The following is a 1,153,433-nucleotide window of genomic DNA, read 5'->3' as shown; positions in this document are numbered from 1 at the left end:
CAGAATAGGAGGGAACAGGTAGCTCATTATTCCACAAGTATTTCACAGTTAACACATTTCGTACCACTTTGATGGATAGCAGGGCTCTGCATTGGTATAATGACCAAGGTTATTCCTATTAGTCTAGGCCATGTGTAGGCATACCAGTACAGCATAGTTTCACATTTAGAGTCCCCGAGAAACATCCGTACAGCTGGCATTTTATTATGCTTAGAAATACAAAAAGTAAATCCGCTAGCTGGTATAAGGGTTGTTTGTACACAATATGGTGGTCAACATTGAAGTAAAATCCAACTAACCCAGCTATTCCATATTTATCCTTAGGGGTAGATATGTTGATAATCATATGTTTTTCATGAAAGGGATGCCCAAAATGGGGAATAATCCAGTGACAGTATTTTTGAGAGGATCACTCTCCAAGTGTGATCTTTACTGACGAGGAGCAGATGGATGTATAATTAGGTGACTGTCCATCTTCTCACAACTCGCATCTCTTCAAATATGGTTTGGGGAGCCCTGCTCTTTCCACTAAATCTGGCTTCCCACTTACCTCCTTTTCCATACTCACACCGTGACACTGTCCTTGTCACATGCAACTAACATAGTCACACACATAGGGGCATATTCAATTGTTGGCAAAAACACCAAAAATCGCGCAACGCGCACTATTACCGTCATTACGGTAACAGTGCACGTAAATACCGTTATTACGGTAGTTTTCTCGCTGGATTTCAGCTTACTAATCTTAGTAGAATTACCGTAATAACCTGTTTACTTTTTCCGCGGGGGAAAAAATAAACAATTGAATATGCCCCATAGACTATTGCAGAAAGTGTGATATTGCACAGCTTGTGGTACCTTGGCATGTTGGTATGTTAGCCAAAAGTGAGACTATTTTTTGCAATGGGCAAAGGAACCTACCAGTGGACACTGGAGGAATGGAAATATATAAAAAAAAAATACAGGCTGTAGTAATCTAATGGCAAGAGGTATGCTGCACACATTGGATCCCTTGATACCTTCATACTAGTAAAGCAACATTTTTCACACAATTCACACTTGCATGAATTAAACTTACTATTGGACATGTGATCTTTATATTTGTGAAATTATTTTTGCAGAATTTGTAACCCGAAGTTACAAAGGTGACTGAAACACTAACTAGCAGTAATGCATCTATATGAATGAACTTTTTATAAATCTGTTCAATCTAAAGTATAGTTAGCCTTATTTTATGATTGTTCTAGAGAATATGATATAGGCATGAGCATTGATTGTCTCATATTGTTTATTAATTGATTGTTTTGTAAAATTTTAATTATGTTGTGATATATTTAAAATGAAATGTTTTCTACATCATTTTACAATAATTAAATTGTGAAATTGTTTACTAATGCAGAGTGAGTTCCTTGCATTCTTAGATGTAATACACACATTCATTTGCAGTTTGGTAATACACTGTTTAGCACTATTGGGTTATTAATCACATATAGAGGTTTAATTCAATTGATGAATTGATTCTTAATGTATAAATATATATGGAAATATTAGTCATGTAACAGTGGTAAAACATCTCTGAAGAGACATTAGTGATTTAAGTTATTAGTGGTCAGACATCTCTGAAAAAAATATATCTTTCAATATATTGGGCAGATTGTAACCGTTATTTATATGGTAATTGCTATAAATTGAATTGATGAGACACCATATTACAGCCTATTTATATTGCTAAATTAGAGCTGATAAAACATCATTGGGGTTTGGGGAGTATCAGTTATTTATATTTTATAGGTAACACATATACATATATGTTCTTCAAAAGGGAAAAGTACATTTAAGGTTTTAATTCCAGCAGAAGCAGCAGTAGGGATCTTATAGGGAAACATATTCTATATCATCCTTGCTTTCTCTCTCAGTTGCAGTAGTACTAATTCTCCTTCTCTTTGAAAGACTAATAAGCACCTTTTGGTTTGCAGTCTTCTATGTGGACGACATCCAAATTTATCTATGCTTTCCAGATATTTCACTATCTGTGTTGACCCCAATTACTGAATGTATGTCTTCTATTTCATCTTGGATGTCCTCTCGCCCCTCAAATTCAGTCTTTCAAAAACTGACTTTTAATCTTCCCACTAACCAACAGAAGCTGCTTACCGGACATCTCTATTTCTGTTGACAATACACCATTAAACCCTACCCTTAAAGCTTGCTACCTGAATGTGATCTTTGAATCATACTTAAGATACTGGAAAAACTTTAATTGATGTATTCATAATCTCCAACATACTGGCCAATAAAAAATACTTATATTAACTATACTATACTAGCTAGCCATTAACAAAACTTAATTCCAACTTGTATTTCTTTCCTTGTCTAAAAATATTACCACCCCTCTACACACTTCACACAAAACAGATTTATCCTTTTTCGATACTTAATCTACTGATCAGCAAACCAACATTTCTTTGTGACTGAATCATATAGCCTCTAATTTCCTATTTGTTTGGTAAATGTTTTTTATTACTGTTAGTATCTATAAGTGGTAATAATAATTGCTATTTCCTATTATAAATTATTTGGTACCATAATGCTATTTCATACAGTAAGTTTCTCCGACTAGTTGCCAAATGTGCTATATTTTACCCCCAGAAACTGTATTATACAGTTAAGACATTAAATTATATCAATGGCCTGTCATGTGTTTTTGTGTTTTATTCTCGCATCAAATGAAAGCATCATTATTCTGCTGGTAGGGAGGGGGGTGGGGGGTATGCATGGATACCTTGGCAAATCATAAGGTGTATGAGATTGCCTATTGACTCCTTAATTTATCTATACTTGGCTTATTCTCTAGTGTTACTTCACTCAAATTATATGGCTCTCCCTGCCACTAAACTTCCATATTTTCTTCCAACATTTATATTTTTAATATAAAAAAATTGGTCACACCTTCATCTACCCAGGGCATGCGCTTTTTGCCAACGCAATTTCACTACTTTTCAGGGAAAGGCTGTTAGAGTATCCTGTTAGAGTACGCCACCCTGTCATGGCAGCAAGGCAGATAGAATGTACTGACATACGTTAACACCAGCGTATATATTGTCTGCCTTTCCCGGGTGTTTAATTATAAATCAGTTGATGTCACTCCATATTTTAACAACCCTGTTGGATGGAGTAATCATGTGTTGGCTTTATCACAAGCGCTTAGTCTGATTAGTGTGACTCATCATTCAGTGGAAATGTTCTTATTTCTTGGGTTTTTTTTCTATGCCAATAAACCTACTAAATGTTGTTTACACATTTTGTTTTAAAGACCTTTGATGCTTTAAAGTTTTTTTTGTCCTGAAATATTTCTGGTTAATATGTTGATGCGTACCATGCAAACTTACCTGAGTCTTAATGTACATTATTAATGAACTACTAATGCTTTTGTGCTTGGTTAAACATAACAGTATTTTTGTTTTAATTGCTTTTATATGTAACATTCATCACAAAGAATTGCTTATTAATAATGTATTACTGTGTGTGCAATGTAAAATTGTATTTCCCTTTTACAAATGAGTTAATAAGCTTTTACTTAAAAGGAGAGGAGGGGGTTTTGGTGGTTACTGGTTTTATTAAAATTCTGTAATGCAATATGTACAACTGGAGAAATATGAGAAACTAGACCTTTCCTTCATGTCAATTACATTGGGACAACCCAAATATTTGTTAAAGTATAGGCTAAAGTAAGTATTTCACATTTTAAATAAAAAAAAATAAAAAATCTTTGCACAATTGGATCTTTCATAATTTATTGAAATTGTATAAAATAAGCACAAATGCTTTCGTCTGGGTAGTTTTAGTTGTCCCATGAGTTCCAATGCAGGCACATTGTTACCATGATAAAGTTTTCATGATCGGTAAGTAGATTTAGTGAGGCTGCTTGCCAGTTCCTTTTTTCATTTATTTCATTTAAAAATATGTCGTGTTTTGTCAGTTATCTCCTCTTTAAAAGAAAATTAAGATTTTTGACCTTCCAGACTATATTTCCTATGGGTGGTACATTCCTTACAAAGAAAGGGGGGATATGAAAGGTGCAATGCTACTTTGTCAGTGGGTACATTGAAAGGCGTGAGGATAGTGTTACTTGTATAACTAAAAGGTGAAATCTACTTTTTAAACAAACTGTCTCTCTCATGGAAGTTGCTAGAGAAGCAATAATGCTTCAAACTATTCAATTTGAATTCTAGTAATAGATTTAAAATCCTGTTTAATTTTGCCGGCTAAACATTTTTTTTTTTAACTTAAAACGTTTTATTGAAATTTTGTGCAAAGCATTTAACAAATAACAACAAATATAAAGGGTTAACATCAAAAAGTGAATGACTAAGCATGGGAGAGTGAGGGGGTGAGGTGAAAACATATTGGGCCTGACTCATTAAGGCGCGCCAAGCGAACGTATTGTGCTTTTGTTTTAAAAAAACCACACATACTTCGGACACATGCATGTCCGTATTCAACTAGCAGCGATCTGAAGAAATGTCTCTTCTTGAATACGGTTCTAGGTACACTCTGCTTATATGGCACTTGCCGTTTTAAAACCGATACAACGCACTGTTGGATGCACACAATGCATATGTGCAAAAAAATGTATTCAGTGATTGTCACTTGTTAATAATATAGTCATTAATGAAAATAATATTTTTATAAAAATATACCCCCCCTCATGTTAATGTTTACTTAAAATGCATTTTTAACATTTGCTCTTGACTGCACATCGTTTTAGTTTGCATACGTGATCGTCATCAGTATCAGTTGGCATTTACACCTGACCTGTAGCTGGTGCAAGGGTTATGACAAAGAAACACATGCCAAAGCTTGAATCAGGTGCTGCTGCGTGTGCACGAGCTTGGCATGCCCTTACTGTGCATACATGGCACATCATAAGTGTCCTTTGCGCTCAAAGATGAATTGCATACACTTGTGTTCTCTGACATATGGTCCAGTATTGGTCATGCGCAGAGCACATTAACACAAAATATGGCACATATCAGCATGTACATTCCTTAATGCATTAAGTTCATTCATTTCAGTGATGCTCTTTGAAAACCCATTTCTTTTTTAGGGGTGACCTTATCCTTGATAACACTATTCACACTAATGCACCCTCACAACTATCCCAATCTCCACTCTAAGCCACACTCGCTCCTCTTGTTTCAGCTGTGCCCTCTTCCCTTTAGAATGTAAGCTCTCTAATGAGCAGGGTCCTCTACACCCTTTATTTTTCATGTATACATTCATTTTGTCTGCCTTGTCTATCCTTGTTTAGCGTATGTCTTGTTTAGCGTATGTCTTGTTTAGCGTATGTCTTGTTTAGCGTACGTCTTGTTTTGCGTATGTCCTTGTCTTCCCTACTGTACGGTGCTGCGGAGCACTGTGGCGCCTTGCAAATCTACGATAATAATAATAAGTATAACAGTAACCTCATGGAGAAGATAGAAATGAGCAAAAGAGGCTGACGAGCAACAATGAAGTAGTTTTCATTAAGCTGGTGGGAGGGAGTGTGGCGATGCAATATGGTCTGCATATATGACATACCATGGATCCCACTTTATCAAGAGGGAAGATGTGGATGTCGAGTATTTGTACCCAAGGATTTCCATGTAAATATGCCATTTTTATCAACCTTTGATATATAAACAGAAACAGTTGGGAGATATGTAGCTATGCCTTATTCCCTTTATACTGTATACCCCCTGTGTGGTTTTAGAGTCCACTTAAATAGTTGATTTGTGGCAAACTACGCATTTCATACAATTGTGAGTTTATTATTATTATTATCGACTACAACACCCTATAAAATTTGGTGTACTGAAATAATTAAGCGATCCCAAAGGGCAACTGCTATCACAGACCACATTAAGTAAGAGAGGAAACCTCTGTAACCTTGATTCTTACAGAACATATGCTATGTGAAAGCATTGATACTTATCGCAGACTGAGATGTGTTTGTTCTTCACAAAACATTTGTATATTAAGAGTGCTGTAGTGCAGTACTGTAGTATATGGAGTAGAGATGGGTGAAACTTTCAAAACTGTTATGGGAAATATTTGCTTTGTTGCACATTTAGACATGGAATTGGGCATGCTTTGGTCCTGACTTGGAACTTAAGATTGTGTTACCAGAACTTTGTACTTCTGCGAAACCGCTTGTTCTGCTGCAAAACTCAATTGTCACAAACCTTTGCCACAGTTTTTCCCGTTTCTAATAATAATGAGTATTTAGCCGATGACCACTATACAGATGACATTATGGTAAGTGATACTATCACTTTCCCAATGTCTGCACACAATATTGATCCTTTTTATTGGTGGCTAGTATAAAGTACAGTCTCTTTCCTGGTGATCAGTGTAGCATACAGGTCCTTCCTTTATGGTTGTAGAGGAAATTTAATATATTGTTTTCTGAAATATAGCAATTTCCCAGTTTCTCCACATAAGTTAGAAATGTTTATCGTCAGCAATTTTACTATGCATTCTATGGAAGTACACATTGTGTAAAATAGGAGTATTTTACCACAGGTACAGTCATCTATGTCCACTGCCTGTTAGTTGCAGCTAGAATGCCTCTACGCAAAGGTCAAAATGTACAGTATGCAAATCAATGGGTAATCTACAGTATTAGTTAATCTATGGTTCACTTTTAATCAGTAATCAAGTTTGTTCTTTCCTTTGAACTTGTTCAATATGTACTATAACTGCAGCTTTGCAACCTTCTATATTGCTTTTTTTTTTTTGAGTACCCTTGACTGTGCACAGCGAATTGATCTTATTGACCAATTGTGTAATTAGTTTCACACTGGAAACATTTTAAAGCATAGACTTTAGTTGGTACTTGTGAAAAAGTATCTCTTTTTGCTAATAAATATTTTTTTCTGATAGAAGAAACAAAAGTGTTTAATTTTACTAATTAAATGAGCGAGAGAAGCTGATATATTACTAGAATATTTTTTCATTAAATGCAGAAATAATGTCTTGATAAAATAAAGTATACTCTATGCTCTCATTTGTGTTCGCTGCATGCATTTCTAAACTGGACATATAGTTAAACCACACTCAAAAGGAAGTGCTGTAATTAGACTTTCCTGCAGTTCTTTTATATAAGCTGTGTGCCCATCTGTTCCTTCTATGAACAATTGCTTCATCAAATACTTTACTGGGCAGAAATCCAACTGGCCAAGTTTTAAGACCAGCAAGAAATTTATGATAAACCCCAACGACACACTCCTCAGGTCATCACTTCTGTAGTATCCTGGAAGCCCTGCAAGACAAGGTCAAAGGAAATGCTTTATTAGCCAAGAATGCCCTTTTTATATGGGAAAATAATAACGTGCCAAGAAATATCAGCAAGGGCACAGTGGTAGGAACACAGTAGACCCTTTATCATTTAGTAATCTATTCAAGCTACGTAATTTTCAAAGAAATGTTAAATATGGCCTAACATGCTGCCAAGGTTGTGATCCAATATCTTTTAATTATGAAGCTTTATTTTAATGTTACTTCTTGTAGTAAACTATTAAAATATTGAATAGCATAACTATTTTGTAGTTTAACATCTTTTCTATGTAATGTATTGCAGAGTTTCTATCCTAGACGTACTGAATAATATTGTTTCAACTTGTTTCCTTTTTAACTCATCATTTACTTAGATTTTATAGAGACTTGTGGACTGGTTACTAATGTAAATAAAATTATATACGTTAGACGTTAGAGTTGTAGAAAAAAAGGCAACACATCTGGCCAGATATCATTTGCTTTCCCTGTGCTCTCTGTTCTCACATGCACACGGAGGGTTCGATTTGTTTTGTTTTCTTTCCATGTATACATTGTTTGCAACAGAGTGGAGTGTATATTTTTAGTGATTGAATCATTCACAGTCTAAGAGACATTGTAATAGGGTTCTATTATACATGTGGTCATTTAAGAAGATATACTGATATCTCTGTACACTATATGCTGTTTATCATTGGCTTAATTACCAATACTTTCAGATTATTATTGGGGATCTTATGTATTTTTATAATATATGTTGATTTTATTTATATTTTGCAATCGGTGTAGAATTTATATTTAATAAGTACTTTTGTAAAGTAGTGGTTCATATTACCCACTGGATGCCTCACATTCGCGCTGTCATTGTTTTGTTGTGATTGTTTGCAACAGATACATTTTTTTAGTGTTCCAAGCTAATTTTTATTATTTCTGTGGTAAAAAATTAAAAGGAATACACTTGTCCCCTTTGCTGGTCAATACATCTCTGGACCCAATGTTGAGAGTTATTCAGCAATAGCCACAGATGAAGGGTATCCCGATTGGCAGGGAATGCACTATAATTACGGCATTTGCCAATGATATCTTACCTTACTTCATATCTCAAACCTAATGTCTTGTCTTTATTCTCTGTTGAAGAAAATTGAGGAACTTGGCTCGGTGTCAGGATTTGAGGTGAACCTTAAAAAATCAACGTCTATCTTCCTGGGCTCAATTCCCTCAATACCCTATTGTTAGCCACTTCCTCTACAAAAGGAGTATATTCATTGAACTATGCCTTCCTGTGGACTATGTTAGATGACACTAAGGTTAACTCGGGATTGGGTAGGTGGTTGAGCTATTTTCTTTAATTGACCGAGGAGCTGTTGTTGAAGACATTGGCTATCTTGATTAAACTTTTCCTAGCTTCTACATTTACCAAAATGTTCCTCAGTATCTTTCACGGGCTACATTCACCCCACCGCATGAATATTATTGGCCTCTCTGGTGACTTTAGATGCCTTAAATGAGGAGAATCCCAAGCAGACTTATACCACTGTTTGTTGGCTTGTCCCGTAATTAAAGCTTTCTGAACCTGCGTGTGGAGATTTGCGATGACAGATTTGGTGAATTATTTGCAGCTCACTTCTGAGTGGACAATCCTGGGTATATTACCCCCTGACACGCAGATCACTGCAGGGGGCAGAAGACTGCTCATTGCAATCTCTGCTGCAGCCCAGAAATCTGTTCTCCACATGTGGATACAGAGCTCTCCTCCTACGCTTGACTTGTTTAAAGGAAAAATGTTCTTTTTCTTGCGGATGGATTGGTTAGGGGCGTCTCTTCAGAAGAGCACATTAACCCTTAAGTTCTTTGAAACCTGGGAATGTTATATAAATATACTACCTGTTCCCTTATGAGTACAACTCCGTGATTGCTTTAGGCAAACACTTTGGTACTAAACTAGAGTGTTTCTCCAGGATTACCCAGTCTCTCTTTACCAGACAAATATGTGCCCTCTCTTTAGTCTCACCGAACCTTGGATATCTGTGGTTATATGTGTATAGGATAAGGAGAGCTGAGCTCTTTACTTATTATTTCTTACTTGATAGGCATTAACATCTAGATATAATCATATTCTAACTTTGTTATATTCCGCTGCCTGACCACGATGGTCACTCTCATACTCGCTAACATTAATTGTTGCCTAGAGAATTAGGAACAAAACTCAATACTGTCATACTCTTTGTTACACCTGTGATGCCATATCAGTACATTTATGTTAATTATACCCAAAATTGGTTATTAATACTTTGGGTACTTTTTTGTATCATATGTATCTGAACTTGTTCAATAAATTTGTTGGAATAAGTAATACACAATAATAAAAGCACTAACATAGTCCTATGTATACACACAGATCAAGATGATGCGCCAAGGAGACTCTGACCAATCTCTAGTATAAAAAGTTTGGGTGTGGTAAATGATCAGTGGGCTTAAAGTTGTATCCTAGATCAATCCTTGTCTATCTTTCCAGGAAGCAGTAAAAGTTGCAGTAGGGTGCTATTGGTATGCTTTGTAATTTAGGAGAATGTGCAGATTTTACTGCTGCAGAGACTGTCTACTGAAAATCATAGATTGTATAAAATATAAAGAGAGATAGCCTACCCCCAATGAAAGAATAAAATTAGAAGATAAAATATAATTACTATTATCCCTAGTACTGTGTTTCCCCAAAGTGATGAGTATGCAGAGCATATGCATATAGTGTTTTGTCAATCAAATTAGTATGTTTGCTTCCTGGCTTAAATTACTGAAAATGAAGCAGAGGTGACTGGCATTTACTTGCAAAATTGCAAACAAGCAGTTGAATAGCAGAGAACTGCAAGTGATTGACTGATGCCTTAAGCTGGGTACACACTACACAGTTTTCATCCAATAATCAGCTAAATCAGCCGACATACGACCGCTCGTTCAAAAGTCGGGTCAGTGTGTGCAGTGACATCATGGTCAAAAGTCTGCCCAAATGGACGATTGTCGCCTCCTTTGGTTGGTCGTAACGTTTAATATTTTCGTTCCAATCTCGTTTCCGTTGTGTAGTGTGTATAAACGTCCGACCGATCCACAACAGTGAGTACGAAATTACAGTCATTGCTCACGACAACATGGCTGTAAAAAGTCGCTAACGGGACATCCGCTCTTCCCTTTATCGTCCTAAACAAGGCTTGTGTGTATGCAGTCCATGGACCGAGCGATCAGACCATCGATCGCATGTAAAATCACTCGGCATAATAAGTTGGTTGAAATTTATGTAGTGTGTACTCAGCTTTAGATGAAAGCATAAGTATTGGCCCCCACAACCCTGTTCCCACCAGCTAGTCCCAGCGCTAATTAGCTTGCGGCTGGTTTCCACGATTGTGCAGTCCCTTGCCATAATGAAGTCAAGCCACATACTGGTTAGTGCAAGTCTGATGCTTTATATCCTTGTTCACCACTTAACTAAATATAACGTAAAGTCTTTCTTGATTCAATGTCGTCCAAGTCAATAGTTGGGGCTAATAGACCCAAGCAAGCTCACAAAAAATGTCAGATGAAAAATTGCTGTGACCAAGAGTAGCTGGGACATCCTGGCTTTGGTAATTTTGCTGTGATATTTTCATTTATTTATTTTTTTGTATAGAGCTGTCTTTTATGTGGATTCTTCAAGGTTGTGGTTTGTTTGTTTTTGTTTTTCTTTGTTTTTTTTTGTAGGGAACATTTCATATTTTGGACTACGTCAGCAAATATTAAAATATAATAAGGTGTTTTGCTGGTGCTTTTTGTATTTTCTATTACTTTATTGTAAAGTTAGTGATAGTGTTGGTGAGTGTTTTTTTTTCCCTTTTTGACATGTTTCTACTCTTTTGGTATCGAGCACAGGTTTTAAGAGCTATCTCCATTATACTGGGACTACAGGGGTGGTACAGTTGGCTCTCCTGGGGTCCCATTCTTGCTTATTAGCCCGGTAGCCTCTTGGAGAGGGAATGAGGAGGCTCAAAACCTGTGGGGCTGGTTTTCACTTTAGCAGGAGGACCCCATATGTGACTAGCACTTGGGCTTGCTGAAAATTTTGGGAAGAGGCACACTACCCATTCTTTTATTACACCATGCACTGTGCATAAAGTGTTTTGTTTAGTCTCAAGTTCATTATACTAGGACCACTGGGAAGGGGTTGTTATCACTCCAGAGGTCCCAATCCTGAAAAATGGAATGATGCTGGGACTGGTATTCTCTGGGAGAGCGAAGAGTAGGCTATTTTTTTGCAGCCCCCTCCGCAAGGAGGTGCACAACCCCTACGCTGACCAGTCTGGGGACGGTATTCACTGTAGCTGCAGGGGGACACTTCACTTGTTTTCTCCCTGTTGTAGTTGAAACCAGCCTGTGCATTCTCTACCGCTTGCAGTGGTTAAGTCTTTGAAAAAGTGGGATGCTGTCTATTTTTCAATTATTATATATTTTTTTGTTACTAAACATTGTAGCATCTGGTAATAGGAGCAGCGGTATTCAGCTATGTTTTTTTCTGCAAGTGACTGACAGTTACCTCTGCTTAGACCACTAATGCTATAGATTATTTAATTTAAAATTAAGTGTTTTAATTATCATTTCCAGTATAAACATGAGCTTTTAATGACTGCCATATATTTGCAATGATTCAACAACATACCAGGCAAGTTTTCTGCCTCTGTGCATATTGAGGTGGACTTGTAGGTTGCGCAAGTGTTTCCTGAAAGTAGAGAGTAGGCACATGCACTGGGAGGACCATTTGAAGCTCATCTGTAAAATAGCAAGGCATTTTGCGATGCGAAGTGGGGCACTGACTCATGTTCGGATGTACATCCATTTTTGTAGAGTAAATAGCTCTGCGCATGCTCAGAAACATTCCTTACACCAATGTACTCAGTTGCATGCAATTCATGTCCAAACGCAAATCACTCTTTCTACTGCCTGTCAATTCGCATTGATTCTATTGTTCAGGTGCAGAGCTGAACAGACTGGATTGTATTATAGCTATGGGCTCTTGCACTTCTGTTTTGGAAGATGATCAGAGTTCTATGGGTGTGATGAAACCATACATGGCACTATCATTACTGATCAGTTTGACTAATCAAAATTGTACATTGTGGTGGCAGTTTAAGAAACGTTAAGCAGAGCTAGAAACAACCAGTAACCTGCTCCTCAAAACTCTCATGTAGTTAGTCTAACCTCTAGACACTAATTATTAGAACATTGACAGAAATGAAAAGGCAGCTGCAATAAAAACAGCTGCAAAGTGGTAAATGCATATAACATGTCTAAGTTGTTAGGTTTTTTCACAAAAAAAAAACTAAGAACAAATCTAAACTGTTTAAATAAGCACATCACAATTAGCATATTTAATGACAGTATAAATTTGTCACTGATGCTAATAAAATACAAGCATCAAAAGTAGCCAGCACTAATATAGACCATTTACCTAGTATAAAATAGAGAACAGAAAATTGGTCACTATAGAAACACACTTAAAACAATATAAAACTTCAGAGTTCATATTGTGAGGGCTTGCCTAATTCCCCCAGAACATACCCTTTCAGTCTACTGAAGGATGTATAATGGAGCCACAATTAGCAGTCACTTAAAGTTATGACTTCAAAATAATAGTTAGTGGTAACGAAATAGCTAGTGTCAAACATATAGCCACTCATTCACTGAAAAAAGTTGTAATTTAAATTATTAAAATAGAAAGGAAAATGCAGCACTAAATCCTAATCTCAATTAGGCTCTCAAGTATAAACACGGGTGTTCCAGTTTCAAATTGGGGAACTGCCTTAAAGCTGTAGACTCGCCTGCACTTTTCATTTCTCACATACTGTTCTTTTGTGTCTGTTTTATAATGGGGTGTCCAGACACCACCCTGCTGGCGTCTATGCTTTTATTATTATTGTTATTGTTTATTTGTAATGCACCATAATGCTCCTCAGCACCAGACATTAGGGAAAAATGGGACTTACATAAAACTAGGTAGACAAAATGAAAGCAGAACTGAAAACAGGGTATGGGTAGCAGGGCTGCCATCAGAAATTGTGGGGCCCAGTACAAACGAAAGAGGCAGGGGCCACCCCCTTTGCGATGTATTGAACGGGGTATAATACATTGACCCGATATTAAGCCACACATAGTACCCTCAGATCATATTATGCTACACATAGTACCCCAAGTTCATATTATGCCACACACTATTGCCCCCAATTTATATTATGCCACACAGTAGTGTCCATAGTTCACATTACGCCACATAGTAGTGCCTCCAACTTATTTCACGCCACACAGTAGTGCCCCCAGTTGATACCTGGTTTATATTATGTCACATATAGTACCCCCAATTCATATCATGCCACACATAGTATCCCAGTTCATATCTTGCCACATATAGTACCCCCAGTTCATATCTTGCCACATATAGTACTCCAGTTCATATCTTGCCACATATAGTACCCCCAGTTCATATCTTGCCACACATAGTACCCCCAGTTGATATCATGCCACACATAGTACCCCCAGTTGATATCACACCAAATCATATTATTTTTGTTACATTTACATATTTGCATAGTGTAGGAACCCCTTATGTGCTCACCTTTTACTCCGCGCGCCAGCCGAGACAAACATCAGGTGTCAGCACACTGTTACAGGCAGTCGCACGGGATGACGCTGACGTCATCGTGTGAGCTCCGCATTGGAAGGACCAGAAACAAATTTAAAGAGGCACAAGCCGGACATCACACACTGACGCCGGCTCTATCACAACTCCGCCCGTGGTGATAGGAAACATTTTCAACTTCTCAAAATAAAGCGCAAAAAAGAAAAGAATGCTGGCTTCATGTTTTAGACAGCAGCTGCCTGCTCCACATGTAGCAGCCGGCGGGCCCCCCAGTCACTACAGGTCCCTCACAACAGTACCCCTTGTACCCCCTGATGGTGGCCCTGATGGGTAGGGTCTTGCTCATAGGATCGCTTGGAACAGGGCACAGCTCAAACGAGCAGTGAGTGTGGATCAGAGTGGATATGGGACAGTTGTGAAGGTATTGTACTGTGGGTAGTATAGGTGGAAGTAGGGTAAGCTCAAATAAAGTGATTTGTTTTCAGAGAGCATTTAAAGATTTGAAAGCTGTGGGAGAGTCTGATAGGGTGTGTTAGAGAATTCCATTAACGGGTAGTGACAATATTATTTTCTGGTGCATTTCATCACTATCTGAGAGTACATAAGAGTATTTTAACATTTTGGGGCGTATTCAATTGTCAGCGTTAATGCTGCAAAACGAGCTCTCGAAAAATATTACCGTTTATACGGTAATATTGCGCGTAATTACCGTTCATACGGTAATTTACTCGCTCAATTTCAGCTCGCTGCTCAGGGAGCTGCGAGCTGAAATTGAGCGAGTAATTACCGTATGAACGGTAATATTTTTCGAGCGCTCGTTTTGCAGCATTAACGCTGACAATTGAATACGCCCCTTTGTCTCTAATTTACTGTTTGGCCTGTTTTAGTGGATACAGACCCCTATGGGCAAGCTGATGCCTTTCTCATAGCAGACCTCCTTTTTACACTTAGTATTAGAGCCAGGGGCAACTTTTTAAATTACAGTTCTTCAATTTAAATTGTTATATTGATGCTTAAGATGTAATTAATCAAAAGCAGACATTTAAAACTTCATGTAAGAGGCATCTATTCATATATGATAAATTGTTAAACTTGTATTAGGTAGGTAAGGTAGTGTTTTTTATTGTTTTTCTGTCATGCAGCAGCTTACCTTTCTTGTGTCCCGGTGAAGCACCGTGCGATGCAAGTAGAAGACTGGACTGGCTACCCAGGGAACACCAGTCTGCAACCTCCAGGAGCAGATCTGGTATAGGAAATTAAAATTTTGCTCCAATTTTCAGGCTCAACAGGGTGCCAAGATGGACACCAGGCTAAAGGAGCGCTCAAAATTGCTCTAAAACATTCCTTGCCCTAATAATCGTTTTTTGGACCACAGTAACTTGTTATGGCCGCAGAATTAAGCCCGAGTCAGACCCCAAACAGCCAGTAGGGGTGCTTGGATACTTTGCATTTACACTTTAGTAAGTTAGCTAACATACTCTTGTAGAGTCTGTGGAAGGAAATAAGGAGGGCAAACTACGCAACATAGAGTTTGTGGAGCCTGGGAAAAACTTTGCTCTCTGAGCAGTTTAAGGTGCTTGTTGCCAATTCAGACTGGTAAACATTGTTTTATCTTTTTAAATCCTCATTTACTTATGTTATAAAACGGACTTGTGGACTGGTTACGAATGTAAATAATATAAATGATCCTGGATTGGGGAATCTTTTGTTATTATGGAAGATTTGTGTGTAATACAAGGGTTAAAGAGATCAAGGTGTCAGACAAGCATGTATTTAGAAGTGAGATTTCCCTGGTCAGATTTGGATTTCCCAGGGAATTTAGAATATAACTCTAGTAATGAATCCAGGGAGATGAAAGAAACACTTAGGATGTTTAAAATAGACAATGTGGAGATTTTGCTCACACATATACACAAATCTATGGGGATGGATGAGGAACAAACTGCCACACAAACTCATAAATCCCTTTTTGAAGTTTGCTATAGAAAAGGTAGAGTTTTCCATGTATTTAAGTTTGTGAAATAACTTATTTATAAAGAATGGGCACATGTGAAAAAGCTTCAGTCTAACTCAGTGGATTCCAAACTTTTTCAGTTCAAGGCACCCATAGGGTATCGATATTTTTTTCAAGGCACCCCTAAGCCAAAAGTTGTCCCCCACCTTGCTTACAACTGGCCCTGGCTGAGGCATTCCTGTGAGATCGTTGAGGCACCCCAGGGAGCCTAGGCACACAGTTGTGGAACCACTGGTCTAACTTATAAAGATTACATCATATGTATCAATCCATTGATGAATAGACTCAGAAGTGGAGCTTTGTCCCAAAAGTAGATGCACCTGTAGCTAGTATGTCAGAACTACTGTCCCTATTTAAGATGAGGTCCCATGAGGGATCCCATAGATAGGAAGATGGAGTTTTTTTAAGAAGCTCCATTTTTCATATTTCACTTTGAAATCAGGCATGGCTATGGCCTCAAAAGCCAGGGCACTTACATTATGGGGAGACACACTGGGCCTGATTCATAAAGGAAAGCAAAGAAAAGGAGTAACTTTGTACCTTGACAAAACCATGTTGCATTTGAGGTGGAGGTAAATCTAAAATGAGGGAACAGATTGATAGTTGGGGTAGGGCATGTCCAGGATACACTTTAAATTTCAATGTAAAAATAAAGTTATGTATTTGTGTGCTACATAAAAAAATGGCAGTACTTAACTTATGTGCAAAATAATAAACCAATTTGTACACCTTACATTGTAACATGGTTTGGCCAGGAGAAAACGTACTCCTTTTTTTTTTTTTTTGCCTTACTTTCCTTAATGAATTGGGCCCATTGTACACAGATTTCCAAGAAAAGTGAGCAGCCAATACATGTCAAAATGTATTGAGGTTATGCAGAGAGGCACATAATTTTTGTGTGAAGCATCTTTGGACACTATTGCCTTTTCAGCAAGGACAATGGCAGTGGTGACTAGGAGAGCTCTTTGATTGTACCCTTGGCCAGCAGATGCTTGGTCATTTCAAGGATTCTTGCTTTTTGGGGACAAATTGATACAGAAGTCTTAAGATGGTAAATCTAACTGCTTGCCTCGAGATATAATGTCTATCTACCTCTATTCCTTGGCTCATCACTTCAAAGAGGTGAGAAGTTATTGATCATACACAAGGCAGAATATTCCTGCTACACCCAAATAGACCTTTTGTGCATTCAGATTCCACATTGTCTACTGCCAGGATCAGTCCCTATTAACACCACTATGGGGCAGAATTGCACAGTATACCTGGCAAAAAGTCATCACATTCCATCTAGTCTCTGGAACATTAACTGCAGACTCGTCATCAGATATCTGTAAGAAAGGGACTTTAAAGGGGGATGTCAATCTCCAGCCCAGGGATATTTCCATAGTTAATGTGGCACATGCAGAGTCTCCAAATGGGGCTTCTAACATAGTGTGATCACAAGCAGATTTCTCTAAATCATGCCGAAGCCCAAAATTAAAAGCAACGGGTGTGTCACTTTTAGAACCGTAATGGAAAATACTCATGACTGACTGCAGTGTCCCAGGCTGGAGAGCCCAACTTCAGGGACATCTAGCACAAGTTGACATGGTCACGAAATGAGAAAATACTTCATGTAAATCTCTTGGAAATGAGAGCAATGTGAAAGGCAATTCAGGACTTCCATCTTCATTTAGAGAAGTATTTCAGGATTTTCTCAGACAAGACAGTGGTAGCCTTAAAAAATCCCCAGGGAGTTTCATGTCTTGGGCAGAAAGAAATCTGAAATCACTCTCAGCGTAACATGTAGCTGGCAAGCAGAGCGTAATAGACGATTACCTGAGTCAAAAAACGAATGCATCCATTCAGTCATTAAGAATTTAAGCTACTGATTAGGAAAATTTGGGTTTCCCCAAGTGGTTTTAATGGCAACCAGCAAAAATACCAAGGTACCCAGATTTTTCTCTCAGCACAAAGTTCCAGGAACAAATTGAATTAATGCTCTGACACTTCATTGGACATTTCACCTTGGATATGGTCCTCCCTTTGTTTTCACTCATTGCATGCATTTACATCCGAAAAATGAAGGCAGAAGTTATAGTAAACTTTAAGGTTTGGCCACATCGTCCATGGTTTCTTCTAGCCTCCAGGAACAGCCATGGACTTTCCCTCTTCAACCAGATCTCCTGCAACAAGTGGCTAGCTTTAATGGAATGGAGATTGAGCCGGAACTGCTCAGAGATCAGGTAGTCTCAGAGAAAGTTAGCAACACACTTACAGACAAGAAAGAAAAACTCTAAAGTAATATTTTACATCATTTGAAATTTATCGCATGGTGTGACTCTAAATTTAATTCAATTGCAGCAACCATTTAACAAGTCAGCAAAGGTCTTACTTTATCAACTCTCAAGGTTCAAGTATTAGCATTGAGTGTGTTCTTGGATACCAAATTAGCTGCAGAGGATTTAATTATTTGCTCTATTAGGTCCCCACGGTACCTCATTTTGAACCACTACAAAAGGTTTCTCTAAGATGATTAACATTGAAGGTGCATTCTTGGTGACAATTTCTTCAGCTCACAGAATTGGAAAATACTGTGGTGCAAGAAACACTTTATGATCATCTATGCAGATAAGGTAGCACTTACAGCCAATCTAGCGTTTCTGCCAAAAGTACTATATAAATTCCACATTAATTAATTGGTCGTACTGCCATCCTTTTGTCCACAACCTAGTAATGAGAAGGAAAGAACACTGCATTTGTTGGACTTGGTAAGACCAATTTCAGTTTCGGTATCCAGGGCAGAAGAGTAACTAAAATAGTTTTGTTTTTTTTATGAGGTCCAATCTTGATGAGCAGGTGCACATTTGCTCAAAAATATGAACATTGCGCCATAAAAAGGCAAATGTACTGTGAATGACTCATACTTTCTTTTTTTAAAGGGTAAGGAAACATTTGTTACAGCGTGCACTGTTGCTAAAAGGACAATTGACTTTATTGATAAAAGTCACCGACCAAGCAAATTCATTTTATTAACAATTTATAGTAGTTATTGGGCTTAACTTTTCCTGGTATTTGTATTGTTTTCTCTTACATGTAAAGTTAACAATTTCACTGAAATTGACTTCATAATTTCAAGATTTTTTTCTTCTGAAGGACAATTCAACAAGTTTTATATATGTATTTTTTTTTAAGGTCAAATATTTGATATTTTGAGGTAATTTGTTCAATCATGTTGCTATAGTGCGCCATCTGTATTTTCCTGATCTGTCAGAAATTCAGGTGAGCAGCTGCAGGGTTGCAGATGGTGACAAGACTGCTATCCCCATTGGATATGTTTCGTTTATACTTTGCAAACAAACACAGGCTTAACTCTTGTTAAGCCGCAATTATTGAATGTAAAACACACTTCTGGTAGTTTACACTGCAAGAGGCACAACACTGTGTGTGCAATAAACAACCTTTACTAATAGCTCCAACACCAAAATGATTACATTTTTATTATTTTTTTTAAATGCATTAGATTTATTTTGTCTGGTGTTGTACATGTACTACATAAACAGTTTCTTTATATGCTGCCCTACTTACATGACATTTGTTCTAGATGCATAAGAAACAGAATGTTATACTTGCCTTAGGAGGGGTAGGGAATACGTTTAACTATCAACCATGATTGATACAATACGAAGCAATTACATAGTGAAAGTTATTTTGTTATTACATCATAATCGGTTATTATTCTTATATATTCATAAACCGCATGTTCATGACTTAAAATTAATGTTTCCTCTGTAGTTTTAAATGCGTTGTGATTGTGATAAATAGCTTTGTATGTGTGAATTATTGTATTTAGCCAGACACTTTTTACATAGCTAAACAAGGAGAAATTAGTTTTTGCAGTATTAAAATGCAAAGTTGTATACATTTTATTATTCTATATTATATATACACATATATGTGTGTATGTATGTCTGTCTGATATCCCTGTGGATCCAAACATCATATGACAAGATTTTACCCTATGGGAACCATCAGGAAACGTAACCTATGTATGCAGGGCATTAAATAGACCCTTTTCTTAAGTTGTTTTCTTAAATAATTCTAATCCAGTTACTTAGTAAATGAGTGCAACAATTATAGATATGGGATATATTTTCCAGACATTGAAAAAGCGCAAGAGGATCCTTATTTTATATAATATATATATACAGGAAATGTGTTGCATTACTAAGACTACATAGGACATTACTGTGTCCACACTTCTACCCCCAATGCCTGATCATCTGATTCTAATTACTGTCCACAGCCTGTAGTGTATATCCACTGTACAGTCATGGCCAAAAGTTTTGAGAATGACACAAGTATTGGTTTTCACAAAGTTTGCTACTTCACTGTTTTTAGATCTTTTTGTCAGATGTTGCTATGGTATACTGAAGTAAAATTACAAACCTTTCATAAGTGTCAAAGGCTTTTATTGACAATTACATTAGGTTTATGCAAAGAGTCAATATTTGCAGTGTTGACCCTTCTTTTTTAAGACCTCTGCAATTAATCCTGGCATACTGTAAATCAACTTCTGGGCCACATACTGACTGATGGCCATCCATTCTTGCCTAATCAATACATGGAGTTTGTCAGAATTTGTGGGTTTTTGTTTGGCCTCATGAGGATTTTACCACATGTTCTCAATGGGATTAAGGTCTGGGGAGTTTTATGGCCATGGACCCAAAATTTTGATGTTTTGATCCCCGAGCCACTTGGTTATCTCTTTTGCCTTATGGCAAGGTGCTCCATCATGCTGGAAAAGACATTGTTCATCACAAAACTGTTCTTGGATGATTGGGAGAAGTTATTCTTGGAGTTTTGGTACCATTCTTTATTCATGGCTTAGGCGAAATTTTGAGTGCGCTCACTCCCTTGGCTGAAAAGCAACCCCACACATGAATTGTTTCAAGACGCTTTACTGTTGGCATGACGCAGGACTGATGGTAGCACTCGCCTTTCCTTCTCCGAACAAGCGTTTTTCCAGATGTCCTAAACATCTGAAAGGGGATTCATCAGAGAAAATTACTTTAAAAATTACTTTAGCCCAGTCCTCAGCAGTCTAATCCTTGTACCTTTTGCAGAATATCAGTATCTCCCTGATGTTTTTCATGAAGAGAAGTGGCTTCTTTGCGGGCCTTCTTGACACCAGGCCATCTTCCAAAAGTCTTCGCCTCACTGTGCGTACAGATGCACTCACACCTTCCTGCTGCCATTCCTGAGCAAGCTATTTACTGGTGGTGCCCCGATCCTGCAGCTGAATCAACTTTAGGAGATGGTTCTGGCGCTTGCTGGATGTTTTTTGGGCGCCCTGAAGCCTTCTTCACAACAATTGAACCTCTCTCCTTGAAGTTCTTTATGATCCGATAAATGGCTTATTTAGGTGCAGTCTTACTAGCAGCAATATCCTTGCCCGTGAAGCCCTTTTTGTTCAAAGCAATGATGACTGCACATGTTTCCTTGCAGGTAACCATGGTTAACAGAGGAAGAACAATGATTTCAAGCACCATCCTCCTTTTAAAGCTTCCAGTCCGTTATTTTAACTTGATCAGCATGACAGAGTTATCTCCAGCCTTGTCCTCGTCAACACTCTCACCTGTGTTAAGGAAAGAATCACTGACCTGATGTCAGCTGGTCCTTTTGTGGTAGGGCTGAAATGCAGTGGAAATGTTGTTTTGAGGATAAAGTTCATTGTCATGGCAAAGAGGGGCTTTGAAATTAATTGCAATTCATCATTCACTCTTAATAACATTTTGGGGTATATGCAAATTGCCATCATAAAAACTGAGGCAGCACACTTTGTGAAATATAATATTTGTGGCATTCACAAAATTTTTGGCCATGGCTGTATATTCACTGCATGTACCAGACTAGATCGAACTCTTAAATCTCTCACTATCTGCTTACTTCATATTTCCTTTCCATATCCAAATAATTATCAATGATCTGCAAGTCTTTCTATCTACAGTTACTATGTGGAACTCCACTAAACAGTTTAATGAGTGGGATGGGAAGCCAAAGGATAGGTAAGGGGTCATTTATTAAACGTGTTTTAATAGATTTTAGGTATGGTGCTTCAAATTACATAAGAAAATCTTATTCAGACAGTCCTAAGCATTCTAAATAGATCCTACATGCAGTTTATAAGTTGGTGGTATATAATATTTATATTAGCAGAGAATTTTAGTTGTCCAAACCCCTAAAAAGATTTAAACATATAGTTTATGAGAAATGCGTGACTTTATTACATTAATCTTGCTTTGTAATCCTTCACACATTTTCTGAGCATTCTCATAGTTCCTCGATGAATATATATTATCTTTAAAGATCTGAATTGACTGGTAAAACTTAACTCTATTCAAAGAAGAGGCATGAAGAAATAAATGAAAAGGAATGTTGTTTGTGTTTTTGTTTTTGTTTTTTTAAGTGTTTTCTCATCTTTTTACACTTATGTGCAACAAATAGGTTCAGATGATAAAAGCAGCATGCATTTTAAGAAGCTTATTAATACAACATATCTGTTGCTCTCATAACATACAGTATATGACCAGCACAGCCCCCAAAAATCAATAATGGACAAAACTGTATGCTGATATGTGGAGTGCAGAAATCTCAGTCTGTGATCACCTGTTGTGCGTAACATCACATAAGAGTGATCCAACTGTTGTAGGCAAATAAGTTTCTATCAAAAGTATCTACGGCATATATGCATGAAAAAGCTATGTAATCCAGAAAAGTTCCGTCTGGGTACCACAAAAGTACGTATGCAGCAGAAATGTGTGGCAGGCTCCGGAGGAGCTGGTCCGGAAGCGGGGTAAGTGGCTTTTTCCTCTTGGATCTCTCTTATGTCACGTTACGCACAACAGGTGATTGCAGACTGAGATTTCTGCACTCCACATATCGGCATACAGTTTGTTCACCTCTTTCCCCAGAGAGAGCTACAACATATCCGTTTCATATGATTTGACTATATTGGACTTTTTTACTCTATGGTGCGGTTTCTGTGTTTGCTGTAAGTGGATACACTATTGATTTGATTTATACATATATGATGGTATTTCTGCATTGACGGTTTGCTTTACCCGTGTACACATTGAATATTTGCATGGGATACTGCATGGGAAGTTGACTTTATTTCCTTTTGATATTTCAAAACCATTTTAGGTGTGTGTGTATATTGATTAGTATGTATGTAGAGGATAACATTTGCAGGCTTATATTCTTGTTGAATCTACAGTAAACACTTAAAATTATACCTTGAACTTGACACTGCATCTAAAAAAAAGTATTTTCTTCTTTTTCTACAGATCAATGTACAGTCACTCGAACATACCTTTTTCTGCATAAGTTTTGGTTCTTCAGTACTGTTTATTACTTTGGAAACTGGGCATTCATTGGTGTAAGTACCAGCTGATGTTTTTGGTTTTTTAGAACACTGTACACATACTGGATCTATGCATATGTATTTATATGATATATAATATTAGTTAGAAAAAAAAGTGGCTACCACCTATACCTTTCTGCTTTCTTCCAAGGAGATTAAACACAAGTCATTCTTCTAGGGTTTGGTGTTTTTCCAGCCAATTAAACTTTGTTTTCAGGAACTATTTATCAGTAATTAAGCCCCTCAGCGCTGTGTTTTTATTGGCTGGAAAGAAATATGCTGGTTTGCCTTTGGTTAGAGGCAAACCATGAAATTAGTAAAATGTATACATTTAGGTTTGTTTTTTGTTTTTTTTAAGTATAATCTTAAACTAAATTATAATACTATGTAACTTTTCTGGAGCTATGATTTCAGGACTCATTGAAGAAATAGTGAAATCTCAGCCTGCTTCTATATATCCCTCACATTATGTCCTCTTAATTGCAATTGCAGGTTTTCATTATTGGATTGATTGTGTCCTGCTGCAAAGGAAAGAAATCTGTTATTGAAGGAGAAGTGGATGATGATGATTCTGACCTGAGTGATGATGATCTGCCATATGCATAGGCCTAAAATGTGAAATTGAATGCTGTGTGCAAAGGAGATTTTTCATTGTATTGAAATTAAAAGAAGCAATACAAATGTATTATTCATTTAAGGTGGATGACTAATTGTGTAAATATATTTTGATGGCCTGATATACAACATAAAATTATTGCAAGAAAGTAATGTATATACAAAATAATGTATGGTGGAAATGTGTATCTTTAACTGCAATGCTATGCAAACTGTTAATAACCTTAAAGTTGACTCTCATTGAGTCTCTTTTTCCAGAATAAGTTGGTTCCCAAAGGGTTACAATAATTATAATTTAATGTGCATCTAATAGTTTAATTTGATTAAGCCATTTTGCAGACTGGTTTGTCTACTTTCAAACATGCTGACATTTTAATTTAAATAATATGTTGACATTTGATGAGTTTTCTATTGCCAATAAAACAGACTGTCTTGAACAATGTCTGATATTCTTCTACACTCTGGTTGCACACTTTAAAGCTTTCTGACTGCTCTATAATATTTCCCTATACTTTTTACTTAAAATGGTTATAACATATAAAGTCTAGCTTAATTATTTAAAACTTGTATTGTAGCACTTCCTATAGCTGAGCGATCAATTCTACTACAACCCCATAACCAGGGGAGGGCTGGCAAATTTTAGCCCTGGTGGGCAAAACTCTACTCAGCAGCCTATTAGGAACATTTTTAAAGGAAAAAAAAAATGCAGGTGACCCAGCCCAAGGTAGCCCACTACGGGACCGGCCTGGGGGCAGATGCTCCTGCCATAACCTTTATCTGCTCTTATTTGCAAGTCAAAGGTGCAGACAATACCTGTAACATTATAAGCTAATTCCAGATATTGGATATAAAAAGTATACATGCTGTATCCCCCACTGCCACACAACATCTGATGTCCAGGCCCTCACTCTTTTAGCCTGAATCTCTATTTGAACTGGCTTTGGAGTGGAAAGGTAGAAGTAGTGTATAGGGTGCCATCTAGCAGGAAGCCTGAAGAGCACTTGGACAGATACAGTCGCCTTGCACTACATATGTCTTGAAGTAAGGATGGTAAAGGGTAGTTCTGCTACGAAAGTTGCGAACATTGCTTTGGGGGGGGTCTTTAGACTTCATGAAAGTATGTGTGGCCATCAATCTGTTGTTGAACTACCACTTGCACACTCTTGATTGGGTGCATGAATTGTAAGAACTAAAAAATCTCTGACCAAGGCTATATGCATTCTGCTGCATATGCTTGCTACACTTGCATGTACCAAAAAAGTGAAACCCTTTACTAGTACTATAGCATCTCAGGCAATGCTTTGTGCCGCAACAGTATAAAATGAACTGACACCGATACACAAGATTTGTCCTACTGTATATAATATGCACAAACATGCATGTACATTTTGCAACTGATGTTTTGTTTGTTCTTGATATGTCAAGCTTTAGTGAAGGTATATTAGAATTCTTTCCTTCAGTGCCGTAACAAGACATTAATAATGCCCTGGGTGAGACAGGTCACCGGCGCTCCCATCTAAGTGGGAGTGACAATCATCGAGTGGGCGTGGTCAACCTACTGTGGGAGTGTGGCTGAGAGAAAGATCCTGACTATTTAAATGGAAGATTTCAAAGAACTTTGAACCCAGGCCTGTTATTTCTTTCCATCTTGTAAGTGTAATCACATAAGAAATTGGGTGAAGACACCATATGATACCTACTTCTAAATAATTAAGGCACATTTATATCTTGTATCTGGTGAGTGGATTCACATAAGAAGGAAGGATTGAAGTTCACCGCACATTCAATATATAACGTCATCCATTGTTACTGTATTACACTATGTTGTGTTTTTGTATTTTTCATGCCATGTCATCACATACTGGAGGAAAGTTCTGAATAAAAAGATTCCTACACCTCCAAATTTAAGTATTTTCTCAATCTTCTTATCACTTGTATATGTTGTTTAAGGAGATAGGATTGTTATTTTTGCCTATGTGATCACAGCCACAGCGCTGAAACATTCCTATATTTACCTATTTATTCTATACAGAGAGCATTCCTTTGATTGCCACACTATACAGAGAGCATTCCTGTGATCGCCACACTATACAGAGAGCATTCCTGTGACCGCCACACTATACAGAGAGCATTCCTGTGACCGCCACACTATACAGAGAGCATTCCTGTGACCGCCATACAATACAGAGAGCATTCCTGTGACTGCCATACAATACAGAGAGCATTGTGTGACCGCCATACAGATACCATCCTAGTAACCCCATATAATACAAAGAGCAATTTTGTGACTGCCTCACAATACCATCCTCCTCATCATGAATTACCCCTCTTCAAAAATGTTAACTCTAGGATCATCATAAAACCCCTATGAACATTAACTCCCTCATCATAAATTAATTTCATTCATATTCATTAAACCCCCCATTACCTCCTTCAGTCTGATCAAAAGACTGTATATGTGTGTGCTCAGAGTGTCTGTTCCTGTATGTGTGTGTCCAGTGTCTGTACCAGTGCATGTATGCCCAGTATCTGTACCCGTGTGCGTGCACAGTGTGTGTACCTGTAGTTTCTGAAAAATTACTTACCATAAGATGTCCAGGGACAGCACAGCATTGCCTCAGTGCATAGGAAGTATCTGGATCCTGGAAGGTTGGTACATCAAATTAACTCCCACCCAGCTCCGGTGTTAAATCAGTAGCACCCACGTTTAATAATTAACCCCAACATTAAAATAATTATAATCCTATTTAGTAAATAAACATATTTCCCTCCCGCCAAACAGCCCCAGCAATAAATTAAATAGCATTTACGTTTAATAAATATAACCATTTCCCACAGCCATCCCCGAAATTAAATAATTCAAATAACATTTAATAAATAGCCCTCCTCACCAAACTCAGCCCCACAGTTAATTAATAGCCCCAAACCACCTCAGCGTTAAATTAAAGTTCTTGTTACCTCACCTTAAATTAGTAAACCCCACTATTAAATTAAAAAGTACAATCAATAAATTAAATTGATCCTCCATGCAGCACACATTCCCCCATCCCTCTATCATAGCAGTGCACATTCCCCCTCCATCATAGCAGCATGCAGCGCACATTCACCCCCTCCCTCTATCATAGCAGCACACACACACCCCCTGAAGCTTTTGCTTTGAGTCCTACCTTCTTTCTTCCTTCTTGTCCAGCCGTCTCTTCTCTGCTCCTCTGCTGCCTAGCACCGTTATGACACCAGATGCTGAGGGGCAGAGTTTAGAAAGGAAGAGGTGCCATGCGCCATTTTGGATGCGCCGGGCGACCAGCAGTCTGATTCTGCGGTCTGTCCGTAAAAGAGTCAGGTAGTGGATGGTCGCTGTGCCCTGGGAGACGGCACCGCCCCGCACCTACCTAGTTAACGGCTCTTGTTTCCTTCTACAGGTTTTCTCATAATTATACAGGGTTTCTTCTTTTGTTTTAGAAGGGGGGAATAGAAATATTTTTTTTTAAAATCCAAATATATTTACAAGATCACAAGTATATTTTGTTTCAAATAATGCATCTCTACTACACTAGTTACTCATGCTCACACTAATACAAAGGATGGTCCAAAATATTTGACCCTAGCAATGAATGATTGCCGAGTCTACCCTGGAAGCTATTGTGAATGCTGGTAGTGTTAATGTGGCAGTTGGCCTATATTAGTTGCACAGTTATGAGGCTGACATACCTGCTAGTGGGACAAAGTTTAAACTAAAATTAGCAAAATGCGAAAGCAAGAACTTTAATATACCATGCTTTGTGTAAAAAAAATATATATATATAAAATCAAGTCTTTCACATTGGTACTCCCTACTGTTCTCATGAATCTCCTTTGATATGTACCCCCTTTAGGTTGAGTAGATAATTATTCAACCTTCCAAGAAAATTCACAAAGTCATGGTTCACAAATGTTATTGCTATGCAGCAGAGCCTGCTCTGTAATCTGACAGTTGCCCAGCAAGCAATCAAACTCTTGCCTCATGCAGAGTCATGTCTTGTCATAGGCAGTATCATAAGCCACAACTTCAGCCACCTATGGCAGTCTGACCATGTAGTGGCCAAAAACAGGACTGTGGAAAAATATATGGGTGCAAAGCTATCTAAAGCCTGCAAGCTTCAAAAACAATCAAGCAATGCATGACTTGCTTTCAGCCACTATGTTTAGTTTAAAAGTCATCTTTCAATCCTTAAAGATATGACCATGTTGTGTCATTTAAACCTACTGTCAGTGCTGCTCATTTCCATATTGCAGCTAAACACTGGGTGAATGCAAAGATAAAGGTTAATTTATGTAAGATCAATTAAAATAATGACCCTATTGCATTTATTTAAGTATGTAACTAAAGATCATTATCTTATTTTAATTGAATTAAAATCTGTAATAAGAAATGAAAGAACACCTAGATATAGAAAACATTGTTTACAATAGAGTGACCCAAGATCTGAGGCCATGGATCAAAAGAGGTTACCGATTGCCATGTTGCAATAACAAAATGTTTATTTACTCCCATCAGCTGATTTGTACTGAGCCTCTTCTGTTACGAACAGTGTGAGTTGTCGATCAGTATGAAACAGTACCTGTCACGTTATCTTTCCTAGTACCTATTTTGTCATACCATACCATACCGTTTCGTTTTATAAAAATATTCCCAAGATTTATGGTCAGGCTTTGATCGCCCTAGATATTCTACAGTATATGTTCTGTGTGTGTGATCCCTGAAGGATATAGTTCCTGTGCAGGTTACTGTTTCTATCTCATGCTTGAACACATAGGATGAACTCTTTTATTTTGCTATTTGCTTTGAAATATTTCAAAAAGTGCATAGTTATATATATTTTAGTGTATGACATTAAGGTATGTAGGACATTATCTGATTAAAGCATGTATAATGTTTAAAAAAAGTATATATTTCAAGAAGAAAATGACCTGGGAGAAGACAAGTTGACACATTAAAGCGCAGAACAGGAGATTTATGAAAATGTCTAAAAACTGGTTGGTACCTATTAACACTGAGCTTTTTCAGACAAAATCTTGGATTCAATATCAATTATTCAAGAGAATGGAGAAACATTGATTTGTTTCTCACTCTGCATTTGTTAGGGTGTAGGTAAGACATAAAAATTTAGGAACTGAATCAATAATGTATGATCAAAGTAACGCTTAAAAACCACCAAACACAGAGGAGTCGATTGGGTATTTCCTGCCTTACTGCATGAGAAGAGAAAGGTACTCCACTTAGTGTGTTCTACACACAATGAAGGAATCCATGTTTCTAGTCTGAAACAGAATGCAGCCTATTGATTCTAACTTTGTGTCTGTTGATGTCGGGAGTTACTACTGAATCAATTCTCATGAATACTTGTTCAGGCCTCACAATGGCTTCCCCCACTGAATGTAGTTAATTCACTAAAATGGTGGGCATATCCAATTCATACAAAAAAAGGGGCATACATTTGTTACTCAAAGTGTTAAGGGATTTATAGATGTAATACAAATAATGTAGTTTACTCAGAAACCACATGTACTGTTGAGCTCCTAAATTAACAACTGACTAATATAAATGTCTTCACTGATTGCTCATTGTCTCTAATCAATATCTTGTAAAGTATTTGTCAATAAAGCGCCAGTTCATTTTTCATCCTAAATTAAATTGGTACAGTAATAGAACAATACATGTTAATATGTTGTAAAAGCAGATGTACTGTACTTTTCCTTACATTGTAATCCAGCTCATTGTACTACACACTGCCATGTTAATTTGAAGTTGCAGTCCAACAGCTAATCCCTTTTTTTCTATTCTTTTATTTGTTTACACAACATAACTTTTTAGAAATGAACCATCATCATCATCATTTATATCGCGCCAGCATATGCCGTATCGCTTAGTGCAGAAGAGTGCTTTCCATACTTTAACAATCTGTTTTGCTCTTAACATTGTTCCATCCACTTTGAGAGAGTCCGTGAATAACAAGATTATAGTATTGAGGTAAATCAGTAAAAAAACACACCCACAACTATTTTTGGGTATAAATAGCATTAAGATCTTTATTTTAAAGGGACTTAGTTAAAATTAATTGAAGAGTACTGATTTCTTCAACCTCTGAGTTTGTGTAACTTCAAGGGCCATTTCCACAGCTAAGAAGCCTTGTGGCGACCTGCAAAATGAAGAACACCTTCAAATATGTGCTCTCTCCACGCTTAGTGGTATTTTAAATCTCTTGTCAAACAATATGAAATATTTTATATGTGGATTGGGTGCATAGTGCCCACTCCTAACCCATGTCTACCAATCATCCCACTAAAGATTTGTTAATCTGCCGTTTCCCCAGTGGAAGCTATGCACCACACACAGCCATTAATTATCCTAAAAATAGATGTGCAGTCCACAGATTCAAATTTGTGATATGGCAACAACATGTGTGGCCTCTTGTACTCATAAATGAACCTCTTCATCTTAAAGTTGCATTTTTGGTTAGTCACACTGAGGTGCAATTAAAACAACAAAATATTTGCAGAAAAAGGTCTAAATCAGGGGTGTCCAACCTTTTAGCTTCCCCGGGCCACATTGGCAGACGACGATTTGGTTTGGGCCGCACATAAGATACACTAACAATAACGATAGCTGATCACCCAAAAAACCATAGAAAAAATAGTTAACATATATATATATATATATATATATATATATATATATATATATATATATATATAGATAGATATCACTTTTTATTTTCAAATCCCCCTATACTTACCTTTCAATCGCCCTGTTCAAAAAATTCTCTCTGGTTATTATACTATAATCACTTTTTGTATTGTTTCGATGCAATATCATTTAAGCCAGGCATTGTATATCAGGGTGCCCTGACCAGGCCTGCGGTACCTGACATGCACCACTGTGACCCCAAATTGTGACCTGTTTTGATAATTGCACCACTATGTTAGTTAAGGGATAACAACTTATAATGGGCCAAAGAGAATAATATATAATGCCCCATTAGTAATACAAGTAGAAGTATGTAGCAGGGAGATAAGGTCCATGATGCTCCAGGACCAGGTGACTTTTATTCACTTGTCAACGTCCCTTGAAATAATAAAAAAAATCTCCCTTAACTTACCTTTTAATCTGCTTGTTCTCCTGTCTTCTCTTCTTTTCTCCAATTCTGTGCTGCTAATTGTTCTTCTCGCGCGGGTGTCTCCTCTGTGCTGCGCTCCGCAATGAATGTTGGGCGTGATAACATCACGCCCGACATTCACTGCGAGCGCCTCACGGAGGATGAGACAAGGGAGGGAGCCGGAGTACAAGCTGACGTGACCGCAAGGTAAGTAGTTTCTTTTCTTTTTTTTTTTTGCAGGATTTTTTTTTTCCATTAAGAGCGCTGCCCCCTTGCCACAACCAAAACTCCTTCTGGGCCACATTTACAGGCATGCTGGGCCACGGGTTGGACAACCCTGGTCTAAATAGTTAAAATGTATGAAAATTGTTATAACAGCTTTTTTTATAATATCCCAAAAAATGCACCTTGCACTATTTGTACAATATTACTTGGTTTTTAAAAATATCAAGCTGAACACACCCTCATCTAATTTCATAACCCCACCTCTCTCTTTCCGTGAGTGGCAGATGCAAGTTAACAGAAATTCCTGATCATAATAAATTTAGAAAACTTTTTCTTTAGCAAGCACATTCCGTATTGGAAAATTAAGCCAAAATAGGCCACAGCCAGATTCAACCAAATCAGACTAGGGGCTCGATTTACTAAGCTGCGGGTTTGAAAAAGTGAGGATGTTGCCTATAGCAACCAATCAGATTCTAGCTTTCATTTATTTAGTACCTTCTACAAAATGACAGCTAGAATCTGATTGGTTGCTATAGGCAACATCCCCACTTTTTCAAACCAGTAGCTTAGTAAATCTAGCCCTAGGTGTGGAAGAACCAAACCCCATTTCTGCTTGTGTAGTGCTGCAAATGAATCATTTTCAGCTATACATTTAACTAGTACACATTTGTGTAATATGCTTTATATACACTTTCATTCTAATTAATTTTCCGTCTTTTTATGTATAGCTTCCAAGATTAGTCTTTCGTCCATGGCTATGTGCAAACTGGCATATCTCAATTATATGTGCAATATGGGGCTGAGTCATTAAGGAGAGCAAAGCATAAAAACAGAGTAAGGCCAGGTACACACTGAAGAATTTTCCAACCGACATGTTCTCTCAAACGATTTTACCTACGACTGAAAGTCCAATCAGTCTGACGATTCATGCATACACACTGACACGATTTACCTTCAGATCTGTGCTCTTTATCTGGTCCTCTAGTCTTCAGAGAATGACAGCACAATATTCATTCATTCATTATTGTCATATTGTCACACTGATTAAAACCGCCCTGTTATAGCTATCCACATGTCCTAACGAATTTCGTTAGCTTCTGTGACTTTGAAACGAAACATTGTGTCTCAGAACAAACAAATTAATTATTCCTTCTACAGCACTCTCTACATTTATTCACTTGGATGTTCATTGCTAGCATCTGCTGAAAAGAGCATGACTGTAAACTCTATGAAGATTGTGAGCATGAGTGCGCACACACTACGTGATCGGTCGGTGATTGGTAGGAAAATATTAACAGTACGACCGAACAAATGAGTTGATAATCGACACTTTGGAACGACTTTCGACCTTCGTGTCACTATTTACACTAACCCGACTTCCTACCGAACGGTCGTATGTCGGCTGATTTGCTCGATTATTGGGCGAAAACGCTCCAGGTTGTATCTAGCCTAACTTTGCACCTGGGCAAAACCATGTCGCATTGGAGGGGGGAGGTAAATTTAAAATGTGGGGACAGATTTATAGTTGGGGTAGGACATGTCCTAGATCAACTTTAAATTTCAATGTAAAAATAAATCTATCAAGTATTTGTACGTGAAAAAACAGCCAGTATTTAACTTATGTGCAAAATAAAAACTAAATTGCACCCCTTGCAATGTAACATTGTTTGACCCGGAGATCATTTACTCCTTTTTATTTGTCCTTAATGACTCAGGCCCTATATGTTTTCTTCATGTTTTTCATGACATATTTTTCTCATTCTTGATTTTAAAATGCAAATTAAGTTCTAAATGTATTTTATTAACCTCATATGCAATTGCTTGTGAAATGGACAGAGAGCATGAACTATTGCCTGATATGTCATGTTTGATTATTGTAAAAAGAGAAAGAACTAAGTGGCTTGACCAATATAAAGAGCATGATTAATTTCTAATCATATTCTTTGGAAGATTTGACAGGTCTGACCATGAGCAGTGTTGTAAATTATGCCTTTTGCAGTTGAAGCTGCTCTATGTATGACCAGTAGCTAAGAATCAAAATCGAGTTTGTTGCTGAATTCAGTCTTTAACACTATTCTTCCCCCTTTAGTAAACACAACCACTTTAACAGAAAAGAATGAAAAATATATATCTGCCAGCTTATTTCTCCCATATGCAGTAATACAGTGATTTTGTTATGTCCAATGGACTAGTAGCTGCCTGACCTTGGCCAGATACAGAGATAACTTAGAACAGCCTGGATATATGAAATAAATCAGTAATGATGCTCTCTGTAAACCAATTCCCAGTGGAATCCCATAACCACCTCACATGGTAAAGAATCCCACTGCTTCTCTATGGTTCTAATTGGCTCAATTAATATCTGGACAGGTGCTAAAATTATCATAACATCAGCTCTAGGCAGCCTTAGGCAGGATAAACCATCTTATCTAGGTACCTCTGCATTTCCCATATTATAACCATTTATTGTAAACATGAAGACAGTGATGTGGTGCCATGAACCCCAGTTTGAAATTTGTCCTCCTTCCACTGAGGGGCAAGTCAAGTAGACAGTGGAGGCTTCCTAATTATCACACATCAGTGGTTCTTGCTTCAGCAGAGCAGTGTATGCTTCCCAATGAGAAGTGTACACAAAAATGGCAATGCCACTTAGGGAGGGAAGAGATAAATTGGCTGGTACAGATAAGTGTGTTTAAAGCTGTTAAACTGTGAATTAAAATAAGAGATATAAGAATAAAACAATGCACTAAACATTAAAAATAATAAATGTGTTCTCCAAATAATGGATTGGCAGAGAAATGGCGACTTCTCAACAATTACATATAAATAAATAATAGGAATAAATTATGTCAGTCTATAAATTAAAACTCACTCGTGGTTACACTATAAGGCTGAAATAAACCAGTTATTTAAGTCTTTAATAAATTAGATGTAAGTTGATTGAGAGGAATGTAAAATGAACATTCCAGTTAAGCAGTTGTCAGATTAACCATTCAATCCATACCCCATAAATGGCAATCACATTAATTCCCAGGATCAATCACCTCATAATATCTCCTACTAATTATAGCTACATGTGCCTTTCTTGTGAGAAATTCATTCGGTCCATGTTGCTTGTAAATTCGGCAACACCTCCTAATGTGGTGAGGACTTGCGCAGTCTCATCACTAAAGATGTCTTACTAATGTTGGTTGTCATCTCAATGGTTTGGTAAAAACAAGTTTGTTACACAATTCTTTATATTGAGCCTGGGGATATTTATACATATCAATTAGGTCAACTCTAAGGCACCCATTTTTGAAAGTATATAAACTTAAAACAGCATTTCCACAAGTAATTTTAAGCATGCATCTAACAGTCAATGTTTTTAACTATGCTCCTACTGATCATCATCTCATTGTCAATACCTCTCTGGAGGGCAAACAATAATGGCTGACACTAGGTCACAGTTCTCAGCATCACAGCAGAGTGCACAGAGGAGGCACAAAATACATTGTCTGGCTGCCAGACACACGTAAGTAAATGTATCAAGCTGCAAGTTTCCGGCGGGTTTGAAAAGCGCAGATGTTGCCTATAGCAAACAATCAATTTCTTGCTATCATTTTGTAGAATGTACTAAATAAATGATAACTAGAATCTGATTGATTGCAATAGTTAAAATATCCACTTTTCAAACCCTCTGAAAACTCAAAGCTTGATAAATTTACCCCACAGTCTTTTTGCTAAACAGACACAGACTTACAGTTTTCAGCATGTCATGTAATGACAGAGGGAGGACAAGGAGAATTTGACAGTGAAAACAGAGTTCAGAGGGGCATGCTTAATCCTCTCCACTCACTACATCATGTGCAACGTGACTGTGGTTTCTATGGTAGTGACTTAACTGGAATTTCTGAAGAATTGTCAGTCATTAGTAGCAGTCTGAACAAGCCAGCGAAAAAGATAATTAACAAGCTGCTTCTTATACCCTGGCAGAGTGATTTATGTAAATAAACACACTTCATTTATTTCATGAGATTGCTTCTTTCATTTTTATAGTCTTTCTTTATAGTTTAAACTTTCCTTATACTAATGAGGTTGGCCCCCTCTGACTATTTTCAATTTCTCTTATGTTCTTCAAGACTCTGCCCAGTATGTATGGTGTTTTCTAATAAGTCTCTTCTAAAATAGTAGTATGATATGTGTATCACATGCATTTAACTTTTTTTTTATGCATCCTAGTTTTTTTTTTATTTGCTTCTATAGCAGTTGATAGGCAGTGAGTCTTACTACTCGGCATTCCTAAGTGCATTTCTGTCTCATATTTGCAAAGCCGCATTCCATTTATCATATAAGTACCTAATTGTTACCATGGCTAGGTACATAACCCGTTAATTAAGTTGCATCTGTCATTTCCCTGCCCAATTTGTCATTTTGTCTAAATCTTCTTGTAGCAAGTTACTACCATGCTCCATATTAATAATGTTTACATTGTTGGCCCATCTACAAGGTCACTAACAAAAGTCTGAATTTATTCCAAATATAACGACCCCATGTCTTCGATCCTTTAAACAGTTTTCTACCCATGTATATACTTCATGCTTTTACTTTGTGATTAATCTCTGCATTCTAATTGGTTCCTTTATGACAAATTTTATTTCCATAATAGGCTTACAATTTGTGGAAATATTTGGAGATTATGAATCACTGAAATTTACTGAATTTCAAAACTTGACAAATCATTTTGATTTTCTTGGAAATATGAGCTATGTTTTTCCATATTTTTCAATTTTCAGTAAAATGTTAATTTAGCTGCTGTTTGGTATAGTCAAGTCTTTTCTTCTCAACCTTCATCCTAAAACTCCATTATTTTCCCTTTAGTAGGATTTTCAAATTTTAAATGTTAAGCTATTATTTTGAACTAAACTTGTTTAATAGAGGAGTCTTTCATAATTGTCTATTAATCCTGTAATTTCTCACAACAGTAAATGCCAGTGTCATAAGCATATTATACCAAATCAAAGTTTCATACATTTTCCATACTATACAAACTCTTAAGCTAGGTACACACTACAGAAAATATCTCCCGAAGCAATATCTTGAAAGATTTTACCAATGCCCCGATAAGCATGCCAAGCGTCTGTATACTCCCACAATTAGCTCCATATACATGTTTACACTCCATAAATATCCTGCAGATTATGATAAGAATGACTGGGTCACTTATATAGAACCCAGGGCAATAGTATGCCCACAGTTGTCCTATCCATCCCTAGGGGAGCAAATATGTACACCTTTGCTCCCACAAGAGAGAAACTCTGCAAAGGGCCAGAGTATAGTCATGGCCAAAAGATTTGAGAATTACACAAATAATTTTTCAGAAAGTCTGCTGCCTCAGTTTTTATGATGGCAATTTGCATATATTCCAGAATGTCATGAAGAGTGATCAAATGGATTGCAATTCATTTCAAAGTTCCTCTTTGTCATGACAATGAACTTTATCCCAAATACAACATTTCCACTGCATTTCAGCCCTACCACAAAAGTACCAGCTGACATCAGGGGAGTGATTCTCTCGTTAACAAAGGTGAGAGTGTTGATGAGGACAAGGCTGGAGATTACTTTGTCATGCTAAAATGTTAATTTAGCAACTCTATGATATAGAGTCAGGTCTTTTCTTCTCAACTTTCATCCTAAATCTCCATTATATTCCCTTTAACAGGATATGCAAATTTAAAATTTAAAATGATTGAGTTAGAATAACAGACTGGAAGCTTTAAAAGGAGGGTGGTGCTTGAAATAATTGTTCTTCCCTTGTTAACCATGGTTAGCTACAAGGAAACATGTGCAGTCATCATTACTTTGCACAAACAGGGCTTCACAGGCAAGGAGGCAAGGGTATTACTGTTAGTAAGATTGCCCCAAAATCAACCATTTATCAGATCATCAAGAACTTCAAGATGAAAGGTTCAATAGTTGTGTAGAAGGCTTCAGGGTGCCCAAGAACGTTCAGCAAGCTCCAGCACCATCTCCTAAAGCTGATTCAGTTGCAGGATTGGGGCACTACCAGTGCAGAGCATGCTCAGGAATGACAGCAGGCAATTGTGAGTGCATTTTCACGCACAGTGAGGTGAAGACTTTTGGAGGATGGCCTGGTGTCAAGAAGGCCAGCAAAGAAGCCACTTCTTTCCAGGATAAACATCAGGGACAGACTAATATTCTGCAAAAGGTACAGGTATTAGACTGCTGAGGACTGGGCTAAAGTAATTTTCTCTGATAAATCCCCTTTCAGGTTGTTTGGGGCATCTGGAAAAATGCTTGTCTGGAGAAGAAAAGGTGAGCGCTACCATCAGCCCTGTGTCATGCTGTGTCAAAGCATCCTGAGACCATTCATGTGTGGGGTTGCTTCTCAGCCAAGGGAGTGGGCTCACTCACAATTTTTCCTAAGAACAGAGCCATGAATAAAGAATGGTACCAAAACATCCTCCATGAGCAACTTCTCCCTACCATCCAAGAACAGTTTGGTGACAAACAATGCCTTTTCCAGCATTATGGAGCACTTTGCCATAAGTCAAAAGTGATACCTAAGTGGCTTGGGGATCAAAACATCAAAACTTCATGGCCAGGAAATCCCCAGACCTTAATCCCATTGAGAACTTGTGGTCAATCCTCAAGATGCAAAACAAACAAAAACCCACAAATTCTGACAAACTCCAAGCATTGATTAGGCAAGAATGGGCAGCCATCAGTCAGTATGTGGCCCAGAAACTCACTGATAGCATGCCAGGGCGAATTGCAGAGGTCTTCAAAAAGAAGGGTCAATGCTGCAAATATTGACCGCATAAGCTTAATGTAATTGTCAATAAAAACCTTTGACACTTATGAAATGCTTATAATTTTATATCAGTATACCATAGCAACATCTGACAAAAAGGTCTAAAAACACTAAAGCAGAAAACTTTGTGAAAACCAATACTTGTGTCATTCTCAAAAATTTTTGACCATGTCTGTAGTATAAGGAGCACTCATCTTATGTCTCTAAAAGGATTCTTAAAGGGAAGTAATACTAACTACTAATGTTTTTTATCTTGTGCTTGTAGCTTCTGGTGCCCTATGGCGTCCCGACCGTCACCTTGACGACCAGGATGTCATTTCTGCCGAGGTCCGGCCCGTTGCCAACGCTTCTCCCGGTAGCGCTGCGTCCCGGCAACTGAGGACAGCCGGACGCGTCCGCAAATCCAAGAAATAGCCTGTAGGCTATTAGGTCTTTATGAAATTAATTAGTAGGCTCCTGTGGGGTTTTTCAGAGCTAGGCTCTGACTGGCTGCAGTATTTAAGGCAGCGAGGACTGAGCCTCACTGCCGGTTAGCGCATCTAGCTCTAAGGGAAAGGCGGCTGCTAAATGTGGCTCCGTCATCTAGTTCTGTGGGTTGGTGATCAGGGCCAGCAGCCTAACAGTGCTGAGACATTTCAACTGACCCATTACATTTTTATAGGGTGTAAGAGATTCCATGCTCTTCTCCAGGAATCCTTTTGTTATTTTTACAACTTTATCATATACTAAAATGATACATGTTTATTCAAAATAACTACATTATGGATAAATTGACATTATAGCTGTATCCCATTTAAGTATTATAAAGGCTAATTTACCCTATATTATTTTTATTACAACACAGAATTCCATGACCTTTAGAAAAACAATGGACCTGCAGCCTTCTGCATATGTATGTTCACCCCTCAGTGACTTCTAATATTCTCATTTTCTACCATACAGAATGCAGCGTCCTCAATAAGTAGAAATGGAGTCTTAGGGGTAATTTTACTAAAAATCATGTTTGGTGGCGGTTTAAAACTGCCATGCATCGCAACTATTTTCTGCCGCATTTACTACTGGGTGGTTTAATGTTTCAATGTTAAACTGCCGTGGATGTATGGCAGCTTGTAAGCCTTCAACCCACCAATGGTTTTGATTGAAAAGGCGGAGGTTTGTGTTACAAGCGCAAATTTTAAATAGCAATCTTTCTCTTGGCGATTTACTATTGGCTATTTTCCCTGTCAGGAGAATTTACATCACAAGCACTGTATAGATCTGGGCACTTCCTCATTAACTTTGATAGGCTTGTGAGGAGCTAGGGTTTGTGTGTGCTATTTTGGAGCAGTTTTCTTGAGATTTTTCAGCTTGGTGTGTGAGTAGTCTTGTGTTTATTTTTCTGTTTTGTTGATTTAGTGTCTGTTTACATTTCAGTTTTTTGCTTTTGGTAATTGTTTAGTACTTTGTGTGCATTTATTGTGTGTGAGTATGGTGTGAGTGGCTGAATTGTTAGTCTAGTAATTTGTGTTTGTCTGTACTTTCATGTTAGTTGTTTAGTGTATATTGTTTAAAGCCATGGAGAGAAATAGTAGGGGGGGCAGAGGCTGTGGAGGAGAAGATGAAGGTTGAGCAGTAGGGAGCAGAGGAAGCACAGGAAGGGTTAGAGGAGGCAAGAGATGGGAGGAAGTCCAAGACAGGGTGAAATATCTGTTTCTCCCATTGCTACCTGCGTCCCGGCTGTCATGACAACAGCTGGGACGTCACTTCCGGTTCCTGCGTCCCGGCCGTTGTCAGGGAAACGGCCGGGATGCTGTTCTAGTCAGCACCGCGTGGGACTCATTTAGTCTCTGTCTCCCCTTCTTTCTGATTGATCCCTTTGAGTATTTAAGGCAGGGAGGGCTTAGCCACCCTGCCGGTTATAGCGTGGATTTTGTCTGTTGCTTACCTGCTCCTGCTCCTGTTCTGTTACGAGTATTCCTGTGGATACTCTGTCTCTCTGACATTGGACCTCCCGTTGTGACCCATAGTCTGTTTCTGGATTCCGCTTACGTTCTGGTGATCCTGACCTTTTAGCTTGTTTTTCGGACTTCCCTGCTCACTGCCTGCCTTGTCTTCGATTACTCTGTTTGCTTCGGACCCCTGACCTCGGCTTACATCTGACCACCCGTTACCATCTGGATTCCCTCCTCCAGCCTTGCCGCTGCAGTTTTTTAATAAACTTACATTACAATAGCGTTAAGACCTGGGGGCATCCGAGTACCTGTGAGCGCATCAAGCTCTACGGCAAAGGCAGCTGCTATGAGTGATGACCTCTACCGCTAGTTCTGCAAGTTTATTTTGAGACCTGTCAGCATAAAATTATAACCGGCCTAAATTACAAGGCGGAACTCGCCGGAATGGATGATGGCGGGACCAGTTCAACTCCAGCCTAGGCTCTGGCTGGTCAAATTCAGACCCTGTCCCAGATGGTTCAGGGATTATTGCATTGGCTATCATGCCCAGGAACTTTGTTCTGTCTTGTGAAAACTGTGCTAAGAACAAGATTCCCAGGAACTGTCCTTCACGCCAGTTTTTTCTGTTGTCTTTTCCTTTGAAATCTTGGATGCATTTATCTATGGATTTTATTGTAGACCTTCCATCTTCTGCACGACACAACACTATATGGGTGGTTGTTGGCGATTTAGTAAAATTTTATACCGTTGACTAGACTTCCCAGTACACGGAATCTAGCTGCACTTTTTGTTCAAGATATTTTTCGGCTCCACGGCCTCCCCACGGACATTGTCTCTGATCATGGCTCTCAATTTGTTGCACAGTTTTGGAGATCTTTTTGTACCCTCCTCAAGATTAATCAGATCAGCCTTTCATCCGCATACCACCCACAATCAAATGGACAGACGAAGAGGGTTAATCAGTCCCTGGAACAGTTTTACGATTGTACACAGAATACCATGACAATTCTTTATTACCGTGGGCAGAATTTGCATACAATAACTTGTTTCATTCTTCCATTCGTACTTCTCCATTCCATTTTGGGTTTCATCCTAGCTCCAATTCTTTGTTTTCACTCAGCTCTTCTGGTATCCCAGAAATATGTTACACAGCTTCTAATCTCAAGAGCAGTTGGAAAAAAGTTCAGTCTTCCTTGAGGCGGGCCTCATTTCAGTCTAAAATGTGTGCTGACTGTCACTGTACAACCTGTTCTTTTGAAGTAGGTCAGAAGGTCTGGCTCTCTACTCGTAACATCAAGCTCAGACAACCCTGTCAAAAACTCGGACCTAAATTCATTGGACCCTTCACTATCATCAAACAAGTTAATCCTAAGGCCCTCAGGTTAAAACTTCCTCGCTCCCTGAAAAATTCCAAACAATTTTCATTGCTCCCTTCTCAAACCGGTGTTCTACTCAAGTCAGTTTCGATGTTTTCAGCCTCTGAGAACTCGGGTCACTTAATCTGGATGGACGTCAGGAATTTGTGATCGAAAAAATTCTCGATTGTAAAAAAGTCCAAGGACAAGTCCATTTTTTAATTCAATGGAAAAATCGTGGTCTGGACGAACGATCCTGGGTTCCTACACGCTGACAAACTTATCAGTAAGTTCTTCACACAATTTCCCAGGAAACCAGGTTGTCGGGTTTCCTTAACCCCTCCTCAAAGGGTGTACTGTTACAAGCGGCGGCTCCCCACCGCTCGTTCCTACCTTCCTCCCGGGCTGTCATGACAACAGCCGGGACGTCACTTCCGGTTCCTGTGTCCCGGATGTTGTCAGGGAAACGAACGGGACACTGTTCTAGTCAGCGCCGTGTCCCGGCAATGCTAAACACCAGTGGGCTAATTAATGAATTAATTCAACTACTCCTGGGGCTCATTTAGTCTCTCTCTCCCCTCCTTTCTGATTGGTTCCTTTGAGTATTTAAGGCAGGGACAGCTTATTCTCCCTGCCGGTTATAGCGTGGATTTTGTCTGTTGCTTACCTGCTCCTGTTCTGTTACCAGTATTCCTGTGGATTCCCTGTCTCTCTGTCATTGGACCTCCCATTGTGACTCCTCGTCTGTGTCTGGATTCTGCTTACGTTCTGGTGACCCTGACCTTTTGGCTTGTTTTTCGGACATTCCTGCTCGCTGTTTGCCCTGACTACTTGGCTTGTCTTCGACTACTCTGTTTACTTCGGACACCTGACCTCAGCTTACGTCTGACCATCCGTTACCATCTGGATTCCCTCCTCCGGCCTTGCCGCTGCGGTTTTGTTAATAAACTTACACTACAATAGAGTTAAGACCTGGGGGCATCCGAGTACCTGTGAGCGCATCAAGCTGTACTGGATATGCAGATGCTATAGGCGAAGACCTCTACCGCTAGTTCTGCAAGTTTATTACGAGACCTGTCAGCATAACACTCATGAAGAAAATTGTGTTTTAATACATCACATAGTTCCCTGCCGTGAGCTCATTTTAGATGGTCAGACAGCCCATACTGCTCTAAGGAATTGATGCCAATTATAGTGCCAAGTCTGTGATGCTGGAAATGCATTGGGACCTTTAAAGAGGTCTGTGTCTCACCGTAGAAAGTGCTTTTCTGATATAAAGAGGCATCTCAAATACTTCCCCCTGAAATTATTGAGGGAGTGAATGTGCAGGACACTGATGTTCGTCCAGTCCAAGAGGAATCTAGTAAGTGTTTTTTTTTTATTTTTAAAAAGAGCTTCACAATGTAAATACAATGTACCATAGTTTCGTCATTACTGATTACAGAGTTTCCTTTGTTTTAAATCTTCGCTTTTAACAGAGTCACCACAAATGAGAAGTTCTCCTCCTTCAATGATGGATGCCGCCACGAAAGAGCAAGCTGGTGAGTGTAACCTGTTGGTAGAAAATGTCATGGTTATGGTGTGTTTAAGTAGATTTATTTTTATTTCAAAAAGCTGCATTTGCACCTAGCAAAAAAAATGTATTTGAAAATATGGTTTTGCCCATACATAATATATAATATTTCAAACTACTCCACCCCCTTTCAAATATGTTTTGTGCACCCAACAGAATACAATAACTGGAGGTTTTTGTAAATGTGTGACATTTCTTTTCTTTTCCTTTCTTTTCTTATATTAAACATTACCACTCATCTTAAAAATAGTAAATATGGATTGGTTTGACCAAAGAATCAATGTTATTATCATGACTGTGCTATATATGTATTAGTAATGATTTTAGAGATAAATGTTCTATAGGTATCCATGGCAAATTTCCAGCTGCAACAATCACAGTTTTTCATCATCATCATCATCATCATCATTTATTTATATAGCGCCACTAATTCCGCAGCGCTGTACAGAGAACTCATTCACATCAGTCCCTGGCCCATTGGAGCTTACAATCTAAATTCCCTAATATAGACACACACTCACAGACAGACACTAGGGTCAATTTTGATAGCAGCCAATTAACCTACCAGTATGTTTTTGGAGTGTGGGAGGAAACCGGAGCACCCGGAGGAAACCCACGCAAACACTGGGAGAACATACAAACTCCACACAGATATGGCCATGGTCGGGAATCGAACTCATGATCCCAGCACTGTGAGGCAGAAGTGCTAACCACTAGGCCACTGTGCTACCCATATGGAGACACAAACTAGACACATGTCTCAAATTGTAGCCCATTTGAGGCTTGGGTGCCTTACAAACACTAAAAGCAACATTGCTTTAAATAGTATTGCTTCAGCTATTGAGCAAACAAATGTAAGTCATATTCAGATGACTTGCGCAGTTAAAGCATTACACACCACAGGGAATGAGGTAATGCAAACATGCTAAGGATGAGTGCACAAACTCATCAGGACAGAATTTCCAGGCTACCTGCTCCATGTTCCTCTTGAGAAACAAGTATAAAAAGTACGCCTGCTCGGTTCACCCAAAGTACTCCACCAAGGCTAGATTCTCACACCAGGGGTAGCAGAGGAAGAGGAGAGTGTTCCTTGAGAAGTGAGCATCTACCTGCTAAAAGACGTAAGTAAAAACAACATATAATGTCACTTATTTATTTGTCAACCAGCACAGTTTTATTGTTTTTGGGTCACTAATATGCTTTTTTGTGGCCTTTTATTCATGTTTGGCAAACACGTATGCCATCAGCAATATAATGTGCACATGTTTGTGCTCATGTTTTTGGTAATCTTTCATACTTTATCTCATACTTGCCAACTTTTCCTCATTGGCTTCAGGGAGAACCCTGGGAAGGTGGGCGTGCGGGGCTTGACGAATCACATAATTTTGGTCCCGCCCCCTAAACTATTGTCACAATTTTGGCCAGTTACAGCAGGGGGCTAAGATGACGTGATATTTGCGTCATTAAGCCCCGGCCCCTGCCATTTATTTCTTGTGGGGACGAGAACCGGGAGGTGGGCCTGCTCTCCTGGGAGCCCGGGAGGTCTCCCAGAAAAGAGGGAGTCTCCCGGACATTCCTGAAGAGTAGGCAACTATGTGTTAAAGAAAAGTAGCTATTGAATCTCTAGAGACTGAAGTGTCTTTTACATTTCTGTCTCCATTACTGAAGTCATGTTGTCATACCTGTTAGTCTTTGATTAAATCTTGGTCTCCATGAAAATGGCTACCTCCATAGGCATCAATACATGGACATAGGACACAAGTTCTGAACTGTGTCATCATGCCACAGATGGTGAAGCCAACCATGTCTTGTACTGGCTCAGCATCAGGGAGAATGCAAGTCTCTTCAGGGAGTGAGGGAGATCACCCGTATTTAGGGGGGGGGGGGGGGGGTCTCCCTGACATTCAGGGAGAGTTTGCAAGTATGCTTTATCTTATATACCAAAAAATAAAAAATTCATTTGTACACTTGAAAAATATAATTGTCTGTTTATTTTGCAAAAAGCAATAACACTTGTATGTCACGTACCAAACAATATTCCAGGGTTGCACATGAAGGGGACACACTACCCTCTGCACCAACAATCCCTACTCTAAAAAACAAATATTGCATTGCTCACACATGACACAAATAAGCAATGGTTTGGGATATTATTATCAACTTACCTGTAAATTAATTGTCAATCAGAATCTCTCTAATCTGCCTCCCCCTCTCTGTAGTCTGCACATCACCAGATAGTACACGGACACCTACTTGTTCACTGTCTACTCTACTATAGTCTGTGGGCTCAATTGGCGGAAAGCCAGATTATGCAGCAGACAGCAAACCAGCACAATATTAGCAAGGCACCTGAACCTGGTCTTCAATAGTCCAAAGGTACATTCTATCACACCTCTAGTGGCTATGTGTGCCTCATTATATTTGTGCTGGGCAGGAGTCTGCGGATGAAGCAGAGGAGTCATCAGCCAAGAGCAACACCGATATCCTGAATAACCTGAAATTAGACACTTCTTTGTACCATTAATTTAATTGTCTGATATGAAAATGGTAGAAAAGGTGGATAGAACAAAGCATTGTGATCAATATGTGTGCTACAAGCCAGCAATAATTATAATGATTATATATATGGCACGGGCACCCTTCTGACAATGCACACATGAAAAACTTCTTGCTTTGTTCTTTGCTTTTATTGTTAGGTTGGAAAAGAAACTTATAACACAAGGTCCCACACTTTCTTGTTACCCTTTCTTGAGTCGAAATCCCTAGACACCAGCCAACTTGTTCAGAACCAGTTGCACATACATATTGAACAACTCAAGTTTAAATATTTTACACTACTCCCACAGCGCTAGCTTGATGGAGAGGTGATACTTCCACCTGGTCATTATAAACGTGCACTGCTTGATTAGCCTCACTGCAGATGCACCCTGTCAGCTGCTGTTCCATTTGTCACATATCCCTCCCCTTAGCGTCAATATGTAGGGTGGAGCAGAATTAGCTAAGAGGGTAAATTTCGGTGGCAATGCAGCTGCATTTTTATGCAAAATCCCATGTCTATGTTCTACTGTAAATCTGAAAGGTTGCCATGCCAAGAACCATGTCACATTTCTGTTCTAATAACTGGAATCTTGTAATGACAGCTATGGAGCCATTTGTATGGTGCAAACATAAATTGTTTTATTAAAACATTAACTCAATGCAGATAGTGCAGGGAAGGTACAGGCCAGGTTAAGCTGAGTGCAATAAACAGATATCCGGGTGTGGCTGGAAACAGGTAAATAGCAGTGAATACAAACAGCAGGTACAGATGAATTTAGCTGAGTAATGGTGGATAGCCAGGTCCTGGGATTCACAGAAACAGATTGCAGCTAGCAGTAAGTTCAAGGGGACAAACAATGACCAGCAAGGAGCATTGTGAGGAGCAGACATATATAGTCAGTGACACAGGTGCGATAATTAAAAAGGGGAGAAGGTTAACTCCTGCTAGTGAGGGGAAAATGGCAAAGGTGCAACAGTAACACCTCTGATATGCCAGAGGTACCGTAGGCCTGAGACAAACAGAGTCCAAATATTAGTCCAGCAGCGAGGAGCTGCAGAGGCAAAGCAGCTTCTTCACGGGCAATGCTGCAGTGCAGCCAAAGGCAGATCCTGACAAACCAGTGGGTTACCTTGTCATTTGCTTCCCAGTTGTTCTGCATCCACCACAATTGTGTTCAATGTTTTATTAATGAGAATCCTCTGCCTTGAATATAATAGTGCAGTGCTTCTGTGGTCCATTATATGGCATTCTTTTTCTAAAGTTGCATATATTTTTTCCCTGGGAAGTAACTTCTGACACAGATACAGAACCAGATTCTCTATTCCAGTCATTTTGTGACAAGACTGCACCTAAGCTGACACCGGGTAAAGTCAAGTGCTTGTAGTACTGGAGAGGAACAGAGAGCTAAGCGAAGATCTGACCAAGCAGACTCTGCAGGATCAGACCAGGCTAACCGGTGTGGACAACTTTTCTTTAACAAGTCTGTAAGTGGAGCAGCTCTAGAGGCGAAAAGGCTTATGAACCACCTGTAATAACCTACTGAGCCTAGAAAGGTTCTTAACTGTGATTTATTTCCTGGTTAGTTTTTGACTGTTTCCACCTTGTATAGTTGGGGTTTTACTTGCCTTTACCCAACAATGTCCCCCAAATATTTGGCCTCTCTCATAGCTAAGGCACTTTTTTCCGGTTTCGTTGCCAAGCCCATGGACCTCAATGAAGCTAAGACTACCTTGACTTTAGCCAGATGTGTCTTCCAGTCTGAGGATTAAATCAGTATGTCATCTAAGTAAGTAGCTGCATAAGCTGTATGGGGTCATTGCACTTTATTCATGGCCCTTTGGAAGGTGGCAGGTGCCCCATGAAGCTGAAACGGTTGAACTTTATATTGGGAGAGACCATAGGGGCTGGAAAATGCGGTATTTTGCTTGGCTGTGGAAGTAAGGTGAACTTGCCAATACCCATTTGTTAAATCAAGAGTAGTCAAATAGCTACTACAAGCTAGGTTTTCTACCAATTCGTTCACCCATGGTATCAGGGAACCATGAACTAGGACTATTTAACCACCTAAAGTCGATGCAGAACTGAGCACTTCAGTTGGGTTTTGAGAAAAGCACAACAGAGCTGTTACACTCACTAATGGATTCCTCAATCACATCCAGCTGGACCATCTTCTTAATCTCCTTTCTCAGATAAGGCTGTCTAGCTTCGTAAATGTGGTGCAGCTTTTCCTTCATGACAACTCCCAGCTGAGTGACAATGTCCTGTTAAATTAATGTAGCCCACCATGGAATGGGAGAGAAGACATCCCTGCTCCGGCGTATCATTTCCTCAGTCTGCTGTTTTTACCTAACCGATAAAGCTGGGTGTATGGGAAGTTCAGACTTTTCAATGACAGTACTCAGTTCCCAAAAAGGAAAGTCCTCATCATATCAAGGTTTAAGGAGATTGACGTTCCTCTCTTCTACTTCCCAATTGATGGATCCTTTAATTGACAGGACCAACAGCCTCTAGGACTTAAAACAGACTTTGCCAGTGAGCGAAGAATTTACTTTCCTGGGTTGGGACCAGGTTCTTGTCCCCAGGATCGTGTCAGGTGCTGTCCCTGTGCGGAAACAAAAGCACAGGGATGGGCGCCTTCCTCCTGACGAGCTCGTGTCTGGTTGTTTGGCCGCCTGCTGGCTCGTTCTGCGCATGCTATTCCTGGTCCCAGCAGCGGTAGTTCATGTCACTGCCGCCGGTATTTGTGTTTCCTCTCTTCTTCTATTTATACTCGACTCTGGCACCATTAGGGTGCCAGAGTATTGGGTCCACTTACTCCAGCGCTTCCTGTGTTTGACTTGTATCCTGTTGCTCCTGTATATGACCTTGGCTGTATCCTGGTTCTCCCTTCTGGCTTTGGTGATTTATTCCTGTGACTGACTTTTTGGATTTCCTTCTGGTACCTTTCCTGCCAGCACGGTTTGATCCAGATTGTCTGACTCACCCATCCATCTAATTGCTTCGCTGTTTACTCTCTTTGAGGACCGCAACCTGCGTGTCTCCCGCAGCTAAGTCTAAACTCCCTTGCGGGGGTCCGTGGCGAAGACCAGAGACACGTTAGACTCCACACCTCTCTATAGAGTTGAGCCATAACCAGCAAGCAATCCTCCAGTTTCTGTAATAGTGTGACAGATTGAAAGATCGAGCCGCAGCAGATTTATCATAACTTCTTTTGCTGTTCCTGAGCCTCTTTTACATGTTGTTGAATGCCGAGCCCTATCTTTCCCAACTTCTCATACATTTAAGCCACACATTTTACCAGATTTGACTCTTTTGGGTCTTGCTGCTCCCACCTGTCAGGCGCCGCTCGGCGGCCGCCTGCCCGCATAGCGCGTCTGGTTGCCTAGCAACCAGACGCGTCACTTCCCCTTCCGCCCGGCCGGCCAGCTACAGACCTGAAAGCGTTCCCGTTGCTAGGCAACGGGACACTGCATGAAGATAGCGCTACGGCGCTAAAGGATGACAAGCGCTACGGCGCTGGAGCAATGACAGCACTACTAGTGCTGAGGGCATTGGCTAGCAGCACTATTTAAGCCTCTCTGACCCCACCTCCTGTGCAAGAGTTTCAGGTCCTTTCCTGTCCTCCAGCGTTCCAGTGTTCCTGTGATTATCTGTTTCCTGACCTTTTCCTTCCTCCAGTTTATTGCCGTTTGCCTGTGACCATTGTGACCCGGATTGCCTTAACTACCCTTTTGGATCTCCCTTTGTACCTCGCTGTCAGAACGTTATCGACCCGGCTTGACTCACTACCCCTTCGGATTCTCCTTGTGTACCCGCACCGTTGCCGAACCGGCCTGTCTGACATTCCTCTCGTACTTCGCTATCTGACTCGTGGAAGGACCGCGACCTGTGTGTTTCCTGCAGCTAAGTCCATACCTCCTTGCGGGGGTCCCTGGTGAACACCAGGAGCACGTTAGACTCTGCACCTTCCTCCGAGTAGTGCCAACGATAGCAGGTACGCTATACTAGTCGTGACACCACCCTTCTTTCAACATATCCATGATACCTCTTGGCTTTCTCCCGAACAATAACTCAAAAAGGACTAAACCCTGTTGAGGCTTGTGGTACCTCACAGATAGCAAACAACAAAGATAGGATAAGAGTGTCCCAATCTTTTTTCTCTAGTGCTACTGTTACAGTACTCCACCAAGCCATTTTTGGATGGTACATAGAGGTGTGAAGAGCATTCACCCCCAACAGCTGACACATGACCTTCATCAACTTGCACATCAACAGAGTGCCCTGGTCAGTGTTCCTTGGGAATTCCCAACTGTGTAAAAATCAACACAAGCTCTTTAGCTATGGTGCTTCAATTCCACAAGAGAACTGCCTCTGCATATCGGGTTGCATAGTCAAACACCACTAATATATTTTGGTGCCCACAAGCAGACTTCTTCAGTGATCAGATTTAGCTGTGGAGACCAAGCTGGAAGCAAAATGCTGGACCGGACTAGAACTGGATTGCTGGACCTGTCTAGAATTGAAATGCTGGACCGAAATGGAACTGAAATGCTGGACCGGGATAGAACCAGAGTGCTAGACAGGACTGGAACCAGAATGCTGGCCTAGATTGGAACCAGAATGCTGGACCAGACTGGAACCGGAATGCTGCACCAGACTGCATCCGTAATGCTGGACCAGATTGGAGCCAAAAATTCAGGCTGCACTGTCTTGGCAGAACAATGCAGAGTATAGACTGCAGACTGCTAGAAACTAGGTTTGCGTCTAATGAATCAATGTTGCTAAGGCAAAAAGTTAGGGCTCCAGAAACTCATTTCATAGTAACTGCTATCTGCTGATTTGCTGCTGTAGTAAGCTGGGCTGAAGCAACAGTCTGACTGGGATCACGTGACTTTATCCAAGATGGCGGTGCCCAGGCACTGATTTTAGAGGGAACTCTGGAGTGGAGACAAACTGGGCAGCATCCTGCAGAGAGATCTGAGACCAGCAGAGCCTGCAGACCACAGGGACAGCTTATAAAGTTGGTGGAAGGGTAAGTAACAGAACCAGAGATCCTGGTGCTTGACAGAGAGGTGCCCTATACATGGGTTTGGTACAGGTTCTCTAAAAATTGGGACAAGACCAACAAAACCTTTTCACTGCCATATGTACACCGGGCTAGAACAACCTCAGCAGAACTCGTTTCTGTGTTGTATCGTCCCCCCAGGTGTCCCCCACAGACATGTGTATGTTCAGTTATAAACATTAGAGGTACATGAACTTGAGGAACAATTAACTGTTCTTCCTTTTCCAGGATAGCATTCCGTTTTGGCAGTTACTGAAGATCAAGGTTCAGACACTGTGATTTCTTGGGCATTTCCTTTAAGACGGGTTTTCAATTGTTAAATCAGTTGCCGGCATATCCGACTGGACTTGTTTACAGAGGACCTCTTTAAACAGTGGGAAGTTTTGCTCCAGAATAAGCAGATACGGCAGCTTAGGTGCTATGGCAGCCACCACCATAACTGTTTGGTTTTTAAGGGTGACTGACAGAAGAGATCTTTCATACTCCACAGTTGTAACCAACATGCGCTAACAAAGCTAGGACAAGATTTTGGTTGATAAGTACAGCCACTTGGAACAAATAAGGACTTCCTGATGTGGGACTCATAGTACAACAGCTTGGGTAAGCAGGCCCAACATGTGGTACAGAACAGTCCATGGGTTCTTGTAATCTAGGACACTCTAACCATAAGTGGCGTAGCTCTCCACATTCAAAGCATTTCGGATTAGATACCTTTGTAACTGGTCCTCTGTCAATAGCATTTTTTCCATTGGTGCTTTGGTCATGTGCTGCAAAGCACAAAATATTTTAACCACTGTGACAAGTTCTTTATAAAACTGTGTGTCCGACTGCACTACCCATCTTTGCAGACCACAAATTTCAATAATCCGAATAGGCGAATTCACGTTTGGCTGCAGCCTATTTTTTATATATTGGAAAGATGAAACAATTGTGCTCTGGCTGTTTTTTCTTGGCCATAGTGCCACTCGTGATAGCACTGGCCTCGGCTTGGGCCTGAAACCTCAATGCGAGCCAATATCTCAGACTTTAAGCATAGATAAACAGAGGCCCGGTCCTCATCCACATCCGTATCAGCTGAGCTTTGCCAGGTAGATATGGTGCCAGCCTCTCAGCCCAAATTTCAGGAGGCCAATGTGCCCTTTTTGCAACCCTCTCAGATATGCTTCTATGTCATCAGCTGGCGGACAATTTACTCCCCCCCACAGCCTTAGCTTGATGGACAGGTGGCACTTGGCAACTGGTTTTTATAAAGGAGTTCTCATCAGGTGCACTACTTGATCAGCCTCACTAAAGACACACCCTGTCAGCTGCTGTTAGCTGTGGAAAAAGATAACTCCAAACTACCTCAAAATATGTAAGATAAATCACACTTTATATATATATCTAATATATAAATGTGTAGTGGCGTGTGTTAGTCTGTCTGTCTGTGTGTGTGTGTGTGGAAAAAATTAAACCAAGCTGCAGCGCCACCTGCTGGGCAGAGTTATACACTGACCTACTAAATTCTTAGTGTGTGTGGAAAAAAAAATTCAGAAAGGGCTGAAATTTGGTATACTAAGATGTATTTAATTTGTTAATTTAATTTGTTAATTGTTAAAAGTGTTTATAAAGATTTAAAAAAAAAAATAAAAAAAAATATATATATATATATATATATATATATATATATATATATATATTTCTTGAAGGAGAAGTGACAGTTGGGAGTGGTTGGTGGTTGCCGAGGGTGACAGTGGGGAGTGGTTGGTGGTTGAGGCCTGGGCTATGGCCCAAATGCATGACAAGAACCTTTTTAACACCTTAAGTAGCTTGATTTGACTAGAATGCATGAGCATCATGCACGGGTTAACTTGTATATATATATATATATATATATATATATACACACACATATATATACATACACATGAATATATATATATATATATATATATATATATATACATATATACATATATATATACATACATATATATATATATATATATATATATATATATATATATAAATATATCTCTACTATATAAATGCCTAGTGGCGTGTGTGAAAAAAAAAAACCAAGCTGCAGCGCCACCTGCTGGGCAGAGTTATACACTGACCTATATATTTCTTGAAGGAGAAGTGACAGTTGGGAGTGGTTGATGGTTGCCGGGGGTGACAGTGGGGAGTTTTTAACACCTTAAGTAGCTTGATGAAGGATGTGGCGATGAAGATGAAGGATGAGGTGATGGAGAAAAATGATGAGGTGGTGACATGTGGACAAAACCACGTTAAAAAATGGCGCTTGCGTCAGAAAGTAACGGTCTTCCCCTGAGGAGGCCTGGGCTAGGCCCAAATGCATGACAAGAACCTTTTTAACACCTTAAGTATCTTGATTTGACTAGAATGCATGAGTATCATGCACGGGTTAACTTGCATATATATATATATATATATATATATATATATATATATATATATATATATTCTCCCTTCCTTGTTTGTTCCCATCTCTGATGTTTTATCCCAGTGATAACTACTGGTCCAACTGCTGCAAAACATTGGCAGCGTCCAATAACTATTGAAATGTCCTACAAAAATATAATATAATAAAACACTTCAGAGTGAAAGTTGAAACGTGAATCAAAAATATATACAAAATTAATTTTCGTAGAAGCCAGAAAAACAACTTTTTTTTGCATGCTACATTTTGAAAATCGACTGATAATTCTGGGTCACATAAATTACTACACTAAATAAAAACTAATTTTAGGCAATAAAAGTACACATATTGAATGTGCAAACATTCAACCTCTCACGCTCAGGCAGGTTTAGCAAATCTCATTTTTTCAGGTGCACCAAAAGTATCTTGACAAGTGAAATAGCTGAATGACCTCTGTGTATAATAATAGTACTTCACATAGTTTCAGAGTAAATATAACCTTACTCAGCAAGATTGCTCAGCAAGGCACTGGATTCAAGCAATGTTTAAACATATGTACCAAGGAACTTTCAAAACAGCTCAAGCTAAAAATGTATAAAGCCACAGTTGAAGAAAAGGGTATTCAAATGTTCAAAGCTTGACTGATCTCTAAAATGTAGCCTAGCTCTGCAAATTATTGGCACTTGAAAAGCTCTTGATCCTCGTCATGCTGCTCTGTCACCCAATCAAAACAATAAGCAAGTCAAATTACAAACTAGTCCAGCAAAATTGTAATGCAGCAAAATCCCAGATAGTGAAAGATTTGAAAAATTTAAACTCGGCATTCACCACCCCGTTATTTCACATATATGGCACACTGCCTCTAATGGAGTTCATCAAGACTATGACTGACAACAGGATCAAAGAATTTCTAAAAGGCTGTAAACCCTTGTGTGTCTTTAGCAACTTCCATATTCTGGGAACTAAGGATAGGTACACGCTGCAGAATTTTTCGACTGACGTGTTATCTACCTATGACTGAATGCCCAATCAGTCTGACCATTCATGCATACACACTGACACGATTTACGTTCAGATCTGTGGTCTTCATCTGGTCCTTCATCTGGTCCTTCATCTGGTCCTCTAGTCTTTAGAGAATGACAGCACAACATTCATTCATTATTGTCACATTGTCACACTGATTAAAACCGCCTTGTTATAGCTATCCGCATATCCTAAAAAAAAAATGTTAGCTTCTGTGACTCTGAAACAAAACATCTGTCTCAGAGCAAACAAAGGAATTATTCCTTTTACAGCACTCTCTACATTTATTCACCGGGACATTCATTGCTAGCATTGGCTGAAAAGAACACGACTCTGTAAACTCTATGGAGATCATGAGCATTAGTGCATACACATTACAAGATTGGTCAGGGATTGGTCGGAAAATATTAAACAGTGCGACCAACCAAATGAGCCGACAATCGACACTTTGGAATGACTTTCGATCATCATGTCACTATACACACTAACCCGACTTCCGACCGTATGTCGACTGATTTGCCCGATTATTGTACCAATACACTTGTACTTTATTAAGTAACAATCTATAGCAATGAAATGGCAAAAGTCTTTAAAAAACAATGCTCTTTACCAGGTGGTTAACAATAGTCCAGCAAGTGACAAGGCAAAGTACCAATATAGTAACAAGATTGCCACATCCAAGATAACAGTAGTTCACAGCTGTTCCCTTATGTTGAGATTACTCAGACCATAGTATGACCTTTTCAATCCATCACTCCAAACTAGCATCCCACTGGATTTATGGCCACTGGAGACGAAGCTTCAACCTTTCAGTCTCACTACTAGATCACACACACTGACCTCCTCCATGCCCTGGCCTGCACATTTGTGAAGGCTCAGAAAGAGCCTTCTCTTATTTTAGTAATCCAATATTCCTTTAATCCCAAGACCTACTTTTCTTATCAAGTTGTGTATATGGATAAAAGAATTAAGAGCTTTTACTCACACTTTGATTTAACCTATTCAATTAGTAAGATTCTGCAAGACATCCTGGCATTACAGTTATGCAATATAATGTCCCTTCTATGTACAGCACGACACAATACCTATTGACTTTCAAAACAGTTTATTAGAGGTAGAGAGTTTGCTATTCAATTGCTATCAGGACTAGTAGGATCTCCTGCGGTTCTGATACTGTGTAAACAATAGCCAGACTGTTGGCTGCACAATATAATGTTGACCAAGGCCTGGCTGAATAACTGTATTAATACATAAGGCTGCTGCAAACACAGTCTTTGAATATTTACCTAATTATAACTGTATGCACAACCTAGCTTCTAAATACGCACATTTTACCAGTTTATTTATGACATTACCCAACTAATAACTATCCCCAAATTCTGCCATTGAACTTACAAAGAACAGTTATTGAATACACATTGCCAATTTGTTACATGTCACCCACCTGTAATTTAAACATTACATCTCATTATATCATAATTCACCAATAATATCACAACATATGAAATATGACAGACATATGATGCATAACAGTAGGGGTGTGCACTGGGCGCTTTTAGTGTTTTGGGTTTTGGGTTCTGATTAGCTTGAGGTTTTGGGCTCTGGTTTGTTTTGCCAAAACACCTGACGAAAGGTTTTGGTTCTGATTTCGGGTTTTGGGTTCTGATTTATATTTAAAAAAGCATAAAAATCACTAAAATCCAGTTTTTTTTGTTTTTTTCCACTCCTATGCTATTATTAACCTCAATAACATTCAATAACAATCATTTCCACTAATTTCCAGTCTATTCTGAACACCTCACAATATTGTTTTTTTTTTTAAATCCAGTATTTTTATTGAAATTTTTTAAGATATAAACATACTAAACAACAAAAAGAAAAGAAAAACAATCGCATACATATCGGAATTAAATGACGGAATTTACAAGATTACATTAAAGCATAATAATAATAAATGTGCTATATTCATTCAGGATCATACATCGTAAATGCTTATACATAAGTATGTTACACATGTAGTGTTTATTACATGGACTCAGATACTTATTATAAGAACTGCGGTAGCCATACATTTAAGTAGATAGAGCATCTGTACTAGATGACATAGGATAGAATGGAGACTCTAACCATCTGCACCATATATTCTCAAATTCCTTCAGAGCCTGTCTGCTAGTATAAACAAATCTCTCGTGCCTTATGGTGGTATTGACCAGTGCCTTCCAATTTTTAACCGTGGGACTCGTCGGGGCCAACCACAGCCTCGCTATACAGACCTTAGCCAACATCAATAACTGTGAAATGTACATTTTTGTCAGTTTATTAACTTTCCCCTTCAATCGGAGCCCAAAGAGACAAGTGGCCGGTGAACTAAGAGACACTTCAATTCCAGTAACCTGAATACATCTCCTGATCCTTCGCCAGAAGATTTGTATACATGAACACTCCCATAGAAAGGTGCCAAAAGTTAGCATTGATCGAATTGCATTTCGGACAGTTAGGGGTAGCATCCGGGCGAAATTTTGCCAATCTAATAGGGGTAAAGTAGGCCCTGTGTAAGATAAACACCTGTATTTGTTGAAATTTTAATGATGAAGTATAACCTTTAGTACTGTCTGTAACCATTTCTCACTCCTTGTCTGATAAAGGGCCAATATCTATTTCCCACTGATTCCTCAAACCATCCAAATCATCTGCAGTGGATTCATACAGAAGACATGAATACATTCGAGAGATCAGACCTTTATAACCCAAGGCCTGTAATTGTTTCCTCAGTGGATTCACCCCAAACACCAAAGTCTCCCCTTTAAATTGTGTGTTTAGGGCGTGTCGTAACTGAAGGTAAGAATAAAACATTGTTCTGGGTACAGAGAATTCCCCAACCAACTGTTCGAAGGATTTAAGTACATTTGTATCATAAAGCTGACCTACCGACACCACACCCAACCGAGACCACTCCCTGGCCCTCTTCACTGTATTCAACTTCACAAATTTCTTTGCCCCCCAGATAGGAGTATATGGATCAATGTCAGTTTGTTTCATTATTTTATTACAGATTGTCCAAATCTTAACTGCCTAAATCAGGAGCGGAGGAGCCCGCATACCAAGCCGCCCCGCCAGCAGTGACTGTAAGGGAGTGTGGTTAGAATTAAATTGGTGTACCAACACCCAATGTAATCGGGGTCCGAAACCCATGCCTTAAGGTGGACCAATTGAGAGGCAAAATAATATAATTTCAAGTTAGGAAGTGCAAATCCACCAGAAGATCTGGATCTATACAGCGAGCTGAGCTTGACCTTAGCCCTTCCCCCTCTCCAATCAAATAGCTATCAATGCATCGGAAAATGGAGGGTGGAATATATACAGGTGACTGCTGGAGTATATATAAAAACTTTGGCTGCACCATCATCTTAATTAAATTTATCCTACCGGAGACAGAAAGTGGGAGCTTCTTCCATACATGAGTTTTTTCTTTAATGTATTTGATCTGGGGCCGCAAATTAAGTTCTACATATTCAGCGGGGGTATTAGAGATCCATATTCCCAAGTATTTGAATTTCGATGCCCATTTTAACTGTAAGCCTTCTAGCATTGTCACGGGACACTCCCATCCCAGAGGGAACACGCTAGATTTATCCCAATTAATCTTTAGGCCGGAAAAAAAACCAAATCCATCAACCACCCGCAGCAAATGTTTTAGGGAAGTGTCATGATCTGAAAGGAACAACAGCATATCATCTGCATATAATGCCACCTTATCTTCTCTGTGCTCTGATCTAAGTCCCACAATTTCTCTATCATGCCAGATCTTACAGGCCAGCGGCTCTATTGCTAATGCAAACAGGGCCGGAGACAACGGGCATCCCTGTCTAGTACCCCGCTCTAATTGAAATTGTTGAGAAAGATGCCCATTGACACAGACCCGCGCCACTGGATGTGAATACAAAAGTTTAACCCATTTTATAAATTCCGGGCCCACTCCAAATCGGGACAATACCTCCCACAGATATGGCCACTCCACCGAGTCAAACGCCTTGGCTGTGTCCAAGGACACCACAACTTCGCTCTCAGAAGAGGGTGACCGCACCTGCAGGAGAGTATACAGCCTTCTAAGATTGATAGACGTGGACTTGCCCGGCATAAATCCCGTCTGATCCGGATGAATTAATTCCAGCACCACTCTACTTAACCTCAAAGCCAGTAATTTTGCTAGAATCTTAACATCATTTGACAAAAGTGAAATCGGGCGGTAGGACTCAGGGTACAACAAATCTTTCACTGACTTAGGCAGCACCACCACTATTGCCTCTGCCATTGAAGGGGAAAGAGCGCCAGTCTCACCCAGCTCACTGAATGTATCCAACAACCTAGACACAAAAAAGGGCCGGTGTTTTTTATATAATTCAATTGGGATTCCATCTATTCCAGGGGCTTTACCATTAGGGAATGACATAATAGCTATATCAATCTCTTCAAGAGTAAAGGGTGAGTCCAAAAACTCCCTACTATCATCGGAGAGGACAGGAAGATAGATACCATTCAAATATCGCTGTAACGTATCCATGTCATATCTGACCTGTGACTTATATGTATTAGTGTAATATTTATGAAATACCTCAACAATATCAGGCATCAGATACCTCTTAACCCCACTGTCATCACAGATAACCGGTACTGCTGCATCTGCCCTCTCCGCCCTTGTCAGATAAGCCAGAAAGCTACCATTTCTATCGTCCTCTTCATATCGTACATGCTTAGAAAACAGAAATTTACGTTTGGATTTCTCAAATACATACTCTACCCACTCTCTCTGGGCCAACTGCCATGTTCCCCTTGCAACCTCAGTTTTGTCTGCAACAAATATTGTTTTTAGTCCAAAACGTTGCACCGAGGTAGCTTTCTGGACTGCGTAGTGGAGTGGGCCTGGTACCCAATTTGGTACCGGGGCCACAATACCTCCTCCAACTGGTCTAAATTCCACTGCACATATGGCTGCTCCTACATCCTCTGCAGCATATACAGGGTGTAGTTCGAGCGTGTCAATACCTCTTGTTTTTGACGATGACAGGTCATTTTCATTAATTTCAGATTTGGCAGCAACAGTCAACGTTTTTTAATATCTGATACGCCTCTATCTGGACTGCGTAGTGGAGTGGCCCCGGTACCCAATTTGGTACCGGGGCCACAATACCTCCTTCAACCATGATACAGAGCATTCATCATTGAGATTCCATCAAGTATGTAAAAGACAGACAGGGTCGAAGTATTATTTGTTGACTTTGGGAACAAAAAAACTGTCCCTGTTGCAAATCTTCGTGCAATGAAGAGTGACTTTTTCATTTAAAGGCTCAAGCTTTCAAGTGTAGTGTTTATAAGTTATAAACACTACAGTAGTTCTAGCATGTCAATACCTCTTGTTTTCGACCACCATGGTACAGACATGGCCGGCGCTTCCATTAGGCAGAGTTAGGCAGCTGCCTAGGGCGCCGTGCTCTGGGGGGCGCCACTGAAGCCATGTAATAGTTAATTATGTCTTTAATACTATCGGCAGCCGCAGGCATGATTAACTGACCTACAATGCCATTAGCCGCCGCGCATATTATGATTTGTCCAGGATCTGAAATGGAGTTATTCAGTGACTCATTGCACAGCTATGCAGCAAGGCGCCCTCCCCTTCACAGCTATTCTCCGCCCACGGAGGAGGTACTGAAGGAGCCATGGCACCCAAATCCTCACCCCCAGATAGCTACTCGCAGGTCACAGCCAGGGTGACATGCAGCTACTCCGGGTGTTATCGCTGCGTGGGTGCCGTTGCAATGTCGGAGGCTGCAGGAGTAGATTCCGGTGGGAGGCTTGATTGTCTGTGCAGCCAGTGCACCCCATTAATCCCCGGGCTTGGTACATTCAGATGCAGCAGAGAGCTGAGAGTCCGGCAGGGGAGGTGCTGTGCCAGCGCTGCTTAAAATCACTGTGAAAAGGAGCAGCGTTGTTCAGTCCCCTGGACTAAGAAACTGGAGAAAATTTGGTGACCAAGGTAAAGAGAGATGTCTATGTGATCCATTGATAGCAATTCAGAATGACAACACCATGACACCCTCAGGTTCCTGTGTCCCCCTGCCCATGTGTCCCCTGCCCATGTGTCCCCCTGCCCATGTGTGCCTGTGTCCCCCTGCCCATTTGTGCCTGTGTCTCCCAGCCCATGTGTCCCCCTGCCAATGTGTGCCTGTCTCCCCCTGCCCATTTGTGCCTGTGTCTCCCAGCCCATGTGTCCCCCTGCCAGTGTGTGTGTTTCCCCTGCCCATTTGTGTCTGTTTCCCCTGCCCATTTGTGCCTGTGTCTCCCTGCCCATTTGTGCCTGTGTCTCTTTGCCCATCTGTGCCTGTGTCTCCCTGCCCATTTGTGCCTGTGTCCCCCTGCCCATTTGTGCCTGTGTCCCCCTGCCCATTTGTGCCTGTGTCCCCCTGCCCATTTGTGCCTGTGTCCCCCTGCCCATTTTTGCCTGTGTCCCCCTGCCCATTTGTGCCTGTCTCCCTGCGCCTGTGTCTCCCTGCCCATTTGTGCCTGTGTCTCCCTGCCCATGTGGGCCTGTGTCCCTCTGCCCATGTGTCTCCCTGCCCATTTGTGCCTGTGTCTCCCTGCGCCTGTGTCCCCCTGCCCATTTGTGCCTGTCTCCCTGCGCCTGTGTCTCCCTGCCCATTTGTGCCTGTGTCTCCCTGCCCATGTGGGCCTGTGTCCCTCTGCCCATGTGTCCCCCTGCCCATTTGTGCCTGTGTCTCCCTGCGCCTGTGTCCCCCTGCCCATTTGTACCTGTCCCCCTGTCCATTTGTGCCTGTGTCTCCCTGCGCCTGTATCTCCCTGCCCATTTGTGCCTGTGCCCCCCTGCGCCTCTGTCCCCCTGCCCATTTGTGCCTGTGTCCCCCTGCCCATTTGTGCCTGTGTCTCTCTGCCCATGAGTCCCCCTGCCCATTTGTGCCTGTCTCCCTGCGCCTGTGTCTCCCTGCCCATTTGTGCCTGTGTCTCCCTGCCCATTTGTGCCTGTGTCCCCCTGCCCATTTGTGCATGTGTCCCCTGCCCATTTGTGCCTGTGTCTCCCTGCCCATTTGTGCCTGTGTCTCTCTGCCCATCTGTGCCTGTGTCTCCCTGCCCATTTGTGCCTGTGTCCCCCTGCCCATTTGTGCCTGTGTCCCCCTGCCCATTTGTGCCTGTGTCCCCCTGCCCATTTGTGCCTGTCTCCCTGCGCCTGTGTCTCCCTGCCCATTTGTGCCTGTGTCTCCCTGCCCATGTGGGCCTGTGTCCCTCTGCCCATGTGTCTCCCTGCCCATTTGTGCCTGTGTCTCCCTGCGCCTGTCCCCCTGCCCATTTGTGCCTGTCTCCCTGCGCCTGTGTCTCCCTGCCCATTTGTGCCTGTGTCTCCCTGCCCATGTGGGCCTGTGTCCCTCTGCCCATGTGTCCCCCTGCCCATTTGTGCCTGAGTCCCCCTGCCCATTTGTACCTGTCCCCCTGTCCATTTGTGCCTGTGTCTCCCTGCGCCTGTATCTCCCTGCCCATTTGTGCCTGTGCCCCCCTGCGCCTGTGTCCCCCTGCCCATTTGTGCCTGTGTCCCCCTGCCCATTTGTGCCTGTGTCTCCCTGCCCATGAGTCCCCCTGCCCATTTGTGCCTGTCTCCCTGCGCCTGTGTCTCCCTGCCCATTTGTGCCTGTGTCTCCCTGGCCATGTGTCCCCCTGCCCATATTATTGATTGAATAAGGTTTGGGGTATATTTCTTTTCTACCTCTTGTTCAGTATTCTTGTGTTATATGCCAATAAATGTGTGGAATTCAGTCACTTATCATTTACCTCATTTTACAATATAGTGAATATTTGTTCATTTAGGCACTATGGAAATGTGAAATGTGAATGTTCCTCTACTAGTAAATCAATTGCATTTTAAATTCCCTTTAATCTAACTTAAAGCATTCAGTTCTCTTCTTGATGAGTTTGAGTATGGGTCGAGGGTGTTGGCGCGGGGGGGGGGGGGGGGAGGCAGGGGCGCCAGGCTGGGGCTTTGCCTAGGGTGCCCAGAAACCTTGCACCGGCCCTGGGTACAGAGCATTCATCATTGAGATCCCATCAAGTATGTCAAAGACAGACAGGGTTGAAGTGTTACTTGTTGACTTTGGGAACAAAAAAACTGTCCCTGTTGCAAATCTTCGTGCAATGAAGAGTGACTTTTTCATTTAAAGGCTCAAACTTTCAAGTGTAGTGTTTATAAGTTATATTATACTTTTGGTTTAATTTGTTTAATTTGTTTTAATTTTGTTTTACTTTGTGCTCATGGCAAACGACTGTTGAACTGTCACATAATGCCAAAAAAAGAGTTGCAAGATGGAATTGTCCTTGGGCCCTCCCACCCACCCTGATGTTGTTGAAATAGGACATGCGCACTTTAACAAACCAATCATTTCAGCGAAAGGGCCTACCAAACTGTGGCTGAAATGATTGGTTTGTTTGGGCCCCCACAAAACGAGCTGGCAAAGAAAAAAAAAAGGTGCAAGATGAAATTGTCCTTGGGTCCTCCCACCCACCCTTATGTTGTTGAAATAGGACATGCACACTTTAACAAACCAATCCTTTCAGCAACAGGGCCTACCAAACAACTGTGGCTGAAATGATTGGTTTGTTTGGGCCCCCACAAAACGAGCTGGCAAAGAAAAAAAAAAGGTGCAAGATGAAATTGTCCTTGGGTCCTCCCACCCACCCTTATGTTGTTGAAATAGGACATGCACACTTTAACAAACCAATCATTTCAGCAACAGGGCCTACCAAACAACTGTGGCTGAAATGATTGGTTTGTTTGGGCCCCCACACCAAAAAAGCTATTCATCTTTCCCTGTACAAACTAAACAGGCTCTACTGAGGCAAGATGTCATCCTCATCCTCATCCTCTGATTCCTCTCCCCCTTCAGTGTGTACTTCCTCATCCTCACACATTATCAATTCGTCCCTGCTGGACTCCACAACCACAGGTCCCTCTGTAGTATCTGGAGGCCAGTGCTGTACTTGATTGAGGAATTGATAATGAATTTTTATGAACATCATTTTTTCAATGTTCTGCGGAAGCAACCTCCTTTCGCCGCTCACTGACCAGGTTCCCCGCTGCACTAAAAACTCTTTCTGAGTACACACTGGAGGGAGGACAACTCAGGTAAAATAGAGCCAGTTTGTACAGGGGCTTCCAAACTGCCTTTTTTTCCTGTCAGTAACAATATGGACTGTCTGACATGTCTATTTGGATGGTGTCAGAAAAATAATCCTCCACCTTTTTTTCTATTGTGACAGCATCCAATGCAGCGACAGTAGACATGTCTGCAATGGTTGGCAGGTCCTTCAGTCCGGACCATATGTTGTCTGCATCCCCGCTAGCGGGTCTTTTAGGAAAACTGAGTTTTTTCCTCGCTGCCACAGGTGTGGAAGAATATGAAGGTGGAGCTGTTGGCATGTCACGGTCTTCTTCAGAGGACAATTTCCTGACCAGCAGGTCTTTGCACCTCTGTAGACCTCTGTCCGCCGGAAACAGAGACACAACATACGCTTTAAACCGAGGATCGAGCACGCTGGCCAGAATGTATTCCTCTGACTTTAAAAGAGTGACCACCCTCGGATCCTGGCAAAGAGTACGAAGGGCTTCATCCACAAGAGCTACATGCTTGGTGGAATCGCAATGGTTTACCAGCTCCTCCCTCACTTTCTCCAGCTGCTTCTGCAAAGGCCTGATCAGGGGAATCACCTGACTCAAGCTGGCAGTGTCGGAACTGACTTCTCATGTGGCAAGTTCAAACGGCTGCAGAACCTTGCACAACACGGAAATCAGTCTCCACTGCGCTTGACTCAGGCGCATCCCCACTTCTTTTCCTATGTCGTAGGACTGTGTAGGCTTGAATGGCCTTTTGCTGCTCCTCCATCCTCTGCAGCATATAGAGGGTGGAGTTCCAGCGCGTCACAACCTCTTGTTTGAGGTGATGGCAGGGCAGGTTCAGCCTTTTTTGATGTTGCTTGAGTCTGCGGTAGGCACTGGCAGAAATGCCGAAAGTGTCCAGCAATTTTGCGGGCCACCGCAAGCATCTCCTGCACACCCCTGTCACTCTTGAGGTAATGCTGCACCACCAAATTAACGGTGTGGGCAAAACATGGGATGTGCTGGAAATTGCCCATATGTAATGCCCGCACAATGTTACTGGCGTTGTCTGACACCACAAATCCCCTGGAGAGTCTAAGTGGGGTAAGCCACTCCGAGATTATTTCCCTCAGTTTTTCTAAGAGGTTGTCAGCGTTGTGCCTCTTACTAAAACCTGTGATACACAACGTTGCCTGCCTTGGCACGAGCAGCTGTTGTGGAGATGCTGCTACTGATGCAGCTGCTGCTGTTGCTGTGGAAGGCGATGCATCTACCCAGTGGGCTGTCACAGTCATATAGTCCTTAGTTTGCCCTGAACCACTTGTTCACATGTCCGTGGTTAAGTGGACAGTGGGTACAACCGCATTTTTCAGAGCACTGAGGACACTTGTTCTTACTTCTCTGTACATCTTTGGTATCGCCTGCCTAGTGAAGTGGAATCTCGACGGGATTTGGTACCGGGGACACAATACCTCCGTCAACCGTCTAAATCCCACTCCACTGATGGCGGACACCGGACGCACATCTAACACCAACATTGCTGTTATTGACGCAGTTATCCGCTTTGTCATAGGATGGCTAGTGTCATACTTGGTGCTCATGGCAAATGACTGTTGAACGGTCAATTGTTTGGTGAAAGACGTAGCAGTCTTACAACTTCCCCTCTGGGAAGATGACCGACTACCAGCAGCAACAGCAGCAGTGGCAGTAGTAGGCGTACCGCTGCAGGATTCCTCGGATGAATCCCGTATTGAAGAGGACTCTGTCTGGCTGGTGACATGGCCCGCAGGACTAAATCTGATGGAGATCTTGGAGGAAGTTGACGAGGAGGGTGTTGCTGACGGTCCTAGCCACAGGTCCTGAACTAAAGACTGAATTATGAAGGTTCTTCAGGTGACGTATAAGTGAGGATGTCCCTAGGTGGCCACAGTCTAAATCCCCTAATATACACACATACAGAACGAGAGACTAAGGGCAATTTGATAGCAGCCAATTAACCTACTAGTATGTTTTTGGAGTGTGGGAGGAAACTGGAGCACCCGGAGGAAACCCACGCAAACACAGGGAGAACATAAAAACTCCACACAGGTAAGGCCATGGTCGGGAATTGAACTCATGACCCCAGTGCTGTAAGGCAGAAGTGCTAACCACTTAGCCACCGTGCTGCCCCTCCTTGTGATCCTATGATTTTTACATATATTAAGATTGACTTATATCCACTATGGTCAACAGTTGATATCCCTGTGTTCATGTATCTACAGCCTACATGATACCTATGCGAAACAGACCTTACATTTTCACAAGATTTTTCATATGCATGTGATGGTTCTTAGATACCACATGCACTACTACATTGTTTATAAGCTAATCCTTTAGCATAGACATCAATGCATTCACAGTTGTGAAAAGGACATCTGTCTGATCCCTATAATTTCAATTTCTCAACCTCCTCAAGTGTTCCTACAGGTTAATAATTACTAGCCTGGACAGCTAAATAAATTCACCAGTGCACAACAAAGTACATTTCCAAGACAAGATCTACAGTCTCAATTGTCTGAAATTGTCAATGTTTTCAAGACCCTATCAAAGTTCTCTACACCAGGGCCAGATGTACTAAAACTTTTCTTCACTAGTTTATGGTCCTTTCTCTACATTAATGCAAAAAAATCCATTTATGTGCTGAAGGCCTCTTGTATCCTAAGATGCATTTTTAAACTATTTCCAGATTCAGGAAAAAACAGAATTATCAACCTATAAAAAGCAAACATTTAAGAAAAGTAAATAAGGGGCCTATCTACTATCTTTATACGGAAGGAACAAATTGACCTTATAAAATTCTGTCATGCAACCTATAGTGTTTTCAAAGTAGTCATCTAGATTAAATAGATCAAGACAAATTAGAATTGAATATGTATTACAATAAGTGCAATATCTCACAATTAAGTTTAAAATGATCTGCATGTAATAAACAGTATGATGTGTATTGAGCGTTTCATGTCACCTGCATTCTAAATAGTATCTTACAATGTCAAGCATGTTTGTACTATGTCATGACTTGTAAAATATAATGATTCAATTATTCGTTGACGTATGAAAAGCTTTATTTTTAAGATGTAAATTGACATATCTGAAGACAATTTAAAAATGTTGCCTCAATTAAAAAAAAATAGTGTGCCTTATTTTATTCCTAAATATGGGGTATGACAATCTCCCTTGTTAAATTGTTATGCAACATCTATTAATTCTGCCTTCTACTGTCACTAATGATGTTTAGCCTTGTTATTGAAGTGCTAGCCAATGCTAGTTAAACTCAATACCTCTATATATGACCCAGTGTGAGCCAAAAACATTTGAAACTGTCGCTGTATGTTAATAATTTATTGATGATAATCATTTAGCCACCATTCAGCCTAAATAACTTCAATTATACAAATAAGAATAGCGTACTGCACCATGTTGTAGTAAGCAGGGGCGGATTGGCCATTGGGCATACAGGGAATTTTCCCGGTAGGCCGGGGGCTTAATGTGGCCGACCGTAGGCTACTTGATGTTTTTTTTTTTTCATTACATATTTTTTTGGTCTGTTTTTTTTTTTTTTTATAATTGGGCATCGGCCGACAATCAGGACCAGCGTCACCAGCCTAACATGGGGACTGATTGGTGGGGGAGAAGTCAGCGGAGGCCTCCTGGATCAGGGGTGCCAGCGGGGGATCATCGTTGTGCCTGTGGAACTTATGTTAAACCCTGCCCCCTATGCGTGGCCTAGTCCTTGTCCTATCCAGTCAAAAGCAAAGGTCACATGGGACGCGCACCATGTGACAGGTGCCGTCCCATGTGTACAATGCAGGAAGTGCGGCTCAAATAAGGTAAGTGTAAGTGTTAGGGTGTTTTATGTCAATGTAGCGTGTGTCAGTGTTATGGCAATGTAATGGGGGTGAGGACAGGGATCCTTATGTCAATATAGTGTGTGTTAATGTAGTGTGTGTGTGTGTGAGTGTGCAGGGGGGCTTATGTCACTGTAATGGGGGTGAGGGCAGTAGGGCTTATGTCAGTGTAGTGTGTGTGGGCAGTGGGGTTTATGTCAGTATAGTGTGTGGGCAGTGGGGCTTATGTCAGTATAGTGTGTGTGGGCAGAGGGGCTTATGCCAGTATATGTGTATGGGCAGAGGGGCTTATGTTGGTATAGTGTGTATGGGCAGGAGGGCTTATGTCAGTATAGTGTGTGTGTGTGGGCAGGGGAGCTTATGTCAATATAGTGTGTGTGGGCAGGGGGGCTTATGTCACTCTAATGGAGTTGAGGGCAGGGGGCTTATGACAATGAACTGGAGGTGGGGGCAGGGGGGCTTAGGGCAATGAAATGGGGGTGTGAGGTAGGTGGTGACTAATGGGTCATGGTGGGGCAATTTAGTTTGATAGTGGACCTATTAATTTAAGATGAGGAGGCAGGACTTTTAATTCAATGCTAGTTTGGGGCTATTAAATGTGGGGTTGAGTTTGGGGAGGAGGGCTATTTATTAAATGTGAATACAAATAATTTAATGGCAGGGATGGTTTTGGAAAATGGTTATACTTATTAAACGTAAATGCTATTATTGCTGAGCCTGTTTGGAGGTAGGGAAATTGGTTAATTTATTAAATAGGAATACTATAAATTTAATGGGGCTGATTTAGCGCCGGGGCTCGTTGGAGTTTTCTTAATTTTCTTAATTTAATGTAACCATTTTTTTTCCAGATAGGACTCTCAACATTCCAGGATCCAGACAAGCAGCAACTGAGCTAAAGACACCAGCAGTCAGAGGTAGGAAAAGCGACAAGAACAGAACACACATACTCGGGTATATACAGTGGGTGCACAGACACAGTGAGCGCACACACATACAGGGACAGACACAGAGGGTACACACACATACTGGGCCCCGCCTACCATTTATTTGGCCCCGCCCACATGAGGCCACTTTAAGACTTTTTTCCAGGGCCACTTTAAATTCCTAATCTGCCCCTGGTAGTAAGTAAAAGATAATAGGTGTAAAAAAGTGTGCCTTACAATTATTGAATTATTATGCATCTATGTTACTTGTGTATACTTATGAAATCCTCAAAAAATTACTTGGGGATAGGGGCAGATAGGATTGTTAATCTGATCTGGTGTTCTGTAGGAACTGTGTTGTTTTTTTATATTAAATGATATCAGCATAGTGGCATCTGTCTACTTACATCTTTCCTCTTACACTACTAGCCAAATTAATCCTTTCCCTTTCATTTGTATATGGTGTCACTAACATTAAGCAGGAAGGCCAGCACAAAAAGGAGGCTCCAAATTCAGTAAAGAGTAATAATTAATGAAGTTGAAATTTCTAAAACAAATAGCACAAATCGTATATAATAGTTAGCAGAAAGACAGTTGTTGTCCTTAAGACTGCATCTTTGTGTGTATCTGGCAAAATGAAAACATGGGGTCTTAGTTCATATTTTGACCAAAACATTTAAGCCTGCATCCCAGTGTCAAGGGGCCCTCATTATATGCAGGTCCTACACTGGCCTATATGCTTTAAAACACCAATAAAATTGAGATAAAATCAGATGTATTCACATCCAGATATAGGGGCTTAAATCTAGCAAGGGCTGGCTTGTAAGCCACACCCAAATGAGCCTTAAATAGACTTAATTGACAGCTGCTATAACAACATAAGGCAATATTTTGAGACAAAATCAGAGAAAAAATAAGCCTGCCATGCAGCTGGGGACCATATATAATATGGGATATACCGAGTGCAGGCTTATTTTTTCTCTGGCTTTAATCAGAATTAGCAGATTATAATTGTAGTAGGTGTCCCTTTAGTGCAGGCATGGACAATAATAATGAACACATTCATTGTCTGTTCCCTGATAACACTGGCCTGTTTTCTCAGAAATTGATTACCCACAAGCCTTTGCCTCTCAAAGATTTTTTACAAACAGACTTGTGTGCCACACCAACCCATAAAATAATTACACACCAGCCTGTTTTTCTGCTCATGACCACTACGCCACCGTGCTGCCCGTGCTTGTGAAGTTAACTAGCGTCTCTTGTACACTATTTAATCAATAGTCCACAAGTTTGAGTACAATATAGAGCTAGAATGCAAACAACAAATGAAATAATCCCATCAAGCAGAGAATAGGTCTCTCATGAGTGGGTTATAGCAAGTATTAAGGTTTAATACAAGACAGTGTGGCAGTTTTGGAATAACCATAATCTCAATCCTGGTTAATGATTGTTTTGTCCTATGTTTAGAATTTTCAAACAATGTTCAAGAAAAGGCAAACAGCAGGTACATGAGAAAGCTTGATGGTAATAAGTAAGATTTTCTTACAGTTCTGTAGTTGATTTCTGATAGTTCTCTCTGCTTCCTTTAGGGTTGATAATCTTAGCGCATCGCTTGCCATCTGTTATTTAGTCCTTTGGACCCCTGAACTCTTTATATCCTTTTGAAATACTTCAGTTTTGTGCTTACTACATGTCTTTCTCCTTTATGTTCACCATTAAACACAAGGTAAGAAAGCCAAATATAGTGAACTACTGTTAGCCCCCCCGCCTCCCCTGCTTGTGGCGATATTCGCACTTATGGTGGGAATATGCATTTAGCACAGAGATTGTGGCAGTCGTCCTCCATTAGCGTGAAGTATTATGAAGAGATTGAAGGAAGCATATACATTGTGAAGTGATGCATAAAACTTTTAATGTGTTAAAATACATTTGCACTTTTATATCATAGTATCCTTCCTGATCAGTGTGTTTGGAATCAATCCTACATTAATGGGGTTCACAGGTCGCCCTTCTGTCTTTTCATAATACTCTACACTGATGGAGAATGACTGCAATAGTCTCCATGCGATTAATAATCTGTAGTGGCACAATCAAACACCTACATGTGCCCCCCCCAAAAAAAATTAGACACCAGCACATGGCCCCCTATTTATCATATACCAGCTAGTAACCCCAGAAATTATTAAACACCAGCCTGTTGCCCCCAGAAATCGTAACACACCAACCTGTGTCTCAACAAATGATTACACACACCCCAAAACACTAATAGATACCAAACATTATCCTCCACCATCCAAAAAAATATTACACATCGGCTTAGGTACCCCAAAATATGACATGCGCACAACTCCCACTGAACACTTATTTTGATATTTGCCCTTACACATTTACCATACATCATTGCTGAACTCAATTAGTGTTACCAATAGATTTCTCCTATAGGAAAACCCAGGTGTGAAATCATTGGAGTTTTTGTCAGAAGTAGCTTTTGCCTCTAAATAGTAAAGGCATTCAGCAATGCTGAACACTGTGTAAATGTTAGAATTAAAAGCCAGACCGGCCATAATGTTTTCCAGCCTGTGCACTGGAGATATGATTGTCATCCAGAGCCCATCTTTAGTGTAGTAGAAAAAGTGGCGAATGCAGAACAGAGGGACTTCTTCTTATTGCCAGGGAGCATTTTTTAGTTTTCATGGTGACTGGGCAGAGAAATTCATCCAGCCATGACTTAGCAGGTCCTGTTCTTAGATGAGTGGTCTCTGCTAGCTTCTGCTAGGTCTCTAGTGTAGCTTCTGATGGTTAGTGTCCTGTTTAGAGCGAAGTTTGGCTACACAGAACAGCTAGGAACAAGCCTCCTGTCTATGCATTGGACTTGGTTGTAAGGTTTTGCTTTTAATTGAAAAAGAGCAGTGATCAAGAATTATGTGACTGACTCATGACCCTATTATTGCAAGATTACAAATCCAACATGTTGAGGTAAACATGACTCCTGCTTACAGTTAGGTATTTTATCCTTCTTCAGGGGATAACATCAAGCCATTCAAATATTGTTGTATCATTTTTAAACTGACAGAGGTGTAAACTGGCACAGTATACATAATCTCTTAACAACCAATCAACAATGACCTTTGACTGCTCTAGTGCAAGGACTAATAAAAGCAAATGCCTGATTGTTTTCTATAGGTTACTCCACTATGCATGTTTGCACGTCAGTTAGTAAAAAACACCATTAATGTATTTCTCTACAGTTGGAGGGTTGATGTAGAGTTGGATGTAAGCCCATTTGCATGGTGTAATTATGAATATTTGCACTGTGCATACCCACAAAGAGAGTGCACGTATTTGTGTGCATGCAGAATTGCATGATTTGGACACGTTTGCTTCCTTTCAACCGGAGAGACGATAAGGTGGAGGGAAGGTGTGGTCTAACGGCTGAGTACAGTAAGAGCGTTCATGCAAATACGGCTGAGGCAAACAAATAGGAGGCGTATCCTTTGCACCTGCTAGAAGGCAAGTGCAAATACATAACAAATATTGCAACTGCGCACTCTGTACCACTAAATTTCAAATTTCAAAGACTTGTGGATAATTATATATATTTAATAAACATTAATTAAAAATCATATACAATATATAGAAAATCTCACGAACTCTACATACAAATACATGCTGATAATTATGATGGATGCCAACATTAGGTAGCTGCTTCTGATTGAGAATTTGCCTCTGAAGCTGAGGGGTTCTTTCTTTATTGCTAATGGCTATATTTCAGGATTTTGTGGGTGTATTTTTAAAAATATATCTTTTTGCTACTTTCATTTGTACGCAAGAAGGAATGTTATATTGGATTTATTATATCAAGTCTAATAGCGAATGTGTTAGTCACTAACAAAATAAAATTCTTGTGCTTATGACTTGGTTGTGTGTATGCATATGTGGGTGTTTATATATGCCCTATGTGAACATAATGTATATGCTGCATCTGCAGAGCTTGTTGCATCTTTAGATGCCTGCCGTTCAGCATATGGGCCGTACGTAACTATGCTATTTTTACAGGCACATTTTTTAGCTAAATTCCCAACATGTGCCCAACTCAGCATAAGACCCAGAGTATCCTGAATTAAGTCACCGTCTGGCTGAGTTTGTTTTTTTTTTTTTAGACAGGACTGCAGATTTTACCTATTTACCTTGTTAATTGCTCTAATAAAATTGTTCCACTTAATGGAGTTGCTACTTGAAGTTGTAAAAACTAGTGCTCCTGGTTAAATATGTTTTCAGACAATTCATTCAGATCAATGTGATCTCTGAGGATATGGAACAGAAATTGGTGACATCATTCTTTTTATGACAAAGCAGCTTTCCACTGGCTGCTGGAGCGAATCTAAACCTGGGGCTCATACTGTTTTCCACTGATAAGAAATCAACTCTGGGTGGAGAATGACAAAGTATTCCAAAAGCATAGAGCTGCAGGGGATCCAGACCACAGATGAAAACAACAAAGCCGTCTATAGCAATTTTCCATTATCATACAAATGTAAGTGAATTAGCTTGTTTAAACTCCCGAACATAATCAAGAGTAGAGATACATACTTATCAATTTTCCTTGCACATATTATTTTAATTAAAGAGACAATATTATTTTGGATTTTTTCCCCTCAGGATATATGCGGGTTATGTTATAGACTCGTAATTTGCTTCAGTTCAAATTAAAGAGACAGATATCAATACATTTTACGTTATACCTGTGGTTAATGAAAGCGATCTCTATGGTGAGATGAGTGTTAATTGCAAAGGGATGTTTTCCCTAAGCTCTTGATGTTAGGAAATAGCTGCATATAGTGTTCCTTTGTTACCTGCAGATCATTTATGTTAAAAATATAAATGAGGGTAGATAAAAAGTTGAATTTTAATTTATTCATAATACTAGTAATATACATGTAAAAAGCAAACACCTAATTCTACAAAAACCTTTGTGCTTTATATGAAGAAGCCAAATAGCTAAATACTGCACACTACATTTATTGAGATGCAAACCATTATTCTAGGAAATGTTACTAGTTTAAAATTTAATTTGAAGAAACTCTTCATTGGTATTGTAGACTACAAAAAAGACCAATACATCTTTTCTATGTCAATCATGTGAAAATGTCTTCAGTTCAACAATTTTCTGATTGAGGTGTGTGTGTGGCCTGGACGCGGTAACAAGAAGGTTGTGTGTGAGCTGGCTCTTCCAAGTATAATATTTGATTACAGAGATTTCTCTCCCGGCTTTCACCTCTCAAAGTCAATAAGATTGAGCAGCATAAAGTTTGGTTCCGGGTATAGGCTCAAATATTACCACCAATGAATTGGCCTGAGTGACACAGAACAATTGCCCAGCTTGGGAACTAATCATATATAAATGTGGAGGTGCTGCAGGCAAACTATGGAGTAAATTTGGTGTGGAAGACTTTCCTGAATTGGGAGGCACAGAATTGCACTTCCACTTCTGCTCGTGTGGTGCTTATTACCGGTCTATCCTCTGGGTCCCAATCGCAGTGGTGGTTGTTGTGGGCTTGTTGTCTCTGTTGTCGGAACATCATTCGGCTGCACGGAGGATCAAGTAGTGAGCTGGTAGTACTCCACAAGTAGGAATAGCAAGTGATCTGAACTATTAGATTGCATATACACCAATCAGCCACAACATTAAAAACACTGACAAGTGAAGTGAATAACATTTATCATCTTGTTACAATGGCACCTGTCAAGGGGTGTAATATATAGGGCAGCAAGTGAACATTCAGTTCTTGAATATGATGTGCTGGAAGCAGGAAAAAGGGGCCAGCATAAGGATCTGAGTGACAAAGGTTAAATTTGGATGGCTAGACTACTGGGTCAGAGCATCTCCAAAACAGCAGGTCTTGTGGGGTTTTCATGGTATGCAGTAGTTAGTACCTACCAAAAGTAGTCCAAAAGAAGGATAACCAGTGAACCGATGACAGGGTCATGGGCACCCAAGGCTCATTGATGCACATGGGGAATGAAGATTGATCCTTTTGGTTCAATCCCACAGAATACAAATTGCTGAAAAAGTTAATGCTGGCTATGATAGAAAGGTGTCAGAAGGTACAGTGCATCGCAGTATGCTGACCCCTGTCCACCACTAAAAGTGCCCACAATGGGCATGTGAGCACCAGAACTTCACCTCTGAGCAAAGGAAGAAAGGTGGTATGGTCTGATGAATCACATTTTCTTTAAATAGCTCACTGTGTATGTCCCTCTTCCCCTTCACAACACCTTTACTTAACTTAACTAACTTATCTAAAAAAAAGACATGGAGACATTTATAAGTTGGCTAAAAATGGAGGTCACAGTTTTATTAACTTAAATAAGCTTTTGATGGCGGAGAAAGAGCACTGTGGGACAGCTACCAAGCTGATGACAACAAGCAAATGTGGAAAGATTGGTGAAACCGCCGTTCATCCACTTAACAGGGGATCTGATCCCTAAATATCTGGCATGCCCTAACATGGCGCCAGAGTGACTGTACCCCCTCTAAACTCATGCTTGCCCCCCCTCACAGAGCCGAAAAAGGGACCCTCCTCACCGAAGGACCAAAGAGTTACTGCTACCTCGAAGGGGACAGTGACCTGCGGCCAAACAACACTAGCTCCTTAATTATCCGCCGCTGACCGCAGTGCCTTCCTACTACACTGCGCCTCACAGACACCGCAGCCCGCCACCATCTAACTAAAAGCACAAACCAGCCCATTGAGAATCCTATCAACAAAGAGACCCATACAGTCTTCCGTCAGGTGAAATCCATCCCGTCTACATAGGTGAGGTGACCCTGTCCCTATCCCCGGGTGATCTATCACAAAACCCCCTAATGACCTGGTAATTTTCCTAATGGCGCTATTAAGCTTCCTCGCCATTGTAGACATGGTCTTAAGAGGGATTGCTGTTCTCCATACTAATCGGAGAATTAAGGCAGACCGAAAAGTCCGGAGCGCCTCTCCTTCCCCCAACTCTGGCGGCAATTTAGATTAAATTGCCTGGCCACGCGGGGAAACTTCCGAGCACCTGCTGCGCTTGGAAGGTGCTGCACGGGGAGGGAGAGAGGAAGAAGGAGGCAGGTGAGAGCTAGAGGAAGAGGCAGTGAAGGGGGACTTAGCGGGGGAACGAGGTAAATGGCCCGAGGACATGTTGGAACCAAGATGGCCGCCAGAGTTGGGGGAAGGAGAGGGGCGCCGGACGGGGGCTCTTTTCGGTCTAGACATGGCTGGGGGAGGATTACTCAGGAGAGAGGAATAGGACTGGATGTGGTGGTAGAGAGTGGGTTGTTTAAGGTAGGGGAAAGAGGGATAGAAATTACGGGAAAAGTAATAAAGAAATTGGCAAAACTGCAAGATGGTATAGGTAAGAAACAGAACAGGAGTAATGAAGTAATAAGAGGGTGTAAAAGGACCAGAAGAGAAGGAGTTTGATACAAATCTCTCTCTGGTGCAGGCTCTCCCACATGATCTTGAGAAGAATATTGAGACAACTAGGAAGTGCTGCCTCCTATATGAAAAACCCTGACCCTCCCACTCTACCACCATTGGTCGGCTGGAACTACAGTTAACCCCTTAAAGGTAAGTGTAAGCCAAAAATGCAGTATGGGAAGATAGCAAGCCAACAGAGGCAGTGTGATGCTCTGGGCAATGTTGTGCTGGGAAATCTTGGGTTCTGGCATTCATGTGTATGTTACTTTTGACATTGCAGACCAAGTACACCCTTTCATGGCAATGGTATTCCTTGATGGCAGTGGCCTATTTCAGCAGGTTAATGCACCTGCCATACTGCAAGAATTGTTCAGGAGTGGTTTGAGGAACAGGAGTTCAAGGTGCTGACATGGCCTCCATATTCCCCAGATCTCAATCCAATTGAGCATCTGTGGGATGTGTTTGAAAAACAAGTCAGAGCCATGGAGGCCACACCTCGCAGTTTACAGGACTTAAAGGATCTGCTGCTAACATCTTGGTGCCAGATACCACAGGACACCTTAAGAGGTCTTGTGAAGTCCATGCCTCAATGGTTTAGAGCTGTTTTGGCAGCACAAGGGGAACGAACCTTCACAATATTAGGCAAGTGGTTTAAAATTTGTGGCTGGTTGGTGTGTATAGATTATGTGTGTATTTTGTGTATGTTAAGTGTACTGTGTGGTCTTTTAGCTGAAACCTAACATGGTCAATACCAGCAATGCTGAGATATCTCTTCTTGGTAATTGTAAATCTAACAAACACAGTTTGTCATACTGCTTGCATAGTGGGGCTGCTGGAGATATTACACTACTGGGGCTCTGTCCTCTATTTCACAATATATTACACATTATTCTGTTTCATTCAATGTTGTCAGATGATATACTAGATAGAATAATTCCCTATAGTACCATTCATCTTTCTTTCACCTTATCTGTCTGACTCTGAGATTTAAAAATCTACAATGTCATCCGACATCTATCATGTTCTTATTGTTTAGAAGCCAACCATCCACTCATCTTTCCATCATCCATCACCATTTGATCCTGTGTTAGACTTGTGACCTGTGTAAATTGTGAACTTGTGTCATTTGATTCAACTTTCTTTTGTCTATTACATTCTTATTTGCAACTACTACTATTTCTTACTAATAGATAATGGTATATTATTTATCGTATGTCAGTCAGTAAAGATAAAGACAAATCATTCATTGTTCACATTTTCTATATATGTATTTCTGTTCTTGAACTCCATGTTAAGAGGCAACATAGCTTAACCATTTAATAATATATAATAAAAATGAGATTTTAAGTCTGGCTAGAGTGTGGATATCAGCTTCTGCATCTAACCAAAACCCATTGTACTGTAGACTCCAAAAAATGTTAATATTTGTTTCATATAATAACTGATGTTTATAAAGCACCATTAAACATTTGTACTTTATGACACGCAATGTAAACAGACTAACAATATAGCAAATAGAAATGTATGTATGGGAATGATGGAAATGGAGACACGATTACCTTGGTGAGCAGGGCCAGACTGGCCATCTGGCACTTCTGGCAAATGCCAGAAGGGCCGATGGTCAGATGGGACGGTCCGCATGTCCGCCGAGTAGCAGCACTCTGCGCGCTGCTCGGCGGACGGAGAGTTAGTGACTGCCGACTATGTGAGTAATCACATGGGATGGCATCACGTGACAGGCGCCGTCCCATGTGATTACTGCATAGTCGGCAGTCAGTGTCTGTGTGTGAGTGTGTGTAAGTAATAGTGTGGCAAACAGAGGGGCTAACACTGGGGCTGGCAAACTGGGGCAAACAAACAAACAGTGGAGGAAAAACAGTGGGGCAAACAAACAAACAGTGGGGCTAACAAACAAACAAACAAACAAACAGTGGAGGAAAAACAGTGGGGCTAACAAACAAATAGTAGGGCTAACAAACAAATAGTGGAGGAAAAACAGTGGGGCTAACAAACAAACAGTGGGGCTAACAAACAAACAGAGGGGGTAACAAACAAACAGTGGGGGTAACAAACAGTGGGGCTAACAAGGAAATAGTGGAGGAATAACAGTGGGGCTAACAAACAAACAGTGGGGCTAACAAACAGTGGGGCTAACAAACAAACAGTGGGGCTAACAAACAAATAGTGGAGGAAAAACAGTGGGGCTAACAAACAAACAGTGGGGCTAACAAACAAATAGTGGAGGAATAACAGTGGGGCTAACAAACAAACAGTGGGGCTAACAAACAAACAGTGGAGGAAAAACAGTGGGGCAACAAACAAACAGTGCAGCTTACAAACAGTGGGGCTAACAAACAAACAGTGTGGCTAACAACCAGTGGGGCTAACAGTGTGTCTGTGGGGCTAATAGTGTGGCTGTGGGGCTAATTTTGTGCATGTGTGGCCCCATGTTGCTATAGTGTGCGTGCGTGTTTGGCCATGTTCATATAGTGTGCGCAAGTGCAGTATTCTAAATATAGCGTGTGTGTGCGTGCACGCAGTATTTTAATATAATATGTGAGGGAAGGGAGGATCTTAATAAAGTGTGGGAGGTAGGCTATTTAATGGTGGAATGTAGGTGGGGGCTAATTATTTAAGGTGAGGTGAACGAACCTTTAATTTAATGCTGGGGTGGTTTAGGGCTATCAATTGAATATGGGGCTGATTTTGGGGAGAAGGGCTATTTATTGAATGTGAATATGAATTATTTGTTGTCGGGGATGGTTGTGGAAAATGGTTATGTTTATTAAACTTAATTTATTGCTGGGACTGTTTGGAGGGAGAGAAATATGTTTTGAGTAAATGGGTATCCTGTTAATTTAATGTTGGGGCTGGTTGGAGGGAAATAGGTCTACTTATTAAATGTGAATATTATTATTATTGTGGGGACTGGAGGGAGGCCTAATTATAAAACATGAGTGCTATTGTTTTAACACCGGGGCTGGTTGGAGTTTTCTAAATCTAATTTACCCATTTTTTTTTTCAAAATAGGGCATCCAATATTCCAGAATCAAGACAAGAATGAACTGAGCTAAAGAAACCAGCTACTGCAAGTGGTGAACGTAACCAAGACAGGTATGAGAGAGCAGGACAGTCTGCCAACTGTCCTGAATCTGGTGGGGCAGTCCTGCATTTGGGTGACTGTCTCCCTTAGTCAGGATTTGGTCCGACTGCAAGGACAGTTGGGAGGTATGTCCTGCTTCACAACATACTGCTTGTGAAGGCAGAGCTGTGTGCTTCTAACAGTAGTGCCTGTGTATGTGTCTAAAATGATAACCATATTAAATAATAGGGGCCCTGCTGTCTTAAATACCTTGGGCCTTAATCCACCTCTGGTTAGGGGAAGGGAACTGATAGCTGCTCCCAGTTCCTGTACAGGACACAGACTGCAGAGCAAGCCGAGGAGCTCTAAGTATCACAAGATTTGGTAATCTCATGAGACAAAGAGCTTCCCTACTCCCTCTACAGGACGTTCCCACCCTTATGGATGTCAGCAGCACCAGAAACATAGTACAGTGGGCTGGGGGTGTCATAATGTGCCTGGGGGGATGGTGTAATGTGGCTGGGAGGGCGTGGTAAATGTAATGTATTATTATAATGTATGTATCAATGCCCCATGTTGGCCACACCCACAACACAATGAGGTCACGCCCTATTGGGCGCCGCCGCACATATTTTCTTACCTGCTGGAACTGAGGTGGGCCTGTGTACTTGAAATGCCAGGGCTGATTTTTAGTCCCAGTCCAGCCCTGTTGGTGAGTGACAACAACTGATAGAGGACAATTCCCAAGGAAATTAGCCAGATAGAATGAGCTAATATCAAGAATTAAATCTTTACTGAACTATGTTAGCATATATATATAATGTAGTAATGGAAACAAACTAAAATGCTAAATGTCTGTATTTTCTGCTTAGATAGAGTTACGTTCAAAGTGTATTACTTACAAGTATATTACAATTTGGAGTTATAACAGAGTTCATATTAGGTATGTCTACATTAGGCACATAGGGTGAGAGAAGTTACTTATCTTTTCATCCTGTCTTTCTGGTGAATACCTGTACCTTCTTTGCACCAGTATTAGAACTGATCAAGAAAGTGCTTTTTGCAATACATGATAATTATCCATACCTTGTTTGCACGAGCCAGTGTTAGCGGCTTAGCTAGTGTGTTTAGTTCAAAATTAACACATTGCATAGATTCAAGGGTAAATGGACAATTAGCATCAATTTGTCCTAAGTCATAACATCTAAAGCATCTGATCACATATTTATCGCAGCTCATACGAGGCAGGAACCTCCTTGGCATAACTGTCCAATCTCCAGGTTCTGAGCCTACCGTCTATGTACGTTTCAGTTCATTCTACCACCCAGCACCATTTTGCCTTGGAACAGTCTTACCAGAATCCACTGGATATCGCAATTGCGGAACTAGGGGCTAGTGGTGTGTACTCATAAATTCCACTGCTGTCACATACTTGGTCTGCACCACTTCCACAGCTCTTAATGTAAAGCTGGCAAATCCTACAATGTTATTTAGTATCGAAAAAGTATGCTATTAAACCACATAACGACAATGCGACAAAGCGACAGAGTGACAAATATTGAAAACATATTTTTTTGGTTGTAAACAATTGTTTGACTGCAGAAAGGAAACCTCGCCACAGCGCGACATAATGACAACACGACAAAGCAAAAAATCTTATTTTCTAAACAGTCTACTTACCAAAGAATTTGCTAATATATAAAAATTGGTACACGTTACAAATCAGACCTGCGCAACAGCGGGTGACTCTGCTTATGTATATATTTAATGTGGCTGTTGTAATGAAATTTACACCAAATGTCAGCAACAACCCTTGCACTCCAAACATGCAAAGAAATCAAGCCATAGATGTCCATAATTTAAGTTTTATGTCCCAAATCATGATCTCCCTCACCAGTGCCACTGCCAGCCACCACTGGCAGTGGTACCCCCCTCCCCAGTCATGATCTCACCCACCAGGGCCAGCCACCACTATCCTGCAATGCTCCCCCACCTCAGCAGTCATGATCTCCCCCACCAGTGCCATCCACCACCCTGCAATTCTCCCCCCCCTCTCTCCCCTGTCATGATCTCTCCCCTTTCATAATATAATAGCTCTGCTCCTCCTGTTCTTGTCCCCCCCTTTGCGAGCGTTTACCTCCTATTCTTGATCCATCCATTCTTCACTGTCTGCAGGCTGCAGCAGGCTTTCTTCCGTCACTCCCTGTAGTGCTTCCGTGGTGCGCAGTAAGCTACTCACTGAGGAGATCTTGTGAGAGTGAGACTATGACTCATAGTCTCATTCTCACGAGATCTCCTCAGAAAGGAGACTACTGCACACCGCAGATGCACTACAGTGACAGCAGAAAGCTAACAGCATAACATTTGCTGTTAGCTTCCTGCAATTCTACATGACCTGCTGACGCCCCCGGCTCGATGAATAATGCTGGTGGTACAGGTATAAAAAAAAAAATCTAAAATAGTTTTAAGGGCCCCCCCACATTCCCGAGGCCCCTGGGCTCTAGCCCAGAAAGACCTCGGGTTAATCTGGCACTGACCCAAATACATTTCCCCTCTCTACTTTCACTCCCACATCAAAACCTGTTTGCATGGAGCCAGTCACTGGGCTGCTGAGTCAGTGACGTAGAAAGAGGAGGTAGAGAGTGATACAAACTTTCTGCACTTGCTCATGCAGCCAGTTTAAAGCACCTTGAAGCATGCCCTATTGAATGCCTTGGACCAAAATCTGGCTGATAGGTGCTATTGACTGGACCATGGGAGTCCTGCAGATCCAATGTTGTGATAGCAAATGATGCAGCCGGTAGTTTGTGACTGTTTATACCAAGGCAGCTGGAAGCTGGCCTAGCGCATTAAATAAGGGTTCAACCTGGGGGATGGCCACATGCCCCAATGCACCCTGGCCCAGCCCAGTCATGCAGGATACTAAAGCAGGTACAGTTTAAAAAAAGAAAGTTATACTAGTACCTGTGATTAGTATAGCCTTGATACAAAAAAGATGATAAGCACATGGTGCATGGCCTACAGCAAAAAACTTACCCAGAAAGACTATAAGGGGCATATTCAATTATGTGCCAGGATCGTGGTAACGAGACGGAACGGGGCGCTAAGGTAATCCACGGCACCACAATAAGGCTGATTTTCCTTCTAACCCCTTAGGGTTGCGAAGGAAAAGCAACGTTATTGTGGTACCGTATTACCTTCGATAATGCGCACTCCACACGTTATCGCAATCCAGCATCTAATTGAATATGCCCCTAAGATCTTAATATGTATAGTTTGGAGCAGAGAAGGGAAAGGGGGAACATGATAGAAACTTTCAATTATATCAAGGGTTTGAACAAGGTACAGGAGGGAAACATTCTTCAAAGGAAGAGAAGTACTAGAACATGAGGACATGCACTGAAACTGGAAGGAAGTAGGTTCAGAGGAAATTTGAGGAAAAAGTACTTCACAGGAAGGGTAGTGGATAAGTGGAATAACCTTCCATTAGAGGTGGTAGAGACTAATTCAGTAGAGCAATTTAAACAGGTTTGGGATAGACATAAGAATATCCTTATAAAGAATAAAGGATCAATTAGGGTTTGAGCTTACCATAAGTGGATAAAACAATGGGCAGACTAGATGGGCCAAGCGGTTCTTATGTGCCATGAAATTCCATGCTTCCATGTCTCCACCAGTTAGAAAAATGTTACATTAGTCCAAGTTGGAAACTTGTAATACCGCATGCCCTTATAATGTTTTTAATAATTTGTTTTTACACACACGTGTATGTATATGAGAGATGGGCGGGCTCGGTTCCCCGAGATCCGAATTCATCCGAATTTAGCCTATCCGAGTACCGAGCCGAGCACGCTCGGTACTCTCCCGCCCATTCGGATTCGAAATCGAGGCAAAACGTCATCGTGACGTATTCGTATTTCTGAGCTCAGTTCTCGCGAGATTTGAAAAGCATAAATACCAGCCTCCACAGCAATCCATCGCCATTTGACAGAGGGAGAAAGCAGGGTTAGGTCACACTGGCTGTATCAGTGCAGGGACAGAGCAGTAATTGGACACATTATTGTTTGTATGCTATACCATTGTAATCTTAATACCAGTTGTTACAGCAGTAAGAGGAGGATAGAGGAGGGATTTTTTGTGCAGTTTCTGGCACTCCAAGTGCTTTTGGGGTGTTCCTATTATTTTGCTTTAATTTTTCTGGCTGTCAAAAGTCCTATTTGTCAGCAGTCTAAAAAAATAATATTTAGCACTCCAAGTGCTTTTGGGGTGTCCCCCATTCTTTTGCATTAATATTTCTGGCTGTCAAAAGTCCTGTTTGTCAGCAGTCTAAAAAAATAATGGGGTGTCCCCCATTCTTTTGCATTAATATTTATGGCTGTCAAAAGTCCTGTTTGTCAGCAGTCTAAAAAAATAATATTTAGCACTCCAAGTGCTTTTGGAGTGTCCCCCATTCTTTTGCATTAATTTTTCTGGCTGTCAAAACTAAAGTCCTATTTGGCAGCAGTGTAAAAAAAATATATTTAGCACTCCCAAGTGCTTTTGGGGTGTCCCCCATTCTTTTGCATTAATTTTTCTGGCTGTCAAAACTAAAGTCCTATTTGGCAGCAATGTAAAAAAAATATATTTAGTATTTAGCACTCCCAAGTGCTTTTGGGGTGTCCCCCATTCTTTTGCATTAATATTTCTGGCTGTCAAAAGTCCTGTTTGTCAGCAGTCTAAAAAAATAATATTTAGCACTCCAAGTGCTTTTGGAGTGTCCCCCATTCTTTTGCATTAATTTTTCTGGCTGTCAAAACTAAAGTCCTATTTGGCAGCAGTGTAAAAAAAATATATTTAGCACTCCCAAGTGCTTTTGGGGTGTCCCCCATTCTTTTGCATTAATTTTTCTGGCTGTCAAAACTAAAGTCCTATTTGGCAGCAGTGTAAAAAAAATATATTTAGTATTTAGCACTCCCAAGTGCTTTTGGGGTGTCCCCCATTCTTTTGCATTAATATTTCTGGCTGTCAAAAGTCCTGTTTGTCAGCAGTCTAAAAAAATTATATTTAGCACTCCAAGTGCTTTTGGAGTGTCCCCCATTCTTTTGCATTAATTTTTCTGGCTGTCAAAACTAAAGTCCTATTTGGCAGCAGTGTAAAAAAAATATATTTAGTATTTAGCACTCCCAAGTGCTTTTGGGGTGTCCCCCATTCTTTTGCATTAATATTTCTGGCTGTCAAAACTAAAGTCCTATTTGGCAGCAGTGTAAAAAAAATATATTTAGCACTCCCAAGTGCTTTTGGGGTGTCCCCCATTCTTTTGCATTAATTTTTCTGGCTGTCAAAACTAAAGTCCTATTTGGCAGCAGTGTAAAAAAATATATATATAGCACTTCCAAGTGCTTTTGGGGTGTCCCCCATTCTTTTGCATTAATTTGTCTGGCTGTCAAAACTAAAGTCCTATTTGGCAGCAGTGTAAAAAAAATATATTTAGTATTTAGCACTCCCAAGTGCTTTTGGGGTGTCCCCCATTCTTTTGCATTAATATTTCTGGCTGTCAAAAGTCATATTTGTCAGCAGTATCTAAAACAATTTGTAGCACTACAAGTGCTTTGGGTTCATAATGGATTCAAAGCAGTCCACATATGAGTAGAATCAGCAACCAGGTTCTGTCATCAGTCCTGATAGTAGTGTTCCCAGTACGTCATCTGGGAAAGGCGATGTCAAACTACACAGTCTTTTTAAATCAGTCAAAAAAACACACACTAAATTTTTTTTTACCGCGTTGAAGCGAAAAAGAAGTGTAACTGAGGAAAAGTTAAGTGCCGATAAAAAAAAATTGCCAACATGCCATTCTACACACGCAGTGGCAAAGAGAGAATGAGGCCTTCACCTTTGTCTATTTGTGGCAGATCAAAAAATGTTACCGAGCCTACAAGTGGTGCAGAACTACTGTTACGCGTCAAAGCCGAGCTGCAAGATAACAGTAAGGCAGTACAGGATAATGTTTGCTCTGAATCAGAAATGACACCAATCCCTGTGGAGAGTCCATCCAACAGTGGGATGTCTAATCGTGAGCATTCTGTTAGTGTACCCATAAAGAGGGACCCTTTCAGCAGTTCTGCTGATGTGTGCCTGAACAGCCCGAGTGTCGCCGGTGATACACAAATTGAGGATGCCACTTTGGAAATAGAAGAGGATGAGGGGGAGATTTGTGTAGGCGACGAGGGCGCTAATGAGGATGTTGATGAGGATGAGGTTGTTTGTGTCAGTCCTGCACCAGTGGCAGCAGTTCTGGCACGTGACAAGAAAAAGACCATTGTCATGCCAGGCCATAAAACAAAAGAATCCACTTCTTTTGTGTGGAATTATTTGTATCCCAATCCAGACAACAATTGTATAGCCATTTGTAGTGTATGCCAAGCCACAGTCAGTCGAGGGAGGGACCTTAACCATCTTGGAACCTCATCTATGTTATGCCATTTGACGAGAGTTCATGGCAAAGTGTTGGGAAAAGCTGAAAGTTATTCCAAAAAAATTACAAGCACTCCATCATCAGCTAGGACCCTCTGCTCACCGACATCCCGACGGCTACAAAATACACCCACCACACCATCCTTATCAATATCCTCAGTAGCGCTCGGAGTTAGCCCTGCATCCCACTTATTAAGGCTGGATGACTCCTGCACTATTATTAATTCCTCTGAAGAAAGCGTTAGTCCCACTGCTGCTGCTGGGGGTGAATCGTCAGCCCAGGGGAAGGCCAAGATTAAAGACCAGTACTACATTTCAACAATTAACTGTGAAACAATCATTTGCTAGGGGAAGCAAATATGACAGCAGTCACCCAGTCGCCAAGCGAATCACAGACGCCATGGCTGCCATGTTAGTGTTAGATCTGCGTCCAATATCCACAATAAACGCAGCTGGTTTTTCACAGTTAATTGAGGTTGTGTGTCCGCGTTACAGAATTCCATCGCGACACCATTTTCCCCGTAAAGCTATTCCACAACTACACCAAAAAGTGTGTAGAAATGTAGAGATTGCGCTGCAAAAAATGCCATTCTGCCTACTGTCCACTTAACCACAGATATGTGGACAAGTGGAAGTGGTCAAACCAAAGACTTTATGACTGTGACAGCCCACTGGGTTGGTCATTCACCTTCACCAGCAGGAACAGCAGCAGCATGTATACCACTATGTAACATTTGTCACAGGCAGGCCACTCTTTGTATCACCAGCTTCACTAACAGGCATACAGCTGACAATTTGTTACGCAAACTAAGAGATGTGATTGATACATGGCTTATACCACTTGGGCTCTCCCCAGGATATGTAATTTCTTATAATGCCAACAATATAGTGTGAGCATTACAGCTGGGTGATTTCCAGCACATGTTTTGCTCACACCATCAACTTGGTGGTGCAGAGCTTCCTACGAAATAACTGTGAGGTGCAGGTGATGCTTTCGGTGACCCGTACGATTTCAGGCCATTTCAGGCATTCGGCCACAGCATGTAGGAGATTGCAGCAGCTCCAAGAGCAGTTTAACTTGCCCTGCCACCAACTTAAGCAGGAGGTGGTAACTAGGTGGAATTCCACCCTGTACATGCTGCAGAGGATGGAGGAACAGCGCAAAGCCATCCAAGCGTATTGCACAAGCCATGACATTGGGAAAGGAGGGGGCATGTATTTCACTCTTGCACAGTGGGGAATCCTTTCAGTGCTGTGCAAGGTGCTGAAACCATTTGAAGTTGTGACGTGTGAAGGGAGTGCAGATTCTGTTAGTTTGAGCCAAATCATTCCTTTAATTAGACTATTGGAAAAGCAGCTTGAGAAACTGAAGGAGGAGATGAAAGCAAGCAATTCCGCAAAGTATGTTGGCCTTGTCGATCAAGTACTTAATTCGCTTAAACTGCCTTTGTCCATTTCTTTACATATTTAAGTATAAGTGTAGGGTGTAATATACATCCAAAGACGATGGCTGCATTGCCAATATTCATAGATGGAGAGGAAGACAATCTGGTCTGTGTTTAGAATTAATGAAGGCCTACCAGGAATTAAACTGTTTTTTTGGATAATTTATTAGCTTTACAATTACATTACTTAACCAAGAAACAGGTGGAGCACTAAATTTAGCTATTTTAGGCCCAAAAACATTGATTTTTAAACAAAATAGCAAAATAAAACCAACCAAAACCAAAACACGCAATCACGGTTTGGCAAAACCAAAACAAAAACACAACGGTAATCCAGATCCAAAACCAAAACCAAAACGCGGGGGTCAGTGAGCATCTCTAATATATACATATATATATATATATATATATATATATATATATACACACACACACACACACACACACACACGTTTGATCTTATGTCGCACATAGATGAGGGTACAACAAAAGCGTTAGATATTTTAGGTAGTTATTGTTCTCTGGTTGCTTTAATTGCAATCACAAGCACATGTATTCCTGCATTTTGTTTCTGAGCATTTCATGTAGAAATAATTCTTAGGACATTTGCAAACATGGTAACATTGATGTATTAGGAGTAATCCTTTTTTTCCCATATCAGTCAGAATTGCATATTAATTCATTTGATTCATCTAGATTGTTTTTTTATTTTTTTTAACTATTTATTTTGAGAAATCGCAATGATATACAGATACGAGTCAACAAATTAGTACATTGCGGAAGTAGAAAAAAACCAAAACAAAACAGGAAGCAAAGCAAGACATGAATAAATAACAATGTAACAGAAAATTAAGTAATGGATATGCAAGACATCAACAGAATGCCATTGAGGAAACAGTAAGTATACCATTGTTACTCAGGATATTCAAACATCAATAACATTTTATAATAGTATAGAGGGGGATAAGGGTGGGGGGAGGGGGGGCACTGGTCGTCACCTAAAGAAAATAGATAAATAATAAAAATAAAAAGAGAACATTCTTCCCTTTATCTTATTTATTTTTTTCAATAAAAGAAGTTCAGGAGAGAGTATTACCTGGGTATTTGGGACAGGGGTAACCGCTTCAGGAGTCAGGTCCCCTATGCCCATCTCTTAACAGGAAGGAGTAGGTGCAGGAGCTAAGGGGTTATAAGTAAAGCCAAGGAGCCCAAATCTGGTGGAATTTATCGTCCTTATCGTGAAGGTGGTATGTAATCTGTTCCATCCGTGCAATGAACCAAATATAGGATCGCAGAGCCGCCATAGTGGGGGGTTCAACTTGTTTCCATGACTTAGCTACTAGGCATCGCGCAGCTGCAAGGACATGGGATGCCAATTTCGCAGACTGTCTATCATCATCAATCAGAGGGTAACAGAGAAGAAAAGACCATGGGTCTTTCCGGACGGGGCACGGAAGGAGGGAGGAGAGGAGGGCCCTAACTCGGTCCCAAAAGGAGGATATTTTAGGGCAGGACCACCAGATATGTAAGAAAGAACCCATCTGGCCACAACCCCGCCAGCATAATGGAGAACTAGAGGGGAACATTTTAGTAAGTTTGTCGGGGGTGTAGTACCATCTATAGTATATTTTATAAGCATTCTCCTTAACTAAAGTGGAAATAGAACTGGTGGCAACCTGTTCCCTTATGGTTTCCCAGCAATCCTCCTCCGGGGGGGGACCCAGGTCCCTCTCCCACTCCCTCTCATGCCTACCGCCCGAAGGTAAAAGTACATCAAGAATAAGGCTATAGATATAGGAAATCGTGCCCCTACCCGAAGGTGAGGAGAGACATAAAGTTTCAAAGGGGGAAGCACGAGAGGGGGAAGGAGTCCCCCCCGAGGAGAGAGCCCACAAAGTGTCGTAACTGGAAATACTCATAGAATTTAGGATGGAGACTTGGGAATTTAGAGCGCAGATCATCCCAGGAGATAAAGGCACCATGAAGTATTAGATCCCCTGCAAATCGAACACCTGCAGAGACCCAGGGACTATAGAAGGCAGAGGAGAGCCCAGGAGGAAAGGCAGGGTTACCCCAAAGAGGTAGGACAGGAAAAGAGGATATCGGGATTTTGAGATGGGGCCGGCAGGTCTCCCAGATCGTAGCTGAAAATAATAAGGTGGGGCATCGGCAAGTAAGGGGAGATCTAGCTTGTTTTGAGAGACCCCAAATACAAGAAAGAACTGGAAATTTAAGATAGGCGGATTCAATGTCGACCCACGACAATTTCGCAGGGGGTGCAAAGGAGGCTACAATATGGCTCAGGTGAGCCGCCCAGTAGTAAATTTTCAAATCCGGGAAACCCCTACCACCACTTCTGGTGGGTCTCTTTAAGAGAGCCAGCTTAATCCTGGGAGACCGACCGTTCCAGACAAATCTAGAGAGACATTTTTGGAGAGATGAAAGATCCGAAAGGGGGACTCTAACAGGAAGGGTCTGAAAGAAATAAAGAAGCTTAGGAAGGAGGTTCATCTTGACAGAAATGATCCTGCCCAGCCACGAAATGATCAATGAGCGCCAGGAGAAAAGTTCTGATTTGATTTTAGCAAAGAGGCCCGGGTAGTTCTCCCGATACAGAGAGTCGTAGGAGCATCTAGATTGTTTTTGATTATGTGCAATCTAGGAAAAAACCCTTTGTGATTTGACATCAATCGTGTATGTTTTTAAAGTTGATTTTCAATTGTATAACACTATATATATATATATATAATTAATAATAATCATCAAGTTATCAATGCTTTCAACATTTTTCAATTAAAATATGATTTTTCCAAATATTTACAGTGTAGCACCTCTCTTCATTTATTCTTTATTTTCAATCCAGTTCCTTTATATTATAGTCGACGTTTCGGTCTTACATACAGACCTTTTTCAAGACAGGTTTTCATTGAACAGCAGACAGGACAAGCATAGATAATACAACATTACAATTACCTGACTATATATAGTGCCAAAGGGTTGTCAGCTGTAGCTCATTTTAGGAAATTGTCAATTCTAGTACATGTGTCCACCTCCCACAGTGTTACAAACAATATGTGTTCCGCCCTGGAAAGCATATGAAGGTCACATGGTTTCAGACTTCTGTTGATAAACTACTACTAAGCACTCTATTTTACAGCGACACAGTAATTATAATTTACCATTACTTTACCAATGAACATATCACCTTCTCCAGACTCCATTTCTAGCTGTACATCAAATTAGCTATAAATTCTTTAATACAAGTTCGTAATTCTAATTCCGTCATGCGTTCCACTGTGGAACGCATAGCAGGAAGTCTAAGAAAGCATTTCTGGTTCGAAGTCTTACTGTATGCATTTTGTTAGTGCGACCAACAGGTGATGTATCATATTCATCCAACAATATTTGGATATTGTCCACCTAGACAATAGTTGTCTAGTTGGAAACATCACTTCCAAAATTAGTATAGTTAGATTTTATAGTTAGATATTATATATAAAATTTCTATGAGTTCCACTGTGATAAACAGTAGGAACTGAACAAACAAGCAAGCTTCTGGTTAGTACTCAAGCCAACCATATTGTGATTTTTAAAGCTTCTTATTTATACATCATATTTCCCATAATGAAACACATTTAATTGGCAATATCCAATCCTAGGCATAATTGCTATGGGTTCCACCCTGGAATACACAGTAGGGGGCATCACAATGCACTTACAGTAATAGTAATTGACAGTAAAGTTTGTGGCATTTGGCAATGTATATAGTGTCATCATATTTCTTTACCAATATATAATATAGTACCTTTATGGTTCCTACACTTTATTATTAAATATTGCACAGCCCCAAATATTACAGTAGCCAATAATTGGCATTATGGTTTCTGATATATATGATTCAATTGTTGTTTATTATTACAGAACCCTAAGTATTGTAGCATTCAGCGGATAGCACTATATTCTCTGATATCCTTTATACATTTCAACATGTCATCTATACTCTTTCGTCAGGGAATTATTATATATGATATGTTTTTCATTAAAAACAATAGAACAAAATCTTGTGAATATATAGGACCCTATAGGTAGATCTAATAGCCATGCATAACCAAGTTCTTTCTTGTTAGAAAACAATATAGTGTATCCAGATTTAGACTTCTTAATCCCTCAAGAATATATTTAGAGGGTTATTTTCATTAAGTCCTTTTGGCATTATAGTGTCCAACTGGTGAATTCACCTAGCCTCTATCTTTTTTAGCATTAGTTCTCCATCACCTCCTCTGGATGGTGGTGGCACCCAATCTATAAGCATACATCTCAATGTTGACAATTGATGTTTCTTTTGGAGGAAATGCTTCGCCACTGGTGTATCAGTTTGGCCCGTGTCCAATGCTTGTCTGATTGATGATCTGTGATTGGCCATATGTTCATGGAATATCCTAGTGGTCATGCCCACATAAGTTAGGCTGCATGGACATGTTAGAAGATAAATCACATGGTCCATTGTACATGTCAATTTGTGTTTAATTCAGATTTTTCTTCCATTTTGTGGATGTGAGAATGTTGTTCCAATAATTATATATATATATATATATATATATATATATATATATATACAGAGAGAGAGAGAGGGAGATGTATGTATATATATATATATATATATATATATATATATATATATATATTTATTTGTGTTGGTTAGGACTCACCTACATCTTTGTAGATAGTCTGTACTGATAGTGCTTGACTATAGCAGACATGTTCTGTATTTCTTGTGTGGTTACATATCAAGGTGATTTGATTGCATTTTCATTTCATTTGTGGTGTGTTTCTAACAGTAATTAAGTAATTCTATACATTTTTTCATCTGATTAGGCCATGTATGTGTGGTTTTGTATAATGTGGCGAGTATCTTTTGTAGGAATTTTAATGAGAGGGCTCAGGTGGCCCAACAATATTTTAATCTGAATCAATTAAGCGGTTCACCTGCAGGAGGAAATGCTGATATTTATAAACAAGTTAATACTAAAGAAAGTTTATTTCCAACTCAAGCTAGATTGTGGTGACATAAGAATGGGACTTTTCCACTGTAGGAAATGCCTATAGTGTAATTTAGGAATAACATTTTTTAACCATCCTGTCAATAGTTTGCAATTAATGATATTCTTCTTGAATTACATGTACATTTTGTTTTGCTGGATGTAGAATCATTCTATACAAATATCCCTCATGATGTTGACCTTTCTCCTCCTTTCACTGCTTCACTCTTTACAGTTCATTTCTCCAAGACATCCTTCAGTATTTTCTATTTTAGTTAACTGATGAATTTTTGGTGTTTTGAGATGACAATTTGCATTACTAGCCAAAATTAAATACCTGAATAAGAAACCACTTAGGGGCTCAGGTGGAGTTGGATGCATTTACACCCTGACCGTCACTAGCAAAAGATGCACTTATGGAAAATTGTATTTAAGTGCATATGCTCAGTTAGACGCATGTCATGATGCACCCAGCTCTACAACACTAGCATATAAGCTAGGTTTACATCAGGGCCGTCAAGTGTAGCATAGAGAAAGGGCAGAGATTTGGATTGCTGGTGTTAATTGTAAATGTACAAGTTGCATTACCCTGTATCTACTCAATGTATTATGTAATGAAGTGTCATATACACAGCAGAGAATAGTGTCTGGACAGTGATTTTAAAAAAATGCAAAGTCACATTTACCACGTAAAGTATAATTAAATACAAACACAAATACAAAATACAAATTAAATTCAATTAAATTGAGTGACATTAAATTAATTACAATCATCTGTTATTCTCCTTTTTAAAATTCCTTTCCTGCTACAGTCCAAATATGAATTAAATAAAAGTAATAGATAGCCATGACTTCATACAATTCAACAACCACCCTAATGAATTAAGTTTCATCTGGAAAAGTGGTTTCGCAAACATGCAATTAGTTCTGCATCATCATAGGGTTCTCGTTGCACCAGTCCTCCTGCACCCTCTTGGCAGATCTATATGCGGCTGCAAACAGGTCTACCTCAGTCGAAATTATTTTAAAATGTCCTTACTGTACTTGACCTATGCTTGCCTACCACTTCTCTCCCCTGTTCTTCTTCTCCAGTTGTAAGTAGTCACAAGTGAAACATGTGGACAAATCTGCATACGGGCATATGAGTACACATTATTTGGTTCACAGGCGCAGTACAGAAATGCGTATTTTATGGTAATAAAAGAGACGTCCTTGAGATGTGCTTGAGTCCCTTAATCTTTTCTCACTTATACATACAAATTTTCCTATCACATTTCTTGATTTGAAAATTACTATGAATGAAGATGTTTTTTTTTGTACCTTAATTTATGAAATCCCCCAACTTTCTTACATGCTTCTAACCACGAAGTAAGGGAGGGAGATCAGTTGATGATTGATATCAACCGAACAGAGTTAGTATGTGAGGCACTCCTGTCCACAAAAAGATTTTTTATTTTAAATATAAACAAAATCAGTTTAATTGATAAATTTCTGTATAGAGATAAAATCAAATTTATTGATAATTCTATTAAAATTGCGACAAAAATCCAAAATTTCATCAGAATAGGCGAATTTAAAATATATAGAGGGGCAAAAGATAGAAATAAAGTGTTAAAGAAATAAAAATAGAAATTGACCCATAGGGGGAGCCGGTCACGATTGCTGGTTAATCTACTTACTTTAAGAATATATAGCTAATTCAATAATAATTGGTCTAATTTCCAATTAAATTATGATGGAGATTTAATATCATGAGACCAAGTTAACTAATATATTCAAAGAGATACTTCCTGTAATGAATACAGTCACCGTTCTATTAATCAAAGGTGGGTATTAATTCCCCACATAACTATATGTGGCTGTTACAATTTACAATATATGCACGAGTATCACATTGAAATCATGGATATCTCCTTTATTATACGGAGAAGCAAGAGAAATTGGGATAAGCTGTAGTACAGGACTAGATTGTTGGATAAAGGACCACAATGAGATTAAACCTTAGTAAAGATAAGACCAACCAGGGTATGATTACACAGGAAAATCAATCTATCTTCCCTGTTATTCCAGATAAAGGTTTGATAGAGTAAGAACTATTATTGAGTATATATGTTTGGTAGACTTCGCAATAAAAATTTTCTATTATAGAAAAATAAATAAATAAATAAATATAAAAATGTTTTATTGCGAAGTCCACCAAACATATATACTCATACCTTGGGTTGTGTAATTGAATAATATCGGAATAAGTAACTGGGGGAAGAGTTCTTACTCTATCAAACCTTTATGTGGAATAACAGGGAAGACAGATTGATTTTCCTGTGTAATCTGTCACTCACCGGACTGTTAGTGCCTCTAGGTTGGGACATGGGTCTCTCTCGCTCCTGCCGACGCCTCTCCTGAGCCACGGCCGTCCACCATCTTGACTAAGATTGCGCATGTGCAGAAACCCTGAACTGTTAATACCTCGCCTCTAGTCTCATTGATTAATTAATCACCTCTCAGTACTTAAGGCACCTGTTGCCCTATTACCTTTGCCTGTTCTTGGTTCTCATTCCTTGAGACTCTGAGGTGTTTCCTGTTTCTACTCGTGTTATCCGTTTGCTCCTGGACAAGTCTCCTCTCCACATCGGTAGTAGAACTTACCCGCTGCAGACTACTCTCGCTACCTCCGTTTACCTGCCTGCTTCTGGACAAGTCTTCTCTCCACATCGGTAGTAGAACTTACCCGCTGCAGACTACTCTCGCTACCTCCGTTACCTGCCTGCTTCTGGACAAGTCTCCTCTCCACATCGGTAGTAGAACTTACCCGCCTCAGACTACTCTCGCTACCTCCGTTACCTGCCTGCTTCTGGACAAGTCTTCTCTCCACATCGGTAGTAGAACTTACCCGCTGCAGACTACTCTCGCTACCTCCGTTACCTGCCTGCTCCTGGACAAGTCTCCTCTATACATCAGTGGTACAACTTGCCTATTGCAGACCACACACGTTACTCCGTTCCACGCCTGCACCTGGACAAGTCTTCCTTTCACATCAGTGGTACAACTTGCCTATTGCAGACCACTCACGTTACTCCGTTCCACGCCTGCACCTGGACAAGTCTTCCCTTCACATCAGTGGTACAACTTGCCTATTGCAGACCACTCACATTACTCCGTTCCACGCCTGCACCTGGACAAGTCTTCCCTTCACATCAGTGGTACAACTTGCCTATTGCAGACCACTCACGCTATTTTGTTACACACCTGCGCTGGACAAGTCTTCTCTACATATCCGTGGTGAAACTTACCAGCTGTAGACCATTCATGTTTCCTTGTGATATAGCTACTACTCTGTATGGTACCTATTAGCTGGACTAAAGTCTACAAGTGCCTCTGTATTGTAGCTGCAAGTCGCTGACTCTTCTACTATATTGTTGATTGGTCTTTGCCTAACGTTATCCAGATATCAAGTTCTGGCCTGCTATATGCTACCTGCGTGCTAAGGCACTTGGACTCTTTCCTCATTTATCCTGTTTACTAAACTGCTGTACCATCACAGTTCCACGGTGCCAAGACTCAGCATTTATACTATTGAAATTCCTTTCCTCTATTCTACTGTATGGTTCCACTGATTCACCACACTACCCAGAGGTCCGCACTTCTGGTAAGTGTAGCTACACCTGGTGAATTCTGGGTAAAACTCCTAGTGCCCGTGACATAATCATACTCTGGTTGGTCTTATCTTTACCAAGGTTTAATCTCATTGTGGTCCTTTATCCAACAATCTAGTCCTGTACTACAGCTTATCCCAATTTCTCTTGCTTCTCCATATAATAAAGGAGATATCCATGATTTCAATGTGATACTCGTGCATATATTGTAAATGGTAACAGCCACATATAGTTATGTGGGGAATTAATACCCACCTTTGATTAATAGAACGGTGACTGTATTCATTACAGGAAGTATCTCGGTGAATATATTAGTTAACTTGGTCTCATGATATTAAATCTCCATCATAATTTAATTGGAGATTAGACCAATTATTATTGAATTAGCTATATATTCTTTAAATAAGGAGATTAACCAGCAATCATGACCGGCTCCCCCTATGGGTCAATTTCTATTTTTATTTCTTTAACACTTTATTTCTATCTTTTGCCCCTCTATATATTTTAAATTCGCCTATTCTGATGAAATTTTGGATTTTTGTCGCATTTTAATAGAATTATCAATAAAAGTTGATTTTATCTCTATACAGAAATTTATCAATTAAACTGATTTTGTTTATATTTAAAATAAAAAAAAATCTTTTTGTGGACAGGAGTGCCTCACATACTAATAACTCTGTTCGGTTGATATCAATCATCAACTGATCTCCCTCCCTTACTTCTAAATTTGTCTATTTTGGAGAGCACCCCCTCATTTTATATATCACATGTACTTGAGGTTTGTCCTTACCTTAGAGCGGATTGGAAATTTTTCCTTTTTTCCATGCTTCTAACCACTAAAGATTTGAGCAAGATGAACAGGTTCAACTGTGTTCAAGCTTAAATGGCTACATTGTATATATTTTAAGTGGGTTTCCATAAGAATGGCAGACTCAAAACGTTGCAGTTGGGTACTGTGTTTGCTGGTCTAATTAAAAAAAAAAAGGTTAAAATTACTATAAAATATAGCCATTTAAGCTCAAACAGGCATATACTATAGCATATAGTTTATTTTAATGTAATTGTTGTAACTGCAAGCTTCAACTTTGAAAATGCTTTACAGTAAACTTTGCGACAATCTCTGGAGGGCAATAAAAGCAGATAGAAATGACCAGCTCTTTAAAACAAAGCATATTCCTGACAAAGATCAGGATGTAGACAGTGGTCAAAGTGAGCTGGTATATGGTAGTATGCCATAGCACCACTTGTCCTATTGCTTTAATTGTAAAACGATTAAATTCCATTAACTTACATTTTTGACGCCACCACTTCTAAATTTCCACTTCAACCACTGGATGTAGAGCGATTGTTGGGTACCTATGATATTTATTGTAATAAATTATGGGACATACTATATATTTATTGGTACTCTGTTCAATGATCCTATTTAGCAACATATTTTGAGTCCTAAACTCTTGTCGATAAGCAAAATAGTACCTAATTTAAATTATCTATTATCCCCAAGTCTCTCATGGGTAGGAAGGGCCCTGCCTATGAGAAATCTTACATTCTAATGAAAAGGGCACAGCTAAGACAAAAGTGTGGCTCAGAGTGGAGTTTGAGACAGCTTTGAGAGTGAACCAGTGTGTGTAGTATAGAGATGGGTTTTCAGACCAACTTTAAAGACTTGATGGCTGTGAAAGAGCCTGATTGGGCATGATAGGAAATTCCATAAGTGGGTTGCTACACAGCATAAATCTGTATGTGAAATAATAGCTGATTACCAGATATGAGAAAAGACGCAGATCAGAGGTAGATCTCAGGGGTTATGAGGGAAAGTATTTTGAGGTGAGGTTTGAGATGCAAGAGATGGTGTTGTTGTGGGCTTTGCAGGTGAAGGTGAATAATTTTTTGAATTCTAGAAGACACAGGAAGCCATAGTGCAGCAGTAGATGTGGAGTAGCAAATGAAAAAGATCAGTCTTGCCCCGGCATTTAAGATGGATCGAAGCAGTGATAGATGGTACGGGGAAAGCCAGAGAGGATGAGGTTGCAGTAGTTGTGGAGGGAGAGAATGAGATAAGGGAGGTTATTGGTTGCATACTCAACAATACTATGAAGGTGGAGGTGACAGGACTGGGACTGGATGTGAGGAATAAAGCAGAGGGTGGAATCAAGTGTGACGCTAAAGCAGCAGGCTTGAAGGAGGTCTTGAATGGGGAGGGGGGGGGGGTGATAAGCTCTGTTTTGGATATGTTGAGCTTTAGGTAACATTGAAACATGTGGAGATAGCAGAGAGGCAGTTAGTTCACCAAGAGAAGAGTTGTACAGTGAGAAAAACAGAGGGCTGAGAACACAAGCTTTTGAGACCCCAACAGATAGTTGAGGGGAGGATGTGCCAAAATTGGAGACACTGAAGGAGCTGTTCAACAGGTAGGAAGTGAACCAAGTAAGGAATGTGCTAAAAATGTCAACGGACTGATGGGTGTGCAGAAGAAGTGGGTGATCAAAAGCAGCAGAGAGGTCTAGGGGGATAAATATGTAGAAATGAACCTTAGATTTTGCTGTATGTACATCATCAATACCTTTGTGAGTGCTGTGTCACTGTGATGCACATAAATTGGTTCTGCGTACTCCCGAATTCATCAAGGAATGGATCTGAAGACACATGCGCTGATGAATTTGGGTGTAGGTCTGCTGTCCTCTACTACACAAAACACTGCAGGATACATCCAATACCTATGTGGAATATAAATTTGTAAAAGAACACACAGAAAAAAAGTATTGAATTAATGTCACTTGTTAATAATATAGGCATTAGTGATAAAACAGTTAAAAAAAGTAGTTTTTTTTAACATATTTTTTTGTAATACATTTATTAGGATGTTCTTAATGTCTACTGAACATAAAATACATTTTTGCAGTTATTCCTGATTGCAGACACATGTAATAGCATACATACGCCACTATCATTACTAGTAATCAGAACTTAGACTAGCCCTGTACCTGGAGCAAGAGATAAGGCAGAAAATCAAGTACGTTTGAGATGCCCTATGCTTGATTTGGATATAGCTGGGTGCACTTGAGTTTGGCACACCATTAATGTACATTGACTTGGGGCCCCATTCCCACCCTGAAATTGTAAGCTGTAGTAAATGTCCTTTGCATACAAAGATGAATTGAATGCTTCCACGTTTAGTTGCGTATGGTCCAGTTCCTGGCATACGCAGATCAAATTTGCGGATTATACACACAAAATCGGCATTTACATTCGTCGATGAATCTGGCCCAATGTTTACTCTGTTATCGACAATGAGGAATCCTGAGGAGAATATTATCAGGTTGAGCCATTTTGATATTACATTCCTGAGTTTTTCCAAAAGATTGACACCAGTATGTGAAACCAGCGATACAAAGAGGTGTTTGCCTGTGAATGACGTTGCATTGAGTTCTAGCACTACTATGCTAAAAGGATGAGGAGGATGAGGATGAATCTACAGACACTGCTGCTGCTGCTTGTGATACACCTACCCAATGGACTGTCACAGTCATAATGTCTTTGGTTTGAAAAGCACCGCTTGTCCACATATCCGTAGTTAAATGGACAGTTGGTACAATGGCATTTTCTAGGGACTGTGTCACGGTCACGAGCGTTCTTGACCTAATGCTCTGCTAGTTGTTATCATTACTCTCGAGGCGTGGAGTCTAACGCAGTGACTGGTCTTCTCCAGGGACCCCCGCAAGAGGGTTTGGGTTTAGCAGCATCACTGCGCAGGTCACGGTCTTCAAGAGTGGGCAGCAGAGCAACGGTATACAGCTAAATATAAAGTAAACAATAATAACATTATGAAGATACTCAGGAGAGCTTAGATATATGTGATGATGGTAACAACACTTGTCCGGCCAGAAGAAGTAATGAATCATAAACTATAGGATAAGCAAACAAAAGTAATGTTATCCCAATAAACTAAAGCTAACAAGTCCAGTGAGAGAAATGTATCTCAATATTGACAATCGGCCAGAGGTGATAAATGCTGATAGAGTGAAAGATGGCCAATAAGTAATAGATAACGGTCACTACAGCATACAACGAGAGGCAGGTTTACCACGGATGTGGCTAAAAGGTATCCGGCCAACAGGTGAGAAGCAGCGGTCACTACAGCATACAGCGGAAGGCAGGTTTACCATGGATGTGGTTAAAAGGTATCCGGCCAACAGGTGAGAAGCAGCGGTCATTACAGCATACAGCGGGAGGCAGGTTTACCACGGATGTGGCTAAAAAGTATCCGGCCAACAGGTGAGAAGCAGCGGTCACTACAGCATACAGCGGGAGGCAGATTTACCACAGATGTGGCTAAGAAGTATCCGGCCAACAGGTGAGAAGCAGCGGTCACTACAGCATACAACGGGAGGCAGGTTTACCACGGCAGCCACAGGAACAGAGTACACAGCTGACACGGAGAGGTGAGAATCAAGATCAGACAATTAAGGAGGGGTCAGGAGTGCCTTAAATAGAGAAAAGGCAAATGGATAGCCAATACCAATAAAGGAAAGGTTATAAAGAGCCCTCCTAATCTGCACATGCGCAGAAGCCTAATCAAGATGGTGGACGGCCACGGCGCAGCACAGAGGGACAACTGGCCCAACTCTAGGTCTAGAAGTCCGGTGAGTGACAGACTGAATGACTTTTTGCTTAACCTCATGGTACAGCTGAGGAACTGATGTTTTAGAGAAATGAATCAAGATGGAATTTGGTAGTGTAGACACATGACCTCAACTAATTGGCTAGATCCTGAAGCATTGATTACGGAAATCGAACACACCTCCAATGCTAACACAGCTGTCATGGCTTTAGGGATCAGCTGTGCAATAGGATGCTGACTGCCAAACTTATTTCCTCGTGCAAATGCTTGCTTCACAGACAATTATGTCAAAACTTATCAGAACCTGTTGTTGATGAGAACTTCACCTTCAGCAACCCCCTTTCCCATAGAACCAGATATGTTTGCCAGTACTCGGTTGTCCCCAGGACTTAATCTCAAGTAGTGGTAACTTAAATCTGGTAGGTGGCACCACAGAGTACTAGATAGTGGGATGCTGAGCAGAGATATAATATCTATGGCAACAAGGATGCAGGATACACCTGGACCAGATAAGGCAGATATACTGAGTTGCAATAAGATGTAGAGCCAATCTCCACCAGTATAACTGCTTGGCAGTGTTGAGGAGAAGTAGGGTGATGTACCAGTAGTTGCCTGTGTGGAGATGGAGCTGGAGAGCAACACAGTGCAAGGTGCCGGAACAAGATGGAGCTGGATTTCTGGAAGGAGAAACACAGCTAACAATGGTGAGTCTGATGGAGTGAATAGCGGGCACCACAATCCTGCGGTTGGGAGATGATCTCACAGACGAAAAGGCAGAATCAAATAACAGGCAAAGGGTCAGTCCAGGCAGTAAAATATGAAGTCAGGGTCACAAGCAAAAGGTTTATCCAGGCAGCAAACAGGGATGGTCAGATCACAGGTAGAGGACAAAACCGAGTATCAAACAGGAGCACAGGGGAGCAGGTGTGGGAACACTTTCACCGGCAAAGATTTAGTGAAACTGACAGGTATTTAAAGCAGTAGTAGCCAATCAGGGCAGGTGTCAGATTGAGTTGCAGGTGAGAGGAATTCAAGTGATAATACACAGGCTGACAGAAACACTGCAGCAGACAGAATGAAAACAGCAATTACCTGTTGTTCCTTACAATCTTCTTGCTCCCCTTCTGTATAGATGTATCATCCCCAGCAACAGTAGCTGTAGAATACAAGGATGTCTCTTGGGTTTCATGGATTGTGTCGGGAACACAACGTACTTACAGTTATTTATATCACATAATTGTGGGGAATAAGGCCTAAATCATAAATATGGTATATCAAATGAATACATTGAGGTACTAAAGTGTAAAATGTAAAGCCAGAGAGTCTGCTGTGTGTGTATTTGGTGGCTCTGCACATCCCAGTGTTAGAATTGTCACCTGTAGCAGGCTCAAAGGCCCCTGTGGTGAGCTATATCCTGACACAAGTTCGTTTTTTGGACACCTGAATAGACTTTGTGGGGCCGTTCACAGCTTGACATCCTTGCAGACAAAGGCAGCCTATACCGGTATATAGAAATATGAACTTCAAAGAAAAATGTCTTCATAGTTCATATTTTGGGAAATTAGGGTGCCATTCCAGATTGAAGGGGGAGAAATAACACCAGGTTTGTGAATGACAAGTACTGGCGGTATCAGCTACAATCACACGTCTTTGGGAAAGGTATGTCACATTGTCATAAGTCCATCATGTTTGGTATTTAAATGTGCTGGAGATTATGACCAGTTTATTGAAGCTGGAGTTATGTCTCTGGAATATATCTGTGGAGAGTTACCAAAGGTCAAAACTTCTGGAATATTTGTGAGCAAACTATAGTGAAACTCAGGGAACATCCCTGCCCCCCTATTAGCATTAACTGCCCCTGTGAACACCGTCCCATTTCCTTTTGCTTAAAAAAACTGTGCTGGGAAGTGGAAAATTATAAGTCTTTTGGGAAAATCAATCCACATTGATAAGCTGTCCATCTTCCAAGCCAATTTCCAATGGCACAGATTATACAACTCATGTACGTTTTACTCTCAATGTAATCCCTTTTATTTTAAACTGTTTTGCTTGTGTATGTTATGTCAATTGTTTATGAATTGTTTCTTATATCTGAATGCCCTGTACCTTTGTATATTAAATCTATAAATTTAATAGGTGGCATCCTTGATACTCTAATCCGGCGGTGACCAAACTGTGCGCCGCGGCTCCCAGGGGTGCCGTGGCGCAGTCACTGGGGTGCCGCGGGCCAGCCATAAAAAAAAAAAAAGAACAGGGGCAGAGGAGGGGGACAGAGAGCAGAGGATGGTGACAGCGGGGCAGAGGAGGGGGACAGCGGGGCAGAGGATGGTGACAGCGGGGCAGAGGAGGGGGACAGCGGGGCAGAGGAGGGGGACAGCGGGGCAAAGGAGGTGGAGAGAGAGCAGAGGATGGTGATAGAGGGCAGAGGATGGGGACAGCGGGGTAGAGGAGGAGGACAGAGAGCAGAGGATGGTGACAGCGGGGCAGAGGAGGGGGACAGAGAGCAGAGGATGTGACAGCGGGGCAAAGGAGGTGGACAGAGACAGAGGATGGTGACAGCGGGGCAGAGGAGGGGGACAGTGAGCAGAGGATGGGGACAGTGGGGCAGAGGTGGGGGACAGAGAGCAGAGGATGGGGACAGTGGGGCAGAGGAGGGGGACAGAGAGCAGAGGATAGGGACAGTGGGGCAGAGGAGGGGGACAGAGAGCAGAGGATGGTGACAGCGGGGCAGAGGAGGGGGACAGAGAGCAGAGGATGGTGACAGCGGGGCAGAGGAGGGGGACAGAGAGCAGAGGATGGTGACAGCGGGGCAGAGGAGGGGGACAGTGAGCAGAGGATGGTGACAGAGGGGCAGAGGAGGGGGACAGAGAGCAGAGGATGGTGACAGAGGGGCAGAGGAGGGGGACAGAGAGCAGAGGATGGTGACAGCGGGGCAGAGGAGGGGGACAGAGAGCAGAGGAGGGGGACAGCGGGGCAGAGGAGGGGGACAGAGAGCAGAGGATGGGGACAGTGGGGCAGAGGAGAGGGACAGAGAGCAGAGGAGAGGGACGGAGAGCAGAGGATGGTGACAGCGGGGCAGAGGAGGGGGACAGAGAGCAGAGGATGGTGACAGCATAACAAGATACTTGAAATGCCCATCGTGAGTATTGAACGCAGTTTTCCATTCATTCCCTTGCTTGCTACGGATTAAGCTGTAGGCGCCTCTCAGGTCAAGTTTAGAAAATATCGAAGCTCCTTTGATTCTATCAAAGAGTTCTGATATTAACGGCAAGGGGTACCTGTTCTTCTTAGTCGTAGCATTGAGGCCACGATAATCTATACAAGGACGTAACCCGCCGTCCTTTTTTTTTTACAAAAAAGAAACCAGCCCCTGCTGGCGAGGAGGATTTCCGGATAAAACCTCTATTTAAATTCTCCTTGATATATAGGGACATGGCATCAGATTCAGGTAAAGACAAAGGAAAAACACGACCTCTAGGTGGAATCTTGTCTGGCAACAGTTCAATGGCACAATCCCAAGGTCTATGGGGAGGTAACTTAGAAGCCTCCTTTTCACAAAATACGTCAGAAAAGGAATGGTAGTGAGGAGGAATACCAGAGGATGTAGTAAGAGAGGTAGAACGAGCAGTATTAGGCCTGTGAATCTTGGGAAGACAACGGGAATGGCAACCTGGGCCCCATGCAAGAACTTCAGGTTTCTGCCAATCTAAGGTAGGAGAGTGAAGTCTGAGCCAAGGAAGGCCTATAATCAGAGGATTAATAGCCTCAGGGATTAAAAAAAAGGAAATCTTCTCAGTATGTAGGGCTCCGATGTGTAGAGAAAGGTTAACAGTTCTTTTCTTTATGGATCCTTCAGTAATACGACTACCATCAATAGCTGTGATGGCGATAGGCGGATCCAAAGGTACCATGGGTAGCGACAACCTCTCTACGATGTCAGCTAGTATAAAATTCCCTGCTGCCCTGGAGTCAATGAGTGCTGGAAAAGATTGTTGCTTGTCAATAAATTGCAGAAGAACTTGAATGGAAAAGCTAGAATCCACAGGAGAGGAAATAGACATACCTAACTTAGCCTCTCCAACGTCAGTTAGGTCCGGTCGTTTCCCGGCCGCTTCCCACAAAGGCTCAAAACAGGACCGGGTTCCCCGCAATAGAGGCATAAACGATTCTTGAATCACCTCTCCCTTTCCTCCTGAGATAAGCGCGCTCTTCCTAACTGCATAGGCTCTTCTTCAGGTATCACCGGACTCTGGAACCGGGGAGCCAAACGAAAGGTAGATCGACGGGAACTCTCCCTCTCTTGAGAGCGTTCACGAAACTGGATATCAATCTGTTTACACAGAGAAATCAATTCATCCAGGGAAGTAGGTAGTTCTCGACCCGCTAATGCATCCTTAATGCGGTCGGACAAGCCTTGCCAAAATGTGGCCACAAGGGCTTCTTTATTCCAATGTAGCTCAGTCGCCATGGTGCGAAATTGAAGGACATACTGACCCAAAGTAAGAGAACCTTGGTGCAGACGGAGAAGACCTGAAGCTGCGCTGGAGACGCGTCTTGGTTCATCAAAGATGCGTCTGAAGGTTTCCAGGAAGGTTGTACAATTATGGAGTATAGGATCATCATGTTCCCATAGAGGAGATGCCCAGGCAAGGGCTTGACCAGATAGCAAGGAAATTATGTATGCCAATTTAGTCTTCTCTGTTGGAAAATTTCCGGGCTGCAGTTCGAACTGAATGGCACACTGGTTTAAGAAACCTCAACATTCCTTGGGATCCCCATGGAATTTAGGTGGGTTAGGAATGCGGAGTTGAGACATGGCTGGAACTATAGCGGCAGCGCTACTCTGAGAGGGCTGCGGGGCTGGAACAGGCGGAGGAGTAGGAGCAGCCAACTGAGCTGCTTGGGCTTAGACCGTACTCTGGAGTGTGTCCAAACGGTTAGACAGAGTCTGCAGAAACTGTAGTAATTGTTCTTGATTTTTCCCCTGATCTTCAACCCGAACCGCTAAGTGATCCAGTAATTCCCTAGCGGAGGGATTCCCGATGCATCCATCAGATAGATAGCGGGTCAGTGCAAACTGTTAAGGTTTAGGAACCTTAGTCAGTATTTTTGCAGGCTTACCTAGGGCGTGGAGTCTAACGGCCTTTCGGTCTTCACCAAGAACCACCGCAAGGTAGGATGGGTTTTGCTGCCGAAAAACCACAGGTCGCGGCCCCCAGGTTAGCCTACTGACATAAGGAAAAGGTACTAAGTGATGGATAGACAGCGGAAAATATGACAGGATAGTGCAAGTAATTAAGCACACTAACCGTGAAATCCAGGGTCTGGTCGACTGGAGCGGATGCTGGTTTGGTGCACGGTATCTGTCGTATGCCTAGTACTGGAAATGAGTCCAAGGATGGCCGGATACACAGCCGGGTCGGTACACAGGAGATGATCCATTATGCGGTGCCAGGGAGGAGTCCAGAGAATAGCCAGAAACACAGCCGAGTCGGTACACAAAGGAATCAGTCCAATACACAGTGCCAGTGATAAGCCAAAGGATAGTCAGGACGCAGCCAGGTAGGTACACAGGAGTCTGAGAGAATGCAGGAGCACACAGGGAGCAGGAACACAGGGATCAGGTACACAGGGAGAGGTAGCCAGGAACAGGAAACACATTGCTCTGACACAGATAGCGTGTCAGAGCAGAGTAGATATAGAGTTTTGAATTCCCCGCATGTGTCGCATGTGCAGTCCTTTCCCTTTGTCTCCTTTAACTAATTTATTGGTCTCGCATATTGGCATGGTCCCCAAAGAGATGTCCGGTAAATTTAGACTCATTCAACACTTGTCTTTCCAGGATGGAAGCCCGGTTAATAATGCTATTGACCCGCAGCACGCTAGGGCGGTCTACCTGGATATTGAATTTGCTCTGGGTTTGATTAGAGGTTTCTGAAAGGGGGCTTTAATGGCAAAGGTAGACGTTGAGTCGACCTTTTGTTTGCTGCCATTACACACACATACTGATGAGGGATTTATCGCGGATAGATGTTTCCTGATGTAGTGTTCAATTTACCTGTGCCTACTTTGAACATTTCAGTTCTTTCCTGAACTGGTACTTAGAAGAGGTCACAGGCCAGGGGGGGGGGGGTTCTCATTACCTCGACAATTTCCTCATAGTGGGCCCCCTGAACTTCCAACACTGTGCACAGGGATTGTTTGATACTCGGGCGTCTTTTCAGGTCTTTGGCATCTCCACCGCATACAAGAAAATATTGCAGGCCAGAATGCTGCAATCATTGCTCGAATACTTCAAGTTTGCCTGCTGGATCATCCCCATAGGCAAAGTCTTTTGTGGAATGTTGCAATGGGCAACGGCGGGGGTGATCAAACCACATACATCAGGTTGTCCCGGGAGATTAAAGAAGATTTAGCAGTTTGGTTGAAAGACAAATTTAATAGGGTTTGCATTTGGACGGAACCAGCCATCTCCAGTCCCGTACTACAATTATACTACACTGTGCACGTACACAAATAGACAGTACTCTATCTAAACGCTCTGACAGACTGACATTCCATCGATCAGCAAATTATTCTAGCTTACTATTCGCTACAGAAATAAACTACATTAAAAGTAATCACAGCTATTGTTTTCTATGTAAAATTCCCTATTTCATCCTGTCTAACGCTCTAGTCATTCTCTACACGCTATTTTAGGAGCACAGCCTGCAAGCCACCTTCCTCACTACACACTGCCTGAACTGAAATGGCAGATGAGAACAGGGGGAGAGCTATATATATATTTATAGAAGATATTGATCCAAAACTCTCACAAGTTTTGCATCTATATTTTCCCGAAAATTACGGTTTGCCTCATTTTCAGATCCGATTTTGGCGCAAAGGATCGAGTTGTGTTTTGTTTCTACTCGGATTTATCGGATTTCTCTAAATCTGAACTTCTCACCTGTAGTTAATATACATAATACTTGCACATAGTGAGCCTGATGCAGAGTGAGTACTACTCCAATTTGCCTTGTGTAATGTGTTTGATTCACGCATATGCATCTAACACTTACAGCTCCTTACGACTGGTAAGGCAGAATAGGGAGGGAAGGAGCAGTCTGACATACGGCAAGTACAGTATCTTTTGCACTCCTTGCAATAAGTGTATCCACTGTAGTTGTTTGCCAAGCAAAATGTGATAAACCATAAAAGTGAATAACGTATATATTCTTGCATTGTAGAACTTACTCTCAAATATTGGTGATGTGGAAATGCTTCATGTCATTGTGACTGCTTCTCCTTATACATTGTTCTGTCTTGCAGACTTTACTTGTTAGAAAGCAATGCTAACTGCAAAAAAAGACAGTGTATTAAGGTTTTTCTTCTGGATTAATGCCTCTGAATACTTAAAAGCTAATGTTGAGCTCCAGGCAATGAGAAATCATTTCTACATTTATCTCCCAATTACTATCCACATTACATACAATGTAGTTTATTTTCAGCCTTGCAACAGTTCAAATTATGCTAAGTGTTATCTCATAATAACCATTATCTAGTCATTTGCACTTTTTATTGAGTAAAAAATGCTCAATTTGTTAAGGTAAACATTGCAGTTTTATTTTTATTTTTGGATTATATTAAATATTATTTCTAAACAATTAGGAATTTGTTGCAAATTAGTTGTAAATTTCTATTTTATTATATAAGCTCTGGGACCCAGTGTTCACCTGTTCAGAGAGGCTGAGACCTGTGAATATAGAGAGAGAGTGTAAACATACTGGTTAGCTGGGAGAACTATCAAAGGCACTGATATTCAGAACTACCATGATCTGGGGGAGAGTGCAGGTGTCCAGAGGGAGTCGAGATACAGTCCAGGGGGTAAAATTATCAAACTGAGAGATTTCCGGCGGTTTTGAAAAGTGGAGATGTTGCCTGTAGCAACCAATCAGATTCTAGCTAGCATTTTGTAGAATGTACTGAAGAAATGATAGCTAGAATCTGAATGGTTTTTCAAACCCGCCGAAAAACTCTCAGCATGATACATATACCCCCATGTGACTCGAGGGTCCAGGTGTCCAGAGGGAATCTGTAACCAGTCCAGATCCAATCTAGGTGTCCTGAGGGAGTCCTGACCCCTTCCAGTTGCTCAATGTGCCTGCCTTACTACTGCTACTTCTGAGTTTAGTGAGTAGAGCTATTAGGGACCCATCAAAGCCTTTGATCCCTACTTTAAGTCTCCAGAACTGTCCTATGCCTATGGTAAGTGTGAGTAACCCATTTAGTCCTGCACTGCACCATACATGGGGCTAAGCGCAAGACCCATAGCACACATGACAGTTCTGGCCTTGAACTGCCTAATGCAGCCGGTACTACTTCTTTCCTCATCCTCACTTATTTATAACCTATTATTTTTTGTAGTGACTATTACTCCCCTCAACACCTCATGCATAATCATTATTAATGTTGGGGCTACTTCCCCCATCATTTCCTGCAAGAGACATGCATTATCCTCATCATTACTATGCAGGGAGGAACATAGTGTAACCTATTGACTCTGTACTACATTTATCCTAATGATGTATAACAAGTTAACCCGTGCACGATACTCATGCATTCTAGTCAAATCAAGCTACTTAAGGTGTTAAAAAGGTTCTTGTCATGCATTTGGGCCTAGCCCAGGCCTCCTCAGGGGAAGAGTGTTACTTCCCGACGCAAGCGCCCTTTTTTAACGTGGTTTTGTCCACATGTCACCACCTCATCATTTTTCTCCATCACTTCATCCTTCATCTTCATCGCCACATCCTTCATCAAGCTACTTAAGGTGTTAAAAACTCCCCACTGTCACCCCCGGCAACCACCAACCACTCCCAACTGTCACTTCTCCTTCAAGAAATACATAGGTCAGTGTATAACTCTGCCCAGCAGGTGGCGCTGCAGCCTGGTTCTTTTTTTTTTTCCCACACACGCCACTAGGCATATATATATTAGATATTACTTGCTGGTACCTCATCTTTTGTGACTCAGAATACAGACCCCCACCATTTGTAATATTCCCAGAGTCACATTGATTTTCTTTCTAATGTTACCTTCGTTGTATGTATTTACATGCTGTTATCCAGTTAAGGGTGTGTGACTATAGGTCCAGAGTGAAATTGACCTATTGACATATTGCTGGTGGAATTTGCCCATAAGTAATCCACATAAATTGAAAAATACAGGAGGGGGGGGGGGTGATTTTAAACTTTTTTCACAAGTGTATATTTGTCAGGGATCTTGGTGACTCTAAGGCTAGTATATAACTTTAACCTTGCACAGCTGGACCGCCATGTGGCTGTATCACTGTCAGCTCTGACTATCCTTGAAAATACATGTGTAGCCAATTTTGAAAATTCTGTCAGTTCAGCGCTATGCTTTGAGTAGGATCTGACAGTGCACCATTAGTGAATACTGGGTCTGATTCTTTGAGGCACATAAATGGTGGTTGGTGCCATATTTTGCATTAAAATTAGAGATGGGCGGGTCCGGTTCTCCGAGAACCGAACCCAACCGAACTTTGGGTATCCGAGTACCGAGCTGAGCAGCTCGGTACTCTCCCGTCCGTTCCGAATCCAAATCGAGGCCGAACGTCATCGTGACGTTGTCGGATCTCAGGCCTCGGTTCTCGCGATACTTCAACTTTATAAATACACGCCTCCACAGCAATCCATCGCCATTTGACAGAGGGAGAGAGCAGGGTGTAGTCATAGGCTAATTAGAGCAGGGACAGAGAATACAATATTGTTCTTGCAATTGCTCTAACCAAAATCGCTAGTGCAGAGAGGAGGATAGAGGTTTATTATTTTTTCTTAATATTTGGCACTCCCCAGCACTAATTGTGCATAAATATTTCTGGCTGTCAAAAGTCATATCTGTCAGCAGTATCTACCAAATAATTTTTAGCACTCCTCAGTGCTTTTGTGGTGTCCTCCCTAATTGTGCATTAATATTTCTGGCTGTCAAAAGTCATATCTGTCAGCAGTATCTACTAAATAATTTTTAGCACTCCTCAGTGCTTTTGGGGTGTCCTCCTTAATTGTGCATTAATATTTCTGGCTGTCAAAAGTCTTATCTGTCAGCAGTATCTACTAAATAATTTTTAGCACTCCTCAGTGCTTTTGGGGTGTCCTCCCTAATTGTGCATTAATATTTCTGGCTGTCAAAAGTCATATCTGTCAGCAGTATCTACTAAATAATTTTTAGCACTCCTCAGTGCTTTTGTGGTGTCCTCCCTAATTGTGCATTAATATTTCTGGCTGTCAAAAGTCATATCTGTCAGCAGTATCTACCAAATAATTTTTAGCACTCCTCAGTGCTTTTGTGGTGTCCTCCCTAATTGTGCATTAATATTTCTGGCTGTCAAAAGTCATATCTGTCAGCAGTATCTACTAAATAATTTTTAGCACTCCTCAGTGCTTTTGTGGTATCCTCCCTAATTGTGCATTAATATTTCTCGCTGTCAAAAGTCATATCTGTCAGCAGTATCTACTAAATAATTTTTAGCACTCCTCAGTGCTTTTGGGGTGTCCTCCCTAATTGTGCATTAATATTTCTGACTGTCAAAAGTCATAACTGTCAGCAGTATCTACCAAATAATTTTTAGCACTCCTCAGTGGTTTGCGCTCAGAATGGATTCAAAGCAGTCCACATATGATCTGAATGAGCAACCAGGTTCTGTCACCAGTCCTGATGTTAGTGTTCTCAGTACGTCATCTGGCCAAGGCGATGTCAAACAACAGAGTGTTTCCAAATTAGTGCAAAAAACAAAAACCCAAATTTTTTTTTACTGTATTGAAGCGAAAAAGAAGTGTAACTGAGCAAAAGTTAAGTGACGATAAAAAAAAAATTGCAGGCATGCCATTCTACACACGCAGTGGCAAAGAGAGAATGAGGCCTTCACCTTTGGGTATTAGTGGCAGATCCCAAAAAGTTACCCAGCCTACAATTGGTGCACAACTACTGTTACGCATCAAAGCCGAGCTGCAAGATAACAGGGAGGCATTACAGGAGAATATTTGCTCTGATTCACAAATGACAACAATCCCTGTGGAGAGTCCATCCAACAGTGGGATGTCTAATCGTGAGCATTCTGCTGATGTGTGCCTTAATAGCCCGAGTGTAGCCGGTGATACCCAAATTGAGGATGCCACTTTGGAATTAGAAGAGGATGAGGGGGAGATTTGTGTAGGCGACGAGGGCGCTAATGATGATGTTGATGATTATGATGCAGACAGACACCAAATTGCCTTTCTCAATTTCTATTTATATTCTAGATTATATAACGGCTGAATAGTTTTCTATTTTACTCCTAGTGGAGAGAGGATCTGATGCAGACAGATACCAAACTGCCTTTGTCCATTTCAATTTATATTGTACAGTATATAACGGCTGTATTTATTAGTATTTTATACAAGTGGAGGGGGCCTAGAGAGACAGAATCCAAACTGGCTTTCTCCATGTCAATTAATATTGTACAGTCTATAATGGCTGGATTTTTTGTTTTTTTTAAAAAAGTGCCTATAGAGACAGAAAGCAAACTGTCTTTTTCCATTTTGTTTACATATTTAACTATAAGTGTAGGGTGTAATATACATCCAAAGACGATGGCTGCATTGCCAATATGCATAGATGGAGAGGAAGACAATCTGTTTTGTGTGTAGAATAAATGAAGGCCTACCAACGAACAATTAAACAGTTTTTTTGGATGATTTATTACCTCAACAATTAGATTACTTATCTCTAAAACAGTTGGAGCACTAAATTGGGTTATTTTAGGCACAAAAACATGTATTTTCCAACAAAATAGCAAAACAAAAACAAAACCAAAACCAAAACACGCAATGGCGGTTTTGCAAAACCAAAACCAAAACCAAAACACGACGGTAATCCAGATCCAAAACCGAATCCAAAACCAAAACACGGGGGTCAGTGACCATCTCTAATTAAAATGCTCTGCGTATGCCCAGAAACATGTCCAATTCATCTTCGAGCACAGACCACCCTTATTACAGCCTACGATTTCATGGGTGAAACAGGGAGGGAAATGCACGTATGCCCGTATTCAGTGTACAGTAGGGACGTGCCATGCTTGAGTGCACGATTCAAGCTTTGGTTATCTCAAAGGTACGTGTTTTTTTGTCGTATCACTTGCACCAGCTACAGGTCAGATGTAAGTGCTGATTACTAGTGATGACCAGTGTTCCCTCTAAGCTGAACAATCTGGAAATGATAGAGTTAAACCTGTATCTTACTAGGAAACATCCTGCAGATTGTGAATGCAAACCTTTCAGGTGGAGCCCTCATTAGAGTGACCTTTTAACTCTATCCTTTCCAGATTGCTCAGCTTAGAGGGAATACTGGTGATGACGGCTGTGTTTGCAAGCAGGAGCAACTGTAAAATGCACTTTATGTACAGAAGACATTAATAACATCATAATAAATGTATTTTCTGGGAAAAACCATGGAAAAACCCCTACTTTTTATTTTTTAATGTTTTGTCATTAAGTATTATATTATTAACAGGTGACATTAATTAAATACCTTTTTTTGTGTGTGTGTGCGTTCTTTTGTGACTTTATATTCCACATATGTATTGTACGTAGTGTATGGTCTGTATAGCAGAGCGGACTTAGACCCATATTAATCAACATATGTATCTTTACATCTGCTCCTTGTTGAACACGGACCTGTGTATGTCTGATTTATGTGCGTTTTTAAAAATACGTTTTGTGTGCCTTAATGAATCAGGCCCACTCTGCCACTCAAGTAGAAAATTTATTCCGTTTCCTCATCTCTCTTTTCAGCAAAGGGATGCCAATGAACTCCTTAAAGTCAGCTTACTGTCACTTGCTTGTAGATTCAACCTATAAATAGACATGTACACATTCTGATAATAGCATCATTTACAACAATGTGTTGGGTCTGAAGGCTCATCGTCAGGTATACATGAGCAAGTGTAAACCATAACAATAATACAAAAACAAACACTCCCAATCATGGGAAACTGCACCACTACTCATCCCACTTGTATAACCCATAGGGGGAGATTCTAAAGAGGAACGCGGGGCGTGCTTCATCACCGTTGCTGCGGTAATTGATGTGTATTATTACCGTTAGTACGGTAATGTCAACATTAATTTTTGCTTGCAGCTCCCTGAGCCGAAAGCAGAAATCCGTGAAAACAACGGATGTGGGTATATTTGTATTTAATTACATTTTATATAGAATCTATGACTTTCACATTTATGATTAACTAACAAGACAATATTCTCTGTGGTGTATATGTGTTACGGCTCCTACTGAACACGGTAATTTCAACGGTGATTTTTGCTCCCAGAGCCGCAAGCAAAAATCCATGTTAAAATTACCGTAGTAACGGTAATGATGCGCATCAATTACCATAGTAACAGTAATGATGCGCACTCTGCGTTGTTCATAGGGGCACTTTGAACGCTAGAGTCTTGGCAGCTTCAGAAATGCTCACACATAATTTTTATAGCATGTTTATTTCAGCTGCAAAATTTACAGCACTTTTAAATCACAAAGCTTATAATAAGCACTTAAAACATCATGGGGTAAATTTATCAAGCTGCGGGTTCCCGGTGGGTTTGAAAAGTGGAGATGTTGCCTATAGCAAACAAATACTTTGAATTTGAAGTGAATAGCACCTGTGCAGGGCCGCCATCAGGGGTGTTCAGGGAGTACAGCAGTATGGGGCCCAAGAGCAGAGTGGGGCCCCACCAACCCTGGACACAAACAAATTTAAAATTGGAGGGGCCTCCGCAGTGAATTAAGGGAGGTAGTGGGCACCATTTCGAGCCAGCAGCTGCTCCTGAGATATGAGAGGTGGTCTGGGGAGAGACCTCTGCACATAATTAAGCATACGACAGTGGGCCCCCTTATAGGTAGCATGTCTGCCTCCACTCCCAAGATGTCGGAGCCCCACAGCTGCCGCCATTTGCTCCATTCCCAGTCCCAAGGTGCCTGGCTCCCAGACAGAGAGCCGCAACAAGGCAGAGAGGCTCCCTGCACCTTCACTGACGCCATGTAATTAATAACATCACAGCGCTAATAGAAGGGAGCCGAAAGGAGACAGCAAGAAGATGCAGGGAGGTAAGTAAACTAGTGCAGGGGTTAGATGGAACCAGGGATGGCTGGTGACTGTAGATAATGGGGGGGACAAATGTTGGGTAGGGAATAATTTAAAAATGAGAGTGGGATGAGAGAAGGAAGGAGGAAGGACCATGCCTGTTACATTTGTACTGGGCCCAGCAATTTCTGGTGGAAGTCGTGTACCTGTGTGACACCACCCTTAAGACAAAAAATTCTTGCAAATTGCTAACAAATTGGAAAATGTCAGTTTCCTTTGCTACAGTAATTTTACAGTTACATGTGTTGAAGCTAATAGCAAACATTCAAGTGAAATAAGGTAGAAATAGTATTATACATTATCAAAGAAGAAATGTGTGCAATATAATACACTAACCTGTAGTGATATAATTCAGTATAATTAGTCACTTAACTTACAATTCTGGTTTGTTACAATATATGGCGATGAAACAAGTAGCTAACATAAATGTCCAACCTGACCAAATTGGTAGATTTTGCAGTAGAATCATCGTAAGGCACTTTAGGATACCTGTTCACAGAGATGAAATTTCTGAAATAAACAGCTCACAGACGTTTTATTTAAAAAATAGACACCAGACACCCACTACACATAATTTTACATTTTTTTAAAATAATTGTATCATTACTTTATACATAATTGTTATTACATATTCCAAACCAAGACAAATTTTAAATGAATGTACCAAATGTTTAAGCCTACATTGTAGAAAGTATGTAAAAAATATGAATGATCACCACCTCACTAACTGCCATAATAAATAAGCACAGACACAGCATATAAAGTGCTAGAATGCAAAGCCATAAACATCACAGCTATTAGAGATTCAAGAAACAGTCCTAGTATACCAGGCATTGTAAATAATGTGGTCAGTCTCCTAGTCTCAGCTATTTCCAAACTACAGTTTATGCTGTGTAGCACATGCTGTATGTATTGTAAGGTCTAGGGATCCCAGAGGTGCATATAACAGCCACCTGTGCCTGCTTTTCAAGGAAGAGGGGCTACTTGCTTTAAGCAACATAATTTTAAAGCACAGTTATGCTAGTTAGTGCTTGTAATCATCAGAGGTTATGGTCATACACACTGGGTCTTATTTAGAGTTGGATAGCCGATAATTTTGCATAAAATATGTACTTCCGTACTGTGCATATGCACCAAATATGCATCTGTAGATTTTTGCATATTGCAGACTTGCATTGCATATATTGAGATGTGAAACAGGACCATCAGGGTAAGACAATTATAAGCTGAGTACAGTAAGGAAGTGTTCTTGTAAGTGAAACAAGATTAGACATGGATGCATCCCCAGATAAGCCACTTCGGATGCAGATCTCTTTTGTGTACTGGAAGGCTGGTGAAAAGATACACAATGATAATGATGACAATACTCTCTAGCTGCTTCTAATTGACTGCTTGCTTATTGACCTCAGTTGATAGTACAGTACTTAATTCATTAACGTCTCAGCTATATTATATAAAGTCTCAGCTGTCTATTCAAATTACTTATTTGTTATTTCCATTTGGACTACTGCAGGAAAGAAGATTGCCATTGGATTTTTAAATGTGAAAACAATGGACGTGGGGGTGTTTGCATTTAATGACATTTTATATGGAATCTGAGATCTTCACATTTATGATTAACTATCAAGACACTGTCCTCTGTGGTGTATATGTGTTACTGCTCCTACTGAACAAAGTTCTTAGCAAGTCTCCTTTCCCGTTGAGAGAGATATTCTCACAGGTACTTGGATGCTCCTTGAGATGTAAATAGCAAGAACTTATTGTAGGTGTCAGGTAGTAAAGGTGTGTAGAGACTGGTGGCGACTGGCGAACTGGGTACCAGAATGCCAGGTGGTAGGCGAAGAAGTAGTCGGAGAGAAAACAAAACGGTCGAGGCAGGCAGCACCAAGAATACTAAGGACAAGCCAGAAGGTCAGAGTGGGTAGAGAAGACAAACAGCAGACAAAGAAAATACAGGAACAGGAAGGGTCAGGCAGTAGGTAGTCAGCAGGTATAGGATACAGTGTCACACTAGGATTCACAAAATTGCTATAAGTGGCAGGGAAGTTAAGCCCACCCTGCTATTTATAGTACAAAGGACCAACTCCAGAGCTGCTCAGCGGCGAGCCCTTCTGCAGGGATACCCAGCAGAGACACAGCTGAAAGCATGAGCGCCTGGAAGAAGCACCCTGGCAACCAGCTGGGAAAAGAACTTCTGAGTGAGCCTCTCTGAAGTTCAGCTTAGTCAGCTTGGTGTCTCAAAATAATTTGACACTTCATTATATTTAGAGATGCTCACTGACCCCCGTGTTTTGGTTTTGGTTTTGGATCTGGATTACCTTCGGGTTTTGGTTTTGCTAAAACCGCCCTTGCGTGTTTTGGTTTTTGTTTTGGATCTGTATTTTTATAGAAAAATTGCTAAAATATGCTAAAATCACATAATGTTGCTCTTTTTTGATCCTACATTATTATTAACCTCACTAACACTAATTTCAAGTAATTTGCAGTCAGTTTTGACTACCTCACAGGTCACATTATTATTTTTATACACTTTTGGACCAATACTGCAGCGACCTGGCTGAATGGTAAGCGACAGAGCAATGACTCAAACACACGGCAGTTCATAGCACAGTAGCAGAAAAGAAAAGTGGTGCAAGATGGAATTGTCCTTGGAACATGAAACCAGTTATGGTTCATTTGATCGCTTCACCTGTTTCTTGGATAAGTGAGGTAATTCTACAGCTATTACATGGGAACAATCGCTCCACCTGTTTCTTGGATAAGTGAGGTCATTCTACAGCTAATACATGGCAACGAGCGCTGACTCCCCCGGGATGCATGCTGTAATGACTGGTATGTTAGGATTTCAGCAATGACCAACACAGCTCTTCTATAAGGGTGTATATCAGACCCTACACTTAGTAGTGCAAATTCAGAAAAAAAAGAGTGCAATGACTGGTATGTTAGGATTTCAGAAATGACCAACGCAGCTCTTCTATAACGGTGTATATCAGACCCTACACTTTGTAGTGCAAATTCAGAAAAAGAAAAGTGCAATGACTGGTATATTACTATTTCAGCAATGACCAACGCAGCTCTTCTATAAGGGTATATATCAGACCCTACACTTAGTAGTGCAAATTCAGAATAAAAGAGTGTAATGACTGGTATGTTAGGATTTCAGCAATGACCAACGCAGCTCTTCTATAACGGTGTATATCAGAGCCTACACTAAGTAGTGCAAATTCAGAAAAAAAGAGTGCAATGACTGGTATATTAGGATTTCATCAATGACCAAACTCGGAACCCCAAAGTTTGGGTGGGTTCGGTTTTCACGAAACCGAGCCCGCCCATCTCTAATTATATATAAGTTTATTTATTCCTAAAAATCAGTTTATTCAGCCATTTGAATAATTTACAAATCATCTTACATATATAATCATCTTGTACATCTGAACATATCGGAACAGCAAATCCCTTTGTGGTGTCATAATACAGTCTGCCAACTTTTGTGAACTAACTGCATTCAGTTAGTTTGCAAAAAAAAAACATAACACTGAAAATGACAGGTAATACAATATTATATATGTGTTTTTGAGAATAAAGTTGCAATTATTGAATGTTTATTTCAGATTTTGCCTACCTAAAATTGTGTAAGGTTCTTGCCCCATACATCCTTTTATCTTGGACTTTGGATCACCATTTTTTCCAAGACAATGAACCAAAGTGAAGAGCCTATGTATTGGAGAATTAATCAAATGGGTCTGCACACTTACTGATGTAATGTAACACACTTAGGGGTAGATTTATCAAACCTTCTAAAAGGAAGGTGTTGTCCATAGCAACCTATCAGATTGTAGCTATTATTTATCTAGTACATTCCAGAAAATTAAAATGGTAGCTGGAATCTGATTGGGTGCTACAGTGGACACCTCTTCTTTTCCTTTTTAGAAGGCTTGATAAATCTACCTCTTAGTATGTTTGTATTATTATGCAGAAGAATAGCTTATATGTTTTAATTCTTTATTATAGGTCACCTGATAATAACATTTTAATACAATCAACTCACAGAAAAATTGCAATAAAAAACAAACAAACAAAAATCCACCTGCTATTACCGGTTGGATACACATCCCACTTTTCTTTTACTCTCTAACCCCACGGTAGCCAGTAGCAGGTGTAGCATATGTGTGCTTGGCTGCAAAAGTAGATGCAATTTTATGAGGAGGCTTGTCCAACTGTCAGCCCTGTGGGATCAATGTGAAATATGAAGATATGGGATTTCCTTATTTTATTTAACATGAATTTCTGCAATAATATGTTTAAAAATATTTTTTTTTAGGAAAATGCCCCCCTTAATTTCTTGAACAACATCAAAACAAAATATTTGTAAGTTTACACAATACAATGGTGTACACATAATGTATACTTATTATTTTGTGTCCTTTAGTTAGAATCCTCTTAGGTGGTGAATTAAAGAATATAATATATTTATACAAAAGTGCCCTTATCTTGAGAAAGAACACATGTAGCAGAACCCCTCCTCTCCATAGTGCATTTCTACAGCATATTCTATCAATTTCCAGACCTCAGCTGTGGTTGATAATTGCATTCTGTTTTGTTATGGTCACTAAATATTAAAGTCATTGGTCTTCATCTGTTGTTTTATTATTTCTTTTCCCAATGTGGTTCTCTACTTAGCTCTTTGATTATATTCATTTAAAAAGTTTCTGAGGAGCTCTGCTCTAAGACAGTGAACAGCTTGTTCACCAGTGAATGCTATTTACAATGGTAGGCAAATTAACTATATCATAGAAATGATTAACAAACACATCAAATTGGACACACTGTTAGACATTGTTTTAAAGATAAAAAATAAGTATAATATTATGCAGCAGAATTAAATATACTGATTGAGCGAATTTTGAGATTCAGCATGGAAAGGCAGGCAAGGACAACATAAAATAACAAAACACTGTAATTGAGGGAATTAAACACTTGGTATGAACTAGAGATGGTCACTGACCCCCGTGTTTTGGTTTTGGATTCGGTTTTGGATCTGGGTTACCGTCGTGTTTTGGTTTTGGTTTTGCAAAACCGCCATTGCCTGTTTTGGTTTTTGTTTTGGTTTTGTTTGGTTTTGTTTTGCTATTTTTTTGGAAAATCCATGTTTTTGGGCCTAAATTAACCCAATTTAGTGCTCCAACTGTTTTAGAGACAAGTAATCTAATTGTTGAGGTAATAAATCATCCAAAAAAACTGTTTAATTCTTCGTTGGTAGGCCTATTCTACACACAAAACAGATTGTCTTCCTCTCCATCTATGCATATTGGCAATGCAGCCATCGTCTTTGAATGTATATTACACCCTACACTTATAGTTAAATATGTAAAGAAATGGAAAAAGCCAGTTTGGTTTCTGTCTCTCAAGGCCCCCCTCCACTTGTATAAAATACCAAAAAATTCAGCCATTATAGACTGTACAATATTAATTGACATGGAGAAAGACAGTTTGGGGTCACTCTGTCTCTCTAGGCCCCCCTCCACTTGTATAAAATACCAAAAAATTCAGCCATTATAGACTGTACAATATTAATTGACATGGAAAAAGCCAGTTTGGTTTCTGTCTCTCTAGGCCCCCCTCCACTTGTATAAAATACCCAAAAATTCAGCCATTATAGACTGTACAATATTATGAAAAATGGACAAAGCCAGTTTAGGGTCACTCTGTCTATAACACCCTACCCTTAAGGATAAATTGCCCTAACAGCAGCCTTTCAAGATGGTATGTGATATGGAAATGCCACAAGTCCCTTTCCTCTTTGGGGTAGATTGCACCCTACACTTACATAGAAAGTTTTAAAAAGATGTTATCGGCATCATCTTCAGCTTAATCCTCACCCTCATCAGTGTGTACGTCATCATCACAGACTATCAATTCATCGCCGCTTGAATCCGCCATTAGAGAACAGTCAGTGCTTGGATGTCTTGGATGGTGAAGGCCTTCCTCGTGGAAGATGTACCGTATATACTCGAGTATAAGTCGACCCGAATATAAGCCGAGGCACCTAATTTTACCACATAAAACTGGGAAAACTTATTGACTCGAGTATAAGCCTAGGGTGGAAAAAAACGCTAATTTAAAAACCTAAATAAAAATGATAGGTTCAATCTATGAAATCATTTTTAGCTAAACCATAAATAACAGTAGATGACAAGGAACATTCATAAATGATTATAAAATCATTGTGTACAACCTAACCTAAATAAATCAAAGATAATGTAAGCAATACCCTAGGGTGCTCTTTTGTGAAGTAAATTGATGGGTTTGTAAAAAAATGAAAAGTACAGTTTTGACAGGTGGCATCCCTGTATATATGAGAGAGAGTTGTAAAATGAAGTACAGTTTCATTTTAATTTACATCTATATTGGAACTTATTTTTATATATGTTTAACCCCAAAGGAAAGGTGTTTTAGGTCAATAACCCATATAGGTTTCCGATTACCATAGGAGAGAGAGAGAGAGAGAGAGAGAGAGAGAGAGAGAGAGAGAGAGAGAGAGAAATATAAAATGACAATAAGACAAACATAAAATTACCTTATTTTAAATAATAAACACAAAAAAGGTTATCTAAAGAAGAATATTCTGCGCTTTAACCTAAGTTTGAGTAATGAATAAGAGCTGTGTATGGGATAAAACAATATTCTTTATGGAATAGAAATGTGCATCAAATAGAAATCAGATTGTTACCTAGCCGCAGGGGGGGGGGGGGGAGAGAGAGAGCGAGAGAGAGAGAGAGAGAGAGAGAGAGAGAGAGAGAGTGAGTTCAAGATACTTTGCTGAATTGCTTGCTTTCAGCTCCTCCTTCATTTTCTCAAGCTGCTTTTCCAATAGTCTAATTAAAGGAATGACTTGGCTCAAACTAGCAGAGTCTGCACTGACCTCACATGTCACAACTTCAAATGGTTTCAGCACCTTGCACAGCACTGAAAGGATTCCCCACTGTGCAAGAGTGAAATACATCCCCCCTCCTTTCCCAATGTCATGACTTGTGCAATATGCTTGGATGGCTTTGCGCTGTTCCTCCATCCTCTGAAGCATGTACAGGGTGGAATTCCACCGAGTTACCACCTCTTGCTTAAGTTGGTGGCAGGGCAAGTTAAACTGCTCTTGGAGCTGCTGTAATCTCCTACATGCTGTGGCTGAATGCCTGAAATGGCCTGAAATTTTACGGGCCACCGAAAGCATCTCCTGCACCTCACGGTTATTTCGTAGGAAGCTCTGCACCACCAAGTTGATGGTGTGAGCAAAACAGGGAATATGTTGGAAATCACCCAGCTGTAATGCTCGCACTATATTGTTGGCGTTATCTGAAATGACATACCCTGGGGAGAGTCCGAGTGGTATAAGCCATGCATCAATCACATCTCTCAGTTTGCGTAACAAATTGTCAGCCGTATGCCTGTTAGTGAAGCCGGTGATACAAAGAGTGGCCTGCCTGTGAAAAATGTTACGTAGTGGTGTACATGCTGCTGCTGTTCCTGCTGGTGAAGGTGAATGACCAACCCAGTGGGCTGTCACAGTCATATAGTCTTTGGTTTGGCCACTTCCACTTGTCCACATATCTGTGGTTAAGTGAACAGTGGGCAGAATGGCATTTTTCAGCGCAATCTCTACATTTTTACACACTTTTTGGTATAGTTGTGGAATAGCTTTACGGGAGAAATGGTGTCGCGATGGAATTCTGTAACGCGGACACAAAACCTCAATTAACTGTGAAAAACCAGCTGCGTTTATTGTGGAGATTGGACGCAGATCTAACACTAACATTGCAGCCATGGCGTCTGTGATTCGCTTGGCGACTGCTGTCATATTTGCTTCCCCTCGCAAATGATTGTTTCACAGTTAATTGCTGAAATGTAGGACTGCTCATTTTATTAACCTGCCTTTTGGGATGACGATTCACCCCCAGCAGCAGCAACAGCAGCAGCAGGACTAACGCTTTCTTCAGAGAAATCAATAATAGTGCCGGAGTCATCCAGCCTTAAGTGGGATGCCGGGCTAACTCCGAGCGCTACTGAGGATATTGATGAGGATGGTGTGGTGGGTGTATTTTGTAGCCGTCGGTATGTCGGTGAGCGGAGGGTCTTAGCTGATGAGGGAGTGCTTGTATTCTTTTGGGAAGAACTTTCAGCTTTTCCCAACACTTTGCCATGAACTCTCGTTAAATGGCGTAACATAGACGAGGTTCCAAGATGGTTAAGGTCCCTCCCTCGACTGACTGTGGCTTGACATACACTACAAATGGCTATACAATTGTTGTCTGGATTTGGGTAGAAATAATTCCACACATAAGAAGTGGATTTTTTTGTTTTATGCCCAGGCATGACAATGGCCTTTTTCTTGTCACGTGCCAGAACTGCTGCCACTGGTGCAGGACTTACACAAACAACCTCATCCTCATCAACATCATCATTAGCGCCCTCGTCGCCTACACAAATCTCCCCCTCATCCTATTCTAATTCCAAAGTGGCATCCTCAATTTGGGTATCACCGGCTACACTCGGGCTATTAAGGCACACATCAGCAGAATGCTCACGATTAGACATCCCACTGTTGGATGGACTCTCCACAGGGATTGTTGTCATTTCTGAATCAGAGCAAATATTCTCCTGTAATGCCTCACTGTTATCTTGCAGCTCGGCTTTGACGCGTAACAGTAGTTGTGCACCAATTGTAGGCTGGGTAACTTTTTGGGATCTGCCACTAATAGCCAAAGGTGAAGGCCTCATTCTCTCTTTGCCACTGCGTGTGTAGAATGGCATGCTTGCAATTTTTTTTTTATCGTCACTTAACTTTTGCTCAGTTACACTTCTTTTTCGCTTCAATACAGTAAATTTTTTTTTGGTTTTTGTTTTTTGCACTAATTTGAAAACACTCTGTTGTTTGACATCGCCTTGGCCAGATGACGTACTGGGAACACTAACATCAGGACTGGTGACAGAACCTGGTTGCTCATTCAGATCATATGTGGACTGCTTTGAATCCATTCTGAGCGCAAACCACTGGGGAGTGCTAAAAATTATTTAGTAGATACTGCTGACAGTTATGACTTTTGACAGCCAGAAATATTAATGCACAATTAGGGAGGACACCCCAAAAGCACTGAGGAGTGCTAAAAATTATTTGGTAGATACTGCTGACAGATATGACTTTTGACAGCCAGAAATATTAATGCACAATTAGGGAGGACACCCCAAAAGCACTGAGGAGTGCTAAAAATTATTTAGTAGATACTGCTGACAGTTATGACTTTTGACAGCCAGAAATATTAATGCACAATTAGGGAGGACACCCCAAAAGCACTGAGGAGTGCTAAAAATTATTTGGTAGATACTGCTGACAGATATGACTTTTGACAGCCAGAAATATTAATGCACAATTAGGGAGGACACCCCAAAAGCACTGAGGAGTGCTAAAAATTATTTAGTAGATACTGCTGACAGATATGACTTTTGACAGCCAGAAATATTAATGCACAATTAGGGAGGACACCCCAAAAGCACTGAGGAGTGCTAAAAATTATTTAGTAGATACTGCTGACAGATATGACTTTTGACAGCCAGAAATATTAATGCACAATTATGGGGGACACCCCAAAAGCGCTGGGGAGTGCCAAATATGAAGAAAAAATAATAAACCTCTATCCTCCTCTCTGCACTAGCGATTTTGGTTAGAGCAATTGCAAGAACAATATTGTATTCTCTGTCCCTGCTCTAATTAGCCTATGACTACACCCTGCTCTCTCCCTCTGTCAAATGGCGATGGATTGCTGTGGAGGCGTGTATTTATAAAGTTGAAGTATCGCGAGAACCGAGCCCCGAGATCCGACGACGTCACAATGACGTTCGGCCTCGATTTGGATTCGGAATGGGCGGGAGAGTACCGAGCTGCTCAGCATGGTACTCGGATACCCAAAGTTCGGGTGGGTTCGGTTCTCGGAGAACCGGACCCGCCCATCTCTAGTATGAACCCATATTATGAGTCAGAAAAAGATGAAGTAGCAACACAGTTCTAATTATTCAAAGATAATAAATTACTCTAAGCCCCTCGCTGAACAAGAATAGCAAGTGTAAATGTATAACTTGCTAGAGCCTGGCAGGAAGGAAGTGAGGTCATTGGCTAGGCATACTGGGAGGTACCTGATCACTTTTCTGCATTCTAGTTATGCATGTCTTGCTGAGTAAACACGTTATGTTTCACTCATGAGAGTTGTCACTCCACTCTTTCAACACCGATATCTATAATGAGGATAATGTATATGTCTTTTGAATAAGATTATAAGGCAGTAGCCCCAATACTCGTAACAGCCACAAATATGTACAGACTATGAATTAATAAATAGTCCCGGCAAGTTTTTAAGTAGTTCCAGGCCAGGCATCTAGCCCAGAGGGGCCTTTGTACTGGTGCTCAGCCTTGTGTAAGTTGTGGTACAATATGTAGTGGATAACTAACACTTGCTGTGTACACTGATCAGTCCAAAGACCTTCATGGGTCCTAAATTGCTCTTCTTGCTAGGCACAAGAGTAGACGTAGTAGCAAATACAGGCACCTGGAATGATTGGAACAAATAAGGACTCCCTATGGACAATTGGATTGAGTCCAGAACCCTTCTGGACAAATGAGCCAAATATGAACTCCTACTGGATCTTTAGACTGGAACACTCTGGTTGTAGCGGCATGACTCTGGTCCATCAGCATGTTACTGTCAGAAAGCAACTTTCTCTCTGACATTGACAGCCTACTCTCTGATTCTGGCAGATCCCTCTGTGGAATTGGCAGCTCTCCCTCTGAAACTAACAGTTCCCTCTGTGATTCTGGCAGCTCTATCTAGTAAAATGACAACTCTTCCTTTTAAATTGACTACCTCTCTAAGAATGAGAACTTTTTAAATTGGTCTGTTTCTTCTCAAAACTTTCAGCCTTGTTTATATGGTGATGCTCCCTCAGGCTGTGACCAGTCAAAGTCTCTCCGTCTATGGTACTCAATCCTCCATCTATAGCAGGGCTATTAGGCAGGTTCCCTCTCTCTGATTGTGCTGCCTCTCCCTTTCTAGTGGCTCTGGTCTGAGGTGGTATTTCCGCAAATGCCTGCGCCTCTTTCCTCCTTGGTCAATCACACCTGCGCTTCTCTCTCTCTCCTCTCTGTGTGTATGGCTCTGACATCACTTTCTTCCTCTCCACTCTTCATGCGTGATAGGATGCGTTGTTTCCAGTGTATAAGGAAGCATTGGACTACCGCCAGCGGTTCCTCCTCCCCTGTCTCTACACTCCTAGTGCCCTGCCTCCATGAGCAGGTAAGCAAAAGGTCTGGGGATTGCATAGGCTTTTATTTACACAAAGAACATACTTTTAACTCACCAATATTTCTTTTTAAAAATGTATTAAATAGAGTCCATTAAAACAATATTTACTTGATGCAACATAGTCCAGCACTGATTGTGCTTTAACCTACCTTTCAAAAGCAGTGGCATGTTTGTACTTTTTAGTATAAATGAAAGGTTCGGATTCAGAGCAATCCGACACAATCAAATTTTGGGGTACCGAGTCATGACTTCTAGCACCAAATTTCGTATTTGAAAACAAAGCAAAATGTAATTTCCAGTAAAATTTCTGATTTCACAAGTTTTTTATCGATATGTTCTATATATAGCTCTCCCTCTTGCTCTCAGCTGCCATTTTAGATGTGATAGCATGCGGGTAGGAGCATGGCTGATTCTATGCTAATAAAGTGGCTTGTAGAGGATTGGGCAAGGTGAAAGAAGTAATGTATATTGAAATAGCTGTGAATGTACATGAGCAAATCTTAACAGTTTATTTACAGATCTGTCTGGTGGAAATGTGTGCTGATAAATTGGGTGTGAGAGAGTGAACAGTAGACAAGTAGTGGCTGCTGGTTGTAATAGTAAACAACTTAGGAGTGGATGAAAAATATTTTTTCTTGCTTTTAAAATCAAATCTTCAATCAAAGTTTCAATCTGAAGTCAGTTGTGCTAAGGTAGATCAGTGACATCTGAACTATTTACTCTAGAAAAAACAGGTTGCTCTTTGACTATAAGCAGCACATCCCAAAAATATTTTTGCTTTTAAAATCCCAAGCATTTCAGTCTGAAAGCAATTATGTGAGGAGCAGTATCAGTGACATCTGAATTATTTAGTGGACAAAAAACAAGGTGCACCCCCCCCCCAAAAAAAAATAATATTATATTTGGTTCTTTTAAAATAGCAAGTATTTCAAATTATCAAACTAAATGCAATTGTGTGAGGGGCAGTATTAGTGACATCCTTACTACTGAGCAGCCAAAAACAGTGTGATCTTTGATGTTGAGCAGCACACCCCAAAAATATATATAGTTCTTGCTTTTAAAATCCCAAGAGTTTCAATCTGAAGGCATTTGTGCTAAGGTCAGTATTAGTGATATCTGAACTGTTTACTGGAGAAAAAACAGGGTGCTCTTTGACTGTGAGCAGCACACACCAAAAAAATATTTTTTGTTTTTAAAAATCCCAAGTGTTTCAATCTGAAAATAATTGTGTGAGCAGCACAACCCCAGTACAATATATACATATTTCTTGCTTTAAAATCCCGTCCCCAGGTCATGTGTCCACGCTACCAAATTCCATCTCAATTCCATTTCTCCTGAACAAAAATTCCCCAGCTGTACCAGGAGGTTAAACAAAATGTAATTCAGTCCCTAGAAAATGTAATTGTACCAACTATACACTTAACTACGCATATCTGCTGGTCAAACAGTAGAAAACATGACTGTGACAACCCACTGGGTAGGTGTATCACCATCAGCAGTAGCATAAGCACCGGTAAATTAATCAAATCCTCTTCATCCTTTCAGAATAGTACTGCTAGTGCACAATGCCAGATTATTCTCTCTGTACCGTTGGCTTTATTAAGAATCCCACTGGTGTTAATCTGTTTAACTCTAGACACTTGGACAAGAAGTTTGATGGGGCCACCACCATAGAGAACAGAGTGGTCACCCCCAAAGACGGGAAAGATTCCAGTCAATGTGTGAGTTACCTCCCTATTTCCGTACTAAATGTGGACCTGAAATTATTTGGCAAAATATTAGCAAATAGACTGGCCTGGGATATATCCTCGCTGATCCACCCAGACCAGGAGGGGTTTATTACAAACTGCCAAGCAGTGGATAACACCAAACAAGCCATTGACTTAATCTATGCTGCTAACAAAATGAAGACCCCCGCTCTGGTGATGGCCCTTGACCCTGAGAAAGCATTTGATCGCGTTTCTTGGCCCGTCATGCGTGAGGTCCTTAGCACTGCTGGTATTCATGGTCCCTTTCTCAGGGGAATCTCTTCACTGTACTTTAACCCCTTGGCTATGGTTCTAGCCTATTCCTGTTATTCCTCCCCGTTCCCAATTTGTAACGACACAAGACAGAGGTGTCCACTCTCCCCCCTTCTCTTCACCCTTTTTATGGAGCCTCTCACAGCAAAAATTAGGATCAGCCAAAATATTCAGGCACAAGAATGTCTAAAATCATGCTCTATTCAGACAATGTACTAATTACCCTTACAAAACCCCATATTTTGATTCGATCCTTACTGTCCAAAATGAAGGACTATAGCTTGTTATCGAATTATAACATAAACTCAGACAAAACTGAGGCCCTGGCCTTCAATTTCCCTTCTCATACTCAACAACACTAGCAAGACACCTTTAAATTTCACTGACAACTGCACCAGATCAAATATCAGGGATTCAACCTAACCAAGCACTGCGAAAAGCTATTTGCGGCTAACTTTCCCTCATTAATCGCTTCTCTGAAACAGGACTCATGTTCCTGGAACTCACAATTTATTTCCTGGGTTGGCAGGATCGCGGCGGTAAAGATGAACATCCTCACCAGAATACTTAATTTTTACAGACTCTGCCAGTCCGTGTACCATCTATTGTCCTCAAAGATGTTTAATCCAGTTTTTCCCTAGACCAACAAAATGAAATGCTTATTATTTTTTTGAAACACATGAAGCTGTAAGTATGTAAGGGAGTTTTGTAGGGGATATAGATATTTCGGCTGTACAACCATTTTTATAGGGTTAATCCTACCAGTAACCGTGAGAGGGAGTTTCTGCCAAATATGGGATTTATATTTAAGGTAATAAGTAATCGGGTCAATATTAAGTTCCACATAATCGGATGCTCGGGCCGTAAACCCAAATGCCCAAATACATGAACCTTGAGGTCCACAGCAGTGACCGTCCACCCCAGGCAGAGGCTGCCATCCCAACCAACACCAATGATTTGTTCCAATTGATCTTAAGGCCTGAGAAACTACCAAAACCCTCGATCACCTCTAAAATGAGAGTCCGTGACCTATCAGGGTCCTCCAAGAAGACGAGCTTGTCATCTGCAATGCTATGTGGTCCATGACCTCTTCCATCCCGATACCTCTGATGTTAGTGTGGGAGCGGATCATACATGCCAAAGGTTGGATCGTCAATGCAAACAAAGCTGACGATAGTGGACAGCCCTGACCCAGACTAAATGGGAGGGTGGTAAAGCCGTTAACACTGATCCTGTCAGCCAGTGGAGAAAAGAGCAACCAGACAAGGCTGAGTCAAAGGGCTTGGCTGTATGCAGGGGCACATTCACTGCTCTCTCCTCCGCTGACCAGACCCTCTGAATCTTAGTAAACAATCGCCTGACATTGATAAGTGTGGACTTGCCTGGCATAAATCCTGTCTGGTCTGGGTTAGTGATCTCATGTAAGACCCTATTGATTCTAATGGATAAAATTTTAGCCAGAATTTTGGCGTCAGTGGTGATCAAGGAAATTGTGCGGTACAAATCCGGATATAAGCATCCTTACCCTGTTTAAGTATAAGGATAATAATGGCTTCTGACATAAAGTGGGGAGGTGACCACCCTCCAGAAATTGGGAGTAATATTCAAGTAATTTGGGAGCAAGGAACTTTCTATATTGCTTATATACCTTAATCGGTATACACCCCTGGGGCCTTCTTGTTGGGAAAAGAAGAGATGGCAGCCGCAATCTCCTCTTCAGTGATAGGGAAGTCCAAAAAGCCCATTAACTCCTATGAGAATAATGGAAGATTAATACCACTCATATAGGCAGTGAGCTGGGTGGGTGTATACTGAATTTGTGAAAAGTAAAGGTCGCTATAGTAGTCTAAAAACACTTCGCAATTTTAGCTCCCGTAAACTGTTTAACGTTATACCTATCAAAAATGCCTGGAATTGATCTAGGGGATAGCTCCTCCTTTGCTAGACATGCCAGATAACTACTTCACATGTCACCTTGAAAATATAAATTGTGTTTGGAGAAGAGAAGCTTTTTACTGTTCTTATGATGCACAAAATTGGACCAATCAGAATATGCTTGCAGCCAGCCAGCCCAGCCTGTCAGAGACAGAGCAAGAACTGATATACAACACCTCCAAGTCCCAGCATCTCTGCTACAGCTCACCCTCCCTCTGCTAAGCCTCTTGATCCTCGCTATTTCTTCTATAAAGGTACCCCTCATGAAGCCTTTGAAAGAGTCCCAAATTACACCTGCAGCTATATCACCAGAGTTATCATTGAAGTACCCTCCCAGATACATGCCAGACCAGTGCCCCTGCCAGGGAGGATTCAATTTCCAGAACTGCAAGCCTCTTTCAAGCCTGAGATCAAAATTAGCCAGGATTGGGAAGTGTTCTGAGATGCCATAGGGAAGGTATTCCACCATTGAAACCAACCAGATTGCAGGATGGCAAGAGCAAAACTATCCTTGAGAGGGAATGGTGAAAGTGGGAGTGTCAATCTCCAAAAATCCACTAGCCCCATGTTCTTGATGAGTTTGCCAAATGTAGTGGGTCCACTAGGAACATCTACCAAATCCTCACGCCACCTATGCACGGCCACATCTATAACATATTGAAGTCACCCAAGCAAAGCACACAACATTACTACTTTACAAGGGTGGGATGTAAATAGCCAGGACTGTCAGAGGGGTGTAGTTAAATGAGGCCTTGACAAAACGAATCTGCCTCCTGGATCAATTTCGACCTAGTCCAGTAAAAAATTAAGCTGCTTGTGGACCAACACGGAGACCCCTGTTGAGTATGTAGAATGAGTGGCTTGGTAAGCCCATCCCACCCAGGGCTTTTTCAGAGAGAGGACTTTGCTACCTGTAAGGTGGGTTTCCAGGAAACACACCACATCTGGATTGTACTTTCTGACCTGGCTTAGCACCAGCGAGCGCTTGATCTTATCATTTAATCCTCTAATGTTCCAGGCGAGCAGATGGGGTCCCTCCTGAGCAGGTTTACTCACGATTGGCTGGCCATTGGAATTGAACCACTGGGTGAGAGATCAGGAAGCGCCCCAGCGACTGAACATACGCAGGGCCGCCAAGAGGAATTTGAGGCTCCAGTACAGCAACTTTCTGCCCCCCCCCCACATATAGTAGGGGAAGTGATATTTGCTGCCGTGCAGTGGTGGCACCGTCAAAGGGGGCGTGGTCACATAGTGATGGGGGCGTGGCCAACATGGACTGTGGCTGCGCTTCTTAACACATGACATTATGGGGGAAATTCAATTAGCCATGAAGTGTCTCTGGAACATACGTGAGACACTTTTCAGTGGAGATTTTGTCAGAAATGTACGCACGCCATATCACCAGCAATTAAATTCCCCCCATTGTGTATTAAAATGGTGTTTCTCTCATCTACCTGTTATTGCAGCTTTCACAACCTGGTACTGGATTCTTGTATGGATCCTGGAATGTTGGGGCCTGTTTGGAAAAATGTATAGGTACATGAAATATGGAAAATAATTAGTGAACACAGTACAGATCACGCAGTATATAATTATATAACAAGCAAAATATGTGTGATAAAAATAATCACAGATACCTATATGTTTGGAAATGGTCAGATAATGAAACACAATTGTAAGTGTATAAGAGAAATAACTGCCTCTAGGGGCTCTGCAAACCCATACAAAGATAAACGCACAATAAAAATTAAGAGGCGCTCAAAAACCCTTAAACATAAATTCAATAGTGAGAGAAAATGACATAACTCCAAATTAATTTATTCATAGGGGGGTATTCAATTGACGGCGGGATCGCCGCAAAGCCCGCGCTCTAAAAATATTACCGTTAATATGGTAATATCTCGCTGGATTTCAGCTTGCAGCTCCCTGAAGTGCAAGCTGAAATCCAGCAAGTAAATTACCATATTAACGGTAATATTTTTCGAGCACGGGCTTTGTGGCGATCCCGCCGTCATCTGAATACCCCCCATAAAGTAACAATATGGGGGAGATCAATTGCCGGCGATGTGGCACGCAGACATTGCACTGCGCACATTGCTGGCAATTACAGTTGGAATCTCCACTGCGAGGTGTCCCGTGGATTTCCTATATATATAAAATTATGTTTTATTATTATTAAGTTGTTGTTGTAAGTATGTAGCGATTTCCACCACCTTCCCACCGCTGTATTACAAGCTCCCTCTGGGGGCGTAAAAGAAGATATCCCAAATTACAGACCCCAGTGCTGTTAGTACAAAGTTAGAGACATGGGCCCGAGGATGAGTCTGCAGACACAGTGCCGCATGGCACTGTACAATAGATACACTCCCGCCCATGTCGGTTTGGTCGACCACAAACAGAAAAGGTGCCAATAGGACAGGTATATACTGCATATTGAGTCAGCACCCCTATTGTAGATCCACCACAGCCACAGGCCAAAGTCTCAAGCCCCTTGAATAAAGATAAGTGCCAGCAGTCTAGTGCTTTTCAAACAGCTGAAGGTAGATGTTGTACCTTAATGCAATAGCACAGGGGAGTCACCCCTCTTCTCAAAAGGGAGAAGTACTGCAGTTCAAGTGTTCCAAAGTTAGTAATTACATCTCCACTGGTTTATCCATTCTCAATCAAAGGTGGGGCTGGTAGGGTACTCACTGCAACAGTCAACGTTATAGAGCTGTCTGCAGGAGAACTCCTGTCAAACACGAGCATCCATTTTAGGTGACCTCTAGATGGCGGTGAAATGGCGGCAGCCAGATCCTAGCGAAGCAGGTCCCTCTTCCCCTTCAAACACCCTTGTATCACCACTGTGGTTTTCCGTTGTATGGGGGAAGTAGAATGGGTGCAGATCAATAAAGCCGGCACTGATTGGCACTGCACATAGGTCAAAGGTCTTTGTCATTCTTCGGCTGTGGGATGACCCCCGGTCTCCGGTGCACTGCAAGTGTCACTGAACCTGTCCGGGACTGGGTGAACAGCAGCCGCACCGCTGGCTAGCAAACCAAGGGAGCCGGCAGGAGGGATGGTGAGCCTCCGATCCGCAGTCCACAGACAGCTCCTCCACATCAAGGTAATGGGGGCAGCATCTTCAAGCCTCGTACAGGTCCAGAAGCAGATGTTACAGGACTGCAAAACTAAGCCAAACAGTAACAATTATATGCAGGAGATATTCTGGACTGGTTCCTGGCAAGATTAGAATCACAAACTGAGGGATAACGGATAAATGAGCTGGATAATGTGGGAGCTAAGAAACCGCGCATCCTACTCCATACTAAGCCAAGCCCTCAGTCCTGCTCTGTCACTAATTGTAGCTAGCCAACTCGCTGTTTGCTAAAATTGGTGAACATTTTGAAAGTTCTGAAGAGATAATTAGAAAATAGACTAAATGATTGTAAATGAATGTTACTGCTATAAACACTAACACAGGACCAAAAACAGCTAAAAAAATCACATGATTGTACCTGTCTTTCACAATATTTAATGAAATCCAGATCCAAAACAAAAACCAGAACACATGAGGATTTTTGGGCAAAACCAAAACTGAAACATGAAGATGGTTTTAGAACCAAAACCAAAACCAAAGCACGGTGGTATGTGCACATCTCTCCTTTTTAGTTTTCCTAAATTTATGTGTAGTACACACTAAAATAATGAAAGAGCAAAGACTCTCCCTTGCTTAAAAGTGAAGCACTAAACAACACATCTATGAGTCTCCTCTCTGATTGGTTGGAGCAAAATTACTGATTTTAAAAACAATGTATACCCTGAATTTTTTTTTCCAACTGTAAGAGACAGAATAACTCTGGTGTGTACTGGAAATAAAGGTACAGGCAGGGTTGCCATTTGATCTATAAAAATGATAGCCAGTACCAATGTTATTGATTTTGCAGAAACATAAATTACAGATGAAAGTATTTTGCCAGGAAAAGTGTAACAATGGGTACAGAAGTAGTTGTTGGCAAAATTCCAAAATCACTTTACAGATGAAAACATTTTATTAGCAGCATAGAACACAGACCTGTAGTTTCTTTTTTAATACACTACCTTTACATTTTTACTTAGTACTTGATTAAATGAATATCTTCATAAAGAAAAACAAACCAAAAACAAATTCACCATGCCATCGTGAGTCAGGGTAATCCTCATCTCATGGAGTAGTGTGACAGATTCATATGTTATGCATAGGTGGCTCATCAGAACATGACAAGTGATATGCCATAAATATTCAGCTACTCTTGTGTCTCAGGAAACAGACTACATAGAGTATTTCTTATCAAGCTAATCATATTTTGTCTTCAAATATGACAAGCAAAGTAAATGAATGCATAGTGCACTTAAAGTGAATGTGCTTTGCTAATGTGATTGAACGTAAGAGCCATTAATTTTCACTGAAATCTACGTTAAATTTATGACATAGAAAAATGTAAGGACTATGCACATGTCAGTAATGTCAGTCATCACATTTATGCATTTTGAATCATTAGGAACTTTTTCATGCAAATTTCATCACACAATTTTCTTAAGGAGAAACTATTCTGTATGTATGTAAATTAATGCATGCATAGGAATGCACACATTTTATACAGGATTTAAACATTTTATAGAAGCCACTGTGCATCCTGGTATGCACTAGAAGTAAAATCAGTCCACTCCAAATATTTCATGTACTGTCTAGATAATCACTGGAGTAACTCTAGATAATATCTCCAGTGCATTGATACTCTGCACTTACACACCTGACAGGTTGGTAGACCATAAGCAGAGGTGGGATTCGCCTGGAGGAGGCTGAATGATGAGGAGAGCAACAACGTGTGTCAATGCCAAGAGAGCAGCCAGGGTCAGACAAGTCCTGCTGCAGTGCATACACAGACATACTTAATGCAGAAGACAGACCACATGGTCCAACCCAGTCATACCAGTGGATAATGAGCTGCAACATATTGGATGTCAGAAGGCAGATTTGTCAGGAATAATTCATTCAGCAACAGTGTATCCACTAGGCAAGAGTAACAGGCTGCAGTTATCCAAGCAATGAATGGAAGTGATTGCCATCTTTATATAGTCCTAGCACATATAAGCTAGATTAGGCACAGGTCTTTTATCTATAGCATGTTGGTTTGGGTGCTGATGACTGTGTTAAATCTTCATCTGTGTTCTTGTACGTGCTGCTAAATTGGGCCAGATATGTGCTTTTCAGTTGTGTATCTATTTGATTTTTTTTCTTTCTTCCAACACAAGCTAATTTTATTACTATCCTTTACTTACAAAGTGCTAACTTATTGGTATTTTAAAGTTGTGATCATAAACATTGGGGCTTTTCTGCACATGTGTTTGAGTGCTCTCATTGATGTTTTATTCCTGGCTTTCTGGTTTGCCCAACTTCTGCTTGGAACCTGACCATTGTATGGGTAGTCTTCTGTCCTGACCTCTGTTTGGATGTTTGGACCTTGTTTCTTATCACCTCCTCATATGCATTTTCTCAATGTGCATAGCCCTTTGTTCATGTTTTACCTATAGTGGCAAAAAGGGCAGTTTGCTACGGATTATTAAAATAGAGTCTTTTGGCAGTCTACAGGCTCATGATGTAGGCAGGGTTAATCACTAGCACACAGGACACAGGTGAAAGACATGGGGATAATTCATTTCTGGCTAGGAGTTAGTGCTATGAGTAAATAGCTGGTTTTGTGTTGTGGACGTCAACTGATGCTGAACTAGTTGGCCAGTGACTAGTGAGTTGACTGAGTGTTTAATCAGAAGCAGGGTTGTGGGAAATTGTAAATACTTTTGCTTGTTTGATTGCTGGAACTACACCTCTTGCTGGCTATGCCATTCTGACATTTCTGAATAAAGTGCAGCAAAGTGGATCAGCAAAGCTTTGTGAGCACCATCTGTTTGTTGTGCTTATCACGGTACCTACACTTGGACCAGTATAATTTTAGTCTCTGCCCTACTGTCACCCATATTTCCTGTAGCTTTTTCTACTGCATGTGCAAGACCTGGGTCAACCACGTATTGGTGAGCACATACAGCTACACTGAAGACTATGACTAAATTAAAAAAAAAAACTGGCTGTGATTATCACTTCAATAATATAAATCTAAAATTAACCGCTGCTCTCTTGTAATCAATTATTTTCCAGATTTATTAAAAATAAATAAGTACATTAAAATATGTTATACACAAACTACCATAGTACAAAATTTGCATGCAATACTAATACATTTGGCAGAAACTGTTTATCTGAACGATGCTATTAATGGATATTTAGCTGGGATACGTTTAGCTGATAAGGAAAGCATGGCATAAGAGGCTATCAGTGGTGTCTATAAGTAAAAAGCCTTTGATGCAATTTCCAGCACTGCTGGTATTCAAGAAATAGCCTCACAGCCATACCACTAGTGTCTTGGAGACTGCGTCCCAATTAGCAGCTTCAGTAAAGATATGTTCGCTCTGAGTCCGTTTCAATGTTATCCTGTTTGTGTAGAAAGATGAATCATATACGTTACCTACATCCAGCATATATGTTACCTGCACACATGAACCAGCTGGTTCATATGCGCAGGTAACATATATGCTGGACGTAGAGTGAATTCTTTAATCATTAACACGTTTCAGTGTCCGTTGACACTTTAATCAGAAGGGAGTGGCTCCTTTGCCTCAGCTCCAACGTTATAAAGGAAGGTAAAACTATCACAGAGACCTTTCAATTAACTGGCACCTGAATTAAATATGCCTAACATTCTCAATGACGCGGACTCAGAGTGAATGTCTCTTTATTGATGCCACTAATTGGAAAGCGCACTCACCGAAAAATTGATGGTATGGCAGTGAGAATATATCTTACATACCAACAATGCTGGAAATTACATCTGAGACATTTTACCTATATACACCACTCACAGCCTCATATGCTTTCCTTAAAGATGATGGATGTATCCCTTACAGCTAAATAACCGTTAATAACGTCGCTCTTGCACAATCGCATGAACAGTTTGTGCTAAATGTATATTAGTATTAGATGCAAATTTTGTAATAAATATAATTTTAATGAACACCAGCTGGTAATTTATGTATAAAATATTTTGATGTACTTATTTATTTTTAATAAATTAGTAAAATAATTGTTTCCAAGATAGCAGAGTTTTTTTTATATTTCTATTATTTAAGTGATAAACATAGCCATTTTTTTTTCCATTTTTCTTCATATATGCTAATTGGAGTTTACACAGTCTCCTTCTGGCAGCTGCAATGCGGGGTATGCATCATTACTGTTAGTACGGTAATTTTAACATGAATTTCAGCTTGCGGTTCACTCAGATCAGCGTTGAAATTACCGTACTAACGGTAATAATGTGCACCAATTACCATAGTAACTGTAATGATGCGCACCCCGCGTTGTTCTAAAAAACAAGGGGGATTTGAATATCACCCTATGAGTGGCCTGGGTCTAGAGGTTCATTCTTGAAGTCTGGGATTTGCCATCACATCACACTGTACATTGAGGTAATCATAATGCAAATTACATACAAATATATTAAAAACAAGGTAAAGATGATGGCCTAGACAGCTATGCAGTAAGACATGCATTTTATAGCGCTCCTGCTATATCCGTTCAATTATTCAAAAAATTCAACCTCTGGTGCCTCCAAATTCAGCCACATCTTGGTTGTGGGTGTAGGGCTCAACCTCCGGCAGTTCATTCCCTGGTCTGTACACTGATTATCGCTGGGGAGCAGCCCTGGAGAGTTCCATGTTCTGAGGCCTAGCTCTACGGATTGCAGCAGAGACTGAGTTAGTTGACTGGTGCGCATGTGTGACCCCTGCGACAACGGTTGGGTTGTTAAACAGTGTGTGTTCCGGGAGTGAGGTCCCCCTCGGTGTTGCCGACCAAATGAACGGCGGACCATTAGGACACAGTTCCCTAATCTGACTGCCAGATATCGCCACCTGCATATTCACCGCTCCCCCCTCCCCCTTCGTGCTCCGCCGCCATCTTGACAGTAAGTGGAAGGAAGCTGCATAGAAATCTGAAGAAGTCAGAGAGGCTCTGCAAACTTCTTCTGTCTGGCTTCCTCTTCTCCCTGCAACTAATCCAGCTACCCGAAGGATTTGAGGTACATGAGTTCAACAAAGTGGGGGAAAAAGCCTGCTATAACCTGTATACGCCTGGAGCTTCCACTCCCACTCCTGTCACACTGTACAGTAACACTGAGTGCTTACTGACTTTTCTGGTAACAACTAAGTCTGCTGAGAGTCGCTGTACATGAACCCCTTGTTTAATATCTAACTGGAGAACTTTGCCCCCCCCCCCACCGGTTGTGGCTCCTCTGATTGCACCCAATACTACTACTACTACTACTAACAACTAGGACTGAATGCCTTTTAAGTGGGACAGTGCTCACAAGCACTGTTGCCTAAAGATGCAGAGACACTTATCCTAAGTTTGGTCAGAGAAAGGGAAGTAGACCAGTTAGGTCCATTATTAGTTAATTCCCTTGGCTAACACATCCACTAAGTTCCCATATACCACACAGTGGTCTAAGCCCGGAGGCTCACTCTTGTGTCAAGCTGGGATTATTCCACTTTTTGAGTTCAGATATTGGGAAATACTCAGGAGCCAAGATAAGCATTCTGTACATACAGGACGGGGGTCTGTAAACTGGGTCTTGCTCTTTGTATTTACTAAATTTATCTGTATCTACAGCACTGAGGTCTGTAGTCTGAGTCTTATTCATGTACATCGCTAGAGGGAGCCTGAAGTACTGTGGCTGCAAAGTGGAAGTGAGCTGCTGCACAACACAAACCAGCCTTGAGATTCTTAAATATGGGCAAGCTGGGCCACGCTGCTGCAGCGGCAACTAAACAGGAGAAATATTCAAGCCAGCCCACTCCAGCTCAGGGCTCTAAGCGACCTCTTCACTGTCCTCTTCGCCTCAGCCTTACTCACCTTCAGCGAAAGCAGATGATAAAACAAAGGGTGATCCCCACTCCCTACAACAGGTCTTACTGGCCATCACATCCTCAGAAAAGAGGGTTATGGACAGAATTGGTGAGGTGCAAGCTGACTTTTGCTGATACACCATGACCTTCAGAAGATGTGAGAGAGAGTGGGCAAGGTGGAACACAGAGTTTCCAACCTTGAGGATTCTATTGCCCCCCTTCATGGCGAGATTTCTGGTCTGGCTTTCCAGATTGGCCAGTGCAGAGTTAAGATGACAGATATGGAAGGCAGACTCCGCCTCATCAATCTTCGGTTCGTGGGGTTGCCAGAGAGAGTGGAGGGCAGCAACCATGAATTGTTCCTGGAAGAATGGCTCGTAAAAAATTTGAAAGAGAAGCATTCTTCCCGCAATTTGCTGTGAAAAGGGCTCACTGATTGCCTCCTCAGCCTCCATGGCCGGGAGCTCCAGTACGTACCTTCATTGCCAAGATGCTGCATTTCAAAGACTGAGATGCAGCCCTTAGAATGACCAGACAGAAAGGCCCCCTAAGGTTTGGCAATCAAATAATTATGGTGTTTCCTGACTTTGCGGTAGAGGTTCAAAGGACTCCTCACAGTTCACCCTTGTTAAAAAAAAAAAGCTGCAGGAGCACCAGCTCCAGTACACTATGTTATTTCCTTCCAGGCTGAGAATCATGGTGAATGGCAGGTCTCATTTCTTTACTACTCCACAGAAGGAGGAGGATTGGCTCAAAAGATGCCCACCAGTTCGACAATGAAATCCCTGAACTGGTCATAATGTTGGAAACACGGATGTGGGATATTTCTATATTTTGCTACTGAAGCGGGAGATGTACTAGCAGAGCTAGGCTCTGTCTGTTTACTAGATAGTAGGGACCTAGGTTTTCTCTTGCTGCGATTTAGGGGGTAACTGTTGGGATGTTTTGTACTACTTTTGGTAAACTCATTAAGGACCTGGGGTTGGTGGATGTCTGGAGATTTAGAAACCCAGAGGTTAGACACTTTTCTTATCATTCCCATACTCACCACTCTTTGTTGAGAATAGACATGGTCCTTGCCTCACACTTGCTGGTTCCCTTGGTATCTGATGTGGAATACCTTCCTAGGGGCATCTCCGACCACTCCCTTATCCTGGCCGTATTTGAGTTTAAAGCTGAGCGGGGTATGCGGTTTTGGAAACTGAATCCCGACTGGCTGTCCAGACTTGGCGGGGGTACTGGCCTGACATGCCTCTGGGAGGGATATTTGAAGGATCACGAGGTGGGGGTTGACCCTGCGGTGCTCTGGGACTCGTTTAAGGCTTTTGGGGGGTATTTTTATAGAGCAAATAGCGAGTATAAAGAAACTTAATAGGCAGAAGGAGTGAGAGCTGGACCAGATATGTCAGGACCTAGATGTTTTCGGGTCAAGTGCTGTTGTTGATAGGCTGAACTGGCTTCAGGCACAGTCAAATTGGACTAATCTCTTATATGACAAACAGAGTCAAAGGCTTCTCTTCTCCAGACACAACCAGTATTTCCAAGCCGACATGGGAGGTAGCTACTTGGCGTGTCTAGCACAGATAAAATGTCCAACAGGACAATACCAGCCATTCTAGACATATATAATGTCACACAGTTTACAGGGCCCTAAATAGCAGAGGTGTTTTTTGAGTACTATATGAATTTATATTCTACACAAGCTAGATACAAGCTAGATACACACCCACCCCACTTAGTGGAGTTAGACTCCCGAAACTGTCTCAAGAGGTGACTGACCTCTTGGACCTCCCCTTCACTGAAGAGGGGATTGCAGCTGCCATCTCATCATTTCTCAACCATAAAGCCTCGGGTATTGATGGTATCCAAAGAGAGGTATACAAGCAGTATAGACAATTTCTTGTCCCCAAACTGTTAGAGGTGTATTCCCAATTTCTGGAATGTGGTACACTTCCCACCTCTATGTCTGAAGATATAGTCATCTTTGTTTTTAAAACTGAAAAGGATGCTTTGCCAAGATTCTGGCACAAATCTTATCCATAAAACTAAATGAGGTTATCCACGAGATTGTCCACCCTGACAGGCAGGGTTTATGCCTGGCAAGTCCGCGATTACTAAGATGATTTACGCAGATTCAGAGGTCCCGCTTGGCTGGGGAGAGAGAAGTGGGCGTGTCTCTGGATGCGGCCAAGGCCTGTGACTTGGTTGAGTGGGGTTACCTTTGGAAGATACTGGAGAGCTTTGGTGTAGGCCCCAGGTTTATCAGCTTGGTGAGGTTACTCTATTCTGCGCCAGTGGCCAGAATAGAATAACCTCACCAGAATGAGCATTAACGATTTCACAACAGCTCCGTTTGGTCTGGGTCGAGGAACTTGTCAGGGCTGGTCACTATCCTCTGCCCTGTTCGCTCTAGCAATTGAACCTCTTCCATGTGTAATTCGCTCCCATGTTAACATTAGAGGCATAGAGGTGGGGAGAGCCACTGACAGCATAGCACTCTATGCGGATGACATGCTGATCAACCACAGGAACCCTAATGAGTCTTTAACTAACCTCTTACAGGTGGTTAAGGAATTTGGAATCTATTCAGGACTCAAGATTAACTGGAACAAATCGGTGGTTTTTCGGCTGGGGTGGCAACCTGCACTTGATGCTGAGTGTCAGTTGCTCCCCAGCTTACACATTTGGTCACATGGTTGGGCGATATCTGAAACACCACTCTCAGGCACTTCTTGGGCGGGCAGACAGACCCCTCCCTTGGAGCTGTGCAGGTTTTGCTATCTAGGCACAGACCTAGTGAGGTAGCCCCTATTATTCAACAGGCATCAATGGACAATATCACATACTCTACTGGGAGGTGAGGGGCTGGACCCGGACACTCCCTTGTGGTCAAATACTGGTTATAAAGAGTTGTGGGTTTGGAGGGATCAGTATATATACAGTCAGTCAATTACTAACGTGAGCAATTGAGAGAGTTCTTCCTGTTGCCCAACACCTAGTTCATCCAGTATTTGCAGCTGAGACACGCCCTATATGCCCAGTTTCCTGTGGGTCTGCCTCAGTTAGTGGATTCTCCGGTCTGGTGGACTGTTGGGCTAGTTAGGGAGCAAAACACTGATCTCCCATGTGTTTCATTTTAACTATTGATCTTAATTTTCTTAGATGTTTAATCATTTTGCAGTTCCAATCTTCTTTTCCCTTTTAACTCTGGAGCCATACCTATGTAAAAGAACTTTAATTATTTGGTACCAAACACTTAACAAGGAAACCACTAATGCGATGATGCCTTCCAACTAGGAGCTTTTAGTTTTACATTGTATGTACCAAATTGACTTCTGTGTCTTAATAAACTGGTGTGGGCTGCTGTACCATAAGTCTGTGATCATTTTTCATATTTGTTTTTTTCTCTCATAAGGACTATATAAGTTGTCACTTATGTGCACTGTACATAGATGGAGGCTCACTGTCACCGACCCTTGCTGTCACATTGAAGGATTACATGAAAGGGTGGATGGCCGTGGCATCAGTATGCTGACTGATAGAGCAATGCCATTTTATTTTATTCACCACATCATGAGTAGCACTAGAAAAAGGTTAATGTAGTGCATTCTAAGGGCACTGATTACAAGGGATTTCTGAGACAATACACACATTTTTGTTCCCAGGGATTACTTATTACACATTAGTTTATAACACTGTCTGAATTTGCTCTAATCACCTGTTATAACTAATGGCATAATAATTTTAAGGATTTATGGGACCACATACTCCCAAGTGTAAGCAATAAGCATAAAAGAAGAACCAAAGGGTTCTGTGACCATACAAAGGCTTTATAAAAATGATTATTATATTTCTCTTAGAGGAAATGTATAGTTAGAAATATGGGTTTGTAGATTCAGGCAAAATGTAATAAGTGTAAGAACATTAGCCCTGATAATGTGAACAAGATGGGAGTAATAGGTGATATATTGGGGGTTATTTAGGATAAATACAGAGAAAAGTGATTAGTCTGAAATAGAACCTTACACATGCAGGCTCATGCCTCAATATGTATAAACGTGTCAGTTTGCTCTCTGGTTTCCTCATGAGTCTCTTCTACCTCCGGTTTGAACTGACCCCCTCATACATATAAATAAAAAAATTATTTCATCCTATGCTCTATCTATATAACTTTAATTAAGGTATTAGTAACATGGGGAGGTAAAGGGACAAGATGGCTTTTATTTTTTTTTAAATTTGTGGAGTTTGTAATTTTAAAATAATTATATTATATGAACCACTGCGCTTATAAGCATCTGCATGTTGAAAATAGCAAACATATCCATGCTGGTGTTAAATTCATTGCCTTTTGTTTGGTGCAAAATCTTTGTGCCAAAATGGAAAGCAGGAAATGATTTATGGTTTGCCCATTCTTCACCCTCATTTAAATATCTTAGATGAATTCTTGTTTTTGCAATTTAGCACTTTGCCTGCTGCGAGTTTGTGTCTAGATGATTATGCATCTAAAATACCTTGACCTTCCCATCCTCCAGAGAAACCTAGTGTACCTCTGGATACGTCATCGTCTTGGATCACAAAGCCCAGTGGAATAGTGCAAAGGCAGGTGGAAAAGAGCAAAGGCAGATGTGTATAGCCTCAAAAGAGAAAAATTGGCTTTTGAGCTCTGCTACGTTGCTCTGTCCTGTCATAAACTACCACCATTATTTATGGAGTAGGTGCACAAATGTGTTAGCCAGTCTTCATGCAGGATACTTAACATGACCTGGCAAACATGCTGCTATATATGAACATAAAATGATGAATACTTTTTCACTACATTTGCAACCACTATCCTATTTATTATTAATGCATCCTTTCATTCTAAACACAATAACCACTAATGTTTCTGTTCAGTCATCAGAATCAGGAGATAAAAACCAAACATTTTTATACTCCAATTTAGATGCAACAGATATGCTGCAACACTTAAGAGTCTATTGTAAATGTATCACTCACTTTGTAGGTAAAACTACCGTGGGGAAATAGGCTGGGTTTGGAAAAACACCAATTTCATAACTATTGTAGCCAGTTCTCTATCAGTTATACAGTCATTCCTGAAAGGGCATCTGATTAAAGGAAGTAATGGAATCTTGGCTCATTATCTACTTGACCAAGTTACTGTGATATGCTTCTTGTGTAAAATGTATTCTACAAGCAGATTGTGAAAGATATTACTACTTTATTTAGTCTCCAGTGTGCCTACTGGAAGGAAAATATGTCTCTAAGAGGAGCAACTCACTGCTATGGTAAACAAATATACCCATCCAGCTATCTACAGTTAGTTATCTGTCTAAACCAATTAAACTACTAATTGAGCATCTCAAGGAAAGCAGAAAAGTTGGTGACTAAAGCTGGGTACACACTACAAAATTTTCCACCAACTTTTTATGCCGATCGATTTTACATTCGATCGATGGCACGGTGGCGTAGTGGTTAGCACTTCTGCCTCACAGCACTGGGGTCATGAGTTCAATTCCCGACCATGGCCTTATCTGTGTGGAGTTTGTATGTTCTCCCTGTGTTTGCGTGGGTTTCCTCCGGGTGCTCCGGTTTCCTCCCACACTCCAAAAACATACTAGTAGGTTAATTGGCTACTTTCAGAAATTTACCCTAGTCTCTACCTGTCTGTCTGTCTCCGTCTCTGTCTGTGTGTAAGTGTGTGTCTATATTAGGGAATTTAGACTGTGAGCTCCAGTGGGGCAGGGACAGATGTGAATGAGTTCTCTGTACAGCGCTGCGGAATCAGTGGCGCTATATAAATAAAAGGTGATGATTGTGATGATGGTCCGATCGCTCGGTCCATGGACTGCATACACACTAGCCTTGCTTTAGACGATAAAGGGAAGAGTGGCCGTCCCATTAGTGAATTTTTACAGCCATGTTATCGTGAGCAATGATTTTAATTTCGCACACACTGAAGCAACATTTGTGGGGCATGTAACGATATACCAAAGACATTAGCATAAAGGGGCAGAGCTTTCACTATAGTTAACACCCAAAACCGTATAAAAAGAGAAGACCACACTGTCTCTTCATTTATTCCTATAAAATAGAAGTTTATTACCATACATAAAATTTAGAAAAAACATTTAACTTGTAAAATGCAATGCAATAATTATTCCCTAATAATAAAATCCCTTCGTATATAACGGGTTAAAGTTATAGCCTAAAATCTCCATACACAAGGTTATTATACACGAATAGGCATCAACCACAATGCTCCATTCTCTGCGGGCATCATCGCTGATTGATCCACAGCAGAAACGAACGCCCATGTTTGAGTGTCTAACATTACAGAGGAGCCTGTCTGGTGCCGAGGAACGTGAGAAGATGGCGGGTGAGGAGAAGATGTCAGTGGGGGTTGCAGCTATGAAGACGGAGACAGAGTAAGATATGGTGCTGGAAGGGCCAAAAAATTTTGAAAAAGTTAAGGTGGGGGATGGAGATGCTCAAGAAGAGCAAAGAGCAAAGCCAGTGAGCTCAAGAGAGGTGGAGATGATGGTAAAAGTACTGGACCAGTACGACTACGACATTAAAAAAAAGTGAGTAGCACGTGTAGTGTACCTGTTTGAAGGACTTTATGTATTTCATTCTAGTTTCACATGTAGCAATGCAAACGCCTGATTTGTAACATAGAATTTTTTATTGTCAGAACGAAGAATTAACGGTGAGAAGGCCTGTTTAGATACCATTGATATCACTAATGTAACACCTGTTATCATACAAGAACAAATTGATGTTGAATACCAAGATATGAAAGAAGTTATACACAAAGCTATTTCAGTGAACATGTATAGACAACTAAATGCTTTGGGCACATACCTGTACCGTTATAATAACCAAAATGGCGCCTATTTTCCAGAATATATGGAGATGAAGCCCGCTATAATTGCAATTGTGCCAGAGGGACCACAGCATAAACTGATCTCGAGCAGTGTGCAAGGTGAGCAAATGAGACTATTTCTGGTGTTGGATATAAATTACAGATATAGAAGTTTAATGGTAAACATTTTTTATTTCCTTGTTTCATAGGTAAAGAAATCAAAGGGAATATAAACCCAAACGACATCAAGAAAAAAATTAAAAACCTTGATAAAAATTTTGTTGAAATGTGTATGCTGTTTGGAACTGTTCTGCCACAAACCACTAGCACCTTTAAAGTGTAATACTATTTTTTTCACTTGTCATATTCTGCAATAAAACTTTTTGTACTTTTCCTGCAATATAACTGTTGCATTTACACTGTGTGGTTAATTCTGGGTATTTTAAAATTATTAGTTTATAGTTTTTATTAGTTTATAGTTTTTAAAGGTTAATATGACTTTATAAGTTTAACAGTTAAAAAAAGGTATAAGTTTAAAAGGGTAAATATGAATAGGTTCCCAACATAGATGCAAATAGTAATATCACGTGCTTTGCACAAGTGTAATTGTATGCAACCAAACCGGTGCAATACACATGTATACAAAACAAGTCAGTGATGTGGGGATACACACGCCCCCCAGGTCGAGGAAGTATCCGAGGATTGTCGTGGATCGGTCGGAAATGTATACACACTACACAACGGAAAGAAGATTGGAAGAAAATATTGAACAGTACGACCAACCAAATGAGACAACCGTTGTCCATTTGGGCAGACTTTCGACCATTGTGTCACTACACACACTGACCCGACTTTCGAATGAGCGGTCGTATGTTGGCTGGTTGAGCCGATTATTGGACAAAAAACCCTATAGTGTGTACCCAGCTTAAAGCAGTGTTTAGATATTTTATTAACTATTTAACATTTTAAAGCTGATGGTTTTCACCGCAGTCATTCCAAATCGCTGTGTCAATCACCAACAACTCAATGTAAATGAGTGCATACAGATACAACTAGAGTGATACAAGGAATTAAATACTTCTGTTCTCCAACAGAGAGCACCACTTTATCTTTACCCCAAATTGCAGGCTATACCAATGGTTCCCAAACTTTTTCAGTTCGCGGCACCCTTAGAGTCTTCATAATTTTTTCAAGGCACTCCTCCAAAATAATTATCGAGCAGTCCCGTTTTTTAAGTATGTGAGTCAAAATAACGTAATAAGTATTTAGGTCAGGACAGAAATACTTAATAAGTTGTTTGCAAAAATAAAATACATAAATCCAAGGAAAAAAAAATATTTTAATATATTTTTTTCAATTATATTTATGTTAAAGAATAATTTACAGCTAATATTAGAAGGCATAAGATCAAACAAAATAAAACAATAACATGTAGAAAAATCATCACACTGTGCCCCTTCACCTTTACACTGTGCCCCTTCATCCACACACTCTGTGCCACTTAATCCACACACTCTGTACCCCTTCATCGACACACACACAGTCTGCCCCTCTTCATCCACACACTGTCTGCCCCTCTTCATCCTCACTGTCTGCCCCTCTTCATTCTCACACTGTCTGCCCATCTTCATCCACACACTGTCTGCCACTCTTCATCTACACACTGTCTGCCCCTCTTCATCTACACACTGTCTGCCCCTCTTCATCTACACACTGTCTGCCCTTCTTCATCCTCATTGTCTGCCCCTCTTCATCCACACACTGTCTGCCCCTCATCATCCACGCACTGTCTGCCCCGCTTCATCCTCACTATCTGCCCCTATTCATCCTTACTGTCTGCCCCTCTTTATCCACTCACTGTATGCCCCTCTTCATCCACACACTGTCTGCCCCTCTTCATCCTTACTGTTTGCCCCTCTTCATCCACTCACTGTCTGCCCCTATTCATCTACACACTGTCTGCCCCTTTTCATCCACACACTGTCTGCCCCTCTTCATCCTCACTGTCTGCCCCTCTTCATCCTCACTGTCTGCCCCTCTTCATTCTCACACTGTCTGCCCCTTTTCATTCTCACACTGTCTGCCCATCTTCATCCACACACTGTCTGCCCCTCTTCATCTACACACTGTCTGCCCCTCTTCATCAACACACTGTCTGCCCCTCTTCATCAACACACTGTCTGCCCTTCTTTATCCTCATTGTCTGCCCTTCTTTATCCTCATTGTCTGCCCCTCATCATCCACGCACTGTCTGCCCCGCTTCATCCTCACTATCTGCCCCTATTCATCCTTACTGTCTGCCCCTCTTCATCCACACACTGTCTGCCCCTCTTCATCCTCACACTGTCTGCCCCTCTTCATCCTTACTGTCTGCCCCTCTTCATCCACTCACTGTCTGCCCCTCTTCATCCACACACTGTCTGCCCCTTTTCATCCACACACTGTCTGCCCCTTTTCATCCACACACTGTCTGCCCCTCTTCATCCACACACTGTCTGCCCTGCTTTATCCTCACTGTCTGCCCTGCTTCATCCTTACTGTCTGCCCCTCTTCATCCTCACTGTCTACCTCTCCTCATCCACACACTGTCTGCTCCTCTTCATCCTCACTGTCTGCCCCTCTTCATCCACACACTGTCTGCCCCTCTTCATCCACTCACTGTCTGCCCCTCTTCATCCTCACTCTGCTCCCTCCTTCATTCTTTAGCCCCTCCAGTGCTGTTACCTTTCACCTTTTCCTCCGTTTCTTTACTTACCATACTTGGTCTTCTTTCTTCTATTTCTTCTGTCTTCTCTTCTATCTTCTTACCAATGCGGCGGCGCCTGGGACCCAGCATCCTCCTCCCTCCTCATCACACCCGACATTCAGTGAGAAGCGAGGAGGGAGGATGATGCTGAGTTCCCGGCACCGCCGGATTGGTAAGTTGTTCTTTGTTTTTTTTGTTCTCTGGTGCAGCGGCACAGGGGCTGACCCTCATTCATAGATGTGAGACCACCATGTCAGTGAAATGCCCCCCTGCTTCTTTGCCCTTACTCACGATCTGCAATTTGTTTAAGATCTAGTTAATTTGATTACAAACACTTAGACACTCTGAGAAGTAGGTTAGTAGGGGGCAGGGCTGCCACCAGAAATTGCGGGGCCCAGTACTAATGTAACAGGCAGGGCCGCCCTCCTTCCTTCTCTCATCCCACTCTTATTTTTAAATGATTCCCTACCCAACATTTGTTTCCCCCCATTATCTACAGTCACCAGCCATCATTCCATCCCTGGTTCCATCTGACCTCTGCAGTAGTTTACTTACCTCTCTGCGTCTTCTTGCTGTCTCCTTTCAGCTCCCGTCTATTAACAGCACTGTGAGGTTATTAATTGCATGACGTCAGAAATGATGCAGGGAGCCTCTCTGCCTTGTTGCAGCTCTCTGTCTGGGAGCCGGGCACCTGGAGGGCTGGGAATGGAGCAAATGGCGGCAGCTGTGGGGCCCTGACATCTTGGGAGTGGAGGCAGACATGCTGCCTATAAGGGAGCCCACTGTTGTATGCTTAATTATGCGCAGAGATCTATCCCCACACAATCTCTCACATCTTAGGAGCAGCTGCTGCCTTGAAATGGTGCCCACTACCTCCGTTAATTCACTGCGGAGGCCCCTTCCAATATTAAAAATGTTTGGGTCCAAGGTTGGTGGGGCACCACTCTGCTGTTGGTCCCATACTGCTGTAGTTACTGCACCCCCATAATGTCGGCCCTGGTAGGGGGATTGAGGGTCTTAGTGTACCCTTGGACATCTGCGCTTGTGAGTGTGGAAAATGCCTCGGTGGCTTGCCGTCTAATGGAGGTTACAGGGGCTCCGGTCCTGTGGCTGACAAGAGATCACCTTGATCTTGGCCTTGTTCTGTTGGGTGGGTTGTTATTCCTGGCTGAATTCTTTGGGTATTGGTTGATATTTGAAGATCTTGTATTTGGTTTTTTTCAGCTGTATTCATTGAGTCCTGTGGAGAGAGGGGGGGGGGGTAGTGGGGTTATAGGCTTGCCTTTTTAGGACTGTGGTTTGTTTCTCCATCATGTAGCTTCTTTTTGTGTGTTTTACCTCCCTTTTGTGTTTGGTAGAAAGCGTTATAGCTCTGGTGAGTGAGTGTCAATGATTATAGCTCTGAATGTTGGTATTGCTCTGGTGGAGATGATAGCAGCTCTTTATGTTAATAGCTCTTAAATGTTCCAAGATCCCAGTATATGTGGTGTGGTTGATGGTAATAGCTCCAGGTGTTTGTAGCTGCTTGCTAAAGTAGTGTTGTAGGTGGGTGATAGGTGGTATTGGTCCAGGTCTGGATAGGTGTAACAAGGGTATCACTCAAGTTAGTTTTAACATAGGTGCTTGGAGGGCACGGAAACAGCTGTTTGGCACTTTGACACACACCACTGCTCATATGAGTGTATCTTTTTAGTTTATGCCTTCTTGATGTTACAAAACAAATACATGCTATGGAAAAATGAATGCTTTTTTTCCTGGGAGTTACTAGGATGAAGATATATATACCACAGGGGTCTCTTTTTTCAGGGCACCATAGAGCACACCAAGCAAGATATTTTAAGCCAATATGGCACCAAAATGTAGTACATTCATCTACAATTAAATAGAAAAGTAAAGCCAAAACATGTAAAACAATATATACAATAGTCACAATATGTAGAAGACACATATTAGTAAAACATTAAGGCTAGTTTGCAGAAAAATTATCTGAGTGGTTGCTAAGCAACCATAGTGATATGCAGTAACAACACATAGAAATCAATTTTTGAGATATATAGTGTGATTAGGAATGAAAAAACTTACCTACATACTGTGTGATTGTGTGATTGCTGTCTGTAAAGCAAAGATTGGAATAATGTTCTGAGACAAGGAATGACCACATGATTATCTGTCTATCTATCTATCTATCTATCTATCTATCTATCTATCTATCTATTATAGATAAATAAATATATAGGAAATTTGAATTTGAAAAGAACAAGACTATATATTTGTAATGTACAACACCACTAACTTACCTGTGGAAACAGTGGAGTTGAAAGCTAAAATTCATCTCTACTGTGCTTGTGTCAACCCACTGTATGCTTAGTGGAGCAAAGCAGTGCCTACAGAGCTTGGCCCCATAGCAGCTGCATAGATTGCTACAGCAATAGTTATGCCCCTAACAGACAATTATACAGGCATAGTGACTGGCATATAGGAGCACTCTGTCCTATTCTAGTTCTTTCTCACCTCTCAAATTTGAGAGTTATCTCAGAACCTCTGAATGATTTACCTTCATACCTTTACAAACTAACACATATCAGAGACTAATACATATCAGAGAATCAGAGACGCCTACAGTGGCTATGAAAGCATGAAAGGATGAGTTAGGTTATCACATGTCTCATAAAACTTGGATATATATTTTTAATGTTACACATTCTAGCTCCTTAAATAGTAACAGAGACCAATTGACCAAGATATATCTTCTTTCTTTTGAAGATGTGGAGATCAGATGGCAAACATGCTTCATTTGTAGAAGGTCTGCTTGAGTCTTCAGACATATTGGTCAATATTTTTAAACATACCAAGCTCATAACTTGTTTGCCCATGCAGAGGGACCACACATTTTCCCCCCTAAAAATGAAATACTCTTCTTGGCAACATTTATTAAATGCGGTAAACAGCCAATTCCCAGATTCCCATATTACTACCTCCCTGCCTCCCAAGGATTGGTTTACAGATGTTAATAAGAGGTTTTATTGAAGATCAAACTCATGTTCTGCTATACACATTTGATAACTTTCAGGCTATGTGATATGCCTGCTTTGCATTCATATTAACATCTACAAAGTTTTTTGGGGATAGAACTGAAGATGAGGGTTTATTATTTGATTCTTAGCACAATATGCTATACAACGTGGTGAATGTATGTATTGGACAGTACACGTTAATCATTATAAAGTTAAGGTGTTTACATACCTTGCACATAGCAGTGTAATCCTATCTGTTTTCCTTTTTTTCCTCAAACACACTAAGCCTGATTCATCTAGAAATGCATTACAAAAGTAATTAGTGAATTTACTAAAACACACGTAACCGGTGCATACAGACATCCATATTCAAAAACAAGTGTACATGAGGAATACGTTTGTAGATAAATACAGTAGTAACTCACATGATGTAAAATCTAATGCAAATGTTATTGAGATTTTATTAGATTTTGAAGCAAATCCACCTTATTTCATTACATGCTTCTTTATTCCAAAATCACATGTGAACGAACATGCGTGCAATTCCTTAATTACCCTAATTGACCTTTTTACTCCTAAACACTCATATTTCATGACAATTACATCATATTAACCCTTTCAATGCATTTCCTCAACAACTTGCACTATTACATGATGATGAAAACCCCTTTATAGCATACTTTACTAGCAACTATGTCTCATTATTGCACACTTTCTTTTCCAAAAACACACACACAATGGTTTTTTCAAATAGCAAATTGTTATATTCAAATAAAGAAATGTAACAATTTTAGACTAACTTATAATTAGTTTTATTGATCATTTATAAATATTTTGTAATGCCTTTTTGTTTTGTTTTTCAATTTTGTGTACAATAATATACAGTGTTTCTTCTGCAACTGAAAAAAAAATAAAAGACTACATTTTAACATCATAACATTATTACATGTTACAAACATATATTTGCTCTGTTGTTTTGGTTTGTTCCCACATTTCACTATCTCTGCAGAGTTTAGAGGTATTACATTAATAGATATTCTCGGAAACGTTCATCTTAGTGTGAACACATTACTAGAGGACTACAGTTTGGAGGCACATACAGATATATTGTGGGTGGTTGCTTTGCAGCAAAAACTTATAACACTCCTGTAGAATAGCAATCTTTGCCTAGGCCAGCTTGGTACTTTAGTGTGCCCTCGGAACTGAAAATGAGGCAAAACGTAATTGTTGCGTAGTCGGATCTTGCAAGCTCTGGATTCTATAAGTACCGCCCTCCACGGTGATCCAGCACCATTTCACAGAGAGACACAGAAGGGGTAGCATTGTTCTTGGCAGTCTCTAGTTCAGTTGGGCAGTGCCATATCTAAAACAGAAAGAGGAGGGTGTGGCAGTTTTCTTAAAAGTCTCCAGTGGCATTCTACTGAGTTATAGCTCACACACAAACAGGAGAGGTCCATTGCTCCATGCTAATTGTCATTGCTGAAATAAACATAATAGGGCTGACAGTGTTCTTCAAACTCTGCAATCACATTGCACTGTGTTATATATAGCTCACACACAAACAGGAGATGTCCATTGCTCCATTGCTAATTGTCATTGCTGAAATAGAAATAATAGGGTTGGCAGTGTTGTTTAAAATCTGCAGTCACATTGTACTGTGTTATATAGCTTATACAGAAACAGGAGAGGTCCATTGCTCCATTGCTAATTGTCATTGCTGAAATAGAAATAATAGGGTTGGCAGTGTTGTTTAAAATCTGCAGTCACATTGTACTGTGTTATATAGCTTATACAGAAACAGGAGAGGTCCATTGCTCCATTGCTAATTGTCATTGCTGAAATAGAAATAATAGGGTTGGCAGTGTTGTTTGCAGATTTTAAACAACACTGCCAACCCTATTATTTCTATTACAGCAATGACAATTAGCAATGGAGCAATGGACCTCTCCTGTTTCTGTATAAGCTATATAACACAGTACAATGTGACTGCAGATTTTAAACAACACTGCCAACCCTATTATTTCTATTTCAGCAATGACAATTAGCAATGGAGCAATGGACCTCTCCTGTTTCTGTATAAGCTATATAACACAGTACAATGTGACTGCAGATTTTAAACAACACTGCCAACCCTATTATTTCTATTTCAGCAATGACAATTAGCAATGGAGCAATGGACCTTTCCTGTTTGTGTGTGAGCTATATATAACACAGTGCAATGTGACTGCAGATTTTAGTCACATTGTACTGTGTTATATAGCTCATACAGAAACAGGAGAGGTCCATTTCTCCATTTCTAATTTGTCATTGATGAAATAGAAATAATAGGGCTGGCATGTTGTTCAAAATCTGCAGTCACATTGTACTGTATTATATATCTCACACACAAACAGAAGAGGTCCATTGCGCCATTGCTAATTGCCATTGCTGAAATAGAAATAATATGGCTTCCAGTGTTGTTCTAAATCTGCAGTCACATTGTACTATGTTATATAGCTCACACACAAGCAGGAGAGGTCCATTGCTCCATTGCTAATTGTCATTGCTGAAATAGAAATAATAGGGCTGCCAGTGTTGTAATTTATGTCTCTACTGTGCCAGTAATATACAATTTCTACAAGACTGCCCTCTCTGCAGACCGTGACAGCCTACAGAACCGTCTTCTGTTTATTCCCCTCCTCATTCTGGATTTGTTTGCGCTTCACTTCACGTTCCCACATTTCAGCCTGTTCTGCTCCCTGAGATGAGGCCTATCCCGCCAGCTTCCACTGCCTGTCCTGAGGCACCAGTTCCAGCTGCCTGTCCTGAGGCGCCAGTTCCAGCTGCCAGTCCAGAAGTGCCAATTCTAGCTGTCTGTCTCGAGACGCCAGTCCCTACCGCAGTTCCGAGGTGCCACCCAGTTCCGAGGTGCCATCCAATTTTGAGGTGCCAGCATCTGCCTTCAGTCCTAAGTCTGCTGCCATAGTCTCCAGTCCTGAGTTTCTAGCCCCTGTCTCTGGTCCTGAACCTCCAGCCTCTGACTCTGCCTCTGCTCCCGAGATGCCAGTCTCTGGTTCTGAGTCGCCAGGCGCAGTCTCGAGTTCTGATTAGCCAGGCGCAGTCTCGAGTTCTGAGTCGCCAGCCGGAGTCTCGAGTTCTGAGTGGCCAACCGCAGTCTTGAGTTCTGAGTCTCCAGCTGCAGTCAGACTCGAGTTCCGAGTCGCCAGTCGCAGTCTCGATTTTTGAGTCACCAGCCGCATGCTCGAGTTCTGAGTTGCCAGCCGCAGTCTCAAGTTCTGAGTCGCCAGCCGCATGCTCGAGTTCTGAGTCGCCAGCCGCAGCCTCGAGTTCTGGGTCGCCAGGCGCAGTCTCGAGTTCTGAGTCGCCAGCCACAGTTATGAGTTCTGAGTCGCCATTTGCAGTCTCTGTTCCTACAGCCTGCTTCAGAGAGGGTGCTGCCCTTACAGCCTGCTTCAGAGAGGGTGCTGACCCTACAGCCTGTTCTAGAGAGGGCACTGTCCCTCTAATCTGCTCCAGCGACATTGCCAGTCAATATGGTTGCTGTCCAGTCCCAGGCTTCTCCCGGTGCTGTCCGGTCTAAGGTTTCTACCAGTTATGTCTGGTCTGAGGCTTTTCCCAGTCTGGGCCGTCCTCCAAGTGTGCCCAGTCCAGGCCGTCTCTTGCCGAGGGTCTTCAGTTCGATCCATCTCTTGCTGAGGGTCTCCAGTCCCAGCTGTCACCTACTTTTAATGGGAACCTTTCTCAACTTAGTACCCTTCTGAGGTTTTGTTCTTCATATTTTCCCTCCGTACCTAGCCTTGTCAACAACCCAAAAAGGCAGGTACTATTTCTGTTATAAAATTTTAGAGGAGAAGCCTTGGAATGGGCAAACTCCTTTATCAAGACTAAGCATCCTATCCTGTCTGATTTACAACTCTTTACTGAAACAGTGATCGGGAAGTTTGTGCCATCTCGCAGTGCCAACTCGTGGGTCATCAGTACATTCTGTAATATCTCCTATTACCTCGGTCCAAAAATTACCACTGTGCTCCACCCAATTGGTTCAGGCTCCCATTCCCAGGAAGTCTTGCAAAAAGAAAGGGCGAAAGAAGAGAGGAGGGTCTGCTGTGCCTCAACTCCCCTCTGGCATAATTTCCATCTACTTTCCCTTGGACGAGGACTACTCTACCAGGACTCTGACTCTGTACTATGATTCAGACTTTTTTCTGGAATCCGCCCTTTAGGGACGGGATACTGTCATGATCTGCCTGCAACTTGCTGCTTTCTATTGGCAGCTCCTGCCTCCAGCACTATTGGATTTTATTATTGTGTTCATTGTATATATTATTATACCTCTAATTAACCAGAGGTGCTGCTATTGTGTTTTTTCTTTGTTAGTACTAGTGGTTAACCTGTGTCACTAATTATCTCCTGCACCTGGGTATTCCCTACTTATACCTGTCTATCTCGCTCTCCTGTGCTGGTCATTGTTGTTTTGTTCCTATGGGTTTGTTCCCCTGCTACTCCTGTGCCCTCGGACTCTCGCATTTTGCTGCTAACACCACTTCTCCGGATCTCTCTCCACTTACCTTGCTACCAGTGTCTGCAGTATTCCTTGCAACCAGAATTCAGCCTTATCAGAAATCCTTGTGCAGTTTCAACTATATTTGGTTCGTACTATTTATTAGTATTTTCTAGCAATAAACAGCTTATGATTCATAACATCCCGGACTCCATAGCTGTGATTTACTTACAAGCGTGACAATAAGGGACAAAGTCGAACACCTGGTTCATTTTATTTTAATCTATAGATTACTGAGGTTTGATCTGACTCGTCTGTATTGCTTATTTTCTGTAAGATGGGTTGGACTAAAATTATTTATTGCCTTGCATTGCACCAGGCAATGCAAGGCAATGCCTGGCCCAAACTAGTTACACAGTAACTAGTATGGGCCATGTAGAATTCAATGTATAAATTTGTTTTGCCTAACTGTAAGTTGCCTCTTAAGGAACTTTTTCTGGGAGACTATTTTATCATGACAATACTGTTTTTAAAAAAAAATAAAAAAATATATATATATATATTATGTTAAATGAAATATAATTAATAATATTTCTACTTTACACTATGTTGATATCATCTGTTGTGAGGTTTAGACTTTATCATTCAATTTTATGGGTATATAAACCAATATATTAAAGAGAAGAAGCATCACAGCAAAACAAAAAAGTTCACAAGCACTCCTTAGATAGCTCCACCGACCACTTGTCTTTTTCTCCTGTACACTTCATAGCTTAGAAGAGCTTTGTGAATGTGTGTCAAGAATATGTAACAAGTGCTGGTCTGTTATCATTGAGCAAAAGATCTGCCAGTATCCACCAGTGAATTCCCTGGTTCTCTGGTGAGCTACTCCAAGCCTGTAAACAAACATAATATATTGCACACATAAGTCTTTTAATACCCACTAAGGCACAATGTATAAAATGAACATAAACTCTTGCTACTCTAGGATACCGATATTTTGTGAAAATCTAGTGGTTTTGGACTAGAACTGCTATAATGTCCAGCCAGCTGCTTAAGTGATGAAAGATGATGGAATGTCAAGTGTTGGAATAGACAGTAGCTGGATAGACACATTTTGTCCATTCTTATATGTTGCTTATGCTGTTCTTTTTTTATGTTTAAAACATGACTTGTCAGAGCACATTTTCCACAATCTGACAGTGTGTGTATTCAAAAACTTATGAATTAACTAATTTAATATACTAAGGTGCTGACTTATGGGAGTATTGATTGTGAGCAGCAACAAATAAATCTTGCTCCAGTCTTTTGGAATCACTCAAAGACAATACATAAATTCAAAAGATGGTCCTCCAATCCACAACATTTTCTCATAAGAAATGAGAAAATAAACCATCCCATCTTTTTCTTAAGAAACTTATGCTACTTTAAAATGCACGTGCTGTAGAAGATCCAGATGACATTTTGTCCTCTTAGGCTGTTCTTTTGCATGTTGGGTAGTATATGGAGGGCAAGTAGAAATTCAGTGCAGAAATATCCATGCAGCTGTTATGAAGTAGAATGCTTTCCTGCACCCCTTGCCTCAGACCAAAGTGTGAGGCTGAAAATACTCTTGCCAAACATGGGCCAACAATATAACATATAACATAATGCCTCTTTACACCATCTCAACTATTGTTTAGACAACAGCTAGATGGAAACATCTCACAGTCAGAGTGGGTCATGGTTATCAGTAACCAACTGAGCATTACTTATAAAATTTACTCTCAAAGTTTATGCACCAGTAGAGTTGGGAAAATTGATCTAGAGTTTAAAGAATATATAGACTTTACCACACTTTTTCTTTTAGTTAACAGTTAGGAAAATGAATACTCAATGCAGAAAATTTACAGTAACCAAAATCGAGCTTTGTTGGAAGTGACATAGAGTCCAGTTGCACCAAAAGAATCTACAACAATCCCAAAGCCGCACCACCACACTGGTTAAATAGATATAAATGTATTGTGCTGGATAGAGAAGTAAAACTTTCAATGATTAAGAAAAATGTGCTCCTTTACTGCTCATTTTGGAAGACTATTCTCCCTACAACAGGTAATCTGGAATACCTTTAGCTACTGAGTAAAGAGGTAGATAAATAAAGGTTGTCCTAATTAACATAAACTAGGTCAAGTACCATTGTGTAGCAATTTGCATAAAATCAATTCATATTACAAACAATGAAATATAATTATACACATAACAATAAATTAAACAAAATATATGTAAAATGATAAAAGCATAAAGACATCAATGATGATAGTAAATTTTGGTGCAAAAAAAGATAATAGGATCTTTTCTTGGGTGTGTTAATTTGGGAGAGACCTCCATCCAAAACAGCCTGACCTCAACTCAGACACTTTATACAATATCCCTTGTTGGCAAGGCCCCCTCACCCTTTATCTCCATTTGAGATGATGGGTCTCTCCTTGTTCTAGAGGAGAGGTATGGTCTCTTCTCTTTGTAATATCATCCTTGACAGTTTAAAGTTATCTGGGAACAAACATGAGAGGGAGTGGTAGAGGGACTTGGTACCCCCTCTGGGAGAGAATTATAGGGACACTGTCAGGAACCAGATAGCCTCTAGCTTGATTTCCACATTTTGTGAGCATTCTCCTTAATCAGAAAATTTAAGATTTAATTTCACTCCTGAAGAACTCATTAAAATCTAGTCTACTACCTCAAATGTTTGCTGGGTGAGATTTTGATCACTTGGGAACATATATGCATATCTGGTAGTCTTGACCAAAGATATGTTCTTTATGGCGTAAGGTCAAAACTCTGCTCTTCCCACTCCTAACATGTCCAGTCCAGAAAGTCCCCTGGTCCTTTCTCTTTTGCCACCCTCTCTAGAATGCGATCACTCTGCTAGGTGGGATTCTCATTGCTGTCTGATACATTTGTTGTAGCTGTTAAAATTAAGTAGTCAGAGGATCTGATATTAATTGATTTATTAAGTGGTGTGATCACAGACCATCTGACTAAGCAGATATTAAAATTGTAACAATAATACATTTGTCCATATGTTTTTAGCAATTCTCTTGGCTCTTTTATGCAGAAGTGCGTTTAGCTTGGCATTTGCACTGATTGGATAACTATTAATTACGTGCACCTCTACTCAAAGAATGTGCCTCCTTAACCACAATATGCTAATATATGAGGGCTTACCTCGGAGGTTTGAAGACACTAATTCTCATGTCATTGTTTTTCTAAATAAGCACAAAGACAAAACAGTATGGCTTTGCAAAGCGTACATTCCATGAAGCATAAAAGTCAAAACATTTCTTTCAAAACTTAGTTTTATTAAAAAACTGTAGCATATAAATACAATCATGGCTGCTAGACTCCATTTTGTAATCCAGAATGAATATTCTAACAATTTTACATCACCTTATTAAAATCCTGGAAGCAGGCTGATACCCTCCCCTGCCCCTGTGGTTCTTCACTAATATCATAAATCATTTGCTTTATAGCACCTATCGAAAAGATCACTCACTGCCTGCATGATAAAGTAGACAAATTCCACCAGACCTGGCCCATCTGGTTATACATGTGTTCCACTCTCATTTACTCCTGAGTATGAACCTGGAACCTCCTCCTTTACCCATTTGCTATATATTAAGTTAAACCCCTTTGAATCATTGCTCCAGATACACTTACTAAACACCACTCACCATACATGATGACCACCCCTTCATTCCTCCCCATAACACATAAAACCTGTATTGTTATATGTTCCAGTTTGTTTATCTATACAGTTGTTATTGTATATCTTGTTTTCATTATGATTAGATTTACACTTTTTAACCTGTCCTTTATACTTGTTTGTAATCCAAGATTGTTCAAATAAAAAACATAAAAAAAATTAAAATAGCATCATTAAATAACATGTGAGGACAGTGTATTCAATAAGATTCTCTTTTTTAGATGAGCCATCCCCACTGCTGTTCAGACCAATAGTGTCAATACCAAGGAATTTTAGGTGCAGCAGATCAGAGAAGCGTGTGTGTGTGTGTGTGTGTATTTATAGTATGAGTGTTCACTTTCAATTTAATATGCCATTGGTGCTTATAAATTCTATATTTTATGGTCCACAAATGTAGATGAACAAGAATATTCTCAGTGATCTGAAAAGTGTTATTAATTATTGATGAAAAAAATAAAATTGCAGATGCAGCATTTATGGCAAATAGACTACCGACCACCACATTTTTGAAAATTATGGTGCTAATTTTTTTTAAGTTATATTTCTTGCCTTTGTATAAATATGGATTTTGTAAGTTTAGTGTTAAGTATCGCACCTATCTTCTAAATTCTCTAGCTCTTGTGAATAACAGTCCTGAGTGAAGTATTATATTCAAAACTCTTTTGGGTTTAGGCAGTTCATCTTTCCTTAAAAGAATAAAGCTATGATGGACACTCTTGTGTGTGTGTGTGTTTTTCTGTGTGTTTTTCTGTGTGCGCTCCAATGTGGCAAGGACTGATGTGATTGATTATATATATATATTTTTCTATACAGTACTATATAATATGATTGGTGCTATATAAATAATAATGTTTCTAGCTTGCATACTGTTTCCCAGAATTATATCAGTTTATTATGCACCAAATCTTACTAAAGATGAGAATACCTTCTGAACTTATTTTCTATTCACTTTTTATTTCACTGGGGGAAAGATTCTGTTTTTTTTTTTTCAGAACATTTCATTATTCAAGACATAGATATGTTCCCAAATGTCACTCCAATGCAGTTCTGACAATAAGTTAAAAATGTAAAATGTTGACATCCATAATTTAGATGAAGAAAAAAAAAAGTTTGGAAGTTTTAAAGTCTCCCAAAAAGTACTGGCACATAACTCTGTCTGTACAAAGGGCACCGTTACTCAAGAGCATAATGGGTTCTGTTCTAAATTGTTTCCACTTTATCTACTAGGCCACAACACCCAACAATGTACAGTGGTTTAATATTGTCCAAATTGATATTTTCCACCTGGGCAGTGAGTTCCATAAGCTGAAGAAACCAGCTCAATTAAAAACACAATCGTTCTGGCACAAGAGTGATCACAGACAACATCCAATAGCAACATCGACTTGTGGACATAGTGGTAAGATTGCCCAAAGCATTGTTTTGACCCTTTTGGGGTGAGTGCCGTTTTATGATTAGAAAACATTGTACACTATTCTTTTTTTCTTTTATTTTTTTCCCGTCAAATAAAAAGTATAGATTGAGAACTCTGATCAAACTAACCTATTAGCACAATTTTTCCTCATAGGCATCTAAGTAATACATTCCATGCCAGACTTGTTTAAAGTACAAGATTGAAACTTTCTTTTTGGCTGCATTACCTGATCCTCATATTTTGTCCTTTGATACTAGTAATCATCCTTGTTTTCCCCTTGGACTATAAACAGCATATTAATGATATACCATGGAAATGTATAAAAAATATGGAAGGTGAATATGAATAGTGAAAATGAAGCTCAGTGATTGAGACTCTTGTATGCCATGAGTCATATGTAATCAGACTCAAGTCACTAGTACAAATAATTATATTATGTTGAGGTTTGGAGTATCTGTAGGATAAAGTAGCATATGTGCTAATATCTCCATCATTTAACTATATGTGAAAGGTGGTCTTACTTTTTATTGAATGATAATGATCCTTTTTTACTCTATGATTTTGCTAATATCCTCTATATTCTCTTTGTTTCGGCCGTGAACCCCTAAAGACTTCACCATGTGCTATCTACCCTATTTCTCCCTTCCCCCTTACAATGCTGGGACTAGAGAAGACCATGTATTTTCAAGATAGGACATTTCAGATTCTGTTTCCTTGCAGTAGCACAGTCCTTTATTATATATGAAGACAAACGGTGTGTAGAGTTGACTTAGGTACCTCTAGAATACTAGTGAGTGGGAAGAGTGAGCAGTAGGAACTCAGTTCCTAGAAAGTCACAGTTTAGTGAAGATTTAGTAAACTAATATGTAAAACCCATTGCGGGGTCTGTTATTTTAGAAAGTGTGCACAACTGCACAAATCTGTATTCATGAGGTAGCAATTGGAAATGTTACACAGACAACCCTGATACAGGTGGTCTACTTTGTAAGCAAGTATTAATAATTTCTATGGAAGGAGAAAATGTAGCACTTCTGCTCCACAGAATCATGTCTATTTTTATAACTTATAGCGTAGCCAGTGTGGTATTCGCCTAAGGCCAAGTATGGCCTTACATTTCATTTGTATTAAATATGCAAGTTCAAACACCTGTGAATGTAGTTTTACTTGTGTTCGGGAGCTCATTGGAGGTCATTCCATTGGCCTTAAATCTTTCACTTAAATTAGAAATACTGAACTGAACAGTCAGTGTTTGAAACACTGCAACACTTGCAAATGTGATTAACATTGTTAGTGGGTATGAGGTTATTGGAATGGTTTCCATATTCAGATTCATTTAAGAGTGTTGTACTAGCATTAAAATAGCACAAGGGGGTTGGGACTTAAGGCTTTTTGATTTCAATAGAAGTTTGGAGTAAAAAAAATTACAGTTCATATTTTGAGGAGCGCTGAGTGTATATTATGTACTAAGCTAGTGTGACCACACTCATGCAGTTTGATGTTGAACACATGCTATTTAAAAACCTACTGTTTAAATCAGCATGCACCTTTGTATATTTCTCCCCTTTTTAGTGTAGCTTTTATGTATATTTTAAGATGTTGCAGGAAATAGTATATATTTGCATGTAATGAATGGTAATTATATTTGACTAAAGAATGAACTTTGCAGAGTAGCAAAAGAACGATCATACATATCCTATTGAAATATATGCTGTAAACCATGGAATAAAGCAGGTATGTTCAAGCAATTGAATTGTGAAACACTATACCCTAATACCTTTAACAGCTGTAGAACCTGAATGACTGTCCATAGTTACATCATTCACATAATTACAATGTCTCAAAAGTGAAGGAGGGATGCAAAAGTCAAACAAAATTTTAACTATTCTCAATTAGAAATTATTCATTTAATTTCTAATAGATGGTTTAAAAAGAAATAAAAAATAACAAAAAAAAGAACTCTTGTTCCAAAAATTTATTCTGGAAAACTGTGCAAATTCACCATAACAATCCAACATGTTCATACAGGGATATGATCAGTGACTGCTACAGTTTTTACATTCTGACAGTCAAATTATTACAGTATATGTAAAAAGGGCACCACTCTTGTTTCTGCTGGCTTTGAAGGAATGGGTGAGTGAAAATAAGAACTTGTAGATCATATCTGGGGGTACAAGATGATATTTTTTTTTAATATCATCATTATCATCATTTATTTATGTAGCACCACTAATTCAGATAACTCACTCACATCAGTCCCTGCACCATGGGGCTTACAGTCTAAATTCCCTAACATACTCACACACACACAAACTAGGGTCAATTTGTTAGCAGCCAATTAACCTACCAGTATGTTTTTTTGGAGTGTGGGAGGAAACCGAAGCACCCAGAGGAAACCCACGCAAACATGGGGAGAGCATACAAACTCCTCACAGGTAAGGCTATGGTCGGGAATTGAACTCATGACCCCAGTGCTGTAAGGCAGAAGTGCTAACCACTTAGCCTCCGTGCCATCTTGATACTTTATTGGGTAATATTAACATTAAACTGCATTAAGTATAACAATTTTAAACAATAGAAATCAGTAAAACACAGTAATTGTTTAGATCCAGGGACTATTGGCTCAGACCTTTATAAGTATATTCATGGCACCACCATATATTTTTCAAACGATAATCTCTTTAGGAACCAGAATCTTGGGTTGCGAGAGATAAACAGGAGCAGAGTGTGAGGTATAAATCCACAGATGGTGATGATAAATTAGTCCAAAAGTCTCTTATTATGAACGTAAATGTCCCATGGTGTTATCCATATATGTAGTGAAGGTTGAAATACTTACACTTTGAAATGAACGTCCAAGCCCCCCAAAGGCTTAGGGATTTTGAAAAAAAAGGGAAACAAATTTTAGATGCATTTTAACACTGTATAGTAATATATATATATATATATATATATATATATATATATATATATATATATATATATATGTTTCTCCACCTCACCTCATCTCTCCTTTGTGTACTTACATTTTCTCTCATATCTCCATAATATTATAACACTTTCCAAAATATCTTCCTTATATCTTCCATGTTACCCTTTACATTTCCCTTATCTATTTACTTGTAGTAATGACTAGTTCATTGGGGCATTGCCTCTTATCTAGCCTACAGATTTTCATGTTATCTTGTCCTATGATTGTATACATTTATTTTTATTGTGTTACTCTGTCATTTGCCTGTACTTGACATAGCTCAATGATGGCAATGATTTATTCATCTTCCTAGGGGTACCTTTAAGGTTTGAGGAGCCTGTATGTCTGAACAGTATTAAGGAGTTGTACTGGGTTCTAAAATTAACTTGTACCCTACCCATTGCTGAGAGCCATTACTTGGGTCTTTATTTGTTTAGTGGTGGAGACTAGATGTTGGTAACTTGAGTGATAGCATTCAATGCCAACTTCAGGGTTCTCTACCTCTCTTGATGCTATTGTTGGATTGGATACTTTATTGTTACTGTTGTTATTTTTATTTTATTTTCGTAATTTTTTTACAAGACAACCCAAAGATCCACAGCGCTGCACAATGGGGAGTAGAACAAAAGAACAGTACAGAGTGGGGGAATGGGAAGCAGAGGAGTGTGCGGTAAGCCTGTGCACAGGAACATAGGTGTAACCTACAGAGCATGAGACAAATCAGGGGGAGACAGACAGGGGCTGGCTGGGCTGGGGGACAGGGAGGCATCTGTCCCCCTGGGCCAGTCCCATAGTGAGCTTCCTTGGGCTGGGTCACTGGGCCACCTGCATTATTTTTTTCCTTTAAAATGTTCCTAATAGACTGCTTAATCATGTCTTTCCCCCAGGCTAAAATTTGCCAGCCCTCTCCTGGAGACAGAGAGACCAGACAGAAGATGAGTGACAAGTTAGACAGGATTGGGTTAAGCAGGACAACAAGAGGAAAGAGGGCCCTGCCAGTGAATGCTTAAAATCTAATGGGCTGGGTCTAATAAAAAGGAAATGAAAAAGGGATTTGGGTGCTGATCCAGATAATATTGGGATATGCCTGCTTCGAATACAATTGTAAAAATAGATAAATAAGATAAAGTAAAAGTAGAAAACCTCAGCTGTCTCTTATAGAAGTCTATATAAATTTCCATGCACCTGATTGGTTGAAATTCATTCAATGAAATAAATCGTATACGGTCGGGAAAAACTATTTTTTACACATTCTTGCAATGGATTCAAATGCTTGATGCTATAGGTTCTCCTTAGAAGAATTCAAGTTTGGTAGACTTTAATGTCTGTAGTGGTTTAAACTGATTTAAAGTAAATGTCATAGTAGTTTAATGATGGGAACTGTAGGGGAATAGTAGCTGCTAAATGTTTGTATTTAGTTTATTCATGTATATTCCTGCAAAAGTCCATATTTTTATATTATCATTACTTTTAAAAAAAATTTCATTTACTACAGTGCATTCATATTTCTACTCTAGATTTATTGTTTTTATTACTTACACAGAGGTTTTGTATTGTAACAGGATAGTGTCTTCCCTGGTGACCCTCTGATTTTCAGTTATTTTGTAAACAGTGTTGGCTGTTGTCTCTGGATCTTGAACTTTTCAGCCATGCATATTATTTAAAACATTTTAATGTACTGATGTTGTCACTCGGATGTAATTGAGAGTTGTCTATTGGCAGTTCATTCTTTTGATATTATATTACATAAATGCATCCAAATAATATATATTGATATTAACATCTAACAAACCTAAAAACAAAAAAAAGAGAAACTAGAACATAGCAAAAAATGAAATAAAAATCAGCCATCTATTATATTTCTTCAGGTCCTCCAAAGGAAGAACAAAAACAGACAGAATTTCTAAATGTCATAATGGCATACAAAAACATATATATACCTGTGTATATAAAATAAGAAATGTGTATGTAGGTATTGTTCCAAATATGGCAATATACTGTACCTACCATAGTATAATGATCTAATAAACAAATTAAACTTACAAAAAAAAGTATGTTACTTTGACCTATAAGGTGTAATAATACATATCTAATATTGTAATACTCCTAGCTTTGTTTAAGTGTGGATCAAATATATTGTAAGGTTTGAGACTGTTTCTATAGTCTTCCATGGATCATTACTAAGTTGGGGAGCAGTATATACTGCTAATGTAAATAGGTATAATCATCATCATTTATTTATATTGTGCCAGCAAATTCTGTAGCATTTCACAATTAGGAACAAATACAACAATAAAACAATACTGGGTAATACAGGCAGAGGTAAGAGGGTCCTGCACGCAAGCTTACAATCTATGGGGATATCAAATTGTCCTCATTTAGTTAAATATAGTAATGTAACACAATGACAAGTGATGTGTGATTATTTTATGTGCATCATATTTAAATTTTCGGATTTTAAAATTTGTATCTTTTGTTTAGTACTAGCGATATATGTATCATATTTTTTGTGTCAGTTGTAGTTTTATGTTCACCGCATTAAAATGGCTACAGAACCATGATATGCACAGGAGGACCAATGAGAATCTGCAATATCTCTGATTGCTGCCCCTCATTGGTCTTCTAGCTCACAACCCAATCTACAAAGTGACACAGCCCTGATTGTCAGCCCAGACTGTGAGACTAAACCCAAAGCCCTGGGAGCAATTGTTTCATGGAGTAGCCACTTGGGCTCTGGGGAGGGCACAGAGCTGTAATGCTACACTCCATCCCTAGGTGGCAGTGCAGTTTTAATGTATTTCAGTCTGTAAGTTGCAGTTTATTCACACATCTACATAAACATTTGTGCTTCTTTTGCAAAGTGCAGCTGGTAAATTTGTAATTTATTTAGACTAATATAGGTTTAGGACTTTCTACATATTCAGGTTATTGTTTTTTTTAAATCATACTTAGAGTTGCTTATACATTTTTAGTGTTTCGTTCAAAATTAATGAACTGATTTCTTAGTATATACTGCCTTTCCATTAAGGAAAATAGATATGGTTGGTCATATGCAGTCTCCGTGTTTAGCTAGTTCATATGTGTTGTCTTATTTTACAGATGTATCAATATTTACTGAAACCTTTAACTTACCTAGTTCATCAATTAGCACCAATTCAAAACATCATTAACCCAACTTCTAATGAGATAAATGGATTATATCAGCTACATTCTGTGACAGCTGCGCTATAAAATGTGTAGGAAAATCTACTCGATCTGCAGATATCCATACACTGTCTGACAGTTGTATCTATTCTTTGCAGGGATGTTTATTTTGTTCATGTAATGCCTGTAACAAGATATCACTCTATTTTAATTATGTTTGACTACAAGTGAGAACATATCAGTGCATATTATCATTGTCAATTTGCTGGGGTAGTGATTTCCTAGGATGTCTATTTAAAGAGACTGTTGGCTGTAAGTGGTTGCAAACATCCTCAAACATCATATATTGGGGGGTATTCAATTGTTAGCGTTAACGTAAAAAAACGAGCGCTCAAAAAATCTTAGCGTTAATACGGTAATTACTCGCATAATTTCAGCTCGCTGCTCCCTGAGCGGCGAGCTGAAATTCCGTGAGTAAACTACCGTATTAATGCTTTTCTCGCGCAATATTACCGTATAAACGGTAATATTTTTTGAGCGCTCGTTTTTTTCCGTTAACGCTAACAATTGAATACCCCCCTATATGTTTGAGTAAACAAATACTTTCACTATTGTTCATCTAATATAACTGAGGCTTCCAAATTTCAGTATTTTATTTTTGGGAATTCGTGTTATTCCTGTTTAATGTTTCCTGTGTTAATAAAATAATTATACTGCAAAAAGTGTTGTTGCAATCAAATAAGCGATTATCTTCCATTTTTCCTCCTCAGTTTAGTAGGAGAGAGATGAAGTTCCCAGGGCAGAATGGAGAGTTTATCAGTGCTTGGGGAAGGAACAGTGTACCAGGGGAAAATATCAGGGTGCCACAGGGGAGATTGCCAAGTAAGTGGGGCAAAATAGACATGATGCAGTGCTATTCATCAATTAGGTAATAGGTGTATTTGAAACTGTTCCTAATTTTACAGGGAACTACTAAGCTTTCTAATTGCCCAACTGATCTTGAAACTCACACCATTGGAGGTGCTGCAGATTGGTACTATTTGATCAATTGATCAACTGTTCCATCTACTATGGGACTGAATTAGAGTTAGGTGCAGATCCAGCTACTGGGTGCAATATTTGCATCTGTAAAAACCATTTTGTTGAGAAGGTGGGCACAGCCTTGCCTAACTATAATATGCAGTGTAAAAATACAGCTTGCAAGATGATACAGTGTTTGCCTCCTTACACTGCAACATGGTTTATTTGGCTTCAGATTCTGTAGCTGGGAAGAATTTGTAACTATCTCTAAATGAGCACGTATATGCACATTAAAATTATAGTTATTTTTTAAAAAAGAAATTAAATAATTTTAGCAGTTGTATGCAATATAAATAAGGGTCAAACAAGCAGTATATTGGTAGGTAAATAGAAACATTCAAATGAATGCAGGAATGCATCAAATTGCATAGCAGACTGTTCTTGGTGTTGGTGTTTTGACATGTGCAGTTGATAGGTACAGAGTAGAGATGAGCGCACTCGGATTTCTGAAATCCGAGCCCACCCGAACGTTGCCGATCCGAGTCGGATCCGAGACAGATCCGGATATTGGCGCCAAATTCAAATATGAAACTGAGGCTCTGACTCATAATCCCGTTGTCGGATCTCGCGATACTCGGATCCTATAAATTCCCCGCTAGTCGCCGCCATCTTCACTCGGGCATTGATCAGGGTAGAGGGAGGGTGTATTAGGTGGGCCTCTGTCCTGGTAGATCTCGTACTGTGCTGTTTAGTTCTGTGCTGTGCTGTTTAGTTCTGTGCTGTGCTGTGCTGTGCTGTGTTCTGCAGTATCAGTCCAGTGGTGCTGTGTGCTGTGCTCTGTCCTTCTGAGGTCAGTGGTGCTGCTGGGTCCTGTGCTGTGTCCTGTTCAGTCCAGTGGTGCTGTGTCCTGTGCTCTGTGCTTCTAAGGGCATAGTTATTTCCCCAATATTCCCCTGTGTTTAAAAAAAAAAAAAAAAGTTATTTAAAAAAATACCAAAAACTAATTTAATTTTTTTTAATTACCACAAAATTTGCACAACCAATCCTGCAGTATAAGCCCATTGGTACTGCAATATTACCAAGTTCACACATTCAGCAGTAAAAGTCCAGTGGTACTGCAATATTACAAAGTTCACACATTCTGCAGTATCAGTCCAGTGGTGCTGTGTCCTGTGCTCTGTCCTGCTGAGTTCCGTAGTGCTGCTGGGTCCTGTGCCGTGTCCTGTTCAGTCCAGTGGTGCTGTGTCCTGTGCTCTGTGCTTCTAAGGGCATAGTTATTTCCCCATTATTCCCAAGTTTTTAAAAAATAAAAAAAAAGTAAAAAAAAATAAAAAATTAAAAATTAAAAAAAAAATATATAATTATAACCAAATTTGCAAAACCAATCCAGCAGTATAAGTCCATTGGTACTGCAATATTACAAAGTTCACACATTCTGCAGTATCAGTCCAGTGGTGCTGTGTCCTGTGCTCTGTGCTTCTAAGGGCATAGTTATTTCCCCATTATTCCCAAGTTTTTAAAAAATAAAAAAAAAGTAAAAAGGTACATTTATTGGTGCGAATCATACAAGTTGATGGTTTTCTTATTATATATATTGTGGTGACCCACTCCTCTACGCAGTCCAGATACATTTATTGGTGCGAATCATAAAAGTTCAGGGTTTTTAATATATATTGTGGTGACCCACTCCTCTATGCAGTCCAGGTACATTTATTGGTGCGAATCATACAAGTTCAGGGTTTTTAATATATATTGTGGTGACCCACTCCTCTACGCAGTCCAGGTACATTTATTGGTGCGAATCATACAAGTTGATGGTTTTCTTATTATATATATTGTGGTGACCCACTCCTCTACGCAGTCCAGGTACATTTATTGGTGCGAATCATACAAGTTGATGGTTTTCTTATTATATATATTGTGGTGACCCACTCCTCTACGCAGTCCAGATACATTTATTGGTGCGAATCATAAAAGTTCAGGGTTTTTAATATATATTGTGGTGACCCACTCCTCTACGCAGTCCAGGTACATTTATTGGTGCGAAACATACAAGTTCAGGGTTTTTAATATATATTGTGGTGACCCACTCCTCTACGCAGTCCAGGTACATTTATTGGTGCGAATCATACAAGTTCAGGGTTTTTAATATATATTGTGGTGACCCACTCCTCTACGCAGTCTAGGTACATTTTTTTGGTGCGAATCATACAAGTTGATGGTTTTCTTATTATATATATTGTGGTGACCCACTCCTCTACGCAGTCCAGATACATTTATTGGTGCGAATCATAAAAGTTCAGGGTTTTTAATATATATTGTGGTGACCCACTCCTCTACGCAGTCCAGGTACATTTATTGGTGCGAATCATACAAGTTGATGGTTTTCTTATTTTATATATTGTGGTGACCCACTCCTCTACGCAGTCCAGAAAGATACCTCGTTGCAACGTTTTGGACTAATAACTATATTGTGAGGTGTTCAGAATACACTGTAAATTAGTGGAAATGCTTGTTATTGAATGTTATTGAGGTTACTAATAGCATAGGAGTGAAAATAAGCCCAAAAACTTGATTTTTAAACTTTTTATGTTTTTTCCAAAAAAAATCCGAATCCAAAACCTTAAATCCGAACCGAGACCTTTCGTCAAGTGTTTTGCGAGACAAATCCGAACCCCAAAAATAATGAAAATCCGGATCCAAAACACAAAACACGAGACCTCAAAAGTCGCCGGTGCACATCCCTAGTACAAAGTGTGGTCTAGTACCAAGAAGAACCATCAAATGAACAGATACACACTAAGGACCTGAGTCATTAAGGAGAGTAAGGCAAAAAATGTGTAAATTTGATCCTGGACAAAACCATGTTACAATGCAAGGGGTGCAAATTAGCTTATTATTTTGCACATGAAGAAAATACTGACTTTTTTTTTTCATGTAGCACACAAATACTTTATAGCTTTATTTGTGAACTGAAATTTAAAGTTAATCTAGAACATACCTTAACCCAACTATAAATCTACATCACATTTTAAATGTATCTCCCTCTCCAATGCAACACGGTTTTGCAAAGGTGCAAAGTTACTTCTTTTTTTTGCTTTAATGACTCAGGCCCTAAGGGCTTGATTTAGAGTTGGATGTAAATTCATTTTCACCATATAAAAATGAGATTTGTGTATAATTTGTTGCAGTGCACGTGTCCTCAATTTGCGCTCACATTTTCATGTGCATTATTTAAATGAGAAGATAAAGGCCATGGTGCATGTAGGAAGGACTTCTCTGCTTTATGGGAAGCTGCACAGAATATATCTCCATGCAGAAGAATTTGATTTCTCCAACACTGTTGAGGGGCCAGAGATCATGTCCTTTCCTTCAATTTTCATGGGACATGTTTTGCACCTTCCACTTGCATTTATTCAACCAGTGAAAACATTCAAACACTTAAAAGTGACACATTTGTTGAAGATATTACCTATTTTCGCTCACTTTACTGATTAATGGAAGACACAGATGTTGCCAACTCGAACAGTATTTTAGGAGAAAATCTGAATTTTCGTTGTGATTTGTAAATGACTCTTAGGGGCATATTCAATTGTCGGCGGAAACAGAGAAAATCTCACGCTCTGAGCACTATTACCGTTATTACGGTAATAGTGCGCGTAAAAAACGTTATTACAGTCATTTTCTCGCTGGATTTCAGCTTGCAGCTCCCTGAGCCGCGAGCTGAAATCCAGCTAACTACTACCATAATAATGGTAGTAGTTTTAGCGCGGCGGAAATCCGCGACAATTGAATATGCCCCTTTCTATCTCCTAGAGATTAGCAAAGGTATGGCTAAATTTTGTGCCAATATGGCAGAACAGGATGTTTCGTTGAGGTGTATTATTTTAAATTTCAATTTTGCTGAGCAGAATGCCATTTGCACTGCATTTATGAATTTGAGTATCCCAAATATTATTGTCCTATTGTTTGTGTTGACTATGAGCAATTCCTTCTAATGTGTTATAGGCTTTGGGGTAGGACTTCAGACTAATTTCCACCAGCAAAACGTGCCAACTAATACGGAATTAGGTGCTTTTACCACAGAATAGCTTTTACCTCCACTACTTGGACAGGCCTGTTCACACTATCTTCAGAGTCTATGTGGAAGAGGCTTCGGCAAATAAAAAAAAAAGGTCCAAGAAGTACAAAATAACCACCTGACTCTTTGTATTTGTGGGGCTTACATAATTTTTTTCCATTTTATTTTGTCTCATTTAATTACTAAAAATTAATTTTAGGCGGAATTAGCCTTAAACCTCAGTGAACAGTAGCATACCCTGGGCTATCGTGAATTAACCCACCTAGTGCTTTGGGCATTTATATGCTCCATAAACACCCCCCTGTAGCCATGACTTATACATTATTGGCTGACAGTATTAATATCACACAAGGTGCAGAGCTCACTGTATTAAAAAAGTAATACATAGAAACTCACAATATACTCAAATGATCAAAAGCACATGAATTAATGGGGCCCTGCTCCCAAAGAGATATTTATCTACTTATCACTCTATCTTACCATAACTTACAAAGCTTATCTCAACAATAATAAATTATATTTGGGAGCAATTTATCAAGTAAGTTTTGCCAGGACAGTGATTCAAATAAGTGGCTGTACACCCCGGCAAAATCTTCACTTTTGGGTATTGTCCCCAGCTGTGTTCATTGCACATGTACGGTAATAAGTCTGAGCATGTGTCGACTATTCATTTATTGCTATTGACAATTAATGCTGTTAATTGAAGCCTCAGCTCTGACACCCTGCCCTATGTGTCTACAACTTTTCAGAACAATGAGTAATCTCTGTTCTGCTATGTGAAAAGGTAAATACACTGTTAATGCAGTTTTCATTTAGCTAATTTCATGTATGTCTTATAACCCTATGGAGGGGCCTTGGGAAGAACATGAATTAGTTATAGGACCTCAGTGTCAGTGGAAATTATATAAGTGTGAATAAAAAACACAGAATATTCCAGCGCAAAACAGGTACCAGGAGATGGAAATTGGAAAACAATATTAAGAGGAAACCAACCGGTATAAAATATAATAATATTTATTAGTTAATCTAAAATCAATTTAACCTGTAAACATAATATGCAATCCTATAATGGTGCAGTAAAAATACTATACCACAATAATACAGTTAAGACCAATGAGGAGGTAAATGAGGGTTATTCAATAGCATATTCAAATGGTTAGGATCCAGACCTTACTGAATAAATCAGACTCATGTTAATACTCCATTAGGGAGAAATATCCCATGTAGAATAATATACCATACGAGTCACAAAAGGTAAATACATGAATCCAACGTGCAAATCTCTTTGTTACAAGTGTGAATAAACAATATTGTGCACTTTATATAAATACATAACAGACCTTGATTTCCTTGCAATATGAATCAGGTCCTGTTGTACTGTAATAATCCTGTCTCTGCTGGGGAGGACCATGCTGCCTGCTTGGAGGAATCAGACAGAGCTCCCTCTTCACTGACCCATTGAATCTTCATTGTCGAGGGAGCAAATGAAGGTACAAGTTGCTTAGCACCATTCTCAGATGGCAATAGCATTTCAGGACAAATTAAGCTGTTCGCTGCTTGATAAATCGATTCAGACCTCAGTCTCCATATAAATCTATGGAAGGCGGTTTTCAGCGATAACTAGGTTAAAATTAGAGAAATTTGTGAATTTTCTTGTGTTAGCCAAACAACTTCAGTGAAGTGGTAAAAGTGCCTTTCTTTGGGGAAACAGATAGTTTTGCAGAGTTTAGGCTTTAAAATAATTGATCAATAGTTTATCTATCTATCCTTATGAACAACAGAAGAGATAAGACCATTATATTTTAAACTAAACATAATTTAAAATTATTTTCTAAATCAAAATGACAAAATGAATGACTGCTTGCAGGAAAAAGAGACACACAAGTAGCATATTAAAAGATGTTTGGTTAAATCTTGTGTTACAAAAGAAACATTCTACATTTAGTTGTTTTGTAATCATTTTAGTTGCTAAAGCAACTATTATGATTACAAAACATAGGTAAACTGACCAACCTTTTAAAAGATCTCTCACTAATGGTTTATAAAATTGGAATCATAAAGGTCATGACATCTAATGTTCCAAATTAATTACAGGGTGTGGTGCAGGGGGAGAGAAACAAATTACCCAGTAACAGATCGGAAGTGTATTTAGGAATTTATTATTCCAGGAGTATCCTCCAATAATTCTGTATGTGACCCCTTATGTGGTTTAGATGTACTCCTACAAATGTCCCTTTCATGTTACAGATAGTAAGAAATAATCTATATCTCTTTATAGCTTCACAGGAAACTGACAATATGCATAATTAACTTAAAAATGAAACCATGGAAATTAAGCAGAACGGAGAAAAAATAAAATAGTATGATACATAATGAATTTTCTTTTTTATATTATTTGCCAATTGTCATAAAAGTCAGCCAAATGTTGTAAAATAGGAACCAAATGGACAAAAATGGATGAACCCTTTAATCCAATAAAACTTCTTTTGCATTTTACATTTTTGCAGATGTTGCTATATTTTAAACTATGATGACTTTCCTGTAATGGAGAAAAGGTTCAAACTAACACAGTTTTCTTTGAAAATGCCATGAATAAAATAATAAGATATAGCTATTTCCCAGTAAACTTCATTTCCCACCAAAATCCAGACCTAGACAATAAACCTGCATACTACACAATTAGATTTTTTAACTTGATCTTGCTCCATTAATAATGGAGAACACATTGCTAAATATTTGTAGACTATCAATACAAATTACTTTGAATTGTTCTTGCCTTCTCTTGCATTATGTAGTCAGTCATAGCGGTGATGCATCTTTTCATACATTTGACAAATTTGTGTGTGCCGTCTAAATCCTCCTTTAATTTTTCTGTTTACAACTTTTAAGGCTGTAACTACTTTTACTTTGGCCCAGCACCCCACCCATTTATTCATAGGTGTTTTTAATAAAGGTGGTTTTCAGCTAGGTCCTAACAATATTAGCTAATACCTATAAGCTGAAGCAAAAAGAGGTATACATCTGACTTTACATATGCCAGTAAATGTGCATTTTCTTCAGTGCAATGTGTCTTTTTCTACGTACATTCAAGAAGCAAATTCATCCATCTCTAAATTATTATCAAAATATGCAACTTAATGTTCTTATGTTTTTACTGACACTGTTACATTTAAACTGGTTTACTTTTCAGCATGTGTCCATTACTTTAATTATACAGGTTAAGTTCAGGATTGATGCAATATTGGTGTCAAAGGATGAAAAATAACTTTTAATTTGCATCCGAACCACCACATATCTATTACGTTTAAGAGTTCAGTCCAGGAATGGGACAACATCATTGCAAAATGTCACAGAAGGAAAACAAAATGTTGACAGTGAAGTTATAGTGAAGAAATTTTTAAGGAGATAATCATTAATAAGGAGGATCTTACTGTGGCAGGGTCTTTATGTTTTCGTGTGGTGACAAATCCAGTATCGAAGCAGCACCAAATCTGACTCAAAGAAGGATGAATAATGGGGAATACGATAAAGAAACCCCATAGCAGTCTGTGTATGGCACAATGCCAAAAAAGTACTGCACTGTATCACACACTGTATCACACACTGTATCACTAGTTTATTGTGTTCTTCTCTATAAACTAGAAAGGTAAGAACATAGTTCATGGAATATTTCTTCACAATAACTATATATATGTCAAGGGTTAAGTGAAAAATTACTGTATAATTAAACTATGTACAAATACGGCCACGAATATTGGCTTCCTTGTACTTTCCTCTAAACATAAGGTGAAATGAACAACAATTCTTTCTCTAAAAAATATTAAACAAATGGTATTGACAAAATTATATACACCCTAGACTTCATATTTGGTAGCACAGCCTTTGGTCAAAATTACTGCAATCACCCACTTCCTATAGCCATAGATGAACTAACTGCACCTCTATAATTTTATTGACACCAGATTGTGAGAGTTGAAACTGTCTTAGCTTGTGTCTAAAAGTCAGCTTAAGCCTGTTCGACAGCTGATGGAGGTACTTTCTCCACCATTCAAACAATCCTTTATTTTAAACTTCGACTACGTTTTCTCTTTCCAGGTAGGTTGGCTAAGTACCACGGGCCTTAATCTTCCTAATAACATGACATATGACGGAATTTGTAACATCAAGCTCTCTTTAGATGGATTTGTGGTCTTGTGATCATCCATGCTTAGCTAAAATCTGCTCCTCAAACAATTCTCTGGTTTTCTTTCTTTTCTCCATGCTCATTGCAGTACACACAGTGACACAAAGTAAGAGAATTAGTCCCTTTCTCTATTCAAGCTGATTTAATGAGTGATTTTCATATTATAGGCGCCTGTTATTCACTACAAGTTTGAAGGAGAATCACCTGCTTGAAGTCTAATTATTTCTAACTATGTCTAAAAATGCCCAGCCTGTTTAGGGATTTCTCTGGGAAACAAGCTATGGCTTAGTATTTTGTTCTGTTCTTTGTGTTTTATTCTACTGCAAACCAAAGAAATACTCATTTGGATACCAATATATTTTTTAATTTCAACAATTTTCTGGAAAAAAAGGTGCATTGTTAGAAAAAAAACTGCTAAGTGACAATATTTTTTGCCACAACTGTATATGAATATTATCTAAGTACACTATACTATAACCACTAACTAAATTAGATAGGGCAGAAGCAGGGAGGGAAGTTTGGTTAAGTGTTGCATCCAAATTTAATAATTAATTATTATTTATAAATATGTCAGATAGACTAGACCTTATGAAAAAGAATCAGTTAAATGTCATCATATCAGTCCAACTTAATCCGGATTGAGAAAATGTCAGTAGCGGGGGAAAAGTTATGATAGAATTTGCATATCACTCCAGATACTATTGAAATGCATACAGCATCCAATTGATGGGGAGAAAAACAATTAGCTCATTTAATAGGAAACAATCATCTACTTGATGCCTGATGTTGAGTTAGGGCAAAGCAAAAAAGGAGCAAATTTGCACTTTGGCAAAACTATGTTGCATTGGGCTGCAATATAGTTGGGATAGGACATATCCTAGATCAACTTTAAATTTCAGTGTAAAGATACAACTATCAATTATTTGTGTGCTACATGTAAAAGCAGCCAGGAATTTCATTGCATACATAAAAAAAAAAAATGAATTTGCATCCCTAGCAGTTTGTGCAGGAGCAAATTTACTAAATTTCTTTGCTTTGCTCCTCACTCAGCGTCAGATCCTTGGACGTTAGAATGGAGATCAATAAATGTGCTAATGACAATTGGTCCCATGTAAGAACTATGTCTGCTAGATGAAATAAACAGCATCTCAAACAATTTTATTGGTTTTATAGGCTGTTCATATATATAAAAAAAAGAATATCTGCAAGAATATTCTTGGTCCTACTTTAGCTGGGTTATTGTACAGATTTATATCCATGACTGGACTATAGCTCTTTGTAGTTATTAGATAACGTAAGACTAGAATTCTTGTTTAATGTCTCGGCTTCTATAGAGATATTAATCATGACAGAAGTGGCTAAACTAATGTTTCAGTTAATGCTTTCTAATAATCTGCCCTGTAGCTATCCAGAGGCTTTTTGCACTTCAAATACCCTTCAAAAAATGAGAATCCTACTAACTAAAATAATACTCCATTTTTAATACGTATAGTGTACTAGTCTAGTAAAATCTAAACATTTCATTAAGACCTTGAGAATGCTATGGATTTGTTATACATTATTGAAAAGGGTTGACAAGTCCACTATTCCAGACCCTAGAGAAGCTATATATAAAACTAAGTTCATTTAAAAGGTTTTAATTGAACAATCGATTTGATTTTATTCATTCTTTTAGCCATTTATGAGAGGGTTTTACAATTAACCTGATGTGTAAGTAACTGAAACTACATCTTAAGTGCAAAACCAAGCAATCATGTACTAATAGAACACACTGCTAATAAAAAATAGTCATGGAAATGCGGCTCTCAGTTCGTAGGAACTAGACCACTTACTATCATAACAAGCAAAATAAATACATAATAAGGAGCACTAAATCAATATCACTTCTTAATAATAATAAAATATTTATTACAAAACTAAACAATTAGTTCAGCTCTATGCCAACGCTCGCACTTTCCCTTATCCTCATAATAAAAAGCGTTAGATGTTTCTGAATACTGTTGGCAAACATCTGAGTAGCTCTAATGATTGACTTCACACCAAAAACTAGGATGTTTTAGGATCTACAGAGCTACCATCTCTGTTCACCTGTTAGATCCTCAGAGCTCAGCTGTAATTGTTCTTTTAATATCTGTTCAGCTGCCCACTGAGCTAAATTATGATTGCTGTTGCCATGCTTGTTTTACTGTTGCACAATTTGGATCAATTGTTCCTTCCCACTCTTTCATTACCTACCCTAGCTGACTCACATTCATCCACATTTCTCATCATGCACTTAATCAATGTACATTCTCTTTCTTTCTCCTATTCACTTTCACCACACTTCTCTCCAAACACCTCTTCTCTTTCAAGCATCTTATTTTTCCCTCCCCTATTACTATTATTGCTCTTTCACTACTTCCCTCCTCGTCAGTCTGCACCCATCAACTGTTTTGTTTCCTGCACCCAGCATACTCACCGACCTCCATAAACTGAAGTAAACCTCACACCCACAAGTCATCCTCACTTGTCCTCTTTCTCATCCTGCTCCTTCTAATGGATGCTGGCAACATCTCAACTAACCCCGGGACCCATATAATTGCCATTATCTGCTCACACTCCACACTACACCCCAAAACCTTCATCTACCCCATACTTCCAATCTCACCAACCTTATTCACATATCTCCAGTATCCTCTATTCCCTTCTCCTATGCTCTTTGGAATGCCAAATTTGTTTGTAATAAGCTTGCATCCATCCATGATCCATTCCTTTCTAAATCCTACATCCTCATTGCCATTACACAAAGTTGACTTACCTCATCTGACACTACATCATCTGCAGCTCTCTCCTAATGGGGACTCTTACTCAGATACACTCCCAGATCCAGAAACAGACAAGGTGGTGGAATAGGCAAACCATTTAAAACCTCAATCTCTTTATCTTCCTTTGAAGTCAGTAGAAATCCATACTAGCCATCTATTTTCTCCTCTCCATCTTTGTGATGCTGTCATTTATCACCCCCAAGTGCATTTTCCCGATTCCTTGACAACTTTGCTGCCTGGCTCAGCTATTTCCTATTCTTTAATCTGCTTACTCTTATACTATATGATTTCCACATTCCCACAGTCAATAACACCACAATTTCCTGGGGGAGTTTCAATTAGACGTGAGGTTTCTCTGGAATGTCTGCGAGACTCCTCGTGGCAGAGATTTCTAACATAATTGCAAATGATGTCCGCACTCCACATCCCCGGCTATTTAATCTTTCCCATTGAGGCTTATTATAGGCCATTGTACTGAACTTAAATTAATATTACAAATTGAAAATACCGTAAAAAAAATATGTTCCGCAAAATGAGCAATATTCAGCTATAAAATGGGACAATGAAACTAGTGGCACTGGCAAATGATTTGAATCAATTTTAAAAGACAACTGCCTTTCACAAGAGGTAGAAAAGCAAGCAGAGGAGGAGCATTTCTTGATTTTGTAGTATCTAACAGATATTGAGCCTGAATCATCACTGCACACATACTGAGCGCAACATACGTTTGTTTTAAAACGCATGTATATTGGCTCTGCTCACTCTTGAATTCAATAAAGAATGGATCTCAAGATATGTACGCTGATTAATTTGTATGTAGGTCTGCTGTGCTCTAATACACAATACATTGCAGGAGACATCCAAAGCATATATGGAATATAAACTCGCAAAAGTACATACAGAAAAACATTAGAATTAATGTCACCAGTTAATAAAAAAGGCATTAATGATAAAGCAGTTAAAAAAAAAGTTAATTTTAAAAAATGTTTTCCCATTGAAATACATTTATTAGGATGTTCTACTGAACATAAAATACATTTTTACAGTTGCTCTGGTTTGCTAACATGTGTTGCAAAACGGTCATTACTAGAACTCGGGACTTAAACTACCCTGTAGCTGGAGCAAGAAATATGACATAAAAACAAGTAACTTTGCAATGCCCAGAGCTTGATTCAGACATGGCTGCATGCGCACGTCCTTACTGTAAAATGACTATGGCAATATGCCCCTTCCCTGTCCTGTTTACTCCCCAAAATTGTAGACTGTTGTAAGTGTAATTTGCGGTCAGAGACGGAGCGGACAGGGCTCAGTTTACTGGCACATAGTCCGGTCCTGAGCATGCGCAGAGTGATTTTTTTGCACTCTCAAAATTGTCAGATACGTGCCTTGATGAATCAGGCCCATTGTATCTAATGCATAGGTTAAAGGGCATTTAGTGAATAGTGTAAACAATATGGTAACTTATGACTTGAGGGAGCTACAATAACTGTAAATTGTAGAGGGGCAAACTTTAATCAGCTCAAACTGAATTTATAAAATGGGAAGGATAGCTCTTAAATAAAAGCAAATACAACAAAATGTAAAATTTGTAAAATATTGTTGTGACAAGAACATTTTCTAGAAATAAAAGCAAGCTTCCCGCCTGACATTTCTATTTCTGTTGATAACATGACCATAAATCCCACCCCTCAAGCTCATTGCCTAGGTGTAATCCTTGATTCACAACTGTCGTTTATTCCCCACATCAACTCTATATCTAAATCATGTTACATACACCTAAAGAACATTTCCAGAATACGCACATATCTGACACAAGACACCGCAAAAACATTAATTCATGCACTCATCATCTCCCGCATCGACTATTGCAATTCCCTCCTTACTGGTCTTCCCAAGGTCAGACTTGAACCCCTACAATCTATTTTGCATGCAGCGGCTAGATTGTTTTTTCTTACTACCCGTTATTCCTCTGCTGAGCCACTCTGTCAGTCTCTACATTGGCTGCCTGTATTTCAACGAATCCAATATAAAGTTCTTCTACTAACATACAAGGCCATCAACAAAATTGCACCGACATACATTTCCTCACTTGTCTCGAAATATCTCCCTGCTCGACACCTCCGTTCTGCACATGATCTACGTCTCTCCTCCACTCTCATCCACTCTCATCACATCCTCCCATTCTCGGTTACAGGATTTTTTCCGGGCTGCACCCACTTTGTGGAATTCCCTCCCACGCACAGTAAGACTTTCTTCTAGTCTTCAAACCTTCAAGCGTTCACTGAAAACCCACCTCTTCAGACAAGGTTATGATATTCCTCAACCATCATCCTAATTTCCCTAGATTACCCTATTATCATCCTCTACACTGCTAACGCAAGACAACAACCCTCTGACCAACATTGCCACACACACAGCACACTCAATACTTTTACCTTTGCAGTCTAGCTGGTCCATTGTGCACTATGATGTACCACATGCTCTTGTGTTTCTAACTCCCATTGTCCCATAGATTGTAAGCTTACGAGCAGGGTTCTCTTAACTCTCTGTATGTATTACCCAGTATTGTCTTATCAATGTTTGTTCCCAATTGTAAAGCGCTACGGAATTTGCTGGCGCTATATAAATAAATGTTGATGATGATTATAATGTAGTCATATTCTGTCTGGGTGCATTCCTTCAATAGATTATGGCCAGCAGAACATAGTGAGCAGGGTAAGCAAATGTGTGTGGGGGGGTGCGCAATGCCTGAGAGGCGCTTCACTCCACCTGCCTTCCCCATCTGTCCAGTCCACTGGCCCAGTAAAAAAAATACCGATGACTGTATTTACTACCGTTGGCGCCTGGTTTCCTCTGCACTCCTCCCTCCCCCTTCTCATTGAATGTCAGACGTGATGTCATCGCATCCCATCACAGTCAGTGACAAGCGGCGCACAGAGGAGTCAGAAGAAAGAAGAGAGGAAAGTCACACAAAGGTAAGACAAGGATAGAGGGGGCACGTTGTGATGACATGGGATACAGGGTGATGGAAGGGGCAGTTTAATAAAGGGGGAATAAAGGGGGAACATTGTGATGAAGAATATAGTGTGTTGATGAAGGAGTTCAAAGTGTGATGAAGGGGGGGCAGTGTTATGGAGGAGCAAAGTTTGATGGAGGAGGGTACAGTAGGATGATGAAAGGGCACAATGTGATGATGAAGGGGTTCATAGTGTGATGGAGGGTCACAGTGAAAAAGGGGGGCACAGTGTGATGAAGGGGCAAAAATGTGATAAAGAAGTGGGTACAAGGTGATGATGAAAGGGGCACAGGGCAATGAAGTAGGAGGCACAGTGATTTATGGGCAAACGGTGATGAAAGAGGGCACAGTGTGATGAAAGAGGGACACAGTGTGCTGATGAAGGTGCACAATGTGAGGATGGAGGTGCATTTTTTTCTCTTCTGTACTTTTCAGAAAATATAACATTCCAAAAATACAACATTTTATTACAAAGAATACATATTCTTAATTTATATTATTCATATAGCAATAATTGTTTGCTGATTAATGTATTTATTTGTATTACTCTCTTTATTAAAAATTATTATATTAAAAGAAGAAAAGCATTATTGAATGAACAAATAATTTATAGATGAGGAGGGTGCAAATGTATTTTTGCAGGGGGCATAGACATGCTAGCACTGGCCCTGCAATAGTGTCATGATCTGCCTCCATCTGAGGGTTCAGGGGGATGACACAAAAAGTACAGGTGGAGGAAAGGAGGAAGCCCACTCCACTGCCTGGGCGGGCACCAGGTTTGGCGGAGTGGGTGAAGGAGAGGTCACCATAGGAGAGGGCAGCGGGGGAGGCAGTGTCAGAATCAGAGAGCCAGGTTTCAGTAATGGCAAGAAGGTTAAGGGAGTTGGATAAAAAGAGGTCGGATAGCAGTCAGTTTGTTGCGGACGGATGTGGCGTTCCAGAGGGCACAGGAGAAAGGGGGAGAGGAGAGGGGGGAGATGGGGATGAGGTTAGCAAGATGAGCAGCGTGGGGGAGGGCGGGGAGGAGCGGGAGAGGTAGGGCGGGTGGGGAGTATGGGTATGGAGCAAGAGCGGGGAGGCATAGTAGGGAGAGAGAGTAACAGAACAGTAAGATAATGAGGACAGCGGATAACAGGTAAGAATAATAGCAGGGAGACAATAACAAGAAGGAAGACAAGAACAAATTAGGGCGTGGAAGGCATGGAACAAAAGAACAGAGAGATAATAAGGACAATAAAAACAGGTAAGAATAATAACAGTTAAAAATAGTAACTGGTAAATATAAAATCAAGAAAAAACAAAATATTGGCAGGTAAAAATAATAGCAGCTAAAAATAACAGGTATAGATAATATCAGGTAAAATAGTAACAGGTACCAATCGAGTCTAAGGTGCAGGCAAAGGTGTTGATCCAAGGGGATGAAGCAGAGTCACGGTGAGAAAGTCGGTTAAGTGGAGCAAAGAAATAAGAAGATACCTAGAGTTGCTTGTGAGCAGGACGAAGACGAGATCCAAGCTGAGGGGGTGAGGCAGAGTCACAGTTCCAGGGAGCTGAGGGGGTGAGGCAGAATCCAGGGAGTTCCAGTTCCAGGGAGAAGGTTGTGGAGAGTTAGGAGGCTTCGAGTGAGGAGCAGGACATCAGATGAGATGAGGGGGAGCAGGAGCGTGGAGGAGGCATCAGTGGGGGACAGGAGAGGAGCCACTGAAGTAGATTGGTGGACGTTAGGAGAAGAGAGCAGGCAGGATTGACGTTGGTCAGGAACACAGCGGTGACACGGGCGTAGATGATCGCAGGGCAGCGGCAGCTCAAGGTAGGGAAGGAGACTGGAAGTGGTACTCGACGAGGGGAGGAACGGCACTCGAGACCAGGGATTCAGGCCGAAAGTAGTCCTCGCGTATGTGCAGGTCAGGCAGCGGGAGACTGAGGCTGGAGCAAAGAAGCAGTGCTGTGGAGCAGCTTATTGCTGGAAGTGTATGTTGGGACTTGTAGTTTCACAACACCTGAAGTGTCACAGGTTAGCCAACACTACTCTATATGATTCTACTTGCCTTCTGCAGCTCCTATTTTTTTAGAACTGTGTTAGTCTTGCCGTGATTGTATTCCTGAATGCAGTACCTCCATGCCGCCAGAGGTATTGCTCTTCTACTATGGACATTTTCACTAGTAGGAGTTAATCTCTGTTCCTCGTTAATGGTACACCTGTGTCTCTCACTATTTATATCTGTTCCTTCCCATGTACCATGCTGGTCATAGTTGTTGCTATATGTTGCTGTGCTGTTCCTTGTTGTGCTCCTGGTGCACCTGCTCTCAGGGATTTCTACAAACTGCCTGTTCACCTGTATCAGCCGTGTGCCTGTTATCTGCCTTCTGCATCTCCGTGCAACCCCTGTGCTATATCTACACCATCCAGTTTGTACCTTACTGAATTTTCTGGAAACATATCTGCAATAAATATCATGTATTTCACCATATTCCAGGCTCCTTAACTGTGATTTTCTGCATTGAAATGTGACAAATAGATATTATATTTATAGGAGAGGACATTGTGGAGGTGTTATTGGGGTCGGGGAATTCATATTTGCAACTGTCACACTAAGGGTTTCCTTTTGCCTTATGAAAGGTTCCCTCTTTTCAACTTTACTAACTATCTAACAATGTAAGAGTTCATTAATTTGAATAGCGCAATGTTTAGTTTTTCTTCCAGGACTAAACTTGAGTCTCAATGAAAAACAATGTCTTTCTGCTTAACATAATAGTATATTTTTGAAGGGAAAAACAAATGTATTACTCCATATCCTTTTGCATAAAATCTATAGTGAATTGGTAAAAAAAAATGCTTAAATAGTCCAGAAAATTGGCCATGCCATCACTTCTTTCTATATAGTATTCATTCTGGTTCAGTTAATGGAGGAATTTTGTGATAAAAATAATTGTATAGTTGGCTGCATTAGTAACAAAAGGACACTGATAGTTTATGCAAAGTGTGTGCAATGTATATTGAATAGCACATGATCAATGGAAACTACAGTTGCTACTGACAACACCCAGGAACCTTGCTTGGCCAGAGAAACATTAGAGATGAGCGGACTCGGATATCTGAAATCCGAGCCCACCCGAACGTTGCCGATCCGAGACAGATCCGGGTATTCCCGCCAATTGCAAAACTGAAACCGAGGCTCGGAGTCATAATCCCGCTGTCGAATCTCGCGATACTCATATTCTATAAATTCCCCGCTAGCCGCCACCATCTTCACTCGGGCATTGATCAGGGTAGAGGTAGGTTGTGTTAGGTGGTCCTCTGTCCTGCTATATCTCGTGCTGTGCTGTGCTCTGCTCTGTCCTGTCCTGTCCTGTCCAGTGGTGCTGCTATATTACAAAGTTTACTGATTCAGCAGTATAAGTCCAGTGGTACTGCAATATTACAAAGTTCACTGATTCTGCAGAATAGACTGGGAATTAGTGGAAATGATTGTTAATGAATGTTATTGAGGTTAATAATAGCATAGGAGTGAAAATAAACCAAAAAACTTGATTTTAACACTTTTTATGTTTTTTTCAAAATAAATCCGAATCCAAAACCTTAAATCCGAACCAAAACCTTTCGTCAGGTGTTTTGCGAAACAAATCCGAACCCAAAACCTCAAGCAAATCCGAATCCAAAACACAAAACACGAGACACCAAAAGTGGCCGGTGCACATCCCTAGTAAACATTAGTCTCTGTCAAACATTACTTTGTATAATATTTCCTCTAGTGTTGCCTGTCCTTTCAATGTTTTTTTTCCCCCATGGTATTGAAAACTAAATCTCAATTAGTCAGTTGTTTTCTGTGACAAGCATCATCAAGAAAAGTTATTTATTTGGTTTGAGTTCTAGTGATAGTTTATCAAATGTGTTCAACTTAGGTTTAAGAACAAAATAAAGACATTTACAAGTGCTTACATTATATCACACTATCAACATCTACCATTAGGATGGAGATAACTGAACTTTGAAAAGATGGCTAACTTGCTCACCTCCAGACCAACAATTCAATAGGTTAAAAAAAGTATAGCTAACACTTACATAAATGTCAATTTTGAGGAAAAACATATATTACATCCAGTGTTCCTCAATAAGGAAAGGTGAGTTAGCAAGCGCATCTGGGCTCTAGGGTTCTGGTGGCCAAAGCGGTGACCAATATATGCTATGTAGGGTCAGAACATACAAGAGGGATAAGGAGGCAAACCATGAAACCATGAGAAACACACACAAGAGACAAGGACCATATTTCAAAGGACATTTGACATAATGGTTTGATTTATTGGGGATATTGTCTCCTATGCACATCAGATTTCCTTTAAGTAACATGAGCAATAAGAAGGGGGATAATAAAATCTCTCCTTTATCCCAAACTTTTAATAAAAGATCAACTTATATTTTAGGTATAGTGGCCATTAACTTTCTTCTCAACTACAAAATATAAACAGTAGGGTACCAGGAGGTGTGTATAATGGCTAAATCTACGGAAAGCTTTAGTGTCACAGACCACAGTCATAAGAATGTGTGATGTGTATTGTATGGCGGTCAGAAGAATGCTATATGATGTGTATATTATGGCGGTTATAGGAATGCTATATGTATTGTATCACAGTCATAAGAATGCTTTCTTTGTATTGTATGTCAGTCAGAAGAATGTGAGATGTGTATTGTATGGTGGTCAGAAGAATGCTATATGATGTGTATTTTATGGCGGTCACTAGGCTACTCTCTTTATTGTATGTCCATCACTAATATTGGGCAAATTATCATGTAAAGCAGTTTAAAATCATGCTCACTATGGGAATTTGATGCTGTTGGATTATAGTGCATCAATCACCTAAATGATGTGTGCACTTCACATACTGGTGTGTTGCCCACTTGCGTTTGCCCGGCCAGTGCAATGCTTTGCCTACTTGTGTTATCTCTGTTTACTGTGACAGGCTCCACCTGCCTTTGCTGTAACTGCCTACCATTGCGTGTTGCATTGGACTCACTGCCACAGATGTGGCTAAGGCTAATGGTGTGCTAACCCTGCCTACATTTGTGTTGACCCCACCTACAAATGAAGCCACTTTCAATTTTTTTCCCAGGACCACTCTAAATGTTTCCAATCCATCTATGTCAGCTAGTAACATTTTGCTGCCAAGGATTCAAGTCTTCTTTGCACTGCTTCACAGCGAATTTTATATTGGGAATATATATAGAGATAGAGATATATAGTCAAGTTAATATCTATTTAATTAAAATTCAATGAATTCAACAGGAAAAAAATGGAAAAAAACTGTTCAAAACTGCATGACCCATGAACCCATAAAATATGCACAATTTATTCTGTAACTTCAAACATCTACAAGGAGACAAACTATGTATATGTAATGACATATAACTTGACCCTGATCTCTTTCATACAGGAAACACTGATTATCATGTTATGAGTGTTTCTTGCTTGTCACAGAGGTGCCATTATAAGGCGTGTGGATAGGGATCTCTATGATATCCCTTTCCTTATGTGCCTACTTAGAGTTCAGGTTTCCAGGAAGACACATCTCACTATTTATATTTGAACCAGGTGCATCCTGGGTCACTGAAGTTGTAAACCTAAAATGGGATCTGATACCAACTGATTCCACGCTTATGGTGATCTATGTGTGAAACAGTACAATTTATGCTGATGGCTGGGAAATGATAAAGGTTGGCGACTACGTACTGATGCTTCATTATTTCCAAAACAATCTTCTTAATTACCTTAACATTAATTTAGATGAAAACTGGTGCACTTGCTGCAAACTATAACATTTATAATCCATCATGTTGCTCTCTGTGTTTTGTTTGACATTTAGGCAAATTGATTTGTGGAAATGACACATGTCAATGTAAAATAAATGCCTGTTTAAAAGACAAAACGCATCTCTACCAGCAAATATTTTTTCAGTATTATGAAAAAAAAGTATATACATACAAGTACATACAGAGAAAGCTACAGTTAGTTAATTCTTGTGTTTGTTTAGTTTGAAAGTGCACCTATCACTTGAATTGGATGTTGTGTTCTCTGTTGTATGTTTAGTTTCTGGACACATGCTGTGCGATTTTATGCAAAATACGTCACATATTTACATGTCTTTATGAAACAGACCCAATATGAGGAAGTCCCATTTTGTTGCCTGTAGCATGAAAAATCCATGAAATCTTAAATAAATTACTTCAGTAAATAAAGCTGTCGACTCATGATGTAACTTCTCAGGCCTATGTGCTGGAATTCTGCTTGGCCAGGGAAACAGTTATGACATCACAAAATCCAGCAGAGGAGAGGGTACCTTGACTACTATTGATTTCTACAGGCTGCTCTCATGTACTGTATACTATGAGGTTTAAGCATAAGTGCCGGGAGACTCCTGAATTTCTGGGAGTCCTTCCATACTGCCGGAAGAGCAGGGCAACCTCCCGGTTCCTGGCTCTTTCTTTACTTAAGTGGCGGGGGTGACGGTGCTTAGGACATGATTCGCACATCATAGTGGTCAGCCCCTGCAGTAATAGGTTAGAAAATGTGATGCCAGTTTATGGGGCGGGGTCAAATTATGCAATACGCCTACTCCCACCCCCATACTTCCACCTCCTCCCACTGATCTTTCAGAGCACAACTTGCCAAAACTGACAAGTATGGGTTTAAGATACTGTTTGCGAATACAGCAGCAACTATTTCCATACAGATTTACTGTACATAAACTGGGGAAACACGCAGTAAACCAAAAAGATCAGATTCCTGCCTCAAAGGGTTTATACCATACACTAAAGCCTTTGTAGTATAGTGTTGAAGAATACTTCAACAAAGCTGCAGTAGAAGCCAATTTTAGACTGAATATTGAGCTTAAGTTCACAATACATATAGAAAAAATGTTTTCAACACTCTTTTAATTGTGTGTATAAACTGGATTAGAATTAAGTGCAATAATGTCTCTAACAATATGCACTACATGTACTGTGCACTTGAAGCTTACAAACATAACATTGATGACCTCATCCATGTCACACAATTCTTTCTACTGAAGTTAGTTTTTAAAAGTTTTCTCATGTGAACACGAATCACTAAATCTTTACATACAAAACTGTTCAAAGGAATCCCTATAGCTACAGAGTAATTTGTATTTGACAGCGATGACATTTTCAGCAGCACCACTGAGATAAGATTTCAAGTAATTAAACTTGTCCATTGCCAGTAAGCTCATTCTTATGGATTGCTGCTGCATACTTGCTCTAGAATCCCTGCCAGTGAATTATTTCTCTCGAGAATTCCACTCATCAGTTTTGGGAATTTCAAAATCATGTCTGATCTACGTGTGTCTGTGAGAAGTTTGTCGTATTACTATTTCTGTTGATATTTGTATCTCTTTTATACATTGTATAACCATGTCCATGAATAGATGCATTTTACATTTGCGACTGTATTTCAGAGTTATTTACTTAGCATTAAATAGATGATAAGACCAAACTTTATTACATGGTAAGCATTAGGCAAAGGGCTACACATTTCGACATTTTTTTAGATTTATTCTTCTCTCTTCTACTCATACTGGACCTTGTTCATTAAAAGACATCAATGTTGTATAGTATTTCCATTAATTATTAATCATGAGAATTATAGAGTTTCAGTGGGCATATTATGTTAAATAAAAGATAATATCTAGTTGCAATGGGTTACAGCACGTATGTGATATTTAAAGTAGGGTATGGCTGGGTGTGTGGTAGGTAGTAAGACAATAAAAAAACTTCCAAAGCTAACCTTTTTAATTTAGTCAATATACCTGTTTTATCATTTTTATTCTTGAATAAAACGAACGAAAATTGCACAAAGTTTTGGGCATAATCATTCATCAGTCGCTTGAAGAATATGGTGAAGTTTTCAATATCACCAAGAAAGGGAGATTTTAAATATTTGTTTTTTTCAGACATTTGGGTCATTGTGAATCTGATAGTTCCCTTCTACGGACACTAGAACAACAGATGAGGCACTGGGGGGGCCACAAAGCTTAAGGGTCAGTCGCACTACTGAACAGAATTTCCTGCTTGCTTAAGGCCTATACCCAATGGCATTTGTTTTGCTTTAAAAAAATACCAGTACAAATGCCAGTGAAAATGCATGTCAAAGGCAATTTCCCAATGCCGAGGTCATCAGTATAACTCATAGACTGGAGTAAAGTTTTTCTAATGAAAGATACATAACATATACGGAAGTCTTTTAAAGTGATTTTACAATTATTCACATTGAGAACAAGTAAAATAGAATAAAATCAGAGTCACTGTGGCTTCCATCAATAGTAAATAAATGCAAAAAGGAAAAATACATCATTTTTAAAATAGGTGAAAAGGGGAAACAATCTTCATGTGCAAGCTTCTAGAAATGGAGCAAGAGATGCAAATTCAAACATAGAAAATAAAAAATTAGGTTGCTAAAGAAAGAAATATCTATCCCCCCAAATAATTACGTATACAAAAAAATGCAAGGAATAAGCAGAGGTATGTGCTCTAAGAAACTCACATGGTTATTTGGCCACATGTGACAATAAGTAAACAGTTATTGTATATTTTATTCCCCACTGCATATACAAAGAAACAAGCTGTTGTTAATTTTTTGTATTATAATACTAAAAACAAAGCAAAATGTCATTGCTACATCATCGCATCTCGCAAGTTTTGGATTCAATAAGTACCGCCCTTCACGGCAATCCAACGCCATTTCACAGAGAGACACAGAAGGGGTAGCACGGTTCTTGGCAGTCTCTAGTGCAGTTGGGCAGCGTCACATCTAAAACAGAAAGAGGAGGGGGTGGCAGTTTTCTTAAAAGTCTCCAGTGACATTCTACTGAGTTATAGCTCACACAGAAACAGGAGAGGTCCATTGCTCCATTGCTAATTGTCATTGCTGAAATAGAAATAATAGGGCTGTCATTGTTCTTCAAATTCTGCAGTCACATTGTACTGTGTTATTATAGCTCACACAGAAACAGGAGGGGTGGCAGTGTCACTCTCCAGTATCCAGTCACATTGTTCTTGTCACTCTCCAGTCTCTCATGTATGGACATTTGGAATTACAAATTATTTGGGACATGGTTTTTAAACACATTTGAACTCAAAGCTGCTGACAAAAGACGAAGAATTCAGATGGGTAAGTATATTGGGGTTTTATTATTTTTAATAAATTTATGTGGTATTAATGAGGGTGTTTAGTGTATTTATTGGGGTTTTATTACTTTTATTAAAAAGTTGTGGTTGTAAACAGGGAGTTGTGGTTTATTTTACATTTTGTTTTGTGGAACTACAGGTCACAGTCAGGCATGGTTGTCAGGGCATTTGGCACTTTTGGTTCTCCAAATGCCAGCATGCTTTGGCTGCCATGGGTATACTGGTGCTTGTAGTTATACAAGCATCAGCATGCCCAGACTGCTTAGGGCAGGCTGGCTTGGCTGGGACTTGTAGTTCCACAAATCAAAATGGCGTCTGTTTGTTTTTTTCAACTATTTCATCGCTGTTATTACCCTACTACCCACAGCCCACAGTGGTAGGAAGAGCCCTAGTGCTTTCAGCACTGGGCTGGCTATTCTTAAAGGGAGGGCCTACACATTTTGTTTTGTGGACCTCACTCCCTGGGGAATCAAGTCCAGCGCTGAACAGCCTGGGGTTGATATGTCATCACATAGTGCCAACCCCGGCTGGTTTGCCTAGTGCATGGGGAACCCCATGCAATTTTTCCCCCGATTTTCACGTAACCAGCAGTAGGCTGGCACCACTAGGGCTTTTTTTTAAAATTTTGAACATTTATCTATTTTTATACTTTTGACAGCTGCCGGACCTCCGGCTGTATAGGCAGGGCAGTGTAACAATGATGTGTTTACTAATTAAGCAGCTAGGAAGCAGCGTGTTGTATATTTTTTAAGCAAATTTGGGAGAGTCTGTTTAATTGCAGCTTCATACATTTGAGACTTGTATAGCTAGAGTGGAAAACAGTTGGAACTTTGATCACTATCAATTTTGGAAATGGCAATTTTGACAAACACATCTCTGGCGATTTTACATAAAATCTCACTTTAAAACATCTGCAAGATAAAACAACCTTGAGAAAATTGTGGGATATTCAAAATATGACCTTGATACATTTACCCCTGAGTGTTTTGGGAAAGCTAAGTTTTTCCTAGCAGCAGTTGTCAAAGAAACTGAGGGAGGATGAGTCCTCATGTCATGTACCACTTGCGCTGTCAGCTTGCTGGCCAGGAGCTCATTGCATCTCTAGAGATCTGGATCCGCTGGAAAGAAAGAGAAGACATAGCTCTTAAACCTAGGATCATGCACAGTTGCCAAAATGTAGTGATCTGATTTCAAGATGTTGATAACTCTCGGATCCTGGCGAAGCGAATAAAGTCCTACATAGTTAGCGGAATTGCTCAGTTTTATCTCCTCCTTCAATTTCTCTAGTTGCTTTTCCAAAAGTCTAATTAGGGGAATCACTTGACTGAAGCTAACTGTGTCTGAACTCACTTCACAGGTGACTACATAGAGTGGTTTCAGCACCTTGCATAACACAGAAAGTATTCTCCACTGCGCTGGACTAAAGTACATTCCCCCTCAAATTCGATTCTTCTTGCAGCAGCTGCAATCTCTTACATGCTGTCAAAGAATGCCGAAAATAACCCAAATTATTTCTGGACATAGACAGCATTTTCTGCAAGTCACTGTCATTTTTTAAAAAGCTCGGTACCACCAATTGATTGTGTGAGCAAAACAGGCAATGTGATGGAATTATCCCCGCTGTAATGCTCTCACAATAGATAAGCCATATTACAATGACATCCCTTAGTTTTTCAAACAGGTTGTCAGCGGTATGCCTCTTAGTGTAGCCGGTGATACACAAATGTAGGATACCACTTTGTATTTGCAACAGAATGAGGGGGATATTTGTGTAGCTGACGACGGCGCTTATGAGGATGTTAGGGTGGATCGTGATGAGGATGATGTTGTTTGTGTAAGTTCTGCACCAGTGGAAGCCGTACTTGCCAGTGATAAGAAGGAGGCCATTGTCACGCATAAGATCAAAAAATCCACCTCTTATGTTTGCAAATATTTTTACCCAATCCTGACAACATTTATCTAGCCATTTGTAGCGATTGTAAAGCCTCACCGACATCACCTTCCTCATCAATATCCTTACTAGTGATTGGAGTTAGTCCTGCATCCAAGTTGCTATGGCTAGATGACTTCTCCCCTATCCAGGATTACTCTGAAAATTTTTTAAGCTGTAATCTGACTGCAGCTGCTGGGGGTGGATCTTCATCCCAGAAGTAGACCAAGAAGAAGACTACTAGTAGTTTACAACAATTGACTGTTAAGCAATCCTTTGCAAGAGAAAGCAAGTATGAAAGCTGTCACCCAGTTGCAAAGCGGATCACAGAAGCCATGGCGACATGCTAGTATTAGATCTACGTCCAATATCCACAATTAATGCAGCTGGTTAACTGAGGTCCTGTGTCCCCGTTACCAAATTCCATCACGGCACCATGTTACTAGAAAATCAATTTCTCACCTCTACCAGAAGGTTCCATCAAATCTAATTATTGGGCTAAAAAATGCCATTCTACCCACTGTACACTTAACCACAGATATGTGGACAAGCGGAACTGAGCAAACTAAAGATTATATGACTGTGACAGCCCACTGGGTTGGTGAATTGCCTTCAGCAGCAGGAACAGCAGCAGCATGTACCCAACAATGCCAGATTATTCTGAGGCAGGCTACTCTGTATATTAATGATATCACTCAGAGGCATACCAATTGCAACATGTTTGAAAAACTAAGGGATGCCATTGCAACATGGCTTATCCCGTTTGGACTCTCCTGAGGATACGTTATTTATGACAGCGCCACCAATATTGTAAGAGCATTACAGCTGGGTGAAATCCATGACATTTTCTGTTTTGTTCACACAATCTACTTGGTGGTACAGAGCTTTTTGAAAAATGACAGGGACGTGCAGGAGATGCTGTTTGAGGCCCCCAAAAAAATTTGAGACATTTTCGGCATTCTGCAACACCATAGAGGAAATTGCAGCAGCTGCAAGAACAATTTATTTTGCCCTGTCACCTGCTGAAACAAGAGGTGGCAACAAGGTGGAATTCCACACTTTATATGCTTGTGAGGATGGAGGAACAGCGAAAAGCCATTCACGCTTAATCCACAAGCCATGCCATTAGGAAAGGAGGGGGAATGTATTTTAATCAAGCGCAGTGGAGAATACTTTCCATGTTGTGCAAGGTGCTGAAACGATTCGAAGTAGTCACATGTGAACTGATTTCAGACACTGATAGCTTGAGCAAAGTGATTCCCTTAATTAGACTTCTGGAAAAGTACCTTGAAATATTGAAGGAGGAGATGAAGCAAAGAAATTATGCTATGTATGTTGGACTTGTAGATTAAGTACTTCAATTGCTTTGCCAGGATCAGAGAATTATCAACTTCTGGAATTCGGATCACTAAATTTTGGCAACTATGCTTGATCCTAGGTTCCACCCTCCTTTAGGATGTAAGCTCTTATGAGCAGGGCCCCTCTTCCCTCGTGTCTCCATACCTATTCTTCTGCTCTGTCCTTACTCCATATGGCTGTCCTGGAGTTACTGAAGCATTGGTACTTTGTGTTTATCGTTCTGTACTGTTTAACCCTGTATGGTCTACTGTTTGTACTATGTACGGCGCTGCGGAAACCTTGTGGCGCCCAACAAATAAATGATAATAATAATAATAATAATAATAATAATAATAAGAGCTATCTCTTCTCTTTATTTCCCACTGTCCCAGATCAAAAGACATGCAATAAGCTCCTGGTGAGAAAGTTATAGCTGAAGTGGTACCTGACATGACGGCGTCCCCTCCTTAAGTTTCTCAGGCTACTGCTGCTAGGAAAAAACTAAGCTTTTCTAAGAGACCCAAGGATGATGCAGATGATTCAGCAGAACATTTTGACATTTGGTCTGGTGTATGCCCAAAAATTGTGATAGCTCTGTCATAAAATTAACTACAATTTTCATGAGGAAGGCCTTAACTGGTATTTAGATCAAAGAACAGAGACGTCTGTAATGGTGGATTCCAGCCAGCATTAATTAGAATTGAGTTATGATGATGTACACACTTATGAGGGTGAGGATGATGACAACGTAGATTGCAGGTGCTGGGATCTAGCTGAGAGAAGGAAGCTAGCTGATGCTGCAATGCTTATTAATATTTGGGTAAAATGTCGTGTTGGGAATTTTATGTTTTTCTACTGTAAAGTTTCACCTTTATTAAAGATGTGTTTTTTTTCTTTAAAAAGGTAAAAGCTTTTTTTTTTACATTTCTGTTTTTGACATTTATGTTACAGAGACTTTTGTAATGGTGGTTTCCTGTGGGGCTGAATTAATATTGTGTTAGGATGAAGTTTGTTTTCAATCATCCTTTCAATTGCTTCTCTCTCGTATGTGTGACCACATACTTTGTTTATCACTGGGTCTACCATCTACAACCCACTGGGACACCCCAGATTGGTCTTGGTCTGATAAATGCACGCATCCCTGGGGTGTCAGCATTCGTCACCATCTATTAGCTGTAAAATTACCACAGTTATCCAAGTAATGGGTCTAGCGATCAAAGAAACCATAATTGATTTAATAAGTGTCACTCACCGGACTGTGAGTGCTTCTTCCCGTATATTTAGGAACCGTGGTCGTCCTCCATCCTGAGGGTCTGCGCATGCGCAGCCCTTTCAAACCCTTCAGTACCTGTTCCTTTAACTTAATTGGCAGATCAGGCAACACTCCCTATATTAAGCACCTGTGGTCAATACCACGTTGCCTGATCTTGGAGTCTCATTCCCCATGAGCCTCTGAAGGTGTTCCTGTGTTTCCTCGTGTATTCAGCGCTGCTGATTCCTGTGGTTTCCAAACCACTTCTACCCCTGTGGTTTCCAGACCACTTCTACTCCTGTGGTTTCCTAACCACTTCAACCCTCCTGTGTATCATCGGGACTGTTAGCTGATTCCTATCCGCTGCCTCCGTGCACTACAGTCTTCAAGCCACTTCAACCCTCCTGTGTATCATCGTGACTGTTAGCTGATTCCTATCCGCTGCCTCCGTGCACTACAGTCTTCAAGCCACTTCAACTCTGCTGTGTATCATCGTGACTGTTAGCTGATTCCTATCCGCTGCCTCCGTGCACTACAGTCTTCAAGCCACTTCAACTCGCCTGTGTTTCATCGTGACTGTTTGGCTGATTCCTATCCGCTGCCTCCGTGCGCTTCAGTCTTCAGCTCATCTCATCTCTCCCGTGTTTCCTCGAGACTGCTACAGCTGATTCCTATCCGCTACTCTCCGTGTTCAACAGTTCCAGCTCAGCTCTGCTCTCCCGTGTTTCATCGTTGCTGCACCTGCTGGTTGCTACCCACTACCTCCGTGTATCTGCAGAGTCCTGCTGCTGCTACTTCTCAGTTCTACTCGTCCTACAACAGCTGACCCGCTCTCCGTGATTCTTCGTGTTCCCGCTGGTCTCTACTCGCCAGTCTGCATCGGATCTGCGCCTCACTGTTTTCATCTCATCTAGATCATCGCTACTCTTCAGGGTCCTCCAGGAGTCCAGTCCTACATACTACTGCTTCCTGAGTATTTGTTCCCCTGCTGGTCTACCTACCTGTGCGCTGCACCTACTTGATTACCGCTTCACCCCTCCAGGGACTTCGCATCCTGCCGGCCTCCAGCCGTTCAGGTATCTCTGCACTCCTGTCTGACAGCCTGCTTCTGAACCACGGTATGCATACTTCTCATTGACTGTGCTGGTGTATTGCATATCTTGCTGGACTGAGTTTGTTCTCCTCTGGAGTTTACTATCCGCTGAGACTATTGCCATCATTGACTGTGTTATCTTGTGCCGGATTACCTCAAGTGACTTTCTATTATTGCAGTGCTGTTCAGTCATTAATATATTGTGCATGTTATTGTGGATCAAGTTTAAGGTGCCCGTGTATCCCCTGTATTGCAGTCTCTCCCCGTGCTCCTCCTCACATATATATTCAGTGGTACAACTTGCTAGAGGCAGACCACTGATCCCTGTTTCCTGTGTCACCTGTTCCAGTATCCTCTCACATAGCAGTGGTACAACTTGCTAACGCAGACCACTGACTCCCCGGATACCTCCACTTGGATTTCATTCCTTCACTCAGACAGCGGTACAACTTGCTATCCGCAGACCGCTGACTCTCATCACCTCCTCGTTTCTGTTGGACATTCCTCCTCACTATAGCAGTGGTACAACTTGCTACCGCAGACCACTGACTACCCTCACGTGTCCTTTGTCCATACAGTTCCTCGTGTATTACTACATCCATATTACCAGTGCTGCTAGTCATAGACTTTCCTGAGCATCCCTATCATCTACTATTTCCTGTTCCGTGATCACCCTGCTACCAGAGTACCATATTACCATCTATACTGCTCTGGTAAGTCCATCACCTGGTGATCCCTGGGTAAAGACTCCTAGTGCCCGTGACAATAAGCCATTCTCAGTTTCACTGTACCGGCCATGTACTTGTCTTCATCTTCCAAATCTTATTCTGCAGGGGTCGGTGACACACCCATTTGTTTTCTTAGCTGTTCTTAAACTGGACATATTTATCATCCTGCCTCAGGGCCTTCTCTGTATTATTCTTCTGAAGCGCAGTATATCTCTTGTGTACAAGCTCTCTTAAATCCTGCATCTCCTCCGGTGGGTCACGTTTTAATTTAAGTACGATCTCAACTGCATCTATATATTGGTTTAAATCTGTTTAATGCAGCATATTCCAACGTGACGGATTCCATTCTGCCAACATGTTTAATGTCACAGTCTGTCTGAAGCAGATCTAATGCCACTCCAGTTGTAATATCCATTCCTGTGTCTACATAAGTTTGGCAATTCTTCAGGGATGAGAGGGAGGTATGCAGAGAAGAGAAGGAGATTAACGATGCAGCATGAGCAGACATGGTTTAATAATGTAGAATTTATTGGCAGCACTGTTAGGCTTAAGACAGCTAAGCTATCAGTAGCTTGTTATGCGGGGGTCCAAACAAACCAAGCAGTTCAGCCACAAAAGTGGCACTCCTTGTCGCTGGAGTGCTTGCTTTGTTAAAATGTACATGTCCTTTTCAATACCTTATATAAGCAACGGTGGGAGGGCCCAAAGATAATTCCATATTACAACACTTTTCTTTTCTGCCACAATGTTTCCTAGATGTGCTATGAACTGTCTTGTGTTTGTGTCGTTGCTCTGTCACTTAGCATTCAGCCAGCTCGCTGCAGTCTTTGTCCGAAAGTGTATTAAAATAATATTGTGATCTGTGAGGTGGTCAAAATTGACTGCAAATGACTGGAAATTAGTGTTATTGAGGTTAATAATGATGTAGAAACAAAAAAGGAGCTAAATTATGTGATTTTAGCATATTTTAGCTATTTTTCTAAAACATATAGATCCAGAACCAAAATCAAAACACGCGAGGGCGGTTTCACCAAAATCAAAACACGAACTTAATCCAGATCCAAAACCAAAACGAAAACACGCGGGTCAGAGAACATCTCTACTTTTAATTGTATTGTTGTTGCAGGGTCTTCAAAAGATCTTAATATTAAAAAACTAAAACAGAGTAAACCACTTCGTTTGCAGTCAAATGTTCAGATAAACAACATGACTAATCGTGTTTTTCTGAAAATTGGACTCTAGAACTTTCTCCTTAGCCCCAAAACATTGAACTAATTGGATTAATAACTACTGTGAAAATGACTTGCAGTTTACTAGAGGCCTAAATAGACTTATTCATAAATCAGATGTACTTCTCTCATTTTCCGTTTTCTGTCGTATAATTTTACAATAAAGTATATACTGTAGTTGTTAAATTCACTTTAGGACAAAATTAAATATAAACAATTATAAATATAAACTTGAAGTGTACCTATCACCCCTAACTAAAATTGGTGTTGAAAAATTGTAAATTGCAAGTGTGAAAATTTTGATGTGCAAAATTCTGATTATTTGGTCTCACCAAAGACTTTACATAATAAGGAAGTTAGGGAAGATGAGGGACGTTATGCATTGTACTCAATGCACATTTACTGCCATGACCACCTCTCAATCTCACACAAAGTAAATCCCTCCGGAAAAACAGCACAAGCAGTAAATACATCTGCATAAATGCAAGACTTTGCTTAATTGTCAGTGTAACAGTGTTACATAGTTGATAATTTTGTATTAGACATTTTAACCCCTCTTCCCTTTGATCTATGGTATGTACTAATCTGCCACAGCCACCTGTTGATCTTTCCTGTGTTATATTGACCACAATTTGAACACTGCAAGAACAATTCACAGTGACTAAAATTTAGTATACTAATTTCAAACACTGAAAGATAAACCCATTGTCAGATATTCTGGAATCCATTAATGGTTGGATTAACTTCTGGTGAATACAGCACAGTACAACTCACCACCGACTATTGTAAAATCGCTTATATGTACTTTTATACATATAAGAATTGTTGAAAAAGTTAATAGTCAACATTAATTTGGGTTATATCATTTCTGATATGTCTATATTCCTTTGATTGTAAGATCCAATTTATAAAAAAGTCTATGTAGTCAATTTTTTAACTACAAGTCACTTTGAAATAATTGTAATAAGAATTGCTCAGAATGTTTTACTGTTAAAAAAAAATGTTCAGGATCTAAATATATCAAGCTGAGAGTTTTCCGGCGGGCTTGAAAAACCAATCAGATTCTAGCTATCATTTATTTAGTACATTCTACAAATTATATCTAGAATCTGATTGGTTGCTATAGGCAACATCTCCACTTTTCAAACCCGACAGAAAACTCTCAGCTTGATATGTTTACCCCCAGGGGTCAATTTTTCAGGTCGCTTAAAAACATAACCTGGTCAAACGATTGTGACTCTGAACACTTGACTGCAAACAAAGTTTTTATATTTTGATCTGATAAAGGCTTTGCAAGATTTTTCTGTTTCATAGCACACCATGCAATTGAACTAAACAAATATAATTTGCTAGGCAAGACATATATCGTATATCTTGGTGTACCAACACATGAGTGCTATAGATTCATATCTCAAAACAGTGTCAAGCATTAGCAATGAATACAGGCTCTATAAAGAAAATCAAAATACCTATTAAACCTTACAGGAATGATTTGGTAATTATTAAAATATACAGACTCAATGGATACATGGTAAGAAGAAAACAAAAAACCTCTTCTGCACCTAGTTAATCAAATCTGTATTCATTTTCTGCACTAGCATGAAAAAAGTCCAGACCAGAAGTTACACAGCACACTACTGAGTTTAAAAATAAATAATATTTTAATTTATTTCTATTATGGTGTTCTTGTAAGTAATTGCACATTTTGTTTAATTGATACATTTGTTTTTAGTTGTAATAATTTGGAGAATTATCTATTCAACTTTGTATACTCTTGTATTTATGATACTTGTACATATGTAAACTTGCCTTCTCTGGGCATATCTATTTGTGATATTGAAGCATTGTTATTATAGTAGATTTTAAAAATAAAGTTTCACTTTATATCCCTAAGCCAGTCAACAACTCAATGTGATATCAAACCCAAGTTAGAGGTACAATCTACACTGAAGACAATTTGTATAATAAGCATCCACTGTATAGCCGTCAAATAAAAATGCTAGGCATCTCAAACACGGAATTAGTGCTTACGCTTTTGCCCTTTAACTTGCTTCAGACCAATAAGCATAAAAAGCATTTGCATTCTGCTTTATCTATGAACAGCAAGCAATATATCTGACTAGTTATACTTTCACTTTCCAGTCTAAATTTAATGAGCTCTGAAAGAGTAAATAGGAAATTTAAATTTTATACTTTGCAATCTCACCACAAACTGTACTTTTCATCTCTATTGAAAGATCTTTCAGAACATCTTTTAAGCACTTTTAAAGAAAACAAGTCTTAAATATGTTTTCCACATTGTTTTAACCAACAATGCTTTTTAGCAGCACCGAATAGTTCCAATAATTGCATGTAAGGTTTGTTCTATCATGTATCACACAATTTCAAGTTATCTTAATTGTCTTCAGATTAGACAGCATGATAACATTTGCAAAGGTCATCAACTTTGTTTGTAGCAGACAGAGAGATTCACATAAAATAATGCTAATCCTATGTTTCCTGATCAAACTTTATCAACTAAATTATGAACTCCTGCTAGTTAATCAAGATCAGCATAAATTGTAAACATTGCAAAGTAATTTTTGATATAACTCAATTCGCCTTCTAGCTCTTGACATGTCTTTAATTCATACTGTGATCTAATTTAATTGTCCATTCCACAAGAGATCTCCAGTAATATCTTAGAAGATCTCATTTAACTAGGCCCTACCCACTTGTCTTATGATTTAATATCTTAGAAGATCTCATTTAACTAGGCCCTACCCACTTGTCTTATGATTTTATTTAAGTGTTCCATGTGTGACCATATGAAAATATGACTGTGATCAAAAGCAATTACATAAGTGGAAAACCAAAAACATATAACATATATGTTCAATAAAATATATACAAACAATACAAATAACAAAAACATTGGGTATTTGAAGTAGTGTCTTATAAAGATGCATTTCACACATAGAGTAAAAGAGTAAGCACAATTACACTTGAAGTAATAATAATGTGACAAAAAATTGGTAATAGAATGTTAAATATAATTGGAGCCCAGATGATTGTCCCAGTAGGGGACTAATCACAAGATTTTATTAAAGGTAATTTATCTCTTTGACTTGGTAAATAAATACCTGGTGGCTGTGTCCATCCATAGACTATTTATCAATTGGTGTTAATGCATGACAACCTGAACTGACTAACAGAATCAGGTCACAAGCTGTTCTTGATCAGAAATCCACAGGATACAGATTACCCATTTTTATATTACCAGCTTCCCAGCCATGGTCATTTAGCTTGAGTGTTATAATTTAGTAAAATGCTCTTTGAGCTGTGCTCTCTATTAAAGCTATATTCTGTATTAAAACCGGGAATGTTAGTTACACATATTGCAATACATATTAAGTTGACTGACTCATGCTAAAGTCTTCCCCTTCTGGCCAGTCCTACACTGATAGTAAATATAACCATGCATTGCTTGAATAGCATTAATAGTGTCTTTGGTGGGTGCAGAGGATCCTATGTATTTTCGTTTGTACAATGTGGTTACACCCCACTTGCACCCCACCTTTTAGATTTATACTCATTTGATATTTGTGGTAGAGCACAATACTTTGTAGTTGGCTTAGGTTGTCAAACATCCGATCACTGCTTAAACTAAACACCATTAATCTCTTCTAATTCTCTTGGATCTCTCTGCTACATTTGACACCATTGACCATTCTCTTCTCATACAAATGCTACAATCCCTAGGTCTTCAGGACACTGTTCTATCCTGGTTCTCATCCTACCTCATTAATCGCTCTTTCAGTGTTAATTTCTCTGGATCCACCTCTGCTCCCCTTTCTTTATCAGTTGGAGTACCGCAAGGCTCAGTGCTAGGTCATGTGCCATTCTCTATCTACACCGCTTCTCTTGGAAATCTAATAAGCTCCTTTGGATTTCAGTATCATCTCTATGCAGATGATACCCAAATTTATCTATCCTCTCCTGATCTCTCGACATCTGTGTTGTCCGTGTTACTAACTGTCTTTCTGCCATTTCATCTTGGATGTCCTTTCGCCAACTCAAACTCAATCTTTCTAAAACAGAGTTAATAATATTCCCACCCATCAGCAAGAGCATACCTGACATTTCTATCTCTGTTGTTAACATGACCTTAAACCTCACCTCTCGAGCTCGCTGCCTAGGTGTGATCTTTGACTCAGAACTATCCTTTGTTTCCCACATCGACTCTATATCTAAATCATGTTATGAAAACCCACCTCTTCAGACAAGCTTATATATTCCTCAACCACCCTCTTGACCTCACTAGATTACCCTAATACCACCCATTACACAATTCACACAAGACAACAACCCCCTGACCAACATTGCTGTGTGACGGGATCATTTAGCTTACGAATCACTTTTTACCTTTGCAGTCTGGTTGGACCGAAATGCAAAATGTAGACTTAACCTCATGTATCAAACTCCCATTGTCCCATAGATTATAAGCTTGTGAGCAGGGTCTTCTCACCTCTTTGTCTGTTTTACCCAGTTTGTTTATTAGTTTACTGTGTTTGTTCCCAATTGTAAAACGCTCAGGAATCTGTTGGCGCTATATATAAAAAAAATGATGATAATGATAGCTCTTTTGGGGTTTTGTGAACCATATTGTAGTTCCCCTTCCTTTTCAATTATCCAACTTATGACAGGTGATTCCATAGGCATCCATCTGTTATTGCTTGGGATATACTTGACTTTAAAAGCTGTGTGCAGATAAGCCTTAACCCCCAAAAAAGCAAATACATTTTTATGTTAATATTTATAGCATAGCAATATAGCAGATTGCAGTATAATGATTTGAACAGTTCTATTATCACTGCATAATAAAATTGCCTTGTCACGGGGGTATTCTGTAATGTATGTACTTTATCTATTCTTTGATTAACACTATATGATCTATCAGTACTATGCCAGTCTGTAAACTCTGTAGCTGTTTATGTTTATTTGGGTTTATTGATGTTATTGATGTTGTTGTTGAACGCCTGGGACTTGATTCATATTTTCCATATACTGTTATGAATTCAATTTCTTGAAATAGATTTATTTATTCTGTAACACTGTATTGCTAAATAAATAACACTCACTTTGATGAAAAAGCTAAAATATAGCATGGTCAAGTCCAACATCAGTGAGCAACAGGGATTAAACATGAAAGGACAAAAAGAATGAGCTCCACAAATAGTAAAATCTTTTAATCTCATCCAGGCTGTTGAATAGAAAACAAAGGATAGCTTATGATATTTAAGTATAATGTGCTTTATAATGAATAGTGGTCATTGTAGGTGATGTATTGATTGGCATTTAGTAATTCTTTCTATTCATTAGCTTCTATACATTTTTTTTGAAGTAAGCAGGTATAATGCATTGTGATTTACTGCATTCTGCTCACCTTGGTTTCATCGGATCTCACAGCTTGTATTGCTTTAGTTGTACTTACTACTCACTATCTGTTAGGACTGTGTTCTAAACATTTTCTAGAATGCAGTTTCTCTGTTCCACCAGAGGTGCTGCTGTTTTGTGTGCATTACCTGTGGACTTTGTACATTACATGCAGATTTCAGTTGTTTCCAGCAGTGGAAAGTGAAAGATGAACTGGGGCTATGGAGAATAATGTTCCAACCAATACCTCCCCTCTAGAAAGACTCTGATAAAAAGATAAAGAACTTCTCAACAAAGCTGAACACGTAGATAAAAAGATTAGATGGGAGAACATAAGAACACCCAGAGATATCAGACAGAGAGTGTTAACCTGTAAAGTTGTAGAAATATTGATTCAAACAATGTTAGCTCAATTCAACTGTCAGAATCATTTGTGCATACACAGAATCAGTAACAAAACTATTATAGGTGCAGGAGGTATGGCTTTTATGGCTTACTATTAAAGGTCAGCAGTAACATGACAATGTGAGGGCTAGGCTCAAACAAAACAATGCTCAGGATTCAAGGAGAAACTTGGTTAATCACAGTAGTAACTTCCCCCGAGCTTCTGGTTTTCTGTTATTCTGCATGCATGGACTATTAACTATATCAGTAACCTCTTTCCTTATAACAATTCTAAATCAGAACTGGACCAGTCTAGTGTCACCATCTACTAAGAAGGGGGATTACAAGCTGTGATTGCCCCTTATTTCAACAACATTTATGTGACTGAGGGTTTTGTCTCCGTTCAGCATATAAAAACGGTATCCCAAACAATATCCAAAAACTATACTGATATACCAAACCATGGCCACACAGATCACCTTGAATGATATTATACTGATGCCTGATATTCATTAAAATTTAAGAGAGCTGTATCTAAACAGTGATTTTTATGCTGGCTTCCCCCATGGACAAGGTGTTTAATACATTGTAGCTGGATACCCCAGATAACATATATAGCATCATCAGACCAGTGTTATCAATATAAATAGGTCAAAGGCTCTGTGTTGTTTAAAGTCTGGTACTTTCCACATCTTACAATGTTTGGGCAGAAGTGCTAAAATGTATTAAATTAGCTTTTTCTAGGCCTAAGTCTTTGGATTGTGTCTTTTTGGCATAGTAGAGGTTCCTGTTTATGGAAAGTCTCAAAGAATGCTCTTTAAGATGCGTGTGTTTATAAAGCTATTTTGCTTACTTATAAGGAGCAGAGACTTCTCTCTATAGAGTGCAGAAAACAATTGATTAACAATTTTTGAATAATCTACTATAGGGCAACAGTTCTAGGATGAGGGCATGAGTTTATCTCTGTTGTTTCTTTCAAGCTTGACAGGTATAACATTAATGTTGAAAAATAAAAAGTTTAAAAGTAACTAAAAAAACATTGATGGCTAGAACTGGAACTTGGCATAGTAATCAATGGTCTGTACTGCAAGCTAGTACGAACCATAGTGGCCAGAAATATATATCCTTGACCTCTTAGTTTCCTTGCCTTATGTATTAACGTCATTCCCAGAGTGTGACAATTCTACTGAACAGGAGTAATGTTTCCAAGCAACTCCTGTGTAAACAAACAATCTTAATGCTGGTTTGAACAAACTGTACTTTTAATTTATTTTTTAAGGGATTTTTGATATTTCAGAATACAGTGAAGAAAATATGAAATTCCTGGAATTATTGGTTAATTTATCATGTTTAGAATTGTTATTTTAATTGTTTAATTGTACGCAATATTTTTCTTTACCATAGATTGATCATCCACTTGTTATATGCATTTAGTTACATATTTTACATAGTATAAATATTGTAGTTTGCATGTTTATTCAATAAATATATTTATATATCTATATTGCCAGGGTAGACAAATACCATTATTCACTTATACATTTACCTTCCATCTGATTAGATAAGTGCTCAGGTGGGCATGAAATATGGAAGCACACATTAGTATTTCATAAAGAAGCATGGTGCATTTAGAAGCTTAAACTATATGGAAATATGCCCTCATTGTGACAGTGTTCTTCTCCTACAGTATATCTCCTTTTCTGTTGGTAGGACAATCAATGCAACAAATTTCAATCATGTTACTAAAGGATATTGTAAAATATGATTTTGGGTACAGAGTAAGATCATCAATTACTGCTTTACGCAAAAGGAATTGTAGTTCTTTGGTTGACTTTAATTCATGCTTTCCTGCAATTTTTACTAAAAGCATTTTTTATCATTCTCCTTTTAACTTCCTTTGTGCATTTCAGTCGTGTACTTATGTGAGCAGAAAAAAAAGTCATATACATTAAACTTTCTTTGATTTTTATCTAAAAAAATGTAATAATTCTAGTCCTCTCCCCAAACCGTGCACTTAACACAAATGAGAGCTACTTAAATGTTGCATTTTAAGCTTGTTGAATCTGCACCATTTTGGGAATCGATGGTTTGGATAAAAATGAGATGGCAAGTACCTAGTCACCAAACAAAAAAAAACTTATCACCGCACCAAGCTGAACCCCTACTAGATTCGAGAAATCTTTTCATCTCATCATATTGGGAGGTGCTTCTACACAATATAGACATTGATGCCAAAAGGAGGAAAGAACAGGGAAAGGGGATCAGAAAAATGTGTATATAGGGCACTCTTTTTACTAGAAAAATAAGTAACTGTTAAGAATAATATCTTTATTAGAATAAAAAATCATTCAATTAGCGAAATAATAAAAACATTGTGTGAATGAGATGATTACCAATAATTCTTGGTGTACATACTGTTAAGAAGTAGTAATAATACTACTATGCTGTCTCACTGTGTTCTGATTGCTATAATAAAGTTGCTAAATAGCAATATCCTGTTCACTGTTTATATATATAGTGTCCTCAATATACATATGTAAGTCTTGCTTTATAATAATTAGGACCTATATTGGTGTATTGGTCTGCTAAGCAAAAAAGACACCTATGTATATTATCCTACCACTTATATATCCTCTCACTCCTTATATTAACTTCCTAGTGGTGAGCCTCGGTATTGCATAGGTGGCCAGAAGTGTAACTGTTACAATATAATAACATGTACATCTATCACCACTCTCCTACGCTCACATATGTATAAGGAAATTGAACTGATCCTCCCAAAATTGTTAAGGGCTTACATATATCTCTATAGTATATAATGAGATATAGCGATCATTGAGCATTAGATGGATTCAAAACAGGACACCACCTAAAGAGTAATATCCATATTTCTTCAGTAAACCTGCTTATAGTGTGCTTGATGATCTTATTGGAAGCCTGTTAGCTGGGGCTACCTCCCATAATAATAGTCTCTCTCAAAGATCCCCAGGGTAGTGTATAATGTAACCCCGCTAGACTGATAATAAGGAGTGTCCTTATAATCTCCTAACATTATATACGTCTGGCGTTATCTAAAGCAACATTCCAAATACATTTACTATATTAATATCAGGCACCTCCTAAAAAGATTCTATCCGCTTCTCATACAGTTGATCTACCTATGGATATACTCTGTAATCTGATATGGGTCTGTATTGAGTCAAGCTGGAGAATCGTGATATCAGAAGATATTTTGCATTGTTGTTATAGGCTATCTAAAATGCTATCCAGCGTGACCCCACTAATATAGCAGAGAGGAGTACTGTATTAGGCTCAATATATTGTTATCGTGAACATACACACACACGTGAGCACAGCAGAATGCCAACGCGCGTTTCGCTAAGTGTTTTATTAAGGCAACCCGATGTGGGGCGGCAATAGGCTATTTAATCGTGTAATCACGCCCCTAAATGATGTAGCGTCTATTCTCAATGGAAACTTCATCTGCATTCAAGCCAATCAAAGTGGGACTTTCTATCACATGATCCAGCCTGAGGACAAGCCTCCCAGCTGGCCTCGTTATGAACAGGTAACTATAGTGACCAACAGAAACATATACATATCCACAGCAGAATTATAACTCTAGTTTCTGGAATCAATACATGTATTAATACAGAAAAATAGCTCTGTGAAATGGATATTAATAACAGCGCATTCCAGTCTGTAAGCCCTCTCTCTCACAGGTAAGTTTTGATAATAAATCAATAATATAACCCTACTGGTGATCAAATTGATGGCGTGTAAACTAAATAATGCGATGTAAATACCATATTATGTTGTGTTAGGAGCCTGCGTGTTACAACCCCAGGCCCTTTGGTTATCAGTCTATGATTAAAAATAACACTAACTCGTGACTAATGTGATTAGTTACTATAGGAGGTATTAAACCATTTATAAAGTGAAAAGAAAAAAGAAGGTGTTGACACCTAGAACAAAGTTGGTGTCTCAAACTGTTATTGTCACAAACGTGAGACCATATAAATGACTACAAAATTAATTCATAAAAAGGACAATTAACTATTAATGTGCAAAATAAAAATTGGTAACCAAAATACCCTATTAGGTATTTAAAGTACCTATTATAATAAAAGGAAAAAATATATTAATCCCCCTGTGTTGTATCCCAATATAACGTTGTGTGACACTGATCTAGTGTCAAAGTGATACTCTGTCCGTGATATTGTAAGCTAAATATTATCCATTATGAGAGCATACACCATCCCACCACTGTTTCAGTATAGAGTGGCCAGTCTGATGTATCCAGTAGAATGATCTGGAATTTAGTAGCGCGTCGTTGTCATATTTAAAATTACACTCATTATATAGTAGTTCATAAGAAACTATAGTGTACCCTAAAGTGAGCTGTATTTTCAATAAGGCATTATTATGATACCGTATTGCACACAGTTGAATTTAGGTACAGAATAATGTAGTTACCGTTGTATATTGCATATACTGATCTGCAGGAACCCTTGTTTATAGAATAGAAATAGAAATAATAAAAAATAATAATAATAATAATGATGATAATTATAATATTAAACTCAAATACTATAGATTATTGTCAAAGTCAGCTTATCGGATAAAGTCATTTCAATTAAAGTCTAGCAAACTTGGTTGTCTTTGTCTGAAAAGATGCGTACGGTACGCTACGACGTACAAGGTCACGCTACGGCGTGAAAGGGCGTATACGCATCCACTACACGTGGCAGCAACAGTAATCGGTCTTTTACCATACATTCGCACAAACACGCATACTTATAAAATAGTACACATTAATGGTAGTTGCAACACAGTTATGTCGAGATATAGTAGTATTTATATGTTATATCAGAGTTACATGCATATTAGTGAAATACACGGAACGGGTTGAAGGAATCACATCATGAGTGGTATCATAATGAACCTTGTTACATATCCTACTGTTTGGTTCACTCTGCGAGGGAATCACAGAGTGCATACACAATTTATGAATGATAGGGAATTATGAACTACTTAAGACTAAGGAATCTTCGCGGGAAGAGCAGAGCATACCCCCTGGAGAGGTGTCCCCCTCCTTTGGATTCCTTAGGATGAACCAGCCAATGTTTGACAACCCCTTGGACATTCCTGAGACCTGGACCAATAGATGCAAGCTATACCATCTTCATTGTATTACTGTATTTGATTGTGTATATAAGCAGCTGCTTGTGATCCAGTGTGCAGACATCTTGTCCCCAGACTTCAGGATTGAATGACTGCACTGGATCTAGAGCACCTGCGATAAGTAACGGCTGTATTTACTATTACTTCGCTTGAGCATATTATTCCACTTATTGCGAATAAATCTTTGTGCGTTGGAAACACAAATCGAGGTTCGACAATCGTTATTGGTTAGCGACAATACGCACATAACATTATATATAGATGGGTCAATTAGGAAAAGACCATATAATTGCTATTGTCATTGAGGCCAAAAGGGATTAGGCTTCCCATGAGGAAGATTTTCTTAGTCTCATGTTTGAGGAGCTCTGTATGTATATCTCCTCCTCTGAGGCCTAAATTAACTTGTTCCATAGCGAATGCAGTTAGAAATCTTGGATCGCTATTATGGTATTTGTAGAAATGTCTGGCTACTGTAGTGGCCTCATGTTTATTTTGTCCTTGCCAGCATTCTTAATATTGTTAACATGTTCAAGGATCCTCCTTTTGAATGGCCTGCTGGTCATCCCTATGTACAAATTAAACAGTATATCACGCTGCATGTATTGCAATTCAAGAATTGATCGATCCTCCAAATCTTGGAGAATCTGTCAGTATATTCTTTTGTATGTATTTTGTATGTATAATATATCTGCAGGCCTTACATGTTCCACACTTAAAACAGCCTTTCGGTCTATTTGTTATCAATTCTCGTTGTTTTTGAAATGTACTGTGTACCAGCTTGTCTCTCAATTTTTTTTTGTGTATTATATTAGAGTATAGGGATTCAACATCTAAAGAGGCCAGCTTAGTAGATGTAGTAACCGTAATATTGCTTATTTTTGATAATACGTCATGAGTGTCTCTTACGTAAGAATCAAGGCTTAATACATGTTTGCGTAGATGAAGGTCCACAAAAATACTATCTTTTTCAGTGAGACTATTGATTCCCGATACAATCGGTCTCCCTGGAGGATTTTGTTCGTTCTTGTGCACTTTAGGTAAGATGTAAAAAACCGGTGTTTTAGGGTGTAAAACCTCCAGGAATTCATAGTCCTCTTTAGTGATGGCACCTTCATCATAAGCATGTTTAATGAGTCTGTTGTATAATGACAAATAATTGGCTGCCGGATTGAAGATAAGACCTTGGTAACAGTTGGTGTCATTTAATTGTCGATAGACTTCTTTCAAATATTGCACCTCTGGCCAGAGGACAATATTCCCTCCCTTATCTGAGGGTTTTATGATGGTGTCTTTCCACGTCTGAATCTCCCTTAATATAGTTCTCTCAGCTTTACTGATATTACTATTAGTTTGTCTATTTTTAGAAGATTTTAGAAAGAGTTGGTCTAGATCTTTTGAGACCAGCTCTCTGAAGACCTTAATTTGTGGTCAAATAGATGTGTCCGGTAAGAAGGTAGATTTTTTCTTAAAAATCGGTACCTCAAATAATGTAGTGGAAGATTGATTATTATTATCAAGTTCCTCTAATATTTGAAGTGCATTGATTTCCTCTTCCGTGTCAAAGGTTGAGCTAATTGTGTCCTGCTGTGATCCGATTAAACTGTCAATATTCCTAGAACGGTTGGAGAAAAATTTCTTCAAAAGCAACTTCCTAGAAAAAAGCATAAGATCTCTTTCCCATCCAAACCCGTCTAAGGTCTGTGAGGGGGAAAAGGACAGGCCCTTACTCAAAAGTTTAATATGGGTAGGGCTAAGATGTTTATTTGTGAGGTTGATGATTCTTAATTCATCATCTAAAATCTCGTTCTCCTGTAGTTCCTCCGTGTGGTTTGGGGAAACTCTTGTTCCTCCATGGCTTTCCTCTTTTTGTCCATGTTTCTTCCCCCCCCTGCGTATCTTTCTCGTCTTGTGGTGTTGCTGATATCTCGATCTATTGAACGTAACCCTAAAAAATCCCTCCTCAAAATAGGGTCTTCTCTAGTAGACATGGACGATTCACCTGCCTCCCCTTCTGATGAATCAACCTCAGAGGCACTGGTAACGGAGACTGATTTATTCATAGGCCTTTTAGGGTGCCATCTAAATACTGTATTGTTAAGATAATCATTACGATCCCTTGTAAATTTGACACGTTTTTTATCCTCCACAGTTTTCTCAAACTGATCCAAGTCATCTTTAAATTTTGCATATGCTTTTTGAAAACTATCCAAATTCTCATGCTGTTTTAATTTTTCCCCCAGTGCTGTGATTTCTCTTGTATACTGTTCCAACATTAAGCTGTCATGTTTAATTAAGATTTGTATCAGCTCATTAGAACATTTTGATAGAGCTGTTTCCCAGTCCCTTTTCAAGCCATCATTGGCCAGATCGAAGGCTGGGAATAGCCTAGGTCTAAGGCCTCTTGGAACCATGTTTTGTTTAGTATAATTGTGGAACATCGCCCTGTTCCAAAAAGTTTTAGTCTGTTTGAACATTTTTTTGCTTAGCAGACCAATACACCAATATAGGTCCTAATTATTATAAAGCAAGACTTACATATATATATTGAGGACACTATATATATATACACAGTGAACAGGATATTGCTATTTAGCAACTTTATTATAGCAATCAGAACACAGTGAGACAGCATAGTAGTATTATTACTACTTCTTAACAGTATGTACACCAAGAATTATTGGTAATCATCTCATTCACACAATGTTTTTATTATTTCGCTAATTGAATGATTTTTTATTCTAATAAAGATATTATTCCTAACAGTTACTTATTTTTCTAGTAAAAAGAGTGCCCTATATACACATTTTTCTGATCCCCTTTCCCCGTTCTTTCCTCCTTTTGGCATAAGTACCTAGTCACTATTCATTTTTTCAATAAAGTTGTACACACTTAATACACACTAAAAAAAACCCTACATTTAACTTCGTAGGCACCCTTTTCCCAGCTATTATTGAATGTGTTTTGTTGCCTGTTAATCACACATAGATTGTAGATGGCTGATAGGAAGACAGTGTGGCAAATTGGAGTAGGCATCCTACAAATCAAAGGGAATCATGATTTGAGCAGCAGAATTTTACCTGGGATCCGCAAATCAAAGGAATCATGCAGCAAAAGTTTTAAAAGTTTTGATCTGAAATCAATGGCCGAATCACAGAGAACAGAATTTCTAGTAATTAAGTAGACACAAATAATGTATTCTAAAATTAATTATCTTTGTTAGTAAATGTAAATTTAATCCTCATTAACTCTGTTTTTCCAGTTCCCTTTGTACTTGTATTATTGAATGAAAGTACTAAAAAAAACAAAATGTATGAATGGACTGATTTCAGATCATACAAATGTGGCATTCCCCCTTGAGATATACAGTATCTGTGCACTCTGTACAACCTGTAGTTTAGATAGTGTGGGGGTTTATTGAGTAGAGCGATTTTGTGAGATATTGAGACACATTTGTACATTTTTTTTAAAAGCATATTTTCAAAATATGTAAAAAAAAATACCCCACTCTTCTTAATGTGGAATCTATAAGGCAGTAGCCCCCTATGTTAAAACAAGCAAAGGGGGCAAACAGAAGACTAACAAGTCCATTTTATTAACTACTGTCTTATGGGAAATTATCAACATTTACAACACCACAAATGAGAAATCCTCCCATCCAACATTACAATAATGTATTTTATATGATAAAACACATTAGAATGTTTCCATAAAATTTCTGGGTTTGTGGAGGAACAAAAATGTTTAGTGATTACAATGATCTGTTTTGCATGCAATTTGCACGTAAGCAGAATTGTGTTTGAGGTAATATGTGTTGTGGGAGCTGCACATATACCATCCAACTTACTCTGAAGAGTCTATAACATAGTTCTTAAATTATATTATATTTTTTAATGCACTGTAATCTAAGGTACAATGCAAAATTCAGTTGAAGTATTTAATATATGAATGGAAAGCTGAATGTGTTGCGCAAATTGTTATATATACATAGTAGCCATAAGGCCTAAACTGATATACAGAACCTACACTATATGGACAAAAGTATTTAGACACTGGACCATTACACCAACAGGGACTGTGATGACATTGTATTCAAATATATATACATTAATATAGAGTTGGTTCTACTTTTGCAGCAATAAGAGTTTTCACTCTTCTTGGAAGGCTTTCCACAAGATGTCAGAGTGTTTCTGTGGGAATTTGTGCCCATCCATGCTGTAGAACATTTATGAGGTCATTTGTGGAGGTGTCTCCGGTGAAGACCCCCGCCAGTGCTGTGTCCCTGGGGGGACAGAAGATGCTGGAGCCGGTGCCCGTGAAGAGGGCGAAGATGTCCGCCAGCGCTGTGCCCCTGGAGGGGCTGAAGAGGTCCCCGATGGTGCCCAGCAGGAAGAAAGAAGAGGAGAAGTACTCACCCATCCAGCGATCCAGCGGTGAGTATCGTGGCTTCTTTCCTGCAGGTCCTGTGCGCGGGGGAAGGATGAGCCAATCAGGGCTCATCTTTCCCCGCTGGCCAATCAGCGGCCGGATGCGCAAGCCAATCGCGGCTCGCGCCCGACCATTTAAAAGATTGGCACCGACGCGAGCCAATCAGCGCTCGCGCCGGCTAATGACGTCCCGCCGGCGACTATATAAGTCGCCGGGTGGCGCCATTTTGTCAGAAAGAGTCCGGCGGCAGAGCGAGAAGGACGTCGTGGGATGTCCAGAGAGGAAGAAGACTGGAAGCGGCGGAGATCGTCGGCGGGGAGCCCTTGTAAGGGCTGAGAGCGCCCCCACCCCAGCAGCAACAGGAGATCCAGCGCCGAAGAGGAGAAGAGGTGCCGCCGGCTGGAGGGTCTGGAAGACCCGGAGAAGGAAGAAGACGGCGTGGCAAGCTGAGATTCCTGCGCAGAGCAGGTAAGTTGATTCAGCGTTAAATTCGGGCTCTAGGCCCGGGGCCACGGTTGGGCACAAGGCCCGTGGGACAAAGTAAATTAGCAGCACAAGGCCCAGGGACTTGGGCACTAGGCCCCTATGAGTTAGTGGGCCAGTAGGCCACAGCGTTGTTAAAAGGGCACAAGGCCCTGTTTGTTAGTGAGACAGGGGGCGTGAGAGCCCCAGGTACAAGCGCACAAGGCCCTTAGGCAGTTAGTGGCCATAGGAAGGCCATAGGGGCTGGTAGCCCGTAAGCTATAAAGGGCCCAAGGCCCTAGTAGGTAGCTAGGGAGGCCACAGGCCTCGGTAGGCAGGGGCTAGGACCCCTAGGTAGCAGGGCACAAGGCCCTAGTTAGTGGGCTCAGAGCCCTGAGGTAAAGAGGGGGCTGAGGCCCATTAATCAGAGCACAAGGCTCTGTTTGTAGCTGGGCAGAGGCCCATGGTGTGAAGGGCAGAAGGCCCTGGTGGTGGTGAGGTAGAGGCGGGGGAGCCTCGTGAGTGTAGGCGCGGTCCTGTGTGAGGTGAGCACACGTAGTTAGGAGGTACAGTAGAGCGGAGGCTCCTGTGGTGCTGTAGCAACCTTGCTGGTTGGCTAACAGCGGTGTGCTCTGGTAAGTAGCCTACAAAGTACTGTATATTGTATTCTGTCTGTGAGGCGGGTATTGTTGAATTACAGTATTTTGGATGTGCTGTGTAATTGTGTCCGGGGGCAAGATGTCAGGCCCCCATTAAAGGTAGGCTCTTGTTCCTGTGGTTTCCTGTGCTAACCCGTGCTGTGGGGACAAGTGTAGTTACCAGCATACACATAGTCAGGGAAGAACACACGTAGTTTTCCTGTCCCTTAGGTCCGCGGGGTCACACTGGTACCCAGAGGGCGTGGCTGAGTGAGTTGGTGGCAGTGCAGCACACCTTGAGGCAGTTCCAGGGGCGGCTGTGGTTCTGATTGAGGGTCCTCAAGGCCGGTTCCGTGCAGGTGGACCTGTGGTTCCAGACGTAGGGACACGTGTGAGATACCCGAGTACAGGCAGTTGGGCGGTTCAGTTCGATCGGCTGTTCCGTGCGGCAGTCGGCCCGCGGGTTAGTGTGCTGTTCCACTGAGCCTCAGCCGGGCTTAAAGAACCGGTCCTTAGGGTCTGTGGGTGACCCCATAGCAAGAAGGCAGCTTCTTGGTACGACCTGGGTGAGGGGGTTAGGAACCGCCCTCCGGTTTAGTCCGTGAACACCGGCTGGTGTTCCCCGTAGTGTGTAAGTGAGCTGTTCCGTTAGTGCACCACACCTAGTTAGTCATAGTGGTTTGACTTAGTTGCGTTGCCGACCATTAGAACGTTGTTAGGGTCGGTCGCTGTTGTCGTCAGTTTAGCATTTGTGGGTGCCATCTTAGTCTCACTGACAGTGCAGAGGGAGGCTGTGTGTCCTTGTCATCCGCAGGTATCGGGGAGGTGCAGGAGATCCGGATCGGAAGTGGGAGTGTCCCGGTGAGTATTACGCTCGATTCCCCCTTTCGGTTAGGCCCTCACCGGCAGGTGTGTGAGGTACTTGAGGCGGGATTAGTCTTCGGACTAGTCTTGGTCTTAAGTGCCTGTAGTCCCCCGCGTCTTGGCAAGAACAAAGTGAGGGGGCGGCAAGTGAGCTTGGACTGACCGTGTCCTCGTTCTTTTCCGTATTCTCGGACAGCCCTTACCTGGTAGGCACGGCCGTAATCTCTGTCTCTATCTTAGAGGGACGTGGTTGGAGGTGACCATCGTTTTCAAGGTAAGTTCTTTTGTGTTGCGTCTGTCCCTGTCTTTCCCCGCAGGGGGCGTTACACATTCACCAATGTTGGACGAGAAGGTCTGGCACGCAATCTCTGTTCCAGTTCATCCCAGAGGTGTTTGATGAGGTTGAGGTTAGGGCTCTGAGCAGGCCAGTCTAGTTCTTCCACACCGAACTCATCAAACCATGTCTTTGTAGTCCTTGCTTTGTGCACTGGGGCACAGTCCTGTTAGAATAGAATAGGGCCTTCTCCAAACTGTTGTTACAAAGTTGGAAACATAGCATTGTCCAAAATGACTTGATATGCTGAAGCATTAAGATTGCCCTTCACTGGAGATAAGGGGCCTAGCCCAAACCCTGAAAAAAAGCGCCATACCATTATTCCTCCTCACCAAACTTCACAGTTGGCATAATGCAGTCAGGCAGGTAACATTCTCCTGGCATCCGCCAAACCGAGGCTCACCCATCTGACTGCCAAACAGGGAAGCGTGATTCATCAATCCACAGAACACATTTCCACTGCTCCACAGTCCAGTGTTGGTGTGCTTTACACCACTCCATCCGGCGCTTGGCATTGGTCTTTGTAATGTGAGGTGGACATGCAGATGCTCAGCCATGAAAACCCATTTCATTAAGCTCCTGCGACAAAGTTTTTGTGCACCTTAGCAATCATTTACCCCACTCTGTGCTTTTACATGTCCTTCCGCTTTATGGTTGAGTTGCTGCTGTTCCTAAACGCTTCCATTTTCTAAAAATATCACTTACAGTTGACCGTGGAATATCCAGCAGGGATGAAATTTCATGAACCGTCTTATTGCAAAAGTGGCATCCTATCACAGTACCACGCCTGAAGTCACTGAGCACTTCAGAACGACCCATTTTGTATCACAAATGTTTGCAAATGGAGACTGCATGGTTAGGTGCTTGATTTTGTACACCTCTGGCAACTGGTCTGATTGAATCACTTAAATTCAATAATTAACAGGTGTGGCCAAATTCTTTTGTCCATATAGTGTACGTGATAGGATCTTCTGGATCTGATAAAGCAAAAAGTATTTCTCAAAGTCTTCTGAAGTAAGTATGAAGTCTTTATTCCTTTCACATCAGATGTGGACACCTCTCAAGCAGAGAGAGGTGTGTCATTGTGTAGACAAGTACAAGCTTTTATACATTTTAACAGCATCTGTTAGACAATATGAAGATCTATACTCTTATTTACAGTATGCTAATATGGTAAAGAAGTTTCTTTTAAACATTGTCTACCTTGAGATAAAGAAACCACATAAACCAACATTGTTATAATTGTTGGGATCGCAAATCTCACATCACTTTTTTTAGCTTGACCTTTCTCATTGTTCTTTAAACCTATAGGTAAATAAGATTGTCCTTCTGCACTAAGAATACATCTGTTGAAACCATGTCAACCTTTGACCCCTTCCAGATGAATTCTGAAAAGAACAGAATTGGACATATAAAACATAAGAATATAGTATTGCTTAATTGAAACAATATTAACCATAAAGAGTCAATACTGTGTCAATCAGGTTGGCTTCCACATCAGATCCCATCCTATTGCCTTACAAGCTCCTATACAATTGTATAGTTAATGTAGCCTTGACCTGAAAAATGCATATGTCATTGTGTGGGTGAAGCTCAAAGTACTAGATACAATTTTTTTCTAATCCTAATGTAACCAGCCCTCATTCCATTGAGATTAGGATTGTGCACACTTATTACATAATACTATGATTTATACCACCTAGGGATTGGTATAACTAAATACTAAGTTAGATTGTGCACATTTAACCTTGTTCAATCTTTATCAGAAATTAAGATATGTATATTTCATGTGATAAAGAAGTTTTATGATCTTTATTAAAAAAAAACTTTGCTGGAGAATTGCACTTGGGCATAATACTTTTGAATATTGTTTGAGACTTTTGAAATACATTTATGTAGCACTCTTAAGGGTCTGAGCACCTTATTGAAGTCAATCTTTCTGTGCTGGGATGGTATATTTTTTTAAGTGCACAGGGACAGAACAATTAAATCATCAGAATATTTACAGCAGCATGATATGAAGGTGGTGACAGGGCTGCATGTTTCAGGGACAATGTCATGATGTGTGGAAATGAATGGAGACAAATTGGAAGTCTCAGACTGACAGTAAGATAATAGAAGGTTCAGGGTATCCCAATAGCACAGTATTACACCAGTGATGTTAGTATCCTCTCAAGTTAATGCAGGTATAGTGTGAAATACAACTCCATATGAAATGACATTCAGACATAAAACTTTTGAGCACCCAGTGGAAATTAGGTTATGATTATAGTCATGAAATTCTGAAAAAAAATTTGCTTGATTTTAATAAGTTTTTTTTCTATTTTCTCACCCGTAATGTTTTAGATGCTTATGAAATTTCCTGTCTTGATTTTTGACTTTTTATGCCCAACAGATTGTAATATGGATCTTTTATACATTTTGATTGATCCTTTATATATAATTTATTGATCATATTGCTTTTAAATTGATTTGTAATTTTAACATATGTTAGGATATGGTTATACCTAAGTTTATAATATGGAGTATATTTGATTAGAGATGCTCAGGCTCAGTTCCACGGAAACTGAATACACCCGAACTTGAGGGATCCGAGCACCGAGCCGAGTCGGCTCGGTACTTTTGCACTATTTTGGATTCCAAAAAGAGGCAAAACGTCATTGTGACGTTGTCGGAACTCGGATCTCGCAAGTTTTGGTATCTATAAATACCGCCCTCCTCTAAGAGTCATTGCTAAAATAGAAATGATAGGGCTGGCTGGCTTGGCCTAAATCTGCAGTTACATTTTACTGTACTATAGCTCACACAGAAACAGGAGAGGTGGCAGGGTTCAGTGGTGAAATAGAAATTGTAATAATAGGGCTGTCTGTGTTCTTCAAAGTCTTCAGTGACATTGTATTGGGCCATAGCTCATACAGAAACAGGAGGGGTGACATTGTTGTTGTCACTCTCCAGTCTTAGTCATGATGATACTAATCCCTTTACCTCATGTTCTGAAGCCTATGTTCAAGTGCATAGTGGTTTAAAGTCAGGGAAGCAAAAATGTAAATAAAAAGCTTGTACCTATTTAAAAAAAAAAAAAACCTCTCTAAAAAAGGTGATAGTTTACTGTAGAAAAACATAAAATTGCTAAGATACCATTCTACCCAAAATATTACCAGGTATACTAGCATCAGGTAGCTCCCTTCTCTTGGCGAGATTTCAGCACCTGCAATCTACACTGTCATTATATTCACCCTCATCATTGTGTACATCTTCCTCAAACAATGCAAATTCATCCCCGCTGGAATCCACCATCACAGAAGTCTGTGTACTTTGATGTAATTGCCGATAATGGCCTTCCTCATGGAATTTGTAGTTCATTTTATGGCAGATCTGTCACGATTTTTGGCAATTCTTTTAGAGCAGAGCAAATGTCAAAATGTTGTGCTGACTCATCTGCATCTCCACTGGGTGTTTTGGGAAAGCTAAGTTTTTTCAGAGAAGCAATTGCCAGAGAAACTGAAGGAGGAGACGTCATTACAAAATGTTGATAGCTCTTGGATCCTGGCAAAGCGAATGGAGTCCTAGATCTACAATTACAATATAGTTAGCGGATTTGTTTAATTTCATCCTTCAATTTCTCTAGCTGCTTCTCAAAAAGTATAATTAAGGCAATCACTTGACTCAAGCTAACCGTGTCTGAACTCTCTTCACAGGTGACTACTACTACACACTCAGTAGAGGTAAGGACCTTAACCATCTTGGATCCTCATCCACGTTACGACATTTGAAGCGAGTTCATGGAAAGCTGTTGGGAAAATCAGAACCTTATGTTAAAAAAATAACAACAAGCAGTCCAGCATCATCTACCTCCCTTCTCTCAACTAGATCCGAGCACCTGCAATCTACACCCCCAACACTTTCATCATCAATATCCTCACAAGTGATGGGAGTTAGGCCTGCATTCTAGTTGCTAAGACAAGATGACTCCTCCACTAGCTATGATTACTCTGAAGAATTATTGAGCGCTAGTCCCGCTGCTGCTGCTGCTGATGCTGGGGGTCGATCTTCAACCCAGAAGAATACTACTAGTAGTTTACAACAATTGACTGTTAAACAATCCTTTGCTAGAGGAAGAAAGTAATAAAAACTGTCACCCAATTGCGGATCACAGACGCCATGGGGACTATGCTAGTATTAGATCTGCGTCCAATAACCACTATAAATGCAGCTGGTTTTAGACAGTTACTTCAGGCCCACTGGGTTGGTGATTTGCCTTCACCAGCAGGAACAGCAGCAGCATGTACCCAAGTACGTCACATTTTTCAGAAGTAGTCTACTCTGTGCATCAGCGGCTTCACTAAGAGGCATACAGCTGACAATCTGTTACAAAAAGTAAGGGATGCCTTCTGAGGATATGTGATTTCTGATAACGCCACCAATATTGTTAGAGCATTACAGCGGGGGGAATTCCATTCCATTTCCTGTTTTGCTCACACAATCAACTTGGTGTTACAGAACTTTTTAAAAAATGACAATGACATGCAGCAGCTGCAAGAAGACCAGAATTTGAGAGGAATGTACTTTAGTCCAGCACAGCGGAGAATAGTTTCCATGCTGTGCAAGGTGTTGAAACCACTCTAAATAATCACATGTGAAGTGGGTTCAGACACTGTTAGCTTAAATCAAGTTATTCCCCTAATTAGACTTTTGGAATAGCAGCTAGAGAAATTGAAGGAGGAGATGAAGTTAAGCAATTCCGCTAACTATGTAGGACTTGTAGATCAAGTACTTTATTCGCTTCGCCAGGATCCCAGAGTTATCAACGTTTTGAAATCGGATCACTATATTTTGGAAACCGTGCATGATCCTAGGATTATGAGCTATGTCTTCTCTTTCTTTTCAGCTGATCCAGATCTTAAGAGCTGCAATGAACTCCTGGTCAGCAAGCTGACACAAAAATGTCTCCTGCCTCAGTTTCTTGGCAAGACACCAAGTGGTGATGCAGATGAGTCAGCATTACTTTTTGACATTTGGATTGATCTATAAGAATTTCCAAAAAATCGTGACAACTCTGTCATAAAATGAACTACAAATTCCATGAGGAAAGCCATTACCGGCAATTACACCAAAAGTACAGAGACTTCTGTAATGGTGGATTCCAAAGGGGATGAATTAGTATTGTGTGAGGATGATGTACACACTAATGAGGGTGAGGATGAGGGGGAGGATTATGACAGATGTAGATTGCAGGTGCTGGTATCTAGCTGAGAGAAGGGAGCTAGCTGATGCTGGTATTCTTTTTAATATTTTGGGTAGAATGGCATGTTGGCAATGTTATGTTTTTCTACAGTAAACTTTCACATTTATTAGACAGAGTGTTTTTTTTCTTTAAAAAGGTAAATGCTTTTTTTTACATTTTTGTTTCCCTGACTTAACACCAGTATGCACTTGAACATAGGCTTTAGCAGATGACATAGAGGGATTAGTGTCATCATGAGTGTGCTCCTGGTCTTCTGTGGACTGATGTGAATCCATATTGATGGCACAGAGCAATGTGACTGGAGAATGAATAGTGACAAGAACACTGCTACCCTTGTTTCTGTGTGACCAACAGCACTGAGATTGGAGAGTGACAAGAACACTGCTACCCCTGTTTCTGTGTGACCAAAGACACTGAGACTGGAGAATGGCAAGAACACTGCCAGCTCACCTGTTTCTGTATGAGCAATGGCACAGAGCAATGTCACTGGAGACTTATAAGAACACTACCACCCCTCCTGTTTCTGTATTAGCAATGACACAGAGCAATATGCCTGGAGAGTGACAAGGACACTGCCACCCCTCCAATTTCTGTATGAGCACTGGCACAGATTATTGTCACTGGAGACTTATAAGAACACTACCACTCCTAGGGCTAGATTTACTAAACTGTGGGTTTGAAAAAGTGGAGATGTTGCCTATAGCAACCAATCAGATTCTAGCTGTCATTTATTTAATGCATTCTACAAAATAATAGCTAGAATCTGATTGGTAGCCATAGGCAACATCTCCACTTTTTCAAACCCGCAGTTTAGTAAATATACCCCCTTGTGTTTCTGTATGAACAATGGCACAGAGCAATGTCACTGGAGAGGATACTGAGAAGAAGACCACTGCCTAGCCTCCTGTTTCAGTGTGAGCACAGTACAATGTCACTGCAGACTGCCTAGAGCACTGCCACCCCTCCTCTTTCTATTTTAGCTATGACGCTGGCCAACTGCACTGGAGACTGTCAAGAAAGCTGCTAACCCTTCTGTGTGTCTGTGAAATGGCGCCGGATCTCCGTGGAGGGCAGTACTTATAGAATTCGAAACTCTCAAGATCCGGTGATGCAACAATGCTGTTTTGCCTTGTTTTCGTTTCTGAGGGCGCACAAAAGTACTGAGCTGACTTAGCTCGGTACTTGGATCTGCTTAGTTCGGATGGGCTCGGTTTTCGGTAAACCGAGTCCGAGCATCTCTAGTTTTAATATATATTAAGAACAGTGCTACAAATTATGGAAAATCCAAGTCCCAAACTTTGTGCATAATAGTGATCATTCCTAGACTGTAAAGACTTTTCCTTAGATAGGCAGTTTGTTGGTAGTACAATATATACTGAACTTCTAAAATTTAGCTTTTTAAAACAGTCAAACACTGTATAAAAATCGGATTAGCCTGTATGTTAACTTAACTGTTCCTCCTGAAGTTTAAACAGATTGGGTCTAATACACCAATTTATCTAATTTTGGAACTACTTTAGTTTGTAACTAACAGGAGAAACTTTGAGATGTGGAAAGAATAACAGATTGTGTGGTGCAATACCTAATAGGTTATAACAGATGCTCCATTTCTTCACTCATTTTCAATAAGCTTTAAATATAAAAATATGGTAAATATAATAACAAATGATGTATGCATGGATAAGCCTATTTAACAAGTATCACAGAAGTACTTGCACCGAGGCAATACCTGTTCTGTTATTCTGTTATATCAGGATAGCAGTAACAGATTAATTAAAACATTTTTCTAATGAATTAAGATTTTTAATGTTTTTTTTTAATTTATTTAAATACATTTAATTTGTATTTTTAATTGTTTCATTTTTTTTCCACATTAGTGGAAATGAGGGTGAAAATCTGGGCTTTCAGTTCTTGCATTTATGCGCACATCTGCAAAAACTGCATCAATATAGTGGTGAATTAATCCTTACCGCTCTGGACCAGTATCACTGAGAAAGCTCAGTATTACTCAGCTGCTCCGACAATATTGTTTTGTTAAGCACTATGTAATTTTTTTTTTAGCTGTGATAAATATAAGAAAAGCCTACCTGCATTAAGGGGCTTATTTATAAATAGGCCTAGTGTCTCTGTTTACAGCATTACTGACAGCCAATTACCTCTCCCCAGACTGTGTGAATCAGTGGGTTCAGGTGTTGTTCTGTCGCCCTTAGAGGTATATTTACTAACTGTGGGTTTGAAAAAGTGGAGATGTTGCCTATAGCAACCAATCAGATTCTAGTTATCATTTATTTAGTACATTCTACAAAATGACAGCAACATCTCCATTTTTTCAAACACGCAGTTTAGTAAATATACCCCTTAGAGTCTGTTTTATGATGGGGAACAAATCAAATATTCCTTCTTTCTCATTAAAATATCTGTGACTGCAACCGGCTTCAGCATATTGCATCCGTGCATTTGCTGATAGCAGGAGCGGGTGAATTGAGCACAGGGGATGTTCTGAGCAATTGTAAGCCTACCTAAGTGTGCACCCTAGGGCTCAGATGGGATGAGTGGACAAAAGGGGACAGACATATACACGAAGGGTGACAGAGGGATATATATGTATATGTATATATATATATATATATATATATATATATATATATATATACACACACACAAAAGGTTTAGCTGTTTTGGAACCAGGTAAGGAGAAGATGAACTCACCCAAGTCAATTAGGGGGTGGAGTAGCCATGGGCTGTCTTCTCTACAACAATAGACACTGCATGGCCCATGGTGCGAAGGAAGTGGCGTATGCTTTGCAGTAATAGGTTACGTCACCTTTACCTTCATAACTGTAAGAGAACAGGGAGGGATTAATGGGACAATCCACTTTTTTTCTTTGAATAATAAAAAAGTCACTTGCAAAGCTTACAAAGTTGCTCAAAGGAGGTTATGATTCAAGCACAGGGGGGTTTATGAGCAACTGGAAACTCCCCCTGCACACCTGTTTTGGCTCGGCATGAGTCTTCCCATACATTGCCCTCATATTACCTCCTATCCAACTTCCCTGCTTGTGAGGCAGGAGAGCGGTGAAGTAAGAAATCAGCGCCACAGGAAAGACTTTCAAGCTCAGTCACTGCATTTGAATATAGGGTATCCTGTTTTTCTCTCCTTTCTCCCAAGTTCAGTTTGTACACAAGGCATTATGCACAATGCATCATGTAACATATTTAGTTCCTGCAAAGTGACAAGTCCTCATTAAGTTAGTTATTACTGCCTTTATGTTAGAAAATTATCTGGCACATGTTCCTGTTTCACACTCCTGTGCTGCTGATTCCCCTGTATCTGTGTACATGTCAGCACTTCATGGTTTGAGCGGTCACATAAGCATGGCTTGGGGGTGGCATATACAATCTGAAGACTATATTAAGCTCACTTTGACTCTGCAGCTGTGTCACAGAAACAAGTTACAACTTTCCTGTGTAGCCCTGTGCTACTTTCTGGTGTTTGCCTGAGTATGACCATTTGGCTTGTTAGACCTCTGCTTCTGGACTTCCTGTCACTCACCGGACTGTGAGTGCTACTTCTCGTGTGTTTAGGAACCGTGGCTGTCCACCACCCTGAGGGTCTGCGCATGTGCAGCCCTTTTCAACCTTCAGTTCATGTTCCTTTTAGTTAATTGGCTGATCAGGCAACACTCCCTATTTAAAGCACCTGAGGTCAATACCTCGTAGCCTGATCTTGGAGTCTCATTCCCCATGAGCCTCTGAAGGTGTTCCTGTGTTTCCTCGTGTGTGTTCAGCTCCTGCTGATTCCTGTTGTTCGTTTGTGGTTTCCAGACCACTTCAACTCTCCTGTGTTTCATTGTGACTGTGCCAGCTGATTCCTATCCGCTGCCTCTGTGCTACTACAGTTTCCAGTCCACTTCAACTCTCCTATGTTTCATCGTGACTGTGCCAGCAGATTCCTATCCGCTGCCTCTGTGCTACTACAGTTTCCAGTCCACTTTAACTCTCCTGTGTTTCATTGTGACTGTGCCAGCTGATTCCTATCCGCTGCCTCTGTGCTACTACAGTTTCCAGTCCACTTCAACTCTCCGGTGTTTCATCGTGACTGCACCAGCTGATTCCTATCCGCTGCCTCCGTGTATCTGCAGTACCCTGCTCATCGCAACCCTCCAGTACACCTCGTGTCTGCAGCCAGCTGATCCGCTTTCCGTGCTTCTACAGTGTCTCCGCTTGTGTCAACTCGCCTGTCTGCATTGGATCAACGCTCCGCTGCTTCCATCTCGTCTAGACCATCTCTACTCTTCAGCGTTCTCCAGGTGTCTAGTTCTATATACTACTGCTTCCTGAGTATTGTTTCCATCTCTGCTGGTCTACCTACCTGTGCGCTGCACCTACTTGATTACCGCTTCTACCCTCCTGGGACTTCGTATCCTGCCGGCCTCCAGCCGTTCAGGTATCCCTGCACTTCTGTCTGACAGCCTGCTCTCCTGAACCACGGTATGCATACTTCTCATTGACTGTGCTGGTGTATTGCATATCTTGCTGGACTGAGTTGTTCTCCTCTGGAGTTGCCTATCCGCTGAGACTATTACCATCATTTGACTGTGTTACCTTTTTGCCTGGATAGCTCTTGTGACTTTGTATTATTGTGCAGTGCTGTTCAGTTATTACTATATGTGCATATCATCGTGGTATCAAGTTCAGTGTGTATACTCTGCATTGCATTTATCTCCCCGTGTTCTTCCTCACATATATATATTCAGTGGTACAACTTGCTAGAGGCAGACCACTGTTCCCTGTTTCCTGAGTCACCCATTTCCAGTATCCTTTCACATAGCAGTGGTACAACTTGCTAACGCAGACCACTGACTTCCCGGATACCTTCACCTGGATTCCATTCCCTCACCTAGACAGCGGTACCACTTGCTATACGCAGACCGCTGACTCTCATCACCTCCTCGTTATTTCTGGACATTCCTCCTCACTATAGCAGTGGTACAACTTGCTATCCGCAGACCACTGACTACCCTCACGTTTCCTTGTCCATCCAGTTCCTCGTGTCAATTATCTACATATTACCAGTGCTGCTAGCCATAGACATTCCACGAGCATTCTCTTACCATCTGCTGTCTCCTGTTCCGTGATCACCCCCGCTACCAGAGTATCATATTACCACCTATACTGCTCTGGTAAGTCCATCATCTGGTGATACCTGGGTAAAGACTCCTAGTGCCCGTGACACTTCCATTCAGCTGCCTGTGCTCCTGTGTATCCGACCTGGATATCCATACCGACCACGCTGCTGCCTCTGCTCCTGTGTATCCAACCCGGCTGTCCATACCGACCACGCTGATGTCTGTGCTCCTGTGTATCTGACCCGGCTATCCATACTGACTACTCTGCTGAATATGTATTAGGATTCTTCTTCTTTGGTTACATGATTAGGTGTGTGGTCTCAGTTAGACCTATAAGAAACTAATAAAAACCAGCACAAAAACCTTTATCAGAAGAAATCTTCTACAAAGCCTAAAAACCCCACTGATCACTACATCTGTCAGTGGGGGCATTAACATGAATAGAAGAAAATATTGCACCCAACACCTCTATCTACTGTATATTCTGTCATAGGGATTGATGATTTCTTCTTGTCTTTAATTTAAAGGTTTATATCTATAACAATGGTTCAAATGTGCAATAACCAACAAATACGCCTTGGTACACACTACTATACTTTCAGCCAATTATCTGGCCAATCAGACAATAAACGACTGATTGGCCCGATATCACAGTAGTGTGTGCCCTGGAACGTTGAACGATTATCGTTCCAAAGCACATGAAATCGTTGATCGAGATTTTTCAAACTGAACTGGAAATCTCGTTCAATAATAGAACAATGCCCTTACAGTTCTGCAGTGTTTATGCACTCTGCAGAATTGGAACAACAATTTAGCCATCGCTCACCCCTGCTCCTGTCCCACACAGACCAAGGGTTACTCATCGACTTGCAGTACCAGTCCCTCTCCTCCTTCTGTCCCCTTCTGCTTACGTCTTTTTCTAACTGTGGCAACAGGTAGGTATGTCATATTGAACTAGACGGGTGACTGCATTTAGAAGTAGGAGACCACACAGTGATGTGTTATGTTGGATCATATAGTCCTATATACTGTGCACACATATACCTGAGCTTGTGTGTAGGTGAAAACAGAGTCGTGTGAGATCCTGTATCTTTTCACCATCCCCACTGCCACTGCTATAAAGCTTTTTCATTTTATGTCCCTTTATATATTCTGTACTTTCCATAGGGGATCTATATTGAAGCTTCAGTCATTCGTAAAATAGAGATAACAAATTGGTCAAAAGTTTTCTAGTGTGTACTTAGCCTTAGCAATTAGCTTTGATTTGATCTATCAGAAACTAAACACTAGGCAGTATGTGTACTAAGACATGTACAGAGGAAAGACTTGTGCATTTAATGGCTGGGGCAGAGCCTGGAGGAGGAATCGGGGCTGAACTACAGTGCGCATTTATGCTAATGACATTATTGTTACGAGCCGCGGCGGTAAGCCGCATCCTGGCGTGAGGTAGCAGCCGAGCACGTGCATTAGTTTCAATGCACTGTTATATTTGTAGAGGTTTTAGGGACATCCTCCAACTCCAGGGGGAGCTCTTACATGATTATACTGTCATTCATACATGTTCCTGGTTGTAATATGTCCTATGCTAGTTCCCAGGTAATAATTAATCAGAAGCCTCCTTAGGCTGATTATCAGCCTGTGCTCCTCCTTTCTGATTTGCCCATCATAGTATTTAAGGCAGTGAGGACTGGGCCCCACTGCCGGTTATAGTTCCTGCTCCAGTGCTGTAGCCTGCTCCCTCTCTGTACCTGCTTATCCTTGATCCTGTTTACCGTTGCCGAACCTTGCTTGAATATTTGACTACGCTTGTCTGCCTGTGCCCCTTGATTTATTGCCTGGACTTTGACGCTGCCATTTCGCCTGTGACCTATGACCTCGGCTAGTCTACTGGATACTCTGTTTGCTGCCGTCCCTCGACCCTTGCTTGGACTTCACTCTGCTGGTTACTCCTATACTCTATCGCTGGGTTCTCCCCAGTCAGTGCACAACTCACGACCCTCTGCTGTCTGCGGCCAAGTCTGTCCCCACCACTAGGGGCCCCAGCGAACACCAGACTTCAGAGCAGACTCCGGGTGTTGATGTACTGGCTGGAGGGGTTCCTAACAATTATACATTACTCTGTAGCATGTGTGTCATTAACTCCCATCCTCCGTGTTTCAAAATCCTCCACCACTTCATAGTCGAAAGGAGTCATTTCTGCTCCTTGCTCTATGTACGTTATCCACTTAAAATTCTAATAGTCAGTTATTAACAGCATAAGTGTAAAACCTCAACTCTTGTGTGATATAACATGCTTTCTTGTGTGCAACCCTGCCTAGATTTACAGAGAGGTGCATGACCTTGTGGGCTAAGTTGAAAGCCTCTGCAGAGGTGAAAAAGCTTCACCAGCAGTTTGAAGCTACTTGCACCTTTCTATAGTTGTTAGATGGATCAAGGGTGTTCTTGCCAAGTACGAGTAGATGCACAAGTTTGCCTGTTATGTGCAGAAATGAGAATTAATTTTGTGGGATGGGAGTATTTTGATTATATTTAGTGGTAGAAAGAGCACATTTACCATAGCACACTGTTTCATGCTTAGCCAGAGGGTGCAACACCTTTTCTCTGTCATTTTTTAGATTGCAAAATTTGGGTCTATATATTTATAATGAGAAGCACTTTGCTCTCCTGCATGAAAGTCCATCTCTAGGTGCAAATGATGTAATAAAAATAGCTTGAAACACACAGACAGTTAATAAAGATAGTCATGATGTCCCTTACCAAGCAGTATTTAAAAAGAAAAATATTTAAAAGAAAAAAGGGGGTGGTCCTAAAACGGCAGCAAATTGTTCTATGGTATGATGTGCTTACTGTTTCCATAGTGCAAATTTCTGGAGCATCCACCAACCTGCAAAACAATATGCTTTTATACAAAAGTGTTTTCAAAGACCATGAAATGGGCATGCACCTTGATCTGCAGTAGGCAGTGAGCTAGGGGCAGGCTGGCCTGGGGAGCAGGAGGACATTTGCCCCCTGGGCTGGTCTCATAGTGGGTTACCTTGGGCTGGGTTACTGGTCCACCAGCATTTTTTTTTTCTTTAAAATGATCCTAATAGGCTGCTAAGTCGAGTCTTGCAACCCCAGGCTAAAATTTGCCAGCTCTCCCCAGCGCACTTGTGCATATAGAAAAGCATTGTGGGTATGCAGATTTTGCAGGTCATAAAAGACCCTTAATAAAAGAAAATACATAATGAGCTAATCTGAAAATGAGATAATCTGTGATTTAGGAGTTATTATTCTATTTCAACTTTAATTTGAATATTTCTCTTAAATCATACATGATGTGCAATATAATTTTCTAGTTTTAACAATTTCTTAAGCTACATTGTTAGCATTGACATCATTAAGTAAGTTCAGTTTCAGTATTATGCTACATTTCTTAGTAATTAAAATGTCTTTTATTCACCAGTCTTCCACTGCTTGCTGTTTTAAATGCATGATTCAGTCAGATTTGATTTAATTTAAATAAATGCATCAGTATCAAGTCCAAACAGATTTGATTAACCAAAATATAATGTTTCCTTATCTAAGTTAGGCAAAAAGAAAATGTATAAAAAGGAATTGTTAGGTTAGTCATTTAAAATGCAAGTTAGAGATAAAGGGGCTGATGCTGAGAGTTGGCAGCATATACGTCCAAAAATTGAGCTCTAAAATGCTGCATATAAAAATAGAGTACTATTTACGCCAATAGGCAGAGGCTTGTAGTGCAAGATGCATCCAGCTCTGCACGAGTAGCATATGCGCCAGGTTAACGTCAGGCATATACACTATATAGACAAAAGTATTTGGCCACACCTGTTGATTATTTAATTGAGGTATTTTAATCAAACCCGTTGCCAGAGGTGTATAAAATCAAGCACCTAGCCATGCAGTCTCCAATTGCAAACATTTGTGATGAAAAATGGGTAGTTCTGAAGAGCTCAGTGACATCAAGCATGGTACTGTGATAGAATGACACCTTTGCAATAAGACGGTACATGAAATTTCATCCCTGCTGGATATTCCATGGTCAACTCTTACAGTTCACCGTGGAATATCCAGCAGAGAAGAAATATCAAGCTAGGTGCTTGATATTATTAGAAAGTGGAAGGATTTAGTAACAACAGCAACTCAGCCAGGAGGCGGAAGACCATGTAAAATTGCAGAGCGGTGTCAACGTCTGCTAAGGCGCATGATGCGTAAAAGTCGCCTACGGTCTGCTGATTTCATAGCTGAAGAGTTCTGAAATTCCACTGGCATTAATGTAAGCACCAAAACTGTGCAGCGGGTGCTTAATTTAATGGGTTTCCATGGCCGAGCAGCTGCATGCAAGCCTCACATCACCAAAGCCAATGCCATGTATCGAATGGAGGGGCGTAATGTACATTAACACTGGACTGTGGAGTAGTGGAAACGTGTTCTGTGGAGGGATGAATCACGATTCTCTGTTTGGCAGTCAGATAGGCGATTCTGGGTTTGGTGGATGCCGGGAGAAAGTTACCTGTCTGGCTGCATTATGCCAACTGTGAAGTTTGGGGGAGGAGGGATAATGGTGTGGGGCTGTTTTTCAGGGTTTGGGATGGGCCCCTTATCTCTAGTGAAGGGCAATCTTAATGCTTCAGCATACTAAGTTATTTTGGGCAATGCTACGCTTCCAACTTTGACCCTTTTCTATTCCATCATGACTGTGACCCAGTGCACAAAGCAAGGATTAAAAAGACATGGTTTGATGAGTTCAGTGTGGAAGAACTTGACTGGCCCCACAGAGCCCTATCGAACACATTTGGGATGAACTGGAATGGAGATTGTGAGCCGGACCTTCTCTTCCAACATCAGTGCCTGACCTCATAAATGCTCTACAGAATGAATGTGCACAAACTCCCACAGAAACACTCCAACAGCTTGAGGAACCAACGCCATATTAAAGTATATGTATTTGAATGCAATGTCATTACTGTCTCTGTTGGTGTGAGGGTCAAGTGTCTGAATACTTTTGTCCATATAGTGTATACACCCAGGTGCACTTATACACATAATCAAGTCATAAGCACAATTAAGGTTTTTTAACATTTGTTTTCATAGCGAAATACACATTCGCCATTAGGTTTGATTTCAATAATAACCCTCTATAAAACATCAGATATAATATTCCTTATTTTGTACGAATGAAAGTAGCAAAACAAAGTAATTTTTTAATGTGCTCACAAATTATATGCACAATCAGCTTCGGAGGTGAATTTGTAATCAGTTAGTCATAAGCTAGTGCTACTGACATCATCATTATCAGTGAGTATTCACCTTAACTCTACTCAGCCTATGTTAGATTACCCCGTTCTCCATCCCACCTCTCCAGTCACAAGCAGACACAAGTAGGCAAACCTGTATACTTGCATCAGCATGCCTAGTACAAATTTATACATTTTAAGCTACATAACAGGCGTACCTCTAACTCAGCATCAGGCCCAAATTGTTCTATACTGTGCCTAACTAGGTAGCATTTTGTTTTAATAACATACAGTATTTTAATAAATTAGCTTCAGTTATTTGATTCAAGTTTACAGTTTACAACTATATTTTATTACTTATTCTTTTGTAATAATACACCATATTTACTGCAATTTTACAACTGCTGTATTTGAAGTAGTTCCAAAGGGGTTGAAGAGTTTTCTAGCAGTGGCTAAAATAATAGCCAGTATGATGGACATGCTCATGGTGTAGTGTGGAAACCCCCGTCTAGAAATCCCACATTTACCTTGCATACATTATCTTCTATCCTTTTGTGGGCCACAATTTTGGGCCTGCCTTTTCTAGGAAAAAGGCAATCTATCTGTCTTCACTTCCTCAGATTTTATTGCAGGTTTCTGGTAGGTCATTAACAAACCTGGTAGGGAGTCTTCTGCCTCAGGCTAGGTACACACTGACGTGTTGTTTGTCCAATAATCGGGCAAATCAGCCGACATGTTCGGTCGGAAGTCGGGATAGTGTGTATAGTGACACGATGGTTGAAAGTCATGCCAAAGTGTCGATTGTCGACTCATTTGGAAGGTTGTACTGTTTAATATTTTCCAATCAATCCACCAAATGATCATGTAGTGTATATCATTTTGCGATCAATCCACGACGAAGTGCCGATAGTTCCTCGAGCTGCGACTCCTTTGGTTGCATGTGTATGTTAATTTTTGATGCCTGTACCAGTCTCACGTGGTGCAGTGTCCGCACGTCACTCATTTGGTAATTTGGTGCCTCTAGCGGTATAGCAATAGCAGATGTCTATTGCATTAATGTGTATAGCAAATGTCTGCCAGTTTAATTTTAAACCTTTATAGGTGTAGTCTTATAAAAAAACAAAGTTTTATTGATATGTGTATTGCTTATGTCTGCCTCCTTAATTATAGCTTTGTGTCACTCGATTGTACACTCAATACACATTAATAAAAAGGTTAAATATGTGTATTACATTTATCTGCCTGCATAATTAAATACATTTTTGTATATAACACACATTTTTGTGTTTCCTATAGATGTGTATTTTATATATGTGTGGTTGCATATTAGTACACTTGTGTAAACTGTTCTGCATCTTGCACCTGTGTTTTGTATAACACTTTACATGTACATTTAAGATGTTATATATTCGAACCTTTATTTACTTCTTAATGGATATATTTGTAAAATACACAGAAGAAAACACACATTGTACATCAAACAGATTTATTGTTGAATTATGCTTCAAAAAATAACGTGAACAAAAAAAAAAAAAATTAAAATGTTTCAACATATTTTTATTATTACTATAAAATGTAACTTTTTAATGCTGAAAATGTCTAGTGCTTTGTGGCATAAGCTTCTGAAAAAACTGAAACATCTCCATGAAGTTTTTTTCTAGTTTTTCTAATTTTCTTTTTTTACATCATTGATATTTGTCCTCAGTTCTTTAAAATATTCGTCAAGCTTTCCATCTTCTTTAATACACCCTGCAAAGGACTACCAACATTCTTTTCTCCCTCAGAACTTTCATCCGATATCACAATGGAATCTACGAAAAAGGAAAAAAATAAGGTTAGAATTTAACTTCTCTATCTGTAATAAAGTTTAGTTATTTTCCAACACCAAGTAAAGTCCCAATGTGCTCACCTTCTACACTGCTCGTAATAACTTTATGTTGTGGTCTCTCTTGTTGCATCTCTGCAAAGGTGCACCTTACCTCCATAAGTTCTGTAAAACAGGCACCATTTTGGTTATTATAACGGTATACGCTTCTCGCCAAAACATTTTACACTTTCCACATGTGACTTCAAATACCTTCTTTGAATACATCTTTTTTTTCTTCTAATTCAGTATCTATTTTTTCAGCTTTAATAAGTACGTGTTCAGCTTTACAATTTTCTATCTACGCAGCACATGTCATCGTTCATTCTTCTTTCTGGAAATAATACAATATTTTTAATATACTATATACTATTGTCAGTCGTTTATCTACAAATTCACTTACAAGTCCTTCAAGCAGTCAAACTCACTTTTTCTTAATGTTTCTACGAATTTGCATCAGTCTTCATTGTTCTTTATTTTTTAGGTCTGACCAATGCTTCTGTACTTGAAATTTATTTCTTTTCATTCCAAGTTTCTCCTTAATTTTGTTTTAGTAATTTATGCATTATTAATTCCTTTCTGGTATTAACTGTTTGATATTAACTCTTTGGTATTTTCTATTTTGGCAGTCGTAATCGTACTGGTCCAGTACTTTTACCATCATCTCCACCTCTTTTGGGCTCATTGCCTTTGCTCTTTTCATGCCCTTAAATTGTATTTCTTCTTCTTCTCCATCCCCCTCCACTTCTACAAAAAATTTTCACTACTTCTCGCACACCCACCAACACCTGCTCCTAACCCGCCATCTTCTTTCGTGCCACGGCGCCAGACAGGCTCCTCCTTAATTTTATACAATCAGACATAGGCGTTCGTTTCAGTTGTGGACCAATCAGTGGTGGTACCTGGACAGAATGGAGCATTGTGGGTGAAGGCTATTCGTGTATAATAGCCTCGTGTTTGGCGAAAATATCAATATATTTAACCCCTAGTGGTCCGAGAAATACGAACTGATACTATGAGCGTTTCACACCTAACATCCATTGCCATACAAGGTAAGTTGTGATTATTCATTTTTTTTTGTGCCAGTGTGCTTATCGTAACAACTGCATAAATATATATTTTGCGAATGTTAATATATGTATATGCAGGATACTTTGGTTATAATTATTAGTATTAATTATGCTAAGCTAGCATTGTTGAGTTTTTTTTTATATTATCAGTGGACAAAAGATGTCCATGACACTTTCTTTTTATTTTTAAACAGAACCTGAAAATGTCATAAGACCGCAATGTGGAGCTCATGAGGGACTTCATTGAGATTTATAAGGCGCAACCCTGTTTGTGGAAAATCAAATCAAAGGAATATTGTAACAGAATGTTATGTAATGTGGCTATGCAAGAACGTGTGAAAGCATGTCTGCCACATTACCCTGGAGCAAATTTGGAATGGGCAAAGAGCAAATTACAAAACCTTTAGGGTTAGATTTACTAAGCTGCGGGTTTGAAAAAGTGGGGATGTTGCCTATAGCAATCAATCAGATTTTAGCTGTCATTTTGTAGAAGGTACTAAATAAATGAAAGCTAGAATCTGATTGGTTGCTATAGGCAACATCCCGACTTTTTTCAAACCCGCAGCTTACTAAATCTAGGCCTTAGACTGTATACAAAAGAACTAAATAAGGTTGAGGCCTCAAAAAATCAGAGGCAGGTGCAGATGATGTTTATGTGCCAAAGCTTTGGTACTTTGACCTTCTGCCCTTCATTCGTGAAAATTAAATTACACACCAGTTCACCTGCAGCCTGGATACGGACAGTAGTTCTCCTCCTGATGTGGTCCAAGCAGATGACATACCTCCTAGTGGAACTGTAAGTAAAATATATCACGCTGTTTCATAACAATAACGTTTGCACACACAACAGGCAATCCCCACTTTGTCTATCTTGTCCAAATGCAGACTAATAGCAGAATAGAAAACTCTGAGTCTGTTATTGAGAATTCCAAACGCATTTTCAACAACATGCCTAGCTCGTGACAGTCTATAATTAAATATCTGCCTTTCTGTAGACAAATTTCGTTGCTGGTCAGGTTTCAATACATTGTTGTGCAATGCAAATGCTTCATCCACCACAAACACAAAATTTAATCCATATTTTGTATTATTTCCAGTTGGAAAATTAAGTTCATAGTTTTTTAATTTTTTGCATGAAAGGGAGTCTGCTCCAATATACCGCCATCAGACACTTTCCCATTTTTTCCAATGTCCACAAATTAGAATTCATAATTCGCATCCACTCTGGTCATTAGAATGATGCTAAAAAATCCTTTACAATTATAATAAAAAGTTGCACTGTTGGATGGAGGCATAATTCGGACATGTTTCCCATCGATGGCACCAAGACAGTTTGGAAAATTTCAGTGCTTTTCAAATTCATCAGCAATAATTTTCCATTGTTCTACTGTTGCAGGAAACTGAAACATAAAGATCAGTGAAAGAGTTTAATTACATGCATTTAACATTGTACTCTTTTTTTCAATACTCAGACAGCTGTCCTGTCACAAGAACTCATGATGCAATTTGATGACCAAGAAGAGACAACTACAACTATTGTTCCGGGAACCCAGGTAAAAGTCAACAGCCAGGATGTACCTGAGGTTGTAATTCCACCACAAACTCAACAGAAGAGGAAAAAAAAGGCTCCGTGAGGGTGATGAGAGTGATGCGCTAACTACAAAGAGGGTGGAATGCGCAAACACTTTGATGGCCAAAAAACCTGAAACACACACCTACTTGGACAAACTCTAGCAAGCAAAATGAAAAGTGCTAGTAGACCGATACAAGTGGAAATGGAGCGTTTAGTGTGTGACCTCTTGTGTAGGGCTACCAAGGAAGATTTGTACCTGGATACAATTCTAACATCAGCAAACCACAGCCAGACACCTTGTGCACATTTCGACATACACAGATGCAGCATGGTAGTATGGGAGGACAATATTTAATGCCAAAACCATTCCTGACTTCTACCCCTATACCCAGCTCAAAAATGCAACAGTTCAGTGAAAGCTCATCACAAATGGATAATAGCGAACTGTTGCACTATGAGCAACTATAAACTGTATATTTGCCTGCTTTTATTGGTTTGTACTTTATAAATGTAATATATATTGTAAATTTTATGTATGTAAATAAAATTATACATTTATATCTAAAAAAGACTATTTATGTTTACCAACCCTCATATACTGTTCATGGAGAACTTCAATGATAGCATCACAGGTCTCAGGTATTATCAAACCCAGAGCTTGCGGTGAACGAACGTACAAAGTACACGTGGTAGCGGATGTTTGAAAAAAACGTGTTGCGTTCACCTTTTTGAGGTTTGGGGTGGTTACGATTGAACATGCTCTGCCCCTTATTTAAATTTGTTGGGGATATCATTACATAGTCTTTTAAGTGTGCACAAATTTCTAATCTTTGCTCACGATAATATGGCGGTGAAAAGTCGCTTCCTGGATGGTCGGTCTTTCGTTAATTGTCAAAAACGTGACTAGTGTGTAGGCATTAATCGTCTGAGCGATCGGAACTTCAGTCGAAGGGAATGTAGTTGTAGATAACACGTCAGTCGGAAAATTCTTTAGTGTGTACCTAGCCTTATTCATTAAGATATGCATTCCACAGTGTAATACAACAGACAGGCTGTATGCTATTCATTTATGCATCTTGTGTTCAAAATATATAATAATATTGTTGTCTAATGGCAAGGATTGTCTAATTTAAAGATTAGTTTATGGCTTGAGAATTGCTTGAAGAAAAGGAGAAATATTAAAAGTATGTTCCTGTAGATAAACTTCCACACTTTCAAAATAATTTTACCTCACCTTGTAGAAGAGACCATGGGGCTAGGTAATTATGAGCCTTTGGAAAAAGCTTTGACAGAGATAAGCTACAGATTCATCCAGGAATCCACCTCACTGGCAAGTGCCAGTGTTTGTTTGTTTTTGTGAAAAGAGAGAGCAATCCTCCATGGCATGAATTGGTTACAATGGTTTGAATATGAGTAAGTAGAGGTCCATCCAAAGTCTGTGCGCAATACACTTCATTCACATTATCCAATATGAAGAGTGTTACATATGTGAAGACTTAACAATGTAAAATAAAAAGTGATTTAAATGATTGAAAAAATGGCAACATGCAGTAAAAAAACTTGATGTTTTGAGCAATAGGTATAGGCTTCATTCTTAGTTAAAACTTGAGGTTCAATTAACGTTGTCCGTATTTGTGCCAAGATACAATTTATCATAATCAAGTTGTTGACTTCATAATGATGAATGATACCAGTGCTCATAGACTGGGCTGGTAGCGGCATTGCGGGGTGACGAAAAATGTGGGGTTTTCCTGCAAATGCTGCTAACAGCACTAGCCTGTGGCTAGTAGGGCTGGTGACATTTTAACAGGGAAACCTACAGCACTGGTCATAATGTCTACTAGCCTGTTCTTCATGGAGCTGAATTCCCTACGGAAATCGGGCTTGTAAAAATTGTGAGCCCTACCCACTACAAAAAAGAACAGTGCCATGCAGAAGCACTAGGGCTCTTTCCAACACCCATGCTTAACTGGGGTAATAAATAGGTAAAAGATAGATTTCATTTTCCTGCTCCCAACAAGCCCTAAAGTGCCAGCATACCCATGGCTGCCAGAGCTTGCTGGTGCTTGTATAACCTCTAGTGCACCTGTGAAATAAATACTGATGAATAAAAACACTGACACTTGATAAAGTATTTTATTAAACACTCACCCATCCTGTTTTACCAATTTATCCCACACCTACATCTAGGAGGGTCTTTTGTAGTCTTCCACCTTTTAATTAAGGTGAATGAAAGGCACTCTGATTGGTTAGTGCTGCTTAAACCCCAGGTCTAAGAGGTATACCCTCAATGTAAATATATCATCAATAAACTGCATTGTATCATATAAATACAGACATCACTAAGACCCCTCCTCATTATACTAACATAAAATATATTAGTAAATAAAGCACAAACACGAGTTAAAACTGTTATATTTAAATAAAGACTCCACAAACCTCCTCTTTTACAACTTTTTTTTAAAAAAAAATATTCTTCCATGATAGCATGAACACTATGAGCACACTAAAAGCACTTGGCACACAATGGCAGTGAACTGAATTGAACCGGACAAGCCTTTGCCACTCAGCCAACCATCAGTAGGTTTTCTAGCACTAGACACTTGTTTTCCCATGCTATTCATTGGGTGTATGACTGCTTGCTTTAATAAGATAGATATGGTGATAGAAAAAATGGACTAGATATAAATAAAAAGATAATTGAAATGTAACATGTTGCACAATGCAATGTGATTCCTTAAAGTGCCACTGTGCATTGAATGAATGGCAGCGTGACTCAAAAGTTGTTCCTTTAATACTTGACACACCATGACATTAATACTGAGCACTATGTACATCAAGTCCGATATGGAATGCTGAATCATCCACAATTTTTTGTACAAATGAGGGAATATGCAGGGGCGGGTTGGGCAGGGGGGCATCTCCCCCCCCCCCCGGGCCGCTCTGTCACACCGCTTTTAGGGACGGCCGCCCCCCGGATGCTCTACTACCTGATTATTAACGGCGGCCGCATCTCATGACACGCAATGCGGCCGCATCAGCAAACAGGCGGCCACATCACATGACACGCGATGCGGCCGCGTCATCAATGACGCCGCCGCATCGCGTGTCATGTGATGCGGCCGCTTGTGTGCCCCCCGGGCTGAAATCTGCCAGCCCGCGCCTGGGAATATGCCATGCATAAGAGGATTGAAGAGTGGAGGAATAGAACTTATTCTATGACTATAGTCTATATCTGCCTTGACTAATTAATTAGTTAATAAAGCACAATGTAGTACCATCAAATTGGGTTGTTTAGACTTAGAAATTATTTTTTTTGCATTTGTGCTTTATCATTAAATTAAATTGCATATTTTCACGTTTTGACATATGTGGCATCACTTTCTATACCATGGTTTGAAAGGCATCAGCATTGAAAATCTCTATTGGCTCCTCTAATTATTTTTTTTCAACACTCAAAGGAGCAACTGCATTCACAACGATTGATTTGAGTAGTGACAAGAGTTTAATTCAAATTAAAGAGGGTAACAAGTTGAAAACCATATTTAGTATTGGCAATGAGCATTATGAATTCTTGGTAATGCTCTTCTTTTTAATTCATCATAGTATATTGGTATGGCAATTCTATCTATTCAGATTTGACTTCTTATACAAAGCATGTGGAAATTGATTTACAATGCATCTTTGAAAATAACCTCTATGTTAAACTGGGGAAGTGTGTTTTCAAGAAATCAAATGCTACCTGTTACATAGGTTAACAAGTAGGGGTGGCTATTTTACTATCCGCAGGGCCACTGAACATTTTGAGGGTTAGCATCAATTTATTAAATCCCAAATGGGCAAATTACTTGAAATGGACACAACATTCTTCTATCTAGGGGTGGAACAGTACTTTCCCAATGCAATAAGAATAAGTAAACTACATCCATTTGTATTCTTTGAAAGGAAATTCGCTGCAACTTAAATAATTACTTTGCAGGGAACAGGGAACTTCTGGCTGTTTAAGTATTTCAAATGTGTTTTTTTAGTCATCTTGTAGACTTAAACCTCATCAGACTCACTATGCTATATTTTTATTATGATTTAACTGTATCTTGATAAATAGGCCTGGTTCTAGAAATATTAAAGCAGATGAGTTATTTCATTCTTTTATGTTTCTCTTTCAAAGAATTATCTGAGGATCCGGGTTCAGTTATCTGTGCAGCCTGCAAATATAGTGGCAAATATCAGTACTACCTCCCTAATGTCTCTGTAGTAAATCATTAGGTTATTGCTTAAAGTTTTCGTCACCCAGGGCTAACTGTTGTCACGCTTCAAAGTAAGTAACAGCTATGGAGCCCAGGATGTGATAAAGAATTGTCAAAGATGTTTTGTTTTGGATGAAGACAATTTATTAATATGAAAATATTTACATTGTTTTATCTTATTTTAGAATATAATTTATATTTGATGTGGTTTTATTATGTCATATGTTATATTATATAAGCCTTTTGTGTGAGCTGATGAAAAGGATATGACCAGGAATGAAGGAGTTATTCAAAGGAAAGATGTTTCTAATCAGAGATGTTGGAACAAAGAGTTGCAAGAATTTCTTCAGAGTTTCCATTGCATCCAGGGAAGCTGGGGGGATCAGGATACGCCTATATACCTTCTCAGCCAATTATAATATGATATTAATAAATTGTAGTACAACCTACTTTTATTGGTACTAAAAGTAACTGTCTGGAATGTGAACAGACAGAGTTTTCAGAGACTGAAAATGAGTGATAATGTTATCACAGTGCTTGCTTATTCTTTTGTAAATAAACAACGATATAATTTTATTCCTAAAGTCTCTTTTGCTGAAGGAATTATTCTATTACTTTATTAGAATATAAGTCATACTTGCCTAGTCTCCTGGAATTCCTGGGAGGCTCGCAAATTTCAGGGAGTCCTCCTGAACTCCCAGCAGAGTAAACAAACCTCTCAGATTTGCCGAAATTCACGGCATTGAATGGCAGGGGCAGGGCTTAATCGTGTCATTAAGCCCCACCCCTGCTATTCAATGCCGTGAATTTCTATATTTTATAGTGGCCATGACTTCTTCCCTTGGATCTCCCAGGGGAGAAGTTTTGAAAGTTGGCATGCATGATATAGGTGTTTATTGATAAACATGTAGATAAATAGTACAAACCAAATAATGCTGAAACTGCACAGAAATATCTGAGATGACTGGATGTTGATTGCAAGGAATACTGCAGATGCAGGAGTAATGGTTAGATGAAGAGAGCAGTGATGTGAAGTCCAAGAGCACAAGAGAACCAGGAGACAAACCACAGGGGAAGGACACAAAACAACTATGACCAACACAGTAGAGGCAGAGGCAGGTATAAATAGGGAACACCCAGGTGCAGGAGATAATTAGTGACACAGGTCAACCCCTAGCAATGACAAAGGAAAAAGGCACAATAGCAGTACCTCTGGTGAACAGAGGTACTGCCAGATAAATATGATATAACAAGTCTAAAGTCCAGAAGGCATGAGCTGCCAATGCAAAGCAGCATGCAATGCAGAGGGCTGCAGGCAGATCCTGACAACTGTAAAAACTGGTAGACTAATCTGAGAAGACACGCTAGATTTTCTTTAAGTCTGTCTAACCTTCAATATTTGTCCTTGCAGTTCTCATATTACTCTGCATCTTCTATAATACATTAATTTGCATCATTTTCCATATCTTTTCATAAACTTCAAAGGAACACATTGTTATTTGAAGCATTATTACTTATATGCATAATGCCTCTCTTATGAACTTACAGTTTTTCATGAAAAATACCCTCAGAAACTTGCTAATGTGTACCTGAAGGTCACCCATAAGAAAGGGTAAAGTTGCAGACAGTGTGCTTTTTTTGATATGTCTTTGTTACTAATGTTACTCCTGTGGTCTATAAATAGAGTTGCCTACCATTTTAGCTTCCCCTCTGACAACCTAATTATATAGTTTCTGTCTTTGAATTTGTATAGATTTTTGACTTTTGACGTAGACAGTATATTGAATTTTTTTGACCTCCAATTTCATCTGTCCTGACCTAAACTTACACAGTAACTTTGTTTTTACTTTAGCGTTTGTCTGACTTATTCTTGAACATAATCTATCATCTAGTGGAATTATTCTGGAGACTATAACATGACAGCTCTTAGCCTTGACCACACTTTCTTTGTGGGGATCCTTAATAGAGTCTTTGGTCTTCTTGTGGTCTTCCAAACTAGCCAATGCAACTTTCTAGAGATCCATAATGTCCAATAGCAAATACACAATGGACCATACTACAGCAGGCACAACCCTTAGCTCACCCTTATATCAGAACACAATTTGTGTCTATTTAAACACATATCGGCAGAATATGAACTTCCAATGACATCATCAGGATGTAAAATTTCCATGACAACAAGATAAACAATACAAGAAAATCTATGCATGAATAAGTGGTACCATGACAACAGATTTCAAGCATTACAGAATATTCGAACAATGAATGAAGCATTAAATCATGTTTTTGCATATGTGCTAGATGAGCTTTAATTAGATTTTTTACCTCTGCAGAATAAAATATATTAAAAACCAATTAGAAACATATTTACTTAAATGATCCCTTAGAATATATACAAATAAACATATTATATATAAATAGATTACAATACTACAAAATATAACCATGGATAAAAGCAATAAAAAGAATACCTCTTTACTATGCAATGCAGCAAAGCACTCATATGACCCAGCAGAAATGTACAAACATGTATTAATTGTTGTTAGCTGCCCCCCTAGATAGGGAATTGGCTATTTAAAACCAGATCTTTCTACCTGCTGGTATTCTGGGAATTTATATTTATTAAAGAGAAATTAATATTCCTTAAAAACGGCTCTCTGAGTACAGGAAGTTATTTTAGAATCCCAGTTCAACAGCCTACTGACTATTAAAGTAACCATTTGTTCCACAGTAAAGTTCTTCTGCAAGAGGGATTGTCTTCAGTCAAACAGGTGCAATATATATATATATATATATATATATATATATATATACAGGGCCGTAACTAGGGCTGTGCGACAGGGGCGACCGCCCAGGGCGCAACGCTGAAGGGGGGCGCAATTTAGGAATATTTTAGGTTCATTTAATTAAAATTGAGGGCTAGGGGGGCGGCATTTGTCTTTCTCACCCCAGGCGCTAGAATTCTAAGTTACGGCTCTGAATATATATATATATATATATATATATATTGTGATAAGGTACAGCATTCACAGGAATCGGACACAGGTATGCTGAACTATTTAACTGTTTATTGGAAGTTGTCAGGGTGGTAAACAGTTCCAACACTGGCTCAGCAATCATGTCCATAACAGTACACAAAAAATCCCCACCACATACATCTAGCTAGACATTACTTTCCAGTCTGCAAGCGGGCAACTTACCGGCATCGGCGGTCCCACCCACACATGCAGACAGTGTTTTTTATCCTCCACTCCAAGTACTACAACAAACCAATCACACCCATGTGGAACACCTGTGTGTGTGTGTGTGTGCTAAAAGAAACTTCCTTTTACAAGGCAGCGCCGCATTAAATTTAAGCGCTGAAGACGTCGAACTCGCGGGTGTTGAAGAACCCGGAGCTTCATACATTTACCCCCAGGTCACCTAATAACTGGGGTCAGTCTTTTAGGAACACAATCAAATTGTAAGTTGTCCATATTTCCTGTCAGCCCAGATATATAGCTTGGAAGTAAGTTTATATTCTGAATTTTCTCCATTTATTTTATAAATATTTTTGCTGTATGTTGTATGTCATCTTTATTAATTATTTTTTATATTGCATTTCAATGCAATAAGTTAATGTCCATATTGCTCTAAACAAATCCATAGTCTGTTTAGAAGAGATAGATTGCTTGGCTATGTTAATACCTCCACATTGTCATTTAAAGGGTTAACTCTGATAGCTATCACAACGCAGGGTGTGCGCAAGTGAGTAATTAATTTACAAGCGTCTACTGGCCTTATACATTAGATGGTAGCAGCTATAGGTGTATATGGAATTGAGTGTCTGTGTTGGGCAGAGATCTAGTTAGATCTGTAGACTAGACAGTGATGGAACTACTATTGGTGCAGCAGGTGCAGTGCAGCGGGACCCATGGAGATTATGGGGGCCCACCACTCGCTAGCACCGCCTCTGAGCCTAGAGATAGGTGTTGGCAAGATTGAGTGCTGGAAGTCTGTGTTGCCCCATACAGTAGCTTCCAATTCACAAGTATACTCAGTGCTGTTTGTGTCACGTTAAAATACAGAGAAAAATGCCCAGCAACACTGATGTGAGCCAGTAAAAGAGCTTTCAATCTACTTGTGCATAAAAATTAAGAATTCTCAGCTACACACATTTGTAAGCTGGATATATATATATAAACCCTAACTGTAATCCTATCACTATCCCTAACACTGTCACACTAACCCTAAACCTTAGTTTAGATTATATTGAAGTGTTGGGTCCTGGCATTGCCGCTTTAAAACAGGAAATAATAGTGACACTATGTTAACTGATGTCAATTCCAAGGGCATTTCCTTTGGTCGCAATTGATAGGAGCCAAGTCCAAGCTGGTTCGAAAATGTTATATGTCTATTTGTTGGCAAGTCTATATTTTTTTAATGTCGCTCTCATAGCATTCGCTATTTTTATGTAGGTATAGTCAATGTCAGTGTTATTTGTATAGGGATTTTGACTACCACCAGTAAATATATTGGCCATCAAAATTAAATCTAGTTTTTGCAAGCGGGTGCAACATGTGGCACATTATTATACCTAGCTCCCATTTAGCTAAACACACTCTTCTGTCTCAAAATGAAAACGATTGCACCCACCAAAGATAGTGCCATCTTAATGTGCAGATCCATGTTTTTCCTATATAAACAAGTGCATTTGTACTGAAATAGGTATATAACATAAAAAATGACTTTTGAATGTCTGCTTGTATTATTTTAGCTTCCTAAATGACTTTTAACAAATCAGTTTGTAAAGGTCACAGTGAAAAAAAGTTTCAAAATTCAGAACAAAATTATCTTAATGTGTAATTTTGAACAAAATTGTCTTTTAAAGGTCATCTTTGAACAACAATATAATTTTCGAACAGCAGTTTTTGGATAGCAAAAATGAAAGAATTATCTATTTACTTTATAAAGTGAAGTTTGTTTAAATGCAATAATTTCTCTCTAAACATGAATTAGCCACAGTGGACTAGATGGAGAGTTGAACACGCTCCCTTTTCGTATAGTAAATTGCGTGAATTTGTGGCATATGTCCACAAAAACCTACAAGTATATTTGCCTATTTAGAATTGTACAAACCCACACTTGTGCCTACTTACGTCGGAAGAGGCTTGATGCGAAGGGAGGGGTGTTCTACCAAAGAATGAGTACAGCAAAGTTATATTTGTGGAAATGTGAGCCGATACAGACCTGAGCGCAGATGCAGATAAGCCTTTTACAGCCATATCATGTGCAAGCTTCTGATGATGATGATCACCAGCTGACCTCTTCTGATTGGCTGATTGTAATTTCACTTCTGAAGCTTCTGAGTACTTTCATCATTCATTGTACTCCTGCCCTAAAGCTGGTGAATATGCTACAAATGCAGATCTGGATGCATTTTGAAATTGTCTGACTCAGCATATGGGCTGAAATATGTTTTTTTGCATACATTTTTACGCCCAAGTTGTGTTCAATCTGCACCAGGTCCAGTGTGTTCCCACAGAGTTTTCTCTCTAAGACCTTCCAGTATACTGCTTCATTTCTTTTCCCACACAACTAAGCGCTAGAATTACAACACAACTCCCACCTCATTGTCAATGAATTTTAATAAATCAGGCTGAAACTACCTATGCTGCATTCAGCTGGAAAACAGGGATATGACAGCATAAGAACTGCTCTAGGGTAAACGCAGATAACCAAGTATTCTGTCAGCCTGCTCTTAATGAACTATGTGTCACTTTTGCTTGAATGTTGAGTTGTGTGGATTTCAAGATACGTCCAACTTAAAAACAGCAATATTTCTGCATCAGGCAAACAAAAGTACTTATGCACCCCACGATAGTATAGACATGGGGCTTGACAGTGTTAGTAGTAAATGCAAAAGTCATATTACCCTATTCACACACAATATAATGTAGCAAAGTGTCCTATACACAAGAAAAACGAGTGTTTTGACAGTGTTATCAATAAATGTGAAAGCCACATTTTCTATATTGTAATGAAATACAAAAACCCCAAACTTATTGTTTACAGCTTAGAAATTAAATGTGTATCTTCTTTCTTGCAGTAGTCCAAATGTAAATAACAAATAAGTAGTCCAAATAGGCGTCCATGTCTTGACAAAATATATCTGCTATGCTAATAAATACAGTAATTATCAGCTAGAGTAGACAAATCAGAAGTGGCTGTAAGGATCTGACATATATTGTTTCTTATGTGTGTTAGATCACAAAGAGGAATATGAGTCAAATGCAAGTAAATGCAAAACAAAACATGATGCCACGCAAATAACCCTTTGCCTGTAAACTTACCTCTTCAGACAAGCTTACCATATTCAAAACCATCCTCTCAACCTCCCTCTGCTGTTCTACCTGATAATCACCGCTCTACACAGTTCACAAAAAACTGACATATATTCTCTTTCTACACTCAACAACTGTCCAACCACTAACCCAACATTACGGTGTGATTGAATCACATAGCCTCAAAAATAACTTTTTTTCATTGCAATCTGGCACCACAAATATGCACTATGTAGCACTTAAGATCATGAGTTCTTTTTTGCTCAGCAGGTGATGCTCGCGTACTGGCGAATGGGGGGGGGGGGGGTGACATCACACACTGCACAAGGATTTCTAAATCTCATGAGATTTGGTAATCTCATGAGATTTAGAGCTTTCCTGCTCATTCAGTAGAACATGCATACTGGAACTTGGCATGTAGCTTGTATTGGGTTGTCATACATGTTGCTGCATGGGAGTTCCCAAAGCATGGACATCAGAACCAAATGAGCCATGCAGGAGGCATCTTAGAAGCTGCTGAATAAGATTATTTGACTGTGAGTCAATTACTGCTTACAAAAGATTTGCAAAAATATTTGTAGTCTAAAAGATGGAGAAAATGTATTCGCTAAAATGAATGTATGTTGATCCCTATTTCTAAGTGTAGACTCTACTAGACTATTTACCTCTCACCATTCCCCAATTTATGTTTTCTGTTTATTTCCTTATTATTTGGCACATTTAATATAGTTTTGTTAAACTGGTATTGTCACTTCATTTTCGCACTACTTACTTTTTAGCACTAGTTGGCTGATATGTAAAGGATGAGACTCTACCTTTTACCACTATAAATCCTATATTGATCTGAATCTGTTTACTTATCTGTAATGATCAGAATGGAACAACTAGCCTCTTTGTTCGTAAAAATAAATGTAAAATGTCTGTGAGATGTCATACTCATGTGGACTTTTGTCTCTCTATGTTGACAGGTTAAGTAAAATGTGTCATGTGTATGATGAACAATTTTACTTATTCCAGTGCTGTTATCACTATTAGGTACTAATATACATAAGAGGCTTACCATTGCTTTAATGTTCTCGAATATACAGAATATGTTACATCTCATTTAAAGATCACTCCCGCAGCAGAACCACTTTGGGGCACTTAGTAGTCAAAGGCTTTTTCGGGGTCAGCTCTGTTGTATTGGTATACCACTTTGACAAAACAAAGTCTAGCGGCGATGTGCTTGAGGAGCATTTAATGGCACATTAAAGTCATGAACATCCTTGCAGCAAGATGTACATATCTTGCTTATGATCCAGCACCACTTCTAATACTGTTCATTTTACAGCTACTACACACTTGTAACAGCTGTGTCTTAGTCTGCATCAGAAATCCATAGAGTAAAACAGGTGGCAAAAGAATAACTTATCCAACAAGATAAATGCTTCCTGACACATGTGCCAAAAAGCTAGGAAGTAATTGATGTAATTCTTTTTATAGCCTAATTAACCTTGAATGGATGGATGCAGTTTGGCCTGATGGGCATTTCATAGGGCATTTGTGTTTTGACTAATCCCTCCCTCATCACCAGTCACTCCAGGTGTATAATTGATGTTCTGAATTAATGAGTTTTGTCATGTGTCCATGGTCCCCTTGACATTGTATCACAACTAGCAAAGCAAAGCACTATGCCCATTGTTTGTAGAGTCCACATTATTTACTTGCACCCTCTGCTCTATATACTGTAGGATATGAAAACAGTCTCAATATTTATGTAGCTTTTCTAGGAGAACATATCTCAAATACGGTCAAGGATCATGAATCTTCTTGATTGAACAATAATTATAAATGAGTGGGATATTACATTCCTGATTGCATATATGTATAGCTCCCTTGCCATTCATTATTTTTCCAATATGCCATGTTGGTATGCAATAAAGATTTTTAATGATTAACAATTTATTTAGTATAGGAGTATTAACACAATATTTTCAATTTATTTACTATTGAATAGAAATGTTCGCTGACCACCGTGTTCTGGTTTTGGTTTTGGATCTGGATTAACTTTGTGTTTTGGTTTTGGCAAAACCGCCCTTACGTGTTTTGGTGTTGGTTTGGTTTTGGATCCCTATTTTTTTTCCTAAAATCCCCATTTATTTATTTTTTAAAATCACATAATTTTGCTTTTTTTTTTCCCCCCTACATTATTATTAACCTCAATAACACTAATTTCAAGTCATTTGCAGTCAATTTTGACCATCTCACAGGTCACAATATTATTTTCATACACTTTCAAACAAAGACTGCAGCGACCTGGCTGGATGCTAAGCGACAGAGCAATGACTGAAACACGCGGTAGTTCATAACACACCTAGGAAACATTGGCACACAGCAGTGACAGAAAAGAAACCCGTTTCTTGGATAACTGTGGTAATTCTACAGCTAATACATGGCAACGAGTGCTGCCCCTCCCCCGGGATGCGTGCTTTTATCAGACCCAGACTGATAATGACTTTTGTAGAATTAATTCAATAACGAAGTCCCTTCAGAATATGTTCTTTTATTTATGTATGCTCAATACAGACCATTTTATTCAAATAAAATAATGGCAATTTCATAATACCTTTGCAAGCCTTTTATTTCTTAAAACCACAAACTAACACGTAGATAAAAAGCATCATATAAGACTTTAGCAGAATAATATCACTCCACATTTCAGGAACTATCAATATCTTCCCCTTGCCCCCTAGATATAGGCATTAATCCAAGTTAATCTTGCCACATCCTATCATGCGCTAACTTCAATATCTCACTATACCACAACTTCTCTACTCCCGGGTCATGGAGAGCACATTTACTTTAGATGTGTTACTTCAGCAATATTTTGTAGACATACCCTAAGCAATATGTCTATAAAAGAATAAAACAGCTTAATTTAAAATATTTGTTTATGAACGTAGTTCTTAACTCTTAACCTAACTTATTTTATAACCAACTCTTTATTGAACTTCCTTTTTGTGTGAATTGATTATCCATTTCACAGACCGATCCAGGGTGCCAGACAATGCACTAAAAAGAGCCATTGTAATTCACAGCAAAAAGCAAATTCATCACTGAGCTTCGAATCAGCCCCAATTCCAACAAAATTATAATATAGTTAGGTACCTTTGACGTAAAGTGCAGATTACAAACACTTGATGAAACAGCAGTAAAGTGGAATGTAATACACATACAAGTCTGTTTAGACATCCATTCTTACATTACTTCTGCAAGCGACGTTGATCTTTGTTAATAAAACTGTTGTCTTTATAGCGGTCAAAATTTTTTAAAATAATCCTCCACCATTCTTTGGATGCTGATAGTTGATAGTAGTATCAGGTAGAGTTACAGCAGAGGTGTCACTAATTCTAGTCAATTCTTTTACAGTAGACACGACCAGATGTCAGAATGTTGTGCTGAGTCATCTGCATCATCAATGGGTGTCTAAGATTTTTTGCTAAGCACACAACAATATATTGCACATGTAGGTAACATTGGCACACAGCGGTAGCTGAAGTTTAAAGTGGTGCAAGATGAAATTGCCCTTGGAAACCTCCCACCCACCCTTATGTTGGATCTTAAAAAGGACATGCACACTTTATCAAACCAAGCACTTCAGCCACAAAAGTAGCACTCCTTGTGGATTAAGTGCTTGGTTTGTTTGGGCCCCCTACAAAACAAGCCAGCAATGGGCTTATGGCACCTAAGGTAACAGTGCTGTTAATGAACTCTACTGTGGTAAGATGTTGTTGTCATCATCCTCAGCCTCATCCTCACCCTCATCAGTTTGTAAATCATCCTCACACATTATTAATTCATCACCGCCATTACATAAGTCTCAGTATTTTGATGTAATTGGCGGGATAGGCCTTCCTCAATTTTATGAAAATCTTTTCTACATTTTGAGAAAGTAGCCTCCTACGCCGATCGCTGACAAGGTTCCCGGCTGTGCTGAAAACTCTCAGTTGAGTGAGAAACTGAAGGAGGAGAGACCGTCCTGTCACATAACACTTGAGCTGTCATCTTGCTCACCAGGAGTTCCTTGCATCTCTTCAGATCTCGGTCAGTTGGAAACAAAGAGACAACATAGCTCTTAAACCTAGGATCAAGCACAGTCGCCAAAATGTAGTGATCCGATTTCAAGATTTTGATAACTCTTGGATCCAAGTGAAGCAAATAAAGTACTTGATCTACAAGTCCGACATACTTAGTGTAATTACTTTGTTTAATCTACTCCTTCTGTTTCTCAAGCTGCTTATCCAAAAGCCTAATTAAGGGAATCACTTGGCTCAAGCTAGCAGTGTCTGAACTCACTTCACAGGTGACTACTTCGAATGGTTTCAGCACCTTGCACAACAAGGAAAGTATTCTCCACTATGCTTGAGTAAAATACATCCCCTCTCCTTTCCCAATGTCATGGCTTGTGGAGTAAGCATGGATGGCTTTTCGCTGTTCCTCCATCCGCAGAAGCATAAACAGGGTGGAAATTCACCTTGTCACCACCTATTGCTTCATTTGGCGGCAGGGCAGATTAAATTGCTCTTGTAGCTGCTGCAATCTCCTACATGTTGTTGCCGAATGCTGGAAATGTCCCGAAATTTTACGGGCCACCGAAAGCATCTCCTGCACCTCACAGTTATTTTTCAAGAAGCTCTGCACCACCAAGTTTATTGTGTGAGCAAAACAGGGAGTGTGATGGAATTCACCCAGCTGTAATGCTCGCACAATATTGGTGGCGTTATCAGATGTGACATATCCTGAGAAGAGTCCAAGCACGATAGGCCGTGTTGCAATGACATTCCTTAGTTTTTGTAACAGATTGTCAGCTATATGTCTCTTAGTGAAGCCCGTGATACACAGAGTAGCCTGCCTCTGACAAATGTGACGTACTTGGGTACATGCTGTGGCTGTTTCTGCTGGTGAAGGCGAATCACTAACCCAGTGGGCTGTCACAGTCATATAATCTTTAGTTTGCCCAGTTCTGCTTGTCCACATATTTGTGTACAGTGGGTAGAATGACATTTTGTAGCCCAATAATACAATTTTTACGAACCTTCTGGAAGAGGTGAGGAATAGCTTTTCTAGTGAAATGGTGTTGTGATGGAATTTGGAATTTGGTAGCGGGGTCAAAAGACCTCAAGTAACTGTCTAAAACCAGCTGCATTAATAGTGGATATTGGACACAGATCTAATACTAGCATAGGCGTCTGTGATCTGCTTTGCGACTGGGTAACAGCTTTCATACTTGCTTCCTCTTGCAAAGGATTGTTTAAGAGTCAATTGTTGTAAATTACTAGTAGTCTTCTTGTTGGTCTGCTTCTGGGATGAAGATTCACCCCCAGCAGCAGCAGCAGCAGTAATGGGTCTAACGCTCAAGAATTCTTCTGAGGAATCCAGTATAGTGGAGGAGTCATCTAGCCTTAGCATCTTGGATGCAGGACTAACTCCTATCGCTACTGAGGATATTGATGAGGACGGTGTTGTGGGTGTAGCTTGCAGGTGTCAGGATCTAGCTGACAGAAGTGGCTCAGATGATGATGGACTGCTTGTTGTTATTTTTTTTAACATAAGTTTCCAATTTTCCCAATAGCTTGCCATGAACTCACTTCAAATGGCGTAACATGGATGAGGTTCCTAGATGGTTAAGGTCTCTACCTCGACTTACAGTGGTTTTACATACGCTACAAATGGCTAGTCAACTGTTGTCAGGATTTTTGTAAAAACAATTCCACACATAAGAGGTGGATTTTTCGGTCTTATGTCCAGGCATGACTATGGCCTTCTTCTTATCACATGCAAGAACTGCTTCCACCGGTGCAAGACTTACACAAACAACATTATCCTCATCAACATCCTCATTAGCACACTCGTCGGCTACACAAATACCCCCTTCATCCTGTTGCAATTCCAAAGTGGCATCCTCAATTTATGTATCACACTTGGGCTGTTTATGCACACATGCTGAAAGGGGACTTCTTTATGGGTACACTATCGGAATGGTCAGGATTACACATAGCACTCGTGGATAGACTCTCCTCAGGGATTTGTGTCATTTCTGAATCTGAACATACATTTTCCTTTAATGCCTTACTGTTTTCTTCCAGCTCGGCTTTTACACATAAAAGTATTTGGACACCATTTTTTGAGTCAGAATGACAAGGTCTTGGTTGGTCATGATTGACCTTACAGGAAGATGCCTCAGTGACAGTTGCAGAACTAGCACTCCTAGAGAAAAGGCAAAGGCCTCATTCTTTCCTTGTCACTGCGTGTGTAGAATGGCATGTTGGAAATTTTTTTTCTTTCATCAGATAACTTTGCCTGGCTTACAGGTCTTTTATTCTTGACCAAGGTGAAAGGTATTTTTTACATATTTCTTTCCCTGACTTACAAACACTATGCACTTTAACATAGACTTTTCCAGATGATGTAGAGGGATTACTATCATCATGACTGCTGCCAGCAGCTGCTTGGTTCTCCTGCTCTACTGTGTAACTGCTGTGAATCAAATTTGTTAACACTGTACAATTTGACTACAAATTCAGAAGACCAAGCCTGCCAGCCCTGGTATTTTTATTTCAGCAATGGAAATTAGCAATGGAGAAATGGAGCTCTCCTCTTTGTGTGTTACCTATATAACACAGTACAATGTCGCTTTAGATTTACACCAAGACTGCCAGCCCTATTATTTGTATTTCAGCAATGACAATTAGCAATGGAGCAATGGAGCTTTCCTCTTTGTGTGTTACCTATATAACACAGTACAATGTCACTGCAGATTTAGAAGAACAAGCCTGCCAGCCCTATTTTCATTTCAGCAATGACAATTAGCAATGGAGCAATGGAGCTCTCCTGAATATCACTGGAGACTTTGAAGAACACTGCTACCCCTCCTCCTTGTTTTCTAGCTATGACACTGCCCAATTGCACTAGAGACTGCCAGGAACTGTGCTCTACTCCTTCTGTGTCCCTCTGTGAAATGGCACTGGATCGCCGTGGAGGGCGGTACTTATAGAATCCAAAACTCGTGAGATTCGACGTCGCAATGACGTTTTGCCTCGTTTTCAATTCTGAGGGCGTGCGAAAGTGCCGTCTCGGCTCGGTACTCGGATCTGCTGAGTTCGGTGTGTTCGGTTCTCTGGGAATCGAGCCCGAGCATCTGTACTATTAAACGATATCACCATTATTACATGTGCTACTTCAAGTGTTACATGTATAATATCTTTAAAAAAAATAAATCTGAATATTACTTTAGAAAATGTGTACTTTGGTCTTTAATAAAATAGTGAAAGTAGATATATAATTAAACAGTGTAAGTAGAATAAATATGTCTACAGTAAATAAGCAGGCATTAGCTTTAAATAGTCTGCTTGCACGAGACTGCTAAAAACTGATATTTAAGGAGAAGTTTATTCGGGCTATTGCCTTTTACGCTAACTGGCTACAGTTACGGGCGGCATTGCAATAGAATTATATAAAGCCCATGGTGAAATCTTAGGCCTTTACCTGCTAAGTATTTTGAAATATATATGAAAGCCTCGCACATTGCCTCTATCAATACTCTCCGGTTATTGTTTTTATGTAAGTTGTATAGACTTATCTCTACTATCCATTATCGCCTAGTATATGACCTAACTGTAGATCCTCTTGCCACTCTCTTGACATAATTACTTGTCTGTTGCCTCCCTGGTGTGGACCTTTCATATTCTTCATACCTTTTGATACCAATTCTTAATCTAACATTTGTATAGCAAAATAAGTCCCTACATATAGAACACAGGGTGCCCCTTTTTTACATGTACCTGAGAAACAGGCTTCACTTCATGCTTTGTAGACTATCCATAGCTCTATAATACAATTCTATGAAAGAGCTTTGCATGGACCTAATTTGCCAGAACTAAGAGTCTCAGCGTGAGTCCATCTCCATTTCAAGTAACAGGAGGTTTTGTGTAGGTGGAAGCTCTAATTAAGAAGTACTTATGCAAAGCTGAACATCTCCTTTAAGATAAATTGTTAAAAGTTCCACATATTTCCCAGATGTGGTATTTTTTTCTGTGTCTACCAGGCAGTTTCCTGATTTTACTCCAGTACTCTCCTATTTACCTATTGTAATTAGATTTTCAATAAATTCTGAAGTGGCTCTGCTCAATCTAGATGCATTGGAGTTTCTGAAACTGGAAAAAAAACATACTAATGATAATGCTAGTAATAATATTTGCCCACTGTTTATTTAAAAGAACTACTGTTACAACTATTATAAGAACTACTATTATTATTATAATTTATTTATTTAGCACCACTAATTATGCAACACTATATAGATAATATTTGTCATACACACCAGTTCCTGCACCATTGGAACTTAAAATATAAATTCCCTAACAGGCACACACATAATTTTGTTAGCAGCCAATGAACCCACCAATATGTCTTTGGAAGAAACTGGAGCAAGTCCATGTAAACATGGGGGGGACGACATACAAACGCCACACAGATAATGCCCTGGACAGAAATCATACTCATAGCTCCAGCTTGTGAGACAGAAATACTAGCCACTGTGCCACCATGACAACTAGTATTATTGTGCGATTGTGGCTTTGGTGCATGTAACTAAATTACCAAGATTATAATCCTGAAGTACTAACACAAAGAAAGAGTGACAAACTGACACATAGAGGAGGGAATTCAATTCCCCGCGTAGTTCTAAAGAGCAACGCAGGCCTCGCACTATTACCATTACTACGGTAATAGATACGCATTATTGCCGCTACTATGGTAATTTCAACATTGATTTTGCCTTGCAGCTCTGTAAGCCGCAAGCAAAAATTACCATAGTAATAACGCTGTGAATTGAATTCCCCCCATATTATGCATAAAAGTTAATTTATAATAATAATGATAATAATATTAATGATAATATTATAAAATTATGTTCACTTAGTTTCAGTTAATTTGATACACAAAAAAATTATTGCACATATTCATCATATGCTGGGGTGCCGAGATTGGCGGGCAGGTACAGATTACCGGGGCCCAGGCCTGCTAGGGGGCCCGGCTCCACTAGCCGCTAGGTTTTTGGTTTTTTTAAATGATTTTATTTTTATTGTTCTTTTTTGCTCAGCGGCTGATGCTCAAATACCCGCAAATGGGAGGGGGGGGGGTATGTTGAGGAAGGGAGGGAGCTGTCAGCAGCTCTCAGTCCATGGACAATGTGTGACATCACAACTCTCTGAGGAGCTCTAAATCTCATGAGAGTTGGTAATTGGTAATCTTTTAATTTTAGAAATAAATGATAGAAATAAATGATAGAAAAAAAGGCAGCAGTAGTCGGTGTATTCTATATATGCATACAATAAGGTGACTAATTAAGAGAACAGCTTAGGTAAGTATGCTTCTCTGAGTAGGGGTGGCGTGATGTGTCTGAGGTGAGATGGTGTTATGTGTCTCGGGGGGTCTGGGATGTGACAGAGGGTGGCGTGATAAATGTAATGTTTTTTTATGTATGTATTATATACGGCGAGATCTGTGTTATGTACTATGTTCACTTATTGCCCAGATTTCAATATTTCATGTGCCTATACATTTTCCAATCAGGTCCCAACATTCCAGGATGCATGCAAGAATCCAGTATCAGGTTGTGAAAGCTGCAATAACAGGTAGGTGAGAGCATCATCGTTTTAATACATAATATATCATGTTTAAAGCTACACAGACATGCCCCATGTTTGCCATGGCCCAAAAACATTGGCCACACCCCCTTTGGCGCCGCTGGTGATCACACCTTCTCCTCTATGGAGGAGGGGGGGGCAAAAAGTTGCTGTACTGGGGCCCCAAATTCTTCTTGGCGGCCGTGATCATATGGAGATGCCATATCCAACCAGCAGCTATCAGTTTCAAATGTATCTTCATGGAGAGCTGCACTATAATGATGCTACAGTGTTATTCTAGGCATTACTGTGCGTCCAGGCACTATTTCATCTCCCTACCGGATTCCAGCAGTTTTATATTCAATCTGCCTGTTCTGGTCATCTGTATTCCAGCAGAGGTATTCTCTTATTCTGTTCTGCAATCCAGTCTCATTTACCTCTGGACGTCTGTGATTCCAGTACTGCCTCTTGTGCTCTCTATCCATAGTGTTTGTTACCATACCTTATGGTCACGTCTAGTGCCACCCCTGAAGGCCACAACTTGCATGGCTTGTTTATTGTAGCCCATACTTTCTTGTGGGAGTCCCTGGTGAATACCAGCACCACAATAGACTTCACACTTCTGTGGTGAGTAGTGCCCATCTTGACTCACCGTAAGGAATCCTGATATTCCAGTGTGTTTCTCAGAAGGGTCTTCTATGATTGTGCCTTCCCTGATGTTTACTGGTATTTTAAGGGTATTTGCAGTTTCAGTAACACATATCATACCTGTCAACATTAACCCCATTGTTCTTTTTCTCTCTGATTTTTCCCCTGTCCGGTTATTTTATGTAATTATGTGCTATGCGCTAACGTTCTATTCCTCAAGAATGTCAAAGATTGTGTAAGCAAGCTTACATATTTGTCCCTTTACGAAAACATTCATTTTCTCAATCTAATCAGTAGCTTGTGGGTGGTAAGAAATATGGAAGACTCTATTCTCTTGTGCCCATCGATGCACTTTCTTACATAGACATCCCATAATGTAAAACAAGCTTTTGATGTAATTTGTGGGTAGTCTCTTGACTTGCTGTAAAAAGTTGGTTGAGAAAGCATCAGTCTTGTCTAAGTGTAGTCTGCAGTTGTACAATATAACAACGTAGTAATATAGCCTAGGTAACAGTTTCACACTTGTGCAGCTGTTATTCCATGGTAAATGCTGCCTGCTTCTTTAGCAGACACATATCAACAGCACACACATATCAACTTTAAATTTCAGTGTACAAATAAGCTATCAATTATTTGTGTGCTACATGAAAAAACAGACATTATTTAACTTATGTGCAAAACAGAACACTCATTTGCACCCCTTGCATTGTAACATGGTTTTGTCCAGGAGACTGAAATAAGAATCCTCTTCATTTAAGATCCTTAATGAATGATACTTAATGAATCAAGCCCCTTGTCTGAAGAGGTGGGTTTTCAGTGAACGATTGAAGGTTTGAAGACTAGAGGAAAGTCTTACTGTCCGTGGAAGGGAATTCCACAAAGTGGGTGCAGGCCGGAAAACATCCTGTAACCGAGAATGGGAGGATGTAATGAAAGAGGAAGAGAGTCGTAGATCTTGTGCAGAACGGAGGTGTCGAGTTTGAGACAAGGGAGGAAATGTATGTCGGTGCAATTTTGTTGATGGCCTTATATGTTAGTAGAAGAATTTTATATTGGATTCGTTAAAATACAGGCAGCCAATGTAGAGACTGACAGAGTGGCTCAGCAGAGGAATAACGGTTTGTAAGGAAAGACCAGTAAGGAGGGAATTGCAATAGTCGATGCTGGAGATGATGAGTGCATGAATTAATGTTTTTGAGAGATGGGGCGGTAGTTTACGAGAGAGTTAGGGTCAGAATTCATTTTTTTTAAAATGGGAGTAATCACTGCATGCTTGAATAGTCATGGAAAAATTCCAGTAGAAAGAGATAGATTACAGATTTTAATTAGAGGGGGAATGAGCACAGAAGACAGGGACATACCAATTAGTGAGGGAATGGGATCAAGAGGACAGGAGGACAGGAGGTAGAGTAGGAAGATGAGAAGAGAGTAGAAACTTCCTCTTCATTTGTGGGATCAAATGAAGAGAGAGTGTCAGAGGGTGCTACAAAGGAATTGAGCCAATTGCTTGTCAAGGGAGATGATATCATTTCAAGTCTGATCTTATCAATTTTGTCCTTGAAATAGGAAGCAAGATCCTGTGCACTGATAGTAGTTGGAGGATTTGGGGCAGGAGGATTCAGAAGAGATTTAAATGTGTTAAAGAGGCGTTTGGGGTTAGAAGCCTGAGCATAGATGAGAGATTGAGAGCAGGTTTGTTTAACAGTGTCCAGAGCATTTCTATAGGAGTGGTAGATATCAGTATATGTGATGAAATCATTAGCGGTACAAGATTTACGCCAGTGACGTTCTGCTTTACGAGAAAGTTTTTGTAGAGTTTGTGTTACTGTAGTGTGCCACGGTTGGCAACGAATTCTATGTGAAGTGTGTAATGTCGCTGGAGCCACTTGATCCAGGGCAGTTGCTAGGGTTTGATGAAAATGGGGTACTGCCCGATCAGGGGAGGAGAATGTAGAAATTGGGAGAGAAGGTGTTGGAGAGAGGTGGAAAGCTGTTGAAAATCAATAGAGTTGAAATTTCTGTGGTTGTGAGGAGGCTTGGAAGAGTTTGACACTGGGAAGGGTAAAGAACTGGGGGTGAGCGAGTAGCTAATAAGGTAATGATCTGAGAGGGGGAAAGGAGTGTTAAGGAAATGAGAAACTGAGCATAGTCTAGAGTAAACAATATCAAGACAGTGGCCATCCTGATGAGTAGCGGATTCAAACCCTCAGGAGAGGTCAAGTAAGGATGTTAGAGAGAGTAGTTTTAAAGCAGCATTGAAACGTGGATTAGAAATAGGGATGTTGAAATCACCCATGATGGTGGTGGGGATGTCAGTAGATAAGAAGTGAGGGAGCCATGCAGAGAAGTGTTCAAGAAATTGTTGGTGTGGACCAGGGGGGCGATAGATGACAGCAACACGCATAGAGAATGGGTTAAAAATCCTAACAGCATGTACTTCAAAAGATATGAACGTGAGTGATGGGACACTTGGTAGAACTGTAAACGTGCACTGTGGGGAGAGAAGTAGTCCAACCCCCCCCTCCTTGTCTGCCTCCCGGTCTGGGCGTGTGGGTGAAATGGAGACCACCATGTGAAAGGGCTGAAGGTGAGGCAGTGTCTGATTGCGTGAGCCATGTTTCTGTTATTGCTAGAAGGTTGAGGTTATTTGAGAGGAAGAGATCATGAATGAAGGTAAGTTTGTTACAAACAGAATGTGCATTCCAAAGGGCACATTTAAAGGACTTTGGAAGAGAGGGGAGACAGGTGATGCGTTTGAGGTTTGCTGGATTTCTGTAGTGTTCAGATATATGAGTGTGGGAGAATTGAGGGGGATTAGGTGATATAAGCAGGAAGGAAGAAAGGTAGGAAAGATGATTGTAAGATGTGTGTTTTTTAGTTTCTGCTCTCTTTCATCAGGTGATAAATCTTTGCTCAATGGAGCTTCGCTCATAGCAAATGCTAGTATAAGCTCTATTGGAACCTCAGGTAACATTGATTTTAATTTAGCAAGTGTTTCAACTGACTATAATAGTGTTTTGGGATCTTGTCATTTTGTGTCTGTCCCTTTTTGTAAGTACCACTTCCATTTCTTTAAAGTCTGTTTTTGTGTCACCCTAGTATGTGCAGGTAGTTTTACTGTCTGACCCAAACAAATTATCTTTGTTTTTATCTTTAAATTGCTACTAAGTTGCTCAACTCAGCTTCTTTGTTTTGTAATTTTGTGTCTCTTTTGTCAGTTGTTTGGACCATGATTGTGCATGACTAGTGCTGTTTGAATTGTCATCCCTCCTGCTAGTTTGTGTTTTCTCTTCCACATTCTCACTTGCATGTCTGGTAATCACTTTATATGCTGTGGAAATAATAGGGAGATTACTCTTATCTAGGTCTGTCTTTATTTCTGAATCTAAAACATCTGTCCACAGGTTACGTTGAGAGAATTAAGCATCCCACCCCTGTTGTTTCATGATTTTTATAACACTTGTGGTTTCTTTTATCTCTCTTTGCTTTTCAACATCAACTATGTATTTTGCAGATACTTTTTTTGCTTCTATACCCTGCTGATCCTATACACTCTTTTGAGATAGTGTTGCCCACAGCTCAGTCTCAACTGCCTTCTGTTGCTGGGTAAACTTATGGAGCGCCTGCATAATAATCCACACAACTGATACTGCGGTCTTCTGCTCCATGCGATTATACTAGCTCAAGTCTAAATTCTGTACTTACTTAAGGACATTAGATAATAATACTAGAGTTTAATATTTCAGTAACTCTTAAGCAGTACTGGAAAATGGTCTTGCTCTAAACCAAGTAGGCAGTGCTCTGGCAAGCTCATCCTTTACCCCTAGCAACCTATTTTGAATTTTGTAAAAAAATGTTCTACACTTTTATTTTAAAATACACTATATGCTAAATATTGATGCAGTGGAGCAAACTTGTACTCACTACCACAAACAGTACTAGCACAATTAACTCTATTGTCATTGGCAAAGAATTTCTTTAACTATATTTGACACTTAAAGAAGTATAAAATATGACTTTTTTAATTACTACACAACATAGTTAAAGAACAAGATCGATACATTTCAGCAAATGTCCCTGTATAGTATAGTAACTACCTTAAATGATAAAATATCACTTTTGTAACTGTGATACAACACAATAAATGAGTCACTTAAATACTACAACAATGATAGCAACACAGTTCAAAACAATGCTAAAAATCATCATTATACATAGAAACAAAATACACAGTTATTAAACATTCCCTCTCTGAGAAGATTTCACAAGAAAAATCCTGCTCACAGCATCACATTGTAACAGGCTACCAAGCTTATAATCCTGAAATACTAACGCAAAGAAATAATGATAAACTAATACAATATATGTATTGTAACAAAGGGAGGCATTTATCTGACAATATGCAAAGAAAACATACAAGCATTGTAAGACATTGGCGCAGTTATGCACCTAGATTCAGCTTAAACCAAGTAAAGACTTTTGTGTAGTTTAAAGTTGGTTAACTTACATGATTTAAAAGCTGCTTCCTCTCAGCAAACAGACAGGGTGTGTCTGTTAGTTGAAACAGAGCCAGTGATGGGCGTTTTCTCTTAAAGAGAAGGTGGGTGTGTCACCTGTCCATCAAGCTAAGGCTGGGGGAGGAGTATCATGTATAAAACCTTGTTTGTGCCATTTGTTCACGGAGACCAACGCTGGGAGAGCTGGTTGGTCCTGAGAGAGAGCTGGTCTATGTATAGCTAGCGTTTAGGGTCTCCATGATTGCTGTGCAAGTATACCGTGTCAAAACATTTACCATCCTGACAATAAAGCACCACAAAAAGGAAGAAGTTGTTCGCGTGTGCTTCTGCAGTAGCGGGCTCTTGCCACAGTATACAAAAATAATTTAATAATGATATAAAAATTATGCTTACTTAGCTTCAATTAAGTTGATACACAAGTTAATGATGATCATTATCCCCATTTATTTATATAACACCACTAATTCCGCAGTGCTGTACAGAGAACACACTCACATCAGTCCCTGCCCCATTGGGGCTTACAGTCTAAATTCCCTAGCACACAAACAAAGACAGACACACAGACTAGGGTCAATTTTTTTAGCAGCCAATTAACCTACCAGTAAGTTTTTGAAGTGTGGGAGGAAACCAGAGCAACCAGAGGAAACTCACGCAAACATAGGGAGAACATATAAACTCCTCACAGATAAGGCCATGGCCCATAGATTGTAAGCTTGCGAGCAGGGTTCTCTTACCTCTCTGTCTGTATGTATTACCCAGTATTGTTTTATTAATGTTTGTTCCCAATTGTAAAGTGCTACAGAATTTGGCGCTATATAAATAAATGTTGATGATGATGATGGTCGGGAATTGAACTCGTGACCCCAGTGCTGTAAGGCAGAAGTGCTAACCACTTATCCCTGGATTCAGCATATGGAGACCACACATTTTGAAACATGCATCCTAAAATCTTCATGGAGGAGAACGGACACAGCTTTTAATCACTCATCAAAGAGGTTTAAAGAGTGTCTGGACAATGCCAAGCTTTTACTCGTGTTTGCTTCAATGTTAATGAATGCTGATGCAATACAAGCTTTAGTCAGCTGATGGAAATATTTCTCTATCTTAGTATAATACTGCACCTATTGACACATTGCACAATTCATCTTTTGGAACTGTACTTCATCTATAGGTACACAGATCTATACATACACCATCTATTTGTTATGAGGAATACACTGGGAAACTGATTGATGGTATATATGTGTGTCCTAGTTTTCTGTGGTATGTGTTTTAAAACTCCAGGGAATTTAAATATGGTATTAGAAATGTGTCTTTCCAGTTTATTCAGTTGAAATAAAAGCTAATTTACAGGGTTCTGGAGTGATTGAAGAAAAGAGGAAAGGCCTTCATTACATTAATCCTTTTCTAGTTTTCTGGCCATGCAGTTAGGTAACAATAATTAACATACTGTAGTGAAGATATAAAAGTGTGATACAGCCTTCGAGCTGTGTCTCAGTGCCAGGGGAAAATCAGGAAATATAAACTTGAGAGAGACCTCCCATCCGTAAGTTGCAAAACTTGCTTTTTGTGATTGTTATTTTGTGTGTGCACTAGGTTCCCTAAAAATAGAGAGGACAACTCTAATACTTAGCTAGAGCCAGACATAGGGCTAATGCACCACACCTCTACCTCCCTACTTCTTTCCTTAACAGCAGGGTCGGGCTGGGCCTCTGGGGGCCAGCCTATCCCACAGTAAGCCCTGACCCTGATCGCTCCCCTCTTCGTTGGTGGGGGGGAGTGGGTAACTTTAAAAAAAAAAAAGACATTGAAAAAATAAAAAATACTCATGTTACCTCGGCGCTCCCCGACTCCTCTCTGCTCCGTTCGCACTGAATGTCGGGCGTGACAGTGAGGAGCAGCGCAGAGAGGAGTCGGCAAGAAGAGAGTAGTCAGAAGAACAGAAGAAAGAAGCCGATAGAAAAGGTAAGTGCAAGAACGGAAGCAAGGGGGAGAAAATTTAGCATGGCAGAGAGTGAAGGGGGAGCACAGACAGCATGACAGAGAGAGAAGGGGGAGCGCTGACAGCATGGCAGAGAGTGACAGCATGGCAGCGAGTGAAGGGGCAAAGGCAGCATGGCAGAGAGTGAGAACGGGCAAAGGCAGCATGTCAGAGAGTGAGAAGGGGCCAAAAGCAGCAAGGCAGAGAGTGAAGGGGGTCCAAAGCAGCATGGCAGAGAGTGAAGGGGGGCCAAAGCAGCATGGCAGAGTGGGAAGGGGGGCCAAAGCAGCATGGTAGAGTGGGAAAGGGGGCCAAAGCAACATGGCAGAGTGGGAAAGGGGGGCCAAAGCAGCATGGCAGAGTGTCAAGGGGGGCCAAAGCAGTGTGGCATAGGGTGTTGGGGGGCCAAAGCAGCATGGCATAGGGTGTTGGGGGACCAAAGCAGGATATCACAGGGTGAAGGGAGAAACAAAGCAGCATGGCAGAGTGTGAAGGGGGACCAAAGCAGCATGGCATAGGGTGTTGGGGGACCAAAGCAGGATAGCACAGGGTGAAGGGGGAAACAAAGCAGCATGGCAGAGTGTGAAGGGGGACTAAAGCAGGATAGCACAGGGTGAAGGGGGAAACAAAGCAGCATGGCAGAGTGTAAAGGGGGACCAAAGCAGTATGGCAGAGTGTGAAGGGGGGCCAAAGCAGCATGGCATAGGGTGTTGAGGGACCAAAGCAGGATAGCACAGGGTGAAGGGGGAAACAAAGCAGCATGGCAGAGTGTGAAGGGGGACCAAAGCAACATGGCAGAGTGTGAAGGGGGGCCAAAGCAGCATGGCACAGGGTGATGGGGGACCAAAGGAACATGGCAGAGTGTGAAGGGGGGCCAAAGCAGCATGGTAGGGAGTAAAGGGGGGCCAAAGCAGCATGGCAGAGAGTGAAGGGGGACCAAAGCAGTATGTTAGAGAGTGAAGAGGGGCCAAAGCAACATGGCAGAGTGTGAAGGGGGACCAAAGCTGCATGGCAGGGTGTGAAGGGGGGACAAAGCAACATAGCAGAGTGTGAAGTGGGACCAAAGCAGCATGGTAGGGAGTGAAGGGGGGCCAAAGCAGTATGGCAGAATGTGAAGGGGGGTCAAAGCAACATGGCAGAGTGTGAATGGGGGCCAAAGCAGCATGGCAGAGTGTGAAGGTGGGCCAAAGCAGCATGGCACAGGGTGACAAAGGGGTGCCTGGAGAAGGAGGGGGAGCAAAAGCAGCATGGCACAGTGTGATAAAGGGGTTCCAGGAGAAGGGGGAGCAAAAGCAGCGTGGAGGGCGAAGTGTGATCATAAGGAGACACAGCATGGTGATGAAGGGGCACAGTAATGTATGTATGTGGCAATGTAATGTGTGTGTGGTAGGTGGTGGCTAACTAATAGGTGCTATTATGCTTGCGGGGTGATGGTTGGGCAATTTAATTTTATAGTGTGGACTATTATTTTAAGTTAGGGTGGTTTGGGCGCTATTAATTGAATGCGGGGCTGAGTTTGAGGAGGTCTATTTAATAAATGTGAATGTGAATTATTTAATGGCAGTGACGGTTACGGGAAATAGGTATATTTATTATACATAAATGCTATTAATTTATTGCTGGGGCTGTCTGGAGGGAGGGAAATAGGTTTATTAAATGGGAATACTATTACTTTAATGTTGGGGCCTAAGTACTAATTGTGGGTCCTATTGATTTAAGGCCGGGGTTGGTTGGAATTTTCTAAATGTACCCATTTTTTTCCAAATAGGGTCCCCAACATTCCAGGATCCAGACAAGCCGCAACTAAAAAAGCCAGCAGCCACACATGGTGAAAGTGACAAGAACAGGTAGGACAGTCTGTCAAATGTTCTTAGTCTAGTGGGACAATCCTGATTTTTGGTGACTGTTCTGCCCAATCTAAGGGGCAGGTCAAGACTGTGTATTCTTTATATACACACTGCATTCTTTATATACTACACTATGGTGCTAGCTGTCCTTCGTGGGCTGACCACTCCCCCTCTAGTGTCTGGTCTTACCTCTTTGGTGGGCCATTCTATGGGGAGACGTATGTGGGGTTAGACGTGTGTGATTTCTGCACTAAGTGAGATTTTCTCACAAAGTGGACGAAAATGCACAGTTAGACAACACAGCAACTAATCCTCATCTTTCTCTTCTCTTTTCATCTTCAGGTATGTTCATCCATGCTGCTACTACTACTCTGATCATTATTCTGTGAATTTCATCCCTGCAATCTGTGTTTAAGTATGTTCATCCATGCTGCTACTACTACTCTGATCATTATTCTGTGAATTTCATCCCTGCAATCTGTGTTTAAGTATGTTCATCCATGCTGCTACTACTACTCTGATCATTATTCTGTGAATTTCATCCCTGCAATCTGTGTTTAAGTATGTTCATCCATGCTGCTACTACTACTCTGATCATTATTCTGTGAATTTCATCCCTGCAATCTGTGTTTAAGTATGTTCATCCATGCTGCTACTACTACTCTGATCATTATTCTGTGAATTTCATCCCTGCAATCTGTGTTTAAGTATGTTCATCCATGCTGCTACTACTACTCTGATCATTATTCTGTGAATTTCATCCCTGCAATCTGTGTTTAAGTATGTTCATCCATGCTGCTACTACTACTCTGATCATTATTCTGTGAATTTCATCCCTGCAATCTGTGTTTAAGTATGTTCATCCATGCTGCTACTACTACTCTGATCATTATTCTGTGAATTTCATCCCTGCAATCTGTGTTTAAGTATGTTCATCCATGCTGCTACTACTACTCTGATCATTATTCTGTGAATTTCATCCCTGCAATCTGTGTTTAAGTATGTTCATCCATGCTGCTACTACTACTCTGATCATTATTCTGTGAATTTCATCCCTGCAATCTGTGTTTAAGTATGTTCATCCATGCTGCTACTACTACTCTGATCATTATTCTGTGAATTTCATCCCTGCAATCTGTGTTTAAGTATGTTCATCCATGCTGCTACTACTACTCTGATCATTATTCTGTGAATTTCATCCCTGCAATCTGTGTTTAAGTATGTTCATCCATGCTGCTACTACTACTCTGATCATTATTCTGTGAATTTCATCCCTGCAATCTGTGTTTAAGTATGTTCATCCATGCTGCTACTACTACTCTGATCATTATTCTGTGAATTTCATCCCTGCAATCTGTGTTTAAGTATGTTATAGGAAGCTGTTATCTGTTTAAACGTAGGTTGGCACAGTCTTTTATTGCTGCCTAATTTATGATAGGTATCTGGCCTCCTCTATCCTTTCCCACAAATGTTTTCTTTTCCTTTGATTAGCTGACCAATTAGCACATCTGTAGTGTATTCCTAAATTAGACTGACTACATCTTAGTTTCATTCTATGGGGAGACGTATGTGGGGTTAGACGTGTGTGATTTCTGCACTAAGTGGGATTTTCTCACAAAGTGGACGAAAATGCACAGTTAGACAACACAGTTGGACAAACATTGGACTACATTTGACTTGCTTTTACTCCCAGCAATAAGCAACATCTGCCACAGCCTATTTCAGCACTACTTGTCTATTTATATGGAATACTGCTAAGAGGTAATTCTTAAAATACCCTTGCTTTTTGCTTTTACCCCTTTTATCACAATGTTTCACAAATTGCTTTTCTTAGTCTCCTTTCATGGCATGATCTTTAGGACTGTGTCATCTTTCACCCCTCCACCAACACACAAATTTGTTCATATTGCACCTGCATTACTCCACTCACCTCTATTTAACACCCATGAACTGTTGTCCTATTTATTATCTCTAACAAGTACAGCCTCCACCTGTCGCCAGAAAATAAAAGGCCACACATCTTACAATCCCCTTGCCTATCTTTCGCTCACTCTGCTTCTATTAGCTGGTGATATATCACCTAATCCAGGTCCCCCACACTCCTCACACACACATACATCAGAACACTACCGTTCTATAGCAAACCTCAAACACATCACCTGTCTACCCTCTCTTCCCAAGTCCTTTAAATGTGCCCTTTGGAATGCACGATCTGTTTGTAACAAACTTACCTCCGTTCATGATCTCTTCCTCTCAAAAAACCTCAACCTTCTGGCAATAACAGAAACATGGCTCATGCAATCAGACACTGCCTCACCTGCAGCACTTTCACATGGTGGCCTCCATCTCACCCACACCTCCAGACCTGAAGGCAGACAAGGAGGTGGGGTTGGACTACTTCTCTCCCCACAGTGCACATACACAGTTCTACCAAATGTCCCATCACTCACGTTCACATCTTTTGAAGTACATGCTATTCGCATTTTTAATCCATTCTCCCTACGTGTTGCGGTGATCTATCGTCCCCCTGGAGCACACCAACAATTTATTGAGGATTTCTCTGCATGGCTCCCTCACTTCTTATCTTCAGACATCCCCACCATCATCATGGGTGACTTCAACATCCCCATTGATAACCCACCTTCCAAAGCTGCTTCCAAACTACTCTCTCTAACATCCTCACTTGACCTCTCCCAGTGGATTGAATCATCTACTCATAAGGATGGCCACTGCCTTGATCTTGTTTTCTCTAGACTATGCTCAGTTTCTAACTTTATTAATACACCCTTCCCCCTCTCGGATCATCACCTTATCAGCTACACTCTCACCCCCACTGCTCTAACCTCTCTACTGTCTAACTCAACCAAGCCTCCTCATACTCGTAGAAATCTGAATTCTATTAATCTTCAACAGTTTTCCACCTCTCTCCAACACCTTCTCTCCCCTATCTCTACATTCTCATCCCCTGAGATGGCAGTACCTCATTTTCACCTAACCTTAGCAACGGCCCTTGATCAAGTGGCTCCAGCGACACTTCATACTACACGTCGACTTCGATGTCAACCGTGGCACACCAAAGCAACACGAAATCTTCAAAAACTGTCCCGTAAAGCAGAACGTCACTGGCGTAAATCTCGAAGCTCTAATGACTTCTTCACATATACTTCTGTCTACCACTCCTATCGAAATGCTCTGGACACTGCAAAACAAACATACTTTCAATCTCTTATCTATGCTCAGGCTTCTAACCCCAAACGCCTTTTCAATACATTTAATCATCTTCTCAATCCTCCCACCCCGAACCCTCCATCTACTATCAGTGCTCAGGATCTTGCTACCTACTTCAAGGACAAGATTGATAAGATCAGACTAGAAATGGTATCCTCTTCCTCAACAAGCCATCAGCTCATTTCCTTCCCACTACCCTCTGACACCCTCTCTTCATTTGACCCCACAAATGAAGAGGAAATTTCTACGCTCTTCTTATCTTCCTACTCTACCTCCTGTCCTCTTGATCCTATTCCCTCGCAAATTGGTAGATCCCTGTCTTCTGTGCTCATTTCACCTCTAACTCAAATCTGTAATCTCTCACTCTCTACTGGCATCTTTCCATCACTATACAAGCATGCAGTGATTACTCCTATTCTAAAAAAACAAAACTCCGACCCAAACTCTCTCTCAAATTACCGTCCCATCTCTCAGCTCCCTTGCCCCTCCAAGCTTCTAGAGAGACTTGCCTACACTCGCCTCACACGCTTTCTTTCCGCAAACAACCTGTTGGATCCTCTTCAGTCAGGCTTTCGTTCTCAACACTCCACAGAGACTGCGCTGACCAAGGTTGTTAATGATCTGATCACTGCTAAGACTGAACGCCATTACTCTCTCCTAATTCTCCTTGATCTCTCGGCTGCATTTGACACAGTTGACCACTCTCTTCTCATACAAACGCTGCAATCCCTAGGTCTTCAAGACACAGTTCTATCCTGGTTCTCATCTTACCTCTCTAATCGCTCTTTCACTGTTAATTTCTCTGGAGCCACATCTGCTCCGCTTCCCCTATCAGTTGGAGTACCACAAGGCTCGGTGCTAGGTCCTCTGCTGTTCTCTATCTATACCGCTTCTCTTGGAAATCTAATAAGTTCCTTTGGCTTTCAGTATCATCTCTATGCGGATGATACCCAAATCTATCTATCCTCTCCTGATATCTCGACATCTGTGTTGTCCCGTGTAACTGACTGTCTTTCTGCCATTTCATCTTGGATGTCCTCTCGTCAACTCAAACTTAATCTTTCTAAAACAGAGTTAATAATATTCCCACCCGCCAACAAGAGCATACCTGACATTTCTATCTCTGTTGATAACATGACCATAAATCCCACCCCACAAGCTCGCTGCCTAGGTGTAATCCTTGATTCACGCCTATCCTTTGTTCCCCACATTGACTCTATATCTAAATCATGTTACATACATCTAAAGAACATTTCCAGAATCCGCACATATCTCACACAAGACACTGCTAAAACCTTAATTCATGCACTAATCATCTCCCGCATTGACTATTGCAATTCCCTCCTTACTGGTCTTCCCAAAAACAGACTCAAACCCCTAAAATCTATTTTGCATGCTTCGGCAAGACTGATTTTTCTTGCAAATAGCTATTCCTCTGTTGAATCACTCTGTATGTCTCTACACTGGCTGCCTGTCTTCTACCGAATCCAATATAAAATACTTTTACTAACCTACAAGGCCATCAACAAGGCTGCACCAACATACATCTCCTCTCTTGTCTCAAAATATCTCCCAACTCGGCAACTCCGTTCTGCAAAAGATCTGCGTCTCTCATCCACCCTCATTACATCCTCCCATTCCCGGTTACAGGACTTTTTTCGGGCTGCACCCACTCTATGGAACTCTCTCCCTCGCACAATAAGACTCTCCTCTGTTCTACAAACTTTCAAGCGTTCTCTGAAAACCTACCTATTCAGACAAGCGTATAATATTCCTCAACCACCATCTTAACCTCACTACCTTTAGCCTGTTACACAATTTCACACAAGACAACTACCCCCGGACCAACATTATTGTGTGACAGGATCATTTAGCTTATGAGTCACCCTACCTTTGCAGTCTGGCTGGGCCAAGATGCAAAATGTATACTTAACCTCATGTGTCAATCTCCCATTGTCCCATAGATTGTAAGCTTGCGAGCAGGGCCTTCTCACCTCTTTGTCTGTTTTACCCAGTTTGTTTATTAGTTTATTACGTTTGTCCCCAATTGTAAAGCGCTACGGAATATGTTGGCGCTATATAAATAACTGATGATGATGATGATGATGATGGGCCCCTAGCATTGCAGTCCCGCCGGTGGGCCCTTCATGCCCCAGTCCGACACTGCTTAGCAGGCAAGAGAGAGTGGTCAGCATATTCTGCTCACATTAAATTGGGAATGTGGAGCTGGGCAGACATAGCTATAGACATAGCTTCAAAGGTAAAACTATGGCTGCTGCTCTCCTTCATGTCAGTGGCCAGCGCTTAATGTCGAGGTGCCGCAGGAAATTTACTAATTTTGAATAAGTAATGTTAAGGCAATGGAATGTTTTACACGACTCTAAGCTTTTGCACCCTAGGCACCCGCCTAAGTTTGCATAATGGAAGCAACTGCCCTGGCTGGACAGGTCTAGGATGTGTTTTTGTTGTTATTTCATTTTGCTTATTTGTATCCTGCACAATAAATATAACTGTAGGCTAGTTGCACCCTGCATGCTACACTTTGTCTCGATAATTGACAGCTTCTTTGAATCTACCACCCTCTAACCCATGAGAATGCTCTTGCTGCCGACACTTGTTATACTTCCACACAAGCACACATACATTCACATTTAATAAGTCTCATTCACTCAGAAATCTGTAGCACTGATTACACATGCAGCAGTTTTATTTCAGAGCACAGCAGGCAGAGAATTATATTCCTAAAAGATCTAATATTTTGAAGAATATAGCATAAAAGCCAAGATTTGTCACAGTTTATTACAGTGATCATTATTTAGGACTGTATGTGCTTTCTCATTATTGTTATTATTAAATAGGGTAGCTTCTCACAAACTGTAGACTGTTTAAAAAAAAAGCAAAAAAAACCCCCATCTTTTTGTAACATACAGTTTTTGGTTCAATTGAGAATATATAGAGTTGCATCTGCCCAAGCAATGAGACACCCAAACATTTTTTCCTGATTGATGATTGAGCTTGACAAAATGAGAAATAATGATTAGTAAGTGCTCTACAGGATTCAACTCACAACATTACAAAAATCACAGTAAAATAAAAACACACATATTTATTCAATTGATTTGAAAGCACATATGCATGTAAAAGTCCTTGTCACCTGTACTGCAACAGCAAAAAAAAATGTTCATAATTTTAGCACTTTATGGGGTATATTTACTAAACTGTGGGTTTGAGAAAGTGGTGGTGTTGCCCATTGCAACCAATCAGATTTTAGTTATCATTTATTTAGCACATCAGGGCCACCATCAGGGGGGTACGGCCAGTACTGCTGTGAGTGGCCCGAACAGACTAGGAGGCCCGGACAGACCTCTCCGTCTGTTCGTGCTCCCTGGACTGTCCGGGCCTCTCAGTCTGACTGACCATGCTGCCCTTTTTCTATGCTATGCTGCAGCCCCACCTCCCAGGCTCTGATAGACTGGGTGCACGGCGCGGTGGTGTCATCACTGTGCACCATGCTCCCATTGTATCGGTGTCCTGGAGTTGCAGCATCGCGGCGGAGAAGGTAAGTTAATTAGGTATTCATTTTATAGGAGAGGGGCAGATAGAAAGGGGGACATTAACTGTGCCGGGGGGGGAGAGGGGGACATTAACCATGGGGGTGAGGGAGGGGGGCATTAACTGTGGGGAGGGGGAGAGGGGTCCTTAGCTGTTGGGTGTAGAGGGAACCCCTAACTGTGGAGTGGAGAGGGGGACGGGGGGAGGTGGATATTTACTGTGATTGGGAGGGAAGGGGGACCTTACCTGTGATTGGGGGGGAGAGGGGGACATTAACTGTGATTGGGGGGGAGAGGCGGACATTAACTGTGGAGGGGGAGGGGGACCTTAACTGTGATTTGGGGGGGAGATGGAGGCATTAACTGTGAATGCAGGGAGGGGAGAGGGGGACATTTACTGTGATTGGGGGGAGAGGGGAACATTTACTTTGGGGGGGAGGGGAACATTTACTGTGATGAGGGAGTGGGGGAAATGTACTGTGATGAGGGATAGGGGGCGCATTTATAGCGAAGAGGGAGTTGGGCACATGTATGGGGAGGGGGGGGCTGCCAGATTAATTAGTACTGGACCCCACAGTTTCTGATGACAGCCCTGTAGTACATTCTACCATATGATAATTAGAATCTGACTGGTTGCTATAGGGAATATCTCCACTTTTTCAAGCCTACAGTTAAGTAAATATACCCCCATATGTATTAGAGATGCTCAGGCTCGGTTCCCTGAGAACCGAGCACACCCGAACTTAGCAGATCTGAGTACCGAGCCGGCTCGGTACTTTCGCGTGCTTTCGGAATTGAAAACAAGGCAAAGCGTCATCGTTACGTCGTAGGATCTCGGATCTCGTGACTTTTGGATTCTATAAGTACCGCCCTCCACGGCGATCTAGTGCCATTTCAGAGAGGGACACAGAAGGGGTAGCACAGTTTGTAGAGCAGTTGGGCAGTGTCATAGGTAGAATAAAAAAACGAGGGGGTAGGAGTGTTCTTCAAAGTCTACAGTGACATTTAGGAGAGCTCCATTGCTAATTGTCATTCCTGAAATAGAATTAATAATAGGTCTGGCAGGCTTGCTGTAAATCTGCAGTCCCATAATGTACATTGTTATATAGCTAACACACAAAGAGGAGAGCTTATTTGCTCCATTGCTAATTGTCATTGCTGAAATACAAATACTAGGACTGGCAGGCCTGGTGTAAATATGCTGTCATATTGTACTGTGTTATATAGGTAACACACAAAGAGAAGAGCTCCATTGCTCCATTGCTAATTGTCATTGCTGAAATACAAATAAAAGGTCTGGCAGGCTGGGTCTTCTAAATCTGCAGTCTTGTTTAAAAGTGTATGAAAATAATATTGTGACCTGTGAGGTGGTCAAAATTGAATACAAATTACTTTAGATTAGTGTTATTGAGGTTAATAATAATGTAGGAACAAATAAAGAGCAAAATTATGTGATTTTAGCATATTTTAGTATTTTTTTCTAAAAAATACAGGTCCAAAACTAAAACCAAAACCAAAACACTTGAGGGCGGTTTTGCCAAAACCAAATCAAAACACAAAGTTAGTCCAGATCCAAAACCAGACACGGGAGTCAATGAACATTTCTAACATGTATACAGTTTTTTATAGATGACTAGTGTCTTGTCTGAGTTATCCATTACATTTTATAAACTATTCTATATCCCTACATAGTCATGTTAGGCTTTATTCACACAGTGATCAACATTTCAAATTGAATTGAATACAAGTTTATTGTAATACAGTTAGAGATCCATATTTAGAATCCACGTGATCTACTGTACTTGAAACACAGTGACTCCTTTGTATTTAACCTAGCCAAGGACAGTCCAGTTATATGGACTGAATTTCAAATTGAGCCATGTTGTTTGGCAACACACTTGCTCCATGCTGAACTGAAGATGGAGAAATACAATGACTGTGATCTGTATACACAAGAAGTAATTTCATTCTGCTACACTAATTGTGCCTTATTGAGTTGTAAAGTCATACAGTTAGGGCACAGTGACTGTTTTAATCATTACAACTTTGTGCTTTTTATGTCTATAATAGATCAGGGCATTGACCTGGCATTTTCTTTATTTGATTGAATACCTGGACACTTGATGCTCTGTACTATTTCATAGCTACCCTCTCTTGTATGCTCCATAAAAAAAACAATGTGTAACATTTCATAAGATGGATGTTGATGATCTATTTTCAAAAATGATTAGTAAGTGCTCTACAAGCTGCATAGTAGCACAATCACTCATCGGATTGTATTTTTCAATTTATTGAAGTACTTCAGCAGAAAAAGCTTTTTTTCCAATTACACTATTAAATACATTGCAGTGCATAAACATACTGTTTAAACTGCAATAGTAGCAGAAAAGTCAAGAGTATTAACTATTATAGCCCAAGAACTATTAATTTTGCATTACATCTAATAGACTTTGAGCAGTGGGGAGTATTAGGCCGAATGAAAATCCAAGAGATCAAGTATGTGGTTTTTAAACCATTCTGGGCCTTTTTTTTAACCCATAGCTTATTATTTGTTAATTGTGTATAACATAACATATATTTATTATTTTTTATTTATGTATTCTAAAATATCTACTTTATGAACTGAGCATATTCCGCTTTTGGTTTACCATTTGCACTGTGAGCCTGATTTAGAGTTGTACGTAAGTCCAACTGCGGCTCGCAAAAACTTTTTTTGTTTTAACTGTGCATGCAATATCCAGTTTTGCCCAATATAAGCTGAACTTGCTTCATCCTGCGTCTTGAGAGACAGAAGTTCCATCATGCCCAAGTTACTTGCTGTATGGGCATGCGCACGTAAGTAAAGTACATCATCTGGAGACATGTACTATTTTGAGTAGGCTGCATCTCCAGGTTTTCCTCTTAGGATATATGCAAAATTTCTGCGCCAATTGATCAATATGGCAAATATTTCTTAGAACAGTTCCGAAAAGTTTGCTTATCTCTAGCGTTATGTACCACAACTGAGGTGCCCATAACAATTCACAGTGTATGTTAAAAAGTCTGTCACGCCACCGTATTATGTCAGTATGCATTTGGCAAGTGGTCAAAAACCTACTGAAGCTGGAGTACCTCAGTATTTATCAGAATAATGATAATTTATGACATGTATTATGACCATGGGTCTGGATAGCAGGGGTAGAAGCTGCTATGGGGCTGGCATCTGCTGGGATCTATCAAACTGGATCTAATCACTTGTCTAAACATGGAATGTTCTAGGTAATCTCATGGAGGAAAGTATTTGTAATTGTAAAGCAACTGGGTTAATAACTACGGAAGTCATAAATGGACTTATCTAGGTCCCAGTGTAGCAGAAGGTTGTCTTATAGTTGGATATTTCTGCTATAAGAAGGACACATTCTATCATCATCACCAGCAGCTATTTATTAAGCACCACTAATTCCGCAGCACTGTACAGAGAACTCACTCGCATCAGTCCCTGCTCCATTGAAGCTTTCTAAATTCCCCTAACAGGGTCCAAAGCAAGCTGAGGTCACAACAGGCATCGATCAGATTAGAGGTATTCACAGGGATATGGAGCAGGTCAGCAAGTGTGATGACAGAAGTTATAACCAGCAGGAAGGCTAAGCCCTCCCTGCCTTATATACTAGTGGTAGCCAATCAGCAGGTCAGACTTATCCCTCCTTCTATCGTTCCAAGGGGCTAATACAATTAATCAATGAATCACCTCCTGTACCCTCAGGAATAAGATAATTAATATATTGCATCTGCGCACGCGCCTGGCTGCCTTTCATGCCAGGACATGGCGCTCACTGACAGAGCGTCTTAGCCTTTGCCTGGATGATGGCCAGAACAAAGAGGAACTGACAACCCACTCATCATAGTGATGGCTGGGACGCGGCCCACATGTAGACAATGGGCTGTGGTGGCTTGGGATACCGCCGTGGCTCATAACAAAACCTTGGAATAGAAATGTGCCCTATTGTTTCGAACAAACTCAGCCCATAGCAAGAACACCGCCCAGTATCTTGAAACAAAAAAGCCACAAATATTGTTCAAAAGTCTGATTGGTTCCAACTGCCCATTTGATTGGGGGTAATAAGCCAAGGAAATGACAAGCCAATACCAAACTTAATGCAAAACTCTTTTTAAAATGTGAAGACAAACCGGGAGCCTCTATCTGAAACTATATTTAAAGGATTCCCATGGAGTCTAATTACATTCCATACAAATATGGATGTCCTTATCTTGGCCAATAGTAATCTTTACCCAGTCTTGAGGTCATACGCTGTACACCATTCACATTTCAAATAAGCACAAAAACCCTTTAACATTGCTGTATCATGAACAACTATAAATTCCCTGCATCTGCTAGTGGAATCGGTCCAATCCTTGTACCATTGAACTGTGTCACCAAATTATTCATCTCTTTATGTCCTCATTCATTTCTTTACACTATCCTATATCATGATGTGGTCTCTGATCCCAGTGTGCAGATTTTTTTGTACAAAATAAGATAGTGTTACGGTGGGAGATCACTGTACCAGCAATATTGAACAGTCCTAGCAATGATTACAACTGTTTCAAAGCTACCTTGTCCACCTCCCCTATCTACTCCTGAAGCCTCTTCACTATTTTCTCTGAAAATATACTCAACTTCTCCTCATAAATCTTTATAATATATGACAATTTTGTAGTTGGCCCCTCTCTTTTCCTTGGCAACTGGTACACCAAATTCTGAAAGCCTGCACTGAAAACAATAACTCCTGATACAATAACACGTATACCTATCTGTGGCGTGGGTGGGAGGAATTCTAAAAAACAATTCTACTGTACACTTCTGGATTCCCTTAATTTTACTCTCTCTAATCTCCTTTGGCCATCCCTACTATTACACCCTCCCTTCATCCATTGGCTCCATCATAACCTGACCCCCCTCTATTTCACACCTGATCTACCTAGCCCATTCCCCTTTTTCCTCCTCTAACCCTCTCCCCCTCCCCTCTCTTAATTTAATTAGTACACTGCTGATGACAATGCTAGGCTCCTTTACGGGTTTGCTGCTGCTTCAGAGGGTAGAGTGGGGGCTCAGTTCAGATGACTCTCGAAAGGTTTTCAAGGATGTATGGCCCTGGGAGTCAAGGTGCACACTGATCCCTTGTCAAGCAAAGCAGGCTGTTGTGAGAGCTCCTCTCTGATGACACCAGTGCACACCAATGTTTACAAATTCTTAGTTTGGGAGAAAGGGGGTGAATCCAGGAATAGGAAGATAATACTGGGAGTCTGGTTTAATTTAGGTGTCTGCGGTGATCATACGTCTGTGTGACATTCACACATTTTCACGAATGGATAGTAGAAAGGTAGGGCACTCTAGGATTGGCAGTAACTGAGGAAGCTGCTGCCTAAAATCCACAATTTGAGGGTTGCCCTCCCTCTTTAATACAGTGTCCCTCAACCCGGAAATGAGGTACGCCGGCTCCCTGAGAGAGAGACAACGACATAACGGGAGGCAAAAGCGTGTGACTCGGCAATGGGCAGCACGGTGGCTAAGTGGTTAGCACTTCTGCCTCACAGCGCTGGGGTCATGAGTTCAATTTCCGACCATGACCTTATCTGTGTGGAGTTTGTATGTTCTCCCCGTGTTTGCGTGGGTTTCCTCTGGGTGCTCCAGTTTCCTCCACACTCTAAAAACATACTAGTAGTTTAATTTACTGCTATCTAAATTGACCCTAGTCTCTCTCTCTCTTTCTGTGTGTGTATGTTAGGGAATTTAGACTGTAAGCTCCATTGGGGTAGGGACTGATGTGAATGAGTTCTCTGTACAGCGCTGGGGAATCAGTGGCACTATATAAATAAATGATGATAATGATGATGATGATTAATACGCGGCAGAGTTTTTATTGCAATGTAAGTTCGGATATGGCTAAATAAAGTTTTTGTGTGAATTATTTACATTGGCTTTATTTCCCTTTATTACTGCACCATGACGAGACCGTCAACAAGAGGCTCTCTTAAGGAAAATAAGGAAAAGTCCCTGGTCACAATATTCACAGCCCATGCATCACCTACATACATAAGTGCAATTGTTATTGTGCGGTGAGAAAAATGGGAACTATATTTCTTCTGTCATTTGTTTATTTATATGAACCTATGATTTTTTAACATAAATCATCGGAGAATAAAACAAGACGAGGATAAAGCCCTATCAAAGGACCATTTGTGGACAAGGACACCTGCAGAACTGTAAGACTGCATTATAAGATGCATGTTGATATTGGTATATAGTCTTGCATCCATACACACTAGGATACATGTTAGTATAGCTCTGTAAAAACAGACACATTTTCACGAGACTGTGTGACAATCATGCAAAGTGTGCACTTGTCCAATAGAATTAAGGATTATTTTCAATATGCTTTTTAAAATGTTTTAATATTGTTTAAATTATTATTTATAATAATTAAAATTATATAATATTATTATATAATATTAAATTACCTTTTAGAAATTCAACAGGTTGAGGCTCTGATGAATCTCAAATGTTTTAGAGGCAATGGAAATATTGACCACCCCCATACTGCTATAGGGGCCTGAATATGGTTATTACCAGATTTCCCAGTATATCCTTTGCCGCTGAATGTGGAAATGCTTTGAGACATAGCCTAGTACGGCGGTTCCCAAACTGTGCGCCGCGGCTCCCAGGGGTGCCACGGCACTTTCATTGGGGTGCCACGGGCCAGCCCTAAAAAAAGAAAGAAAACAGAAACTTACCAATCCCAACGGCGATGGGACCCAGCAGCCTCCTCTCTCCTGCAGCTGTTACTGAACGACGTCAGTGACAGCTGCGGGAGAGAGGAGGCTGCTGGGTCCCGGCGCCGCGCGGATTGTTAAGTTTCTGTTTTCTTTCTTTTTTTTAGGGCTGGCGTCTGGCGCGGGGCAGAGCAAGAGGGATTGTAGCAGAGGAGGAGAGCAGAGGAGGGGGACAGAGAGCAGAGGAGGAGGAGGAGGGGGACAGAGAGCAGAGGAGGGGGACAGATGGCAGAGGAGGGGGACAGAGAGCAGAGGAGGGGGACAGAGGGCAGAGGAGGGGGACAGAGGGCAGAGGAGGGGGACAGATGGCAGAGGAGGAGGAGGACAGAGAACAGAGGAGGAGGAGGACAGAGAGCAGAGGAGGAGGAGGACAGATGGCAGAGGAGGGGGACAGATGGCAGAGGAGGAGGACAGAGGGCAGAGGAGGAGGAGGAGGACAGAGGGCAGAGGAGGAGGAGGACAGAGAGCAGAAGAGGAGGAGGACAGGGAGCAGAGGAGGAGGAGGACAGATGGCAGAGGAGGGGGACAGAGAGCAGAGGAGGAGGAGGAGGAGGGGGACAGAGAGCAGAGGAGGGGGACAGATGGCAGAGGAGGGGGACAGATGGCAGAGGAGGGGGACAGAGAGCAGAGGAGGGGGACAGATGGCAGAAGAGGAGGAGGACAGAGAGCAGAGGAGGAGGAGGACAGAGAGCAGAGGAGGAGGAGGACAGATGGCAGTGGAGGGGGACAGATGGCAGAGGAGGAGGACAGAGGGCAGAGGAGGAGGAGGAGAACAGAGAGCAGAGGAGGAGGAGGACAGAGAGCAGAGGAGGAGGAGGACAGATGGCAGAGGAGGGGGACAGAGAGCAGAGGAGGAGGAGGACAGAGAGCAGAGGAGGTGGACAGATGGCAGAGGAGGGGGGCAGAGAACAGAGGAGGAGGAGGAGGGGGACAGAGAGCAGAGGAGGTGGACAGATGGCAGAGGAGGGGGAAAGAGAACAGAGGAGGGGGACAGATGGCAGAGGAGGTGGACAGAGGGCAGAGGAGGAGGAGGACAGAGAGCAGAGGAGGAGGATGATAGAGAGCAGAGGAGGAGGAGGACAGATGGCAGAGGTGGGGGACAGAGAGCAGAGGAGGGGGACAGAGAGCAGAGGAGGAGGGGGACAGAGAGCAGGGGAGGTGGACAGATGGCAGAGGAGGGGGACAGAGAGCAGAGGAGGAGGAGGAGGGGGACAGAGAGCAGAGGAGGGGGACAGAGGGCAGAGGAGGGGGGCAGCGTGACAGAGGGGGCAACGTGAGAGAGGGCAGTGTGCCTGGATGCAGAGGGGGCAGTGTGCCTGGATGCAGAGGGGGCAAAGTGTCTGGATGCAGAGGGGGCAGAGTGTCTGGATGCAGGGGGGGGCAGAGTGTCTGGATTCAGAGGGGCATTTTTGCATACAACTAAATAAGTATTTCTGTCGTGACCTAAATACTTATCACAAGTTTTTGACCCAACTACTTCCAAAACAGGACTGCTCAGTAATTATTTTGGAGGGGTGCCTTGAAAAAATTTGGAGACACTAAGGGTGCCGCGAACTGCAAAAGTTTGGGAACCACTGGCCTAGTCTGTTCAGTGGCAGGTTAAACTTGTCAAAGTTGTCACAAATTTATTTCCTTGTATGCTGCATTGTTAACTAATTAACAATAAAAAATGTATTTCTTCACACTGAAGAATACTGGTTGCAAAGTGTATTTTTAAAAATAAAACTAAACATATGGTTGTGTATTATCACAGTATATATATTACTAATTTTTCATTATGGATATACAACAACTTCAAGTGTATTATTTCATCCTCAAATAGTAGATTACCAAGAAGTACATTTAATAATACTATCTAGAAATCCCCCTCCTACTGTGCCTGAAGACAGATAAAAACCAGCAAACGAATTCTGGATAATGTACAATTCATTTAATTTTTGGCCTTTTTTGAGGCATGAAATACATTTGTGAAACACATGGGGGTAAATGTATTAACATGCGTGTTCTTCAACACCCGCGAGTTCAGCGTCTTCGGCGATTAAATTTAAAGTGGCGCTGCATTGTAAAGGCTGAAACTCGCGGGTGTTGAAGAACCCGCATGTTAATACATTTACCCCATGAAGTTTGTTAATATGGAATTATAATAACCACCAAAGCCAATATCAAGGTAGAACTGTATTAATTAGTATAGAAATACATGAAGCAATCTTGCATGCTTACCTGTATTATTTGACCCAGGGGGTATTCGTATGTAAATAGTTGGTCTTCATTCATCTTCAACTGGCAATGGCAATACCAGAGAACAAGAACATATCCTCTTCACAAAGCTGCATTGTTGTGCCTATTCTTATTAGACCAGGTTAGCATTGAATATAACTGCAGCTAGTTATAGCTAACAATAAGTAAATTCCATCTTTGCATTAGAACCAATGTAAAAAAAAATCTATGGAAAAATATCACATAACATCAACAATTTGAACAAATTTACATTATAAACATTTTTTTTTACCTTTAAACTTTTTACCTTTAAAAATGTCTTTTTAAACAACATTATTGTTTAAACCAGGAGTGAAACATAGATTTCCTAATTTATAAAATGCTATCATATTTCATTCACTATTACATTAATTGTCCGGAGGAGAAATGATACATGGAGCAATTAGCTCTCCATATTACTTTACTGTACAGTATTCTTAATGTGCTTGATCCCTCACGATATTTGCACGGCTATGGAAGTTCTTTGGCTGACACAGAACATTAAATATTCATGACATTGGTTAGATATTGTTACAAAGAACTTAAATACTTCCAACGAGACATTCATTATGTTGTAACCAGAAGGTTAATTGGCCATATCAGGTGAGCTTTACTTTAATTACTAAGATTAGTTCCAGTTGCTACCACTGTATCTTCAGTTACACATATTGTTTTACTGGTCAATTCCTGATACACTGACAGCCATTATTGACTTAAAACTATATATATCTTATTAGGTATTTCATGTTTGTAAATTTCCCATATATGACAATAAAATCATTAAAGTACCCAATCAAATGTTGTATTCCTTATTTTATTTTTATGTATCTAGTTTTAAATGACCGAAACAATATTGAACATTAATTTGAGGAAAGATTATAGAGTAAAGGTATGATTTATAAGAAACCTGTTATTATGTGCATGTTTAAAATGTATGGATATTGGTTGTGTCAGGTTAAAACACTCAAAAAAAAGTCATTATTTTACAACAATACACATTTTCTATTTCCATCAAGGGTCGTCCATTTTATTTGACCTTTGACCCTGTTCCCGTACTTCCAAAATAATATTTAAGTCACCAAACGTCGTGAAATAGGAGGATCTTGCCATTTTCACAGTAAAAAATAATTAACTTATTGTTGATATACAGTATAGCTATTTCAGCAAGACTACTTTATCTCACTTTTATGGGGTCACCACAGTGTGCTGATGATTTTATAGCATAGTGCAATTTGCCCAGGTATTTCAAGAGACGGAAACTGCACTGCTCTGCCCCAGCTCCTGCACCAGCTTCCATAGTCCAGGAAACTTGATCACTGCCACAACTAGGGTAAGAAAACAAAACAGGAAGGAAAGCGTTATCTTCACAATGTTCTCTGTTTGTGGAACTGAATAATTTAATGTACCCAAAGATTTTGAACATGAGGGCCATTAACTTTCAAATGTATTTTGTGTGCATATTGGGTGCCTTAGAAAGTAAAGGCCACAAAAATGTAGGGACCAGCTCCAGGACTGTAAGAACCAGGTGATAGAAGAGTAAGCTGCACAAAAATGCAGATGTAGTTTTAGCAAATGCAGGTGTGTTTTATGCTTTACTCTGGCAGATTACATAAATTCTCTTTTAATAATGCAAAATAAACACAGGCACGTCAGAGGCAGTAACTGGCACATTGGAAACATTAAATGGCACATGAGAAGCATTGCTATGTACACTAGAGGCAGAAATGGGGACATCAATGCAATGCAAATACCAAAAGGTAAAAGTGCTCATAATGTTAAACATAGAGATGCCAATGTTTGTGTTGCTCAATAATGATGTAAATACTTGTTGGCACTCAGTGAATGAAACGGACCCCCAAGTACCTAATAAAATATTTACTTGATGGTGCTCATTGGATAAAATGGCCACCACAATGATGGAAATAATGTAGCCCTGCTGCTGAATACTCTTAGCGCCAATGTGGTGGATTGTCATTTTTTGGTACCCCTTACCTACGTGTCCCATAGGGTCTGCACCCAATACAGTGGCCTTAGTTCCCTTAGTGGCCTTGGTCTAAACATGGAAAGATCAATGCAAAGGATACAGATTTACCACTCGAACCATCTGCTCATTTCTTGCAATGGCTGGAGCTTTGTATGATGCATTTTGGCATTAGGTATTTTGGCAGTTTTACATAAGGTTTCCATACATTTTGATAACTGCATGATAAATGGATTGAAAACTAGTGAGAAATAAAATAAATCTGCTGTAACTACATGTGTGCCTTGTGGTATGTATGAACTGATATTTGTATGAAAACAAAAATAGACAAATGGGGTTGTATTGCATACTTTGTTATGGAAAAGTGAACTTTAAACATAATTTCCAAGACTGTGTATTCACAGTAAATCTATAAGAATATAATGCTATGGAAAATCCCATCTTTTCAGTAACAAATTTGTCTGCGAGCAACTAATCTTGGATTAACTATCTTAAAAACTATGCAAAGTCAAACCCTTTCTTGTCTGTCTAAAGCTTCTTATCCCTTGTTTGAAAATCTTTCAAGTATAGAGATGAGTGGAACACCAGTGGTTCCCTCTGCTTGCCAGTTAATGATTTTTAGAGTAATAGTTAAATTTTCAGCAAATTTATTCACCACTCTATTATTAATTAAACAAAAACATTAATCAAGGCTTTTGTAATGTATATTTGTTCGATTTGTTTTTTTAAATGCCTTGTTCAAAAGTTACATTTAAAAAGACACTGGGTGTGGCCAATCAGCCATTCAGGCAAGAAGTCTGCTACGTGAGTTCCCACTGCAAGACCCTTTGCCAACTGATATAGGTGATCCCCCATACCTTATTTCTCCTCACTTACTTTCCTTCTTCATCCCTGAAACTTCCAGAACCTGTGGGTAGGACATCAGGCTGACTATCTCGCTCATGACCTGTATACCATCACATGGTTTCACCTATGCTCCCTTACCTGCCTTTATCTGGCCTCCTCTCCTGTACCCACCACTCCTTCCAATACCACACTGACCGGTGCAGTGTCTGTCTTCACTTCCCGACAATACTACTTGGGGTATGGCAGTGACTACAAGCGGCCACACAGGATGAAGGGTCGCTCCGGGGTGCAGGTCACCGACACCTATCAGGGTCTTCTATGTTCCCTCCTGAAGCAGAGCATCTGCTAGACATGATTATCCCTGGGGCTCAGTAGCTTTTGCCCTAAGGCACATCGATCCAGGACGCCATTACAGCTCCACCCCACTTCATCCATTGAGTGCGTACTATGGCCGAGTCTCTAGCGGAACACTCCACACTCTAGTTCCCTGAGTGGGTGCAGGGCAGAGATCCTTGAAGCTAGTGGTAGTCATTAATTCAGCTGCAAGAATGCCGACAACAGTTAGCACATTGTAAAAATTTTGATTAGTATAAGGCTGTCAAGGAGGAAATAGGCACTTACCATACAGCAGACATACAACATTCCCCCCACGCTTAATTGCCATCAGATGTCAATTGTGACTTTCTAAAAATGTCTCCAGCTTGAATGACGTCAGTTACAATGAACATAGTGAGATTGCCGGTTTTAAAGCGGCAATTGGTAGATCCGCCCCTGGATTACATTATACAAACTCCTAAGAGTCCGCAGCTCCTGGCTCCTGGCAACCTGGAGACCGAGTACTCAATTATAATCTAGACAGGTCCCATGCCACTTCAAATTCTTACTCCCAGGCTAACAACAAAACCCTCAATAAGCACATGAAGGAGGCTTGGATTTTTGACACCTGACATGCTCACAGTCCTACCACATGCAAATTTATCTTCTTTTCCTGCCTGCACAAAGCCTATTTGAGAATAGATATGTTGATGGAGTGTAACCTCCTCTCACGCCAATTGCTTCAATCTACAATGCTTCCTAATCTCTGGTCAGACCATACTGTGTTTGTTTCACATTTTAGTCTACTGGAGGTCCCGTGGGATGATCTCCATGGTGGCTCAATGAAATTTTCCTACTGATTTCCCAATTTCAAACAAAGATTATGGAGGGTCTCACTATTTTTCCAACAGCCTCCAGGCTCACTCTCGCTCTCCTCTGGTTTGGGAAGTTGACAAGTCTGTTATACAGGGCACTAATATTAGATACGCCTCTCATCATATTAAAGAAGAAAAACAACTCCTAGGCCATTTTACTGCAGCATCTTGAAGACTTCTATAGGCAGCACACCATTGAATCGAACTACCGCAAACTAGTGACCATTAGGAGTGAGCTCAACAACATCTTAGCTCAAAAGAAAGACAAGTCCTTGCACTGCCTTAACCAAAACTATTATGAAAAAAGTAATAGAGCCTTTTTGGCCAGTAAGCTAAAAGCCCATTGATCCTCTCAGGCCATTCCCTCTATAGAAGATTCTACTGGCACCCCTCAATACTATCAGGTTGCAGTGCATGATATATTCAAGAATTACTATGAGGCATTTTACAAAATTTATGCAGCTATTCCAAACTGGAGTGACCCGTTCCTGACATCTGCCACTATTTATCCGTGAGTAGACTCTCTAAATTTCCTATGCTGTGAAGATGAACAGTGAAATCACCAACAAAGAAATTGAAAACACTATTGTATCCTAAAAGCCATACAAAGTCCTGGGGCATTTTGGTTACCTGATGTTGTATTATAAGTCCTTTGTGCGCAGTATAATCACCCACCTTTGTTGCCGGTTCAATTGAATCCTTGATGGCGAGCACTTCCACCCAGAAAGTTAACATAGCTTTATCCCCAAACTGGGAAAAGGCCATACTATTTGCTCTAATTTCTGCCAAATCACCCTTTTGAAGACTGCTCTAAAAATTTTTGTTCTGGTTTTGGCCAACAGACTGAATCTTATCCTACCTGGTTTGATTCACACGGACCAGGTGGGATTTGTCACGCCCAGACAAGCATATGACAATATATATAGCATTTATTCAATTAACCTTTTATTTAATTTATTTAATTGCCCTGGATGCGGAGAAGGCCTTTGACTGGGTCTCGTGGCCATACATGGCACTCACCCACAACATTTTAGTTTTACTGTCAATTTCCTAAAGGCCAGTGGAGCGGCTACAAGGTTAACAACAGCGAATCTGAGGCCTTGTCTCTGCACTTCTCCAACTCTTTGAAAACACTATTCAAATTGAATTTTGACTTCAAGTGGTGGATGGACTCTTTCACACACCAGGGGGTCAAGGTCAAGATCACAAAAACCTAAGAAAACCTTTACAAGGCCAATTTTCACCTTCTCATCCACAGAATTGAACATCGCCTCCTCCACCTGCAGAAACACTCTATATCTTGAATAGACAGAGTTAATGCCACAAAGATGAATGTTCTGCCTAAGTTATTTATCTGTTTCAGGCCTTGCATGTCCCTGTGCCACCTTGGACTCCCCTTCATTCAAGCTACCTGCAACAACTTTTTTTGCAATTACAAGAAACCTAGGATAAAGAGAGACCTGGGGATTCGGTGTCCGATGGCCTTGGCCTGCCCCTGTTCTGCAGATACTATCATGCCACTCAGCTGAGTCAACTGTTGGCCTGGCATGTTGCACCACATGTGAAGAGTTGGGTTGACCCATAAAATGAGCTAGTTGGTGCCAGCTCCCTGGAGTTATTCCCTTGCCCTGTCTTGACCTGCTCCATTTCAATGGTACATTTACACTATACATCTAGGATTCTGTGAATAAGAGTCTCTGCCTGTCAGACCACCCCTCCCCACTCATCCCAATCTGGGACCACTCAGTCTTTCCTCCTGGATAGGAGACTGGCATGTCCCTGGAGTGGAGGGCTGTAGGGCACATGCTTTTCCATCACATTGTGGATGATTTTGTCGCCAGGCCATTCTCTAATATACCTGCCAACTTTTTCAGTTTGAATGCACCTGCATTTACAGTCCCAAATTTAAGCAATTTCTTGCTGATTGTAAGCCCAATTATGCATTCACATGGAGAAAATAGATTTTACTTTGCTGGATTAGACAAATTAAAAGAGGTAAAGGGTGAAGAAGTCACTTTCAGGGGCACATTCCCTGTTTTTGCAGGAGACCGGAAAAAACATTTCTCTTCCTGCAAAAGGACTTGATCTTTTCATGGTCTCAAATGTTAGTAACAATACTTAAATGGCCTGTAAAGTGGATCATATAGGGCCTTGTACTTACCACAAGCAATACATTCCTTGCACCAAGGTGGAGGTGGCTGTCTTGATTTTAATTTGTTATATTTTGGTCTAAAGAGAATCAAAATGACAGTGATGAGCTACAGTACTTGAATGCATGTAAAGTGGATCACATATGGCCTTGTACTCACCAATATCACACAGATTGAAATCCAAGTTAGGTATCACAAATCCAAATTTACTATTTCAAACATGTTCTATTAGCTTTGAATTTAGAAAATTGGCGGGCCTGAATGTTTGTCTCTCCAGATTTTATATAGGGCATGCAAGAGCGCTCTCATGCTATTGTCTGTGTATAACTGGACAGGCGTTGCCTAGATACGGTTGATAATTTGGAATAATTAACAGATGAGTCAGCCATCTTACATTTGGTATTGATGGGATCCGCAAGTGGCATGCCTACACCCATAAATGTACTGAGAATCAATCAGACCACAGCATGTTGAAAAGTCTTATTCACTTGTAGACATGAGGGCTATCGTGTTAACTGCAAGTACTAACGGCAATAATGGAAAATTTGTATTGACCGGCAGTGGGAAACATCTTCAATGAGGGCAAAAATAGGGCATATATGGCCGTCTGCAGGCACCTGTGGTTACAATTTAACTGCAGCCATACTAATGTGCTGCTCCAGAGGGGGTGAAGCAACTTAGGGAGAAGACAGCCCGAGCTCCTGGCAGATTTAAGGACAGAGATTAGTAGGAACAAGTTTTCTATTAATCGCAATCTTTTATATTTAAAATTTAAATGCAATATGGCTAGTAATAACCTTCATTGGACAAAGTACAAGGCCTGCAATGTAATAGTGATGTTTATGATGCACTATGTGATTACAATATAAACTTCCCATGTGAAATCCATCTGAAAGTGGTGTAGAGATGTGTTTATTTGGCCTATGATGATCTATGTGTTATATTGGATATTTCACATTGCAACCTAACATTATCTGAATGTCTCTATGTAAGTATGAGTTAGGGATAACCGTCATAAATCAGCAAATGTGTCATATTTATTCCAACAGAATACCTCCTTGGGCTACACTGGTTAAACCTCTATAAAAGAACTATGAGGACGAGGGAGGAGCCAGCAGAGGAGCCCCCATTACAGTCCGCAGAGGAAACAGTAGCGGAGTCTGCAGAGGAAAATGCAGAGGAGGCCGAGGAGGACCCTCAGGCCCATGATGAGGACATGGCCACTTTTCTGATTTCTCCTTACCCTATTCGCCATCCCCTGACGGTTCCGAGGAGGAGGTGACTAATGAAAACTTTTTATTACACCTTTAAAGTGTAGTCTTCCGAAAGCCTTGATTTCATGATTGTGATCGATCCTACACATATGCAAAGTTTGGCATTCCACAGGTGTCTGACGTTATGGGCATAATATGTGTTTGATGCTAAGCAATTCCCACAAACTTCCAACCCCCTCCCCCCCCGAATAAAAAAATCTGCATGTGCCTCAAAATAGTAGTAGGCCACTGACTACTAATGTGTTTACTCAAACATGATCCTTTGCAGAGAGTTTAAGTTAATGTACCACTTCTGAACTCTGTTCAGACATTTCCCAGCTCTGCAAAGTACAACCATAGAGCTAAGATATGCTTTATCAATGTACTGAAAGTACGAATGTACAATAATTTTTTTTCAACCGACGAAAAGATTAACAACATCAGCACAACCACAATAGTGCCCTGGACCCACTTTTCAGCCTCATTTCCCCATTCCCTCTCACCCAAACTCCAAATTCCCCACCACAGATATTATTTTAAAAAAAAAAATACCAAAGATAATAAACAAAGAACAAACAAAAATTCTAAAATACGAAAAAACACATTAAATACATTAACACCTTTATGTATTTAGTTGACAATTAGTTGTAAATTTAAGTTTACTTTTAGTTATTTTATTAACAACAAAATGTGTTTTTTTTTAAAAAAGTGTGTGTTTGATTTATGTCATGAAATGGTGTCCTAAGCTTCATAGGGTCCATAATGAAGGGACATTTTGAACACAACAGAATATCTGAAATACATTTGACCCTTTTGACTGGGTATTAACTACAAAAAATTTTCTAACAAAATGAAGGTTGTGATGAAGGTAGCGGGGATTAAAAGTATATTAACTCATCCACTATTAGTGTGACAAATGAGGTAAAGTTTGTCTAGATGATAATCGTTTACTTTCCTCACACAGTATATGGCAGCACAGACATTATTACAGTATCATCAAATGGAGTGCAGTCACAATGTTGACTTAAATCATCACATTTAAACAGACAATACAGTATTACATTATTACATTAGTAGACGTTATTGCATTACCATCTTATAGGGCACAATAACAATATTGACATAAATCATTACATTTAAACAGGCAATACAGTAAAAATCAACAAATACACACAAAATGTAAAAAACAAAACGGTGTGGGCCCCACCCAAACAGCTTATGCAACCCTAGTGCTGCCAGACTAGGCTGGGAGCAGCAAAATCAAGGATACAAAAAGTGTGGGGGCCCCCCATTTTGTCATTACCAGCACTAGACTTTGCCAGCCTGGGCTGGTGGCACTATAGCGTGGAATCACGCAATGTGGGCCCCCCTGCCATAATGACAAACAACCCAAGCCCTTGTCAGCACAGGACAGGATTACTTAAGAGATGCACCCCTCCCCCCCAAAAAAAATAGGACCCCCAGGGTTACTCAGCCCTATGCTGAAATCACTAGGACTCTTCCCACACCTCTGGGCGATGGGTGTGGGGTAATATTAATTGCATAATTTTGAAGATTTGTCCCAGGTGCACTACAATTGCCAGCTTGGCCAGACTGACATTCAGTGTTTGGACATCCTGGGGCTTGTAGTACTACCCCCTTATCTTCACTCCCAAATCCACCCTTAATTCATTCTCTCCAGTTACTGAAGATGAAGTCTCTGCATTCATCTCATCCTCTCACCTTACAACCTGTCACATCCACCTTATTCCCTCCCAACTTCTCTGCTCCCTCTCCTCCACTGCATGCCCACCTCTATCTCACCTCTTCAACCTGTCTCTCTCCCCTGGCACATTTCCATCCTCATTTTAAACATGCGCTCATCCCACCAATTCTAAAGAAACTATTTTTCAATTCAACCTCTCTTTCCAACTACCACCCTGTTTCTCTCCTCCCCTTTGCCTCCAAACTACTTCAGCAATTAGTGTACAAACACCTGTCTCACTTTCTCCCATCTCAATCCATTTTCGACTCTCTGCAATCAGGCTTCCGCCTCCAACATTCCACTGAAACTGCTCTCACAAAAGTGATCAATAATCTACTTACTGCAAAGTCTAAGGGTCATTTCTTCATACTCATTTTCCTGGACCTCTCTGCTGCTTTTGACACTGTTGATCACCCTCTTCTCCTACACATCATTCACTCCATTGGCCCTCATGACACAGTTCTTTCCTGGTTCACTACCTACCTATCGAACCACTCCTTTAGTGTTTCTACCTCTGGCACATCCTCTCCTCCACTCCTACTATCTGTTGGGGTCCCACAAAGTTCTTGGCCTTTTCCTTTTTTCCCTCTGTACTATCTTGTGTAACTAACTGTCTTTCTACTATCTCCATATGAATGTCCCAACGCTACCTAAAGCTCAACATGTACAAAGCAGAGCTTATTATCTTCCCTCCTGCCAGAGCCGCCACCTGCCCTCAAATCTCTGTCACTGTCAATAATACCACAATTTCCTCAGTGTCCCAAGCCCACTGCCTTGGTGTCATACTTGACTTCACCCTCTGCATTATGCCTCACATCCAGACTCTCCCAGTCCTGTCGACTCCACCTTAAAAACATTGCCAGAATACGTTCTTTTCTTACTCAACATGCTACCAAAACTCTTATCCATTCTCTCATCATCTCCCGTCTTGACTATTGCAAACTCCTGCTATCTAGCATTCCTGACACCCATGTATTCACACTTCAATCTATCATAAATGCTGCTGCAAGACTGATCTTCACCTCTCACCACTCCACATCTGCTGCACCACTTTGCAAATCCCTACATTGGCTTCCTGTGTCCTCCAGAATCAAATTCAAACTACCTACCCTTACCTACAAGGCCCTCAACAACACTACCCCTGCACACATTTCAAGTCTCATATCAAAATACTCTCCCTCCTTCTTAGATCTACCTTTGACCTGCACCTTTTCTCATCTCTGGTAATCACCTCTCACTCTCGCCTACAAGACTTCTCCTGTGCTGCTCCCCACTTATAGAGTTCCCTACCATACTCAATCAGACTTTCCCACAGCCTTCAAATCTCTTTTTCAGAGGTGGCCTTATCCCCTATTCACACTAATGCACCCTCACAACTGTCCTAAACTCCACTCTGAACCACATTTGCTCCTCCTGTTTCAGTTGTGCCCACTTCCACTAGATTGTAAACTCTCTAATGTGCAGGGTTATCCATACCCTTTGTTTCCATGTCTGCATTTATTTTGTCTACCTTGTATGTCTCTGTTTTATGTATGTAATGTTTTCCCTAGTGTACGTCACTGCGAAGCACTGTGGCACCTTACAAATCTACGATAATAATAATTATAGTACTACAATCACCAGCATACCCATGGTTGCCAGGCCAAAATGCCTTGGCACCCACAGCCCACTGGGACCTGTAGTGCACCAAAGATAAATGTAAATTAAACACAAGCACAAGTGTAATCTTCATTTTTACTAAATTAAATACACCCCTACACAAACCCTCAATTACCATCTTTATTCTCACCTACAGCAAGGGTGTTTCATCTGTAATACATCCCGGGATTCTTTGCAAAATAAAAAACCCTGGAAGACAATGCTAAACTAGCTACTAATGGTTCCGCCACAAAGTGAGCTCTTAAGCGTCAATGGTCCTATTTATAGCTGATGGCAATACAAATGCTTAGCTTGCCTTAACATTTTTCGCTTATATATACCTGCATACTAATACATCACTTTTGGGATTAATTGTTAACAAGGCACTCACTCTGAATGGTAAGAAAAGTCCATAAGTGCCATCTCCTCAAGATCCAGTAACTGCACAACTCCAGTCCGGTTACGCTTTTGGATTCCTGTTATTTATACTATCGCTTATTTCTACATCTAAGGAATTTGGTACTATTTAAGTGTGTTTTGCCTATAAGCCTGTACCTCTATATCTGGACTATCATTAACCAGTTGCACATTTTGCTACATTATTATCTACGCTTTCTCTCATGGACACATGAGGATACCTGTTTAGATATTTCTTTTGTTTATTTTGAATTGCTACAGTTCTATTTTATTTTCCATTTTAATGGTGTTCTCTGCTGATTGCACTGTTTTATGTACTTTGTATTTCAGACCAGAAATTATACTGTCATGTTAATAAACTTGCACTGTTACCTTTCTATAAACCTATATTCATACATACTTTTTGAGTTATTAACTCAACTAACCTATATTATTTATCCTTTTGGAGCGAAGCAGGATCCCCTGTATGGGAGCCACTTTGGAAAGTGCCCCTATACTGTAAGGGGGGTTTGCTGCAACTAGGCAGTGTGGCTGCTCTGGAAAGAAATCCATACAGCGAGGAACACAAATTGTGGTTGGGAAAGGAAGAGGAGTCTCTGGCTATTAGGACACTGTAAGAAGTCTGCCTTTGCAATCTATTAGCATCCATTTAATTGCACAGCAACAGTGTGATTCTCAAGTAATCAAGGGTCCCTGGATATTTGTATGTTATTTGTGAAAGTAAGTATGTGGCCAGCAGCAGTGGGACACTGAGTAGATGGGTCGCTGTAATGGAATGATGTGCATAGTGACAAGTAGAATCCCTGGATAGGGACATGTTGTTAATCCTGGCTGGTGTGACTGCAGGAACTTCTGAACTTCTGAAGTGCGCCCATTGTCCGACATCTGTGAGAGAGGGCTTAGTGTTTTTAGCATGTGTGGAATTACTGCAGCCAGCAACACCAGGTATGTAACTGTGTCATTATTGATAATGGACTTAAATAGGAATTGTACATGTGGAATAAAAAAAGGAATTTAAGAGTATCAACATTTGCTGAAGTAATGTGCTGGAGGCATATTGAGAAGTTATACATATAACTGTTAAGATAGGAGGAGTTTGTGTGGTATATTGTAATCTATTGCAAACCTTATGCTTATGTGCAGGAGGAGAATGTGCTTAAAATAAAATGTATGTTATATTTTATGACATGGTCTGGCACCAAACAATTTATTGATATTGCAATGCACACAACTAGCGTCCACTCCACTCATATCTTGTGTTAATAACCTGAGTATTTAGAGGACCCTCTGGTCATGGATGCTGGAGCTAAAGTGGACAGTAACAGCGAGTGGGGAGCCACACTATATTATGGCACCCCAGGGGCCTCTTAACAACATTATGGGCCCCTGGGCAAAGCGGTGCTCCGGGGCCCCTATATATATATATATATATATATATATATATATATATATATATATATCGCTGTTTTTTTTACTTTTTTATTATACTTACCTTGCGGTCAGCTTTCGAACCGGCTCTCTCTCTGGCCTCCTCCTCCGTGCTGCGCTCCGCAATGGATGTCGGGCGTGACATGCACTGCGAGCGCCGCACGGAGGATGAAACCAGGGAGGGAGCCGGATCACCAGCTGACCGCAAGGCAAGTATTTTCTGGCGGGTTTTTTGCAGGATTTTTTGCTTCAGTGCTGCCTCGGACGGGCCCCCTGGCATGCAGGGCCCCCGGGCACCTGCCCATTGTGCCCAATGGAAGAGATGGCCCTGTGGCACCCTAAGTAAGTCCCCATGCAGTATGCAGCACCTGCAGGTTTTCACATATCTGTAAGTGAGAGGTGTGGAAATGAGGTCGGGAGGACACTGAGCTGTTAGATACTGTAGATGTGGGGTGTTAAAAGGTAGTTTCAATGTTGAAATGTGCATGTAACTGCAATATATTGAATTAATTGCAGATTGTGCTGGTCTAAATATCAATGCCCCTGACCAAGAATTCCTAAACCACACATAAATGTAATCCCTAATCATAATATACAGTATTTCTGCTTCACATCGCTGCAGCCTTGATTTGGAGTCTTACCGGTGTACTACCTGTGTACATAATACTATCTGTGTGGAGATTCTATGTTCTCCCATTATTTGCAATGGATTTTCTCTTTGTGCTCCAGTTTTCTCCCATGGTTCAAAAACAGAGCTCAGATCTGTTGAAATGGCAGCAATGATTTTATTGCAGAAATTAAAACTAATGGTCATGATTCCAGAAGCTTCCACAAAGAGTTTAAGAATAATCAGGCATTTAAAAATCAGGTTAGGTAAGGGAGGGAACAGGGAAACAAGCAATACATGAATATAATAAGTTCTCCCCGTGTTTGCGTGGGTTTCCTCCGGTTGCTCCGCTTTCCTCCCACACTCCAAAAACATACTAGTAGGTTAATTGGCTGCTATCAAAATTGATCCTAGTCTCTCTCTGTCTGTGTGTGTATGTTAGGAAATTTAGACTGTAAGCTCCAATGAGGCAGGGACTGATATGAATGAGTTCTCTGTACAGCGCTGCGGAATCAGTGGTGCTATATAAATAAATGGTGATGATGATGAATATGTTTTACACCTTTTATAATTTATGCTGCAAAAAGGAATAACCTGTGCTTTATTACGCTGCAGCATTCATACATTTAAATAACAGTGTGGATGTTGTAGAATAAAGGTGCATTGTAAAGGGGGAGCACATACCACAAAAGACTTTGGGCTCCATTTAGTAAAGTGAAAGAAGCCCTATCTCCAGTGAAAACAGATTTCTCCATATCTATTAAGGGCTTTTCAATGCCACCGCACATGTATGAACTGGTTAGCCAACTTTGAAATTCCCTACCACACCTGCTCAGACTCTTCAGCAGTCTTTAAATCTTTAACCACTTTCTGAAAACCCACCAGATTTCTAGAGCTTATTCTACTCACACTTGTACACACTTGCTGCAGTCCTAGTGGTATATATTCTAAACGGCGGGTTTGAAAAAGTGGAGATGTTGCCTATAGCAACCAATCAGAATTTAGTTATCATTTATTTAGTACATTCTACACAATGACAGCTAGAATCTGAATGGTTGCTATAGGCAACATCTCCACTTTTTCAAACCCACAGTTTAGTAAATATTCCAGATGATCACAGTTGCGTCTCTTGTCTCAGTTCTCCCCTTTTCCCACTAGATTTTAAGCATTCATGAGCAGGGGCCTTGCAACTCTTTGTTCTAATATATGCACTTATTTTGTCTACCTTATATGTCCATGTTTTATGTATGCTTTGTTTTTCACACTGCCCAGCACTGCAAAGCAAATTAATGGCATGATATGATGTTATGTATATATAGTGACAGGACTAGATTATTTTATTACGCATTGCTTGAATAGCTTTCTTGGAGAAACATAGTGGTCAACCATGTTAGACAAATAACATTTTCTGGGGGAAATTTTTTTTTTTTCTACAGTGAACAAAGATAAACGCTTGACTTTGTGTATTTTAAATTTAAACGTTCTAGCAACCCTGATGCAATGTAAGCATGTGGCCTGCCAATCATTTTGTGATTTTATGAAACTGAATTAAAAAGTATCTGTGTAGGATACTTTCTTGACCTAGATGATGAGAGATCTCTGAAATTAGAAATTGAGCCCATTTTGAACACATATTCTTTAAACTGTTAACCACCTTATCCAAAGTCTCAATGGCCGCTATATTAACACAATGCCAACATAACTGCCTCACACCCGCCACAATTATTATTTGTTGTGGAATACTATAGTATGCACAGTGAGGTACTTAATCATTTTGTAAATTATTCCAAAAAGTGGTGAGGCGAGGACAAATTAGGAGGAGAACAGTCAAACCATAAGCTATTATTGTTATTATCATAATTATATTTTATTTATAAAGGGTGATTATTTATGATTAATAAAGAGCCAGTGTTTTAATCCTTTTATTTGGAGATAATTTCCATACATTTTATTTTTTCTGGCTATACCCCTTCATCGATGTCCTAGGTTTCCTTATGAAATAATAATTCAGGTTACATTTTGATCCTTGGTTTGCAAATTATCACTATAATCTTTTCTCAGGCTCTCAAGTTTCTGTAGCAGGTTTTTTCCTACCATTTGATAAACGTCAGCATAGTCTGTAACATTTTTCACTCAAGGGATCATTACAATAAAAAAAAATGTCACATGCCTCTGATTTGTTGAAGTAGGGATTCCTGCCAGTTACTAAACACCAGTACAGCACAAGTTACATTTTACACCATTGGTCTACAACATTACTGTACCTGACAAAAAAATACATAAAATTTTTATTTAATTTTCTGACTTTGTAAAACGGTTATACTTTGTAAATGGGAAATACAGAATAGCTATGTACCACAGGAGAGATGCTCAAAATTGTATTAGTTGTTCGTAAACCAGTGCGTCAATTTGTGATAAATATTCCAACTTTAAATTTCTCTTAAAATATGTGTAAAATTTAAGTAAGGTGAAGAAGTTTTACAGTGGGCAAACATGTTTAAGTTTAATGGCTACATTGTCTAATATTTTTAATAAGGGTGTGCACCGGCCACTTTTAGTGTTTTGGGTTTTGGGTTTTGGGTTCTGATTAGCTTGAGGTATTGGGTTCTGATTTGTTTTGCCAAAACATCCGATGAAAGGTTTTGGTTCTGATTTATTTTTAAAAAAGCATAAAAAGTGCTAAAAACCAGTTTTGTGTTTTTTTTTTGCACTCCTACGCTATTATTAACCTCAATAACATTCAATAACAATCATTTCCACTAATTTCCAGTCTATTCTGAACACCTCACAATATTGTTTTTAGGCCAAAAGGTTGCACCGAAGTAGCTTGAGCACATAATGCCAAAAAAAGAGGTACAAGATGGAATTGTTCTGGGCCCTCTCTCCCACCCCTCGCGAGATTCGACGCGAGACTTGGACGACAGAGCCTCGTTTTCAATTTTTTGCCCGCCGGAAATATCCGAACAGTGCTCGGATCCCGTTCGGATCCGCACTGTTCGGGTGGGCTCGGATTAGCGGAATCCGAGCCCGCTCATCTCTAATTTTTAATGGTTTTCCATGCAATTTGCAAGCTTCAAATTCGAACATATTAATGTTTAATTGGACAACTGGTGAAAATAATATAAAATGTAGACATTTACATTTGAACAGGTAACATTTTATAGTTTCTTTTAACCTCTTCAAGAACCGTGAATGCAGACTGTGAACCTCTAACTTCGGTCGGAGCAGTCATCTGACAACCATATTTCTATTTCCCAAAAGAATAAAACAAATTCCAGCTCCTCTTCTGTGCCACAATGTTAGAAACACTGAGATAAAAAAATCATCCCACTCAAATAACGTTTCTGCAACTGTCTCCACATATTTCTGCACTTCCAATATCTTCTCCTGTTCCAGGCAGCATATTATGGCATAAATGCAGTGTCTAAATGTTTTTGGAAATTTACAGAAACAATGTCATTGAGAATAATACGTTTTCAGTAAAAATTCAGATTAAACACAGGATAGCCACAGACTCCCTCATCTGCATTAATTAACTATTAATTTGCAAAGTGTTTACTTGTTTTTTATGTATGCCCTTTTTTGTTATATAGCATGCAGGGAAATATGTGTCTGTCATCCTCTTCCTCTCCATTATATTAATTCACCATTGACTCCATTCGACACCTTAACCCCTGGTATCAATCCTTTCATCTCACCTCCTACACATTATTTTTCACCAATTTAGAAGTGCTTTTAGAGGCAAGAACATTGTCTGCTTTGAAAAGGTGATTCGGAGAAGTATTAGTTGTATGCCACAAATAGACCTACTGATGGTTGGAATTATTTCCTGACTATGTATGTGATTTAAACCACATAGACAATAACATAGAAAATGCTAGAAATTCTATGAATACTGTTTTCATTGAATATAGAAGAGTTTGGACCTTTAAAAAAAAAAAATTGAAAACTTCACATACATAAACTATAAAATATTGATGTGTTTGGTATATGCTGTTTTGCAATGAGAATGAGACTTAAGGGTATATTTACTAAACTGCGGGTTTGAGAAACTGGAGATGTTGCCTATAGCAACCAATCAGAGTCCTGCTGTCATTTTGTAGAATGTACTAAACAAATCATAAAAATCACTTGAATCTGGTTGCTATAGGCAACATCTCCACTTTTTCAAACCCACAGTTTAAATATACCCCTTAAACTGGTCATATATATTCCATATATGTTATAATCATATTAATGTGAATGTTGGATTCTTTAGTCATTTATTAGTGTGATAGGGTGACAATCTGTTTAGTAAAATCAAATGTAGGAGGTAAAATCATTTCATCATCCAATTGTCTACAGTGGAATATTTTCATCCGCAAGTGATCCGATGGAAGTATGTTCATAGTATTCATCTGCTCTTATACATACACTGCACGTCTTGCTCTGTCAGATCTAAAAAAACAATGTATAAGAAGAAAATGTTCCGTGCTATAATAACACCTGATACCTGTGGGGGCAGTTGTAAAATATGGACAATACACAGTATTCCTATGATATAATTAGATTTTATAAGAATTCGTTCTTCATATTAATATTAAACTAAACAAAGAACAATGCATTACAAATATTTGTGAATACTACTACTACTTCTTAGGTCTTCAAACCTGCTGTTAGCTCTGTAATAGATTTGTTAACTCATTTCATAACTGTTCATTCTAAGTGAAAATATTATCTACACATGTAAATATAACTCATGCTACTGGAATTTTTATAAAATAGTAAAGTCTGCATTTTTATAGCTAGTGCTGTGAAAGTTATTTGTAGAATAATGCCATTAATAACTTGCATTGCAAAAAGATACCACATGGTGTCTCCTTGTGCTAAGAGCACATTAAACAGAAGCCCATCAAATATCACAGGCAACAATCTATGTATACGACAATGTATATATGTATGAGACTACCTTAAATGTGTTATCTCTTTGCCTCTGTATATATATATATTTATATATATATATATATATATGTATATATATATATATATATATATATATATATATATAGGGGCAGCTTGGTGGCTAAGTGGTTAGCACTTCTGCCTCACAGCACTGGGGCCTTATCTGTGAGGAGTTTGTATGTTCTCCCCGTGTTTGCATGGGTTTCCTCCGGGTGCTTCGGTTTCCTCCCACACTCCAAAAACGTACTTGTAGGTTAATTGGCTGCTACCAAAATTGACTCTAGTCTGTGTGTTTGTGTTGGGGAATTTAGACTGTAAGCCCCAATGGGGCAGGGACTGATGTGAGTGAGTTCTCTGTACAGTGCTGCGGAATCAGTGGCACTATATAAATAAATGGGGATGATCTAATATATAAATGCTTAGTGGCGTCTGTGTGTGTGTGAAAAAAAAAAAAACAAGTTGCAGCGCCACCTGCTGGGCAGAGTTATACACTGACCTACTAAATTCTTAGTGTGTGTGGGAAAAACAATTCAAAAAGGGCTGAAATTTGGTAGGGCTCAAACTCATTTTCATGAGGTAATTTTACCTCATGAACACACATGTGTAGAGGCGTGCGTTAGTGTGTGTGTGTGTGTGTGTGTGTGTGTGTGTGTGTGTGTGTGTGTGTAAAAAACTATTTTCTCAGAAAGGGCTCATCCAATTGACCTGAAATTTGGTATACTGACATTATTTGACAAAAAAAATTAGAATAGTCAAGTCAGTTAACTTCCATCATCCCCCCTTCCCCCCGTGGGAGGGGTAGTAAAGGCTAAATTTACGAGTTGAGGGGTCAAACTCATTTTCGTGAGGTAATTTTACCTCATGAACACACATTAAAAAGGCCGCTTGCGTCGAGAAGTAACGCTCTTCCCCTGAGGAGGCCTGGGCTAGGCCCAAATGCATGACAAGAACCTTTTTAAGACCTTAAGTAGCTTGATTTGTCTAGAATGCATTAGTATCATGCACGGGTTAACTTGTGATGATATATGTATGTATGTATGTATATATATATATATATATATATATATATATATGCATGCATATATATGTATGTATGTATATATATGTAAGTATATATATGTATGTATATGTATATTTATATATGTATACATGTACATAAATATATATATATATATCAACAATAAAACAGGTAGAAATGTAGCGCAGACTTTGATACAGGGCTGCCTGTGTGTGGATACTCCTATCCACAATGGAGTATACAAATACAATGTATAAAAAAACACAAACCCGCCACATATGGCGCCTAGTACCAATGAAACATATACTCAGTCTTTTCGTATTAAATATACATAAAATATATAAGTTTTCACATAGTACAGTATCGTAAATAACTTCACTGGATCACGCCAGGTACAGGCATGATACCGGTGACATCCCAGTATATGATCTTTAGAGGATTATACCGAAGATATCTGCATAAGAGAAACTGCTACAAAATCCAAAGGATTATAGATTGGTGAGGAGTCAGAGGGAGTGACCGTCCGCCGTGTGTCTTTCCTGCTCGATGATCGGAGCTACAGGAGTAGAAGTCACCGCGAGTATCCCACGCTGAGTTGATGATTAAACCCACAGAACGATCGCTGCGAAGCGTTACATGCTGTTGCACTACCCGCGTCTGGTAAGTGCATTTCCTTAAGGGGTTTCTCGTGTGAATTTGGATGAAAATAGATAAACACAGCGTATAAAATCTACCTTTGTGGAGATATTACATCTAAAAGTTATTTACGATACTGGACTATGTGAAAACTTATATATTTTATGTATATTTAATACGAAAAGACTGAGTATATGTTTGATTGGTACTAAGTGCCATATGTGGCGGGTTTATATATATATATATATATATATATATATATATATATTAATCATGGCCAAAATTATGTGGACACCCTTTCTAATTAGTGTGTTCTAACATGTGCATAACATTCTGCTTAGAGCCCTGCAATCTCAGTAGTAACATTAGCAGCAGTATGGGTCATATTGAAAAGCTCAGTGATTTTCAACGTGGCACTGTCATAGGATGCCACCTTTACAAAAATATCAGTTCATCATATTTCAGGTCTGCTAGAGCTGCCACAGTCAACATTAAGTGCTGCTACTGTAAAGTGGGAATGTCTAGGAACAACAAAAGCTCAGCTGCAAAACGGTAGGCCACACAAACTCACACAATGGGACCGTTGATTGCCGGAACACGTAACACACCAAAATTGTCTGTCAGGTGTTCCTGACTGCCTTGGCATCCTCCTCCTATCAAGGGCTTGGTTAGGGTACTTAAGGCTCTTCCTCCCACATACCTGTGCCAGAGTATTGGTTTCACCTCTTCAGTGTGCCTTCTCCTGTTTCCTGTTCATTCCTGCTCAATTCCGCTGCACTGTTAACTAGCTGGGAGAACTGTGACCTGCGCACCTCACGCAGCCAAGCCCAAACCTCCTTGCGGGGGTTCCTGATGAATACCAGGGGTGCGTTAGACTCCACGCCTGACTGACTGTTTTTTCATGTAGCACACAAATATCAACTTTGAATTTCAGTGTACAAATAAGCTATCAAGTATTTGTGTGCTACATGAAAAAACAGTCAGTATTTAACTTATGTGCAAAACAGAAAACTAATTTGCACCCCTTGCATTGTAACAAGGTTTTGTCCAGGAGACTTAAATAAGAAATTTCTTAATTTAAGTTCCTTAATGAATCAGGCCCAAAGTTCTTCTTCATTTGCTCTTGCACTGTGCTTGAAAAATTCTTTATCTGCTTCATTCCTCTCTTCTTCCGTTTATGTAATATAGATTATATAGATCCAGCACAACATTTGCATCTGGTTCCATCCAAGCCCCACCCCATATACAAGCTTCCTGTCACAGAATCCTCTCACAAAACACAGAAGTGTAACATGCTAACAGCTTTCATGTCTCTTATTGACCACTATAACCACCTAAAAGTAAAATTGTACTTTTGGGTGGGATTACCTCAATATTCAATTAAAGACAGCTGCAAAGTGTCTCTTATCTTCAGTATGGTGTCCACTTTTCAAGCTAAAAACCTGAGGTTGAGTTGCTGCAACTTAATTGGCCCTTATCTAGTATAGAAATCAACCAAACCACATTTTTGAAAAGCTGTCTCTCACTGAATCCTTGTTTAGCTATAAAAGCTCCTCCTTCACTTTTGACTAAGATCAAGTATAGTATCTGTTCTTATCAGACCCAACAACCGGTTGTACTAATGCTGGCTCTGGCAGGCTCGGACCCATAGACTAACACTGGTGAGGTTTCAAACTGGAAAGATTGAGCTGCATCTTGTTTCTTTTGCCTCAATTATCCTTTTAAGGATTAGCTGCATAAATATTCACCGGCATGCCAAGGAATCTTGAAGAATACAACAAGGAAGATAGACTTCAGGGGAAATAAGTTCTTCAGGATCTGGCCAATAGGAAATCTGCAGGATTAACCTAGAAGAAGAACCTACTCTTTTCTGTGAAGAACCTGCTCTTTGTTACCCAGTGCAACAAAATTTGTATAGCTCCGCCCACCGAGAAGCAAACTTCCTCCAAATTACTTTCAAGCTCTTTGAAGATGGCTTCAGTACCGCAGCTCCAGCTGCTCTCCAGCCTCCACCCATGATCCTCCCACTAGTAAGGGGAAAGGGAAGTAAGTGCTCAAAAGTCTACCTGATCCTGGAGCTTCCACCTCTACCAGCCTTCTAGCCACAGGACATGGGAACCACAGCCAGGACCACCCCCAGGGATCTCCAGCCCTAGATGGGGCAGATGGTGTTCCTGAAGATAAGGGAGTTCGAAGGAGGTATCCTAATCATCAATCACATATTCTCCAAGACTGAGACACTTTTTGACAGAGCTAAAGAAGATATTCTACATAACCTTGCCTCCGTAGCCATCTGCAACGGATACTGGGAGACGGTGAAAGTGGCAAGGCCTTAGTCCCCTTTCTCTCACTTTGTGGGCAACTGCTCTATTCAAAGAGAGAAAAGGCAGGTGATGATTTCAATGCGGTACCCACAAATACTTGGCAATAACATTGCTACTTTCCTAAGCTGGTTTTGCACAGTAATCAAGGACCCCCTTCCAAGATTCTAGATGGAATCAACTTCTGGACTGGCAAATAGCCCCTCATTGTAAGGTTGAGGAAGGATGACAAGAACACAGAGCTCCTCCCTGGGTGGATCTGCAGGACTTCTCCACTATGCGACCAGTCACAGAACTACAGAAACTGTGGTGGGGCTGATCATTTGTGGAGGAATTGTAAGGTCTTGGTCTGCTGGAACTGTCAAGTGGCAGGGCACGAGACCAAGAACTGCTCCCCACAGGATGGCATGCAACCTATGTTGCCTGGACAACCACATCTACAGGGACTGCCACCAGTGGGCCAGATCCTATGATTCAGTGGCAGGAAAAGGACTACCTGAAGATGGACCAGCTGTTTCCTGCAGCCTAGGCCAGCCCAGAGGCAGCATAAACCATAGTAGCATCATCAGGAGTGTAAGAAACCTTCCACCACTCTCTACCCTTCCTTCACAGTAATTTGCAGGCTAAATGAAGATATCAGGTATGTGAAAGGAATAAGAATTCCATCATCATCTTCTGTTACAAAGTGGAGAATTGGAAGAAGAGTAAGGAATGTAACTCTTTCTTTTTCAGGAAACTGCATTCCAGCCACATGTCCCTGACTGAAATGCAAGATGAGACCGATATTCCCAGGAAGGGGAAAGAGGTCATCATGGGAGTAATCACAGACTACTACAGCAACCTCTAGTCTCCTAAAACAACAAACAAAGACACAGCTGGCAAATTCCTGCTAGGTATCATTAAAATTGATGATCCTGCTGGTAAATCAACCATGGACACTCCACTGGCGCTGGAGGAGATGCTCTCTGCCACTAGATCCTTTAGGCTGAGAAAGATGCTGGGCAGTGATTGTTTCCCAGCAAACCTCTATGTAGCGCTGTGGGATCTCATTGGTCCGCACCTGTTAAGGTTGTATGAGAAAATGGAAGAATTTCTCCATTTCTGAGGGACGATCTTTTATAAGGTCATGGGGAGAGATGTGATATTAAAAATTGGTGTCCCATGTCTCTGCTGAATATGGACTGGTGGACTGCAAGATCTTCACCAAGGTACTAGCCAACCAGCTAAAAGCTGTAACTGGACAGACAGTTCACCCGGACCAGATTTGTGGCATTTTGAGCTGCAGAATTCCAGATAGCCTTTTCCCTACTCAATGACATGGTTCACTACATCAAGGATCGCCGCATGCTGGCAGCCTTGTTCAACCTTGATTAGGCTTCAGCAGCAGAAAATCAAATCAGGTACCTGTCAGCTAAAAATAGGAATCTGAGGCTTCAATGGCACAGGCTCACCAAAACTGAACAGTTGAAGACTGTAAAAAGGTTATCTGGTCTGACAAATCTTTATTTCTGCTGCGACATGCAGATGGTAGGGTAAGAATTTGGCATAAAAACATGAATTCATGGATCCGTTCTGCCTTGTATCAACGATGCAGGCTGCTGGTGGTGTAATGGTGTGTGGAATGTTTTATTGGCACCTGAGTATTGTTGCTGACCATGTGCATTCCTTTATTAGCCACAGTCTACTCATCCTCTAATTGCTTCTTCCAGCAGGAAAACAAACCATGACCAACACACAGGTCTTCTCAAGCTGGTTCCAAAAACATGACAAAGAGACCAGTGTACTACAATGGCCTCCTCAGTCACTAGATATCAATCCAATAGAGCACCTTTAGGAGCATCAGCAGCAGCAGTTATTTATATATATAGGACAAGTTTACCCGTGCATGATACTCATGCATTCTAGTCAAATCAAGCTAATTAAGGTGTTAAAAAGGTTCTTGTCATGCATTTGGGCCTAGCCCAGGCCTCCTCAGGGGAAGAGCGTTACTTTTTTAACGTGGTTTTGTCCACATGTCACCACCTCATCATTTTTCTCCATCACCTCACCCTTCATCTTCATCGCCACATCCTTCTTCAAGCTACTTAAGGTGTTAAAAACTCCCCACTGTCACCCCCGGCAACCACCAACCACTCCCAACTGTCACTTCTCCTTCAAGAAATATATAGGTCAGTGTATAACTCTGCCCAGCAGGTGGCGCTGCAGCTTTTTTTTTTTTCCACAAACGCCACTAGGCATTTATATAGTAGATATGGTGGAATGAAATATTCTCAGCATTAATTTGCAGCCAACAAATCTGCAGAAACTGAAATCATCATATCAACATGGGCCAGATTCTATAGGGAATATTTAAAATCTGTGCCACAAACAAATTCAGGCTCTTCTGGGACAAAGGGGGGGGGGGGGGGGGTTATACCCAGTACTAAAAATGTGTAGCTAATAAAGTGGCCACTGAGTGTATATCAATGTCAAATAGTGGCTTTACTTCCCATCTAACATCCAACAAGATATGTTTCCCATTGTTGTATTGTGGTAAAATATAAAAACGGCTTAAGCACTTATCAAAATAATAATCAATTGAGCCATATGCCAAATGCTATTTGTACTTGTGTATGTACTCACAGCAGACTTAGCAATCACTGGATATACTATGAAAACACATTTTTGTATTCCTTAAGCATTTATAACATTGCATTCTTATTTTTTGGCCTGGTAACAAAAACACTGTAGGCTCAGGAAAACATGACAGCAAGATAAAAATCCCACTTACATCAAAACAATCACTGTCAATCACAAAGCAACAGTCACCATAACAAGACCATAATCTAATAAATGTATGTAGCATTTGACCATTTTTACACTCATTCCTGGTTGTTTGAAAGGAGAAACATCTCTCAGTGTTTTTTGTGTGAATCTTGACTCCTACATGGCTCTGCCTATTAAAAAATTTTAATTGTTACACTAATAAACAAAACCAACTACAGGTAGTACACAAAAATCTGGATGAATGAGGATCACCAAGCATATTGAAAGGAGAGGCTTCAACACAGGTCTCTCTCACTATTAATGAAGCAAAAACATTGTCTACTTTTGAATTGTTGACCTAATAATACTGTCTACATTCAAATTGTCGAAATAATAATAATGTTGATTTCAATATTATCAAATTTTCAACACTGTCTATTATATGGTGTTGACCATATAATTGTTGATCATGTAACTGTCAAACATATATATCACCCCCAGCAAGAGGTAGAATTTCACACCTTATATGCTTCAGCGATTTTCTCAAACCATTTGTGGGGTGGCAGTTGTGAAGAGATCATTAGAAAATAAATTGTAAATTAATATAAATTAATGTTAATGCTATAAATAATAATGTAGGAGCAAAAACAGCTCAAAATCATCATTTTAACGATTTTTCACAATTTTTAATTAAATCCAGATCCAAAACCAAAACTTTTCAGGATTTTTGTGAAAACTAGAATCAAAACCAAAACACAAAGAAGTTTTAGAACCAAAACCAAAATGCAGGAGATCGGCACACATATCAAATCATTTTGCAGTTAGACGGTGCAATGGTTGTCAGCTAGCCTGGTCAGGCAGTGGAAGGCGGAAGATCGCCTGTTCACAATGGACTTGCAGAGGGGTTTCCACTGCTTAGCGGATCCATCCCAGTTTAGTTCTGAAGCATTTTGGGAGGGGGGTCCATCTTTCTTCCTGGGGTTGGTTAAAATTTTGTTCAAACACCTTTAATAAAATACATGCACTGGCTCTGAAGCTCCATCATCACCATTTATTTCTATATCACCACCAATTCCACAGTGCTCCATTGGAGCTCACAGTCTAAATTCCCTAACACACACACACTAGTGTTATTTTAGTCAACATCCAATTAACCTACGAGCAGGCGCGGGCTGGGAGAAGGAAGCCCGGGGGCACACAGGCGGCCACATCACATGAAACGGGATGCGGCCGCATCATTGATGACGCGGCTGCATCGCCTGTCATGTGATGCGGCCGCCTGTGCGCTGACGCGGCCGCATCTCATGTCATCAGATTCGGCCGCCGGTGAAAAGGTGGTATATTGTAACAGGGGGGTGGCCGGCCGGCCTACCCCCAGGCTCTAATAGCGGTCTGACTGAGCGGCCCCCTGCCCCCCGGGCCAGCCCACCCCTGCCTACGAGTATGTTTATGAGTGTAGGAGGAAACTGAATTACCCGGAGGAAACCCAAACAAACACAGGAAGAACATACAAATTCCACACATATAAGACGATGGTCAGAAATCAAACTCATGATGCCAACACTAAGTTACCGTACTGCCCATCCTGTCTCCCCTTCTCCAAGGACTCTCCTGTTACACATCTCTGCTCAGATCAGCTGCTCCCACCTCTAGGCAGAGATGGAGATTGCAGGAGGGGACTAGCAAAGCAAGAAAAATTCAAACATGAGCATTTAGGGACAATTTCACTTTCTTCTCCTCACCACAGTGTATTTCTCTCTCCTTTGTCGCAGGGCATATTCCCCCATTGTTCCTGACAGAGAATCTGGGAAATAATTATATTTTATTGGAATAATGAGCTCCTACACCCTTGAGAAATTGACAAGTCCTCCAGTCCTCAAGTCCTGCATTTACTATGCGATGTATTCTCCTGATAGCCACCTGCCAGAAACCCGAGGTCAGCATTATGATCAGCCTGGCCTAGTTTAAGGTAAATTACTAGAGAGTCATGTTCACCCCCCTATTTGATGTATAACAGACTGGGGACTCAGTTTACACAGGGAGTACAAAGAATCTTATAGTCATTGTAATGCACCCTGCCGCAACTAAGATCTGTACTAATAGAATATGCGTGCAGGGGAAGTGCATGGCATCACTTCCGTTACATATTTTTTTCTCTGCTAATGAATTTTACTAGGTGCTAACAAAGAAGTTTCACTTCAAAAAGTACTAAACACTTTATAATGAGAGCTGCAGATATAGAGATGTATGTAGACTGCCTGCTATGTAATTTAATATTTTTTCTACCATGTCATGTTTTCTCTTGTTTTGTGGTGGAAGCTCCTGGTGCTGGCTGGCTGCATTGAGACCCAGTCTAAAGAGTTTGGCCTCAACAGTCACTATTGCAGACAGGCAGCGTGGAAGCAAATTTGATTGCTGTTAGCTCTTAGTCTGGTCTTGTAAGATAAGCATTACCACATCTCACAAGCCTAAGAATCATTCACATTCACACTGCCAGGCAGCTAACAGCAATCAGATTTGCTACCTGGATAAGTGGATTTGCCTATCCCCGCTCCCAAAATAATATTTCTGAAGTGCTGGAGGCTTGAGAGGAAGAGAGAAGAGAAGGACCTGAAAATTGCTGCTGTAGAAAAAGGTGTCTAGGGGGGTGATGGCTGGGGGATGTGATGAAATGGCTGGGTGTGTGTGGGCAGGGTCATGAATTGGCAGGGGGGTTGGTTGACAAAATGACTGGGGGTATGGGTGATGAAATGACTGGTAGGATGAGTAATGGAATGGCTGGGGGGATCATAAATTAGGCACTGGAGGTTGTTTAAATGGCTGAAGGGGTTGTTAAATTGGCCAGTAGTTGGGTGATGAAATTACTTGGGGGATTGGTGATGAAATAGCTGGGGGATGAGTGATGAAGATGTTGGGGGGGTCATGAATTTGCCATTGGGGTGGGATGAAATGACTGGGGGCTCATAAATTGGCTGCTGGGGGTTGATGAAATGGCTGAAGGGGTGAGGAATTGGCTGGTGAGGAGGAATGATCTCTGTATTGAATGGCATTCACGAGGATGCTCTGTGTTTTGCAGTGGTCACAAGGATGTTCTCTGTGGTCTCAGTGGTTACTAGAATGCTAAATACTAGAGATGGACATGGTAAATTTTAGTATTTGATTATAGCTGTTTGACAACAAATCTTCTTATGTTTTACTGACTATATATGCCTGTGGTAGGGGACATTTTATTTTGCAATAATGGAGTGTTATGTTTGAACAAGACCCTAGTAATTCAATGTTTACTAATAATCAAATAAATCCAGAATATATGGCACAATCCAATCACATGCAGCCCTCAACTCGAAACAATCCCATCCACACCAAGACCTAAATATACAATCACATCAATACAGTATTGAGAAGAAAATGGAGTTAGTCATCAAAAACAAATATGTTTTCGCCACTTCAAAGAAACACATTAGAATTACAAATATATAATGCAATATAAAAGTACCTTTTTTATCTCACAGTTTAGGTGTGGAAAAAGACTTGTATTAGTATAGTTCAAGCATTGATTCTTTGTTTCGGTGTCTTTCTGTAAATTATGTAGATTCTTCCTCCCAATATCTCTCATATATTGTGTACATAAAAAAAAATCATAGTGTAACCAATTATAATAGTGCAGCTTATTTAAAAATTACTTCTTTCAACTGAAAAACTTCTCATTAACAGATGTAGTTGTGTTATATTAACATTAGTTAAAAAAGCATGAATTAAAAAAACATGAATGAAAAAAAACGGTGGAAATTACCTACTGATTATATGTGAATTGCTAATGAATGATTAATAATTAATATTTCCTCTTTATGTGTATTTCGGAAACAATATTCCTCAGAGTATCTTTTTTTAATATATTGTAAGATAGATACATAATCCGTAAAAGCAATCAATATTTTATTACCAGATATACTGGCTCAATAGCCAAGTATAAATTTCCACAAATCCAGCACAAGTGTCTCTTGGGTTCTTTCCACAATTAAGTGTAGTACAAGCAGAGACACATTATCACCGTCTGATGGAAATGATAGTATGCCGGCTGGTGTTCCACAAAGTCTTATTCTACACCTGGGAACGGTCCACCTTCAAGCGCCTTCCACCTTTGCCAATGCGTTTTGATTAAAAATCTTTTGAAAGCATGGCCATGTATTACACTTACCTTGATGTGTGGTGATTTTAACCCACTAAGCTACATAAAGTTTATCCAAAACCACGTCCAGTTTAGGGAAAACCACTATGACAAAAAGTGTTTAAAAAAACAGCCCTCCCACCCCTTCTAGAATTGGGTGTGCTGCATAGCATCAGTCTTAGTTCTCTAGGAGGCAGCCAAAAAAAATACTCAGGCTCCCACTCCTAGGGATTATTGACTTAATACTAAGTAGAACTGGGCCCCACCTGGTACCTCTGGCCGGTGGGTACCAGGGAAAAAATTCAGAGATAATAATTAGGAGTAATAGTGCTCACATAGCTAATAAATAAATCATGCCCCAATAATTCTGAGGGAATGTACTACTGCTCCTGTTATTATGCACTCCAAAAAACATACTGGTAGATTAATTGGCTGCAATTAAAAATTGACCCTAGTCTCTGTGTGAGTGTGTGTGTATATAGTAGGGAATTTAGACTGTAAGCTCCAATGGGGCAGGGACTGATGTGAATGAGTTCTCTGTACAGCGCTGCGGAATTAGTGGCGCTATATAAATAAATGATGATGATGATGATGATGATGATGCATGAAATATATCATGCCCCCAAAGTAAATACTTAAATAGATTATGCCTCCTGTAAATATGAAGTAGAAAATGGTGCCCCCCAATAGAAAAAAATATTTAGTGTCACCTTTGCAATGTCATAAATATCGCCCCATTTTATCTGTAGTGTAAGGTCAATAATACTTACCTAACATGTACTTTTTCATCTTCTTTATTTGATCCACCAAAATCCATTGATTAACAAAAACAGACTACTCAATAGTCGCTAATCTGCACAACAGTTGTTAATTTACTTTTTCCTTCTGTGTATTTGCTTGGCTTGGCTTGGCTTCATCTATTATGTTTGAAGTTGTCAGTCCTGTCACTTATCAAGAAAGTGTCAAGAGTCTGTATGCATAATTGGCTATGGAGGAGGACTCTTTCACAGCCGGAGAAAGGACATTCCCAGGAGGGCAGAATATGTAAGATCCCCTTAAAATCAGAAAATGTACACTAGCTGCAAAGCTCAACTTGTCCTATATAAAAATATAGGATAGGGAATATATCAAAGAAATAATGTTCTAATTACTATAGGCATTAATGTTTGCATGTGTGTATAATCAGTGGGATTAAACCTAAGACATGTGAAATGTAAATGCTGCGCTCATAAAGAAGCTATAGTAATCACTGGACCTAAAAATGTCATATTTCATATGCAGTTGTATAAGAAGTTATGACCTGTTTATTGGATGAGAAATTATGTATCTGATGTGTTAGAGGAAAAATATGGCTATTATAAAAATGTCTGGTCATTTCTGTAATTGACACCCAGATGTGTATTTCCTCTCCAAACTAGCATACACAGAGCTCTCTCCTAGTTACCTCATTGTTAACCTTCGGGTAGGAGGGCTGAGCTGATGAATCAGGCTTATAAGGTCACAGTATGTTAAATATTGTCATATTCCTAGAGGCCAACCATGTTGGAGAGAATATCCATGTTTCTAAGAAATTTTATTCTATATCTGTATTTCTCTTTTTTATTTTCAAATAAACTTTTTTGCATACTTTTAATACTGTATGTCATATTGTTTTTCTTTTGTTTTCTAAAGCATTGTATTTTGTTATATTAAACTTTGTTTAATAAGATTCTGTCTTTGTTTTCTACTGGACTCGTGGTAAGACGACTTGGCTATCATAAATGCTACAGGGTATTGTTTGGCTAATGATAATGCTGGTTGATTTAGGGTATGATTCATTAAGGAAAGTAAGGCAAAAAAGAAGTAAGTTTTCTCCTGGGCAAACCATGTTACAATGCAAGGGGTGCAATGCAAGGGGTGCAAATTAGCTTATTATTTTGCACATAAGAAAAATACTGGCTGTTTTATCATGTAGCACACAAATACTTGATACCTTTATTTTTACAAGGAAATGTAAAGTTGGTCTAGGACATGCCCTACCTCAAATATGAGGACCTAATTCAGAGTCGGACGGAAAGTCCATTTACGAAGTGTAGGAGTAGGAGTGTGCCGCAGCTTGGTAGTGTATTACGAGTGGCAAGCAACCCCAGTTGCGTCCCACTCTTAATACCCTATTGGGCTGCAAGCAGTTCCTGCAGCTAGCTAACCGCTTGCGCCACCTAATTCCTGCCGCACAGCTTAAGCCCTGTTTTGACGTGTGTTGCATCCGCGCCTCACTGCGACTAGGATTTATTTACACGGTCACGCCTTCACAATTCCGCGTTCCTCCCATTCTCTCGCAGTGAGTCGCAAGCTTTCGCATGTGTTAATTGCGTCCAAGATGCAGGCAGATTTGGTTCTTTCTTCACATGCGTGATAGTGTTTTTTGTTGGATGCGCCTAAAACTGACTTTTTGTCTGACTCTAAATGAGATCCTAAATCTATCTTCACATTTTAAATTTACTTTGCCCTTGAATGCAATATGGCTTTGTCAAGGCACAAGGTTACTCTTTTTTATGCTTTACTTTCTTTAATGAATCAGACCCTTAAAGTTTTTATTGCAGTTTGACATAAGATAGGTAGGAACCTTGGTGTACTGCAGGAGTTCAGCTCTTGAAGCCTGGTAGTGGCAGAAATGGGGAAATTAATAGTAAGTATGTGATATAAAAAGGGCATTTTAATCATTGCTAAACAGATCAGGTGGGTTTGCTGTGATTAACCCTTTGTAACACATGTTACGTAGGCTTTGGCTTTGACAATGTTGTAAAAAAAACACCAGTCAAGATAGAAAATACTGTAATATCTGGGTATTTAGATATATAACACATTTATGGATAAAAATTTTTTATTAAAACAATAGGTTTTTCAATTGATTAACTTACTAAAATTAAAGGGGAGCAGTGAAAATATAAGCAATTTGTACCATGAAAAAAGCCTACAGAGAACATTTGGACACTGTATAGCTAACTAAGTAGGATTTAAAAAAAACAAAAAAAACAATAGCAAACAAAAATATACTATTATACACCATTTGTGTACAGAACAGATGTGAAGATAAAGATTACAATAGTCCGGCCACTCAGAAGTAACTGCTCATGTAACATGTCTCAAGTCACAATAGCAGCATTCACATGTGGTTTCTTTTGTAAAAAGCCATAAAGAATTGATGCCAGTGATGTTATAAGTTCATTTTAAAAGACTATAGAAGTGTGACATTTCTTGATACTTTCTGGTTGGCTATTCCATACACTTTGATTTTCTAACTGTTTGGGGTATGAAATGTAAGTTATTAATTAAATTCTTAGTAAATTAATTAGTAAATTGCTGAAATTCACCTGCAATTCAAAATCAGCCAAAATAAGTTAATTGGTACCTGCTCACATCACAACACTGCCTGTCATAATCTACTGTTCCTTAGTGCAATCGTACAAGTGGGCAGGTCACTGCCTCTCATAAGGCCAGTACGTTCATTTCCTGATACTGTGAATATTCTTAGTAGCTTAGTTTCAATAACCTTAAAATCATGATTAATATGTACAGAAATAGTGCATCAACTGGTTGTATGCAAATGTCTATTACATATTGTGCAACCACAGCTCCCATGTTTTTGTTTGGCCATGAAAAATGTTCTAGGCTAAATATTACTTATCCTTCTTGCTAAACTAGATTTATGATCTCTCTTGCATACTTCTAAATAATATCCTTCTCCTGCAGAGCATTGTGTGATAAGGGCATGGCAGAAAGGACTTGGAGAAAGAGCTACTCTGCAAAATGTGACCAGGTTTGCAAATAATGAATATCTTCTGTTTGTTGAATGTATGGTATGTAGGGCAAAAGCAATGCATTTATTGCTTTCACACTCATGGCTGAGCTTCTTGATAAATGTTCTATTTAAAAAAAAAAATCTATGTGCCATTCATGCTCTGTACCAATATATTTTCGTATACAATGTTTCACTTTGGTGAAGCTTTATGCTCTTTATATTTCATGACATACATTACACCAATATCTATCCGGTGAGCTCTATGTGGGCATTCTGCTTATTCATAGTTGCTGGTATGGATATTATTTGTTATCTAGTTAGCCTTATGAGGTTTCCTAGCAACATGGGAGATGTGTTTTGCAAGCATAGGTATATTTACATATTTACAGCTATACTCTGGTATCATGTGGTTGCTTAGCATCTAAAGCAATGCTTAACATCTTAGGTACATACTGATTTGTATTCTTCCATTTAAGCCCATGTCATGCTATTTGATGTTTTGAACTAATGCAGTGCTCTTTTGCAGATGAAAAATTGTTCTGCTTGAAATGTGATATAGGAATGTACAACCCTTTATTGTATGTGTGTATTACAACTCACTCATAGCTCTGTGACCATCAAAAAGACTAAGCTTCAGGTTGCAACATTTTATAAAAGAAACTTACCTCCAAATTGACTTCTAAAGGCCCTAAACAGACAGACCACAGTTATTATGAATGAAGTGGCTCAAGCCACACTCACAAATTCACCATTTTCTCAATGTCATTATGCATTGACGCATGCCATTGTTTAACACATAGCTTCACTGGGATATGGTATTTCTTATTCAAAAGAACTTTAACTTTGAAAAAATAAGTTGCTAATATAAGTCTTAGACATTGAGGTATTTTTTATCCATCACTGGGTTATGTATTCCAATTAAGAATTACCTTCTAGATGTGTAATGTGACACAAGTGTCATCATTAAGTTAAAAGTGTTATCACTGAGTTAAGCATCAAGTATAGGTAAGCACTTAGCACCCGATATAATGATGTTAGGTTATATTTAATAAGAATGTATACTTATATTAAAATCAATTGTTTGTTATATATTAATCACCTCATGTAGAGTTGAATGTAGTCAAACCTCTAAGCACAAAATGCGCTTCTCATGTGCAATAGAAGAGTATATGTAAGTCTGTACGCACATTTATATGTATCTCTCCATTGCAGCTCTATGCTTAGAGAGGTGGAACTGGCAGGAAAGAGACGGGAAAATGTAACCAAAGCACAGTAAGAGCGTTTTGTGCACCTTATGTATTATGCAGTGGGGGAGGAAGCTGCAGTTGTTCCTGTTAGGAGACAATCTGTTGCAGCTGGCACAAGATATGTGCCAATGATGATGATCATCAGCATGGTCCTTGCATATGTGTGTAATAAATAAATGTGAAAAAAACATGGCCCCATCCCAAAATTACTAAGCTTGTATCAGCTAAATTTTGGGACGATAAGCATGGGTCCCTCCAAAAATGGCAATACCACGATGTACTATTCCAGCCAGGGCTGATGGCACTATAGCAGGGTAACCTGCAGCAAAGGGTTCCACTGCCATAGTGACAACGAGCCCTACATTCAGCACATAGCTGAATTCCCTAGGGAAAGCACTAGAGTTCATCCCACATTGCTGGTGTGGTATGTGTGGAGTTATAAAATCATTAAAGTGATATTGAAGTGGTCCCAGCAATCCCTTGTTGCGTTAAAGTGTTTGGGCATGCTTGCACTTGTAGAAATAAAGGATGTCCTGGCATCCAGGGCTCACAGGGATGTAGCATTGAACATTTTAAATTTACCTCCCCCTCCAATGTAACATGGTTTTTCCAAAGTTACTCCTTTTTTTTTGCTTTACTTTCCTTAATGAATTAGGCCCACACTGTTTAAAAACACCTTTATTCAAAATAATCCCCCCCACACACCCACAACCCTTATTCACCATTTTATTTCTCATCTAACTTCTGGGGTCCGGGGGTACCTCTTCTAGTGATAGAAGAGGTCCCCCCTGTCTGCTTGACCGGAGCGGTCAGGTGACATGTAGAGCTTGGGACAGGGGATCCCCTTCCCCTGCTTCCGTGCCTATGGCGCGCACAATGCGCGCTCCTTCCTCTGCTGCAGGCTCTGCAGATGTTGTGGATAGCACAGTTTTGGAAGATAAGGGCAGGCTGGGGATTGTGGGAGAGGGCACAGCAGGGATTTCAGGGACACAAGGTCAGGTTTCTTCATCTAGAGGGCTGGGACCAGTTTTTCTGGATCCATTACCACCATTTTGTCATTGTTTTTATGTTGGGGTTGATAACAGAGTGGCCTCTCCCTCCCCTATCCGTCAACAAGCTTTGGGTGTGCAGTCTCCAAATCATTTCCTGGTCACGGGCCAGCATAACATCCCCCCTTTTTCCGCTTCTATACGATGTTATAAATTCGAACATGCTGCCCTCCCTCCCATTGCCCCTGATAAGGAATACTCCCCCTCCTGGCTCCTCACCTCTGCTTTTTTCCCTGGGGTCCCCCGCGCAGACCGGACCTGGTTCCTCATCAAACCAAGCCCTTGTTCTGCTAGGGCCAGTCCCAGTGACTTTATCTGGTCATGACATGGAGCAGTCTCAGTGGCACGGCCCCCCCATCACAGTCATCCTTTAGACGGGCTTATAGCGGCTTGGACCGGGCAGAAAACTAGCCTTTTCCCCCCCCATGGTTTTAAATCAGCACATGTCAAGCTCTACTGACCCTTGCGGGTCACTTCCATATCCCCCAAGGGAACATAGGATTGTTCTCCGGGACGAACACAACTGGCTTGCTCCCTACCCCTCGCTATCAGGGCAGTATGTGCACTCTTATCCCAGACTTTCATTTCCTAATCTGTCTGCGCCTTCTTATACGGATCCGCAGAACCCCTCCACGGAGTAACAGTCTAGCAGGAATCATAGCCTCCCTCCTCTCGCTGGTTTTTTGGCTCATCTCACGGATGCACCCGCCATAACTAGGCCCCTATTAGTCACACCACCCACTCTGCGCCTGCGTAATGTGTCTCCTTCGCGTACTGACATATCTTCTCATCCAGCACAACAGATGCAGCCATCTTCATCATCGCAACATCCACACGCAGATGAGGGCTCGTCAGCACTTCAACAAAATCTGGGAGAAGAGAGAGGGCGGACATCTGCACCTCAGTTGCCCCAGAAATCGGTCTGTCAGAGGATGGTGTTACAGGACTGGGTGACCAGGTGGCACAAGACATAGCCAGTGAGTATGAAACTTCCACTATTTGCAGCACACACACTTCTAGCCCACCCATGTCTACAACCAGTGATGAGTCTGCTTCCTCTTCACCAAGGCAGAGTCATCCCAAGCTAATTAAAATATTGAATACACATTTGGGTGTAGTAAACAAAAGCGTAAGTCCCTACTAGAACCTTCTCTTCTGCGCCTTCAGGGGGCCCGTTGGTTAAGTGTGAAAACACGCTCTGCTGATCGGTATACGACCTAGTATGAAAGATAAAATCAAACAGGGTTTGTTGACATGTCTATGTTGACATCTTTGACCTAACAGTGGAAGCGAAAAAAGAGTGAGCGGCAGCAGGCGCAAAAGGATGAGTAAGTGAAGATGCGTATAGAAATTTTTCTAACTGTCTGACTGCGTATTTTCAGCATGTTACTTGAAAACGAGGCCTGACACCATTATAGATGTTTGGAAACGAAGAACCTCCGTTCTGCATATATACATTCAGACATACTAGCAGAAAAGATTAGAAAGGAGGTTGGCCTGGGTCGTATGGCGGAGATATTCTCTTCTCCTCCTATACCCGACTTAGTCATATCCTCAGTAGGCATAGTCCCAAGGAAAGCTCCCGGGAAACTGATTGATTCAACATTTATCCCATCCCGCGGGTAGGTCGGTCAATGACGCGATTGATCCCCAAGTCAATTTGGTGACATCTTTTGATGACGCCTTGACCCTAGTGAGAGAATTTGGCAGTCGGGCCCTGATGGCGAAATTGGATATAGAATCAGCATTTTGCCTCCTTCCCCTGCACCACAAGTCATTTAAATTCATGGGGTTTAAAATAGAGGGTGATTACTACATTGATAGACGCCTTTCAATGGGTTGTTCGGTTTCGTGTGCATATTTTGATGCTTTTAGCTCCTTTCTGCATTGGTGCGTAAGGGCGGGGACAGGTTATCGTGGCATAGCGCACTATTTGGATGATATCCTGTTCGTTGGCCCATCCATTTTCTCCTGTAGCACTGACATCCTTTATGTGGCACAATCTTTGTTTCATGTCATGGGTATCCCGGTTGCCATAGATAAAACAGAGGGCCCTGCTACTTGCCTTTCATTTTTAGTCACAATTGACACAATAGAAGGTTGTTGTAGTCTGCCTCTAGACAAAACTGAAAAAATGCAAGCTCTTTTTTCATCCTTCTGCACATTGCGTAAGGTTCAATCCCTTTTAGGCTTTTTTAACTTTTCCTGTCGGGTTATACCTATGGGTCGGGTTTTTTGAAGGAAGTTCCAATTAGTGACAGCCGGTTTTCACAGCGCACATTCCCGAATACGTCTGTCCATCGATATAAAAGAGAATTTGCTTATGTGGAGGCACTTTCTAGCGTCATTCAACGGTATCCAAGTATGGCCTTTCCTGCCATTATCGAGCAGAACCCTGGATTTGCACACACACCCATCTCGGTCAAAAATATTCTGTGCCTTCTTTTAAGGGGAATGGTGCGCCGCCCCTTGGCCACAGTCATGGAGGGTTAATGGCTTGGTTTGGAACTTGTAAACATTAGAATTGTTCCCTATAGATGTAGGTCTAGAATTGTGGGCCTACCATTTGTGCGAAAGGAGTGTGGTGTTTTGGTGCGACAATCTAGGTGTGGTTCAGGCTATTAACTGCCAGAGTGCCTCATCATGCCATTAATTTGTTGAGGTTCTGGTTTTGAGATGCCTGGATTTCGACATCAGTTTTCAAGCTCGCCCCGTTCCTGGCGCAGACAACGACCTGGATGATGCTCTTTCTCGTTTCAATTGGCGACGTTTTATAAATCTGGCTCCACATGCTCGGTTGACCAGCTTAAATTGTCCCTCTTATGTTTGGTAGATGGTTGAGTAGGGATAAAGTGTCTTGCTGAAACATCATTGGCCCCTTCTACTAGAAAGTTCTATCACTTGGCATGGCAACATTGGTTGTGTTATCAAGCAGCCATAAACAACAACACATCAGGTGAGATTCCCTCTATGGAGGGTTTAATGTGGGAGCAATACAAGGAAGGGATATCTATGACATGTATGTGTACCATGTTAGCAGGCATTTCGTTCATGTCTAGAATAAATAATACACAGTATCCCACCAAATCATTCATTATTTACAAGGCACTGAAAGGCTGGGCTAGAATTCAACCAACTTTAAGCGATCAACGCCGGCCTATTGACACACAAATATTGGCTAGACTAATTGTGGCATTGCCTGAGATCACTGCAGATTGTTATGAAGCTTTATTACTTAGCGTGGCCTTCCCATTAGCATTTCATGGCGCTTTTAAGATTAGCGAACTTGTTGCACACTCTAAAACATGTAAGGACGCAGCTTTGCTATTTAAACACATAGTGGTTCAACCTACACTAATACTCTGTAAGATAATAAGGTCAAAAACGAATCAGACCGGTAGCTTTAACGGCACAACAGGACCCAGTTATAGGCCCAGTTATACTTTTTACTAAATTTTCTGAAATACGGCCCCAAGAGGAGGATTTGTGGCAAATACACCAGGATAAAACACCATTGACCAAAATTCAATTCAATGCTTTACTGAAACGCTCCCAGGGTTACATTGGTTTAGACCCGACAAAGTAGGGCACCCATTCTTTTAGGATTGGGTTGACTACTTCCGCAACGGCCAGGGGTGCATCCATCCCCTAAATTCGGGCACTGGGGAGAGCAATATCACAGAATTATAAGAAGTACATAGGGCCTGATGCATGAGGTTTTATTCCTCTAAACCTACCCCCTACCCCTCCCTCCCCTTCTCTTCTATCTCTGGTTTTCTCTCCTCTATTGGTTGATGACCCAGGGCTATGCTGCTCGCTGTATTGAACAGGGGCGTGAAGAGATTTTCCCAGTTTTCCCTGGATCAAGGCCTGATTAGTGGTGTCCCTCCAGGGTTTTTACCTTAATTTGGGTTAACTTTTCTTCCCTTTCTGTTTCTTCGGCCCAGGTGCCCCATTGCAAAGCATGGGAGCCTACTGATATTACTCAATAGCCCTCTCAAACTGAATTGGTTGCGCTGTGTTGTTATGGAGTGCTGGCGTTAGACTTCTTATTGTGATAGTGCCCCTTAGTATAGAGGGACTGGTAGGAAGTAGCAGCAGCTTAGATTTCTGCTGTCTGAAGTGAAGTTAATTGTCCTTTTGTCCCTGCAGGTGCATATGTTGATATAGCTCTATATATTTTTGTTCTAGGTTCCGTGGTCAAGAGGACGCGAATATGGGTCATAGGTAACTCCTTTATATTCTGGGCAGCAAAGCATAGATTGGCAAGTAAATGGTCCAGTTTTTCCCACCCAGTATACATAGGTTGATTGGGGCAGCAGGGTATGGCATGGCCAGCACTCATTCCCCTTTTGACTAGGGAGATAAGCTTAACAGCAGCCCGACATAGTAGTTGTCCATTTGGGAGGTAACGACGTGGGGAAAGGCAAATTCCTTGATCTGATTATTAGGATTCGAGAGGACTTGAATCAGAATCGCGCCCGATGGCCCAAGATTACGATCTGTTGGTCCAACATTATACCCCATTTGTCATGGAGATCAGAGATTCCACCTGCTACCTTAATATGGGTGGTAAAGAAAATTAACGTTTACGCGAAACAGAATATTAAAGGCATACAGATAAATCATTCTTTGATAACAATTGATAAAATACATCTTTTTAGAGCAGATGGGCTCCATTTAAAAGTAGAGGGGATGAAGTTGTTTATAGAGTGGATATATTCATAGTTAAGGGGAGTAGTGAGTCCCGTGGGTGGCAGGCCGCGAGACCGGTAAATGCTCATGGCTGTGGTAGGAGACCATCGCAGTCAGCTTTCTGGTAGCATACGGTAGTTACTCGTTTGGTCATTGTTCCCTTCGTAGTCATCAGATTATTTGTTGCTCTATTAAGGAGGACCGGGGATGCCTAGTAAGGGCATAACTTTGTTGAGTCCAGAGGGGGTAAAGTCACTTATTGTCTATAATAGTACCAACCAATAGATTAGGTTTAACCTGGGTCGGAGGAAATGTGAAGATCTTCCTCCTTATTGGTTTGTGAAAGTTTAGCTGACTGCCCTGCTCTTTGCCACCTATTTTGGTTTCATGATAATTATAAATAAACTGTGACCTTTCTTCCAAACTCAAGTTGGTGTCTGTGTCATCATTTATTGGTTTAAAGTTAAGTGTTAGACTATAATGTGAAGTGAATGGTAAATGAGAGGAGGAATCAACACTGTGCATTTTATGAGAAGAGAGGCCATTAAGCTGAACGCATTTAAAATCATGTGTTTGTTGCTGACATGTACTTACCAGGGTTAAGTCCTCAGGAAAAGCAGCCAATGGGATACAGTGGGAGTGTCTGGCAAATTCTATATTAGTAGTGGAGGAAGAGAGCTACTTACTGTTTCCTGAATCCGGATACCTACCCACCCACCCGGCAGTAAGGCATTGTTTAATGAATAACAGGTTTTCTTTCCATGCAGACGAGGCACAGTTGGACAGGAGAGCATCGCAGTCAGCTTTCCGGTAGCATTCTGTACTTACTCTTTTGGTCACTGTTCCCTTCGTAGTCATCAGATTCTTTGTTGCTCTAGTATGGAGGACCGGGGATGCCTAGTAAGGGCATAACTTTGTTGAGTCCAGAGGGGATATATATGTATTGCTTATAATAGTACCAGCCAATAGATAAGGTTTAACCTGGGTTGGTGGATATGTGAAGATCTTCCACCTTATTGGTTTGTGCAAGTTTAGCTGGCTGCCCTGTTCTTCGCCACCTATTTGGGTTTCATGATAATTATAAATAAACTGTGACCTTTCTTCCAAACTCAAATTGGGGTACTTGTCATCATTTATTGGTTTAAAGTTAAGTGTTAGACTATAACGTGAAGTGAATGGTACATGAGAGGAGAAATCAGCACTGTGCATTTTATATTTCTCCTGTGTTCCAAGAAGCGCACATTAAGACATCTTGTAGTTCACCTAATGTATTGAAGTATTCTACTGAATTCTATTATATAGATCAGATACTTATCTGACAGTTCACAAATGACTGGATCTTAAAATTCTCATTAGTAATGCTTGAAGTAAATCCATGTGGTCTGTGCATAATAAATTTGCATGTAAGACAATTTGATTGGCATCTAAAGCAGTCTAGAGGCATGGCTAAAGACCATAAAGTCATCACATGCAACACTTGCTGCTCCTTATTTTTTGAAAACTTAAAGAATCTGGGCACTAATCTGTTTTTAAGTGTCTCTGCCTTGAAAACCACAGCAGCTTTTTTGGTAAAAATGAGGTCTTAAAATTTCATCACATTTCAGAAGTGCATAGTTTTTCTAATAATCTGTTTAATTTTATGACAATGTGATTAAATTTGGAAACAAATGCTATAGGTGTATCTTCATGCAATGCTCCATCAATTTCCCTCATCATACTCTTTTGTCAGCCTTTATAACTGAGAAGTGAATCTCTATCTGGGAGTCTTCCATAAAGGACCTTATCAACACAGTGTGAGGATACTCTGTATTTCTATTCCCTATTATCTGCCTGAAGGGAACAGTCCCTATATAACATTAGGAACTGTCACTTGTGTATATTGTTCTTCCATAGATGCTAATGACTACTCTTATAGTGCATATATACACTGTTTATAATGGTCTTGGCAATAATATTCAAAAGCAGGATATCCGTTTTCTGAACGGTGCTCATGAATTTAACATTAAATAGATTTGAATTAAGGTGTTGCAAAAGAAGTGTAATAGAGTCCAAATCCAACACCCAACAAAAACTAAATATATTGTGCTTGAGGATCACTGCCTACACCATGCTGCATATCTAAAACTAAGTACAGGCTCAGAAAGCTTGTCAGTGCAGGGAGTCAACAACAAGTAGAACTGATGCTTCATCCATCATTACAACACCAAAGACAATGGTGTGGTCAACTGGAACCAAGCCAGCATCTTATTGCCAATGACTTCTTCACCGACTGTTGTGTCACTAGGCACAGAAGCAATATCACAAGCAAGAGCCTCATGTCTGATAGACAAATAGTAGCATTCTAAAGAGGCCTCTTGTGCAATTACCACACCACTATTCTTTGTATCAATAACATGAACTAATATGCCAAATGGCATGATTGCATCAAGCAAAATTGAAAGCAATATAGTAATTTCACCTATCAAAAAAAAAATTTTCCCTGTTTCTCAGCATACACCATCACTTCCTGCAAAACAGTGTTACTTTCAGATTAAGCAAATACGACAAATTAGGTTGAATGACATAAATACTCCCCCAAACTGCACTCCATCTCAACCTGTTGCCCTAAATCAGGCTTAGCACGAGGAGCAGAATCTGGCATCCCAGCAGCTGCAGTGCTGCTCCAACCAATGGGATAAAATAACTGGTGGGACTGCCACAAAAAACTATTTCCTCAAAGCATTTGTAAATGACTGTGGATCCAAAAGTATTTCTCTATTTTAACCCCTTGCCAGGATTGACCCTTTTAAAATTTGGTGGAAAAAGTTTTTTTCTTCCCCTTTTTAAGTTGTTTGTTTTGGGTGGGTTTTTGTCATCATCCTTTTTCTTTCCCTCTTCATTCCACTTTCTTTTTATCTCTCCTATTGTTTTTCCCTTTTCTCTTTATATTTATTTTTGTTTTCATTCTTTTATAATTTCCATTTCTCTCTCTTCTTTGTCTCTCCTTTCACTCTTCTCTCTTCTCTCCCACTGCAGCAGTTAGTGTGACTGAGCCTTTTATAGAGTGTTCTGCAATGATATATCATGACGGAACCAATAAAGGAGACATCTGGGTGAAACACTTAAGACCAAATTCTGCTAGAGAAACATCATGATTAGCATCATTTATTTATATAGCGCCAAAAAATTCCATAGCGCTTTACAATTGGGGACAAATACAGCAATAAACAATACAAAGAGGTGAGAAGGTCCTGCTTGCAAAATAAGAAATTATAATGGGAACATACTAAATTCCGCACACAAATGCACAATAAGAGAAATATTTCATGGAACAGTTTGGAAAATTTCACTATTACTGCATGCAGTCAACAACAGGACTATTATATCCAGACATACTGTACCTACAATCCTGTAATTTCTACAGAACTGTAGAGACAAAGTTCTAAGCAATAGCAAACTTAAGGTGCAGATATCAACCTCCAACAATGGGCAAGTTGGTCAGGATCTTATTTCAACTAAAAATAGATTTCTTGGTATTTACCTAAAGTATTAAAATCTTCTGGATCATTACACTAACAGTGAGATGTTCTTTTACCTTGGAATGTCTTGTTATCTATATACTAGTACGTCAGCATACATATAACAAAAAAATTAGTGTTATTTAGTGTATATAGGTTAGCATTGCTGCCTTACAGTAATGGGGTCAAGGGTTTGATTCTTACTAGGGGAATATATGTGTCAAAAGCTTTTATTGACAATTACTTTAAGTTTATGCAAAGAGTCAATATTTGCAGTGTTGACCCTTCTTTTTGAAGACCTCTGCAATTCGCTCTGGCATGCTGTCAATCAACTTCTGGGCCACATACTTACTGATAGCCGCCCATTCTTGCCCCTGGCTTCAGTTTAGCACCTCCACCCTAGAGGCTGCTGTGCATTCATCTGCCTTTCATTGCCTTTCCCTGAAAACTGGGCCAGTTCATTCATTGTCACTGCTGTTGGTCTCCCTGTGAAAACTCCTGTACTCTGATCCTAATTTGCTCCCTGGTATTTGACTCCTGCTTATTCCTACAATTTGCACCTCCTTTTGTGGCCCAGACCCCATATTTGTTTGACCTTGCTTCTGCTTACTCCCTGGTATTATTGTGGATCTACTGGCTTCTGACCTCTGGATTGTTTGACCTTCCTTTTGCCTGAATATCCCATGGATCATCTGGTGCCTCCTTGCAAAACCTGGTAATCCAGTCTCCTTGTGCCTGCCCTTCATCTGTTATATCTGGACACTAGTATTTTCTTCTCCAGTGGCTAAACCTGGTAATCCAGTCTTCTTGTGGCTGTACTTTATCGGTTATACCTGGACACCAGCATTTCCTGCTCCAGCTTCCCAGCTCACCTGGCTATCCTTGCAACCTGCACCTGCAGTCATCCTGTTGTGCTCGGTCTACAGCCCTCCAGCTAAACCTGGCTATCCTGACAACCTCTATCTGCAGTCCTCCTGGTGTGCCTGGTCTCCTGCTCCTCAGCTAAACCTGGTTATCTGTATCTCTAGCTTTCCAACACAAATGCTTATCTTGACAAACCTGTACCTGCAGTTTACCTGTTGTGCCAGGTATCTTGTACTCCTGTTTCTCAGCTAAACAGGTAATCCCGGTTTCTATGGATTTGTGTTAGCTGCCTTATCTGCTACTGCATGTCATGTTTGCCATGTTTAGTTTGTTTTATTCATATTACTCTCCGTGATCTTCATATTGGGAATCCTGATATGGAGTTTGTATGTTTTCCCCACTAGACCCAGATTATACAGTGCTGTTAATTAAATTTAAATGAATAAGGAGACCTGTTTGATTGCACAAGTTTCTCTACCAAGCATAGACACATAGCAATCAGGTTTAAATATGAGTGAGTCTATATGTCTTCCCTCATACCTCAGCACATGGCTAAATTGCTAAAATTATATAGGAGCACCTAGAACAATACCATACTAAATATTCTGTCTTGGTTATTTAAGAAAGAAACTGAAAACAATGTCATATACTCTTGACAGTGTAAGAGCTATTAAACATTGCTTACAACAACCAGAGAAAGTCTGAAAAGCCAGGACATTTTGAAAAACAGGGGTTTTAGCACTGTTTTAAGTATATGTACATATATTATATTAACTATTCCATCTGATTACCACTAGGGCATGATAATCATGATATATCATTTAGTAGTTATTACAAACTTTTTTGTATCATAACTTGCAGCTGTCAATGTTTCCACTGCTGTGTATGAAGAACAGAGTCAGTCAATGAGTTTAGATATACAAATGAGCAAAAATGTGGAGGCTTAAATGGATCTGGCGGGAGACTCAGCAGGGGTACTTATCTAAAGAAAGGGTATTTCACAAGTCAATGTAAATGTCACATGATCAGTGCCGCTGGCTGGGCTGGGGGCAGGGGGGCATTTGCCCCCTGGGCCAGTCCCGTAGTGGGCTACCTTGGGCTGGGTCACTAGGCTAGCTGAATTGGTTTCTTTTAAAATGTTCCTAATAGGCTGCTGAGCCACGTCTTGCTCCCTGGGCTAAGATATGCCAGCCCTCCCTTGACCAGTGCACATACACTCTGATTTTACACTTTTTGGATCGGTACCCCTGTTGCTGTCTCCCAGCTGATTGCATTAAATAATATGATTAGGTCAGGGGTAACCACCCCCTTTAAAGATGGTGCTCAGGGCACGCTCTCCCATAGTGTGAGAAAAACATTAAAAATCATTCAAAATATACATTTCTAAATGACGTGTCATGATATCATCCTTTTATGTCAGTGCTTAGTCTCACATTTTTAGGAAAAAAAAGATCAGAGTCTTCAATCTTCCAAAAGGATCCAAACAATACTAACATGGACATTGCTTAGATTTGTTATCTGCTGAAGGAATATACACAATGGCTGTCTGGACATCATTGATTGCTGAATGTAACCCCAGGTTCAGAGGTCAAGTGTGGGCAAAACAGTCACCTGCTAGCTAAAAACTAAAAAATGCAATACTCAGTCTATTCTTTAGGCCGACTTTCAGGAAACAGAAAAAAAAAAATTCTTACTATGACTATCATCTCCTGTGCATTATGCATCCTTTACTCTTCTAAAATAGATTATTATAATGTTTTAAAATATGCTGTACAGTGAAGAATAGTTTAAACACCATTTTTAAATGCTAATTGGAAAAGAAAAGAAAAGGAAAGAATCCCTTTTTTTAATTTGTGCGATTTTTGCCCACTTATTATTCATTTTTCTATAACTATTCACAATTTCCACTACATTTATCTACGGACTTTACACACATCAGTGTCTGGTGAAAATTTTCTTTCCATACTGAAATGAATATACAGTCATTTAAGTCTAATACTGTTTAAACTGTTCAGACTCTTATTAAGTCCTTTAATGTGAAAACTATACCCTACATGAAATTCAATTTAATGGGATTTTTTGTGTGTGTAAGCTGGTGGAGACATTAGCATATTGCAGCATTGTTCTCAAGCTTATCCAGTCATGAATATTTTGCATACAAAAAAATGCACAAATGAAAGGGATTTAAATCAATTTTTTTAGTTGTTCAATCAAGTAGAAAGTGATTGTAGAGCTGCAATATTTACAGCATAAATGGGAATAACGTGCACATAAATAAAATCATGTTTAGTAAATGATGCAGAAATGTCCTGAAATGACAGGAAACACAATGCATGTAAAATAAGAGAAACAATTATTCAAACAGGAAATGTATTATTCTTTGTACAAATGCAGCAGACTAGGTGGCTAATTATAATAGGTAAATTAAGTAATGGGACAATTTGGGGGAGATAATGTTACGGTGATAATTATTGCTTGGGGAGGATTTGCCTTTAAAAGCTGTGTTGCAGGTAAGCCTCTACCCAAATAAAAAGCATAGCAATGATCATTATAGGAGTGGTCAGAAGGAGAAGTATTCGGCATGAGTTGGTCAGCTTAACATATATTGCAATATGTGGAACTACCATTGCCTGTTTTTAATATAGATAATTAGTTAGAACAGCAATTTTTATTCATATTCACACACCATGCTTTTTTGAGTGTAATAACATAATAGGTTATACTATAAACGAATAAACAAAATATATACATGAATTTCCTATTGACGTACTGTCATCAAATAATGATCCGGGGATCTCAACCTGCTTTAACTAAGTTATATGTGCATTCACAAATGTCATTACTGAATCAATAAAATCACAGATAATACACATAATCCCATGTAAGCTACCCCTCTCTATTCATTTGCAGATAATCAAAGAACTCCTTTAATTTTGTTTCTGATCCATTCAATGTATCATCAATACAGCATGTCTCCAGTTTGATGTTCCAGATAAAATGGGTACTGGTAGAATAATTAGCACTCAACTCCCATTTTCTTGGTATAAAATTAAAATATGTAGGTATCACGGCCATTTTCATAGTTACCCTTCCGTCAAGTTTTGAGAATGACACAAGTATTGGCTTTCACAAAGTTTACTGCTTCAGTGTTTTTAGACCTTTTTGTCAGATGTTGCTATGGTATACTGAAGTAACATTACAAGCATTTCACAAGTGTCAAAGGATTTTATTGCCAATTAGATTGGGTTTATGCAAAGAGTCAATATTTGCAGTGTGAACCCTTCTTTTTGAAGACCTCTGCAATTCTACCCTGGCATGCTGTCAATCAACTTCTGGACCACATACTGACTGATGGCTGCCCAATCTTGCCTAATCAATGCTTGCAGTTTGTAGGAATTCGTTGGTTTTTGTTTGTCCACCCGCCTCTTGAGGGTTTCAAGTTCTCAATGGGGTTAAGGTCTTCAGAGTTTCTAGGCCATGGATCCAAACGTTTGATGTTTTGATCCCTGAACCACTTAGTTATCACTTTTGCCTTATGGAAAAGTGCTCCATCACACTGGAAAAGGCATTGTTCGTCACCAAATTGTTTTTGGATGGTTGGGAGAAGTTGCTCTTGGAGGATGTTTTGGTACCATTCTTTATTCATGGCTGTGTTTTTAGGCAAAATTGTGAGTGAGCCCACTCCCTTGACTGAGAATCAACCCCACACATGAATGGTCTCAGGATGCTTTACTGTTGGCATGATACAGGACTGATGGTAGTGCTCACCTTTCCTTCTCCGGACAAGCGTTTTTCCAGATGCCCCAAACAATCTGAAAGGGGATTCATAAGAGAAAATGACTTTACCCTAGTCTTCAGCAGTCCAATCCCTGTACCTATTGCAGAAAATCAGTTTGTCCCTGATGTTTTTACTGGAGAGAAGTGGCTTCTTTGCTGTCCTTCTTGAAACCAGGCCATCCTCCAAAAGTCTTCGCCTCACTGTGCATACAGATGCACTCGCACCTGCCTGCTGCCATTCCTGAGCAAGCTCTGCACTGGTTGTGCCCTGATCCCGCAGCTGAATCAACTTTACAAGATGGTTCTGGTGCTTGCTGAACGTTCTTGAGCACCCTGAAGCCTTCTTTACAACTATTAAATCTCTCTCCTTGAAGTTCTCGATGATCCGATAAATGGTTGATTTAGGTGCAATCTTACTAGCAGCAATATTCTTGCCTGTAAAGCCCTTTTTGTGCATAGCAATGATGACTGCACGTGTTTCCTTGCAGATAACCATGGTTAACAGAGGAAAAACAATGATTTTAAGCACCACCCTCCTTTTAAAGCTTCCAGTCTGTTATTCTAACTCAATCAGCATGACAGAGTGATCTCCAGCTTTGTCCTTATTAACACTCTCACCGGTGTTAACGAGAGAACCACTGACCTGATGTCAGCTGGTCCTTTTGTGTTTCAGGGCTGAAATGCAATGGAAATGTTGTTTTTGGGATTAAGTTCATTGTCATGGCAAAGAGGGACTTTGAAATCAATTGCACTTCATCTGATCACTCTTCATGACATTCTGGAGTATATGCAAATTGCCATCATAAAAACTGAGACAGCAGACTTTGTGGAAAATAATATTTGTGTCATTCTCAAAACTTTTGGCCATGACTGTAGATATATCATGTACTATTGAATTATAAGACATTGTAGGTAGAAGTAAAATGGAACAAGGCTCTTTCACAAAATAAGAATCTAAAAAGTGATTTTGTGACTTTGTTGGTGGATAATGTGCCTCTATTGACTGAATTAAGAGAATATGGGGTGAAATTTTCACCATTTTCAATTCAACATTCAAAGCAGCATTAATCACACATATTAAATGCACATATTTAATATAAATTTGCTCACTGGTGGCATGTACCTTTGGAACCGGAGGCATATACTATTGGACTGGTAAAAGTAAATTCAGTTGAACACATATAAATATGTTAAACTGTGTAAGTAATACCCTAATTTAAATTTATGCCACTTCTCCTACGACCTTCATTGTAAAACTATAAAATTCCATTCACTTACATTTTCCATACCGCTTCTAAATTTCTATATTATGACTGCTAAATGTACACTTCGGCCACTAATATAAGTAATAATTTACTTGTTTTAGGTCCATAGGAAATCAATGCAAACATAGGTGTCTCAAACGCCCAGCCTGTCTCAGATACAGCAATCTGAACAGCTGGCCGTGACTGGGGTCACCTTAGTCACTTAGCAATGAATACACATTTCTGCCACCATGAAGGATTTATTATGGTGTCTTTACGTTCACCAAAACCACTTGTTAATGTTTCACACTTAAATCACATACACATGGAGCATGAGCCTCCCTGGGCTTCGTAAATTCACACAGAATCATGGAGAACGCACTAGATTAAATTAATTTAATCTGAAAAATGGTTCCAATGCTTAGTTACAAAAATTAATAACAAGTCATACAATATTCACAAAAACAGAGAATCAATGTGTTTTAATTGGGGCACTCGCGGGATATAATTAATATAAAACATATATAAAGTTTATTAATATACATTAAAAAGTAATTTTATTACATTGTGTAGAGCAGTGAAATATTAAAAGATGAAAAATGTAGAATATGACCAATGAGGTGAAATTTTGTAAACTGTTAAGACTAGCAGGAACTGCTAGTACGCGCCACCCTCTCAACAATCATAAGGATCAAAATATAAATAGGTATAACGATATGTCTGTTATCTTCTCTGATATTTAATACTGAAATAGTACAGAAAATACTGGGAGCAGATAAGAAAGCAATATTCCTATTGTAACGATGCTAGTTGGTAATCCTGCTATAGAATCTCTCCCTCCCTCAAAGGGAGAGAATCCAAGCAATATGAGACTACTACTAGTGTAACTGATACCACCGACAATATCAGCATGTAAAAATATCGCTGAATTGTATAGCGGGAAGTCATCTGAATTATCTTAGCCACTTTACATTGTACATAAGCCTATAAAGGATGTTGACCTATATAAATATTACGATGATAATAAGGTCTATTGATATAATTACTTAAGGATCGTATCATAGACATTGATACTGGAGTTTTAACTTGTGTTTGGCGTACTTAACGCTGCCTAGATTCCATAATCAGCGGAATAAATCAAACTGACTCCCGAAAAGGTAGGTGTGAGATAGATTTTCTTTAGATTAAATATAGAAGATTTCCTCTACCCAAAAGAATTATAACATTACTTAGTAGATGCTTTTGCTAATTCTAAAGTATTACTTATGCTACTATTTGTAATCTCTATAGGGTAATACCCTTTTATTGTGTATCAATATCGTAATCTGCTGTCAATAAAGATCATAACCAACTATCAAGTATTGAGTGTTTTGATTCTCTTCCCTTTTGTGTCAATAATTATATATAGTGTAAGTTAACCATCTATTGATCTATTAATTTTATTAAGATTTAATTTATTGCAATTGTCGTAAAGGGAGATTGATACAAACAGTGTATAAATGTGAAAAAGCTAAATTTGCTGAGCCGCCATGGCTACAGCTGTACCTTAAAAATAAAGTGATAATCTATTAGTGGTATTGATAAGTGAATATTAATATTAGCCGTTTAGTCATAAGCAGCTCCCCTGGCAATATACACATCAGAGCCCTTGTCTCCATTTAAATAGTGAACTATTTTGTGAAGAAAGTGATATTTTACGTAACTTGTCAGAGACCTTAATAACTGGTCAAGTTAGTGTTTACAATATCTACTGTTCATAGAGAAAAATCTATATGAATACTGAAAAATTGTTATGATCATTAATGCTGTCCATCAGAAAGATTTTCCTAGTTTCGCTCTTGAGGAGTTCCAGATTGAAGTTACCCCCTCTCAGACCCATATGGACCTGCTCCATGGCAAATGCCTGGAGTCCTGTTGGTTTACCCCCATGGCATTTGACGAAGTGCCTTGCTACCGTGGTAATTTGTTTCATATTTCGTGTATCTTTTTCTGCCCTTCGGATGTTCCCCACATGCTCTAATACCCTTCTTTTCAGGGGTCAGCTGGTCATACAAATATACTTCAAATTGCATGGACACCTAAGGCAGTATATCACATTAAGAGACATTGAGAAATTCAGTTATCTTCCATGTTTTGGAGTAACGATCCAGATACTCCTTGGTATTTACCATATATTGGCACGCAAGGCATCTCCCACATTTATGGAAACCACTCGGTCTATTAGAAATCCTCTTTTGTTTTATTTCAATTTAGGGGCAGACTATGTGTCAGTAATACATACTAGAAGTGTATCCGGACGCACCGCATATAGCGTTTTAACACTGCTATATTAGGGTAACGCTTCAACTAGGCACTTTTTCAATTAGAAAGCACATTTGTAATACTCCTGGACATATGGGTCTTGACCTATCGTAGCTACTAATATATTATACATCTCAAACTCTAAATAGAGCGGCCAAGATAATTCAGCTGATCTCTCGCTGCATAACCTATAAACTCCAAATAGTGTGGTTAAGATAAGATAGTTTAGCTGACCTTCCGTTATACAACCTAAAAACTCCAAAAAGAGTGGCTAAGATAATTCAGCTGACTTCCCGCTATACAAATCAGCGATATTTTTACATGCTGATATTGTCGGTGGTATCAGTTACACTATTATTAGTCTCGTATTGCTTGGATTCTCTCACTTTGAGGGAGGGAGAGATTCTATAGCAGGATTACCAACTAGCATCGTTACGATAGGAATATTGTTTTCTTATCTGCTCCCAGTATTGTCTGTACTATTTCAGTATTAAATATCAGAGAAGATAACAGACATATTGTTATACCTATTTATATTTTGATCCTTATGATTGTTGAGAGGGTGGTGCGTACTAGCAGTTCCTGCTAGTCCTAACAGTTTACAAAATTTCACCTCTTTGGTCATATTCTACATTTTTCATCTTTTAATATTTCACTGCTTTACACAATGTAATAAAATTACTTTTTAATGTATATTAATAAACTTTATATATGTTTTATATTAACTATATCTCGCGAGTGCCTTAAGTAAAACACATTGATTCTCTGTTTTTGTGAATATCTGGTAAAGTAGTGTGTGGGTGCACCAACTCTAGGTTTATTGATGGCCTAATAATAGGTAATAGATACCAAATACAGTGGCATAATAATCATATCCTAGAGAAGGACTTTCCTGGTGCGATAAATATGTGTTTTGTTAAGTCATACAATATGTTTGCACAAATAATTTTCAGAAAATAAACAGGAAATAAAATCAGAGTCACTACTTACTAGTTAAGATCTGATGTGTGAAGGAACACAATTGAGGAAAATTAGACATTTCAGTCTTGATAGACCCCCTCATGAAAATGCATACATTATTGTCTAAGTCAAAAGATTTGAAACCATTTTTCCACATAGCTCTCATCCCCCCACCTTTAGAGATTAGCTGTCAATAAGGACAGATTGATCTTCCAAATGTCATAGTGCTTTCAAAGTGAGCTAGTGATGTCCTGAGATTGGGAGCGTTCACAGGACCTTGAATTCGCACCTCTGCTCATTCTGTTTGAGTGGCTATATAGTTTACAACTTTGGGGCTTCAAACTCCTCCAAGATCCTATCTCTCCCTGGTCTGGCTATTTTCAACAAATGACACTTGCATAAGTTCAAACTTATGTCATCTAGCAAAGCACACGTTGAGATTACATTACAAGATTACATACAATATACATTGTCGTACATGAATTCAACAGAAAATAACAGCCAATAGATGTACTGCATAATTGTCACAATAGGGATAACATACAAACAGCACACAGATGGTGCCTTGTCTGGAGTCAAACACATGACCCCTATGAGTGTGTGAAGCAGCAATGCTAACCACTAAGCCACCATTCTGCATTATGTATAGCATTGTTTTAGTTTTCACGCATCCAACACACATAGAAAATGTTTTGTAATAAACATACAGTATAGATATGATAGATATAAGTGAATTCTCAGTGCTCTCTTACGAGATGTCTTTAGTTAATAAGTATTATAGGTTAGAGAGGAGTTACATTAAACCCCTTCACCACAAAGCCTATTTTGTGACTTTTTGGGCTGGTCACATTCTAATAGCAATATCAGTAATTTGTGCGGTACGCTCATAAATTATACCTTGTTTATTTTCAGAGGACTTTGTTTTCAGAAAATACCGTAAGTTTGCTTATACCTTCTATGACAGCAGCCCAGCAAATAAAAAACTTCATAAAATGGCCAAAAAGTGTTTTTCTTTCATTGAAATGGCAAGAAAGTGAAATAAAAGCAAATGTGGGTATTTTTTTCTAAACACCACCAAGAAATACTTTTTGGTTCATCCTTGCGCATCAAGTAGCCTTTCCAAAACAGCAAAAAGCAGGACTCTACACATAATTTTTCATAGTAAAATTGGTCTTTCAATGCAATAATATTTTTTTTCTTGCTTTTTGGCATGGTCTTGAATGATAATACATCAGATGTGTAGAAACAATATAAGTAGCCTGACAGGGCATACCATATTGAAAATATCATAACCTAATTACTAAATTAAGTATATTTAATAAAGTTTATTGAAGCCAGGAGATGTGGACATTATAAACCCCCACTTCTCTGGACTTCATAATGCTTTCTTTAGTGTAGAGTGCTATTGTCTGATGATCACCAGACAATAACTACTAAATGTGTATCTCACTTGAAAGAGGGGACTCCCCTCTTTCATACAAGAGTGCCCTTAAGTCTCTAGGTGCCTTAATGTTTGCTGTAGTGTGGGGTGTTATTGTCTATTGATCAAATGTGATCATCAAATTATAACTACTAAGAACCATATAATTTGAAAGAGGAACTTCCCTCTTTCAAATGAGGGTACCCCTATTTTTTTGAAGCCAAGATGGAGGAGATCTGTGGCATCCTCCCCCAACCCTGAACTTCATATTTCTGAAGTGTAGGGAGGTATTGTCTTGTGATCACACATGATCATCCTGTTAGGAACCCCTCCAGCCAGTACCGCAAAACCCGGAGTCTGCTCTGAAGTCTGGTGTTCACTGGAGCCCCTAGTGGTGGGGACAGACTTGGCTGCAGACAAACAGAGGGTCATGAGATGTGTACTGGCCAAGGAGAACACAGGAAGAGAATGCTACGGCAGACAGCAGACAACGTATCCAAGGAACGAACCAAGGTCAGAAGTCACAGGCACAGGTTCTGAGTCCAGAGACAGGCGTAAGGACGGGGTCACAAGCAGAGGTTCAAAATCCAAGTTCAAGCAATAGGTCGGGGTCAGAAGCAGAGGTTCAAGGTCCAGAAACAGGCAAAGGTCATACACAGTAGTTCAATCCAGAAGGCTTACACCAAATAGCACTGGAGCAGGTTAGCAGACAGGGAACTGGAAGCTATAACCGGCAGTGAAGCTCAGACCTCACTGCCTTAAATAGTACTGAGAGCCAATCAGGTCAGAGGAGAACAGGGCTGACAATCAGCCTCAGGAGGCTGCTAATTAATCACTAGCTAGAACTGGCATAGGTAATAACATAACCAGGAAGCATGTATAAAAATATAAATGAACCAGTTTAAATAATATGAGAGCTCCCCCTGGAGTTGGAGGATGTCACTACACCCTCCTGCATCTATGCAACAAGGATAATCCAAAGAATAAAAACAGAGCATAGAAATAGAGCACGCACCCAGCTGCTAGATCACGCCAGGATGCAGCGTACCTCCGCGGCTCGTGACACATCCTAAAATAAGTACTAAAACGGCACCTCATTTGAAGGAGAATCTTTCAAACACGGGTACCCATGAGTTTCTAGGTAGTAGGATGGGGGAGATATGGCCCTTTTAGTCCCCTGTCTTCAAAACCATCTTTCTTTATAATTTTCTGTAGGCAGGGCTTAATGGTGTCAGCATGTGTTGGCATATATGTTCGCATAATGACAGGAGAGATTTGATAACATGCCTAATTTGCAGATATTCAAAAGATTTTAGGTTGAGGTCAGGATATTTGGAGGGGAGATCTTCAAAGTAAAGGGGTTTCCTCTGAACCAAGAGGTCTCTGACATACCTTACTCTTGAGGCAATCTATGTCCAAAAAAGGGACCTAGAAAGACCTGGAGGGAAAGTTGGGACAGTGGGGTATTGATGGGTGTGTGTCTTAGGTCCTAGCAGCAAATTATAATGTAGGTGAGAACTTTATGAAGGCAGTTCTGTAGGTCTTTGGTAAGTCCCAGATACAGAAAAGTGTCATCAAATTAGTTGGATTCTATATCTGTCCAGGAGAGAGAAGCAAAAGAGTCTACAAATTGACTGGGTTGAGCAATAATAGGCTTTTAGGTTGGGATACCATCTTCCCCTCGAATTGTAAGTCTCTTGAGGAGCACCAGTTTCACTATGGGAGACCTGTTGATCTATATATATTTTGCTAAGTGTTTTTGAATAGCGGATAATTCAGAAAGCATGACTCTGATGGAGAGTGTCTGAAAGAGATATAGAAGAAAGCATTCATTTTTACTGCAGTGATCTTGGACCTCTCTGTGGTCTTTAAAACAGTAGACCACACTCTCCTGCTGCTCACACTTCGCACCATTGGCTTTTCTGTAACTGCCCTCTCTTGGTTCACCTAATATCTTTCAGACCACTCTTTTTCTGGTTCTACCCCTGGCTCCTCCTCCACCTCATCCCTGCTTCCCATAGGAGTCTGCCAGGGCTCAGTCCTTGGCTCTCTACTCTTCTCTTTGTATACCACCTCCTTGGGTGAACTCATCTGCTCCTTTAGCCTCCAGTATCACCTCTATGCTGATGATACTCTGTCATCTTCTGACTTTTCCCCTTTCCTCCTCTTTTGGTTGTCCTGCTGACTCTCTGCTATTTCCTCATATATATCTAATGTTTTATTAAGAGCAGAATGGTTAAAAGTATTGTGTGTGTAGAGGGGGCAGTATATGAATGTATTGTGTGTTTGTGGGGGCCAGTATATGAATGTATTGTGTGTGTAGGGGGCCCAGTATATGAATGTATTGTGTGTGTAGGGGGGCCATTATATGAATGTATTGTGCGTGTAGGGGGGCCAGTATATGAATGTATTGTGTGTGTAGGGGGGCCAGTATACGAATGTATTGTGTCCAGTATATGAATGTATTGTGTGTGTAGGGAGGCCAGTATATGAATGTATTGTGTGTGTAGGGGGTCCAGTATATGAATGTATTGTGTGTTTGTGGGGGCCAGTATTTGAATGTATTGTGTGTAGGGGGACCAGTATATGAATGTATTGTGTGTTTGTGGGGACCAGTATATGAATGTATTGTGTGTGTAGGGGGCGCAGTATATGAATGTATTTGTGCGTGTGTGGGGAGGGAGGGCAGTATATGAATGTATTGTGTGTTTGTGTGAATATTATTATTTTAAATTGTTGTGGTTGGAGGGAGGACTAATTATAAAACATGGGTGCGATTGATTTAACACTAGGGGCTAGATTTACTAAACTGTGGGTTTGAAAAAGTGGAGATGTTGCCTATAGCAACCAATCAGATTCTAGCTGTCATTTGTTTATTGCACTCTGCAAAATGACAGCTAGAATCTGATTGGTTGCTATAGGCAACATCCCCACTTTTTCTAACCCGCAGTTTAGTAAATCTAGCCTTGGGACTTGTTGGAGTTTTCTAAATTTTATGTACCCATTTTTTTTTCCAAATAGGGCCTCCAATATTCCAGGATCCAGACAACCAGCAAATGAGTTAAAGTAACCAGCAGCCACAAGGGGTGACAGTGACAAGAACAGGTAGGAGAGAGCAGGACAGTCTGCCAACTGTCCTGAATCTGGTGAGACAGTTCCGAACTTGGGTGACTGTTTCGCTCAGGACAGTTTGGGAGGTATGTGCCGCTTCACTGTGTACTGCTGGTGAAGGCAGAACTGTGTGCACCTAACAGTAGTGCACACAGTATTGCCTGTGTATTTGTCTAAACTGATAACCATGCTACATCATAGGGGGTTACCCAGTCTAAAGTGCCCAGACCCCCAGAGCCTTAATCCAGCTCTGGGCCTGGGCATAAAATATATATATGGATTAAGCAACACTACAATAGCCTCTTTTTATATAGATAAATATATATTTCACCAAAAATCAACTTTTACGGATGGGCCGCTGCTGTGTGCTTGCCCCCCGGCTGAAATCTGCCAGCCCTTCCCTGCTCTCTTGCTGCCCCCACCTCTGCTAGAAATCTCCCTCATTCTATCAGACCATCCCACAATGCTTCAACTGCTCCCTTAAAATCCACCTGTTCATTAAAGCCTACTATTCTACTGGTTAAACATTGCTCTACCATCTCCCACTAAGTATACCTTCCCTCATCCTCCGCTCTTCATGTCACCTACACTTATTTCTATCCCTTTCATCTGGTTTCTAGTTCCCTTTACACTGACTTACCCCTATATGTCACACCATTTGTTTTCCCATTCCCATTAGCTTGTAAGCTCCCATGAGCAGGACCCTTTCCATCCTGTCCTCCTTTTCTCATTATCATTGCCCTCAGCATGCCAGCTATATTTTGCACCTCCTCCTTGGGCTCTATGCTCTCTGTGTCCACATCTTCCTTGTCATCCACCTTAATCACTGGCTCTGATCCTGTTTGTTGTGCCCATGCCTCAGGGCCCCGGTGCAGTGATTAATTACCCCTCATTTTCTCCCTTTTCTAGTTATAGTGGTTTTGGAAAACCTCTTCTGTCTTATGGCCCTTTATGGCTATTCTTAGCTGTGTAGTGAAGTACTGCAGTATGTTTATTGTTTATAGTATTCTACTGTAATGCTATGTACTGTTTTTAGTGTGCTCTCTGTACGGTGCTGCAGACCTTTTGTGGTGCCCTATAAAAAAAAATTAAAAATAATAATATCTATAACAATATAAACGCACACGCTGTGGCATCAAGCATAGCTCTATGCATCTTGGAAGAACTGAGTGTCAGAACTGGCGTGGGGATTTAGCTGCAGCCGAACTCACTAAATATTGAAACTCTACAGAAGAACTGTGAGGATCTGGAACCAATGCAGGTCTTGTGGACCTATGTGTCCAGCCAAAAGCATAGTGACAGTGAAGCAGGGCCACTGCCCCCTACATGGCAGCGCCAGGGGAGATTCAAGCCCATATTGCATACACCAGGGAGGCTAATAGTGTTGCATTTGCACCCTTGTGTGACATATGGCCCATCTGCCGTAGCATGACATTTAATCATTTCTTGAACATGCTATAATTGCTGTTGGTATTTTTGTATTAATAAACTTGCAGCCTTATGTCAATCAACAAAAGGCATACTTGAAGGATGCAACACATGGTCTACAGATTTTTAAAGACATGCTATGGAATAGAAATTTCCGGTTAGTCACATGCGATGTGACTCTACTATGCAGTGTTATCAAACATGATTTGGGCATCAATAGAATACATTATAATTTAGAGCAAGATTCAATTATGACTAAAACTCAAATAGAATTCATTCTTACAAACATTGAGTTAATTTTAAAACATCATTATTTTTGGTTTGATGAACAGTTTTATCTACAGCTACAAGGGACAGCTATGGGCACTAGATTTGCCCCCAGCTATGCTAACCTATATATGAGCTTTTGGGAGGATCAGACTATCTGGTCCCATAGTAGCTCGGAGGCAATTCTAGTGCTCTGGAAAAGATACATCGACGATGTGATTATTGTTTGGGATGGATCAGAATCATCCCTTCTTCCGTTTTTAACCCACATCAATACAAATGAATATAGCTTGCACTTTACAGCCAAATAGAGTCAGTCCAATATAGAATTCCTAGATCTAGAGATATTCATTCAAAACAATACATTAGCCACTAAAACATATAGAAAAACAGTTGATGTTAATAGTTATATTTAATCAGATAGCCATCATCACCCACAATGGCTTAGAAGTTCCCATTCAGCCAGTTCACTAGAATTCGACGCAATTGTACTGAAATAGATGGTTACTTCCCTCAGGACACACTGATGAGATCTCAATTTCAAGAAAAGAATTATGGCAAAGATTTAATTAATGAAGCATTCAATAATTTAAAACATACAGATCGTAACCAATTATTAAAGTACAAATCATTAGAAATGCCAAACACTTCTGACGAGCATGTCAAAGATAATAATCAGGTACATTTTGCATATGATTATTCCAGTGGAGCCCAACAACTAAAACATATAATGAACAAGCATTGGCATATCGTGCAAATGGATATTATATATCCCTTACTCCCCAAATATCCAAAGGTGGTCTTTAGAAAAGCTCCAGACATCAAAAAAGTTCTAGTCACAAATCTTATAAAAAATAGTACCACTCATACTGACTGGCTAAGTAGTACCAGCCAAACACCCGGTATCTACTATTGCTGTAAATGTATCTATTGTAAAACTTTGAAATGTGGGACAACTACGAGAACATCCCAGTTCCATTCATCCTATAACAACAAAAGATATACCATCAAGGAATTTATCACTTCTAGTACAAAGAACGTGATTTATCTCATACAATGTCCATGCGGAAAACAATACGTTGGTCGCACTGTTAGACCATTGAAAATCCATATAGGGGAACATCTTAGAAATATAAAAAATGGATTTGAGAAACATCATTTATCAAGCCATTTCAAAATTGTGTACAACTGTGACCCTACAGGACTCAGCTTTCTGGGTATTAAATGTTTACACAAAACTGGAGAGGAGGAGACACAATTAGAAACATCAATTTAAACACCCTAGCGCCACGAGGACTCAATATTGAGCTTGACCTCTCATTATATATAACATGTGAATTCATTGATTTGACATGTATTTATGGATGTGGGATGGTGATATCACTGTGCCTTGTCCATTTCTCTCTGTGGAAGGGGTATCTCCATGCAATCTGCGGTCATACCACCCTGGAAATGCCCAACCACCGCTGACCTTCGAAGCCAAGCAGAGCGGAACCAGTCTAGTACCAAGATGGGTGACCACCTGGGAACATTTGGTACAGTAGGAAGCATGTAGTAGATTATCTGCCCTTTTTGCAGTGATAACTTCAGTGAAGGGGCAGGTGATGTCTCTTTCTCATGTCATTTATGCAGTTAACTATGAGGTCCATCTTTTACTTTAAAGAGGTCTACACGATTCAGCTTAGGGGAGTATTATGATCTTTCTCTCCTCATTGTTTTAACGCCACCTATTTGTATAGGTATTAATACATTGTTTGATTTAAGTTATAGAGAGATCAATGTTAGCTCTCATCCTGGTATACATATTTCTTTGTTTACACGCACCTTAGTATTATACTATTTACGGGTCATTGTTTAAGATTTGGATTTTATTTTGTGTATATTTGTATGTTGATATGCAATCCATAGATTTATGTTACCTTAATCACTGTAAATTTATAAATGATACATAGTATTTTTCTCTATTCTTTTCTATATATAACAATAAAATGATATGTAGCATCTCCAGTTTTTATAGACATCAGATTTCTCCCCTATATTATTTAGAGATCTATTTCTACTATTTGACCTGAAGACCAATACATTAAAATATACAGTTGATTGTTTGGTGTAATTCAGCAATCACTATCTAGGGACTACTATATAATAAGTGATACTTATTTGGTTGCTTATTTGCTCATATGGTATTCATGTATTTTATGTACCTTAAAGTGGTTAATGTATATATTATGTATACATAATGTATATTTCATGTATGACATAAGTTGTCGCATTATATATAAATATCACAATCTGCTATATCCTGGCTTTCCATTTTATCTAATGGTACACATTTGTTAGAATAAGTTTTGGTCACATAGATCTCAGATTAAGATGCTGTAATATGTTTTTAAATACATGGCCTAGTATCTATAGGATTTGATTATGCCACCTCTGTTTTACCTAATCATATGCATATGAGTACAACCGCAGCAGTGTTATTATCCAGTGTAAACCGTCTTGCAAAAGTACTATTAACATTGGATCACCACATTGATTGGCTATGGACATGCATAAATATCCACCCTCCGTGATGGTGGACACAACCCCCTGAGGAAACCTGTCTGTCAAATGAAATGAGTTGGAACGCCCCTACTTCGATGCCATACAGGAAGTGACTATCTTGTGTTCCACTGTGTAACGCACGCCGTCGGCTGTACCTTATCTCACTCATTTCAGCCTCCTGTCGTCCACACTGATCCTAAGACCCATCGCACGAGCCTTCGGTTAACACCAGGGGGTAAATGTATCAAGCTGAGAGTTTTCCAGCGGGTTTGAAAAGTGGAGATGTTGTCTATAGCAACAAATCAGATTCTAGCTGTCATTTTGTAGAAGGTACTAAATAAATGAAAGCTAGAATCTGATTGGTTTTTCAAACCCGCCGGGAAACTCTCAGCTTGATACATTTACCCCCAGATCTTCTACACAGCAGTGTAAACTACAAGGAGCATTAAGTTAATTGATTACTTACCTCTGCGTTATTCCTACCACCTCTTTTCTGTTCACTTCTACTGACTGTTGTGATCTGGATCATTGGGCATCAATATTGTGCTTTGGATTGTTGGATCTCTATGGACACATAATCGGTGGACTGTTTTTATTTTCCCCTTTCTTTTCTTTTTTTATTATATATTTTTTGTCATTTATGTCCACGTTTGTACATGGTTTTACCCGATTGACTTAGCCGCTAGCCTATTGTGAGTTATCATTTGTATTTGACTGATCAATGTATGTTGCAATTTCATAATTATTCATTGTGACCAATATTTTAACCTTAGTGTATAGTTGAATCCCTTAATAAATTGCCTTATTTAAAATCTATATCCAGTACATCCATCTTATTTAGCAGTTCTTCTAGGCAATCAAACGCATAATTGTATTATCATTAATAAACTTAATGCATATTTTTATTTGGAGACTGGGTGTGAATGTATGTTTCAACTTCGATGGTATTAAGGCCTGTGGATGCCCTAGTATCATTACACCCACACATTCCCTTTATTAATTCTACTGTGTATCCTTTTTACTTAGAGTTGCCCAAAACTGTACCAAGTAAGCCAGATGTGGTCTATCTAGTGTTTTATACTATGGTAACACTACATCTGTATCAGTCAAAAGACAGAAAACTCTTGCACTTTGATATAAAGCAACTGCCATTTTCAGTTTAGCGGTTGGCCTTTTAAGCTATTTTATATAAACTTGGTAAACTTCAGACAAAGAACCCTGCAACACTCTTATTTAAAATTTACAAATACACATTTGGTTTAAATAAATTTGCATTTGACAAAAAAACCATAACATCTAAAGAGCAAAAACAAGATTTTTAACATAATCATAACAAACGTATTTGTTTGTTTCCAGTTTCATAATATTTAAAGCTAGTAACATAGACTGAACTTAGAGAATTGTCAAATATTCCATCAAATGTAACTGACAATCAAAATAAATGTATTTTCGCTGGCCCACAAACATTTATAATGTTTCAGGAAAGACAACAGAAACAGGGATGTAGACAAAAGTTTATTTACACCATACAACATTTTAAATATTTTATACAGAGCTGCAGCAGAGAAAGCCACTATGAGCTTCCAAGATAAAACTGCAATAATAAAGATGTGAAATATATTATTCATATAAAAGTGAGATTATTACTTTATTGCATTTAAAGCAATGAAGAACGTAGCTCAACAAACATTCATTTAATGACAAAAAGTTTGCTTTTTTTATATTATAAAGTAAAAAGTGTAGTAATGGCCAAACAGACTGTTATAAATTTTAAAAACTGCATATATACATTGTGCTTCATGGTGAAGTTTTTTGAAAACTAAACCAAATGAAGCTGTTACAACATGAATTGTTGTTTGAGGTTGATCTATAAAGATTACCTTACAAATCCATTCCACGGGTACTTACAACACATGATGGTAAGATTTGTACACCTGGTTCTGCACTAGATTTTCTAGTGAGAGTAGACAAGAAATAAAAAAGGAAAAGAACCAAAAAAAAAAAACCCACTGACATTTGGCACATGAAGATCCTGACATGAAGTAGTCACAAAAGTCCAGGCGCCAGGCTTCTAAAGTCTCTCATGTGTCAGTGCAAATCACTTGTTGTCTTTTTTAAGTCTTTTGTTGTGGTTACGTTAAACCTCTGTTTGAAAGTCGCCTTCCTGTACATCTAAAGGCAAATTCAGACATTTCTCCCATTCGGAGGGTCTAAGTTCTAAAGAATCTTTTGCTTCTGAATCTAATACATTTATTGTGGTGTAATGTTGATATTCACTTGTGTTTTTGAAACTGTCCCATGGATTCTTGCTTAATGCTGGGTTATCCTGTGGACAAATAAAGTAAAGTAAAATATATGTATTAACATACAAGATTAGTATACTTAAAACTTGATGCCATAATTGCATTAATTTGCATATTCATTAGGAAGATGAGCCCTATATAAAAAGTACTTATTTTTAACAATAGATAACATATACATTATAATACACCTGTAAACAAGTTAATTCTGTGGTAATCACCTTCCAATCTGAATCTGCCAAATGCACAATACTATAATGTTAATATATGGGTGGCCATGATGCAGGTAATTCTCCAACTACTATTTTGTTACTATGTGAGCGCTGCTGCACTGACATCCCATCAACTATCATGTCAGCCGGATAAAAGAAGTAAGCCGCCAAAAAGATGCTGAAAACATCTGGCAAGGTGGGTATGAATATTTTTTTAGAAGAAATCTGCCACCACCACCCTAAAAGGTGCTGTACTGAGAACTCCTTTAAGAAGGAAACAGTTCTGCAATATACAGCCTGCTGTAGGGACATGTAAACAATAAAATAAATAATTAGATATAATAAATGCATGTCCTGATAAATCAATTTTACCTTCCCAAGAGAAGATTTATAGATAAAAAAAGGACATAATTAGTTTATATTTTGACACCATAGTATGCTTTAACATAGATTCAGCAAACAATAATGTTAGGAACAGTAAAACAGTCTGTGAACTAAAATTTAGCATTTTACAAAATCCCAGAAGATGAATAATTTGTCTACATCAGCTTGTTAGGCTGATTTGTTTGGCACATAATTGGATTTGTGACCATTGTGAAGGATTTTTGCCTTAGTTCTGTAATCTGCATATTCACACAAACAAAGGCTATTTAACCACTTCTTTAACCACTTACTGACTAGTGTGCTTTAACTCCTTCATAACCAGACCAAATTTTACTGTAGTCAAGCATGTCAGTTTAAATAGAAATAACTGTATTCTACCGAAACAAGTTTCATATTGGCTTTTCTGGAACATACAGTGATTTGTTTATGTAGCAAATTGGAAAAAATATTTTATAAGCATTATTTAAGTTCAAGCAAGTAAAATTGAAAACATATACAGTGTTCTATGATTGATTAATTAACTTATTGTAGCTTGTGCAGCCCGAAATTTTCACCATAATTTAGACAGCTAGTCTTCCTGAATATAGTGATGTCAAATATATGTGCTTAATTGAACATCTGATGTAGTCATAAGGCCCAAGAACAACTGCAGACTGTCATATCTGCAAATAGGTAGAAAAACACTTACTTAACATTTTTCCCTACTTGTTTGGCAAGAGGGATTGACACAGATGCAGAACAAATTTCATCTATGTCTTTCCCTGCCCTTAGCGTCATATTACTTATAATCATCAGCATTAGATAACTATTAACCATCGTTTATTGCGCCTGAGAGGCTGAAGAAACATGGATTGCATCTTTTCAAGCAGAAATTCTCAGTGACATAATTGTGATGTCACCAGATTCACTGGCAACCTCAGTGTGGAAGAATTTGGAAACACAATGCTCAGACTGAGCGCTGTGAATTTGTGATCAGTTTACTGGGAACCAAATAAAAACAAGTCGATTTATTTAAAGGCGAAAGCCGGCATGTGGGGTTTTTAAATATATATTACATTTCTGTTTTATACATCGTCAGCAAAATCCACAGAAAATAGTCCATTTTACAATAACGCAGGTTTATTTGAGTTTACCCCTGCCTGAAAAACTGGACTAATTTTACATAGATACGTGTATCTATTTTGTAGCGAATATTTTTATTTTTAGGTCATGTTAAAATATATATATATACAGTATATCTGAATAGATTATTACAAGACTATTACAACTTAATAATACACGGAGTGCATTTGCCATCATTAGAGTTTGTATTGCTATCTTAGAAGAACTGGATATCAATTTCCCAAGCTCCATACAAAATGAATTGAAAATGTCAATCAAGCTGCACACGAGAGAAATGGAATGTACCACATTTTAATTGATTTGGAATCTCATTGTCTCTTCAGATACAGTAGAAAGAACATTATCCCTGGAATGTATAGCATGTGTATTTTTGCAAATAAGTAACACAATTTATGATGGGGTAATCACAAAACAGCCATATAGCTGCCAAGATTTTAATTAAATCTGTTCTAATGGAGTGTGACCTATAAAACATATGAAAAGCAGGATGAATAAAACAAAACTTTTTTTTTTACCTTTTAAGCAAATTATATTTAGAGTGTTACAATATTTTTTTTTTACTTAGACATTCCCTTACTAATAACAGGTAATAACAGCTATAATTTCTCGCTATTCATCACTACTGACACTAAGCATTCAGCAGCAATATGCAGAGAGTTTAATGCTAGAGGCTTTCTGTGATGACTGTTCATATTTATATTTAGGGGGGAAATCAAATGCCCACAATGTGCCGCTTAACATCACTGCCAAGTCCAACTGCGCATATTACTGGCCATTACAGCAGGGAATCTCCGCACATTTTCCTTGTACACCTAAGGGGTCAGAGGAAAAATGAGCATAGATTCCAGCCAGAACATCAGTGTTACGAGTTTCCGTGGACATTTTGGAGACACAACACGCTGAATTGTAGCGCCACCTAAGATGTCCCTGTTACTTATGTGCTATATACTCCCAGCAGCTGCTGAAGCTGAAAATGTGGTTAAAAATGGACAGCATATCTCTTAAAAATTCAATAGCCAGTCCCAAAGTAAGTCAGCCTAGGTTGATTAGGACTAGGATGGAGAAACCAGCAACATGATGTTCCCCCTAGTTATAGCAATAGACAGTCCTATGATATTCACCATAGGATGCCTCCATTGAATGAGATGTCAAACTAATATGGGGCTTTTAAGCATAGATCATTGTCATCCCCATTCATAAAAGAACTAGACTTCTTCCAGACCCACTTGGGATAATAGTCATTGGGAGCCTAATTCTACCACATTTAAACCCGTATTATGGACAGATGGTAGCTTATAAACCTGTCCATTACACCTAAAAACATAAGTTAGAAATAACACACCCACACCTCATATATGCATCCATGACCCATACCCTTGTTTAAAAAGTATTTAGTAAGTAAGACAAAGAAAACATTTTTTCCCCCTGGTTTCAAGGTGATGTAATCCAGCACCATCGGCATTCAACAAGGACATTATTTTTTTTTTCATCCTACATAGTGAAAAGAGAAAACTTATCCATCAAAAATGTATCCCCTCCACTTAATACTGTTGCCTGGTGATAAATGGTGGAAACTGGGAGTCCCCTTTATTTTCTGTGTACTTGGTTGTCTAGGTGCATACACACATTTGATTATGTCTCCTCTGCCACGACACAGAAAGAAGAAAAGGGGATTGCCACTTTCTTACACACAATGGGAATTAGAGAGAGAGACTATGATGGGCTTCTCCTGCCGAAGGGAAGGTAGGAACAGTGGGGTATGACACAGCCCCTTCGTGGTGGATATTATTATAGCCTGGATAGCAGTGGAGACGAGCATGCCTCTGATCCTTCAGAGGAGAGTGGTTCAGAAACCAGCAACGGCAATATACCATTGTGGAGAAATGGAACAAAAAGAAAGGAAACAGAGACATGTTCTACAAACAATGATTCTATACCAGATGGTAGCAGTGTATTAAACACAGGATGAAGGGCGAAAATCTGATGGGGTGTCCATCCAAACACTTTCCAGAAAAAATGATGGATCCAGAGTGTACAATAAAAAGCAGTCCTGTCTGTACTGTGAGAAGCCTGTCTCAAAATAAGTGGCATATTAATAAGCATGTTCACCGTAATCAGACTGAAGTTGCCTGGGCAATTAAATTTCCCAAGCACTCGAAGGGAATACAATTTGAACATCTAAGGTATAGAGGCAACTTTGTATTTAACTCCGAGGTAGGGTTGGGTACTCTTTTATGGTGGAGATAATTCCGACACCGAGGAGTACTACAGTCAAATTCCGAATGTGTGAAAAAACTATTGCAATGTAAGCAGACTTACCTCTAAACCGACGCTGTAGATCTCCGATTGCAGTAGGAGGGTGACTGGAAGTTATTCCAACTAGTCAGGTGACCGTCAGTAAGTCTGCTTAGATTACAATTGTTTTTTCACACATTCGGAATTTAAATGTAGTATTCCTCGATGTCGGAATGGTGGTAATCGTGAAAATTATTACGATCGTCGAGGTAATAAGCAGAGGATGCTGTGTGGCATCACATGAAGAAATGTAAGCTAAACCAAATGTTTAGCATCATGCAACAAGACTAATCTCTGGTAAGATAGTCCAGTCTCTGTGTGCCTTAGTTCAGCTTGTTCCACCTGATATCAGCAGTGGCTATTGAAAGCTTTTGAGCAGCATGACTCACTAAAAATGACAGATGCATTATGCAGTTAGGGTAACATCTCTACATCCAGTTCGCATCAGATGTTGGCAATCATGAGTATATCCACCAAAAATTTTGAGAAATGGGAAGTCTACTCTTACATGCCAGAAGAGTTACTGCTTTGGGAAAGATTGGAAGACTTTACCATTTACCATCAAACTTTCTGCATGTAGTAGACACTGTGAAGCTCGTAGCTGGCTACCATGATGAAACCGGCATATTCAAGAACCCCTCACTGGCACTGAAGGTTGGCCATGACTTGCACAATATTTTGAGCACTGAGGAATGCTGAACAATAATGGAGGTCTGCACTGCTATAATGAAAAACGCCCAAAATTTCAGGAAGATCAATGATGCAAGACAGAATGAGCTGATTTAATTGGTTGCCTTAAAAATTGTGAAGGGGTCAAAATTGAACTTGCCTCAACTCTTTCCTTTCACTGAAGATTTGAAAAAGATACAGTTGTATATCAATCGGTAACAGAAGGCATACCACAGCAACTTATCCACCGAACCTTCGCTTAAAAAGTGGGTCACCCTGGCACAGGTATTCTTATTAAACTGAAAAAGGGAAGGGGAAGTTTCCAAGATGATGTTAAATACCTTTTTATTCAGAGATGTTTTGTTTGCCTGGCGCTTTTCAAGCTTGAGAAGAATCTCTGCTGGCATTTCACAAGGACTTTGAGGGAGAAACATTCCAATCCTGCTGACACCAGCAATGCAAAGTGCATTGAAACTTCTTGCAGAGAACCATGAACAATGTGGAGTGGCCACTGAAAATGTCTACATGTTTGCAAGATCAGCTGCTTTGTCACATTTAAGAAACTTCGATTGCATATGACTCTTTGCTCGGGAATGTGGAGCTAAAAATCCGCAAACACTGTCTTCCACAAAGTTTTGAAAGCATGTTGCTACTCTTTCAAAATACCCAACCTAGGTGACACAGATTTGGATCAATTGTCAGACTCCAGGGTGCACCAGACAGTACCCTCCAACTCACCAAGATCAGCAAGTTTATAATGACTCCGGAGTGGGGAAGACTGTCTGATTTCAAAAGCAAGAATTTGGAAGAGATGAACATTAATACAGATGGAATTTTCAAAATCTCATATCCAATATATGGATTTTTACCTTCTTAATTGGTGGTTTATTTATCTGTTCTTGGTTAGAACTAGTTCAGCTACTGAGTGACGAGTCAGACTATGAGCAATCCCCTGAACCAGAGAGACAAGTGGACATGCATTCGGTCGTCAACTTGCTTTCAGAAGGAAGACAATGCAAGCATTTGGCATCATGATACCAGAGCACAACCAAGGCTTCCAATGGTTGAAGTAACACACTGTTTCGCTACTCAAAGCATGTGGTTTTATCTGTGCTTTGTAGATTCATCTGTAATGGATAATTCTGCTCTATTTCAGGTTGCAAATTAGTGCAGACAAAAAACTGGAACAGAGAGGAGGTCAAAGCTTTTGAGAAGCATATGGGGAAGATTATTCCGATATAGAATGCCGGAAAGCATGATTGCATCACATGCATCATGGCTGAGCCATTTGCACTGAGAGATTGGAACTGGTTAGCTGTGAAAATCTATATAAAGACCTGGATAACAGCTATAAAGAGAAATAAAAATAGTTGATTTGATACACAGTGTTTTTCATGACTATAACCTGTTTTACTAGCTGTGGTTAGGTGTCAGTGGATGCTTGTGTATGGATGTCCTCAGTTGGCTGGAATACATGAAACTGTCCCCACAAGGCAGTGAGATGTCAATTATTTGGTATAGGTCAAACTGAAAATATCAAATGATAGCCGTGATGACAAACAGCTCCTAAACTTACTAATTTGATTGTACTGTTGATTGTACTGTTGATTGGGCAATAGAAAATGGGTGTCCCCATTTATTTAACAAAAAAAAATTAAATTAGAAAAACCTCCTCTAATTTACTGCCACTGGCCAACACTAAATGAATGACACCAGGGGGTATATTTACTACACTGCAGGTTTGAAAAAGTGGAGATGTTGCCTATAGCAACCAACCAGATTTTAGCTGTCATTTTGTAGAATGCACTAAATAAATGACAACTGAAATCTGATTACTTGCTGTAGGCAACATCTCCACTTTTTTAAACCTGCAGTGTAGTAAATATGCCCCCAGGAGTCTTAGTAACTCCCCATTTACTGTAAATGGTTGGAACCGCCAACCAATCAGAAATGAGGAGAATGTTTTAAAACCCACTGTTTGTCAGTCCGACTATTTAGACATGGAGTCTAGGAGATTTTCATTCTCAATCACTTAGTGCTGTAGTACTAGTGTGTAGAGGGGTTGTTTCTGACAGGGATTTTTTGTTTTTGCCTTTGATTATGTTGTTTCAAGAAAGAAGAGGGAATCTGCTGGATGGCGAGAGAACAGTTGGTACCGGACTAGGCTGTCTATGAACATAAAGTATGCATAATTTTGATGGCAGTGTTAAATTTCTTTTAATAGACTTACCATACATCCGGTATTTGGTATATCCCGAAATCTGTCCAGAGTTTGAAATTTCTGGTTTAATTCCTGAAATAGCTCCATATGCCGCTTTCTAGTATGCATGACCTTCTGTAAAAGAAAGATCACCGTAATAAATTTTCTACAGATTATTAATTTAAAAAATAGAGTTTATATATGCACTAGAAAAAAACCAAATTGATGACAATATAGAGATTACAATTCCAGAATTAATTCTGTGAATTATTAATGTGAATCTCGGATTCATCAATTATTTATATAATTTGAACAAACAAGATTATCATGTGTCTTTAAATTCAATTTTATTACTATTACATAATTTTGTACAATGAGAAAATAAGGGGAAAGCCACTGTGTCCATATTAGCAACATCAATATAATTTAGACGCTTGTATATACTGTGCAGTATAAATTTGCCTTTTTTAATAACAGTAGATACCTGTCCTGGCTGACTAAATATGTTATAAGGAACACAATCCTCTCTAAATGTGAACTACACAAAGAATATATGTATTTAATATTACTCCTTTGTGTTCATAGATTGAAATCTCTTGGTTGTCAAGTTCTTTAATTCTATATGTATATACATATATAAAAACATATGAAATTGAATGCAGTATTGCTGGATGCATAATTTTAGTTAACAATTTTTACAGTATAATTAAAAAACATATTATTATTCAAATTAATGTTCTAATTCAAAGTCTCAATTAGACTACAAAAGCAAATATGAATAAAATTTACAAAATCGCATGGCAGTTTCTATAACACATGCAAGTTCAAAGAAAGTAATTCATGTACAGTCATTTATCTAAATTCCTTCGTAGCTCAACCATGTTAAGGTAATATTTTATTGTTTTTCTGCAGGTGAGCCCATGAGGGACTTTAGGTAACTCTCTGAAGGGAAATGGACTGGCCTGGCTAGATCCACAATGTTTACAGGTAAAATTTTATGATAATCTTTAGATTATGTTCATAGATTATGGTATGTTTTTTAATACATTAGGAGTTGATATGATAGACAAGGTTTCACAGGTAAATAAATAAACAGAAGTACAGGGAGCGCCAAAAACGGATAATATATATATATATATATATATATTTATTAGTTAAATTTAAAAAACAACTGATCTCACATGTACACAGGTAAATAGCCTGGTTAATGTTTTCCATAATCAATATCAGTTTTTCATAATCAGTATCTTTACAGTCTTTACCTTACAATTGCAATACATTTTATTACTTAAATGAATGCTCCAATTCATAAAACTGCTCAAAAAATATCATAAAGATTCAGTGGAACACAATGGAAGTTAAGCATCTATTAAGTATGTGCTTATAAAAAAAATAATTGATGTGCATGATCATATTATCTAAAGTCCTATATAAACCAGTACTGTTAATATAATATTATTTAATTGCTTTCCAGCAGGTGACTATATAAGATAAACTGTAAATGCCTCAAGGTACTTGGATTGGGTTGGCCAGATCTATTATATTTATAAGAAGAATTGTATTACTTGCCATGCAGTATGTCCAGGCTTCTTATAAATGAGAATAGTTTGCTTTGAGATGACAGCATTTAGAGGACCTGTAAGTTTTGATGTAGTGTACAAAGCCTGGTGGGATTAACTGCGATTATCTAAAAATGGGGATTGATAGGGCAACAAGTTGGCAGAAGCCAAACAGGTTCCTATTGCTATCAAATTGCTATAGTAAAAGTGTGTCATTTCACTACAATTACCACACTATCCCAGAGAACACTGACATTCTGAGTTATGATTAGCTTTATATTGGTCTGTTTGATAAGCCCCATGTTACCTGCTTTTGAAACCACTAGATATACTATATGCAAATTGGTCCAAACATTTAGTCCATTTGACTGCCAAATTAGTGACCTTCAAATGGCGAGTGTGCAGGGTGTGGCAATGCAAATCAACATCCCCTTCAGCATGGATATGCCCCCCCAACTGCCCAATGGCAAGTGCTAGGGAGGGGGGTGAATCCATAAGAATGGTGTCATCATGACCCTCACCCTGCTGGTAGGTAAGTTGGCTGGAAGTAGGTTGGAAATAAGCAGATGGCCTTCTCTCCTGGGAAACTGAGAGTATTCCATGATAAAAAAAAGTATATATACACTCTCCACTAATCTAATTGGCCTCTGGTATCACAGACTTCTATTCCTAGGACTAATCAAACCCCTTTCCTTGTTTACTGTACGTTGTAAGAAATATCACAAATATTTGTTTTACAGCACACTAATGTTAAATTATATCTTTTATCTGCTATTTAGAGGAGGATATTTAAAACAAATTAATAGATATAAAAAGTCAAAAATGTTATTGAACATAAGTATAGCAATAATAGCAACCTCAACAAAACCACAGTGTGTGTAAAGTTAATGTTTAGAGCATTTAGAGTAACATATTGATATGTTTACCCAGCCTAAACTCATATAAACACAAAGTGTATGTATATGCACACCACAGCATGTTTGTCAACTACATAGACTGCATTAGTTACTCAGTAATTAGACAGTCTAAATTAAGAACTGTAAATGCCATTATTTACCACCATGCACCACAATAACCAACTGTTCAGGGACCTAAACTCAGTCCCACTCTAACGAAATGAACATATTTGTGCTCTGTTTTACCTTGATTACACTTGTATTTATTTTTCCCCACAGTATTAGCTTTCTTGCAAAAAACTGATTTTGTTTTAGCTTAGTTCAGCTCCATTGAAACGTTATGTATTTCCCTACCATGATGCGTAAATAAGAATTGAAGCTTTGAGCCTGCTGATCCATACTTTTCTTTTTATTGGAACTGATACGGACTTGGTCATTACTATTGGTGGAGCTACACCTCTCAGATAACATTTCAGAGTGTGTCAGACACATTTGAAATGGTGATTTAGGGGTCTAATTATTAAAGAGGCATAAGGCCTAAATCTTGCAAAAACTGGATTTTTCACAGGATTTAGGGTTTCTCCCTATTTACCAAAGTCCCAGGCCAGTAAAGGCTATTGCCTGTTATCGCAGCCCAGTAGCCATCACCGGGGGCTTCCTGTGATACTTCACCTATTTATCAAGACAGCAGAGGTACAAGAACTGCTGCTGTCTTCTGATTGCTAATGCAAAATCATTTTTTCTGGGTTTTCTTTTTATTTATTTCTTTTTTTTAAATCTATCTATTTTTTTAACTTTATTTTTTTTTCTGTAGTCTAGAACTGGAAGCCCAAGTCCAGGATTCCAGTTCCAGTCTGCATGCCCTGAAGACTCCTCCTACTGCTACCAGCCAGTATCACCGGGGAGCTAGCATCGGTCAGCTGTCCCGATGACAACGCACAATAAAAGATTTTCTATTGCTGTGATACGCAGGGATATAAAATCTAGCTATGACGGAGTCTTAATAAATAGACCTCTTTATCTTATATATAAAAGTTTATGATAGTTTGTAAAAGTGGTGAGACGGGAGCCATTTCAGTTCCCAGACCATAAAGTACACAAAATGCCACCTTCTATATAGTCATTGTTATTTTATTTTTTATGGTTTTCTCTTAGGCAAACATTTACATTCTTTGTATGTTTACAGTTTACTAAAAACAATATTAGCATTATAATCAAATATACTAGTAAGATTCAGTCATGTATCCATTTAGTGTACTAAACAGCTTTGTCAATTAATCTTAGCAGCGCATATGAAGCATAATTTTAATATTTTCGGCCATTCAGCGCAATATGCAACCTTCCAACTTCATATTACAATGGTAGTTAGATGCAAATTAGACATATTTAGATACAAATTACATGATTGACATGCCAATGTCTTAATTTACATAGTTTGTCTTATTCAAATATTTTCAATCTGAAGTTAAAGTAGATCTGCTTGACAAGTTTGAAACAGTCACTATAATTTAGTAAAAAGTAATTTGTTCTATAGAATACAAAATAAGAGAGTTAAACTAAAAAATAACAAGCAAAGAATAATAAGTTGCATGTATGCACTTGATTTCATATAGGGCATATTCCAAACATGTGCCTCTATGATACAAAGTCCATGCACCAGAAGGGCTCCAATTGGAAAGGAGTGTTGAAACAAACACTTTAGTAGTGCTTCAGAAAGGCTAGTCTTTTTCTGTAGCACTTTTGAAAGGACTCTGTTCATTTAAATGGCGTTATGCTCATATAGAATTTCAAAGGTGTTTCAAAATTGCACATGTGTTTTTGAAGCGGTATTCCAGAAATTTATTGTAGATCCCTGCACAAATCGAAGCTGGAGAGTCACATGTATCACTAACCTAAAAAATAGTTACAAAAGTAGATAACACCATAGTGAAATGTGCCTAAAATTGTTTTTAAAAGTTATATCTGCAGACAATTTAACATGCAAATTAATCAATCATTTTCAATTAAAAAAATGATGTATTTATTTGCCTTTTATTAATGATTTTGTGTTAGTTCACTTTAACTTTGTAATTTTTTTATTTCATCATTTTAGATTAGGTGATCACTTGCACTAAAAGTGTTTGTAAAAGTAACAGTTACATCTTCAAAGCTAAGTGTTATGGTTTTTTTAAAAGAAAACTAGAAAGGTATTTAGAACATACCTGATATAGTGATATAATTATACAGCAGACAATCAATTGTTACTGCATGATGCCGACAAATAAAACAATTGGTGTAGAATTTTTTTTTTTGCAATAAATGTATTAAATAAAGTACTGTTTGTTTTTTTAAATTTAACCAATTAGATTATCAATAGAGCTTATGCTGTCATTCTGTGAAAGTGTTATTCAAATCGAGAGGTGATTGTGAATAACTTAATTTAATTTATAATAAATTAATTTAATTAATCACCTTATACATAGAACTATAGGGAAGCCAGAAATTCTTTTAGTGAATTACACTGCCCAATTCAATTCAATGATGGTGTGGAGCACCAGAAAATCAGAGTTAGGGTGGTGTCAAACGGGCACTTTTGCCGCTAGAGCTCTTTCAGCCGCTAAAGCACCAGCATTACGAGGGATCAGTCACTCCCATGCTAACACATTACAGTGAAGAGGAAGATTGCAGCTTTGTGACAAAGAATAGAGCTTCCCCTTCCATCAGTGTGTCAGCACATGAACAATTGAGCTCTATAAACACTAGCACTTTTCCTGCTGGAAAAGCGCTAGAGTTAAAAGTACCTGTCTGACACCATTGTAAATGACAGTAAATACAAATAAATTGTATATTGTGGTTTCATAATGAAAAAAGGACTTTAATAAAAGAGGGTGAACAGATGGAAGTGTGATTAACACATCAAAAAACGAGTTTTGCAGCTGTGTGTGTCATAAAAGTAAACCAGTTGAGATGAAATTGAAATACCTAGATATCTTTACACTATTATAACTGTTGTATATAGCAATGGTGCTTATAAGAGTAATTTGTGTCTTTGCCCTAGTCAGTGTGTGGTACACAAATTACACCAGTTGGTCAATAGCAAACAATATATTCCCTGATATATTCAAACAGAGATATGGGTAAAGACAAGTTCAGAAGCATTTGTATTTATTTATTGCAGTACTAAATTGAATGAAGGGGGAGGGGTGGTATGGACAATAAGAATAATAATAAAAACCTACACACATATTGGACTATAACAGATTGTGAGTCCATCTAGGGCTAAGGAGGATGTTAAATAAAATGTAGGCAAATCAGGCAAACTTACTGTGCTGTTTTGGCAGCTACATACCCAATACAGAGTCTCATGTATGCAGCACACTTGCTTTTTGAACCTGTGCACCTCTATGATTTGCCCAGTGTACTTCAAAGAGCATGTCTATTCCTCATGGTTGGGAGACACATCAGTATACTAGAGGTATTTCAAGGTGCAGTGTTAATATCACATAAAAATTAAACATTTTACCACTTTAGAACAACTCATTTCTTTTCCCCACACCTAGCGAGTATCGGCCCAATGCTGACTTACATTGGCCACTCATGGCGCTTGTAGTTCACCAATGCATACTATCACTCCTAGCACACTACAAGTGTTGTGCACCCATACTATAGACTAGTAATAACTAGTCGTGACCCCATTATGAAAATAAACAGCTTGTAGTGGCCCCTTTAAGAAAATAATAAATGAACAGTCCCCTATTTATAAAAATAATAAGTCCCTTTTAGAAAAGCACCCCTAATAAATATTTACCTGAAATTTACTTTCTTTCTTGGTCCGACATAAGAAGGTTATCCAGCCTCTAAACCTCAGGATAGTATATCCTACGGTTTGGATCTAAAAACCATATATATGATGTTTGCAAACTGCACAATAAACCACGCCTTGGTTAATTTGCCCCTAAGCTTCTTTTATAAGGCTGTAGGCATTTGTTGATGCTTGTTGATTTGCTTATTTACATTTGTATTGGTCTGATTCTCTAGAGGGTGCAAATTTTAGAGTGACCTTGACATAATTCATCTTAAATAACAGATAATAAATAATTTACTTTTGAATGACCTTCAAAATCAATTCATTCATCTTTACCTGCACAAAACTAAAAAAACTCAATGGGTCTGATTCATTAAGGAGCGTAAATGGTAATGCGTAGCGTATAATGCGCACAATTAGTTTGTGCATGCCCAGGACCGGACCATACGCCACAGAAAGCAGAAGCTTCCAAATCATCTTTGAGTGCAAAGGAAACTTACGACAGTTTACGATTTCAGGGGTGGGAAAGGGGTGAATGCACATAGTCAATGTACAGTAAAGGTCGCACACAGAAGTACGTTACATGTCTAACTCATGGATGATAGTGATGACCAAACACTGCATTCATATCCTCATCAACTAATGGAATGAACTATTCACCTGCACACATCTCTTATACAACATGACTGTCAAAATGGAGTTGACTATGGTGCCATTTCATCAAAAGGATTGTTTATAGTAGTATTTGCTGAGGATTATAGGATTATACCAAATAAGTTGGTGCATTCTTTGATATTTTATAAGCACTACATACATGTGGGAATGTTGAAATTGTCCCAGCTTTTCAAATTATTATAACATGAGTGTGAACATTACCTGTGCTAGTCTGTTGTTCATTGTGCGCTTCAAAAGCTTTCACATTTTTTTGTCCATGTCATCTACTATGTATGCAATGTAGTACCATACATTTGTAATGTGTTTTGTTTTTTTTTTAAAAAAATTATATATTTTTGGACTATTTTACAGAAACATGGGGTAGATCTATGCCAGTTATAAGTATGTCTATACTGTATAATGTCCAAGGACAGTACAAAATCTGCAAGCCATGTGGCACATATAGCAACAGAGGCAAGGAGGTGCAATGCCACATGGTGACGCTCACATCATTATTTACAAGTAATCCTTTCTTATCCTAAATACATTGGTATACACTGCAGTCATAAATGGTAGGTCTACCAACTTTTCAAAATATTAACACCCTTTGCAATATGGTGTATTTGTAGAATCATTTGTCAAATATTGTAGCATTACAATATCACCATATCATTTTAAATATCTCCCTAATTGTTTGTATGTTTAATTACTCATCACTAATATATTGATTTTCTTTCTTGTCACTCTATATAGAATTCCCAAGACTATTTCGGCTGTAAAGAATATGGAATTTCTTCATACTTTACATCAAAGTACCTTTTAGGCATTGCTTTAAATGTAATGCTTAAACTAAATGGACAAAAAACAAGGAAACCATTTTTTCACAAATTTGTGTATTATTGCAAAAAAAAAAAACAACAACAAAAAGTGAGAAACACATGCAAATATAAATAACAAAGTAGTCTATTTATTTTTACATCCACGCGTGTCCCCTAGACCAACAAATGGAGTGGTGGTTCACTTGCCTGGCTTCTGGTTAAGCGTAATGTGGATTGCAACAGTGGTGGAGAAGCAGAGGGCAATAGGGCAGCAGAGGGTGAAGGGGCAACAAAAGGCAGAGGTCAACAGAGGGCAGTGTTGCAGCAGAGGGCAGTGGGGCAACAGAATGCAGTGGGGTATCAAAGGGCAGTGGGACAACAGAGGGCATTGCAGAGGGAGATGGCAGTGGGACTGGAGATAGCAGTGGGTCTACGGGTAAACTTGGGGAGGATAGTGAGGGTAATCTTGAGAAGTGTGAGGAAATTAGGTGTTAATTTTTAAACCATCATTGCTGTTCATTACTACTGATTGTAAACACATGTACTTTTTAGCCTTTAATTTCCCACTTTGTTTATAACTTTTAAAGTCTTCTATTTCTATATTTCTGACAAACTGACAGATGAAGATCATTGTTCAGTCTGGCCATAGTCATTTTCAATTGAATCTAACTATACAGACAATGCTTTGGCTGGGTACACACTACAGTAATTTTCTCCAGATGTGTTATCTATAACAATTTTACAAATGATTGATAAAAAAAAAGTCCTGATTAGAATGGCGATGCATCTGTACACACTATACATGTTTTACAAGATTTACCCTCAGATCTGTGCTCTTCATCTGTCATAACCATCGGCTGAAAAGATCATGACTTTGTAAACTCTATGGAAATCCTGATCGTGAGTGCATACACACTGCAGGATTGTAACATCAACGTTCCAGCGATTAACAAGATTTTTAGTCCGGTTTAAAAATCTTGTTCATCGATACAATGGGCTTTGGAGCAATAATTGTTTATTGTTGCAGCATAAACACTAATGTGATATTGGGCCAACTGGTCGTTTATCGTTTGATTGACCAGATAATCAGCTTAAAACACTGTAGTGTGTACCCAGCCTTTGTTTACTACAGATACATTCAAGACCATAAATATTGGGACTTCGACACAATTCTCATATTTTGGGCTCTATACACCACCACAATGGATTTGAAATGAAACTAACAAGATGTGCTTTAACTGCAGACTTTCAGCTTTCATTTGAGGGTATTTACATCCAAATCAGGTGAACGGTGTAGGAATTACAACGGTTTCTATATGTGCCTCTGCTTTTTAAGGGACCAAATGTAATGGGACAAACTAAACAATCCTACATCAAACTTACACTTTTTATTACTTTGTTGCAAATCCTTTGCAGTCAATTACAGCCTGAAGTCTGGAAGGCATAGACATCACCAGACACTGGATTTCATCCCTGGTGATGCTCTGCCAGGCCTCTACTGCAAATGTCTTCAGTTCCTGCTTGTTCTTGGGGCATTTTCCCTTCAGTTTTGTCTTCATCAAGTGAAATGCATGCTCAATCGGATTCAGATCAGGTGCTTGACTTGGCTATTGCATAACATTCCACTTGTTAGCCTTAAAAAACTCTTTGGTTGCTTTTGCAGTATGCTCCGAGTCATTGCCCATCTGCACTGTGAAGCGCCGTCCAATGAGTTCTGAAGCATTTGACTGAATATGAGCAGATAATATTGCCCGAAATACTTCAGAATTCATCCTGCTGCTTTTGTCAGCAGTCACCTCCACTCCCTCTAGCATGTCTGCGGTGGTCTCGAATTTTGTATTTCAGTTGATGCTTGATTGCCACCTGTGTGAATTGTTCAAAGAATGTTGCAATGTATTCTATCCAACATATTTTAAAAAGACTTATGCAGACATACATATAGATAGAAATGTATTGGGCCTAAAGGACACATACTAATAACAGAAAGCTACTTAGCGCTAATTCTTATTTTAAAGACTTAAAAAAAGTTGACAAAATAGGAATGACAATGTCCAAGTTTTTAAAGTTATTAAAGATGTTGGTCTGCCATACCTTGGACAATGTTTTTTAAGGTTTGCCAAATTTACGGAGAACTGTACCAGCACTTCAACCGCTCTTATCAAAAATGTGGGCGCCTCTGCTTCGTGCTCGAAGCGGAGGAGCCTGAGCCTTGGCTTGGGACTGGATGCTGTCGCTCAGTCACCAATCTAAACAAGGGAAAAAGGCAGTCATTAGTAAAAAGCATTTCAGGGCCTATGCACTGTTTCCCATAAGTCCTTGTACTCACCAATAGAAGAGAATTGAGGGAAGACTGAAGACAAAAATAGATGGATAGAAGTGATGGATTAGAAACCGTAGGATTCTCTAAATGGGGGAAAAGGCAGTCGATAGTAAAAAGCATTTCAGGGCATATACACTGTCTCACATATGTCCCTGTACTCACCAACAGAAGAGAATGGAGGGCAGATTGAAGACCAAGATATGCAATTGTATCGCAAATCATACAAATATTTTCAATAAATCTAGCACCTATGAACTCTACTGAAATACAAAATGACATGGCTGAATCCTCTCCAGCTGTATGGCTGTCACGCCCCTAATTGCCTGTAGACGGATGATTATTGAGATTAATTGACATAATTGAATTGACAGAACATCAGCCATTTTAGATATGGTATAGAACGGATACGCGAGTGATGCCTATGCCCACATGTGGCCTGAGAACCAATCAGTGATGAGAATGTTAAAATATCTCATTCACGTGCAAACATGAGATCAGCAAAATTGTCCGGTGCCGAGCTGTGGGAACTTACTAGTACCATGAACCACTGTTTTGGTCCTGCAGCTCGCTACATTTTCAATAAGGAAAAAAGTGATGCCTACAGGGCAGCAAAACTGGTACTGTGGCAGAGGTTTGACAGCAAGTGCACTATAGTGCAACTGCAGCACTGCTGGAGTGACCTCAGCAGAAGGTAACCCCAGCACCTTGCAGATCTCAGTAGTGAAATTGCAAGGTGTAAGTTCTCAATTTAAAAAGAATAATGTGAATAAATTAATTAGTGTTTGATCTATCCCTATGTAGAAGAGAAAGTATTTATTAAATGTAGTAATGTGGCTTGTAATAACCTTCAATTGACAAAGTACAAGACCTGCTATGTTATAGTAATGTTTCAGACCAATATGTGATTAATATAAACCTCCAATGTCAATTCCATATTAAGTGGTGTAGATGTTTGTTCATTTGGCTAATGATGGTCCATGTGTGGTATTGGATATTTCACATTGCAACCTAACATTATCTGGATGTTTCTATGTATGTGTGAGGCAAAGATAACCTTTACAAATAAATAATGTGTCATATTTCTTTCAACTGAATATCCACGTCAACGCTGCTACCGGCAAAATCTGGAGGTCAAGAAGGAGGTCCAGGCAGATTTAAAGGATGCCTAGGAGAATGCCCAGGAGGAGGCCCAGGAGGAGGCCCAGAAGGAGTGCTTTCCCCACTCCCCGAACAATCTCTTTCCCCATTACTGGAGGAAAGGTTCAGGGTTGAATCCAGGGATACATGAGACCCTAGAGGAAGAGGCCATGGAGGAAACCCTGGTGGAGGAGGCAGGGTCATTCCATGTAAGTATCTTAATGTCGTAATGTAGTCTAACATTAACTATTTTGATTTGCAGCATAAAAGTGTAGTCCTCAGAAAGCCTTTCTTTCCTAAATGTGAATTTCCTTAGGCCTAGGCAAAGTTTGCCATTCCAAAGGTGTCTGACATCATGGACCTAATAAGCGTCTGTTGCCAAGCAATCCCTCCCACCCATATAACTTCATGTGCCTAAAAAAAGAGGTGGCCCTCTGGTTACTACCGTGTTCAGCAACATGAACCTTTGCAGAGAGCATTACTTAATGTTCCCCTTCTGTGGTTTAAGTATGTCATAAGATTGCTATTGTAAAATGTGCTTTTTCTTTTTTTTTCAGTTGACGAAGAAATCTCACCCACCCAAGTTGCCACCCCCCCCGCCCAATTTGCCAAAAAGTATTGCTAAATATATATATTTTAAAAAATCAAACAAAATGTTAAACTTCATAATATTTTAATTGAGATTAATTTTTTTTTTTTTTATCAAACATAATCAAAAAATTAAGTTATAAAACACTTATTGGTTGGTGTGTGTGTTTTGTTTGGTAAGGAAAATATGTACTAATGTACATTTGCACCATAATGAAGTTACATTTGGAACATAACTGAATATATGAAATACATTTGACTAGGCATTAACTACAACACATTTTCTCACACAATGTACGGCAGCACAGCAATTAATACATTATCTTCACACGGTATATGGCAGCACAGCCATTCTCCAACTATCACCATATTTTCTTTATTTCACATCAGAAATATCATACAAACAGCATACATGCAGCATCATAGAATGGGTTAATAAACAGGGTGAGTATGACATATAATAATATAATATAATAATAATAATAATATAATAATATAATAACTATGATAACAAACATGAATGTAAGGAAGGAATTGCACACCTGTGTATTCCACTGTCAATCGGCATTATGCACATCGTACTCTAAGAGAAGAGCAAATAATAGCGCACTGCTAAGTGCGCCAGTGTTCTGCCACTTACTTTATTTAGTACTAAATTCATCAGGGAACGTATTTCTTGTATATGTTTGAATACATATTCAACAATAGACGTTTCTTCATACCCGCTCCTTGTTGAATATGGACATATATATACCCAATGTACATGCATTTAAATTATTTTTTTTAAAAACGCATATTATGTTCGCTCTGTGGTCCTTAATGAATGAGGCCCAACAACTGCCCTTTCTTATTTTATTAAAGCTGAAATGTCAGAACTGATTTATATTATTTTGATCACTTTTAATTGAACCCCTAAGCATTTATTTTTTCTAATCTGGAATGAAATTTAATTTCCTAATGTATTAAAAGAATAACAAATACATGACTTATTATCGACTAGTTACTGTGGCCATCATCATTATCATCAACATTTATTTATATAGCAACCGCATATTCAATAGTACTTTATAATTGGGAACAAACACAGTGATAAAACAATACTGGGTAATATAGACAGACAAAGAGGTCAGAGGGCCCTGCTCAGAAGCTTACATTCTATAGGACAATGGGAGTGTTATATATGAGGTTAAGTGCTATATATTGCATTTTGATCCAGACGGATTGCAAAGGTAAAAAGTGCTTAGTGGACTATATGATCCAGTCACATATCAATGTTGGTCAAAGGACTGTTGTCTTGTTTTAACTGTTTAAAGGGTGGTAATAGGGTAATAGTCATTTCAAACTCAAAACCCTAATTGGGCCAAGTCTAGGGGCTAGATTTACTAAGCTGCGGGTTTGAAAAAGTGGGGATGTTGCCTATAGCAACCAATCAGATTCTAGCTGTCATTTTGTAGAAGGTACTAAATAAATGAAAGCTAGAATCTGATTGGTTGCTATAAGCAACATCCCCACTTTTTCAAACCCGCAGCTTAGTAAATATAGCCCTAAGACTGTGTGAGCCGCAAGAAAAAGAAAGAGCCTCATATGCAATTTTTAAATGTGTATTATTAAGAAAAAACAAAAATAAATTGTAATGTTTTCTTCACGACGCTTGACACTGTGTCCTCCATGCTGATTTTGCTCTCCTTCACCTATCTCCACTGTTTCACTTTGCGCCCTCCATGCTGCTTTTGCTTCCCTTCACCTATCTCCCCTGTTTCACTCTGTGCCCTTCATCCTGCTTTTGCTCCCCTTTCATCTGTCTCCCATTTCACACTGTGCCCTCCATGCTGCTTTTGCTCCCCTTTCATCTGTCTCCCGTTTCACACTGTGCCCTACATGCAGCTTTTGCTCCCCTTCACCTGTCTCCCATTTCACACTGTGCCCTCCGTACTGCTTTTCCTCCCCTCCATCTGTCTCCCATTTAACACCGTGCCCTCCATGTTGCTTTTGCTCCCCTTCATCTGTCTCCCCTCTTTCACACTGTGCCCTCCATGCTGCTTTTGCTCCCCTTCACTTACCTTTATATTGCTTTCTTTCTTTTCTTCTGTTTTCTTTTCTTCTGTTTTCATCTCTTCTTCTTGTGGCTGCTCTCTGTGCGCTCCTCATGCAAATGTCAGTCGTGATGATGTCACACCCAACATTCAGTACGAAGGGAGGAGGGGAGGAAGGCGTGGCGACAATGGCATCAGATATTTGGTATGGCAGAGTCAGATAAGCATTTTTTTTCTTTCTGGGCCCGGGCTGGGCCGTAAAAACTATGCATGTTGGCCACATGCGGCCCGCAATTCTGGCACCCCTGTAATAGGATAACCTAAGGAGGTTAAGAGGATGGCTGAGGAATTTGGCCACAAAGTAAAACCCAAAAAAGCATTTAGTTGTAACTGCATCAACTACCACGCAATTGTTTCAGTCAGTCAACCCTGCCTTATATATGTCATAGCTGACTTACACAGTTTTGTAACTGTAAGGTTCTGCTGGGATTTTGAACATAGGAACTCTGTATTTCAGTGCCTATTGAGTTGCTGTACCCTTCTTTCTGGTCTGTCTTTTCTGCCATAATGACTCCAGGTACGGTGAATTTTCAGAAAACTTGAGTCCCATTTGAGACCTGCTCAAACATGGGATATTGCTGGATTATTGAGTGGATTGCCTCTATGTTAAGCCTTGAATATGCATTTCTGAATTTGCTCCATCCTGGTCCTGTTCAAGTTGTTTTCCTTAGCCTTGTCTATGCGGTTTCCCTGTTTCTGTGTCTGTTCTCTGGTGCTCCTTGTGCAAGTTCTGGAGGGCGTAACTGAGGGCAATGACACCTGCTACTGACACAAAAAGTGCCAATGGGTGCCTTGTGTGACAAGTCAGTTTCCTTTCTTGTGTCTATTCTGTCACTGATTTCTCTATTATAGCTGTCCTTTTTGACTTCTGGTATTGACTCTGGTCTGCCTAATTACCCATTTGTTTAGATCCTCTGTAATTTCTCTGCCAGCTCGACCCCTAGACCTTGACTTGTTTGATTAATCTCTGGTTTACTGCTTTAATCAGTTTTACGATGGCTGTTAATAATAAGATTTCCCCTCGACACACAACCTACACTACTGTGGGATCTATCCCATTTTGCTGTTGTTGATCAGCAATCCCCTGCTGAATCTTCAATTGCTACTCACTATTTTTTTCAACTTACATAATTGAAAAGATTGCTTTCTGAAAAATCTTTTTCATAACATTTTTCTTTTTTCATGTATTTGTTTACCTGCATTATGCACAAACAGCAAAGATAGTTTACAATATTGTTACACTTCAATAAAAAAAAACATGGTATATGTTGGATGCAATTAAATGTAATGTCATCAGCCATGTCATTAATCAAGTCATTTTTTTTTGTTTTTGTTTTTTTAGAAGTATCTTGCTAAATGTAAAATGTTTTCTTATACTGAACATTTTCTAGGGCTGAAATAATTAATAAAATGTTAATATAGCTTCTTAAATGATGAATTTACATAGTATTCAACGCAGATCAAGCTAGACTGTATTATTTGTTCAAATATCTGCAGTGCATTCTGCAGTCACCGAATTCCACATGCAGCAGTGAAGCAAAGAACGTCAGACTTAGGAACCCTAGCAACAGTTGCCATAGCGAACATTCTGTTATAGAATGAACTGCAGTTCTATAAAATGATCCACTGTGATTATTCATTGTTCACTCTTGGCATTTGTAACTGTTTTTTTTCTTCAAATGTTACAGTGTGTTGTTTTGCATCTCTACTAATTTATATTGTTTATCTTTCACAAGTTTAAAAATATATACAACAACGTCAAAAAGACAATGCAATCTGAAAATTCTGTTATTGCCATCACCTTTGTGACAAAGTGGTAAAGGTTATCAGGCTTTAAGAATGTATTGTTCAATCTACGTCAGTATGTGCAATTGCTAATAATGTTATTTTGCTTTTAAACCTATATTTTATTCTTCTTAGCAATTAACAAATCATTGACATGCCATGGCAATTGTACAATTTGTATAAGTAATCTCTGCATTTCAATTGATTTAATGTTTGTGACATGATTTACAGAGCTTAAGAAAAGGAAGTAAAAAACAAATATAAAACAATATACAGTATGTGGTGGTCTTGCAAAAATACAATACTTACAGCTGAAGTTGCACATTTATGCTTTTTGCTACATGCATTATTTAAGATAGCATGCCTGTAAAAAGGTAAAGCTAACATGATTTCTTTTTACTGTAAATAGTAAATGTCATTTATAAGAGAGAAAACTGCATCTCCATGGTGAAAATATATCTTTGGATCTGCTGTGTATCTCAAATTGCAGATAGGTGTCTATATTTCCAATGGGGCATCTAGGTTTGTGGAACAAGATGGATGCATTTGTGGAAGAGCAACAATTTGCATAGGCAGAGCGGTGCAGTTGGGAGGAGTGATGTAATTCCTAGCGAAGTACAGAATAGGAGCACTGGTGACTCTTGTTTTGAAGAGTAGTGCTTGAATCTTGCACCAGTTCAAAGCTAGCGGTGACTGGGTCTCATTCACTGGGAGCCAATCACAAGTGGTCAATGTGGTAAAACACTTGTGATTAGCTGGGTGGTAAGAGGAGACATGGGGCCTCCCGGCTCTATTCATATTGCGTCAATCATAAATAGTGTGTGTATTTTTTATGGGCGATTTTGAACATTTGGACTTTAATGAATCAAGAAAGTTTTTTTTTTTTTCATTTAATGGTGAACAAGGGTTTTGAAGGTCTGATTTTCAATTAAACTTTATTTTTTGTTTTTGTTTTTTTATTTACCCTCTTGGTATAATGTGAAGGGTGTTATGAACCTCTGTCCACACAGGTGTGTAAATTGAACCACTTCAGGAGTCCCAAGAGGAACCCAACACTCTTGGCCCCCCTGTTATGGTGACCCTCCTGTTATAGTGGAAATCAGTCCAGGCTGTCTAACGCTTTGGCTGGTTGAAGATTTGAGGACCCCATGTTGCCTAACTGTGCAAAAATAAGTACATGACATTGCAAAACACTATTGACCTCATTTAGAGTTGGACACAAAGTCCATTTTAGGCGCATCCAAGCACCATATCCACCTGCATATTGGACGCAATTAACACTTGCGACAGATTTCGGCTCACTACAAGAGAATGGGAGGAATGCGGGAATGTGAAGGCGTAACCCTGTAAGTAAATCCTAGACGCAGACACAACACACGTCAAAAAAGGTCTAAAACTGTGCGGCAGGAATACGTTGGTGGCGCAAGCAGTTAGCTAGCTGCAGGAACTGCTCGAGGCTCAGTAGGGTATTATGAGTGGGATGCAACTAGGGTTGCATGCCACTCGTAATACCAAGCTGCGGCACACTCCCACTCCTACACTTCTTACACAGACTTTGCGTCCGACTCTAAATGAGGTCCTATTTGTGCTGTAGGACATAGTTTTACAGCTTTGTAAATAACTTTAAATGGGAAATGCTAGATAGATTTTTAAGCCATACTCTGTGAAATATTCATATGTTCCACTTATTTTCAGGGGAAACGACTTATGGGAAGAGCCATTTACATTTGTTGCAGTAATCTCCCACTAAACACTAATGTCATTCATATTTACAGAACCCTGTTCTTGTGTTTTGTTCTTCTGAATAGGAGTGACTTTTTAGTAGCTGCAGACAAATTAAGACATACAGTATATACTTTATTATTTTCAGATGACCTCATTTTCTGCAGTCCAAAAATGGGATTTATTATATCCTTCTTAACAGAATCAGATGAACTGAGACTCATTGATATGATTAACCATTAAGTAAATACATTTTCAAATATGTGATGATAAAATAGTAGAACTGGCTTTGTGACATATGCGTCTTGATTTGGCTTTTAGCAAAATAGGCTTAGGTTGCTGATTCTACAGCCAGGGCCCTATTAGTTAAAGGGAATTTGCCCTGGGCCCAACAGTATAGGTCAAACATCAGCAACTGTTGGCACTTGAGGACATTTTGAGTGGCACCCAAGTGTGCCAGGACTTGGGGGATGCCCACATTCACCACCATGGAGCAGCAATCTGCATTAGTGGCAGCATACCACAGTTGCAAGCCCAGTAGATACACTGCCAGAGCAGCAGGGGTAGTCTTTACTACTGCTCTGTCTCTCTCTGTCTCAGTGTCATATAACTGCTACAGGTGAGCTACTGAAAATATTCCTGTGTACCTGAATACACTGTTGAAGACTCAGGTAAGATGAAGGGTTATATGAGGACAGCACAGTGGCTTAGTGGTTAGAACTTCTGCCTTATAGCACTGGGGTAAAGAGTTCAATTCCCGACCATGGCCTTATCTGTGAGGAGTTTGAATGTTCTTCCCGTGTTTGCGTGGGTTTCCTTCGGGTGCTCCGGTTTTCTCCCACACTCCAAAAACATACTAGTAGGTTAATTGGCCCTAGTCTGTGTGTTAGGGAATTTAGACTGTAAGCCCCTATGGGGCAGGGACTGATGTGAGTGAGTTCTCTGTACAGCACTGCGGAATTAGTGGTGCTATATAAATAAATGGTGATGATGATGATGAATGAGGGGCATATAAGTATAAAGCTGGTCACATGTGTGAGAAAATCTGGTAGGCAACGGACATGTGACAAAAATAGTGAACAGGAGGATATGTGTAAGGAAATCTGGTGAGCAGAGGATATATGTAGACAAGCTGGTGGGTGGGGTGCATGTGAAAGAAAACCTGCTTATTTACTGGACACCATAGTTTCAACTATATATTACTATATATTAGGTAGCTACTTATATTTTTGAAGTTTCATTTAGTAGTTATTTTGCATAGCTTAAAATCCTGATACCACTCATAAAAACAAGTAATCAACAATAAAAGCTTGTTACTGTTTGCATATGAAAATTTTGAACGTGTTTTTGATGACGTGATTCAATTTGTAGTTGCTACAGAATGCTACAGTATTGTGCTATAGACTTATGCTAGATGATCATTAAATTTACACAACAAAAAAAAAAACTATTAAACAATTCAAAGCATGTGTGTCTGCAGCTATATCCAATCCCATATGTTTAGATTGCCTTCGTTATATACACTTAGATTAGCAGGGATGTCTCATGTGCCTTACTTGTGGGAGAACTCCTATTTATTCCTTAAATTGTAACACTTTTATATATTTTTCTTTTGTTATGTTACGTAAAGCGCTTAATTAAACTTGAAACTTTTAGTGAGCTGAAGTATATTTTTCTATTAGCTATGGAACTATGATCTCTGCTTTTATCATTCAAGTGCAGATTTTAATTCGGGTGTTCACTTTGGGAGGCTAGGGTTAGCTCAATTTGCACACCATTACTAAACATGTATGTAAAGCCAGAGAAATCCCCCCCCCCCCAAAAAAAAATTGAACAGTTAAATAACAACTTCTGTCTTTTTTATGAGTCATGAATGAGCAGCTGTAAGTCTACATTTGGTGATTTAAAGTTGGAATACAATGGCTCCCAAAGCATATTATTTCTATAATGATTGTATCTGTAACAGGTTAGTTTTCAATTGTGCAGTACAGCAAAACACACTGCTGAATTCTACGTATAGTATAATATAGTAGTAAGAAGCAAAGAGAAACAGGTGTAGCTGAACCCTATGAGAAACACACTGCACATTCATATTGACATGAAGCAAAAGTTTTACAAGCATATTTAGCATGCAGAGTAATATATAAATGATATAAGAAACACATTGGAACAACCCACATGCTAGTATCATCATCAATATAGGTCAAGAACAATTATTTATAAAATCTCCATTCAGAACATTATAGATAGTAAACATAATTTAACTTTGTAACCTATGGACACATATGCTGTGCAAATAGGTTACATTATAAATTAACCCATGAGTGTCCGTGCCAATGAGAAACATTTACTGATCATAGGTACCAAAGTCGAAAAGTGTTGCGGAAGTTATGTAGCTGCAATATCAAACATTGTTTATTTAATATATAAACTTACTTCAAAGTCAAGGTCAGAATATCGTGATTTTCTTCTCTATTGTGCAGGAGAAAAAAAGAGAAATGAAGAATGATATTAAAATTGGTGATTTCCTTTTAAGCCTATGCACCCCCCTTTATCATGCATAATAAAATTACATGAGCAAGATATTTACTTAAATTAAAGGACACCCAGCAATGGCAGTAAGGCTGTAAACTATGCACAATTTTGTAAAAATAAAAGAGTTGTACTGCTTAAAATATCATAAGCTTGGAATAAATAATATGTGTTTGATGCTCATCCCTTCCCCGCTGTGCCTAAACCAGATTACTGGGTTGGTAAAGATAAGAATTATTACTTAATCAGAAGATGGGCTCCTATTTATTCAGTGTCAGTGCCTAAAATAGATTTGTACAAAGTTTTGTGATAGTCATTATAATTATGTATCTCTGCACTATAAAACAAGAGTTATGTATCAAGATCATGTTTGTTATTACATGCCTTTGCCTCTTTAGCCACTCTTTCCCTTAAATTAGCATTGTAAAGTATTTAGTTGGCAAATATTGTATATTGTATACAGGTAGTGGACAAACACATAGAAACACCACTTTAAAGTCAACTAAGTGGTTGTTGGGCCGTCATGTGCAGCCAGATAGACCTAGATGTACTGTGTCATTGAACCTACTAATGTCTGGAATTGTGCAGAAGGCAAGCAGCACCATTATTTTATTCTACAAGAAAGTCAGTCAACTGATAATTGAGTGATGGTGGTGATAAAAACTGTACCAGACATTGGATGGATTCAAATATGGTTACTAAAAAGGCCATAACATACAGGTAACATTGGTGCCATGCTCATCAAACCATTGGGCAACCATGCGTGCTCTGTGGATGAAGTCATTGTCATCCAGGGAAACACCCAGTCTGTCAGGAAAGACATGCTGCATCAGAGGGTGAAGATCACTATTTAACCATTAAAGTAGTGATTAGCAATGACCTTGCCTCTTAAGGGAACCAAACCATGAGAGGATTCTTTAGGTTTGTGCCACACACAGACATGTCCATTTGTGAATGACAAGGTGAAGGATTATTCATCTGATTATATCCTCCTCTGCTTGGTAATTCAGTACCTGTGATTTTTGTACTAGTAATCACCCAAATATGCATTGCCAGGTATTATGATTGATTTATACGCTGCTCTGTAGAGTTCTCATCTAAACATATTTTATTCAACTGGCTGTACATTCCTCAAGTTGATATATGCAGATAATTGTTATGTAGTTGCTGTTCCTGTTTTTCCTAGCACTTTGCATTAATGCACGGATATTATGATCTTGAAATATCCACTGCTGCCCTTTCCTGATGATGTTTTTCCCCTCAAAATTCCATTCTGATATCACCTTAGACATTGCTGCTCATGAAATATATGCAACTTGAGCTATATTTGTCACTGAAGCTCCTGGCTAATTCATCCCAAAAATAAACCCTATTTCAAAGTCAATGAGTTCTCCTTGTGCATACATGCTAGCCTTAATGTTACGAAACCATGACATTCCAATACTTTTATACCTGACCATGCTGGGATAGTATAATCTTAATAAGCACACAAGCCGAGCATTGCTTTCAGTATGTTTGGTGTCTCTCATTTACCCAAGTGTTTCCATTTTTCCACACTGCCTGTATATAAGTAGCTAAATTATGCAAATCTACACAGTGGATCATTTTATTACACTTGTGGTATATTATTACTGAGTTTACATGACATTATTTTTAAGATTCTTGTTTATATTGTACAGTATGTTGACATAGTGTATGCTGTAGATTACTGAGACCTAAATTAGAGTATTTTTCACTGTCATTTACAAGGGTGATGAGACGGAGGTCCATGTTACCTTCAGGGGACCAGCAGTGGTGATTATGTTGTGGATGGATGAGACTCTGGCCCCATCTGAATCAGATTATGGATGGGGGAAAGTGACTAGGAAGCTACTGGCCAATGGTGTCATACCCTCCTAGGCTGTGAGCACCAACCTTTGCCAAAGCTGCACGCACAGCCAAGAGGTGTTTGTTTGGTCACACACTGCCTAGGTTGCCAAGGCTCCACGTGCAGGCTAAAGTGGCTCCAAATATACAATCATTATAGATTATTCACACATCATAATGACAAGTCACTTTTAGGATTTAGCACTTTAGGTGATGTGACTGTCTTTTATACTGTACCAACAAAATGCATAATGTGGACTATACCTAACATACAACTAATTCACTGTATCCATAGTGTTCCAAATTCCAGTACAATCTTTCCATTTAAAAATCTGTGTAACTGTGAAGTTACAGAAATGACATGCTATTGCAGCATGATAACTGTTTACAACTACATCATTCAAGCTTTTTACCCCAAGCAATGTCACATATCACACACCAATGCAATTCAATGAATGGTTTGTACAAAAGTTCTGCACCACATTCTTAATTTAAAAATCAATAAATAATATCTAGTTTCCACTTCAATGTCAGTAAATACTTAATTTCAGTAAACTGTCATCAGTGATTTAGGCATTACAGATAGCAATGTTTGATAGTGACTTTTGAGTTATGTTGCTTAATTAACTATTTGGAATATCTAACATATGTTATGTGTAATTATGTCAGATATAGTGGACTTCTTTTCTTCAACAAGTTTTAGCAGCTACAGAATACAGTGCCATTGTAGCAACTACAACAGCCATAAAGAGAAAAAACAACCTGAAATTAAAAATATCAATAACTGCTAAAAATAAACAAATGTATTAAAACATACATACAGATGGAACATGACTCGTTTGGATAAATGTGATCATATAACTATCACATGACATTTTAATTGCGCTATTCACCTCTAGCCTCACCATAACTCAAAAGTTTTATTGAAGTTAGCACTATACAAAAAAAGGGCAGCTTGATTGTGCTGTTTATCAAAGCCATTCACGCTCTGTAACTGTGTCTACATTATTCATGTTTAACACATGACCCATTATATGAAATTTTAATCACTGCTTTATATGACTCATTGTTTGTTTTATTTTCCATCAACAAAAATAGACAAATTGTTAAACTGAATTTAATTATGTGTTGGGAAAGAACGAAGTATATCAAGGCAAAACATAGCAAATAAACTGCCTATAAAAAGAACACCAAAGTAGCATTAAATACATCATTAATAGACAAGCTAACACATTTAATGCATTGTACTAAGATGCTAATAGATACTCCTAAATCAGATTACATTTAATGCAGGCAATAGTGAAATTAAAAAGTGCTGCTGAGAAAAAAAGGAAAATATTTGGGGGGGGATATTTCTGAAAACTGGAGCGCAGAAAACAAAGTGCTGTAACCCATAGCATCCAGACTTTCATTTCCTAAACTTAACTATAAGAATGGAAGTCAGAGGAATATATTTACTAACCTGCGAGTTTGAAAAAGTGGAGATGTTGCCTTTAGCAACCAATCAGATTCTAGTTAGCATTTATTTAGTACATTCTACAAAATGATAGCTAGAATCTGATTGGTTGTTATAGGCAACATCTCCACTTTTTTAAATCCACAATTTAGTAATTATAGCCCAGAATCTGATTTGTGCCATAGGTTCCAGATCCTTTTCCTGTGCAAATGTTTTCAGAAATATATGCCAATGAATGAAACGAATATAAATAAATAATAAAGATTAATGGCATGTGAGGAAAATTTGAAATCACAAAATCAAGAAAAGTATATTGCATATAAATAAAAAAACAAATGGAGAAAACAGAACAATTTACATCACATGGGAGAAATTCTTACTTAGCCCATATTTTGTAATCTGATTAATTCCACAAGTGAGTCATCACAATTATATTATTAGCACTACATATACAACTTCTTTAATGAATATAACTGATTTGTTTTTAAATACAATTAGTTTATCTGCTATTACTGCTTCCCTTGTTAGTGAATCCACCAAACAGAATCATCAATAGCAGCCACATGTGAAAAACATGATATGACAACAGTACATGAAGGAAATCCTTTGAGAGGTAATTGCTCCCAGGTACGATCTCACATAACAGCAGGACACTTGGTATCTAGTGTAATTGTCATGGTCTATTTTGAACAGTCATTTATAAATAAGTCTACGAAGGTAGACTTTTCCTTCAAAGATAGAACCTTCAGTTTTGGCACCTACAATATTATTGAAGTGACCACATTTTTCCTATAAAAACCTCATGTATTAGCCTCTGATCTGCAAACAAAACTTTAAAGGAACTCTAGCATAAAAAAACAAACAAAAAGTATATTAGTATTGCAAATATATCTATTTTTAAAAGTAAAGTAAAAACTTAATTATTACATATAAGATGTATTAAAGCTCATACCTGTCGTTAAAATGTTTAAATCTGACAATTGTCTGTTTTGGATTTTTCATATATGCAGAGCCTCACCCTCTTCATTATGTTTACAGCCCAGAGTTCTTGTTTGTGTATCATTAATGTCATTCATTATTTGTGCACTCTCCAATTCAGTAACTGAACAGGCTCATTTCCATTGAGTATGGTCCTCGGAACTCAAATGAGCAATATTTGCTAGATCAGCCTATTTTGAAGTCGTGTGACAATGACAGCTTATTTAGCAGAGATTTCTTTATTATTATTATCCTATGCTCTACATGTTGAAATCTTAGTCATATGACTTTTTGCATTCTTCAAGCTGAAGATGTACATTAAGTTCTGCTGCCAGTTTATATTTATTTTTAAGACAGATCTCATTTAAATAAAAGCTTTAGTCAAGGTTCTGAATTGTGCAAAGCACTTTCAGCAGTGTAGAACCATGATGACAATTAATAGCTGAGCAAGAATGCCACCACTCTCCAAATGTTTATGCTTGACGTGCACATTCTGTATTACTTGTATAGTGTGTATGTACATCTACTGTCCTTAAATCACCTAGTATTTTTTCTTCCTAAGGTGCCCCTTCCCCCTAGTCGGAGATACCCGGTGGATAACCAAGGGGGATGGTGGGGAAATGGAATGACTAATCACAAGCCACAATCAAGAGATAACAGAATGGAGAGACACAAAGTTTAATACCTAAGCCCATATAAAGGAAAATGTAAGCTGGGCTTAATGAACTATATGTGTAGGGTCACAATTTTGTAATCTGCATTATTGTGATATTATCTATTAATGCACACTGATGTTTAAATAGGAAATGTTTTCCATTTATTTGCTTGTTATGACAAAAATCTTGTATGGAATGTAAATCTCTTTAGAATTTACCTTAAGTAGTAAGCAGAGCCTGATTAGGATCTCTAGGCAAGATAGTGGTCTGTGGCCCGTATCTAATAACCACTGCATTTATACTTGAGTTTAAAACAAAGTCATACAGGCAATATGAAGTATGAAATAAATGTAGGAAATTGGAAGTTACCAACCTCTAGGGAGCTCATAGATATTGTTGAACCTGTTTCACTTCTTGATAATCCTGCACTGTCATCCATCTCTGATGCAATGAAGTTCTTTACTGCTGTGCGCGGCTCATAAGGAAGGCTTTGCATGTGTTCTTGAGATACAAGATGCTGATCTAAATTCATACCAAATTGTTCCATTACAGCTGGATTCATGCTAAATTCAGGATTGACTTTGTAGTGTAATAGTCTGTCATGAGGCAACGTATCCATTGCTATGTTCATTTTATTCTCATCTTTCATTTGTGACTGCATGTTCCCAGAGCCTCTTGGCATTACAATATAGTCACTCTCCATCATTCGCTCCTGGGGATGGACCATATCTATGTCTCCACCTCTAAGGTGGTCATCTGTGCATAAGTACACAGTTCGTCTTAATTCGCTATTCTCTTTTTTCAGACACTGCTCAGCCATCTCACCCATACTCATAGGCATGTGCAAACCAGATGGTTGTTGAATAATAACTTTAGAAATGATGTTTCCTGGCAAGGTAGAGTAGCTCATTCCTTCTGTGTTCAACCCCTTTTCATCTTCATCATCATTCAGCGAAATCCTGGAGAGAGTTCCTGTTATGGTAGCAGCTTTGCAGGGGCCAATGTCCTTGTGTAAAACTGCAAATTGAAAAGTATTATATTTCCATTATAATTGTACACATATTATTTGCAGCATATATTCTCTTCCCCCTATAATATTTTACATTCAAATTCTCTGATTGAAAAACATTTTGGTCTAGCCTAGTAACGTACACAGGTTTAGTTTGATCACATTTGACATTTAATCTTCTGTTCATAATTGACTTGTCTACAATGTTTATTCAAATAAAACACTTGGTTGTTTATACTTCTGTCCTTCAAGTGATCCCCTAGACTCCACAACTTTAGACTTGCAAAAATGTATGCCAACTGAAAGCTCACAGCAATATAACATTAATATAATTAATTCAGTAAGCATTACAATACACTTTTTAGTACAAAACCCAAAGCTATGCTATTTCTTGCTGCTGTTATTTTTTTTCTAACATTATACATTTATTGGCATAAACACAGAGAATAATAAATGGTGAGTTTTAATATCCCAGAGGAGGAGAATTCATACAAGTCTGTTGGCCTGAAATAATGGTCTATTGATGTGCATTTTGAAAGGCAGTTAGTGACCATGGGGACACTGCTAGTTACAACATACTTCATTACTTCACACTTGAGCATGTTGAGCAGTCATTTTTATGACTGCTAACTTTATTCAAGACTAGTGCCTGTTGTAGCATCAGTGGTCCGGGTTGCATTAAAAAGTAATGGTGGCATTAAGTTGTAATACTTTGCAATAATAATGAAAAATGTTGGAGGTTACTACTCACGCCTGCCAGGACTGGTTAGGCTGGTGGTCAGTGGTCTAACACACACTGCTGGCTGTAGTGCTCACATAGAGCCTGTTCTAATAGGAGAAACAATGGTTTAATCTATTTTAATCGGACTCTGTTGGGTTTCAAAAGTCGGGTGGCAAGTAAAAACAGTTGGATGGAGCACCCGGGAAATAAGTGCTGGGGAGAACACTGGGCGGTGGTAGTTATCGCGACTACGAAACGACAACAAGAGTTTCCCTGACATGAAATGTGCAAAGCTGTCAGACTGGTAAGCCTGAATGTTTGAAAAACACCCCTGCAACAATCCAGACGAATGAACATGCCAGCACCAGAAAATGACGTCAGTTTGAAGCCTGATACTATTAATCGTGCTGTTAAGCCAGCTGTTCATTGATTTTCACCAAGGCTTCTACATTCTACAGGCGGCGCCTCCTTGCATTACCCCCTTAACAGTACAAACAACAGTATCGGCCTTCAAACTGACATCATTTTCTGGTACAGACATCTTCATTCGTCTAGATTGTTGCAGGGGTGTTTTTCAAACATTCTGCCTTACCACTCTGTCATGAATGACAGTGTGAGGATATTATTATTATTATTATTAATATTTATTTATAAGGCGCCACAAGGCATCCGCAGCGCCGTACAGAGACAAACAAAATCACAATACATAGGATACCGGGTTTAACGCACATCTGGTCTACCTGGTACCTACCCAAGGTTCAAAATCACCCAGGCAAATATCCAATAAAATACAAATAAGTTTAGTTAATAAAATGGTAGCACAAAACAGCAATACACATACCATAATAACTTGCAACAAATAACACTACAGTCTGGCAGAGACAACATACAGGGTATAATTAAAACACCTCACCAGTATCCTTGTCACTTTCAGGGACTGCTATCTATACTTCCAAGCTTCTTCCCCTCTCTCCTTTAAGACTACCAGCAAAGGTAGTGGTCTTGAGTCACCATCACTCCGCTTTCAGGCAGACACATGGCTCCCTAAGACCAGGAGAGGTAGATCAGGGCAATGGCAGTACTCCAGGGACCAATTGTCCCTTTCCTGTCAGGGGCAGAGATCTATATCTCAACGCCAGCCTGGCTTCAGCTATCACTTGGTACTGAATGCCAAATTACTGTCCTCTGTAGCTCTCTTTTAAGCCCAAAAATGACCTCATCAGCAATTTCAGGACCTGCCTATTTGGTACTTTTCTGTGTTTAACTTTTCAAAGGTAAACATACAGACAAAGGGATAGCAGATGAATCACTCCTGATTTAATTAGGTAATCAGGTATTGTTCTGTGGCTATACAGCAGAGTTTGCTTAAACAGGAGAGATCATAATCCAGACACATTTACATTTAAATACACAATGCAGTCCTCTGTAATTAAACATAGAGCTCTATCTGTGGTCTTTTCCTCTATGCTAGCACACACAGACCCCCAGCTAAATAAAAAGAAGAGACCCCCTTGTGTGATGTGCATTCATACAGGACTGGTGGACAATAATCCTTTTTCCTAGGCTGACACAATGGACTAGTCTGCAAGATAACAAACCATGCCGGCAGACATTTTAACTACTTTCAAAATATAATATATACAAGCTTAAATATGACTGACAAATATGGGGAACCAGAGGGCTAGAAAAATTATATGTTTTTATAGTCCTCAGTTTCTGAGAAACGAGTTGCTGACAGGTTGAGGTGATATTAATACCTCGTTTCCCCACATTCAGTTTTGCATTTTTTCATATCGGGGAAATTCTTGTCGCCGTTCAGGTGGTCATGGTAAGGTACCCAATCCACACTGAGTACTATGCCTCTTTTCATGAATGAATGCAATATTTTGCAAATGCAGTGTACAAACGCAGACATAGCACAACTCTCATGAAGTGATGTTCGCACACTGCTTCTTGCTTCTCCATAAATTTAAGTTGTGTGCTTAGGCGCCAGCTAGAGCACACTCAGGATAACAAGACAGTAATGTATGCTAAAAATATAATCAATAGGGTTTAGTGCCAAAATAATTCAAATGATCAGAGTCTTTAGTGTGATAGATATTCTGTCTTTAAATTCACAATTTTTATCTCTCTCCAATTTTATACATAAAAAAGGTGGATTGTGGAGTCAAAATGCGTTGGCTTTCCAGCAGAATAGCAGCACTCATCTTACCAGTTTAACATTAACATCAGTTAGGGAGGAATGAAAGGTTTGCATGGGACTTTAAAGTATCTATTTTGCCCTCAATCTCAAGGTCCTTGATAGGAAGTTCTGCCATTTTCACATGGAAATTTCAATCACTCTTTATGTGTTAGATTTGTTTTTATATGAATGAATTTTAATGTTTTAGATTTTCCAATTAATAAAGGGTAATCTGCAAAATATTTTTGTCTTTTCCTTCCCATATGAATATTATTTTCTACACTGCGATTTGTGAGCTGTGACTCGTATAGAGCTGTGTTAAGAGAACCCCAGAGATATCTATCTATAGAGGAGTCATTTTCACTTAGTTTACTAATGTCATAAAAATAAACAATGTCAGTGCAGTCAGTGCAATCACATGGGGTGATATAAAGATATTTTGTTTAACACTCACCCCAATAGTCTCCAATTTTTGACTATACCAATACTGAATATTAACCTTCTCAGTACCACATCTCAATATCTTGATTTCTATTTAATGACTTCATTCACTTTGAGGCAAATCATATGAGCTCTGATTACTACACTATACTATCTTTTCTGCTTTTGCTTTTATGTATAATATTGTAGAGAGAAAAAACATGTGGTGTTAAAAGGAGAAGCTCTATCCCACTAAAGAACTAAAGACTCTGATCATTAAAATTATTTTGGAATGGTATCCTACTAGCTACATCTTCATGTATGATATACAGTAATTAAACATCTCAAATATTTCCATACTCAATTCATATACACTGAAATAATTTAGACAAGTTATAACTTCAATCATTAAGTATTTTTTTATGTAAAACCAATAGGCACAAAAGCATGTATAAACATGCTAAACACTGCCTCTTTCTACATCCCTGCCACGGACGCTTCTTTGACAGCGCCGCGGCTGCTGTACAATCGAGCATCGTCGAAATGGAGCTGCTGCGCATTCGCGGTTGCAGAAGCTCCTCCCAGGCATATCCAGGCATTACATCACTGGCTGCACTTGCTAAGGATGCTGAAATTAATATGAACTATGGGAGAGCAAACTCTTTTAACTATGATGTGCAATGATTTTACACGACGTAATGCAAAACGGTAAGCAATGTGCTGCTTGCTACGGTTCAGCTTATATTTGAACGGCAATTTTTAATGCATCCATTTTAAAACAGTTTGCCTTGGTTAGGAGAATACTTTAAAAACAATTACATCCTCAATTTGCATCTCTCAGTTGTTTTTTTGTAAAAGTGATAGCCTTAGTTAACCATTAGATACATGTCATGTGTCTGTCTGTTCATTGAAGTGAAAAAAATATTCTAGTTTGAGCAAAAAAAAATATTTTCCCAAGCAACTTGTTTTGTAGCTTCCAAAATAGTGAATTAATTTCCATTTGTACAGTAGTTGTCTTTACATAGCTGTTCTATATCACTGGCAAAAAAACCTCTTTTAACATAGGTTTCTATCATTAAGAAAAAACTATCATCTGACCAGGGCACAATCTGTGGGGAGTGTGTATGTTACCACTGTGTGCATGGGTTTCTTCCAGGTGCTCTGGTTTGTGTGGTAGGGAATTTAGACTGTAAGCTACAATGAGGCAGGGACTGATGTAAGCGACTCTCTGGAAAGTGCTGTATAATATGGTGGACTTATGCTGGACTTATGCAAATAAACAAAATAATATTAATGCAAATGATGATAATAATAATAATAATAATAATAATAATAATAATAATAATGATAATAATGTGAGCAATAATAATTGAAATTATATTTTCTTGGATGTGTTGCTTGAGTGTTTGAAGCAACTCTATTTCTCCATAGTTTCCATACATGACATATATTTTACATCATTTTGCAAGAATAATTGAAGAAAATTGTATGTAGTTATGTGGTTTAATTAGTCAAGTAATGAGCTTAGGGGGGAGGAGTCCCAAATGTAAGCGGTATAATGGAATATAAACTATGATGAGGAAAATACAGGATTCTAACGAGCACTGTTTCACCAAGGCTAAACACTACTATTATATATTGTGGACTAACTCCAGGTTTAACACCAGACATATCTGTTTCGCTCTATGTTTTATTATTAGCTACTTTAGGCAAGTTGCTAGGCAAGTGAAATCATTTTTTTTTTTTTTCAAACCAGGTGAACCAAACTGATACAAATTACATATTAGATAAATGTTGGGCACAAAACTTACAAGACTATTAAAGATTTTCCTTTACCGAAGGCTGTATCTTAAATAATTAGAGTCAAAATACTGTGTGGTTAAATGCATTAACTTCCTTTCAATTCACTGAAAAAGAAAGTATAATTATTGTATGTGGCAACACCTGCTATTATAGGAGTCAGAAATGGGCTAGTGAAGGAAAGTCATTTGCAGGATATATCAATCTTGTACAATGCACATATCAAGGCACCTTTTTAGAAGTGTAATGATTATTGATTGCTTCAGAGAGTGAAAATCTGACACTTCGGTTACACAGTAACTAAGATTGTTAACAACTTACACATTCTGAAATAGAGTTCCTGAGTGGTAACAGCATGCAATAGCATTCTTTATAGAAAAATGAGCGAGAATGGATAAATCTTTCATTAAAATTAACTAATCTGTAGTTTGTCAATGGCAATTTTGCAATAGCAATTTGTGTAGGATTTACTGGGATGTAAAATGAAAAAAAAAATTCTAGTACAGAAAAAATGTTACAATGTATTTAATATACAAGATTTGTCAAAGATTAATTATGTTTAGGGTAAAAGAAAAAATGATGAGAAAAATTAGATAAAGACATTATGGAGGCAAAATGCACGAAAGTAATCTAGTGTTCTAATACAAAAAGATGAGATTAATTAGTTCATAAATTAGTAACTTTTGCAGGGTATAACATATTCTGAAATATAGTAGTCATGAACTACAAGCATAGTGGAAGTCCAAAGAAAAATAAATCAAGCGTAGCATAATATTATGAACAATTAATAATATTTAATTTTACATAATATATTAAAAATTTATATTGATGTTTGTTGTTAAGATTTATTGATTATGGCAGAAGAATGGGTCAAATAATGACCACCATCGCTGAGTGAAGGATTATCATTTGACCAGGTACAGCTGGAGCTCATGTCTGCATTGCAATCTGATTGTTGGACCTGAAATTGGTTCATCACAATAAACTGCTCTTTGTTGGTCACCTGTGCAAGTGGTACCACCTATCAATATGAGATTCAGCAGAAGAATATCAAAGTCGAAGTCTTCAATCACAGCTATTTATTTATTCCAAGACAAGCAAAATCAAAGCATTTATCAAGTGGAATACATGATCAGATGTTCAGAGGTCTTGATCTCACAGTTTGTGCATTAGAATATCTATACATTTCTAATACTACACATTCCTATCCTGAGTGCAAGAATCATCAAAAATTAGAATTCACAATATGAGTTATGTTGAAGTGACAGAGGGCAAAACCAAACAAACCTAAGTAACAAAGCATGTGGTATCCTATCCCTACAATGTATTCCAAAACACAATCTGGCAGAGAACATCTCTGTGGTTTCACAACTTATTTAGTATATTTTCTAGACATGGTTTCACCACATATCCTATTTTATGCTCACTCTTCCTGTACACAATATCACAAAACTCCTGGACAGTAATATTAATTTTCTACATTTAAAGTTACATTTAACAATATTTCTGCTTTTTCAATGTGGTAGAGGTATAGTTCATAGTTTAGCTGTATTTTTAACCCCTTAAAAAACTTTAATTTTATATTATATATCCGAAGATTATTTGTCACATGCACATGAAAGACAACATATGGTACACCTTTTTATAGTATATAAACAGAGCAATGTGCTACCAACAATTAATAGGCCTTGCATTAGCCTAGCAACAAGTGCACTAAACCAAGAGGAAAGACCCCAATTGTCAGCTACTCTCAACTTTCTAGCCTCTTCCATAGTGTTATTTATATTTAGTTCTATTGTGAAGTGCAACTACTCTGGTGTCTGTAACTTCCTCAGTTATCTTCTCTAATTCTAGGGTCCATCCGTTAAATATCTTGACCTAAATTGTTGATAAACCATTTGCCCCCTTTCATGGACAGATACACTTCATATGGGGCAGGTAGTGAAATAGAGAGTTGTATTGCTTTTCATCCACATACTGCATATAAAAAAGGAAATAGGGGAATTCTACATTGAAGAGTTCTAAGTAAGTATGATACATATATCAAAGACAAAATAGTAATAATAACTGTTGAAGACAACATATGGTACACCTTTTTATAATATATAAACAGAGCAATGTGCTACCAACAATTAATAGGCCTTGCATTAGCCTAGCAACAAGTGCACTAAATAAAGAGGAAAGACCCCAATTGCCAGCTGCTCTCAACTTTCTAGCCTCTTCCATAGTGTTATTTATATTTAGTTCAATTTTGAAGTGCAACTATTCTGGTGTCTGTAACTTCGTCAGTTATCTTCTCTAATTCTAGGGTCCATCTGTTAAATATCTTGACCTAAATTGTTGATAAATCATTTGCCCCCTTTCATGGACAGATATGGGGCAGGTAGTGAAATACAAAGTTGTATTGCTTTTCATCCACATAATGCATATAAAAAAAGGAAATAGGAGAATTCTACATTGAAGAGTTCACATATATCAAAGACAAAATAATAATAATAACAGTTGAAGGATATGAAGCATTTCTAAATAACTCTGGCATAGTAAAAGCAACATTTCTTAATGAACCATTGTTAAGAAGCAATAAAAACTGAATTATGTTAATATATAACCATGAAATAACGTGTGGTATTTATTTTAACCAATACTCAATATCCCTGGTGTTTTAGTAGTCATATGGAGCAACTACTTTTGAAAGGGCCTTAAGAGCACCTGTATGGACACTGCTAAGATGACCAAAGTCCATGATTAGTGATAGGTTTGCTTTCAAGCTCTTTCAATTCTATGTTCTCTTTGTTACTAAAATTGCTGACACCACACATCATTTCAGCAGTAATTTCCCATTCAGTATGTACAGACAAGTACATTGCTATTTTTGATACATATTTTCATATGACAAGCTGCATTTTATTTCAATTTTGAAAAATTACTACATATGCTACCCATTTTTTTAAACAGGGAACTTTATAGTCTGTTTGTAACCATAAAATTGTAGTGGAAAATGAAAAAAAAAATCAATGATAGGTTATACAGTCAATTTCAAATGAATAAACCTAATATCAAGCATGCTAGTAGAGTGTATGGGTGCTTTCAATAAGTAAAATCAGCTGTTTCCAAGAGCCATAATATATAATTATTAGAACTGTAATCAGCCAATGGTATAAGGTATTGCAAGCTTCCAGATAGATAGTCAATTGCCTCAATGGAGCTTATTACTCAAAAGCATTCAGTTCAATAGTAAGTGTGCACACAATCCGTACTCATAGAAGGCAATTCCCTTCTTAAGTGTGATTGCATGCCCTTATTAGGTGAACACATCAAGTTGTTCAATAAATAGTCTTATTATGAGAGTCTTGTTGGTATCCTGGTATATGCCTTAAGATGCATTATAACTGAGCTAATAAAGTTAGCTTTTTCATAGCATGCTTGATATTAGAGTTATTCATGTGAAATTGACTGTATAACCTATCATTCATATTTATTTTATTTTGCATTGCAGTATTGCTTTAGCAAATTTGTAAGACCTACTTGCAATTCTATTATAATCTTTTGCCGACCTCATAAATATTTGACATCACCTCCAAGACTAGATTAGGCTATCACAATCATTAATTTCATTTTTGCGCTGGGAATTATCCTTTTATGTGCTAAAACATTTAGAGGGTTGGAACCCCCCATTCCCCACCAACATGTATTCCCTGCTTGGCAGCAACCATAACATTTCATATTGGGGAGCGCAGATGACACAGTTTTTCAATCAGCATAAAATTGTGGTCTAACAGTGCAGAATTGATTCTTAGTTGATGAACTGTTCTTACCTGATCGACAAGCAATGTCCACATCCTTTTCAAAGTCTGTCTGTTAGTGAGAGAAATAAAAATAATTATATATATATATATATATATGTGTATAATTAACAGCAGGCCAATATTGCATATAACTATATTATAGAAATAGAATTCTTTATTATTTACATTCTCCCACTGATCAAGGTATAATGCACATTTTAAATGACACATGCTTTAAACAAGTCAATCTAAAGTATATATTGCATTGGAGTTTCACCAAGCAGACAATAACCCTGCTAGTATTATATATCTTGTACAGTTTTCCTACAACAAGAAATACATATAAAGAAAGGAGCATGTTATAGCTTTGATTTTGACAATGTTTAGCACTAATGACCTGAAAACTGGGCTCTTGTCTATAAGAGATATATACTCAATGGATAACAGTTCTTCCCCTAATAGGGCCATCTCTGACTTTTCACGCTTTATTTTTTCTCCTTGTAAGAGTAGAATGAAAATATATTGCATTTACTTGATATGGATTGACATCTTCACTGAACTGTTCTCAGACATTCATGTATATGACAATTAAGTCAATTAAATGATGGGTACTGCTTTTGCCAGTGACAATCGCATAGAGAAGTGGCTGAGAACATTTAGTAAATATTATTTCATTGACCTATATTAGATTTGTATCACATGTACATATGTAATTCACATTCTTGTGTTTCGTTTAATGTACCCAAATGATTGTGCCAATAACAATGCAATACCTAAGGTATGGTATTGGATAAAATATACCTTTCTGCAAATAATAATACTAATAAATTTGTACTTCACAAGCATATTAGATGTAATCAAGGATCTCTATGACTGCAGGCCCATTGCTTTAATACAGGTCACGGAAATTCTAGGTGACTTCTAATATTTGTAATAATTGACATAGGAGTGAATCAATACTTGGCAAGTTAGTCATGGCATCAGAACTCATTGTAGATATAGATTTTATTCACACAAGTTTGTACATAGATTAGCATAATTTGTGGGGGGTTAACTTTATTTGTATTTAATAATCAAGGATTACAAACACGGGTAGAAAAAGAAAAGAAAAGAATTTAAGGAACAGATTGTAATCACATTGAAAATCGTGTAAAGTGTAACAATTATACAGAAGTCGTTTGAGTTGAAAGAAGATAGAAACTGAGTGGTGAGTGCTCATCATGCAAAAGTAATGTTTTTAGAAAGGATTTTAAGAGAGGGGTGGCGTAGTGGTTGGGAGGACTCAACTCAATTTAAGGCTGAATTTAAGGAGAGAGGGAAGAGAAGATATCATTCAAGGGTCACTCTATAGGATGAATGAAAGTACACTGCATATATAGTCCAGATCTGGTGAAATGTGTCTTCTTTATTATGTAGGTGGTGGGTAATCTTTTCCATATTAGCAATGAACCAGATTAAATCTTTTAGTGAAGAGATGTGGGGAGAGAGCAGCAGAGGAGATATGACTATAATCTGTGTATTTTATTGCATTGTTACTATGTATTTAGAAATTCCTTTTTAACATATTTCATTTACAACCCATTTCAGTTGATATCAACAACTTTAACAAATGTTTTTGTCTGCTTAAAAGCAAGATGTAAAAAAAAAGCAACATCTCATAATGATATTTTAAACCTGCTGCATTAATTCAGACTATTCAGAAAGTGAGGTATGAAATCCAAATGCTATTTTTTTTTTGTTTGTTTGAAATGTATTTCTGAAAACAATGCTTCAAAATAAATTATCTGACATACATTTAAAATATTTCACTATCTCATGAATATGCAGCTTCCATCGGAGATCCAGAGGTTCAGTGTTCAGGCAAGTCTGCTTATATTGTATTCTTTTTTTGTCAGAATTTGTTTTTCTTTTGTAGGTCTAAAGCCTGTCGGAATTTTCAGAATCGTTAATACGATTACCACCGATTCTAGCTTTGATCTACTGTGCTGCTGCAATTTTTAGTATAGTTACAGAAATTACACTTAGCATGGCAGTATGACTAGCAGCAGTGTTTATAAGTAATGTATATCTCTATGAAACAAATATAAAAGGTTTTAGTGAAATAGAGTGCCTTAAAATTTATGACGACATTTATCTGTAAGACAGAGATGATGGCGTACAAAAGGTATTAAACACTCTGCAGTGTAGAAGCCAGGCGATGACATGCAAGATGAATATTAGTAATCAAGTCAGTCCACCATACAGAAAATACTTATTAAATTTCAGAGCTGCTACCCGGTGTACTGTGTGTAGCTGATTTTAATTGCATTGCAACTAGACCCAGCATTTATATTCCACTAGTAGCCATTGTTCAGACTCTTGGGTTAGCTATAAATTGTGTTGTTATTTTTTATGAATAATGTTAGAGCTTACAGAATTGCACACGCACTTCAGTGGAATGTTATACTTATTTATAAGAGAACACAAATGTATGAGTACATGACATGAAATATTGAAGTTCTAGTAGTTCAATAGGACTCCAGTGACCTTCAGATGTAGATTTCAGGTCTACCACTTGAGGTTGCACTGAGCAGAGAAATAGAATGGAAAACCCGAAAAGCAAACCCTTATGCTTCCTGTATTAAAGTATATTCCTTGAAAGGGATGGTTTAATTTTAGTGAACATATTGCTATACTACTGAAATAGATCAATAAAATCTAAATGTTCACAATTGTCACAAGTAAATACTGCACACCTGATGTTACCATTACTTCCCAACATTGTTTATGGCCAAAGAATAACATTAAAGATTTGATGCACTTTTTCACACTTATACTAACATGCACATTCACATTTTCAGAAATGCATATACAAATAATCATTAAACACAGATTATTGTACAAAGCTACAAACAATACACTACAATAATACACTTTGAAGCCCAAAAGAAACATTTGGGAGCAAATGGATGAATTTATCCATACAAATCTATTCATTCAGCAAACCTTTTGTAAGGGCAGAGAAACATGGAATGCCACAGAAAGGTAGTTTGGAGTTATGGATCTAATAAATCCATGATGTATATCACTGATTTCAACTCAGCTAACATCAGTGGTCGAAGTGGGCTAGTATACGATGATATGACATACCACTACTTCTCCTATCCCCTTCATTGTAAAACGATCAAATTCCATTCAGTTACATTTTCCATATCAGCACTTCTAAGTTCCTATACCGCCACTTCTAAATTTCCACTTTGATCACTGGCTAATATTGTAACGTAACTGATATAACATACATCTACACATTTTAAAGCCTCTAATACATAGGTAAGAGTCGCTTAACTACCACTTAACTAACACCAACTAACACCAATTCATAGGATATATTGTTCCTCTGAAATCTAAGTGTGGTTGTGAAGGATTGGGCACCTCTCTATATTTCTTCTGACAAATCTCTCTGTGTGTTCCTTCTCTAAATGAATATATGCCAACATGCAATGTGTCTAATTCTGCACAAAAGGGCCTACCTATTGTACTGCACATAGCAAAGTGAAAATCCACTTTTGGAAGTGTCTTTTTGTTAATGTTAACAAGATAGTTTGAAATGTTCTTCAACCTTGTGACAGAAATAAACAAGTGGGAATGACTGCCCTGACACTTATATAAATTCAATGTTATCCCAGAATCTTTTAATATATATATATATATATATATATATATATATATATATATTTATGTAAATAAACAGTCTGGTTGATTTGAATATATGCCTTATTCATATGAACAAGCAGCAGTCTTAGTGGCATGTTATATCCTATAGAGCAGGGATAGAATTCAGAGAAATACCCATTTATTTTGGTACAGTAAAACATGTAACTAAATCAAAATGTATGCATACAATAAGCTCAATAGCCAGTAACATGGGGAAGTATTCATTTAAAACTGTTCATCTTGTAAAGTGAAGAAAACAAGACACAGTGGTATGTGGAGCGCACAACTTAGAAGAACATCAGTAAGTAATTAAAGAAAGTGTTGCTGATATATTTTTTTTTAAGATGGACAGAAATCAATTTTTAAATATATCTAGGTTGTATAAGTGCTTATTCAAATCATATTATCACCTGAATTATTGATGCATTGCCGTGAGGATGTAATGACTCCATGTATATCGCTTGTGTAGCATATGGCATTTTTGGGATCATTGAATTCTATGACCATTGCTTTTGCCCGTTCACATAGTAACACTTGAATAGGTGTGAAATTAGATATCATTGATCGATATGGTAAACGTGATTACCGTACACACTGACACTTTCCTAAACGCTTGATGGCCCATAAACAATTTGCTGCACCCAGAACATTGCACACAGCATTCATTAAACAGCATGAAGTCCATAAGCCTTAACTGTTTTTTGTTATATTCCCCTATATCATCCTTATCTGACTCCAATACCTTCTTCTTCACATCTATCTCCCTTTTTGTATATACCTTCACAATCACTTTTCTCTTTCATTGTACTGTACACATCCCACTTTACTATTAACATTCATTACTTCTTTTTCATCACATCTCAGTCCTTGACTTCTCTTCTTCCTAATTCACTGCAAAAATAATTGCCCTAGAATGTATTTACAAATTACTTGATATTATATTCAAATGAAATTCAACTGTTTCTTTTGTAAAATACGAAAAAAAGAATTCTATAAAAATTCTAATTTATTTCTTCTCTTTATTATGTGAATCATTTTTACTTTGTTATTTTGTTCCTGGGTTTGGATAATAGGTTTTTGCCTCCTAATGAAGTGTGTGACACTTATTCCCAGAATGCCTGTAAGTGACATTTAATAAACCAGCGTTACATTGACATTTTATAATTACTCTAATATACTGCTCTCAAGAACCTGTGTTGTGAATCATTCCCAGTGATTTTTTTTTTTAAATTGCACTGCTCATCCAGTGCGCATATGATACAATGCAACACTTACCAACGATTTGCTACCTTTGCTCAATTTTTTTAGTCCTACTTTCTATATAGATTTCTCATTAAGGGTAATTTATAACAGTGCAAAATAAACACATCTTGCAGTGCATATGTTATTTGCACTTTATTTTGTGTGAATGTTCCAAATTTCAAGCAATACACTATGATTCATTAAGGAGATAAATTTGATCCTGAACAAATCCATGTTACAATACAAGGGATGCAAATTAGGGGCTTGATTCATTAAGGATCTTAACTTGAGAAACTTCTTATTTCAGTATCCTGGACAAAACCATGTTACAATGCAAGGGGTGCAAATTACTATTTTGTTTTGCACATGAGTTAAATATTGAATGTTTTTTTATGTAGCACACAAATACTTGATAGCTTATTTGTACACTGAAATTTTAAGTTGATATTTGTGTGCTACATGAAAAAACAGTCAGTATTTAACTTATGTGCAAAACAAAATAGTAATTTGCACCCCTTGCATTGTAACATGGTTTTGTCCAGGAGACTGAAATAAGAAGTTTCTCAAGTTAAGATCCTTAATGAATCAGGTCCTAGCTTATTATTTTGCACATAAGTTAAATACTGTCTTTATTTCATGTAGCACATAAATACTTGATAACTTTATTTTTACATTGAAATATAAAGTTGATCTAGGACATGCTCTGTCCCCGCATTTTAAAGTTTCCTCCACCTCCAATGCAACATGGTTTTGCCGAGGTGCAAAGTTACTAATTTATTTTTGCTATACTTTCCGTAAGGAATCACGCCCATTGCTTATATATTTATTGTTTTACCCTTTTTACACTTGCCATACTCCTTTTTTGTGCTTTACTCTCCTTAATGACTTAGGCCCATAGACTTTTCTTGTGAAAATATCAGCATCTACACATGAGCAAAATTTAGTATTGTTTGAAGGGATGAGTAGGGTAGGTCGGGGAATTCTGCATCTAGTTACGCACTCACATCCAAATATGAGATTTTGAAGGGTGATATCATTTAAATTAACTCAATATGATTGAGATGGCACATTGAGCGGCTGCTCTCTATTTAGCAAAGGTTGCAGAACATATTTATCCCAGCAAAAGTATTTGAATTTTATATATCCATGGAGGTGGAGAAAGCCAGGTGTTAGTGTATGCTTTTGAAGCAATACCCTTTGCACTGTTCAGGCACATTTTACACAAGAACTCCTATTTCTAGTCATGTTTCAACCAATGCAGTAAAAACATTCAACCACAGTAATGTGATCCATGTATTACAGACTGCCCCAATGTCCCCTCACTGATAGAGCTCAGCTGGATAGACTTTTAAGTTAGGCTCTCACTATTTCTGAAAGTCGAACTTACAATTTACAACATATATTGATTTTCCAGTGTTCCCAAAACCAGAATGTGGGACTACATCTATGTATGTACAAGGAAAACAAATAGGTGTTCATGAAAATAAAAGCTCTGTTCGTCTGCATGTTTATATCAGATAAAAGACATTTAGCAGCTCAATACAAACATATAGATATGGCTTGTCAAGTATTAAAAAGACATAGCCACTTTCTACAACATTCTTCTTTCCCTCAAACTCTGCATCCTAATGTTCATATTAGTTTCAGAGAAAGGTGTCAAAGGACTTTTGGTGGTGTCAAGAGATAATCTAGGGGCTATAAACAATACACTTTTTCTGTATAGCCTAACACACTGAGGCAAATTACATATCCTAAGACCCGCAATAAAATCTCTGTTACAAGCCACTCAGTTTTGTTTATATTTTGCAGATCTACTTCTTTCTCTATGTTTCACTATTTCTGGCTTAATATATAACTGCTATGGATGCATTCAGGATTTCAATTTCTGTATACTCAAAGAACAAATTCAAATGTGTGGACTATCTCTGCCCTTTTCATCCAATTTATTCTAATTTTACTATTCTACTTTTTCTCAATTATGTATAATATAAACAATTCATTAGTATACTGCATACTTTCACTGGTATAGCTTTAATTTCCACTAATTGTATTTATGTTAAAAATCTTCTTTGGTGTTTATTGCATCCATATATTTATTTTTCTTATCGTGCTCTGAATGTTCCAGATGAGTTGTGCATTATTCTCTAATTCCACTGTGGCATTTTCATAATTAAAGTATCATTTATAGAAATAGTGAAATACTTCAGGGAACAGAGCAATTTCCCAAAATGAAATCTTCACATTATTACTTATTGACAATGACAGGAGTATTTCAATGACCGATACCCTACATTCACAAACATAAATTCCTGTCACTTTCAAATTCCATCTGTAATTCAAAATGTCCATATCAGACAGTACCACTGGGTATAACATCTTTCAAACATGGGCTGACGGTAATTTTGTGCATCTATGACAAAGTGCACAATAAAAGGCAATAATCCATATGCTGTTGAGATTCACATTATTATTCTTTTATGATAGTAGCTTTACTTTAATGCAAAATTATTGTAACATGTCTAAGAACACGTTAAAGTGGACAAGTCACCTACACACAGTGGAGGCATCCATTTTACAGGTTTAATTTATATTCATGAGAATGAAGCCTATCAATTCATTAGAACCAGGGTCTACTGAATCTAAGTTAGGCCTCATGAATATTGATCACACAATCCCTCAATGATGTCACTGGTTCCTAGAAGATTGATAGGCTGCATATTGCTTCAACCCCCAAAATGGATGCCTCCACTGTATGGTCTACTTTGAAATAAATCCTACCAGTGCCATTTACATTATTATGATTGCATATTTTATTTATAAAAAGTATTTGCAGTATATTAGCAAAACTGACTGTCAAATATAATTGAAATGTCAATTTAAAAGGTGGAATTTTTTTTCATATTTCATCAAACTCCTGACAATAGAGGAACACAGGACATGTGACATCTACAAAGAAAGATTATTTTGGGGCATTAATTGGCTCACAGAGTAAAGAGTATGTGCACAAGAAGCCATTATCTATTAATATGGTGACAACAAGTTTAGATTACTTTAGAAAAGCACAGAGGGTGGAAAGAGAAACAAAAAAAATGTATTTTAAACATAATTTAGTATATAACATTTATTGAAGTTTTGAAAATAAAAATGCATTACATAAATTTTGCATGTTGGATATTCATTAATTGTTAAAATAGAAATTGAAAAAAAAGCATGCGGTGGCTATTTATGAAGCAAAGAAATGGAAAGTGGAGTGGAATATTTTTCTGGTATCATTGCACGTAATTTTTGTACATCACTCATAATACACTTATTCCATAGAGAGCAGTGTTTAAATCCTTCTGCTAAGAGGCTTTGCTCAATCATAGTACATTTCTGCTGGAGATCAAACACGCATGGTTTGTGTGAGGAAAGGTCAAGACAAAGTATATATCTGTACCCTCTACCTCATTAATTTCAGCTATTACTGTTTTCTCAAATATTTTGATAGCTTCACTCTCATTTACTTATTAAATAGCAAGTATAAAGCAAGGATGGTATTATATGAAGCTCTGTTTCCTCTGTTTCTCCCCATTGCTTCAAGTCATGGCTAGCTTTAAACATGCTATGGGAACTGCTTTCCCCAGCTCTCTCTTTATGGACTCTAGTTTATTTTTTAAGTAATTCCATGTTTTGTTTCTTTTTGTTGTTTAAAAACTTCTTTTTATGGTTATTAGGTATTGTAAAATATTTGTGTTAATCCCTGCCTCCAAGAGACCAATATGACATATTGCTTAAATATTGAGGTGCTTTGTGACCATCTCAAGCAAAAACTACAAAATTGATATAAAAAAAATGAAGACTAAGCCTGACCTCTACTACCTTGTCATCTAGACCCCCCACCACCACCTCCACACACACACATACACTCACGCAGACCTGCTCATAGGTTATAGCAGGAAGATCACCAGCAACACACTGTGCCTGCCACTATGGTAGGTGGCTGTGGTGGTAGTGGCCTCTGCTCTCTAAAAATGGGTTGATATTTGTGGCAGAGGGTCTCTAATACCACAAATTCTTGCAAGTCTTTCAATTGTAGGGACATTTTCTAATGAGGAAAACCGTTGTGTGCTTTGATACACTCATGTATTTATTGGGATGCTCTGTCATCTATTAGTGGACTGATATTTGTGTGGTGGGGTTCTAACAGGATGATGTCTTTATTGTGACCAATAATCTACCATGCCTCCTTCCCCATTCTTGTTTCAGATCATACATTTCTATCATACAAAACAAACATTTTGCACAAAGTAGTCTATTGTCTTTGGCAAACTGGTCATGTTTCTATTAAAAGTTATTTCTATTTCATCTTGATTTTTTACACACTTAATGTCACGGCTACTGCATGGTTCGAAATGGAATTGAAAGGTATATGCTATAATGGCGCTTTGTAAATTTTAGTTCTTCCCAATGCCCTTGACCAAACAGTTTGTAATTTAGATATTCATCTTTCTGTTACATTTTTTTATGTAAACGTGAGCTTATTTTTTCATCAATACAGTCTTGCATTCTGCAGTAACTACATCATGGATTTTGGGTATCTCCAGAACCTCTACATTAGATTTTCGATTTTCATAATCTTGTTCTTTGTTAGGTTAATTCACAGTATTTTACTTGCCTATCATATTCTCCTTATTCTACATTTGTTTAATATTGTTATTATCCTGGTAATATATTTTTGAAATAACAAAGGCCACTACTCAGTGCAAAGTGTGAACAGAAAAATAGAAAGTGAGTATGCTTGTTAGTTATGCTAGAAGAACTTTGTCAGGGTAGGTTTGATTAATGGTTTTTTGAGAAAGGAGACTCTTATAGAGTCTGTGGTTAATTTGTATGTGTTTTTTTTAAAATATTTTAATAATTTGCACTTGGTAATGCACAGAATATTCTGTGGCATGGACCACAGAACTCACATATATCTTCATTACAAGTGCAAAATGTAAGTGGGTCTGTCATAATATATGCAGATACAGTAAGTGCCATTGTACATTTATCAACCCATATCCATCCTGATACAAAGATGGCATGGAAAGCATAGTCTGAATATTGAATAATATTAATTAAGAGATGTCCTGTACCATAATAATGTGGTGAAGCTATCAGTGAAGCCAGACAGGTGCAAGACCAAATGAAAGAGCAGTTTACAGTAGTGTCACACTCAACCCACATCATATAAATTTTAACTGTATCTTGTTGGTTATTTGTTCTTATTTTACAGCATGCCTGAGTTTTCTTCAATACATAAAAATACCACACAAATGCATTAAGTATAGTAAAAATTATAGCTAACCATAATTTGAGCATGTCCATTGGGAAAGGAACTTGAGGAATCTGCGTTTATTGGATCCTGGCAGTTTCTCAATCGACATCTGAAAGCATCTTGGACCTGCAAAAACAATTTAAATTTGAAATATTCACATGCATTGTCCATATAGCTGTATAATAACAAAGCTATAATATCACTTACAGACAGATGATAACTCACATATAAAGGACTTGTGCTAACCACATCAACTAGGACATATTTTGTTGTTACCGATGATATAAACATGAAAACCGGGATGAGGGCGGTATGGGCGTTGTGACTGCCCAGAGCGCAAGCCCGGGGGGTCTCAATGACTGCCCACTATTTGCCCATACTTTAAATCCCCGGTTGTATATGAATGAAGTTCTGCCACAGCAACTTCCAGGCAACAGACGAAAGGGTGCCTGACACCCTGCAGCATCGTGACATCATGAAGCTGTCAGTGGAGAGGAGCCAGGAAGGCAGGTAGAAGGCAAAAAAGAAAGAACAAGTAGAGAAACAGGGAAGAAGAGAAAAGATGAAGTGAAGGTAATTACGTTATTACAGCAAGAATGGAGAAAGAGGTGGCCTGAGATAACAGGAGGGGAGAAGGGCCTGGTGAGGACAAGGGGGGACGGGCTGGAGAGAACAGGGGGGAGGAGCTGGAGAGAACAAGGGAGGAATTTAAGGGCTGGTGTTGCAAATAAAGGGGGGATTTTCTTTATGGTACATAAACATATGCTGAATAAATACTATAACACACAATAAGTAATTAATTATAATTATAAAAAATAAATCATTAATATATTCAAAAGTCAGCGATGTCTTTAATAGCAATAATAGTTTCTATTAAATGTGGGAGAGATTTGTAAGCTATTAATTTGATATTGGGGCCTGTGAGGATGAATATGTCTGTTTATTAAATGGGAATGTTATTAACATACATTTGGGGCTGCTGGCAGGGTGGGAATATGTTGATTTATTAAATGAGAATACTTGTACTTTAATGTTGGTATAGTACATAATAAATGGGGATGCTATTTAACTAATGTTGTGGCTAGCTGCAGGAAGGAAGCTTATTTGATAAATGTAAATTTTATTATTATTATTATTATTATTATTATTATTATTATTATTATCTTTCATTTATAAGTTGCCACAGCGCCGTACATGACATGTACAGAAAACAGTGACCCATGACAAAACATGATACATAAAAATATGAAGAACAAAAATATATAAATATATATATACACAGACACACACACACACAGGTAACATGGTAATGCAAATCAAATTATTTCTGGGACAACGAGTGAAAGCGATGGTAGAAATCAGCGAGAAGTAGGCTGAAGCTTAAGAAAACATGGCTAGGGAAGCAGGCCAAGAGGTACAGAGGGTGAGGGAAGAGTAGAAGGAGTACACAAGGAAAGAGGGCCCTGCTCCTGAGAGCTTAAATCCTAAAGGAAAGCGGGAGAAACAAATAGGGTGGTACTAACTGGGGGATAGAGCCGAGACAAGGGAGTTAGGAGGAGGACTGATAGACCTGAATAAAAAAATGAGTCTTAAGGGCACGCTTGAAGCCTTTTAGAGTAGATGCTAACCTGATGGAACACGAAGGATCGTTCCACAGCTGGGGAGCAGCCCGGGCAAAGGCCTGGAGATGGGAGTGGGAAGAGGTGATCAGTGAAGTAGTGAGGAGACGGTCACAGGCAGAGTGGAGGGGGCGGCTAGGAGTGTAGATAGAGATGAGATTAGAGACGTATGGAGGGGAGGATTTATTAAGAGCCTTAAAGGTGAGGGTGAGGAGTTTAAATTTAATTATGTAGGCCATGGGGAGCCAATGTAGTGACTGTAGGAGGGAGACAGCAGAGATAGAGCGGAGATAAAAATGAGACGGGCAGCAGCATTGAGGATAGACTTAAGAAGTTCAAGGTGAGAATTAGGTAGGCCAGAGAAAAAAGAGGTTACAGTAGTCAAGGTGAGAGTTTACAAGCGAGTGAACAAGGGTTTTCGTGGCTTCCGTGGTGAGAAAGAGGCATATCTTGGATATACTCTGAGGGTGGAAGTAGCAGGAGAGGGAGGGACAGAATGTGAGGTTTGAAAGAGAGGGAGGAATCAAGGATGACCCAAGGCATCGGACTTGAGGGACAGAAGCGAGGGTAGTCTTATTAACAGAAACAGAGAGGGGGGTGGTGTGGGAGAGTCCCGGAAGGGAGGAAGACGATAAGTTCAGTCTTGGAAATATTGAGTTTAAGGAAGCATTGTGACATCCAAGATGAGATGGCCGAGAGACAGCAGGAGACACAAGACAGAAGGGAAGTGGAGAAGTCAGGGGATGAAAGATAAATTTGGGTTTCACCAGCATAGAGGTGGTACTGGAGGCCAAAGGAGCAGATGAGGACACCAAGGGTGTAGAGGGAGAAAAGCAGGGGGCCAAGAACAGAACCTTGGGGAATGCCAACAGGAAAGGGAAGAGGGGGGCATGTAGAGTCATGTATAGAGACTGAGAAGGAGCGGTTGGTGAGGTAAGAGGAAAACCAGGAGAGGACGGTGTTACAAAGGCCTACAGATTTGAGCATTTGCAAAAGGAGTGCATGGTCAACGGCATTGAAGGCCGGGGACTCACTAGTGACCTTAGTGAGGGCAGTTTCGGTGGAGTGGAGGGGTCGAAAACCGGATTGGAGCGAGTCAATGAGTGAGTGAGAAGAGAGAATCATTAATTTAATATCGAGCTGGTTAGGGGGAAGGAGGCCTAGTTATTAAACATGGGTGCTATGAATTTAATGGCAGGGCTATATGGGGGGAAATAGGCATATTTATTAAATGTGAATGCCATCAATTACATTCTGGGTCTGATTGGGTGTAAGGAGTCCTGCTTAAAAAAAAAAAGGCTACTGATTTAATGTCTGGCTGCTTGGTGGGAAGGTAGGCCTAGAATGTTGACTCACTAGTCAGCTTTCCAGAAGGTGAATAATACCTATCTCTTTGCCAAACAGGATCCCGACATTCCAGGATTCAGTCAAGAGCAAAAAAAACAACAACATGCCCTACTCTCAATGGTTACCAGCCTTATGCTTAAAAGCACTGACCTCCTTGGGCTGTTGGGCACAGAGTAATGAACAAGTATGAGTATGTAGAAGCAACTTTGCCACCTCAATGGTCTAGTACCATGGACAGGTATTCCTTATACCAAAAAAAGTTTAAAAATAAAACACAGACACAATTTTGATATAAACTTGATATGAATAAAAGCCTCCTCAAGCCTTTGTTTTCACTTTCTAAAAACTATTATATTAATTAATACAAATTACTTCTTTCTTTTCCTCTTGATCCAGCATACTGAAAATCAGAAAAACAAAACTCGATAAACCCTGTTATAAAATGTTCTCTACACACTAGCAGCAACCGAACCTTTATGGTTAAATCCTTGAGTCCCCAAAACTCCCCTTCATTGGGCAGCCTGTGATTAGCAGGCAGTGAAGAGGAGTTCTGGTGAGTCTAGAGTTATTGTTAGCTCTGTACAGTGTTGTGCAGGGAACATTTTTTAATTAGGATTGTTTTTTTGGTTTAATTTCTATTTAGACTGCATTGGATCAAGTAAATGGATGAAAATATATATTTTTAAAATGTAATAAATTGGGGAATCGAATGAAGGTTTGGAGACTGGACTATTTTATTCAAATAAAAGTTTATTTAAAAAATATATTATACTGGAGCCATTTAGGAACAGAGTTTCCCCTTTAGGGTCCTCAATTGTGTTAATTACCATGAACACAGCCAAGAGAGGGTTAGGGAGAGCCCCAGCGCTTTTAAGCACAGGACTGGACGGGAGTGATGATGTTTTTTGAAATATTGGGAACCTAGTGCTGTACTGGTTGAAAATCTGGTGCCCATTTTTAAAATATTGCTTTACTTTAAACAGTGTTGGTGTGGTTAATCCAGCTCAAAAAGAGTTCAACTTGTGAATTATACATTTTGCAACAGATATGTTTGATCACAAACAAATAAATGCATACTTATTATAAGAGGATAGTTAAGCTCTGTGGTGTCCAGTATAATGAAATAAACATACTGATTCATTAACAAAATGAACGTAATGTGAGTTTTTTTTTTAAAAAAAGCACGTACATCGGGCATTCGCACGTCCGCATTCAACAAGGAACGGATCTGAAGATACGTCTGTTGATAAATACAGATCTACGTCCACTCTGCTCTAACAGACAATACACTGCAAGATACGTCGAATACATATGGGGAATATAAAGTCACAAAAGAAAGCACAGAGAAAAACCCAAAACTATTCAATTAATGTCCCCTGTTTATAATATAGTCATTAATGACAAAACATTAAAAAATAAAAAGTTCCCCTCCCCCGAAATACATTTCTTAGGATGTTATGAATGTCTTCTCTATATTAAATGTATTTTTACAGTTGCTCCTGACTGCAAGCGCATGTTCTAGCATACATCAATGGCTGTCATCACTAGCAACTGGCACTTACACCAGACCTGTAACTGGTGCAAGTGGTAGAGCTGAAAATCATGTATCTTTGAGATGCCCAAAGCTTAAATTGGCTGCTGCGTGTACTGAAGCTTGGCATGTCTTTACTGTACATTGAATACATACAATCACGCATTCCCCTCTAGTTCCACCCATGAAATTTTAGGCTGTAGTAAGGGTCCTTTGCACTTCTGAATTGGACATTGCTATGTTCTCAGGCATATACTCCAGTTCTGGGCATGCACAGTAGGAATTTACGCAGAATTATGAATATTATGCACATTTATTCATTAGGATTTATTTAATTGATTTTCCATGTTGTAAAAATACTTAAAAATAGGTTGCAAAGCATGTTAAGTGAGTGTGTGAATTAATTGGAAATGCCTGTTCCTCTGACAGCATAGCAAGGTTTCCACTATTACACGGTGACCACAAGCATGGAGTACTCCTGTCCCCACGTTATATTAAATAACTAACCACAGGCTGTTCAATGAATGTTTGGTGTGTAAAAATCCGCACAACCTACAACGTAGCTCTGTGATGAAAAATGCTGAGGTTATTCCTAAAAACCCCCAGAGTGATTTACAAGATTGTGACCCAGTATAATTAACAGGAATCGCTAAGCTCCCTGTCTATTATGCCAAAAGTATACATTAAAATAAACATACACTTACAATTTTAGAATAAACTTTGACTGAATAAAGTATTTTCAAAAACCCTTGTTTACCACTATATATAAAGAAATATATTATTTTCTTCCTTCTTGATCTGTTGCAATGCAAATAGAAAAAAATTCCCATATAAACACATCTACTGGTCACTAGTATTAACTGTTGCTAAATGTTCAAAGCAGAGACCACTGAGGACTCCCCCAGCTTTGATCATTTAGCCACAGTCAGTGCTAATGAGTGGGTGTTTTTTTTTAAGAACATTTTTCTTTATCCATTCATGACCATGACAGATTAGAAAAGAAAGAAAAAGAAAAGATGCTTATATTTCACATTTAATAATGTGATAAATTAGGGTAATTTATTAAAGTTTATTATAAAAATAAGTTGGCATTTTGAGTCATTTATCTTCATTTTCATTATGAAGTCCACAGCACTATTCCAATATTCCAAATTCCAAACTAAAGCAGCAAGACTTGGTGGTGGTTATAAAACCTTAATTCAATGGTTAACTACTGCAATTATAGAGGTTGCAACGGGTCTCTTGCGACCTGTGGTTCCAGTAGTCCTACACCACATAGCTGATGGTAGCATGTGTGAGAGGGTGCCCCCGGCTGTGGAGCCCATGAAGAGGGCAAAGAAAAGAAGAGAGAAGAAAGAAGGCAAGGACTACTCACCCGTCTACAGATACGGCAGCAATAAGTTGTTCCCTTTTCCGGTCCCAGTGCTGTTGAAAGCGAATCAAAAATGATTCCCTGTCAGCCAACTGGTGGGCACAACGATGAGCCAAACACGGTTTTCCGCATCACTGCTCTGTGCCAGCACCACGGCTATTATATAACATTCTCGTGCGGCACAGTTTCAGTTCGGCCTGACCAGGACGGGTCTCTGGAGAAGAAACGCAGTGGTCAAGAAGGAAGAAGCTGAAGATGCACGAACCCAGCAGGGTCAAGAGAGAAGATACTGGATAGTGGAAAGTAGCCAGCGAAAGAAAGAAACAAATACAATATACTGCAACCGATAATGCAGTCGGAGAGTGACAGGATCAAGACAGAAGATTGAGGAAGCCATCCAGGAGAAGCAGCACAGGGAAAAAAAAGGGCTTTCCCCCCTGCTGCCCACAAAGCTGCTAGAGTCAGGTAAGGCCCTCTGGTCATCTCTCTTTCAGGCCCATGCTTGTACTATATCTTTCAGTTTCTTCCTTACACTTGGGCACATTTTCACATTACCCTGGGCATATTTCGGGCACTAGTGATTGTAGAATAGCTGTAATGTTGTGATATCTGTACCATAGTGCAAAAGAGAAATTGTCTCCTCCATTCATATTTGTGAATTGCTATCTGCCTAAGAGACCGTGCAACAGCCCAAAGTATGTAGGAAGTGGGTAGGGGAAGAGGGTGTGTAAGTTAGAGAATAAACACGCAAGGGATGAGTCCTAGTTTGAAACTTACACCAGAGCGGAGGGAAATATAATATAGATTGGATCCTGTCAGTTTCTCAATTCATATATTGAATAATACAATATGATATAGATATGTTAGTTTTGATATTTAAAGAAAGAAATACCCTATAGATCATGGACAGTCAAGTAAACTTAAGCAATTATTATTAGTGACCATAATGCATACTGGGGCATTGAGAGCCATTGATCAGCTTTAAAAGGCAAAGTTTGACTAGCATTATCAATTGCACCCTTCTATCATGCAGTACCCAGTGGCACACACAAGCCACAGTCTGACTTATGCACGTAGCCTGGAACACAATGGAGCTGGGCAAATATAATGACCTACCAGCCATACTAGCAACCTTATTGGCACAAATGCTGGCCAAACTATACAAGGTCTCCTTGTCACAGCCATACTAGCAGTGAAGGCCTCTGAAGTTTCCCAGTCAGCTGTAATACAAGAGGCAGCAGCAGGAAAATTTAAGCTGCTCTCAGCTGTGAACAGACGATACCTCCCAATGTTCCCAACCACTTGACAAACATGTCCCCGGGTGGGACAGCGGGACAGAGCCCTAAAATCGGGCCTGTCAGGCCGAAATTGTGACCTACATCTTAGATTTTAGACGGTAATGTGCTCAGAGAGATTCTCTCTGGAGGTATAAATCCTATAAGCCAACAAGCCTGCTGTCATATTTTTTTTTACAGAGAAAGTCAAAACCTTAGTTATACATCACAAAATCTGTTTCATTTTCTCAGCCAATAATCAATAGTTACTTCTATATTGAAAATCTGATGCAGCAATCACGTAGCTGAGCACTCCTTTGTAGCCTTAGAAGGATGTAGCTATAACCTGTGTCACCCATCATAATTATACCCTGAGAGATGAAAAAGGGCACAATTTGCTAAACAAAGTAAATAAGAAATGGAGAAATTCATTAACTTCTAGATAGTTGGAAAACAACAATGCAGATAGGTGGAGAGAAAATGAGCAGTGTAGCAATTGCTGAAAAAGGGTGCTGAAAAATAGAGGAAAACAGACATAATGCACTGTCCAATGATGGTATGCCAAGGCATGTATCATAACATGGGTTATCACAGCCATGAACAAAGCAACAAAACTACTGCTCCAGGCACCGGCATCTAAATGTTATTCAGCGATCCAAAAGTTAAAGGAACACATTTTTCAGACAAACAAGTGCAAATTGATGAACCAAGAATCGGTGAAGCCTTCCAAGATAGGACACACCTTAAAAAGTATATGATCTCTATACATAAGATGCAAAAACAGCTATTTATTAGGTTCAATGATCTTGAAAATAGATAATAAATAGATAATAATAAACATATTAACATTTCTAACTAGATGATATTTTTTTGTATCCATTCAGATTTAAGAAATTAGCTTCCTTAACATTGAACCAAACCATCAACTTTTCTCAATAAACCCCTGACCCCACACTTAACGAAAATTCTCGGTCACCTTTATATACTCCAGTGCCATATAGGAGGAAACAGCACCATCTATCCTCTGATGAAACTAGCAGTACTCTAGAGAAATGCATGAGGAAAACTAACAAGGATTTGCTGCAAATAGATCACAGTAAATGTTGGCAAAAAAATTGTGAAACATAGTAAAAAAATATCCCCAGCCTACTAAAAACAGAAATATTGTTGAATTACTTTGAATACATGATGAAACAATTTCTATTGGCAAGGTTACAAGAAGTGCATATGAGAACGATTAATAGAGACTATATTTCCCAAGCTCAAAACTCATAAAGCATATGGTAACTGAAGAGATTGTGATATGTTTGAAATATAAAAGAGATGTCTATCACAAATCCAAATTCTGAGAGTCTGAGGTTGGACTAACCATACTGAGATATTAAACCAGTTTTGGTGGATTTATAAATAATCATAACATTTGCCAAAAGAGCAATGTAAGTGAACATCACCGACACCCCCATTTCCGAATGAGATAAAAGCACTGACACTGGAAAATCTTTATTTTGATAGAAAAGCAATATTTCCAGAAATAAAAAGGAATATCCAATTTATAAACAATATGGGGACCATATATATAAAAAAAAAGTTATAAAGTGATGTTTGGGCAGATGTCATGAAATTGTTTGAATCTACATACTGGTATCTTAATAACAACTTAGAGAAACCTCAATGGATGATGAAAATTATGGTATTGTCCACATTTATCAGAAATTTGAATAGAGCATATTGATTGAGATGATTAAACTGCTTTTACTCCCCTTCTGCCCTTTTCCCCCACCTTTTACCTCTGCTCCCCCAGTACTGATAGTTGATTATTGTGTAGTTGTCTCCCTAATGTAGGATGGCACCTAAAAATTAGAGTTTACTAGGATTATATTTATGACTTGTATGAGTTTATTGGAGTTTAAAATGTTCTGTTAAGTAAAATGTTTAATTCATTATATTTACGTATTTTAGCGAGATATTGTGAAATTGGATATCTGAAACTTTTGCAGGGTTAACTGTGTTGCTACAAGAGTTATATTTTGCAGAATATATGTATTTTTATGAATATTTTATACAAACACTATGTACTCGAGTTGTTAAGACAAAAAAATGTATTGCGTTGCAATGAAAAATGCATTGTAAAGGAATTTAAAATATAAAGAAAACATACTTTGACACTGACAATAAAAAGTAATGTAAAGTTTTTTTTCCTTGCTGCGCAATAATTTTGATTTGACCTGCAGTGGCACAGATAGGGAACAGGTACAAAGGACCTGGGACAGTGCATCCCTTGGGGGCTCAGCTGTGGTGATGATGATGATGGTGAACAGAGCTCCACCTGAGCTGGATTGTGGTCAGGGGGTAAAGTGACTTTGTAGATCCATCGTTTCCTATTGATCTGCACAGTAACAACATTCCTTGGTTTTGAGCAAAGCTGAACATGCAGCCTAGGGGGGAGTATATGCTGTCCTACCCTCCATAGGCTATGAGCACAGCCTGGGGGGCCCTTACAAGTGGATGATCTCAGTGGCCCTGCATTGTTCAGGATAAATATAAGATACAAATATAAAGGAGTTCGATGGGAACACTCATTAAGCTTTCAGACATAGATGCACCTCGAATGCTTGAAGATTTTGTCTATGCTTTCAATTTGAAATCTTTTCAATGTCCGTGTACAAGTCTTTTATAATAGAGGTCGTGAATACAATTCTTTAAGAACAGTTAAATTACATATTTATTTTCTGTACAAAGACTTGTTTTAGGTGATGACAATATATAACATTTCAAAGATGAGCCTGAATTATTATAATATTATATATTTAATAACAGATTTCATTTGATACTTAGCATGTTTTAGTGAATCTGGGCCTTGGATTAAATTAGTATGCTTGCACAGCAACTTGGAGATTTGTGGTAAACAAATTTATGACTCCTCTAGTAAAATTTGGCAGTGTCTATTTTTCATGTTATTTCAAGCTGAGTTCCATTAGTATTTCATCATATACCAAGATATACATGCTTCCCATTTGTTTTCTATATCTAGCTTAATTATAATATGTGAGATCATTTTTCCAGGAGGTTGGATGGTAATAGAACAGCATTAAAACAAATGATACAAATACAGTTATTAATATAATACAAGATCAGCAGATATTTATACATTTTAATTTTATTTTATAATATTGAATTTTTGAAGGAAGAATTCATTCCCAAATTTTAAGCCTTTCATTTATTACCGTATGTGAAAAATATATTTATTCTGTATTTTTATTATGAATCAAACAACCATGTAACCTGACAAAGGAGGTAACTCTGAAACTGTCGTGCATGCCTGCTGATTTCAGCTATGTCCTAAGCTGCAGAACATGAATAAATGTGGCTTTAATTAGCCTTTGCTAAAATTTGTGGGTGCCCTGGTTCTATCTTAGCTGTTTTGCAACAATCATCTAGCAGTTTTTTTGTGGATTTTGTGTGGCTAATTACCATGCTTTCAAAGATCTACCATGCAATAAAAGCATAAGTAAATATATCAACTTTAAAACATAAAAAAAAAAAACTTAACCTAAACTGTGTTGAAAAGTCATATTGTATCATTAACAAGTAAATACTGTATATAAAATGTCCAACACTGCAACAGATGTTTGTCCTTGCATGCAACCTTGTAATCAATCTTAAAAGTCAACAGTGACAAATTGATTTGCACACCAAAAGTGTATTTTACTAAAGAGTGATTTGCGTTGCTATTGACTATACATGTGCTCACCAACATCCCACATTTAGCAATGCATGGTGAGTTTAAAATTTGCTGCATACTACCATGAGTTTTAGGAAAGCACCATTGCTAAGGAAAAATCTTCCAATATTGGTTTATGAACCCTACAATACTTGTTCTGCTGTGATAATAAGGCCAGGTCCAATGAGAGATAAAACAAATAGTGATCAGTGTTTAAAATAAAAGTTTACCAACCAAATATATACAATGACACACAGTTGGAACAATTATTCCTAATTATCTGATTGGTTGGATGATTGCAAACAAACTCGGAATCCCTTTTGGGATAATAACAGTTGCAGCTCTATTTATGAGCATCAATACAGCAAGGCCACCAATGCTAATGACAGTCAGAGACAGGTACCTCATCATATATTAATATTGAGAAGTTATCATTAAGACATTAAATAATATTTTTTGAATGTGATAGGACCACTAAAATTGTACTCTACTGATTGGCAAATGTGCATGTTCTCTTCAGCACTTCAGATGTTACAAAACAATCTACAGTTTTACTTCAATTAATCCTGCCCCAATATGTGTTGTACTTTAATCCATCCCAGTGCCTTACACATGATAGTATATGCACATTTAAACTTTCCAATGCCAATAATAACACAGACATATACAGTAGATGGTCAATTAGCTCATAGAAAACCCAGCTGTTCATTAACTGGCACTCATGGGTTCAAAATGACCAAGACAGTTCGGAAGGTTAGCAATGATGCCTACATGTCCATAACTGCAATTAACCTAAACTGAGTAATTGTTCCCAAAGCATCCTCTTCTTTGGCCAAAGGCCAAATGACGTCTTATTTAGCCCCACTCATAATATGTCTGTGTTTGAGCAGTCTAATGGAGGAGGGGTGGTTAAGAACAGGCTGCCGAAACAGGATGTGGGTTTCAAGTTTTCGGATTAGACTGCCGTTGAGCATTAGGGGTAGGATGTTTGAGGCATGTTAGAACTAAGTGTCTGGTCAGTTTTAGGGTTGATTTCTGGAGACAATGCAAAGGTTATGAGTGAAAGCAGAGTTAGGGTCAGCAATCTTACCTGACCCAGTCAAGTGTGAACTTCATCACATTTCAAGCAATTCTTGCCCATGCAATTGCTGGGGACCAACCGTAATGAAAATATTTGAGAATTTAAAATGGACTGCTCCAATCACTGCCTACCCATCACACCACTAAATCATTTTATACCTTGAGATTCTGCTTTAACCTTTGCAATAATATTTACAGAGTTGAGAATTACTAAAATTAATTTAGGTGACTACCCTCATCTAAACCTTATTTTCTTCACTCTTCTTTCCCTCCTTTGCTCATACCATGGTATACGCTTTTTTGTATGAACATGTTGATTATAGTAAATAAAATGACTATATAGCTTAACACAATTTCAGAAATCTCGACAAAAATAGAGCACAAAAGATAGTTAAATGTATTTTAATTCAAATAAGATTACACATTTCATCCTTCATAAATCTAAAATTTAAAAATATTTGATAGTTATTACTTCCGCTTTAAAGCTGTGATACCCTCTAAAGATGAGTTTTTTAAAACAAAAATCACTATGGTTACATTTTAAGAGAACACATTGAGTTGTTCATTTTTCTTTAGGGTTTTGATTCAAGTCGCTACTATAGTTTGCTAAGTGTCGTATGATTCCCATGGCAACCACAGTCACATGATGTAGTGAGTAAAAAGGCTTTTGAACATACATAGAATGAAACCATGTCCCTCTTCCATTCTCTGCCTTCACTTGGCCATCAACAAGTTTCCTGACTGATTGGCTCAGGAAAAAAACACTTTATTTGCAGTGGGAGCCATATAAATCTCGTCTACAGAGCGATTTTGAAAGGGAAACACTAAGTTATAGTAAAACTTCCTGGAAAAATTACATCAGCTTTAGTTACTTGTTAAAGTGCGACAAAACAAAACAAAATAAAAACCTATGGGAGATTGCATCTGTAAGTTATGCACAAATGTATTTGTGAATGTTATACTAATTTAAACAAGTTAACTTTCTTTCTTATTCACCTTTGCCCTTTAACTCTTTGGGGCTATGGTTGGTTACAAATATTTTAATGATTTATTGACATTAAATCATTTTAATGAAAATAACTTGTTTTAATGATTACATGGAAATAAAAGGCTAGAGTGGGGATTTAAATATACTATAAATCTAATTAAGTCAGATGCTTATTCTATATAAAGTGTTGGATTGAATTTTCCACCTTACTGAATTTTTATGTGTGGCATAGAAAACAACAGTCTCAAGCCATCTGTGTACTTTTCACTGCTAAAACCTCTGTTTGCCAAACCAGGTATTCTGGGAGTTCACTTAGCAAATTCCAGGCTTCAAACCAAAAAAAGGATATTGCTGCTAGCTGTATTTATGAAGCCATAATGCTATTTTCCTTTCCTTTGATAGTACAGTATCTTTGTAGCTGTAAAAAAATGCAATGCTTTATTTTGAATAATCTAGTGTCCAAAGCAGAACATGTGTACAAGCGATCCATTTCTGCGGTAAACAAAATACATTTCAACAGATATTTATATTGATAATGTAAACAAATTCATATGTAGATATTTTACTTAACATATGCTAACCATCATAACCACTGTGCCAGCTTGGGGCAGTTACTCCACTTCAATTCCTGAAACACACATATTTTGTGGAACCTATTATACAAATCAACATATATTCATCTCCTAGAAATAGTAGAAGCAAAGTAGAATAAAGACATAGGATACAGCCAATTTTTGTTAAAGTAGACATTAATATTTTATGTTGATGTTTTACTAGTTATGTTTGTAACATGTTACTTAATATTGAGTCCTTACAGGATAAAGAACAAGGATTCCTACAAGATTAGTGAATACATATAATTGTTTATAGTTGTTATTTTTTTAAATAACCCTTTACAAGAAATATAACAATTGTGATATTTACTTCAGCTAACTGGTTACGCAAAGAATTCTGTTAGTTGAATATCGATAAATAATGTATTAGACTATTACAACCAGCAAATCTATAAACACAGTATTTAAAGTAAGGAGTTAGAGATCAAGTACAGATTTCTCAGTTTTCCAGTGCTATGTTCACCAGGCAGTGAACACTTACTGACCTAAGCATTGATAAATGGGCACTCAGGGGCTGTTTTAGAGGTAGGTGCAAATTTTGCCCAGATGCAGAATTTTTATTAAGTAAACTATATATTTTAGTAATGATTACTTAATGTGTACATTTACAGTTCATTTACCAAAAATTTGGGCTGTATTGAGCATTTAGAAAACTATGAAAAAGCACTTGTCTAACAGAACCCTTATTAATGCTAATATAAAGGTAGATATTCAATAATATATTCCTCACCTCTCTCCGTAGAATGCAATGGACCATCACAATGACAAATCCTTGCAATGAATCAAATACTGCGAACAGTATTTGAAACAATATCGATCTCTTATCTGTCATTGCTAGAACAGCGGACATCCACGTCAAAGCCAGTAGAGGAAGGACAACACAAGAACTCCAAAGGGATGCCCTATTTAGAGAGAAATATTGCTGAACCAAATTGTGCTTTGCCTATAAATCTATCACATTAGCTTAAATTAACAGGCAACCTTTCAGTGCTAAGATGACCAGTGAGATATACATATGTTTTAGGACTAGACCACCTTGGAACTGAAGGGATTGATGCCAAGATAATGTTTTTTTTTACTTAAAATAAGTGTTTATTTAAATACAATGTTGCTAATGTTTAAAAATTAAAATAAGAAAAACAGAACAGAAAAGACATTGTATTATTATTAGAAGAACACAAATTGTATCAGGCTATTTTCAGACATGCACGGTAAAAGATTTGTAACAAGAAGATGTAAATGATTTAGACTAACATGGCATTACTGGCGGTGGTGGCTGACAAAGCTGTTGTTGAAACTACTCCACACTTGGCACATTTGAGCGTCAAACCGCTATGAGGCTCACTCATCTGACTGCAAACAAACAGAACACCCACAAAAAGAACAAAGTATTCAATTTTCACCAAAATAATTGCTGCTGTAGTTTTTTTTTTCTTTGTTTTTAAATAAGATCTCATGCATACGTAACATGATGAATGTATTGATTTGTTTAATAATGGAAACTTTTTGTCATTTTTATATAATTGCTTGTGACAATAACTACATATACAAAAAGAAGGATCATTTCATTCATGCATGCAGGGCTTGTGTCTCGCTTTACAAAATGAGAAATTCCCATTTTGCAAAAGTAAAGCCGTTGAATACACATTGAGCTAAACAAAAGCAGGTGCTAAATCAGACATATGATGGTAACCCTATATTCAGGCCAATGATAATAGATTTGAATAATATTATGCTTTTTTTAAAATTCATGTTATTATATGATAGATAGTAATTGCATCACAATGTAATTTACAATTACAATATTTAAGATGTCAATCAATGGTTATAATTACATACACACATTAAGTTTACAATAAAAGCATAGCCTGTATGTAGGGTTAAAGTGAAAGGAATTTGATGAACTATTATAGTTGAATATGTATATTGTTTACAAAACAGTGCAGAAGCATCAATCCCCAATAAATATAAAACAGTGATTTTAACAATACAATTAAAATAAAATACAATACAAATAAAATACTTAAAGTGTATTTATTTTATTGACATTCTGCCCTATAAGTAATAGTAGTACAACCTAATACACAAATTAGCCTATGTAATGTAATCGTAGCCCATATATGTGTGTGTAGAATTAGATAATGTCTTGATTGCCGTGGCCTGTACAAAACAAGATTCCTTGTCATCAAAATATTACAGGAAGAACAGCCTCCACAGGAGATATAACCTATGTCATTTCCTGCTGTTATAAACACAATTTATAAGTAGGTAGTCCGCCAACAGTTTGACTTAATTGGCACTTTCAACAAGTACTTTAGTGTTCATTTCTCATTATAATTCAGGAGAGAAAGAAAACAAATCATTGAACAAACTTTTGTAACTAATTAGCACAATGTTTACTGTATACAAAACCATATTAACAGATACAACGCATTTATTCCAAAGTCTTGTACATGACAGTGTACCCCAGGTGGCTTATTCTGTGAGTTATAACATGGCAAATGACAAATAATTACTTTGTACAGGAGATGCAGTCTTTCCTTTTACTAATTTATATTCTACCAAAGTCTATTTATCACCTTAAGTCTTGTTAACATTAAGCAATTTCTGTTCGGTGGCATATAAATATAAAAAAAGTCATTGAATATTTTTAAGACTTTTTATTGATTTTTAAGCTTGCTACAACACAAACATAACCAACATTCGCACATTTAAATACATAAATAAATGCCACCACAGCATTAAAAAGAGATCACCTATCATCATTTTGCTAGTGTTGGGTAATCATAGATTTAGACACCGCTAAGCCTTTGACTGATCCTTACAATTACATAATCCTGGTTCACGCATCAAATCACGGCCATAAAAACCACATTAGCTCAACTTTAGGAAGGTAAATGGATCTGATAAAAGGGAGTATACCATTAATCATAGATTTATTATAAAATAGCATCTGCTGATCTAGACCTAATGTATATGGCTTAGTGAGATCTGGACCAGTCATGCCTAAAAGGCATAGATGCAGTATACAAGTAAGTCATCATTAAAAATAGCAATCACCTGGTTCCAGAAACAGCTAATTGTACAGCAGGCCCCCAGGATGTTACTAAAGTACCCTCCACCAGTTCACATTTAGGACATACTGGGGAATCTCTAATACCTCCTGGAACCATCACTTAAGGGTACAGATATGCTCTGTTAAATAAAAGAGTTTGTATAAATCTATCTTGGGCAGTTATAGAAAAAATAAATGTAATACATTCTCAGCTCTCTTTCACTCCTCACAGCACCCACATCCTCTGCCAAAAAGTTTAAGAGCAAGGAGGTGGCGTGTTTGACAAATAATAATTTTTGATCTATTTTAGCAGTGAACTTCATGCGGGATGCTTAGAATAAAAAGCATTCTAAAGGAGATAGAGCAACGCCTTAGTCTCATTGTCTGTGTGCAGCATGTCACTGTTGCGGACATCTTTAAAAACATCATGAGGTGTATCAATTTTTTTATGAATGCATTGAAATAAGCGAAAGACCTTATCTATGTCTCCAAGCGTGAGGATAGATTTTAACCTTCCTAAACCAGTCCTCTTTAAAATTATACATTTTTTAGACTCTTTTTGAACCAAAATGAAGTGTAAAAAGAGACTTAGTGGGATTGAGCTAATTGTTGGCACAAAGCCCACACACAGAAAAGCTGCTGTGTATAGGTCGAAAGAGGCTCAAAAGACCTTACAATATGTAGGTCTTCAACATCTCTGCAGCAGGCCCTGTATAGCATTGAAGCTGAGTTGGCCTCATTCCCTTGCAGTTTCCAGAAAACTTACTATAAATAAGTCAAAGTAAAGTTTATATATATATATTTCCTATTTCTAACTCTCATTAGGGACCCTGAAGCTCTAGTATTATTTAATATGGACCTTGCACAGTGATTTTGATTCATTTCTTTTCTTTTTCTAGATTTTTGTATATATATATATATATATATATATATATATATATATATATATATATATACATACATACACAGTTAGAATTTTAAAAGTAAATTATTATGTTCATCATGTTATAAAACTACCACGTCCTTCTCCCCATATCTTTAATTGTGTTCTGGATCTAAAGTGTTTATGTATTTATATATTTTTAAGCCAAAATTGTCTTGTAAGATTTAACAAAGTATATAAGTGATGATGCAAAAAGAGACCAGCATCTCTCTGGGGTGAAGATGAGAGGTGATGAAGACATACAGTATCCATAGCAACAGACTTAAAATTCAGTGAGCAAAAGATAAATATAATTATACTGCTGACACAGCCTATAAGCATGAGATATTGATGATAGTCTCTTGTACGGGATTAAAGCTGAAAGATGTTCAGACATTTTTTATTTCATATCTCCAATTAATAACAATGTGATTTACATTGTTATTTTTTTTTCTACTGTTCTATGGTTCAAAAATATAATTTAAATGTATGGGCAACTCTATAAACACTATGGGTTTTTGAATTGTTTTGCAGAGATCTGAAACCTTATTACAACAAAGTAAATAAAAAGCATGCTTGGCTGCCTGACAGTTCTTTTGTAGTTTTACCATTGAAATATATATCTCACAAAGCTAAGAATGACTGAACCCCTGACAAACACTGACAATAATTACCTATTATTTTGCAAATGAATGAGATGCTAGAACAGCAAAGCACAGCTGCTAGTTTATCTGGTGCCACCATTATCACTGTAAGGAAGACACACCCCCTGCTGAAGACTGATAGCTCTGTCAGCTTGAACCAGTAAATGACCCCAGAGCACTGAATGTTGAGACAGAAGAGGGTTAAGGGTGGTGATATGGATCAAATATTTAGTTAGGTATCACATTCATTTAAAGGTAAGGCGAAGAAATAATATTCTCAGTTCTTTCTCAGGTACTTTTACTTGAATGCATAGAGTGGTACCACATTAGCCAGTAGACCAGATATTGGCTTTTAGTATCCAACTTGAGTGTGCACACAGGCCTATGAGTCAGGGGTTCCTATCAGCGACTGGGGTCTGCCACAACCGGTTGTCTGTAGCAAGGACTCCAGCTCAGGTACTAACTGTGTGAAGGCGATTGCAGATATGGGTCCAGAAAGCACAACTATTCTAGCCACCACTTCCCTTGTGTATTTAAGGTATTTAAGGGGATGGGAGGGATTGGGTGGCAGATGAAGAGAGATAAGGAGGAGGATAAAAAGGGATGGGGAAGGTTGTGGGATTAATAGCAGTGGTGGGGATGTGGAATGAGTTGGTGGGGGTGAGGGAGAGAGATAGTGAGATGTCATAATTCCCTATTTGCTTTTCAGTGTCTGCTAGTACAGAAGGTGCAGTCATGGGGTGAAATGTGATTTCTAGGTTAGAGAGCAGTGCAGGGCCGGATTAAGGTTGGGTTGTGGTGTGCATGTTTCCCGGGCTCCCTCACTTTGGAACTTTTAGGAGTGCCTGCAGGGTACAGTGTGGTGGCTAGCCCCTTCTCCGGGACCAGTCACCTTCCTTTCATGCAGAGTGCTGTTCCATCTCTGCAGATCTGTAAGAGATGAAAGACAAAAGTCTGGGTCGCTAACACAGTGTGGCTTGAACAAACTATGTGTGAGGGATGTCTTAATATAATGTGTGAGCGAGGGGGAGGCTATAACTTTAATGGTGGAGCTTGGGTGGGATTTAATTATTTAATGGGTGCTATTTTATTTTATTTGTGGGGTGATGGTGCGGCTATTTAATTCAATAGTGGGGTCTATTATTTTAAGGTGAAGTGATGGGACCTTTCATTTATGCTGGGGTGCTTTTGTAGCTATTAATTGAATGTAGGGCTGAGTTTGGGGAGGAGTGCTATTTATTAAATGTGAATAAGATTTTTTTAATGTTGGGGATGGTTGTGGGAAATAATTATTTATTAAATGTAAATACTATCAATCTATTGCTGGTGGTGTTCGGATGGAGGGAAATAGAGACTATATATAAAGTTTATATAGTGATGTGGACCCCTGTTCTGGGGTGACAGCTGTCCAGTTAGGTATCCTTATTTGAAATCTGATATTAACTTTCTTTGATGTCCATGCTGTTATATCATTGCACAAAGGTTTCCTCAGCTATTTTCCTTACTTGCTCATTATTCATTTGTAACTCATTTTCCTGGTCACTTTTTCACTCATCTCAGTAACTTTTTCCCTCTGTCACTCATAGGGATGTGATGAATTAAAGGAATGAGGAGGATAAAGAGGAATGGGGGAGTGTGATGAATAGCAGGGGTGATTAAGTGAGATAATGATGGGATAATAATTAACAGATGATGAAGATGGATAGTGGGGGGCTCATGAATTAGAGGGAAGGAGGCCTATTTATTAAATATTGGTGCCACTGATTTCATGTTGAATTACAGTATTCTTGTTACTCAGATTTCTAGGAGGTGAATAATACAAATATCTTTTCCAAGCTTGGTCCCAACATCCCAGTGTCTGAACAATCAGCAACAGAGATTAAGCCATCAGCAGCAGTGACATATATCAAAACTGCACAGTCTGTCCACTGTCCCGAACCTAACAGGACCGTTACTATTTGGATTTGACTGTCCTACCAACCCACATAAAAGGACTTTTGTCTTGATTCGTGGACGGTTGAGACACATGTTCTACTATGTGATGGAATTTCCAGCTGCAGAAGTGTGTGGCATGGAAGGGTGCTTTTAGGAAAGGGGAAGGAGTTGGGGTGGGCCAGTGCTTGCAAAGCATTGGGCATGCTCCCAATGTGACATGGTGTGCCTCCTATGTGACATGGTCATGCCCCTGTGAAGCGCAACCACGCTTCTTGTGTACACACTGTCCCTTTGTCCTGATTCTTTATTACAAAATGTTGGGATGTATGCACACAGGCCTACTAAATTCATAAAACACCCCTGTTCAAACATATTATTTATACCTATGATACACTTCAAAGGATAAAAAAAATCTATAGATTATGCCAGCCTTTACATTACAAGCAAAGGGTTTAAAATTCATTATCAAAAACTGTTTTGTCAAGCATTACAATCTTTCAGAAGATAAACACTTTTTTCAGGCATGGTTTAACAATGGGAATATTGCCATGCAAAAAGTATCTGATTATTTAGCAAGTGGATTATCCCTTATATACATTTTATGCTATATTCCATTGCAAAATCGATCTGATGTCATTACTCTGATTTACCTGAACTCTTAGGTCTAAAGTTCTATATTCTTTAATTGCGTAATTTGTAATAATATTTATTGGAAATAACGTTAATATAATCTTAAATATTCAAACTAAAGTTAAAAGCAAGAACATTAGGAGAAAGCAAACACTAGTAAAACCCCTGTATATTGGTATTATTAAAATTCTCCCACCAGGTAATTAGTACAGTGTTGACCATAAAATTACAAGAAAACTAAAATGCAAAACATAAGGATTCTTTGATAATGATTTTCTATTGCTGCAATTATATTGTGACCCCCATAAAAGAACATCTGACATCAATCTGCAAATTCATTGAATTCACCAAACAATTAAGATTAATAGCTTCTCAACCACTGTAGAGTCTAATTAAATAAGAAAGGGATCTTAACAATTTGTTTTACAGACAGCTATGGAGCGTTAAGGTATTAGAAGTCCTTCATGCAAACACGACCTCTGAACTGCATTCTGCAGTCTAGAATAATTGAAATGAAAGCAAAATACCTTACACAAATATTATTCAGCAAACATTTTTTCTGTTAAGCCTGTTGACAGTTTGGGCTATTTAAATGACAAGTATCTAACAATAGTTACATCACCAAATTCATGAAACTTAGCTTATGTATAAATTGAATATATGTGAACTTCACAATTAATTTTATTTGGAAACAGGGCCTGATTCATTAGGGCATGCAAAATGAAAGTAAATAGTGTTTTTTTTAAAAGACGCGTATATCAGGCATATGCACGTCTATATTAAACTAGGAGCGAATGTGAAGATACATCTCTTGCTGAATACGGGTCTTGGTGCACTGTGCTTGGCCAGGCACAATACACTGTAAGATACGTCCAATACATATCTGGAATATAAGGTCCCAAAAGAAGGTGCAGAATAAAAAGTATTGAGTGATTGTCACCTGTTAATAATATAGTCATTAATGATAAAGCAAAAAAGTGTTTTTATCTATTTTTTTTTCATCCCCACCGCCACTAAATACAATTATCATGTTGCAATTAATAAAATGCATGTTTATATTTGCTCCTGACTGCAAAACATATGTTCTAGCATGCATTCACATCCGTCATCACTATCAATCAGCACTTACACCTGCCCTGTAGCTGGTGTAAGTGATACGACAGAAAAACAGATCTTTGAGATGCCCAAAGCTTGCTGCATGCGCTCAAACTTGGCACACTCTTACTGTACACTGACTACGTGCATACGGCCAGGCCCCTCGCTGTTCTGCTCCTAAAATCATAGGCTTCTGTATGGGTCTTTTGCGCTCTAAGATGAATTGGATGTTGCTGCGTTCACTGGCGTATAGTCCGGTTCTGTGCAGGCACAGAGCGATTTTACTGTTTTATCAAATGAGGAGTATCCTACAAGGGGTGAGGGTTTGTCTCGGTCAGCCAGTACACTAAAGCGGTATTCCTAGGGCAGCAGGGTGCCAAAGCTATAGCACTGTGCATATTCTGCTTGTTAATTGTGTTAACCTGCAGAATATATCTGTCACAGGGAAGGTTTGCCATCTCCCTCTAGGGCCATTGCATCACACACCCCGTCGGCTATGTCTGCAGCACCCACCCCATCCCCCGACCTAAAGATTTTTCCCAATCCACCTGTACACAGCACAATATATCTTCATATATAGTAATATCTGAATACTAAAAACACTACCCAGCATATTAAAGAGGATAAACATAACACAAAACATTTTAAAAGTATTTGAAATGGCTTTTTTTTACAATAAAACAAAAAAGCCAACTTAATTGTGCTTCATTTTACATAGCATATTAAATATTATATTTAATAATATATGTTTTTAAATTACCAGCTATGTATTGGAAGGAAACAATGCTTCAAATGCTTTGTGTTTGCAGTTTTTGTGATGATTCTGCACTTTTGTTTTAATACTTTCTGTTATTTGGTCATAAAAATAAATATATCAATAAACATGAATGAAATATCAACTTCTCCATGAGGCATGCAACTACTGTACTCCAGAACTAAAATAATTATGATTATGCAAATGAATAATAATGGTTGAAGTATATGACAACATACATTTTAAATCAGCTTACCCTGCTCTGTGTTTAAGCTTTTTATCTAGGATACCATCTCTGGAAACAAGTTTATTAAAGACTAAAATTCCAATTACCATGTTGACCTGCATAACAAAAAGATTTTTTAAACATAAAACACTTTCTAATCAACCAATACATTGAACATATAAGAATATTATATCATAATAAGATAGATACAAAACAAATCCCAAATTGTTTTATTTGTCACTTGAAATGTAAAAAATTATTTTCATTAAATTGTGTCCTCATCTAAAATAGGGTGAGATTTAGAGTGTAAAAGCAGATTTTACCTAATGCCCTGCAACTTATATAGCACACATTGATTTTTGTCTTGTCCATTGCAGAGAATGGAAGGAAATATTTATAGAAGAAAATCCAATTATAAACACAATTTTCAAATTCTAGAATTATTATTTTTTTCTATTTCACATTAACAGATTTCATGTTTGTTGATTACACACTAGGAAATTGGATGTATATGTTTAACACTATTTGATCAGTTTGCACCAGTTTAAAATTTTAATTGAAATATGTAAAAATATCAAATGAATGGTACTTCTGATTATTCACCAATAGCGGTAATGAGAATGCAGTGAGTACACAACATTTTGATGATTTACAGGGTGAATGAAGATAATTCATACTTCTTGAAGGCAGCCACCAGAGGGATTAAACAACATTGCTAAGGTATTAGTTTTACAAAGTCTTTATTCATTTTTAAACCTTATTTAAGTTACATTTACCTGTCTAGAGGATTGCCTGTTATTTGGATGATGATAATAATAATAATAATAATAATAATAATAGTAATACTAATAGGATATTTTTGTAATTTAAAGCTACATATCTATAGATTTCAGATTTAAATGTGTGCAAGCTTGGCTACTGTTTGTTTTGAAAATAATATTGTAGTAAAATATAGTAAAGTTTAAAAGTAATATTAAGTCCTTATATACAATATTGTAAAAGTACATCATTTAGCAAAGCTGTGTGTGTTTCTACAATCAAAGTGGCAAGTCAATCCTTGTACTTCATTTGTAAAGACACTCCACTGCATAATGTTAAATACCTTTTGCACAATACTGCCATTCATCACGGGAAATACTTATTTTGCATATTAATAGCTCTAGTGTTGTCTCTGCTTTAATTATACTACTACTGAAAAAATGCTTAGAATTCATTGACCATGTCCAACAAATTTAGTTTCTAGGTATAAAAGTTGGTGCAATGCAATGAAAGTGTTTATGATAACATAAGGAAGCACAATTCTCGATTGAAAACAATTTCAGACAGGCATTATGAACCACTGGTACAACATATTTTCTTACTTGTTGCATGAAATACTTTGATAATACGTTAATAATATTATAATTATGGTGAATGCATTTTCAGTTTTGCAATTATGTTATGTTCTACGCAAAGTTTTTTACATACTGCTAATAATTCCTATTTTGGATCCAAATCTTACTGTCTGTTTCTTTTTATTAATCATCATCATCTTCTCTTTATTTATAATGCAATCTCATTGGCTGTGTAACAATATGTATGAAACTATATGTATCATGCTTAGTTTTGTTACTTTTCTGATGCTTCTAATTATATATTATTCAACATTGCACCTGGAAATGTACCAATGTGGGTGCAGGTATTATCTTACAGAGCCTAAATGCAAAACAAACATTTATCATGACATTAAACTTAAATGCCCCTTTTGGATGGAAAGTGAGAGTGGAAAAGGAAGTAAGAATTTGATGCTATTTTCAATCAAGTCAATTTGAACTTTTTTTACAAAAAAAATATATCATCGTAGCATTTTGAGTTTGTGACAATAGAGAAAGAATTCTTCAGTTTACCAAGACAACAGCGGCAGCAGGTCCAACAAAGGCATAGAGCAGACCCCCTTCAAGTGACAGCCAGCAACTGAAATTGAAGCGAACAAATAAAATCATGTACTCTATCAGAAAGTATTATGTTCCTCTTCACAATCCTGACACCGTATTCATTGTCAGCTTTTGCTTTGAATTATTACAGGCACAAACAATTTTACATTCCGGGTAAATGAATTCCTATAAATTTTATATAATTTTGCAGAAGTTAAAGAAAATGTAGTAATGAAATAAGGAGGACTAGCCATGGGTGCCAGCGGTGTAATACTGCAATTTTAGTACATAAAATAATCTCCAGTTGGTGTGTGTTAACATCATAATCCTATTGCAGAAGATTGATGGGGGAAAGTTCCTAATAAACCTAAGGAGATCTGACTATGTGCTGATCAAATCAAGGGTGTACAAAGGTTGAGGAGGCCACAATGCAAATTTTGTACAGGGCACCTAAAACTTGTAGTTAGAACAAGAGTCTGATGAGCCAGGAGTGTCTTTATGGATAAATAAACACATCTAATAAATGGTCCCAGTGTTCTTTTGCAGATACAATGCTAAAGCCTAACTGACAAGACAATATTAATATTACATGCATTGCTCCCCAAGCTTGAATTTGTTCATGTAGATTTTACTTGATCCCAATTTCCTCTTGATATCACAGTAAAATTAACTTAAATATCAAATTATTAAGTTCCTAATTATTTGTACAGAAACACACACAACGTGAGAGGTAGCAATGTGCACAAAGTGTATTTTTTAGTATTGCTTGGAGGAATACCTATATATAACCTCTTACAAACTGTAGGTAAAACTCACTAATGCACATGACAAGCCTTAATTACAAGGACAGACCACTAAAGAACAAATACAATACAACAAATTAGAATAATTGCAATGTATGGTGAGTTTAAAATTAGTTATATATGAAAAATATAGGAATTTGCAGGACCAGGATAAAATATTTAAAAGCAATAATAATAATAATTAAAAGAAAAAAAGCATAGTTACATTTCATTAGCCTCACGACTTGTGTCTTAATTTCAAAGCAAACCCCCATATTTGATATATTCAGAATTATGGGCTTACTCATTCAAGTTTATCCATCCAGTGAAAGCAGATATATGAAAGACCAATTTACAAATGACTTTCCCTTATCTGTTAATGAACGGATTCAATCTATTAGAGCCATGTCCCACCAGCTAATGTAACAGATAGATTCAAGTGCTAACTATAGGTCAAAAATAAATGTCTGTTATAATGGTGTAATATATTTGCAGATAAATGAATCCACAACATATGGATGACGCCGGTTCTGTTTACAAATTGAAAAATGCTATTTTAATCTCTCTTTCCAGATCTGATACCCATTTGGTGGAACACACTAGATACAATTGTTTTTTTTGTCCCACAAATAAATAGTTTATTTACTTGAAATAACAGTATATACTAAGATATCCTAGGTACATGCTAACAACATGCTCTGCAGATGCTTTACAAATGGTGGTATCTTTCAAATTTATTAATTTAATTCAGAAAATAAAATTCTATAGTTTTAATAAAGGAGCAAGGGTTTATTTAGTCATCCTACTATCTGAGGTATACTTTACATAACTTAACATCATCAAGATTTTAAAATGATTACAGCAAGAACAATATTTTCACAATAATTTCCTTGATATTACTGGCTCCACCAAGAAAACCTGATGCTTGAGACCATTGCCTCAGTTTGCCCTATCTCACTCTGATACATAACTCAGGTAATACAGCAATGAACCAGCAATAGCTAAAATTTGAAGAAACATCAGTTAAAGAACAAGTAGAGTTAAACAAATGAATGAGCCAAAAACAACTTACTAGTGAGGAGTTCCATATCCTTTTGCTTTGGTAAAGCCCATTGATATAGCTACAACTAATGCTGGTAAACCTATGGACATCAAAAATAAATTATATTGCAGACAGTATGAGAAAAGTCAACATAAATTATGATTCAATGGGTGGAAGAAGAGACACGAGGAATGATAACGGACAAAATAGGTCACCTGACATCATAATTCCTTCATATATATTTACTGACCCTTGTACAATACTTTACAATTTATAAAAAGAAAACTGTATACTTAAAATGAAAAGAAGATAGACTAAGAAGACATAAGGCAATAAAACATAACATAATCTGCTAAATTTATATTTAATGACATGCATTGAAATCTCAAATCATAGATGATAGGTTCTAAACATGTGATACATGTATCTCAAGGGGAACTTCAGATAGTTTTAAGGGTTGCTCTAGTCTCAAACTCAAGACATTACATTAATTACTAAATGCTAAAACATATACATAACCAATCCAAAGAAGTATTTTTGAAACACTTAAATGCATAATGGTTAGCTTGTTATAAATTAATCCAGGCTAAGGGGTACTTTGAATTAATTTGCATGCGTTAGGTGGTACTTTTTATACATGAACACATTTTAGAGCCTGATTTTGAGATAGGAGCAAAGGAAAGGAGCAAATTTGCATCTGGAAACACCATGTTACAATGCAAGGGGTACAAATTAACTTATTTTTTTGCACACAAGGAAAATACTGGCTGTTTTTTCATGTAACACACAAATACTTTGTAGCTTCATTGTTACACTGAAATTAAAGTTGATCTATGACATGCTGTATCCCAACTATAAATTTGTCCATACATTTTAAATTTACCTCATTGTTTAATGCAACATGGTTTTGCCAAGGTGCAAACTTACTCCTATTCTTCCCTTTGCTCCTATTTCTACATCAGGCCCTTAGAGGGTACTTTGTAAGCATAAACAAGATACAATTCTATGAAATGGAATGTGTCATATATAGTGGTAGAATGCATAACAAGGACATGTTGAGGATTTTGCAAAGTTTCAGGTTTATCATGTTTTGATATATACATATCTTATATTTGATCAATATTTAAAGTACACATGGATAGACAGACTGTATGAATGAGCTCAACCAGTGGTTGTTGCCTTCCGCAAAACATAAACTAAAAGTGGTTTCACCGAGAATTTTGATAATATGATAAGGATAATAATAATTATAATAATAATAACAATATTATATATAGCTTAGCTATTGTTTTTCTTATAGAAATTATAGTAAAGTTTGAAAGTAATATTAAATTCTTATATACAATACTGTAAAAGTAATTTGTTTAGCAAAGTTGTGTGTGTCTCTACAAGGAAAGTGGTAAGTCAATCCTCATTTGTAAAAACTCTCCACTACATAATATTAGATACCTTTTGCACAATATTGCCATTCATCACTGGGAATAATTATTTTACTTATTAATAGCTCTAATGTTGTCTCTGCTTTAATTATACTACTACTGAAAAAATGCTTAGAATTCACAGACTGTATGAATGAGATCAACTAGAGGTTGTTGCCTTTCGCAAAACATCAACTAAAAATGGTTTCAACAGGAATTTTGATAATAATATGATGATAATAATAATAATAATAATAATAATAATAATAATAATAGGAACTTAATGTAATTTAAAGCTACATATCTATAGATATCATATATTTAATTAGAACCAGGAATATGAAATGGACTTGTAGGGCATGAATATGAATTGGTTACAAATGCATTTTTAATAATGATCTGGCTACACAATGTGTTGTGTTAAATGATATATGAACAGTGCAGATGTGACCACCTTTTTGCCATATATTAATAATTTATGGCACAGTATATTTTTTAAACGCTATAAGATTTCAGCAGAGGATAAATTACATAGAGGTTGCTAGGTTACAACAGTTATCTTTTTTCACAGAACTTAAAATATAAACTAGACTTTAGTCTAGCATTTGTTTTATTCGTTATTCCCATATAGTGGTTGTTGTTGTTGTTATGAAGGTTTATATTTTTGTATTTTGTTATATGTGCAGCTAGTTTATTTTTGCAAGTGTTTCTCTATAAAATTATATACATGTTTGCAACTGCAGAAGCCATGTCTTCATGCAATTTTATGAGGAGAAAGGGGATATACTGACCTTGAGCAGTATTTTATCTAGACAATCTATGATATTTATTTTGAGCTCAATGTGATGTAATCAATAGAATCAGAAGGTCCCAGGTTTAAACATTGGGAATCGTGATTTCTATCCTATACTGAGTTCTATTAAAAATTATTTGAAGGTACAATCCAATTTTGATTTATAGGAGGATTATATTAATCCTCCAATCTGGGGTCACATTTAAAAGTTTGATCTGGTATATATTAAATAGTGTAAAAATAAATAAATTGTGATCTGAACCATAGCCGATAATAGTATGAAGTACGATTTTACTTTTGTTCTCCATATTTTTCCTGTCACCATAGCAATGAGGAATGCTGATACTTCTGGTTTTTCAGCAATACTATATAATGGCCCTTTCATGTGAAATCCAAAGATTTCAACATTTTTAAAGTTTTTGATATCTGCTCTCCTATACCCAGGAATTGTTGCAGTGTATATACACAAATATATATATATATATATATATATATATATATATATATATATATATATATATATATATATATATATTATAACATTATATGTGATTATACACCTTTTATATATATATATATATATATAAAGATTGGTTTTATTATTTGCTTTTAATAATAAAAGGGTGTTCTGCAAGATCTCCCCTTTCATTATTTTTTACTTGTAATATACATTAATTATCCGGCATTTCAAATTTCATTAGATGGCATAAATATGGAGGATCTGAGATGAACCTATAAGAAAATTAGCAGTTATTTTTGTTGAGGCATCTTTATACAAATTTGGAATGTGAGTTTCTTCATGGTGTGGTGTCTATAACCTATTTTGAAGGATACCATATTCTTGTGCCACTAATTTTTGAGGTGAAGTCCTTTATTAAGTTTTAGATTTATGAGTTACTACACTATCAATTTTATATTTTTTCTTTTTGTTTACATATTTTGGAGATTGCAAGTTCTGTCAATCAGTAAAGAACTGAAGAAAAAGCATGTACACCTTATTTAAGGAACTTTTTTTTTTGCATCTAATAATTTGCAAAACTTGCGGCAGATTTACTGAGAATCATGTTTGGCGGTGGTTTTAAATCGTTAGCTGCATTTAATATAAGATGGTTCATTATATCTTGATTAAGGAGCAAAATTAATTTATAGTTAACTGGTGGGGCAAATTTTTCATTATGTTAAGGTGCCAATATTATTGTATTATATTATGGGGCCAATATGAATAGATAATTATATTACGGGGGCAATACTATTTGATTGATAATGGTGGCAATATTTATTTGTGATGCACACATGTGGCACTACATATTGCTCTCATATTATAATAATACAATAATATTGCTCCTTAATATAATGAAATATATACTATGGCCCCATAAGTTAATTTTACATTTATTTTGCTTTAAACAATAAACGTTCCCAAAATGTATAAGTCAATTGTGCCTCCTCTTGAATGGAATTACAGCTCAAGTGCCGAAAACCGGTCGGTTCATCAATTCGCTCTTTAGTAAATCTAGCCCTTGGACTTTCGAGAACTTTATATGTGGAACCTTTCTTGAGTGATAGTTTTTTTTGTTGTTGGCGACTGTTTCATTTTAATTCTTTATGTGGTGTGAAAATTCCAGGTTTGTGTTTACTAAATGCAAATATTACAACAAGAATATGCAAGTATAAAATACTGTACATGCATATGTATTATAACGTTTTGTGTGTTACAACATGACTTTTTATTATTTTACCATTAATTCTAACCACAAGGATTCAAGTAATATTTATGAGCTGTATTGTTGCAGTCTATTGGGGCTCTTGTAGGTCCCCTGGGCAGCTTTTCTATACAAGGGACACAAGAAAAACAGAGCAGAGGTCCAAAATTCCTGCCCATAATGTAAATTTTATTAAGACAAACATGATTATAAAATAATCTTTGATTGTGGAAAATTGAAGACAGCCACCATTCAAGCACTCATTCACCACTTTATTAAACGTAAAATAGAAACTTTTATCCTTCACTCTTCAGTCTTGCATAAATGATTATCACTGAAAACTGGGATTCCCATAAAATGCCAGCCAATCACGTGTTCAGGATGGGAAATCACCGGTAATTAGCTGGTGTCCCAGTTACTCTCAGAAATAGTCATTTAGGAATGGGCATTTATTGTAAGTTGGTGGGTCATTTTTATGGAGATTTTTCAGGATCTATATCTTTTCCTAATTTATTGTTATTATTTTTTTTATTAGTATTGTTGATTTGTAATGTGCCCCAGTGCTCTGCAGCGCCGAGCAATAAGGGAAATAGGACACACATAAAACATGGATATATAATGTAAACAATAAATGTAGGCATAAAAACCAACGGTAAGCAGGGCCTTGCTCATGAAAGAGCTTACAATCTAATTGGAGAAAGGCACAGTTGTAACAAGAGGATCAGAACAGAGATTATGAGGGTGTACCAGTGTGAGTAGTATAAATGGGAGTAGAGTGAGCTCTAATATAGAGATAGAGTTTGAGAGACCATTTAAAAATCTGAAGGCTGCAGGAGAGTCTTATTGGGCATGTAGGGAATTCCATAAGTAGGTAGAGATATGGGAGAAGTCTCGTAGGCAAGAGTGAGAGGTGGTTATGAGAAACAAGGCAAGGCGTAGGTCAGAGGTAGATATAAGATAGTGAAAGGGAGATTGTTTGGACATGAAATGAAACTCACATACTGTATGTAGAGATTTACATAAACATTATGTCATAAGCTGTACAGAACTCATGATGATTTCCATGCAGAAGTCACAAATGCAGTTTTCAATAAGTGTCACCGGACATTGGAAATCAGTACTGCATACCCAGCAAAGAGTACTAGATTGTGATACATTAATGCACAATTGTTTTTATTGCATGACACTCTATGAAAGATATGTTGTACAAAAATGTTAGCTAAAGGAGGACACATCTATGTGCTTTGAGATTCAGAACATAATTTCAACTAAATGGTATAATTAGTTTCTAATACCACACATTGAATATGGAATGGCTGAAATGAATATATGAGTATTTGATAATTATCTTTATTTAGAAACATACCCCAACCGAGGCACAGGAAGCGTTTCCTTATAACCCTTGTTCTAATTTTCCCAGTAACTGCCATATATGACTGCCAGGCTTCTGTCAAAACCCAACAAAATGATGCCAGGAAAAAAAAGTGCAGGAAGGCTGTGGTCATGGTACATATACCCTGAGGAAAAAAAAGACAAAGTGATTTATTGAAAGATAAAAAAGAACGTCAAGTGAATTTCAACTCAACAAAACACATTATCGTTTTCTCTCTCACTCTGTTCCTCCATAAGTGTTACTGTGATTTAATGTTATTGGTTATTGAAGAGGCTTCAGAAAAAAAGATACACTTATTTAGGACAAAGACGACAGGTGTCTAAACAATTGGATGCCTATATGAATTAGAATAATACTTTGAAGAAGGTTAAATCTAAAAGGATAAATCAGGACTATTGTGACAATGGTTGACTTGACTTGGTCTAATGATAATACAGACAGTAGCTCTAAACAGAGAAAACCACGGAAACAAGTACAGAGCCCTGCTCTTTATGTACTGACAGACAACTCATCAACTAAAGGTAACTGTGATCGCCTTCCTCAGATGGACTCACGGTACATACGGTATATCAGATGATAACCACATCATAGAATGGGAGTGGAGAGGAATAATAACCTCTCCCCAAAAAATTAGTAAATACTTTCAACTTATGATCATATACATGAAAAGGGTATTATCTAAAGACATTTCATTTTTCCTTATATATCAAAACAAACTATTTGATTTCACATTTGATATAAATACATTTATATGAAGTTATATACATGAAGCTAAAAGACCATTTTCGCACTTCCACTTCATATTTTTCTCTATGTTTTACATAAAAATTACTTGGGAAACTAGTAATACTAACCAAACAATTAGAACACATGTGGACTAATAGATAATAAGGTGCCTCAGAAGAGGGCAGAATGGAATAAATCATTTGTCAATATGATGTAAGCCATTAGATCTTTTAATAATAATCCTAATATTATAATTTGCAAAACTGATAAAGGCAATATGAACACAACAATGGATTATAAGCACTAACGTGATGTCATTCTTACCAATTGTAATGATGGCAGACATATACACTTTTGACTTGCACACTGATACTGCTTTGGGGGTTAATTCTCAGAAGGAAGGGTGACAAACAAACTTTTAAAAACTTTGTGATGGAACTAATTAGCTACCAACTATTAAATTGTGATAGAAATAGCATGGATTTTCTTAACACAATGGTGTACATGATATTAGGTGCCATTGTCAGACAGACAAATTGGAGAAACTTAATGGGCCTGATTCATTAAGAGACGCATACTGAGCAAAATGTGTGTTTGTATTAAAACGCACGTAATTTGGGTACACATATGCCCAAATTTAACAAAGAGCAGATCTGTAGATATGTGTGGTGATGAATATGGGTGCAGGTCTGCTCTACTAGAAAAGACACTGCATGATATGTTCAATATATATGTGGAATATAAGCTCGCAAAATAATGCAAAGGAAAAAAAAAACTATTCAATTAATGTCACCTGTTGATAATATAGGCATTCATAATAACACATAAAAAAATTTAAAAAGTGGGTTTGTTCCCCTCCCATAAAATACATATATTAGGATGTTACGAATGTCTGCTGTACATAAAATAAATATTTACAGTTGCTTCTGATTGTTAACACATGTCATATCATGTAAAGACAGCCCTCATCACTAGTAATCGTTACTTAAACTAGACCTGTAGCTGGAGCAAGAGATACTGCTGAAAACAAGTACCTGAGACACGCCAAGATGCTGCTTTTGAAATTGTGAATGACATTAACTACAAAGTCAAAAATGGGCAGCCTGAAAAGGGGTGGTATGGAGGACCTAGGGGGTGCTGAAGTGCTATTGTAAAGAAACCAAAAACAAACAAAAAATATATATATATATTATTAAACCCAAAACTAGTGCTGTGAGCTTTAACTAAACCCCACATGGTGTATTGTTAGGCTGGAAACAATAAAATTAACTCCCCACTTGCCTTGGAGGTGGGAGTGGGCAGATCATACTAGCCAAGTTAATGCACTATGGTGCTGCTGTAATAGGATAACCCTGCTTACAATCCTATATGTTAATAGAACTTGGAGATCTAGCACAGGGCAGCATTGCTCCCTCACAGCACTGGGGTCATCAATCCCCTTCCTATTAGGGCCCTGTGGAGTTTGTATGTTCTCCCCGTGTTTGTGTGGGTTTACTGTTGCCATCACATAGAGTCGGTTATTAAATGGAAAGCAGGATCATGCAGAATTATTAAGTGGCATAATTTAGTAAATATATAAATGACTAAACTTTTCTTACAGAGCACATCTCTTACGCAATTAGATTTCTGCTTTACAAGGTGTTATCTCAGTGAGAAACTTGTCACATGAACTTGTTTATTTTAAAACTATGACTACAGCGCCCTATGCTTAATAATTTTTACACTTTTCTAATTTTCTCACTTTCATTTGTATAAACTTCCTCTATTCCCAGATGTTGATCGCAAATGTTAAAACAGTTTAATGCGATTTTTATGCAATATTACCTTTTGAACTGCTTGTGGATTATATTTGACATGAATCACACATCATATGCTCTTTAGCAAATAAGAAAAACAAAACTTGAACTTGTCCTTGAACTTGTGATTATACTATATGTATGTTAAAGACATATTGAGACAGAAAGGTTTGGGATAAAATCACAGCTACTATAGGGTCCCCCTGTACAAGAACTGGCAATCTACAGACAGCCGGGGTTACACTATGCCTGAAACTTGTGGATTATATTATAAAAACCTAAACAAGAATACAATTACATAGTTTCACAAATTAACATACTATCCTGAAAATTCCTACTTAAGATTTGTGACTTGGAAGGAGGGCTAACCTCTCTGTTGTTAATAGAAAACCATCAATTATGAAGTGTTAATGACACAAAATACAGAATTCCATTTAATTTTAAATATCAATGAAAAGGTAAAGAGTGCAAAATCTGCTTTTTATTAAATAATTTAGATGTTGTGACAAGTAAATTGAATAGTTTTCCAAAAAATTATGTTCAAAATCAAAATACATCTTCGGTTTGCCCTACATGGTCCAATACAGATGATTGGCCGGCACATGGAGTGGTCAAATTGAACAGGTCCGTGACTGCAGTTTACTACTGGACACATTGCAATGTATTCCACTTTTGGACCTCAAACAAGAACTGAAGAAGTTCATACTTCGACTTAACTTTCCACCAAATTTTTGTACACTTTCATCCTTATATTATACTAGATCACATAGGACCTCATTTAGAGTCGGACGCAAAGTCCGTTTAAGAAGTGTAGGAGTGGGAGTGTGCCGCAGCTTGGTACGGTATTACGAGTGGCAAGCAACCTCAGTTGCATCCCACTCTTAATACCGTATCGAGCTGCGTCCAGTTCCTGCAGCTAACTAACGCTTGCGTCACCTAATTCCTGAGACACAGCTTTAGCCCTGTTTTGATGTGTGTTGCGTCTGCGCCTCACTGCGACTAGGATGTATTTACATGGTCACGCCTTCACAATTCCACGTTCCTCCCATTCTCTCGTAGTGAGTCGCAAGCTGTCGCTTGTAAGTGTTAATTGCGTCCAATATGCAGGCGGATTTGGTGCTTTCTGCACATGCGTGGTAGTGTTTTTTGGTTGGATGCGCCTAAAACGGACTTTGCGTCCGACTCTAAATGAGGTCCATAATGTTAATGACACATACAAAAAACCCATACATTGAAATTTAATTCATAATCTGATATGGGGCTAAATAACATTGTAAAAGGTAATGCACTGCTCTATAAGTGAGGTAAGGTGAGAATCTTGTTGCACACACCAGCATTCTAGGAGTAACAGAGACAAGGTTCTCACTTTGTCTTTGTCTTCAACCAGCTGCTTGCCTGGCTCCTGTATAAGACCACCCTAGATCTGGTACCTGCAGGTAGCAATTCACGGCTATGGATAGCTAAGAATCACTTTTTCCTAGGTTCATTACGTGGTGGACACTGTGTTTGTAGTACATACATTCTCTCACTATAGCCAAGTGTACCTGTAGCTGTTACAGTGGTGCCCCTTACAATTTACTATTATATTACGGTGGTTTTATGAAAATATGACAGGTGTGGTTTTTTTTACACATCAAGAAATGCTACTTTGGTGCTATGAAATGTCATAGAGATTTAGAGGCAAGAGAAAGAGAGATCATTGATTCCTATAAGAAACACAGGGGATCACTTATAAAACATAATAAAAAGCAAAAAATAGTGAGGGACAACATTTTTAATGCAATCACTCCTATTGTTTTTCAAGCAGTGTATAAAACATATAATGTCGTAAAGAACACTTCTTTTGGTTTATCTGCCCATACATTTGGCATCATCCATATAAATGGAGTGTTTATAATTAACTAAATATGTCCACTATACTCTCTATCAGGCCTCCTCCAAATTGATGTTAACATTTGCATCTCTTGAGTGGCAAAATACCTCTGCACTACTCCTCAAAATCAGGATGCACTATCTCCACCCCCTGTTACTCATTCAACCACAGAAACACGGGACATAAGAATGCTTCAATATCAGATGAGCATTTATATGCACTTGACCTGAAGCATTATTGTATGGAGTACTGTACATTATTCTGGTTTTCTCTCCTTCTATATTAAGGTATTAAGAGCCAGTGCACATACCATTGGAAGGAGAAGAGGATACTCCGTTGGTCTATTATATCATCACTGAGTGGGATAAAGCACTTTTCGACAAGCACATATAAAGCACAATATATATATGTGTGTGCAAAATTGCACTAGACACCTAATATTAAAAGGACGATACACACTTATTTATTTTCTTTTTTCCGGTCTCAATATTCCTAATTTGTACATAAGTCTGATATACACATGAGAGAGATGTGTCTTGACAGTTCTTACTAAAAGTCACATTTCCATATAACATTTAATTAAATACAAACATAAATACAAATTAAATTAAATGAAAATAAACAAAACATTTAACATTTAATTAAAGTTAAATTAAACAAAAACATCTGTTGTTTAACTGTTTAAAAATCAAATGCCAATCTTATTTTCTGCGGTATACGAAATAGAAATGTCAATTAAGTATTGGGAATAGTGGTAACTAATTTATATAATATAAATGTGATGGTAATGAATTAAGTACTATCAGCTGGAATGGTCAATATGAAATAATCCAATCAGAACAGTAGTGCATGCAGCATTTCCCCTATATTTGAAGGGGATTGGAGGACAGCACTGTCTAAAATGATAGCCACACCTCTTGCATGCTGGTCATGTCTAACCGCGTGGAGTGGAAAAACCCCTCCAGAAATCCGTAATTTCCCCGCTCAATAAACACTTTCTCTATTGTATAGATTGCCAGAATGTCTATTTTAAAATGGGCTCTAGAATTGAGTATGTACTGAAAATTGATTACTAGAATGTGCTCTTGATTAAATACTGATCAGATGGAGCTGTGTGGTATTTGATTATAAATCTTTGCAATAAAGATTTTTCATGTATTTGATTGGCTTTGTAAACCACACCCACAATGTTTAGCCACACCTGTTTTCAATTGCAGGATGCTGCTTCAGAACTTGCCTACCCTCCCCTCCCCTCAATGGGGAGATGATTTTAATTTCTATTTAGCTATTGGTTAGTTGTGTATATTGATAGAGTGATTCAGAATGCATATTAAACTTTTATGAGCTTCAATGTTGGTAACCAGGCACAAAAACTGATGGCCCATGGTTTAAGCACATTCTAGAATTAGTTCATCTCTGGTTGCATGAGGACAAAAGATATGTTATAGAAATGTTGTACAGCACTGTTCATTTGTAAATGAGTTTGTTAATATAGGTAATTATGTATGAAATAATGCCCTCCCTACTGTAAATTATATGGGTATTAGAAGTCACCAAAAACGTTTGCAACCACGTGAATGAGTTGTGATGTATATGTCACAGAATATACATTTTTCCTAATGAACACTGAAGTGATGAAATCAGAATTCACCAATTATAAGCAAAGACATCAGAACGCACTGTTTATACATGTATTATTTAAAGGAGATTAAACATATATTAACATCTCTTGTGTATTGAAAAAGTATCTTTCAGAGCAAAAATGAAGAACTCATATGCAATAAAATAACAGGCTGAGTTACTTTGCATGGTCAATAGCAAGAAATGCATACTCATGTAAACAGTCTGAGATGCTACCGCATTTATTATTTGTAAATGTGTGGCTCCTATGTTCTATTGCAAAGTCATGTACGAGGTATGTCGATTAAATAACAAGACTGATTAAATAACTCACCTTTATCGATTGGTATTACAAATTTAATGTTTGTCCCCTTGAATATAATCCCCATTTGCACTAATACATCTCTGTAGTCTTGTTTTCCACTGGTCGAAGGCATGGAGCAAATCAATTTCTGTCACTTGTTTCAACATATCTGCCACTTTCTTCTTTACAGCATCAACTGACTCAAAATGTGTCCCCTTAAGCACTGATTTAACTTTTGAGAAAAGATAAAAATCGCAAGGTTCTAAACCGGGCGAACATGAAGGATGTTCAAGTGTAGTAATATGTTTGCGGTCAAAAACTGCTTCACAGAAAGTGCTGTGTGAGCAGGCGCATTGTCCTGGTGAAGAAAAAAAACATTTTTCCACAGTTGCGGTCGTTTCTTTCTGACTCTCAGCTTTTTCAAAACTTCCTTATAATAATGCTGATTAACTGTTGTGCCGCTTGGAACACCTTCTTCCAAAATTACACCCTTGATATTGAAAAAAACAATGAGTATTGCTTTGAATTTTGACTTGCTTTGACAAGCTTTTTTCATTTTTGGTGATGACGGTGTTTTCCAGTGCATTGACTGTCTTTAGGTTTCAGGATTGTACTAGAAGATCCAGGTCTCACACAAGTGATTATTTTATGAAACAAGTTAGTTCTGTGTCAAGTTGCTGCAGAATGTCAACACAACATTCCTTGTGACAATCTTTTTGCTCTGGTGTGAGAACCCTTGGGACCATCTTTGCAGAAACTTTCGTCATGTTAAGATCCTCACGCAAAATTTTCCATATGGTGTCTTTGTCAATGTTCACGGATTCAGCTAGCATTAGAACACTGAGTCCACGGTCTTTTTGAACAATCTGACTGATTTTTTCTACATTTTCTTCGGTTCTTGAAGTGCAAGGTCGTCCAGGGCGTTCATCACCTTCGACATTCTCACGTCCCTCGCTAATTCTTTTGTGCCACTCAAACACACGCGCACGAGACAGGCAGTCATTCCCATAGGCCATAGTAAGCATTTGAAAACATTCTGTTGGTGTTTTGTGCAAATTTTACTAAAAATTTAAAATTGACACGTTGTTCAACTTTTAAACTTAGCATTTTTCATCACTTTACAGAAAACACAACCAAACTAAATGGAGACTCACAATCAACTGAACGTCAGAGTGTTGCAGCTTGTCATTCAGGTTCAGACAGGTTCAAGGTTACTACGTATGGAGTTATAAACGGTTCTGACTACTTTGTTTACTAGGTGGAATCAAAGTCTCGTTATTTAATAGACATACCTCGTATAACCACTACCTATCTTTATCCTATTGCCCTAGACACCTCAGGAGACCGCCATTAATTTGTAATGGTATTTTTCATATCAAGCAAGCTGGGAATTAAGTGATAAAGATTATATATTTTATGTTATTGAAGTTTTTTTAAAAAAAATATTTTAAATGCTTTACTTACAGTGTCTTTTGAAATGCATGTGCAAAGCTGAACATTCAGCTTTGTAGTGAAATTCTAGCTTAACAACATAACAAAGGTTATGCCCAGCAATACCAACACAGAAAAGGTGAAGAGTGCGGTCACTTGAGGTATCAATTCATCACACTTCAGGCACTGAAAGGGTTATATATCAGACTGTGGATTATGAGTGGCTCACAGCATAATTAATGCATAATGATCTGGTCCTAATTATGTTCTAGTAAACATGCCTAAATTACTAAAATTAGATTGTGTTATGCAAGAGCATATATAAAATTAAGCTATAAGAGATGGAGATAGGGAAAGACATTTCCTAATTTGCATTCAGCTTCTGAAATAGTTCTCTATACAGATTCCCTAGATTTTAAAACTACCTTAGAGATGGTGCTTTCCACTACTTTCAATGATCACCTTTCGCTAATTCTACCTACATAGAAAAAGCAAAGGAACAGTGAGGCACAGATAAGCCAATGTATTTGAAAATATAAAACTCATGAGTGTAATAATTTAAATAATGGAAGCTCTCATGTCCTCTTCCTGAGTTGTATACTCACTACTAAAGTATCAAGTGAGGAGTGACAAGAGTTCATTTAAGATGAAATGAATAAGAAGGGAAGTCCAGAAAGTGAACTGACTTATCCTGACCATTATACATCTTTGTAACACATACTTTTACCAAGTGCAGTAAACAAGGTGCACTTATCTCGCAAAAATGTCAAATAAAAGAGACAATATAATTACTGGGAAAATAACCTAGCATCCTGCATAAAAGCAGGCTAAACAACACATATTAAGCAACATTAAATAGCAATAGTCTCCACTGTGTGAAATTCAGTTATACACTTGTCAGACCGTTTAAACATTTGGAGATAGCATCATAATGTTTATATATACGCTTTATACACTGATTTAATAGCAATGCTATCAAATGTGTGAAATTCACTTAAACACTTGTAAGACTTTTAAACATGTGGAAATAGCGCCATAATGTTTATGAATACACTGATTTAAATGACTGAATTTTGCTTTAATTGTTCTGCTTTATGCAGCAATGCGTAGCTTGTCTCTATGCTGCATCTCAATGTTGTTTTCTGCATTGTTTTCAAGGACAGTAGTTGGGAGCAAGCTGAATATTTGTTTAGACATCTGGTGGCATGACTAACATTTACAGCTTCCCACAACCATCAGGAAATGATTATCAGCAGTACTGATTAGAAGGGTAAATGATGTCACAGATGGATTATTCTCAGAAAAGCTTGTGGCTATGTTTGTTTCTATGAGTCACAATGCAGATATTACAAAACATTGCTTTGTATAAGCCATAACCAGCATTATAAAACAGGATCGATGTTATTGTATTACAGTCTATATCATGTATGGCAATGATGGGCAATGATGGGCAACAGGCGGCCCTAGGGCCGAATGTGGCCGTCCGAGGAATCACCAGTGGCCCCACACTTCTTACTGCTTTATTGTCAGATTTGTTTATAGCTTGTAACACTTGTTTAAATGCCTGCTATGTTTTCACAGACTGGTGTCTCTTTCTTTAATTAACTGTACTGTTTTAACTTATTACTTGAGGCTAAGGATAATGTGCACCCCATTTGAAAGTTAAAGGGTCAAAAATGTGGCTCCTGTAGTTCTTCTGGTTGACACTCACTGCTCTAGGGTGGTTTATTTTTCCTTCCTCTGGATCCACACAATTAGAATTTATGAGGTTAAACTCAATGTACCTGCGTATTTTTTCAGCTGTACTATTTATCCGTAGCTATGTTAATATATCAAAACTGTTTATCATTATCCAAACATTGGCGGAATATACAGAAATATTTAATTAAAGCAATACTTATTGCCTTATGCATTTAGCCTAAAAGTAGTTGTCATGCCACAAAATGCAAAATCATGCACTTGGGTCTCAAAAACCCAAAGGCTGAATACAGTATTAATTGCAATATAATGGAAACTGCTGAGAAGGAAAGGGATCTAGGAATCACTATTCCAGGTGACTTAAAGGCAGGTAAGCAATGTAACAAAGAAATGAGAACGGCAAGTCAGATGCTTGGCTGCATAGGGAGAGGAATCAGTAGCAGAAAGTAAGAAGTAGTAATGCCACTGTATAGGTCATTGGTACGACCTCATCTTGAACACTGTGTTCAATTCTGGCGGCCATATCTCCAGAAGGATATAAATATATTACAGATTGTACAAAGAAGGGCAACTAAAATGGTGCATGGCCTACAGCACAAAACTTACCTGGAAAGACTAGAAGATCTTAATATGTATAGTTTGGAGCAGAGAAGGGAACATGGGGTTGTGAAAGAAACTTTCAAATATATCAAGGTTTTCAACAAGGTACAGAGGGAAACATTCTTCAAGAAAGAGGAATATTAGAACACGAGGACATGCACTGACACTGGAGGGAAGTAGGTTCATAGGAAATATGAGGTAAAACTACTTCATAGAAAGGGTAGTGGATAAGTAGAATAACCACCCATCAGAGGTGATAGAGACTAATACAGTAGAGCAATTTAAACATGGTTGGGATAGACATAAGGATATCCTTATAAGGATTAAACGATCAAATAGGGTTTGTGGTTACCATACGTTAACAATTGGGCAGACTAGATGGACCAAGCGGTTCTTACCTGCCATCAAATTCTTTGTTTCTATGTTAGTTTAAGCTTACAACTCCTTTAGTGCTCTCTCCAGCAGGCAACTTGTTTCTCAGTTGTAGTTTTACAGCTACAGAATATGGATACAGTGCATTAATCCAACATGCACCAATAACAAGATTTAAATAAGACGGGAAGGGAAGGGATTTACAAATTTAGAGGGTTGCAGTTCCCTGCTATGTGTGTAATAGACTAACAAGAAAGTGCATAAATAAAGAAGCAGTAAAGGTTATCATTTGTTGAAGTTTGAAAATTACCTGTACTGACCTGCAAAGCTAAACAATGAGCAACGCTATATGCCAAGTGGGTTTAGTATCTTAATTACTTATATCTCACCTGGGATGCTGGTAATTAATATATTCTTCCATATATCTTTCCCAATTTAATAATTTAGGACTTAAAAGGGATTAGGAAGTAGGGATTTAATATATTGTGTTTTGGAACGTCTCACCAACCTGTTATCGGATTATTTGGGAACAACATGTGTTGTGCTAATGACTTCAAAAAGTCAGTTCAAAAATTGTGTTTAAATCTCTTGCATATGTTGAATAATAGAGATTATTATACAAACTACTTACCTGCTCTCCCCAAATTCCATTGCAGAATGTTTGGAGTCATGAGGGCCAGAAGCCTACTTGCATTAAAGTCCTGCTAAACCAATCTACAGCACAGCTGCTTAAAAAGACAGCCTGTGTAGGATCAATCCTTATAGCCTATAAAGCTGGTGCCACACATTCTTACAATTGGCTGAATGTGCTGATCAAAGCAAATGCAAGCCAGTTTCTGGGATATAGCAATGCATAGTTTATCCTATCGCTCAATCAACAGATCTCAACATAAGACCTGCAGACAGACAGGGAACTTACTGGAGGAGTGAAAGGCAAACACTGTCGCTACACATGTCCAATATATTTCACAACAATACAATATGCTATAAATCATTCCTTCAGAATAAAACACAATGTAATTATGCAGCATTTTACAAAGGGATTTTAAGTTTCAGACCGATATAAACCTTTGTATCTTTGGCAAAAAAATAGACTATGACTGTCACTTACAGAGGAGAAGCTCTTACTGCTTAGCCAAAGGTGATTAATCATGTACAGTGCCTGCCTTTACAGCTCTAAAATGACTTTTAACAGACCAATGCAATTTTTTTAGCCTAATTATCTTTTCAAAAATGTAAATACATTTATATAATGTGTAAAGCATATTAAAAATAAAACCATTTCTGTTGTCAGTAACTAAAGCAAGAGCCAGCGGCAGAACTCTGTATCGCTGGGCCAACAGTAAACTTTGCGTAAGGGCCCAGTGATATAATCCCCCACTCTGCTCTAAGCCCTCTTCTGAGCATGCGCAACTGGGGCAGAGGCCACTGCGCATGTGCCGCTCAGAAGAGGACTCTGCTCTTCTCTTTTCAGAGCACAGCGGTAGCATCGTGGGTTGATTTGGGGGCCCTGGGGGTGTGAAAGGGGTGGACACTGGCATTCTGGTCTCCCCCTCACCTCTGGGCCCCATAGTGGGAGCACCTCCAGTATCCACGGTAGTTCCAACACTGGCAACAGATAAGCCTGAAGAAGCCCGCTATGCAAAAGGTATATATAACCTATATAATTAGGACTGGATTTTGAAATGATGCTGTTGGGAGTTGAAATTGAACATGCCCTAGATTTGGAAATGTTAATACTCATGCCATTCTCTACAACATTCCCTCCTTTTTTTATTATTATTATTATTATTATTATTATTATTATTAAAAATAGGAATTGCTAAAGACAAAATATAAAAAAAAGAAAGGAAAGTAGTAAATACTGTCTCAGACATGTGCCTAGTTTACCTATATTAGTGGTTTCCAACTTTTTTGCTATTGTGATATATGTGATGGCACATTTGCCAAATTATTTCTTTTTCATGACACACCAATGCTAAAATATTGCAATAAATAAAACCAGAACCATAAATAAATAAGAGTATATTTGATAACCAATGTGAATTACAGCAAATGTGTTCCATTTACAAGTACAATATAATTCATATGTAATCATCGTATATATTGAACATATTTTAAGAGTTTTAAATGTTACCAATTACTCACTAATGACACATCCACACGGCTGGTCTAAGCTTTGGGAGTGCCCCACCACTCGGAGATGGTGCCTTCCTTCCCCATTTCACTCAGAAGTTGAGCACCTATCCTTGCTGTTTATTACCTTGGCAGCGTCCACAGCCCCTCATAGTCAAGCCCCACACTCTCAGCATAACATGAAGGAGTACCAGCCAGCCGCTTCACCATCATGCCAGCGCTCCAAGTGTGGTGGTGCTGGGAATTAAAATCTCTGGAGGACATTATTTCACTTATTCAATGTTTTAGGAGCCCCATAACCATTGGCGCCATAGGCAACTGCCTAGGTCTGCCTAATGGTAGCGCCAGCCCTGTTCATCCATATCAGTACATACAAATGTGTCCAGGCACACTGGTCTAGATTCACTGATCTACACGATAAATATAATCCAGCATACAGTAGATAAATCCTCCATAGGTTTCTATGAATAGATGTTCTTTTTATTAGTCACTAGGTCTCAGAAATATGGAATCATTTTTAGCAAAATAATGATTGAAATCGGTAAGTAACCATGTCTTGTCTTATATCTTTCAAAGTACTTTCAGACATTTAAGTGAAAAAATGTTTAAGCAAAGCTCTAGGCTACATAGTTTGTAATGATAGCAGTTTAACATTTTATTTATTGCTAGCCTACCTTCTTATATATCTCAGTTTAAACAGAAATCCACAATTTATCACATAAATCTTATACGTTGTATTATCCTATATGGTGTCTTCTGCCAGTGAATGAGTTAATAATGCTAGGCACCAGGTTTCATACTACGGCCGCACTTAATCTGATCTTATCCCTGCTAAGACTTAAGTAAAGCTTGTTGGTAGTTCTTATTCTACTGAATGGATCAACAGTATATTCTCAACAATCCCTTTGCTGTACAATATCTCTGAAGCCCATGCAGTGTGAATGTTAAGCTATCTCACCACTGAATAGCTACAACTCACTCCAGTTTCATAGTGAAGTTTAGACTGTGCTTTACAAAGTGCAATTGGCAACAACAACATACAAATTAACCTTGGTCTAGTGAAATCTCAAGACAATATATGGGATGAAGGGATTTTGTGGGGGAGAAATTCAGCAGTACTATATCTATAAAAGAAACACAATGAAGTGGAGACTATGGAAAACTGTGAGTTGCCAAATAATCAATTGGAAGATATTCTGATACAAATCTCAATTCCAATAGATAAATAAATAAATCAGATTGATAATGTAACTTAGAAGTCACTTACATATATGTGACTTTACTAATAAACAGGTTGTTGGCCGGGTAGAACAAACTGTTTTTTTTTGTGAGTCACATTGCAGATATTATGAAACAAAGCTTTGATAAACCATAACCAACATTGTAAAACTGGAGTAATGTTATTAAATTGTATTTTAAATTACTCTAAGGGTTTCATTTTGCCTTCCTCTTGATCAATCCAATTCGAATTTACGAGAGGTTAAACTCAAGGCTGAAGTCTTACCAATTATGTAATTTTCTTACTCCTATATTAGAATATTGTGCACCATTATCCAGACATTGGCCAAATCTAAGTATGTATGTATTTTATATAAATGTGATTTAAAAAAAAAAATAAGTTGCTGGTCTGATAGAACAATGTGACCACTATTCCAAAGTGCTGTGTACAATTAGCTATTCATTGTGCAGTGAGGGGAGAAGAGATGATCAGTATTATGTAAAAGTGTAAGGAGAATAGAAACATTTGTTGCAAATAAAGGACACTCAACAGTACTAAATAAACAATTTCATGAAACATTCTTTGTAGGTACAGTTCCTTTAATAATGTCATACACAGACAAAGCAGGCATTGGAATACTGACTGATATAACTAATTACACAAGAGAAAGTAAAAGTGCATATACTCAATTCTGAGTATAGTGCAACATGATTACAGTCAATGGTGCAACAGGATTAAGTTGATAGTCTAGAAAAAGATCTTTGATTGGGTTAGCTGGGATCAACTTGAGCGATTTAAGAAGAAATCACAAAAGTGTAACTCATAAGAAGGTTTACAGTATCCAGTTTATAGTGTTAGCAAGTACTAATATATTTTAAGTATTTTCTCACAAGCTGGGCTCCACTTGTCACATACCAGATCTGGTGCATGGTGATCCGTCCTCCTCCCTGCTGTGCCATGCTCTCAGCTTCCTACACGGCTTTCAAGTGCAGTTTCCAAGTGCATTTTCCTAGCACAGCACTGCTTCCTAATTCCTTTATAACTTGAGGTCAGTTGACTGCTGGTGTCACTAGAGGCAGATAATTCAATTACTTATCCTATTAAAACCTAACTCTGAGCACTATTCAGTACCACAGTATCAGGTCTCTTACCTATACATCCTGTTCCTTCATTTTGATATATGTTGCTGTTCTGATAGTATTCACTGATTCCTGGTTCTGACTCTAGCATGGCTATTGGACTTCCCCTTTGGCTCTGACTTGGCTCCACATTTCTGACAGTTTCACTGGTTCCTGATTGAAGCTTGTTGTGACTTCCCTCATGCTTCTGATTTGGCACTTCATGACAGTTTCTGTACCAGATCCCGGCTTGCCTGATCTTTCTGCTCCATACCAATTCTGAGCTTTGTCAGCAGATGTTACTACCACCATGCCTAAGGACAGGGAAAAGGTCCCCAACCTGCTGACTCCCGGCAGCACAAAGACCTGAGGACTCCCGAATCCTGCAAGCTTAAACCTCCTTTTGGGGGTCCCTGATGAAAACTAGAATCTGTTCTGCCTGTGTTAACTTTGGCTGGCGCAAGAATCCGACATCTTTTGCCTGGAATTGTGACATATATGTAAAACCAAACAAAGTTAACCATATACTTTACAGTTATATATTTGCTATCCTTAAAAAGTACTACAGGCTAAACTTTTTTTCTTGTTCTTCAATGTTTATATTTATTATAGTCAGAGATCACACAACACAAAATAGACCCATGGTTGGTCCTGATCATTATGATTATGATCATGTTTCTCCCATTGGGTCATTGTGGAATATTTATAAATACTAGCAAAAATTGCCAGTTAATATCAAGCAATTTATGAAGTGTCTCCAAAAACTGGCTTTTCCGGAAAAGACTACTCCAGAGATGTATTTCACTGCTTGCTTAAAGCAGCAGTAAAAGACTTCAATTCTGGGTTGTGAGACTGCATGGAGATAAGTCTGCGAATGCACAGTGTTATCAATAATAATAAATACAGCCGTTACTTATCGCAGGCGCTCTGGTTCCAGTTCAGTCATTCAATCCTGAAGTCTGGGGACAAGATGTCTGAACACTGGATGTGAAGCTGCTGCTTATATACACAATGAAATACAGTAATACAATGAAGATGGTATAGCTTGCATCTATTGGTCCAGGTCTCAGGAAGGTCCAAGGGGTTGTCAATCATTGGCTAGTTCATCCTAACGAATCCAAAGGAGGGGGTCACCTCTCCAGGGGGTATGCTCGGCTCTTCCCGCCAAGATTCCTTAGTCTTAAGTAGTTCATAATTCCCTATTATTCATAACTTGTGTATGCACTCTGCGATTCCCTCGCAGAGTGAACCAAACAGTAGGATATGTAACGAGGTTCATTATGATACCACTCATGATGTGATTCCTTCAACCTGTTCCGTGTATTTCACTAATTTGCATGTAACTCTGATATAACATATAAATACTACTATATTTACACATAACTGACTATGTGTTGCAACTACCATTAATGTGTACTATTTTATAAGTATGCGTGTTTATGCGAATGTATGGTAAAAGACCAATTACTGTTGCTGCCACGTGTAGTGGATGCGTACGCCCTTTCACGCCGTAGCGTGCCCTTGTACGCCGTAGCGTACCGTACGCATCTTTTCAGACAAAGACAACCAAGTTTGCTCGACTTTAATTGAAATGACTTTATCCAATTTGCTGACTTCGACAAATGATAAACAGAATGGTACATACACTGGTGCTCCCGTCCTTGAATCACAGAGAGTAGTGTAAAAGACCCTTAATCCATAGAGGAATGTTTTCTCTTAAACCTCTCGCCTTATAGGAAACATATGTGTACATAAAATAAAAAGAAAAGAACAAACATGGCATAATATCATTTAGTACAAAGGTAACCGTCCACCACCACTATTGCGGGATGCTCTGTTGCTTTTTTTCTGTGATCATACAAATGGAGTGAAGTGAGAAAGTTTCACATACTGGGATAGTTAGAAGGAGATTGAGTGTCGTTCTGACAGGCGTACATTGGCTTATCCGCATGTAAGCATACACTGAAAAGGGGAAGAATAAGAAAGAAAGAGCAGGGGTGCCGCAATTGGAAGTTTTTTCATCACTTTGAGAATCATTTATACCCATAGTGGTAGTGGACGGTTACCTTTGTACTAAATGATATTATGCCATGTTTGTTCTTTTCTTTTTATTTTATGTACACATATGTTTCCTATAAGGCGAGAGATTTAAGAGAAAACATTCCTCTATGGATTAAGGGTCTTTTACATTACTCTCTGCGATTCAAGGATGGGAGCGCCAGTGTATGTACCATTCTGTTTATCAATAAAAAAAAATATTTGATAAATAGTCTCATAGTGAGGAGAAATTTAACATAAAATCAATATTATATGCAATTGATTGAGGGTAGATCTGTGAAAAACTATAGTTCTATATAAGCATCAAATGATCAAAATAAAGGTTTTGGCTGAGTATTGGATCAGCTCACTGACATATGCATTGGTTGAATTAATTGACATACATCAAGGGCCTACAATATAAACACCCTATCACAGTAGAGACTGTCTGCAGTACAACACATCAAAACATAATAGGAATGAAAATTATCCTCAGATATTGTAAATGGATTATTGCACATTACTCCAATGTACTTATTAAAAAACAAAGCTTTATAGTGTGAAACTCCTAAATAATATTAAATATCCTTAACAAAAATAGTTCAAATTATGGTATTTAAGTTCAAATGATTGTATTTAATTTAAGTAACATCTAAACATCTAAAGTGTTGTAACTATAAGCTCTGGCTTATTGCTGTTCAGTAAAACATGACTGGGAAACTTGAGTGTTGAACTAAAAAAATTTGGAAAACCAAATACTTTAAAACCAATTAAAACAAATAAAATAAGAAAAGAAAGTTTTTTTTTACCCTCTCTGTGTTAACCTTTTACGCTAGGTTGATTGATAATCTAGTTAAATTAAATGCCAAAATCCCAACTACGCCATTTTCCAGTCTATTAAACCCCAGCGCCTGCCAGCTATTTCTGAACTTACCTTTTGTTAGTAACCGCCAGCAGCTGGGACTGTTAATAGCTATTACTGTATGCAGTTGATAGCGACTAATGTGTGCATTTTTATGTTTCAGAAGTTTTTAAAGTTAATTCTAAAGTTTAAGTTTCAATAGTATGTGCAAAGAACTCTATTCTGATTTTCTTGCATTGTTATTTTGTTTCCATATGATGATTTTACATTAAGATTTAGTCCAACTGAAAGCATCTTTCTGGGCAGATAATATTTTTCAATAATGTATGTGGAAGCCATATATATGCATGTGTGTATGTATATATACATATATATATATATATATATATATACACACACACAAACAAACATACATACATACATACATAGCATGCAAGACTCAAGTAACTGCTATATTTAACCTGCTGCTAAATCTCATTACATTTTACACGTAACATACAATCTGTAACAATAGTCAATTTCCATTTTTTATAAGATTAAAATTGTAGCTTACATTTTTGGGGAAATAAGAAATAGGTGAGACATGAAGCAATAAGATAAAATTTTCTCAAAATTTGGCCTTGACTAAGCAACACACAGCGAAACGCGCGTCGGCGTTATCGCTGGGAGCACTTTTATTTATTTGGAGAAGCTTGTTAATGCAGATTTACCCCTATAACTCCAGAGCTAGAGGGGAAACTGTCAGGTAGTTAGCAATACACCACCCATAACACTGTTCTATACGGAGGTAACAAGCTGGTGTCTCATATTGACACTTATTGATTGATCCCTAGCAATATCAGTAGTGGGGAATTTATAAGATAGCCTTCAGTATATGTATTTAGGCACTCAGTGTATTGCACCAGCCAGATATTTATCTTGATTGTAGTGCAAGCTTAGATTTGTCATCATACAAATCAAGCAAGCATGATCTTATATTAATAAACTCCAAGATGGAGATTATATAATGATTTGAGTGGGACTTGACTACATAATATTACAGTTTCTGCTCCTCTCTGTTTAATGATTATATTTGTATTAGTGGCAGATTACGGACCATTGATTTGAGTACTATATCTGCATATTATCCATATCTATACAGTCTCCTTACCATATGTTCCTGGGGATCAGAGCACATAGGTATAGACACACAGTGCTCCCAGTTTTTAATCTTTATTTTAAATTAATAGAGTGATATCAACCTATATTTCGCTTTTAATTATATCCAATAAAAGTTATGTTTTATAGGGATGGTTTTGATATTATCATGAAGATATAGATCCATAGTGCACCTAGCTTTAACCAACTACTGTTCTTTCTCTCTAATTACTAATTTTCTCAAAATTTGTCAGTTTCTATCAGCATGTTAGTTTTACACATGCAGCAAGGCTGACAAAGTTTGACATATTGATCCACATATAGGTCCACATATTGGTCCACAAAATGTCATTACATAAGAAATACAGTGAAGATTGCAACTTATACTGTAATTTTAAAAAGATCCTTTTTTTACAGAAAATATACTTGCAGAACAATTATTTGGCTAAAATGTGTAAACCAAATTTATACAATACAGTTATTTTGAGAACAATTCTATAGATCCTATATTATAAACATTATTACATTGTTAACAGAGTTGTTTGTATGAGATATTAGATGAACTTATTTACTTTTAAACATTGTGGGCCTGAGTCATTAAGGCAAAAAAGGAGTAAATGTTCTCTGGGACAAACCATGTTACAATACAAGGGGTGCAAATTAGTTTATTATTTTGCACATAAGTTAAATACTGGCTGTTTTTTCATCTAGCACACAAATACTTGCTAGCTTTATTATTACACTAAAATTTAAAGTTGATCTAGGACATGTCCTACCCCAACTATAAATCTGTCCCCACATTCTAAATTCACCTCCACCCCAAAAAAGAAACATGGTTTTGCCCAGGTGCAAATGTTACTCCTTTTGTATGCTTTGCTCTCCTTAATGACTCAGGCCCTGTATGTCTCCAAAATATTTAAATAAGCACACACACACACACATATACACACATATACACACATATGTATGTGAAAACCCAAACATCACATCCATATGCATGGACTGAACATCTAATTCCAAAACCACGGGCCTGCAGTCTTCAGGGAAGACTTTTCACTAGAGTTTGGAACATGACTGCTGGGATTCACATCCATTCAACCACAAGACTGTTAGTGCTCTTACGAATCAATTCGTGAATTAAGAAAGAGCAAAAGGCCTTCTCCAAACTGTTGCCACACAGTTAGAAACACATTTTCTAATTCTCTAAAATACAACTAAATGCTGTAACATTAAGACTTCCCTTCACTAGAACTAAAGAGCTCAGGTCAAACCATAAAAAACAGCCCCAGACCATTATTCCTCCTTCATCAAACTCCATACAGTTGTCAGTATGTATTTGGATAGGAAGTTTTGTCCTGGTTTCTGCCAAACCCAGATTCGTCTATCAGACTGCCAGATGGTGACGCGTTTCCATTGCTCCAGAGTCCAATAGTGGTGTGCTTTCCGCTACTTAAGTCAACATTTAGGCATGGTGATCTGAGGCTTGTGTGTGGCTGCTTGGCCATGAAAATCCAATCCCTGAAGCTTCCAAGGAACAGTTCTTGTGCTGACATTGCTTCCAGAGGCAGTTTGGAACTTGGTAGTCAGTGTTGCAACTGACGATTTTTACGCATAATGGGCTTTCCTTCTTTCTCTGATCTGAAATTAGGAACTGCTTGGATATTTGTACCATTTCAATATCATTAAATCTTACACAGAATGCTATTTCAGCTACCTTACGGCTATAACATACACTGTACATGATACATGACTTCTTATTTAAAAACTTAAAGTCAGCAAATACATAACACCAGAAATATTTCAAATACATTTCTTCTTCACAAGTTTTCAAAAGATATTACAGGGTGTGTGTCTAGAAACTGTAGTTGTATATGTCGTCTGTCCACTTAACAATGTGCGGTTATCTATTTACTGGAATTTCTGTTCAGTCATAAACCCTGTGGTCAGGCTTACTTTACTGAAAAAATCAGAAACTTAGCTACACCCAACATCTTACTGAAAAGTTTTGTGTTGCACCAAGAATATATCTGATATTAAAAATAGAGACATATTACATTTCTTAGTATACTACCATTATCACTTTGCACCTCGGCAAAATGACCTACTGCTCGTGAAAATACTGTTTTGCATGAAATCTAGCCACAACCTCGCACACCTCTAAGTAGCTTTAAGCAAGCTTTAAATTACATTATTCACAGCAGCATTGTTTGCTACTTTAATACCAAACATCCAGTAGACCGGTTCACTCTGATTAATATTTAAAATGTTATTTATTTGATGATGGTTTTAATGTATGCTGAAGAATGTATTTGTCATAATGGGGGGGGGGGGCGGTAACAGCATTTTGCACTGCACTACAGGTTATCAACCTTGTAATAAAACTAATTGAGAGGCTTAAAGTGTGTGTTTTGCAGTTTGGATAGCATTATACGTTCTGCTTTTACTTTTGCTCACTTAGCGCTAATTAATTTCAATGACAATTATACTTGACATTTTGTACCTAAAATCTCCTATTATGGGAGTATGAGCAATCTAAAACCCATCCCTGACAAGGCTTCACTGCTGGAAGTCTAATTTCCAAAATGTCAGCCAAGGTAGAAGAGGCATTTACTGCATTCACATTAACTATGATAAGTCCCATCAGAAACCCTTTCAAACTCCTAGCAAACAGTTCACTTCCAAATGCTAAAATAAAACAGAGTAAAGTATGCAGAGCAAACAAAAACAAAAAAATAAATGTAAATAAATGGTCACATAACATTTTATGATACCAATTAAACACACTATACAACCCTTGATTGTATTCTATTTTTAAATGACCATTTAAACATATGAATATACTGCTTTTTATTAATATGTCACAGTGCAAATATCAATTTATTTACAAACTTTTTTATGAAAACAATCTGGGAGCGTATTGTAAGTTTGTTCAGTAGAATGTAAAATGGGAAGCTGCTTTACAAGCAACAAGCCATCTAAGACCTTAAATAAATGGGACTGAACAGGTTCTAAATCAACCTAGCCTTTGTTACAGTCTAAATTCCCTAACATACACAAACAGACAGAGAGAGACTAGGGTCAATTTTGATAGCAGCCAATTAACCTACCAGTATGTTTTTAGAGTGTGGGAGGAAACAGGAGCACCCGGAGGAAACCCACGCAAACATTTGGAGAACATACAAACTCCATAAGGCCATGGTCGGGAATTGAACTCATGACCTCAGCACTGTGAGGCAGAAGTGCTAACCACTTAGCCACCATGCTCTCCTTCATTGTATCTTAGCTCAGGCATCCAAGTAATGCAGTAGATTACATATCATAGAAGAAAAACATGCAATAGCAGAATAGAGTTTATATAATTTTAATGATGTGCAGTGGAGAGCATCAAATATATATTACGGAGGACTGGATTGTAAATAATCATATAAGGCGTTTTATGATAGAAAAGCAGGGAGGAGGGAACTAGGGCCCACAGCTTGCTAGTTCCCTGTGTAGCAGGCCCCATTATCTCTATGGGCCCTGATGCACTGCACCTGCTTCACCAATGGTAGTTCCGCCACTGGATCTATCTATTCCAAAGAACTCTCAATGTAACTGCAGTGCAAATGTAACATTTTCATGCATATAATCAACTATTGATTGCAACTAATTATTGCAGGGTGTGCAGAATGAAGCCTTACTCCAACAGCTTAAAAAATAATTTTTTACAAGGGATGTTTTAATTGCAAACAATATAGCTATAGAACAATATGTGCATTAATTAATTCAAGCCAAACACTTCAAAAACAAACGTTCTGCATGAAATGAACATAGAATATAAGTTAGATGGTTATAGTGCCCACAATTACTATGTTAGTGCCATATGTTTCAAACTTAAAATGATGGACTTAAAAAAAGGGTTAAAAAGCATCTCTAGTTACCATACACCTTCTTATATTGTAATGTTGAGCTACTTTACTTTAAGCTGCTTTGTCTCAACTAGAACCGATAATGTTTCTGCATTAACCTTCTTAGATAGTAAGCTTCTGCTATCAAGGACCATTTAACCTAAACTGTCTGCATAGAACTTTATTGCTTGGTAATGGCTGATGACTGTGTTTTATAGAAGCCCTGGGCAATTGGCAATAGGAAAATACATGACAATTTCTGTTTACAGCTATTTGTTTCTCTTTAGTGGATAAAATAAAATTCATCCCCATAGTTTATATGTCATTCTGTGTAATTGCCACATGATGATGTGTGAGCTGTGGCTCAATTAAATGAGCCATAGTGTAAAATGTAATTGTCATACTTTTAAGCCTTAAAGTTCTATGTTCCATATGAAGAAAAACAATAATTTTAGAGCCAGCAAAAAGTTTTCCAACAATCACAGTCTAGGGGGTAAATGTATTAAGTAGTGAATCTAGTAAATCGTCAATATTCTACGACTTTGCTGGCATAATTTAAGACAGCAATGGGTTTAAATGCAAAACTTTCCATTAAACCAATTGCCGTTTTAAATTATGCCGACAAAGTTGCTGAATATCGGCAATTTTCAAGAATCGCTACTTAATACATTTACTCCTAGATCAGGATTCCCCTAAGATACTGGCAAGAACAGTTAATAAGTGTGGTATCATTTATTTGAAACTATTTGGTAAGATTGTTTGGATTATATTACGTATATCCAGGTTGCTTGGAAAATGAAAAATTCATAAAAATGATTAAATCATCAAAATTTCTGAATTACATTTTTAAACACAACTGAAGGCTTGCAGAACATGCACAGTGTGGTGCTTTATGCTAAGGCCATCAGTGACCAAACCTCTACAATAACTTGTCTACTGGCTGTGAGATATAGCTCTGCAACGAGGTGTAAATTAAAATGATAATATTTCAATGTTATAGAAACTCATACAATGAGAGAATAATGATTTAAAGATCTGAAAGAATCCTACAATCATAAAGGAGCACTGTAGTCCTTAAGTAACAGAGGTTATGTTTTCAAGTTATTCTTTATTTATTTTATAGTTATGTTCAGGACAGAGAAAGTTTATCTCCTCTGTCTATGACTTTTTCAAGAACCAGATAAAGGTGACTTGTATTAAAGAGTTGATTAGTTGGGAGATGTGGCTGCTAATTATGCTTATCCAGGCCAAATAAGAGGATTCAGCTCAGTGGGGTTGCCAGAATGCATTCTTTCTCTTACTCTCTCTCTCTCTCTTCCTTCTGCTCCCTCTTCCTCTCTCCCCTTTTTCCCTCTCGCTTATCTCTTCCCCCTCCTCATCTCCCGCCTCTCCCTCTTCTGTGCTGGGGGATCAATGGACATGCTGTTGTGAAACAAGTAAAGTGTTTATTTTGGATGTTTTGTGGGATATACAGCGTACAACCCAACCCCCCATTAAGATACAGAATACACTGTATAGTGAGTACATGACAGGCACATGGTTTATTTTTATGATTTCTGATATGAATTTGCACCTGTTTGACAAATAAAATGAGCTACAAGCCGGTTGCAGCAAATTTGTCAGACTGGCTTTGGCTTCTTTTGTCACTGCTGCTATGTGCCACCATATATGCCAGGAACTGGTAATCTCACTGAGCTTACCTTCTTACAGTGCATTATATTTAATGCCAGACGTTTAGATAATGTCATCATTATCATGATTACCTTAGATCAGCAGACATGAAGCCAATACGTTTTAAATCATGTGCTGAACAGTGTGGAAGCTCCAATGTTAACCCTTAGTGTTCTCTTAACCATGTTTATGTTTTGTGTTGCTGTGCAAAATAAACTTGTCAGAATGAAGTAACCTCAGATAGCCTTTCCTTTCTGTAAGTCACTTCAGATGACCTGAACCTGAAATGTCAAAATCACTTTTGACTATTATACATGGATGTCTGAAAAATCTTGAAGGTGCCTAAGTAATAATAATCCAGTTACTTTAACCAGTGTCTGCTTAACAGAGTCTTCTGCACCAAACCTATTTCTCCCAAAAGGATGTTTGCAATGTACTATAAACTGAAAGCGTAGTTTCGAATAATGTCATGTTTTAATATTTAGATGGAAAACATGTAAATAACTTGTTTTTTAAAAAAAATCCTAGATACTTTCCCTTTAAAACTCTGAGTTAGCAGATCATGAGAACATGTTTAAAAACCATTGGCCTGGAAAACAGTTATTAAAATTAAAGGCCACTGGCATAAAATTGATGAGTAGGCAAACATTTACTCTAAATAATAAAATGTTATTATAACTATTTCTTTCAAAATAATAAAAAAGACAAACATTCAAGATCCAAATGAGTTGTCAGTATGTGTTGTGAAACGCCTGGAACATTTATATTGCAAACAGCACAACACCTCTAGGCTAACTGAATGCCATCAGTCGGCTGGATATGTTAGTACAAGGAACTTGCAGAACATTATATTTGCTTCTGGAAAAGCTTAAAAGGCTGCACTGCAAATGTGGTTAGATAGGATGTCATAACTGCTATATACAATGCAGATCATTTGATGATTGCACACAGTTTTGTTCATTCAACTTACAGCACAATTTAACCACCAAAGACAGAAAATCACTTACTAATGCTCAATGTTATGACAGGCAACAAAAAGAGAAAAAATAAATAATGCCACTAAATAGCATTTACATTTTGGTACAGTAGACTATCATGCCAAGGGTACAGGTTATAAATTCCTTTAAGTAAACACACAAACATGATACGACTTACAAATGCTATGTCAAGTCATTCCAAATAAAATGCATTGTATTGCAATGATAAGACTAAGGTTACCATACTTTCTAACTCCCCTCCAAGTCGGAGCAAATCATATTTCATAACGTGGTAACTACACCTATATCTATACAGCAAATGTAAACCTGAATTCCAAATGTATTAATCTTAACAGACATAACCATATCGACATATTTGAGGTAAAACATATATTTTAGAAGTCGGGGCACATATTTGGTACACAGATATTATATTTATACTTTGTTTACGAAGCACCTACATATAGCACAATACTGTGCAATAGGCAGAAACAGAAATAAGCATTGATAGTTACATAGATGTAGACAAATTGTGAGAGGGTCTACTTTCTAGACCTTACAATCCAAAAAGAAAAATAAAGTGATACAAAAGGCAAAAGTAGATGTTTTGAGCAATCTCATATATGAACATATAAAGGTATAATTTGACAAATGCTCAGAAGTACTCAACCTACCCATAAAATAGCTGATTTCATTCTAAATACAGAAATACTGTAAGGTGCTTTGGGGAGCAGAGGTCACTGGACAATATACAATATTAGGGAAATTGAAAACGAAATATTAGTGTACAAAGATAATGACAAGTGGACAGATAATAGAGTACCTAGAGTATGTTATATGAGATAGAGATTATGTGTTATAGAGATTATGGTGACCCAGAATGTTAAAAGTTCAGAAGACTTGATAAGGTGCAGTGGTTAAACTGAGAAATCCATAAGAGTGTCTGTACTGCTGGACTTAGAACAGACTAGATGCTGCTAAAGAGGTAATTAGGGTTAGCGGAAAGAAAAGCAGATAGACCCAGTGGAATAAGATTGCTTGGTAAGGCAGAGATGAAGGAACAAAGAATGAAAGCCATATTTGAGAACCATGACCTATCTACATGGAATATAGATTTTTTTTATTATTATTACTATTATTATTTCCATTCTAAATATAACTTCATGCCGAATTAAATGACTGATTTTAAAATAAATGTATTTAGTAGTCAATGAAATCATTGATCTTGATTGTATAAACAAAAAAAAAATTCAAACTAAAAACATTTATCAATGCATGCTGACACTTTTGCAAACACTGGCAGAACCAAAAATAGAACAAAAAGTGTCCAATGCGTTATTAGGGTTTATTAAAGTATCAGTGTGTGCTGACTAAGAATTTGCTATAAATATATCTGTGATGGATGATATGTCTGATTACATCTGTCCAAGCTACATACACCACATGGCAAATGCAGCCTGATGAGAACCTACACATTGTCATATACATATATGTATGTACCCTTAGGAGAGAAAGCCAACAAGCTAAATAGTGGAAGATTTGGTAGGTGCTTTATATTCAAGTGATTTGTACTAGATAGTGGGTACATTTAAAACAGTGCAGCCCTGTGGTTTGCAAAATGTATCAATCTCTGCATGATCAGAAGAGACACACTGGGGTTATGTTTTAGCATATTTATAAAAGCACACAAGTGTGGTAACACGTACCTGCCAATCAAGAATGCAATTTTTTTTTTATTGTATATATTTGCATGTTACTAAATAGACCCCAAGTTATCCTTGTCTCTACTAGTGCTTACATATAAGTTGTTCAATGTGCATTACTTATACTTCTTGAATCCCTCCAGTAAACAAAAATACAGGGGATATTGTACAGAACACACCAGAAAACATTAGTCTGTATTTGTGTTTAGATATATCCATTCTGAGACATTCCATGCTATGTTTTGTTATTGGGATACTGAGCTGCACAGTTTTTAGCACTGTTCTAGTTTTTGACCTGTTTAAATGTCTTTCTTGTATGGAAATCTGTAAATCCATGCCGCTCATGTAAAATGTACTCCTGTGACTATGAGCCCTTAATGTGAATACATAAAATATTAAACTCCTATTGAATAACCAATATTTTTGTACTTAATTGTATGGTGCTTACAAGTGGCAAAACCGTTATATATATTCCAATCAACAATTGATCTTATTTTTTGAATGACTGAATTTTTATATTACCTAAACTTGGGACACTTACATATACTATATTTTAATATTTTATTACTTGAATATGTTAATCCCTCTCCACCACTAGTTCTTTATAGCTTTGGTTACATTTAATTTTTATATTTATTTTTATATTCATATGCTTTCATCCTTTTCATCCCAAAGACCATAGATGACTCCAATCTATCATTAACATCACCGCCAGACTCATCCATACTTCACACCCTTTCTGATTACTCTCTGTGCCAATCCATATTGATTCCCTATTGTTTCCAAAGTCAAATTTAAAGTTCTATTCTTTACATATAAATCATCACATCACTCGGTATCACCCTCACTGTTCTGCTGATGTAAAATACACAATATTTTTGTCTCATTCTCTATTATAACCTCTTCATAATAATTATTCTTCTATTAAACCTCTGACCACAGACTATCACTGTCCCTTGCAATATACCCACTAAATTTAAAAAAAAACACACACACTGACATTGAAACATAAAAACTAACACTGACACAGACAGGCTGGCACTGACATTCATAAACAAAGAGTTATCATTACTAGTATTATTTACATCAGTACTCACTGATCACAACTGCACATGAGCTTTTAAAGACAAACTGTACACTGATCTATACAGAGGCGGAACTAGTGAGCTATTGGTCCCGCTGCAGGGAGGGGGGAACCAGGGCCCGACTCTCTGCGTCTGCCATGCAGTGGGCCCCATTATCTCCATGGGCCTTGGTGCATGGCACCTGCCGCACCAATAGTAGTTCTGCTACTGAATCTATAAATGTTTTTGAATTGATTGTATTTAGAGATGAGTGTCAACCCTCCCCCTCCTCTGCCTCTTAAACTCACCACACTCACCTATGCACAGTGAGAAATCCATCAATAATAATCCTCCCTAACAGTGTAATCATTTTCGCTATATAATACACACTTGGTGACTATCCTCTAGTTATAGTGAGGCTAGATGACAAGTTCACTGTCCTTTTCCATACATTAGTCCTGTACCGTTACCCCCTCTCGCTCACTCTCTTCCAGCCCTAATCACATGATTTATTAATTCTTAAATCTGGTTTATTTTGTTATATACCTTAGTTCTCTGCTGATCCATTGTTTAGCCATTGTAAGACCTTTCATGTTGGATGTTGGTACCCTTTATCTTCAACTGTTCTGCAAGATATACTTAATCTTCCTCATTTGGACATGAAATGTCATAGATGTTAGCAGTGGAATTTAACCTTAGCTCTTCCCACTACTTCCCCAACCACAGCACAAGCAGAATGGATTTACTGTAATTTTCTCATCTTTAGTCATAGACTTTTAATTCCATAAAATATAAATTTGCAAAACAGTATACAATGGCCTTATAAGGAAAAGCAAACTAAATACTTGGACCCTAGAACTTAGTGAAACTGCTTGCTCTGCTAAAAAACTACATACATGATTGCATGCTGATGACTTAGACCTTTTGCTTAATTTATAATAAAGGATTACTTTTTCATTAACTTGAAAACAAAAGTGTAGAGCAAAGATTTAAACAGTGTACTACACTAACAGATCAATCATAATCATACTCATAGTTATCGTTAATTTTTCATAATTTATACTTTACAATATAGTTGATAAAAATCATATACAATTATTATACACTTTAAAACCACTAAAATATTTAAAATTGTGTGATGAGTGTTATTAAAAACTGTTCACTGAGTGATAATAGTCATAAAATAATACATTCAGTATTTAGTCAACCTCTTATTTATTTTAAAACTTGGCTACTTTGATAGTATTATGCCCCTTAGTTCCATTCAATATACTGTACATCAGTAATAATTCCTATATTTATTTGCATAGTTTTATTGGTTGTTCACCTTCAATAATTTCTAAATTGGGGTATTGACTATTTTAATGATTATTGGTTTCCATTTACCTCTGTATAAAAGGATTCATGATATTTTAATCGCACATTATTTCCTATATTGCCCCTGATTACACGATAGATGTTTTATACGTTTCTGGCCCAGAGTAGTGATTTCCTCTACAGCAGTGTTTCTCAACTCCAGTCCTCAGGACCCACTAACAGTGCAGGATTGCCAGGTGACCAGTGAAATAATTATACCACCTGCTACACTCTGTCAGTCAGCAAAGAATACACCTGTGCTCCAGCAAGGAGATATGGAAAACATGTACTGCTAGGGGATCCTGAGGACTGGAGTTGAGAAACAATGCTCTACAGGGTTTAATAACTAGTTACTGAGGAATTACAGGAAAATGTTATATTTTCCTCTTTATATTTACCTTTTACTATGGTATGCATGCATGTTGTGGATACATTCTTGTAGGGTTCTTGCCGGGTGTGTAGAGAATTCTTGCCTACCGGGTGTGCAGAGAAGGAACACGGAGAAACTAAGTACTAATATCCCTTAATCTTTTATTTAAGTATCAATGGTACCCATGTTGCATCCCTAGAGTCCTTCCTTCTGACAAAGTCCAACAGATACAATTCAATTATTGCTCATATAAAGATGGGTCTCCATTTACTTTTCTATCCCAGCCCATGCTGTCACAATGCTATATTCTAGATCTAATATATCTAGTCTAACGTGGGCTTGTGTAACCGTAAGATCAATGATCTTGAGCCACCCTGTACTAAATCAGGTTAACTTCCCTCAGCATAAACGCCAATGTGTGTTTCACCGCTGATTGCTTTTTCAGCAACTTGCATTATTTTACAATATAAGCCAATGTGAAACAACAAATTAGATTTGTGTAAATAATAATAATGATAAAAATAATACTTGTACAAACATTGCCTGGGCAAACGTGTGACAAGACCTCTTTCAAACAAGAGACATTCAGATGGAATTAATGTGATCCGCATTTACAAATTACTATTACGTCAATATAATATCATTTCAAACAGCTGTTTTCCATAAACATTCACACAGTTCCATTTCCATTTATAGATCCATTTATAACTCACCTTGTTGGCAATTTATACTTGTGTAGCATATATATGACAGAATTAACCTTTTCTAATTGTTCTGCCATTTCCAGATACTCACCAAGGTTTCAAACGGTGCAGGAAATGTTTATAGCTTATAATTGTTTGTAAAATCATTGTAAAAAATCATCTAACATAAAACGAACAAACAAAAAAAAAAATGTATCCAAATACATTAGAACAACATTGTGATTCTTGTTCTACTTTAGTGTCGGTAGCTGGATTTCAATATTCTTTTGAAGCACCAGGTAATGAAATGTCTTCATTCTGACCACTAGACCTATATAACCTCTACAAGCTGAACATTTTAACATTTCAAGACTTCTATCAGTTTAACAGCTTGAGGTATTTCTATTACCCAAAAAAAGAAAAGAAAAGAAAAAAATAACATTTTCCTACAGAGCTCTCTAACTCTAAAGTTGCACTCATTATGTACAGCCCTGATTGCATACTTATGCTACCTTTTCTTTTCACTGCACCATTTGGAATTACCATATAGGTACTATATTTAGATGTCCTGCAACTTAAGTCATGCTGTGGCCAGCCACAGCTTCCAAAATGTCTCTAATTTTTTCTTTGCATTATGTAGAATATGTTAAATTTTAAATGCATTCTGTAGGCAACGGCCTTTATTTGAAAAATATTTCAACCTGAAAGACTAATGGCAACTTCAAAATACATTTTACAAAAAATATATGATAGTCTCAATATTTTAAGATATGCGAAAGTAAGAAAACATTCACAAATGTATGTTACTTTCTGCTACAAAATAGGTTCCCCTATGTTGTTATACTTCCAAATGTAAATGATGCCCATGTAATGCACACAGCTGTAAGATCACTGGAAGCCACCAATTTGCTGAGGGGTGATGTAGACACAGCACTGATTGTCATGTACTGATAATTATACAAAGAAGGAAAAGAAGTAAGAAAATCTAATAAACACTGATGCATCGGGTAGGTAGGAAGCCATTGTCCCAAATGCAGCATGCACAAGCACTGGTTTACAAAACAACTCCACCAAACCGCACTGTTGAAATCAATAGCATATTTCATCTGGATTGATAATATTAAAGTATATTCAGTCAAAACCAAGAATCAGCTTATTTAACCTGTGTAAATGGGTAGCAATCTTTCCTTTATGTCTAGGCCTCCGTCTGTGTAATTCTTAATCGAGTGTATGGTGGGACCAAGTCCCATATGTATACATTTTAAAATCCTTTTGAATCATACACACAATGTTAAACCACTTGGCTGCATATTGTCTTACCATGTATGTGAAAGGTTATGGCTTAGAATGTCATATTAAATCTGTAGCAGAATGAACTTTATGTGGATATCTTGGTGTCAAACATTTTCTATAGTAATAATATTAATGCTAACTCTAAGAATGCTGGATTTTTTTGAGGATTTACCTAATCTGATATACGTCTGTCAGAAGTTTATATACAATGTACATAGCTTACAGGTGTCCAATTGTGCCTAAAATATCCAATATGTTAGATTATTCTCTAAAGCTGACTTTATTTCACAATAAATACTAAAGTGACTACACCAATAAGCACTTTATTTATGTATATATCTTGTGTTGTACATGTTCATAAACTAAACTACAATCATATTAAAAGAGTTTATCAACTTAAAATACATTGTTATATATATAGTACCTATGGAAAGTACTGCTTAAGTAGTTTTACCATTTCACTGTCCCCCTTGATTTAATGATTAGACTGTTCCTCCTTGTCTCCTTGCTCAGTACCAATAAGTAAACTACATTTCTAATGTGAATTTATTGAATTCCACTCTTTGAATGTGACTTTGACTATATTATCCGATATCATCCAAGCCTTATACAGAGATGTTGTCATATGCTACTTCAATCTGTACAGATTGTAAGCTAGCTCCTGCATAGCAACCACATTCACTGAGAGAACTTATATCACCAATTTATAGATCTGGGGGAGGGGGTACCACTATTCTAGGTTTAACAGGTCACTGTGATTAGTATGCATATGTAATTAGCTTAGGCGAAGAAACCCTTACAGGCTTATAAATATATCATAAGCAAGCCTTAACTGTACTATATATTTTAGACTGACATAATTTATTGTGTTACAGACAGTATGTGGAGGAAAACTGATGTAGAGTTAAAGTGAGATAAAAAACAAAACAAAATAAACCTTAATGCAAAAGGTGTTATGTGAAGTTGATTAAGTGGTATGTTATGCCAATATATACACGGTAATCACTTACCATATTACTAATGTTAACTAACGTTTGATTTTTTTATGAGGAGAAATGTCAGTGGTACTAAGGATAGTTAGCACAAAGAGTACACTGTTCCCTTATCACTACTGTACACTAGAATATCAATGATACCTATGAAAAGGAGACATTATTGAAACCTAAAGGCTTCTACAGGGCTGTTGATGAAACATTTTACTCATCTCTAAATATAAATTCTGAAATTAACAATTAATTAAACACTATCCTTCATAATGATGAGACTTGTTCTACGCTGTACCTGTGTTTATGTGGTTTCCTTACTTATATTAACTTCCTACTTTTATAAATGGCTGATTACTTATTGTCATTAGTGACTAAATTTAGCTGCCCTCAAAATAGATACCTGAGACATCTTCCTCACATTGCCTAAATATAGACACAACCCTGCTTCTACTGCCACTAAAATGTTTATGTGCATGGTAAATGTATACGTTTTGGTGAGTGCACCATGAAGACATTGCTTCAATTTCTTAATTACCATTACTAGCTGTCAACACTAACAGCATATAGTACAGCCCACTAAAAAGATGATATGAACCCATGTAGCATATAATAAACCTAACAGAAGGACAAAATGGAATTTTAAGGCTAAACAAATTAGAAAACATACTCTACAGTTACTATATTAAATACATTTTTGAAGATAAATGTGGTAATGTGACTTAAAGTATACCTAGGTCCCCTGGATGAAAGGGTCCAATAAAGCAATACTTTCTATTCCACCCTAATACTTGCACTGGGGAAGTTGTATGTAAAAAATTAGGCTAATATGGGTGACATACTGTAAGTTAAACTTGGCACAAGCGCTGTGAAAAATATGTCAAATTCATCTGCTGAAGACAAATTCATGAAAATGGAATAATTATTTTAAAATATTTCTGTTACAAAAGATCAGACTATGGGGTAGATTCAATTCCAATTAGAACAATGCGTTCTGTGTATTATTACCTGTTACTACTGTAATTATAATGAAGATTTTTGCTTGCGGCTCACAGAGCTGTGAGCAAAAATCTGCATTGAAATTACAGTAGAAACAGTAATAATGTGCAGCTATTACCGTACAAATGGTAATAGTGCGCGGCTATTACCGTAGTAACGGTAATAATGCGCAGCTATTACCGTAGTAACGGTAATAATGTGCAGCTATTACCGTAGAAATGGTAATAGTGGGCGGCCCACATTGTTCATCAGAACAACGCTAGGAATTAAATCTGCTCCTATGTGTCTTTTCTCTCTGCATCCTTTAAAAGGCATCCCCTATTTTCAGTAGTGAAATCTATGGGAAAAAAAACTTGTCCAGTGGTTAAAGTGTATACCCATGAATTTGTCTCTGAAAACAATATTTGACAATATTTATTGTACATTCTACATATACATCTGTGACTATCTATTAAGAAATGCATATTATGTAATATGCAGGCATAGCATTTGGGTCTATGAGTGTGGACATCTGTTATTTAAAGTACCGTAAATCTGTTTGCATTTGTTGACATATCTCACTCAACCGTAAAACATGTATAGATAATGTCTGAACACTCATTAAAATCAAAGCATTGCAAAACATAAAACATACTGGATAGGTGAAAGATGACATCTTCATTTCACTGGCAGAACTATCAGCACACTATTTTCCTCTCTGCTTACTGGATGTGTGTGTGTGTGTGTGTGTGTGTGTGTGTGTGTATATATATATATATATATATATATATATAGTGGCAAGAGCCCGCTACTGGTGAAGCACATGCGTACAACTTCTTCCTTTTTATGGTTCTTTATTGTCAGGACGGTAATAATTGTTTGACACCGTATACTTGCACAGCAATTATGGAGACCCTAAACGCTTACTATACATAGTCCAGCTCTCTGTCAAGATCATCCAGCTATCCCAGCATTGATCTCCTTGAACCATAAAACAAGCCGGGTTTTATACCCGACACTCCTCCCACAGGCCTAGCTTGATGGACAGGTGACACACCCACCTTCTCTTTAAAAAGGACACGCCCATCCCTGGCTCTGTTTAGCCTTTCAGATACACCCTGTCTGTTTGCTGAGAGGAAGCAGCTTTTTAAATCTTGAAAGTAAACCAACTTTTACTACACATATGTTTTTACCTGGTTTAATCTCCACCTAGGTACATAACTGTGCCAATGTTTTACTCTACTTCCCTGCTTTCTCTGCATATTGCCAGCTAAATGCCTCCTTTTGTTACATATCCCTCCCCCTAGCGTCTCCAAGTAGGGGGACGTGGACTTCGTGAGGAGCGAATATTTCCGTGACAACGCATCAGCATTTTTGTGTAGAATCCAAGGTCTATGTTCTACTGAGAACTTGAAAGGTTGTAGTGCCAAGAACCAGCAGGTTACCTTGGCATTTACCTCCCGGTTGTTCTGCATCCATCTTAATGGTGCATGGTCTGTTATTAGGGTGAACTCTCTGCCTAGAAGATAATAGCGCAGAGCTTCTGTAGCCCATTTTATGGCGAGACATTCTTTCTCCACGGTGGCATATTTTTGTTCCCTTGGAAGCAACTTACGACTTAGGTACAGGACAGGATTTTCTACTCCATTCTTCTCCTGTGACAAGACTGCACCTAATCCAAGACCAGAAGCATCAGTTTGGAGGGAGAACCTCCGGGTAAAATCCGGTGCTTGTAGAACTGGAGAAGTACAAAGAGCTAACCGAAGATCAGACCAGGCGGTTTCTGCAGAGTCAGACCAGGTTAATTTATCTGGACAACTTTTTTTTTAACATGTCCGTAAGTGGAGCAGGTCTAGTTGCGAAGTGGCTTACAAACCGCCTGTAGTAACCTACTAAGCCTAGAAAGGTTCTTAACTGCGACTTTTTTTCTGGTCTTGCCCACTTTTTGACTGCCTCCACTTTGTCTAGCTGGGGTTTTACATGCCCTCGACCAACAATGTACCCAAAATATTTGGCTTCTCTCATGGCTATGGCACATTTCTCTGGGTTAGCTGTTAACCCTGCTGACCTTAATGAAGCTAAGACCGCCTCAACTTTGGCTAAATGTGATCCCCAGTCTGGGGTATAAATCACTATGTCGTCCAAGTAAGCGGCTGCATAAGCTGTGTGAGGTCGTAGCAATTTATTCATGGCCCTTTGGAAGGTGGCAGGTGCCCCATGCAACCCAAAGGGTAGGACTTTATATTGATAGAGACCATCAGGGGTGGAAAATGCAGTCTTTGGCTTGGCCGTGGAAGTCAGGGGAACTTGCCAATAACCCTTTGTTAGATCAAGGGTTGTCAAATGATTGCTACCAGCAAGATTTTCCACTAGTTCATCCACACGTGGCATCGGATAGGCATCAAACTGCGACATACTGTTTAGGCGCCTAAAGTCATTGCAGAACCTAATTGTCCCATTGGGTTTCGGGACAAGCACAATGGGACTATTCCATTCACTCGTGGATTCTTCAATTACATCTAACTGGAGCATCTTCTCAACCTCTTTTCTCACGTCCACCCGTCTGGCTTCTGGAATACGATACTGCTTCTGCTTTACAATGACTCCTGGCACAGTGACAATGTCGTGTTCGATTAAGGTAGTGCGCCCAGGAATGGAAGAGAAGACATCCCTGTTCCGGCGAATCATTTCTTCAGTCTGTTGTCTCTGCTGAATGGACAAGGCTGGCTCTATGGGCACTTCAGACTTTTCAATGGCAGTACTCACTACCTGAGGAGAGGTTTCCTCATCATGCCAGGGTTTAAAGAGGTTCACATGATATATTTGCTCCTCCCTTCTCCTACCTAACTGGCGGACTCTGTAATTAACAGGATCGACAGCCTCTAGAACTTCACATGGACCCTGCCAATGGGCGAAAAGTTTGCTTTCCTGGGTAGGAACCAGGACTAGGACCTTGTCCCCAGGCTTGAAAGATCAAACAACAGCACTTTTGTCATAACTTTTCTTCTGTCATTCCTGAGCCTCTTTTATATCTTGCTGCACAATGGGCCCTATTTTTCCTAGCCTCTCATACATTTGGGACACAAATTGTACCAGATTTGGTTCCCTGGGACCTTGCTGCTCCCAGCTTTCTTTTAACATATCTAAGATACCCCTGGGCTGTCTCCCAAACAATAACTCAAAGGGACCAAACCCTGTTGAAGCTTGAGGTACCTCACGGATGGTAAACATCAAATAGGGAATAAGAGTGTCCCAATCTTTTTTCTCTTGAGCCACTGCTTTCCTGAGCATGTGCTTTAATGTGCGGTTAAAGCGTTCCACCAAGCCATCTGTTTGTGGATGGTATACAGAGGTGTGAAGCGCCGTAACCCCTAGCAACTGGCACATGTCCTTCATCAGTTTAGACATGAATGGAGTACCCTGGTCTGTGAGAATTTCTTTGGGTATTCCCAAGCGTGTAAACATCAATACAAGTTCTTTAGCTATGGTGCTGGACTTTATGTTTCGCAGGGGAATTGCCTCTGGATACCTGGTTGTATAGTCAAGCACCACTAGTATATATTGGTGCCCACATGCTGATTTTTCCAGTGGCCCCACAAGGTCCATAGCTATCCGTTCAAAGGGAACTTGCACTATTGGAATTGGAATGAGAGGTGCCCTGTACATGGGTTTGGGACAGGTTCTCTGACAAATGGGACAGGACCGGCAATACTTTTTCACTGCCATGTGTACACCGGGCCAGTAAAACCTAAGCAGAACTCGTTCCCGTGTTTTATCCTCCCCTAGGTGTCCCCCACAGACATGTGTATGTGCTGCTTTTAACACTAGGGTTACATGGACCTGAGGAACCATTTATTGTTCTACTTTTTCCCCCTGTACAGTAGCAACTCTATACAAGCAGGCTGGGTGGCAGCGGCTTTGGCACAAATGCAGGTTCTTAAGTCATTTGCTGTAGCGCACAAAACCTTTCTACCACGGTGGCAAGCTCTTCATAAGTTTGTGGGTCTGATTGTAGAACACACCTTTGCAAATCGCGGTTCAGCCCCCGGATGCAGTGATCTATCGCCAGAACTTCAATAATCCGAGAAGGCGAATTCTCCTCAGGCTGCAGCCATTTCTTTAAAATTTTAGAAAGCTCAGCCACTTGCGCTCTGACCGTTTTTTCTTTATCATAGCGCCATTGGTGATAGCGCTGGGCTCGGCCTGGCCCGGAAGCTCCAATGCGAACCAATATCTCAGACTTTAGGCACGAATAATCAGAGGCCCGTTCCTCATCTAGATCCATATAAGCTCGCTGAGCTTCACCAGTCAGATATGGCGCCAGTCTCTCAGCCCAATCTTTAGGAGGCCATTTTGCCCTTTTTGCAAGTCTCTCAAAGGACACCAGATATGCTTCTATGTCATCACCTGGCGACATTTTCAGGAGAACAGGACCAGGTGGTTCATTTCTGTCATGTCTCACCTGGCTTAACTCCTCTCTTAAGAGCCTTGTGTTTTCCCCCTGTGCCTGGGCGACTTGTAGCATCTGAGCTTGCTGCTGTTGCTGCGCAGCGGCCACATTCACGAGGGTTCTCAGTACTTCCTCCATGTTGACGTCTGCGCGGGTTTGGTAGCGGAAACTTTCTTCCCCGAGCATCCCACTCCTGACACCAGTTGTGGCAAGAGCCCGCTACTGGTAAAGCACACGCGTACAACTTCTTCCTTTTTATGGTTCTTTATTGTTTGACACCGTATACTTGCACAGCAATTATGGAGACCCTAAACGCTTACTATACATAGTCCAGCTCTCTGTCAAGATCAGCCAGCTATCCCAGCGTTGATCTCCCTGAACAATAAAACAAGCAGGGTTTTATACCCGACACTCCTCCCACAGGCCTAGCTTGATGGACAGGTGACACACCCACCTTCTCTTTAAAAAGGACACGCCCATCCCTGGCTCTGTTTAGACTTTCAGATACACCCTGTCTGTTTGCTGAGAGGAAGCAGCTTTTTAAATCTTGTAAGTAAACCAACTTTTACTACACATATGTTTTTACCTGGTTTAATCTCCACCTAGGTACATAACTGTGCCAATGTTTTACTCTACTTCCCTGCTTTCTCTGCATATTGCCAGCTAAATGCCTCCTTTTGTTACAATATGTATATATATATATATATATATATATATATACACACACACATATTACTTGTGATAGGTGCAATTATAGTTCTGAACAATTCAATAAAAATATCGATCTTAATTCTGATCTATTGTATAACAAGTGAACATCATTTACCTAGTAAGCACCAAGCAGCATTAATCTCTTTCATAACTGTCTGGAAGTCAGAATCTTAATTGAACATGGCAAAATTTATTATTAGCTCTTATCACATATTTCTAAAGAAAATGATATCCTGAAACAATACCAGCGATTGGTCACATATCTGTTATAATTCGAGAGAGGCTTATGCTTGTAATCCCATCATTTATACTGATTTCTAAGAAAACAGCAACTGCTGTATTTTAAGACCAAAAATGTGCTTTTGTTACAATTGTGAACAATTTAGCATGTGCTGAGTTAGGTATTTATATTAACAACAAATAAACCTAAAGTATCTGATAATACTACTGTACATACAAACATAATTGTTTAAAGTAACTCTTACTGCATTTTCTTTGCCTTATTGTACCATATAGATGGCAACTCTTAGGGGGGTATTCAATTAGGTCTGGGAGCTGCAACACTGCGCGGCTGTGAAGATAAGTGTGTTAATACGGTACCGCAACATCGCAGATGCTATTGCGGTCCCACGAATTGTCTTCACGGGCCGTTCCGACGCAATGCCGCAAATTCCGGACCTAATTGAATACTCCCATAGGGTGCATATAATTGTATGCACAAGCTATGAACAAAACAATGGGGATTGGGTATATCTCACTATTGAGTGTTCTCTATCATTTCAAGATCCTTACAATCTAGCCATGCCTCAAATGACATGCTTCCAATGATGTCAGTCCTTGTCAGCCTCTATGTATTATGTTGACTGTACAATTTTAGGAGATGATAAAATGGGAATAAAATCGGTTAATATGCAAATCTTCAATGTTATGTTTGTCTACTCACTTAAATCGACAATTATTTTCATTGTAGTTTTCTTTTAAAACCGAAACGTAAGCAAATTTTTTTCACTGATTAAAAATGTAAAATTCTTTATCACATTGCCCTTTATAATAGATGTTAATTTTATAGCTAATTTACTCTATTCAATAAACAGTCAGTCATGTGGTATAGGAAGTGAGATTAACAAACTTCTTAACTAAAATGTATGGGAAATTCTAAAAAAACTATAGATAATTTTAATTAACATTGTAACAATAAATGAGCCATATCAAATGATACTGCAAGTGAATCTATTTATATTCTATTCTGTTACACTGGAAATAGCTGTGGATTTTATTTAAAAAAAATAATCCCATCATCAATGAAACCAGGGGGAAATAAGAAACACAATTTTATAAAACAATTAAATGCATATATAATACAAGTTAACCCGTGCATGATACTCATGCATTCTAGTCAAATAAAGCTACTTAAGGTGTTAAAAAGGTTCTTGTCATGCATTTGGGATATAGCCCAGGCCTCTACCAGCAACCACTCCCCACTGTCACCCCCGGCAACCACCAACCACTCCCAACTGTCCCTTCTCCTTCAAGAAATATATATATATATATTTTTTAAATCTTTATAAACACTTTTAACAATTAACAAATTAAATTAACAAATTAAAAACATCTTAGTATTCCAAATTTCAGCCCTTTCTGAATTTTTTTTTCCACACACACTAAGAATTTACTAGGTCAGTGTATAACTCCGCCCAGGAGGTGGCGCTGCAGCTTGGTTTTATTTTTTCCACACACACACACACAGACAGACTAACACACGCCACTAGACATTTATATTATAGATGTGTCTAAATTTCACCTAAGGAATTCTTTACTGGCAGATCCATAAAGGCATTCTGTATTGGTACCACAATTCCAGATTAATTCTCCTTAAATAACCTTCAGAAAAATTAAATGGTAACCAGTTTACTGGCTCACAAGGTGATCATAAGCGGTTGGCTTTTATAAGGGACTAGAAAATAAAACGTTATAAAGCCCTACAAGTACACAAATTGAAAAGTGCACCTCTCTTGCCATTACTGGAGGATGGTGAGAAGGATTTTAAGCAGGTTTCTCATTACTGTGTTTGGCCATATAACCCCCACCAAAAAAGTCTTAACCTCTTAATGACCACCACCTCCCAACCCCCAAAAAGGGTTTTAGTTGAGTTTATCATTACTTTTTTGTCCAACACCCCCTCCCCTTCCCCTACACAAAAGAAAAACAAAAAGCAGAAACACCTTTTAGGGCTGATATTATGCTTGAATTTCAAAAGTTAATTTCTAAGACAAACACTAAAACAATATATAGCATATTTTGCTGTCCAGTCCATACTCATCTGTGTTTGATTTTCAAGTTCAATATTCATCCTACTTCAGTACTTTATTTACAGCTTTATTTATTTAAGAAGGGATTCTACATACAATCTTATTTCTAGGCACTGAAAAAGTAAATTACCATCAATATATATTAAGCAGTGTTTTAGTAATCTAATTGTGTGCCCTACATGAAACTGATAACAGATTATTTTTAGGAAAACATAATTTATCAAATCATTATATTGAATAAGAATATGTAAACAACAAAACCCATGAAGCTCTAACAAACTAGCTTGAGTTATTTAGAAGCCACTGGAGTGATGCCACCATTCAGTTTTCTATAATGTATCACTAAACTTAAGGGTCAATAGTATTTTTTGTGTTGAGACAATCTGGGCAAAGTATATTCATGCAATATCCATGATACTCCTAATTGTGTAGAAAGATTTATAGTCATAAAATATTTATTTCATAGTGCAGAGCAAGGTTTAAAATACTGAATACAACAAATGGTGCACTAGCTTACTCATTTCTGTATGTACTACATCACTAACTTAATCATCTAACTAATTTATGGAATAGGAAGCCCATGGGTCTTAATGGTCAAACAGCATTCTGAGTACTGAAGTTCAATCGCTATTGAGCCACAGGCGCACTCTTCCTCATTTGTGTCTAGACTGCCATACATTTCAAAATTGATGAAACCACTCATAGACACACACACATGTTATATTATATAAATATATTATATATATATATATATATATATATATATATAGAGAGAGAGAGAGAGAGAGAGAGAGAGAGATATCTATAGATATATAGATATGTATGTACATATATATCGATATACATGCACATATATATATCTATATATTTATATATATATGCATATGTATATATTACAAAAACATATAGAAAATACAATGCACACATATGGAAATACTCCAAGACAGATTTAAAGAATAGAAGAATATATATATATTTATATATATACTGTACTGTATAGATACCTATGTGTATTATAAATTTGCTTCTAAAATAACAAACAGTACTGTATGTATATTAATGTCCATAAGAGCTATGAATCTAATTAGCATTGGTTAACAAATGGCTAACCCTAGAATATTAGAATAGAACCCTAATATTCACCAGATTCTCATGTCACTAACGCAGCTATACAAGTTTACTATCAAAGCATTAGGCAATGAGACACAGACTTGTGATACTTAGACATAACTTTGGTTTAACACAAGGGAGCTGTACATTAAGCCTGTACACAATAGCATTGCCAATCAAGCAAATAAATGCATGTTGTAGAACAACATACAAGAAGACAAAGAGGTTTAACCCAAAAGTTGTGTGGGTTATAAATTATACAAATTGTTGGTTGACAACATCTATGTATCGAGAAAATGTTTGGGTCACATGGAAATCATAAAATGTGCTCAGCAGTGCATGATAGTGAAACACAAGTAGATTCAGATATTTATGGCTGACCATAAATTAATGAAAAAAACACAACTTTAAAATACAGCTTAAATAAATACAGTTCTGCCTGCAGGCAGTCCCTGATGTTTCAAAGTTTCTAAACTGATCAGCCAGATGATCAAATATCTAGTGATGTTAACATGAAAAAATGCGCAGTGGAATTTAAAGCCAGTAAACTTGCATTCATTGCTGTTCTACAAAGTTCAAATGAATGGAACACAATACAATGTTTTAGGTAGTATAACGTAACAAACACAATGCTAATTTGGATAGTACATTTACTATCCCATGCTCTTCTCTGCAGCCTAATATTTTTATGAACAATGCAAGAACTGGAGAGGTTTCTCTTGAAAACAAAGTGATGGTCTGTTACAGATAATTACACATCATTACACAGTCATTAGGTAAAGGAGTAAGGTTATAAAATAACTACACATTAAGAATAACAAAGAAAAAGGTATCAATTTTGTAGTAGAAAAGAGATTTACTGTCTCAACCTTTAGGAAATTAGACAAATAAGACATTATGGGACAATGCTGAGTTTGATGCATGTTGGGTGTAATTTACACACACAAAAAAAACACTCTTAAAAATAGCATATACACCCATTTGCTGAGTGGTATCCAGCCCTGTACCTGTAGCATATGCGCCAGATACATGTCAGGTATATATAATGCCACATACACACACAGAAAAACGGGTCATAAGCACATAAAAAGTTTGTCAACATTTTTTTTTATAGAGAAAAACACATTCACTATTAGGCTTGTTACAATAAATCAGAAGTAACATTTCTTCACTCGTATAAATGAAAGTAGCAACAAATTAAATTTTAGAATACACCCACAACACCCTATAAAATATGCATGGTCAATGAAGAAAGCACCTATCAGCTTCAGAGGTTAATTTGCAATCAACCAATCAGAAGTAGCTAACTAGTGCTGGCAAACCTTCATCATCCTCATCATCATCATCATCATAGTGTATTTGTGCCAGCCCTCAGGCACCTGCAACTGATGCAGCTTTAACAAGTGTATCTGCGGCTCTGTTCGGGTCTGCATCTGTTAGCAATTTCCCTACCCTGACCTTTGTCTCCAGTCGCAAACAGGCACAAGTGTAGATGTGTGCAATTCAGCATATGTGTGTGGATTCTTTTGTGGGCTTGAGTGGTAGAAAATTGTGGATTTTAAGATATGCAAATGGGCGTACGTCCAACTCAGCATCAGGCCCTATGTGTTTTTATCATTACTAAATAGATAAATATAATCTAAGTATAATCAAGCAATGACAGTTTTCAGCTAATAAATAAAAGGCATCAACATTTTAAATAGTGCATATTAAAGCCTACTGAATGTACATGCTTACATTCATTAAATACAAGTATTTGTCACAGTGCATTAACTTTTAGTTTGCCTTTACAGCAATAAATCAGCCCATGATAACAAAGTAAAACATTGCCACAACAGGACTGGGTGAATAGGAATGATTTGTGTTGCATTGGTCAGTTCAAAAATAATGTATCTTAATTGACTGATCACGTTGACAACATATTACACCTATTTTACCAATCGTTACAGACTTACTATGTCAACCAATGACAAAAACATTATAGAAACACATGGACAATTCTCAATAATTATTACAGATGTATACGTTAAATACAATTATTGCAGCTTGTAGTCTATTAAATACATTGCATAATATTACCAAACCAAACCTTTTCTACTTTTGAAAGCTATCACATACTCATCAATCATGCCATTGTCTATAAAATAAAATCTTAACACAAATGCATTGGATCATACAGATATATTGCACAAAGAAAATAATTATTTTGGAACAAGATAAAATAAACAATTCTAAAGCTAATGCTAAAGGTATTAATTACTTGGCAGTAGCTTTGCCTCATCAAACTCCATAGAATAACACAGATTAGAATCAACCCACATTGTATTAAAATATAACTTAGTTACAGGGTTTGTTAACCCTACTATTTCAATAGTTTAGGGGAAGCACAGTGGTGTAGTGGTTAGCACTTCTGCCTTACAGCACTGGGGTCATGAGTTCAATTCCCGACCATGGCCTTATCTGTGAGAAGTTTGTATGTTCTCCCTGTGTTTGCGTGGGTTTCCTCCAGGTGCTCCAGTTTCCTCTCACACTCCAAAAACATACTGGTAGGTTAATTGGCTGCTAACAAACTGACCCTAGTCTGTGTGTCTGTGTCTGTGTGTGTGTGTGTCTGTTTGTGTGTGTGTTAGGGTATTTAGACTGTAAGCCCCAATGGGGCATTGACTGATGTGAGTGAGTAGCTGCGGATTTAGTAGCACTATATAAATAAATGGTGATGATGATAGTGCCACCTCATTAGTGTTTTGGCAAGATTGCCCCTAGCAGCTCCCTAACTTATTAGTGGCTAAGGTCACATGAAGATGAGCTCCCATGCTTGTAATAGAACATAGGGGTCATCCAAAACTTTCTATGCTATAGATGGGTGATATGTAACCAACAATCACATGATTTTATGGCCACTTCTGCTACCCTTCAAGGTGTGAAACTAATTACACAGCTTAGTTTTGAATTACTCACCTACATAGCTTTTGATACTATTGTAAACCATAGCTGCAAACCATTAATAGCAATAATTCTTAGAGTAAGGGAATCCTGTTAAAGTACTAATGTAGGGACACACAACTGAAGGAGAATATCCAATAATGGAAAACCTTTAAAGATATTCCTGAGTTCAACTTATTTTAAACTAGGTTATGCAAGTTACAAGTTAGTGCACCATTTGCCAAAGTATTCTCCACTATGATTAGTTATACTTGAAATATTTGTAGACCCATCTTTAGGAAAACTGTAAAATAACTTAATTAATGTCTTTAATTTAAAGATGACATGCAAAAACAATAATACTTTAAAAATATAACAAACAACAGTCTTTATGCATCTAATAACGTATGCAAACAATAGTATACTGTAAATTTTCAAGAACACAAAAAATATCTGTAAAAGATTATTGCAGAGCAAAGCTTTATCCTTCTTAAAATGAAGCTTCTTTTTCCACACTATACACACATAGTAACTCACTTGCTGTGTAAGTGCTGTGAAGTATACATAAATATAATATATGAAGTTATCGCTCCATGATACCAAATCATTATATCAACTACATTTTACCACATTGTGGATGACAAATGGGAACATTTCTCGGAAATGGAGTATAAGTTTCAGTGACAGAATAAATGGCTTACATTAATTTATTTTGTATGGCCAAGCAAAATTATTGCATGTTATAAAGCAGTGCAGTAAATGTGGACATTGAAGTGAATCCAGGTTTTACAACTTTCAGCTTGTACTCTGTTATACTCAAAGCTAATACCATGTACATAGCAAGGTAACAGTGTACTTACTGATATAATTGAATATAAATTGCACTATAAATTTTCTGTATATTGTTCAATATATAAAAATGTAATATACTAATATTTATGCTATTGAACAGTGGTTTACATTTTCTAATTCTTTTAGGTAGTATTTATATTAATTACTGTAAGCAATAGCTTAACTTAACTATGTGCAGGAGATTTGACAACTGCCGAGCCTGTAAAACATGGGGTACTGAACCAGATACTGCTTGTGCAATAATTAACTTGTGTTGCTTTCTTGTACCTCTGTGACTATTGACTGTTTTATAATTCCATATGCTACCTTGTAATTCTCTGTATATACCATACTACACTATGAAATCTTATAGGATTAAAGGGAATTTCATTAAAAATGTTATATTGGGACCTGGAATCATTATAGTCTATGGTTCTAGGCATTGGAGGCCACAAGCATGCTTATTTATCCTTCATCTATTGCTAAACAACAATTCCAACATGTTCAGATAGCCAGAGCCTTGTACCAACTTGCAAGAAATAGTACTAAAGACCACCCATCTTTTTTCTTGGTACACAGAAGTATACTCGATTTGCTGAAATCAATACCATTTGCAGTTATAAACATAAACATAACGTGCTATATAAATATAGCACGTTAGTGACTTTTGAACATTGGGCTCACCAACTGATATAAAGCAAACATAACCTGATTCAAAGTTCACATTTTAGAAACACAAACCTATACTTCAGACAAATTTAAAACTAGCATCTAAAATGGACAACAACATATAACAATATTTTCAGAGATTATGAGCTTATTCAAATGATCACTTAAGAATTGAAAACATAATATTTGTCTTACCTTATTTTGTACTTGTGTTTGGCCCACCAAGATGAGAATGTTAGATGAAATGATGGATAGGCAGAAGTTTATCAGAATGATTGACCTCTCAGATTTGATGTACCTGTTTACACAAGAACAAATATTACAATAATTTAAAATATCCACTTAACTAAGTGAAGTAATTCACTTAATTATGTTACTATTAAACCAGTAGCATGAATATAGGTAGAAAATACTGTACATAATATTTATACAAATGAGTTGTCATAATGACAACACTTAGGATCTGTGAGTACAGGTGTCATTGGAAACACTTAAGTATTATGAGGAGTAAAGCTTGCTTCTGAAGTTTACACTAAATTTACTTTATGCTATGTTTTTCTGTTGATGATGAAATGTCAAATAGGTAGTAGTGTAGACTATCATTAGGTTATACCCCAGAGATAGACAACTGATTCCACTTAATAGACTAACAGAGCAAATTATTTTCCTTTATTACAAGTAGAAAATCCTATGTGCAAATAAGAGTGAAACATCAGGTTTTAGATTTATCAAAACAAGGCAAGGATTGTCTTGGGTATATACAATTTTTAGCAGTAGAACACATATGCTGTAAGAATGATTGTACTGAAAACATATTTCTGTAAGATGCATTTAGGATAAGTACACATATATAATAGATATAGGACCTCATTTAGAGACAGACGCAAAGTCTGTTTTAGGCGCAAGTGTCCAAAATGCAGACGGATTTGGTGCTTTCTGCATATGCATGATAGTGTTTTTTTGTTGGATGCGCTTAAAACGGACTTTGAGTCCGACTCTAAATGAGGTCCATAGTGTAGAACCCACTGTAGTCAAGTGATTTTTGCCCTTCTGCTCCACGGGAGATTTCTGTCCTCCCTGAGCTCGCCTTAGGACACCTGTATTACGGTTTGAAAGGTGTATTGCCCCATCACCACTTTCACGTAAAAGAGTACAATGATGTTAAGCCATACAATGTCAATGGCAGCCAATGGGGAATATGTGGTTTCAAAATGCACAAGCAACAAACATCTGTTTTGTATTGGTTATTAGTCAGTGACTAGTTAAAAAACATGGGACTAATGGACTCAGTGATTTAGAGATTAAAGATTTACGCTAGACACCAGGTGTGAAACATCCCTACTGAGGCAAACAATTGTGATACATAATGGAAAAGGACATTAGCCTGTGCTAAAGATACTAATGAGAACCAAGAGGAAGACAGCATGGACCACTCATGTGTTTTAGTCCAAATAATCACAACACCCAATTGAGAAAATAATTGGATGTGATTGCCTTCTTTATTAGAATAGATTTGCATATCAATGTAATAAAACATATTGTCAATCAAAGGCACTTAAATGCCAGTGTATGTATTATTCAAAGTTAATTTCAATACCAATACAATGCCAATTCATTTGCTTTCTTTCCAGATAGCAAAGTAAAATAATAAATAATATCTGGTTGTACTTGTTAAGTCATGCACAAAATCGTATCTATGATTTTCAATTAAGACATACATATATCTCTTTAAAAAAATGATTCTTTGCATTTATTTCTGTGTTAATAACACATTCTAATTTTAATACATTCCCATTGTAGCATATATTTATTTAAAGTTCAGCAATTTTTAAAAATATAATATCTTGCAGTGTCATGATTTCCTGTGCACATTAAAAATTATAATATCATTATAAAATGACAATAAAATGCAATGCCATTATACTATCTTTGTAATCCTGCACGCCATGAAAATGCTACACTAAATGTATATATTATGTATAATATGAGCTTACGTTGTTTTTACAATTTGTGTTATGAGATAACCTTTTATAACATGTGTTCTATGCACAAATATTTAACCTACCCAGCTACAGATTTTCATCCGAGTCATACCTTGACAACAGTCGCTATGCTATAGCTGAAAGCACTCTTTATCCTTACTGTTGTGATTGGCTGTCTTACATAGCATTCAGCTAAAACAGCCAATTACATAGCAGTAAGGAACGTGGTAGTACAGTCAACTACACTGCTAGAGATAGTTGCCAATGGACAACATACCTGGATATCAATGGAATCTGCAGCTGAGTGCTGTTGCCTTTTAATGCATGGTTTCAAGGAACTTAACTCAAATACTTTGTCAATCATGGTGTATTTGACATATTAGTAAATTCAGGCTATAATATAAAAAAATATCCTGCTTGTTGCTCTTTAGACTTTTGAAATTCCAGACAATGAAACGTTATGTGACTGGAAACAAGTTTATTAAATTAATAAATAACATTGGTAGAATTAATTTTCTTTCCTATTCGTGTTAATTACAATGGTGATAAACAAGACGATACCCATCGTATCTGAAATGTATTTATTCATAATGTGAAGGTTAGTATCCAATATTTGCTCTCCTCGTGAGATAAATACCCAATGGTTTTGACATTTACTGAAAATTGTCTCATCTGTAAATGTGATACCTGTCACTGCTGAAAGGGATAATAGTGTTTTCCTTCAGTGAACATGCCAAGGTTAGGAGAAACTAAATGATTCTATTTTATACTTGGGTCAAGTGCACTGTAACAATAAAGTAATAATAAAGCCATATTCAAATGGTGGAACTCCAATTGTGTAGAGTCACTTGGTCCTGCAGAAAAAGTCTAAAATATGAAACAGAGTTGAATAAAAGTTGTGTAAAAAGATACTTTATATTAAAAGTATGTGCGCTACACAAGCAAAACTCGCTGTCTGCTTACTATATGTTGTGGAATTTTTTTAATAGAATAATGTTTCTGAAGTACAATGTCAAACACAATATCCACACTTTTTAGATCATTTACAGACACAATCACTGGTATAATATGTCAATATTATGGTGTTATCGTTGAAAAGCAACCCTTACTGGCTGAAACAGTGATGGGATTGAGAGACAGAATACTTACAGTCAACGTAGGACATCCATAAGTAAGTAGTTAAACGTACTAGCTTTGCTCTGATTTTTAATATACTCTTTTAAAAGCTTGCATAGCCATGATAAAATCATGTATAAAGAACACGTATGCCAGATTATACTTTTCTAAAATATTAAAAAGCCTTAAAAAGTTGAGGAAGTTGCTGCGAATAGAATGAAAGTCAAAATGTACTTGATGGTGTTAAGTGATTTGAGAAATGTACTGTATTGTATTAAAGTGTTCTCAGTTCAACTTTACACATACAATAACATCCCAAAGGTTTAATATGCAATTCTATAAAAGAACAGATATATACCTCCATAGTGCTGCATAAACAACTGCAAGGGTGATCAAGGCCAAACAAGAAAGACCACAGCCAATTATCAGGGTGACTGAAGGAGTACCTGAATATTCCATGATCTGTAGAATGTAAAATACACAAAAAATAAATGTATGCCAATAAGAAACATATTGCTCTGTACAATCATGGGTTTTATCAATAAACCTGACACACTTATAGTAGGAAATATGAAACGGGTGAAAACACAATCTAAAAATATTAGTAATTATTAGTTTTAACCTTTTAAAAGTTTTTTAAGTGAGTTCAAGTCTTTGGTCGTAACAAACTTCTTTGGTGACCTGAATTCATCATTTTGTGTTCTAGAGTTTATAGACAGGTTTAACAAGTAATGCTAATCGGAAAATATCATATTGATAACACCAGACTGTCACATTCCCATGGTAAATAAACTTATTTTGTTGATGAATAAAAAATTGTTGTGGAGCCTTATACAAACCATATGTAAACTGCATATTGGTAACTCACTCATTACTTTTAAAAATAAATAAAAAAAAATGTCATTTTAGACTGGATTCTATACTTTGAAACAGTTTGTAAGCTTTGTTTTATGAAAGTTAAAGAGCAAAATCAATAGTATTTTTAAAATAGATAAATTACTACATACATAACACTTTATTTTGTTTGACTTTCAAGTGGATTGTTTTACGACATGGCATTACAGTAAATATATGTTTAATTGTTTATCTAAAATAAAAAAAAAAATCATTATTAATCCTGTAGAGATATTATTTTTGTAGAGAAGGTCAATAAACATAAGACACTCACACTGTAACATGCCCAGTGAATATCTGCAATCTATTAAGCAATCTAAGCTCCCCATATCAATGGCTACTATACAGTAGGCTGTTCTTATCCTCATAGTGTACTGCTCTGTGCAGGAAAAAAAACATTACCATACTGGTTACTGAATTGAAAGTCTTGTTAAAGATTTGTGTTTTAGTGTGAGATCTGCTCAGCTAGTTTATTTCAGTAGTGTTAATACTGTCTTGTCCATATGTTTATACATGAATTGCAGCACACACTAGACACAATTCCTAATTGAACATGTAAATATCTCACCAATCTTCTGCATATAATTGTGCATGTGGGTGTATACAGTATACCGACATATTCGTATACAGGGAGGATATATACACACATACACAACGGTAAGATGTCCCAGCTGCAGATATCTTAAAAGTCAGTATCTTTTCTTTGTTACTTACTATTTCTCTAGGTTGCTGAGCCAAAATGGCGAAGGTAGAGAGACGATCACATAAGCATTTCGTATGGGATGCATCGGTAAGCACAGTTTTACATCCCTGGGTGGACCAGGTTCCTAAAGAGTCGTTCCTGTAAAGGGAGAGAGGGAGAGAAAAGATGACAATATTACGCCTGACGGCTAAATCCTGGGAAATAAAAAAAAAAAAAAAAAGACGCAGCCTAATGGAGAGCACCGTTTACTTCCAGCACAGAGGCGATCTCTACTTGTTCAATAACACTTCATTTAGACGCCTCTCCAGATGTAGAGCGAGGAAAGGGCTACAGTGCTGGGCTGCATGCAGGGAGCTGTCCACCGCTCTGGTGCTGATCACTGGCTCAGCTCTGGCCAGCCCTCTAGCAGCCGCACAAACCTCTTGCAGAACGACTCGTTTCATATCATAGGGAAGAATTAAGCTGTTTATTCTCCCTCATACCGCAGCAATGTCTTGACCCAGTGCTACAATTAACACCGTAGATTCTTTTATTCAGTTCTAGATTCTCACTATTTTCTTTTTTTTTTAAAATCCTGAAATCTCTCTAGCTGTATTAATTAAAAAAGCGGCTGAATGTGAGAGGTGGTGGAGAGGGGGAGGGGGATGGATTTCACCCTGGAAACGGGCAGCGTCGGATTGCTCCACACTGCCTGCGCCTTACCTCTAAGGGGAGGGGGCTGAGAGGAAGAGAAGTATTTCGACTAGAAATGCAGAGGAAAATGGAGGGGAAGATGGAAACAAAAAGGGCTTCACGGATTTGAGGAAATCGTTTGATGAAACCAGCGTGATAAACAAAATACAAAAGGGTTAAACGTCATTTTGCTTTGCTTTCCCCCTATGCCTATATTCTCCCCAGCCCCCATACTGGAATAATATCTCAAGGCCACCGGCATTCAACCAATGCAAAGGTTGCCATGCCACCAATTTGTAATTTCTATTAACCCATTCACACCTTCATTGTATTACAGTGATGAACCTATTGCACAGTAAATCTCAGCGTTCCATACGAGCCACTGGATAATATAGGAAGGAGGACTTTATCTTGCAAGTAACTGATAAGCTAAAGAGGTCTAACTGCTGTACCAGTAACACATGCACAGCTTAAACAACTATCCAAATGTAATATATACTGCATCAACATCTGCCTTCATGGAAGTCCTACATTCAAAATCAAAACAATGACCAAAGCAGATATGGTTTCTTAAAAACAACAGCAATGAGCGTTCATATAATAAAATTACATTTTGCATTGTGTATTTGTATTATGTGCATTTGCTTGTCTACGTGATGAAATACAAGTCCCCTTTCTACTATATCATTTTTAAACTGCTCCGTTGCATATTCTCCAATTTGTCATCCAGTAATGCTGATAGCTGACGTTGCAATTAATAGCGTTTCCCTCTGATTGTATTTTGTTTTGTTTCTGCATTACTATTTGCAGCTAATATGTATATATCAATGCATTGCGGATAAAACGATGCTCTGCCCCCTGGCGGCGAAGGGGTTAACACCTTGCAGTATTGTCTTTCTACTCAGCTAACAAGCCTAACACTCAGCAAATATCCTTCAGGGGATCAATAGGAAACCAGCAAAGTCTTAAAAAAACACTCTCACAAAAATTGCTCAGTGGGTGCTAAACATAAACACTTAAGAACATATTTCAATTCTTAGTATAAGCTACCTTATGTCTAACAACAAAGTGTTAGGCATTTGTAAGGTGATTTAGGATATATGGTGTGAATCCCAATAAGCATACTTGTTTGTGCATGATCTCAAAACAACACTACAATGCATTTAAATCAAATACAATGTGACAAGAATTTTCCTCTGCAAGAAAAATCCAGTATTACTTCAGGTGAAATCAACACTTGTTCACATGATCAATTAAAACTAAATTAGCACAACAATAATAAAGTATAGAAGACATTATTCTGTGTTTTTACAAAACTCTCTATTATGTCCAAATTACATTATACATATAGATATATACTCCATTCAGCCACAACATTAAAACCACTGACAAGTAAAGTGTATAACATTGTTATAATGTCACCTGTCAAGGAGTGGGATATATTAGGCAGCAAATGAACAGTCAGTTCTTGAAGTTGATGTGTTGGAAGCTGAAAAAATGGGCAAGTGCAAGGATATGAGCAAATTTGACAAGGCCCGAATTGTGAGAGCTAGACAACTGGGTCAGAGCATATCCAAAGTGGCAGGTCTTGTGGGGTGTTCTTGTTATGCAGTTATTAGTACCTACCAAAAGTGGTTCAAGGAAGGACAACCAGTGTACCGGCGACAGGGTAATGGCTCAATGATGCAAATGGGGAGCAATGGCTAGCCCGTTTTGGCCTCTTGCACCTCTTAATAAGTTAATTATCTTACTGGCTTCCTGGCATGTTTTTCATCATGTGTTTAAATCATTTAGGTTGTTTATATTTGGTGCCTTGGTATGTGAAACAACACAGTTATGTGCATAGGATACAATTGTATCCACAGAGCAGTTTTGTGTTGTATCCCAGGGCAACACAAAAAAAACAACAAAAGCTAGTTATAAAGGCTTTGGGTCAAAAAGCAAACAAGAAAGCTAACGCAATATATTTCATAATAGTTGCAAGAGGACGTATTCAAAAGTGAAATACTTTTGTAGGTGTAAAACCCTTTTAAGAAAGGGTTTGTTTTGTGTTAGTAGCAGGGCACACAAGGCCCAGGCAAGCTGTGGGTGGAAAGGTTGCAAGCTGGGCACAGCCAGCTAGCAGAATGATTACACATTTTAAAATACAGGCTGTCTCATGGAATGCATAACGTTGTAATGCTGCTTATGTTTTCTTACACTTTGAACTGGATCTAAACCAAAATTAAGATTATTTGATTTGATTTTAAATAAATTATGTAAATATATGTGTTTCTGAACTGGCAAGCATATTCCACAAATGCAAGTAAAACAGGTGCCATATATAGAATTATTGATATAAAAAAATGAAAGGATGACTACTCCCAAATGTTGACATAGCAGCTCATTATTGGTCTTGCGCAATGGGAAACATTGAATAGAGTGGTGTAAAGCACACCGCTATTTAATCTGGGCAGTGGAAATGCATTATCTGGAGTGACAAAACATGCTTCACCATCTGGCAGTCTGAGGAATCAATCTGGGTTTGGCACATACCAGGAGAACACTTCCTACCTGAATTCTGCCAACTGTAATATATGGTCCCCTGAGCTTCAGTGAAGGGAAAACTTAATGCTACAGAATATAATGACACTCTACGGAATTGTCTGCTTCCAACTTTGTAGTGACAGTTTGGGGAAAGCCATTTCATATTTCAGGATATCAATACCCCCATGTACAAAACGAGGTAATAAAAAATGGAGTTCCCTAGTTTGGTGTGGGAGAACTTGACTGACCTTCACAGAGCTCTGACCTCAACCCCATTAAACTACTTTGGCTGAATTGGAATGCAGACTGTAAGTCAGGCCTTATTGTTCAACATCAGTATTCAACCTCTCTAATGCTCTTGTGGCTGAATGGATACAATCCTCACAGCCATGCTCCAAAATCTAGTGTAAAGCTATTCCAGAAGTGTGGAGGCAGTTTAGCAACAAAGAGGGGACCAACTCCATGTTAATGCCCGTGGTTTTGGAATGAGATGGTCAACAAGCACATATGGATGTGATGGTCGGATATCCATATACTTTTGGCTATGTAGTATATGTGTAATAATAGGTATATATAGTCTCTTCTTTGAAGTTAGAATATTGTATTTATTTGCCATATTGGAAATTATATTTCCGTATCTATATATTCAGTACCTATAACTTGACTGAGCAAACCTTTTTCATATTATTATAAATGACAGCAGACATGGGAAGTTCAAAATTGTGAGATTTAGTTATATTACATGTGTAAAAGGCATTTGTTGATTCATTTTGACATATTTCGGTATTACTTACTAGTATGTGTTGTTTAAAAAACACAAACAACTTGGTCTTTTTTGTATTTAATTTCATTTGGTATTTTTGCACAAAGTAATATATGAAACCAGTCCACTTGAAGATGAGATAGATTTGTAAAGTGCTTTATGAATTGAAAATGCAAATTATATCTTTAGCACTTAACATTTGCTTATAAAGTACTTGTATGACACTAAAATTACAGTGTAAATATTTGTTAATGAAATATCAATGAAGGTCATTTACAAACTGAAAAATGGCAGTTCTGCAGCACAAATGTAGCTCTGGACCCACCGTGTGCCTTAATTTGTGAAACTGCAACTAGATTTCTACTGGGGCACATAGGATTGTGCACCCCCCCATCTCTTGCTGTGCCCCCACCCCTCTGCTTTATTTAGCGGGTGGGAGGTTGGTGCAGCATCCTCTGCTTCTGGGATTGAAGATGGGGTGCTTGGCTGGGACATCATAGCCAAGTGTCACAGTCCCAGCATAACACTGACATAAAAGAGCAGCAGCTGGCATTTTCTCCTTAACGTCAGCAGCCAGCGCTCTTTGTGAGGGTATTGCCAGGGAGATTAAAAACACTAGATGAGTGACATTATGTCACTCATTCATTGTTTTAGGTACATGTCACGCACTGACACAAGATTTGAGCTGTGAGGTTCCAGTAGGGCCAATATTATGATGGTGACTGATGCAACCAAATAGGCTGCTGCCAATACTACCCATCAGGCCAAATGGCTGCCAAGGCATTGAATGGGATCCCCATAAGCTGGAATTTAGGCTTTGCACTAAATTCCAGGACATATTTGGATACAAAGACAAGCAGTTCTGGTAGTCTCTTAACAAGTGCGGATGCAGACTGGCTGATGTATGGCCAAAAAAAAGAGAGGTCTTAATGCTGACTTGATCTTCTACAGTCAGCCAGCTCTCAGAACACACGTATGATAGTTTGAGCTGATAGTGCCACAATTTACTATGGACCGGCACGGAATATTGAAGAGACGACCTCCTTACTTTGCACATCATTGACTGCCTCAAAATTATTCTTACTTAAGAAACATTATGTGTGCCAGCTATGGGTATACTGACCCTACTGCTGGTGAGTCAGCAGGGGAGGGCTGGCAAATCTTAGCCCGGAGGGCAAGACTCGACTCAGCAGCCTATTAGGAACATTTTAAAGGGAAAAAAATTCAGGTGGCTCGGTGACCCAGCCCAAGGTAGCCCACTATGGGACTGGCCCAGGGGAGGGGGCAGAAGCCCCCCTGATCCCCAGCCCTGCTTGCCCAGCTAACCAGATACATTGCAGACAGACGTGACAGCCAAGAAAGAGCCCACACAGAAGAAGAGAGAAAGACAGAAAGAAAAGTAAGTGTCTGTCTAGGTAAGTGCATGTTTGGTATTTAAAATGTTAATTTTATATTATAATATATCATTATTAAAAATATAGCATATTTCATTTTATTTTTCACTATTAAAATATAGCCTTTCAGAGCTGCAGAACATTGTAAATACAATATATAACTCGTTTGTTTTATTAACCTTACATTAAACTTATTTAAATTAATAAAGTGCATTTGTTTCTTTTGGTATTTCTTAATTATACGGATGACACTGTAGCTCACCATGGCTGCTTCTTCCACTTGAACTGCTCTTTTCAAATTCTCTGCTTGAGCAAATCTTGACTTGAGTGGCGTGGTACTGTTGAGCTACAGTGGTGCCCATATAATTAACAATTACCTTTCTTTATTTTTATAAATCAATAAAAAAAGTAAACTATATTGCAGTAGAAAAAATCTTTTATTCCAAAAATAAAGCATTTTTTAATGGTTCCGTTCTGATAAAAATATCTGATGATGAGAACAGAACAAGGAGTGCCATCTCGATTCTTGGTAAATAGATTAAAAGTAACAAAATTAATAACTAGGGTGAAAAAAAAGCAAGCCCTTTCACTGGTGAACACACACGTCTCTGAATCTAAAATGTCCTTTTCGGCCAGTGTTGTGTGCTTGTCTCCCAGGTTAAAATTTGCCACCTAGCCCCTGCCTAATTGTAGTGCCAGCCCTGACTGAATATGTTCCTAGTGATGTACAGGGTAGATGCCCCGTGTTGCAGTGCATAAACAAGATTTCATTTTGTGTAGCCAATTTGATGTAATTAGATAAAGGGGTGGAGAGAGTGCATTTTCTGGGGCATTCTTTGCCATGCACACCCATTTCCCTCCACAAAAAGACTGCACTAGATCAGAGTTCACCGTCACTAATAATGAAACATAAAAGTTCCCATGCAAACAGACTAACAGCCCCCAACTAAAAAATGACGGGGCACTTCCATAACCCTGGGCTGTGTAAATCACAGTTATTAACAAGATTTAAACCACTGAACTATGCAATGCCAGTGGTACCAGTATAATGTAAATGACCAACTATGTGTTTTAGTATTTATAAGCTTGCATTTGAGTTGTATGTATGTTATGTATACCTGATTAGGTTAATGTGCAAAATCGTTAAGGTAGAGAGTCACATGAATATCCATGCTTGCATTTAACTTTTATTTGACAGACCTCTTTCACTTGAGGATGTTAAGTGATCACCTAAGAGATGAAAATGTGACCACCTTATATACAATGATATAGTCTATTTTTTTTAAATATATATACCTTCTCTGAACTACTATAGTTACTGTAAACATTGGATGATTTCATCCTTACCTAATTAAATGCCTTTTCAGTAACTCCCTTCTGCTAATACACTTATTTCTACCTAGTCATGACAATGGTAAAACTAATTTGTGTACATTTCAATATGTACAAGACACGTTTATATTCTACTATGGCCTTATCAAAATACCACCTGTTTTTGTAATGTGGAATCTAGACTTCGACATAAAATCTTTTTAAAAAATTCACCATGGCATCATATGACAAAACTTATTAATTTCTACTATTCATGCAGCAACAAGTAAACAAAATAAATCATTGAGATATTGCATATTCCTTGATAAGAAAGCCATCAGATTGTTAGAGGGATTTTACACTTTATGATGTAGCCACGGTCTCTAATGCACCAGGTTCCACATACAGCATTTTTCTTTTCACTTGGAATAATGGCATAAGAATTCTCTAATAATTTTAGCGCTTTGACACCCAGTCATGTTGCTAGCTGGCATTTCCAGAAAGAAATGACAAACAGGAAGTAGTGTTTTAGTTTCTCTGTTTTCGGATTCCTGATTTTCCTGTAATACAACTATTGACTGGATACCCCTATCTAAGATGCATTATGAGAACCCAACTTGGATGCATTTGGAGTTACATTCCTTGGAGACTCTCTGTCACACATAAAACAACTCCTGCTGCTCTCACATTTTGAATGCTGGTGAGGTGCTAAATACTCCCATGTGACAGCTCTGATAAAAATCAATCATTCCTACTTCAAGCAAGTGCATGGTGGTGACATGGGGCCTGATTCATTAAGGATCTTAACTTGAGAAACTTCTTATTTCAATCTCCTGGACAAAACCATGTTATAATGCAAGGGGTGCAAATTAGTATTCTGTTTTGCACATAAGTTAAATACTGACTGTTTTTTCATGTAGCACACAAATATCAACTTTAAGCTTCAGTGTACAAATAAGCTAACAAGTATTTGAAAAAACAGTCAGTATTTAACGTATGTGCAAAACAGAATGCTAATTTGCACCCCTTGCATTGTAACATGGTTTTGTCCAGGAGACTGAAATAAGAAGTTTCTCAAGTTAAGATCCTTAATGAATCAGGCCCATGGTTCTTAAAGTGTCAGGGATTCTGTTCAGCAAAACAAATCAATTTATCAGGAGTGCAGTATGGAACTGGCCATAGAATTGGTTTGGAAACCATCAGTTCTTTGATCATAAATTGGCCTCAACAACATGCTTGAGACACTAAAATGGGAAAACTGTTTACACTCCACTCATCTCAAATGAGTTCTATGTATTCTTATAGCACATTCATAATATATGTGTGTGTGCATACTAAGGTGTACATTTACTAAGGAGAAAATAGGGGCATCGCCAATATACTGCATGAAAATGTGCACATTATTTTGCTATGAAACAGTGGTACAACTTAGTTTTCACAAAAACGCTCACCAGCTAGCTGACATTGAACTGTGGATACATCACAATGCAATTAAACTGAAGTCTTCTTTACAAAACTGAGTTGCCAAATAGCTAAATACGTTTACTCTTTTAAAACTTTTACATTAAACAAAAGGTTTACGAATAGGTTTGCCCATTTTCAAGACTGAACCACCATGTTCAAGTTAGTTTACAGGACACATTCAAGCTTAAATTAAAACAAGTTAACAGCTTTTAATTGCAAATAGCAAACCTTGAACACAGTAGTATTCACAGTTGATATTGAAAATAAAAAATAAAATCCCCTTTTTATTAAAAATATTATCTAAATAGTGTTTAAAAATAATAAAAACACAAATTTTAACTTGAATGAGAATGACAAATACAAATGGTAACTTCAAATGCAAACGGTGGACGTCAAACATGAACCAAAAATGCAAACTACGGATGGAAGGTGGATACTGCGACCAGCGAATGCATCTAACAAATTTGGAAACACAAACTTTATTTGGGGTAAAGTAGCAATTTGAACACGCTTATGGTCCTTAAACCACCAAAATGTGATTGAATATTAAGGCAGTCATTTTTGAGCATCTCTAGCCATATGCACTGATTTTAAAAGCTACAAGATCTTTCAAGTCACCTTTTGCTATTTAATGTTGGAAAATAGAGAGTTTCCCCCCCCCCCTCTTACCTGTGGATAATCTGAACTACTGAATATCATTTTATTTGTGAATCACAATTATCTTTTGAGGTGCTTCATTCCTAGGGATAAATTTACTAAACTGCGGATTTGTAAAAGTGGAGATGTTGCCTATAGCAACCAGATTCTAACTATCATTTTGTAGAATGCACCAAATAAATGAAAGCTAGAATCTGTGGTTTAGTAAATATACCCCCTAATCTGACCTAACTACTCAGGGCCACCTAAACAACAGTATGGGCCCCCGGGCACAGCAGTGCACCGGGGCCCCTATATATAAATATATAAGTAAAAAAAAAAAAAAGGATATATATATACATATATATATATATATATATATATATATATATATATATATATATAACCCCCTCTTAACTTACCTTTAAATCGCGATAAGTTGAATCCTCTTCGCTGTGCTCCTCCATGCTGTGCTCGCAGTGAATGTCTGGCATGATGACGTCATCACGCCCGACATTCACTGCGAGCGCATCACGGAAGAGAGGACCAGGGAGTGAGCCGGATCGTCACCTGACCTGAACGGTCAGGTGACCGCAAAAGGTAAGTTTTTTTTTTCTGTTTTTTTTCTTCTTTACAGGATTTTTTTACAGCAGCAGACCTGCCAGGGCCCTCTTTCCCCCTGGGCCCCCGGGCACCTGCCCATCGTGCCCAATGGCAAAGACGGCCCTATAACTACTGTATAGTTTCACTTGTTAAATGCATAATTATGTGTGTTTCTTTAACTACTATACATTTCTTTTCTTTTCTTAAACATTTCAAGATAAGGCACACACTGGAGTTTAAACATTTGCCTTGTATATGATTGGTTTGAATTCTCCACCAATCAGAGACATGAGAAGTGGTATGAACAAATCTACTCTATCAAGAAATTAACAGGGAATTTGAAACCAATGTGGAAAAGGGGTGAGGTTTGAAGCACAGTTAGTGATTTCGACCATGTCCAATAAAGCTGAAGATGTAGTTATATGTTTTTTTTTATTTAATATGTTTTAGACAAGTGTGGGTGAAGAGTTGTTTATTTTGGTCCCTTACATTCAAATGTTAAAATCATGTCAATTTATTATATACAATTTTGGTTAGTAATTTATAATGTGCTCTGGGGTCTCACATTTGCTGATTAACCAGGTTTTCCAAAGCCTGAGGATGCCAGGAATCCCAACTTAGAGCAGCTTTGAGGAGACTCTGGCTTCTTAATTTGGTCTTTTAAAAATGTTTTACCGCACATTGTTTGTGCCCCTTTTTTAGTTGCAGTTTTAAACTCCCAAGGTGACAAACAGGTAGGTTGGTTATCACAGTTTGGGGACAGTAGTATAGTTATCAGTCTGGCCAGCTAGCATGGAAACTAGTTATAAATAATTGCATCCTGGTAAATTTATTTCTTCCATTTATTGATGGCTGACTCTTCAGTTCTCTTTTAGTCTTATAACTATGCCTGCATAGAATCGATGTAGCTGCGTCCACCATGAGGACTACATTCATTTCATGAGAGGGCTTACGCTCAGCTCTGCACTTTGCACTGTACACAATTTTATCCGTAGAACCATTTTGTATCCAAGGGTAACAGAAATGAACAATTCAGCTTAGATAACATAAATGCTTTTGAAAAAAAAAAAAAAAAAGACGAAAGCAAGAAAGGGAACTGTATTCATTTAATGGTACAGACGGGTCTCTTTAAGTCAATTATTTTAAGACATTTGAAGATGGAACAAGCCTTTAAAAATCTTATTTCTATACTTTCATGGTCATTATCAATGATAAGTCATGGAATGAAGTGTTACACAATAAAAATATTGTGTTATTTCAACCAACTTTAATATACAATGTTTGCAAAGTTCTATAAACTTTACTGTGAACCCAGAGACAATACTCAGGGACGTTGCAAGGCTGACTCCATTCTTCTCTTCTCTCAGCTTTTGTAGCTGTTTCTATGTTTAGTACACATCATTTAATATCTTTTCAAATAACACTACCATTGAGCACAATGCCGTATTGTTTTATTCTTTAACAAATATTTAGTTGTGTTATTTTCAATCTGGAAAATTACACAACACATGTAATATGTTTAACAACTGCATTGACTTTGTTTACATATAAGTGAGAAAATGCCAACAATGCAATCAACAAAATTGGTAATGCAGAATTAGCTATAGTGACTCACATTGATTTCCTCTGAAATTGCCTGCTAATTAATGCCTGCGCTTAAGCAGTAACATGATACCTTCAGCAGGATATGTAGTGGGTCAGTAATTACTCACAAGCACGCTCATCCATACTGCCTACATGAAAGTACATATATTAACAAAATAATGATTAAAGAGTAGCACAGTGCATGCTATTATTATTCGTCATGTAATTAGACACAGAAAAGTAGTGATGTCACTAGCAGAAGCACATGCTACACACATTTCATGTCTGGACAAAATAATACAGAGTACTACAACATCTGTATTGGCAAGTTGTAAAAACTATAATCGGTGGGAAAAAAACATATTATGTTTGCTATAAACATTAAAAAGAGATAACATTTATTATTAAATGTGAACATAAATAGCTAAACTATATTAATATAGGTCCTTCACTAGAATCAAGAGCAAATCTAGCTACAGGTGCAAATTTTCACCTATAAAAACCATGTTGCCATCTTGGGGTGCAAATGCCATTTTCTACATGCAGGAACAATACTGCTAACAAAAATACTGGGCAGCTTTAGCTTTACATTGCAATTTAGAGTTAAGTGAGGATGCACCACCTCCTAATTCTAAATATGTCCACAGATTCAAAATTTGCCCCTCTCATCCAGCAGTGTAACATTTTTTTTCCAAGGTGCAAAATTGTACTTTCTAGCTGGATTTACTCTTTACATTTATATATTTAGATTAACATTTTCTCTATTTTATTTTGTTGTCTGCAATTAGCATTTTCACTGTCTCTGTAATTTACTCCTCTTTACATGGAGTATATTTGAAAATACACACATACCAAAAAATTCAATAAATGATTTGCACTTACTATGACCTAGAGCCAGGGGCGGATTGGGCATTAGGCCTTACGGGGAAGGTTCCCGGTAGGTCAGTGGCCTAACGAAGCCGCCTCATGTACCTCTTTTTAAAAATATAACTGTCCTGAATCTGATTGGGCAGTCCTAAATTTGGGTGACTGTTTTGCTTAGTCAGGATTTGGTCAGCCTGCAAGGACTGCTGGTAAGTATGTCCTGCTTCACTCTGTACTATTTGTGAAGGCAGAGCTGCGTGCACCTAACAGTAGTGCACACAGTCTTGCCTGTATATTTGTCTAAAATGTATCTATAATGATATCCCCCCTGTCTTAAGTGCCCCGGGCCCCCCAAATCCTTATACCAGCTCTGGTGATACTTTAGTGGTTATTGCATTGATTCCATTGCCTGCCTTCTACTTTGCACTGGTCCCATTCTCAGATCACTTTGTTGAACATATGGCCAGTCCCCATTGCACTGACAATATGATTAATCCTGCCTCCTTTGCACTTATTATATCACCAGCAAACCCTTGGAATAACTCTCCCCTTCACTTATTCCATTGTCTGCCAACCATCACAGAACAAATTAAAAGCTCATACACAACTGTTACAAAAGAAGTGCTTTCTTGCAGATGCTTGCAGCTTTTCACCTTTGTGGGGATCACACTGGAAAGCCATTTATCATAAGGATAAGTTAAATGCCTTTTTTGAAAGTATGTTATATGTTATTTACATTTGTCTGAATCTTCCCGATGGCGCACATGCGCTGTGGGTCTCCTTTGCTTAAGACCAAAATGCGCACGCACAAAATGGCGCGGCGCACTATATATATGATTGCCGTTATGAGGTTTGAGAATGTAATTTTTTCTCCTGATGAAGTCTGTCGTCACAGACGAAACGCATTGAGAGTTCTAAACATCTTCCCCACTACACTGGGAGTTTATTATATTCAGATAGGTCTGCTATCTGCTACTCGATATGTAAGTGGCTACTATTTTTATATTAAAGTGCTGTTTATGCTATTACATCGTTGGTCTCTTGTGTATTTCAAATTTCTGAGGCCAATAGCTGTTTATCCGGATGTGAAGCAAGTGTGACCTGTCCATCAATATCTGTGGGACCTCGTTATTTACAGGCTACAAAGTTCTGACCTCTGGTACGCATATACCTGCACAAGTGTGTTTTGGGTGATCCTCGTTATACTCTATGAGGGACTTGTCATTTATTTAGTGTGACTGACCTGAGATAAGCTATTGAGTTCATATATCTGGTACACACACTATTTTATTTGGGTGACGCAATTTGTGGTTGTTTCTCCACTGGTGAATTGATTCCACCTTAGTGTGATTTAATTTACATTACTGTACTACGCTATTGTGCGCCTCCTCCTCCATTTTTTATAGGTATTTCCACGTCACATCGCCTGGCTTAAAGAGGATTAGCAGCCGCCTGCACATGGGAAGTGTGTCTATTGAGAAGAATATAGACTTTTATCTGGACTATTTATATTTACTGGTGAACTCCTATAAGCACCATTTTTGTATCTTGTTTTTATAATATATATATATATATATATATATATATATATATATATATATTAGAGAGATTTGATTGGTAGTTTGCATCTCAAGACATCAGGGAAAGGTGCAACAGTGCGGTGAGGTGCTCATATGCTGCTCTGGCAGACTGATCAAATACAATTGTACAAAAATGGTTTGTAATCGTTAAACTTAATAAACAAAATCAGATATGTTTCTATGAAGGGAATTTTGGTAGGATATGTAGAGCAACTAAACAAGTTTGAGCACAGAGGCATAAAAAAGTCACAGATCATGTTCAGCGGCCCCCTGCTCTGTTCTGAGAGCAGAGTGGAGGACACAGGAGGCAAGAGTGCCATTGCTTGGCTCACACCCAAATTTTGCGATGGGGCATGTTGATGCACTCTTCCACCACTGTCTGAAGCCATAGGACTATACCTATAACAATTGTATCATAGCTCACAATACCTGTGAAGTATCCTGCAGGTTTTAAACCTAAGCTATTTTTTTGGTAGTGAGATTTGTAGCTTGGCGGGCAGCAATGCTAGGATTTGAAATATTACCCATCACACTTTATTCTTTTGTAGAGATGAGCGCACTCGGATTTCATAAATCCAAGCAGACCCGAACGTTGCGGATCCGAGCCAGATCCGAGACAGATCCGGGTATTCCCGCCAATTGCAAAACTGAAAGCGAGGCTCTGAGTCATAATCCCGCTGTCGGATCTCGCGATACTCGGATCCTATAAATTCCCCGCTAGTCGCCACCATCTTCACTCGGGCATTGATCAGAGTAGAGGGAGGGTGTGTTAGGTGGTCCTCTGTCCTGCTATATCTCGTGCTGTTCAGTTTTGTTCTGTGCTGTGCTGTGCTCTGTGTCCTGTTCAGTCCAGTGGTGCTGTGTCCTGTGCTCTGTCCTTTTGAGTTCAGTGGTGCTGCTGGGTCCTGTGCTGTGTCCTGTTCAGTCCAGTGGTGCTGTGTCCTGTGCTCTGTCCTTCTGAGTTCAGTGGTGCTGCAGGGTCCTGTGCTGTGTCCTGTTCAGTCCAGTGGTGCTGTGTCCTGTGCTCTGTCCTTCTAAGGGCATTGTTATTTCCCCATTATTCCCAAATTATAAAAAAATTCAAAAATAGTTATAAAAAAAAATACAAAAAAAGTAATTATAAAAAAAAAATAAAAATATCCCAAAACAATCCTGCAGTATAAGTCCATTGGTACTGCTATATTACAAAGTTCACTGATTCAGCAGTATAAGTCTAGTGGTACTGCTATATTACAAAGTTCACTGATTTTGCAGTATAGATCCATTGGTACTGCTATATTACAAAGTTCACTCATTCTGCAGTATAAGTCCATTGGTACTGCAATATTACAAAGTTCACACATTCTGCAGTATAAGTCCATTGGTACTGCAATATTACAAAGTTCACTGATTTTGCAGTATAAGTCCATTGTTACTGCCATATTACAAATTTCACTGATTCTGCAGTATAAGTCCAGTGGTACTGCAATATTACAAAGTTCACTGATTCAGCAGTATAAGTCCATTGTTGTTACTGCCATATTACAAATTTCACTGATTCTGCAGTATAAGTCCAGTGGTACTGCTGTATAACTCCAGTCCAGTGGTACTCTCCTGTGCCGCATATAATTTTTAAAGGCTTTGCCGAGTGTGTGTTGCTTAGGGGTACACTCTCTTGTGCTACATATAATGCAGAACAAAAATTTGTAGGATAAAGTAGGGAAAGATCAAGACCCACTTCCTCCTAATGCTGAAGCTGCTGCCACTAGTCATGACATAGACGATGAAATGCCATCAACATCGTCTGGCAAGCCCGATGCCCAATCTCCTAGTACAGGGCATGGGAAATCCAAAAAGCCCAAGTTCAGTAAAAGTAGCAAAAAGAGAAACTTAAAATCATCTGAGGAGAAACGTAAAGTTGCCAATATGCCATTTACGACATGGAGTGGCAAGGAATGGCTTAGGCCTTGGCCCGTGTTCATGACTAGTGGTTCAGCTTCACCCAAGGATCTTAGCCCTCCTCCTCCCCCCCTACAAAAAATTGAAGAGAGTTATGCTGTCAGCAACAAAACAGCAAACAACTCTGCCTTCTAAATAGAAATTATCACAAATCCCCAAGGCGAGTCCAAGGGTGTTGGTGGTTGTGAAGCCTGACCTTCCCATCACTGTATGGGAAGAGGTGGCTCGGGAGGAGGCTATTGATGTAGCTGGCGCTGTGGAGGAACTTGATGATGAGGATGCTGATGTGGTTATTGTAAATGAGGCACCAGGGGGGGAAACAGCTGATGTCCATGGGATTAAAAAGCCCATTGTCATGCCTGGTCAGAAGACCAAAAATGCACCTCTTCGGTCTGGAGTTATTTTTATCCAAATCCGGCCAACCAATGTATGGCCATATGTAGCTTATGTAAAGCTCAAATAAGCAGGGGTAAGGATCTTGCCCACCTAGGGACATCCTCCCTTATACGTCACCTGAATAACCTTCATAGTTCAGTGGTAGTTCAGAAACTGGGGCTAGGACCGTCATCAGTACAGGGACACCTAAATCCCTTGGTCCTGTTGGATACACACCAGCAACACCCTCCTCGTCAACTTCCTCCACGATCTCCATCAGATTCAGTCCTGCAGCCAAAGTCACCAGCCAGACTGAGTCCTCTTCAATAAGGGATTCATCCGAGGAATCCTGCAGCGGTATGCCTACTACTGCCACTGCTGCTGTTGCTGCTGTTAGTCGGTCATCTTCCAAGAGGGGAAGTCGTAAGACCACTAGGTCTTTCACAAAACAATTGACCATCCAACAGTCGTTTGCCATGAGCACAAAGTAAAACAAAATTAAAACCAATTAAACAAATTAAACCAAAAGTTAAATGCCCAGTCATAACAAAAAAAAGAGGTATTGACGTCCTCGAACTACTGTACTGTTTATAACTTAGAAACACTACACTGGAAAGCTTGAGCCTTTAAATGAAAAAATCACTCTTCATTGCACGAATATTTGCAACAGGGACAGTTTTTTGTTTAACAAAGTCAACAAATAACACTTCGACCCTGTCTGTCTTTCACATACTTGATGGGATCTCAATGATCAATGCTCAGTACCATGGTCGTCTAAAACAAGAGGTATTGACGTGCTCGAACTACTGTAGTGTTTATAACTTAGAAACACTACACTTGAAAGCTTGAGCCTTTAAATGAAAAAGTCACTCTTCATTCCACGAATATTTGCAACAGGGACAGTTTTTTGGTTAACAAAGTCAACAAATAACACTTCGACCCTGTCTGTCTTTCACATACTTGATGGGATCTCAATGATGAATGCTCAGTACCATGGTCGTCTAAAACAAGAGGTATTGACGTGCTCGAACTACTGTAGGGTTTATAACTTAGAAACACTACACTTGAAAGCCGGAGGAGGTATTGTGGCCCCGGTACCAAATTGGGTACCGGGACCACTCCACTATGCAGTCCAGAAAGCTACCTCGGTGAAACGTTTTGGACTAAAAACAATATTGTGAGGTGTTCAGAATAGACTGAAAATTAGTGGAAATGATTGTTATTGAATGTTATTGAGGTTAATAATAGCGTAGGAGTGAAAATAAACCAAAAAAACTTGATTTTAACACTTTTAATGTTTTTTTCAAAATAAATCCGAATCCAAAACCTTAAATCCGAACCAAAACCTTTCGTCAGGTGTTTTGTGAAACAAATCCGAACCCAAAACCTCAAGCAAATCCGAACCCAAAACACAAAACACGAGACACCAAAAGTGTCCGGTGCACATCCCTATTCTTTTGACAGATCAAACTTTGCGGCATCACCCATCCTTTAACAGGGGAGTCATGCAATTCTTTGGTGAGGTCCTCCTTGGGGCCCCAATATTTAGTTATTAGTGGTCAATAGACAGATTATTCAGTTAGATTAGAAAGTGAATGCAGCACCTAATTGGATGTGGGTGGTCCAGAACTGATCATCATGTGACAGTAGAGGTTCTGGGCTTGGATGTTCACAAATATTTGCTGTATAACAATTGGGACTATACCAAAATTGTCAGCTTATTAAGCGAAAACACAAGGGCATAAAAATTGCCTTTTCGAATCAGAAAAAATTGAATGATACATGTTTAATGATAAGAGATAATACAGGACGAGAGAACATGAAGCCAAATTAGCTGTAAGTGGAGAATACTGAACTATAAAACAGAGCACCAAGACAGTGAAATAAAGGCAAAGTCGGGAACAATTTAGAGATAAATCAGAGATGTTTTTATAAGAAATTTCATTTTAAATTTCCTTACAGATAGCTCTGTACAATAAGTAAATGGAAAGAGATCAATGGTAAATTACTGCTGTCATAGTAATCTACTATTATGTACCATGCATGATTTTAATCTGGCCTGATATGCAAAATAAGCACAGATGGACCAAAATGTCCAGATAATTTTAGTTCCAATAGCCCTGGGTTCACCACACTGCGAACTACACAATACTATACTTCCCCAGTGTCTTTGTCTCAGTTGCTTCAATGCACAATCCCGGCTGCTGAGCCACGCTCTTTATGCCTCTACCCAAGTGGTAGGGACTGAGCTGAATGTCCTCCTGCTTTTGAGAAGTCCACAAAGCACAGTCCACAGAGGCTTCACTGTAAACACAGGCATGATCTTGGGCCAGTCTGGCAGAAGTAGTCACTCCTTGTCAGCACTGTTCTAAACAGAGACCCTCTCTGCCCTGTGTCTATGTCTTTTTAAACCCCTCTAACATTCTTACTTAATGGGCTGTCCATGGATCTTCCCAAGTCCTTAGATCACTTGCAGGTACCCTGTATTTTGTGGCCCCAGCTTGTCTACTAAGCAGTACGTGAGTCAGTCTGTTGCCTGTGTATAGATACAAAATTCAGGAGGCATATTACAGTATGCATAAAATGCAATAGTAGCAGTATGTGCAATCCCACCTGGCAAAATATACAATAGCCATAAAATACAAATATAGATGGGTACCAAAATCCAAGCAATATTAAACAGAGTTTGGACGAGAATGGGTATCCAGCAAGCTAAACACCTATTATCAAAATCCTGACACCCCTATCCTATCACAGGTGCTTACTTTCTAGGGACACAATTATTTCAGGCGTATGTCTTGGAATTAGTGACTATGATTGTGAGTGGATAATTTTTTTTAATCTCATTACAGTGAAATATCATTACTGTTTTACTGAAAAGTCAATCAGTACAATGCACTTAAAAAATAAAGCAGAAGATTTTAAAAAGATTTTTCTAATGTTTGCCTACCAGTCAAGTATTATAATTTAGACATATCTGCTATAGTTTCTATTACATTAAATTTTGCCTAACTGATAAAATATGTCTTGGCAGTAGTTTTCCTTTTAGTTTCACATAGTTATTAAGACATTACATTACCAAATGTTGGTCTCCTCATATGCAACAAGCAGGAAAAATGCTGTGCATATAGCAAATTTATATAGCATGTGCCTAAATTACATTCAATTTTTTTGACTTACTAAATGGTAGTAATCAAGCCATCACAAATACTACATTGACACACTGAACTATTGGCTTACATTTCTATCTCATATCCAAGTATATGCTATGTTTTAATCTTTTAGCAAACTTTAGAATGATTGCATATATGTGCGTAATTATTTATTATATTACATGCAAAGCATGTCTTATTAGATTGCAAAATGTGTTGTGTCTGTATAATGACGCTGCAAATGCCGACAGTACTTACCCTGACATGATTACACCGAAGACCTCATAACCGATAGACTGGTAACACAGACCAGTTGAAACGGAGACTTAAAGAAATTACGGCAGCTGAAGATCCCAGCACACTCCGATGACGTGACATTGAAGGGATAAACTATCATACGAGTGTATAGGTGTCCCTGGGAGCCCTGGAGTCGGTGCCCGGGAAGAGGGTGAAGATCCCCGCTGCTGCCGTGTCCCTGGAGGGACAGAAGATGGTCCTGGCTGCTGTGCCCAACAAGAGGCCGAAGAAAAAAGGGGAGCTTTACTTACAATTCCAGCGATCCAGCGCTGGTAAGTATTCGCTTCTTTCCTCAGGTCTGGGCAGCGGAGGAAGGATGAGCCATTCGGCTCACCTTTCTCCGCTGGTCAATCAGCGGCTGGCTAGGTGAGCCAATCGCGGCTCCCCTCCAGCCGTTTGAAATCAGCCAATCAGCGCTCGCGGCAGCGCCTAGAGATGACGGCGCGCCGGAGAGTATATAAACCGCCGGCCAGCGCCATCTTACCAGAAGTGCGGCGGCGGAGTAGAGAGAGGACGTCAAGGGACGTCCGGAGCGACGGAAGAAGAGAGCTACTATCAACAGGATGCCGGAAGTGGCAGGGTGCCCTTGTCAGGGCAAAGAGCGACTCTGACACTTATAATCACCACCGGAGGCGTTGGCGGGGAGCCCTTGTCAAGGCTAAGAGCGCCCCCGTCCTGAAGCAAAGAAGAGGGCCACGCCGGAAACGCAGGCGGGGAGTCCTTGTAAGGGCTGAGAGCGCCCCCCCCTTGGAGTAGCTGGAGGGTCCGTGCCATAGCGGAGAAGAGGCGCCGCCGGTTGGAGGGTCTGGAAGACCCAAAGAAAGAAGGCTGCGAGTCAAGCTGAGTATCCTGCGCAGAGCAGGTAAGTATACTCAGTGTTAAGTTGGGCAAAAGGCTCGTGGCTACTGTCGGGCACTAGGCCCGTGGGCACTTGATATGATCACAAGGCCCAGGAAACTGGGCAATAGGCCCTATTAGGTAGTTGAGCTCATAGCCCAAAAGTGTAAAAGGGCACAAGGCCCTAGTTAGTTAGAGGCTAATAAGCCCATAGTGTATTAAGGGCACAAGGCCCTTATAGTTAGTTAGTGGCCCAGAGGCCATAGTTAGGAGAGGCCACAGGGCCTAGACAGGGGGCTCAAAGCCCATAGTTAGGCAGGGGCTAGTGCCCCTGGGAGACAGGGCACAAGGCCCTAGTTAGGGGCTGAAAGCCCAGAAGTAGAAGGGCACAAGGGCGCTAGTGAGTGAGGGAGCTAAGGCCCATAGCCAGAGCGCAAGGCTCTGTAGTTAGGTGGGCAGAGAGGCCCATGGTGTAGGGCATAAGGCCCTGGTGGTGTAGTCAGTGGCGTGAGAGCCCTGAGTAGTGTAGGGCGCGGTCCTGTGTGTGAGGTGAGAACACTGAGAGGAGTAAGGTAACAGTAGAGCAAAAGGCTCCTGTGGTGCTGTAGTAACCGGCTGGTTAGCTAGCAGTTGTGTATTCATGTAGTAGCTTGCCATATACTATATCATTGTTTTATTCTGTCTGTGTGGCGAGTATTGTTTTGTATATCGTATTTTTGGTGTGCTGCATATTTGTTTCCTGGTGCAAGACGTCAGGCCCCCATTAAAGGTAGGCTCTTGTTTCCTGTTGTTTTCCTGAACTAACCTGTACTGTGGGGATAAGTGTAGTTACCAGCTTGTACACATAGCCAGGGAAGAACACACATAGTTTTCCCATCCCATAGTTCCCTGGGGTTATGCTGGTTTCCAGAGGGGGTGATTGAGTGAGTCACTGGCAGTGCGGCACAGCTTTATTCAGTTCCAGGGGCGGCCCGTGGTTCAGGTTGAGTGTTCCAAGCATGAGTTCCGTGCAGGTTCTCTGGCGGTTCCAGGGGAGGGACACGTGTTCAACGTGGTGACGATCGCCTGTTCCGTGCGGCAGTTAACTCTCAGGTTGGTGTGCTGTTCCAGTGAGCCTCTTTCGGGCCTTGTGCAGCCGGTCCTTAGGATTCTGTGGGTGACCCCATAGCAAGAAGACAGTCTTCTTGTACGACCTGGGTGAGGGGGTTAGGAACCGCACTTTGAAATAGTCAGTGAACACCGGCTGGTGTTCCCCATAGAGTACAGTAAGTAGTCCCCATTAGTATACCACACCCAGTTAGTTTTATAGTTGTGTATTCTAGTTGTGTTGCTGACCATTAGAGAGTTGTTAGGGTCGGGTCGCTTGCTGTAGTAAGTTTAGTGTTGTGGATGTACATCTTAGCCTCACTGATAGAGCAGAGGGAGGCTGTGTGTTCCTAGTCATCCGCAGGTGTCGGGGAGGAGCAGGAGAACAGGACCAGAAGTGGGAGTGTCCCAGGGAGTATAGTGCTTGATTCCCCCTTTCGGTTAGGCCCTTATCAAGAGGTGTACGAGGTGCTTGAGGCGGGACTGTTCCTGGTCTCAAGTGCCTGTAGTCCCGCCGCACCTTGGCAAGAGCAAAGCGAGGTGGCGGCAAGCGAGCTTGACTAAGAGTGTCTTCGCTCATTGCCGTGATCCCGGACAGCCCTTTCCTGGTAGGCAAAGCCGTAATTCCTGTTTCTTCCGTAGAGGGAAGTGGTTGGAGGTAACAGAGGGTCGGTTGCTGATCTGCTGGGATCGGACAGCGACTGGGACACATCAGAAGCAGACAGGAGGTGGCCATCGTTTGTAAAGTAAGTTCTTCTGTGTGCGTGTGTCCTGTTCCCCGCAGGCGCTTACACGAGCTGTTAAGGTAGTAATTTAAGGAGGTGGCACCCGTAGAATGTACAAGACTTAATAAAGACTTAATACAGGCAGCACCTCCTTAAATTACTACCTTAACAGCTCGTATGATAGCGTGTCCTTTCAATTTAATGTCATCGGAGTGTGCCGGGAATGTACAAGACTTAGTAAAGAACCTTGTACATCGGAGTGTGCTGGGAATGTACAAGACTAAGTAAAGAACCTTGTACAGGCGGCGCCTCCTTAAATTACTACCTTAACAGCTCATATGATAGTGCGTCCCTTCAATGTCACGTCATCAGAGTGTTCCGGGATCTTCAGGTGCCACAATTTCTTTAAGTCTCCATTTGAAGTCTGTGTTATCAGTCTGTTGGCTATGAGGTCTTTGCTGTAATCATGTCTGGGTAAGTACTTTCGGCATTTAGAGAGTCGTTATATTGACTACCACCATTGCAAAATATGTTTATCACAAACTATAATATTTGAATACTCAAAAATAAAAACAAATTAAGTACAATGTAAACATTGTACATATATATGTTCTTTGGTTATTTATAACAGAATTATTTTTTAGCAAAAAACATAACAGTGTACTTAAGAGCGAAACCTTAACTGTTAGGTTCTGAAAATAAGATGGGACAGCACACTTCCTTCCTTCTGAGTGTAAAACGTCCCTTAACTTCTGTCAATTCACCAAAGCTCCCCTACTTGTGATGATTGTTGTCAGTTATCGCTGGCAGTAGCCTTCATCAGGGGTCTCCTGTGATTCTTCCTGAAACCTATATATCATGGACATTGGTGGTACAAGTACCGCCGCTGGCCTCTGGTTGCTAATGCCATCTCAGGATGGTGTTAGCAAAGGGGGTGACAGTAATGGAAAAATGCTTTCTTATTAGAATAAAACTTTTTCTAATAAAGCTTTTTTATTTTTTAACATTTTTTTCCCCAAAACTTTATTTATCGTCTTTTAATGGGATCTGGAAGTGAAAGCCTAAGTCCGAGCTTCCAATTGCAGTACACATGTGTGAGCTGGCATGCTGACTCATGCATGCCCAGAGGCTCCCTGTTCTAGCCTATCAAATGGTAAGAATACTCTCTACTACATTTTTTGATAAATTGCCTGATAAAAGATTTTCTGTGGCGATATAAAATTTTGATATCAGAAAAATTTTGATAAAAAGAAACCTCATACTCTCTTCAGAGCTCTGATAAATGTTTCAATAAACCAGAAAGCAATGAGAAATTTACCAATAACCAGCAATGTCACAATGAAATTTATGAACGCTAATAAGTCCCAGACCTACCTGGAGCTTTTTATTATTATCAGTGCTTTACAGCATGTTATATTAGAGCAAAATAAGGTATAAATAATACTTCACGTCAGTAATATTACTCCTACTATACCTACTACTACTGCTACTATTACTACTACTAATAATAATACTCAAGCAGAACCTTCACTTTAAAAAAAAAAATCACATTTACCCCTGACACCCCCACTTTTTCCCCTTAGGATCTAACGTACCTCTACCTCTGTATTTGTCATTTTGGTTTGTTGTGTATCTGGTTATGATACCTGTTTAACTGCCATTTGAGCTTTGATTGTTTAAGTATTTCTTTTTTTCCTTTGGACTATTCAATAAAAGTCTTTTTGTGTTTAAAAAAAAATCACATTTAAAATATATCTTATATAGAAACAAAGAGACAGGGTTTATCCTGTTTTTATGTTTGGATATTTGCAATGAATGCAGCACTGAAAAACACACTGGCACAGGAATTTATCAAAAGATAGCAATATTCTGAAGCAGAAATGGAGAGCCAACGTTATAGTGGATATGCGATTGTTTTAATCGGTGTCTATGTCCTAGCTGCCTTTGTTGTAAATTAAATCTTTTTTTCCTAGATTCAGCAAAGCTAATTAAGCTATAATTTGAGTCTTCTAATGCTAAGCAGGGTCAAATCAGTATCATTAATATTTTGATGCTTTTCTTAATGTTCCATTGCATCACATGAGGGTATACTTGACCTTGTATGAAATTGTTTTTCTGTGCAAAGTTATGCAGATTTACTTTGTGGTTGTCAAGTTAAATAACCACTGGGATTTAAATAAAAAATATAAACAAAATCCTGAGTAGACATATTGGTTTGGACTAGTACACAACAGGGTACTACCCAAGTGAGTTAAAAGTTGTTTAAAATCCACACTGATAACATATATATTTTATATTCCACTCTTGTATTGCCAAGTGATGAAGTATCAAAGGAACATGATAGGACTGTGCAAAGTCATAGCGTAATTCAAAAGAGGATGCTACATTTTGAAAGGCATAGCTCTTATAAAATGCATTCCTAATAGTAAAAAAGTTTGCAGCAGATATTTTAACAATGACAGTGGTTTAATGGTCTGATCAAAAGCTCAAACTATCAACACAAGCAAGGTTAAAAGATGAAAAGGTGAAGTAAGAAAACACAATAAGGAACAAAACATTATTTGGTTAAATCAACATGGTAGAAAATGATCAGAATGCTTCTTTGAATTTACAGTTGATATGTGGATATGAACCCATCAATGATTAAGTTATAAAATGTCTCTAGTGAAAATCTCTTAAATTATTACAGATGAAGACTTATAAAAATGGTTAGTTCCTATTTTGACCTAATGAATGGGATTGGTAACCACATGGTTGTCAGATAAAAATTGCTATGAATATTTAAGATATATGTTAAAGCAGACCTTTCACTAACAAAAATGAAAAAAAAAACATTTCACTATATGTTTATTTACTTTTATGTATATTTTTTAGATCCTATTGACAGAGCTGTCGTACTGAATATTGCTGGGCAGGTAATAGATATTCATACCTTCTACTCACATTGTGCTTTCTGATCTGCAGAATAAAGAATATTAGCCCCCCCAAACTGTCCTTCTCTGACCCCTGGGTCAGAAAAGTTTCCAGGAAAGCCAATGTGTGGTTGACCCAGGAGGGATATGCTTTAAAAACTATTTTATGAAATTCAAGAATGCAAACTCTTGCTTCCAGTAGCAAGATTTATCTGTTAACTATTGATGGTTGACATTTTAATTGAAAGTGAAAGGGACACTTTGAATTTGCTCTAATGGCAGTTTTAGCAAACAAGCCAGTTCAAACATTCATAAAGCAAATATAGCACCAAGATAGATTAACAATGTAATGCTGAAATTGGAGTGATTTAAAACATTATAAAATAATGACTAATCTATTAGTGCAGACATCTTGATGTTTAAGTTCTTTTTTATTGTGTTTTAGCCTTGCATGAATGAGATCATCATTTTCTGTTTAATTGAGGCATCAAAAGTTACCTTAATGTTGCTGATGGCCTTCTGATGGCTGCACCGGTTTTACATTTCAGCTCATTGTACTTTAATTACTGCAGTCTACATTTTTTGATGAAAGACAACTTCTTTGAAAAAAAATTATATTTACAGTAAAAACTAATGTAAAGCTCTTTGTGTGTAAGTTTATGTTTTCTGATCTTTATTTTTACACAATTTTAAAACAATTTCCAGGGACACTGCTCCTCAGCAGGCACATCCAAATCATACAATGTAATACTTGGGCTTGGTACAGATCAAAAAGCCATGTTGTTATTTTTCAGGCAACACTTTATCAATAAACAAGTAGCATCATTTCTGTATCTGTTTTACTTTTATAATCTTTGTGTGGAGCAAGTTATTCATTTAAGTTTTATTTATAACACATCCCCTATTTTACTGACCATGCAGTTTCATCCAGAATTTTGTAATTAATATCACTAGAGGGTGCACCCAAATTATATATATTATATTATCACTATTTTGATATTTATCTTTAGGGTGATAACATTAAGCAATATAATTTCATGGGATTATTTGATATAATGGACTATTAATCTATGATCTCAGATTAATATTATTCCAGATCATTAACATAATTATATGACACAAATGAAGGTGTTTTTGAAACAAAAATAATTGTGAGATAACAAAGTTATTGCAGCTGGAACTGCATTTTAATCATCACAAATCACTACATATTCACTTGTTTTTATTTTCGTTAGTTGTATGAAATTATAACAATAAACTATTTTTAATGCATATGAATAAAATTTATATTTTTAATACTGCATAACATCCCGGAGTGCCTCAATATATACTTCTCTCTCTTTTTTCTTGTATACTTTTATAACCCCTTGTAGTTCCAGAGAATCCTGAAGAATAAACAAGACAATAACTCTGATGTAGACTGATAAGTGTACCATGTTATTATATTCGTCTCTTATTTACACTGGTCTGGCCCTCTCTTCTGTGAAGAGCAATATAGAGCAGACAGGCAGGCTGTCAGTACAGCCAGCATGGTTAACAGAAGATATTGCAGATTGTAGGCCTGTATACTTAGTGGATATGTGGTGTTTATATTTGGGGGTGCAAAGTAACAGTAATAGGGTATGGGAAAAAAATGGAAGGAAGGAAATTCGCGTATGCAGAAGTTGGGTCAAATTTTTGGAGGAAAATCCTAAACTCTGGCTCTTTCACAAGAGAAAGGCTATTTTTTTACGCCTTACCTCATTGATCAAAGGGTTAACACTTAAGAAATCACTGATTTCTCTGGCGTTGTGTTTCCTTGGAATCTAAGCAGCTGACACAATCTACTTATGTGTAAGCACCATATCTAATATATATAAGCATAGCGGTGTGTGTGTGTGGAAAAAACTATTTTCTCAGAAAGGGCTCATCCAATTGACCTTAAATTTGGTATGCTGACATTATTTGACAAAAAAATTATAATAGTGAAGTCAGTTAACTTCCATCATACCCCCTTCCCCTCATGGGAGGGGTAGTAAAGGCTAAATGTACGAGTTGAGGGCTCAAACTCTTGACCATGTGGGTATTTATTTACCAGAGCCTGTGTTTGGTCATGGACAATTGTATGTCGCATTTTCACGAGTACGGAGAAGCAGTGATGTGAAAGTGCAGGTTATGAATACTGCCCTTCAAGGAAGACTGATTGAGCACAGCGATAAGGTGTTTAGCAGAAACATTGTGTATCGAGAGGTTTTAGAACAGTAAGACGATGGAGATTAAGGATGTGGCGATGAAGATGAAGGATGAGGTGATGGAAAAGAATGATGAGGTGGTGACATGTGGACAAAACCACGTTAAAAAAGGACGCTTACGTCGGGAAGTAACGCTCTTTCCCTGAGGAGGCCTGGCCTAGCCCCAAATGCATGACAAGAACCTTTTTAACACCTTAAGTAGCTTGATTTGACTAGAATGCATGAGTATCATGCAAGGGTTAACTTGTATATATATATATATATATGAACCTTGTGCAACACGTTGAATAAATAAATAGATGGGCCTTCACTAACAGTTACGAGCAAATCCAACTAGAAGGTGCACTTCTGCCCCTTCACAAAACAATGTGTAGCTGTAGGTGGGGCAAATTTAAAATGTGCAGAGAGAGTTGAGTGAGAGCCACATCCTAGTTCAATGCTAAATTGCAGTGTCAAAACAATGCTACATACAATAGCAGGCAGTATTTTTCCTACAAAAACAAGTTACTCCTTGCATTGCAACATGGTTTGCCAGGTGCATAATTAAACCCTTCAGCATTATTTGCTATTGACTCTAAATGAGGCCTTTAATGTATTACCCCTGACAAAACGCACACTGATGGGTGTAATCTCTTTGTTATTTTTATTACTAATATAATTTTTTCATATATTTACATCACAAATATATTAAGCAGCACTATACAGTCATGTTTTATATGGGATAACGCATATACATAGAGGAGAAATGAGGTCATTTATGAAGTGCACCTGATGCATACCACAGAACACCTTGGTTTTTCATTTGTGCATCTCAATGATCCACCCACTGCACTTCAAAGTGCATGTTTAATCGCTGCTCCAGGATCAAATCCCCAACATAGGGGTGCACCTTGATGTGCAGAGAGGTGGAAAAATATTGCCCTGTACAAATGTAAATGTCACATCAATGTACAACCTGCTAACTTAACAAGAGCATTGGGAAAGAGCATAGGTACTGTCTATATTACGTCTCAATTTTGTGTGTCAAAGCATTTTTTTATATTGCAGACTGTACATGGAAATGTAGTTCTCTGGTTTACTGCAACATGGAAGCACAAAACAGATCCCATTAAAGGTATAGGATGAGACCTGATTATAACAAGCTCAGACTCGGTGCAAACTTCAACTTTTTTTGCACAGTGAAAATGTTCGTGCATCCGTCCACAAGAATGCCCCTGAAAATGTATCCTCTTCACTTCTCTTTCTTTTCCCAATTATTCACAATAATCCCCAAAATGAAATCTCATTTCTTCAGTGCTCCACAAAGCAAGGTGCACCAGTGCCCCAACTGGGTACTTGCACTTGTGTGTCTCTTGCTCCTCCACAAATGTGGCCATGGCAGTTCTAATGCTATATTTTTAATTGTTACACCCGCTGTCTCCTCTGAAAAGGAATAGAATTTGTTACTATGTTATGCAATAGAGGTTCATTATGGAAATGAAATCACTGAGCTCCTATAGCTATATCTGCAATACTGTTAGACATACTCACAGCTAAGCACAAAATCCTGATTTTGGCACTCAAGCATGTTGCTCCCGACCTTTCTGCTCTGAACCCGGGGACTGAGAAAACCATACCAGAGCACTCTATACCAATACAGCACCCTCCATCCCCTAGTTTTACTTGGAAATTCAATTTGAAAAGGTTTTTCTGATATACAATACATTAGTATTCATTGGTAGAACCATGATACTAACTATATAACATTTACATATTTCAATTAAAAATAAGTATGAATGCCAATGTTTTATACACTCCCATTATCCCATACAGACATAATAATCCTAGAATGTTCTCTGAAAAATTCTGTCTGATTCAATCTAGAATACAGGGTATGCAGCACACAGCAATTGGAAGTTACTGGAGCGCTTTACACATTGGAATTCTAATTAAGAAGATTGAAGCACTCCTAAAAATCATAAAACTAATACTTTTAAATCATACTATACACAGCAGTTCCTGAACCCTATTCACTTGCAAGGAGAAGCACTTATAAAAGACACTGAAGTGCTCCAATAATTTCAAATAACTATGTGTAACGCAACGTAATTCTAAAGTGCTGAAGAGTTTCATTATTTTTAAGAAGGTTTTCAATATGAAAGTCAAACAGATTTCTAGCGCAGTTACAAATTGAACTGATTTAAAAAACCCTCATTCACGTTTACTTGGCACATTAGGCAATAGAGAAATACATACACCCATGCTCCAATGACTTTCAGGAGGTAGAAGGAATAAAAATGTCAGACTGAGCAAATTAAAATCTTAATCTCTTTAAGGATCTAGGGTCATGGAGTTAACTGATGTTTTTCAAACTGCTATAAAAATAATTTCTCCGTATGTCATTGACCTGTATGTTGTTGAACCAAATAATTGCATTGATTGTAAGCAATTTTCTTTGAAAGTATATAAAGAACAAATTAAAATATATTTTAAAAAGATTGTTGTTATGGCCAAGGACTAACGGTAATTTGAAGCAAGCATGTCAATGAAAACAGAAAGGATATTTACAATATGAAAATAATCACACTCCCTTCAAGTGTACCTTCCTTGGCAGGTCGAGTGCATTTTGAACTGTTAGTAGAGATTTTAATTTTGTTTTCCATTTTTATGCAGCTGTCCTTACTGGTCTTAAAGAAATGACATGCCCTAATATGATTCCTATTATTTTATAACACAAGATTGATCAAACTGCTGCTCAGTGTCAATGTAAACCATACTGCACAGATCCTCTCCTATTCACAGATTCCCCTCCCTTTTCACAGACTCTTTTCTTTTGCACATATCTCACTTTCTTACATAATTTCCTTTCTTAAACAAACCTTATTTTGTCCACACACCCTCTCGCTTGCACAGACCCTGCCTCTCACAGACCTCCTCTTGCTCATACTTCCTTGAAAAGATTTATTCTGAACCTGGGTCTATCCTGCTTGCTGTTGACCAAGACTGCACACACTCAATTTATCTAAAAAGACTATATTCACTAAAAAAAAGAAAAACTGTTTAAAAGAAAATTAAGTCTATTAATTTATTCACTTTTATTCACATCGATAAAAATATGTATATTTTTTTTAAAAACTTGCAATGTGCCCCTTGTCTGAGTTTCATAATAGTGCAATCACTGACTTTAATTTGTCACCAATATACATATATATATATATATATAGATATTTGGATGCATAGCTTAAATCACACCTTTTGTTGAATTTGCATAATTGATGACACCCTAACATCCAAAATATATTTCAGACTGGGGCTGCTCTATAGAAACAAATGTTATAGGAAAGTGCCTCACACAACACATGCTAATGCTAATTATACTCTATGGTGATGTAATTTATGGTACTGTACTGCAAGTTCACCATGGCAAATCAGAAACACTCTATAACACAATCTGCCATTTTGTTTTGTAATTTAACTACAGTACTCAACATTTCAACATGCTATTAGACCTTGGTTGGATGTCTTGAGAGTTCAGATTGCCAATTATCTATGCAGGACTTCCAACCCTTGCAGCACACAGCACTTATATCCTTAGATCCACTGCCAGAGATTCTAAATTGCATACCAGGCATCACAAGTCTGGAATAATCTAGAAAGAGTCTGATAGATCTGACTACATTTTAATACATATGTCATTTCATAGAATGCTTCTTACCCATACATATATTTCACAACATCTTTAATCCCTTTCTAAACTCCCACAAGTAGGCATTCCCTTTTAAAGTACTTTAAGTGCTAATCCAAGCTGTTTAGCTCTCTGAGGCTCAGTGTTAGCTCTTATAGGGCCAAATTAATCAATGTGTTGATTAATTAAAGTTGGCTTGCACATGCGCAGAGCAAGAGGTCAGATAGTGGATGTTATTCTAAGGTGTAATCAGGATACCAGGATCACTGCTTACAGGAGGAAGCTAACAATGCCGGTGCCCGCCCGCGGAGCCGGCATGTGACAGTCTGCCTTGTATGTCCATGTTTTTTGTATGTCCATGTTTCAATACTCTACGGCCCTGCAGAGCACTGTGTTACAAATCTATGATAATAATAATACCAGAGAGATGCCCTGAGCTTGAATTGGATGGACGGACATGCGCTCGAACTTGGCACACACTTACTGTTACAGTTACACCCTTGAAATCGTAGGTTGTTAGATGTGTCATTTGTGTTCCAAGATGAATTGCATGCACTTGCGTTTACTGGAGTATAATCCGTTTCTGAGCATGTGTAGAGTAATTTTATGCAAAATACAGCATGTGTGGGCATTTACGTTCCTTAATGAATCAGGCCCATAATGTTCCAAACCTTTATAATTTGTATGTAGGTTTTCTAACATTCTGTCTTTACACTTTCCATTTAGCAGCACATCATTGTGGTCAAATTGCTTTGGTATGGTATTGAATACATATTTCAGAGGTTTATGTTTCATATACAGTATGATTCATGTGGTGCATATTGTTTTTAATATTACTTTTTGGAGGATGAACATTTGAAACACTTTATTATTATTATCATTTATTTGTTGGGCACCACAAGATTTTCACAGCGCCGTACATAGTACAAACAGTAGACCATACAGGGTAAAACAGTACAGAACAATAAACACAAAGTACCAATGCTTCAGAAACTCCGGGACAGACAAATGGAGTAAGGATGGAGCAGAAGAACAGGTATGGATACACGAGGGAAGAAGTGCCCTGCTCAAACGAGCTAACATCCTAAGGGAGGGTGGACAGATCAGACACGAGAGGGAGTGGTGGTGCCAGGGGAGAAAATTGGACCAGGGGAGAGAGGGAAGAGCGAGCAGAGTAGATGCAGGAAAGCAAGTTGAATGAATTCCGTATTACAGTGCCTCTTATTTCATACTTTGTTTACTCTTTATCACATTCTGAAGTCTCAGTTTTCCCATATTAAAAGCTTGAATACGGATTGATGTGAATTCCAAAATCATCCCTTTGATTTTAGACAATGTTTCTCTCAACATGACTACCCTAATCTCTTTTTAAATTGAAGGTTATATAAAGTTAATGCTTGAGATGTTCACTGATCCCCGTAATCTGGTTTTGGTTTTGGATCTGGATTAACTTTGTGTTTTGGTTTTGGAAAAACCGCCCTTGCGTGTTTTGGTTTTGGTTTAGGATCCCGATTTTTTTCTAATATTCCTATTGTTGTTTGCTAAAATCACATATTTTTGCATTTTTTCCCCCTACATTATTATTAACCTCAATAACACTAATTTCAAGTCATTTGCAGTCAATTTTGACCACCTCACAGGTCACAATATTATTTTCATACACTTTCAAACAAAGACTGCAGATTTAAAAGACCAAGCCTGCCAGCACTATTATTTGTATTTCAGCAATGACAATTAGCAATGGAGCAATGGAGCTCTCCTCTTTGTGTGTTACCTATATAACACAGTACAATGTGATTGCAGATTTAGAAGACCAAGCCTGCCAAACCTATCATTTCTATTTCAGCAATGACAATTAGCATTGGAGCAATGGAGCTCTCCTGAATGTCACTGGAGACTTTGAAGAACACTGCTACCCCTCCTCTTTCTTTTCTACCTATGATGCTGTCCAACTGCACTAGAGACTGCAGAGAACTGTGCTAACCTTTCTGTGTCCCTCTGTTAAATGGCACTGGATTGCCTTGGAGGGAGGTACTTATAGAATCCAAAGCTCGCGAGATACGATATCCGAGATCCGATGAAGTAACAATGACGTTTTGCCTAATTTTTAATTCCGAGGGTGCGCGGAAGTACCGAGCCGACTCGGATCTGCTAAGTTCGGTTGTGTTCGGTTCTCGGGGAACCGAGCCTGAGCATCTTTATTTAATGCCCATGCTACCACTTTCTCTAAATATTATTTAGATTTTACAAGCTGTAAAAATAGTTATTAATTAGCTTTGAAAGCTTTATGTATGTAAAACCAAGATTACAATTTCTGGCAACAGTTCTTCCATATCTTGGGCATTCCAGTACTTCGACATGGTTGTCCAAATGTCTTAGTGGTAACTATAAATGTCGGCATTGTGCCCACTGTCAGAGCACTGTCAATCCAAATTATGACTTACATCAGCTCACAATCAAAATCCACAGATGGATTATTTCTTACTTGTACCTGTCCTAGTATACACTGGCTGTTCTAATCGGAATCAAATTGGAGGACCCAAAAGAGAGTGTTTTTGGGAACACCAGTAAGGAGGGAATTACAATAGTCAATGAGAGAAATGCATGAATTCAAGTTTTTGCAATGCCTTGTGTGAGATATGTACGTAGTCTGGAAATGTTTTTAGATGAATGCAGCGTGATGTAAATATAAAGTTGGTGTGGGGAAGAAAGGATAGTTGCGAGTCAGGTATTACACCTAGGCAGCGAGCTTGCGGGGTTTATGGTCTTGTTGTCAACAAAGCTAGAAATGTCAGGCATGAAACTTCTATTGTTGGGTGGAAAAATTATTAATTCTGTTTTTTAAAGATTGAGTTTGAGGTGGCGAGAGAACATCCAAGCTGAAATTGCAGAAAGACAGTCAGTAATGCCTGACAACACAGATGGTGAGAGATCAGGAGAGGATTGATACATTTGTGCATCATCCACATAGAGATGATACTGAAATCCAAAGGAGCTTATTAATTTTCCAAGAGAAGTGGTGTAGATAGAGTATAGCAGAGGACCTAGGACTGAGCCGTGTGGTGCTCTAACTAATAAAGGAAGCGGAATATAGGTTGTTCCAGAGAAATTAATACTGAAAGAGCAATTAGATAGGTAGGATGAGAACCAGGATAGGACAGCGCCTTCAAGACCTAGGGATTGTAGCGTTTGTATGAGGAGAGAGTGGTCAACAGTGTCGAAAGCAGCAGAGAGATCCAGGAGAATCAGATTCACCTTTAGTTTTAGCTGTGATCAACTCATTGACAACCTTGGTCAGTGCAGTCTCTGTGGAGTGTTGAGAGCGAAAGACTAATTGAAGAGGATCCAATAGATTGTTTGCAGAAAGGAAATGTGTGAGGTGAGTATAGGCAATTCTCTCGAGAAGTTTGGAGAGGCATGGGAGTTGAGAGACGGGGCGGTAATTTGAGAGAGTGATTGGGTCAGAATTTTGTTTTATTAGAATAAGAGCAATCACTGCATGCTTGAATAGTGATGGAAAGATACCAGTATAGAGAGAGATAGATTGCAGATTATATTTAGAAATGCAATGAGCACACGAGAAAAGGACCTACCAGTTTGTGAGGGCATGGTATAAAGAGGACAGGAGTTAGAGTAGGAAGATAAAAAGAGAGTAGAAACTTCCTCTTCATTTGTGGGATCAAATGAAGAGAGGGTGTCAAAGGATGCTGGGAAGAAATTGAGCTGATTGCTAGTCGAGGGAGATGATACCATTTCAAGTCTGATCTTATCAATCTTGTCCTTGGAATAGGAGGCAAGATACTGGCCATTGATGGTAGTCGGAGAATTTGGGGTGGGAGGATTGAGAAGAGATTTAAATGTGTTAAAAAAAAATTTGGGGTTAGAAGCCATATCATAAATGAGAGATTGGAAGTATGCTTGTTTAGCAGTGTCCAGAGCAATTTGATAGGAGTGGTAGATAGCAGTCTATGCACTGAAATCATTAGAGGTACAAGATTTATGCCAGTGATGTTCAGCTTTACCAGAAAGTTTTTGTAGATTTCGTGTAACTTTAGTATGCCACGATTGACAACGAAGTCTACGCGGAGTAAGAAGAATTGTTGGAGTCACTTGATCAAGGGCAGTCGGTAGGGTATTGTGAAAATGAGGAACTGCCATATCAGGGGAGGAGAATGTAGAAATTGGGGAGAGAAGGTATTGTAGAGAGGTGGAACACTGTTGAAAATCAATAGAGTTAATATTCCTGCGTTTTTAATATGAACTCCATTAAATTGACTACTTATTACTTTTGAATTAAGTATATAAAGAAGTCACAAGATGTATTGAACACATGACCCTGTGAGAATGACCTGTTAGATAGACAATGGTAATGGTATGTTGTGTTAGCCTGAGTGATTTTGTAAACTGGTGCTATGTTGTCTATCCTGCATTATACCTTCCACATCTGAGACTCACAAATGAAAGTATAAATATGAAAGAAACCTGAACCTTTTTTTCTCAGTTGGACATTTATAAAGTAGAGATAGTAACACTAATTACCAAAAACACTCTAGTTTTTTCGATTATTATTAGTTTCAAATTATATTAACATTAAGACCTGCATGCACATAATCAAAAATTTTGACACCAAGCTGAATAAAGTACCTTAATTGTGTAAAACATCACACTTTACTCTCAATGATCTTTCTGAAATTAAGCCTATTTTACACTTATTAGGCCTGCAGTTCCAGGCTGTTTTTTCTAAATTGATCTGAGCTAAATATGTTCTCTGTATATCCTATAGGATGCCATTGCATTGCTCAGGGTGTGACTGACTGGCACATGAACCGTGCAATAAATAGGGTCCTGCACTCAGTGACATCATATTACATACCAGGTTCTTTGTAGGATGAGATAAGACCCAGATGTGCAAGTACAGGACTTTTTACTGCTGTATAAGTTATGGTAAAATTATGGAAACAAATGAACATTTCCAAAGGCTTTTACAAGCAGATTGAACAGATGACATTTGCTGAAATACAGTGTTGCGATCTATTTATGTTTAACCGAGTCTCTATTCACTCATTTTTCTCAACATCCAATAGGACTCCTGTCACCAGGCAGACAAAAGCCTACTCCAATTTGTCCTACAATCTTTTTATTGCAGCAAACTGGTCTTACTTAATAATCGGCAGTTATCAAAGTTAATTGAAGTTAAATGTGTGTCTTTGTCGTGTCAGAAAGCATGATTTTTCCTTCAACATTACAATACTGATAAAATTGATTCATGCAAATAATATAAAATATTTGATTCAAATTCTTATTGATTTGTGGCAACTTTCAATTGCCATTGTACTAGAGGCTCAATTTACATTTGTCTAATAACCTTACATTAAAATATGAGTGGTTTAATGATTTTCTATGAGACATAGTTCTCAAAGCACTTTGAAAATGAATGATAGCCGTATAATGGAAGACAGTCAATACATTTGTCTTACTGGAAACTAAAATATTCAGTTAATAATGAATACAGGTGTAGTACTCTTTTGTTGCATAGAGAAATTTCTAGAGAGCTCACCTAGGGGCTGATAGAGACTTAAATTTGTTGTAGTGATATATTTAATTTTGCTTTGAGCTTGTTCATAAATAGTATGCATACAAAGCTAAAATTATTTAAAAGTCACTATTATTAAAATTAGCAAAATGATCATTAAAGTTGCCATAGTTAAAGCCCATGTCAAGCTTGAATGTAAAATAGAATTTAGCAAAAATGCTTTTATGACATTTTAATTTTGTTAGTAATTACTTATTTTTAAATGATCTATTATAATTTATGAAAATGACTTAATATGTTATTTGGAACATTGTTATTTTTGTTCTCATTATTAGAGATAATGGGTGCTTTTGATGTGCCTGTGATCCATTATGTTCAAGTGTATACAGATAAATGGGAACATAGAAGAGTCAATAATGAGTTACATGAGTCTGATGAGTCTCTCCTAAATTCTACATAGTTAGCTAGGTACATAGTTAGTAAGAATGAAAAAAGACACAGAACCATCAAGTTCAGGTCTTTATAAACTCAAATTGTTTTAATGCTGAGAAATACAACCCCCCCACTGTGGTATTCTCTTAGTCTGTGTGTTCACATATTTGTGTTATATTCTATTACACGCTATCTCTTCTTAAAGTAGAAATATGGTGACATGAAAAAGTTAAAAAAAATTACATATTAAAGCAAATCTGATCACTATATATATATATATATATATGTATATCTATAGATGTATATATATACACACATTATATATATATATATATATATATATATATATATATACACACATACACATTATATATATATATATATATATATATATATATATATATATATATAGAGAGAGAGAGAGAGAGAGAGAGAGAGAGAGAGAAAGAGAGAGAGATACGTATATATATATATATATATATATATATATATATATATATATATATATATTCCCACCTTACTTCCTCATTCAGATGTTATTTGAGAGCCTAGGCAATAATTGAAAACTCATTTGTATGTCATTACCTATTATATTAACAAAAGAAAGAATAAATAGTGATTCTCAGTAAGGAACAATTTACACAAAGAAAAACAATTTATCAGTACTCATTAATTTCACATCATCATTAGCTACAAATATATAAGTGCAAAAGAGAACATTGTTAATTTTCTAGGTTGATTAGCATATAACCAACTTTCAGCATAATGGAAAATCATTGTATCCACTTTTACTATATTCAGTATCTTCTGTATTCTGAGAAAATAAACACATAGTAGTGTTTAATTAACTTCTGGATACATTAAACACAAGCAATACTGACATGTTTTTAACTTACTTGTAGTGGTCTGTATAGCAAATAAAAAGCACATTCTCTCTAGTTATTGGAAGTTTTAATTAATGGGTTATAATGCAAGACATTTTTATCACACTGTCAGTCTTTTGACAGGTTTATTCTTGAACTACAAACAACAAAACATGATTTGGGCACTTTTACCTTCAAGGTGAAAAACAGAAGCAACAATAAACATATAATGGATACAAACAATATGCTAACTGTGATAATAAAGGTTGGAAATGAGTATGAAAGGACCCCTGGCATTTGGAAGCTTCAAATGTACATGTTCTTTTGCATCAATAGCACTGTAGATGCACGTCATTATTAGATGTTTGAACTGTTGTAGAGCAGGGTTTTCCCACTATTATTAAACATGTACCCATGAGTAATGGTGAATGAATGTTTACCCAATAGCCCAATACATATTTGTTCAGAAAAATCCATACCAATTTGTGAAAATAATCCTGAATAGTTTTAAATATGTTTTATTATTTGCTTAAATTTGTAGTGTGCATGCTCAGAAAAGGACCTTACGACAGTGAACGTAAGTACATCCAATTCATTTTTGAATGCAAAAGACGCTTCCGTCAGCCTACGATTTCATGAGTGGAATGGGAGAGGGAAGGGGTGTATGCCAGTAGGCAATGTTCGGTAAGGGCGTGCCAAGATCAAGTGCATGCACATCTGTCTGATTCAAGTCTGCTTTCATCCATATTACTTGCACCAACTGCAGGGCAGGTGTAAGTGCAGAGAGATAGTGATGATGGTTGCCTATGCATGGTACAACATGTATTTAATTTAAGAGCAACTGTAAAAATTCATTGTATGTACAGTAGACATTAATAACATCCTGAGAAATGTATTTTATGTAAAAAAAAAAGAACACTTTTTTTTAAAGTTTTTTTTTCTATTATTACATTTGTAACAGGTGTTAATGTATTTCATATTATTGTTTTAATCTGTGAAGTCTGATGGGACTTTATATGTTTTGAGCAGTGTGCTGTGTCTGTTTGCACATTGTTAGTACCGTATAAGCAGAGCGTACTTACACACGTATTCAACTAGAAAAGTTTCATGAGATACTCTTCTTGTTGAAAACGGGTGTACCTGCTTGCATTTATTCCGTCCGTTTTTAAACAATGCAAAATGCGTTCACTTTGGATTCCTCAATGAATCGGCCCCACAGTATCTAAGGTACCCCTTGTGGTACATGTACAATGAGACTATTGGCTGTCAGGGCTTGATTAAGGGTTCAGGTTGACCTAGACTAATATGCTCGAACGGACCCCTCGCCATCCACGCCAGACTAATATGTGAGCCTGGCATGGAAGGAGAGGGGGCGCTATGAGCGTATGGTAGGTAGAAACTAACACGTCTTTAATTTAAAATCTGGCTTCCGTCACACCAACACTTCCAATTTTTATGTTCCCTTGTTTTTGAAACCCACTTGGCTTTTTAAAAGGGTCCAGGCAATCTGTCACTCATTTTGTTTTCATCAAAATCAGAACTATAGAGCAGAACAGAGGCATGGCTGAGCGCTACTGAGGGTGAATATGTGCAGGGGGCTGTCACAACTGAACCTCTCGCCAACTTTTTCTCTCCTACTCGCTTTGCCTCAAGCCCAATGGATGACTCATTGTCTTCAGCCTTTACCATGGGGATACATCAAGATTAAAACCTTACAACATTTTCTTGCATGTCTTCCTTTTACTTTGCAGAACAGCTATTATCTTATATTTTAAAATTAATTTCAGTTTATACCTCTCCCTGTCACAATTTTGCTCCCCAAAAGTGGTTGCCCTCTCGAAAAGCATTGCACCCTAGGCTGCAGTCTAGCCAGCCTACTGGATTTTCAGGCCCTGGAGACTGTATAGTTTCATGATTTTATTGTTTCATAAAAGGTGTTATTATTAATAATATTATTATTGTTTAATTTTATGGCGCCACAGATTCTGTAGCGCCTGACATAGACATGAAAACAGTAGACATAAGAAGTATATGGGTACAGAGCAGAATAATACATGCATGGATGCAATTAACAGACCAAATCACATGACATACCGAAACAATTCAGTATCAAACATGACAGAGACAAACAAGGAAGACAGACTGGACAGACATGAGACATAGGGTAGAGGAACCTGCATGTGAGAGCTTACATTCTAGAGAGATGTAATATGTTGATATGTTAAACAGCTTTGATGACTTGCTCACTGACAGTATTATGTAGTTTAGTATGGGTAGACTTTAGCCATTTAAATGACCCCCTCCCATCATGCCATAAAGTTATTGCCCCTTTACAATGAGCCCTTACAACTGTATTCACAGGTTGGCTAAGACTGACATTGCGTCAATGTTACATGCAAAACAGGAAGCAAATTGAAATGAAGTGTTATTGTAATTTTAAACCAAGTGAGTTACGTTAATTTATTGAATTGAGGGTTAGATTTGAAGCTGAGGGCAGACCAGGAGTATTTTTTTACTATTGATTAAAAACCACATAATCCCTAATTAGCTTTAAATAGTAACCATACATTGTCCCAAGCTCTAACCCTGCACCTTGACCTACAACAAATACTTATATTTTACTTTATAGAAATGTAATTTAAAATTATTTAAAGTTGTCTGTATTATCTATAATACAGTAATTTTTTGTATGTAAAATTTGAGTTGTTTGAGCAATATTATGTTTTCCTTAATACATAATAGCAAAATAACAAATCATAGTATGTTAAATTACTAAAGATATTCACTTTAATTTTTTTTTATAATTGTGATTTCATTCTTTACACAACTGTGACCACTGCTTTTAAATTTGAAAAGAACTTTAGAACAAAGGTTATACTATCAGCTTGTGACTTGTAGTCCGCATACCAATTACAATGCTTCCCACAGGAAATCAGGATGAAGAAAGGCAAGAAATACAGGGCATTCATCATTTTCTTGTCCTGGCCATTACATTTACCTAAACAATTCATTTTTAGAAATCTCATTATTTTTAACAATGGGATAGCCATGAAAACTTTATAAACAGTGTAACTTCATATCTAATTATCGTAGGCCATGACATGAACCCTGCACAGTTATAAACTATGGTGTAGTTGAAAGGCTAAAAGCTATAGCTTGAAAAAGCAAAAGTATATGATGTGATATTTGTATACATAAACTTGAATATTTCTATTCATTATTCATAAATGATTGTCTTGGGACCAAGTGTTCTTAATGCCTTATGATGGATTTCACACATTACACTTGACAGTGCCTGTTTTGAAATGAGTGTGATTATGCTCTTCTGTAACAAGGTAGTACATATAAGAAAGCTGAATATAATTTATCATTTAAAATTCTGTTTTGGCATGCTCAAGAGACATGACCTTAGCATGCATATTGATTTGCCACATAAAAGCCTAGCAAACAAACTGGCTATTGTAGGTTCAGTATTTCTACCTTGACCAAAACCCTTTGTTACTGAACAAACTTAAGAATTAGAGCATGAAATTGGACTTTAGATTCTACCTTAGGTTCCACTGCTTACTCTAGTAGTACATACCTGTAACTACATGCCTAAATCTTATGAGCAGCCCAGTACCAGTAAGCTCTATGGGAGAGTGGACAGCTAGAGAATCATGAACTGCTAGATTACAGTTTTCAAAAATGGGTTTAAAATGGGCTATTGTTAATCATTACATTGATTCTGAAATAGGTGTCAATAAACGCTGAATAATTTATACACACAGAAGTCGCAAAAAAGCATGGGGAAATTCAGTCATATGTTTTGTCAATCATTTATATGTATGTGATGGATGATGTTGCTGATCATATACTGTAGAAGCGGATTACAGTCTAAGATATTTTTTATTGTAGAGCAATGGCCCACACATGTATAGCAGTCCAAAGAAGATCTTATTAATGCAGATCATAATCTATGACCTAAAACTGTCAGCCTTATGAATAGGCATGGTGTTTTAGGGGTGGAAAGGGGTTTGGCTTTTCTCATTCTGTTTGTTTCTGAAAGGACTCTACTTTAGAATCTCAACACGTTTCACTGATTATACTATTGTAAAGGGCAAAATATCCCTCAAACTAGAATTTCATTATTCCTATCTATGCTCATAGAAATACAACATAAAATGCAATAAAGGTATAAATATATACATTAATTATACAAAGAACTGAAGGACTACGCTTTACATTGTAGATAGTTAAATAGCAGAAGTAAAATGCTCAAGGTGAGAGTAAATTAAAGAATAACCAAAAGTTCAACTAAAGAAAAATAATATCTTGGTAAATGTTATACAGTATGTTGAATACTATCAACTGCAACACAGTACATTAATTCCCATTGAAAGTGGTATTGATGGTGCTCTCTGCTAAGTAATTTGCACTCTACTCCCAAGTGTTGCCACTCACAGTTACTCAATTTAAACAAGATGCTCCTTCTGTAACTGATACTAATTTATATTAGCATATTGCTTGTCATATTGTTTACATTAATTTTTTAGATATGCATGAGTAACCTAGCTTTCTCCTCCAATTTCTAACACTGTTTGTATATATGGCTGTCCATCCATGTGTCCGTCTCATATCTATCATGCCTGTGCCAGTGTGTGTGAGGTCACTGGGAGCTGTAAACAAAATCCTGATGACATACGTTGCATTTTTAGATTTATAATGATAAATAACTCATGTATTTGTTGTGTTTTGCTTGCAAGATAATGCACATAACCTTAATCCCATTTAGCTATTGAATCTAGCTGATAGCTAGTCCTTGATAAATTGTTTATCATTTAATTATATTAATTTGCTAACATATATGCACAAATACAAGAAAAAACTGCAATATGATTTATCCTATAATAACATGTAAATCCATATATGTGTCAACTATGGTCCCCAGGTAATGTTTTTAATGTACAATGTTTCATGACAATTCTTTGAACGTTATTAAATTGTACAAATTACCAGGGCTTGACAATGCAAACTCTTATGTCATACAAATCTCTAGCAAATATGAAGGGTGGAGAGCATCACATATGTTAACCCATAGTAACTAAACACATTTTTTACCATTAGTCTTGCAATGGAAAGATCAAAGAAAAAAAGAACTTTACTTTCACCTTTCAACATGATTAAAACGTTAATGGTAATTTGGCAGTTGTAAACAACTGCAAGAAAACCAGTAATTAGTATACAGCTTTGTCCTGCTTTGTATGTTAATGTGGATGGTGTTTCTATGAGGTTTCAATTTGCCATTGATTCTGGGTAGCACTTAACAATTCTCTCTATTAAAGTTTGCATTGAACACACCTTCATATTGAACACATGTACCTTATAGTGAATATTTAATATATGCAATGAGATCATAGTAATTTATAAACCTAATACATGAATTCAAATTCAAAATATATTAATACACATCCATGTATATGCCATCTATAGGCATAACATTATTAAATATTATTCATACAACACATACACTAGTAGAAAGCTTATGCACTTCAAGAGATTCTTTTTTACTGCGAACTTCATTTATTTTATAGCTAGAACAGGATTGTCAATCAATAATCTAGAAGTGGAAGTGCACAAAAATGTCACCATTGGGGTAAATCTGGTACATATGTTCCCATCATTCCCATCAAACAGAAACAGACACTGAGGCTTCACAATGTGCCTATGAACTTTATAGTAAATTCAAACAACCTACTGCATTAGAGCTCAGCTCAGGGTATTTCCCTCATAATAGAACTTTCCTAGGATAATGCCATATGGAGGACTAAAATGCAGATAGTGTTGGTTAAGCACAATAAAACATTCTGACACCTTAATATCTGTCTCTACAGCGAGTCAATTTGATGGGGACGTTGGGAATACATATACCAGTTGTACCCTATGGGCTGCCCTTTTGTACACTTTCAACATGAAAACTTTATATTCAAAGCACATATAAAAAGCTGTCATTCACACGCTGTTTTGAGCACCTTTACTAGGGTGCAACTGCTGGAATCAATCCTGTAACGAACTTCCCTTTGTCTGACCTGCATTACAGGTATCTGTTGCTCTCTATCCTTCTCAAAATAATTATTTATAAATTTTATGATGCCATATAACCAACCCTTGTGTTATGACGCATTCATGTGATTGTGCCTCTTAGACTTTGAAGAGGGTTTCTGATTGATCAGGGCCCTCTTAGTACTACTACATTATTATGTTGTATGTTCTATTGTCATTTTGAATATATGTATTCTAATACTGCAAGTTCTTGATGACTGGGGATTACCACATGTCTTGACCTCTTGCCTGAATCTGGTTACTCTCCAGAGCTTAAGATTTGTTACCTCACTACAGATCTGTTCTATACTAGGCTAGCCAATTTCCTGTTGCCTGAGTCTTCCCCAATACTGCTTTCTGATTATTGTTGCATTGTAGTATACTCTCAGGGGTAACAAATAAGACCTGGGGGTAAATGTATCAAGCTGAGAGTTTTCCGGCGGGTTTGAAAAGTGGAGATGTTGCCTATAGCAACCAATCAGATTCTAGCTATCATTTTGTAGAATGTGCTAAATAAATTATAGCTAGAATCTGATTGATTTTTTAAACCCGCTGGAAAACTCTCAGCTTGATACATTTACCCCCTGATCACCATTGGCATGTATATTACAGCTGCAGATAACCTTAAGTCTATCTGAAAGGGCTTCTATAAGATAAACACCATTGGGTTATCTACATAGCACCCAAAAGAAGTACAATTTCACAGACAACCCTTAATACTGATCATTCGAATATTAGGGCAAAGACTTTGGAAGAGACATACTTAAGACTTATTTAAGACTTATAGACTTTGTTTTAAAACACTTGATACAGTTTTGGTAATTTACAATTCAACTGATGCCTAGAACAAAACTTTTTACTTTTCCATTGATGTTCCACCAAGCCCATATCAAGGTGCCCATTTGTCCTTCATTCTCAGGAGATGCCACAATAAGGGTCTAGGTATGCAGAAAAGTTAGAAAAATAGCAAGAGAACCACTATGCAAAAAAGTAAGCACCACATGAAAGTCCAGCCTACTACAACTAATACCATCCCTTTACAATAAAATAATATTTTCCATTTTACATAAATGGTCTCAATATAAGTATACAATGAGACCCAAAGGTTGACAGCTGTGAGCTGGTGCAAAACTGCAGCCCGCTTTTAGATTTAAAATGGAAAGTCTCTAATAATACAATATCTTCACCCCTTTTACCTTATTACAATTACACTGCTCTACAAAAGAAGAGCACATTTTTGCACTGGGCCATAAAATGATGTACTTTACTACAGAAACTTCTGCTTCTCCAAAAACCACTCTATCTTACTCCATAAACCCATTTTCATTAAATCGAGGCACAGAGTGGCTATTTGCCTGCACTGACCAGTGGAGACTGTACCCAGAGTTAGCCAGAGGCAAGTCCTTCACTAAGACAACACTTGCAGGGCTACTTTCAGCCTCTCTCCTGCTCCAAAACCGTGTACATGGGTAAAGATTTTTACACCCATGCTAATAACTGAAAAAAGAATGTAAAGGTTTATTTAACCAAGTTCTCCAGCATAGCTATATCTATTTGAATAACAATTATATCCTCACACTTATTCATGTAACAAAACTTTAAATGTAAATTAACACACAATACAAATATATACTGCAAGACCAAATCCCTGTGGCACACTCTGAGCTCTGGGTTAACCTTCTTTTAACTGCGAGTAAAGCAGGTGTCCAGATTAATGCTGACTTGCTTTCGTCGTGCACATACTGAAGCCCATAACCACAGCATTTAGTGGGGATTGAAGTAGGTCCCTTGTTCCACAAAAATCCAGTGTGTTCTGTAATTCCCAGTCAGTCCTGCTATTCCAGTCTCCCTGGATCTATCAGACTTATTGTCACACAAAGTCCCTTTGGTCAGGGCTTCTGGACACACAGGGAGGGAGCCTTCTCTTCTGGCCACCCGATTGGCAGACCTTATGTCCTGGGGTTTGCTTTGGTAGCTGGTCTATGCTCCTTTCTCCTCAGGACACCATGCTGTTTTCCACGCCATGCAGTCTAGAGATAAGGAGTCCCAACAATGTCTCTCCATCATCAGTAACAAAGAGGCGTAATACTGTTAGCTCCAGATTAGTAAGCTACCTTACAGAATTAAACCATTGTTGTATTTTCTTTCCACCTGTCTCATTCCAGCTGACTAGAAATTTCTGCCAAGTTTGAACGGCCATCTTAGATTCAAATCTGGGTACTTAGTGCAAGGTAAAAACCCAGGTGCCCTGGAAACAGTCTTGATTGGAACACAGGGAAATTTAGGGAATAATTCAGCCAGTTCATAAGAATTTTGCAACATATGACCACTACATGACAATATTTAACAAACATGGGGAAGCGTCACTGGCATTATTCTCAATGACACAGGGTCCCAGGTGGAATTAAAGTTTATTGTTACTATCCGGTACTTTGCTCTAATCACACCTTGCATTTCATAAATGACCCCCACTGTCTCCACCAACTTCTTTATATTTATATGTTCACATACTGTATAAATATAATAAATACATCTACCCTAAAGTACATAATCAATGAGTCACCTGCTGGCCACAGTTAGTAATGCATTGCATTTGCTTTTCATGATTTGAGTAGCTCATTTGTGGTTTAGGAAGAACTCTGGAAAATTATCCTCTAAAGGAAAATTTGCTTGTCAGAATGCTATTATTTATCAAGCTAAGATGTGCAGAATCATTATTTTATAGTGAGACAAAAAACGAGGGTGCTGATCACAATGAGATTGACACAGACCAATAAGAGCATCTAAAACTATGCATAAACCGTACAGCTTTCAGTATGTCTTGGTGGGGTGAATATAATAACATTACAAACACTACTCTTGGACATTTATTTTAGATTTATTTTGCACATTTACCTTGACTGATTACCATTGAAATTGCTTGTATTGAGCACAACAGACAACCTCTGAGATTGAAAGACAGTTCATATAAAAATCTATATCAATTGCCTGTTTGAGTTACACAAAGCAATGTAGTATGTTAAGAAGGATGTCATATAGAATGGTTATATAGTTCATTAACTTTATTATAAGCCTGTGCCTAATATTGCTGTCGTCTTTAAAGTGATACACAGTCCACAGTTATCTTCCCTGTCAGTTCTTTGAATAAATCACCCGAGACAGCTTATTTTGCTTCTTTTACTAAGCTCAATGACAAAGGGTCTTCACAAATCACACACCTTGTTAAAAAATGACAGAAGTGTTCTTAAGCCAGAGCAGTAAGTCTGATTGATTTTTCACTCACCTAAACTGATAGATGGCACAAGTTTGTCATCTTATGAATTCAAATATATGAAATGAAAATTAAGACCATATTATGATACATTCAGGAGTGAAGAAAATAGAACTAGACAGCTAAATCTTCCATTCCTTTCATAGGATGGAGTTGGAAGGATCAGAACTTATTCGGTAGAGTACTGGGGTCACTGAACATAAGTGTCAAATTTGAAAGACCAATTTCTGTCTCTTCATATAGTCATATATGTGCCCACTTTCAATAAGTGTTTGTTCTTCTATGAATTTTTATTTGTTTACCAATAATTAAAGTAGGAAAAAAAGATTTTGCTTTCCTCTCATTCCAGGAAATGTTTGAGAGTTGGCAGACTTATATGACCTTACTTCTCAACTCATACCTAACAATTAATTAGAAATGAGCTCCCTTGCATCAAAATGTCACTCTAATCAATTATCGCACTGTAACTGCTCGTTCTGCAATGAATCTGGAAATACAAACTTTAAATTCTGCTTTTGTTGTTTATTTTTACATAATTAAAAATATATAACAGTGGTTATAAAAGTTTGATTGTAATAATAATGGTAATTAAAGATTTAATAGTAATAATTTAGCAAAACTATATTAATGCATTTAGTATATACCGTTTTTGGGGGTTGTTTTTTGCTTTGATATTTTAAGTGCAAGCATCGAGCTAGCTGCACGAGCAGAAATATACAATCACACATATGGGCGGTACACCTGTAAAACTGTAACCAGGTGTCCTAAGGTGAGCTCAGGGCAGACAGAAACCTCCCGTGGAGCAGAAGTGCAAAAGCTTCAATGGCAGAAACGAAATGTTTTGGGTTTTTTGTGTTTTTGAGTGGGTACATTGTTTTTCTTAATGTCAGTATGTTTTACCCAGGCATTCTTAATGTAAGAGACCCTGCCACTACTGCTCAGAAATTCTTTTGCCACCATAACTATAAAATAAAATAACTGTGCATCAAACTATAATATAAGCATAAAATATACAAGACTAACATTATTGAGAGAAAATGCAAACACACCACTTAGTATCTAAGCTAGTACTTTTAGGGTTGTACGGAACTATGAATACGATGTATTACCCATAGTCAGATGTGCAGATGAATGTAGAATGGATCAATTATGCAAAGTAACCTTGCTAGTAAATAAAATCGATTTTTTTTCAATTTAGAAAACACAGCAGTCTACTTTTAGGGTGTCCTCTTACAGTGGATGTGATTTTAAAACACATATAAACATTTTATCAGAAAAGAAAACTTAGATGCCCAAAGTACTTACTAACCATTGATTATATGTAATTTTGTAGTTTTTACCTGTCCTAGTCCAGTACTTCAACAACTGAATAGCGTGAAATTATTAAGAGGTTCAGCTTTGTTGGGTTAGCAAAGCAATCATATTTTCCAGCATTTATCCTACTTATTGTTGAACGAAGATGGAGTTCAACTGGCTGCTCATTATTGCTCGTTTTGCCAATTATTGCAGGAATGTCAGTTATTTATTAAACTGCTCTGGCGATAACTGGCAAAGTGGAGCAATAGCGGTAATTGCTGCTGCTTAACAAGAGAGCAAACAAATATCAAAACAACGTATTAATGCCAAAGACAGGAATGGGAACCAACTATCAGTACTTTGAATAATAATCTAATTGTTGCTTCACTTGCACTATCATAGCTTCGAGTCAGCTCCCAATTATATGTTTTTAGGAGGAAACCAGAGTTCCTGGAGGCAACTCATCCACAAGACAGATGGTACCCTGTTTGGAATCAAACCAATGGTCCTAGCACTTTCAGACAACAACAACACTAAACACTGTGGTCCTCATTCGTTAAGTAAAGTAAATAAAAAAAGGAATATCTTTGCAGCTTGGCAAAACCATGTTGCATTGGAGGGGGAGATACATTTAAAATGTAGGGCCAGATTTATAGTTGTGGTAGGGCATGTTCTAAATCAACTTTAAATTTCAGTGGGAAAATAAAGCTATCAAGTATGTGTGTGCTACATGAAAAAACAGCCAGTATTTAATTTATGTGCAAAATAATAAATTAGTTTGCACCACTTGAATTGTAACATGGTTTGTCCAGGAGAAAATGTACTCCTTTTTTGACTTACTTTCCTTAATGAATCAGGCTCTGTATCACTGCCACTGCACCACTCTATAAATTAATTTTTTTCATGTAAGCATTCTGGCCTAAGTCATTAAAGAGAGTGAAGCACAAAAAAGGAGTAACATTGCACCTTGGCAAAACCATGTTGCATTGGAGGGGCGGTACATTTAAAATGTGGAAACAGATTTATAGTTGGGATAGTGCAATCCTAGATCAACTCTAAATTTCAGTGTAAGAATAAAGTTATCACGTGTTTGTGTGCTACATGAAAAAAACAGCCAATATTTAACTTATGTGCAAAATAATAGATTTGCACCCCTTGATTCTTACTCCTTTTTTTTGCTTTGCTCTCCTTAATGACTCAGGTCCTCCATGTTCAAGTATTTTAAAATGTTATTTCAAGGCTAATGCATGTGGCAGTCACATTCCATGTCAAAAGTTCACTTTTTTGTCTAATGTCTAATATTGGCAAATGTAATAGATACAATGTGATTTCAATTATTTAACCACACTATTTTCAAATATTACAATTCATGTACATGATATTTTCAATTATACTTGGGAAATTGTTCTGTAAATTTATTCTAAAAAGTGTGTCTCCTACTGATATCATGTATTAGTCTAATTCAATCCCTCCAAATTAAACTGTTCAGTAGACTTGACACTGAGTCTATGTTCGTAGACAAAACCATTGAGTACACTAATGTGAAAAGAGCAAACATTATACAAGATTAAAAAAAAATGGTGTCTCTGGATGTTTTATAAACTCACCAAATGAACACAGATAATTAATTTCTATATTAAGTGTCAAGTAATTTTGTAGCATCGAAACTTTGCTGTATGTTCATGGGTTCACAACATCATGTTATCAAAGTGTTTTGGCACATCAAAGTAGGAAATTGTGTTACTTTATATATATGAATAAAACATCAATCTTATAATTCAGTTGGTATGGGTTTATTTGATCATATTATGCTGTATCATTAGTTTTTCATTAAGTCTTTATTTGCCACTTATCATTTTCATTTGTTTTTATTTATTTGCAATAGCACCGTGCAAAATCTTACAGATTTTATAATGCTTTATAAATACATAGTCGAATATATTAATACTATTGAACTCCCTGATTGATTTTTTTTTAACAACATAGAGGATTACTGAAACTATTTGCAAGTGAGTGTTATTACAGGGCTGAGTTCTGCTAATAATATAAGACAACACAGAACAGAGTCGGTATTAAGTGTCTGAACACAATTTGTTATTCATTTGACAAAAACATTTTTCATAACCCTGTTTGATTGGTATGGTCCTGTAATAAGCTAGAAGCAAAGTGTTGATTTCCCACAGCTGGTGACATTGATATCTACTTAAATAGAAAGGGCTCCTATGTCTACTGACAATGCAATTTTTAGTCACCGAAGAACCCTTAGCCCAGAAAACTTTTCTTTTCCTAGAATGCTGACTTTTGGTGCATCTGTATTAATCGGATTTGAAGATAGTGAAATATACTTTATAATATAAAATATAATTGAAAACAGTGTTGATGTAAAACTCACTGACATCAAGCAGATTCTGTGGCGGTACACCAGATATGTGTAGAAGCCAGCATATAATCGCTTTCCTTTTGAAGAAGAGATTTGTCATATACAAAGAATTTTTAAATACGTTCTTCTGGTGTGTATCTAACTAACAATAAAGGAAAGAAAAACTTGACCCATTAGGACCGTTATGGCTTTGTAAGTAAAAAAATGGATACAAAGCTATAACAATCTATTATCTTACATTTGGTACCATAAAGGTGTAGAACTCTCCTAACATCAAAATGTAGGCACTAAAGCTTTCCATTTGTAGTGCTGACTTAAAGGTGCTCTATGTCATGTTTAGCACATGGGTTAGCTCTATCGGTTTATAATTATATGGTGCCAACAGCGAATTAGAAACTAACAGTTAATACCCTAACATCAAAACAAATGACACAGGGCACTGAATGCCAGAAGGGCAGCTCTAGAAGTGAAATTAATGTTGTTGTGACAATGGTACAACGAACATTGCCCATTAACACATTATCACCTCAAACACATGTTAAGCCACATCATTGGGAAAATAAAAACATTTTTTAAATGTGGATGTTGGATGCTTTTAGGGCACACATGAGCCAATTTATAGACACAATGCTGACCACCAATTGAACGAAAGAATTTCAAGGTCAACAAAAAAATGTTACATATTTCCCATCTCACAAAACAAAATACAGAAATGTTGAAAAAAAATATATTATTAAACCATATTTGAAAAGGCTCAAAATTTCCATAATCCTATTTCTGATTGGTATTAATTGGGGAAATAAGGATTAGCCCAGCATTTCATTTTTTTTTTGCACGAGCTTCATGTTGAGTTTGGAAACAAATAACCAAAGCCAGATATCACTGATAAAAATGTAACTGACCCACTGACTAACTTGTTTTATTTTTTTAAGAATATTTAATCTGACCTTCCTGCAGGCAAAGTACATTACAAACTAAAAGCAAAGAGGCATTACCAAACACACATGAAATAACATCCCACAAGGTGACATTCTTTGTGGGAGGTTATTTTTTCTATAGATAAATAAAGCATTGTTACATAATGTGCAACCCACCAGATAATGTAGTATCTAAAGATGGAACAGAAAGCTTATGTACAAGGGAGTTTAATGTTATGTGAGAATATATGGACTAAATGTATCTTTGGATTTACCATTTTAGAGCCAAGAAATAATTTTTCTCTCATTTGTATTAAAAAAAAATTGGAACTGGCTTTAATTAAGTTTTTGGTTTTCCGGTTCAAGAGAATATGGAGTAGCATAGAATGGATGTTTGGCCTTTGTACCTATTTATACTTAATCGATATTTTGCAATGGAATCCTAAAAAATCAATAAAGGGTTGCAGTTATACTGTTGCAATATTTTGTCTTTAGGTAACAGGACATAACTGCACATCATGTTGTGTGGTGCCTTCACATACCAAGCAGTACAGCTACGTCCTGTTGAATTTTGGGAGATGTAATATTGTAATATATGCAAGCACTTAATGCACAGCAGCCGTGCTGTCACTGACAGCTGTTGGTCACTGTGTAATGATTGGGACAATAATGAGTATTTACCAACTGTTAGATCACTACTGCACAGTGTTCAATATAGAATGCTATAAATAGAAAGGAATGTCCCATCCATCTATCTCTCTTGGAAACATTGGTAATATCAACACCAGAATATCCATAGAGTAATGTGAGCACCAGGTTCTAGCAACACCCAAAGACACTTTCTACTCTTCCACCCTATTTTTAGAACAAGTGTTAACTTAAATCTATGTTAATGTTTTTGCATTTAATCACATGCTGGTTTTATTGCATGTTAAAAAATGTCACCCTATAGAACATTGAAAAAATATGGGGTAAATTGAAATAAAGTTAAGAAAAAAAATCCAACAAAATCTACATATAACATTCATTATGACACTCACTATCCAATATAGAAAGTAGACATATTAAATATCACTAAACGTTACAAAATGACATGATTTATAGTTATTTATAGAGAAAATGTAAAAAACACACGGTCCTGAAGGACAGGTTACTCTGCACAGGTAAGGTATAGCACTAAGGCTAAGTACACACTGAAGAATTTTCCGACCGACGTGTTATCTCAAATGATTGTACCTACAACTGAAAGTCCGATCAGTCTGACGATTCATGCATACACATTGACAAGATTTACCTTCAGATCTGTGCTCTTCATCTGGTCCTCTAGTCTTCAGAGAATGACAGCACAATATTCATTCATTCATTATTGTCACATTGTCACACTTATTAAAACCGCCTTGTTATAGCTATCCACATGTCCTAACGAGTTTCATTAGCTTCTATGACTCTGAAATGAAACATTCTGTCTCAGAACGAACAAATTAATTATTACTTCTACAACACTCTCTACATTTATTCACCGGGACATTCATTGCTAGCATCTGCTGAAAAGAGCACGACTCTGTAAACTCTATGAGCATGAGTGCATACACACTACATGATCGGTCGGTGATTGGTTAGAAAATATTAAACAGTACGACCAACCAAATGAAACAATGATCTGCACTTTGGGACGACTTTAGATCATCGTGTCACTATACACACTCACACGATATCTGACCATATGGTCGGATGTCGGCTGATTGGAGGTTTTTGCTGCAATCATCGGGCCAGTGTGTACCTAGACTGCAATCTAAGCATTTAGATGACAACTAGCCCGTGCTAGGAGTGTTTATATAACAATTCTGGTTTGCAGAATTTAGAATAAACATTTAGGGCTAGATTTACTAAGCTGCGGGTTTGAAAAAGTGGGGGTGTTGCCTATAGCAACCAATCAGATTCTAGCTATGATTTTGAAGAAGGTATTAAATAAATGAAAGCTACAATCTGATTGGTTGCTATAGGCATCATCCCCACTTTTTCAAACCCGCAACTGAGTAAATCTAGCCCTTAGTTAGTGCCACAATGTACATGCTTTTACAAACAAAATATTGACAAAGTGGTTTGGTGATAAATACCATCCAAACCAATTTTATTAAAACATAAACAATGGTTATGTATCTGTCTTTTAACACAGAGAGCACATGTCCTTTTTATGACTGTCATTAAAATGTTAATCCATACTCACAGCATAAAGGACAATCACTGGAGGTCAATTACAAAATGCAATTCATCCACTGTGTGGTGTGAAAGCATGAAAGCAGCTATAGACTTGCCATACACCTCATGGTGTATGGGTTTATGGAGCAATATGCCAGCCTTTGCAGAAGAGTACAAGTTTGTACAAGCATTGTGGAAGTGTTGGGCACAACAAAGGTGTTCCAAGTAAAGAATACAGTGATTGGGCTTTATTTATTGGGCTTTTGAAATTTTAATTAACTAAAAGTACTTTTCTATGGTTAGGAAATCAGTATTTTATTTTTTTAAATTAATAAATGTCCCGTAATGCCAACATGTGAATTACCTATGCTAGGTCTGAGCCCCACTAGCGATTATTTTTCATCACAAGTGCTGAATGCCTTTTTTATTTGTCACGCCACAAGTTCTGCTGATAAGTACTGCCCATATTTCAGATGAACACATGGCCTTTGTGTGCTGAGCTACAGGAGATGCAAAACATTTCCTCTATTCTGCTTTATAGATATACTGGTTTACTTAGCGACATTATTGCAAAAGACTGCTTCAGTAAAGTACTTTCATTGTGCATAGATATGACAGCACATCTAATAATTTAATATTAAACTATTAGATATTAAGCATTAGTATTTAATAGTTTCAATATTTACCATTCTATAGTTTACATAGCACACAAAGCAATTTAGGTGTCTTTTTGGACAAATTGCCTTTTCAAGTCAAAACATGCTGATTGTTGGAACTGAACATTTCACTGTATAGATTAGTTATCCCCTGAGAACTCCAGTATAATTTACATTTCCAATAAGAAGAAATTGAAATGGTTCAAAAACTGCACAGTATTACTTTCACCTAGCCATTTGGATTGATGAAGAAAATGTGCAAGGTAACAAACACATTACTAAAAATAAATGTCCTGTTCATTATTTCAATTAACACACTAAAAAAGAGTAATCAGACTGCAACACCTCAATGAGGAGAGTTCTAACCTAATGTTTGCATAGCCTTAATGTTATTAGCTTGAATGCCTATAATGATATAACAACTTTTGATGGTACCAAAAATCATATGCACTGGATTGTGCATGATATTGTGATACATCAATTTTGTGAAAATATACTGTACTTTTGCAGTGCAGCAAACAATTCATGTATTTCCCTTGCATAGCAAGAGTTGTCGTAGTATATGCTGCTAAATTGCATAGACGGATATGCATCCATCTTGAAAAATGGTTGTGAAAGTCATGTTGGTTTTAAGTAGTGACTTTTACAATGGTAATAAGTTTGTATCTTGTACATGATTTCCCTTTTTATGCATTTTAGTATTTTATTTTCCTTTGCAGCTTATGCCTGGCACTGTGTGCTCCAACACAGTTTTCTATCAACTGATAGTCCTTTCCCATCTCAGTTTGCCCAACTTAATTCTATTTTACGTGTAAGCAGCATAATTATTACCATGACCCAGGTCCATATACTGACATCAATCTACACTAAATTTAATCTGTGATTTTACAACCCAGTTTTTATTTTATCTAATGATTTCCTTATTTTCCTGTTAGGATTAGTGTCATCAACAAATATACTTACTTTCTAGGCTTAGCATTTTTTCCTAATAATTCACCATTTCTTCCAGAAATTAGTTGAAATTAAAACATATTTTGGCATTCACATATGTATTTCTTTGGTTTGCAATGGAATAAAACTGCAGAAAAAAAATAAGTTGTAGCTTATTCCACACTGAAATCCTCAAATGGGCTGGATACAATTATCGATACAATTTACAAGTAGGTTGGCATAATTACTTTTCAAGCAGGTGACTTTCCTTCACATTGGAACTGAACTCACCTGTGGTGAGTAGCAGATAGCTGCAATATAAAATGACTTATTAAATTAGCTTGAATATAGAAAATGGTTCACTCTCCTGATTTGTGTCACTGTATGCACTGTAATGAACATGGAGAAAATATATAAAGCTGGAGAGTTGTCTGATGAGGTCAGACAGAATATTGTAGTCAAGCATGGACAATTTAAAGTCTACAAATCAATCTCAAGAGACTTTGATATTCCTGTTTTGAAGCATATAATGTTATTAGGAAGTTTAAGGCCCATGGCACTGTAGCCAACCTCCCTATACTGGGTGGAAAAAAAACTTGATTGAAAATTGTGGCTTAGAATTGCTCAAATGGCAAAGAAAGCACCTTATTTAACTGCCAAACAGGATCAAGCTGACCTTCAGATAAAAGATATGACAGATTCAACTTGCACAATCTATCACCAAACGCAATGAAAGAGGGTTAAAAGGTAAAGGTCCCACTGCCGAGAGAAAGACATAAGAAAACCCGACTGGAGTTTGCCAAAACACACCTAAACAGACCAAATTCCTTCTGGGAGAATGTCATGTGGACAGGTGATACCAAATTAGAGCTTTTTGGTAAAGCACTATGTGTACAAAAAGCAAAATTAAGTTTCCAAAGAAATGAACACCTTCCCTATAGTCAAAAATGCAGGAAGTTCAGTGAAGTTCTGGGGCTGATATGCTGCATCTGACCCTGTGTGCCTTGAATGTGCATTTATCCATGAAATCTGGACATTACTAGGTCATATTTGAGCACAGTGTTGGACCCGGTACAGAAAGCTGGGTCTCCATTAAAGGTTATGGGTCTTCCAGAAACACACTTCCAAAAGTACCCAGAAATTGTTCAAGACAAGACATTGGACTATTCTGAAGTGGTCAGCAATGGGTCCAGATCAATATCCCATTGTACACATGTGGATAGATCTGAAAATGGTAGTTAGAAGAAGACACCCTCTAAATCTGGGATAACTGGAACAGTTTGCACAATAAAAGTGGATCAAACTGCCAGTAACAAGGTGAAGAAAAAAATTTGTTGCGGAATTAGTGGTGCTATATAAATAGCTGATGATGCTGATGAAGGAAGCTCATCCATGACTATAGGAAGCTATGTTTCGACCAAATATTGTGTGACCAAAAGGTTTAGAATGTCATTAATTTTCTAAATCCCATTTGTTTCCATTTTCTGATTTAAAAGTATATACACTATTAAATTCAAAATAAAAAACATAGGTTCTGTAAGGTTAACAGTGAAAAAATTAAATTACTAAATTTTGAGTTGGGGACAGGGACCTATACTGATCCTTGTACACAGCTATATTCTTACTACACTAATTAAGCCCAGTCTAAATAAGTTTAATTTATTACTACCCTTTGTTTTCAATACTTCAATCAATTTTTACCCATGTACATATTTTGGCCCCTAGACCTAGTACTCTCAGCTTATGTACTTGACTGTTTTAGAAACATAGAACTTGTTGGCAGAAAAGAACCCACAGCTCCCTCTAGTCTTCACTTTTCTTTCATTTATTTTATAACTTTTTTGCAATGTATTTTACTGTTTTTTCCCACTGCTCGACTACAATGCTTGCTTACCATCATATAATCTAACACTATGGGGTATATTTACTAAACTGCAGGCTTGAAAAAGTGGAGATGCTGCCTATAGCAACCAATCAGATTCTAGCTGTCATTTTGTAGAATGTACTAAATAAATGATAGCTAGAATGTGATTGGTTGCTATAGGCAACATCTCCACTTTTTCAAACCCGCAGTAAATTTAGTTTAGTAAATATACCCCTATATGTTTTTCCTCTATTGACGTTGTCATAAAATCATGTTTTATGTATTTTGTATAAAGATATTTTGTGTCCCACATGCATTATTTTAGAAAATGCAAGATTTCATACTTTCCTACATTCATTTAGTTCCTCTAAATCAAAACGCATCTGTTTTATTGTTTGGTGTATCAACTCTGTTACAAATCTTTGCATCATCTGTAAAATAACATACCTTCCTCTATCATATGACAAGTCACATCACTAATGAAAAGATTAAACTAAACAGGACCCAGGAGTGATTGCTAAAGTTACCAGCCCTCACCATGGACTATAACATCAAGTCCACTATCTTTAACACAAATCCACATATTTACAATTTCAGAAATAATTTATTAAGAGATATGTCTTGGTAAAATCTCCAGATGTAGCAAGCGTTAAAAGACACCTGGTGCATCGTTATGCCATTACTGCAGCGTGTCCAGGGTCATCGTAGAAGCACATCGCATTGTGTAGCTGAGGTTTTACTTTGTAATAAAATGTTCTACATGCCGCACAGTTTGTAACATAAGATTTTGTAGCACTTAATTTCCAATTGATACACTATGTAACTTACGTCCTCACTGAAAATAAATAAATTAAACTGACAATATGCGTACCCAATAAATTAATAACCAGCCCCAGTGCTTATGGCCTGGGCTGGTTAAAACTAATGCAAGGGGACAAACAAAATTATAGTCCCCATGAAAAATCTGTAATCAGTACCAGGCTATGCCAGCATAGGCTAGTCACACTATAACATGGACATTTGCAGAGTGGGTTCACCATCTCAAAATATGAGCAAGCCACAGTCTGGTCAACACAGGACTGAATCTCATAGGGGACTAAGACACACAAAAACATGTCATTTTACATACTCTACACATGCAAACATGCTTACACAAAAAAATACAACAGTTTATTCCACACTGTCAGGTACAACATGTATAGTATTTATTGTATGTAGATGCTGGTTTATGGCCATGTCAGGCACAAAAAAATGCATCATTTGAGGCACCTAATAATGCACTTATCACATCCTACACAGAACATAATAGTGGACTTGGGTAAAAATACATACTGTAATATTGTACAACAATTTATTCTAAAGGTTAGCTTTTAGCTGCATCTGGTGCAAAAACACTTACTTAATGTCAGCCAGTATTGCACCAGCAGATGCATGATTGATCCATTCAATTCAATACCATTTAGCTATCACATAGAGCATTACAAATGCATCATGCTATGAACATAAAGTGGACATTAAATTAAAAAGACATACTGCAATATTATACTGTAATTATTATAAAGACTAGCTTATAGCTCCTGCAGGTGAAAAAAATGCATAATATGTGACACAACACTACAGTTTGGGAGATCCATTCTATGGCAAAGGAGCAGTTGTGTTCATCCTTTTTGTTTTTAGATTTTATGTCATTTTTATGGACTAAGATTCCCTAAGGAATACTTCAGGAAGGAGATTCCCTTTGCATGTTGCAGCTTAATAAAATTATTAATAAGGGCTTTGTGGCTTTGTTGAGCTATTTATGTAAATATATATGATGTGAAAGGCAGCTTGTGTGTGTTTATTTATCAGTAGTTCAATGTGTGGAACCAGGGGTGCAAAATTTGAGTAGGGGCCCAGTGATGCCATTCTCACCTCCCTGGGACCCTGCTCTCCTCTCAATAGAGTGGGAGCCACAGAAGAGGGGTGACCCAGCATTGTCATACAGGGGAACCATAAGCTGTTTGTTCCCTGCATTACTAGTAACCAGCCCAGTATAAGCACTGCTGCTAGTTATTTATTTGGGGGGTGCTGTTAGTTTTATTTGTTTATTTTGAATGGAAACAGTCTTTAATGAATGACTTCCACAATGCAGTAAGGACAATACTGGTACTATATGCAAAACTGTAATGTAGACTGGGACAGTTATTTTATAGTTTTGCAGTGAGAAACTAGGGAATAATTTATAACACTATATGCTGAGTGTCTGCTGATATTCTTGCATCTGTGAATATAGATATATGCACTATTTTACCCTGATTTGTTTCTTTAGCAATGCAAACCAGTATCAAGCTTTTTTGTATGATTTAGACCTAAATATATCACATGAATTAGCACCAGTCAATCCAATCATAAGTATCAGTTAAAAATTAAAATGAGGCTAATTACATTTAAATGACGTCTAAAAATAAACTGGTAGTTCTTATGCAAAAAAGATACTAACTACACTTAACAAAAATGTAATGGTTTCAAGAAGTAGTAGCGAATGTAGTTTAAATACTGCAGAGATTCAGTTCATGGACAAGCATCTTTGTCTATACACATCAGAATCCCAGACTCTAAGCCCACTTATGGACACTGCAGGGAACCTTTTACAGCCTAAAATGGCTAATAATAGAATAACGGAGATTAAAAAAACTGCCTGCTTAGTGGTCAGACAAAATACCATAGTTCTTTTGAGGGGAGTGAATTGTTCATAATTTCATAACATTGTAGTAAACTGCCCAAACCAATGCAGTTAGCAATAAACCTCCAAAGTTTTAATGTCACTTCCTTTATTATTATTATTAATATTAATTTTTATTTATAAGGCGCCACAAGGCGTCCGCAGCGCCGTACAGAGACAAACAAATTACAATACAATGGGAGACAGCACAGTACAGTAAACAGTAAGCACAGCAACTCAGTAAGCTCAATGCACAGCTAGAGAGGGCGGGGAAGGGGGAGGGAGGATCCGCAAATGACGGGGCCAAGAAGGAGGGCGCGGAAGACAGGGAGACCCCCAGGGGGGAGGAGGGAGCGAGAGTGGACGTGGGGTGGAGGACCCTCAAGGAGGAGGGCTAAGTAGCTGGAGAGCAGAGTTAGAAGTGGTGGAAACAGGAGGAGAGATGGCCCTGCTCAGAGGAGCGTACAATCTAAGGGGAGGGGTGGACAGACAGAGAGACGCAGGGGAGAGAGGGAAAGTAGGGGGACAGAGGCAGAAGATAAGGTTGGAAGTTAAGTGGGAGACAGAAAGGCTTTAAGAAAAAGGTGGGTTTTTCGAGCCCGTTTGAAACTGGACAGATTAGGGGAAGTTCTGATGGAGGGAGGGAGCTTGTTCCAGTGGAGGGGGGCAGCGCGGGTGAAGTCTTGGATACGCGCGTGGGAGGAGGTTATAAGGGGGGAAGAGAGGCGACGGTCAGAGGCAGAACGGAGAGGGCGGGATGGAGCATGAATAGAGAGGAGGGTGTAGATGTAGCAATGTATATACTCTTTGGCATACACTCATTCACTACACATATAGGCAGTATGGTGGTTGGAGTAGTATTTGGGATCATGGTGAAATAACAATGAAGTGGGTTGCAAACAATTTACAATTCCGTGAGTGAGAGCTGGCTTTTGATCACTGTTATTGGCTTCCCTTAGTCCCTTTCTTTTGACACAATATAACGCAGATTTAGACTCAAACCTCACAATCTGAATCAGGAAATTGTTATAAATCAGATTATATGAAACTAATATAATCTAATATAATCTGTCATTATAAATCAGTTTATAGCAAATTGTTAATTACCTTTGACGATATAGCCAAAGCATATATATATTAACAATACCTCACAATCATACTCAGATAATAAAAGCAATCGAAACAGTATAAAGATGTGAAAGGGATCATATATGAAGTAAAGACATATTCTTGCATATACACAATATCTCTTAAATTAATATAATAATTAAAATATATACTATGAGTGATACTGAGATAACAATAAAACTGAAATACATAATATTTCTGATAATCAACAATGAAGTAAGCAGACTATACCCGCTGCACACAAGTTATATTTTCTAGCACTCAATTCTTTCTCTATGTTTTAGAACATTTTTACTTTTTAATTAAAAAAAAAATATTCACAATATGATTTTAATATTTAAGAAATAAATATTGTTATTTTAATCAATCACTGCGATTTCCTCTGTGCACCAGTATCTGATTACTATTTTCTTTTTTTGCCTGATGTTTGTAATATACAAGTCATTAGTGGTAACTTCTGAATATACAGGGTGCTAAATGATTAAAGTGATAGGATGCTATAACAAAAACAAAAGTCAATATATTAAATAATAAGAATAGGAGACAAAACCCTACATAATCTGTTAATATAAGGCACCAGTGTGTAAAGTGCAATTAATCATGTGGAACACAAGCAAGGTGCTTATTTGTAAAAAAAAAAAAAAAATGGTTGCTTAAGACCCTGTTTTGACTATTTGGGTCTCAGTAAAGTCACAAAATAAAAACTAGCGCTCATTACCATTAATACCTGTTTTAGTCATATTGAAGAGAACGAAGTGTTCACTAAATTTAACCTTCAATATATCCAAATGGCATTACAAATATTTGGTTTAAATAATGCATTAGTTGTATCCCTAGTATTGGCAATATAATATCCCGAGATTACTTAGGCAGATATGTGGTAATTTATGTGGATAACATTTTAGTGTATTTACTCTTCTACTATTGATCATTGACAAAATGTTCATTTTGTTCTAATGAAGCTCAAAAATAACTTTATCTGCCAAATAAGAGAGATTCATTTTCAAGGTTGACAAAATTACTTTCTTGGTTATATTATATCAAGAAAGGGATTCTCTATTTATCCTTCCAAGACACTAGCTATCTTGGAATGCGCTCAACCAGTAGCTATAAAGATTTTTGTATTTGACTAATTTTCACGTAAATTTATTAAAATATTTTCCTCTGTACTAGCTCTCTTCAAAGCCCTTACTAAGGTGATAACTGCTCAAGACTTGTTACAAACCTTGAAAGAAGTTTTCTGTTCATCACCATTTTCTGGTTTATGTAGTTACACACAGCCTCTTCATTGAAGTGGTCAATGCCTTAGAATTAGGAGTTGGAGCAGTACTCTAAGGGCGATCCTGTTTTTCACAAAATACATCCCTTAACCTGCTTCTCCAAAATGGTCCATGCCATTTAATCCAATTATGACACAGGGAACAGAGAACGATTAGCCATAAAAATGGCTTTTGATGAATACAGACATTAGCTAGATTGGGCACTTCATGCTCCTACAGTTCTTGCGGATAATAAGAATTTAGAATTCTCGAAAAAGGATGAAAGGATGAAAAGCAGAAATAATAAATCTTAATCAAGCCAAGCTTATTGTACTTGTTTCAATTCTTTTAACACTTAACAATCCCATACCAAGAATTAAAAGTTGAAGCCTTGTCTCAAAGCTTTTCACAGGAACACTATGATTCTCCTAAACCTATTCCAATAACTCACAGGGAACAAATTGTAGCCATATCACTATCAGGATTCTCCCAAATCTACTCACAAAATAGTATATGGTCTTACTAATCTCCAACAGCAATCATGTCTGAGACCCGCAAATGCTGACTGACTAGTCATCTATGATTCCTGACATCTGTGTATTCAAAGGATCGTTCAGCTTTTTAGCAGTGTACTTTGATGGCCTATTCTTCAAATAAATTTTGAGACTTTTGCTGAATCTTGTGCCATGTCTACCATATAGAAGTCTTTAATCATGGGAATTAATTCCCATTGAATTCCCATGATTAAGTTAATTGGATGAAACGTACGTCGGGGCTGTGCGTCACGCTAGGTGACGTCAGACCCGGAAATGGGAGAGTGTGTGTGTGTGTGTGTGTGTGTGTGTGTGTGTGTGCGTGTGCGTGTGTGTGGAAGGGGGGGTTGCTCGCGGTGAAACGCCGCTATCCAACATATGCTATTAGTCGGTCTGATTGCTAAACTATGAGATACCACGGGGATACGATATGGAACATAACATGCCAAACGAGTTTTAGTATGCTTATGTGCTCTATCCTCTAAGACCATCGCCTGTACTATTAAATGGACTCAACTATGACAGGTGTTGCTCTATAGCCTGACTTGTATACTGAGAAGAGCTGTCATATTTTAACACTCCCAGGTTACTAATGGGACATACTAAAAGCTAAGGTTTACCTATCTGTACCATTTTTCCTGACAAGCAATATAACTACTCAGATTACAATACTTATTGGTTCTAATACAGGAACACAGGCACTGTCACTCAGTTTGATACAGAGGTAATAGCATGAAGGGACGAGTATTTTTTACTCCTTAATTTTAAGGATATTGATTATATTCAGTATCTTGGGGATGAACAGAGATATATATTAATACCAACCTAATAAAAGGAGTAAGAAAACATATGTACATATATTCATGGTAATAACTGCTAGCTATTAAAGATATAGTCCAATACATATTCTGCAAAAATATCTCCGATTAATACTATCCTATCCATGTACAATCTCTTCATTCTCTAAAAAATAATTGGATCTTCTAGTGGATCTCATTCCCTCTCTCTCTCTCTCTCTCTCTCTCTCTCTCTCTCTCTCTCTATATATATATATATATATATATATATATATAATTCCTCAATGAGTACTTGGGCTGAGCAATATAACCTTTTATATAGTTTAAAGCAGCCCATTTTTTGATATTAAGAGCTCATCGCAAGGATGCTCTTTTCATCATGCCCATTGATGCAATTATAAATTGCAAATTGAATTCATATTGTTGGGCATATAACCAGACATCACAGACCAAGCTACTACTACTGATCATTGACCCTCTGGCCAGAAAGGGGGCTGCTATTGTATAAGTGAAGAGCATGTTAGTCTGGACAGTGGAGTATAACAACAGGACAGTGGATCCAGATGTGATAAACTCCCACAGAACAAAGAAAATTGCTAAAACACACTATGCATTATCCCTGTATCACTTTCAATGTCATGAATAAATGCCGTAATAGAGTATAATTTCATAAAATGTAAAATAGTATAACATAATAAAACAGAACAAGTGTTAGTAATGTCTTTAATGTGTTTGTTTTCAATTTAAACAACAAATTATTTGTATTGAGTTTTCTCTATTCTACACTCAAGAGAAGACACTGCCACCAGCAATCCCCGAGGATTTCAGGGGATGATCACATATTTTAAAAAACACAAATTAAAAATGATTGTGAAATAAATATTGACGTAAATATGAATTACAAAGTTCATTCTTTAATTTTTTTCATTCATTGTGGTGGCAGTGGGGGGATGTCCCCCCTTAATTTGTGTTTTACAATATGTTAAAATGATATTTGACATTTAAAAAATATATATTACAAAATTAAAAGTAGATTGTCCTTTTGTTGTTTTTCCATTATATGCTAATGATGCTATTTTATTATGATTATTTCTCATCAAAACCTAACTAATCCACTGCTGAATAAACCGGAATAATAAACATAAATGATGATAATAATAACAGTTATCAAAAAATAATTCAGCTTGAAATCACATCTAAACATAATGCAAGCAACAATAAAATTATAGAAATAAGCACATAATAAATAAGAAAGTTAAATTGCTACTTACGATTTTGACTCATCCCAAAGAACACAGTATGGTTTCAAAGTACCCTGAACAAAATAATAATAAAAAAACATTACTTGTAGTGTAAAAACAGAAAACCAAAATGAACGTATTATTTTAAATTGAAAGGTACACTGTTGACTACATTTTATCAAATGCGTGTAAAATTATTCAAGATTATATTATTGAACGTCTCAGTGTAATTATCTGTGAATTGTACCCTTTTGTTTATGTTTGGTGTTTTGTTATGATTCTTTTCATTAATATGTTTACGATTTGCAGGGTACTTTTTATAACCGGCTGCCCCCGCTGATGGACAATGGTAGACTTACCAAATAATGAAGAAATCTCATTATGACGAAACACTAAAGATATTGTAAATAAAATCATATGCTTTTACCATATAAATTGCAATGTTCTGTTTTGTTTAATTCAACTGAGTCTGTTAAAAACAGTATCTCAATTATAGGGTTAATTTAAATACATTAAATTAACTTAATCAACAATACAGAAAAAAAAGAAAATGAGAGGATTATGATAATAAATTATGACTTGAAGGGTTTGTACACCTTTGTAGAGCCACCTGTTAGTTAAGCGCACCCCCCCCCCCTTCCTCTGACGTTCACCAGGGACTGAAAAATTGATATTTGCAAAAGAAGAGAGCTGTCTGTTCTGCAGTAACAAAACATTTCCTTGCTATTAACAGCTCCTGAATGGATCAGACACTCCTCTTGTCCATTCAGTAGCAGCGGTTACTTTTCATTAGAGTGGAGCTAAATGCCAGCGGAATTTTGTACAAATGGAATCAATCTATTAATTTAATTCTTTTGCCTAATTCTCAATATAATTATTGATAATTCTACCCTCTCACAGCTGCAATCTGGTAATGATGGGGGTTTCTCACCAAAAGAGTACATGAGTGGGGGTGTGCCATTTATGCACAATAAATACCCTTTGTTGATATTAGTTTTTATTCTAATTCCACTTTAGTAATGTTGTGCTACTAAATAATCTATTAAAAAACTTTAGGTCACACCGCCCAGAATATGGTGGCAGATTTGGTGCAAGTTTTCAGCACTGTAAGGACAAAAGAGTAGAAAAACTGATGTCACTCCTGCAATACAAAGCAAAGAGTTATGGGATTCCCACACCCCTGCCTGAGGAGGCACTTGTACACTGTCACACCACATCATTCCACATACTGACTGCCCCCTGCAGTAGTGACCATGGTAACTAAAATAGTGGAAAAAGTAAAAGGGGAGAGGAAAATACTTCCTCTTCTTATGCTGTTTCTACTCCTTTTACACTGTCAGCCATTGCATTTAAGTGGACCAATGGGAGATGGCATGCTGGAGCCCAGGAGGTGAGGTGAGAACCTCATCTCTGTATCCCCTGTGCTGATGCTCCCTGATATGAGGTTTTCATAGTACCCTATGGAAGGATATAAGTTCCAAAGAAAGCACAAGTCATAGCCTTGTCATATACAATCTGTCATGGACCTGTCAGGATTCCTATCATGGATTCCAGGGAGATTGATAATGTAAACATAAAGTGTCTTTATTAGGCAGAGAATGGTGCAGTAAATGATGAACGGCAACATGGTTCAAGGCAGCAGATACAACAGCAGGATTGGCAATATAGCTGAATAACTCAGGAAGCCGCAATTGGTAAAACAGTTCGTAGAGGCAGTACTGAGTAGCCGGATAACAGAACTAGCTCAGAGGCTGGAGAAACAGAGAAGGTTGAAGACACAGGATGTACCACAGTGTCAGGACACCTGGTAGACTCAGGAGGCACGAGGCACTGGATTAATCACAGATGGCAGGATACCTGGTTTACTCAGGAGGCATGAGGTACTGGATGAATCACAGATGGCAGGATACCTGGTTTACTCAGAAGGCACAAGGAACTGGATGAACCATGGTAGACAGGACTTACAGTTTTGCCAGAAGGCACAAGGCACTGGATCGATCCATGGGTGTCAAAATAGAGGAGAGTCAAAAAAGCCAGGAGAGCTACAAAGGTACCAGGGAATGAGCTGGAGCATAGTCAAGAACGGAGCCAGGGCCTGGGCAAGAAGATAAGCAGCGAAACTGAGGAATAAGCAGGGGTTAATACCAGGAAGCCAGACTGGAATAGGACACAGAATACTCAGGAGAATCAGCAGCAGGCAAGAACAACAATAAACTGCCACAGGTTACTGGAAGAGGCAGTCTTATAAAGGCAGTGAGCAGATGTGGGTGCTGATTAAGGAATGAGGTAACTGCTGGTAGTGAGGTGGAATATACAATGTTGAGACAGCAGGACCTTTGATTGTAGAGAGGAACTGCAGGCCAGGATCCCATAATAGCAAAGCCCCACCATAGCTCCTAGCAAACTTGAGCTGAAGGATGCAAGCGGCATTTCTATGGAAAATGCTGCAGTTCAGCTAAGGGCAGATCCTGACAGAACCTATCTGTAGTAGAATTAATACTGCTAGTTTAATTATGTTTACTGATCTTATTAGCACTATACCACTATATTTTGAGATTTGTATAGACTTTCTGTAGTTAACATAAAGATCAACTTTAGTAAGTCAAGTAACATTTTAGTTACAGCATACATATGTCACAGTTACTGTCTGTATGCTTTAACAATTTACCCTATACGGGTATAGCAACAGTAATACAAGTAGGTTATAAGGTGTTAATATATCATGCTTCATAAAGTAGAATGCTGACTTGAGGGATCAATATTATACAATATATACATTCATTTTAATCTGCAATAGTAGACATACATGAATTTAAATTACAAATGTACTCTTTCAAAATGAAATGTATTTGATCTTAAAATCAGCTAAGTCAATCAAAAACTATGCCAAATACATTTTGAATATATGTATAACTTTAATAAATGATTCCCTTCTCACTAAGGATACCCCTAGCTTTTACTAAATATATTTTTTGGTTTTGTAAATGATGTTTGCTATCTTTGTTGTGTTCACTCTACATATCATATTGCTTTCAATAAACTCATACATATTAATATAAAATGTGTTACAAGCTAATAAATAAAATTAAAACACACAAACAACAAATTGGACTAGACTATGAGATGTTGGTGTATGCTGTATAGACATCTATACTCTCAAATTGCAGGAGCTCCATTGCTCATTGAAGCACTTGATTTTGCTGGCCTTCAGTATACTCCTAATACATTATTCAGCATAGTATGAAATACTGTAAAAGATTAGTCAACCATATAGGAAAACCATGCAGAGTCCAATAAATTGGCATTGCATTGTAACCCTCTGGCAGTAAATAAAGTCCTATATTATGAAGGGTATGCAATATAATATGACCCCTACAAAGGGAAAAACTTCATACATATGGTAAACAAAGTTCAATGATTAATCAGTGTTTAAAGCATGACTTATTCTACCTTTATACACTGTTTTTCCCAACAACTGCTCTATACTTGATGACCATATGGAATCAAATTACTGGGTAAAAGAACATTAACTTTTGGATGTGCAATTTTTACTGTCTGCAGAGCTTACTGTAACTTCCTTATGCCTCAACACCTAGCATGCTGCTAAAGTAAATATTACATTGTCTTCTTTCTGTGTCCCATCTGCTCAGCTAAAGGTTGCTTGAGTAACATAAATAATAATGCGTTTAAAGCATAAATGTTCAAAGCAGACTTCAGAAATTGAAAGAACGTATTCAAAATGACATATTACTGCATATTTAAAAACTTTATGAAAATGAGTGGTATCTCTGTGCTGTAGGTCCCTCACTTTACTTTATTGATAAAATGAGAAATAAATATTAAAAAGTGCAATATGTTGAAGCCATGTAATCATACATGACATCAAGCATCATTGTCCTAGGCTTCTGATGCACATAATTTGGCGTAGACTGACTCACTCCTGTAATCACCAAATGTCACTCAAAAACTCATATTGACAACTCCTAACTATTCCTGACGGGAGCTGTTTCTATGTGTAGAAAAATAAATGTACTCAAGGAAACCAATCTTAAGTGTTGCATTGTATTTGATGTTTCACGGTTGCATACAGTAATCTGGCTGATCTCTAAAATTCTATTCTTCAGACTCACTATTTAAAGGAGAAGCAGTTTGTAAAGTATTAGTGAACTACACATTACGTTCTACTCCCCTAATTTCACTCTTTAAATAATTTCTGTAGATTGGGCAAGAACCAACATTTCTCCTAAAAAGGGGTCAAAAAAGGAGACAGTGTTATCCTGTGATGAAAGCAATATCAATGCATAGGCATTAGCTACTTGCATTTTTATCTTCCTTCTTGTCCATTGATTGGATTTAAAAATGCCGCCGTTTTTGTTAGGTTTTTTTTTAACATTGAGCTTATGGAAATGGATACAAGAATGCATAATATGCATTTTCAATACATTATAACATGCAGCTAAAATGCGGTGTGCATGCAAAGAAAAGCATTAAAATATTGAAAAAAAGGAAAAAATATGTATAAAACCAAAATAATAATACATAGTTTAATAAAAACAAAATACTGTATTATTTTTAACGTAATAAATAAAAATATATAAAGTATAAAAAAATCTGAAAAAAAATACTTTTACTTGAAATTTTTTAAACTTTTTAATTAAACCATAAAAAATCACCAAAATACTGTGACTAATGGTATCTATAAAGTAAATCAAACCTGAATGTATTATGATAATCTATATTATGTATTTTTTTAAAGAAAAATTAGTTGTGGTAAAATTGATATACACTATTTGGACAAAAGTATTTGGCCACACCTGTTAATTATTGAATTGAGGTGTTGCCAGAAGTGCATAAATTCAAGCACCTAGCCTTGCAGTCTCCATTTGCAAACATTTGTGAAAAAAAATGGGTCATGCTGAAGAGCTCAGTGACTTCAAGCATGGTACTGTGATAGGATGTCACCATTGCATATGACAGTTCGTGGAATTTCATCCCTGCTGGATATTCCATGATCAACTATAAGTGATATCATTAGAAAGTGGAAGCATTTAGGAACAGCAGCAACTCAGCCATGAAGCGGAACACCACGTAAAATCACAGAGCAGGGTCAACATTTGCTAAGGCGCTTGGCACGTAAAAGTCACCAATTTACTGCTGATTCCATAGCTAAAGAGTTACCAACTTCCACTGGCATTAATGTAACCACAAAAACTTTGTGACGGGATCTGAATGGAATGGGTTTCCATGGCCAAGCAGCTGCATGCAAGCCTCACATCACCAAGACCAACTGCTAAGCGTCAGATGGAGTGGTGTAAAGCACACTGATACTGGAGGGTGGAGCAGTGGAAATGTGTTCTTTGGAGTGATGAATCACACTTCTCTGTTTGGCAGTCAGATGGTTGAGTCTGGGTTTGGCGGATGCTCGGAAAATGTTACCTGCCTGACTGCCTTATGACAACTGTGAAGTATAGTGGAGGAGGGTTAATGGTATGATGCTGTTTTCAGGGTTTGAGCTAGGCCCCTTATCTCCAGTAAAGGGCAAATTTAATGCTTCAGCATACCAAGTCATTTTGAACAATGCTATGCTTCCAACTTTGTGGTAACAGTTAGGGGAAGGCCCTTTTCTATTCCAACATGACTATGCCCCAGTGCACAAAACAAGGACTTCATAGACATGGTTTGATAAGTTCAGTGTGGAAGAACTCGACTGGCCGCACAGAGCCCTGACCTCAACCCTATCAAACACCTTGAACTGAACGGGATGAACTGGAATGAAGATTGCGAACCAGAGGCCTTCTCGTCCAACATCAGTGCCTGACCTCATAAATGCGCTAAAGAATGAATGTGCAAATTCCCACAGAAACACACCAACATCTTGCGAAAAGAGTGGAAGCTGTTATTGCTGCAAAAGGAGGACCAACTCCATATTAAAGTATATATATTTGACTACAATGTCATTACAGTCCCTGTTGGTGTAATGGTCATGCGTCCGAATAGTGTACATTTGTAATATTGTATTTTTAAATATACTAGCTTTTTGTTAAAATATTAAACTATTTTAGTTTTCTATTGCAGGAATATGGACATAATATGTTAAAGCAACATTATTGAAAAAACAGAATATGATTATATTAGAATTATTAAGACTTATGGCTTATAGTCTTTTCTGAGACTTGCAAACCAAAAGAAAATGAAGCTGAGAACAGCAAGGGAAGAGAATGAATGAAATTGGATATTGCTACAGTTCATCCCTTTAGGGAGGAAATTAATTGAAAGTGAAATGGACAGGTATGTATGATGGAAAATACCAATCACCGGTTGGGAAATCATTCTATGTATTCTACGGCTTAGTGTGTTATGCAGAAAAGAAGAGAAAGTAATCCACCAGTTTTCAGCAGATACAAATGAGAAAGAGAATAACTGTTCTTTTTAACAAGCTCTGCTTACTTTATATGCAGAACACAATATTGACATGTTAAAGAATTTGACTTTTACATGCTTAATTACTTACAGCTCTACCATAATTTTATTTATTCTGAAATACTTACCCTATTACGATGCAACCTATGTCAATGTAACTAGAATATCAGGAATGTGACATTTTGCTTATTAATATTTTGAGTTTTTAAAAACATAATATTTATTAAGGTATTTAGGTATCAATGAAATCAAAGGCGTAGGAAAAGAAGAGAAAAAGGAAATGGGGAAGGAGATCCTAGCAATAAAACAATATTATCACAGGTCCAATGATTAATTTCAAGATGAACATTGCACTTATATGGCATTTAAGAAAAAAACATTTTTTTGATACTTAAATAAGGCAAAATGTAGAGGAGGATTATGGGTAGGAAAGGAAGGTGGGTTAGAAAGGGGAAGTTAGAAAGTATGTCTTACAGGTAGTGTAGCTAGAACATTGTACATGAATCTAATTGGTCATGTATTTAAACTATCCAGTGTTATGTAGAAAAAAAGTAAAGTCAACTTAAAAATAAAGGATTTAATGAAAGAACAATGTAACTGCTCTCCGGTTCGTTTAGGAAACTAAACAGCTCTCATTTTAGTTTATGAATCTAAACATATTTAATAATAGCATATATAGCATAGATATGTTGTAACACATATTAACCAGTTGGTTGTGCTAATTATTCAACTATCTTGCACTAGAGTGATTAAATTATTTGCTTGTCCAGTTGTGTCCAATTGGCTATTACAGTAATCAGGACAATTGTGCTACTCGCATCTTGCTTGTAATTAGTCATATAAACTTCAATAGGTGCTTTGAAAATGTTCAATGAAAAAGAAATTTCTACTCTTGATGAGGAAAGTTTCACCTCTATGCATCAAAATTAGATATTTTCAAACAGTAACCCTCTTTACACAGATATCATTTTTACTATAAATACATTTGCATAGACCTGGGGACAATAAGTTAGTGAAAGAAATACAGGTAAATGATGGGACATGTACGATCAAATCCATGATAATTACCACAAGTTTGCAAAACCGGTAAGCAATATTGGAGCATATAGTAACTAGTCAAAAATACCTAGGGCATTTTAAAATGGAAGTACATACAATACAAATATAATATAAATATACAAATATGCTATTTGCTAGACTCCCTGTACTGGATCTCTGCCAATTCTTATCACCTATAATAGTTTGTATAGACAGTATTTATAAATGGTCCCATTCATTAAAATGATATAAACCTGGTCAAATATGTGCTCAATGAGCTTAATGTGCTTATTTTTTTTATTTACATGTATGAATATCCCTTTGAATAATACGCTTATTTCCAATTCCAAAAACTTGCAGTCTTCCAGACTTTCTATTTCCTGAGATAAAAGGCAAGTAACCAAACATAAAAAGCCTTTGTTTCTCTTGCCACAAATTTCCAATGAATATAAATAATCCGTTTGCATTCTCAAGGTGTAGTTTACATTCATTCCCTGTTCAGAAGTTTCTTTACATCTTCTGAAATAACAATTTCGCTGTCAGTAGCTGCAGTACTTTAATATAGTCGTGCAATCAGGGATTGTGGATGTGGTTGAGCATTCTTTCAAAATCACAGTTGTTTTGAAAGTGTTCTTGTGATCTGAGTGGAAATGTACTTCACGGTTCCAGGGTATATATTCTGTGAAACATGTCGACTAAATCACTGACAAGTCTTTTGTGCTTCTCTGATTAAATTAATCTCCTTCTATTTCCATGAAAGGGATTCCAAGAACTTAACTTCGGTAGTGAAATACAAAAGAAACAGAGCTCTCGAGGAAAGACTAAAATTTGGCTCCCCTTCTTCACCTTTTAATTAAAAACACCTATTTTTTTATTTTAAAAAAATCTCTGATTTTTTTTATATTTACGTTTATGGGGAGAATGTTTGTGAAATTCTATGCTCTATAGTATTTTTCCTGCAAGCAACAATAGCTTGTCACCATTGCTAGACACATGAATATAATATAAAAAATTAGCATAGCACACAATATAAGGAATATATGTTATATTTTTATACTTATTTCTATTTGTTTACAGTCAGATAAAGTAAACCACAGCATTTATAATTGTAATCATTTTATTGCATATTTTAACTTTTTTATACACAGCAGGCAATAGTATCAATTTTAAGTTGCATTTATTGCGCACATTATTGGAACCAATAAGGCACCATTTTAATCATTATTAAATAGAAACACTGTCCGTTTTCTAATAAATTTATTTTATATCTAAAAGGCCACCTTCCAACTCTCACTGTCATTCTTGAGAAAATCTAATTCTGAACAAAACACTTTTGGGACAACACAGTGAACACTAAGATTGATCCTCTATGACTTTCATACCTTGAACACTTCTGCATTCCATGTGCATTCCAATTGAATTAGGAAACCTCAGCACCAACAGTACAAGGGGCGAAAAACGGCAAAGGACAAGATTCACAGAACGTATTACAGACAGAGTATAGAGTAAGGAGCTTTTCTTCAAACATTCCTCAGACCATCTGGAATTGTCTTATCTCTCCCATGAAAGCTTCTTTAACACAAAAGAGCTATATTCACAATTTTCCTGTTATGATTGCAATGTTTTTATAGATTACTTGTCCAGGAATAAAGGATTTGCTGTGGTCAGTCTGGCATCGCACTACCAAACAGCTGATGTGCGGAGACTAACATGGCATTGATTTTCACTGGTGATCCCGAAAGGGAGTATGAGCTTAATGGAAAACAACACCAGTTGCAGTTCTCAGTGTGGGTACAGGATGTAAAGGGCAGGTAATCAAAAACAGCATGGAACAGATGAATGATATTCCACAGGAGTGCTGAAAAGGAACTCCAAACAAAATGATCCATACTGAAAATTCAACATAAGACCACCAGGAGGACATGGACATCTAAATTAATTCTGTGGCACTTTCACAGTGATCAGAACAAGTTTAAATAAGCCACCCAGGGATGAGCAGACCTCTGACGCAAGCAATCATGTGACCATATCTTTAAAGACCCAGCGTTGCCCCTTATCCACTGCTATAACAGGGATGTGGGGACAGCGCCTCTGATGAAAGCAATCATGTGACTAGATCTTTAAAGACCTGTCATTGCCTCCTCCCCTTTTCTATAGCAATGCTGATGGCGTCAGAAGCTGTACTAGGTGATGGGACATGGTGATGGGACAGGAGCTCTGGAAATCGCACCGAACCCCAGACAAGGTAACCAACCTTGGTCTGGTGCATGACACAGCTTTTACATTATTTTGCACATTTCAACTTTTAATAAAGGTTTGGGGCCTGAGTCGTAAAGGAAAGTAAGGCAAAAAAAGGAGTAACTGTTCTCCGGGAGAAACCATGTTACAATGCAAGGGGTGCAAATTAGTTTATTATTTTGCACATACGTTATATATTGTCTGTTTTCTCATCTAGCACACAAATACTTGATAGCTTTAGATTTACACTGAAATTTATAGTTGATCGTGGACATGCTCTATCCCAACTATAAATCTGTCCACTCATTTTAAATTTACATCCCCCTCCAATGTAACATGGTTTTGCCCAGGTGCAAAGTTACTCCTTTTTTATGCTTTGATCTCCTTAACGGCTCAGGCCTTGGTGAATTCTAAACAATATATTGCCATATACTCAGTTTATATATAATTACAGATTTAACCAACCCCAAACTACATACTGGTGTTTTTATAACCACCGTTATACTGTTTTTGTATTATCAGATGCGTTATTATTGATTATTACCACTGATATAGACCATATCAAAGGCCTACATTTTCATTAGCCTCATCTGCATCACAAATATAATCTGATTTTTGTGCTTTAAAATACAATGATCAGTGATAATATTAAAACTCCTGTTTAATACTGTGTGGGTCCCTCTCATGCCGCCAAACAACTTTGACCCATTGAGGCATGGACTCCACATGACCTCTAAAGGCATTCTATGGTATCTGGCATCAAGACCTTACCAGCCGATTCTTAAAGATGTGCAAGTTGTTAGATGAGGCCTTCATGGCTCAATCTTGTTTTTCCAGCACTTCCCACAGATGCTCAATTCAATTGAGAGATGGGGAATTTGGAGACCAAGACAACACCTTTAACTCTTTGTCATGTTCCTCAAACCATTCATGAACATTTGTTGCAGTGCCACAGGATAACGTTGCCATGATGGGGTGTATTTGGTCTGCAATAATGATTAGGTGATATGTGTCAAAGTAACATCCACAGATCATCACACTGCCTCCGCTGGCTTGCCTTCTTCCAATAGTGCATCCTGGTGCCAACTCTTTCCCAGTTCAACCACACGCATGGACATGGCCATCCACATGTGTCCATTGCAAGTGCTTTTAGCGGTGGATCTGGGTCAGCATGGGCGCTCTGACCGGTCTGTGGCAATGCAGCAAGCTTCAATGCACTGTGTGTTCTAACACCTTTCTGTCATAACCAGCATTAACTTTTTCAACAATTTGTGCTACAGTAACTTTTCTGTGGGATTGGACAATGCACTTCCCATGCACATCAATGAGCCTTGGGTGCCCATGAACCTGTCATCGGTTCACTGGTTGTTATTCCTTGAACCACTGCATACTGGGAACACCACACAAAACCTGCCATTTTGGAGATGAACTGACCCAATGGTCTAGACATTACAAAATTGTTCTCGTGAAAGTCGCTCAGCTCCTTACACTTGCCCATTTTTCTTGCTTCCAACACATCAACTTCAAGAACTGACTGTGCACTTGTTTTCACCCTTGACAGGTGCCATTGTAATAAGATAATTAATGTTATTCACTTCACTTGTCCATGGATATAATGCTGTGGCTGATCAGTATGTTTTATGGATTTAAATGATTTTACATTTTTTTGCATATGCAAGAAATTCTTATGCTTTTTTTAACGATTATACTACCCATAAATGTTCAGTTTACCATATAGAGCAGTAAAAAATAAATAACATGTTATATTTAAATTTGGTTTTCTTCACTTTTGGTTGTCAAATAAGAATTGCCAGGGCCAAAGCAGATAAAAGTACTCAAGAAACAGAGATGGACCATTATTGTGTTTATGATGGGATTATAGTTCCATTTAATTGCAACAATAGAAATTCACTTAAAACATATAATAGTGCAAATTGCACTTGCGAAAACAAACCATATATAAAACACTTCTGTATAAATAAGGCTAATATAGTATTGTGCAATGTCCAATATTCCAATCCTATAAAGTCTCGGAGTCACTATGGATATATGGATTTATAGGATTGGAATATTGGACACTGCACAATACTATGTTAAACTTATTTATACAGAAGTGTGTTTTATATATGGCTTGTTTTTACTAGCACAATTTGCACTATTATATGTTTTACGTGTATTTGGATGTGGTCAATTTTGGATGAAACTAAATAGTCGAAAAAGCTGCATGTGAGAGTGCACAAGTGAATCTTGGTATTCCTTAGTTTTTTTGTTTGAGACAATAGAAATTGTCCAAATGATTTTACAAAAAAAACATTACAGTGCCTCTTATGACCACGATGATACTAAATAGCCCTTCCTTTCAACTATTGGCTCAGTGTACTAATGGACTAATGCAAGATTTCAGAAATACAATCTTTGAGTACTACTTTTGCTTTGCCAATTTGCATTGAATTTGTATTTCCAAATCTTGCAGTCTGTATATGGTTTACTGGATGTAAGTTGAGCTCCTTGGTCCACCCTGTGTTGGTTTCATTTGCTTTCAGGATCAAATTTGCCACCATATAGTTTTAGTTTTCCAATACCCAGAAATGTCAATTTAGAAGATCCTGAACCATGAATATATAAAGGGGAAGCATTTTTAAAATCACAGACTCATTTATAACATCACAGAACCCTGAACCAGAACCGGAAGCAGTTCAGCGAAAACTGAAAATTATATCTACGGTTCAATCAGTGTCCCAAGACAGTAGTGTTAAGGCCAGTTGCATTTTGGATGCCATGTTCCTTTCTTCCTCACATAAGCTATTGGACCCTCTTCAGTCAGGGTTTCATTTCCAACACTTCACAGAGACTGCACTGATTAATGTTGCCAATGATTTGATCACTGCTAAATCTAAAGGCTGATTCCATTTCTCCTGGATCTCTCTGTTGCATTTTACACTGCTGGTCACTCTCTTCTCATACAAATGCTTTAATCCCTTGATCTTCATGACACTGTCCTATCCTGGTTCTCATGGTATCTATCTAATTGATGTTTCAGTGATCGTGTCTCTGAATTCCCTCCCCTACACAACAAGACTTTCCATAGTCTTAGAACTTTCAAGAATTCCCTGAAAACCACCCCCTCAGACAAGCAAATCAAATTCCTTAACCACCCTCTTAACCGCCATAGGGTATCCTATTACCATCCTCTACACAGTTTACACAAGACTATGGGCTAGATTTACTAAGCTGTGGGTTTGAAAAAGTGGGAATGTTGCCTATAGCAACCAATCAGATTCTAGCTTTCATTTATTTAGTACCTTCTACAAAATGACAGTTGCAATCTGGAAGCGCTATGGAATATACTACATAAATAAATGATAATAATAATAATAATAATAATTACTGCTCAGACCTACACACAAATTACATTATAATAGTTCTTCAGTGAAGCTTAGTTGACAAATGTGGGCAATGATGTTTTTTAAAAAAAAAAAACAGATCTGGAGCAACAATGATCAATTCATTCTGCTTTGTCATGACATTTGAATTCCAGGCAGAAAAAGAAAACATGGGTGCAAATCCGTAAATAACTCTTAAAGCCAAATTCTTCCAGTGAAGCATGCAAAATTTTGCACCCAAGTAAAAAATATTTCTTGGAGCAGTTTTTAAAATTTCGCTCCTCTCTCTATATAGAATACTTAGGCAGGTTTTATATATGTAATACTTGATACTTGCATGTATATTATACATATGTTATGCGCATATTAAAAATGTTTTGTGACATTTTATTTAAGCTGAGTGGAATGGCATTCAGAGTGTCAATGTCATTGCTCCCATTCTGCTAGACATCTTACATTTGGAATACAACCCTCTGAAATCCTTTGCTTCACCTATGGCTAAATTTGAATGTGTTTCCTAGGGGAACATGTCAAGACAAATAAAGCAACGCACTGAGATTATAATTTGTTGCACCCTTTACAGTTGCCATACAGTACTCATTTTTCATGCTTTGTATATTAAAAGGGTGAGGGGGGCAATGGATTGTGATGCATATGATGTGGATAGATGAAGCAGTCTTTTTGTAACATTTAGCTCACTTGGCTAATCATTAAATATGTATTACACTTTTTCTACTGAAGAGAATTGGGTTTAAATATGACATTTGCATTGTTTAATGTACACTGCAGTCTACTCCATCTGCTATGCAACTGCATTGCAAAAATTGGTCATTAGAAATGTGAACAAATTAATTATACATTAAATCAAAAAAGAAAATAAACATCACAAAAACATATACTGTATTTATACATTTCAGCGTTTATTTCTGGAAATTATTACATTTAGAAATCATCGTAAATTTTTCAAACTTCTAGACAAAGTTACAGTATTTCTTGCCATGTCAGCGCTGGCTGGCAGTTTTCTAATAACAGTCTGTTAAAGAAGTAAGGACAGTGTCAGGGGATAATTAATGGTCCATGTCTTATTCTAAAAGCAATATCTAAAAACTGGCAAAGTTGAAGTCTGGAGAAAGAATTGCTACAAATACAAAAAAGATTGTAAACCTGGGTGAAGTCTTAGTTGATGAAATGTTCACAGTATTTGCATTTAAATATATGTGTGGTTGTCAAATGGAGGATGGTTTATACAGTTCTGTAAAGCAAAACTTTTTCAGCATCTGAAAATTTAAGTACTACGCTGAAGAATTTGCACATTATTGCAAATTCAAAAGCTATGGCTTTCAATCAGGTTTGTTGTATCATGGCAATCCTGCTAAGGTGGGAGTAGAGCAGCCTAGAAGGGGGTTGCCAGAGGTCCCGGCTATATATAAGTGTGGGGATCCTGATTAATGTAGCAAAATGGAGCTTGGGGTGAGGAGGGTCCCTGGAAAGGGAACAGACTAAAAATATTATTAATGGGAAGGGAGAGAATTTTGTACAATTTACATTGGATTCTAACTTTAATTTGATCCTATGGTCCATCAAAATATATCTGTCACCAGATTTATTAAGAATAAGACATCTATTATTGCTGGCCTTATTTAATCATGTAAAAGAACATGCATCATAGGCATATAGCTACATGAAATGCAGACTAAAGGGTAAATTTATGGAGCTGCGGGTTTGAAAAAGTAAAATGTTGCCTATAGCAACCAATCAAATTCGAGTTATCATTTATTTAGTACATTCTACGAAATGACAGCGAGAATCTGATTGGTTGCTATAGGCAACATCTCCACTATTTCAAACCGCAGCTAGATAAATTTACCCCTAGGTCTGCAAGAGTGGTTTTTGGTGTGGTTTGCGAACTGCCACACATAAGATGTGCTTTTCTGCCCTAAAACTAAAGGATTTATTATCTTTTTGTTCGGAGGCTGAAAATAAAACAGCCACTTATGAGTTTTGTTTGCAAACCCTATACCACACTCCTTTCAGTCTGTATACCATATGCAGTTTATGGTGAACCGCATGATAAAATCAGATGAGAAATACCAGGTTTTACCCTTTCCATTTTGAAGTATAGTGTTACTCAGCCTAAGGCCTGAAAAAATTAGTTCCCTGGGCCTGGAAATGACTGATCCAATGCTGAGTAGCACTGGGCCCCTCCTTATACCCCAGGCTGGTTGGTACAGGGACATATTGTAAAAATTGAGTGCATAGATTTATGGCACTACAAGTGTCAACACGTGCTCACTTTCATTATGGCACTTCTAGAACTAGTAGTGCCAGCGTCTTGCTTCAAGTCGGTTCACAGAAGAGTTGTCATGGATCCTCATCGGGAAGCAGCCGCCCGGACTGAAGATATCGGAGTAAGTCTTGTCGGTGTACTCAGCACCGTTATGCGATACCCCACCCATTAAGTCATCATTGGTAAAAGTAATGAATGATCTATTGATGAAATTTTTGATGCATTTGATATGGAGTACTTTGAACATAAACATAGCACATGGCCTGATTGGCACAGTCATGGTCCTTCCTGACAGCCATATAAACATTGTTTCATCAGAATTAGATGTCTCTACACCAGATGGACAACTTATGGCTTTCTACTTGTAATATTACTATACTATTTACTTACTATTCAGCTCCAAACTGATCAATGATTGTTATATTATATGTGCAGCCTATCACATATTAATGTATTACTCGTATTGCAGTTTTGTGCAGTTTTGGGTATGTGTCTAGGTAGAGGTGCATGAAATTGTAGCAAAATTTTCACACAAATCGAGTTTTGTGAAGAAATAGGTAATTTCATATAGATGTAATCCCTTAGATTGTACGCTCCTTTGAGCAGGGTCATCTCTCCTCCTGCCTTCACTACTTTTAACTCTGCTCTCCAGCTACCTAGCCCTCCTCCCCAAGGACCCTCATCCCCCTGTCCCCTCTCGCTCCCTCCTCTCCCCTCTGGGGGTTTCCCTGTCATCCGTGCCCTCCCTCTTGGGCTCCATCGTATGCGTACCTTCCCCTCTCCCCTCCCCCCCACCCCTAGCTGTGCTTTGAGGTCACTGAGTTACTGTGCTTATTGTTTACTGTACTGTGCTGTCTCACCTCGTATTGTAATTTTGTTTGTCCCTGTAGGGCGCTACGAACACCTAGTGGCGCCCTATAAATAAAAATTAATAATGATAATAATAATAATGAAAAGTTCCAGTGATACAATATTTGAGTTCCACTTTTGCTCTGCTATTCCATGGAATGCCATCCTCATTGTATCATTTCACAGATTTGTAGAAATTTATAGAACTGGGATGATTATGGTCAATTCATTCTGCTGTGATCTGGTTGTTAAACTGAGTACACTTAAGGCCAAATTCCGTTAACAATTTTTGGTAATATTTCCCAGAACAGTTTTGAAGACTTCACTTATCTCTTTGCCTATGTGACTCTTACAGTCATCCAGGTTTGATTATTCTATATGAAAATGTATGCATGTTATTAAAATGCATTTTAGTCAAGACAATTTTACTTGCAGTAATTAATTCTAATGAATTCAGTAAAAAAGCCATAAATAACTTGCGTGAAAATTGTATGTTGTGATTGCTTTATTTATCTTTAGCAATATAAAATGATAATTAATCAGTTATTAGCATCCCTATGCTATTTAAGGATGATTGAGCTACAGCAATAATGTAAAATATTGTATGAAAATGTTGATATATATTAGCATACTAGATTACCATTAATCATTCTGCAGTGACACAATGCTTATTTCTTATGAACATAATTTTACAATTAAACATAATCACAAAAGAAACTACCTTGAGTTTTGACACACACTTGTTTGCTATTATTATTATTAACTGATATATTTATTAACTTTTTTTTTTAGTAACTTTACTACACTTGATTAGTAAACTTCATATTTTCTACTTGCTGAGATTAGGCAATTCTGAATCATTACTATGACTCTGGATTGAATACTTTTAACATTAAACAGAAACACGTTGCTAAGCTATGTAAAAAAAGTGAATGCTAGTACAATTTTTGTGCCATTAATGTAAAAGAAAATCTAATCAATATAAATTGCAAATGTCAGCCATACTTCTTGAAAATCATAATTTCCTTTGTGAAGTAACTAACTTGATTGGATAAATATACTTTATATTACATAATAAAGCAATTTAGACATAAGTCATAGTTAATGCATAGAACAAAAATGTTTTTTTTCCATTGATGAATTAATTATTAAATGACATTTACTTTGGATACAATGTAAATAAGCCAATCAGCAAGCATTATCAAGTGTCACATGTCTGACGTTTTATAAAAGGAGTTTATAGCCCCTTGGGCACTCATTATTTCTGTATTGTAGTAGAAGAAAACGTCTACAGATGCTCTATGTGACTCTTATTAAATATAATTATGTGTACTTGTGTGCACACTGTATTTTGTACACAGCTTTGAGCTTTGAAAAGCGTATTTTGAATTCCTAATTTGTGTGTATGCACTTTTGGATAGGGTATAAGGTAACGGTAGTAATCATACTCTTTGGATATTTATTAACATTCAACCATCCCTCAGCTATCCAATTGAAATAATCAAGGTAATATAATAAGGCTAAAATAGGGAAATTCAGCAATGTTGATAAACCGAGCAATTATTTAAAAAATTAGTATCTGAACTAACAATTTGATGAACGTGTTGGAACCCATAACTTCATAGTGACTTCTTCATATAGGTTCCTATGATAACATTTTGACATACAAAATTCTGTTTTCATTTAATTATTTCAAATAATTACCTAATTATAATATTGCTGATGTCCTTGTTTTAGCTTACATATATTTTCTTGCTCTTTCTCTTTCAGGTATGCTCTTGCCCCACTGAATGTATTATATATTTAGGCACTGTAATGCAGTCCCTTGTGCAAATTATTTAAAGCAATAGAGTTTTTGTGGATGGTTTTATGTAATATTTTTTATATGGATTCCAAAACTAGTTCCTTGTTGAGTGACTAGAAGCACAACTACTTGCTGTAATAGAGACATTGCTTATATTAGGAGCATTTGTTCTATTCTGGAACGATTATATTTTGACTGATGATAACTGTGAAACATTCTCATCTATATGTAACTTTTTGTTTATTGCGGCAATTATTAAACCTGTGGTTAGGGTTATTTATCAGACAAACATTTATTTTGGTTGATAGTTTCTCACAACAAAGCACCATTAGCCCCTACTGTTTATGCTGTTTCTGTTCACATCATCAAAGGTAGTAAACAACTAATTTAATATTTGTTTATTAACCATTATCCCAAACCTATGTATTAATAACATAAACTACAGAAAACACACTTAAAACAAATAAATAAGAATAAATAAGAATGAGTGCAGGTTAAAGAGGTGTTGTCCTGAACCAAACAATCATCTGTTACAGACCATAGAGCCGGGACTGCCAAAATCAGGAAAGGTAGTAATGCATCAAATTTCAAGGCAGTGAAGTGGCTGCTCAGGGGATGGCAGAGACAAATAGTTTGAGCAGTATGAGAAAGCACAAAAAAACCTGCTAAGGGTCCTCAAGCATCTGCCCCTAATATGTATTCCATATCTGGAGTAGTTCAGGTTGATCATGTGTTGTGCCTGAATGTGCATCAGCCAGGTATAGGAACCTAAGACTACCTGTCATCTCACTAAGAAGAGGTGAAAAAATACTGTGACTGTTAATTTACTCTGACATCACACCTGTATAATGTTGCCCATTGGTTGGTTAGAGCTACAAGGGTGGAGCAGCGACCAAAGATCAATTCAGGCAAATTGCAGTGAAGCAAATTTTGTGGGACTTTTTAGCAATGCACAAACCATAAACAAGACATATTTAGATTTAAAATTATAATAATAAATATTCTTTTACACAGTGGAGACAGTGGTGGAACAGCTGGAGTCTCAGCAGAGCGTATTTTTAAAACACCGCTTGCCAACAATGACAGAAAGCAGACATATCAAATCATGACTTTCAAATGTGCTGTAGAAAGAGAGGAGAGCGGAGCTGGACAATACAATAATGCTTAATAAAATATTTAACAGTTGAGAGAGGGAAACGGAGTAAATGAAGAGGTATAGAAATGGGAATCAAGAGACTCATATGGAAACTATAGGAAAGAGTGTGGCAATTAACAGTGAACAGGGAGATGTAAAAGTGGTAGGATATAAGGGAAAAATTGGAGAAAAGGAGAAATTATCAGGAGTTATGAGGAAAATATGAAGGGAAATTAAGAAAGAACAAAGACATGTAATCAGAAGAAAGTGTCAGATGGGAAAGAAAGGTTTAAATACAACAAGAAAGACACATGAGGACAGCTATAAGAAGGGGAGACCAAAGGAAAAATACCTAGAAGAGTAAATACAGACCCTGGATTAGCTTAGTACAGGAGTACTAGCAGGTTAATTAAAGTAGGTGATAGTAAGATTGGGTTAGAATTACATTAATTAAGAATAGAGTTTAAGAGACAGAAGTGGCTGAAGTGATAGAGAATGAGTAGATCAGAGTATGATCTTAGAACGGCAGCTTCACAGCCAGCAACTACAGAAATGACAGCCGCGAAGACAGTAGCTACATGGACCTCAATTAAAGGGACAGCTGGTATATTGGCAGCAGTTACAGAGATAACCCCCACTAAGACAGCAGCTACAGAGACTACCAGATGGATTTATCCCTGACCATATCATCTGTACCAGAGAAGAGGTAAAATTTTCAAACCTACACATTACACTAAATATGAGTTACAACACCCACACATAAGCCCTGACCTGTTGAAAACCGTAATAGTTTACCTTTAACAGTAGCTATCGGACTCCGGAGTAGGGATTAATACTCTTTACCTCATAGGCATTCCTCAGTGGAAAGAAACTGTGTTAAATAGGGGTAAGTTCTGGGACAAAAAGGTCTACATGTTGAACAGCTATTTCTAGTAAAGCCCTAGCAGATATTTATTAATTATTAAGATTGAGTCTGGTAATTTACTTACTTATTTAATAATTATATTTACATCTATAGAATATAGGCCTCTATCTACCATCAACCTACAGAGTACCATACAATACCGTATCCTACACATCAAACCAGGGGCAGAACTACCATTGGTGCAGCAGGTGCTGTGCACCAGGACCCATGGATATTATGATGTAGATAATGAGGCCCGCTGCCCAGGGAACTAGCGAGCTGTGGGCCCCTGTTCCTTCCTACCTGCTTCCATTCACTGGGGCCCACAGCTCGCTAGTTATGCTTTTGGAACCAAACTTTTGCATCTATCCCACATTTGCTTGGGGAAATCTTGCTCAGTTCATGCCTGGTTAGTTCTAGTGCTAGTGCAATCATGGGTAAATAGGTACAGCATCTCACAGACCAGGAAGGAAGGGCTTTAGTATCATCTGTCTGTATGGAGTTCACAGTATCAAAGTGAATACTCCCTTTAGAAGTAATGCCCCCCGTTTTTCACTGTTAAACATGTTATAGACCCTGCTAAAAACCTGGAAATACTGTTCAAATTCTATACTACTATAAGGGAGAAAACAAGCAACACCATACTATTTGCTAAATAAAAAAATACTTTGTATGAGGTTTTTTTGTCTAAATCTCAGAAAACATTGAAAATAAATACTGAAGAGGTAACAAAGCTCGCTGCAGGTTAATAGGAAAAGAGTGATTGATTACATGCCACTGCTCTGTCAGTACAAAAGAAACATAATTTACATATTTACAGTTTGGAGACTGATAAAAAGCCTTGGGCCATTTGCTCGGGCTATTTCCTATTCTTCTTTAAAATACCAAGCTACATTTTATGCTTGGTCCCCTATTTCTGGAATGGCTATTTTATGTATACTTTAATGTTTCATTTTACTTGACATTTAAATGACTTATATGAGGCTAGACTGTATGTTAAAGTGGATCTAAATTAAAAAAATCTATTTTAAAATTTTGTGGATTTTAAAACAATTTTAAATTATACCTAAGTATAATTTTCATAATAAGAACTGTCTCTCTCCAGAACAGTTAGACAGACAACAGGAGAAAACTGGGCAATGGAATCATCTCTAAACAAAAGTATTAGGGGGTTTATGTAAACTAGCTAAATTATGTTTAACATACCCAATCAACATTTCCTGTAAGCAATCAAGAAAAGAAAGAGATATATGGTCATTCCAATTAATACCCCACTGAGAAGGTGACTCTTGTGTCCTTCTCAGTGGTGCAATTTGAGAGATAATCTTGCTGAGTAAGTTCCTTCCAGCAGTTTAAAAGGAAACAATGGGAGAAAATAAGTTGCAATCCATATTTACCAAAGACACTGCCACATTATGCCCGGCCACCCCCCAAATCTGCTCATCCATACTCGCAATTTTATGGACTAGAATACTATTATAAATTAGGTATAGTATCCAATTTCCAGAAATTTAAATGGCAGACATTTCCATTATGCAATATATGAAAAGATGTTATTTTCTGAAAACAGTTGCACAAACTGTAAAATGAAGTACAGAGACTAAAGGTCAATTTACATGATAAGTACATATATTCAACCAGTAGTAAAAATGCATAAATTTACATATATAATTGCCAAGCTTAATTTAACAAATCAGAGATGACATTCTGTAGATGGAAGAGCATAAACAAGTTTAGAGGATACATGAGAGTGCTATATGTTTTCATGAATGTTAAGTATAAATGATTGATAGTGTATGCACAAACATGCATGACATTTATTTATTTTCCATATAGTGTTTATAGCATTACAAGTTACTGTCTTCAAAACAGGTAGGAAATTACCATGTTCTAAACTAAGCATTATGAGTTCAGAAGAGCACTACAGCCATTTAGCTATCTGGTACTGAAAGCAATTGACCCACATTAAACGATGAATCGAGGAGTCTATACTAATTGATGCAAAGAGCTAAAGTGCTTCAGAGTCTAAGAAAAATGAACAAGGTTTCCAAACCATCACTTTAATCAGCTATTTTACAAACACTGTATAAGTAGAGCTATTTATAATCTTGTTTGCCAATATTATTTTGGTGACATTACACATCATTCTCCTCATACATTACCTTTACCAAATGCACTGAGTGCAGATGCAGCTAGTTCCAGATCGACACAGAATAACAAATATAGCCGGCATGTCATTAACAAAATACACTGTAAACACTTTACAACCTTAAAACTATAAATTTTCACTGCTTGTGACATAAAACGTAGTCACCACTTGGCACATTAATAAGCGCAGTTGAACCTTAAGTGTCTTAAATCAGACAGACAACTACTGTAGTTTACTAAAGGCGAATGAAGTAGCTAAAACCATGTAAATTTACGCAGCTTTTCGAAATCACTTCTAAACAACATTATATATATTTAAATTTACAGCTGATATTCACCTTCATCACTTTCTAAATAAAACAATTTACAGCTGGTCTCAATTTGAGACAAAAAGTTGCCTGATGTGAATACAGTCTAATATGTCGAATGTTATATGGTAAGAGTGAAACATTTTCCTGATATTTATTACACTCTCTATTACACTCTGTATTTATTTATATATACAGTGTGTATATAATCTATATCTCCAAGATCATATTGTTGCAGGTTATGGTACATGCAAGCCCAGAGACACCAGAGATGTGTGTCACAATATGACTTGCCCAATTTGTTTAGGACCTCTGGGTGTGGAACAAATGGAATGAAAGAAAGCTGATTATTCTGTTCCACCTAATCATCTGCACAACAAATCCAGTCTAGGTGTTCTCCTGAGTATTTCCTGGTCCAAGTATTTGATTTAGTTCTGAGTAGTCTTAAGTGAGAAGTAATTGGTTCACCTACAGTAAGCTAATTAAGGGGCTTTATAAACCTTGTGTTTGCAGAGTGTCAGTGCTTAAAGAGAGCAGGGACTTGTGCTGTGCAGAGAATGCTCAAAGGATCTCAGCAAAAGGTATATTCTTCAGATTACTGCTGGGTTTTTTTTTCAGTTTGATTTGGAGAAACCACCCAATGGTAGTTAGATTTTTGAGTATTTAGTAAGAGCCAAAGGTGCAAGATTTTTGTTTTGTTTATACTTACCTGCTTACTATATGGACAAATAAACCAACTAGCAACTACTTTTAACCAGAACACTTTTGACAAAGATATTTGCTATCCATAAATAAAAATAGTTGATTTAAATTACACTATTGGCCTTTATCAAACAATGACACATTGGATGAAGGTCATTCAATACTGATAACAAGAACATGTTTTCATGTTCTGTGACAACTTGCTGCCTATTTTACCACCAGATTTTACACCACTGTGCATCGATAGGAACAAGGTGGTGCATTAATGGTGCAAATTGTCTAAACAGATGACCTCTGGGTGCAACACTATTCATATGCAGTGCTTAAAGGCATTCAAAACTTTTCCATATAAAGTATTGTGTAAAATTTGTCTACAGATACATTGTAGTCTATGAAATTCATTTGAGTTCATTCATAGACCACAAGGAACCTATATGCAAATATCCAGTCAGAGTGGTTTCCTTATGGTCCAGCCAGAAGAAGCCACTCTGATTGGCTATTCAGAGAGAGACTCCTTTTTAGCCACTTGTGTTGCAGCTCTGCTATGACAGGTTCTTGGAGTCTAACATGGGTTTTTCCCCTTTTGGATTATTGTTGGATTACTACCTAGGGATTTAGGAGTACAATAAAATTGAAAGCAATGGTTTGGTGTGTGTTTATTTATATTAAACACGTACAATACTCAATGTCTGTGATTTTATTAATTAGGTTGGTGGATCTACATATACCAGCAGATCATTACTGGCCGCGGTTGGTAGAAAAGAGTTCAACAAACTTAATTAATGTTTAACATATTAACGTAGCCTCTATAGCCCAGGGGAGTCGGACAGAGCCCTACTAAGCCCTATTAAGAATGGGCCTGCTTTTCCCAGTGGTGGATCAGCTAATGTTTTGTAGGTCGTTCCCCTAAGGAAATTCCTCCCCATGATAACCAGGCTGAAGCTGGCACACATTATGACAAGGGGAGTTCACACTGCATCTCCATTTTACTGTTTTTATTTGGGCAGCAAAGTTGCCACCTACTGTAAATCAGTCTGTAATATTTTTATGTACCATTTTGCAATCTTTTGCTGCCCTATATTTTGAGAAGCAAGAATGCATTAATGCATTGGACTCCATCTATATTTACAGTACTAGGGCTACATAAATATGCTCTTGATGTAAGGTAAGACTATATGGCATTTTTAAAATACACACATTTGCTAGGCATTTGAAATAACACAAATGTATACTTACATTGTTCAGATGAGCAAGTTCAATCTCCACCAAAGAATCTGTAGCTTTTGGTTCTGGATGAATAGTAACTACAATGATCTTAGAATTCACAACTGTAAAATTTCTGAAAAAAATAATGAATAAACATGAGTTACATACCAAATATGTTAATATTATTCAATGTTTAAAGAATATACACATGTACTTTCACTCTCCATTTTACTAGTTATTTATGGACTGTATTAAAAAGAAATAAACACGTCCATCCTTTGATAAAAATCCAGTCTCAATGTAATGAATAACCTTTTTGCTATAATATAAAGTATGTTTAATATCCAATATTACAGGCCCATATATGCAACAATCATGCCTATTTGTTTTAATAACAAGCTATTCAAGTTTTTAATAATACATCAGTAGATGACAGTTTGAAGGGAGAGGTTACATGTTATGGCCGAAACCACTAGCACACGCTGCTATAAATTGTATTATATAGTATTTGTGAAATGACAGGGGTCAAGATTAAAAACACCACAAGGCACATTTTCTACAGTGTAAAGCAAAGCCCATCACTTTTTGTAGGGTCATTCTATGTATGCTGAAGATGCTTAGAAAAATAACAACAAACGTAACACAGATCACAGTCATATAAAATTCTAAGCTTGTTTTAATGAAGTGCTGTAATCTCAGATCATCTGTGATGCCAACACTATTGGTTTAACCGACCAGGGAAGCCAGTATGTCATGCATTTCAGTATATAATTTCCCCATCACAATCTAGAAAACCAAGGGTATTGTTATTATGTTTTTAAACTACATGCCAAAATAACATTCAATGTTAATCATGTAAATTTACATTGGTTTATTGGCAATACATTTTCTAAAATTGCATCACGTTACTATACAATGGACAAAGTAAGCAGTTTTTCACTAAATACTTTACACCCAGGGCATATGGTTTCAGCGCATTTTACCATAGGAAGTTTTGACTTGAAGATCTATATTAAGGTGGTTAGGGGAGCAGTAACTTATTGTCGGAAGGTGGAACTAGCCATAGTTACAAAAGTGTGAGCTATGATATATAACCGGAATTACATTGCAAGAAATGCCATTGTGACACAAAGGGGGAGATTCAATTGTAGGTGACGTTGAGTGTGGACACTGCACATTTCCAGCAAATACAGTAGGAACCACTGTTCATCTTGTGGAGATTGCAGCCATAAACAGTGGACCAAGATGTCTAGAGACACCTTGCGCTGAATTGAATCTCCCCCCCAAAAAAAATTGTGTTTTGTAAAATATGCACCTATTTTTATGGGTTCTTTTAACTAAAATTTAGAAGGGTGCAATGCTATCCACCTAGGTCCTCCAATTAGGCGGCAACAAATGTGCCACCCACAGTTGCTGTCATCTTGACAAGTTAATATATGCATGTATAATAAATGGTCATAATCCACAAATCATGGAAAAAGGTACTTAACTTTTTTTTAAAAAAAAAGCTTCTATTTAGGAACTAAATCTTTTTTTCCATGTCAAAACAAAACAAAACACTGACTAAGCAAATTATGTCCCCATCTATCCAACTACTGCTATCAGAAAGTACAATGATACACATTTTAGACTGCTTATTTAATTGTTTTTCTGCAAAATAAGCGCATGTTAGCAAAATAAAGCATTTGACAACAGAGCATTTGCACTTTTGACGGCCATAATTAAGCTTTACTGAAAGCCCATGTCTCAGGATACCAGGGTGTTAGGGTGAGATGCCACTAGGTAACCCTGGTATCTTGAGGTACCGGATAACACTTGCAAACAGAGAGAGAGAGATGATACAACTGTATCTTTATTACAAAAAGCAGCAAGACAACTTTAAACAATAGCCAATAATAACTCAAAATAACACTCAAGTGATCACCAAGCTTCAAACAGTATCCAACAGCATTCCAGTGTTAACTATCCCTTAACTGCTTTATAATAAATAGTATAATCTTTAGCCCGACCAGGTTGTAGAAAAGCATTCTAAGACCTAGTCTAATGCATTTACTGGGACAACCGCAAGGAAGCAACAACAGTACTCTGAAAGAACGGTGGAGCCTGGCCCATTTAGAGATGTTCACTGACCCCTCTGTTTTGGTTTCAGTTTAGGATATGGATTAACTTCGTGTTTTGGTTTGGCAAAACTGCCATTGCATGTTTTGGTTTTGGATGCCTATTTTTTTCTAAAATCCCTATATTTTTTGCCCAAAACACATAATTTGACTATTTTTTTGTTCCTACATTATTAATAACCTCAATAACATAAATTTACAGTAATTTCCAGTCAAATTTTGTCAATTGACAAGAACACTGCTACCCCTCCTGTTTCTGTATGAGCAATGGCACTGGAGACTGAAGAGTGACAAGAACACTGCTACCCATGTTTCTGTGTGAGCAATGGCACTGAGCAATGTCACTGGAGAATGGAGAGTGACAAGAACACTGCTACCCCTGTTTCTGTGTGAGCAATGGTGCTGGATCTCCTGGCGAGGAGGTACTTATGCAATCCAAAACCTGCGAAATCCGACAACGCAGCAATTACGGTTTGCCTCAATTCAGATCCGAAGACGCGCAAAAGTACCGAGCCAGCTCATGAGCCTACTCAGATCCCGTAAGTTCGGGTGGGTTCGGTTTTCAGAAAACCAAGCCCGAGCATCTCTAGTTCCAATACAGGTTCAATATTAGGACGCACTGTACTTGAGCCACTATTAAAATCTATAACAATGCTAGTCAGGACAAGTTGTGGTTTCAGTAGTGGTCCTGATGTAGTTCCTAAAGTGATTCAAGTATGGTACATCAGCACCAAAGGAGTACGCAGTGACCTGCCTAGTTATTGTTCCCTATACTTCCAAAGCTATAGCTGAGTTTAAAGCAGTGGCTTCAACAATCTCAATCCGAGCTGTTCAGTCCTATTTACTACTATATAAATATGCTCTGGTCAAGTTGTCTTTTTCCTCCAGCCAAGCTGTTACCAAAGTCAAGTGGTCCTGATGCTCTTTCAGAGCAAAGAAGCATTCAAATACACTAGATCTCTCCAAAGTTTGACTCCCAGCCAAGCTATTGTTTTACAGTCATTTGTCTGGCCTGCTTAGCCTCATAGATGTCCAGTGTAAGCCCTTGGAAAAGCCGCTAGTGCTGTATATTATAATGGCAACTCCTGGCCAAGGTGCTGGGATATTCTCATCTTGATGGTCTTGGCCACTTGGCCAAAGCTCTTTCCCGGTAAGAGTTGGCATTTTAAGACCTGGTTCAATAGAAACTCGAACACCCCTGGGTTCTCTTAAATAGTCCTGATTTCCCATGGATGAAATCCCACCTTGCAGAGTTAATCCAGGTTCAATATGCTGTTGGCTCCCAAATACTATGGGGATGGAGATGGGAGGGGAATGATGTCATCCTATTGTGGTTTTCCCTTCTGCTGTTTTGAAACCCAGGATTCTGGTGTAGTCCCAGGGAGAACCATAGCTGCTCAAACCAGTTGTTGATAGATGTAATCCTGGTTGAATAAGAGAACCTCCCTGTTTTAACCCCATCCATGTTTTTGTGACATGGAAGAGGTTTTAGATGATCTATACTTCCTGTTCTCACTGTGGGAGTGGTAACAGTACATCCCCCATGTTGGCAACAGATATAATGTCCTGATGAATACGTGTAACTCACTCTACTTTATTTAAGAATAATGTGGGTTTAAGTCCATCTTGAAAAATGTAATAGTGTAACAAATTAGGTTAATATAACAAGCCAATGTTCAACTAAACAGTTCATACAAGCATCCTTTCATCATCAGTGTTTATAATGGCAGATGGAGAAAGACCCATCTTGCTACAAGTGTTTCTTTGGTTGCAACTGTTTTTTAAAGATGTTCACTGACCCCCGTGTTTTGGTTTTGGTTTTGGTTTTGTATCTGGACAACTTCGTGTTTTGGTTTTGGCAAAACCGCCGTTTTGTGTTTTTTTTTAGAAAAAAATAGCTAAAATATGCTAAAATCACATAATTTTGCTCTTTTTTTGATCCTACATTATTATCAACCTCAATTATACTAATTTACAGTAATTGTCAGTCAGTCTTGACCACCTCACAGGTCACAATATTATTTTCATCCACACTCAGAAAAAGACGGCAGTTCATAGCACATCTAGGAAACATTGGCACACAGCAGTGGCAGTTAAGAAAAGTGGTGCAAGACGGAATTGTCCTTGGGCCCTCCCACCCACCCTTATGTAAGATTTTGAAAAGGACATGTACAGTTTAAGAAACCAAGTACTTCAGCGACAAGCAGTGCCACTTTTGTGGCTGAAGTGCTAGGTTTGTTTGGCGCCCCACAAAACAAGCTACCATTAGCTTAGCTGCTGTGAGGACACCGGGATTGGGACCAAAGCTTACTAGATACCCGATTCTCTAGGTTCATAGGTCACACAGGTAAGGAGACAGGAAAGAGATAATAATCCCTTTTATTAAACAAAGTGCACACACTTAGTAAAATACAACAGTGCTCCCCAATGAGAAACTTGTTCCCCCATCAAATATAACAAGTGCCAGAAAATCACCAGTGCAAGTAAATGCTCACCAACAAAGTCCCCAGCAGGTTAGCTCCCAGCACAGAGTCCTAGCAGGCCCAAACTCCTGGTAATAAAATCCACAGTTGAAAATACAAGTGGGCCACGGGTTCTGATCCGTAAGGTGGGTCTGTGTATCTTGTTGATCCCAGCCGCTCGGCCAACTCTACACCAGTTTGGTGGGACCATGGGTTATATTCTCCCTGGCTAACCAATTCCCCAGAATCTGTGAGTGTCTCCCGATGGAGTAGTGACAGAATCAGTTCTAGAGGTACACTGTCCGATCTGGCTCAAGAAGCTGCAACTTCAAGCATTCCTTTCTGGCCCTGAGAGAATATGGTTACTAGCAATCAGTCCAAGTCCTTGCTCTCTCAAGATTCTCCAACAACACCACCCCCTCACCAGACATCTCCTTTTTGTTCCTTCTCACAAGACACCCGATCCTGGCCACCTCCTCCTCAACCCCCTGCTCATTGTCCTCTTGTGATTGGTGGTGTGAAGAGTTTGGGTGGTAACAGGGATGGCAGTAGAGCATGACATCAGTTGTCTCCCACCTGCGGTGATGGTGGTGTTGAAAAGTTGCTGGAACAATAGTTATCAAACAGGGAGAGTCCACCTCCTGATTTTAGAAAAGGTCCAGACCCTCCTCTTTTTAACCCCTTCCACTCTTTTTAAATGTCACAGGGTTCACAGCTGTTTCACACTTCCTGTGAGCTGCCTCCCCCCTCCCTCCCCGGACACCAGCAATAACAGATCTGGACACCAGGTGGCATTTAATAACAGAATGGACCACGGTTGTTCAATTGGCCCACTGATGGCAGACCGTTTTGGCACGATATTCCTAATATAAGGCCCGAGTCTGTCATCGCTGCCTTAAGCCTAACAGTGCTGTCAATGAACTCTACATTATTTAACCATGTCTGCTTGTGCTGCTACTTTAATCTCCTTCTCCTTTGCAGATACCTCCCTCTCATCCATGAAGAACTGCCAAACTTATTGTGAGGATACCGGGTTTAACGTAACCTTCTGCGCCGCACAGCTGGCCTACCCGGTATCTACCCAAGGTTCAAAATCACCCAGGCAAATATCCGAAATAAAACAAATAAGTTTATTTAACAAAATTGGTAGCACAAAACAGCAATAAACATATTTAAATATTAAATTGCAACAAATAACACTACAGTCTGGCACAGACAACATACAGGGTATAACGAAAACACCTCACAGTATCCATGATACTCTCAGGGACTGCTGTCTCTCAATCCAAGTTTATCCCCCTCTCTCCTTTAAGGCTACCAGCAAAGGTAGCGGCCCTTGGTAACTGTCACTCTGTTTTCGGCGGACACACAGCTCCCCAAGACCTGGAGAGGTAGATCAGGGCAACGGTAGTACTCAAGGGACCGATTGTCCCTTTACTGTCAGGAGCAGAGATCTATATTTCAACGCCAGCCTGACTTCAGCTATCACTTGGTAGTGAATGCCAATTTGCTGTCCACTAGGGCTCTCTTTTAAGCCCAAAAATGACCTAATCAGCAATTTCAGGACCTACCTGATTGGTCCTTTTCTGTGTTTACCTTTACACAGGTAAACATACAGAGAAAGGGATATCAGATGAGTCACTCCTGATTTAATTAGGGACAGGTATTGTTCTGTGGCTATACAGCAGAGTTTGTTAAAATAGGAGAGATCACAATCCAGACACATTTACATTTAAATACACAATGCAGTCCTCTGTAATTAAACAAAGAGCTCACATCTAAACAATGACAAGAGACCCCCTGGTGTGCTGTACATTCATACAAGACTGGTGGACAATAACACTTTTGCCTAGACTGAAACAATGGACTAGTCTGCAAGATAACAATACATGCTGGCAGACATTTTACTACTTTCAAAATAAAATATATACAAGTCTAAATATGATTGAGAAATATGAGGAACCAGAGGGCTAAAAAAAGTACATGTTTTTATAGTCCGCAGTTTGTGAGAAATGTGGTGCAGACAGGTTCAGGCGATATTAATACCTAGTTTCCCCACACTTATGTAGACAGAGGAATGGATATTACAACTGGAGTGGTATTAGATATGCTTCAGACATACTGTCACACGGAACACGTGGGCAGCATGGAATCTGTCATATTAGAATACGGTGCAAAAAAACAAAGACTTAAACCAATATATAGACGCAGTTGAGGAGATCGCGGATTTAAGAGATCGTGTACATGGGAGATACACTGTGCTTTAGAAGAATACAGAGGAGGCCCTGAGGAAGGACGATACATATGTCCAGTTTAAAGTAAATCTAAAAGACCTGAAATAAACAAATGGGTGTGTCACAGTCGACTGCAGACTAAGCTTTGGAAGATGAAGACGAGGAGATCGCCGTTACCTTGAGCACATGGACGTTACAGTGAAACTGAGAATGGCTCATGAAATCAGTTATGGTTCATTTGATTGCTCCACCCATTCCTTGGATAATTGTGGTAATTCTACAGCTAATACATGGCAACAAGCACTGCCCCCCGTGATGCTTGCATTTATCAGACCAAGACCAATCCAGAGTGTCCCGGCGAATTAGAGATGGTGAACCCAGTAAAAAACAAATTATGTGGTCACACGTACGAGAGAGAAGCAATTGAAAGGATGATTGGAAACAAACTTCAGGAGGGTAGATCCGCCAGGTGTCCACAAATTGGCTGTGATCACTCTGACACGAGTATATCGGATCCTGTTCCAGACATTGTACTCAAAAGAGCCATTGAAATTCACAGCAAAAAGCAAAGTCCTCACTGAGCTTTGAATCAGCCCCAATTCCTAACAATTATAACATAGTTAGGTACCTTTGACTTAAAGTGCAGATTACAAACACTTTGTGCAATACTGATGAAACAGCAGCAAAGTGGAAGGTTTGAGTAATACATATACATGCCTATTTAGACATCCATGCTTACATTACTTCTGCAAGCAACATTGTTCTTTGTTAATAAAACTGTTGTCTTTATATTGTTCAAAAAAATTAATAATAATCCTCCACCATTCTTTGGATGTTGATAATTGATAGTAGGATCAGGTGGAGTTACAGCAAAGGTGTCACTAATTTTGGTCAAATATTTTACAGTAGACAAGACCAGATGTCAAAATGTTGTGCTTAATCATCTGCATCATCATCAATGGGTTGATTATTGCAAAGCACACAACAGTATATAGCACATGTAGGTAACATTGTAGCCAAAAGGAAAAGTGGTGCAAGATAGAATTGTCCTTGGGCCCTCCCACCCACCCTTATGTTGGATCTTAAAAAGGACATGCACACTTTAACAAACCAAGCACTTCAGTGACAAGGAGTGCCACTTTTGTGGCTGATGCGCTTGGTTTGTTTGGGCCCCCACAAAACAAGCTAACAATGGGCTTAGGACACCTAAGGTAACAGTGCTGTTCATGAACTCTACTGTGGAAAGATGTTGTTGTCATCATCCTCATCCTCACCCTCATCAGTGTGTACATCATCCTCACACATTATTAATTCATCATCGCTTGAATCCATCATTACTGAAGTCTCTGTATTTTGATGTAATTGGCGGGAAAGGCCTTCCTCGTGAAAAATGTAGTTCATTTTTATGACCATCATCTTTTCCACATTTTGAGGAAGTAGCCTCCTACGCCGATCGCTGACAAGGTTCCTGGCTGTGCTGAAAACTCTTTCCGAGTACACACTGGATGGTGGGCAGCTTAGGCAGTGCAAAGCGAGTTGGTACATGGGGCTCCAAATTCCCTTTTTTTCCTCCCAGTATGTAAAAGGACTGTCTGATATGTCTATTTCTATGCTGTCGTTAAAATAATCCTCCACCATCCTTTGTATGTTGATAGTAGGATCAGGTGGAGTTGCGGCAGAGGTGTCAGGTTTATTGGTCAATTCTTTTAGACCAGACCAGATGTCAAAATCTTGTTCTGAGTCATTTGCATCATCCCCGGGTCTCTTGGAAAAGCTACGTTTTTTCCTAGCAGCAGCTGACTTAGAAACTAAAGGTGGAGACGCTGTGCTGTCACGTAACACTTGAGCTGCCATCTTGTTCACCAGGAGCTCCTTTCATCTCTTCAGATATGGGTCAGTTGGAAACAAAGAGATGACATAGCTCTTAAACCTACAGTCACCAAAATGTAGCGATCTGATTTCAAGATTTTGATAACTCTTGGATCCTGGCAAAGCGAATAGTACTTGATCTACAAGTCCGACATACTTAGCGTAATTGCTTTGTTTAATATCCTCCTTCAGTTTCTCAAGCTGCTTTTCCAAAAGTCTAATTAAGGGAATCACTTGGCTCAAGCTAGCAGTGTCTGAACTCACTTCACAGGTGACTACTTGGAATGGTTTCAGCACCTTGCACAACACAGAAAGTATTCTCCACTGCGCTTGAGTAAAATACATCCCCCCTCCTTTCCCAATGTAATGGCTTGTGGAGTAAGCGTGGATGGCTTCTCGCTATTCCTCCATCATCAGAAGCATATACAAGGTGGAATTCCAACTTGTTACCACCTCTCGCTTCAGTTGGTAGCAGGGCAAATTAAATTGCTCTTGGAGCTGCTGCAATCTCCTACATGCTGTTGCCGAATGCCATAAATGTCCAGATATTTTACTGGCCACAGACACCATTTCCTGCACATCCCTGTCATTTTATGGAAAGTTCTGCACCACCAAGATTATTGTGTGAGCAAAACAGGGAATGTGATGAAATTCACCCAGCTGTAATGCTCTCACAATATTGGTGGCATTATCAGAAATGACATATCCTGAGGAGAGTCCAAGTGGGATAAGCCATGTTACAATGACATTCCTTAGTTTTGAAACAGATTGTCAGCTGTAGGCCTCTTAGTGAAGCCGGTGATACACAGAGTAGCCTGTCTCTCAAAAAGTGGGGCGTTCTTGGGTACATGCTGCTGCTGTTTCTTCTGGTGAAGGCGAATAATCAACCCAGTGGGCTATCACAGTCATATAATCTTTAGTTTTCCCAGTTCCGCTTGTCCACATATCTGTGGTTAAGTGTACAATGGGTAGAATGGCATTTTGTATCCCAATAAATACATTTTTACGAACCTTCTGGTACAGGTGAGGAATAGCTTTTCTAGTAAAATGGTGTTTTGATGGAATTTGGTAACGGGGACACGAGACCACAAGTAACTGTCTAAAACCAGCTGCATTAATAGTGGATATTGGATGTAAATCTAAAACTAGCATAGTCAACATGGCGTCTGTAATCCGCTTTGCGACTGGGTGACAGTTTTCATACTTGCTTCCTATTGCAAAGGATTGTTTAACAGTCAATTGTTGTAAACTACTAGATGTCTTCTTCTTGGTCTGCTTCTGGGATGAAGATTCAACCCCAGCAGCAGCAGCAGTGGAATTAATGCTCAAGAATTCTTCTGAGTAATCCAGGATAGTGGATGAGTCATCTAGCCTTAGCAACTTGGATGCAGGACTAACTCCGATAACTACTGAGCATATGTTTCAGATTTTCCCAAAAGCTTGCCATGAACTCGCTTCAAATGGCGTAACATGAGGTTCCTAGATGGTTAATGCCCTTACCTCTACTGACTGTGGCTTTACAAATGCTACAAATGGATAGACAACTTTTGTCAGGATTTGGGAAGAAATTATTCCACACATAAGAGGTGGATTTTTTGGTCTTATGCCCAGGCATGACAATGGCCTTCTTATCACGTGCAAGAACTGCTTCCACTGGTGCAGACTTACTCAAACAACATCATCCTCATCAACATCCTCATAAGCGCCCTCATCCGCTACACAAATATTTCCCTCATCCTGTTGCAATTCCAAAGTGGCATCTTCAATTTGTATAACTACAAGCATCAGCATACCCATGGCAGCCAGGGCAGGTTGGCACTTGGAGAATCATCTGTCATCAGCAGCTTTTAATCCTAAAATGTCTATAAACCAAGTCCAAAATAAATTTGTATCCAATAGTCCGGCTTGACCATGTCCCAAATTAATTTGTAATTCCAGTAGTCCATGCTTGCCAAATTCTTAATTTCTTCTAGCCAGGAGGGCCCCCTTGTTGATTGAAGTCTTCTTATCTTCAGCCAGAAGGGACCCATATTTGTGAGATCCAATCCGGAACATGCTTGTTTACCAAAATAAAAAAAAGATGAGAGACACCGCAAACAGCTTCTACAGTGTAGAAGCTCCGATACGCAATGAACTTAGCACAGCCGGGAGGTCCATTTATAGTATTAGTGGTTTCCATGGGAATGCTGGTGCTTATAGTTATACAAGCATCAGCATGCCCACACTGTTTATGGCACCCTGGCTGGCTGGGACTTGTAGTTCCACAAAACAAAATGGCGTCAGTTTGTTTTTTAACTCTTTTATCGCCGTTATTACCCTACACCCACTGCCCAGGGGTGTAGGAAGAGCCCTAGTGCTTTTAGCACTGGGCTGGTTGTCCCTAGAGGGGGGCATCCGCTCATTTTTTTCGGCGGAACCCACTCCCTAGGGAATCCAGCCCCGCGCTGAATAGCCTGGGGTTGCCCGTCATTATGGCAGGGGGACCCCTACCCATCTGTCCCCCTGCTATAGTGCCAACCCCCCAAGGTTAGTTTGCCTACTGCTGTTTATGTGAAAATCGGGGTGACCCACGCAACTTTTTTTCCACGATTTTCACGTAACCAGCAGTAGACTGGCAGCACTAGGGTTAATAGTCATCGGGAGGGGGACCCCATGCTTTTTGTTTTTAACTTTTATCTTTTTTTACACATTTGACAGTTGCAGGGATCTCCGGCTCTATAGTCTTACAGTGTAACAGTGATGTGTTTACTAATCACACTGCTACGATGCAGCATATTGTATGTAGCGATTTTTAAAGCAAACTCTGGAAAGTTTGCTTAATCCCAGCTTCATACATTTGAGACTTGTATAGTTAGAGTGGCAAAAAGTCGGGAATTTGATCTCTTTTGATTTTGGAAATAGTGATTTTGACAGAAACACTCTCTGGCGTTTTTAAATTTTAAATCTCAGGTTCATACATCTGCGAGTTTCAACCCTCCCGAGAAAATCGCTGGATTTGCAAAATCGCACCTTGAAACATTTATCCCTTGGAGTGAGAATGACAAGGTCTTGCTTGGTCATGACTGACCTTACCAAAAGCTGCCTCAGTGACAGTTGCAGAACTAGCACTCATAGAGAAAGGCAAAGGCCTCATTCTTTCCATGCCACTGCGTGTGTAGAATGGCATGTTGGCAATTTTATTTTTTTCTGCAGATAACCTTGCCTGGATTACAGGATTTTTTTTCTTTACCAAGATAAAAGGTGTTTTTTTACATTTTTGTTTCCCTGACTTAAAAACACTATGCACGTTTACACAGGCTTCAGCAGATGACGTAAAAATATTATTATCATCATGACTGGTGCCAGCAGCTGCTTGGTGCTTCTGGTCTTCTGTGTACTGCTGTGAATCCATTTTGATAACACAGTAAAATCTGACTGCAGATTTACAACAAGGCTGCCAGTCTTATTATTTCAATTTCAGCAATGACAATTAGCAATGGAACTTTCCTATTTGCATGTTAGCTATATAACACAGTACAATGCGACTGCAGATTTAGAACAATACTGTCAGCCCTACTATTTCTATTTCAGCAATGATAATTAGCAATGGAGCAATGGAGCTCTCCTGTTTCTGTGTGAGCTATTACTCAGTAGAATGTCACTGGAGACTTTGAAGAACACTGCTACCCCTCCTTTTTCTTTTCTAGCTATGACACTGCCCAACTGCACTAGAGACTGCCAAGAACTGTGCAACCCCTTCTGTGTCTCTCTGTGAAATGGCACTGGATCGACGTGGTGGGTGGTAATTAAAGAATCCAAAACTCGCAAGATCCAATGACGTAACAATGAGGTTTTGCCTTGTTTTTATTTCCAAGGGCGCGTGAAAGTACCGAGCCAGCTCGGCTCGGATCTGCTAAGTTTGGGTGGGCTCGGTTCTCCGAGAACCGAGCATGAGCATCTCTACTGTTTTTATTTACTAGCAATGCCATGGTGCTACTGCAATAACTCAAACTGTCAGAAAATTTACTGACAGTTGGCAACCATGCCAGTTCACAGCTGTGCATAGTGTAAGAAAGACTTCAGATACAACACTTAATCACATAGTTAGACACAAAATATATGCCTCTGTGTCTCTGTTTCTATGCAAAAACATTGCACATTCTAATACTCTTTTAAATGGTTTTAATATCATAATCTTGTTAAAGAGAGCCAAGTTAATCGCCAGCGACTTTACATATGTAATAGTCTAGCATATATTAAAAGTTTAATAGCCAGGATGTTATCCTAACGTATTAAAACTGGATTACAATGTAGTTTAAGATTGTAGCTTAATTTCTTTTTCCTTAAATATATTTTTATATCTTATATAGTTACCATTAGAAGAGAGAAATGTTGATTACATTTTATTCATTGTTAAAATTTCATAAAAATTATCTTTCTAATTAATCTGTCCCCCTGTGATATTGTAGAAGGTGTAGGATTCATTTTTATGTCTTTTTAAATTATCCTGTCACCCTATATTAATGCTTCACTCACACATTACAGTTTCAATACACACTAAGGGGTAAATGTATCAAGCTGAGAGTTTACCGGCGGGTTTGAACAGTGGAGATGTTGCCTATAGCAACCAATCAGATTCTAGCTATCATTTTGTAGAATGTACTAAATAAATGATAGCTAGAATCTGATTGGTTTTTCAAACCCGTCGGAAAACTCTCAGCTTGATACATTTACCCCCAAGTATTTCCCTCACCCCCGGGGCTGGTACATGCAGCCATTTTCTCTTGGGGCTCCATCATTCCTGCCACTGCCCTGACTAAAATCTGGATGTTGTGTGAAGCTGCAAAAGGGATGTGACTGCGCCATCCAATAAGAACCTGCAATCACAGAGACTTTTGATTGGCCATCCCAGCCATAACCCCGTCTGCAGCATTTTAAAGAGACGAACTAAAGAGGATTTGTTTTATCTATAGTAACTGAAATGGAGGAGGCTGGTGAACAAACATTTCAGTTCCATAAAGAGGAGGGGAGTTTTCACCACTAAAAAAATGGGTAATGCTGTTTAAGTTGGACCGTTGCTGGAAATTAAAACAAGCTTCTAAATGTTTAATGCCAATTCACCCTTACATAACACTTTAATTTTTATTTTTGTGTGTGATAGAAAATTAAGTATATATTAAAGTGTTTTGTAACTTATTTACAACTGAGCTGGATATTACAGCTGACATTTAAATTCAGTGTAAAATATATAATAGCGAGAACCCTAAATTCGTCCTCCTTCTCTATTCAGGATAGTAGAAGTTTGCAGACAACCAAGACTACTGCTACTTTGTTTGCATTACTGCAACAATGTTATAGCTTTTCTTAAAGAAATAATATAAATGGCTGTAAATGATAATATTAATTGGAGTTGAGTTTTTTTTAAATGTCAATCTCGTTTAACCTCTTCACTGTCAAACATGTAGAATGAAATACTGATAATTACACATAGGTGGACAACAAAATAAATCCAACATCATTTAGAACCCATTCCAATAGCAGTTGGCCACAGCATACATAATAGAGATTGGGTGTCCTAATAAACACATTATTACTTGTTATAGAGATCACTGTTGCTCACCAAAATTTCCAGAATGAAATAGGTGATTTGGATCAAATCCACCAAAATGCCCCTAGTGCAGGGCCGGATTAAGGGAATGGAGGCCCCTTGGCTAAGGGCGCCTCTATTCCCCCGTGAGGCCCCCAATGTGAGCCGCCTGCCACCCCCGTCCCCCGTGAGCCCCCCCAAGCGCTTACCTGTCAGTGCAGTCCTCCGTCCCCGGCGCGCTGTAAGCTCCTTACTGAGGAGATCTCGCGAGATCTTCTCAGTAAGCAGATTACTGAGCGCCGGGGACAGAGGACTGCACTGACAGTGCTCAGCAGCATTGAACGGGCTGGGGGCGCCCCCGCCCCCGGACCGATCAATAATGCTGCTGAGGACTTTGAAGGGCCCCCTGGATGCCCGAGGCCCCTGGGCTATAGCCCAGTTAGACCTCGGGTTAATCTGGCCCTGCCCTAGTGTTGGAGCATGTGTTTACAGTGTTAGGGCTGGAGCTCACTAGGTAACCCTGACACCTTAGGGTTTTTTAGGATCACACAGTCAAGGTGAAATGGAAGATACAACAGTACCTTTATTATGGAAGGTTAAAGTGCATGTACAAACAATAGCAAACAGCAATTACAATAATTAAAACAGCTCCCAGAGTGTAACCAATCGACAACAAATCCCCCACAGCATCCCAGAGTCAAATTTTCAGTATTTGCTATGCGTCTACTATTACTCCTATGCCAGGACAATCCATTAGCAACAATGCCCATAGAATCAAATATATGCAATACACCAACACATGGAACATCAGATATGCATTTTCTAAGCCAAGTTACAATAACAGTTTATCAGGTCCAATAATTGCATTGTCCGGGTCATGTTATAGTGATGAAACAAATGGTTCTAATGTTGTACTGTAGCAAATCCAACAATGATATGCTAGACCTCTGGAAATATAGATCCAATTAACTATAATCCCAGAGTCTTCTCTCACAAAAGTATTCACAGCCAAAGGCAGAGCTTACTTTTTTTCTAGCCCTGGTGAAAAATGCTAAACTTGCAAAGTACTGCTTCTGGTCCGGCGATTGAAATCTTGGGTGTTCTATCAATCCGATCCTATCTTCTTGCAGGTCCAGGTCGCCCAGTCACAAGCTCTCTACCAGTATTATAGAAGCCTGGACCCCAGTCACCCTATTCCTGTAGGCACACCAGGAGGGAGCCACATGCAGCTCCCATTGGAGCAGAGTTTTGCTGATGCAGAATGTCCAGTGGCAAGTGTGATTAAGACACAGAATTGCGATTTGTACTCACGATGGAGCTGGTAGGAGGCAAAACACTAAATACCTAGCTCAGATGACCCATGAACAACTATCTATCTATCAAAGCATGAAGAAACACTGGGCAAGAAGTCACTATTTCTTCAGTTCTAGATAAATGGATTGACAAGAAAGTGAGTGTAGTCTGAAATGGGACATGCTGTTACTATTAGTACATGGTATTTATTAAAAGCTGTCTGGATAAGAGTTTCAGTTCTGTCTCTTTTCGAGATTTGCTATATACTTTATAATACCTATTGTAAACTATTGCTTCTTTTGGGAAATAATGTCTATATCATGTCTTTAGCTATCCTGACAAAAATAAATGTATTCTTTCCAGAGTAAGGAAACCTACGAAAAACTGTCTTACAGAGCATGGTGTTAAAATACATTAGCAGTTTTACCATGATCTTCTGACACAGCTGTATTTAAAAGTACTGAAGAATACTGACATTTTCCCTCCTTTCTATTCCAAACAGCAAGACATATTGTACAGATTAAAGTCAATTACTATGTCTGTTAAAATGGGTCAAAATCTTATAAGGTTATATGGAGCAGGTTTAGTTGATTCTTTTATCAATTTTATTTAGAGTCAGATTATCTTTGTAGAAGACCACTGTGTTTGCATTACTAACCGTGTAAATCATATTGTGGATTACTACAAATAAAATCACTCATACATGTGATATTTTAAATTTCGGTGCACCAATTTTAAAGGTTATATTTAAGCAGAGAAATAGATCAAATTTTGTTAACAATCAACATTTTATCTACAGTCTGTGAGGTAAATTACTTAGCTCAGTGACATTTAAAGCTGTATAATAACAGGGGTCAGGTCAGTTGCCTTAATGAACTGGTCCACATCCCAAGAAAGTCCACTCATGACTAGGGATGTGCACCGGCGACTTTTGAGGTCTCGTGTTTTGTGTTTTGGATCCGGATTTTCTCGATGTTTTGGGTTCGGATTTGTTTCGCAAAACACCTGCCGAAAGGTTTTGGTTCGGATTTAAGGTTTTGGATTCGGATTTTTTTTGAAAAAAAACTAAAAAGTGTAAAAATCAAATAGGTCTTCCCATCTGTTTCCACCTGATTAGTAACACAATACTCAGTCACAGTAAATCAATAATAAGTTAAACATGGGTTACTTATGGAGATGTGCACCGGCGACTTTTGGTGTCTCGTGTTTTGTGTTTTGGATTCGGATTTCCGCGATGTTTTGGGTTCGGATTTGTTTCGCAAAACACCTGCCGAAAGGTTTTGGTTCGGATTTAAGGTTTTGGATTCAGATTTTTTTTGAAAAAAGCATAAATCAAGTTTTTGGGCTTATTTTCACTCCTACGCTATTATTAACCTAAATAACATTCAATAACAATAATTTCCACTAATTTAAAGGCTATTCTGAACACCTAACACCTCACAATATTTTTTTTTTTTTAGTACAAGACGTTGCAACGAGGTATCTTTCTGGACTGCGTAGAGGAGTGTTCCCCACAATATAATTAAAAACCCATCAACTGGTCTGAATTACACCCAAAAATAGTATCTGGACTGCGTAGAGGACTGGCCACTGGCCACCACAATATAATATATAGAAAACCTTCAACAGGTCTGAATTACACCCAAAAATAGTATCTGGACTGCGAGAGAGGACTGGCCACTGGCCACCACAATATAATATATAGAAAACCTTCAACAGGTCTGAATTACACCCAAAAATAGTATCTGGACTGCGTAGAGTAGTGGACACTGGGCACCACAATAAAAAAATATATAGAAAACCTTCAACAGGTCTGAATTACACCCAAAAGTAGTATCTGGACTGCGTAGAGGACTGGCCACTGGCCACCACAATATAATATATAGAAAACCTTCAACAGGTCTGAATTACACCCAAAAATAGTATCTGGACTGCGTAGAGTAGTGGGCACTGGGCACCACAATAAAAAATATATAGAAAACCTTCAACAGGTCTGAATTACACCCAAAAATAGTATCTGGACTGCGTAGAGGACTGGCCACTGGCCACCACAATATAATATATAGAAAACCTTCAACAGGTCTGCATTACACCCAAAAATAGTATCTGGACTGCGTAGAGGACTGGCCACTGGCCACCACAATATAATATATAGAAAACCTTCAACAGGTCTGAATTACACCCAAAAATAGTATCTGGACTGCGTAGAATAGTGGGCACTGGGCACCACAATAAAAAATATATAGAAAACCTTCAACAGGTCTGAATTACACCAAAAATAGTATCTGGACTGCGTAGAGGACTGGCCACTGGCCACCACAATATAATATATAGAAAACCTTCAACAGGTCTGCATTACACCCAAAAATAGTATCTGGACTGCGTAGAGGACTGGCCACTGGCCACCACAATATAATATATAGAAAACCTTCAACAGGTCAGAATTACACCCAAAAATAGTATCTGGACTGCGTAGAGTAGTGGGCACTGGGCACCACAATAAAATATATAGAAAACCTTCAACAGGTCTGAATTACACCCAAAAGTAGTATCTGGACTGCGTAGAGTAGTGGGCACTGGGCACCACTATAAAAAATATATAGAAAACCTTCAACAGGTCTGAATTACACCCAAAAATAGTATCTAGACTGCGTAGAGTAGTGGGCACTGGGCACCACAATAAAAATATATAGAAAACCTTCAACAGGTCTGAATTACACCCAAAAATAGTATCTGGACTGCGTAGAGGACTGGCCACTGGCCACCACAATATAATATATAGAAAACCTTCAACAGGTCTGCATTACACTGCACATACGGCTGCTCCTCCATCCTCTCCATCATATACATGTTGGATTTTCAGCGTGTGAAAACCTCTTGTTTTTGATAATGTCAGTGCATTTTGAATATTTTTCAATTTGCCCCACAACACTGAATGTACTTTATCTATGATACGCATCTATCTTTCTTGACTGCGTAGTGTGGTGGCCCCGGTACACAATTTGGTACCGAGGACACAATTAAAAAACCCTCCACGGGTCAGAATTCCACCAAAAAAGGGTATGGACTGCATAGTGTGGTGTGCCCGGAACACAATTTTTTACAGCGCCAACAATATAATTAAAAAATTGGGCATCAACTGTCACCGTTGTTTAATATCTGATACACCTAAATATGAACTGCACAGTGGAGTGGCCCCGGTAGTAAATTTGGTGCCGCGGCCACAATACCTCCTCCAACTTGCAAGTGTAGTGTTTATAAAGACAGACAGCGTCGAAGTGTTATTAGTTGACTTTCTTAACCCTAAAATTGTCCCTGTTGCAAATATTTGTGCAATGGAGAGTTACTTTTTCATTGAAAGACTCAAGCTTTCAAGTGTAGTGTTTATAAAATATAAACAAAAAATACAGTAGTTTTAGAGCACGTCAATACCTCTTGTTTTTAAATTATGACAGGGCATTTTACTTTTGGCTTAATTTCTTGAATTTGTTTAAATTTGGTTTTACTTTTTAAACATGGCAAACGACTGTTGATTGGTCATATAATGCAAAAAAAAAAGTTCCAAGATGGAATTGTCCTTGGGCCCTCACATCCACCCTTATATTGTTGAAATAGGACACACACACTTTAACAAACCAATCATTTCAGCGACAGGGCCTACCAAACAACTTTGGCTGAAATGATTGGTTTGTTTGGGCCCCCACACCAAAAAAGCTATTCATCTCTCCCTGTACAGACTAAACAGGCTCTACTGAGGCAAGATGTCGTCCTCATCCTCAACCTCTGATTCCTCTCCCCCTACAGTGTGTACTTCCTCCTCATCACACATTATCAATTCATCCCCGCTGGACTCCACAACCACAGGTCCCTCTGTACTATCTGGAGGGCAGTGTTGTACTTCATTGAGGACTTGATTATTCATTTTTATAAACATCATTTTTTCAACGTTATGAGGAAGCAACCTCCTTCGCCGCTCACTGACCAGGTTCCCCGCTGCACTAAAAACTCTTTCCGAGTACACACTGGAGGGGGGACAACTCAGGTAAAATAGAGCCAGTTTGTACAGGGGCTTCCAAACTGCCTTTTTTTCCTGCCAGTAACAATATGGACTGTCTGACATGTCTACTTGGATGGTGTCAGCAAAGTAATCATCCACATTTTTTTCTATTGTGACAGCATCCAATGCAGCGAGAGTAGACATGTCTGCAATGGTTGGCAGGTTCTTCAGTCCAGACCAGATGTTATCAGCATCCCCGCCAGCGCCTCTTTTAGGAAAACTGAGCTTTTTACTCGCAGCCATAGATGTGGAAGAAAATGAGGGTGGAGCTGTTGGCATGTCACGGTCCTCTTCAGAGGACAATCTCCTGACCAGCAGGTCTTTGCACCGCTGTAGACTTGTGTCCGCCGGAAACAGAGACACAACATACGCTTTAAACCGAGGATCGAGCACGGTGGCCAAAATGTATTCCTCTGACATTAAAAGAGTGACCACCCTCGGATCCTGGCAAAGCGTACGAAGGGCTACATCCACAAGAGCTACATGTTTGGTGTAATCGCAATGGCTTACCAGCTCCTCCCTCACTTTCTCCAGCTGCTTCTGCAACAGCCTGATCAGGGGAATGACCTGACTCAAGCTGGCAGTGTCGGAACTGACTTCTCGTGTGGCAAGTTCAAATGGCTGCAGAACCTTGCACAACACGGAAATCAGTCTCCACTGCGCTTGACTGAGGCGCATACCCACTCCTTTGCCTATGTCGTAGGTGGCTGTGTAGGCCTGAATGGCCTTTTGCTGCTCCTCCATCCTCTGCAGCATATAGAGGGTGGAGTTCCAGCGCGTCACAACCTCTTGTTTGAGGTGATGGCAGGGCAGGTTCATGCTTTTTTGATGTGCCTCTAGTCTGCGGTATCCACTGGCTGAATGCCGAAAGTGTCCAGCAATTTTGCGCGCCACCGCAAGCATCTCCTGCACACCCCTGTCACTCTTGAGGTAATGCTGCACCACCAAATTAATGGTGTGGGAAAAACATGGGACGTGCTGGAAATTGCCCATATTTAATGCCCGCACAATGTTACTGGCATTGTCTGACCCCACAAATCCCCATGAGAGTCTAAGTGGGGTAAGCCACTGGGAGATAATTTCCCTCAGTTTCTCTAATATGTTGTCAGCGTTGTGCCTCTTATTAAAGCCTGTAATACACAATGTTGCCTGCCTTTGCACGAGCAGCCATTTTGTAGATGCTGCTACTGATGCAGCTGTTGCTGTTGCTGCGGAAGGGGATCATCTACCCAGTGGGCTGTCACAGTCATATAGTCCTTTGTTTGCCCAGAACCACTTGTCCACATGTCCGTGGTTAAGTGGACAGTGGGTACAACCTCATTTTTTAGAGCACTGAGGACACTTGATCGTTTTTCTCTGTACATTTTTGGTATCGCCTGCCTAGTGAAGTGGAATCTCGACGGGATTTGGTACCGGGGACACAATACCTCCATCAACCCTCTAAATCCCACTCCACTGATGGCGGACACCGGGCGCACGTCTAACACCAACATTGCAGTTACAGCCGCAGTTATACGCTTTGCAAAAGGGTGACTACTATCGTATTTTGTGGTCATGGCAAACGACTGTTGGACGGTCAATTGTTTTGTGAAAGACTTAGCGGTCTTACTACTTCCCCTCTGGGAAGATGACCGACTAACAGCAGCAACAGCAGCAGTGGCAGTAGTAGGCGTACCGCTGCAGGATTCCTCGGATGAATCCCGTATTGAGGAGGACTCAGTCTGGCTGCTGACTTGGGCAGCAGGACTGAATCTGATGGAGATTGTGGAGGAAGTTGACGAGGAGGGTGTTGCTGGTGTGTATCCAACTGGACCACGGGATTTAGGTGTCCCTGTACCGATGACGGTCCTAGCCCCAGTTCCTGAACTAACCACTGAACTATGAAGGTTATTCAGGTGACGTATAAGGGAGGATGTTCCTAGGTGGGCAAGATCCTTACCCCTGCTTATTTGAGCTTTACATAAGCTACATATGGCCATACATTGGTTGTCTGGATTTGGATAAAAATAACTCCAGACCGAAGAGGTGCATTTTTTGGTTTTCTGACCAGGCATGACGATGGGCTTTTTCATCCCATGGACATCAGCTGTTTCCCCCCCTGGTGCCTCATTTACAATAACCACATCACCATCCTCATCATCAAGTTCCTCCACAGCGCCAGCTACATCATCAATAGGCTCCTCCCGAGCCACCTCTTCCCGTACAGTGATGGGAAGGTCAGGCTTGACAACCACCAACACCCTTGGACTCGCCTTGGGGATTTGTGATAATTTCTCTTTAGAAGGCAGAGTTGTTTGCTGTTTTGTTGCTGACAGCATAACTCTCTTCAATTTTTTGTAGGGGGGGGGAGGAGGAGGAGGGCTAAGATCCGTGGGTGAAGCTGAACCACTAGTCATGAACACGGGCCAGGGCCTAAGCCGTTCCTTGCCACTCCGTGTCGTAAATGGCATATTGGCAACTTTACGTTTCTCCTCAGATGATTTTAAGTTTCTCTTTTTGCTACTTTTTCTTAACTTGGGCTTTTTGGATTTTACATGCCCGGTACTACGAGATTGGGCATCGGGCTTGGAAGACGATGTTGATGGCATTTCATCATCTATGTCATGACTAGTGGCAGCAGCTTCAGCATTAGGAGGAAGTGGGTCTTGATCTTTCCCTACTTTATCCTCCAAATTTTTGGTCTCCATTATATGTAGCACAAGATACTGCAGAATGTGTGAACTTGGTAATATTGCAGTACCAATGGACTTATACTGCTGGATTGGTTTTGCAAATTTGGTTATAATTACTTTTTTTTTAAATTTTTTATTTTCATTTTTTTTATAACTTTTTTTTTATTTTTTAAAAACTTGGGAATAATGGGGAAATAACTATGCCCTTAGAAGCACAGAGCACAGGACACAGCAGCACTGGACTGAACAGGACACAGCACAGGACCCAGCAGCACTACTGAACTCAGCAGGACAGAGCACAGGACACAGCACCACTGGACTGATACTGCAGAATGTGTGAACTTTGTAATATTGCAGTACCACTGGACTTATACTGCTGAATGTGTGAACTTGGTAATATTGCAGTACCAATGGGCTTATACTGCTAGATTGGTTTTGCAAATTTGGTTATAATTTATTTATTTTTTTATTTTTTTTATAACTTTTTTTTTATTTTTTAAAAACTTGGGAATAATGGGGAAATAACTATGCCCTTAGAAGCACAGAGCACAGGACACAGCACCACTGGACTGAACAGGACACAGCACAGGACCCAGCAGCACTACTGAACTCAGCAGGACAAAGCACAGGACACAGCACCACTGGACTGATACTGCAGAATGTGTGAACTTTGTTATATTGCAGTACCACTGGACTTTTACTGCTGAATGTGTGAACTTGGTAATATTGCAGTACCAATGGGCTTATACTGCAGGATTGGTTGTGCAAATTTTGTGGTAATTAAAAAAAAATTAAATTAGTTTTTGGTATTTTTTTAAATAACTTTTTTTTATTTTTTTAAACACAGGGGAATATTGGGGAAATAACTATGCCCTTAGAAGCACAGAGCACAGGACACAGCACCACTGGACTGAACAGGACACAGCACAGGACCCAGCAGTACCACTGACCTCAGAAGGACAGAGCACAGCACACAGCACCACTGGACTGAGCACAGCACAGCACAGCACAGAACTGAACTGAACAGCACCAGATATAGCAGGACAGAGGACCACCTAACACACCCTCCCTCTACCCTGATCAATGCCCGAGTGAAGATGGCGGCGACTAGCGGGGAATTTATAGGATCCGAGTATCGCGAGATCCAACAACGGGATTATGAGTCAGAGCCTCAGTTTCAGATTTGAATTTGGCGCCAATACCCGGATCTGTCTCGGATCCGACTCGGATCGGCAACGTTCGGGTGGGCTCGGATTTCATAAATCCGAGTGCGCTCATCTCTACTCATGACACTGTTCTGATGTTGGCAAGTGAGAAATAAGGCATCACTGAGCATTATGGTTAATAACAGCAGTTTTCAAGGCTTCAGCCAACCAGAGGCAAGCCACTCTGATTGGCTAGTCATGGAAAGGCTTTTTCAATCATTTCACTAGGAGCAGGTTCTCATTGTTTATCAGGAGCTTTTATTTATTTCCCAATCATGTTATTCTTGTATAAAAAAACCTATAGCCAACTCTAAATGAGACCCTATGTTTTATGCTTTGGCACATTGGTGGCTGCCTTGGGTCTGTGGACTAAACAGTCTGAGCTACAGTGAACAAGAAGCATTTAGAGGCCATCAAATGGTTGGGAAATGGTAGTGGATTACTATTTTGATATCCATTTAAGCTGAAGTGACCACAGACACAAAGCAAGCCCCTCTGTGCATTCTCACTCAAGTAATATTTCTGCCCAAATCATTCTCCCACTGACCTCTACGCTACCACTTATTGTTATTCTCACCCCCCACTCCTCTCCCTCCTTCCCATTTATTTATTGCCAAGTCGTTCTGCTGATGCTCCTCATCAGCGCTTACACAAGATGTAAACTTGACATATGTCCCACTCTGCATCAGCCCCAATGTTACAAGTGCCTTGCATATTTTTTCTGATGGTCCTAAAGTGACCAAATTGTACCGCTTAGGATGGCCAATACATGTCCTACATTCAAGATTTTATATTGCCCCAAAAATTCCAGTGACACTTAGTCTATATGTTATGTATGTCATATATTCACATGTATTCTTTATATAATTTCCTTGGTTTCACTGTTTGTACACTGTATGTCTAGGTATGTATTGTAAATATATATGTGTGATGGGGGCAGTTTAAATCTAACAGGACTCTAATGCTTTAACATTTTTTAGCAAGATTTGACTCAGCAGTCTACTTTAATGGAAAAAAATTGCAGGTAGCCCGGTGACCCAGCCCAAGGACGTTCACTATGTGACCGGCCTCTGGATGTGTGTGCATGTATGTGTGTATTATATATATATATATATATATATATATATATATATATATATTTATATATATATAAATATATATGTATATATGAGTAAATATATGTTGTGACAATAGGAGGTCGCAGAGGCTCTCTTCTACAGCTCCTCGCGAAGTCCACGGCACCCTGCTTGGTGACTCGGGGGGAGGGGTTGGATATGTGGCAATGGGAGTGGCTTGCCACGGGCCTCTTAGAGTGAAATTGTGGAATGGACTATGGAGCTGACAGTCTGCAAACAAAAGGCTGTAGACCAAGCTATATACAGGTGTAGCACGGTGCTTATGTTCAGTTATGTACAGATCTGAGACATGTGACAAAATAAATGTAAAATGTGATTTACTTACATGCTTTAAAGTACTTATTTCCACAGCTAATAATATAAGGGTGTCTGTACTGAATAGTCGTTACAGAGCACCTGAGGAGACTTTCTTTAGAGACAAAGTAGGAATGTCGTCTCTCAGTCACCCAAGGCTGTGGGAGGAGTCTATACTATAAAAGACTGAACTTGGCAATTGTGCATTGCAACCAACGCCAGTTAGTGGCAGGCTGGTAGTTAGGGAACTGCCGTACAGCCAGACATAGGTTGCCTGGTATAGATGTTTGATGTATTATTGTAATGTAACAATAAACCACCATTTTAATTTGCAACAATATAAATATGTACATATATGTATATATATATATATATATATATATATATACAGTGCTTTTTTTGTGAGTAAAAAGGTGCACACAACCACACACGTCAGTTGTGTAATGAAGCATAATGGTCACCGCCCGCAGTAAGCTCTCAGCACGCGACCACACGACCAGTCACAAGCTGAGCAGCGCCACAAGCCGAGCAGTGCCATCACAACCAGCACGGACGAAGTATGCATGCATCGGACTAGACACAAAAGCTGCGCATGCACTGTTTTAATGATTGTACCGCCGACCTGTTACGCTCGACAGGGCGATTGAAGTCCACGTGGACCAAACATCAAATGTTCAAAAGTTAGTTTTAAAACTTGGAAAATCCATTGAAAAAAGGTGCCGGAACTCAGTTCAATGAGTTCTATGACAAAAAAAGCACTGTATATGTATATATATATATATATATATATATATATATATATATATATATACATATATATATATATATATATATATATATATACATACATATATATATATATATATATATATATATATACATACAAAACATACTAGTAGGTTAATTGGCTGCTATCAAAATTGACCCTAGTCTCTCTCTCTGTCTGTGTGTGTATGTTAGGGAATTTAGACTTTAAGCTTCAATGGGGCAGGAACTGAAGTGGATGAGTTATTTGTACAGCGCTGCATAATCAGTGGCACTATATAAATGGTGATGATGATGATGATGACATATATATATATATATATATATATATATATATATATATATATATATATATAAAACCTCCTAACCTGCCCTTTGCCAAAAACATGTGCGAAATTCTGACTTTAAAAATCCATATAAGAGATATGAATCCATACAAGTGAATGTGGTAAATAGGTCGCCTACTGTGATTTACATCAATTTTTAGTCTAAAATTTAGATGAGGCAGACATGATGATGTTTCTCATAGGGGTTACAAATGCTGCAATATTAGCAGAGGTATCGACCAATTGGCCCGATAATTCAGTGTCCAAAAAAATTAGTTCTATTCTTTATATTCAATTCCAGTTGTATTTTCGTCAGAAATATTGGTAAATGGGTTTGGAAGAGGACTGCTTGCGAATTGTGTGCATCCATATTGTAACGGTAATAACAGGCCCCAGTGATGCAGGAAGAGATTCGGCTGTCCAGGCACAATGCTCACAGTGGCCGGATCTCATATTTTTGGCAGCCAAGTGTGGGGCCAAGTCAAATTAACTATCGCTCAGCTTGGACCAAGTCTGGATTATCCCATGTGGGACCAACATTAAATACTGTGAGATGTACAAAACATTCTGACAACAAATAATATTATATGAAAATGTTAATACTTTCTGTGTCATACTTTACATACTTTTAATATTACTTATAAATATATATTGTTGGGGGTTTAATTACACTTAAAGGAAGCAACAGAGAAGAGTGGTAAAAAAAATATTGCTGTTCTTAGAATATATGTTTCACAGTCTATAACTCCAATCTTCCTTTATTAAGCCCATGGTTTATTTTGGAGAAATAAGCTTTAATTTTTCTTTGCGGAAGTCATGGATTTGTTCTACGTGCTGTCTGAGCTAACTTGGCTAAACATTTAGGGCCTGAGTCATTAAGGCAAAAAAGGAGTAAATGTTCTCCGGGACAAACCATGTTACAATGCAAGGGGTGCAAATTAGTTTATTATTTTGCACATAAGTTAAATACTGGGTGTTTTTTCATCTAGCACACAAATACTTGATAGCTTTATTATTACACTGAAATTTAAAGTTGATCTGGGACATGTTCTACCCCAACTATAAATCTGTCCCCACATTTTAAATTTACCTCCCCCTCCAATGCACCATGGTTTTGCCCAGGTGCAAATGTTACTCCTTTTTTATTGTTTGCTCTCCTTAATGACTCAGGCCCTTAGACATGTAAAACCCCTGCTAATTAATTGTGAGATATAATACATTGTATAGGCTCATAAAAATGATCATTTTATTTAGGAACAAGTAAAACTGAAAAATGTTAACTGGGGTTTCAAATAGTTTTTGATGTGTCTGTGATGAATAAATATGTTATATTTCCAAATGTCTATCTACTGATGCTTATTTCACATTGCTTTTTTGAAAGCTGTAAAAGTGGTTCTTCATTACTTTTGTTAAAGTATCCTGCTTTGCTAAATTGGTTTTCTAGACTGGACTGGATGTGAAATTAATATTTCATCAGTGTGAATTGAAACATTCTTCTTCGTGGGCTCATAATGGCAGGTCATGGAGCCAAGCTCAGCTGTGGCTTCTGCAAGCAGAAGAATGGAACACTGCCTGAATTGATGGCGGATGTAAATTGTAAATGTTCAGCACACTGCATTTCAGTTGAAGTGTTTTTGAGAGGAGATAAGGATTCTTTCTGGGGAAAGTAAAATATATTTTTAAAGCTTTAGTCTTCAATAGAGCGAAATCTTAAATATGTAGAGTTTTATAAGTCCCACCTGCACTGATTAGATTTATTAGCAGCTAATACAATGCTCCCTATTTATAACAGAAGCTTAAAACACAGATGAACACTGGCTTTATAGCAAGTGTTCTGTTATAAAAAGTGTTACATATAATGGAATTAGTACACTTAAGAGACTATAATGAAGTATGTCTAAATTATATTTAAAAAAATATAGAAAATTATAGCCCCTGTTAGTTTATTAAAAATGGCCGATTGTAGTCATACTGGGCTTGAGTCATTAAGGAAACCAATGCATAACAAAGGAGTAACTTTGCACCTGGGCAAAACCATGTTGCATTGGAGGGGAGGTACATTTTAAATGTGGGGGTAGATTTATATTTGGGATAAGGCATGTCCTAGATCAACTTTAAATTTCAGTGTAAAAATAAAACTATCAAGTAAAAAAACAACCAGTATTTGACTTATGTGCAAAATAATAAACTTATTTGCACCCCTTGCATTATTACATGGTTTGTCCTGGAACACATGTACTCCCTGGGCCTGAGTCATTAAGGCAAAAAAGGAGTAAATGTTCTCTGGGACAAACCATGTTACAATGAAAGGGGTGCAAATTAGTTTATTATTTTGCACATAAGTTAAATACTGGCTGTTTTCTCATCTAGCACACAAGTACTTGATAGCTTTATTATTACACTGAAATTTAAAGTTGATCTAGGACATGCCCTACCCCAACTATGAATCTGTCCCCACATTTTAAATTTACCTCCCCCTCCAATGTAACATGGTTTTGCCCAGGTGCGAATATTACTCCTTTTTTATGTTTGCTCTCCTTAATGACTCAGGCCCCTTGTGTTTTACCTTACTTTCCATACTGACTAAGGCCCACTGAGAGCAGGGAAGCAATTGAAAAAGAGTAATTGTCATTCAGTTATTCGAAAACAGGGAAAAAAATATGTAGGAAATCTCACTTGAATAATGGTAGTCCTTGCATGGTCTAATAATAAATTAGACTTATGAGAAGTGTACAGATGCCGCCATGCACAGACGTTGCAACGTCTATTGAATCTAATAGGGGATTATGGGAAAGGAGAGGAATGTGGGACTCAAGGTGGATATCAGCCGTTCATGCATACGTCCGAGGGAAACGCAGACAAGATGGCAGACACAATTAGCATTATTGACAATGGTTTTTAAAATTTAAATAGAATTAAGTTTTAATTTAATAAGCCAAGTTTTATTTATCCTTCACAATGGGATGTAGCATGCTCTTTTGTTGATTCAAAAGTAACACAGTATTGTAATAAGTTACCTTTGTTTCAGTTAGCTTGAGTAAGCCATTCAATTTTCAGATCCAACAACCTGAGAAGCTGATGGCACTAATGATTGTTCTTTCTTAGCTTTAATGCATTTGCTGGATTCCGGGACATATACCCCATGTTTCACACATGCATACACAGACTATTCACACACCACCAGCCATGCAGTATCTATGTCCCCAAGGAGTAAACCGGCATCATTAATATATCTGTAATCTCTCAGCCCCTCATACACCACACTGCAGTTAGTGCCAGCAGTCACTGTGCCCCCATCTAACATGCCAGCAGCCACTTTGCCACTGAATTCCATGCCTGCTGTTACTGTGTGTAATAATATACCTGCAGTCACTTAGCCGCCAAACATCATACCTCCTGTCACTGTACCCCAAATACATTGCCTGCTATCACTGCTCACACGTTCCATGGTTTGCTTGGTTCAACGCTATGATGATGTGTCAGGAGTCAACTGCTTGTGGAGGTGTAACCAGGCAGAGATAAGCTACCTCTCCTCTGTTTCTTGGTGGGCCTGAAAACTAATCGCTAATTAAGCCTATCTTATCCTGCTGTTGAATAATTTTTTGGACAGTGAAACAAGAAAATTATCAGCCTGACCAGCAGGAGAAATAAATAACAATACATGTTAGGAAATTAAACTATTCATTTGTTGGGAAGTATAATTGAAATGTATAATTGTTAACTGTTTGGGATAATATTAACATTCTAAATCGACAAGGAGGAAAGTGATTAGTATTTTTTGTAGTCCCTTTGATTTTTTAAGCTGCAGTAAAAAATTTGAATTTGATTGGTTGCTATGGGCACTACCATCATTTTCTTGTGCACCAGTTTTCATACATGTCCACATTATGTTCAACTCCATGGGGGAGAATTACTAAAGCGTGATTTTGAAAAACAGCTTGTATTTTTGGGCAGTTTTCTGTACAATTTGCAATACTAAAGGCAAAGCCGTACATTAAACTGTATTATTTCAAAGTGCCGGTTCTGGAACCACAATCCCAAGCTTTACACATGGAAATAATGCAATTGTGTAATTCTCAAGCTGCGTTTCTCAAAAATGCACATCACACCCCCAGAAAAAGGCAAGCATTTTAGACTTGATTCTGATAGGTGAGATAGCTCAAATTGCATGATAGTTAAGTTATCTGATCATTCAGAACAGAAAAAGGTAAGTATTGACTTATTAATTTATTCTTCCAATTCACTCTCGGGTGGCATTTAGAGTAAGCTGCAGATTAGCTTGGCTCTATGCCTGAGCTCCCAGTTTTTCCTTATTCTCACAAAAATATAGCATTGAATATTTATGGATTGACTTCACGCCAAAAACAAAACTGTTTTAATATCTACTGAACTACCATCTCTATTCAGCTGCACGTGCCACTGATCTCAATTGTCATTAATGTTACCATTTCCATTCAGCTATTGGATCTTCAACTGTCATTACTGTTTTAATATCTATTTAGCTACCTACTAAACTCAACTGTTATCACTATTGTCAACTCTGGTTGGTTGCTGGAACCTCTACACCCAACTGTTAGCATCCTGGACCTTGTCATGTCGTAACTGCACAAAATGCCTACTCGATTAACCCCAGCAAGGGGGTGGTAAAGTATACTTCACTTCTTCCATTGCCCTACACAAATTGGAACAATTGTTTGTTCCCACTCTCTTCATATTGACCCTAGCTAATCCACATTATTCCACATCTCTCACATCGCTCTATTATACACCTACTCAATTTACACTTTATCTTTCTCCTATTCACTTTCACCACACTTCTCTCCAAACACCTTTTTCACTCTCCAGCATCCTACTTCTCCTATATTTCCTCCCCTATTATTAGTTCCCCTTTATTTCTTCCCTCCTCACTAGTCTGCACCTATAAATTGTTTTGTTTCCTGTACCCACCACACATACTGGCTTAAATAAACAGAAATAAACCTAACACCCTTATCCTTGCATATCCTCTTTCTCACCCCACTCCTTTGAATGTCTGCTAGCGACATCTCACCTAACCCTGGGCTACCACTAACTGCTCATGCTCCTCGTTCCACCCCAAAACTTTCCATCTACCTTGTGCTTCCAATCCCACCAACCTTATCCACATATCTCCTCTACCTTCTCTTTCCTTGTCCTGTGCAATTTGGATTGCCAGATGTCTTTGCAACAAATTTGCATCCATTCATGATCTATTCATTTGTAAGTCCCTCAACCTCCTTGCCATTATAGAAACCTGGCTCACCTCCTCCGACACTACATCCCCTTCGACTCTCTCCTATGGGGAGCTCTCCCTCAACCATACACCCAGACCCGGAAACAGACAAATTGATGGAGTCAGCATTCTTCTTTCTTCAAGTTGCACCTTTCAAGTCATAACTTCTGAGCCCTTACTCGTCTTTCCTTTGAAGTCCACACTATCTGTCTATTTTATCTTCTCCACCTTCATGTTGCTGTCATTTATCACCCCCAGGTCCAGTTTCCCAACATCTTTGCAGCCTGGCTCACTTATTTCCTATCCTTTGATCTGCCTACTGGAAAACTAGGCAATTTCAATATTCCCATTGATAATCCCACTGTCTCTTCTACCACTAAACTTATTTCACTTACTTCCTCATTTGGCCTCTCCCAGTGGACCTCATCTCCGACCCACTGTGATGGACACTACCTTGACTATGTCTTCTCCTGTTATTGCAGAATCTCTAGTTTCAAGAACTTAGCATTCCCACTCTCTGATAACAACCTCCTTTCCTTGAGCCTCATCTTACCTCATGTCCTCCCCCCTGCACCCAAATCCACACGTTCACAACGACACCTAAGTACCTTTAACCCAATCTGCATTATCCTGCCCTAATGAGGCTGCCTCCTTCTACAACAAAACACTAAATTCAGCCCTAGACAATGCAGATCCATCTACCACATACAGCATTTGATGATCCAAACCCAAACCATGGCACACCAAACAGACCGACTACCTGCAAAAGTGGTCCTGCACTGCAGAGCACCACTGGGGGAAATCTCATTGCTATCCTGATTTATTCCACTATAAATTCATCCTTTTATCTTACAGCACTGTCCTTTCAATTGCCAAACATTCTTCAAATCTCTAATATCCAAAGTCTTCTAACCCATGTTGCCTCTTTGCCATCTTCAATTCACTTCTCTGCCTACCTGCACCTCCTCCCCCTTCCTCCTTCACAGCCCATGATTTTGCCACCTACTTCAGAGAACAAAATCGACAACATTCGACAAGATATTTCCTCAAGTCAAATTCCACACTCCACCCACTGTACCCACCTTCACCTACACTTCACAATCCACATCATCAGCAGGAGCAGCTATTTATATAGCACCACTAATTCCACAGCATTGTAGAGAGAACTCACTCACATCAGTCCCTGCCCCATTAGAGCTTACAGTCTAAATTCCTTAACATATACACACAGAGAGAGTTTTCAATTTGATAGCAGCCAACTAACCTACTAGTATGTTTTTGGAGTGTGGGAGGAATCCGGAGCAATCAGAGGAAGCCCACGCAAACATCTTAATTCATTCTCTCCAGTAACTGGAGACAAGGTTTCTACACTCATCTCATCATCTCATCCTACAACCTGTCCCCTCTACCCTATTCCCTCCCAACTTTTTCACTCCCTCTCCTCCACTACATGCCCACCTCTAATTCACCTTCTCAACCTGTCTCTCTCTACTGGCACATTTCTATCCTCCTTTAAACATGCACTTATCTCACTAATTCTAAAGAAACCATCTCTCAATTCAGCCTCTCTCTCCAACCACTATTTTTTCCTCCCTTTGCCTCCAAACTACTTGAGCTATTAGTATGCAGACACCTGTCTCACTTTCTCTCCTCTCACTCCATTCCTGACTCTCTGTATTCAGGCTTCCACCCCCAACAATCGACTGAAACTGCTTTCATCAAAGTGATCTATGATCTACTTACTGCTGTCTAAGGGTCATTTCTCCATACATACTCATTTTTCTGGACCTCTCTGCTGTCTTTCACACTGATGATCACTCTCTTTCCCTACACACCATTCACTCCATTGGCCTTTGTGACACATTTCTTTCCTAGTTCACATTCTACTTATCAAATGTTTTTAATAAATGGGCCTTTTGACAGTTGGGATAGAAGGTGGATGTGTTTCTAAAATCTGTATGTTGGTATGTACTAGAGATGCTGAGGCTCGGTTCCCTGAGAACCGAACACAACCGAACTTAGCAGATCCGAGTACTGAGCCGAGCCGGCTTGGTACTTTCGTGCTCCTTCTGAATTGTAAACGAGGCAAAACATCATCGTTACATTGTCAGATCTCGCAATTTTTGGATTTTATAAGTACCGCCCTCCACTACGATCTAGCGCCATTTCGCAGAGAGACACAGAAGGGGTAGCACAGTTCTTGGTAGTCTGTAGAGAAGTTGGGCAGCATCATAGGTAGAATAGAAAGGGGAAATCCCCTAACATACACACACACACACAGATTGAGAGAAACTAAGGGCAATTTAATAGCAGCTAATTAACCTACCAGTATGTTTCTGGAGTGTGGGAAGGAAACTCACACAAACACGGGGAGAACATACAAACTCCACACAGGTAAGGCCATGGTTGGGAATCCAACTCATGACCCCATTGCTGTAAGGCAGAAGTGTTAACCACTAAGCTACCATGCTGCCCACAAACAGGTTATCAGCGGTATACCTCTTAGTGAAGCAGATGATACACAGAGTAGCCTGCCTCTGAAAGATCTGGCATTGTTTGTTAGATGCTGCTGCAGGCGATTTGCCAACCCAGTGGGCTGTTACAGTCACATAATCTTTAGTATTCTCAGTTCCGCTTGTTCCCATATCTGTGGTTAAGTGTACAGTGGGTAGAATGGCATTTTGTATCACAATTATTTTCTTTTTTATAACCTCCTGGTACAGGTGAGGAATTGCTTTTCTAGTAAAATGGTGTAGTGATAATATTTGGTAACAGGGACACAAGATCTCAATTAACTGTCTAAAACCAGCTGCATTAATAGTGGATATTGGACGCAGATCTAATAGTAGCATAGTCGCCATGGCGTCTGTGATACGCTTTGCGACTGGGTGACAGTTTTCATACTTGCTAAGTATTGTTTAATAGTCAATTGTTATAAGGGTTAAAGGTCCACCCCCAGCAGCAGGAGCAGCAGCAGTGGGCCTAACGCTCAAGGATTCTTCTGAGGAGTCCTGGATGGGGAGGAGTCAACTCGCATTAGCAACTTGGATGCAGGACTAACTCCGATCACTTGTGAGGATATTGATGATGAAGGTGTTGGGGGTGTAGATTGCAGGTGCTAGATCTAGATGAGAGAAGGGAGATAGCCAATGCTGGACTGCTTGTTGTTATTGTTTTAGCATACATTTCTGATTTCCCAAGAGCTTTCCATGAACTCGCTTCAAATGGCGTAACATGGATGAGGATCCTAGATGGTTAAGGTCCCTACCTCTACTGACTGTGGCTGTACAATGCTACAAATGGATAGACAACTGTTGTCAGAATTTGGGTAAAAATAATTCCACACTTAAGAGGTGGATTTCTTGGTCTTATGCCCAGGCATAACAATGTCTTTCTTATCACTGGCAAGAACTGCTGCAGTCTTAGTTTGAAATTGTAAAATTGTATGAAAATAATATTATGACCTGTGAGGTGGTCAAAATTGACTGCAAATGACTTGAAATTAGTGTTATTGAGGTTAACACTAATGTAGGAACAAAAAACGAGCAACGGGATGTGATTTTAGCATATTTTAGCTATTTTTAAAAATAGATCCAAAACCAAAACACACGAGGGCAGTTTTGCCTTAACCAAAACCAAAACATTAAGTTAATCCAGATCCAAAACCAGAACAAGGGGGTCAGTGAACATCTCTAGTATGTACTATCGTGTCCTGTGCTGCTTTTTTCATTATTTGGAGAGGCTTTAGGATGATTCAGAAATAAATTCTTTAAGGTAATTTTTGTAATGAATTTGTGAAGATCTATGTAAGTCTGGAATTTATTAAGATTTTTGTTTTGTTTGAACATCACCTGTTGCTATTGACAACACATTAGTTTTCACTTACACCCTCTCCTAGCACTGCCCTTGTGTATCAGAGAAAATTGGGAAGACACCCATTAAAAAGGGTGAGAAACACATTCTTTGAATTCATTACCATTTGGTTGAAATAGTTTATATTCTTATTTCGTTGATGTTTTCTTGTTGGTTCGATACATGTAGGAGGATAGTGCAGATCTTCTTGGTCCCTGAATTCTGCAAAGTTAGACCAGTTTAATGTTCTTTTTTTGTTCCTGGATGGTTTTTGCCCTTGTCATCTATTATATGTTTAGAGGTAGAGCACCAGGCACAGTGACATTTTGCCAGTGTCTAGTGTTAGAATACCTGCTTTTCATTTCTGTATTCTGTATTAAAACAAATACCTTTTATCAATGTTCCTAGATTTTGTAAGTAGCATGACTAAATGTAAAGGAAAACCACTGAAACCAGTAGATTTACAAATACACAAGGTATCACTGTTTGATAAATTGAATGTCTCTTTTGCCGAGATATGATTGGTTGAGTGGACTCCCTCCAACATATGTTGCCTTGCGCATTCTGTAGAAGCAATTTTTCATGCCAAAAGAGTGGGCAATTGTTGTACATTATTAATTAACATCCTGTTGTACTTGTTATTTACAGTAAACCAATTTGACTAAAAAAAATGTTTCAGGTTTATAGCAATAAGTTGTTTTTTACTCCCTAAATATCCAGCAATTTCCCTGTAGTACTTTTACTTTTATTTGGTTTGTTCCAAAATCAAGCAATAATGTTGCTAGATAGATTGTTGGAGGAATTGTCAGTGTCTCATTATAAATTCCAATATTGCTTTCAATCTTGTTTTCAGTCCTGCCATATACTATCCATCATATACATTCTTATAGAAACATATACACAATCTTCTATTGCAAGACAGAGTGTATATGTAGCCAAAGCTGTCTTTGTGATTATTTGGGTGACCATCACTATACTGTGCCTTTAAAGCTATTCACATATGTTAACAGCAAGGTCCCTTCCAACCTCTACCCTCATATGGATATGTGAAATATTTCTGGAACACTGTGTGCTGATGTCATCACTCTGCACACTGCGATATGTCTCATTATGAAAACTGCGATTGTTCTTAAAAGAAATGTGTGTATGTGTGTGTCTGCTTGCACACTTTTTAGAAGATGCTACTGTGTGAGTAGTACATGCCTAATAAGTGGGCATTAATTATACTTTATTAATTACCACACTATTATTCTTAAGATTATCAGTACTACTTAAATTGTGTAGATAACCCACACGTTTTGACTAAACCATACTTGTTATTTACAGTACAACAATTTGACTACAAAAATTGTTTTTTTTACTGGTTTATTCCAAGTTGCCTTCTTTCACTCACTAGATCTCATTTTTAGTGTCCTTTTATAAATTTCATAATGGTTTCCATCCTTGGCTTCAGTCCAACGACATCCCCGATAACCTCCAGCAACTCCCTTTTCAGTTGGTTTTAGCTTTCCTCGTGCAAATTTGCCATTTCTTGGTATTGCCAATTATTAATGAGCCTTTTCAGTTTCATTAGAATATATTGCAGCAAAACATCCTTCAGGGAATTCAGCAGAAATCTGATAATCCAGATCATGTCTTTCTTTGTGGGTAAACACAAGAGTAAATGAATAAGCCAACTGCCAACTACCTCTGGAGAAAGTAACTGAGAAACCTGGTCAGAAGAAACAGCTAATAATCTGGCTGAGGTGATGTCACAATGCTCAATATCACAGCTGGTATCCATGGTAACCAGACAGCAACTTTACATGACCTAGTACATGTTGTAATGTGCAATCTTCCAAAACATAGTATGCTATGTAGAATATCCCACATCTCTAGTATGTACTATCGTGTCCTGTGCTGCTTTTTTCATTATTTGGAGAGGCTTTAGGATGATTCAGAAATGAATTCTTTAAGGTAATTTTTGTAATGAATTTGTGAAGATCTATGTAGGTCTCGAATTTATTAAAATTTTTGTTTTGTTTGAACATCACCTGTTGCTATTGACAACACATTAGTTTTCACTTACACCCTCTCCTAGCACTGCCCTTGTGTATCAGAGAGAATTGGGAAGACACCCATTAAAAAGGGTGAGAAACACATCCTTTGAATTCATTACCATTTGGTTGAAATAGTTTATATTCTTATTTCGTTGATGTTTTCTTGTTGGTTCGATACATGTAGAAGGATAGTGCAGATCTTCTTGGTCCCTGAATTCTGCAAAGTTAGACCAGTTTAATGTTCTTTTTTTGTTCCTGGATGGTTTTTGCCCTTGTCATCTATTATATGTTTAGAGGTAGAGCACCAGGCACAGTGACATTTTGCCAGTGTCTAGTGTTAGAATACCTGCTTTTTATTTCTGTATTCTGTATTAAAACAAATACCTTTTATCAATGTTCCTAGATTTTGTAAGTAGCATGACTAAATGTAAAGGAAAACTGCTGAAACCAGTAGATTTACAAATACACAAGGTATCACTGTTTGATAAATTGAATGTCTCTTTTGCCGAGATATGATTGGTTGAGTGGACTCCCTCCAACATATGTTGCCTTGCGCATTGTGTAGAAGCAATTTTTCATGCCGAAAGAGTGGGCAATAGTTGTACATTATTAATTAACATCCTGTTGTACTTGTTATTTACAGTAAACCAATTTGACTAAAAAAAGTGTTTCAGGTTTATAGCAATAAGTTGTTTTTTACTACCTAAATATCCAGCAATTTCCCTGTAGTACTTTTACTTTTATTTGGTTTGTTCCAAAATCAAGCAATGATGTTGCTAGATAGATTGTTGGAGGAATTGTCAGTGTCTCTTTATAAATTCCAATATTGCTTTCAATCTTGTTTTCAGTCCTGCCATATACTATCCATCATATACATTCTTATAGAAACATATACACAATCTTCTATTGCAAGACAGAGTGTATATGTAGCCAAAGCTGTCTTTGTGATTATTTGGGTGACCATCACTATACTGTGCCTTTAAAGCTATTCACATATGTTAACAGCAAGGTCCCTTCCAACCTCTACCCTCATATGGATATGTGAAATATTTCTGGAACACTGTGTGCTGATGTCATCACTCTGCACACTGCGATATGTCTCATTATGAAAACTGCGATTGTTCTTAAAAGAAATGTGTGTATGTGTGTGTCTGCTTGCACACTTTTTAGAAGATGCTACTGTGTGAGTAGTACATGCCTAATAAGTGGGCATTAATTATACTTTATTAATTACCACACTATTATTCTTAAGATTATCAGTACTACTTAAATTGTGTAGATAACCCACACGTTTTGACTAAACCATACTTGTTATTTACAGTACAACAATTTAACTACAAAAATTGTTTTTTTTACTGGTTTATTCCAAGTTGCCTTCTTTCACTCACTAGATCTCATTTTTAGTGTCCTTTTATAAATTTCATAATGCTTTTCATTCTTGGCTTCAGTCCAACGACATCCCCGATAACCTCCAGCAACTCCTTTTTCAGTTGGTTGTAGCTTTCCTCGTGCAAATTTGCCATTTCTTGGTATTGCCAATTATCAATGAGCCTTTTCAGTTTCATTAGAATATATTGCAGCAAAACATCCTTCAGGGAATTCAGCAGAAATCTAATAATCCAGATCATGTCTTTCTTTGTGGGTAAACACAAGAGTAAATGAATAAGCCAACTGCCAACTACCTCTGGAGAAAGTAACTGAGAAACCTGGTCAGAAGAAACAGCTAATAATCTGGCTGAGGTGATGTCACAATGCTCAATATCACAGCTGGTATCCATGGTAACCAGACAGCAACTTTACATGACCTAGTACATGTTGTAATGTGCAATCTGCCAAAACATAGTATGCTATGTATAATATCCCACATTTGGTATTAGTTGGCTAAAAGTGCACAGGTCAAATATATAGTGCACATTATGTATAAAGTATACTATATACAAAGAAACACCCTAAAGTATTTACACCAAAGTTATATACACTTACAGAAACATATATATATATATATATATATATATATATATATATATATATATATATATACACTCTTTCATTGCAAGACAGAGTGTAAATATAGCCAAAGCAGTCTTTATAGTTACTTCAGGTGACCATCACTACATTGAGCCCATGACCCAGTCAAACCAGGGCCTCTAAAGTTCTTAAAACATGTTAATAGCCCTGTCCCCTTCTACCTATAAAGGCTCTATTGCTTTTTAAAAGGACAGTGTATGTGTGTGTATGTATGTGTATATATTTAAGGCGCATGGTGGGTAAAAGTCACTAACGCTCTGCTGATTCCATAGCTGAAGAGTTCTAAACCTCCACTGGCATTAATGTAAGCACAAAAGCTGTGCGTCGGGACCTTAGTGGAATGGGTTTTCATGACCGACCAGCTGAATGCAAGCCTCACATCACCAAGACCAATGCCAAGTGTCGGATGGAGTGGTGTAAAGCACACCGAAACTGGATTGTGTAGCAGTGAAATGTGTTCTGTGAAGTGACAAATCATGCTATTCTGTTTGGCAGTCAGATGGGTAAGTCTGTGTTTGGCGAATGCCGGGAGAACGTTACCTGTCTGACTGAGTTATGCCAACTGTAAAGTCTGGTGGAGGAGGGATAATGGTATGGGGCTAATTTCAGGGTTTGGGCTAAGCCCCTTATTGCCAGTGAAGGGCAATCTTAATGCTTCAGCATACCAAGTCATTTTGGACAATACTATGCTTCCAACTTTGTGGCAACAGTTTGGGGAAGGCCCTTTTTTATTCCAACATGACTATTCCCCAGTGCACAAACCAAGTACTACAAAGGCATGGTTTGATTGTTTGGTGTGGAAGAACTTGACTGGCACAGAGCCCTGACCTCAACCCCATTGAACACCTTTGGGACGAACTAGAACAGAGATTCGGAGATTGTGAGTCAGGTCCTCTCGTCCAACATTAGTGCCTGACCAAGAAGAAATATATATATATATATATATATATATATATATATATATATATATATATATATATATATATAATTGACCGGTTCGGATTACTTGAAATACAAAGAATTCCGATTTAATGGGGATCCAAGAGAAACAGAGATGTGGCTTGGTTTCTCCCACCACACTCGGTTCTGAAAATGAGGCACCACATAATTTCTGGCAATTTTGTGTTGGCGAAATGCGCTATATATATAGTCATCCCTCGTTTTCTTCAGTGCCCTTTTAGAAGGGACAACATGTAAGGAGGAGGATAGCTGCAGTGTTCTGCTCATAAAACAGCATTAAGGGTGAAAAAGAGACATAGCAAAGCAGTTCTGTAGAGAATAGTCAACTACAATAGTTTGCTGATCAATTGCTTTTAAATTCAATCTCAAATACACTTTACATAGACTTGCCACGAGTCTATGTAAGTGTTAGATCTGCGTCCAATATGCACAATAAACGCAGCTGGTTTTTCACAGTTAATTGAGGTTTTGTGTCCACGTTACAGAATTCCATCGCGACACCATTTTTCCAGTAAAGCTATTCCACAACTATACCAAAAAGTGTGTACAAATGTAGAGATTGCACTGAAAAATGCCATTCTGCCCACTGTCCACTTAACCACAGATGTGTGGACAAGTGGAAGTGGTCAAACCAAAGACTATATGACTGTGACAGCCCACTGGGTTGGTCATTCACCTTCACCAGCAGGAACAGCAGCAGCATGTACACCACTACGTATCATTTGTCACAGGCAGGCCACTCTTTGTATCACCGGCTTCACTAACAGGCATACAGCTGACAATTTGTTATGCAAACTAAGAGATGTGATTGATACATGGCTTGTACCACTTGGACTCTCCCCAGGATATGTCATTTCTGATAATGGTGATTTCCAGCACATTCCCTGTTTTGCTCACACCATCAACTTGGTGGTACAGAGCTTCCTACGAAATAACCGTGAGGTGCAGGAGATGCTTTCGGTGGCCCGTAAGATTTCAGGCCATTTCAGGCATTCGGCCACAGCATGTAGGAGATTGCAGCAGCTCCAAGAGCAGTTTAACTTGCCCTGCCACCAACTTAAGCAGGAGGTGGTAACTAGGTGGAATTCCACCCTGTACATGCTGCAGAGGATGGAGGAACAGCGCAAAGCCATCCAAGCGTATTACACAAGCCATGACATTGGGAAAGGAGGGGGGATGTATTTCACTCTTGCACAGTGGGGAATCATTTCAGTGCTGTGCAAGGTGCTGAAACCATTTGAAGTTGTGACGTGTGAAGTGAATGCAGATTCTGCTAGTTTGAGCCAAGTCATTCCTTTAATTAGACTATTGGAAAAGCAGCTTGAGAAACCGAGGGAGGAGATGAAAGCAAGCAATTCCACAAAGTATGTTGGCCTTGTCGATCAAGTACTTAATTTGCTTCACAATGATCCTCGAGTTATTAAGATCTTGAGCTCGGATCAGTACGTTTTGGCCACTGTGCTTGATCCAAGGTTTAAGACCTACATTGAGTCTTTGCTTCAAAATGAACGAGATGTGAACTTTTGCAAGGAGCTATTGCTCAGCAAGCTGTCCGCTGAACTGGGCCTTTACTGGATGACATGTCCTTCTTTAGTTTCTCAAGCAGCTGCTGCTTGTAAAAAATTTAATTTTCCAAAAAAAAGCAGGGAGGACGCAGAGGGCAGACCAGAACAGTTTAACATCTGGGCTGGTTTGAAGGATTTTTCAAAAAAATTTTTGACCTTGCCCATAACTCCATCCAATATGAGTATTAACATGCAAAGGATGGTGGAGGATTACTTTCAAGAGGAAATTGATATGGAAATGTCAGACAGTCCCTTTCCTGACTGGGAAGAAAAGCAGGCCATTTGGAAACCCATGTACAAACTTGCTGGCCACCTTCCAGTGTGTACTCTGAATGAGTGTTCAGCACAGCAGGCAACTTAGTCAGTGATCGCCGTAAGGTTACTTCCCAAAAATGTGGAGAAAATGATGTTTATAAAAATGAACTACATCTTCCACGAGGAAGGCCTTCACCATCCAAGACATCCAAGCACTGACTGTTCTCTAATGGCGGATTCAAGCGGCGATAAATTGATAGTCTGTGATGATGAAGTACACACTGATGAGGGTGAGGATGAAGCTGAAGATGATGACGATAACATCTTTTTAAAATTTTCTATGTAAGTGTAGGGTGCAATCTACCCCAGAGAGGAAAGGGACTTGGGGCATTTCCATATCATGTACCATCTTGAAAGGCTGCTGTTTGGACAATTTCTCCTTAAGGGTAGGGTGTCATACACAGAGTGACCCCAAACTGTGTTTGTCCATTTCTCTTAATATTGTACAGTCTATAACGGCTGAATTTTTGGGTATTTTATACAAGTGGAGGGGGGCCTAGAGAGACCGAAACCAAACTGGCTTTCTCCATTTCAATTAATATTGTACAGGCTATAACGGCTGAATTTTTTGGTATTTTCTACAAGTGGAGGGGGGCCTAGAGAGACAGAAACCAAACTGACTTCGTCCATTTCTTTACATATTTAAGTATAAGTGTAGGGTGTAATATACATCCAAAGACGATGGCTGCATTGCCAATATTCATAGATGGAGAGGAAGACAATCTGGTTTGTGTGTCGAATTAATGAAGGTCTACCAGGAATTAAACTGTTTTTTGGATAATTTATTAGCTTTACAATTACATTACTTATCCAAAAAACAGATGGAGCACTAAATTTGGTTATTTTAGGCCCAAAAACATTGATTTTTAAACAAAATAGCAAAACAAAACCACACAAAACCAAAACACGCAATGACAGTTTGGCAAAACCAAAACACGACGGTAATCCAGATCCAAAACCAAAACCAAAACACAGGGGTCAGTGAGCATCTCTAATACAAACTGACTTAGATAGATATCATTTTGAACTATTATATTATTTGAGAAAAACAGCGCTTTTGCTGTCAGACTATTATCAGCAGAATCCAAAAAACAAACAGATTTCTTTATTTTAAACTTCAAAATTTTTCTAGTGAAAGTAATTTTGTGTGGGGCAGTGACAAGTGAAATAATTTAGAAAAAACTGGGTGTTTGCATGTGAGATTCAACAACAGTTGCACACATCCCAAAAAAAGGCTATATATTATTATATTCTAAGCTTTTCTATTTTTCAATACATTTATATTTTAGAAGGGTCATTCTGTGCAATATATATTTATAGAAGGTTGTTTATGAGGATCAGCACGCAGCTGGACCCCCCAAAAAACACTATATATTCTTATCTTTTCTATTTTTCAAACTATTCAATTCTATCTAATTTGCTGTCACTGTATAAATAAATGAGGATGTTGAGAGATGAAGGTGGCCTGCACCTCTAAAACAAAAATGCAAAACTTAAGCACACACCACATTGCCAGAGTATTAATCGGTTGACAAGAGCATGGCTTTCAATAGCTTGCCGCTAGGTAAATTAATGAGGATGCTGAAAGCTGAATGTGGCCTGCACCCCTACTATAAAAATTGAAATATTAGGCACACAATATATTGACAGAGTACTCATCAGTTGCAAAGAGCATGGCTTTCAATACCTTGTTTTACTTATATGCTCTGTGCCATAATGCTGCCTTTCTGAATCAAACCAATGGATTGTATATATTTATGGAGAGGGAAGGAGGAAAAATCAATCTCCCGTAAGCTTCGTCCAACTCCGGGGTAAAGTGGACTGCCCGAGACTTCCAGAGGTGGCGGTCACCAAGACCCATATATATCAATATGGAATGTATGTAAATTGTATTTATATGTTCTATTAGTGACGTGTAAGAAATATGTAAATGAGACAGTTCAGATAGACCAATAGTCGCCCTTCCCACACATGCAAGTATGTATAATACTTACATTGATGCAGATTTGGTAGCCCAAAACATGTCTTGACAATGCAATTAAAAGTCCACATTCTGAGAAATGAACAGGACAGATTTTGAACCTGGCAAAGAATACATATATAGATGGAGATATGATGGATGATGATTTATGCTATGTGATGAAGTTAGAGAATGATAAAGTATGGTTAATTATTTTTAGAACTGAATTGGAGACAGCAAATGCACCAGCAGCAGATTTACAAAATCCTTCATTAAGATAACAGTGGATAACTACGGACAGTGGCATTAGTAGACATTTAAAAGATGATGAGAGGACATGATGTTAAATGGTGCAAGTAAAGATGGCACTGTCCTTGGAGTGAGGTACAGCTGTGCCATAATACTGCCCCTCTGAAGCAAACCAGGGGACAAAAAATCATTGGCCCGAGGTAAGTTTCATCCACCCTCAGGGTGACGGGGACTGCCTGAGACTTGCAGCGGAGGCAGTCCCAGAAAAAGGGTGTACTCATTCTAAAGCCAGGGCAACCAAGACACCTTACACTGCTGCTGCGTCCTGGCTAATGACAGGCAGCCAGGGCACGTGGCAGTAATTTAATTATTGCTGCCTCTCGAGTGGACGTGGGGGTATGCTCTTGGCTCCATTTCTCCTATCTCCATGCTACCGATTCATTCTCATAAGCTTTTACAACATTGAGTTAAGTCCTTGGGGCATCCGAGTACCTGTGAGTGATTCCAAGTCTACGGGAAAGGCGGCTGCTATAGGTGAAGACTGCTCCTGCTAGTTCTAAAAGCTTATGACAGCTACTAGGAAGCTGTAACATCGTAAAGCATTATATCCTGGGACCAGTGGTGCAATAGCAATCTGATCTTCCACTGTTTGGTTTTGATGTTAGTTGTTAGCTGACTCGCGTTCCTCTCTTCACCATTTTTGTTTAAATAAAAACTGTGACTTTACCAAATTTACATTGGTGTCCTTATTTATTAATTCAACTACAGTAATAGTAAATCAAAACATGTGAAGGAGGTTTGGGTGCAATGAAACAGAGATATCAACACTATTCAGTTTATTATTTCTTGAATTGAATCAGAGAAAGCAAATGCAATGATGTCAAACTTACAAAATCCCTCATTAAGACTGCTCGCTGCAACTTTGGCGAACATTGGTGAAAATTGGGATCATTAGAAAATAGACTGTAAATTACTGGAAATTAATGCTAATGCTATACATAGTAATATATGAGCAAAATCAGCTCAAAATGAAATTATTTTACCTATTTTTCACAATTTTCAATTAAATCCAGATACAAAAACTTTCCTGTTTGTTCAACAAAACCGGTAGCAAAGCTGAAACACGAAGTTGGGTTAGAACCGAAACACGATGGTCAGCGCACATCTCTAATATATAAATATATATATGTGTGAATGATGTGGAAATTTAGAAGTGCTGGTATGGAGATGTAAATAGAAATGGCCCCCAGAAGCTTTATGGCTTTTGATAGTGTAAAATTAATTTTAGATGCTGTTTAATGCTATATAGTGTGGTGCCGGTGACACGAGCAGGCTACACATGTGCTTTGGATGCCTGTCCTGCAAACAGAGAGCTACATCTACCAGCATGCAGTAGGAAGGAGCAGCTTCTGAAGGATCAGTTACAAATGACGGAATTCTGAGGGTGACTCAGGGAGACACACATCCTGAGGGAGTCCTCTGCAGCAAGACAACTGAGAGCTGAACAGAGAGGAGCCATCTTGGATGCAGATACTGGAGACTAGTGGAGATAAGTAACTAGAGATGAGCTCACTCGGATTTTGTGAATCCGAGCCCACCCGAACCTATCCGATCCGAGTCGGATCCGAGACAGATCTGGGTATTGGCACCAATTGAAAACTTGAAACCGAGGCTGTGAGTCATAATCCCGCTGTCGGATCTTGCGATACTCGGATCCTATAAATTCCCCACTAGTCGCCGCCATCTTCACTCGGGCATTGATCAGGGTAGAGGGAGGGTGTGTTAGGTGGTCCTCTATCCTGGTAGATCTCGTGCTGTGCTGTTTAGTTCTGTGCTGTGCTGTTTAGTTCTGTGCTGTGCTGTGCTGTGCTGTGTTCTGCAGTATCAGTCCAGTGGTGCTGTGTGCTGTGCTCTGTCAATTTTGAGTTCAGTGGTGCTGCTGGGTCCTGTGCTGTGTCCTGTTCAGTCCAGTGGTCCTGTGTCCTGTGCTTCTAAGGGCATAGTTATTTCCCCATTATTCCCAAGTGTTTAAAAAATTAAAAAAAGTTATACAAAAAAATAATTTAAAAAAAAATTAGTTACAACAAAATTTGCAAAACCAGTCCTGCAGTATAAGTCCATTGGTATTGTCTGCAATATTACCAGGTTCACACATTCTGCAGTATCTTGTGCTACATATAATGGAGACCAAAAATTTGGAGGATAAAGTAGGGAAAGATCCAGACCTACTTCCTCCTAATGCTGAAACTGCTGCCACTAGTCATGACATAGACGATGAAATGCCATCAACATCGTCTGGCAAGCCCGATGCCCAATCTCCTAGTACAGTGCATGTAAAATCCAAAAAGCCCAAGTTCTCAAAAAAAAGCAAAAAGAGAAACTTAAAATCATCTGAGGAGAAACGTAAAGTTGGCAATATGCCATTTATGACACGTAGTGGCAAGGAACGGCTTAGGCCCTGGCCCGTGTTCATGACTAGTGGTCCATCATCACCCAAGGATCTTAGCCCTCCTCCTCCCCACCCCTCTAAAAAATTGAAGAGAGTTATGCTGTCAGCAACAAAACAGCAAACAACTCTGCCTTCTAAAGAGAAATTATCACAAATCCCCAAGGCGAGTCCAAGGGTGTTGGTGGTTGTCAAGCCTGACCTTCCCATCACTGTATGGGAAGAGGTGGCTTGGGAGGAGGCTATTGATGATGTAGCTGGCACTGTGGAGGAACTTGTTGATGTGGTTATTGTAAATGAGGCACCAGGGGGGGAAACAGCTAGTGTCCATGGGATGAAAAAGCCCATTGTCATGCCTGGTCAGAAGACCAAAAAATGCACCTCTTCGGTCTGGAGTTATTTTTATCCAAATCCGGACAACCAATGTATGGCCATATGTAGCTTATGTAAATCTCAAATAAGCAGGGGTAAGGATCTTGCCCACCTAGGGACATCCTCCCTTATACGTCACCTGAATAACCTTCATAGTTCAGTGGTTAGTTCAGGAACTGGGGCTAGGACCGTCATCGGTACAGGGACACCTAAATCCCGTGGTCCAGTTGGATACACACCAGCAACACCCTCCTTGTCAACTTCCTCCACAATCTCCGTCAGATTGAGTCCTGCAGCCCAAGTCAGCAGCCAGACTGAGTCCTCTCCAATACGGGATTCATCCGAGGAATCCTGCAGCGGTACGCCTACTACTGCCACTGCTGCTGTTGCCGCTGGTAGTCGGTCATCTTCCCAGAGGGGAAGTCGTAAGACTGCTAAGTCTTTCACAAAACAATTGACCGTCCAACAGTCGTTTGCCATGACCACAAAATACGATAGTAGTCACCCTATTGCAAAGCGTATAACTGCGGCTGTAACTGCAATGTTGGTGTTAGACGTGCGCCCGGTGTCCGCCATCAGTGGAGTGGGATTTAGAGGGTTGATGGAGGTATTGTGTCCCCGGTACCAAATCCCGTCGAGATTCCACTTCAATAGGCAGGCGATACCAAAAATGTACAGAGAAGTACGATCAAGTGTCCTCAGTGCTCTGAAAAATGCGGTTGTACCCACTGTCCACTTAACCACGGACATGTGGACAAGTGGTTCTGGGCAAACGAAGGACTATATGACTGTGACAGCCCACTGGGTAGATGCATCGCCTTCCGCAGCAACAGCTGCATCAGTGGCAGCATCTACAAAATGCATGCTCGTGCAAAGGCAGGCAACATTGTGTATTACAGGCTTTAATAAGAGGCACAATGCTGACAACATATTAGAGAAACTGAGGGAAATTATCTCCCAGTGGCTTACCCCACTTAGACTCTCATAGGGATTTTTGGTGTCAGACAATGCCAGTAACATTGTGCGGGCATTAAATATGGGCAATTTCCAGCACGTCCCATGTTTTGCACACACCATTTATTTGGTGGTGCAGCATTACCTCAAGAGTGACAGGGGTGTGCAGGAGATGCTTGCGGTGGCGCGCAAAATTGCTGGACACTTTCGGCATTCAGCCAGTGCCTACCGCAGACTAGAGGCACATCAAAACAGCATGAACCTGCCCTGCCATCACCTCAAACAAGAGGTTGTGACGCGCTGGAACTCCACCCTCTATATGCTGCAGAGGATGGAGGAGCAGCAAAAGGCCATTCAGGCCTACACAGCCACCTACGACATAGGCAAAGGAGTGGGGATGTGCCTGAGTCAAGCGCAGTGGAGACTGATTTCCGTGTTGTGCAAGGTTCTCCAGTCGTTTGAACTTGCCACACGAGAAGTCAGTTCCGACACTGCCAGCTTGAGTCAGGTCATTCCCCTGATCAGGCTTTTGCAGAAGCAGCTGGAGAAAGTGAGGGAGGAGCTGGTAAAGCATTGCGATCCAACAAAGCATGTAGCTCTTGTGAATGAAGCCCTTCGTATGCTTTGCCAGGATCCGAGGGTGGTCACTCTTTTATAGTCAGAGGAATACATTCTGGCCACCGTGCTCGATCCTCGGTTTAAAGCGTATGTTGTGTCTCTGTTTCCGGCAGACACAAGTCTACAGCGGTGCAAAGACCTTCTGGTCAGGAGATTGTCCTCTGAAGAGGACCGTGACATGCCAACAGCTCCACCCCCATTTTCTTCCACATCTATGGCTGCAAGGAAAATGCTCAGTTTTCCTAAAAGAGGCGCTGGCGGGGATGCTGATAACATCTGGTCCGGACTGAAGGACCTGCCAACCATTGCAGACATGTCTACTGTCGCTGCATTGGATGCTGTCACAACTAAATAAATGGTGGAGGATTATTTTGCTGACACCATCCAAATAGACATGTCAGACAGTCCATATTGTTACTGACAGGAAAAAAAGGCAGTTTGGAAGCCCCTGTACAAACTGGCTCTATTTTACCTGAGTTGTCCCCCCTCCAGTGTGTACTCGGAAAGAGTTTTTAGTGCAGCGGGGAACCTGGTCAGTGAGCGGCGAAGGAGGTTGCTTCATCACAACGTTGAAAAAATGATGTTTATAAAAATGAATAATCAATTCCTCAATGAAGTACAGCACTGCCCTCCAGATAGTACAGAGGGACCTGTGGTTGTGGAGTCCAGCGGGGATGAATTGATAATGTGTGAGGAGGAGGAAGTACACACTGTAGGGGGAGAGGAATCAGAGGTTGAGGTTGAGGATGAGGACGACAGCTTTCCTCAGTAGAGCCTGTTTAGTTTGTACAGGGAGAGATGAATTGTTATTTTGTTGTGGGGGCCCAAACAAACCAATCATTTCAGCCACAGTTGTTTGGTAGGCCCTGTCGCTGAAATGATTGGTTTGTTAAAGTGTGCATGTCCTATTTCAACAACATATCCCAAGGACAATTCCATCTTGCAACTATTTTTTTGGCATTATGTGACCATTCAACAGTCGTTTGCCATGTTCAAAAAGTAAAAGAAAATGTCAACAAATTACAAAAATTTAATCAAAAGTTAAATGCCCTGTCATTATTTAAAACAGGAGGGTTTGACGTGCTAGAATTAGTGTAGTGTTAATATGTTATAAACACTACACTTGGAACTTGAAGGAGGTATTGTGGGCCAGGTATCAAATTTAGTACCGGGGCCACCCCACTACACAGTCCAGATTTTTTTTGGGGGAAATTCAGACCCGTGGAGGGTTTTTTATTAATTATATTGTGGTGACCACTCCTCTACGCAGTCCAGATACATTTATTGGTGCGATTCATACAAGTTCAGGGTTTTTAAATTATATTGTGGTGACCCAATCCTCTACGCAGTCCAGGTACATTTTTTGGTGCGATTAAGACCAGTTGATGGTTTTCTTATTATATTGTGGTGACCCACTCCTCTACGCAGTCCAGGTACATTATTCGGTGCGATTCATACCAGTTGATGGTTTTCTTATTATATATATTGTGGTGACCCACTCCTCTACTCAGTCCAGGTACATTATTGGTGCGAATCATACAAGTTCAGGGTTTTTAATTTATATTGTGGTGACCCACTCCTCTACGCAGTCCAGGTACATTATTCGGTGCGAATGCGAATCATACAAATTCAGGGTTTTTAAATTATATTGTGGTGACCACTCCTCTATGCAGTCCAGGTACATTTTTTGGTGCGATTAAGACCAGTTGATGGTTTTCTTATTATATATATTGTGGTGACCAACTCCTCTACGCAGTCCAGGTACATTATTGGTGCGAATCATACAAGTTCAGGGTTTTTAATTTATATTGTGGTGACCCACTCCTCTATGCAGTCCAGGTACATTATTCGGTGCGATTCATACCAGTTGATGGTTTTCTTATTATATATATTGTGGTGACCCACTCCTCTATGCAGTCCAGGTACATTATTGGTGCGAATCATACAAGTTCAGGGTTTTTAATTTATATTGTGGTGACCCACTCCTCTACGCAGTCCAGGTACATTATTCGGTGCGATTCATACCAGTTGATGGTTTTCTTATTATATATATTGTGGTGACCCACTCCTCTACGCAGTCCAGGTACATTATTGGTGCGAATCATACAAGTTCAGGGTTTTTCATTTATATTGTGGTGACCCACTCCTCTACGCAGTCCAGGTACATTTTTTGGTGCGATTAAGACCAGTTGATGGTTTTCTTATTATATTGTGGGGACCACTCCACTACGCAGTCCAGAAAGATACCTCGTTGCAACGTTTTGGACTAATAACTATATTGTGAGGTGTTCAGAATACACGGTAAATTAGTGGAAATGCTTGTTATTGAATGTTATTGAGGTTAATAATAGCGTAGGAGTGAAAATAAGCCCAAAAACTTGATTTATGCTTTTTTCAAAAAAAATCTGAATCCAAAACCTTAAATCCGAACCAAAACCTTTCGGCAGGTGTTTTGCGAAACGAATCCGAACCCAAAACATCGCGGAAATCCGAATCCAAAACACAAAACACGAGACACCAAAAGTCGCCGGTGCACATCTCTATAAGTAACCCATGTTTAACTTATTATTGATTTACTGTGACTGAGTATTGTGTTACTAATCAGGTGGAAACAGATGGGAAGACCTAAAGAATATTGTATAATACCCTTTTGCAGGACTGTGATATAATAACAAGGGTGAAGTGTAGGGACAGATAGGAGACAGAGACTGAGTTTAAAACTAAGACAAACTGCACCAAACTCTTTGGCATTATCTGCTATCTTTGGGAAAGTCTACAACTGTGTGCTGGGTACCCAGCTTTTATTAAAGTGACTGTATGCTTATGTTTTCTGCATTTGTGCTAAATTGGAGGAAAGACGGACAATGGAGCATGTTTTATTGAATCACATGAGAAAGAGAAAAAGTGATCGTATTTGAACTGCCTATTAACAAAGACTGCATGATTGTATACATTATCTAATATTCAATTGCATGTGAATGATATATGTTAGCAAAGTTAAAGCAATTGTGATAGCTCAGTGTATGTTACTAGTGATAGTTATGATGTTTAGAGATATTACAAGACAGTCATTAGAAGGGATAGAGGTACGTCTTAGTGGTATAAAACTAGTGAGGTCTCTGTAAATTGTGTATTGGATATTAGTTAGTATTGTTCTCAAATTGCGCTTAGCCATAACAAAACAAATATATTTTTGATATAAAAAAATCTACAAAAACTTTAAGTGACAATGACTCACTAATAAATGTGCCAATGTGGATTCTAAAGACCAGCCTGGTGTAGTAATATTTCCTTTGTGTGTGCCTGTGGTCCAGTGTGGGGGGCGGAGGACTCCTTGGTCTTTCTCTAGGGTTGCTAACTCCAGAACACTATCCCATGAAGAGCCTACAGTACTTAGACCAAGGTGGAGGCACTGCGCAAAACTGAACTTAAGGTAAAGAGTCCATTTGCAGGCAGGACACACAAAGACAACTACACACACCCTAGCCATGGAAAAGGGGTGTTACAGTAGTATAATATAAAACATATTAAATGATGTAAGGCTTTCCTTGCTCTGTCCCTGCACCTCTCCCCCATGTCTTCTTTGTTACCCTTACTTTTCTTTATATCTTCCATGTTCCTACATTTCTCTATTTTTCTGTGTTTTCTCATCTCTTTCATATGTCTTCCATGTGTCCCTTCTCCTTTCCCTTATCCGCTTCCTATGTCTGTCCACACTGATCATGTACCCCTAACTTCATCTAAGTAACCACCTCTCTCACTCCCCACCTGCTCCTCTTTCTGCCTCATCACCTTCTTTTCTCTCCCTTTCTTACCCCACATGCCTCTCACTCCCTCCTTCCCTGACCCCCTGGTCCTATGTTTCTCTCTTTGCTCATTGTTTAGTGTTAAGAACATTATATCAGAAACGTCATGTAAATGTCTTATGTGTACTTTGCAGTTTATGCATTTCGATCTAATTATTTTTTTAAATTTAATATTTTTGCTAACAGGCAACGGAGAGTTAATATATATATATATATATATATATATATATATATATATACACATATATATATATATATATATATATACACATATATATATATATATATATATATATATATATATATATATATATATATAAATAAATGTATTACATTTTCCTGTCTGTGCTATGGCATAAATAAGTTCATTTTTGCTATGTGGGAAAACTAAGGGTATATTAAACACGTATAGGTGGGGCAATGCACATAAGTGTAAATTGTACATTTGAATGACTGGGTTGCTAGACTTCTCAGTTAAAGAAGAGCTGTGCATAATTGGTTAGTTCAACAGCAGCATAATGACTTAAGAAGTCACAAGAAGTACCGTATATACTCGAGTATAAGCCGAGGTTTCAGCACAATTTTTGTGCTGAAAAAGCCCCCCCTCGGCTTATAATCGAGTGATGCTTTAAGCCCACAATGCAGGGCCGTAAGGAGGGTGGTGCCTTCCTCCATAGCTTCAGCCCGCTTAAGGGCTGAAGAGAAAGTGAAGGAAAATATTAACGGAGAAGAGTTTGGTGCTTGCCGTTAGTGCCGCAGTGGAACGCATGTGCGTTCCACAGACAGGAAGCTCGGCACTTGCAATGCAAGTGCCGAACTTCCTGTCTGTGGAACGCACATGCGTTCCACTGCAGAGGTTAGTAAAAGATCTCTCTCTCTCTCTCATGCAGTTTGTATAACTCGAACTAATTCCTGCTCACATTTGAAAACGCTGAGTAGATAATGAAATGTATAGCTACATCTACCTATTTCCTGGACATCCTTAAACCGCTGATAATAGCAACATGTTTTCATGGGGACCTGCGACATAAGGCACATACGCTTCCCCACATGGCTTCTTCATGTCAGCCAGCATCATTGGTATAAATTTTTAAGCAGCATCTGCATTTTGTTCACTAGTACTGAAGTCCTTTGTTTATAAGCAGCCTTGTATGGAGCTCTAGAACATTTCTGTACAAGTGCAGATCATGAAGGTTACAGTTTTATTTCCTATAAATTGGTATTCTAAGTATTTGTTTACTCTGCCTGACTTGTCCTGAAGTTTTGGAGTTGTATGCTCTTCTGAATAGTGTACCACAGTGTCTTAAAAAGTGTTAGTGTTATTTGATGTTCGTGTCAGTCTCTCCTGCAAACACAGTGGAGGTGGATCAGCAGACAAGTTTTTTTTATTAAAGAAATTTACCAGTAGCTGCTGCATTTCCCACCCTAGGCTTATACTCGAGTCAATAAGTTTTCCCAGTTTTTTGTGGTAAAATTAGGTGCCTCGGCTTATATTCGGGTCGACTTATACTCGAGTATATACGGTAATAAGTAACTGGTACCTAAAACAAATGCATTTACATAGTCCCGTTTCTTTTCGAATATTTCCACCTATCTCAGCAGACATTTAGTAATGCACATCATTCAGATTTTAATGTTACATTACTTATATTAAAATAAATAATATGATAATCTTGATGAAAGGGTCTAGTGCTGGAAATATTAACTATATAATGGCATAAAAGTAAACCATTTATGGTAAGAGACATTGTGGGCAGGGGGTGCATGTGAGAGAAAAGCTGACAGACAGGAAGGGGTCATGTGAAAGAAAAGCTGTTTTGTAGCAGGCAAGTGTGAGAAATGAGCGTATTTATCACAGACATTTTGTTAGTGAAATTAAACACATTAAAGAAGTTCCCCACACTCCCACCAACTTACTTTGCTTCATGAGTGACCCACAGACTCTGACGTCACACAAAATGCCACTCAGACCTCCCCATATGCCACTCAGACCACCACACAAGCCACTCAGATTTTGTCATACTTCAGACTCTTGGCTCCCCTGGCTGAGGTCCCGCACACTTACCTGCCTGTCGCTGATCGCCACGGTCCTCTCCTGGCGACCGCTGTCTTGATTCTGGGTCTGCGCATGCACAGACTCGATCCTCTTATCTACTCAGCCTCCCATTCCTTGCCTAGTATTTTTAAAGCACCTGCTGTCAGTTTCCAATGCCTGTTCTTTGAGTCAGCAACTCTGCTTCTGCTAAGACATGGCTCCCTGTTCTCTCTTGTTGCTACTTGAAGCTCCACCATTATTAATATTATTATTATCATAGATTTGTAAGGCGCCAGAGTGCTACGCAGCACTGTACAGTAGGGAAGACAAGGACATACATAATACAGGATATATACGTAAAACAAGAACAGACAAGGAAGACAAAATAAATGGAGACATGAAACAAAGGATATGGAGGACCCTGTTCATTAGAGAGCTTACATTCTAAAGGGAAGAGGGCACAGCTGAAACAAGAGGAGCGAGTGTGGCTCAGAATGGAGATTGGGATAGTTGTGAAGGTGCATTAGTGTGAATAGTGTGATTGAGGATAAGGTCACCTCTAAAAAAGAGATGGGTTTTCAAAGCGCATCTCAAAATTTGAAGGCTGTGGGAAAGTCTGATTGAGGATGGTAAGGAATTCCATAAGTACGGAGCAGCACTGGAGAAGTCTTGTAGGCGGGAGTGAGAGGTGGTTATAAGAAACGAGACAAGGCGCAGGTCAGAGGTATATCTAAGAGGGTAGGAAGGAGAGTATTTTGATGAGATTTGAGATGTATGCAGGGTTGCTGTTGTTGAGGGCTTTGTAGGCAAGGGTGATTAATTTGAATTTGATTCTGGAGGACACAGGGAGCAATTGTAGAGATTTGCAATGTGGTGCAGCAGATGTGGAGTGGTGAGAGAGGAAAATCAGTCTTGCATCAGAATTTAGGATGGATTGAAGTGTGGATATATGGGTGTCAGGAATGTCAGATAGCAGGAGGTTGCAATAGTCAAGACGGGAGATGATGAGAGAATGGATAAAAGTTTTGGTAGCATGTTGAGTAAGAAAAGGGCGTATTCTGGCAATGTTTTTAAGGTGGAGTCAACAGGACTAGGAGAGAGATGTGAGGATGTGAGGAATAAAGCAGAGGGTGGAGTCAAGTGTGACACCAAGGCAGCGGGCTTGGAAGACTGAGGAAATTGTGGTGTTATTGACAGTGAGGGAGATTTCAGGGCAGGAGGGAAGCTAATAAGTTCTGTTTTGGACATGTTGAGCTTTAGGTAGTGTTGGGACATCCCTGTGGAGATAGCAGAAAGGCTACAAGAGATAGTATAGAAGGAGAGAGGTCAGAGAAAGAGATATAGATTGGGGTGTTATCAGCGTAGAGGTGGTATTGGAGGCCAAATGAGCGAATTAGTGCCCCGAGAGAAGAGGTGTACAATTAAAAAAGTAAAGGGCCAAGAACAGAGCCTTGTGGGACCCCAACATATAGTGGGAGTAAAGGTGAGGATGTGCTAGAGGTAGAAACATTAAAGGAGCGGTTCGATAGGTAGGAAGTGAACCAGAAAAGGACTATGTCACGAAGGCTAATGGAGTGAAAGGTATGTAGGAGAAGAGGGTAATCAACAGTATCAAATGCAGCAGAGAGGTCTAGGAGAATGAGTGTGGTGAAATTAACATTATAATTTGCAGTAAGTAGATCATGGGTTCATTTTGTGAGAGCAGTTTCAGTGGAATGTTGGGGACGGAAGCCTGATTGCAGAGAGTCGAGAATGTAATGAGAGGTGAGACAGGCGTTTGTACACTAATTGCTATAGTAGTTTGGAGGCAAAGGGGAGGAGAGAAATAGGGCGATAGTTGGAGAGAGGGGATGGATCGATAGATGGTTTCTTTAGAATAGGTGAGATGAGCGCATGTTTAAAGGAGGATGGAAATGTGCCAGTGGAAAGAGACAGGTTGAAGAGGTGAGTTAGAGGTGGGCATGCAGTGGAGGAGAAGGAGCGGAGTTGTTGGGAGGGAATAGGGTCGAGTGGACAGGTTGTAGGGTGAGATTATAAGATGAGTGCAGAGGCTTCATCTTCAGTTACTGGAGAGAATGAATAAAGGGTAGATTGGGGAGTGTAGGTAAAGGTGGGTGAAGTGAGTGGAATTTGGCATGAGGAAATTTCTTGTCGAATGGTGTCAATTTTGTCTTTGAAATAGATAACAAAATCATGGGCAGTGAGGGAGGAACGAGGAGGAGGTGCAGGTATGCAGAGAAGTGAGTTGAAGGTGGGAAAGAGGCAACGTGGGTTAGAAGACTGGGTGGTTATTGGAAATTTGAAGAATGTTTGTTTGGCAATTGAAAAGGCAGTGCTGTAAGATGAAAGGATGAAACTATAGTGGAGGAAATCGGGATAGGAACGAGATTTCCTCCAGTGGCGCTCTGCAGTGTGGGAGTACTTATGCAGGTAGCGGATCTGTTTGTTGTGCCATGGCTGGGATTTGGATTGTCGGAGACTATATGTAGCAGCTGGAGCTGCATCCATCCATCCAACCATCCCAGTGGTTATTCCTGTCCGCAGACTGTTGCACCAGTGCATCCAGCTCCACTATCCAAGTGGTTACTCCTGTCTCCAGACTATCGCAGCTTCCTTGCTGCCTTCTATTTTTTTACGATCTGTGTCTGGAGATCTCTCTTGGTTCAAATCCACTCTTTTCTTTTCCAGACAAGCAAGTTCTCCCAATAGGTCTTGCCTGGTACTCTCTCAAAGGGCCATGGCCTGCCATGCAGAGGCCACGAAGTCCAAACCTGCTTGTGGGTTCCCTGGTGAAAAGCATTTGCTTCGTTAGACTCCATGCCCCTGGGTAGAGTAGAGCCAAGCCAGGCAGACCTAGAGGATCTAACATCCTAGCTTCTGTGACATCTGTTTGCCACTCAGACTTACACACATGACCCTCATATCTCCTCCACATGCCGCTCACACCTTCCTACATGTCAGGCACATGTTCCCACACTTTCCAATACAGCTGGAGCCAACAGAGGAAGGAGGAAGAGCACATATTGCAGAATGCACTGAATTAATGCCTTCTTTTCTGATTTGGATGTGCTGCATGACCTTCCTACAGTGTGCAGAGGAGGTCACATGAAACGTAAGCCAGCTGCTCTATTCTTTATTTCAAAGCAGCGAATGCGGCAGATCGGGAGCAGCCAACTGGGGGCTTCAAGTGAAGGCTCAGTGGGCCCCCTGTTTCTTACCACAGGTCTAAAAGCAGCATTTTGACATATGCAGGTTAGTTTTAAGTGACACAGGACCCACAACCCAAGATCCAACTTTCTCTTTACATGTAACCTACTTTTACTTTTTCTGAAGTTCTGGGAAGGGGAGCTGGCTGGCTCTGCAGTTACATGGAAGAGGGCAAACCTGACACTGGTCTATAGCAACCTGACTCTGGTCTAGCTCTATTACTATATTATCGGATTAGCAAGGGAAAGCCAATTATAACATTCCTGCCTGCATTGGTATTGGTTAATCCTGGCTGTCACAAATCCAATGAAACTAAGCACAGCAAAGACTCATCTGCTGTAGAAAGGTGGGAAAAAAGGGCCTGTGACAAATGTCAGAATTGGGGTACCCTTCCCCGCCACTCCTTCCCAAGGAGGGCTTAACTGTGAGAGCCCAGCCTTGAGTGTAAAAAAAATGTTGTGTATAGCACCTACCTAATTTTTATATACTGCCCTTTTATACAATGTACATGCAGTTTGTTTCCAGTAGTGATTCCACATATATTGTGCCCAGCAATGACTGTATGTGTATTGTGCCCAGAATACTTACTATACCCAGAAGCACTCACATATATGATGTGCCCATCAGTACCCAGAGATATACTAAGCCCACGTACACATTGTGCCCACCAGAAACTGCACACATATTGTACTCAGCAGAGACACATACAAACACATATTGTCAACTCAATAATAATAATTCATTATGTATATATCTTTATTTATATTGTGACTTTCTCCCAATAAGACTCAAATCACTTTACATTGTTGCAACGGATGAAGCAGACATATTAGACACGCTCACCTGCTTCTAAGGAATCATTGACATCAGTCACCACCCTATTAGTGTGTATAGTGTGTACAATGTAAATTCCCTACCACACACATACACTAGGGTCCATTTTTGTCAGAAGCAAATTAACTTATCAGTTTATTTTTGGACAGTGTGGGACAAAATCCACACAGTCCAAAAGCAGTTTGTTCTTCAGTAGGTGTTCCTACTGAAGTGCAGAAACCAGACTTTTTGTGGAGCAAGATTATTCTAATGAGGCGAATGGGTTAGGGGGGTGCATTTTTAAGGGCTTTGCAAATGGACTAAAGATTTATACAAGCTCAGAGCTAGTGGTTTTCAGCTCTTGCTCTATACTCTTAATAGGGACTGTTTGTGTCTCTATTTTGCATGTTTGGGGTGAAAGCCCATTTTCAAGTCCCCTCCAAGAAATGTAATAAATTGTTTCAGAGGCACAATTGCCACTTGTTATAAAGGTAGTCAAAATATTCCATCAGTCTTATGAATAATATAATGTCCTAAATAAGGCTAAATCGGCAGAATTTCAGGTTAATCGACTGGAATGTTTATTTTATTGAAAGAGTTGACACTAAAGTGGTAGAATGCTGGATGATTATGTAAAATGTGCATCTTTACAATTTTGCACCTTTCTGCACACTTGGGCTCACTTTTAGGTTGTAGTGATCCATATTAGTATATAAATGATCTATGGGTATCTGAGAATTTGTGCTGGTGATATACTGTAAGGCAGCAATATTCTATATTTATAATTCTTTGAATGGCTTAAAAAAGTGCTTTTAACTCTCCATTTTCTTGAATTCTGCAGTTCTAAGGGAAAGTAAGATCTTACAGGAATTCCTTGTTTGAGAGTAGTATTTCCTCATAGATATGAAATTCCTGTATTTGACATCAGGCCTGAATTGCTTTCAGCCTTACTGTACCATGAATGCTGAGCAGTGCTGTGTGTACTCAGCCTGAAAGTATCCTGTGATAGAATGCAGGAAGCTCACTGAAGACAGCAACACTCGGGCAACTTGTTTAATTGATCCAATTTTTACCAGTATGCAATCTACAATGTACATAAGTTAAACTATTTACCACATTGTGTAGCTTTCTGATTTTCATCACGTGCAAAAGAAAATATCAGCACACTTGATCATCAAGTATAAGCAGTTTAATATATTTACAAACCAGCCCGTGTAGATGTAAAACCCTATACCAGGGAAGTGAGCGCATCTGATGTTAGATACAGTGTATTGATGCATGAAGTATATATGTTAGTGTAGGACAGACACATAGAGTCGGACGCAAAGTCCATTTAAGAAGTGTAGGAGTGGGAGTGTGCCGCAGTTTGGTAGGGTATTACGAGTGGCAAGCAACCCCAGCTGCGTCCCACTCTTAATACCATATCGAGCTGCGAGCAGTTCCTGCAGCTAGCTAACGCTTGCGCCACCTAATTCCTGCCGCACAGCTTTAGCCCTGTTTTAATGTGTGTTGCGTCTGCGTCTCACTGCGACTAGGATGTATTTACATGGTCACGCCTTCACAAATCCGTATTCCTCCCATTCTTGCGTAGTGAGTCGCAAGCTGTCGCAAGTGTTAATTGCGTCCAAGATGCAGGCGGATTTGGTGCTTTCTGCACATGCATGGTAATGTTTTTTTGTTGGATGCGCCTAAAATGGACTTTGCGTCTGACTGTAAATGAGGTCCATAATGAGGTGCCCTTAACGCTGGGATACAAACTTAAATTATTTGATCAAAATATGAACTAATGCCTTATGTTTTCACATTGCTAGATTCACACTGATATGCAGTGGTGAGGACAAGCACTGACAACATCTGTATTTTCTTATTGTATAATATATTGACAGCTCTTCTTTAAAATAAAATAAAAACTTTTTCACATCCATCCTTGCTCAATTATAAATGTGCAGATAATTACAATTATGGTAAAAATGCCATTGCAAAACAGCAGAAAAATCAAACCAGTGACCTCTATTGATACTAGTTCTGATATTACTTTTTATCTATTAATTGTCAGACTTTATCCCTGAAACAACAGTAGTAGGATAATTACCTTTATATTTACATTTAACAATGACCATAGCATTAAAAAATATGTATAAATAACACATTCTGCGCAGATTAGAAAGCAGCTATAAATGGTTACATTGTAAATATACTTCTTCATTGAAAACATACAGGTTGCTAAGTATAGCTAGAAAAGCAAAGTACAGTAAGCACCACAGCCTGCCACCCAGTGGCCGACCACTGAAGAACACTCATTTAAGAAATCATTAATAAAGGAAAATTTCACCACTACATTTGAGATCAAGTCTATGTGATATGCAGACCCTGTTTATTTTCGCTTACAGTGGAGCAGAGGTATGTTAACTACCCCACTGCTGCTAATCGTTATCTTCAATCATTAACAATTTGTGATTCAGCAGTTACAAAAGAAGGGCTGACAATTAATCATCCCTCTATTAAAAAGACATAGTAATAGCTAAATATTAATCGAGAAGTTTGATAATAGTTAAACATTTAAATATAAAACTTACCGTAAAGTAGGTAAAAATAATCCTAAATTTTTATAGAATACAGCTCCAAGTACATATACTGTAGATTCATCAAGGTCTGGGAAAACAAAACAAAATTTTGCTTTAATGCCACTGTTACTTTATTCACATATTTTTATATTTTTTTTATACCAGATACTGAAAAATACAATTCAAAGGCTTGCAATATATACAGAGGGAGCACATTGTGATGAGACATATGCCAGGAAACAGCATCAATCACACAGCACTGTTCACACCTATCCCACCGCACTACTGCTAGCACACAGTGGGAAGGGTGGGGTTATTGTGGCACAATCTGTATCTCTACAGGGTTTTTGTGTCATTGCTCTCATTAGAACATTTACTAGTGATAATTACAAAAAATTTGTAAAAATGTATTTTGTTAATGCTTTTTTTTTATATTTCAGGTTTTTATGTACAATCCATGTGTTCCATACCATATGTTAAAGTATTCTGTGCTCATTTCATTTTATCTTTATATTCGTATTTCATCCTTCATGTTGAAGGCTCATGATAATAACTTATTTTGCAGAAAGGACAGTAATCCAACATTGATTTTCACACTATTACTGATGTAATAGGTGTTACTGACTTTGATGGAGGACAGAGCACTACAGTCCCTAACATGTCATGTTTACCGCATTTGATTATGACATACTTTTTTGCATTTTAAATACTCAATAAATATTAGACAATAAATCCTAGGCAATAAAAAATGGATGATCGACCACCTACATAAATATAAAGTTTATTAAGGAAGTGGACAATAATGCTTTAAATATTGCTTTAATCCATAGAACCCAATCAAGCGCTAAGGGAACAAAGGCTATTTGTCATAGTGATATTCAGGTATGGATTCTCCAGAATGCTTGGGACTTGGGATTTTCCAGAAGGGGTGTTTCCTTAATTTGAAGCACCAAGCCTGAAATATGCTGAAATTACATTTAAAATGACATCTGACTTTCCCCAAACTGCCCTTGACCTTCACCTCCTTATTAACTTATTTACCAGAGCTTGTCATGGTAACTGTAGGAGGAGACACTAGCTAGCAGCTGCTGATTGGCTGATTATGTCTTAACTCCTCCCACTAGTTGTGCTTAATTCATTAGTGAGTATAGCATACTACACTATAGTATATGAAGTTGGGACTGTCTATTCGCATTACCTAATTTACATTTACATTTTTACTGCATCAGGAAAGACTGTTCCGATTTTATTTTTAAAGGGAAAATAAGAGAAGTTTGTATTTATTTATACTTTATATGGTAAATGTAACTTTTACATTTATTAATTATACTGTATAGACACTTTTGTCTCTTGCATATATAACACTTCATTATTATGTAGTGTGTAAATAGAGTAATGTGACTTTAGTTTTGGAGATGGGCTTGATATGAGCAGTAAATGCTAGAGTCTGATTGGTTGCTATAGGCAACATCTCCACCTTTTCATATCCGCAGTTTAGTAAATATACCCCTAAATGAGCCCCTTGGTGATCATGTCTGTGTATATGACATTATCAAGCATCAATTATGAATTGTTTATTCTTTTTGTTTATTTGAACTTTCTCAATAAAATATCCCATAGCTGTATATAAAAACCACAAAACAAGACAATCTTATTGAAACATAAAAACATAAGCCATCTAACGAAATTTAATGAGAAATTTTAGTACCAAGGCATACAGGCATTTTGCTGCGGTAATTTTATGCCATATTCCCATATTGTTGCTATGTTCGATCTAGTAGCTGCTCCTTACAATGCTGGTCACAAAATCCCACACTGTTGTCATGGTTTTAAAAAAAGTAAACAATGTACAAACAATGTACAATAACAACATGAGTTTAATGCCTGACCATGGCCTTATCTGTGTGGAGTTTGTATGTTCTCCCCGTGTTTGCATGGGTTTCCTCCGGGTGCTCCGGTTTCCTCCCACACTCCAAAAACATACTAGGTTAATTGGCTGCTATCAAATTGACCCTAGTCTGTCTGTGCGTTTGTGTGTGTGTATATGTTAGGGAATTTAGACTGCAAGCTCCAATGGGGCAGGGATTGATGTGAATAAATTCTCTATACAGCGCTGAGGAATTAGTTGCGCTATATAAATAGCTGATGATGAAGTGTTTCTAGGCTCTAACTATCATTCTTCTAGCGTAAAAAAGTAGGGGGCATATTCAATTAGCTTCTGGGATCATGGCTACCTCCTTTCCAATACCGCTACACCCAAATTTCCCTTAGGGTTGCGAAGGGAAATCTGCGATATGGCGGTACCGTAATTGCACTTTACGCACGCGGCCGCGCGATGCCACACAATGCCACGCGATGCCACGATCTTGGAAGCTAATTAAATATACACCTAAATGGGCATCTATACGTTAAAATGCTTGTGTCTTCCCAATTAACGCATAAACAACTTTTATAAATGTCCCCGATATCTTTAAACCTCCCCCACAGACTCTTTCTTGTTTAAAAATGCATCAATGAATCATACCTGACGGCATAGGAGTAAAGATACTTTTTGGTATCACCACTTTGTCCTCAGAGTTTCTTGCCCAGTCTACCATTCCTTTTCTGCCTCTCATGGGAAAGGTGATATCGGTTAGCACTGATGACGCAGGCAGCTTTTGAATACTAGCCACTGAAACGGTATAATGAACACATTTTTATTCACTTTAAAATGCCATACAATAAATTATTTCCAGCTTAAATGCACCAGCAATGAACCTTACCATCCATCCGGCATCTAAAATGTTTATTTCACATTTTTTAAACAAATGCAATAAATAGTACAAATATTCCATAATTCTCCTATTTATCTAGATTAAATATATTGGGTTATGTGTGCATGTCGTATACACTTGAATGAAAATATTAACCATGACTATAAAAAAGCTTAGGGTTATATTAAAGAAATAACAAGTAAGGACTTTGGAACACAATTTCTTTAGATCCGAATTTGAAATGATTTGAAGTGACATTACAAGGATGAAATTCTGTAAACTGCTCTTGGAGACAAAACTGTTAGGATCTGACTAATGAAGCATTGACAATGTGTGTGAAGCCTGTAACACAATTACTTCAGAGAGGTTTCTTAATCCTGAGTTCCAGACAGGAGTCCAGCCTCCTGCATTGTATGTATTGTTCTCCCATAGGCCTCTTTACAGGAAGAGCCATCCAACTGGAACCATGGAATGACTTTTATAGATTAATCAAATGTCGTGTTATATAGATTATGCATTTAAATAATATAGGGGTCTGATACATGTAGTTCACTGACAATGAAATGATGTATTGAAAGTGCAATAGTTTGATCTTTGTATCAGGACATATAGAATAATTCTAGAAAAATTCTGTTGTTTGATTTGAAGTTTGTTAGAATTTTGAGGTTTAAATCAACGAATAAAAGTACTCGTGACTGTGAAACAGATAGGCAGCATGGACTGGGCAGCTGCTGCAGATTATTCCATCAATTGGCAATCATTTTCACTGTCCTTAGATTTGTGTTTTACATCATAGAGCAGATATGTTTGAATATAATGACTGTAAATAAGGGTCTGTGCAAACAACTGTTTTTATATCTGTCACCTATCCATTCCAATTTTTGACAGGTGGACTGATGAGCGATAGATACACACATAAATATCACTGACCTTTCTGAAAAGACAGAAGTTCAATGCATACATACATTTTTTACAGAAGTGAACATCAGAGCAGGGATAGGGGGAAATAGAAAGTAAAGCAACCTTGAGTGCTGTCAGCTTATCTCACTCTAGAGATCTATGAGCAATGATCTCTCTGACTTCATGTATGAAGCGCACATCCTACACTCTCAGGAGATGCCTTAGCAACCTAGAAGTGCGTAAAGGTGTGCGGAGGGCCATAAAAATCTGAAGAGATGCAGTGTGCACAATTGTAAATGCCACATCAAAGTCCCGCCTCCTTCCACTTTAGAACCACCCCTTTCCTTAAATTACACTTTTCAGTTTTTCTCCTGACGTACTGCTTAGTTTAGTCGCATTTATTACTTAAATTAATCCAGAGAGTGGGGTGACAGCCCCGACAATACAAGAACTGAACATTGCCAGTTCTAAACTGGTGCAAAATTCAAGTACTTTTGAGGAGTAAAAATAACTGTGTATCTCTCTGCAAAGAAAGAAAAGCCCACAAAAATGTACCCTCATCTCCCCTTTATCTCGTTTGATAACCACTCTTGGCTAAATTAAATTGCCTTTGTACAGAGCAATGCAAATTTAGGTGTACTAATGTGCCTACCAAATGCCTTGCAGTGAACCCAACTTACCCCTGTGGCCCCTGCAAACTTCTGCTCCTATGCAAAGGTTGTCATCTTGCTCTTCAATATTTTGCACTTTGAAGGAAATCTAGGCGCTCATTTATTAGCCTGTCAAAAACCAGTTTGGTGGGGAGACAGATATACATGTTTCCAACCTTTGCAAACCATACCAACTTACTTTATTAATTCAGGTATCATTTATCAGCCATCCTATTCTAACTTTCAAAGTTTGTTGATATGAATGTTGTTGGTGTACAGCCACCATACACTTATCATACATTGGGCAGTGAAACCCAGAAGCATCTTGCCATTAAAAATGGAGAATTACCTTTTGAGCGTTTTGACAGAGTTTGCTCATGTCATATTCCAAATATGACAGAAGCAAATAACTGTAAACATTCTTCATGCATTTAATGTCTGCCGTTGGGGCAAAAGTTTGTGCAATTCATGTCTCACAGTACATCAGTGTCACTCACCGGAGTGTGAGTGCCTCCACTCTGGTACGTGGTTCTCCTTCTTTCCCGCTTACACCTGTTTTGAACCGCGGCCGTCCGCCATCCTGTCGCACTGCGCAGGTCCCTTTAACAACTACACCTGACCACTAATGTGATTCATGGATCAATCACCTCACCCTACTTAAGGCACCTGCAGCCTTAGGTAGTTGCCTGATCTTGGAGTTTCATTCCCAGTGATTCTCTATAGGTGTTCCTGTGAGCTACTCGTGTCTGCAGTTTCCAAGCTGCTTCCAGCTCTACTCGTGTCTGCAGTTTCCAAGCTGCTTCAAGCTCTACTTGTGTCTGCAGCTTCCAAGCTGCTTCCAGCTCTACTCGTGTCTGCAGTTTCCAAGCTGCTTCCAGCTCTACTTGTGTCTGCAGTTTCCAAGCGGCTTCCAGCTCTACTCACCGGCGGTTCCCATACCCGCTACAGCATTACTACTCAGCTGATCGTCTGCAGTTTCCAAGCTGCTTCCTGCTCTACTCACCGGCGGTGCAGAGCTGCAAATTTCCAGCAACGCAATCTGTGAGTTCTGCTTTTATTTTGTCATGGCCATTCCACACTGTCTTTGTAAGTTTTTGTTTTCTTGGAATTTATAGTCTCTCAATAAAACTGGCATAATGGCAATCATTTAATTCTGCTTTGTGGTGAGTTTTGAATTGTGAGCAGAACAAGAATAATAGGGGTAATTCCACATGTAACACTTAAGGATACACTCAGCCAGAGAAATGTTCAAAATTCCAAATGCCGAATGGGGCAAATATTCCACCAAACAGTTTTGAAAATATTGCTTGTCTGTAGTATTTGAAAAGCAAATTGCTTTTACTGCATATGGAATGTGGAGCGTAAGCAAGTTTTGTGAAAATGCTCTTCTGAACGAACCCTTTCACCAGGCGAGGCCAACTTGTGGCTCAGCCGGTTTTATAGAATTGCCAGTCCCAGCATACCTTACCAGCTATCGACTGGTTATCTACTTGCAAAGCATCTTGGAGCATGTAGCTTTACAACCCCTGGAGAGCCAGAGGTTGGCCAGGCCTTCATTACAGTTATGTTATATCACATGCAGCCTTCTAATCTGTATATTTATCATTTAGATAGGCAGTCTTGTTATCTAACATATAAAACACAGTAATATTTCCAGTTATTCAATATGCAAGCCAAATAAATAAAGAATTTTAAACAGTAAGCAAGGCAGTATTTTATATCCTTTTTATTGTAAGTGCTCTCATGATCAGGGTCCTACTTAGACTTTGCTGTCATATCTGCAGTTATTTTGGCTACCTTGTATGTCCATGTTTTATGTATTCCCCCACTGTCTGATCCTATGGAACACTGAGGTGCCTTACAAATAAGTAATAATAATAGTAATACTATCAATTATCTTTTATATATGGCGTTAAAGTGATATTATCTTTGGGAAATCTCCCTTATGCGAACATACCAACTCTCCTTTTCTGCTTTTCCCATTTATTTTCCAACTTCAACAGCCTGGGCTGCATTAATTCATTGTGTTGGTACCATGGAGTAAAGTCATTCTAGATTCAACTAATTCAAACAAAGTTATAGCACTTAGAATAACAGAATCAAAGTTTTATCACACTGTGGAAAGAATTGTGGTTGACAGGTATGGACATGTGTTTCTACAGGAGAATTTGAGCTGGTGAATTGCTCTGAAGTTTGTTCTGAAATAAAAATAAAGTTTTAGTACAAAACAACAGGGATATCAGTAGACAATGAGCAAAGAGCTCCATGGTGCCAACACAAATCACATCCAATTTATCATCTTCCATAACAATGTTTCTCAGGAACACATACCTACAATAACGGAAAAGGATAGTAGCCATCCCAATACAGATATCCTTTAAATAAATACTTCTTTCTTAATTTTTTTTTTTACAGTGAATTAAAGTATAACACAAACAATATGTTTTCATTAATTCTGTGATATATAATTATCCTAGTTACTAGAATTATGTACAGTGTATATACAAACATATACAGTACAAGCTGATAAATCTTCAAGCCTGATCTTCTAAAGATGTATCAAAAATATAGATTGGATATAGGCAGGCTTAGTAATTTACTTAATTACAAAAATCCATGCCCCCAACAGTCTTGATTTGCGTGGGACAGTCCCAATATGTCTGAAAGTGTGGCTTGTAGTCCATATTAGTATGTTTTCGACTGGGACTGTGGGCTGGGTGAATTCAGTGCATAGCTATATTTGTCCTGATTTTTAACCCCCTAATGTTAGGATGTATGAAAACTCATAGTTTTGGTTATATACAGTGTTTTGCTCTGAATCTTGGTGTTGTCATGCATCCAAGTGTACAAATGAGATTTTGTTTTCTGGGACATGATTACTTAAAAGAGATGGTGAGTAGTGCTCACTGCATAATGATGAGATGCAGAGCATTTTTCCCTACAGAAGTCTTAATCTTCTTAGTAATATTGCAAATTAATAAGTTTAGATGGGGACCACTGGCGAATAGCAATTGTCTGTCTCCACTTGGTGAAATTTCATGTGAGTTGTCTTCAACAATGGTTTTCGTTTTTCTATCCTTCCATAAAGCTAAGATTTGAGAAGTGACTGAACAATTTATGTCCCAAGGACAGTTTCTCCTATGTCTGGCATTGTAGACTGTAACGTTATTGCTATAGGCCTTTTGGTGGTCTCCTTAACAAATTCCATTCTCACATGGATGCTCAGCTTTGGTAGTTGTAAGACATTTTCACAGTAAGACATATTGTTCCACGTTCTTTATGATGGACTTGACAGTGCTCTGGCAGATATTAGAAATCTTTGAAATCTTCTTCTATCTTTTTCCTGTTTGGTGCTTTTCAACAACCTTTTCTCAGATTTGCTTTGCATGTTCTTTGATGTTTATGATGAAGCTATTGTTTGGAAACGCATTAACCAATTGTAGGACTTATAGCAGATAGTGTATTTATTTTTAGACCAATTAAACATATTTAAATGTACATAGGTGGATTCCAGTCAAATAATTTTATGATCTCTGAAGAAAACTTTATTTATTTAGGTTATAAAGGAGTGTATACTTACATAATCAAAAATTGTTGAATGTAATCCTTTTTGATACCATGATATAAGAATATAAAATATTAAAAATGCCAAAAAGAGGGAATACTTTATTTTATAGCTACTGGGGTATATGGAACTTATACTTTGACTACTTACAGTGCACCCTATATGATTTCCAGAGATGCACCTGCTCATCACCAAATTGTCTCGCATTGTAGACTGTAACGCTATTGCCATAGGCCTTTTGGTGGTCTCCTTAGCAAATTCCATTCTCACAAGATTACTTAATTTCAGTTGTAGCTGTATATTAAAGCAGCCATTAGCGACTGGCATTTTTGTGCCGCTACCTATGGTTGGTTGGAATGAGGAGAGACAGTGGAAGGTGGAGATATATCACACAATATTAGAAATTACTATAAAAATGCTCACCCACACAAGCCACATAATAGTTCATTGCAAGCAACAACAACAAAAAAAACTAGAAATACGTAAAGCACTTATTTGTACATTTAACCATTGAAGTCTGCTACCATCAGTTTATATAAAGGTAAGTTTACAAAAGCAGTAATCAAAATGTTACCAGTCAACAATCGCGTTAGTTTGTGTGCATGTGTGTGTGTGTAGTGTGTGGACTTGCATTTCTATGCTTGCGGGGACATTGACCTGTGTATGCACCAACACTGTGGGGATTTTATTCGTAGTGTGGACAAAAAATAAGGCCCACAAAAAGCTTACCAAGGCTAATTAATGTAGGCAGACCTTGATGGTATGCTGGGTATAAAAATCTGGACTATCCCTGCGAGTCGTTTTTCTTGGATCAAAAGTGAGCATGTGTCCAATATGGAGGCAAGAATGTGATGAAACGAGTTTGATAACACTTTAACCAATTTTAGCAAGTACTTTTTATAGCCCTTGCTTTTGTTCCCCAGCTCAACAGAGTACAACTGCAGTGTCTAATTACATGTGCATAAGGGGCATTGTAGCTCATTGTAAATATGTATATTGTTTACTGTATATTGTTGATGTGGCAGTGAGGTTGTTATTCATTGTCCTTAAAGTGAAGCCAGGTGGGTTATGGGTAGGGATCAGGTTGCAAGATATTGGTGAGGAGGAAGGCTAATTAGTATCCATTGTTCTCACAAGACTGCTCCAGACATTTGGGCTACAATCTGTCAGGGGAGTTTCTGTGGAAGTACAGCTCATCTCCTCTTCCCTCTCCAACCCCCTAGTCCAGGACTCACCAATCTTTGACTGGGAGAGACCCGGGGGTTTGCCCAGGGAGGAGAAAGCACTGTGGAAATTTGACCCTAGATGTAAGGAGTCACTCCACGGGGTAGGTGATGTTCATTCTTGGAATTCATGGCTGGAAGCTGCAGGGTGGCTGGTGGCTCTACCAGTAAAATACATCAGCAGATCCATGGGTCATCAAGTCTGGACAGCCAGGTGACTGTAACTCCTTAAGCTAGTGGGGTAAGGAACAGATGATGTGGTGAACCTGCCTGGCATTTATATACTGGGAGTACTTAATATTCTAAAGATTGTTTTTGTTACAATAAATATACTGTTGTACTTTTCTAACTGCATTTGCCAGAGTGACTAATAAGAACCTTAGAAGGTACTGGGTAGGCTTCCTTGGCCTAGGAAGGCACCCATGGGTGGCAAGTCAGAGTGAAGTGGGTAGAATTGGGCCAGAAAACCCGGTATCTTCACAGTACACACCACCACTAGAGGTCAGTTGACCATCCATACATATGTCCCACTACAAGCAGGAAGAGAAGGAGACTGAAGCTTTCCTAGCCTTTTTACACAGAATGGGGATAAGACACTGTCAAATCCATCTGTTGCTGAAAGGTAAGTGGGTACAGCGGAGCATGACAGAGCCTATAGGTGGCTCAGACTATAGCATGGAGAGCGGTGAAGATGAGTATGCCCCTGACACTTCAGAGGAGAACAATTCAGACACCAGCGGTGATGCCCCATTAACAAGCAGTGAAGCAAAACACAGGTACCCAGAGATTTGTTCTATGCACAACCATTCTCGAGCTGCTGGCAATGGTGTTTTAAATACAGAAGGTCGGAGAAATGGTGCGGTGTTGATCCAAACGCTATCCAGAGACAGTGATGGTGACAGGAAGCGGTTTTCTGTTCTGGTGCAAACTTCCAGAAAAACAGATGGATGCTAAATGCTTAATTTATGGTGCAGCCTTCCAAGGCTTGTTTGCAAGAAAGTACATGTGGTCACACATGAAAAGATGTAAGCTAAACCGAAGGGGCAAAACACCTACTCCAGGCAAACCAGAGTCAGTCTCTGTGTGCCTTCACTCAGCCTGTTCCACCTGTTATCAATGGTGGCTTTTGGAAGCTCTTGAGCAACATGACCTTGGGTGAAATTTTACTCACAGTCAAAAATGACTGATGCATCATGCAGATGAGGCAGCATCTCTTCAATTGGGTCAGTTCAGATCATGGCAGGCATGAGTACATCTGTCAGAAACTTAGAGAAATGGTCAGGCAACTGCTACAGATCAGAAGAGCTACTCCTTTTGAGGGGATGGAAGATTTTACCACTTCATCGAACTTTCTGCACGTAGTAGATGATGTGAAGCTGGTAGCTGGCTATGAAGAGGAGACAGGTACATTTAAGACACCCTTGCTGGCAGCTTTCAACAGTTAGTGAGCATTGTGGAGTGCTGAGCTATGATGGAGGGCTGCACTGCTGAAGTTAAAAATCCACTCAACTTCAGGAAGACCTATGAGGCAAGATGGAATGAGTTGATCACATCAGCTGTCTTGAAAACTCTTAAGAAGTCCAGCCTCAGCTTTTACCATTCATGGACGGTGATTCTAGTGGTTAGCACTTCTACCTCACAGCGCTGAGGTCATGAGTTCAATTCCCGACCATGGCCTTCTCTGTGTGGAGTTTGTATGTTCTCCCCGTGTTTGCGTGGGGTTTCCTCCGGGTGCTCCGGTTTCCTCCCACACTCCAAAAAACCATACTGGTAGGTTAATTGGCTGCTAACAAAATTGACCATAGTTTCTCTCTGTCTGTCTGTGTGTATGTTAGGGAATTTAGACTGTAAGCTCCAATGGGGCAGGGACTGATGTGAGTGAGTTCTCTGTACAGCGCTGCGGAATCAGTAGCGCTATATAAATAAATGGTGATGATGATGATGAAGATCTGAAAATGAAGCACTTGTACAGTGATGAGAAGTAACAAGCCTACCAAAGCAGTCCAAGATGTTGGTGACTACCTTCTCCTCAAGAGATAGATCTGATCTCCACGAAGATGTGGCCCAAGCACTTTCCGGCCTTGAGAGGAATCTCTGCTGGCACTTCATTCATATTAAAAACCAGGGAAAACGAGGGAGAAAAGTCTCCACCCTGCTGACAGCAGCAAGGCGCAATGGAACTTCTCACTGAGAAGCATGAAGAATGTGAAGGTGTTACCCAAAATGTCTACATGTTTGACAGACCAGCTGCCTTGTCACACTTCAGATGCTTTGATTGCATACAACTGTTTGCCCGAGAGTGAGGGGCCAAACATCCCCACACGCTGTCTTCCACAAAGCTTCAAAAGCTTATTGCCACTCTCTCAAAGGTCCTCAACCTAAATGACACAGAACTGGATCAGTTGGTGGACTTCCTTGGGCACGACATCAGGGTGAACCCTCAGTATTACTGCTGCCCAGAAGATACCCTCTAGCTTGCCAGCATCAACAAATTTTAATGGCTGTCGAGAGTAGCAGAATGGCTGAACTCAAAGGCAAGATTTTGGAAGAGATGCACATGGATGGAAAGTTGGAAATCTTTTGTCTAATGTATGTTTTCAACTTTTACCTCAGACATTTACATATCTATTTCTTTTCAGAACCAGTCCAGCTACAGAGTAACAGGCTGGATGATAAGCAATCCCCTGTGACAGAGGACAAGTGGTCAAGCAGTCAGAAGAGAGGTGGTGTAGGGACCCGGCAACATGGGACCAGTGCCCAGTCAAGGCTTCCACAGGTCGATGTAGCACATAGTTTTGTTAGGCAAAAGTACTTTGCCTTCTCTGTATTTCGCAGAGTTGTAATGGAACGTTCTACTTCCAATCAGATTGCAAAGAAGTGCAGAGAAAAGCCTGGGACAAAGAGGAGATTCAAGCTGTGGAGAAGCACATGTTCAAGTTTATCCAAATATGCTGGTTGTCTTGAAAACGTCACTGTGTCTCATGTCTCATGGCTGCATCAGCAGCCAGGGCCGCCATCAGAAATCATGGGGCCCAGTATATGATGCCCCCCGATGAACCCATCCCCACCCCCCAAAAAAATACCTGCCCCCGTTGATTCCCCCCGCCCCCAGATGACCAAGTACCTCCCCCAACTTCCATTAAAAAGTTTAAGGTTCTTCTACAAACCGAAAAACCTGAAAAATAAAATTTTTAAAAGTTACTTACAGTTAGATGTGTTGCAGCAGCTGCTGCTCCTTCTTCTTCTCCTGCTTCTCCTTCTCCTTCTTCGTCTTCTTCTTTTCCTTCTTCTCCTGCTTCTGATGCTTCCTCAGCGGCGGCGGGAACTGTGGTGTGACGTCCACACCATCAGTGACAGGGAGGATCACATGGGGGCGGAGCAATGATTCCCCTGCGATCATGATTGGTAGCTGTCACATGATCGCAGGAGAATGATTCATCCACCCCTGCAATCGTATACTGGTGCCTGGCTGTCACGGTGACAGCCAGGCTGAAAACATGAGTGCAGAGCAGCGAAGGCAAGGGGAGACCAGCGCAGATGCCGCAAGACAGGTAAGTTGGTGTTGCACTGGCTGTTGTATCGGGCCCGGCCGTGCCCCTGGTGAGCCCGGGCCCGGTACAACAGTACCCCCTGTACCCCCCTGATGGCGGCCCTGTCAGCAGCACTGAACAATTGGAACTGGTCAGGGGTGAAATTCTACATAAAGAATAGTATAACAGCTTTAAAAAAGGATCAAACTTGTTGAAACAATATGCAGTGGTTGACCAGGGCTCTAACCTCCGTGGCTAGGTGTCAGTGTATGCGGGCGTGTGGATGTCCTCAGATGGCCAAAATACATTAAACCTTCCCACACCATGCAGTCCATGTCAGTACTTTGAGCAAAGTCAAACTGTAAATCTCAAGTGGCAACTCTGGTGATAAACAGCTCCTGCACATATTATATGATTGTTCTGTTGACAGGGTGTGTGTGTGTGTGTGTGTGTGTGTGTGTATATGTCCATTGACAAGTCTCAAAGATTGGGTCCCTTGCAATACAGGCATTTCATTTAATCACCAATAGGCCAAATTTGTGCAATACAGAACTCCTTGCATGTGGTCAAAGTAGCCACATATTTACCTATTTTAGGAAAATGCTGTTCTTTGTGTTGACTGACACATTAACAAAAATCAGCTTACTTGCTGATACAAAGTAACAAACCACAACTTACTGTAAACAGTTGTAAACAAATCACGTCAACTGACAAAAACACACATCAGTGCTATTATATACAATTTATGAGATTTATAGACACTTTTGGCAGCCGGTGGAGAATATTATTAATACAAGTATTTAAATCAGACTCAGTAGAGAAAGATTTTTAACGGAAAGTGTATTTGCGTTGAAAAGGCAGACAGTTTTAAGGAATCGAATGCCATGGTAACAAGCTGTTCCCCTTTAGATACATTAGTTAGTGAGCTTGAAAAGTGAATTACGAAATCATCTCTCCAGTGTTTATTTCTGTCACAAGAACTACTGATTTCTGCAGAGCTGTGTGGGAGGGTATCTCTGTATATGCTATCAATGTGCTGTTATAGAAAAAGACAATTATTACTGTATATTTCTATGTTATACAAATTAGTTGACTCTGCTGAATGATTAGGGTGATATTAAATGCCATGAAGCTCCGCTCCAAACGACTGGCTCCCCTTGCTTTACATTTATTCCTAAGACCGATACCTGGTGCCATGGCAACTAGTACTATTACAGCAGTTCATAGTAATGTGTACTACTGCAGCCAAACATACATAAAACAGACAGGAAAAAGTGTTCTAAAATGTATGCATTAGAAAAACATTTCAACATTTAAACTTTACATTTTGTTATGTTGCTATCATTGTTTTTGCTAAGTAAAACAATACATTGAAACTATTTTAATAATAAAAACCTTTATATTGGAGGTCGTTTACAAAGCACAAAACAGCCTAGGCGCAATGCAAAGCACTCTTTGGTGACATCACGTGCCTTGGTGGCATTTTTAGGACAGAGTTTTGTCATGCTAGTGGGAGGAGTTGGGTGGAGCAGTACAGAGTGTACTGGTAAACCTAGATTTGTGGAGCAGTACAGAAAATGAGCTTCAAACACACAAATGTGCCACATGTAATAAAGACAGTCACTATTTACCCTTTAATTTTATGCTAAATTTAAGCCAGAAATTAGGCTAAACTAAGGAATATTTCAGTATTAAATTATTTCATATAGTGAAAAAGGGAGGTCCCCGAGTGATGTTTAATGTGACATTTACACTTTTACACTTTTCTTAATTTTGTATGCCTCTACTCCTGCTTTAAGTGCTCTGAGTGGACCATATGGATGCGCTAGAGCAAATTGCATTGCACACCCTTATAAACTGGAATAGACCATCCAGCATTTGTACTTGCAGTGTTTGTGGTGCTGTTTTTGTGATGCTGCATGCTCTATTTACATGAATTCGCCACAAATGAACAAAATTAACTGTTGTCTGCAAACACAAGTACTTCTTTACCACTACAAGTCAAATGTGATAGTGGTAGCATATGTCATGTGGTATCACTGATGCTCAATGCAATGCAGTGGATAATTAGCCTAGGAAAAACTCAAAAGAAAAATTACAATATACTGTATTTCAGTATAGCCACTTCCAATGCAGATATGAAAAAGAGGACTGAAGGCTTAAAAAAACAACTTAATCAATAAATTACAGAATGGATAGTAATAATAACATGTGTAAAAAATTGTTGTATAGTTAATAATAATAATACTTAAATAATAATAATAATAATAATAATAAATATTATTAATTATTACTGTTAGCCTTTATTTATAAAGCACTGCCATATTATACAGCACTGAGGGGAATATGACACAAACAAATAACAAACAATGACATGAAACTGAAGGTAGAGATGGCCCTGCCATTAGAGGTGTGGGCAACAATGTATACATAAAGTAGCAGAATGACCATTGTAGCTGCTGGTAGGGAAAGTATGCGTGGCTATTGTAAGGCCGAAGCATTATCTGCCACGATTTATATTAACTGATCTTCCTTCCTCTTCTGGTTTTAGCAAAGACTAAGAAATAAGTACCCATGAAAAGCTGGGTTAACTTCTTTGCAAATGCTGCAGGTATGTTGCTGGTATGTTCTCTTTCCTGTAGTCCCGTCAAAGGGCCTTATGATTGGAACTTCCCTTACAGAAAACAGATATTTAAAGTCGGCTTTACAATTGGTCTTGTAAAACAACCTTATGCCTGAGAGAGAATACTTAATCCAAGTATGCCTGTGCTAAGACTCCAATCAACCTGTTCAAATTAATTTCTTAGACTATGACAAATAGTTATATCTGGCCCAATTTTCTTGACTATATGTGCTAAATAAGATACATTCTATTTCTTTTCTTTATATATTACTGAAAGGCTTCAACTTTCAGTCGTATATACAATTTACAACTGTATGAACTATAGTAAATATATCAAGATCTTAGGACTTTGTGGACAGCATTATTTGTTACCAAATAAATGGACCCTACTGTTAAGCCTGGATGGTTTGCAGAATAAGATCCACATAATTTTTTTAGGTAGTGTGGGATTTCTCTGCTATAGTGCAGACCGGCCTCAGACTAGTCATGCAGGTCTGTTGCTCTTTCTGACCCTGTGGGGTTGTGGAGACCGGGGTAATTAATAAGACTGGTACCTCTGTAGTGGCTTTGCGCAATCTCAATATAATGGTCATAAGAACCCTGCCCATTATACAAAATTAAATAAACACACATACCATTTTTTTTATATAAAATTCAATTGAAAATAAACATTTCCCAAAACCCTTGTTGATTCATTTAGTAAACATAAAATAAAATCTGGCATAGTCCATGGGAAAACAAACAGAAAAATACTGATAAAAACAAACAAACAAACTACACATACAATATGAAGGCCTGAAGCAAAGTAATCAAACCAGGACTTGCGGAACTGCCAGCCAATCACAGGCCTTTTCCCATGCTAGTAACCTATGATTGACTGGTGGTGAAGGTGACTCCTCATTTGCTTCAAACCTTCATAGAGTGTGGGTGGATCATTTTTTATGGGGATTTTTGAAGGTTTTTTTTTCCCATTTGGACAATGATGTAGCGATAAACTAAGATTGTATTTTCTATTTGGACTGTGACAGAAAAAGGTAGAATAAAATACTTTTATATTTAATAAAAGTGTAAACAAACGTTTTGGAGAGTCTAAGGGCTAAATTTACTAAGCTGCGGGTTTGAAAAAGTGGGGATGTTGCCTATAGAAACCAATCAGATTCTAGCTGTCATTTTGAAGAAAGTACTAAATAAATGAAAGCTTGAATCTGATTGGTTGCTATAGGAAACATCCCCACTTTTTCAAACTCGCTTAGTAAATCTAGCCCTAAGTTTACTTTAAAGTATATCTTTTTTTAACTTTTTCAGTGTAATGGACAGTTGTCTTGTGAACTCAAGTCCATTATAATGGAGTCACTGTCGTCTCTTTGAAAGATAAAGTAGGTTATGAACAGGACAAAATGGGGACCTAGCACAAAAGGGAAATATCCATTAAAGGGAATTTTAACCCAGCCACTTGTAAATTTGCTAAAAATAAATATTGATCAGATTCAGTTAATACTCCTTCGTACGCCAAGGTCTTCCAGAGAAGTGAGACAATTTGTCCTAATAGAAAGGAACCCAAAGGATCTTCAATGTTTAGTTATTAATTCCAAGTCAGGAGCCAGACCCCAAGAAAGAGAAGCCAATATGGGTGCCTATTTTTTAGGTCACACCAGACAAAGATAAACCACTATTGGTGCCTCCCATGAAAAGCTAGTATAATAGATCTATGCAAAATGTATTTAATAGCAATTGCAGTACTCATATGAAGTAGTGGACAGAAAAGGTGGAAATTTTCTAGAGCTGCACTAATTACACAAAAATAATTATGAAAAGCACAGGAAAATATATTTTGCTATTTTCTTCCTTTATCTAATGCCATGTCATTAGGTGGAAATCGGTTCTGGTCATGACAGGCTTTGTAAATTCTTGAAATGTATGTTAGTTTGGTATAGCGATTTACTGTTGCTAAACAGGAGTTATGTAATTGGACCTGATCCCATTGTTACATGACAAGGATGTAATTTTGACTTCAATTAAGTCAGTCGCAAAAAAATACTAGCTGTTACTGAACACCTAGGATATAGTTTGGCTACAGTAATAATATATATTTATGTATCAGAATTTTTAATGATATCACTCACTGCTAAGAATGCAAATTATTATTTTTTTTATTCATTTCCACTTTAGCTTCTAAGCTTTTAGTGCTACCATTAGTACTGTGAATAAGCAAATTAGCAAATACTCTATTTTTAAGCAGATGCAATATAATACTAAACTAGCATTATAACTGCCATACACTAATTCACTAAATAACTCAATAAAGATTTGTGTAGCATACAGACTTCCAGCAGCATCAAGAAGCCTTGTAGCCGTAAGTCTCACATGTCAAGTTAACAGCTCTATCGCCCTATGTTTTTTTTACTTGCATCTCGGAGATTGTGCATACCTCTATTGCTTCACTGTCTGATGCATTTCTAGTTAGTGTCACTTTTGTGCCATTCTGTTGAAATGTTTATTACACAGACATTTAAACAATTATTGAGTGGAAAGATCTAAAATCAAACAAAGGTTTTGCATCCCTAATAAGTCAACTATAGCATTAGACTAATGCCTTATTACAAACTGTATTTGTTTAAAACATTTCTGCAGAAATATATTGCACTGAATAAAAGATATTGCATTGATTTTAATATTTTTCCTAATGAGGGTAAGTAACTTAAAGTCAACATATGCATTACATATTGTTCTGACTTTTCTGGACAATAGGAATTTATTAATTATTTACAGTCAGGGAATATTAACGCTACACTGCCATGTAATAAGCAGGTTTTACCAATATTCTCTATACCCTAGCCACAGCACTGGGCCTCCTCCAGATGTTCTCACTACTTCACCCAAAAACCGGGGTTGTGAACAAGGCAGGAAATTACATGTCACAATAAAGATATCGCAGCCTGTGATTGGCTCTCCCGCTCCACCACCATTTTAAAGCGGCAAGCAGAATTAATTTAACAGTCGCGTATCAAAGCAATGGTTTGGAGAAATTATAGGTTGTATACTCCTGTTTAAAAATTCATGCCCCCACATTTACAATGGACGCTGCTTGAACACGTTTGAAATAATAAACATGCACAGTAATGACTCATGCACACTTGTGTAAGATCTCTCTATGTAAGGGTACAATTATCATAGATGATAGATATAGATATGGCTGTCTACTTCCTCAGAAATAAGGCTATGAGAGTTTTGTCTAGAAGTTTGAGGCAGGTGCAGTTTTCTAATTGGAAAATGTGGTCATTTATATGTGTTTCATACATTAAAATTAAGCAGGATCAGGCTAAATGATTAACTGAGCTATAGGAGTGGCAATGTGTGGTATACTATTATCTAAGGAAATTCAGAATTTGGATTGAATTGGGCAAATCTCAAGGAAGATAATTCCCAAACTGAATTCTGAATTTGGTAGAGTTGAAATAATTTATCCTTGCTAAAAATGTGTAGTGTATTTACACCAATATACTGTATGTGTGTGTAATATATCTATGCATATGCAATTGTATGTAAAGGTAGAGGTATGCTAGTCAAATTGCATGTTTCACTGAATCTCTAAGCAAAACAAAGTTAGTATATCCTCTGCAGGGTACACATTTAAATAAGACATATTTGTGATAATGTTAATACACAATTGCTATTTATTTGCTGAATAAGACAGATTGAAGAAACAGTGACTGTGGTATGTGCAAAAGCTTGGGCATGTTGCCAGTTAATATGTGGATACTTTATTAATTCCTTAAAATTTGAGAGACCTGTTAAGCCATAAGATAGTTGAATACAATTCCAGACCTGATCATACAGCCCACTCAATACGTTTTACCTTTGCATTCTGGCTAGACCAATATGCAATATGATGTAGCACTTACCCTTGTGTATCAAACTCTCATTGTTTCATAGATTGTAAGCTTGCAAGCAGGGCCCTCTTACCTCTCTGTAAGTATGTATTACCCAGTATTGTTTTATTAATGTTTGTAATCAATTGTAAAGTGCTATGGATTTTGTGATATATAAATAAATGATGATGATGATGATGAATACAATTTCAGAGTTGAATAAATATTCTAACCTTTGTAACCTCTCAGGATGTTCTGCTTATTCTCATCAACATGCAGTTGTTGATAATTAAAAAGATAATTGACTGTTATAAAGCTGTTATAAATCTGCTATGAAACTATAAAAAGATGTTTACTTCACTCTAGTCCTGTACCCGCTCTTTCTCTCTTTCTCATTTACCTCCCAATCCTTCATTCCCCATCTACCCTATCCTCCCCTTTTATTCTTAAAATAATTGTCTTTTTTGTGATATTATGTTGAATTGCATAATATATTGGTCTGTACCTGCTAAATTGGGCTCATTTCCTGCTGTTATAATATGTGTTTGTTCTTGGCTGACCATACAAAATAACAAATTATTAAAAAAAAGATAACTAAATGATTTTAGCTTGGAAAATATATGGTCAAACGTATTAATTAGAAATTAAACTTCAGGGAAGTGATTGAAGTCAAGACAAGGGACCTGATTCATTAGTGATCTTATGTTGTGCAAAAGTTAAGATGCTTATTTTAAGAAGAAACAGGGAGATAAGAGTGAAGTTAAGAAGGATTTTCATTTTAACTTAAGAAATTCTTCATTTACGCAGTGGATTTTGCTTCTTATCTCCCTTTTCTGGGCATGAACAGAGTGGATTTGCTTAAGATAAGCAAAAAACGACAGATTAGATCACTAATGAATCAGCCCCAAGATCTGGAAGACCCAGTAAAACATCTGATAGTACTGATCTAATGAGCAGATATGCAAAGCAAAACCCACAAATAACTGCAAAGGACCTGCAAAGTGGTTTGGCTGACACCAAGTGGTTGTCCATAGGTCCACAGAACAGCGTTGCTTACACAAAGATGACCTGCATAGAAGAAATGTCAGAAGGAAGCCTTCCCTACCAACTCATTACAAAAGTTACAATATACACATATATATATATATATATATATATATATATATATATATATATATATATATATATAAAAGCAATCAAGGTCTTGAAAGGATCCTGAGTGGATCCGAAACATTGACTTATAGATTCACACTCAATATACCTATTAAACTCCCTTTGAGTGCCAGTTCCAGTTTACTTCTATTGAAATAATATATTCAGGAATGTCTTGATTGTCTTTGAGTGCCTGCACTTGGTAAATGTCTGGGAATAATATCTATATGAATGGTGCATTCTGATGTCATCACTAAAAATCAGTAAATTGATGTCATCACTGCAGTGATCATTAGGAAACTTTGCATATTATAGGAAATAATGCATGTCATTATGATTTCCATATGTTTACCATAGGGAGTGCATTATCCCATATATTACCTTTCCAACTATTAACTATTTAATTGTATTAGGTGTCACGCAGACAAAGACTAACACACGTGCAGGTCTGTTAATGTATATGTCATCTTTAAATGCTACCGAGTAAGTTATTGAGCAATGTTGCGAATACTTAAGATTATCACACACAAAAAAAAAAAAAATGGAAAAAACTTTTCAGGCCAAATCATCACATGCATTTTAGAACAGATTTGTCACGTTCATTTTGCACATGAATCCAAGTTTGCTGAATTTATTGCTGAGCTAGAAGTCGACCTGCTGGCAAATAGAGAAACAATTCATGCATAATATAAACTCTCTAGTCTAACAGAAGTGCTCATGTTTCTACGCTTGGCAGGATTGTGAATATTCTCGCTGTAACATCATGAAAGAAGTTTTTTATCTTTGTGTGTTTCCCGTAGAGGTTAAATTATTTAGCAATAAAGTGAAAAAAGTAAAAATTGTACTAGCCCTATTTATTTGTAAAATAATGCATGCCATATATTGCAAGAACTGGATGTAATTGGACTAGTGAAAATAATCAGATCATGCACTCTCAAGGTGGTTAGAAGACTTGACATCTTAAGCAATGGCTGAATAAAATCTGACATTCCAAAATGAGTTAGCATATTCTTGCATTTTGATATGTACAAATTACTCTGGATAACTCTGCCAGGAATGATGTGACGCCAATAACAAGATCGCAAGTCTGCCACAAGGAATAAAATGAGTGTGGGAATGTAAATGAGTTCCAACACCATCAGTTAGTAAAATTAAGTGGTATAGTTAATGATCTATTAATTAAGCTGGCTTTTTTGCAATCACTAGTTTTACTTTGTACATAGAAAGTAAAACATTCTTAACATTAGGCATTGCTAATTTAATAATAATGTTAGCTTCAAACAGCATATTTAAAAGTATATATATTTTTTTTTTTATAATGAAGGTTTGGAATCTGATGGCAGAATGTGTATTGGTATCCATAAAAGCTATTGATTTGTGTGTCCAATAAATATGAATCACCATTATATGTTAAGTTAAGTTTAAAATATATATAACATACCAATATCCAAACTTTTTAGTTAACTCATTGCTTCTAATCATTTGGGATCAGTTGTGACAAAGTTTGCTATTTTTCTGTAAGAAACTGCTGGGATTTGATCCCGGGACCTCTGTTCTTCAGTACTAGCTCTGTGGCCTCTTGTATTTTTCTTTAATTTTCTATTAAGTTGACCGATTCCTCCTTCTGATATGTCCTTTCCACCCTAAAAGGCCCAGCTACAGTAAATTCCCACCAATCTCGAGGCTATACCTTTTGTCCAACACAACATTGTGGAATTATCCTTGCCCTGTTTTCTGGTTCTCAATTGTGTTTATTATTGTGTGTCTCTTACATTTTCTGGTTCCCTGTTCCTGTGTCTGTCTTGTCCTGTTTATCTACCTCTCCTTGGTTTTCCTGCTCTGGTCTTGTCGCCTTCTATGTGTTTTGCTAAAGTTTTGTCATTCTCCATGTAATGCCAGGTCCTGGGGGCATCCATGTATTTAAAAGAAGACCGGAGAGGGTAAGGCAGCTGTTATAGACATAAGAGAATGCTGTGAGCAGAAATTTGGTAACGGTTTTGGTCACAGGTTCTTCCCCTTCCTTATTTCTATCATGCCAATGTCTTGTCTGTATCTTTGCTTGTGTCCTATATTTCACTCTGCATGACTTCCCATTTCAATTCACTTTCAGTTATATTGTTGCCCACTGGAACCTTTGACATTTGCTTTTTTGAATACCCTCTGGTTTACTTCTTTGACCCTCTAATGCTCTTTACAATTTCTCCATTTTGCATATAGGATGGTAAACATTCCATTATATTATATAACATTACAATTATTCTTCTAACTAACAAGAAATGTCATTCTAAAATTTTACATGGTTGAATGTATTACAAACAGAAACCAGATCTATAACTACATATCATAACTTGAACAAAATTGTAAAAAAAATACTAAACATAAGTAGCAACTTAAAAAGCATAAATAAAATATACCTGAAAAACATTTTCAAATTTAAATTCTGGTACTGTGTAGTTGTCTGAAGAGACACAGCTGTGGAGAGTATTGTTCCCCTCAACTCTCTGTTAAGGGAGGGTTATTTAAGCTATCTTAGCTCTAATCATGAGCAAAGTAGAGGGATGTTGCATATGTAGACTATGTAAAATAAATATATGTGGACCAAACATTGTGTAGGACATAAACCCAATCTGCTGAGGTAGATACTGTTATTCACATATTCTCTTCTTTCTCAGCTCATAACCCCAACAGGCAGTGATACATAGTTGAATTAATTTAATTAACCAGGTAAAACAATCTACAGTCATGGCCATGAGTTTTGTGAATGACACAAGTATTGGTTTTCACAAAGTTTGCTATTCAGTGTTTTTATACTTTTTTGTCAGATGTTGCTATGGTATACTGAAGTAAAATTACTAGCATTTCGCAAGTGTCAAAGGCTTTTATTGACAATTACATTAAGTTTATGCAAAGAGTCAATATTTGCAGTGTTGACCCTTCTTTATGAAAACCTCTGCAATTCGCCCATGGCCGCCCAATCTTGCCTAATCACTGCTTGGAGTTTGTCAGAAATTGTGGGTTTTTGTTTGTCCACCCATCTCTTGAGGATTGACCACAAGTTCACAAATGGATTAAGATCCGGGGAGTTTCCTGGCCATGGACCCAAAATTACGATGTTTTGATCTCCGAGCCACTTAGTTATCATTTTTGCCTTAAGGTGCTCCATTATGCTGGAAACGGCATTGTTCATCACCAAACTGTTCTTGGATGGTTGGGAGAAGTTGCTCTTGGAGGATATTTTGGTACCATTCTTTATTTATGGCTGTGTTTTTAGGCAAAACTGTGAGTGAACCCACTCCCTTGGCTGAGAAACAACCCCACACATGAATGGTCTCAGGATGCTTTACTGTTGGCATGGCAAAGGACTGATGGCTCACCTTTCCTTCTCCGGACAAGCATTTTTCCAGATGCCCCAAACATTCTGAAAGGGGATTCATCAGAAAAAATGACTTTACCCCAGTCCTCAGCAGTCCAATCCCTGTACCTATTGCAGAATATCAGTCTGTCCCTGATGTTTTTACTGGAGAGAAGTGGCTTCTATGCTGGCCTTCTTGACATCAGGCCATCCTCCAAAAGTATTTGTCTCACTGTGCGTGCAAATGCACTCACACCTGCCTGCTGCCATTTCCGAGCAAGCTCTGCACTGGTGGTACCCCTATCCCACAGCTGAATCAAATTTAGGAGACGGTTCTGGCGCTTGCTGGATGTTCTTGGGCGCCCTGAAGCCTTCTTCACAACTTTTGAATCTTTCTTCTTGATTTAGGTGCAATCTTGCTAGCAGCAACATCCTTGCCTGTGAAGCCCTTTTGTGCAAAGCAATGATGACTGCACTTGTTTCCTTGCAGATAACTATGGTTAACAGAGGAAGAACAATGATTTCAAGCACCACCCTCCTTTTAAAGCTTCCAGTCTGTTATTCTAACTCAATCAGCATGACAGAATGATCTCCAGCCTTGTCCTCATCAACACTCTCACCTGTGTTAACGCGAGAATCACTGACCTGATGTCAGCCGGTCCTTTTGTGGCAGGGCTGAAATGCAGTGGGGAAATGTGTTTTTGGGATAAAGTTCATTGTCATGGCAAAGAGGGACTTTGAAATTAATTGCAATTCATCTGACCACTCTTCATGACATTCTAGAGTATATACAAATTACCATCATAAAAACTGAGGCAGCAGACTAATAATATTGGTGTCATTCTCAAAACTTTTGGCCATGTGGTAGTTTATTAAACAGTGCTTGCTCATAATGTCACTAGTTTCTATAAACCCAAATCATGGCTGTATGATGAATTAGAACACACAACTATTTCTGTAACATCTTGTCCTTGAGATGTAAAACAGTATACACTAAAGAAAGACTCTTTGTGCCTCCTGGAGAGTGCATTTCTTTTATAGCTATGTGCATGCTTGAAAGATAAAGTTCTGTATGTCTGGTCAGCAAACCTCTTTATATTCTTTTATTTTCTTTTTCTACAAATAAAGTAGAATACTACACTGTGAGCAGATAAATCAGTGTTTTAACTCTCAGTTAGGCACCCATGCTGTGTGGAGATCAAACTAGAGCTCATCATGTGTTCAGAAAACACAGAACATATTTTGGAATTGATAAAATCACACACATATTAGCTAGGCTTTATGTAGACTTTTGTTTCTATCTGCATTATTTTTGTGTTTTACTGAAATTGCTTAATTTCCTTTATATTATTTAACAGTTTTGCCCATTTAAAGCGATATATGTGTTTCAAAATTGAGATATGGAACAGATCAGTGGTTAAATATATCGGCTGAAAGTCAACATTGAGAATCTTGCTGTAGACTCTGGTTTGAAGCTCAATGTTGGCTACTTTCGCTTGTGGTCCGAGTCAACAACTTGATCTCCAAGCACCAAAACTAGAATATAAACTTTATTGTGAATACAAAATTGTATACACAAAACAGTGCATAGAAAAAAATCCAATTCAGGAAATCTCCAGCTGGGGATAAATACACCTAAAAAAGCTAGTAACTGGGACTTAGGCTTCTATCTATCTAACGATCTCTCTATCTAACGATCTCTCTATCTATCTGTCTATCTATCTATCTATCTGTCTGTCTGTCTGTCTATCTATCTTTGTATCACAAAAGTGAAAAGTAAAACAAAGAATTTAAATACTGTGGCTATGTGGCAAATGTGTTAGCATTGGTGCTTCGCAGTGCTGGCACTATTGGCTCTATTCTAACCAGGACACTCTTTATGTGTTGTTAATGACCCTGTAGTGTGAATGTGTTTATGTGATAGAGAGATAAACTGAAAGCTCCAATGGGGCAGATACTGCTGTGAATGATTACAAGCTTTCTCTGCACCTCTATGAGGTGCAAGCAAAAATCAGCAATGATTTAGTAGTGTAACATCCTGCTGAGCCTCATCACATAACACTCCGATGGGACTTTGCACACAACTGAACTTCCACCATAGAATACAACTGTGTGGCCCATAATCTCTTAAAACTTCCATTTATAGCTCAGGACCTCACAGATTCTTTTCTTCACAGGATTACTTTGGCTAAGGGATATATTTATTTCATAGATCTTTGGTGAAACTTTACAGACAAAGTCACCTAGTTTATTAATTCATGTATGTGAAGAAAGCAAGGGTTATGATGAGCACATTCCTGTCACATTGCTCTGGCTGAGTCACCGGAACTTAGTCACCGGGTTAGTCATGTTTCCTTGCTTGAAAGAAAGAAAGTTTCACAAGCATACCACAGTGCTAGAAATGAGGTTTACAGTACATTTTACTATTGTCTAATTATATACTGTATACCTGGGGGAAAAAGACCCTTGGTTGCTAAGTACATTTCAGAATCTCATAGTTTATTGCCAGAAATGGAATATAGAGCACCTTAATCCATGTGGTTTTTCAATGATTTTCTTTAGGTAGAGTCACTTATTTTAAGTGTTAAAATTACTGACAGCTATCATAATCTCCGTTTGTATCTTTCATACAACAATAATGTTTAATTTATCTTTGTGACAATATAAAACCACAAGACAAAAATGAGTCACTTTAGATGAATACAATATTGCTATTGAAGGTGTCAGCTTGTAAAGCATCTCAGGGTCATCTTAAAGTTCTCAGCTATGGTAGAACTGTATGTATAAAGCTTATTCCTCTAAGGATTAGTACTTGAGACTAAATAGTTAATAATAATTAGTGTAGGTCTCAAAGTTAATAAAATACCTAAGTTGCTTGCGACCTCACTCACAAGTTAAGCATTCTTGTTATGATATCACAAAATTGTAATATGACAACTGTCATCTAAGTGCCACACACAGTCTCATTTTAACCAACCTCCAAATAGTTTTTATAAACAGACAATGAAATTATTAAATAAAAAAAATCTGATTCTTACCTACATTTCCTGTTGTGAGATAGGAATTCTGGAAATCCATCATTCCCATTCCGACAATGTGTATAAAATCTTCAATGATCTGCATCAGCTCCACCGAGCCTGGATAAATCTAAAATTAAAGTTTAGAGCAGCAATAGCAGAGAAAAGGTTACATAAGCCAGACATTTTCTGCCACTGAATGTTCAGCAGCATGTGTGACATTCCAATATTAAATCAAGGTATATGCAAATAAAGACGTAAAAGTGGTCATCCAAGTGATGTACTGTCAATATACTTTATTTAGCAGACATTTACAGTATGCGCCTTATTCTCCTTTGTTTAAATATTAATTGTGTTATTACAAAAGCAGCTGCAATGTTGCAGTTTTGTCGGAAATTGGATGCTGCCATACATCCGATCCTTATATAAACCATAATTGCTGGTTTGTTGTATCTGCAATTAATCTGAAAAGGATGTGCTAGCCACTACAGCTGCACATCATAGAATGTACTCCATTTTTTCCTGAAGGCAAGCTAACACTTCTATAGCAGAGAAAAGTCTACACAGCAAATACTAAGATGATAAACACACATTACTGTAAGAACACTTGTATCTTTCAGGACAGAATCTCACAAATCTAAAAGAAGAGACTGTACACTGCTACTGACAGGCTTCTTTTCCTTTCTCTAATGCTGCAAAATAATTGTATTGGGATCAACAAAGCACCCATTTCCTCTGCACTACACATACTTGTTTCCATGACAACGCAGGATGCCTTGAAGCTGACTCATACACTTAGACAACAGCTTTATACCTTTGTTATGGTATGTTTACTGATTAGCCTGCCACACTCTTTTCTTGTGTTTAAACCTATTGCTTTCTAATGGAGCAGTCACGGTCATGTGTAACATTTTAAACCAACAAAAAAACAAAATCCCCAAAATCCAAACATTTTAGCTTATGGTAATTTTATTAACTTCAGTAGCTCAGTTTTATCGAGCCATGAATCACATTGACATATTTATAGATTTTTATAACACACAACACCCTTTAAGAGATGTAATGGGGCTAATACGGATTAAGAAATATTTCAAACACACTATGCAAATCTTCTGTGAAACAGCTGCTTAATGTCCACCTGACAATTAATAGTCTTTAATGCAGCAAACAAAAAAGTAATTTGTGAAGATGGTAGGGGTAATTATCTAGTGCATAAAAAGATTATTATAAAATTGATATTCCCATCTATGCATGACATCATTCCACCCTAATGCACATTGCAACAGAAGTCTCTGCATAAAACAGTCTGCAAAATAACTTTGTTTTCATACAACTTTTGGTATACTGTAGTTATGGAATAAGTGACAATATATGATTAATATTGTTCTGCCTCTTTATATGGACCTGAAACAGTTCAAGTAGGCATCAGAGCACCCCTTCATATAAATATGACGCCTACAATGGTGGAGCTTTGACATCCACTTGGCCTGTTTGAAAGAGGAGAGGGGCGAGTATGGGACTTTTATAACCTTTGAACCAGGGTGGATTCGGAGAACTGTGCAACTATGGTAAAATTAATTGAACTTAACTCAAAAAAAACATTTTCCGTTTTGGAATGGTTTACCCTGTAACATTTACTTTAGCTGCTTTCTTTTAAAAATGCCAATTTTTTTTTAAAACACTGTTTTTTTGGCACCTGTGGCCAGACCGTTTTCTTCTGAAAAAGTAAAACATATGGTTATACTATAAATACGACACAGTAGCGTTCAGTTTATGTCACGCCTAGTTTTTACATCACTGAGATCCCTCAGAGTCATTGCTGGAATAACCGCTGCAGGGCTTTATGAGCTATAGTCCAGGGGCCTCGAGCAGCTGGGGGGCCCTAAGAAAGATCTGCCGGCAGCGTTATATATATAAGAGGAGGGCACGTGAGACTGTGATCTCACGTGACCTGACCACACTAAGCAGTGCAGGGCGCGCCATGCCCGCACTGACAGCAAGAAGAAAGAGGTGCCGCTGGAGCCTGCAGCGACGAGCCGGATAGGAAGGAGACAGCAAGTAGGTAAGTAAAATATATTCCAGCGCTCCCTATTATACCCCAGTATCTATGGATTAATGTACCTTATGTATGTTCAACAATTTGTAGGAGTGCAATAGTTTGAAAACAAATGGTGGTTTATTAAGGTTAAAATGCTAACTGGTTAAAATTGTAACAACCATTTATTATTTACCTATGATAAAACCAGTTAGCATACCTTAATAAACCACCATTTGTTTTCAAACTATTGCATTCCTACAAATTGTTGAACATAAATAAGGTACATTAATCCAAAGATATCTTTTTTGCTTAATGAAAATACAGAGAAGGTATATTAAAATAACATTTGTCAAGCAACGTATGCCCAATCCAATATTACTGGGGGCTCCCAGTAATGTCGGATTGGGCATACATCGCTTGACTAATGGGGGCCTCACAATACCGCTAGCCCAGGGGTCTACAGTGTCTTAATCCTGCCCTGCTCAGAGTCAGGGCCGGATTAACCCTAGGGCTAACTGGCTACTTGAAAGTGCTCAGCAGCATTATTGATCGGTCAGGGGCGCCCCCGGTGCGATCAATGCTGCTGAGCACTTTCACTGCGGTCCTTCCCCAGCGCGTTGTAGTCTCCTTACTGAGGAGATCTCGTGAGTCTCACTCTCACGAGATCTCCTCAGTAAAGAGCGTACAGCGCGCCTGGGAAGGACTGCAATGCCAGGAGAAGGAGGTAAGTGCCTTGGGGGCAGCACGGCTCACCGGGAAGGGGGTGGCTCAGATACCAGGGTGGGGCCTCACTGGGGAATGGAGGTCCCCTTAGCCCAGGGGCCTCCATTCCCTTATTCCGGCCCTGCTCAGAGTTCAAAAAATCAAAACATATGAATTATTTTGCAGTTACACAAACGTATTACGGGCATTTCCCTCTGTATTTTGATAACTAGAAGGGAGGTTCATTTTAATAAACATAGGCAATGCAACACGGTGATAAAGTACTTTCACAAGTGGGATACTAAGTACCCATTCAGTATACCATTTCTATTTTTTGTTAATAATGTTTTAAATTGCGTTGGAGTAAATTTACTGTTAATGCATTTGATTTTGATTTACTGTTATTACATTTGTTTGTTTTTTCATTCAGTATAACAAACTAAAGTCTGTTAAGTGTAACTAAACTTGTGTGATCTCCAGTCTAACCTTCAAGGCTAAATAAATCAGCTGCACAACTAAAAGTGTGTACAATAACTTCCCAGTGTTAGAACAGCATTAGTGTCTCCACGCATTTCAACATCAGTGGTATTGTTCACCTTACTGACTTCAAGCCTTAACCTCAGTGGTTCAAGAGCAACCTTGATAAATTCAGTACAGAGGAAAGAACTGGTGAAAAAAAATGTAGTTCAGCCACTGACTCCGGTACAAGCATTGAAAAGCTGGACACATGAACACAAAATATTGCGCAATTTTAAAACAAAACTTACTTGGCCTGAGCCATTAAAGAGAGCAAAGCATAAAAATGAGTAACTGCATGTGGGCAAAACCATGTTGCATTGGAGGGGGAGGTAAATTTAAAATGTGGGGACAGATTTATAGTTGAGGTAGGGCATGTCCTAGATCATCTTTAAATTTCACTGTAAAACAAAAGCTATCAAGTATATGTGTGCTACATGAAAACAGAGCCAGTATTTAACTTATGTGCAAAATAATAAACTAATTCCCACCCCTTGCATTGTAACATGGTTTGTCCAGGACCATACTTACTCTTTTTTTGCTTTGCTCTCCTTAATGACTCAGGCCCAGTAAGTTTTGTTTTAAAATTGTGCAATATTTTGTATTTACATGTCCAGTTTTTCAATCATTGTACTGGAGTCAGTGGCTGAAGTACTGCTGAAGCAGTCCTTATGACTATGCTATGGGGACTGGCAGTGAGGAGGCCTTTCTACACTGGACAGGGAGGGGGGGCTGCTGCTTTCAGTTACAGACCATGTGGCCTTCCAATTGAATGTTACACTCCTTGCTGGAGTGTTCCCAATGATGTAAAAAAAATGGATGTGCCATAAACATAGCATTGATGCACTTTATTTCTAATACCACTTACTAAATAGTGTAGAGGTTGTACAGTGTTCTATAGGTGCAGTATTATGGTGCTAATGGTAATATATGCCATATTTATGTAACATTTGTGTGGCACAATGTGTTGTATTTTTAAAAAATACGGTAATTTTGGAAAAACACATGTTATTTCCTCAGCCGTGCCAATGGTGCCTGTTTTTTATGTAGCACACAAATACTGGACAGCATTATATTTAAACTGTGATTTAGAACTGAGCTAGTATGTGCCCTGCTTCCAATTCTAAATCTGTCTCACATTTAAATTTGCCCTCACTGCAGTGGTTTTGCCAATGTGAAGAATTGCACCTTCTAGCTGTATTTCTAGCTAAATGAGGTCCAGTATGTCATACCATAATGTATAGGTTTACACTGGTTGGAAAAGCACAAATATCTTTAGAATCTCAGTTATTGCACAGGCTGGATATACATATGGCTATCTGGATTGTAAGATGGAGTGACTTACAGCAAAGGGACAGGAGAGCACCCACAGAAATTATTGGTTGTTATAGACTAGCTATGAACAAAGGAACACCTATATACAATTGAAAACCTTCACCTTTTTACTGCATTATATTCAGAGGCAGGGTGGTAAGAATTACATGTGGGTACTTTTCTTCAGGTCTGTTTCTACATTTCCATCAGGGCCAGCCAATCACTCTGTTCATCAATCATTGTGTATCAGTACAGCCAAGATCCCTCTCCAGTCTCTCCGGTGTCCATTGAAGCGGTAAGTAGTATATTTTGAGTCTGCATTGTGTTACCACCAAAGATCTGCGGTCTGCATTGCATCACCACAACATGTCCGTGAGTCTGTATTATTAAGCCACCAAAGGCTTGGAATGGCATTGTACAGTGGCCACCATACAAGGGTCAGAGCTGTATAGTGGTCACTAGAGTGCACTGTGTTTTGTATAGTGGTCACTAGAGATTTCAGAGTAGAATTGTATATCTGTAACTAAGATGATTTCTGTCTTTCTGTATTGTTTATCTGTCGGTTGAATGCTCTTTACATTGTATATTAATCACTTGAATTTTCCCTGAGTTGTGTATTGATACCAAAGATAATATCTGTATAGTATATCAGTCACTAGAATGCTCACTGTATTGCATATAGGTCACGAACATGCTTTCTATATTGTATATTTATTACTTAGATATTCTCTGTATTGTATGGTGGTGACTAGAATGCTCACTGTATTGAATAATGATCACTAGAATGCTGTCTGTATTTCATAAAAGTCATTAAATGTTCTCTGAAGTGTACCAAAGTCAATACTTTCATAAGTTTCATAAAGGTAAGTAGAGTAAGCTCTGCATTGAATATTGGTCAGATGGTGTTGTGGTGGCTGACTCCTTAAAATTACATTAACTGTGTAAACCCATGCCCATATTGGACAAACCAGGATTATGGCCATACTTATTCCTTACCGTGGTGTACTGCTAGAAAAGCCTATACGAGTTACCACCATTATTACAATTTTCTGCCTTGTCTTATTATGCTCCTTCAAGCCCACTATAAGCATATATGGTATTCCGTCAAAAAACCCTCTAATTATTTCTATTCAGTTGAAAGCATTAAGCTTACCATCATTGCATCGGTCAAATTAAACTAGATTTGTATTCAAATTAATTCAAATTGTTGCCAGTTTCTCATTTCACCTGTAACTCTCATCCACTGTAAAATAACTGAAGATTAAAGATTAAATAATTTAAGTCTATTAGATAAGCATAGTTTCTTTTACCTGCTGTGCATCTTCCCACTTGTCTTTATTTTCTTCATCCAGGAGGTTACTAACTATTTGAAAGAAGTTCTGTAAGAAAAAAAAATATATCTAATTATGCAAACAGATCATTTTTATACATAATGAGTCATTAAGGCAAGAAAAGCAAAAGAAAGGAGTAAATTGCTCTTGGACAAACCATATTACAATGGAAGGGGTGCAAAAATTAGTTGATTATTTTGCATGCAAGGAAAATACTGGCTTCTTTGTCATGTAGCACACAAATAGCTTTATATTTACACTTAAATGTAAAGTTGAACTAGGCTATGCCTTACCCCACCTATAAATCTGTCCCCATATTTTAAATTTACCTCCCCCTCCAATCTAACATGATTATTCCAAGATGGAAATTTATTTTGCTTTGCTTTGTTTGCCTTAATGAAATCAGGCCCAATATATTTTATTTAAAGATAAAAGCAATATATTATATAAGGTTATTAAAATGCTCCATAGGGAATGGTGGCAATTCATACACACATTAAGAGGCTTATACAGAGTTGGACGTATTTTTGTCTAAAATGCGGTTGTAGAATATGTTATGCAAAAAGGCGCATTTACATATTTATTTTGAGTTGCACATATCGTACAGGTTTTTTTTTTGTACCCCCTGCCTAATTACAAAAGCAAAAAAAGAACCAGGCCCCAGCCTATGCTGGTTGTGGCAATTGTGGATGACGAACGCCGTTGGTGGCCCTCTATAAAAGCTGCAAAAAGCTCAATACTATGACAGCATAGGCTGGGCACACTGTAACAGAGAAACTCTGGTCCAGATGAGGCTGAATTCCCTTATAGAATCAGGCCTGCAAATGAAATGCCCGCCTAAGGACAAAAAATAGCCCCATGCTAAAAGCATTGGGGCTCCTCCCAACACTCCTGTGTGTGTTGGAGTAATAATGTGTTAAAGCAAGCCCTATCAGCTTGGGTATTCTGCCGTCTGTACATCTATTAGTGTCAGCATACTGGTCCAGGGGGATACCAGACCATGTTAGCACTTCTAGTCCTTTAAGTGTCAGTAAACTCTGACAGACATTGGTATGTTAGCACTTGTAGTTCTACAACCGCCCGCATACCCAAGCAGTTTATTGCTGACATGGCTTTCTGGGACCAGTAGTGTCACATAAAAAATTATTGTATCTAACTTTATCACCCTATCACTCCAACACCCACTGGTGGTGCGAGAAGATCCAGTGCTTTCAGTACAAGATTTTTTTTTTCCTAGGAGGGAGGCAAAAAATTTTGTGTGGCCAATTTCTCTAGGAAATTTAGCCCCATGCTGAATCGGCTGGGTCTATGTCCCACTATGACATAGGCACCCTACACTGTGGGTTTCTCTGTTATAACGTGACCAGCTCAGTGTGTCACAGTCTGGTGCTGGTTGCAGCTTTTGCAAGAGGGCCCCAAAATGCTCATATCCCCCTAAGTGTGACAACAAGCCCAGGCTATGAGCGCTGGTCCTTATATCATTTTAGGGGCTGCACACCATTATTTTAATTCTACACTAAAGCATTAGTCATCATCATCATCAATTTGATGACAATAACTGGCATTTTTAGTTTATAGCTCCATCAGGAAATGCTTTAAACATGTCATCAGGTGTAGATGCATTTAGTATACTATGATGAGTCACATGTATCTTACAATATGTGCAGCTCACAGGTAACAATTTTGAGGTACGCATTTTACATGTACGTTTGGGACACGTGTCCAACTCTAAATCTATCAAAAACATAAAAATATCTTAACAACAGTTATGTTTAGCTATTCACAAAGTCAGATAAGTGATTCCTACATTAATGCTTTGAAGACACTAAGGGTCACTGAGGAAAGGAATGACATACCTCAATGTACTTTTCTCCAGTAAGAGATTGCATAGTAGACCCCTTGCTTCCTTTAGCAGAACAGATCTCATGAGCTTGCACCACAAATATGTCTGTACTATACACCTATGTCTCTATGGCTCATTACCATCCTTTATAACATTAACAGGCAACCGGATACACCTCAGGGCTGCATGATGTAGCTCTCTAACCTTCAAAAAGGCCACATGTTACCAATTAAAGCTAGAGAAACCTATCGGTAATAACATATGAACAGGTATTTTAGACAAGTGTTACAAGCAACAACAAAAACAAATCTGACAATAAATCAGGAAGATGCTGAGGGCCACAGGTAGAGGCTCGGAGGACCGCCTGTTGCCCATCACTGCTTTACCCAACTAGCCTACCAGTATGTTATTTACTTGGGGAGGAAAATGGAGCACCTGAAGGAAACACACACATGTACACAAGAAGAATGAACATACAACACCATGGTTGGAAATGAGCATAAGACGCCATGTAGACGTACCATACACATATGTCTCTAAGGCTCATGATCTTCCATTATATAGTACCAACATAGTTTTCAGCATTATGCAATCAAATAGTGTTCTTTTCATGCAAAACAGTTCCTGCCAGAGCAGAACTCACAACCTAAAGGCCATATAATAGTCACAAACACTGGGGCCAATTTAGTTAGAACCAAATTAACCTACCAGTATGTTTTTTAACTAGGGGTGGATAATGCAGCACCTGGAGATAGCACAGGAAGAATGCACATACAACACCCTGCTTGGAAATGAACGTAAGGCTCCAGTATTGCCAGGCAACAATAAAAATCACTGTGCCACTGTGCCAGACTCTTCCATTATTACAAGTACTTTTCCAAATTGCCATTGCTTAACTACTAATTTGGCTCTCAGGAGAAGTGACAAATGGACTGTGTGTCATTCATCATGGGTCTTTACTGTTAGACTTTTGCTTTTATTTATAGTGTTGCCATGTGTGCACATTTAAATGCAAAACAAATGTATGTACCTTGAGCTGCACATAGGGAGCTAAGAAGGTGAACTTACAGAGGGTCAAAAGTGCTTTTGCTTCACAGGCTCATATAACGTACCTACCTGGAAGAGTTCATGGCCTGTCCTGCTATGACCAGATAAATTCAGGGAGAACAAGCAAAGCTGCCATATTCGTACACACAGAGGTGCAAACAACAAAGGCAGTTACATAGTACATTAAGTCTTGCAATTGGTTCTACAATGTATTTGCATGATAAAAACACTATAGTGGTTACACCTGAGACCAGGGCTTGTGGGAGTTCAGGCCTATTGTTTGCAAATTTAACAAGCTGATTATAGAGTATAATAACGATTATTCAAAAGGAACACAGATTTTTTCAGCCTTCCTTGGATAGATTTACACTGCATAATCAATATTTTAAGAGCTGTGCTTTTTTTTAACACAAATTTGTATAGTAGAGAACAAATATAGAAAAATCTGCTTATTTATTTTGGCATACTTGGCACACAAAAGTAAGCACTCTATGGATATAGATTAATTTGGAATGTGACCACAATATGTAGGAGAAGTAGATGTTGACATTTGGCCCATGCAATAAATGACAATAGACTAACGGATGGGTACATCATATAGCAGCTAAGATAATACAACCTGAAGTGTACTGCCATGGAATGGAAATTCAGTATATTGTGTCTAATGACATAACAATGTTTTAACTCATGTAGGTTACATGAGCTTGAATGTTCATATAATGTGTATGTATTTATTCAACTCTATAGCACAATAGATTGCTTTCTCAGTATTCCCTTCAGAAGGACATTGTTTTCCGAAACCGAATGCAATCTTTTGTTTCATCATGCATTTAGATTACTATTCCCTCGATATCTCTTTTAACATTTTTGTTATATGTGAAATACTGAAAATTTCAAAGAACCACAAAGCATCTGTTGCAAACTGACTAAGATGTTCTTAAAGGTCTCACAGCAGCTGTTGATTAAGAAGCAACATTGCGTAACATTCAAATGAGTACATGTAGATCAGGCTTAGATACTGTAGTGTAGAGGTAAAATTGTTGTTCTCTAGGGCACATATTTATGGTTTGTATTCACTTGAGATCATTGCCACTGCCATGGCAGTGAGACATGGCTACAAACGAAAGTCCTTTTGGCAGCTATCATTTGACCTTCAAAAATTAATATGCATGATTACTGTATATTGTGCCAGTACACTGTGTGTGTATATATGTAAATATATATATATATATATATATATATATATATATATATATATATATCAGATGTGCAAATCTGCACTATTGCTACCAGGTGTACTCATTGGCTGGAAACTAATAAATACTTTTTCTTTTAACTGTATGTAGAATGGTTGATTCCAGTGATACTAACCAAAGAGACAATACTTCTTACCAGTCAGTAGAATACATGTCAAATACTGTTTAGTGAATGATGATAATAGTAAAAATTACAGACCATGCATTTTTTCAAACGTATTTCATAAGTTTGAACCATTAAAATGCTTACTTTTTTGCTGTTTTTAAAAAAAAAAAAAAGTTTTATATCTTCTGTCTACACTGCACCCACCCCAATATGTAATTTCCAGCAATGTTTGCTTGCAATGACACATTCTAGCATTAAGTATACTCCACATGAGATCATCAAGGAGGAGAAAGGATATTTCTGCTACATTGAGCACAATAACAGTGCCTGTATGAGATGCATTTGTTAAGCTACTGGGCCTGATTCATTAAGGAACTTGGGCAAGAAATTGAGTAAGTTTTCTTACTTAAGTTTTCTGGACAAAACCATGTTGCAATGCGAGGCGTGCAAATTAGTTTATTCTTTTGCACATAAGGAAAATACTGGCTGTTTTTTCATGTAGCACACAAATATAAACTTTACATTTCAGTGTATAAATAAGCTATCAAATATTTGTGTACCACCTGAAAAAAAAAGCCAGCAAGTAAGAAAACTTACTCAAATTCTTGCCCAAGTTCCTTAATAAATCAGGCCCACTATGTTCAAAACAGGTCTGATATATTGGTCAATTTCCTTCTATAATTGAATAAGCAGGGCCTAATATATTTTAATACATCAAATTCCTATAATCAGAAAAAGACTTTATTATGCAACAAGATAGATTGAATACAGGAAGTTGCCCTGCCTCTAAACTGCCCCATTGTAAGAAGTACAGTGAATATTTCAGATGGCTTCCTAAACTGTCTGTCTCCTAAATTAAAATTAGCAGCACTCAGGTTATTAGTGGTTAGTCCTTTCTGATGATCAAAGCTGTGTATAATAAGGTGGGATTATTTTAATTTGTACCAAAAGGATGAATGTATATGCAAAAATTCTTCAAAGGTACACATAGGTACCAGTTAATGACTCATCTTCATTAGAGGCATCTTCATTGATGGAAGGACAGAAAATAACACAATGTGTCCAGGGCTCTTCCCCATTTTTCAGGTATGAGGTAAATGTACATGATTGGCAATGCTAATTCCACCCCAATTTTTTTTTAACTACCATATTCTCTGTGGGGCTTCACAGCAGAGATGCCTTGATGCCATACCAGGGACCAAGGACTCTGCAATTCACTCTTACCAGTGCAACATTGTTTTGTATGGTCAAATGTAACCTACACTGCGTTAGTTTCTAAAACAGTCACTGATTGTGCAGAGCTGCAGTTCGGCACAATCTGTGTCTTTGTTAAGCTGGGTACACACTACAGAATTTTCGTCTAACTTTTTATGCCGAACGATTTTACATCCGATCAATGGTCCGATCGCTCAGTCCATGGACTGCATGCGCACTAGCCTTGTTTTAGACAATAAAGGGTAGAGCGGCCGTCCTGCTAGCGACTTTTTACAGCTATGTTGTCATGAGCAATGATTGCAATTTCGTACTCACTGTCTTGGATCGGTCGGAAACTTATACACACTACACAACAGAAAGGAAATTGGAAAGAAAATATTAAATGGTACGACCAACCAAATGAGGCGACAATCGTCCATTTGGGCAGACTTTCGACCATCGTGTCACTACACACACTGACACGACTTTCGAACGAGCGGTCGTATGTCCAGCTGGTTGAGTCGATTATTGGACAAAAACCCTGTAGTGTGTACCCAGCTTTAGCAACTAACACTGTGCTATAAGTACTTTCCTTTCTGATGATTATCAGAGGTGGGATGTACACAAATTATCATAAGGGGACTCCCACAGTTCTGCTAGTTGGGCACAAAGGGCACAGACATTGTAGAAATAGCATTTACTCGTTTTTTGCTCATTTAAATTGTTGGGAAGTACGAAGTATATAAAATTAAAACATATATACAGAATATGTTAATTAGTCAATTAAAACTTAGTGGCATCTTAACTTTCACTTTATGGAGGAGAAAGCACAAGCAAATATGTTGTGTTTTTTTAAGTCAGACATGATTGCTCAATATCTTACCTGAACGCCATCAGATGCGGGGATATAGCTTGCTCTTTTGAAAGTGTCTGTGACATTTCTGAGGATTTCCACTGAGATCAGAAGATCCCCTGCATAAAAATGCCTCCTCTGAGTTAAATCAAGCAGTGTTTTGGTCACCTGAGACATTCCTTCCCCTGCCAGCATTCTTTGTCCCTTGGCAAGATGTTCTTTAATCTGTATCAATCAAATAGATAGCATAAATTTTTGATTTGGTTTCTCAAAAGTATACATTTTAAAACTAATAAATAGCATGCAGTAATGGGAATATTATCCGATGATCTTAATTCTGCAAAAGTTAAAAGAATTTGTTCTTTTTGTAAGCCATTATATTTAATAATACTTTGTTTCTCTAGATTCAGCAGTTTACACAATTTAATCCTTTGCTAAAAAAAAGGGTTGTGTTGGGATGGGCTACTCTGCTACCCTGCTGTCACTGAGAACTCCTACTGGCGCCATTTGGCCAAACTAGCTACTCAATGACTGTGAGACTTAAGTGCACACCAATCGTTTCTTAGTTATAGGAAGGTAATTGATGCCACCACAAGGTTCCTTCTTCATCACTTTGAACTGCTTACACTTCTCGTGCGATGTTTAGCTGCTGCAGCACCTCTTTGCTATTTGCTTTGATTGACTCGTTCCTGACCATTTACTAAGGAACAGGACTTCTGGGTAGCTGGCAGAGCGCTGACGTAGGACGCTGTGCAGAATACAGGACAGGGAATTAACTAAAGTGTGTACTTTAATCATTTGGACATTGAAACACAGCAGGGACAGAATTTAACTGCAGGAAGTTTGGAGCCAGATTCTGGGGGCGCAGCCCAAAATTATAGCAGCCAGATTTTACCGAGAACTGTTGCTGTGTATTGACACGTGGGTTTCTCATTGGAGTCCATCCATTGCTACAGATAAAGCATCATCAACTGCTGCTCTCGGACTCCAGATTCAGGACCAGATGAGCAGCAGTCTGACTTACCCCTGATCCCCACATTCTACTGAGCACTTTCTGATTAAACATTTTTTTCCCCATATATTTATAATAAATAGTAAAAACAGTTACTCCATGCTGTGGGAGCCTCAATGATAGTAATAAGTGAAAGCATTATACAAGCTATAAGTACATGTATTTAGTCTGCTGTGTATTATTTTAATAATAATTTGTGATGTTCTATATATAGAATGCAGATAAGTGCCCTACAATCCTCATCGAAGACATAAAAGCTTCCTAATGATTGCACCAGCATCAAAGGGCACCTGTCACTTTCTAATTCAGTAGTTCCACAAAACATTTGCATAATGTAAAAATGATCTGGCTTCAAACTACAAACTTTAAAAAAAATATACATAAGTCAATAACTTTTAAGCTGTATGTATTAAAAAAAGTATTTTGTCATAGGTTGCTTCCAGATCAAACAGAGATGACAGCTTGCCTTTCTCTATAGTAGACCGCTATTGACACATATAGATGTGCTCCATCCGATGAAATGAGAGCACCATTGATGTCATATACAAAGTAGATGTTTAGATCTTGAGTTATAATATTTAACACTAGATTTTCAAGACCTTGATGAAGCACTCATGAGAAAACTGTTGCGGCCTTGTGCTGATTTTGTTGTAGAATCCATATTGTCATGTTCACTTTTTAACAATTTTTTCCGTAACTGGTATTTATTATTAATTAGCAATGGCCTTGTCTCGTGCTAGATGCGTGTGCCTGAAAGTCTTGTCCTGAACAGCTCAAATGTACAATTCACCAGAGTGATTAAGTTGTTTCATTTACTCATGGCATGAATGCCAACACTATTTTCAATTTAAAAAACAATGTTTTCTGTTTAAATGACACATGAGCTTTTTTCCCTCGAGGTCTCTTGGAGTATAGCCTTTCCTACTGAAGGAGACTACATTATAGCTGTGGTAGATTACCCAGGAGAATGTAAAGAAGGCAAGAGGAACAAGTGTGGTGCTCCAGGAAGTGACAGAAAGAATGAGAGTAAGATGGAGAATAGGACAAAGATAGAAACATAAAAAAATATAATAATAATTTGAGATGCTGTTTGTGGCCATCCAGCCAGAAAAATTTGATAGAATTTTTTATTGAACACCTCCAGCAATAATATATAATAAACAAAAAAGAGAAGAACTAGGACTCATCAGCAATCTGATAGTGGTACAAAGACATATTCGGGACCATGGGGCTGATGCAGAGCTGGTTACAAAATGGGAGTAATATTCTCTAAAAAGATGAGCACAGAAACCAAGCATATTTCTGCCCATATGCAGAGCCATACACATCTCCAGATGTATCCACCCCCGCATAAGCAGCATGTGCACCTGGTTTACAACAAGTGTTCCTCATAACTAGGGGTGTGCACCGGGCACTTTTAGTGTTTTGTGTTTTGTGTTTTGGGTTCTGATTAGCTTGAGGTTTTGGGTTCTGATTTGTTTTGCCAAAACACCTGACGAAAGGTTTTGGTTCTGATTTAGGGTTTTGGGTTCTGATTTATTTTTAAAAAAGCATAAAAAGGTTTAAAATCAAGTTTTTTGTTTATTTTTCACTCCTACGCTATTATTAACCTCAATAACATTCAATAACAATCATTTCCACTAATTTCCAGTCTATTCGGAACACCTCACACCTCACAATATTGATTTTAGGTACAATATTTGATTTTTTGGTACAGCAGCAACAGTGAACGTATTTTGAAATAGCAGTACCTATTTTTGGGTACAGCAGCAACAGTGAATGTAGTTTAATATCTGATACGCAGGGCTGCCATCAGAAATCGTGGGGCCCAGTACAAACGAAACAGGCATGGGCCCCTCCAGCACAACAACCTCCCCAACACCCCCCCTTCCCGAAGCCAAATACCCCCCCCCCCAGCGCTAACCCACTGCACCCTCCCAACCACTGTCCCAGCTTATGTATTGGGAGGCAGATGTAAATGTGGCCGAACTACACTGAACTGCATTATCATCAATTACTGATGCAAATCTACATTAATTACTAAGAGCAGCATATTTGAACTTTGTGTGTTCTGAATTGCTATTGGAAGTGGGATTTATTTTGGACTGTGGGACTGAATCACAGATATAAACTTATTGTTATATTGGATTTGCCATATATACCTGTGAAATTGAATTACTTGAACTACATCTCAATTATAGATTTGTGATTGTGCATCAAGTAGTGTGGAGAGGAATATTATTTAATCTAAAATTTAACATAGTTTTAGGCAACCGGATATGTATTTATATCCACCAACATCATTTCCTTGCTTTCTTTATTGTTCCCTTATGCGCCTTTTCCCTTAAAGTACAACTTTTGAATTTTGTTCAATATTGTATTTATTAAAAACTATACCTCCATCTCAAATGATATCAACCCTTCAAGACATCCTAAGCATTAGCCTAGGTTATTGCTAAATCCTAATAAGTGGGAAAAGCAGAGTCAGCTTTTATCACACTATGACAAGGAGCCTTGTTAGCAGGTATAGATCACACAATATGTATATATATATATATATATATATATATATATATATATATATATATATATATATATATCCTATTAGTGATAATGGGTTTATATGGATGTAAAATGAAGTGGAATATAAAATGCAAAGAGATTTATTTTGCTTGGATTATGGATATAAGCTTGGATATCAGGAGTGGTCACACCCCCTGGCCTGATTGACAAAAGAGGTAGAGTTGGGGGGTATGGTCAATTTGCGTGTATATATACAGACGTCGACCCACACACCCTGTAAATAGGAGCAAACTACCACAGCACGGTTGTTAATAAGCAGAGGTGCAGTGGCTTGGGTAAAATAGCAGATAAATGGATGCAAACTTAGACAACAATGTAATACACACAATTCAGTTGAAGATTGGAGTAGGAGCATACAATGTAAATCACAGTAACAGGCAAGTAACTCTAATAACATAATTACTACTAAATTCAGATATTATCATGCAGTTCCTAACTGGTATAGGTGGCTGATCACAGTAATGTACCTTACTCTAATTGTGTTAATTCAGTATACAGTATGAATCACTTATAAACTACTCTCACACCTGACCCTCTGGATAACTACACTTCTGATTAATAATGACACATGTATCAGGCAGTGGTGTGTATGATTTTTCAGTGGTGTACATACATGATCCCAGAAATAACCTCACTAACAGATGGAAGTGGTGTCCTAGCCTGTCCTGGGTTTGCATATGAACAATAAATCTCCCTTTGTGTGCTCAGCCCTTAATCCAGTTCTCTCTCTGTGTAACTTCTAGCTGTCTTTATCCCTCCATTAAGTACCTCTATCTGTTTTAAAATAAAAAATACTTACCTACATGTTGATTCCTGCAGGCTGCAGCCTCTCTGTTGCTTCTCCCTATATCATAGGCAGGAACTTCAGTGTGAGGTCAGCTGATAGGAAGAGGGGGGCGGATCACATGATCGCAGGGGTGGAACAATCATTCCCCTGCGATTGTGTTTGAAAACTGCCTGGCTGTGACAGCCAGGATCAATGCAGCAGTGGGGACGCCGGGATTAGAGGAGAGCGGGCCCCCTGGTGAGCCCGGGCCCCATACGCTGGTACTCCCTGTACCCCCCTGATGGCGGCCCTGCTGATACGCATCTATGTGGACTGTGTAGTGGAGTGGCCCCGGTACCCAATTTGGTACCGGGTCCACAATATATTACCCTCAACTGGTCTGAATTCCACTGCACATATGGCTGCTCCTACATCCTCTGCAGCATATAGAGGGTGTAGTTCGAGCGTGTCACTACCTCTTGTTTTTGACGACCATGGTACAGAGCATTCATCATTGAGATCCCATCAAGTATGTCAAAGACAGACAGCGTCGAAGTGTTATTTGTTGACTTTGTGAAAAAAAAACCTGTCCCTGTTGCAAATCTTCGTGCAATGAAGAGTGACTTTTTCATTTAAAGGCTCAAGATTTCAAGTGTAGTGTTTATAACATCATTACACCAATAGGTAAAAATCCTTTTAATTGGGATAATGGAGCCACAAAGGATATTGCACATATGTAATGCCCGCACAATGTTACTGGCGTTGTCTGACACCACAAATCCCCAGGAGAGTCTAAGTGGGTTAAGCCACTGAGAGATTATTTCTCTCAGTTTCTGGACTGATGCACCACTGGACTCAGCAAGGACAGAGCACTGGACTGATGCACCACTGGACTCAGCAATGACTTTTTTTTTTTTTTTTTTTTAAAAGGATTTTTGTAGAATTTTTCTTTTTTTTTTCTTTTTATGGAAGAATTTTTAATACTATTAAAATAAATATGCAGTTAGCAGAACAAAGCACAGGACAAAAGCACCGCTGGACTCAGCAAGGACAGAGCACTGGCAAAAGCACCACTGGACTCAGCAGGACAGAGAACTGGACTGATGCACCACTGGACTCAGCAAGGACAGAGCACTGGACTGATGCACCACTGGACTCAGCAAGGACAGAGCACTGGACTGATGCACCACTGGACTCGGCAATGACTTTTTTTATTTTTTTTTTAATATTTTTTTTAAAGGATTTTTGTAGAATTTTTCTTTTTTTTTTCTTTTTATGGAAGAATTTTTAATACTTTTAAAATAAATATGCACTTAGCAGAACAAAGCACAGGACAAAAGCACTGCTGGACTCAGCAGGACAGAGCACAGCACAGCACAGCACAGCGCGAGAAATAGCAGGACAGAGGACCACCTAACACACCCTCCCTCTTCCCTGATCAATGCCCGAGTGAAGATGGCGGTGGCAAGCGGGGAATTTAAAGGTTCCGAGTATCTCGAGATCCGACAGCGGGATTATGACTCAGAGCCTCGTTTTAAGTTTCGGAATCGGCGGGAATACCCGGACAGTGCTCGGATCTGACTCGGATCCGCACTGTTCGGGGGGGCTCGGATTCCAGGAATCCGAGTCTGCTCATCCTTACTCATAACCAAGTAATTGCACCTAAGTCTCCTAACATTTCTGTTGGTTTCTGCAGGTCTGCATCAGCTCGATTTGTGCGAATACGCCTTTATACCGTACAGGTACACACAGGCTTAAGTTTCAGAACTGCAAACGTTTGCATAGGCACAAATACGTGTTCCCAATTTATGGGCTGCTCCCAATTTATTTATGGGCTGCTCCCAATTTATTTATGCTCCCAATCTACAGAGAAATTTCCCACAATTAGCTACGTACACTGGTGTACATCCCACTTTGCATTGGCCCTGATGTAACTGGCTCAAAAGTGTGGCACAACAACAATATACAAGAACCAGTAAACATGGAGGCAGCACTAGAAAACTCAGCACCAAATATAAAACAAGACATGGATGAATTGTTAAAAGCCCAAGGGTGATTGCCATTTAAGCTATTGGCAGTGGAGAATATATGGAGATTGCTGCACCAGTCAAGGAGATAAATCTGGAGTAGAAATAGTTTCTTCATACAGATTGGAATGTCACTATGGGATTTGAGAAAAGCAGAAAGTTTTCACTATACTTCAACTGAGAAAGAGAAGCTCAATCGGCATCTGTAAACAGAGTCACTTTTGATAACTTAGCATTGATGAGCTTTATGGTGTTTTTTTTGAAAAGTACAACTGTATAAGTTCATCATGACTTTGTTAAATATTTTCCCATTGGCCAATTATACACTGTAAATACAACACCAAGCAACGCCCCTTTTGATAGGTTTCAACCATCTGATTTCAGTACAATAAATGGATGAAAAAACATTAAGTCCAAAAAATAAACATCATAAAGTGCTTGGTCCTCAGTATGGACATTGGAAACAAACAGGAGTGTGTTTGGAGTGCATTTGGTGTGGGATTACAAACCATTTTATCTAGCTGTTTTTGCCTCTCACATTCTTAAAACCACAAAAATGAAAGAGAAAAATAAGGTCTTTGAAGCTGTGATTCCTTATTTGTGTATTTACAAACAACACCAGCCTGGATGTGTCAGACAATATTAAGGCTGATATGTGAATATTCTTGCAAGAGTGTGAACTGGAAATTAAGGGCTAGATTTACTAAGCTGCGGGTTTGGAAAAGAGGGGATGTTGCCTATAGCAACCAATCAGATTCTAGATTTCATTTATTTAGCACCTTCTACAAAATGACAGCTAGAATCTGATTGGTTGCTATAGGCAACATCCCCACTTTTTCAAACCCGCAGCTTAGTAAATCTAGCCCTAAGAGTCAATTCCATTTCTGCAATCTCGACTTTTTTCTTTCCTTTAATTTACTCTTTTACCCAAGGTTTCATGTTCTTCTCTTTCCATAATGCATTCCAAATGGTCAGTTTCCCTAGTTATCCAATACTTACACGTTGCAACACAAAACACACCTAGATTTATAGGTCTATTTACTATTATGCTGCGATAACCATGATTTTCTACCACTGCATATCGCAGTGATAAAGAATCTTTTTTGCCACAATTTACCTAGAAAATATCTCTGCAACAGCTGATTGATGCTCAGCTGCCCGGTGATACTGGCTAGCACCAAAAAGAGTACTCTTACAGCTTCGCCAATCAGTCTTGGGTTCATCTGCACATGCGTGAGCCAGTGGAAAGTTGGGCTTTCAGTTCCACTTAGGGTGAAATAAATAATAATAAAAGAAAAGAAAAATTAAAATAAAGAAAAAATGTAATATAAATAGAGAAAAAAATATTTTTAAATATTTCACTTAGGGAACAAATAGCTATTTAAATTATTCCTTTCTATAGCCACCCTCAGATGGTGATAGCAAAATAAGGCCTAAGGTGGTACTTGTACCACCTCTGTCCTTGTTAAATAGTCTTTCCAATGCTTTAGGCTAGGCGGTAGATCCTAATGCATAGAGAGAAGCCCCACCAAAGACAGGGCTCTTTTCGGTTTCGTAAATAGTCCCCACAGTATTTTGGACTGTCAAATGGCTGCACAGTAGTGTTTTTCTAGTTGTGTACTACAGTAATTGTTTAGTAGAGTACAATAACTCCTGTATTACAATTTCTAATATTAAAAAAATGTATTAAATTGGTTGATGTTTTTGTTTCTCAAACAATTTTACCATACCGCTGGGATTTTTATTTAGAGCCCACCATGCATGAACAGTTTACATGCTGAACCTGTTCAATAATTCAATAATCCAAAGTAATTAGTTGATAAATACCCTGTGTGTCCCTTATATTTCTTTAAAGCTGCATTATCACCTAAGTGGCAGAACATTTAAGTTTAAGTTAAGGGTTAATCATGATGACCAATTTGCTGACTTCATCTTCATTTTACACTTTTACAAATTTTACACTACTTTGTAGTTCCTTGAAAAATGTAAAAGGGGGCGTGACTGTAACTATTAGTAACGTTTAATTGTAGTTATTTATTAATGTTTGTAGCATTCAGGCTTTATTGGTAGTAAATTATTATAAGTGTGACATGTTGCATAAACAACTAAAATGCCACATGTGTACTGTATAAAACAATTTTACAAGCGTTACTCACAAAATAAGTATACGATAACGGTACTAAACAATGAAATCTGTAAACAGATTAACAATCAGGAAACAATATTGCCAAATGTATATTTAAAAGGATGGGAAGAACTGTTATAGGGGTTTAAATGAATGCTCTGCTGTGTCTTTATTGGTCCCACACATGACTATGAAGACTATGCAGGATTAATTTGTATATGGGCAATATTGTAATTGCATAACATACATAGCCTTTAACTTTATTTCTGTTAAAGATGGTGCAAGGAAGTCTTATAACAGAAAACACAATGTGACAGAATTAATATAGGTATACTCATTATCTTTGTTCATTTCCAGGAAGACATTAAAATTGAGTTCCCAGTGATTAGTGTTTGGCTCAGTTAATGTGAGTGAATTGAATTCAGAGCTGTTTGATTTGCTTAGCTTGTGCCGCATTTTTGACTAGAAGTGAATGAGTTACATTTTCTACAGAGCGATATAATAGGAATTAAACATAACAAGGACAAAAGCTGGCTTTGCACCTACTGAAAGCTGCAAGTGTCTGTATTCAGCTGATATGCATCTTGCAAAGCTTGGCTGTTCCCAGAAGGCTACGCCATGAAGATTGAGCGAGCAGCGTCTGCTAGTGGTACCTATGAGTCACACAGGATGCAGAAAATATCTATGTTAGCCTCAGTAGCAATGCTGAAATCATGCAAAGGCAATCTCACAAATCACTCTGTTTAGCTTCGTAACATCAGGAAATCGAGTTATACAATATATATACCATTTTCTTAAAATTCTATATGTACAAATGAGCATTTAAAGGGTGCAATTGTGTGCTTGTAAATGGTGTTAGGGACAAATAAAGATATTTTCACATAAAGTTCTATACAAATCTATATATATATATATATATATATATATATATATATATATATATATATATATAAATAGATAGATATAGATACAGATATATATAGGTATTCATTTATTTATACACACGCATATTCACATATACTGTATATATATCATATATCTCTTAATAGCAAGACATTTACCAGTAGCATTAAGAGGACATCGATTGAATGCCAAGTCTCCAGCTGGGGTTCTTTTCCATACCATAGACATCAAATAGTCCTCAGGGCAGATTTCATAAGGAGCTGTGAATAAGAGTGAGAGATTTATATTAAAAACACACATCAAGGATTTTGAGATTATTTGTCACGCTACTCAGTTTTCAACATGCCCGAGGAAAGAACCTTAGTAGTCCAGTGTGTTTGTTTCTAAAAACATTAGCTCCATGGTAAAAAATAGCTCACCCAGCAATTTCTGCCTGTCATATTTTTGTAAGAGTAATATCCTGCAGATGTGTGTGGTATTCTCTCCTAATTCATAATACATTAAGGATGGAGCATATTGCATATGCAATGCTGTTCCCTCACGAGTCAAAGAAAGGAAACAATATTGAAAGGCAAATTATTAGATTAATACGGTTTGTATTTGAAAGTGTGTATATATTAGAGATGGGCGGGTCCGGTTCTCCGAGAACCGAACCCACCCGAACTTTGGGTATCCGAGTACCGAGCTGAGCAGCTCGGTACTCTCCCGCCCATTCCGAATCCAAATCGAGGCCGAACGTCATTGTGACGTCGTCGGATCTCGGGACTCGGTTCTCGCGATACTTCAACTTTATAAATACACGCCTCCACAGCAATCCATCGCCATTTGACAGAGGGAGAGAGCAGGGTGTAGTCATAGGCTAATTAGAGCAGGGACAGAGAATACCATATTGTTCTTGCAATTGCTCTAACCAAAATCGCTAGTGCAGAGAGGAGGATAGAGGTTTATTATTTTTTCTTCATATTTGGCACTCCCCAGCGCTTTTGGGGTGTCCCCCATAATTGTGCATTAATATTTCTGGCTGTCAAAAGTCATATCTGTCAGCAGTATCTACTAAATAATTTGTAGCACACCTCAGTGTTTTTGGGGTGTCCTCCCTAATTGTGCATTAATATTTCTGGCTGTCAAAAGTCATATCTGTCAGCAGTATCTACTCAATAATTTTTAGCACTCCTCAGTGTTTTTGGGGTGTCCTCCCTAATTGTGCATTAATATTTCTGGCTGTCAAAAGTCATATCTGTCAGCAGTATCTACTCAATAATTTGTAGCACACCTCAGTGTTTTTGGGGTGTCCCCCATAATTGTGCATTAATATTTCTGGCTGTCAAAAGTCATATCTGTCAGCAGTATCTACTCAATAATTTTTAGCACTCCTCAGTGTTTTTGGGGTGTCCTCCCTAATTGTGCATTAATATTTCTGGCTGTCAAAAGTCATATCTGTCAGCAGTATCTACTCAATAATTTTTAGCACTCCTCAGTGTTTTTGGGGTGTCCTCCCTAATTGTGCATTAATATTTTTGGCTGTCAAAAGTCATATCTGTCAGCAGTATCTACTCAATAATTTGTAGCACACCTCAGTGTTTTTGGGGTGTCCCCCATAATTGTGCATTAATATTTCTGGCTGTCAAAAGTCATATCTGTCAGCAGTATCTACTCAATAATTTTTAGCACTCCTCAGTGTTTTTGGGGTGTCCTCCCTAATTGTGCATTAATATTTCTGGCTGTCAAAAGTCATATCTGTCAGCAGTATCTACTCAATAATTTGTAGCACACCTCAGTGTTTTTGGGGTGTCCCCCATAATTGTGCATTAATATTTCTGGCTGTCAAAAGTCATATCTGTCAGCAGTATCTACTCAATAATTTTTAGCACTCCTCAGTGTTTTTGGGGTGTCCTCCCTAATTGTGCATTAATATTTCTGGCTGTCAAAAGTCATATCTGTCAGCAGTATCTACTCAATAATTTGTAGCACACCTCAGTGTTTTTGGGGTGTCCCCCATAATTGTGCATTAATATTTCTGGCTGTCAAAAGTCATATCTGTCAGCAGTATCTACTCAATAATTTTTAGCACTCCTCAGTGTTTTTGGGGTGTCCTCCCTAATTGTGCATTAATATTTCTGGCTGTCAAAAGTCATATCTGTCAGCAGTATCTACTCAATAATTTGTAGCACACCTCAGTGTTTTTGGGGTGTCCCCCATAATTGTGCATTAATATTTCTGGCTGTCAAAAGTCATATCTGTCAGCAGTATCTACTCAATAATTTTTAGCACTCCTCAGTGTTTTTGGGGTGTCCTCCCTAATTGTGCATTAATATTTCTGGCTGTCAAAAGTCATATCTGTCAGCAGTATCTACTCAATAATTTGTAGCACACCTCAGTGTTTTTGGGGTGTCCCCCATAATTGTGCATTAATATTTCTGGCTGTCAAAAGTCATATCTGTCAGCAGTATCTACTCAATAATTTTTAGCACTCCTCAGTGTTTTTGGGGTGTCCTCCCTAATTGTGCATTAATATTTCTGGCTGTCAAAAGTCATATCTGTCAGCAGTATCTACTCAATAATTTTTAGCACTCCTCAGTGTTTTTGGGGTGTCCTCCCTAATTGTGCATTAATATTTCTGGCTGTCAAAAGTCATATCTGTCAGCAGTATCTACTCAATAATTTTTAGCACTCCCCAGTGGTTTGCGCTCAGAATGGATTCAAAGCAGTCCACATATGATCTAAATGAGCAACCAGGTTCTGTCACCAGTCCTGATGTTAGTGTTCCCAGTACGTCATCTGGCCAAGGCGATGTCAAACAACAGAGTGTTTTCAAATTAGTGCAAAAAACAAAAACCCAAAAAAATGTTACTGTATTGAAGCGAAAAAGAAGTGTAACTGAGCAAAAGTTAAGTGACGATAAAAAAAAAATTGCAAGCATGCCATTCTACACACGCAGTGGCAAAGAGAGAATGAGGCCTTCACCTTTGGCTATTAGTGGCAGATCCCAAAAAGTTACCCAGCCTACAATTGGTGCACAACTACTGTTACGCGTCAAAGCCGAGCTGCAAGATAACAGTGAGGCATTACAGGAGAATATTTGCTCTGATTCACAAATGACAACAATCCCTGTGGAGAGTCCATCCAACAGTGGGATGTCTAATCGTGACCATTCTGTTAGTCTACCCATAAAGAAGGGCCCTTTCAGCAGTTCTGCTGATGTGTGCCTGAACAGCCCGAGTGTAGCCGGTGATACACCAAGTGAGGATGACACTTTGTCTTTAGAAGAGGATGTGGGGGAGATTTGGGTATCCGACGATGAGGATGCGGTTGATTGTGTAAGTCCTGCAGCAGTGTGGCACCAGTGGGAGCAGTTCTGGCATGTGAGGTTCTGGCACCAATATGCACTTTCCAAACACAAGCAGGGATGACGCAGGGGGCAGACCACAACAGTTTGACATCTGGGCTGGTTTGAAGGATTTGTCAAAAAAATGTGTGACCTTGACCATAATTCCAACCAATCCTACTATTAACATGCAAAGGATGGTGGAGGGCCTATCAGGGATTAAACTGTATTTTTCATAATTTTCACTAATAATGTTTGGGTGTAATATACACCCAAAGACGAGTGCTCAATTGCTAAGAGTCATTGATGGAGAGGAAGACAAGCAGGCTTGTCTGTAGAATTTGCAGGCAAATTGTGCTGCGTTATATAGGTAACACCCAAAGAGAAGAGCTCCATTGCTCCATTGCTAATTGTAATTGCTGAAATAGAAATAATAGGGCTGACAGTCTTGGTCTAAATCTGCAGTTACATTTTATTGTACCATAGCTCATTGCGAAACTGGAGAGGTGGCAGGGTTTAGTGATAATCTTCCTCCAACAATACTAATTCATCCCAATATCCCAATATCATAGAAGTCTGTGTAGTATGATGTAATTGCTGATAATGGCCTTCCAAAGGGAATGACTAGTTGATTTTAGGGCAGAGCTGTCACGGTTTTTGGGCAATTCTTTTACAGCACAGCAAATATCAAAATGTTTAGCGGACTCATCTGCATCATCACTGGGTGTCTTGGGAAAGCAATTTCTTTTATTACAAGCAGTTGCCAGAGAAACTGAAGGAGAAGACGTCCCAACAAGATGTTGATAAGTCTGGGATCCTTGCAAAGAAAATTAAGTATTTCATCTACAATTAAAATATAGTTAGCACATTTACTTTGTTTTATTGCACACTATAATTTTATGTAGCACCTTTTCAAAATCTATTATTAAGGCAATCACTTGACTCAAGCTAACTGTGTCTGCACTTTCTTCACAGGTAACTACTTCGCTGGACTAAAGTATATTCCCCTCAAATGCTAGTCTTCTTGCAGCTGCTGTATTCTCCTACATGCTGTTGCAGAAACCACAAATTGACCCTAAATGTTTATGGACACAAACAGCATCTCCTGCATGTCATTTTTCAAAAGTTCTGTAACACCAAGTTGATAGTGTGTGCAAAACAGGAAATGTGATGGAATTCAGCCCCGCTGTAATGCTGGACCAATATTGGGGTCGTAATCAGAAATGACATATCCTCAGGAGACTCCAAGCAGGATTAGCCATCTTTCAATGACATCCCTTAGTTTTTGGAACAGTTTGTCAGCTGTATGCCTCTTAGTGAAGCTGCTGATACACAGAGTAGCCTACTTCTCAAAAATGTGATGCACCTGGGTACATGCTGCTGCTGTCCATGCTGGGGAAGGCGAAAGACCAACCCAGTGGGCTTTCACAGTCATATAATCTTTTGTTTGCCCAGTTCCGCTTGTACACATATCTGTGGTTAAGTGTACAGTGGGTAGAATACCATTTTGTCACCCAATAATGACATTTTTAGGAACTTTCCGGTACAGGAGAGAATAAGCTTTTCTAGTAAAATGGTATAGTGATGACATTTGCTAACAGGGACATAACACCTCAATTAAATGTCTTAAACCAACTGTATTAATAGTGGACATTGGACACAGATCTAACGCTAGCATAGTACCCAGGGCGTCTGTGATCCGCTTTGCGACTGGGTGACAGGTTTCATTCTTGCTTCCTCTTGCAGAGGATTGTTTACTTGCCAATTGTTGGGGGGGAAGATTGCAGGTGCTGGGATGTAGATGAGAGAAGGGAGGTAGATTATGCTGGAATGCTTGTTGTTAATTTTTTTTTAACCAAAGTTTCTGATTTTCCCAACAGTTTGCCAATAACTCGCTGAAAAATGACGAAACATGGATGAGGATCCCAGATGGTTAAGGTCCCTACCTCTACTGAGTGTGGCTTTCAAAATGTTACAAATGGATAGACAACTCTTGCCAGGATTCGTGTAAAAATAATTCCACACTTAAGAGGTGGATTTTTGGTCTTATGCCCAGGCATGACAATGGCCTTTTTGTTATCACTGGCAAGAACTGCAGCAATTTTTCTTTTCAAGTGTATGAAAATCATATTGTGACATAGGAGGTGTTCAAAATTGAATAAAAAATGACTGGAAATTAGTGTTACTGAGGTTAATAATAATGTAGCTACAAAATAATACCTAAATTATGTTATTTTAGCACCAATAAATGTAATTTTTATAACAAATTGCAAAACAAAACCAAACAAAACCAAAACCAAAACCAAAACACGCAATGGCGGTTTTGCAAAACCAAAACCAAAACCAAAACACGACGGTAATCCAGATCCAAAACCGAATCCAAAACCAAAACACGGGGGTCAGTGACCATCTCTAGTATATATATATATATATAATCTTGAAAAAAGTATGCAACCCACAACAAAGATTTGTCTGCATTACAAATGATACACAGATTGTTCCAGACAGTATTTTTATTGCAAAACAGTAGACTCTTGAAGTCGGTGTTCAAGCTCGTGATTCATAATTTTCTGCAGATTATTTTGGAACAATCTCTGTAGGTGTAATTTGTAATACAAGCATGTCTGTTGACTTTTTAGGGGGTCAAATGCTTCTCCAACTAATATATATATATATATATATATATATATATATATATATATATATACGTACGTACATACATATACTCACACACCTGCACACTAGCTCTCTCCATACCACCACTGTAAATTTCAAATATATATGTAGCAGATTGGAATAGCCAACTACTGCCATCAGCAACACAAGTGTCCATCATTTTTTATGTGTGAGAGACAGGATGTTGTTTAATGTGCTTTTAATGTAGATTATGGGGAACTGGTGAACTAGATGAGAAAAATAAGAAACATGCTTTAAGGGGGCTTATTTATTAATATTCACAAATAAATCCTGTTATTTAGGGACATGTTTATTAAAGACATTTTCATCATCATCAACATTTATTTATATACCGCCAGCAAATTCCTTAGCGCTTTTTCATTGAAATCCCCCCCTTCCCAAACAGCAGTTTTCGGGGGATAGCCACATATTAAAGTATCCCCCTAATTTAAGACTAGGGCATCGCAGCAGATATACAAGATATCTGCTGTTTTCCATGTCACTTGAATGCAAAAGCAGTCCATCTATGGGGACTGCAATTTTGTAACATTTAACAAGTTCCAAAATGCGAAGAATTATGTAACTTGTACTCGATAACTAACGCCAGCTGAAGCTGACATTAGCCATTGAAGCCTATGGGGAGAGCACTGCGTAGAGGGATCTTCGGAACCCTCAACACAACTTACCTGCTCTCCCCTCCGGTCACTTTGTGATAGCCACCATAGAGGACATAAGAGACAGGTCTTCGAAGGGGCAGCAGATTTTTGTGACGGCTGTTCCTAGCGAAGAATTGTAATAAATAATCACAATATTTCAATCCTTATCTTTGCAATAAGGACTGAAATGGAGCGTGTTGAAAAAGCGATGGTCAATAAATATGCATCTGTTATTGACGCTTTTTGCAGCAATAAGAAATGCAGTTAGGGTTGGCAGAACACAGTAAGCCTGATAAGCACATAAAAAGGGGCCTGTGCAAAACTAAAACAATATTTTTGCGAGAAAGATGTGCCCCTTTATGTTCCAAGTGGACATCGGAACAAGTGCAGGCGTGTATGGGATCAGCACATGCATCAACTGAGGCCAGCGGCGCTGGAAATCAAAGCACCTGCTCTGGATGCAGTATCACAGCTATTTACAATTATACACACTCCGATAAGAGGATGTCCCAGTGGAAATTGCATAGAATGAAAAGCTTTGGCTGCTTGCTGATTGCAGCAACGAAAGACTTATCTTACAGGTTCTCTCCCCTATCCTGTGGCTGTTTCACTTCCTGTGGATATTTGGCTTGGCTGGGACATTGCTTCTGCTCTGTGCATGTCATGTTCATACGCTGCAACTGAGCTCTCACAGCGCCACTGCCATTGCCCAGGATGGAGTACTTGGCAGGAAGATGCTATTAATCATCTTGCTATGAAATCTGTTACAGCTCAGGTAAGTGACTCTTAATGATCAAAGCAAGGGGCCAGGATGTTACTTACATCTACCTGAGCAGGAAAGAGAGGTGGAGATTCAAAGATAAGCTTTACGGAGCTTGAAAAATTATCCAGTTTGCCATGTCTCCATAGATTTCTTAAAAATTGACAATAAAATAATGTTGCCAGGATTTAATCAAAATAAGAAAATGCCTTCTGAAAAAGGGTAGCTTAGTATACATAAATAGGGCTATAAGGTAGGAAATTGATTCTATTCAAACAATCGTTTTATTTAGTATTCAGTGCTGAAGTATTAATGTTCAGGGCTACATATTAATAAAGTTTAAAGGAGTTTAAAATGGGCTACATAAATGGTTGATGATCTTAAGAGCCGGATTAAAAATGTACATCTTGTGTCTTCTCCAAATAGGCCTATTATAAAGCTGTTCTTTTGCATGCAGAAAACATTCAGCATTCTGAAGCTTCTTAAGAGACACATAGAAGTGAATAGCAATTTCCCTGTCACAGGAAAAGCTCTTCAGAGTACTTAAGCTACTAAAATGCTGCATGCAGATACTAGGGAACTAAATTACTGATGGGCAACATGATGTTTTTAAGGTCCTCACATTTGGTCCTTGATTACCAAACAGGCAGCACATTACATTTATAAAGACTAGAGATATTTTAACATGTTCGAGAAATGTTGACAACAAGTAAGAATGACTTTTAATACGGGTCTATGAGTATATATAGATATAATCATCCCATAACTATACAGGCCCTATGAATTCACTAAGCTGGTATCTCATGTCAAAAAGGAAAAATAAAATAGATCAGAGAAGCCTGAGGTGAGCTTCTAGGACACTTGTTGCACACTGATTATATAGATGGTGTCACTGGAGCACATTTATTTGGGTACATGCATTGCACAGAATCACAGCAACCAATCATCAATTAGCACTTTTCTGACTAATGCGAATAAGACAATAAGGGGGGTATTCAATTGTTAGCGTTAACGCTCTCAAACGAGCGCTCAAAAAATCTTAGCGTTAATACGGTAATTACTCGCGGAATTTCAGCTCGACGTATTAACGCTTTTCGCGCGCAATATCACCATACAAACGGTAATATTTTTTGAGCGCTCGTTTTTTTGCGTTAACGCTAACAATTGAATACCCCCCTAAAAATGTATCTGCTATGATTTGGTGCATATTTTAGTACCTAAATGCAATATTAGTCAGTGGGCCCTACTCATACTTGCCCACTTTCTCAGAATGTCCAGGAGACTCCAGAATTCCAGGTAGGTCTCTGGACTCCTGAGAGAGCAAGCAATTCTCCCGCATTCTGCCCACTTGCTAGTGAGGTGGGCAGGATGGAAGATTCACGTTATTTTGGCCCTGACCCCCCCCCCCCCACAACCAAATGCCACTACTCTGCACAGATTAGGAGGGTATTCTACTGAAGGTCTGTATGAAATATTTTTTTTTATTTTGTAGCAATATACAGGTTAATTTACTAATCACCAAATCTAGGAAAGGCAAACTGACCTATAAATCAGTTTTCCAAATCTCACAAAAACATTGCCAGACACTGCAAAATCACTGCAATAACCAATTTCTTCAATATTAAGTTTAGAACTAGGAAATCTATGAAAGATCAACTTTGTAAATCACTGTGGAAGTTGTTAAAAAATATTTCACTGAGACTCAACATTGCTTAAAAACTTGAAATAGTGAAATAAGATTTAATTTTTTTTTATTTAAGTACCAAGCTTTTCCCATTCATTCTAATGACCTATCCATTTTAATGGGTTTCTGCATGTGGTGTACACTGTGAAAACCCATTTGAAACCAGCGAGAAAAGCTTCTGTAGCAAACACCCCCCCCAAAAAAAATCAAATACATTCCTGAACTAGTCCTAGTGGCAGACAGCCTAGGCTGGGTTCCACTGTGACAGAGAAAGCCAAGAGCATAGAGTTCCCCTGCCATAGTTAAATTAGTCCCAGGCAGGACAACACAGCTCTGAAGAAGCTGATATAGTGCACATGCTGCAAAACACATTTAGATGTATTGGCCATTGCAATAAATGGCAAATCTCATGGATTTTTTTAGAGCAGTATAAGGACGTTCTTGAAGAGATCTGCCAATATGCATTTTATGTATTTTTTAATCCTCTGTGGTTAAAACATAAAATTTACTGTATCCTCTGCTACTACTGTAACTAATAAGACAAATTATTTATTGAGAATGAGAAATTGTGGCATATCCTTAGTGCATTAGCCATTTAAGAAAATGCGTAGGTGTTAGGACACTTATACATTAATGTTTCAACTGCGCACATGTACTGCTGTTGATCTGAGGAGCATTCAGTGAGAATGCAGCTATAATATATATGCCAAAATAGGGAACATTCTGGAAAATTTATTAAACTAGCGCATAGTAAAATGTTGGTGTTCCCACAGTAACTAATCAGACTATAGTTGGTACTTTTGTAGTGTGGAAAGTGACAGAAAGCATCTATTTGGTTGCCATGGCCACACTTTTCCTGTGCACCATTTTTCATAAATAGGCCTGATTATCCAAATCAAATTTCAAGCGGTAGCTCAAAACAGGAAAGTTTCACTGTTTTCCATTGATAATTGATCACCCAACATTTGCAATAAATGCTAGTTTTTACAAAGAGGCTTTTCTTCATAGAGAACACTAGCTCCTATTTTGAAGTGCGTTCTAGCTACTCTCTGATGCTGATGAATGCACCACAGATCTACAAAACAGATACCCAGACACTCACTCCTGTGTAAGTGCCCTCAATGTTAAACATCGCACTGGGAATACTTTTCAGGAACTTAAAACATAGCTTGGCCATTAAATATTAGTGTCAGACAAGGGAGGGCTGGCAAATTTTAGCATAGGGGGGGCAAGACTCGGCCAAGCAGCCTATTAGAAACATTTTAAAGGAACATAATGCTGGTGGCCCAGCGACTCAGCATAAAGTAGCCCCGGGGGGCAGATGCCTCCTGCCCCATAGTCCAGCCAGCCCTTGGTGTCACAGCACCAAGAATTGGATTCCTCCCAAAAACAAATCTAGGATAGTTTTTGTAACATTTTACTAAACAAACCAAATAAAATAAATAACAGTCGTGCAAAGATGTTTAAAACATAAAAAGTAGATTCAAAATTCTTTAACGTACAAAACTTATTTAAATTACAATGTACTAATGGTAATTTTCATGCCTTGATGAGTTTGTTGTCAAATAGAGTTTGAAAAGATGTGATTGATGATTTCCTTCACTCATATTACGCTCTCAAGTTTTTGCTTTCGCAAATGGAAATACAAATATAGCCTTGAACATTTCTCATATATGCTTAGAAAGTTACACAAAAATATGTGGTTAAAAGTGGCTTCTGAATGTGGTAGTTGCACCAATGCTACAGTAATGCTCATTTGTTCTCCAAACCTGGATAATCCATTGATAGGAAACACAAGTTAAACAAGAGTACTTTTATTCTCATTATACACAATCAGCAGCCTCAAAAAAAACTTTCTTCTATGTAAGGTAACTGGCAAGTAAGTGTCTACAGTAGTAGATTCTGAAACTTGTCCAAGGTAAAAATGGGATGCTGGGCAACGGACTCATTTTAACATTGCACAGGGATGTGAAAGGAGGTCTGGCGACTGATCATTTATATGTGGTTTAAATGTAATAATATGAAGTGTTTGGTGAAAAACAAAGAAGGGAGCGCGAACAATTATAATCATAAAGGGTTTTCCATTTATATATTGTTCCTGTCAATTGGTGTTCTTATTACATAAGTAATAAGTCACAAAAACAAAATACATTGTGAAATGCCACATTAGCTTACAATTGGACACAAATTAGCAATATTTATTTTAATTTGCAAAAATGCCAAATGAGTGATTTGATCTCTGACTGCAGCATTGCCGTGAAATATCAGCTGGACAGACACACAGAAAGGTGCACAACGTGTTACTATATGTGCTACATAGTTCTGACAGGCCTCGGGAGTGAACATCACATCACTTTGTACAATAAAAGTTACTTGCATGTTACCATGGTTACAATATTCTCTCTTTTGGCAGTGGACGATGAAATGAAAGAAAAACAGAAGTCTCAGGCACTGAGGATTTACAATTTACAACTTTTGCTTTTGAACGATGAAAAAAGAAATGCAATATGTGAAATGACTTTGGAAGTGTGAAAATCACTGACAACTGCAGCCTTGATCAATTTTGGGTCTTGAGTCGGATGTTGTCAGAACAGCATGTGCACATATGTTATCAATGATCTGCTAGTTGTTTTTGAAAGATCCAAAAATTACTATACGAAATGCAGAATAAAAACGCTAAAAGTGTGATTTACTCACATAATCTTACAGTATATATATGCAAAACTATCAGAAGCTTTTTTCAGATTGAAGGATGAGCACCATTACAAATATATAAATATGAGACATACGTTATCAAAATTTAGCACTGGTTAAATAATCCATATGAATCGGCTCTTTTAAATCCTGAGTTGTATTTAGCTCTGATGCCCCTCCCCCTTGCACTACTATCCATGTGCACTTGGAAGAAAACAGAGGAGGATCATTGACCAGGTTTCTTGCAGTATGAATAGGTGAATGGTAACCATATAAACCAGAGTAGAGCTGCACAATTGAAGAAATGTAGAAACCCTCTGGGTCCAGACAAAGCCACTTCATAGTTAAGTAAAACTCAATTTGTAATGTTAATGTTCGCTTAGGAGATGCAGATACAGCTCTCAGAAGGGACAGTTAATGGCATTCCTAATGTCCCAGTTTAGTAGTAAAGATGCCCATAAATCCCTTGTCCATTATATATAAATTAAGGGATATGTTTGATTGCAACATATAAGAGCCCATATGAAAAAAAGGACCTTGTGCAGAATGTAAAGCACAGTTGCATTTTTAATTAGTGTAAATACTAGAGATGTGCACTGATCCTTGTGTTTCGGTTTCGAAAGCGGTGTCTGTTCTTTTGGCGAACAAATGAGAAATATTTTGCTTTTCAATCTGGATTAATTTAAAATTGTGAAAAATAAGAAAAAGAATGTAATTTTGAGCTGATTTTGCTCCTATATTACTATTTATAGCATTAATATTCACTAACATTCATTTCCAGTCTATTTTCTATTTCCCTTCACAACAGTCCCAATTTTCACCAATGCTGGCCAAAGTCTGCAGCGAGCTGTCTTAATGAAGGATTTTGTAACTTTGCCATCATTGCATTTGCTTTCTCTGATTCAATTCAAGCATTAATAAACTGAATAGTGTTGGTATCTCCCTTTCATTGCACCCAAACTTCCTTCATATGTTCAGACTTTCTATTACTGTAATTGAATAAATAAATAACCACAGGGACACCAATGTAAATTTGGCAAAAGGTCACAGTTTTTAATTAAACAAAAATGGTGGTGGAGAGAGCAACGCGAGTCAGTTAACAACTAATAACACAACCAAACAGTGTAAGGTCAGATTGCTATTACACCAGTGGTCCCAGGATTCAATCCTTTACGATGTCACGGCTTCCTTGTAACTGTCATAAGCTTTTAGAACTAGCAGGAGAGATGTTCACCTACAGCAACCGCCTTTCCCATAGAGTTGGACACACTACCTGTCACTAGCTGGGATGCAGCGGCAGTGTAAGGTGTCAAGGTTGCCCTGGCATCAGAGTGAGTACACCCCTTCTTGGCAACTGCCTCTGCTGCAAGTCTCAGTCACTCCCCGTTACCCCGGGGTTGGATGAAGCTTCCTCGGGGAAACGATTTTTCCGCCCTCCATCTCCCATAAATGTTTAAGAGTACCCCAGTTTAATTCAAAAGGGCAGTGTTATGGCACAGATGTACCTGACTCTAAGGACAATGCCATCTTTACTTGCATCATTTAACATTGTGCCCTCTCATCATTATTTAGATGTCTACTAATGTAGCTGTCCGTAGTTGTCCACTATCTTAATGAAGGATTTTGTAAATCTGCCACCGATACATTTGCTTTTTCCAATTCAATTCTAAAAATAATTAACCATACTTCACAGTTCTCTAACTCCATCTTATAGCAGCACGGGGGCTCAGTGGTTAGCACTTCTGCCTTACATCACTGGGGTCATTAATTCAATTCCTAATCATGGCCTTATCTGTGAGGAGTTTGTATGTTCTCCCCGTGTTTCTGTGGGTTTCTTCCAGGTGCTCCGGTTTCCTCCCACACTCCAAATAAAAAACATACTGGTAGTTTAATTGGCTGCTAACAAATTGACCCTAGTCTGTGTGTCTGTCTGTGGGTGTGTTAAAGAATTTAGACTGTAAGCTTCAATGGGGCATTGACTGATGTGAGTGGGTTCTCTGTACAGCACTGCGAAATTAGTGGCGCTATATAAATAAATGGTGATGATGATGATAGCATAAATCATCATCCATCATATCTCTATCTATACATGTATTATTTGCCAGGTCCAAAATATGTCCTGTTAATTTCTCAGAATGTGGACGTTCAATTGCATTGTCAAGACATGTTTTGGGCAACCAAATCAACATTAATGTAAGTATTATACATAGCTGCATGTGTTGAAAGGGTGACTATTGGCTTATCAGAACTGTTTCTTTTGCATATTTCTTAAACATCACTAATAGAACATATAAATATAATTTATATACATTCCGTATTTATGTACATGGGTCTTGGGGACAACCACTGCTGCAAGTCTTGGGCAGTCCCTTTACCCAGGGTTAAATGAAGCTTATCTTGGGGAAATGATTTTTCCTCACTCTAAAGATATACGAGTCCCCAGGTTTGATTCAGAAGGACAGCACTATGGCACAGAGCATACGAGTAAAACAAGGTATTGAAAGCCATGCTCTTGGCAACTGATGAACACTCTGGCAATATATTGTGTGCCTAATCTTTGAATTTCTGAACTATGGGTGCAGAACACCTCTGTCTCTTAGCATGCTCATTTATTTATCTAGTAACAGTAAATTAGATAGAATTGAACAGATTGAAAATAGAAAGGATTATAATCTATAGCGTTTTTTGTGGGGGCCCAGCTGTGTGTTGACCCCTACAAACAGCCTTCTTTAAATATAGATTTCACTGAATGACCTTTCCAAAATATAAAAGTATTGAAAATAGAAAAGATTAGAATATATAGCATTTTTTTGGGGGGGGGCATCTGCAGGCTGACCATCACAAACAGCCTTCTTTAAATAAAGATTTCACTAAATGACCCTTTCAAAGTAGACAAGTATTGAAAAACAGAAAAGATTACAATATAATAATACATAGTGTTTGCATGTGAGATTCAGCAGCAGTTACACAGCCCCAGAAAATGCTGAGTTTTTTTCTAAATTATTTTAGTTGTCACTGTCCCACACAAGATTACTTTCACTAGAAAATCTTTCAAGTTTAAAAGAAAGAAATCTGTTTTTTTTTTTTTTTTTATTCTGCTGCTAATAGTCTTACACCAAAAGTACACTGTATTGCTCATAAAAATAAATATACTAGTTTGCTCAGAATGATATTTATCTAATTCAGTCTGTATATACTATCTAGTACTATTATGTATGTATTAACAACAACCAGTAGCCACTTTTCTGTGCAAAGTGTATTTAGGATTGAAATTAAAAGCAATTGCTCATCAAACTATTGTAGCTGACTATACTCTACAGAACTGCGTTTGCAAAAAAAAAAAAATGCCGGAATGACGTTTCGTTAGAATCATGACTTGGTTTCACTCAAAACCCCAAAGTCGGATTTCAAGGAATCCAAACCGCTCACCTCTAGTAAATACCAATAGTGTAAACAGCCTATAAACATTCCCATGCTGTTGTCAGGTTGGTGTCTTGTCACTGCATCATGTAAATGGATAGCATCTAAACAAATTCAATGTACTGCACATTAGTACAAAAATAAAGAATTTGTTGTGATAATGTTGTTGCATCAAGTGGATGCAGCTTTTGGCATTTTTGGAATGATGTTATCACCATGACCTGACAACAACACAGTTTGTACCGACTGTTCTCCACAAGCTACAGATAAACTACTTTTATCTTTTTAAATATTCCAGTACTGTTTTTATGTCATCAGAGACTCAAGTGTTTTTTATATCCTGCACTGTGTCAATTAAATGGTGATTGCGGAGTGTTTGAGTACTTGTAAGGAGGAGCTAAAAACAAAAGAAATAATTATTGTAAAACTTAAATTGATGGATTCAAATCAAACACTCCTTAATTGGAGGGATAACATTTATATGACTGTAAGCAGGGCTGCACCTTGAGAGGGTTTCTAGGTGCTTGACAATCCCCCCCCCCTCGTCTGAGATTGATGTGTTGGATTGACTGGCAGGCTAGTCCCTCCCCTGGGAATTATACATGCAACAACACTTAAGCACTCTCTTGTGGCAGACAGAAGGGCTACTTTATTACAGATGGAGTTTAAATTTAAAGATACAACTTACTCAAGCAGCCATTTGGGAGTCCCATCTTGTTTTCTTCATCGGATCCCCCAGTTCCAAACCCCAGTATTACTCAGTATGTGCAAAAAGAAGGGCATGATAAATCAGATAACGTCCTCCTCTCTGCAGTTACCCAGGCTGGAGGACATTGGTACTGGCATTCACAAGTGACATGCTTAGTATACATCTCAGGTTAATGATTACCTTACCTTTTAGCTCAGCATGGCATTGTAATGTGGGTGGGGGCTTGGGCTATAATTTTAATGGTGAAGGTAGGAGCTAAATATTAAATCATAGGTAGGAGCTATTTATTTATTGGTAAGATGAATGGCAGGGGCTATTTAATTTAATAAAGGCATCATATTTGTGCCTATTAATGTAAGTTGGGGTGATGGGCCAATTAATTCAATGTTGGGCTATTTTGGGGGTCATTAGTATCATGTGGGGCTTTATTTGCAAAGAGGGAAGGCTATTACATGTGAATACTGATTATGTAATGTCTTGACTGTTTGGGTTAAAGGGGTATGTATATATATTAAATGTGAATACCTTGATTGTCAGGGCACACTGGGGGGAAAAGGTATATTTATTAAATGTGACTGGTATTAATTTAATGTCTGGGCTGGTTGCTGGGAGAGAGGCCTAATTATTAAATGTGGGTGCTATTGATTTAACATGAGGACTCAGTGGAGGGAGTGAGGCCTTGAGTATTAACTCATTGCTAGACTTTCCATTTTTCACATACCTATCTTTTTCCAAACAGGGCCTCAACATTCCAGGATCCAGACAAGCAGCAAATGAGCTCAAGCAACAGTAGCTAGTGAGACCAGAACACTCGCAACACCCCTGATTCTGAGTCCTGATTTTGGATGATTGTCCTGCTCAGTCAGGACTTTGTTCCAAAAACAGGGACAGTCAGGATACATATGCTGGTTCATAATGCTTTGATTATTGTAGGTAGAGCTGCCTGCATTTAACAGTACTGCATGTAGCACTGCCTGTGTATTTGAAGTGGATGGGAAGGGGTCGAGAGCAGTCTAGCACTCTTTAAAATGATAGCAACTACCCTTGCATGATGGTCATATCCAGTCTAGCAGCATTGTGTGGAACCCTCATCTAGAAATCCTGCATTTGCACCTGTCTAGATATTGTAACTCTTAATTGTCTTACAATTGTCATTACATACAAAATGCAAGCATTCAGCAGATCACTAAGAGCATGTGTTACTTTGTTTCTACATTGTAATCTAATAGACTCCCAATTTCATGTATTTATCACAGCACGGCACTCATGAAAGTTGGATTACAGAATATCAAGATAGGTCTTTATTTTTTAATGATATTCTAAATATGTCTAGATTGTCATGTGAAATTAGTGTTTTGTATGAGTGTTATGTATTAATATGTTATATTTTGCATTCTAAAAGGTCTTTTGCTGACTTTGTGACTATTAGAGGGTTCAAATGGGATGATGACTTTCTCTCAATCTTTTCTTTTACTTTTCACTTTCTGACAGTTATCCTCAACATTTTATATTTGAATAGTCCTCTTTGTAGAAGAAAGTTTCTAATGTATTAAATATTGCACTGAATTTTATCTCAATCACTTATAAAATTGCTGATAAAACTATTGTATTCTTATATTTAATAGGTTCCCCAGTCTGAAAGTTATACCAATTAATGGGGAACTATTTGACCTCCTCAGGGGTACCCTTACTCAATACATGTATTTGAGCTGTACATTCAGCTCTTGTTCCAAGCTTACCAAGATTATACAGGCTCCAACTAACTCTGCAGCAATGCTTTCCCCCACCTGGGATCCAAATGAGTCACAGAGGAGGGCTGACCACATTTCAGATGGCTCAATGGAACATAGGCATTGTCTCTCTACAAACATTTGAGCCCTGAGACCTTACAATGATTGTAAGCCAAACTGATTGCCTATATAACAATATTACATTAGCCAAGGACTGATCCACTTGATTTCAATTATAATTGTTGTTTTAAAATGAATTAAAAGTTTTATATATATATATATATATATATATATATATATATAGATATATATATATATATATATATATATATATATATATATATATATATATATATATATATTTTACACCCAACCAATTCTTTATTATGTATTACCAAATCAATTTCTTTTGTGACCTTGAAGAGGGTATAGTAGAACAACTATAAACTAAGAGGAAGTTTTTTTAAAGAATTTTAATAAAATGGGGAATAGAACTGAGCAGTAGACAGATGAAAATAATAGAATTATTTTATTGGAATCATTGATCGTAAACTATTTTGCTGAGCTTGTGGACAACTGACTCACATCCAACACTTAATGTCAAGCAATTGGTGCAAAAGCAAATAAGATTTTATCTTGTGTTGGAAAATTGTATCTATGCAAAGAAAGGCAATATCATCACACACATTGTTTGTACAACCTCACCTTGAATCACAAGTGCACTTCTGAACATCTGTTCTTTAAAAAAATGCATTATGGAATTGGGAAATGTTCAGAAAAGAAAAATGAAATGAGTAAGTGGAATGGCAAAATTGGATTATTAGAAAAGACAAGCCAAACTAGGCTTTCTTCCCTGGCATAAGATGTGACATGACTACTACAGAGAAATATATTCTGGTTCCATATACAGAAATCTCATCATAGATTGTGCGGTTGACAGGTGGACATGTCTTGAAGTAAGGCTACATAATATTTAATCTTTGCAAAACAAACACTTGAATTGCACTAATGCATTTCTATTAACATGAGTTGTGATCAGTGCTGCTTGTGATCTTATATATTTTCATACCTTATTTTTACCATTTTTAATCATAACAATAACAGTAAACAAATATGAAACATTTACATAGAAAACTCAGATTTACAACTTGTATACACAATAGTGTCATACGATCGTATTGGGGTTACAGTCTTCTGGGGTAGACGCCTGAACTTAAGACAGATCTGCCAAGGATATCGCACCAGTCAATCCAACTACTCCCCAGATTGTGAGAGACTGATTAAACTGTATTGCAGCTTTTTATCAGCACCTTGCAGGTGCAACTCCTGATTACCAGCAACTAGCTGGTTGGAAAACCCCAAATGGGCCTTATAAATGGAGCCCACCCTTCTCTCTCCATTTATACCCCAGGGACCCTTACCAGCTTTTCCTAATTCTGAACTCCAACTGAGAAAGTTTTCTCAAACACAACAATCTACCTGGGGTTTTAAAATGTACACGACAGAAGCCTGTGAGATACATATCTGCCTTTAATCACTTTCCCAGCAGCTCTCACAATAGATAAAGAAATAAAACAAAACATGCCCTTAAACTCTCCTGTAAAAAAAACTAATCTCTCTTCTAAACACCTGGTTAAACCTATCAAAGGAATTATCAAAGATATTCCAAAACTTAGCTATTACCAAACTGGTAAGTGCATGCAGATTGAACGTAATACTTTTTGAGAAATGGTGCAATTGACTGATCTACAAAAATAATAACTTTACTGAATAAATCTAATACCCTTTTTTGCAAAGCTTTACATCTAAAAGAGTCTGTCTCTCCTACCTGCAATCATTCCACACAGACCAAACCAGCTGCAGATGGTTTTAAATGTTATAATTGCAAAACCTGCAATTTCATGTACACTGCCACAACATTCTCACCATATGTAACGAAAGAACTTATCAACATCAAAAACTATATCAACTGTAAAGTTTATATATATATATATATATATATATATATATATATGCACACACACACACACACACATATATATATATATATATATATATATATATATATATATATATGTATATATATATATATATATATATATATGTGTGTGTATATGTATATATATATACATACACATATATACATATGCACATATATACATATATACATGCACATGTATATACATATCTCTCTGTCTCTCATTCTCTCTCTATCTCTATATATATATACACATATCTCTCTCTCTCTCTCTCTCTATATATATATATATATATATATATATATATATATATATATATATACACATCTCTCTCTCTCTCTCTCTCTCTCTCTCTCTATATATATATATATATATATATATATAGATATATGTATATATTACAAAACTTTAGGACTTTAGAACATGCAACAGTATAAAAATATTGCAAATATATATTGTGAAATAAACATTTGTATCACGTTCAACAGTGCTTTACATGTAACCATCGTAGTAACAAAATCTTATTAAAATGCATAAATATTTATAATAAATCTAATAGTATTCATAGGGAAGTCCTGGATCTCAAACTACTAATGATGACAGGACAGAAATTAATCCACAAAATGCAGAGTATATTATTTCCTCAGGGCCTAGATGAACATTTATATTTGTCCCCTTTTCTAAAACAATCTTAGTGAATCTTCTCTGTATTTGTCTATTGATCAGCCTTTATATTTGTCTATACACATGTAGTTATTTATTATATTTCATATTTATATATTTTATAATCTGTTTTAACTATAGTTATTGTTGCGCATTCATGTGCTGTAATAGGTTATCTATAATGTGCTACCAGTTATAGCAGGCAAGATATGCTGTAAGTACGCTGTACAATATTTCACCTTTTTCAAACAACCATTGAGCATTTAGCTTTTATTTGTCATGTGTAAATTCAACAATGAAAGCAAAAGTGTGCTTAGCTGCTATGGTTCACTGCATCCACATATACAATAAATACAAGACATATATTAAGAGGTGGAAATTTTTAAGCTAGAAATATCTAGAAACCAATATGCAGTTCTCAAAAAAAGTTCTGAGAAAAAGCTAATTTATTAAACAATAAAGAGACAATCTCGCATACGTTTTCTTTAAAGCATGAATAAACTATTAAGTGGGCGATGAATTTAGTAAAATGTATATAATGTACATATGACTATGTTACCCAGAGGTAGAAACAGAGGAACAGACAACTCATTTCAAAGGCTGTCAGTAGGCAATTTGTGCTCAAATATGAACAGGTCTCTTTGCTTGACTGGCTTTTGCCAGTCATCAGTCTAAATGTTTGTAACTTATGATTTATGAACTTCATTGGGTTAGGCAGAATGCGGAATGACCGAATGCTAAATACACTTATCACATTATATATTAAATGCCACTTCCTATTTATCATGGTTTAAAATTCACCACCATCACATGATATCAACACATTAATTCCATTGTGATTCATAATATTAATGTATCTATTCCTCTATCAGTAACATCCTTACATTATCCTTTTAGTTACTTGATGTCCCTTCCCTCATTACATATTATAAACATACAGGGCCTGTTTATACGCCAGTGAACGCAGCAACATCCAATTAATCTTCGAGAACAAAGGACCCTTACTATAGTCTACAATTTCATGGGCGGTGTGACTGGGCATATGCACTTAGTCAGTGTACAGTGTACAGTAAGGGCAGGCCACAGTCGTGAGCATGCAGCAACATCCGGTTCAAGCTTTAGCCATCTCATATGAGTGTGTTTTTCTGTTGTATCACTTGCACCAGCTACAGGTCAGTTGTAAGTGCCGATTACTAGTGATGGTCGTGTATGCAAGCTATAATATGTGTTTGCAATCATGAACAACTTTAAAAAAGCATTTTATGTACAGTAGACATTCATAATTGCATAATAAATGTATTTTATGGAGAAAAAAACCCTGAAAAAAATACTTTCTACTGACAATTAACAGATGACATTAATTGAATATTTTTTTCTATGCTTTATTTTGGAACTTTATAGTCTACATATGTATTAAACATATCCCACAGTGTATTGTCTGTTAGACCAGAGCATAACTAGACCCATATACGACAAGAGGCGTTTCTTCAGATTCGTTGCTTGTTGAATATGGAGGTGTGTATGCCTGATTTATGTGCTTTTAAAAATAAAACACAATTTATGTTCGCTTTGCATGCCTTAATGAATCAGGCCAACAATATATTTAGTATATAAACACAGTGCTGAGCCACCAAAGACAATGCAGTGATTTGATTGTGGTAGAAGTTAAATGTGAGGCCCCGCCTGTGTGTTATGTATTTCTACCCTTTCAGGCTGATACAAAAATGTGAAATGTTAGTGACCATTATATTCTACTTCATACGTGTACAACATATCCATGCACAATTTTCATTTGCTTAACTTTCCTTGCGTCAAATAACAGCACTTTTTGCATCTTCTGTGCTGTCTCAAATGGTAAAGTATCGCCTGCTAACTTGTGTCTCTCCCGCTTCATTAAATGTAATATTTTCTGGTTACTCCCTGTACAAATGATAAATGTTTGAGACTGGAAAGAGGTTTTAATTAACAAAAAACTAAAAAATCTATGTACGGCCATTTGCTGATCACAATACTAAAATGAGCCATTTACTAAAGATGTTAAGTGTTAAAATAAAGGAATATGTTTATATTCTCTTTATTTAGAAACAAGACCTTTTGCACTACACTAAATCTTTATGCCAGCATGCAAAATACAAGATGTTATATATGTATTGCACATATTTAGTGTACAAAACATGTTTACACTATTATTATTATTATTATTATTATTATTATTATTATTATTAATAATAAGATTATTATTATTAATAATATTAAAATAATAATATTATTATTGTACGTATATAGTGCCAATATATTATGCAGAACTGAGCAATGAGCAATCCATGCTGTGAATGCTGTGATGAAACGCAGAGTTACCTTTACTCCACCATGAATGTACTTTGTATAGTTAAAAAGTATAAAATTTGGTCAGGAGTACTTTTTACTCCGTTTACCCCCAGATTCCCAGGTTCAATAAGAGGCAGGTAACGGGTATGTTAATTAAAGGTTAAGTCCACCGGGACATGCTCTTCTCCAGTTTTCCCTCCAAGTTGCCTGTATGCCTATGTATATATCCTGTTCTTACTGTGTTTTCATTATTGTAATAGTCAGAGGTTGAAGTGGGCTGGTATACAGTGGTTTTCCATACTGCCACATTCTCCTACTACCTTCATTGTAAAACTATCAAATTCCATTCACTTACATTTTCCATAGTTCTACTTCTACATTTCTATACCGCCACTTTTAAATTTCCACCTCAACCACTGCAAGAATTCTCTTCCTTCGTCCTTATTCCCTGCAGGTCTTGTGGATCTGTGTGGCTGCCAAAGTGGGGGACATTGAGGCAGACCAGTTGCCTTGCTGGCTGTAAGCGGGAGAGATGGCTCTCACAAGGATTGGCTGTAGAGATTGGTAACTGTGATGTTGTGTCCCCCATGTTTTTTATGCCCCAGTGTGATGGCTTAAACTGTGCTTTAAAAGTGCTATTGCAGTGTTGATGCATGTTGTGTTAAATAAATAAATTAGAATTTTTTTAATTCAGATATTTGCCTGGTTGTGAAAATGTTTTCCCACGACCATGACACTGGAGGTGGGCGATAGGCTGCAAGATACTCCGGTAATGTGCTGATTTGGTACAGGAGTCTTTGATGATTAACTCTGGGTACACTCTACACCAGCTGGTGTGGGCAAGTAACCTGTGGGCAACCCAGTATCGTGACAATCTCCCTGTCCAAATGAGCTTATAATGTAAGAGTTGTGGGGTACATAAGGTAAGGTGGAAAAACAATTGTAGCTCTTGGTGAGATTACACGTTCATGGATACAAGCACTGCACCAATTCCTGGACCCAAGCAATTGACTAATTGAAGCACTAGTCCCTGGCTCTTGGCAATAGGTGTCTACAGGCACTGTGCAAGTTTGACCTCACTGCTACTTCACTCATGCTTTATAAACTTAGAGGAACTGTATACATTTATCTGAAAAAAAAGCCTGAGGCAAGATCTATTTTTGTGTGGGATAAGAAAGGGGTAGTGCCTAAACAAAATTCAGTTGCAGCATAAAAAAGGGATAGTGTGTGCACTGTACTAGAGGGAGGGGCCACAGGCTGTGAAGTGTACACTAATTGGTTAAAAACATATATATAAATGCTAATGATAATAATATTGTTAATGTGTGAAATTAACTGCCCCTAATTCCAGGGATTGTGCTAAATTTTGCACATACAGATATTCTGGCACCATGTTTCATAGAAACAATAAGGTTTTGCCTCTAGGAAGTTATTGAAAACCTCTGGGAATTTAAGCGTGGTGTAATATATAGTTCAATTAAATTTATTTCATAAATGCAATATGCATTTTCTTTGAAAAGGATTAAGGTGACTCTTCGCAAGCATTGCAAAGCACAATAAATCTTTTTGTATCCTGGAGAATGTTGTCCTTGATTTTAAACTTTAAAATTATGAACCTTTGATTTTAAGTTAAATTGACTTTTCATTTAACTGAAGCCAGATGGAAAGAGTTGGTGATATATGTATGACACTATGACATGCCGCATGTATAAATTGAGAAACACATTATAAACGATAAATGTTTGACATTGAATAGAGGATTTATCTAAAAAACATGATAACCTATGCATGGCCATTTGCTTATCATAGCAGTAAAGCGTTTATAGCCTTCACTGTTACAGTATGTTCCGCTCCACAAGTTTTTGGAACCTAATAAGCTTTTTTACATTCTTTGCATATATTTTATTGAAAAATAAAAATATATTCATTATATGCAAGTAAGAAAAAAAAAACAAGCAAAAAACCAAACCGATTACAAGAAGTTTAAATAAAAAGCAAGGTAACATAATGCATATGGGTGAACCCACATTTTGTTCTGCTAATTAATATATGTCTTTAGTCCATACTTTTCTATTTGACTAATGTATAAAAATTAGGGGTTCAGAACTCTTTAAGTATGTTTAGAATTAATTGTTTAAACTTACTGACAAACAAGATTTAATGTCAAATTAGTGAAAATGGAAAGAGTAACTTGAATGATAGGGATCGTGGAATCACTGTTACTGTTGTGATACATCATGCTATATGTCTTTTATTGGTGTCAGTACAAACCAGCCAACATTTCTGCTTAAAAATCGTAAAAAAATATCACGACAAATACATAGAATTGCGTGATGTGTCTAAGCTGTTGCACTAATTTCTAAAGGCTTGTGTACATAATCAGTCATTTTCAGCCTTCAAAATGTTTTCTTAAAGTATGTTAGATGCATTTTATCTTTAATAGTTGAACAAATAATGTAAGTCTATGGATGTGTACACACACTTTCTGACACGTGTGTGCTTTGCTTTGTGTCACTTTAGGCATTGCCTGCAGTATTCACGAACATTAATGGTCAGTAAACTGTATGGGGTTCTATGAGAGTGCTTGTAATTACATAGTACAGTAAGCTGCAGGGAGGCTTTGAGGACAGGACTCAAAAGCTCTGTTAAAAGTTAGGACAAAGTACAAGGTGTTTTGCAGGCATTTCTTTTCAGTGTTTTTTTAAATGCCCTAATATTCATCAAGATAAAGCTGCAAGATGCATTTATTTCAATGTCTACTTTCGTGTAATAAAATTAATTAAAGCATAATATGGGAAACTTCAATTTATTATTATTATTATTATTATTATTATTATTATTATTGTTATGTATTCTTACATCAGCAGATATTTCACAGGTAGATTAGTTTATTTACTTTAAGTAGAAAAGAGTAACCTTAGTGTATTTCATCCTCAGATTCTAAATGTCCCTCAGAAAATTTTACATGAAGTAATTTCCAAACAAAAAAAGAGACATAGGATCATGGATGACTTCAAATCGTAGATCACTGCAACAGGTTTTTTCACCAAAATGCAGGATAAATCTTCCAAAAAACTTTCAAATGACAGGGAGTGTGGGACACTGGGCCCACAACTGTTTCACAAGCAGACTCGCATGCTTTATCAAGACTATATTTTCTGACAAAGACTGTGTGTCTGCAGGTGCACCAGCTGTCTCGCTTTTGCTTGTAAATTCATTTTGTTTCATGTTTGAAATTGGTAAAAGAATTGGTTCAGTGATGTAGGCCAGACTGTCTAAGGACTACAACATTCTATGTCTTGCTACTTATATTAAATAAATTGCCATGTGTTTTTGTCCTATTTTCCTTCATTTATTTACCTTGTTTACCCCCCAAAAACCAACAACAGGACCATTGTTGAGAATAGTCTACCCTTTAGCCTCTACCAACTCTAGCTTCAACAATTAAAGACACTGGATGATTGGCAGCTTTTCATTTAGCTCCTAACATGTGACATTCATTTGTTGGTCTATTACACCTAACTCTCTCTAGCCGCACTATTCTGAAAGACTTAAGTTTTTATCAAGTTTAATAGCAAAGATGTTGTTTCGTACCCACCAGAAGCACCAACTGAAGTGTTAAAAAAAATTACGCAGATATATGTGTGTAATACAGTCAGTCTCCGGATGTAGCCAATTAAAGTAATATCAGATGCCTATAGTAGATTAATAACAAGCAGCATATAATTATTTCATGGATTGTGTCTCAGTGATGTCATTAGTTGGACAGGTTACATACCCATTAATATTGGCTTACACAATGGATGCTGCCTCTGCGTTTTGAGGTCAGAATCACTTTTATTAAGGTAGGTGTCAGTGCTAATAATGTTAAAAAAAAAGATTAAACAATGTTTTTAACCACATTCATTGTCAGTTCCATGATAAAGTCCTCAGTACAAAATGTTAGCTGAAACTCCCTTTACAATTCCTTTCAACTAATACGCCTGCTCCACAATGATGTTTTGCTGGCAGTCCCAGCATTTCTGGGGACTGTTAAAATAAAAAGTCTCCTATAATTGCTAAGTGGGTCAAACTGCAGCTTTCGTAGCCACAGGAACATACAACCAGGCCTGAGACCATGAAGGTTAAAGGAGTGGAATATGAACCCCAATGAATCTTATTGGGGTTCTGTTACTAACTGATTCCGCAGTAGTAAACAAGCTGTGAATTGCTGAACCAATTTTTACAAGCAAATGCCTTCTGTTATCTAAAGGGCTAAGGTTTCATATGGAAAGTCCTCTTTGGGTTAATTCGTTCCAGGTCTGCGGCAAGCAGAGATGCTTCAATGCCATTATGTAGCTTCTGTAGAAAGATGCATGTTAGTTGTGTAAAGGAAGAGTCAGCCTGTGCTTTTATCTTTCTTATCTCCTCTCTCAGTGAATTGCACATCTTTGTAAAATGATTTATGGTGTGAAAGGCTACTGTATCAGCAAGCTTTTGCTCTCAGTTTGTTAGGGTCTGAACTCTGAGTATTTTTTTTTACCTTTCATCCATTCTTACAGGCATTTATATGGACACTTTATAAGACATTTGTGAGGTTGGATCTTGTCTCCCTCACCCTCAATCATCCAGATAAAGTACTATTGGATGTATGGCTCTACATTGAAGGAGAGTGGTGTAGTTGTAATATGCGCTAAAGGAAAAGATTCCATTCTCATGTATTAACTCTATAAAATTATTCATATCACACATTTTTATCTTTTTTATTTGATATAAGTAATGTGAAATAAGGAGGAGTGTACTTGAGCAAAAGTGTGACTGTTTTTAGAATTGACAAATCACTGTTATTTCTTCTCTTATACCATTTTCCTGTCTATCCTACAGTTAACCTGTCTACGTTTTCTGAAACTGCCCCAACTTTGAACATTCTTCCTATGTTCAAATCTACTTAACAATCTCTTCATAGTCAAGGACATGCCCTTTTCACAATACTCCTGTTTCATACATCCCTTGCTGCACATCAATACCGGACTTCTTTACTTTAACCTGAAAAAAGTAATATCTGCTTGGTACCAATTATCCTTTCGATTTTATTTGTTAAATGGATCATGGGTAAAATAGTGGAAATGTGATTCACTGGTAACTGACAAAAACTGTTTATACCGACATATTTAAGCAACTGGGTTACTCCCTGGCTGAAACAGCTGGTTGCATTATTTAGCACCATCGGTCAGGTACAGCAGGAGTTCCTGGCCAAAGAGAATGTAACATAATTGGAGGTGAGGTGATCACGTAATGCTCACATCTGATCATGGGCTACCCTCATTGGTCATCACAAGAGTCATTGGTCTCCTTTACAGACATAGTCTTGTTTAAAAAATGTATATAAGTATTTGAAAATATATTCCATTTAACTTACAAACTTTACCATGTTTATCTAGTAGACTTAAAAGAGATATAATATTTTGAGGTTTTTGAAAATCACATTTAAAATGTGTCTTTTTGTGGGGTTTTCAAACCTAGGAGAAACATATTTATGAAAATAAAATATGCATATCAAGCCACAGTTTTTTTAAAAATGGCTGATCGGAAACTGTAATGGCATTTTTTTGACTTGGGATTGGTCAAATCACATGCATTTTGAGTACAATGCTTATACAAAGGCAGCTGATTTTATAATTGACTGCTTAAATTTGGCTAGATAACTGCAGCCATAAAAACGTTTAGGCACAAATATTATGATCTGTGTTTTGAACTTTAAATATAGCTCTCTCAAGTGATCTGCTGTCTTCTCTGTATCTCCTCTTGGATGTCATAATCTTTTCTTAAATTTAAAATGGCTAGAACTGAACTTATTGTTATCTTCCCACAAGAGTCTCCTCCCCACTTCTTCATCTTTGTTGACATCAACACCATATCCTCTGTCCCTAAAGTCCTATGCTTGTGCCTTGATTACTTCAACCTTTTTCTTACTGGACTCCCACACACCTGTCTGTCTCCTCTTCAATCTATATGTAGAGCTGCACAAGACTGAACTTCCTCTCTTGCCACTCCACTTCCTCCCTTCTCTGCCAAGCTGGCTTCCTTTTCCCTACTGCATCCTCTTCTAACTCGCCACTCTCACCTAAAACTCCACTTCAGATACCACAAGTCATCTATTTTCTTACTGTCAAAAAGAAATAAATACAGAAGGTTTAAGTGAAAGCAACAAAACAAAAATAGAAATAGTATAATACTATGGGCTAGATTTACTAAGCTGCGGGTTTGAAGAAGTGGGGATGTTGCCTATAGCAACCAATCAGATTCTAGCTATCATTTTGTAGAAGGTACTAAATAAATGAAAGCTAGAATCTGATTAGTTGCTTTTTCAAACCCGCAGTAAATCTAGCCCTATGTGTTCTTTCTAAACCTACACCCAAAAACCTCCTTTAAAATGGATAAACTACAAAGTACCAGGTGCTCCATTATAGATATATGGTAAAGTACTATCCCCTTAGTGTCCCCTCTACTATTAAATATCAACATTTTCTCCTACCAATAATGGAGGCTCTAAACAATAGTTTTACTACTTTAAAAACAAAAACCACAGATGCCTTGATAAGTTCTCTACACCTCCCGTCCAAATAAAACAAAGCAACAAAAATACTTAATTTATTATTCAATGGCTGTTAGTCATCTGTTTGCAAGTCTTGTAACTCAAGCTCCCTATTACACTTCAATGGAAATCATGCAATGCTGTAAGCGAAGAATGAATTGAAGGATAATACCAACATGTTTAAATCTTTGTCTCCTCATAATAAACATAATGATTTAAAGCCCTGCAGTTATTAGAAATATTGAAATATATGTCTTAAATCAGTGAACCCACAACACAGCTGGATTCATCAGTGTCTCAGTCACTGTGATACAACCACCTATTTGCATCTGAGAAAAACATATGGCGAGACCTAGGAAAAGCCATAAACATCTTGTGTGAAAACAAATCAAGGGGACAGACATATCTAAGCACTCTATGAATGTCATTTATTGGCAGTCTCATGTAAAATATGTATTTCTATCAGGCAGATATGAATGTGTTGGAATGCTGGGATAAATAGTCATTTACTTCTAAATAGATGATATGTCTAATTTTAACTTCCATCAAAAAGATGGACCCTATTTGAAATCTTTGTATCTCTGCAACCACAAACCGCCCATGAATGAAACTGTTACCACTTGAGAGGGCGGGACATAGAGTTTCATGTTACTACTGCTAGATGCCTCTCCCAGTGCACCAACAGCCCCTAGCCTCAGTCGTTTACAAGGTGAAGACCCCGCAACAACTGCATGAACCTCCGAAGTTATTTAATCTACGTTTTCCTTGTTTAAATGTCACAGGTCTGCATTTGCACCCATTGGGCCTGAGTCATCAAGGCGAGTAAAGCATAAAAAAGAAGTAACTTTGCACCTGGGAAAAACCGTGTTGCATTGGATGAGAGGTAAATTTAAAATTTGAGGATGGATTTATAGTTGGGAAAGGGCATGTCCTAGATCAACTTTAAGTTTCAGTGTAAAAATAAAGCTCTAAAGTTTTTGTGTGCTACATAAAAAAGCAGCCAGTATTTATCTTATGTGCAAAATAATAAACTAATTTGCAGGGTGTGCATTGTAACATGGTTTGTCGCTGAAAACATTTACTCCTTTTTTGCCTTTTTCCTTAATGACTCCAAGCAAACCAAGGGAGGGAGGATGCTAGTGCCTGGAACCCCCCCCCCCCTCCCAGCCTGGGACACTGTATGCTTGAGGTAGCTGAACCCTGCCCCCGGGATCAGCTAATTTGCAGCTGGTGTGCAGATTGTTTCTGTCTATACTGTTCACAGCCCTCTCTCTCCTGCTGTGTGTGTGTGCAGCAGGATAACACAAGACACAGCAGTAGATGAAGAGGGTTAGTGTGTGAATGTGAGTGTGTATGTGTGGGGGGGTACTCATGTGCTTTTAATATAAGTGGGGGGACTTAATGTATAAGTACAATAGTTGCTTTGTAAACATAGGCTTGGAGGGACTTTTAATATAAGTGTGGGGGAATGGGGGTGGATTTTAATGAAAGTGTAGGGGGAGTATTTTATGTGATGTGGGTGGGGTGTGAAATATTAATTTCATAGTAGGTTTAAAGTGGCAGCTTTTATTTTATTGGTGGGGTGAAGGTTGGGGATATTTAATTTAATTTAATAGTGGGGTTATGGCAAACCTATTAAGGCTGAGATAATGGGACTATTCATTTAATGCTGGGGTTGTCTGGGTGCTATTAATTGAATGTGTGTCCGAGTTTGGGGTGAAGGAGAGCTATTTCTTAAAAGTGAATTATAATTATTTATTGTTTGGGAGGAAATAGGTTTATTTATTAAATGTAAATACTATTAGTTAATGTTGGGGTTGTTTGGGGGAAATTGATCTTTTTAATAAAGGTAAACGACATTAATTTACTGTCTGGGTTGGATGCTGCCAGGCCTAATTATTAAATGTGGGTGCTTTTGAATTAATATTGGGCTGCTTTGGGGAAGGGAGGCCTACTGTGTTCACTCATTGTTGGAATCATGTATGTGTTCTTTTTCCAAACAGGGACCCAACATTCCAGGATTCAGACAACAACACCAACTGAGTTTCGAACACAAGCGCAAAGTGAAAGCAGAAAGAACAGGTAGGAGAGAGCAGGACATTCTGCCAACTGTTCTGACACACTCACTCAGGACTTTGTCCTGATTGTAGGGACAGTTGGGAGGTATGTCCTGCTTCACACAGCTCTGCTTGAAAAGGGAAAGCTGCATGCACCTAACAGTAGTGCACGCAGGATTGCCTGTGTATATGATGGGGATAGGAAGAGGTGGAGAGCAGCCAAACACTGTCTAACATTATAGCCATGTCCTCATTCATGCTGTAGGCGTGGCATGGAAACCCCTCTCTTCAAATCCTGCGTTTGCCCCTGAAAGGATCCCTTATTCTCTTCTATATTAACAATGTCAGCTACTAAACAATTTATGCTGAATGTAATTCTCAGAAACTTTAATCAATGAAAATTTAGTAGTCCAAGTTGCATGCTCGTCCTGAATGGTAAATAGAATTATCCTAGTTTGTTTTGTTGTGCATGTGTATATGTACAACTGGACAGTACCACTTCTCTCTTTCTTTATTCTTGTTGCAAAACAATATGTACAGTAAGTCCTAAATCAATAAGACATGAAGGAACAGTTTTTGGAAGGAGGCTAAAAAGTTAGGCTTGAACCTGTTATGTTCCATATACAAATGTCTAATGTTTGAAAAATAATCCGTGAGCCTTTGACCCTCAGACAATCTCCAAAATAAAATAAAAAAATGTAATTGAACAAAACATATATGAGTATCACACTATGACTTATTTTCAGCAGCAGTACGGCTATTGTGTCTAACAGTACTGCTTTTCTTAAACAGTTCTGCTTCAAATAGACAAGATGTTGCCAAGCTATAGTATCTGATGGAATAAGAGCTTAATAGAAATTCATATATATATATATATATATATATATATATATATATATATATATAAAAAATCGAAAAAGGAAAAATGACACTTTAGTATATGATTATGCTAAATATTACTCAGGCAATTTAAGCTATGAAACCAGAGTTTAGCTGTACATTTTACACCATCCTTTTAAAAATTGTCTACTTCCCAAAGATTCTATAATTAATTCACGTTACTTTTATTACTAAACCAAAAGATATAAAACTGTACACCTGGCAATTGAAGAAATCCAAAAAATACTAAAACTCCAGCATCAAAATAGAAAGTAATAAAAGCATTAACCACTCTGTTACTAAACATGATAATATAACCTGTTTTGAGATTGTGTTCTTTAGTGTGTACTCATGTTGTACAAAAATGTGGCATGAACCTAAAATGATTAACATAGATACTATAGAACATAATGAAAAAAGAAGACTGTTTAGCTCTCTTTCATATATAAACATCATTTACTTATGAAATCTACCCCTCTTAATCTGGCCCATTCACTGACCAGTCTAACTGATTAGCTATAGATGTAAATCTATGAACACCCAATTTGGTGGTCAGATTGAACTGAACTGGATGCCCAGTGGTTTTTCTGAGCAGCCGGATGACATGGGTAAAGGGGTTATCTGCTGACTGCATTTTTGGCCACATCTAGTTTCAATGGATAATTCCCAGGCACTGTCCTCATTTTACTGTATCATATGCTACATTAGACTTATTGATTGATTTTAAGTTCTGCAGGCAATTATTTCTTCATCAGCTGCAGTTTTTATATAGTACATGAGTGTCTATTTTTTGGTTGTGTTACCTGTATTACCTGTTTATAGCTTAAAAGGCAATATGAGAAGGGTGCTTTTTACATTTTGTTGCATATTTAATTTTACTTATCATTGTTCTACATAAAGTACAGTGAAATATATGGTACATTCTAAATGATTATATTGAAAAAGTAATTTATAACTATAAATTAGTTGTTTGTATTGGACAAAGACTTGAGTGCCATTTTAAAATTTCTTAAGGCTTGCAATGACAAAGAGCCAGAGACAACAACTACCAGGGTAGCAGGGGTTTCAGCTGCCAAGACAACAGGCCAGCTTCCTAATGTGAATGAAGGAAGGCAAGAGGAGGTCTCTAGAAACCTTCGTTCTTGCTATAGAGCCTCTAACTTTCTAGTTATGACACTGTCAAAAGCGTTTCCATGGTAGGATTGGATGTGCAATTTAAATGAGAACACATAACAATGGAATATCAATACCACTCTCTCTTAAAACTGCTTTACTTTGAGTAACAGTAAAGTTCCCGGAGTCTTTCATATTATGATTTCTTAGAACTGTTTCCATAAATGACAAATTATATTTGGTTGGCAAATAATTTTACTGACTTCTATTTTTAACAAAAATTGGCTCATACTATGACAATATAAAAAAAGCTATGTGCTAGTCAGCCTGGGATGATTAATAATACCTTAGAGAAATCTGTAGCATGGGATTTCAACATAATCTCACTAATCAGTGAATGGACTGTATTGTACTGGGTTCGTTTCTACAAACAGCATGATTCCTTCTAAGAATAGATAGCGCCAAACTAACAGTCATGGAGACCCTACCTGGCAACTATGGATTTTAGTGAGATCACAAAGTTTACAAGTAAGTCCACCCTCATTGTCCCTGCAAAATAAATAAAATGACCAATATATATATATATATATATATATATATATATATATATATATATACGCAAGTATAAACACACACACACACACACACACGTAGATACATATATACACACATTTTATATACCGTATTTCCCCATGTATAAGACGCACCTTTTTCCCCAAAATTTTGGGTCTAAAAACTGGGTGCGTCTTATACAGGGGTAGTAGCACTTAGCCTGTCAGATGACTCCTCTGTCCGGTAAAGTCTTCTTTCTTCTGTCCGTCTGATCCTGATGCTGGAAAGCCGCTTAAGGTCCTCTTCGCGATGACCGAATGTCCTTTCAGGACCTTGTCAATGACCTTTCAGGACCTTGTCAAGGTCCTGAAAAGTCCTGAAAGGACCTTGCAAAGGTCCTTTCAGGACATCCGGTCATCGCGAAGAGGACCTTAAGCGGCTTTCCAGCATCAGGATCAGACGGACAGAAGAAAGAAGACTTTACCGGACAGAGGAATTATCTGACAGGGTAAGGTAGAACTGACTATAGCGTTGTCTCTCCTCTGTATATGCTGCACAATTACTCTGTGAAAAAATTGAGGATAATGTTTATCCTCCATTTTTTCACATGATTTATATAGGTGCGTCTTATACAGTGGAGCGTCATATACATGTGGTAATACGGTATATACACATATGTGCACACAGTATATATATATATATATATATATATATATATATATATATACATATATATATATATATATATATATACACATATATATATATACACATATATATATATACACACACACACATATATATATATATATATATATATATATAAATATATAAATATATATATATATACACACATATATATATATATATACATATATATATATATATATATATATATATATATATATACACACACACATATATATATATATATATATATATATATATATATATATATATATATATACCTATGATGTGCATCATACATATGGTACAAAGAATACTACAGTATACTGGTAATTTCGTTTTCTCTTATATACTATACCCTCTATATTGTATTATTTGGATAGTATTACCAAGAGTCAATAAAATGTAACATAACTACTAATATAATTTTATTATTTATAAAAGGTGAATTAAAGATATGCATATTTAAGATATGATTATCTAATTTCAAACCCCACCCCAATTTCTCTTGATGATTACATCCTGACAGAATCTCTCAGTCTGACTAATCATGAAACATCTATTCACCTTTGGGATGATAGCCGGTCTGTTTTCGCTCCTAGAATTAATTCTTTGGTTCTTTATTATACACTAGCCATTAGGAAATTGGCTCTGTACAGTATACTAACCAACAAGGAATGTACTCTGAATTGTAAACTAATCTTCAGGAATGGGTTCTGTAATTTAAAACTCAAAGGGATCTGAGATCTGAATACACATTGTTTTATACACAATACACCAGATAATAGGTCTGTGTTGTACATTAGTCACAAGAGACAGGGTTCAGTATTGTATACAAGCTATAAGAAAAGGGAATATGTATTTTATCCTCATCACTGGAATGGGTTATGCACAGGATGTCTGTATTAGTATATTATGTGGGATTATTCATGGTCATGGCTTCTTGCATAATGTGTAATAATATAGGATCGGTAAGAATGGTAATGGTAAATAAGACTTGTTAGTTGCATGGGTGGGGTATTGGTATTTTGCCAACTTCAACTTGGGTGCTACCAACCATGGTAGTATCTGCCATGCATCCACGGCCCCAGACAATTGTCTTTTTTTCTGGTTGGAATTTTTGCTCAATTTTACAAATTAGGGGGTAAATGTATCAAGCTGAGTATTTTTCGTCGGGTTTGAAAAACCTATCAAATTCTAGCTATCATTTATTTAGTACATTCTACAAAATGACAGCTAGAATCTGATTGGTTGCTACAGGTAACATCTCCACTTTTCAAACCCGCCGAAAAAAAGCTTGATACATTTACCCCCAGAAGTATATTTTACAACAGTCATGATACACTGTAAACTTATTACCTGTTTTAAAGAGGTTCTCCACTCTCCACGCTGTTTTTGACAGTGATCAGACCAAAGCTATTATACCCTCACCCCACCACAAAGCAGAATGAATTCACTGTCATAGTCCTAGCACTATTTTTAAACTATAATGTTATGAAATTAATTTATAAATACTGTGCAAAATGCCCATTCTACAGAATGGCAAATCAAAATTGTATCACTATCATTTCACACATCTGAAAAATGGACTATTCTTCTGCAAAATTTGATATGTGCAACATTTTCTCAAAGCTTTACTTATTTCTAGTAAGCATATTAGTGCGTGTGTGCATGTATACTCACATGCTGTGTAAATAAAAGGAATATGAAAGAAGAAGTTGAAATGTTCATTATTTGGATGCAATACATATTAACACATGTAATACTTTAAACGGTTCCTCAAAAATGTTACTGTGTGTAGTGTCGGTGGACATGTCGATCTGCGAATGCACAGTGGTGGTCTCGGCTGCTGGCGAGACACTACCACTCCCAGCAGGTCAGGGAACTGAAAGAGGAAGGGGGAGTGTGGAGTGTGGAGAACCAGTGCATGGAAGAAAGAAGGAGGAGGAGGCATTTGGAAAAAGTAGTTGAAAAAGGCAGTTGAAGGAGAATGGAGGAGAGATAAACATATGTCACCCAAATATGGGCTGTGACAGTGAAGAAGGGGGAAAACAAAACTAGCAGAACATAATTCTTTGTGACAGCCAGAGTGGAAGAGAGTTTGAGTATACTGCAGGAGAAGAAGCAACCACAGTGGTCTGTGAGGAAAACGGAGCAGTTTATGAAGGGATAATCCTTATCATTATGCTTGAGAGCCATCTTGGATGCAAGAAACAGAAGGAGAGAAATATTGACAAGTACATATATTTATTTTAGTATTTATGTAATTGGACTGATTTACATTCTATTAGGTAGATAGTGCTATGGTGCCTCGACCTGTTAAGTTAAATGGCACCTTTTTGTAGGACTGTGCCAATAAGACAAGGGTGAGGATAGGGTCAGTTAGGGAGGAGAGACTGAGCCGTATCAGCAAGAAGTTGATCAATGTGCTCTTTTGTCTAAATAATATTTGGTAAAGAAGAGAATGTTACTGACAAGGAGCATATTATATGGATATCATAGCATGGTTACTTTGGTAATAGAAAGCAAGAAAGGAAATGTGAAAGGCGAAAGCTACCTTTAATGTGGATGTAATAATAGTTTATGTAATCTACTGGGTATATTGAGGAGGGTACTTTAAAAAAAGAACTGCAAATTGTGACATTGGACTGAACCATGCAGCCAGGAACCTCAACAGAGCAGAACAATGTCTTCAATATTTGAGTAGAAAGAGGGAGAGGCTGATATTGAAATCGCTTTAAGACAAAGCGGTTTAGCTGTATATTCGTATTTGCTTCATCACAACTGTACTTCTATATTAAGTGTATATATATATATATATATATTTCAACGACTCATATTGATATTGGTTTATAAATTTAAGTTAGTTATATTAGTCAAACAGATGTTGTAGCGTAAAAGAGGTACCTCTTAGCTGTAGGATACTAGAGAGGTTGGAAGTTATGTATATGATAAGATAGGTGTAAGATAGGTAGATAAGGTAGATAGCTGATTTATTATAAGGAATTATCCGCTTAAAATACAAAATATATTTGTAATACAAAATACCAGAAAATCCCTTTATAAGCTTACGCCTTACTAATAAATGTGCCAGTGGGGCTTTTAGAGATCAGTTCTGTGTAATAATACTCATTTATGAGTGCTTGTGGTCCACTGAAGGGGGTGAAGGGTTCCTTGCTTTCCCTCTGGTGTTGCTACAAACAGGACTCTAGCCAATGAAGACCATTCGGTAACCAGACCAAGGTGGAGACACAGCGTAACTCAGAATACAAGGTACTGAATTCATTTGCAGCCTTCACACACACACTGATACATACTGTACATCCTAGCTGGGAAAAGGGGTGTTACATGTATTTAGATACAAGACATATTATAAAGTTTCTAGCAAATAGTCTTTTAGTAATATGAGAAAAAGTCTAGCAAGTTGTGTTATTGAAAATATGTGCACAGATAATAGACACTAATATATCTTGTCTTGAAAAGAAAACTAATGTATCTCAGAAATGACTGATTGTCTTTAGATTTCCATGCCACAAGAACAGCAATATCTGGATTAAATGTAATAATTGTTTCTCACGTTTGAATAACATGCAGGTGATCAAACCTTTAAAATACTTTTAATTTAAGGGCTAAAAATATTTATGTAAACATTTGAGTACGTGTGCAAAAATGACAAAAAGGGCTTAGTGGGATCTATGTACAAAACTGACAATTTGTTATTTTTGCTGCAATGTATGCAAATTTGTGTGCTTGAATGTTAGTCTTGTGCTTGCGTGGGCTTCTTTCGGGTGTTCTAGCTTTCTCCCACACTCCAAAGACATGTTGAAGTATGTTAATTGGTTTCTGACAAAACTAACGTGTGTGTGTGTGTGTGTGTGTGTGTGTGTGTGTGTATGTATGTGTGCGTGTGTGTGTGTTTTAGGAAATATATAGATTGTACACTCCACTGGGGCAAGTACTGATGTGAATGATTACACCGCCTCTGCAAAGCGCTGCCTATATAAATAACTATATAAATATTTGCATAAAAATGTGCTTTCAACACTTGCACAAAGGTGGGTAAGGAGTTAATTACAATAATTTGCTTATCACATGAAGATGGAGGTGCTTTTACACATAATGAATTGTGACACATGCAGGAAATAAAACAAACAAATTACCTTAAAGACAGTACAGGTAAAAACAGAAATGTATACAAGGGAAACCCTTTTACATTGTAAAAATTAATGTGTAAATTGAATGCACTACACACCGATCGGCCACAACATTTAAACCACCGTCGTGAAGTGAATAACATTGAGTATCTTGTTACAATGGCACCTAACAAGAGGTGGGATTATATTTGGCAGCAAGTGAACAGTCAGTTCTTGAAGTTGATGTATTGGAAGCAGGAAGAATGGACATGCGTTAGGATCTGAGCGACATTGGCCAAATTTTGATGGCTAGACGACTGGGCCAGAGCATCTCCAAAACAGCAGGTATTGTGGGGTGTTCCTGGTATGCAGTAGTTAGTACCTACCAAAAGTGGTCCAAGGACGGACAATCGATGAACTGGGGACATGGTCATGGGCACCCAAGGATCATTGATGTGTGTGGGGAGCAAAGGCTAGCAGTCTGGTACAATCCCAGAGAAGAGCTACTGTAGCACAGAGTGCTGAAAAATGTAATGCTGGCTATTAAAGAAAGGTGTCAGAACAAACAGTGCATCGCAGCTGGCTGCGCATGGGGCTGTGTAGCTGCAGACGGTTGCAAATGCTGACACCTGTCCATCGCGACAAGCGCCTATAACGGTCACATAAGTGCCAGAACTGGACCATGAAGCAATGGAAGACAGTGACATGGTCTGAAAAATCAAATTTTCCTTTAGATGATGTGGACGGCCTGGGAAAGAGATGGCACCGGGATGCACTATGGAAAGAAGGCAAGCAGGAACATTGTGATGCTCTTTGCAATGTTCTGCTGGGAAACCTTTGGTCCTGGCATTCATGTGGATGTTACTTTGACCCGTACCACCTACCTGAATATTGTTGCAGACCAATTACATCCCTTCATGGCAATAGTATTCCCTGATGGCAGTGGCCTCTTTCAACAGGATAATGCCCTTTGCCACACTGCAAAAATTGTTCAGGAATGGTTTGAGGAACATGACACAGAGTTCAAAATGTTAACTTGGCCTTCAAATTCTCCAGATCCAATCGAGCATCTGTGAGATGTGTTGGAAAAACAAGTCTGAGCCATGGAGGCCTCACCCTGCAGCTAATCTCTTGGAGGCAGATACCACAGCATACCTTCTGAGGTCTTGTGGAGTCCATGCCTCGATGGGTCAGTTCTGTTCTGGGGACCTTCACAATATTAGTCAGGTGGATTTAATGTTGTGGCTGACTGGTGTATATACTATATATACTGAGTTAGTTTGTTTGTTTATTTATTTATTCTATTTATTTATTAATTGCGTAATTGTTTATGAAGACTTACTTGACTCATTGTCGTCACTTAAAATACAGTCCTCTCTAGTTCATCCTATATTTTGAACAATGTGCCTGCATGAAAGTGAGTGTGTGGATATATTTATAATAAAGTACTTTTTCCACTGTGGTTTGTCTGTTTAATTTACCATATTTTATACAAGTGCACTACAGGTAGTAGTGGTACTTGTAGTTCTACATGAAGCAGTATAATCTGGCATCCATGGGTATTCTGGCATTGATATTTCTACAAGTGCCAGCATACCCAAACACTTAAGGCATGTCAAGGCTTGCTGGGAATTGTAATGCATCAGCAAAAGGGTATTTGGGAAGAGTCCTAATGCTTTTAGTATGAGATTGTCTTCTTCTAGGGGAGAAGGGCATGTTTTTGTTGGCCTGATTCCCCTAGGGAATTCAGCCAATTCTAATCAGGCCAGGGTTGCTTGATATTATGACAGGGGAACCTATGCTGCTGGTTTCCCTGTTATAGTGTTACCAGTTCAGCCTGTCCTAGCCTAATGCTGGTAATTGTTTTATTGAGGAGACTCCATGGTGTTTGTTCCATGAAATTGACGCCACCAGCCTAGATTATGAGTACTTTTACTGGTAGCGCTTTTTGGGGGTGGAACTAACCATAATTGTCCAGACCACCCATCATTAGAGTCATGCTATGGCCTCCAAAAATACAGTTACAATATAATTGCCCTTACCTCACCACACCAGGGGAGGAGGCGGGGATTAAAAGCACATACAAATAGACTACTACAGATTGGGGTTACTTATTTGTTACATGTGCTCTTACAACAGTGCAGAACTATCTGCTTGTACAATTGTTGGAGGACTAAAGCTGGATACACACTACAGGTTTTATCACCTGATTATTGTGCCATTCATATGATAAACGACTGTTATGTCTGATATTGCATTAGTTGTACGCTCCCATGATCACGTTTTATTGTTCCAAAGCACATGATATTGTTTAATTTGTCTTCTAACTGAACTAAAAAATCTCTAAAAACGATGAAACGATGTCAGGGCAAATTCTGAAGTGTGTATGCACTCAAGAACAGCAGTGTAGGCAGATCTCCATAGAATTCAGCAGATGGTTTTGACAGATGAAGAGCACAGATCTGAATGTAAATCGTGTAAAATCATGTAAGTGTGTACACATGAATCTGCATTCTGACCGGGTCTTTCAATTGTTGGTAAAATCGTTAAGGATATCGTATTGAGAGAAATATTCTGTAGTGTCTACCCAGCTTTACAAAAAAGTATTCATAGGTGACAGGGTCTTTTTTCCTCAGAAAATAAGGTCATTGCTTTTTACTAGAGACGCTCACTGCCCCCGTGTTTTGGTTTTGGTTTTCGATCTGGATTAAGTTTGTGTTTTGGTTTTGGCAAAACCGCCCTCGCGTTTTTTCGGATCTGTATTCTTTATAAAAATAGGTAAAATATGTTAAAATCACATAATTTTGCTCTTTCTTTATTCTTACATCATTATTAACCTCAATAACACTAATTTCCAGTCATTTCAGTCAATTTTAACCACCTCACAGGTCACATCATTATTTTCATATACTTTCGGACAAAGACTGCAGCGACCGGGCTGGATGCTAAGCGACAGAGCAACGACACAAACACACGGTAGTTCATAGCACATCTAGGAAACATTGCCACACAGCAGTGGCAGAAAAGAAAAGTAGTGCAAGATGGAATTCTCCTTGGGCACTTCCACCCACCCTTATGTAGAATATTGAAAAGGACATATACATTTTAACAAAGCAAGCACTCCAGCAACAAGGAGTGCCATTTTTGCATCTGAAGTGCTTGGTTTGTTTGGGCCCCCACAAAAACAAGCTACAATAGCTAAGCTGCCTTATGCTCAACAGTGCTGTAAATGAACCCTACATTATTAAACCATGTCTGGTCATGCTGCATGTTTAATCTCCTTCTCCTCTCTGGATACCTCAAACTCATCCCTGAAGAACTGCCAAACTTATATAGACACAGAAATGGATATTACAACTGGAGTGGCATTACATCTGCTTCAGACAGATTGTGACACGGAACATGGGGGCAGCATGGAATCCGTCATATTGGAAGACGCTGCATTGAACAGAGATTTTAAGCAATATATAGATACAGTTGAGGAGACCATACTTAAATTAAAACATGACCCGAGAGATACACTGCATTTCAGAAGAATAATACAAAGGAGGCCCTGACTCAGAATGATAAATATGTTCAGTTATAGAACAGCTAAGAGACCTGAGAAAACAAATGGGTGTGTCACCGACCCCTGCAGAAAAATATTTGGAAAATGAAGACAAGGAGTTTGCCGTTACCCAGAGCATTCCTATAACACAGTTGGAGATGGTGAACCCAGTGAAAAACAAAGTATGTGGTCACACGTATGAGAGAGAGGCAATTGAAAGGATGATTGAAAACAAACTTCAGCACTTACAGCACATGCAGGTAACATTGGCACACAGCGGTAGTTGAAAGGAAAAGTCGTGCAAGATGGAACTGTCCTTGTGACCCTTCTACCCACACTTATAGTAGATCTTAAAAAGGACATGCACACTTTAGAAAACCAAGCACTTCAGCAACAAGGAGTGGCTGATGTGCTTGGTTTGTTTGGGTCGCCACAAAACAAGCAATGAATGGGCTTAAGGCACCTAAGGTAACAGTGCTGTTAATGAACTCTACAGTGGCAAGATGTTGTTGTCATCATCTTCAGCCTCATCCTCATCAGTGTTTACATCATCCTAAAACAATATTAATTCAACCCCGCAGGAAATCACCATTACAGAAGTCTTTGTAACATAAATGTGAAAAACAAAAATAAAAAAAAAAGCTTTTACCTTTTTAAAGAAAAAAAAACATCTTTTATAAAGGTGAAACTTTACTGTAGAAAAACATAACATTGCCATCATGTCATTTTACCCAAATATTAACAAGCATTCCAGCATTAGCTAGCTTCTTTCTTTCAGGTAGATCCCAGCACCTGCAATCTACATTGTCATCATCCATCATCAGTGTGTATATCATCCTCACACAATAATGATTCATTGCCGCTGGAATCCACCATTACAGAAGTCTCTGTATTTTGATCTAAATGCCAGTAAAGGCCTTCGTCGTGGAAATTGTAGTTCTTTTTACGACAGAGTTGTCACAATTTTTGGGCAATTCTTTTAGACCAGAACAAATGTCAAAATGTTCTGCTGAATCATCTGCATCATCCTTTGGTCTCTTAGAAAAGCTTAGTTTCTTCCTAGCAGCAGTAGCCTGAGAAACTGAAGGAGGGGATGCCGTCGTGTCAGGTACCACTTCAGCTGTCAACTTGCTCACAAGGAGTTCATTGCATCTCTTGTGATCTTGGACAGTGGGAAATAAAGAGAAGACATAGCTCTTAAACCTAGGATCAATCATAGTCGCCAAAATGTAGTGATATGATTTCCAGAAGTTGATAACTCTTCAATCCTGGTGAAGCGATTAAAGTACTTCATCTACATGTGCGACATACTTAGCGTAATTTCTTTGTTTCATCTCCTCCTTCAATTTTTTAAGGTGTTTTTCCAAAAGACTAATTAAGGGAATCACTTTGCTCAAACTATCAGTTTTGGAACTCAGTTTACGACTACTTTGAATCGTTTCAGCACCTTCCACAACACGGAAAGTATTCTCCACTGCGCTGGAATAAAATACATTCCACCTCCTTTCGCCAATGTCATGGCCTGTATAGTAGGCGTGCATGGCTTTTCGCTTGTCCTCTATCCTCATAAGCATATAAAGTGTGGAATTCCACCTTTTTACCAACTCTTCAGTTGGTGGCAGGGCAAAAAAAATGTTCTTGTAGCTGCTGCAATTTCCTACATGCTGTTGCAGAATGCCGAAAATTTCCCAAACTTTTTCGGGCCACAGACAGCATCTCCTGCATGTCCCTGTCATTTTTCAAAAGCTCTGTACCACCAAGTAGCTTGTGTGAGAAAACAGGGAATGTGATTGATTTCACCCAGATGTAATGCTCTCACAATATTGGCGGTGTTATCATAAATGACATGTCCTCAGGAGAGTCTAAACGGGAAAAGTCATGTTGCAATGACATCCCTTAGTTTTTCAAACAGGTTGTCATCGGTATGCCTCTTAGTGGAAGCCGCTGATACACAGAGTAGCCTGCCTCGAAATAATCCGGCATTGTTGGGTACATGCTTCTGCTGTTCCTGCTACTGAAGGCAATTCACCAACCCAGTGGGCTGTCACAGTCATATAAGCTTTAGTTTGCCCAGTTCCACCGCGGCTAAGTGTACAGTGGGTAGAATGGCATTTTGTGGCCCAGTAATTACATTTTATGGAATCTTCTGGTAGAGGTGAGGAATTGCTTTTCTAGTAAAATGATGTTGTGATAAAATTTGGTAATGGGGGACACAGGACCTCAATTAACTTTCTAAAACCAGATGCATTAATTGTGGATATTGGATGCAGATCTAACACTAGCATAGTCACCATGGTGTCTGTGATCCTATTTACAACTGGGTGACAGCTTTCATACTTGCTTCTACTTGCAAAGGATTGTAGTTTAGAAATTTGGCTCCGGGTGATAGAGTTGAGAAATGCGGTAACATTTCCACCCCCAACATCGTTGCCCAAGATCACATCAGTTGGGAGGCCATACATAAGGGCAACATCTCGCAACTCTCGGCCATCTCCCCAGTCCAGATACACCCTTGCTACAGGCACTTCCTTCTCCAATCCATCTGCCACTGTAACTTTGGCAGTGCAACCCTGCAATACTGCAGCAGGATCAATATGATCGGAGCTCACTACAATTATAGATGCCCGAGTCTCTTAGTCTTTCTCAATGCCGATTCTCTTAGTCCATCTCCTTTCAGAGGTCCCACTTGGACCGGCTGCAGGGTCCTCCACATGTTTTTGGGGGGGTCTTTGAACACACAGGTGACTCACTCCGCTGAGTCACTTTCAGACACACCACACTCCATTAGATGGCAGGGGTGGATACAGTCTCTAATGGCTCACTTTGCCAATAAAGCAAGTCAGCCAGGCCCTAGGATTCAGATTAGGGGTACAAATCTCGGGTGCTAGGGCTGTGAGACAGTCCATCCTTAAATGACCATATTCCTCGCAGTTGGAGCACTTCTTCTCCAGCCTGGGCTCCGGTGGTCTCTGATAACTCCACTGCACGACCTTGTAGCGTCGGAACCAGATACTTTACCCATTCCTGTTTGGGCAAGTCATGAAGGTTACAAGACATTTCGAACACCTGCAAATGTCTGTCAATATCTCCAACAGTGTCATCAAATTTGGTAAAGTGGAGAGAGCCCACTCTGGGCGCGACAGATGACTGTTCTCGTGCCACTGTAGGAGGCGGTGTCCACCGATTTCCCCACAACTTGATGATAAGCAACCGCTCTGCCTCAGTTGTTTTGTCTCCCAGTGACCCCAGCTGCTGATTAATACAGAAAAAAGATCCTCATCATATTGTTGAACTTGCGCCACTGGTCCACTCTGTGGAGGGTGACTGTCACTGGAAACAGGTGCTGTGTTCTGGAATGTTACTGCAGGTACCTGGAGTTAACGTCTCCTCCTGGTCACTGTTGCAGTCAGCTTCCTCATCTGCTGAACCATACTGCGCATCCCAGGCCTTCAGCGCCTTTTTCATTTCGCTCCTTGTCGCTGTATAAGGAATTTCTAACTTCTTTGCATGCACAGTATCTCAAGGTCCACTTTGGTCATTTTACTGTACTTAGACATCCTGTACGTTCTCCTGACTGTAGTTATTCCTCTCCAGAATAACTCGACTTTCCTGACTGGTGAACAAAAAGCCGCCTGGGATTATCCCACCGCTGCCACCAGAAATCTGTGACAGAATGGATCGCCTATGCCTCCCTGTCTGTTGTTGCTGGGAACCGGCTGGGCTTACTTTGCCACCATTGCCTTCCGTTATCCCAAATGCACCCTCTAACCGCAGAAGGAGGGGCTTACAAATGCTGCCACTACTGGACTCATTACCGGCATCCAGTACCGGGTTTCTTCCGGGTAACTGATGCTGCTAGTGTACCCCGTAACTGGTGTACCTGGTCTTGTACTCCTGACCTGTTCCTATGGATCAGGCATGCTTGTGGATGGATCCCACTTGGCCTATCACACTGGTCAGATAGTGGGTAGTGGGCAGAGTGCTGGTACCGGAAACCTGACTCCAAACCTCAGAACAGCCGGGAACGGATTAGAGTTGGGTCTAATCTGTAGGTCACAGGGATAGAGAAGTTTCCAAGCAGGTCTTTGAAGCAAGTGATGTTTATTTGCTCACACTGGATGAAGGTACCAGTGAGCAGGTCAGATGAAACAAGAACAATTTTCAATACAAAACAGTGCTTTTATATATCTTTTTGCACACAGCCTTACAGGGTAAGCCAGCCCCCTGAGGTCTGAGCTTTTTTAGTATCAGAATACAATATGTTTACCCAAACATGGATTTACATGCAATGCAAAGCTAACAATATTTACACTTATCAGTGATATCCTAAATCTTGCTATGTTTTCCTGCATCTTGTTTTAGACACAGAGGAAATCTAACAGCAAGTCGAATTAAACCTTCCTGTGCCTTCAGGTGTTGGACACATCAAAAGGTCTAAGTAACATGAGATTAACTTGGGTCCTTTTTTCAGAAAGTTGCAGAATACACATTTCATCCACTTCAGAATTCCCAAAGAAAGGTTACAAAACCCCAAACAATTAATTTTCCCTACACCAAAATACACAAAAGACTTCCTCAACAAAATGCTAATTGAATCAGGTATAAACCTCAGAAATAATGCATTTCAGCTAGCAAAGTTAAAACAAAAAACAAATTTCCTCCCCTGGTCTCAAAAATAAAGATATTTCCTTTACCAAAATACACACAAAATTAAAAATAAGTACATTTGCAATTATATAAATAAGCATCCTTCTGTGTGAGCTATAATAACACAGTACAATGTGACTGCAGATTTTAAAGAACACTGACAGCCCAATTATTTCTATTTCAGCAATGACAATTAGCAATGGAGCAATGGCACGTAGACTGTAGACTGGCAACAACACTGGGAGCTCTCCTGTTTCTGTGTGAGTCATAACTCAGTAGAATTTCACTGGAGACTTTTAAGAAAATTGCCACCCCTCCTCTTTATGTTTTAGATATGACGCTGCCCAACTGCACTAGAGACTGCCAAGAACTGTGCTACCCCTTCTGTGTCTCTCTTTGACGATGCAACAAGGACGTTTCGCCTTGTTTTCACCTCCGAGTGCACGCGAAAGTACTGAGTCGGCTCGGCTTGGTACCCGGATCTGCGTAGTTCAGGTTCTAGCATGTCTACTTTTAACAGCACAATAAGCTAAGCTGCAAGGTTCTCTATTTACAAACGTTGTCAAACATCAAAAATTATTTATCTGTCTATTAATCTGTTTAGTTGTGACTGCTGTTCAGTAAATTACCTCCTAGTGTGAGTGAGTTGGAGATGATGACTGGTAATGTTAACACTGGCTATTTTAATTAATTTGTTGGACTTAAATCACCTTAATCATTATAGCTTTTTGAGCATTTCCCTTTTAATGACAAAGATGCAACACAGATAGACTGTCTGAAGAACCTGAATTTCATCAAGCCATCATTAAAGAAAACTTATGAATGTCTGCTTTACAGACAGTACACTTTTAAAAGAACACCACAAAAGGATGTTAATATGGGCTGTAGTTACAGAGAGAGAGAGAGAGAGAGACATTCAAAAAGACTAGCAAGTAGAAAGAAAAATAGAGACAGCTGAAAATACAATGCTGCAGACTTGTGATACACAAGTCACACATTAAAAATCTTAAAATGTCAGTGGTGCAGTAACAGCTGATGACAGAATAAATCACAATAATTCACTGCATCAGGCAGATTAATCTGGCCCAGTGATTATCAAGCTGACAGACTGACTGCCTCTAACTCTTAACTGTTTTGTGCCTGGACATAACATACAATAAGGTAAACACTTCCTGCAGTAGATAGGCTCTTAGGATTTTGTGAACTATTTTATAATTAGTAATTATTAATTCTGAGTTTCTATTCTTGGCTGTTGTCCCCTCTGCTCTTCCTCGGTGTAGAAAAGCAATGATTCAGGATACATGAATATTTAAAAGAGTTATATAAGCAATTGTACAACAGTTATATAAACAATGGATTGGTAATAATGTCAAACACACAGCACAACATAGTTCCTTCCTAGCCTTCGTGGTCATCTTCCTCAGTACAAACTTCCAGATGGTGTCATAATTAGTATAGTCAACACAAACAAAAGGTAAACACCAGCAATTACTTTAATGTCTATTTGTCACTCACCAGAGTGTGAGTGCCTCCAATCTGGTACGTGGTTCTCCATCTTTCCCACTTACAACTGTGTTGAACCGCGGCCGTCCGCCATCCTGTCGCACTGCGCATGCGCAGGTCCCTTTAACAACTACACCTGACCACTAATGTGATTGAAGGATCAATCACCTCACCCTACTTAAGGCACCTGCAGCCTTAGGTAGTTGCCTGATCTTGGAGTCTCATTCCCAGTGATTCTCTATAGGTGTTCCTGTGAGCTACTTGTGTCTGCAGCTTCCAAGCTGCTTCCAGCTCTACTCATCGGCGGCTCCCATACCCGCTACAGCATTACTACTCAGCTGATTGTCTGCAGTTTCCAAGCTGCTTCCTGCTCTACCCACCGGCGATTCCCATACCCGCTACAGCGTGTCTACTCAGCTGATCGTCTACAGTTTCCAAGCTGTTCACTGCTCTGCTCAATGGCGGTTCCCATACCCGCTACAGCGTGTCTACTCAGCTGATTGCTTCTTCAGCTTCCCAGCTGATTCCTACTCTACTTGGTATGCATAACCACTATTGACTATTATTGTTTACTTGCATACCTATTGAACTATACGTGACTACTGCACTAAGGTACAGTTACCTATGATAGACTGTCTATGCTACATTGCCTGTTTACCCGGACAAGCTTCTCACTCAGCTGCGGTATGCTCTCATCATATTGACTTTGTTGTTACTTGCATATCCGCGCTGACCCGCTTCTCCACGCTGCAGAGCCAGCTACTTAATTGACAGACTATTCATTGTACTTACCTACTTGTGTTGTACAAAACTTCTTTCTACTCGCGCTGTTTCCACACAGCTACAGTTTGCCGTTTCCACACCACTCTCCTGCACCTGGACAAGTCCTCATTCCTCCTGACAGCAGTGGTACAACTTGCTATACGCAGACCACTGACTCTCCTGCTACCTACCTACACCTGGACATTCCTCATCACAGCGGTGGTACAACTTGCTATACGCAGACCACCGACTACCCCGCTACCTACCTGCACCAGTACTACTCTTCCCATCACAGCGGTGGTACAACTTGCTATACGCAGACCACCGACTACCCTACTACCTACCTGCACCAGGACAACCTCCTCATCACTACAGTGGTACAACTTGCTGTACGCAGACCACTGACTCCTCCACGAGCTACCTTCACCTACTTACGTCCTCTCATCTCGTCTGAAGCTATATCGCTTCTTCTCTACAGTTCCAAGTCGCTGACCTTCCACCATCAACAGCTGCAAGTCTATGACTTCATAAGACATTCTCTACTTTCCTGCTGTTATCATCATTCTAATCATTCACCTAACTGCCCTGAGGTCCGTGGTCAACACCGCCCCTCTGTCAGTTATAACATCAGGTGAGACTCGGGTATAAACTCCTAGTGCCAGTGACACTATTGTAAACAAGAATTTGAACAGACTTTGCTTTAATTGTGTATATCATACTTACCAACTTTGAAATGTTGGTATCCGGGAGCCTGCAGGGGAGGTGGGCGTGATGGGTGGCAGACCTTCAAAATACGCATCATTTTGGACATCCTGATGCGTCATTTGACAGCAGGGGCAGGGCCAAATGCCGCAATTCGCCGGTAATCATTGTGTTTGGGACCTAATTCTGGCCACTTCACTAGGAAGTGGGCACCTCCTAGTGAAGTGGGCAGATCCGGGAGATTGCCACACTCTCCCAGGAGTCCGTGAGACTCTCACAAAATGCCGGGAGAGTTGGCAAGTATGGAGTATATGTGTGTGTGTGTGTGTGTGTGTATATATATATATATATATATATATATATATATATAAAAATATATATATATATATAAATATATATACACATGGTATGTGGTATTCACTTAAGGATTTAATACTGAGAAGACATTTCTGTATTCTTGTCCATATTTTTCTGAAATTCACATAAACAAATGGTAGGTATATTCAAATGTATGCCAACTTGCCTTGAATCTTATAGGAAATTACTCTGCACATGCCCTGAAAGTGAATGCCCACATATGCACCTTTGAAGACTTCTGCAATTCTGGCCCTTACACCAGCCTGCGTCTGGACAGGGTTCTAACATAGGCGGAGCACAGTAAAGGTATGTAAGTGCAAATACAGCTCTGGAGACCTGCAGAAACAGGCATATACTCCTTTTAGAAGGCGTACCTGGGCAGGGCAGGTGCAAATACATGCTGCTGATGATGATTTAAATAAGGTGCATATGCTGCTGATGCAGAGGCAGATGCATCTCAAGATATTATATAAAACTTGTTTTTTACTTTTCACTGGTCAATTAATAGTAGAAAGATTAAAATCTTTAATATCATGGAGATGGATAGGTGCAGTACAGATTAAATCCATGTGTCACGGCAACATTACTAAGGCTGACAGGAAGCACTTGAAAAAGAAATGACTCAAAGGAGGATACAGAGAAAGTGATATTCTCTGCAAAAAAAAAATATATTGAGTTGAAAAACAATATAATATATCCAGTGATTTTACTGGTGAATATTAAATATGAGTTTGCTAAATTAGGTACACAGTAAGATTTAGAGTTAAATGCATATTTTGCCTGGGAGCAATGAAGGTGTTTGGAGAGGATGGAAGGGCAACCTGGCACTTCAAAAGCAGGATGTGGCCAAATGTTGGGAGATATAAAAGGACAACTGCATGGAGAGTGTTTATGAGATATGCATCACCATGACCTAGGCCCCTGATGCTCATTCACATGATGTGTGACATCATGCAGCGGGAGTTATGATGACACAAATCGTATGATCAGAACCCATCCGTCAAGGCCTGAGGATATAGAAGTCATCATCAAGGTTCTGTCCTGCCCTCTTTAGAAGAAGATCAGGTGGGTTCACAGAGATTGACTTCCTCTCCCGGGACTCTGGGACAACTCCCACAAAATTTGGGATTCTCCTGGACATTCCTGAGAGAGTAGACAGGTATGAGCAAACCCTTTATTTGCATGCAGGGGAACTACTGCCTGCTCTGCCACGCAACACACATACTGCCCAGCCCTATGTTTACACTACATGTTCTCTTCTCTAATCAGGTTGTGAATTTTACATTTCCCCCACAGCAGCACAGATTTGATTATCCAGGTGTAACTTTTGCACCCAGTGGCTGGATTTGCTAAACGTAAAATCATCTCATAAGTGTTTTCTTAATAAGAATCCTGTGTAGTTTACAGTTTATTTATACTAAAATATACAACATTCACAGAAAGGTTGGTTATCACTTTCTGGTATGTAAAGTTTTGCAGAGAACGTTAGTAAACATTCATGCACTTGCCTTAATCATGCTTGATGTGGAGTATCTAAGGTTATGGGGGGTGATGTTATATATTGGATACATTTCTGGATTTGCTATTGGTTGATAAAGTTCCAGATTTATAGAATGAAATGGTATAGATGGAAATGGCATAGTTAGCTCTCAACAGTATATATGTCCTAGTTTTGTGGATTTCAAAATCCAGCTGCATTTCACAAAAGGTAAGGTTATATTATTATTATCTTTTAGTTACATACCTACGTCGGCATATCGGAGGTGGTATAGAAGGCCAAGGCAGCTTATAAGATCCCTGAGGAAAGAAGTATAAAGGGTGAAGAGCAGAGGGACTCTTACCGCTTTACCAGCCAGTCCAGGATGCCTTTGTACATGCGAGACCTGGCATTGACACATGTACAGTGAAACTGGAAGCCTGGACAGGTTTCCAGTTCCACTTTCTACAAAAAAATAAAAGAGTAAAAAACAAAAAAGATTTAAAAAATGTAAAAAATAGAATAATGATTTTATTCTGGTGAGAACTCTCTGCTATCATTCTGTGATGGCCATAGCAGGACAGATGCAGGACAAATCCTTGCCCAAGCTAAGCCTTAGTATTCACTAAGTCCAGGACCTTTGGTAAATAGGGAGAGCCTTTTCTTAAACAGGCCCCTGCAACAGGTTGATGGTTTAGGATAGGGAAACGCGGTCCATATTTAAATTATTTATTTATGTTACACAGTGCACTTTGCATGGACACTTGTCTAATTAAAATGATGAGAACTGATCTATTGCAACTCTAAGCTGGTGCAAAAATCAAGTCCATTTGTGGAGTATGAATTATCCTATACACCTTTTATCTCATTGCAATTATTTTGTATTATAAAACCATTACTTGGGACTGTTAGGTCTCCCATACTCCTATTTATAGCATGCTGGCTAGGCCTGTTTTATTTTTTATATAAATTGTCATGTTGGTTTCCCAATTCTGCATGCAATTCTTTGTTATAAAATCATATAATCTAAAAAAATGACCAATGTTTTCTGATCATAAATATTTTCTGCATTATAAAATATTTTCTGATACTATACTATATATTTGTAAAAGATGCTGCATTTCACAAGTATTTATATACAGAAGTGACTACATAATTGACAAAGGTTTGTCTAAATCCTTTAAGTATTTGCTATATATTTACATTGGTACCCTGTTGGAATTTCCCAATAGCATTGCAACTGTCTATTATTGCTTGTTACAATTCAGCCACATTAGTGAATTGTGTTCCAACACTACCTTACTTTATAAATGTTTGACATTCAAACATTTCAACAATACCTTATATATTTCTGATTCATGTTTGATATTGAAGTTTAAAGCAGCCAAGGTCAGACGACCTGTTTATTAACAACCAATTAGCTCACAGTCTGTCTGCTTCCTATTCTATATGTAACGGGATCTGCCAAGGCCCATTATGTAAGCCAGAAATATTCCTGCCATGTTTTATGGGAGCTATTTTGGAATAAAATAGTTTAAGTGTATCTTTTATGTGCTTGAACTTAGCTGAGAGGTTGGATTGTTTCTGGTGTTTGCAACTGGCCTATGTACACAGCATATTGATGCTATGGAGAGATTGATATGAAAGTTACCAAGTCACTACACAAATAATTACATATACATTACCAATGGTTTCCCTTGTGCTTTCAACAAAGCCTGACCCAACTAAATATCAGTGAATGTTGGCTTCAACACTATTTGACCATGTAAGTTAAATCATATCTAAAACATAACATGCAAAATAGTTAGAACTGAGGTTGACTGAGGACACTTAGAGAGAGATAAATTTTCACAACCCTGAAATGTGACAGGATCGAGCAGCAGCTCTGCACAATTCTTACCAGTCCCACCATGCATGCACTTTAAGAAACTATTTTGCTAACTTCCTTACCTTCTTAACAGTATTTTGGTGGGTGTTCCTCTTCTTAGACACCCACTATATGATATATTTAGCAGGGTCCAAGCACTTACCATGACTTCTTCTGACCAGAGCCGCTTGGTATTATTTGTACCAGAGGAGATCCTACACAGTTGAAATGCTCTGCTTGATCTACCTGCAACTAACCTTTCCCGATGTTATTGGGAAAACCGCTTTACCCAAATTTTAGGATGGGGAGCATCTGCCCCCTGGGTCAGTCCTAAAGTGGGCTATCTTGGGTTGGGTCACTGGGCCACCAGCATTTTTCCTTTAAAATGTTCCTAATAGGCTGCTGAGTCGAGTCTTGTCCCCCCAGGCTAAAATTTGCCAGCCCTCCCCTGATTATAGGTGACAACATCTTTAAGTTAGGGAGCAAGATTAAGACATCAGTATCTCCAGCCCTAACAACCTATTCTGGTGCATATGCCCTGGATTAAAAATCAACAATACTATACGAATTCACAGCAAGAATAGCTGGTCGTTTCAATCACTATCCACACTAATGAAATTATTAACAAACATGCTCAATAAAAACATGATACTGCTTTATGTAACTCAGTATAAGGTATACGTTAAATAAAATTACACTGTTGTGGCTGGACTTATCAGAATAATATCTATTTAAATTCACAGTGCAGGCAGTTTAGCTGCAAGAAGCGTGAAATGGTGGAAAAGGTTAATGAGACAATAGTTGATGAATACATGCAGATCCTGCTCTGTCTATATATTATCACATGTATTAATATTTATATATTCATGACATATTCTGTAAAAACTGGGTACTGGCAGAAGCTACTGAGCCAGGTCTCAGAAAGGGCTGAGAGAGCCAGAGGGAGATTTCATACTGTCCTTGTATCTCATATTAACTATACAGAATTTACTTTTAGAGCTACTGGTGTGAATATATGATTTGAGCTATTTACTGTACTTACCTATGTAGATCCATCAAGTAGACTATTCGATTATTAACAGTCCTTGTACATGGCACACACTAAGCAACTGCAATATGGGATCTTGAATAGTCCACAAGACTATATAGTAAATTCATTTTTAGATTGTTTTCTTAGGTTAAAGGACAGTTTTCCATTAGAATGGATTGCTCCAAAATGCATTGATTTTTTGCCATTATTACAATGCATAGTATTTGCTAAGATTAGAAGGAATATATTGATCTTCCTCCGTGTTTATTAAAATTAATTTATACAAAATAGGATGACAATATGTTTACTTTGAAAAAGTCATCTTCAAGAGAAAATCCAATATACATTAATAAGAGATATTTTTCTTCAACATAACCTGTCACAAACAATATTTCCAATATTAGAATAGCCTTCTTGAATTGTATTAACTAGGTGTATTTCAAGCAGTGTGTAATTTCTATATTTCATACTTGGATATGTGCGAGGTGGCAACACAGAACTGCTCTACATGGGGAATATTAGCTCTTGCAGGACTTTTTAGATTTTTGAGAATCACACACATTAAATAGGTATCTGTAGGACTAAATATATACAAAATACTCCAACTAAAATATATTTACCATAATAGAATAAATGTTGGGAGGGTAGAATGTGTATTACCCTCCTGCAGCTATGTCTTCAGTGTTTACTGCAGTCATTGTCAAGAGGTTACATGTTAGATATGCTACATTATGCAGGATCACCTGTAACAACTCAACAAAAACGAATAATTAGTTACTTTATCTCTGCTTGCTTCACATTTGTGAAACACATTTACTTTGCTTTGTAAACATGACACTGAGGTCGGTTCTACTGCGCTGTATGTGTTCTATAATTTAATAGTGGTAGATGTAGAAACCTTGTTTGTATGTCTTCAGCACTACAGTTTTGCTGCAATCATGCTAAGTATCATGTTGGGAATCTACTGTGATTGCTATATGGGAATTTGTATAGTAACCAGGCAAAGCTGTCAAAATTCTGCACCATAACATACCCCCTTTACATGTAGAGACACAATGCTAAGGTGCATGTACTGGGTTCAGAGCTTGTAGTTGTTTGTAACTACAATATATGGTCAATGCATGGTGGATGTTAACAAGGACTGCAATGTTAGTAAATGGTATAATCTGCTCTGCCTAGATTAGTTGACACTAAAACAAACTCTGTTTTTAAACTTGCCACCAATATAGGCTCTGTACTGCATTGAAAGTCATGAGAGTCTTTCGTTAAATGTTACCATACCACCAGAATGGACTCTACTTGTATACATATTGGCTTAACAATTTATGCAGGTAATCATATTTTAATGCAGTTTTAGGAAATTAATATATATCATAATCTTCACTATCTGGGTAAAATCACACTCACAAAGAAAATGTCCATATTTTGGCTTAATATGTTTAGGACCCTGCCTGACTCTGTTGTTTTTTTTTTTATCCAGCGGTTTAGATCTTATCAGATCTTATCTTATTGTACACAAAGAGGAAACCAATATGCCTTCAAATGAGCTCCGTTCATGTTTAAATTCTAGTTTGCATTATTCTACTCCTATGTCTGAAAATATGACTTTATGACTTACACAGTATCAGGAGGAGAGGAGAACTGTTGATTCGCTGCTTTTTGCAAGCTCTAGTTGTCTTCCCATATAGTGCAGTAGTGTGGAATTGTTATCACTATATAAGTAAATTGCAACTGTGCATTTAGTTCCAACTGTCTTTTGAGAGACATTGGGACCATTTACCAACAGCTAGACATACTTGTGTTCTCTACTTTGGTTTACATGTACATAACTATTCACATTTTCACCAAGCTGAGAAAGGGGACTTGGCTGAAATCATAAATATTATTGATTTCCGCCTCCTCTTAGGGATGTATATTTCAGGTCTATTTGTCTGCCTTGTGGAAATCCGCAAAATCAAGGACACTGTTAAATATATACAAATCTCCACTTCTGACAGTTCAATTTATATATCTTTTCTCAAAAACAAAATATGATTCTTACAGGTCTGTCCTATTGTCCTTTGCACCCATCCTGCTGTGGTTAGATCTGTACATATCTGCCCATCTTAAAATACAAAATTGTCTCAGTGTGCAATATATGTGATTTTACCATGCAAATCCATGCAATCCCCTACAATTATAGCCAGACTGGGGCTGATGCAAAGTTAGCTGCAAAATAGGAGTAAACACTACAGAAAATGAGGTTATTTCTGCCCATGTACAGTGTTGTACACATCTCAAGGTGCATTCACCTCGACACCAGTAGCCTATGCATATGGTTTAAGATACATCCTCATCACAAGCGAGCATTTTCTCCTGCCTTGTAGCAGGCGCAAATCATACGCATACGTGTTTCATCAGATCTGCATGTGTTACATTTGTGTAAACATGCCTTTACTGTATTTGGCCAACCCTTTCCGTGTCCCTCCTTTCCAGGCTCAGGCAGACATAAGTGCCAGAATTGCGCAAGTCTCCAGAAGCGCATATCCTTGCACTAACATTCTGGGTAATCATTGAGCGATTTCACACAATATGCACTACTCTAACTGGCATATGTCACACTGTGCATCAGCCCAACACTCTGCAAGTAACATTTGTGACATCACAGTCAGTGTCGGACTGGGAAATGAAGGGCCCACCGAGGGATACAATAGTAGGGGCCCATCAGAGGGGGTGTGGCCAGCCACTAGAGAGCAATAGCTAAACTACTAGAGGAGGTGTGGCAAGCCCACGAAGGACTGCTAGCAACAAAGTGTAGTATATACAGAATACAGTGTGTATATAAAGAGTACACAGTCTTGACCTGCCCCTTAGATTGGGCAGAACAGTCACCAAAAATCAGGATTGTCCCACTAGAATCAGAACAGTTGGAAGAGCGTCCTGCTCTCTCCTACCTGTTCTTGTCACTTTCACCACCTGTGGCTGCTGGTTTCTTTAGTTGCGGTTTGTCTGGATCCTGGAATGTTGGAGGCCCTATTTGGAAAAAAAAATGGTCACATTTAGAAAATGCCAATCAACCCAGGCATTAAATCAATAGCACCCACGATTAATAATTAGGCCTTTCTCCAGCCGAAATATTAAAATAATAGTATTCCCATTTAATAAATAGATCTATATCTCTCCAACTAAACCCAACATTAAAGTAATAGTATTCCCATTTAATAAATAAACCTATTTCTCTCCCTCCAAACAGCCCCAGCAATAAATTAATATTATTTACATTTAATAAATATACCTGTTTCCCGCAACCATCGTTTGCCATTAAATAATTTATATTCACATTTAATAAATAGACCTCATTCTCCCCAAACTCACCCCCACATTCAATTAAAAGCCCCCAAACCTCCCCATCTTAACTTAATCCCCACTATAAAATTAAATTGCACCACCATCACCCCACAAACAAAAGAGCACCAATTAATTATCCACCATCTACCACACACACTACATTGCCACAAGCCCAATGTGCCATCACACACATTACATTGCCACAAGCCCCATGTACAGGGCCGGATTAAAGGAATGGAGGCCCCTGGGCTAAGGGGGCCTCCATTCCACTGTGAGGTCCCCCCCAGTGAGCCGAGCCGCCCCCAAGACACTTATCTCCTTCTCCTGGCATTACAGTCCTTCCCCGGCGCGCTGTACGCTCTTTACTGAGATCTCGTGAGAGTGAGACTCACGAGATCTCCTCAGTAAGGAGACTACAGCGGGCCGGGGAAGGACCGCAGTGAAAGTGCTCAGCAGCATTGATGGCGCCGGGGGCGCCCCCGACCGATCAATAATGCTGTTGAGCACTTTCAAGGGCCCCTGATACCTGAGGCCCCTGGGCTGTAGCCCAGTTAGCCCTAGGGTTAATCTGGCCCTGCCCATGTACCATCATGCACACATTACTGTGCCCCTTCATCATCCCCGTGCTGTGCCTCCTTATGATCACCACGCTGTGCCCCTTATGATCATACTTTGCCCTCTATGCTACTTTCCCCCCTACACCAGGCCCCCCATCATCGCACTGTGCAATGCTGCTCTCCCCCCTTCATCACTCTGTGTCATGCTGCCCCCATCATCACTCTGTGTCATGCTGCCCCACCCTTCATCACTTTGTGCCTTTCTTCTCCACCCTTCTTCATCACTGTCTGCCATTCTGCTCCCCCCTTCTTCACTTCTTCATCACTCTGTGCCTTTCTACCCCCCTTTCTTCATCACTCTGTGCTTTTCTGCCCCACCTCTCTATGTGCTATGCTGCCTTTCTCCCCTCTAAATCACTTTGTGCCTTTCTGTCCCACCTTCTTCATCACTATGTGCCTTTCTGCCCCCCTCCTTATCACTATGTGCCTTTCTGCCCCACCCCCTCCTTATCACTATGTGCCATGCTGCTTTCCTCCAATCTTCAGCACTCTGTGCCTTTCTGTATCCCCCCTTCTTCATCACTCTGTGTGTTTCTGCCCTGCCTTTTTCATCACTATGTGCCATGCTGCTCTCCTCCCCTCTTCATTACTATGTGCCTTTCTGCTCCCCCCTTCATCATTCTGTCCCTTTCTGCTTTCCTACCCTTGTCTCTGTTTCTTTACTTACCTACCTATTGGCTACTTTCATCTATTTTCTTCTCTTCTCGTCTTCTGACTTCTTTCTTCTTTCTTGCATGCTGGCTCCTCTCTACACTGTTCCTCACTGAATGTCGGACGTGACATGATGACGTCACGCTCTACATTCAATGCGAACGGAACAGGGAGGAGGAAGGAGGGGCATCGGCCCAACAATGAGGTAAGTATTTGTTTTTATTTCATTTTTTAAAAGTACCTGTTCCCCCTCACCAAAGGGGGCGGAGCCGTCAGATGTCGGGGCCTAACGGGGAATACCCTGGCTCCCCGGCAGGCCAGTCTGACCCTGATCACAGCACTTGTGTGTATATAGTGCTGTGCTGTTGTTTGCTAACCGACACACCCTCTCTCTTTATGAGAGCCTGAGGCTTTTTCCCATCTCTTCTTCTTTTGGACATCTGTCTGGTTCTAGGATTCTGATTGATATTTATTTATATTGTGTCATACTAATATTCAATTTCTATACATTTCATTTTGGTTCATTTACATGAACAAAAATATTTCCCTTTTTGAAAATAACAAGCAGTTTCCTAACAAAGGCTCAGCCTCATCATGCTTGCATCTTCATACCATATATACCATATTTTTGTTGTTGATAATGCCAAGCTTCGTCAATGGGAAATCATTTAGGGCTTAGGCAATGACTGCACTTACTTCAAAATTAGAGGAATATTTTTCTATAGTGTAATAATGGGAGTCATGGAAACCCATTTAGAAGAACAATGTCGATCTAATGAACACAATGAACGTGAAGCTTTTCTGTTGAAGGCCTAATGCATGTATATACACTGTTCTTACAAAGACCTCTAACAATAAACATCTAAAAGATGATTCATAGATATGAATACATCTGCATTACTATAGGAGTGTTTGCTGATTAGAAATAAATATAACACAATGTGTAAAACATACTTCAAAGGAAATAGCATATAATTGCTAGCATTGGATTTACCTTTTCATATAGTAACATCCAAGTTTACTTTCCTTTCTATTTGTAATTAATATTATATTGGCAGGCTTTTATATGGTAACTGAACACCCAATACAGTCACAGAACACAAATGAAAAGCACAAACACTAGAGGACCCTGGGAAACTCTTCCCACAATCAGTGGAAAATCATTTAAGCAATTTGAAGGTTTCTCTGTCCCCAACCTTTAAATGTGTAATTTTTAAGTTGCAAATTACAGCATTTGATTTGTATCTTGGTATTAACGAATATGCTGCAGATTTCTTTTTAATTTTATAGTGTTGCTTATAAATGACAATAAAGTAGTATATGTATTTAGTGCCTCTTATAATACAGAAGCCACAATGTAAAAAATAAAACATGCATATACATTGCAAGAGCTGGAGACTTCTATGAATCTGTTATGCTGGCAACAAATATCACAGTAAATGCAGTGTGGATATAATAATGTCATAAAACAAGTTTGACATATGATTTTAATTTAACATACAATTCCATTTGCCACCACATTCGCCCACATCAGTGTGATAGGAGCCTCACATCACAAGCCTTCTCTGTCCAAAGTCTAACTCTCTAATTTACCAACTGTGGATTCTAGTTTGCTTGCCCAGTGTCCCTGCTCACATCAAGCCACTGCCCCTGTCACATGCAGCCCTGTTCTCACTTACATAGTCACATCAGTGGACAGGTCACTCTCACTCACAAGGTCAACACGCTAATCACCTGATGAAGATTTAATACGGTGGTCAGATCCCACAAAAACACACTTTAAAATAATGCAAATAGGCTCTATCAACAGCAACAATACACGAAAGTTCATACAATTTGTGATAATGAGCAGCTACAGTGGAACCTCAATTATCTATGCTTAGATATTGTAGGTGGAGAAATGAAAAGTAGAAATAATTGAGTAAATAAATAATTATACTCTCTATTGTAATGTAATGTTCTTCATCGGAACAACAAAAAAAACAACACGGTTAAGCAAGGTTCCACTGTGTATTTCAGTAAAGATATTGTAGATGGAAAAAATTCTTTAGCCGAGTGATTTTCTAACAAATACCAATTAATTGCAACCATGCATATACAACATAATATAAGTTTGCCCTCAGGAAAACATAAAGCCATCTATCTATTTACAGATGAAGATGGTCTCCTCATCAGTAGAAATTTGATTTGAAGAATCAGGTAGGGAGGTGCACACTCTATGGTGACAACTCAGTACAGCTAAGAAGTCACAAGACCAGGGAGAGAATACCAAGCACATCATGTCAGGATGTATTTGTTGCAGAAACTGCACTTAAATTGTTAAATCTCAGAAGAACTAAGGTCATTACCCGCTGTCATCAAGCTGGAATCCATAACATTCCTGACATTTTAAATTGCTCAGCATTTTTAAACCACCATAACTTCACATATCACAAATGTGATTTATTAACTACAATGGAGAGGCACTTACCACACCAGACAATTATCTCAGGTAGTAACTTAACCTCCCCATTGGTTTTGCAACTGTTACTGTCTAAAGATGATATCATTGACCTTACATTGTGTAACACATGACAATACATTTTAGATCAAGAAAAAATATTCATACAAATACATGATGAATTATTTATAGCACACCCCATTGTTATTATATAATGTTCATCACTATTACACATTCAGTTTTAATTATGTACAGTGCAAAGAACACAGATAAATATCTATGGTATATCAAACCCTAATATACAGTATAAACCCCAGCATACCATAATATTTATCTACATTGTACTACAGCCTATATAATGTTTACTTTGTAACTACTATACTATTGTATATAATATTTTAGCTGCTACTTAGGTAACACAACTACCACCATAATGCAGCATGCTAATATTCCTCTCATGGATGCATTTGTAAAATATTCTGTTAACAGCAGGTGGCAACCTTTGAAAACAAGATTGCAGTCTGCCTCTTCCTTTTTTTTGCTCTTGTTTTTCACATGCAGATGTTTGAAATAGATTTTGAAAAAGAAATCACTACATATTTGCTCTATAGATTAGATAAATATGTATCATTGTAATTATCAATGCAGGAAACCACAAAGGAAACAAGTGTTGCTGGTAACATGTTAACACATTATTTATTCTTCTAAATAGCAGGTGCTTTAATTATATATGTCTCAGTCTTCAAGTCTTACATAATTCCATGTACATCCATCAGTCTGCTTAGTTGTCTCATCTAGCTATCTATCTAGTCTGTCAGTCTTTCTATCTATGTATCTATCTATCTATCTATCTAGTCTGTCAGTCATTTTATCTATGTATCTATCTATATATCTAGTCTGTCAGTCATTATATCTATGTATCTATCTATCTATCTATCTATCTAGTCTGTCAGTCATTCTATCTAGTCTGTCAGTGATTCTATCTATCTATCTATCTATCTATCTATCTATCTATCTAGTCTGTCAGTGATTCTATCTATGTATCTATCTAGTCTGTCAGTCATTCTATCAATGTATCTATCTAGTCTGTCAGTGATTCTATCTATGTATCTATCTATCTATCTAGTCTGTCAGTGATTCTATCTATGTATCTATCTATCTATCTATCTAGTCTGTCAGTGATTCTATCTATGTATCTATCTATCTAGTCTGTCAGTGATTCTATCTATCTATGTATCTATCTATGTATCTATCTATCTAGTCTGTCAGTCATTCTATCTATGTATGTATCTATCTAGCTATCTATCTATCTATCTATCTATCTAGTCTGTCAGTCTTTCTATCTATCTAATCTATCTATCTAGTCTGTCAATCTATCTATCTAGTAGTCTGTCAATCTATTTATCTAGTAGTCTATCTATCTATCTATCTATCTATCTATCTATCTATCTATCTATCTATCAAATCTATCTATCTATCTATCTATCTATCTATCTATCTATCTATCTATCTATCTATCTATCTATCTATCTATCTATCTATCTAGTCAGCCTGTCTATCTATCTATCTATCTATCTATCTATCTATCTATCTATCTATCTATCTATCTATCTATCTATCTATCTATCCTGTCAGCCTGTCTGTCTATCTATCTATCTATCTATCTATCTATCTATCTATCTATCTATCTATCTATCTATCTATCTATCTATCTAGTCTGTCAGTCTTTCTATCAGTCTATTTATCAGTAGAAGTGTATTCACACAGACCTAATCATCTGTTTAAAATTCAAAAATTCAAATATAAATAATAATAAATAAGTCAACACTAATGTTTGGGAAACATTGACCACAGCCATTATTTAAACAAATTATGGAGAGCATGATGGTGAAAATTATAATTAATCACATTTACATATCACCCAGGCCAAACACTCCAGCTGTGACAATAATAGTAGAGGACAATAGAGAAAATTAGAATTGGAACACTATTCTGACTAAATTAAAACAAGCATAAAAGGTGAAACTTCACTGTGCCAAGCAAGATAACCTAAATATAACTATCCACATGTTTAAAACTACATTTAAAATAATAAACAAAGTAACATAGAATCTGACAACAGACAATAACCATTTGACACATATAGTCGGTTTAATTTTTAGCCTCAATCCTAATGGATCCTTAGCTGTCTTTCATATTTATAATAACCTTATGCCCACCCCACATATGTTTATCTTTCCCTACTGTGTCAGTCTCTACCATCTCTGTCGGGAGGTTATTCCACCTACCCTTTCCTCAGATCTCCCACCTATTACCTTTCATTCATGTCTGTTTTTTAACACTGTTTTTCCTCTAAAGAATGCTCTCCTATCCATTCTCTGCTCCAAGCACGTTTAGTCTTTCCTGGTAGGTTTTGTGATTTAGACAATATAAACCATTTTACTTGCCCTTCTTTGCACAATCTCTAATTTATGTCCATTTTTTCCTTTGGAGTTATGGCCTCCATTAGTGAACATGGTGTTCTAGGTGTGATCTCACAAATGATCTTTACAGCGGTATCACCACCTTTCTCTTTCTTAAAGATTATTGGAGAATAAATGTATAAATGGTGTGTTCAAATGTGTACTTATTATATTTTGAAATCTTCATATAGTATACAATGAAATCTTCATTCATAGGGGGAATTTAATTCCGCACAGAATACTGCCGCAAAAAACCTATTACCGTTGATACGGTAATATTAACCCTGCTTTCTGCTCACGGCTCAGGGAGCCATGAGCAAAAAGCCGGCGTTAAAACTGCCATATTAACGGTAACTATGTGCACTCTTACCATAATATTGGTAATAGTGCGCAGGACAGGTTACTTTTTACAAAACCGCAGCCAATTGAATTCCCCCCATATATTCATATTTCCAATACACGTGTGCAATAATGTAACACAATCTAATTATATTATTCCTATAGTGAATCCACATATAAGGATAAGGGATCCTTGTGAAATTAAGGCTTATTAGACTTTTTCTTTTTTTATCAGCCTTATGATTTGTGCAAGTTATGAGTATCTTATTCCCCCGTAGCACTCTTATGCACATATTATTCTTCCTTCTGATAAGAGTACCTCTGTATACCTCTATTTTTTAAACATTTTTATGTGAGCGTCATAAATTTAATTCCATTTGTAATAAATATTTTTATGAGAAACAATATCATGCTAGAGTCTCGTGCCTTTTCTTACATATTTTTTGGGTACAGTATGGAGTATAATTCTGAGATTAAGTGTTTCTGATGTAATCCTTTGGAGAAGATTCTTTAAAGAAACCATTACAGGCTCACTCTCAAGATATTTTCTAGAAATTGTGTGACCATAAGAGCGCCACGGGTGAATAGAGTACTCATCCCTTGCACAAATCATAAGACTGATAAAAAAAGAAAAAGTCTAGTAAGCCTTCATTTCATAAGGATACCTTCTTCTTATATTTGGATTCACTATATGAATAATATTATTAGATTTTGTTATATTATTGGACTGTGTTGTGGTTTTTTGTCTTTTTTTACATGTGTATGGGAAATATGAATCTATGAAAGAAGATTTCATTATATACTGTATGAAGATTTCAAAATATAATAAGTACATGTTTGAACACATCATTTATGTTTTAAGGTAAGACTGGGACTGAATCGTCTCTAAGAAACCTTTGTATGTTAAATTAATAGATGTGTGAATCATCTAATTAGATTGATCTGGTTGCTTGTTTGATTGGAGCACTAATAGTACTTCATATATTGAATTTACATCTCTCTTTTTCTGTTAACTTTTCCTCTTCCAACACGACCTGGCATTCAACTGGCCTCCCCCATTGCTTTGTTCCATTGTTTGGCTAACTTTGTGTCTCCAGAAACAATGACTCCTACATCCCTTTCTTCCTCAGCAGTTGATATTTCAGTGCCATTTTTACTTTATTCATTCTTTGATAATTTAAATCTAAGTGCGTGATTTGCAGTCAACAGCAAATGAAATGCATTTTCTTATTATGTGTGTAACAGGGTCTTTTTATTAGCTGTCATGATGAAACTGCTACTACAGCTGCTCAAACAGTTATGTTTCATCACAGATATTCAACACCCACCTTAATACATAATATAATGACAAGGGTATTAAAAGTTCCAAGGAGTTCCAAAGCAAATAAAGGAGCAAGGCCATAGTGTGCGTATACAGGCCACACCATTGTGAGATGACTTCTAATATCAGTAATAATTTATAGTAGTGAGAGAAGTATTCCATATAAAATACATTTAAGCAAGGATTCCAAAACATACAGTGTATACATTACATATATAATGCAATATAATACATACAATTAACACTACTTATATATTATGCATTTAATCTTCTCAAAGGTGTTTTACACAAGTAATATGTATCAATGTTTTATTTATTTTCATTTCTTACTTACCAGGACATCTCTGCTCACTGCATCTTCTAACATCTTCACCGGATCCTTCACATTGCTGACCAGTAATAGTAGCTCCCTGGCAACTTCTTGTTCTTTTCTCCCAGCCACCGTCACATGACCTGGAACAACCAGTCCAGGGACCCCATGGGTTCCACTGACCATTAGCTGTGTGCAAGAAAGTGTCAGAAACACGATAAGTACGACTCCCTTGTGTTCCAGGATAGTCTTATGGTATGTGGGGATGGGGGAAATGTTATTTTCCTAGAATGTGGGTCAGGAGAATGATAAGCCTTGTGTCAAGTGATTACTGCTATGTGTATTGTGCAGAAGAACTTGAAATTATAGCAGGACTGGAGTGCAGATGGTTTGATTGTAGTGATCAGTTATCCATAATTAGCATCAGCTGTATCTCACTGCTAAAGTCTCAACCTTGTTTTTCCTACCTACCATATTTTATATTGTAGCTTACTCTGTAATTCAGTGGACCCCTAAGCTTTGCTGTGCCCGAGGTCTTTTCTGCATACCTCTTGTCTTAGCTTTGCTGCACAATCACACAAGACTTACACAGTGTTGAGAAATGAGCAAAGTGGCAAGATAGCATCCAAGGATAAAATGTTAACTGCAAAAAGTAAGATATCCTGTTGTGTGCAAAAAGAAAATAATTGCAAATACTTTGCAGTCATTTTTGTAGGAAACATGTTTTTTTATATTGCATCAAACTTTAACCACACGTCATTTTTTTTTATTATTATTTTGTCCTCTTCATATTTTGTACTCTTTCCTTATGTTAATTCCTAGTAATTTCAAGCCCCTTCCTTGTATTTCTCCACCTCTTCACTGCTACTATCCAACTTGCAAACGCCTATTTTAATTTATTATCACTGACACATATGTGAATAGGATTAGTGTGATCAGGATTAGTGTAAGGTAGGGTAAAGGGAGCAAAATTAAGCTTTAGAAAAAGGCAAACACATTATATTGCTCAAATATAATTCTTTGTACAAATGTAGAAAAGCATCATAGCTACTCACGTCTTGTTAGACTCAACTAGACTAGATTTACTATAAATAAATAAATAAATAAATAAGAATGTGTTGTGCTACAATAGTCCAGATTCATGATTTCAAATTAGAAATGAATGTAATAAATGGATGAAATCAAGATTAATCTAGATGGATCATTTGATGTTCACCATGTGCTTTGGTTTATCCTAAATTGACCCAAAACTGACATTTAATGAAAAAACATTTCACTAAGGTTTAGGTAAAATATTTTCACATATAGGGGCATATAGGGGCAGATTTAAATCCGTAGGAGCCTTGCTCGAGGTTCCGTAGCGGAATGTTCGGGGTTAAAATCTTCAATTCCTACAGAATCTCATGCTTAGTTGAATCAGCCCCCATAATGTCAAAGTTTTAATGATTAATTAAAAAGGATCAATGGTAAATATTGCTGATATTTTCTAATATACTATTAATATCCTATCAGATTAACACATAAATACAATGTAAACAATATGATGCACTGGAAGCATCAACTTCAAATTACAGTTTACATTGATTATCTTATATTAAATTAAGTCATAATGACTATTGATTTATAATACCATGTTAGCATATGTGTAGTTAAATGGTAATATTTAAGATACAATTTAACCATATATGCATTGTTAACGTATGTAAAATAATGCACAATTCAATGTACAGCATTATAAGCTGCCAATTTTATGCTATCAAGAAAATGTGATACGACCTTTGACAAGAGTACAGTGCTAAGAAATGCATGTGCTAATTTGAACATCAGTACTAGCAGCCATTGATGGCCAAAGGGGAACAACAGTTCCGGGGATCTTACTAATTATTAGCAAAAACAAATCTCTGGAGTCCAACCTAGCTGACTTTTAATAAGCCTTGTAAACCTAAGAAGGGGAAGAATACATGTTGTAATTATTTATAGTCAGGTCAGATTAAAACAGGTTGCTTAAAGGTCAACTGTAATGGTGATATCAGTCTTAAAATGTGCAAGATTTTTTATTTATTTTTGCCAATTTAGTTTCCCAATATTAAAATGCATGTGAACACCAGGAACATAATTAATTACCCTTATAATGACCCTCAAAATGGGGTTATATCCTTTATAATTATGTAAACAGATATATGACAACACCATAAAGTAAGCATGCTGTTCATGTAAATGATAATGTTCAGTCAGAAAACCATAATAGCTTACAACCGTAAACCACCAGAGGAGGCCCCATTTAATAAAATAATTGCAGAAAGATGAAAGAAGCTATTACATCTAATTTGGTACTAAATGAATACAGTTTAATATTTATCACAGATTACTTTCTATGCTGTCCTCATTTTTCACCTTTTCAGTAATATCAAAATGTTTCAACATATTAAAATTGATGGTATCATTCTAGCTATAAAAACACAATAGCGAGTGGTATAGAAAACTATTAAAGTGATATATTTCTGCAATGTTATTCTCTTTACGCCCATAAAAACTACACAAGATAATATATAGGATTTCACAGCATTCTCCAAAGTCATATCATAGATTAAATGGTGTCCAAATATTTACCCGTGCACTCCTGATTATGACACTCTCTTGTTTCACTATAAGGTCCTTTGCAGTCAGAGCCACCATGGGACGCTGGCGTGCACTCTCTCTGTCTTTTCTGTGTACCATTAGAACATGTCACTGAGCATTGGCTCCAAGAGCTCCACTCCTGCCATAGGCCATCAACTGAAAAGGAACAGGCAAACATAGAAAGCAGTGAATTTAACAACTGACACTTCATGACGGTAATAGTGCACGCGCCGTCTTACTTTAGGCAGTAACGCCAACAATTGAATATGCCCATAGCTGTCTGACAGCAGGGGAAATGTTCGGACTAAAGGCTAGTTCATTGACCGATTTTGAAAAGTTTCCACCATGGTGTGATAATTTTGTGCATATTATGCAACAACCAATCATACATAATGCTAAAAAACAATTGATTCAGTCATATTGGCTATCGTGAATGTGCAACATTTCATACAAAAAAGTCTGCTCCATCTGTAATTAATTTCATAACGTGTGGATAATGTGAGGTTATTTCAATGGCATTCGCAACATTCGCATCTCTGATTTTCTATTCCATGCATATTTATCTTTGTATAAAAATTAATGTGAATACGTCTTCATACTGAACTGAAGACAGTCTCCATTCATTTCAGCAGCTTGTAACACCCTTTGCAGTTAGGAATCAAGTTAATATGTCTACAGATAACAACAGTACTTTAAGAAAATTAGGTAGAAAATTGCTTTTTTATCTTGTTTGCTTTCTCATGGACAATAAAATCTTTTCCTTTCTCATGTTTCCAAGATAGTGCCATCATGAAAAAGTATACAGTATAAAGGATATGCTATTTTATATTTGTTCTTTTTGAGAATGTGGGTCGTAAAACGGGGTTTCTATTCTGCTATCGCTCATTTTAAACCTGGATAATTGCCTGCAATAGAAGATTATAAAAGAACACTGTAACTAGTGTATAGCAGTAAAACACAAAAGGGCATTGCTGCCGAACTGTCATTGCCTAAGTTACAAATACATTGAATGTTTTTCTTCCTCATAAATGTTATTGGTACTATGTGTCATTTCAATATAGCTTTAGAACAGGTGCAAAAATTTTTATGGTGTAAAAAAAATAATGCATTTCTTCATTACTTTTGCTGGAAATGAAGTGAGTGCATCTGGTATTTTTTAACCTAAAATAAAATTCGGAAGCTATTACCACATGTTGATGTCTTAATCCATCCTCTGTAGGACCGACTGATATATGGCCTTACCAGCTGGCCTCAATACCTACAAACAATTTCTGAAGGCAGATTATGATTATGCCCATGTGTTGTTATGGCTTTGTGCCAGTCATTCGGCCCCTTTGTTTTTTAAATAGCTAGAAAGTGAACAGAGATGAATAATACAGCTAAGCCTTTTAATTGTGAATTGTGTGATGCCTTTCCAATGTAGAAGAAAAATAAATAAATAGAAAACTAAACAAATAATAACAATACAATAAAATGTGAAATTATGTATGTTTAGGGTTCCTTATGAACAAAGTTACAAAATGCCTTTACAAAATGTGTGTAATATAAATTTGGCAAAACTTCTATTTGTACATCTTTTATATGCCTCTCAATGTCATGAGGAATCATGAGAAATACTTTCAATAATGTATTTCTGTGCACAATGCCAGCTAACAAAAGCCAATAAACTAATGGAAACACAGCGTACAATAGGTCAAACTATACAAGGACTTGGTTCCATGTTGAAACTTTGTTGCATTAAGAATAAATAGCGGCAGTTGGCATTGTGGTACACAGTAGTTCATCACAACAGGATCTTTTAGAATAAAGACCTCACATGATAAATGGATGCCATTTATTTTATTTTTTTTAGTAAAATACCGCAACAATTTTTATCTGGCCTTTAAAATGAAGTTACTGCTGCTAGAGTAAATTTCACAATCTCTGGCAATGATGTAGCTTGATATGTATTTGAGATCAATATTTCTTAATCAAATAAAGACTCTTGGATGTTCCCACAATGGAGCACTCATTTATTAATAAGTAACACCTTAAATATAGAGTGGTTAATGATGTAAACAAAGACAGAACCTCAACATAATCATACAGTGGCTGCTCTAGTAGTAGAGCTAACATTAAATTGCCTGCTACAAATAAATCAATTAAGCTGTGGTGAAGATTATGCAGTTAAACATGGTAAATCCCACTTTCAGACTGTGTGACGTGCCACAAGAGGTGTGGTTTATCATATCTCCCTGTAGGAGTCTTTTGAGTTATTGTGGCACCTACAGTGGGTGGGGATTATAAAACTTGATATATTATTTAATGCAATTGCTGTAGGTCTTATCTTTTTTCTTACACTTACAGGTGAAACTTAGTATGTTTAGTGAAACAGCAAGATCCAGAGGAGAAGGATGCACAAATTGAGCTGTACTAATTCCCCCTCCACATACACACACACACACACACACCATAGTTACGCTATAGAAGTGCGACTGGGTTAGATGGGAACAGAGAGACCAACATGCCGAGTGATGGCTGCCTGATCATGTCATTCATCTTAAAATAAAAATGGGCTCCATCGGTACAACTGTTGGGGCTAGATTTACTAAGCTGCTCGTTTGAAAAAGTGGGGATGTTGCCTATAGCAACCAATCAGATTCAACTGTCATTTTGTAGAAAGCACTAAATAAATGACAGCTCGAATCTGATTGGTTGCTATAGGCAACATCCCCACTTTTTCAAACACGCAGCTTAGTAAATCTAGCCCTTGGACTTTGTTAAATCTATTCCTGTTAGTGGTTTGATTTTTTTTTTTTTTCTGGATATTACTATGATCTACAAATAACACTGCACCAATCCTATTATATTATTATATAGTGGTTTGCATTTCATTAGTTTAATTGCACATATGTATATTTTATGACAAACTTACTTTAAGGGATTATGACAACTGGTAGGGTTACAGAGAAAGAGTTTACTGATTTACAGTCAATGATTCTTTTACAATCAAAAGATAAAAGTATAGAATGTTAGCCTACAGTAACTACTAAAGAACAAAACAAGAAGGAATTAGATCCCTTCTATTGTTACATAAAAGTGAATTCGCTAGTAGGCCACATATATCACAAAAAATCATACCTGCAATACGAAATAGTAAATATTGTACTGAATTGCTGAAGTTCATATGATTTTGACCCTGTTATTCCGTGTAAGAAGTGCATTTTAAGATTAACTGCCGCTGACTTATCTCTCAGACAGATACTGTACATCCATCCATCACCTGACCAAATGTGTTCACTCCAAACACGTTGAACAATATAATATGTGTCCCTCCATCTCACCAGGGCAAAGGGCAATATTGCATGGCTTATGCTGGATCTCTGGTCCACCACATAGTCTTCCCCCATATTGTGGAGGCGTACAGCTCCTTGTTCTTGTTCTTTGGCCTTTTCCACATGTAAAGGAACATAAACTCCAAGGTGACCATTCTTCCCAAACTCCGTTTACTGAAACAGAGCAAAAGATGTTACAATATAACAAACAATATAAAGTTGAAGTATTTTTATATTTTAAGTGACAGTTTAATAAAGAGTAAATGTGTGTGTGTTAGAGAGAGAGAGGGAGAGAGTTACAGAGAGAGAAGAGAAAGAGGCAGAGAGAGAAACAGATAAAAAAGATAGAAAACATGTAAGAAGAAATAGTAAAAGAGTTAATGTTTTTATCATTATAAAATATAGTAAAAAAAAGCAGTATCACAGTTGACTTTAGCCAGCTTTTATATTTGCACAGGCTTGAACTTGCCTTCATCTGTAAATGAACTTGCCATTTACAGATGTAGTAAAATGTAAAAATGTATTGCAGTCAATGACCAACCTTGATGCAAAATGTGTATTGCAATTTTCTCAGATATCCCTAGCTAAACTAATCAGAGAACTATCAATGAGTCTCCACTTCAGCCATGGTGCACCATTCACTACAATACATTATGCTCCATCTCTGGCTCTATCAGCAAGTTCCATGTGTATGAGAACTCTAATAATTACACATTATTTTATATGACTAGTTTAAAACTTAAAAGAAAAATCAAACTAGGAAGGCAAGAAAAGTATTAGGTGGCAATCATCAGTAAACAGATGAAATCATCTGTGTGTCAGTACACAAATATGTGTACTGACATCAATTATTTACCCTCATATTGCACAATAGTCATGCAAATTGTTTACACATCTACATCATCATCAGCTATTTATATAGCGCCACTAATTACGTAGTGCTATACAGACAACTCACTCACATCAGTCCCTGCCCCATTGGGGCTTACAGTCTAAATTCCCTAACATATACACACAGACAGACAGACAGACAGACAGACAGAGAGAGAGAGAGGGAGACTAGGATCAATTTGATAGCAGCCAATTAACCTACTAGTATGTTTTTAGAGTGTGGAAGGAAACCGGAGCAGCCAGAGGAAACCCACGCAAACATGGGTAGATCATACAAACTCCACACAGATAAGGCCATGGTCGGGAATCAAATTCATGACCCCAGTGCAAATCTACATTCATTATTTTAGGATTTTTACGAGATTTTATGCAAAATTCTGGCTAAAACGTCATATGACGCTTTGCATATCTTGTGCAATTTATATGAGAACATGTTTTGCTATCAGTCTAAGCAAGATATAGATAACATCTGTTCCATTTTAATTATTACCAATAGTTTTGCAATGATCCACAAGTCAAAAAAGATTATGTAGGTTGTCATAATTTGATACTGTATATCTTTACAATATACAAGCAATATTAATGTAATTCTCATAGATTTTGTCTGTGTAAACGATGGACAGTAATGTTATTAATATTTATATTTTTATTTAGAACATTTGTATATTATATTAAGAATTAACATGCCTCCTTTCTGTACATTATAAGAGTATTGCCAGTCACTCTGGAGTACTGTGCAATTCGATTTGTATTTAGGCAAAACTCTTACCAAACTTTAATTTTAAGTAATATTAAACTTCCCTTTGGCTAGTTGCACATTGTTTTGTTGCCACATGCCACACCAGTCACACATTGGTTAGCACAGTTGGGGATCTGATAACACCACAAACAAGCACTTGTGGGTAGTAATTAGGAGAACAGTACATAATTTTCTGTGTGGAGTTTTATGCTCTCTCTGGGTTTGTGAGGGTTTCTTCTGGGTGCTCCAGTCTCCTCCCACAGTCCTCCCGCACATGGGCAGGATTATTGTCTTCTAACATAATGGATCCTAATCTGTGTGTATCTTTGTTAGTGTGTGGTAGGGAATTTAGATTGTGAGCACCAATGGGGCAGGGACTGATGTGTATGACTTCATTCTCTGTACTGCACTATGTATTATGATTATCGTTACAAACGATAAACAATAAAATAATAAATAAATTATATTCTGCATTGAAAAAGTCAAATCCAACCTATTGTGATTTGTCGCTTAGATGTTGAGAGGTGCTCAGTCACATGTTCCAATAAAATGTGCCTTCATGCCACATATAAGTGTTAACAATAAGATAATTTGTAACTCATGCTAGTTAAAAAAAATTCAGCAGGAAAATAAAAAAAATTCCCACCAAGGTGATAGAGTTGCATGTCCCCTACTCTACTTTTGTTCCATTTTCTCTTTTAAATAATACGAGTATGTGACCCCTATTTACAGTCATGCAAGATGCACCTGAACCATAGGTATATCATAAATGCCAGTGTGCAATAAGTATCACCGAGCAGTGTACACTTTCATTTAGAAATGCTTGTTGCCTTTTTGATGCAATTTTTAGTGAGCTCACAACCTTTGTTCACTACAAAAATGTAATTGTTAACAATTTTTGTTATTTCTTTTTTATAGTTGAGCTATGTGGAAATTAAACTTTCAGGTATTGACAACAGGCATACATTAATGCCAGTGTTTAAGTGATGATTACTAGACATACAGTTCCCTATAGGAGGTATAGAACACTCAGGCCTGCACTTGAATTTTTAGATCCCCCCCCCCATCAGCAATTTGCACATGTGCAGTGAAGCCCCTTTCGAACGTCAATTTCCTGAATCGATGCAATGTGGTGCACCTTTTTTAATCACTGATCAGAGCACGGACTTGGCAGTTAAGGGAGTAGGCGCCCTGTCCTGAAAATAATATATATTTTCGGTGTGGGTCAGCTGGAGAGGAGCCCCATTAAGCATGGTGTTCACCTGCCGCGCTTGCCGTGTGTCCGTGTTCCTTTGTCTCTGGTAACAGTACCAGAAAAAGAAAAATATATGTATTGCCATTCAAAACTCAAGCTGCCATCAACTTAATCTAGTCTGCTTGCTTTATCTGAAATTGAGCAATTTTTGAAATTTCTATAGTAACACTATTCAAGAGCAATCATAGTGTTACGTTTGCATGTTATTTGCAAGGGTACACATTGCATACAAATATTACAAAAGCAATGGGTACATGTCAATGTTTACAGTAAAAAAATAATGACCTAACTCACATTTTCTCCTGAAATACAACAATTGCAGCTCCACTGTCATAGGCCATTCATAAAACACGCACGAACTAAAAAAATATTCATTTTTATCTGGTGCTCTAAGGAAGAATTAATAGATTAAAACAGTGATATATTTTGTAATAACACCAATGAAATCTTTGTTATTGTCTTAACAAATGGTCTTTTTGCAGGGACACTTACAATGCAGCATTCAGGAAATTGCACTAAATACATCAATTAAATTATATCTTCTATGTTAAAATCTCCTGCCACATTTAGGAAATTAGATTCAGTTGGATTGGTGGATATTTTGCAAGAATTAGATCAAAAGATTTTTTAGCCAAATTAAATTATTCAACGAGATTAATATTTATGTTGGAGTTTTATGTCATATGAAACGTAATGGTAAGATACAATAAAATGATTGGTCTCTTGCTAATGTTGGATAAGTAATGAAAACAAAAATCAGCTATATACTCCTTTAACACACATTTTCCTCTTTTAACTTTTTCATTAAATCTATTATGATTGTTTATATAATAAAGCACAATTTTGCTTTAAATATTTAAATAAATATATTTTACAAGTGGTCTGAATTTCTGCATAAATGTGACCTTAAATGTGTTCACATCTCCATCTAAGTCATAACAATCGATTAAAAGAAAACACACAAAATTATATACTTTTTCATTCATGTATTGATCAAAATAAGCCAACAGTAAATTTCTTTGTTGGAATTGTAAATGTATGCCATTCCTCGATCAAATCAGGCATCTGATGACCTCAGATACATTCTCAACTAAACAAAGAATTCAGCAACCATCAAAACCTAAACACCCCTACCAACAGCTAACGACATTCTACATAAGATCACCAACTTAGAAACATCCAGCCATCTGTGTTAACACCCAGGAAACAGCCTAGAAGATCACATCACAAAGGTGACAATACACATCTTACCCCTTCTTCTTCCATTACCAAAGTACATGACACCCAATCTCCAAAAACATTGTGCCATGGAAACCTCCCACTGAACACATTTAAGGTCACATTTGTGCCGAAATTCTAAAAATTCTAAAGGGCTCACAAAAGTTCTAACACCACTGTACCTTCTTGGGATGTTCATTATTTGCTATTAACCTTCAGAGTGCCAACTAGGGCCTGGTCATAATGAATTCTAAATTGTGCATGACTGAAGGCAAGGTGTCAGGATCAAATAATTGAAGAAACAATGTAAAGCATTATTATTAATCTCTTTCACTTGGGCCTTGTGGGAGGGTCTTAATGTTCTTGCTAACTGAAGAAGGGGAGTTGTATCTAATTTTGTAGTGAAGCTAAGTTCTACTGATTCAGAGTGAGATGTACTTCCATCTTTACTTTTTTGCACTGCACATGCTCAGAGAGTGAACGTATGTAACTGCAACTATTTGCAATTGCAAATTTTTGAAACTTAAGACTCCTTACACCTGAAGAGGCATGATGGGGGGGGGGGGAGAAGGGGTGTTCTAACACAGACAATGTACAGTAAGGGCCTGTTCAAGCAATTGCGTATGGATTCAGACTGGTAAATAGTCACAGATACTGTATGTCTGAAAAAGCTATTTTATTTGAGTGTGGTCTGGGGCAGGTATAAGTAGTGGATGATGAAGAAAACCCAAACTAGCAAACTGCTTGTAATTAAAGGCTTGCAAATGTTTCACAGATGCTTATTGAGACTTTAGTAAATGCTCAGCAATAGATAGCATGTTGTGGCAAGGATAAAAAAAAACCTTTTTTTTGTACAATTGTGTAACACTTGATAATACTTTGTTTTCTGAAAAATCTCAGGAAAGTCTGAGTCTGTGTTAATACCGTAAAATAGCCGTTAAATGCATAATACACAGCAACTGAGATTTCCATGTAGTATACAAATAAATAAAACACTACCACTAACAAACACTAAAAGGTACCATGCCTTGAAAACGCAAAACTCAAAAACAGCAAGCACACCATTTGTAACTTAGCGTAACAATCCAACTGTGTTTTGCCATCTACTTATAAAATACAATCCGCATTTAATTGCAACAATAAAATTTTATTTTTTTTGTTCATGTAGCAAACAGGCAAACGTGTCACACATTAAGATAGCCAAAGAGAAACTTAGTTATTAAAACTTGTCTTATATAAATGAAAAATGTGCTTTTAATGAGGTTAGCCAGTAAATATCTGCTGCCTAAGCAAACTGCTGTCCAATCCTTTCTACCAGCTTTAACATTTGAATAGGAAACTATTTCCCTTTTGTTAATTCAGTGACTATAATTTTTAGAAATGTTCCCAAATTTCTGCTTAAAATGGCAAGCTGTCTACCAGGCCTTTCCGCTAGACTGCAGAGAGTAGATAGCATGCACTGAGACTTAAGCGTATGAGATAAGAGAACAATACTCTTGGGTCACTGGAAGATCTCTGTACAATATTGCAAGTGTCAAGAAGCCGTTGATTGGAAATGGTGCATAAACTTTGCTGACATTTCCAGATTCAGTGTGTACCTTAGCAATAAAACTGAGTGCTGATGTTATACAGTATTTACATAACTAGTGTTACGGGTGGAAGTTGCCAGTCTTTTATGTTTTTATGTCATGTATCAGCTGTATCAGCTCAAAGAAAAAAATCTTACATATGTGTATATATATATTTGATTTTCAAATCATTAATTACTTTTATGCTGTGCAAACAATCACCAACTGGTGGAAACACATATGTAGGGTTTTGAATCCTTTGTACCTTATCTATCTCTCCCTCTGTGCATAAAATCTTAGTGCTTCTCGATTATATATATATATATATATATATATATATATATATATATCTATCATCATCATCATCACCAGTTATTTATATAGCACCACTAATTCTGCAGCGCTGTACAGAGAACTCATTCACTATATATATGTATGTGTGTTTGTGTGTTTTGACCAGATATAGGGAGGCCTGGAACTATCTCCAGGCCTAGATGGTGTTTGTAGTAGCCAAGATATTTCACGCAAGTCCAAAGGTTTTGTGCAACTGGACTCAGCGGGTTTTATTCAATAAGAAAATATAAGAAAACTCCAAAATAAACAATTTGCTAAGACAAAACAAAAAGAAGTTTCAGCACAGTACTTACAAGCAGATATCATGCTCTCTCTCACAGAGAATCTGCAGCCCCTGTCTGCTTGCAGTAAAAGACTGACTGAGCTGCCTTGTAGCTCAGGTGCAACTCCTGATTAATATCAGAATCACTGGTAACTTGGAAGACACGGTTAATGGGCCTAATGGATGGAGCCCACCCTCACTCTCCATCCATAACCCTAGGACCCTTTTCTGGCCTTCCAACAGGCCTGAAGCCCTTCAGCAGCTTGCACAAAATAACTTTTCCCTGAGGTTTTAAATCAAGTAGATTAGGAACCTAGGTAAAATAAACCTGCCCTTAAACACTAATCCATTGACTGTCACACATCCCGCTACCCGGTTTTGACCTAGGGGCCGGAACACTTGTAGCCCCTAAGTAGAAGGCCTAAGACAATGTATCGGCGTTGGCTAACTGTATACCGGGTCTATGTTCCACTGCAAACCTAAAATCCAGTAAGGCTAGAAACCATCTCGTAACTTGGGCATTCTGGCTTTTATTTGCAAACATCCACTTTATTGGGGCATGATCCATCACAAGCTTAAACTGTCTACCCAAGAGGTAATATCTCAGAGTGTCTAATGCCCACTTAATAGCCAATACTTCCTTTTCTACAATGGTGTACCACTACTCATGATAATTGAGCTTTCTACTCAGATGTATTATAGGGTGCTTCTCCCCATCTCTAGTTTGGGACAACCCAACACTTACATCTAAGGCATCTGTCTGTACAACAAACTCTTTTGAAAAATCTGGCATTATTAATACAAGCTGTGTACATAACACCACTTTTATTGCCAGAGACGCTTCCTCTGCCTCAGGCTTCCATTTCACCATATTAGACTGCTTTCCCTTTGTAATATCTGATAAGGAAACCACTGTTGTGGTGAAATTAGGAGTGAACTGTGGGTAATACCCTGTGATCCCTTAAAAGGCTCTCACTTGATTTCTACTCACAGGATGGGGCCAGTTTTGGATAACTCAATTTATTCAACTGGGGCTTAATCAAACCTCTTCCTATGGTAAAGCCCAGGTACCTAACCTCTTCCATCGCTAGGCAACATTTCTTCGGGTGGCTGTTAGCCCTGCCTTTCTAATTGTGTCCAACACTGCTTGAACTCTAGCTAAATGAGAGATCCAATCTGGACTGTGAATCACAGCATCATACAGATAGGCTGCTGCATACTGTCTGTGCAGCTTGAACATCTTATCCTTGTAACGCTGGAAGGTTGCTGGGTACCCATGTAATCCAAATGGAAAAACCTTATGTTTATAGAGCCCTTCTGGAACAGAGTTGGCTGGTTTTTCTTTTGCTCTGTTGGTCAATGGAACCTGCCTATAACCTGTTGTCAAATAAAGTGTATGAGATATCTGGCTGTTCCAAACCTTTCTAACCAGAAACTGCTCCATGAGTTTACAGGAAACACCCACTGCTGGTGGACCATCAGTGCAGTGAAACAGCTCTATACCCTTCACACCTGAGATCATACGGGATTCCTATAACTTTCACAAATGGGGAAAATTTCTCCCTATTATAGCATTAAGCACCAAGGAAAGGGCTGAACCGATCTGAACAACCGACGAACAACAAAATGTCTCAACATTTACTTCAGCAGGGGCATAATAGTGAGTGTCAATATGTATACAAGTTACAGCAACAGTTATTCACTACCATTTTGAGGAGTTTACTAACCCTGCTTTCACAAGGGTAATTCACTTCCTGGGCCTGGGTCATTAAGGAGAGCAAGGCAAAAAAGGAGTAAATTTGAACCTGGACAAACTATGTTACAATGCAAGGGGTGCAAATGAGTTTATTATTTTGCATGTAAGTAAAATACTGGCTGTTATTTCATGTAGCAAACAAATACTTGGTAGCTTTATGTTCACACTGAAATTTAAAGTTGATCTAGGACAAGCCCTACCCTAACTATAAATCTATCCCCATATTATAAATTTATCTCCCCCTCCAATGCAACATGGTTTTGTCAAGGTGCAAAATTACTCCTTGTTTTTGCTTTGCTCTCCTTGATGACTCAGGCCCCTTGATTCTAACAATGCCTTTGTCTGGTTGCCCTCCATTTAAATTACACATATTTGTTTTTCTGGCTCTGTAAAACAGTACAGGCTACCCTGGCAAAGAAAGACATTCTACAACATTCAAAAGAAGCATCACATTGCATTGGTTCTTGCATGATTGGACAATTAGCCACAACATCTCCAGGCATACCAGACCTAAAACATTTAAGCACAATGTCAACTCTTTTGTATGACGGGGACCTTGCTATCCTCACTAACCAGTCTTCAGGCCCAGTGCCAACAGTATTTTCACTTTTAAGGCCTCTTAACCGCCCGGCACCCTTTTGTCCATGGACAGTCTTACCAGGTAATGCTGAAGCTCACTGTCATGGGTTCAGTGGGCACCACTGTGCAACCAACAGTTCCTTTGCTGCAAGACACCTCTCCACCATATCAACCAGCTTGTCAGCAGTCTGAGGGTCTCCATGGCTCACCCAATTGTGCAAAACACAGGTAGAGACCTTAGATACCAGTCCACAATGACTCTTTCCGCCATTTGATTTCTCCAATTAATGTCTCAGGCTGTAACCACTTCTTGGTCAGGTGGATGAGGTTATGCATCTGTGAGCGAGGTAGCTTATCCAAGGATTAGACCCAGTGGGGCACTCGTTGTGCTCGAACTAACAGTGTAACTCCCAGGCGAATCAATATTTATGCTTTTAATTTTTCATAGTCAACATCTACAGCACTCGGTCAGAAAAGGTGCCAGCACTGTTCTTTGGGTCAATCCTCATGCTCTGTGTTCTATCAAGGGTGGTAAGATACGCCTCCACGTTATCAGCCATAGTCAGTTTTTGCAGAAAGTGACTAGCTCGTATGGTACTGGAGATAGACGCTGAGCTAGAAGACATACCTTTAGCCACTGCTGTCAGCTGTTGTAAAACTTCGGTTAAAGTTAAGTGGTTTTGACGCTGTTACCTGCAGTTTTCCTCGATGGTCTCTTGCAGCATCCTGGCAGCTTCCTGCTATAGCCTGCAGCAAAGCCTTAACCAATCAATGTTTCCCAGTTTTTTCTGCAACTTTGCAGCTGCTTTTAACCAGGATGTTGTAAACAGTCTCTGCAGACTATCACAACTGTAATTTTATTTTCTAAACTAGCACAGGTCTGCTGCTGCTTTGAACATGTGCAGATATTTTCTTTCAAACTTTTTCTCCACCAATTTGTGACCAGGTAGGTGGGGGCCTGGTACCATCTCCTGGGGTAGATGGTGCATATAGCAATCGAGATATGTCACACAAGTCCTAAGGTTTCATGCAACTGCCTCAGACAGTTTTATTTAGTAAGAAAACAAAAGAAAACTGTAAAATAAAGACCTAAAGACTAAAGACCTTGCTGTCTGGCTCTAACTAAACACTGGTCACTACTGACTAAAAAACTAATACAAAACAAAAAGAAGTTTCAGCACAGTTACTTACAGACAGATATCAGGCTCTCTCTCACAGAGACTCTGCACCCCTGTCCCCAGGCATTGAGAGACTGGCTAAGCTACCTTGCAGTCTTTTACTAGAGGTTTACTTGATTACCAGCAGAATCACTGGTAACATGAAAGACTCGGTTAATGGGCCTAATAGATGGAGCCCACCTTCACATTCCATCCGTAAACCCAGGACCCTTTTCCGGCTTTTGTACAGGCCTATAGCCCTTCAGAAATTATACAGAATAATATTTCCCTCGGGTTTTAAAACAAGTAGGTTAAGAACCTGTATATATATATATATATATATATATATATATATATATATATATATATATATATATTTATATATATATATATATATATATTTATATATATATATATATATATATATATATATACACACACCTTATACCCTACATATACTTTTTAATAATGTCAAGTCCATCATAAAGAAAATTCAAAGAATATGCCACAACTGTGCAATTTTTAAATAGCTATTCTCTAAAGCTGAGCACACATGGAAAGGATGCAAGACATATATTAGGTAGATCATTAAAAGGCCTAAGACAACTCATTGCAGATTTTCATGACCATGCTAGGGTACACTGTCCATGGAACAACAATAGATTAGGCACTTCGAAAATCAGTGCTTCATGGAAGGATATCAAAAGGAAGCATATGGTTGACGTAAACTCACATGAAACCGTGTAAGAGAAAAGGGGGGTTAAACAAACTGCACCAGGTGTAATGAGTAGATACTACCCCTAAATTTGTAATGAAATAGGGACTATTCAAGAGAAACGTTTGCACTCTTGAAGGGTACACCCAACACTTAAGTTTGGCATATAACTATCAACAAAAGAAAAGAGAAAAGTGTATCTAGAGGCACTCCGGAGTAGTAATTTTATTAAAATATAACTTTTAATGTAGATATATTAAAAGGAATTGGAGAAAGGAGAGCAAAATATTAAAAAGTGTGAATAAAATTCCGTGTGTAGTGATTTAAAAAATGCATATAAAATTGCAAAGCCCCACTATTATCACAAATTGAAGGGTATATTTGACCTGATTGATATTGTTCAATCTTTAAGGTATATATATAATCAAAAATTGATGTTGAATAATGAAAAATAAATAAATGTGTTGTTACTTAGTAATAAGGCTCTTGTAGTGTCCAAAGCAGAAATACCGCATATGAAACAGAACCCTGAAACAGAGGTTACATAGACTAATTGGCTTGATTTCCAAATAAACAGCGTTATAAAGGCACTAACATAAAAGTTCTTTGAAACAATTCAACTCCTGTATTTGCAGAATTTCATTTAATACCCTGTCTTCTGTTGTTCTGGGGAGCGATTCAGGAGGAAAGCCATAACATAAAAATGAAGTGAGGTGGAAGGCCTTAGTATTTAATATTAAAATACAACAGATACAAATAAGTGTATTGTTACTTAGTCAATAGGCTATTGTAGTGTCTAAAGTAGAAATATTGCATATCAAGCTGTACCCTGAATCAGAGGTTCAATAAACCAATTGATTTAATTGCCAAATAAAAATTTGTAAATACACTAACATAAAAACACCAAGACACAATTAGACTCCTGTAATTACGGGATTTTGTGTATTACCCTGCCTATTAGTATTTCGGGGAGCGATTCAGGAGGAGAGCCATAACAACAGGATAATGTGAGGTGAGACGCCAATGCGCGTTTCGCTCCTGGGCTTTTTCAAGGCTGAGTGGCAGGGAAAATGACAGCTCTTATATAATGAGAAAAGGAGGTGTGTCGGCAAAGATTCGGGCCAATGATAACAGTGCCCCGATATTAGATTGATTGACATTACCTCAAGCCAATCGCATTCCTCCTTAGTAATCAAAGAAGTAGGTATGTCTGTAAGTGTCCGGGCCAGTAGTAATGATTCTCCAATGTTAAATTGATTGGCACTTCTTCGAGCCAATCACCACGCTGTTAAGGTGGATTCATAAACGGGATAATTAGTAATACCATTTATTTTCTTATCCAAAACGTTAACTTTCCTTTATTGTTGTTGACCATGTAATCTAACATAAGGATAAGGATCTACTCATGTTGTTACTTATTGGGCACCGTGTGTTAAGTTCCTATACGGTATATACCAGTGAAAATAGTAACGTTGTAAAAGTATCCTAATATTAACGCATATATCTAAATCTAAATATTTATCTATGTCTAAATATACCAAGTGGTTTGATAAGGTGAAAATTGAACTTACCTGTTATGAGCTATATTTGATGCATAATGATCTAACACTACACAACATCCGAAGAATAATTCTTACTTTGAAACATTGAGTTGGGAGTATAAAGCTATGGAAATGTTTCTCTTATTCAGGGATTGTAATACTTGACAAAATGGAGGAAGCAAGTAAAAAACAATTTATGGAGGAAACCAGCTATAGTCTGGTAGGGACTTAGGACTTTTGAGAAAATTTATATTTCAGTAGTACAATAACAGAAAGCATACAGCAAAAAGTACATTGGATTGGCTTAAAAATGAAAAATCAGTGCCCTGGAGTGGCCCAGTCAAAACTCAGAACTCAATCTCATCGAGAAGCTGTGGTATGACAGAAAATTGGTCACCTAAGCTGATGGAGTTCAAACAATATGTCACAAAAGAAAGATGACAATTACAGTGTCTAGACGTGCAAATTGGCTCATACAAATTATTAAAACAAGCAGGGTGAATAGTTAAGTAATCAATCACAAATTGGTTTTTATTTGTTAGTTATTAGGGTATAGCTTTCGAGCTGTTTTTATTTGCCGCTACAGGGAATTTTGTGGTAAAAATTTCCAAATAAATCCATTTTGAATTCATAATGTAACAAAATAAATTGTAAAACATCCCAAAGAGGGAAAATACGTGTTATAGCCAATTTATGCAGGTTTTGTTTTGCTTTAAGACTGCACCATTTTTGACATAAGGTGGTTTATTTACACTTTTAGCTAAATATGCAGTTTGAATACTTTATTGAACTGCTTTGTAATTGAATATAAACTCACTTCAAATATAAAATAAAAGAGTTGCAAACAAGGGAAATCATATTTTAATCATAATATAAACAGAGACTGGGGAGTAAATGTATTAACCTCCGGTTTCTTCAGGTCCCGCGAGCTCGGCGTCTTCAGTGCTTAAATTTAAAGCGTCGCTGCCTTGTAAAGGGAACGCTTTAAATTTAAGCGCTGAAGCCGCCGAACTCGCGGGACTTCAGGAAACCGGAGGTTAATACATTTACCCCTGGGGCTCTTAATAAATAATGTTTCAGAGAAATGTTTCTAGGTCCTTTAGGCACAGCAAAAAGTGTTTGCAGATTAGTATATCCAATGGCTTCAGACACTATTATCAGTTCAAATCAAGAAAGTAATTTGCTGAGATCAAACGGGCGCAACTATAATACAATCAGAGAGGCAGCCTATAGCGTAATCAAATGGGCCACACCAAAACCCACAAAAGACATATAATCAACAAAAGAGATACGCTGACAGGCGCCAATCATACAGGAGTAGGTGGATGACGATATACGTCACTCCCTTGAAATATCAGGCTCAAAAAACTCTTGATAAAACAAATGAAAATTCACATAAAGATAGCTCCCCCCCAAAGGGAATGGAACAACCATAAGGTCTAAATAGTACTCAATAGGCTGTTAGCATAAGCTAGGGAAATCCCCATAGAGCTATCAAACAACTCAATAAAAAAATAAAAAAAATAAAAATAAAAATAAAATGAACACAAACACAATATATACAATCAAGAAGGTGTCATCCATAAAGAACAAAAAGTCCCAATAGCGATCCTCCTTTTGTGATGTTATAAAGTAATAGGATCGCTATTGGCACTTTTTGTTCTTTATGGACGACACCTTTTTGATTGTATATATTGTGTTTGTGTTCATTTTCATATTTTTTTTTGAATTGTTTGATAGCTCTATGGGGATTTCCCTATCTTATGCTAACAGCCTATTGAGTACTATTAAGACCTTATGGTTGTTCCATTCCCTTTGTGGGGAGCTATCTTTATGTAAATTTTCATTTGTTTTATCAAGAGTTTTTTGAGCCTGATACTTCAAGGGAGTGACGTATATCGTCATTCACCTACTCCTGTATGATTGGCGCCTGTCTGCGTATCTCTTTTGTTGACTATTGTCAGTTCAGTTAATGCTGTTTGGAGAGTGGCGTAAAACCTAAAGGAAAGTTACATGAAGTCTCAGTGTTCATATTAAACAGAACTATCTCATAGAATGGCCTATTCCCATCTGCAGTATTTATTCATGAGGACTGTTAGCACTGATGAGTTGTATCTTTTTTTGCATGCTTGAATTATCAATATCTTTGTCACAAAAAGTTCAGTTTCAACTCTTTTTGATGGCAAAAAGCAATATGTATTACACAATTTTAAAGTTTGTTTCTACAGTATTTTGTAGTCAATTCATATGTCTTTTTAAGTATATTGTAACAAGCTGATCGATGGGTCTGATTTTTGACTATACATAACTCACATATAAACCATTAGTTGACATTTCTTCAATATTAGATAAATTAGCATACCACTGTATCACAAACTGCTAGTGTTGAAAAAATAAATGTTTTGTCCTAAGATCACAGAAAAAACAATTGGCAGGCGCTAAGATCGGGTTAGGGGTACCATCTCCTGGGGTTAGATGGCTGCACTTCATACACTTCAACCAGATAGATCACACCAGTCCAGTGTCTTTAGTTCAACTAGCCTCACCTAGATTTATTATCAGGCATAAAAATAAACAAACAGAAATAAAGTTCCTAGCCTATCTGGCTTCTGACCTAACATACAGGAACACCCTCTCTCATGTGAAGGACCATGTGTCCCACACACATAGAAAATACAGAAATTACTGGCCACCATTTGCAGTGTCTCTCAGGAGACATCCAACCTCTTCCCCAGGTCTGAGAAACTGATTGAGCTACCTTGCAGCCTTTTAGCAGCCCCATGCAGGTGCAATACCTGATTATTAGCAGAGTGAACTACAACATACTCTGGTAAATTGTAAGATCCATTATGGGCCTTATGAATGGAGCCCACCCTCTCTCCATTTATACCCTGGGGACCAGGGGCAGGCTAGCGTGGGGGGAAAAGAGGCATCTTCCCTGGGGCCAATCCCATAGTGGGCTACCTTGGGCTGGGTCATTGAGCCACTTATATTTTTTCCCTTTAAAATGTTCCTAATAGGCTGCTGAGTTGGGTCTTAACCCCCGGGCTAAAATTTGCCAGCCCTCCCCTGCCAGGGACCCTCATACCGGCTTTTCCTGTAGCTGAACACACTTATTGGGAAGTTCCTTCCCACACAAAACAATCTCTGTGTGACTTTAAATCATTCAAGACAGAAAGCCTAGGACATATACCTCTGCCATTCACCACTTGACAAGTGCTTCGACCACATACCCCCCCTTGTTTTGACCTGTGGGCAGAATACTGGTAATCGCTAAACACCCCTTTATTTCTTCCCAAAAACTTTTTAGCCTCATGCTGTAGAATGGGTGACAGGGTTTTGGCTACTGTTCCTTTTGGAAACAATGGTTACTGAAGGGACTGTGGTAGATGACAGAGCTGCTCTGTCTTTCCACAATTTTATGAACCTTTCACGGTAGATCGATTCTGTCTTTCTTTCCCCTGAGGGGTATGCCTTAACTAAGGGTAGTTGCGCAAACAGGCAGGATGCACAATAGTCAAATACATCTTTACTAACCCCTGGCCAGAAAAACTGCTACAAAAATCTATTTGAGGTTTTTTTTTATCCCTAAATGCAATACAATTATGAAACCATCAACCAGGTTTAACACAGTTCTATTAGGCGCTTTGAGAACTATCAACCGTTCCAAAATCTCTTCTCCTTTTTTGAACATTTAATACAGCATCCCTTGACTTATTGCCATGTAAGGGTACAACCTACTATCAGGCTTTATTACGTTTCAATCAACCACTTTTACATTTTCTCTAGTCTTTACCAGAGTAGGGTCTTTTAACTGTTCAGAGGCAAAAATGTATTTTCTGACTTCAAGATCGGGCACACAGTCAACAGGTTCAACAACATTTCCTATTTCAGTAGGAGGTACACTATCCTGTGCTCCACTGCTGCCCTTGTTATTTTCTGACTCTCCAATCATGCTTGAAAAAGGGAACATTCCCACTGTCACTGCATCAGTAACATTATCAAGCGGGTTTGGGTTTCCAATCAACTGGGTTTCCTTGGCTTCCAGAATTGGGAAAACTCTCTCCCCAATATAACATCTAACCCCAAATAAGGTACTAATTCCACAGTGACTACTACAGGACAATACTTCAGAGGTAACATTATGTTGAGTATCCCCATGTGTAAAGGTTATCCTAACAGTTTTCCATTGATGTTTAAATGGGTTAATCAACTCGGTTTTAACAAGAGAAACCATACTACCAGAATCTAGCAGAGCCTTTACTTGTTTGTCATCTACAGTAATGTTACACATTTGTTTGTCTGGCTCAATCTGGCAGTCTGCAGTGCAGGCTAACTGGGCAAATAAACTCTGCAATTTACATAAGCATTATCACACTGCATAGATTCAAAGGTACGTGGACATTTAGCAGCAATATATCCTAAGACATCACATCTTAAACATCTGATGACATATTTATCACAGCTCATACAAGGCAGAAAACTTCTTGGCATAACTGGCCAATGCTGTGTTAAGGCCATCCAATGTCTCATATCAAAACTTCTTTTCTGCCTGCAGCATCCCACTTTTCTCAGTGAGTTCAGATTCTGGCAATGGCAATATATTGGCTTCAAATTTCCATATCTTAGCTTGAAGATGCTGTAAATCACAATCCGGTTTCCCTTTAAGTTGGACCATTGTCTTTGCAGTCATCTGAATTTTTTCATGTTCTGTATTCTTACAATCTAGTACTTTGTATATATTTTTCTCCCTGTGCTCTATACACTGCTGGAATATTAAACATACCACTTGTTTAACTTCAAATCTTGTTTTAACAATTTCTTTTTCTTGTCTCACAAATCTGACTTGCTCCTTAAACTTTCTTTCCTCACTGAAACAGACATTTAGGGGGGTATTCAATTGACGGCGGGATCGCCGAAAACCCCGCGCTCTAAAAATATTACCGTTAATACGGTAATCCTGCGCGTAAATACCATTTATACAGTAATTTACTTGCTGGATTCAGCGAGTAATTAACGCTAATTCTTTTAGAGCGCGGGATTTTCGGCGATCCTGCCTTCAATTGAATATGCCCCTTAGAGCTCCTTCTTATAGAGATCTCACTGTTTTACTGAGGGTTACATGATCTTGGTGCTGTTTCCTCCGGGTCTCCTCAATATCCACCTTCTGTTGCCTCTGGGACTTCTCAATGGCTAACTGCTGCACCCTGGTGGCTGCCTGCTGTGCCGTGGTAACTTCCTGCTGAGCCACAGTAGCCTCTAGCAAAGTCTTGATTATATCCTTCATGTTAGGGCAGTGTAACACAGTCTTTTTTCCTAATCCAAATAAATGGGTATCTGGCTCTCTATCAAAAACATCATTGTTCAACTCAGCATATCAGCATATTGTAAAAAGGTCCATCACAGCAACTTGTGCTCCAAGTTCTGTTTTTTATCCCTCTCCATATTGAGACTTTGATACACCTGTATGCAATTGTCTGCTTAAATGAAGCTTGAAAAGCAGCCAGTTTAATATTCATAGAGACAAAGCACTTGATGAAGAGATAAAGTGAAAAACCATTTCATTTGACTTAGGAGGTGTGGCTAAAATACCCAGCATGTGTCCCAATAAACTTTACTTTTTAACTCTGCTCTTTAAGTTTGCACAGGTCCTAGACCACACCCAATGTGTGTGTTGCAGATTCACACACGTTCTAGCTTTTCAAACACTTGATTTCCTTATGATAATCCAAACATTTACTCTGTTTTGTTATTCCAACACAGAAATATCAACTTGACACTGACAAAGTTTAACTCCTCCCAAAATCTTCAGCAAGCACTCTTTTGCCAGCCCGACAGAGCTCCTGATTACTAGCAGAGTGAACTACAACATACTCTGGTAAATGTCTCTCCATTCATACCCCAGGGACCCTTATACTGGCTTTTCCTGTAGCTGAACACACTCTTCAGAATGCTCTTTCCCACACAAAAAAAATCTCCCTGGGTTTTAAAACATACAAGACAGAAAGCCTGGGACATGTACCTCTACCATTCACCAATTAACCAGTGCTTTTGACACCTTATGTACAGATTGGCTATGTGTATTCATCATCTTTCTTTTATTAAATATTTTGAAATCTGGCCTTTAATATAGCAATCCCATTTACAATACCATTTTTTTCACTATATAATGAATCGCTGACTTAAATTCCTTTTTCTCAATCTGTTTCCATCTACAGTATTTGCAGACAAGTCAAAAGTTCAAATTTTTCGGGAAACCAAAGTGTGACCTCACCTGAAATTAACATAGTTAGGACAGATTGGAGTGTGACTTAAATTGCCCTGATTTTCCAATCAGGAATGTTGGCATGTATGTATTTACACAAGGAATAAATGTTCTATAACTTTACATGTGATGCTACTGGTTTGTCCATCAAACTATAAGTTCTGTCCCTCTTGTAGCATATACTGGGGGTTCTCACTCATGTTTCCCTCTCCCCCTTAGTTGCTAACCATAAAAACATATATACAGCATATGTACATAAATACACTATGTTTACATGCAGTTTTTTAAAGATTTTATGCGGCCAACTCAGCATGAGTCCCATGGTTTGTAAATGTGTCAAGAGAACATGTATTGTAGCTAAAATTAAATTAAAACTGGAATTAGCATAAAAAGTTTCAGAATATACATACAACAGAAACACTTTTCTCCATGCATTCATAGACACTTGCATGCTTCTCAATATATTCTTGCACACAAATTATCACTAAACACAGCTTACTACATACACCTACATAAATCACAGAGCACTGTATAATATACAGTGAGAGAGAGTTAGATGACGTAAAATTGTTTGATCCTTGGGAGAGGTTTACATTAAGATCTAAGACTATGGAGATACAGTATATATCACTACTGGATAACAAATAGCTCCTTGTGATCAGAATTCTGTTGATTCTCCATGTTTTTTGTTACTTGCATGCAGTGAGTGCCCAATGGAATTTATGGTCATTGTCAGACAAATTCTTTCCTGTAGCAATTGGTTGTTTTTAATGTACATGTTGATTTCAGGGGCATTTGTAGATAGAAATTCATATTCCTGCATTACTACATTCTCAGGGACAATGGACTGCAATGGAGACATGCTTATATTGTGTAGGCTACAGTGAATGATTGGTCTGCAGTTGGAACTGACTTATAGCATGTAGCCTACAGCTAACGAAGTATTTATAATTTTGAGTGTTCTGTAATGGTTAATATGAAAATATGTTTTAACTATTTGTGTACTGAAATTAGTTTCACTGTGTTTTTTTCTGGGTTGATATGGCTTTCTTTGATGTAGCATTGGATAGATATATTTTTGTTTTATTTTAGTTTAGGCACATTATAAAGGCAAAATATGAAGTAAAAAAAAACACTGTTCCATTATTCCTCTTAACTAGTTTTTTATTTTATAGAGCAACCCCTAAACTTAGCCAAGGCATAATTGTCTAATATTATCATATAGGTTCACCAATATGTATAGCTTATATAATGTTTGCTATAATCTACAGCTTCTTTAGTGTCGGCAGTTAAAAGCCAATCACTTTCAGTTCCATGATACATAGGACTTATTTGTGGAAGACCTGAGGCAAGTCTCCATTGCGGCTAAGCAGTCATTTCTTTACACACAGAAATCCCTGATGAAATTGCAACTATGAATCCCCATCAGTGTCGGACTGGGGCATGAAGGGCCCACCGGGGAATGCAACACTAGGGGCTCACCAAAGGGGGTGTGGTCAGCGATCATAGAGGCGGGACCAGACCCTAGAGGGGGAGTGGTCAGTCCACGAAGGACAGCTAGCACCTTAGTGCAGTATATAAAGAATGCAGTGTGTGTATAAAGAATACACAGTCTTGACCTGCCCCTTAGATTGGGCAGAACAGTCACCAAAAATCAGGATTGTCCCACTAGACCAGGATTGGCTAACCTGTGGCACTCCAGCTGTTGTGAAACTACAAGCTTTGCCAATATATAGCAGCTTATTGCTGGAAGGGTATGCTGGGTTTCACAACACCTGGAGTACCACAGGTTAGCCAAGCCTGCACAAGACTCAGATCATTTGACAGACTGTCCTACCTGTTCTTGTGACTTTTACCACCTGTGGCTGCTGGTTTCTTTAGTTGTGGCTTGTCTGGATCCTGGAATGTTGAGGGCCCTATTTGGAAAAAATAATGGGTACATTTAGAAAATTCCAACCAGCCCCGGCATTAAATAAATAGGACCCACAATTAATACATTGGCCTTCCTCTAGCCCCAACATAAAATAGTATTCCCATTTAATAAATAACCCTGATACCCTCCCTCCAAACAACACCTGCAATAATTTAATTGCATTTACATTTAATACATCCATTTCCCACAACCATTCCCAGCATTAAATAATATTCACATTTAATAGATAGCACTCCTCCACACACTCAGCCTCACATTCAATTATAGACCCAAAACACCTTAGCATTAAATTAAAGGTCCCATCACCCCCTCCCTATAGTGTTTTCTGTGCAGCCCTCCTCCCTATAGTTTAGTATAGTCAGCCCCCCTATACCACAGAGAAGTGCCCCCAAACAATATTATGCCACACAGGAGTGCCATGTTATGCCACACAGTAGTACCAAAAATTCACAAATGCCACGATATAGTGTCCCCAATTCAAATTATGCCTGCAATAGTGCCGCCCAATTTATATATATATATATATATATATATATATATATAAATTACTATAAAAAATCTCAATGTGCAGATTCGTGTAAGGTACTTGTAAATTTACAAGTGAAACATATTGCATATTCTCTATTTGCATTTCTAGATGTTTATTTCAAAGCTGAACCTTCTAGTACAGCAGATTTGTTAGCCCAAGGCACAGGTTTATTATATGACAGTTTCTGAGTGTGTTTAATTCTCAATCTTAACATTTATATTTAAAAGTGCTGGTTACCTACGAAAGGGGGTGCTTAATCTGTTTTTTTTTGCCAGGGTTGCAACAAATAATTCCTGTGAATCACCAGTTCAACTTTAATTAAAAATGTATTTCCCTTTAATCACTATCATTTATTGTTATTATAAACAAATAGCAATTCAAAATTATTGTGTAAAAACATTAATAAAGTATGTATATATGTATATATATGTATATATATATATATATATATATATATATACACACATATATATATATACATACATACATACATACATACAGACAGACATACATACATACATACATACAGACAGACAGACAGACAGACATACAGACAGACAGACAAGTGGCTGGAAGCTACTTACCATAATTTGATTTTAGCAGCCTCTCTGCTCCTCGATGCTCCCGGCAGCCTCTCTCCTTCTGATGCTCCAGGCAATCAGCTGACAGGGTGAGGGGCGGGTCACATGATCGCAGCTGGGATCGCATTTGAAGTAGCGATGACGAGGGGGAGGACAGCGGGCTGCCAAGTGCGGACAACGGGTCCCATGGGGCAGCTCCGCCCACTTTGAAAAGGGGGTATGGCCGTAAGGTATCCGGGCCTACCGGTGATTTTATCGGTAACCCGCTGGGCCAGTCTGACCCTGTTCCACATTACCATTAATCTTTGAACACTGTTCAGGTAGCTAGGAAAACAGAAAGTAGAGCTTCGTAGTTACACAAGTGGTGCTGACATTATGGTTCCAGTGAACAGCAATCACTATATTGAGTAAATGGAAAGATATGTCTGCACAGCCTAAATCTCTCCCCCCACAAGAGTAAGTATTTGGATAAGTGACAGAAAGTTTTTAAACAAATATGGTGACCTCTTATTAAAGCTAAATGTATAATATTATATAAATGCCACATAAAAACTCCCCATAACTTCCAATCAAAAACCTGCCCTATCTCTCTCACTTATTGGTATTTTCCAGTCAGAATACAGATTAGACATACTGTTGCTTTTTGTGTTATCCCCACGCCCGAATCAGATTCTTTTTTCTCAAATATATGAATATGATAGGATAAAGGCTTCACTTTTGTTTGAATTCTGGTCAAAGGTGAAACAGTGCATAGCAAAATTTGGGTAGTGGCTCAATGATGCCTTTCTCACCTCTCAGGCCCCTGCGTTGCTCTCAACATGCCAGTCTGTATGTTCCTGAAAGCCCTCTACTCTTCTCCTTTGAGAGCAGATAGGTCACCTCAGGGGTCATATTGCCAGGCCGCTTTTACCTCAGGGCCCGTCCTGTAAAAACCACTCTCCCTGGACCCACTGTAACTCCGACCCCTTGTTATGATGTTTTCAAATAAGTATTTTAATGTATGGTCCTTTTCAAGATTATGGGGTAAATGTATCAAGCTGAGAGTTTTCCGGCGTGTTTGAAAAGTGGAGATGTTGCCTATAACAACCAATCAGATTCTAGCTGTCATTCTGTAGAATGTACTAGATAAATGATAACTAGAATCTGATTGGTTTTTCAAACCTGCCGGAAAACTCTCAGCTTGATACATTTACCCCTATGTGTGAATATTGGACATAAGTTCCACCTCTAATGTCTTTTATAATTCTTATACATCAGAGTGGTCTAAAAGAGCCATGGAATAGAAACATTGATGTTAAAATCAACATCATCATCAATGCTTAAGATATCCCAGAAAACATAGGTCACAGAGACCACTATATCTTTGTACTAATCAAGCAAATGGATGTTCAGAAGAATACCAGACTGCTCACTGTTATAGCTTAAACCAAGTAGAGTCCCCCAACGTACAATTACCCCCCATGCTCAAATTTTCAATTTCTGTATGGGATCGCAGGGTGTGCACATACTAATCTGCATGCAACCGGTATGTAACCAATTCAGAACAAATTACTATTTTGTGGAACAACTCAACTTTTCCACCTGGACAAGATCATAAAATATTTTAGAGATGGACGAAATATAATATAACATTTTTATCAGATATTGCACCTTTGCAATCTTTGCCAGAATTTGTTAAAATGAAGATCGATTCCAGATGCAATGTGACAGATTTTACAATTTCCTATTAATTGGAAACTTTTACAACACTCTAGCGTGATTATGCAACTCCAATTATCCCTCCATATTGGAATCTTGTCCCTTTATAGACTTCTAGTTTCCTACGGCCTCACCCAGAAATACTTAAATTAATTAAATTAAAAAAATATATGGGGTCGCCTCATACAACATACAGCCAAAAGTTGCATAAAACTAAATTCTTACAAATTGCTTTATAGATGGTATATGGTCCCTTTCCCCCTTCACAAGATTTTTCCCAAATAATCTAGTTATTGTTGGAGAGGATGCAGGCTTGAGGGCTCCATGTCTCATATGTGGTTACTATACAATAAGGTGGCCGTATTCCATTGTGAAGTTCACAAACTAATGCTAAATCTAATATCAAACTCCCAATATGCATTTCTTACTCCCTCCTCTCCCAGGATACTGCAGATATGCCAAAGCATAAAAAGGCACTTATTAATCATATTTTGCAGACAGCTAGATGCCTAATAGCGTATTCATGGAAAAAGAGTGTCCTGCCTCTTACAATTATAAATAAAGTCTGGCAGATTCACTATCTTCAATATGTTACGAGTATTATACATGAAATACCAAACAAATTCAAATATATATGAGCAGACTGGATTTTACGCTTTGAGACTGATTACATCCCACCATTCTTTCCTATACTAACTGGCCCTCTTATCCTTCCCCTTTATTCTTTAAAAATATGTATGCACAGAGGTTACATTGCTGCCTAACAATGCTGGGGTTAGTGGTAGACATATAGATTGTAAGCTTTGCTGGGGCAGGTACTAATGAATAATTAAATATTATCTGTAAAGATCTGTCTAATATGTGGGGGATATATAAAAAAACTTAATAAATGTGTTGGTAATTTTATTTCAATTAATGTTACCTTCACCTCCTGTCTTGTTTTTCTGAACCCTCACTCATTTGCTTAACCAAAAACTTTTATTAAATAAAAAAGAAAAATGACTACCAGACTGCTTTCTGTATGTTAATCAGCATGGTGTGATAGAGACGCAGAGGAGAAAAATGTATGTTTATATCCTTGAGAAGCAGAGGGACGCAGATGTAAACTTTACCTCTTTGGCACTCAGAGGGGCGTATTCAATTGTTGCTCTGGCCGCCGGAAGAACGAGCGCGTTAAAACTATTACCGTTTATACGGTAATTACTCGCTGAATTTCATCTCGCAGCTCCCTGAGCTGTGAGATGAAATTCAGCGAGTAAACTACCGTATTAACGGTTTTTACGCGCAAGTTTACCATATAAATGGTAATAGTTTTAACGCGCTCGTTTTTTTGCGGTCCGGAGCAACAATTAAATACCCCCCTGAGTGTTAAATATTTACAATACAGTATGTAAAACCTACTGGCTTGATAACATTTGTATCCGTTAATATTTCATTGTAAATTGTATATGAACTTTACAGTTTAGTTACTTAATTTGAGATTTAAAATAGGAATTCTGAAATATGCAAATTCAAAGTAGGTTATTACAGCACAGGATATTGTGACATTGTACAATGTTTTTGCAATTTATCTTGGGTATTTTAAAGTTGTGGTTTTTTTTAAAAAAAAAAATATTTGCTGTTAATAAACAGGTTCCTAATACAATTGTACATTTGTTATATAGTCCTCATTCCAATAATTGAATTATGCAAGAATGTAGCAGCAACCTATGCCACACACTGAACAACTGCTCTATATGAGTCTAGTACATAAGAACCATTTATGTATAGAGACCTGGATATACAATATTATGAGAGAACCTTAACTCAACCCCCCCCCCCCTCCATTAGAACCCACTTCTGTTGCTGCAGCATGTCCTATCATCTTCCAACTCACTAACTTGCCCAAACTCTATTATATCTGATATTTTCAGACTTTGACCCTGGCAAGTTATACCAATAGAAGTATCTTCTAGACTGTGTGTAAGGAGGTGAGAGAGGAGGAGGAGGCATACAACCTCTGTGGTTGTATTTCTGGGGAATCATGTGTGGGTTATCTGGTGCTCTCTCCTTTTATTAGTGATGGAACTAGCTCTGTATTCAGGGGTGCAGTGGCTATGTGACTCAGAGGTGATTGGCAGGGCCGTAACTAGGGGTGTGCGACAGGGGCGACCGCCCAGGGCGCAACACTGAAGGGGGGCGCAATTAAGGAATATTTTAGGTTAATTTGGTTAAAATTGAGGGCTAGGGGGGCGGCATTTGTCTTTCTCGCCCAGGGCGCTAGAATTCTAGGTTACGGCTCTGGTGATTGGGCAGTACGTTCTGCAATGGTGGTAGTTATGTCACTGTCTGCACCCACTACTATCTCATAGCAAGCTGAAATAGGGCATCACTGTCAATGTGCAGGTTCTCGGGAAGGTCACTGATAAGTTGGCCTGTATCACTGGACTTCCCACAAATTTTGCTATGGGGTTCAACGATGTACATTTCTGGCCCGTTTGTTTTAATTAGGAAATTGTGCATATGTAATTAAATTTCTTTTGTATTGTACTGTCTATAGAATACAATGTTCTGTTGTAAGATCCCCATATACTATTACAATTACAGATTCCCATATACCATTGTAATTGTTTACATTGAGGATACATTGTGGCAATGTATGAAGGTCAATATGACAAACAATGTTACTGAAAACACTAAAATAAACTATCCTTTTTTAAGTCGCTCATTTCGTACCATTTCTCTGCCTCTGAAAATGGCATCAATATGTATTGCATTAACAGACAAAAGCAAGAGCTTGCTGAATTAAAGTTAAATTGACATATTTTTGTCTATTAATCTTTAGATGCTTAAATTAACCTTGACAGCTTTGAAAACAATAGCAAAGGCTGCTGGAAACCAATATATATCCAAGTACATATTTAATCTGAACAGTACAACAGAGTAGGAAAACAAACACAAAGAAAAAGGAAAGAAAATGTTAACCCCAGTCACACTAGAGTACACAGAACAGTAGCAGACAGCAGTGACATGTTATTTATTTTGGGTTACCATGTTAAATACTATAATGTTACGTGTCTATGGTGATTTAATCATGACGACTAATGAGTTACTATATATATAGTAAGCTATCACAGTGAGGTGTAAGTCAGAATATTGCTATCCTCTCTTGACATTCTCATATTGACATTCCCTGTACTACACAGACCTCATTGCTTTGTTACTTTTATTATGTACATAATTAATTCACTGTGATCCAACAAACTTGCATTCTGTCCTGATGTTTTGAATTATTTATTTACCATTTTATATAGATTTCTGGTAAGATGTGATAAATTTTAATGAAGTTAAGAGGAAGATTTTTTTTCTTTAAACCCAGCATCACAAATCCCTATAACGGGACATTCTTCAAATATTTAAGTATACTATACCAGATTGTTTCTATTTTAAAAAAGTTTATTATTGTTGTTTATAACTCAACAGATATAATACTGCATTGCAACATTAGAAAAATAAAAATTATAGCAAGACAAAATCTGTTTAAGTACAAACTTTAATATTGCTGAAGGCAATTAAGTTCATTTTGCAATTTTGATAACATTTGAACTATATAGAAGAATATTTCTAAAACACAATGAATCGACTGTATTGCTCTAGTAGGGCCTCACTTTGCAACTCCCGAATAAACATCCAATGCAAAACACAGCAGTATTTCAGGCATAGGTAAGATGTACAAATGTCTATACTTGCACTCATCAATAGTATAGAGATGTGGCTCGACATTGTTAGTTTAAATGCAAAAGTTGCATTACCCTATTCATACAGAGTACAATGTAATAAAATGTCATACAAGAGTGAATAGTGTCTTGGTAGTATTTTTAATAAATGTAAATGTTTAATTTTACATAAAAAAGGTATTTAAATAGAAACTCCCCTATTTTGCTCATTTACTATTTTAAAATCCAATGGTAATTGTCAAGAACACGCTCCCAGTTGCCATGACTTTGGGGGTGTTTGCTATATGAGGTCACATGATTCCAGCCCAAAGTCTCGCTTTACCTATCACACAGATTATAGACCTACTGAATCACCCCAAACAGCGCTCACACCTCCACACACTTCAGGTTTGCCCCCACCTATTGAATACGGGCAATTGGACCCCAATATACTGTCCCACACTGGCACACAAGGCTTCTAGCTATCCACAGACTAGCAAGACCCACCCCAGCAAGCAAATGGTTAACTTTTCACACCTCCAGACTGTTACACAAATATAAATGCAAGCACACACAGCTTGTTAATCAAATGTATCAACAAATCACACACTGGCATTCAAAAGGTTAACTTGGTCAAGCTATATTCTTCTTAACAGGCTAATGGATTTGTTAGAGTATCAAGGACACCACATATTACATTATTAATTTAATATACAAAAGTACAGGGCATTCAGATATAATTAAAAATAATGAATAAGTAATTGATTGACATACACAAGCAAAATAAAAGGAAGTGAATTCAGAGCATAACTTAAGTGATATATTCTGGCCAAGGGAAATTGGCTTGGAAGATGGACATCTTATCAATGTGAATTGATTTCCCGACAATTTGTTGTAACTGGTCTCAGTTTTTTAAAGACAGTTCAACACCCGTCCCCACCCCCAGGGGTTGTGTCTGTGATACTTTTTTCAATCACCATTTGCATGTTGCCTGATTTACTACCCAATTCTACTAGGTGACTTAACTTTTCTGTGGAGCATCACACAGGCGCAATTTCATTATTAGTAACTCCCCTATCAATTTGTCCATCGTTTGATGCCAAATATGATGAAATTATGACAATGTGACATACCTTTTCCCAAGATATGTTATTATAACTGTTCCCGAATACCGCCAGTACCTGTCATTCACAACCCTGGTGTGATTTCTGCGCCTTGGTATGGGGTGGTACCCAGATTTCACAAAATATGAACTATGAAGACATTATCCTTTGAAGTCCATACCTTTATAGGCTTTCAAATGTGGCCTTTGTCTCCAAGATTCTCATCTAGGCATCTGGCTCTCTCATTTACATTTAGTGGTTCTTTGTGTTTAAACTACTTATTGAAAGGAAATCAATTCGGATAAAAAAACAATGGATGTTTGTGATCTGCATATCTTAAGCAGGTCTCCTCACAAAAGGGTTTGCTCAACCTAATTACCTCCTACTGGACTAATTGTTTCTTTTTTAAAAACATTTGGTCAAACATTTATCTGAGTTGAAAAACAGGTTCATTTATGTATCAATGCAATGTTTTATTCGAGCCCTGGCATTTAATATTCCATTTCATCATATCAGATTTATGCTCTCATCCTGACAGTAATCTTCTTTCTTGCCTTAGTTCAAAAGGAAATGACAAATATAAATGATACAGCTTGAAAAAATAGCTGCAATGAAATTGAGGAGTCAATATGTAAACAGTTGAACAGAAGAGGCTGGATAGTGCTTCTAGTGTCATCATCATTACCCACCTTTACACAAGGTCTCTGGAACCCACAAAAGATATGCCTCCTAAGAAACATATATGAGGAAGAGTCATTGGGTCCAGTGGGGCAACGACTGATATGGATGATTAAATATTCTATTTAAAGCTTGAGTAATATGGTGACACTACAAAAAAAGAAAATAATAACAATAATAATAATAATAATCTCCATGCCCACCCCTCCCCTCTAAGGACCTAAGGTAAGTCTAAGATATTCTCATTTCTTATAAAGCACACATTTTGGTATGCATGTACAGAAATGTGTTAATTTACTTACAAAAAGATAGACTTACAACTAACTGTAAAAGAGGACCTTATATATTAATATAAGCACTTATTATAGACATCCAACACTTAAGAAAATATCCTGGAAGTGCCATATGTTCTGTTTATGCTCTTAAAGACAAGACGTCAACTACTTTCTTAACTACTGACAATAGTCTGAACATATTAGAGGAGTTCTCTTATTTTGATTCAAATACTTCAATCTACCTCTCACTCTATCTTAGTTGTCTGTATTAAACTAAAATGTTATATTTATTTCTTGATATAAAACGTCCTTTGTAAAGTATTTGCTTTACACAGCAGTTATTCACAAGATTGTACTTGTGGTCCCTTAAAGTCTTAATTGTCCCTTACCTACCATCATTTTTTGCTGTGTGGAAACAAAATAAAAGGGAACAAACACAAATGCCATATCTCTAAACACAAGTACAATATGTTCCTTTATATACCCTCTCGAAAAGGTCAATAGTGGGCAAAGTACAGGTTTCAAGAAAAAACAAAATCTTAGTATTAAGAGAAAAAAACTGAACACTAGAAATCTGAAAAAAAGTTTAAATAAATCAGGGTCCATTAATAGAACAGTAAAATATATAGATGGACCATATCTTGGGGTCTTAGGGCCTGATTCATTAAGGAAAGTTAAGCAAAAGAAAGCAAGTAAGGCAAAACCATGTTGCATTGGGGGGATAAAGTTAAAATATGATGGCAGATTTATATTTGGGGTAGGGCATGTCCTAGCTCAACTTTAAATTTCAGTGTTAAATAACCTATTAAGTTTGTGTGTGCCACATGTAAAAACAGCCAATATTTTCCTTATGTGTAAAATAATAAACTAATTTGCACCCCTTGCATTGCAATATGGTTTTATCCAGAACACTTAAGTAAAAAATACTTACTCAATTTATTGCTTAATTTTCCTTAATGAAATGACCCTTAGAGTGGCCAAACAATTGGCTAAGCTAACAGGCCCAGCAGTACAATGTTTATATTTAGAAATACTAAATGACCTAAAACTAGACATACTTGGAGAGGCTTTACCCTGAACTACAGAAAATTTGTGTGAGTAATTTCACATCTGTTCATCTCTGCACTGCCACATAATAGAGGTTTAGCAAACTGTCCTAGATACAAGGGCTACAGATTAGCAACTGCCTGCCCTATTCTCTGTCTTGAACAAAACATTTACCAAAGGTCTTGGAATCATAAAATTCCAGTGGCTTTTAGTAAATTATTAAGACTTGCATACAGTTGCATATCCAAATACTATATTTTATATGGTTCATTTATTTAAGCAGCTTCACTAATTCTGCAGCACTATACAAAGAATAACTGTTGTCATTCATACCAGTGCCTGCCCCATTGGAGCTTACAGTATAAAATCCCTACCACACACAGACTAGGGTTAATTTTGTCAGCAGCCAATTAAACTACTAGTATGTTTTTGGAGAGCGGGAGCAAACAGGAGCACCCGGAGGAAAACCACACAAACACGAAGAGAACATACAAACTACACACAGATCATCATCAACATTTATTTATATAGCTCCAGCAAATTCCGTAGCGCTTAGGCCCTAGTTAGGAATTATTCTCATTATATTGCACTTTGTGTCTCTGTTTACCTTTCAAACTTGAAAAACTCAAATGTAATGTAAATAAGAATTTAAATAGCTTAAATATTAAATATATATTGCAACAGAAAATGTCCTGATGTACATAACGTAAACTACTACTTGAATAGTACTAATTTAGCAATGGGTACCAGGCAATAAGTATCTGTGTGATCAGCACTCATCCCTTGTAGTCATTTGCATACGTCAATACTGTCTGATGTTACAAGCCTGACCACTTTCTGTCAAACTAATCAGCCAAACTTCATTTTTCCAGAAGAAATAATAAATTGTGTAGACATTTGAAGTACAAGATGGCTCTGCAGCATTATTGACATTTTTGGATGATGAGAGCACAATCATATCATACTGTATGTTGATGAAGGCACAATATTAATATTGATAAGCTGACTGTCTCTCACTACACTTAAAAAATACACTTGACAAACATTTCTTTTAGGTTAGGTTCTCAAGTAAAATAAAATACTTACCCGCGTAAGTGGTGGGATAATAAATATAAATGCATGAAAACTAACGTTCGCTTTAGATATGTTTTAGTGATACAATTTTACCATGTTGTATCAATACAAATCATTGTACTGATAGTGTGGGTTAACACGTTAGAATAGGCAGTTAATAGGGAAGAAAGTTTAATTCTGTTTATAGTACACTTTCCAGGCATTTGTTAGCGACTGAAAGGTGCATTAATAGTTTATAGGTGCGAACAAGCCCAAGTGGTTTTAAAAAAAAAAACAGTTTACACCAATATTGGTCATTTCATGGGCATTGAAATCGGGCTTTAAAAATAATGTAAGCATCATTTGTGCTAATTTTAATGTTGCCTGCAGCATTCACCAACGTCAATGTTCAATTCTTACTACATTATGCTGCAACACACTTGAATGTTATGTCAAAAGGGATTTTGTCTATGCTTTTAATTGACACTTGCATCACTAGTTTGAACAGGGTCAAACTGTGCACAGGATCAGTTCACTTTAGAAAACCACGTATACACAAAGTATTTCACTAATTAGTGATTTTAGCCTTTGAACATTTGTCCCATGTTTGTGTACTAATTCTTTGATTATATTGTGGTTATAGACTTGAGTGAAATCTTTGTCAAACATTTTATTGAAATCTTTTATAAGGTCCGCTACACTACTTGCTCCGCTAGTTAGTGCTTATGGTCAATAAAAGTAGCTCAGATGATAGTAGGACTACATTAAGTATTAACTAGAGAAAATATCACATAAAATTCAATACCAAATTATACCAAAAATTCTGCTCAATGTCACAGTGCCTGTTTGCATTAAATACAATTAATTCCAAATAAACTGTTGTGAAGACATTTTTTTGTATTACAAGTCTATTGTAAACTAATGGAAAACATAATTACACTAATGAAAGTAAATTGTTATGATAAGAAAAATGATTTTTTCTCCTTACTTAAATATAAAATAAGTGGCTAATATATTGTTAGCTCTCCTATCATAGTTATTGCTACATTGTAGATGTAACATACAGTGAAGTAGTGGCTTCACCTATAGACTATGTTCGCCTCCAATAGAATGTCAGAGTATGATACAAGTGAGTTTTTGTTGCAACGTGCTCACAAGGAGGAACCAGTAAAGAGGAACCAGTACTCTGTGGGAGGCAGGAGAAAGGGAGGCAAGTAACACTTTTATTTGCAAATAGCTGCCCCTATATGCTAATTAAATATACAACTAAATTGCCATGCTTTCATATAGGGTTTCACTTCACTATATTTCTATAATGTTTAAAAAAATATGAAAAATTAATACATTATTCTGAAGAAAAAAAAAACAAATCTAATTTATCTGTCTAACATAATTCATTTCTAATTACAAGCATGATTAGAAACTTTTCTATTACTAGCTTGGAGTAATGAAAAAGCCTTCATAGACTACAGAGTTTTAGTGCCAGAACTGGCGATATTCTCAGTGAAATTGAATAAGTACTTGACATTTGAACAAAGCAACTCTCAGACACAAAGCCACTCTCATTTTATTCAGCAATTGCATATATTTTTACTATATCTGATTTTTAAGTATAAAGCCCATGTCATTTAACAAAAACCTGTAGAAAATCTAGCACAATACTAAACCTATAGAGAACAAAGGCAGAGCATTAAAGATGGCCTTACAGGTATAGGTTCTGTTAGACATTTTGGCTGAATTTAAACACATTTTGCAGACCATCATTTCCCATGAAACTCCAATGCAAAAATCAGACTCTGTTTAAAGTAATGGAAAATCAGGTTTGGTGGTTAGGCTAAATATTTGGTCATTTAGCAGTGGGCCATGTTTGGGCAGTTTAAGAAACTGGACTCTCATAGCACATTTCAGAGCTGCCCTCTAGTGTCCATAAAATTGGATAATAAATAAGTACCTAAATGTTCAGCATTAATAAAAAATGGTACTTTCTTGCACTAGTTCAATGATATTTGCACATTTTACCTAAATAAAAATAGATAATGTTACTCATAAAATAATAGTATGTAAAATATAGGTACACATGACAGATAAATAGTGAGGAAAAAATAAAGTTTGAATAAAATGTTTGGCATTATACATATTCACAACATCGAAATTTGTATCGATCTGCTACTAACACTACCTGGACAGAGGGCAGTGTTATTGCAAACCCTTGTTTCTCTTAAAGGGCTGCTGCAGTGTGTCCCGTAAGGTTGTACACAAGTTCTGGTTCGCACCTGCGACCCTTGACCACAAGTAACTGAACATGTACTCCATTGGGACCACTCTTCAACACCAGAGTCACCTGTATCCAAGACAACAAATAAAAATGAATATATCCTTAAGTATTATTATGCTACTAAATTCATAAGTTAAAAATGAAAACACTGCAAGATGAGTAATGTAACAATGACATGCATGCAATGTGTTTCAGGTCGGAAGCGTGCTTAGATATCACATGATGCAATTTCCATATAACACTGAAAGGATTTCTGTGAAACAAAAGCTTTTTATGACAACAATACAAAGCAAAGTATTTTTAGTTTTTATTAACTATCAAGTAGAAAGAATACTGAATTGATGTAATTTATGCTGCAGCAGTACTAATTGTAAATACTAGTATGCACATATGTTACAATTTCTTTATGTATATGAATAAATATGTATATATGTATGTATTTATTTTCTTTTTAAGGTAAGGAAAACACATATTATGTATAAGACAGTATATCTAGTTTGTTTTCAAGGAATTTATCTTCCCTTGCATATGTCTGAAAAAATAAAACTAAAACAAATTCTAATTTATAATAGTAAGAACACAAAGTTTTCAATATGACTAAGTTTTGTTTTGTTTTAAGCAAGGTAGGCTAGAATCTAAGCTTGATATGCATAGTGCTAAGACCTGATATTGGAAATCTAAATACGTTTGTTGTAAAATGGCAAGGAAATATGCTATGTTACAATAACAGATATATACCATTAAATATAATAGTCATCTAGGGTATGAGAAAAAGCTGTTATAACTAAACAGGATACAGGTTGCTAAAGCACCAAGCCCTGTCGCTATCCACATGTGTGTTAAGGAAGCCAAGTACAGCAATAGATAGAACACACTTTCTTTTATATATATATATATATATATATATATATATATATATATATATATATATATATTTATATATATATATATATATATATATATATATATATATATTTACTCCTTCTGGATGGTATAATAAGACTGAAAGAAACAGATGTGGTAACAATGTTTATAAAGGTAACAAAATCAGAGCCAGAAAATGATAAAACCACGAGCCTTTCATCAGCTTTTGGTAAACTATTTGAAGGGTTCTGAATGATGCCACTATAGATATAATATATATATATATTATAGAGTCCATATAGTTTTATGAAGAACTGACCATGCAAAACTAATCAGATCAGGGTTATTTACAGATAGGTTATAAGGTTATAATCGGAATCCTTGAAATGAAGTTAATATGATATAGTTTAGTTTTGCTAAATTGATTGATGTCATTCTAAATAACAGATAGTAGACACAATGTATGCACTAGAAATAGAGCAAGAGTATGTGAAGAATACTGCTTAATGATATAAAGTAGATGCTGCTTATAAGTGGGACAGATTAACATAACAGTTTTAGGGGTAAATTTATCAAGCTGTGGGTGTGAAAAAGTGGAAATGTTGCCTATCAGATTCTAGCTGTCATTTTGTAGAATGTGCTAAATAAATAAATAGAATCTGATTGGGTGCTATAGGCAAACCCCCAGTTTGATAAATTTACCTCCTTAGTGTGCTGTCATGGGCCCTTTCTGTCTCAATATTTTGTTTAATGACCTTCTAGATGTTGTAGAAAGGGGTATTAATTAGTTTAGATGAAAATTCACTATTTAATGTTACTAACAGTAACTCACAAGTCATTCTATACATTAAATACATTTTCCTAGATTGCTGCATATGATATTAGGCTATAATGCTTTCTCACTTATGGCCATAAAGTTCATGACTAGATTATGTAATCAGGGTATACATCTACATATTTTTTTAAAAAAAATACTGCAAAGAAGCAGCAGACCTTTCTTGTCCAGTATATAAAAGGCTGTATATAACTGCATGTACTGGTCGTTATTTTCCAAATTAGAATGTCATCATATACCAGACATATGATACGATGGTCATTTGATAAACCCAATATTTCTGAAGAAAATATAAAAGCCACAGTTATACAATAATTTGTATTGCCAAGTTACATAATTTTTACATATAATACATGTCTTTTTATGAAGAAAAAACTGCTACCAGTTGATGAAAGTTTGCATTTCAATTACAGCTAATTTTATAGTTTCATTTTTACATTTTTTTATTATGGCATTTTATTGTTTATTGTAATCATTATTTAACTTGGTTATTCATTTTTCGTAGAACTGAGTACTTTATGCAACTGCAAAATAGAACTGCTAATTTGAGATCAAACTATGCTACATTAGTATATAATTATATTAATTAGCACTTTAAGTAGATGAACAAAGGTTAATCTTAATATGAAGTTTGAACTCTTAGATTTTAATCTACTTTACACAGGCCTGTGTAATGTGGTTTTAAAATACAGTGTTGGCAACTCAGGAACTTAAAAGTTACAAAGAGCATAGTAAATATTTAACGTTAATCATTAAACATGTAAATCAATTCAACCTTTTTGGAATCTCATGTCTCCTTACGCCACATAAAATAGGTGTACCATTGATTTTGTGTGATGAAAGCGTGCACTTGAGAAAGATGTGACTTTCGATTTGCATTGGACTTGAATTTAATGCATGTACTGTAGCACAAGATGCATAATTTTTTACTCAACAGCCACTCACAGGTCATGATTAAAGGATGTTTCTGCTTTGTTAGTTATTCACTGGACTTGTTATTTTTTAACATATCTGTTGGCACATAGCCCTATGTCTTAACTGGTTAGTGACTTGAGATCTAAATGCATTTTCATAAACCAAACAAAGGCTTATATTTACTGGTAGGCTTTTATGAACATTTTTTTCTACATATAACTGCGTAGAAAAGGTAATGTTGCCCATAGTAACCAACCAGATGTTTTATTTCACTTGGATCTGTTTTGAATATTTCTTAAATGTCCAACACCATATTTTTGTTAGGAATATGTCCCTGGTTTCCAAATCTGAACATACATTGTAACATTTATCTGCACACGAATAGCCTGAGTATAGCAAGTTATGTGCAATTTCTATGAATTAAATTTTAACTTCCAATATTATCTACTTATGCAAAGTTATGTGAAGAGCAGCACATATAAAGTGATTTTGTAATATATGAAATGACTTATGAATACACTTGCCTACACACTCAGGGTACATGTTCATAAACATATCCAAGCACTACCTACCTCTGAACTTGTGGCTCACATCTCTCATTTATCCAAGGTCTTCAAATTATTGTTGTGTGTGATTATTTAACTTTTATGCTCTTATTAGAAAAACTCAGTAAAGTGAGTAAACCAAGGGGTTTGTGTCATATGAGTATTGAGTGAGTGTGGATTTCTTGATACATTTTCAGACTCACGTCGGAAAATTGTGTGTACACGTCCTTCAAGCAGGTATAAAAAGTCATTATACCTTTAGCTGCTAATTTTCCAAGAAAATGATTCATGCTCCTGCAAAGCCTCTATCTGCCCATACAAAGTATGTTGTAGACACGCTAGATTGACAGAAATGTACACTGCCTATCCTATGTATCCACCACTGGGACTCAGTGGCTAGTATTGCTGCCTAACAATGGGGTCGTTTCCAATGTGGGTTTCTTCCCAAAGTACAAAAAAACCCAAAATATCTTTGACAAAAATGGGCCCTAGTGTGTGTGTGGTATGGAATTTATATTGTAATCTCCAAAGGTTTAGGGTCTGATGTGAATGATTACATATGAAAAGCAACCCAAGATGGCCGCCTCACATTTTGCAAAATATTTAAAGTGCTTTGAGTACTACTGGGGAGAAATACACTGTATAAAATTATTATTACTTTATTAATTATTTTCAATGGGATGTCATTAGCCCAATTTGTGCATATTAATAATAATATGTAAATTATTATATCCACATAAGCCATTGAACAATATTTTCAGTCTATAAATGTGAAACTAAGGCATTTGTGATAAAGAAATCTACAACAGTCCTTTACTCTCATTAGGAATTCAACTCTAAACAAATGGGTCAAATGAGCAGTATAAAAATAAAACAAAATTTCTTTAAAGAGGAGTTGTCTCAATAAGTAATAATTTGAGGTGATATTTTTATTTTGCAGACGCACAACAAAAATCATAAACATTGCACAAAGCATTTGTAAAGACAATAAAATTGCTTATTGTGAGTGGCGCACCTAAAAAAAATAAATCACAAAAATAGAAGTAATTGCCCATATATAGATGCAATGCACCACTTTGTAACTGGAAGGAAACTATACACCAACACTTGTGTAAATCTGAATAGTAGAAGTTAATTTTTTATAGCAATCATGATTTTATCAAGCAATTTGTATTTATCAACTTTTTATTTTATAGAGGTGCTTTTGACATCACAGTCTTCTGACACCAGATGGACAGAACCCTCACATAACTCTGTGCTAGTGTTAACATTAAGATGTTTGGCTACATGCTGACCTAGCCCCTGCTACATCAATCTTTCTCATACATGGATTTGCAAGAGTTTGTACTGCTGTTAACATGCTAATGTTTTGATTAGCTACAGGTTGTTATATGCCAACCATATATCATCCTACATGTTCATGGGTGGCCAGTTTTGAAGAATAATTACAATTAGGGGCCTGACCCTGGTCAACAGTATCTAAAAATACAATTGCCTCACACTGAATAATAGTATTATAATTAGGTATTTAGAAATGTGGAAAAAAAGCAAATTTAGAACTTAAAGATGGCACAAGAATTTACAATATATTACATAATAATTACATAACATATAATTTGGTCCAGCATGGGTTTCAATAATGTCTACAATTGTATGCTTGAAAATGTCTAACCTAATTTAATAAATCAACCCTGTTATAATTATTAAAGCCATTAATATTAATTTCAGATGGAATTTAACATTTAAGAAATTATATACATTTTGACTATATAATTGTATTAATTTAAAGCCAAATAATTACAAATAAAATATAAAAGCACTAAAACAAAAATTGCATTGCCTTTCAAACCACAGTGCACTCATTTTTTCTATTATTTTATGACTAGATTTTCAAAGAGCAGTTTAATATCGCTTTTTCCTTTATGCAAGCATGCTCATTTTATGTAATGCTGGAAAGTGCCCAGTGCACAAGTGATATATGTGACAAGTTGTAAAAATAGAACGATTATGGAATGTTTGCTCTTTTGAATGGATATGGATGCAAAACAAATAAAGTCTTCTATAAGGGATATTAGAAGAGAAAGCTATTATACGTTATGTTGTAAAGCCTGTTGGCAGTACTACAAGCAAATGGTGTATGATGATGATCTGGTGTATTAGTGACTACAAGAATATAAGAACAAATGTCAAAAATGATTAGGAAAAGTATAAAATAAAACTTATGATCTCTAGTTAAAAAAAACAGCAGAATTTTTTTATTTTGGATTTTAAGAATAAGGCCTATCTACTGTAGAAATAGAAATTCTAGACTATCAGCATATAAATGAAAGATGTCTTAGATATGCAACTTAAAGGAGACCTAAGAATTTGCTAAGATCTCTCATACAAAGACTATTTTTAAGTTTTCAACTTGCTCTATCCTTTTATTATTATACTATAATCTCTATAACGCTCTTCTGCTTAAAGATTTTGCTATACAATATACTGTATGTGCTATAGCTGTTTTTACTGCAAGTAGTCCAGTACTCTAATATAAATAATATATATATAATTTAAATATTACAATTTACATTGATGATGACTGTTTCTCAAGATTAATCTGAGATTCTACAGAATGCGTACAGTCTTATGTTAGTGCTTGCAAAATATGAAAAAGTAAGCTTTATTTTGTTTCAGCTTCTGCAGCTTCTCATTTGTAAATCCAATTATTTCTCTGGATGTAATCTTAATTTAACTTTTTTAAGGGATGTAATTACTAGTTTAGCTAAATAATTAATTTTAAATGTTTTATGATTTCCTTTTAAACAATGTATTGTTTATTAAGAATGTTTTGTTACAGCTTTCCCTAATATCATTAGAAATTTTGCAATCAATAGGAAGTACTACAAATGATAAATTCCCCTTCTATGGTAAAGTAGCCAAATTCTTGTAGAGTTCTACAGTTTTGGCATGGAAAGCTTGCAGTGAGGGAAGCCAGACAATTTAGATACCTTGATTCAAAAAAAAGTACTGGCGGCTGCCATTTGGCCAGTGTGCAACAACATTCCACGATGGAAATATTTTGCCAACAACCATCATCTTAATCAAAAGTAATCCATCTAAATCAAAACCAAATACTATACTACTAATTGGAGATGGTCATGACGCATAGAGAATAATGCAAAATGAGCAAAGTTTGGCATGTTTGGGTGTGTATTGGTGGGAAATAATGAAAAAATAAATGGAGTGGACCCTTTATATTTTGTTTAACTAGTTTAAACTGTTTCACTAAGGATCATTTACGTACTGCAGATGTAGAAAAATGCAGTGCAAATATAGTTTCATGACAACCTATACCTAACCTTGTTCAATTGCACCTGGTATTATTGAGGACTTAGCCTGTGGGGGTGTAAAGAGGAGTTGGGTAGCTCAAGGGCATTTTTTGCCTACTATTAATAAGGAGCATGATTCCATATACTTTGGTACCCAAAGGAAAAAATTAGATTTAATATACGGAGGTGAAAAGTGTATATTTATACGAGTGTTCCCTGTATTATGGAATGGTGCAAATCCTTTTTATCTCCACAAAAGGAATTGAATTTTTAAATCTCACATGTTTTAAAGACAAGTCTTGATGCCCCCTCAAACTTAACACTAATTTCTAACATTAATGAGTCTAAACCAAGCAGTATTTTAGAAGAAAGGCTGGCATTTTTAAATTATGAAATGAATGGGGATGCAGATTGGGTTTTAATGTGATTATTTTACTGATCCCGCCAGGATTGTCTGCAAAGCTGGGAAGAGGACCTGCACTTTGAAATATGCTCCTCTTCTGTCTCCCCCCTCTACCTAGCCCTTCACTAGCTCCCCTTCCCCTACAGAATCCTGTTCAAGCTCCTCACTCTCACATACAAGGCCCTCACCAACTCCACTGCTCCCTACATCTCCAACCTCATCTCTATTCACGCTCCATCCCGCCCTCTCCGATCTGCCAATGACCGTCGCCTCTCCTCCCCTCTGATCACCTCCTCCCATGCGCGTGTCCAAGACTTCTCCCACGCTGCCCCCCTACACTGAAACAAGCTCCCTCCCTCCATCAGAACATCCCCTAATCTGTCCAGTTTCAAACGGGCTCTAAAAACCCACCTCTTTTTCAAAGCCTTCCAGTCTCCCACTTAACTTCCTACCTTTTTCTGCCTCTCCCCCCTCTTCCCCCTCCCCTGACTCTGCCCCCGTTCCCCCTTCTCTCCCTCTCATCCCTGTGTCTCTCTGTCTGTCTACCCCTCCCCTTAGATTGTACGCTCCCTTGAGCAGGGCCATCTCTCCTCCTGTTTCCTTCACTTCTAACTCTTCTCTCCAGCTAACTTTCCCCCCACCCCTCTGGGGGTCTCCCCATCATCCGTGCCCTTCCTCTTGGGCTCCAGCGCTTGCTGGTCTTCCCTCCCCCTCTCTCTAGCTGTGCTTTGAGCTTACTGAGTTACTGTGCTTATTGTTTACTGTACCGTGCTGTCCCACCTTGTATTGTACTTGTTTGTCCCTGTACGGCGCTATGGACACTTAATGGCGCCCTATAAATAAAAATTAATAATAATAATAATAATAATGCTAGACAAACAGACAGACTTGAGCACTTAAAAGAACATTGTGGATCCACAATTTTTGTAGGTTTTAAATGGCCATTATTGTGTCTTAAAAAAATGTTATAAAATGAATACTCATTACCAAGTTCCAAATTGCCTCTAGAACCTAATGTCAGCACAAGAACTGTTAGTCAGAGGCTTCATAGATTAGGATTCCATGGCTAAGCTGCCATGCACAAGCCTCTAATCACCATATGCAATGCCAAATGTTGAATGGAATGGTGAAAGGGAGACTTTGGAGCAGTGGAAACGTTCTCTGGAGTGACAAATCACGAGTCACCACCTGACAGTCTGACTGACTAATCTCGATATGCCGGATGCCAGGAGAACACTTTCTAGCAGAATGTGTACTGCCAATTATAAAATTTGGTGGAAAAGGAAATATGTTCTGTTTTTCATGGTTTGTCCTAGGCTGCTTAGTTCCAGTGAAGGCAAATCTTAAGACTACAACATATAATATTTTAGAGACATGTGTGCTTCCATCTTTCTAGCAACAGTTTGGGGAAGGCCATTTACTGGTTTCAGCGTGACAATGACCACATGCACAAAGCAAGGTCCATAAAAATTCCTAAGTTTGGTGTGGAATAATTTGACTGGCCTACACAGAGCCTATGCTCAACTCCATTGAGATAAAATCACTGCCCAACCTCACTAATGCTCTAATGGGTTAAAGGATGAAGATCACTGCAGCCATGTTCCAAAATCTAATGGAAATCCTTCCCAGAAAACTGGAGGCTGCTACATAAGCAGAAGGAGGACCAACTCTATATTAACGCCCATGGCTTTGGAAGAGAGATGTTCATCAAGCACATATCAATATATGTTCTGGACTTTTGTTCATGTAGTGTATATATGTGTATATATAATTATATATAACAATAAAAGTCACAATACATTTCTTTTTAGCTTATACCACAGTTGTAAGTGTTGGGGTGTTGTTCTTATTGAAGACTAATGAATCATCATCCTCAATAATATAATGAAAACCGTTCTTAAAACACACTCCTCTGTATAAGGGTAGCTGCCGTAGTTACAAATATTCCTGTTTGTTCTTTCAGGAAGAATTAAATTCTGTGGAAATTGAAAAGTACCCAAGGAGCCTCCTAGTGCAATACTATTGACTATTATTGGAAAATAAGAAAATTGCTTACAGCATATATGATATTTAATGGTCCATCTTCAAATTATGGTGATCTACTACTTCACATACAGATCAGCTCCATAAATTGAGGCACAGTGATGGGAAAAAAAAGGGGGACTCAGATGAAAAAAACAAACAAACAAAAGTGCAATATTGGTTTTTTTTAATCCCCAGTGCACCAGTCCCACATAAAAGGTGCCTTTATACTAGACAGTTTTCTTTCACAGACATATAACGAAATAAACATGAAACTCCACTACGTCTTCAAGTGAAAAATACACTCCAACTGATCAAGCTTGTTCCCATGTTCCTTGATGTAGGTGTATTATTGGTTTTGTTTCTGTGTAATAAATGTTTTTAAGGGTTTACACTCTGTTGCTATTTTTTTCTGGTGTACAATGAGTGATATGGAATACACTTAGGAAAGTTGGCTATAAACAAATTCCCTTTACAGAGGAGATATACGTTGTAGTATATGATTATCGGTATGTCGGTAATCAACCTGTGGGCCATGGGTGATCTGGTATAATATTGCAGTGATTAGTTGGAGTATATTTTTTGCTTGAAAACATTCTCCGTGGTGGAGTCTCACGGTTATTTAGCTATACGTCTGTAAAAGAAAAGTTTCTGGTATAAATGGTATTTATGTGTGACATGCACATGTGTTTTGTTTTGCTTTTTTAAAAAATATTGTACTATTGTTTTTCATTTTCTTTTTTTATTTTACTTTATTCCCTTTACCCAGCATTGTGGCAGAATTTATGGAGCCAAGATCTATATGTAAATTATTGGATTACCATAATTTATAGACGGATTATTAATGATCATATCTGCAATTTTCTTATCTATTAATAAGGTTATGATAGTAAGCAGACGAAGATTACTGGATAGTCAATGGAACAGTATCAGATCTTTTGAGCAGTAATACTTTTCATCATCTACAAGCAAACACTAACATATAAAAAATTGTAACAAAACAAAATGCAATAAATAAATATAGAATTATAAATTATAATGAACAGACTGAATCTGCATAATTATATAAGAGAAAAGAATCTCTTGTAAGCCAGAAATGACAATCCAAATTTAGCGCAAGGAGGGAAACATCAACAGGGAATTACCCCCAGGTCACGTATGCCTCAGCAGAGTGCCATTACAATGCACAGCAAATAAAATAAAACATAGGCAGCATGTGGCATAGTTGCACTCTGGGAAATAAAAAGTTAAATATAACTAATATATAAAGAGCAAAATAAAGTCACATTTGGGTAACATGTCTTAATGTAAAAAGCAGGGACAGTGAATATTTATAGGTAGATACATACACAGTGACACAAAGACATACTACAGAATTTGGGCAAATGTTACACAAATGAACTAATGTTGTGACAAAGAATATTACAAATACATGAATCTAACCTAGAATATTATATCTCTATATCTATCCATCTCTCTCTATATATATATACATATATATATATCTATATATATCTATATATATATATATATATATATATATATATATATATATATATATATATATATATAAATAATCAATTGATAGTGTCAGTATAAATATATATTGAAATACATTACAGGTATATGTATTACTTTAGTTGTATATAGTACAGTTAATTTTGACATAGTTGACATTTTAATGGTATATTACTGCTTAGAAGATCTGGATTTCTATTCCATTGACTATCCAAGGATCTTCATCTGCTCACGACTGGAACTCATTGTTTTTAACAACATTGTAAGTGTGATGTTGCACTTCTCTGTATACAGTATTTTCATTAACCTTGTTGCTCCTGTATTTTTATCTATGCTTCAAGGAACTTCTTGTTCCAATCACTCCTGCCTGTAGACAGCAGGTATACACAGTTACAGCAACTACCTATACATCTCACCCTATTGAAAAGCCAGCATGCTGTGGAATCTTTGCTTAAAATTTTAATGAGTTCTCCTTTCTTTTCTTCCGTACATCACAAAGCTTCCTTGGATTTTTTAATGACACAGTTATATTTACCAAAACAGGAGTCATTACAACCAAAATATAAGATGGTCATTACAAATGAAATATTATTATGAAAAAATGGATATTATATATATTTTCTTACAGTGATTTTTCATGAAAAAAACTCTCTCTCTGTTATCACTGTCTATGTGCTTTACAAGGGCAACAAATATACACATTACTATCGTTTGAAAGCATAGTTGCCATTTTACAAATTATAGGGCATTACTTATTATGTTAGTCTGCTAAAATTTGTATTTTTTATGCTATTAGTTACAGTAACTATTTATGTAAAATAGTAATGGAACATATAAATTATATTTTAGTGAAGGCAAAGCATACAACTCCACTGATTTGCTACACTTCCACAAATTGCATTTGTTGAGATTGAATGACTCTCACACTAACTCGATATACAGAAATACTAATGTGTGTAATTGTGCAAGTTGTTACATTCAGCAGTTCTAGCCTTATCGGATGGTACATTTCTGTTCACACATTAATCATTGAAATAAAGATCAATATTTAATTATTATATAATTATATATAAAAAAAACAGTAAATTAAATCAAAAATTTAATGGACAAAATTCAAAATGTAAATAAACTATGCAATAACCCATAATTCGCTGACGTAGAAAAAAATGTAGTGGATAAAATGCTGGTTATTATTTGTTAGTATAAATGGAAGAAGAGTTACTTGTATGATGAGTAAATGTTACCCTAATATTTTGAAATCTTGTACATCTAATAATGGTGGTTTGGAAATCTCATTACATTCTGATTACCTATCAAATAAAGAGAAGCAATTTGCCATCTGTTCATTGAGTACATATTTTCTAGAATATAAGCTTTGCATAGAATAACCCTTTCAGTGTTAGATAATACCCCCAGATAGGTATTAACACAAAAAAAGTTTTAACATGAGCGTGCGGATTATAAAATGAAACAATTGATCAAGCATTTTTACATATTTTCAAAGCAATCTTTTTTTATTTAAAGAATCACTAAATCTAAAATAAAGTTGTATGAAATAGTTGCTCATAACATTCACAAATAGGTCCGTAAAATCTTCAAAAACTGTTCAAAACAACAAGATATTTGAAAAAAAACAACAACTTGATCATAGGTCAAGTATATTTTATGCACTTACAACTTTCTGTGTGTGAGTATTGAAGAAGACAGTTGGAAGGCTATGAGAGACCAAGTGGAAACATACAGAAGACAACAACATGCATTTAACAAACTATTACATGTACACTGTCACATATTTTAATATATGTCAAGGTATGGAGCGTTTTAGATATATATTTGTGAATGCTAAAAGATAACTATTCATATTTGATCAAATTGTATTTTGTCCTTTCTGGCATGTCTTTATTAGGAAGCTTTCTACTTACAGATGTACCAAACTATTCTGTAATAGTCAGAATAACCATTTTTGTGTCATCCCCACATTAAAAGGGATGGTTTCTCAAAAGATGGCAACAGTCAATTTTGCTGTGAAGTGCAGACAGATCTGCTACATCTGTATGTTTAAAGGGACTGCAGAACTGCAGGGTTAGTTAGCCACATTTGTGATGGATGTGCTTGGTCTATTTTATAGCTACTTTATTTATGGAACTGTAACTGGTGAAAAAAATAAATGATTAAAAAAATGTATCAGCTTAAAAAAAAACTGACAAATATGCAGAGGATTATGGAAGCATGCAGTGGTTTTGCTAAAATTGATAACAGTAAGTAGAAAAATGTAACTAACGTATTACCAGTTTGTGCCATAAATTTAGCAGCATCAGCTTGTTCCTGGGTGACCCTTTTCTCATGAACAGATCTTGGTCGCTGACTTTTAATTGTATGATCTCCAATCATTCCAAATTCTAAAGACAGAATAAAGGTTTATGAGAGCTTGTGTGTAGACATTTCTCAAAACAGCACTCATGTGTCATGCAATATGTACCTAAACATACCTCCATTGGAGTAATACAATTGGTACAATATATAACGTAAATAACATTTGAATTTCCTAACTGTTTGTTGAAATAATGTTACACAAAATAAATTTTTCAAAGGCATCATTTAATTGAACGTTTTCATTCAATATAACTAATCACAAAAAATATCTACAAAGCAAATGATGTTAGACACCTAAAGCATTATGGGTATATGTATAAAAGGCAAAGATAATGTAAATTATGTGAATATTTGTCCTTTTTAATGTTATTCAATGCAGAGACAAGACGTTTGGCTTGCACAATATGGACACATGAGTGTGGCAATCCAAGATTTAACAAAAAAAGAAACAAGCTTTAAAGAAAAAAATTAAATACTAATGAAAAATTCCCCTTTACCAAACAATAAGTAATTATAGGCTTCTGATTGCAGGATAATGTGGATTATAGTAAACTTCCTTCTTTTCTGTTAGTTGATCTTTCAATGGGGATTTTGATCATGGTAGAATAAAGCTATTCCTGTTAGTCTGAAATTGGATATGTTTATTGAAAGAAATGGCTTTTTGTGCTAATTTTTTTTTCTTTAAATAATTAAAACGCAGGATGTAAATAAACTGTTTGTAATGCGGGGGAGTTTTGTTTAACAGAAAATAAATAAGCCATAGGGTTGCAATGGAAAAAGAAGAAAACTGGGAATATTATGCCAAAAACATAAAAGTACATGCTGCAAAGGCAGAACAAGAATATACAAAAATATAATTTATAAAAACAGCTTTTGTGTCATTTTGAACGGCAAACATCATTGCATATAAATGCATTTGTTAATAATTATCTTGGGGAATTATCGCCACGGTGTTAATTGTTGGTTTGTTCATGTTAATACTACACTAGAACGAAAAATAATTCACTGTTTAAATAAAAAGGTGTATTTGTACCCATTGTTGAAAATAATAACTTGTGACAGATGTAATTCATGTTCTTTGATACTACCTATATAATATTGACTTATGTAAACAGAAATATTTATACAATAAAAAAATGTGCAGGTAAGTCTACAATATTGCAGATATAAGCCCAAGATATGCTCGTTTCTATTAATTTCCCTCCAATTATAATATTTGATTGAAAATCAATTTCAGAATTGTATAGCTCAGAATACTTGTAATAATTTATTCCATTAATGAAGTAACATGCCTAAGACATTGCCTCTTCCCCTCCCCTCCTTGCTCATTGACATTGACAACACCCTCTCCTTGGTTACCCAAGCATGCTGTCTGGGTGTTATGTGCAATCCCTCTCCAAATTCAGTCCCTCTCTCAATTCTACCACTTCAACGACCACAATACCTCCAAGTTCAGGCGCTTTCTCACTCTTGGATGGAACAAAAATTCTCAGCCACTCAATTGAGATCTCCCGACTTGACAATTGTAACCTCCTACTCTTCGCTTCCCTCTTACACGCCTCTCCCCACTACAATCCATCCTCAACTTTGCTGCTGAATGCATATACCGCTCTCCATTCTACTTCTGCCTCCTCATCTGCTAGTCGCTGCACTGGCTCCCTGTCCCTTACAGAATATAATTCATACTCCTCACTCTCACCTAAAAAGCCCTATGCTACTTCTCTCCACCGTACATCTCCAACCTCATTTCCATCCACCATCCTGCCCCCTTGTACCTAGTCCTTCATTTCTACCTTCGCACCCTTGAGAAGAACTTTAAAGGCTAAACCTCAGCATCTAACCCTGCATTTCATGCTCACACTCCCAGGCACTAGCTTGTTCCTTAGCAGCTTGCCCCATGCTAGCTGGTAAGGACTTTTGAGTTTTGCGCTTACTCCATTGTATAGCATTACAATACCCTTGTGGCATCTTCCAAATTAATTATAATAATAACTAAACATCATTAAGCTTATTATTTTTAAAAGAATAATGACATCACCTGTTATCAATAATTGAAACACAACTCTTTTTGGTTTTACCTTTTTCATAAAAACATGGTAGGTTATTATTATTTTAAAGCATAAGTCCGCTATTTGTATTCAACATAAATAGACCTTGAAAGTCATTTTAATAAATAAACTCTGACTTGGCTACACTAATTTATCATCATCATCATCATCACCATTTATTTACATAGCGCCACTGATTCCGCAGCGCTGTACAGAGAACCCATTCACATCAGTCCCTGCCCCATTGGAGCTTACAGTCTAATTTGGTAGGTACATTCTCTAGTAGAATCTGTCAAATGTTTAACTTATTTTTCACATTTCTTCTGTATTTCAATTCCTGTATTCACTGACTTTGGCCCCCTTCCACCACCACATTTTTATCCTAATATACTTGAATTTTAAATAATCAGAAAAATAGCATTTGGGACTGTTATTTGAAACCCCATGAAAGGTAAATAAGGCAGAGGTGGACATGAGTATTAAATAGTTAATACAGGTTCTGAAAAAATATTTAGAAAAAATTTGAAAATAAACTAAACATTATATATACTTGAGCTATAATGCAATGAACAAATTATGCAGCTATAGAAAGGGTATAGTTATAAACAGATGTCCCTTAGGGTTTATTTATGTTAAATACATAAAGATCATAACATATTTACTGATTCTATAATGTAAAGCCTTGTCATTATAATAATAAAATCTAACATAATTTTTAATTGTATTGCTGCCATAGCAAAAAGTTATTATAAATAGCTATAAAGTCAAATGTTAAAAAGAAATAATTTGCATGATGTCCTGTAGACCAGGACAATATAATATAATATATGTTTTAAGTTATACAATCGGCAAAACATTTTACAATGCATCACATTTTTATTGCTAATGTAACATATAAAAACTGTTTTTATAACACTTTGAAATCTGATGATTCAATTCTGTAATGTTTTCAATACCATATTTGTGAATAAGGTAACTTGTCCCATTCTAAGTTGTCATCCTAACTTTGTTAATTAGAGTAGCATCATAATGGGGTTTTAAATTACATATTTTCCAGTGTAAAACGACAATGACGCATTGGGCCTGTTTTAGATATCAATGAAAATAGTGTCTATTCTCTAAACGGATAAATGCATCCATACACTTACATTTCTGCCACTGCACTTGCAGGTGCGTGCTTTTTAATTCTAACGTATAGATGCGGATATGTAAAAAATGCGGTGTCATCATCATCAATTTGCAAACTTGCATCTTTAAGGGGCATAGAAGACTGACATACCCATGCCCTTTCTATACTGTACATGTGAATATCCCTGACCTGCCTTTCCAAGTGTAAGGTGTTACCAAATGACATAAAAGTGCAAAATACGTGCAACTTCTGCAACAAATTTTGCATGTGCACTTGTGTCCAACTCTAAATCAGCCGGTTCTGATCAATGTAAAGTGCTGTCACATAATGAAGCTTTAGATTTAAAAATGCTGTTAATTGCTTTGAAGCACTTCTGTGATAGGAAACACTGTTACCTCCTGAATATAATTTTTCTGTATATTGACGTCTTTTTAAGTTGTAAAAAAAAGCACAATGGAGGTTGCAATGAAAAGCACTAGTGTGTCACCATCTTACTCTATATACATTAGAGATGCTCACTGACCCCTGTGAAGTGGTTTTGGTTTTGGATCTGGATTAGCTTTGTGTTTTGGTTTTGGTTTTGCCAAAACCGCCCTCATTTGTTTTTTGTTTTGGTTTTGGATCTGTATTTTTTAAGAAAAATTGCTAAAATATGCTAAAATCACATAATTTTGCTCTTTTTTGATCCTACATTATTATTAACCTCAAAAACAATAATTTCAAGTCATTTGCAGTCAATTTTGACCACCTCATAGGTCTCATTATTATTTTCATACACTTTCGGACAAATACTGCAGCAACCTGGCTGGATGCAAAGCGACAGAGCAATGATTCAAACGCATGGCAGTTCCTACCACATCTAGGACACATTGGCACACAGCAGTGGCAGAAAAGAAAAGTCGTGCAATATGGAATTGTCCTTGGATCATGAAACCAGTTATGGATCATTTGATCGCTCCACCTGTTTCTTGGATAACTGAGGAAATTCTACAGCTAATACACTGCAATGAGCGCTGAACCCCCCACGGGATGAGTGCTTTTACCAGACCCAGACCAATCCAGGGTGCCAGACTATGCACTAAAAAGAGCCATTGTAATTCCCAGTAAAAAGCGAGTTCATCAGTGAGCTTCAAATCAGCTCCAATTCCCTCAAAATTATAATCTAGTTAGGTACCTTTGATGTATAGTGCAGATTAGAAACACTTGATGAAACAGCAGCAAAGTGGAAGGTAATACATATACACGTCTATTTAGACATCCATGCTTACATTACTTCTGCAAGCAACGTTGTCCTTTGTTAAAAAAACTGTTGTCTTTATACAGTTCAAAAAAAAAAAATGAATCCTCCACCATTCTTTGGATGTTGATAGTTGATAGTAGGATCAGGTGCAGTTACAGCAGAGGTGTCACTAATTCTGGTTAATTATTTTACAATAGACAAGACCAGATGTCAAAATGTTGTGCTGAGTCATCTGCATCATCAAAGATTTGTCTAAGATTTTTGTACGCACACAACAATATATAGCACATGTACGTAACATCGGCAAACAGTGGTAGCTTAAAGGACAAATGAAGCAAGATGGAATTGTGCTTGGGCCCTCCCACCCCCCCTTATGTTGGATCTTAAAAAGGACATGCACACTTTAACAAACCAATCCCTTCAGCCACAAAAGTGCCACTCCTTGTGGCTGAAGTGCTTGGTTTGTTTGGGCCCCCACAAAACAAGGTAAGAATGGCCTTAAGTCACCGAAGGCAACAATGCTGTTAATGAACTCTACAGTGGTAAGATGTTGTTGTCGTCATCCTCAGCCTCATCCTCACCCTCATCAGTGTGTACATCATCCTCACACATTATTAATTCATCACCGCTGGAATCCACTGTTACAGAGGTCTCAGTATTTTGATTTAATTGGCGGGAAAGGCCTTCCTCGTGGAACTTGAAGTTCATTTTTATGAACATCATCTTTTCCACATTTTGAGGAAGTAGCCTCCTACGCCGATCGCTGACAAGGTTCCCAGCTGTGCTAAAAACTCTTTCCGAGTACACAATGGAGGGTGGGCAGCTTAGGCAGTGCAAAACGAGTTGGAACATGGGTCTCCATATTCCCTTTTTTTCCTCCCAGTATGTAAAAAGACTGTCTGATGTGTCTATTTCTATGCTGTCATGAAAATAATCCTCCGCCATCCTTTGGATGTTGATAGTAGAATCAGGTGGAGTTACGGCAGAGGTTTCACGTTTTTTGGTCAAAATTTGGTGCTGAGTTATCTGCATCATCCCTGTGTCTCTTGGGAAAGCTAAGTTTTTTCCTAGCAGCAGTTGAGTGAGAAACTGAAGGAGGAGATGCCGTCCTGTCATGTAACACTTGAGCTGTCATCTTGCTCACCAGGAGCTCCTTGCATCTCTTCAGATCTGGGTTAGTTGGAAACAAAGAGAAGACATAGCTCTTAAACCGAGGATCAAACACAGTCGCCAAAATGTAGTAATCCGATTTCAAGATTTTGATAATTCTTGGATCCTGGTGAAGCGAATACAGTACTTGATCTACAAGTCCTACATACTTAGCTTAATTGCTTTGTTTAATCTCCTCTTTCCGTTTCTCAAACTGCACTTCCAAAAGTCTAATTAAGGGAATCACTTGACTCAAGCTAGCAGTGTCTGAACTCACTTCACAGGTGACTACTTCAAATGGTTTCAGCACCTTGCACAACATGGAAAGTATTCTCCACTGCACTTGACTAAAATACACCCCTCCCTCTTTTCCAAATGTCATGGCTTGTGGAGTAAGCGTGGATGGATTTTCGCTGTTCCTCCATCCGCAGAAGCATATACAGGGTGGAATTCTACTTTGTCACCACCTTTTGCTTCAGTTGGTGGCAGGGCAAATTAAATTGCTCATGCAGCTCCTACAATCTCCTATACGCTGTTGCCGAATGCCGAAAATGTCCATCTCCTGCACGTCCCTGTCATTTTTTAAAAAGCTCTGCACCACCAAGTTTATTGTGTGAGCAAAACAGGGAATGTGATGGAATTCACCCAGCTGTAATGCTCTCACAATATTGGTGACCTTATCACAAATGACATATCCTGAGGAGAGTCTAAACGGGATAAGCCATGTTGCAATGACATCCCTTAGTTTTTGTAACAGATTGTCAGTTGTATGCCTCTTAGTGACACCGGTGATACACAGAGTAGCCTGCCTCTGAAAAATGTGCCATTCTTGGGTACATGCTGCTGCTGTTTCTGCTGGTGAAGGCAAATCATCAACCCAGTGCACTGTCACAGTCATATAATCTTTAGTTTGCCCAGATCCGCTTGTCCACATATCTGTGGTCAAGTGTACAGTAGGTAGAATGGCATTTTGCAGCCCAATAATAACATTTTTACGAACCTTCTGGTAGAGGTTAGGAATAACTTTTCTACTGAAATGGTGTTGTGATGGAATTTGGTAACGGGGACACAAGACCTCAAGTAACTGTCTAAAACCAGCTGCATTAATAGTGGATATTGGACGCAGATCCAATACTAGCCATGTCATCTGTGATCCGTTTTGCGACTGGGTGACAGCCTTCATACTTGCTTCCTCTTCCAAAGGATTGTTTAACAGCCAATTATTGTAAATTATTTCTTCTTGGTCTGCTTCTGGGATGAAGATTCACCCCCAGCAGCAGCAGCAGCAGTGGGACTAATGTTCAAGAATCCTTCTGAGGAATCCAGGATAGTGGAGGAGTCATCTAGCCTTAGCAACTTGGATGCAGGACTAACTCCGATCGCTACTGAGGATATTGACGAGGACGATGTTGTGGGTGTATATTGCAGGTGAGAGAAGGGTTCTAGCTGATGATGAACTGCTTGTTGTTATTTTTTTAACATTCATTTTTGATTTTCCCAACACCTTGCCATGAACTCGCGTCAAATGGCGTAACATGGATGAGGTTCCTAGATGGTTAAGGACCCCACCTTGACTGACTGTGGCTTTACATACACTACAAATGGCTAGACAACTGTTGTGAGGATTTGGGTAAAAATAATTCCACACATAACAGGTGGATTTTGTGGTCTTATGTCCAGGCATGACAATGGCCTTCTTCTTATCACATGCAAGAACTGCTTCCAGCAGCGCATGACTTACACAAATAACATCATCCTCATCAACATCCTCATTAGCGCCCTCGTCGGCTACACAAATATCCTCCTTGTCCTGTTGCAATTCCAAAGTGGCATCCTCAATTGATGTATCACTGGCTACACTCGGGCTGTTCATGCACACATCTGCAAAAATGCTGAAAGGGGCCTTCTTTATGGGTACACTATCAGAATGGTCATGATTACACAGCACTCATGGATGGACTCTCCTCAGGGATTTGTGTCATTTCTGAATCTGAACATACATTTTCCTCTAATGCCTTACTGTTTTCTTCCAGCTTGGCTTTTACACGGAAAATTATTTAGGCACCACTTTTGGAGTACGAATGACAAGATCTTGCTTGGCCACGACTAACCTTACAAGAAGATGCCTCAGCAACTGTTGCAGAACACCCACTCATAGAGAAAGGTGAAGGCATCATTCTTTCTTTGCCACTGCGTGTGTAGAATGGCATGTCAACAATTTAATTTTTTTCTGCCGATAACTTTGCCTGAATTACAGGTCTTTTTTTCTTGACCAAGGTAAAGGGTGTTTTTTTACATTTTTGTTTCCCTGACTTAAAAACACTATGTACTTTTACAAAGGCTTTACCAGATGACGTACAGGGATTACTATCATCATCACTGGTGGCAGCAGCTGCTTGGTGCTCCTGCTCTTCTGTGTACTGCTGTGAATCCATTTTGATAACACTGTACACTTAGACTGCAAATTCAGAAGAAAATCCTGCCAGGCCTAGTATTTGTATTTTAGCCATGACAATTAGCAATGGAGCTCTTCTCTTTGTGTATAACCTATATAACACTGTACAGTTTGACTGCAAAGTCAGAAGAAAAGCCTGCAAGGCCTAATATTTGTTTTTCAGCAATGACAATTAGCAATGGAGCAATGGAGCTCTTCTCTTTGTGTGTAATCTATATAACACCGTACAATTTTAATGCAAAGTCAGAATAAAAGCCTGCCAGCACTAGTATTTGTACATTTCTGCAATGATAATTAGCAATAGAGCGCTCCTCTTTGTGTGTTACCTATATAACACAGTAGAATTTGACTGCAGAATTACACCAACCCTGTCAGCACTAGTATTTGTATTTTTCTGCAATGAGAATTAGCAATGGAGCTCTCCTGAATGTCACTGTGGACTTCTGTGTCCCTCTTTCAAATTGCGCTAGATCGTCATGGAGGGCGGTTTTTATAGATTTCAAAACTCGCGAGATCAGAGATCCGAGATCCGACGACGTAACAATTACGTTTTGCCTTATTTTCGATCCTGAAAAAGCGTGAAAGTACCAAGCCGGCTCGGTACTTAGGGATCCCTTAAGTTAGGGTGTGTTCGGTTCTCGAGAGAACCGAGCCTGAGCATCTCTCATATACACATATAAAAATAATAGGTTGTAACTAACATATAGCCCATTTGGGGTGTTTCAGTTGACCCAGTGTTGACCCAGTGACTCTGCCATATGAATCACTAAAACATTGTCTTGGATCGAGATAACGCGAACAAAGTGTACCTCGTTGCTCACACTAATATTAAACTTTTTATTCCTGGACCTCTCATCACAGACATTACTATAGTAGAACTATATTTAGCAGTTAATGCCCCAATTAAAAGGGACAAATGTATTTCATATATTCAGTTATGTTCCAAATGTGCCTGCATTATGTACAATGATGTCTATATGCAATTATTGTGCAAAGTACATGTATATTATTTATATTATAAGGTTTATTGCAAGAAAATGTTATAATATTTAGTCTTAGTATTGCTGCTTTCACATATCTTTAAATAACAATTTCAGAGAGATCTTGTGGCACTATAATACCCAGTTGCTAATATTGTGCAGCTGAGCAGGTATATAGATTAATCACACAGCCATTGTTGACAGACCCACACTTATTATGGGACCATTGTGTTCAAGATCGTTCCTTAATACATATCAAAATGTTTCATTTGCAAATTAGCATATTTTTGCTAAATCTCGCGTGTGTATATAAAAACATGCAAATACAATGTGTTTACTGCAATAATTAGCAAACACTATCACTAGAGCTGCTGTATGTGCTGCTAACCCAGGCTGGGTGACACAGGACTCCAGCTGGAATTAACTCGCAATAGGACCATGTGGCACAAGTCCAGTGTTCTGTCCCCCACATGGATTCAGTGGCCATCTTTAAATGTGCTTCGGGAGAGTTAATACACAGCGCTGGAAGGGTTAGTTCACCGGTGCACACGCTGCATGTGCAACATAATTATTTAAGATGGTATATAATAAAAATTTATGTATTCTAAATGTGCACATCAGCAGCACAGCATTCAGTGGGTTAAGTCCCGGCTGTGTACCGGTGTTTAAAGAATGTATTTTTAACTGTAATTAATGAGTGTTCTTAACATATGAGTGCAGCGGCGTCAGTAACTGGCACGCAGTGCCAGAAAGAGTGGGTGCTGGGAGTGTAAATGCATTTATTTTCATATATTTTTAAATGCCATGTTGGAGGAAACTTGTTTTTCAAAGAAAGAAAGAAAGCCAATCCCATGCTAATTAAGTCTTTTCATCACAGTGACCAACAAACCTTTTAGACAACAAGAGGTCGTTACCTTCCTATCCTGTGTATTCTGACCTGTTAACAAGAAAGACGATTTAACTAATATAATGTGCAGCAAGTAATTTGGGAAATTACAGATTGATGTAAATTTACTTAAACATGCTAAACATCGGATGTAATATCTCAGACTTTGTGGTGCCAGGTGGGATCAGGGGACAGGGTTACCCCCTGCCAACATGTGTTTCAGAAAAAATATATAAAGAGCTGTATTTTGTATTTTAACTGTACAATACCATCCATACTTCTGGATGATCACTAGTACTTCCAGTTAGTGTGTATATGTCCTTATAAGGACCCTTGAGCAATAAACATCACTACTTGAAGATTCTGCATGATGCCTATTACCTGCTGTATCCTGTGACCAAGAGGTAAGAGCTTATACTCTCATCCGCTCCCTGGCTGTCCTGTGTTGAACCAAGCATTTATGTGTCAATACTCTGCCCACCACACAGCAGTCCTGATCCATAATAAGCAGTCAGTCAGCAAAGTAAGCTTATCCGGTCACAGACAACATACCTTCACAGTCTCAGGCTGGAGACTAAGCCCCACATAGGGTAACTACCAACCATGCTTACCTAGTGGGTAATTGTATAACTGTAATTTGCTAATACTATTGTACTGCTATTATTATTTTGCTGTTCCAATGCATATCTATGCAAATAAACATCACTTTTATATTTGCACCTAATCCTTTGCCTGCGCAATTTGTGCTCACACGAGGACAGCCTAGACACAAGTCTCCACAAAGACCTATGAAGTTTGTTTCAAACAGAGGTATGCTGGACACTATAATTTCCCTGCAACAGTTCTACAATTAAATTACTCCATATGTTGTTGTAAAAATTTATAAGCTTAGATTGGTTACTTGTCATCATAGTCCATCGCATTACAAACCTGCCCACCTGTGCACTGAGACATTGAGTTTGCTGAGAAGAAATACTCCATGCTGTTTGTTGTCAGGGTTCTAAAGCTCCGATTTACAACAGGTTGTCTTAGCTCTGGCCACTTCATCATTTGAGTCTAAGTAGTGTAACGACATTGTTTTTATATTAAAAGTGGATGACGGAATATTGTACTGTCCTGATTTTACTGACAAGTAAAAGTAGATGAATATAATAATAACTTTAACTCCCACCTTATTTGTAATGGGAATTCTGTTTTTCACGGGTGTTTACTGTAAATGAAGAACACCATCAACATCAAATCCAGTTGACTAAGACTGCTGTTAGTTCTGAATGCAATGTTGGCTATGTCCTACCGCATGGCTGTACGTGAAAGAAAATAATGGCAGTAATAATTAAGCCAATAAAGTCACTTGGTGGTATGTAAGATGTTAGCATGAAAATGGTGATTGCCGATGTCTGTAAACAGTAACCTAGTTAACAACTCCAACTATTGAACTCTCATGAAGAGAGTAACAAAAGACTGAAAGTTAACATCTAATAGTTTGCTATGGATTACATAACCTTAGTGCAGTTTGCACCATGCCATTGAATAATATTTCATATACTAATTATATATATATATATATATATATATATATATATATATAATATTGACCTACAATAGTTTATTCTTTTTAATAAAGGATGCATAGGAAAAAAACATGATAGGAACGAACAGTACATACAGTACCTGTAACCTCCAGTACAAACACTGGACTGTAAATAAGTACTTAAAATATTTACTAATGGACTTTTTCAATGCCTTGACATAAAATAAACTTTTGCTGATTCTAGACTACTGGACACTTTGAAACCCTTATAGAAGTATTCAATTCAAACAACTCCCCTGCAGACTGCCAATGAAATAAGAAACAAAAAAACAAAAACAAGCGCAGATCCTCTCTAGTAAATACCACTGTAGATTTAAAATATATAATAACATTTATTTGTACAACCATTGATACATATATAAAGCCTAAAATTAAATATTAAAAATAAAATATCAAAAAATACTCCACCAAACCATTAATCTGGACTAATTTTGGTCTTAAATTTTGTTGAAAACACCTATAGTGCACATATAGGATAAAAAAGAAAAAAAAGGTCTCAGACAATAATTCATTGCATAATCCAGAATTTTTGATAATAAGAGATCACTGGATTAGCCCACAGAACAAGACATGATTGTATCTATTAAATTCCACACATTTGTTGTATGATATACCACAATAGGTGGATCAGAATTTCTTTATCAGTCACGATCATTCATAAGATACAGCCGTCAATATAACAACCTGGAGATACAGATCATGCTCAGTACATCTGACTCATTAAGTCCTGCAAGTGGCTTTTAGCTCCACCTGCTAGAGCTACATACCGAATCACTCTTCTGCAATTTAAACTTGCTCTTTCACCGTTATATCGATATTTCCCCACTCCAGGCTTCACAAAAATGAATCCAACTGAGATTGTGATCTGTCCTTAACTCACTTATGTGGTTTCCTCAGTAATCTCTGAATAAACCACATATCAAAAGTATAGAAGTGAGTTAAAAAGAAGGCTAACCAAACAAATAGCCATCTCTGAGGAGACCACACATCAGTAGCAGCATAGTGGTTAGCACTTCAGTCTTATAGCACTGAAGTCATGAGTTCAATTCCATGGCTTTATCTGTGAGGAGTTTGTATGTTCTCCCCGTGTTTGCGTGGGTTTCCTCCGGGTGCTTTGGTTTCCTTCCACACTCCAAAAACATACTGGTAGGTTAATTGGCTACTAACAAATTGACACTAGTCTGTCTGTCTGTGTGTGTGTGTGTGTGTGTGTGTGTGTGTGTGTGTGTGTGTGTATTAGGGAATTTAAACTGTAAGCCCCAATGGGGCAGGGACTGATGTGAGTGAGATCTCTGTACAGCGCTGCAGAATTAGTGGTGCTATATAAATAAATGATGATGATGATGATGATAGTGCAGAAACACGTCAGTTGGAATTCCTTTGAGCAGTGATCACAGGACTTAATTATAACTCTACTGATCAGATCGACTGACTTAAGGAGAGATCAGAATCTCAGTTAGATTCCACCATCAATATTGCACATTCTCCATTTTTACGAAGCCTGGAGTAGGGTAAGATTGATATAACGGAGAGAGAGAACAAGTGAATTTGCGGAAGAATGATTCGCTATGTAGCTCTAGATTTAATGAATATGATCTGTATCTCCAGGTTGTTATACTGACGGCGGTATCATATGAATGATCGTGACTAAGTATATTGATTGTTATTTGAATCGGTTTTGTATCTATACTATACAAGGTATAGACTGCTATAGTCCACACCAGGTTTATATGCCCATTTGGGTTTAGAATTGTAGAAATTAAATAAAAAGTCTGAACTCATTAACCAAGGTCTTTAGTTATAATATAAGGATATATTCAGAATGTATATTTATTTAAATGTAACTTGAAATGATTTCTTATCATCTAGCCTAAAGAAATTATTCAAATTTGCTAATTTGTATATCCTAATATACAAATTATCAAATTTTGGAATTTATTTTAACTTAGTCCATGTGCAATCATAACATAATACAGTTCAAAGAATATTATAAGATCTTAAATTGGGAATATACATTATTTTCTCTGAATTCCAGAGGTCACTCTTTACTATCAACTAAGGGGATGATTTACTAAATAATATCTTGCACCCCAGCTAGGTGTTTTAGTGTTCAATTTTATAACATGGTCAACTTAGGAGAACATTTTAAAAATAGGCTTTTTTTTACATTTTCTCCTATCCGAAAAAAAAAAGGACCTATACATTTATTAAATCATCCCCCATGTATTTAATTTGAATTTGGGAATATTGGTACCAGAAAAACATTACTAAATGTTGGCACAGACAGGTTATTGACTACTTCATGCAATTATACTGCTAATACTATGAAGGTTTCAAAAACCACATCTGTAAACGAGAAACTAACATTAAAATATGTGTAGTAATTATTGCATTTACTGAAAAAAAAGAGGAAAACCTCTGTGTTGGTACCAACATGTAATTTTTAATCAAAGTTGCCAAATTAACATTAATAGGCATGATAAGTAAATAATCATAATAATTATAATAATAATAATAGTTTAGTTACTGACTGTTATTTAATGGAATATGTCACCCTCATTTTCAGTGTTTGCATAGAATCTCAAACTCTTGGCTTGTCTGTCAACTGAGAACTCATTATTTCCGAAGCAGGAATGCAGACGCTGTGCTTTGCCAATGATATATTGTACTGTAGTAAGGGAACATCTACATTTAATGATTGTAAAAGTCTATCTATCCCTGGGGTAGTTAAAAGTACAAACAAGTTGCTGGTATGTCCAACCAGAAAGTCAAACCAATTAAAGTACTGTAGAAAACAAAATTACGGCTGAATCTGAAAAGTTATGTCTATGTCTACAGGTTGAAGTGAAGGCAAGTAAAAAAATTAATAAATTCACAACTGGAGGCCATTGGATTCTTGCTGTAATATGGCTTTAAAATATAATTATTTTTTAAAATAAATTAATAGATCATTGGACAATAACACATATTGATCAGTTTATTTTGCTCATTACTCATTAATCATGATCATATCTAGTAATTGCCAAACCTACAGGAAAATGTAGCATTTAGAAAATACTTCTGTTCTAGAATATAGAATAAATTTTTCAAGGTATATTCACACATGCATTTGTGCCCTTGCTGTTATTATATACAGTTACTATATTGTACAATTTTCATTTTTTTTTCTCCTATGCATTCAGCTGTGTAACTTCTGCTATTTATGTAATTTTTTTAAAATAACTGAAGTTTTACAGGCAGTAAATTATTCTAGGATCATTATCTGACATACTTTTCTGTCCTTTAAATAAAAGTCACAATTCAAAAAGTATTGTTTGCATCTCATAAAAAAGCCATAAGGCAAAATAAATATATACTGGTGTATTGTTTGGGATAGGATACTTCTACACTACATTTCTTCTAATAGTATGTTAATAAAGCTATTTTGTTAGCTAAATTGTTTATTCTTTTATGGTTTAAGGCATAGCAAGGCAGTAGAAATATAGTGGGAGTCAATTACTTAGAGGATTATTAATGTGATGAGGAAAATTACAACTAAGCAGTCATGCCTTCTTTTATGGACACCTTTGAACACAGGTACACCCCTATTGAGTAAATTATGTTTTTTTGGTCCATCTGGGCATTTAAGGTGAGTGGTTGCTGGGATTTTAGAAGGTGGAACTGAAAAAGTTAATGGGCCTGATTCATTAAGGAGAGTAAAGGAAAAAAAATTGTAACTTTGAGCCTTGGGAAAACCAAGTTACAATGCAAGGGGTGCAAATTAGTTTAATATTTTGTACATAAGGAAACTACTGGCTGTTTTTTCATGTAGCATACAAATACTTGATAGCTTTATTTTTACACTGTCATTTAAAGTTGTCCCCACATTTTAAATTTAATTTCCCCCTCCAAAGTTGCTCATTTTTTTGCTTTCTTTTCCTTAATGAATCAGGCCCAATGTCTTATACAAGTGAAAACATTCTAGTACCCTACCTTCTATCTCACATTTGCCCTTAAACTGTATTTTGATTAATATTATGATCTTATTATGAGTCTCATTTATCTTTCATATAACCCCCAAAAATTAGGCCATAGGCCCATAGCATAATGAGGCTGTTCCCTTTGCTAGCAATGTGTTACATTTCAGCTGTTAATAGTGGCAATAAATTGGTATTGTCCAAAAATGTTGCTTTTAATTCAGTATCCATGCTTTATGGCAAAAACCTGCCCTAAATGAACAATTTGCAACCAAGAAATCAACAAAGCTAAAAGATGTAAATAGTGAAAAACAGAAAACAAACTCCAGACAACTTAAAATATTTATAAATAATTTTAAATATCTAAAATAGAAATACTGTAATATATATTTTTAGAAAGACCATACATATCTATAAGCTATAAGAACATGCGCATATGTGGGTCAGTATACTTTACAATTATTTGATTCCCATTGTAATCCAATATGCTGGGAAATATCAGACTTTATTTATGTTTAAATATTCTTAAGAAAAAGAGTTTTTGGGAGTGTGTGTCATTCTATATATCTCCATTTAAATGAATTTAGTTTTCTAAATAGTACAACTATTTTTAGTTAATTATGATATGATGTACAGAAGCCAGATATGATAGTAATGACACTGGCTGCTGTAATGCATAACAATTGTACTTACAAACCATATAAACATTATAATTATTTAATGAACATGATAAAAAAACATACAGATAGTAGCTATGGTCTCAGGTGCAGAATTAATATGTGTAAGTACTATATGTAAATGTTGCTTGAGCTAATAAGTATGCCTGTATGTTAATCCATTTAATACACACCACATTAATTTGTACAAATCAAGTTGACAGGCATGACCCATGCTTATTTATAAGAAAGTTTTAGCACAGGACAATAGAGGCAAGCAGTTATGGACAGAACTTGAAGTAAAAAAAAAAAATATCACTTTATAAAAAGCAAAAAGAGTCAACGTCATGACCTGCTTCCCACAGAATCAATTTGTTCAGCCAACAGTTAAAAGAACATGAGTATACATTGTGGTTGGCTAAAAAAATTACAGTTGCCACAATATAAAACAGCTTAAGGGCCCTTAATGACTAACATGAGTCAATATTGCTAAAAATGTCTTAAATCGTTAGCATATTCAGCACAGACATACTAAATATCTGTAATGTTGCACAGCATACTTATATTTATTCAAATATTTCTTATTTCTTTAAAAACATTTTAAAAACTCAGTACACGGACAGTTTAAGTAGTCTTATTACGTATTGCAGCTGCAACAGATTTGCGGAAACTGAAGAGCTTCATACAGCCAGAAAATCTTCTGTGTTAACTGGCCCTGATCTTAGAATTTTGAACAGCCTAGAGACAAACTGCCACCCAGGCCAGCCAATGACAGATGATGCCCATGGTCTTCCAAAAACCAGCTGCAACATTTATAATGAATGAACGGATACAACAAATACAATTAATATTATGGTACCATATTTTATAGTTAAAATAACATGGTAGCCAACAGCTCAAATAAATGCAACATGGTAAGTGAAAACCAAATGCTGGGTGGACCAGGTGTTTTGAGGAGTGTGAACATACTGTAGAGAAGTTATTTAGTGTACAGGAATATTTTAGTGAATTACCCTGAAGATTAAACTCTATAAGTATAGCAAAGAAAAAAGGACAATGCCCACATTTGTAAATATTTATATAGTAAAGCTGAAAAAGACACCGGTCTACCGAGTTAACCTTTAACAAACTTCATAAATGGCAAATTAAGTAACACCCTCAATAAATAACCCTTATAATGTCTTGTACTAATGATACTGCTACTAATTATAGTATATCATTTATCCACAGATTTTATTTATCTTAGAAGCAGTTGCCTGACACTATGTACTACTGTTCAGTTTTCTGTGAACTAAATTCCTAAATCCCATGAGTTGCAAGTTTTTCCCAGTTATGTTTAATTTCATGTATACAGCAAATAGCATAATTGTTACCACAGCCTAGGTAAATAAATTTAAATATGTGCATGTATATCATATGCCATTTCCCTATCAACGTTGGGATTGTAAAAACATTTTTTCTGTAGCAAGTTATTATTTTGCTCCATGTTAATTCTTACATGTCTTAGCATAATACAGGCATGAATACCATACTCTGTAGAGCATCTACAAGGTCACTTGTAAAAAATATTAAAATGACTAACCTCAATACTGATCCCTGTGGTGCATCACTTATAACGTGTGCCAATCTGCATATCGTTAAATCATAGCTACCCTTTGTCTTCTATTATTTAACCAGCTTTCTAGCCATGAACAGTATATTTTCCTTAGTCCATCTCATGGACCAATCTGATATATGAAACAGTATGAAACGCTTTCACAAAATCCAAATATATCACACCAATTGCATTGCCAAGATCCATTTTACTACTTTTCGTCTCATAAAAACTAATTATGAATATATGGCATGATGGTAACTTCAGGAAACCAGGCTGACAATGAGTTTTAAATCATTTTTTCTCCAATACATTTGTGAATATCGTCTTTTGAAATATTTTACCCATTTCTAAGCTAAGGTTCACAGGTCCATAATTCGGTGTGTTCATTCTTAATATAACCATATCTGATGTCCATCGAGCATCCGATTATCAGGGAAGTCATATATATAGGTCCGATTATGATGGAGGTCATACATATAAATTTTATTATCAATAGTATAAGAAAGTTTACAGGCTTACACATTGGTAGTTGAGATAGAGTCAGGATACAGAAAACAATTCCCGGGAGGCTGTATGTGAGATGCAGCATAGGTATTAGGGCTTGAAGCTCTGCTCCCAGCTGACTATGGCCTTTGTAATTGCAGTATTATACACCAACCAGAGGTGCTGCTTTACCTTGGATTTCTGCTGTTTCAGCAATACAGCAGTTAATCAGCAGTTAATCAATCCTAATGCACCCCCCAGCTAGCAGTTAACAAATTGCACCTGTTGAGTTGGTCCTGCTCCAACTGAGTTCCTAATATCTTGACCTTCCAAACCTGAATTTCTGACACTCGGGTTACCCATGTGCTATCCTGAGTTCCTGACATGTTGCTACTAGTGTGCAATCCTGACATAACTCTTTCCAGCTTAAGGACCCTCAACCATATTGGATTAAAATCACTCCTGCATTTTAGTATATTAGTTTATACCAGGGGGCTTACCATAAATCCCAGTATACTCTATATTGTCAGAATTTTCACAGAAACCTTAAAAAAAGTTTTGCATATGTACTTGATGATTGCGTTTAATGAAACTTGTACCAATGAGCAGGGTCTAAACTCTAGTAATTGGTGAGAAACGGCATGTTTGGAGTTCATTGCTGTTGGCGCAAAACATTTGTGTTCTCGGATGTGTGTAAAAATGAGCAGAATGATCAGAATAAAACAAAATATGACAGCATGTGCAAAATCACTATCACCAGTAATTTGAACATAATTAAGTATCATACTCTAATGTTTAAAATGTCAAAAATAAACTTAAATGGATATCCTCGTTTTGTCTTTTTTATCATTGTTCTGTCTATTTGAACTTCATTTTAGAAAGCAAGATATCACTAATGAAGGAAAAATAAACCTAAATAGAATAGGCACTTTATATTAAAAATAGGGGCAAAGAAAAAAAAGGCACTATAGGATACTTTTACAATTCAGCTATAACATCAAGATAAATACATATGTCTGACAAAAACTAGCTGCTTCCAATACACATTCTACTGAAATGTCTCAAGATAAATTGACCAAAATAAAAATAGAAGCGCTGGTATGTCAAACAATATTTAATAAGCCATACTATTGGCACACAACAAAAACAAGCTAGAATAAAAACAATTATTAAACACATACCACCTGCTGTCATTATATTGAAACTGATAATCTCATAAATGATCAATTATTGATCCTTGTGATGAAATACCAATGTGTTTTAAAAGAACAATAGATGAATACTTCCAATAATTGATACATATATCACATTCAAGCTAATAGACTGATAATATGCCCAGTCCACCCAGAACTTTATATTATCAGTCTATTAGCTTGAATTTGAATAACAGCAGGTGGCTCTATACTGATTATATATTTTATACATATTTTTATGTGTTTAATAATTGTTTTTATTATAGATTGTTCTTGTTATGTGCCAATAGTATGGCTTATTAAATATTGTCTGACATACCAGCACTTCTATTTTTATTTTGGGCACTTAATATTAGTTGTTTATGATTCAAGGTAAATAGAGCAGAATTAAATAACAGTCACTATGTAAAATGTATTATAACAACTATGACCAGACATATTATTAATATAAGGGGGATATTCAATTGTTCGTCCGGACCTCAGAAAAACTCGCGCTCTAAAACTATTATAGTTAATACGGTAATTACTCGCTGAATTTTAGCTCGCAGCTCCCTGAGCTGCGAGCTGAAATTCAGTGAGTAAATTACCGTTTGAACGATATTTACGCGCAATATTACCGTATTAACAGTAATAGTTTTAGAGCGCAAGTTTTTCTGAGGTCCGGACGAACAATTGAATACCCCCTAAGTGTCCTATGTATTCCCAATATGATTTAACTTAACATTATTGCTATTTATATTGTTAGATAAGATCATGTCTGCTCTAGTCTGCCATATAGGGCAAAACTATTATGAGACAAATTAAAAAAAAAAATCTGATATTATTTGACAGATCATTAGATATCATATGCTATAATTGTTCAAAAACATGTCATTTTTAAAATGGAAAGAGCTGATTAAAGTAAGTTTTACTATAATACATTTCCATTTTTCTAAACGATTGAAACCATTTATTTCCAAAAGCATCAATTCCTTGGAAACCTTTTAGCTATGTGATTCTGTTTGCAAAGCACATTTTATATAATTATTAATGTTTTGTAAGAAATAAAAGACACAGCATACTGATGTCACAAACAGGTAATCTATTAAAAACTGTACAAGTACCACTGTAAATAAGTAATGCTGCACAATATTTTTTTTAAAAGGTTCCATGAAAAGGTAACAGTGCAGAAGTAAGACATGGTATAAAAATATAAAATCCCAGATAAACAAGCTTAAACCAATCAGAGCCACAAACAGCTTTGACATTGCCCGCAATTTGTTTTAAGATTTATGCTTAAAATTGTTTAATATTAACAATCTGTTCTTGTACCATTTTGTAGATTAATTATAATATATACAGTTGCCTCAGATTCTCAAGCAATTGTCTTCTTGGGATAAATGTATCAAGCTGCGAGTTTTTGGCGGATTTGAAAAAGTTAAGATGTTGCCTATAGCAACTAATCGGATTCTAGCTATCATTTTGTAAAATGTACAAGGTAAATGATAGCTAAAATCTGATTGGCTGCTATGGGCAACATCTCCACTTTTCAAACCTGCCAGAATCTCACAGCTTGATAAACTATTCTCCCTTTTATCTATTATATCGCATATAGCAAATATCAAGAATCAAATTGCTTACCTACCTCATAAAGGTTATTTTGTTTACAACAAAGTTTGCTATGGGCAACAGCAAATGTGCTTACAATATTTCCTCTATTTTAATAGCAAAGATTTTACATTGACACAAACTTTCATTTTGCATAAAGAATTCAGAGCAGTGGTCAGCTCACTCCTATATTGTATAGAGAAGACTACAATTCAAACAAAAATACCTTCACTGTTAATTGAAACGTAATTTTCACTATTATAATTCCTTTAAGTATAATTGACTGATAATGACTATATTGTTCAGTTCTCATGCACGTAGGGAGAAGGTATGATGGCCAAAGGTCTTTAATTATGAGTGTCAGTTTCTCCCAAACAGTGGAATCGTGTTTAATTCTAAAAAGTACATTTTCCTCTAAAATTCAGAATGTTCATATAAATAGTAAATAATAAAGAGAAGTTTAACTGACAGTTTAAATATTTGATTAAAATAACATAAATATTTTCTAAGCATAGCAGATGCCACAAAATACGTATATTTACAATTTAGAACTAGCTGGAAATCGCAAAGATAAAGTTTCTCTTAGGAATAAAAATAACCAATTAAAATCTATTTGGATTTTTCTAAATACGGTTAAATAGAATATATTACTTGTTCTCTATATTTGTAATTGACTAGCGCCCTATTCAAATGATCAAATCAACAAGGAATGTTCAAGGCCTTTCATTACAGCTCTGAGCAAAATTTTTCATAATTTGGATCCATAGTTTTCATCTTTTATGAAATTGATATTTTTAAATACATATATATTTTACTATTTAAACAATTATTAATCAAATTACAAAGTTGCTATATACATTAAATATTTTACCATAATTTTCATAGCATACTAGCATATTTATAAGGTACAATATGATAATGACAAATACTGTTATAATTTTGCAAAGCTATAGATAAGCAGTGGTAGTAATAATGCATAATGCAATTTATGTCTCTATTTATAGTTTTATCCACATTGTATGTGACAGGCTATTCAACCTGCTTTATGTCTGTATTCTTGTGTCTATTTATATACTACAAGGCAAAGGACAAGTTTTACATTTTTTTACAGTGATAAATACTGTATGTTGCTATTATTTGCGCTCATTTTAAAGTCATGCCCCTGGGAAATGTGAAGGATATATGTGATATACTGTCGTTTTTGCTGAGATTATGGAACCATTATGAAACCTTGAGGCACTAACTGAAATTGATTTTAAACTACACAACATTTCAATGAATTGACTATTAAGCACGCACACATAATTTTCCCTTTTGTGGATGCAATTAAATGAATTTCAACCTATGACTGTTCCAGCTTTCAGTTCAATATTTTATTAACACCAGTAGACAGGAGCCCAAGTTACCCTCCATTTTCAAACAGTGGCCACAGTGTATTATTATAATTAAAACACACAGTGAGTAACTGACCCTGTGGTTAGAAAAATCATTTTCTGCTGCGTTCCCTGAATTTAGAATAAACGGAATTGAAAAACTAAGCAAAAGACATGCTGCATAATGAAATGGATAAAATATCATATCATATCTTATCAATTTTTTAACATAGCTGTAAAATCTCAATTTCTTTTGTGCTGAGAACTCATTAATACTAGTGTGCATAATACGTTTTTAAAAAATTATTTCGGTTGGAGCAATATAAAACTGGATGTAGGACAAATACAAATTGGCAAGTCAGAAGTATGTACCTCTGTCTGCTAAAGTTATAATATTGAATACATGGCAGTCTCTGCATCCATATAAGAACATACTAATAAACAATAGATATAAACATACAAATTTGTTGTCAGCATGGTGTATTATGTTCTGTAGTATGGAGAAGAGACTTAAGTGATTTTTACTTATCGTCTCAGGATATGTAGACAATATGTTTAATTGGGGATGAAATGGGCAGGTTAGTAAGCTAAGGTAAGGTAGGGGAAGGGGAAGTATTGGGTGAGAAGAGAAAAGAACAGTAAGGAACGGGATAATTGTGAGTTGGGAGGTTTTTTTTTCACTTTATGTTCAAGTTTTAGCGGAACCTACTTCTGGATTAGAATGAAAGTTGTACCATGAGTCCCATAATTTGTGGAACTTCTTTACTGTGTTATGATGAAGACAAGTAATGTGTTCCATATTAGTGATGAACCAAATACGGTTTATTACTTCTTGTTGGATAAGTAGGGATTGTTTTATTCAAATGCAATCAAGTACTTGGCAGTGCAAGAAATATGCATTATGAGCTTATCTATATGTTTAACTATTTTACTGGTGCGCATTCTAGCAAACGTGGGAGAGTCAAATCCAAGGTCAAGCCCATAACATTTGAGATTCTAGTTTGCATTTTTTTTTAAAAGATATATTTGGACAAAACCACCAGATGTGGTGTACGGTGTCCGCCTGCCTGACTCCAGCATTGGTTGGAGATGTGAGGATACATACAATGCAGTCTTTCAGATATTAAGTTTTATTGGGAGTATACTTTCTAATTCTATTTACCAAAGGTTTATAATCAGAGCGAATTTTAGGGGAAAGAGGGAGCTCCTCTGTCTAGACTTATTTTCCATCTTGAAAGCATGTAAAGTTAAGCCTGGAATTCAGTGGTGAGATCATGGTACAGGGAATTGATTGCTGGTAGGAGTTTGTCAAAATTGAATTAGGGTTTGTCTCATGAATGACCATTCTATCATGTCAAAGTTATTCTCCACGTCCAATGCAATCCAAGGAAAGAGTGTTGTTTTTACTAGTGTGATGTATTATGTCAATCGTTCTATTGTCAAGCACTTGTCTGGATGGGACAAAGCCCACTTAATTAGGGTGCATTAAGATAGATAATGTCGGGTTTAATCTACTTGCTTGAATTTTCACTATAATGTTGAAGTCAGTGTTTACAAGGTCAGACAGGATGGTAGTTAGATTAGGGAAAAGTGTATTTTCCTAGTTTTGGGATGACTTTGGAGCAGATTATGCCAGGATGAAAATCCAATACACTGTTAAAAGTCAGTATCATGTTAGGAATTAGATTATGGATAAACATCTTACAGTAAGACATGGACAATGGGTAACTGCCTGGTCATGGAGCTCTAGAGGGCTTTTGCGACTTTATGGGTCTCTTCCTCATCAGTGGTGTTCCTATTAAGCCTGTGCATGGTAGATGTGTTGATTTTTGTTAGCTTACTGAAGAATAGATATTCCCTAGTATTATGTGTCAGGTCTTCATTGGGTGGGTTGTTTGTGTATAGTATAGAGTGCTTTGTTAAAGACTCTAAATATTTTGTTTATTTTAAATTGCTTTGACCAATTACATCCTTGATTCACAGTATGGTATGCAATGATATTTGGTCTTTCAATCAACTTGCTAGCATTGTATTAGACTAGTTTTTTCATAAAAGTTCTGATTTAGCCAGCATAGAGATTTCTTGTGGTTTTTTTTTTAATGTAGTTGAGTTTGCCTGCAGCTGCAAATAGTGCTTGATCACTTTTATTGGAAATATTTTGCTTTAGGGAGCTTTCAAGGAGTTGCAATATGCTTTTTTGGTTGTTTTTATTACAGGGGAATGGATAGCTAATAATGTGCTCTCTGTGCCTTTTACACCATAGAAGGACTTTTAGGAATGTCATTTAATCTCCAAGAAGTTCTTCCCTTGGGGCTCTCAAGAAGATGAAACCTACCTGTAATTGTTGAGCGGTGGGAACATGGATTATGTTGGATTGAGGCATCTAGCATTAATTGGGAGACATTACTACATCCCATGATCACATGTATCCTATAGTTGGCTTTATGCACACAAGAATACAAGGAGTAGTCAAGCACAACTCATTCAAATGTCTGTTAAGGTATTTGAACTTAGTCTGAGAGGATAGGTTGGAGCGATTGTTGGATATGTCAATAAAGCGGTCTAATACTGTATTGCAGTATCTGCTTTTCAGGAGTAATTCGCTGCATGTTGAAAGTGACATTGAAAAGAATAAGTTGAAAAGTTACTTTGCTGTATATCGTGTGCATACCCAGTTTGTCTATTAAGATAATGAATTCAACTTTATCTTTGTGGCATGAGTATAGTTCAACGGGTAGTGCACTTTTGAGTAGTCTTGCAACTCTGTTGTATTTTGAACGACTGGATGATTAATAGTATCTTTTGGAGGCTATGGATGGATGGTTAATGGTTGAATTATACATGACTATTTTTAATAGGTGATAGTCTGCTGTGTTCAATTGCTATAACTGGTGAGTGATGTTAGATCATTATCAATTCTAATCACTGAGTAATAACTTCACATCAATTATCAAAATTGGAAACATTTATTTTCCCGAACAACTCAAAAATCCCCCCATGCGCAAAAAAATAAACTTTTATTAGCATCTCATTACATGAGAAGCTTATTACCTGTTACCACAACAAAGCTCTGACTAATAATACAGTCTCTAGTTTAGAGTGTATTTTCAGCAATTGTCCATTTTAAAAAGCACATTGTTTTGGAGGCATTGCATCGTGGTTTATTTGCAATAATTTTTCAATAAAGGAGATAGAACAGGTTATGTTTATTAAACTGTCAGAGGCAGCAAAGTGTACATCAACCTAACACCGCAAAAATATCTTGCTATTTAACTCTATAAGTCAAGAGTCTGGGGTGGGGGGAAGAAACTGATGGACTAACCCCAGGCATGTATGTCTTTCGAGTCCCACCTTGACTTTGGGGGCTGGTATGTAATTATGAGGTCTTGGCTTCTCTTTGTGCATTGTAGTGCTTTTTCTAAATCCAAAAGGTGGTGGTGGGGGGGGGGGGGGGGGGAGTTCCAAGCTACTTCCTGTTGGGGTGGAAAGTTGATAATGCTGATTTTGAAACCAGAACATAGGATTAGAAAAAGCCCCCCACAGACTATTATGCACATAGTAGCATGCTGGTGGTTGGCTTAATATTCTGCTCGCCAAATCCCCAATGCACCCATGAGAACCAAAAAGAGCATGTGACTGCAATTCAGAACCTGTTTCATAAATAACTAGTTAATATCTCAGGCCCAAAATAAGCACTATTACCACCGTTGGGGTTATTATATACTGTATACATTTCCTACTCTCTGCCAAACCAGTGGGTATCAGAGAAATACTTTATAGCTGTACTGGGGCACACCAATACACCAAGAAAGAAAATAAAAGGACTCTATCTATCTATTATGCATTATTTCCAGCACACACTCAGGATAGCCCCTGGCTTTAGAACAAAAGACATAGGAGTATATTTACTAAACTGCGGGTTTGAAAAACTGAAGATGTTGCCTATAGAAACCACTCAGATTCTAGCTGTCATTTTGTAGAATGTACTAAATAAATGATAGCTAGAATCTGATTGGTTGCCATAGGCAACATCTCCACATTTTCAAACCTGCAGTTTAGTAAATCTAGCCCATAGGGTTACAGGGCAAGATAACAACATTTATGGAAGAGCAGAAAATTGCACAGGCTAAGGGAAAGAATTCTGTGTAGTAATAATGTTCCTTGTGAAGTACAGAGTAGGTGCACCTGTTTTTCAGAGCAGAAATTATTATTTTTTCACCAACTCTGATCTGGTAGTGTGTGATTTTTGTCCTATACTTTCAATGAGGCACATTTAGCACCTTCATGTTGTACTTCGGCGGAGAAGCGCTAAAATGCACTCCAAGGGGTAAAATTTTCCCTTTACAAGGCAGCGCCGCTTTAAATTTAAGCTGCGAAGACGCCGAACTCGCGGGAGTGGACAAAACTGGGGTATGATACATTTACCCCTAAGTGTTGTACTGAAAAGCTTAAAACACATAGTGCGATATATAGCAGAGAAAGTTCTGATGTTCCATCACTATCATGGTTAAATTAAGCCATAAGCTAAACCGAGCAATATTATATGCACACTTAGAAACACTTTAAATTGAAGGGCCACCTATAGAGAGTAAGCATGTATATTGATGTGCACTTTGCTAGGATGTTGTTTCAGTGTGCATCCAGTGCACTTAATAAATGAGACAAAGAGTTAAAGAGTCTGGAAATCAAAATGGGTCTATACTGGCTAGACACAATTACAGGAATTGTTGATAAACCCTGCAGTGTTCTATTGTACCTATCCAATGGCATCTTCCTGCTTCCTGTGACTTACATGAGGAGTCCATATCAGAGTACTTTGAAATATAGCCCTGGAAACCTAGAGGGATCTGTTTTTTTCCCAGCACAAGAGTGCTTATACTTACACATCACAGAGAATGAACCACTGCCATATGTGCTACATCAGTTCAACACTATAGATTTATTATTATTGCTACAATTATGAACATTAAAAAGATAGTGTACCCTTACAGTAATGAAATATTTGTACTAACTTAGGAGCTGTGTGACTACTATAAAGCCTTGCAGTTAAGTAAATAGAAATAAGAGGTGACATGCTAAATTTTACATGCATTCAGTAAAGGTCATTTTCAAATGTGAAAAAATGCATAGGCAGAAGGCAAAATGCCTCAGAGTCTTTTTATTCTGGCCATGCAATACGTCTGCATGGATGTACTTCAAAACATGGAATGGGAATGTGAACCTGTTTTGGCGCTGCAAACAAACTTGTGCCAAAATGGGTTGGTCTGAAGAGCTCAGTGACTTCAAGCATGGTACTGTGGCAGGATGCCACCTTTGTAACAAGACGGTTCGTGAAATTTCATCCCTGCTGGATAATCCACGGTCAACTGTAATTGATATTATTAGAAAGTGGAAGCATTTAGGAACAACAGTCACAAAAAGGAAGACCATGTAAAATCACAGAGCTGGGTCAACGACTGCTCAGACGCATGGTGCGTAAAAGTCGCTAACGCTCTGCTGATTCCATTGCTGAAGAGTTCCGAAATTCCCCTGGCATTTCGGAATTTCGGATGGAGTGGTGTAAAGCCCACCAACACTTTACTGTGGATCAGTGGAAACGTGTTTTGTGGAGTGGCGACTTCTCTGTTTGGCTGTCAGATGGGTGACTCTGGGTTTGGCGGATGCCGGGAGAACGTTACTTGCCTGACTGCATTATACCAACTTTGAAGTTTGGTGGAGGAGGAATAATGGTATTGGGCTGTTTTTCATGGTTTGGGCTAGACCCCTTATCTCCAGTGAAGGGCAATCTTAATGTTTCAGCATACCAAATCATTTTGGATAATTCTATGCTTCCAACTTTGTGGCAACAGTTTGGGGAAGGCTCTTTTCTATTCAGACATGACTGTAAACCAGTGCACAAAGCAAGGACTACAAAGACATGGTTTTGATGAGTTCGGAGTGGAATAACTTGACAGTCCCGCACTGAGCCCTGACCTCAGTCCCACTGAACTCTTTTGGGATGGACTGGAGCGGAGATTGCGAGCCAGGCCTTCTTGTCCAACATCAGTGCCTGACCTCATAAATGCTTGACAGAATGAATGGGAACAAATTCCCAGAGAAACACTCCGACATCTTGTGAAAAGCCTTCCAAGAAGAGTGGAAGCTGTAATCACTGCAAAAGGAGGACCAATTCCATATTAAAGTATATGTATTTGAATACAATGTCATTACTGTCCCTGTTGGTGTAATAGTCAAGCTTCTGAATAATTTTGTCTATATAGTGCATCTTTAATCTACAGTTGAGTACATGACCTATATTATTAGTTATTTTATTTTGAATAAAATGCAATTTTCCCAATGCTGTCTATTTGGCTAGTAAGAAAGTTAGAATACAATATATGAACTATTACAAATTGTCTCTGTTCACTGTTTATAAATCATATAGTTCATATTGATTTTCTTTCCCTGAGCATATACTTTTAATATTCTAAGCATAATGAGCTAGATATCATTAGTAATTTGATTGGAATATGCTTCCATTAACTGTAACCATTTTCACCCATTATAAAAAGCTCTTCAGATAGACACTCTTATCTATGCCTACAGGGCACAACCTGAAAGCTTGACTGAACTAGATTAACACTGATACGGCTTCAGCTAAGTCATTTAATCAGTTTCCTGAAATAATTTTCTGCACCAATCTGTTCCTGGCTTATTCTTTTGGACCACTGATTTGCTTTGTTATTAGAACAAATGGCATTATTTCATTCACAGTAATATTTTTTTTCTATAATGTGGTTAGATTGAAGGCTTGCAAACTACTTCTGTAAATGAAATACAATGTGATATTAATACATTTAATTAGCATTTGCCATGATTTGGCATGATTTCCTCATTGTACAGAGCTATGCAATGTGTTGTCACTTTCTAAAAAAAATATGATAATAATAATAATAATAATAATAATAATAATAATAATAATAATCCCTGTATTTACCCATGCTGTCCTTGGTATTCATTTCCTCATTTCCTGCAATAATTTGCAGGGCTCTTCTTAGAAACTATAGGAAGAAAGACCAGGTGATCTTTTTTCTTAATTTCAGTATTTTAGAACTTTCTTAATAAAGGGTTTCCAGGTAAATGATCCCATATCGGTATATAACAATGTCTTGTAGGAAATGGTAATAAAGAAAAAATGATATATAGCTGTATATTAAATAATACTATGGTATCAGAGGCAATCTGTCTGCAGTCATCTAGTACATGGTATATAATGCTGAGATAGTGTGACTGTAATGATATCTATATAACATAATAATATGACTATACAGTACATCAGAGGGTTGATAATTATTTTTTAATGCCACTATTAAGTGACACAGATAGAAAGCCTCTTAGCAATGCAATTTTGCCAATAATTGTAAGCTATATAGAGGATGTACAGGTTTTGAATTAAAACCATTGGTGCAAATACAATAATGCTCCTAGCAAAAATAATGAATTTGGGGTTTTGGGTCTTTCAGTATTTTCTATTGAATGTGGGGTGTGTTGTAATAATTTTTTTTAACCCTATAGAGGGAGGGCATGCATATTACTGAATAACACATTGTATAAACAACAATTATTACGTAACACACATGAGCCACCCTCCTTGTTTTAATGTAAATAATGGGTTTTTTTGTTTGCTGATCATGAGAGACCGCCAGACACGGAAAAAGGGACACCCTAGTTTAAAAAAGAGACTCTCCTCTTTCAAACAAAGATGTCCATTCATTTTTTAATCAGCTTGGGAGGGTGGTATTGTGGCTTTATTAAAATAAAAAAGAGGGGCTAATTACTTTCATAAATGAGGGTGTTCCCGTTTTTTTTGAAGTTAGAGTGTGTGTGTAGAATATAAGCTCTTTTACAGATCTCATTTTCCTACCTAGTTAAATAATGATCTTCAGGAAATAACTAAACATGAGCACCCTTGTTAGAAAGAGGGGACTCCATTCTTTCAAATTGGGGTATTAATTTTGACGCACTCTTCACAGTTTTGGTCTGCATGTAGAGAGTAGGTCCCACTCGCCACTAGCAACCAAAAGTGTTAAATATCACTTAACCCCAAAATTAAAGAAAGTTCAGTGTTTTCACTGTAGTACTATTTAAAGCAAAGTATTCCCTTCCCATTCCATTATATACATATTCAACTCCTCTCACATTTTTAGGACAGTGCCCTGATGGTGTCTGATACATATCAAACAGCTTAGTTTAAGATATTGTGACATTATCAGCCCTGCCCTGTGTATGAATCAACCAATCCACACTGTATATTTATGCAAAGCAAGCCTGCCTTGCTGTCAATCACTGTCTGCTTCTGTAGTTAGACATTGCAACCTACACCATGAGGAGTGATAGAAAGCATAGTAAACATTCTATGTTAAGTATAAACACTGCAGTTAGTATATATATACATATATATATATATATATATATATATATATATATATATATATATATATATATATATATATACAGATAAATATAGATATAGATATAGACATAGATATATATATATGTATATATATATATATATATATATATATATATACACAGTAAATGATGACTTTATTTGCTTTTTAAAAGAGATTTTTATTCTAAAATAGACTGTTACTGTAGGTGTGGGCTTATAAATTTAGTTCAACTATTACTCTATTTTTTTCCTGTTTCCAAAACCAAAGATGTATGTAATTGGTAACAATAAAGAGCTTGTGTAGATTGGATTTAGACCCTTTTCTGCTAATGTGCTTTGATACATATGTCAATGTCCTAGCAGCAGGTACTTATGGTTTTAAATCATGCAGCAATACACCATTTGCATAATAAAATTATCTTCATATAACGTCACAAGACACTACATAATGTCTGTCTGCAAACTTCCACTTTAAAAGGTCCAATAGGTATACATTACCTGAAGAACTACTCCCGATCTAGCACCTGCTGTAAACATATAAAGTGACTGAGGAACTTCCATTTCTGTATCATTGGCTGTGAGGCATGTATAGGATTAGTAGATGACAGGTAGTACTGTTCATTCTATTGCCATTTTTGAGGCTCCTGGGATAATTCCTGGTAAGTAAGCTCTCAATTTAAAAACAAAGTGCTTTCTTTTTTTACAGTTAAGCTGCCGTGACGTGGTGGGTGGCTTGTCATATAATTGCAAATGTGTCTTAAGTAAGATTCCTAAGATTCCTAAACTTTACATTCAAAAAAGAATAGCAGCCTTTTATAATGGTACACAGCAGTGTACTGGGGAATTTTTCTGTATGTGTTTTTTTGTAAATAACCCCTCCAGTAAACTTAGAAATTGATTGAGCAACTTCCATTTTCTGTATTAGTATCTGATTTATGTTTGTGATTTTTTTCTACATTAATATTGGGATTAAAATGCACATTTCATTGTGAAAAAGGGTATATTAATGTGGTATATGCCCGTGTTATATTAGAACCATTATGATCTCCACCTCATGCTTGGTAACCTCACAAAAGAATGGCTGTCAAGGTTAATGATGTCTACACAAGCTATCAATTCCAGTCTCTCGGTCATCACAAATGCGTTCTGTAGAAGGCATTGTGGTAAATATAGGCATTCAATGAATAAAAGGCTAAATATTCCGGTTTAAAAAAGCCATCTTTTTTTTATTTCATAGCTATTAGTAACAATAACATCTCAAGCATTTCTCTTGCATATCACTCTCCTCAGCAGTTTATAATCTCCTTGCTTTCAAACTGCCTAGACATTAATTACTTTGAAAGCCAAGGTTACTTTAAATTTAATTCACATAGACCTGGCTCTCTAGCTTAACAAGAATGGAAACTTACGGAAGCAGAATTTAAAATTTATTTCTAGTACCAGGACAATCAGTGCAGGATGCAAAGGAAAATACACTATCAAAGGTGATAAATAATTTGTAAAATCTTTGTTGTTCAGATGCTTTATTCTCTTACTACTACTACTACTATTAATATTATACAGTAATAATGGTCAGCATTGGTGTGTGCGTGGGGAGGGGTGGGCTCTCCTTCCATGTTCCTGTTCCTGTATTGTCTTCACAGTAAAATAGTTCTATCAACTTCTCATTTTAATGTTATTCTTTGTGGCCATGACTAATTTTTGAAGTGTGGCTGATTCACATCAAACCTAGAGATGCCTTTTTATCTTAGAAATTTACATTTCTTAGGGAACAGTAGTGACCAATACAAAGAACGCCCTTCCACAAACAAGGAGGGAGGTTTAATATTTTATGACCCTCATGCTGGATCAGGGGGGTAGGGGCAGGGGCGGGCTGGCCCGGGGGGCAGGGGGTCAGACCGTTATTAGGGCCGGGGGGTAGGCCGGCCGGCCGGCCGCCCCCCCCCCATGTGCAATATAGCACATTTTCACCGGCGTGATGCGGCCGCGTCAGTGCACAGGTGGCCGCATCACATGATAGGGGATGCGGCCGCGTCATCCCGTTTCATGCGATGCGGCAGTCTGTGTGCCCCCCGGCCATCCCTCTCCCAGCCCGCGCCTGGGTAGGGGGTTTAATTGCCTCAACTTTCACACATGTAATTACTGTTTGATATGCACCTAGTCCACAGCACCAGGCTGAAAGTTATCTTATAATGTTACTCCCATTGTCAGAGGTATCTCCTCTCAGCTACACACTGCTGTTTTTCCCATGATGTCCAATGAAGTTCATCTCAGTTTAATAGGGATCAGAGGTGCAGATCGCACACACATCAGCAACAAAGTGTGATAATAGTTTAAAGAGCTGTGTTTATTAAAAGAACAGGAAAAGATTCTATATAAATAAGCTTACTCTTGTACCCATTGGGACTTTTGAAGGTGTGTTTCATAATATGTTATATAACATACAACAACATATGGAAGAACAGGTATTTTGGCAAATTGGAAAATGAACAGAAATGTGCAGTTTATACTAATACTGATAATGCGATTTCTGGTGACCATAATACAGCTAGCCTTGGAGCATTGAGAACACATTGGGCCTGATTCATCAAAGCACGTATCTGCTGATCGTACATGAAATCACTCTGCACATGCCCACAACCGGTGTATAAGCCAGTTAAATACAGTTGTTTTCAAACACAAAGGACACTTACTACAGCCTACGATTTCGTAGTGAATGGGGTGGAAAGGTGCATTTTGCTGTAGTCAATGTACAGTAAGGGCGCGCCAAACTCAAGCGCACGCAGCCACGTCCAAATCAAGCTCTGGGCATCTCAAAGGTACATGGTTTTCTGTGGTATCTCTTGCTCTGGCTACAGGGCTAGTCTAAGTCCTGAGTACTTGGTTTGTAGAAGGCAGCTATTATGACAGTCTCATAGGAGGGCTATAATATGTGCTTGCAATCAGGAGCAACTGTAAAAATGTATTTTATGTTCAGTAGACATTAACAACATCTTAATAAGTGTATATCATTGGGAAGAAAACTTTTTTTTTTTATTACTGTTTTATCATTAATGTCTTTATTATTAACTGGTGGCATTAATTCTCTCTCTGTTTTTTTTTTTCTATGTGTTTTTCTGCGAATTTATGATCCACATAGGCTTTGGACCTATCGTGCAGTGTTTTGTGTAGTAGAACACAGCAGAACTACACCCCAAATTCAACAGCGCACATATCTTTTGACTTGTGCCTTGATGAATTTGGGAGTGCACAAAGTCGATTTACATGCGCTTTAAAACAAACGCATGTTGCGCTCTGTATACAAGCCTTGATGAATCAGGCCTTTTGTGTTTACAGATATGCTCAGACCCAAAGAAATGTGCATACAGATTATCATTATGCACAGCTGTAAGGAGGTTTGTGTTTATTCATGCTCAACTTTTCTTAAATAAAAAGCACATTTGAAGATTAAAGGTTTCTACCATTTTGCCAAACAATAGTATCAATTATGCAGATGACTTATTAAGTATGATTCTTGGAGTCTGCAAAGCATATAATATTATTCGGCAGGGAGAGGGCTTTCAAAGAGACATAATGAAAACTAAAAATGTATTTAGTGTTCTATGGTCTTTAATCAATAAAATGAATAACATTAATACTATACTAAGTTGTTTTAACTAGTAAGCAGTAACATAACTTCCATCCTAAGAGCACAGTATTATAGGAATTGTAATGCAACCTATACTCTATGGCATCCAGTTCACAGACCTCACCAAATATGCCCATTTTGTGGATCTAAACCAAGATACATATATAGCAAGCGTTAAACAAATATTTAAGGTGCTGCAATTTTATTGCATCTTGCAATTTCTATTTGCTTTACTATATTGTAACATTCAACTAATCATTAAATGATTTGTTTTGCATTGCCACAAGTGATCACTTTGTAGACTCTTATTGCTCATTGTGGAATTACATTCATTCATTATATTTAGTACTTTACTCCCAGTCTTTTTCATTTTGTAACATTTAGCACTAGTGTGCAGGAGGGCCGTTTTCTATGGGGATTTTTCAAGAAAGAAGAAAGTAGATTTTATTTTACATTAAATTGTTGAATGAGGGCTTCAATAGAGTGTTTTATTCAATTTAACTCTTAGGGCCCAATTCATTAGGGAAAGTAAAGCAAGTAAAAATAGTAACTTTGCCCTTTGGCAAAACCATCTTTCTTTCCTTACTTTCCTTAATGAATCAGTCCCTTAGACCCGTGTCCATTTTAGTGTAACTGCTGGGGTGGCAATATTGCCAATCTTATGCAAAACACTGCCTTCTATGTCCCAGAGAGGCCATTCAAAAGCCCCAGTATTTTTAAGAGCAGTCTCTGGTTAGCTCGCTATATGTATGTGATCTCCCTTTCCCCAAGTAGAGGAACCAGTTCTGCAGCCTGAGGCTGGTTTTCACTATATAAGGAGGCTTCTGCTCTCTGTCTTATTATAATGGAAATAGCAAAGAGTGTCTGGCACTATTTTGAACATCGTCAAACCTGTTTATATTGCTCAAAATTTTGCCAATCTAGAGAATTTCCATTGAGTTTTCAAACTTTTGATCTGATATGAATAACCAGTATACAAAACAGTTTCAAACAATTTCAATATCTCTACTTACAATGCTACATATAGAATATTAGCACATTTTTTGTCGCATCTGAAAGATTATTCAGTGCGTATTAACAAACAACTCTTATGCAAATTCTTTGGTTAACCATACCACAAGGAGGAAATACATAGCAGTGTTCACAGCAAGGTCCTGTCAGTAGTAATGAAGATAATAATGAAATTCAGCAAACTGTCACCAAAACCCCCTCCCGGAGAAAGAGAAAATCTATTAATAATCCATAAAAAAGCTATTTTGGTGGGAATGATGGAGGTGATGAAACGCCACCTAGTTCTTGCTAATTATGGACAGAAAATGGTTGATGCATATCTATAGTATATTGCCCAATAGTACTTCCAGAAGATTAAAACACACTGAAATTTTGGCAATAGAAACTTGACTAATGACCAGAATTATTTAGGGTTGTCATTGAAACGAATCCGTGTCCATGTTGAGGTGTATTGTCTGAACGTGTATTCAGTGCTGCTGGTGGATTGCGCCAGTTATGTCCAAAAATGTGACAATGAATTAAAAATGCTTAATTGCTACATTTACCCCCTTACATGTAAGAATAACAAGAGCTAAATATTTACTATACCATGTTAGGTATGACATTATAAAATATTTACTGTACAATGACAGCTGTAACATTACAATCATTTGGAAATGTACATTAATTTACATATAGTATGAAAAGAGTATAAACTAGATTTGATAAATATGAAACTAAATATGATTTCTGCTGTTCGACTTACCAATAGGACCCTCTTGAGATGTGTTGACTTGAACACTAAGGAGATAATTTCTCCACCCCAAATCCCCCCTCCCCCTGTGACACCCACTGTATTTTCACCACTGGGCACAACCATGTCTACTTTGTAAAAGCACAAGTTTTGATAGCTGGCAGAGGCAAATCAAGGTGTACCGATTCAGACCTATAGGTGATTTTCTGATATCTATATCCCATTCTAACTAGTCTTCATTCTTGCTCCAGGAATCAAAAATATTTATGTATACAAAATAATCAAAGTCATTTTTTTTAATTCAGATTATTTTATGTAGTAACATTAGAAATGCAAACATGTTAATTACTTAAAATTCAGACGCTCTTTACATGCTTCAAATTGTACCATATTGTATCTGTTTACATCTAAATGTACAACATGGCAATTTTGAGCAGTGTTGTTTCCTTTAGCTCAGTGTATACCGCACAATACCACCCTCCTTGAGAAAGTTCATCATGGTAGCTCCCAGACCTAAAGACTGAGAATGGAGAGCTCATATAAATATTAAAGATGCTCGAACAGGATGCAAGTTATTTCTCAAACTGGTTGGGTGAATCAGTAAGCCTAAGTTGATACATTTTTTAATGTTGAATGGCAAACTGTGAAATTCGAACTTCAAATAATTTTTACTTGTGGTTTGAATGAATAAAACATCAAAACACATTTTGGTTAATTATTATTTACATAGTAAGAACACAGAAACAGAATTGCCAAACATAGTGTAAATCAATTAACAACCAGTGGTGAATTAGGTAGTCAGTGGGTTGCTGTGTACCAGAACACAATAGATATGGTGCTTATCTGATGAAAAGTAGGCATGAACCGGAATCTTCCTCAGCAATATTCTATAAACAAATGATCAATTTGATAGCCCACTAGAACTCAAGCAAAGTGGAAAGCCATAGTGGAATATATTTTACGCAAACCAGGTGCATTTCAAAATATCCATAAAATTATTTTAATACAAATAGTTAAAGATAAAATAAAAACAGCAAATTATTGCCCGTACATTGAGCAAGTTTATTACAGCTTGTTTGGAAACAACAGTGTCATGGCGATGATCCCAAGGTGAAGCTTTCTAGCCACAAATGTAGTCTCCACACCAGGCTGATGAGAACAATGGTTCCAGATGATCCCTTAAAGTGTTTCATTTGTATTACTTTTTAAAAAGGGTTATGTCTAATAATGAGATGTTCTAGGTTTCTACAGTGCAAAGAACCTACTGACAGCCAATCCTGATCAAACAATCAAACATACGAATTTGCAGCAGAACAGCTGTTCCGCCCACACATTCTGAAAGTGACGCCAAAACATAGGGTGTCACTTCCGCCCAAAGCTGTATAGTGCTTTCTATCAGATCAATAGGATGAAAGTGCGTCCCCTATCACCACTTATATTCGTTACATAGCACATTACAATAACAATCTACAAAGTCCTAAGAAAAGTACCTAAGTAATGTGTGTACATATCAGGCGCCATTTTATTGGTGGCAATTACATACATAATGAAGACACAATTATGACACTACAGCCATTTTGTTGGTAGTATTTATAGAAATGTTACAGTACCAAATGCCATTTTGTTGGAGATACAAGTAAAAAACCACAGCCATTTTATTAATGGTATACATATATTCCTCTTAATATTATATGGCGAAAATAAAGGCCTGTTTCAATATCAGGCGCCATTTTAATGGTGGTAAAATACATCCAAAGTGGAGACAAAAAGCAGAAGCCATTCTATTTGCTACTATGCAAATTGAAGAAACATTTGCATATTGTCAATTAGAATGGCTTCCATTTACTTGTAGGTCTGTTTTTTTGTGTACGTTTGCTTTGATATGTATTTCCGTACTGCACATGCATACAAAAAAGTCTGTATCTTTAATTTATGACTTCTTATGCTTGGAGAGGCGGCACTAGAAAGGTAAGGGTTGGGCAACAGTAAGCTCATGGTCACGTAAATGAGACTCCTTTATACGTGGAGGAATTCGCAGATAAGCCTTTTAGGAGGCATATCTTTTGTGTGTGCTGAAGTTCTGCTGCCAATAAATGCAATGATGATCATGACTATCAGCAGCACTTTCTATACACTTCTTTTTGTATTGTGCATGTGTTTTTTTATGCATGTCAAAAGCTTATATGTGTCCAAATATAACACATCCCTATTCAGTCTAGATCAGTATGGGCATCATTGGAGCATTCCTCTCTTGTATAATACCTCTATGTTTTCAAACTGATTATTTCACTAAAAACAAACAAATTCAATCCCAACACCTGTTGCTGAAAAATAATCGTCTGACTAACAAATCACAGCCCACGTGTTCAATGAGAATCATAGATCATAGTGTTCTAAAATTTAGCAAAAAGATTCTGGGCTAGATTTACTAAGCTGCGGGTTTGAAAAAGTGGGGATGTTGCCTATAGCAACCAATCAGATTCTAGCTTTCATTTATTTAGTACCTTCTACAAAATAATAGCTAGAATCTGATTGGTTGCTATAGGCAACATCCCCACCTTTTCAAACACGCAGCTTAGTAAATCTAGCCCTCTGTCTTTAAACTTATAATCACCCACCCAAAAGGAAATAATTACAATGTGCTTGACTCAATAAAGTCATAATGGAGAACATGGCTAATCAAATTCTTATTTAAAGCGTCAATTATACGCTCCCTGAAGGAGAATTCAAATCCTGTTTTGACCTAACTGATAAGCTTTCTCCATTAACCATACGGTTGTCCTATTGATCTGGTGCCAGGGGCAAAAATACCCGTTAGCAGAATTTATTGTTTATTGTAAGTTGAAGTCAAAGTCTGGTGAGATTGCCTACAGGAACACCTTGACAAAGGGTTCATTTATCCTTCATTTTCTTCAGCCTGAGAGCTAGCGTTTCATAGAAGAAAGATGACTTAATATTACTTGAAGTGAATTAAGTGTAAAAATCCCACACGTAGGTGGTCATTTATCATGATCCCATACATATTTTAAAATATTTGGGTAACTGGGTAAAGTAAAAAAATGCTTATTGGTACATGTGTTGTTGAAAAGGTATTTATAAATCTGGGAATAAGAATAGATCTCATCGCTGCTCTCTATGCAAAATCCTCACTGCTGTTAAGCTGCAGTGTCTCAGTGATGTCACTAATTCCTAATAAATTGCAAGTCTGCTTTTTCATGAATATTGCCTCAGAATGAATATGTCTACTGGGAGTGTGGGAATGTGACTGTTATACTTTCAAGTATTCCCACCTGGTTGACAAGAGTGACAGTGAGACTCATTTGGTATTGCAATGTTTTAGTGAAAATGTTCAAGTAGAATTGAATATATTGACACATTTGCATACATATTTGTTCTAATGAAAATACTGGCAATTCTGAATATATTGGGGGGGCATTTATGAAAATTGGCGCCACTTGGATTCTGTGTTTTTATTAGAAAATAATCACAAAATGAAAAGCAATTGTCTCAGTGGATTTGGAATCATCTGAAAGCAATTGTTTTGACAGCTGTATTCCAGTATTTATAATTGTCCCATTGTGTTAAGTTTGTGCTACATTTTAAAATACTGTTTGATGAAGCCCAGGAGAAGCAGTATAGTTAATGTGGTAAGTTGATGACAAGCAAATGCAGTACACAGTACAGAAACTGCTTTTCATGTTTTGGTATACATTGGCCTAGTTTTGTACTTACACCTGTCTTTGTATACCATCATAGCACCTACATGCGAAGGTGGCAGAGTAATGGATAGATCATGCAATTCACATTGAACAAATTCTTTTTCCGCCGAGTGCAGTGTAAAATTGAAATACAAAATGGTTTCTTTGTCACTTTGATATTGAAAATAAGAAAAAGAGACCTGAGCAAAGTATTGCCTGTCTTTTTTTTGCTATTTTGAGGACATCGATGTTTGAAATTTATTGAGAAGATAGTTTAGTAAAAAATGCAATTGACATGGTATTGTGAGAAAATGAATTATGTGTTTTACTTTTGTTTTTTGCAAAACATATATATTAACACAAGTTAACCCGTGCATGATACTCATGCATTCTAGTCAAATCAAGCTACTTAAGGTGTTAAAAAGGTTCTTGTCATGCATTTGGGCCTAGCCCAGGCCTCCTCGGGGGAAGATCGTTACTTTCCGACGCAAACGCCCTTTTTTAACGTGGTTTTGTCCACGTCACCACCTCATCATTTTTCTCCATCACTTCATCCTTCATCTTCATCAAGCTACTTAAGGTGTTAAAAACTCCCCACTGTCACTCCCCGACAACCACCAACCACTCCCAACTGTCACTTCTCCTTCAAGAAATATATAGGTCAGTGTATAACTCTGCCCAGCAGGTGGCGCTGCAGCTTGGTTTGTTTTTTTCCACACACGCCACTAGGCATTTATATAGTAGATCACTTCCAAATTATATATTTTTTTACATGTGCCAGTTTTTTCCTCCACATATAATTTAACGATTGGCTAATATTATGTTATGTTTGACGATTGCCTTATAAGGATACTATCATGTGACCTGTTAAAATGGTAACTGTTAAAACGTTTATGAGCGTCACTTAATCACTAAAGCACTAATAGATAATAAAGAATGTAAACTCAGAACTAGTGTTGATACTCTCTGCATGTTTCCATTTGTTACTATTTATTAGTGCTACAGGAATATTTTGCAGCGATTACAAACTGTTTATATTGCTTGTACGCATTATTCTAAGGCTGGCTGTCATCTAGGCATTTTAAAATGTGTTATTAAGTGCAATAGAGACCTTCCAAAAGTTTGTCTTAAAGCAATGAATTGCTAGTCCAAATAAAAAAATGTATTAATATATATTAAGGTACATCATAATGACTCACTAAATGATTTGCATTTTATATTTGATATGGAAGATATTCGGTTGGTAATCAAATTTCAGTCGCAAATAATGCCGACACAAAGAATACCTACACTATAATGCTGACACTAAAAATACTGACAAGTAAGAAATACCGTACGTTATAAACAGTGACACGCAAGAAATCCCGACACCATAAATACCTATATGTAAGAAATGGTGACACACATAAAATGCAGACAGCATGATTGCTGACAGTGTAAATGTAAATGTTGACTATCACACTGTTGGCAAAGCGAGTGGGTCCGGCAGCTATACAACCCCCGTACAGTATAAATAGACCTCACCTTAGTATAAATAGACCACACGAATGGACAGTGATTGTCCATAGACATTTGTTATTGATTTGTTTTTTGCAAAGCCTTTTACTGTGGATTATTATGGCTCCCTTTGGACTAAAGAGAAGACATTTTTAAAGGACTTGGATACAAAATGGGGTCTTTTGACAGAAGGCAAGAAGATGTTTACATGGACTTTTTTTGGATACAAAAGTGGGTCTTTTGACCAAAGAAAAGAAGATATTTAAATGAACTTTTGGAATATAATTTATTTTGGCCTTTATTATATTTCAACTACTTCTGGACCTGGAATGTTATTTTTTTTGAACAGCTACAGGACCTTCAGGAATATTATGGTTTGTTTTGGAAATGGTTACAGGCATTATTGGATTGCCAGCTTAGAAGAACAGATGAAGACATCTGATGGTAAGCATACGGGGATTTTTTTTTTTTTAATAAAGAGATCTGGTTATAAAGAGGGAGTTGTGTTTTATTTTATGGGTTTTATTATTTTTATTAAAGTAATGTAGTGGGAATAAGGGTGTTGTGTTTTATTTAATATTTATTTAATATTTTACTTTGTGATAATACATGTCTTAGCAAGCCCTTTTTGTCAGGGCATGGTGGTACTTGTGATTCTGCAACGATTATGCTGGTGCTTGTAGTTGTGCAAGCACCAGCCAGACTGTGAATGACAGTCTGGGCTAGCTGGGACTTGTAGTTCCACAAACTAAAATGGTGTTTTCTTTTTTTCTTTTTCATTGTTTTACACTTTATTGCGTATTATTACCCTACACCCACTGCCACAGGGGTGTAGGATGAGCCCTGGTGTTTTCAGCACTGGACTGGGTATTCCTAGTTGGGGGGGGGGGGCACACCATTTTTCTGTGGACCCCACTCCCTAGAGAACCAGCCCAGTGCTGAAAAGCTTGGGGTTGATTGGCATTATGGCCAAGGGGATCCCTGCTGCGTGTCCCCCTGCTATAGTGCCACCCACCCTGGTTGGTTTGCTTAGTGTAGGTTTTTATGAAATCAGGGGGACCCCATATTCCCACCCCCCTATTTCACAAAAAACAGCAGTAGGCTGGCAGTGCTAGGATTAATAGTGTTATAGGTGGGGACCCCACGCTTTGTTAAAAAAAAAAATATATCATCTTTTTTTTTACAGTATACAGCTGACGTACCCACTTGCATTGCCCTCTTAATGCCGGCAGTGTGATTGTCAGCATTTTCACTGTTGGCAATCACACTGTCGGCATTTAATGTGTCAACATTTCTTACGTATAGGAATTTATGGTGTCAGGATTTCTTGTGTGTCACTGTTTATAACGTACAGTATTTTCTATTGGTCATTATTTTTAGTGTCAGCATTTCAGTGTCAGTGTTGTTTGTGTAGGTATTATTTGCATCAGAAATTCAAACTTCTCCCAGATATTCAAGCTATGCACTGTGAAAGGGGGTGCAAAATGATGCACCAATGTTTTAAACATCCACGAGTACTATATTTTATCTATGTGTAACATTCTAGAATAAAAAAATAAATAAAAAATCATATTGTACCATATATGTGGAATGTCTACTATGCATTTCCACACCTCACTTACCTTTACATTCATATGTTTATATACATAATTAAACATAGTATAGTCATTACAGTAACTAAAGAATGATTTACCCTACCAATAAACAACTCTCATTAGAAATGCAAAGCTCTTTCAATCCCAACTGTCTTCCCATGGAAGGTGATCTAAATGGATGTGACTGCAAGCACTCATAAAAAAAGAACGGTAGCTAACCAAGGAATTCCCTGAGGTATAAACATGAAGCAGTCAAGCTAGTTTGTGTTATATATAAAAAACGGATGTGTGTGGCTTGTTGGACTGTAGAGAAAATATCATAAACTTCCAGTGTTTAAAATCTTTATTACCCTATTTAAAAATACTTAAGACATTTAAAGTTGCAAGACAGACAGGATGAATGGGTGTGGGTAACTAAAATGTATCTATGAATTGCTGGATACAAAGCAGTCTAGTAGCTGAATGTTTGTTAGTCAATGATTTTACAAATGATAATGATAATGATAATAATAATATTAATAATAATAATAATAATAATAATAATCACACAAATTACTGCCTTGAAGCAATGCATCTATCTAATTATGTTTTAAACACATAACATTAACCCTAACCATGCATCAGATGACTTGTAGAAAATACAGTTAAATAATATTGTGAAGGGGAAATATTGGGACTATAAATATAAATGTGCTTAGGGGTATAGAAACACAAGTCCACACCCTACTGGACGTGCTTACCCAAAAACAATGTCCTAGGATTAGATGTCAACATCACTTGGTTAACTCAAATCCTAACCAGGAACATTCTCTTGGGTCTATTATATCACACTAACCAATCACCAAAAATATTGCAAGATAACTGGGATCATCTACCTCCTTTAATTTAAATGTGTAGTTTTATTACCAATGAAATAAATTAACATTAGTTGATTAAACCATTTCAAGTGAAAAAACTATTGTGCAATTATCTGTTCCTAACCTGTATCTTGGAGTAGGAGGTGATCCCTGGTCATCATCTGTTTTCTCTGGAAGTTGTTCAAACTATCACAAGTTGGGATGCTGTGGGACTCTAAGATAGTCACTTGCCCCATCCACAAAGCCAAAACAAGAACAGGGTAATTCCCACATTGATGGGCAGAAGGCAAAAATGAATAACATGTATTGTAATTTATCTATCACACCATATCAAGATAAAATTGTATGTATTTCCGGTGCTGATTTACAGTTGGGCAACAGTTGTACCAATACTACCCTGAACTGAAGTACTGCTTTACAGTGTGCTGTGCATAGACTGACTGTGAAACAGTGAGTCTGACAATTAGTTTGCAAGAGTAACTGACCACAGACACCCGTTTGGGACAGACAATCACTAAATAGGTCATGACAGAGCAATTCAAACAGTTATCAATAAGTGTTTTATCCACTTCTAGCCAGTGGGAAAAATAATTTCCAGCAGTAATATTAATTTTAGTGTATAAAATCATTATCAGGCTGTATGAATTTAAGCTGTTGCACTACACTTGTGCAGTTGCTATGAATATGATGTTCTGAGCTGACAGTACTAACTAGAGACTCAATGAATTACACCCACTGGATAATCGGGCAGCACCATCCCTGTTTTTCAAGCAGAATTATTTCCTATGTGGATGATCCTGGAGCAATAATGGAAGCAGAATTCAAAGACTGTGTGGCCAAAAAGTTGAACTCCGAGGAACAGGCAGTTTTGATTTTGCGTGACTGTTTGCCAGAACTTTGTTCATTTTTAGGGGTGGGTATGGATTTTTATTTATTCAAATGTGATCTTACACACTTATAGGTGTGATGTGTGTTATATCTACATTTTCTTTTTCACTCATTACATCAGTTTAAAAGTTATATAATTATGAAACAATAAATAATATGATATGGGGTTTCCCAGGAGATAGTGAGAAAACAGAAAATAGGGTGAACAGGTGAACAGACTTAGTACAAGCTAAAGGTGTTGCATCAAACAGAAATAATATGTGTAATTACCATTTTTATCTTAGTTCTAAATCATAAGATAGACATTCTGTATAGTTTTATTGTAAATGTCTTTTTCCTTTTCTTTTAATGATCTTAAAATGATAGTTTTATAATCTTCATTCTGGCCCTTAAATACCCTAAGCTTTGACCATACAGAAATCCCTAATCTAAGCCTTTTGTCATAAGGAGAGGTACATAGATTAAATGTAGCAGCACTGATTGTGGGTATTAATATCGGAGCAGACATAGTGGGTACAAAGCAGGTACATAATTTTTTAGACCAATTTTGGGCTTGTGGCACATAGGCGTATGGTTGTGCTTTTCTCACATGAAAGGCATGGTTTCAAAATGCTTCAGCTAGGTCTCACAACTTAAGCGCTTGATGTGTGACAGGGAAAGCCAGCCTTCCCTTCACTCATATATACCACTACAGAAGCTTCAGTGTGCCACACTTTTCTAGATGAAAAAAGCACAGTATTCTATAAAGGCCACTGCACACTGCGTTAAGAGATTCCAGATTGCACATTTACACATTTGTTACGTAGCTAATAGTAGCATTTATTGATTACATTTTAAGTTTGGAAATTTAGAAAGTAACAAATTTGTGTTTTGTATTTTTACAATTTATATGATTTTGCCTTTTTAGAAGAATGGTGTAAACTTGAAATACAAACTCATGATCTAGTTAATGTATTTTTAAACATATTACATGTTGTGCCTACAATTTAAGAATGTTACATTTTTCTGAATGACATTGGAGTCTAAAAATTAATTGAATCTTTATTTCAAACAAAGGAAAAAAAAAATCAAGAAGCCATGAGTCTTTTAAAATCATTTTGCATTGTACGGCATGTTATACAAATATAGATAGCAGTGATATAACAGCTCTGCTGAGACAGATTCCAAGTGAAACAGAGCATAATAAGATGATTTTATCCATGCTCAGCACCACAAATGGAAAATAATCCGACCACTGCAGGGGAGGGGATGCAGCTAAGGAGCTGTCTGTGGTTTAAAGAGAACACACTGCTTGATATGAATACAGACAGTCATATTACATAGCACTAATGTTTATATTAAGGCCTTTATGCACAAAATATATTTATGATACAGCCTAACACATTTCTGTGTGTATGGTTGAAACTATTCTTTTTATTTATTTTTTTACATTTGTACTACAAAGTTTGTATTTTCATCACTGCAAAGGCAGATATATCCAGTCTATTAAATATTTCGTACAAGTAACATCTAGAAAAAGCTAGTGATAACATTGGTGTATCCATATACATGTGTTTTAGACATGTGGCAGGACAGTATAACTTCTGAATCACAGCTTATGCTCCTGATTGTGCGATACGTTGCGCTCCAGTTCTATTGTTAACTGCACCTGCTCCTTTGTTTGGTTAGAGGCAAACAACGTGACCGAAATGCAGAGTGACAGGCGCTCGATCACGCAGTTTGTGCAAAACAACAGAATTATACAGTCTATATTCACAAGAGTATATATATTAGTACATCAATTAAGGTTCAATTAATAATTAACCAACATGTCCCAATGTATACATAAAACCATATCCAGGTTAAAGGTACATCACCATGAAAATCTTAGACAATAGTAATGCAGACCATATTTTCAGTAGACTGAGATTGAATGCTACAAAATCTAAAACATAAACAAAGTAACAATGGACAATCCGCAGAGTTTCCAGGTCATTGAAAGCATCGGTAAGATGAGGAGTTTATTATGTAGAGTCAGACAGAAAGAGGATATTTGCATTCACAAATTTCAAACACTGTCCCCTATGGGCCTTAGTAGGAAACTTGATCTGTTTACATTTTTCTAATTTCATCCAACTGCTGATTTCTGGTTAATTGCGAGATCATGCTTTGCAAGAAGTGTGACCTTTATATTTTTTTGCTACTTAATGTATGATGGTTGACTTGATTTTAGATTACTTATGATGAGGGTCTAGGGGCTCATCCTGGAAGTACTTGCTTTGCAAATGGAAAGCCATAAGAGCAAACCACCAGAAAAATTCTAGAGATCTATTGATTTTCATGGATAGCAATAAAATACACAATAATTAGAAAATGAAGCAGAAATTATTTTCCCATTGTCACTTTCATGCTACATCTTTTATTGCTGTATTGTACTTATGGCGTAGTCACACCATGTTCCGTTTTGAAAGCAGGATGAGTACTTCCTGGAAAGCCCCTCATCTGAAAGCCACTCATCTGAAAGCCACTCATCTGAAAGAGCCTTAATTTCTTTGTATATCAAATTAAACTGGAATGTTAATCAGGCTAGATCGTAGATAAGTATATGCATTTTAATACATTATAATGTTATTATTATACATTAATTGTAAGTGTAATAAATATAGAACCTCAACTTCATCACTGATTAATATTGTCATTAAAAAAACAAAATAATTAAAAAAAACTAAGAAAAATAAAATGTTCGTATGTGCCATGTACCATCTATGAAAGACTTTTTAAAAACAAATTTATTTATTTTTTATGAAGGATACACCAGTTTCCAGAGGTCAAAAGTAGTAACTAAATCTTCAATTCAGAGCCTCCCATTTCTTCTATGTTAACAAAATTGATTTCACCAAATGCTTAAAAGTTTAATATCCTCCCTGATTCAGTGTATCATCAATAATTACTGTAACATTGTAGATTAACCGAATAAGTGTCCCTCTTTTCCCCATAATGACACTGGACAGTGTGATGCAGCCTGCTTCATTTTTTTCTTCACAAGCACTATTTGTCCAGTAACTCTTTAAAAAAATGTATTACTGACAAGTAAGGTAAAATTACTGGAAAATTACTCAGCATCTCTGAATTACAATTGCAATTTTGTTATAGATTTGATCACACTGAATTAATTTCAGCATAGGTATTGCATTTTATATAGTAGACCTTGTCATGATAGCGGCATATAAAATATTTTTAAATGCTCTTCCCTGCTTATGTCTGTGGCTATTATTGTATAGTTTCAGATGAGCAGATGTATAAAACACACTGGAAACATTGTATGACACCCTAATTCATTTGACATCTTTATATCACAGGTTAAGACAGTATTCTTTTCACCAGGAACATGATTATCAGAGGAATTTGCAGTATAGCGAATTGTGTGTTAAAAGGAATATGATAACAAATGATACTAATTACAGAGTATGCAAGGAGATAAGTCTAATCACATTTGAATTTCCAGTTTTTTATTTGCTGTTTTGCATTTCGTTTGCATACACTTGCTCAAAGCCAAGACCTTTTGTTAAGTTTGCTTAATTTGCAATTTTGTTAATCTAATGTATCAGTTTTCCTCTGAATAACTTTATAGGCGATTGAAGGGAAAGCGATATGTATGGTATTTTGCAGCAAAGCAGGCATTTGGCACCTATGCACAGGAACATAATAATTAGAGCAGATGGTTTGACAGTCAGATGCATGACGTACAGTAAATTAATGTGCATTTTTATAGAAGTTACTACTCCCTGTACTATCACAATACAAATAAGACCTCAAAGCATTTTCATTTGTCTAGGATAATAATTTGAAAATCAAAATGTTTCTTCTGTTGGATGTGGACAGATAGCTGGCATAAACATTTATGGGCTTAATTATTAACATTGTGTTACAACTATAAGGGGGGAATTCAAATCCCCCCAAAGTAGCGCAGCGATAAGTCTATTACCGTTATTATGGTAAAGTTAACCCGGCTCTCTGAGCTGCGAGCAAAAAGCCAGCATTGAAACTACCGTAATAACGGTATTTAAGTGCATTATTACCACAATAACGGTAATAGTGCGCAAGCTGCACTATTGATTATTATGGGTTTCCACATCATTATGCTCATTATATATATGTTATGCAAACAAAACTTTATCTGGCTCCTAACATTTTTATTCCATTCATTAATTATAATCCCTTCCCTTCCCCGCTTCCCTTTCTTTTATAATGCTTACTTCCTACTTTCACACACCATCCCTTTTTGTCCATCATTTTCCTCATAACCGCAGTTTTCGGTAAGGTGAAGCATGGTTAATTTAACCAAATCAGTGAGATTGAGCACCTCCAAGCCTCGTGTTCGATGGTAACGTTCATCCAACGCAATCACTCTCCCTCTGTATGTTTTTGAAGGTCCATTAACTGTTAAGAATTTTCTGACAGCTTGATTTAATGGTTCAGTCCAGAGGATAATAATATCCAAAATCCAGGCACAATGAAGTAGGCTTTTAATTCGATATTATAAGCAAATACAAGGTAAAATGATAAATATATATATTTGAATGGACCCAAATGGCCAACCAATATCTTACCATGCCTAACCAGTTAATATCACTTGCTCCCTTTGCCAATTATTTATATTTGGAACTTTTTCTATTCCCCTACAATTTTTTTTTAATTTAAATCGAAAGGGAGAAACATTTAAATCAGCTCAAATGATGAGATTTTTATAATGACCTAAAACTTTGTGGTGTGGATACACATGGTATAAATTATTTAAATTATTTAAATGTGCAAGAATACTCTGCTTTTTTAACAGGGAAAGCTTGCAGCATTACACTCCTGAAAAAAGGTAATTACTAAAATTGAGCAACTCAAAGGAATGCAGCTCAATTGATCTAAAGCAGGGTTTCCCAAACCCAGTCCTCAGGGCTCCCCAACAGTGCAGGTTTTCTGGATCACATGTGACATAATTAGGACCGCCTGTGGATCTGTTACAATGTGTCAGTCAGTAATGAATACACCTGTGCTACAGCAAGGAGATATGGAAAACCTGCACTGCTGGGGAGCCCTGAGGACTGGGTTTGAGAAACCCTGATCTAAAGTCCTACCACACAATTCTAAATGTTGCTAATAAAAATTAAGAACACTCAGTAGCGCTCTCCCTGTTTAAAACAGAATAAGTGTATCTGCTGTGAATAACAATATATAGTAGGTATGCAATCCTTCAAAATATCATAAAATAACCATACTTCAATATAAAATAATAATAAAGTCCTTCAAAGTAACAATATATTTTCTTTAAATATCCCTGTATTTTGTGCACATATGGAGTGTTTTTTCTTTACAGCATCAATTGTCCCCATTGTGGTTGCACTTACAGTTAGGTGTTAGATATTCAGCAGGTGGTGAAAACTCTTGAAAATCTCTTTTTTTCCATGCACATTTTTAATCCAAGAAGGTTGAACCTTCATTCCCAAGGGTTTGTAATCAGATCCGATGCTTTCCACACCTCTCTGTGACTGATGTTGATCACCTTTCAAAATAGTCTCTCATAGAGGACATGAAAACCAGAAAAAAAATGGAGAAAAAATCTAGGTCTTGAGAAAGATTCACTAGAATTTAAACTAGTTGGTAGCGTGTGACGGCTTTGCTAACAAACTATCCACCGGTGAAGCTGATCTACACTTCATTCCACAGCAAATTAACCCAGACTTACATCTTGATTTCTGTGTGATTTGGATGCACCTTTCAGACTTTCTTCCGGTAGGAGGCTAATCCATAACCATATACTGGATTGTTTTATGATATTGATCTGGAGTACATTTTGTGTTTTTTGTTTTTTTTAATAAATACCAAAATGTTATCCATTAGATTTTTCTCTATTTTTTTCTGGTTTTCACGTCCTCCTTGGGAGACTATTTTGAAAGGTGATCATTGTCAGTCACAGACTGCTGTGAAAGCATCGGATCTGATTGCTAACCACTGGGAATGAAGGTTTAACCTTCTTGGATTATTTATGTGGAAGGAAAGAAGAAAAAAAGATCCTTTGGAGTCTTCAAGAGGTTTCACCACATGCTGAACATCTAACCCCTAACCATAAGTGCAACCACAATGGGGACAATTCTTGCTGTAAAGAAAAAACGCTCTATATGTGCACAAAATACACAGAATATTTAAGGGCAATATATTGTAACTTTGAAGGACTTTATTATTATTTTATGTTGAAGTATGGTTATTTTATGATATTTTGAAGGATTAAATATCTATATAATATTTACTGTAAGATACACTTATTCTGATTTAAACAGAGAGAGCGCGACCGAGTGTTCTTCAGTTTTGTTAGCATTACACTCCTACCTAATTAAAAACTGATATGCCAACATTATACATTGATATTAATTGTGTGCTGCAGTTTAAGAGAAGCTATGTGTAATATACGCCATTGTTAAGCACTCATTGTTCAGTGAACCACTATAGTCATATATTATTTTATACTGTATAAGTTATTTGAACAGTTGTGCTAAAATATGCAGAGTAGTGTAGCATAACGTAATTTATAATTGAGTGCATGCAACACATATAAAAATAAAAGCCTTCTAATTATAGACCTATGTAAGTAGAAATAGCTACATGATGGGAGATCACATTTGCAACATTCTAATATAGAAAGCATTGTCCTGTGTTTAACGAAAGAATAACAGGATAAAGTGTTATACAACATTCATGTTACAATAATATTAGTGTGAGTGGTGATCAAACAAATCAATTATCTAAACTATTAGTGATAATCATCTGAAATCATGTCATTTTACTGGATAGCACTTCCCGACCATGGCCTTATCTGCGTGGAGTTTGTATGTTCTTCCCATGTTTGCATTGGTTTCCTCCCACACTCCAACATACCAGTAGGTTAATTGGCTGCTATTAAGATTGACCCTAATCTCTCTCTTGATGTGTATGTTAAGGAATTTAGATTGTAAGCTCCAATGGGGCAGGGATTGATGTGAGTGAGTTTTCTGGACATCGCTGCGGAAATAGTGGCACTATATAAATAGATGATGATGATGATGATGATTTTATACAGTAACAACAAGAGTAAATAGTGTTTTTTGTACTTGAGTGGCATCATTTTCTCTGTGTGCTGAGATATGTCATTTACTTCTTTGATCAAATTCATAAAAGTAATGGACAGCAACAGCAATAGGAAGCAACAGTTGACTACAAAGAGTTTGAAGGTGTGAGAGCAGGGTGCTGGGCACAAATAAAATGCTTGGTATCCCCTCTCACCCCTATTAAAGGTACATTGTATGTAGTGTTTAATTTGAAATGTCTCATCCCAATTACTTTGCCTGTAGCGTACATAATTATTGCCAAGTGGGGGCCTTTTTGTACCCTAGTATGCCCCTATAGATACAGTCACCAGTAATCCCCAGAACCCATGGAGGTGATGGCCAGCATATTCCAATAATGGTTATTCTCTCCAGGTCTAATTCCACATAGATATCCCCAGTATATGTGCCCAATCTATTGCTACTTTTGTGTATTGTTTGCTTTAACCATGCATTATGACTTATGTCTATTTTACAGCATTTTGTGTCGGCAATGGTACCCAGTCTGCAAAAGAGCTATAGACACTCTAGGCACCACTTCGTCAGTAAGAAACATAGCCTGCTCCTGAGGTGTGCTAAGCACTAGGTCAAGATACTTCCACTATGTGGGTGAGGTGTTCTGGAGCCCAGCTAGAGAGCGAGAGTGCCTAGTGATTATACCCTTCTTCAGGATAGCCTATTGTGTATGTTTTGGACATCCCAAAAGAGTTGATAATTAGTTATCCAGGAAAAATGATGCTATAAAATATGTGTGTTAGTGTTACAACTGCCGTAATATGATTAGCTTAAATCTTGAGATAATTGTTGTGCCAGTATTTTCCCTTTATTATCATAAATCAACTTTTCCACTGTTAATACATATTTTTAACCTATTCTTTAAAAAAACTTTCTTATTATATTCAATAGATATGCCTGGGTGTGAAGTGTGTTCTCACATCCACGATACCAGGGGGTGGGCAGGGGGGGGGGGGGGGGGGGCTCGGGGTGATAGGTTAGTGCTTACCCAGCTAACTTTCCCCTGAGGCAGGAGTCATAGGCAGCTACTCTCATAGATGTGCTCCTGGTTGGTCAGATAGCCACAGGGTGCCACAGTATTTTGACAAAAGTTATTTGATTGATACACTTGTTATTGTACAACCTTAAAAAATCCTTAAAAGGGTAATCCACGCATTTTGTAATACCTTCATTTGATGATAATATGTTCTGCAAACATTTTTATAAATATTGCTGCTGTCTTTTGTTAGAAAAATAAGTACATATTACAGTTATTTATTTAACTCTTTGTTGTTTTTAATTCTAAACAGTATTATATCTTAATAAAATATAGCTCCAAAATATTCCAATCAGGAAGACAATTTAAAAACAATAAACTCATGCAATAGTACATTGTAGGATAAGTCCTTGAAAAATATATAAAAACAGAATATGAAATACATACATTTTTAAAGTAATACATTTATAAAAACCTGTCATGCTGCTGCTGTCCTAATTAAAGCAACATAATAAGAAGGGTGGTAGTTGTTATTAACTTGGATTTTTATATATCAGTTGACAGAGGAACACAGACAGCTTCATGATGATACATTTAATGCAAAATTAACATTTGATCCCAGAGTATAGATGAAAGCATATATTGATTTGTTTCTAATTAATGCATTTATGAATAAGTTGAGCACTAAAAATGAACGGGAATTTCTCAAAGTTAAGATACAAAGGATTTCTGGAAGTCTCTAGGAATGCCAATGTGTCAAAGTGTAAGTCAACTATGAACAGAAATGTAACATTAAGATCTCTTCATGTTTTTGACTGGGAGAATATTAATGGAAGTAAATTAGAATTACCTAAAACCCATTAAGAAAAGCAAATTAGGTAATCCTATAAAAAAACTTGAAACCTAGAGACATTTCTTATTGTAAATTATAACTGTTTTTCTCACATTGGAAAATGCCAAGAAAAAAAAGGTCAGAAGTGATTAAAATTGGTATATAGGATACATTACTAACAGGTGCCATCTTGAGACTCAAGCTTGTTGGATATACAACTAGAAGCAGATGAGCAAAGCCTTTCTTGACCTCATTGGGAATGATCTCTGGTGGATGAAGGTAAAAGGTTGACCACAGCAAGAGGAATACTTGTGATAAAGCTATATAAGACACATTTATCAATCTCATATACCACAGACTTTAACCTTGTTCTAAGCTAATGGAACAAAAATAAAGAAATAAAGAAATATTAAATACCAGTGTAAATAACACCATATTAGATACATTTAGTACTGGGGAACTGCATATTTCAGATAAAAAAACTACTTAAATGTGATCTTCATTTGTTAACATTATGACCAATGTGTTTCTAATAATACCTTGTAAATTTACCTTAAAATAGAGGTGCCTCTTTTGGATGATTTCTACAATTGATTCCCATGACTGCCAAGAACAATATCTACAGTGAACAAGGCAGCACCAGAACTGAATAACCCAACCCCTACTCTCTTGAACATACAGCTTATAATCATGTTTGCAAGTTGGAAAAGAGAAAACTGTGCCCAAGGGCCACTAGATTACCCAAACCTGTTTATGTTTTGTTTTTATTTTAGAAAAAAAAGGGGTAAGGAGGCCCACACCAGTATGTCGCTTAGATCTCATATGATCTTAATCCATCTCTGGGTGATGCCAGCTGTATGAATCACTGGTGGGAGTTCAATTCTCAGTGTAGTAAATTTTGCCAGCAAGGAAAATTATACATGTATGTGAATTGTATGTATATGTGATTTGCAAGACACAGGCAATGGTAATCATTAGCACACTTACCGCTATATCTTCACTATTTGTCATTCAATACGGTATGCCCAAAAAAAAAACATTCATCAAAACACATTAACACTGATTGGCACATTGCAAAAATGAAACAAGCCCTTGCAATAAACAGGCACTCATATATTTAAGGTGTCTAACTTGTTATAAAAGGTGATATGCCTCTGTTTATCTATCTTGTCCTGTTAAGACTTTTGAAGATCTCGATTAGTCTTTGTAGTTGTGTTGGTTTTATGGCTGAACAAGGAAATTGATCCAGCTACATTCAGGGCCATCCTAACAACATTATGGGCCCCTGAACAAAGCAGTGCACTGGGGCCCCTATTTACCTACCTTCTGGTCTCCCCTTGCCCCTGTATCAGACACTGTGTCTATGCCCTCCATTATTATTCTATTTGTCCCCTCCACTTATCTTTCTATCGCTTTCTTCTCTTTTTTCCTTCTTTTCTGTTTTCTTTCTCTCTCACTTGCTTGTCCGTCACGTCAGGGCTCCTCCGTGCTGCGCTCCTCACTGAAAATGTCGGACGTGATGTGGTCATGTGCTGCAAGTGCAGCAAGGAGGAGTGGAACAGAGAGGTAGTCGTGTGACCGCAAAAACTGTAAATTTCTTTTATTTTGTATTTCTTTATTGCTTCAAAGCCCTGCCTATGAGGCCCCCTTGCCCGAGGGGCCCCCAGGCAGTTGCCCAGCGTGCCCAATGGGAAAGACGGCCTGGCTGCATTCCTGACTTCTCTGATGCCATTACCATGTTTCATGAATCTACATTCGTACATTGGCTATCAAGCCATTGTACTTTTACTGATGTTTGAGGGAAACAAAAGGAGATTTCATATGGGAAAAATATACTAGTGTGGCAAAAGAGACTTACTGTTTTAGTAGATCTACTTGAAACTATCTTTACAATATGTCTTGAAAGAGGACCAGGGCAGAAATCAAGCAAATGGAAGAGTATACAAATGATTTAGGATATGCATAATATACAATGTTTTTTCACAACAGTACATATTTACTTTTTACATTCTTTGGTAACCTATTTTCTGTCCTTCTCCACTTCTAAAGAAGACATGCAAAAGCAGTGAGTAATGCATGTTGTGCTGATGAGCACTGATAACACTCAGAAAATGCATTAAGCTTCATAAAAAGACACAAGTCAAAAGAAAGTTCATTTTGACCCCGTATGCAGTAATGACATTCTTCTGTAAGCATTTTTCAGCACTATAATAGAAACCTTTCACCACTTTTAATAGAGAACTACATATGAAATGTTGGCTTATATATAAATATTACTAGTCAAATTACTGCCAGTATCAGTAAAACAGTTTTGCAAAGCAAGAATAAAGCACTCACTGCCTCTCCAAAAAAGTTTTTGAACTATCTAACAGACCTCACTCTTTATATGTTTTGTTCTCCTAGGCCATTAGTGTTGTGTGACCCCTCACTGTCCTTTTGAAATGCTCCATGACGCAACCCAACAACATCCTATACACCATGTGCATAATGAAATAAATATATTCTTCCAGCAATTTAAATGATCATTTTTAACCAAAAGAGGGCTCATGCAGCACAGAAGTGACAGATTTCTCTAGAAGCAGGAGAGGAAGGATGTTCAGTTAAGATAAAGGGTGAATGACAGTTATAGTTGCTAGCAGCTGACTCTTAAGATTTCGACAATGATTACTTCATGTTTATGTCTTCACCTCAAACTGTCTCTCCACATTCCAAGCATAACACACCTCCGGAGCTTGCAGAAAAGATGACCACATATCATGGGAAATCTCCTGGTTATAAATACGAGGTTTTTTTTTTTATTTTCAAAAGACCAGGATTGTGCCAAGGAGATGCCAGGGATGTCATCTCTTGGATGAGAAAATAGAAAAAAGAAGAAAAAAAATAAAGTGGGCCAATGGAGTTTTTATTTCTAATAAGCAATAATTTCTTATGTGTATGTGTTAATTTACATTTCTCCCTGGTGTCCTACCTGGATATCAGGGCATACTGGTACTCGTGGTTACAAAATTGTCAACATTCCCTGGCAGCCATAAGTATGCTGGTGCTTGTAGTGTTACTTGCACCAGCATGCTCAGCTACTGAATGGTGCCCTGGGCATGCAGGGTTAGTACACCACAGAAAAAGTTCTGAAAACTTTTTTCTTTATTTTCATACTATGGGTGTGAGAAGAGCCCCGTTGCTTTTTTGCTGGCCCGAATCCACTAGGAAATTCAGTCCATACTGACAAACCTATGGCTGATTAGGTATTATGGCAGTAGTACTCCATGCAGCGGGTTTCCCTTCGATAGAGCCAGCAGCCCAGGCATAGGCTATAAACACCCCCCCCCTTCCTTTCCCAATTTTGCCAACACTAGCTTAGGCTAGCAGCACTAAAGCAGGTTTTACTTTTTTTTGGGGGGGGGTGCATATTATACAGAATCATACATTCTTAAGATGCATAAGTCTCTAAATAGGAGTAAAGGACATCTCTTAACTGCACATAATTTATTCTGACATTTTAAGCATAAATTGCATCCAACACTGGCCCAGAAAGTCTAGTGGTAGCACCTAATGCAGGAAATTGTTAGAGAGTCAGATTCTCTAAAAACCCTGCACATAAAGCTTAACATAAATTTCATTCTGTATCTTTACTGTCTAAAACTGCTTCACATCAAGTACCATTATTTGTACAGACACAATTTTTAAAAATAAAATAACAGTAATAAGCTGACGATTTGACTTCAGTGATCTACTATATGAATCTTGTGGAAGGTTGTGCTTATATTTCCAAACACAAATTTAAGCATTTCAAAGTCGGCTTAATAATACATCAAAGAAATTGATGCCACTTTCCTTTGTTGTAAAATATGTAAGTCTAATGCAGTAAAACACCAGTCTTCTGACAACAGTAGAATTCAGAAATAATTTCCTGCTCATTATGACCACTAGCTAGTTATATATTTTCAAAATAGAGGTTGTATGAAGCAGAAGACTAGTTTTTATATTAAGCAGCAGGCAGTGTTAACACATTCTAATTAATGGATAGTTTCAGGAATAGTTAATTTATTAAAATGATTTAAATCATGTCTTGAAAATAAGTGTTCTTTTTTTTCCTCGTATAGCTTGTTCAGTTGTGGTGCAGTGAGAGGCTGTGCCAATTTTGGGACTTGGTATTCTAGTCACTGTGGTGACATCATAGCTTCTATTCTATGCTCTGCAGCCTATTCAGTTTAAGGAAGCACGTTCTTTTCTTCTGGAAAATATCCTACCCAAGACTCTGTTTCTAAAAAAATGATGTTGATGGGGAAAGCGCACATTTACTTTCAGGCTAAGCTCGCTATCCAGACTCTCACAGCTTGAATTTTTGCATTTTGCATATCTGCAGGTTATATAGTTCTTAAAAGAAAAAAAGGAGGGCGCTTATTGCCATTTTAATATGCTCAGGCAGAACCACAGGCAGAGTTTTATTTAATTAAAGATTTTTGGCTGTGGTCCTAGAACAAAGTAGATTTTATCCAAATTTTTACATTTAATGAAACAAAATCCATTTCATTAAACCTATATGACAGTTTGAGGCAACAATTTAAAATCCAAGAGGATTTCCAGCAGCTGTCATGGGCAACCTTGGAAAAATAATTTTAAAATTGACCCTTTTGCTGGGATTGTGATTTTTTCAAAAGTGTTTTTAGTTCTGTAAAACATAATTTCATACCTTGTGGTACAAGATGAAACGTGTTTTCTCACTCTAGATAAAATAATTTAGCTCCTACCTCTTTGCCCTTGCTTACTGCATGTTCAACAACCATTGTTTGCAAGTTGCCATTCAGAGCAAATAATTGCTGCTTTTATGTAAAATGTTGTTCTCCATCAAATACAAAAAGCACAGTGATACACACTTTGAGTAAGACAGATGATTATGGCAACCGCCATTAAATGTCTAGCATAAATAAAATAAGCACCGGAATCAAAAATGTATCTGTAACACTTAATATGCTGAATGGGAAACTACTATCTTACGCTTTAAAATAAGACTCTAAGGGGTATATTTACTAAACTGCAGGTTTGAAAAAGTGGAGATGTTGCCTATAGCAACCAATCAGATTCTGTCATTTTGTAGAATGAACTAAATAAATTATAACTAGAATCTGATTGGTTGCTATAGGCAACATCTCCACGTTTTCAAATCCGCAGCTTTATAAATATACCCCTAAGACTGTTATACCCCAGCCTGAAGTTTTAAAGCACTCCTAGATCAATAATTGGGCTATAACTCAAGTCAGAAAAAAATGCTCACATCAAACATTATCATTACCAACTCTTTAGAGCCTATTTTTTCTTATACATTTGACTCCGTCTTGAGCCTCCTGACATTATAAAGACACTTTGGATTTTCCTGCACTAATTCCACACACTCTGTTGTACGACAATTGTAGTGTAGTAGAGTTGTAGGTGAATGCCAATCAATGCATGATGTAACAATTATTTTAGCGCATTGTTCATTTGAAAAGAAGCATGGTGCATGCTGCATTGATTGTCAAATCAAGTATATTATTTTAAGGGCTTATTATCTTAAGTAACATCAAAATGTATTCTAAATAATTGAGTGAAACTATTTTAGACCCTTGTGTAAACATTGTAACCATTGTAACCACAACTGTTGTGTTTTGTAACAACCTCACACACATCTGCCATGTTTGCCCCTAATGTTTCTCTCTTCTATCTAGATTGTAAGTTATCTATCCTCTGTTTCTTGTCTGTTGGTCTAACTTGTAGGTAATTTGTATGTGTTGCATGATATGCTGTATATGATATGCTGTATTATGCTTCTATGCCTGTTGCTACTTTGTCTATTGTATCTTATATTCACTATGATAACTGCTGGTATCCTTGTGTTTATTTATTGAATATTTGTGCTTATGTATTTTATGGATTTATGTATTACTATTGTCTGTATTAGTTTTGTATTGATATACCCTCTGCATGGCACAGTGGAATCTTTGGTTCCATATAAACATACAATGATGATGGTGATGATGATGATCTTAGCATCCATTTTATGTGACAAGACAACTTCACTAACGCCAAGAAGGAAGCAAGGAAAAGACAATAACATGCTCTCTTGTATAGTATATGCTTGTAAGAATAACCATTCAAGCTGCAGTCATAATCATCTACAGTACCCAGCATGTAATGTGGTTTGTCAAGCAGGGAACAGCAATGCTACTGCCCTATGTTCATGACACAGTTCAAAACCATGAAAAACATGATAACACAGAGGGCCTGATTCATTAACGGAAGTAAGGCAAAAAAAATGAGTACATTTTCTCCTATACAAAACCATGTTATAATGCAAGGGGTGCAAATTAGTTTACTATTTTGTATATAAGTTAAATACTGGCTGTTTTTTCATGTAGCACACAAAAACTTGATAGCTTTATTTGTACACTGAAATGTAAAGTTAATCTAGGACATGCCATACCCAAATTAGAAATCTGTCCTCACATTTTAAATTTACTAGTAGTAATTATTGAGTTTTATCACGTATAAAGATATCAATTATGTATACTTCATACAAGGTCTGACAAAATGATATGGTCCAAGTACAAATTTGTAAATTATTATTGTAAATGCTTTTTACACCCTAATGCAAGGACTACTTTTGAACATGGATCAAATGCCAGCAGGCTCAGATCATTACAGTAGAATTTAATGGGGATAGAGCTAAGGATGGGAGGACACAATTTGGGCCAGCTAGCACCATATGTGTAATTTTGGGGTGATCATGTGCATCATTCAAGCAGTTTTGCAGAATGCAGGACTGTCACACAACATACCAACACACACTGGATATTGCACTATGTCGAATGCAAGATCCTGAGTGCTGAAGAAATCTAAATTGACAAAATACATATAAAACCATTGCACACTGGACTTACTTCCATGCAAAATACATTCTATTGTGTGATGTTTGTCTGATGACTCACAGGTTCTCTTTATCGAGACCACAGGTGGTCTGATCACTATGGTTTTTAGAAAGAAGATCTCTCACATTCTCAAAACATGGAACAACAACAGTGATTTTGTAAAGAATGAAGTCTGGTGTGTGAAGGTCTCATTGCTTTGTCTGCATCAGATCCTGCCTGCAAGGGGTTAAGCCCTCATCATTTGTTCTGAATTCTGAACACATGTGTCTGACCTTCAAAAGTCTGTCTTTCCAACAGACACTTGCCAGTTCATCAATTGTTGCTGTTCCTGGACTCAATTTCAGTACGCCTGTGTTCTGTTCCTGACTGCAGTATCTCCTACCAGCATTACCAAGTGATCTGTTCCTGCCTGCAGCATGCGCAGCAGCTCCGTTTCGCCAGCGCTGTCCTAAACAGCAGCCGCGGCGCTGTCTAAGAAGTGTCTGCGGCGGTGCTGTATACAATACAGCACCGCCGCGGATGCTTCTTTGACAGCGCTGCGGCTGCTGTATTCCTATACAGTGGCCACTTAGTTAGCGTAGGGGGGGGTTTCTAGAGACTCAGAAACCCCCCCTGCGTGCGCCACTGCTACTAGCACTACTAAGTGCTCTGGTTCTGTCTGCAGCATCTCCTACTAGCATTACCAAGTACTCTGTTCTTGTCAGCAGCATCTCCTACTAGCATTACCAAGTACTCTGTTCTTGTCAGCAGTATTTCCTACTAGCATTACTAAGTGCTCTGTTCCTGTCTGCAGCATCTCCTACTAGCATTACCAAGTACTCTGTTCTTGTCAGCAGCATCTCCTACTAGCATTACCAAGTACTCTGTTCTTGTCAGCAGTATTTCCTACTAGCATTACTAAGTGCTCTGTTCCTGTCTGCAGCATCTCCTACTAGCATTACCAAGTACTCTGTTCTTGTCAGCAGCATCTCCTACTAGCATTACCAAGTACTCTGTTCTTGTCAGCAGTATTTCCTACTAGCATTACTAAGTGCTCTGTTCCTGTCTGCAGTATCTCCTACCAGCATTACCAAGTGTTCTGTTCCTGCCTGCAGCATCTCCTACTAGCATTACCAAGTGTTCTGTTCCTGTCTGCAGCATCTCCTACCAGCATTACCAAGTGCTCTGTTCCTGTCTGCAGCATCTCCTACTAGCATTACCAAGTGCTCTGTTCTTGTGAGCAGTATTTCCTACCAGCATTACCAAGTGCTCTGTTCCTGCCTACAGTATCTCCTACCAGCATTGTCAGCAGTACCAGGTACCTCTGGGCTTGTCCACGGCATCCTCCTCCTGCATACATCTCTCATGCTTCACTGTCTGCAGATACGTGCCTTGATGAATCAGGCCCAATGTGTTCTCAATGCTCTAAGGTTAGCGCCATATGTTATTATACATTATTTTATGAAAAACACCTTAAAAGTCCCAATGATCACAAGACACTCACAATGTGAATATGCTTCATTTTTTGAACTGATTAGTTTTCCTGCTTCAGAAAGGAATCTCAACCCTTCTACAATTATTGAATTGTGTTCCGTCAATGGCTAATAATTTATATAGAAATATAAGTTACATTCCTATATTGTAAGCAAGTACTTTTCTTTTGTAATTTATTAAAATAATATTTGAGCTTTTAAAATGGTTCTCATCTGTGGCAATGAAAAACAGTTTTCAAAGGTTATCACTTTCAAAGGACTGTATTTTTTTTACACACTGTACTCGGCAAATTGGAAAAGCACCTAAACAATAGCAAAATCCAAAGCGCTACTCTGAGCACTAAGAAACAATTGACTGGCCTGGCTATTCTACGTACTAATCAAAAAAATCAATGCCATGAAAACAAGTACACATACAAAGTCCTCGATTTTTCTGCATTGTCTTTTCAGTCGATGAAGCAAGAGTCCTTGGTCATAGTTTTAAAACCTGTGTACAATTTACCAGATGTATTTTTTAGTTAACACCTCGGAGTTTGGTATCAAAAAGCAAATGTTCATGATTTACATTTGTATGTTTACATTAAAGTTTCTGCTGAAAAAAACAAAATAATAAAAATGATGGCTATTTCAAAGCAACATTACCAATACACTTTTCTCAAAGTATAAAAAATAAAACAATTGCACTCTTGCATTTCTAAAAAGGGCTCATCCACCATATACCTCACCCCAATTTCCTCAACCAGGAGCCCGTTCCACTGTGCCAAGGGATCACTGGTGGAATCAGAATTAATATGCCTATTGTCAGGGGAGGGCTGGGAAATTTAGCCCGGGGGCAAGACTAGACTCAGCAACCTATTAGGAACATTTTAAAGGAAAAAAAATGCAGGTGTCCCAGTGACCCAGCCAAGGAAGCTCACTATATGACCCACCAGGGGGGCAGATGCCTCCCTGCCCCTCTGCCCCTGTCTATTGCTATTGGATACTGCTTGGATGTCAGTGAACTTTAAAGTGGTTAATGAGTTTAAAGTGGACAGGACTATAACTGTGGGGCAGCACGGTGGCTAAGTGATTAGCACTTATGCCTTACAGCACTGGGGTCATGAGTTCAAATCCCGACCATGGCCTTATCTGTGAGGAGTTTGTATGTTCTCCCCGTGTTTGCGTGGGTTTCCTCCAGGTGCTCCGGTTTCCTCCCACACTCCAAAAACATACTAGTAGGTTAATTGGCTGCTATTTAAATTGACCCTAGTCTCTCTTTCTCTCTCTCTCTGTCTGTGTATTAGAGAATTTAGACTGTAAGCTCCAATGGGGCAGGGACTGATGTGAGTGAGTTCTCCGTAGAGCGCTGCGGAATTAGTGGCGCTGTATAAATAAATGGTGATGATGATGATTATGATAACTGAATATTTTTCAGAGGGTTGGTTAACAGCCAACTCCTATTTATTTGAAAGTGCTGGGAACAGAAAATCATAGCAAGGGTTTCCTAAAAGCAGAGCATTAACCAATCTGACACAAATTAGTTTTAAATCTCAATTAATAAAATTAAGAAGGCATATTTTGCTATACCAATTTTTCTTTGTTGAAGTTTAGAGTCAATGAAAATAATCTACAACCTTAACCATATATGACAGGGGCAGAATAGGCAAAATCAGCAGTTTTGGTGATGGTAGGGATGGAAAGTATAGAACAGGATGATTAATAGATACTGATTTTTTTTCCAGGTTTCATTAGGTGTTAGTTATGTATCAACACCTGATCTGACAAGTGGCTGCTTACATCAGAATCTCTCAAAGTTACACAAATTATTAAGCTATAGCAATCTTCCCACACAGATGTTTAAACCAACCTGAAGCATTTAAACATGTTGTTCACAATGTCTCTTACGATTTCTGTACATTTTCACATTTACAGATGATTGGAATCTGTTCCCTTCTAGATTTATTTTGCAGTTATATATCTCATGCATAAACTCAAATCAAATGTATCCATAGTTACAGAAGAATGCCTTTACAAAACACCTACACAGCATTGAAAACAATGTCCTTGAAAAAAAAAATCAATGGTTTATATTTTATTGTACTTCGCTAACTTGCCCACTGTATTTATTTTTCTTTACATGTAATTATACAAAAGATAAAATTGGGCACAGTGAAATTATTCATGCAATTAAGTGAGGGATTGATAATTACAAGAGACAGAGATAGTTTGTACAGTGCATTGATAATTGTTCCTAAATGTGATTGTGAGCATACAGTGTAGAAACAGACAGAAGGTATACATGATAAATTAGCAAAAGTTTAAATACTCTAAGAATGTGCAACTGTGATCGTTGTGGTTGACAGCATCATTTATTTAGGGGTATATTTATTATGTGGAGGTTCCATAGAACCACTGATTCCAGGTGCTTCAAAGTAGATTTCTTCAAAAGACAATTTTATTAATGTCAAAAGCATCAGATATCTGCGGTTCTACGGCACCACCCATAGTAAATAAACCCCTTCTCAGTTTTTTTAGAAGATTTGATAGATTTTCTAACAGTCTATTTAACTTTTTCAAAAAGTGTTTTAAGCAGACGCTGATTATGTCCCTCACTGAAAATGTACTTTAGTGTGTTTGAAACCTATTGCTGTCAATAAATCTATGTACATCATGGACAGTGGAATCTAAGTAAACATAACATACTAAACTTCTCTAACATACATCGTTATCTTATATTGCACCTTAAACATACTTGCCAACTCTCCCGGAATGTCCGGGAGACTCACGAAATTCGAGTCAGTCTCACGGACTCCCGGGAGAGCTGGCAAATCTCCCGCATCCTGCTACTGTCTTCTCAAAATGACATTTTGGCCCCGCCCCAGCAACAAAATGACATTTCCGTCACGAAGGGGGGGGGGGGGGGCGAAAAATGACGCGATTGACCGTGCCCCTTCCGCCCTCCAGTCACGCCTATCTCCCGGAAAGGACTTTGTAGAGGTAGGTACGTATGACCTTAAACCACCAATATTTTCTGATTTACAGTCTGCTTAAATATTGTAGATTTTATTTTATGACCCTGTTACTACCCCTGCATGGGTTTAGCTTTAGTTTAATGTTGTTCAGGTTTTCTTTTTTTAATCATGTAGAAAAAGTCAATAAAAAAATTGTTTATAAAAAGACCAAAAAAACCCCCTCTCTAACATGAAATGCATTGTTAATAATCACACTTCAATTCTATAGCACGCTAAGCCATAATTAATGAAGCATTAATATTTAGAACAAACACAATAAGAATTGCTGATGACTGTACTATCCAGCATACTGAATAATAACAGCCGTATTACTGGAAAGAGAAGGGGAAAAATGGGACATTGACAAATCTATCTCTTGAAATCAGGACGTGTTGGCATCTATGTTCTTTTATAACTGTTTTTAAATAACATTTTGGAACTTAATTGGCCTTAATAATCAAATACTGTATACACTTGCTTTAATTTTGAATGTAATCCACCAAATTAAATAGTAAATTCAACAATTTCCAAGACATTCATTCATCAAACATTAATTGCTTTACTCTTCTAATATCCATCTGATTTTGGAAAGTATACATGATTTTTTTTGTAATTTATGAACTTGGCACAATGTAGTCTGCAAAATTATCAGTGCCAGTTTATTGGCCCAAGAATATTAGCTGAATTTAGACTATTAACATTCTATTTAACCTAGATAGGAAGTAATTAGTCCTTCTGGTCTCTGGGTGCAACCTTTATTCTCTTCAGTTCCTTTTGGATGGTTTTCTAGCTAAAGATAGCAGAGGATTACAGAGAAATTTCAGGGAGAAGGAAAAACTTGCATTAAATCCGTGAACTGGTGCAAACAACAGCTGTGCCTAAAAATTGTCATCTGGTACAGCTAAGAACCTAATGCCACTTAATCTATGTTCTTTATGATTATTATTTATATACCCTTCAATGAAATTATCTGTATGCTACACATTTAAATTGTTGTTTGTTCATTTATCATCTTCATTGGGTGCTATAGACCATGGCACATCTTGTCACAATCTTATGTTTCTTCTGTTTCTATGTTATAACATGGGGTTTGCTTTCCAATCAGCTTTAAGGATTATATGTTATAAAATGTGGTTCTCGTCATTATACCCATGATTACTACAGCAAAATAGCAAGTTTCCAATATATGCTCGAGTTTACCATACCGATGTGACTATAGAAAAGCCCCATAAAGTGCACTTTGTGATCCCTGTAATTTACTTTCGAAAAAAATGTGATTCTGTTTTAGACCTCGATTCTGTAAGAATAGCTGTCATTCCATTATTAAGCTGCAGCCTGGCCAACGAATGATGCCATTGTAATTCAGATGAAGGCCTACTGATAGAAAAGGCTCTTTCTCTCAGACATGTCAGGTTGGCAAATAGATCATAAAGCTTTAGAATGAGCTGCCTCCCTGCTGCCAGTTTTCTCATACATTAATTTTTGAAAACATTTTTTTTAAGTTAAGATATTTTCAGATGTCGGTATCTGTTATGGAGCTGGTATAATAAATATAAAATATAAATATACTTTCTATTTTTTTTTTAAAGAAAAGAATACAGTAAGGACATTTTCTAACTGAAGCATTCCTGTAATTGTTATCTATATCTAAGAATGAAATTCTGTCAATCCTAAACCCCTGACCTCATTAACACACAATAGGTAATGGATATAAATGGTTCATGTGCAGTACATTCAAGAATTGACATTCTGTTAAAATTTTAGCAGACACATTGATCCTAAAAACAAAAGGCCATTTGTACACTCTTGACAAGCAACAACCCAGAAGATTAATATGTACATGCATGAAGGGAGTTCAATTCAGAGTGATATTGCAGTTGTCCCATGGCATGCCAAGTCCACTCATGCATGTCAATCTCACATTCATACTGTGTGTCAGTTGGTGAAGCCAATAAAGTATCACATGGTACATTTTCTCTTTACCATTATGGGCCATGTTGCACCATTTTCATGAACTAAGCTCAATCCTTCTACTTGTTACTTCTGTTTGTTTGGCATGAACATCCAGGTCAGTAAGAAACTTGACCACTGGTGTTGTGTTGAATAACTGAACCACAATGCTGCCATTTGCTCTTGCACTTCTGGTTTGAAGCCTAGTACACACACGTGACAATGCATAACTCAGAAGTTTTTAAACATTTTGAATGCAGGTACAATTTTGGGCAGGCGTCTACAAGAAGGATTTCTGAGAAGCTGTAAGGATTCAGAGGTTGCAATCCAATTAATTAGAAGCAATGGAGATATCTACAATTTTAAGAAATATTAGATTAATTGGCTTTATTTACTTTGTGTCTTAAAGGTAACCTGTTTATAAATATATCCAAAGTAGATTCAAATATTTGTTGTGTCAGTGTTTAAACAGTTAACCAGAGGGTTCCCAACATTGCCACTTTAAATTAACATTGACAGAGGTCGCGATGACGTCAAGCTGTAGTGCCGAAGACCTGTCCATTCGGAATAACTTGCTGTCGGCATGCTGGTGCCATCAGAGATCGGCAGCGTCGGGTGTCAGTTAAGTCTGTTTATTTTGCAATCGGTTTTTGATAAATTTGGAATTTCTTTGTAGGGCTTGTCGCTGTCGGATTTGTGGTAATCGTTAAAACGATTACCACCGCAGTTGGATGCATGTTGATAGATACACAAATATATTTTGCTACATATGTATATATGCTTTTTTTAATTTATAAGCAATTATTAATTTTGTCAGGTGCAATTTTAGCACTAAGATTTCTATAAAAAAAAATAAAGTAATTTTGTGAATTTAAATACAGCTGAGATTTTACATATCCACAGGTGTTCTCACAATAATTTCTATATTCTAATTAGTTGCCACACTGCATGAAAAAGCACACATCTTTCATTCAGTCAAATAAAATTGATGGGAACTTATAATGATGGTGAATTTCACAAGATTCTTTTATCTATGCTGTTAATGGAGACTGTCATATTGCAAATTGATGGATATAATCTGATTTACTGCACAAATTCATATGTCTATTTTAACATACAGTTGTCTAATCACTAAGGAATGAGGTGCAGAGTGTTATCAGTCACAAAACCCTTCTGCCTTATTTGCGAACCTAAGGTAAGGGATTTGGGATTGATATGTCTTATGATAGCAAATAGTGTTGTGCAAACAGGCATCCCATAGACTCCTCTGATCCTTATAGTGCAATATAACTATTTATATATGTATTCTATGACTGCTTTACACATGAAGGATTGTGTCTTAGAAAACACTAAGGGGCATATTCAATTAGGATTCTGGTGTGCACTATTGCCAGTAATACGGTACCGCAATAATGCGGATTTTCGTATGCAACCCTATGGGCTGAAAATCCACGTTATTGCGGCCCGTTCCAGCGTGATCCCGTGGACCGGAATCGTAATTGAATATGCCCCTAATAATTAAAAAAAGGACACAAATATCACTGTAGTTTAGCAACTGTTAGTTAAATATGTGTCGACACAGATTCTGTAATGCCGGACAATCTTTTTACAGATATGACATACATGAATATAATGAACATCATAACAGATGCACAAATACAATTAAGCATATTAACACATACATGGATAGTCATGAGCTAATGATTACAGCTTATAAGGATACCTATACGAATTCCAGGCATTTAGAGTGAACAAGCAGCAGAGGATTCAGCTTAAGACATGACATCAGGTTTGTCCAAAGTGGACAGACATGAGACAAAGAGTAGAAAAGACACTGTCCATGAGAGCTTACATTTTAGAAGGAGGGGGTAATAAGAGACAAAAGGTGCAAATAAACTGGTCACAAATGGATATGCTGGATATAGAAAGTAGAGTGGACATCAGGGTCTAGGAAGGGGTAGGGTAGGCAAATATGAAGATGTGAGTTTTGAGGACGTGTTTAAAGGGTTATAAGATGGTGGAGAGCCTGGTAGGGTGAGGCAAGTTCCATAGGTAGGGAATTCCATAACACAGGAGAAGTCTTGGAGTTGAGAGTGGGAGGAAGTTATAAGAGGGGACAAGAGACATAGATCAGGGGCAGAGTGGAGTGATCACTGGGGTGTATTTAATGACAAGGTCAGAGGGTAAGCATTTGTGAAAGCTTAGCAGATGAGGCTAATGAGAGTGGAAGATTAATCTGGCAGCAGCAATCAAGATGGATTGTAGAGGAGAAAGAAGGTTAAGGGAAAGTCAGTGAGGAGGAGGTTACAGTAGTCAAGGTGGGATATAAAGAGTGAGAGAACCAGGATTTTGGCTACTGTTTGTCCTTAACTTGTAGATTACTGGTTTATCAACAACAGTATCTTTATTACAAAAATAATTAAGTAGAACTTTCATAATAGCAATAACCTCTATATAACACTTAAGATTCGGAAGTCTATGAAAAAAATAGCCCCTCTGTGTGGTGTCCAATGCTTTTCCAAAATGTACCCATGTCCTTCCACAATACCCTCCCTGTGCGGAGGTACTACTTAATTTCTTACTAATCTTGTATAATAAACATGAGCAAATATCAGCATACTAGAATTTGCCAAATAGGTACCATCTTTTAAGTGCACAATACATCTACTACTGGGTCGGCTTCACACTATTAAGTAAAACACTTTTAAACAACCTGAGAAGAGAGACATCACCCGACTGCGTGTTATGGGAACATAGTGACACCATAACATTCTTATGGTGTCACAATGTTCGAGGGGAACAGCAGACATCCCATCAATTGGCAGTCAGTGTAAATTGTAGTGTTTCCACTGAAGTTCAAATGTATCAGTAGTGATCAGCCCCATTTTATTCCCATTCACCTGCAAGTTACTAAAAATAATGATGAGTCTCTTTGTTCCAATCCAAGGGTCAATTTAAATGACTAACAGATATTTGCATATGGGCCCTATTTAGAATTGCCAATGCCAAAGAATAGTGCAATAACCTATTTCATATTACACCAGGGTTCCCCAAATCCAGTCCTCAGGGAGCCCTAACAGTGCAGATTTTCCAGGTCACAAGAGAAATAATTAGTTCCAGCTTTCATCATCATCATCATTTATTTATATAGCGCCACTAATTCCGCAGCGCTGTACAGAGAACTCATTCATATCAGTCCCTGCCCCATTGGAGCTTACAGTCTAAATTCCCTAACACACAGACACAGAGACTAGGGTACATTTTTTGATAGCAGCCAATTAACCTACTAGTATGTTTTTAGCGTGTGGGAGGAAACCGGAGCACCCGGAAAAAAACCCATGCAAACACGGGGAGACCATACAAACTCCACACAGATAAGACCATGCTCGGGAATTGAACTCATGATCCCAGCGATGTGAGGCAGAAGTGCTAACCACTTAGCCACCGTGATGCCCCTACCTTTGGGTCTTTTACAATGTGTCAGTCAGTAATGAATACACCTGTGCTCCAGCAAGAAGATATAGAAAACATGCACTGTTAGGGATACCGGAGGACTGGATTTAGGATACTAAATTATACATTATACTGGTTTATACAATTACAGAATTGATTCTCCTTTATTGACCACTCTTCCTTGATGTGAGTCACATTTATGTACTGTATGTTTCTTCAGGATCTGCTACAAGAGTAAACTTCCTTTCTGAATTTAACACAGTAGCAGATATAACGTATGTTAAGTAAAACACTTTTAAAAAAAAAAAAACAGCTTTAATTTTTTTTAAGCAGATTTCTTTCTATTTTAATTGCTTTTTATATCTCAGTTTCTGAAAGCAATCTTGTGAATTTAATTTCTAGCTCTGGGAAGACCCATATTGTAGTTATATAGAATGAGTACAAACCTCCCATGAATCCTCATATTGTGACGTTTTCCAACTAAACAGCAGTTTTGTATTTGATAGCAAGATTTTTACTATATGTTTATGATCTCACAATATAAATATAATTTTACAAACTCATGTACATATTTATTACATTAGACATTAAAAATGCTTTCTGGAGTGACATATTATACATTATAAGTTACCAATGCTTATTTTTACATATGACATTGATGCATCTGTTTAATAAGAAACTTTTTTAAAAAATTCTGCATAGAATGATTATTATCACGAATATATAAAGTGAGATTGCTCTAATGATATGTTATATCTGTGTATATCCCCATGTTTAAATTTTCAGAGCAGAGGTGCAACCTCTCGAGAAACAAAAAGGACATCTCCAAGAAAAAGAAAATAGTTCTCTTAAACGGGGGCACACTACTCACTAATTGTTCCTATAAAACCATATATCTTATTATTTCTTATTTAAATAAAGCAACTTTACCATCCATCTCCTTATCGCTATATGGCGAAAAATAAAAATAAAATGATAGTAAGAAAAAATGAGAAAAAGTGTGAAAAAGGGAAAGTGATTGATGCATCTGTGATTGCCATTCAAGAGAGTGAATAGAGAGAGTATTAATTTTCATTTTAATTCATTAGAGAAAAAAAATTAATGGCTTTTTGAGAATACTGTACTTAGTAGGTAATGTAAAGCATCACATGAAGTAAGCACTAATTTGTTTTAAATGGCTCTTCAAGTTTAGGTAAATAAGAGGAGACCTTGTTCAAAGACTATTGTTCCCAACCAATATTCCTGTTTCTGCCACAAGGTGGCACTGCATTATAATGTTTTGGTAATAGAATAAGCAAAATGGCAGCCATCTGTTGTATTTACATTTGTATTATGTTTATTTGTATTTAATGCACAGTATAACACATACAAATACGTATTAAAGTAATGTTTCAAGTATAGTGGTATGTGTTACTAAGTGTTCATAAAAAATAGATTAAAAGTAGTCTGTAAGTACCAATAAGGAGTTTCTTTTTAACCATACACCTCAAGCACTCTACTTTTTGGTCACATTCTATTTCAGCTGATGTTACAATGGGTTCAGTTTACAAAACATGTCACATAAAGTACAATTATTTCAATACCTCTTGCCTAGTTTACTCTGTGTTTATGTTTTTGCAATATTGCTTTCATAGTGACAAGCAATGCCATAACCTTAAATTATCCACAAGCTCAGTTAGGGAAAAAAAATTCAAACCATTGACTGCTAGCAAAAATAGCAAAAAAAATGCTTATTTTATTTGAAAGTCTTTGCCAAAGGCATTATGTGCTCGGCAGAAACCTAATCTCACTTAACATTACATTTGAAATTGCAGTAAGAAAAAAATGGCTGGAATATAACAATGAGTGTTCATATTTGTTCAAAACTTTGAGACTTGTTTAATAGATTTACGAATGCCAAGAAATAAATAGACAAATTCTATAAGGCATACCACAATATTTACTCTAATATTGTTTATTTTATTACTAACTTTAAGCATATGTAAAGTATATTATAAAAACCATGATCACCTCCATACCATATACTATATAGTATTTTAATATAGTGTGATGGGGCACCTCTTGCTTACTTCAGAGAGGTGTTAGGGACTGTACCCTTAGTGGATATGGACTGCAAACACTTTAGCTGGATAGTAGATTGAGATGAAAATCAGTCCATATCCGCTACGGGTGCATGCGCATGCGCACCAGACATTTTTTCCATACTGCCGGCAACTACACATCACATCTGGAGAGGGAGACAGCGTGCGGCCAACATTGGAGGATCTATCCTAGGACTGGAGTACCCGGAAATTCTACCTAAGAGAAGGGTAAGTTAAGATACCCACATTCTCATACCGCTGAACTAGTATTGCTCTGTCCAAACAATTCTATATGGACTTCTACTCAGCAAGATTGGATTTCTCAGTTGGTGTTTAAACTTTGGTATAGTGCATGTGAGCTGCTATCGATCCATCCACTTCAATTCATATGGACATTCAGCCTATCTAGACGATTAGGCATACCCGAGGTTTGCCATTACTTATTTTTCCACCAGTTAATATATTAGTTTGGGCAGCCCTATCCATTATTGTGGCCATATATATACTAAGAGCTTGTGCCAATATTTTTATTGTCTTGATATGCTGATTTTTTTTCTTTCTTTGTGTATTTCCATTTGAATGATCACTCATGTTTATTATGTATATGTGGATTTTCACTGTAATTAATATAATTTTATAAAATTACAAGTCATTGCATCAATTTACCATTAGAGGGCAACCCCCCCCCCTCTCCTTACACCAGTGCGCCGGGGATTCCATTCTATTTCTAGACCTCTATGGGATTGGGACCTTTTCCCCTGCATACCCTCCCCTTGGCTGCATACATACCTACAATAGGAAGCGCAGATCTCCCACCTCCCCTGTTCTATCCCCTTTAATGTTTGTATAAACTTCTGTCATTAATAGCTGTGTATATATCACTTCAATTTTCATAAGGGACATTTATATACTAGGAGTGATTACCGGTATATATCACCACTGAAGATAATAGGAATAATAATAATAATCCCATTTGAATTTTTTTGCAGATCTCTCCAGTGACTTCTTAAATTTTTTATTAGGGATTATACCATATAGTGATCATAATGTTATACATACATAGACAATAGTTGTCAAATCATCATTATTTATTTATATAGTGCCACTAATTCCGCAGCGCTGCACAGAGAACTCATTTACATCAGTCCCTGCCCCATTGGAGCTTACAATCTAAATCCCCTAACATACACACATACAGACTGAGAGAGACTAAGGGCAAATTAGTAGCAGTCAATTAGCCTATTAGTATGTTTTTGGCGATTGGGAGGAAACCGGAGCACCTGGAGGAAACCCACGCAAACACGGGTAGAACATACAAACTCCACACAGATAAGGCAATGGTTGGGAATCAAACTCATGACCCTAGTGCTGTGAGGCAGAAGTGCTAACCACTAAGCCACCATGCTGCCCAATTTGTCAAATGAAACAAAGCTAAAAGATTCTTACACATGTAAGTCATTAGCCATGTCAAGGTCATTGATTAGTTTAACTTTTATTATGAGTGTGATTACTAAATGAAATGTGTATACATGTTATTAGCATTCTCTTAATAAACACTGCCTTGTTTTCTGCACCAGTGGGACAATTGAACTTTTCAAAACTACTGGGATAAGTAAACTAGGTAGTAAAGTAATTTGTTTTTAACTGATTATGTTAGCTGCATTATGTTACTTTATTTCACTGTCAATATTAGTGCATATCCTGTGAAGAATAGAAATAAGAAACAGAGATAAACTTGTATACAATGTTCTACAGTGGTTTCTCAGCCTCATGGGTAATAAGACTGTGATAAATGGGGGATCAGAGACAGATTATGATGCAATTTATTCAAAAAAGGCAATGGATTGACGAAAGGCCAGCAGAAAAGTTACTTTTAAGTAGCCAACCTAATTTAACCATTTAAAGACATACATTTGTCATGTGATATCGCCACCAGTCTCAAAGTAAAATATCAATTAATAAACCATTTAAAATACACACTGTATGTGAATGAATATCAGTGTTTGTTTATGCAGTACCCACAAAAAGGATTCCATGTTTTTTTTAAGACTTTTTTTATTTTTTTATTTTTAGAAATATCATTTGTTTCTTTTTATCTCTTAACACATAAAACTAAATCTATGCAAATGGCCAAAAAAGTGTTTTTTTATTGCAAGAAAGTGAACTAAAAGCAAATGTTCTAACCACCAATAAATAATTTGTGGTTCTTGCTCTAGAATTATTCCACCTTTCCAAAATAGCAAAAAGCAGGATTATACACATAGCTTTTTTAAAATAAAATTTGCACTTTTGCTAGTTTTTACCATCTTAAATGAAATGCATAAATTTGTCAGGAATAATATGATTGCAGAATATATATATATAATTTCTGCCTAAATAAGAATTTGCCAATGTTTAATATATTGTAACATTTAATATAGTTACACTATATTACAATAGTATAGCATTCTGTTTAATTATATTTACAATGTTTAAATTGAACAGAATTTTTAAGCAGACCACTCAATCCTTTTTGTTTGCTGTCATTGTAGTTCAGTCAATCAATTCTGTGCAATAAATCAGCAAAAAGAGTTGGCTTGTGAGTGTTCTGAAAAGGATGAATACAAGATACATTTGCATAACTTATTTTCTTCCAAAGAGATTGGTTTCTACAAAAAAACAGTACTGCAACACTTTTTACATATATACCAAAGTATGTATAGCAATAATATGAGTTTCATAGATTAGCACCATGAGGGAATTTTACTGTGAATGGCACTTAAGGAGATAACTCAATTATTTTGCTTATTCCATAAATGAGTGAATCGTATAATGAAGCTAAATTAACATTTCACTTAAGATGCTCCACTCCTGCAGCTCCGCAGTCACCCACTTCACTGCTGAGATTTCTTTACCAATTTAAATAGGGAAAAATTATTATTGTTGTGCTCAAAACATTATAAAAGTAGACATAGAATTGTAATATATTCATATAAATTCTGTCTGGGCGGTAGGCACTGAATCTCCAACATTTGAAATGACATTCTATTTTCTTGTGATTCTGCTTCTCTCCTTCTGCTTCCTTGTCTAATACTAAAGGCACTGCCTTCTGGGGTGCCTATGGCATAAGACAGGCAGAAGATAGCTGATTCAGTTGTGCATATAAATATGATGTGTTCAACCATAATAGAGTTTCTGAAAATATATTTGAAAACAAAATCCATTTCTCTTGCCAAAAAAAAGAATATAAACACATATTTTACATTAATAAGAAGCCCTGAAGAATTCAAATTGCAAATGTACAGAAATGTAACAGTTTATTTATCTATACCTATCTGGGTTTGTTACTGAGGGATGGAAGGGAAATGGTGCACCAATTTACATTATTTAATGGAATATTTGTTATTTTTCAGAGTTAATTTCAAAATGAATAATAAGAGTTTAAACCTGAAATAAATGTTGACAAACTTTTTTTGGGGTGGATCTGACTTTATCTTTGGAAGCCTATTGTGTACTACTAATAAATATGTATGCCAGTGGTTAGCAAACTGTGCGCCATAGCTCCCTGGGGTGCCACAGCGATCTCACAGGTGGGCAGCGGCCAAGGCCAGTGGTAAGCAAGGCAGGAGACTACTTGGTACATATTTTGGGTTGAGGTGCCTTCAAAGAATTATGGAGCTCTTAAGGGTGCCTCAAACTGTAAATGTTTGAAATCCACTGATATATGCTAATTATTAATAATTACTAATAATATTTTATTATAATTTATTATAGTATTAATATATTAGTATATTTTTAGTCTGCAGTTTCCTATGCATTATATTTACCTATAAATCACTGCAGACATTGAACTAATTACTAGAATATGCAGTGGTTGGTGGTTGCCAGGGGTGACAGAGTGAGAGGAGTGTGATACTCAGGACCGCTGAGAGAGATCCCTGTGTCTGGATAGACATCTGGATAGATGTGGCGATGAAAATGAAGGATGAGGTGATGGAGAAGAATGATGAGGTGGTGACATGTGGACAAAACCACGTTAAAAAAGGGCGCTTACGTTGGGAAGTAACGCTCTTCCCCTGAGGAGGCCTGGGCTATGGCCCAAATGCATGACAAGAACCTTTTTAACACCTTAAGTAGCTTGATTTGACTAGAATGCATGAGTATCATGCACGGGTTAACTTGTATATATATATATATATTTATATATATATATATATATATATATATATATATATTATATATATATATATTTATATATACACATATACACATATACACACACTGTCTCAAAGATACAAAGATAGCAGCCGTTGGTAAGTGACACATTTATTGGGTCTTCGCTGGGGAAACCAGAGTTTTTAACATAAATGCACTTTATTTGGCTTCAGCAACGCAGGTGAAGTTTAACTGTTTCGGGACTTACTGCTCCTCATTGCACAAGGTTCCTTATGTTATTTTAGGACAGTTTAATCACCTTTTGTATCTATTAATTTAGTGTACTAGCAGAATCTGCCCCATTGTCTATCTATCTAAGTGTGCAGACTTTAGTTTTTGACATGTTTAATTAAAATATATATCAGTCACCACATTAAAACTACTAACAAGTGCAGTGAATAACATTGATTATTTCGTTACGATGGCACTTGTCAATTGAGGGACATATAAGGCAGCAAGTGAACAGTCAATTCTTGAAGTTGATGTGTTGTACGCAGAAAAATTGGGCAAGGGTAAGCATCTGAGCGACTTTGACAAGAGCCAAATTGTGAAGGCTAGATGACTGGGTCAGATAATCTCGAAAATGGCAGGTCCTACTAAAAGTGGTCCAAGCAAGGACAATTGGGGAGCTGACAACAGGGTCATAGGAGCCCAAGACTCATTGATTCATGTGCAGATTGAATGCTAGACCCTCTGGTCCAAGCTACTGTAGCATAAGTTGCAGAAAAAGCTGATGCTGACTATGAAAGACAAAAGAATGTTCTGTATGGGACACTCTGTGATTCAGTTAATGACACCATTAAAATTGAATCCTTTATTAATGCTATTAAACAATATTTCCTTTACTTCACATTATAAACTTGTAGCATTAATAAAGTGGTGTCATTAATTGAATCACAAAGTCACCATACAAAACATTATTTTTTTAAATTCTAGTAGTAACAATCCTAATTGTTCTGGGTGCAACACCCAATTAGTAATATTGAATATATAAAAGCCAAAAAGATTATACTAATTATCGGGGATGTGAATACCTGTTCTTCTAGTGTGTATGATAGAAAGGTGTCAAAACACACAGTTCATGACAGCTTGCTGCGAACGGTACTGAATAGCCGCCGACCAGTCAGAGTGTCAATGCTGACCCTGTCCACTGCCGAAAGCTTAAAATGGGCACATGAGCGCCAGATCTGGGCCATAGAGCAATGGAAGAAGGTGGCCTGGATAGATGAATCACGTTTTCTTTTCCATCAAGTGTACAGGCGGGTGCGCATGCATCATTTACCTGGAGAAGAGACGGCACTAGGATGCACTATGCAAAGAACGCGGTAGAGGCAGTGTGATGTCCTGGCAAAGTTCTGGTATGAAATCTTGGGTCCTGGCACACATGTGAATGCTACTTTGGCACGTACCACCTACCCAAAACAATGTTGCAGACCAAGTACACCCCTTCATGGCAACAGTATTCCCTGATGGCAGTGGCCTCTTTCAGCAGGATATTGCACCCTAACACACTGCAAAAATTGTTCAGGGATGGTTTGAGGAACATGACAGCGTTCAAGGTGTTGACTGGGTCTCCAAACTCCCCTGATATCAATCCGATTGATAGGTATATATAATTTCAGATAATTAAAGTGAATTTATAAAATCTAATTTTTGGCAATACTTTGCATCACCTAACTGCAATTTGCATCTACTTTTCTGTTACTTAATATAATCAAATTAAGTAATAGTGATATGAATAGTGAAGTGTGATCTCTTTGAGACACGGTCCAGCACTGTTCTTTGTTGTGTGTTTTTTTATACACTGAGTAGATTCATGTGTCTCTTACATGGACATCTCCTTTTTATAAACTGATTGCAAAATGATTGTATCAAAGCCTTGAATGCTTGACATTATTTTATGTATATTTATAAAGGTATAATGTTTGTTATTTTTATTTACAAATGTCATTTAGTCTGGTGATTGTGTGTTGACATTCAGTTGGCTTGTTTTATAAAAATAAACAAACTGCTAAATCATTTTTACAGAGCATTAGCCAATAACTGCTATACTACTAAGTATATAAAAAGGGTAAATAAACAATTAAAATGACCTATTGATTTCTGGCTTTTTAGATTAATAGTTTTTAGCCTAAAAAGCATTAACGTATTTCCACTGTTAAATAATGGCTCTTGACCGTCATGCATTATGCAATGATGCCATTCTTTATTCAAAGTTCTCCACCAGAGATCTGGAGCCTGATTTTGTGTCAGAGATTGAGGGTGGAGGGAGCCTCATTATAAAGCCACCAGAGATTTGCAACACCTGCACTGCAAAAACATGTGACATTTTGGGGCCTGCATTTTATGGTGGCCTTCACAACAGGATTGGCATTGAACAATAGTCACTAATATGCATTGTATTTTGACTAGTGGTCACAAGAATGTCCTCATTATTGTATGGAAGCCCTTAGAATCCTCTCAGTATTGTATATTAGTCATTAAGGCGCTTTCTGTATTCATCATCATCATCATCATCATTTATTTATATAGCGCCAACATATTCCGTAGCGCTTTACAATTGGGGACAAACGTAATAAACTAATAAACAAACTGGGTAAAACAGACAAAGAGGTGAGAAGGCCCTGCTCGCAAGCTTACAATCTATGGGACAATGGGAGATTGACACATGAGGTTAAGTATACATTTTGCATCTTGGCCCAGCCAGACTGCAAAGGTAAGGTGACTCATAAGCTAAATGATCCTGTCACACAACAATGTTGGTCCGGGGGTAGTTGTCTTGTGTGAAATTGTGTAACAGGCTAAAGGTAGTGAGGTTAAGATGGTGGTTGAGGAATATTATAAGCTTGTCTGAATAGGTAGGTTTTCAGAGAACGCTTGAAAGTTTGTAGAACAGAGGAGAGTCTTATTGTGCGAGGGAGAGAGTTCCATAGAGTGGGTGCAGCCCGAAAAAAGTCCTGTAACCGGGAATGGGAGGATGTAATGAGGGTGGATGAGAGACGCAGATCTTTTGCAGAACGGAGTTGCCGAGTTGGGAGATATTTTGAGACAAGAGAGGAGATGTATGTTGGTGCAGCTTTGTTGATGGCCTTGTAGGTTAGTAAAAGTATTTTATATTGGATTCGGTAGAAGACAGGCAGCCAGTGTAGAGACATACAGAGTGATTCAACAGAGGAATAGCTATTTGCAAGGAAAATCAGTCTTGCCGAAGCATGCAAAATAGATTTTAGGGGTTTGAGCCTGTTTTTGGGAAGACCAGTAAGGAGGGAATTGCAATAGTCAATGCGGGAGATGATTAGTGCATGAATTAAGGTTTTAGCAGTGTCTTGTGTGAGATATGTGCGGATTCTGGAAATGTTCTTTAGATGTATGTAACATGATTTAGATATAGAGTCAATGTGGGGAACAAAGGATAGGCGTGAATCAAGGATTACACCTAGGCAGCGAGCTTGTGGGGTGGGATTTATGGTCATGTTATCAACGGAGATAGAAATGTCAGGTATGCTCTTGTTGGCGGGTGGGAATATTATTAACTCTGTTTTAGAAAGATTAAGTTTGAGTTGACGAGAGGACATCCAAGATGAAATGGCAGAAAGACAGTCAGTTACACGGGACAACACAGATGTCGAGATATCAGGAGAGGATAGATAGATTTGGGTATCATCCGCATAGAGATGATACTGAAAGCCAAAGGAACTTATTAGATTTCCAAGAGAAGCGGTATAGCTGGAGAACAGCAGAGGACCTAGCACCGAGCCTTGTGGTACTCCAACTGATAGGGGAAGCGGAGCAGAGGTGGCTCCAGAGAAATTAACAGTGAAAGAGCGATTAGAGAGGTAAGATATATTGTAAGATGTATTGTATTAAGGACATAGTTGGAATGCATTCTGCATGTGTATAGATAATATATATTGTATATTGGTCATTAAATTGCTCTCTGCATTCCATATAGGTTATAAAGATGCTCCCTATAATGTATAGAGGTCACTAGAGCAGGGCTTAACTGAATTCTCCAAGAGTAAAGAGCCGTGACAAAAACTTAGGAGGCACATTTTTTAAAAGAAAACAATTACCCACCTATATTACTTGTGAGGTGGCTCTCAGGGTTGACTAAGCAATGGCAGCATGGATGACTATCTTTAAAAATAAACTTCTGGCTAGCTCTAGCCTACTGCAGTTCATTACTAAGACGAGTCTCACAAGAAGGAACTTTGATCTTGTCTTTCTCATGAGACTAAGGGGTAAATGTATTAATGTCCGGATTCTTCAACTCCGGCGAGATCGGCGTCTTCAGCGCTTAAATTTAAAGCGGCGCTGCCTTGTAAAGGGAAACTTCCCTTTACAAGGCAGCGCCGCTTTAAATTTAAGCGCTGAAGACGCCGATCTCACCGGAGTTGAAGAATCCGGACATTAATAAATTTACCCCTAAGAGTTTGTCATTACTGTATGGGAGTGACAATTTGTCAGTGAATATTTTCCTATTGTATATTGTTTATTAAGATGCTCTCATTATTGTATCCTCTATATTACATATCGGAGTGTTCTATGCATTGTATCAAGGTCAAAATGATGTTCTCTCTGTTAAATATTGTTTTAGATGCTCTCTATTTTTTACAGAGGTCACTAGAATAGGTTTTGCATTGCATTATGATTAGATTATTGGCTAAGGTAACCGATTAATCCTGGAGGGTCAACTTTTTATCTTTTGAATCATTATAGAGGTCACTAGAATAGGTTTTGCATTGCATCATGATTGGATGGGGCTGGTAGGTGTTGTATTTGATTATAGCTCTGTGACATAGTTGATTGGCAATATAAAACCCACAAACTATGCCCACCTGGTTTTCATCACGCCTATTTTTTCATTGTGGACTGCTTGTAGAAGAGTCTGGGCTACGTGTGTATGTTTGACCCCGGGGTAAAGGTTGCCAGCCCTCTCCTAGGCAACTGTGTTCTTGCTTAGTCAAACATGTCTGAACAGGTCAATGCTTCTTGCAGCATCAACACAAAAAATTTGATCAGAATTCTATTATCTATTTGGCTGCAGACTGTCTGATCTCTGCCCACTTCAAAATGTGGAACACACAAACATGCATGAGGTTAAGACTTAAAACAAAAATGTGCTCTGGTCCTGGTCTAATGCATCATAAAATATATGTTTTATTGCTTGTGTTGCTCTTTGGCATACAATTACCACAATGTACAAGTTCAAAATCATTCAAATTTTGTCCCTGGAAATTTTCATCTCTTCTCTTAAATAGTGTTAGTTATAACCTATTAAATAGAACTATACTAAATACAATGGAATTGTGATTCTGTACAATGATCTTATTTTGTGAACATGGTTCTGGTGTCTAAGTAAAATGTTTTATGTACATACAGTCAGCAAAATGTTTACAACTATGCCATTCCTATCTATTCGTATATCATAATTGTTATTTGTCCACACGTTCCCCCTATCTGTCTCTGGCTTTACTTGTCTGTGTGTTACACTTCTATCCAGTTTAGATTTTGTGAAAACCAAGTTATTAATGCTTAATTGATTACAATTATTTTAAGGTGGCATCAGGAATCATAAAGCTTTACACTATTTATGTTTAATCTAATGCTTTGCACCATTACATTTTTTTTTATTATACCAGGTGCTCTCTTAAGACTTTTAGGAGTAATAAAAATGTCTTTAGTTTGCAGGTGACGGTAAAGGAAATGGGCATAAAATAAACATACTCCAGCTGCCTTCTTTTAAAAAAAAACAGATGCCTATATTATACATATAAAATTAGTAGATATTCTTTCAGTAAAGAATGAAATATAGCTTTCAAAACATATTTCACCTAAATAGCATCAATTTTCGTGCACTTGCGGTAACAAATAGGATAACTTTATCGGTTATCCCTACTAAGAGTCAAACCTTGAAATTTAGTTATGTTGCAATAATTGCCCCCTCAGGCATAGCCAATGGCTAAGGTAACCGATTAATCCTGGAGGGTCTACTTCTTGTGTTTTAAATCATTATGCAGCAAAATAAATGTACAGGGAAGGGATCTATTATCTAGAATGCTTAGGACAGGTTTTTTCCATAATTTGGAGCACAATACCTAATATATACTAAATTACATTTAAAAACCACATCTTGCTGTAGTATGTCCTCCATAATAAAAGGTTTAGGCACTTGGGGGCTGATTCAGAGATGAACGCAAGCATAAGCGTAAACCAGGATTAAAAAGTTTGCCTGCATGTGTATACGTATGTATGCTGCATTCATCAGAGTTGAAGATGCGTTCAGGTCTGAATGAGTAGCAGATGCATCCATATGATGATAGACCCTCATACAATTATGTTCAACTAGGGAACATGTACAAAAATCTTTCATTTTATATGTTATAAATGCAATAGTTATGCAACATCATTTAATCTTGAATAACTAATTCAGCTAATACAGCAGGAACAACTTTCCAACATGCAAACAAAAAAAATATGTCTGAGTGATTACTAATGTCTTAATAAGCATTTGGGTGTTTGTTATTACCATCATCTGCTACTTACATCAACCCCTTGGTCCCTGCAAATAAGACTGCTTTTTCAGCTATATCTTTGAATATGTCCCAGTCTGATTCCATATGCAATTTTTTGAATGCGCCCTTAGCACAGGTCTGCAGCAATGCATTTTGTTGTTCAATCTTTGCCAGGACTATAAACTACACATGACAATTCAGTGTTCAGCTTAGTTCCATTTAATCATATACACCGATCAGCCACAACATTAAAACCACCTTCCTAATATTGTGTAGGTCCCCTTTGTGTCACCAAAACAGCTCTGACCCTTTGAGGCATGGACTCCACAAAACCTCTGAAGGTGTCCTATGGTATCTGGCACCAATACGTTAGCAGCAGATCCTTTAAGTTCTGTATGTTGTGAGGTGGGGTCTCCACGGCTCAGACTTCATTTTCCAGCACTTTCCACAGTTGCAATATTCTGCTGAAAGTCACTGCCAATAGGGAACACTGTTGCCATGAAGGGGTGTACTTTGTCTGCAACAATGTTTAGGTAGGTAGTATGCATCAAAGTAACATCCACAAGAATGCCAGGACCCAAGGTTTCCCAGCAGAACATTGCTGAGCGCATCACATTGCCTCCGCCAGCTTGCCTTCCTCCTATAGTGCATCCTGGTGACATCTCTTCTCTAAGTAAACGACACACACGCACCCGGTCACCCATATGCTGTAAAAGGAAATGTGATTCCTCAGACTGCGCCACCTTCTTCCATTGCTCCGTGGTCCAGTTCTGGTGCTCACATGCCCATTGTTAACAATTTCTGTGGTGGACAGGAGTCAACATCGGCACTCTGACCAGTCTGCGCCTATGCAGATCCATGCACAGCAAGCTGTATTCTGACACCTTTTTATTATAGCCACCATTACATTTTTCAGAAATTTGTGCTACAGTAACTCTTGTGTGGGATTGAACCAGACGGGCTCGTGTTCGCTCCCCAAGTACATCAATGAGCCTTGGGCGACCATGACCCTGTTACCAGTTCACTTGTTGCCCTTCCTTGGACCACTTTTGATTGGTACTAACTAATGCATACTGGAAATACCCCACAAGACCTGCCATTTTGGAGATGCTCTGACCCAGTCATCTAGCCATCACAATTTAGCCCTTACCAAAGTAGCTCAGATCCTTACGTTTGCCCATTTTTCCTGCTTACAACACATCAGCTTTAAGAACTGACTGTTCACTTGCTGCATAATATAACCCACCCCTTGACAGGTGCCACTGTAATGAGGTAATCGATGTTATTCACTACACTTAGCAGTGGTTTTAAAACACTGATCAGTGTATAATAAATATCCAGGGACGCACAAAGGGTGGGTTTCTGGGTCTCCAGAAACCCCTCCCCTCCGCTAATGAAGTGTCCCACATAGCGGTACTGTTCTATACAGCGGGCGCATGCGCAGCAGCTCTCTCGCTTTAAAATCCCCCCTTTAAAATCCTGTGTGCGCCCCTGATATCCTACCATTTTGTTTCTCTGAAATTGATCAAACAAAAGTCTGAAATGTACCCCTTATAATGCTTTTAAATTGCATGAATGATTGGTACCAAATATTAGAGAGGAAAAGTATATACGGGTCTTATAAGGCACAAGAACTATCCTTATTACAGGGAGACTAAGTGATTAGGGCATCAGAGATTCCATTGGAATCAATTTCACAGTTATCTATGTGGAATACTAAGGATGAGTAAGCTAATGGCCAGAAACTGATTCAAAATTCCTGACTAGTGCACTGGACCCAGGAAATGCCATTAACAGAGGTGTGTACTCTCTGCTACAGCACATATGTGAATGACCTGATGCATGAGCATGTAGCTCAGAATTCTTCAGATAACAATGGGTCAAAGAAGTATGCAAAATTCATGGTCACAGCTTTAATACAATCTTTACATGGACTTCAGGAAAAGAAAATCGTATTAAATGCAAATAATATATTGTTATTTTGAAAATTGACTGATTTTTATGTCATATCAATATCTTTAATCCTGTCATATCAGTAATATATAAATGTAAATCTGCCATGGAAATGTGTATAATGTGCTATGCATAGAAATGGCATACTTTATTTCCTGCTACAACGGTGAACTTAAACCTTTAATAATGAATGTATTTGTGCATCTAAACTAGAAGATATACATCCAGAAAAAATGTTGAAAAAATAACACGCTCTACTAATACTAATAGTGGCATTTTTTTCATGAACATTTCTACTGTTTTTTTTCCACAAATTCAATTATAATGACGTTAGACTGCAGATGACTGCAGAGGAAATGGCAATATTGGAGGTCTTTTATGAAAGGAAGACACAATACAAAACTGCTTGTCTGAAGTGGCACTTCCATATAATTTAATAAAATGTTTGCTCTCTGTGTCCCATAGAAAAAAATAAAAGAAAAATAAAAAAATTGATGGGCCCCCAAAAATTCTAGGGTCCCTCTCCTGATACCACTCTCCACACCGCTTCTCTTCACTTACCTGAATGAGCTGGTTGGCTGCTTCCTCTATATCTGGCACACTCTGCACATAGCTTCCTGCTCATAGAGCAGAAACAGAAGTAATCCGTTGCTTGGGCAGCAGTCATAAAGCAGGGAACTCATAAAACTTCCTGATAAATGAGAATTCTTTTATTTGGCCCTTCTCACAGATGGAAGAAGGGCCTGGAGGAGACAGTTACAAGGGGCCTGGCAGCGGAGTGGATAAGGACTTGGAGTAGTATGAATATCAGTTACAAGAGTGTCCGAAGCCTGTCCCCATAACAGCTGCTACCATTGTTGTTGGGTCCTTGCCTATACACATTGGATGCAGAAGCAGCATTCCATGTTATATCCATCTTAAAGGACCACTAAAACGAAATATAAGTTGAAAACTATTATAGAGCTAATAACATTCACAAATGTAGTTCAAATATTTCAGGAACTTATTAGAACTATTGAATACATATCCTCCATACATTGCTGCATAATATGATTGGAGCTGTATAAATAAATGACAATAGAGCAAAATAGTTTACAATAAAAAAATATTAATGTACTATAAAGTCCAGAAAGTACCAAAAATATAGCATTAATAGGTAAAGTGGTGGTAGACACAAGTCCCTACGTTTTCTTGTAGCCTGCATACAACTGGGAGACAAAACACATATATATCTAGCATCTGCATGCCTTAGGCATGAATAAGTAAAGGAAAACTTTGAGGTTACACTACATAAGAGAATATGCTGACTGGGGATGTCTTTTAATTCTACCACAACCTTTTTTGATGCCCCTTGTAAAATATAGATTGTTAGTGAGATGTTTTCTAGCTCAAGCTAGCTCAGGAACAGCTTTCAGCTGTTTGATTACTGCACAGTGTCCCCTCTGCAGTTTCACATATCAATCAAATCCACCAAGTAACAAGCAGGGCACCTTTACCATCATTCACAGAACGATGAAGCAGAAGGAGACTTGGCAATACATGACATTCCAGCATTTTATTTATAACTCTTTACATTCAAGTCAAAAAGTGCATGTCTCTCTACCTGAGTCCTTTATCTAGGTGGCCCTTTCTATGACCTCTCTTTATTCTCACATTTTAATGGACAACACTCCAAGGTTGCTGGGACAATATGAACTTTGCAAGAAATTGCACTCATACATTGCTTTTTCATATATCAGTATGGAAGTATAGTGTACATACTATGTATTAGAACATTTTAAAATTAATAATATTAGGTGTGATAATTAAACATCTATAGAAATGACAATGTTAGCAATAATCAGCATTAACAAGTACTTGTTTGAATAATAATATTTGTGTAAGATTCTAATTAGCTTCTTTTGCTTGGAAAAAAACCAATAATGGAACAATATTAATTACAAAGTAGGTAAAAGTTATTATGAGACGATTGTCAAGAAAAGAAATATAGGCTTCTTTGAATTGCTATATATTGATGCATGTTACATTAATGTGCTTAAGATAAGTGCTATTTTAGAAATGTAGCTTGAATATCGTACCATTTTATTAACCATACCTACAACAAAAAAGAGAAATATTCCATTTCAGTCCTGGGGGGGGGGGTAAATGTATCAAGCTGTGATTTTTTTTTTGGGCGATTTAAAATTGCAACAAATCGTGAGAGATAACCAGTGCAAAAAGCGCCATATGTATTATCCAGCGATTTTGACAATCTCTGGTGATTAGTCATTTTAAAACACCTATCTCTCCCATGTAATAGTGAAAACCATAGTACAGACTTGTGACACTACCAGAGCTCATGTGCATGCAGACACCTGTAGTGCCATAAGTATGTACTTTTCTGGTGTCCCCATCAGGAATCTTTAAGTGTTGCATATCATAAAAATATATTGACCCACTGGTGATGAAATAGTAAGCCACTGTAATAAAAAGCAAAAAAACAAAACACTTACATTTAATTTATAATTACATTTAGGCCACTAAAATATTCTTAAAATAAATTGTCCCCTGTAAGAAAACTCATAGTCAATTTTGCCCCTCTACAACAAAAAGATGGTTTATTGAAACTTCCATTGTGTCTCCTGTTATACTGCCATAGCCCAGAAGTGTAGCAGTGATGTGTTACCATTCTCACATTCACAATCTCACAGCATGTTGTATCTGGCGATTTTTTAATTCAAACTCTAGCGAGTTTGCAACATTGCAGCTTCATACATTTAGCGGTTTGTATCACTAGAGTGGCAAAAAAATCAGGACCACGATTTGTAGCGATTTTACATCAAATTGCCGGTTAATAAATCCTCGATTTTAAAATTGCTGGAAATTCAAAATTGCAGTTTGATACAATTACTCCCTGGAAAGAAAAGACATGTGCATTACTAATAGAGGGGTCAGCACTAGGACTGTTGAGAGGGAGCTTGGGCCCCTGTGAAGTTCTTGGGTCTCCCTTCCCCAGTTGTGGTATGTACATGCATATTGTTAAATCCTGCTTTGCACAGAGGTGATAGGGCAAAAGCTGTTGCCTATTGTGCATGCAATCCTCCTCTTGTCTTGAGGGTCTGTTGCAGCTGTGGATTAAATATTATTCATCAGAGCAGTAAGGGTCCCAGCTCTGGCCAGTAATATAAATCCAGAGCCGTAACTTAGAATTCTAGCACCTAGGGCGAGAAAGACAAATGCCACCCCCCCTAGCCCTCAATTTTAACCAAATGAACCTAAAATATTCCTAAATTGGGCCCCCTTCAGCATTGCACCCTGGGAGGTCGACCCTGTTGCACAGCCCTAGTTACTGCCCTGTATAAATCCACCACTGCTGTGGACCCCCAAGGCAGGCCCAATGTATACCCGCTGCACCCCTTGACAGAAATAAGTGTGGTTATAATAAAATGTGTAAGTGGTAGATACACTCAAGCTCTCCCAAAGAAAACAATATTACAGGGTTTTAGGATTAAATTCAGTAACAGTGTTTCAAATGTCATACTGAGGAAGAAAAACAACTGCTTGTATATCTATTATGCAGGAAATTCTTGAAAATTCTGATATACATGTATTTTAAAATCTTTAAGTTAGGATGACCAATTGTCCAGTTTTTAGCATGGATATTCTCTGCCGAAATCTTTTATAATATATCATACCCATGCCTTCCCAAAGGTTTTATTTAGTAGATATTACGGGAAACATATTCTGAAAAAATATTATAAATTCATTGAGAAATTAAATTTTAATGCAATAATGTATAATGTAAAGGTTGCATTATATGGAAATTACATCAAGATGTTTTAAATGTGAGCATATGATAGCAGATTACTATAGCATATCTGTTAGGCCTCCTATCCCATATGGAATCGGCTATATTTGCATCTGTTGCATGATAATGCACTTGTCTGAAAGAGTTGTGCCACACAATACTTCTGTTACAGTCTCAGATTCTCATCCGATCATCTTAGAAACAAGTTTTGTGTTTCACAATTGCGGAATACTATCATAAGTATATCTCTATCATTATCCTCTAATCTCTTTTACTATAGAACATAGTAGATTATCAGGGCTACACACTAAATATTATGAAAACAAGTCAGACCCTTGTATTCGGAAAAAGTATCCTGGGGTAGTGTAATTGAATAAATTAGTTACTTACAACCATAAAAGTAATACAAACAGTCATTGCCTGACTCGATGGGACATTGATTAAATGTGTATTATATTTTATCTATTATCTTATGAAATTGCTGAAATGTGCTTAGGACAAATTATTTTTGTTGCTTCAACCATGAGCTCTATACATTTTTATTGTGCATTATAATGAAATCTGTGATATCATCTAAATATATTAGTCACTTTTGGTAGTTAGAGTGCATATTAGATGTATTTTCATTTCCATTTACTTAAGCCATATCATGTGCAGATTTTGCCCAAAATCCATTGGGATTTAAAGTATAACTAGTATTTAAATATTTTCACCACACTGAGCAAAGCTCCAAAAAATAATGAAGTGTCTATTAGTACACTTTATAAGGCTGAAATGTTATGTATTTATCCTGATATTTATTTAGTCTACTAACTACAAATACCAGTTCTCCTTAAATCTGCAGTATGACTGTGGCTTGAATAAGATTGTATGTAAGGTGTAAATGCACAGAAGGACTAGATTCTACTGGATTGTAAATAAAACAAACAAAATGTTGCTTGACTATGAGATTCATTTAAATTGTTTTCTATGTAATATAGTGTGTGGAAATTCTAAGAAATTATACTTCTCTGAGAGTCTGATTGGATCCTATAACATCTGTAAAAAAATAGATTTCTGTCAAGTTACATCTGCACTTCATAAACAGACAGTAGTGCTCTTTACAAATTAACCAACTAAAGGATTGTTTTTAAAAAATGTCATATGGTTTATCAATGCACATAATTATAAATATTCACAAGGTACTCACAGGTGACATTTTAATTCAGAAATTATACAAATATAGGGGTTCACTTAGATTTGGACGTTCATTTTTATTGCATACGATACACATTTCTGTATTATGCGTACACATTTTTGTTGTGAAAGCACAAGTCTGTATGTAGTATTTTGTATATGGGTTACTTGCATCTCCTGGAGAAATGGAACAGGGGAAGGGTATGGAAAGCGTAGGTCGAGTACAGAAAGTGTGTGTTGCTACAGAATTAGACATGGACACATCTTTTGTGTGTGCTAGAGGACTAGTACAACAATACAGAATGAAAATGAGGACTATCAGCAGCACTATCTAACTGCTTCTGATTGATAGATTGTGTATTGCCTGGCCCAGCTGATAGTACTTAACTCATTAGTGTTACTGTGTTAGTATTATATGAATTTGCTGCTATCTATTCACATTAACTAATTGGAATTTCATTTTTGTACCACAGCAGGAAATATAAAAAGAGGAAAACAATATATCATTCCTTTTTAATGCCATTTAATTTCATCTGCATTTTTGTTTGTATTCAATTTTATATGGAGCATGCAACTTTTGTACTTAACACTATAAATACCTTTGTTCTCTATATAAATGACACTTCAGTATATTATATTGTGTACAAATAGGGTAATGAGAAGTCACAGCTACACGCTTTCTCTAAGCCATTTATACTCTATCATAGGGTATACGTTTACACACTTGCTACACCTGCTGTACAACAGGTGAACATCTGTTGCAAATGCTAATGCTTTTGAGGCGAAACACTTCTTGAGATTCGACAAACACATAAATATGTATTTTTTACATAGCCTTTTGCAAACTTCTTTTTTTTCAGAAGCATAAGTGTCCACCTCTAAATGAGTCTCATTGTGCTCTATTTATAATGCCAACTTAAACCTCAGGCTAAAATTAGCATTATACAAAAGATAGCATTGTAATGATAACAAATGTTAGGATTGTTTTTTTTAATGCTTAAACAGAATGTATCTTGTTGTACGTTGTATTATATATGGTGAGATAATAAAGAAATAAGACATTATTAGACTAGCAACATAAATGGACAAATTTTATATATATTTTAAAAATAAAATGTAGAGCAAAGTAGTTGTACTTCAAACTCTAGGAACAAAGCAGCTTTCCATCTTGGATATTCTAAGACCAAGTCATATACAATGGTAATTCTCTGAAGGACTTTACACGGTACATCAATCACTAGCTGAACTGGTTGAAAATGATAGTCAAAGTATCAGCTAAGCAGTTGCATCCCTGCATGACTTTCACAGTCATAAAATGTGTCTTCCCATAGGGAACCAGCTTGTGTCTTTTAGATTCCTCATTTGTGGGAGCTTGAGGGCTGGATGTAATTCAAACACTAAAATATTTGCAGTAGTAGAAAAAAGGGCATAGATACACTACTCAAAGTGAAAATGGCCACCAAAATATCATCCGCCTTTGAAAAGCTTTCTGATAATTTAAGTGATATATAAAAACATAATAAGTAAAGTTCAAGAAAGACAGATAAATGAGCCCCTTAGGGCCAACAATTCATTGCAGGTCATTTTAGAACTGAAAGGCTGATATATAATAGGTGTAATATTTATAATCGTTACTTTGCTTTTTGTGAAATAAATTGCTAGAAGGAAAAAATGCATCTCTTTTGAAACAATACTTAAATTTAAAAAGACATACAAATTAACTTATATTACTCTTAAATTCAATATAATTTAATTAACTGCAAAAAACTGTAAATCAATCTTAATAAAGAGCTGCCCCTTTGCACTTCATAATACAAAAGATATTTAAATTTGTTTTTAATAAAATCCTTAAATATTTATTTTATTACTAAATTGCCTTGTTCTTTTAAATGGCAATGAAGGAAAAAGATTTTGAGAACCCACTGAAAGTGACACTCAACAAATATGTCACAATTACATAACATTGCTAATGAGTACAGCTAAATACTCATGGATATAATAGGCTGCTTTGTAAGTAATGCAATATTTTATTTTAAATAAAACTTTCCTCTGTCACTCTTATCTTTGTAGGGCAAGGTTTAAATAATACCATAGGGAATATTTATTACATCCCAAGGAAAAATGTGGTGCCTGTTTGGTGTCCTTTATCAAGGTCTAATTCTTTGTTCTGACAATCTATCGGACTGCATATAAAAAAACTGTATATTCTAGACTTTCTTAAAAGGATTTCACTCACAGCATTACTTCTGATTCAAGGCAATTATGTACCGTCTTCCAATTACGGTAAATCCTATTAAAAGCACTTTCATTATAAAATGCATCCTGTTAAACCAGACTCTAGTAATGGGGGTGAAATACAATTCATAATTTATCAGAGTGTTGTTCCTTGACTACTGAAGAGCATCTATAGGGTCAGCTAAATGATTTAGAACAACCTAAATAATCTCTTTAAATAATAGAACACTTCTTGCTAGGCTTCTACTAATTGAGAATTGAGAATGCATGTATTTATTATTTTTACAGTATATAAGTTATACAGTGTCACATAGTGCTGTACGCAGAATATGTGTTGGATTACTGCTTGGGAAGATGAGGATTAGGGTTTCAATCAAGTTTAACAATTGGGTACTTACTGCTGAAGATTGAGAAAGAGTACGTAAATTAACTGCAAAGCAAATCCTTACTATTATTATTGTTATTGCATGGTCCATCAGCTGGGAGAACATAGCATACATGAAACAAAATATACCAGTTAGACAAAATTAATACATATGTGTAAACAAAGGGGAGGACCCAGTTAACAAGAGATATTACAATCTAGTGAGAAAAGGACACAAGTTAGACAAAGAAGCAAGTGTGACTCAGGGTGAAGTTTGGGACAATACTGAGGACAGGTGGTTTCTAAAGAATATGGGGATCAAGTGTAGGGAATTGAGAAGAAAATTACTCTTGTCATGCCTGAATTAGAGATAGATGGGGGAGGGAAATGCCAGACAGGAGGAGTTGGCAGTATTCAGAATGGGAAATGATGAGTGAATGAATGAGTTTTGGTTGCATCTTGGGTAAGAAAAGGGCATGTTCTAGAAATGTTTAGAAGGTGGTGACAGCACTGGGAGATAAACTGGAAATGGGAAGGAAAAGAGAAGGCAGAGTAGGTGACACCAAGGTGAGTTGGCTTGAGAGACTAAGGAAATTGTGGCATTGTTGATGGTTAGGTTGATTAGAAGGGGAATGCTAAATCTGGGAGGACGAAACAAAAGCTCTATTTTGGACATGTTGAGCTTTATGTATCATATAAACATCCACATGGGGATAGAAGAGACAGTTTGTCACACAAAATAGTAGTGAAGGTAAAAAGCCATGGAAGAAGTAGATTTGATTGGTAACACCATAGAGGTACTACTGGAGGTTGAATGAGCAAATTAATTCACCAAAAAGTAGAGGTTTACAGTAAGAAAATTAGAGGGCCAAAATCAGATTCTTCTGGGACTACAAATTATAGTGGGAGTGGAGGGGAGAGGAGGAAATGCCAGGGGTAGAGTCTCTGAAGGAGTGGTTAGATAGGCAGAAAGTAAACCAGGGAATAACTTTGTCATGAAGGCTAATGCAGAGAAGGGTGTGCAGGAGTAGAGGGTGACCAACAGTGTTAAAAACAGCAGTAAGATTAGTATTGATAAGTGAACCTTTGTCACAAGCCGGCACGTGGTGTCGAGGCATACTTACCTGCTCCAGGCAGGGCTCTCCACCGGCGCTAGTGCCGCATTCTTCTGATGGGGGCCGCCATCTTGGCTTCGGGTCTGCGCATGCACAGACCTAATCATTTTATAATCTCTCTCCCTTCATGCAATTCGCTACTTCTAAAGCAACAGGATATTTAAGGCACCTGACCCAGCAGTCAGGTGCCTGTTCTTTATGTTTATTCTTGGCATAAGTGTTAGACATGGGTCCCTGCACTCTTGCTGTAGTACTTATTGATTCTTTAGCTCACTGTTTCAGTGGTTCCTTGGTTGCTGTTCAGTGCCACTCATCCATAACTATTACCACATCGTGTTCAACTCGCTGTTCCAGTGATTCGTTGGTTGTTTCAGTGCCACTCATCCACAACTATTATCCCTTCATGTCCGGTTTGCTGCCCTATGGCATCTCTCTGCAGTACTTCTCCTACCCCAGGGTTCTCTATACAAATCTCGTCTAATACTCTCTAAGAGGGCTGCAACCTGTGGGGCAGTGGCCACAAAGTCCATACCTTGCTGCGGGGGTTCCAGGCAAAGACAACCAACCTCGTTAGACTCCGCACATCTGAGTAGAGTAGTGCTAAATTAGACAGATTCAGGGAACCTAAATTTCTGCCATGGTCTGTGGCACTCTTAGACTTTACAGAAAGTAAATTGTTGATCTACTTTTGGTGCATTGGAATGTTGGAGATAAAGTTAATTTGGGAGTGAGTGAAGAGAAAGTGAGATAGGTGAATGTAGACAAGTCACTGAAATAGTTTGGAGACAAAGATAGATACAGGGCTAAGTTAGAAGTGACTTATTTAGGAATGGTGAGATGATTGTATGTTCAAAGGATGATGGAAAATTGCTAATGGCAACAAACAGACTGAAGAGGTGGACTGGAGGCATGCAGTGGATGGGAAGGAGCAGGGAAATTGGTAAGGAATATGGGTGGAAGGGCAGGTTTTTGAGGTTAAAAGATGAGTGTTTCCTTTGTCCTCAGTAACTGGGCACAATGACCTCAGGGTGGAGTAGGGATTATAGGAAAAGCATTAAAAGATATGCAGTGGTGTAGAATTTGTCTTCGAAATAAGTTGCAAAGTTATGGGCTGTGAGTGAAGAAGGAGGAGGTGGTAAAAGTGAGTTGAAGGTGGAAAAGCAGTATCAGAAGTGAAAAGATTAGGGCTGTTTTGGAGAAGTTAAGCTTGTTTGCTTGACAAGTAACTGACTGAAGTGAGCTTGCTGTAAAAAAGAAAAAGGGGTCATGATTATAGAGAAGTTAAATTTCGAAAAACTAGAGATGGAGCAGCGGTGGGAGAAGACAAAGTCAGGAAAATATTCATCACAGTGGGTGGAAGAAAATGTCACCTGGAGAGACCAAAGGAAGAAATAAGCAAAAGAAGTATGGTGGTGGCAAAGATAATGGGGTTATCAATAGCAATGTATCCAGGTTTCTGTAAAGGCAAGGAGGTTTATGGATTTAGAAATGAATAGATCATGGATAGATGCAAGTTTGTTATGACAGATCTTGCATTCTAGTGTGCACAGAAAAAGGGGAGATAGGATAACCGAGAGTTGTGAATAAAGGTGGAGGGATTGGAAGTACAAGGTGGATGCCATGGGCCATGAGAAAGGGCCAGGTGAGAAAGAGGACATTGGAGACTGATGTGAGGATGTGAGATTTGTTTCTGCTTGCTTAGGCCTTTAAGTGAATTAGATGCAGAAAAAAGACATGCACGGACAAGTGAGGAGGGCAGATCAGTTTCAAATAGGAACACATAAAGATGTACATATTTCACTCCATCGTGATCAAAAATAATTCCTGAATTCAGTCTGTCTCTGTGACCATTTTACATCTCGCTGAAATACCCTAATCATAGGATACATATAAGATGTGCTGAATTCAATTAATCTATGTTCCAGGTTCCATAATGACCTCTTTTTACTATACATCTTTACTTATAGTTAAACCAAAGTAGCAGCATTTTGCAACCACCTTGGAGTCCACAGCAGAGGTCTTACCCAATATGCTCTTCCATATTAGTGGGGGCTTCCAGTACACATCTTTAGTTGCAATAAATAAACAAAGATCTCTACCAAAACAAACTTAAGTACTTTATTGTACCATATTTATCCATTGCATCTGACTTTTTCTTGTGTTAGAATGGAGTTAATTACAATTCACTTTCATATAATTTGATGTTAATATTCTCCGTAATGTTTTCTAATAACTTTTCAGTTAACGGTGTCATAGCTCAATAGCAATTTTAATCATACATGCAGCAATAAATAATACTAGAGCCTTTTAACCATAATGAGAACTGTGGTCATTTGCCATTAGTATTAGATGCACATAATCTTGCTTTACAAATCCCATCTACATAACTTCAAACCTCTCTGAACTTTGCCACAGACATTTAATAAAAAAAGTGCCTACAGGCTTATCTAAACATACATTCACTCTGTATTCATTTGAGTGGGTGTCCTAAGGCATTAAGCTCATGTGTAAAATGAAATGATCTATTCAATTATTATACTGATATTTGGAATGGCACCATAATTTATTTTGTTGTATTGGTATAAGTTTCATGGAAATAAAAATCAATCCTTTTATTTGCCCTACAGAATAACAAAACAATGTGATTTTCTATGGTACTTTAAAACAGACCAATTAAAAGCCTAACTACTGGTATTGTGATTCAATGCAAGTCATTAATATACTGTCCTCTGCTAATTGCTTTCAACTATATAATATAGTATAATGTTCAAGAGCATAAAAAAGACTCATAATAACTCCCAGTCATTGGCTATAATACTACAGACATGCACACCAGATAGTTAAAAGAAAAACAAAAGAAGAAATGAAAGCACCTCTATATCTCTGGCATTCCAAAATATTTCTTTTTTGAACATTGCTTGGTGACAAAACTGTGTGAATGAGCCTATTTATCATTACTTACATACATAAAAAAACAGGATAAAACAATACAAAACTTAGATAAAAAGATAAAAATACTAATCTAACTATAGAATACAGTCTAAAGAAATAGACAACATAACAGTGAATTGTTATGTGTATTGCATTGTGACAATTGTTAACCATGATAAGCAGCAAATTAATGCTTCTATCTAATTGTAGCCATCAAAGTCTGCGTCTCATGAGTAGTTGTCAATCAACGATGACAAAGAGATAATGTTCATTGAAAGTTATGGGTTATTTTCTATCATAAACATGGATTAACTAGTCAAAAACATGTTATTCTATTGTACAAGAGTTGTTATACTCCTGATAATAAAAATGTTATATATGTTAAACACATAGGAAAAATAAATTATCTTAGCATGAGTACCAATTTTTATCTAAAACTATAAAGTATCACTGATTTAGTAAGATGGGTTTGTGTTTTTTACAGTACAGAGCCAAGTTCTTTCAGTAAAGTAGGAAATGGCTGCATATCAATGGGGAGAGTGCAGCTGTTCTGGGGGAGAAGATGGTTAGATGGCTGGAGAGGAGTTTACACTACAAGCTTGGGGGAAGGGTGAAGTAAACAGGGCTTAGTCAATGGAAATTGGGGATATGTGGTCTGAGGGGTTTGAAGAAGTGAAAAGGAGGTGTGCAAATGGAAAACTAGCCCAAAAAATAGAAATGTTTACTGACCACCATGTTTTGGTTTTGGTTTTGGATGTGGATTAACTACATGTTTTGGTTCTGGTTTTGGCAAAACCACCCTCGTGTGTTTTAGTTTTGATCCCTATTTTTCTTCTAAAATCACATAATTTGGCTCTTTTTTTGTTCCTACATTATTATTAACCTCAATAACATTAATTTTCAGTCATTTCCAGTCAATTTTGTCAAGTGACAAGAACACTGCTACCCTTCCTGTTTCTATATGATCAATGGCACTGGAGATTGGAGAGTGACAAGAACACTGCTACCCCTGTTACTGAGTGAACAATCGTGCAGGATCTCCTGGGAGGGAGGTACTTATGGAATCCAAAACCCACAAGATCCGACAACACAACAATGATGTTTTGCTTCGATTCATATTCCAGGACGTGTGAAAGTACCGAGCTGGCTCGCGAGACTTCTCGGATCCCCTAAGTTCAGGTGGGCTTGGTTTTCAGAAAACCAATCCCGAGTATCTCTTACCTAAATATGAAAGGTAAGGTAACAAATGCTAGGAGTCTTCCAAACACAGTAGGTGAGCTAGAAAGAATGGTGTTGGATCATAATTATGAGATAATGGGCATAATTTACACTTGGCTGGAAAATAGGCTGAAGCCTAGGCTGCGTATATGGAAGGCTATAGCATGTTTAGGAAGAATAGCAAAAGGGGTTCAGTTGTGTATATGTAAATTTTTGTTGAAGACTGACCCAGATGGAGACTTTTCAGAAAATGTATGGCAATGTCTCATCATGGGAACAGTACATAGGGGAAAAGACACCAATGAAGTACTGGTTGGTATTTAATATAGGCTGCATATCAAACAGTTTTATTGAAATTCAATTGATATTACAAATTGAAAGGGAGGCAAAGAAAATGTGGTCTTCCTTATTGGTGATTTCAACTATCCAACTATCTATTATAAAAAAGACAATTACCTTTCACAAGTGGTAGTAGACCCAAATAGAAGAAGGGAGCATTGCTAGATGTGATACTCTCTAATAGTGCAGGCATTATAACCAATATACTGGTAAGGGAGATTTAGGGACTAAAGATCACAACCTGGTAACATTTTACTTTAGCTTCAATAAAACATTTTGTAAGGTAGCTAAGGAGAATGTCCTAGGTTTGTGGGGGAAAAAAGTATAAACATGAGTGGAGAATTGGTTTGGTAGACTATAAAGGGTAGTCATAATTTGAACATATTAAGACTAAAGTTATTAGTTGTATACCACAGGCTCAGTATTGGACTCACCTTTTTAATCATTTTCTTAATGGCTTTATAGCTGGACTAGAATGTAAGCTTTCCATTTTTACTGAAAACACCAAGAGCATAATAGTAACTTGCTATAGAAAGATTTATAAACAATGGCAAACTGGGCAATGACACTGATTTAATGTAGATGAATGTAAGTTTATGCACCTATGCTATGGTAACAACTTTGTTTCTTACACATTAAATGGAATACAAAACTGAGAAGGAAAATAACTAGTTGACAGAAAACAAAAGCACACTTTGCCAGACAGTGGTAACAAAGCCAAATAAAATCATTGGATAAATAAAAAGGGTGGCTAAATGCATGTGATGCAAACAATATTATCACTGTATAAATCAATTGAATAAAGCATATCAGAGGGACATGGATAACTGGAAAGATTATATAGGTGGGCAACATCATTCATAAGGCGGGTGGAAGTGTTAAACTAGAAAGAGGTTTGAAAGACTGGGGTTGTTTACTTTTTAATAAAGGCCCTTTAGAGGTGATATAATTAAAATGTATAAATATATTAAAAGTCAATACAAAGACTGTTGGTAACATGGACCTTACACGGGGTTATCAATTGTGAAGGACATAGGAAGGGATTCTTTAATGCAAAAGTACTAAAGTTGTGAAAAACTCTCTCAAATGAGGTGGTGGAAAGTAAATTTAATAACATCATTTAAGCATAGCTTTGATGCATATCTTAGAAGAAATGTTATCTATAGCTATTATTAGTAGAGGATATTGTGAGGATGATTGCCATTTTGGAGTTGTTTTGCCTTCTTCTGCTTGAACATAATTTATGAAAGTTGAGGCTTGATGATCCAATGCCTTTTTCAACCGTTCTAAGTAACTATTTATCCATATACAGCATATAAAGCTAAGTTCTCCTCAATTCAAATGCTATGTCAAAATTTGACAAATACAATGACCTAGTGACTTTGCTTAGACCTACAATCTATTTCTTACTAGCCAGAGCAGCATATTAATACATACCATACCTCCTATGTAATTCTTGACCCTTTATGTATTTAATTACTTTGCTTATTTCCATCTTTTATATCTACAGATATTATATTTATTTTTATAGAGACCTTTTCACTTGTTCCTATCTAGGTCAACCATAAAAATAAAAATAAATTAGTAAAACCGACTACTTAAAAGTTGCAGTTTGCCCAGAACATAGCAGCTACCTCTTTATTCCTCATGCGTGTCACATTCAGTGAAATATTAATACAGTAAATGTCTATTTCAACTAACGCTTTTAATATAGTGTAGGTGCATCAGGAATATGTCACATGGGAAAGTGTAAGTGTTTTAATGTAAAAGATTAGTTTTAGCAAATAACAATTACGTCTTAGAAAAAATGGTCTAAATTTGAGTCATTATTCTAACAAAAATCACATAGATTTTGCATAATATTTTTTTATCTGATTGTTATTTTTTGTTTTGTTTTTCTGGATTTGTATTATTTTGTCTTATAGACTAAAAGGTAAAAAGTATTATATTTGTAATCAGTCATTTGGCAATTTGTTATGTTGTATATAATTCTGTTTTTTTTAAGTTATTTTTATAATTATTTCAAGTCAATTTTCTAACTGAACCCTTTCTTGAAAATACAAATGCAAATATAATGTTTTTCAGAGAATACAATATGGTATTCCAGAAAATGGTTATGTCCCTGTGTTTAAATCCAATATCATTTAGAAGAACCCTATTACAGCAGAGAATAAATTGCTATGGTACAATGTTTGCTAGCTTTCCTTATTGGATAAAACAATAAATTAAACCCCAAACCTTCATTTGCAGATATCACAATTTCAGGCCTGTAAAACACTTAAGTGAAATAACTTATAATGCAATATAATTATATGGGAATATATTATTATCTCAATTTTCTGGCCAGATACTGAATCAAGGCCAACATTTTTAGACCTTTTTGGACATGTCTTAACTCAAATATAGAAGAAAATGATCAAATATAATATGTTTTATGTTCATCGTAATATCATTTTTCATCTTGGAAGGCAGCTGACTATATTCTATTTATAATCTGTTTAAATGCAAGTCAATTCCTGGCCTGCACAACTTGTTTTGACCTTTGGATGACTCTCCTTTGGGACTTTCAATAAATTAACTTGATGAAGCAAGGAAATTTGATTTTAAAAAAAGAGAAAATCTAAACAGGAACATGTGATAAAATGGTAATTACTACCAATGAGATTATATATATATATATATATATATATATATATATATATATATACTATAGTTATAAGGTTTTCTACCTAATCTGGGAGCCATTGTCTTGTTAGATTACTGTTGCCAACCTGCGCTTTATCCCTGACCTTTGTTCCTTGCCCATTGTCTTGACCTAAGTGAATGCTGTAGCCTAGATTTTCAACAATTGGTGTGCCTGGCTTTTCTTTAGTTACTGGTTAGTGGTCAGTAACTATTGCTATGTGTACAAGACCTGAGGACAACTAAGTACTGGAGAACATAAGTAGTTTTATGGGGAAAACTGCTAAAAGTGAAGACCAGACTGACTAGAGTGCTGACATAATGGTGTTACTGGTGAGCATTAAAAATTTCAGTTCTCCCAATCAGCTTCCCTACACACCTACTGAAAACTACCTTCATTAAAAAGCTGGCTATGAAGTTGTGGTGATGGAGGCTCTGGAAACACGATTTACATTTTTTATTAGATGGAACATGTATATTATTAAAAATAAAAAAAGTATTGCCTGTTATATGTATAAGTTATATGCATATAAAATAAAAATGGAAGTACCCCTATGTTGAAGTATGTTCGCTATAACAGAAAAACACAATTGGTATTTTGCACATGTATGCGATATACTACTTGATAAAGCCCTATTATCAAGAGGAGCTATTCAAGTATTTGGAATTAGATTTCCTCAATGCTGCATCTGTAGTGCATCAATGTTTCATCAATAGTCAGTTATTGGTACCTCAATAGTGCATCCATGGTGCACCAATGGTAAAATTGAATAGCCATGGGGGTAAAAGGTATAGAATATATAAAATAGTGAAGTACTTTAAGAAGATTTTCTTAGATAAATAAATTAAGAACACATACATAAATTTATCTTGAAAACACCTTGGGCTAGATTTACTAAGCTGCGGGTTTGAAAAAGTGGGGATGTTGCCTATAGCAACCAATCGGATTCTAGCTGTCATTTTGTAGAAGGTACTAAATAAATGACAGCTAGAATCTGATTGGTTGCTATAGGCAACATCCCCACTTTTTCAAACCCGCAGCTTAGTAAATCTAGCCCCTTATCTTTACATGGCAGAATAAATAGTCCACACCTAGTGATCCATGAATGAGGCTCTTCCTCCTCTCCAAATGTAAGGAGGCATAAGGGAAAGATGTGCCAATCTCTGCATATAGACATATGCATACACATATAGACATATGCATACACATTTTTAGTGCACATTCACATTACGGAATTGCACAATTTACGCTGCGAAAACCAGACATATGTCCAACTCTACATGAGCTCATACATGTGCATCATAGTGCTGTCATAAAATTCTTATATATATTCATATATGCAATATATATTTGTGTATTCAAAATAGTTCATTAGTTCAGTTTTATATAAATTATTTTCAGTTGTTAGAATTGTCAATTATCAGTTGTTAGATTTTCTTATTTAACTTACATATCAAGTTAAGATATAGAGAAGGAAAAGTGTGTTTAATGTGTGACTGGATTTGTCGGGTAGAAGTTTATGTGATAAATCGCATTTTTACTAGAAACTACAGCTCCATGCCTGAGATGAACTAAATAACATGTAAATAACATGTAACATGTAAAATTTACCCAAGCCATTCCTGATCCTGCCCAAGGCATTCTCTTTTGTATTACATTACTTAGCATTGCTCTTCAAACGGTTCTGATTTAGAGATTACATACGTTCATTTGTGAAATGTAGAGATGTATCTTGGTGGAAACTTGCTTCCGTATTTAGAGCTACACTTATATTGCCCATGTGACCCCTCATGTTTAGAGAGGTGAGTCAGACATTAATGTACAAGTGTAGTACACTACTTTAAGAATGTCTCACTAAGCTTCATTCACAGAGATCTTGAAATGTGTTAACTATGGGAAGTAAATTTTACATAAATTGGGTACAAGTTTTGAAGTTGATGATTCTCTCACACTCTATGTTTAAGGTTGAACGTATCTTAAGATGTATGCAACTCATCATCATCATCACCATTTATTTAAAACTCAAAATACAAACATGGAAATGGAAGTGTTCAGATGCATCTATGCCCCTATGTAAGTGGTGTATCTTTATGCCCAATTCAAAATCAGTCCCAGTCACTCTAGGACTGGACACGTGGTGAACATCACTGAACAACCACATTTTTCTTTCTGGTTTTTGAAACGTTACAGATAACTGCTTTCTAGATAAGAAATCATGTACCTGTGCAGCATTTGATTAGTCTCCATTTAAAATCAATGCAAGTTTAATGTGTGTCTGAAGCAGAATAATGCATCCACTTCAGCTTCTAAATAAGTTAAACAGCTTTAATTATTGGAAGGTACAAAACACAAATATTTCTTTGCTTGTTTTCTAAGTCCACAAAGACAGCAATAAATTAAGATTTGATATTCTCACTTACTGTACACATGTGACCAAATTTATAGTTAATACACTTTTCTTCCCTAACCTAAGCTTAAGTAGTAATAGCTTTAAATCCTGGCCTTTATTGACATCTGTATAATGCAGCTGGGAAATGCAGATAGCTCGACATTAACACTGTAACTGCTTTAGTGCTTTTCAACTGCTTAATCAGGCAGAGTAAAAATTCTGTATATACATATACCCTGGGTAACGATTGGAAAGCGTTGTACTAATAATTTAAGTGATGTTAACTAAATTCTTCTAAACATAACTAGAAGCAACATAGTGAGGTTACAAAGAGATGGAATAATTGTAGCAATAATGATGCAGAAATTAACAATCGCACATTGTATTGTCTACCAGTATTATAACATTTGACTTAAAAAGTGATTACCCCACCCTCTGTACCTGTATAGTATGGTTATACATCCTCTGCAGCAGTAAATCTCCCTTCCTCTACAGATTCAATTCAATTCTAAAGAAGAACATGGGGCGCCCATCATTACTGTCAGTACAGTAATTTTCACACAGATTTCTGCTCACGGCTCAGGGAGGTGCAAGCTAAAATCAGCATTGAACTTACTGTACTAGCGGTAATAATGCGCATAAATTCCTATAGTAATGGTAATGAAGTGTGCCCCGCATTGTTCTAAAGAACAATGCAAAGAATTGAATCTCCCCCGAAGTGTTTCTTGTTTGCATGCGGGAACATTTAGATGTCATTTTAGTGGGGAAAAGATGTACACAATGTACCCTCTACTTTTTTCAGCAACTTTTAATATTTATAGGGCAATATATGTACTTTGTTGGGGTGGGGTACGAGTGTGCAAAAAAGTTATTTCCGACAAGAGTTACACCTATATGGTAATTGTGACTGCTGTAATTACCGACATAAAGGAAATACAGACTAACAAACAACAATTATGAGTTCAATTCCCAACCAGTGCCCTATCTGTGTGAAGTTTGTATGTTCTCCCCGTGTATGCGTGGGTTTCCTCGGGTGCTCCGGTTTCCTCCCACACTCCAAAAACATACTAGTAGGTTCATTGGCTGCTATCAAAATTGACTCAAGTCTCTGTCTGTCTGTCTGTGTCTGTGTGTGTGTGTGTGTGTGTGTGTATTAGGGAATTTAGACTGTAAGCCCCAATGGGGGAGGGACTGATGTGAATGAGTTCTATGTACAGCGCTGCGGAATCAGTGGCGCTATATAAATAAATGGTGATGATGATGATGAGTATGAGGGATGAACATGCAGGCACAGAGAAGTACGTCACTTTTCTAAAGCGACAGTTACATTGGTGCTATTAAGGGGACAATGCAAAGACCCACCGGCTGAAGAATGTACAACTCTTCCTAAACACATTCTACAGTCGGCGGGTCCTTGCATTGCCCCCTTAATGGCACTAATGTAACTGTTCCCTTGAAAGTGACATACATCTCTGTGCCAGTATGTTCACCCCTTGCAATTGTTGGTTGTCTAGACTGCAAGAAATTTACCCACCCTCACCCCCCTGTTTTTAGGGCTTCTTTATAGGTGCTTTGGGTGCCAACATCTGCTCGGGGTATGTTTATTGGTACCCCTTGTAGGGCAGTTATGGTTTGGGTTTCAATACCTTTCAGTTTTGTGCTATGTTTACTCCTGGTGCGGGACGATTTTACTGGTGATTTTGGTGTTTAGTTTTTTTATGTAATGGTTGAACCCGCCTTCCTTCAAAGAGTCAGCTTTGATTTCAGTAGAGCCACTGCCATGGTGGACAGGTCTGTTGTTTGCATTCCATCCGCTCTTAAAACAGGCAGGTTCCCGGATGCTTGGGATAAGGGATACCCAAGTTTAAGAATAAGGGGGGGGGCTGAGTTAAATAGTTTCCATGTATTGATATTGAGAGGGCAAATGACCCTCATTGTGCTATTAGGGGTATTAGTCCTAGCTGAACTGCTTATTGCTTTCTCCTCCACCAATGTTTGTATTTTAATACAATAAATGAAAAACTGATTAGACGGTAAAAGATATCCAACAATTAAACATTCATTGGTAAAGATAAATTACACCTAACTATAGCTCCTGCTTCCAATAGGCAATCTACTAGAATTGCCCCTTATGAAAACAGAAAATAATATAGAGATGGAAGCGCTGGTATAGTTGATGATATTTATTCAATTAGTAAAAAAATATTTTAAACATATAAACACATATAATAAAAAATAAATAAATGCACACTACAATCCACAGATAAATAGCTGTAAAAATCACTATACCTGTATAAATTTGAAGCCTGCAGGCATTATATTGAATCACATGAGCTCAGGCTATGGGCCAAACATTTCCTTTCATTCCTTCTGTTAGAGGTACCAGACAGATAAGTGTACATATATCTTTACTCCTCAAAAAATGTAGGTTTTGATGAACAATTAGAATAATATTGATGAAAGTTCCATATGTACAAACTTCAATAGTCTGATTAGATCTGATATAAGCACTGCACTGCTTTGCATTTTAATAAACTTCTTTATTTGCCAAGCTCTGATTTGTGTCCATTTTTATTAGTAGATTGGTAAGAAGGGATATAAAGAGTGGGACTAATTATTATGTGAGAACATCAACCGTTTTAATCATATACTATATATGCTTTCCATAAAAAAATCTAAATATATATATATATATCCTGCTTTAATATTGTTGTTGCTTAGTTCTAACTTTTGGATCTAATATTTTCCTTTTATAAGTTATATTTACAAAGCATTACTTATTAAAGCATAAAATATATGTTTCATCACCTTTAAAACACATATTAATCAGTTTGTAAAAACATATATAAAATAAATGATTCTTACAGTAACATTTCTTATGCTTAATGTTTATTTATATGAAATTATCCTGTGTGAAAATATGTTTATCCTTTTTGAAACAAAACAGGCTTTCTTTCTATAATTACTTCAAGTCCATTTAAAGTGATTAAGTAGGACAGTAAAGTAGCATCTGACACCCTACTCAACGCGATGCTTATCATGACAGAGAAATTTAAGTATGAATTTCTCCCGAGGCTTTTTTATCTGCTAATGCTCTTTATAAATATTAATTTTAATTCAATATATTTTTAGAATTTAATTTCTCATCCACTACTATTGCCACCCTGAAGACACATAGATTAAAACCATGTTATATTAACCTGTTAGAATCTTAAAGATGGATTTAATAATTTTACTTTGAGGCAGTGCACTTATAAAATGTACCAAGGGGCCTGACTGCCTTCAGTGTTCCATTAATTAACATCCTGTTGATAGGAAAAAAAATACCAGTTATTTACTAATAATTTCTATAGGTGTCAATAACAATAATCTGTTATAGTAATAAAATGATATGTATATGATTTATAATTAGAATTAAAGCATATAGCCATATTGTAAATATTAGCTTTATTTGTGAGATAAATCAAGCAGTATTCATAATCATGGATCATGTACTAATTTAAGAAAGGAGCTGGACAATAAAGAAATCCAGTGCATTTCCAGTTTGTTGAAAAGTGTCCATTTCCTTCCATTTTTCATTGTTTGTTTTGTTTATATTGCAAACAATTTTATTTTTGTGTTTAAAAAACCCTTATGGAATGTGTAGTATTAACATTGTCATAAGGAAGCAGAGGTGATTCTAATGTTTCTGCTGCCCGAGGCTAGGTGTGAAAGTGCACCATCCCTACCTTTCAGCATCATGTCCTTCTATAATTGCTAGCATGCAATACAGAGCATATCCTGCTGACACACATACAAGTCACAATATCATACCCAACAGTAGTAACATGTCTATTTCAATAAGCCCATCAATATAGCCAATAGTAGTAGTCATATGTCTGGTCATATGTCAAGCAGTAGTAATGCACAGCCATAGGTCCTATCCTAAACACAATAGCAGTTATGTAGTAATAAGCACAATAGTAATGACCGGTAATAAGATTAAACAGTAGAAATGCCCTTGTTATATATGGTACCAGCTACATGACAATACAAATGCATATATATATATATATATATATATATATATATACATATATACATTTCTGGTGGTTTGGTTCCTTTTTGGGATTTTTTACTTGCCATACTACACTATTGTGCGCCTCCTCTCATTTACTTTTAGATTTATTCCTGCTACACCGCTTGCTACAGAGGATTGGCAGCCGCCCGCACAGGGGAAGTGTCATATAAGAAGGAATCATCTTAAGACATTGGACTTTTATATTACTATACTGGTGCAGTGTCCTAGCGCCTTTTTGTATCTAATTTGTGTTATATATATATATATATAAACCAAAAATAACAGTTGTTGTCAGTGCTTATCCGTAACACTGCATATCTGTGTGTACCTAGCAAAATGAAAACATGAGGTATTAGTTAATATTTTGTTCAAAACATTTCAGCATGCATCCCAGCATCAAGGGCACTTCAATATACGCAGGTCCTACACTGACCTGTATGCTTTAAATATAATTAAAAACGCAGTTAAAATCAGATGCACTCACCTGCCAGGTACAGGGACTTGCATCTAGCAAGGGCAGGCTTGTGAGCCACACCCAAATAAGCCTTAAATAGACTTGATAGACAGCTGCTAAGGCAAACATCTGAGACAAAACCAGAGAAGAAATAAGCCTGTGCTCGGTATATCCCATGTTATATATGGTACCAACTGCAGAGTTATGCAAAGCCATATGTCCTATCCTAAACACAACAGCAGTTATATAGTAATAAGCACAATAACCATAAACGGCCGGTAATAAGAGTAAACAGTAATAATGCCCAATGTCAGCTGTAGAAATGTCCAACAATGCTATAAATAAAATGTACCATTCAATGCCAACATAAAGCATAGCAAAATTATGCTAAGAGTAGAGAAATCTAGTAACATGCAAACAGTAATGTAGTATGGAAACACTAACATCTAGTAATAAACTAGCTGTATTATGCCCACTAATTTTCCAAGAATGATGCCCAGTAGCATGACAAAAAAGGGGGAATCTGGTGCTGGACAACAATTAATTCAAAAATGAATATTAGCAGTCAGAGTCACAGCTGTAGTTAAGGACCTTGGTACGTCCTTAACAAAAGAAATAATTGAAAAAAGATACAGCGCTGACTGAGATATAATCACTAAATTACAATTAAACAATCCTAATTGGATTATGACGATACACTAGAGGGAAAACAAGTGACACCAGAGTGGTTACTAAAAAGAACAAAATTTATTACATCAATACTACACCAACAATATCACATAAAAGACCCTACCGTAGGATGAGATGATAAAACAAAACAATTTATTGCTCACATTAAGAAGGTATGCACTATATATGATGATTACGATATATATTAAAAAGCTCATAAATCCTGTATATAGCATATAATTAATATAACTATTGCAGTAATATGATATGCTATATATGGATCGGTCACCACAATAAATAATAATTACTCTGATGTTTGGTATATTGTCTACATTTCCTTAGTAATCCTTGAATTTGTATCAATAAAAGCTTTGAATCCAGAAATAAATATTATCCTAAATGATACACAATAGCTACTGGTAATAAAAAATGAAAGTGTGCTTATTAAATAGTCAAAAGTCAGATCTCTGATATATATCCCATTCAATAGACCGATTGAATACCTCCAAATTCCTGTGGCCCCACACTTCTGAGGATAATGAGTTCAGAAGTTGATCTCACAAAATAAGGACACTGCAACCATTGTCAGACCTTCTCACATCCGGGTATCTGTCTGATATCTGCCGGGCGGTGTTTGTGTTTGTGTTTGTGATGCAAGCAGCTGTCTATTAGTAGATGTTCTTAACCTCATGTAGGGTCCACATAAGAAGGTTAAAATTTAGTTTGAACAGTCTATGAAGAAATCTTGTACCTTGCTCACTCTGTTGGAAATGACAGTATAATTCTGGATAATCAGGTGGAGGATGAAAGTGCTGAACTGACGCATTTCGTCTGACTTTTTCAAAGACACCACAGCAATATCACCGCCCTAAGGTGGGGTCTTTTATGTGATATTATTGGTGTAGTGTTGAGGTCATAAAATTTTCATTTTTTAGTAGCCACTCTGGTGCCACTTGTTTTCCCTCTAGTGTATCGTCATAATCCAATTCAGATTGTTTAATTGTAACTTAGTGATTATATCTCAGTCAGCACTGCATCAGCTTTTTAGCATGACAACCATAATATGCCCTAAAGAGTTATGCCTAGCAGTAGTAGTCAGCAGGTAAGCAGGAAATATGCCTAAAACTAAGCACTGCAGTAGTAGTTGCTCTTATAATTAGGCATATTGCTAGAAACCCACATCTCCACTTTTTTTTATCTCAGTGATGCCATTGCTTCTCTCCTGGTGCCCTGCATCAGACCTTTCAGACTTAAAGATGGGTGCCATATACTCTCTTTGTCTCTGCCAATTTTTGTGACATAGTGCTTAATGCATCTTCTAATTGGCTGCTGATTGGTGACCAATTAGAAGCCAATTATTGGTGGCCAGTTAGAAAATGTCACAGACATCATTTTGAGAGGCAGTGCTGCTCACCATCATGATGGTGAGCAGCAGGTGCATATACTCTCACCATCATGATGGTGAGCAGCAGGTGCATATACTCTTACAACTGGAGTCCTAATATCTTAGTGCATGTGCTGATCTACATCAGTGAGACTCTGCTTCTGCTGCTTCTGTAATTTCACTCCAGTACCATCTAATTTAAGGTGCTCACATCACTACATTACAGACGTGTCTTTTGCTTGGTGATGTGAGAACAAATAGAACAAAATGTATTTACTGTTGTAGGGGAACATTAGGATAGCATTAGCAGACAGGCATAATATATATGCGCAATAGTGGGGGTGAAACTGTTTGCATATTAGGGTATGCAAAGCTATATCTGGCTGAAGGCAAATGCTCCCTTTTCCCAATGAACTCACACAAACTGAGTAATTTTTAAAGAAGGAGCAAGTATAGTTTTCTGTTCAAATGTTATTTAGCTGAGTTCTGGTATAAATTGGTTTTGAACCCATGGCCTCAATAAGGCAAATGTTTTCTAACATGATATGCTGTACTTTAATATTGCATGCTGAATATATATGTTAATGTTCTAGGATAATGAATGAATGAATGCACTAACTAATTTACAGGTTTACATCGCAACGGAATTATTCATGTAATGCAAAGTTACCAAAAATGTTATCAATGAAATTGAGTATAAACATATTTTATAATTTCAAAGATAATCTTTTTGCTTAAATTAGCTTTATGTGTGTATGTATCATCTATTCCACTACATTGCACCTTCACCTTGAAACTGTATAATACAAAATCTAAATTTATACTTATACAATTGTAAAGAAATATAAAAATTGTAAATATTATTTGAAAACCGAATAGTAGCTGAATTTTTTTCGTTTTGAAAAGTGAACTTGTAACTAATAGATGCTAAAATATGCATTTCCTGACATTAAATTTTCAATACTTGGAAAGAATAGATATCATTTGCATAATTTGCTGGATCTGAATTTGACTTCAAACATTGCAAAAAAGTCACAGCCTAATGTTTTTGTAACACAAATTATAAATGGCGTGTGTCAAACTGAGCTCATTCCCACATGTTTTTCATTAATCTAAAGGCAAAGTGTACAGATTCAAGAGAAGCTCACATTTCTCAAAACAGAGAGAATACAAAATGAGCTGCTGACCTTTATTACAGCACATGTTTTTTTAATGTTCAGAAAATATTTATACCTATCTGAAATTAATGTGAGCTTGTTGAATAACTAAAAAAAATAAAACCTTTAATATCTAAAAGAAACATCATTCATTAAGTAAGTTTAATGAAAATAAACCAGCCTTAACTGTAAAAAAAAAACAAGGCAAGGTTAAGCATGCAAGTCATACCTAAGGTCTAATGTGAATGAAGTAAATTTCCTTTATCCAAATACTGTTTGTTCCCAAAAATCCCTTTTAGTTATTTTTTTTCTCCATAGATCTATCAAATGCAACCTTTCATAAATTGTGTTGAGCCGTCGGAATGCCAGAGGAATGCCAAACACAGCCCCAGAGTAACCGTTGATAATTTAGCCCCATATAGGAACAAAAAACAAGTCATGCTTCCACAAATGACAACTGAATAAATGACTTTATCAAATACCCCATAGTGTCTTCTACTAATTATAGCTATATATACAATTTATTGTAAAAAAGGCATCCAGATAATGATTAAATTATGTTAAGGAAGTTTCTAACATAAACCTCACATGGTAAGGAAAAAAACACTTTGATGTAGAATTAAAATCTATATAGCTTCATAGTTTGCAGTACTGTATTAATCAAGTGTCTCGGCAAAGTGAATTTTTTTTCCAATTAGTTTCATTGGCATATGTCATACCTCTCAGTTTTATGTGACCAGAACATCATTTTTTTTTAACGTGAAATCCAACATGGTATTTATAAGTTTCTGCTCAGAAGATCACTGAAACCCAAATGGATAAGAGTACTGTTTAAAACATGAAATGTCAAATCAGCTATTATTATTAATGAGTCATTTTGAAGCAAAAGTTTTAAATTCTTTGAACCACTCAAATAAGTATTTTCAAATTGGCTCCAGTCACTTATAAGAGTCCGCTCAGTGCTTTGTACTTTGCTCTTATGATATGATTTATATAGCTTCTCTGAACTTTAATCTTTACTGATGTGAGAAGGGCATGCAGGGAAAGACAGTGATGTGCTTTGAGACTCTTACAGGTTGAACACTTGCTCTTAGCACCTTACAGGTATCCAGTACTGGCAGTTTTTCCTCAATGGACACACCTGCTGCTGAAAATAAGGTTATAATGGAACTACTTGAGTTCTTGCAAAGTCAGAGTGTGACTTTGAGTCGTTTAACTATACCAATACCAGTGTTTCTGTAGTGCCAGCCATGTTGCTTCTATTTTCAGAGAAGGAGGAAGGGAAACAGCACAAGCAGTTATGCATTTTGTCTGCTCTGAAATAACCGGCACATGCAAAGGTACAGAAACAAGGCAGGTATAAGGAAAATGTATTCAGAAGGGATAAAATGGTTATGTTTAATGGCTGAGTGTCCTTGCCAGTATAAACTAGTTGTTGCAGATGTCTTTATTAAGGACTGCAGTCCCAGTAACTTAATGAATATAGTTTATGAACTGATTGTTGCTTTACAATTTTATATGACATTGTTGCAAAATGCCAAATGTTTTTGACCCCCCCAGACTAAGCAAAGTTGTGGGTCTCATTTAGTACAGTTGACTCAAGAGGGGCTCATTTACAAGTGGATGCATTTTTGCTCCAAACGTATGTAGGAAAACATGCAGGTAGATAAAATATGTATCTGCAGGTATGTAGAATTACATGTGCCCTGCTCAGTCAATGGCATCATGGAAATAAATCACTCATAAGTTGTACTTCTGCTATTAATATATAGATATTGCAAAAATATTATTTTTTAATAGAAAAAATAATTAAATATCAAGCACAAGTACAAATTACAAATATAAATGAAATTGAATTGATGTTTTTCAGTTTAAAAATTAAATAGGAATCTTTTTTCCCGCAGTAGTCCAAATGGAAAAGTTATTTAAGCAACGGACTGCCTTGCCTTCATATAATATAGCTTAACACTAATAATATAAGTACTATCAGATAGAGGGATTAATACACAAGCAGTCAGAAACTTCATTATTGTGTATCATTGCACCAGCCCTCCAGCACTCCAAGAGATATGTCTCCTAAAAAGTGTAATATGTTAATGCATCCATGTCTAATTGTGTTGCAATTACGTGAAATTGGCCTACATTTTCCTGCACCTTCCTGTTCCTATTCCACCACTGTCGGAGCAAGGGAATGCAAGTCAACAATAAGTCAACAATAATACATACATAAGTATGCATATAGTTGGAGTGTATGGAAAGTACAGAAAGGCATACCTTAAGCACAATAATTGATGTACATCTAATGCTGAGGCCCAAGAATGTTCATATCGTTTTTCAGTGTGTGAATGTACAATGGTGCTTAAAAAAAGAGGACAACTATAAGTTACTATTAATAGCATACAATAAAATAAATTGTGCGAAAGGTGGCCAGGAGTAAATCAAGTGGAGACATCTTGATAAAATAAACTACTGACCAAATATGGTGAATACTTAGGCAAACCAAACTGTGGGTAATATGTTGACACGCCCACTTTCGTGACGTCATCGGGATATCCGGTTCATGCGTTCCACTGTGGAACGCACGCCAGGCTCTCCATCATCATACTGCAGCATCGCTAGGGACACAGTTAATATCGGTTCCCGTGAGCTCCACCGCTAGCCTTCCTGTTTTCATCCTGTCTACCATAGTGACATTTGCCGGATGACCGCAGCACATATCAGGTATCTGGACAGTTTTTGCATCCCCATTTGGGATTATTGCTGTTTGCTTTATTAGGTCATTTTTTTAGTAATTTTTCACCAGGACTTTCATGAGTGCTTCTATTTGGACTGCATTTCTGCATTTTCCGGATTTTTTCACTTTTATTTTAATTTTATTTTATTTTTAATTTTATTTTCATTTTTATATTTTTTTATTTTTAATTTTATTTTTATTTTTATTTTTATTTTTAATCTTATTGTTATTTTCATTTTCATTTCATGTATGTACTCATGTATCAAAATCCAATTATCGTTGGAAATATTCATTCCCCTTTTTTTCTGGAATTGTTTATTTATGCCAATTAAATTCACTGTTTTTACCATTCTGCACTATTTCATGTTAACTATCTAATTCTACCAATAGTTACCATTTACATTATAGATATGTTCTAGGCAATTTGAGCGCATTAATTTATTATACATCAATATGTTGATTACCACCTGTAATCCTTAAATAGGACTAGCTTTATATGGGCTTTAATCAAATACATTCCAAATTCTTATAACACTGTTGCCTAAATTGCCCTTACTGCTTTGGTATGAGAGTGGAACTGATCATCCATGGTTGGGATAGTAATTTGTAAATATAGTATGAGTATATTCAGTGGCTGACAACAATGCCCTCTAGTTGCCTGTCTAAATTTACATGGCAAAAGGCCATAAACTGTAGCCCAAGCACATGAAAAGCCCACAAATGATTTTGAGACCCCATATCATCCAAGGTCCATTGGATTCTGAAACTGAACAGTCTAAAATCAATTACGATGACAAGACATAAACAAGGCAAGAACCATATGTATGTATGATTACTTTGTCCGGTTTTCTAATAATTGTTGTACAAAATAAGAACTTCTTCAAGGGAAAGTAATTACAACATATGAAAACTTTATCAGATTTTTATATATTTTATACATTAAACACTATCATTTCGTAAATTCTGCATACAATGACATTAACACACTGACAAGCGTCTGGTTTGATAAAATCTAAAACATAATTAGTTTATTTTGAAATTCATATGACACCTATAATGTAATTAAAACAAAAAAGTTTAGCAAAATTAAGTTCACTCTGTTCCTTAAGTAATAACGTATCAAGTTAGAATATAGATAGAACTCTCATCCCAGCTTTCAACAAATGTTACTATGCAACTTGTCATTCAATTCAATTAAGAAAGGTCTCGATAGATGTTGTTATACTCCTTTAAATTAGCTTGTTTCAGTCTCAGGTAGACTTTTGTTTGTAAAATGAGCCTACTAATACTGTCCAATAAGCTTGACATTAAGCTCTTCAGTGCTATGAAGGTGTGGGATTTTTGCTCCAAATATATACCCCTAAAGTACTAAGGAACAAGTCTCATTTGTACTTAGCACTAATGGGGTTCAAACAATATAAAATAACTTTTTCCCACCTCCCCACTGATATTTTCTGTCGGCGGTGATCGGGAGAAAAGTTGCCTAATGATTATATCATTGTACTGGTGCTCAGTCAAAGCACTACAGAAAAAATATGAAGAGCCAGGGGATGGTGAGAGGGCACAAAACATCCCCCATCCTGGCACCTACTGACTCATGGGTACCCTGATTTTAAAGATAAGAGTTACCTCTTTCAAATAATGTGACACCGTAGAAGTCATTGGCTGGTGATGCATTACAGAAAGCATTAAGATGTCCAGGGATGGGGAGGAAGGCATGTGTATTCCCAAATCATGGCTTTAATGAACTCAGGGGTACTCTCATTTGATATGGTAGGTTGTCAACTTTATAAAATGGCATACTTTGAGATAGTAATATTACTCCTACAAGGTGGACCTTTGTCAAAACAAGAGCCAGAAAGTATTTCTTGGTTGTGTTTGTTTGGCCATTTTGGGCATATTTTACTTGCCGGATCAAGAGGAAAAACTAATGGTATTTTCTGAGAATTGAAAGTCTTCTGAAATAAACAAAGCATAATTTGTGTGAGTACTGCATAAACAAATTACTGATATTCATGTTGGAAAAGGACCAGTTCAAAAAGTGGCAAAATATGGTCAGTACAGGGGTGAGAAAAACTTAGCGGATAATGGGTTAGACATTATAAGGCTGGTAAGATAGCAAGTTCTACTCCATCAAATTATATAATATACTGCATAAAACACAGGACTAACAATCATGTTTGCAACATTATCAGGCAGCAGACAACTATTTTTAAAGTTTAAATGCAGGTACATTCTATGCATTCATAGTATGTTCATAATTCATCTGTATGTAGTATTTATTACAACATTGTCTCCAATTGATATAGGTATAGCAAGTATTGACTCATTAAATATAAACCACTTTTTTGTTCATGAAAAATGTCAAGATTGTTTGAGAGAAACTGTGTTGGATGTGGAGCAGTGTTCCAGTGATCTTTATATTGACTTAATAAATGCAAACATTGTATAACTCAAATCCATGGCTATAATACAAATACAGCAAAACTGAACTCAGTATAATTGGTAATACATGCTTAATTCTATACAGACTATATATAGAAAATTATTTTTAAACTAAAGTTAAATCTTTGGTTAAAATTAGCACAGGGAACTTGAACTACTTTTGCATAGACTATTAGTATTTGCTGCAAATGCTGATTGAGCAAATTAAATCACATGGCATTTAACATCTATTCAGGCATACTGTACTCATATACACAATTACTACTTACATTACTTGTAAGCGAGTGGTCAGAGTTAATATGGTGCAATATAGCAGTGGCAAAATAATACTACCATGGGCCTTGGGCAATGTTTAAGTCATTGGGCCTCAACCACATATTTTACATGTCACTCACCAAAAGACACAAAATTATTTCATATCCTCTATTGATTACATAGTGGTATACTCTGCAAGCCTTATACTGCGAGAAATTGCAATAAACAAAAACTCCACATGTTTACTGGATTATACGACAAGCCCCTCATCCCAAGATCTTTTTATCAATTATCAGGGTCATATTTATACACTGAATTTGAAAGGGAAAGGCATGGGCCCAGTATTGCCATAGACCCAGGCTACCACCCAAAATGTCCTTATTATAATCTTCCTGCCCATCTTTTCTATGCCATCAAGTATCACATTGCATAATTTATTTGAAATAAAATTGCTACAACTGCATACCTCCCAACATTTAGAGTTACAAATTTGGGACAAAATAATTCCAGTTCCACCCAAGTTCTGCCCACAAATGCTCAAATTTGTGTAAAAATCCACCTACTTTTGATTAAGCCCCACCCTTTTTAAGCCTACAAACTGGTACGTTCCACCAAAGTCAGGACAGTTGAAAGGTATGTATCTGTATACATGCAGCTAAAATATAAAAAACACATAAACATGCTCTGCAAAAAAGAGCTTTAAGCATTTTTTGTAAGGCAACCACAAGACCCAAAATGCTTAATCTTTATTAAGAATGTCTCAGACTAGAAATCACCAAAGCAAAGATCACAAGGTGTGTAATTTAGCAACCTGCATATAGGGGCCAATTCAATTAGCCACAAGGTTCCGTAGTAGTCTGGCATATTATGTTTATGTGCACATAATAACAGTAATTATGGAAATTATAACATTGTTCAATTTTACACCTTATGCTTACACCTCTATGAGGTGCAAGCAAAATATAAGAGAAGATTATAACCTAAACATTACACGGAAATGTGTGATGCTACTACAGAAAATGTGCAATTAAATTATATAATAAGCCACTTTCCCACACTTTTACTTTCTGTACTGCTGTTATGACTTCCCTCTCATTAAAACTGAACTTCATTTCTTATTCTTATTCATGAACATTTTCCTCCATTGGCGAGTATTAGACTTGGAAAAAGAAAGGTTTGAATTGAAAATACAAGAAGGCACTCCAGACACACACTGTCTTCATACAATTTACCTTATTATTTACAATTTGTTAACTTATTGGATTGTTATAAGCACGTTTGACACTCTCTAATTACACATTTTGTACAATCATAACATTGTCGTTATGTTGTATGCAATATGCATTGTATATTTGCCTTATTCATTTTTGTTTAGTCATAACAATTTTTGCTATGGCGTATACACTATGCACTTTACATATCCTTTAAACACATTGCACTTTATATATACCTAATATATATAAGCCTAGTGGTGTGTGTTAGTCTTTGTGTGTGTGAAAAAAAAAAACAAGCTGCAGCGCCACCTGCTGGGCGGAGTTATACACTGACCTACTAAATTCTTAGTGTGTGTGGAAATAAAAACTCAGAAAGGGCTGAAATTTGGTATACTAAGATGTTTTTAATTTTTTAATTTAATTTGTTAATTGTTAAAAGTGTTTATAAAGATTTTAAAAAAATATATATATATTTCTTGAAGGAGAAGTGACAGTTGGGAGTGGTTGGTGGTTGCCGGGGGTGACAGTTGGGAGTGGTTGGTGGTTGCCGGGGGTGACAGTTGGGAGTGGTTGGTGGTTGCCGGGGGTGACAGAGTGAGAGGAGTGTGATACTCAGGACCGCTGAGAGAGATCCTTGTGTCTGGATAGACATCTGGATAGATGTGGCGATAAAGATGAAGGATGAGGTGATGGAGAAAAATGATGTGAGGTGGTGACATGTGGACAAAACCACGTTAAAAAAGGGCGCTTGCATCGGGAAGTAATGCTCTTCCCCTGAGGAGGCCTGGGCTAGCCCTAAATGCATGACAAGAACCTTTTTAACACCTTAAGTAGCTTTATTTGACTAGAATGCATGAGTATCATGCACAGGTTAACTTGTATATATATATATATATATATATATATATATATATATATATATACATACATATATATAAAATAAATATGAAATTAATAGATGGATTTAGGAATTAAATAATCCCAACATAATTATGACTTTAATGTGGGGAATAATGATTTGGGTGCATGATAATGACAATTATATTTTCAGATGAAATAATACTGTATAGGAATAACTAGTGTAAGGACATTGTGAATTTTTTCTACAAATGTTTATAAAAAGGGAGCCTGTGTAATAGTCAGATGGATTAAAAACAATCATAATTATAATAAAACATATACGTGATTATAAATATGCAACAGTGTTAAGTTAAAACAATAATAATATAATTTGCTCTTATTACCATCTCTTTTTCTGTTCTTTTTTTAACACACTTATGACACATGACTATATTGTTGATAAATATGAGAAATGATCACATGCTGATATAATAGGTTGATAGGAAAGTCATTGAAAATCAAATGATCTGATTGGCTAGTATGGAAATAAAGACAAGTCCTTTGCCTGAGACCGGATTCCCTTAACAAAGCTAAAACGTGTGAAACATACGTCATTCATGACGTCACAACCCGGAAGTGGGGCCAGAAAGCAGCAGCACCATATGTACTCCTGAGTAATTAGTGGCTTGTTTATTCCGCAGGCATAATTATATAAACAGATACAAGAAAGATTAATATTTAGGTAGTGACAAGGGACTTCAGTACGCTACATGTACTCCTGAGTTATCACTGATACATTTATATTATAGACATTAATTTGCTTTTAAATGTATTAATTTAATAGATCCAGGGTAGCCTAACATTTAGGCAGTATTAAGAGCCTCCAGTAATCCATTGTTTGTAATAATGATATACCAACACAGGTGTTAATACTACGGAAATGATAACAGATAGATACTGGTAGTAGGGACTGGGGAATCTTAGGTTCTAGTAAAGAGGCAATTTTGCAAGAAAGGGGTAAAATGCTGAATGTACAAATGCCCCATGAGAGTATATATAAACTAGTGCTGGCAAATAACTAAGAACCCATTATCCTATAACTTATTAACTTTGGATTAGTGCTGCCTAATGTCTTACATATTGGACTGCATATTAAAGTCTGATGTACCTTGGATTTTGTGAATAGTATGATATTATTAATGGGATATCATATCTTATGACCTGTGTAAAACATTATGTATGTGTGGATATAGGAGGTGTTAATCACACAAGTCTGTTAAATAAGAGGAATTAGCGGATAAGTAGTATTAAAGGATAGTATACAATCCCTATATACCCATTTTTGACAGTAAATTGGAATGTATTTCTCATGAGATAATTAGACATTGTGGTGTTGAAACATAATCTATATGTATACAAAAAGACTGACATGAATGCACTGAATAAATTCATTACTTTATTGATACAATACAGCTGCTAATTAAGGTTACCATACCATTTACAGACTTCACAAGCTGAGCCCACCTTGGGGTTGATAAGAGTATTTTAATTTACACATTTTCTTTCTACACATTCTTCATCTATATTTTAAACTAGATTTCACTGCTACGGACTAGGGTTCATACTAAATTGTTTGGAATAGCTATATCTTACAACTATTATATTTTAAGTGAATAATTAATAAGGGTATAAGCCGAGAATTTTTAATGATTATTTTTGTCTCTTTAGGACTGCAGTGCCTTCTTTTATTTCCAGTTCAATTCTTTCTTCTAATATTTATAAGTTGGAGGAGCACCCCCTCACCTATAACAACTACCTTAATAGCAATATAGAGATGAGGAAACTCCTGATCTTGTGCGGACCTTTTGTGTTTAGTTTATGTACGAATATTAGACTTGAAAATGTGATGTAATACAGGAAGCCTTGGTATCCCAAGTGTCATACTTACTGAGACTGATTTTAAATATATTGGTTTGATTGTGCTGAACTATGAGATAGGCTTATCTTGTGTGCCTAGGATTAGATCATAATATACCATTAAACTTGTAATTTTCAATTAACACAGTCTTTGGGGTAGTGTTAAAATGAAGGGCTTTCTGTAGTGTAAGAGATATGTGCATACTACCAAGTTTGCTAAAATGCCATCCATGGTAAGTCACTTAAATACCTTGCATGAATAATTAACAATTTTATATTTTTCACTTATACAAACACACAAATAGGAACAAATTGTTATGCATAAACAAAGTCTACGATCCATCATTAGTCATAGCAAACATTTACCCTTTTTTGGGCTAAAGTAGCTCAAAAGCAGATAATGTAACAACAATTAAAAGTGACTTTAGAGCTCAAACATGCTGCGCCAACTGATTGCAAATGACCTCCTTGACTAATCAAATCACATTTTGCTTCTTTTTCTCCCCTTTTATTATACATGTTATTACTACCTCAATATGAATATGCCAACCTGATCTGGATAAAAAGCATTTAAATTTTATTGGTCCCTGTGCCGTATATATACCAAAAAGGCTATGCAAGAGAAAAATTAATGAAGAACACAGCCATTAAAATGCTATGCTTGACTGATGAGGAATTAGAAGCTTTTAATACATTTTCAACAGAACACAAACAAATAAAACACGACTCTTATGCTTTCCAAGCAGATGAGTTGACTAACCTTGCATGTCTTTAGAATGACAATTTTGTTTTTAAAGCATGAATATTTTTACTGTAAAATACTTTGAATTTTTCTTTTAATGTTAAAGCCTTTTCTAATTGTCTTAATGTTGCTGCTCACCTGCAATATTTGTTTTAGTAACTGTCACTATAACATGGAAAAGCAGTATAAATGTGTTAAAAGAGTTTATTAAACACATTTCACTCAAACACTGACTTGAAAAAGAATCAATATTAACCTTATTACTTTAGATTTACGTAAGGCATTAGCATCTAAAAGACTAAAGTAATTAAAATTCTAACAAACTCTTGAAGTTGCAATGATTTCTTGGTTGTAAGACTTGTGCGTTTGAAGTACATTTTGGATGGGTATTTCTGAATAACTAAATAACAGTAGAAGCTTAATTTACCACTATTAATAATCTTAGCATGCTACCAATGCAGTATTATTATTATTATTATGTAACTTAACCTCAGCTGCTCTGCTGCTCAGAACACATTTCTTCTCCCTAGAGCTTACACATCGATTCACAATAAAGAAAACAAGACTGGAGTATAAAAAGATCAATTTATTTAGCTATAGGAACAATAATAAGTTGCATCAAAGCAGAAGAATGCTGTCTTTTAAGGGCGAGGGAATGAGTGTTATGCCAATCTGACCTGCAGCGTTTTAGGTAGCAATAACGCTTCGGGGGGTTTAGTGTACAAAATGATGTTTAGTAGAGATTGAGAATGCTATGCTAAAGTGGATAATATGTTATTAAACCTGATTGCTGACAACAAAAAGAACATAGAGTGTTAAGTTAGCAATCAGTTCAACATCATGTCTTTTACTGCAGTGCCAAGGTGTACAAAAATAGCTGAAGAAACAACAAGGTATACGTTTATTAATCTGTGTATTGAATTCTCAGAGAGGCAAGTTTATCTTGCAGGAGCACCAATCGGTTGCATTGGTTCGAGGGGATGTAAGAACACAGACTGTGATATATTGTATATCAAAATTGCAATATTTTGTATTTTCAATTTTTACAACACCCTTGTGTATGTAACCTCTAAAGGACTTGCAGCAACTGTCTGGGCTGAATCACGCTGCTAAAAATGAAAAATAAAAACAGAACTTCAGTGAAAATCTGAACTATAAACAATGATGCTGAGGCAGAACCTTAGTTTTTAAATACTGCAATGCAATGTTAATGTGAAGGGCTAATCCATAAGTGATTTTTAAATAATGTTGTGACCTTTATATAACACATTCATTTTGTACAATTATTCATTTTTCTAGTTCCATGTGAATGTTCAGTTGTAGTGGAAACAATTACTAACAGTAATCTAGCTGCCGGAGTATTGGCAATGTAATCATTATATTGATGCTTTACAGACATCACAGGCCTCTACATACAGTAGCCTGACAGACTTTCTTTAAGCTCAATATAGTGTGCACCAACAGAATAATAGTCTATTGAAGAGCTAATGAATATATTTTTCCATGAATGAGCACTTTGGGTTATATTTGTGAGTGTGAGATGAGGTACTATGAAAAATCACAATACCATGGCTGCAAGTATGACACAATTGTATTTGATTGTTATTTAGCCTTGCTCAGAATGATGTTGGTACATTTGTTGAGTTGATGTTGCTGTACAAACAGTTTTCTATAAATTTGCAAGTCTCAAATGTTGCAAAATGAGTGCGGAACAATAATATACATGGAAAAAAAAAATCTGAAAATGTGTTGTTTCAAAATTGCTGCTAAATCGTATTATGATTAATTATAATAATGATATGTATATTGTTTAATACCCCATTTGATTAAGTTTAATTTTTTATTAAACACAAAATACAAACATAATCTACAATAAAACAGTCAAACCCTGAAGATGACTAATGATTATACTGTACTTATCTCTCTAATGTTGAACCTGGTGTAAAATACAGCTATTGTTACAAACATTTGTATAACTTGTGTGCAGGGTCGGTGGAAGCACGGTGTGCACTCCCCATCCTTGCGCCCTTCAGCCTGGGAATGTGGCAGTGGACAGTGACATCATAGCCCAGCGCCAGTCTATCACTGATATTGAGGAGCGGCAACCCACAGCTTCACAGGTAAGAAGCTGCCTGCTGCTTCTCCTCCATGCCAGCGGGGGTATCATGGAGACATTAAAAACACTCAATCATTCAGTGGTTTAGAAGCCTCCTAGATTTGCATAATGGTAGCACCGGCCCTGCTTGTGCACTGAATTCAAAACTAAAGAATTTTTCACAGATCGTATATGGTGAATACAAGTGCAACAAACAATCCTTAAAGCTTAAACCAGAGTGGAGTAAAGTAAGTGAGTACAGTAAGAAGTAAGCAGCTTACTGTATAGTAAATACAGTAAGCACTGTCAGAAATCCATTCAGCTGACTATAGGAGCACAAAACAAGTCAGTAACTACAACCATCAAATAATACAATGAATTTGTTATGGTACAGAGCAAACAAAAAGGCAGATACAGTATATGGTATACAAACAATACTTATGCGGTAATGTATTATAATATAGCTTGTGAGTTTTGATGTATTTGTAAATTATGTGATCATTATTACCTCTCAGCTGAACATTACACATGTGTATAAGATCTCACTTATGTTTGGTCCAGAGTAGCTCTGGTCTGAACTATTATTATACTGTGTTTATGACAGGAGGGTACATACTCTTTAGTGTATTTGCAAATCATGTATACAACTATGTAACTGTGCTGAAAATGTGGAGTTGACCATAGACCATACTTGCATACTTTTGCAGGCAGCTTTCCGTGAGGGGGTCCGTCGAGGGGGGGGTGGCCACGAGCTGGGCACCGTTAGGCTCCGTCCCGTCAAGCTCAGGCAATTTTAGTCAATAGTAGCAGAGGGTGGGGCCACGATGACACGTTTAGCCCCGCCCCCGCCATCTTCAACAACGCTGAAATCTGGATCCGGGATTTTTGCGTGCTCTCTCGGAAGTTCGGGAGAACTCCTAAAAATTTGGGAGTCTCCCGGACATTCCGGGAGAGTAGGCAACTATGCCATAGACATAAGGAGCTTCACTGACACAAACTTCACCACATACCTTCTGTGTAACATAACTAAATATATTATATCAGAAATTTAAAAAGACATTGACTGTTTAGACTGGCTGCGATCTATAAAAAGTGGTAAAAAAAAATGAAACAAGGGGCATCCTGTCAACCTTCAAATCAGCCACCCATTATTCACAAGTCCAATCTGGGCTCTGTGGTTTTATATGGACACAAATACATTGGTTTCTTGTAATATCCTTGACATTTGTCATATTTGTCACATTAGCCAATAAAGTAATACTGCTTAATAATACTACTTAATATATTAATGTTCCTTACTTAAAAAAATGTACTTTCACTATTGACTTTTTTGCTCTTTCTACTAGAATTTTTAATAAGTTTAATGAACAGATATGATCTGCTATGTCAGACTGCTTGGTGCAATGTGGAACTGAATGTCTCTTAAGGGATTTTTTTTTTTCGCCCCATAAAAATTTCTGACAGCTGCCATTTTTTTGCCACTTTATGCATTTTAACAGCCAAGATTTAAAATGAAATGCCTCAGAATTCATATTTTATGTAATTCTACAACTTCTTAACGCAATTGCCTAAAACTATTTCAATTGCCCAAGGAACTATAAAATGAAATTGCCAACCAACCATTCTCTTTACTGTTATGAGTTTAATGAATATAGTGACATGTGTATTATTGAACTTATGAGACTAGATTCTATTTCAAGAGACAATGTACATTTACCGCTAACACAGATAGCATAGGCCCTTCACAGATTGCCAGATTGCAAGGTATAATATGTGAAACTAACCTTAAGATAACCATTTCATATGATAGAATGTAACATGGAATATTTTAGCACACTTTAAGCAAGCATTTGGCGGGCCTTCATAAATCTGTTTATCACTTCAATTAAAAAATTGTAATGCTTAGATGAGTACTAGCACAATAAAATAGCTCTAGTAAAAGGGGTTTCCATCATTGAGGAAGGGGAATACTCAGTAAAAATTAAAAGTTTTAGCATCCTACCCCACATTGCCAGATTTGCGGTGACAATTGCCTTTGTATTTCCTTGTTATCTGTTGATTACTACTATTTCACTTTACTAAGAAATAATTTCTCTGATCTATTATTCACAACCTTCACCTGAAGTACAGGCTCCTATGAATAGGGATCATTCACTGAGCTCTATAGTTCTATAAGTAATTTATTGGTACATTCTGATACTTTGATTTAAGACGATAATTTGTGCTAAGCATTTACTAGTAACTTTAGTCATTTTATGACCCTGCTTTTATTAAATTTAAATTGTTATACCTCAGTACTATGTAATAGTATATTTTTTTAATTTTTTTTTGCAAATGTTCCTAGCAGACTATTGTGAACTTCAGATTAATGTCCAAATGAGCAAATACATAAACTAAACAATGCTGAAAATTGTTAGATTTTGCATGCTAAATGGTGTTTACTACTTGAAAAATATTTATTTTAATTTATTTACTGCCAAAAATGCAACTGCCTTGCTATGTTATTAAACGGTGATATAAGTGTTATTATACACTTGTACTCAGTAAATGTTTGCCAAAAAACATTGCTGGTGGTGCCTATGATAGAACCCACCATATATAGATGTTTTACAGATACACTAAATGACAATTTATAAAGCTTTGCACATTGAATTAGTTTTATTCAGCATTCCTGTGTTCAATTACAAAGAAAGGCAATAATTAGATGTATTTAACAGATATTGTCACAGGCTTTAGAAGGATAGGTAGTTTCATTAAGAATAAAAGAACATTTTCTTTAAGACATTGAATTGCCAAACCCAGAATACAACTTGTTGGAATATGGAAACTGCTACTGTCAATATATAATGCTATATTAGTTAAAGGTCAAAAGATCAAGCAGTTCATTGTAGCATGTCAACATTACTTTAAACAGTAATTTGAACATTATCAAATGATATTATTGCAGCAATGACCATCACCAGTTTAGGTACCAGGGATTATAGGATATATATTTGTATTGTGTTTACTGTTCTGTCCTGGTAAACCAGAAAGTCCATGTAAAGTTGTTATATGGCCAAAACAAAGCAGAAGACCTCCGTAGTGTTATTATTGTGTGTAAGAACTACAGTCAGCACAGTTAAAATAACTATTGGTACCATATAGAAAAAAGGACAAGTAAGAAAAGATATTGTACAGTTGTACATGTTAACAAAGGAGAATAACATACACAAGAAGAACACAAGAAAAGAGGTATGGTAAAATTGGTCAATATGTAATTGTATTATGTTGGGCCACATGACGCTACTATTATATATAATATGAATTTACATCCTACTTCAGGAAAGTTTAATAGAATTCCAAAATGCCATGTCTCTAATCTAAGACTGGATGTCTTATATCTCTGTATGCAGATATATACTTGCCATAATTGAATGTTTTGTTTATTTGTAGCAAAACAACACGCAAAAAAATATATTGTAGTAAGTAAACAATGAAGTGAAGATACAACTACATTTGTATGGTATTCTTTTGAAGGCAAACATAATTCTGTCTCTGAGAATTCAACACAAGCCATCACATCAGTTAAGACCAAAGAAGTTCCATTTTGGTTGAAACTACATATAGTCTTATAGATCTTTGGAGAGAGCATGATATACCTACTTATACAGACTCTTGCTTATGGCAATTTATACCAGTACCAGTAACACTACAACATTAATATCAATAGAAACACTTCAAATCATTATTGTTTTAGCTCCTTTTCTACATTGAATTATAAGTAGGGGGGACTCCACCCCAGTCATACATAGTCTCAAACCACAGGGCGTTAGGTGTACTAAAGCATTCAGGCTTCAGGATGTTCACATAGTAGGTTATGCTGCACATCTTTGTCATTTTGACACATGTTGTTAGAAACTAACCTTATACACACATGTAATATTAAACCACAAAAAGAAGAAAATTGTAGTAAATGATAGCTTACCAGCATCAATGATTCCCAGCTAGTCAATGAAGTATTGGGTAAGGAAGAAATGGGCCAATCAAATAGCGCCACCATTAGAATAAAATAATGTAATGTCAGTCATTTAGACTGAGACTATATTGCCATCATAAGAACCAATATGTTTTGTCTGGATTCTGCTTTTTTTTTAGGCCTACTCAGTATTTCATCCTCACAGTGTTATATTACCTGAGGTCAAACCAGCTCCCGATGCACATCTTGAAACTTTGTAATAGCCTGAAGGACTGAAAAAGCTCTACATGCAATATTGATCTATATCACTTTGAGATGCTGAAGAAATATTTTTTTCATTTTCAGTTTGCATGACAGATTTAGAATATACATTATGTAACAAAACAGACTGTGCTGTTACTTTATACAGTTGATCAATCTACAAACATGCTAAGCTTAATACTTTTTGGCAGCATGATAAATGAATTCATTATTTTTAATGTTATAGTTGCTACTAAATAAATAGAAGAACACAAATCTATAATCACGGCAGACTTTTATGTATATAAGGTAAAATATTTGTCTTATCTCATCATCACTAACACTTAAAAATATAAAATGTAAAATTACATTTTTATGGAAAAGTAGTTTGTAATATGCAGTCAGGTGGTGGTGCTTTTAATGCTGAGACACTTTAAAGAGCCAAATTAATTCTCAACCTAAACATCTCACAAAACCGATGAGATAACAAATTATTGACATATGCAAACCCTGCACATAAGGATATGGACCATTCAAATCTTCCAAGTATATACTAGGCTCTGCAGAAAACCTATACAATTACAATAAAAATCATAACAACTCATATGCTATTTCTGGCCTTTATATAACTATAGTCAATTTTGATATCTATATAGATGTTGCCTTTGCTATCAATCTCAGGAAAGATCAGTTTAAATGTTGTGCAGCAATGGGAGGCTCATAAATGAGATAATTAAATTCTTGGCCCCAAAATTGTACCCCTAAGCTGACATAGACAGCGCTGGAATGTGAACAGCATTAATCTTTATTAGTTTATAAACATACACTTAGACAGTTTGTGTGTGTGTGTGTGTGTATGTTAGGGAATTTAGACTGTAAGCTCCAATGGGGCATGGACTGATGTGAGTGAGTTCTCTGTACAGCGCTGCGGTTAGTGGCGCTATATAAATAGCTGCTGCTGATGATGATAGACATAAGTTTTGCTGAGAGCAGACAGACACATAAGATTTTCTTCAAAGTTGTAAAAAGTTATTTTTGCATTATAAAGTCGGACTTACGTCCGACTCTACGATACCCCCTTTAGTAGTGCAGCATTATTTGGAACCATTAAATATTTGTATCACTACTTGTGTATTTTTTCCTTTTTGTGTTGATCTGATTAAGACTGACAACAAGGTGATAATTTAACACATTGGAGATAATAATTAGAACAATGAAAAACTTAACTATTGTGATAAACATATTCACTATTCTCAGAAAATATTACACATCAACCGGAGGGTTCAAAAGGCTTATAAATGTCTTAAAGGATCTTTTAAAAAATTCTCCAAAGTGACAATCAAATGCACCACTAGCATTATAGAGTTTTATAACTGCAACTGTGACTGAGATTCTCAATACTTCTAATTGACTTACTAAGCCAAAGGGAATGTATTCATTCAGCCAATGTGCAAACTGCAACAATGTGCCAAAAATGACACTTTGCTACCTCCCTATGCGTCAGTAAACTATATAATACCAGTATATGCTTGAATTATCAGTCTGACTGCATAATGTGTTTCTAAAGTGGACCTCTGGGATTCTTGAAGTCGGTAGATTGCATGTTCCAGCACAAATCTGCTCAGTTATCAGAGATGTACCATAAGGACATCAAAACGAAAACCCTTGTTGCACATCAATTCCCTGGTTACACATCAGTCTTTATTGACACACTCAGTTACAGTAATTATCAATTCAAACCATCACCTAAACTTAACAACCTAAAAAGGTGGCAAGGGAATTTATATTTCAGAAAAAATATTTCCTAACGGATTAAAATGTAGTGGAAGGGGGTTTACTTGCAATATCTGTTTCACTTTATGCATTTATTTTTTTCATGTTCTACATATTATCATACAGTTCTATTAGAGGGCTTAGAGGCTTTCCCATTTATTTTTGTATGTCTTATCAGTCACTTCTTTGAAACAGTCTGTGCTCTTGAAAACATTTAACAGTCTGTTTTCCTTATATTTGATTTCAATATATACTGTATGTATATTTATATGTGTATAAAAGTTAATTTATTTATTCATTTATATGTGCCTATGATGAAACAAAATTTCCCTTATCAGGCAGATAAGCTGTACCTCGTTTCTCATACTAATAGGAGATGAGTTACTATACTTTTTATCCCCGCACCCCTCATCATAGACTATATTGTGTTAAAAATACTGTATAAGTTTCAGTTAATGCTCCAGTCAAAGGGGGCAAATGTATTTGATGTATACATTCCAAATGTGCCTGCATTATGTACCATGTTGTCTATATGCATTTATTGTGCTAAGTACATTTATATTATGTGGAGTATCACATGTTATAATATTTAGTAGAAGAACTGTTGCTTTCACAAATAGTTAAATAGCACTGTCAGATAGGTCTTGTGGCACTACAATGCCCAGGTGCTGACATAGTGCAGTTATGTAGGTAAACAGATTATCCACACCATCATTGATGTCAGACCCACAATTCCACAAGCTAATTAACTCAAAGTGTTTGTCTCCAAGGAATGTGGGGAATTCTGTATAGAGCTGTAGAGAATCCCTTTTAAGACCAGATAAAATTCCTTGACTAAGGCTAGGTACACACTGAAGAATTTTTCGATTGACGTGTTGTCTCAAACGATTGTACCTATGACTGAAGGTCCGATCAGTCTGCATTCATGCATACACACTGACACTATTTACATTCATCTGGTTCTTCATCTGGTCCTCTAGTCTTCAGAGAATGACAGCACAATATTCATTCATTCATTATTGTCACACTGATTAAAACCGCCCTGTTATAGCTATTCACATGTCCTAACGAATTTCGTTAGCTTCTGTGACTCTGAAACTAAACATTCTGTCTCAGAATTATTCCTTCTACAGCACTCTCTTCATTTATTCACCGGGATACTCATTGTTAGCATTGTCTGAAAAGAGCCCCGACTCTGTAAACTCTATGGAGATCGTGAGCATGAGTACATACACACTACATGATCGGTCAAGGTTGGTTGGAAAATGTTAAACAGTACAACCAACCAAATGAAACTATGATCCGCACTTTGGGACAACTTTAGATCATCGTATCACTATACACACACTCACAAGATATCTGACCAAACGGTCGGATGTCGGCTGATTGGAGGTTTTTCGTGCAATCATCCGGCCAGTGTGTACCTAGCCTTCGTTGTGGTTAATCTGATCACACACACCCCTTTGTTTGCAGGGATCTAGACATCACATCTCTGCCCATCATTATACATTATGGCACCCTCTATATGATCAATATATGATCAATAGTGTGACTATGGTATAGAGTATGATGGAGAATGGCTGAGGCAGAGTGTGACATCTGGATTGCCAACACTGAGCAGGATCTGTAAATCCATCAGTGAGAAGTATCCTTTGTGCAGGTGGATGTGTGAGTCAGTATCCAAGTGATCTACCATTATAAGAAAACACAATTAACAGTATTTGTATCTGATTACCTCCCATATTTTTACATACTGGTGTTTGTGAAGATTTTGTGACAGTCCAAGGTAAATTACATATCTCACCTACATCGTTAATTGCCTTGAAAATACTGGCCTGGTTAAAACCACATTGATTTTATATTGTTGGCTTTGTGGTCCTCCACATCTGTCTTATTTTGTAAGTTACAAATCTTTATACTGGATATACAATACAATATGTGGACATTTAAAGTTGTTTGTATTGTTTCATTGAAAATTGACACTTCTAAATTGGGCTTTAACCCCTTTCATGACCACGTTTATTTATGTCCGTGATGTGTAAACATTTCACAGGGTTATGTCGTTTTACACTAAGAGGTCATTTTTTACTGCTTTGTTTATCATACTGAATTTCACTGGTTTATCGGGATAGATAGAGTTTTATTTTAGTAGCATAATAAAGAAAATATATTTTTCTTTTATTCTAAGTCAATTACACAGGTTGAAACAAGTGAAGCTTGCAGAACAAAAAGTTTTGCATTATCCTTCCCATAGTTACTGTTACTTAACTTTTGAAACCCTCAAAGATTTCCCCAAAAATGATTACTCTTGATGTCCTCAGTATAAGCATGCACAATATGTGTTATGTTATGTATGTTAGGTAAGGTATGTTAGACATATCGGGGCTCTTGTACAGTTGGACGTTTTAAGTCTTTGTTTTGCATAATATCCACACTGTGGAAGCAACAGTTTGCGACTGGCTAATTCCGTGCATTTATTGTCTGCTGATAGACAGTGAACACATTCAGAACTTGTATACCTCCATTGCCTGGTGAAATGTAGCTGCATTGTAGTTAGCTATAAAGTGAAATTGTAGTTGAAGTATTATATTCAATTTGTTTTGCCATCTTTCTCACACATTTTTATAAAACCCGAAAACCACTGGATAGCAAAAGAAATTGCTTAGTAAGAATAAATATTTCAATTGTTTCATGGCAACCAAATCTAAGCAATTATGTTTTTTTTACACCCCAATCAACTTCATCTACAAGGAGAATTAATTTAGTGTTTGAATAAAAGTAAAAGTTTTAAGCAACAATTCTCCACTAAATAGAATGCACCTCTCTGGGCTGTTCTTGCGGTAAGGCAAACCCTATTCTTTTAAGAGCAGGTGGCACCAGAAAAATATGATGCGGTTGAATTGGTGAGGGAGACAGTAACCAGGTGTTCAGCTGTCTACTTGCTTGCTTAAGATATGAAAAAAAAGAATTTTGCCCTAAGTTAAAAACATAACCATGCCCTCCAAAAACAAAAATGAGTGGTGTGGATTGTTGCTGAAAGCCATCTGTTCTCCCTATGAGATTGCATGTTCTATCCAACAAGACCTGCTGGTATTTTGGCATTTGATTGAAAAATTTGAGTTGCATTATTCATTATTGTTTATTTTAGATTAAAGCAGACTTTATCTCATATCTTGTCCTCAAACAAAAGCTCATTTTGCAGAATAAATATTGGCCAAAAATGTATTAACAAAATCATATACTTCTCCAAAATCTAAATGTGAAGACTGATATTGAAATACAAATAATTAATTCAGCATAAATAAGAAGCCAGATTATTCTTTGCAGACCTAACACTTTTGAACTACGTATGATTCCTATCTCTTTTTAAGCAATTATATGTATTTACAAATATATGGAAGACACGTTCTATCATGTTGACGAAGTGTAGAATAAAAGTCATTATCACACTGAGTTTGAAATTATATTATAAACTATTTCAAATATGACATTGCTACACTGGCTATTTTTTAGTCATTGCATATAAAGATTTTAGAAGTGGTCTGTCCTCTATTTGAACTTAACTTCTAGTCAAGCTTATCTATAACAAACTTTTTATTCTGAAAGCAAACTAAAGAGATAGAAGAATATTATAGATTGCCAGAAACAGAAATATTTCCTGTGGAATCAACTGCATGAATGGTCAGTTGGTATATGATTATATCCTCAAACACAAACCACTCTTTCACACTTTGTTTTAGACAACAAAGGTACTGCAACTTCACTATAGGTAAGGTATAAGCAACAGCAAAATTAACAAAAAAATAATGAATATCTGTAAGCACAAACATTCTTTGTTTTAAACGTCTTAAAGAGATACTATCGAAGCCTATCCTACTTCCACTCTAGGATCACGCCCTGGATTGATTTAAACTTTTCCAGATTTCTCCTTAAAGACTGCTCAGCGTAACCGGATTTATGTCTTAAATAAATCACAAGCGATTGAAGGGACATTCTGTTTATCTTTATTATATGTATCATATAGTTGTGGTTCAATTATTTTTAACATTGGTTGATCATCTACTGTATAAACGTGCTTTCTTGCATAATGAGCCTGATTCAATAGGGAAAGGAAAGCAAAAAATTAGTAAGTTTTCTCCTGGACAAAACCATGATACAATGAAAGGGATGCAAATTAGTTTATTATTTTGCACATAAGATAAATACTGGCTGTTTTCTCATGTAGCACACAAGTACTTGATAACTTTATTTGTGCACTGAAATTTAAAGGTGACCTAGAACATGCCTTACCCTAACTATAAATCTGCCATCACATGTTAAATTTGCCTCCTCTTCTAATGAAACATGGTTTTGCCAGGGTGCATTTTTTGCTTTACCCTCCTTTAATGAATCAGGTTGATTGTGCTCTTGTAAAAGGGAAATCTGATTGAAAGTAATGGCTGATTTCCACCATCTTCAAATACATGTAACATTCAAGTCCTTTGTGGGTAGGAAAATGTTTTGCTTTCCCCACCATTAAACACGAAATGCCCTCAAAAATGCTCTATTTCAACCCTTTCAATTAAATGTGTATATCCCTGTCCTGTAAAGCGAACTCCCCATTTTGCATAGAGTTACATAACTAAGTATGTTCAAGGAACACCCAGATCCGACAAACTCCTTTTATCAGAAAATGCAAAATCTAGTACCTTTGCAGATTCTGTAGTTTGGCCTACACATCCATGACCATCTCTGTGATTTGCACAAATGTAGGAGCAAATGGCATTTACCCTGCAGGAGGCATCTGTTTTGCACTTTTGTAGTTGATTGTTAATGTTTTTTTTATTAATGCAGATTTGCTGGTTGACCAAGACCAAAATGCTTCTACAATAACCATGCATAGTAACCAGTGTCTTTTGGTCATACTCACTGAATCTGTCTGCAACATACTGTTTAAGATGCAGGCAGCTAATAACTGGTAATGCCACCTATTTGTTTATAACACATATAATCTCTTGAATTTATATCTCTTGAATTTGGAAAAGCATGCATTCCACGTAAAAAAAAATTCTCCAGGGTAATATATTCTTGTTATTTTTTGTAAACAAGTTGCGACTTTATGAATTTCCGTATACAGTATGTTTGCATGCTATATGTGGATAGATGTGATATAATTAGTTATCAGCAAATCATAAAGTCAAATAAGGTTGTTTAGAGTGCATAACATGATCACATGTTTAAATCACCTGGGAAAGAAATTAAATACCTGACATTCAAGGAGTAAAGGGCCTAGCTGCTCACACGTTAGAATATAACTGTAATAGAATACTAATATATAAAAATATGTTTTGGGATCATTTTGATACATTTAAGCATTTTGAGGTAATATGCCAAAAATGATAAAAACAAACGAACAAAACAAACATAACATTAGCAATCAAAAGCATGGGTACGTTTTTGAGTTGAGAGAAAAATGAATAATATGTGAAAGTCATAATTCATAGGTTTAATGTTGAAGGAAATGTTATGAACTCTTAGCACCTACAGATGTTGTATGTTTAATTGAACATCCAGCTAGATGGTTCACACTTCATAACATTATACAGCTAATGCCCTATCAATTCAGCAGGAAAGTATGATAAATGTCTTCCTAGTCGGTAAATAGAGATGAATGAATTGATTTAGCCGATTCTACAATTTGGCACAATATCCACTATTTGATCCACTATTGGGGATTTTTCTTTTGCATATTATTCACAATTCATTGAATAATTAACCATCACTCTACATTACTTAGTACATTGTACAATAAAGGAAACAATATTAATGTTAGTAGTAATGAAGCAAAAGTGCTACTGATGCATACTCATTCACTTATTTTGAATCCCCATATATGTCATGGGTAGCAAACATTTGACATATGTGCACATGCCAAACAATCTGTGGCATTGTACATTAAGCAACCATTTTTCATAATGCGCTTGCCACATGTTAGGTAGTAATGTTGAACAGGAAATAGCCCTACAACTAGATGAAACTCCCTTTCAGCATACACATAAGTGTAAGAAATATACGTTTGTCCCAAGTGCACATAAGAAGCATACCCTGAAAAATCACTATACTATGAGGGAAAATGTATATTGTCATAAATTAATTGAAATTGATAACTGATAATTTAGTAACACACATGGCTGTCAATTCTGCATGACAAATAACCATAAAGAAAACTGCCAATCCAAATACTGCAAGCCATACATTCTGAAAATGGTCAGCTACCATTATTAGTCAAAGTCATAGGTTTGGACATTTTTTAAATGTGACATGGACAGTGGTTCAGTGTGTAATATGTGCACACAGGGTCAGACAAGGCTGCAATGGGACCTGATATGTCAAATTTATATGTAGTGATGTTGACCTTAATGATAATGATGAAGATGATGATGTATATATGGGACTGAAGTTGCACCTAATGATAATGCTGTCATGAAAACTATAATTACCAGTCATCCTCTGTTAATGATTAATTCTACAGGTAAATTCCAAACCAGCCACAGCTATCACCATCAAGCATCACTGATGGAAGTATTAGACAGAGGGAAATGTAACATAATGCATCTTATAGCAGTCTAGCTAAATCTGCACTTAACAAAGATTATATCTTAGGAGGTTTAGCCTTTCAAGCTTGTTGAATGTGCCTCATTTTCTGGAAATTGATGGCTAGTACAGGACAACTGGAAAGTATCTAGCAAGTATTCTTTTTAAATTACAGCTGTGCCCATTTTATATGGTTGTTACTAACATAGCGCTGTCATTTTCTAAATCTGTTTGTGCTCAGGTCCATTCTAAAACAGGTATGTTTTTCAATGACTATAGCTATAGTCAATAGTTTGTAGTGTCTTTTTTTCCCCAAAGTTGATCGCAAATATTGAAGGAGGGCTTTTGGAAACTGCTGCCCTCCTTTGATGAGGCAATCACATTACTTTAGCTGGGATGATTGTGGCACTAGCAACATTTTGTTAACTATTTTGCTATTACAGCAATTTTAATCTAAAAATACAAAGATAATTACGGTGATCAGAGCAACAAGCTGCTGTCCTTTCTATTCCAGCAATAACACAAATGTCCTGCTGGCATTTGTTATAGTGGTATACAAGCAACTGATGATGATGACTGGTGTTGCTAAGACTGGTATTGACTGTAGAAGTTAAGAACTGATCAGTGATGTAGATAGACCACAAATGGAATATGTTGTATTAGGCAGAGATTAATTAACAGCTATGGATGATTGCTATGCATGCAAAATAATAAGTGTGTTGAAATATATAGAAAATTCATTATTATTTCATTGCAACCCTGCAAGATCCACATGAGAGACAATGGTTGGGTGTAAAAATCAATTACACAAATTCTTCAGTCATTTATACAACCAGAAAAAGAAACGTGAGAAAAAAAATGTGTTGGTGTGTTCACAAAAATCTTGTGTTGATGGTAATGGTGAGCTAAGAAGGGTGTTTGTAGTTTTTTGTAACCTGTAACTAGAAAAAGTTTTGGTACTTGACTGGGTAGCCCATTAACAGGATTTATTTCATTCTACCAGCCCCTTCATTCGTTGTAAGACGCTAACTAAAACTATATTTAAAGAAAAATGCAGATGTGGGATTGGTTATTCCGATAGACCATTAACTAATTACATTTTTCTATAATAAATGTATTCTAATATGTTACTAAAATAGCTGACTATCTGTCCTAAGATAAATAATAAACAATTGAGTTTTGCTCATCAAGTGATTACTGAAATATTATATTTCTGTTTAATTTTATTTTTACATACATATCAGTTAATAAAAATAAAAGATACCATATGTACTCGAGTATAAGCCAACCCGAATATAAGCCGAGGCACCTAATTTTACCACAAAAAACTGGTAAAAATTATTGACTCGAGTATAAGCCTAGGGTGGGAAATGACTTGCTTCTTTTAATAAACTCGGGCTCCCAAAATGTCTCCAAATGTACCAAAAAATCAGCAACCATATTAGTAAGATGTATATAGAGTGTATATATCGTGTATATATAGTGTATATAGCATTCACATGGGATAGCACATGCCACAATTTGGAAAATATTGGAAAGGATATGTTTGTCATTAATAATTACTAGATAAACTGCTCACCCCAGGTACTGTGCCCATCTCCTACTAGGCTGTCTTTAGGACAGTACACACATCTTGCATCTCTTTCTCATTGACGAGGAGCTCTGGATGTGTCCCCCTGTGATTACTCTGGTAGGGAAGGAGGGCTTTTCTTCAGCCCTTAACTTACGCAGTGAAACAAAGGTGCGTTCCACTAACAGGAAGTTCGGCATTTGGAATGCAAACTTGCGTTCCAAATGTCGAACTTCCTGTCAGTGGAACGCACATGTGTTCCACTGTGGAAGTTAAGGGCTGAGGGACCGGAGAACAGGGACTCACTCAAGTATAAGCCGACGGGAGCTTTTTAAATATATGTTAAAAAAAATATTTCTACATAAATGTTTCCTTTGTTCACATATAATTCAGTATGCAATTCGGTCTGCTAGTACTGTAAGTGAAATGCACCAATTAAACTTAAATTTAGATTACATCTTTATTACATGAATTTAACAGTTGTAAGGAGCAATGCTTAACTAATACAAGGAATTGGTTATACAACATAATTAAATATAAGCAAACAAGCAGACACTGATTCATGATAAATAATATAAACAGGTTGCTTAAGATGTTGATTAATATATAAGGCATAATGTGGAAGAAGAGCAGGCAAAAGAATTACGAAAATTTATTATTTTGTGTTTTTATTTAAATTGCTTTTAAAAACAATGAAACAATTTTTCCTAATTGGTTAAATATGTAAAATGAAATGCCATGTACTTGTCAGTTCAGCCTTAATTGTGCCATAGTATAAAATAATTCCCAAAGTAAAAAATAAGCTTAAAAATAAGAATTATTGTGACTATATAGTTATTCTTGTGACCCAATCTATGTATGTAATGCAAATAATATAATATGTCTATAGTCGCCACACAGTTCAAATGTCCATTCCAGGACATGGAGAAGCACCATGGAGAAAACCAGTTTAATATGAAATCAGGCCAATGGTAATATATGCAATACAGCTGTACCAAGTTGGCGGGTAAGTCAAACCGTCTACGGTGATGTAAACCGCAAGCAGGTAGAATCGTTAACAAAAAAGCGAAGGGAGCAGTGAATAAGAGCTGGGGTCCTGTAGATCAAATATTTCACTTAATTATTGTAAAGATAAAGAAATGCACTTCCATATTTTAGTTGTATGCGCACTTTGAAACATTTGGAGTTGGTCGTCGCCATACAGTCATAATAGGATAACCCAATCAAAAATGTCCTTCAATGTGTTTTTTTCGTCACAGAATAAGGGCACTATTACTATACCAAACAGAGGACAGTACATATTTAGCTCTATCAATCTAACCATCCAATTAAATAGCATACAATGATTCACATGGAACCTGTGTTTTACAAAGTAATGTCTAAATATATCAATTAGAGAAGCATTAAAATCATACATATCAATAAACCTGTTAGCTGTATGATTTTAATGGTATTGTTTGTCTAATCCTTAGGTATCTGTGTTGCCCTCCAGTCATGCTACTAATACATTTGATGATTTATAGAACTTCAACATTTGTTATAAAACTTACTTTGATAATATTTTTTTTCTGATATATGATACCTCTAAGACACCTTAATGACAAACCAAGATATAGCGGAATCTGATTCCATTTAGCATAATAAAGCAACATATTTGATCTATTGATAACCTCCTTTTATTCACAGTGCCCTCCATTTATTTTTTAATAAAAGTAAAAAAAAACCATTTAATTAACAAAAGTTCAAAACAACAATAATAATAATAGGATAAAGAGTTAAGCTAAAGTGTAGCGATCTCTAACTGCCATCCCCATGCTGCAATATGTGGAATGCAACCCATTTTTATTTGCAGCTCAAGATGACAGCATTTGGAAGGCTTAAAAAATGTGCATCTTCTGGTGATAGGAAGTGGGTGTATACAGGGTGATCCTTGCTGTGTACAAGTAGGGTGAATGAAGGTATCTAGTCAGGCAGCCACAGAGCATTATTTACCCACAAAAGTATTTGAGTCTTACATGACCTCGGAGGTGGTGAGAAATGACATTTATAGCCACACATCCACTTATATGGTAATAACATTCTAACACATAGAAGGTTCTCATGTAATGAAAACATGTGCCCCTTTTTTTTAATTATTTTACTATTTCCACAAAGTGCATTTACAAATGGACCTGCAAACCTGCTAAAGTAGGCTAATGTTGACTTTTCACCTTTTGTTAACTTTAATTCTCTTTAACATTTTTCTTATGAGTTCTACCATGAAGATGGCATCATACTTAGTTGCCATATGGACCAATGATAATGTGCAAAATATAATGGTGATATATTAAATATTACAAGCATGTTTGCAAAAGCAATTTATCTGGACACAATTGCACACATTTCACGCTATCAGCTACACAGATTTTTAGCTCTACTGGTAGTTTATGGAAAAATTTGTGGGGTTTTCAATTCACCCATACGGACACAGTTGGTAGTTATTTTGGTATACTGTAATATGTTTTTGTTTAACGTAATTTGGAATAACAGACATCCACAGTATAAAACCTATGAAAATCATATTATATCAACCAATGTTAAAAATGTGTCTTATTATAGCTTCCTCCGTTGTGTGTTTACCTTCTGTGCATTGCATTGACATGAAAAAATGAACTTGAAAATACTGTGTTAAGTAATGTGTGTAATGTTTTTGTCTAACAATGCATGAACATATTGCTTATGAAAACGGTAATTGGGAAAAATACAAATAATGAAAAAAATTACATTGATGCAAAACTTATTCAACCTTAACCATTAATTTTGGTGCCATGGAATATAATTGTTAACTTTACTTGCATCCTGTTAAAAGTCCTTTAAAACAGCACTGCAGTAATTCATTAAATTGAGGTGCTATTGCCAGTAATATTAAAATATTTCAAAATATTTCTTTGTGCCAAGGGGCAAGAGAAGCGCAAGAGCCTAATGTTGCTAATGCAAAATTTCATTGGCCAGTTGTGAACAGTTCTAATTTTACAGTCTATCATAAAATATCTCTTCTTACGTTTCCAAGCAATGTTGTTCACTACATTGAGAATCCCAAGCCCTAGATAATTAATGTTTTATGCACTTGGAATGATGTAAGAGTCAAACAAGCAAACTGCAACCATAACTAGATCAAGCATAAGAGTGAAAAAAACTGTGTGATGACAATGATTTCAACTGGCACACTCTGCTAAGTGAGAAAAGAAAAGGGTAGGATTAACGTAATATCATTTGTAAATCTTAGATGAAAAAGTACATTTGATTGCAGGAGACGCTAATATATATATGTATATATAGTAAATAATACTATATTATTCTGTCTACCCCACCCCTTAGATTGTACACTCCTTTGAACAGGGTATTCTCTCCTCCTGTCTTCACCACTGTTAACTCTGCTCTCCAGCTACTTAGCCCTCCTCCTTGAGGACCCTCTTCCCCCATCCCCTCTCGCTCCCTCCTCTCCCCTTGGGGGTCTCCCTGTCATCCGTGCCTTCCCTCTTGGACTCCGTCATTGGCGGACCTTCCCCTCTCCCCTCCCCCGCCCTCTCTAGCTGTGCTTTGAGCTCACTGAGTTACTGTGCTTATTGTTTACTGTACTGTGCTGTCTCACCTCGTATTGTAATTTTGTTTGTCCCTGTACGGCGCTAGGGACACCTAGTGGCACCCTATAAATAAAAATTAATAATAATAATAATGTTTAAACTAAGTTCTTGCTGAGGTTTGATATGAATATGGATTTTAAAATCCACCTCCACCCTTCTGTGACCTGTATAAAAGCACTCACTCTACAACTTTATTTGACTTCATCACTGAACTCCTAGGTGACTTCTGATGTCCATATATTTTACAATAGTTTAGCATTGTCACAGACATACTGTGGGGCACATGCTGAGCAGGGCACACACCAGTTTGTTTAGTGTAAGATACGTAAATTTGTATAGTGAATGTCAACAAAAAACCCCCATTCATATGCAGATCTTACACTTGCAACTGTCTAAGCCTGGTTAGGTGGAGCAATGGAGGGTACGGGTGTGAAAATACACGCCAAGTTCAATAAGAGCATGTTTGCCTAAGTGTAAACTGAGGTAGACCACATGGACTGCGCAGATAGGACTGTCAGTAGTTGTATCACTTGCAGGTGCCTGAGGGCTGGTGAAAATACACACTGATGATGACGGTCACTAGCACGCCTCTAATGATTGGCAACTTGCAATTTGACCTCTGAAGCTGAAGTGCTTTTTTCTTTGATCATCCCTATATTGTATGATTTTGTAAGCATATATTACAAAGTAAGTAACATTATACCTGCTGGAGGGGTAAATTGTGTTTTACTTGTGCTTATGACTTGGTTGGGTGTAAGCGTACCTGGGAAGTATGCCTGCCATAAATTTGGTACATGTGCCACTGATGCAGTGTAGGATTCATCTTGAGACGTGTATGTGTGCCCAACGCAGCATGAGTCCTTCTAACATCATCAATATTTTAGATGAACATATAAAAATTATCCTAGAGATGGCAAATTCAAATAGGGAAGACTACAGACAAATTTAATTACATCTAGTTGCACCTCTTACGAAGCAATTTAATAGTTGCAGGTAGAGAAGCTCAATCCAACCGCAAATCATTATTAAACCGCCGAATCAGTACAAAAATTCAAAATTACGTGTGAATTTATTAAAGTTTAGCTCAATTAGAAAAAAAATCCTAAATTTGAGAAAGTTGAACAGGTTTAATTACAGGTTTGAGCATGATCGACCATATTGAAACCTCTTCAACTATGATTAAGCAGGGTTGTACAAGTTTAAAACTGGCTCAAATGTGTTTGAGCTTAAATTAATACATTTAAACTTAATAGTTTAAGTGATATTTGAAAGGCAATAGAATACTGAAAAATTCAAACTTACTATATCAACATATTATTTAAATAGTCCTCAAATTAAAAAAATATTTAAACATACAAATTTTAAATTCAACAGCAAACCTCAAACACGATCTGCAAACAACAAACGTGAGCTACAAATTTCGAACCACAGATTTGAATCAGGGTCTACTTACCATTGCAAGCATGTTTGTGGCCTTCAAATCAATTAAATTCATTTGAATTTTGAACCGCTTAGAAATTCTCGACCATCTCGAGTTACAAGTAACATGAAGGTCCACAGAGTCCAAGGTTAGTGGTGACTGTGTGCGCATTCATTTCAATCTTTAATCTTGTCAGCCGTAGCTACTTGAAATCTTTTCTCTATGTTCTTTTTATTGTTTAATGTGTCCTCACTTGGCAGTCTCCAGTAGGATAATACAATATCCATGGCCTGTCTTTTCTTAGCCCTAATCAATTTCCATTAATAGTTTTGACTGTAGAAAAAAAATGCTTTAATTTTACCTGTACACGAATAGTGAGATAGAACAGGTCATCATAAACTATGTAGTCCCAGAAAGGCTTTTTTATGGATCTTCATTAACAAGACCATGTCCCAATAATAAAAGCATGTCACATTTAAAATCCCTCTATTAAAAGGAATGAAAACCCTCAGCCACATCACATTATTTATTGTATTTAGTAGGGGATTCAGGCGTGGGCAGCGAATATGGACGAATAAGTGTTCCCATGATAGACTGTCACTGATATTCCAAAGATTATTTTATTTGTATATCCTACATCAAGCTGTGGGACACTCACATACCCTCATGGCTTCCTCACCAGATCTACTCGAAATGTCTAAATCCATTTTTAACATTACACAATACTGTTTCACATTCTGACTTTTTTCCTGTCTTTCAACTATTTTTGAGACTTATGTATCATCTCTTGTGCTGAGCTGTACAAAATACCCATAGCTTGTGGGAGAGTTCATAATATAGTGAGTTAAGAATTTGTATTTTATTATTGTAATGGTATCATAATATTATATTATATAGTATATAATACAAATAACAACAACAACAACAGTAATCAGCAAACAAAGATTTGTGTAAATATTTCTCCACAAATATCACTGATTTGCACCGATAAAGAATTCTCTTCCTATTTTATGCTAGTGTTTAAAAAACACAATAAGTAATCAAATTCTTTTAAAATAACTATTTTCTATAAAACTGCCCACTTTGACAAAATTCAATAAACAAAACATATAGATCTGTAATTGTGTTAATTTTGTCCAAAATTTGCCTTAAATAGCTTTTACATTTACATTAAAATTATAGTGTATTCCTTATGATTTTTTAGCAAATGCAACTTAGAGTATAAAGGTCACTTGCTTACAATCATAAATACTGACCAGGCCTCAACAAAAGCCATCGTCCTCAAATTCTGTTGCCAAACAATTCAAAACACATTCATAATATTTTACTTTAATTTATTTTAACCCAATACAATTACACAAGTGATGACCTAACTAAGTTTATTTTAGTAACATATAACATTCAAAGTACAAAATGGTTTGGATGCATTATTTAAACCGTTAGGAGGCTCATGGCAGCGGGACATGTTTGTTTGAAGAGGGAGTCACATTGGTGGATGTGAGCCTATCATGTGTCAGTCATGTGATGCCATCTTCTGTCAGGTACACTCTACTGCTGCCAAACCTTCTTCAATTGTATTAAATAATGCTATGCAGCTGGGGTGTCCATCACTTTAAATTACCTAAATATGTAGCAATGTTAGGCCAGTTCCAGCCATTTGTTATGAGCCCTTAATAACTTTGGTGACTAACATGGGAGGAAACATTGGTCAGATCCTTTTATTGCATGGTCTGGACTTACGACAAGGGCACAATTAATGTGTCTCACTGATGAAAACTTGCACATAATAATTGCAATCATATTGCATTTTCATGTATTTCACATCAAAACCTGATTGATTCTCATTGTATTTTAAATGGGATTAATGACTTAATTGTCACATAGACTTGAGGTTTGTGAGCAGATATATGTAATAAATCATCCCTAAGCTCTAGAGATGTATCTATAAATATAAAATTGTAAAACTATAAAAATGCCTAATTACAAACATGCCAAATGATTCTTTTTTCCAATGACAGACTGCGTTCATTTGTATCACTGACAATTTATTTATTTTTTTAAAAAACTTACACTACACCGCTTTTTAGTCTTGTGTGTGCAATTTATTATACTCCTATATAACTTTTATGCTACAAGATAAGGTTTATTAAACATGGACATTTAACATTATTAATCTTAGTGTTCTTGACAGTTTTCTATGTCCACTGCTAGAATATATAGTCCAACAGTGTATAGATTCACCTGACCCAACGTAAAGATTCCCAGAAAAATAGAAACTTTATTATGCACTTTTTCACTATTGTATTATGTTGTATATAGAGTCTACATTCTTCTGAGAAATTAATAATTGACTGTCTGAATACAAATTGATTTTCATGATTTAGAGTACCTGTGTATCTTCAAAATCCAAGAACTCCCAAACGCGTATAAAACCGATATCTAACAGTGCTAATAAATTAGACCTGTAATTTTGCTAGAAAGGTCTAGAAAAAAAATCTACAGTATGTGATGTAATATCCTTTAATACCTAGTTTAAGAAGAACTCAGCCCAAAAGTAAACAGCTTTAGGTGGACTATAAAGTGCTTACTTCCCAGCTATGCTCTATTTAACGGATCCCCTGGGGTCTTCAATGCGTCTTATGGTCTCACAACATATGCAAATATGCATTTCCATTGGAGACAATGTGGAATTACGGCATAACATTTGCATTGTCATGCTGTGAAAATCCAGTGGGTAAAGGATTTAAAGTTACATGACCACGTAGGATTTATTTTCTAAGGTGCCTCCTCCACCTAGCCAGAGCCCTGGTTGCTGCTCAGTGCAGACTGCTTTACTAGGACTCCTCCGTCTCTATTGCAATTGAGAGTTTTCAGCTAACAGACTCACTTAAATTTAGTTAATAAAAAGAGTTTACCAGTTCTGTATTACAGAACTGACAGAGTCTTGGGAAAATCAGCTGTCCATAAAAGCCCCCAAGGCTTCTGCTAGGAGTTAGGGTACCTTATGAAAATATTTGGCTAGGTGTTAGTGCAGATTGAAGGGTTACCATGTAAATAGTGTTCTCAGAAGTGACAGCTCCTACAATAAAGATGCTTATTTGTATACAGAGGCAGATGTGTGTGCTTTGGCATTATACTTAAGGAAAGAGTCATTAACTAGGTCAAACATGTCTTTATATTAGCATATTTTTTTCTTTGCTTTAAGTCAGTAAGTTTCCACAGAGTTAATCAGTTAAAGTGTGTTGATTAACATTTCCTTAGGTAAACCATAGGTGTCAATGTTCATGGGATATATCCAATATGTAACATGTTCAATGTTGACAGGTGTTGAGTATGCTATGCCTATGGGAATACAGATCCATGTTATTTTTGTGATAAGTGATCTAACAAGCAAGAACAGGCCACATAAATTAGATCAGACATCTTACATCTGAAGCATGCTCTGTGACATCTGCAGTTTCTTATTTTTGGCATAAATATATGATTAAGAGTTATTAGTAATACAGCTAGTTAGCATGCAAATTCCTTAAGGGAATTTTACCAGCAACATTACAAAGGCATTTGTATTTGATAGTGAATTTGGGTTGTCTAGTGAAATTTACAAAAAAAATTGTGCACATACAATATATTACATTTTTACTTAAAAATGTATTTGCTAACTATGCAGTTGTAGCTAAACTGAGGTACAGTATGAGCAAACCTATCACAGTGTTCACAATTATTGAAAATAATATACTCTGTATTGCTAGAAAAAAAGCAGTTGAAAGCTCAGTAAAATTTGTGCAGAGTAGATGCATTGACAAAAGACATCAAAAATATAGACAAAGCAGTTTTCAAACAGTCACTTAAGCTGGGTACACACTACAGAAATTTCGACCAACTTTTTATGCCGAGCAATTTTACATGCGATCGATGGTCCGATCGCTCGGTCCATGGACTGCATACACACTAGCCTTGTTTAGGATGAGAAAGGGAAGAGCGGACGTCCCGTTAGCGACTTTTTACAGCCATGTTGTCGTGAACAATGATTTAAATTTCGTACACACTGCAGCGACATTTGCGGGAAATGTACGAGATACCAAAGACATTAGCATAAAGGGGCAGAGCTTTAGCTATAGTTAACTCCCTTAATTTCTATGAAATAGAAGTTTAGTATTATATATTAAATTTAGAAAAACATTAAACTGCTAAAGTGGAATGCAAGGAATATTCCCTAATAATAAAACCCCTTTGTATGTAATGGAATGCTCCATTCTCGGCGTGCATCATTGCTGATTGGTCCACAGCAGAAACAAACGCGCATGTCTGTGTGTATAAAATGAGAGAGGAACCTGTTTGGCGCCGAGGAGCGTCAGACGATGGTGAGTGAGAAAGTGACAGTAGGGGTTGCGGGTGTGCAGAAGATGTCAGTGGGGGTTGCGGGTGAGGAGAAGGTGTCAGTGGGGGTTGCAGCTATGGAGACGGAGACGGAGATAGAGTCAGAGATGGTGCTGGAAGGACCAAAAAATGTTGGAAAAGTTAAGGTGGGGAATGGAGATACTCGAGAAGAGGAAAGAGCAAATCCAATGAGCCCAAGAGAGGTGGAGATGATGGTCAAAGTACTGGACCAGGACGACAACGACATTAAAAAAGGTCAGTTGCAGATGTAGTGTACCTGTAGTGTAGATGCAGTGTCACATAAAGCAATGTAAAAGGCTAATTTATAACCTAATTTTTTTATGTCAGAACGAAGATTTAACGGTGAGAAGGCCTGTTTAGATACCACTGATACCACTAATGTTAGCAAACAAGGAAAAATTGAACAAGAAAAATATACTAAAGAAGTTCTACACGAAGGTTTTTCAGTGAACATGTGTAGACATGTAAATGCTTTTGGCACATACCTATACCACTATAATAACCAAAATGACGCCTGTTTTCCAGAATGTAATGAGGTTAAGCCCGCTATTATTGCGATTTCGCCACAGGGACCAAAATAAAAATATAAACTGATGTCGAGCAGTGTGAAAGGTGAGCATATGAGAGTATTTATGTCGTAGAATATAAATTACAGATATAAAAGTTAAATGATAAACATTTTTTATTTCCTTGTTTCATAGATAAAGAAATCAAAGGGAATAGAAACGACATCAAGACCTGTTCTGCCACAAACCAGTAGCACCTTTAAAAATACCTTAAAAATAATACTCAGTACTGCAGTATTCAGCTCTCTGATTGGTATGGGCGCGCTCACTTCTCATGCGGATCTTTCTGACAACTGTGTGAGTTAAAATTTTTGTACCCTTTTCTTGCAATAAAAATGTTGCTTGAACACTGTGTGGTTTATTCTGGGTAATTCACAATTATAAGTTAATAAAGGTCAATATAGCTTTAATAGGTTATAAAGGTATTAGTGTATAAAGAGTAAATATGAATACATTGCCATCATAGACGCAAAGGGTAATAACACACATGCTTTACAGAAGTGTAATGGTCTGCAGCCAGACAGGTGCAATATACATCTATACAAAACACAGTGATGTGCGGATTCCGCACCACATGGGACTGGGATTGCAATACAAATTTACATACACACGACCCCCAGGTCGAGGAAGTATCGGAGGATTGTCGTGGATCTGTAGGAAGTTTATACACACTACACAGCGGAAACGAGATTGGAATGAAAATATTAAACGGTACGACCAACCAAACGAGGCGAGAATCGTCAATTTGGGCAGACTTTCGACCATCGTGTCACTGTACACACTGACCCGACTTTTGAACGAGTGGTCGTATGTCGGCTGTTTGAGCCCATTATTAGACGAATACAGTGTAGTGTGTACCCAGCATTAGAAGTCGCTAATACAATACAAAAAAAACAACAAAAGACAGACCACAATCAATTTAAACAATTAAACTGTATCTAGTAAACAGTACATAATAGCAATATTTAAACAGTACTGTCAATACTCGTTAATCAACATGTTGGGTGCTAATTAGAGATTGGTGAAAAAACTCAGTTGATTCTGAAATGTGTGAGATTCGCCATGGTCAACATCATTTGCTAATCAGTCATGATTTGCCAACAATTTTAAATTTTACCACCAGGTGATAAACCATGTACAAGAAAGCAATAAAGAAATGTGCATAAGCAGCTTGCATTATTATATAGACCTGGTCTAACTTGCTGTGTTCTGCTGTCAGCTTTCTCTACAGTGATTCCACTGTACAGTATAACTGATGAGTTTGTGGGGCGTGGATATAGGATTTTTAACCAATTATTTTTGCCAAGTCACTATTTCATGCATAATTCAGTCTACCAGAATGATTGCTTATTTGGTGTTGATTTACTTAGACTCAATTTACCATAAAATAGCTTTGTTTTTTGTTATTGTGTTTTTCACAATATTAATTGCAGTGTCTTTATTGCTTTTGCCTTGAATAAGTCATAACTAAGTACTAAAACATTTATATATGCACCACTTTATACACTGATAATGTAGCACAAACCCCTGTATTATTACAGTAACACCATTTTACAAATGATTATTTATCTAAGTGGGGAAAGTTCCCTCCAATTTCTTCATAGTAATACTTTATATTCAATTTGAGCATTAGGGAAGATAGCAGACAAGATCGAACCAAGATAGAAGCAAAAATTTCTAAAACGCATTGACATTTTACAATTTTAACTGATAATCATGATTTCATTTGAAACATTAGAAAATAAAATTTAAGACATGTTAAACAGGTTATTTTCCATGTTTCCCTTTTAGTATTAATGCGTTTCCAAAAATAAAATGATAGTTATAACTACAAAACCACATAATAACATAAAATGTTCGGTTAACCACACAGAATGTTTTCCATGCTGATGTTACCATCTTACTTTTTCTTAAGGGAAATTTATTTTACTTTTATTTTTGCTCATTTCTTTTCAATTTTGGTTTGAATTGTCAGACTACCCCAACATATTTATAGAAGTGACATACTCATTAAAATGCAACATGTCAATTGAACTCGGCTATTGAATTTTGGCAGGGCATTCAACCGGTAAAAGCTATCCCCATGCAACAGAGAATTCTTGGATTTTTTAAATTCACATGCATATACTAGGCCATGCTTTGAATGGTTTGCTGTGTTGTATTCATTTCTTTTCCCCTTTCTTTCTCTCTTTATCTTGCCTTGCTCACTTGCCTGATGATTTGTAGTAGAGGTTTTTAATACTTTGATATTCTGCTCTCGTTTTGGCTTTCTGCCCTTCTGTCACACAAACCTATTCATTACTACCTAAAGTGTAAGGCCATAAAGAGCACATTATTTATGAAGATTAAAGAGGCAGATTACATTTGTGTATATTTACAGTTCTGTCATCTTTTTCTTTAATAAAAAAAATGAAAAGTAATACTGCAAAAGAGAGAACACCAGATAAAAGTAATTTATTAAAGTCTATTAGAGAATTTGGGCTATCTGAAGGCTAATTATCAGAACAATTAGCAACACAGTCTTCAGTAAATCTGTATGGTCTTCGCAGTTTTAATTATGTAGAATTACAACACCACTCAGTACACCCTGCTTTTGGGAATAACATTTGAAGTTCCTAGCTTTAATTATCACACTTAGTCCAACTTGTATGTGTGTTTTCATTATCGAAAGGCAAGAGAAACATGAAACATTTAATAGAATCGTCAAAACTGTGAAAAATCTAACTTTATGAAATGCTGATTTACACAGAGCTTGTAGGAAATACTCTTAAGTCAAATGCTTGCAGAACAACAGACAATTGGATATCTCATAGTGTGACTAACACATGTAAACTATGTACCCACATACACTCATATTCACAGAAGTTGATAAACACATTAGAAGCAGTCAGTGCTTTTGGGTTAAAAACTGTGATGACCAGTACACATGGAGTGGAAAAATAATTGAAATAATTGGTGAGAGAATTTGGGACGAAAGCTTACTATAGGGAAGGATAAATGTAAGGAAATATGGTGCAACTTAGGAATCAGTCAAGATATACTGGATATCAGATTAGATCAGTGGTGGGATTCAGCTGGTTCTCACCGGTTCGTCAGAGCCGATACCTAATTTTAGGCTCGGTTCGGTGAACTGGTGACTACAGACTGAGCCCACCCTGTTTGTTGGTGGGGGGAGCATGGCAGAGTATTTTGAGGGGCAAAACCAGCATGGCAGAGTGTTTTGAGGGGCAAAAGCAGCATGGCAGAGTGTTTTTAGGGGCAAAACCAGCATGGCAGAGTGTTTTGAGGGGCAAAATCAGCATGGCAAGTGTTTTAATTGGCAAAAGCAGCATGGCAGAGTATTTTGAGGGGCAACATCAGCATGGCAGAGTGTTTTGAGGGGCAAAATCAGCATGGCACATTGTGAAGGGGGGTAAAATCAGCATGGCACAGTGTGAAGGGGGGGTAAAAGCAGCATGGCACAGTGTGAAGGGGTAAAAGCAGCATAACATAATCTAGTTTTGTGTACCTCTTTTATTGTTATTATTTGAGTATTAAATGTATGAAATATTAAACTACCTTTCGGTATATCTTATCTGTTAAAGTCATTTTGAAAGAAAGATGTTTGTAAGTATATTGTAATTTAACATATTTTGATGCTGAAATGTCCTTTATAATTGCAGGTACTCTAAACACATTTTGGAGTTGCTTTTTGTATTTTATTTTCTTTCTTGGAGCATTTTTAAGAAAATTTGATGAAAGTAGAGTTAGTTTACAGTAATTTGAAATCCCACTCACTTTTGCTAACTTGCAATTTGGAGTTTGTAGCACTAAATTGTGGTTAACAGTATGGCGTTTAACACCTTTTAAAGGTAGTTTAAATCCATGAGCTAATGCACCAAAAATAACATTAGGATTAAAGAGGACACTATTTATTATCATAAGTGACTGATTGTAAAGATTTTGCAACAACAAAACTTGATTTAGAAGCAGCATTTAAATATATAACCTTTGAATTCCATATATTGTAATATGTTTGGTTTGATAGAAGCTTTTGCTCTACAATTTTAGGTTATATAATATTGAATGTTGTTAAAGTGTAGCCTTAGTCTGCATTGTCAAAGGAAAAGCCTAAACCCCTGTGCAAAATTGCCACTGAGTTGTATAATGGTGCAAAGCTTTGTTGTACAAATACTCATCTTTTCAGCTGAAATAAATCCTCTTAAAACCTTCTTAAAAGTATTATTGAACGAGTTGGAACCATGTCTCAAATTCTTCACATCCATGTGAAGAAAAATTAAATGCACTTTTGACAACAGAGAATTTCACAAATGTAAAAACTACTATCTGTAAGAAAAGCTGGTATTTACAAAGGCACAGTGACATTTTGAACAGAAAACAGGATATCTTACTGTTTAGCTGAACTGGAAAAAAACAGTAACCTTGAAAATAATTTCTAAGATAAATATTATAAGTGTACATAGGGACCCTAAAATGTTGCCTCATGTTCTCCTGCAATACAATAGTACATCTATGTTATATACATTTGTAATCAGCTGTGCATTTATTTCCACTGTACACTGCTCCACAAATAGGAACACTGTCTGTCTATGGTAAGCTTTCACAATACAAAAAGATATTAATCATACATATGATGAAAGTATCCCACTGACAAGAAATGCCCCTACCTATTTGTATAGTAGAAATAAAAGAATATACACACACATTATAACATATACATACATACACACACATATATATGCATATATATATATATATATATATATATATATACACATATACACACATATATATATAAACACACATATACATATGCACACATGTACATACATATATATACATGTACATATATATACATGTACATATATATGTATATATATATATATATATATATATATATATACATGCATATATATATACATATATATACACATATAGACATACACATATATACATATATATATTATATACACACAGAGAAGAGAGAGAAATAATAAATATATATATATATATATATATATATATATATATATATATACACATATACACACACACGCTATATGGACAAAGGTATTCAGACACTTGACCATTACACCAACATGGACTGTACTGACATTGTAGTCAGATGCATATACTTTAATAAGGAGTTGGTCCCTCTTTTGAAGCGATAACAGCTTCCACTCCTCTTGGGAGGATTTCCACAAGATGTTGGAGTGTCTCTGTGTGAATTTTTGCACATTCATTCTGTAGAGCATTTATGAGATCAGGCACTGATGTTGGACGAGAAGGCCTGACTTGCAACCTCCATTCCAGCTCATCCCAAATGTGGTCAATGGGGTTGAGGTCAGGGCTCTGTGTGGGCCAGTCAAGTTCTTCCACACCGAAATCAAACCATTTATTTGTAGTGCTTGCTTGGTGCACTGGGGTACAGACATGTTGGAATAGAAAAGGGCCTTCCCCAAACTGTTGCCACAAAGTTGGAATCATGAAGAACAGCCCCATACCATTACCTATAAAACTTCACAGTTGGCATAATCCAGTCAAGCAGGTAATGTTCTCTTGGCATCCACCAAACTCAGACTCACCCATCTGACTGCCAAACAGAGAAGCGTGATTCGTCAATCCACAGAACACATTTCCACTGCTCCACAGTCCAGTGTTCTTTACATCACTCCATTCGATGCTTGGCAATGGACTTGGCGATGTGGGGCTTGCATGCAGCTGCTCGGCCATGGAAACCTATTCCATTAAGCTCCCGCCACACAGTTTTTGTGCTTACATTAATGTCAGTGGAAGTTTGGAACTCTTTAGCTATGGAATCAGCAGAGGATTGGTGACTTTTACGCACCATGCACCTTAGAAGTCGTTGACCTCGCTCTGTGATTTTACGTGGTCTTCCAGCTCGTGGCTGAGTTGTTGTTTTTCCCTAAAAGCTTCCACTTTCTAATAATATCACAAACTGTTTTATTGCAAAGGTGCCATCTTATCACAGTACCACACTTGAAGTCACTGAGCTCTTCAAAATGACCCATTTTGTATTACAAATGTTTGCAAATGGAGACTGCATGGCTAGTTGCTTGATTTTATACACCTCTGGTAATAGGTCTTTGAAACACCTCAATTCAGTAATTGACAAGCATGCATGCAGAGGAACCAGTCCCTCTTCCCTGGCTTATTTCCATCCTCCTTTAAACTCATGCTTATCTCATCAATCCTAGAGAATATATTGACTTAACTACTCTCTCCAACTAGCTAGTCTTTGCCTCCAACTTACTTAAGTGACTTGTGTTCCAATGCTTTACTCACTTTCTCTCCATTCACTCTCTTCTCAACTGCAATCAACTATTGATTGTGCCGAAATGCATCATATAATTGTTGTATTTCCTTCCAGTGGAGAATCTGCTAATCTTATTCGGCCTGTTGCTATTGTTTTTGACACATCTGACCTGATACTGTTGTCATTTAGTATAAGTGTGTCTGATCATACATGACTGTTGGCAGCTAGACTTGGTGATAGCTGAGTAGGGAGTCCCTAGTCAGCGGTGAACTATGCAGTCATGCTACACCATAGAGTCACAAAACAACTGGGGAACTAAACAGTGTTCCAGCATGCTGTCTAAATTATAGTTGGTGTGAAACCGTTAAACATCAGTGATTACAACCGCTGGTAATATTCTTTTTTACATATGGTGAACATACAAAATATTCAGGCACAAAAAATATGAAAACTACATACAAATAAAAAAAATATAATGGTAAAATGATAATAATACAAAAAAGCAGCTATTCAGATGGAATATTAATGTTTAGCCTTAATTTAAGTTCTACAAAGCAACACAAGAATTGCGCTGAAGTAGGGAAATTACCAAAAATAGATAAATTGCAAAAAAAATATTTCCTTTTCATATATGTCTTTATAGGATCATAATCCTTGTCTGCAATGTGGAAAAGAGGAGATATAAAAGTGGTCTATGTGATCATCTAAAAATGGCCAAGGAGAATACTTAATAATAGATAAGCACAATATTTCCTAAGAGAAAACATTATTCTTAGGGGAAACTTTATAGTGACTAAATTTAACTTTACATATGACCTTACTTCAATTAACCCACAATGAAATACTGCCTTAGCATTTTATTTGGGACATTAGTTCCTAATTGTTTACTGATTAATATCTGTGAATCAGGTTAAATGGATACTATTATATTACCTGCCATATATAGATGAAACCTCTTGCAATATTAAATGCATGGAACATTTGTTCACTTGTGATATACTGTATATAGCTCATAAAATTGGATATTTATGTGTTAATAGTTTTATTATAATATATCCATATATTTTGATTGCTAAGTCAGTATTTTCATATTTATTAGGCTTGTCTCTAACGATATTCTCCATATTGGCAAATTCCAATCCCCCTTCATACTAGTTTCTGGTTTCTCATCAATCTTAAACAAACCATCTCTTGACTCTGCGTCTCTCTTTAAATACCTACCCTTTGCCTCCAAACTTCTTGAGTGACTTGTGTTCAACTGCCTAACTCACTATCTTTCCACTCGATCCCATCTCAACTGCAAACAATCTCTTCAAATCGCTCTATGCATGATTACCATCACAATTTCCTCAGTCTCCCAAGCCTGCTACCTTGGTATCAACGTAGACTCGATCCTTCACTTTACTCCTCATATCCAGTCTCTCTCACAGTCCTGTCGCTACTGTATTCAAAATATTGCTACAATATAACTTTGTAACCAAAACCCTTATACATTCTCTCATCATTTCCAAACCTAACTATTACAGTCTCCTTCTGTCTTGAATTCTCCTCACCCATCTTTCCCTGCTTCAATCTAAACATCCTCTCTTAGCGCAATACTCTGCAAATTCCTGGCTCATGACATCCTTTAGAATTAATTTTAAATTACTCACTCTCATCTGTCAAGCTCCCAGCAACAACACCCCTTCATACATGTCAAACTACATGTCAAACTGCATCTCAAAATACTCTCCCTCATGCCCTCTTAAATATGACTCTGACCTGTGCCATGCCTCCTATGATAACCACCTTTCATTCCCACCTACAAAACTGTTACTCACATATGCAACTTCCTACCATACTTGTTTAGACTCTCACCAGGCCTTCAAATTGTTTAATGCTCTCTGAAACCTTATCTCTTTATTACAGTTTAGCCTTCTCTCACCAATACGTCTCACACTAGTACACCCTTGCTACCTTTTCCACTCTAAGTCACATTCCATCCTCTTTTCTACGATCTGCCCTTTCCTACTAGGAAATTCTTATGGGGAATGTCCTTTAAGCCCTTTGTTTACACATCTGTACTTATTTAGTCTACCACGTATGTCTTTATTTTAAATATGTTCTGTTGTCTCCACTGCCTAGTCGCAGGTTTCACAACATCAGATCACAAGAAATTTCAGAAGGAGAGGGTTTTTCCATACGGTATCTTTGGATAGCCTTGGCTATCACCAATATATACATATAAGTTCAGTGTACACACAGTTTGTAGTTTAAGCTGCAAGTATAAAAATTTTATTTGCAAAGACTGGTACACATTACAATGTTTGAAGGAGGACCTTTCCTTCAGATGTACTAGCATTTATTGTATTGACAGCAAAACCTTCCTATGTATTAACTACAAGATGAACACTTCCTTGATGACTACTGCTTTTCATGGCGCTACAACTTATTAACTTATTAGACTGGATCCATAGCTAGCAAAAGCCAAGCTGCATTCTACAGTATGGATTACCCCCTCAGTCCCCTTTGAAATGCCTCCAGACATGATTGTTGTGAAAATAATGATCAGGCATGATGTGTCTAATGTCTAGTTACCAACATAGATCAGTGTTACCCAATAAATGTTGGTGATGTCATGTAAAGGGATATCAACTTTTGGACAACTTCTCATTTTGTTACCTGTGGCCCCATGTAAAAATATATGGGTCCACCCCTTAACCTCAAGCTAGAAACCACTATTGAACTATGAAAGAGAAAAGGACACTTTTTTTTCTTCTGCTTTACAAGTTTACAGCTCAATCAGCTCAGCTCCTAGTGATTCTCGGCTTTAGGAACACCCCTTATATGCTACATGACATTGGAAGCCAATAAAAACCCTGCCCCACCAGTTGACAGAAGATGTTTGAAGAATACAGCATACACATTATTTTCACTCATGTTTATCAATTCATTCTAACTTTTGATAATTTGTCACTTCTTTTTCCTATGTATTTTACATTAATTAATCCATTGTTTTATAACTATTTCTTAGTTAACTTACTTGTCAGATGCAAAAACAATCACAAATTTGTGTCTAGAACTTGGCAGTGGTTTAATCCTAAAGTATGTACATGCTAATACAGAAGCAACACTGTGTTATCATCATTTTAAATTGATTCTATTTTTTAAAGTGTAGTTTACTGTCCAGCAGTCAGATGCAGAATAGCCAGGTTTTACCAAGTGAAATAACAACTGTGCTTTTATTTAACTTGGAGTTTTCTTAAAGCGAACCTGTCCATCAGTCCTCTAGCATCAATTTGTTTTGCTTTACTATATACTATAGTTAATTTTCCTCCACAAACCCATTCCCCCAAGAGATAGCATGTAATCCATTGTGCTGTGCTCATTCCTGTGCAGTCCTACAGGCCTCATGGTAGTAGAGCTTTGAAATGGAGAGGATGCTGGCTCGGGATCAATCACTCCTGTCTGACAGCTTTACTTGGCTTCAAACTTGAGCTATAAAAATACTCTAAGCTTGCTCTTAGTCTAGTTTTATGTACAAATCACTGGGGAGCATAGTGCACTGGATAAATTACTCTCTACCAGGGATATGGGATTAGCTGGGACAACCTTTTTTCATAATACATACTGGCACATCTAACTGTCATTTTATTATTTACATTTTCTTCTCAGTTGTAGTTAGGAATAGTATACTTGGCTAATTAGTCTGTAAGTACTTTATAGTATTTCTATGGTCTACCTGTTTCTCCCCTTGAGGTTGATGTTGCGTTAAAAACAATAAGCACTAAACAAATTTGCATTAAATATAATATATGTACCCATATGCTGAGGCATCACAAAATGCATTCAGCTCTACATCCATTGCATCTGCGTTAGGTTTACAGCAGGCGTACTAACACCCAGATATATTGGTACCCAACCAGGTTATCAGCACAAGAAAAAAATAATTTGTTTTGGTAGAAAAACAATTAACTACTGTTAAGTAGTTTAAGTACAATATAACCTCTATAGTGAAGCAGATATAATAGTTCTCCCATATGAATGAAAGTAGAAAAGAAATAGAATAGAAATAGCAATATATATATATGCACATATGAGCTGCATGATTCAATTCTAAGAGGGAAGTAAAATATAATATTTTAGTTTCTGAAGTGGGGCTGGCTGGGATGGGGGGCAGGGGGGCATTCCCACCTTCGGGATGACCCATAGTGGGTTACCTGGGGCTGGGTCACTGGGCCACCCACATTTTTTTCGTTTAAAATAGGCTGTTGTGTCCAGTCTTGCCTCCAGGGCTAAAATTTGCCAGCTGTCCCCTGGGTCCTAACATACTTGCTTCTATCCTGTGTTCATAGCCAGAAAAAAACTAAGAAATTGTGAGTTAACAATGTAAAACAGTGTATCTTACTTATTATTCTTTAATTAATCTCTCCATTTGAGATATGCTCTTGAACGCTGAAAGACTATTCTTACAACAGTATAAGCAAAGTACAGTATAGATCATTAATAAACAAAGCCTTTCACTAATATTTTGCTGTTGGGAAATAATATTGCACTCAACAGCTACAGATATATTGATCATACATCTTTGTACTTTTTGCTGCACGAAATATAGTTTTACTATTTACTCACATAGAGCTTACAGTAAGTTATACTCATCATTTTAATGAGATATGCTGGTTATAAAACTGAGACTGGTTGGATCAATACAAAGAAAAAATATCCAGGTTCCAAAATGCTTTCCATGTTATATTAAAACGGAAGTCTAATTACCGTGTCTTACAGCCGGGTAAGAATTGTAAGCAAAATGCAACAACATATTTATTAATGACAGGAAACTCCAAGGAGAGATAGGAACTTGAATAGTGTGATAAATTATGTGCAAACCTTTAGCACAGTTTTTTTATTTCAGATATGCAAATGGAAAGTAACTAGATTCACACATTGGGAGCTAATTATCATTAAACAGTAGCTAATTAGAAACATTATCACATGTGTTTGATTCTATAACTAAAAACACAAGTCTAATTGTGTCATTTTATTTATAAAATCATATATCAAACTCTGAGATATCAAACAAGTACTCAGTAATTAAGTAATAAGGGGCAGCCTAATGGCAGCTTAATGCAATATATTTTGAAGAGAAAAATGTTATTAGCAGCGCCTCTTTAGGATGTGCTCCTTAAATCCTATTGGCATAATATTCTCAAGGTTTAATGATCTAGTGGTTTAATGGGCATATTTTTCTTAGGGCTTTAAAAATACATTTTGATGGATTTAGCCTTTAAGGGAACTAGCCTCTGACTTATTTGAGCCACTGTACTTTGCACATGTTTTTGTGTTGAGTATACAAGTACAATCACCTCCACATTTCCTGCTACACTACACAGGCAAATAATTGTAAAGTGCTTTTTAATGGTCTTTGCAAATAACCTGCTTCAGTATTCTTTTGGGAACAGATACCTAAAGCAATTTAGTAAACTTGAGCGAATGTTTATAAATTTACCCAGTATATAAAAGTAGAGCAAGCCTGAACATGGCCGTTCTTTACCCTTGTTCGCTGGCAATTTGTTGCATTTACTGTATGCTCTGCTGCGAAAAGGGCTGCTGGGAGTTAAGAGTTTGCAAGAAGAGGAAAAAAACATGTCTTTAAAATACTACATATCCACATTCACATTGAGTTATTAGAAACTACAGTCTAAATTAATAAGCAAAGAAAAAAAGGTCAAAATGGGGCATTTGACACCAGTTGACCAAAATATGTCTATTTAAGAACTAATATGTTTTGAAAACTTCTGTATAAAATATATGACTCATATTAAGTCACTACATTTGACACAATTACCTACACAGTACTGTTAATTTTTGGGAGCTCCAGAACTTATATGAAGTCACTATGTAGCTTTTATGGTATTAAATCATTACGAAAAACACAACATTCATTTGGATACATGTAAAGTGCATATTTAAATATGGACTTTTCATTTAAAAACTTGGGTTGTAGAAGCTTTTAGCATGATGGTTTTATAGTACTAATGACTCTGCAGTACTGGCAATTTGTATCAAATTTAGGATTGTTGTAAATGCAATCTTTATGAAATGGTTATCAAGTACTCTTGCACTGCACAAGTTTAAAACTTACCTTACTAAAAGAAAAATATTATAGATATGTTACTATTATTATTATTTTTTTACTTGATATATAGGTATGCTATGAAGTCAATATCATTTCTAATTTTATTGTCATGGTAGTTTCGTAATAGAATCGAAACTGACAGATATTTAACAGAAATGACCACTAGTGGGAATTAAAATAGTCAACGGTAAAGCATCCTTATTAACTAGGAACATGCTAGGAACCTTCTCTAATTTACCCCAAGGGCAAAAAAAAATACCAAAAATTATTTTATTTAACTGAACTAAGTCTTTTTTTTATTCCATGCCCTTACTATTAACAGCACTTTTAGCATAAACAATACTTAAAACAAAACATAGTCAGAGCCCACTAACTCTGGAAGAAATGGAAAAGGACTGAAATGTATGGATAAATAAGACTGCAGAGCAAATAATCTTGACAACTGGATTTGTACAAATTGTCCTATAGAGAACTACATAATAAATTAATTTATAATGCATTTGGAGGCAGTCATATGTTTTAGGACTGCTGAAATGTATAACCACCCTACGTAATTAAAAGCCTTGCACAAAGGCAAAATTCATGGCCCATTATGACGCTTATGTAAATGATGCTGATGTATGATGTGTGTTAGCTTTCTCTTTATAACAAAATGTTGGGCCTGACTCATTAAAATATGCAAAACAAACTTATTATAAATCGGGCATACGCACGTCCATATTCAACAAGGAGTGGGTCTAAGGATATGTCTGTTGTTGAATACGGGTTTAGGTGTGCTCTGCTCTAACAGACAACACACTGTAGGATATGTCCAATACATTTCTGGAATATAAAGTTCCAAAACAACAAATAGATGAAAAAAAACTATTAATGTCACCAGTTAATAATATAGTCTTTAATGTCAAACATTTTTTACCCCCATAAATTACATTAGAACATTCTACTATACGTTAAATGAATTTTTACAGTTGCACGTACCTTTGAGTTGCCCAAAGCTTTAATTGGATTGTGCTACATGCACTCAAGCTTTGCATGCCCTTACTGTACATTGACTACATGCATACGCCTAGTCCACTCCCCGTTTTGCCCCTGAAATTATAAGCTGTAGTAAAGCTCCTTTGCAGTCGATGATGAATTGGATGTTGCTACGTTCACTGGCGTATGTGCAGTGCGATTGTAAGCAATATACAGCACATATCGGCATTTATGTTATTTAATGAATCAGGCCCATTATGTTTGTCTCCTATGCAAAATAGCACTTTATACTACTACTATAATATGTGTATAAGTTGTTTAATAGGTTGTGAGGCTTTTGTAAGACCTTAGAGCAATAATGTTATATATTTGATTTAGGAAATAGGTGGCAATATTGTGAATATTATTAGTACATGTATAACAATTACTACTGATGCTTCACATTGTGAACATGGACAGACAACTAAATTTAACTTCTGAATGTCATCAACATAAATTTATGACCATGGCTGTACCACTCTTAGGAGGCTATTGCCATAGATACCATGGCAGCTGAATAATATATGCATCTAAATTGGGAATATTTTTTCTTTTAATTAACATAATGTGTGACAGTGTTATCCTTTGACATCCTTACAGAAAAGACAATTAAAGTAGATGTATAACAATTAAGGCAGGTGCATAAAAGTCAGGAAAATGGACAGCCACCTAACTAAAATATATTTAGCGTACATGAAGTAAACCAGTTTAACACAGCAAAAAACACAATGATGCATTATATCCACATTATTTGACAAGCAAAGAAACAGGATATATTAAATGTGGAAATGCAATAAAGGCATAATTCTTTACACATAATAACTAATATCCATACTGCTCAGGTAAGGGAAATAAAAGCTACATCTAAATTGGTAATATTTTTCTGCAATTAACTTAATATGTGAAAGGGTCATCATTTCTCTTATTCATTACACATTGCTTGCATGTTACAAGTATACATTTTGTAAAGAAAATATCTCAGCCAGGAAAATCATACAAATGGAAATAAAGGAGCGATATAATAACAGAAATAGTTTGCTATTCACCTGCATAAATTTCCATCAAAGATTTGCTTTGCAAACTGAAAAGGTAAAACATTACAGCATCTAAATCTGCATATCATCCCACAGCTGCTTTATAACATAGTGGGCAATTTATTCAAAGATGTGTTTCCTCTGGCCCATCTGCTTCTTCAAAGACCTCAGCTTTCATAAACCCGTTATGCCAGTGGACACAATGTTAAGAGCACCATCATTGTAAATATTATTGCATTAGAAAGAGTCAAGCACAGCATAAGTCATGTGACTGGTGCTGTAAACAGGTAGTATATTTTGCTGCCTCACAACTAATCAAACAGAAGTTATTAATTGATTTCAGGCAAGGAAACAATTTTGAGCTGACGGAAGCCAAATGAGCATGACTTATTTGAGGAGAACAGTCAGGTGCAAATGCAGGATTTATAAGGGGGGGATTCCAAATGTTTCAATTCAGAACAAAGCCAAAAAATAAAGTGCAACAAATAACTCTTCAACACTTTTATTGTAGTCAAACTGTTTTTCAAAATACCATTGATACCGCACCTCAAACTAACATTGGTACCGCACATTAACACTAGCACTGAAAACGCATTGATACCGCACATTGATACCGCACATTAACACTAGCACTGGTAACGCATTGATACCGCACATTGATACCGCACATTAACACTAGCACTGGTAACGCATTGATACCGCACATTGATACCGCACATTAACACTAGCACTGATAACGCATTGATACCGCACATTGATACCGCACATTAACACTAGCACTGATAAGGCATTGATACTGCACCTCAAACTAACATTGAAGTGTCACATTAACACTAACACTGATATCGCATTGATACCGCACATTAAAACAAGCACTGATAATCCATTGATACCACACATTAAAGCTAGCACTGATAACCCATTGATACAGCACGTTAAAACAAGCACGGTTAACCGCACCTTAAAAGGAGCATTAATATTGCACATTAAAACAACGACTGATACTGCATCTTAAAGCTAGCACCGATAATGCACATTAACAAAATGAACAAGAACAAAAAATAAACAAAAAGCATTGATACAATGACACCAGTGTTGGCTATATTACATACATATATGCAATACATACAATGCAGCAAATATGTTATAGGATACTCTATTTTATTAATCATAATTAAAGTAATCACTGAAGCCTGCTTCTTATATTAAAGCTTGAATTAGATTTTATATTATATATATATATATATATATATATATATATAATATAAAATAAATAAAAATATATATATACATTAAATCTAAGTAAAGTTTAGAGGCAGGCTTTAGTAATTACTTTAGTAATGCTTAACAAAATATTTTATTTTTAATCCTATGCCATCTAACTTTCAGTTTATATATAATACCCAGTACTATAGTACCCAGCGATTAGACTATAAAATATAATATTTTTAAATAAATAATTAATATCTATAATCTATTTTTATATATAATTAGCTTGACGCCCCATGTCACTGGGACTCACCGTTCAGTAGCAGGACAGCTAGAGATGTTTTTTACTGCCTGGCTATTGCCAGGAGGAGCTGCACGGCAGCTCCATTTCAGATTATACAGCAGCCGCTGTGCAATGGGTTTAGCATGTTAATACATGCTTCGGTCTCTTAGTCCATAGAGGTGTGGTGTGTGTGTGAGTGAACTGGAACCCCCCCTGCGTACACACCTGAAGCTATGAGTAAAGATGGTTCCTGTCAAATCTCCCACATTCCAGTTCTGCATTATGGGTTGTTAGAATCTATACAAAACTGTATTTAACATTTTAATGTTGACCTGCTGCCTCTGTGTGTTACTAATACCAGGAAAGAAAAAGACAGGTTCCACTATTGGTCCCTCGGGCATCACACTAATATCTTTAGCCAATTTGAATATTTTACATTTATAAAAACCTTCAGCTTATTATCACTCGGGGAGTTACTTTATCTACCCATGTACATATGTTATCCCCAAGTCCCAGATCCTGTACCTTATGTACCAGTCTGTTACCTCAAACTCTATCCAATGCTTTCACAAAATCTAACTAAGCCACATCAATTGCATTGCCAAGTTTCAGTTTACATCCTTATGGAAACTGGTCTCTAATGTAATTTTATTTTAAATTTATGTTTAAGTATTAGGACCATATCTGCTTCTGACAGTCTTATTGTACTAAAGCTGTTATGTAGGATTGTAAAAGTGTAACAAATAATGATTTATCTATGACTGAACATAGCTCCTTCATGGTGGTGGATCTGTTGCTTTAACAATCATATTCTTCTTTAGTTTTAACTGTACTTCTTCCAGACTAACAATATCTAATGATGTGCATGGGTCATATTCACACAACATGTTTCCTAACATTCTACCTCCTTTGTAAACACAGATGAAAAGAACATAGTGTATGTACTAAGTCTGCTTTTTATCTCCTCCCATCAATTTCCACTGATATCAACTTCTATTTGTTATTGTTTATTTATTTGAAAAACCTTGATTTGCTTTATTTAGTAAATTTCAATTTTTGCCTTTGCTAGCCTGGTTTCTGTTTGACCTAAACATTCCTTATATTTAAGTAATGACCTCTCTTTGCGCTATATATGTAGCAATTTCAATGTAACCTTCTTTTCCTATTTTATCTCAACTACTTTTGTATTGTGCCACATTGGTTTCTTTTTATTTCTAGGCCTCTTTTTACGGTAAGGTTATACCTGCAATATTAATTATTCAAAATAAGTTTAATAAATTACTAGTCAGGTTGTTTATCAAATTGCTTAGTATAAACAATCCCTTCCCATTGGAGCTTGTAGTCTAAATTCTCTACCACAAAGACACAGGTTAATTTTGTCACAAGCCAATTAAACTACCAATATATTTTTGGCTAGTGGGAAGAAAATGGGAAGAACATACAGACAGAATGTGACCTGGGGAGAGTAGAGCACAAGGCATCAACCCTGTGACACAGCAATGCTAACCACCACCCATTATCCACCTGCCTTAGCTGTTTATATATATATATTATAATGTTTGTGTATGGGTATATGTATGTGTGTATGTATATATGTGTGTGTATGTATGTATGTATGTATGTATGTATGTATGTATGTGTGTGTATATATGTATGTGTATATGTGTGTATATAAATATATATATATATATATATATATATATATATATATATACATACACACACACACATATATATATATATAAATCTCCAACTCCTCCTACCATTTTAGACAAAAACATATTAACTATAAATCAGCTGATACCTCAAAGTAGTTAAAGTATCAAAGTACAGGATCATACTATCCCAGTTTCTCTATGCTGTATTTCTTTAGCTTCTATTATGCATAACAACACTAACAGAGCATGGAGTGTTTTCAAAAGGTTACCTTTCACGTGCATATGTTAATAAAACATACAGCTAAAAATTATGATCCTGTTACAACTCTGCCTATTATTTGTATCTAGCAGCAGTTCCTTATACCACCAGAGGTGCTGCTGTTCTGTTCCTGAAGTTTTCTACATGCCTGAAGGAGTTAATCACCTTGCATTATGCCTAATTAGAACTGCACCTGTCGCACTGCTTTAAATACCTGCCTCAAGCTGTGCTCTGTGCAGTTCATCCTTGTATACCTGGCTGCTGCTTGTGTTCCCCCTGTTACAGTTTGATTCTGCTGATATTTGATCTCCCATTGTGACCTTGGTCTGTTTACCGTTTATGCTTGTCTGCTCGTGACCCCGAACCTTGCCTGAATACTGGATACTGCTTGACCTCTCGTTACCTTAGACATTGGCCTGATTACTGGACTATGCAAGTTTGCTTGTGACATTTACTTTGCCTGGACTCTGCTTCCTGGACAAGACTTTTGCATCCTGGAATTGGGTAATTCACCCTTCTTATCCCTGCATTCAAACTATATTAGCATTCTGTGGAACCTGTTATTTCTGTGTACCTTCCTGCCACACCTGTTTATGTTGGGAGTTATACCTGTTTATGAAAACCTGCATGTTCCTGGAACTGAATCCTTGCTTATATATTTTGCTTATACCTGTTTATGAAAACCTGCATGTTCCTGGAACTGAATCCTTGCTTATATATTTTGCTGGAATAAAGACATTTGTATTATACTTCCGTGGCTGCTTGCTGAGTTTACTAGGAATCGTAACAGATCCTCCATCAATCACAGAAAACATACTATACAGTTTTCACATTTTGATATTTTATTTTTAGAAACAGCTGGGTTGTAGTCTTTTGAAATGTGATACATATACAGAGAATAAGCTACGTCTAATCACGGCACAGCTGGAAAGTTTTTCCAATTTCTATACAGTTTCCAATTGATTCTGTATGTATCATTTTTCATTGTTACTTTATCATGTGTTTGGGTGTCAGTTGAGCAAACATAGAAGCATTTTCTTTAGAATGTGCGTTTAGGATAATGTCCCTGTTTTCTACTTCAGCCTGCTATGTGCAGATTGCATATTTCCCAAATATGATTTATGTTCATTTGCTGTCAGACTTGTTGGCACACATGAAGAAATTATGTTTTTGCTCATTCTGAGTTAATTAATATTACCAAACCTCGTAAGGACACCTAATGGCTGATGCGGAGTTGGGTGCATGTCCATTTGTTTAAAGTAAAATAAGCAAATTTGACCTGTTCATTCCCACAAACAAAGTTTACCTTTTGTCTTTATGCATATTTGGTGTCAACTGACACTTGCCCCTCCTTCCACTTGGAGAGGTGGAATGGAGAATGGGAGGAGCGGACAAACAGTCTGAGTACAAAAAGTGCGCGTTTGTATAATTGTGACTGAGACAGACCCGTGGATGGACACACAGATATGCCTGTTAGTAGCCATATCACTCAGCATGTGCCTAAGGGCTGGAGCAAATACATTTCTGGCTGTTTTTCTTTATTGATCATTCATATATTATGATATAGATATATATATATATATATATATATATATATATATATATATATATATATTGTTCTGATTGACATTAATAGCTCTAAATGTAGACAAAGTCTGACAATCCAAGTGCATGTACACTGAAACATATTTGTTATATAATGACTTTGTTGACCAGCTTCAGTTTTTTCAAAAATAAAATTGTTGGAAGATCCAGGATCACCGTAGTGGGAGCAGGGAGGTATCTTTTTTTAACTGTTGCTTTTAATGGATGTTGTCCCTTTAGACTTTATTTAGACCTTTTTAGCCACTTACTGGAGAAGCAAAATAGTACTGCAACACTCTGTCCCTGACTTCTCCAACACAGACACTATTACCACTTGTGGAGAACTTGAAACACATTGCAGCTGTTGATCATCAAGGGCAAGATGGGCTGGGGGGCAGGAGACATCTGCCCTCTCCCCCCAGACTGGTCCCATAGTGAGCTACCTTGCGCTGGGCTACTTGGCCATCTGCAATTTTCCCCTTAAAAATGTTCCTAATGGGCTGCTGAGCCGAGTCTTGTTCTCTGGGCTAATATTTGCCAGCCCTCCCCTGGTGCTTATGACCTTGCATTAAGAAACATGGGCTGCCAGAAATAATCTAGTTAGTAACATTAGCTATTTCAGAATACTTGCAGTGTGCTTGACTTATTTAGCAGTTTAGACAATTTATCTACTACTAAGATTGAGACAAATTATTTGTTTCTAAATAGGTTCCTAATGATTGAGTAGGGAAGCCCCTAACAACAGGCCCAGATTGCATTGGTTTATCTCACTACACACACATCTTCTTAAGCATTCAGTGTTGAATGTATTTCTAATAAGTAGCTGTTTGTTATTGGCTTAACTATGTATTTGTCATTAGTGTCCACTGCAAATGTGTTTGGTGTATTCCATCTTCATTCCCTGAGGGGTCATTGCAATAAAAACTACAACTGTATTTACACAATGTAATGGTTACTTAAATCCCTAAAAAAAAAACAGCATGTCTTATGTCTTCACCCATTTTATTGACTTTAGCACTGTTATTTTTTATGCATACATAACAAATATTTTCTGCATTAATTAATAACACATGGAAGAGGTATATTACTGCTCAGACTGCAGAAATGGATATTTCCTTGTAAAACAAAGTCTCTTGCTTCAAACAGCACTAAATCATATTATTTTGCTCTCACGATACAGCTGTCCAGAACATTTTTTTGTCTGTTTCTACTAATTCCTAAATCTGAAAGTTAGGATATATTCAATTAATTTTATATTGCTATGTCCAAAAAGTGCTATATTGTAGACTTCAAGTGATTTCTGTCAGGGAAATTAACAATGGTTCTTGTTGTACAGAGTAATCCTTTTATTAAGGCATGCTTTCCCATTAGTATTTGTTTAACTAGTTTACTTTACACCCAACAGTGTTTTACATTAAATTAACAATGCATCATAGTCAAAATTTAATTCCTGAGCACAATCCCAATTTATCCCTCTGGAAATCTTAAAGTCAAGGGGGGATGAGCAAAGTTTCACTAGAACAGGCTGCTTAACAGAGTTGTGCCATCATAATCATCACCATCATTTATTTATATATCGCCACTAATTCCACAGCACTGTACAGAGAACTCATCCACATCAGTCCCTGCCCCATTGGAGCTTACAGTCTAAATTTCCTAACATACATACATAAACACACAGACTGAGAGGTCAAGGGTCATTTTTTTTTCTTAATAGCAGCCAATTAACCTACAGTATGTTTTTGGATTGTGGGAGGAAACCGGAGCACCCTGAGGAAACCCACACAAACACGGGGAGAACATACAAATTCTACACAGATAAGGCCATGGTCGGGAATTGAACTTATGATCCCAGTGCTGTGAGGCAGAAGTGATAACCACTAAGCCACCGCGCTGACCATCCTTTGCCATTTCAAAATAAATTGGTAAAATTGCATTTGAACATGGCCACTACTATTCCTCCCTCACATTTACTATCGCTACCAAAATGGAGAACACTATGACAGAAGGATATGAGGCAATTTTGCTTACCCTGGATGCACCAATGCATGAAGTTGTGTATGTACTAGCTTGCACAGGTTAGTACATCTGTGGTAAAGTGTTGTCCAAAGGTGAGGATATGATGCACAACACTTGGTATTGTATTGACATTTATGCATTGTCTACACTGCTACATACCTCCTGTTTGATCGCAGGAAGTCACCTGAAGGCCTCTACAATGCTCATATATAGAAATATTTCAAAATGTTTTCAAGCACTATATACTGCAGACATCAACATACAGCCATGAATGAGTCATTAGCAATTTGCAGAAATTGTAATTATATTAGCATTTTTTCCCCCACAAGTTACTCCAAAGATGAACTACATTATTTTCAGCTCCAGCAGAACCACAGTTCTGCTGGCATTTAGTAATTATCAATTAACTTTTTATCTCTTGAATATTTAAACAGCAATGAAATTGCAGCATTCAATTGATCCTCCTATTAACACCATGATATGTGGCAACCAATGTTGATAATTATAGGTAAGTGTAAAAAAAGTACAACAACTACAATATTCACTAAATAGATTATAAAACAAAATACAAATGTACATTAAAACTAATAGCTTCAATTGGCTGCAATTGATATTTAAATATGAGAAAATCTGATTGATGTTTTAAACTGAAATATATTGTTCTTTTTTCATTTGCTAATATACCCATTTCCTGTATCTAACTCTCTAGTAGATTGTATCTAACAAATACTTTAATGATCAAAAACTTTTTCTGTAGAGGCTGAAAATAACCAATCCTTTGTCTACATCGGGCCCTCACAGCAATGCAATCTAAGTGTGTGCTTTTAGGCAAGTTGCTTTGCTTACATTAATAGTAAAACTGTAGCATAACAGAATAAAGCACAATGGCCTAGTGGTTAGCACTTCTGCCTCACAGCACTGGGGTCATGAGTTCGATTCCCAACCATCTGTGTGGAGTTTGTATGTTCTCCCTGTGTTTGCGTGGTTTTCCTCCGAGTGCTCCGGTTTCCTCCCACACTCCAAAAACATACTGGTAGGTTAATTGGCTGCTATCAAAATTGACCCTAGTCTCTCCCTCACTGTATGTCTGTCTCCCTCTCTGTCTGTCTTTGTGTGTGTGTGTCTATATTAGGGAATTTAGACTGTAAGCTCCAATGGGGCATGGACTGATGTGAATGAGTTTTCTGTACAGCGATGAGGAATTAGTGGCGCTATATAAATAAATGATAAGGATGGATAAATGAAAAAATAGTAAATCTGGCTGCCTGTCAAGTTCTATTGTAGATACAAGTGAAATGGGAGTGAGTAGCCACTCTTTTAAATACTGACGACAGCTGCTTCACAGGTGCATTCTTCAAAAAGCCAATGTAATTTTCATTGAGTTACCAGGTACCCTTACAAAGCAAAACACTAGTACACAGAACTGGAAAAATGATACAAAATGGGTATCCAAATGTAACAACCGGGAATCAAAATAGTCTATTGCCTATACGTTTAGATATTAGTGCACGCCTCAACACATTACTTAGAAATATACAACATTAACTGCATTATGATATTTCTACCTCAGATATTATGGGAGATATAGTTTTTAATCAGGTTGCCAGCTGCTGCTCCAATGTGTTGAGTCGGATTTAGGCAATGACAGAGTTCAGCTTGCTTTGACGCAATCATGCCATTTGACATCGTATTTCATGTTGTCGAGACAGAGAGTTGGATCTGGAAGAGACAACTTCTCTTGAATGTGAGTTTTTGTCTCCTAGACATGAGACTGTTGATAGCACTATTGCTTTTGTGTCTAGTGATACATCTGTCCATGGATTCACGGCCACTAGAGATGCTGACCCTGTTCCACACTGTTTCTGTTATTGCAAAGGTGGACTAAGCACCAGTCCTTCCTGCTGTTGATTCCTCAGCACAGACAGGTATGTTTAGTTCACATTCAAAATACATTACCTATAAAACAGAAATCAGTATCTCCTTAAAGGGCTTAAGCAGTTGCCATAAGTCCTCCAAGATTTGCTTTAAATAGGATGTTAGTAGGCCCCATGCAGCAGCCTGGAGTGTAACATGTTAGTTATTGAACCAAATGCTACCGTTGTTGATGTACTGGTTTTGTGGGAATATGGACACTACATGAGGACATTATATACTTTAGATTTCCAGGTGCTGCTGTTGCCTACAAAGGTGGGGAGTTGCTCTTCAATCCTTAAACTCATAAGTCAGCAGCTTGTTCCATGGAACCTTTGTGACTCTTATAGAACATGTAAAAAGATATAAAGGACAAATATTTGAATAGGGTGTTGATACACTGGATGATGACTTTCCAATATCGTACAATAAATTATAACAAAGCAGTGATAATGATGAAATGTAAGTTAATCACATTGTTATCATAATGTACCATTAGGTTGCTCTGTGGTTCGAAAGCATTTTGGTTAAAAAAATACATTTGTTAGCCAATTAGGTAAAAATGAATAACGCAGTCTGAGTGATGATGACCAGCAAGTGTCACTGACCACAGACACCCCTTTAAACTTTTTGAAACACAATTACTAAATAGGACAGAACACTTTGTCAGTGTTCAATAGGTATGTTAGCCACTAGCCAGAGGGCAAATTAATGAATGCTCAGTAGTAATATTAATTCTTGTACACCAAATCAAGATCATTTATATAAATGTCAACTGCTACTTTTATTGCTCTTACAGTGCTTTATTGTACTACTTCTACCCTATTCCTAACCCATCAACACCCAATGCACAAATAGTGGACTGTCATCACCCAACTTTATACACAATAAATTCAGAGAAATGAGAAATTACAGATACAGTGCAAGACAGCCATTTCATAGAAGCAAAATTGAAACTTCAACATTGTCATAGAATGTTTGTACTCTCCTGCCGTGAAATTCAATTAATGTGAAATTCAATTAATGCAAAAACTTTACTATACACTATACAGTGATCAAAGAAACTGGAACTCCTAAAAATATTTGATTAGCCTCTTTTGGTCTGTGTTCTACCAACTGGACAGTACTGATGTAGATCATACATATATTTGAGGTTAATAATATTTATATTGCTTTTTTTCATGTGCTGGAAAAAATTAAATGAAAAATAAACCTTTTACCATGTATGCACAAGTTCATGTATGGTTAAATGTTTGCAAGGATACGCACCATAGTATATATGCCTTTATGATATAAGATCCCAGGCATTTACACACTGTAACAACTGCACATGTCACAGGCTTTTCATCCAACTGATGGATGACCATCATTTTTCCAGCAAGCAAAGAAAGATTGCATCTCTTCACTATCTAGAATCCAGCGCTCAATGCTACATCAGCTACATGTCCCAGGGTGATTTTTATGTGCTGTCACTAACTCTAAAGTATTTCATTTGATGCTGGAATTTGAGTACATTTACTCTCTACTTTTTAGATTGTGACTTGTTTTGCAGATTAATATATAGGCAGTCACGATGCTGCATTGCTTAATAAATGATTCTACATGCTGCTTGACTGAATTCATTTGATGGGAGACCAACTCATCATGTTCTGTCTTTGATTACACCTATGCAGCATCTACAATGAGAAGCCCAGCAGGAGGTCCTGAATTGTCTTTCTCCACATGGCGTAGACTTCTATCATACTGACAATGCAACGCATACTGAGAAAATTGGACATTTCTGGCTAAAGAAACAGAAATGCTAGTAATGCTATTTTTCATGGAAATGTTTTGAAAGGTGAGTTGAAGCAGTGGCACTGTCATTTGTCTTGAAACACTTAACTGTCCTCTTACTGACATCACCACATTTTTGCACATACATCTCACAAACTTCATCTCAATAGACAGCAATGACAACAATTTTATTTTGCAGCAAAAACTCCCAAGTGAGCTGACTTTACATTGTTGTTATAATGTACCATTAGTTCGCTTTGTGGTGCAGTTTGGCTGAAAAAAAAGAATACAGTTGCAGGAATGTAGGTGACGCCAAGAGAATGTCCCCTTGATATTTTCAACTATTAACTGTGTATATTGTGTTATTGTATTCTAATTGTATTTATTTATTTATTTTATCGTGATGTTAATTGCTTTAATTGCCCTTTTTTTTTTTTTTTTTTATAAAATACGATTGCATTCAGTGCAGTTCACTGCTATAAATAGCATAATACTGGGGAAAACACTCTGGACATATTATTAATTACCATAACTAACTGAATAATTAATTAACTATATGATTTCCCTAGACTGGGATGCAGTTTTTGAAGGAAAACATATAGGAGAAAAGTGGCTTGTCTTTAAAATGTTCTTGGAAAAATACACATATAAGTTCATTCCTATGGGAAACAAATGTGAAAAATTAAGGCTAAACCAATGTGGCTAAATAAAAAGATAAGGGAAGAAATGGTAAGGAAGAGGCAAGCATTTAAAATGTTAAAGTCTGAGGATACTGAGGAATCCTTCCATATCTCAAAGGAATATAATAAAACATGCAAAAAGGAAATCAGATTGGCTGCAAGTAAGACTAACCCTAAAAGGCTTTTTAAGTATTTAAATGGCAAAAGGATTAAAAAAGACAATATATGACCCCTAAGAATTGAGATGGGTGGATTGATTAATGATAAGCAAAAAGCAGAGGTATTAAACACCTTCTTTTCTTCAGAATTTACCAGAGGAATAAATGGTAGGAATAATACATACAAATGGAGATGCAACCATTCCATTAATTAATACTTGGCTGACAGAGGAAGAAGTCTAAAGGCAACTGAATAAAATTAAAATAAATAAAGCTACAGGTCCAGATGACAAAGACCCAAGTGTTCTCTTTGAGCTAAACTCAGAATTAGCAAGATCACTATTCCTAATGTTCATAGATTCAACTTCATCTGGCTCAGTACCAAGGGATTGGTGAATAGCAGATGTGGTGCCAGTGTTTAAAAAGGGAATGAGAGCACAACCAGGCAATTATAGACCTGTAAGCCTGACATCAATAGTGGGGAAACTACTGGAATGTATATTAAGGGATGGTATTCAGGATTAATTGGTGTGCAATACGATTATTAGTGGGAACCAGCATGGATTTGTAAAGGATAGGTCATGACAAACTAATCTAATTCGTTTCTATAAGGAAGTTAGTGGGAACTTAGGCCCAAGTAATATAATAGATATGGTCTACTTAGATTTTGCATAAGCCTTTGATGCAGTGCCACACAAGAGGTTGGTTTAGAAAATTAGGGAACTGGGTGTAGGAAACAAAATTTCTACTTCACTGTCAAAAACTGGTTGGAGAATAGGGTACAGAGAGTTGGGATAAATGGAACATTTTCTAATTGGTTAAAAGTTTTGAGTGGAGTACCTCAAGGATCTGTGCTGGGGCCACTCCTTTTTAATTTATTTATTAATGACCTTGGTGAGAGCAAAGTTTTCATTTTTGCAGATGACACCAATCTCTTTAAGATAATAAAATCAGAGCAAGATGTAGTTTCTCTGCAGAGGGACTTGAATAAACTAGAGGATTTGGCAGCCAAATGGAAGATGAAGTTTAACATAGATACATGTAAGGTTATGCACTTAGGGCTCAAAAACAAGCAAGCAATCTATAAATTAAATAAAAAAAATTAGGGGAATCTAAAATGGAAAAGAATTTGGAAGTGCTCATAGACAGTAGACTTAGCAATCTTGCTCAATGTCAAGCATCAGTTGCAAGGGCCAATAAAGTATTGGCATGCATAAAAAGGGGCATATATGCAAGGGAAGACAGTGTAATTTTGCCACTATATAAATCATTGGTAAGACCTCATCTTAAATACTATATATATAGTTCTGGGCACCACTCCATAAAAAAGACATTTTCTAACTAGAAAGGGTTCGTAGAAGGGTGACAAAATTGATAAAGGCTATGGAATCATTAACTTATGAGGAAAGGTTAGTCAGTTTTTACTTTAGAAAAAAGGCGTCTAAGGGAGGATATGATTACTATGTACAAATACATTAAGGGTCAATACAGAGAACTTTTATGGGAACTTTTTACCCCAAGGACTGTACACAGGACACGCGATCACCCCCTAAGGTTAGAGGAGCGGAAGTTTCACAACCAGCAAAGAAAGGTGTTCTCTACAGTAAGGGCAGTCAAGACATGGAATTCACTGCCAGGGAAGGTTGTGATGGCAGATTCAATTGATGTGTTTATGAAAGTGTTAGACAAATTTTTAGCACAAAAGAGTATCCAGGTTTATGACTGTTAATTAAAATGAAGGACGGTAGTGGATCCAGGGAGAAATAGGACTGCAATATTGGGTCAGGAGGTATTTTTCCAGATTGAAACAGATTGGCAGTTACTTTATCTGGATCAATTTCAAATATAAGAGGGATTGCAGGAGATCCAAATAGGTTGAACTTGATGGACTTGTGTCTTTTTTCAACCTCATCAATTAAGTTAATATGTTTCTTTGAGTAAGAAGAGGGTTAGGTGACTGGTAAATACCACTAGGAAACAAGTAGAATGTATGAGCTTTGACACAGATTTACATTTGACATCAAAACCATTCTGCACCAGTTTTAAAGGAGCCTCATTTTACTATTCTTTGCTGTTAGAGAACCTTGTTCTATCTGCTATCTAATTATCAGTCTTTGACTTCCGGCTTACTTCCATTTCCCTCTCTGCATAAAGATACTGCCCTTGTAGTCCTTACCTCTCTAATATAATCAAAAAAGTGGACAGATCACAGTCTCTCACAAAATCAGCATACTCATTTCCTGAAATACATTGTTCTGCTTGTGCTAATTTGCTAAGAAGCAGTTGTACAGTATATGGGAAGTTAATCGGTTTCCTTTTATTCAACTTTGTATTCCTGTTCTTATGAGTTGTTTATACAGCAAATTGTATCATGGCAGAACATGTGCAATTGGTGGATAAAACAAACAACCATCTTAGTCGCCAATACTTAAGGTTCTGATTTTAAGGTATACCAGGGGGTAAATATATCATACCCCGTTTTTTTCATCTCGTGGAGATCGGCGTCTTCGCAGCTAAAATTTAAAGGGGCGATGGCTTGTAAAGGCAAACTTGCCTTTACAAGCCATCGCCCCTTTAAATTTTAGCTGCGAAAATGCCGATCTCCCGCGAGATGAAAAAACCAGGGTATGATACATTTACCCCCAGATTTGTTTAAAAAAAATGCAAAAAATGAATTTACTGTTTAATTCCAACAATGTGATTGAGAGAAAAATAAATCGTTTAACTTACTATAATAATCTACAAGCGCAAAGGAAGAACCACAGTATTTAAAGATTCAAAATGATTACAGAATACATTGTAAAGTTCTGAACATATTTGTAACTACATCTAGTTATCCAAATTTTAAACTGAGCCTGATAGGGATGCCTGCCCTTCAGGTGAAACTTATGCAATACATAAGAACAGTACCAATGTGTCACCACAGGAACAGTGGAGATATATCATTTTTCTCAATAGTAAATCTGCTTCTGCCACAAAAGCCACAATCAATTAACAATTCAGTGAATGTGTAGAGTTCTTCTCTAAATATTTCATGAACTTTGACAATACCTATCTGTTTTTTTTTGCTGTTTTCTTCTCTTTTAGTAAAGACTTTTACATTAGGATGAGCAAATGTGACATGACAGATGAAATTACAGAATGTATTAAAATAAAACTATTTTATCACAACCTCTTCTATAAGGTGAAAGGGATAAATGGGTTAGACATATTACATTTTAAATTATTAATGCTGCTCCGTTTTTCACAGGGAATTCAATTCATACAAAAATTGTATAAATAATAATGACCTACTTACTTTTATTAATGACAAAACAGTCTAGCTGGTAACTTTTCCCGCAGATGATATCTTTACTAGTTAGTACCATTGATACTGAAACGTATTTGGAGTTTTACACCTGAAAATTCTAAATTCAATAAATTACCAAGTGTCTTAGGTCTAGAAAAATAATCATGTTCTTGAATAATGTAAAGTACTAAGAGAATGTCTTGAATAATGTAAAGTACTAAGAGAATGTCTAAAGTTCTCAAAGTATAAATAATTGCATAGCGATACAATGGACCAATAATGTTAAGACTGTTTACAATTGTTTTATTATACCTCACAGATTAAAAACATTTTTTGGGGGCACTGGTAAATTTTTAATGAGTGACAAATAATAATTCACAAAATGCATGAACGCGAAACATCACCTCATATTTATTCTCAAAAAAGTGACATCAGCTCACATTTATTCCAATATGCTGCCAAAAGTAAGTCCTATTTGTTTACCCAGTGAATCTTCAAAACATAAAAATTGGTCTGGTCATGAAGTAGATAAACATTGTATAGATTTAATATGGAGCTACTTGGGGGTATGATGGGGTAATGCAACGTATATAAATGACACTGGGATTCCATTTTATGGTACCAGCTTTACAGTCCTTTGTCCTATTATCTTGGAGCGAAACAATGATATCTCTACTCTACAAGAACGTGTATTTCAGTATAAAGTAGTAATTGTTTTATATGCTTAAGCACAAGTTTTACTATAAAAATATAACAAAACACAAGCAAATATTATATCGTATTTTTGTGCTGTAACACAAAAAAAGTCAACTCCACCCTCCTGTACTGACAGCAGGGGGTAAATGTATCATACTCTGGTTTCTTCAAGTCGCCGGCGTGTTCACAGCTAAAATTTAAAGCGGCGCTGCCTTGTAAATGCAAGTTTCCCTTTTCAAGGCAGTGCCGCTTTAAATTTTAGCTGTCAACATGCCGATTTCCGGCGACTTGAAGAAACCGGAGTATGAAACATTTACCTCCAGGTCTTGTTTTGAAGAAATGCAACTGAGAGAGAGAGAAAGAGAGACAGCATACTCTCTCTGAACAAATATTTACAAAGTAATTAAGTAAAATAAGTTATTTGTTCCCTTTACATATACTTTAGTGGCTGCATCGCCTTGGACTATCTATTGTTACCTCACACAAATAAGAACCCTATACTTAGGTAATAGAAGATCTGGACCTCCATGATTAATGCTGAAAGCATTAAAACATTGTTTTATTTTGGTTGTAAAAAGAAAAAAAAGAATCTATAGGACCACAATGCAGGAAAATGCTTTGGAAAATGGTTCCACAACTCATGTTAATGTAAATTCCTCAAGAATTCTAGGTAAGTAAAACTCAATGTTAAGTTGTAGATTACCAGGGGCAAAAACCAGGCCTGTTTTCTGAAAACTGGGATACATGGGAGATTTACTCACAAGTCACTTCAACTGCAAATTATTTATGTGGCACTGGAGTATAGTAAATAAGTTAAAAGCAAAATGTTGTAGTTTGACCCATTCATTGCTGTGTTTGTGAGTTATGTCACTAAATAATTTGTCTAAGTGGAGCAATGGATATTTTACAATGATTTACAAGTACTAGTTTTCTTTGACATGTTCCAAATCCCATGCTCTGCCTAAGAATCTACAGTATAAAGTATTGATTAAAGATTTATTATAAGGAATTTGTCAATTTTTAACATTTTACAATAATGAGAAATTGAAGGTTTTATTTTCACTGTAAATATTGTGTACTCCTGAAATATGGAGTTGTTTTTTTATTAGATATAATTTAAAGGCAGGTGAGAAATATATTATTTTATGTTAATTTTATCACATATTCCAATGAGGTACAGTACTCATTGCTGGGCTTTACAGTTTGCTCTATATAATATTGTACCTTTGATTGACTGTCATATTTGTCACTTCTCATTTTATCTTACTTTTTATTCTATGCATTTATTACTGCAAGGAATGCAACAATACCCTCCCTAGTAACAAGTTGAAAGACTGCTCTTAAGTTTAATGACACATATGTCTATAGGCCTTCACGTTATGAAGGCAAATTCAGCAGGTCATTTTTTGCTTCATAAATGTGCTATATTTTACTTTAGCTTCAATACGAGGATGATTTACCAAAGGCATAGATGTCAAGTCAGCAGAACAGATCTGTGTTCACATCCAACCGCAATCTGATTAAGGAAAAAACTAAAGAAAATAATATATTGCCTTGATATTGGAAGTGAATACAAATCCAATAAATTGGAGTTAAATTCACCTGTTTAGTAAATCAACTAATTGTTTAATTGAGGGTAAAGATGTTGTATTTAAGACTTAAAACTTATGAATAAACAAATGAAATAGATGCCTCTCTACAAAAGATGTTCCAATATCCATCACTGCAAAACTGAAAAGCACACTGCTTGGAACACTACAGCAAATCATCTAGAGACTACATAACATTGTAAATAAAAACAAATAATCTCGGGAAATTCATATGCATTTATGCATGCATAAAAAGCTCACTCATACATTGACTGAAAATCACAAAGTGCTATTTTTCTATGCCTTTATTCTAAAATACATTTCACTATACGGGATACTAACTGAATATACCGCAGAGCAAATGATATAAATATCATCTATATCTCTACTTATTTATTTTGATTGAATTTATGGCAAAAACAACCAAATAGGAGTTATTTATTTAAGTTGCATTTATTTATTAATGCCACAAACCAATAACAAACCATTAACTTATGGCTCAAATGTCCAAAGTGCAATGACTGACATCCCCTGAAATATGAATTTCAATTTATAAATATACCTATAAAATTGGATTGTGTAACTATATAGTATACAGTGGCATATGTGCTGCCACTGCTGGAGGCGCAGTAGCTATGGGGTCTGGCATTGCTAGGTCACCCTCCAGAAGCCCCAGCTCTGCTCTCTAAATCTCTACTGTACAGGCACCAGACCTGCGCGGGTCCACAAGAGTAGAGTAAGGGCCTCTTTTGAGATCAGAGTGGTGCCCTGGAGGCTGGAGCTGCATTACTGGTTCTTCCCCAGAAGATACAATGTTCCGCCCCTGATTATATATGTAATAAACTAGACCATTTTTTGTGAAGAGTTTGTGGATCTGGCTGTTCCTGTATATCTTCTTGCTATCCCTGTGCAGAGCATCTTTCTCTCGTTCTGTATATTTTTGTTGCAACTTACTAATGATTAAAGCAAATATCTATTGCTATTTTCCATTAACTAAATTAGTATTAATAATAATAATAATAATAATAATAATAATTATTATTATTATTATTATTTATTCACATAAAAATAAAAATGATAGGTAGTTCAGAATTAATGTTAGTGCCCATAGAAAAAGAGGTAAATAGCGTTACATTTAACCAAAGGAATATTGTAAAGAAATCTTTTCCAACATTTTTTTCCTTTTTTTTCAAATAAACTCCTTTATCACATGCTAGGTAGGCATATCAGGGTGCACTAAATTGTGCTATCTATTAAATGTCACAATATGCCTCTCACCATATCTATGAGACCTAGAAGTAAATTGACTTAGAAATGGCTCATTAGAGAGAGAGCCTGAAATATTTCTATTGGTATTTGTGAAACATATAGATATTTGTCAAACTGTAGATGTGTCAAATTTCCTTTTTACCTATTTAGAAAATTGAATATTGCTCTTATTTTCTTCTAAATATAAATATGACAATATATTTTTTAATGAACCATTGCTGAAAAGAAAAAAAAATATGTTTTTCTTCATGTGATGTCGTCAAAATTGATCTGTATAACTCCATTTATAGGTAATGGATGATATGTCAGGAGGATACAGAAACTTCATGCCGTTATATAAACAGCATATTACTAGCATGAGAAAAAGCATTTATCTTTTCTGTGCCTGAAGCATTTACTGCCAGATCAAGGGTATAAGCAATTGTCTACTTTCACATTTGACTACGTGTTAAACCTTTTCAAAACATTCTTACTGCCCTATTATTTACAACTGCATAAATTGGATTGTTTTACATAGGAGATTGTTTTTTATTTTTGCATCTGAAATGTTATATCAGAATACTATATTTTATTACATTTATTTTGAATGTTTCCCCCCTACATTTCTATTGACAAAATCTTTTATCAAACTGCTCCTGTATGAGATTAATGGGTTACCGCAAAAGCATGACTATCTCGGTATGTCACTGATGGAGTTTATTGCAGTGGGCTGTGCACTATGGCTGAGAATTAATTGAAGAAACGTGTGAAGCAGCCTGTTGGGAATACTCAAGACAGTTGCAAAAAAACATTCTGCACATGACTTGCCATTTGCTATAATGAACTATGCTCAATCCATATATGCTAGTGTTCCCAATGGAAGATTTCATACCTGTAATCAAAGGCCAGGTAATAAACAAAAAAAGCAAAATAAAAACAAAGTAAACAAAAAAATTTAAACAATCGTTTTATATATAGCCATACAATTTGAACTTCACATGTATTATGATACAATCTTGTATATATGCCTTATAAAGGTTTGTAATATAGCTGCATTTGTATGTATTTTTCTAGTTTTAATAGGTCAAGTTTAGCAATGTAAAAAGAACAAATATGATCCCTTGGAAATAGTATGCCATTTCACATTTCTGATAATTACATATAAAGCCATAAAAATCAATGAAGAGTATAATTTTAAGGTAATGAGATGGGGATGAGTTCTATGTTTCAATTATGGTTTTTCGAACAGTTAGATTATGGTTCAATGAATTTTCTTTTCATGAAACCTTCTAAAATACCATAATTCAATTTCTTCTTCATCCAATCAAAAATAATATATTTTATCATTTCAAGATGATATACATGGCAGTAATGGGAGTAGAAAATCATATATTTTTTTGTTAAGCCAGTTGGATGTAAGGGGGAAAAATGTTCTAAACTAGAAAACAAATAAGAGTACTAAACCTAATAAAAAAAACACTTAAACCATGTAACTATTAGCACATTCAAGTGGATGTGACTTTAAAACGACTAAACTGTAGCATAAACTATTTATCAAAGGCAAAGCCCCAATATACAATAGAATGATGAGTTGAGAAAAGCCACTGAACAGTTTGATGAGAAACTGGTGCATCTGAATTCCATCTACAGTGGTTTGAATGGTAACTGATGTATATAACAAGAACTTCATTTTATTTCATACATGAGGGCTTTAAAATTCAAGCTCAATCTATATATTTTTTTTCATAGAAATGAATGTAATGCTTGAAGAGGCTTATATGACATATGTCTATAAAAGCATATCCCATTAATCTCTCTAATGTCACAAGAGAATTAGAGACTGATGCATACTGCAAGATGGATAAATGGTATATTTTACAAAAAATATGTATGGGTTGCAGTAATTAACCTGCATTTAATTTATATTTCTTTACAAAGTCCATACTTTAAACTGATCATAATTATACTGTAATGTTTAATTAATGTATAGCACAATATAGTCAAAGCACAAGAATGACAATGAGACAAAGCACAATTCATGACAGTTGTTGGTATGGTGGCACAGCTGTTAGAATTATTTGGGTCCTATTATGATTTCTACAATTTTGGTTTCCTCAAACAATCCAAACAAATATTTGTAGGGTAATGGGCCTCTAACTTACTTGGCCTTGGTATGTTTGTTGATGCCTGTGATAGGCAGGCAAATTATATTGTAAGCCCACTGGGAGGGGGGGGGGTATGAGGTGCTTGAATAAAGTTCTCTAAATCTACATTGTGTCAGAATATGCTAATGCTACATAATTATATATAAAATGGATAGTCTATGTAAATAATTATATGCACTTCCTGAAAGTCAGAGATTGCAGTTCCTGTGATATCCTTGGTCAGTTGGATTGCCACGGTATTTTAACACGATGGAACGCCACATTGGTTATGACCATTCAAAGGCCATCATGGACTTCACACAATCCCATGGGTCCTAAAGATACAACAAAAGTAATGATGGGATGGTCAGCCTACTGTCCAGACACGCTCATCTTGGAGGTACCCTATAAATCACTCTGTTGGAATATTGGACTTTTTCCAGCTGGTGGGCCAAAATGGGATCCAAAGAGGGCTACTAACCCGGGCCCTCATTTGATGGGAAAATTTTAAAGACTACTTTTGTAAGAGACACAGATAATACTTGTTCTTCAATGGATAAGTCACAAATATCCTTTACTTTGTAAGGATACCCACAAAGTCCTTAGTTGTTCTTCATTGCCAGAAACCTAATGTTGTGCCCTTATCCTCAATGAACAGGAAAGACTAAAGATGGTCTTACATGGTCGGGCTTAAGTACAGGATCCATATGAGATAAACCACTGCAATTTGACAGTTTGGAGGGTGGAATCACATTAAAGTTTTTCGGCTCAGGAGATATTACATCTTCCAATTTGAAGTATTCCATGTATTGCCAAGGGCGTGATTTAGCTCTTATAAACACTGTATTTATCTGGTTGGACAAGTGAAGCATTAAAATGTTGCCTGTGGACACTAACCTAAAGCTAAGATAATGTCCCATAAAAGAAGTGTGGCACTTCCTTTATGGAATATGCAGTGTCAGCCCCATCTCTGTCATTCCATTTTTCCTTTGACTTTCATGCTCTGATTTTTTTTAAAAATGTTTAATTTACAATGGACACATGTGGTACACAAAGTACAAACAGTTTTGAATAATAAAATTAATAGCAAGTATACACTTTCCTTTTCGCTTATTGTACATCTAAAATTGATAAATAGAAACTAGCAGACAACAATCCATAGCAACTAATCAGATAAAAATAACAGAACATGATTGGTTGCTATGAATAACAGCACATGTATGTAATTACACCATTATTATTGGACTATACATAGCATTATTAGTCACATGAATGTCCTTGCAAACAATGCTGTGAAATAGAAAATAAAAGGGGATATGTGGGAGGATGGCGCTAAGAAGACCCACTTCAAATGTATTCATAGCAATGCTAATGGTAATTTCATCAACCTTGTATCTGAATTGTATTCACTTTAATTTGGGTATCCAATGTGAAATTTTGTTCTAAGATATGAAAATATTCTATTGAAAATGCTACATATAAAAAGAACAATTCATATTTTTAACATAATATTCCTTAAACATTTGCGTAAAGTGCTATTTTTATGCCATTTACAGCTATTAGATTCATGCAGTGAATTGATTGCCTTATTACTTAATTGTGGAGGTACCTGCAGTGTTCATGTTCTCCCTCAACCTTTTCATTTATGTGGAAAGAAATAAGTGTTTTGCATTTCCTAGCTCTGCAATGCTGTAATCTGGTTCTTAACATTAAAATGGATCAAACTGCCATTTTTTTTTTTTTTTTTCTTATTAACATTGATTTTGGCCAAAACAAAAAAAAAACAAGTTATACGCAACAAGCAAAGCGGAGTTATTTTAAATTCCTAATAATCATTTTCTAAGTACAGAACTAGTGAAGATAATACTTCCTGAGGCTTGGAAATATCGTTCTTGATTGTTCTATCTCAATAAAGTATATTAAAAAAATACATGTGTAGAAATCCCACGTGGCAAATGGCTGCTAAATAATATGCATTCAATAAGGATTCAGATGTTCTTATTAATTTTACCAACAAACTGGTTTTAAATACCTCTTCTTTTTATGTAACTGAAAAACATCTATAGATAAACTTTCAACACACATCGGAACAGCAAATATTTCCACTCAATAATATCATAAACAGTTATACTGTTGATTTCAACGTCTGTTATGTACCACTGTTTCATTTCAGCTGTCCAATCAGTGAACAAACGCCTTTTAGCAGGAGAAGTTCAAATCCAGTTTCACTACTTGTAGTCACTTTTTATGAATTGGCAGGAGCTGGTTTTTCTGTACCCAGCATTCTTTTCCAGCTGTTCTGGCCCTTTTCTCAGAGTATGAGGTTGCTCCTTCCGTACACACATGGGGTCTGGCTAATTGTTGAAACAACATGTGTACACTGGATTTAAAGATATTGGTTAGACCCTCTGATTAAGCAATGATACCATCACAATACCTCCATTAGAGTTGATCTGTATTCTGCCAGCACAATAACCGATGTTTAATTCATTAACACTGGGGTTGATGATTACAACAGAAAACTGTTTATGATATTATTAAGAGTAAACATTTGCTGTTCATATGTGTGTTGAATGTGTATTTATATCTGTTTTTGAAAGATAAATAAAAAAAAAGTTTTAAGACCAGCTTATTGGTGACATTACTCAACAGTCATTTTGCATCTGACATTATACGTATCAATTTCCATGTAATTTTGTTTGTAGAATCCAAATATACCAAGGAAAGTTGATATGACGTAAGGTTGAGATATTTTGAAAAATGTACATTTTAAAAAAAAATATTTAATCACAGTAAGTGCTCAGCAAGACTCCCTTCTGTCTGTGCAACCTCCGCAGTGGAAGCTCTACAGACTGTACCATGACCATCAGTAACCAAGGGGGTTGTTTTTTTACAGTGGGCTGCTTTATGACAGAACCTCCATCTCTGTGTCCCAGCACTCAGGCTGAAGGTTCATCATCATAAGTGGATATGTGGCCCTCACTGGTAGTGACCAGGGCAAGTGGTGAATTTACCTTTGTTTTCATTTCTCCATTTTAAAACAGTGGTATTCTTTTCTTGAGATCATTATTTTGTTATCTCATCTCTTTGTGAGTACATTTCTTGGATTGTTTGTAAGTACATATAAAGTAATAGCAGCTGATAAAATCTGTGGATGTGTAAACCATCCTGATCACTTTGGTTATGTATGCGGTTCACACCCATAAGTCAAAAAAAGCCAATTACTGCCTTAATAATGAAGGCTTACAAAATGTACTTTGACTGTGCTCTTGGTGACCAAGATAAAAACTGGGCACCCCATATTTCTAGCATTACATGTGCAACTAATCTGACAGAATTATTGAAAGGAAATCACCATATGATGCCGTTCTCTGTCTCAATGTTATGGTGTGTGCCTAAGGACCACTGTCCTGAGTGTTATTTTTGTCTAACTAGTATTGCTGAGTACTCCAGTAGAACTAAGGACTAATATCTCAAAGTATCTTCAGCGCTAAAACCTGTGCTCATGGAGAAGGGCTGCCTGTTCGTGTATCTCCTATGTGCACCAGTAAATCGGGCAATTGAGAGGAAAGTGAGTCAGAAGATAGAGAAAATACAGCAGAGTATCACCCCAAAACCCAACACCGATCACCTCACATCATAGAACAGGAAGAATTAAATGATTTGGTCCATGACTTGAAACATCAAAATAGCAAGCAGAAATTTGGGGTTCTAGGCTTCAACAGTGGAATCTTCTAGCTGAAGGTACAATGATTTCATGTTTTAGAACAAGAAACTTTTCTTTGGCCACATTTTTTGAAAAATTCAATGTGTGTGTACGTACTGATGTTAACAGTTTAATGCTTGAGTTTGGTGGTCAGCACAATACTAATGGGGGCGACTGTTTATTGATTCCTCGAAGAGTAATCTGAAAGCAGTGTTACTCTATAATGGGATCAAACTCCCTTCCGTGCCTCTGGCCTATGCAGGTCACATGAAAAAAAACTTATGAAAATATGGCTGTGTTGTTAGAGGGAATCAAGTATAAGGATCATTGATAGAATCTTTGTTGTGACTTAAAGGCAGTTGTCCTACTGTTAGGTTTGTAAGGTGTATTAACAAAGTACTGCTATGTTCCGTGTTTATGGGGCAGCAGAGACGCTAAAAATCACTATATCTCAAAGAAGAGAGGGAAACCTATGTTGTTGGAGAGTAAAATGTCATGTACGCTCCATTGGTTGAGCCGCAAAAAATCATTTTTCCTCCACTTCACATTAAGTTGGGCCTAATGAAGAATTTCATAAAATCTCTGGATAAAGAAGGCCAGGCTTTTGGTTATCTAAGGGAACAGTTTCCGAAGTTAAGTGAAGCAAAGCTAAAAGAAGACCCCACATATGTCTAGGCCCCCAAATAAAGAAACTACTTACGGATTAATTATTCAGCACTAAATTGATAGAAATTGAGTCTGCTGCTTGGTCCTCCTTCAAGATTGCTGTGCATGGATTCTTAGGGAACAGAAAAGAGGCCAACTAAGGGGCCAATTCAATTTGGCCGTGTTATTCTAGAAATAACGCGGCCTGAGCACTTTTACAGTTAGTACGGTAATTTTAACGCATATTTTTGCTCACAGCCCTCGGGGCCACGAACAATAATCTGGGTTAAAGTTACTCTACATTTTATCTTTAATTGACAATTGCATTACGGCTAATTTGGAAGTCTGAAGTTTAGTTTCTGCAGTTTTTAAGCATTTTGGTGGTTTTATTAATATTTCATAAATGTTTAAGATGAGAATATTTTAATTCTATAGATATCAATTGAAATTTTCACTCATATAACTTTTTTCAGACATAGCTGAGACCGCTTGTGTTATTATTGTGTATCTAATAAATGTGACGTGATAGAGATAATCTGATTTTTCCACTGAATTCAGCATCCCTAAATTAGGCAAGAACACATATTTACATGCCAGAGGCAGAGAATATTTTGAAAATTGTTGAGTAGTGTAATTAATAAGCACATCTGATTCTTTTTTGGAACCATATTCCATAACAGCCATCTGCACCAAGGAATTTCTGCACACAATGACCTCTCTTTAGAGAGCGGGAGGATCACCTCCTACCCCAAAGATAGCATTTGAATACCATAAACTAGCACAGATAGTCCTTGTATTTATAGAAAATAAATATATTGCCATTGTGGTATGTACTTACTTGAATGGTACATATGTTTTTATTCAATTAGCTTATTTATTAAAAATATTTTGTTCACCATGCTTTAAAATCTCTAACACTTCTTATGTTTACATCACGTTTATAGATTATATCACCATAGCACTACGCAGTGAATGATGTTATGTGACATTCATGTCGGAATTCCTTTTTTCTCTACTGAATGACATCTTCACATTATGCTTACAAATGCACTATTGAAATTGCTTTAGTCACATATTTGATACAGAAAACTAAGGAGAGAAGGAGAACAAAAACATAATTTCCTCTCATTGGTCATGGTTGAATGTAGAGAAGTTTCTGTTGTAAAATGTATAGCGCAACTAATAAATGTTTTTGAATGCATGTGCTGCAATTCATCAAGTTGTGTAAAATATATACAGTATCCTGGATTCTGTAATATTTTCCTTTAACACAATTCTGCAAAATTGTTGACATTTCTGTAATATTTTAGATAAAGTATATATCCTTAAACACAGCTGTTCCAAACTAGCAGATAACCAAAAGAGTGCCTGTGCAGCACAGAAGCGACAGTCTTCTCTAGAACCAGAAGAGAAAGGAGGGTAAGATAAATGGTGAAGGACCATTATAGTTGGCAGCATCTGATTGTTTTAAGATTTTACAATGACTAGTTCATCTTTCATGTCTCCACCTCGCACTGTCTCTCCTCATTCTAACCATCAGTAGCTGCACAGAAGTGCCAGTCACTAATGGCTGGCCAGCAGCTACAATTGCTCTCTTATATATCAAGTGTTCCTCACACCTCCTAGTAAGCCCATTTGGGCAGGACCATCTTTACCTTATGTTTCATATATAATGTGTTTATGTCATGATGCTTTCAACGTACAGCAATTCGTAATATGAGAAGGAGAAGGAAAAGGAGAAGGGAAAGGAGAAGTGAAAGGAAAAGGAGAAGGGAAAGGAGAAGTGAAAGGAGAAGGAGAAGGGGGAAGGGAAAGGAGAAGGAGAAAGGAAAGGAGAACGGAAAGGAGAAGTAAAAGGAGAAGGGAAAAGGGAAAGGAGAAGAGAAAAGGGAAAGGAGGAGACATCTACCTGTAAGAAATTTCCAGGAGAAAAATATCTGAGGGAATGAAGATACTTTAGTATTTCAAAAAACAGTTTCTAAGTATGTAAATATGCAAATTTGCGATGCAAAAAATGTAAACATGAAATTGTAGCCAAAATATGAATTGCAAATGTATAGTAAGCAGAAATACTTCACAAGGAACAAAGATGGCCTTTAATGGTGCTTCACTTCATTGACATCTCTTCCATAGATATGTCCTTAAGTCAAGAGTACCTTTTATCTTATTTATTTTCATTTTTTTAAGCTTTGTTATGTAACTACAACATAGAAAAAAAGATACTAGTTTTTGTTTATTTTGTAAAAAAAAATTTTACAATGAAGTCTCTACTCTTTCCTTCTCCTCCCACTCTGTTATCTGTCTACTCAACCCTATTCCCTAACAAATCAGTCATCTGCTATCCCCTATGGTCACTCCAGCCATAGGCTGGGTACACACTACAATTTTTTCAGCCGACTATTGGGTCAATCGAGTGATAAACATTCGTGCCAATATCACACTAGTGTGTATACTTAAACGATGAACATAAGTCATTCCAAAGTACCGATTATCATTTCATTTGATTGATCGGCAGAACTATAAATCTTGTTCCAATGTCATTCCAATCCTGCAATTTGTATGCACTCATGATCAGGATCCCCATAGAGTTTACAGAGTCATAGGGCCCGATTCATTAAGTAAGGCAAAAAATGATTATGTTTTCTTCTGGACAAACTATGTTACAATGCAAGGGGTGAACAGTAGTTTATTATGTTGCACGTAGGGAAAATACTGTCTGTTTTCTCATATAGCACACAAATACTTGAGAGCTTTATTTTTACTCTGACATTTAAAATTGATCTAGGATAAGCCCAACCCCAACTATAAATCTGCCATAACATTTTAAATGTACCTCCCCCTCTAATGCAACATGGTTTTGCCAAGGTGGAAAGTTACTCCTTTTTTTGTCTTGTTTTCCTTAATGAATCAGGCCCATGATCTTTTTAGCTGATGGTTAGGACAGTTGAAGAGCACAGATCTGGTAAATCTTTTAAAATATGTATAGTATTGGTCAGAAAATTCTGAAGTGTGTAACCTTAACTTACATCTGTATTTTCTACCCCATTGCATATATATTTCAATTATTATTCAGGCATATGATAATTCCAATTCAGAAGAAACAAAATTCTGCCCCTATCAGTTGGAGTACCATAAGACTAAGGCTAGGTACAAACAGGCTTTTCAACCAATTATCGTGCCAATGAGACAATAAATGACTGATTGGCCCAATATTGCATGTGTGTACACTGAAACGATGAACGATTATCGTTCCAAAGCTCATCATATCAATTGATTTTTAAACTGGACTAAAAATCTTGTTCAATGATGGAACAATGTACTTCCAAATCTGCAGTGTGTGTGCCCTCACGATCAGGATCTCCATAGACATAGAATTTACAGAGTCATGATCTTTTTAGCAGATGGTTATGTCAGATGAAGAGCACAGATCTGATGGTAAGTCTTTTAAAACATGTATGGTCTGTACACATGAAGCGGCATGCTGATCGGGACTTTTTCTTTTCAGTCGTTGCTAAAATCATTACTGAAATGGCAGCAGGAGAAATTTTCTGTAGTGTGTACCCAGCCTAAAACTTTTTCTCTATCTATACCACTTCTCTTGGAAAACTAATAAGTGTGGGTTTCAGCAACACCTCTATGCAGATAACATTCAAATGTATATCACCTCTCCAGATCTTTCACCATCTGTGTTGACCCACATTACTGAATGTCTTTCTGACATTTTATCTTGTATGTTCTTTTGCCATCTCATATTTAGTCTTTTGAAAACTGAGCTATCGCTCTTTCTATCAGTCAACAGCAACTACTTACCTGATATCTATTTTCTTGATGAAAACACAGCAATAAAACCCACTCTGCCTGCTGTCTAGCTGTTATTATTGACTGTTACCAACAATCCATTTTGATTGCAGCTAGACTATTTTTCCTTGCTAACTGTTCCACTAATGCAGCTCTGCTTTGCCAGTCCCTATATAAGTATTCTGTGCATTACAGATTCCAGTAGTAGATACTTCTAAATTAGAAAGACATTAGCAAAGCTGCACCAACAAACATCTCTTCACTTGTCTCATATTGTTTACGAACTTAATTCTTCCACGTTGCTCTATATCTGCACTTCTTATCTTCTCTTATTACTAGTCCAGTAAAAGGATTTTTCCAGGCTGCGCCCACGCTGGCACTTTTACATAGACTTCAAATCTTCATGATTACCCTGAAAATACACCTCTTCAGTAAGCTAATGGTCACCCCAGCCGTAGGCTGAGTACACACTACAGGTTCCTGAACCATTCTCTTAATTTCCCTAGGCTGTTGTACCCAATTACTGCCCCCTACACATTTCATGCCAAACTTATATGTATTATCTGTCTACACAACATGTCTATATACTCAAACAACCTGCTAGCTCCGAAACCAACATTGCTGTGTGTCTGTATCATATAGCTCCATAAGGCAATTTTTCCTTCTGCAATCTGGCTGGACAAGTGTACAGTCTGTGGCACTTAACCACATGTATCATAATCATATTTTACCATCGACTTTAAGCTTGCCAGCAATGCTTTCTTACTTCTTTGCCTGTTTAATAATACCCATTGTTGTTTTATTGCATTGGCCATATAACTTAATAAATAATACTAAATAATGTATTACTTGTCAGTAAAATACATTGATCCTCTTCTGTATTCAGCTTGTCATCTATACATTTAAAATAGATACAAAACCTGCATTGACATAAAAATCTCTTATTCTCTTAGCAATATTATACAGTATACTGAAGTTGGCAGATGAACAGAGACCATGCGGTCAGTGGCCGCAGTGAGAAATCTTCTAATAGACGTGTTCTAAATAAAGATGCTAATGAAATGGATATACATTAACACTGCACTGGGTAAAACATTTAGATTCTAATACACATTTCATGTGCATTCTCTTTTGCAGGCACAAGTGGGAACCGTAGTTATAACACCACTTAATAAATAAACATCCTCCATTTCCTTTGAGGCCCATTAATTTGAATGAATAATAAGATGTCTTGCAGGCACTGTAAAGTTTATCATGTCTTAGCCCTAAATGCTGAATCACGGTAGAACTTCATTTACTGCAGGTTATGCAAAACAATGTTTTGTTTATAGTCCTATCATCGAGTAAAAAAAAAAAAGGTCTGGCTATGTTTTATATCTATGCCTCCTACATCCAAAAACTCAGAGTGTGACCATTAAAAATTTCTCATAATTTAGAACAAAGACCAATCATATATTCTGCAATATTTTATAACTGCCCTAAATGGATATAAATATACCCTGACCATACTGCATTAAAATGAAATGGATTTTTTTAAGCCAGTGTATTCAGACAGTGAGACATAAAAGCACAATTGTCTAAAGGAAATTGATGCCTTTTATATGTTGTATGACCATCTATTGCAGCATCGGACAAGTTTCACAACAACAAACGTTAATTTGTTTTATAATCCCACTGACATTTACGCACAGTTTTAAGCAGTGTAGGTTACTATTTCATATGGGTGATTGAATAAAACTCACATACTTAACTGCTGTGTTAATTGCATACAGTATTTTGTTATTTGGTTTTGTTCTAACTTTTTTGTCAACTCCTATTCATTTGTGTAGTACCAGAGTCTACTGTAAATAATGGGAATGAGCATATTACCATGTGCAACTATAGTAGAGGAGATGGCTAACGGCATTAATGATTGTTCAGGTTTGCATGTTGAAGGACCTGCTGTAAGAAGAAACTATCACTGTTGGGTAAAACAAGGGCCATATAACTATAGAAATTATTGTGAAAGGAAAGAAGACAGCTTCTTTCGGCTGCTTCGTTATACACACTCCTAACTTGAAAAGCCTGCTGATAACTCACTGCATGTGCTTCTGCATGTTTGAAATGATAAATATACACGGTATACAAAAAAAAAATCTGAATGTTACATGGGATTTACATGCACTTGCCTTTGAAATTCAAATTGATGCTTATGTCCAGTACATAAAGATGGTGGATCATTATGGTTCACAGTCCTACGTTGTTAGGTGAATTTTTTATGCTGAAAAAACCGACAAAAATGCAAAAATAAAATCCTTCCTTGGGTGCTTTGAAATCAGCAAATTATCTATTGGTTAAATGCTTGGAGCAATGTTCTTCTTTTATGTATTTTGGAAAACAAGAATATTAGAATTTTTTATGCAGTCGAAACCTGATATAATTATTTGGACTTTTAAAAGGATTCTACGTACAAATTCTATGTACAAATTGGTAACTGACAAGCATTTATGAGCGGTAGATTGGAAAACAACATGTAGTTACAAATCACAGTATTTTTGGACAGGTACATGCTTTGATATAACTTTGCCTGTTGAGTACCTTAATTGCACACTGGCTTTGTTTATAAATGGATTGCAATACCATCTCAAATGGCAGAGAATCTCAAACCCTGAGCGTGGCCACTTTGAAAATCAGGTCAGGGATAGTAGCCTTATAGAAATTGGGGGCTCGTGTAGAGTTGGATGGAAATAGCGGTTTATGTGTATAATACACTTTTTTTTACTTCTGACTATGCCCAAAGCACTAGTTATAGTTGCAGCCATATGTAGTCTGAGTTGCATCTTGTAATTATGGCCACTTGCGGCCACTTACAATTGAAGAGGTATAATACGGGGTCGTATAAAGGAGTGTTGGAGCAAATGAGACTTATGTAGACTGAGACTCAGATGCATATGTGCCTGTTAAGACAGGAAATTTGTGGGTGCTCGATCACTTGTGTAAGTTACAAATAGATAGTGATGATGATCAGCTTAGCTGCATCTGGCTCAATATACCTGTGTAAGATGTGTCTTTTTTTATGCAATATCTGTCTGCATTTTAGATATTTTTTGTTGATAATAATGATGATAATAATAATAATAATAATAATAATAATAATAATAATAATAGTAGTAGTAACAACAGCCCTAAAAGAAGCAAGGCTCTTATGTTATCTCACAGATAATAACAAAACCTGTATTTTTATTTATTGTTATGATATATATTATATTTAAATGTATATTCATATTTTAGTAGATGCCTTTGTATTTTTGCCTAAAGTCATTATGTTATGTTTTTGCCAACTACTAAACTTGTTCCTTCTTCTTTTTTTCAATTACATGAGAAATGAGAAATGGAATTGAAACAAAGCATGGACGTCTATTTGAAAGGCATAGAATATCTGAGTAAACATAATAAAAGAAACAAGCTTAAATTGCAAACATGCCTGAATTGATTTACTTTATTATTTATTTCTGTGTCACACAATTAAGCATAACTTATAAAACTATCCTGTATGTAATTATGCCTAAACTAAAAGCTAAATAAAGCACAGAAACAAATAATATCAGTCAATTACACAAGGTGATTTTATAATAATACTTTATTATATGCTATTTGCTCCACAAATCACAATGCACAAATGTGAATAAGTTAATGTAAATGTTTCATATATACCATCAATGTTGTAATAATATAATTGGTATTGGTACAGTTATAAAGCTAATTTGGTTTTTAAATTAGAGGTTCATAAAATTGATGAAGGCCCTTAAAAGAATACTGATTCTTATGAACAGCATTTCTGCAAAATACAGAAAACTAATCAACTGCATTACACAAGCACAAGAAAAAAATATTGCATGACAAAATGATAGCTGCAACCTCCTGGGCAATGACCCTTATAAAATGCTGATGACACCAAACTAATGACAAGTTCACCCTGATGAGCAGGATTGATGAACTACTGTTCAGTGCAACCCTGCACAATGGATTAAAACAGTAATATTTGCACATTACATGTAATAAATAAATAATATATGTATAACATCTTACATATAACCAATATAGTATATCACTGATTTATCTAGTGATTAGAGTGACCTAGCATGGAAAAAAATATATATTTCAGTGATAGCATTATAATTAAAAGAAAACTCTGCAGATAAACAGTGTTATTATTTTTGTGCTGCCTGGAATTAAATGAAATATCTAACAACTCACTTGTAAGCTTCTTGGTAATTTCTGTAACTCAATAGGGCAGAAAAAGTCAAGATAAAGATATTTTATTAATTAAAGTAATAATGTTGTTATGCTCAGTGCCCAGGTGAGCAATTAGCCAACACATCATAGCAAGCCAATTTAAAAATATAGTTGCATGCAAAATCTTTGGAATATGATTTATAATAATCTACACAGTGTTTCTTGGTGTGTTGTATGCATATATATGTAATAAAAAAGGGTTGTTACCAAAGTACAATATGATTACAGATAGATGTTTCTGATAGACAAGGTTCTTGCTCCATGAAAAATTACCAAATTTGTTCTTTCTGCACAGCTGACAGGACTGACCACTTGATTGAAGAGGACACACTGTTGTGTATGTTTGGACAGGAAATTAAATTTAATCAGGATTTGATTTTGCGAAATCAGGTCAAGGCTTTATTGAGGAATATGTTTTACAGTGATGAATGAAGTCACAGATTTCAGAGAAGATAAAATACAGGGAGACTGAGGGCTATTTAACAGATCAATACGGCCTTTACCTACGCCTACAGTCAGATCAGATTTTCGGTTCATGCTCCCAATGAATCACACTGAGCAGTATAGAATTCTTTAGTTTCTTAAGCGACATTTGGCAAGCTCTGAAAACAGTTACTTGCAAATGCACAGCACCATTCCTCAAAATCTTGTGTATCAGAAAATACAATAGTGAAAACAGAAGGCTGGCAAAACACAACACTGTTCTTGAGATTAAATTAGAGAATACAGAACTACCATTTAAATTCATTTTTTTAAATGTGCTATACAGGAGAATTCCAACCATACTACTTCTAGATCCATAAAAAGCCTAAATTCTGATAAAAATATTTATTTTGTAAACCAGATTATCAGAAGCAAAATATTGGACTGTCATGGTAAAACACTATAGATATTTATGCCCAGGTCATCACACCTAAGATAAACTGCTATATGTTCTACCTCCTTCTTTGTGTCCCCCCCCACTTTCCTTAAATACTGTTAATGGAAATTGATGACAATATGTAAATTTTTACATGAAGAATGTTTGAATCATATGTTATGTTTTGTTAGACACAATGGGTTGGAGTCCTTAAGGAGAGCAAGGCAAAAAAGTTGTTAATTTGATCCTTCACAAAAATTTTACAATGCAAATTAGTTTATTATTTTGCACATAAAGAAAATATTGATTTTTATTTTATACTAAAATTCAAAGTTGATTTAAGACATGCTTTACCTCAACTATACATCTGTACCCAGATTTTAAATTTAAATTTATCACCCCCTCTAATGCAAAATGGTTTTGCTGAGGTGCAAACTTACTCCTTTTTTTGTTCTGCTCTTTCTACTTTGGGTAAGGAGAGCAAATGTAACGCCATTACAGTGTGTCAGGTTACTACAATGATTTGTTGATTGATTGTTGCAAAGCACGATTAGCACTTTATTCAGCTGTGAATTTAAACAACTGACATTTGCAAAATGGAAATCCATGTATATAATGACCTGAAGAGATTTATCACTTTTGGTAGCCTGGAGATAAGCAGTGTGTAATAATTGCTTACATGTTACTGAACTGTTCTAACTACACACATGCTACACTTCTTTAATGTTCTCATTTGCAGTGCTCACATATTTTTATTCACTGCTAAGTAAATGTAAAATATTCCAGTTCCCCCTGTCCTATAAATGTATAACAGACTTCCTCCTGGACTGCCTTGAACGCTATACATATTAACGGACCTTCCTATATAATGACCAAAAAGTGCTTGCATTAAACAAAAAAAACAAACATGTTGTCATATATGCAAGTAATAAATTGATCATTTATACTGTTTACAAGGAGAAGGAGCTTTAAAAAAAAAAATTGCAGTTTAACAATGGAAATATTTTGCTCTGATTATCTATCTGATTCATCATTGTTGCTGACTTGGCTGTTCATTAATTAAAGTCATTAGCTTCGAATGATAGGCTTTCACAGAAAAACAGGACAGAAATGTATTATTTTATGATTTTTCCCCTTAGCTCTTTGCACAATATAATTTAAGCCTATGAAATATACCTCTTTTTTAATGTTCTTTGGTGTATTTATGGTATAGCCTGTGTAAACATGCAACAGCATAAGCTTATTATCATAAACATTCATATCTATGGTAGAGAGTGTGAACACGTGCTCTTACAGAAGAGATTTAGTATAATTTCTACATAGGAATCTAGTAAAATTCTTGCTATCATTATCTAGTATATTCAAGAAAGTTATAACAGTAATCTGATTGGTTGCTAGGGGTAGCACCTACACTTTTAGAAGTTTCAGCAAATCTACTTCTTAGTTGTGATCATGAAGGAAGTATATTAACTATGCACAGAAGTCTTCCTGTCAGTAACCCCTTTTGAAACAAACTACTTAATGTAAAATGTAAATACAATTCTAAATACGTCAAAGTTTGTAAAGTTATAATGGCTTTTGTATGTATACAGTAATTGTAAAGTATGTTATTAGGTGTTTTATACACGTCAACTTACATTTTAGGTTTAGTGGTCCTTTAACATTAAGGGCCCTTGTGGTATAGCATCATTTTTCTGCACTAGTCCTGTGGCAAGTTAAATAAATGCACATGGAGGCAGAGGTATTTATATTTTGCCCTGTATCTCTCTGGTAATGAAATACTGTCCAAAACCACATGCGTTTTAATAGGACCTAGGACTAATGCGTCTGAATTATTCTTGTCTACATGTACGCAGGCCCGGCGCTCACATTAGGCAAGGTTAGGCACTTGCCTATGGCGCCGAGCTCTGGAGGGCGCCACAGAATGAAAATTACTTTAAAACTGTGCGGCGAACGCTGTCCTTCCACGGCCGCCGCACAGCATTCAGATACATCCACGGAGAGGGGGGAAGAGGCTATTGCTCACCACTGCCGCCTCTCTGCTCTGTCTCCTCCCCTCCACTCACTGACTGTCATCACGGCCCGACAGTGTCAGTGAGCGGAGGGGAGCAGACGGAGCAGAGAGGCGGCGGTGTTGAGGCAAGGTAAGGAAAGACGTGGGGAGAGCAAAGGAGGGAGGAGGGAGGCGATTTTCAAAGTGTTCCTGCTGGGTGGGGGGGCGCCAATTTTTGCGGAGGGGGGTCGCCGATTTTGACAAAGTGCCTAGGGCACCATGGACCCTAGCACCGGCCCTGCATGTACGCTAAAATCATTGCCCAAAATCATATTTCTGTACACTGCTTAAATTATATACCTCCACTTATGACTAAAGCAACAAAATAAAGCAAGAAATACAGTAGAGCAAAAACAACATTCGTGATCATTTCATGTGTCCTGTTGGGGCATTGGAACATCGCAATTCACATGGGATTTGCGTATATGTTGCTACCCTTATGTTTATTGAAGTAATTATACAATTAAGTATGATATTGTATTGATGATTTGGAACTTTAATTGCGACTTCAATGTGTCTTACATTTCCTTGCACCGATGAGATCTGTTGAACAGCACAGGTGGTATTGTAGGATGCTGCACGTTTGCCCATTTTTTTTAGTTCTGTGTAAACTCCCTTTCAAGCCCAACATTTTAAGTGCCACCACATGCAGAGCCACACTTTAACAGGGTTTGACACTTTATGGCCCCAGGATCCACATCATTCATAAGGTATTGTTTTGTTTGTTATTTTCCTTTAATAATAACAACATGATTAAATCCCACCAGAGATGCTTAAATGCTTTACAGATCCTGAAGAGAGGAGTCACTGCTGAGGATTAGAGAATCATAGAGGGTGAGAGGGAGAATCATGTTGGGAGGTAAGAACCATGTAAGAACTGTGAAAGTACCTTGGAGGTGAGCTGAGAGAACTATTGAGGGGAGCTAAGAGTACTGTACAGGGAAAGTGAGAGAATATGTAAGGGGTGGGAGAGAGAACCAGGGGTGGGTTGGAACTTGCTCTGCCTGTACAATGTGAAGGGGAAATTAGGAGAGCAGAAGGGAGACAAGATAGCAATAATGATGATGAGGGGCATGTTGACAGGGGGATTTTAAGGTCAAGATATTGATGAAGAGGCAAGGGCTGTAGAATGAGATGGAGTGAGTAATGATGATGATGAGGAAGGGGGTGAAGGGGTTTGCAGAGTGAGAGGTTGAAAAGAATGATAGTAAGCGCTGACAAGAAGCAATGGCTCAGGGTTTGTCATACTCAGATATCTGTGTGTACATATATTTATATAAATACCAATTACAAGGTTACATAATGCCCAACAACTGAATTTAAAGCTAGAATGATAAAATATATTAATAAAATGATACTCAACCCCAAACACCCAACATGTTTGGGGTTGAGTATCCTTTATATAATAAAAATGACTAATTTAAATTCTATTAAGTTATGATTGACAAATCCCCCTTACCTTGAACTCATGTAGCAATAACTTGTCTCACTGAGGGGAAGGAGATTAATTGTTTATTTGTTGCCCTGGCATGCCTCACTCTATGATAAGTGAGGAGTGGCTCACTGTTGTTAATAAAGTAAATGGAATGAATGAGAGATTCTTTGTCACTGTGTGAGGCTCGACTCGGAAGGACAGTAAAAACTTAATTGTACTGTATTTATTATTGTTAATGCAAATGTCCCACAGACACAGCACAGCTCTCGCCCACCACATACACAGTGACTGTTGTGCTGCACAGATTGCAGTGGGTGAGTAGGTAAGTGACCTTAGCTGTAATAAGGCATACTCGATCTGCCTTATTTGCTTCCTTACTGGGAGTGCACAAAGAGATGTTACTCCTCCTCTTAAAGCTATTCTGCTACAAGTTTTCCGGGTTATGTAGTCACCCATGCTGCCTACAGCACACTGTGATTTCTGCATCTCTCCTAATATGCATTGCACAGACTTTCTCAAAGTGTCATTAGCTTACTTTATAGCAGACACTATGTGTCTGAGCCAGCACCCCTCTCTCAGCTTTGTGGCACATGTCCTAATTACTGGCCCTGGTGAGAGGGTTGGGCCATGGGAGCCAGCTCTGTCACAAATGTGTGCTGCCACTGACACTAACCTTTTCTATGCATTTCTTTTATCAGTCATATGGGGGGGTAGAAGTGCACACACAATCATTTTTAAAAGTTGGTTCCTATGAGGTGAGATATGTGTATGTTTTATCAGGCTTTTTGTCATATAGACTCATCATTGGATCGTTACATGCTCTGTGTTACTACTACACTCATACTACGCCTGCGTGGTGTTTCTTTCAAAACTGCTCTATAGATGAGCAAAAATCACTGTCCTCTCTACTGATCATTGATAGGTATTGCATGTCGCTTTGGCACTTCCTACACATTTATTTAAATGTATAAAAAAACACAATAGCCATTGCTCCCTTGAGGAAGCGGGGCCCAGGAACAGATATTACACAGGACCTAGCATTGCAAAGACTGGCTTGGAATCAATTAATTTGAAGGGGTTGAGGCATTTGACATTAATTGGTCTGGTGTTGCTTCTATGTTTTTATGTTTGTTGTTAATCTGCTTTATTATTTTTTTATTTCATATAGGTGTATGTGTGGTGATAGAACTCTATATAGCTAAATAAACTTCGTAACATTTATTTTCCCTGCATGCTTTTGTAGTTTTCGCTCCATTATTTCGGCCTATGCAGGTTTTTGCTGTAAATTAATTGCAGATTATTTGTTAAGCACCCAAATAAACTTCAAGTGATGTAATATAGACTGATTCATAAATCTTCACTTTTACGATATTACCATAGTATGCAATATTATACTTATATTTTGATTCAATGTTATTAGTCTTTCATATCACAAAAAAGAGAAAATATCTTCTGAATGTATGACAGAAAACATTGTTTTTAGACATGAAGAATAATTGTTATCCTCTGCCAAAAATTGGTCTGGTTAGTGTGAGCGTACTCATACATATTAAATATGTACACTATAGAATATAAAAGATTATTGAATCTAAGTTAGCATGTAGTGCTTACAATAAATACACATTAGGCTGTTTACTCCCTTTCAAATTAATGATGCATCAGGTATTGCTTATCAAAGCATCTGTATTATGATAAATTGCTATACTTGCTTTGAAAATACAATTATATGGCCTGCGATTGATGAGAAAAGTATATCTACAAAAGTGTAATCACTATTATGAAGCAGCAGGCCATTACTCTTCCAGAATTTGTATTCTGTGTGTGACTCATTTATCTCCAAATAATGCAGGGAATAAAATACTGGATGCTTTTAAATTATATGCCAGCAGTTTTGACAGTTAAAACACAGCTAGCTGTAGCTAATCTGATTAAGTTTGCCAAGGCTACTAGGACACTGCTGAGACATGCTATTAAGGCAATTGCAGAACTTGCTGGAGAATAGCACTTTTCCATATATGAGTATATACAGTCATGTACATAAAATGCAATCATATCATAAGTGAAAAACATTTCCAAAGACAAATATTTTAGAGGCATGTGTACAAAATACATTATTGAGGAAATGAGACGTTTCACTTAATCTGAGATTCTTATCAAAGGGTAAATTCTAATGTCTTCTTAAATTTGACAGTCCTAAACTTCATGAGAAAACATCTATAAAATATATGACAGCAGCAATTGTACCGATCCATGGGACAGAAGACTCTAGCCCTGTAGCCCATACCACATCTACATGCAATCATCCCCCTTTTTGGGAATGGTATGTGGCTCTGTGGACAGAATGATGTAATGTTGCTCTCTGGACAAGTGTCACATATTCCCAAGCGGGTAGGATGGGCCATCAGCCATTTTGAAGTGCAGTACGACTACTGACACTAAGGGCCTGATTCATTAAGGAAAGTAAAGCAAACAAAAATGAGTAACTTTGCACCTTGGCAAAACCATGTTGCATTGGAGGGGGAGGTAATTTTAAAATGTGATGGCAGATTTATAGTTGGAGCAGGGCATGTCCAAGATCAACTTTAAATTTCAGTGTAAAAATAATTCTCTCAAGTATTTCTGTGCTATATGAAAAAACAGGCAGTATTTAACTTATGTGCAAAATAATAAACTAATTTGCACCCCTTATATTGTAACATGGTTTTGTCCAGGAGAAAATGTACTATTTTTTTCACTTTACGTTCCTTGATGAATCAGGCCCTATATGTGCAAGGAGACAGAAATGTCTGATATAGGCTACACTTGGGTTGTTAACTTTAGCCAAGCACCATCATCAGTGAAATATTTTTCTTGACCTAAGGAATTAATATACACACATGGTGGTGGGGGTTTTGTTCTGGTATGCAGACAGGAGGATATCTGCTTTATTTGTGTCATGTTGCTACCTTATTCCTTGCTATTGGAAACTATATAGACACTACCACATGACATTCTACAGCATGTATGTCCAATAAGAAACCATGAGGTGCCTGTTGGTGGACATAAGGTTTAGGGTTTTACTCGCTATAACCTCTTTGATGCAGCTGCTGGATGAAAGGGAGCTGAAACCCGCTCAAATGATAATCAACTGATGCTCTTCATGAAAATAGTTCCACCAAAATGATGTCTACATGGCTGGAGCTGCTGCAGAGTCTTAAATTGCCTCAAACAGCTAAGAATGAATGAATTAATTTTGGAAAATAATTTAGATATTGTGAGAAATCTGAGTTGGCAGACAGTATTGCTAAATTTAAGTTAAATTTAAAATAAGTAAATCCATTATAAGGATGTAATTTTCTAAATGTAAATATCTCACCTAGACCAGCTTTCTCATCCTCTGCATTACATAGAAAATGTGCTAATTCTGTCTTTCAGTTAGCTCAAATATTTATTAGTTAGCAAAGACATCGGTAATGTTTATTTTTATAGTGTATTAGTGACTTTTAAACTAAAGAACTCTCATACCTATTGCATACTGTACACAGGGTATTGTTTCGTATTTACTCCCATTCCCTTTCATTTCCATCCTGCCCCTTCTTCACTTAATCAGTTGTTTTTCCTTGTCAAAGTATGAGATTTTGAATGGCATTTATGTGGATGTGGATTACATTTCCTTAGGGGCGTATTAGTGTTTACCTACAGATAAATGCTTTATGTTATGTGATGTTTCCATTTAGTGTGTATAGGCTTCTGAAAAGAGAAGTGCTTGAATTTCTGGACTAATCATGGTGCCATGATATGTATAGGGATCAACCCTGGGCCTTCCATTCAGGTAAGCAGTTAGTCTAGTTGGCAGAATATAAATGTTTGTGGATCTTATTCAGGGGTAATTATAATAAGCAGCTTGGCCCGCTGTGGGTGCTATTCATAACAATGACAAATATAAATGCTAGGGTGGTCTAAATCAAAGGTTTTAGAGATGTTTTGATGTAGCCTAGGAAGGCTGGGAGACGACAAGAAATCTGAATGAAGTTTAGACTATCACCTGATATACTGTAAATGTTTCTACCTTAGAGGCAAGTAAAGCATTTGAAAACATTTTCAAATAGCTGCCACCATTTTCTTTAAAACGTGACAAAAGATCTTCACTAATACCAAATCAGAGATTGCAAATTACCAAGGAAAATCCCTTAATATACAGTTGCTTGTCATCTGTAAGGCACTTCCAGGACTGATTGGAGGACTTCTAGCATGTAGAGCAACTTATGGCTTCTATAGATTCTGCAGATACATGGTGGAAAGTAGACAGAAAAAGTTGTCATTGAGTTAAAACTGTAATATAAGCACTGAGGGAAACATTTGTCCAAACCAAATTTATTACATTTATTTTAAGAGACAACACTGTCAGAACAATTGAAAGTTGAATCTGTCAAGAAGCACAGACATTGTCAAAAAGACAAAACTGTTTGCTACTGGAAATGTTTTGGTCTCTCCACTTGCTTGACCCCGAAAAAGCTTTTTATAGAATTTATTGGCAATTTATGATCCTAACATTAAAAAAGTGGCCTAACAGGCATACACACTTTATACACATCCCCAACAGCCACAATACTGACTAATGCCCCCCCCTCAAATTTGGTCAACATTCACAATGGATCTCAACAGGGCTGCCTATTATTCCTTGGAGGATTTGCTCTTGTGATTAAACCCCTGACTACCATGATTCGAGTTCACAAGACATCTAGGGAGTGAAGGCGGGTGATTCCATCTATAAAATATCACTTATGGACAACATACTCCCCATCCTCATGTAACCGCAAACATTTACTCCAACCTTTATAAGCTTAAGATGTTTAGTACAGAGTAACAACATACATTTTTTAAAGTCAGAAGCTCTGATGCTTCAAATTTCCACCACCCACCTGGAAAAAATATCCCTCACCTCCTTTTAATCTCAAATGGTAAACTAAAAAACATTTTCATAAGACGCTTACAGGAAAATTACCTGTTAATATTGAACAATATTACAAAATATATTTTACCCTGTAACCATTTGATAATATTGTGGCTGGGTAGGACGATAGATATCAAAAGGATAATTACTATATTCAGTGTTTGTTGATGTGCAAAAGACATTTTCCAAATTCGTATGGAATGGAAAGCCCCAGGGAATCCAACAAATGGTTCTCAAAAAAATCAGGAGATAGAGGCTCCCAGACACCAAACTCTAGTATTGGTCAACACACTTAGCACATATTGCAGAGACTTATGCCCCACTTAATATGATTCCTAGCTATAACCTCTCTCTTGTCCCTCTAGGGACTTCCCAAAACTCACAGACATATCAACTTAAATTTATTGACAATTCTCAAATTTGCACTGAAAATATGGGACTCTTGTATGCCTAAATTCAATTTTCAGCCGCCACTATACCTATTACTCCTATATGGGATAACCCTGGTTCCATCCCTGGATGTACTCCTAGATTCTTTAAATATAGGATTCAGGTGGGAATTTGATGCTTAACTCACCTCTCTGGTAGATGATATTTTGCAACAATGAATGGTATTCAACAAAAAAAATATCCCTTGTTGACCCAAAGACTGAATTCCTTCAGATCCTATCTCTTTCCACTCACTTCCCATCCAAGATACTTTCCACACACTCTCCACCTCTGAGAGAATATGCCTCCCTTGTTAAGAAGTATGTTTTTAATTTATAACATGCTACCTTATTCCTTGCTATTGGAAACTATATAGACACTACCACATGACATTCTACAGCATGTATGTCCAATAAGAAACCATGAGGTGCCTGTTGGTGGACATAAGGTTTAGGGTTTTACTCGCTATAACCTCTTTGATGCAGCTGCTGGATGAAAGGGAGCTGAAACCCGCTCAAATGATAATCAACTGATGCTCTTCATGAAAATAGTTCCACCAAAATGATGTCTACATGGCTGGAGCTGCTGCAGAGTCTTAAATTGCCTCAAACAGCTAAGAATGAATGAATTAATTTTGGAAAATAATTTAGATATTGTGAGAAATCTGAGTTGGCAGACAGTATTGCTAAATTTAAGTTAAATTTAAAATAAGTAAATCCATTATAAGGATGTAATTTTCTAAATGTAAATATCTCACCTAGACCAGCTTTCTCATCCTCTGCATTACATAGAAAATGTGCTAATTCTGTCTTTCAGTTAGCTCAAATATTTATTAGTTAGCAAAGACATCGGTAATGTTTATTTTTATAGTGTATTAGTGACTTTTAAACTAAAGAACTCTCATACCTATTGCATACTGTACACAGGGTATTGTTTCGTATTTACTCCCATTCCCTTTCTTTTCCATCCTGCCCCTTCTTCACTTAATCAGTTGTTTTTCCTTGTCAAAGTATGAGATTTTGAATGGCATTTATGTGGATGTGGATTACATTTCCTTAGGGGCGTATTAGTGTTTACCTACAGATAAATGCTTTATGTTATGTGATGTTTCCATTTAGTGTGTATAGGCTTCTGAAAAGAGAAGTGCTTGAATTTCTGGACTAATCATGGTGCCATGATATGTATAGGGATCAACCCTGGGCCTTCCATTCAGGTAAGCAGTTAGTCTAGTTGGCAGAATATAAATGTTTGTGGATCTTATTCAGGGGTAATTATAATAAGCAGCTTGGCCCGCTGTGGGTGCTATTCATAACAATGACAAATATAAATGCTAGGGTGGTCTAAATCAAAGGTTTTAGAGATGTTTTGATGTAGCCTAGGAAGGCTGGGAGACGACAAGAAATCTGAATGAAGTTTAGACTATCACCTGATATACTGTAAATGTTTCTACCTTAGAGGCAAGTAAAGCATTTGAAAACATTTTCAAATAGCTGCCACCATTTTCTTTAAAACGTGACAAAAGATCTTCACTAATACCAAATCAGAGATTGCAAATTACCAAGGAAAATCCCTTAATATACAGTTGCTTGTCATCTGTAAGGCACTTCCAGGACTGATTGGAGGACTTCTAGCATGTAGAGCAACTTATGGCTTCTATAGATTCTGCAGATACATGGTGGAAAGTAGACAGAAAAAGTTGTCATTGAGTTAAAACTGTAATATAAGCACTGAGGGAAACATTTGTCCAAACCAAATTTATTACATTTATTTTAAGAGACAACACTGTCAGAACAATTGAAAGTTGAATCTGTCAAGAAGCACAGACATTGTCAAAAAGACAAAACTGTTTGCTACTGGAAATGTTTTGGTCTCTCCACTTGCTTGACCCCGAAAAAGCTTTTTATAGAATTTATTGGCAATTTATGATCCTAACATTAAAAAAGTGGCCTAACAGGCATACACACTTTATACACATCCCCAACAGCCACAATACTGACTAATGCCCCCCCCTCAAATTTGGTCAACATTCACAATGGATCTCAACAGGGCTGCCTATTATTCCTTGGAGGATTTGCTCTTGTGATTAAACCCCTGACTACCATGATTCGAGTTCACAAGACATCTAGGGAGTGAAGGCGGGTGATTCCATCTATAAAATATCACTTATGGACAACATACTCCCCATCCTCATGTAACCGCAAACATTTACTCCAACCTTTATAAGCTTAAGATGTTTAGTACAGAGTAACAACATACATTTTTTAAAGTCAGAAGCTCTGATGCTTCAAATTTCCACCACCCACCTGGAAAAAATATCCCTCACCTCCTTTTAATCTCAAATGGTAAACTAAAAAACATTTTCATAAGACGCTTACAGGAAAATTACCTGTTAATATTGAACAATATTACAAAATATATTTTACCCTGTAACCATTTGATAATATTGTGGCTGGGTAGGACGATAGATATCAAAAGGATAATTACTATATTCAGTGTTTGTTGATGTGCAAAAGACATTTTCCAAATTCGTATGGAATGGAAAGCCCCAGGGAATCCAACAAATGGTTCTCAAAAAAATCAGGAGATAGAGGCTCCCAGACACCAAACTCTAGTATTGGTCAACACACTTAGCACATATTGCAGAGACTTATGCCCCACTTAATATGATTCCTAGCTATAACCTCTCTCTTGTCCCTCTAGGGACTTCCCAAAACTCACAGACATATCAACTTAAATTTATTGACAATTCTCAAATTTGCACTGAAAATATGGGACTCTTGTATGCCTAAATTCAATTTTCAGCCGCCACTATACCTATTACTCCTATATGGGATAACCCTGGTTCCATCCCTGGATGTACTCCTAGATTCTTTAAATATAGGATTCAGGTGGGAATTTGATGCTTAACTCACCTCTCTGGTAGATGATATTTTGCAACAATGAATGGTATTCAACAAAAAAAATATCCCTTGTTGACCCAAAGACTGAATTCCTTCAGATCCTATCTCTTTCCACTCACTTCCCATCCAAGATACTTTCCACACACTCTCCACCTCTGAGAGAATATGCCTCCCTTGTTAAGAAGTATGTTTTTAATTTATAACATGCTATTGGACTCCACAATTGAGTGCAAATGAGAGTCTGACCTTGGATGAAAGACTATTGGGTGGGGATCAGGGACAGAATTCCATACCTCAATTTCATCTCTCTCTTGGTTAAGTAGAATGCATGCAAATTGTATTACAAGTGGTACTACACCCCAATAAACTTAATAAAATGTACCCTACATCTGATCCAGCCTGTTGGAGAAATTGTGGCCACTTGGTAACCCTTTACCATACACTCTTACTCCCCTCAAAATGTATTCAGCACTTCTTGCATACATTGGCAGCAGTAAAGTTGGATATTGTAGCACACTCGAAGCAAAGATATTATTATCCCATATCAGTGTTAAAAACCTGTATATTTGGCATAATGCATGCATGGAAAAATATATACTATCTTTATCACAGGCCGGTTCTTTTCACCCAGATCTGAATCCAATGGTTTTTCAGGGTAGAGTAAAATCAACCCCTTCCCCTTTATTTAATAAAAATGTTCAACTTCATGCTTTCTCTTTCAACTCATGATTTAAAGAGACAAACCGATCTTAAATCACATTAACATAACTGGGCCACTCTAATCAACACATGCAATACTTACTGTGGTGTAAAAACCATTTCCTCTTATCTTCCTTCCCTCCAACCTGTCTACTCAAACCATCCACTGTATATGTTGAGAGCTGTTATCATTCAAGTCTGACACCTCTATTAATATGTACATATAAATTGATATTATTTAAATAATCCAGACTATATAAATTAATCTGTTACTATCATGCTTCATTTGTATATTGTATTTTGCCTCTGTTTAAAATAAAAAAAGTAAATAAAACCCTATTTCTCAGCTCAAGCACGAGTAATTAATTTTCTAAAGAGTGTAAAACAATTTACGGTAAACATAGTGAGACTTCTAGAGACACTTCAACTTGTTCAAGTGGACTATTAGTCAGACAAATAATGTCCAAATGTGTTGGGCTTTGATGTTTATGACTTGCCTTACGTTCTTTGCAGTTCAAATTAATAAACCAAAACACAGGATGAAATGAGCATAACATATTAAGTGTACTGTAGGACTAAAATTTTTATATGATTGAACACTCCACAAATACTGCCAATTATCACTTTACTAAGCCTGGATTAATGAGGAGCCAGAATCTTTGTATAACCTGGAAGTGAAAATATTGTTTTTAACTCCTTAATATAGTTAAGCCGTACTTGCAAGTTCCATTTTATAACCTTATGTTCAGATAAATCATGTAAAGGTGGTATTTACACACTTTTAGCTGGAAAAATGGACACGTTATCGAGTTCTTGGCCTCAAAATCATTGCACGCAACATTCCAAGTGTTCTTTTGTGCTTTTAATGAGAAATCATGTACTACCATACTAGTGAAAGGGAAATCCGGTGATAATCCAAAGGATAGCTCTTAATCGAGAGAAACCTAATAAGATATGGTGGAGACTGTTGTAATGAAGGTAGTATACTGGATTTTATAGGAACAGACAGGCCAATTATACAAGGGTAACAATAGGGAAAAGCTTTCAAAGTCTTCTTGACTTATATTATCATTACATTCTGTTTGACCAATCATCACACCCTGTGGATAAATCATATATAACATTTTTTGAAAAATACATTTTCTAGTTGTTTATCAGAGCCTTACAGTCTTTTCAGCCATTATTTTTATAGCCCTATCTTGTATGCTTAAACTTGCTGTGCAAAAACACAAAATATTTGCTCCTCCTTTCCTGAACATGAGCGGGTTCATTATATTAGGGGCAGTTTGGGGAAAGGTTACCGGGTTAACCCTTTACTTATCCTAGATCATTTACAAGAAGTAACTGTCAATACGCTCTTAGAATCTCAGGCACTATAGCAAAATCCTTATTGTAGCGTTCATTGGAGGGTAAAATGACTGATTCATATCCACATGGCTTGGAGCAATGCAGATAATAATGAGAACTTGCATGTCACTTTCAAGCAAAAAGAATGGAAAAAAGTATGGTATCGGGGTATGTACTAGTTAGGCATAAAAATGACCAGCAATTTGTCCGCTAATGGAAAAACATTAAAATGCCAAATTATGATATACAGCATCGCTTAGAGGATCGACCTTACTGTGAAATGGGGATGCAGAACCTATGACCTTTAATGTCAGCACTTCAAACTTGTCTCTTTTCAGTAATAACACCAATCAATATCATATAAAGAATGAAAAATTAGAGCCTTTTCACCTTTCTTTTTAGCAGACAAAGTACAAAGGTTAGTTCTGTAGAAACTGAACATTCTAACATTTGTAAGAAGAAAAGCCACTGAAACGTCACATTTACATGTAGCTTTAAATATCATACATCTTTCAATCAATTTACACATCATGTAATAACAATTTTTCTCACAGGCAAACGTGCAAGAAGAAGAAAACATTTTATGATTTGAATTTTCATTTGCAGAAATTTCTTGTTGGTTCATTAACAGAAAATACTGCAGTGCTCAAGAAAAAAAACATGTAAAAATATGTACAAAAATGATAAAAATAAGTACAGAAAAGAACAAAAAAATATTTAGTTATATACGCATACTCAAAAACACTTGAACATACATGCACATTCTCCTACTGTATATTTTGACTTGTATGGTAAAACATAAATAAATAAGAATGGGCACAGACATTTCCTAACAGTATAAACGCCCAAAACTGCAGTTGTTTGGGGGTGCTGTATTTTATTTAGTTGGGGGCCCTTTAACAACAGTAGTGGAACCTGACAAAATCTTAAAATTATATGCAAACGGGAAAATTATGCAAGATATGTTTTAATTGACTAAGCACATTCATTGTAATATCCCAACAATTCCAGTCACATATTATTTTGCAGTGCTTTGCATATTCAACTCACACTCGCCCATATCAGTTTCCTTCCAGAATTCAAATTAAATTTTGAATTATCTACAAAGCTGTTCTTTTCAGCTTCAAGGCTGTAAACTTCTTAGTTGCTGATTGCATCTTAGCTCTTAATTTTTTTTTTGTGCTCTTTGTCTTAAATTCTGATTGCAACTGTCAATATCATTTATACATATTTTTCCACAGACTTACTTGTCTTTATAGCATTTCTTCTAGAATAAGTACAGAGAGAACATTCTCTTTTTCACAGAATATTCTGTATTTTTATTAAATTTATATCATGGACATTTATAAGATACTATTTATTAGAAACTCATGGGATTTATTAAAGAAAATGAGAAACGATAAAATGCTTCTAAGAAAGGTTCCATTTCATTAAACTACTTGATCTGATACCTACTCTGTTACATAAAGTTACTTATTTAAAGCTATATATCATTTCCATTAATTTATCTATCCCAATTACTTAGCCTACTAAAACTGGTTACAGATGGGCTGATCCAGTCCCTCAGTGTGAGTGCAATGTTCACACAAGTAGAGGCCAAATTGGATGAGATCTGACATTTGATCCTTCGGGTCGAGCAACAGATTATTTCCAGCATTGCTGAGGCCTGCTAGCATGATCAGAATATGGCTGGACATGTAGGCCACTAGCAGTGACCTGCGATTATATTCCAATATTTAATAACATGCCTGGCAATGATCAGACTATCAATAGACTTAGTGGTCGTATTCAGGTCCTGTGCAATGATACTGGGTTAAGTGTATAATACCTGCTGTGATATAGCAGCATGGGTGGCCAACATAAGACCTACTATTGTATGTATAAGCAGCAAAATAGTTCAGTATTTTACAAGGAAATTTTAGTGGTAAAACAATAATCTAAAAAGTAATTTACACATATGTAAAGGCTATGGTCTGCAGGGAAATTACATTTGGAGATATGCACCAATTTTTGTGCATTTTTTAAGTTAATTGTGCTTTTCATGGGCATTGTGGCTCAGTGGGTAGCATCGCTACCTCACATCACTGTGGTTTTGGTTAAATTCCAATCAGGAACAAATCTGTGTGTAATTTTACAGGGCCTGGCCATGTTTGCATGGGTTTCCTGCAGTACAAAAACATAATGGTAGGTTAATTTACTTCTGACAAAATGGAACTAGTGTGCATGGTAGTGAACTTGGACTGTAGGCTCCAATGGGACAGGGACTGATGTGAATGATTACAAATAATCTGCATAACATGATTAGCACCAAATAAACAAACAAAAATAAATGGATGGAGAAAGTGCATTTATGGGGGCGATCCTCGTTTTGTGAGTGGCCAGAGAGCCTTTTTCATCCTGGAAAAGTATATAATTTTTCTACATGCTTGGAGTTGGGGTATACCTTGAGCTATACTTTTAATGGGGTTTTGTATTCTCCAGGTACATTTTATATGGTAATATGCATCTATAGTCAAAATGTTGCAAGATAATAACACAATGATTTGTATAATAGTAAGACATGTAATAAATACAGTCCTGGTGCTCCCTTACTCTCATGACATTTACATAACCAGAATTTCAGGAGTAAAAAAAACAATTGTAATTAATGAAGTTCTTGCAGGCAGAACTTTGATGTTTAACTTTTTCCCACCACACACATTTCAGTCCCTCAAAAAGTCAAAAAGAACATTCTTTATTAATGTTGTTCATTTTCAACTCTTGATAAATTAATTCTCTACAATTTCTATTATATCATTGTATATGCCTGTGTGTAGGTGTATATACACACCTCATTAAGAAAGGAAATGGTGGGGGAAAAAAAATAAATCACTTTTTTGGCATGTTTAGTAAATATCCATACTACATAAAATGGAGAAATTATAAGATTCTTTTGACCTCACATTACTTAAATTGTTATGTCTCGAAAAAAATTAAACATTGTATGTTCAATTTTTATTAGAGATGAGCGGGCTCGGATTCCGCTAATCCGAGCCCACCCGAACAGTGCGGGTCCAAACGGGATCCGAGCACTGGTCGGATATTTCCGGTGGGCAAAAAATTGAAATGAAGCTCTGTCGTCCAAGTGTCGCATCGAATCTCGCGAGGGGTAGGAGGGAGGGCCCAGAACAATTCCATCTTGTAGCTCTTTTTTTGGCATTATGTGCTCAAGCTACCTTGGTGCAACCTTTTGGCCTAAAAACAATATTGTGAGGTGTTCAGAATAGACTGGAAATTAGTGGAAATGATTGTTATTGAATGTTATTGAGGTTAATAATAGCGTAGGAGTGAAAAAAAACCCCACAAAACTGGTTTTTAGCACTTTTTATGCTTTTTTAAAAATAAATCAGAACCAAAACCTTTCGTCAGGTGTTTTGGCAAAACAAATCAGAACCCAAAACCTCAAGCTAATCAGAACCCAAAACCCTAAAAGTGGCCGGTGCACACCCTTAATTTTTATAGGATGCTTTACAGTCCTTATTATGGAAACAAGATGTACTGATTCACCAATTCCTGATTTATGATTTAAAATGTCCCTGAACCGTCCTACTTAAATTATTAATTTATTTCATTCATATTTCTGAAACTTCTCAACTCTCTTTTTAAAATAACATTCAATTTGGGAATAACTACACTACCTGATTTATTGATTAATTACAGTGGCAGTTTATCTACAATATCTAAATTAAATATCATACTTTATTATGTTACCTGCATGCAGAACTTACATCTTTCAGTTCGTACAATTGTATAATGTCTTTTGCACTGTCACTGTTTTTGTAACTTTTTTAAAATACTTCGTGTGACAGGACCGGGCCACATTGCCAAGATAATATCTCCCACCAACCTGTCAATTTGCAGAGTTACATGGACTCTCACCCCAGGACCAGTTCTTAAATTTCGTCGCATAGGGGAGGGCTTATTGCGGACATATGGAGAAGTATGAAGGAAGGGATAGGAAGTGAGGGACAGCTAGAAGCCCTGACACATACCAAAAGTGTGTAAGAGGTTAACTTTATGAGGGGCTGGATGATATCTAAGATCTGGAGGTGGGGAAAGCCAAGGATTGCCCATTGTCTTCTAGAGGACTGGTCCAGTCATTGTGGCAGGGACACAGCATTGGAGCCACTGTGGAAGGTGATTCATCTCAATTCCCACTCCAGCCCCTGTCCAGCACCCACCAATGTTTAAGAAGTAGAGACCCAGGGTTTTGCCTAGGGGATGGATAAACACACACACAGTAGAGATTTGACCATAGATATAAGGAACCACTCCAGGTTTGTGTTCGGGTGTGTATGGATTTTCTGAGGATTAATTTCCTGGAAGGTGCAGGGCTGACCAGTGCTGAGTTTCTGTGCTCTACCAGCAGACCCGGCGATCATTGCTGACATGTATATTGGGAAAGAGGCTGTTGCTCCATCTGGGTACCTGTCATCACCTGGGTAAATTTGAGCTCCCACAGGAGTTGGGAGACTATTACCTGGAGCCCCACCATTCTGGAGAGTTGGCAATGCGTCCGGGAACAGCAAGATACCAGGACTCCCTGAAACTCTTGTTGACAGACTCTGTCACCTGTTTAACTGTTGCATGACTAAGGTGGGTTGGGAACTTTACTGAGACTCCTATTAACACTAGTGATTTGCTGATCTATTGTTTAAAGCTGCAGGCTTATGATGTGTTGTGTTACTGTAGAAAAAGTAAAGAGCGTTGTATCTTTCATTCTCCTCCTTGCCTGTGTGATTCCTGAACGTAAGAGGGCAGGGTAACCTAGTGAACTTCAGTTCTAAAAACCCAGTATCCTCACAATTGGCATTATGGGACTAATACATTAAGTAACGCAAATACTGATACGTGCTGTATTTTGCATAAAATTGTTCTGCGCATGGCCAGAAATTATCTATATGCCAGTGAAAGCAAGAACATACAATTAATCTTCGAGCCAATGGACACTTGAAACAACCTCTGATTTCATGGGCGGAACAGGGAGGGAATGGGCGTATGCATTTTTTCATTAATGACTATATTATTAACAGGTGACGATAACTGAATATTCCTTTTTTCTGTGTGTCATCCTGCAGTGTATTGTGTTTGTTAGCACAGTGTACCTAGACCCATATTCAACAAGAGATGTTTCTTCAGATCCGCTTCTAGTTGAATAGAGACACGTGTATTCCCGAATTATGTGCGTTTTTAAAATAATGTAAAATGCAATTAAATGAATCTGGCCCTATATGTCTGTAAATCAGAGTAGCAGATTTAAGAAGGTGTGGGCAGATTTCTGGAGGTTTGAGGAAAAGACAATTTAGACAGTATTGATCCCTAATTGAGTAAATAATTTTTGGGTGGATTGCACAATAAACTAAATTTTTGTACAGCAACAAATATTTGTATCTTGCATATGTTATACAATTTACAATTTACAAATTTAGAGCAGTTATCTTTGCACAGCACTTATATATTAAACAAAATATATTTGATCTACAAATGTGGCCAGTGTGATCTCCGAGTGATATTTCAGGAAAACCCAAATAATTAAGTCTAACTCCATTTTCTAAATAGCATTTCTGGGTCAAATTACAACATACTGGTTTAAGATAAAATAACTACCTATTGGGTTAATATTGTCTGCATCTGTGAAGGGAAGTGGTGCATGACAAAATAATGTCTTATTGGCATAATGTTAGTTCCACCTGTATAGGAAGAATTTTCTTGTTGAGTTTTAACTAGCTTAATCAAATATATAAAAATATTATAAACTTACTACAAATGATAGACTGAAATGCATGTTTGATGTAGGAATGTATGAATATTTGCTCATCGACTCTATATAGCAATAGTCAAGCCAGCAGACAGATCATATAGACCATACCCTAGAGGTGATGATAATGCAACCAAGAAAAATAAATCAAAAGTAGCAAATGCCTCCAGAGTAACCGATTTCTCTAGAATAGAAGACTCATTAGCAAAGCTATATATGAATAAAAAAACAGCTGTCATGATCATTTCACAAGTAGTTAGCTATCTTAAAGAGACAATAAACCCTATATTTTATTATTCCTTTGAGTTAGTCTAATTTAAATTTACAGGGATGAATATTCCTGTTTTAGAACTTTACCTACTATGATTTTGCTAACAAGTCTGCATGCAAAGTTCACTATTTAGTAGAGATACAATTGTTCTGTGGCCCATAATCCCTTTATTTTCTTACATAGTCCTCTTCTCAATCCTATTGAGCTGTGAAAATCTGCTCACAATATAATCCCTTGTGGGCTTGACCTAGTGTCAAGGGATATTGTAAGATTATTAGGGTGGGCATGACATCATTTTCAGTGTGGCTAAAAAAGAGCGCAGAAAGAAGATTGTTTATAGCCTTCACAGAAGGATAGCACAAAACTATGTCTAGATAATAATGTCTAGCATATGCATCCCCTTGTGCTAGGCAAATGTAAGCAAACAGCCTTTTGAAGTTACGGGTTCCCCTTACACCTCCCTACACAATGATTTTGTGGAACTGAAATCCTGTAATTTTCAGCAAATCAACAGCATAGCAACAATGCACAGATAGAGACAGATAAAATAAACAAGCCAAATAAATTCCCCGGAAGAGATCAACTTGCTGTTTCAAGACAAGGTAGAAGATACAGGAAATAGCATCAGACAAAGGTAGGCTTACAAAAGAACATTGCAGAACTTTTTCATTCCCCAAAGCAATTACAGTATTTCTGAAACTGTTCAATGATATTATTACAATGATAAAAGTACATTAAGTAGATAGAAATGGTGCCACGACATGCCCAGTTATTTTTGATGCACAAATGAAAGTAACTATTTTTATGGCAACCTTTTTATTACAAAAAACTTTGCACCATTTTGCCCAAAATTCTCTCAGAAAGCAAATCTTTGTCTTATAATGCATTGCTACGTGATGCCCAGAGCCAGAACTACCACCCTTTCTCTCAAATTCTGAAATTTAGATTTTTTTGATTCCCACAAAAGAATCAGTGGCTTCTGCCAATTCAATCTGATACATCGTTTCCTAATGTTGATTTGTTCCATGCTTTTTCTCTCAGCAATTTTAGAATCTCTGTAGCAATAAGTCCATTGTAAGAACACATCAGTTTATTTATAGGACAATGTGTTGCAGGGTATTTCTACATCTGTGTAGCTAATGGCGCTAATGAGAAAATATTCATATATACAGCATGTATACTGCCATTACTGATCAATGGTATATACTTACAGAGATTGACTATGAACATGAATGTGCAAAAAGAACAGTCGTGAGATTGATAAAGCTCAATTATATTTGATTCATGTGAAGAATATCGGTTTAAAAATTGCCTGCCAATACAATGCGGTTGATGACCTGTAATGTGTGCTTAATTAAATAATTGTTGAACTGATAGCTTTGCTGAATTGATAACTGTGTCAATTAGATCATATCAACTTCAATAGCACAGTCGGGGTAGATTTGAATCCCAGTTAGGTAGGACATAAATACAGATTAATTTATGAGGCATTTCATGTAATCCAGCAAACAAACAAACCTAATATTTCATCATTCATGTGAAAGACTATTACTGATATAAATAAACTACAAAACCATCATTTTATTAAGTATAATGTAAATATTTCTCAAAATTGACATCACTTTATGTGAAATAGCCTGTAAAATATATCATTATATTTTGTGAGCAGTGATCACAATGCATATATTTGGAGAACAGTGGTGTGACTACTGTAAGATATTACTTACTGTAAGATATGGATAGAAGAGAAGTCACATGACTTTTTGAAAGTATTTATCTATACGGATATGCATAACTGAAGGCAAAACAGACCTGGATGCAAGGATAATCTCATACAAGCAACCTCAAACTTCTGTATTATGAGGAAAATGTACCCTGTTGTAGATTAAAAAATATATTAGAAGTTAATTCAGAGTACCATTTTCTATAAAGCTGCACTTAACCTGTGGCCTGATGTGTTTATATGGTAATGGAGCTATTCTAATATCCTAAAAGTTTGCATTAGTAAATTATCCCCAATAAAATATGAGTGATGTGAATTATATTATATATAAGAGCTATTATTATTATCAGGCACGGGCTAGGAGAGGGATGGCCGGGGGGCACACATGACAGGGGATGCGGGCGCATCATTGATGTCATCATGTGATGAGGCCGCCTGTGCGCTGATCTGGCCGCATCTCATGTCATCAGATGCGGCCGCGGGTAAAAAGGAAATATATTGCATCCGGGGGCGGCCGGCCGGCCTACCCCCCGGCCCTAATAGCGATCTGCCAGAGCGGCCCGGGGGGCCCTGCCCCCCCCGGCCAGCCCACCCCTGATTATTATTGTCTACTTCTAGAATGTACTACACACACATTCACACACACACCTCTAGTTGGAATCAAACTCATGACACCAGCATTGTGAGGCAGCAATGTTAATCACTGTGACATAGTACTGCCCACAAGATATGAAATAAATCCCTATCTTCGTCATTATTAGGTTTGATTAATGATGTCAGAGATTGCAAATCACTATTGTGCCATGTATAACATAATCCCTACAGAAGACTATCTATCTCTACAAAGGAAAGAGTTTGTGACAGAAAAGGATAAAAAATATAGCAGAATATTTATGATACAGAGAGGGTTAACTGATTTCTATAGTATTTATTAATATAGTACCTACATATTATGCAGCACTTTATAGTCATTCACATTAGTTCCAGTCCCAGTGGAGCTTCCAATCTTTATATTCCCTACCACACAAATACACACTAAGGTCATTTTCGTCAGAAGCCAGCTAGCTTACCAGTACTGGATGTGGTAGGAAACCACAGCACTTGCAAGAATCCCACACAAACACACAAGAAGAACATGCTCAACACAGAACATGCTCTGTGTGGAATCTAAAGCACTGGGCTAGAACTATGAGCCAAGCACTACGCCATTGTGCCACACATATATATATTTAGAAATAGGAAACTGCGCTCAACCCCAACCCGGCAAGAGCAGCAATACCCAGGAATCCCTTCCTGTGAGCTACCAAATACAAAATCAACGTATAGCGCTCAATTACCTAGGTATACTGTAGTTTAATGAAAAAAGGGGGGTGGAGGGGGGCAGAATATCAGTGGTGGATATGAAGAACTGATGTGATAAAATAGTGCAAATACTGACCCTTGGAAACCGAGGATTTAAATGGACAATTCATATGGACAATTAATTTTGTATTACCTATTACCTGTTAACCTTTTTATTATGGACTTTTAGCAAAATGTTTTAATAATTATTTGCTTTGTATTTTAGCCTGTTTAGGTTTTGTATTGCCATTGTTTAGTCATTAAATCCACTTATTGGAAGTATTCTGCATGGTTGCATTCTATCCACCAATACATATTACTATATTCTTTTAACTGCAGTACCATAATCAATCACAGAATAGTGCACTTTAGTCTATTGTGAACTATAATCGATACAGGTATATTTTCTGCTTATATAAGAAGGGTCAGTCTTTGCACTATTTTATCACATAAGTTCTTCATATCCACCACTGATATTCTGCCCCCCTCCACCCCCCTTTTTTCATTAAACTACAGTATACCTAGGTAATTGAGCGCTATACGTTGATTTTGTATTTGGTAGCACACATATATATATATATATATATATATATATATATATATATATATATATATATATATATTACATTGTAAAATGCAAGAGAGCTGTTTAGCTTGAGAGGACAATCACATGGTGAAGCGAGCCTCCCTCGGCATCAATGCAGCCAACCTATCAGAAACCAGCTCAAGCCATATTTAAATTGAACTCTTAAAACAGCAGTTCAATTCAGTCTGCTGTGAGGAGTGAGCAAAAATGGGGTTTTCTGCTGAAACCACAGTATTGCACAATAAACGGAAAGTGGAGTACCAACTAGGGATACTGGAAAATGATAAACAATAGGAAAGGAGAGAGATAAATGAAGGGGAGTTAAGGGGGTGGATAAGGATGTATATGAATGTAATGAAGAGTATAGAATAAAGCTGATGAGGGGAATCATAATCAGAATAAAAGCAAGAGAGGTAGAAAAAGAAGAGGGAGAGAGGAGTGATAGGGAGACTGAAATGAAGAGTGGTAAAAATAGGAAATGACAGAGGGCATAACATGAAAGAAAAGCTTAAAAAGGAGGCAGAAAGAGAAATATGGGTGAGAGAGAAATCAGAGTAATAGAAGAGAAGAGATTAGCAGTGAAAAATTAGGAATTCACAATGTGACAAGTTAAGAACCTATTTATGAATTGTGAGACTGAACTTTATAGCCACAGTGGGAATAAGGGAAGAAGTGAGAGAGGAAAATAGGGATTAGAGGATAATGTTTCTAAGGTATAGATAGGCAGGGTCTTTGTAGGAAACAGATATCTAGGGATAATGTAGAATAAAGTAAAGAGGTGACCAACAGAAAAGGGAAATATAAGGAATGAAGCATCAATAAAAGAGTAATTATTAATATAAAACTGAGCAAATAGTGAGAGAAGAACACAGTTGAGAGTACTGTAGGTACAAAGTTACAGTAATTTACAGCAGCTCCACTATGAAAAGAAACCTACTGTGATCACCACTGGATCCAGAGGACCACTAGAAGTGCCACCTTGGAACCCAGGACTCCTAATGTTTGGCTAGGAGATGGAGATAAAGAAGGGACCTTTCCAGGGACTGGACATATAGTTAAGTTACGCTACCCACAAGTTAGTAATTACTGTCCAGGTAAAAATTACATAATACGTCTCGTTATACCATTAACAAAAAATGTAAGAGGTTCTTGTTCATTTACACTCTCCCAAGACTCTGATTTCACTTAAGCAACCTTATAGAATCAAATCCCTTAAAGATAAACAATGAAATGAAACACTTGAAAATTTATAATATACTCAATTTAGCTGCACATAAGTATTTTTTAAAGAACATTTAAGGATTAGAATTTTATTACATACTTAATGGGAAAGTAATTAAAAACAAAATATGGGCCTTAATAGAAGGCGACGAGATTCAAAGTTAAGTTTGATATATGTCAAAAGTATAATAAATTAAGTTTATAAAATAGCAGAACAGTAATTTTAATGCTTTTATTGTTCATGCAATCATTCTGTATGTATTGATTTGAATAGAAACTATAAAAAGCGTATAATGACATTTCCAACAAAAATTATCTTCCCCACTTTTTCCCTTTCCTTTACCCTAATGTCCCATAATAAAATAATTTCCTTTAAATGTGTTCATTTATTGTCCTGGTTGGGGAATTTCTTCCCTCTCTGTATCTGGGTTGGCAACACATACACAGTATGAGCCTATAGAACACCATAGATTACCATATATTCATATATAAAATTCTTTACTTATATAGAACCAATATATTACTAAACACTTTACAGAGAATGCTGAATCATTCACAGTGTACTCATTCAATCTAAAGTGTCAGCGACATTCCTTATGCCCCTCAAATTAATACCTTACTTCCCATTATGGTTCCATCTGGAACTTCATGCTTTCCAGAATCTATGAGAAACAATCTCCACCACCTTAACCTCACAATTTACATGTATCCTAGGGTGCTAACATATTGTTAATTTCTACAACACCAACACAGATACCAACAGAATTCTTCTAAATGTCACTATTTCTGTGACCATCTGTTTGACTGTTAGCTCTACGGGGTATGTGCCTTTTAATTCATTACGTGGAAATATTCTGTTTAGTAAAACTGGATACTTTTCTTTTCAACTCAGCTTGATAGCCAATGCAGTATTATCCCCTCCACCTCTTGCAAGACAAGTTTCCTCACTATGGAGACAGCAATCTCCAACTGCTAATCAACATCAGGAAGATATCTATGGAGACATCTCCTTATTGCCCCCTGGGTTTTTACATAATCTTGTCTATCGAACACATAAGTGTGAATTTAACAGTTTCCCAAGGTAATTTTATATTCCAAGCTCTGTTTTAACTGACTTTTAACTTTAACCTATACTATAATATGTTTTCCATGCATTTTTTTTAAAAAGAATGCTTTATATTTACATGCATTTAAGCAGATTGTCTTATGTATTTCAAATGCTGAACTGTCCAATGCACTATTACAACTATATATATATATATATATATATATATATATATATATATATATTATTTTTTCAATCTTTTCTGTACCATTTTTTGACTATGGAGAATGTTGTAGATGGTTCATCTATATTTGAATTGCATGGAACATTTAAGACCTGAGTCATTAAGGAACGCAAAGCAAAAAAAGAGCAACTGTTCTCCTGGTCAAACCATGTTACAATGTAAAGGGTGCAAATTGACTTATTATTTTGCACATAAGTTAAATACTGGTTGTTTTTTCATGTAGTACACAAATACTTGATAGCTTTATTTTTACACTGAAATTTAAAGTTGATCTAGAACGTGCCCTATCCCAACTATAAATCTGCCCTCACATTTTAAATTTACCTCCCCCTCCAATGCAATATGATTTTGCCCATGCGCAAAGTTACTCCTTTTTTATGGTTTGCTCTCCTTAATGACCTCAATTTGTAAATTGTAAACTAAATATGCTATAAATTATCATATTTTATGGTTTACTGAAGACACTCAAAATGTCTTGGTTTTACAGAAATGTGCTCTTAAGGTCCCACCAGTTCCTAAGATGTACACCTTCCTTCCACTTTCCACTGATTTCTCTACAAACTAGTAGTGAGTTTTGGTGTTTGTAAAAGTTTAAAAGTACAAACAACCCTTTCAAAAGATAAATTCGGCTTTCTTCAGAAACTACTTTTTGATATTGCCTCATTCATATCTTAATTTGACCAAATTCAAGGCTTCCGGCTACCAATGACAAAATTCTTGATGAATCTTCAGTAGTAACCCATCAGCTCAAAGTAGGTCCTCAGTGATCTTGCTGAGAGACTTCTATCCCTGCACCCCTGTCACTTTATCCTGCATCCGCCTCATACTGGAAATGAGATGTCCCAGGTACACCAGACTAGGCTTCAACGTCACACAATCATCTCTCCAATAAATGCTTGGAGGTGGACAGGGCATTAATAAGGCTAAAGGGCATCCAACAGTTTGGTGAGGTTTTTGAGAGTCACAAATGCTGTCATCTCCCAATCCTTTTTTTAGCCACTGGTAATTGCCAATATACATTCACCATATCCAGTGTTGAGAATTACCAACCCTAACTAGGTGTAGTGAGGGATTCTTCGTTGCAGGGCAAATATGGGAACTGTCTATTACATGTTTAAATTATATTTAAATGTGCCTGGAAAAGGCTTCTCCATCGAAGTGCAACATGGAAGAACAAAATGGTCCCATTAAAAGTATAGCACAAGGACTGGAAAGCAGCCATCTTTGGTACAAATGTCAAGTTCTTTTATGGAGTGGAATTGGCCATGCTCCCATGTTGGAACTCATTGATTAGAGTTGCGACCATCTTATTACTGGAAGCACCTTGAGTAGTATGGTTTACATATGTATTTACAAATGTGTGCAACTAAGACTTTTGATTTTATTATTGTGCTAGAGGCACGTTTTAAATGTAAATTTAAACTGGGTCTTTTTTCTAGGGGAATCTTCCTTCAGTTTTTAGTTTAGTACCTAATGGAGTGAATGGGTGTAATTTACAGACAGTGTACAGTTTAATTACTTTGGTTTGCTTCATTGTAGCTGGCTTTGTATGTTTACACACCTTTGGTCAACAGAATATTTGCTCATTTATTCTGATGGTTGTGTGAGGATTACTCTTTGTGATCTAGAATTTAAATTTATAAAAGTATAAAGGTAAGTTAAATCATTGTCTACTCTAGCATTTTGATTTTCTCCCATTAAATAGATTTTTTCACGGTTTACAATGACTGGGTTCCCTACACAATGATCTAAACTATTTCATTTTATATAGATAGTGTACATTTTTTTAGTCAGTTTTTAGCTGATGTTTCGGATCCATATGTGGTCCTTTATCAAAATGTTCCAATTAATAATATTAATAATTTACCAATAATTTGACATAAGAGATATGATTTAAATGGAGCCTACATTTCATTTGTATTAATGAGAACAATTCTAAATTGAAGTACTAAACAAAACCATATTACCAATAAAATAATGTAATTGACATATGACATGTCCATATTTGTACTTTGACAAAACTTAACTTCACATGTTATCCAACATTGCATCACAGTAACACATGACAACTACATATTTGGGCTACTAATTATTATTGCTATTATTACTTATTTATAAGGCACCACTGATTCCGTAGCACCAGATACTGAAGCAAGTAACAAACAGATGAGGTAATACACATAACTAGCACAGCTGAGTGTGAGTAATGCAATAGGGACTCAGAGAGTGCAGCTAAAGATATGATAGGAAGTATGAGGGAGTAAAAAGACATGGGACAATAGGAAGAGATGACCCTGCCTGTAAGAGCTTACATTCTAGAAGATTACTGTTGTGTGAATATTACAATATCATACATGTAACTTTCTCAAAGAAAAGTATGAATGTATATAATTGGTAACAGAAAATGTGAACTCTACTAAACCTATGACTACAAAGATAGATACACCCCACCTGTGAAGAAAGTTAAGAAGTTGGTGTTTTGTTCCTAACTTACACCCAAATTGTTTGATACCATGCAGGTGGAGTTGCCAAAATCCATCACATCATGCTATTTAACAACAAACCAAATCATTTAAAGGCAGTATTAAATCAGCATCAATAGACAGTGCAAGTAAAGTAAAAGTAAAGGAGCTACACACCATCCAGGAAACAGTGAGATAACATACATGAAACTACACAACAAATTAGGTGTGCAACCTAAACAAGCTAGAATTTTCAAACTGTCCTTTTCATGACTCACCCATACTAGAGAATAATCCAGGTAAATTATAAAGACAAACATTTGAAAACACACCGACAGCTAGATTCCAATGTAATGCACAAACACAAATGGTACACAATAGAAATAACAATTTGATGATAACTATCTTCAATGTTCAGTTACTACAGAAAGTATCCTTGAAAACATAGTTTAAATAGTTACTTAGCTGGTTGTGTTACATATGCCATAAACACATAAAAAGTTTGTTATATGTAATTTATTAGACTTCATAATAAAAAAAGTATGTTTTAAGTAATATCATGATTGACCCTTGCATTGACTCTGAAAAGGTAATCAAAACGCTTTTAATACTTGGCCATTATTACTAAAATAGTTAGGGGTTGTGGGGGTATGGAGAAAGATGGATACCGATTATTGGGGCAGAATACAGATAAATAACATGTCTAGAGGGATAACTACACATGACACTGACCAAAAACTACAAGAAATAAATGTTGTCTCTATTCAAGCAATGAAGGCTCAGGATTTTTACAGTATATTTTTCACAGATAGATCTAGTCAAATTTATTGGAGTCATGTATGTTTATCACTTCAGATATAAAAACTAAGAATACAATCATTTCTAGAAGCTTTGAATGCTGGACTTTCTACTATCCAAACTTTATTGGATACCGTTATAGCTGACATAGGCCCGGATAACTTTATACAATTGAGACTTTTGTGCTGTGCCACTTTAGAGCCAGTGTTTTCATCAAAATAAGCTTTCAATGCTTTTCAGCTTTTAAATGCTTTGTTGAGTAACAATTTGTTCTTGGCAGCCAGCTTATATGCACTTTAAGCGAGTCTGATTTTGGTGATGCAGTTTTACTGGAATGTGCTGAACAACTGCACAATGATTTGTTTATCCCTGATGATCAGTTGACAGAATTTCCATACCAGGACAACATGGAAAGGCACAATTGTAAACAGTTTGCAGCGTAATGACCAGCAGTATAACTCACCAGAATAATCATTCCTGATGGTATTTTTGTAAAGCCTGTTAAGCAAAGCATTATAGGAAAAGTTGAGTGTTTGGTTTCTGCTAATGTTATGTGAGTAAGCCAGTGATCATGAATACAATTGTATGAGTGGAAGTTGTAAACCTCTTGACAAGTTTTAGACACATCTTATTACATGCAACCTTATATGTCACAATCTGTTATATACATCTTCTACACCTTTAAATGTATGCCGGGGACAGGAACACATATTCCAAATTACATCTATGTCACAACATTATACAAGGTGTCTAATTTTTTTTACCGATGGTAAAATTACTTTCACTGCATACAACAGTGGCACTTATGATTCATATTTTGTTGGAAAAGATTCAGGCAATACCATAATTCAAAGAGGTTGGCTTATGATCACAGTGATGATGAGTGGTCTCTAACAGATACATGGAGCACCATAGAGTTAGAACTAGCCATAGAAAAGGATTATAGGATTGGGCTTATCTAATAGATTTGGACTTTCCCTAATAGTACCGATGAGCTGCTTGCACCTTGTATAAGATTATACTTCAGGGATAAACAAGAGGCTTTAGGTTATCCCAGCTGGCATAGAGGTGAAACAAAGAAAAAACAATGCATTGACAATTGTTCTTGAAAAAAAAAGTTCTGATTGTATATACATGTTAACTTTGCTGTACATCCAGCTGAAAGACAAATCTTCCATCTGACACTAAATTTCTTATTAGGTGAATTTGGTCGGAAATATATCTTAACATGAACCAATATTGTCACTAACTCTGATGAACTTTTTGTTTTTGCTCTTCTATCCTAGTATAAGATTTTGAGTTTAATTGTATTGATGACAATTGTAAATACTCCAATAGCTGCAATCAACAAAAACGCACACATAGTTATAGCCTGTTTTACAATAGCTTATGCAAGTCACACTTTTTTACACTGACTCTAAGGTTTTTGCAAGTAAGGAGTACCTAGAACCCACCATTGGGGAATTATCTGCGAGAATTAAAAGCAAGGTTCCAAATAATAAACATATTACACAGTTTGTAACAGAAGATCTTAAAAGTTAACAGTATAACAGTGAACATTGCTAATATGCAGGTCATGCATTCTGTCAGCCTCAAAGACCTAGATTTGGGTTACCTTCACAATTCAGACATACTGTATAGTATAGTCAGGATAATCAGAAATAAGAAGTCAAGGCAGATTGAGGCAAGACCACCGACGCACAACTTTACAATCTTTCAATTACTAACTAGATATAATGGCTATGTAATGACAACATCCCTTCTCCTGTATTTTAGCATGTCTGTCTAACTAGGAAAAAATGATTTTGTAAAACCACCTTTACACAATGCTGATAAACATTTTCACACAAGCCTGATATTGTTTTTAGGAGTGTTGACAGAACCTGACAGATTATTTTCCCAATTCACCAATTAAGTACATCACAGAAATCTCTCTACTATATATTTTGTACAGGATGTAGTTTGTCAGTGAAATTAAAATAATCACATGATAAATTACGAATCATAATACTGGCAAGGCAAATGTATCCTGGCAATACATATTTTACATATAAGAGTGTTATATTTGTATGTGGATCTAAGACCAAAGAGTTAACAGGAACTCTGTTTAAAATGTGTTTCTTTCCACTAGAATTACCTGCCACCTGCTGTGCAATTTTTTTTAAAGTGAGCTCTAATAAGTGATTTTATCTTGAAAGTGGTCATTCTATGTACTGTATATACAGTTAGCAGGGTGTCAAACAGACAATGACATATCTGGGATCTTTTAAAAGCAGAGGGGAAAGCCATAAATCATCAGTCAGAAAGTTTAGTTTCCACAATACTAGTATTGATTTGATATCAGACATTGGACAAATTGCACTTAATAAAGTTAAAAAGCATATACAGAAAGAATGTAAAAAAAAACATTCTCAAGAAGTGACAAAGCTATAAAAAAGTTAAATGATAAAACACTTCCCATTACAAGTTAAAAGCTGCTAATGAATCAATCTGATAGTTTTATAGGCTCTCTCTTGGGGTTTGCAATACCATTAATAATGGGCCTGTAAGCTAATAGAGCATGCTTAAATATACCTGTTCTCAAGCATTAGCAAGTTAAGACTTCCTGCACCAGCCTCTCCTGACATACGTCAAGCTGTTACGAGTTTAGATGCAGAATTTGGCAAGGTTTTACATAGAAATGGCTTGCCAGATGATGAAAAAATTAAAGATACAGAGACACTTGGGGTTTGCTAAACAGGATGATAACAAGATAACAAGTTTAACTATTTCAGCGCTATCTGAATCAAGGCTAACAATTACATAATGTTGTCAGTAGCAAAGATACTGTTTAGAACATAGTGAATCATGTAAATGAATGGTTTAAGAAAAATGTCAAATTGTTTGTAAACAGACTGCTCAAGACTGGATATATTACAGTCTAGAAAGATAGCGAGAAAAATATTTCCAAAAGTAACAAAGGTACAATGATTTGGTTATAGAGCAAATTGATAATTGAAGGCAAAACACTAGTTTGGACTCTTTCCTGCAGGTCATGGCCCAATAAATGTACCCTCCACTCTCTCCTGTCGTGTGACCCACCGCCTCCTATCTACCCATTTGAGACCCTCTGTCTCTCCTCCCCATTACGGAAAGGCATGATCTCTTCACTGTATAACTTACTTCTAGAAGAGATGCTGGCTTCTGGGAACAGTCATGAGAGGGAGTGGGAAAGTGACTTGGCCCTACCTCCCCGGAGAAGGACTGTTGGGAGACCATCAGAATGAGCATAGCCTCCAGCTCCATATCTACATTAATTAAGGAAAATGCGTACAAGATCTTCTATAGATGGTATCTTACGCCTGATAGACTTGCTAAAATGTATACGACTGCCTCTATAATGTGTTGGCGAGAATGCGGTCACAGAGGCACCCTCTTACATATCTGGTGGTCGTGCCCTGTCAGATCCTCCTACTTGGTCCTTCCTCCTCTGCTATCCTATACAAGACCTCAATACCCACTCTGCAAAACTGGCGTTGCATGTCCTGGTGGCTGCTAAGTGCTTAGTGGTTAAATTATGGAAACACATGAGCCCCCTTCCCAGGGTCTCCTCTCTAAAATCATATATCTTGTTCATTGCTAGCATGGAGAAAATCACCTTCCATCTATGAGACAAAGACAGGGTCCACCAAATCTGGGCTCCCTGTCTATATTAGCAATGCTCCTGACCGATCATCCCCCCATGGGCTGCCTCTTCCATACCCCCTACCCCTGTTTCTAGCTTTTCTTCCTTTTTACTCAGAGTCTTTTCCTTTTCTCTTATCCGGCCCTGAGAATCCTCCTCTCTTATGTACTCCGCAACCGATGACCTCCTCCCCTCAACACACACACTCCGCCGCTTTCCATTCCCCCCTCAATTATAATTATACTGATATTGCTTGATACAGTTCAAATATTTTTCCTTTTTGTCATTAACATATCTCTTTAGGCAAAGCAATTCTAACATGTATCGTGACAGTGTTTGGTTTCTTTCTTCCCCTGTTACCTGTTACTTAATTGCTGTGATCCATGATGATTTAATAAAACTTTTGAGCTATAAAAAAAGAAATGCTAGCAAAAGCCTAACTATAGCCACCAGTGAATTAGGAGCATAAAACAGCTTCTGAAGTAAAAATTCTTTGGCGGCTTCTAGTGAAAAGTCTCCATGGGAGATGAAAATGTATAACGGAAGTGACGTCAGACACTTGCCCTGCACGCTCTATTTGCATACTCGAGCCTTGTAATCTGTGTGATTTACACTGTCACATTATTATCTGCCGTCCTATCCCTTTTTTTGCCTTTTTTTTCTGTAGCTCTCATGCCACTTCCCCCCAGTGCCCTCTCTCAACCTAAAGGTTTTTCATGCAAGCCAAATCAAAATTCACGTGCAATGACAAAATGCAAATAAGCTTTACTTAAAATGCATGTGCTTGGCACATCCTCATTTTTTTGTCATTGTGCTGCACTCATTTGCTGTTTGCTTTTTTTAATGGCCTACAATAATTACTTCTGTGCTCTCACTTTTAATAGCATCACCAAATGTAATTTCCTAACATTCACTGCTATTGCCATCTTTACCATAAAGAGCCACACCATCTATTCTTTCTTCAATTACTGGAAGTATCTTTCTTGAATTGAGAACAGTATTTGAATAGCTAATTTTTCACTTATTTAATGGAAGACCTAGTTCAGACATGAAATGATCCTCAGTGCATTGCTAATTCAGCATAAATTCAAGGCAGAAATTGCATGAAGACATTTTAAAATTGGATCCACTGCATTACAATGTGCTGAACATCCCTATAGTACTGGGAAAGTAAATTATTTGGCTTTTAAGCACAAAGTGTCATTGTTCTTCAATACATTCATTTCTAATTTAAAAATGACACCTACTTGCAGCATGCATATCTCAAGAATGGAAGAAACCCTCACCATTCTAATTTTTCTTTTATGCTGCTATACACACTGCATATATTGATAAAGATTTGTGTGTGGGGGGTGAGGGAGAGGGGTCACGTCTGTCTTTATAGAGCAGATAAAATAACAATTGCTTTTTGCAGGTAAAAGTAAAACATGGCTGTAGTCTTGCATTACATTCTCTAAAGATCTGTTTGGCATATTTAAATAGGACTGTAAAGGGAATGCGTTCATTGTGTTTTTATTAATGTTTAAATATTAAAAGCTTAGAAATGCTTATCCCATAAACTAGTAACCTGGGAGATAAAACTCCTACGTCCTTATTAGAAGCGTGATAGTGAGGAAAGAAGGCTTTTCAAATAAGAAAATAATTTACAGAAATAAAACTTCCTGCAAGAAAGATACATGTTTAAGCTGAAAGGAATGAACATAAGCTCCTCATTTCTAAAGATAACATGCACTACTATTTATCTATTATTCAAAAGGTGAGGTGAGTGATCACATTTTACCAGGTGGTTATAAATGGATGTCCAAGTATATGATTGATGAACTGCTTAGTTTATTAAATTGCAATGAGTGGATCTAGTAGGTGGCCAACTTGAATTCTCTTATCTCTACAAACACAATTAGTAAAATGTTGGTTGGAAAGCATCAACATCAGCTTTGGGTCACATTAAGTGCTACCCAGTGGTCCATATCCAAACTTTTTTATATGACAGGTCCCACCGCATGAGTAGACAGTGGATAGCCGTCATTTTGTCAGATGTACAGATATTATCACATTCTGCACTGCATCTATACTTTACATCAGACAGAGGTCCAGATAGCACCCCTTTCTGTATACAAATGCACGCAGTATTGGATAACTTAGATAGTTTGCATAGCAATAGCAAGGCTTAATTGTCAAGGATGTTTAGGAATGCAAAGTATTCTGCTAACATGAGTTCACTATTACTACATAAGTAGAAATATTAGGAGCCACTATAAATGTCTTCTAGCCTCTATATTGGGTTGCAAGACTTAGTAGAATATAACTGTAGTAGTATGTTACTGTTAATTATCATTTGTATACTTTGGATATTTAAATCACTGCGCATGATGTATACACAATTTCAAATAGGTTTACTTGTAACAACATCTCCAACACACATAAGGAGTTCCATGGCTTATAGACGGGTACTGCACGTATCCATTATTAGTTGCGTAAGAATTAATTATATGCCTCCAACTTGCTTGTGTTGGATAGTGTTGCTGTTACTGATACTGTTCTATCATAATGTTACTTTCATTTGTAGCTATATTATATATAAATATATATATATATATATATATATATATATATATATATATATATAAATATATATATATATATATATATATATATACACATACATACAAGTTAACCCGTTCATGATACTCATGCATTCTAGTCAAATCAAGCTACTTAAGGTCTTAAAAAGGTTCTTGTCATGCATTTGGGCCTAGCCCAGGCCTCCTCAGGGGAAGAGCGTTACTTCCCGACGCAAGCGCCCTTTTTAATGTGTGTTCATGAGGTAAAATTACCTCACGAAAATGAGTTTGAGCCCTCAACTCGTAAATTTAGCCTTTGCTACCCTTCCCACGGGGGGAAGGGAGGATGATGGAAGTTAACTGACTTCACTATTCAATTTTTTTTGTCAAATAATGTCAGTATACCAAATTTCAGGTCAATTGGACGAGCCGTTTCTGAGAAAATAGTTTTTTCCACACACACACACACACACTAACACACGCCACTAGGCTTTTACTTTTATATATTAGATAATGCTAAGAATTTAGTAGGTCAGTTGTGTATATAACTCCACCCAGCAGGTGGCGCTGCAGCTTGAGCACTCTGTCACCCGGTAGTTTTTTCCACACACAGACTAACACACACCACTAGGCTTTTATATATATATATATATATATATATATATATATACACACACATATACATATAATATATATATATATGCATGTGCTGTTGAAAATTGAAAATGACAGTCAGATAGAATATTGAGGAAAAATCATGCACTGGACATTACCGTCACTGGCATTTGCTAGGAGTGAATGCAATTTATTAACCAGTAACAAAATTACACCCTGGCATGGATATATATTAGAATGACCCATGAAAGACAGTCATGATTGACATTCGCTGCCTGATTTAAAATTACTATAATGACTAGTTCATCTTTCATGTCTCTACGTTCCATTGTCTCTTATTCCAATGGCACCACATCACAGTCATCAATGGCAGCTTTAATATTGGTGTTAGGACTTGTAGGAGATAGCCTCTATGAATGCAGAAATACATGGGAAAATATCTTCGGCAAGTTTGAACTAAAGACAACCTGACTCATAAGTAATAACACCAATCAATAAACAGCTTAAATGTTCATAAGATGAAGTAGCTTTCAATTACATTTTCCTAAGGATTTTGGTACGGGCAGACTAGATGGGCAAGTGGTTCTCATCTGTCATCAAATTCTATAAGGATTCTGTGAGAGACTCTAACCAGGCCCGGAGTTTAGGTTAAAGTCATAGTTTCAATAAAAATGTGCCTCAATAGAACTCTCCAAAAAATATTAAAGTATGAGAACCAATACATGTAGCAGTTGTTTCATCTGAATACAGATAAAAATGCTCCGAGCACGATATCATTACATTTCGACTTGTTGTCCGCTGTACAACACCAGAGTAACAGTTATGTAATCGTGAACAGTTAATGCTTTGAAAAGCACCAGAAACTTGCTTCACTATGGGTCAATTAATAATATGTACAGCAGACACATGGAACCCAAGACAGCAGCAGTAGCTCCAGACACAGGTGCATAGGTGCCGAGTCTGCAATGGAGGAGAGCACCAGAACAGTGGCGGTGCAAACTACAGAAGATAAGGCATCATCACTAGACTTCGCATCCACGCCGCATAGGAAACGATTTGCAAGGGGATTATTTGCAACATTGAAGTTCATAGAATACATCATCAGATCAGTGGCAGTGCAAACCGCAAGAAATCAGGTAATACAATGGAGAAAGCCTCAGCATCTGTGACACATAAAAGTAATATGGCATAGATGATTATCAAGTATAGATGATGATCAGCAGTTAATAACTGGAGCAAATAGGTCATAAGACAAGAGGCGGGGAGAACAAACAGCAGAGTCAAAATGGCAGGCAGTTAACAATATAAATCAAACAAAGTTGGGCCAATGAAAAGGACCACAAATAACAGGTACGCTGGGCACTTGTCGGGTATACTCAATAATCTGCTAAGGCACCCTTGCAACTGTATGCCATCACTAATCACCAGGATACACATAGCATTGAGACATATTTTGTTTTCTTTGCCTTAGACCAACCGCCAATCTAACAAATATCTGTGAACCATAACGTCTAACAAACATTTCATCTTGTGCTTTCTTAGTTATGTAAGTCATTCTAGGCCTTTGAGCCTCAGATACCTTCATAGATGACACCGTTTGTGACGATTGGCTGCTAGTAATAATTCTAACTTGCAGTAGCCAGACATGTTCCACACCAACAGCTATAATTGTTGTTCTGCTACTTTCTAAATCAGAAGTTTCCCACAACTCTAAGATTGTAAGTGTATTTAGGCAGGGCCATTTTTAATTTTCATTTCATGTTGTATGTTATTCATTTTTATCATAATACCCTCAATGTGCAGCTCTGGGCTTTCTGTTGGTGCTTTATAAATAAAGATTAATAATAATAATAATAATAATAATAATAATAATAGTAACACCTTATGAAACATGGGTACCCACTAGTTTTTTTTTCATGGTAACTCCTTACATATGCAAAATTGATTTAACCAATATAGGCAGTTTGGTTGCTCTGAAAAAATAAAACAAAATAGCATGTATATTCCAAGTTTGTATTACTTAAGGTATTTACAATGTACCTATTTATCTTTTATCAAAGATATGCATATATTTATTACAAAATTTGAAACCATGGTTTATATGTAATTAGCAAATGCACTGTGTGGGCATTAGATGGGGTGATTAAACTGCATAAGTCTACCTTTGTCAGGTACACTTTAATGTAAACTGTTTTATAAATTATGAAATTATATATTAGGGAAGTTCTGAATCCCTTGTTTCCAATGAAATATTTTTTTGGACTACACAAAATGTTTATTTTAATGCCACATTATGAATGGTGGGTAGGGGGCAACAAATGTGAGTGGCTCTAGTTTCAGTTGAATCAGTATTGATTTAATTTTAAAAAACATAAAAACAGAGAAATTAGGCTCAGGTTTGTGCAGAATATCTTGGACCTCATTTAGAGTCGGACGCAAAGTCCGTTTTAGGCACATCCAACAAAAAAACATTACCACGCATGTGCAGACAGCACCAAATCCGCCTGCATCTTGGACGCAATTAACACTTGTGTCAGCTTGGGACTCACTACGAGAGAATGGGAGGAACACGGAATTGTGAAGGCGTGACTATGTAAATACAGACGCAGACTGTTTTGACGTGTGTTGCAGACGCAACACACGTCAAAGCAGGGCTAAAGCTGTACGGCAGAAATTAGGTGGCGCAAGCAGTTAGCTAGCTGCAGGAACTGCTTGCAGCTCGATAGGGTATTAAGAGTGGGATGCAACTGAGGTTGCTTGCCACTCGTAATACCCTACCAAGCTGCGGCACACTCCCACTCCTACACTTCTTAAACGGACTTTGCGTCCGACTCTAAATGAGGTCCCTTATGTCTATATATATTCATAGCATATGTAAATACAAAGAGAAGCAGGATTTTACTGCACTTAATGCACTTGCAAAAAGACTTTGCTTCTCTTTAAAGTTAACATACAGTATTATATAAAGACATTAGCATTTGTTCAAACCTACCTACACTTGCTCTTTTGGTAATAAAAATAATGTTTTAAATGTTGAAAAGGAATATTTGAAATCTTTTCAGTGAGGCCCTATTGAGAGTTCTAAAGCAGAATCAGTGTGCCGGTATTATTATGTTTCTTCTTAGCAATTGTTTAAGCTTTTACAGAAAAACAAAATAACATGTAATGTCAAATAGGCACTTTTTTTTATATTTCTGTGTAGGGAACGATTTTGAAGTCCTGGCTTCATCCTACATCACCACTGGAGAGCCTTGATGTTATAATTAACATCCAGACACTTTGAAAAGATAGATCTTAACAAAGGTATGGCAGAAAAACAATGATCATTATTACAATAGCACACTTATCATTACACTCCATGCTGGCATTCAATAAGCCAACTTGAAACAGCAAGACAGAATAGGATAGAAAAAAACACAGCTGAATAATAGCTGGCATTTTGCTATATATTTTATGTAATTTGAAGACAACAAAATAGAATAATTACATCATTTAAGTCAGGTTGATCCCTTTAAAAGGCCATTGTATAGTGATATACAATTGTATTTGTAAACTGCTATTGTTCACAAGAAAATTACTAGCTTTTCCTGGTGATGTACACTTCAAAATGCTATCTGACTTTCCTGTTGACTGCCTGCAAGAGTATTAAGAAAATAACATTGGCGTAGCTGCGATCGTCATAGAAGTTGGCTTACTTTGTAACGTCATGCACCATTAATTTTAATGACAAACTCAGAGCATTGGATTTACTCTAAAGTTAAGATCATTTTATTTATGCAGTCCGTGTAATTGATTCTTCTTGATGATTTGCTGAATGCTAATTTTCCATTCTCCTAAAGTTCTAAGCTAGGATTCTCCCAGTCTATGTTTCTCTCATTCACATCAACTTACTAGCTGCTATGGTATCACAGAGTTACAGTTTTGAGGAACAGTATTTTGGCCTGGACAGCTAGAGTTTTTACTTCTGTACTCTAATGTCCATCCCAAGGATTACTTTGAACATACAAGAAATGTAGGATTAATGTGCAAGAAACGTATGGAAACAAGTGCTTGGTGATTTTTATATTCAGAATCCATTTGTCAAACGCTAGGTCAAATGAAAAGCAGTTCACTTTAAGATAATTCACAATAAGACTTCACAAACCTCTCTCAAGTGTTACAAAAAAGGGTATTGTTGGTTTTTATGGCTGATCAGACTTTCAAATATGAAATGCCAGTAGATAAAGTATATAACTGTAGCAGCCATAAAATATCCAGTGTGAAAAAGGCTTAATGAATAGCACAGCATGCAGTTGCTTGTTAAAAAATACTCCCATACAGATCATAGGGGTTTCTTAGCTTAGTCTGTGTCACTGGCATCCAGTGAACAATCAGTTAAAAACTGTGCTACCAATAACAACATGTATGTATTATCTCACGTATCACTTTATCACACAATTATTATTATTATTATTAATTTTTATTTATAGGGCGCCACTAGGTGTCCGCGGCGCCGTACAGAGACAGATGAAATTACAATACGAGGTGAGACAGCACAGTACATTAAACAATAATCACAGTAACTCAGTGAGCTCAAGGCACAGCTAGAGGGGCAAGGGAGGGGAGAGGGGAAGGTCTGCCAATGCCACATAGGATGATGGGCACGGATGAGAGGGAGACCCCCAGTGGGATGAGGAGGGAGCGAGAGGGGACAGGGGAAGAGGGTCCTCGAGGAGGAAGGTAGGGAAGCTGGCGAGCATAGTTAAAAGTGGTGAAGACAGGAGGAGAGAAGACCCTGCTCAGAGGAGCGTACAATCTAAGGGGTGGGGTAGACTGACAGAGAGATACAGGGGAGAGAGGGAGAGAAGGAGGAATGGAAAGGGGAAGGGGAATGAAGGGGAAGAGTCAGAAGAAAAGGTAACATTAATACCTATATATTCAGTAAAATCAGTACTTTTAGACCGCATATTATAATATTTCACCACTTTATAATACCACCCCTGCTTACCACAAGGATTTTTCCGGGTGGGGTATGGAATAATGATGATGATTATTCCACCAAGACTTACCCCGACGTCTTCATACCGAACGACTCCTTCCCGACCAGGCTCCAGGACGACTGATAATGTAAGTATGCGGGCATGGACAATGTACTTTGTACATTGTCCATGCCCGCATACTTACATTACCCTCTTAACAGCACCGATAACAGCGTCTCGGTCGCTGTGACATCATCAAGTCTTGCCGGCTTCTTCATTCGTCGCAATGCCTTGCAGTCGGTTGTCACATAACTCGTCCTGGAGCCTGGTCGGAAAGGAGCCGTTCGGTGTGAAGACGTCGGGGTAAGTCTTGTCGGGGTAGTCAGCATCGATATGCCAACTACCACTGGATTTTTCCATGCACAAAAGTCCATTCAAATCTGTTCACTCTATAGTATGCCACCTTCTATATCCTGCCACCCTTGATATAACACCCTGGGTTTTAAGCTATAAAGAGAGAACAATCTCTCTAATTAACAGTGACTGACAATATTTATTAATCGTTTTAAAATATATGGCAATACAACACTTGTGTTGATTTAATTTAAGCATTGTAACATTCTTACATATCAGATCTGAAATGCTTGCTTTCTGTTTATTGGCATTATCTAATAATTTTCAGATATTGTATCAAAATGGTGTTTAAATGGGATTTCATTCTAAAATTTCCCTTTTTTTCTCGACTGTCTTCTGCTGACTAATTTGAGCAGGCACATGGACAGTAAAATAATAGTAAATCCATTTTCTACTAGGCTCATATGGAGTGCAGAGCTTAAAACACAGCTCAATGGCACATTTGCAAATATGCATAGGAAGGATTATTTAAACTAAGGCCAACTCAATGTACACTTTACGAACAGTTAATGTTAGCAATAGGATTATACTGAAATGAGAGCATGTATTGCATTTGGCAAGGACTTCAAACAGACAAATTGTGTTGTGACTGCCAGACTACAGTTTACTAAGTCTCTCATCTTTATGCAAATTTAATTTTAAAGACATACTTGGATTTATGGCCAATAATTCTATTTTCCATAGTGTATATTATATATAAATCACATGAATATTAACTTTAAAAAAAAATCTTAGATTCTAAAACTTTTCTGATATTCACCATAAACAGAATTAATTTAACTTTGCAATTAGCATATTTCATTGCTTTGGTACGATAAGCATTGAATATGATGCGTACTGGGCTATTTAACATTTTTGTTGCAACGGAATACAGCCAAACCTGCCAGTTTTGGTTTTCAGCGTCTAAAAGATGTATGGACTTCCATAAAAGGGGAGTAGTTTTATCCAAAATGGACATGATTTGGGCTTACCTGAGCATGGTTTAAGCTGATATTCTAATCTGGAATTCTGACATGTATGAGATAGAGTAAATGGGTTGCAACCAGATAGGAGCTTTGTTCATCTAGAGTAATTTAGTCTAATAAAAGCAAATATCTGACTAAACAATATTGTTATTTCAACTTCAAATTTTCATTAAAGCCTTTCCAGAGATCCATGTACAAATCCAGTTCTCACATTATTATTATTATTATTATTATTAATTTTTATTTATAGGGTGCCACAAGGTATCCATAGCGCCGTAAAAGGACAAACAATGGCACAGTACAAGGTGAAACAGTACAAGTACAGTAAGCACTATAATTCTGGGGGCTCAAGGCACAGCTAGAAAGAGAAGGAAGGGAAAAGTCAGTACAGGCAGGTAACTTGAGCCCAAGAGGGTGGGCACGGATGACAGTTAAGGGCCACTGAGGGGAGCGGAGAGAAGCGAGAGGAGACAAAGGGCAGAGGGATCGAGAGGAGGTGAGCTGAGTAGCTGAAGAGCGCAGTTAAAAGTGATGAAAACATGAAGTAGGAGAGCCCTGCTCAAAGGAGCGTACAATCTAAAGGGAGGGGAAGACAGACAGACACATGGATGAGACGAAGAGATGGGAGAAACGGAGACGGTGTCGAGGAATGGAAGAAGGGATGAGAGAGAGAGGTAGCCGACCGGTGGGAGGTTAGGCATGAGACTGGAAGGCTTTTAAGAAAAGGTGCGTTTTTAAAGTTCGTTTGAAAGAGGACAGATTAGGGGAAGTTCTGATGGAGTGGGGGAGCTAGCTCCATTGGAACTAGCTCCCCCGCTCAATTCTATATTATACACACTGTTAGAAATGGAAATAGAAGCCCTCCCCCTAGCCAGACACCAACACGTGCACCCACACCCTGTACTGCAGGTCACCATATATAAATGGGCAATAACTACACTTACCTCAGTACTGAACTTTAGGCACCAGTTCTAGGTTGAGCATTGCTACAATTACTATCTGAAAGTGGCAGCGTTGTCTTCAAGAGTAAACAGTCACGGGCAAAAGTTTTGAGAATGACACAAGTATTTGTTTTCACAAAGTTTGCTGCTTCAGTGTTTTTAGACCTTTTTGTCAGATGTTGCTATAGTATACTAAAGTAAAATTACTAGCATTTCATTAGTGTCAAAGGCTTTTATTGACAATTACATTAGGTTTATGCAAAGAGTCAATATTTGCAGTGTTGACCCTTCTTTTTGAAGATCTCTGCAATTCGCCCTTGCATGCTGTCAATCAACTTCTGGGCCACATACTGACTGATGGCCACCCATTCTTGCCTAATCAATGCTTGGAGTTTGTCAGAATTTGTGGGTTTCTGTTTGTCCACCCTCCTCTTGAGGATTGACTACAAGTTATCAATGGGATTAAGGTCTGCTGAGTTTCCTGACCATGGAACCAGAATTTCAATGTTTGGATCTGAAGCCACTTAGTTACTTTTGCCTTCTGGCAAGGTGCTCCATCATTGGATGGGTGGGAGAAGTTGATCCTGGAGGATGTTTTAGAACCATTCTTTATTCATGGCTGTGTTCTTAGAGACATGAATGGTCTCAGATCTCAGGTTGCTTTACTGTTGGATTGACACAGGACTGATGGTAGATCTCACCTTTCCTTCTCCGGACAAGCGTTTTTCCAGATGCCTCAAACAATCTGAAAGAGGATCCATCAGAGAAAATGACTTTACCCCAGTCCCCAGCAGTCCAATCCCTGCACTTTTTGCAGAATATCAGTCTGTCCCTGATTTTTTCCTGGAGAGAAGTTACTTCTTTGCTGGCCTTCTTGACACCAGGCTATCCTCCAAATGTATTTGCCTCACTGTGCGGTCAGATGCACTCACACACACCTACTTCCATTCCTGAGCAAAATCTGAACTGCTGGTGGCCCGATCCTGCAGCTGAATTAACTTTAGGAGACGGTCCTGGCACGTAGAGGATGTCTTGGGTGTCCTGAAGCCTTCTTCACAACTATTGCACCTCTCTCTTTGAAGTTCTTGATGATCCAATAAAAGGTTGATTTAGGTGCAATCTTACTAGCAGCAATATCCTTGCCTGTGAAGCCTTTTTTGTGCCAAGCAATGATGACTGAACATGTTTCCTTGCAGGGAACCATGGTTAACAGAGTAAGAACAATGCTTTCAAGCACTGCCCTCCTTTTAAAGCTTCCAGTCTGTTATTCTAACTCAATCAGCATGACACAGTGATCTCCAGCCTTGTCCTCGTCAACACTCTCACCTGTGTTAACGAGAGAATCACTGACCTGATGTCAGCTGGTCCTTTTGTGGCAGCGCTAAAATGCAGTGGAAATGTTTTTGGGAAAGTTCATTGTCATGGCAAAAAGGGACTTTGAAATTAACTGCAACTCATCTGATCACTCTTCATGACATTCTGAAGTATATGCAAATTGCCATCATAAAAACTGAGGCAGCATTCTCAAAACTTTTGGCCATGACTGTAGGTACATATCATGGTTGGTTGCAGCAAAGAGGTATAGTTTTGGGGGTTATTTTCAGCTATGAGTAAGATATATTGATATATTCTGCTAAGGGTTATTAGGAACAAGTCAAATCAAAGGACTTTGGGTATAGAAATGATAATGTACTTGATGAAACATATGTAGTATATTCAACTCCTATAGAACAAATGTATTATTGTGTATATCATGGCTGCCAGTCTGAGCCATTTCACAGTGTGATAATACTCTGTCCCTGTCTTTTTTTCAAATAACACTAATTGGATTGAATTAAATAATGTTATACATGTTTCAGCCCCAATAAATTAATTCAGTTCATGGTAGTGTAATTAGAAAAGAAGTGTGAAGAGCAGGAACAGAATATCATCCTCCTTTTGGTGTGTTTATGTGTATTTTAATGGAAATGTGATATAAGAATCATATCACTGTGGAACGCATGCCAGGAGATCATCAATACATATCATCCAGGTTCATTCTCTATTACCCTGCTATTACCTTATAAACAAGAAGAATTATAGCTTCAAATAGGATAGGAAATTCATATTTCTCCATCCTGTATGACAGAACAATGTCTTTAAGGTCATTAGTCTCAAGATTAATTACATTTTTACAAGGCAATTTTATGAGTCCCAAGTGTTCCATTCAGGATGTTTGTTTTATAAACTATGGATTTTTTAGGGGTGTGAAGGGTTATGGTCTAAACCTGAATTGATTATTTTATTATATAAATAGAACAAGTACTGTGTTTCCATAACCATGAAGACAATCCTGACACTATTGTTAAATGGGTTTTATTATTATTATTTATTATGTAATAAACCTTACTTTTATACGACTGTTGATTTGTTAAAGAACACAACTGAAAAATGCATGTTTGTCAATTTTGCCAGGTTCAAAATTAAACTGGTTTATAGTTACCATTAAAAGTAGAATTGTTATTTATTAAATCTTGGCTATGCACATATATTAATTTACTGACCTATTCTGTACTTTATTATACTAGAATATACTATCCTGCATTACGATATACTATGTTTTATTATACTTTACTATACTATCCAGCATTATGCTACACTATTTATACTGCACCATATAATGCTATACCGTCTTTTATCATACTACATTATAATATACTCACTGTACTCTACTCTACTCCCTATACATACATTAAATACACATTTTGCCAAAGGCAGGAAACACTTATTGTCCTAATCCGATCTGCATGTTAGTGTGTCAATAACAGGCCTTTCCCATATCATCTACTTTGAAAACGGACAGTTTAACAGTAAAAAAAAAAGAATACCTTTATTTTATGTAGGACAACTTGATATAAAGAACCTGGTATGTGGGCAGCATGGTGGCTTAGTGGTTAGCACTTCTGCCTCAAAGCACTGGGATCATGAGTTTGATTCCTGACCATGGCCTTATTTGTGTGGAGTTTGTATGTTCCACCCGTGTTTGCGTGGGTTTCCTCTGGGTGCTCTGGTTTTCTCCCACCTTCCAAAAACATACTAGTAGGTTAATTGGCTGTTATCAAATTGACCATAGTCTCTCTCTGTCTGTCTGTCTGTGTGTGTGTTAGGGAATTTAGATTGTAAGCTCCTATGGGGCAGGGACTGATGTGAGTGAGTTCTCTGTACAGCGCTGCGGAATTAGTGCTGCTATATAAATAGCTGCTGCTGATGATGATGGTATACTAAGTGCACATATCTAGTGTGAAATACATTAGTACTGTAACTATATTTGCACATCTTTGTGAAGAAAGGAGGTTCCTTATAGCTGTGCCCTTTTTAGTTACACTCTTAAAATATTGATGACTTCCATCCCTCATTAGATATAAGATCTTATTTTTCACAACATTAATATCCATTAGCTGTTTCTTAGGACAGTATTTGCTAGTATTTTCGAAGTGACTAGATTTGAATATTAAGCATAAAAAAAGCCATCAATAAAGCAGTTGTGAAGACGGGTCGGTACATTTTGTAAAATAGTACTGTTAGTAAATGTTTTGCAGCCGTATTTCAGATTTTATGAAAGACTATTCATTTAGAAAGAGGAGTCTAATATTGTGATGAGTGCAGGATGGTGGGCACAATGGAAACTAGGTTAGGCTAGGCATTCCCTCTCGCCAGCCACTGCTAAATAGCTTTTGTTAAAATGTACCATCACATGTGTGCCTTATGGTGCAACTATGCTACTTAACTTAAATGTTGACAGGTGGGTTCACATATATAGAGTTAGTTTTATTATTGGTACAGAGTGCCTGGTATATCAGTGTGAATGTGAATCTCTATTTTAGGTACTGGTATGTTTTAAGGGAACCTAACAGATGCATGGAGAAAATGAGCGGAGATTCTGTACCGATGGCCGAAAACAATTCGTGGCTAATTGAATTCCCCCTATATGTTAACAACAAATCATGCAGTCTTTATGAATAAATATTTATTATACAATTTACAAAAGAGTAAGACTAAACATGAATAATGTAATAAATATATTGAAGCCAGGAAAGAAAACCCTTTGAATAATTTGACTTACAGAGTGAAAAAATGTGGATAGGAAAGCTGTATATAGACTGTAAGCTCTCATGGACATTGTTCTTCTTACCCTCTATCTTATGTCTCCACAGACCTCCATCAAGCTCATATGAATGTGATCTGTTTTTATGTTTTATCTGTATTTTGTGTGATTTGACTGAAGGGCGATGATTTTTGAGATGCTGTACAAATAAATTATGATGAATATATGCTGCATGATTGAGAAAAATGGAGAAAAAAGGGTGATACTGCTAACTTACAAATGGCATTACTGCAAGTATATTGATAGAATTAAAAAAAAGGAGTGTGAGAAAATAGTGACAGTAGGTAATGCAAAAAAGAAACAAAACATAAGAAAACAGTTGAACAATAAAGCACCTTAAATGTCAATTGTAGCCAGTTATGTAACAATTGGCATCTACTCCTTAAGAGACGTTCTAACGAAATCACAAATAACATCAAACTAGCTAAAGAGATCAGTGGGAGCCAATGTTTCCTTAAGAAATGTTCAATGAAAATGTATTACTCTAAGGGGTAGAATTCAATTGGGTGTGAGATACTGCAGGACATCGCCTCAATGTCCGGCTGCCCACCTTGCCGGCCAATACAGCACAGAAATTTACACTCATTTTCCCTTGCATCTTTATGGTACATGGGGGAAAATGATATTTTATTAAAACCGCCAATGCAATGTGTCTCTGTGGACTGTTCCCTAGACACATGGGGGTAAATGTATCAAGCTGAGGTTTTTCCGGCGAGTTTGAAAAACCAATCAGATTCTAGCTATCATTTATTTAGTACATTATACAAAATGATAGCTAGAATCTGATTGGTTGCTATAGGCAACATCTCCACTTTTCAAACCCGCCGAAAAACTCTCAGCTTGATACATCTACCCCACAGTGTCACCTCGCGCCTAATTGAATCCCCCTAAGTTGAGATGAATCTAAATTATTACAAGTAAATTATATTATAATTGTTCTCCATACAAGTAATCAGAAGTGAGTGAGCACTATGTCTATCAAAGTATGAAAGAAGGAAAGATTACTATTGTATAAATAAATGTGCTAGTGAAATGTATAGAGAGTACCTTAACATGCAGCGTATATTGCATTTTTCTCCACATCAGTTTTTCATTCTGTAGGTCATATTATTCATACATTTTCCTGGTTTCATTATATTTATGATATCATTCTCCTGTAGTTTTATTCTTTTATAGGTTATATATTAAATATTCATATTATTTATATTATTTTATCTTCAATACTTTCTCATAGGGACTTACTTGGTAACCGGTATGTATGCAAACTAAGTGGGTTTGACCAAGGTGGTGTTATTATTCACTGCTCGTGCATTCATTTTATACTTATTGCAGCATAGTTGTATACCACAAACAGGAAAATTTATTGGCAAACTACATGCTTTTTTCCCCCTTTCTTCTAAGTTTTATAGTATCAATTTTTCTTCATTGTTGTTGCCTCAATAAAAATATTTTTTTATTTTGTTTAGTGCTGTGCTCTTGTTTTATTTCTCTCTCTTTTATTTGCTTTGGTTATTATATTTTAATGTACGCTCATAGCACACACCATAATTTATCACACATGTATAACATACATAATAATATATTAATATAATTTGATATGGTTAGATAGTCTAACCAAGTCATAGAGGTATCCTGTAGTGGATTCTTAGTGTGAGTGGGATTCTCTAGCATGCACATAAGCAATTCAAATTAATGTTACCACATTGTTCAGCAAATTGTGTAACTGAAACATTAATGAGCAATTGTCACATATAAAACAGTAACATTTAAAATCACAGGATCCTACTGTACACGTCTACAATGTTCTGTATCTCATATAATGTAGCACGGATGTTAACCTGATAAGAATTACATACATTTTAGTAGAGAGTAACTGTCTGGCTGCAAATTAATCTAACATTTACATATCCAAGATGCCCTTTGGATTGACTCGGAATTGCCTGAGCTCCTTTAATTTTTGAACTTAAGACAAAACATACATTTCACATGATTGGATCTTCTGACTTTCTGGGAGCAAAATATCATCACATAATCATCACCATTTATTTATATAGCGCCACTTATTCCGCACCACTGTACAGAGAACTCATTCACATCAGTCCCTGCCCCTTTGGAGCTTACAGTCTAAATTCCCTAACACACACACACACACACACACACACACACACACACACACACAGACAGAGAGAGAGAGAGAGAGAGAGAGAGAGAGAGAGAGAGACTATGGTCAATTTTGATAGCAGCCAATTAACCTACTAGTATGTTTTTGGAGTGTGAAAGGAAACCAGAGCACCCAAAGCTAACCCACACAAACACGGGGAGAACGTACAAACGCCACACAGATAAGGCTAAGGCCGGGAATTAAACTCATGATCCCAGTGCTGTAAGGGAGAAGTGCTAACCACTTAGCCACCGTGCTGCCCACAGATCGTCTGAAGACTCTGTGTATAATAATAATTGTGATGTGTTTGGCTGTTATTTTATTTGTATGGCTTCTCATGCTGTGGTTGGATTTGGATCTGTTGCCTTACACAATTCTGGGGATTTCAGGGGTGATTCTTTACATTGGACTTCATTCTGCATTAGTTGCGTGATGTATACCGTATATTGTGTGATTAAACTACAATATAATGCAAGCAATTGTGTTAGCAGAGGCAGAACAACACCCTTAATAGCAAATTAACTTTAAATAGACTGTAGATTAGTATAAATGCATGTACATTATATAAGTATTAATGCACGAACAACAGCAGCTCAGAATGATATGATGTTATATACTTTTTTTGCATTTTTTAAACACATTTGCATTTCTTGGTGATCCACAAAAAACAAAACATTAGGCTAGTTATGCCTAAACCAATACCAGAACATGAGGACAGTTTGGGAAACAAAACAAACCCAAAACATGGGGTGGCTCGCTTATCTTATCCAATTCACCTATGTGTTAAGAGGTTTTTCTTTTAAGTGTTTTATAGTAGTTGTACTGCTATATGAGACTGTTCACCATATGTAGGAATTACTCCCTCACAACCATACATCTCTATATAGGACAGGAGGGTTATAATTATGATTGTGAGGGTGAACCTTTCACTCAAAATTTATGTTATTGTTCAACAAATATAATAGATGTTTTCATGACCATTTTTGCCTCCGTGACCACACTCAATTATTCTCTTACTCACCTTTAGCTACACTCTATACCTCTGCCCCACTCTCTATATCCTCTACATTCTCTGAATGCTGTCTTAATGTGTCTTAATTTATAAAAAGTTGTAAAAGCTTTACATTAACTTTAAATTATGAGAGGGCAGGGTATTTAGACATTCTGCAACATTTTAATTCTAAACTAGTAATTGTGATCTAAACCATACTTGCCAACTCTCCCGGAATGTCCGGGAGACTCCCGCATTTTGCGAGCGTCTCCCGGACTCCCGGGCGAGTGTGGCAATCTCCCGAATTCTGGGTGGGCACTTCCTAGTGAAGTGGGCAGAATTAGATCCCATACACCGCGATTCCCGATGAATCGCGGCTTTTAGCCCCGCCCCCCGCTGTCAAATAACGCAATTTGCGTCATAACGTCACAGGGGGTGCATCCGAAATGACGCGATTTTGGCCACCCCGCCCCCTCATGCCCCCCTCCACTCGCTGGCTCCCGGAAGGGAGCTGAAGAAAGTAGGTAAGTATGATCTAAACAGGCAGAAAATGCACTGTCCTACAACCCCTCACCCATGTTTCTGACTGGAAAAAATATCAAGTGGTGCATGACAGTTCATAAAAGTAGGCTAAAACAAATATATACATAAAAAAATACCATAATTTAATTCTTTGATCAGTGCTGTCCTCAAGTATGGGCCTACTAAGACCTGTGTAGTAGATATATTCTTAAATGATACTCCACAAAGAATAAGTCTGACATTGATAACAGATAAAATATGCCCCACAAATGATTAAACTAAATAACTCATAGAATCTTAATATAAATAAAAGAACAATACAAGTACCAACATCATGCCTTGACAAATATCCATACAACAATCCAAACTGCTGCTTTCAGGACTTCTAGACATTCTGTGTGCAGAACAAAAGTATTTATATATATATATATATATATATATATATATATATATATATCTACTATATAAATGCCTAGTGGCGTGTGTGGGAAAAAAAAACAAGCTGCAGCGCCACCTGCTGGGCAGAGTTATGCACTGACCTATATATTTCTTGAAGGAGAAGTGACAGTTTGGAGTGGTTGGTGGTTGCCGGGGGTGACAGTGGGCAGTTTTTAACATCTTAAGTAGCTTGATGAAGGATGTGGCGATGAAGATGAAGGATGAGGAGATGGAGAAAAATGATGAAGTGGTGACATGTGGACAAAACCACGTTAAAAAAGGGCGCTTGCGTCGGGAAGTAACGCTCTTCCCCTGAGGAGGCCTGGGCTAGGCCCAAATGCATGACAAGAACCTTTTTAACACCTTAAGTAGCTTGATTTGACTAGAATGCATGAGTATCATGCACGGGTTAACTTGTATATATATATATATATATATATATACACACACACTTATATATACACACAAACATACATGCATGTACACACAAACATACATACATACATACATACATACCCACATATACACACACACAATTATACTCAGTAGCTATTTTATTAGGTACATCTTTCTAGTTTTAGGTAGGAGACCCATGTGCCCCAGAACAGCTTAAATTATTTGCCTCATGGAAGCATTCCCTAGAGATTCTGATCCATGTTGACATGATAGCATCAGAGTTGCTGCAGATTTCTCGACTGCACATTCATGCTGTGAATAGCCTGTTCCAACACATACTAAAGGTGCTCTATTGGAATGTGATCTGGTAACTCTAGAGGCCATTGGAGTACACTGAGCTCATTGTCATGTATGTGGAACCAGGTTGATATGAAATGTGCTTTGCGACATGGTGTGTTATCCTGCTGGAAAAGGCATTAGAAGATGGGAAGGCTGTAATAATAATGGGATGCACAAGGCAAGCGACAACAACAGAGAAGCTGTGGCACTTACACAATGCTCAATTGGTGGGCTTAATGTGAGTAAAGAAAGCATTCCCCACAACATAACCCCACCATCACCAGTCTGTACCATTGACACAAGGCAGGATGGATCCAAGGATTAATGTTGTTTATGCCAAATTCTGACCCTACCATCTGCGTGTCGCACTAGAAATCGAGATTTGTCAGACCAAGCGATCTTTTTCCAAACTTCAACTGTCCAGTATTGATGAGCCTGTATCCACTGTAGCCTAAATGTCCTGTTTTTAGTTGACAAGAATGGAGCCCGGTGTGGTATTCTGCTGCTGTAGGCCATCCACTTCAAGGTTCAACGTGCTGTAGATTCAGAACTGTTGTTCCGCATAACACTGTTGTAACACATGGTTAATTGAGTTACAGTCGCACTCTTGTCAGCTTGTCATTCTTGTAAGCTAACCCTCTTGACCATGCTCACATGCTTGTAGGTATTGAGCTGCTGCCGCATGATTGGCTGATCAGATAATTGCATTAAAGAGCAAATGTACAGATGTACCTAATAAAGTGACCACTGAGTGTATGTCTGTATATATATATATATATATATATATATATATATATATATATATATATACACACACACACACACACACACACACACACACACACACATTACTGGCATTGCTCTCTCTTTTATCTCTATTTAATTTTTGTAATTAACAAAAAAAACACAGATCACACTGTATTTGGTACATTTTCTATAATTAGATAACACCATTAAGGAGAAAATTATACTTTTCTTACGGTTAAATGTACTGTAAACATGACATTTATTCTATTAGCTCACACATTTAAAAGCAAGAGAATGATGTATAACACCTAGGATGTATTAAAAATGTTACTATGAATGAGGTGTCTAACTAAATTACAGTGTGCCTGAATATGAGATCAATTAGCAAAGTGTGAAGGAACAGTTTTTGTGTATATTATTTATTTCCTCTGTGTAAAGAAAGTCCATTTAGTGTACAATCTGCTAAATATTCTAAGAATATTAACTGTATGTGCAAGGGAATGTCAATAATTATTTTAGTAAGAGAGATGCAAATACTTCAGTGATGACAAAACATGTTAAAGCTTTAGTTTAGTATACACAGCTATGAAAATGTGCCATTATGAACGTATATTAACTTACAGACACACAAAGCACAAGTGTAATACAGCTCACAGTGAGAGCAATGGATCCTCACTCCTATTTATTACTTGCTATCAATGGTCCCACAAATACAGGCAAGAAAACAACAGCTCTATTATGTATGATGCCAGAATTGGAATAAAACCCTACACTTGCAAAATAAACATGCTATACATTTAAGATGGCCTAACAGTTGATTTTGTATTGAAGTATATTGAAAAATGTATGTAAAACTTTACATACACCTCCTTAAGGAGGTAAGACAACATTTAACTGAGCTTCATAAATAAAACCATAATTCTTTGCCAAGTGATAGTGTCAAAAATAACGGAAACCAAGTCAACCTTGTAAAAAAAAACAACATAAAAATAGACTTGCGTAGTTAAGATATTCACATATTGTACATCAGCACAGAAATATACAGTAGAAACATGCACAGCTGTCTGTCTATTATTATATTGAACTGTTTTTACTATTTTCATGTGATTTATATGATATGTTTCACCAAATTGCTATTTACTATTTAGGTCACTTAGCAGTAAAACATAAGCAGTGTGTATTACTATAGCAATAAATTAATTAATTAGTGGTGACCTTTTTATTAACAATGGGGGTATTTAAGAGTACATTTTGCACTGTTTTCATCCTTAGCAAAGTGTCCAAGTGGACTTCTACTTTAGTGCCTCTGTGTCTCTCTCCATTTATTACTGATTGCACCACTGAGTCGTTTCGGGTCCTTTTTCAGGACTGGAATGGATTATTACATTTTTACTTTTTCGCACTTCTTTAAATCCCCTTGAATGTCAGCTCATATTATTTCTGTTTAAACACCCTGTTTAGCATTATTGTGCACCATACTTATGTCTTTTCTGATGTGTCAATCTTCAAATACGATATATATATATATATATATATATATATATATATATACACACACACAAGTTAACCCGTGCATGATACTCATGCATTCTAGTCAAATCAAGCTACTTAAGGTGTTAAAAAGGTTCTTGTCATGCATTTGGGGCTAGGCCAGGCCTCCTCAAGGGAAGAGCGTTACTTCCCGACGTAAGCGCCCTTTTTTAACGTGGTTTTGTCCACATGTCACCACCTCATCATTCTTCTCCATCACCTCATCCTTCATCTTCATCGCCACATCCTTAATCTCCATCGTCTTACTGTTCTAAAACCTCTCGATACACAACGTTTCTGCTAAACACCTTATCGCTGTTCTCAATCAGTGTTCCTTGAAGGGCAGTATTCATAACCTGCACTTACACATCACTGCTTCTCCGTACTCGTGAAAATGTGACATACAATTGTCCATGACCAAAGACAGGCTCTGGTAAATAAATACCCACATGGTCAAGTGTTTGACCCTGTGACTTGTTAATGGTCATAGCAAATGCCGCCTTCAAAGGGAACTGCCGTCATTTTAGCTTAAACGGCAGTCCTGTTTCGGATGGACATAAGTCAATCCGAGGTATCATCACCTTCTCTCCTTCAGCAAAGCCAGTCAAAACTTATGCTTGTATCACATTTGTTTTCAGTGCTGTCACTACTAATCGAGTGCCATTGCACAGTCCTCTCTTAACATTCAGATTTCTCACTAGCATAATAATGCTTCCAACTTTCAATCTTAATCTGTGCCTTGGCATTCCGGAAGGAGTCGACGTATTCAAAAACTCAACTGGGAAATTTTCTTTCTCAGTGTCATCGTCTGCTTGTACTGCATCATCACTCAAATAAATCATAAATTCACGTTCCATTATTTCCATCACCTTTTCATTAAGAGTTTGAGCCCTCAACTCGTAAATTTAGCCTTTACTACCCCTCCCTTGGGGGGAAGGGGGGATGATGGAAGTTAACTGACTTCACTATTATAATTTTTTTGTCAAATAATGTCAGCATACCAAATTTCAGGTCAATTGGATGAGCCCTTTCTGAGAAAATAGTTTTTTACACACACACACACTAACACACGCCGCTAGGCTTATATATATTATATATATATATATATCAGTGGCGCACGCAGGGGGGGTTTCTGAGTCTCTAGAAACCCCCCTGCGCTAAGTGGCCACTGTCCTATACAGCAGCCGCGGCGCTGTCAAAGAAGCGTCCGCGGTGGTGCTGTATTGTATACAGCACCGCCGCAGACGCTTCTTAGACAGCGCCGCGGCTGCTGTATAGGACAGCGCTGGCGAAACGGAGCTGCTGCGCATGCGCGGGCGCATGCGCAGCAGCTCTCTCTCGGGTTTTTGGGGTTTTTTTTGGGTCGGCGGGGAGAAACCCCCCCCGACAATCCTCCGTGTGCCCCTGTATGTATATATATATATATATATATATATATATATAAATATATAATGAAGAGCAGAACTTCTGAACCCGATTATAAACTGAAGGAATCCAACTTATTCCTAAAATAGTCTGCAAAAAAGCAGCAGCTAAACCCGACATGCCCATTTTGATATGACAATCAATCTGGTACTGAGAAATAGTTGTTAAGCATAGTATAATACTTTTACGAACAGTAAGAACAGCTTTAACTTCTTTTTGCTTCAAAAACTCTTGATTTGTCAAACAAAAAGTTCCCTATGATCTAAGTTACTGGGCATTTTAAAGCTGGCTGCCAAAACAGTATGCAAGGTTGTCATGGAAATCCAGCACATAGTTAAGAATTTTCACATTAGATTTAAAATGCTGAAGGATTTTAAAGCTTAAAACACGGCACAATCCCGCATGTCATGTTATTTTTATTTTACATCTTAAATATATTTATTTTTAATATTTCTGGATATATTATTTTAATGCGAAAATAATACTGTATGATTTATTGTGACCATTATAGGCATTTACGAAATTATATTTAACATAAAAAGCCTAAATAAGTACAAATGAATATTTAGCAAAATAAACAGTAAATCAATTAGGTTAAAAATGCATGAATGAGTGTCTGGGCTAGTCAAGATGTGTACTACTCTGTCATTCCGTTCCATTTCCTTTTTTAAACTTTTGTTTTGAGGAACCTTTTTATGTAAACCTGCAATGGGTAATCCTTGCACTTCAAGCTCAGGTCATGTCCAGGGTTGATGGAAAAAGAGAAAAAATACTTTCAAATTGTAAAGAAATAAGCATTCTTTATCACTAAAAGCTTTCTAAGTACTTTTTGTGTGCTTGCTTGGAACACTGAAAGACAGACTTGTTTGAGCTCTTGTAAATGTTTCTGTAGTCTAGAATATAAATTATGCCCCCATACAAATTACACAATATATGGAAACCAAGAAGTAGTTAAGGTTTTGCTCATTAAATTTTATTAATCATTGGGGCTTCATGTTAAGTTGAAGGCAAATTGTGTTCTTGGCGTATAATACGCATTTTTTTACTTCTGGGCAAGTGCACAAACCACCAATTCTGAAATTAGTGGTTTGTGAACATGCTCTAATGTTATAAAATTCTTAGGAAATAATATAAGTGATTAAATACTACATTTATCAATAAACAATTTAGCTCTACTTAGCTGATTTATCCATGAAAAGGTTGATAAAAACCTATTTAATTGGATGAAGCTTTTGCAAAATGTATGAAATTCCTATTACCTTCCATGTTGATTCATATAACCAAAGATACAGTGACTCAAATGCCATAAATATTAAAAGCATACTTTAAGGTTAAGCTAATATGTTCAGTTAGTAAACCATATATCACTAGGTTTTCAAACCTAAAATGTTAAAAAAAGAAAATATCACATTGTAGTTTAAGGGAACTGCAAAATTAAGTAAGTCAATAATTAATTAAAAAAAAAAAACTTATATATCATTAGAAATTAATTTAAGAAATGTTTGTGTTTTATTTATTCTCTTTTTATCCATCCTCTCAATATACTTTGCCCGTGGCAATGCAGGCAAATAAGAGATAAAATATGTCCAGTAAGCATTCTGAAAAGGTAGTAGCAAAGCTCTGAGGTGATTAATTATTCAAATATCTCCTATTTTTAACATAGGCTACTAGACAAATATTTATTTGTTTTTTATACACACGGTTATGCTGTTTAAGGTAAGGGATGAGACAGGTTCTATTTCTGTTGTATCCTCAGGCAGCTGAATCACTAGAAACAAGCCCATCATATTATAGCCATATCAATATTTATAGTCAAACTGTCACAAAACTATCTCACCCCTAAATTATTGTAGACTACAGAATGATCATATAGGGCTTGGTGTTGAGTTAGCAGAAAAGCAAAAAAAGGAGCAAATTTGCACCTGGACAAACCATGTTGCAATGCAAGGGTTGCAAATTGATTGATTTTTTTTTGCACACAAAGAAAATAGTGGCTGCCTTTTCCTGTAGCACACAAATATTTGATTGCTATATTTTTACACTGAAATTTAAAGTTGATTTAGAACATGACATATCCCAACTATAAATCTGTGCCCACATTTCAAATTTACCTCCACCTCCAATACGAAATGGTTTTACCAATGTTTAAATGTACTCCTTTTTTGTTTTGCTTTGCTCCTAACGCTGCATCTTGCCCTTAGTCATTAAAGTGATGCAAATGTAAGTGTACTTGAATTTGTATCATTGGGGATCATTTGTGATGCAGGACAAGTATGTGACATACCAATTATCTCCTGTTTTGTGGCACATGCTCTTATCATAGTAGAACTTTGCAATATATTGTGGAATAAGAGGCAAAGCAACAGTGCAAGGGATCATGATTTAACATCACTTTAAAGGTGTTAAGAGCTACTTTTGATGTAGTTTCATTGTATTAGCATAAGCTCACAAGATTTGCATAGCCCACTGTAATTAGCTAATATATTAATATCATTTATATCACAAATCAAATATTTTTATGAACTGTGTGAACTTTGGAAGTCATATATTGTAATATTTAAGCTCTATTAGGTCAACAAACATAGTAAATACCCCTAACATGGACTTTTGCATTAAAAAGTGCCTATTGTGAATCAATTCCCTTCCATATGTCAAACCCCAAAACATGTTGCCTGAAACAGCTGGCTTGGGTTTCATCATTAGAGACTGAATCATTAGACACTTAATGCAATTTATATTTTTGGTATATGATAAGCTTATTTTACTTCTGAGCAAGCACACAAAGTACTAGTTCCAAAACTAGTGGTTTCAGCACATGCTCAGCTGTATAAAAGCATATTATATGCCATGTTCAACTCAGCATGAGCCCTTCAGAATGTGACCAAAGATGCTCATTCATATGAAAGTAGATGTAACAATCCATAAAGAGATACACACACCTCTGCAGCACTGTGATCATACACAGCCCCCATTGAGTATCTCATTTTACTCTAGTCTACACTAGATTCAGTTATATATTTCAATTATTTTAAATGGAGGTTTAACAATTTTGAGCAGTTTAAAGGCTTTTAGTAATGTTACTAATATCAGTGAAGTTATGTTTTTGTCTGTTTATTGTTTTTGAGATTTATAATTATATATTGTATTTGAGATTTATATTGTATTATAGAGCTTGATAGGATTCATAAGTATATTACCAAGCTTTACTCCTGCTCTGTTCCATCTTTATATGTCCTCATATATGCCCTGATATAGCCGTTGCTATAAATTAGCAAACATTTATTTTTTATTATTTTTTTATCTACGGTATAGCTCTAGAAAAATGCAGTGTAACAATCTGACACAAATCTATGTTTGAAAACGCCCTACAAGTCATATTTTAAAGAGGGGGATGAATGAAAACTATTTTCTTTACTTTAAAGTGTACCTTTGCATATCTGTCCAAAATCTTACTTTTATGATAACAATCTAACAAAAGGAAACATTCTGAAATCAATGGGTCTGAGTCATTAAGGCTCGCATACCGAGAGCATTGTGCATTTGTTTTAAACTGCACGTAGATCGCATACTCCATAAGTAGTGGATCTCAAGATACATGTGGTCAATGATATTAATACAGATGTTTTAAAAAAATGTGTTTTTTTATACAGTCACTCCTGAGTGCAAGCTAGTACTTAGACTAGACCTCTATCTGGAACCAGAGTAACGGCAAAAAAAACGTTCTTCTGCATGCTTCTGAGTTTAACTTGAACAACACTGCACGAGAACGCCCATACTGTACATTGCCTATGTGCATCTGTCCATTGCCCACCCCGCTCCCTCCCCAAAATCACAGGCTGTAGTAAGTGTCGTATGCGCTCAAAGATGACTTGAACGTGGCTCGTTCTGTTTTGTGTACCATCTGGTTCTGAGCAGGCACAGAGTGATTTTGCTGACAATACGCACAAAATCGTCAGATACTGTATGTTCCTTAATGACTTAGGCCCAATGTGTTTTACAACCTAGAATCTGAAAAATCCAATTCCAACCCATCAGAATAAAGATATAGACAGATAACTCCCCAGGCTTACAAATATGAACCCTCTAACACACTCTATTTTAATGGTGGAAGACAATATTGGCCTTTTAAAGTGCACAATTCATATACAAACTTTTATTGTACATTATGTAAAGTTTGAGGAATGGGCAATTTCACTTTTGGTATGCCCCTACCACATGCTGAAATGATTTTGTATTGTATTGCAGTGTTTTTGGACTTTCTTTGTACAAATGTACTCTTGCTTCACCTCCTCACAGAAGGGAAGGCCAATAAGCACGTGCAATAAAGAATGGGGTTGGCACTATACTGGGCAGGGGCAAATTCAGGATTTGTAGAGGGGGGTTTCCACACCACGCCAACAGTGGATGTGACGAGCATGCATAGGGGCGTGGTTATAATATTAGACAGTGCTTGGCTGCTCTCCAACTCTTCCTATCCCCATAATATGCATGGGCTATGCTGCGTGGATTACTGTTAGGTGCACGCAGCACTCCCTTTTCAAGCAGAGCCATGTGGGGCAGGGTCCAGCCACCTCAATTATACAGTGCCCCAGGCTTGGAGGGGGGTTTCCAGGCACTAGGACCCCCCTCGATTTGCCTATGCTGGGATGTTATTGATTCTTTTTTGACCCAATTTGTCAATTCAAATACATTTCCAGAAGATCAATGTTTCCATTCCTGCAGCATATTAAACAATGGTGCAAACACCTTTTACAACAATAAATTAACACCATTTGGGTTCCAGCATATTCTCGCTATACACTATGGTTATTATAGATTACAGTACATCTATGTTATTTATACTGTGTTATTAAAATAATGTGTCACTTTCCATACAATACATATTATGAAAAGATTTATATTTCAGGACAATATTTGAATTAAAAGTTATATTGCATTTAAGGCAAATAGTTAAATGTTAGTTTTATGAAATCCTTTTCATCCATCTTGTTAGTTCAAAGCAGAATAGGTTTTGTATTTATTTAATGCACCTTGATTTGCAATAAACATGGCCACAGATAGTCCTTATGTCCTGCTTTCTGTTGTTGTTTTTGCTTTAAAAACGCTTTATATTTTCAGACAGATACAACATTCCAGTATTTACTTGTAACATAAAAAACCTCCTTTTATGAAGAGCTAAACCTAGCAGGCAAACTTGAGATAATCCCATCCTTCCTATTATTTAGCTCACATGCAGAAGATTGGTTATTGGTTTTATGGTTAAATGTCATGTAAAGGGAATGGCACACGCTATGAATTTTAATGGAAAGACATATGCAGAAGCTTGTTTCTGATGAGAGCGCACATGTTGGGCTATGGGAGCATTTCTCAACCTAATATCTACCAGTAATGTGATTTCTGGCATATGCCTGTTTCTGGATCAGCAACTGTGTATTCTGCAGCCTCTATTACACTCTCTAATGTAGTTTCCATGAATCAATTGTAAAGTCACTCTTTCAAATCCATTAGAAATTTCAATGTTAATGAATTCATTATAGATATTTGAAAATGCTGTTTGAGATATGCCTTCAAATAAACATGTCTCTATGGAATATCCTGGTGTAGTCAAATAGAGATGTCTTAACTCGTTAGACTCATCTTATAATTAGGCTCTCTTAAAAAAAAAATCTTTACTTCACTCTCAGAGGTTGTAAGGAGTTTCTTGCATTCATGTTAACCATGTCTTAATATGGCAGGTTTGCAATGTCTTGTTGAGTAGGACAGTCATTTTTCTTAATAGCAATACCTACTGTGTATTACAGTGTCATAAACATTCTTAGGGGCTTGTGTCAGATATCTCACAATACAATGTTATTATTTTCCCTTTTCCATCAGGTTTCAATAATGATACGAAATAAAAAAAAAATAGTCCTTTTCAAATACATCTTTTGTTTAGCATTATTCTACGCAGAGGTAGAGACTCAAAACTACAAAACTATACATGACTGGTACGGCCAACAAACCATTTCAAATGCACAATTGAATCCACAATTAAGATCTGATAAATGAATCATCCTGTATTCTTACTGTATGATGTATCTTTGCAAAATAACTAACGTCATTTTGCAGCAAACCAGTGTCAGTGTATGATGTATGTAAAAGAGGTGTCTATTTACATAGGTACATAGAGGAAATGTTTTGTTTTTTTAATCAGCAAAAAATATGTATTTATAGTTGTCAGTGGATCATACTGACTATAAGCACAATGTATGGTTTTGTAAAATGCCAGATGGCATTTAAACATTTGGGAGTAATAAATTGTGCATTTGCGTGAAGTGGTGCATTCAGACTGATTTGAGCTGCTGCAGCCCAGTAGAATGATCAGTCATGTAAAGATGTGGCAAAGCTGTGTCTAAGCCTCCCAACGGTGAGGTTAAAGAGCCAATTATTTATAATGAAACTGCTCGCAAATAACTGCAGCAATTAATGCAGAAAGCTACTGCAATTCCAGTGAAGATTTTTACAACTGCAAAGAGTGTGTACAACCCTTAGGATCACACCGTACATGGCTAAACATCAGAGGTATTCAGAGATAACGTATTCTTCCATACCACTATCAACTAAGATCCATAAACCAAAAAGCAGAACATTGTACTGTGAACATGTTTGTAGATGGTCCATTCATATTCCCTCAAACTTAGTGTATTCATCCTTTTCTCGTAGTACTATGTTCTTGTAAACTTTATTAATATCCCAGTCTCTCAAATTACCATACAGAAAGTAAACAGAGGCTTTCCCTGATACTTACGCATGAGTCAATGTATCACAAAAGTTACCTTTAACACGGTTTTGGTCCACAGACTTCATGACAAACTGAAGAATATGGCACACCAACTTCCATGACCTTAAACGTGTTCTCTTTCTCTATACAGAGAATGATATACTATATCCATGTATCTTACAGATCTGTACAGCCCAGCCTATCTTCCCATTTTCTCCTGGAGCTGTATAACAGGAATCACCCCGGTCACACAACTATGACAGATTTTCTACTTCTCAGAAAGTGCAAGTTGTATGCCACCAATTTACAGTAAATTATTTGCCATGTGTATAAAAAGACCTGTACAATTGCAGGTTGGGCTAAATGTTGTTACACACTCCACCCTCTTGGGCTAGAGATCATTGGCTGAGTAAAAAGCATAAGTGATACACATAGGTCTATGCTACTTTTTTGCTGTGTAGAACTTGAGGAATATTCAAAAGGAAAAATGATGTAAGAAATGATAGAGCATTATCAATCCCATTTAATGTATTCCATTATCAATTTGCCTGGGGATATTTTTAACAACCTCTTTCAGAGTGTCCACTCTAGACCCATAGATCAATCCACACTTCCCCATGTCTACCCACCTGCTGTATGGCTGCAGTCCACGCCACCCTCCCCTACTGTTGGAAGTCATTTGGTATATTCCTTTCAAGGTGTACCTGATCAGTCTCATTGGGTCATAGAGCCGAGTATGATATTGTTTATATTAGTGTGAGGACTTATTTTCATCCCCAGTATAGTATTTCCTATCTAAGGACTGATGATTATATCAATTCTCCTGTAAACAGATTAATAGACATGAAATCTGTTAAAGGTTTATCATTCCGCATCCAGAAAAGTTATAGGTAATGCAACCTATGCCTAAAGCCTGACATTTTATTAATGGGGTTGCAGACTATGAAATATCGTTCTAGGTCTAGTTTTAATATTTTATTTGGCCTACAGCTGTTGATAATTGTATCTGCCTTCTAATAAGTACAGAACATTTTAATACAACTCTTTTAGGCCTAAGGACATTTTGGAAGGCCCGCAGCTCTGTCTACACCATCATCACCTGTCTAATGGCAGGAGCACAGATTTATATACCCAACACTCTGTACACTAGTAATATGGTAAAGAGGGAAACAAAATTAGTCATTGACGAGTGACGTGATTTAGCACATTTGGATGCATGTTAAGCGTCCCATATTAGAGTGTTTCATGCACCCCGGCCCTTTGTACGTACATCAAGTGTGAGCTCTTGGGTAAACAAAGCTCCATAAACATAATTTCTTAATCATAGATCCTTAAATCCTTTCCTGCAAGAGAAATTGGATCCACATATGTTTTTGGAAACAAAATAATGTGATTTAAAAAATGTTTTAAAGATTGAAACTAATGAGGTGAACAATGGAGGATATAAAAGGTACTACTTTAATGGCATTGAAAGTTTGTGACCACTGTGCTCTCTATGAGCTGCAAAAGTTTCTCTTTTTAGGAGCAGTGAAATTGACCTAGCATTAGAAAATGTGTATCTCCTAAAATAATAACAGGTAATTCATGGTTTTTTTTTTTCAGATTTGTATGCAGCACAGTGCTCGTGATATGAAGATTGTTACCAAACTACAGGTAAGTTAGAATCCAAATGTAATTTGTTAATATACACTTTGTATGAGACCTTGAATCTAGCCCCTGCTTAACCCATTCAGTGCTGCAGAGCACATGAGGTCATACATATCTTTGCCATTCAGAGTGTTAGAGGGGACAACATCAAGCAAACGTTTCAAATGAAATTGGAAGGATGTGAGGGCTTAGAGTGTGAAATAGCTGTACCTGGAACTCGTTTATTACCGTATCTCTCCATGGATATGAGCCATACTCGTTTTATTTCTTTGCTTTCATGCAGACATTAGTATAAGGGACATGCATGATTTTAGCACAGCACAAATCTTTGTAATAGAGAATTCATTTCAAATGTCCACATCCATTACATATGATAAGGCTTAAGCTAGAGACTTTATGACATGCCCCTATTAACCCGTTTCTGTAGAGCAAGTATAGGAAATAGCAATCTAATTTCAGTACTCTTTATTTTTCTGTATGTAATTGTTAAGTAGTAATAATTTTACCATATGCGTGCATTTCATTGCTTGCTTCCTATACATATAATTGTGGACTGGATTATCATTGTACATGAAAACAATATGAGCAGTTTGTCTTTTATGGCAATGTTTTACTTTGTTAAACAATCAATGAATTTGGCTATGTCATTTGTATTAAGGTGATTAGAAATCAAAACCTACCTTCTTTGGGTGGACGTTTTGCTTCCTTTGACAGGTTGCAGACCTGTGTGGTTTGAAGCTCCTGGGTCAGGCAGCCCTCAGTCTGCTCATTTAGGGGCAATATCACATTATTTAGAGACACCAAAGACTGGTCATCTATTCCCCATTCTCCTAAATGCTGGGGACAGGTGCATTTTGTATACATAATCCCACATAGCTCTGTTTTCCCATTTTCCAATTTCAAACAGTTCTCCAACCAAGTGCACAGGACATGGCACCCAAACTGACTGGGGCTCACCTTGTTCAATACCAAAAACTCCAAAAAGGATTTTTGGTCTTCTTCCCTTTTGTGTAATCCAGTGAAATCAATTGGGTATATCCGGCGTAGCTGAATGAAATTTTTATCATAGTACAGAAACACAAAGGCATTTTTTGTATCACACAACTGCATTATGGAATTGTTGTTTCTCAAAAGATCCTGTATTTTCTCATAGGAGAAATGATCGAACTGATAAGCCAAAAGAGAAAAGTTAGAGCAGCTGAAGTCCTTTTTGGAAAATTTCAGGTAGATGCTATATTTGGTTGGATCTGGGTTTTCCAACGTCCACGTACAGTTGGTAAAGTTTTTGGGAAACATCTCACTTATCGAATACGATCCATAAATGACTCCTTTAACCAATGTTGAACACCAGAAGTCTTGGGCAGAATTAAATCCAAACATAACCAGTAGATAGGTGGAAAATATATAAATCAACAAATTACGAACAGCCTTCATCCTATGTCATTTGGCCTGTAGAAAACAAAATATAATCAAAATGCAAGTAGAATTCTGCTAGCATTTGAAAATAGGGCTCCTGACAATATTCTAGACAGCTGTTTTCAAGACTCAAGCTAGCTTAAAAATAAACCTTTTCAAAAAGAAGGGCGAGCATATATATATTTTTTTTATTTTTCCACGCATGGAATTGATTTAATCGTGTGCAAACAGTGCCACCATGTGGGCATTTGCTCTATACCGTCTTTAAAAATCTAAAATAATGTTTTATAAAACATTACTTTGTTAATGGTAAGGTTACATCTATGTATAGGAATAGGTCTGCTTCATAACATTAGCATCAACTAATGAGTAACACAAAACCATATGGTGTTGTATGCAAATTTCATTTATCATTAAATAGGTTTGTATGTCTCGTTCTGCAATTAGAGAATTTACAATGGTTATATGTCATTAGACAGCAAGTGGGCTTATTACTCTCTCGCTCTCTCTCTCTCTCTCTCTCTCTCTTTCTCTCTCTATATATATATCTTAAATAAGCATACTATAGTGCAATATAAAATGGGATTTGTAAGCATCTTATAACAAGGTTCAAATTCTGTTCACACTGTATCCTAAGATAGTTTATATATATATAGAGAGAGATATATAGAAAAGCGCATGCTATATAAAGATATGATGCCCTGACTGTTTAGGCATGTAATATAAAATATATCACATAGTAGCAAATCGACACTGTTTGCTGCCTGCGTGAAACCGCATTTTAGATTCAGCTGCGCAAATGAACCTAAGAAATGCAATGTAAAATGACATAACCTCTTGGGAAAAAGAATGGTTCTGTGAATTAATTGCTCTGCATGGAGCGAATGCTAATGAGAGTACTGTTTAACACCCAAAAGTAGTGTACTTAGGTAGAAATCAAGCAGTTAATTACTCCTGAACATATTGTCTGCCATAGCTTTATGTGATTTGGCAGATGTGCTCTTCCACAGCCAAAGCCATGTTGCATTAATTTCCAAAATCAAAAACTGCCTACAAATAACTACATTTTTATTGAAGATTATTTAGGTACATAATATGCACATTACCATTTACCCATTGATTATTTTAACCCTTTGCTTTCATGCTAGTTTTGGGCATCAAAGCACTCACATGCTAAGACAAGTTATTTTCTTGATAACAAAAACACCACAAAAGTATCTTGAAGCTTTTCACTCCAGATGTAAGCCAGCAGAATGACTGCAAAGTTAAATATAGTGTTAGTGTTCGAGTTTGCACCAGTATCACTCAGCAAAGATACATCTGTGTATTGAGTTTGAGTTTATAACTGAAAATATCCTAGAACCTAAAATGTATACAACTGTTCACCAACTCTGCTTCATGCATGTAAATGATTGTATTAATAGTCAATTTAATGTTATGCATAAAGGAAGAATAAAATATATCCTTGCATTGAGGTCTTGGACTTCCAAACAATTTAACAGCTGCTACAAAGAGCAGCAGATTTCCATAGGAACAGAGAACATGTCTTTTCTTTGTAAATGTAATCTGTATTTCACATTAGCTGTGATGGTATCTTTAAATCAAGGATCTTGTGAAACATGTATGAAATGGTAGAAGACAACAGATCCCTTGTATTTTCCCTCTTGCAGGCAATGCAGTTCTGCGCAGTGTCATTCAGGATAGTGTAGGCGTTGAGTGCCAAAGTGACAATATCTACATCATCAAATCAGTCACGAAATCTCTGGCATTTCATATAATTATAAAACAATGAGAAAGAAAACTAGTTGATTTTTCATTTTTTTAAAGAAAAAAATCTACTTGTTTATTCCATACACGTTAAAGAGGATTATACTTATAGACGTGGCAATCATTTACCAATGTGTTCACTACAAAATCATCCCCTTGGGTTTCAAACTATCCAGAGATATTTAATTATCCTCAAAGCATCACAAGAGCCAAGTTAAGCGGATCTAACCCCCTCCTCTTTCCTTTTTTTAAAAAAAAAAAATGAAATTGCACTGCTGTCTCCCTAGAGCACATAGCATCTCCCATTTTGTCAGTAATAGTTTATCTAGAGAAAACAAACAGGCATTTTAGTTTGGATATTCCCCAAACAGATTTTTTTTTAAGTGTCACTATTTTACTGAAACCTAGACGGCGCCATGCCTCCACTGCCATATTTTTTTAAGTATAAGACTAACATAGATTTCTCTTATCTCAACTTCATATTAACCTCTTCATTGTAGGTGGGTATGTAATGTGTTGTACAGTAATTAATGAAGGGGCTAAAAGGCCCATTCTCCCTGCTGACCAAAAAAATAATAACGGTGCCCAGTGTCAGCACTTGATTTTACCTACACTAAGGGATGATTTAGGGACTCCTCTAACTTTTAAACTACAGATGGTAATTGAAGATGCATACAGTCGTTTAGGTCTCTGTTAGGTTATCATCTGATTTCAGATTTCACCATTTGCATTCTATTTCTGGAAATCCAAATCATCAGACTAATAAGAACAAAACCTGATAGGATATGACTGGGGACAACCAACCTTACCTTCCAATTCAAATCTGTGGCTATCTCTGTAGGACCCTAGCACAGGCTCACGTTCCAAAAACAATGAAGGAAATCCTCCTTTTCATCGGAACTCCTCACTCCCATCTTGATCACGTTTAAATCAGAATATGAACCCCCTCCATAGAAGTAGCAATCAAATCCCTGTGGGTTTTTTTTTGTTGCCAAGCCACAAAACAAGTGCCCCTCAGATTCTGCAAGAATTAAGGAAAGTGAGACAATGATGCAGTTTTGATTGAAGGGTGAGTGAAAAGAAAGTCCAACATCACAATCCAGTGATCAGGCGGGCAGAGGGATACTGTAGCTATCGGATGCTGATGATGAGTAGAGAGGGGAGGCTTGTGCTCCTGATTTGGTTATTCTTTCGCCTTTTCCCTCCCACTGAGGTAGAAAAAAAAAAATCCTTAGCTGATGCTGAAGAAATCTGTTTAAATGTTGAGATTACGGAGGACAAGAGGGAGAGAAATGAGAGGCACAGAAACAGTAAGCTGTGTGTGCATGTGTCAGTCTCACTTAACATTTAGATGTTGGTGGCTGAAGTAAGGGGCTTGTTATAATGATTTGTCTTCTTTCTTCTATTTTCCTTTAAAGTATTGATGATTCGGAAGCTAGCTACTACAATAATCCTTGTCTGCTGAGGGAGGGAGCTTCGTGAATGCTGTGAGAAGAAGCAATGCAGGGGTATAGAGACAGACACTGGAGCAGTGTGTGTGTGTGTGTCAGTTTCAGTATGGGACTGCGAATACATGTCATACAGCTGCTCAAAGCAGGCACGTCCCAAAAACGTTATTTTCTCAGTCTGGGAGTTTTTTCTACCTTCATTTCCCACCACTGGGCTGACTATTGCCGACTGTTAAGAGCAGCTTGGGGGGAAAGGGACATGGAGAGCACACAGATTGAGATCATAGCTGTTAACCATTTAATTCCCTAGAGCTGAAGAGTGCAGCACAAAATGGATGTAAGAGGATTCGATTCATTGAAAACCTGTGGATAATAATTATTTATTGAAGACTGATCCTTTGAAACACTACGAGCAGGTGATATATGTAGGAGTGCGAATGACCACTATGATTACAATTATATCAGGGAGGAGCTGAGAGATTGTAATATTAGAACATTAGCCACATATGTACATGATGTGCATGTAGAAATGGAATGTAGTGCAAAATTCCAGAGGAGAAAAACAAGGATTTGATGCTTTTCCCACTCGCAGGATAAATAATAGGAACGGCAATAACCCCATGAGTTGTCAGCGTGATCCCTGCTGCAGATTAATTGACATAAGGCTATGATGAAAACACTTATCAGCCTTCACACCGCTGTCTGTCTGCATGGGAAACAATAGCAATTTTCTCAGTAAGGCTACAATTAGCATCGTATTTGTTCTTGCTTTGTTTAGGTTGAGAGCACGGCTGAAAGATTGTACTCTGAAATGATGCATTGTGCAGTAAAGCAGTCTTGAATAGCAGTCTTAACCCCCTGTGTGCTGGGAAGTCTGCAATTTCCTAACAGTGCATTACATACTTTATGTGCATTCATGTGTTTCATTAGATTGTCTCCACTTTTCATTTATCCTGCATTTGTAGTCTCCATGGATATTTGAATGGTTGGCTTCATTTGAAAACTATGGGTAAAGTATGTCTCATAAAGCCAGTTGAAATCCCTGTTGTAAACATTTTCTCTTTCTATTTGTAAATTGCAATTGCTTAAATGCATGTATTGGTAGGTAGTAGCAGCCAAGCGCTGTGCTGAGCATTAATTTAATAGATACAGTAGAATAAAGTGTTTGAGTGCTCTGCTTGTGCCTCTTCTTATTCTGTGCTCTATAGTGACCTGGGCACCTCCCTGGACAATATTGCCTAGCTGGAGGGTAATGGATGGATTCGATCAAATCCAGGGTCATAACCTGGTTAATAATAAAAAAAATAATTTCCTTCATAGCATACTCAGTATTCATTCTAGGGCTGCTTCTACAGACAGAGAGAAAAAGTGGGAAAAAGGGTCATGTTCCAGTTCGTTTTAAGCTCTGAGTGAGACTAAAACCATCACTCCACATTTATTGTCTGCATGTCAAGGGTAACATTATTTATGTCCTCCGAACTCTAAATCCTAATCACCAATTATAAGGTAGTAGCAATGTTTAATTACTGCGGCCATAATTGTCTGGGGCCTTCACCTCTGCAGGATATTGGTCCCATAGGAAGTATTCAATACACCTTTACATTCTCTTCTTTAAGTCAGATATACCAGTGCTTGAATACAAATGTGACATGTTACATCCAAATATGCCATTAGCAATCAAGCTTTTAATTCACCCATACTTTTTTTTCCCCATCAGTCTCTTCCTCTTTAGTCCATGCTATCCAGGTGTCAGATATGATTTATTATCACCAAAGAGCTTTTATTACACCTTTCACCACTGTATTATCATTTAAGGAATACATATGAAAAAAATGGTCATGTGACACTTATTGACACTTTGGGGTATATTTACTAAGCTGCAGGTTTGAAAAAGTGGAGATGTTGCCTATAGCAACCAATCAGATTCTATCTGTCATTTTGTAGAGTGCACTAAATAAATGAAAGCTAGAATCTGATTGGTTGCTATAGGCAACATCTCCATTTTTTCAAACCCGCAGTTTGGTAAATCTAGCCCTTTGTGTTTTGCACAATTTATCACCTTAGAAAGTACCTGAGAGATATAGGGATTTTATTTTCTACTGCTGCTAACAGAAGGACAATTCAGAAGTTGGTTCCTTTGGTGCTATATCAACCTGATGGGCTGCAGGCCTGAAAGATTGTATATAGAATGGCAATGCCAATCTTGAAAATAAGTTCATGTAGCAGGAATATGCCACCATCTGCTAGTTAGACAGCAAGAGAGAATGTGATTCCCCAGCAACTCTTTCCGTTAAAACCAGGATTTGCTATCAATTGTTTTGTTTAATAGTAATAGATATTACAAAGCATAGGAAAGCTAAGCAAAATCATTTCTCCCTCTCAATATATAATTCAAAATGCACAATAAATGTAAGGGAAACTTTATTCACCAACACATGCTGTAAATGATAAGTTAAAATAATGTGATTAATTTGAGAAGGCTGTCTAGAGTACTGTATTACAGATTAAGAAAATTTTTAATTGCAAAATACTTCAGATGCCAAGTCCTTTTTACAGATGATATTGCATACAAAAACACAAAAAAATAAAGCAAAAATGTTGACATTATTAAATTATTTTACACAGAAATGCAGGTACTGACTCAAGTTGATAATAAATACCTAAAATTATATATATTTTTTCAATTTGGGTGGAGATTACTAAAATACGATTGAATATAAAGTTCTACTTACCCTTGGTGGTGTGTTTGCCCGATCTGATAGGTCCACACGAAGGCTATAACAATCCATTACTGTACTTATCTTTCTTAGTAAGGTGAGATTTTTGCAAACACTTAGTAGTATTGTTGATATTCCTACCTGTGAGTTTCTCATTTTCATGAATGGAGAGGTTACAGAGCAAGCGTATCAACAATATTTCTGTCTGTTTGTAGCAGGTAAAGTTAGTAGTAAGCAAAAACGGCACAACACTAAACCATTTGGGCCTTTGGAGGATCTCTCTGTATCAAGGCAATGTCTAATCCAAGGTAAGAAGAACCTTGTGTTTTACTGAATTCCAGTTCAGACTGCTTGGTCTCCATGAGTACAACGTCAGGGTATGCCAGAAGTGACTTTGATTTCTGTTGGGTTACTATGAAGTTGATCCTGCATAGTAGCCATGAAATCTGTCCGTAGTGACAGGTGCACAGCTGTGAAGTGGAGAATGATGCTGGAGACAGAAGGGTGTACGCTAAGTACATACTTTTTTTACATACCTGCAAAATCTACTAAATAGTAAAATATGAATGTAGATACCACTTTATATACATTAAATCATCAACATCATTATCAACATTTATTTAAAAAGTGCCAGCAAATTCTGTAGCGCTTTACAATTGGGATTAAATAGCTGGTAAGTGTCTGATTTTCGGGAACTAGCATCAGAGTCTATGGGGTATATTTACTAAACTGCGGGTTTGAAAATGTAGAGATGTTGCCACTAGCAACCAATCAGATTCTAGACGTGTTCAGAAACACATAATAGGTCTAATACTGTTCTAGTGGAAAGGTAAATTAAGCCCCCTCAGGCAAGTAAATAGTAGAATCCATATGTCAGTTGGTTGTGTAGGCAGGAACCTAGTATACTGCTTTGAGTGGGGGCTATAATGCTGTTAATATGGCCCTGACCACAGTTGATATTAGGTGAGTGGCCTGATATCACAGCATGGGTCTTCAGAAAATTGCCATCATGCACAAAAAGAATCCAGTTGAAATTGACCCAATCAATTATGGACATGTCTGTAAATGCAGTCAAAAGATGACCACAGCCTGCACTAAAAGGCACCAGTCATGTCTAGGGGCTAAATGGAGGGATCTGATCTGACCTAGATGTGTAGTCAAATTGAACAATGACTTAGCAGAAAGATCAGTTTATGAGCAGCCAGCTACAAGCTGATATGAAATACAAAGTTCCTTCCCCAATAAGCAAGACCGTGGTAGTCCAGTCACTGAAATTCTTGCAATTTGTGGGATACTAACATGTATTGTCACCCTGCTCATTCTGCTTTCTATGTAGCATTTGGAGAGCTGTGGGACTGCTGTCTGAGCATGTCAAATAACTGGATTTCACAAGTGTGTGCAGGTCTTCCAACAAGTCTCCCCACCACAATGAATAAAGATCTCCTGGTATCAAAATTCTTCAGTGTGTGTGCAGCAGAACAATTAAGGTTCTGGCAGGAGTGACTTCTCATGAAACAATCTGGTGGCAGTCACCCTGAGGGTATCCCCATTCTACCTTATTTATGAGTCATCTCAATTTCCCATGCCATGTCTGGGGTTTCATCTACAGACAAGCATGTACAAGATATCCAGGGACTGTGGAAGAGGCTGCAGGAGCAGCTGAAGATGGTTGTAGCTAATCAAAAAAGGTTTAAAGATCAAAGGAGACGGGATGAACTACTATTGTCATTGGGCAATAAAGTGTGGATTTTCATGCACAACATCGCCCTATAGATGCCCTCATTTAAGCCTAAGTACATTCATCCATACCCAAACAGCGAGAGGTTAAAATCAGCAGCATAAAGGTTACGGCTACCACCTTCCTTCCTTTTTCACCTGGTCTTTCATGTCTCCCTTCTGAAAATGAGGATAAATCATTTCCAAGATTAAAGATGGTTTCTCTTCTTGCAGTAGAGGTTGAAGGCCACCAGAAATTCATCATCAACTTGATCATTGACTTCGGGAAATGTGTGCAGTACCTGTTGCACTAAAAGACTTGGAGTAAATTGACTAATGTTAACACATCTGCTCTGCTCACCAAGCAGGCTGCCCTCTGCCAAACCTGGGGTCTGCTCCTAGAGGAAGAGGCAGGGTGGCACTTTGGCCACTGTGAGGATCCACCTTAAAACCAGTTACAGACAGACAATGACAGACAACTGCTGGTAGCAGTTACAACTGATTATTCTTGTTTAGTTGCTGCAATCAACATTTGCTAAATTTTAAGTCAGTTAGGACTAAGAGACCTCGCCTATGTGTAGCCCATATAAGGCCCTTACTCCTCTCAATCTTAACACTAGTTAAGTTGAACATTTGTATCACTGGTAGTGCTTCAAAGAGTCTTATTTTCTTTTCCTGCTTATCAGCTTTGGCTTAATCCCTCACAATTCTATATCGTCCAACCCATTGACCTCAGCTTTGTCCCTCACAACCTGTCATCTCAGCCACAGTCTGGTCGATCACTACCCCATCCAGATGGTTCTCTCCTGTAAGCAAAACTTTGTAATGATACAAAATATGCAATATGAAATAAGCATTTCTAAAAAAAAAAAACTTCAACTAGCCACCACTTTTACTTTGACTAATTTTATTTTGTGCATGAGCTTAACAGAATTATTTTGATTTTAGTCAAGCAAGCAAAGTATGATTTCAATTTCAGTTTAATGATCTGTTTCAATCTAGGAATTGATACATCTCTTTAAATTGTATTGCTTGATTATCACAAATATATGCACATGGCATGTATTTAGAGCAAATGATCTGTGGCCCATAAAATGTTCAAGAACCAAAATTCCCTTTGCTATTTGCATGGTAGCCACACTATAACTGGAAAAATAATACCCAACACAAATATAATGTGGATAATCACAGTACATATCACACTGTTATCTTTGCATATTTCTAATTTTCTCTTTTTGCTTTTCAATAATGTGGTGCAAAGAGCCATGACGACTGTTTCCCACACCAACCAATAAGACGTCAGCTTTAAGCCATCTATTGTAGTTAAATAACACCACATAATTTCACTACACTACACGTTATTAATTTATTAAAATGCCCAAATGTGCTTATTGTACATACATATCCTATATGTCTCTAGACATATTTATAAGGGCAAGCACACATAAATATATGTTGAGCCCTCTCTCTCTCATATATATATATATATATATATATATATATATATATATATATTTATTTATATTATTTGTTCCATTTTTTTCCTCTAGTGCATACTGTGTGAATGCCCCCATTCTTTTCTTTCCTGTTTGTCTTCACAAAAGCGTTATACATCATTTAAAAGCCCTGAAGCTAGACAATGCTTAGCAAAAGGGAACATAAATAGGTTGAGATGAGCAAAGAAGGTGTTAAGCTTAGGTTAACTCTATCATGATGTCTAATTGGGGTGGTACAATTTGAGTGCAAGAAGAATAATTGGCAGTTCCTAGGTATTCGGACCCCCTCATTATAAAATTAGATTTCTTTTCTCCTATAGTACTAATTGCTTAGTGTCATGTCCATAGGAAGACATTCATTTAACTGGTTGCATATTCTTACTAAATATGTGCATCTGCTCACTGGTTTAATACAGGATCTTGTTTTTCACTTTTGCAGTTGTGTGTACAATGAGTTATGTAACTTTCGGCTAAAGACTCCCTGATCAGCTCTTGCCAGACCATCTCTATTCATGATCAGGAAAAAATGTGCTCCTCTAATAATTCACAGCATAATACCATGTCAATCAATAAACATGCCATTTAAAATGAGCCATAGGTTGCATGAACTGGAAGATGCCATAAAGCAGGAAAAAACTGTTTTTGTTAGGAGGGTTTCTTTTGGGGGTTTCTTGTTGCTCAGAAATACCATAAATGCTTTCTATACTCAAATCTCACTTTGCCATAGAGTAGTACAAATAAGGTGGTACAACACAGTGAGCCATACAAACTTTATGCTCAGATCCCCACAAACAGTTAATCCTGAACACCATCTAGTTGCGGCAATGCAGCGTTATCTCTTTTGAGTCCTTTATGAGTGCTCATAGTAGACAGTGTAAGTGCAGTGCTGATACTCTAATCCAATTGCTGCCTCAGAATGCAGTGCATCTGGGCGGGCATTCTAGAATGCCAATTGTAATGATGCTCAGAAAGGAAGTGTGTATAATCACATTTAGTCTCTGAGCATAGTGGGGGGAGAAGAAGAACAGTAGGTGCAGAATGACCCAGATCAGGACTGGATTGTGGTGTGGCCCGGCAAGAGGTAAGGGTGATGGACAACAATAGAAATTCAAATTATTATGTCACGAACGCCCAGTCTTTCCCAGATACAGCAATATGAACAGCTGGCCGTGATTGGCGTCACATTAGTCACTTAGCAATGAATACACCTGTTTTTCTGCCACCACAAAGGATTTTTTATGGTGTCTTTACATTCACCAGAACTACTTATTAATGTTTCACACTTAAATCATATACACATGTAGCATGAGCCTACCTGGGCTTCGTAAGTTCACAAAGAATCACTAAGAACACACTAGGTTAAATTTATTTAATCTGAAAAAATGCTTCCAAGTCGTAGTTACAAAAATTAACAAGACATACAATATGTTGCACAAATAAGTTTTAGAAAATAAAATAGGAAATAAAATCAAAGTCACTAATTACTAGTTAAGACCTGGTGTGTGAGGGACCACAATTGAGAAAACGGGACATTTCAGTCTTGATAGACCCCCTCATGAAAATGCACACTGTAGTGTCTAAAGCAGAAGATTTTAAACCCTTCTTACAGGCTCTTCATCCTCACCTTAGGAATTGCATTTTCAATTAAGTCAGAATGATTCCCAAAATGACACAGAGTTCTCCAAAGTAAATTATCTATCACTAAAATATATGTTTTTAAGCACCTCAGAGAATCTCTCACCTCTGCTCTGCTATCCCAGGCTTGGCTAGTTTAAAAAAATGAATGACACTTACATAACTTCAAACTCATGTCATCTAGCAAAGCGCAAGTTGAGATTACATTACAAGTTTACATAAAATATTCACATTGTTATTTTCTGTTGAATTCATATATGACAATCAGTCATTAAATATACTACATAGTCGTCACACTTTTCTATAAAAACACGCAGGAACAGCATATTATAAAAGTCAACACTGTCATAGACCACCTACTGCACAGTGTCAAAAGTTGTACATTTATTCTCATGAAGCAAGATCTAGAGAAAGCCAGCTTAGATGACCAAAAACATATTTTGCACAAGTGCAGTATAATGGAGGTAGGGATCTATAAACATTTAATAATGGAGTGTAAAGCACATTGTAAGTCAGGCTGAAACTAGAAGTGATAGAATAAGTATTTTGCAAATATGAGCAAATCTAGAACTTTGAAGAACATAAAACCAATGGACAAGATAGAGTAGCTTCAACCAAATACAAAACATGTTATAAGATGCTGGCCATAAAGTTTACAGTGGGAAGAAATGCAGTGAACATGGCAACCAGACAGGAGAAAAGGTCATGAGGGTGGCAATCAGGTAGGACAGGGGGCAATGAAGAGCGCAAAGAGAGATTACAGGAGGCATAGAGAATGACAAAGCTTGAGAGGAAGCAATGAGGTTGGATTTGACAGGGAGCAATGAAAGATGTGACCCGTGACAGTATGTGTCAATGTGATAAGAGGGTATCTGTCTCTAATATTGAGAAGGATATGGTAAATATTATATAGCGGAGAAATGTAATTAGAAGGCAAAGTCAATTTTAAGCATGCCCTCTATCATGCTGTTCTGCAATGCAGACAGCAAAAACGGCAAGTAATGAATAGTGAAGCGTGTGGCAATACAAAAGAAAATGTAAAGGGCTGAGGGCCCACAACAAAGATATAATTGTTCTATTTTCACAGAATCAGCATACAAGCTTATGGTTTGCTATTCGCTAATGCCAACAAAATTCTGAAGATGTATGAGCAACCTTGTTTATGAAAAAAGCAACAGTATTTTACACAAATATAGCTTTATCTTGTTTGCTCTTGTTGGCCGTGCATGAATGTATGTGTATCTGTCCCGGCAACCAACAAAAAAATGTAAAATAAATCTGTGAAGGTCACCTGAGGAACACCATAAAATGACTTGGTTTTGCAATGCAGCACCTTGATGGTGAAGCAGTGCCCAAAGTGCACGCCTACTCTCTATTCATGGGAGTCACCTCTGCTAATTAGACGATCATGATGTGAAGATGTAAAAATGCCAACATATATCACATCAAAAGTACAATCTCTTGCTCCTTTAGTGTGCACCATTTCCCCAGATATGAGAGAAGACCTCATACACATTAGAAAGTGATAAATGAGGGTTTGAAGTATTTTATTTATGAATTAAAGATTTGTTTCAAAATTGTGTCTGTTTATTTGCTGTTTTTTTGGGTACATTGGACAATTTTGCACGAGTAAAGCTTTGATTACTTTGCTCCTGAAAACAACTCTCTCCCAAATTGTAACACGGAGGCACAAAACAGGTTCCATTAAAAGTATGGGATGAGATCTCGGACAGCTCAGAGCCGATTTAAAGATCCACACCTTTCCAGAGTGGAAATGATTGGTCGCAACTTAAAGCTCACAGCCGGTTCAAAGCTGTATTTCTGCTGTGGAGAACACATTTTGCAGAAAAAAGAGTGGACTTCACTGCAGTAACACCAGGTGGTAAATGTATCAATTTGCGCATTCTGCAAGTTGATGATATTCGGCGATTTTACAGTACAGATTTAAAACGGCAATATCTTTACAGGCAAAGCTTTCCTGTAAAGACATTGCGCTTTAAATCTGCCCTGCAAAGTCGCTGAATATCGGCGATTTGTAGAATGCGCAACTTGATACATTTACCCCCAAGAGTAATGTTCATGAACACTGAATAAGAGGAGGAAGCAATTCTAGTCAGTAAATCAGTGATGTTGGCCTGGAAAGCTTGAACATTTTGAATTAAATGCGTTCAGCCAAGAAAAATAGTTTTGCAGTAATTAGAACAAAAAAATATAAATTCTTATTAGTTCAATAAATTAATTTGCAAACCGAATTTGTGCATAATCTAGCCCATTTCCAACCATTGTATTTTTTCACGTCATTATATTATTCATCCTCAGGGTTAAGAGAATTGATATTGGAAATAATACAGTAGTTACAATAGTATGAAATTAAATGCAATTCTATGGAGAATTTATACATACAGTGAAAATTCATTATGAAGGCTTTAATTATCTTCAGTTTTTAGAAAGGTGGGAAAATATACATAAATATAATATAAATGAATAGCACACCCTAAAAAAACTATGTACAGATTGTTGTATAAATATAATTATTTTCTGCTGGTGAGGTAATGGTGATAGAAAAAACTACAGCACTAGACTGAAAGTTAATGTACAGCTCCATATTGGCAATGCAATCTCTTGCTTTCAGCAGATAGAGTGAGTGACTTTGGAAACTATATGCAAATTGAGGGAAATTTGAATATTCTGTACTTTCGAAACCCATATTGAAGGATACACGTTAATAACACTAATAAATTGATCTGTATCATGTTAGGAGCTATAACCCTGACTTAATAGTAACATGTAAATAATGTCATCTGTTCTGAAAAAAGAAAACATTTTTTCAGCTTCTGCTGGGTAAAAACGTAAAGAATGTATAATTTTGTCATAACATTTATACCTGTATTTCTTGCAGTCTTGAATTTTTGTGATAATATTTACTATTGTAATTTTTCCACAAGTTTTCAAGGGTATAGCACACAAAAGCACTGTACTGGTTGAAGCAGGGCCATTCAAGTAGTTGCTGATGGAAAACACAACTGCCTCCTTGTCAAAGTGCCCCCACATTATTGAAAATATCCTAGCTACATGGCTGGAGGAGATATACAGAGAGGGGTGGGCTGAGCCTGATTGGTTAGAAAAACACTACATCAGACAGAGGATTAAATGGCATCGTGAGAAAAATATGTATTTATTCTAAAAGCAGGGAGGGGGATGGGACATGATAGCAACTAATCCTATGCAATTTAGAAAAGAGTCGCTTGCTTTGCCAGACGCACAGCTGAGGGCACCCGCAGAGCTCTCTCTGATTAACCCCAATTGCTGCAAGGAGCATGTGACCTGACTAAACCTTGTGGTGTGATTGAGTGTGTTTCCCAATGCAAACAACACAGGGTGGGGATTTATATTCTCTGCCTTTTTATTGTACTGTACTCGTCCGCATGTCAAGATGTAATAAGCATAGACGTCTAAAATGTATACATTTTAGCCACCAATTACTGTCATTTCCAATCATTGTTATTATAGGTAATGGAAAGGTGCACAAATCATGTGAAATTAACCACTTAATTGCTAAAATAATAAAGAAAAAAATCCTTAATGGGATTTAAGAATATGACCTCAAATTCTGTATGACTAATAGATGAATAATGCTTCCCTGTGCCGTTCATGTTTAGGAAATAATTGGCAAACTCATTTATATGTCACTGTCACAGAGTGGTTTGACTGATATGTTGAGGGGCCCCTGTACTCTCTGCTGGGCTCTGTCATTTTCACATTTGCATCAAATCTCCTTCGGGATTTCCTTGGCACAAAGTATCCATTTTCTCTTTCCTGCACTGAATCGAAGTTACATGTCTTCCCGCTTGTTTCATGTATCCACTGGCAGCGGTCTTTGAAATTGCAAATGTTGTAAGGAAATGAGATGATGTCCTCTGATGCCTTCAGGGAGCCCAGTGGATAAAGAGGGTCTATTAAAAACCTCAGAGCAAAACTGAAGTGTTAAAGTAGTCAAGGGGAGAAGGGGAGGGGGATGTGTGCATGTGTTTTGTTTTTTTAAACTTACTCCAGTCTTTCCCCTTAGTGGTTCTAGAAGTAGACTCCTCATTGAATTGTTTAGCACTCATTGAGTCAAGTTTCAATGAAAAAAATCTATGTTTACAATAAATGTTAGCTTCACTTTTTGTCTGTTTTAAAATTATATTATAACAGACAATATGTACATGGAGGCAAGTTAAATAGTTTGCTCGCATTTAGAGATGCATTATGCTTAGGCACCTCCCAGTTCTAAATTTGGAAGTAAACCACTCTCCAGTTAGCACTTACATGGCAGATGTAGAACATGCACTATAGTGTAGGCGCATAAGATATGTCTATAAAATGCACATGTCACATGCAACTCTAACCTTAATTATGTGCTCAGATCTCCTTGTACTGCACTTGCACACATATGCCCCTAATCTGCTTCTTGAGACACAAGTGTTACATATGTGCAGCCCAAAATACAGGCACAAGTTGTGCACATGTATAGTGTGGCAACTTTGACTTGACCTGCAAAACTCTGATGCACAAATGCACTGGGATCAACTCTAAACCAGGCACACAAGGATTAAATTATTGACAACAAATGCACACAATACAACCAATAGCAGATAGTTAAAGTGTGTGAATTTTTAACATAATGTCAACTGAGCAAAACTGAGAGGAAGAAAATGTTAATCAATGTATGTTGACAAATAAAATGATATTGTGACTTACATTGCGGCAAGCAGATTTGTACCACCTAGCTGGGAAAAAAAAGCTATTTGTTTTGATTTCTGTCCAATTAGCAGTAACAATTTGCATACCTTGCCAGGATAAGACACAATTCACAGGAAAAATATAGTGCAAAGTTGCAAAATATAGTCATTTGTCAAGTGCTCTTTAGTAAATTTAAATAATTCAATCAAAGCTGCAGATCTGCAAGACATATTAAAATTAAACCACCAAACCTATGACATAAATCAAATCATAGATTTGCTTGAAAGTTTTTGATTCACAAAAATAACTGCTGTACTTATGCTATATATTTTTCAAATGTAAATATTTTTTCCCAAATGCAAATTATCCCCTCACTATTTCGTCTACATCTTGTTAAAATTCCCTATTTCGCTGTCCCCATTGAGAACTCTTGGGATGGCTGTTGCGAACCAAAGTGTACTGGAGGATTGATAAACAGATCCAATACTTAAGGGCTGCAAGTCTTTGATAAATAGGCCCTCAAATGCATTTAAAGGCAATTAGGGAATCTCAAAGCTTTCACAAGTTTTACCACTGAATCTGTAACCACAAATTACCAGAATTACAAATACAATCTATTTAAAGTGCAATGTCAACAGTACCACCAAAAAGAACAGTAATGTAAACAAAGTTAGGTTGTCACACAGACAGGTTTAATAAATGTCAAATTAAGTAAAGTACATAAACTACGCACATTTGTTTCAAAAGTACACCTTACTCAAATATCCTATTTAGACATGAAAATATGAATATGATATTGTGTTACAGTTTATGCTAAATAAATGCGAGCACAACGTAGCCCATGCAATGCAAATCTGTTAATCATAAAGATATTTTTTTCTATAATTCTATGAACAGGAATGCAAACTAAACTAGTAAAAATGAACAAAGGTCGATCAGTCAGTTCATTTTCAGCTTACTCTCTCACACTGAGTTTTTGGCGACAGATTCTGGTAGGTGGCCAAATGGCATAGCTATGTGAACGGATGTTATTTAAAATGTCCTGATCATATTGTTCTATTCAGATTACTGATTTGATGAAGAAAGATTAATCTAGTTAATCATAAGAGCAATATTAACCGGAAGGAGGTAAACTGGACATTATAATTATTTGTAACAAATGGTTGAATTCAAGAAAATGCACACCAGTTATTTGATCTGTAGATTTGGACTGTTTCCAGACAACTAAGTTGCAATTTCATCCATACACTAGCTGGTTTACTGATTGAACTTGCAGCTAATTTCTAGCTCTGAGTGTTTTTGCCTTAAACATTGATGTACGTCCAAGGCAGTGATTATAACTAATATCCAGTAGCGATCATGTAAATCTAATTTATGAAATAGGACAAGTCTGTTCAGCAGAGAGCAGTGTTTCCTAACCTTTAGGAGACTTTTTTTTTATTGTATACAAAGTGTCGTCTTCGTTTTGTTGGCTCTCTTTAGTAAATGTCACAGTCAACATTTTTATTTCAATATTACTTATTACCAAACTGTCTAGCAATGTGTCCGGCCCCATTTCATTATAGCTGCTTTTATTAAGTGCAATGAAATTGATGCTATCATTGAAGTTGCTTTTCATGAAAATGTACTCATCTTACCTAGGTGTGTGCAATAATTGAAGTGAACTGTTTGCAAGAGAAGTAGATGGAAGTAAAAATAGAATATTGATCAGCATCCATATATGGAAAGATTTGATGGGATATATTAAACGGGAGCCTTTTTATGCCACCATTAGTTTTATAGTTTTATTCTAGAGGTATTCTAGAGGTATTGCCAGACCCTAGCACCACCACTGTACATATCTACTGTTAAACAAACCCTATTATTTGAACTGTATGGTTTTTTGTTTTTTTTTAACTCCAGGGTCGGGGTCCGGGCAATGCAATTTATATAATGTAGCTGGCAGCAATTGGGTATGATAGAGCAACAGTGAATCTGTCGACAGTCCCACTGTCGACACCAAAATGTCGACATACTGTCGACAAATTCATTTTGTCGACATGTTTAAAATGTTGACATTGTGACTGTCAACAGTTGTAATGTTGACAGTCACAATGTCAGCATTCAAAATGCAATGCCACTGGACCAAGCACAAAATAGTTAATAAAAAATGCTAACAAATTTCAACATAGTTTACCTCTGGTGGATACCACGGGGACAGAAGTAAGTGCGGCATATTATATGTCTACTCCTACTATATTATCCAGTCTCACCAATATCTCTCCTATGGACATTCTCTCTCTGGATTAACGTTCAGCTGATTGTTTATAACCATTTGCGTCTATTTACACAGGACCTTTTCCGGATTGGCATATCTATCTATATATTTACCATCCAGTTAAGGCAATAATTTTTACTGTCTACCTCTATTGGGTTTTATATATCCCGGGATATTTGTTATTTGATGTTTATGTGATTTGATGTCCATATTAGACTAACAATTTTCTATATATGTTATGTTCGAATAAATTGTGATATTTTATTTACAAATTTGCATATTACATGTGATCTGTATATTGGTGGCTATTTGATCTACAACACACCTTTAGGTGGATTTCTTTCTAGCGCTGTACATATCCATACCTAAACAAATTCTAACCCCAACACTCCCCCCCAAATGTTGACAGAATTAATATGTTGACAGCCTGACTGATGATATTTTAGTGTCAACAGTAGGAGTGAAATAACTGAAATATGACTAGCAATGCGACTTTGCAGATGGCTGTGAAAAAGTGCTGACAGTTGGGCTATTTAGATTGCAATAAGTAATTGCACTAAACCACCATTACAATATTCAAGAGGTAGCAGGCATAAAAGTAGCTAGCTTGGGCAATTGTTTGGGGCCCAAATATGATCTTTTTAATGTAAAATCATGAGTTATAGGCAGCTTTTGCTTCTGAACAATCCATCCATCCATTTTTCCTCCAGCTGTCTATCAGATAGTTCTTCCACATGCTAGTAGCTGCTTTGCTCCTTGTCTTACTCTGAAATCTGAATTGATGAGAGTGCTCAGTGACAATCAAGAATTAACATTATCAGCCAAAAGGCTTATAACTGCTGTGAGCAGACCCGAGTGGGAGGAAGCAACGTTTGTAGCAATCAGAGTGGGAGGTAGAGCTGCTGCACTGTTTCAGTAACTTAAGCTGTGTTTGCTTCAAGATAATCTCTTCAGCCAGCATGTGGTTTGTTTTTTGCTGTTCTGAAGTTGCCCACAGCAGCACTTTTAATATGTCCTCCCTGAACTCAACTATCTCCCCAGTTTTCTGCATTATCACTTTTATAACACAAAACAGCCGATCTAGAACTAAAATAAGCAAAACCTTTCACAGTAGACTATTTACAGTCAGTACTTCACTTTCCACTAGTTTCTTTACCATACCCACTTTAGTAACATATGCAGCTTTATACATTTTGCGTCTTTAGAAAAATTTGTACTATAAACCACTTCATTGTTTTACTCTGGGTCAAATGGCAGTTTCACAGTGAACATATTCATGGACATCAAACTGGTGCTATAAGATCGAATTTTGAACCAGTTGCAATTGTTTGTGCATCTCTATTAATAACAATATAAGAGAAGTGTCATGCCTGAGTATCTGTCTGTACCCAGTCTGGGTTGTGTCTCTGGAGCTGGACTGGTGACTACGTGGATAAAACTGGGTGGCCTGATAATGTTCCTCTGCATGTAGTGAGTGGACTGGTGCAGATGGTAATTACACTAGCAGAGGAGGGCAAACAGGAACTGGATTGCTGGACTGCACTGGAGCCGGAATGCTGGACCGGACTGTAACAGGAATGCTGGTACAGGATTGCTGTAACCAGAATGGAACCGGAACGCTGGAAGAGGATCGCTGTAACCAGAATGGAACCGGAGTGCTGGAAGAGGATCGCTGTAACCGGAGTTGAACCAGAATGCTGGACCGGACTGTAAGCGGAATGCTGGAAGAGGATTGCTGTAACCAGAATGGAACCTGAATACTGGAAGAGGATCGCTGTAACCAGAATGGAACCGGAGTGCTGGAAGAGGATCGCTGTAACCGGAGTTGAACCAGAATGCTGGACCGGACTATAAGCGGAATGCTGGAAGAGGATTGCTGTAACCAGAATGGAACCGGAATACTGGAAGAGGATTGCTGTAACCGGACTGGAACCAAAATGCTGTAACCAGAATGCTGGAAGAGAATTGCTGTAACCAGAATGGAACCATAATGCTGAAAGAGGATTGCTGTAACTGAAATGGAACCAGAATGCTGTAATCAGACAGGAGCCCGAATCCAGACTGCACTGTTAGAGCTGGATTAATAGCAAGACTGCAAACTGCTGGGAACAGCTGGACAGCAGCAGCACTCTGAGTTGCTGAGATGGATCATGTGAAAATATCCAAGATGGCAGCTCCCATGGACTGATTTTGGAGGAAATCTGAAATGTAGGCTATTATCACCTGATTGGCTGAGAGGAATCATGTGACCGAATCCAAGATGGTCACGCCCATACTTTGATTCTGGAGGGATCTCTGGAGTGGAGACAGACTAGACAGCATCTTACAGAGAGGTCTGAAACTAGCAGAGCCTGAGGACCGCTGGGACAACTTGGAGAGGCAGCGAAGAGGTAAGTGACAGAACCTGAGAGCCTGGTGTGTGGTGAGAAGCTTTTTATAAGACAGAGAAATATCAAAATCAGAGCGCACAAATCTAATCACAGAATTCTGAATGTTATTTCCTGTTTTTGTCTACATTGACTACTTTTGTAGTTTCACTACAGTCCCTCTCCCAGGCATGCTAAAGACAGTAGAAAAAAAGTAATAAAGTAGTCTACACTGAAGAAAAACATCCCCCTTTACTTTATGTTCTATGTCTTCAGACAACAAGTACTTATTGGAACAACTGTATATAGTGTAAACTAGAAGTGATGCCATAGCTATAAAACAGCATTACTTTTATTCATTAATACAGGGTTCATTGATTTGGGTATAGCAGTAATAGCTCAGCTAAACAATTCAATAAATGATTTAATTATTGCCTAGTGGATCAAATATTTTGGCTGACTGAACTAAAAAGGCTTTGCTGATCTTCAAATATAACTATCTTGTAAAACAGTGTTTTTCTCTTTACAATCCTGTGTCATTAACCTATCTCAACCAGTAGTATGATATATGCCAAAAGTAATCAATCTCAACTTGCTCATGCAGCTAGTATGTGAAGGCAAAAATATATTTTCACACAAAATAGGATTTCCAATGAGGAAAGAGAATATTCTTTACTCCATTGAGGAAAAAACATATTCTTAATTGATAACAACAGTTTATCAAACTGTGTATTTAATGGAGAGGGTTTAATGTAGAGAACTGTGACTAGTTTAATTACTTCTTCCAACACTGACTGATTCATCTGAAGTTAATAAAAAAAACTATTCTTTTAACTTCAGATGAATCACTGGGTATGTTTCAAAGTATATCTTAAAAGACAGCAAGACTATCAATAAGTATGTAAGACACAAACATAACGATCATTATGTGTCTGTGTCTTGATTTCAGGATACATATAACAATTGCAAGAAAACACATGTGTATAACTGTTTTTGTAGGGCTATATCTGTTTAGTCTCCAACTTTTTAATTGAAGAGCAAGCAATTAAAAATCCTGGCAAGTCATTTGATAAGCGGGATTTTATATTTAGAGTGCAGAATTTTAACCTCTGCTAGGCAAGGATCAGATAGTTCTGGCCAGAGCCACAAATAGATATTTTAGTGCCCTAACAAACATTGGCACTTTAGTGGATGTACATGCTGCCTCTCAGTGGTGGTGCACCACTGGAGTGGTGTAGCGATCCTATGGTGGATACATGCCAAGCCCTCTACAAGCACAAGACCATTCTCTAACCCTGTGCTGGGCTCTCCTACCTTGGCTGGTTTGTGGCATGTTTGGTCCCTGTTTGGAAAATAAATAGGTATTATTCACTCTTTGAAAGCTGAGCAGTGAGTGAACAATCTAAGCCTCACCCCCCCCCCCCCCCCAATGAGCCATACATTAAATCAGTAGCTTTTTAGTTTCATAAACATGCCTCTTTTAATCCAATCAGCCCCAGAATTTGATTGCCAACAGCCACACTTAATATGCTTATCCCTCCATACAGTCCTGACATTAAATTAATGACACCAACATTTAATAATTAGGCCTTGTTCCTCCCAACCAGCCCCAACATTAAATTGTATTCCCATTTGTTTTGTAGATCTATATCTCTACAAACACCACTGACATTACATTAATACCATTCCCATTATGGAAATCTATTACCCCCATCAACCCAGCCTTAAATTAATAGAATTGCCATTTAATAAATCAACATATCCCACTCCACCTGCAGCCTCAACTGTAAATTAGTATTATTCCCATTTAATAATAGTTTGCAAATTTACCCCAAATTCAATACAGTATTTTTTACTAATAAAGACAACATCTCCCTTTTGAATATATTATGAATTTATTTGCTGTAGTTGTATTTAATTGCTTATTATGTTTTATAGCATTTATTAACTACAAAGAAAATCCCTGAGTCCCCCCTTGTTATCTCCAGCCCCTCTGGTGCCATATTTTATCCAGCCCGTGTTCTATCCAGCCCCGCAACCCCTATTTTCTCCAGCCCATCTCTCCCCCATTTTCTATAGCCACTTATTTCCCCACTTATCATGATTGTAGGCTACTGAAAGTTAAGCTAAGCAGTGTCTACATACTACATTAATAGCTATCTATTTCTATCTAGACTCTGTATTTAGGAACCCAACACACAAGGCATCTATAACATACTAATAATCTACAATTGTCTCAGTGACACTTATGGTCACCTTTGTTCAGTAACAAATGTCACAGGTCACCACCGAATATATAATTATTATTATATATAATTAATATATATATATATATATATATATATATATTAATCTGGTTAGGAGAGCAGGTACCCTCTCCTGGGTAGGTGGTAATGTACAACAGCAGAGAAATCCCTCAGGTCCAGGTTATGGTGCAGCTGACCTCAGCCAATTTTGTTAAGCTGACAAAAAAGAAAGAAAATGAAATACACACTTTGCCTGTCTGGCTCTAACGAAACACATAGAACAAGTTCCAGCACATATATTTTTTACTCACAATAGATATCAGGCATCTCCTATACAGACAGAGCAGCCCCTTTCCCCCGGCAGACCAGAGATTCAGCCTGATCAAACTGACTTCCTTTTTAAACACACTTTACAGGTGCAACCCTTAATCAGTCTGCTGTCAGACTGGGAAAAAAGAAGACCGGCACTGGGCCTTGTAAATGGAGTCCACCCTCCTCTCTCCATTTACACCCCAGGGACCCTTCCCAGCTTTTACCTTGAACTCTCTTTAGGGGAGCTCCTGGGACACATACATTTTCTGTTTGTTGCAGAAAATGTATGTGTTCATATTCAATGTATATGCATTTTTTTTTTTAACATCGTACACTTATTGTTCTTGTGAATATTGCAAAGCTGGGGTGAATTTAGGGGCTTGATTTTTCTAAATGTCAACATTTTCACATATGTAGCTGTACTTTTCTGTTACAATTCCACTGCCACTACCTAATACATGTTAACACAATCCACTACAATATGGGCGGGAAAGAGTTTGGATAATTCTATCCATTGATCATGCTTCTTCTTTGATTATCTTAAGGGATCATCACCTTTTTGAAGCACCATGGGTCATTATAATTTACCTAAACCATTTTCTACCAAAAAGTTGCAGAAATGGGTACTAATTCACATCAAAATAAATATTTTGGATTACAATTTCTTATCTTTCATGGGAGGGAGTATTGGTAATACTTTGTGAATTCAGTTATCATTATCATTGATGTGAGTTTGTATGAGCATCACTTGGCAATGCGCAGAAATGGACTCGCATTCATAAGCAGCAAAACATTTTCTCACTTTTAACATGGATCTAAAAGATTTTGGAACGTCAAGTTGCGTTTTAAAAAAGAGCATGGAACTTGAGTGTAGTTCTGAAGGTATTCAAATTGAAGCGGACCTGAACATGCATTTCAATTTGAATCTGAGTGTAAGTACGTCCTGCCTAAATGGTACATGCCTTACATAGACAGACAGACCAGACTGCAGTATAAGCACAATCGTATGTGCAATATAATGTCACATCAGAACTCATACAAAAAATATTATACAGTATTATAAAACAAATGAACTCAACAGTATACTCCTTAATAAAAAATTAGAGAAGTTCACTGATCCCTGTGTCCTGGATCTGGTTTTGGATCTGGATTAACTTCATATTTTTTTTTTGCTAAAATCGCATCATTTTGTTTTCTTTTTACCTACATTATTATTAGAAAAGCTATTCCTCACCTCTACCAGAAGGTATGTAAAAATGTAATTATTGGGCTACAAAATGCCATACTACCCACTGTACACTTAACCACAGATATGTGGACAAGCGGAACTGGGCAAGCTAAAGATTATATGATTGTGACAGCCCACTGGGTTGGTGATTCGCCTTCAGCAGCAGCATGTACCCAAGAATGTCACATTTTTCTGAGGCAGGCTACTCTATGTATCATCTGTTTCACTAAGAGGCATATAATTATTATTATTATTGTAGATTTGTAAGGCACCACAGTGCCCCACAGCACCGTACAGTAGGGAAGACATGGACATACATAAAACAAGACATACGTAAAACAAGAACAGACAAGGCAGAACAAATGAATGGAGACATGAAAACAAAGTGTATGGAGGACCCTGCTCATTGGAGAGCTTACATTCTAAAGGGAAGAGGGCACAGCTGATAGTTGTGAGGGTTACATTAGTGTAAATAGTGTTTACGAGGATAAGGTCACCTCTAAAAAAGATTGGTTTTCAAAAAGCACCTAAAGATTTGAATGCTGTGGGGAAGTTTGATTGAGCGTGGTAGGGAATTCCATAAGTGGGGAGCAGCACGGGAGAAGTTTTGAAGGCAGGAGTAAGAGGTGGTTATCAGAGATGAGACAAGGTGCAGGTTAGTGTTAATATCGCTGACAACCTGTTTGAAAAACTAAAGAATGTCATTGCAAGATGGCTTATCCTACTTGGACTCTCCTGAGGATATGTGATTTCTGATAATGCCACCAATATTGTTAGAGCATTACAGCGGTTGGAATTCCATCACATTCCCTGTCATAATCAACTTGGTGGTACAGAACTTTTTAAAAAATTACAATGACATGCAGGAGATGCTGTCTGCGTCACACAATTTTTAGGGTCATTTTCGGGATTCTGCAACAGCGTGTAGGAGATTGCAGCAACTGCAAGAATAGAATATAGGGGGAATGTACTTTAGTCCAGCGCAGTGAAGAATACTTTCTGTGTTGTGCAAGGTGCTGAAACCACTTGACATAGTCACCTGTGAAGAGAGTGCAGACACTTTCAGCTTGAGTCAAGTGATTCCCCTAATTAGACCTTTTTGAAAACCAGCAAGAAAAATTGAAGGAGGAAATGAAATAAATTCTGCTAATTATGTTGTACTTTTAGATTAAGTACTTCAATCGCTTTTCCAGGATCCAAGAGTTATCAACATCTTGAAATCACATTTTGGCCACTGTGCTTTATCCTAGGTTTAAGATCTGTCTTCTCTTCCTTACCAATTGACCCAGATCTCAAGAGATGCAATGAGCTCCTGGTCAGCAAGCTGACAGCTCAATTGGTACATGACACAATGACGTCTCCTCCTTCAGTCTCTCAAACAGTGAGAAATAAACGGAGTGTGTTATGATAAACAAGAATGGTATCCGTCACCCAGCCTGTCTCAGATACAGCGATCTGAAATAACTGGCCATGACTGGAGCTATCTTGGTCACTTACCAATGAATACACCATTTTTGTGACCACAAAGGATTTACTATGGAGTCCTTACGTTCACTAAACCCACTTATTAAAATTACATACTTAAATCACATACACATATAGCATGAGCCTCACTTGGTTTGTAACTTCACAAGGAATCATGGAGAATATGCTAGATTAAATGTATTTAATCTAAAAAATGATGAATTACAAAAAAGATAAGAAATACAAAAATAAGTTGCACAAATAAGTTTCAGAAATAAAACAGTTACTAACTTACTAGTTTAAGACTTGGCATAAGAGAAGTACACTTTGGGAGCAATGGCACATTTCCACCTTGACAGGTCTCCCCACAGAAATGAACAATATTATCGGGTCAGGCAATATATTTTAAACTTCTCACACTGCTCTCGCCTCCACATTTGGAAATAAACTATGTCAACCCAATGTCTCTTTTTAGCATAATATCATCATCATCATCATCATCATCATTTATTTATATAGCGCCACTAATTCTGCAGCGCTGTACAGAGAACTCATTCACTACAGTCCCTGCCCCATTGGAGCTTACAGTCTAAACTCCCTAATATAGACACACACACAGACAGAGACGGAGAGACTAGGGTCAATTTTTGATCGCGGCCAATTAACCTACCAGTATGTTTTTGGAGTGTGGGAGGAAACTGGAGCACTCGGAGGAAACCCACGCAAACACAGGGAGAACATACAAACTCCACACAGATAAGGCCATGGTCGGGAATTGAACTCATGACCCCAGTGCTGTGAGGCAGAGGTGCTAACTACTAGGCCACTGTGCTGCCCAATATAAGATCAAAGAAAGGATAATCTTACTTGGATGGTAGGTCTGCGGATCTCTACAGATGGAACTGCAGGAACTTGTATTACCTCTCAGCATAAGAGGCAGTTCGATTGTCCAAAGAAGAACATTTATGAGCTAAGGATACCATTTGTCAAAAAGAAAAACATTTATGAGCTAAGGATACCATTCCTGCTTTTCATAACACGATGGCTCCATTTATTACTCACTGTTTGGTTAAACTACTTAGTGTACATGCCTTCTTTTCTTTCATGCACTTCAAGTTACCTTTGTATGTCATACATGTTACTATTACTTAAACTAAAACCACACATACACTTTATTAACTTTAGCAAAAAGGTTGCAGTTTATTAATAATTATTATATACACATATATACACACACACACACACATATATATATATATATATATATATATATATACACACACACATAGCGAGAGCAAAGCAGTCAGCTAACAACCAATCATTAAACCAAAACAGTGGAGGGTCAAGTTGCCATTACCACTGTTCCCAGGATATAATCCATTACTACAGGCCAGTGCTAAGTCTGTCGTTAGCATGACTACTCCCCTTCTGGACTCGACATTGACGTGCTCACACAAAGCAGGTCCAGAGATCTTCCACACAAAAGGACCAAGAGTCAAGTTACTTTGAAAGGGGCAGTGACATGTGGTCAATCAACGGTATTGCCAACTAGATTAGCCGCTGACTGCACTGCACTCCTGCCCACTGCTGGGATCCTTTTATGGACTCACAGCCCACCTCCAAAAGACCTAACTAGCAACCCTAGACACCAGTATAGCTGGCCTATAAATATCCGTAGTCCTTCATCTGTATACCATTGGACATGAACTGGTGTCTCTGCTCTATCATAATCAGTGGGTGGACGAATACCATGACTCCCAGGGATTCAATGATGTGCCCTGTGACTCTATTGATCTTCCGCATGAGTGTCTGCAATTTGGGAGCAGAAAGGGGGACCCTTTAGGAGAGGCAGGGCATAATGTTGGACCAGCATACTTTCACTGCTGGCCACCAAGCATGAATAGCACACAGTCTCTAAGGGCTATAAAAATGGATACAAAATTACACTTGTCTAAATCATTACTCCCGAGTTGCACTACAAGTAAATCGGGGGCGACAAAGTAATTTCATCCTCCAATAAGGTCATGAGGGAAGGCCATCGAGGACCCCTTTTCCCTAACTACTTGATGTCCATTAGACAGGGAAAGTTGACCAATCAAGGGCTAGATGGTGTCTGGAGGCCCAGTACACATATGAGTGGCCCATTACCCATATGCAGATGCTCTGGGCAGGTATACCTATGACAGAGAATACGGGTCATTAGGGGCCAAGGATAAACAGTCTATTTATTGGAGCAGACCCCTGCCAAAACAGTAGGTCTTACAGCGGGAACCAACCTCTGCCATAACAGAAGGTCGCAAATCATAAGCATACCCCTGCCAGAACAGTTGGCAGCGTACCAAGCATAAAACAGTGGGTCGCCTTAACTTATTCGGCCCCACAAGAAACAAGGGTGGCGTACTCTCAAAACATGCCATTGCCGTAACACATAGTGCAGCGCACCAAGTAGACCCCTGCTGAAACATATGTCGAAGTCAGTAAATTGGATAAAGTAATTTAAATTAAAATCAAGCAAACTTGGTTGTCTTTGTCTGAAAAGATGCGTATGGCACGCTACGGCATGGAAGGGCGTATGCAGCCGCAACACGTGGCAACAACAGTATTTACGCTTTTACATACATTCGCACCAACACACACATTTGTAAAATAGTACACATTAATGGTAGTTGCAACACATAGTTATTTATGTCGAAATATAGTAGTGTTTATGTGTAATATTATAAGTTATATGCATATTAGTGATACATATGGTTCAGGTTAAAAGAAATGTGTCATGTCTAATATCATATTAATCCCCTATACATCAGCAGCTGTTCGGTGCATTCGGCGAAGAGATCGCACATTGCATACTCTAGTTATTGATATTAGGGAATAAACCTTTAATATGATATTAACTGTCAAATGCTAATGGACTGATTGTAATTAGAGTGTGGCTGGAAGAACAGAGCTCATCTCCTGGAAAGACCCCCACCTTTGGATTCCTTAGATTGAATCAGCCTATGATGTGTAACCCCCTGGACCCTCCTGATGCCTGGACCAATAGAAGTAAGTTATACCACCTGCATTGTTTCACTGTATCTCTGTTTGCATATAAGCAGTAGCTCTCATGTAGTGTTCAGTCACCTAGACAACAGACTTCAGGACTGAATGACTGTACACTGGATCCAGAGCGCCTGGGATAAGTAACGGCTGTACTTATTATTATTTCGCTTGAATTATTCTGCTACTTTTTGAGAATAAATATTTGTGCGTTGGAAACACAAATCGAGATTCAACAATCGTTATTGGATAGCGACAAAACGCTCATAACAATTTGGGGGCTCTTAAGTTTGGAGGTTTCGTTGCCGGACGATACGCAAGACCAACGGATTTTGGTTCCCCAACAAAGGGTGGAGACGCGTCATATACGTGTAAGAACGCAATATGTTCAAAACCTGAATTTCACTCTGTGTTGTGAAACCGAATGTCTGTTTTGCATTATCTAAGGTACGCTAACTGAATCTAGGGACAAAAGAGAAAACTGTTTCTTTTTACTGTCATTGTGCGTTTTAACTGTATTGCATTGCTTAGCATAAGTGTACTTCCTGCTTTGCGTACGCGAACTTCCGGTAGTTTTTCCACGTGGTTAAACAATCGTTTTGATAGTTGTTATACGTGCATAGTATAATTACTTGTTAAAACCTCTGGGACATTATTACTAAGGATGAGCGGACTCGGATTCCTGGAATCCGAGCCCCCCCGAACAGTGCGGATCCGAGTCAGATCCGAGCACTGTCCGGGTATTCTTGCCGATTCCGAAACTTAAAACGAGGCTCTGAGTCATAATCCAGCTGTCGGATCTCGCGATACTCGGAACCTTTAAATTCCCCGCTTGCCGCCGCCATCTTCACTCGGTGATGCTTTTGCCAGTGCTCTGTCCTGCTGAGTCCAGTGGTGCATCAGTTTAGTGCTCTGTCCTTGCTGAGTCCAGCGGTGCTTTTGTCCTGTGCTTTGTTCTGCTAAGAGCATATTTATTTTAAAAGTATTAAAAATTCTTCCATAAAAAGAAAAAAAAAGAAAAATTCTACAAAAACCCTTTTAAAAAAATATTAAAAAAAATAATCAAAAAAGTCATTGCTGAGTCCAGTGATGCATCAGTCCAGTGCTCTGTCCTTGCTGAGTCCAGTGGTGCATCAGTCCAGTGCTCTGTCCTTGCTGAGTCCAGTGGTGCATCAGTCCAGTGCTCTGTCCTTGCTGAGTCCAGTGGTGCATCAGTCCAGTGCTCTGTCCTTGCTGAGTCCAGTGGTGCATCAGTCCAGTGCTCTGTCCTTGCTGAGTCCAGCGGTGCTTTTGTCCTGTGCTTTGTTCTGCTAAGTGCATATTTATTTTAAAAGTATTAAAAATTCTTCCATAAAAAGAAAAAAAAAAGAAAAATTCTACAAAAATCCTTTTAAAAAAATATTAAAAAAAATCAAAAAAGTCATTGCTGAGTCCAGTGGTGCATCAGTCCAGTGCTCTGTCCTTGCTGAGTCCAGTGGTGCATCAGTCCAGAAACTGAGGGAAATAATCTCTCAGTGGCTTAACCCACTTAGACTCTCCTGGGGATTTGTGGTGTCAGACAACGCCAGTAACATTGTGCGGGCATTACATATGTGCAATTTCCTTTGTGGCTCCATTATCCCAATTAAAAGGATTTTTACCTGTTGGTATAATGATGTTATAAACACTACACTTGAAAGCTTGAACCTTTAAATGAAAAAGTCACTCTTCATTGCACGAAGATTTGCAACAGGGACAGTTTTTTTGTTCACAAAGTCAACAAATAACACTTTGACGCTGTCTGTCTTTGACATACTTGATGGGATCTCAATGATGAATGCTCTGTACCATGGTCGTCAAAAACAAGAGGTAGTGACGCGCTCGAAACTACACCCTCTATATGCTGCAGAGGATGTAGAAGCATCCAAATGTGCAGTGGAATTCAGACCAGTTGAGGGTGATATATTGTGGCCCCGGTACCAAATTGGGTACCGGGGCCACTCCACTACGCAGTCCACATAGATGCGTCTCAGATATTAAACTACATTCACTGTTGCTGCTGTACCCAAAAATAGGTACTGCAATTCCAAACTATGTTCACTGTTGCTGCTGTACCAAAAAATAGGTACTGCAATTCCAAACTACGTTCACTGTTGCTGCTGTACCAAAAAATCAAATATTGTACCTAAAATCAATATTGTGAGGTGTGAGGTGTTCGAAATAGACTGGAAATTAGTGGAAATGATTGTTATTGAATGTTATTGAGGTTAATAATAGCATAAGAGTGAAGAATAAACAAAAAACTTGATTTTAACCCTTTTTATGCTTTTTTAAAAATAAATCAGAACCCAAAACCCTAAATCAGAACCAAAACCTTTCGTCAGGTGTTTTGGCAAAACAAATCAGAACCCAAAACCTCAAGCTAATCAGAACCCAAAACACAAAAAACTAAAAGTGGCCGGTACACACCCTTAATTATTACTATTGTTGGGAACTTTGATTTTCTGCGCAGAAAAGATGTCATGTGATTTGTTGACTTTAAATACACTAAGGATTGATCTATTGTTGAATAGAGTGTCAGTTGCTGTCTGACGAGGCAGGTGCCCAACTGGTGTACGGTATACAAGGCAGGTATACCGGGGCGGAAACTAAGCAAGTTTTTTGCGACGTGCACCCAAGGGTAATCACATCGCTTACTGATAAGCTTTAAGCGTTGCGATTGCACCGCACGGCAAGGAAAGCCGTGATTGCGACTTGGGGTTAACGGGGAGGAATTACGTTGGTAAGGCTGGTAATTGACTTTACCGGATGCTGCCAGGCGTAATAAACTCAACAGATTTTGTTGGAGAGTCACGGGTAATCGAGGAGCTGATAACCCTTTAGTCCGCATTGATATTTCTGTATTAGGTGTCCTCGTTCAATACGAGAGGAAGCGAGTGGACGCGGCTTGTAGCAAATACGTTCACGGGCCATTAAAATATCTCTAGCGGTAGATTGCGGGTAGCAAAGTATTGAAATTAGTGGCAGGATATTGTGATATTTCTGGAACCCTATTTTTGTGGCAGGATATTGTGATATTACTGGGACCCTATTGTTCAACATGGGTGATAAGCAGACGCTAGAGATGGCCAAGGTACTGCATAAGGAAGAGCCTATTGGTTCAGCGAGATTTCTCATGTGTAAGAAATATGGTGCATACGCAACTGCGTATTGCGACACGTGGGTCAAGATTACCAAAGATTGTGTTAGGCCTTTCCCAACAATAGGGAGTTTTAATGCAGAGGTACTAAATACTGTAAAGGATAAAGTATGGTTGATTAAGTCAACGAAAGTGAGGAATAAACATAATGATTGTTTGAAATTGTGGCAAGTGGAAGGTAGCACGCGCACGGCAGAAGTAGCCGTTGAGAAGCATGGAGAACTCAGCGCAAGCGCGCCCCCGCCATCCTATGTGGCGGGGGGGTAAGTACAGCCGTTATTAAAAATGAAAAAAAGGAAATTGCTAAGTTATATCCTGTTTTAAGTCAGTTTAAAGCAAGTGTTTCTGAAGAAGAGGATGAACCCACTGTAATTTCAGCCATTGCCCATGCTCTTAATATGTTAGAGGTTCAGCGTAAGTATGGAAAGGGGGCAATGGCTGAGATAGGTGAGAGTAGTGTGACCACTAGGAGAGATAATATTCAAAGTACTGAAGTAGCTAACCCTGAAGATAGTGAACCGGTGGGTACGTATCCAGTCCGCATAATATCAGTTCCCAATGGGAAGGCGGATAAGGATGGTGTAGTTCTTTTAAGAAATTTTACAATGCATTGTCCCAGGACTAGATCAGAATTACGTTGCATTATGACTGAATTCCCAGATCCTAGAAAAGAGTTGGCTAAGTGTCAGAAGTTTGTTAAAGACTTGGGAAATGCACACGAACCAACCGATAAGGATTGGCGTTCAGTGTTGAGGACGTGTCTTCCTCCCAATACTAACGTACAACAATTTATTAAAGATTGTTAGTTGGAGGAAGACGACACCTTGACAGATGAGATTAATCAAGAGAACATAGAACAGATTGTCAAACATTTAGCCATCTATTTTCCAGTAGTAGCGAATTGGAGTAAGATTTTCACCATAAAACAAAAAGATAGTGAAACAGCATCAGATTACTTTAGTAGAGCTATAGCAGCGATAACACGGTTCACTGGGATATCAAACATAGGTGAGGATCCACATTACAGGGAAGTAGCTGTAGGAGTACTAATGCATGGTCTTAGTGAAAATTTAAAAACCAGAGTACAAACCTCATTACCTAATTGGAGAGGCATCACGGTAGATTCCCTTAGGGAGTCTGCTGTGGAGCATGATAAAAATATCTTTAGGAAAAAGGAATAAAAGAGTGACAAGTTGATGATGGTGATTATACAAGTATTAGAGGGAATGCATACACGACCACCAGCCTATAACCCACATAACAGGAAATGCAGAATGTTGAGATGTTATAATTGCAAAGAAGAAGGACATATGAGGAAAGATTGTACTAAGAGAAGATATAGACCTAATGAAGGGTTGCATAGATATCCTCCAAGGAGGGATTCACATAGACTAGAAGACTCACGCCTGGCCGCACATATTACAGCAGCAAATGCTGCGCGGGAAAGCAATAGTCAGCGCTAGGGGTCAGGTCATACCTGTAGTCTACAGCCAGTGAGGTTAACTGAGAGTCTGAGAGAAGAACCAACAATGATAGTTGACATAGCTGGTAGGAAGCAAACTTTTCTTGTAGATACAGAGGCGGCCAGATCTGTGATAACCTTTCCTTTTAATCTACAGGTGACCAGTAATACTATTCCAGCTATGGGGGTAACGGGACCAGTGTTACATTATCCTCTAACCAGGGCCTGATCAACCACTAGGCTGACCAGGCTGCAGCCTGGGGCGCTGGGTCCCGGGGGGGCGCTGCCCTGTGGGTATTTTTTTTTTTTTTAAAAAAAAAAAAAAAAAATTTTTTTTTTATTTTTTATTTTTTTCTTCATTCATTTTTTTTTTCGGGGTGGGGGAACTGCCGTGCATATCTATAGGAAGGGGGGGAACTGCCCTGCATATCTATAGGGAGGGGGGGGGGGAACTGACCTGCATATCTATAGGGAGGGGGGGGGGGACTGCCCTGCATATCTATAGGGAGGGGGGGAACTGCCCTGCATATCTATAGGGAGGGGGGGGGAACTGCCCTGCATATCTATAGGGAGGGGGGGGGAACTGCCCTGCATATCAATAGGGAGGGGGGGAACTGCCCTGCATATCAATAGGGAGGGGGGGGAACTGCCCTGCATATCAATAGGGAGGGGGGGAACTGCCCTGAATATCTATAGGGAGGGGGGGGGGGGGAACTGCCCTGCATATCTATAGGGAGGGGGAGGGAACTGCCCTGCATATCTATAGGGAGGGGGGGAACTGCCCTGTATATCTATAGGGAGGGGGGGGGAACTGCCCTGCATATCTATAGGGAGGGGGGGGAACTGCCCTGCATATCTATAGGGAGGGGGGGAACTGCCCTGCATATCTATAGGGAGGGGGGGGAACTGCCCTGCATATCTATAGGGAAGGGGGGAACTGCCCTGCATATCTATAGAGAGGGGGGGAACTACCCTGCATATCTATAGGGAGAGGGGGGGACTACCCTGCATATCTATAGGGAGGGAGAGGGGGGACTGTCATGCATATGTATAGGGAGGGAGAGGGGGACTGTCATACAAATCTATAGGGTGGGAGGGGGGGGCTGCCATGAAAATCTATAGGGAGGAAGAGAGGTTGATATGTATGAAGGAGGGCAGAGGAGGGGGGCTGATATATCTGACTGGGGGAGTTTTGATGTGACGGGGGGGGATAGCTAGCTAGCAGAGTGGAGGTAAGGAAAATAGCTGCAAGGGGGATGGATGCAGGATGGGAGGTAAAGAAAATGGCTGCAGCAGGGGTTAAGGAAAATGGCTGTGGGGGGGGGTTGTGGTTAAGGAAAATGGCTGCATGGGGTATTTAAAAAATACAGCAGCTTTGGGGGGCAGAATCTCATGATTGTGGGGTGGTCACATGGGTGGTCTCAGCAATCACTAGAATACTAAATATTAGTGAGATGGGGCTGGTAGAGGTTTGTATTTGATTGACAACAAATATTCAGATATTGCTTATATATGCCTGTCCAATGGGGTACTTTTAGCTGGCCATAATGGAATGTTTTGTTCTAACTAAAGGGCCTAATCATTCAGGGTTTGCATTATAATACATTTTTGCATTTTCAAAACAGGACGCCAACTTTCCAGAAGCCAGCGAGAGCATAACAAAGTTGCAAGAGAGAAGAGCAAGAACAGGTAAGAGACAATGGCACAATCTGTCTAAATTTGAATGCTGGAGAATACACCTGAACATTCATATTCAGGAGTGTTCCTATACACCTATATATTCGGAGGAGGGGGAGGGGGGGGGGGCGCTGCGGCCGTATTAGCCTAGGGCGGCCAGAACCCTTAATCAGGCCCTGCCTCTAACTAAACCCGCTGAAGTTACTATCGGGCCCCTGCATACTAAGCATTCGTTTCTCTTAGCTGCAGCGGCTCCTACTAACTTGCTAGGGAGAGACTTGTTATGTAAAATGGGATGTGTCATATACTGTACTTCAGATGGTGTGTTCTTAGACATACCAGAGAAGGTCGCGCATGAGGTACAGGGTATATTGGACACCCCTCAAAGGTTAATGTTACATTCTACTGTTATAGAACTAAGTCCATCTCAAGTAAAGGGGATGTTGCTGGAAATACCAGGTTCACTATGGACCAGAGATGGACAGGACACTGGACTAATGGCAAACGTAGCCCCTGTCATGGTAAATCTAAAAAGTGGTAGGATAGCTCCAAAAATCCCACAGTATCCATTAAAACCAGAGGTGGAATTGGGGGTATATCCTGTTATTGAGAGGCTGTTGCAACAAGGGATTTTACTTTGTACATCCAGCACAGCAAATAGTCCCATTTTCCCTGTGAAGAAGAGTGGGGGGAGGGGCTATAGATTAGTCCAGGACTTAAGGGGAATTAATAAAGTTGTTGAGAGCCAATTTCCCGTAGTGCCGAATCCAGCTGTCATCCTCATGCAGATTCCACCGTCTGCTAGTCATTTTACTGTCATTGACCTATGTTCTGCTTTCTTCTCAGTGGAATACACATGGACTAGACTTCCCCAGGGGTTCATTGACAGCCCCAGTATTTTCTCCCAAGCCTTACATGACTGTTTGCAATCCTTTCAACCCCGCAATGGGTCTGTTCTAATTCAATATGTGGACGATTTGTTGCTGTGCTCTGATTTTATTATGTCATGTTTACATGATACTAAATTGTTGTTGCTCCATCTCTCACAAACAGGGCACAAGGTGGCAAAGGATAAATTACAGCCATGTCAGACTAAGGTCAAATACGTAGGACATTGCCTCACCAAGGGGCTAAGACACCTGACAACTGACAGGATTGAGGCTATACAACACATGATTCTGCCGCAGAGCCAGAAGCAGATTAGTACCTTCCTGGGGATGTGTGGATACTGTAGATCCTGGATCCCCGGTTTTTCTATTCTGGCATTACCATTGCAGGAACTAGTCTCTTCCTCAAAACCAGATGTCACTCACCAGACTGTGAGTGCTTCTTCCCGTGTGTTTAGGAACCGTGGCCGTCCACCATCCTGAGGGTCTGCGCATGTGTAGCCCTTTCAAACCTTCTGTTCATGTTCCTTTTAGTTAATTGGCTGATCAGGCAACACTCCCTATTTAAAGCACCTGAGTTCCATACCTCGTTGCCTGATCTTGGAGTCTCATTCCCATGGGCCTCTGAGGGTGTTCCTGTGTTTCCTCGTGTATTCAGCTCAGCTGATTCCTGTGGTTTCCAGACCACTTCAACTCTCCTGTGGTTTCCAGACCACTTCAACTTTCCTGTGTTTCATCGTGACTGTATTAGCTGATTCCTATCCGCTGCCTCCGTGCACTACAGTTATCAACTCACTTCAACTCTCCTGTATTTCATCGTGACTTTATTAGCTGATTCCTATCCGCTGCCTCCGTGCACTACAGTTATCAACTCACTTCAACTCTCCTGTGTTTCATCGTGACTGTGTTAGCTGATTCCTATCCGCTGCCTCCGTGCACTACAGTTATCAGCTCACTTCAACTCTCCTGTGTTTCATCGAGACTGCACCAGCTGATTCCTATCCGCTGCCTCCGTGCTCAGCAGTTCCAGCTCATCTCAACTCTTCCGTGTTTCATCGTGACTGCACCTGCTGATTCCTATCCGCTACCTCCGTGTACCTGCAGTGTCCTGCTTGCCGCTACCCTTCAGTTCTACTCGTGTCTGCAGCCAGCTGATCCGCTCTCCGTGCTTCTACAGTGTTCCTGCCTGTGTCAACTCGCCTGTCTGCATCGGATCTACGCCTCGCTGCTTTCATCTCGTCTAGACCATCTCTACACTTCAGTGTTCTCCAGGTGTCCAGTTCTATATACTACTGCTTCCTGAGTATTTGTTTCTATCTCTGCTGGTCTACCTACCTGTGCGCTGCACCTACTTGATTACCGCTTCTACCCTCCTGGGACTTCGCATCCTGCCGGCCTCCAGCCGTTCAGGTATCTCTGCACTCCTGTCTGACAGCCTGCTCCTGAACCACGGTATGCATACTTCTCATTGACTGTGCTGGTGTATTGCATATCTTGCTGGACTGAGTTGTTCTCCTCTGGAGTTTACTATCCGCTGAGACTATTGCCATCATGTGACTGTGTTACCTTTTGCCCGGATAGTTCCTGTGACTTTGTATTATTGTGCAGTGCTGTTCAGTCATTACTATATTGTGCTTATCATCGTGGGATCAAGTTCAGTGTGCCCGTGTATACTCTGTATTGCATTTCTCTCCCCGTGCTCCTCCTCACATATATATTCAGTGGTACAACTTGCTAGAGGCAGACCACTGATCCCTGTTTCCCGAGTCACCTGTTTCCAGTATCCTTACACATAGCAGTGGTACAACTTGCTAACGCAGACCACTGACTTCCCGGATACCTCCACCTGGATTCCATTCCTTCACATAGACAGCGGTACAACTTGCTAAACGCAGACCGCTGACTTTCATCACCTCCTCGTTGCTGCTGGACATTCCTCCTCACTATAGCAGTGGTACAACTTGCTACCGCAGACCACTGACTACCCTCACGTTTCCTTTGTCCATTCAGTTCCTCGTGTACTACTACCTGTATATTACCAGTGCTGCTAGTCATAGACTTTCCACGAGCATTCTCTACCATCTGCTGTCTCCTGTTCCGTGATCACCCCGCTACCAGAGTACCATATTACCATCTATACTGCTCTGGTAAGTCCATCACCTGGTGATCCCTGGGTAAAGACTCCTAGTGCCCGTGACAGTAAGATCAGGCCATGACAGACCCAGATTCGGAACCTACAGCTAAAGAGATGCTGCAGCATCTGGTTACCCGTGTGGAGCAACAGGATGCTCGCCAACAGCTGTTACTACAATGTTACCAGGCGTTAGCCTCCCAAGGAACATCTGGACAGAATGTTACAGCTAATGTTGAAACTCCTGTGCTTTCCTCCATTTCCCCAGTGCCATCCCAGGTGTCTACGGCTTCCACGCTTCACCTGCCTACTCCGTCAAAGTATGATGGAGACCCCAAAACTTGTAGGGGTTTTCTCAACCAATGCTCAGTTCATTTTGAGCTCCAACCTCAAAATTTTTCTACCCATCGTTCCAGAGTGGCCTATCTTATTTCATTGTTTTCTGGACAAGCGCTGGCTTGGGCTTCCCCTCTGTGGGAGAGGAACGATCCAGTATTACAAGATAGTGCCAAATTTATTTCTATGTTCCGAAGTGTGTTCGATGAACCAGGTCGTGTGACCTCCGCTGCTTCCAGCATTCTCCATTTACATCAGGGTTCTCGTACAGTAGGCCAGTACGTCATTCAATTTAGGATATTAGCCTCTGAACTTCAGTGGAACACTGAAGCATTAATTGCCGCCTTCTGGCAGGGGCTCTCCGATAAAATTAAAGATGCACTGACTACCCAAGAGCTACTTACGTCATTAGAAGATTTGATTTCCCTCTGCCATCGTGTAGACATGAGGTTTCGTGAAAGGGAATCTGAAAAAACAACTTCAGTTAAAGCACCTCTTCGCTCAACCCCTCAGTTTCGTCCAGCTTCATCTCCTGTGATCCCCATGGAGATAGGACGTTCCAAATTAACTTCTGAGGAGAGGAACCGAAGAGTAAAGAATAGACTCTGTATCTATTGTGCTGATTCCACACATATGCTCAATTCTTGCCCTAAGAAATCGGGAAATGCCAGGCCCTAACTAGTTCTGGAGAGGTGAAGTTAGGGTCCCTGGAGTCCTCTCCATGTTCTACGAAATTAAAAGTCTGCGCTTTTGATGTTACGATTTCCTTTGCTACCAAATCCTTTGAGTCCCAAGCACTGATTGATTCTGGAGCAGCAGGAAATTTCATTTCTAAATCCCTAGTGAATCAATGGTCCCTACCAGTGATTTCTTTGAAAACACCGATTACTGTGACTGCTATAGATGGATCACGTCTCATCAATGGTCTCATCACCCAGAGTACGTGTCCAGTAACGCTTCAGATTGGTGTGCTACACCATGAAGAGATTTCGTTTTTAATTCTTCCTGTTACTACAAGTCCGATTGTTTTAGGCCTTCCATGGCTTCAATGTCATTCTCCCCAGATTGACTGGCGCACTCCTCAAGTTACGTATTGGGGAGCTGAATGTCATCATCGTTGTCTTTCCCAAGTCATTATTCTTAAAATACAGCAATCTTCCATCTCATCTTCCTTACCGGGACTTCCTCCGCAGTATGCTTCATTTGCCGATGTTTTTGATAAAGCTCAGTCTGAACGTCTTCCTCCTCATCGTTCATGGGATTGTCCGATCGATCTTCTACCTGGCAAGACTCCTCCTAGGGGTCGGGTGTATCCACTTTCGTTACCTGAAACTCAAGCTACATCTGAATACATCCAAGAGAATCTCCAGCGAGGTTTTATTCGACCTTCCACCTCTCCCGCTGGAGCCGGGTTCTTCTTCGTAAAAAAGAAGGATGGATCACTACGCCCCTGCATAGATTTTCGTGGACTTAACGCCATTACTATTAAAAATCGGTATCCCATTCCCCTGATTACTGAGTTATTTGATCGCATTAAGGGAGCTCGGATCTTTACCAAGTTGGATCTTCGTGGTGCCTATAATTTAATTAGAATCCGGTCCGGTGACGAATGGAAGACAGCTTTCAACACCAGAGATGGGCATTATGAATATTTAGTAATGCCTTTCGGGTTATGTATTGCCCCCGCTGTCTTCCAGGGCTTCATTAATGAGATCTTTCGGGACTTGTTATATGTATGTGTCGTTGTCTACCTGGACGACATATTGATCTTTTCACAGGACCTGCCTTCTCATCACCAACATGTGGCAGAGGTCCTTTCCAGACTCTGGAAAAATTCATTATTCTGCAAACTAGAAAAATGTTCATTCGAGTTGCCCCAGATTCCATTTTGGGTTATATTGTCTCCGGAGTTGGTCTAGAAATGGATCCAGAAAAGGTGAATGCTGTGTTACATTGGCCTCAGCCAACTACTCTTCGTGCCATTCAGCGTTTTTTAGGTTTTGCCAATTACGATAGACGCTTCATTCAAGACTTCTCGTCCATTGCATCTCCTATTGTGGCCCTGACTCGTAAAGGGGCCAATACTAAGCAATGGTCATCTGAGGCTCTCCAAGCCTTTCAATTTCTTAAAGAGTCCTTCTCCTCTGCTCCCATTCTTCGACAGCCTGATGTGACACTTCCCTTTTTCCTAGAAGTAGATGCCTCTAATGTTGGCTTAGGAGCCATTCTCTCCCAACGATCGGAGCAACAAAAATTCCATCCTTGTGCCTTTTACTCTCGGGGTCTCCTGCCTGCGGAGAGGAATTACACTATCGGGGACAAGGAGTTGCTGGCTATCAAAGTAGCATTAGAGGAGTGGAGATACTTGTTGGAGGGAGCTCGTCACCCTGTGACGATTTTCACGGATCATAAGAACTTGTCATATCTACAGTCTGCTCAATGCTTGAATCCTCGTCAAGCAAGATGGTCTCTTTTCTTTTCTCGTTTCGAATTAATTATAACCTTCAAACCGGCTGTCAAGAACAAAAAAGCTGACGCTCTATCCCAAGCTTTTGTGACGTCCTCTGACGTTGAAGAGGTTTCCAACCACTCTATATTAGACCCCAAATGTATTTCGCTGGCTGCTTTTCCACTAAAGTGCTACCATTTGGGAAGACCCTCGTGCCTCCTACTCTTAGGAGGAAAATCCTTTCGTGGTTCCACTCTTCTCATTTTTCTGGACATGCTGGTGAACGCAAGACCTTTGAGATTCTCTCTCGAAGTTACTGGTGGCCTTCGATGAGGAGAGACGTCAAAGAGTTTCTAGCTGCTTGTGAATTGTGTTCTCAGTTTAAGACCTCCCGCAGAACCCCAGCGGGTTTGCTTCAACCACTACCCATTCCATCCAAGCCTTGGACCCATATTAGTATGGACTTTGTTACTGATCTTCCGCCTAGTAAAAATTGTAATACTATTTGAGTAGTGGTAGACAGATTTTCGAAGATGGCTCATTTTGTCCCTTTGTCTGGTTTGCCTTCCTCTTCTACTCTGGCTGAGCATTTCGTCAAGGAAATCTTTCGTATTCATGGATGTCCATCTGAGATTGTGTCAGATAGAGGAGTACAATTCGTTTCCAGATTCTGGCGGGCCCTTTGTAAGACCTTGGGCATACGATTAGCACTCTCATCTTCCTACCATCCTCAATCAAACGGACAAACTGAAAGGGTCAATCAAGATCTCGAGACCTTTATAAGGATGTTCTCATCAGCCAATCAAGACAACTGGGTAGAATTGCTTCCTTGGGCTGAATTCGCTCATAACAACATGTACCATGAGTCATCTTCCAAAACTCCATTCTTTGTGGTTTACGGTCACCATCCGTCTTTTCCGGAATTTCCTGCCCTCCCTCCCACCCAAGTTCCTGCTGTAGAGACTGTTTGTCAGACCTTCAAAAATATTTGGTCTCAGGTTAAAACCTGTTTAAAGAAGACATCTGCCAAATATAAGTCTTTTGCAGATAAGAAGAGGTGGGCTATTCCACCACTGAAAATTGGAGACCGTGTCTGGTTATCTACCAAAAATATCCGTTTGAAGGTCCCATCTTTGAAATTCGCTCCCCGTTTTATTGGTCCATATAGGATCATTCAAGTGATAAATCCAGTTTCTTTCAAACTTCTACTTCCTAAGAATCTTCGCATTTCCAAGGCCTTCCATGTGTCCTTGCTCAAACCTCTCATCATCAACCGTTTCTCAGTCCCTCCTTCAGCACCTCAGCCAGTTCAAGTTCATCAGGAGGAAGATTTCGAGATTACTCAAATATTGGACGCAAAAATTTCGTGAGGAGTTCTTCGTTTCCTCGTTCATTGGAAGGGCTTTGGTCCTGAGGAGCGTTCATGGATCAAAGCTGAAGATCTCAACGCTCCAGCTCTTCTTAAGAAGTTTTATTCCAAAAATCCGGACAAGCCCGGTTCCAGGTGTTCTGTGCCCACCTTTAAAAGGGGGGGGTACTGTCACTCACCAGACTGTGAGTGCTTCTTCCCGTGTGTTTAGGAACCGTGGCCGTCCACCATCCTGAGGGTCTGCGCATGTGTAGCCCTTTCAAACCTTCTGTTCATGTTCCTTTTAGTTAATTGGCTGATCAGGCAACACTCCCTATTTAAAGCACCTGAGTTCCATACCTCGTTGCCTGATCTTGGAGTCTCATTCCCATGGGCCTCTGAGGGTGTTCCTGTGTTTCCTCGTGTATTCAGCTCAGCTGATTCCTGTGGTTTCCAGACCACTTCAACTCTCCTGTGGTTTCCAGACCACTTTAACTTTCCTGTGTTTCATCGTGACTGTATTAGCTGATTCCTATCCGCTGCCTCCGTGCACTACAGTTATCAACTCACTTCAACTCTCCTGTATTTCATTGTGACTTTATTAGCTGATTCCTATCCGCTGCCTCCGTGCGCTACAGTTATCAACTCACTTCAACTTTCCTGTGTTTCATCGTGACTGTATTAGCTGATTCCTATCCGCTGCCTCCGTGCACTACAGTTATCTACTCACTTCAACTCTCCTGTGTTTCATCGTGACTGTGTTAGCTGATTCCTATCCGCTGCCTCCGTGCACTACAGTTATCAGCTCACTTCAACTCTCCTGTGTTTCATCGAGACTGCACCAGCTGTTTCCTATCCGCTGCCTCCGTGCTCAGCAGTTCCAGCTCATCTCAACTCTTCCGTGTTTCATCGTGACTGCACCTGCTGATTCCTATTTGCTACCTCCGTGTACCTGCAGTGTCCTGCTTGCCGCTACCCTTCAGTTCTACTCGTGTCTGCAGCCAGCTGATCCGCTCTCCGTGCTTCTACAGTGTTCCTGCCTGTGTCAACTCGCCTGTCTGCATCGGACCTACGCCTCGCTGCTTTCATCTCGTCTAGACCATCTCTACACTTCAGTGTTCTCCAGGTGTCCAGTTCTATATACTACTGCTTCCTGAGTATTTGTTTCTATCTCTGCTGGTCTACCTACCTGTGCGCTGCACCTACTTGATTACCGCTTCTACCCTCCTGGGACTTCGCATCCTGCCGGCCTCCAGCCGTTCAGGTATCTCTGCACTCCTGTCAGACAGCCTGCTCCTGAACCACGGTATGCATACTTCTCATTGACTGTGCTGGTGTATTGCATATCTTGCTGGACTGAGTTGTTCTCCTCTGGAGTTTACTATCCGCTGAGACTATTGCCATCATGTGACTGTGTTACCTTTTGCCCGGATAGTTCCTGTGACTTTGTATTATTGTGCAGTGCTGTTCAGTCATTACTATATTGTGCTTATCATCGTGGGATCAAGTTCAGTGTGCCCGTGTATACTCTGTATTGCATTTCTCTCCCCGTGCTCCTTCTCACATATATATTCAGTGGTACAACTTGCTAGAGGCAGACCACTGATCCCTGTTTCCCGAGTCACCTGTTTCCAGTATCCTTTCACATAGCAGTGGTACAACTTGCTAACGCAGACCACTGACTTCCCGGATACCTCCACCTGGATTCCATTCCTTCACATAGACAGCGGTACAACTTGCTAAACGCAGACCGCTGACTTTCATCACCTCCTCGTTGCTGCTGGACATTCCTCCTCACTATAGCAGTGGTACAACTTGCTACCGCAGACCACTGACTACCCTCACGTTTCCTTTGTCCATTCAGTTCCTCGTGTACTACTACCTGTATATTACCAGTGCTGCTAGTCATAGACTTTCCACGAGCATTCTCTACCATCTGCTGTCTCCTGTTCCGTGATCACCCCGCTACCAGAGTACCATATTACTATCTATACTGCTCTGGTAAGTCCATCACCTGGTGATCCCTGGGTAAAGACTCCTAGTGCCCGTGACACCAGAACGTGTGGTACACACAGAAGAGTCAGAGCAAGCATTCTTTAATCTAAAAGATAGTCTGACTAGAGCACCTGCATTGGGAATACCTGATTATGAAAAGCCTTTTGAGCTATACTGTACGGAAGCTGATGGTTGTGCAGCAGGTGTCCTCACACAGAAACATGGTGACGCTAGCAGACCGGTCGCATACTACGTGCACAATTGGACATTGTGGCAAGATCACTCCCAACATGTCTCAGAAGTGTAGCAGCAACTGCTCTTCCGGTAAGTAAGAGCGAGGACGTAGTTTTAGGACATAATTCAACTATCTATACACCCCATGCTGTATCAGCTCTGTTAAATTCAGCCCAAACCAGACATGTTTCTTCAGCTAGATTCACAAAGTGGGAACTAGCTCTGATGGCACCCTCAAACATTACCATCAAACGATGTAGCACCTTAAATCCAGCTACATACCTTCCATATCTGTCTCTAGAGACACAAAGGGTGGGAGGTGAGGAGACCCTGGTTGATGATGAGTTAGGCAAGAGTACTGATACGCATGATTGTATGGAACACCTGAACCAGACCTTTACTGCAAGGCCCGACATACATGACACCCCCTTAGAAAATGTAGATTTTACGTTTTATACAGACGGGAGTTGCCATAGACAGACAGAGACGGGAGAGCTATGTACTGGTTACACTGTTGTAGACGACCAGGATGTGGTAGAAGCTGAACCCCTTGGTCGACCTCACTCAGCCCAGGTGGCGGAACTAGTAGCATTAAGAAGAGCGTGTGAGTTGGCAGGAGGCAAATCAGCTAATATATATATACTGACTGTAGGTACACCTTTGGGGTAGTGCATGATTTTGGGGCCCTTTGGCGTCTTAGAAACTTTACGACAGCAGCAGGTACGCCAGTGGCACACTCACAACACATAAAATGACTTCTGACAGCGATACAGTTACCCAGAACAGTAGCCATCATAAAGTGCAAAGCCCATACCTTTGAAGAAGACCCGGTGTCATTGGGCAATAACAGAGCGGACGAAGCTGCTAAATGGGCAGCAGGGCAACCTATGACTGTATCGACCGAGACTATGATGGTTTTTCAGACATTAGACATGCAGAAATTAATTGAAATGCAAGATTTGTGTTCCCTACAGGAAAAGGCGGTCTGGAAGGCGAAGGGATGTGGTCAAGAGTCCTCAGGACTCTGGAAGGATGGACAAGGTAAGCCTGTAGCTCCTCGAACATATTATCCAATCCTGGCTGAAGCAGCACATGGTCTGACTCACCTGGGTAAAGAAGGTATGTGCAAACTGGTGAGAGCATACTGGTGTGCTCCTGGATTTTCCTCTCAAGCTGGTAAGAAAGCAATGTCATGTCTTACTTGTTTGAGGAAAAATGTCGGGAAAACTATTTCAACTGAGCCATCCCACATCCCTCCTACAGACGGACCTTTTCAGGTAATACAAATTGACTATATCCAATTACCACCGTGCAGGAATCTAAAGTATGTGTTAGTATGTATTGATGTGTTTTCCGGTTGGGTAGAAGCATATCCAGCAGCCACTAATACTGCTGTGTTCACTGCGAAGAAAATTGTACAAGATTTTGTGTGTAGGTTCGGTATCCCTAGAATCATTGAAAGTGATAGGGGTACCCACTTTACTGGCGATATCTTCCAAAATATGTGTAAACTCATGGGAATCAGTAGCAGACTTCACACCCCTTACCGACCACAAGCCAGTGGTAAGGTGGAAAGAGTAAATGGTACTATAAAGAACAAGCTTGGTAAGGTAATGGCTGAAACTGGGTTGGCGTGGCCTGAAGCTTTGCCACTAGTCCTCCATAGCATCCAAACCACTCCTAGACCTCCTCTTAATCTGTCCCCCTTTGAGATACTGTTCGGCTGACAACCTCATTTGATCGTAAGTCCGCAAGATGACTTAAAGTGTAATAATGAAGTGACTGTGCAATATGTTATAAAAATGAGCAGACAGCTGAAACAACAATAACAAAAACTCAAAATGCTGTCACCTGGTATGCCAGAAACGAACTGTCATGATGTTGAACCTGGGGACTATGTTATGATCCACAATTTCTTACGTTCACGTTGTTTAACAGACCGTTGGGAAGGCCCGTACCAAGTGCTGCTGACCAGTACTATATCACTGAAGGTTGCAGAGAGAGACACTTGGGTTCATTCCACCCACTGCAGGAGAGTCAGTAACCCGGAGAAAGTGCGAGATAAAACTGAGACCGATGACACAGATCTGTCACTCGTAAATCTGTTCCGGGAGACCTAAAGCCTGCAGACAAGACACCTGAACCAGAGACGTTGCATCAGAACTATCTTTCCAGCGATGGAGTAGTGTTTTTTGTTTTTCTTTTGTTCCAGGATTGTCCTTGTTTTTACTTTTTCTAGGACATTCTATTTTTGTGAAGGAGGATGGAGGACAGAGGAAGGTTCTGGCAGTGATACGGATGAGATGGAGATCGAAGAAAAATTACTAGAGTACTCAGAGCAGCCCATTATCAATTTTGGTCCAGGGGTTATGAAAAGGTCTGCTAGCTCAGGAACTCGGAGACAGTGTGAGGGGCTATTGTCTGATGAGTATTGTATCTGCAAGTTCTGTGACTCCCTAGTTGAAGAGAGATGCATCCAGCGATGCCAGTCCACCGGTAATCTGAATGTGGACGGGCATCCTCTGGAGGATTATCACTCCTTGGTGGGTAAGGTCCTAAACCAAACCGAGTGCTGGGTGTGCTCTCACGTGCCGCAGCCATAGCCGGAATAAGGGGGGGGCACAGGGGGCTCATGCCCCAGGCCCCCCTCTCTCTGAGGGCCCCCCGCCACCAGTATGACTTCTTCTGCTGTCAGTTGGCAGCAACTGACAGAAAGCGCACCAGACATCCCTCTCTCCGCCGGCAGGGGGGGGGGGCGCTGCCCGCATTGCCTCTGTAGCTGCCCAGCTGACAGAACCGCGGCCATCTGACACCCCACGCATGCGCGATGTGCCCACTCTTTTCTTAGCAGCACTGCAGCTGCTGTAATACCTAAAATGGCCAAAATGGAGCTGCTGCGCATGTGCAGATGCAGCAGCTCCTCCTCTGCATGAAGACTTGATAGAGACAGTAGGTGAGTGACCAAATGATTATACTAAAACTAAATATATATAGAAAACCCTTAATAACATGGGTATATCTTGACTAAATATGTAAACTGTAGCCACCTATAACAGTAAGAGTACAATATATATATATATATATATATATATATATATATTCTGGCTACATTTTACATATTTAATCAAGCAATCAAGTCACCATGCTATGAGGGGTCTTCTTAAATATGATTTTTTATTTTATCAGTAGTGTTTCAATAAATATACATTAAACATTGATATTAGGCTGCTAGAGCAAATTGAGTGGCAAATTATATTTTATTAATCTTTAGTAAAGTAATTACTGAAGCTGTATAGTTATATTAAAGTTTGAATAAAATTGTAATACATTATGTATAATTTATATTTATATATATATATATATATATATATATATATATATATATATATATATATATATACACATATTTATGTCATCTAATTAAAACTTTAATATAAGTGGCAGACTTCGATAATAACTTTAATAATAATTAATAATAAAATAGAGGGTCCTGCATGATTATTACACATATGTATACGTAAACTTATTTTTATATATAATATATATATATATATAGTCAAAATTGGTGTTACGTTAACATTTTTATGTTAGTTTAAATATGCGGTATCATTACTATTTTTAATGTGCATTATAAATTGTATTTTTAAAGTGCGTTATCAGTGCTAGTTTTAGCGTGCGGCATCATTGGTAGTTTTAGCGTGCGGTATCATTGGTAGTTTTAGCGGGCGGCATTATTGGTAGTTTTAGCGTGCGGTATCATTGGTAGTTTTAATGTGCAGTTTCAATGCTAGTTTTAATGTGTGGTGTCAATACCCATTTTAATGTTGCCTTTTGATGATTGTTTTAATGTACAGTGTTTTAGTTTGTGTAAGCAATGATTTGTCTTGTGCAGACAACCTAGGCGAGCCCTCGAGGAGTCATACTGTGGACTGTAGGTGATGTAGGTGTGTCAATGCTTATAGCCTTATACCCAATGGCGTTATTTTACATGCGTTTTATACAGAGGTGCTTGTACCTGTACCTGTACTAATATATATATATAATTACAGCCAGCCATCATATGTTCAAATCTTTGTGGACCTAACTAGCTTTCCAGAAGGAGATTATTGGATCGGAGTAGAGGCAGGCAGCTCTAAGTAGTTTTAACATATATATATATATACATATGTATTTGTGTTATAGTATATGTGTGTGTATATATATATATATATATATATATATATATATATATATATATATATTATATTCTACAGTGGTTGTGCAGGTATATATGTTGAGGGTGATAGGAAACAGCAACGGAGGGGCAAAAGAATGAAGGAGGGGCAGTGAGAGGATGCAGAGGGGCACAGAGGGTGTGGATGCAGAGGGGCACAGAGGGTGTGGATGAAGAGGGGCACAGAGGGTGTGGATGCAGAGGGGCACAGAGGGTGTGGATGCAGAGGGGCACAGAGGGTGTGGAGATGATGCAGAGGGGCACAGAGGGTGTGGAGATGATGCAGAGGGGCACAGAGAGTATGGATGCAGAGGGGCACAGAGGGTGTGGATGCAGAGGGGCACAGAGGATGTGGATGCAGAGGGGCACAGAGGGTGTGGATGTAGAGGGGCGCAGAGTGTGTGGATGCAGAGGGGCACAGAGTGTGTGGATGCAGAGGGGCACAGAGTGTGTGGATGCAGAGGGGCACAGAGTGTGTGGAGATGATGCAGGGGCACAGAGTGTGAGGAGATGATGCAGGGGCACAGAGTGTGTGGAGATGATGCAGGGGCACAGAGTGTGTGGAGATGATGCAGGGGCACAGAGTGAGTTAGCTGTAAATTATTCTTTGACAGAAATATAATAGAAAAAAAAATATATAAAAATATTATTTTCCCTTGGATTTATGTGTATTATTTTTGCAAACAACTTACTAAGTATGTTCGTCCTGACCTAAATACTTATTACATTATTTTGACCCAACTACTTATAAAACGGGACTGCTAGGTAATTATTTTGGATGGGTGCCTTGAAAAAATTATGGAGACTCTAAGAGTGCCGCAAACTTGAAAAGTTTGGGAACCACTGCCTTAATTTTAGATCTTAGGGGCCCCCCTGTCTGAAGTGCCCTGGGCCCCCCAAAGCCTTAATCCAGCTCTGGCCAAAGCGGCAGCATAACATAACACTAGTGCCATTCCCTTTAAACATCTCCGAAGTACTCGAATTGAGAGGTGGGTGGGCCCATAGAGGGGAGGTACAATAACACTAGGTCCCCTAGTCTAACGCTTTGACAATACTCTGTAAACAGATCTTTGCTGTGCCTAAATATCTCTCATGCAAAACGTCTGGAGAATTGGGAAGCTGACCCATCAGATCAGACAATGGCTCGCCGCGCTCATTTTAGAGGGAGACTTACAAGGTCACCAATAGGCAGGAATGTTGATGGAAGTCACACATTAGGGCGTATAACCAAACATAAGAAAGTATCCATTGGAAAAGTCTCTATAGATAATCGTAAGAATGTCATCCATGCTGACACGTGTCTTGAGCAAATGGAGATACTAGGCTTGGGTAGTTTTATCAAAACTCTGTGTGATATAATTAATGGGCATACTGTTCCTTATGTTCTCCCTGATGATGTGTACTTTGTTTGTGGGAGAAAAGCTTATTCCTGGGTGACTCCGAGTTCCAAGGGTTTGTGTTTCTTAGCTAAACTGGTTCCTGAAATCATGACTATTACTCATGAGGAAATGGTTGGTATTCACAAGACTACATCACCACCATACATACACACACAGTATGAACACCGTGGCAAGAGAAATAGGATTCCTGGGGAGGAACCCATAGCTACAAAATTGATTAGTGAAACTGCTGGTTTTCAAGTTATGGTTGCTCTAGATCTCACCAGGACCGCTCGGGGAACATTAAACTTTAAATATATACAAGACCTAACTAAATTGATAGACAATATCACCGAGATGTATGATGACACTTTCAGGTATACTGGAAGGGAGCTACAAGCGTACGAGAAGGAGTTGGTGCAACATAGACTGGTACTAAATTATCTCTCCTCTATTACTGGTGGGCACTGTGTGATGTTGGCCACCCAGTTTGGTGTCAAATGTTGCACGTTAATCACCAATAATACAGATGAGCCTAAGGAGGTTATAGACCGGAAGATGGATGAAATTCTGCAACTGAAATGGGAATTTTGAAGGAACCATAATTCTTTGTTATATGAGGTCGGGGAAAAGGTGGCAGGATGGTTCTCGTGGTTGAATCCTGTGAAATGGTTCTCTGGTCTGGGGGAATGGGTACAGGAAATGGTTGCTAGTGTAGGTAAGCTCCTTCTCCTTATACTGGGTGTCATCTTAGCAATTGGTTTATGTGTCAAATGTGTTCCTACTGTGTTGAAGTGTGGAAAACAGTCTTCTAGGAGAAACACTGAGAACGAGACTGAAAGGGAGGTGCAAGATACAGAGATCATGGTCTGTGAAGAAGTGTTGTATAACCCTGAAATTGAAACGGTGATTAGGTGATAGTTTATTACACTATCAAAGGGTGGAACTGTCGAAGTCAGTAAATTGGATAAAGTCATTTCAATTAAAATCGAGCAAACTTGGTTGTCTTTGTCTGAAAAGATGCGTATGGCACGCTACGGACTGGAAGGGCGTACGCAGCCGCAACACGTGGCAACAACAGTATTTACGCTTTTACATACATTTGCACCAACACACACATTTGTAAAATAGTACACATTAATGGTAGTTGCAACACATAGTTATTTATGTTGAAATATAATAGTGTTTATGTGTATTATAAGTTATATGCATATTAGTGATACATATGGTTCAGGTTAAAAGAAATGTGTCATGTCTTATATCATATTAATCCCCTATACATCAGCAGCTGTTTGGTGCATTCGGCGAAGAGATCGCACATTGCATACTCTAGTTATTGATGTTAGGGAATAAACCTTTAATATGATATTAACTCACTGCCTTAAATACACAGAGGGACCAATCAGGGTTTGCCCCTGAAGTATACCCACTTGCAGGCTAATGCCTGCTAATTCAGCCCACAGGCTGAATTCAATCATAATTTACAAAATGCGCGTGCGCGCCCGGCTCTCTATACCGCCGGGACGCTGCGCTGAAGGAGCGTCTGGCCGTTGCCTTAGCAACGGTCGGGTGCTGGGCAGAAGTGACGTCACGGTCGTCAAGGTGACGGCCGGGACGCTAGAGGAACCAGAAAGCGAGCCGCGGCGGCTCGTAACAGTACCCCCCCTTGAAGAGGGGTTAAGGAACCCTGACACCCAGGTTTAGTGGGAAATTTCCTGAAAAATTCTTTAATGAGTCTCCCAGCATGGAGACGCCTCCGCGGTATCCAGCATCGCTCCTCAGGGCCATAACCCTTCCAGTGCACCAGGAACTGAACTTGGCCTTGGACCCTCCTTGAGTCAAGCATTCTTTCAATGATGTATTCCTGGTCTCCATTCACATCCAAAGGCCAAGGCCTGCTAGAGGAAGGCTGGCTGAATCTGCTGGGAGCAGCGACTTTCTTCAGAAGCGAACAATGGAATGTCGAGGGTATTTTTAAAGACGGTGGGAGTTTCAGCCTGAAAGCCACTGGATTTACCTTTTTCTCAATTGAAAATGGTCCAATGTATCGGGGCCCCAGTTTCTTGCAAGGTTGCCTCAACTTGATGTTCCGTGTGGACAACCAAACCCGATCTCCCACCTTCAGAGAACATGGCACACGATGGCGGTCAGCGAAAGCCTTGGATTTTTGCGAGGCTTGACCCAGTGCCGAGTGCACCTTTTTCCAGATAGATCTCAACCTGGCCGTAAAAGCAGGTGTTCCAGAATCCCCACTGGGAACAGCAGTAGAGAAAGATTAGACTTCGGGTGAAATCCGAGGTTGCAGAAGAACGGAGATGTGTGTATTGTGGAATGGCAGGAATTGTTGTAAGCGAATTCCGCCCAGGGCAAGAGAGAGGACCAGTTATCTTGAAATTTTGAAACATAGATGCGTAAAAACTGTTCCAAGGACTGGTTGGTTCTTTCTGTCTGTCCATTCTACTGTGGATGATACGCTGAGGACAGACTGATATTGATCCCAATGGACTTACAAAAAGATCTCCAAAATCGTGCAATAAACGGAGATCCTCGGTCCGAGACGATGTCTTCAGGAAGACCATGGAGACGAAAGATATGGGTCAGAAACAAGGTAGCCAAGGTCCTGGCATCCGGTAGTTTGGGTAAGGATATAAAATGTGCCATCTTACTGAATCGGTCCACGACTACCCAAATGGTGTTATGGCCTGCAGATACTGGAAGGTCAACAATAAAATCCATCGAAAGATGGGACCAAGGTCTGCTTGGAGCAGGCAAGGGTAGCAGTAGACCAGAAGGGCGGTTTCTAGCAGATTTGTTTCTAGCACACTCAGGACAGGCACGAACGTAAGTCTCCACATCATCCGATAAGGTGGGCCACCAAAGCCAGCGAGAAAGGATTTCTATAGTCCTACGAATTCCCGGATGACCAGCAGAGCGGTTGCTGTGACCCTCTATGAGGACAGGTTTCCTTAGATGAACCGGGACAAATAACTTGAGAGGTGTCTGAACGGGAGCAATTTTCTGGAAGTGTTGGATAGTGGCTCCCAGATCCTGGGTGAGTCCGAGATGAATTGAAGTTGAAGAAATAATAGACTGCGAGTCAGGAGACTGAGGATGATGGGCCAAAAAACTTTGGGACAAAGAATCAGCCTTAATATTTTTTGAACCTGGACGAAATGTGATGATGAACCTAAATCTGGTGAAGAATAGGGCCCAGCGGGCCTGCCTGGGATTCAGAGTTTTTGCAGTCTGAATATATTGGAGGTTTTTATGGTCTGTGAAGATGGTAATGGTGTGTGCAGCTCCCTCCAACCAATGTCGCCATTCCTCCAATGCCAACTTAATGGCCAATAATTCACGGTTTCCGACGTCATAATTACATTCCGCTGGCAGAAATTTTCTCGAGAAAAATGCACAAGGATCTAGCTTTTTACACTGTGGGTCTTTCTGAGAGAGAATGGCACCAGCACCGACATCCGACGCGTCCACCTCCACAATAAACGGAAGTCCTGGGTCAGGGTGTCTAAGGACTGGAGCGGAAATGAAGGCAGCTTTGAGAGCTGAAAAACTCGCCAGTGCTTCTGCGGACCACTCCGCTGGGTTTGCTCCTTTTCGAGTGAGGGCAGTGATAGGAGCCACTAACTAGGAGAATGAGCCAACAAACCTTCGGTAATAATTGGCGAAGCCAAGGAATCTTTGGATCGCCTTCAAGTTAGTAGGTAGGACCCAATCTTGAATTGCCTGCACCTTGGCGGGATCCATAGTGAATCCTGATGAGGAGATGATATAACCCAGGAATGCCACTGTGGACACCTCAAATTCGCATTTCTCCCGTTTTGCGTACAGATGATGTTCTCGTAATCTCAATAAAACCTGGCGGACGTGCTGACGATGCTAAGATAAGGATTCAGAATAAATTAAGATGTCATCCAAATAAACAACAACTGTTTTTCCCAAGAACTCATGTAATACATCGTTAATCAGGTCCTGAAAGACTGCCGGAGCGTTGCACAAACCGAATGGCATTACGAGATATTCGTAATGTCCCGAGTGGGTATTAAAGGCAGTCTTCCACTCATCCCCCTTCTTGATTCGGATCAGATTGTAGGCCCCTCGGAGGTCAATCTTAGAGAATACAGTAGCTGTTTTCAGTTGATCGAACAGGACAGAGATCAAGGGTAAAGGATACATGTTCTTAATCGTAATGCTATTCAGTCCACGGAAATCGATGCAAGGCCTCAGGCTGCCATCTTTTTTGGAAACGAAAAAACAACCTGCGCCTACCAGAGACTTAGAAGGGCGGATGAACCCTTTCTTCAGGTTTTCTTTTACGTATAATTCCATGGCCTGTGTTTCAGGAAGGGATAGTGAATATAAACGCCCTTTGGGCAACTTAGAACCGGGTACCAATTCAATTGCGCAGTCGTATTCCCGGTGTGGTGAAAGTGAGTCAGCTTTCTTCTTGCAAAAGACATCACTGAAGTCCTGGTAGGGTACCGGCAACAATTCTGGACTAGGCTGTATAACTCTAAGAGGCAGGGTCAAGCAGGACGTAGAGCACCTGGGACTCCAACGGACAATCTCCCCTGTTTTCCAATCAATAAGAGGGTTATGACTGCGAAGCCAGGGATACCCCAATATCAAAGGAGCAGAGGGACAAGTGATAAGATAGAAGGAGAGCTCCTCCGTATGGAGGACTCCTACAGACAACCGAACCATTGGAGTCCTAGCGAGAATCCTTCCCCCAGGCAAGGGGTTACCATCCAAACCACATGTGGTGATGCTTGATCCTAACCCGATATGTGGAATATCAAGCGTCTGAGCCAAATGTATATCCAGAAAATTACCAGCCGCACCACTGTCAAGAAAAGCTTTCAGGTCCATGGATCTCTCACGGAAAGTTAGACGTCCAGGGACTAATAAAGAATTGTCTGAAGAGGTAATCTGTAGACCCAAGCGCACCTCTTCACCTGCACTTAGGCTTTGGAGTTTCCCGGCTTGCTGGGACATGAATAAACTAAGTGGCCTGGTTGACCACAATACATACACAAGCCTAGTGAGCGTCTTTTGGAGCGTTCCTCCGGAGGCAAACGATAAGCGCCCAACTGCATGGGTTCAGAGAAATCGGGCAAAGTGTTATCAAGGTTAGCGAAAACGTCCATAGGAGCAGAGGACTCCCATTCAGCCTTCCTCTCTCTGATCCGACGATCAATTTTTATAACAAGTTGCATCAAGTTCTCCAGCGTGTCGGATATCGGATACTGGAACAAAGAATCCTTATCTGCTCGGTGAGTCCTAAGCGAAATTGACTTCGCAGTGCTGGATCGTTCCAGGTGCTATCAGTGGACCATCGTCGAAATTCCGCACAATACTCTTCCGCTGAGCGACGCCCTTGCCTCAGCGTACGAAGAGGAGACTCAGCTGAGGCTACCCTATCCGGGTCATCATACAATAGCCCCAGAGCTTGGAAAAAGGCATCCACTGACTGCAAGGCTGGACTTGTGGAAGGCAAGGAGAAGGCCCAAGACTGAGGGTCGCCCTGGAGTAAAGAGATGATGATCCCTACCCTCTGTTGTTCGGAACCAGAGGAACGTGGTTTCAGACGAAAGTACAACTTGCAACTCTCTTTGAAATTACGGAAGGCTGGCCTGCTTCCAGAGAATCGGTCAGGCAAATTCATCTTAGGCTCCGGTGTGTCACCAGCGGGAACTTGCTGGAGCTGCCGGTCTCTAGAAGCCCCTTCTTGGACTGCCAGGCGCTGGGATAAATTCTGCACCACTTGGGAAATCGCCTGTATTTGGTTGGACAGAATCTGGGCTGGGGACAGATTCGACTCCTCTCCGTCCATGGTCGTATGATACCAATCTTCCTTGGCCGGTTATAATGTTAGGAACTCCCAAGTCAGTACAGTGACACTCGGAAACTACTCTGAAGGCCAGGTGTTCGCTGGAGCCCCTAGTGGTGGGGACAGACTGGGCTGTGGGCCGACCGAGGGTCGAGTGACGTATACTGACTTAAAGGAGTTCCCAGAAGTGGAGTGATTGGCGGACTGTAGTTAAGTAGAATCCTAGGTCAAAGGGTCACAGGCACAGATGCAATATCCAAAGACAAGCGAAGGGTCAAACGCACAGGCAGAGAAGCAAAATCCGAAGTCCAGGCAAAAGTTCAAGGTCAGAAGAGAAGGGTCACAGGTCCAATAACAAGCAGGGGTCAAAACACGGGTAGTCAAATCCAAGGTAGCAGGTACCAAAACAGATAGCACAAGCAGGCAGCAGGACTGAGGACAGAACGCTATAACCGGCAGTGAGGCTGCAGACCTCACTGCCTTAAATACACAGAGGGACCAATCAGGGTTTGCCCCTGAAGTATACCCACTTGCAGGCTAATGCCTGCTAATTCAGCCCACAGGCTGAATTCAATCATAATTTACAAAATGCGCGTGTGCGCCCGGCTCTCTATACCGCCGGGACGCTGCGCTGAAGGAGCGTCTGGCCGTTGCCTTAGCAACGGTCGGGTGCTGGGTGGAAGTGACGTCCCGGTCGTCAAGGTGACGGCTGGGACGCTAGAGGAACCAGGAAGCGAGCCGCGGCGGCTCGTAACAATAAAGGGTTGCAATTGTAATGCGTGTTTTTAAAGGATGTCACTTTGGTCAGTCTGAGTCTCTGCTCTGCCTGGGTAGAGGGTCTGCAGGGTCTCTGTAGGAGATAGCCTATTATCTATTGTGAGTAATCTTTATGTGTTGGAACTTATGTTTTTGTTTAGTTTGATAGTCATGAATGACATAGGTTTAGTTAGTGCTGGCAATGTATATTTTTAAGTTTTCTTAATTTTTTTCTGCTTAATAAAACTGGCTGAGGCCAGTTGTACCAAAACATTGGACTTGTGTGACTTCACTGTTGCTGAACACTACCATCTACCCCAGGATATGGCACCTGTTAACCTAACCCAGTTGCAATAGATAGAACTTCATTAAATGAGCCAGACAAATAGGCTGATTACTGTTTTTCTTTAACTATCTGTATTAAATCAGAAGCCTTTTCTTTAAATTGTTATTCTTGGGAACAATTTCTATCAATTTTTCCTTAATTCTAAGACAATGGCAACTTTGAAAATAAAGTAAATTAGAAACAATCTCCTTCAAATAAGTAGAACTTTGTATGGTCTTCCGCACAATATTAAGGATGATATCCAGAAAATAATTAGTAATAGGGTTATAAGTGGAAATGAAAGTGAGATTGTATGAATTATCATTTAAATAAGATTTTGTGTCTCCCGGTGGATCAGTGTCACGGTTACAAACAGGAGTACAGCTAGGAGTCACGAATATGGTGAAAACACTCTGTTTATTTGCAGAAAAGTATAAATAGCAGGTAATCGAGAGCAGTAGTAAATACCAGGTGCAAGCTGATGCAGGAAATAATACGAATGTTCAGAAACCAGCAGGTAAACAGCTAATGCAGGGAAGCAGGAAGTATGAACAGGTTCCAAGCAGGCATGAACCAGAGGAGCAAGGCAGGAGGAAGAATCCACAGGTTGCAACAAGGATATGACATCACAGGATGGGACAACAATAACCAGCCATGTGTGCTGGGAGTGACAGGTATATAAAGGGAAAACCACACCCAGGTGCATGGGATAATTGGTGAACATGAAGGTTAACCCCTAATGCACACAATAAGGCACAATAGCAGCACCTCTGGTGAATGGAGGTACTGCCAATACAAATACAATAATAAGGCCAGAAAGGCAGGAGCTGCCATGCAAAGCAGCATGTAATGCATAAGCTGTAGGCAGATCGTGACAATCAGTGAGAGATTTGTAAGTTTAGGACGATTATAGTGGGTCATTGCGATAGGGTGCAACGTAAGCAAGAAATTGCTTTCTTCTCTGGATATCACTCCCCACTCAGCCATATTAAACATAACTTATGTTTTTGAACATAAAAAATGATGAACCACGTTGTGGATGGTGGGGTATGTAGTCCAAAACAATATATTGAGTGACTCAGATTGGTTCAACGTATAAAAATTGATGAATTTAATACACAACAAGCAATAGCATACATGTAAAAAACATATGAATAAAAACAAAACAAAATATAAAATATGAACTATCCAATGCACAGTGGAATAAGCTCTCAACGGGCTGCAGGGTCTGATAGAAATTAGCTCAGTAAATGGAACCTCAAATGGTTGAACATGCTGAAAAGCACTGGTAGGGAAACCTCCACAGGTTATTAGAGAAAAGTTCTTTCTCAAAAATCAAAACCAGTCCGCTGGAGTAACGATCCCCAATGTAGTTCACTATTAGAGGTATAATATAGATTAGGAGTACACATGTAAAAAGTGAATCCAGACGTAGGCTCTGGGAGTATTGAACTCCTGTAGTTATTAGGATTCTCACAACGTGAATAGTTAAAACTCCAATAAGAAAAGGAATGAATAGAGTATGCGGTTGGCTTACCAGTAAATGTTATAAGTATATCCTCTGGAGGATTTCTTTTGACAACTGTGTCTCAGCGGGAGCTCACCGCTGTAGAGTATAGCCACAACCGCTCCGTGTGTAGTATTAGGCGTCCTCTGATCATTTTTGTCTGGAAATATTCACTTGCGATATCTGTTCCACTGTAAAGGGCTCCCCTGCACCCGTCCGTATGCCAGAGCTGATGACCACTAATGAGGCTTAATTACTGACGCGTTTCGTCCTAGATCAATAGTACTTTCTCAAAGCCTAACATATGTTTTTTAAATTTATCTGTAGAATTATGTGGTAATATAATATAACAAATTTTATTTGATAAATGACGATGGGCTTCTGTGTCTGCAGAAATCCACATTTATCAGAAGATTTTACAATATATCCATTTTCAGAAAGATCTTTAAGTGCTTCTTGTTCTTGTTTAGGTTACGGCAATATTTTAACCACTCTGATTTTGTTGGTAACAAATCTTTTTAAAGGACTCTTATGTGGATTTTTTAAAAATATCTATTGGAGCACTTTTATAAGGTAAAGGATGAAATTGTAATTTTGTTTTAAATTCAGAAGATTTTGATAGTATAACTGAAAAGTTTATATGATAAATGGGAATATAATCAGAGGGCTGACTTTCATCAGAACTTGTGTTGTTTTCTTTTAATAGACTTTCTAAAGCATGTATACAGCCATAATCCACATTGTCTCATACACCTGAATGTCCTTCTATTTTGATTTTTTTTTTCATTTTTTAGGAATAAAATATAATTTTCAACATAAAATTCCTATATTGTTTCAACTCTATATATAATTTAAAAAGTGTTTTTTGAGATGGTGCGAATTTAAGTCCTTTCATTTAATTTGTGAATTAGTTAACTGTTTTGAAAACAAATTATAAATGCCTCTTGGCTGTGCTGCAATTTTGAATTTTTTTTTATGTGTCCTCCTTCCTGCTCTAGTATGTCTATATCTAGGCCTCTTGCTCACTTGGGAGTGCCATACCCTAGTGTATTGTATTGACTGGTAAATTTGAGAGGTCTGTCTCTGAAATAATTTAGAACTCTATTGACTGTTTTGAAAAGGAAACCATATTTTGGTATGCTCATTTCTAGAATTAGGTTTTGCTCCCAATTCTGAGTATAAAGTTGTGGGAAATCCCCATGTTACAAATATGACTAGGGTTGAAAGACCTCATTTTGCACCATGAGCTACTAGGAGCTAGTCTTGCGTCATCTACAAGGGTTTATTATTTTATCAAGAATCCTTGGATGTATTACAGATGGAGACCCTGGAGGTGAGAGTAAATGTGGGTTGTGTAAGGTGTTTTTATTTTAATTAAAATATTTTTACACTAGTATGTTTGTGTTTTATTTACATTTTTCTTTGGTGCATTACAGGTCCCAGCAGGCCTTAGGTGCAAGGGCATACTGGCACTTGTGATTCACAAAGTGGTAGCATGCCCTGGAAGCCATGGGTATGTTTGTGCTTGTAGTACTCCAAGCATGCCCAGATAGTTAATGAGACTGGGCATGCTGGGAGCTTGTAGTGCACCAGGGCCAAAATGTTTTTTTTTTTTTTTTTTACAAAATCATTATTACCACACACTCACAGCCCAAGTGTGTGGGAAGAGCCCTAGTGCTTTCAGCATGAGGCTGGATACACCTGGGGGGGTCTGCAATTTTATTGCAGACCCAATTTCTCTAAGGAACCCAGCCGACCAACCTGGGCTGGTTCGGCATTATGGCAGAGGGACCCCACACTGCAGATTTCCCTATCACAGTACTATCAGCCCAGGGTGGAAAAGCATAGTCCTGGTATTAAAGTTGGGGGGACTTCATGCTTTTTACACTCTGATTTTGCTAGAACCAGCCTAGTCAACTAGGATTGGTTACCTAGGGTTTCAGCTGATGGTGTTATTGATGTGCTCACCACCATTGGGTCTGTGAAAACATTACCAGCAGAGAAACTTGCCCCATACAATATTGTTTTCATTTGGTCTGGAAAAATAAATAAAGTTGTCACCCATATGTGGGACTTATTGTCTTGATGTGGAAACTATTGCATAATTCTAGCTGTCCATGCTTTCATTCACAAGCGATGTTATATCTAAAATTGCCATCTCTTGAATTAGAGCTTATATTTTGTGCCCTTAACTTAATTTTTATCACAACTGAAGCAACATTATATTTTTAACTTGAGTTTAAATATTTCTGCTTGCTATGTTCTTATGGCAACTTTCTCCTTGTTACTAATGACCAGGTGGTTTCTATGGCTTTGGGGGTGACCTCTCTGTTGTGACTTTAAGGTCACATGAACTATGGAAACAAACTTCTGCTCCAGGGAGAATCTGTGGTGGTTGGCTCAACAGAACATCATAAGTAATACTCTTAGAAATTAAGTATGTTCTGATCTTTCAAAGACCATTCTAAGTGGAAATTGAATGATATATTTTTAAAATGACCTCACCTAAGACTTCCTTTATGGTTCCCGCACTGCAACCATAAAGGATACCTACAACTTTGGACTCTTTGGACCATACCTCTGTAGTCTGTGTCCAACCATCGAGACCACTCTGCAACTCAACCTAAGCTCTGATGCCTCAACCCGGTGCACAGGCATCATATTAGCTGTGCCACAAGCATTCCCTGGTCCTATATGACCTACCTTGGTCCCTCTGCTCCAGAGGACATCTATAACATAGGACCCCCCCCAACAGCTGTTTCAGATATTGGAGGTTAATGTGTCTCACTTAAACAAGCGCCAATACCAACACATTGACAACTACTCCTTCATGCTAATTTTCTCTTAGGGCCTAGGAAACTCACTATCTCTTTACAGTCACATGTCTACCAAAAACAAGAGCCCTGTTTCTCTGTCTGAGGCTGAAATTGATCCCGCCATTTAAGTAGCTATCACAAACCTAGCAAACGACATCAAACACACATTTCATTGAGAACTTAAAACTATTGTTGAATTCAAATTAGAAATAGTGGCTCTTGGCTCTAGGACTGATTCTCTTGAGTACAAAACTGATGAGCTGTGCTGCTCTCAAGTGACTTTTGAATGAGAGCTAGCATTGCTTTGTTCTGAAATGGAATCCGTCAGAGAAGCAAAAAAACCCATAGTGGTCAGTCCATTTATGACCCTGTGCAGATCACTCAAGAATTCCATGACTATTATAAAGATCTTTATAATCTATAGGGTTCTCCGTCTACTGCCAATTGCTGGAGGATGGGACCAACTTTTTTCTGTCCTCACTCCCATTACCACATGTCTCTGATGTTGAATGTCACTTTTGGTATGTAGGCATTACAGAAAAATACATTTTCAGTGATCAAATCATTAAAATCGACCTCACCATCTGGCCCTGATGGCCTCGCTTCTCAACATTACAAAAAAAATTGTCAATTTCCTCACCTTGGCCATTGACCTTGTCATACCAAAACAAGATAAAGATCCCGCTTTCTGCTCCAGCTATAGAAAAATATTATTAAATGTCATCCTCAAAATATATTCAAAAATATTAGCAACTAGACTGAACTCCCTCCTTGATCCACCAGGATCAGGTTGGTTGTATGTTTGTCCCTGCCGTTAGGCTTTTTAGGCTTTTGACAATACAAGGTTGGCCATTGACCTTGTCGACTCTGTTCAAGTCCTTTAATGGCCATCGTTGATGATGGCACTTGATAATCAAAAGCTTTTTCAGCATATCTCATGGACGGTTATATCTAGAGTCTTGAGGTCAATGGGATTTGCTGGTAGATTAAATGATGGATTATTAGCCTTGTACATATCTCACCAGGCCAAATGGTTTTGGCCAATGGAGTGTTTTTTTCCCATTTTATCGCTAATGGTATGTGGCAAGGCTGTCCCCTCTCACTCTTAATTTTTGCATTATTAATTGATCCTTTAGCTGGAAATATATATGCTCCAATCATAATATTTAGGGAAAACAGACCACACCATTTCTTTGTATGCAGATGACATACTGCTGACACTATATGATCTGTCCATTTCATTACATCAGCTTCTTACAGACTTTGATGCATATAGCCATCTTTCTGGTTATAAAATGAATCCACACAAAATGGAAGTACTAGACTTCTATCTCACGGACCACATTAAAACACATTATGCCAAACACTTCCCCTTAAAATGGAATCAAAACTAAATTTAATATTTAGACATCCACATTAAACATCACAACCAGCTCTTATCTTCCTCTGCTGTCCAAGGTCAAGTCCAATCTGGAGACCTGGAATCAGCACCTCATATCCTGAATAGGGCGTATAAAAATTAATGTTTAGCTAAGGTTTCTTTATCTCTGTGTAGTTCTTCCACTTATCCTACTTATTCCAGTTTTGCAACATTATACATCACAATTTATACGGGGCAAGAAACGCCCCAAAGTTAAACTTTGCATGCACCAGAGATCGGTACAGGAAGGGGGCTAGGGAGTTTTGAATTTTTAACACTATTTAGCAGCAGGGTACTGGGAAGACATAAAAGCAAACACTGCCTCTAGATCTTATTGTGCAAAAACTAAAGAGAATGCATATAAACTCCTATATCAGTGGTACTTAGTCTTTACAAGGCAGAACAAAATTTTCCCTGACTCATCCAGCAGATGCTGACGGGGTTGCCCAATTGACGGATCCTATCTTCACATATAGTGGCAAGGCCCCAAACTAACACCATTGTGGTTGGAGCCTAGAAAGTTTTCATCCCTCTTATTACATCTCAATGTCCTCTTTCCCCCATGTTCTTTATCCTGCCACTTGGTATAAAGTCTGCCACTGCTCACCAGAACTGTTTAGACATATGGTTTTGCTTCCCTTTTGCCAAATAGCCACTGATTGGAAGCAACTTAGTGCTCCAACACTTCAAGTTAATATTGGCAGACTTTTCCACACATATAAAATGGAATATATGACAAGCATTATTCACAAAACTTCTAAATAGTTCCTCAAAGTGTGGGACCCATGGGCTTTCTACTTCCATTTTCACATGCCCTTCTCTGTATTATTTTTATTTTTTAATCTCGATCGACCTGGTCCTTACCTCCCTCCAAATCTCCCCCTTTCCCCTTTTTTCTTTCCCATTAACTTCCCTTTAACTTTTTATTCTCCCTTTCTGGCAGAAGGTCTCACTGCCTCCCAACTTTAGCTTATATTTTCAACCTTCACTTTTTCTTTTAAAAATAATAAAAACCAGTTCTCTTTATAATTTTTCAGTCTCTTAAATGATTATCTGCTCATATTTTGTCTGTTTTTGAAATCGTTTTATCATTTTATTTAATTAATATTGTTTATGAATCTATTTTTCTATGAGTGTTTATACATTTTATATCTTTATCTGACACCGTTTGATGTGACATACTGAACTCTGCAAGTTGTTAAAAAAAAACAAAAATAAAATCCAGCAGAACTGACATTTACAGGAACAAAGTTTACATTTTGGCATCTATTACAGTTCACAAGAAAATACGAAAGAAAAAAAAGCAGTGAGTGGATTCCTCATCTGGTGCTTAGCATCCACTACTAAATTTATTAAGATTTAATTACTGCCCTCACCCTTCTCAAACAATAAATGTGATAAGATATTTCAGGCAAAGATTATCCACAAAAACAGTCTTTGTATAATAAGTAAGGACTCAGTGGTACTATACTCCTGGTCCACAGCCCTTTTCCTTGCTTTCTGCTTCTTAGGCTGTGTGACAAATAGGTGATTTAAAATATATTTGGTGGGCTGTACAAATGTGTTGGGGTAAAGAGGATATAAATATATTCATTTATCAATAGTAAGCTAAATGTTAACATTATCTTTGCCCACATTTTAAAAATGATGAAAAAAGAAGAAAGCTTGACATGAATGGAGAATGGATTATGTTGTGTACTTATAGGGAGTGAGATGCAGCTTTTTATTTTTTTAATACATCTGCACTATATATTCAAGTAAAATGTTCAGACTCATTTGCGCTTTAAAATCTAACATTTTTAGCAGGGCAGAAACAGAATTTTCAAAAGTTCTACAGTATAAGGGAACGCATTGAACCAAAAGTTAAGGGAATATTTATCAAAGCCATTTGATTAAATTCTCAAAGTTTTATAGGGTACTTAACTGATGGGCATATATTTTGAGAAAACAAAGTCTGGTGAAAAAGCAGCCAAAAACCTGGTATGAAAAATAGTTTAAACAAAAAAAATACTCTAAAACCTAGTGTAAATTTAGCTCAATATCGAAGCAAAAGCTACATTTCATGGAATGGAAACTAGAGATGTTCACTGACCCCCGTGTTCTGGTTTTGGATCTGATTTAACTTCGAGTTTTGGTTTTGGCAAAACCGCCCTTGTGTGTTTTGATGTTGGATCCCGATTTTTTTCTACAATCCCTATTTTTTTTGCTAAAGTTACATATTTTTGCTCCCCCCCCCTACATTATTATTAACCTCAATAACTCTAATTTCAAGTGATTTGCAGGGAATTTTGACCCCCCTCACAGGTCACAATATTATTTTCATATACTTTCAAACAAAGACTTCAGTGACCTGGCTGGATGCTAAGCGACAGAGCAATGACACAAACACACGGCAGTTCATAGCACATCTAGGAAACATTGCTACACAGCAGTGGCAGAAAAGAAAAGTGGTGCAAGATGGAAGTGTCCTTGTATCATGAAATCAGTTATGGTTCATTTGATTGCTCCACCCATTCCTTGGATAACTGTGGTAATTCTACAGCTAATACATGGCGACGAGCGCTGACCACACCGGGAATGCGTGCTTTTATCAGACCCAGACCAATCCAGGGTGCCAGACAATGCACTAAAAGATGCCATTGTAATTCACAGCAAAAAGCAAGTTCATCACAGAGCTTCAAATCAGCCCCAATTCCCAAAGAATTATGATATAGTTAGGTACCTTTGACGTAAAGTGCAGATTGCAAAGACTTTGTGCAAAACTGATGAAACCGCAGCAAAGTGGAAGGTAATACATATACACGTGTAATTTAGACATCCATGCTTACATTACTTTTGCAAGCAACGTTATTCTTTATTAATAAAACTGATGTCTTTATGCCGTTCAAAAAAATGTAAAATAATTCTCCACCATTCTTTAGGTGTTGATAGTTACAGGTCTATTTTTCTTGACCATGGTGAAAGGTGTTTTTTTACATTTTTGTTTCCCTGGCTTAAATACACTATGCACTTTAACATAGGCTTTAGCAGGATTACTATCATCATTACTGGTGCCAGCAGCTGCTTGGTGCTCCTCGTCTTCTGTGTACTGCTGTGAATCCATTTTGACAATTAGCAACGGAGCAATGGAGCTCTCTTCTTTGTATGTTACCTATAGAACACAGTGACAATTAGCAATGGAGCTATCCTGAATGTTACTGTAGATTTTGAAGAACACTTCTACCACTCCTCTTTCTTTTCTATTTATGACACTGCCCAAAATGCTCTAGAGACTGCCAAGAACTGTGCTACCCCTTCTGTGTCCCTCCCTCTGTGAAATGGCGCTGGATCGCCGTGGAGGGCGGTACTTATAGAATCCAAAGCTCGCAAGATCAGACGACGTAATGATGACATTTTGGCTCGTTTTCAATTCCGCGTGCGCTTGAAAGTACCGAGAAGGCTCAGCTCGGTACTCGGATCTGCTAAGTTTGGGTGTGTACGGTTCTCTGCAGTTTAATGTACTTTTTAATTCTTGGACCAGTCTAAGTATATACACCAGAGCATCACTGTATTATGTGTATTATTTCTAGTTATTAGGTACATTTTGCCCTTGCTATTTGTCAGGCGCCGTCCCGGGGACGGATGCCTGCTGTCTCTGGCCGGAGCGCTCTGTTGCCTAGCAACAGATGCGCTGCGGCTTCCGCTGGATCTCCCTGTCGGGCACATGCGCCCTGCTCCGTCCCATTGCCTAGCAATGGGACGCTACCCCTGTACGTACCGTGCCTCTCTCTGGCTCCTCCAATCTCTTCTCCGCTGCCTCTATTTAAACCTGGCTCTGGCGCCATTAGGGTGCCCGAGTAACAGGTTTCTGTCTCCAGCATTTACCTGTGATTGTTTCCTGTTGTGACGCTCTCCTGACCATTCTCCTGTCTTTTCGCTCTCCTGTAGTGACCCGGCTTGTCGACCATCCTCCTGTCTGCCTGTCCCATATTGTTCCTGCGACCTTGGCCTTTTTGACTACCCATTTGTATTCTCCTTTTATACCTTGCATTCCCAATTGGCTTGACCCGGATCGTCTGATTCTTCTATCACTACACCGGCAGCTGGCTAGTAGGACCGTGACCTGCGTGCCCTGTGCAGCGAAGTCCAAACCTCCTTGCGGGGGTCTCGAATACCAAGGGTACGTTAGACTTCACACCTGTTAGTTCAGTAGTGCCAATACCAGTTAGTGGCTTTCTTCAACTCCAGTCTTCAGCAAGGCCTGACACTATTACCTGCAATATTGTATGTATTAGAAATAGAAAGAATATTGCCATATTGTGTGAAAATAACATATATATATATATATATATATATATATATATATATATATATATAGTAACTGTTTAGCTAAACAGTAGTGGTGATAATGCGGGAGGATAAGACTCTGAAAGAGACTGAGATTATTACTTTGGAATGCTGACTGCAAGAGGCTGCTGGCTGGTATATACTACTATATTTACCCTACTATACTACTTATATACTTACTATACTACTTATTTATACTATTATATTTATTCTCTATCTTGTGAACGTCTTGTGGTGTTGTGCTGTCGCAATAAAGCTGTTTTTTTGGATATACTCTGGTCTACCCGAGTGAGTTGAATCTCACAGAGGGTAACTGCCATCCCAGCTAAGGGTTGCATCCTCACACTTGCTCTTTAAGAAAAACTGTCAGTTTTATTTGCAGTAATAAGCTATAGATACCATCACTTCATGCTAACTACAGCACATGAAAAAATTCAAAATCATCTATGAATTGTTTGATTATCTCTGTATGAAGGTAGGAATGTGCACTTTAATTTTCTATGGTGGAAATCCCAGTTTAATTAGCTGCTATAGCTCAAATGAGATCTATTATGTGCCGCATGCAATAAACATAGTAAGAATGCTTGACAGTTGCTACAAACAATGGTAGCTGAACTGCTTTGTCTTCTGTGTATTCTGGACATGTCAATGTAGTAATTAAAGAGGAGAAAACTGGAAATGGTTTCAAAGTGAAATTGTTTGTTTTGCAATATTGATATTGAATCAAAAACTGTGTGCTTTAAACAAAGTTGTTTTCTATGTTTGAACAGACATTCCTACATCTAGAACTGTAGATTTCTATTGATTAATATGTTAAGTGCAACCTCTCTATATCACTTCAAATGTAAGCAGATACTATTTTATAAATCAATTAAAATATGCAATATGATTTTTCCATCTGCAAATACTGCTACTACCAAAGTTCCACACTTTGAAATATCCAACCTAATGTATAAAATATATATAGAAAAAAGGAGAGCTTACAATAGTGTAATATATTATATAGTGATGGGTGTCCTTAGCCTGCATCGTGCATAAATTTGATAAGTGTACCAGGCTTAAATGATTATATATAGTAAATAGATAAACATATGTTGTAAACTGTAGAGAGACCATCATAGAATACCTCCCAACATGTCTGTCCTTGCAGCTGGTCAGGATACATGGCCAAATCACAAAGTGGGTGTGGCCACAGCATGGCCTCAGAAGGCTGCTTAGTGTTATAAAGTGATAGGCTGCCCATTACTTACCTCCCATCCCCTAACATTGCCACCTGCTGGACAAAGAAGTCTCCAGGTGGGACAGCGCCCTAAAATCAGGACTATCCCACAGAAATCAGTACAGTCGGGCAGTGCGTCATAGTGTAGTAATAAAACAAATATTTAAGAAAGTTGATTAAAAATACATAAAGATGTATATGTATGAAGCACTTTGAGTATGCAAAATTTTATATCTTTCACGCAAAGTGCTTCATACATATACAAAGACAGTGGAGGTAATTTAGCAACCACACAAAAATCACCACAAACACTTTGCTTTTACACCAGTACACCTGAATGGCCTATCCAGTACACTTAAAGGTGCATGCCTACTCTTTGCATTGAGGAGATGTATTTCTAAACTATAAGTGCACCTCAGTGTGCAGAGAGATAGAGAGGTCTCCAGCGCTTCACTGTGCAGAAATGCAAATACCACATCAAAGTACAACCTCTTCTATACTATACATTACTACTCCTGTCAATAAAATACATTTACACTTTTCAGTTTTTCCTTCTAAATAGTACCCTATTTAGCTCAATTTATGTCTTACAATAATCACAAGACTAGGGGATATAGGCACCATCTTTATTACATGTGGTAATTCTGTGTTTTTAAAGCCATTTGTTATACTTCTTGGAGTGTACCAAATTGCAAGACAGAGGCACAATTGTATTTTTCAAGACCCAAGGACTGCCAGCTATGAAGTTGTCTTGTGGCCTGGAAATATCTCTAAAAATGCCCCTTTATCTCATTTCAATAATCTTGCTCCACAAAAACTAATCCACTTTTTGCACTGTTCCAAAAAAAACTAGATGCACTGGATCACAGACTCCATGCTGTGCTAGGAACTTCTCTCATTTGTGCTAACCTCTGCTTCTCTGTAAATGCCACCATCTTCCTCCATAAACCCATGTGCCTCTAGACACATGCACAAGTTGAGGCATGCAGATTGATGTCTAAAGATATTTAGTAGTATTTAGAAACCTGGCATTCCACTGGCTAGGATATAGTTGTGACAATCTATGTTCAGTTTGCTGGTCTATATTTAAAATATTAGCTTGCATTAATTGAAAGGCCTAAGGGGTAAATTTATCATTAGGTGGTTCTGCTTCTACTAGACAATTGTTCATGTTCCTTAACTGGGATGGGGACAGAAGGTAGTTGAATTTTCTGTAGCAATGAGTGAATATTTCTGTTGATTGGTGGCTTACTTTTGTTTTAAGTTATATGAGGAGCTATAGTAGATGCTAAACTCATTCTTCTTGAAGAGGGAAAATGATTTTATTCCCTTTGGAACCATAAGGAAAAGTGATTTTGTATCTAGCCTACTGTGCTTCAACTTTTTTGACTGGAAAAGGTTCTAGTCCAATCCCCCTAGGGGGAATATGATATATGAAGTCATTTTCAATATTTTCCATTAAGTACTTGTACAAATTACAGTCATGCAGTTGTTGCTTGAGGCATGAAATTTCCTTGGATAATAATTGTGTTGGGGAATGTTTTTTTTGCCCTAAATCTTGCAATTGGGTCAAAATTTAATTTAAATAGTGAAGTTTTAATTTCCTCTATTGGGAGGTTAGTTTAATTAAGATACTTCATTCCTCTGTGCCGTTATGGAGAAAAAAGTCATTAATGGATTTTTATGTCGTACTCTATTCGCTTGTCTGGTTAGATTCTTACACTGAAATGGAAAGACTAAAGTCATCTGACCAAGTTATTTTTTTCAACATTGATATCTCATGTAAAATCCACCTTTCTACTTTGGGGAAAAAAAAATTAATCCTGGAATATGACTTCTGGGCATTTGGGTAAAACATAAAACATTTTTTTCTAGGGTGTTGGTGCCTCCAAATATTAAGCATAACTTTATTTTGAAGTAAATTGATAAGATAAGTAACATTTTTGGAGGGGTTAGATAAATCTAGTGTATTATCTATAATTCTATTAAAATTCCCAGACATTATAAAATCTTTTATTGGTGAAGGCACCACAAGAGTTCTACAGTGACATACAGTTGGTTGGGCAAAACGGGTAAACAATGCAAGCTGAATGACATAATATGATATAATATTACATGATGCAACATGTCACAATAGGCAATACATAATATTTAGAGATGCTCAGGCTCGGTTCCTCGGAAACCGAACACACCCGAACTTAGGGGATCCAAGTACCGAGCCGGGTCAGCTCGGTACTATTGCACGCATTCAGAGTCGAAAAACAAGGCAAATCATCACTGCGACGTTGTCGGATCTCGCAAGTTTAAAATTCCTTTTTAAGATCCAACATAGTGAGGGGTGGGAGGGCGGACCTCCATTTTTCTTTTCTGCCACTGCTGTGTGTCAATGTGTCCTAGATGAGCTAGGAACTGCCGTGTTTTTGTGTCATTGCTCTGTCGCTTACTATCCAGACAGGTCGCTGCAGTGTTTGTCCGAAAGTGTATGAAAATAATATTGAGACCTGTGAGGTGGTCTAAATTGACTGCAAATGACTTGAAATTTTAGCTTTAGTGAGGTTAATAATAATGTAGTAACAAAAAAAGAGCAAAATTATATGATTTTAGTATATTTTAGCTTTTTTTCTAAAAATTCCAAAACCACAACCAAAACACGAAGCTAATCAAGATCCAAAATCAAAACCAAAACCAGTTCACGGTTCATCTCTAATATTACATGATAAGTACCATAGACAGCAAAGCAAATCACCACATCCTATCAGCAGCTGTGCAGGTGCAGTATGCTGCTGCAGGTTGCCAGGACATGTGACGCACCTTTAAGCCTTCACTGTTGTGAAAGCAGGGTTTGTGCAGCTTAATACTGCAGCTCACAGACCAGATCTCCCTTCCTGACCATGCACTGCTTATTGACGTATTGAAGACAGTTTAACGAAAAAATAAAAAATCCTCAGCTTCGACAGACCAGTCTTTACATATGTGCTCATGCAGATTTGGTCTTTCAGTCCCATTACTGTGGAAAAAAAATAAGGTTAAAAAAATTACATTTTTTTTTTTAATAAACCTTCCATTCTAAAAATATATTAATATTACTGCTACCACCATCCTGAGCGATAAAAGAACAGGTACTGCAGCGTTATGACTACCGTTGTGATACTTGTTACATAGGCTTCTCCATGCAAGCATTTGGAACCCCCCCTTCCTCTAGAAAACCTGCACTTGCCCCTGATGGTATGATGTATCTTAGTGCCTGAGCACTTACCTATAACGTATGGAATAAATAACTGGAGTAGCAAGAATTGTAGTACTCCTATACTAAAGTTTAATGGATACGTTACAAATCCAGTCATATACAGACCTTTGAAAATAAAAATCTTACTTAAATTAGCAGAAAATAATCCCCAATTCACCATTTCCAGACTCCATTCATTGGTGAATAATAATAGGCTATAAATTCTGAATAATGCAGAATGCAGAGTTTACACAGTGGCTATCCTGTACAAAGAAAAATAAACTCTGCTCATCACTACCTGTGTAGTCTGTTGCTCAATATCTCTTGCCAAGTTGGTTTAGTCAGTTGCATTTAAAATAGCTGGAGCAGGTAATCAAGTAGTTCTCTCCAAGTGCTTATTCTGGGATACCTCCTATCTGTATATTGCTATTGCATGAGTAAACAACTAGGTCAGTAAATTTTTGCCTGAGAGCCCTTAACTTCTAGATCAACCAGCTCAGGCAATGTTGCAAATGCATTTTCTTTTGCACTATATGTAATGTATGTGTTCCTAACTAAACAATAGCAGATTGCAGGTTTGACATGTGAGAAAAGTATTTATGCAGAGTGCTTCTGATGGACATTAAAATCTCTCAATGTTGAGTCGATGACTGACATATCTGACACTGGAAATGCATTAAAATTTTCAGTCATACAAGTGCTTATAAGGCTGTTATTTGATTCTTGTTATTTTTGTTTTGTAAAGATCATCAAATCGATTTGGCAGATACTGAAACTCATGTATACCTCCAAAAGAATCACAATGCATTGAATGTATAGAAACCAATCTTTAATGTTAAAAAGAGTCACACATCTATAGGCATGTAAAACGTGCTTACAGCTCCTCTGGCACTCACTAGATTGTTCAAGGGTAAAATATATGATATGATACTATTTGTGACTGGAGCTGTGACCTATCAGTGGCCAGACCTCTGACTTTTCTAACCTTTATCTTCATGTCTGCTCTGTACACACTGCACAATTTACATTCCACTTAGTTAGCCCTATAGCAACTCACAATCTGATAACTCCAATAAAATCGTTTATTTTTTTCTATTGTATCTTTATATCTGTCCCTTTATTAAATATTTCAGTCATTTAATATATCCAAATTCATTGTTTATGTACATGTTTTTACCCATATAGGTATTCAAATATGCAGATAATACCTTGTTTGCTTTCTCAAGTAATATATTTATTTTCACTGCTGACTGGAGTAAAAACTCTGTTCCTCCACTTCTCACATTAACTATCTAAATGTACAAAAACCCAGTAATCTCAATTGGTATTTTTTTATTTTCAACTCACTGGCCAAATAAAAATATTGTTTTCTGCATCGTTAATCACCTGGTCCATCACCTCTATTTAAAGCCCTTATTGAATTGGGAAACCCCAATATCAAGTTTTTTTTGCATTGACTGACAGTTACTTTATAAAGAATAATGACGAGTATGGAAAAAGTACTCCCCAAAACAATTTAGCAAAATCGGGGTGAGCAGTAATATTGTCAATATGAGTCAAACTCAAACAATTACATGATGTCTAGCCTATGTTGAAAAATCAAATGAAATGAATGAAACTTGTGAATCTTTATTATCCTCTATATCAAATTGGGATACAGAGCTTTCTATTTTGTTACACTGACTATCAGGACAATGGGCCTAATTCAGGTTTATACTTTATGTATGTCAAGTAGAAAATAAATCTGTTTTTTGTTTTTTCTATAATTGTATGTTTTTATTTGTTTAGGTTTTCATAATTTACCACAATATATTTAATTAACAAAATATTTATTAACATAAAATAAAAATGGATGGGAAGTCAATTAAAATGTGAATAAATTGAAACCGAATAAAGAGTTTAATATTTAAATTGTAAACATGCTGTTGCTACAATGTAAAACAATATTTTATTTATATATTATATTAATTATATACTTTACATTTTTTGCAACTATGAATAAGCAATTTAATTTTTTGCATTACAATTATAATATGACTTGCAGAAGGAATAGTATTTATAGTGTCAATTGGGCTTTTCAATTGTTTCTCTGTAAGTATTATTAGCAATGTTACTCATCTGTTTAATAACCAGATTGTAGAAAAATTCAAATAATCTGTTTGCTTGCATCGATCAAGCCTCCTCAGATGAAGGCGACTCGACAGGTGAAGAGCGCACTCCAATGATCTAAGTTTTGTCGCTTATAACTCCAGAAAGGATCTTTGTGAAGTTAAACTTGTTCCACCCAAGAATAGACCTCAGCATCAGCCTATGTCACAAAACTATGGCAGGATTAGGATAACACTTTTGTATGTTATCATTTTCAGGTGATGGACAGCATGTGCAGGTAGAGATTTGTATATATGGACTCCCCTTGAGAGAAGACAAGTATAAAACAAATTCACTAGGCGCAAAAAGAAGCAGAAGAATCAGTCTAAGAATAGAGAGAATACAAAGTATATATATATAGAAATCCTGCAGTCAATCACTTGAAATTCACAGCACCAGTGCCTTTTACAAAGTTGCACTGATGTTCCTCCGTTCCTGAAAGGATTTCTGCCTTGTATATGCTTTCACCTCTGCATGCACCTCCACAGCTTTCTGCAGCTAGTGTCCTCCTATGCCAGGCAATAGTTGAGCATACAAAGAGAAGGAAAGTCCAGAATGATGCTACAGATAACGATCCCACATAAAGATAGTAACAACTCGATCCTTTATGACATCAGAAAGCTTCCTCCACTGCCAATACGGATGCATTTTGTTCCTCTCAGGTAACTTTCTCAAAGAGTAGGGGAGTTCTGTTTTACGTTCCTTAAATAGTATCTCTCCACAGGCATGACCAATCCCATTGCAGTTAACTGATTGGCACACACCTGTGAATAATCCAATTACATTTGTCAAAGAAAGCTTTCAACATATTATCCTTCAATATTTTACTCATAATACATCCCATCTAATATACAACAATGCATCCGCCATCTATAATATAAATGCCTAGTGGCGTGTGTTAGTCTGTCTGTGTGTGTGTGTGTAAAAAATAAAACCAAGTTTCAGCGCCACCTGCTGGGCGGAGTTATACACTGACCTACTAAATTCTTAGTGTGTGTGGAAAAAAAACCTCAGAAAGGGCTGAAATTTGGTATACTAAGATGTTTTTAATTTGTTAATTTAATTTGTTAATTGTTAAAAGTGTTTATAAAGATTTTTAAAAAAAATATATATATTTCTTGAAGGAGAAGTGACAGTTGGGAGTGGTTGGTGGTTGCCGGGGGTGACAGTGGGGAGTGGTTGGTGGTTGCCGGGGGTGACAGAGCGAGAGGAGTGTGATACTCAGGACCGCTGAGAGATATCCCTGTGTCTGGATAGACATCTGGATAGATGTGGCGATGAAAATTAAGGATGAGGTGATGGAGAAGAATGATGAGGTGGTGACATGTGGGCAAAACCACAGTAAAAAAGGGCGCTTGCGTCGGGAAGTAACGCTCTTCCCCTGAGGAGGCCTGGGCTAGGCCCAAATGCATGACAAGAACCTTTTTAACACCTTAAGTAGCTTGATTTGAGTAGAATGCATGAGTATCATGCACGGGTTAACTTGTATACAATAATTATGATTCCACATTAAACCAGTATATATCAGAAACCACTTCTTAGACTCAAAAACTCTAATAAGGTGAATACATCTTAGCAATAAACTTATTTAACTTAAGAAAAAATAAAAAATAAAAATAAATAAAAGGTAAAAATAAAAAGCAAACAAACAACCAAAAAAAATATATAAAATAATATAATAGTAAACAAAAAATACATATAAAAATAAAATAACAACTTTACATTTTGACACATATATGTAAACATCCATACAAATTGCTTATACCCCATTCTCATTAAACTCTAATCTTTCATTTAGTCCATATGGAGATAGTCTGTAAATTAAAAATCCATAAGGTTTTCTGTTTTTTTTTGTCTCCCTGAAGGGTTTTGTGAATATGTTCTACACCTACAACCTTCAGACCTTTAGGATCCCCATCAGGCATCAAAGCAAAATGTTTCACTACACTATGTCTAGTCAATTCAAAATGTTCCTCCTATGCTCCTTAAATCTGTCTTCAATGGTCCTTGTGGTTCTTCCCACATATTGGAGTGAACAATGACACTCCAAAACATATATAATATACATCGACTCACAACTAATAAAATCCTTAATTTTACACTGTTGCTTATTTCTAGAAGACACAAAATATTCAACCCTATTCCCAATATATTTGCAAGTTAAACTGATATACCACATTTGAAACAACCCGCAGGTCTAATACGTAACCAATCATTTCATACTCTACTATCTTTGTTACTCATCTCTATCTTCACTCTACTTGGTGCTAAAAATGAGCCTAAATTAGAATTATTTAATATTTTTCTAATTTGATATGATTTCCCATTAAATTTTTAAATAAAAGGGACCCAATTAGTCTCTTTAATTTTATCATTTTTCCCTTCCTCATAACTTTTAATTTTAGGTTTTAAAAGGGTTTCTCTATCTAGGGCTGTTAATGAGAGGGAGGCCTCATCCAGAAGGGTTACCGGACAATCTATCTATATAAAAAATTTTCTCATGAGTTCTACTTGTTCCAAAAAGTCTTCATTCCTAGAGCAATTCCTCCTCAACCAGTTAAACTGAACCTTAGTTATATGATGTATTCAGGGCTTATTATGACTTCTATTAAAGTGTAGATAGCTGCAACTATCTACTAGCTTATTATAATTTTTCAATATAATCTCACCATCTCTCGCTGTGAGGGTGAGGTCTAGAAAATTCACCTACAAAGTGTTAAAATTCATGGGAAAATTCAAATTACACTCATTTTTATTCAAAAAAATAAACAAAATTATGTGCTGAACGTGCATCAGCATCCCAAACATAAAAACAGATCATCTATGTACTGGCCATATAGCATCAGGTTCGACCCGAATGGACCGTTCCATATAAATTCATCTTCAAACAGGCCCATATAAACATTAGTAAATGTTGAGGTGAACCTAGTGCCACGATCTGAAGAAAAAAGGAGGTGTCAAAAAGGAAATATTTGTGAGTCAACATAATCCAATCTAAAATTAATTTACGCAGTCCTTCCAAGATCCTGGTATCTTGGGTTAAAGAGTGGAGTTCCGCCTAAACCCTTTTCGTATGGAGAATATGAGCATTCAACGCCTGTACATCCAACATCAAAAATGCATAAGAGGGGCATCATTGAAAACCTCTAATGAAATTTAAAAGATACACAGTTTCTTACATGGGATCTTAGAGAGCACATATTTCTGCAAATGAAAATCAACAAAAATTGACAAATTAGATTTGAGTGACCCTATTCACGAAATTATAGGATGACCAGGTGGATTAATAAGTGACTTATGAATTTTTGGGAGTTGATAAAAGATAGGTGTAATAGGGTAAGTGAAAATTTAAACTCTTCTCTGGAAATCACTCCAACAGCAAGTGCATCTTCTAAAAGCACCTTCAGTTGTCCTCTAAATTCATTCATTGGATCCCTTTTTAATGATGAGTAAAAGTTTCTAGACTGTAGTTGTTGATAAGCTTCAGTAATATAATCCTCTATTAATTTTCACTACTCCACCAAATTTATCAGTTTGCTTAATAACTATTAATGCATCTTTCTGTAGCTCTTTCAATGCTTCGATCCAATACATATTAATTTAAAATCTTGTAAAGTATTTCTTTAAAAGATGTCTATCGCTGCATACCTCTAACTAATCGGAAATAAAGTGGATTTATTTTTAAACTGCATATTCCTGACCCTATATTTATCATAATTAACATCAAATATATTTGTCTCTACCTGAACATTGGACTCTAAAGTATTCCCTTCTAACCATAGGTTTCTAGAGTGTTTAAATGCTCATCTGTGTCCAGATCTTTATGGAACAAATCCTCATCATATTTCCCTGTAGTCTTTGAAGCAAAATATCTCTTGCGACATAAAGTACGTATATACTTATTCAACTCTACAATAAGATCAAATGGGTTCTGATCCACACTCGGTGCGTAATTGAATCCTTTTTTCAGAAGTTGTATCGCTACCTTTGTCAATTTTTTATTAGAAAGATTGAAAATACCTCTTCCCTTCTCTTCTAGTAATTCCTCTGCCTTCTTGGTTAATTTTCTCCTCCTCTTTTTCCGCTATATCTCTTTGGCGTTGGAGTTCTTGGGGTATCTGGATGTAGGGTCTCAAACCGATTAACATGGAAAAAAAAATCCCTCTAGCTATTCCTTTTCCCTAAAAAAAAATCTCTATATCTGGTTCCTCCTTAGATTCTCTCCTTCCAAAAGATATATTCATACCCTCTGATATAATTTTAGGTTGAGCCCCTAAGGCCATCAGGATATTTCTTTTTCTCCTGGAAGGTGAAGGGGATCTGTCTCATATCTATTCTTAACTTCTTTATTAACAGATGAATCATTAGATGTAGAACTCAGCTTCTCAGATCTGGGCCCCATTCTTTTGAAATCATGTTTAGGGGGAAATCGCGAGGAGTCAGACTGAAATTTCTTTCCCACCCTCTTATTATAAGACCTAACCTTATCTTCCTTATTTTTCACATCTCAGGCAAATTTTCTCTTATTATCTAACAGAGTCTGTTCAAATTCAGCAACCCTTTAACTGACCAGAGTATCTTTCTTTAAAACTGGGAGTATCTTTAAAGGCTTTTAATACTTATGTAATTTTCTCAAACTCAGTAAATTTCTTAACCTTAGAATCTCTATTGGAAATTAATAATTCCATCAAAGAACAAACATTTATCCAGAATTCTATTCCAATTTTCTAATAATTCACCATCCTATGCCATTGACAAAGTCTTAAATACACCTAAACCCCATTACCTTGAAAGGAGGTAATGATCAGGATTGCATCCTGCAGTATATGTCCAGCAATAACCAGTTATCTACATTATAAGCTGAATAGAACCATAGCATACTTGAAGATATCTTACTGTTAATTGAAATTAATGCGCCACTATGAAATTACATTCAGTCAACATTAAACCATGTTTGCATACTCTCACTGTAAACTAGCTGTTTGTAGCATTTGCTTCTTTTTCAGGGATTAAATGTAAGAAAATCTAAATGTGAGCTATAAAGTGAGTGTCATAAACTACATGGATGTTCTAAATTAAATGTTTAAAGAATTCATTTGCTGTCTTTTAGAAAACGAAATTTAGTGGCATTAAAGCCACTGTTATGATTACTTTATTATACTGCACATTTTTTCTTTGGACAGTATCCGGCCATAATATAATCTTAAATTGTGGACTTGTACCAGATTTTTATTAAAACAATAAAGTGCTCGATTATCACTAAAATACATTGCATTAATGTTCATGTTGCCCCAGCTCATCTTTTCCAATACTTTTTAAAATCCAGTGATCTCTATTCTTGCAAAATATTTTATTATTGAGAACTTTGTTCACTACAAGAAAAAGAAAAAAAAAAAAAATGTAATCAATATATTTTTTCTGTCCTGGAATAAGGAGGTCTGCACACTTGTCCTTGGGCTGAGTTGATGTGCTGCCAGCGATGTTTGTTGTTTGAGTGCTTCTGAAATGTGGAATTCACTTATGTTCTGAACAGAACGGGTAATCATAAAAATATCAGATCTGTTGTTAAAAGGCATCTGTGGAACTACAAAAACTTCTGTCTATTTTCAATTCTGTATGCATCAACATCTACAGGCATAGGCAAGAACGGCAGAATATTGTTATAGAAATGGGAAGTTGTATAACACATACTGATGGATCAACGATACAAGAAAATATTTAAATACACAGCTATTCAGCCTGAAATTGCCAACATCACTTAGGTCACTGTTAAATCAAATGATTTCATATGTAATGTCTGTATGCAATTTCTAGGTTATAAAAGAACTCTGCTACTTTTTTATCCATATGTAAAATAGAGTGGTGTGGAATTACTGAGCGTAAAACCCAAGTGCTTCTTCTTCACAACTGCAATTTGATGCTGAAAACACACCATGATAGAAGCATGCAAAGGTGAAAAGATGGAGAAATGCTACTGAAGACACAAACATAATAAGAAAACAGCTATATGAAATTTATCATCACATACAAGATAGAGTTGTTCATTCCAGATAAGCACATTTTTTGTCACAATTTTATTGTGCACTTTCTGAAAGTATGAGTTATAAGACTGCCTAAAATACACATTTATATTTCTGAGCACTTGATATGATTCGAACAAGCTAACAGGCCTAGCTGGTTTTAAGAATCACCATTTGGAGCAAATTATTATAAATTATCATAGCCACTTTGTAAGAGATAACACATAAATTAGGAGGTATCTAGATAATTGAACTGGTTTTATGCAGTTTCAGCAGATGACAGATATGTTGTTGATGGAATATATATTGCCAGAGTTACCATTTTAGATATTAACTCACCTTATAACAAACATTACACAGAATAGTAACTCGATACAAACTTATGTACAGTAAATGGTAAAGAATAGGAATAAATTACTTTTAAAAAGTGTCTGCCTAATAAAATAAATTTACTAAGGTCTGTGGCTATATGGGTGTGAGCAGCGCAAATGCACTTAACACTATGCTCCCATTCTTTTCTATAATTACCCTAACCTTTTCATTTTGAGCTCCCTTCTTGAACCCCCGAGAGTTCAATATTTATTTTCAATATTTACATTAATATATATAAATGCTCCTCCACAAGATGTTTATGTAAGTTCCACATTGATATGTTTATATAAAAAAAAAAAATAATGGGGGAGAAACAGTCTATTAATTTAAAAACCAACAAATGGGTCCACAACACAATACATTTCGTGAAATCATGTGCCTGTTTCTGCACTATTGTGCCCAGTATTACAGATAAGTGCATGGCCAAGCATACAAATATATTAGCTTTGCAGAAGTGCCTTGCTTAATGCAGGCTAGATACAGGAATTGTCACACTTCTGGTATCACAAACTGAACCCAATAGCCAGGTAGTTCTGAAAAAAACAGGATTTATTTTGATATATAAATAAATCTCAAGAGTCCAACAAGAAACATCCAAAGTCTCAACAAGATAAAGGTCTTGTAGAAGTATCAAGGAATTGTAGTCCAAATCAAAAGGGAGCAAGGTTCTGTAGAAGCATCTGGTTCAGACACAAACACAATACTCGAGCAAAGGCTTCATAACAGGAAGTGCCTTTCCTAGGCCTAAACAGGAAATGTGATCCAAGATGGAATGAGACAGTCCCTGCCATCTTGGATAAGGGCTATTGTAAGGCAAGTTCATAACAGAGATCCAAGATGGAAATTTCATGAAGCAATCTCGGCCATCTTGAGTGAGGGAAAATCTAAGGGCAAGTACATGACAGGAATGCTCCTCTTCTTCCAAACACATGCAAAAATTAGATTTTAGCAGACACTGAGATGTTATATGTGCTGCCCTTTGCCCTGACAGTGTGATAGGTGTGTGGGGAGTGAATTCCCAATAAGATCCTAGTTAGAAATATACCTGAAAGATTCCAAAGGCGCAAATTGGAGGGAAATACTGTATTGGATTATAATGTGGAGACTAAACCATTAATGTGATCCTGAACAAGTAACGTTCGTTATTCAGGACTTTGGATAAAGGACATTATAGTCTTTGTGAAGATACTGGGTGTATCTAGCCCAATGCTACCCACTTCACGCTGGCTGGCCACCTACGGGTGCCTTCCTATGCCAGGGAAGTCTACACAGTACCTTTTAGGATTTGTATGGTCACTCAGGCAAATGCAGTTATACCAATACAACAGTATATTTATTGTAATACAAACAACACTAGAATATTATGTACACACAGTAAATAAATGCCAGGCAGATTTACCACATTATATGTCCATTACTCCAATAGCTTAAGGAGATATAGTCACCTGCTGTCCAGACTTCACGACCCATGGATCCCTCTCAGCTGCATATATAGACTCTACTTAGAGAACGACAACTCAAAAGCTAGATCTTGCACCTTCATGAATGAAATCCCAGAATGACCACCCTTCCCCCCTGGAGTTGTTCCTTATATCACAGGACTAATTTCCACAGTCTTTCCCCTCCCTGAGCAAACACCTGGGTCTATTCTCCTTAACCATTTGTCAGTGCTGGACTAGGGGGGGGGGGGGGTTGGACAAGGAATTGAAGATGAGCTGTCCTTTCAGAGAACCTCCCCTGTTAGATGGCCTGTCTGGACTAGCCTGGTGAGAACAATGGACACTAATTCGTTTTCCTACTCCAGCACATGGCAACCTGATCCCTACCCACAATCCCCCTGGCTTCACTTTAAAGACAATGAATAGCAACCTTATTGCAAGTCATCAATATACAATATACATATTTACACTGAATTACAATGTCCCCTTAACCACATGTAATTGGACAATGCAGTTGTAGTCTGGTGAGCAGGGGAACAAAAGGGCTATAAAAAGTATTTGCTATAATCCACATTATGTGACAAACGAGAAACAGAATGATTAGCGTATCACATTCGTTTCGTCACATATACCTCCCCTACTTTTTTAGCCCTTGTTCCCCAGTGGCTCCCTTGCCCCAAGTAAACTTTTCTTCCAAATCCAAAGTCTCTGGCCTGCTGTGGTTTCTCCTGGGTCTGATGGCAAGGTAGACAGCAGTACACAGTTCCTCAATCTCCCACCAGGGTTCCATGGCTGCAGGCATATCTTCCCACCCAGCTGGAGTGGGGGTTTATGCTGCCCTGTGTCATAAGATGAGTCAACAATAAAACTCGGCCACTCCGATGCACACATCCATGGTAGGAGAGTTGTAGTCCAACATCCCTTGGGTGCCTTGTCTACCCTTAATTGCCCAACTGCAAATAGTCCCTTGGCCTGTCCTCTGTTTCTGGAGGCCATGCGCCCCCACATATTTGAGGGAAAACTGCCAAGTGGCAGGCAAACTTTGTGGCTCCTTGTCCGTTTGTTTCTGGCAAAGATCCAATCCCCCCTCCCCCAAACACTCAAGGGACAACTGCCCAGTGGCAGGCAAACGTGGTGGCTCCATTAATTCTTTGCTTATGGGGAATCCTCTGTCCCCCTCCCAAACCACCTGTGGGTGCCCCTGTAAGTTTGTTGGTGTGCATCTCCCCTCCCCTGCTACCACATCCAACTGTTGCACTACTTCCCTCACCTCTGGCGCATCGGGGTAGTGTGAATCCTCATTGGACACAGACTTGTCCTCCTGGCAGCAGAACAAAGTGGATGGTCCAGTGCAGGCCTCTGGTATTGGGTTCTGGATTCCAAGATTTGGAGCTGGAGTTCGATGCTTCAAAGCTTGTGGAGCTGGTGAATCTTGCTGTGCTGGTGCCCTCTCAGACACCCACTCAATCAACATCTCCTCATCTGCCAATTCTGTATAGGGAAAGGCATAAGTTTAGTTTTCTCCGGGCACCATGATAGTGGCCTCTGACATGACAATTCCTTTATCATCTCCCATTAATTCTGTCACACAGTCTGAAATCATGATTTCTGCTGAGATCATATGTTGAGCAAGTTTATGATTCTCTTCTGCCACAATTGGGTACAGCTGTACATCACTTGCACCAGGGAGCACACATGCGGTTTCCTGCATTACTTCATTAAACAAAACATTTTCAAGCACAACAGGGGTGAATAACTGGTCTTTTCTGTAATTCTGTTCTAACTCAGACACAGTCTCAGGTGCCAATAGCACTGGAAAATTATCAGAATATGCTACTACATGGTACTTACTTGGTAGCTCTTTTCCATCCAAGTCACCAAATGGGAGGATTTCTCCTAATCCTCTGAGTAGTCAGAGGTACAACATCCTCACCAATCAGTTCTTCTCCAGTCTCCCCCAAGATAGTAGCTTGGGCAACTGTGTAAAATCCACTGGGATGGACCTCCCCCTGATTAACAGACTGAGCAGCCATTTTTTTAGAGTGTGACAAAAGATAACAAGGGATTGAAGATGAGCTGTCCTTTCAGAGAACCTCCCCTGTTAGATGGCCTGTCTGGACTAGCCTGGTGAGAACAATGGACACTAATTAGTTTTTCTACTCCAGCACATGGCAACCTGATCCCTACCCACAATCCCCCTGGCTTCACTTTAAAGACAATGGATAGCAACCTTACTGCAAGTCATCAATATACAATATACCTATTTACACTGAACTACAATGTCCCCTTAACCACATGTAATTGGACAATGCAGTTGTAGTCTGGTGAGCAGGGGAACAAAAGAAGGGCTATAAAAGGTATTTGCTATAATCCACATTATGTGACAAACGAGAAACAGAATGATTAGCGTATCACATTCGTTTCGTCACAGTCTTATATATGCCCTATATTTGTATTATTTGTAAATGTTGGATGTGATAGATTAATTGATTTGCCAAGCATTTGTTTTGGAAAGATTATTCATTGTTTCTATTTAAAATACCAATGATAGTTACTTCATAACATTGATGTTTTATAAATATTGTGTTCTCAAATACTTCCCCCTCTCAGTCTTTTCTTCATTGGTTTACAGATGTTCTACATACACCACTTATATTAGTATCTTTCATCATTTTTACATGCTATTTCCCTCCAAATTGCACTGTGGGAAACGTTCTGTAAAAATTGAATTTTGCTTAGCAGGATGCGATATTTAAGTAAGCCTCAGAGATTGCAGATTTAGGGGAACTTCGCTGGGTTGCCAAAGAGTTTCTTCCTTACATAGAATGTTTATTTTTACATGCATGTACTCTGAGGCAGCGTAGATCAGGAGTCAGTCTATACTTTATTAGGTTGCCCTTCATAGGAAACACCACACTTTATACAGGAAAGATCATTTATAGGCCCAATTTTACCAAAGCAATGAAAACATTAGAAACTACAACTCTGACAAGGAAAAGAAAGCAGCATTGAGGATCAACCCTTTAAAGGCAATGATCATGACCTAAGACATAAAATGCTGAAAGCAGCAGTGTTTTAGAAGAACATTTTTAAAGCTGAATCTAATTAAGGGAATAAGGAGGTCTGCACACTTGTCCTTGGGCTGTTTGTAGGTGAAATTAGGCACAACTTTAAAGTGATTTGCCATTGTGTGCATTCCCATGAGTGGTCGCATAAAGCTTCTGCATGACGGTACCTCCCAAAGAGGTGTAGTAGTAGAAGTAATTGTAATTACTGGTTTTGTTTCAAATGACGTGATGTGAATAGCAGTATAAACAAATGTAAAAATATATACTTATCTTTGACAACCCTGAACATAAATATTCAAATGTGATAAAATATTTTCCCAGCTTGGCCAAGTTAGAATATTTCTCATTCATACCAGAGTGACAAAGATAATATACTTTACATTTGGTCACACACTGTCTCTGGACAATATTTACAGCTTGTACTTTATTTTACCTTCAAATTTATCTGAGATAGATATTACTCTGATCACACACACTCAACATCTACATCCCTCCCCATGCAACATCCTTCAACAGCTATAGTCACCTTACAAGACACAGTTGTGTGACAGAATGAGAGCATAATAATAATAATAATAAATAATAATAATATTAATAATAGTAATGAAAACACATTTAGTGTACTGAAATATAGTTTAACACAAAGGTAATTAAATACTAGAATATTTTTAAAAGTCACAAAACTACTTATATATGATAAGGATTAGATGGAATAAATGGACAACCTATGGGAAATATAAGAATAATAGAAGTTGCCTCAGGGTTCCATTATCTGTATAAAAGGCCTTTGCCTTTTATATGGCCCGGGAACTCTTGTGTTTCATAATATCCTAGTATTTCACGGTAATTTTTGCATTGCACCATATATTTTGCATAATACATTATCTGTATAGCACATGCAAAACAAATGCAACAGAAATACTTTTTATAATGAACAATGAAAAGGTAAACAATGACAACTGTTTTCATATACACAGATGGCGCATATTTAAGCTATACATTTAATGCAATATAGTTTATATCATTCTTTATTGTCCAGAAATGTCATTAGCACACGGACTCTCTAAAATGATTATCTATATCCCTCTCTCCAATTATATACATACATACATACACATACATACACATATACACATACATACACATATACACATACACACATACACATATTAGAGTTGTTCACTGACCCACTGACCATATTTTTTTGCTACAATCACATAATTTAACTTTTTTCCCCCCTACATCATTATTAACCTCAATAACACTAATTTCAAGTCATTTGCAGTCAACTTTGACCACCTCACAGGTCACAATATTATTTTCATATACTTTTAAACAAAGACTACAGCGACCTGGCTGGATGCTAAGCGACAGATCAATGGCAAACACACGGCAGTTCACAGCACATCTAGGAAACATTGCCACACAGCAGTGGCAGAAAAGAAAAGTGGTGCAAGATGGAATTGCCCTCCCACCCACCCTTATGCAAGATATTGAAAGGGACATGTACAGTTTAACAAAGCAAGCACTCCAGCAACAAGCAATGCCACTTTTGTGGCTGAAGTGCTTAGTTTGTTTGGGTCCCCACAAAACAAGCTAACAATGGGCTTAAGGCATCTAAGCATACAGTGCTGTTAATGAAATAAATCAATAGGTATGTCTGTGCTGACAAGATCAAACAGCTGCCACTATTCACTTACATATATTCCATCAATATATGTGCACAAGTAAAACATATAATATTAGTGGAATAGAATTGGCTCTAATGATCTAATACATATTAAACATTGCATCAATTTATACATCAAATAGGTGTGTTCATATATGTATCTATAGATTAAAAGTCATGCTGTCCAAAAAGGTGAAATTTCCGTGCTCCTGAATGCTTAAAGTTAGTAGATCAATCAATCCATACAATGGTCTTATGAATCCAGATATTGTGTTCCACCGATGTACATAGAGAATGGATAAAACACACTTATCAGAATCTGATGCATATATGATAACAACTCTCAGTGACAGAGCAGGAACACACGCTGAACATATGCTGAATTGTTGTGAACTCGTTCCCGAGTGTTTGGAACATGTGGTGTTGAAACAGCCGGCTACCCGATCTGTGGAAAGGGACAAAAGATTTCCCTACATGCCCATTAACATCTTACACAGGGTAAGGGTCCAATCTTATCAGTTATGTCTGGTATTTTTCTCCTATGGTATTTCAACAGTGATTGAAGTGTTTTATACCTATTAAATATTTGTTATTGGGATAATGCACCAACTGTAGCATTTTTTCCTTTTTGGGATATACCATCAAGAATCTATATATAGAGAGAACAAATTTGACATCATTGAAGATACCCCCGTACACACATAATTTTCAAAGCCTTTTTGAACAGAGATCTCCTTTGTGTAAGTCTGAAATTTAGAAGGGAGTGGATTAAATACACGTGGTGGTGATAAATAATCAATGCCACTGAGGTGTTTAAAGGTGCTGGATTAGTTATCATATATGCATCAGATTCTGATAAGTGCTGTTAATGAACTCTATTGTGGCAAGTCATGCACCAGTGGAAGAAGTTCTTTCCAGTGATAAGAAGAAGTCCACTGTCATGCCTGGGCATAAGAACAAAAAATACACCTCTTATGTGGAATTATTTTTACAAAAATCCTGACAATAATTGTCTAGCCATTTGTAGCATTGTAAAGCCACAGTGTCAGGAGCCGTCTCCGCGCCCCCTTGCTTGCCGAGAATGGACTCCTCTCTCCTCTGCAGGAGCGCCCTGTTGCTAGGCAATGGGAGGCCCCTTCCAGTCATTATCGGGTGCATGTTCTGACTTCCTGTCAGCGGTCAGTGCTACTGACCGCCGTCCCACTGTCCACCAATGAGGAGTCACTTCCCTCTATATATATCTCGCTCTGGCACCATTAGGGTGCCAGAGTAACTAGGTCCACTAGTCTCCAGCATTTCTATATGATTATTAGCCTTCTGACTGTCTCCCTGTGTACCGACCCAGCTTCCCCTGACCCTGCCTTGGATACTCCTTTGGGTCTGTGTTGTGCTTCCCGGTTTGACCTTTGGCCTGTTGACTCCACTTCATCTTCTGAATTGGTACCTCGTTTGTCCACACGGTTTCTGACTTAGCCTGTACGACCACGATTGTTCACCGCCACCTCGCGGGTAGCTTCCTGAGAGGGCCGCGACCTGCACATCATTTGCCGCAAAATCCAAACTCCCTTGCGGGGGTCCCTGGTGAAGACCAGTGGCGTGTTAGACTCCGCGCCTCCTTGTGTAGCAGCGCCAATATCCGCAGGTGATCTGCATTCCAATATACACATGACACAGTAAGTAGAGGTAGGGACCTTAACCATCTAGGAACCTCATCCATGTTACACCATTTGAAGCAAGTTCATGGAAAGGTTTTGTGAAAATCAGAAACTTATGCTAAAAACTAACAAGCAGTCCAGCGTCAGCTACCTCACTTCTCTCAGCTAGATCCCAGCACCTTCAATCTACACCCACAACACCTTCATCATCAATATCCTCACAAGTGATCGGAGTTAGTCCTGCATCCAAGTTTCTAAGGCGAGATGACTCCTCCCTTATCCAGCACTCCTCAGAAGCATCCTTGAGGGTTAGGCCCACTGCTGCTGCTACTGGTGCTGGGGGTTGATCTTCAACCCAAGCAGAAAAAGAAGAAGACTACTAATAGTTTACAACAATTGACTGTTAAGCAATCCATTGCAAGTATGAAAGCTGTCACCTAGTCGCAAAGCGGATCACAGACGTCATGGCGACTATGCTAGTACTAGATCTGCGTCCAATATCCACTATTAATGCAGTTGGTTTTAGAGTTACTTGAGGTCTTCTGTCCCCGCTACCAAATTCCATCACAAGACCATTTTAATAGAAAGTTATTCCTCACCTCTACCAGAAGGTTCATAAAAATTTAATTATTTGGGCTTTTGACAATTTGGCCATTCTATCCACTGTACACTTAACCACAGATACTGGGCAAACTAAAGATGATTGTGACAGCCCACTGGGTTGGTGATTTGCCGTCACCAGCAGGGACAGCAGCAGCATGTAGCCAAGAACTTCACATTTTTCAGAGGCAGGCTACTCTGTGTTTCATCTACTTCACTAAGAGGCATGTTATTATTATTATTTTTATCGTAGATTTGTAAGGCACCAAAATGCTCCACAGCACCGTACAATAGGGAAGACAAGGACATACATAAAACAGGATATACGTAAAGCAAGAGCAGTCAAGGCAGACAAAATGAATGGAGACATGAAAACAAAGGGTATGGAGGGCCCTGCTCATTAGAGAGCTTACATTCTAAAGGGAAGAGGGCTGAAACAAGAAGAGCGAGTGTGGCTCAGAGTGGAGATTGGGATAGTTGTGAGGGTGCATTAATGTGAATAGTGTTATCGAAGATAAGGTCACCTCTAAAAAAAAAAATGGGGTTTTAAAGATCATCTAAAGATTTGAAGGCTGTGAGAAAGTCTAATTGAGCATGGTAGGGAATTCCATAAGTGGGGAGCATCACGGGATAAGTCTTGAAGGTGGGAGTGAGAGGTGGTTATTAGAGACCAGACAAGGTGCAGGGTCAGAGGTAATACCGCTGACCTGTTTGAAAAACTAAGGGATGTCATTGCTAGATGGCTTATCCTGCTTGGACTCTCCTGAGGATATGTGATTTCTGATAAAGCCACCAATATTGTTAGTGCATTACAGCGGGGGAATTCCATCACATTCCCTGTTTTGCTCACACAATCAACTTGGTGGTACAGAACTTTTTAAAAATGACTGACATGCAGGAGATACTGTCTGTGTCCCAAAATATTAAGGGTTATTTTCGGGATTCTGCAACATCATGTATAAGAAAACAGCAGCTGCAAGAAGAATAGAATTTACAGGGAATGTACTTTAGTCCAGCGCAGTGGAAAATACTGTGTTGTGCAAGTTGCTGAAACCACTTGAAGTAGTCACCTGTGAAGAGAATTCAGACACTGTTAGCTTGAGTCAAGTGATTCCCCTAATTAGACTTTCTGAAAAGCAGCAAGAGAAATAGAAGGAGGAAATGAAACAAAGCAATTCCGCTAATTATGTTGCCAGGATCCAAGAGTTATCAACATCTTGAAATTGAATAATTTCATTTTGGCAACTGTGCTTGATCCTAGGTTTAAGAGTTATGTCTTCTCTTCTTTCCAACTGACCAAGATCTCAAGAGATGCAATGAGCTCCTGGCCAGCAAGCTGACAGCTCAAGTGGTACATGACACAATGACGTCTCCTCCAGTTTCTCTGGAAAATGCTGCTAGGAAAAAACTTAGCTTTCCCAAGACACCCAGTGTTGATGCAGAGGAGTCTGCACAACATTTTGACATTTAGTCTGGTCTAAAAGAATTGCCCAAAATTCATGACAGTTCTTCCATAACATGAGCTACAAATTCCATGAGGAAGGCCATTACCGGCAATTACATCAAATTACACAGACTTCTGTGATGGTGGCTTCTAGCGGGGATGAATTCGTATTGTTTAAGAATGATGAACACACTGATGAGGGTGATTATGATGCATGTGCTGAGATATAGCTGAGAGAAGGGAGCTAGATGCTGCTGGTATGCTTGGTAATATTTTGGGTAGAATGGCATGTTGAAAATTTTATGTTTTTCTACAGTAAACTTTATTAGAGAGGTGATTTTTTCTTTAAAATGGTATAAGCTTTATATTTACATTTTAGTTTCCCTGACTTAAAACCACTATGCACTTGAACATAGGCTTTAGCACATGAGGTAGAGGGATTAGTATCATGACTGAGACTGGAGAGTGACAAGAGCAATGTGACTGAAGACTGGAGTGTGACAAGGAGACAGCCACCACTCTTATTTCTAGGTGAGCTATGGCAAAGTACAATGTAACTGCAGATTTTGAAGCACACTGCCAACCCTATCATTTCTATTTCAGCAATGACAATTAGCAATGGAGCAATGGAGCTCTCCTGAATGTCATTGTAGACTTTAAAGAACACTGCTACCAATCCTCTTTCTTTTCTACCTATGACGCTGCCCAACTGTACTAGAAACTGCCAATAACCATGATATCCCATCTGTGTCCCTCTGTGAAATGATGCTGGATCGCCGTGGAGTGTGGTACTTATAGAATCCAAAACCCGCAAGATCCGATGATGTAATGATGAGGTTTTGCCTCATTTTCAATTTCGGGGTGCACGAAAGTACCGAGCCGGCTCGGCACTTGGATCTGCTAAGTTCGGATGTGTTCAGTTCTTGGATAACCGAGCCTGAGCATCTCTAATAAAAAAAAATTATATATATATATATATATATATATATATATATATATACACACACACACACACATACATATATATACACACACATACATATACACACATACACACACACATACACACACATATTACATTAGATCTTACATAGCTATTTATACAACACAGAGACAAAGCGACAATGTGACAAAGCAACAGAGCAACAAATATTCAAAACGTTTGTTGGTTGTAAACAATTGTTTGACTGCAGGAGAAACCTTGCACAACTTATTGACAACGCGACAAAGCAACACATTATTTTCTGAATAGCATATTTGGTCTATTTATCAAATTGGCTAATATATAAAAACTGTTACACATAACAAATTGGACCTGCGCTAATTTGGGTGACCCTGCTACTCTGTATATAGTTTTATCTACTACATTGTAATATGTGTATGTTTGATGTAACATGAAATATTGTTCATAAATATACAATAGAGCCATAAATTGGTTAATTTATCATAAGCTTCATCAAGGGGAATGTTAATCAGTCATTCTGCAACTAGGAGTAGGATTTCACTTTAGCTTAGCTATTGCCAGTCAGTTCTGGAATAGCTAGTGAACATATGCTAAAAAAACCTGAGGGCTTTTTAAACTTGAATGATAAGCACAAGGGTGGGCCCCACATTCCCGCCTGTAACATTGGGGATAGTTGTCACTATTAGTAGTGAACAGAGGTTTGAGGGGAGGGAGAGGCAGGTGTGTGAATAGTTACAGGAAGGAGAGGGAATGACTAATTGGGATAAAACAGGACAAAGGGAAAAGGTCCTGCTCATTAAATTAAATTAATTTAAAAGTAGTCAGGAAAAAGTGTGGACTATATACTGTGGATCTTCAAATGTTCTACCCAATCACACCAAAATAAAGGGTAGAATAGCTTGGGCTATTATGTTAACATGTCGTTGGATTTCAGGCGGGACAGCCATGTGAAACACACAGTGGTTTATGTTGATGTGGTAGCATTGTGCGTAGATTGCAATGGAGTGTACCAGAGTGGTTATCCTATGGTATTAACATATTTTTAATTGCAGATGGGGCACAGCAAGGCAGAAAATTACTGCAGACAGCAGTTATGGGTCATGTCTGGATGGTCATGGGAACATGCCATAATTTAAAGTTGCAGTTGAAACACACAACACCCTTGTGGAGCAACTGTGCAAAGCCAGGTAGGATCCACAGTGCTGGTGGTTGGGCGACCGCCCCCAATGGTTATAGCTTATGACTTAAGCTGGGTACACACTACAGAATTTTCCACTAACTTTTTATGCCGATTGATTTTACATCCGATCGATAGTCCGATCACTCGGCCCAGGGACTGCATACACACTAACTTTGTTTTAGACGATAAAGGGAAGAGCGGCCGCCCAGTTAGCAATTTTTTACAGCCATGTTGTCGTGAGCAATGATTTTAATTTCGCACACACTGAACCAACATTTGCGGGGCATGTAATGGATATACCAAAGACATTAGCATAAAGGGGCAGAGCTTTCACTATTGTTAACACCCAAAACCGCATAAAAAGAGAAGGCAACATTGTCTCTTCATTCATTCCTATTTTTTAACCTACAATGGATACACTAGAAGTAAAAGCAACAGCACTTTTTCATTTATGCAGCTTTCAGAAAGAACTTACCGTATATGTGAACGAATGTACAGCTAAAAACGATCATAAAATGCTTTCGTATGTAATGGTCCTGTACGGGTTAAAGTTATAGCAAAAAATCTCCATACACAAGGTTATTATACACGAATAGGCATCACCCACAATGCTCCATTCTCTGCGGCCATCATCGCTGATTGGTCTACAGCAGAAACGAACGCCCATGTCTGAGTGTATAAAATGACAGAGGAGTCAGTCTTGAGATGAGGAACGTGAGAAAATGGCGGGTGAGAAGAAGGTGTCAGTGGGGGTTGCAGCTATGGAGACGGAGACAGAGTCATAGATGGTGCTGGTGCTGGAAGGGCCAAAAAATGTTGAAAAAGTTAAGGTGGGGGGTGGAGATGCTCAAGAAGAGCAAAGAGCAAAGCCAATGAGCCCAAAAGAGGTGAAGATGATGGACAAGTACGACTACAACATTAAAAAAAAGTGAGTAGCACATTTAGTGTATCTGTTTGAAGGACTTTATGTATTTCATTCTAGTTTCACATGTAGCAATGCAAACACCTGATTTGTAATATAGATTTTTTTTTTTGTCAGAACAAAGAATTAACGGTGAGAAGGCCTGTTTAGATACCACTGATACCACTAATGTAACACCTGTTATCAAACAAGAAAACATTGATGTTGAATACAAAGATATGAAAGAAGCTGTAGATGAAGGTATTTCAGTGAACATGTGTAGAAAACTAAAGGCTTTGGGCACATACCTGTACCGTTATAATAACCAAAAGGGTGCCTGTTTTTCAGAATATATGGAGGTTAAATCTGCTATTATTGCAAATGTGCCAGAGGGACCGCAACATAAATTGATCTCGAGCAGTGCGCAAAGTGAGAAAATGAGAGTATTTCTGGTGTTGGATATAGATTACAGATATAGAAGTTTAATAGTAAACATTGTTTTATTTCCTTGTTTCGTAGGTAAAGAAATCAAAGGGAATATAAACCCAAGCGACATCAAGAAAAAAAATCAAAACCTTGAGAAAAATTTTGTTGAAATGTGTATGCTGTTTGGTGTAATACTATATTTTTCACGTGCCATTCTGCAATAAAATTTGTTGTACTTTTTCCTACAATAAAACTGTTGCATTAACACTGTGTAGTTTATTCTGGGTATTTTGCAAATATTAGATAATAAAGGTTAATATGACTTTATAAGTTTAATAGTTTATAAAGGTATAGGTTTATAAAGGGTATATATGAATAGGTTCCCAATATAGATGAAAAGGGTAATAACACACGTGCTTTACACAAGTGTAATGGTCTGCAGCCAGACAGGTGCAATACACATGTATACAAAGCACAAAAGTCAGTGATGTGCGGATACCGCACCACGTGGGACTGGTACAGGCATCACAAATTTACACACATGCCCCCCAGGTTGAGGAAGTATCGGAGGATTGTCGTGAATCAGTTCGGAAATTTATACACACTACACAACGGAAAGGAGATTGGAACAAAGATATTGAACAGTACGACCAACCAAATGAGGCGATAATCGTCCATTTGGCCAGACTTTCGACCATCGTGTCACTACACACACTGACCTGACTTTCGAACGAGTGGTCGTATGTCGGTTGGTTGAGCCGATTATTGTACAAAAACCCTGTACTGTGTACCCAGCTTCAGGCTGATGTTTGCAGTGCGGTTTTGTTTGACTACTGTTTGATTATTAAATAAGGTTGAACCCTTTTTGCCATATATGTCTCCCATTCATTATTGGAAACTATGCATTTAAGTGTAGGCTGAGTACAATAACAGGTTGTTTACATAATTGTAACTGAGATAGATCTAGATGCAGACACATACCTGTCAGCGGGAATTTTTCTTGCTGTTGCTGGGTGGCTCTTTAGCAAGATGCAGTGATAATGAACAGCAGCATTAGCTTGCCGCTTCTGATTGAGGATTGCCCACTCCCACTGATAGTACTTAGTATGGTTGTTATATATTAGGGCCCACTATTCGCATTACTTAATTGCCATTTCTATTTGAACTGTGGCGGAAAATAAGATTCATATCTGATTTTAAAAGGTAGTACAACAGATGTTTATATTTAATTATATTTGCTATGGTAAATGTGACAGACCGTAAGCTATTGTTGATTGGTTAGCTAATGGTCATGTGCCTTAAATTACATGAATGGGAAGGATTATCCATTTAAATAGTGATGTGAATATTAAATATGTAAATATGTAAATATGTAACAGATTAATTTTACTTTTGATTTGAGGTTGATTGCCTACCTTTGTGATATTTCTAATATATTCAGTAATAATTCATATACAACACGGATTATACAGCTGTAGGCTATGTCATTAATTAAGGACAGTATTAGTATTCAGTGCTGTGAACAAACATGTCTGGATGAACAGTCTACATCTCTAGAGAAGCACTTTGAGAAGAGTCCTTCTGACGCACAGCCTTTACAGATAGAGAAGTGGACCTAATGCTGAAATTGCAAGTATTAGCTATTTACCACCTCTTTGGGATACTGCATAACTGACAGTTATACTCTCTTATGTGTCTTTGACCTGAGCCAACAATAACATAAGCCATAAGGAATATATTCAGTAATATTTCCTGATTTTTTTAATCCATTTTGTGACATTTATATTGACAATTAACTTTGTGCACCTATAAGGCATAAATTACCAAGAGACAACTTACATCTGATTGCTTTGGAACGATTTCATACTAGCATCCTTAAGTTTGGAATAGAAGAGATTGATCTGCCACTCAGCTGATTATATACAGATACTACATATAAGAAGTGATTCTCAATAGATGAAAAATCTTATAGATCTATGTGTGCCATAGGAAAACATTTTTTTCATTAATTTTATGTCATGCATTAATACATTTAGTTTATTTTTTAGATATACAAAGATCTGCAAGGATTTAATTTATTTTTTATTTGATTTTGTAATCGAGAACTGTATTTAATAATGTTTTAATTTTCTCTATCTACTCTATGTACTTAACTATTTTTTTTTATTTTAATGCCTGAATATATAGCCATATTCTTCAATTATAAAAATAGTGGGTTATCAGCAAATATTTATAAAGGTCTGGAAAGTGGCATCACAATCAACAGTTTCTATTCTAAGCAGTGACATCTATTTTT

General features: G+C 37.9%; 2 protein-coding genes across 4 annotated transcripts in view; one reads left to right on the top strand and one right to left on the bottom strand.

Annotated features, from left to right (window-relative positions):
• Window positions 1-24,443, top strand: part of LMBRD1 (LMBR1 domain containing 1) — a 193,248-nt gene extending 168,805 nt beyond the window's left edge. The window contains exons 15-16 of the mRNA XM_075202580.1: window positions 23,312-23,403; window positions 23,881-24,443. Of these exons, the coding sequence (XP_075058681.1) occupies window positions 23,312-23,403; window positions 23,881-23,994 (206 nt within the window). The 3' untranslated portion in view covers window positions 23,995-24,443. The remainder of the gene's footprint in view (window positions 1-23,311; window positions 23,404-23,880) is intronic.
• Window positions 24,444-344,172: 319,729 nt separating this feature from the next.
• Window positions 344,173-1,060,993, bottom strand: ADGRB3 (adhesion G protein-coupled receptor B3). 3 transcript variants are annotated; one of them, XM_075202577.1, is made up of 31 exons: window positions 1,060,689-1,060,993; window positions 1,057,377-1,058,145; window positions 796,463-796,573; window positions 783,666-783,827; window positions 750,604-750,768; window positions 747,272-747,436; window positions 744,686-744,850; window positions 678,842-678,943; window positions 678,327-678,433; window positions 669,298-669,492; window positions 662,948-663,016; window positions 657,089-657,197; window positions 632,958-633,104; window positions 630,446-630,521; window positions 569,434-569,536; window positions 545,012-545,055; window positions 480,298-480,424; window positions 479,048-479,151; window positions 475,787-475,889; window positions 428,669-428,819; window positions 423,419-423,488; window positions 421,538-421,604; window positions 419,682-419,767; window positions 411,645-411,743; window positions 411,121-411,292; window positions 396,875-396,970; window positions 386,644-386,683; window positions 377,070-377,713; window positions 371,645-371,680; window positions 351,883-351,987; window positions 344,173-344,996 (listed from the first exon to the last, which is right to left on the bottom strand). In XM_075202577.1, exons 2-31 carry the CDS (start codon window positions 1,058,128-1,058,130, stop codon window positions 344,808-344,810), a joined length of 4,563 nt encoding a protein of 1,520 aa, XP_075058678.1. In that variant the 5' UTR covers window positions 1,058,131-1,058,145; window positions 1,060,689-1,060,993; the 3' UTR covers window positions 344,173-344,807. The 3 variants fall into 3 exon arrangements, with proteins under 3 accessions (XP_075058678.1, XP_075058679.1, XP_075058680.1); XM_075202578.1 differs by lacking the exon at window positions 411,645-411,743; XM_075202579.1 differs by lacking the exons at window positions 783,666-783,827; window positions 796,463-796,573.
• Between the last annotated feature and the right edge of the window lie 92,440 nt (window positions 1,060,994-1,153,433).

Source organism: Mixophyes fleayi, chromosome 3 (genome assembly GCF_038048845.1).
Source record: "Mixophyes fleayi isolate aMixFle1 chromosome 3, aMixFle1.hap1, whole genome shotgun sequence".
NCBI lineage: Eukaryota > Metazoa > Chordata > Amphibia > Anura > Limnodynastidae > Mixophyes > Mixophyes fleayi.
The sequence above is the reverse complement of the archived record's forward strand: the minus strand, read 5'-3'. Positions and strand labels throughout refer to the sequence as shown.

Bases quoted from the DNA above. Each gene is read 5' to 3' on its own strand.
- ADGRB3 (XM_075202577.1), bottom strand. From the start codon at position 1,058,130: ATGAAGGCTGTTCGTAATTTGTTGATTTATATATTTTCCACCTATCTA. The intron at 630,522-632,957 runs GTATGATTCATT...TTGTTTTCCCAG, and splicing joins CTTTACTCCTATGCCGTCAG to ACCTTGATGAATCTACAGTA. The intron at 423,489-428,668 runs GTATGTTTCTAA...TGATGTCCATAG, and splicing joins CTTCCTGTGCCTCGGTTGGG to GTTTACCAGCATTAGTTGTA.